This window comes from Lagopus muta, chromosome 11, assembly GCF_023343835.1.
Source record: "Lagopus muta isolate bLagMut1 chromosome 11, bLagMut1 primary, whole genome shotgun sequence".
Lineage (NCBI taxonomy): Eukaryota > Metazoa > Chordata > Aves > Galliformes > Phasianidae > Lagopus > Lagopus muta.
The window spans coordinates 7674494-8800793 of record NC_064443.1 but is presented as its reverse complement, the minus strand read 5'-3'; the positions used below and the strand labels follow the sequence as shown (position 1 = coordinate 8800793).

At 37.9% G+C, this 1126300-nt stretch overlaps 14 protein-coding genes and 3 long non-coding RNA genes across 81 annotated transcripts; 12 read left to right on the top strand and 5 right to left on the bottom strand.

The window, feature by feature from the left end:
- Positions 1-12055: 12055 nt before the first annotated feature.
- LOC125698633 (sarcolemma associated protein) lies at positions 12056-415906 on the bottom strand. 40 transcript variants are annotated; one of them, XM_048957218.1, is made up of 24 exons: positions 101385-101597; positions 73106-73253; positions 69059-69131; positions 67643-67679; positions 65987-66049; positions 65008-65103; positions 64348-64419; positions 63409-63549; positions 62358-62495; positions 61087-61255; positions 60953-61003; positions 60351-60401; positions 56426-56488; positions 50726-50782; positions 47445-47525; positions 47130-47204; positions 40448-40570; positions 39644-39718; positions 35317-35637; positions 34103-34220; positions 33240-33411; positions 32092-32226; positions 28655-28744; positions 25708-27665 (listed from the first exon to the last, which is right to left on the bottom strand). In XM_048957218.1, the coding sequence occupies exons 1-23, from the start codon at positions 101580-101582 to the stop codon at positions 28661-28663; spliced, it is 2541 nt and encodes an 846-aa protein (XP_048813175.1). In that variant the 5' UTR covers positions 101583-101597; the 3' UTR covers positions 25708-27665; positions 28655-28660. The 40 variants fall into 40 exon arrangements, with proteins under 40 accessions (XP_048813176.1, XP_048813175.1, XP_048813178.1 ...); XM_048957221.1 differs by having other exon boundaries at positions 47130-47189; XM_048957219.1 differs by lacking the exons at positions 25708-27665; positions 28655-28744 and adding an exon at positions 12056-17992.
- On the top strand, positions 103530-129221 carry DENND6A (DENN domain containing 6A). Its single transcript, XM_048957268.1, has 20 exons — positions 103530-109093; positions 111517-111555; positions 111649-111691; positions 113197-113309; positions 114416-114496; positions 114858-114963; positions 116006-116085; positions 117385-117447; positions 118120-118175; positions 118515-118637; positions 118812-118907; positions 121400-121494; positions 122337-122402; positions 122497-122561; positions 123089-123178; positions 124950-125003; positions 125089-125198; positions 125816-125918; positions 126791-126865; positions 127352-129221. The coding sequence occupies exons 1-20, from the start codon at positions 108680-108682 to the stop codon at positions 127481-127483; spliced, it is 2004 nt and encodes a 667-aa protein (XP_048813225.1). The 5' UTR covers positions 103530-108679; the 3' UTR covers positions 127484-129221.
- On the top strand, positions 131251-141060 carry ARF4 (ADP ribosylation factor 4). The gene is made up of 6 exons (XM_048957281.1): positions 131251-131565; positions 136641-136721; positions 137223-137332; positions 138571-138642; positions 139124-139249; positions 140105-141060. The coding sequence occupies exons 1-6, from the start codon at positions 131499-131501 to the stop codon at positions 140189-140191; spliced, it is 543 nt and encodes a 180-aa protein (XP_048813238.1). The 5' UTR covers positions 131251-131498; the 3' UTR covers positions 140192-141060.
- PDE12 (phosphodiesterase 12) lies at positions 144235-148409 on the bottom strand. Its single transcript, XM_048957272.1, has 3 exons — positions 147158-148409; positions 146148-146226; positions 144235-145466 (listed from the first exon to the last, which is right to left on the bottom strand). The coding sequence occupies exons 1-3, from the start codon at positions 148388-148390 to the stop codon at positions 145024-145026; spliced, it is 1755 nt and encodes a 584-aa protein (XP_048813229.1). The 5' UTR covers positions 148391-148409; the 3' UTR covers positions 144235-145023.
- DNAH12 (dynein axonemal heavy chain 12) lies at positions 148477-210671 on the top strand. Of its 4 annotated transcripts, XM_048957213.1 has the most exons (74): positions 148516-148690; positions 149365-149621; positions 150343-150433; positions 150671-150697; positions 151635-151824; positions 152734-152809; positions 153553-153711; positions 154319-154514; positions 155729-155917; positions 156902-157052; positions 157148-157239; positions 157521-157699; positions 158391-158526; positions 159358-159483; positions 160310-160444; positions 161244-161437; positions 162243-162480; positions 163497-163682; positions 164022-164222; positions 165368-165562; positions 165767-165888; positions 166047-166329; positions 167559-167678; positions 168060-168216; positions 168465-168637; positions 169658-169810; positions 170080-170319; positions 171255-171500; positions 171819-171938; positions 172829-172938; positions 174066-174249; positions 175415-175555; positions 176461-176544; positions 176628-176816; positions 177518-177637; positions 178494-178682; positions 179157-179308; positions 180074-180212; positions 180300-180466; positions 180870-181125; positions 183109-183408; positions 184289-184467; positions 185694-185886; positions 185978-186139; positions 186992-187186; positions 187969-188102; positions 188432-188594; positions 189316-189396; positions 189901-190077; positions 190868-190999; positions 191435-191524; positions 192662-192802; positions 192939-193180; positions 193476-193623; positions 194506-194651; positions 195932-196146; positions 196743-196935; positions 197801-197993; positions 198919-199091; positions 199566-199706; positions 200814-200972; positions 201364-201508; positions 202328-202478; positions 202779-203032; positions 203586-203726; positions 205022-205159; positions 205667-205900; positions 206324-206512; positions 207019-207122; positions 207794-207998; positions 208193-208330; positions 208781-208872; positions 209475-209542; positions 210478-210671. In XM_048957213.1, exons 1-74 carry the CDS (start codon positions 148658-148660, stop codon positions 210666-210668), a joined length of 12003 nt encoding a protein of 4000 aa, XP_048813170.1. In that variant the 5' UTR covers positions 148516-148657; the 3' UTR covers positions 210669-210671. The 4 variants fall into 4 exon arrangements, with proteins under 4 accessions (XP_048813173.1, XP_048813170.1, XP_048813171.1 ...); XM_048957214.1 differs by lacking the exon at positions 160310-160444; XM_048957215.1 differs by lacking the exon at positions 185978-186139.
- Positions 213501-225247, top strand: ASB14 (ankyrin repeat and SOCS box containing 14). 2 transcript variants are annotated; one of them, XM_048957271.1, is made up of 10 exons: positions 213501-213636; positions 214120-214175; positions 215467-215598; positions 215697-215855; positions 216527-216772; positions 217135-217306; positions 217900-218443; positions 220140-220293; positions 221004-221230; positions 225133-225247. In XM_048957271.1, the coding sequence occupies exons 1-9, from the start codon at positions 213509-213511 to the stop codon at positions 221195-221197; spliced, it is 1785 nt and encodes a 594-aa protein (XP_048813228.1). In that variant the 5' UTR covers positions 213501-213508; the 3' UTR covers positions 221198-221230; positions 225133-225247. The 2 variants fall into 2 exon arrangements, with proteins under 2 accessions (XP_048813228.1, XP_048813227.1); XM_048957270.1 differs by having other exon boundaries at positions 221004-221226; positions 225133-225246.
- APPL1 (adaptor protein, phosphotyrosine interacting with PH domain and leucine zipper 1) lies at positions 221855-251005 on the bottom strand. Its single transcript, XM_048957267.1, has 22 exons — positions 250862-251005; positions 246625-246723; positions 245603-245662; positions 244701-244772; positions 243804-243891; positions 242081-242122; positions 241301-241359; positions 240708-240854; positions 239389-239471; positions 239129-239287; positions 237340-237528; positions 235644-235686; positions 235114-235170; positions 233432-233523; positions 232674-232856; positions 230593-230642; positions 229996-230170; positions 229856-229892; positions 228384-228530; positions 228085-228135; positions 227642-227731; positions 221855-227073 (listed from the first exon to the last, which is right to left on the bottom strand). Exons 1-22 carry the CDS (start codon positions 250913-250915, stop codon positions 226924-226926), a joined length of 2127 nt encoding a protein of 708 aa, XP_048813224.1. The 5' UTR covers positions 250916-251005; the 3' UTR covers positions 221855-226923.
- Positions 242130-249191, top strand: LOC125698646 (uncharacterized). 2 transcript variants are annotated; one of them, XR_007379242.1, is made up of 4 exons: positions 242130-243286; positions 245755-245835; positions 247513-247571; positions 248043-249191. It is a non-coding gene; the product is annotated as an uncharacterized LOC125698646 (long non-coding RNA). The 2 variants fall into 2 exon arrangements; XR_007379241.1 differs by having other exon boundaries at positions 247513-249191.
- IL17RD (interleukin 17 receptor D) lies at positions 251145-309969 on the top strand. Of its 5 annotated transcripts, none has more exons than XM_048957261.1 (14): positions 251145-251328; positions 253061-253159; positions 292016-292073; positions 294545-294670; positions 296887-297005; positions 297446-297566; positions 298392-298436; positions 298525-298676; positions 299422-299487; positions 299998-300052; positions 300909-301019; positions 302528-302712; positions 304013-304952; positions 306872-309969. In XM_048957261.1, exons 1-14 carry the CDS (start codon positions 251275-251277, stop codon positions 306985-306987), a joined length of 2247 nt encoding a protein of 748 aa, XP_048813218.1. In that variant the 5' UTR covers positions 251145-251274; the 3' UTR covers positions 306988-309969. The 5 variants fall into 5 exon arrangements, with proteins under 5 accessions (XP_048813218.1, XP_048813220.1, XP_048813223.1 ...); XM_048957263.1 differs by lacking the exon at positions 251145-251328 and adding an exon at positions 251395-251399 and having other exon boundaries at positions 306872-309010; XM_048957266.1 differs by lacking the exons at positions 251145-251328; positions 253061-253159 and adding exons at positions 264669-264738; positions 269117-269226 and having other exon boundaries at positions 306872-309013.
- On the top strand, positions 253065-259846 carry HESX1 (HESX homeobox 1). 3 transcript variants are annotated; one of them, XM_048957280.1, is made up of 5 exons: positions 253065-253159; positions 256072-258118; positions 258236-258441; positions 258734-258835; positions 259732-259846. In XM_048957280.1, exons 2-5 carry the CDS (start codon positions 257926-257928, stop codon positions 259828-259830), a joined length of 600 nt encoding a protein of 199 aa, XP_048813237.1. In that variant the 5' UTR covers positions 253065-253159; positions 256072-257925; the 3' UTR covers positions 259831-259846. The 3 variants fall into 3 exon arrangements, with proteins under 3 accessions (XP_048813237.1, XP_048813234.1, XP_048813236.1); XM_048957279.1 differs by having other exon boundaries at positions 253105-256224; positions 257860-258118; XM_048957277.1 differs by having other exon boundaries at positions 253104-258118.
- Positions 301131-302589, bottom strand: LOC125698647 (uncharacterized). The gene is made up of 3 exons (XR_007379243.1): positions 302489-302589; positions 302149-302409; positions 301131-301238 (listed from the first exon to the last, which is right to left on the bottom strand). It is a non-coding gene; the product is annotated as an uncharacterized LOC125698647 (long non-coding RNA).
- On the top strand, positions 314231-428502 carry ARHGEF3 (Rho guanine nucleotide exchange factor 3). Of its 4 annotated transcripts, XM_048957273.1 has the most exons (13): positions 314231-314357; positions 325160-325255; positions 352388-352454; positions 368805-368867; positions 411092-411199; positions 417650-417820; positions 419561-419623; positions 419959-420055; positions 420161-420237; positions 422012-422269; positions 423314-423484; positions 425023-425209; positions 426185-428502. In XM_048957273.1, the coding sequence occupies exons 1-13, from the start codon at positions 314323-314325 to the stop codon at positions 426529-426531; spliced, it is 1740 nt and encodes a 579-aa protein (XP_048813230.1). In that variant the 5' UTR covers positions 314231-314322; the 3' UTR covers positions 426532-428502. The 4 variants fall into 4 exon arrangements, with proteins under 4 accessions (XP_048813230.1, XP_048813231.1, XP_048813233.1 ...); XM_048957274.1 differs by lacking the exon at positions 325160-325255 and having other exon boundaries at positions 314235-314357; XM_048957276.1 differs by lacking the exons at positions 314231-314357; positions 325160-325255; positions 352388-352454 and adding an exon at positions 360770-360900.
- A 2670-nt stretch (positions 428503-431172) lies between these two features.
- Positions 431173-459956, top strand: TASOR (transcription activation suppressor). 4 transcript variants are annotated; one of them, XM_048956929.1, is made up of 24 exons: positions 431173-431238; positions 437983-438128; positions 439225-439317; positions 440060-440132; positions 440731-440822; positions 441187-441345; positions 441837-441964; positions 442585-442616; positions 443324-443429; positions 443854-443957; positions 444056-444159; positions 444403-444475; positions 444672-444746; positions 445218-445931; positions 447495-447934; positions 450341-450482; positions 451686-451742; positions 454490-455433; positions 456187-456309; positions 456815-456974; positions 457546-457654; positions 457814-457992; positions 458076-458231; positions 458874-459956. In XM_048956929.1, exons 3-24 carry the CDS (start codon positions 439300-439302, stop codon positions 459425-459427), a joined length of 4542 nt encoding a protein of 1513 aa, XP_048812886.1. In that variant the 5' UTR covers positions 431173-431238; positions 437983-438128; positions 439225-439299; the 3' UTR covers positions 459428-459956. The 4 variants fall into 4 exon arrangements, with proteins under 4 accessions (XP_048812886.1, XP_048812885.1, XP_048812883.1 ...); XM_048956928.1 differs by lacking the exon at positions 431173-431238 and adding an exon at positions 431808-432355 and having other exon boundaries at positions 458604-458991; XM_048956926.1 differs by lacking the exon at positions 431173-431238 and adding an exon at positions 431813-432355.
- Positions 459957-460079: 123 nt separating this feature from the next.
- Positions 460080-508399, bottom strand: CCDC66 (coiled-coil domain containing 66). Of its 3 annotated transcripts, none has more exons than XM_048956936.1 (19): positions 508318-508399; positions 496705-496808; positions 482506-482570; positions 481411-481433; positions 479634-480051; positions 478439-478574; positions 478183-478286; positions 477075-477199; positions 475278-475409; positions 472539-472792; positions 472091-472175; positions 471287-471448; positions 470703-470850; positions 470152-470265; positions 464023-464495; positions 463462-463499; positions 462998-463278; positions 462453-462580; positions 460080-461733 (listed from the first exon to the last, which is right to left on the bottom strand). In XM_048956936.1, the coding sequence occupies exons 4-19, from the start codon at positions 481414-481416 to the stop codon at positions 461650-461652; spliced, it is 2688 nt and encodes an 895-aa protein (XP_048812893.1). In that variant the 5' UTR covers positions 481417-481433; positions 482506-482570; positions 496705-496808; positions 508318-508399; the 3' UTR covers positions 460080-461649. The 3 variants fall into 3 exon arrangements, with proteins under 3 accessions (XP_048812893.1, XP_048812892.1, XP_048812891.1); XM_048956935.1 differs by lacking the exons at positions 496705-496808; positions 508318-508399 and adding an exon at positions 482863-482981 and having other exon boundaries at positions 460080-461470; positions 461647-461733; XM_048956934.1 differs by lacking the exons at positions 496705-496808; positions 508318-508399 and adding an exon at positions 482863-482981.
- Positions 484303-491423, top strand: LOC125698528 (uncharacterized). The gene is made up of 4 exons (XR_007379217.1): positions 484303-484342; positions 489046-489134; positions 489809-489877; positions 490905-491423. It is a non-coding gene; the product is annotated as an uncharacterized LOC125698528 (long non-coding RNA).
- On the top strand, positions 506358-934701 carry ERC2 (ELKS/RAB6-interacting/CAST family member 2). Of its 6 annotated transcripts, XR_007379216.1 has the most exons (23): positions 506359-506785; positions 518893-519687; positions 563514-563537; positions 564161-564577; positions 597134-597208; positions 606283-606438; positions 612487-612654; positions 638424-638591; positions 662624-662761; positions 668533-668673; positions 669221-669361; positions 672838-672873; positions 677419-677448; positions 678333-678526; positions 684418-684429; positions 695588-695723; positions 732882-733042; positions 800730-800877; positions 812264-812398; positions 826594-826659; positions 876883-877073; positions 915280-915328; positions 931715-931807. XR_007379216.1 is itself a non-coding variant. In XM_048956932.1 (21 exons), the coding sequence occupies exons 2-20, from the start codon at positions 519031-519033 to the stop codon at positions 826618-826620; spliced, it is 2964 nt and encodes a 987-aa protein (XP_048812889.1). In that variant the 5' UTR covers positions 506359-506785; positions 518893-519030; the 3' UTR covers positions 826621-826659; positions 931715-931828. The 6 variants fall into 6 exon arrangements, 3 of the variants coding, with proteins under 3 accessions (XP_048812887.1, XP_048812889.1, XP_048812888.1); XR_007379215.1 differs by lacking the exon at positions 826594-826659 and having other exon boundaries at positions 506358-506785; XR_007379214.1 differs by lacking the exons at positions 826594-826659; positions 915280-915328 and having other exon boundaries at positions 506358-506785; positions 931715-931826.
- Positions 934702-947466: 12765 nt separating this feature from the next.
- Positions 947467-959661, top strand: WNT5A (Wnt family member 5A). 2 transcript variants are annotated; one of them, XM_048957778.1, is made up of 5 exons: positions 947467-948446; positions 951066-951199; positions 952346-952611; positions 957288-957580; positions 959079-959661. In XM_048957778.1, the coding sequence occupies exons 1-5, from the start codon at positions 948441-948443 to the stop codon at positions 959535-959537; spliced, it is 1158 nt and encodes a 385-aa protein (XP_048813735.1). In that variant the 5' UTR covers positions 947467-948440; the 3' UTR covers positions 959538-959661. The 2 variants fall into 2 exon arrangements, with proteins under 2 accessions (XP_048813735.1, XP_048813736.1); XM_048957779.1 differs by lacking the exon at positions 947467-948446 and adding an exon at positions 950436-950760.
- The last annotated feature ends 166639 nt before the right edge of the window (positions 959662-1126300 follow it).

Here is a 1126300-nt window from a genome sequence, read left to right as displayed (position 1 = left end):
TTGCTTGTAGCACTTTAATTTTAGCTCCTTTCCCCTCCAGCACCCAGCAATGCACTCTAATGACATTGTGCCCGGGCCTTGCTGCAAGCTGGGTCCTCTGCGGCCCATAGGAGAGGCCAGGTCAGGCTGTTCTGGGGTCACATCTGGCCTGGAAACCAGCTTTAGTTTGAAATTAAACATTTTCACGAAAGTGAACACATGTTTTGAGTTTTATCAGGAGCCAGAGAAGTGAAAACAAGCTACCCTGTGGATCTGTCCTTGCTGGAATACCATCCCAGCACTGTGTATTTTTACAAATGAACTAATACATGCCCTGCAGAATGTGTATTTGTACAGATAAATGTTTGTGTGATGGCACATATGTGCGCAGAAAGAGGGGAGGTGATTTCAAGACCAGGCACTGCAATGAATGCTTTTTTCTTGCCCTGCCTGACAAGGAACTTTCCATCCCGGCTCTTCCTTTGCTCATTAGATGCAGATATAAGGAAGGAAGAACACTGTCATGGCTTGTTCAGCTCTCCGTCAGCGGTTTCAGGAAAGCAGCAGTGCTTTAAAAATATTTTCCTCCCTCTTTAAGATAATTTACTGCAAGAATAGGCTTTAAAAGACCCTATTTGTTCAACAACAGAGGTCCTCCACTGCTCTGTATCTACTGCTCTGCCAGAGGGCTGCTCAGAATATTCTGCAAATGCAGCACTGACAAACAGAAGGAGTTGCAGTGGCACTTTTTGTGTCTTCACTTTTTGCAAAAAGAAACGGCAGACTGTCCCAAAAGAGAGCATGGCAGCAGGCAGTGGGATTCACAGGAACATCAGTAAAGCTTGAGAGGTGCATAAAATCTGGCCGGCCTTCACAGGCCTGCTGGTGCTCTCAGAAAATCAGTGACAGCCCTTTGTGGACATTGAACCTCAGCACTCACTGCTGATCTGCAGTTTCAGTGCCCTGCAGTGTGCCGTGGGACCCACCATGCTGCTGGAGCACGCTGGCAGCGGATGCAGCAGCTCTGACTGCTGGCTGTGTGTGCAGGACGGGACTTTCTGCACCTCCCTTGCAAAAGCAGAAGGGTGTGGGAGCGGCGGCATGGCTGTGCTGACACAGAGCATGGTGACTAACGGGGTCTGCTCCCCAGCAACCGAGCACATCCTGGCCTTGTGACAATGTGCTGCTGCCTCCTCTGAGATGGGACTCCCCATGAGATATCCTCCATCTCGGACACTGGGCATGTCCCCTGCTCTACGCCTTACTCAGCAACAGCTTACTTTGGTGGTAGGAGGACAAGGGTCAGAATTAACCCCTTCTGAGGCTGCACAACCCCAGAGCCCCAGTGTGGCCACAGCATCACCCAGCTGCCACAGGGGCTTTAGCCTCCCCAGGCACACTGTACCTTTCCTCCTCCCCATGCACTATTTGCTGAGTTTCAGAAGACAATAGAATTGTTATTTCTCTATTGATGAAGCAGTCATTAGGCCTCTCCTTTCGTTACCTCGAGCTCTACTAAGCAGAGCAAAGCCGAGGCACGTCGTTCAAGTCAAAGCATGAATTCGATGGGTTGCGTCATGGGCTGCATTTCCTTGTTCAGCAGCAAAGTTCTGCGTTATACAAATATTGGTAGGACATCTGATACGACTTGTTCTGAGGTTTTCCAGCTTTTTTTTTCCCTCCTCCCTTTGTTATCCAGGATTGTGAAGACAGCAATGTGGGAGCACGCAGCAACGGTTCAATCCAAATGGGGCACAGGGATGTCTATCAAAGAGAGATCTCTAGAAATATGCTGGGAAGTGCAAGACTTTACCCTGGAAATCTATCATTTGCCTACTTAGGCAATGGCTGCTTGCAGTAGCAGTTGTGTGTGGGGCACTTTTTCATCTCCCCGTGCCTGGAAGAACATGATTTTTCTTCTGTATGTAGAGGTCTCGCTGCATTATGTATGTATCCAGAAGCTGGAAATGGTGCCAGGAGCAGCCATCCATCTGGCAAACACAGGGCTGTGCCAGAACTCACAGTGCTGCATCCCAGGGAGCCTCGCAGCTGGGATTTAAGGCCGCTTCTGACACGGGCTGGAAGTGGCCCTAAAGCAAGTCTGCTCCTGCTTTTTCCTGTCCTGTGGCAGCTGAAATCAGGGAGGCAGCCGCACTGGGACCCGTCTGACATGTGCTGGACGAGGAGGGATGGGCATTCCTGAGGAGTGTGTCTCCTTTGGGAATTCACCTCATCTCTTACCCCAAACCTGCTCACTCCTGGTCCCCATGGCAGTGCTGCCAAGCCCATCCCTTTTCTGGGTGCATAAGGAGCAGAGGGGGAACTAACTTCTGAAGAAGAGCGTGTTTCATTTGCTTCTACTCTGTGAATGTGGTTTGAAGTGAGAAATGTGCTCCCTGAGCCATGGGTGGGCATCCCTCTCTTTGCAGAACCTCTGAGGTGCCCACTTCAGCCCCCCAGGCCCCTCCTGGACTCACAGCACAGCGCAGCCCCCTCAGCTCAGCAGCCCTCGACAAGTCAACAAACAATTTCAAATAGTAACTCGTTTTTAAAATAGCTCGGTCTGATTTCAGGGCTGTGAAGCCACAGCTGATACAAGAAGCACAATGGCCCAGTGTGCATCTAATCGTGGCTTCCTGCCCCTATCAAATTGCTGTAGGCGCTGTGGTTACCTCCAGCTTTACCTACTACTCCTATTTGCATTCAGATTAACCACAGCTCTCTTGCTAAGATGGCATGCATGTTTTTTGGAGTTTGAGCTCTCCTTGTGCTTTCACTCCATCAGTCGGAGTTCCTAAGAAGGGCGGTGTGAAATCAGAACACATCTCACCCCTGCCAGGCCCACAGCTTGCTTTAACCTGGATGGAGATGACTCATAGAATCATTAAGGCTGGAAAGACCACTAAGATCATCTGTTCCACAACCTCTGACCCATGCCTGTGACTGCTCTAGACCATGATGAACACTGCCTTTGGCCATTCTCAGCCAGGTGAAGCATAGGGAGGAATGCTTTCCAGGGGAATGTATCTCTAAGCAATCCAAAGCCCTTCTGTGTAGCATAAGTAATACTGCTGAGGTCCAGGCAGCTGAAAGCAGGGGGTCATTCAGTGATCCCTGTGCTGCTCTCCTGACGATGAATAATCAACCCAAAGAATACTTTAAATGGTTTTGCTTTCTGCAAAAGGCTGACGTCACTCTTTTTTTTTTTTTTTTAATATTTCTCACAAAACATATTCTGAGACAGAAACAAGAAGCCTGAAAGCCACTGGCTGCTGTGTGAGCTGCTTTATGAGCCCCTCAGAGGGCCGATAAGGCTCTGCTGGAGTGCGGGGACACAATGGCAGCACATTGTTCTGCTGCTCAGCCATGAGGTGCTGGCACCTGGGCTCCATCCAGCCCAGCAATTAGTGTGTTTGACTTCCTGCACAAATGGCTCTATGTATGGGAGGCCATGTATCTGGGGGCATTGCTCGGCTCAAAAGGGAACAAACCTTTAAATCATGATTGTGCAGTGGCCAGCCTCAAGCCAGCACCCCCTCCATGTGACTGCCAGTGTTAATCATCGAATCATTAAGGTTGGAAGAGACTGCTAAGATCACGTAATCCATCCATGTTAATGTTAATGTCAGTATCACAGCAAGGTCCTGTGGCTCAGCTCTGCCCCGCAGCACCCTGCGATAGGAGGACAGTTGCAGGGCAAAGCCCATGACTTTCAGGTCCCTGCTGTAAAATGGGGATAATGAGGCTGCCTGGCTTTTGCAAAGCAACTCCAAGGGCACCAGCTTAGAACAATGCAAGCTCCTGGGGGACGGCAGCATCAGGGCGGTGCTGCTGGTGGAGGTAGCAGCTGTGCCTCCTGCTCCGTGTGCCTGCAGAGCTGAAAGGGGAGATGATGGCAACAACGAGCCTGATCACATGCTGTTGGATTGAAAGGGACCCAAATATAAAAATAGATCCCTTTCAATCAAACTCCTGTGCATCTCAAAGGGCAATTCAGCCTTACTGGGGTAATGGGCACAGTCCTGCTCGGCAGACATCTGGCACAGTGCTCCCAGCAAGGAATGTTTGCTTAATAAACCGTGTGTTCTCTTGCTCCCTGCTGGCTAAAACCCCAGCAGAGCAGCTGGTGGAAGGGAAATCACCCTTGTGGTCCTTCTAACCCGGAGGTAGCAAGAACAAAGTGCAAAGGGGCCCGGGCATGGCTTGAGGCCCTTTTTGGAGAGTGGTCCCCACAGCCTCGTCTTGATGCCCCATTGCTGCAATGGAGAGGGAAAAGGGAAAGGCAGAGCAGGCAGCTCCGGGTGGGTGACTTTCAGTCTCACACTGCTTGCAGCAGCACGGAGGTGGCCCAGCCGTGCCTCCCAGTGAGCCCACGAGTAGCAGAGCCCGGGGCCCTACCAAACGGCACACGGGCGCCGTGTGGGCACCAGGTGCCTCCCATGCTTGACTTCTGGGTGAGCGCCAGCCCCTCTCACAATTCCCGGAGCACAAAGCACACTCAGCTGCCAGCCTAGCAGAACGAAGGGACACGGCCCCATGGCCCAGAGCAGCAGCTTGGCAGCGGAGCTGCGGGTGGGAAGCAAGGGGCGAGCGCCCTGCCGGTGCCCCAGGAGTCGCAAACCCCCAGCCAAATATTCTGCAATGCTGCCATCTACTGCCACTGTACCCTGGGCTGGGGACGCCTGCGGGCACCGCCGGGCCATCGCAGGGCTCACACCAAAGCTCCCTATGGCTGCTCCTTGCAGCACGGGACGAGCAAGGCCCGGCGGAACCCGCACGCAGCTCGGCTGGGTGGAAATCCCGCACAGCGCAGCAGGAACGCTCTCAGCCCGAGGCAGGAGGGGAGCTGGGCTGTTCTCCCCATGCCTTGAGAAAGGCAGCGGCTCGGCGGGAGGCAGGGAAGGGGATGTGCTGCCCCTGCTGCGCCTGGGAATATCTCCTAATGCCGCAGGAATGCGGTTATGTCATGGCGAGTCCCCCACACGCCCTGCCACTGCCTCGCGGCAATCCGCCAGCGCGCCGGGGCTGGGGAGCATCCTGATGGCGGGGCTCGGGGTGTAAATCCCAACAAACGGCCACCGCATGCCATAGGGCCACGGCTGGGAGTGATACCTGTGTCCCAGTGAGCCCTGCCCGCTATGCTCCCTGGCAGCAATATGTCCACGGGAGGCAAAGCAGAGCCAGGGCAGAGCAGCTCTCCCACGGAGCGGCTGTTTCAGGAGATTTGTAGCTCCTTTTCTAGCAGAGGAGCTTTATGATTACAGAAAGAACATGAGATTTTTATGAGCAATTTTACAAATTAGCTTCTCAAATTGTTTGCAGCAGCACAAGTAATGCTGCAGTCATTAAAGTTCATAGAAAGTACCGAATGCTGCTGTGCTGCTGAGGCCTCCCCTGTGCAGCAGGAACGGGGCCATCAGCCCCAACGCTGACCCCCAACACATTTACGGGGGGACAAGCAGGGAGCCGACCCAGCACAGACCCCACGACAACACGGCCTTAAAAACAAATAATTATTTCCATTCACCTCATTTAATTTGGGCTCTTAGAGAAATCCTGTTCATCCAATAGTCCAAAATATGTCACGTATTAGGAGCTAGAGAGTCCAACCCAATGAATGAGTCATCACCCAGTGGATGAAATCCCATCTCTTCATGGCTGCTCATAAATAAGACGAGCTCAACTTTATAGTAAGTCATAAGTAAACAATGAACTATATGAAAATCAGAGTCAGCTGTGCTGTAACTACATGGGCACCGTGCCCATGCTGAAATGAGAAGTGAATGCGATACCATCGCTGTCTGCTTTGGAGGCTGAACATGGGGCCACAGCCCAGCGGGGCCGTGATGCGCAGGGAAGGGTGAGCACCCAGACCTGGTGGGGTGAAAGAGCTGCCCGGCTTTGGACCCCTCCTGCTTCTCCCCTGGGGCTTCCAGCTTTCCTGGAGCGGCCCCTGAAGGCCTCCATGTCCCCATGGGTGATGTCCTGCTGCCACCAGACCCTGCCTCACTCCCCTTCGGCACAGCTGAGCAGGCCAGACCACCATCCCACGGCCACAGGGCCGGGACGGTAGCTGCTGTGGGGAGAGAAACCAAAAGAGCATTTTGCTGGGAGCACAAAGCTCCACCATGCCAAAATAACACAGGGACACACTGCCTCATAGCTGTCCCTGCAGAGCCGGGGCAGCGCAGGGCATCCTTCCTGCATCCACGTCCACAGATGTAGGGGGAGAAGCTGGTGCAAAAACCCTGCAGAGGTACAGGTCTGGCTGCAGGAGCATGACTGCAGCACGTGGGTGCAGCATTTCACACCCAGTTCTCCTCCCAAACCCCAGCCCCATTGCCAGCCCTGCAGGCAGAGCATTCTGTTCCAGCCCTGCTACCAGGAAGGGCCAAGCGCAGGCAGAACTCGGCTCCATCTCGTCTCCCCATGCCATTTCCCCATTGGAACGTGGTCGTACTTTTTAACGAAGTTGTTAATTGTTGGGTGATTCCCAGAAAGGAAATAATGTACAACTTGCATCAGTGCAGTGTTACTTCTCATCAAACGGCCTTCCCAACCCCGCAGAAGAAATGGAACTTCATGTTTTCCACATGAACTGTCTTTGTCACCCCAAGCACTTTGTGTTCGGTATAAATTCCAGTGCTCCTTGGAGGAGAAAGGCCTCGTGGTGCCACTTTCCTGGAAGTACACATCTCTGGGTCCCTCACTCAGCATGTTTAGAATTAAATCAGAAAACCTTAACTCACCCTCTAATGATCTGTTTGTTTCCAGATCCATATTCCCACCACGTGTTGCTGACAGCAGCTGGGCTCGGTGACAGCGATGCTTTTCCCAGCCACGTCCATGGGATGTGTGCTGTGTGACGGGGCAGGGCACAGCCGTGTGAGCTGTCACCAGCAACGCCGTGGGATGGCCCAGCATGGTTTATTTAGCACACACTCAGTGTTTATGCTAAGTGCTCTTTCTAAGCATAATCACTTCAGCCTCCAGCTTTTCATAATCAGAACAGCAAAAAGGTTGGGTCCAGTTCAGAAGAGTCTTCAAATTGAGCGTCGCTATGAACCAGAGCCAGATCCCAGCACGTGGAGCTGTAGGTATCCCCTTTTTTGTTGTTGTTAAAACGCTTTATTTAATATTAATAGGCCTTTCTGTTGTGTTTAAAATGTAGAGGAAAAGAGAAAAAAAAATCCCATTGTTCTCCCACGTGTTTGTTTTCACTACAAGTGCTAAGAGGAAAAGCCCTCTGCAAAAACAGGATGCAGGAGAGCCCTCTGCCCCTCAGCCCCCCGCACTCAGGGCACATTCCAGGGCTCATTGAGAGGCTATAGAAAGCCATAGGGAAATGGAAACCATCAGGGGGAGTTTTATTATCCTCCTGAATGGGAGCAATGTAAAGTCCCTGATAAGCAAACCCTCGGCAGGCTCCGCTCCCCTTGGACAAAGCGCCTACAAACACACAGCAGGACTTTCTCCTGGCTCATAGACAACAGGGGGCAGATGGGGATGTCTGCAGGGTGAACCCCACTGCTGTGGGATGGCCTTGAGCCCAGTGGCCGCATAGCAAAGCCCAGTGATCCCATCCCACACCCAGCACCCAGCACGCCCACCCGCATCCCTGCTCAGCTGCCCCAAGGCGCTGAGCTCTAGGACCACATGATGCCACCCAGACCAGAGGCTCCCCCAACCCCGTGCCCTGGGGTGCCCTCAGGTCCCTGTGTCCCTATGTCAAGCTGCAATGGCTTCTCCCAGCTCAGCCAGCATCCTCTCCCCTCCCCGTCCTGACCCCGCATCGCACACTGGGTTTTGGGGTCTTTGCCCTCAGGCAGGAGGACGTGGTGCCTCCGCCGCAGACGCGTTCCTGTGGCTGTGAGCAGGAAGATAATAAAAATCACTGTTCTCTTTCTCCCAGCACGCTGGCTTTTGGAGCTCATCGTTCCTGGAGCAACGCTGACTCGTTCCCCGTGATGCAGCAGAATAAATCGTGGGGAGCAGGGGTCTGCACAGCCATAAGCCAGAGCCTCACTTCTGGCCAGGAACACACTGTGGGCTTTGGGGTCTGGCAGCTGCAGGCCAACCAAGGGCAGCCAGAGCTCTTCTGACCAAACTGTGGTGACTGCAATCCCTTGCACCCTGCACAGAACCTACCTCTGAGCAGCCCTGCCTGGCTTCAGGCACCAAAGCGACAGAGCTGTCACTGTGAAAATGAAAACCGTGAGGCTCAGACTTTAGGGAAATATTTTTCTGGTTTCTTTTTAAGGAAAAACACACAGTGGTGAGAGGCTGGAGGACACTCTTCAGGGTGGGGGGGAACAATATGCTGGTTTAATTCCGCTGGGATGCAGAGCTACTTGCATTGCTTGGGCTGAGGGCAGTGCTTGTTTCTTCAGCACAAATAACCACCCTGATTCAGCCCCGAGCCTGCTACGCTGCTACTGGGACGGGCTCTGAGCACCTGATGGAGCTGTAGGTGTCCCTGCTCATCACAGGGCAGCTGGACCAGATGGTCTGTAAGGGTCCCTTCCAACTCAAACGGTTCTGTGATTCTATACAGTCGTTGCATTTTACAGTGCAAATGATACAGTGAATGTTTAAGCAAAAACCTCTGGCAAGACATCACTGCTGTACTACTGCAGAACAAATGGGGTCCAACCCACAGCCCCGCGTCTCCGAGCCAGCAGCGCTGCCTCCATTCAATGAACCACGGCCACGGCACAGCCCCGCACAGCGCAGCCCGACCGTGTGATTCCAGCCCCAAAAGTCACCTTCCGTTCTTACGGAGTTCTTCCATTGTTTAGAAACCGCGCCCGAACGTCCCGCGCCTTTCCCGTTCCCCGGTGCACCGCCGGCCGTCACACGAGGAAAAGATTCAAGTCCCCATCCAGCTCCCCTTCCTCCAGAGCACCAAGTAACCCCGCTCCTCCCCCCTCGCCGTCTCCGACGGATTCTCCCACCGCACCGCAACGCGACCCCCGAGCCCCAGGAGCGGCCCCGTCCCAGGAGCCCCGCTGCCCGCCCCGCACCTACCGAGCAGCTCCGCTTCCGCCGCTCCTCTCGCTCCCGCCGCCGCCCAGCACAGCCGATCCGCACGCCGGCAGCGGGGCGGGCTCAGCCCCTCCCGGGGCGCCCTTCGGGGGGCCGGGCTGCGCCTGGGGCTGCGGAGCGCGGAGGTTGTGCTTCGGGCAGCCTGCTGTTCTCCCACCGTTTCTGGGACTGGCAGACCTTCCCCTCCCCTTATGCCTGGGGAAGCAGAGGAAAACCTCTTACAGCGCTTTTCGTTGTTTTTGTTTTGTCTTTCAAGGCTGGAAATTGCTTCTGCAAGAGGAGGGACCCCACTCTGCGAGGGCAGCCCCAAAACACAGAATCACAGAATCGTTTGAACTCTTAAAGGCCATCTGGTCCGACCCCCCTGCAATGAACAGGGGCACCCACAGCTCCATCACGTGCTCAGGGCCGTCCAGCCTGACCTGGGCTGTCTGCGGGGATGGAGCACCCAGATCCTGCAGGGCCAAGGAAAACCCGCTGCTGGTTGGCTACAAGCAGGCAGCTCTGTTCGTGATGGTCAGAACCCAGAACACCGTTCTGGCCCTGGGGCGCCCATTGCCCAACATGGGCTGTGCAGCTTTGTACCCAGACGAGGCAGCTCCGCTCACACAGGGGCAGCTGCAGCCGATTTGGAGCCTGGGTGGACGCAGCACAGCTCCAAGGACTGTATCTCACTGACCCGCCTCTCACTTGGGCTCACAGACCCCGCTCTCAGATGTTGGCATTTTGCAGGAACAGCCAACTAAAGCACCCCATTTTTTGTTAAGAACACGCTTTTTTATTTTAAAAAAGATCTGTCATTTTTTCTCTCTTATTACAGCCCTAAGTTTTTCTTGTTTTGATATGGGAACAGGCATGTTTCTGACTTCCCACCCAACCAGCAGCTCGAAGAAACTCCTCACAGAAGGGGCAGAGATAGGACAGATTTCTGAGATGCCATTTTCTTTGATTCCCAAAGAATTTATTTCAAGAGTGAGAGAGCTGCAGAAAGTACGGCCAGCAAGTAGCAGGGCTGGGCCCCTAAGCCTCACAGACCCTTTCAAGTCGGTCTGAAAACCTTCTTGTTAATCACAATAATTGTGTGAGAACCCATCAGGAAATTCTGAAACACTCTTACTGAAAGCTTGGCACCACAAACTCACCATCGCAGCTAAAAAACAGATTATGTCCATCCGGAGTGGTGGGAAAGTTTGGTTTGGGGCAGTGGAGGCAGAAATAAATATTTGCCTGCTCTGTTTTGTTTGAAGTAAAAACACAACATACGTACGCGTGCAGTGCTTCCATTCCATGCTGCTCTTTGTATGCTGGGCTGAGGGCTCGCAGGCAGCCGGCTGCCAGCACTGCCCAAGGCGGAGCTGTGCCTCTGGTGGGGCCGCATCCACAGCTGGGGATGCTGCAGGGCTGCAGGATGGGCTCTGGTTTGTAACACTGCAAAGTGAGCGATGTGCTTCGTCCTGGAAATGTGATCTGTGCTGATAAATTGCCCTTTGAAAGTTGGAAAGTTGAGCTGTTTAGAAATAAAAAGGAATGAAAAAGAGAAATGCAATGGTAGCTCATCCCACCATGGCAATGCGGCGATGGCCACCACATCGACAAACAGCTGCTGGATGGCCATGGCAGGAAAGAGCTCGGAGCTCTTTGGGAGGTGCCTGTAACCACCACTGCTCTGTGCGGGTCGTGGGGCACATCACCCTGACCCCCCCACAGCGGCCCCATTGGCATCACATCAAAGCACAACAACTCTGTGTGGGTGTGTGGCACAAGGGTCCTCCCAAGGACCTGATGGCACTCACAGGTAAACAAGCACAGCTCATTTTGTCCTGATCCCAGAGCTCTTGGCCCTTCATCAGCTCCAGGCGTTGGGGCTCAGAGCTTCTCCCACTCAGCAGGAACATGGCCACATGCTCCAGACAGGAGCCAGACTGTATCCCACACCCAGCTGAAATCTTTTAGGTTCCATTCAGTTTCTGAAGGGGGTCTATAAGAGAGAAGGGGACAGGCTCTTTAAAAGGGTCTGTTGTGACAGGACAAGGGGAAATGGTTTCGTACTAAAAGACAGAGATTTAGATTGGATATAAAGAAGATGTTGTTTACGGTAGGTATAGTGAGGTGCTGGCACAGACTGCCCAGAGAGCTGGTGGTGTCCATCCCTGCAGACAGCAAGGTCAGGCAGGACGGGCTCTGAGCACCTGATGGAGCTGTGGTGTGCCTGTTCATTGCAGGGGGGTGGATCAGATGCTATTTGAGGGTCCCTTCCAACTCGAAGGATTCTGTGATTCTTACAGCAACAACACATTTACCATCGTTGAGTGCCACCACCAGAAGCAGAGCAGCAGTGGTGCTCACCCAGCTCATGAGCACCATTGTTTGGATGGAGGGAGCCGACGGCTTTGACACAACGCCCGGCTGCTGGGGAAGGAGCTGAATTTGGGCTCCATGTGGAGCGAGGGCTCCTTCCTCCCACCCCTCAGAAGAACCGGAGAAGCCCAAGGAGAGCCGAGGGCACAGAACCCCATGGGGAGCGGTGCTGGAAGGAGGCCCAAGAGCGGGGTTACAGCTGAACATCACGTGCAGTGCAATTAATCTAAATTAGCTCCTACTTTATGGCGTTACCAGCCCGCAGTCGCAGCATGGGGTGATCTCCTTGCAAGTTCCCAGGCTGGGGCCGGGCCGTGTGCTGGGCGAGCTCCAAGCACGACGTCAGCATGGGAAGTGGGGCCGTGACTCACCGGGTGCGTGTCGGCTGGGGGTGACGAGCCCACGGCCGGCCCTTTCCACGGCCCCGCTCCATCAATCTCCTGGTTAAGCAGCTGCCAGCGGGGGAATTTCTCACGGAGCAGAAGGGGCCGTGCAGCAACCCCTGTGCCGATGGCCCGGATGTGCTGCAGGGCCACAGGGATTTGGGGCTTTTCCTGCTGGCCGTGGTGTCAGACAGCTGATGGCCGGGGATGGATTTGGGGAATGGGACAACCGACGCGACCGGGAACAGGGTGTCCAGTTACCACGCAGCTACTTTACTCCATCCTTTGACTTTATTTTATATCCATATTTCTGCAATAGAATAGAATACAACTTATTTTACAGAATGTATACAAACTATATCACAGTGCTTTACAGAGCAAAGCATGAAGTACATGGTAAAAACCGGGAGGAAAATGATGAGGTGCTCTGTGTGGCCAAGCCCACTGTTTTCCCTGCAGAAAATATTTGTCTCCCTACTCAGCCCACTGGAGAACTCCAGCTGCCAACATCCTGCCCCAAGGCGGACACCAAACACCTTCCTCTCCTCACTGGGCAGCAGGGGCTGCCTGCACTCAGCTCCCATTATTCTCATCTCCATTTTTCACAAGCAGGAAAGAGCAGCCGTCTTTTGAGCATCATAATTACTCCCAAACTACCGCACACCGAAAGATAAAAAGAAGACAACTCATCCTTTCCTCCAAGGATGAGCTTTTTTTCCTTTTTTTTCTTTTTTTGTGTGTGTGTGTGTGTAACCATGGGTGGCCCCAGGTAAATCACCGGGTTTGGCAGTGCCACGTTTATGGAAGCAGTAAATCAATCACAGCTCTGCAGTAGCAGAGCTAGGGCGGGACGTGGACCTGCCTCCTCTGCTGGCCTCTTGTTTTGCAGCTGCTTTGTGAACACAGCCAGGAGAAGTGCTCAGAATCGTCACTCAAGATATTATGGGGTGCTGTAAGCGATGGATTGATGACTGCATGTTGCCCAGAGAGGTGGTGGGTGCCCAGTCCCTGCAGACAGCCAAGGTCATGCTGGTTAGGCTCTGAGCACCTGATGGAGCTGTGGGTGTCCCTGTTCATTGTAGGGCAGTGGGACCAGGACGGCCGCCAGGGCTCCTTTCCATCTCAAATGATTCAATGATTCCATGAGTGTGTCTCTAGGAAATAGCAGTGGAAGCACCAACATGGGGGAGGGCAGGGCTTTTTGGAGGATCACACAGCAATGGGGAGATAACGAGGAGAGACAGAGCGAGGGGGAGAAAAGATTACAGATGGATCCCTAAAGTAATCCCAGTGGGAACCCTGGACAAACACACACCTATGCAAACACTCCGACACACAGCAACAAAAGCAGGGTACCGGCTACGGCTTCCCGCGACGCCTGCCTCACTGCACAACATCCCACGGGGAGCAGGGCGCTTGCTTTAGAATTATTTCTAATGAGTAATAAGAATAACAAGACACCCATTTTCCATTCTCTAAGCTAACGGAATATATGTATAAGTTCACGGCATCTGTACCACAGCGCCGTGCACAGAACACGTCTCCAAATATGGGAAGATCGGGTTCCCTTCCTGAAGGAGCAGAAGCGAACACACCCATGGCAGAACTGATGACAATGGGCAGAAAAAGAAGGCAGGAAAACCTGCAGGAATATGTTTCTCTCTGTATCGCTTGATTTAGAAACATAGGTCGAACGTACATTTGATGGGTAGGAAAAAAGTATTGGTGGACAAGAAAATAGAGACCTTTGGGACTACTTCCCCTCCTCATCCCTTTCACTCCAGTTCTCAAGCTACCACACGTCAACAAATCAAACTTTGACCTTAAAGCTTGCAGCAGCAGAATCAGCCAAACGCTTGAACTAAACATTGCTCATAAAAACCTATTTCATTTTCTTAACTGCAAATTTTCCAACCGGGAAAGGAGTTTAGGCCCCAGCACAGACTCAGCTTGGAGAAATAGAAGTTTCTCTAGTATCCCATCCCTAATAATCTGGAAAGTATACAAAGTTAGACATGGAATTCTGTTCCAGGAGAAACTCAGCAGGATATTTGCTTAACCAGGAGGAATTCTCTACATCTAAACGATCCTCGAATGATCTCCTCATTTCTGACCACGCTTCCTGTAGTCCTTGAAAACACTTCAAGCACGATGGGATGATGTTTCTCTGCTGACCCTTGTGGCTGCTGTTCAGCGTTCCAGGAATTCCTTCTGACCAGGACCTGCAGCATCTGCTGCAGCACCACGGGACAAACCCACCTGGCCTGGGCTGCCGGGTCAAGTGCTACCATGAGGTCGTTCCAGCAGAAAAGGACCTCAGGCTCGGCCTGCTTAGCTGCACTTACCCAAACAACACCGTAATAGTAATAAACATAACATGCCCATCTCGTTGTACATTTGTATGATATAGTTATAACCTCTGGAGCAGAGCAGCCACGGCCCAGTGAGCAAGCACAAAACAAGCCTGTGCAATAGCCTTGCAAACCAAATAAACTCATTGCTGAATGACGTAGCCATATTGGCAGAAGTTGATGAACTACAGCTTTGAACATTTTCAAGAAGAGATTAAGTCTCTGGGATGGAAACATGCCTTGCCCAAACTAATTTTTCTTAGTTATTACATGAGCTTTCAGTTAACATTTGGAGTTCTCGGTACAGGAGAGACATGGATCTGTTGGAGCACGTCCAGAAAAGGGCCACAGAAATGCTCCAAGGGATGGAACACCTCCCTACAAGGACAGGCTGAGAGCTGGGGCTGTTCTGCCCAGAGAGAAGGCTCCAAAGAGACCTGAGAGCAGCCTGTCAGAAACCAGAGGGAGCTGTAAGAAAGAAGGGACAGACTCTTTAGCAGGGTCTGTTGTGAGAGGACAAGGGGAAACAGATTCAAGCTAACAGAGGGGAGACTGGATACAAGAAAGACTGGAAATAAGGAGGAAGTTTAAAATCAGGTGGTGAGGCACCGGCACAGGCTGCCCAGAGAGGATCTCTGGAGACAGCAAGGTCAGGCTGGACCAGCTCTGAGCTGCTGATGGAGCTGTGGGTGTCTCTGTTCACTGCAGGGGTGTTGGGCCAGATGGCCTTTAAGGGTCCCTTCCAACTCAAACAGGGAGTCAACACAAAGCTTCTCTCTCAGAAGGCTCTGACTATGATTAAAAACCACTCAGACCCTAAACAGAAAAGCACTTTGGTGGCTGTGCCATGGCCCCGCTGCTCAGTGCATCGCAGCCGTCACTCCCGGCTCACCAACAAGGACGCAGCAGCCACTGCTCAGACCATGGCGGCTGCATCTTCCCTACAAGCAGGCAGAAGATTACTGCCTTGAACTTACAAGGGAAGCTTTGCCTGTGGAAAATATCATCATCTAGGTTTCCATGTTGGTGGCATAACTGGAATATCTAAGTAATCGTGTGCGTGTTTCCTTGGACTACTTCTAAGATTACTGCATAAAAGGAAACGCTTTGAAGTTCTGGCAAAAATGAGAACTGGAACTGGTGGCTTTATATCCTGCTGGGCCTTGCAGGGCCCATAAGAATATATTTAGAGCTTTCAAGAAATGTTGCTACATCTGACTTCTTCCTTAAGAAGAAAGAGCAGGCAGCAGCTTTCTCCTCATTTTGCTCCTAGCTGGCAGAGGGTGTCTGTATGTGATGCTCTTCAAGCGTGCGATGATGGGTGGAAGGAGCTGGTAGTGCAAGGCACACTCCTGTACATTTTAATACAATTATCATCATATCACAATGAAAACATTGCTCAATTCTGCAGAAGCAAAATAAAATGCAATGCAAAAAAAAATTTCCTAGGATTTCACACTCATAATACTCTAAGCAACGCTGATTCCTGTTCTAGGTGTGCAAAAAGATGTGTTTTGAAGGGCACACAGAAGATCCTACTAAATGCCCACTCAATTAGAGCTTCTCTAGAAAGTGCTATATGTAGATATCATGACCACTGAAGGGGTCCGGAACACGTAGCCCATATCCTAAGGCAGTGATGCATCAAATATGTGCTGAAGCCCATAAAAATAAGTTAAAGGCTGTGTTGACAGACAGGATGAAGGGAAAATCTGTTTCTGGGATTAGTAGTTAAAAAAGGTCTTCCAGATTCTGGAGCAATCACAGGATGAGATTTCCAGATGGCTAACCAGGATCTCTGGAAGAGCAGAGAAGCGTGCGTCCCTAACGCGACAGGCACAGCAAGTTTTCTAGGTAAATGGCATCTCAAGGTGCTTCTGAGCACCTTTGCACAAAGGTGGCACCCAAAACATTAAGCCAATGAGGCCAGGCCCTCCAAAACTAGTCAAAATCTCCTTACATATGTTGTTCCTCAGATTTCAGCCTAAAACTTGGATATCAGAGCCAGGGAAACATGGCAGAAATGATAAAAAGCAAACCTGTGTCCTGCTCCCAACCCTTGGCAGGGCCAGGTGCCAGGCTCATGGGTCAGCCCGTCAGCATTTCCCCACTCAGCTGATGGCTCAGCTGGGCTGCAGCAAGGAAAAGGCAACAACCAGATGACAGAAATCAAGAATCCAACCCAAAAGCGAGCGAGCCAGAGCTGGCTTAAAGGCAGAGAGAAGTGGCAACATCAATACAATGTTCTGTCCATCCACAGGCAGGACAAGTGAAGCTGCTTGTTGATTCAGCGTCAGGCTGGATGGGCTCTGAGCACCTGATGGAGCTGTAGGTGGCCCTGTTCATTGCAGGCAGTGGGACCAGATGGCCTTTAAGGGTTCCTTCCAACTTAAACCATTCTGTGATTCCGTGATGCTCATCCAGGCACAGAGGCAGGCACTGGGAAATGAGAATTACCCATATTTCTTGTGACAATTCACTAGATACGTGCTCCTTCTGGCACAGGAAATCCAGGTGAGGAGAAAACAGGGCTTTCTCTCTCCAGCAGACAGAAGGATCGGAGAGCTTTAGAAATTGAATGACAAGCTGTAGAGCAGATGTTCACCCCTGGCAGCAGTTACAGCCAGCGTATCATTTTGCTTTTCAAGCTCTGGCCAGAAAGGATGCATATTTCCTACACTCTGAGCTACGCAGAAGAGACTAAACCTGAATGCAGTGATATTTCCTAATAGACATCAGCAGACTTTTCTCCAGTAGGAAACCAAGTGCTTCCCCAACAGCTCATCAGAGCCCCGAGCAGCACTGCTCCGAATGACTAACACTGAATCACTGCAGGCAGACAGCGGTTACTGGGGCTTTATGGTTCAGGCATCATTTACAAAAGGCTTCTGGAGGAGTGCAAAAACAGATTTCTGGAAGAAGGCTGAAAAAGACAACAGAGCTGTGCTTTGCCCAGCACTTCCCAGCAGGCTGCAAGCACCAGTTTGCACGTGGTTGGAAAAAAAATAATAAAATAAAAAAATGAAAAATAAAGGGAATGGTTTTGCTAATAAATTACAAGTCGATGACCAGAGCTGATCTGGCTCGGGACACAGCATCTCTCCAACATGCACATGTGAAGATGAATCACATGCCTCATGAGGACGTCCTTCTTAACATTTGTTCTCCCAGAACTGTGTAAGATTCCCATGCTGCAATGATGACGTCATTATTTACATTAATAAAGTTAATATTGCTCAGATCAGACCTAAGGAAGCAGTCCCTTCCCTCTTAGAGCTTAGCAACCACATTAATTTTCTTACCAGGTAGGAGCATAGGAACTCAGTGGGGTATAAATGGAAACATAGGGGAAAAAAAAGTGCAAAAGTGACCAAAAACACACACTTAACACATACTTTTCTCATTCCTAGAAAACTGGCTACGTTGAAAGTGATGTAGTTCTCATTGCTCTCCCTGTGTCCATATGAGGGAGATTAAACTTCCGCGCAGGAGAGCTGCAACTGGAAAGTATTGCCGTTATACGAAGCACAACTAGCTTGTTCTCTAACACCGAGCATGCACACAGCCTCCCCTCCCCCCCAGCTTACATTGTACGCCAGTTTGGACAGTCAGAGAAAACTCTCCTTCCGTACGTTCGGGATGTTAAGATTTCACCCTCCTTGCAGCAGGAAAACAAAGTCATCTTCTTTGCAACGCCACGGCACCGAGCACACACACAGCACTGAAAGAGCAATGCATGAACTGATCTCTGCCATTGCTGAACACTGCAGTGATCCCGGAGCAGCCGTGGTCCTGTCATGTCTGCAGATGCTCTGTTAAGGACTCCCGGGGCATAGAGCAATTACTAGGGTTTGTTTCTGCTTTCCAGGAGCAGTTCTGTTTAGGAGAGAATAGAAAGGGATTACTTTTACCTTATAGTTTGGACTTACGGGGTGTGAACTGAGTGTGTCTTCCCACAGATAGATTGCTGTAACAGCTGAAGTCACAGTGGGGTCAATGGGGCTCCTCCTGGGCAGTGCACCCAGCCCTAAGGGTTAATGAGGGCAAAAAGTGGGGCCCAATTAGCAGCACAGCAGGGCTGCACGGTCCATACAACCAATGTGCTTAGGCCACACACCACGGCCCCATGGCCTTTCCAAAGCTCTGTCCTTTTGTTTTGGGGTGGTTTGGTTTGTTGGTTTGGTTTTGCTTTAAGACTGCAGTACTTGACATCTGATTCTGGTAAAAATAACAAACCATCTCATTTCATTTTATATTGGATTTACATTACAACAGCCCTGTAAACTGCATCGTCTGAGTCCGTAGGGCTGCAGGAAGTCTCCATAAGGCATTTTCCATGTGCACAGAGGAGAAACCATTTAAGCGAAGATAATTTTTTCCATACGCATTCTGTACATTGTTATATACCAGAGAACGAGACAAAACACAACGAGAACAAAGATCCTTTGAAGTTTTCAAAACAATCTCTGTCTGTCGCGACTGCGGGACAGACGAAGCAAAGCCCCACGGGTGAGGCAACGCAGGAGGAGGCAGCAGAGTGGCTGCACACAGCGGTCGGCTGCAAGGAGGATGCGGCCAGCACCCGATGGTCTCCACCCAGAGATCACTGCACCCTACCACCATCCCTTGGCAGCATCCCTCAGGGGGCTGCAGCAGCACCGCATCACCTGGCAGTGCCACTGCAGATGGGAACAGCAGGACGGGATGGAGGAAATAGGAGTGTTCCTGGGAGCCCTGCACAGCGCTTCTTTCCTCCGGAGCAAAGCCCAGGAGCATCCCCACCTCTGCACCAAACCCTGCCCTTCCCAGAGCCTCTTCTCCAGGCATTCTGTGGGAATTCCCCATAACGCAGTTTCTCCCCCCTTTCCTTTCTCTCAGGACACCTGGAGCTTCCTCCTATAGCAATCTCTGCTGCCCCAGCAGCGACCGAGGCCAAGCTGTGTTCCCAGGCCCTCAGCTCAGCCTCTGCAGCTCTGGAACCACCACGCCAACAGCACAGGGCTGCCAGGCCGAAACAGTCAGAGACAACACAGCCATGGAGGGCTTTAGAGAGCTGCAATGACAGGTAGCTTAGTTCAGCAAAACCAGCCCCACACACTTAAGGAAAAACAGAAGCAGCAGCATCTGGCAGGGATTCTCCAGAAAGCTGCAGGGGAAGGATTTTCCACAATGAAATGTGTGATGAAACATATTTGAAGTCAGCGTTTGACAGCCCAAGCTGTCAGTGAGAGCTCCTTGCAGAACAGTCAGTTTTACACACAATGGGCAGGGCAGCACCTAAACAGAAGAAGGAAAAGCATCCTTTCCAGCTTCAGTACTGGTGAAAAACTTACTGAGGAGAGACAACCAATATATTTGGGGATGTTCTCTGAGCTGCCCCCTGCAAACGAAGAGATGCCTTAGCCAAGATCAGCACAGCTGCAGCATCCCTCTTCCGACATATGGAACTATTAAAGCTTGACATGCTTTTAGTTTTGCCTGAACCCATCCTGTTAAAACAGCATTGAGAAGCAGAGCTTCGTTCTGACCAACTGCCCGGGTATTTCATGCAATGCTCTGCTGCACCAAGCTGCTGCTGCTACGCTGCACACCCAATTCAGAAAGCCATGTGAATACACAACTTAGGTGCCCAGATGCATTCCTGGAGGCCAGGAGCTGTGTCCATACACATAACTCAAGCTCTGCCAGAAGTCCACCCCAAAATCCAACTGCAGGATATAAAACTGTGCTTTTCATCAACGTGCTGATGTTCAAAGCATGATCGTAGCTCACTGCTGAGGTTCAGATATCCCACCCTGCACACTTGGATAGTCTGGAGCAGGCATCATTGCATTTGCTGAACCAACCTCAGTTCCCACTTCTCCGACCCAGCAGCACATCACTTCACCCCAGCCTGCAGCACGAGCCACACCAGCAAGGCTCCTGCATCTTGATGGCTGCAGGCTGCAGTGACACAAAGGAGGGGAAGGAACAGCTGCCACGAGGGAGAAGCACTCCTCTGGCTGCCAGGAGCTCTGGGCCTGGGCTGCTTTCGGGTGGGTGAGCTACCTGCGTGCACGCTCTGCACAGCCACAGTGGAAGGACTGGACTTCCGTTTTTCACATTCCAAGAGTGCTCTTTTCACCTTCTTTCAGCTTTGTTATTCAGAAGAAGGAAGGGTGAGGTGGTGATGTTCCCAACTAGTGCTCACAGGATGTGACTGCACCGTGACTCATCGGCCCCTTTCACCCCATCACAGACAGCCGCTGGCACGGCTCAGCACCGCCAGCACTGCTATTCATCAAGATGAGCAGCCTTGCAAGTTTGCCCTGCAGACTGCAACCTTCCCGTTACAGAGCTGCAACTTCATACTTTTGCACCACAAAAGGGCAGATGATTTCCAACATGTGCTCAAACTCTCAAAAATAAAACCAGCTAGTAGCTTCCCCACAAAACACCCCAGCCAGCAGCATCTAGCCAGCCCTGAGCCCCGCTTGGAGCATGTGAAACAAAGAAGAAACATTAACCATCATTAACCAACATTAACCATATGTTGCAGAATATAACTGCAATATAACTAATCACCCAGTAACCAATCTTTATTTGTTAGAACAAGAACTTACCATGCTTTAGTAATCTTCAGTGTGAAATGTTTTTCATAGCAACTGGAGCCCATCTACGTTAAATGAAGGACATTAACACCGTGTTACACGAGAAGAATTGAGATGGTTCTCAGAGATCTCTGCTGGCACTGTGGCCGCATCCTCCGTCCTGACACGGACCGCAGCTCCGTCACACGCTGTGTGCCCAGCTAAGGGCAGCCAGCAGCAGAGCACAGCCCAGGCAGTGCAGATCCCACACATCTGATAAAGCAGAGAAGGGACTCGGGGCCGTTGCAGCACACGGTGCCTTGGCAGCAAAGGCAGCACCACACGGCCACCCCGAGCTGCACGTGCACCGAGTGTGAGCACTGCTGCTCTGCGCTCACCACCATGCCAGTACAACAAGCCACGAAGCGGGGAAACACCTGAGCAGTGCGTTTCTATTGCTAAGCCCAGCTGCACAGTTACATTCTGCAACACAAAGTGCCAGTCAGCCGTCACTGCTGCGTGCCCGAGGGCAGCTCTGACAGCAGCGCCTCCTGTTTTACGGTGCTAGCACACAACATCAGGGGCACGGCAGCAGAGGCTGAGCATTCCCACCAGTATCTCATTTCAGGCTGTTGCTGTGTGACAGAGGGCAGCAGAGGGGCAGTCTGCAGCATCTGCGGGAAAGGTGTCAAACTGAATTCTTCCAGGCGGGAACAAGTGGCACCTGCTGACATCCACTGACTTGCTGAGCGCTTATGGAGGCCAAGCAGTGAGAACAGCGAGGACAGGTGGTGCCAACACCAGCGCACCTGGTACAACAGCCAAGTGTTAACTCTCAGCTTAGCTTTCAATAAGCAGAAGTCACCTGGAGACGCATCAGAGCACGGCCCAGGGCCAGGTGACAGCATGGGGCCCAGCGCTCCTTCCCTGCGGCCCCAGAGCCAAGGCCTGCAGCACTGCTGGGACAGTGCGTGGCGCTGCGCTTTGGGGTCTGGCTGAATGAAAGACTATGCACGATGCACATCAGCTTGCTGGGCTGTTGTAGATTTATTCTTGTCTATTTATTTTTTTAACCATTTATTCATCCCAAAAGACATATTGCATATTCGGAACATTTTAAATAAGAGCTGTTATATCCTTCAAGACAAGTATTTGTGTCACATCAAAACTGATGACATATCCAAAAGAAGTATTTTCCAGAGTGAAAACCCCTAACAAGAAATATACAAATAGAATATAAACTTAATGATTTAGCGCAAAAAGATTTAAATAACTCCATTCCATACCAAAGCTCCCATTTCAACACCCGTAGTACACGTGTGGTGCTCATAAAAGACAAAATCTCCAACAAAGGGCACTGAAAGAAACACGAGCCAAATGATCCCATCTCAGAGCTACCCTTCCTTCTCACCGTTACAAACAACCATCACCTATCCAGCACACACCAGCACAGCGTCCACCAGCAGTTACACACACACACACCTGAGCAGCAGAAACGTTTCACTTCCAGCACTGGAAACAACGTTGAGCAAAACTCAAGGGGCTGAAAAATTTGGACCTGATTTGGAATTAGAAATGCCTTGGAGAGGAAAGTGGCAGTAATGGGCAAAGGCAGCTTCTCAAGAAGTGTGTTGGTGTTCCTGTACCACAGCTTCTGTAAGTCATTTCACAGTCCAGTCAAAATGATCACTGCACTATCACTGCTGCTAATAACCCAGCCTTAAAAATAGCTGACATTAAAAAAAAATATTAAGAAAGACATTAAGAAAAAAGAAAAATGCCTTAAGCAATGTAATCATCCTATGAGTGTTTTCCCGTCTGTGCTGCAGGGTTCTGGTTTTGGCTGGCTAAAATTCAACAGTTTTTGATCAAAAATGTAGAAAAGCTTCAACAGTCAGTGCTGTTCAAATCTTAGGGGTGAAAAAACCCAACAACCCCACTGGGTGAAGGGATAAGCAATAATGGGATGGGGCTCCTGCCCTGTTCTGCCCATCTGCAGGCATTACTGCTAAGCAATACCTCAAGGTCAGATACCACAGGGCCACACCACTGTGAGGAATGCAGATTTGATTCACAGGATTAAAATCCAAATGCTGGAAGTCCATGAATACAAGAAAGGTCCTGGGGATGTGTGAGATGGCCAAACAGGACCATCAGAGCGGGACGCAAATCTTGTTTACACAATGTCAGTAAGGCCACTATAAGAGCACGTTCTGTTCTGACATCCACTCCCAAAAAAGAACATTCACAAAATTAGAAAAATTGGAAAGTTGTCAGCAAAAGCTAGAGGGATGAAAGAAAAATGTAAGCAGCTCAATCCTTCCTATAAAGTAGGATTAAGAAGGTACTTTGATCCCAGTGCATAAAATGCCTGGATCGGGGCAACTCCTGCAGTAGCAGGACATCCGTCAGAAGGATTGGCACTGCAGTCTAATGGAGGGGAGCCAAGACTAGATGAATTCAATCAGCAAATCATGATTATTATTTTTGAAACAAGAGTCCAGTAACTGCTTGGTAACTTACCTAGACAGGCGAACAATTCTTTTCCTGAAGTTCTTAAATAAAGGTTTCCTTGCTTCTAAAATACACGCTGTCATTTGACGTTATGCTTTTCTGATGTTAAAAACAATCAGTAAAGTTTCATGACTGTGATACCCAGATCAGAAATGCCACACGTGTTCCCTCCACCTTTGCAAATGAATGGCAATCAGAGCCTCAGGGAGCCACCACCACCGAGGCTTTTGTTTCAGCTGCTGATTTGCTCCCACATTTTAGGCCAAATTGTGCCAGCACCTGGTTTTTAAAGCAGCAGTGGGTGCAGCCCTCTTCAAGCAGAAGATCCTGGCTCTGCAGGCAAACATTTGCTCACAGATCTGTATTTGGCACAAAGGAAAAAGGCAGGAAAGGCTGGAAGAGCAGAAACACCACAGCCCCATTCCAGCCACGGGAGGAAGGAAGGAGCTGGGTGACCATAAGCACACACACAATGGGAGAAGTAAAACAGCTGGACTGAGGAATTCGGTGCAGTTGTTTGCTGGAAACAATCGCCTTTCAAACAAATCCAGAGGCATACAGAAGAGGAACATGGACAGAAGAGAGGGACATGGCTTCTAATTCCTTCCTACATCCTATCACTATATTAATGAAGTCTCAAAATCTTGAAATGAGTTGCTATGGTACATGAAAACCCAAAGGGAATAAAGGCCGCAGGTGGGATCTGGCCAGCCCCAGTGCACAGCTGCAGCATGTTCATCAGAGAAGATTCAAACTGAAGAAATGGCTCTTGCAAGTGGCAGAACCACACAGATTAAGGCAGGAGACATTCAAGATGTTATGTAAAGTGCACTGAAAATGTGAACAGAATCTACTTTGGAAGACTTGATTAAAAATCCTCACAACTTAAGAATATACCCCAGAAACGCATGCACAGATGATTCCTTTTGCCTCAGCCATCAGTCATTTGATACTAAATCTCACTAAGGCTGCTTTGTAGGAGAACTTTGCAATGCGTTGTGCAGGTTCACAATTCTCCATTTAGCACCAAAACACCCAGACTGGAAGAAAAATCAGGCCAAGGTTTTGGGAAACATCTTTAGCTCAGCTGCAAGGAATAGCAAGGTTACACTGCTTTCTTTACGTTATAAATAGGAGGCTTGCTGCTGCAGTAGTCCCCCAGAGTCAGTGGAATTTCTATTGAAAGAAAATCAAAGAAAAAAAAAAAAAGTGCCTCAGTCAAGACTTCAGAACAAGTGTTCAGATATTACATTAATCTTCCAAGTTCAGCTAGTAACCAACAATTCTCAGACTTTCTTACTATTAAAGCTCTTAAAACTTCAAGATTGAGTGCAAGCTGAGAGCACTTATTTTACCAGAACATTCAGAGCATCTGAAATGCTTTGTGAAAAGCTGCTCTTGAAGTATCTGCAAGGCTTAGCTCATCCAGCCTCACAGTTTAAAAAGAAAACCTAAAGCTGAATGTCGAAGAGCACAGATATTTACCATAACAAACACAAGGAACAACAGCTGCGATGTTTGTGGATAGAGTGCCTACAGAACTTCGGTGTCAAAGCACTGGAGAATGGGAGCCTCCCGTTCTCCAACCATTATCCAGGGACTCCCAAAAAGAGTGAACTGTGCGTTTTAGTTGATTCCTGATAACTTTGAACATGCAAATGTCAATAACTCCTGGGAAAGGCACAGTATTAGGGCAACACAGGAATACTCATAAGCATGAACACCATGCAGTGTGTATTATGCATCTGTGTATGCAATATAAATATGCACACATGCACATAATTAAATCTTTCTCCTTTAATACATCCACGTCTCAAATTTCAGCTCTCTGATGCACTAGAGATTTCTCAAAACGCAGCATTTGTCTTTAATACAAACTCAATCCTACATCCCAGGCAGCGCAGCTCAGCGTGGGGCACCCGGCGGCTGTGGGCTCCCCAGGTTGGTCGCAAGGCGCTCACAGCCCTTCTCACCACCAGCCCCAGGGCTCGGCAGGCTGTGCTGCTGGCCTCTGCTCCACCTCCTCACACCATGTCTACGTGCTACCAGCAGGGAGGAGGGAAGAGAACCAACTGCAAAAGGAACAGTGGCTGCAGGAGGGACAACGGGGAGCTGGGGTACTAAGACCTGAGAAGGCAGCAGCAGGCTCCCCTCCCCTAGAAGGCCTTTCCAAACCCACTGCTCCTCCGAGCTCGTGACCTCGGCCTCAGGCACAATCCAACTTTCAGATGTAATCACTGTTCGTTTCTCCCCAGCAGTCACGTTCCCAAGTTCTTCATGGCCCTCTCCTTCCCCCTCCCTCTCTTTCCAAAAGCCGCAGAGAGGAGAGAGATCAGTTAGATAAAAACTTAAACCAGTGCAAATGTGAAACACAACGTAAAAAAAAAGGTTTTCTGTATTACTGAACATGCTGCAGACATTGTGCCTAGTAATTATGGCAGTATCTAGCACAAAATCAACTTAGCATGAGTCTACTGTTTTTCAAATGAGATCCAACTCAAACATGCATAGGGAGAGTAAAGTTATTTTATTAAATCATGCACATCACGTGTGTTAGTGCAAATAGTTTAATCTGTACTCCAGAAATTCTATTGTATTTTTATATCTTTACAAAATAGATTTAAAACAATTATTTACTTTAAAAAAATGTAATTCTGAAGGTAAGCATTTCAGAACAATATTTGCAATAACCTATATACAAGAGGTACTGAGTACCACTGGCATACGAGTGTTCTGTGGTTGGGTGGCTTCCTGCAACTGAAAGTGATGAAATGAATGAACTAAATGACAGTATTTTCTACAAGTCACTTGTGGACTATTTTTGCCAATACTAGTAATCCTCCCCATAGAAAATCCCATGTAACTTAAGACAGAACCTTTAATTAAAGGACAATGATCCTCAAAACCTTACAAGGTAAGTTATATACTAAATTTCTATTTAAATATTTAAACTACCTGTCGATTGCCATACAATTGTTTAAAGCCAATTTAATTGCTGAGATTACCTCCCTGTTTCGAAGTTTCCCTTAGCAAAGCCATTTTACTTTTCCATTCTTCAGTATATTGTTTAAGTCTTTAATAAACTTTTTTGACAGAACTGTTGAGCTGAACAGAATAACTATAGTCTACGTTTAATTCAGCACTACCTACAGTGATTCCCACCAAAAGTCAGCAAATAGCAATAGTTATAGTACTTTGATAAGGAAAATAAACTTTGTAATGGGGACCACTGCATCATACTTACAGCCATGTCATGAGGATGCACACAGTTTTACTACCAAATTAAAATCATCTTCAATTGGCCCATATGTCACCAGAGATGATTCCAATTTTGTAGTATTTTATGCAACTTAAGAATATTTTCAGCTAATCACGATGTACTGTAGCAGTTCTCATAACGAAGTTACATCATAAAAGCTTATTTAAAGAGCTTCCCCAGCTCAGTCAGAAAGTATCAAATGACTGAAAAAATAAAATGATACAACGTGATATGTGAAAAAGTATTCATACTTTTAAAGAACGCACCTCTTTAAATACATGAAATTTAATAAATTACATTCAAAGTAAAGTTAATGTAAGTTGAATCACTGCACTATGTCCATCAAATGACCAAGTATTTGCTCCCAGAAATACCTCAGTTCACTCAGGAACACACACATGCTTGCACTCGCACACACGCACGCTAAATACTCTAGGCTGGTCTCCACCATCAATATCTATCTCTTTTAAGGCTGGGCATGAATTGTGTTTTTTTCCCCCCCAAAATCATTAATAAAAGAATCCTTATCAAAGAAAAATGTTTCCTTCAAAAGGAGTAGGAAGTTTTCTTAAGCCTTGTTCCCAACAGCTCAGTGACTAACAGCAAGTAAAATGGCGTACTGGTTTTGAAGAGCATCACACTGCAAGGCACTGAGTGCACTGCATCTGTTTGCCAAGCTTCTGTAAGGTTACTTGGCTTGGGTATCCAAAATCCAAAGTGTGTTTTTCCTTTTAAATCTGGCAATCAGATTCTAAAGTACATGCCCACAAACCTAGCCATTACAAATAATTTGGTACCAAGAAGTCTACTTTAGGCCACCGTTGTAGTATTCAGAATCCCAACAAACTAATTTAAAACTTGCATGAAATTGTAAGCAAAAATATTGCTCACAGTATGATGAATCACAATTTTATTCCCTCTTTATAGACAGATACATTTTATACAGTTTAAAGCAAATGACCCTACTGCTGTTCTCACGCAGAGCTGTGCTGTATTAAGAGGTTAAAAAAAAAAAAAAAAAAAAAAAAAAAAGGAAGAGAATTAATCTGTTTTCCCTCAGTATATGAATGTTGCCAGCTTCTAAAGGGAGGACGGTGTATGGATTCAACAACAGTTCTCATGGAGAAGCTCTGGTTAGGCCTGGGTACAGCACCACGGCTGTCACAGCAACCAAAGCTGCCATCACAGGCATCCAAGGCCATTGTCTCTGTGTGGAGAGAAAAAAAAAATCAATATCATATTTGCTCTGATTCATACTAATCACTTTACCCCGTGGTTCCTCAAAGTCCTGAGTACCTGTTGACAGGCATCACTACAGCGTTACCCACGAGCCCTACTGCAGGCTAACCCTGACCTGGAGCGAACACAGGGAAGAACAGAACTCCTCGTGACTGAGGACCACCTTTGGCAGTTCCGTATTTCAGCTTCGTTACCATACGCACCTCAAAGAAACTGGCTGTTCAAACTGCGAGGGCTTAAGGTCTTTAAAACAGCACTTGAGCACAGTGACTGCCAGACAGGTTTATGCAGTACTGACATCTTTAACTTGGCTTTTGAAGGATTAAATCCAGACCTGTGACATCAGTTCATAACAGATCCTAACAAAATCATTTCTAGCAGATTGTCACGACATTTTATGATGACAGTAAGAGAAGAACACTTGGGAGGCGGTAGAGAAAATGCAAGCTGAGAGGTCAGAATACAAACCAACCACCTATTTCTTGTCTTTTTTCCATCTTCTTCACAGCAAGTGAGAAAAAGAAAAGTGTTTACAGCCAGAGAGGAATATCTTAGTCCATAAATAAGAACCAAAGCTTGACTTTTGTTGTTATTGAGAGGCAAACTCTTCATTTTTCATAGTTAATTAAGCAAATAAGCTTTCTTACAGGCCCTAGCATCACAGCACTGTGCAAAAGGTAGCCCATTTGCTAAAGACAAACTGAGACCAAGTTAGAAGAGGCACGTTCAGAACCAGTTAGAATGAAATTGATTGTTAGAATTAAAGGAATCAGACAGATGTTAAATGATTAGTTGATCGTTCAGCTCGTCAGTATCAACAGAATGGCGTATTAAATGAAGGGTTTGCTTCAGGTAAAGAAATACCTGCGAGCATTTCACCATGCACTATTTTATACAGAAATGGCACAAACAGGTGAGAGGGACAAACATACATCGACTGAACAGTAGTGCTTGTACCTTTCGCTACCACAATGGGCCGTAACACCAATACAGGAAAGCCAGGATTAGGCCGATGAATACGGCTGGGACGGGTTGTAATATGGAAGGCTAAAGAAGGGAAGGGATATTAAAAATCACTTTGTGCTACAAATCAATCAGGTAAAGATGATTTAGAGAGGGGAAAATAAGTCAGTGAGTTTTGTTTTAATTGAAATGTATTAAAGACATCTAATAATACAGCATTATCTAATCTGGTATACAAAGTTAGTACACCATTCTACTCAAATGAACAAGAACGTTCAAAAATAAAGGGAAGTAAGAAGAAAATACTCTAAGAAACTTCATCTCAACTTGGAATTTAGCACTTAGAAACAAAATGAATCTTATCTGCCTGTATTTTATATCTATTTGTCTTTAGTTTGTCAGTGCAAGTAAATGGAAATCCCAACTGGATTTCGTAAGGCAGAAAGACTCGTACCAGAGATTGAATTTTTCAGCTGCTTCTTCATTCCGCCTTTCCTACTTTCCATCATCAGCCTCCAAGAAAAACAATCTCTTTCCTCCATTAATGAATCAATAACAACTACGTCCGCAGGCAAACCCAGTAGTTCAGATCTTTGTGAGGTTATTACACAGTGTACAATCAGCACTAAGTTACTACAAAGCAGAGAAGTATATTTCTGTTAGAGACACCACAAAGATCAGCATCTCTGGTACAGCATCAGCCTTGTGAGCAAATGCAGTTCTGAAGACTGATCCAACGATGCAGCTGGGCCAAACTACCAGCTAGCAAGACTGAAGGGGTTCCTTTAGCTTATGGCCTCATTACAGGAATCTGCACATTTTCTCAGTTATTTTCAATTAACTGGAAACTACTTTGCTTCACAATCTGGAGAGGGAGCCTCTATCCTCATAACAATACACTAGAAGCAAAAATGGACCTAATTTCTTTTTAAGCTGTCCCAGGAAGACATCTGCTTTCTCCATATCCTAGCCTATATATTTTGTGCACATACACAGACACACAGAGGTTAAGTTCAAATCATGCTAAATATTTTCTTAAGAACTTCTTTGTGCTGAACTCACTTTGATTTTGTTCAGCCAAATAAATACATGATAAATTCATGTTTGGAGACTTCCTAAAACATTGTGATCCATAAATAAAATCTCATTCTGTTTTGAATTTGAGGAAGTCAATCATAGAATCTCCAATATGGTTAAGAACACAGAAATCTCAGAATTATCTTAGTAGGTATTCTGATCTTTGCCATTCAATTCTTACCATTACAGTAATTCAGATTTGTTGTACTCAAGGTGAATATCAGACAGACAAATCATGTGCAACTATTAATTTCCATGCAGCATATTTTTCTTGTCATTGGTGCCACAAATCAGTGCCATCTCCCCAAAGAAAGCAGATGGGCAGAAACTATCACAGCAGTGTTCAGTAAAGCGCCAAAAGCTTCAGTCAACTCCGTGACAGCAGCTCACGATCTCAAACTGTTCACATAAACAAATCCCTCATGTAAAGAGCATCAGGAAATAATCAGTGACTACACACATGCAAGCACAAGCAATACACCACACTGCTAAGCAATTCAGAACACAGAACTGCGGTTCTTTTTTGCTGGGTTGGGTTTTTGGAGAGTAATAAGCTTTATCTTTCTGACAGGGAAAGAATAAAAACTTTATATTTTATTGACGTTCTAAAAGGAACAGAGAACCCCCACTCTTCTAGTTTTTATTAGTCCACCAGATAACTTAATGGGGTTTCCTTCAAAGGATTATATTTTGCCCCTCATGAGCTTATTAAAATACATTTTTAAAATCTCCCTATTGCACAGAAATGCATAATTAGATGCTTCATCAAAAACATGCATTCGGTATTAGAATCCACAGATGTGCAAACTCAGACTGGCCACCAATATAAATAAATCCCACAGTGGGAAGCTGTGCTCTCGAGGACAATGTCCTCACAAATAGAGTAACAGATAAGGTTTCCAGCAAATAGGGGATAACAGAACTTTAAAAATTTGACCTTGGAAGTCAGCCCAGGATTCATGATGCTTCAAATATTCCACAAAACAGACATATTTCACATTACTGTCTGAGTAATGCTTGCTTGAATAGCAAGCTCGTCCTGCAAGTCCTTATATGGTTGGATGCTCTGCATCACAGCCTGACCTTCAGGCTTCAAATCTTGTACCTCTTCTTTAAAAATATTTTGGCAACTGCTGTGGTTCCTTATATCATTTTGACAATCACCCCAAATTCTTCCTAAAAATTCCCTTACCTTGCAAGCTTTCACCTGCTTCTCCAATTCCCTCCACAGTGTTTTTCTTCCCTCAACTTCCTCTCCTTTTTCATGAATCAACACTGAGATTAATGCTTTAACAAAGCAGAAAAATCTCACATCTGCAGTTATTTTAGCATGATCTCTCCTTTCAGAAAGTTGTTGTCTTTTTTTTGTACTTCTGCCTATTTCAGTAATTCAACATTATTTAGGCATTACAGAAAATTCTAAGCAGAAGTATGTTCCAAGAGAACATTAACATCCCATTCATGAAAATACAGCCAAAAAAATGAGAATGGCTTTGAGTTCTTCACATCTTTGTTAACTTTATTATGTCAGAGGTTTGCTTTCAATAAGTGGGTTATGGAATAAGTATTTATTCTGTGCCCTAGAACACAGATAACTGTAAAGAATAGTACTTGTAAACCTTTTATTTTGTGCTGTCCATGTGGGGGGTTCATAACAGCAGCACAGGAAGACAAGAAACCAGCCTTCCCAGTAGTAAAAAGGCTGTAATTACTTTATAACACTTGTCACACTCTTAACTTTTGAAGGATTTCAGAAGTCTCAGTATTAAAAAAGAAACAAAAAATGTTGTCTCTAGCTGTAAACTCAATACTAACAACACAGCCTATCCAAATGTAACAGAAAAGGATTACTTCCATGAGTGGATAGAAAGGATGGTTCAATTGCATGTATAAAGCATGAGCTGACCAGGGATAATCACTGTTAAGAAGCATGAGCAAGACTGAGGAGGGAACACATGTCGTAATAATCACTAATAAGATAAAAGCACCTTGAAGAAAGTTGCTTAACTCATTTGGATCCAGGTTTCTCAGCTTCTACCCACGTGTCAGTCTCTGAAACTGGGAAGTTTTGCCTAGCTCTTAATGAGTAGTTAAGCTAGATTTTTTTCTAAGACAACAGTAAGGCTGTTTTTAAAACTGCCATGCAACTGCAAATCTAATTTGTATATATAATTGTACCCAGGTAATGACCTACAGATTTAATAGGTAGTACCAGAATGGAATTTTGCATGCAATATGGTACATAGCTCCTTTTGAAGTCCAGCCTTTTCTGTTCAATACTAAAGATGTTCTCTTAATCAAGAAAACTGTCAGTGTCACAACCAGACTTCCCCAAATACTTTGTACAGACTTACGTTGTTTCCTTTTTCTTGCAGCAGCTTCAGGTTCTCTTTACACTGTTTAAGCTCTTCTGTGATTGACTGTTTTTCTTGTTCAGCCATCTCATACTTCGCTTTCAGTTCTGAGAGCACTGTCTGTGTTCTTTCATACTAAATGCAAAGAGAAAGAAGGCTACAGACCTCTGCACACCCAAAAACATGCTTACATTTGCTTAGTGCATGGCTTCCTTTCTGCCTACACTGCCTAGTGTAACTTGCTTTGGATCAATGCACTCTCTCTACAAAAGCAAGATAGAAAAACCTTACTCTGTGTTCAATTTTATCTACTGAAAACAAGTTTATTTGTATTTGTCATTAATAGGGATTAGAAAGCGCAGAACCAATGGCCTTCAGTACTGGCATTTACCAGAAGTTGAAAGGATAAGCATCTTTACAAACTCATCTGATTACAAACACAAAGATTAGCAAGACTGCTCCCTTCAAATTCCAAAAATGGTAAGGAATGCAACGGGGATGAGTTCATGACAAAACAAAGAAAAAGATTGCGAAACACAAACTAACAGCAGTGACTGGCAGGAACTTCACTCAAGCTGCTCCTAAAAATAAACAAGTAATTGATAGAGATGACAGCCTTCTTCCAGACATGATTTTCAGAAGTCAGGCTTGGAACGCTAGCTTTTCCTTAAGCACTTTTTATCATCTGTAAAAGCCTGATGATCCATTCTGAAGAAAGGACAAACAGACCTCTAAAGAATGTGCAGGTCTGCTGTGAAATGAAATGTAAATCTAACTAGAAAGATCATATTGGCAAAAAAATCCATTTTGACTCATAACTCATAACAAGACTTAATTACAGTGATGATCAGAAACATTCTGAATAAGGGTTCACCTGACAGACCAGCTCATAAGTATATTCACTAAGGTGATGCATGAAAGTAAACTTTAGGAAGTTCCCAGAATGGATACACAAGCCATTTTATTTTAAGTCTTCTTTCAAGATCTGACTCCCCATTTATATACTGTTAGCTAACACAAAAGTACTTGCAATTAAAGGAAGAAAAAGTTTAATTACTAAAAAATTTGTAGTTTTTACTTGTTTTATATTGAAATAAAAGGAAAGTCAGAGGGCACTGCATTAATTCAAAGCAGGAATGTTCTGTTACCTCTTTCTGAACATCCTTTGCTTGACTCTCAGCTTCACTGAGTTGGCTTTTTAGACTGGCTGCGTCCTGCTGATGTTTTTCTCTCAAAGATCCCATCTGATCTTCAAGTTCTTTTCGAGACATTTCAAGAACACTTATATTGCTGGTTAGAGCTAAACTCTGCTTCTGAGAGCTGAAAAACAAAATTCAATTGGTTCCTCTTCTACCTCACATTTAAACAGAAATTATTTGTTTAAAAGCAGTTTTTGTTCTCTGAGCTTCACGTTATTTTTATTTGATATGGAGAAATCATCTTGGAGCAGTCACAGAACAAAAGATCAGCATTGATTTCCTGCACAAAGTACTGCTATAAAAGATAGGCCACAGACTTGCTTTTAAAAACACATGCACTTATTTTTGCATGTTTAAATTAAGTTATATTACAGATTATAAATACTTTCTTCCTCATGTCTTCAGTTTCTTATCTACTTTATTACTCATTATTATATATTCCAAAGCATTTTGAAACTAACTCGTGATTTGAAGGAAGAAGTCTGTCTAAGGTGATTAGAAGCATTTCAGTTGCTTGCACACATGCTTCTTTGCTTATTTCAGTGGCACAAGACAAGAGCAAAATAAATCAGGATACCTTCTAAAATACCTGAGCAGTAATACAGAAGCATTTGCAGAGGAAAAAAAAAAAGCTTGCTATAACTAATTGATATGAAAGCACGTTCTGCCAAAAATTGTGACATTAAGGAACTCTCAACCCATTTAGCACAAACACCATCAGACATTTAAGAACCACTTTGGGAAAGAAAAAAGAATAATAATCTTCTTAAGCTTCTCTGATACCTTCCTAGACAAGCCTGTTGTTCCCTTACCTAGAAAGCTCCTTCTCTTGTTGCTGAAGCTCAGATGCAAGTGAAGTGTTTTCCTTCCTTAGCGTAACACATTCAGCTTCCAGAGCAGTCCACTCTGCCTTCAACTTCTCAAGTTCTCCTGTAATTAATAATATTTAATCCAAGTAATTAACAATTAGTAATTTCACTAATATGTCAAGCAGACCCACTAGTAAATGTTGGAAAAAATCTGCCATTAGCTGTAAATCTCAAATGATTATAATCATGTTACATGAATTCTATCACAAGGATCTATGAAACATACAACTGTATCTCTTGCTGTTAGGAATAGTTTGTGTGCCATCATACAAGTTAGTGCTCTTCTTAATGTGAGCTTCTTTAAGGTACAAAGCAGTAGAAAATTGTCTCGTTTATGGGTCTACTCCAGTATGTTAGAAGCAGTGACAGAAAAGCATATTTGAAGAAGTTCATTTCTTGGCAGAAAATAGGAAACAAATTGAAAGTAATGAAAAATAATGAGATACATGTCTCTGCTATGTGGAACAGAACATTTAAAACAATAGCTAAAGGGTTAAAATGAGACCTTTGAAATAATCCATGGCAAAATTGATTTTTATCAATGATCAATTTTATAATCTGAATTGGAAAAAGCTTCTCTGACAGCTTCACAAAGATTGAGTGACCTAGAATTCAAAACAAATTTTACATATGCCAGCTTCTTGGCAGTGTGTACAATGCTTCAGCTCCTCAGCTCCCTTAGCAGATCGTTCAAGACCTGAGGCTACAGGCCTGGAAGAGTGGCTCTCAACCAGTCCTAGTGAGTGCACTACATGTAAAGTGAAGCACAAATAAATGAGTCTCATAGATCTGTACAAATGCTTTCATATCTCTACATCATGCTTCCAGAATAAAACTTTAATTCTGTATGTATTGTAACACAGATGGAGACTGCATTAACAATTTTATTGAGCCATACAGCACTGTCTCAAGTGAAGCTTTGCTATAAAAAAGTTGAGAAGCTGTCTATTTACAGGCTTAAATTATATATATTTCCTCATAAAGATCTTATGCAAGTTCTTTTGGAAAACTGTGGCTGTATCAATTCCTCTAACAGCACAAGTTTACCAAGCACCATTATACTCAGCTTATTTTTGACATCAGAGGTGCATCTAAGCTAACTGAAGGGAAGGATGATGCTGTTAGTGTTGTTCTGTGACATCCTATTAAGCAAGTACCTTTCAAACGAGCAGCCTCCTCCTTATGCTGCTCTTCACATTGCTGACATCTAAGCTGAAAACTGGCTTGTAGACTGACAATTTCTTTTTCATAATTCGAGGCATCCTTCCGCCACCGCTCCAATTCTGCTCGCACAGTTTGTAGTTCATCTTGCAAAGCAGAAATATCTGTGTCTCGTTCTGATGCTGCCTTTTCTGCTACTTGTTGAAGTGACAGAATTTCATTTTGAGCACTGACTAGTTCATTTCGAGTGCTAGAAATTTCACTCTCCTTCTCCTCACGAAGATTCTCAATATCTTCTTGTAACCTCCGTAGCTGAGCTGGAAAACACACATTGTTATGATTTTATAACCTGTGCTTACAGAAAAACTAAAATATTTTTGAAAATATCAACTTGTTGATATTTAATGGGACTAAAGAAGTCTAATGCAATTAAAAGTATGTTAACCTTATCAAATGATTTTCCTTTAAAAAAGACATGAGGTCATGCATGACAGAGAGTTAAAAGAAACTGGAATTAGGGTCAGACAAAGCATTCTTAGACAGAGCTCTCCTGTGTAACATAAAAGCAACTCTCCTGAAATCTGAAACCAAGATTTAGATCCAACTTGGTTGTAAGCAAAACAAGGATTATAGAAAAAGATGCAGGGGATTAGGGGACAAGACAGAATGAAAGAAAGCTTCTGTGACAAGCCAAACAGATCCGCAAAGCTACATTGGAAACATCTGCCTGTTCAGCAGTTGGAGTTAATTTGTGATGTCTTTAAACATTTGAGGCACAGAGTCTAGCTTGTGCTTTATTCTCCAAACCTGTAGTAAAGGAATTAAAATTACTTCTTTGCAAAAAGTATTTTGCAAAGGTCAAGCTGGATTTTGGATGAAAAGTGACAGCTGCACCTTGTATACTGAACCATAAGTGGTCCATTATTGTTCATGACGGGCTGTAAACATGCTGCAGTCACATAAGTGTTAGGCTATTCAGCATTTCTCAACTGCATGAAGCAAACCTTTTAAATTATTCCCATTCAAAACTGTTTGGTTACTAAAAGCATCTCCTCTGAGCATGACTATTTTTCATAAATATGCAATAGAATAGAATCCTGTGCAAATACTTAATACTTACAGTAGGAAGGGTAAAATAGTTAAGCTCTGACTGATGGAAGCAAAAAGTATAATTTCCCAAGTGTTTTTTGTGTATCTTTTTGAAGTACACCAATCAACGTTCGCATGTATTTCAATGATTTTCAATCATTGGAAAAAGCAATTACCAAAATTAATTCAGAACTGCTCTGAGAAGAAAAGATCAAATTTCTTTGTTTCTCTGATACAAAATACCAGAGGGTAAGAATTATATTCTTACAGCTGCATGTTATGTTTTCTGAAGGAAAGGGCAAACAAGGACAGCAGAAAGCACTGGAGAGATAACCAAGGTTGAGTAGCTTTCACAGATTTCTTGTAGTTATTTTTGTTCTTTCAATCCATTATAGAAGATGACAGAGTGTAAATGAGTCATGCTGAAAACTGATACAGCATAAAAACTGCTCAAGAGAGACTTTCACGACAGCTATGTGTGATGCTTGATGCCCTTCCATCATTTCATGTAGAGAGATAAAAGTACAATTCTTTATATAGGTATAATCAGAAACTTTGCTGCTAGTTGATATACAGCAAAGAAAAGGCAACCTTTTTTCCCCTCCTCTCAACAGGCTCCAGCAAGGCTTTTATCAAGACTTATCTCATAGATGAACTAAAGAATCTCTGAATAACTGAAAGGAAAAGACAGCATGGAAAAAAACACGATAGCTATTACGTATTGCAATACACACAGCCTATTACAGACTGCACTCAGTAGGATTTCACAGCAATCTTGTCTCAGGTGAAGCAATACATTTGTTCCATAACAGACAAGAGCACAATGCATTTTTGCATATGTGAGCAATATGAGGCTTATTACCATCCCATTAGTTTGGAAACAATTTCTATACAATTATTCTAATAGAAAAGTAATCAAACTAGTAGATGAGAACAATCTGACAGTAAGAGAGCAGAACATTAATCTTTGCCTTGCCATGTATTGTTTCATTAGAAGCTTTGAACATCCCAAACGATTATGCTCGGAAACAATATTTTTCTAAAGCACCAAGAATTTTGACTTGCTAACATAACAGGAGTCCATCAAAAAGCAAAGGAGTGATTTTTCAACCCCTATCTTCCTTGTATTATCTTCTTTATCAAGCTCAACTAACTTCCTGCTCCTCAATAATAGCAGTTTTCCAAAGAAATTTTCATTTTCTTCTTTCTGTCTTATTTATGAACATCTCTGCCTTGAAATTCTAAGGCATGAAAACAAGCAGGACATGAACAAACATACAAAAATATACAAGTGTTTCTAAAGTTTGATGAGGTGTAAGAGTACTTTACACAGGAAGAATACTGCAGTGGTCTCTGAAACACTGTGTGTTATTTGGAAGGGTGATTAGAAATAAAGCTTCCATTACGTCTCTTAATTACGTAAACCATTACCTCATCTGAACTGAATGTTGCACTTTCTTTTTTTAAGTAGTAGCTAGTTACTTGAGATACAAGGACTTCCTTGCTTTACCTATCTGCTCATCTAAGGAGCTCCACATGTAGAGACAGGATTTCAGTTGTTTCTATGGCACCCTCTCTTCTGTATGATGAACACAGAAGCCAAGTAGCTGACCTAAAATACTGATTCCATGGAAATACTTCAAGAAACGTTACTGTATGAAGCTGTCCAGGTTTTTTGCTCCACTACAGTTCAGAGGCTGCCAAGAGAGAGCAATGACATCACGGCAACCTTTCCCAAGTTTGAGATACGCCACACCCTGAGAGTTTGGGAAGCAGCAAGCCCATGACTAACATCAGAATGCCTTAAACTGCATGGAGAGAGATGAGCAAAAAACACTTGCAAAACTCACTTGGAAAGCATCCAAGAGACAAAGCCACAGTTAAGCGTGGCTCTGGCAAGCTTCCACCATTTGGGTTTTTTTTTTCTTTTTAAGAGAGAAATTGTTTTAAATAGATAAATAGATATTTCTCTGCTCTGCATACAACTGCCCAGACTGTAATTTTTAACTTCTGCTATAGCATTCATTTCTTGGAAGATTTTCATTATTAGCAGGACAAAATTCCAAACTAACAACTTCTCTGGTTGGAAGGGATGTAAGCTCTTCCTTAGAGGAGCAATAGCAGAAGAACTAAGTATGCTTTGCTGACATCCCTATGACATAGTGCAATCACACAAGCTTCCCAGTGAATGTACCTGGTATACATCAAGTATCACATCTCACAACAAACTACAATACAATGAAATATCTTCAGCAAACCATTTTTATTTCCTATGGGGGAAAAAAACATAGATGTTACTGCATCTGTCTGTTCATGTCTTCTAACCATCATTCTGCTCAAGCTGAACGAGGTATGAAGGTTCGACACGTTTAACAATCCACACCTTAATTCACAATTGGTATTCACACTACTGTTTGCTCTAAGGAAGAGTCCTGGTGTAACCCCTACTGATTTAAAGGCAGGAATGACAGCCTGTTGACTAATGAGCTTGAGCTATCACAGTTCTTTTAAAACAGCAGGCAACACAAGGACGTAGAAGAAGCTAAGGGATTCAACAAATCCATATCAAGACAGACTTGGGTAGTTCCACTCTTTCTGTCAGTACAGAGCTTCACTAGTTTGCAAATGATAGCTTCTGTGTTATGAATAAGAGTTACATAAATCACTGGATTTGAATTCTGGTGTAATTATTTTGGGCTGAAAGAAGCATGACAGTGGTCATACTGTTTTTCATAGAGCACAATGTCCCTGTTGAAGAAATTGTACAGCATACTAAGGTTAAATGAGATTTGGAAGGATTAAAAATGATTCAAGAGGATTCTATCAATAAAGTGAAGAGATTGAGGGGAACAAAAGGATAACGCCTCGGAGAAGGTAAAACACTAAGAATTGTAAAATAAAATAAAATAGTAAGTAATTAGTATAAAAAGTATAAAATAAGATAGTAAAGTAAAATAGTAAGAATCCCTGGATCATTCAAAGCTGACAAAAAAGTACTGAAGACAGAGGGAGAAGAGGAAAATGTTACAGATAACTTCTGCATTTTCTAAGTTACAACTAAAAATAGAAATTGACAGGTAATATTTTAAACTATAATTCAGAGATATTGTAAAAAAAAAAAAAAATTAAAACACATTCACTTAACATTTTCCTTAATTGTGCTTATAATAACAAGAAAACAGCTAAAGCTATATATTTTGCCTAGGAAAGTGGAGTGAAAAAGTTATTTCTTACCTTGCAGAACATTTATTTGCTTGTTAGATTCTTCAACTTGCACTCTATATGCTCTTCTCTCTTCTTCCAATAGTGCTATAAATGAAAGTGAATGTGCCCAAAAGTTTGTAAGTAAAAAGTATTTCAGTTTTGTAATTAGTTTCAGTCATGACTTCCTCTTATCCAAAAAGATTAAAACAATCAGATTATTCCAGTAGGTTAAAGCTAGTTAACTGTGTAAGTAGTTTAACAAAAACACCAAATTAGAGATATTATTCCATTATCATGTAGTATTGCAATTAATTTGAAACTAATACAATCATCTGTCTGATCCAGAAACTATGAGTGCTAAATGGCAGCTGGCATAGGGGTGGGAAGCAAAAAAAAGCTGCAAATATCTCTTAGAACACTGAACAGTATGCAGTCAAACTGGACTACACTACTTGTTAAAAACAACCAGTTTTGTTGATGACAAAGATACAGCTCCATATTTAAAAGGATGATCACTGAATGCATTATACTACAGGCATTATGTGACTGAAATATGGGTGAATCAGTAATTCTAGAATATGTTCGATAAGGATAAAATATATGGAGCTCACATGTACTTCAGTACTATGAAAAGAAGTTGGTCATTCTTGACTGAAAAAGTCAGGGACTCCATCTGATTATATATTGAAAGAAAACAAAACAAACTTTCTGTGCAGGAGATGGGAGTGTTAGGAACCAAATCTAACAATCAACAAAACCAGAACCCCTTCTAAGACTACCTGATAAATACAGTTTTCAAGGATACCCTATTAACCATGTTGATCGGGGTCTCACCTTGAAGTTCAAAGCATTTTTGTTTACTTGTTCTAGCTAGCTCTTGGGCTTCAATCAGCTCCTTGTGCAGCTGCTGAATTTCTTGCTTAGCCTCAGTCTCTGATTGTGCACCCTGAAGTTCATCTGACAAAAGAACATTTCCTTTAAAGCATACATTTCTACAACAGTTTATTTTGCACTATTATGTGATGTCTGGTGATTTTCTATTCAAATAATCCAGAGTTAGTTAAGTAAACTCAAAATTGGATTAGGTAAATATTAGAAAAAATATTAATATATTTTAAAAGGAGGAAAACATACATACTTTAAAATATTAATTATAAAAACATGCAGTAAAATAAAAAGAACACACAAATTCAAGAGTTTTTAAAAATACTGTATTGATTAGCAAAGCTGCCTGTATTGACATAAAAGAAGAAACAGTCAGCAAGACAATCCTTGACTGCATTAACTACTTGTCTACTTTTAAAAGGAAGCTACTGTAACCTCCTCCCCCAGCACACACTTCGAGCAAGAACTCTGTGCCACACAACCCCTGAGTCCACTCTGCTCACTCCCCTCCTCTCCTTCTGTGAGCCTCAGCTACAAGAAAATGAAAACTTAGGGAATTCACTAGAACAGAATGAAGAAAAGGTTAGGATGAGAACATGGCCTCAAGTTGTGCCAGGGGTTTGAACTGGGTATCAGGAAGAGTTGCTTAACAAAAAGTGCAGCCGTGCACTGGAATGGGCTGCTCAGGTAGGTGGTGGCATTGCCACCTGTGTTTTCAGACAGGCAGACGTGGTGTTTAGTGACACGAGTTGGTGTGGACTTGTGGTGTGAGATGATGGTTGGATCTGGTGACCTATGGGTCTTCTCCTACCTTCGTGATTCTGTGATTCAATGAAGACCTGTTTGTTTTCTTCAGTGACCTCTAAGGGCCAGATTTTGCCCTTAAATATTTTACTAAATTATTAGGCACATCTTTAATACAATCAGGTATCTAAATATTCAACCATGTGAAACTAAATCATCAAAATGTTCTTCCCTGCAAGCTTTGAATTAATTAAAAACGCATGCAAAATACCTCTTGGGATTGATTACAGGAAATGATGTACAGTCATGGAAGTCAAATACTTTTAAAGCTGAAGGTTTTGGATAATTTAAATCATACAGAAGATGACAAATATGTATTTGTCATCTAATGGGTGCATATTAGGAATCAGATGCGGAAACATAAAGAGGAAGACAACGCCCTAGCCTGCAGGCATCTGTAATATCAGGAACGGAAGGCAAGAAGCACTTTCACACCAAATTCTCCCTAAGCAGCGCCTGTGCAGAAAGATCTGTCATAAGTATAAGCAGCACTAATAGACCATATAGGTAGAGAAATAAACCTTTATATCACAAATGACAGAATCGTAGTTGTTGGAAGGGTCCTTTGGAGACTGCCAAGCCCAACCCCCTGCTAAAGCATGTTCCCTACAGCAGGTCACACAGGTAGGCTTCCAGACAGGGCTTGAATATCTCCAAAGAAAGTCTCCACAACCTCTCTGGGCAGCCAGTTCCAGTGCGCTGTCACCCTCGAAGTAAAAAAGGTTTGCTTATGTTCAGACAGAAGTTCCCGTGTTCCAGTTTGTGCCCAAAGCCCCTTGTTCCGCCTCTGGGCACTGCTGAAAAGCAGCTGGCCCCATCCATTTGACTCTTACTCTTTAGATATTTATAAGCATTGATAAGATCCCCCTTCAGTCTCCTCCAGGCTGAACAGCCCCAGGTCTCTCAAGTCTTTCCTCATAAGGGAAATGCTCCAGGCCCCTCACTGTGGTCCTCATCTGGACACTCCCAGCAGTTCTCTGCCTTTCTTGAACTGAGGAGCCCAGAAACAGCACTCCAGATGGGGTCTCATCAGGGCAAAATAGAGGGGAAGGATCACTTCCCTTCACCTGCTGACCATCATCTTTTTAATGCACCCAGGCTAGGTGAGAAGGGCAAAGGAGGAGAATCAGTGAAACGGTTCACAGGACATGATGGAAAACAGGAAAGGCAGAACAAGAAGGTACACACATCACACAGCCCTATGGCTGATAAACACCCACTGCTGCAGGTTTAAGATGGAGTCAGACTGCAGAGACCAAAAACCCAAAAGGTAAATTATGTTTTCTCCATTAAGAAAACTAATGAAATTATTCTGAAGTTCTCGCACTGTGTTCCTCTTAGAGGCTGTGTCTTTCCCATTCTCACAGTAATGAATTGAAGGGATCAAGGGGATATGGAAACACATGCACTTGTAGGCTTTTTCAGAAAAAATTATGTGAGCAGAAAGAACAAAGAGGACCCAATTTTTCACCCAAATACTTTCTTTTATAAGCTTATTATAATTTCTAGTCCAGATTTCTCTTTACTGGAGATGTTTTGTTCCTAGCTTCTCATGGATAAAGATTTGTGGCAATTAGACTTTCAGTCCTTAATGAGACTGCTCAGAAGAAATGGATGAAGGAGTTGACAAATTACATTCAAATTAAAGAAGCATAAAGAAGCAGTGTCCCGAATCAAACAATAGGCACACTGAATGAACATCCTAGTGGACAGCATTTTCACATCAGTGAAAGGACACATCATGAAAGATGACACGGCTTTAAGGGAGATGAGGAATTCTTATGGGACAGCATAATCAGTTTAGCAGAGAGACAACATGTCAAGGTAAGAACTCCTTCCTACTCAAATGCAATAGGGTAGTTACCATACACCAGACAAGCTTCTAAACCAAAAGCTAATAAATATAATCACATCTATGGGAAAAAAAACAGGTTTTCAGTCTCTCACAAACTGACAATTTCTTTCATGCCTTCTAGTGCAAAGCAAACATCACTTCAGTGCTAACACTGAGATCTGAAAAACAGTATCTTGATGGTATTGCTATATTCATAACCAGTAAAACCACTATTGGGTTTAGACATAATCCACCATGTATTCAATACTGGAGTAACTGTTCTCAGAAATCTAAGCGGAGTTCTACCATTAAGGTAACTAAAAAAAAACAAACTCCACCAAATGAACAAACAAAAGCAATAAAAAACACCCATCCTCACAGAAAGTTTTCATCTGTGACCAGATTTTTTGTTATCTTGTAAGAGATTCATCACCCCACTTTTCCCACGCCTATCCCTACACACTCATGTTTTCCTTAACACCAGATTGTTAATCTTTAACTTTTCCTCCACTGGTAGATTAAAACAAATAAAAAAGAATAGTTAATGCAGTCTGTAACAAATCATTCTCAAAGTACATTCAACACTTTCTCCCTCATAAAGAACTCTACCCCATAGGTCAGTTTTGAGGAAAAGCAACTACTTCCAGATCGTTAAAGATTACGATAGCGCCTGAAGGTATTTTTTCCATCTAACATAAACTGGGGTTTTGCAACCTCAGAATCGATAAGGTTTTAGTTAAAAAGACCAGCAAAACTGAGATTAAATCAACATTTACAAGAATGAAGATGTTAACTAAGCTCTGTTTACGTGTTTGTCTTTCTATTTTTGTTTTGATAGGAGAGCTTATGGAGGCACGCACAGGCTGTGATGTTCATTCATGTCTTAGCCACTGCCTGCCTGTGGCAGCAATAGGCTGGTATTTCTCCCAAGTCTCACAACAGTTCCCTTTCAGAGTAGGCCATGATTCCTGAGGTCACTCAGATGAATATTTTCAGAGCATTCATGTGATTTAGTTAAGACAATTAAAAACCCGAGTTATCTTCAGCTTTGTAAGATTCACAGAAAATTTATCATACTGAATGGTTTGGGGTGGAAGGGACCTCAAGAACCATCAAGTCCCAACCCCCCTGCCATGGGCAGGGTTGCCAGCTGCTAGATTAAGTACTAAATCTGATTTTTTTTGCCACCTAAGAATATTTGTCATACACACGAGACGTATAGTTGGCTATTACTGCAACAATTAACAAATGGTTATTAAGCTTTCCACTGCTAATTTTCAGTGTTTATTAACTAAAATAACACTATTCAGAGAACTAAACTATTCAGTAAACATTTATAATAAGATCCCATGGATCAATGTTGGAGTTACTGACAAACACACGGAAGTTGACAAGATCATTGAACTTCCAATGGCATTTATTGCTTGTAACCATCTGTTCAACATATACTTGCTTTCAGCTTTGCAATTTTTCTTTGTAATAAGTAGTCACAGGCAGCCTATATAGAAATGTCCAAGGACCTCTTATAAATGGCCCATAGAGATGTTTACCTCTTGAAAAAAACAAGCAGCTCTGCTAATCTGTGCAAGTTTTTCCCCTTCCTCATCTTTGCCAGATTCTGCCTTGTATAAAGTTGAAACAAATCCTGAATGCACTCAGAATTTATTGATGGAAAATACACTTGGAGGAAACTACAGCAATTTAACATCTCATCATTTTCTTGTTCCGTGTATTTGTGCTGCACATTCCAGCAGTTAAACAGAAAGGAGCACTGCCTTCTCCAGCAGCCATTTCCGCATTCCAAACAGCTGCCAGATCCGAAATGTTCTCACTCTTCCTTAATTATATGAATGCATAACAAACCCACTCCAAAGTCTTTCTGTAGCAAATAAGATCCTTTTTAGGGCAAAATCAGGCACATGAAGTAGCTCTGACAAAACTGCAAATAAAACTTTGAGCTTAAGGACTCTTCATAAAAATTACACAGGCATATGATTCATTGTACAGATATTTTTAAATGTTTTCATGAGAGCAAACTAGGAATGTCCATAAATAGCCTCAAGAGAAGAAGAGTTATGCTAGTTAATTATAACATGTAATGCAATAGCAAATAGGCATTTTTCAACTGGATGAAGACAAATGAAACAATGCCAAACATCCACATGAGCACAAGAATGTTTCCATGTTATAGAAAATTTTAGTCTTTGAAGAGCTCAGTTACTCTTTCTCCTCAGTTTAACAGACCCTAGACCACAGGCGTCCAACCTTTTGGCTTGCCTGGACCACACTGAGTGAAGAGTCTTGGGCTGCATATGTAACATAGTTAATGTTTGTAACAAAATGCTTTTCAAACACATTTTTTATTAAAACATAAGAAAAATAAGAGGGCAACAAAACCATAAATCTATCAGGAGTTGGACACATTCCCTAGATGGAGCAAGTGTAACTACATCCAACTCTTGACAGGACATGCCAACCTTCAAAGCTGAGAAACAGAACGCTCACAGCCTTACCTCATCCTAGGGCTACTGCAGGCAACCTGACAGAGCCTATGAAGACTTAATTTGCATTCAGGCAGAAGTCAGTCACAGATTCTCAACCTAAGAGTAGTAGGCCTACCTACTGCCTACTTTCAATGTGCCAGCAGAGAACAAATAAGGTATCCAGCCAAACATGAGTAGTCTTCAGTTGGCTACATGGAAGCAGTCATTTTCAATGATTAAAATACGTATTTATATTTAGATAGATAGGTATCTCTCTATATATGTTTATATAGATTGTTTTTTTCTTTTTTTTACAATCCAGAAAGGTAGAAATACCATTAAATCAGTAGATCCACTGATGTATTTTCTTTTGTTGTTGTCCTCTTCCCCACAGTATTTGTTTAAGATAGTGAGCTGTCTTTGTTTTATAAATACACTTTACAGAAAGGTTATAGGCATTATTATTCATTGCTATTCATAGAGACATTAACATAAAACCTAAATGGAAGTGGTCACTTGAACACTTAAATTATTTTAAGCTATGTTGAACTGAAATTTACTGGAAAATATCATATTCAATTTTTGGTTTCTTGTCTGAAAAAAAATATATACATGTACCATATACTTTTAATTCCTTTCTATCAGAAAATAGGGAAGTGTAAGCAAATAGAGGAAAAAGCTCTTTTACAGTTCTCCTAAATTGAACTATGGTTTCCTGCCTTTCAAAAATACGAAGAGCTGTCACTTTCTTTTCACTTGTGATACCAATGTAAGCATCACTGTGTAGATATTTTCTAACATATAACAGTACATAAAGCCAAGTTAACTTTCAGTACCCTAAATGTAACAATATCCCACATTATTCAGACCATGAACATGTAAATAGCTTGCTAATTAAGTTTACAGTACAAACGGCTTTAGTACAAACAGCAGTAAATAATATCATTTTAGAAGTATGAAGACCATACCAAGGTTCAATACAGTTCAAATGAGGATCTCAAGTCTTCACTGCATTAGCAATAAAAAAGATTTCAGAATTTTTATACCACCATGTCAAACTAGCAGGAGCATTTCTGACAGTGAGGGAAACTACAGAAGTAAAAGCTGGCAATGCTCAAAAGCATTTCTCAGTAATGGAGGAATCTTCTCCATTCTCTTCTCTCAGTGATTACCAGCCCTAACTAGAGCAAATGCCAATACTATTTCTCAACAGTACTTGAAATTATAACATATAAGTTCATAGAACAGCATTGCTAAGTAGAGCTTTAAGCACAAATTATTCCTATACTAACTCTCAGCAGCACGCTTTTATACCATCCAAAGGAAACATTATTAATATTTAAGTTCAATTATTCCTTACTAACACGACCTAAATATTTCATGAGTCTCAATATTAACACACATTTGATTAAAAAAAAAAAAACAAAACAGGAACATTAACTTATAAATACAGATTAAGTATTTACATGTGGAACATGTATTTAAACTTAACTTACAAAAATAAATTTACCTTTCAGAAGAGCTACTTTAGCAATAGGTTCATTCAAATCTTGGTCATCCATTTGGGCATCTGGGAAAAAAAACACTGTAAGAAAACAGGCAGATTGTTGTCAGTTTTTATATTTGTATTCTTTAAGTAAAGAAGCTTTTATATATTTCTTATTTTACAGCAATTTCTTATAAGGTTGAAAGCAGACAATACTGCTTAAAATGTATGTGTCTCATAATACGTAACACAAGCCTTCTCCACTCTTAAAAAATGCTCATGATTAAGTGATTTAATTCAAACTATTTAGATTTTGCAAGGCTTCAGTTCAATGTTTACCTGTAGTGTCGTCGCTGCTTTTTTCCTTGCTCGGACTAAGAGTGTCTGACAAATCTGACTCTCTCACTCTTGCTTGGTTCTCTGTAAGAGACAGGGAGAATCAAGTACAGCATAAATGCTTTGTTCCTGACTTATATATATGTACATATATCTATATGACTGTTAAATGTCACTAGAAAGAAGAACTGAAGAAAGCTCTTAAGAACCTGATGTTTGCTTATTTCTTCATAAACCTGAGGTAAAATGGATTCAGTTTCCTGAACTCATTAATCTAGCCTAGCATCTAATTGGGGATGCAACTGTCTCATGCACAGCTTGATCTTTTGTGTACAGCTGTATTCTTGCCAGTTGGAACTCTTTGCAAAAGCTGATTGTTTTATCCAATCAGAGAACAAATGCGAAAAGAGATATAGAACAATGCAGATACTGTTATGAGGCAGAAATAAAATGCTGTAATGAATGAAACTGTTTCAGTATTTTGAACAAAAAAATAATAGCAGCAAGCCTTGTATATACTGCTCTGTAGAAAAAAAAAAAGCGTAGCATGAATCAATACAGAATACAGTAACTAGTTTATAGAAAGAATTTTCAGCTTAGACTGTATTTCCAGAAGGCACTTGCTATGCTTCTTCCACCAAAAAGCAAACAAACAAAACAAAAAACCAAACAGACCAAAACCTTCACAATATAACTAGTCACATACAACCCACCCTATCATCACATTCAGCTTAATGAAGCCATGCAGCCTTCTCACCACTTCTCAATTTTTAATGAGGAGCATATTTTCAGAAGGTGAGGTGACTCTTGTAAGACAGTTCAGCGGCTACAAAGTCACCAACATGCAAGTGAAGCTGAATAGAGGGAAGTCTTTCTTGGCTAACCATATGCACCCAGCCATGGTCTGACAGCATTGCTGCCTCAGATTAACACATGTTCTACCTGAGTATGATACCCAGGTAAAGAGAGTGACATGCACACACACCAAAGGCATCGTTGTGACATTACACATGGTAGGATTGATACCTGTGTGTGTGGAAAAGGCACAGTGAACACAATTTCTTCACATACAGATAGCGTAGATGCAAAGAAAAGTGCCAGAGGAGGACCAGGAACAGAAGATGCACAATAATAAACAATAAGGTGTGTTACATGAATACTGTTAGAAACCACTGACAACAAGCAATAAGCACAACAAGGCAGGAGTCATGAGGAAGTCGGGGGACATTGTTCCTACAAATAACAAGAGAATAAAAGGAACTGAATGCCGCCTAAACGAGAAGCGAAAAATGAAAACATGCAACACTGGGAAACGAGCAAGATGACAGGTTAACAGCAAGAAAGCATTTTTGTTATGTAACATGAAGAGTCTTCTTTCTCTGTGCTGGAACACAAACTTTTAAACAAAACAGAAGATGACAAGTACAAGCAAAGTAGCCGATCAAGAGCCAGGCTCTTCCTATTCCAATAGGACTGAAATCACTGGAGAGGGAGAAGGGGAAGGCATCCTGACACAGTGCATTAGGGGTTCAGGCCTGGCAGCTTTCCCAAACATAAATCATATGCCTTCAGCTGACTTCAAAGCTCACAGTGACTGAAGCAGTTATTAAAGGAATTTGATTATTAAAGGAATTTGATGGCTGGGGTGGTTCTTTGCTAAGTAAAAACAGTACTGCCCCATTCTAGAAGTGTTATTCCCTAAAAACAAATTGTGAAGACATCACAGTACAGAGCATTTTACATGTATCAAATCATTTTACACGTATCAAATAGAATTAAACCCACAAGACAGCCATGAAAACCGTAAAAAACATTTAAACCTTAGGTACAAACAAAAGTATATCCTGAAAGCCTCACCCATGCCGTCTGTCTTAGTGGCCAGTCGACGAGTGCGAAGCTGAGCAGTATCTGCATCCAACTAACCTTACCATATCAGGTCATACATGGACACAGCTTCCTTGTTCTGTGCTAAGTGGAGCAGCATGAGCTCCAAGCCCTGCATTAATTCTCTCTCCCCCTCTCCTCCCTCCCATGCTCCCCTCCCACTTGCTCTCAGGTACAATTGCCTCCCCTCCCCCTCAGCCCCTGATCCAGGCACCAGAGGAAAGACGTGCAAACGTAAGTGTTGGAAATGGCAGAAGTAAAAAAGACAGATGGTTTAGAGCCCTGCTTCCTATGCTGCAACCACAGCTGAAAGCACAAAACCGATTTCTGTACTAAGTTGTTTCACAGCAGTTGTTTCTATTTCCCATAATAAAACTAAGCTGAATAAATATAGCCAAAATGATGAAGTATATTAAAACGTGTTGACATCATACGTACTTGAAGAGTTTGAATACATTAGCAAACACTAAAAATAGCCTGTCGTACTGCAAGTTAACTGGCATGCAAGTGTTAAGTTACAGTTATTGTATGCATTCTTTTGCCAAATATGGCACCTTGTCTATAGTTTGCACACCTACAGAAACAAATTAAAGATGCAATTTCATACAGAAGGAGGAAAGTCTCTAAAGCACCAGGACTTTAGCCAAGCTAACATTTATTCAGTGCAGTAACACTTTGCAGAAGGACAAAGAAATGTGTTAGCATGTCTAGACATTAATAAAAAGCTACAGAAGCAGAGTCAGCCTGCAAGTCCAGCTTTGCATTATTAGACACACAGGAAACAGTGACCTACATACTTCAAAACTTTTTTTTTTTTATTTTGCAGTTTTGACACTGCAAGATAACAATCACTGTTTCTTGGCAAGATAAATCTTGTCAAACTAAATCTTTGTATTCCACTTGTTTTATACTGAAAAGTTGGAGATGCACGTTTGTAGTTTGCAAAAGGCAAACTTAGGAGGTTGCTGTTGTTCTGAAATAATTACCAAGGTAAGTTACAAACAGATCAAATTGAAATACGCTTTCATTTACATCTTAAGTCAGACTGAACATTATTTCTCTTTCCTCCTCTAACTAAAACGAGTTTGAATTTATGCTGGCACAAGAGATTTTAATCAATTTTCTAAATATATGTGTTGTACTTCCAATTTAAAAAAACGTACATTCTGGTAAGAACTCAGTTGAGAAAAGAAGTTCATGCAGTGCATCCTTGAAAACTGTTTCCTTTCAATCTTCTTACTCTACAGCAGTATTTGAGGTCAGTACACAATATACCTCCCCTGTCATTGATTGTTTTTATTACGTGAATATTCAACAAAACAGTCAGTTTAACAGAGAACATGCATTAAGGTCATATAAAAACCATGCTTCAAAACACTTAAATAATCCATAAATCTAACCTTTCAAAAGCTTTGTTTCTTCCACTTTGGTTAGATGTCCTTCATCTATGATCTTGTCTGCCAAACAAAATAAGTGTTACTTTCCAGGCTCAAATTAAGCAAGCTTTTCCCTGCACACATCTACGCAGACCACATTCCATGACCAAATTAAAAGCTGACAGTATTACTTTCTACTCAGGCTTGAACAACAACTTTATTCTGGCATGGAATAATGAAACAAAGCACTCAAACCTAGTAAAACATTGTGATAAAGTACATAATTATATGTCCTCTGCAATTTGTTAACTTTCATTAATGTTCCAATTCACTAATGAAAAGTTACAATTGTTTTTTAAAACGAATTTCCCCCCCCCCCCCCCAACCTGAGAGCAAAAAAAGTAAGTATCACAAATTTAAACTTTTCAAAAATAAGAATTCTGAGAGCTGTTTGCTTGAAATGAACACCCACCAGATAGCAGAAATCTAGAAAGATGCCACAGTAAGAGCAGTTGAGAAGCCACCTCCACATCACAACTGCTTCATCACTGCCCATGAGGAACACAGGAATATCCTTCCTTAGTTTACACCGTGCAGAGCACTGAACAAATTTCCAAAAGGCTGTGCACACTACAGTCAGGTTCCCCAGTGCAAGTTTGCACAGCAATGGCTGGGAAGTCTATTCACTTATGTCAGGTGGTAAAACACATCTAAGACACCTGAGTTTGAGACTAGACTGTTAACGTCTTCTTACTGCAGTGAGCACACGAAGGCAAACAGTATGACCATGTGAACAACAGGTTTGGATTTATCAAGACACCAAAAGGACTACTGACCCAGCAATTAACTTCTTTCTTGTTACAAGGTTTCATTATTTCAAATTTCTTCACAATGAGGTGATGCCAACATGCAAAGTGACTGAGGGTCACATATCTCACAGATTGTATCACCAATTACAGTGCAGTAGATGCTCTGCTTTAGACAGCTGAAAGCATTTCCAAGGGCTACCAACAGCCAGTGGAACACTGGGCTTGCAGCTGGATCCATGACAGCCCAGCAGAGCTGAGCAGAGCGCTCATAGCAGGTAACCAAGACTCAGAGAAGACAGGACGGACAGCGTGCACAGGAGGTCACACTGAACAAGCTGAAGGGCAGCAAATCCTTCTCAATTTTTTAAAGTTAAATATAGTGAGCTCAGTCGGCATTCTGAGCCTCAAGGAGCTCTGAAGATTAAGAAGTCTCAGTGTCACTCAGGCAGCACGCTGTTGTGCCCATGACAAGCTAAGGACAGCAGCAGGCCAAGAGCTGACGGGAGACAGCAGCTTTTTCAGCCATGGATGGAAAAGGACAAGCTCCGAGGCATAAAAACCTGAGCTCTGAACAACTGTTTGCATGGCTGGAAACTTGTCCCATCCCATTCCCACCCCCCAAGCAGACAAACCAGCCTATAAGAGACAGACCATCCATCTATTCTTGGTTGCAAATACTGTCCTGCAGCATTTTTACAAGATTTCATGAATACTGTTTCAGAAAAAGTAATGAACAGCGCTCCATATTTTCAGGACTGAATTCAGCTCTCAGCAGACTGCAGGAGATCACTTGTCATCCAGCTTGTGTTTATCAGAGCTGAGAGTCCCTGTGCCTGGGAAGACAACAGCAGGCAGCAAGCTTCTGCAGCCACAACTGAAGAGGGACTCAAAGGTTTCATGAGCCCTAAAAAAAATAAATCTAAAGAAAAGCCTTTATGTGTGGCTTTTCCAGGACTCAGCTGAGGCTGGAAGAGAGGAGTCACAGTAGGAACACAGCAAGAAAGATACTGAGGAATTCTGCCTTAACGGTTAAAAAAATAAACGGAATGTAAAAACATGGCACTCAAAGTAGCTATCAATTTCTTGATCTCAAGGGCTGATCATCTGTATGCTGGGTGGTCAGCTTAAGATACACTTCTATAACCAGTTTACAGAAGAAAATTTGGCTTCGTGGACTGACAGATTCCGAAGTCTTTGCATTGTTCTGTTAAAATCAGAATAATTGTAGCACAGAACAAATAAATTGATCTTATTGACCCCACTGCTTTCCCAAACTCTCTGAACTTTGGCGGCAGCAGCTCCTTACATTTTTAATAATTGTCCATTTTTATGATTAAAGAAAAAAATCTGTAGATTTAAAATAGTTATTTTATTTTACCACAGTGGTTGAATGTTTTGACGTCCACCATGGCAGTTTTAATTTCAATATTTGTGTGAAAGTTATCCTCCCAACACTGGTCCAGCAATAACACTGAAGACCCCTCGTACAGAGTGACCCAAGGGTTGAACAGAAAGCATTTTCCATTGGGTGGCTGACGCCTCTCATAGTTTAAAAAGAGAGTAAACATTCTATGTGTTTTAAAAACAAAGCATTCGTATAGCTCCAAGTCAACATAATATATTTTATTCCAGCACGATTAAGAGTACTTAGATAATGAATAGAAAACTGAATGCTGACATCATTAAACTACATCGCATCTCATACTGCTGTTCTGTATTCTGACCTCCCTACTCACTAAAGACAGCAGAACCAGATGGCAATCAGGAATTCAAAGTCAATATACCTGTATCTTTACAACTTTTTTTCCCACATATCTGCATCACATCTTCATAAACTTGATCATTTGAATTTGAAAAAAGCCCTACATTTCCGCTGAATCAAGATCGCGTTTTTGGTCACCAAACAATAAAGGAGAGTGAGGATCCTAGCTTTAACTTCTGGAAGAAATGATTTTGATCTTTCATGTCACCCAGAAATTACTTACTAAAAACCAAAGAGTTGCTGATACGTATAATAATAAAAATATTTTTTGTTGAAATAATTTCTATGAGGTTAAGCACTGCATTTCATCTTTAAGCCAATTCCTCTCATTTAAGAAATCCCCTTTAGATTTAGGTTGCTCTTACTGTTGCAGTTTGATTTTCAAGATATCTGGACATCACACGATTCTTTAAATAAATGCCCTCGCTCAATGTATTTGCGTTTTTATATCAAATTAATCTTTCAAGGAAGCCAGCTTTGAAGACCAGCTAAAGGAAACCTGGTCCTCAGCACTGATTTCAAACCACCGGAAAAAGGTTCTACCGAACGGCTCCAATTTCCAATGGATTTATGACCTGTGGGTGAGAAAAGTTGGGAGCAGCCACTCAATCTATTAAATACCTACTCCATTTTATATAAATAGAATAATAAAAAGAAACAGAATTTAAAACGTGCAAGAGTGGACTTAGCAAAATGGCAAAAGATTAACTTGCATTTAAAATCATAAATGTAAAATCATCAAATGAAAAAAATCAGGTCCCAAGGAGAAAAATAGGAGCAAAAGATAGGAAGCTGGCACAGCACTGACTTTCCTGTCTCTTAATCATCATCACATTTGGCAATAACTCATGCCTGTACTAATTAGAAGAAGGTAGCTTTTATTTTTTTGCTGTTGACGTCACAGGATTTCACCAGTGGTTACTGAAAGAAGTTATGAAATGAGCAGCAAGTGACTGGATGTAACGATCAGAAAGTAGCACACTTCTCAGATCATTCAGTGCATCATTTCATAACATTTCACATCTCCCTGCAGAGCAAGGAAAGTTACTGGGCCATGTTGCAAGGCCTGCTCTACTAAGAAAACTCAAAACAAAACTGAAAAAGCCAGTTTCTATGAAGTTAAGCACCAGTGCTGCACTGCAACTAAGATTTTAGGAGTCCTGCTGTTTCTTCCCTACCAAAAAAACAACTGAGCTGGAGTATCTTGAGACATTGGACTGCTGTCAACTGATAGGCACTTTCAATTGCCTTATATGTCTGTAGCATTGTTTATACAGAATATTAGATTACTTGGTCATTTAATTCCCCTTCTCATGCTGCTTACATACTTCCATTTCCTTGACTCAAGGCATTTTTCTTTATTCTGCTGCTCATGTTTTTCTGATTTAACTGCTTCTTCCCCACAACTAGACATGCACACTCTCCTCTTTACATAGCAGAAGTCAGAACTTTCTCTACAAACTGCATCATGCTTCTTTCTTCTTGTTTTACATTTCTCTTATGGTTTGCAAATCCTAACGTTTCAAATCTACATAAGACTACTAAAATATGCAACTCCTTTCATAAATATTCTATTTAGTCAAAATAACGTTTCAGAACGTTATTTTATTAATGAACCTGGTCCTTCCCCAAGGAATACATAAATATTAGGAGGGGGAACCTTAGATAGCTAACTATGCATTCCTCCTCAATACTGCCAATCTTTGTGATGCTGTCCTACAATTCAATATTTGCAGCCTATCTTAAGACTCTGATGACCCCATTAGCTGCCAACCTTCACTGCTGCAGCAGCAGGATTATGCAGCTGTCACATACAGCATTAAAATAATAGACCCCAAAGTTTTTTAACTTCATGATTTTGTGGGGCCTGTCTAAAAATATGTGAATTTCAGAAAGGTAACAAACACATCAGCTGCTGAATGTAAATCTCTCATTCTCAGCACTAAAAGCCTACAGTACACAAAATGCAGAATGCTGAGGTCAGAAAGTCAATATATTTCACTACTTCAATTTCATGCTAAAATCTTTTACTAAATTTTGATGGTGGCTTCTCCTTCTCCATAGTGACAAGACTGCTGACATTTACCTTGCAAAGCTGGTGCTGCTGCAAGTTTTGCTAATGCCCAAACAATGAGAACAGTCAACCAGTTCATATGTGAACCTCACTCAGAGTAACCTTTTTTCAAAGTAGACCAAACAAATATCGAAGTTTGAACTTCAGTTCTTTTCATGTAATGAATAAAGAGGACTCATGAGACTTCTCTGAGTTTTAAAATTGTTAGACTTTCCTATTGAAAATGAAAGGAGAAAAAGATCCCGATGTCAAAAAGGTATCATCTTATTTTTGTTTAAAACAAATTTATGGAAATTATGTATCTGAAGTGGAAGAATTCTTTACACTACCCAGGGGTTTTCTCTGCAGATAAACAGCACTTTCTATCCTAACAGTATCTCTCTCCAATCAGACAGCACATATTAACACCTGAAACTCTTCTTTAATTACAGATACACAGGCTGCACTGCTTCATTACTCATTTTCAAAACCCATTTGCTTTGAAAAACAAGTTTCTCATTCCAGAACAATAAATCTTTCTAAAGACTGGCATCACATAATTACAATCTATTTTCATTAAGAGAAGCTCCTGAATTTCCACATAAAAATTCAAGTCTTAAAGTTTTCCTTTTTGTTCTTCGTAACCACTAATTAGAAAAATATGTTAAAACATTCAAATATCAGATAAATTACACAGTAAAACTGAGAAGAGGGATCATTACCTCATCTCTGGCCCACTCCAACCCGTGTTGTTTGCTTAAAACGCCACTGGTTAGGCTTTCAACTTCTTAATTTGTAACACAGATGAAAACTTAGACTGCTTTAAACATCAGGTGGCAACATTACCACCCTGTTACTGGGCAGAGGAAAGGAATGACTAAATGTATGAAAAGACAATGTGATCAGCATTTCCACAACAAAGATACCTCCAAAGCAAAGATTTCCTTTTGCTACTACAGGCATCTGCTTAATACCACGATGCCTCAGTTCAATGCTACTACAGATGCACTGAATAGTAGTGACAAATTCTGGGTTTCATCCACCTTGTCTGAAATTTCCATTCTTTTTAAAGTGAATGTGATGAACACTCTTGTACTCACTCTGACATTCTATGAACTGATGAATAAAAGTGCAGTCCCCTCCACTCTTTGAAAGAAAGTGCTCTAGTAAAGAAAGAAACACTTCAGTTTACATCTGCTTATTTTCAGGTTGATGCAACAAAAAATGTGAAAGGTATATGAACAATATCTGTCACTGCGTATTTACAGTTAGCTGTTGAGGTCTGGGTTACTACACAAGCAGACAACACCCGTTTGGAATAATGTCTGGATGATATTAGGAAGCAGATTACTCTTTTGATCTGATCAGAAGAAGTGCTTTTTGACTGCATTTTCAAAAAAGTGCTTTTAAATACTAAAATCTATGAGCTTTTCACAACAAAAAGCTGCTTACCTCAGTAGAAGCAAATTAGATCTTGTTAAGACAAATTTAATAGGAACAAATTACAAAAATCCAAACGTTCTGCATTTGGCATTTACAGTATTGCTCTTTCACGTTAGGTGGTGACAAAGGACTTCCATTAACAACCAGAATTTTGGCAAAGATTAACACATGAACTGTATTTAAATTATAATAAATTTAGAATCCATAAGATGATACATAATTAAAACACACAACTCCACAGAACCACCACTGGTACCCATTTGTAAATTCAGAATGAGACATGAATAACCAGCAAATACCAAATCCAAGTGCTGAAGAAATCCAGAGCACGTATTTAACCTACATTCTCTGACATTTATTCTTAGTTTTAAAAGGGTATTTATTAAGGATTTTTTTAGTCTTTATGTTTGTTCTTCCACATTAGACATCCTTTTGAAAAGCAAAGATAATTAACTGTTGCTGAAGTAAAACTGGACTCAACTCTCATTTTTACCCAAATCTTTCTATGAGACTTTGGCCAGCTCCCAACTCCATCAGAACCTGGTGTCTCTTCTAACTAAAACGATGCTAATGCTTCCATTCTGAAGAACCTCAAAATCCTTTGACTTCAAGAGCCTAAAAACCTAAGGAGAAAATGCTTGTTTTTTCTTTTTTAATTCCATACACAAACCAGCAAAGCCTGTTGCTTTTTAACAAAGTGCTCTATCATTAGCTTCAGCTATCAGCAGCCCAGCCCTTATGAGCAATGATGCAATATTAACCTTTACCATATTTGAAAATCACTTCAATAAGTAAATGTCATTTTTTCTTGTTCGTAAGGACAAGGCTTTTAAAGTACAGCACCATGACTGCAACATCTGTTTTCCATCTTTGAATTATTTATTTTTCTATTTTCTAAGTGACCGTATAGAAGCTTTTTTGTACCCTTCTGTCTTTAAGATATGGCTCACAAAGAATTGAAATAGGAAAACCAGGTGCGGTGGAGCAACTTACTGCAACAACTCAGCTCTAAACAACCTTTGTCAGCAGCTTTATGTCTGAGAAAGTATTCTCTTCAGCATCAGAATTTCTGTCTGTGAAACGAGAGCAAACGAACACCTACCCATCACCACCTTCAAGCACTTTGTTATGATAAGATGGCTCTTAGTTTCCCCACTCAGAGTACTGTTTTTTTTTTTGTTTTGTTTTTAAATTCGTGGCAGTCCATAAAATAAAGAACTCATGTAAGATCCCTGCTGCCCAACAGTTTAAGTGTACCTGTAAGTACACCTCCTGAGCCGGACCTTTACTTTTCAGAGACAGGGAGACAAAAGGAACATCACCAAACATGACAAGCTGATACAGTTTTACCTTCTTCCTCTGCAGCAGTTGAACATCTCAAGAAAAAAAAAAAACACCTTGTTTCTCGTTTTCTGGTCATTAGCACTCAGTGATGAAAGAGGGTAACAGCATCATCATATACAGACAGAGGAAACCATTTTTTCCCCTTTACAGTCTACTTGGTACAAAACCACTGCTTGCATTTCTGATTTCTGTCTTTACCTATGAGGTCCTTTCCTTACACAAAATATCCACAAGCTCTTTCAATGCAGAAGCAGCTGAATCTACATCATAAGCCCCAAATTCTAAGTTCTAAAATAACTCAAGACTACTCAGCAAAACACAGTAACTGTTTCCTGCTGCTCTCAAGAAGGCAAAAATCAAAATCTGGCAGAAAATAATTACTGCCCATCTGTCATTGTATGATGACTGGATACAGAACAGGAGGATAAAGACAAACACATTCTGTCATGAAAAGAACACAAGCCAACAAGCTCTACGAAGTCAGAGATGTGGATGGGCTCGGTGTAGCAAAGATGTGCAGAAGAACGTGGTACAATGCAAAGTATGGAAAGCTAAGCTAATCCGTAGAATAAAATAATATTATGGCAGATACATGAGAGAGAAAGGTAACAGACTTCATACACACAAACAACAACAACTTGAATGAACAGTTCTATGTCAAAGAAAAAGAAAGTGGCAGACAACCTCCTAACATTCCTAAGCACAAGTGCTTGACCTCCTGTTACCCATGGGAAGAAGGAATATGTGCTTTCATGCATTCATCCAGATTATTCTTATATGATTCACAATAAATAAAAAAGGGACTGCTTCTTAAATTTTGAAAAAGCCTTAAAAGAATGGTACATTGGTATCACATCACAGGCTGCTTTTTTCACAGTACTGCAGGATTTTCCAACAACTTCCAACAATCTAATTTACAAAGTCTTACAGCTCACATGATTAGAATGTGATTATTAGAATGAAGAATCACAGTCTTTACACAGTGCCTCAGTTTTGCTTGGTAGAGAAGTTAATTATTTCCCATAGCAGAAAATTAAAAAACAGAAAGACATTTGTTTCTTAACCGTTCTATCAAGCACGGTGAGCATCATCAATCCAAACTTATGCAACAGCAAGATGGAACAATACTAAGAGAAAGGGAGAACCAGCACTTAGATGAAGCAGATTTTTTTTATACAGTTCCTGCCAGTGCATTTAACACCTCTCCCCTGCTCCAAATAAGAAATCAACATGAGGTTACGCCATGATTTCATTTTGACAGCACTCTCCCAAATTAAAAAGCTCTTCATTTATAATATAAATTTAAAAAATTATATATAAAAATTAGAGCACAGATAGCTTTCGTTTCAAAAAATATATACAGTCATCCTGAAACACTGTAAGTAATGGTTGGAACCACGAGTTCTCTATGTAAGGGTCCCAACCATCCTACTAATACCACTGTGAGTCCTCAGAGGCTTCACTGTACATAGGAGATGTTCATGGAAAATTTTTCACTGATGTACCTTAAATAAACTAAAGACAACAAATCTATCTTAATTAACAGAACAATTCAGTGAATATAAACCATCTCTTATATGAAAAAAAAAAATTGGCAGATTTTTAATCTATTTCGTTTTTAAAAAACCTCAAATGTATGTTAAGACATTGGTTAAAAAGAATCTAGCTTAAACTACTTTGTCTTTAAGAAAAAAAGGTTAGTGTGAATTAGTTCCTGTTTGGTAGAAAGACAGTCTCTTAAATTTTAAGGAAGTTTTAAAGTTAGTTTCCACTACTGGTATGTGATTTACTTGCATTTGTCATACACCATAGACAGCAAAAATGTTTTTTGCTGACTTTACTTACCATAACCAATTTAATAGAAAAATGGTATAAGTCTGTTTTGCAAGGAAAATAAAAAGGAAAATAGTTAATGAGGGTTTTCCACTGTGTGTCACAAAATTGACACCATTCATAAGATTCCCACTGATTCCAGAAAAAATCCATTTTAAAAATTAAAAAAATAAAATAAAAAAATTAAAACAGGTTAACTTCCAAGATTGGCTCCTTGGATTTTACAGAACCTTCTAAAAACACCTAGACTGAGAGTCTAAGCAACAACAAAAAAAAGCTGGTCAGAGAAGCAGGCAACTTCTTTTTAAGGGAATATCAATTCAAGTAAAACTTTAGAGAACAAAAAGAATTTGTTCAATTTCAAACATCAACCATAAGACAAAAGGTAGCCTCGAGATACACTACCTTTTTGTGTGCTCCCATTAATTTTAGGTATGAAGTCATCAACTTGTATGCCTAGGATTAAGAAAGGGTATTATTTCTAGAATCAAGCAAAAAGTTTTGGATTTTGTTTCTTTATAAATACAGCACTGTGAAATGCAAATGGCTTTTCATAATACTTCCTCTGAGTATCTAGGTATCAGATTAATCACACAAAACGGGCAAAATTTAAGGCATTTTCCAACAGGGCAGACCATGTTTCAGGCTGTTCAACACATCAGAAGTTACTGTCATCCAAAGAATTACTGTCCATTACATATTATTTTTAAAAAAGAACATGACAACAAACCAGTTCCTTTCTCTGAGTGGTGGATAATGGGCTTGGAACCAAGAAAAGCTCCGAATGGAGCCACAAACCCAAAGGGTGAACGCGCACAGCAGCAGTGCCCTCTGCTGGCAATTTGCTGCAGTCACATATTTCTTCGTATCGTTAACAAGCAGTAAAACTTACTTGTAAATACATTATCCTATTGCCAGACACCTACAGTACGGGATTATTACAATAAAAGGAATTGAAGAGAAACAATCTGGAAACCAGCTTTAAACAAGAAACTGATCACACCTACCTAAGCTGCTGTGTTCTTTAAGAGTTTTCTCCTGAAGATGTTCTAACCGTACTGTAAACAGAATTCCAAGAAAAAGGTATTTCACAGATTAAAAGAATAACAAACTAATAATTTTTCCCCCACTAGTGACTAACCTTGTAAAGCAGTTAGCCGCTCATTGGTGAAGTCATTATCAGCCTGCAAAGCTTCTATTTTTGCTTGAAGCTCTTGTTCTCTTTCTTCCATTTCATCTATCTTATGTTGTAATTCCTTTTTCTCTGCCAGTCCTTTCTGTTGGATTTCTTCTTGTTTTCCTTCTGCAACCTGCTCAAAAGAAAAATCCCCAAACAAATCAAAATTAACACCCTGAGGTGTAGATGTCCTTGTTTTGTATAACTGAATGTATTGAAGTAACCTACTTTGGTAGTCAGATGGAGAAAACAGAAACAATACAATCTCTCTATAGGCAAAATTACAGATAAAAAAATCTCAAAACATCAACAGAACACTATCAGGTCTGGAGAGCTTAGAAATACCCAGACTCCCATCTCAAAACAGCAGCCAAATTCCAAAAGCTGAATTCACAGTTCACAGATTAACTTTATTACAACCCACAGCTTTTTCCTTGTTGGATTTCATAATATATTTTATAGATTCTCCTCCCTGCAAAGCTAGGTTAATAAGCTTCAATTTTGATCCTTCTGTGTAAACTCATCACCAGTAGTGATTAATTCTTAGTTACGAAATTAAGGACTTTAAGACCAGCAATATAACATTTAATTTGGAAAGAAAAGTTTTCTGAGATGCTGAGCTAAGGCCAAAATAATCTTAATTCCTGTATCCAGGACAAACATAACTTTCAAAAACAGAACACTACCACTTTCCTCCTCAGTATCATCTGCTAATCTCAATGGGAATCTTTATGGGAACAGGCTTTATCATACTGTCATCGTTTTGTTCTCCAGCACACGGGACATTAAAATATAATTAGAAATTTGATTTAATAATAAACCTGACGTCATGCTTCTTCCCACCAAGGAGCTGAGCTGTAATTTTACAGTGGTTGGCCACCTGTGCTTGTAACCTGCTCTAAGGGTAATGTGAAATGCAAATAAGTTATGTATATAAAAGCAGCTGAATGTGAAATTTCATCCAGTACAGAGTTTCATACAAAAAACAAACTGCAGCTCCAAGCATACTGTAATTTTAGAAGTGAAAGAAAAAGGGAAATTTTTAACAATTTAATTATGACACTTTCAGGCACGTTAAATGTAAAGGAAAACAGCATGTAACAGTTGATATACATCTCTCTTTCTACTTGTTGCTTAAATAATTTCTTAACCTTTGCTTGATTGCTGCTTTAGAAACGAAATCTTTTTCCATGCATTACAACACCAACATAAGTCTAATAAAGTTCTGTTGTTACCTTTAGCTTGTCAGAAAGATCTTTAATTTCATTTACAGCTCCATTGTACTTATTAGCTAACTCTCTTAATTCTTCCTGAGTCCTCTCATTCATTTCTTTCAGGTGAGTACATTCATCTTCTGTATTACTTAAACTCCGCTGTAAGAGAAAATTTGTATGGAACAAATGCAACTTTTGAGACTGATAAACCACCAAACATGCCAGCTGATCTACGTGTCCCCTCAAAACAATATATGCAACTGATTATATTTGTTTTCAAAGTGTTTTCCTCCTAATCATCAAGTCTAAACACAATAAAAAGAGTACCGGCAAAAATACTACCCTCTGCAATAGTCTACTTCATAGAAATTATGTGAAGAAAGCTTCATGCATGTAGGAAAAAAAAAACAACACACCTCAAAGCCAAATTAGTCTATGAAAATGATAAAGACTGATGGGAATAAAGAACTGAAATGTGCAATTCATCTCCATCATTCTCTTCTATGTTATTTATAAATGAATTTTTGAAGTTTCTCACATTTTTTATGCTATACTTCACCACACCTCTTATCCACCTGAAAATAAAGATTTATCTTAAGACAGATGGCTCCAAGGAAACTTTCTAGATTGTTTTTGGAACTCCATCATGTGTGCAAGCATCTCAGCTAAGATGCCTTTACTCAAGAGGCAGCTAAGTCTTCAGGAGGCAAGGAATGCTCCAGGACAAGTCGGCATCAGCTGGGACCAGCAGCACAGCCAAATGGCTTACAGTTTCCTCCTCATTACTCAAGATCTGTTTCTTCATTTGAATCACATTACAGACAGTAAACAAAAAAGTACTCGTATTTCTCGGTAACAAGCTCTAACTTAGTATTCTTTCCTCATCATCAAAATAGTCCAAAGGTTAAGCAAGTAAGATTAGCACCTAAGAAATAAACAACTCTGTTTAATATACTGCAAGTGCCACAATATGACAGACACTGGCCTGTTACAGGCAATAAACATGGATCTAAGTAGCAGCAGTTGCAAGTATTTCTGTATTTCCAGCAAACTAGTTAAGAAACATCAGTACCTCCACTTCAGACAGCTTTCTGACCACTTCAATTTTCTCCTGTAGGACCCGCCTCAGGGACTCTTTGGCTGTTGTCTCATAGTTGTGTTTGTCTTCTTGTAATGCTATAAGCTCTTTTCGTATACTGTCTTCTGTTTGATTCTGGACATGCAATTGAGATACAAAAAATATAAATTAATATTTTGCTGATAAAATATGTGAGATTGAGCTGAAATCTGTTCTATTCCAAAATGTTCAGCAGTTGCTGGTAGTTGAGAAAACGTTGCAGGAACAAGGATTCTTGATACATCTGGGTATAAACCACCTGCACATACAGCAGCATACATCTGCAATTCTTTGATCATAGCAAAACTGTAATTTTTTGAGGCACAAAATAGTGACAAGCCTAGGAGTCCTTCTGAGTCCTACTGTTAGACCAACCCAAACTCTCTGAGGTCCCATTTGAGAGATCTCAGACAGGGCCTGCAAAAATAAATAAATAAATTAAAAAAAAAAAAAAAAAAAAATATATATATATATATATATATATAAAAATGAAGGCATACATGGCCTGAACAACACACGAGTCAGGGCATTCTTTTTACTTTGCTTCTGAATATCAGCATATTTATAATGCCTTTTTTCAAATCCGTATTTGAAAAGAACACAGGGCTGACAGAGTGGTTGCTTCTCACACATGACAAATTCCTCTTCTATATACGAAAAGAAAAACTGGTTTGGGCTCAAAAAATACTGATAGATAAACATTTATCTAAATTTAAAATGATTCCTTGAAATACAGAACAGCCCTACAATTTTCAAGCTAATCAGTACCAGAAGTACATAGCACAGTCCCATATGAGGAAGTTTGTGTTCAAACTGCTTTCTTTTCATTTCAAAATACTTCAGAAGAGCTATCTTTCAGTACTCTAGTACGGAGTCCTATAGTGAATTACTGACCTTTGAACATGCTTGTAACTGATTACCCATAACTTCTAGCCTTGATAGCAGCCTGTCTTCATCTATTAAAGCCTAGAAGAGAAGAAGTTTCACCTCATATTAATACTAGTCATGGCAAAACAAATAGACCATTTCAACAGAACACTGTGTTTTAAGTAGTTCCAGTAGACTTCTGCTTTAGAATCACAGTATTTTCTATTTATCATGGGTTGAAAAGGACCATAAAAAAGATCATCTGGTTTCAACTCCCTGCCACGGGCAGGGGTCACCAACCAGCAGATCAGGCTGCCCAGAGCCACATCCAGCCTGGCCTTGAATGCCTCCAGAGATGGGGCATCCACAGCCTCCTTGGGCAACCTGTTCCAGTGCCTCACCTCCCTCTGTGTGAAAAACTTCCTCCTAATATCTAACCTAAACGTCCCCATCTGAGTTTAAAACCATTCCCCGTTGTCCTATCAATTAAATAATTACTTAAATAAATAATCAATAAATATCATTAAAAGTTATTTCAACCTGTAAATCAAACTTATTAAACACTGTCTTTTGCAAAGTTTGAGAACCACAAAATGCTTTTCACTCCTTAGTTTGTTTCCCAGGTCATTTAAAAAGCAACAGACACAATTTCTATTTTATATAAAGGGAAAGGATGCTTTCTGGTACCTGCCAACTAGTATCTGAAGCCTCTTGCGTAACAGCAAGTAGTCGCTGAAGGGTTGCCAGCTTCTGTTCCAACATTTGTTCCCGATGTAAGGCTTCCTACGATGAGACCAAGAGAGCCAACTGGTCAGTTCTGCTAGTGCAACTCAAAAACAGGAGCAATAGAAAAGATACCAAATAACGCTAAATTTAAAGGAAAAAGTAAGTGTGAGCAGCACACCTTGTCACGTATTCAAAACTTCCATAAAACCATTCCATTTTATTCACCCAGACTTTCATTTGGATATTTCCATTAGAAAATGTTACCTTACAACCTCAGGTTCCCAAAAATGTTAATTTGTCAAGCATATACTGCACATGCAGAGCATACACAGCAAACAATTCCAAGACTTCTCAATAGTATACCCACTCTGAACTTCTGTCACTAATTTCAGCAATAAAATTGGTGTACCCACCAGAAGGCAGATCTGGCAGCTCCTGTGCACTGAGCTGCTAGTCCCTAAATCAGGTCACAGAAAATAAATGCCATGCAAGAACTGCTATTTTTGTTTGAATTTATTTTGGGTCAGCAAAGAATTTTTAACAATTCCAGGATGCAAGAATGAACAGACTGGTAAATAGCTCTGGATTTGCCTTCTCACGAAAAAGCATCTGCCTGAGTTGCTTCCTGCTATTTCAGCAAATGTATCCACAATTAATGTGTCTCAAAAACCTCATAATTAATTGGAATAAAAATCACCATTACCATTTCACCTTATATGAAAGCCATAGTTCATACTGCTCATTAAGAACCATAGAAGCTTACACGGAGCTATGTTATGTTCAATTGTAACACTTCTTACACTGTTTCACTATAGAATAAGGTACTTAAGTGCTTTGCTCCTGTTTACAAACTGGAAGACAAAAATACATTTTTTTTTTTTTAATCAATCAAAGATTAAGTATTTAATAAGATAATGCTGCCATGGAAAAAAAAAATTACCTGTAGATACTGTGAAAGCTGAAACAATTCCTGAGAATACATACTGGGTGTGTTAGCAGCAACCTGAGAAATAAGAGAATTTATGAATCTAAACGTTTCCGGATCTTCCATTAGACTCAAATAAGGCAAAGCTTATAATTTAAATCCAGTCAGGAAAGTAAATTTGTTATCAAACTAATGGTGTTTTCAATCATTTTTATACTACTATCGTTTTACTTCATGTTAACACAGAACTTCACCTCTCTGGACTAAGACCACACCATGCTAATGCCTTTACAAGCTTTTGAAACAAAGTAGTCAACAGCTTCACCTCAGCTCAAACAAAAGACAATCTGGCAAAAGAAACAAGGTGCACAAAGGTGAAGCCATTCAATCCAAGGACAAATATAAACTGGGGGGCAGGGGGGCTGGTATGCCCAGAAATGACAATTTTCTCATATTCCAATTCAGTGTGCCTTGCCTCCTACCGCTCAAGATTTCATCACGCATTTTTCTGCTGACCTGACTCCATCACCTTCAGCATTCTCTTTGCCCTTATTTCACAGCTGGGGACTACCTGCAATACCTCAATGTATAATTGTTCTTGTGTTTCAGCACCATCACTTCACTTGATTTTAATACAAATTCAATTAAAGAAAATTACACTATTCAGTGCCCCGTCTCAGCCAGGCTTAAGAAAGTCTGTTGTTTTGCCACGTCTTACTTTAACTCTATGCTTCTCCCAGTGCCAGAAACCATTCTGCATTTAGGGCTAAGGAGGTGGGGTGGCTTGTTGTTCCTGTGACCTACACTGATACCATTGAGAAACCATTTCCCACACACAACTACACAACAGTCCCCGCAGAACTTCTGCCCTCACCATGCACTCACACTGCACGCACTGACTGAAACCCTGACTTAAATGCAAATGCCACGAGACCAATGTCTTCATAAAGAAGCTTCCCTAATTTCTAAAAATTTTGTTTTTTGCACTGAAAATGTTGATTGATTTGAACCTTAGTCAATCCTTTTTGTTTTGTTTTGTTTTTACAGGCTAGACAATCAAATAACGGACGCCTGTCCCAGGCGAGTAATACCTTTTAACACCTTCTGGAGAGGAACCCTACAGTATCAAAACTGAGTTTAACAACTGTGCCACGCTTTATTCACTTTACAGTGAACAGACCTGGCTGTATCTGTAAACAGGAGCTCAGTCTTCCTCTGAAATATACCAGAGCTCTTCCTAGCCTGCATCATGCAACTAATCCCCCATGAGAGCAAGATAAAAGACAACAGACCTCATCCGAACACCAAACCATGAAACAGGATCTACTCTTGGTCCCACAGAACAGACCAAGTATCAAATTATGCAGTATCCAACGTCTGTTAATGACAGAGCATGTCTGGAATTGAACCCTCTCAATAGCACTACATTTTCTGAAGCCATGTTTCAGATGCCGTACTCCATCTACGAAGCCAAACTACCTTAAATATACACTTTGGTACTGCTGTTCCTTCCCTACAGAAATGACAATCAAAGTTTAAAACTAGCTCAAATCAGTCCAGCAGGAAACACAGCTAAATGCAACTGGACTTCATGCTCACTTCATCTTTTTAGCAAATCAGAAAACAACACAGGGTAGAGTAAGGTAAAAAACAACAAAATCACTGAATTACCTTATCAACAGGACTTGGTAATGGAGCATGGATAACACTTGAAAACAAACAAAAAAAGAAAAAGTAAACACAAAGTATTTGTGCTACAGAATATCAGTTCACAAATCACTGTGCATTTCATAAAGATGCCTTGTGATGAATTTCTTCTTGTGATAAAACTGAAGAATTTACAATGCAAGCATGTAAAAATGGTTAATACTATGCTAGGGGACATTTTTGATTTTATAGAACTATTTTCAAGCTATAAATCCAAGATGTGTTCTAAAAATGTATTTTACCAACTTTTACTTTGAGTAGTTCTTTTTGGACGTATAGCTTCCATATTTGATATGTAACCATTTTAACAAGGCTTCCACCAACCTACATGCACAAAACAACACCCCCAGGAAGGCACCTGGTATTCTTGTTCTGGTACTGGTACAGAAGGCACTCTGGCATCTGGTACTCTTGTTCACAGATTCATATGGAGAAACACAGTTTGGCAATGTCCACGGCTTTGCACACTTGCACATTTTCAACAGGAATCAAAACTCCCTATCACACATTCCTAACGTTTCGTATTAGCACATGCAATTACACTGAAGACTTCCCATATTGCTCTATTTAGACCTAGTTTTCCATGAAATAAAATACAAAGCTTCATGCAAGCTTTCTGGATACTGATACTGTAAGAATATTTAAGTAATGAGAAACACAGAATTGCTGAGGATGGAAGCTGATTAAAATTAAGTTGGTTGCAATTGTCAGTTAGTTACTGCAAAAAACCAACCAACTATTCTTTGTTCCTGTTACTCTTTGAAGTTTTCTCCAATACCAGCATGTACCAGCACAGAGAAGTCTCTTGGCATTCATTTGAGTTTCCAAATATTCTTTTATCCAGCCTCACTCAATCTCCCCAGTGTCAGGTAAAGCTTACTTTCATAGTAACACTGCATAACTACACCATGAGGAAACATTACATTGCTTATCTGAAGAATATAAACAATGTTACGTGTACATGTGTGCAGAAACACAGATATTAGCTTCACTTTAGGAGAGCCTACATGCATTTAAAGGAACAGAAACAACAATGCCAAATTATAAAAGACGGAAGGGGAATGGTTCATTTGCTTCATTTTGCTCCTGTATTTTTGTTTTTAATATTCATTTTAGTATCCTGAGAAACACAGCCAATCAGAGAATCCAACTCAGTAAGAACTTCTTTATGCTTTCAGAGCTGCCTTGGTTTCTCAAAGTGACAATCAAATGAGATTTATTTTTCATAATGCCTGCAAAAGAACCATGTTCTCAGTAATTTTATTTACTTGAACACATACAAAGAAACTGTTCTTAAGCCAATTTTAAATGTAATATCCATCAAATCCTCACTACACAGAGATCTAATTTTGCCATATGCAAACAGACACTTATTCTTACTCAGATCGCAATCGAGCTTCCATTCCATCTGGAAGAAACAGTTTGATTGTGGAGACTATACATCCATGAGTAACTGAAAAGAAACAAACAGCACATCATCATGATTTGTCACTATTCAACTATAAGTCCCGTGGTTAAAAATACGGCAACTGTCTTAAACTCTAAGGCAGGTGAACAAGAAAAGGCAAGCAAGCCTTCAAGCACTGGTGGCTCGGTCTGTCTGCATAGATCTCCTCAGAGAATGGAAACTTTACCATGAGAAACTCCAAGAGGTCATGCTGGGTACTTGTTGCTGGCCTACCAAGCAGTTCCAACCCCGACGACTCCAAATGCAGCAAGGCCAGCAAGACTTCTTTACTGCAGTGAGCTAAAGAGGTTTGTTTGGTTCACAAAACGAGGGGGAAAATAACGCATCTTACCTGCATTAATGGGAACACAGAAATAGCAACACAATAACGAGCGAGCTTTTTGACACGATTCTTGTGAACATATCCAGAGACTTCAAAGGTAACACATCTAATTTGTGCCACCAAGCACTTCAACGCTTGGAACTTGCCAAGTGATCGCTATTCACAAACACAGCAATCAAAAGGGAGCGCAGAGAAATAGTACATGAACAACACAGAAGCAAATTCTCTTCAGCAGAGCCAACACCAGCAGCATTCAGAAGGATGCCTCTACTGTGGGGTGTTTGTAGTGTGCATGTAAAGCACACTGCCTTAACAAGTGGCCTCTCCTTTCAGAGACAGAGCGTGCTTCCCGGGAACTGCATTTGGGATTCTCTGAACTGACAAAAGATTAAGAGGAGTGACTAAAAGAATAAGAGGAGTAAGCAGTATCTGATCTTCAAGTACTCAAGATTCTTCACACATCAGGATTGATCCCTCTTCACAATGTTTCCCCAAAATTGTACTGACACCAGTTCAGGAAATCCTCAAACAAATTACAGGGGAGTTTTGCTGTTCCTCCTCCTCCTGTGCAGTGCTATGAACTGTGAAGTGCATCTTCTTGGTAACATGGACAGAAAGATGGAAGCTGTTCCCAAAGCACCACTGGATACAAGCATACGGCCCCTGACTGCCATACCTGAAGAACCTACCAACACTTGTGCTGCTCTACTTTCATAGTTATTAATATCAGTAAAACAGTTAATCTGGCTTAGTATAAAAAGGACAGAGTGTTTTAGGACAACAGTAATACTCCAGAGAAAAGAGAGAGGTCTTTGAGGAAGCTGCCATAAATAGAATCTAAAAATATGGGAGGGATGATCCAACTAAACAGAGCTTCTTCCTTGCGTTCAACACTAAAAGCTAAATACAACAGTGAAGCATCTGATTTGTTCCAGAACTGTGGTAAATTGCCCTGGTACAACATGAAGTGTACCTGCCAGGGAAGATCAGGCCCATCTCAAATTGGATCAATCCATGGGAACTTTTCTTTTTTTTTTTTTTGGCTCTGAGGTGTCCAAATAAAGGGTCTGCAATTCACAAATTTGCTCTTGACAGCACAACAAAAAGCAGCAGCGATATTATCTGTGGCATGCATGCAACACTCAAACAGCTTTCACATCTTTTCCTTTAAAGTATAGAGAGGAATGATTTCAGGAAGAAAGTAGGAGGGTACCAAAAACCAAAGCTAAGAGACAGCCTTAGTACTGAGCCATGCACTGGATACCGAGTAGCTCTGCCACGAGATAACAGGATTCTGAAGTTTTTCCCTTTAATACACTAAAAATAAATGTACTGAAAGCTTGCAGAAGCTTTTTTCATATATTAAAAAAACAAACAAACAAACGAAAAAAAAAAGGGAAGGGATAAAGGGGATTTAATAGAGAATATAAATAGTGCCAGTAAGAAGGTACTGTAGCATTTCAGTTGGTTTATGGAATAAAATCACAATGAAGTCACACACTATCCTTCAGCTATCAAGTCACGACAAACAGAAAAAAAACAAAGCCTACAGCAAAGGTACAGCAACATACGCGATGCTGGAACAGCGATGGCTGGCTACGGCAGCAGGGATCACTGCACCTCCCGTCTCTGTCTTCAATCCCTCGAGAGAAGGCAGAGGGCTGAGGCCGCACGCCCGCGCTCCCACGCGCCCCGCACTCACCTCGGGCACAGCGGCTCGCGCCGTGCCGGCCCGGGCTGCCGCGGGAGCGCGGAAACGGAGCGGCGGAACCGGCCGGCCGCGCACGGCAGGGGGCGATCCGCGCCCGAGGAGCCGAGCCGGCACGCCGCGAGCTAACAGAGCGGCATCGGACCGGCGGCGGGGCAGCGCGAAGGGGGAATCAAGAGTTTGTGCGGTTTTTCTCTCGAAAGTACTCGGCCGTCCTCCAGCGGCACAGCCGTGCGCCCGAGCAGCGCGCGCGTCCACCGCCACGGGACGAAGGGCGCGGGCCGCGCTGCCAGCGGCTCACGGGGCGCCGGCTGCCCGCCACGCGGTGCGCCGATCCCGGCACTCGGGGGACGCCGAGGACACGGAAGCGGAGCTGGAGGGGGAACGGGCGGAGGGGGAACGGAGCAGGGCCGGTGCCGGGAACAGCAGCGACAAAAAAGGAAGCGGCAGCTGCGAGCCTCGCCGGGCCTGGCAACGGCTTCGGCTTCACAGCACAACTTGGAAGAACCGCCGCTTATGTAAGGCGTCCCGAAGCAGCACATAGCGTGCCGCGCTCCTCGAGACCCGATCAAGATCGGATTTGCAAGAAAATGACTTCCCCAAAGGCAGCCCGAACAATGGCACGGAAATAAACATATTCCAGCGATATTTACACAAGTGGCAATTTACATAGGCTGTTCGTGCTGCCTGTCCGTAAGGCACACGGCAAAGCGCCGAGATGCCTTCTGCAGGGGAAGCACCACGCAAATATCAGTATGCAAAAGGGCCTCCAAGGGAACCACTAATTTAAAACCGGCTTTCATGTCGGTGCTTTATTATGAGATTGAGTTAACAGTAACATCTAAGATTACTGAAATGAACCGGGGGAGAAAAATGTGTTTGTCTGCATTCCAGCTGCATTCATGTGTAACCACTGTAACTGTGATGCAGCTGTTTCTTGCCCCTGCATGATGATACAATTTTCATTCATTGCTTGGGGAGGCACTGAGAGGGAAACACAGACCTCGCACGCTCTTCCTCATCATCTGGCTCAGCGCATCGGAGCGACACTGAGGGCAGCTCCTATCTTCAGAGCTGGGAAGAGCAAAGGGAGGGAGCAGAACCAGATCGCTCAAGCACAGGGGCTGTGTCCTGTCATACTACCATAGCCATGGGGAAGAACTGCTACTGTCATTCCAATGAGCTTTCCACAGACTTTCACATACATTAATTGCAAATAATCACCAATAAAACAAATGAACTCCGTTTTTACCTTCTAAAAAAAACTTCAAAGTTGTTCTAGGTCTAAATATACATGAACAAATTTGGCCCCTTTAGTGAGGACAGCCCCACTCAAAATAGTCCCAGGTTTATTAAAGATGTAAAGTATCCTTTGGATTTATTCCACATATACTGCTATTATTCATTAATATTTGCACTTACGTTATATCAAGTAACATTTCAAATAACTCCCAAACAATACCAACTAAACATCCAGGAGTCCAAAACAAACAAAAACCCCCAACACTACGCACACATCCCCTGTACACACACACTCACACTGCACTTTCAAAACTGCTGGAAGTCAACTGAAGTGAGACAGCGTTTGAACACATGGTGCCATCCCAGCTCTGCATTTCCATCCTATTGACATGCACATAAGCACCCACACAGCTGCAGAAGAAGGTGGCCCGAGGAAGCAAGCCAACTGAAAGACCTGGCTGAGTGGGAGGAAGGACAGATTCAGTGTTTTCAGCAAATCCATTTCTTTATCCAGTGTTCCATGCAGTCACAGGTCTCACTGCCAGCACAACGGAGGGAAAAGAAGCAGGAATGTTTTCTTTTCTTACAGTGGGAATACCATTTTTTTGCTCTTAAAGATCGCACTGCAGTAAGATATTGTAAATAAGCACACTGGAAAAACAAACAGGAAGAGATCCATACCCTTACCTTTCCGTGTGTTCTCCGTCACATCTACACCAAACTGGATGATGTCACCTGACATTATCTCACATGGCGGGCTCTCCTCAGACCCTCTACTCAGTCTCTGGCTATTAATAAAGGTACCATTACTACTTTTAGTGTCTTGAAGATAGAACTGCAAAAACAAACAAGAAGAACATTACGTTACCTGGAGAAATAAAACAAGTGTGTTGAAACTTATGTGTCAGTAAAATTGAATTTGCTTTAAAATATAGCTTGACACCCAGTGTAGACGAGAACTAATGCACTGAACTCAAGATATTCTCCTCGGGATGTAACACCTTCATATAAGCAACAAATATTTTTATTTTTCAGTTGTTTGACACTACTGCCTGCATGGAAAGGATGAGATCACCTTGGCAATACCTTTTGCCACACGTAATAAGAATCTGTTCATCAATATGAGGATTTCAACTGTATGAGGTGAAGGTGCCCGAGTTGCACAATACAAACATGCTGTAGGGAGAGCAAGGACTGAAAGTGAAAAGAAATTCTTTGGAAGATGACAGGATTCAGAAATTATAATAACACTTGACTGAAACTAAGGAAAACAAAATTAGGATGCTTTTACTTCTTAGGGAAACTAGTCCACACCATTATGTTAATCTTGGGATCGATTCATCGTCAGGTACCTTTGTAAATATCCATTTGTAGAGTTAATTAAATTCTAATGGCAACTTACTGCATCTTAAGTGGCTTATGACACAAGGGGAACTGCACAATCTAGGAGAGGCCACCTGGCAAGTGAGTCACCAGCTGAGACCTGATCAGCAGGCAGCATAAGAGAGGGACTGCCATATTATTAGGCAGCCAGATGCAGCTGAAGTGGGCCATGGGCAGAACTTCAATGTGACAGTGGTTATTAGAGGATCCTTATGGGACATCAGGAGTCCCTGACTTCCTGCACCTGTAAGGAAACTCATCAAGTAGAAGGTGGGAGGCCAAGCGCTGCCTCTGGAAATGAGCATATTCCCATCTTACCTATAAAAGCAACTCAAGATATTTTGTTTGAGGATTCAATAAAGAAAAAACATTTTTTAATGTTATCATGTTATATATAAATGATATATAATATAATAATTATTATTTATATATATATATATTTTTATATATATATATATATATATATATATATATACACACACATACACACACACTAAAAACATTGAAAGAAAACTTAGGCTTAAAAATGATGAGACCAGCAGTATACTTTTTCAAACCTCTTGGTTTGAAAACCATCTTGGAACATGACTTCAAGCACATGATACATATCTGACATGCTTATCTTAGCACCTGACAGCTTCAATGCCATTGGGTCCACAGGATGGGACTCAATACAGCAATCGAGGTGAATGCCAAAGCAGGCAAACTCAGCTAGATGGAGGTAATGACAGAATGAGAAGCAACACATGAAAGACTTCTACTCAAGAGATATGCCTTTGATCTTTAAAAAAAAAAAATAATAAATTGATTAGTCATATGTCCATCAGAATGAATTATGGACAGATCAAGAAATATTGGCTGTTTTCACTGCATTAATCATCAGACCCATCCCCTCTAAACAGTACTCTGTGTTACAAAATATTATATATTAGTATAAATACTAGTTACATGGCTTTTGTGACAGTTATAGGTTTAAAGTCAATCGAATTAATTAGCTCATTAGTTTACTTGTCTGAAAGTATTCCACCCTCATGGTTGAGTACAGAGAATTATTTTTACTTCCTGTCTGCTTTCAATTAGCACTCTGCTCCTTTTGAAAATCCTTCTGTTATGAAGAAGTGAGTCACAGGCAAGGAGAAACAAACATGCTTATGCATACCTACCCCACCCTTTTCTTTCCTATACATAATACCTGCCTCTTAGTCCTCTACATTTTGGATTCATGGCTGCCAATATATTTCTGCAGCACCCACAGACGGGGTACTGAGAAGATAGCACAGAAAAACACAGAAGTTACCATGGAAAAGGAAATGCAACACACCATCAGCAACTCACAAATTCCATGTGGAACAACAGAAGTGTAAATAAACAGCTATAATAAATACACATTCCATTTTATATTATCACATTGATGTCCATTTAAGTGCACGCTACTAAATTTCATCATGTATGCTTTAGAAAAGCGTTGCTGTTAAAATGTCTTCAAGTCTTTACAAACAGGATTAAAACTTTACTCCCTGCATCTAGCAAAGAAATAATAGCACCAGCAGCATGTTAACAAGCTGGTGTCTAAGCAGAAATGCACTGACTTCAGCACTTCAGAAGGTTTCAGCCATCTCATCCTTAATGCAGCAGTTGGCAAGCAACCCACAGCTTTGGTTGCTTCCATGCAGTAAATTTACATGTTACTGCCATCCTACTTTCACTAGCTGCCTTCATCTTTCCCAAAGGAAAAAAAAAAAGTTCTTTATAGGATCCTGAGACAGACACTCACTTCTGTACATTAACTACTATTTATGGCAGCATACTGGTATTTAATACAGCATTATGTACTCCACGTTCTAGGTAGGCTCTCCAGTTTGCACAGTGCCTGCTACCAGCAGCTGTGTAACGAAGGCATTCCTGCTTACAGCGCATACTGCCCAGCTCCAGCAGCGGTGCATTTCAGCCCGGTGCTCAGGGCAGTCACACCACCTCCACAGCCCTACTGGCTCAAGCACTGTTAGCCCCAGCAAACCAGTTTGGAGAGCTGACGCAAACTCTGCTCAACCTGGCAGTGCCAGAACAAAGGGCAGTACGTGCCCTAATTACACCTGGTTGCGTAATTCACATCTCCCTCCAGATCAAACTAAAAACTCAGCCCTCTGTGCCTTACATGAAGGCTGAGTGTAGCTGGGGCAGGTGAGGGCAGAAGCTCTGAAGACTGTTAAAGAATTACTGCATCTTTAATTAACAACAATACCTATGGCTCAAATGGTTCTTTCCCCTCTGTCGGAGGCAATGTACAATTATTTAAGCAGCTTACTTTCCAGTATTTTATATATATAATATGTATATATATATAAATATATAGTATTTATAAAAATACAGTATTGTTATTTTATATATAAATATATATACCATATATTACATTTCCAGTATCTGCTTTCTCAGACAGAAAAATAAATTCTATTCCATGTTCTAATTTGGTCATTTATGTTTTCACGGTTGTTTGCATCCTCTCTCATTTATACCTTGTTAATAAGCTCACTTAATTGTCCTTATCATGCTGCTTCCACAAAGTCTAAGATGTTATTTTGAAGTCAAGCTTCCCCAGGACAACGCATATTAGTTAGAATCCTCCTTAAGGGACTTCCAAAGTATTAGACTTTTGTTTCCACGGTGCTTTACAAGGTATTATTGTGGTATTGATCATATTTCAGGTTTCTGCTGAGCTTTGCAAACTGAACAAAATTACCTCCTCTTCTTTGACCTACGTGACAGAAACACCTTACACCATTTTTAGGTCAATGACTCAGAGTACCAACAACTTGCAAATCACAGCCTGCATTTCACTTTCGTGCAGTCAGAGAGATACGAGATGTATGCACGGACAGTGTATGAATTCTTGGTGATATCAGGGAATTAGACAATCTCTGTGCTCCAGATTGTAGCTTTACATATGACATGTAGGAGAATTTTCAAAGAAACAAAACCAAGCCAAACAAACAACCATTCTGCTTATAGCTTGTACTTAACTAACATGCTATTTCCAAGAGGGAGGCTTAAGATAACTCTCTACTTAGCCAGACAAGTGAGAAAGTGAAATGTTGGTTTCTGGCTTTTTTTGTGTTTGTTTTTCCCCAAGCCATGTGCAGTTCTGTATAGCATGAGACATTTCTGAAGGAACTCAAAAGTCAAACGTTGGGCTCAGAGATGCATAGGAAATCTTGAAGAGAAAGAAGCACAGTCTTTCAGTAGCTTAATTAATTAATTCACTTTAATTACAGTACAAGGGTAGACCAACAGATCATTTTGTTTTAACCTCTTCCTACAAAACTTGTTTTTAGCAAGCACTCCCTCCTTAGCCTTCATTTTAATTGCATTCAGCATTTCTTTCAACACACCGCATTACATCACTAAGGATCAATCCAGAAGATCAACATGAAGCTCCAGAATTAGCGCAATAAACTCATGATTAACTCACTAGTTTAACATTTTAGCTTTCTTAGAGCAAGATCAAAATCTCCAGAACCAGCTGTGTATGGTAACTGATGGCACATTCAGAAGCCCAAGGCAAGATTTTTCCTGCTGCATAGCTGTTGGTTATGGCACAAGGTAAAGATGGAGAATAAAGACTTCACAAATAGGACAAAAAGAAATCAATGCTTAATAGGTGTTCTATAAATGAGTTATTGATCATTCAAATAGTGGACTTTTTTTTTTCCCAAAAATTCTTACAATAACCACTCCAAGTACAACACAATGTACAAAAACACCCCAAGCCTCTTTTCCAGGCTGGAAATACACCAGAACTGCAGTAGGCTGCAAGTATAAAAGGGTGATGGTTCTGATTCACAGAACATTTGCAATCACTGCATAAAGCCTCCTTTTTCCATTTGAAGAGTACATTACTGCTGCTCCATCAACTTGAAACATCTGTTCAGGACAATTATACTGAAAATCATAGAGAATTACTGAAGAACACAGATGTGAGATTCACTTCATTCATGGAGTGAAATCTACATCTGTAAATGCAGACAGGCTGCAGCATATGCTTATATGCCAGCCTTGTTCCATTGCTACATTGTCAAGTAAGCAAGAGGCACTAAAATGTAGGCCATTGTCTTCTTTACAGAAGTCAACCATCAATATACTCAATACATTTTCACTGCCTAGGCTATTACAGATATGAGTCTCCAATTTCAGGATCTATGTTACTGTTAATTTCCTCATCACTTACTTCTGTAAAAAAAGTATATACAACTACCAGTGCTTCAGAGCCCTGTTTTACACTCTCAAGGCATCAGTTTAGTCCAGGTGAGATGAGCAATTATTGAACAATTAACGCTGGTAGTACAAATGTGGTGGACTAAAGCCAGTAGTCCCATGTAGCAAATAAATGGGGATCTAAAAATTGCAATACTTCAACACAAAATCGATCAAGACACAACTGTGTGGACCTGTCTCATACTAAGTATTCTATTAAGAGGTGAAATATACTGGTTTTGCACAATCTCAATTACAAAGAAAGATCTTAGAGCAAGACATAATGGGGTCAAACCAATACAGCCAACATTTATCACACTGTAGCCAAAAGGTTTCTTTTCCCATGCAGTTCGTAGGTCACCTTACATTCCTTCAAATATTAACACTGAGTATTTTCTGAATGTGGGAGCAGCAGTTCTGTTAGCAGTGCTAACACACTGTGCTAACCACAACAAATTCCAGGTTGATCCTTTGCCTGTAAGATAGATGACAGAAGTTCAAATGCTAAATTATCTCCAGATTCAAATGACTGAGTTCCTCATTCTGGTCTGCTTAGACACATCCTAAATTCCTTTCCACTCACTTGACTAACTCCACCCACCTATCAAGGAAGTAAAAGTATTTTTCTCCATAAGCAAGCATAATTCACAGGGTGGGGTGCATAGAGCAAAACTGCTTTTCTATTTAGTTTTGTATTGGTTAAACACGTGGATCTAAAAGCTATTTGCTCACTGAATGACTTGGAAACAAAACCGGTGCTTTAATTTGTGAGATCTCAGCAGACCAGTTCTGAAATGATTCTAGCCACCCATGGCAGGCACACGCTGTGAAATTCAGTGTGGCAGAGGAAGAGCAGCCTACCAGCAGGGCCTGGGGCAGGAGGGAACAGGGAACGTGCCCTTCTGCTGACCGACAGCTCTGTCCTGTTCCCACCTTGAGGGTTTGTTGACTGCACTGCCAGGACAACCCTGCTGCCCGCTCATACCTGTTGTCAAGCAAAATAAACTGTAACAGTAAAAGCAGCTTCGTGCCAGCATAACTGAGCCTGGTTATAAACAGACAACCTTTTCTGGATGTAGCTGAAGTGCTGTGAAGTATGAATTGCTTTGCTGCTTGCCATGCCCTGATAGCTTGAGAGCTCTCAAATTCACTGCAGGCCTTGTACTCAGCTTTTGTTTGCACGATCTCAGCTGGCTTTGCCTGAAATGGGCACAGGGCTGTGTGGGGCTGGGAGGCCAGGGAGGAGGAAACACAGCTGGGACAGGGCAGCACCGAGCAGCCAGACCCCAACAGCTCCAGCTGTGCTTGACACGCAGCCACAAGTTATTCTCATGTTCTCGTCGGTATCAAAAGGTCACCTTTCTCAACAAAACAGAGCAAACATTTCCAGGCACGCTGAACCCATGAATGGTTTGGTACAGACCCTTCTTTTGACACACTGTGTCACAGCGCTTACTTTAGCAACTGAGTTCTGAATCTACACCGAACAGAATTTTCAATAATGATACAATGCAAGTTTTCATGCATGCACAAAGACCAAACAAAACCACCAACCACATTACAGTGTGCTTGCAGAGGAAATACCACCTCCATGTCAGGCCCATCACACAGCTCAACTGACTTACTAAACCAGCATTAAACCCCCATGTTTGCCAGCAGCTGTAATGATCTGGAGAAGGAAAGCTCAGGACTCAAGGTGACCACTGTCAATAGCACTGCACAATAGTACCCACTGCTGCCCACAAAGTCTGCTTTGAACCAGGTAAATTCAGAAATGGGATGACAAATATTTACTTTACAAGGATATATATTTTTTTCATTTCTATTAGGAAACACTCACTGTTAACAGAAATGCTATTAAAGAGCCTTATAGAGCCTTAACAATACTTTGTAATTGCTCAGGTTTAGAATAATCTAAGTGGAACTTAGAAGCATTTTATGTCAATAGTTCAGGCTATTTATTTATTATCAAAAACTTTCAAGTCATACTGTTGCATTTCCATATTAAAAAAAAAAAAAAGTTGACAGAAGATGGCTAAAAGTTTAAGTTCAGGATCTCAAATCACAATCCAAGCTCTCCAGATTAAAACAAAACTTCACAGTCACCATTTAAAGCCTGTGGATATAAAGAAAAGCCCAAGGACACCAGCAGAAGCTTGCCGTAGTTGTGCATTGCTGCCTACAGCCCCAAAGCAGTCCCAGCCATCTGTCACAGTCACAGCACCTCTTGTGACCATGGTCCTCCACGCACACAGCAGCGGGTGAAGGAAGCAAGGCAGCACCCTCAGCCCAGCTGGCTGCTCCTCACCCATCACATGGCAGCAAAGGCCTGACTGCAGGAACGGCCAAACACCACAAAGCAGTTCCAGAACAGCTACTATATTCGGTTTGCCTAGTTTGGTTTGTAAATCACAAAGACCTGGGCTAAACAAGAGCAGGGTTTCAGAGCTGGTTCCTAAGCCACGGCCCCACACCTCCCATGGCAGCAACAGCATTGGAACGGTGCAGACAGGGCTTACAGCACCAGCGACTGACCTCGGGATCTCAACACTGGAATGTACATCTCACAATCAGGATTTGAGGTCATCTCAGCACTCAGCACTCTGAAATTGGGGGTCCATTTAGAAAACAATAAAAACCTGCATCACGTGTGCTTGCACAAACTGAACAAATTGCACAGCAGATCCTGGAACCTGAAAAATCCCATGGGTCAGGGCAGAGCTATATGACTGTCATTAACCACTTACAGGTGTCTTTTACTTACTTTAGCTCAAAAAGGAACCATCAACACTCAAAACACTTGGAACATAAACTCTGGAAAAAAGACAGAAGTTACATGGAAAATTATATTTCACACAAGACCGTGATAGGATAACAACATCGAGTGACAGCTCATACCAGGAGTGGTGCTTTTACTCTAGGGCTGTGCTCTCACCCCAAACTTTGCACAAAAGGTGCTTAAGCCTGGGCTTTTCTGTTATTATTATTTGAACTGGAACCAACAAGAACAGAATCACCATCACGGAGGCAGGTTACCCTTGCTGACCCAACCGCCCTCCCACTCCTCTCGCAGAGCTGCTGACACACTACTGACCTCACACACTACTTTTAGAAGCAATTTAAATCCAGTTCGAGAGTTGTGAATTTAACACTCCCCAATAATAATCACATCCTGTAACTGTAAAAAGTAGTAAAACTCCCCATCATAGAAGAATGAGTTCTGAATGCTTTTTTTTACACTGTAACACCTCAGACATCAAAATTCTGTAATAAGCATTCACGTAGAAGACTGCTGTTGAAGGATGTGATCTGACACAATCCCAGGCACCATGCACAATATCATTGCTTTTACTGAATACAGATTTCTGTGGTGAGCAGACAACGCATATAAATGGTTTAAAAAGGCAGAAGTTATTCAGCAACACCTCCCCATCCAGACCACACAAGTGATCCAGAGATGCACGCGCTGTCCAAAGGAACAAGATGACAAGATGCTCCAGAAAAAAGCCTTTTTTAACCCAAAATGTGAGAACAGCATGTAAAAATAGGTCTCTCTCCATCAATGTCACTAGTTTTGATGCAAAAGGCTATTTTTAAAAAAGATGAGATCTGGAGGAAGAGTTCTAATCGAGAAGTAATTTGGTTTATATATAGCTGACTGACTCGCTACAGTAAGACATCTGTCACCATAGTTACTAATTACTAGTCTTTAAAATACCTCTTTTTATTTAACTTTTTGTCCTTAGGTTTCACAAGAATTCCCAAAAATTAGCCTTCTGCTACAAATGCTGGACAGCTTCAAGACAACAAGAAAAAAATTCAATTAATTTTCTTCACATCTGAATCTTAAAGTCTGTCACCACACATACATCGTGCCTTGAAACCTCCTCTTGTAAGATAATCACAGAATAGATGAAGAACACTGACAGCCTCAGAAAAAGGGATGCAATTCCAGTCTGAAAACAGACAAAGCAGAAATGTTCCTGCCAAACACTCCCCAACTCACTGCTCATTTTAATGTCATTTTCAAGAGAGGAAAAAATAAATAAATTTCCATCTGCATTCCACCCTAAAGATGCTGAGATATTTTAACGCATCTTGCTGCTTTAAGTGCTACTTTAAAATAAATGAACAATAAAGTGCAATTCACTGAAAAATTATTCACAGCATCCTGAGATGTTCAAGTTGATTCATTAGAATACAAAAACAACAAAGAGACTTATTTTGTATTATTGCTGTCATGGATGACAGTATCCTATACAACATACAGGTACTTGGAAGAAGCCTCTATAACTCTGCATTACCCGGCTGGTGATAGGGACTTGTACTAATGGATTAAAGCAGGCTTTCCAGAGGATACTGTACTTGTTGCCATGTAACTTGTTCTGCTCTACTTCATTAAGAAAGTTCATTCTCTTATTACACAAGTCATGGCGTTGGCTATGTATCGTTGGCACTGATTACTCTGTGCAATTTACATCAACTTCTATCACCATGGCACACAGACTTACCCTGGGGAAAACACACCAGCAATGCGCCTTTCTGACATGCCACAGTGCTCTCTATGTTAATCAATTATGGAAATACAGTGCAACTCAATAGGACTTTACAATAAAGAAAAAAAAAAAAAAAAGACTCAATAGGCCACTACCCAAAAATTCAGACTTCTTTAGGATGGCCACTTAAAATAACACAAGAGCTCCAATCTGCAAAACCTTGCGGAAATATCCAATCGTGATGCCCTGGCAGGAATACTTCCCTCTAAAACCAGACTAAAGCCAAATACTGCTGTTTGCTGTAATAAATTTAATGGGAGTTTGACAACATGAAATAATTCAGCTTTGAAATAATGAAAGTAAATATTATCACAAAGTGTACACAGTCCCAAAGACTGTTTTTGTAGGAAGCATATATCCAAGTACAATAAGCCAAGAATTATTAGCTCTGCAAAGAGCAGGTTCCACAACTTATTTTCAAATGTATGTTCCTAAAAGTCTGTGGTTTCTTTTACCTCCATTTGCCAAAAGCACCCGTACTGAAATTCTGCACTAGGAAAAAAATCATGAAATTATTCAGAGAACTAAAATATTCCGAAATTCAGGATCAAGAGGAAATGATTACACACTCGACAGTTACTTTCTCTGACCAACTCAATAATAAGTACGTTGGAGTACAAGATGTAAAATGAAAGTTAAAACCAAAATCCTGCGTTCTTATCTCGGACCACAGCAATGAGAAGCGTAACACAAAAGGGGAGGTTGGCCATGTTTGGACACGGCTTTGCTCTAAAACCAGACGTAAGGCACAAATCTCGTCTGGTCTTAAATTTGAAGAGGCTGCCATTAGTAAAGCTTTGCACTAAGAGAAAATAAACCCAAGGATCCGTAACACTTACTAAAAGAAATGCTGAATTGTTTTAGTGAGAAAACACTGGGGGACAGGCAGAATTGATAGAAAAAAGTAGAAAATGAATGAAAGAAAGTTTTAAAAATGATTTCTTCAAATACCAACAGGATCTTGCAGAGTAGACTATTAGGACAAGAAACTAAACACTAACATTAACTATTTTTCCTGCTTCCTCAAAATTCCTGAAGTAATCAGGCAGTTCAATTATATTTTAAAAAAATTACCAAAAATTGAGATTTTAGTTTAGAAGTTTAATTGAATTCCTATCAGCAATTATATTTTTCAGTTGCAAGCAAAATGGAAACAACAGAAACCAACAAGGTTATCCAACAGCTCACCAGATGAAGAGCCAGACGACAAAATCTCCCCTATGGAATGAGAAGAAGGCAGGAGGGCAACCCATCAAACTCAAACTCTCAGCACAGTCCCAGGCGTTTGGAGGTCGGCACAGTACTGCAAAAGCTGCCTAACTATCTTGCACACACTGAAGTTTCTCCTTTTAGTTAATCATTACATTGACTCTCCTCTGCTCCTCTCCTCTCACGTGTTCGCTTTTTAACTGTATAGAGAATAAAGGGAGTATCTGCTGCAACTACTGTAACCTTTCCCCATTTTTATTCCTTCCACGTAAGGTACTGCTGTGTTTACCTACAATCCTTAATTCCATAATACTGCTGTTTTATGGCAGCAAGACCTCCCAGTGATCACACATACAGATAAGAAAAAAACCAAAACCACATCAGATCCCACAAACGCTTCCAAACACAAGCATGGTGTGGTAAGCAGTTTTCTCCATAATACTGTATGAAAACTTGTAAAAACCCTGATGAACTTACAAAAGAAGCTGTCTCCCTTTTAGTAAGGGACAGATTTCATCTATAAAGACTGTAATGTGACTTCTGCACTGGTTACCAATGTCAGAGCAGGCCTACTTAATTCATCACTCTGTCGGCAGGAAATCCTTGCTCTTTGTAACCAATATCATCTGCTCCCAAAACATGAGAGTTTTCAAAAAGAAACTGTTTGGCTGTAGTTAGCTATAGTTAAAATGACCATACTGAGAATCTGCTTAACGCTACGGTGATTAAATTCAACACGGCCAATAAAGATGCAGAAACATAAGTCCTAATTCAGAAGCACAAATGACTCTGAGAATTTTAATCATGGCAAATCAGGTGTTTTTTGTAGCAAGACCAGAGCACAAATATTTCCACAGTAACTCACGATAGCATGGTGAGTCCATTGCATACATTGTGCTGAAAACAGGGGCCACCAGAGTCCTTCACTCCTGTTTTTCTCAGAACTCCTCTGCACTGGGCAAGGACCAACACTTATTTTTATTTTATTTTTTTTAAGTACTAACTTAAACTTATTTTCATTCTGTGTTTTGAACTTCACCATTCCGTACAGAGAGCAGATGTAATTAACTAGGAGCAAAACAGTCAGAAGGGTGCGGCTCCACCCAAAGACGGAAAATTCATTTTCCAGATAGAGGAGAAATTTGACAATTGGGAGTTTATTTGTACCGCAGGCATTGCCAAGCCGTACCTCCAGCAAAGTGAGAGCGAACACAGGCTGGGAGGGAGCCGTTGTTTACGTGCAGCTCGCTCTCGGGTCAAGAAATATGAAGCAAGCAGCAACTAGAAGCTGGTATTCACAAAACAAAAGGCAGATTATTCTGTGTTCCTTTGAGATCTATGAGTGGGCAATAACAGAAGTTTAACGTTCTTTTAAGCATGAGGAAAGACAAGCGTGGAGCACATGTGTGCATATCGGGACGAGTCTTCCAGCAACACGACAGAGTAGGAGCAGGTTTTGAATAGGTGATGTTGGGGCGCCCAGCCGGGCACTGCAGCACGGCCTTCTGCCTTGGGGATGGCAGAGGGAGTGCACAGATGTGACATGTGCACTCAGCAGCACAGCAGTGACTCACCAGTTATACTGGACTTAGTCAAGGGCAAAAATCACATACATGGTACCTCGGGTTTACAGATTAAAAGGTTTGCAAACGTGGCAAAACTTCCCAAGCTAATTACTCCAAGCACAGCTTCCCACACAACGCCTCTCAGTGCCTTTTCCTTTGGTATATGCCACCGCTTCCACAAAGTCAGCAGGGACATCACGCTGATAACGCCGTGCCCATGACTTTCATTCTTCAGATGGAGTAAAGAAACCCAAATGCCTTTGAAAGCCTCTTGATCAACAAAAGAAGTGCTTTGCACACGTGGCAGGAGCAGAGGAGCAGGCAGGTTGCCCAGGGTGGGGAGGGCAGCCACAGCTCCTGTCACATCCAGCACCCAGCCGAGCACTTCTGCACCCCACGTGCCACATTTCTTTCTGAAGCAAAGCAAACATCTTCAAAAAGAACTTCTTCCAGGCACCACTTGTTCAAGACTGTCAAAAAAAAAAAAAAAAAAAAAAAGCCCTCCTCCCCCCAGCCATCATAAATCTCCCAAAGGGAAACAGAAGTTTTAATTTTCATACAGCCCTCAAGTAACTTTCCAAATGGTGGATCCTTCCGAGTATGAAAACCAGAGACAACTACATGCAGCTCATACTATACAATGGTGAGAACACAATGTAATATTGCTCTACCAGCATCGTAATCATTTTGCTATCTAAACCTGAGTTGTAACCACTAGAGGGCAATTATATACACTCAGATTCTATTTTAGTAAAGTGAACCAATTCTTTGAAAAAAGTACCTATCAGAAGATAAGTAATCTTCTGGTTTATTTTCTGAAAGTATTTTTCATAATGAAGATGGCATTAACTGCAGAACATACACTGTGGTTTGTCTATACTGTGAATTCCATCTTTACAGGCTAGAGCCCTCACCCATGAGCTGCAACACTCACAATACTTCTCAGACTTGAAAAATAGGTTTCTCAGCTTCAATGTTCCTGCTACTGAAATTACATAAGCTACTGCAATTCTATCCAGAATAAGTAAGCATGTGTAAAAATCAGTGCTGTCAAAGCCTCTCAGATTAAACATAGGAAGTGAACTTCCTATCAATTGTGAAAACACATCTAGCCAGAAGAAAGCCATATGCTCCAAAGGAGCTGGAATTGCCATGTGGATTTTTTCCATGTCTAATCAGCGGCTCAAAAATATTGCTGCTATGAGAACAGTGAGGCTTTTCCTTCACAATTTCTTGAAACGTGTTCCTGACATTTACTGTCTCAAGTTTTGCTACCATTCTTTATCCAGACTCTCAGAAAAACAAAAGAAAAAGTCCAGAAACTAAAGCAAACCAGAATGAGTCATTCACTAAAAGGACAAGAAGAAAAACAACTGGGAGAAGGATACGCACTGGTAACTCAAAGCAACATTTTAAGAATTATTTCAAAACCTACAGCTCCACTAGAAGATGGAAGAAAAGTCAGCAAGCTTGGCTTCTGCAGTCATTAAAAATGATAATGTCATTGAACAGACATTCAGTGCATTCAAGCACTCGGTCAAATCAGCCCCATTTACACCGGCTCATCTATTCTGTGAAACAAAAACAGACAAACCCTCAAACTCAGTTCACATGAAACTCAATTCTTGTGTCCCCAACAAGACTTCCCACAGAAAAAATGCACCTGTTCTTTAGCAGCAGGCTTTGACATACTAAGAGATTTGTCATATTAAATTTAATATGACTAAAGACAAGACTATATATACTTTGATTAAAGAAAAATCAGCAAGTCTTTTTCGCTACCTGTAATTAAGTAGAGCAGTCTTGTATTACTATTAAGTTTTAATAAACTTGAATTAGGATCAGATATTATCCGTGGTTTATTTCAAAGGAAAACAGCTTGGGTTTCTGGGAATTGATGGCATTACGAGCAACATGGCTAAATACACATTCAAGAGAAATGTGCTGTGGTTTATTACAGCTTTGTTTTATTTCAACACCAACTTTAAAAAATAATAATTGATTCTTTTGCTAGAACAATCTGCTAAACTGATTTTGAGGTGCTTAGCACTCAAAAACTGGTAAAATGCTCAAATTGAGGACTGGACAACCAGTCTTAAAATAAGTGAGATGCTAATATTATAATAAAAAAGGAATAACAATTTCATAGGTAAATCAGTAACAACTGTCCTGCTTGCTTATAGATTCTGTACAGTGAAAGCACATAACCTGGAAGACAGGAGCAACAAATGAAGGGTACGATTCCTGCACACAAAGCACCTTTCCACACCGCTCTCCTCAGCAGGCAGTGTTCAGCCTGAGGAAGAAGTGAGGCCTTTTCCTACTGGATTTCAGGCTGCCTCCTTCTCCTGCTGCCACCTGACAGTAGCTGCAGAGGGCTGAAGCAGCAGCTTAATTTTAGATACTCTTAAGCGAGGCTCGGCAGCAGTTCCTGGAAAGAAGCGTGCACGCTGGCCCAGCTTGTGTGTGTCTCCTGGTTATACTGGATAGCACGTTCCTTGACAGCACTCGGTATCTCCTGTCTAAGTTTTCAGGGAAGCATCAGGAATCAGTTCTCTGCTTTCTCCTCTGTATCTGCACCCTTACAAGCTCCTTCCTTCTCCTGGGGTGCACGCTGCAGACACGCTGTGCCGCACACACGCCCGCTCTGCTCTCCCAGCCATCTGCTCCAGGAGCCGCGCCGCAGCGCACCCAGCTTCCTCCCTCTGATCCGCTTCGGTTTCTTTTGGAAGGAAAACTGGGCATGTGGAGGAACTGAGCGCAGACGGGTCCTTCCCACCACTGATCTGAGTGTGTCCAAAGTGTGAGAGCTACCAGAAGCACAGCACAGGACATTCTGTGCTACAGGGTTGGCCTTCAGCTGAAGGCATCTTAAAAACAAAGCGGTGCTGCAATTGCAGATGTAAGCACAAGAAATTGTTCTTATGGAGCAAAAAGACCTTTTTTTTTAAAAAAAAAACAAAAACAAAACAGAAAAACACAGTATTTGTATATTTCATGTCTTGCTTTTTCCATGCCTTTTTTAAAGCTTTCTTTCTTAAAGCTAGGTACAGAAGAATCATTCTGTTAATCAGATCCCTCACACTATTCAACTGCACTTTTCACGCTTCATTCTGGACAGCTCGAACAGCTTATCTGCCCGCAGTGCCCACACACACCACCCAGCCTGCAGCCTCGAGCAGCTCCACGCCTCCAAGCTTCCAGTCCTGGCCACTCCACCACAGGGAACGCCAACCAGCTCAAAGCCTGATGATGCACACCAGCCAGCAGCGGTCACCTTCCATCAGTTTCTCAACACTTTTATAACCTCAGCATTTCCTAACAGGCCCATCAGGAACAGCAACATTTTCTTCACTTCCTTTTCAAAGGTTTAGCTTGAGAATTTAAACAACAGAAACAGTGAACAGATCAGCCACAGTAAGAGTGGAAAGGAAAGGAAAATCCCAGGACAGCTCACAGAGATACTGTCCTGGAAGAAAAATGGAGGGCATTTTTATCCATGTCTAATTGCTGTGTTTAAAATAATTCACAAACATACTAAACGTTTTATAATTTTAAAGTCTCTCTCTCATTCATATAATCAATAACCAAAGGGAAAGTTTTTTCACTCATTTTCACTAACTAAAAAGAGTACTTTAACCACTAAATAAAGCAATTCACTCAATAGTAACATTCTTTAAGTTACAGTAAAAGCATTACTGCACTAGGGCTAGGGCCAGAATGCCACATATTTACTTCTTTCCCAGTGGGTTCAGCAGTCACTGAACTCTCTCAGGAACAATCATCAGCTTTTACTCCATCATTCCCCTTCTCCTAAAGGCTCACTCACTCTTGCAATTATGGATGCTTTGCCCTGCAAACTCAGGAAGAGGTGTGCCCAGGTGAGTCAATGGCTCAGCAGGTATTTCCTTACCATTTCAACTGCTCAGCTTCTCTCAGACTTCCATGCAGCCATAATTCCAACTGAAGATTCAATACATACCAGAAGAGTTCATTCCCTAATTCACTCCAAGCATAAAGCAAAATTGAAGAAAAAAACAAAAAAAAACAAAAAAACCCACAAAAAACCACCTTGATTCAATAAAAAAATTAATTTACTAAAATGCTAACTCTTATTTTAAAAGACACACAATTCATTTTACAGCAGTACAATCCTTTCATTATGCTAAGAGTCACTCTCAAATATATAACCATCAAGCAGTCTGTCTGATCAAGGAAATTCTAATCTGCTGTACAAAAGGCTCATAACAAAAGCTGTTGCTGCACTGTCACAATGATGGCTCTACTTGATGCCTTCAGAATATTTTGATAGAACCTCAGAAATTAAGCTGAGAGAAATAGGCATCCTTAAAAATGAAACATTCAAACATCGAAGAGAAAATTTTCAAGGAAAAGCTTTGTTACCTTAAATGATAATTGTAACTTTTAAGATTATTTTTTCCAACAGCATAAAAGTCTGCTCTTCAAGCACTAAGCTTAATCCAGAAGTAAATTTTAAAAAGAAGAAGTGATAACACACTTCCTGTTGTGTTTTGTTTTAAGAGCAACTTGCAACCTGAAGCATGCAATCCAACTGTTTTGAAGTTTCAGTATTCCCCTTTGCATAGCTTCATCCACTTGCAACTTCAATCACCTTCTCTGTATCCCATCATCTTCCCTAAATTTCCAATGGAATCAAACCCCATGGTGCGTTCACCGTTCTGGTGTTAATTTACTTACCCAATTTGTTTATCCCTAATGCTGAGAATTCATCAGTGTCTGAGTGCTGTACAAAGCTCACACCCGCACTTCTCTTTTCTGTCTGTACAGAGGTGCTTCTTGCTGCGCACAGTACCTGAGCGCTCCCAGTCCTTTCTATACAGCCAGCAGTCTCAAAAGAAGTGACTGCTTGCATTACGAGAAGTGTGAGATACAGGAAAGTTGTGTCTAGCTTTTCACCTCACTCCTTTTCCCCCAGTTCTCTCTCCAGCTCCTCACAATGCTTACCCTTGATTTCAGCCATGCGACGTTTACCTTGAATCCATGCAGACAAAAGGTGGAAGGAACCAAGGCTACAGCTGCGATGGGACACTACCACAGTTCTCATGAATCTATCTCTCCTCCTCCGTTGAGAGGGGCAGCAGTGGGAGGAAGGCAGCAGTCAGGGTCACGATGACTTTCAGGAAGCCACGTGTAGACTGTGCAGTGCCCAGTGAGAAAGCAGTACTTGAAAGCACACAGCAAGTAGATAAGGTAGCTCTTTATGTAAAGCTGCAATCCTTTTTCCTCCCTCATCACAGAATACACAGCCAAACAGTTATACACAGATGCACAGCACAGACAAGGGAGCTGAAATCTATAGTCCAGCTGTTTTAAGAGCAGACCAAGTGTCAGTGTGTGGAAGGGGGGGACAGATGGGGAGCCTGTAAAGTAGAAAGCCTCACATAGCACTTGAGAAACAGCTTGGGAAAATCCTGTGTGCTCACAAGCTTTCCCAATATAGATTTGTTCTCATTTCTTCAATTTTGTTACACACTTTACTACGTATCAGTATTTTGCAGAACTTTTTTTTTTTTTTTTTGTCATCTCAATAGAAAAAGTGAAGGAAAACTTTAAGCAAGTCCACAAACTGAAACTGCATTTGGTACGGTATTTGGTTTAAATGGCTATATGCTTGTATTACAAATAAAATGAGGTTACTACCTGAACATAAACAACCACCACCACCCACCCTGCACTCCACCAGAACTCCCAAGCTAACTGAGGCTCTCACAGCTACAAGAAGATCAGGTAAATGCAACAAGGCTCGCTCTGCTGCAATGCTGCCATTCAGTGGTGCTTTTTTTGTTGCCTACTCCATCTGACTCTGCCTGTCACTTTACCAGACCTTCCCCAACACTGCCACAGACACCTTGCACTAAATGAGTTACCAACAAACTCTGCAGGTTCAGTAACCTTGGACTTTCTGAATGGTATTTTCATTGGATGATGTAGAATATGTTACCAGGTTTTATTTCAAATTGTTAGTTTTAGCTGCTTTGTGAGAGGAGCTACAAAATATACATTGAAGAAAATGCTTCTTGATCTGGACCAAAATCCTGTAAGACAATAGAACTAGAAACTAAGAAGCACGATTCCTCTCTAAATGGCAATGCTGAGTGTTGCAGAAGGTAAGAAAGAGCCATGTTCTACCACAGCCTGCGTTATCTAATTTCTCATTAGCACTGCAGAAAAACAGCAAGACATACAAGCTTCCTGCTATAGGACATGTTTAGATTTTGCCCAAATAATACCAGAACACCTGAAAAATGTTTAATAGTTTACTTAGGAAAAAGCAATGCTTCATGTCTATTTTTCAGGCCTTGAAGTCATTATACTTAAGAAAAACAATCAACTAAAGTACTTAAATGACAGTATTTTCAAAACTCCTAAATCTGGCCCAGTACACCCTTAGCACATTAAGCAACAATGTTAATTATTGTAATTTAGGCATTTAAATGATAATGCCCTTACTACGCCTCAAGGGTAGGCAGGCATCTGAGCACTCTGCACTTTAAAGCAGCTGCACTCTGACCTCATGCTTCTGGTTATATAGAATAAATATACAAGGCATCCCTCCCACTGGAGCTCATCCTCGAGCAAGGTCACAGAGCTCTTTCCAAAGGCTTCTTCTTCAAAGCAGATAAACTTTCTCCTCCCTTTGCTGCCAACAAACAGAACTCATACCTCAAACACTGCATTAAAAAAGTAAAACTCCAGCGCAGCTGACACTTTCAATTGCTCAAAAATTGCTCCATCAGGAGAACTGGGTCTCTCCACCAGCTAGAGTCCATGTAGCACATGCATTAAACAAAAGAACTTGCTACAGTAATTAAACAAGCCCTCAGACCGGCTCACTGACACAACTCAGGGACTGGCACTCCAGGCAGCTGTGCGAGTGAATGCACAGCATCCACAACTCCTCTCATTCTGTGCTCATCTCTTACCTACGTTCTTTTCTTCCACCCAAGTGAGACATCATCAAGAATGATAAAAAGCAAGAGCTTCCTGTTGAGTGCACATAACGTACTTCAGTTTGAGATCACTAAAATATCACAGGAACATTGAGCACTGTCAACAGCTACGCAGCACTTTCATCTAGCACAGCTAGGACTTGGTCTTCACCCACAACCACCCCAAGAAAAAGAGTATTTGGGAAACCTCAGCATGAACCCAAGGATGGAATAAAACCCTTTTATCCACAAGTACTAACAAGCACTTACTATTTCTCAAATCTTTCTGTTGACCGCAAATGTTTGGGAGACAATATAGTTTCCACTCAGCTTTTCTCACCTATAGAAGAGCCGTCTAAAGCAATATTTAAAGCAGCATTATGTAACATACTTTTTAGACTTAATTTAGGTTGAGGCATGACACCAGCAGACAGATCACTGAAATAATGTAACAAGATTACAGTTCCCTTAACATTGGACTCAAAACTACATCCTCATTATAGGTTTTTAGACGATACTAAAAAGCAATTATTTCTGTAAATCTTTTGGAAACAAAACTGCAATATAAATGAATATGTGTTCAACAAGTTTAAATTACAAAATACATCAAAGAGTACAAGTTACAGATCTCACAAGAAAGACTAGTCATCAAGATTCTATAAGATTACATCATAAAACTTACATCACCATCTAAAAGTCATCCAACATCTACCCTGGGAAGACTCAAAATAAAGCTTTGCAAGAAACGGAAAAGAAAATCAAATGCATTTTCATCTGATCAACCAGGGGAGACCAAATAACCCCACCTGTCTGCACATCAGCATACAGGACTGTTCGAGTTCAGGCACATTTACTCTGTGCTATGAAGCAAGGATGTCCAGAAGAACACGCAGGAATGCAATCTGATTAAGTAGCTCAAAGAAACCAGGACAGCTACATAAGGGCAGGTTATGTTTTGGTTGGTCGGTTGCAGGAGGATTCTTTATTTTTTTTGGATTCTTTCTTCAATTTCTTTTTTGTTTCAACCAAACTCAAGCCCATTTCTGAAACATTGGGTCAGACTAAGTGAACCTACAGCTAAAAGGCAGATCTATACTAAAGGCAGTACTGTGCAATAAGATGTGTTGTATAACGTGTACTGACTTCAGGAGATGTTCAGTACACAGGTACCAAAATAGAATACAAGTTTTAAAAGTTGTCTTTATAAGTCAATACAACACAAAACACCAAAAGCATTTCCTTTTCCATCTATGTATAAGTTAAAATCCTACCCAAATGCAGCAGACACAGCCTCAATTTTCTAATTAAAAATCAGACTTATGAACTTAACTAAAAATAAGGCCAATGCTATAGAGCAGCCAAAGAGACTTAGAAACCCAGGTGTTTCTATGCTAACATAACAGCAGCCTACGAGATCCTCCTTCCCACCAGAGAGAGGTCTCTGTCCACTGGCACAAGGTTACAAACGATATTGATAGTCCTACCAAAAGTCCTGTTTCAACAGCACAGTTGTAGCTTTACCTTGTGTCAGCTAATTACACAGATTCCAAAAGCAGATATTCTGTATCTATGATGATTTCTATTCCTGCCTCTTCCAGAAACTCTGGAATACGCAGTCGAGGAAAAGTTCTCAAAGAGGAAGATTTAAAGATACCAATTTCCTCTTTGAGCTTTTAAAAAGGAAGTCGTGGTTGAGAGCTGTAAGTGAAAGTGTTATTTCCAGCCCTATGGAACCAGGAGCATTACTACATCGCCTTTTATCTGGAACTGCTTTTCTAACAGGAAAATCTCTACCTGACATATCCTGCTGGGAATGTTACAGATGCACTGAACGTTCTAGACCTTCAGAACAGACATGAATTAAGACAACAGCAACACAGAGTAACAGCCTACCTAGCAAGTACTGGATTCTGTCCTCAGAAATTATTTTGACCAAAGTAGCTACAGATTAAATTCTATACCTGAAATTCTACCCCACGTCCACAAACAACCTACTTAGTCCTACCTTGGAGCTCAGGATTGGGCTAGGTGACTTCCAGCATCACTTGCCCTGTGACAATGCGTCCTGGCCACACAATTCAGTGGTGGTCATTCACAGAACTGTAACTTCCTTCAAAGCAGATACTGTCCTAACTTTGCACAATGACTTACAGCTCCGGAATCCATAGAAACAAAAAACATTTCAACAAATTCATAGTTTGCCCCTTGATAATATGTGATTATACTGATTCCAAGTAGCCTTAAAATCCCTCTGTCATTTAGCAAATGGAGTCCCTGTAATGATAGCGAGAAAATAACAAGGGGCCACAGCTACCTATCAAGATCAAAGACAAGAACAGCTTGTCTGCAGAATGGATTCCTTCACGTACAAATATTAAAAAAACTTGACTTTCCTCCCCCAAACAAAATTTAGAATAGGAAGAATTGTAAATAATTCATTAATCCTCATGAAAAACCATATTTTTCTAGCAGCTGGAAAAGATAAATCTAAATGTAGAAATGCTAGAATGAAATTGCAAGTAATAGCACTGCCAGAAACGATTTACAATGCTACAAACCTTAAGTTCATTCACCTATTATAGCCAACAGCCAAATCAGGAGCTGTCAATTAATTGCACCAGAAATTATGGGGAAAGTCACCAGAAATTTAAAAGGCAAACAGAAGCAAAAATCCCAGCTTTGCACAGCCAGGAGATCTGGCTTCTACCCTTACTGTTAAGTATGACACGGCAAGAAAAGCAATTCAATAATAGAAAACAAGCCATCAAAATCTGCTTTTCTGCAGAGGGGCAAGAAACAAAAACCTTTTATAGTGTATTAATAATATTCCATCATTGAAAATGCATCAAATTTTTAGAAAATCTGTACATAAACTTAATCTTGCTCAATATCCAGAAAAGGACCAACTCCACAAAGTGCCAGCTGAGAAGATAAAACGCCATTCCAGGTGACACCAATGGTATACGCAAATCGCAGCCAGTACCCAATGCCTTCCAAAGACGCAGTACAAACATTTATCTGGCCTCTAATAAAGGTTTTCTTCTCTGATTTGAAACATGGGCATTTCTATTCTTTCCTTTAAATACACCACAAACATCCACAACTTTTATATCTTCAGCTCTTGCATTCATTTTCTTTCTTATGGAAGAGACATTACAGTAACAAAGAGAACACACAGAACTGAACTACTAACCAGCACACAACTTAGCTTGGCAAAGATGCTGTAAGTTCTTCATGCCCTTAACTATAAGAAGCACTGGGATTTGCCAAGGATAATCAATTTTTACATTTTGCAAATGCTGTACAACTGCTAGTGTTCACCATGCTTTGTCACTCAACCAGTGTTAATTCAGCATTTTGGACTTTTTTTACCATAAGGCTGCTGGAAGTTCAGTTTCTTCAAGAGTGAAGTAAACTCTGGGACATTGCTTAATCCAGTGTGCGTGCCTGGTGCAACACAACACAAAAATTGTATCTGGTCGACATCTGGCTCCACCACAGCCATCTTACTGCTCTGTGGCAGGCAGATAGATGCTCTTGCAGGGGTTTATGGAGTTACAGTCCTCTCTACCTTTCTACCTGAGGTTCCCAGTTGCAAACCAGACAAAAAAGACTTGCCTATGCTTGATTTCTGCCAGCCTTCCTCCATTGGTCCTACTACAAGAACAAATACCTCTGAGAAGACAGACAAGTTGAGAACACCAACGATTTGCCACAGTAGGACTTCACTAAGCTTCAGTCATGCTGAGTCCAAGCACAGCATGTTAGAAGTACCAACAGAAAGCAATTATTGATCTGACCAGTAAACAAACCCATGGACAACCACATAATTCAGTAGCCATGTGGGACAGCAGAGTCCAGCTGTGCCACTTAGAGTTGATTTCAATTACTTTCATTAGACAGTGAAGCAACCTAAACTTCTCAAGCTCAATAAGAAAAAAATTAGAGGGCAAGGACAAACCAAAAGTATTTTCCCAATGCCAAATAAGTCTGCCTGCTAAAGATGGATGGATCACTGCAAACAACAAACGCGAGTTTTTCAAATTAAAACTTTAAAAAAATGTATTTAATCAAAGTGGTTTAAGAAGCAAAGTCTTACATTTGTAAGCATGGGACCAGGAGCGAGCCCAAACCACGCCACTGGAGGCCCAAGGAAAACACATTAACCAGCCTTTATCACTGCTAAGTAACATAATTCATTTGAGGTTTGTAAAAATTCATTTCAAATACAAAAGGGATTTTTGTTTGTTTTTAAAACCTAATCGATGTGTTGGTGTTCCTGGCACAGCACAGATGTACCATGACTGCAATGGATCAGCTCCAAGAATTACAGTATTAGCTCTGCAGCACTGGCTCTAGATGGTATCACTGCAGGGAAATCCTTTCGGCAGCCGCTCACCTCGGCGCTAAATGGCCGGCAGCCCTTCTGCACCGCGCTCTGCTACCAGCAGTTTGGTGTAGTTTGCCCAAACGCAGCTGCCTGCCCCGTGCTGGCCTTATAGCATGCCAGCATAAAACTGGGTAGATCATTCAGGGCGATCATCACTTGCATAAAAATATTAATGCGTATCTGTGAGGACCGCCTGATCTCGCTGCTCTCTGCAAAATTTAACCTTGGAACATTATGGAAGATCTCCGTCTTGCAGGGCACTCAGAACAAACAACGTCTGGAAGATAAAGTGCCTCTTGACAGACACTGCAGCCTGTGAGCAGAAAGCACCACTGAAAATAGTGAAAGCACTGTTCAGCTCTCAAAGACAACAATTGTAACAAAGATGAAGAGGTATTAGAGGAAAATAAACAGCAGACGCAGCACTTACCTAAAGAAATGCTACTGAAACACGAGAAATGAAGCAGCTCTTACGTAGATCAGTGCCAAGCAGAGCAGAGTATCATAGAGAATCTCTACAGGACACAGCAGCAACAATCTCTCATGAAAACCCCACAGACCCAGCTGCCGGTTTCCACATCTAAGTTTTATGAAACAGACCTAACAAAATACTACAGGAGATAACAACAAGGGCAGAGCCAGTGGTTACAACCCAGTCTTACCCTTCTTTCTACTCTGGCACACGGCTGAGCACTGTCGCACTGCCACGCACACCAGGACCTACACAAGACATCTCACCAGAGATTATTCATCCCTGCAAAGTCACCAAGTCACCTTCTCCTTCACATGCCCAGAGATGTGTTCCAAAACTTGTTGCAAGATTTTCCCAGGCACCAACACACAGCTGAACCAACTGCATAGCCCTGGCTGTGCCTTTAGGGTCGGGGTTCTTTCGTTTTCTTTGAAGATGTTGCTCCCTATAGGGAACACTCTTTCACACCTTTATTTCACATAATTTAAGGCCAGAAGCCATGAAGTACTGCCTTAATGAATTTTATCTGCTACCATATTGACTATTTGGCCTTTAATCTACTAATTAGCACTCCAGTAACCAAGATAACACGAGCCTGTTTAACTCAATTACTACCCACACCAAATTACATGAAAACAGCAGTGTTAGCTGCCATTCTACCAGCAAAACTTGTGCCTACGTAATTTTCTTCAGTTACAGATGGCCAACAGTTCATTGTCCTTTTGGTATAAAACAATCCTTTATTTCCTATACAGTTGAATTCTCTGCTATGAAAGCCACTCCCATTAATCAGCCTAAGGCACTGGATTAAGCAAGAAATGTTTTTTTTTTTAAAGTCTGAATACGCTGGAAATCCACTTTTTTCTGCCAAAAGCCTATCAAGCATTCCAGCCTAGAAGTCACATGCAAGCTATCAAACGTTCTCAACTTGCTTATTAAATACATATAACATACACACACAAGAAAATCAGGTTTAAGACTATTCCAATTAAGCACTTAGAGTTCCTGCCCTTTGCAGTGACAGAAGCTGAGGAAGCGCTGCATGCTTTCATCTGCTCTGATTCACACTTCTCAGAACACTGCTTGCTCAGCACAGCATCCACTTCCTACGTACCTGGTGATTGCTCTTACAGGCCTTCCTTACAAAGATGCATTCACCTGTAACTACTGCCCCCACTGCCCCCCACCCTAAATAAATTAATAATAAATAATCAAGTCTAAGCCTAAGATTCTAATTTTCCTGCTCTATGAAAAACCTACGATTAAAGGACACATCACACTGCTTCTATAAACACAAGCAAGAAGAGATGTTGTGCTGTTTTTCTATAAATGCACTACTAAGCACAAAAATAATCAAAAACCTGAGTACAGGTTTCCCCCTCCGCTCCTTCCACATTTATGTGTTGTCAGGTTTACATGAAACATTTCAAAAGACAAATGCAACTTTAAATACCTATTTTTAATTATTGCTTTCTTGAGGTCTTGAAGACTCATCCCACTTTTATCATTAATAATGCTGGTGTGACACAGGCATTATCTCCTCAGTACAGGCAGCTCGCTGCACATATGAACTGCCCTTACACTAAATAAACACTGGCATGTCTCAGCCCACAATAATTAACTACATTAATGTATTTATATAATTCACTTCATCTTCAGGTTGCCTCTGCCTCAAGAAGTTTACTAACTAGTTTTCTAGCCAATGTTTACTGATGCTCCCTCTCCCCACTTTTCACTCTTCCCTACAGATTATGCTGATACAATTATTTACAGACTATGTAGCACACACAGGACCATTCATGTGATTCACTAAAACAAAACAAACACGACTCCAAACCCTCAAGGAAAAACCAGCAGCACAGCAGACAGGAGGCTCGAGAGGCAGCAGAGAGCACAGACAGGGAATGCAGGAATCTGCTATTGCCATCGAAGCACACCGCTTACCAGTGCCTGGCCCCAGATGATTCATGAACTATTTTTACATTTCTCAAGGATTCCTCTTTGTTATTAAGTTAACATTTCAAGGTCTTATCTCTCAAAAAAGCAAAATTGGTAAGAGTCTTATTGATAAGCTTCTAAGAAATGTTTACAACTGCTACAGCATAAACAACTCACGCAGATCCAAATATATATCATTGATAGGATAATGACACATTCCTACATGAGATACACGTAGAAGTTCTGTAAACAATGGTAATAAACATTCCCACATGCAAATTTCTGGCATAATTTATGTTTTTGTTTATTCATTTAAAACACCACAGCATTTTAAGCAGCTTTTGTGATTCAAGATGAAGATTGTATTTACCATCACCCACCTTTTCCCAGGAGCACTTCATATTCTCTTTCATTGCACTTCCCATCCCCCTCACCTCCGTCCCAAAATTCACCACTGTTGCCACGAACCAAACGGAATCCAAAACTCTGTGTTCTGCTTTATCAATTCTTCCTGCCTTTTGCAATGCTCCGACATGTAAAACGAACAGCAATACATCCCTGTGCATCATCTGAAACCCCACTCTTTATTTAGTTATCGCTATGGCTACTGATCCAGATACTCATTTGCGCAATTTTCATCAAGATTCCCCCATCAACTTCTCACATGATGGTATTTCAAGAGCTATCACATGTTGCCATCTTATTTACTACTACCGAGTTGCTATTTTAGATCAGCTAAAGATAAAGGGAATAAGCATATCATTTTTGACATGTGTTAGAGGAGCCAAAGCAAACTAAAAATTTAAGAACATCACTAAACAACATCTGGGTCTCTTTTGAGCTCTTCTATGAGTTAGCAGGTTTGCTCAACACTCCATGTTTTCTCAAATGAAACCACCTTTAATATACCTGGCGTATTTATAGCCATCACAGGGCACATGAGGGTCTTAAAATGCTTATAAATCATGAAAACACCGATAAAAAGCTGTATGTACAATACTTTCAAATTTAAAACCAGTACAATAAAGTAAAATCTTTTACTTTGAGTCAAAAAATGGTTAGAAACTAAGCTTACACTAAAAATAGCTGTATTTCACGCACTTAAGTTCTTAAGAGTGTTCAAGAATGCATATCATAAACACTATAGAGCCAAAACAATATTTTTAATGAATCACAGATAGCAGTTCACACAATTACATGTGAGTAACTTGAAAGCCATGCCATAACCCAGCCTCAAGAAATTAAACGCTTGTCTTGTCCCATCATGCCCAGGTGTTGCATAACAGGGGATAGCTAACAATGGAAGGTTTAAGAACTTTGTTCTACTGCTCTTCATGCTGTGTCACACTACTAAAAAACACAGCATTAATTACTGGCTTCATTATTCCTAAAATCAAGAGCTACCCTGACCACATTTCGCAGAAGGGCAATGCAGGGAAGCTAAAAAAGGAGCTAATTTGTAGCAGGTGGAGTTCCAGGCTGTAACATCAACACATTTGGAAGAAAATAACAGTGCTGAGCAACTGAAATCTGCACTTCGTCCTCTTCTTGTTGAAATTTAAAATTAACTTCACAGTCATTAAGTAAAATGGCTTTACTTGTCCCAGTTCAAACCCTAGTGGACAAAGCACGCACTACAGAGCCCGTGTATTTCACATAACAACACAGCTACTGCCCTTCTGAGGCAAACGGTGGCAGGTTAATACAACACTGAATGTATTTTAATACCATTTCCACTAGCAATGAGAAAATACCTTGTATGCCTCTGCTACATCCCCACTATCTACCGGATCCAAACAAGACAAGCTATATATGATTTCAAGAATGTAGGAAGAGTGCCACACAAACCCAGCATGCTTTTAAACCTGCTTTCTGATAGCTCCTCACAATGGGATTTATTTATACGCTCAGACAATCATTTCTCTATATTTGAAAATAAATAAAATATTGTACCACATCATTCACACAAGTCTGCGCTTTCAGATTTGTAATTACTCACCTCAAAATCACTCCAGTTATCATTACTGTTAGCGTTAAATACCTTTAAGAACAAGCTGAGTTTCTGCTTGGTAAGAAATTATCAACTTATTAGATAATTAATCACTAGCTACAACACAATCCTTCCACACACAGCCATATTTACTGCAGTGAAATGAAAGCGATCTGCAACATCTGGGGACTTGTTAAAATAAATAAGTTTACTATTTTTAAATAAAGTAAGCAAAACATCTTACCTTGCCTGTCTTGTGATCAAACCAGACAAGTGCATGGTTCCTGGACAGCACCTTACAGTCAAAAGTCGCATTATTCTGAGCTGGCCTGCAGCGAGCCACAGAGCGGCCGATCTTGACGGGCTCATCCAGGTAGACATGACGCTCCTGAAACGGATGGGAGTTGGGGCGGCAGGTGAAGATGGCCAAGGCTGAAGGCATCGAGGACAGATTGGAGTTGCCACACGAACCAGAGACGAAGAGAACCTCTTCTGATGCAGATCGTCCTCCACAATTTTTAAGCCAAACCTCCACAGCAAGTTTACATTAAAGCACGACAAACATTATCGCATACAAGAGGCCTAACAACTCATTGTTTCAGTGTGTAAACTAATTCTGGCAATAATCCAGTGAAAAAGCCCCATTATGTCTCTTAACAACATCAGCAGTGGCCCAGAAAATGTCTAAAATGTACCACTTTCAATCCATCCTCCTCTGGAAGAACAGGAACAAGCATCTGATTTCTTCAGAGAGAAGGAAAGGCTCCTCGACAGAAGGAGAGAACGTCTTAAATCCAGGCGGATGAGTCATACAAATACTTTTGTTTGGGACCTCAACTGCCTCCCTTTTTTTCCCCCTTCCGTAAACAACGCTGACCACCGCACCATGGAAGCAAGGAGAGGTTTATGGAAGGGGGAAAAGGACCGGCGTCCTCCCTCAAAGCGCAGTAAGCAGGAAGACGGCCGCAGAGCCCGCACTCCGCAGCGGGGACCGGGTCGCGTCACAGGGCAGTCCGCATCTCACCATCTTCGCGCATTAAAGCGGACGGGCGCTCCTCGGGCCGGGCTACCGGAGCAACACCGCTTTCCTCCCCGACCGCAGATAAAGCCGAAGCGCTCTACGGCCCCGCGCGGCCGCTCGGAGCTCGCAGAGGCACGGAGAAGCTCGCGTCTCCCCTCTCAAGGCCGGGCCGGCGGGCGGCTCGCTGGGCCCCGGGCGCGCCGACAGCTCGCTGCGGCTCCGGGTCGCCGCCGGCGGGTAGGGGTCGCAGGGCAGCTCCGGGAAGCGCCTCCGAAGCCCCCGGCGCGGGGAGCGGCGCTCCGGGCGGGGAGTCGGGGGGGGGGCGGACGCGCGGCTCCGCTCAGCCCCTCCGCAGGTGGCCGTTCACGGGGGGCCGCGCAGAGCCTCCTCCGCCCGCCGAGCGCGGCTCCTTCGGGCCCGGCGCTGTGAGAGGGCCCGGCGGCCGGGCCCACTCGGTAGCTCTGCCTCTCAAGCAGCCGCCGACCGCGAAAACTTTCCTCCGACCTGCGGAGCCGAAAACAAGCCGGGTCAGAAGCGTTCCCCGCCCGGCGCGGCCCCGCGCGCCTCCCCCCGGCCCGGCGGCGCCCGGCCCCGAAGGAGCCGCGGGGCGCGGCGAAGCCCCGCTCCCTCCCTTACCTTCGGCGCAGCGGCCGCCATAGTGACTGGAAACCTACCCGGCGTAACAGCCGCGGCGCTGCCGGGGAGGGGCGGGGGTCGGAGGGCGGAGCCGTCCTCAGCGGGGCCCCGATCATAGGGAAGGCGCGGCGGCCGCCCCCAGCCGCGGAGCGGGATTCTGCGCAGCCGCGGACCCGCTTCCCGCACCTGCGCGCTGCGCCGCGCGAAGCTACGGCCGGGGCGGAAGCCCGCCTTCCGGGTGCGCGGCGCGGGGCTCTGAGGGCGGGCGGCGGGGCGAGGGTTCGGGCGGGCCGCCGCGAAGGGGAGGAGAAGGAGGGGCGGCTACGAAAGGGCGCAGCCGGGGCTGCCTGCAGGTGGGAGGCGGGTCCGCGAGGGGAGCGGGGTCCCGGCGGGCGCTGTCTCTCGGCGCGCGGCTCGGCTCCGCCCGCTCTCCTCTGTTTGGCGCCTCCGGCGGCGCCTGCCGTTCTCTCAAGGTCACGCGGTGGCCGGCGCGAAACGGGGCTCTCCGGTCCCGATTTGTTCATGAGTCAGTTTGTATAAAGCAAACGAGCGGAGATTGTTTGATACGAGAGAGATGGTGGAGCTGCGCCAGAGCTGTAATTACCTCGTGCCGAGGGGTTGGGATCAGGGAGAGGTGTTCCGTGGGGCCCGGCAGCCCTGGGACGCAGAAGTGGCGCCGGGCCAGGCAGGGCAGCCAGCAGTGTGAGAAATGGGCAGCGCTCGAGGTAAGGCTGCATAGTGCATCAGAAGGAATGGTTACAGGAAGATCTCAGGGTCTTCTTCATTTTTTCCTCCTCTTTTTTCGTTCTGTTTGTTGTTGGGGGGAAGCTTGATGCGTTGCAGCCTTGTTGTTCTCTGTTCTTCCAATGATACAAAGGAGAAAAAAAAAAAGCAAATCCAGGCTGTAAAGTCTGAGTTTGAAACAAGGAAATGAAATCCAAGAGGAGAGATAAGTCTGATATCTGAGGATAAAAGCAAACCAATACATGGAAACTTTGGAACTGTTGATTAGTAATTTTCAGCTCTATTCATGGAAGCAAAGCCAGCTATTGCTTCATAGCTTTCATGAGTCTTCTAGTCTGTAAAAGGTTACAGTTGTGACAACTATGTTTCTAATTTACTCATTTTTAGAACAAATGGCATTTTGGTACATCTCTTGTTTGTAGCATGCAGGGTGCCGTAGTTCATCAAAAGGAGAAAAGGAGCATAAAAGGAGGATGGGAAAGCAGAGAAATGAAGTCCATCAGGAGTTACACCCAAGGGAAAGAGCAGAAGTAGAAATAATTGATAATGTTTGGAATTGGAAAAGGATAAAAAGCAGCAGCAACAAATGCTACTGTAGGCGTTGGAATGAAAATAATGTTTTTGAGATTGTCTTGTGTTTTTATATGTCTGTTTAATGGAGAAAGGAATTGAAAGTCAAATTCAAGATGGAGAAGAAGCATTAGAATCTAGGGGGAGTAAGAATGAAAAGAGCTGAGTCGCAGTAAAGGTAAACAGCTGAGCAGTGGATGCATTTAACTAACATTCTAAGTATTTATATTTTTGCAGATCCGATTATTGAGAAGCAAACGTATTTCACACTGCATTATCTGTACAGTATCTTAAGGTCTTTAGTGACCAGTTGAATAAAAGAGTATCCTAAGTTTACAAGTCCTTTAAACTCTGAGCCCCTGTCACATATATTATGATATCCTGAACTTCTTCTGTCCCTCAGAGAGATCCCATTATGATGACCCAGGGGGCATCCAATGGCACTGCTCAATGCCTTTGGTGCTGCCAGGTGCCTCAGTGAACAGCAGAGTTCTGCCTGTTTTCATCAGGGGGCCTAACCTGAGCCCTCCTCTGCATGACTTACAGCTCCCGGGGAAGTTGGATGGATATGGATCTCTTTCAGACTCTTGTACTGCTATTTCAAATTGTCTAATGAGCTCAGAACTTAGGTACAGGCTCATACGTAAGTTAAAGTACAAAGATGGTTTCATTCTGGATTGAAGATACGAACTGTCACTTGGGTGTTTTATGAAGTCTTTGATGCTTATCTGGTAGTGCCCATCTTTGAACTGTGGAAGGGAACAGGTGGATGAAAACAGTTAAGTACCAAGTGCTCATGCACTGCACTCTGCAGGAGTAAGGAAGACCCGTAAGCATATGCTTCTCTTCTGCAAACCACTGTTTGGTGTAAAATGCAGAGGGGCAGTAGCTGTGGTGGTCATGTTAGGTAAGGGCAGCAAGATGCCGCTTGGTTAATGGGCAGGAAGTCCATGAAATTTAATGATAGCCATCATAACTGAGGGCAGAACAGCCTGCTCTATAGCCATCTTGGATAAGGTAAATGGAAGGGAGGTGACTTGTATTTGTCCCCAAAAGAACTGGTGTTTGTTTCAGAAACGTGAGTTAGAACTTCTGCACATACCTGCCAAACATCTGGATTTTGGATTGAGTGTATGAGCTTGAAGGAAAAATCCTTTAGTTCTGATGACTTACTGAAAAATAAGATCTTCTGTTGAAGGGTGCTTGCTCAGAATTCTGAATTAACTGTGACTGCCTAAAGGAGGGAAACAGTGAGCATCATTATGGACAACTCCGTTCATATTTCTGAATATCATGTAATGGTGATCTAGAGGGCTACCAAAACATTGTTAGGTTAAGGTTCTTATTGAGGTGTTGTTGTGAAATAATTGCTTGGTGGGAGGTCTTGGCTCAAGATAAGCTGTTAGGTTTGGAAGGAATGAGGTGTGCTGTGTGAAAGACGTTCCGTTTGCAATGTAAAAAGTAAGATGCAAATTGAAAATGAAAACACAATTTAAAAAAAGTTGAAGGTGTGCAGTTTTCTATTGAATTTCTCATCCCTGGAACATCAGCAGTTTGCTAAATTGGTTTTTCATTAATTTCCAGAAGCACAACAAACTGTGTGGGTAATTGCACTATCTGCAGCCGTACCAAACTTTAAAACATGACTGTCTATAAAGGCATTTACTGTCATGTAGGGCAAAATGGGAACATAAAGCAAAGTTTGGACTTGTATCCACATCCCAATGTGACGTATTTTGCCAAGGAAGCTTTCCTCAGAAGCAGCAGAATTAAGCTGAACTGTAAAAAAGTGACAAATCGTTTCAGAGCAGTAGATTCTTGTGAATGTGTCGGTTTGGATGGTAACGGATTATGGTGTTAAAGTTCATAGCAATCACTTCTTGTCCGCTAGAGGGCTGGGGGAAGACTAGCTGGCTCACACTCAGTTTGCTGATCTGTAGTTGCTTTTTAGGTGCAGTGACTGAAAATACATTATTCTTGAGTGGGACAAGTGGTCTCACAAAATGAGTTGAACAAGGAATGGTGATACTGCTGTGACAACGTGGTGATTCTCTGGGCAGTTTGTTAAAATATACTGCTTGTGGTTCTCAATAAAGTGTACAGTATTCTGAGCGTGCATGATAGCGTGCATCTTTGGACAGCCACGGCACTGAATGGCGTCGTTTCAGGCACATCAGTACAGCAATAATGCTATTGGAATTTTCAGCTATGTGTTGTTTGTAGGAGCTGCTGAATGCGTATGTGTGCATTCTACACGTTTCCTCTAGCAGTGTATTTCTGTCATTGCATGAGAAGTAAATGGAGCAAGAATGACCCCTCTCAATGATCTGTACTGGAAAATAACAACAGGTATTAGCTAATAGCTTACTTGCTATTTCATGATTGTGTTAAAAAAGAGCCAAATTATCCTAAATAAAGACCTTTGAAAAAACAAAGCCTGGGATATATCTAAGAGCTAACTTACCTTTCAGCTTTGCCTGCGAACTTTGCTGCTCAGTGTTTGAAGTGCTGTGTGTGAGCAGCTTTTGTCAAAGATTCGGGGTGGTCACACTGCTGTGTGAGTGAAAAGAATCTGACTGCTGATCTTTGCTTCCAGCTGCAGTGGTCACAGAATAGTTGTATAAGTTTACAAGGCTCCTCCTTCAGTCTCTGCAACTGCTGTTCAAAAGCATATCTTATAGTTTATAATATCAATAATGCTATCAATAAAGCTATTGGTAACATAGGTTGCTTGAAAAATAAGAAAAAAATGTTAAAAACAAACTGCTATTTCTTTGTATGTAAGTGCATTTTATTAGACCTTGTTTTCCAGTACAAATTAAGTATGGCTTTAAATTACAATCTGAAGGCAGGGGGGGCGGTGAGGTGATGAGGAGATGTTTATCCAGTTCTTTGGGGCTGTTCAGTGGAAAGGCACAGTTTGCTCAGTCACTGCCTGCTGAAGCTATGGGAATTGGGCAGCCAGCACAACCTGTGCTGCTATGTGGTGGAAAGCATCCTGCTGGGAGGTGGGATAGAGCAGTAGAGACAGCAGTCGTAGTTGAAAAAGGGTGGGAGAAAGCAAGATAAACTCAAATGCTGAATGGCTTGGACTTGTCCTGCTTAGGTCTATACTTGTTTTTATTCAAGGAACTGTTGTGACAGAGTATGCTTTTTCTAGAAGATAATCTCATCCAAACCCTGCAGAATGAAAAGATGACTGCATAACTAAGACAGGCTTCAGAGAGCTTTGTAAGCAAACCAATAGCAGAGCTGTACAGGTGTAAGTGCAACTTGTAGCAAAGCATTCTCTGTTGATTGATTTCCAGCTTTGAAGTTTGTCCTGTGCTAATCTGACCCAGTAAAAGTTTCCTGATAGAGACAAGAGTCCCAGTTCTGAACATGACAATACTTAAAATGCTTGCAGGAATATTTTAATTCTTGGACAACGGACATTCATTCTCAACCAACAAAGATAACCACATTTTACCAAGGCAAAAAGGTATCTGAATTGTCTGGGCAAAACTCAGTGTGAACTGATGGAGTATGTAGGGATCAGGGGATCTCGGGGAGGTGAGAATGCTTCTTCCTCAAAGATCATCACTGTTCTCCAAACCTTTTCCTGCCAAAAGATTACTCCTGGTAAGCATCCAGTGCAGGTAAGTTACTGACTGACGTTGAACAAAATGAGCAGGGAACATCAGTCAGAGAAATACTTCATTCTCTTCAGTTTGTGTGTCTACAATTACAATCTAAGGGAATACTTTTTTTTTTTTTCCCCACATGTGGAAAGATAAAAATAGAGGAGACTAAATAATAACAGATATATAATAATAACTGCTGTTATTTTGTTGCAGCAATGATAGCAAGAATATAAGCCAGGGAAGGTGTGTAAGAAGCCATGACATGTCACTTAGTTTAAGATACTAAGAGCTCTTAGCCAGGCCCTGTTTCAGCTCCTACATGGGACCAGTACTGCGGTAGAATCACTGCCAGAACTTTGACTTGATGAACCCAAGCCTCAGTCTTGTGTTATTCTGTAAAAGGCTGCTATGCAGAACCTGGGAGTGAGCAAACCTGTAGCAGTTACTGAGTTTGAAATGGCAGGAAGGAACAAGAGCTGAAGCAGCTGCAGAGCCTTCCTGCACAGCCACTAACGCTGCCGTATCTTACTGTGGATCTGCAGTTCGCTTTGCCACTAATGGCTTATGGTAACTGCAGGCTGCTGTGTCTTAAGCCATTACAATGATAACGTGATTTTGCCTGAGTTACACGTTTGTTCCTCTTTGTCTAGGAAATTGCGATAAAGATGAAAGCATCCTTTAGTTTCTTACGGTTTTATTCTGATAGTTAACCAAATGTTGCTAATGAGTCTTTAAGGAAGAAGCGCGTTCCAATACTCCTGCGTCTCCCATTAAGGACGTACAGCCGCGTTAGCTCGGCGGTAATATCTACGGCTCCTGCGTGGGAGAAAGGGTAGCCGGGCCGCTTCTGCTGCAGGGAAGCTTTGCACGTAGCAGCCAGTCTGAAGTCCGGTGGGAAGCTAAGGCTTACAGGCCAGGAGAGGCTCGCTGTTTGTTGCCCGCTCCATGCGGTGCTCGGCGCTGCGCACGACGTGCTGCCGTCCCGGCGCTGCCTGCCGCTCGCTCGGTGCCTCCCCGCTCCCAGCGCCGGCCCCGGAGCTCCGCACACCCCCGGCGGTGGTTCGGCTCTCGGCGCCGCTCGCCCCCTCCCCTCCGGCGCCCCGTGGTCTCTCCCGGCGGAGGCGGTGCGCGGTCACGTGGCTCCCGGCGGCGGGGCCGGGCGAGGCGGCGGTGCCGCGGGGCGGGGGCAGCGCCATGGCGCTACGGGAGCGGGGCGCGGGTGGCGCCGCGGAGGCCGGGGAGGATGCGGCGGAGGGGCCGGACCGGGGCCTGCCGCTGCTGCCCTGGGACCGCTTCTCGGCCTGGCTGCACTGCGTGTGCGTGGTGGGCTTCGACCTGGAGCTGGGCCAGGCGGTGGAGGTACGTAAGGGCCCGCGGGCGCCGTGGCTCGGGCACGGGGCCGCATCGCTGCTCCCCCAACCGCCCCCCCACCTCCGGAACGCCCGGCTCTGCGGCGCGGCCCTTCGTCCCGCCGGAATCGGGCACTTCCTCTGGGGCGGTGTTGCACAGCCGCGGGGGAAGCGCGGCCGCGTCCGGGAGGGAACTGCGGTGCTGCCAAGTGCGAAATCCCAGCCGGCCGCTGCTCCGCCGCTGCGCCCTTGCCGGGCGGTCCGGCAGCTCCGTGCCGCTGCGCTTTGCCGCTCTGCGCGGGGAGCTGCGCGAAGCAGCCGATGGGGCTGGGAAATAAACTGCAGAAATGCCTCTGTTCGGCGCTTTCACGTCCCGATCTCGTGCTCATCTCGTGCCCGTGCAGAAACCGGTTGGGGCGTAAGGAAAAGCTTCCTCGCTACTTTGTTGTGGCTGGGATGGTGCTTTAGCAGGGGTGCGCGTTGACTGGCTTAGTGTTGCTGTTAGAATCCTTAAAGCAGAGTTGATGTGTGTCAATGGCTCAGGGGAAAAACAAGTAATAAACCAGCGTCCTATGGCAGCATCTGCGTTGTTCTCACCGAATGCTGGCGGCAAGGAGGATGATAGTGCTGTGTAGCCCAGGACTGAGGCAGGGGCGCTGTGTGTGGGTGAGGGACGTTCAGGGCTCTGCGTGGTCAGCAGGCAGCTCTGGTAGCAGTCCAGTTCACTGTAGCTGAAAGCACACCTAAAATGAAACTTAACATGTGTGTGGAATTACGGCCTGAGTTTTTTAGTTACATTTTTAGTTTCAGTTGGAGTCCTAAGAATGAGGTTACTTAACATTACAGTGTGTTAAGAGATGCACAAATGCAAAGCAAATGCAGCGTAGTTTCAAACTACACAAAAGAAGTTGTTTTATTTCTTCTCTGGAAACTGCTTAGACAGAAGCAGTGCTTTGCCAAAATCTGCAGCAGTAGGGCCTTTTCCTTACAGTTGCATTGCAGGGGAGGATTCTGAAGTAGCTGTTGTATTTCCTCCAACTAGTCACAGTTTTCCACTTACTTTCCTTTCACTTACAACAGCGTGCACTTACATCTATAGGGAAGTTAGAATTTCTGGCATGGGCTCTGCTATGATGCTGCCTTTCAAGCCGTGTCCTTTCTTTCCTGCCCAGCATGTTAGATGACCAGTTCAGGCAGGAACAACAGTGTGTGTAAGAACACTGAAGTTACAAAGGGAAGCATTTGGAAAGCAGGGAGCTACGGTCTCTCATCATTCTGCTTCTTTGTGTCTTAACTTTCACTTTTCTTTTTTATTTTGCATTTTCTTTTGTGCTTTTGATAGGCAGATTCATTTTCTGCACCTTCTGGCCTAGCAGCAGCTCACAGAAATGGTGTTCTCATTCTTTTCTGTTTGTATTTCTTTAAGGTCATTCAAAACATTGTATTTTGTTTGTGCAAAAAATCACCTTCACCTGGGCTCTGCTTGCTTTCGTTATCACTTCATCACTGAGGTGGCCACCCATGCAGCTCAGAAAGGCTGAGATGCGATGGGAAGGACGATAACGCTTGCTGCTGGTTTTACTTTGGTTTCATCTTCATTTGACTTCCGCCAAGGTACAGTAGCTGCTGAGCAACAGGGGTATGAATTCCAGCCTGCTGGCAGCCCCCTTCATCATAGCCTCACTGTAGGCTTAAAGCTCTGACTGGATGCAGGCGAGCGCGGCATCGTGCAGCTGCTGAGCGACTTCTGATGGAGTGCATTACTTAAGTTGATTACAATATTGCCTTGGCATAGCAGAATGCTTTGAGGATCTGTTTCATTCTTTGCTCTTTTCTTACTTACTGGTGTAGTTACTGTTGTTGTGCCTTCAGTTGTCACATTGTTTGTGATTTATGCATTGTAAGCAATGCCAAATAACCTTTTTTTTTGTCAGTGTAAGTGGCCTTGTGGGTGTAATTCTTGCTCTTTCACACTCCTGACTCTCATTTGTGGCAAATGTTCCATCTTCACCAGTTAATATTAATACAGTAGGTGCTCTGTGATTGAATTTTGGTTATCCCAATCTAACTACCCAGTGCAACAGATTTCAGACAGTAACTGCATCTTCTAGGTACAAGTTAAACACAAACTGCTCTTCCTTAGGACCAGCTGTGCCAAATGTCAAATAGCCTGAGTTTTTGAGTGTACCTTTATCATCTTCAGCTCGCACCCGGAACACCCTGTAGAGGTGTTCTTTAATCTACTCTCAAAGATCATTAGCTTAAAAAGCACGTGAGTAAGAAGAGATGCACAGCATTAATAATTTATCACAGTCAGTAGCCTAAAGCTGACAAGTATTTGAGGGTTGTATTGTAGAAACACTTAAGAGAAGCTGTTTACTTATACTTGGTGTATTTTTTAATGAAATACTACCTTTTTTCTTTTTCCTGTAGGTAATATATCCTCCACATTCAAAGCTCACCGACAAAGAGGTAAGTAATGGTTGCTGTGTAAATACGTCGTTTGGTTTTAGTTTAGAAATACCAGGAAATGTAACTGTCCTTTTTCTTTTCCCTACTCTTTAGAAAACCAATATTTGCTACTTATCTTTTCCAGATTCCAACTCAGGTAAGTGCTTTTTCTGTTCTGTAGTCATCTGCTGTTGGACTAAGCTGTTCAACAAGTATAAATCCAGGGTTTGGGATTAAATCCTTCTTCTGGAAACCTTAGTATTGCAGTACAGGAAAGTTGCAGTTAAGTATAAAACTATGGTTGTTTGTATTGCAGTGAGGCCTGAGAATTCTTTATTTACTATGGGTGAAATATCAGGAATGTATGCAAGACCTTCCTGGTGATGTGCATGCAGAAGTTCTAAGGTACTTTGCAAGTATATAGAAGAGATACATATCTCTTTTAAACAAACTAATATTTTTGTAATTGAGGAGAAAAGTGTAAGCCCAGGGTTTGAAGCAGATGGAAGGTCTGGGACATTCTTCTAGTAAATATGTAGATCTAAGTGTGTATTTCCTAAATTCCTGACAGTGAAACAGACTTTTAAAAATCAAAAGCATTTAGGGAGAACAGTCCTGAAGGAAAAATACATGTAATTTAAATTTTCTATTCTTTCCTTTTTTGCCTTGTGTGGTCCTGCTTGCTGAATTCTTTCATCTAAATTTTCCTGTTCTGCTGCCAAAGAGGAATTAGAGGCATGTGGCTGAAGGCTTGGACCACCTGCAGAAAGAGATGGCAGAAGTACAGACATGTCTTCACATTTATTTCTTTATCACAGTCAAAACCTGTAGTAACACATTTGTCCCCACAGCTGCATGTACTTTTTGCTTTTGATTCCTCTGCAGCATAACACCTCTGCTATGGAATGATGCAGATAGGTGCTTTCAATATGTAAGAGCTTTCTGGTATACATAATATTAAAAAAAAAAAAAAAAGCCTCAGCTGTTTTCCCCTTTGTCTTTATGTCATTAAAATTAAGGTATTTTCTCTTTTCTTGATATCCAGTGGGTAAACAGAGGAAAAGCTTCTGTTACTGAAAATGAGTTTCCTTCTGACTCTCATGGGTGATAGTTACAAATTTGTCCAACCTTTGAAAGGTCCCGAAGGTACAAAATAATGCATTAGGATCTAAGGCTGCTTTATTTATTTATTTTGCCCTTACAAGAGTGGTAAGTAAAATTATTAATGGAGTCCTTGGCTTGCACAGAGAACCACAAGAGAACAGCTTACAGGTCAACTTCTGCATTAGCTTGCCCCAGCTTGGTATACAAGAAACAAAGGTTAAGTGCTTTCATTGAAGAGAGGAATGAGGTTTGTTCAAGATGAGCAGAACTGTACAGCCAGACCAAGAAAATGTGTAAGAACAGTTGGGCAGCTGTCAGTAGAGCTGTTCAGGGATGTAATCTGAATCTTCAAAGCTAACAAACTCACAAAGTAGAGTTTATGTTTCTTCTTCTTGTTTAAAGAAAGCTATTGTTGCCAAAACCATCTAATTGTTTACTTAAAACATATATGAAATGTATCTATAAACAGGCACAATTGGAGTGCATTTCCCTTTTTCTGTGGTGAAGTTGAAATGCTGAATGCTGTCATTTGCTGTTCCCTCTCTCTTCTCCCATTAGGTTGTCTTGGCGACACGCAGTTTTGCTTTAGATTTCGACGGTCTTCTGGAAGGAAAGCTTCTGTGTGTTGTTTCCTGGACCACTTGGATAGAGATCTACCAGTGTACTTAAAGGTTGGTAATAAAACAATAAAAGTAATACTTCTGTGTCTGTGTGTGTGTGTGTGTATGTGTATATATATATATATATATATATATATATATATATATATATATATAAAAGATCTTCTGAATGATGTCAGCTACTAGGCTAATTCTGAAATTCGTGCATGAAGAACAAAAGCTGGGTGTTCTGAGGGAGGAAGCTGAGCAGATTCATTCATTTATTTATTTGGTAGTATGTTGTTACTGTAACAATTAACTAATAATCAGTTCCACTGACTATTCCTTGAGTTTTCATGGATTTTGGACTGTAACAAATCAAATCAGTGACCAGAGCTGTTCTGTTAGTGTCTGGAGGCCTGGAGATCAGATTGTCAAATCCCTTGCATCTGAAACACTTCATAACTTTTTAAAAACAGAATATAAAACAGAAACAAACAAATGCACAATGCTGAGAGGTCTCTCTCTGTTTTGTTCCCCCTCAGCCCTCCTTCTTTTTTTTCTTTTTTCTTTTTATTTTTTAAGATGGAGGCGTTATCAAGAGTTCATAGGCAAAAAGTTACCAGCGTTTTCTTATGGAACACTGAAATACCGAGGCCTTTAATTATGCTAGTGGGAGTCTGATTCTCAGTTCTGTTTATGTGGCCAATATTTGAATTCCTGCATGTAAGAAGCATGAAACTGATGTTTTATCACTGAAACGTGAGAGCTTGCTACTACTCCAACAATCTTTTGTAGCGCTGACATATTACATGTTAGTTCTTGTCTTTTCAAGTTTCCCATTTCTTTAAGGTTTGTAGCTGCTAACATCTTTTTAGTGCAACTTTGCAAAATTTAAGTGTTGACCTATTCCTCTGGCAATTTATTCTAGTTTTGCTTTCAGTGGTATTTCAAGAGAACGTAGATAGAAAAATAGCAAAGCTACAAAGGACAACTCTTTCCACACAGTGGTACTTTGTCTTTGAAATGATCATAAAGATTCTAATGTCAGTAAACAGAATAATCCTTCTTACCTGTATCTAATCAGTTTGAGTTTGCATGTAAATAGCCCTATAGAATCCTTTGAAAAGACAGAAAGTATCAGTGTGATACATTGAATTCTTTTGGTTCTTTTGCAGAAAGATCCAGCGTATTACTATGGCTATGTGTATTTCAGACAAGTTCGAGATAAATCATTAAAAAGGGGCTATTTTCAGAAGGTAATTTTGATTTTCGTAGGAAAATATGTATTCTGAAGATAATTGCTTTTCAGAGACATCAGGGAAGCAGAAAGGATATCTTGCTCCTGTAGCTCAATGCTGTGGTGGTTTGTAGTAACCTGGTCTGAGTTCCCTGTGAGTGTGAGTATGTTCCAGCTCCAGTGTTAGAAGAAAACCTTACATCAGAACAAAGAGTTGGAAACTCGGGAGATTTTTCTTTGCAGTTGATTGTGGTCATGTGTGGTTGGCTTGTATGTGTGAGGAAAAGTCACGTTTTATGTTCTCTGAGGATAACAGTTAGAGCTGCGATAGAAGGCGTTAACTCAGAGTGACATCTTTGTGCTGTTATTCTTTCTTGCAGTCACTGGTCCTCATCAGCAAGCTGCCATACGTCCATCTCTTTCGCACCGTGCTTAAGCAAATAGCACCGGAATATTTTGAAAAAAGTGAGGCTTTCCTGGAAGCAGGTAGTGCTGCTGTTACGTTGTTCCAGAAACACTCTGTAATATCTCCTAACTGCTTTGGGCAAATAGCAAACTGTCACATCTGAGTTTGTGCATTTGTCTTTCTGCAGGGTACAGGGCTGAAACTTCAGCAAACTGGTTTGATTTCTGTCTAGATAATTGAACAGAACTGATCTGATTCTGGATCCTTTTGGGGGGGGGGGGGGGTGCAAGATCCCCGTGGGGGCTAGCAGTACAAGCAGCTGACATCAGTCCTTAATTTGTACTCATCACAAGTTGAATCCTTTTAGGCATTCTGACAAATGTTCTTAAGCAGCTGTACGTGTGTTGTCTTCTTGGGCTGGCAGGGAGGGTGTGTGTTTGTTTTACCCAAGCAGGAGCAGCAACAGGGCAGTGCTGCTAAATGTTCCCTCAGTCTGCCCCATACAAAATTCCTGTCTTTGTACTTATACTGAACAGAAATTGGTGGAAACCATTCTTGACAAAAGAATTGTTTGTAATCACCTGTAGATAAACAGAGTTTTTTTGACTGTATTACAAACAGAGTAAGTTCTAGAAAAAAAAAAAACTAGAATTAGCAGTGATACTTAAAATTGTTTTCAAGAAAATGCTAGAAAGCTTGCTAAGCAAACTTTATTATTATTACCTCCAAAGACTTTTTTAAATTCCCCCTAACTACTTGCATCTCTCTTTCCTATGATAGCAATTTTTGTATGTGTGTTGTCCAGTTTCTTAATATGTACTTTTTAAGGGTTTCTGTAATGGTCTTTCAATGAATTGTGAACCAGGTTGCTCTAAAAGGAAGACAAGACAATAGTGTTTTCTTGAAATGAAAACCTTCACAGTTCTAATGCATACGTGAAGAATGTCATCTGCGCTGTAAGACTTCTCTAGAGTATGGAGTGAAGAAAATATAAATAACACTGTTGAGGTATTAGAACTAACTTAGATTTCAGTGTGCACTAAGATGACTGCAATACCATGAGTTACTGTGCATTCAAACTAGTTATAAATTGTTCTTAGTCCATTTTCATTTTTCTTTAAGTCTGCAGCGATGTTGATCGTTGGCCACCACCAATTCCAGGGGAAGTACTACACTTGCCTATTATGGGTGTCGTAATGAAGGTAAGAACTTCACAACTTTTCTCTGATGATGTTTTCCTCCCCTCTTACTGTGTATGTACTCACTGTACTCTGCCTTGTTTTCAGTGTCTCATACTTGAGAATAGGAACAGACTTACACTCCACTCTTGATTAGGTTCCTTGATTAGGGAGTAATCTTTTTTAGTTCTTGTGGACATTAGAGAGATGTTTCCAGATCACTACTAGTGCAGTGTCTGTATTAATCTTCTGGTATTTGCAGGAGATTAGCTGGATTTGCTAGTTATATTTGCCAAATAAAATATTAAGTATCACTTGAAAATACTGAGAATTCAATTCTGGTCAAGTAAAAGGAAAAAAAAGCATAGGATCATTTGGGTTGGAAAAAACCTTTAAGGTCATTTAGTCCAACTGTTAACCCAGAGCTGCCAAGTCTTCTATTAAATCATGCTCCCAAGAGCAACGCCTACAAATCTTTTAAATAATTCTGGGGATGGTAACTCAACTGCTTCCTTGGTCAGACTGTTCCAGTGCTTCACAACCCTCTCAGGATATCTTTCGTAATATCCAACCTAAACCTCTCCTGATGCAATTTGAGGCCCTTTCCTCTTGTCTGGTCACTTCATTGCTTGGCAGAAGAGACCAACCCCCACCTGACTGCAGTCTCCTTTGAAGTAATTGTAGAGCCTGATAGAGTCTCCCCCGAGCCTCCTTTTCTCTGGGCTAAGTAACTTCCCTAGCTGCTTCTCCTAAGACTTGTTTTATAGACATTTTACCAGCTTTGATGCCCTTTTTTGAAGAGACTCCAACACCTCAGTATCTTACAGTGAGGGGCCTAAAAGTGAACACAGTATTTGCCTCACCAGGAGTTGAGTACAGGGGGGCGATCACTTCCCTAGTACTGCTGGCCACACTATTTCTGATAGCAGCCAGGATGTTGTCAGCCTGTTAGGCCACCTGAGCACACTGCAGGTTCGTATTCAGCTGGCTGTTGACCAACATCCACAGGACCTTTTCTGCCAGGGAGCCTTCCAGACACTCTTCCGTCAGGCTGTGGCACCATACAGGGTTGTTGTGACCCAAGTGAAGGACGCTGCCCTTAGCCCTGTTGAGTCTAATACAGTTTGTCTCCACCTATCAGTCCAGCCTATCCAGATCCCTCTGTAGAACCTTCCTGCCCTGTGGATGTTCTGTAGAGCAAGTTAAAAATTGTACTGTGTGACATTGTCTTTAAATGTTGCAGCTTGTCTGTAAGCATTTATTTTAGGTCACTCCTGGTTTCAATACAAGGAAAATGAATTATTTTCTCTCTTTCTTTCAAAGCTGCGAGTTCCAACATATCGTGACAAGCCTGGAACGACCCCGATAGTACAGAATATGCACCAGGTAGAGATCAGATGCTGCTGTTGTATATAGATCTAAGACAAAGCTGAACAGTTGTCTTTGTTGGTTTTGTTGTGCTTTTATTTTTTTGGTTACTTGTTCATAAAAGCTTGGTAGCAAATCCCCACATATTTTGGTGATAATGAAATTCAGTGTCTTTGAAACTTCAAATAGAACAGCCTAGTGTTGGATTCTTCGTATGAAAGATGTTTAAAGCCAATTACCCCAGGCTCTTCAGGAGATGACGAGTTGTCTGCTTTTGGGTAGGGATAGCTGGCTAACAAAATTAACAACTTAAACATCCTTTTAACGGGTAAAACTGTACTATTTTTGGAGGACAAAAAACACATTCAAATTCTTTTTCCATGGAAGATGGTTGTAGAACAAATCTGTCTGTGTCTTCCTTCATATGCTGTGCAGCTCTTGTTTGAAACAGCATCAGTGTGTTGTATCACTTTAGCACTGAAAGCTGCATGCCTGTGTGGGGAGGTGGTGTTAGGAGAAACTTTTAGATTAATAAAAAGTTACTTGTGGACGTAATGTACTACACACTGCAGTAGTTATTAAGTACAGTAGTGGGATATAGGGTATGTACTGTCTACTGTCTGTAAGCATTAAAGGAAAAGTTTTAATTAGCTGTCATGACTAAAAAGCTAGTACTGTGATGTCTTTTAGGCAGATGCTCAGATCTCTATGACCTTACCAACTGTTCATGAAGTAGATCTTTTCAGGTAGGAATGTGAATTAATTTATTCCTAACTGTGAATTTCCACCAGTTAAATATTAATGAGGATTCCATAATACGTAGCTCATAGGTCACAAGCTAATGCTTATCAGTGTTATTTTTAATACTCTTTTTCTCTAAAGCTACCTAAAAAAAGAATTCAGGTAACATACAGCATGAAACTGAAATAAATAAGCAAGTCTGTTGAAAGAACGTTACCTTTTGCAATGTTATTTTATGTTTTTCAACCAATTCAGATTCTCTTGGAAACCTTGTTTGTACTCAATCAAATATGTACTCCTCCTGGTTATGTTAAATGTACTAAAACCCCTCAATCTCATTTCAGGTGTTTCTGTCCAGTGTTCTTTCACATTCAGATGCTGTGGGAACTGGTGCTGCTGGGGGAGCCGCTTGTTGTCATGGCACCATCGCCAGCAGAATCTTCAGAAACCGTGTTGGCACTCGTGAGGTAAGTGTGGTGGAGCTGCAGAACAGATGACCAAGTGAGTCACTGTCAGTGGCAGCTGAGTGCCGCTCGGGTGTATCTGAATATAGCAAAGCCTCATAAATGTTCATTTCGATTTTTCTGTAGTGAACTTTCCATTGCACAGATACAAAAACTTCTTATCTTTCTACTCTGCAGTTGTATTTCGCCATTAAAGTACTGCAGTGATTTCAGGCCGTACTTTACCATACACGACAGTGAATTCAAAGAATACACAACCCGCACACAAGCTCCGTAAGTAAACCAAGCTTTGTTCTGAAGGTGTCTTTCAAAGCTGCTTGTAACCACAAATCTGCTTTAAACTATGCTGAATTTTTGTTATTAGGGAGTTGAGACTGCTTACTGTAAGATAATTCTTAAAAGCATACAGCAGTTAGCTGCTGATGTTGTCACTAGTTGAGGCAGCGCATCCAAAAATGAATTACTTGCACTCAATTTGTCAGAAAAGCATTGTAAACACTTGAGAAATTACCTTTTATAAAAAAAAAAAAGCATGAATCTCACATCTCCTTTAAGGACTCCTTGTAACTTATTGATGTCCTACTTTCATTTTGACAGCATACACCTACAGTATTTTTTACATTATTTAAATGCAGCTTGATGTGCTATAGGCTGTGTGTGTTAGATTTACTGATCTTTTTTAAAACTTTTTTTTTTTCCTGAACAGACAGTGGTTGTTGTGTTAGCTTTTTTGGTTGGTTTTTTTTTCTGTATTTTCCCTCTCAATTTAAAACAAAACAACAACAACCAAACCCAAACAAAAACCATTGCCAGAGATGCAGCAGTGGAAAAACATCTAAATGTAGGCATTGAGCTTACAGTTGTATTCCATGGGGATAGTTATGCAGTATGTAATTTAATTTCTAAAAATAATTTCAAGAAGAATTAGCTAAACTTCAGCCACCCATATTGTATCAATACATGTGTAGCAAATAGAAAGATATTAGGAAGCTTAGTGTGTGAAACAGAGCTGGAATTTCTCTTGCTTTCTTATGAAAAATAAAAACACGAAAGGATTGGAAATAGGCAGTGGCTCAAAGAAGGGTGCTTTTGACCATGCACAAAATAGGCATGAGATGTGCTAATTCTGTGTGCTTAGGCTATGCTTAACACCCCTAAGGTTGTGCCTCTTGAGAATCAGTTTGTTTCTTATGTTGATTGTCTTTTCTTGTGACAGTGATAAGAACATAAGATTAGCCATCACAAATCGAGTACAGCAGAATAAAGTGTTGAGGTGTTTTTATGGATAATGGTCTTCATTGTTGTTTTGGAAAAGAGAATATAAACCATGTGTGATAACATGGAGAAATTGTGAACAATATTTGGAGACCCCAGTGAATTTAAATGAATAGTGCTAATGAGTTAAGTGGGATTGTATAAACATCAAAAATAATGGAACTGAATGGATCCAGATGGATGTGGTTGAACAGCAGTAAGTTTCAGAAGAGGTCTGATAGTGTAGGCTGAGTCAGTGATAAACAAGAGAAGACTTCAGAGAAACTGATGCAATTTGGTACCGCCTGTTCTATGCTGCACTGAGGCTGAGAGGTGAAAATGGCTATTTTCATAGCCCAGACATGATACTAAGCTACAGAGCTGTGTGTTCAGACTTTTTTTCCTGCCTCTGAATACCTAATGAGTTTAAAGAACACACATTGCTACAATCAGCAAGTGGAGGGAGGAATGCAAGTCAAAAATAGGTGAAGAGTAGCACAGAAGTTTATGCCTGCTCGTCATTGTAGTATGGACATACTTTCCTTTTCCTCCCCACCTTTCCCTAAGAAATAGGAAACTTATTAAGAACAGCATTCATGGCGTAACAAAATCTGAGACTTTCAGGACCAATCTGAGGAAGTGACAATAATCTATTTTATGGCAGTAATTCCGATGAGGTTGCAGCTGTACTCTCCTTAGCTAGAGTGTGGTTATAAAATGGTGGCAGCCACTATATGGAAAAATACAGCACTAAAATGATGTAATCAAAATATAAATCCCAAATTCTGCAGCCCTTTGCTGTAATGGCAGCCCTGTGGTCTTACTGCCTCTTGTTCTCTGGCTGTCTGTATGCATCCTCAAAGCCAGATTGTAATGAGTAGATGGGAAAACCTGACAGGTTGCAGGCTTGAGAGCAATGCTATTAGTATTCTTGTACTTCTCCACCTGATAATTGCTTTCTAATAAAGGACACTGAAGTGTTGAAAAGGAAGCAGAGCAGCAAGTGTCTCTTTGCCTCGTGTTGTCATCTGAGTGGTAGCTCAACTGAAAAGTCTTGTATTGACATGCATACAAAATTACTCCAAGGTTTGTCATAAACCTTGAAACATAGCAATTACCCTTTCTAATGTAGGGTCAGATTCCTGATCATTTAAAACAAACAAAATCCACAGTAATAATTCAGATAATACCCTGTTCTCATTATTTTAAGTAGGCAGCATAGAGCTGAGAGTCTCAGTAGAAGGATGGGGGGTTGGACTGATCTCTGGAGGTCCTTTCCAACCCCTACAGTTCTGTGATTCCATACGGCACTTCTATTGCTGACTTTCACACATCTGCGTAGCCATTTTCTAAGCCTTGGAAACTTTGGTAAGCTCACCTTTACCTGTAACTTACATTTTAACTTTTGAAAATCAATACAACAATGAAATAACTTCAAGTTAAAGCCTTTTGTGTTCATTGAGACACACGTTCTTGCTGTCCTGTTTTAAACATTGTCGTTGTTCTTCTAGACCATCTGTTATTCTAGGGGTGACAAATCCTTTTTTTGCAAAAACTCTCCAGCACTGGCCCCACATCATCAGGATTGGAGATATTAAGCTTCCAGGTAAGGCATAAATGTCTTCTGCAATCCTGTCTGACAAGATATGTGTGCTTGTTTATGAAGAAACATGTCATTGGGTTTGATGAATTTAGTTTATGTTTAACCACGTGTAAGTTTTCATTCATACCAAGTTCTGTATCTGTGTTGAGAAACATTGTTTCTGTTTAGGATTTAATAAATCAGTCACAGCAAGTGCAGAGAAATGTAGGACCCATTAAAAGAGCTGTATTAATAAATTAATTAATAAAGTAATATTCCACTAGTTATTGATTGGTTATGGTAGGCATTTTAGTTGCATAATTGAGTGGGGTTTTAATGTAATACTTGGTATTGCAGATTGCAAGTCTGTAATAAAATCCTGCAGAACTGCAGTTATGGCATGGGATTCCTGCACACAGCTGTTTGTGTGGCTGGTTCAGTGCTGCAAGTAGGAGGCGTATAAATACCTGGTTAGGGTCATGCATCATAAAATCTGTGACAATGAGCTATGTTGCATTTACACAGTAATTAAGGATAGGTGCTGTGCTCAGTGTTAGTAAGGAAGTTTTTGCTTTACTTCAGAATGCATCATTTCTGTCCAAGCTTCAGAATACCTCTTTCAGACAGAGAGAAGGGAGGAGAAAAACAAAATGCTGCCTGTTCTGTGGTTGGGATCTAGAAACTACAGTCTTCCTTTTTTTTTCTTTCTTTTTTTTTTTTTTTTCCTCCTTTTCATCCCACTCTGCAGTTCCTGCAGGATTTTATACCATTATTTTTTCTGAAGTCAAACATCCAACCAGATAAAGGGAAGTTCTGGCTGCTGAGGTTCCAGGATTGTTAACAGGTGGCTTTGAATGTTTTGGCAGGTGATGTTCCAAAGCAGGTGAAAGTGAAAAAACTGAAGAACTTAAAAACTTTGGACTCCAAACCTGGTAATAAAGTTACCTAAGAGTTAAATCACCAGTGTTTTTAGTTCAAAAGAAGCACAGTTTCCTTTGGCTATATGCTGCTGCCTTTTTTCTTTAGGTGTTTATACCTCTTATAAGCCATACTTGAACAAAGACGAAGAAATTGTTAAACAGTTACAAAAGGTAATACTGTAAGTCTCTTAATGGCAACTGTATTGCATGCTGCCCTACCCTGTTCTCAGTTAGAGCTGAGCTGTGTCTGCATAATCACAATGAAACTGCATTCTGCTTCCTTTGCCCCAATTCATGACTGAATAGATACTTAGATATTCTCATTGTAGGAGAAAGGGCTTCTTGTTAGCTGTTTGCATAACTGAGTGAACTGTAAAATTCAAGCAGCTTTATAATTTAGGTAATTTAAGTGACAGATCAGTTCATCTGTTTTGACCTCTTCACCTTGCTGCCCCCCCCCCGATCTCTTTGGTCCAGAAATTTCATGCATGTTCAAGAACCAGAGCTTCCAAACTTGTAACTGAAAATCAGGCACTGAAGGGCTGATCCTGTTGCTTTGTTTCCATGTTTCAGCATAGGGAGTGCAATAAGTGAGCTTATGACAAATGTACACACAACTACTGGAATAAATATTATTTAAAAAAATACCCCTATTTACATATCAGTAATAACAGCCTTTTTGTGATTTTCTTTTTAAGGGTGTACAGCAGAAACGTCCTACAGAAGCACAAAGCGCGATTCTTCGGCGGTATTTTTTGGAATTGACAGAAAGTTTCATTATTCCTTTAGTAAGTTGTCAGACTTTGTTCTTACAGTGATTTCATAAGGTAGCTGGGGGGATAATACAAGTAATTTTTCTCCTAACACAGAGCAGATCTCCAGCAACCTCTGCAAGATCAGTTGGCTCTAGAAGATGCTATTTAAATTCTTACAAAGGAGAGACTGACTTGAATTAAAGACAGAGATGCATCTACTCGCTGTCTATCAGGGTGTCACACATTTAAAAAAAATAATAATTTTGCTGAATCAGAATAATTTGGTTTACAGCATCTTGCTCTTTGGCAAATGGCAGGTATCTGTTGTTTGGCTCTTTAAACATGGTGTTCTTCACCTGTTCAGGTCTCCTCAGCTAAGCTGAGGAGACAAATTTTGCCTAATATCTAACCAGGACATGAGATTTGTTGGAATGCTAAATGTTCACTACATTGTTTTTAATTCTTCACTGAAAAGAGAGTTGGCTGAAATAAACTTAAATATGGGATTTCTTATTTACTATAATAGTAAAAGCTTACCAGCCCTGTAATTGGAAATCTTGCTCTACTGGCTACAAGCTAATGGCACAGCTTTATGCTGACAAACAAATATTGAGTTGAGGTTGTTGAACCCATGCAGACTAACAGTCTGGGGGCTTTGACTAGCACTGAAATTGAAATCTGCCATCTCTTTTATAACCAAACTGGATAATGATAGATGTGTTTTAACGTGCTCTTGCTTGGCATTTGGAGTTACAAAGTCCCAAACACTTCTGTGCAAAGTTAAGGCATTTCTCTGGACAAGTGCTTAACACTGGGAAGCGATACCTCAAGCATTAGATTTTATATATCTGCTATTTCCTTCAAGTGCTCTCTAATCACTTTGTGGATCACCTGAACTTTTCAGTGTTTTAGAGCATGCCGTGATCAGATTGAATTTCTGTTTGCCCTTGGATGTTAACAATTAGAGGAGTTTTTCCTTATGTCTTTTATCTTTTTGAGATAGGATGGGCACATAGGGTGAACCTAAATCCTTTCTCTGGCATATCCACTGTTGTGTTCAAACTTGCACTTCAAGCAAGAAAATGAATTAATTTGTTACAAGTCTTAAATTCACGGGTTGAGATCACCCTCTACATTCTTTGCATCAAGAAAAATACAGGGGGAGCTTTGTTTTCTCTGAAGATGGAACCAGGCTTTTCATAGCATTATCAGAGCTGGTCATGTTCATGGATCAAAACATGTGACTGTTTGCCTACAGATTTTAAAGATGAATAAGAGGTTGTGTCAACCTGTTTGTGTGATCTGGCAAGGAGGAGCTGCCTTCTGTAGTCAGAGCTTAAGCTTGGCTCTCCCACTGGCTGCCAGTGCCATTGCCAAGCATTGTTACTGCAGAGCAGCCCACAGCTGGTGCAGCAGCTGGACTCTTAAGACACATTTCCAAATACTTGATACAAGAGGTTGTTGTTTGGAATCACCCCTGATATGAAGGTACCTGTGGACTACCAAAAAAAACCTGTTAGCTAGTGGCTGCAGTTCAGTATATATTCTGTATGTTTCCTTCCTTTCCTGCTTTGCCTTTTCCATGTGTTGTTATAGAAGCGAGCAAATGTCAGCTTCTGTAGCTGAGGAATATAAATGGAATTAGATAAGCTTCTCCTTATATTCTTATATGGTAAATATGCATTGACCCCACCCTGTACCAGTACTTAGAAAACTGTGGTCACAAGTGATAAGTAAATATACACGTGGATTGTGTATCTTGAATACTGCTTATGCAAACAACCTTTCTTTTTCCTTTCTCTAGGAACGTTACGTGGCAAGCCTAATGCCTTTGCAAAAATGTATATCACCATGGAAGGTATGGGAAATACAGTTGGAATGAGATGGAGATTGATAGAGAAGACAGTTACTGTATGCTAATGATCTCTTTTCTCTTTTTATAGAGTCCACCACAGCTGAGGCATTTTAGCCAGGATGATTTCATGAAGACGCTGGAAAAAGCAGGACCACAGCTCACCTCTGGTTTAAAAGGAGACTGGATAGGACTTTACAGGTCATTTATTTCATCAACATTAAACAAACAAACAAACAAAAAAGAAACATCAGTTATATCACTATATATCACTATCACTGAGCAAGCTTATTATCAGTATTGGTTTAAGTAAGACTTTATAAGACTGACTTTTTGAATCTATGATTCAATAGAAATTGAAGATGGTTGCTGTAGTGTAGTTACTTAAATCTGCTTCTCTAACCCATTAATCGTTACCACGAGATGCTGCTAACACTGTGGGCATCTGTGTGCAAGTGTTATTGGCATGGCTGTGTGGAGGTGTGAAGGTCTAGTTCTAACTTGATATTTGCCTTTCAATCAAACGCTAAAATGGGAACATTTAAAACTCAGCCCTGTTTTGTTCCTGACAAAATTCCTGGAGTTTATTGTCTTTCAAACATCTTTTCTTTATTTTTTTTTTTCCTCAATCCTTTTCTGGATTAACAGAAGCTACTGTTAAACTCTACTTCAGAATGCTACGTTCTTCAGACAGTGAACAAAGGAAGGGTCCTGATACCTTCTCCAACTCCAATGTAACTGTAGTACTGTTGAAGACATAGGAAACATCAGAATTTTAATTATAATATAAGATTTATTTTTCTTCTGTGTTTTTCCAGGCATTTTTTGAAATCACCGAACTTCGATGGCTGGTTCAGAAGCCGGCAAAAAGAAATGACGCAGAAGCTGGAGGCACTTCATTTGGAAGCACTCTGCAATGAGGTTAGAAAATGAGTGGTTGTGGTTATTGATTCCTGCTGCATCCATTGGTGAGACGTAAAAATGTCAAGAATTTTGTCAAGTACATTCTAGCAAAACATGAGTTAGCTAACCAGGTACAGACCAGGACTAACATTTAAAAAAGGGCAATGTGAAATGAATTTTGCTTTTGTATAATGACTAATCACATGTAAAACATCTCCAGTAGTTTTTTGGTTGTAAGTAATAGTTTCTATTTTACTTTTTTCATCATATTTGATGATGTTATCTCATTCAATTTCCATCCTTGATGTTTTATTTCTCATAAACTGTGGTACAGCTCAAAGTGTATTACAGTGTTTAAGGTATCACAGCAAATAGACAACTACTTAGTTATGGATGGGAAATAAGCCTTTAACTGATCCAAAATTAAAACCTGAGAAGTGAAATTTGTTGTTGATAGACAATAGAATGCTACATATGTGAACTTCTGTTGTAAGATCCATCCTTATCCACTACGTGGTAGGAACCCCTAATGTCCTGACACTATTTCAATCTTTCATCATGCTGGCTAATGTGATTTGGTAAATATTCACTGCCATTTTGTGTTTTAGATGCTATTTAATCTAAGCCTGTTTGGCATGAAACTTTTTATATTTGTTTGTATTGTGGTTGGATTGGATCCTGCTATCCTTTTATGCTAAGGGCTGAGCAAATACGCAAATAAAACTGATTCTGTAGTTCAGAGACAGTATGTGGGTAAAATGAATTAAGTAAATGGCATAAGAACAAGGGAAAGGAGACCCACTCTGAACAGTAGGTGCACATTAATACTATTTTTGAAAATTGTATGTATTGTCATAAATACATCAGTGCTTAATTTTTATTTTTGTTAGAACTTGGTTTTCTGGAGTCAGAAGCATTCTGAAGTAGAAACAGTTGATCTGGTCTTGAAGTTAAAGAATAAACTGGTAAGTGAATTCAATATGGCTAATAGATGTCTTGCTAAACAAGGTAGAGGTATTAAATAGTTGAGCTTACAGGTACTTAACAAAAATGATTTTTGATATTTAGGTTCCATAAATCAGTCATCTTGATTATTTTAAAACAAAGCACAAAACACTTCTACCTGAGAAGTCAGCCAGCTTCTCCATTCAGCCATTTGTGTTAGCATTACACAGATCTTGATTTGTTAAAACCACTTTGTGACTGCTTTGGGAGGGGGCAAGGCTGAATACTCAGGGAAGCAGAGAACCAAACTTTACTGTGATTGCTGACAGTCCAACTGAGCGTTAGTTCAGGTGGATGGTGAGAACACCTGACCAGATCAGCGGGTCACATTTTACTTTGTTAAAAAATGAGGAATTCATTTTCTGCATTTGCTAATACGTCGTTTTGGTGTGTTTTGAGGTAAAGTGGCATTTTTGGCAGGTCATGTTTTGTTGTACCTTTTGCAGTTGCAGGCTGACAGAGAACATCTTCCTGTGAAAACTGATACACTGAAGAAGCTGCAGGCACACATCCGTGATATTATACTCGCACTTCCAGATGACTTGCAGGACATCTTGCTCAAAACTGGCACAACGTGATTCCTGCTGCTGTGTGTCTGTGTGTGTGTGCAGGAAACAGGTGAATGTAGTATCACAGAAGACAGTGGCTTACAAAGTTCAGGACGAAGATCTAACCAGTACAGTAACACTACAAATGGACTTTATGACTGCTATGGTCCACTGTAACATTCTCACTGTTTTTCCCACTTAAGTACCAGTGCAACTAAAGGAATTCCTGTGTCTAATAATGTTTGAAATAAGTGCTCTTAAAGACAAATCCGTGGCATCTGAAGCTATTCCACGGTGTAGGACCACAGTGCAGTGCTGGCACTGCAGAATGTTTTCTAATTGGTGCTGCTATACCCAGTGCTGTTAACTCAGGGGTAAGCAATATTGATCCTGTACTGTCCTGTTGATGTAGTATCTGATTGCTTTCCTTTTAAAAAAAACAAAAAACAAACTGGCATAATATGTGACTTGGTCAGTACACCAAGTTATACTGGGGTATTTTACTGGTAAACCATCAACAGCTTATGAAACTGTTTCAGAGACAGCTGAAATAATCAGAATGGTTCTTAACTGTATCTTCCTTTCACCTTCTGATCCTCTTTCCAAAGACCAAATTAATTTAGCATCTTTAAAGAAGAGAAGGCAGCTGACAAACATTGCCCGAAGAGAAATTGCTTCCATTTGATGTTGGTTAATTAGGGTGCTTTTGCTCAAATGCCTTAAACAAATATCAAATAGCTGTATACCAGTTTGTGGTTTTAAACTGCTGATGTTCAGGATTTAAAGTGGCTCACTAGTGTAAATGTATTCATCACAGTGAACAGATTGTCGTTCTAATACAGAATTTAACACCAGTGATTTCAGTAGTTAGCCAGTACACAGACTGTTTCAGCTGGAGACCATGGTCAGCCTCTGTCAGAAATTTTTATAAATATATATTTTTTATTTTCTAGGTTTTAATTTTTACTTACAGCAATAGGGTCAGTGAGGAGCTAATGGGGTGGGGAGAAGAGGATGCTGACTTTAGCTGACAAAAGCCTATGGAGAGGTCAAACTGTGGCAAGGGAAGATTGTAGAGGGACATTATTTATGGTATATGCACATAGCAGATGTGCATGAAAAAGTAGTGTTCTGTACTAAGCAACAATTGTGATGTTTATCTTCTTGAGCAAGATTCAGTGGCATATTCGGACTCAGCTGCTCTACATGCAGGGTTATACCTTGACCAGTTTCATGTAGAATAAACTTGATGCTATCGTGGACGCACAGCATACACTTACACGACGAGTGGATCAGTTATCAAAAAAATCTACTTTTAAGTGCTTGGATGGAGTTTTTAAAAACACATGACCTTGTAATCCCGCTATAGGAAAATGCTTTTGTATAATAAGTATTTCATACCATCTTTCTAAAAATGTCTTATTTCGATACAAAGTGTCGTGACTATTTTTATGAAAATGTGTATTTTAATACTGTTATGGTTTGTATACAGTTATTCATGACAAAAAGTTGTATGTAGGTATCATGTTACTTAAACTGCACCACTTCAGCATTAACTTCTAACTTGGAATTTTGTTTGCACATCCTGATGAATATAATTTCTAATTCAGAAATTACTAAGTGGCCATTCTTAACATAAAGCTAACCTGGAGCACTGTGTAGTTCCTTGGAACAATGTAACCTGGTAACAACCACGATCAATATTATCACATGACTGCAATACTTATTTTTGTAAAAGAAAATAAAGAGTTTCAGTTTTTGGAAGTTACATGACTTGGATCATGGGTGTGACTTTTCTCCTTGATGTAAGCAAGGCTGCTCAACAGCTTGTAGAGACTGCTGCCTTGTGGGACGTGGTGAAGCCATCTCCTTCGGGTGACCTTTAGGAGCTGATACTAGCTCAAATCCCTGAACCAGCTGCAATTATTAGAATCTTGTTCAAAAGAAAGGCAAAAGGAAAAGTTGTATGGGGTTGTTTGCCATCTTTGTCAGTGACCTGTAATGCTGGTAGTTCAAAAGGATCTTCAGTTAGAGCTGCAAGCCTAGGCAAAATGTAGGCACAATGCTAGGACTGGTCTTTCTGTGTTACAGGCATCTGATCTTGTCTCTCCGCAGTCCTTTGACGCTGGGCATGCATGTTTTAGCCTGCGATGCTTCAGCCATTAGTAGTGTTACAGCCAAGGAACTGAATCAGCTGTAGAAAGCAGTTGACAGCTTGGACTGGAATTTTTCCATCCGTGTTTTTTCAGTTCAGTGTACTTAAAATATAGGTAAAAGAGCCTGTGGTAATCCTCATTCATCTGGGGCTTAAAGGCTAAATGTCTGTGCAGGAACTTCTAGTTTCAGTAATTTTACCTTTTTTCATGTGACTTAAAAAAAAAAACAAAAACCTCAGCTGGATGATGGGGAGAAGAGATGCAGTCTCACTGTCTCTTTTTGGCTGGTAAGAGAAGAGATTTCTATAGTTGTGTTGTCTGAAAAGTGAATTTGTTGCCCAGTGTGCAATAAGTCAATAATCACACACTCAGAGGAGACTCTGCTTACTTATTTTGGGTTTGCACAGCCTGGTGCTCGGTGGTTTCCCACAAGTCAAGCACCCCAAACGAAACTATCTGTGCTACAGACTTAGCTATTTCTCCAGTCCATCCTCCTTGGTTGGCCATTGACAATTACAGTATTGCTGACTGTACTTCCAGCACTATGTTGCTCAGGGGAAGGGTCTCACCTGGGCAGGGTTTTTTTTTGACCTGCAGGTGTGATTTTAGTACTATAATGAAGGTAGTTCAGCTAAAGATACTTGAGTGCTGAGTTTTTCTTGCCAAGTGGGCCTACATCTTCAGACCATCCTGAATGATGTCCTCCTCAAGGCTTGCAGGCTCTGGGATGTCCCAGGTTAACAGATACAATTTATTGCTCTGATACCCATCACAGAATCCGCTCAGTTTTTAGAGTCAACCTTCAGCAGTTTGCGTTGGAGAGCTGTTACTAAAAGGATGCTAATGGTGACTGCTCCACAGAAATAGAACTAACAATGTCAGTGCACTTAATGTCGTTTCAGGCAAACCGACCGTGGGTGATTCTGTCCCGGGCTGTGTCTGCACCCTGTCCGCTCCTTTGGAAGGAGCTGTGTAAAGGCCGGAATCTGTCAGCGTGCAGACGCGGCCGTGCATTGAGGGACACTGCCTGCCCTGCTGGGCCAGACCTCGGGAAGCCCTGCAAAGAAACGCGGTTCTGCGATTGGTAAGGAAAGCGGAGGGCCGTACCTTTCTAACCGAACGCGTTTCTAACAGCACTGCACCTGTCGGGGTTTTGGTTTCGCTGCCCGCCATCAGCCGGGACGCGTCTGCAGTGCCAGCATCACCGCGGTGCGAGCTGCGGAACGCACACACGAGAAAAAACGCTGCTATCAGCCACGTTTAATGCACCGAGGGACGCCGCTGTTACCGCCTGCCCCGCGTGCTGCCGGGCGCTACGGGAGGGGAGGGCTCTCCGGGGCCGTTTTGCACGAAACCCCCAACTTCTGTATCGCGCTTCCCGCGGCCCAGCGCGGCCACACCGCCTACCCGGCAGCGACCGCAGCCCCGCCCGGCCTCGGCCGCCACAGCGCTCCGGCGCGGCGCAGATCGCGTTTCCCGGCAGGCCGCGCTCCGCCGCGCCGCGCAGCGATGGAAGGGAGAGCTTCACTACGACTCCCATAATGCACCGCGGCGGTGTGGAGAGGAGAGCGAGGCCGGAGGCGGCGCGGGGTCCGCCGGGAAATGCAGTCCTCGCCGCCTTTCGGCCGCGCGGCGGAGGGCGGCGCCGCGGCGAGGGGATGTGGCTGAGCGTGACGCGATTCTGTCCGCGTTGGAGCCGGGACGGCCGTGGCGAGCGTGACGTGGCAGAGAGCGAGCGAGCGCGGATCTCGGTCACACAGCCGCCGCCGCCGCCGCTTGCGCCTTTATAAGTGGGCGCCGCCGAGCCCCGCCACGCTCAGCGCGCTGCCCGCTCCGCACAGCCGTCCGCCAGCAGAACCCGACGCCGCGCCCGCCCTTCCTCCGCCGCCATGGGCCTCACCATCTCCTCGCTCTTCTCGCGCCTCTTCGGCAAGAAGCAGATGCGCATCCTCATGGGTAAGGGCCGAGCAGCCGGGCCTGCCGCTGCCGGGCCCCGCACCGGCCTGCCGTGCTGTATTGCGCTGCGGCCGGGCCCGGCGGGGGGCAGGGAGCGGAGTGGCGTGGGAGGGGGGGGGGGGGGGGGGGCTGTTGTACTGTGCCGAGCTGTGCCGTGCCCTTCATTTAGGGGCCGCGGGAGGAGAGGGAGGTGCCGATGGGGCTGGAGGCGGCAGCCCCTTCCTCGGCACCGCGCTACCGCTGCGGCCCGGAGCGGACAGTCGAGAGGAGGCGGGGGGGCCGCGCCGTGCCGCTCTGGGCCGAGCCTGTGGCGGATCCGGACACTGGGTCGGGGCGGCCGGCGGCGGCGGCGCTCGGGAAGCGCGGGCTCTGCGGCGTGGAACTCGGGCGCCTTCTGTTCTGCCGCCCGCCCCCGCCGTGCCTCGTGCTCCGGGCCGCGCGGCGCTTCTCTCGGAGCTCGGCTCGAGCGACCCGCTGCTGGGTGGCGGTTCCCGGCGCTACCCGACAGACGAAGCGGCGGCGGCCGAAGATTCCCACCGTGGGATCGCGGTTCAAAAGGTCACGGGCGGCAGCGCCGCGTTCCGCACTTCCTCCTCCGCTCCTCCTTTCCTTCTCCGCTTTGCCGGCCTGCGTGTGTCCGCAGCTGCGCGGCCCCGCGCCTCAAGCGTTCCTCGGCCGCTCTGCGGGCCGGCGCTGCGCCCCGAGCGGGGAGCTGGCTGAACTTGCCGGCTTGCGGTGCTGGGTCTGCCCAGCAGTCCGGCTCTCCTTGTGGCTCCGAAAGGTGTGAGACCTTCAGGTGAGCCCGGCTGCGACGGGAGGTGCTGTCTTGGTAACTGCGTGCCACAGAATAATGAGAGCAGGCACGCAATGCCAGGCACACCAAAACGGCCTGCGAGGGCTTGCGTTTCCTCACTGGTTTGTAATTAGTTCAGATCCTGTTTAGCTGTGACTTACAGAGTAGTGTTTCTTCTAGCCGGTTCAGCTGCACCTTTGTCGTTGTTGTTTTTTTCCCCATCTTTGATTTCAAGGCTTTTACTGTATTCACATGCAAGGATCAGAGCATGAGACTGCTCCTGCCTTTTGGTGAGTGTGAGAGGAAACACGTCTGCTGTGTTGTGAGGAGGCTGTAGTGCAGGACCTAAATTGGCTGTTGAGAAGCAGAGTGTTGTATCGTAGAATGTGTAATTCACCTGTAACGTAGAAAAGAACCTCAGGATAACATTCTGCATTGCATATTAGTGCTTGGAGATGTCTGAACGCTAGAACTGACTTAGACCTTTCCTCAGTCCTACTCTTACATGTGTATGTCTGCAGAAGTCTTCACTCCTGGCTTCATGTGCTAAAAAAGGAATGATACTCACTGTGCAGTACTGTGCCAGCTATCTTTTGCTGTAGCTGTGTGAGTGGTAACTGAGATAATAGCTACTCAGAAGCTTCAAATGCAGAGGTAATTATTGAATACTGGGTAGTGAGGGAAGGCCAGATTCTTTAGAAAGCGTGTTCTTGTACAGCTCACAACAACTTAACAATCTTCTGTTCTTCTTCTACCAGGGTAGACTTGCATTCTTTTGGCATTCTTTGTGTGTGTTTTCTTGAAACTGTGTTGAGAATCAGCCCTTCGTGGGCCCCAAAGAGTTATCCACTTGAAGCCAAGCCTGAAAGAGGAATAGTAGTACTTAAAGGATGAAGATAAGATTTGAGAGATCTGGTGTCAAGGTAGAAGAAAAGTGGAAAAAGTGAAGGAATAACCATCTCTATTAAATTGGGACTCATCAACTTTGTTTGTTGTTAAGCAGTACTTGATGTATTGTGAGCTTTGTGAACCAATTAAAGATGGTAGGAGCTTCCCTCCCCCACCCCTCTTCTCCTCTGGTCATGGGAAACATTGATGTTGGAAGCAGCAACATGCTGTGTTCTGTACTATCTGGAATCTGTGACTGCCAGAGCGTATTGGTCTTGATGGGGTTTCCATTTAGAATGCCGGTCCTCAATTCTTTTTGGTTTTATTTTTTTAAATTTAGTGTATGGATGTTTGTGTTAGGGTGCCTGCAGCAGCTTGGTACTCAGTCACCAAGGCAGGAAGCTGGTAACTGAGGAGCTGATGTGATCACAGGGGTGGTATATGGGACAGTGAGAATGACAAGTTTGATGTTTAGAAGTGTGGTTGACGGGCTGTAAATGAAGGATTCTAAGGAGTGAAGGCCTTAGAACTGCATTTGCTTTCACAGCAGCTGGAAGTGCTGCAGATGTGAATTCTCATTCTAGAGGAAGAGGATGTTTGACTTAAATTGTAACAAGTGCAAGTCTGTGCTTCCCATCTGTGTATAACGCTCAGTGGTATAACTGCTGTAATGCCCACATGGAGGTTGTTAGGCTGATGTGGTGGGCCAGAGGGCAGATCTAGGATTGGAAGTTCACATTGTTTGGAGATTTAAGGCTTCAGGTTTTAGTCTTGATAGTAACTTCTATCATGAAATTAACATGACGTAACTCATTGACATCATGTTCCAGTACAAATGTAAATGTATTTATGTATATATGAGGCAGCAATCTTGTAAGCTGCTGGACCACGAAAGAAATGTTTCCTAGAGGCTCAAAACTTAAATTTGGTGCTGTGACTTGTTTGTCCTATGAAGGGCATCAATAAACTGAAATAAGTGTGAACAGATGCTCTGCTGTTGATAACTATTGATTATTTAGAGTTAAGAGCTTTTACTTGACTAAAAGTGTCAGTTTCTGAGGACTTGCATCACGCAGATGTTACTTTCTTCTGCCAAAGGCTGCTGTCTCAGTGGTGGAGTTACAGGAAAACACCCATCCATAACTCAGCTTGCCTCACTGCAAAGTCCAACAGCTTCACTACAGTTGTGGATGGGCCTGGGTCTCAGCAGCATGTCTGGGCATTGTGCTCATGTAGCTCGTGTATCCTTCTGCAACACTGCTGGGGCAGCAGGAGGTTCTGGTGCAGGAGCAGGACGGGTTTATCTGTATCTCTATAGATTTATCTGCAGCATCTCTGCTGTAACACATCAAACACTGAACTAATTCTGTAGATAATGCATTTTTCTCTTGTTGGCAGTTTTCATGGGTCTTGTGTTGTTCAGCTGGTAACTGTTGTGGTTTTGGGGCTAGGGGTGAGGGGAAGGAAGAATTGAGAGTATGTTTAGCTGTAATTTGGTTATTTATTTCATATCTGTACACTGGAGATCTGCCACATACGATGCACATCCATGGCTTGCTTGCTCGTGAATATCTAGGCATCCTGGAGATGTTCACCTGAGGCTGATCTGCTACGTAAGAAGAAAGCTGGGTTTCAAGTGTTGCGCTATTTAAAACATAGTTTTTCAGCTCAGATGGAGTACCTGGGGGTTTCAGAGTTTCCTTAAAGAGTTTTGGCACTTGGTTGTTGCAGGGAAAATGCCAATGCTTGGAGGTTTCCAGATCCACAAGTTCCTCTGAAGCTGCGCTCAGGGTTCTCAGCTTTTGTTGAGCATGTTTGGCTCCAGCAGAGACCCACGCTTAGACAGCGGGGAGCTTAAAAATCTTAGTTTAGTTTGAGCATTTGGGGAGTTCATTCCTTGTCAGGGAGCTTTGTTTTTTGGCGGCTGTGTTTTCCTCTTGCTCTGTGATGTTGGTAATTAGAACAACGTCTAATTTTTACTTCTTATTCACAATGATAGTGAAAAAGAAAAAAAAAAAAAAAAAAGACTGCAGTTGCATATTAAACTGTGTTCACAGCACTGAGCTATAGAGCACCAAGGTTCTGTAGTTGTTTCCTGTAAGAGCAGTCGGTGCCCTGAGAAGGAGGCAGTGCCTTATGAGTTTGGTTTCATTTTGAGTTAAGAGGTGACTTTTGCTTTCATGTTACTGCAGCGCTAAGGGAGCCGTTGCAGCCGACTGAGCAGCCACTCAGAACTTATGCATGGGCTCACTGAGTGGGAAACTTCCATGGGACACCTACTGTGTTACCAAGCAAGGATACCATTTGGCTTCTTGTATGAGTGTTATTTATTTCTTCAGTGAAGGTTTGATTTATTTTATTTTATTTTGCTTGGGTAGAACCTTTACTGCCACAAATGGGCATTTATTGAAGCTGATGCTGTGCTAAGTGCTTAGTACCTGCTGTTTCTTTAGGTGCTTGCACTCAACATGGGGCAATACCATAAAGAACAGTATTTGAACTTGCTCTTGTGTGTTCTGAAGTGTCAATAGGTATTTGCAAGAACAATGTTATAAAACTACCGTGTGTGCCTCAGTGTTAGTGATGCTTCTCAAAAAATGCCTCTGGGCATCCAGTTTTGGTAAGGAATGCATATCTATCCTGCAGCTTGCCTTTAAAAACAGCTGACTTAACTTTGGCTGTAGCAGTGAAGAGCAAATGGCAGTGCAGCAGGCTTTCAGTAAGGATGGCCAGACCTGGCTAAGGAAAGCATCCTGGTGGGTCTCAGTGTGTAGAAGTGATGTCATGGCGAGAGCTCACAACTCTTGGAATATATGTGGAGGGGAAGGATAAGAGTTGCCTCACATAGCTTGTGCTTTTGATAAATCAAAGGGAGTGCAATGAGGGAGATGGAAGTGTCTTCCAGTGCTGTTCACACTGCTTCAGGTGTGCATGGAACCGACCTTAGCCGGACATCAAGTTGGATGTTCCCCTGCTTGAGTGCTAAACAGCAGCTGTGTGATTAGTCAGAAGTGATGTTCTGTTGGTAGATTGTTGTGAGGCATTGAAACCATCCTGACTCTCTGGAAAAAATAACTTTAAGAAAGAATGAGAAAACTCAAGTAACACAAATCTGAAGGAAGATGGCTAGAAGATTCTGAATCTGTAGGTTGTGGATGAAGATGCGCTATTGAGCTTGTTTATTGCCTGAGTTCTCTCTCAGAACTGGGTAGAGGAGATGAGGCAAAATATGTAGTAGTATATCAACAATGACTTAAGAGAATATAATAAGATCTTTTTTTTTTTCCTTTAGAGAAAACAAAACCAAAGCTAATACATCTAAAATGGCATCTCTTTGAAATGATGCGGTTGAGTTCATATTGTGAACTAAATAAGATTTTCTGTTTTTTCCTAGTTGGTTTGGATGCTGCTGGTAAGACGACTATCCTTTATAAGCTGAAACTAGGAGAAATTGTCACCACAATTCCCACTATTGGTAAGATAAATTCTGATGTCTTCATAACCAATTCTCATCTTTGTTCCTGTTGCTCAAAATGTGTGTTGTAGGCATGGGCTTCTGAAGAGTGTAGGAGTTTGCTGTCCTTGCTGTTAGCGTAGGGATGGAGGCAAACAGAGCAGCTTCAGAGTGCCTTACATAACCTGGTACTGCCATGACAGTAATTCTCGTTCTGTGTCACCCAGAAGATGCACCCAGGCAGGAGACCTGTCTGACAGCAGCCAGCAGCTGATGCTCAGGAGTACAGGAGCCATTTAGGTAGCACTGCTCTGCCTTAACACCAAGAGTCTTCGCCAGTTTGTGGTTGAGAGGCTCTTTCAACTTAAGGTGGTGTTCTGGGTCTAACTGCCTTTTCTTTTTGGTCTCCCAAAATATAAAAGGTCTTGTCAGAATTAAAACTTTGAGAAGTTATCTTCAGCAGGATTGGAATTATGTTCTAACGTTACCATTAACTTTTTCTAATGGACTCTTTTATTCTAGGTTTTAATGTGGAAACGGTAGAATACAAAAACATTTGTTTCACAGTTTGGGATGTTGGTGGTCAAGATAAAATCAGACCTCTTTGGAGGCATTATTTCCAAAATACGCAGGTAAGAGTTCTAAAATAGCAGTGGTTACTATCCTATTTTGTAAAGGCTCGTTATGTGCTGTAGTGTCTATCGAAAGTTGTCCTGTCTCTTCTTTCAGAAGGGTTCCTTGCTGTCTTTCTCAAGTTCTGTGGGATGCCCAGGCTTTATCCTTGTTAAAGCCATTTAAATTTATTTTTTTTTACCCTGAAGGTTTCAGAGCTTAGTGGTGAGCACAGCTTAATGAGGGCAAAGTCCTAAGAATCTTTTAGCATTCTGTAATAAGCCAGAGCAACTGTTAGTTTGTAAGGAACAATTTAGCTGGGTTTTGATCTATCTGAACTGGTATGGATTTATGCAAAAAGTGTTATTGTCTAAAGTCCTGCACTGAGCATCAAAAGTGTACAGCTTTTTTTTCTTTACATATCAGAGTATCTAAAACACATGCAGAGTACCTAAAAGTTCTTTAATATCTTGCTACTCATTGCTTAGAAAGTGACAGTTTCATGCTGGCGTGATTACTGACATTCTTGGTGGTGTAAATGTAATTCTTTCCTTTGGCTCACAGGCACTGAGATAAATCGCTTACTAATACTGAGGAACTTAAGTGGTGAGGTTTGGGGTTTTGTTCTGTTGGATCTAGAATTGTTTCCAAGACATGTCTGTGCAATGTAAGTGTGATAGTTGGGTGCAGAAAACCGAGCTCTAGGCAGACAAAAAGCAGCTAACACTATTGTTATTTCAGTAATAATTATTTATAATAGGATTGCACTGAAAATATTCTTAAAAGTTGCTTCTGCTGTCTTCAAGAGAATAATAAAAATGGTCAGAGAAAGCAGTGCTTATGTGAGGAGTGCACTTGGGTAACACAGATACTGCTAGAAATAATATTTGGTGCAAACATTTGGTGAAGAACTTACAATTCCTGTGCTGCATTTAATGTAATGCTGAGAGAAAAGGGAGGTGCAGGGAAGGAGAAGTGTTAGTTTAGGAAACCTTGTTTGGGTTCTTTGTGCTTTTTGTTTTGTCTGTTTTGAAATTAACGATTCCTACACCAATATGTTAACTGACATTTCCAATTAATGTTGTGGGTTGCTGGTTTGTTTTGTTGTTGTTTTTTTTTAAACTTAAAAGTTCTAGCTTAGTTTTGCTGTTGATACTCGCTGTGTAGTTGTTCAGACAGACATCTTGTGATGCTTGAGCAGGATAAACAGAACTTTCTGAGAAATTTGCTTTCCTCAAGCCAGACTAATTTCTTGCAGGGCCTCATCTTTGTGGTGGATAGCAATGACAGAGAGAGAATCGAGGAAGCAGCAGATGAGCTGCAGAAAATGGTAAGTGTTGATGCTTTCTGGAAGAAATATCTTTTTTGAGGTTTGGGGTGATCTTTGTTTTTTGTTAGGATGAATGAGATTCTTGAGCGTGTTTAGGAAGTTTTTGCAGTGCGTATTGTCTGCACCAGGGAGTTCTAGCTTTAGTGCACTGTGTAGTAGCTGCAGCTCTGTAGAAGGCTTTCCCTCAAGAACTACTCGTGTGAGAATCTTTCATAAAGTGTTAAGAAAAATGTAGGTGAGGGAAGAATTTTAATAAATACTTGAGAATTTGATCAGCAAGGTCCTGATGAACTTAAACTGCTTATTGAAAGAATATTTCTTCTAGAACTTCTGCTGGATACTGGATGAATTTTACTATCCAGTGACTCACGCAATAATGAAAAAGCAGATCATGCTTAAAACAGTACTTAGGTTTCTTTAGTGCTTGTTGAAGTACTGAACTGAGCTAATGTAGTAACGTGGCTGTTTGTTTTTCTCTCAGCTTCAGGAGGATGAGCTGCGAGATGCCGTGCTGCTGCTGTTTGCAAACAAGCAAGATCTGCCGAATGCCATGGCAATCAGTGAGATGACCGATAAACTAGGCCTGCAGTCCCTGCGTAACAGAACTGTAAGTGCTAAACTTGTCTGGTTGCTAACTCTGGCCTGCTTTATTAGATGTCATAATATTAATCTCCCTTTAAAGCAAAGGAAGCTCTCACCTCTTTCTGTAGAGAGATGCATGTACCTGCTATTAAACTCTAGGACAAAGTTGAAGATCCTCCTTTAAAACAGGTGATCTAGAAGTATAACTCAGTGCGTACAGCAGCGTGTTGCAGGTGTTTTCCCCCACCTTTTTCTGGAAAAATAGAAATGTTGCAGCCTGTTGCTGAAATGTAACCATCAGTGTTTGAGGAGTGTGGCAGGCTTGCCTCAAGTCCAAGTGCTCACTTCTCAGGGACAAAACGCTTTGTGTATTCTCATCCCAACAAAGATGCGAGGCAATGAAATACTTCTTGACTAATTACATCTCATCTGTACAGCCCTCTGAGATACAAGGTTGCTTCACATAAACTATCTGTCCTTGTGTAGTGCTCATGTTGTTTGACACACTAAGTTTATATGTAGTCAGATGCCCTAGAGGTCCCTTAAATCTGATAATTGCATGCTTGTTTCCAGGAGAGCAATCTTGCAAAACAGAAGCTAGTTTTTCGCATATAAAACAAGCGCCAGTTTGTTTTTTTTCTTCTCGATGCACTAAAATGTATTTTGGCACATGGAGCTTCTGGATGATGTGTAAACCCTACCTACTTTGCCTATACTTTTCAAAGCTCAGAAAATACTCTGTTCAGTATTGCCTCTGGGGTGCAAAACAATGTTTAAAGAGCACTATTTGAGTTTGTATCTGAGTGTCACATACTGTGATAACTTAGTTTGCGTTTGGTCAGTATGTAAACTTCTTTCTGTCTGTGTTCTGTGTTAACAGTGGTATGTCCAAGCCACCTGTGCTACGCAAGGAACTGGTCTGTATGAGGGACTTGACTGGCTCTCAAACGAACTCTCAAAACGCTAACTCAAACTGGATGACTCTTTCACCAGGGACATGTTTGATATAAGTGGTCTAGGCTTGTTACAACAAAATTAGTTTGCATCTTGGTTATTACAATATCTGGAACTGATCTTTGGGCAGGATATTACAGCATTTCAACTTATTTTGTTGCCAATTATTGTTTACCGAGCTACATGTTGCAAAGGTAGCAATATGCTTGGGTAAAAATCTCCTTAACTTGGAAAAAAGTGTATCTTCTGATTCTACTTCCCTTGTTAGTCTAAATGCCTGAATATAGTTATTGTGACATCTTCAAGATCTGTTCTGAATACTTTTTTTTGAGCCCCAATAAATTAATGTTTTAATTTTTTCTCCCTGCTACTTTTAGTTTACTGATGCCCTGTTTCATTCCTCAGACAGTCTGCTGATTTAAAAATGTAGCATTCCGTATATTTATTTCTCTCCCTTGCCAAAAAGAATTCCTAATACTGCTTGTCCCCGCCGAGAAAATGCTCTAAAACACTATTCAGATCTGCTGCACTGAGGAACGTCTTATTAATCCTTGGGTTCCATCGGCCCAACTTGCCTTTGTGAGAATTGGATTGGATGGGTAGAATAGTTCTGTGCTGGCTGCGAAGAGCTCATGTTGAGGTTGTTTTTAATATTCAGCAGATTGTCTTCCTTTATATTGTATCTTTTTTTTTTTTATGTTGCATGTTGCTTTTTGGTATCAGCCTGACTATTTTTGCCCAGTGTATAATAGTTCTGCTGAAGTTTTACTGTTTGTTGGTGGACATATCTTCAAAATGAGATTTTGGAAAATTCATCAAACTCAATGGATTAGTTTCTTCATAACCCACTTGGAATTATTCCTAATAAAATGATAAAATGTATTGTTCTGTGTATGCTCTTGATTCTTAAGTAGTTGAACTGTGACTTATCACATACTCATTTTTCATAAACTGAGCTTCATTGCAGCTTGAATGTGAACGTAATTCTCATTTTCACTTGTTTGGGGCTGTACAGAGTGGGGCACAAGGTGGGCAGAGTTGTATACAGTGCAGTAGAGTAGTTGTCATCAAGACCTATAATTGTGTCTTTTGAAGTTGTAAATCTAAAATTCCTTTTAAGTTGTCCAGATATGAAAATACTAACAGTTACAAAAACAGTAATAAAACAAGTACAAACTGTCTGAGAAGCTTGCATGTCTGTCTTGTAGTTGTTTCTGCACTTAAAAACAAGGTGGTTTTTAGCAGGCGGTGGTGGTTGGTTAGCTGAAAAGTGAAACACTTGAACAGGCTTTAATCAACATTGTTTTAATGGTGATGGACACCCCCCAGAAATAAGGTCTATATAGTTTCTACTGTGTCCCTTCCCCCCCGACATGGTTTCAAAATGCTTAAATTAACTCTTTTCAATCTTGTTCTATTTTTCTGTCTGAACTGAGCAAACAGCTCAGTCTTGTGTCCTAATTGTCTTTGGGTAGTTGAAGTATGATTTCATGGCAGATTTGACCTCAGCTCATATCCTACAAGTTCAGATCTTGCTGTCCTTCCTCCAAGAAATCCCAGTGCCAAGGTTTGCTAAGATCAAGCAGGTTCAGATGAGGAGCAACTTCCAAGCAGGTTCTGGTACCCATGAGACTGAAGTTTCTAGGAAACAGTTACTGTGAGCACCAATAACTGGAGGAAATTCCAGAGCTCTTGAAATGAGTCAGTGACTCTCCTTGGTGTGTAACAGAAACCCAAGAGATAGAGTTAAGGCAATGTTCTGCTTGTAGCTTTAATGAGTTGCTGAGTACACACAGAAGTAGATACATCTGTGCATTGGATCAGCGCTTGCTAATAAGTGTGTTTCTGATTAAGCAGCTTCTTGAAATAAGCCTTAGAATGCCTTGCTCAGAAATGCTGGCTGGTCTGTTAGGTGGGCTGTACTGGTAGTTACAGTGAGCTAAAGTGAAACAATTGTGACATTAAATGCAAGAAGCATGGATGAAAGAGGACTGTTACCTTGAAGGCAACGTTCTTTTTGATGCAGGGAGATGAAGACTTTTTACTGGTTTAATTCTTTAAAATGCTTTTTAAATACCTAACCTGGTTTAGGTGAGCTGTGTTTGGCCACTGCTGAGTTACAGCATGTTAATAACAGTTGATACTACAAAGGGTCACTGTGTCTGGCTTTGTCTGCAGGCTGTAATGCTGCTATAAAATGAGCGATTTACTAAATCAAAGTAGTAAAGATCTTCAGCCTCATTTTAAAATGAGGGATGTGGGTGAAGGCTACAGCTTGTAAGTAAGGTGGGAGTCAGTGTAAAGAAAAAGATCTCCTTCCTAAAAAGCTAGCTGAAACAGTGCTCTTCCCTTTTCTATACCATGGGTTAGAGAAGGGAAAGCAACATGCTTGTGGCTCTCTTAATGCCAGCTGAGCAGGTAGCACAACAAATAAGCATACTTCAAAAATGCAGAGAATATTGCTTGTTTTTTAGGAGGTGGCTGGGAGGTTCTTATGAGGAGGATATGGAAAATTCCAGCTACTGAAACACACGCAAGCTTAGAATTATGAGGTAAAATGGTGACAAGTTTGATAGGGTTCTGTGAATTTGGGATCTAGAAGTTGTTTAGGGAAGAATTAATTGGGCAAAATATAGACAAATATGTAGGGGGAACAAAGAAGCTAAAATTGCCTTGTGTCGAGTAGGAAGTACCATGTATAACCTCACAGATGTAAATACATCTGGGGAACATAGGGAATATCAAAGGATTGTTTTTTGCACTTGCCAAAAATCACAAGTTCTTTTGAATCGTCTTTTTCCTAACCTAGATCCCAGTACTGACACTTCCAGGTGTGCCTGCCTAACTCCTGACACAGTGCTGCTACTGGCAGTCAGCCTGTGCTCTTGCATTTTACTAATTAAACCAGAGATGCTTGGCCTGGAGATTCTCCAGCATTAACTTGTGCAGCTGAAATTCCTTCCAAAAATATTAAAGGATTATCTGCCATGTGCAGGGGCCGTCTGATTGGGCCTATAACAGTACCCTGTTTTTGCCTTATCACTTGGTTCCTGCACCAGCCAAGCTGTCCTATGCTCTCTCCTTTATCTACAAGGAGGCAAAGCAGCAGCCCAAACACCGTTGTAGGGATGAAGGGGAACTGCCTCTTCAGAGGTAGTTCCAGCACAGTAGGGACTGTCAACATAGTACACAAGTAGGAAGAAGAAAAACTTACCTCTCAGCAATTGGAGCCAGCTACCAGCCTCCTTTACAATGACAGGGGTGTGAGTTGTGGCACCTGTTTCTTTTAAGTCATCCTTACTTTTAATTCATCTGTGAACTAACAAGTGGCTCAGCCATCCTCTTTGCTTGCAGTTCTTTAACATCTTCCTTTAAGTACTTTTTTAGCTTCCCTTACAGTAGGGCATTCTATCACAAGCCCTTATTGGGTGATATTGCTTCTCAACATTATGATCTGAGCATGACCAAGTTAGTTAAGAACTGCATGGCCATTTCAATATTAGCATAGACAGCGGAGTTTCAAGTGTTGTTTTATAAGTAACTGTAAACACAGCATTGGATTTTAGCTTAATCTTCTGGAGAGTTACCAGCTAACTGGAATAAGTTCTGAATTACAATTTTTTTTTTTGTTTAAACAGCCTTTTAAGTCTTCTACCATTTGAGATCAAGCTGTTGTTTATTTTTGTTGGTTTGGTTTTTTTTTTTTCACTATCACATTAGGACTTGTTTTGCCATGCTAGGCACCTGTGACTGGAGAGAAATCAAGTGAGAACTGGCAGAAAAGGAAGCTTAATAGGTGAAAAGATGATGTGGTGAAATACCTTTAAGTGCTGATTGTTTCATATGGACTAATTATGCAGGGGAAGTTAATGATTCATATCCTTTCCAACAAATTCAATGAAGATAACAAAGCGAGTTTCCCAACATCCAAACTACCTAGACTAGACTGGTTCCACATGGAACAATGTACAAAGCCAGTATTTGTGTTTTGTAGTATAAGTGCTTTCTATAAAGTGTTAAGTAACTTGTTTCTTTCTTTAAAAACGCAGGCAGAAATGGATACACCACATCATTTATTTTGTACCTCCCCACACCTGAAAAGAGATTATCAAATTATGTTGTCAGAGTTCCCTCCCATCCCCAGCTGGCTGTCCTAATCTCAAATACTACTGACCATAGACAACAGATGGAACAGTAATGCAACCTATATCTAGAATCCAGTTTCGTAAGTGTTTAAGTGACCCTCACTACCCCAGTGCTAAGTGGGCAAGCAAAGTGCTTCCAAGTTGCTTATCATCTTAAATTTAACATGGCTGTTGATTGAACAAGACCATTCACGGCTAATTAATGTTTTTTCAGAAGGCAGCAGGTACAGTGATCGTGCCTCTTGCTAAAAAACTGCCTGATAAACTCAGCTTCTGAGTTTATTTTAAAAGCTCTGTCTTATGACAGTAATCACAACGAGCTGAATGAATCCAAACCATGGTTATTTCTTTTCAGATTCTGCATCTGGTTCTGATCAGGGTTCAGTGTGTACACTTATAAGATTTAATTCATATATTCAATGATTTTAGTCCTTTAAAAACCTGTAAAAGGATATATAACCCAACTTTCAAAACTTTACAGCTGAAATATTTTTTTCTATTGGCATATAAAAAGGGAAAGGAGCAATTGCTGTACAAGTTCACGTCAGCGGTGAGATAACCTTCAGTAGCACCATTAAACACAGTCACTTTTCTTAAATTGCTCTCATTTTAGTAGCATACAAGCCAGGGTTGAACCTCAGTTCCTCAACAGCACATCAATTTGTACAAAAACTCCAAAAAGCATTATGCAAAAGCCAATCTATTTCCACTTTAAGTCACATACGAGTGCTATATGATCTGAAGGATGTGAAACACTTGGCAAAGCCTGATGGGTTGTTACTTCTTCATGACTTGGCAATGGAATGACCTGTTCAACTTCCAGAGCATTTCTGTCAATGAAAATGTAGTCCAGACATCCATAAAACCCACCAACATAGTTTGTATATGCAGGTTCTCCACAAGCACTCTGTAGTTGGAAGGGATGGCTTAGAGGCATATTGCACCTTTCCTCTTCTCCATTAGAGGCCCAATCTTCGTGATCTTCAGCAATGCCACCAGTGTTAATAAAACCGTAAGTTCCAGATGACGGTGTGCTATTGAAGTCTCCACAGAATATGAGTGGTATATCAGGGTACAAGTCACGTGCTACATACTTGATGTGAGACAAAGCCACAGCAATTTGGATGAGACGAATGTTCCCACCTAAAGATGTAAAAATATGTTACTTAAAATACTTTGTGAAGGCACTGGAAGAGTTTTTAAGTTGTTCATTTAGACACACGTCACATACAGCTCTGAAACAGCACTCTTGCTTTAAATTCCCCATTGTCTGTGTTTCAGAATAGTTTCCATAAATAAAGATGTCTTCGATACGTGACCATCAAAACTGTACAGCAGAGGACATTTAATTGTTCCTCCCATGAATTTAAAAAATTATGTACCTTAAACACCCGTATTGCAGCAGCCTTCTAATTCTTGGAAACTAACCTTACAGTGTTTGTGAGTGGCACAGAACTAAAACAGAACTAATTTAATGGAGGAGAGTCTCTTTCTGAAAGCTTCAGTAGCCCAACTTGTTTCCTGTGATAAAAGCACCACAACATTGCTCTTTTGGGTACAACAGGATGGGGGAAACCATGAGCACACACAGAGCTGTACTTTATGGTCTACGTTTCAGGCAAATTGTGTTTAATGTGACTGTCTTGTGTTTGTTTGGATTTTACTGCTGTCCTAGCAGATCACAGCAATCTTACTGTAAGGAAGATAAATAAATCTAGTAGCCAGGCTTGGATCACTGAGATAGGGAATGGGGCAGAAAAATCCTCAGTTCCACAAGTAAAGGGAACAGCTGCAAAAGAATAAGGAAGAATGCAGGAAAATTACCTTTTGGATGCCAGTAGAGATGGGTGTTAGCTACACAAAGCTTCCTAGAAGGATCAGTTTCAGACTGAAGAACTGAAACCTTTAAGAAAAAAAAGCCTTTAATCAGTTTTAAATAAAGGTTATATATTTAAATCAAATGCATTAGTTAGCTTATGCTTTCACAGCAAGCCAGTCCAAAGAATCTGATGCTTAAAACTAATGAACGGCAAAACTCCTAAGTTGAGTCTATTTATCCTCTTCATAAGGTATAAATTTCAGCCACTTACACTGCTAGTGTTACCACCACAGAACTCCACCAACATCTGGATATTTGATAAGTGCTCTGTCTGTAGCTTTCTGGTTTGACCACATTTTCCTTCAATCCATTCAGTAGTTTGAAAATGCAGTCATTGCCCTCCCACCCCCCTCCAGCTCTTTCCTTGATTTGGGGTCAGAAACAGACAGAAGACTCTCTGGCTTCAGCAAGCAAACTGTAGTGCTGTATTCTTGTGAAACTAAATTTGGAGGTGACTCCAGTTATCGAGGAAAGTTTGCTACTCTTACTCATACCATTAAAAACCTGTAGGAGCATTTCTGAAATTCCTGGCAGACTTCTATTAGCTCTGCAGGCTGCCTTACCGGCATCCACAGGATCATAGATCTGTCCACTCTTATTTCTACACGCCTGTGTTTGGTGGCATTATTAAAGCAGGCTAACTTAGGTTAATGTCACAACTGGCAAGATTAAGTTTAGTGACACACCTATCACAATACAGGATTGAGCAGTGAAACAACGGGCAGCTAATGCCCCACCCGGCCCAGCACTTCTACCAGCTGACTTCACTTATGGCAAAGAAAGTAAGCTGCCTTTTTTTTAAAGTTTTATGTTATTGCCTACATAAGGTTACTGGCAGCACTGTGTCTGCACTGCCCTGCCCCGTGCACGGCCAGCACCCAGCTAACAGGGGCACGTCCCTACATTGTGCCCACAACACTGGGCTATGGCTGCTGGACAGGGTGGCCACAGATACCTGCAGCACGGAGGATCTCTGCAGCACCTTGTCCCGCACCACGGGGTACCGGCTCAGCCTGTCACGCAGCTCCGCGTGCGGCGGCTCTGACAGCAGCGCCTCACTGAACGCGACATCGTGCTGGCTCAGGAGACTGAACTTGTCCCTGCGGTAGAAGGTGGCCAGGCCCTCGTGCTGCTTCTCCTTCATCTTGAAGAGCCCCTCGAGCCCGAAAGCGTCCAGAGCCGGGGCCAGGCTGTCTGCGAAGACGGATTTGTCCACCTCCTGCAGGCAGACGAGGTCGGCGTTGTAGCCGGCCAGCTCCTTCTTCAGCAGGTTCTGCCGGTAGTCGACCTCCAGCGCGTACGGGGCGCAGTACGGGTACAGCACGGTGCGGGAGAACTCGGTCTGGGCGTAGGTGTCGGCCAGGATGTTGTATGAGACGGCGCGCACAGAGCCGCGGCCGCACGCCTTGCGCGTGTAGAGGTGCCGCGCGTCGAACGTGCACGCGCCCGGCCCGGCCTCCACGGGGCCGCTGCTCTCCACCTCGCGGGGCGGCCCGAAGCGCCCGGCGCCGTCCCCGGGCGTGCAGCGCAGCTTCAGCCGCAGCCCCACCAACGCGTTGGACGGCGTGAAGACGCGCTCGCCGCCCTCCGGCTCCCGTTCCTCTTCCCAGGCCGGGCCCTCCCCGCCGCCCTCCGGCCGCCGCTCGCGGTACCAGCGGAACAGGCAGTGCTGCGGGGCGGCGAACTCGGCGCTCATCTTGGGGCACACGGGGAAGCCGGCCAGCAGCGAGCGCGGCAGCCGCAGCTCGGTGAGCGCGGGCGGGTTGCGCTCCACGCGGTACCGCGCGGCCCCAACCTGCAGCACGGCGCCGTCCTGCCAGGCCGCCGCGTTCGGCACCTCCTCGGACACGGCCCGCCCGTCTCTGGAGAAGAGCCGCACCTCCGGCAGCTCGGCCTCGCCCGCCTCGCTGTCCTCCGCCCGCGACTTCTTGCTCTTCTTGCCCGCCTTAGAGCGGCCCTTCGCGGCGTTGGTGGCGATGCGGGCCAGCGCCCGGCCCAGCGGCTCCGCCTGGTCCCTCTGCATGAACCGCGCGCTGCCGTCGGGGAGCACGAGCTGCAGGCTCAGCTTGGGTTCGGACGGCACGCAGCGCACGACGGCGCGCTCCGCGGGCTCCATAGCGGCGGGAGGAGCCCCGCCGCCGCCCAGGCGGCTCAGCCAGCCGAGGGCGGCGCGCAGCCCGCGCCACATGGAGCCGGCGCGCGGCGCTTCCGGCAAGAGCGGCCGGAAGTGAGCTGCCGGCACGGCCTCGCGCCAAGGGGCGGTGCTGCCAATGGCCGCAACTCGTGCCCGCCCCGGGGCGGGAACGCACCGCCTCTCAGGTGCGCCGTTGCGCGCGTGGGCGCTGCAGCAGTTCCGTTAGCTGTTGCGTGTCTCTCGCTGAGTTCTGTGCCTTCAGCGCGAAGCTGCCTTCTTTTCGGGACTGAAACCCTCAGGAGAACTCTTCACGTCCCCGTAATGTCTGGAAAGGGTGTCGGTTCTGCACATCAGGTACAGGGAGGGGCGAGCTGCCTGTGCGCCCTTCTGCCCCGGGTACCTGGGCTTCGTGCTCGTTTTCTGCTCGTTCAAAACCGCCCCGGTCTGCTGAATCGCATTACAAAACCGTCCCGGTGTTTGTAAAGCGGCCTGAAGCTCTCCCGCTGTCCTTACAGCCTCAGCCCCCTCAGGTCCGCAAGCAGGACGTGAAGTCCTCGCCGAACGCGGCAGGCAGGCGGGAAACCTGGCGGGAATTGCTGCTGGGCTCAGCTCGCTCTCTGTCGCCGCGTCCCTCAGCGCTGAGGCGGGATGCAGCTCCGCGTTTCCCCTTCTAGAAGCCGTTGAAGTGCAGTTCGAGTTTGTGCGCGGCGTTTCCAAGGGAACGGCCCCGCAGCTCGGGCAGCCGCGCCTGGCTGAGCCCTGCTGGGCTCCCCAGCGCCACGCAGTTATTTCTGCAGAACCCGCGGCGTTGTGTTGCTTTTTACACGGTGTTCGCGCTGTTCCTTAATCTTTCTATGTGTGCTGCGTAACTTTTGAGGTACTTTGCGGATAGACGATAGCTTTAATCCTTTCCTTCCCTGAGAAATATGAAGGGAAAAATACGCTCTGCCCGTCTTTCAGCAGTTTCAGACCTCCCTCTGTATGCCTCTAGGTCAGCTTCGTGTTTCCATTTGCTTCTTTCCCATCAGGACTCTGCATCCTGCAGTGAAGCCACAGGAACAGTAATGCTGTCTCAGGCTCTATCAGAGCAGGAGCTGAGATCCGAGTTACGGAGCAGCCAGATGCCCCACTCAGATGGAGCACCTTCCAATCAAAAGACTTTGAGAAGTTGGTTTCTTCCCATTGTTTTGCCTTCAGCGATTGCATCAGATACGTCACCATTACAGAATAAGCTGCTGACGTACCGAAGATGCAAAGAACAGCAAAGAATGCTTAATCAGTTACTGTGAGTAAAATGTTGAGTGGTGAAGTTCAAGGAATGTTGAAATTCAAATGAAAGAAACGTTGTACTTTTGACAACTGAGAAATAACACTGATGTTTGTTCATTTCAGAGGTATTTTTGTCACTATTGTAATGCTGAATATTTTCCGTCTAAAACTGTTAATAGTAGAAGAGTATTTGTTGAGATATTCAAAGAGCACCAATGTCTGGATCTCTTAGTTTCTTTCGTATGAGCAATCCAAACACGGATCTACTTCTAAAAGGCTTCTTTGTCACTAATCTTAATACATTTGCACATGAACTTGGTGGTCTGTGTTGCTGCCTGAGGATCACAGCTGCCAGGTTGATAAATACGTAGGTTGCTCCAAAAGTAATGCCTCCCATTTAATCCCACGGTTTTAGGAGTTCCACTCTGTACTTTATGTATTTATTTTTCACAATACAGTTGGACAACATCTGTTGTAGTTGTTTGAGGAAAAGTACATATAATCCCAACAGGAGCACAGGGCAGCTGGTGGGATCAATTAAGGTACATATATATGTATGTTCTGATTGTGGTTAGGACAAATATTGTTCTTTTTATCACGGAAGACAGAATCTGCAGAGTGCTTCACTTTTTAGTGATCAAACATGAAAAAATAGGTTATGTCAGTAACCACATCACATTATTTTTAATGTAATATTTTTATTTTTGCTGCACTTCTATCTGCACATTTTACTTTAGAGTTGATCGAGCTTTAGAAGTCTATTCTGAGTCCATGGAGGAAAAACATCACAGAGGTTCTGCACCTCCAGTCCCAGAATTACCTGCCACTGTAAGTGTGTATTTCTTTAATATTGTCACTGCTGCTTATTTTATGCTTTATTACTGGGACATCTATTCTTTTATTCTTAATATTCCCTTAAAGATACTTGTGTTTGTTCTTAATAATTCATAAATGGATTTATATTCTCAAGTAGGCCCACTGAATTTGGTGCTAATATATATACTGATACAAGTCTATTTTCTTAATGTTCTGATTCATTAGGAGCTCTTTCTTTTCTTTACACAGATGAACAGTGAACAAAAGCAACGACGAGTGAGTTAAATTCTTTGTTCTGCATTTTGAGAGTAGAATAGTGAATGATATCTCTGTTCAGAGGAGCTGAGTATGTCATGTGGAATTTGTACCTGCTAAACAGGAAAAACTTTTGCAATAGTCTCGGATGGGGAAAATGGGATAGGAAGCAAAAGTGGTAATTCTGTCTGGTGTCCAGTAGAAGGAACGTATTCTGTTAGAGAAGGCATGTGTATGTCCATTGGTATCTGAAGTTTTAATCAAAATCTTCCTCAAAGATCATTACTTAGCAAATATTCTAAGAGGCTTCGGATTTTTTTTCAGTTGAGGACGTAGATCATGCTGTCACCTCTACAGAAATAGTTTTTAACATTATTCACCTGATTTCAACAGGGAGCTGTAGTCTACAAATACTGGTACAATTTTAAAATTGTACTGTGTATGGTTTTTAAAATAATTTATCTGTGAAAGCCACCTTCAACCTAAATCAGCACTGAAATGCTTGTGTTAAGCAGACTGGTTGCTGACACTACGTAAATGCATTCTGAAGACTGCAGTGATCCAGCTCTCTTTTCTGATTTGTAACAAATGCATCACTTGGAGGAATGAATAAAAGTAAAACAATTCCATCTGTTTGTGCTTAACCTTTGCTAGATGGTTTGTCAGAAGAGCAATGGTGTGAACAGTGGTATAAATGATTTATTGGTAATTGTGGTTTTTATCAGAGAAACAAGTGAAATGATGGGAAAGTTCAGTGCTTTGTGCTTCAGCACTGAGACCATTCTGTCAACTTCAGAGTAGCAGTTAGTGTGCTAGTCAGTGAATACCTAACATATGATTGTATTCCCTGCCCTTACTTATAAAAAATGGTAAATAAAAAGAGACTTCACTGTGAAACTTAATGAAATAAGTACTTATACAGTTTGTTATTAGAGCTCTGATAAGACTGTCCTTTCAGACCAACTATCTCTTTATGAAGAAGTGTGTGCAAAGTAATCCAGTGGTTCCCATTCAGCAGCAGTGGCTGATGTCCATGCTCAGCCTGGTGCCACAGTCACTCGTGGAAGGCAAAGACAGAGAGCTGTTAATTGAAAAGCTTTTAGGGGAGATAATAAGGGATTTTGAAAAGAGTATGAAAAGATGCATGGGTGAGTACTGCAAACTACACAGTACTGTCATTAGTTAAATCATTAAAGATGTAACGAGTTACATGTGCCTGCATATGTGTAATAGGTATAAGCTGTAATATGATGTATTGCATTACATTATTCATGTAACAACATTTCTAAATAATGTAATGTGTAGCATAATGTGTAATAATATATTTTTCAGCTTCTGGAAAGCAGCTTTATTGAGCTGTTCATTTACAAGCATATCCATAGTTTTATTGATGCTTTCTCTATTGGGTGAGGTCCCAGGACAAACCTGCAGAGATAATTAACTATTTTCAGATATCACTTGTACGACTCACTTGAAATTTTAAACTTCCAGAAAAGATCAGTAAGTTCCAATTTTCAAGTGTACTTTGAAATCCTGTGCTATCCTAACTTATTTACATTTGTTGTGTCTGAAAACTAGTGGTTAGCCACTTGGATAGTATTTTAGTGAAAGCTGATCTTGTTAAGAACACATGTTAAAGCAAATCAACAATTTACACGGTGACTAACTTTGTAATATCATTAGCAGTATAGTTGTAGTACACCACTGTATTTATACTGAACAAAATTGCCAAAGAGAATTGAGTAATTCTCTTACTCGTTTAAATACTACCTTTGTGATTAGGGGCAAAGTGATTGGAATTAAGACCTGATTCTCTGTGGGTATTTAGCAAAAGCTGTGATTTCAAGTTGCCGTTGGGGAAATGTGTTTTTTTGGGGGTAGTTTATTTTTTTTGTGTGTGTTTTTTTTCCCTGTTGTTATTTGTTTATTGTGTTTGAAGGCTTGGATGATATAGTTCCCTTTCCATCTCACTGTGTGTGTGATCCATCTTGGAGAACAACTTAGGCAGAACAGTGCCTATTGAACATACTCATGCATTTTGGTTTGGCTTTTCCTAGTGCGAAGTGTTCTTATTAAGCCCGATGTGAAAGGACTTGAAGATGAAGAGGAGACACCTCTGCCTTTATCACCATTGTGAGTGGATTAAATTAGCTCATAACCCACAGGCAAAGCACACTCAGTGGCACCTGAGAGCAGAGTTGCAGTGTAATATTACGTCCAGAGGCCCTTAATGAAACAGTTTTTCCATTTATAGAGAATCTTCTATCTGGAAGTCTGAATTACAGAGTTTTAGCACTGATTATGTTCTGTTACTTTTCCTACAGTTACCTAGGATAGCACCAATGATTACAGAGGAGACTTTTAGCTCTGAATGCCCCGGGCACTTGAGTGCTGTTGAGCTGTCTTTGCCCTGAAGTGAGTCTGTGTGGGCCTCTTCACTGTCAGGCAGCAACGCTGTGCAGTAATTTAACACACTGAAACTGCACCTTGTGCTGAGGTTTCCTCTGACTGTGGTGTTCTGTTGTGAAACATTTGACATCAAATGGAAAAATACTGTTCTCTGCAAAACGGAAATCAGGTAGACAGAATACAGTTGCACAATTTCTGGAACATTAGAATGTCTGCCATCTAGATATTGATGATAAATACTTCCTGTCTGCAGTTGTTGAAGTGAGAAGTTTACATAGATAAAGGTTCAGGAGAAGCACATGATTTGATATAGAGATAACACAGATTATCGCCTGCTGCTTCATAGTGGAGATATGTTTATGGCACTTAAATAAAATGCCTACTGTTTATCTGTAGGATGTTTTATTCAATTCTTGTTGAGCACTTCACTTGCCTTTGTTTCTTTGTCTGTGTATTTATTTACTCAGAGGCCTGGATTTTTCCAGTCCATGGCGTAAACGTTTTATCCAAGCAAAAAAACGGATCCTCTCTAACTTGCACATTCTTCACCCCACGATGAAAACCTTGCTGGATGTTGGTTATGCCGAATTCTCTACCTTTCTTTTAGCGGATTTTTTAAGTTTCAGGTAAGGTCAGTTTGGGTGAGTTATTAACCAATGCAGATTTTTGAAGCTGGTAAATAGGAGAGTTGATGGAATTTATTGTTTAATCTGTTTTGGGGGTGCTTTTTTTCTGTCGTTTAGTGTCATTTGGACAAGTTTCTTCGTGTTGTGACACTTTTCATTTTCTTCTGTCTCCTGAGTGGAAGTATTTTATTTTTCCTTATGTTTCTGGTTATATCAGCCATTTTATGTATAGTTTGTGATTTTCCTGTAATTCTTCTAAGGTCTTCTCATGGTTTGGTCAGTCTCTATGCCATGATGTCCATTAAAGGTCCAATTGGACTGGATTGAATTTTTTATTCAGGCCATTTTTCATCAGTTTTTGAGTTTTATTTTCAATCTTGGATCTTTATTGTCTTTACCTCGTTTATTCATTTTTTTTCTGGTAACTTTTTATTTTCTGGGACTTGGGGTAATTTTCATTTTATTTTAAGGCTGCGTAAGTGATGCTTAGGTTCTCAGTCTGCTTTCTGCTAAGTACAATGTGGGTTTCTAATACAGAGTAACATTAATATTACTTTACTCCATTAAAAAATCTGTTTATACAGTAGGCCGAAACTTTCTTTTCCAGATTAAAAGGGCCAATTGACTGTGAATCGTTGAAGACTGATATCTCTTTAAGCTGTTCCAAAGCAGAAGAGAAGATACTGAATACATGGTATCAAAGAGTTATCAGTCTCTTCACCCAGGAGGCAGCATTGAATGGTGTAAATTTGGATCAGCTTGACTCTTTTTACAGCTGTGTGGCTACGCTGATGACTAATCAGGTAGTGATCTTTCCTCCCTGAGGTAAAACTCCATGTAAATGAGTCTGCGCTTTTGTATGATGTGGGGCTCGTTTAAGCAATAATTCCTAGCTATGTATTGCACGTAATCTGGCAAAGTATTCAGAAAGCTGTATATTTTTAACTTCCCTTATATAAAATATCCTTCATGGTTATGTATAATTGTTTTCCTTCTGATTCTTGGATGAAGAAAATGTATGAATTCTACCAACTAGAATGTAATTAACTTAAGGAAGGGAATATTTCAGTATTCTCAGTTTTCCCATCATTGTTCTTAGCACTACAGCTACATGTCGTGCATAATTGTAAGCAAAATGAATAAAATCTGGGCTATTTGAAACACATCTGTACAAACAGACTCAGTGCCTAGCTTAGCTGAGATGTATGCAGGTGTTCATGTATGCAGTTCTGCAAAATTCCAAACACAGCTTATTCTTGTGGAAGGTGACAGCACAGTGCTTTGTGAGTTGATCTTCTGTTCTCCCCAGTTATTCATATTGGGATGACAGTTATTTCAAGTGCTGGTCAGTTATTTGTTTTGGGAATCTCCAGTAGTGTTGTTTCCTAGCAATAAGATGAGAATGTTCACATGATGCCACTGAATTCAGACTGAGAGAATTGTTTTTGAAACTTCTGAGTTTACTGAAAATTAATAATCCTTTAATTAACAATTAACTTAAAAATATGACATTTACATAGTTCTATCCATAAATATAATAATCAGTGGGAATGTGTGTGTTCAACTTTTCGAGACACTGAAAGGATAATAATTTTATTTAGTTTGTAGAAAAATAATCTTCTAATCAAATTGTCATTCAAAACAACAACAAAACACCTGTACCCATCAAAACCAAACCATAGCAAATCCAAAAAGAAAAAAACCTCACCAAGTTGGGAGGAAAATGCAATCAAGATATTTCTGGTGTATTTAAGGCACTACTGTAATAAACTTACTGTTGTAGTAGGAATAGATGCATGGATTTGACCAAAGCAGAATGTTTGTGTGCGTGTTTACTAGCTTGCATTCTTTAAGAGCCGGGACTGAGACACTCAGAAGTCATTGGAAAGGTAACAGCCATCCTTTAACTGGTCCAAAGCTGCTAAAATGAATGGAAAATGGGATTTACTGAATGAAGGAGAAGTGGGATGGGACTTGCTGCGCCTTCAACTAATAGCAGATATATTTTATTACTTAGCTGAGAGATCTGCTTATAAGAAATGTTGAAGCATTTGTGAAACTGTTTGATCCTGAAGACAGAAGTTGTCTACCTTTATTTAAGATGGAATTCATTATTGCTGAAAAACATGTGGAGTTTTATCCAAGCTTCCAAGAGCTGGAAGAAGCAATTCTGTTTGTAGTGAATCGTATAGGACAGACTCTCCAGGTGTGCTTTTTTCTTTATTTAAATGTGTAAATGATAAGTGGCTCAGCATGTGAACATTAGTAATTTAGGACCCTGCTATCACGATAATGGGAAGCAAAATCCATCTTGAGATATTTATTTTCTATGAGGATTCTGCAGTTTTTCTTAGGAATGCCCAGCACAAATTCAGGCTCTGAAACTCACTTTGTCATTCACTGTTCATGAAAAATAGACTCATGTGCTACGGATTGTTTTAGTCTGCTGTTTTAAGCTGTTCACTGAGTAGAAGTCAGCCTGAAAACCTACCCACAAAAGCAAACCAGGTAGAAGGTAACTTCATCCAGTTTTTTCCTTAGGTTTTTCAGAATTCCCAGGAGTGCTTTCTGATTTATTTATGTCTTTGTAATGTATTTGTTTTTAACATTGTGAATTGAGTAGTTTTTTAGCAGGTGCTCTGAACTAACATTTTGCATAGAAATACCATTCTAATTAAAACTTTGTGTAATGATTTGCCATAAATCTGTGTTAATAATTAAGATCCTCAATAAATGAAATCAGTTCACACACCTTTTCTTTCTTACCAAAAAGAAAAGCCCCAAATAACAAATATATGCAATACAGAGAGATGTGCATCATGGGAACCTGCGTGTGACTGTGGGGAAGGCAGCTGCCTTTCTGGGACTGCAGGGGTGCCCCTGCAAATACTGGCCCTCAATCACAGCTCCTGCTACTTTCAGAGGAGCGTTTTGGGTTTAGTTGTGATTTTGGCACGTTAGACAGAACTCAAATCTACATAGGATCGGATGATTTAGATTATTTTTATCCATCCTACATCTTCCTTGATGGACTTTTTGTATCTGGAATCTTTATAGGTGCCTATGAATTGCCTGGCTGTGATTGTGATAAGGGCCTCATACTTTTCTGATACAGTGTTTTATTGCCTTTAAAATATACGTATTTATTGCTTTTATATTTGAATCTCATAATTGGAAATTGCACTTCTAGAATGTCCAGGCCGTACATTGTTGGCTAGCAGGAGATGCTACAACTCTGCACACTGAGCTTCCCGCCCACATCAGAGCATGGGCTGCATCTACACTGAAAAAAGTTATCAGAGACAACTTAGAAGGTGCAAAGGAATATTTTGAAAGCTGTGGTGAGTGACAGAAGTGTGTTTAAGCAACGACTGCCTGCAATGAATACCTTGCTGTACAGTAACGTGTTATATAACGCGCGGTTCTTGAATTGTAGTTGGAAGGTATGGCTGGCTTGTGGATGGGACAGCACAGGCACGAGTAGAGAGATTTGAAGCAGAGCAACACAGTTTTGGTGAATATACTGCTGTAAGTTTCAATTTCACATCTTATATGTAACATTTACTAATTCTTCCTATCTGCTGTATGTAGCAATAACAAAAGGGGAACGAAGGATAACAGATACTCAGCATTAGCTACAAATTATGTTGACTGCCTACAAACCTATAACGTGAGCTTCTTTTCCTAAAAGTGTATGTGATAAATGGGAAAAAGTTGACTATTTATTTTCTTTTATATATAATACTTACTCATTTAGCCAGGTATTTAAATAACAGCCCTGATGTGTGAAATGTAGTGTTCTCTTGAAGTTCATAGATGAATTCTTCGCTCTCAAGAAGGAAATAATGAATTTACCAGAAGTGATTCATTTCCCTATGATCTGTTTGGACTGTGAGGATTTAAAGCAAGGTTTGGCTAGTAATGCAAAGGCCTTTGCAAAAATGTTAATGGACAGAATAGTTGCAAATTACAGAGAGGAAAATGAAAAGTAAGTAGAATGTCCTTCTTGTTAATCTTATGTGTGTTAAATCCATAGCAGAAGTGCAAATGTACTGTACTCTTGTGTAATGAGGGCTCCTGGCGACCTAAAAATTGCATGGCAATTGCACCACATGATGCCCTTTTCTCCTCTGCTCAAAAGCTGATGGAGGGAACTATTAGTAGGCGTTGTGGAAGGAAAGACTGGCTGGGTTCTCTTATGTGTGTGGTCGATTCCTCTGGGTTTGCATAGGTAATGATAGATATTATTACTAATGGATTCTAACAGTTAACTTGCAAGCATAGGTCAGATCATTAATTAAGTGTTATTCAATTGTTGAGTTAAAATGGATAATTTATAACCCTGTTCTGCAGTGCTTCCATGTTATCAAAATTGGAGAATATTTACTAAGGATATGTTTGTATATATGCTAATGATACTGTGTTTATTTTTAATAGCATGCAGTTATTAAAAATAATTGAGGCATTTGGTTGTGAAAGTACACCCCTAAATCTAAATAAGCCTTTTCTTAAGTTAATGAACAGTATTTTCCTAGGCTTACTTGTTCACATTCTCTATTTATTTCATAAAGTTATGGAGCTGTACGGGGGTAATTTGAACTTTAATTCCATGAAACCTAAACTTGAAACCAGTCAAGATCTTAAAATTTGGTAATTTCATGTACAAAATAATTTTATAGGATATGTAGGGAATTTGAAGCAATCAAAGAACGTGCGTTAAAAGTTCCAGAGAGCACAGAAGAGATGGTGGAAACAATGGCTTACATAAAGGAGGTGAAAGCCAAAGGTATTCAAGACCTCTCGTTAAGGATCAAGGTAAAGGATAGTTACTTCATTCTTTATCTTTCACTGGCCTGTACAAAGACAGAATTCATTCTGGAGTGCAGAGACTTTCAGCTGATCATTCTGCCTGTATGAATATACTGTACCACAGTGCTGGTTCATACACAAGTGAGAGGTGCTGCTCATTCTTTGTCACATGCCTTTCTCAAGCAGCAGGCTGCACTCCTTACTCCCCATTCCCCTGTGTTCTGCATGTCCTTGACGAAATGCAGATTGTGACACATTCTGATTATTGTTTGTTCCTAGAGGCTTATTTCAGGGCTGCTTGTAAAAGCTCTTTTCATAAAAGCTAACATAAGTAGAAAGTGAACTTCATATACAAAGAATCATGGCTTTGAACACACAAAAACAACTCACTGTTTAAGCAGAATAGAGATGATACATTAGTGCTGGTCCTTCATGTGTGCTTGGAGAGCAAAATTGGAAAATTGTGTAAAATGTGTGCCAGCATATTTGGATAAGAACCTGTTTGTTTTGCTCTGTTAGGATGATGTGCATAAGGTTTGGTGTTTGATAGTGTGGTTTTTAGTGTAAAACATCTATGCTGCAAAACGGTATAGAATGATACCTGGAGATTCTCATGTAGATGGGCCAGCTGTAGAAGTCATGCTAAAGAAGTTCACAAATGAGGCAGAGATTTGAATAACTTCTGTGTATTTTGAATGTTGGTATTCAGTTGCCTGAAGTAGTAATTCTGAAAAGTCAGGAAGCAAGATTCCTATTGCATCATTTTAGATGCTTCTGTCCTACCCCATATCTTACAGAGACTATGATTCCTAATGTTTTGTGAAATCTCTATTGTAGGAGTGCTCTTGGCAAATGGAATACTTCTTAGATGTTCATTTCTTTTCTCCTGAGGAAATTGCACTGAATGCAACAGTTCTTCAGTGGCCACAGAAGATTAACCCCATTTTTGATGAGCATGATGATGTAAGGATATTTTTTTTGTGGTATATTTTGAATCTTGTTAGATTCTTCACTTCTTTTGGGCTATTTATTTTGTCAGCATATACCTGTATCTGAACATATAGCATGAACCTTATGAATTCGGAGATGCTTAAGTCATGTATTCCCAGATTTTTGTATCAAAGGAGGATTCCTTTGGAGGAATGTGAAAATGCAGAAAATTGTCGCTGCAACTTAAAGCCCTCAGCAAGTCCTAATCTCTTAATTTGTTTGTGGTCAGTGCTAGGTAATGTATAGGAACGGAAGCATTCACTGCAGTGCCGCTGACTGGTGATGAAAACACACTCAGCTCTGGGCTGAGAAACGTTTAATTAAAACAACGTTTTGTTCTGAATGCTGGGAACAGGGTTACTTAGGTAGCAATCACTACTAGCAAAGACCTAACATCTTATGTTCCTTTTGTGATTGTAGATTACTTTCTTTTCCTCCTCTTGTCTGTGTTTGTCTTCCCAGCATTCTTTCTCTCCTAGAGATGAGAATCTCTTTATTCTTTCCTGTATTACATCCAGTCTTTCTGGTGTTAGTGTTTGCTGTAGCAATTGGAACTTCCCTGAATTTTGCTGAAGGAGGCAAGGGTTCCATGCTAGCATTAGGGGCTGGATGTAGTTAAATGGAACATATGGAGAGCAACCTCTCCTGAAATGTATTTTCTGTAAGGATAATAACTTGTATTGTTTATTTTCTGTTGTGCTAAATATTTAATTTAGACAGGCCTATGAATGTTAATTATTGACAAGACTGACAACCCCTTCATTGCTTTTTACTATGAAAACAATCAACTGTTTTGTAGCTGATTGAAGAGTCCAAACGTAAAGGAGAACAAGAACTAATTAATAAATCTGAGAAACTGACAGTGGAATTAGAGAAGCTAACACAGTCTGTGACAGAACTTGAAGAATACTCAGAACTGGATTGCATGCAGCAGGTCTGGTTAATATCCAGTGTAAAATGGGTAGAAATATTTTGTGTCTAATGCACAGAGATTGTGGAAAGAATTTAGAGTAATTCTGTTTACAAATGTGAACTGAAAAGTGCATTATCCTCATCACACTGTCAAAACTCATTAAAAGCCATCCTAGCACCTCGCTCTTTTGTTGGAATATACCAGCAGTAACATCTGACTCAAAGGAGAGTTTACTGTGAGGTTGTGCCACAGCTGCTTGTCAGACATCTTTCCCTCCAGAGCTTTCGCCATCTTTGTAGCCTTCCTTTCGATGCTCTCTCATAGTTTTATGTCCTTCTCATGTTCTTATACTGCACCAAAAACTGCACACAGTGTTTGAGCTGAGATTGCACCAGCAGAGAGCAAAGTGTGACAGTTGCTTCCCTTGCCCACTACCAATGCTGTGCTTCGTGCACTCTAGTATCTGCTCAGCCCTTTTGGCTGCTGGGGCCGGAAGTTGTTGACTGTTGACTTGTCCACCTGACCATAGCCAAAATCCCTAGACCTCTTTCTGCAGGGCCGGTCTCCAGCCTCTCTTCCCATAATCTGTGTATGTATATCCAGGGTTGCCATCCCAGGTGCAGAATCCAGTTGTTCTTGTTACATTTCTTACTGTTGCTGAATGCTCATCACTATCAAGATCTCTCTGTAACGTATCTCTACTCTCAGAGGAGCTAAGACAAAAATAAAATGGCTTATTATTATTATTGATATCTGATTTTTTGATAGCATAATTTATTTATTTGGTTATTATTCAAGGCATACAATTATTTAATTTCAGTATGTAGCTGACCTGAGAGCCTTACAGAAACGCATCCAAGAAGCTGATGATACAGTAGCTTTTATTCATAAAGAAGAGGCTCTGCTGAAATGGAAGTTAAGTGACTTCCCACTTCTCAGCAGCTTAAAAACTGAGGTTGAACCATATCAGAAACTCTTTCATCTCATACTGAAATGGCAGCGAACTGAAAAAAGGTAATTCAGTACTACATATTCTTGAGGCTAAGTGAGGGAGAATGGACAAAATACTCATGCTATTTTTGTTCACATCAGGTATAGAATATACTTTTATTTTCTTCTAAATATTGATAATTTGCAAGTTTAAATACTATAATTTATGCATTAGGGTTGTTGATTTTTAATTAATTCAGTTACTAAATGTCTGTTTACTCATTTGCATTGCACTAAAGATACGTGTTTTTTCTAACTGTACTGGTTGTACTGATGAAGTCTGTGAATAAGACAAGCTCTGCAGAAAGAAATGTTCTGGGGAGAAGGAAAAACAAAAAAGGCCAGGCTAGGAATGAGCCATTTGCTGTGCCAAAAGAGAAAGAAATGTAATTGGAAAGGTCACAGGCTGTACAGAATGAAAGCCATCTTTAATATACATACAAAGTGTTGTGAAGGTGTGCTCAAATGACTGTATTTGGAAGTTATAAAATAAGGTATGGCTAGATAGTAGGATTTTTTTCTGAGTGAAAATCCAAATGCCTTATATGTTTTGGTGTCACTGATCTCATCAAAGAGCTAAACTAAATATTTGTCAGTCTGTGCAGTTACCTGATATCAGCACGTGAATGATTTGAAAGCTTTACACAAATACGCAGAAGAGCATGGTCAGTTGTACATCACTATTTTGTGAAGAATGAGAAGAACTGGGAATAAGAACTTCACTTTCACTTAAATAACTGTTAATTTGACCCGTTCATATTGCAAACCAAAGAGTCATGTTGGTGCACTGCTCTTGCTATTCTGATTTCTATTTATTTATTTTTCTCAGATGGATGGATGGTGCTTTTTTGGAACTCAATGGAGAAATCATGGAGGCTGAGCTTGATGAGTTTTCGCGAGAGATATACAAAATGTCAAAGCTCTTCCAACAAAAACAGAAGAAAATTCAGCAGGAGTTGAAAAAGACATCGCACAGAACTGCAGAAGAGAAGAGAGAAGAAGAAATAAAGACAAATCCAACTCTTACAATGTGTTCTTCAGTTCTGGAGCAGATGAAAGACTTTAAGGTAAAAGAGAAGAAAAAAGAGAACAAAAAGATGAGAGTTATTACAAATTAATGCTGAGAGATAAATGCTAAATTCAGTACTCAGTATGGATAAATACAGTAGTGTCTGAGACCTGCTTTTCTGTTAGGTTTGGAAATTAGTGTTTTATGTAAGCAGTGTGTTTCACTCCACATTCATTTGGATCTACTGATTGCTGTAGGAATTTGAATCACCTCTCTGGGCCAAATTGCTTCTAATCTCACACAAATGTCCTGGGTGAAATCTTTCCTCCTTCTTTCTGTCCAGGAGGGCCTCCAAAAGAAGACCAGGTAGCAGGAGGCCACTGCTTGTTTGAGTGATAATTATGACCCTGCCATTGTTTAGAATGTCTGTTGAGCTTGCTTTGGTGAGACCATACGTACAAATAACTGTTGTACCAAGATTTACTGTTTGGATTCAGGGTGTTCATGGATATCTGAATCCTGAAAAGTGCTCAAGCTGTAAGTTAGCAAACAAAAGCACCGTGAAGTAACCTCTGGAATTTCTTTTTCTTCTTATCACTGGGGAGAGAGAGACCCAAATCACCATTCCCACACTGTACTGTCCTATTTATTTTAAAAGATTACAGATCTTATAGCAGTTACAGGGATTTGGATTGTTAAGGAGTGAATGCAAACAGGGAAAAGTGCTTTTGGGATTCAGGGAAACGTTTATGAATGTAGCTGAGAATTTTGACATGAGACTATGTTACGTTAAACAGCAGTCTAATCTCACATAAAATAGTTGAAAAATTGTGCCTTTTCACATTCTTGACAAGATTTTGCTTCATAATTTCATATTTCTTCTTCAGTAATTTACTGTAATTACTTAGGAGTTGGATGAATAGCTGAATGGATCCGTGTGCGCTTTTCAGAAAGCATTTTCATGCCATTGCCTACTGCAGCAGCATTTTGAATGCACATCAAGGATGAGGGAAAAGAAGTTGAGAAATAATGCATGTTGTCATTTTGATGGTATAAGTGTTTTTCCTCAACTAGGAGAATATTCCCACTGTGAATGTCTTCTGTAACCCTGGCTTGCGAGCTCGTCATTGGCAGCAGATGTCAAACACAATAGGGTATGATTTAACACCAGACTCTGGAACTACTCTGAGAAAAATTTTGAAGCAGAATCTAGCCCCTTATTTGGAAGAATTTGAAGCCATAAGTGTGGGTGCTAGTAAGGTAAGCTTGAAGATATGATCTCACTGGGAGAGCTTCTGTGACCTGCTGGAATATTTTTCTTTATGCTTTTACTAAAGAGATTTGATGAGTCACTGGCTTGTTAGATGACAACAGTGAGTGTGTATACATTTGTATCCCATGTTATATCCTTAGTATTTCCCAAGTGTACTCTTTTCAGTATACTAGAAAGGTAATTACTAAGAAAAAAATGATAAACAATTTATGTTGTTAGATTAAAATAGCTTGTTCAGATGGGTAAGTTTATATAGAGAATTAATCAACTGGAAAAAAGAACCCAATACAATAGCTAAGGTAAATTATTTTCTTTCTACATGTTAGGAATTTTCCTTAGAGAGAGCAATGAATGCAATGATGGAAACTTGGGATTCAATTTCCTTTAATACATCTGTTTATCGTGAGACTGGTGTTCATATTCTGTCTGCAGTGGATGAGATTCAAGCTGTTCTTGAAGATCAGATTGTGAAAACTCAGACAATGAGGGGATCACCTTTCATTAAACCATTTGACAAAGAAATCAGGGTATGATGAGAAAAAGCAATTTTTTTTGTTTGTTTTTCATGATAACGTGCAAAAGTAAGCCAATTGTATTGTAGTGTTTTGTTTGATATTAGTGAAATGCATTTCGTCGAGACTCTTTGTTCATTTAAGTCCTCCTTGCATTATTTCTGTGTTACAACTCCTACATTTCATGTTTTGATTCTTCTCTCCTTTGCTGTTCAGATGCAACCAAAAGAACTTTGGTTCACGTACTCTGAAAGTCACTATTTTAGTTAGGGACTTTAACCTTGCTTCACAATGTCTTGAAATTAGTATTTCATTATGCTCAAATGATTAATATGTTGTGATTTAGTTCTTCAGTTTGGGAATCAAATTTTGAACTCTGATGATTACTTCTAGGCAAGGAAGTTTTTTGAGGGCTGGAAGAAGTGGTTGGGCTTTTTTGTGGTTTTTTTTTGTGAGTTTTTGTTCTTTTTTTTTAATCAGGCTTCAGAACAGGGATGGATCAATTTACACCTGCTTATCTTTTTGCAGGGCTAGAGTAGTCTTAGTGGTACAAATACCTTGTCTGTGGCCAGGAGAGAAGCTGGTGAATTTGTTTGCAGTTACCCCCCCTAATTCTTTCAATTTATTAGCAAATCCTAATTCAAGCAGGTTCAGGTAACTTGTAATAACATCATAAAAGGGTACTTAGAGCTTCTCCAACCTCTTTTAGAGGCACCTGCTTCTGTCTATCTTAAAGACAGGATACTGGGGTGGCTGGAGCTCTCTTCTGATCTTGTGGTCTTTCTAGTACTCTCGTGTTCCTGCTTTATTCTGGAGGCAAACCAAAAACTGCTTGCTGTGGGAGATGGAACAAAAATTGTTACTGGTAACCTATAGGGCATTACTTAACCATTACATTATTAAAAGATCATCACACTAAAGCAGTAACTGCATTTGGGAAAACTAATTTCCAGATGCATTTTGTTTTCTAAATTCCTTCAGCCATCTGTGTATGTGAAAGAACCTAACTATGGCTACATTTTTTTGTTTTGCTGACTGCTAGACCTGTTTTCTTCTAGAGAAGTGGAGTGTTGCAGTATCTGCTTTTTTCATAATTATTTTCTTTAATACTACTTGTGTAAAAAAAATATTCAGGTAACATTCTTTAAATATTTATTAAGGAATGGGAGAGTCGCCTACTTGAAATTCAGGACATAATTGATGAATGGCTGAAAGTGCAAGCGCAGTGGCTTTATCTGGAACCCATTTTTTCTTCTGAGGATATTATGCAACAGATGCCAGAAGAGGGGCGTCTCTTTCAAACAGTGGATAGACAATGGAAGGATATTATGAAGCACTGTGCCAAAGACTCACAGGTAAGGAAAATAGACTGCACTTGAAAAGAAACAGTAGATTCTCTGTTTTCTGCAGTGTTTTTGTTTTTAGAATATATAAAGTCTGACTACATCAGCTGCCTAGGCTTTCTAGGAACAAAATTATGTTGTACATCATTTGAGTAATTTCTGCTGTTTGAAACATCTTAGTTATAACTAATAGTTGGCATGTGGTTATTATTCCAGGTTCTTGCTGCTACTTCCTTGGAAGGGATGTTGGAGAAGCTTCAGAACTGTAATGAGTGTCTTGACAAAATCATGAAAGGGCTTAATGCTTATCTTGAGAAAAAGCGTCTCTTCTTCCCCCGGTACGATGTGCTTAGGCTATTTCAAGAACAAAGATTCCAAACATTTATTTTGTTGCTTAATAAGTCCAGCCCTTAAAGTAGCTGCTCATTCAGTTAGATTTTTGTTCCTTTTTTTTAAAAAAAAAAAACTTTTGCTTTTTTTCTAAATCTTTTTCTAGCTTCTTTTTCTTGTCTAATGATGAAATGTTGGAGATCCTATCAGAGACCAAAGATCCTCTCAGAGTTCAGCCTCATCTGAAGAAGTGTTTTGAAGGCATTGCAAAGCTACATTTCCTTCCCAATCTGGATATAAAAGCAATGTACAGTTCTGAAGGCGAGCGTGTTGAATTGATTTCAACAATTTCTACATCTGAAGCTCGAGGAGCAGTGGAGAAGTGGTTAATTCAAGTAGAAGATGTCATGCTGAAGAGCATACGCAGTGTTATTGCTAAATCAAGAATGGTAAGGATTTTGTAGTATAGGTTTTGTAATAATTTAGTAACAGTAGCACACAGTGGAAGAGACCTTCCCTTTATGTCTGCTTGCTAAAATTCTTTCTGATCACAGGAGTTGAAATAGGTGAAGTTATGGCACCAGGAAGAAGTTAGCATGTCTTATATTTATAGGCCACTGAGAGAGATAAGAGAGAGAGTTTAGTTTGAGTAAGATTGAAGTTGTAATACAGGATTTAAATTTGTTTTAAATGATTTGCAGCATTACTGTGTTTCAAGGATATATCATTTGAATTTAATTAATTAACATTTCCTCCCTCCTCAACAAAGATCATGAGCCAGAAAAGCTTTCTTGTGTGAAGTTTGCACACTGAGAATGTTTACATAATATGGAAATATAAATAAATGTATCTTAACATTTAAGATCAAATTGCAAATCTGTGGATAAAAAGCCATTTAAAAGTTCACTTACATTTTGAAAATAAAAAAGGAGTACTTCCATAAAAGAATATCAATAGATTCACAATATGTACTTTTTATTACATTGTAGAATCATAGGGTTGGAAAGGACCTTAAAGATCACCCAGTTTTAACAACCCTGCCATGGGCAGGGACACCTTCTATTAGATCATGCTGGCCAAAATCCTATCCAACCTGGCCTTGAACTCTTCCAGGGATGGAACATCCTCAACTTCTCTGGCCTGCCTGTTTTAGAGGTTTAATAATCTCATAGTAAAGAATTTATTCTTTATCTCATTCAAATCTACCCTTAAATAGTTCAAATGGTTATTCCTTGTCTAATCTACTCTCCCTGATAAAGCTTTCTTGTAGGTTCTCTTTAAGTACTGAAAAGTCTGCTCTAAGGCGTCTCCAGAGTCTTTTCCTTTCTAGGCCATATAACCTCAACTTTCTTAGCCTGTCTTTTGTAGAAGAGGTGCTCCAGCCCTCAGATCATCTTCACAGCCCTCCTCTACATTCACTCAAACACTGTGCCTTCTGATGTTGGGTGCCTCTGAGTAGAACACAGTATTGTGAGCGGAGTCCCACAGGAGCAGACGGGGAGAATCACCTCTTTGACCTGCTAACAAGACTTCTTTTGATGTAACCCAAGATACAGGTGGCTTTTTGGGTGGCAAGTGTATGGTGCTGGCTCTTGTTGAGCTTTTCATCCACCGGAACCCCCTGTTATGGTGTGTATGCACTGACCCTGTATTTGTGTACTGTATTAATCTCTTTCAGGCATATCTAGAGACTGAGAGAAAAAGTTGGGTTCTGGAGTGGCCTGGACAAGTAGTATTGTGTGTATCCCAAATGTTCTGGACAAGTGAGGTCCATGAAGTTCTTTGCAGTCAGCCAGAGGTACCTATGTGATACATAATCTTTAGATTTTATTTATTTATTTACTTATTTATTTTCAGATAATGTATTTTGCCTAATCAAATCTTACCTTTCTACAGTGAAAATAAAATTTGATAAAGCATCAGTATATGAGTTTGGTATGGAATTTCTATAAAGCAATTTCTAGCTTTGATTCAGATATTTGAATGCTCTTGTTTAGAGCAAGCATATATTAAAGTCATAAATGCAAAGCTGATTAAGAGAGAAGTTCATGCAAAAATATGATGATATAAGAATGGCTTAATAAGCAATCCCCATTATGGTATTTAATTATTGTAAAGAAGTCTGAAACACTTGAAACTGTCAAATATTCAGTTTCACAGCTACCACTGTTTCTCCCAGGGCTTGAAGAACTATTATGATACACTTCAGCTTCAACTTAATGATATCGTAGAGCTGGTAAGAGGAAAACTGTCAAAGCAAACAAGGACTACACTGGGTGCCTTGGTTACTATTGATGTTCATGCTAGAGATGTCCTCATGGAAATGATTGAGAGTGGTACTTATCATTTTAAGATATTTTTATTCCTGTGTTTCTGTAATTCCTTAATACTGTGTTAATTAAATTTGGCTACCCAATCTCATTTTGCTTAATAAAACACAACAGTTTTAAGACGTGAGTATCAAGTCTGTGTGATTACTTAGATGTGAGCGTAATAATAATTTCAAAGCTTTAAATTTCTATTTAAAGAAAATCCAGTTATCTAAAATTTCCTTTATTGTTGCTTTTAATTACGTGTCTATCAGGGGTACAGAATGAAACAGACTTTCAGTGGCTTGCCCAACTCCGGTATTACTGGGAATTAGAGAACGTTCGAGTCTGCATCATTAACTGCAATGTAAAATATGCTTATGAATACCTTGGGAACTCACCACGCCTGGTCATTACTCCTCTGACAGACAGGTGTTATCGCACCTTGGTATGATCTTATGATCTTTGCTAATATTACTAAAGACCTTGTTGACTGTGATATGTTATTTTTTACCCTGTTCATTGCAATCGTACTCATAGGGCTTTCAGTTGCTGTGAGAGCTATTTCTGTTAAAAAGGAGCTTTCAAAGATCACAATTTCTGTGGCTTGTTGAACATTAAGTGGATCTATAGCAATGAATCTGGCCCACCAAAGTGGCTTACACAGTAGTGGACTGTTCTATTTTTTGAAATACTAAAGGAAAACCTCCCTATCTACGTTTTATCACTTCATAGGTAACAAGAACACAGCATTCTTGCAATTTATTTGGCTGGAATATGGTTTCAAATTTTTCTAGACGTTGTGGAAACCAAATCACCACCTCTGTAGGTTTATAATTACTCTCAGAAGGCCTGACTGGTGCATATGAAGATATTTTGCTCTCTTTGTAGATTTAGTCTTTGTGGTATGGTTCTAGCTGATGTTTGGTACATATTTGTTGAAACATTAGGGGTTCTGTCCATAGTTATGACAGAAGAAGGTGATGTGGCTGCTCGTCACAGTCCGTTTTTTGGCTCACAGACTTTTAATCTTGGAAGGAAGGAATTCCATAAGGAATGGAGAATGGAATAGAAATGCTACAAAAGGGAGTGTGGAAAGTGAAAAGTGGAAAAAGTATATTAAACGAGAAGCAGATGTAGAAAAGAATAGCAACTGAGTAATGGCTTCAAATTTGATTTTAAAGTTGTATCTAAACAAAAAAATAAAGGTTGGATCTAATAAAGTTTGAGTGATCGTTGTCATGATGGTGTATAAGACTAAACTTACTTTTATGGAAAATTCAGTTGTCTCTATTTCTAGACTGTAAATAATTTTCAGATTTATAAATTGATGCAATCTATAAATGCTCTTTTGTTTGTTTCATACAGTTGTTGTATCTGTCAGTGCAATTTAAATTCACATTTTCATTCAAAATAATCTCTCCTAATGACGCAATAATAATTTTCATAAACTATTTCTGTTTCTTAGATTGGAGCTTTTTATTTAAACCTTGGTGGAGCCCCAGAGGGTCCTGCTGGGACAGGTAAAACAGAGACCACAAAAGATTTAGCTAAAGCTCTTGCTGTGCAGTGTGTTGTCTTCAACTGCTCTGATGGCCTCGATTATGTGGCAATGGGAAAGGTAAATAGAAGTGTTAGAACTCCCATTTTATTTATTAGGATGGGAACTGTAGAATGCCCACTTTGCAGAAGCACTTGTGAATGGGTGTCACCTGAGGTTTGCTGCTCTTGGATGTAATACACTGGTCTCAACATGTTAATGTTTTCTGTGCCATGAAATCCTATCAAGTCACTAATTAGAACACAAAAAGAAATGACTGCTGATACTCTTATTTTCTTTCGGACTCTTAAAAATTAGGGATGCTATTGTTGTGTTTTTTCATTTTACAGTTTTTCAAGGGTTTGGCTTCATCAGGTGCATGGGCATGTTTTGATGAATTCAATCGCATTGAACTGGAAGTGTTGTCTGTTGTGGCCCAGCAGATCCTTTGCATCCAGAGAGCCATACAGGCAAAACTAGAAAAGTTTGTTTTTGAAGGAACTGAGCTGAAACTTAACCCCAACTGTTTTGTAGCTATTACTATGAATCCAGGTTATGCAGGACGTTCTGAACTTCCAGATAATCTGAAGGTAAAACAATAAAAGATGTTTCTGCTTTAAAATGTTTTTAAAAGGCACGTATTGCTGGTATTAATTCAGGTTTAATTCAGATTGTACTGCTTATGTATTTATTAATTATTGACATACTAAGCCTCTCTTTTTCCTAATTACTGGTATTTTGAAAGATTTTGAAAAAATTGGAGGAATGTGTTAGAAAAAATGCTTTAAGGAAGCAATTTTTGCATAGCATTTTATTGTGGTTTTATCTGATAGAATAAATGTTAGTGAACTAAACCTTGTCCAGGTAATGAGTTTCCTTATGTTACATGATGAAATAAAATCTTAAAGATTATTGTTGTGTCTATATTAGTGGTTTCAGTGGGACGTTTGGCTTTAACCAAGTAATCTGGAGGCTTTTTGAAGCAGTGCTGCCTGGCACCTGTCCCTTTAGACTCAATGTGGGACTGAGCAGGAGCTGTGAATGTTAACTTAAAGCAGACTTAGTGCAGTATGAAAAGTATGTCAGCTTCAGATTACTTCAGGAATGGAAGTACATTTGCTCATGCTGTCTACATCATGCACTGCTCTGTGGGATGTGTCAGTGTGGGGGCAAACTGCAGTGTTGAGACAGTGCTGAGGGGTAAGAGCTGGTAGGATGTCTTTTCTATGTTCGATCGTACCTCATGATGGATCTTGATGGTATGCATTTATTTCTAGTGAGTTGTAAACTGTATCTGCAAATATTGGTGATTTTATCTATTCTGTGGGCTCCCAATGTTCTAACAGTCCTGCTTTCCAGTTCTACAATTCTGTGACTGTTGCAAATCATCCATAGCTTATCTGCCTGATCTCATTAAGGAGTACTTCATTTCAAAAGCTGATAATGTTTAACATTAGAAATGCTGTGGTGGGATGAATCCATTCCTCACAAAATTGTCATATTTATTTGGGGGTGTGTCTTTCAGGTTCTATTCCGAACAGTAGCCATGATGGTTCCTAACTATGCTTTGATAGCAGAAATTTCTCTCTACTCGTATGGATTTCTGAATGCAAAGTCACTATCAGTGAAGATAGTAATGACCTACAGGCTTTGTTCAGAGCAGCTTTCTTCTCAGTATCACTATGACTATGGCATGCGAGCAGTTAAAGCTGTGTTGGTGGCTGCTGGGAATTTAAAACTGAAATTTCCAGAGGAAGATGAGGATGTATTGGTAAGTTCAGGGAATAATTCTTAAGGAACTTCACTGATGCAAGCAGCTCAGAGTTGTTAGGGCAGTCCCACCACATCTTTATTGACACGTCACTGATCATCCTTACTTAGTTTCCCTATTGATGAAACAAAGATAATTGTCTTTTATTATCTTTTAAGTGCATGCTACACTTTCCAGTGCTGTGCTGCTGATTCTGCTTAACTGGCATCATTATCAAAGGCACCGTATAATTAAGAATCTTAATTGCATATTAGATTGTTTTAGTTTCTGAACAGCATATTCTCCATTACTAATAGAACGTGTAATTGTATTCTCTAGCTTCTTAGATCAATCAAGGATGTGAATGAGCCCAAATTTTTGTCATGTGATATACCTCTCTTCATGGGTATAACAAGTGATTTATTTCCTGGAATCAAACTTCCTGATGCAGACTACAAAGTAAGTAAACTTGTAACCTCTCCTTCCTAAACAGTATTGGTTTTGTTTCTTTTGTAACCAGGTGTAAATAATACAGTAATTTATGAGTTACTGAAAAGTAAGAAAAATTGTAGAATGCTTGCACTGAAATTTGTACCACAGGAAATTCTTGCATCTGAGTATAATTCACATCCAAGATCCATTACATCCAGAATGACAGTGTAAGAAATCAGAAACTGATCTGGAAATTTACTAAATATAAGAGTCTGTCTGATTTTAATTTTTGGATACAATTGATCCCTAATTTTTGGATATATTTTAGTGAAATTAAGCCTTGCACTTGTATTTTTTTCTTGCTTATAGCAACAAATAAAGCACAGCTCCTTTGTAGGAGGATCACTGGGGAGTAGATGAACGTGTAGGAAAAGACAAAATGGACTTGTTAAATTTCTCCAGTGAATGCTAAACTCCTGACAAAACCATATTATGCTCAAGCACACTGTTAGTTCCTGATGAGGATATAACATCCCCTCAGGATCAAATCTGTAGTCAACTCCTGCTGTAGCATTAAAAGTACGAAAGTGTTCTGTTTTTTTTGTTGTTTTTTTTTTTTTTCCAGGGGTGTTTGCTGTATTCTGATTAACAGTGTTACATGTATGACGTGTATTATTTAATGTGAAACCCTTATTAATGATCATAAACTGTTGTAGTCCAAGGTGATAATTTAAGGAATAGGGTGCAATGAATATTTACTTGTAATTTCACAATGAATCAAATGTAATAAAAATACTTAATCTAGATTTATACGTCTATAAATTGTAAACATGAGAACTGGTTTTTAAAAAGGAAAACAAGGAAAAGAAAAAAATGCTTGTAGCAAATGATAAGGTTGTGATTTGGTTTCATTTTAGGATTTTCTGGAATGCGCAGTTGAGTGTTGTATTCAACATAACGTCCAACCTGTGAAAGCTTTTGTAGAGAAAATGATACAGACATATGAAATGATGATTGTTAGGCATGGGTAAGTTCTCTGTACTATTTCACAAGCTGTATGTGTTGTCGTTTTGGTTTATGTCATGGTAGTTATCTATATCAAGGTTAAAAGATAGTATGAGTGGCAGAATGGTTCAGTTTGTGTTGAAATGGTTACTGTTGAGGTAGAATCATTTTTTTTCTGGTATGGTGCCATGTTTTGGATTGAAGGAAAAAATAATATTTGTTGAGTAGTGCTTTTGCCAAGTGAGGAATCTTTCAGCTTTTCATACTGACCTCCCAATGAAAAGGCTGGGCTGCACAAAGGGATGGAACCGGAACAGCTGGCCCAGACTGGCCACAAGGATATTCCATACTGTATAACTCATGCTGTACAATGAAAGTGGGGGGAGTCCACTGGGGGGGGAAGCTGCCACTGCTTGGAGGCTGACTGGGCTTCAGTTAGCTGGCAGTGAGCAGCTGTGTTAGTCAGGTCTTTGCCATTTTATTCCTAGCTCTTATTACTGAGCAGTAAGCTGACTGAGGGAATGTGAACAATATATTGCCCTTATGAATACTGCTATTCAGCTCATTAATTAATCCTTCCAGGGTGACCCTGCTACAGTCACATCCCTCTGCTGGATGACCAGTAGAGTTTTTTTAAATGTGGCTGAAGGTAGTTTGTGTATCTGTGTGTGTGTGTGTGTGTCTGTGAAGTATGCATTTCTTCTGTTTGTCTTCTTCCAGAACTTTGCTACAAGCTGTCCAGGATGGAAAATAAACCAGAAAATAATACTTGATTCTATAAATAAGTGAAATTAAGGGGTGAATCTAAGTTTTAGAGGACAACTTGTGTACAGTGGCTGTGCTGTTAAGTTTACATGTGCAAATCAACTGTTTTCTGCCTAAATGATGTTTTGTAAATCTAAAGCTAAAATGACTGAGTTGAAGAACTTAGATGTATATGCAATGTAAGCATGTGAGTTGGTGTATGGCTTTGAAAGCAACTCCTTTAGAATGCAAGTATGCTTTTTCTAGAAAGGAGGGCCAGATCTACCACAATGTTTAAAGATAAATAGCATGTAAGTAATATTGTTGTCCTTCATGTGGTCTGCAAAAGTTAAAATGCAAGACAGATCTATTAATGGCTTTTTTTTCTTTCCTTCCACCTAACAGCTTTATGCTGGTAGGGGAATCCTTTTCTGGGAAGACCAAAGTTCTACACGTGTTGGCAGATACGCTGTCTCTTATGAAAGAACGTGGTTATGGTGAAGAAGAGAAAGTGGTCTTTAGAACTGTGAACCCCAAATCGATCACTATGGGTCAGCTTTTTGGGCAGTTTGATATGGTATCACATGAGGTAACGTATGGTTTAAAAATAGCATGTAGCAGTGGCCAGTTTATTTTTTTTTTGTTCCTGTTTCAGTTTCTAGTTTATCTTCATGGATTTCATGGGACTTGTGTGACTGCACTGGTTTAACTATATTCTGACTCCAGGTTAACTCATGGTGTTATTGCTCAGCTCTTTTCACGGTCAGGAAAGGCACGTCACATTGCTCCTGCTTGTAGCTTTTGAGTCCTAATTCCAGACAGCATTTCTTCATCCCTTTCCTGTTCTCGAGTGCTTACTGTAAATAACAGAACTGCTTGGCTGACTTTAAGAAAAAATAAGCAAACATACCAGTATGGGTTCAAGGACTGGGAGCTAATAATCCCGTGTGGTTTTCCTACTTTGTAGTATTTCTAATGCTTTTTGTTTTTTCCTATTCCCATATATATCAAATCTCTTTGATTCTCAGTAGTAAACAGTTGAATTTGTGGCTTTGTCATTTTAAATGCACATGAGAACAGAGTCGTAAGTGTTGTTTTAGTTAATACTTAGAGGGCTGATTTCAAACTAGTGTTTCAAATAAACGTAGCAGTAAGGTTGTATGAAATTGTATGGGTTTACACATGCAAAATAAGCAGTACCACACTGAGGGTCGTTGTTCTAATGTACTTCCATCCGTGCTAGGTAGACATACTAAACTTAACTGGATTAGTTTCTCTGTCAATTCAACCGGTGTAGTTAAGTCAGTACAAAAAACTATTTAGAAAAGCTTAAAACCTGATTTGTCTCCACGTGTAAAACTTTGGTTTGGAGAAGGAACAATATAAAAAAAGGAATGTGAAATAGCGAAACTTAGGGTGACTCTGGGAAGAAGCAGATGCAAAACAGAGCAGAAGCACATCTAAGTGCCTTTCCTTTGTTTCTTAAAAAAATACAGTTTTACAGGCAAAATACCACTGTTTAATTTCCATTTGCTGGCGTGGTCCTTTGTGAAACTGCAAATCTGTGTTCTACTCTTTTCCAAGCAAGAGAAGAATAGTTAAAGAATAATGAAAAGGAAATGAAGGTGTTACATTTTTCTGTTCAATTAAAGCTTTCTTTGACAAATACCTACTGATGGGATTACTTACTGTCTTTTTAAACTGAGATGTATTGCCGTCGTCTTACTTCTCATTCCTACACTCTCCCCCTCTAGTGGACAGATGGTATCATTGCTAATACTTTCAGAGAATTTGCATTATCGGAGACTCCTGAGCGCAAGTGGGTTATCTTTGATGGCCCAATTGATACCCTGTGGATAGAAAGCATGAACACAGTTCTGGATGACAACAAAAAGGTATCAGTCAGTGCAAATAAATGCCTAAGTAAATTGATAAGACGTTTTGAAAATAATCTTCAAGGAATAAAAGCACAAAAGCACACAGCAATGCTTGGCATTTGAAAAATGTGAGTGCAAGGTGGCTTTGGGAACAAACTGTAAGATTTGTGAAGTTGTTTCTTTTTGTTCCTTTTGGGTTTTTTTTGAATGATAGTCAACTTGTAACATATTTAGTGTGTAGTATCCCCTTAATATTTGTAACTTCTAACAAAAATTAATAATTCAATTTAAAATCAATTTTGATAATTCAATTAAATCAATTAAAAAAAAAAAAGTGACATTCAATTACAATTACTATGAAGGCCCTGTTTTCAAAACTTGTCTTTAATTGTACGTTTTTGCAATCTCAACTGAAAAAAGAAAGCGTTTGCATTTTCAAGATGAACTTCTGAAATCAAAGCTGTAACTGCACAGCACTTCTGAAAAAGTGTGTGTAAAAATTACAGACTACGTTTCATGTTTAAATTTTTGAAAATATTCAATTTGGACTGTTATTTTTCTAAGCAGGAAAAATGGCTCTCCAACTGGAATGCTTCATTAGCAGCAACAATAGCAGCAAATCTTCTTTCTCCTTTCTGCTTGAGGCCTTTTCTTTATCCTGTCATATGCAGGATTAGTTACTGGTAATTAAGCTACTGGTAGGATAATGTGGAATACTATGATAGAAGTAAAGAATTTAGCTAAATCTAGTATGGCACTAATTACTGCTCCAAATGATTTAACACTGATGTGGTTGGCCTCTCCTTTGCATATACTTGGCTTTGCTGATTTTCATGTGCAATTTCTAGTGAGGCAGGAAGAGTAATTAGCAAGTAATTTTTTTTTTTTTTTAAATCTTTGTGATTTTCTTTTCTCAATCAAAGCTTTGTCTGATGAGTGGGGAAATCATTCAGATGTCTCCTCAGATGAGTCTGATTTTTGAAACAATGGACCTTTCCCAGGCATCAGTAAGTTTTTTATTTAATGGAAAGGTAAAACAAGGTTCAATATATTAAACTTATAATAGAATGAGTTTGCAATTCTTCCTTAGCCTGCTACGGTCAGTCGCTGTGGCATGATTTATTTGGAACCTTCACAACTGGGCTGGACACCACTTGTTACCTCTTGGTTGAATAAACTGCCTGAACCTCTTAACTTGAAGGAGCATCAGGATCTCCTACAAGGTCTTTTTGATTGGTTAATACCACCAGCATTACAGCTCCGTCAGAAAAAGTGCAAGGTATTTTTTGATTTGTTTTTTGCTGCAATAGTTGTCTACTTAGATTCAGTTAAATTTGGGTAGGGAGAAGCTGTTCTCTCCTGACAGGAGCAATTATAGTGCATATGCAGCAGCCCCCTCTTGGTGTTAGGGAAGGACAACTCTTGTGTCTGGTCTGAAAAGTTAGAACAAGAATACTAGGTGTGACATGCATTGTAAGCTGGTCACAGTTTTCACCCTGTTCTTTAAAAAAAAAAATCAATTACTCAAATTACTGAGTGGAAAATCTTTCCTATTTTATGTTTTTGGTGGTGATTAGATTTTATGTGTGTTCTGTGGCTTTTTTCTTTTAAAGATGTTGTGTCAAATAAGGAACACATGTTTTAAGCTTTAAGGAAACATGTCTTTTTTTTTTTTTTTTTCAAACTGCATTATAGCACATAGGCTTCTGCTTTTTGTTCACTGTTGTTTTTGTGTGTATTCCTTTTGCTTCCAGATGTATGACTATACATAGTCATTTAGTGGCAGTGAACGTGCTTAGCAACCTCTGTGTTTTGACATTCCCAGTACAGATAAATGATTTTTAGAATGAAAATCAGTGTAAACCTTGCCTTCAAATATTTATGTATTAGCTAATTATTTAATTACTTTAGAATTTTAACTCCAGGAGATAAGCTACCTTAACTCATGTAGCATAATGCCCTTTCCTTTGTGTCTCTCAGGAGCTGGTACCTACAAGCAACAGCAATGCTGTAGTAGCTCTTACACGGCTTTTTGAAATGTTAATTTGTCAAATGGCACAAGAGGATCCCACCAACAAAAATATCCGTGTGTGGATTATGGTTGGTTGCTTTTTCAAACCTGTTGTAAGATGTGTATCTGTTTCTGCATATACTTGTCTTCAAAATTAATTTAACTAACAAAGCCAACTTAGTTTGGGATTAAGAGAAATGAGAAACAGCTTTGCTTCTTTGTTGTTCCCCTTCCCCCCAACAAACTTCGGAGTTGCCAGGATGTGGTAGTGTAACAAGTAACAAATACAACTAAATATTTTACTGTATTTCCAATTAGTTGGGATTTTACTGTGTTTCCAATTAACTGGCATAACTACTGTTTTTATTAGGTGTGCTTTCCAACTAACTGAGTAATTAGCTAAAGCAGAGGATCTGGTTTCCCTTATGGAATGTAATACTTAGACAGAAAGATGCGTTACATGTGTCTCTGTCAGACTCATTGACTTGGGTGAGAAAACTTCCTTGGGAGGAGAGTTTTCTGTGAAAGAAAGATAGACTCTGTGTCTGACTGTTAGGGCTCTTTGTAGGATTTGAAAACAAAACAAAAACAAACAAAAAAAAACACAAACAAAAAACCAAAATATAGATGTTTCTATTTAAAACTTAGCTTGAAAATTCCTAGATCCTGGTCTGTAATTAGAAAATCCCTGAGATAAGTGTGGCTGATCTGTTCTCAGAGTTTGACATGTGACAGAATGCTTTAGTCTGTGTGCTTTTTTTTCCATGTATTTTCTTGAATGAGGTTTTAGTTTGTCATTAATCAGATTTCTAGATCCCTCTCAACCAGGTTTTATTCTAGGGCAACCTGTAAATATTTTTTCTGAATTACCTGATAACTGGACTATAGAAAGCTCAGATTATGTATCAGTTTTTCAGACTCTTTCTTGTTGTTTCGCCCTTGCAGGGTTCCTTTGCTTTTGCCACAGTCTGGTCCATTGGTGGCACTTGTGATAGTGACAGCAGAATCATTTTTGATACTTTCTTGAGGGAAACTTTGGCTGGGAAATCTGAAACAAATCCAGTACCAAAGGCCGTGGGAAAATGGGAGTGTCCCTTTGAAGAGAAGGGTTTGGTGTATGACTATGTGTATGAGGTATGATTTCTTGCTTCTACACTGATAGAAGAAAATTTGTACAGTCTGAGTGGAATGAAAATAGAGCTGGGTGGATATTTTAACTTTATCATAGAGTTTGTTGAATGTTATAAAGCATTAATGTTGAGCCAAATCCCACAGTGCATACTTCATTTATTATTCTTTCTATAATACAAATGTTCTGACCAGTTTTTTAGAAAATACCAAGCTGTGCATACCAGTTATGATTCTTTTCTAACTAAAGCTAAGCTGATAGACTCAAGTTTGGTTTTCTACAAACCAAAAAACTTCCTAGAAGGGAAGAAGGATATTGAGCCTATAGGTGATTTACTACAGTTTTGTTTTGTATCCTTTGAAAATACTAGGAGAGCAAGTACTTGCTCTTCTGAAATTAAGCTTATGTTCTTCTGTATGGTTGCTGGATTGGATTTAATTTTTGCTGTTGCTTTTTTGTTTTTGCATCTTTTTTCCAAGATGAAAGGCAGAGGACGTTGGGTTCATTGGAATGGGTTTATTAAAAATATTGATTACAGTGATAAAAATGTGAAGATTCAAGATATCATAGTCCCAACTATGGATACAGTCCGGTATACCTATTTGATGGAACTGTTTATTACCCATGGAAAGTAAGTTACTTCAATACAAATTTCTGAATTACTTGTCATAGGTAGAAACATCTCTTACTCTTTCCATTGATTTCATGTAAACTTTATTTGGCCTATTAAAAATAGGAAATTATTAGAAAGAATGCATTTTATTGTCTCAATTCTGGGTTTGATTTGTTTTTTTTTGTTTGTTTGTCTTTTTAAATGAAGTTCTCTTGTAATCTTGCTTTATTATGCTGATTTTGTGTTTTTCTGTTGATGCTGTTACAAGAGCCTGAGGAATTTTTGTTCCCTCTTTCTTCTTTGATACTGAAGTATATATTATTCTTTTTTATTATTAATCATAAGTTAGAATCAGTTGTACTAGTCATTTACAACCATATATACGTGTGTGTGTGTATACATTTGTATTTATCATGTAAGGGAACAAAAGATAATAAATTCTGGCATAATTTCAATTGTGAAGCTTGTATGAAGTTTAAATTGCTGAAGACTTATGGGAGCAATGTAACCTCTGCGTGCGCATACATGCTCAAAACCAAAAGAGTGAGGGAATGAGGAAAGTCTCTTCCTCTTTGACCCCTTTGTCTTGTCATTGGGAGCAAACTAAAATTATGAGGAAGCTATATGGTTATGTATTTCAAAACATCACGGTGTCTTCTCTTTTGAAGACATTTTGTTTTTAGAGGTAGAAAAACTCAAAAAGCTTCTTCTAGTGGCAGTTAATTTGTAGTTCAGATTTCTGCAGACTATGCTTTCTTTTGTTTTCTTTTGTTCTTGATGAAGACCACTCCTTTTAGTGGGACCTACAGGTACTGGGAAATCTGTATATGTCAAGGATAAGTTGATGAACAACTTGGATGAGGAGCGCTACTTTCCCTTTTTCATTAATTTTTCAGCTCGAACCAGTGCCAACCAGACTCAGGTTAGTAGAACAGGCAATTTGTCTTTTAAAATTGTGACCTATATGAATATTTAATCTTCATTTTAAATATTCCTGTCTGCGTTTTAGAACATTATTATGGCCAGGCTGGACAAGAGGCGCAAAGGAGTCTTTGGTCCTCCAATGGGAAAAAAATGCATCATTTTTGTAGATGACATGAATATGCCTGCTTTGGAGAAGTATGGTGCACAACCCCCTATAGAACTTTTAAGACAGTTCTTTGACCACGGAATTTGGTAATTATTTGAAATAAAACGGAAACGTTCAAGTTGCTCAATATGGTGATAGATTATTCACTTGAATTTTATTTTAAAATACTTCTTAAAAAGCTTTGTAGATTTTATGATAGCTTTGGTTTATATGGAAAACATTAAAGTTTGGTATCTGTTTCAGAAGTTTGTGTCAGGTTTCATTGAAGTCTTGTTGAACAAGTAATCCTTCAGACCAGCATGGTTTGTTAAAATTAACCAAGGCATAATCAGTTACAAGGCTAGGGTTTTTTCTTGTTGTTGTTTTTTATTAATGATGTTTTTATATATATCTGTATGTTATGCGAGCAGAAAGGGTTTTGTAGCATAGATGCATGGCTGATATCTTTGTCTATCTGAATATTGCATTATAACTTTTTTTTTTTTTAAGGTATGATTTAAAGGACACATCTAAAATTACCCTCATTGATATACAGTTGCTTGCTGCTATGGGGCCTCCAGGCGGTGGGAGGAATCCTGTTTCTCCTCGATTTCTGCGGCACTTCAATGTTTGCTCTGTCAATTCTTTTAGTGATGAAACAATGCTCCGCATCTTCTCTACCGTAGTGGCTTTTTACCTGCGGTCTCAGGAATTTCCTCCTGAGTTCTTCTCAATTGGAAATCAAATTGTCACTGCCACTTTAGAGGTAAGAGGCAAATGTCTTTATGGAAGTTTGCTTTCTCCAGTAAAATTCCTCTACAGCAATTGGTGAAACAGCGCTTTCAGATATTGTGTTTTTTTTTAACATACTGGTTCATATGTCTTGATAAAATTATCCAGTTTTCTGGCTGCAGTAATCCTCTTTTTTAGGAAAACTGTCTTTGAGTGTATTTTTTTTTTTTGTATGTCAGTGTGAGCTTCATGGTGCCTGTTCACAGGTAGATCAGACTGCCGTGTCTTTGGAGATCAGGCAGGCACAGGAAGTTTTCTCATGCAAAGGCAAAATGAAAACATCAGTTGCAATACCGAGAAAATTCCTTCTTTGAAAGACTAAGATAGAAGAAATCACCTCCCCACTCTCGTTCTTCTCCCAGTTCTTATGCTAATTACAGACACATCACAGCAGAATTAGGAAGCTAATGTGGACATGCAGCTTTATAAAATCTGTCTCTAGTATGGCAGAAGACATCACAAAAACTTGTGAAACTGAAGTCCTCTGACACAATTGTATGCAATTTCTAAGTGTTTTGTGAAATTTCTTGTTGCCGATTTTTGCAAATGTACCACACGTGCAAGAAAAGGAATGGCAATTTGTGACATCTTTGCAAAGAAGCTTTGAGCTACAGGCATAACATCAAAATGTACCTTTGATGGCATTTTACATATCAGAAATCAGTAGCAAGGGTTAGCCTAACATAAGTATTCATCATTGAAGAGATGCATTTAGGGTGCTCATATTTGACCACTGAGGAATTCTGAAGAAAATTCAGTAATCTCCATAAATTAAAATGGCTGAACTTGCACAGGAGACATGAGTTGGGGATTATTAGCAGGTGGCTTTTTCTTCTGCTGCAGAACTGAGGCACTTGTCACACTTTTTCAGTACTGCCTGTACCCAAGTATGTATTCAAGTCTTAATCCACCTCATTCTGAGGAGTTGCAGAGTTGGTATTTAAGAATCTATGTCAGATGAATATATTAACATGTGAATGATGAAGCTGACTAACTGCTGCCACTAGAAATCTCTTCATAGGTTCTGTTTGTTCTTATAAAAAAGGAAGGGATTTGCAAAAAACTTCTACTTCTTTAAGAAGAAAATGGTAGCAGCTCAATACAGCTACTATATGCTGCAGTTTGAATGCATTTAACTACATATGCTATTTAAAATATTCACTTAAGCAACTTAGACTGATTTTAGAGCATTGTCTTTTAATGCTGTTGTGCAGCTTTTTCTCATCAGACTGCATCAAAATGTGTTTATACTGTCAGACTCTTATATATATATGTCTGCTAGATAGAGAATCTATTTCAGCATGATTTTGCATGCCAGTAAGCAATAATTCTGGCTCCTAGGTTTTAGTATAGTGGAAGAATTGAGCTTTGGATGCAGGACAACAGGCAAAACAAACGTGTGCTCAGTAGTGTGGATATAGTAAGACTGTAAAACTTGATTTGGGAACAGTGCTCTGCTGATGTTCCATGTAATGACAAATGACAGTATTTCCATCATACAGTAGGTTAGTGACAGCTGATGTGAATTACAGTATATAACATATTAAGAGGAGTGTCTTGTGTCTCTTACTGTTCCTTCAGCATTCTTATGGAATTTTAAATTTTTTGAATAATTTCTAGGTATACAAACTCAAACTGAAAACCAAGGAAAGTAGCATCGTGTATCATTCATTCCTTCACTTGAAGTCAGGACGTCTGAATAGTATTCCTGGTCCTATAATAGATTTATTTGCACAAGTTCCAATTACTTACACCACTTGCTAATTTTGACTAATAGTATATGTATGTGAGAAGAACCTGATATACTCACAAGACTCTGAGATCTTCAGACATTATTAGCATTTCTTAAAGTTGTGAGCTGTTTTCCTTGGAAAAATATAATTTTGGAAGATCTTTTAAAAGATATTGTTATATAGCCATATAACCAAATTGTTGATTGTGTGTTTATTGTCTTTAGATGTATAAGAAAGCCATCAAAAATCTACTGCCCACACCAGCCAAGTCTCATTATACGTTCAACCTGCGTGACTTCTCACGTGTTATCCATGGCTGCTTGCTCATTAAGAGGAGTTCTGTTGAAAGCAAACAGACAATGATTCGTCTGTTTGTACATGAGGTATTTCGTGTCTTCTACGACCGTCTGGTGGAAGACAGTGACAGAGCATGGTTGTTCAATGTAATGAAAGATATTGTGAAAGAGCATTTCAAAGAAGCGTTTGATTCAGTTTTTGCACATCTGAGACAAGGAAACACACCTGTGAGTATCTCATTAATCTGCTGCAAAATCATTGCTTTGTTATAAACTTGGGACTAGAAAGTTTCTCAATTGCAAGTGAAATTTAGTTTAAATATGCTTGAAAATTGGAATTGAGTTTGGAAATGAGTTCTTCAGGAAAAAAAAGAGTTAAAATGTTTGAGAGACTTTGACTGTTGTATGTAAACTTTTTTCAGAATCGTATTTCATTTAAAATGTGGGTGAGCTTAGTTTTCCCTTAAACAATTTGTGTATCAGAAATTCAAGTAAAAATTGAATACAACTTGTTTTGAGCTTATCCCAAAAAAGCTGAAGTATTTATGTATTAGGAGAATTCTTCTACCAAGTGTAGTCTTTTATTCAGAGCTAAGAAATAAAGCATCTAATTAATTGGTAAGTAAGCAGAACAACTTTAAAAAAAAATAAAAAAAATCTGTAACATGTTTTCTTGGAGATGCAGTAGCACATACTGAATCAATGGACAATGGCAGATTACAGGAAAACAACAACACATGAGTTGTAAACAATCCCTACCACAGATGTAGCTGGGATATGCGCATGGTACAGTACTTACAAGTAGAAATGTTATGACTAGACTTCCAGAGCTTACTGGGTAAAGAGACATTCCCTTTTTAAATCTAGCCTGTGACTAATTACTGTGGTAGACTGCTTTCTTTAATTGTAGTGACTACTGTGTAGGAAAATAAATAAATAAATATATCTATGTATATAAAAATAGATAATTTTGAGGGGGTTTTTAGTGAGTTAAAATATTGGAATGCCTGCTTTGCTGCCTTGAGTATTTGTCTAGACACTCTTTTTTTCCGGCTGATAAATATTGACATTACACATGAGCTTATAATCTATCGTGTATTCACCATAGGTAACAGAAGAGAACATGAGAAGTTTGTTTTTTGGTGACTATGTTAATCCAGAACTTGAGGAAGATGAAAGACTTTATATTGAAATTCCAAGTATTCAGCTGTTTGGTGATGTTGTGGAGCAGTGTCTGGATGAATATAATCAAATCCACAAAACAAGAATGAACCTTGTGGTTTTCAGGTGCCTACCATATGTATTATAGTTCAAAGAGCTCTATGCAGCAGTTGATCATTCACTTTATCCAATTTTGCAGGCTTGTTTTTTATGTATATATCATCCCCTTCACATGCCCACACAAGTGGTGGTGTGCTTTTTTGGATGGAAACAAACCATTTTTTTTCTCTTAGCCATTTGCTTCTTTATATCAGAATGTAAATAATAAGTTTTTCTCCAGAGGGCCTCTTTGAGTGCATTCTTCAGTTGATACAGAAGCAACAAATGTTTGGTTCTGGACTTCTGCTGAGCCTCTGTTACCAGTGAAGATGGATGGTTTACCCATTCGTGCTTTCATTGGACTTTCATTCAATGAAAGACAAAGGTTCTAGGGTTGAGGTACAAAGTGAGATAGAGCAGACAGGCTGTGACAGCGCTGTGTTATTATGCAGCACGAACGCTCTCCACTTGGGGCATGTGCACAGCTTGGCGCTGGGCTCACCTCGTGACACTTTAGGCTCTGCAGGCTGCTGTGATTTCCTTAGCTTAGGATCAGGCTGAGCTACAACTGAGACAGATTAGGAGGATGGAACTCCATCCTCCTCCTATTTCTAGAGTTTACTGCCTCGTTGGCACTGTAATAGATGATTTGTGAAGACGATTACAGTTAGTTTATGTAATTTAGGTCATTTTGACAAACTTGTTTATACAAATGTACTGGTAGTGTGAAGGGCTGGCAGCCTGAGGAAAGGCCTCTTCCTGAGTGTAGAAGTGATATCCATGTTATGTCTTAGAGGAGCAGCCACGAAAGCGTGTTTGACTGTGACCTTAAAGGCCATTTTCATGGATAGCATCCTGATTTGACTCTGGAGTATTTTGGTTGTTTAGACAAATAACAGAGTTTGTCTGCTTTGAAAGACTTCAACCTGTTTAAATTTTATTACACTTCAACTTAAGTGCCCTGTGTGCAAAGTCTCCGATAGATTTTGCTGCATAATTCCAAAATAAGTTATGCTTATGTTTTCACAGTAGATAGGACTCTAAGTAATGTGCAGCTCCTGCTTTCTGAATATGCTGTTCCCTTCTTTACTTCACATAACAGACATTTTTATTTTACTGTTCTGTGGTGCATGCTACTGCCTTTCTGCCAAATTTAATTTGGAGGTGGTAATTCTGTATATGTTTAACAGATTCACTGGTGCACAAGTGTATGTGTGTTTATCATTTTGGTAATTAATATGTCTCAAATTTAGGTATGTGTTGGAACATTTGTCTCGTATAAGCCGTATTCTGAAGCAGTCAGGAGGTAATGCTTTGTTGATTGGCATGGGAGGAAGCGGACGTCAGTCTTTGACTCGTCTAGCAGCATTCATGGCAAAAATGTGCGTTTTTCAACCAGAGATTTCCAAAACCTATGGCACAAATGAATGGAGAGAAGATCTGAAAGTTAGTATTAATAACCTCTTTGCATCTTGATTTAATTTTGATGAAGAATGTTTTGGAGTTTACAATAATTTTAACTGTCGTGCGTTTTCAGAACCTCCTGAAGAGTGCAGGTGTAAAGGGCTTGAAAACTGTATTTATAATCACAGATGCCCAAATTAAAGAGGAAAGTTTTTTAGAAGACATTGATAGTCTCCTCAACACTGGGGAGGTACCCAATCTTTTTGCAGCAGATGAAAAGCAAGAGATCATTGAGGTATCTTTTAATTCTCTTAAATGTCATCTCCATTTTGTCAGTTCAGTGTGAAATATGCCTTAAATCAAAATGGCTTCTGGACACATGCACTTAAACTTGAAGTTTTTTGAGTCTTTTAGCAGAATCAGCCAGTTATTAGTAAACTGGAGTAGCTTATGCCTACTGCAGGCTTTAATTCTGAACCTCACACTGCGTACAGAGGCATTAAGTTGTGCACATAGGAAACTTTGTTTATTGACATATATGCTGAGGCCGTAGTTAGTGTTTACATTACACTGTGCAGGAGAAGAATGTAGACATTTGCTTTTGTGGTAGTAGCTTTTCTATAACAAGAGTAGTAATTTGCCTCATCTGTTCGTATGTCCTAAATGTCTTTGAGTGATGAAAGATTGATTGTAAGTAAAAAAAAAAAAGCTTTTTTTTATGTATTTATCAGTGGAAGACTTTGGCTCATCATTTCATGAGGGAGCAGATTTTAAATTTTGATTTTCCAAATACATCTGAACCATCTGCCTCAATCAAATATGTCTTATCCTTCTGGAACTCACGTTGTATTTTTAATTTTTGTTCTCAGCTGTTCAAAACGGCAAGTGATCCTTTCTAGAATGACTTGTCAGGGTCACAGACAAATAATGTACTATTTACTCATATTTACATATTCTTAAATATTAATATTCGCTCATTTACTTATTCTTAACTAGTCGTTCTGTTTGTGTTGTTTGTTTTACTTTTCATTTATTAATAAAAGATTTTTGTTTAGTGGTGATGCTGTGAATAACAATATTGTTAAATACAGAAATACTTAATGAGTAATTATATGTACAAAGTATATTTGTATATATTATTCTCAAGGGTATTCGTGCAGTAGCTCAAGCTGGAAGTAAGCATGAAGAACTCAGTCCCTTGGCCTTATTTGCATTTTTTGTGAACTGCTGCAAAGAAAATCTCCATATTGTAGTAGCATTCAGCCCAATTGGAGATGCTTTCCGCAATCGTCTGAGACAGTTTCCCTCACTTATCAACTGCTGTACCATTGATTGGTTCCAGGTATGTAAAAGTATTTGTTTTTTTTCCCCAACAAACTATGTCTGTTTTTTAATAATCTCTATATTTGCATGATGTATTTCCTTTTGTATTCAGTGTAGTATTACTCTGTTTTTTCAAATTTTTGAAATAGCATGGGCATTTTTGGCCATATTTTGGAAGCTCTTCAATATAAAATCTTAGCATTTCTTCAGCGAGTCAAATTCAGACTTTGTTGCTACAGATTCTATGTTTCCAAGTGGTGATTAATCTCAGCACGGTGGTAATAATTTCTCATTTGATTGCATAAGGTGTATATTTTGAAGGGCTAGATTGTAAAATGGTCGTAATTACTCTGGTCTGCTAAAAAGCATCATGGCAGTGACTAGCAAATACGTGTTCTGTTGGAAGGTTATAAGAATAGAAGTTAGAAAACTGTTGTAACTGATAGTCCTTGATGTAAAAGCAGTGTTATTCTCAATTTGAATACAATTAGCTTTATGGGTTGGCCTGGTGTTGAAGTCAATTAATTTATATGCCAGAGGATGACAGATGCAAAAATCTTTGGGTAAAATGGTAATATACAGTTTTAACTAGAACATCATCCAGGCTTCATTAGGACAAACTGTGTGGGCAGTGACCCTGTAGCCTGATGCATTCCTTATGTCAGTTCATTGCTCTTGAGATGTAGCTGCGACTAGTGTGTCTCATGCTGGTGTATCAAATAAAGAAGAAATCTTTTTTAAGCTTTGAAGACTGCTAGCAGCTAAGTCTTACATGTTCTTCTCTCCTCATTTCTCTCTCAGCCATGGCCTGAAGATGCCCTTGAACGTGTGGCTAATAAGTTCTTAGAAACACTGCAACTCACGGACAGCGAGCGTCAGGAGGTTGTGGCCATCTGTAAATACTTTCATACTTCAGTTTTGTCACTTTCTTCAAGGTCAGTCTGTTTCTTCTAAAACCAACATGTTAATTTTTAAAAATATTAAAAGGCACAAGATTATGCTGTTGAAAAGAGTAAAGTGAACAACAGAACTCAAAATTGTTCTACTAAGAATAAGAAACAGCCAGCTATTAGGTGGCTGAATATCACTGCTACTCGTTTCTGTCTTATAAATTAATGCATAAGCTGTCCAGCTAAAAAATATTGTATACAAATGTAAAAACTGTTTAATCCTCTTATTTGTCAAACATTTACACATCTTTTCTACCGATAGTTAAGGTGAAAATAAAAATAAAAAGATTAAAAGTGTTCTTTTCTTGTAATAGGTTCTTTCAAAGTCTGAAACGCCATAACTACGTTACTCCTACTTCTTATCTTGAACTTATTGCTGCCTTTCGGAAACTTCTGACTCAGAAACAAGACTCTGTAATGAAAGCCAAGAGGAAATATGTGAATGGCCTAGATCAACTAGCTTTTGCTGAATCACAGGTGAGATGGGCAGAATTGGAACTGAAAATACAGAATGGTTGGTAGAAAAAGGTCTTGTTAGAGATAAGTCAGAAACCTTCCTTCAGATCTTTAAATATACTGGCTTAGAAATAGATTGAAAGTCTTAAAGAGCAGCCTTAATGTGCTAGCTCCAAATCTGGTTAAAATTAAAAAATGATTCGCATTCTTGTTTGTGTCCTTGTGAGCAAAGTATGTTTCTAGTTTAAAAAAGAAAACAATTATTCTAATGATGCACAATCCTGTATTTCTGCAAAGAGAGAAGTGATCCATACAGTTTTGTTTTGCATTTCTTCTCTATTACACCGAATAACTTGCATGATTTAATTTCAAGCAAGTTGTTTGAAAATTCTGCACAATCAGTAAGATACTGATATTGAAAGATACTGGTATGAGAAATTTCTTCTGTTTTTGTGTTTCTACAGATGTAGCTGTCCAAAGGCCTCTAAGCATAGCAATATATAGCTTCCCTTTCCTAAATAGTTGGCTATAAGTGAATGCAACTCTTAAAATTAGAGATTATACACATGAGATAAAAACAACAATACAAAACAACAGCACAGTAATACTCTGAAGTATTGTGTTTTGAAAATGTTATTTCTTTATATTAATAGTCATAACATAAAAACTGTATCTTATATAAATTGTTGGAAATTATGGCTTGAAATTCAGAATCCTGCCTGATTCTTTTGCATGTGTTTAGGTTGGTGAGATGAAACAAGAACTAGTTCAGTTGCAGCCCAAATTGGAAGAGGCTAAAGTGGATAATGCAAATATGATGAAGGTAGTTCTATATAACATTGTCTTTTTATTGTAAGAATATGCATGTGCATCAGTGGCCTCTAAGAAAACTAGATGCCTCTTGAGAAGAACTAAAGAGAGAGTACTTGGATGAAGAGTTGACTAGTAGCTGAAAATAGAATACATTTCTGTAGTCAGTGTTACAGTATTACAGACCAAAGCTATGAAAACTCACCAAAAAACCATGGTTTTGAATTACAAACTAATGCACAAACTTTTTTTGTTTCCTGAACATCAAATGTACTTTAGCTGTTATTGACAGCAGTCTGATTCTATGCAGTGTACTTACTGTTAAAGTTCTAGAACACTGCTGCATTATACTAAGAAACAAATTGTTCCCTCAACATAAATTGAAAATATATAAAAATATTGAAATACTGAAAAACAGAGAATATCAAAGTATTCAATAACTGCTGTACTAGGTAATCTCAGTTTGTGCCATCATTCACTGTTCAATAGGAGGTTCACCCCATGTCTTTTTCTTTAGACTATAGAAATAGAATCTGCAGAAGTGGAACAAAAAAGAAAAATTGTAAAAGTAGATGAAGAAATTGCAACGAAAAAGGCTGAAGAAGCTCAGGCTTTGAAAAATGAGTGTGAGAGTGATCTGGCAGAAGCAATCCCAGCCCTGGAGGCTGCGCTTGAAGCTCTTGACACTTTAAAGGCAAGTTAACCTAGACTTCAGCATTTGGAAGTTATTTATTATAATGAAGCTATTATATTGTTTGGGAAAGAATACACTGAGATAAAAGGATTTGGAATGTACTGCATTTCCTAGGCTTTGGCAAAGGAAATACATTATCTGCAAGAGCCATAGTTGAGTAGATTTCTATTTCATGTACTCATAATACGAAGTGGGAGATTGGACATTTATAAATTTATTTTTTTCATTTGCAAGAAAGTGCACCTGGAATGTAGGTTCCCAAAACCTGAAGTTACCAGCAGTATTATCAACTGGATTTTCTCTTTCAGCTCAGTTATTATTGACCAGTAATGTGTAAGATGGCATATGCATACGGCTAGAAATTATTTGGATCTTTAAGTAAATATTTTCTGCTTATCATGACTTAAACATGATCTGAAAGCAGTATTTTTTTGAAAAGTCATGGAGGAATTACTTTGTAGGACTTGTGAAGTATATGAGATGCTTAAGGTGGCATTTATGAAAGTGTATTAAAAATATTCTAACCTGGACTTTGAAAAATATAATTTAACTGTTACTTTACAGTTGCTGGCATTTATTTCATTTTTATTACAGCTGTGTGGGATAAATTCATGGATATTTTTTACTTGTCTTGCTAATGCTGTATAATCCCTTCTAAAAGTTCTCTATAATTATATTATTTGACAATGATGTTATAATTTTCTTTTTTTTTCTTCTATTAGGTCATTTATCTTAGTGGTAAGAATCACAATAAGTATCATATTTTTTTTAATTGTGGTTTTTATTTTAGCCTTCTGATATATCAATTGTTAAATCAATGAAGAATCCCCCATCTGGTGTCAAACTTGTCATGGCTGCTGTCTGTGTCATGAAAGACATAAAACCTGAAAAGATTCCAAATCCTTCAGGGACTGGAGGCAAGGTAATGTGACAGATGAGTTTTGAGTAAAACCATAATTGATGTTCTTCACAACACAGAGCACTTTCTCAATAAGTAAGGTAACCTGAAGACCAGTAGTTTAATATTGACTACATACATTGTTTCATTGCAAACTCCACCTCAGACATTTCCGGTGGCTAATGCACACAATTTGGGATTCTGGAACCTGCAAAGAGAACTCATTTAATTTGCTTGACACATAAAAAATAAATAATTCCTCCCTAGTCACTGGTTGGTTTTAAATATGGTTTGAAGGGAAATATTTGACCTGACAGACTTTTTCCCTTTTTCATTGCTGTGTCATTGAGATACATTATCGTCAGTTTTAAATGTGTATGAGTTAATTTGAAGAGGTTTATAAATTTTGTTTTTGTGTTTGTTTAAAAATTTATAGTTATTTCCTACTGTGTTTTGTAGATTTTAGATTACTGGGGTCCAAGCAAGAAACTCCTTGGTGACATGAATTTCTTAAAGGATTTGAAAGAGTATGACAAGGACAATATTCCAGTAAGGCTTTTGTCTTGTTTTACAGTAGTTGTTAGAATGCAGATATCTCCTTCTGGGAATTATTTAGGAATATTGTGTATGATATTTTCTGCAAATGTTATTCTCACACACTTCAAAGGAGGGATATCCTTAGTTAGGTATAGTTTTTGTGTGTTTAGTAGCTTTTTGATCATTTGTTCATGAATTCTCTTGTTCCTTTTAAGACTATATAAATTCTTGTTGCCACCAGTTCTTTTCAGAGAGCAATCCAGAAATCTCTTTTAAGTGATGTGAGAGCTATCTCCTTTTGTTGGTAAAACATGATCCTCTTAGCCTCATTAGAAGTACATTGCTTTGGGTTTAGTTTTTGCTTGTTTTAGGGGAGGCAGTGAACGTTTGCTCTGTGTCCAACCTTTCCATGCCTTTTTTGTGTTAGTTTTTCTGAGTCAGTTACTCCAGCATTGCAAATATTTTCACTTTAAATAACTGTCCACACTGACTCTCTTCATAACGTTTTTTTTTTCTAATTGTGTTATTTTTGATTGAATGCAGGCTGAAAAAATGGCGATATTTTCTAAGTATAATGGAAAATACACAATAAACCCAGAAGATACAAAACTTTAAAATCTGACCTGCTGCCCCAAAGAAAGAGGGCAAGGTTCTTGCAGTTTGCCAAATTGAATAGAAATGGAATATGCTTTGTCCTTCATAAAACTTGTTCCAAAAAGTAGGCACAAGCAATGTAGTTCATTCAGATCTTGCCATAAGTCAGTAGAAATATGTTTTTATGCTGAACCCCGACAGTTGTGTTGAGAAATGATAGTAAATAATGAAATCAGCAGGTTTTGCATCAAGGAACAATGTAATTTAAAGGCTTATGATTGTAATGCTTTTAGTACTTAGGTAACTACAGCATGGATGGCATAGCAATTGTGCAATTATAAAGGATAAGGAAAGGATCGGGATGAGAACGTGAAAGACCACAGAGAGTAACAGGAAAATCAACACAAACAAATGTGTTTTCTACAACAATTCATGCTAAGTCGTTCTTGACTATATCAGAGTATGGAGAAGTGACAATCGGTGTAATTTGAAGTGTCAGCAGCTAACCTTTGCCATGTGAAAACGTTAATGGCCTATAATGCACTTGTCATCCAGGCAGCTGTCATGCAGAAGATTCGGGCTGAATACCTGACTAATCCAGAGTTTGATCCGCCAAAAGTGGCGAAAGCTTCCTCAGCAGCAGAGGGTTTATGTAAATGGATTATGGCAATGGAGGTGTACGACAGAGTTGCAAAGGTATGTTTTTGATCCTCCTCCCGTGATGCTGTGAGAGCTTTCCCTTGATTGGTGTGTTCACCTTTAACATTGTTATTTAATAACAAATACGCAAAAATATGCCTTAAACACTTGTGTATTTTTTGTAATTGAGTAGGTGGTTGCACCCAAGAAAGATCGTTTAAGAGAGGCACAGCAGTCCTTAGCTGAGACGTTGGCACTCTTGAATCAGAAGAGAGATGAACTTGCAGCAGTTGAAAGTCGTTTGACTGCTTTGGAAAAAACTTTTAGTGAGAAAACTGAAGAAAAGGCTCGTTTAGAATTCCAGGTTGAGCTGTGTGCTAAAAAGCTTGAACGAGCAGAGAAGTTGATTGGAGGCCTTGGTGGAGAGAAGTCAAGGTCAGATTAAAGATATTAACGATATAATCTCTGTTGTAGAGACAAAATTAGAACTTCAGTTATCTGAGACTTGTCTATAATGTATGAATATGGGCAGCAACATTTGGGAGAGTTGTAGAGGAAGTCTAAAAATGAGATGAAACAACAGCTTAACATATAAGCCAACATATCAGTGTATGTACATAGAGAGAGAGAGAGAGAGATGTATACAATATAACAGCAACAAAAATGTTGGTTTGATCATCAGTGTCATAAATGTGGTGCCATGATAATTTGCAGCTTCTGTTTCTTGTAGGTGGAATGATGCTGCAAATGATCTCCAAGACGTGTATGATAATCTGACAGGAGACGTTCTGATATCAGCAGGAGTAATAGCTTATCTGGGAGCTTTTACTGCAGGATTTCGCCAGGAATGTACCAAAGATTGGAGCAGGATATGCAAGGTTACAATGTTATCTTTGATCTTATGTGTTTGTGTTTTTCTTTCTGGCTATTGCAAAAAGCTTCATAATGTGGGCCAAAGCTTAAAATCACTTCTCGTTTATTTGTTACTAGTTTAATAAAACTCATTAAGATTAGTGAGGTAAATTCTACTGGGCCAATACTGTGCAAATTTGGACTTCATTAAATAGGTGAGTTTACTTCAGGTTTGATGTAAAGTACACAAAATTGAGAGCACATCATTGACTTTGTGAGGCTTGATTATTACTTCAGTATAATCTCAGAATTTTCTCTATTTTACCTTTGAATGGAAGAATTAACTTGAAAGTGCAGTTCTATGTAGTTTGACATGTATTTCAGCAGTAATTTCATTGTTGGCTTTGCTGACAGCTCCAACATATGTATGCTAATGCTGTAATTTATACATCAGCGACTTGTGAATCATGTCACCAATTTTTGACTTTTATATTGAACGGTTAGAAATCTGAATTAGAAATCTGCACTAAATCAATGGAAGATATGGTCATTAGATGATTTTCCACTTGCTCTGAGTTCTTCAAGGTGTTATGTTGAAATAACTTTATGTATTAAAGGAAATATATTTAGAACATACAGAAAACTAGACATGACTCTCATAAAGATAGGGGAGAGACGGAGAGAGACAAAGAAAATACTCAGTGAGGAAACACTTCAATATTCAAAATGTGATTTCACATTTCTCAGAGTTCTGTTATACTTGATCCTCACTCACATTGCTAGAAGGAGATGCACTCTGTCAGTTTGAATCAGTGTCCTTTAATAACAGATGTAATAAAACACGGAATAAAGGTTCATGGGTTTTTGCAAATTTTTTTCTTTCTCTTTTTTTTTATTCCCCCCTACAGGAGAGAAATATCCGTTGTTCTGAGAATTTCTCTTTGAGTAATACTCTGGGTGACCCAATAAAAATAAGATCCTGGAATATTGCTGGTTTACCAACTGATGTATTTTCTGTAGACAATGGGGTCATTGTTGAGAATTCAAGACGTTGGTGAGTGACAAAGTTTCAATTTTCCAATCCAAACTAGATTTCACTTAAACAAAACTAAATGTCTAGAGGCAATGTAGCTTCTGTGGATACAGGGTATCAGAAAGCACATCTGGAAATCTTATATTCCAGTCCTGTGAAATGTAATAAATTTAAGAAGTTTAAGACTAGATGGATATGTATATGTAGTTAGTAGAAGCTTTTAAAATGTGAATTGCTCTTGGAAACAATTTTTGGTTGTTTTTCTTCTGTTTTGTACCTGGATGTCCTATTACTGGCATTTGTGATAATCAGTTTTATGTGGCAAAGAAATGCTGGTGCTTTAAAGGTTTATGATTTGCGTTATGTAAATTTCAGGGCCCAGATACTGCTGTCCATTCAGGTTCTGCCAATTATGAAGTTGTCAGATTTTATATTTTTATCATTTAAAGATATTACTGTGTATCTCACATGTCTATACAAAGGGTTGTTTCAGGACCTTTAAGAATTATTTTATTCCAACTGCAGTGTAATCGACATCATCTTTGAAATTAAATGATGTGGAAGCTTGACTTCGCTATCTGCAAATGTCTGCACTCTGCAGGAATACAAGATTATAAAACCTTCTAGTAATGTTCCTGTGATCTGTATTCCCTTAAGAGTCTTAATGTAGGGTCACGTTTTATTTAAATTACTGTGTATAAATCCATTTTTTGAGTCTTACTGAATTCTCTGAGTGGTGCAGTAAAAGTAGGTTGTGATGTTGCTCTTACCTGACTTGTATGCAAGTACCTACATAAGGGTGAAATCAGCAAGAGCAGAGGGCTACAAATTTTGTTAACAAAATTAAAGCAGTCATCTTGCCCTGCTGCTCCTACAGCTCCAGCCTTGTGCCAGCTGACATACTGACCTCTCAGATTCAAACTGTAACTAATTGTTGACTCTTTTGTAAAGTGCAAAGACAAGGAACTCAAAATTACCGCAGTTTATTTCTATGAAATGAATTTAAAAATAAACAATTCTGCTATTTCTAGCAGAAAGGCAGAACAAAATCTTGCAAGAGATTTGCGATCAGGTGTTTTATGAAAAAAATTGGGAACATTTTTTGCAACTCTTGGAAGTATTTTGATGTTGCTTTTCAAGATGTGCTAAAGACCTTATCCTTATTTCAGTGGTGTTTTAATAGAACTGAATCAAAATTGTGTCACTTTTTCCTTGACAGCCTGACACAGACACATTTTAAGATAGTTTATAATTTTAAAAAACTTCTGCAAGAATTGACAAAACTGCTTTGTGTGTTTCAGGCCATTAATGATTGATCCTCAAGGTCAAGCAAATAAATGGATAAAAAATTTCGAGAAAGAAAACCACCTGAATGTTATTAAGATGAGTGACACAGATTATATGAGAACCCTGGAGAACTGCATTCAATTTGGAAATCCTCTTCTGCTGGAAAATGTTGGAGAAGAATTAGACCCATCACTTGAACCTCTGCTGCTTAAGCAGACTTTTAAACAAGGTACGTAAATATAAATTTTGAACTCTGAAGTGAATTACATTACTGTTATTTTACAGTCTATAATATTGTCGTGTACTTTTCTTCTTTCTTTCTGGTTTACCACTGCCTGCACATTTCTCCTGTGCTTCTCTGAAACTCGCTGAGTAGCTCTGAATTTGATTTTGACCAATATGTTCTCCTGTCTTTACATGGTTTTCTAGTTTTCAGATTTACACAAAAATGAAGAAGACTAGAGCTCAGAAATGTTTTTTTTTGGGAACTTATTTATTTCAGAGATAATTGATAGAAAGGGCAGTCAGATTATAGCATTTGAGAGTAATTCCATTGTTCTCAGCAAAATCTGGTATAGGGTTGTGCACACTAAGGGTACAGTAGAAATTGAACTGACTCAGTTTTGTCTATGAAGAGTAAAAAATAACTTCCATGAAGTCTCTGAAAACTTCAAAGATGTCATATTTGTTTTTTTAAAATAATTTCTTTTTCAGAAAATCTGTCATAGAGAAGAAATTTGCTTGTTTTTAATCACAAAAGTAATGTCTGTTTGCTGTAAGCAATTGACATGAAGGATTTCTCAGTGTTTCTCATCTTAACTTTAGGAGGCATGGATTGTATCAGGCTTGGTGAGACAATTATTGAGTATTCCAGTGACTTCAAGTTTTTTATTACCACGAAACTGAGAAATCCCCATTATATGCCTGAACTCGCTACGAAAGTTTCTTTACTCAATTTTATGATAACACCAGAGGGACTTGAAGACCAATTGCTAGGTATTGTTGTAGCAAAAGAGAGGTATGTGTCTCTAAATGCAAATAGTCATTTCAAGTATTCAGTAGCATAATTCCAAAGAAACGCAAGGTAAATTTATTGCCAAGCAAAAGGGATGTTGCATGTTGTAAGTGTTGCTCCATGTCTGTTTCCTAAGTAGTCCTATAGAAAGTTTGCTAGGACTTCTGGAAGGCAAACAGATAACGTCACATTTACTGTGGGATGTGTCAGCAGGATAATTAAAACTTTTGCATTTAAATTAAAATCACTGCAGTTTTTTTTCTTGTCAATTCACTCCTGAAATATTCCTTGAATTATTTAAGTAATATTTCACATCGTTTTCTACGTTTGAGTCATTACTGTCAATTCACAGTTTTGACTGAGCTGCCAAACATAGGTGAAGAATTAATCTTAATTTTGTATGAATTATGTAGAGAGCACCTCTGAAATTCATCACAGGTTATGTGTCAACCATCACTGAAATATGGAATAGTAGTTCCTGGGTTGTACGGAGCTGTCTGTGCGAGTGGGCCAAATTCTATTTCCAAAAAATGTATTTCAAGGAGTAAATTTATTGCATGTATCACTCACTGTTCTTTCAGACACCAGAATTAGAATAAAAGAAAACTTGGGTGTGATGACATGTGTGGAATGCTAAGATGCTGAAGCTCAGTCAGTCATTTCCAAATAACGAACTGAAATCTTGCAAACAGTTCTGTACTCATTTATAAATATGTGCTCAACAGTAGAAACCCATCTGAACTACAGAGAACATTCAGTAATATATAGGATGGGGAACAGGGCCTTTGTTTTGTCTTCATGGGCTGCTTTTATAGTCAGCAGATGAAAAGCACTGACAGTTTTTGTTGTGTGTGTTTTTCTTTCTAAGACCAGAATTGGAAGAGGAAAGAAATGCTCTCATCCTCCAGTCTGCAGCCAACAAAAAAAGTCTAAAAGAAATTGAGAAGAAAATTCTAGAAACCCTACAGTCATCTGAAGGGAATATTCTGGAAGATGAGACAGCAATCACAGTCTTGGATTCTGCTAAAATAATGGCTAATGAAATCACAAAAAAGCAGCAGGTAAAGAGTGTTAATGTTATTTCCTTAAAAATATGTAGAGCTGAAATATAAAATTTGCATCTAGCAGAAGAACTGTGAGTTGGGTACAAAGCATGTGGGAAAAATTCTGTGCTTTTGAAATGTGAAGAACAGTAAAATTTGGACCATCCAAGAACCTCCAGCAATGGTTTATTCAGTCTCCAATAAAAAGTAGCAAATTCTGAAGTTAAGGTAAAATGTCAAGATGAAGGAAGGTACTAATTTTAAGAACAGCAACAAAAAATGATATATTAATTAGTGTTTTGTATTAATAATTAATAATATCGAAACCTAGATTCTTTTGTTATCCTTAATGCACAAAATATCATCTGATGTCCATAAGTGCTGAATAATAAGCAAATACACGTGCCTTCGAAATTTCTGTAGACTTTGCAGAAGTCAGAATTTCTTTAAATGGAAATTGTTCTTACTACTTGTTAATGCCAGTTAGAAGTAAGCTCAGGATATGCCTAATGTGAACACTTGGAAAAACATTTTTGTATTCAAAGTTCTTTTGTGTAAAGCTGATTTGTAGAAGAGTAAGTAGAGCTTAAATATACAAACAGTCTGATTGCCCATATTTCTTAGTATTACAGAGATGAAAATTGATGTATTAGAGACTAAGTGATGCATCAAGGCTGATTTTTCTAGTTTGTCCTTAGTTTTGACTGTTGCATCCTGCCCTGTAGGTAAACAGATCAGGCAGTACTACATTGAAAGTTGAGCATTTTACTGGTGTAGTTTGCTAATTTTACTGTGGTTGTACATTTTGAAACAAAAGTTATATTATAAACTGATATGTAAAAGTATTTCAATAATGTTATGAAGTAGTAGAATTTTTGTTCTAAAGAAAATATGGAGAGCTTTTCTTTGAAATGCACATCTTGAAACTGCTGTTGATGTTCAGATTGCAGAGAAAACAGAACTGAAAATAGCTCAGTCTCGAGAAGGCTACCGACCTATTGCAGAGCATTCCTCAGTGCTGTTCTTCAGCATTGCAGACTTGGCAAACATTGACCCCATGTACCAGTACTCCCTGAGCTGGTTTGTTAATCTCTTCATCAACTCTATTCATGATAGGTAAATACAGTATTTCTTGTGTAAAATGAAGTTTTCTTTCTCTTACGAACAACTTCCACTGTTTTTAAACCATTTACCTCTTGGCCCTCCTTGAATGTGGGATTTTAAAAGTAAATGTGATGTGTTAATAAAATAAACGCTCTTTTTAGTTACTGTTTGTGCAAATAATGAGCTGTAGGTGTGCACTGGAGAACTGCAGTATTTTTAAGAATGTTCCTTTTAGGAAAGTTGTTCACTATGAACGTTGCAAGGGTGCTGCCACCTAACTGCACAAATGAGGCTGCCTGAAACTTTCAAGAGAGCTGTAAGACATCATGGCTACTTGAAATTTGGGAAATCAGCGCCAAAGTCCCTTGTGGAGCGTGTGGGCACATTGCAACTCCTTCATGGCCTTAAGAACATTTAGATCTCTTCATTCATTTGCTTTAGTTATTAAATGTGAAGTCTCCATTTTCTTCATTGTTCTCTTTTTAGTAACAAATCAAAAATTCTGGAGAAGCGACTTCGATACCTGACTGACCACTTCACATACAGCTTGTACTGCAACGTCTGCCGCTCGCTGTTTGAAAAGGACAAGCTGCTCTTTTCCTTTTTGCTATGCTGTAATCTTCTCATGTAAGCTCATTTTTCTAACATCTTTTAATAGCAGAAATCAATTATTTTCTTACTGTGGAAAGTATTGATAAGAGAACATTCCTGTGCATATTGGTAACAGCCTTTGGAGTAATGCCATGAATGCTTTGGGTCCTCAATAAGTGAAAGAAGTGAGTGGCTGTGGGGTGCATGTAGCCTTCTGTAGCCTTTGGGTATGTTAGGAAAACAATGATCCTGTGTTTATTTAAAGCAGTGGCTTTATCACTGCTACATCTTTTTATCATTTTGAAGAAATTGGATAATGCCACATAGCATCATTATTTCAAAAGCCGTTGCTATTATTTGAGGCCAAGCTTACAAACCAAAGAATTAACGTGTCATTACTGCAACTTCTAGGCTTTCAACTGTTTTCCATTTTCCCTTATCTTCCTTTCATACTGTTCTACATACATCATGAGATTTCAGTTGTAATTTTCTCTCTTCTAATTCTAGTTGTCTTTCTGGGTCCTTTTGGGGGGTTTTAATTTTTGGTGTTTTAATTTTGAGTGAATAAATCGTGAAAGGAAAGATAAGTTCAGAATCGCATGATGGTAACTGTAGTGTGCATACCTAAATTGCAGTGTGTACATAATGTCCATACCTGTGTATGAACCGTTTTTCCTGGCCTGATCTGTTGCTCCACTGTGTTCCCACTACCCATTTATTTATAGAAAGTTTTAAAAGTCAGGAATTGTAGCACTTTTAAAAGCAAATACGCAGATAGATATCGTTTTCTTCTTGAAATCCTTACTGCAGTCTTAATCAGTTGTTTTTTCCCACTCAATTTCTTGATTGTATGGATAGTAGCTATTGCTGCAGGAAGGTATTGCTAAGTGGCAATAAAGTGTGACTTGGGAAAAAAAAAACCAAACTTTTTTGTTATATAAAATTATATCCAATTAATAAAAAACACTTTTTGTTATATAAAACTACATTCAATTTAAAAAAAAAAACCACAAACTTTTTGTTATATAAAATGATGTCCAATAAAAAAAAAACCACAATGTTTTGTGATATAAAATTATATCCAATAACTGAATTCCAATTGTTTCTTTTTTCTTTTTGTCTTTTTTTCTCCCTGGAATACAGGGCTAAACATGAAATAGAACGTCAAGAGTTTATGTTCTTATTAACTGCTGGTGTGGGTCTCAAGAATAAATACAAGAATCCAGATCCATCTTGGCTACCAGACAAGAGCTGGGATGAGTTATGTCGTGCCAGTGAAATCCCAGCTTTGAAAGGACTGAGGTACAGTAAAGTGACATTAACTATACTTAATTGATTTTGACCAAGTTACATTTAATATGCTGAGAAGAAATATTGATGAGTGGAGTTTTTCCTGAAACAAGAAAAGCCAAAAATTGATGCAGTCATCCCATAGTCTTCCAGAAGTGAAGCAATGCTAAATGCAGGAGGAAGCAGAGCTTACTGTCACGTTAAAAGCTCTCAGGTTAAGTCTTGTGTGTTTGCAACAGCACGATTGCAAAAGATCTTCATTCAGCTGTAGGATTGGTTTCTGGTGTACATGAGGATTGTGAGTTACAGCTTGTTTTATCTATCATAATCCAACCTATAGAACTGCTTTTTGATAAACCAAACTCCAGGTATTTACAGTAATTGTAAATGCTTTCTCCTGTAGGAGCAATATCACTGAAAATATAGGTGAATGGCAAAAAATTTATGATAGCAAAGAGCCACAAAGCTTTCCGTTACCAGAACCATTGAATAAAGCATTAAATGAATTACAGAAGATGATAATTCTCCGGTGCTTAAGGCCAGACAAGGTAAAATCAAATGTCATTGTGAGTTTATAGACCGTTGTAGATCTTGCAGCACAGTTTGCAATACTTGTTAAAATAACCAATCTGTTTTTCACTGTATTTTATCAAGAAAATAAATGCTATTCTTATTTTTTCAGTTGAGCAGTTCACACGTCAGAAGCATCATCTGAGATCTTCTGTGTGGTGTGCTTTTGCAGTTTTCAGAGTGTACACATCATTCTAGTTTCCTTCAAATTCTCATTTGTGTTTTGTCTGTTCTTTGGTGCCCCTGTGCAATATGTTAGCAAGAAGAAATACAGAGTATCCAGAGCCGTGTGCTTTTATACTGGGGTTGCAAGGTGAAGAGGGATGAAATATGTTCAACAGTTAAATAAGACTGTTAACATTTCTACCTTATTTCACTTACAATTGTATGTAATTTAGGAACAATCAGTGTTAGGAATTAAAGTACATATTGCACTTGCTTATTAGTAAACATTAATGTAATTGTTTGTAATTAATTCTAGGGGGAAACATGCTCATCTTTCTCATTAAGTAAAGCATGAATTAAAGTCTGAATTATAATTCACTTTTATTCATATGAGATATTTTCCTTTTTATGTGCCACAAGCTTTTTTGTTATCTCTGGGAGGAAAGAGAAAAGATGGCAGAGGTGTCAAAATGAGCTGAAACCTTCACTTGTGAAACATTCAGCAAAACTGCCAAGTAGAGATGTGTCTTTCTAGGCATTTTTTCAGAAATTTAGCTGAGTGCAGTTAACTCTAATTTTTGGAGTGCAGTGCACATTAAAGAGTTGATGGTCTCTATTTAACCCTTTTCCAGATCGGTCCAGCTATAACAACATTTGTAACTGAGAAACTGGGCAAGAAATTTGTAGAGCCGCCACCTTTTGATCTAACAAAAAGTTACTCAGATTCAAATTCCACAATCCCTCTCATATTTGTGCTGTCTCCAGGAGCAGATCCCATGTCCAGTAAGTATACATGGAAGGTGAGAACAGAAGCTGAGTACAACCTTGCAGATTTGTTCTTCAACAGATAGTGATTATTCTGTTCTTTGTGCAAGTAGATTTGAGTGCATAAAGTCTTACTGATAGAATTCTATTCTTCCTAAAAATGGGAATGCTATTTTAAATGATTAAATACTTATGTTCTACTTCAAAGTCATACCTTCATGCTGTATGTACATTTAAATAAATATTTATTAACTTCTTTTTCCAAGACATACTTCTTTTTGATGAAGAAATACTAAAATCTTGTGCTTTCTGTTCAAGGCCTTCTGAAATTTGCAAATGACAAAGAGATGGTTGGAAGTAAATTTCAGTCCATCTCATTAGGACAAGGACAAGGACCTATTGCTACAAAAATGATTCAGGAAGGAATGGAAGAAGGAGCCTGGGTTTGTTTACAAAACTGTCATTTAGCTGTTTCTTGGATGCCAATGCTGGAGAAAATATGTGAAGAGTTTAGCAGTGAAAAATGTCATCCATTCTTCAGACTATGGCTTACAAGTTACCCTTCCCCAAAGGTACGTGTGTTGACAAACATTCTTTATTTATGGAAAAGTTGGTGAAGTTTTAACCTGAACTTTCATATTGCAGAATGAACTGATAATGTGGAGCTTCTCTAAAATAACTAGAGCCTGTTGAAGTGATAATTTAACCATTTAAAATTATTTCTAACCATTACAGTATCAATCTTGCTTTGTAATATTTTGATATTGTGAAGTATGATGCTTTGCATTGTAGTGAATGGAGCTGCATTTTGCCAGCATGTATAATTAAGAATTTTTGATGTTGTCTATAAGATTTTGTTTCACATAAATTCTAAAATTTAATTTTGCAGCATACATACAGGAAGGTGCAGAATACCATGAAAACACTTTAAAATAAAGGTTTAAATAATAGTTAAAGATAAGGTGTTAAATTTCTAAGTATTTTCTTAAGCTTTAATTTGATGTTTAGAATGTGACTTCTCACAGTTGTTAATACAGCAAACAGAACATAATAATATATTTTCATAACAATAGAACATCTACTCCATACTTTCTGAATGTAATCTTGCTATATTTTAATTTCTAGTTTCCAGTTACCGTTCTACAAAATGGAGTAAAGATGACAAATGAGCCTCCTACTGGCCTCCGACTAAATCTTCTTCAGTCATTTCTTTCTGATCCTATTTCTGATCCAGCATTCTTCTCTGGGTGCCCTGAAAAGGAGCTGGTACTTTTGATCTCTTGACTGTTTGTGTATGTGTGTGTGTGTGTGTGTGTTGTGCTTTTATTTGTTTATGATTTGGTTGTATCCATTGAAAAAACAAAACAAAACAATTTCTCTCCAGTGAATATCATAATCTATAGTGATTGTGAGTTTAGGTTTTGGAATGATACCGTGATACTGTTCTAAATAGAAGCACGTCTGAAGCCAAAGCTTCCTTGTAAAAGTGCAAAATTACGATAAATATAAGGAGAAGCATTATCATTGTTGAGATGATAAGCACTCAGAGCCTTTTCTTGCTATCAGGGATCAGTGCTGCAGTGCCCATGTCTCTTACTGGTAAGTGAGGAACCACTTAGGTAGTCCTTACCTGTGAAAGAAGTGAAAAAACACTGGGATTACTTAGGGATGAGTTTTGTAATCATTGTAGCTATAAGTGGATTCATTTAAGGACTTGCATTAAGCAGTACAACTATTTTATGTATTTGTCTAGTTAGGTTTAAAAATAAATACAATGTTTGTATTGTGATGAAGTCAGCCTCCTTTCACATAGAAGGAAAAAACAGTATATACAACAACAGTTTAATATTTTCATTGGTGACATGGACTGAGCACACTCTCTGTAATTGGTGCAGTTGATGCACAGAGGGAAGGGATGCCATCCAGGGGGCCGTTGACAGGCTTGAAAGATGGATTCATGCAAACATCATACAGTTCCACAAGGCAAGATGCAAGGTGCTGCACTTGCACCTGAGTTGCAGTGTCAGTGATGAATAGATTGAGAACAGTCCTGCAGAGAAAGACTTTGGTGTTCTTGTTGTTGAAACATGAACCATCGATGTGAACTTGCAGCCCAGCAAACCAATTGTATTCTGGTCTGCATCAAAAGAAGAAAGACCAACAAGTCAAGCAAGGTGGTTCTCCTGCTCTGTTCTACCCTTTACTAAGATGTCACCTAAGTACTGTGTCCAGCCCTGGTGCCCTTAGCAGAGAGATGTGGGCATGTCAGTCAGAGCAGGAGCTGAAGAAGGCCGCAGAAATGACCAGAGGGCTGAAACAGTTCTGCTGTGAAGAAAGGCAGAGAGAATTGGGGTTGCGTAGCCTAAAGAGAGAGGGCTGTGTGGAAACCTTCCAGTACATAGAGGAAAGATGAGAGATTCTTTACCAGGGTTTGTAGTGACAGGAAAAGGGTAACGGATATGGAGAGTGGAAATCAGATGGTTTGTTCTTGGTAGAAATTACTCAACAGCATGAGCACATAAGTCAGATAATGATACTTTTCTGTTTTGTTTTTCTCAAAGGTATGGGAGAAACTACTCTTTGGAGTCTGTTTTTTTCATGCTCTTGTTCAGGAGAGAAGAAAATTTGGGCCCCTTGGTTGGAATATACCCTATGGGTTTAATGAATCAGACTTGCGAATTAGTATCAGACAACTGCAGGTAAAATATTGTTGTCTTTATTTAATAATCTCTGGTGTTTATGGACCATAGGAATGAGATTGATAGTCATATCAGTCTGTATGTGTACACTCGTTGTATCAAATGTTCACAGAATTTCAGACTTCCATGAATTTACAAAGGCAAGGAATGTCAATCATATAAATATTTTCAATATCTTCAGTGGCAAGTGAGATAAAATAAACGTTTGTTCTTCACCAGTCTCTGTGAACCAAAGTCTTACGGATTGTAGGAAGTGTATATGAGTGCAGTAACATTTGAACTGTCATATATGAGAGCTCATTGTCCTGTAAGTGACACTGAGTCACTGTCAGACATCTGTTATGGTGGCTTTTGTGGTTAGTAATTGGAATTTTATTTTTATGTTTATACTGCTAATTCACAGAGCCTCTGTAAATGGCAGTTTTGCCTGCACTGCAGCTTTCAAGCCTTCACTCTGTAGGTCATACTGGTGTTCTAAAGATATTTCAAATCTCTCTTCTGTTTCAGTTATTCATAAATGAGTATCAGCATGTTCCATTTGAAGCAGTATCTTACCTGACTGGTGAATGCAATTATGGAGGTCGAGTGACAGATGACTGGGACAGACGTTTGCTGCTGACAATGCTGGATGACTTTTATAATCCTGAAATAATTGAAAACCCCCGTTACACTTTCTCTCCCAGTGGAAACTATTATGCTCCACCAAAAGGCACATATGAGGACTACATTGAATTTATTAAGGTAAAAATTAGCAGAAAAAAGCCAAAACTGACATAACAATGATTGGCAAGAATGCAACCCTTAAAAGCTTCTCTGCATTAAGAAAGCAGTTTTGCAGCATGTTTTAACTGTGTGCTTGGATTCTTGCTTGACATACTTGTATGATTCTTACCATGGTCAAGTATGTGTTTCTGTTAGGAGCAAGTAATCAATAAGTAGAAAAACCCAGTGAGTGTATTTGGGAAATGCTTGGGAATGGCTTTCTACATGTGAGATGATTGCTATCACCAGTAGTACTATCTGCAAATAGCCATCACTGAAGTTCTTATCCACCTTCAGTTGAAGACCGTAGTAGTTTTTCACCCAGATTCTTAAATAAGCTTTGGGTTTGATTCTCAGTCTGTTGCTTTGTCTCATGCAGATGTTTGCTGTATTTTGCCCTAGAGTCTTCCCTTCAGTCAGCACCCAGAGGTATTTGGTTTGCATGAAAATGTGGATATTTCAAAAGATCTTCAGCAAATCAAGGTCCTCTTTGAATCTCTGCTTTTAACTCAAGGGGGAGACATTCAGGGAACTTCTTCTGGAGGTGGTGACAGCACTCTGTATGAAATTGCAGATGACATTCTCAGCAAGGTATTGTAGTTATACTAATGGCTCCAATTCATCTTTTTACCAAAAAAAGTTCTTTAACCAAAATCTTCACTGTGAAACTGACTTAACATTGGAGGAGAAATTCTACTGGAGGGAATTTATGAGCATGTGAACTTCTTTGGCTGAAAGGGCTGCAGCTGAATTTCTTTTGAAATTAATTTTAGTGTATAGATAAGTGATAGGAGAAAGCACAGCAAACTCAACTTGGAGAAATAGTTGATTCATTCATCTGAACAAGTTTAAAATAAATTAAAAAATGGAAATGTATACTTTTTTCATGATCAGAAAAATTCTTGGTAATTTTCAGAAGATAAGCATCACTTAATTTTTTTCTTTTTCTACATGGATTAAGCTACTAAATACTGTAGTGATGAGAAACTCATCAGGATGCTATGTTACTCCATAGTTTTTCACATCTGCATGCTTTTAATGTAACTCCAGTCTATAATGATATGTGGAATGACTTCTAAACATGTTGATATTTGCAGCTTCCAAATGATTTTGACATTGAAGGTTGCCTAGCTAAATATCCTGTGAAATATGAAGAAAGTATGAACACTGTGTTGGTGCAAGAAATGGAAAGATTTAACAAGTAAGAGCATAATCTTTCTTTTATTTTTTTCATTTATTTTGTTCCCTTCTACTTGTCTGCAGTGGTATCTGTATTCCAAGCACAATTCACCTCTGTGGAAATTCGGAATGTAGAGTAGGTTTAGGGAGAAATGCACGATGGAATAAGAAGAGGAGGTGGCTGCGAGTCTCCTTCCCCTTGTTTCCATGTATTTATTCTTACCTTTACCTGTTCCTCCTTTCTTTCTTCCTTATTTTTCTTTCTCCTCTGTTGTCTCTATTTTTCTGTTCATCTCTCCCACCAAATTTTCTCTCAAAATTGTAATAATAATCTGTGCCTTAATGCTCAAAGTTTTCTTTTGTTTCAGATCAAGAGTTTTTCCTTCGTGTAGTAAACAGTGTGTTGTACATTTGCAGTTCTTACCACACAATAGAGAGTTTGTCAGATTAAAATTAAAATTGTATTAAACTGTTCCTACTTGTAAAAAACCAACCAAACAAAAAGCCACAAACCAGCAGAACTCCGTAACTTTAAATGTGTGGCAAACTACAGGTACATAACAGTTACAGAAGTTCTGTAGACATTCCATTGTCTTCCATTGTCCATATTTTTTAATTTCTACTCTTTTAGTGATTATGTTGTATCTTGCAGATCAGGAATTTCTTAATGATAATTCTGTTCTTCTATTCTAGTTTGCTCCGAACCATTCGTATTACACTAACTAACTTGAAGAAAGCCATTAAAGGTTTGGTTGTTATGGATGCTGAACTGGAGGCTCTGTGTGGCAGTCTGCTTATTGGAAAAGTTCCTGAGAACTGGGCTAAACAGTCCTACCCTAGTCTAAAACCATTAGGGAGCTATATTCTTGATTTCCTGCAGAGGCTGAAATTTTTACAGGTAATTGTACAAGAAGCAGAATTACTACTTATTTAATCTACATTTCCAAATAATTTGCCTTTATTTTAAAGCAGTATTGACAAAGAAATAATAGATATTGCTAGATTTTTAAAATACACTTATGTAGAAAGTTATCCAAGAACATTTGATTTGTCTGTTTTTGTTTATTGAATGCATCGTTTTCCTCTTTTTAGGATTGGTATGAATTAGGGAAGCCCACAGTTTTTTGGCTGTCAGGATTCTATTTTACTCAAGCATTTTTAACTGGAGCCATGCAAAACTATGCTAGGAAGTACAGAATCCCCATTGACCTTCTGGGATATGAATTTCAGGTACAGATAAATTATAATTATATATTTTATTATTCTGGGACCTGGTAATGCCATAGGAATCAGTAAGTGAACCCTTCCTAGGAGGTTCATTTTGCATGTCATGCACTGGAAGACACATTTAATTATTTGGTAAGGTAAATAGTATCTGTAAAAGAGAGAGAGAAACTGGTTCTATCTGTTGGACCTGGACCTCCACTTGAAACAAAAACAGCCTACAAGGTAAACATTTATGTGTGTGATCAAAGCCTTTGTAACCTGCAGTAAAGGTAACTAACAGACCACAGAAAGCTGCTGTCTTTATGGTTTTCTGTAAAAGCAGTGCCCAAAGGAAGGTTTTACTACGTTGTTTTCATTATAGATTGATTTTTTGAAAACTGGCTATTAGTTTAATACCCACAAAAACAAATAGCTGTGGAAGCTTCTTCATGCATAGCACTTATTTTTTTATAGGTTATTCCTCAGGATACTGCTGATACTGCACCAGAAGATGGTGTTTATATCCATGGATTATTTTTAGATGGAGCTCGCTGGGACAGAACCAAGTCAGTAACAAAATATATTAAGTACAGTTTTAGTAAGCTTTCTTAGCTGCTCAGATAAAATTTAAGTTTTTTAAGTGTTACTTTACATACTGTGTTAGTAGCACACTTGAAAATATTTTCATTCTTCTTTTGGCCTCAAGATAAGAAAATAAAAGTGGCTTTTTAAATTACTGTTCTGCTGGAAATGTTGTGATGTGCTGATCTGCAGTCAAATCCAAGTATTTCATACAGTTGGCAGCCTCAGCAGCAGGTGTATTTCACGCACAGACTCAATTTGTTTTTTTTGTTTGTTTGTTTTGGATTGTTTGGTGGCTGTCCTGGGTCATCTTTGATCCTTTCCTATTCTTCTTTTCTTCCCTACATGAGTGCTCCACCTGCTGAATAAGTGCCATTCTTGATGACTTATTTGATTGCAGTAGTTTTACAGAAAGCTGGACTTCCCTCAGAACAATTGTACTCCTGTGACTGTGGTTACTCATAAGCTGGAAACACAATTTAAAGTTCACTGTTGGATGGAAGGCGGTTTATGTGTGGAAAATGAAAAGCACACAGAAAAGCAACATTCAGCCACAAATAACTATTTGGTTGCTTTCTGTCACCAGGGGAATATTAGCTGAGCAGTATCCCAAATTACTCTTTGATATGATGCCAATCATCTGGATAAAGCCAAGTAAGTACTGAAGACCAATGCTCCCATCCTCACCGAAGTACCCAGATGTACACAGAATTCATGTGCACCTGACCCTTGGCTCTAATATGAAAAATTGTGTTTGCTGTGTTGACTCATTCAGTCTCATATCACTCAAGCAGTCGGCCTGTCCATCTCTTCACAGGTGTGAACAGTAGTTGTGCAATTGACCAATTGCCTAGTTACATTAACTATTATAAATATGTGTAGTTGCTGCCCAGTCTGGTTCTCAACAAAGATACAACCTTAGTAGGAAAACTAAATGGTCTTTGAATTTCTGCCTCTTCTCAAGTTGAGGAGACGCTTAAGCAAGACTTTATGTTGCAGCTGTTGCAACTTAGCTGTGAGTAGGTAATTGGCAGTTATACAAAGCTTCCACCTTTTCTGCCTGTACATTGCATTGAATGAATCTGTTCTCAGAAGTGCATGATTTTAAACCAGATTTTTTTGCAAGCTGCATGTAAGCAGTCTAGGTATACAAGAATCATTGAATCTCCAGGGATTTGTATTGCAGTTATGTTCTGTGGCTGCAGGACCAGAATTCTTATTGAAATATTAATTTCAAGATATTGTGTCTCAGCTGTAATCCCAAGATGAAAGCAGAATGCTTTATTCGTGCAGACCTTCTGATCTGTATGTGGTTTTGAATAATTACAAAGTTGGTAGAATCACAGAAAAACATCGATTCTTGAAATCAAATTGTAATTAAATTACTTTTCGTTTGTTCTTAAAAATGAAGAAATCACAAAAGAAAGCAACAGAAAAAGCTAAATATTATGGGGCACGCAAAACAATTTCGCAATCTTTATTTAGCATTAGGAATATTGCTGTAAGTACTTAACAATTATATGTAGGTTATGTCCCCATCAGTGTATCTGCTTTACACAACATATTGCTGGTTTTCTTCTTCTTTGAAGCTGCAAAATCGGATGTCAAGAAACGTAACGCGTATGTTTGCCCGCTGTACAAGACGAGCGAGCGTAAAGGAGTCCTGTCTACCACTGGGCATTCCACTAACTTTGTCATTGCTTTGACACTCAATACGGATCAGCCAGTCCAGCACTGGATCAAGCGAGGTGTTGCGTTGCTCTGCCAGCTGGATGACTGATCCCGCGTGGTTCAGATAAGATACAAATGTCACAGGATACTTTCCTTTTTATTTGCTCACAGAAGTGCAGCATGCTTTTTGCAGGCAACTTCTGTAGTTGTGGGCTTTGCTTTTTTTTTTTCTTTTTGTAATCATAAAAGGGGCTGTGTTTCTGATCCCCAGCCTTAAATAAGTATGTGTTATTATTAGCACCCTTGCAAACTGCAAAAGATGCAGGTAGGATTTTAGCCTCTGGTAACAGTCTTAATGTGTAAACAACAATTTTATGCATTGCACAAATACTACAAAATATATCTTGATGAGAAACAAAAAATGGTCTGTGCTTTCTTTGAGATACCATGAAAGTTCATTGGTTGGAATGCATGAAGAGCGCTGAGTCCTGTGAGCGGAAACCCGGCACACAGGAAGTGTGGGGATTTCTGTGCTGTGTTTCGCACAGCCTGTGCTCTGTCACAACAGTGAAAATTGCAATACAGTAAATTGTTGAACTGTCTGTAATAAGCATTTCCAAGTCCCTTCCTTGCTCAACAAATCCATCTTTTCAAGATATAGTTCAGATTTTTTGATTTACTGTTTTTTTTTCTTTTCTAAATTGTTTCCATTACAGAGAAATGATCGAAATCTCTCTTATTACCACTTGCCTGAAATGTTATTTCTTCTTTTTTTGTTGCTCCTGTGAGGCACTCCAATTTCAGATCCTTCAAGGATTTTGCAATTTAGTTTTCTTTAAAAAATAGTAATAATAATAATTACTCAAACACTTTTCCTTAGATCTCCTCTACTACAGAACTAGTTCTAGGAGTGAATTAAGCACAGAAAACCCATCTTTCCCATTATATCTAAGCAGCTTCATCCACCATTGCTTTGCTTACTGTGTATTACAGTTATGAGCAGTTTGGGGTGTTCATTTCTGAAACTTTGCTTTTTCCTTTAAAGGCTGTATTATCTTTTGTTTGCTTTTCTGTTTATAAGAGAATGTAAATTGTGATTTGGCAACCAGAAGCTCATAGTAATTTTCATAGGGTACTCTCTTGATTTTTGCTTATTTATACTTACTTTCATTTTTATATAGTTTTCTTTATATACTGCCCTATATTTTTCTTAAAGAAGCTGCTGACAGTGTCTGTTGTTTTCCCTCTTAGGAAATCACTAACAATTTCCTTTCTATAACTGAACAGTTACTCTCTGTAGCTCTCAAATTCTCATTCCATGAATTGTAAACAAGAGTATTTTTGTCAATAAAGTGGATTTCTAATTTCTTCTCTTGCTGACACCATTTGTCAGATTAGATTATCAAATGTGACTAACCTGTATGAAAGTAACATGGAGAAAGTCCCAGAGTATCTTATGATCAGTTATTTATAGAGAGCTATTCGTGGACGCAGACTCTACAGAGATCATTTTCAGTCCTGAAAATACCGCTTTCAACTTAATCACTTCTTCAAAGTGTGAAGCTTTCTCTCTTTCAGAAGGTGAGGAAAAAACTGCATTTTCTTGATTCTTAGGAGAATTAGTACTGAAAAGAAACAAGTGTATGTACACGTATTGTGTTGTACATGTAGTCAAATTCTAGCCATTCCTTGTGTGTGTTTATTCTTAACGCGTTGCTCTTTCTTGATGCATGTGCAATTACAGAGCAAGACCTCGCAGTCACATGTTGCTGGATCAGGTAAATGGTGCAAGCTTGCTGTGAATTGCTGCTGCTTGACTTTAAGATGTTTCTATAAGTATTGCAAAGTTTCTAAGAGCTGTGTTGACAACTTCCTTTATTTTGCTGTGCTTGTTCATTTTGATCATTTATTTATCCTCACTTTTTATTATATTTTATTTTATTATCCCGTTCTGTGTTTTTGGCTTTGTTTGTTTGTTACTATTTGTTTATTTGTTTTCAGGCCAGCTCTCTTGAAAAACAGAAGTGGAAGTTTCGATGAGGTGAAAGGCTTGAGTCTAATAGAACTCCTTTGATTTTAATCTCTAATGCCAAGTAGTTGAATATGCTAAAGAATAGTGTGTCAGATAATCTATAAAATGTTTACATCTATGAGTAGATGTGCAGGTATGTGTTAACAAGGAATGAACAGTTGTGGTATATCTGTTCCCCATGGCTGTAGATGATGTATATGAGATGATACATATATCTGGTCTTTTTTCAATCAAACAATTTGATGCTGTTTCAATCAGAAGATAAATGTAGCACATAATGTTAGAACGGACTGTTAGCACTAAGCTACAGTATTGTTTTTACTGCAGGATATGGCTCTAGTGATAACTTTGTGGAAACAGGTTGAGGAAACATATTACCAAAAATGTTTGCGTCCTTCACCTACTGTTCACCACCTGGCCCCTGTGAACAAACAAAAGAAACATCCCAAATTTTGTTTCAGATCTGTTTTCCTGCTAAGGAACAATCAGAGCAGGACTGTGATGTTTGAGTGTATAGATTTAAGATGGAAGGGCTACTTAAACTACCTCAAAAAGGTATTTTACTTATTTTTGCTGCTTTCCAGTAAGTAATACTAGAAAAAGTAGCTGTTCTGTATGTTCATTCTGTAGAATAGAGATAAAAGCTAGCGTGTGCTATTGGGCTAGAAACCTTTATTATGTTCTAAACAAGACAGTTCTCTCTGCACTGGTCCAAACTGAATGCTTGGCAGAATGCTGGAGCTTGAGTTGGAGAAGTTCTGATTAAATTAATTTAGGCTGTGCTTTGTTTCTCTTGATACTTAAACAGTGATTGCTGTTTCTATTACTCCAGACATAACCTGAAGATTTAACATCTGCATCCACTTAAATAGCAGTGTTTTCCTACAAAGAGGTGATCCAGGTTGTGCCGATTGGCTATGCATAATTCTGTTTACATATTTGATGATCATTCTGACGATGAAATCCCCACCCAGCAAGCTATTCAGGAAAGCTTACAAGATATTCATAAAATGGAAAGAAGTGCCAATGCAATAGAGGATGAAAGGTAATGAGTTACTACTTCTATTTTTGGTGGTTTCTTGGCATTATTACATGTCTGACCCTGTCTTGTGGATACCACAGGCCACTTGTAGCTTGTCTGTTTGGAGTTCTCCCTAGAAAAGCATGCCTATCTTGTCTAAAATTTGGAATATATGAAGCTTTCTGGTGACAGCTTGTCTAATAACTGAAAGCCTAATATCTTAATGAATGCAAGGGTTTGTTAAGAAAAGCAAATATTAAAAAAACCAACAGATTGGTGTGGCAGCTTTTCCTCGTTTTAGTATTTAACTGTTGTCCTTTGCTGGAAAGCCAAAATTTATAGTGGCACAAGAAGACCTGCAAAAATGCATTTTAATGTGTTACACTGACAAAACTCACACAAGTTAAAGAAATCTAATGTTGTTTAGACTTGAATGGCTTAAACAAATGTGTAATTATGAACTGAATGTCTCATTAATTATAGCACTGTAATGTTGTGTTTATGCAGTTTCCTGTGCGTTGCAAGCAAAGAACGTGAAGAGATAATTGCTGCAATCCGGACAGTTAAGTACAAATACACCACACCACAACCCCCTGTCTAGGAATCACAGTGCCCACATTCTGTGTTTGATCAGCTATTTTAAGTGCAGTTTTTCTTTATGTAGTTTTGGAAAGAGTTAGGCAACTGAAAACAGGGCACACAACAGCTAGCTTTTATTAAATAGGAACACAGTAATGGAGTGGGTTCAGATATCATTCCTCTCTGAGATTGAGGTACTTGGTCTCCTAGAATCAAGGATGAATGCCAGTCCTTTCTTATAAAATTAACTAACAGGATAGCAACGTCCCTATTAGTTAATGCCTCATTAACCAATGTTTGCCACTTTGTGAGATAACCAGATTGAAATCCCATCTCTACCTGAAGTGTGCCAGAATTATTCTTATGTGGGAGGCTGTTTGTCTGTTCTCTTGAAACTTGCTTTTTTTGATAGAATCACTTTACATATTGAGTCACAGAGATAGCTAAAAAAGGAGCGTAAGAAGGACAGCTGTTAGACAGTTGTTAGGACAGTGGTGTGACAGTGGGAAGCCTTCTGTCCAGTCCATATACACATAGCAAGTAGTTACAGAAATATTTAGTGGAGTAAGAATCACGACCTCAAGGCTCCTTTGGAAAAGCAGATGCAATAACTGTACCACACAATGCAGAATGTGCCGAGACTCTAGTTAAACTTTGTGTCTAGTCTAATGAATATACAATTCTTTGAAAGCAGTCTATCGCAGTACCTTATAGTTGTAGCTAATAGGAGAGCAGACTGCCTTCTTCCAGGAATGGTGGGATAAAACAAACAGTCAGGACCTCTACTTACAGGCATTCTCGTCAGCTGATGTTTCATTGCTTCTCCACAAGATATCAAATTGAAAACATAATCACTTCTGTTAATTAGAATTCCAGTAAGGGTTTTAGTAGAAGCAGGAATGAGTTTCATCTCAGTTGTCAGCTTAATTTTACTTTTGCCAACCTGAATATTTTCCATACAATTTCACTAGGACACCTGTTTGCTTAATACACTAAAATCCTCTGCACTGTTATACATGAGAGGATTGTAATTTAAGCATTTTAGCTGTATTAATTATAAGCAAGTGTATCCTTCAAAATGCTTTGAGTCAGTGTGAATCACTGATTATTCCATTCACATAAACCACCCTTTGATAAAAAAATTGCTTTGAATAAGGTATGGGGTTTTTTTTATTCTTGATATGCTGCTGGGATAAATATCACTCAATATGTTATTTTTTTTAATTTTGTTTTATGATGAGTAATGAAATACACATCTGTTCCAAAATATCACAGGCCAAGAAGAGGCCTTGAAGAAGTTGGTGAGGCACAGTTCTGCTTTTGAGGAAGCAGATCAGCAAGGCTGGCTTCCTATGCATGAGGCTGCAGCTCAGCTAAATAAGAACATCCTTGAAATAACTTTAAAAGGTATGGGGTGCTTTCTGGTTTTCCACCAGAATGTTTTACAAAGCTAGATTTGATGAATAACTTCAGCTTCAGATGTGTACTGCTTTTCTGAATTCCAGCCTCCCGTTCCGTTACATGGGAACAGACCACACTGAGAGGGGAAACACCTCTCATGGTGGCAGTCAGAAACTGCTTTTTGGAAAACGTCCACTTTCTACTGCTCAATGGTTGCAATCCCAATATTAAGAATGAAGATGGAGATTCTCCTTTAGTTGTAGGTGAGTGTCTTATTTGGGGGTAGGGAGGTGAGAGAATGAGGTGAGTTTGTAGTTACATGCAGGAGGTTGCAATTTTACGTATTTGACTTGCGCAGAGTTTAAAATTTTTTGTTATGAGGAGCACAAAATGTTAATTTCAGCATTGAATGTATTGTCTGTCTTTCTTAAAAGATATCAGGGCTTTAATTGAGCTGACATTCCACGTTAGGGACTGTCACTACAAAGTTCTGAGCATTATTTGTTAATTGAAGTATTGTCCTTTCCCTTACTGTCTTGACAGATCAGGCTTGCTAAGATAAGGACACAGTCATTTTGTATGTGGCACAGTCACTTTAGTCTTTGTTTCATGCTTATGGTAATTGCCTGTGATGATTAATGGAGCAGGCCAGCTCCTGACTGCAGTAAGTGCCCCAGTATGTGATCTCCATCTAGTGGCAGGGAAGGCTGCAACAGGAACCAGCAGAAAAGGAGATTATCATAAAATTATTCCTAATTTATCATACCCTGTAGAGAAGGAACAGACTTGGTGAGAAGTTAAACCTTTCAGCACGATGTTTCTTGATGTATAAATAGCAGTGCTGGGAACAGCTTGAGCTTCCCTGGGCTGCCACCCAACAGAAACTAGGCAACAGTCTGACATTCTGGCTAATGCTTTCATTATTTTCTTACAGCAATTAAGCACAATTCATATGAGGTTGCCTCCTTGTTGATAAATTTTGGAGCAAAGGTGAATTTGCCGTGTATCCACAAGAGGACTGCTTTACACGAGGCTGCCAGGCTTGGCAGAAAGGATCTGGTGATGCTTCTGCTTCGTTCTGGGGCAGATCCTGATCCTCGCAGTGGATATGGGCTCACACCTCTAGCGCTGGCTGCACAAGCTGGACATACAGAAATTATGGAGCTCTTATTGCAAAAAGGTGAGACGTTATTATGTAGGAAGAGGAGGCTTAGGGCAGGGGGATCTGCCAATGTTAGCAGTATCTGATGGGAGGGTGTTAGGAATGCAGACCCAGATTCTTCTCCTTGCAAGTGGCAATGGACACAAGTTGAAACCTAGGAAATTCCGTCTGAACACAGCAAAACACTTTTTTTTTTTCTGTGAAGGGTGTTGAACATTGGAGTAGGTTGCCCAGAGAAGTAGTGGAGTCTCTGTGCTTGGAAATCCTCAACAGCCTACAAGAGCTGAGCCTGGGACAGTATCTGGTCTCTGGAGGGGGACAGTGATTTTTGCTGGATATTTACGGTGACCACTGTGAAAATCCTCAATGCTTCTTTCCAGGTGCTGATGTTCTTTCACAGGCAATGGATTATTCTTCTGTATTATTTGAAGCAGCAGGAGGAGGAAATCCAGACTCTCTGAATCTTCTGCTAGAATATGGGGCTGATGCTAATGTGCCAAAGCACTCGGGTCATTTACCAATCCACAGAGCTGCGTATAGAGGACACTTTCTGTGAGTTAATGTAAACCAAGTAATAGTGAGACCAAAGATATTAATTTTACTGATGTTAAATTTGTAACCAATAAGTAAGAAACAGCTCTTCAACTCCGGGATTGTTCTGTTGTGCTTAAAAATCTAAGAATGTTATATTCCCCTATTAATACATATATTTAAATTGCATTTAAATGTTGTGTTAATTTGAATGTATTGTTTGAATGTCAGTAGGATGCTGTGTTATGTTAGTTGTGTGTTGTAAGAATTAATACTATGTTGTGTTAATTCCCTAATTCCTAGGGGCTGTGCAACAGCACAGTGCTCTTGACGTCCCCAGAGAGCTCTCATTGAGAAGGAATGATTATTCTGCTAGCATAGAATGCAGTGTTCATGAAGAGCAGTATTAAAATTTATGACTAGTAATGTAAAATCATAGTATCCATTGCTGGCTGCTTTATCCTTAGCAATTAATGCAGAGGTACAGCATGCCGTGGTACTGATTTGGCAGATTAAGACTATGGAATATAGTCAGAATGAACTGTAAAGCCCAGCAACATGAAGATTGAGCTGTGTGACCAGATTCCCTTATTGTCTTTATTTTTCTCCTTCAGTGCCTTGAAGAATTTAGTTCCAGTTACTAATTTTGATGCCATTAAAGAAAGCGGAATAAGTCCAATTCACTCAGCAGCAGCAGGAGCACATCCTCAGTGCCTCGAGTTTCTCCTCAAGTCTGGGTTTGATGCCAATTTTATGCTGGATCAAAGAATTCGCAAAGGCTACGACGACCGCCGGAAATCAGCCCTGTACTTTGCTGTTTCCAATGGGGATATCAGTTCAGCACAGCTGCTGTTGAATGCTGGAGCCCTGCCAAACCAGGATCCCATCAACTGCCTCCAAATAGCCTTGAGAATGGGCAACTATGAGTTAATGAATTTACTGCTCCGGCACGGGGCCAATGTTAACTACTTCTGCAGAGTGAACACAACGCATTTCCCGTCGGCTCTGCAGTATGCTCTGAAAGATGAAGTCATGTTAAGAATGCTGATGAACTATGGCTATGATGTGCACCGCTGCTTCGATTGCCCTCGGGGAGATGTGTCCCATTCCCAGTACATGACTGATGGATGGACTTCTACTGTTATCAAAGATACAAAGGTGAGTACATCGCATGGCTTCGTATGTTTCGTTTTACTGGCGGTGTCATTCGTAAAGCTAAATGAAAAGGTACTTAAATTGATCTGTCAGAAACAAAAGTTTTAAAGGCTTTACTCATAAAATTAGGAATAGACAGCGCTTTCAAATTAATATTGCCACGAGACCTAGTTCATGGCAATAAATTATCGTAATCTGTATTTTACAATTGTGAAAATACAGCTAATGACTAGCACATAATTTGCTCGCTTGTCCATGCTGCGAAAGCAGGAACTTAAAGACTGGCTTGCGAGCTGTATTGTATTATGTCACTAATACTGGAAGTTTGATGTAGGGACCCACCTGATAAACCTGGAGTGACCTAAGCCAGTTCCTGGATACACCTCTCAGACCCACTGTTATGCAGATTTTAAAGTCCATTCGAATGTAAGAAGCCTTTATTTAATTTGAAGATCATCGAATGACTTCGAAGGAATCTCATCCAGTTCCAACCTCCTGCTGTGGGCTGGTTGCCCCCCACCAGTTCAGGCTGCCCAGGGCCCCATTCATGTCCTTGAGCACCTGCAGGGATGGGGTACCCACAGCTCTGGGCAGCCGTGCCAGTGCCTCACTGCCCCGGTACAGAATTTCTTCCTAACATCTAACCTACATCTCCCTCTTGTAGCTTAAAGCCGTTTCCCCTTGTCCTGTGACTGCCTGACTGTCTAACAAGTCAGTCACCTTCCTGCTTACCTGTTCCCATCAAGTACTGGAAGGCTACGTTGTCTCTCCAGACTCATCTTTTCTCCAAGCTAAACAAGCCCAGTTCCCTCAGCCCCCCTCCCACAGGAGAGGTGCTCCAGCCCTCTGATCATCTTAGTGACCCTCCTCTGGACCTGCTCCACCAGCTGCACGTCCTTCCTGTGCTGGGTGCCCCAGGCCTGGGTGCAGTACTCCAGATGGGGCCTCACAAGGGCAGAGCAGAGGGTGACAATCACCTCCCTCTCCCTGCTGCCACCCCTTTGTTGGTGCCACCCAGGATACTGTTGGCTTTCCAGGCTGCAGGAGCTCACTGCTGGCTCATGTCCAGCTTTTCATCCACCAGGACCCCCAAGACATTTGCAGGGCTGCTCTCTATGAGTTCTCCCAGTATATTCTCATGCCTGAGATTGCCTCAACCTTGCACTTGGCTTCATTAAACCTCATTAAATTGGGTGCCTGCTTTTCAAGTGTGTCCAGGTCTCTCTGGATGGTATCCTTCCCTTTTGTTGTTAGCTGCACCACTCAGCTTGGTGTCATCAGCAAACTTGCTGAGGATGCACTCAATTCCACTGACACAGGCATGTGGTGCACTGGGCTGGTGGGTCCTGTTTGGCAGGCAGGGACACAGATCTCTCCCAGCAATGTCCAGGAAGTTTAAATCTCCTATTGAGGTTTAAGAATTCCTCGTCAGGAATGATAGCATGTCTTTTTAAGCATTAGGTACCAGATATACAGCTGTTAAAGCTCATTTTTGGTTCTAGCCTAGTACAAAATAACATCTCTCAGATTTTCAGATTGCACTGCAGGCTTGATACAAGCTGTGACAGCCCTAGAGCTCCTCTAACAGGCACTCCTTCCTGCTGTTCTGCAGTTATAAAATTGCTCTTGTCCTGCAGAGAAGGAAGTAATCTACAGAAGTATTGGATGTTTTCCAATTAAAATGTTTTGTTTCCATCAGTTCTGTGAAGTGATAACCTTGTCATGGCTGAAGCATCTTTGTGGGAAAGTAGTGCGAGTAATGTTAGATTACGTTGATCATGTTAACATCTGCTGGAAGCTGGAAGCAGCTCTCAAAGAACAGGAGCTCTGGCCAGACATCAATTCAATTTTAAGTAAGTATCTGACAGATTTGAAACAGCAGACTAACTGCTCTGGGACTGGGACCTTTTTGTTGGTGCTATTTTAGATTTGTTTTTGTCCCCTGACGGTTGGTTAAGCCAAAAGTTATGTTTTGAGGAGAAGGTATTTCTGAAAAGAAAATCAGTCTATGTAGTGTTTAATGTCAGATAACTCTGATAGCTGTGACAGACTGTAACAGCACAGGTTATGTGGAGCAGCTGAGAATTTCCAGTGTAACGTAGGCAATAAAATCCTCTTCAGTAGGAGAAAAGCTTTTCCCTCACCTCAAGTTGATGGACAACTCCAATAAAGTAACTATCTAGAAGTGAGAGATTTGAATTCTAGCCTAGCTTAATTCTGTGTCCTTTTTATTAGAACACAGATTAAAAACAAGGACATGAAAATTCTGATTTTTAGTAGCTTCTTGAGGCTGGCAAAGAGCTGGCACCAGTTATTTGGGGTTACTTTCCCCAAACTTTACTACTTACACTCCGTAAAATAAGCATAATTTGTTGAGCTAGCCGATTGTCAGCCGACTGATAGCTGATAAAGGCATGGGCTGAGGTCCAGGGCCCAGATCTGACAGGGACAGGCACCCAAGGACAGGCAGTAAAACGTGGAGCGGTCTTTGATAGGTGTAGGGCAGTGAGCAGTTGCACCAAATGATCAAGGCACTCATTAATGTCAACCTCCTGGTTCCCAGCAAATCCTCGCTCCCTGAAGCATCTTTGTCGCCTGAAGATACGGGAATGCATGGGCCGGCTGCGTCTGCGTTGTCCTGTCTTCATGACCTTCCTCCCGCTGCCAAATTGCTTGAAGGACTACATTCTGTACAAGGAATATGACCTCTATGGACCGGAAAGTTTCTTGGGAACCTCCAGTGTCAACTGCACATAATTATTCTGTATTTTGAAGGGAACGTCGAGGTGGGTAAGACAAAAGTATTTTCTCCTTTGGGATTTTATCTCACGTATACTGAGATAGATAGATATATACTGAGTGTCAGTGTTCTCCCCCTCATTCCCTGAAATAAATGGCTAGAAGCCCAAAATATAAATAGTGGTGATCCCAGGCTACATATACACTATAAAGTGAAGGCTACGTGAATGGCTATGGCCATACTACTTAAAATGCTTTGAGTGAAGATGTAAAGAACCATTACAATCACTGGTACGGCTCTGAGCCTTGGTCTGTGTGTGAGGAGAAAGCCTGGCATAACATGTAACCCTACTTTCAATGGCAGTGTTACATTCAGGGCCTTCAAGTAAACGGGATGACGGCGTTTCTGAAATGTTAATTCTGTATCTCATTACCAAGCACTAATACGCCTCATTCACTGTATAGTTGATGATGAGTGTGTCTTTGGACAGCACCTAAAAGAAAGCCAAGTTCTGGAGAGAGCAGTTTTCCAACTTCACCTCCAGTAGGTGCAGCTACAGCTTACGGAGCATTTACCTGAAAGCAGTCACGCTTGTCTCACTGTGCACATGCCTGATCCTTCAAAAAATGCTACCTATGCTAGTCTGTCTTAAAAAAAAACAAAAACCAACAGAATACATTTGGTATTAATAGTATTTATTCCTTCATTATCAGTTAAGCATAGATTTTCTAGTTATACATGCATCTGTATTCACTTAGAGTTACATATTTCAAAAGTCTGCTTTTCTCCAGAAAAATCTACAAATCATATAAAATACAAATTTAACCGTAATGTAGTATGACCCATTGCTTTTCACATGGTGTCTGTCACGTAATTAAGAAAACTAATGAAGCCAGTGAAAACAGGTGGAGGTACTCCCATTAATAGTTGTGCTGGTATAGCTTCTGTACAAATGAATTCTGATGGTGACCATAACTGCAGCTCCGTACAACATGCTACACGTTGTCATCTAACAGAGCAACATGTGCACTAAAACAGCCAGCAGAGATAGAAAGGGTTTTTTCTTCTAACGTTCAGTCTTTGATTGTTGCAGAAATTACCAGCATTCCCAAGTAGAGAGACTTCCTCTGAGGAGAGCTGGCTGATATGATTAAAGTTAAGAGAATTGAGATGCACTTTCCAAGAGAGAGATTCAGCTGCATGTTAGGGCTTGGTTTAGTGGAAAGGAATGCATCCTGTCACCAGTAACGGCACACCCAGAATGTCACTACTGGGGAAGAAGCAGTTCTTGTATCAGGACAAATTCCACTCAGAAAGTTACTATGCTTAAGCTTTTACGTAACCTACAAAATGCTGACTGAAGTTTTGGCATAATACGTACTATTGGTGCTTCCAAGATTAAGACACAACAATCAAAGCTGAATTAAGTAGGGATGCTACTGGAGGTCTGTAATACAGCTATTCAGGGACAAACGTGTAAGTCTCAAACATTGCAAAAATCACTTACACTTCACTAGAACAGGACCAATCCAGAACATCATCATAAGAATTTGACCACTCCACTGCATTATAAAAGTGACCTGAAAGATTGTACAAAATCCTTGGCTTGCAATATAAACTTCATTAGGAATACAAGTGCAATCACAATGACACACACCAACTTATTCTTGTCATGATAACTTAGATACCACTACGGCATGACAAAAACACAGCTTACTGCTTGGGTAGAAAGAAAAACCTTGGAGATTGATAGACTTGCAAGAAATTCTGTAAAACAGAGCAAAGGAGAGAAAGTAAGATACCAGTTCTTGCTGTTGGACTAAATATCTCAACTGAACTCACTGAGCAGAGGCAGGATTTCTTTGAGTGCGTCAGCTCTGGAAATAATAAGGGACTGTGCAACAACACAGCTTTCTGCACTGGCTTCTCCTAAATTCTGTGCACCTTCTTTAATTCATCAGACTTCACCTTGAACATATGACCAGCCAGTATTTTTCTGCAGTGAAAATAAATTATATCTTTATAAAAAGGCTCAGCTGCATCAGGTTTGTCAGCTGTGGTTTTGCATCCATACAAAGATGTCATTTGTCTGCATGTCTCTGAGCTCTTAAATATTACTTGCCTGTTAGTTGGTAAGCTGTCTCGATATAATTTCCAACTTAAAAATATTACAGAAATAACAGACTATCAAATCCACACTTGCTCACACAACACACACGTTACCAGGTCTGTGTGACTAAGCTGCATATGACTATCAGCTTGTCCTCTGCTTTGGACTTCTAGAAATCTATTCATGGCCATAATTAAGTACTTGGTATTAGTTACAATGCAATGAAATGCATGCCTGTAGTTTGCCCACACTTCTTATGTATTTTGATATTCACACTGCTACATTCATACAGAACGTATGTAGAGCAGAACAACTGCGAACAAGAGGCGCATGGCCTACATCGTGTAATAAACTTAACATCCCATTACACAAGTAGTTTCTGAAATAATACTGTGCTCACATGAAGCAGATTACAGCTTCAGCTGGAAGTGCTCAGAAGACCAGTCCTTAAGTAAAGGCAACAGGAAATATGAAACAGGCAAAATAAATTATGAGAAAGGAAACCAGCCAGTAATTTATTGAAATAACAGGCTGTGAAACCTTACCACAGTCATTCCCAGGAGAACACGAGGTGTTCATATTACAAGTTGTACTCTCAAAGTAAATATTAAGTACTCTAATTTTTTTAATTAAGAAACATGTTTGCTGATGAAGTAGTTCTGCAATTCATAGTTCAAAGGGTATCCGAAAGATTTTCTGAGGGGAGGAGGACATGGATAAAAGCTCAGCAGCTATTCTTTGCCTTGTGGTAGTTCTATCCACGGACCCAGGTGCTCCTCCCTTTAAGTGGCACTGAGTAATTCTCATCCCACTGCTAATTCATTGTAATGTTCCATTTTAGCATCCTGATCTCCTACAACTTGCCCTTTGCTCCTGCAGCTTTCATCACTTTTCCAGAAGCTTTTAACTCTGTCTTTTTGCTCATTTTACACCAGCAAAACTCTCCTAAACAGCAAAACAAAGCCACCTCATTTCATACATGTATGTCACTTTTTTTGAAGTGCTGCTCTCCTCATTTATTTCCCTTCTTTTCAGAGGGTGAGGAGAAAAGAATCATTCACTGCAAGTGAAAGGCAACTCGATCCTATGCTGTCTGATTAAGAAAACTAGGTTTAATGGTATAGATGGTAAAACATGAACTAAAACTGGAGTAATTCCCATCAGATGTCATTTAATCTGAAAAATTTTATAACAGCAATGTAGTGCACCAGATTTTTCTCTTGATTGCCTCCTCATAGTTGTATATTTATGTCCAAAACATAATGGGTGGGTTCAAGAAAAGATAACTCAGCTCTCTGCCCTCTCTCCAGTAAGGCACCCTGTCAGCAGTACCTGTAGATGAGGTTGCTGATCTGTTAGCTGTCTTCCTCCTGGTGCTGTGGCCACCGCAGCTCATCTCACTCTGACAGCTTGGTCACCAGATTCGTGAAACAGACTCTGTGCTGTTGCTGAATTGATTTACCTTTAGCACGTAATCGAGGAAGACACAGTAAATTTGGTGGTTAAAGGTTGGACTAGATGATATTAGTCATCTTCTCAACCTTAATGACTTTGTTAATTTGAGCTGTGCTGGCATGTTATTTCATAGGAAACAGAAATCATTACATACCAAAAAAAAAAAAAATCCAAGAGAAAGACAAACTGAAGCAACTTGTAGAGATAAACTGGCTGCCATGTAAATAGATACAGGCAGGAAAAGAAAAGAAAAAAAAAAAGCATTTGCTGCCTTTCTGCGTGTTTTTGTTGAAAGTAGAAGTAGCCTCTTCTAGATGAGAATGCAAGACTAGATAGGAAGTAAATGCCACTTAAGTTTTTGTTTGTTGTTGTCGTTTGTTTTGAAAGCCTTAGATGTGCACGGTCCATGAGACACTATGAAGGCAACATCTGGCCACGGGCTGATGCCACAAGGTCTGACTGGATAACAGCAAAAGCAGGTACTTCTGCGAGCTACTGGCTACTCTGAGGACGAACGTGCTGAAACAGAAGGAAGAGACCCTGGAGCCTCTCTCTTGCTCAGTCTCCCACTCCACCTCCTCTTTAAAATACTGTGAGCGCTTCCACAGCTGCTCAGTCCCTGCTGTACGCTGTGGTGCCAATGGCGCCATGAGAGCAATGCTCCCTTCTCTTTGCTGTGACAGGAGGCAGATGCAGTTGGTTGCTGCATAGAAATGCCTGTCTATCTCCAGCATAAAAAGCAAGAGATTGCCTTTGTCAGCCTATGCAAAACAACTTCTGAGCAATTAAGGACAGTGTTCCTTTTTTGCACAGCCATCTAGCACAGAGGTCCTGAAATTCCTCACTTACTCAGCACCATGCAATTCTAGCTATGAAGGGCTGGGCTGAAAGCCAAAGACTAAAAATGCTCTGCAATGAACTGTAAAACACTCTTAACCATTATAAAACATCTTAGAATATATTCTTCTCTTTCTACATTTTCTGTTATGCTCAGGCCACTATTAGAGAGACATCTGTTCCATTGGAGTTTAGTATTTATAGTAATTAGTGCAAAAATAAATATTTCTTCTTACTTCAAACACGTTTTCTCTTCTGGATCAAAAGATGAATGCACATTTAGTATTATACAAAATAAATATTACACAGGGTATGGACCATGGAGTTCAGGCTTATGAGGTATAAACAGAGACTGCTTTGAAAAATGCGTTAAGAGACCAACTTGAGGATGTAGACTAGCATCGTCTTTTACTTCTCTTTGCAAAAGACAGTTCCATAGAAAGACTAAAAAAGCTTTAACTCATTTTCAGCAAATGCAGTTACTGGTAGCAAGGCCTTTATGGATTCAGATTTTTTCAAGTGGTGGAATTCAATGTTTCTGCAACTCTGTGCATGTTTTTACTGAAAGTGAACTCAGCAGCTTACTGCTTTTCTTTACACACTGGGGAAAAACCAGGAACATGGCACTTAGACATTATATTTACTATTTGATAAGGAATTTTTAATGCATTCCTCATGCAGCAAAGTGCAATTGCATCTCTTCAGCTCTTACCTATGTCTGACAAGTATTTTCTTTTAATCTCCTGTTCAAAGAAGCCTTTAAATCACAAAAAAAAGACAGTACCATACAGTGCAATATGAAACAAACACTATGATCCTTCTTTCTACAACTATTGCACATCCCATAGATGTTAATAAGGATTTTTCTTTAACTGTAAGAACAGTTATGTGCAACAAGTTCTATAAAGCTTAGTTCTTATAAAGCTTCTTATCTGGACCCCCACTTTTGTTTCCAGCAAGGTGTTCTGCAAACTGCAGTGTAAAGAACAAATTTCAGTACTGCTCAAGTTCAGTGAGAGCTTAAGTTTCATTTCCAAAGCAGTCAATTGCACAGATGAGTACACGGAAAAAAGAAAAATCCATCTTTTTCCCTTCCTGCAGAGAATTCTTTGAGAAAACATAATTTTTGAAAGAAAGAATGGTGATGCTACCATGTCTATCTGGCATACAAAAGAGGAACTGACATGAAAGTGGAAATCACTTAATTGAGAAAGAAACAGCAAGGCATATTAGGGTCTAGACATTGTGAAGTCTTTTATATAATACAACAGACCCTCCACCTATATTTCACTTCTTGTAAAACTTATATCCATGATTCCAATTTTAATTTACTAGGCAACCTTAGGTTTCAGATTCCCTTTTCTTCTTTCCATCCTCTCCTAAATCGCTGTCTTCTGACTGGCTGCTGCTAAGGACTACAAACTGTCCTTCTCCACTGCTAGGGTTTGATCTGTTGGAAGCAGCTATCAGTCGGCTTTGCTCCTCTAAGTCCTAATTAGAGAAAGGAGGGAGGAAAGAAGGAAATTAGAAAAATCATATTCACGTTAAAGCTCCCTAAGGTAGAAACAAAACACTATTACTAAGATTTGGACATTTGGGTTTCAAAAGTGACATCAGTAGGAAGTCACGTTTAATGCCTCTGTACCGGTAATCCATACAACACAGCAGGTCAGAACTAAGCCTGGCCTACAGCCTGCTGCCTGCAGCCCCTGCCTCATCTCTAGCTGAACCTTCATCTCCAGTTGAACTGTCTCAGTGCATGCAGATGTTTACTTGCAGCCATATACAGGGCAGCTTGTGATAAGTGTTCCTTCAAGCACTGCTCTCAAATATGCCTATGAGGATGTCTGGTTGTTCATCTCCTCAGAAAAACTCTTCTGAAGAACTGTAATACAAAATTATACAGGATCTGCGCAGAAAATACTTCAGCAATTTCCACAGTACTCTATCTGTGCTAAAGAATGTGATATTGCAACTGGAACTACAGAGCTACAAAACTAAACAGGAAAGAAACACAACAAAAATAGCATGAAAAGTAAGAAAAAGTAGGAAAGTGTACCTTTTCAATTTGTTTTTGTTTAGTCAGTTCTTTTTGTTGTTTCTCTTTGACCCTCTCCATTTCTTTTTGCTTTTCCGATGCTTTTCGATCCTGAAGAACAAAAATGACAATAAAAGAAACAACTGCCCAGGGGGCTTGATATGCTGTGGGCTTATCTGAGTTCACTCAAACCTGCTAGGACACCTGATTATGCTTCTTTTAATGGACAGGTATGTTTGTTAAAGGTAAAAAGCAGATTCCAATCTTGAGTATTGTTCCAAGGCAGACTTTGGTGATTGGTTTTTTTATCTTGGGCTCAAATTCTATGAAGCAAATCCTTTTGAGTTCTCTACAACAGCATTACTGCGTCTATAAGCATCTTGCAGACTATATTCTATTACACACACTAAATATGCCTTCTCCCTTCCTTTCACAAGGATAGTGTCCCCTAAAGAGATTCTTACCAGTTCTGCATGGAAAGCAATCTGTTTTGCCAGTCCAACGGAGTCACAAATCTAAATACAAATCAGATTTGAAATCATCTGTAAGAATCTAACAAAAATGCCTTTAAAAGCATGCCATGTTCCCAAATGAAGTATGATAGCATGCTAAAGCATTTTACAGTTACTTCAACTACTGGGTTAACTTGTTTTCAGTACATAAACTCTCTCACAGAAACCCCATAGAGAGCTAGAATGGAACTAACACCTTAGAATCCATGTCAGAAAATGAAAATGGATACGAATATAACCACCACCAATACCTTTTCCCCTTCATTATTTGATTCAAAGATATAGCAGATGGAAGTTTGTCGACTGTCAGCTCTCCCTCCCGAAGTTCTAAGCACAAATCCAAAGAGGCGCTTATTCTCCTGGTGTGTTGCATACAAGACTACATTGGGCAAAGGAAACTGCCAGAAAGGATCAAATACAGAGACATTAAAAGTGGTTTCAGACATTCTGCACAGATTTTCACTGCACTGCACGTTACTTCAATATCAAAAACACACAACCTGAGAAAGTTACAACCTGAACATGTAATTGCCAAACGCCAAACAGTGGGTTGGAAGGGAATTACTGCAGATAAAAGAGGGGATTACATTTGCAATGACATTCAGTCATCTTTCTAAATGTGAACACTTAAAAATGTTTCTTTTAAAAGAGGCATCTATACAAGCTGCATTTGTGAGCAGCTGCAAAGCTCTCAGCATTTGGTGCCAGCTCAAGGCTCTTTTCTATAACATTTTCTGCAAGAAGTTCAGCTCTCCTGAATCATGTAAGCAAGAAAAAAAAGATGACATTTCTGTATTATTTCAAGAAACGTGCTTTGTATTCTCAATTCCTAAAAGAAGTTGAACCAGAAATTTCAAATGAGTCTTTGCACAGAAGTAAGCTTTCAAATTCTGAAGGCCCCCACTGCAGTTGTTACACACTGACAGCATGGGAGGAACACTCGTACAGCACTCCACTTGCACCCAGTTCTTTATCTCGCCTGTAAAAGCTCACAGCTTTGGGGCAGTTCTGAACTTAATGCCACAAAGAAGGAAAAAAAAAAAGGAAAACTATACACTGTTACATGAAGAATATTTCATATGCTTTGCATTTCCTTTGATAGAAATGATAACAACTTAGGGTCCCTGACAAATTGAGCACCTTTATAAGACCCAAATAAATTGAATTACCATAAACCACGCAGAGACAAAGAGAGGGGAGGCATAGGTTTGAAATACAGAAAATAAAGACTGCTATTAATGAAGAATTAAGTCAGCCACGTTTGGTTCCGCATGAAAATCCCACCTATTTTTTCATGTGCATTTACTGTAAAGAACAAACCAGCACCCTGCAACACTGTACAGTTGATTACAGAAAAAGCAAAAACCCAAAACAAAAGCAAACAAACAAAAAAGCAACAAAAATGTTTTGGATTTCTGCATTCGTTCCAATCTTAATTCTGTTTCTCTACCAATTGTATCAGCCAGACTGTTAAAATAAAATACTCTTATTTTCCTAAGATTCTACCCTATCAAATCAGGGGAAAAAATGTTTGAAAAAGCTTTTTTCTCCTGCTGAGTTCACTCCCCTTAAAGCCAATGTTTGCATCAGCCTCCCAGTTTCTGTGGAGATCTGTCAGGAAATCTCATGCTGTCAGTGATTTCTGCTAACATTTAATACTATTGCATAAAAAGTAAAAGAATTACTTTGCTGGGTATTTATCTTAAAATGTAAAGTTACTTACTCGTAGTCTTGTAACTTGTGTCTGTGGATCAATTAACCTAAAAATTTGGTTTTAAAAACAAACCAGAAAGTAAATTTTACCAAAGTGAAAAATGTTCCATCTGTAAATAAACATCAGTACAAGTCAGGAAGGAAACTTACTTTAAGCAGTCACAAGTGACTAATAAATGGGATTCTGTCATCCTGAAAATGTTATGGATGGCCCGAGCCGCTAGGATTTGACGCATTGTTTCATAAACAACATCTGGACTTTCATCAGACTTCACCTCCATAGAGCCAAGAAACCTTACAATGAACAACTGATGGAGAATTGAATCTAAGAGAAACAAAAGTACTGAGTAAGTGAACTCCACGTGGGGCTTCTGTTCAAAACTACTTCCAAGACCAAAGCTGTACTCAGTCAGGAAAACACCAGACTTCCAATAAATTGAAAAGAGACTGTGCTCATGAATTACAGCTACAATTACTGCACAGCAAGATACATATCTTTCATTTCAAGAATTCCAAAAATGCAATAAAATAATTTTATGTCGTATAGCAGAGAACATGAACCAGGACTTTCAGACAGCAGTCTGATTTAACTGAACTTGTCCAATACATTGCTAATGTAACGTAACTAACACTTAAAACTGGTGGTAAACAAGGAGAAAAGGTGCAGGTGAACATACTGAATCAGTTTGTAAATTCTCCAATTCATTTTGCATTGAAGTTTTTTTTGTTTTTTTTTTCTTTAATTACCTTCAGTTTCAGATTTTGAGCCTCCCGTTTCACCAAAAGGATTTGTGCGTCTATTAAAAAATGAAAACATTAAACCAGGAGTCAGCTTACAGGAACCACTCATGAAGAATGTAGTCTCATGCTGCATAAAATGAGAACAAGATCATGACTTCACAAACTTGTAATCTGGAGGAGTGACCCATGATAACGGCAAGCAATTTGTAAGGGCAAGAAATTTAACTGGGAATAAGACAAAGCGTCAAATGATGGGGAGCACAGCAGGTATTACTGTCCTACTGCTGCCACAAAGAGTTTGGCTCCCATGGCATTTTTTATACATGAATTAAGCCCAAGGGAACGAGGTGTGACAGAACAGCTTTGGGAAATGCAGCCAAATGCTGCTCCTTTCACTACTCCAAAGGAGCACCACAGCTCTTAGCACTGTCTCAAGTTGATGCATTACTTACTGAAGAAAAGTCACTGGTTTTATTTCAAATGCAGCTTTCTGAAAACACCACTGGGGTTTTACTCCTAGAGGGTCAAGAGAAATATGGCCGTTTCTGGCTCTCAGAAGTGCCATCAGTTACAACGAAAAGTGAAAATACTCTAGGCTTCCAAGTCTGTATTTCTAAAAGCAGTAAAGCAATGCTGAAAAGAACATGGGGAACAGGGAAAATAGTTAAAATAAACTCATCAAGTGCTCATAAACTTGGAGTTAGGTTTTATAGGGGAGTAATGAATGCACCACCTTCTTTATTTTTAAGTGTTCTAAAAGCAAATTTCAGAACTAAGAGAAAAATTATGTGAATCTCTCCTATTTGGCGGAGGTTGCATTGCTACAATGCTTAAATAATGAGGGCTCCATTAAGAATCCTCCCATTGAAATTTGACCTGTGTAAAAACACTACACAAATTCTATTAGCAAGATTTTTTGCTTGGACTTGTCACTCAAGACTAGATGGGAACAGTAAATACAAAATCTCATGGGATCTCACAAAATAAAAAGATTATGTCATCAGCATCAGAAACTAGAGTAAGTCAATGTATTCTATTTATTAAAATTTGTTTTGAAGTAGCACGTTGCATTCTGTACCAAACACTGCAGTTCTTTACTGATAGAATATGCAAAACTGTGAATCATTTCTGTATGAAAAACACAACTTTCTAGAATTAAGTTACAACTGATGACATGAATTTAGCTGAAGTATTAAGCTTTCCACTTCCTGGAGTACAGTTCAAGATTGATTTTAAAGCAGTATGTTCTTAATGGTGTAGTTAGCCAACTGATTATTCTGCTAAAACAAACAACAAAGAACTGTCCAGCGGGGGAAAAAAAGTTGCACGTGTACCATTTTCTCATATATAGGAGTTAAACAACTAAAGTCATTTTTGTAGAGGGCAGGGGAATACAGAACACACCATTGTGACTTTTTGTCTCTTACAAGAGCTGGAACTGCAAATACGTTTTCTTAATATCTGAATTCTGTACAAGTAGTTCCAGAAATGCAGTGCTGATTTACAGCTTTTTATTATCATTTGTCTATGGGAAAATTGAAAAAATTGAAGAGGTTTTTCTATTTTGGAAGAGCTCTTAGACAATTTTAACTTGTCTATATGTGAGATCACTCTAGAAGCCTAGATCATTTTCACTCACCTTTCAGTTTAAGAAGAGTGTCATCGTATGCCATCATCATCTGGAGGCAGGGCTACCAAATTTCTCTTGAATTTCCAAGAGGAAATAACCCAAGCTGCTGGGTGAGCAAGCAATAGGAAAGGAAAATACTTTGTGAAACCAAATTATTGAAATAAATAATAAAAAAAAGCATTAGCTGTTAAAGCAAGAAGAGCTGCTGCAAATTAGAAAACAACATTTTGAATCTAATGTATGTAAGTAAGTCACATTTTATAACTATATTTAACAACAACAACTTGTTTTGCTTCACAGTTCACTGTAAATCTGTAAATTATTACTATTTTAAAACAAGAAAGAATAGGGACAGGCAGTGGGTGTGTGTGGAGCTGCAGCCTAACCGTGTTTTTTTAATATTTTTTTAAATTTACATTTAATTTAGGACTTTATTTTCTCTTTCTCCATTTCCTACCTGCCTGACTGCCCTGAAGACTTTGCTTGACCAGGCAGATCTTCACTAACTGGAGATATTATGTCAAATTGAATAGGAGTGTCAGGGGCAACAAGGGAGTCCAAGGACAGCGCAGACAGAGCGGCGGATTCGGAGCCCAGTGACCCCGTGCTGCTGGTGCGCGCTGCGGGCGGCCGGGGTTGTCTGAAATGGAACAAAAATGAGAATGAAGGCACCTGAGCTTCAGGTTGGTTGACAATCAATTAAACCAACGGAAGATGAATACAGTATTCCAAAACAAAACAGAATCTAAAAACTGAAGAGGATAAGATACAGTCAAATAATTCCATTTATCTGACTATACATTCCAGACCAATTTAAGTCAGTTATAGTTACTGTTGGCATTAATAATGCCATCAGATTAACATCAATGTATAATAGCACAAAATACATTGCAGTCTAAGGTCTGCTTCCAGGAGTTGTACACATTAAATAAAAGCATGAACACAGATTACAAACCAACCAGATGTAATGCAACAAAACTTTCTAATGGGCAAGAAATCCAGATTGTTTGTAACTAAACAACACTAGCAAGGCAGATTTGAGAAATGTTCTTCTGAGTCTACCAAAGCTTTCACTCTAAACATAGAAAGCATAGAAAGAGGGTTTTTAATGAATTTTTTGTTGTTGATCGTTTTTGTTTGTTTTTTTTTTACTGGAACTTAATGCAAGATTCTTTTCAGAAGTGCTCTTCCAATGCCCACAGTTGAGCAGCTTACACAGTCGGACGCATGCTCTCGTGCCTCTGCTGAAATGAAGGCGACGGAGTAACGGCCTCGAGAGCTGACTGGTTTACACGTGCAGCAATTTCCTGCAACAAGTAAATGAAAACATTTTCCTCAACATGCAGTGCCAGCTCTTAGCTTTAGATGCAACTGACAGAAGTTCTGAACTGTCCCCTTTCAGTAACGTATCTGTAGCATCTTCAAACTTGTCACATTTTGTGCTGTTCACTTTCTACACCTGAGTGAATGCACTTGCTTCATAATGCTGCAATCTGTCTGATAAAATAAGCAAACAGCTACAGTAAGAAAAATAAAGATCTCACTTAAAAAAAAAAACGTACCTCTCGACTACTAACAAAACATAAAGACTCAAAAGTCTGCACTTGAAATCTGGGAACGCTGAAATGTTTCTTTAAAACCAAGACAGGAATGACTATCAAAATAGCACTAAGTAACAATGTCATTCCAGCAAATAATAGGCCTTTTAAAGTTTAAGAATTCAATTTTATTCTTTTATTGAAATTACTGATTCAGAAGTATCAGTATTTAATATTGATGGCTTTACTTGACGAGGTACAGCCAACAGAAAAAGTCCTGAAATAAAGAGGATTTTGGAGAGCGAAGATACGGGAGACAAAGCAGTGAAGAAGCAAAGTTTTGTGCAAGTAGTCAGAAAATGAGAGTATAAAGCCATTGTGAAGTGAGAAGACAGTGATATCATAGGAAATAAGAGCTGGGAGCAATCTGTTTCCAAGCAGTACTTTTCAGAAGATATTTCCATCCTTCAAACAAGTTTTATTCATAACCCTAAAGCCATCAGAACTGTAGAAAGGCTTTGAAATATTGAGTTCTAATTGTTATACAGGAGTCACGGATCTTATTATTCTCTTGGATTCATGCACAATGTAAGTAAATACACCCTCACTGATCTTTGCACTCCTCTACGCCTGGGCTGAACAGAAGCTCAGCTTTGAACTCATCAGAGATGTGCCTTCAGCAACAGATCCTGGTGTTATTCAGCTGCTCTAACCACAGTGCTCCTATCTACAATGGAAGCACTGGAAAGCTTCCTTTCACATAACCCAGTTCCATGCTCTGTTACAAAACAACACATTTTGTTGGGCCAACTCCCCTGGTTTAGGGAATAATGGTCACGGCTTAAGTTTATATCAGTATAAGTCTATAAATACAAAGTGTAGAAATAAAGTTATGACACCAAACTGTACATGTACACCCATTTCTAAATCTTCAAAAGTCAAACAACTTTTTTATGAAGTGAAAACATCTTTCCTGCAAAATTACGCTTATCTAATTCACCAAATTTCAGTTTGCTCTGATACAAATTCCATGTATCCATCCAGATAGTTGTCATATCCATTTGCAACAAACTATCATCTATCAAATACAAAAAAGGAATCCTGAAGCTGTCAAAACATTGTATCAAAGACAAAAGCCACATAATTTTTACCCTTGCTACAGAAGCACTTCAGAAGACTGAAAGAATTGGGAGTATGCTCTCATAGATCTGAACAGCCACACAAGGTGAAGCCTCAGATGAGACATGTGGGAAGCACTCAGTCCTGTGCTATCCAGTTGGACCAGTTAATCTCTTGTTAATTTTGTGTGTAGCTACGTATGAAAGTATTACTGATGTGATACATTTTGGTGACGTTTACCTCAGGGTTTTCACTTAGATATATCTGTTTAGATATGTTGTTTATTGTGCATATCCACTGAAAAAGAGAGGAAAAAAGAAAACATTAGATTTGTCATGGCTTCTTTCCAAGGAGCTTGATTAAATACCCCCAGCACCGGTTGCTTTCAGCACCTTTTCCACCTCATTTGTAATTTCAGGGCCAGGCTAACACAGCCCAGCCTTAAAAATAGCATAAAACACTATTTTATCCCAATCTAACAATAAAGATTGCAGAGAAATTCGAATTCAGGCTGAACGTACCACATTTTCTGCATTTCCTTATTCAGCTGTTCACCCAAACCCACCTTAAAGGGCTTTTAGAACATTTTTTCTTAATCCCACTCTATTATGGAAAAGGATTTAAATACAGTAATATTTTGTCAGACTTCCTGATAGTTGTTCACTATTTACTGCCTGAAGAATACAAAAGGTGCACTCCAACTAGTTTTATTGATGTGTTCCCTTCCATGCAACAGAAAACTCAATGCCACGCGAAGCTCCTGAACTTACCTCCTCATAATCTTTTTTACTCTCTGCCTGTAAGATCGAAGACCTGAAAGAGAATGAAAACCAAAACTTTGCCTATTAGAAATGAATCACCTGTCCTTTCAGACTCGAAATTCCCTTTTCATGTTTGTACACTGCACAAAGAAATAAGTCTGAAGATTCTGTGTACTGAGTGCAGACAGCATTTAACTGGGGAAAGAAAATCCATTTCTCTATAACCTCTACAACATCCATCCACTTACAGCAATAAAAAAGCTCATCTTTCTTGCTTAAGAAAAATATTTTTCCATTGTTTTAATTAAGTTCAAACCTGAAAAATGAGAGCCTTCTCCTAAGATATGCAGTACTGTATCAAAAGCTTCAGCCTTTCAAAAATATGCAAAAATATACTAAAGCTAATTGGAGCAATACTTCCTGAGCTGAAGCTGAATAGCTTTTGTTCCCTGAAGAATTTGTTGGCCATCAGAGAAAACAGCCAGCCTCATTCTGATGGCATCAGCATCATGTTTAAAACAGACAAAAGTGTGAAAAGCGAAGGCACTGAGCTTACTTTGGTGTTTTATTTTATTTTTTTAGAGTTACTTCATTTATTTCGTATCTACTACTATTTTTCAGGCTGTTTTTCAATTCCTGTATGTTACCATCATTTTTGAATGGAAGCTACCTTATTCTGATATATACATAATCTGAAATAATAACTTACTAAGCAATAAAAAATTCATTGTGACACACTTGTTTTCTCTGATCAGATGGAAAATACGTCATCATACAGACTTCAGAATAGGTATGGGTTTTGCTCACTGAGAATTTAAGATAGAATTAAACAAGTGATGACAGCATAGGAATGCATTGTACCTATGCTAGATACAGGTGTCTTGTTCTATTTCTAACCATACAGTCCACTGAAAAGTCATTTTGAAATGAATTAGAATTTAAATACATTCAAGCCATTGTTTTACAGCATAAACACTTAGAAGTTGGATACAGGCTTAATGTAAGAGTTAAGCAGAGTGGTGAATCCACATAGTGCCATCTTCATTAAGGTGACAGACACTCTGAACCTTGAGGTTTGATCTACTAGTCTTCAAAATACTTCACAGGAACTATCCACATGATAAAGAGAACAGGAATTTCCAAGACAGATTTTCTCTAACAAGCATCCAAAGCATTCTATTAAACTTGCCTTATTTATTATTTCCCAAATATTAGAATTTACAAAACTAATTTCATAAAATGACCAAAACCACTTTCAAAATCCCCAAATCAACAAGAAGTTAGCATCAGGAGTTTAATACAGCACTACAAATAATCTCATATGATAACATTTCACTCTCTCAAAGTACTTGTTTCAGATGAAATAAAAACTGCTATGGAGCTGCCCAAAAAAAGCTGGTCAAATTTTAAGCCTTCTCTTTTCCCCACAACTTATCTTCAGTTTGAATTTCTACTTGAAAGCTACGGGTGTGACACCACTGTGAAATGAATACTGCAATTTTATTCTGAAGTACCACTCAGCTACATCAGCAGAAGCTGCTAGGGAACAAAAGCAGCATCACAATAAAGATAGCAGACATCCCAGACTGAGGTTCTAAACACTCCAAACCCATCAAGCTACAATCTGTCTGGAGTCAGAGCGTTTTTCTTTTCTTAAGTAGCAAGTACTTTCTCTTACAGATAGAACTAATGTAAGAATACTTACTTTTTACCATCAAAAGATGTTATTTGAAAACAGTACCGTCTGTCTTCGCAGTCCACAGCCATCACTGAACAATTGTCTATGTCCATGACAAGTCCCCCAGCCACATCTCCTCTTGCCTGGCTCATCAGGTTTCCACCTTGAGTGAAGTAGAACTGTCTCTCCCAACTGGAAGACACCAGCCCTGTTTTACTAGAACATGAGAAGGGATTCCTGCTTAGTAGGTTAGGAGTTTAGCTGAGCTCTATAATTAGAATATTAAAAAAAATTTACACGAGCAAGCCACATGGGCACTTAAAAACATCCTCATTTAATGTTTTCGGTTAGCTCTACAGCTAAATTAGTGTGTATCTGTTGCATACTTATTTCAAATGCACTGCTGGGCAAAGTTTACAAAAATATTCGCTTTCTTAGATTTAATGAGACTGTATTGAGATTAAAAAGACATCAGTTCTTTGAATTTGATTTTCAGTTTTTATAGCACTGCTTTATGAAATGTGCATCTTCAGCTGATACACGTTATCAAAGTATTTTATACCATCTCCAAACTCTACTTTCACTGGAAAACTTGAGGTAAGCATTAGCTAAGGTATGTAAAATACTTCAATTTTCCAAGTATTTTCTATCATTCAGTGAGATTATCAAAGTACTGCTTAGAGCACGTTTGAGTTCCTTTTCCCCCTTTTCTTCCAGAAGAACAACAAAGGAACCAAAAGTCAGTCATGCTTGTGGTTTAGCCTCCCTTGTTGTTCACAGAATCACAGAATCACAGAATCACCCGGGTTGGAAGGGACCCCAAGGATCATGTAGTTCCAACCCCCCTGCCTAGCAGGGCCACCAAACATACACATTCAGATCAGGTTGCCCAGGACCCCGTCCAACCTGGCCTTAAACACGTCCAAGGACGGGGCATCCACAACCTCCCTGGGCAGCCCGTTCCAGGGCCTAACCACTCTCCTAGTAAAGAACTTCCCCCTAACATTCAACCTAAATCTTCCCTCCTTCAACTTAAAACCATTTCCCCTAGTCCTGCTGTTGTCAGCCCTTTTGAAGAGTTTACTCCCCTCCTGGGTGTAGGTTCCCTTCAGGTATTGATAGGCTGCAATGAGGTCACCCCCCAGCCTTCTCTTCTCCAGGCTGAACAAGCCCAACTCCCTCAGCCTGTCCTGGTAGGGGAGGTGCTCCAGCCCCCTGATCATCTTAGTCGCAAGTTGTTCAGATACTCTCTTCCATATTAATTGCTGCACTTGTGCTCTACGGCAGGAATTCAGGTCTCATTCAGTGAGTATAATATAATGTAAAATTAATTTAACTTTAAAAAAAAACCAGCCTGCCTGTTTGGAGGTTATTATGCAGACTACTGAAAAAAATCTTACTGTTACAACTTATTGTCAACCACTACAAATGACTTTAATAGCATAAGAGCTCCCTCCATGGAGGAAAGACTGCCTCATGAAACGGAAGGATGTTCAAGGTGTTTTTAGGCAGTAGTGGTTTGCCCTGTGCAACTCAAGCTTGTTGCATTTATCTCTTTAATCCTGGAGCTTTATTGGATACTTATACAGAAATACTTCCCACTGCAGTCTTGTTGATTTACAATTACAATCCAGTGAAATTACACTCTCATAAATAAGGGAATCCAACAAAAGAAACAGAACAGCTCTGATGTGACTTTGTACGCTCACCTACATACTTACGATCAGCATCACTTATTCCAAAACAAAACAGCATATGCTCCAAGCTTTCCCAAAGCTAAACATTTTTTAAGATTTAAGGAACCAGTTAGTCTTACTTCCTTGCATTGAGATAGCCAGCTTTCCGTGTCAGATTTCTATGGACAGGAAATTTCGCAGGATCAGGATCAGGCAAATAAAGTGGATCACTGGCTACTTCCAAGTCTTCTATAGTTTGCTGCATGTTCTCTATTTCACACTCCATTTCCCTGCGAACACTAAGGAAAGTTATGTGTTACTAACAAAGACAATATACTGCTAAGTGGAAACAGAAAAATAATTGTGCAAAAAAGTGCAAAATTTAACAAGAACAACTTACTTTTGTACGCTTGTGCCAATGTTGGTGAGAAATTCTTCCAGTTGCTCAGTGAGATTTTCTGAACCCATTTTAAAAAAACTTATCTTAAAAAAAGGAGGAAAAGGGAGAATTTCATCATGAATGAAACTAAACAAACCAATCAATAAATAAATGATAGGAGGTTAAAGCTTCAAAAAGAAATCTGGTTTTCTTCCTTATTCCCAGCAGTCTCAGCAGAAGGAGCAGAATGCAAGTTTTTGTCTCCAAGTGAAGGTAGATGTTGACATTGCAAAGGAATTTAATTTCACTGAGAGGATGTGAACAGAGCAAGTGAAATGAAATATGTGACTGTAGAAACTTGTCTGGGTCAGTCCTCTAACTGTGGATTGTGCCGGGGGGGCAGACAGTACAATCTTAAAACATTTCACTCTGTATTGGTTCAGGAAAACTGCCATGTAAGTTCAATTTAGCCATATGAAACTTCAGAACAAGAAGCCACGGGGGGCAGTCCTACCATTCTGTTCTCAGATTCAGTAAAAAGCTGCACCTGAGCAACAGGTTGCACTACCTGCCTTGTAAAAGAAAAGAAAACACTGCAAGCTTAGTTAATTTGTACAAGCTCCAAATTCTCCAAGGGAAGCAGGAGTTCTTGGACATGGGAAAGTTTTAAACATTGTATAGAATTAATTCCTACGCTCTAGCCAGATGCTAGAATGTTTCCAAAAAGCTTTCTCTATAGCACCTGTCCTAAAATAAACCCATTATATTAAAAAACTCAAATCAGAATGATCTTGAGCATTCCAATTCTTTCACACCCTTGATTAGAAACAGAAGAGATGTGATTTTGATAATTATCTCAGAATAGCTGCCACAGGAAAGAGCTTATCTGCCTCCATGTTAATTTTTAAGAAGGTGCACTTTTATGCAGACCTGCATGCATGAAAGTTTTAATCAGATATTTCTGACTGTGAGCCAGTGGAGAAAAAAACAAAACAAAACAACAAGCTAACAGAGAACAGCACCAGCAACTGAGACGTCAAATTTAGCCATCTAGAATTTGGATTACAATTAAATCTTTCCATTTGGCGCCCAGACTTCCCCAAAAGATACTTCAATGGGAGCATGTCATCATGAGATTCAAAAACGTCCTACGGAACTTTGAACAGAAAATGAATAGTGCTAGGGCACTTGGCAACAAGTATGACAGCTACAGGGATGGAGATGGGCTTTGCTTCCCTGGATTCTAAAAAGAGGTCTTGCAGTGAATTTCAGTAGATCAACTCTCTTGAACTACTCTTACATCTTCTTTCAGACCTACAGCTTACAGAATGTGAAATTACCTGAGCTTGCATGTATCCTAGCAAGGGTTCTAACACAGCAATTTTCTTCTTGTACTGAAGAGTATTTAATGCACAGAAATAATGCATCATAGTCTGATGCTGTTTTTTCCTGGAAGTATACACATCTTCTGTAACTTCAGCCTTGATCTGAAGAGATACAGACAAGGAGAGAGGGAAAAAAGAATGTTTCAGTCTTGGTGTTTATCACATGCCTTCTCAACAGCTTTATAAACAGCAAGAAAAAAAAAGAAAGAACAATACAGTAATGTTCTAAGCTCAGCATTAACTCTCGTGCGCTACAATTCCCTTTCTGTAATTCACAGATGAGGATGCATGAAAAGTACAGACAGCAGCACACACAGTAGTCAGTTTGTTACAAAACTGGACTACAGCACCACAACCTCCACCTTCTAACTTTTTCAGTGTATTCAAAACAGCTTATTTTTGTGTTCTGAAACAAACTGTCCGCAATGCTAAAACGTCAACTACCCAAGTGCCAGCTGCTGTACATTATCTTTCATCACAAATACATACACTAGACAAAAATTAATTCTTCTCTAGAAGTCTTCTTATCAGCATTTTGTTTTACAAACCTTTTCATTTTCCCTTCTTTTTGACAACCGGCTGTATCGGATAATGGCAGCATCATGGTCTAAGCAATGAAGAGACAATAAGGGATCATTTTGATAAGTTGATCACTTATGAAACAGAGCATAAAAACTTTCATATCCCCATGTCCTGTATAGCAATTCAAATACAAAGTTCTGCCATAATAAAGCCTTTAATAATTCCTCTTCTTCATAATTACTACATGACTGCCAACACTTGGGCTGAAGGTAAATTCTTACCAATTTCTCTCAAAGTCTCAGAACCTGACTCAAAATAGTGTCAACTGTCCATGAAAACCTCTAACTCATCTTTTGCACTTCTGAAGCAATGAAGCTATCTACGTGAAGAAAAGGACGTAGCAGAGCGAAAGCAACTACTGACAATTAGGAAGAAGACTATCAGACAAGTATTAGGGAGATGAGATTTGTATTTTTCAGTCCATTTTAAGTCCTGAGTTTAAACAGTAAGCTAACACCTTACTCTTCACGTTAATTTCAGAAGCATAATCCTAAATTATTTTATAACTATATACACATGTAAAGTATTGTGAGGAAGACTAATGTCTATTTGCCTTAATGCTTTGGTCCACAAAGCAGAAATTTACAAGCTGTTCAATGATAGCTGGCTGCCTAAATATCACTGAAAACAAATAACAGCGTAATTACTTTGGGCCTCCCAACCATCTTCACTAATTTTCTGAAAAACTGTTCTACAATAATGCCATTGTATTGCAATATCTGCAACATTGACTGTTGTACACTTACCATTGCTTGCAATTTGGAAAACTTCTTTCAGAGTTAATATCTCTACAAAACAACACATCACAGTGAAGTTATTAGCATACATACAGATACAGATACACAACGGCTTCTCACGCCACATTACTCTGCTGCACAGGTGCAGTTCATACCTCATACCACACTAAATCATCAGTACAGGCATCTGCAGCTGGCAAAGTCTGCTCCTACTTTGGATCTTAGTACCATTTACAAAAATAATACTGTAGTGTAGTAAGTTAAGGAGAAATTTCCAAAGACTTTGAAAAAGATAATCAGTCCAAAAGCAGCACCTATTGTTCTGCTCAGGGCTTTGGTCCTAGCTGGGGAAGTGAGAGCACAGAAGAAGGGGAAGTATCAGGAAACAGAAAACCCCACAGCACTGTGATTACTGCTATATGTGCAATTTCTCCTACCTAAAATTAGTCATGTTTTCCAGTCTCAGTCAGGAAACAGAAAACAGTACAACACACAGGAAAGCTTGCTCTAATCTTGACTGCATTTCTGTGTCACTTCACAACATAAACTAGCAAAAAGCTATGATCAAGTTTACTGTAGAGCAAAGACAAAGAAAAAAAGTATGCAAAAGCTTTAAAGAAAGTATCTGTGAAGTACATAACGAAGTACTGTATAATTTAATGCTATGTTAGCTGGTGTTTAAAAAAAAAAATGCCAGTAAGAAAATTTCATTTGCTATTATTACCTCTTCAGAAAATACTGATAGGAGACCTTCCCAGGCTCTAAGCAGTAACATTAGCCTTGAAAAATTCACCGTTGTGGATCCAAGTTGCTTTGTTTTTAACTTTGGTTTATTTGAAACCCATTTACCATACCAGCCTCTTCAATTTAGCACACTGAGTAAAGTCTATCATATTTAGTTCTACTATTTTAGACCAGGCAAATTAAGCCAGATCTGTTAACAAAAATTAAAAGTTTTACATCTTTTGCTTACACTTAGAAATTATTACCAGTAGGGTAAAAGAACCACCTTAAACCTTAGCAGGTTTGAAACAGTGATTGAGCACCTGGTGGGAAGGCAGGGCCAACCCAGGGGAGCTCAGGTGCAGGCAGTGCAATTGAGTGAGCAGAAGGGGTGGAGTGGAGATCCACCCCTTCCCAGACCTCATTTAAAGACTGGCAGTGGAGGCAAAGACACCTTGCTGGAGGTGCTTGTGTACCTAAGGCCTTCCAAGGGTAAGCAGAATATTTTCCTTTGTTTCTATGGCTTCTGCGTTTAGGCTTATTCTCACTCGCTGTAGCCTAGGACTTTGCTACCCTGCTACTATTGCTGTGCTTTCTATTGCATTATTAGTGTTACAGTAATAAAGGAAATACTACTGTTTTGGTGCTTCATCTTTTGAATTTGATTCAGTCAGTATATTTATGTTGTGATGTTTGTATATACATAACTATTTCCTGAACACGCAAATTATCTGAAAATGTTTGTAGCAACTCCAAAACTTTCAACTTGACTAGCTGATTCTATAATATACATAGCATTTTTGTTGTAATGCAGTAGCATTTAGTTCTTCAACTCTAATGCTCTTCTGAGTAGAAACAACTCCTATTAGAAGTGTTAGGAGATGCATACACTTGAGAGCTGAAAAATAAGTGGAAGATCCTATTGTGTACAATAAGAGCTATAGAGATAAAATGCTGTGACTTTTGTTATTGATACATGGGAAAAAGCAGCATTTGTTTGACACCCTACCTTTTAGATCTCTTTCTTTAAACTGAGTAATAGGAAACATCATTGCATCTGCAAGTTGAGTTGAAAGTACTGCATGGGAAGAACTGAGCTGTGAAATAAGGGAAAAAAGGACATTTTTAGGAAAACAGTGCTGAAACTAAGGAAAGTAAGAAGCAAGAGAGGTTTCACTGAAATTTGATGTACAACTTGAACGTAACTTTTCAAATTCACTTCTGCAGCTACTTCCTTCTAAGGCTCCTTGTTCCACCATCATCTTTACATAGCAGACTTTCACAGCTTAGTATTTTCCCTTATTCTCTCCGTCTGTACTCCACATTGCTGAATCATGTCAGAAGATGGCCTCACACCTTCTGGTGACCAGTCAATTTATTTCTATAGCTTCACTCCAGCTACATCACAGTCCGTCTTTCTCAGGTTACAGAAGATGATCCAAACAAAATGTTCTTTCTATCAAAAAGTACTGTTTAAACAGAGGAGAGGGATCAGAGGAAAAGTCCTGATTCTTAATGATGCTAAAATATTTTTTCAGAAGAGTCAGTCACTCAGCCTGTCTCTCATACGGACAGCAAAAGGCTCCTTTATCAGTCAGGTGTCTGAAATCAGGGGATGTAAATACCCTGATGAGACAGAGGTGTTTTTTAGAATTCTGGTCACTTAACATTCTGTGATGCTTTTGGTTTTGTAGTTAAACTACCTTGATCCTCAGCAATGTGTACTCACTTTGCTGAATTGATTCTTTACCTGTAGGTTATGTAACCCTAAGCTTATACTGCAACAGCAGTTCCACATCATCAAATGAAATTTCTGAACCTCCAATCTGAAGACTACAGTATAACAAGTCAAAGTGAATGCATGACAAAAAGTAGTAAAGTAAATGAAATAAATGCAAGTGCTTGCCTCATCAATCACTTTTGCAAATTGCTGTAAAGTAGAATTCATAACTTCATCATCTCCCCCTAATGGAAAATGCTGCAAAACAAACACAACAAAACAAAACAAAAGGAGGTATGCTGATTGTAGTGTTTTCTGCCACTCAAGCAAGTATAATATTCAAGTCTAAGAATGTATCAGGTATTTATTTTAAAATGATGCAGTTCAGACATTGTGGGACTACTTTATGAATCCCCCTTTTTTTTCTTTAATTGTCTTAGATAACAAAAAGCTTTTGGAAAACAGTAATAAATTCTCCATCACTCCCCACACCTCTCTCTCTTCTCTGCCCCTTCTCTTAATCAGATGACAGAATGCATGAGAATGGCACAAGGCTGCATCGGGGACCTTCAAATTAGATACCAGCTAAAATCTGTTTGCCATGAGTCATTAGGAATGGGAACAGGGCTCCCAGTGAGGTGGCTGATTGATTCCCTAAGCCTGTCAGCATTCAAAAAGCATTTGGATAATGCCCTCATTAATATGCTTTAACTTCTGGTTCGTCTTTGTAGGTCTTTTCCAACTGAAATATTCTAAAACAACACCAGAAATAAAGTCACCAGAACTTATTAACATTCATCAGAGTAAGAAGAACTTAATTCTGGAAAACAGTCACAACAGGATACATTTCTCTTCAGCAAACTCTTTGTGCACCATTTTTTCCATGCAGAATGGAAAGCACCTGTGTTTTTATTGAAAGAACTGATATGAAGATAGGCTGATTCTTTTGGCAATGATTTAAGCCACCAACCTTAAGAGTTTGCTTCATCTGAATCAAACCTGAATACATTCTGTATTGTGATCTGGGAGATAAAAGACTACAAAAATACAGTCCTGACCACACAAGCCAACAGTGATTTATACTGTACCTGTTTCTCATATTCCTTCAGAAGCTTTGAAGTCAGATGAGTTGCTGCACTTAATTCATTCTAATTTAGAAAAAAGAAAGAATTTTGTTACTTTTTAAGCTATTATTTTCCTTTTAAAATGTGATTTATTTTTTTTTTAATAAATATTGCAGACATGGAACTTATATGCAGGAAGCCTGATTACAGACTTTCAGAAAATCTAAGGATTTTGCCCTTTTTCTTCTATAGCAACGGTAAGAGCTGCACATAATCAGTATTTACAAATACAAGTTTACAGCTTATACTGTGCACAATGATGTCTGTATTTTTGATGGTATACAATACATATTTGCTTTAATTTATTTCAAATTTGTTCTCCTAAGAACTTGATGTTTGCAAAGGCAAGGAAAGATTACAATGGGCTTCAGGACTACCTGGCTACCAACAGCTCTGACTCGTACACACATGAGAGAAAATGCAAAAATTAAAATAGAAGGGCAATAGTAAAGGAAGACTGATGGTAACAAGAAAAGCAAGACTAACAAATCAGTAAAGATGTCCAATAGTACAGGTATACAGTAGGTAAAAACACAGCCAGAAACTTAAGTGTTCAGAAAAAACACAAAATAATTTCTGCCTTGGCATGCAAGTAGAGTTACTGACAGATGAGTGAAACAGTATGAATGTATTGTGGATAAAAAATTATCTCCCACTTGGTCCATGCTGCTATGCATAGTGAGACCTTCATAGCAAGCAGTTTAGAAATAGCTGGGGAATGCAACAAAATGACAAGAAGATAAGAAAAGTCTTTTTACTTGTCATAAGAAATTCTGTTGCAAAAGAAATCTTGTGTGACAATCAGAATTCAGATCTCACCATTTCTTAGCACATGGAAAAACAATTTAATGCTTATTTTATAAACATGAAACGCTTTCACAGTTTAGAAACATATATACTTTGCTTATAAATTTTCCAAAAAAAGCAAGATACACAAAATGTGGTTCAAAAGCTTTATAATGCATTCAGGAATTCAGTGACAGTACCTGTGCATCATACACTCTATGCATTGCTTGAAATAACTGATTGACATAGTTGGAAATTGCAGCAGCATCTTCTTCAAATACTCCCAGCAAGGAACGGGTCTGTAAGAATGAATCAGACAAACAACATGCCAAGTTAGCAAAGAAGTATTTAAATGCAACAGAATTTCCATGTTAAGCAGCAGTGCTGCAGATTCCTTTCTGAAAAGTTTATGAAGCCTCTCTCACAGCATCCACTGCTGTCTCCAGGAATGCATGTGCTGCATATCAGAGAAAATTAGAGAAAATTATTAGAAAAAACAACCAAAAACTGTATTTTAAAATGACATCTAAGCTCAGTCTTGCTGGCACTTCTCCAGGTTAAAGGAGTACGTTGTCAGACAGGACCAAGAGATGAGGATAAGTATTAATTATAAGCATTGGAATTGTGAGCTACTGCTGGTATATCATTATGGTACATCCCCAAGGAAAACTGACTGGAAATAAGCAGTGTGCCAGGTACACATTTCTTCTGCAGAAAGAACAGCTGTGTCTTTGTAGCACTCTCTCTTCTGCACCAGTAGCTGCTGGCTGTGCTGGGATATGTAACTCATCTGCAATAACAGCCAATTCTGTGTTCAAAAAGCTGAGGAACTGAAAGTAACCAAATCAAATGACAACTGACAGACTCTACATTTTCTTGATATGTAAACTTCTTCCCCCTGTCACTTTACAGTGAGAAGATCTGGCTTTTTGTCTGCTGCCATCAGCCTGCCCTTAGCTGGTGCCACCCACAAATGCACCTCCTGCATAACTTTACAAGTGGTCACTCTATTGCTGCCCACATATTGGTCTTCAAAACACTGATCACTACCATCTAGGTCTAACTATTGTACTATTTTTTCCACCCAGTTGCAGTCTGTACTTCCCTACTTTGGCTGGAAGGAAGTTGCTGTGGACAGAATCCTGGGGTAAATTGGCACGAATGACATTCCCTGCTCTTGATGAAATGACTGGCTAGACAAGAAGGCAATCAGGTTGCTTAGGGATAATTTGTCCTTAAGGTTAATTAAGATGCTTACTCAGTGCTCTTGCATATTTGCATTTGGAATCAGTATTAGCAGATAGCTTGGCAAAAGGGAGAAGAGCAGAGAATGTAATGGTAACTGCCCGAGCTACGTCCATGCTTCCTAAGAAACAGCTGTGCAGCACTGCACTAAAATATTGGCTGTGATGCTTGGATGTGAGGCCAATCACTTGCAAAATTCACAAAATAAACTTTTAACTTCTTGGCAAGAAGACTGTGCTTTCATTTTTAGGTTCATACTAAAAATTAATGTTCAGACAGAAGATGAAGAGAATTGGGACTACATAACAGATTTTTTTAATCCCTCACAAATTGCTGGTTTCAAACACTGGAACTTGTTAATTCTCTTCCTCAGGCTGAGTAACTGTAGATTCCCTGATTGGAAATGGATGAAACTTAGGGGGCTTGGGAAGAAAATGAGAGAGCAACACAGGAGATCAGTGGAAAGCACTGGATTGCACTGCATGCAAAACATGGTAATAAAAACTTGAAATGTGCCTTAGAATGTAGCCCATCTCCCCTTGTATTAACATTTATCAAGTGTGTTGTTTGATCACTTGATCATGAAAGCCTCTTATTTAACTCAAATTGATGAGTGGTTGTCCCACAGATGTGATCATACCATATAACTCCTACAGGGTACCTTAAGGGAAAGAAACAAACAGCTTTACCAACACAGCAAATCACCTTAATGATGGTTCTTGTTTATAAAACAGCTGGAAAAAGTGTTGGGGGTGGGTGGAGGAGGAAAGAGGTGAAGAGCTCAGATGGTTACCAGGTGTGGCAACATGGTGTGTCACCCTAATAGCTGTGAGTCTTCCAGACATGAAAGAACGCAGAAGAAAAAATTACATAGTACCATAAACACTGAATTATATCCTTATGGCCTTTAAACTGAGTGTTAACCAACCTGACCCTGCAATTTGAAAGTGTTATCCTGTTTGATTCCTGGGTTGTATTTGCTCTCTGATATTCTATAATAGAGAACGCTGCGGAATAAAAGCATTTCTATGGGTTTTATGGTTAGAATATCAGTTATTCACTTCAAACTGACAATGCTATAATACTGATGGAAAGAAAACTCTGAAATTGAGAAGTTATGACAGATGCTGATTAATAAAAACTGGAGGAACTGTTTGCTCACATTTCTAGTGAAAAACTGATGAGTTCTGTGTGCTCCCTACGATGCTTTCATCCCATGTATATCAGCAGCTGTACTAGAAGCTACCAGTAAAAAAACACACAAGGAAACCACCTGTTTGGAAGTCAGCTGATAAACAAATCGTGTCTTCAGACGTGTTGTATCATAAGAGACGTGAGATGGAGTCTGTAATATTGAGTCATGTGGATTTTTTTGTGGTGCAATAGTTTGGGGCTGCAAATAAGAGAGCAGAAGCTCTCTGAACACATATATATGCACGCTGAATATGTGTACAACATATGCACTATCTGAACTGTGCTGCTTTGCTTATTGAAGACAACATAAAATGTCATTTGGTTTATGTTTAAAAAGAGAGTGGTTTGATTTTCATCCTGCACCAAAAGGAAATCAATGGTTTATTCACCATGTCAGAGATCTTCCCTCAGACACAGAGTAAGTTTGGTCTGAAGTTTATATGAGTTAGCATCTCAACCACGTCTAATGGTACCGAATTGCAGTGCACAGCTCAGCCCTGAGAAACTGTCCAGATCAGTGCTCTTTTTTAACATGACAACAGAACAGCACAAACACCCAGATGTGACAACTTCTAAAGAAAGCAGAGTTTCCTTTTTCTTCAAAATGTTGTCATTTTCAATGCATTGATTTCAAAATACAAGAAATGAACTGATGTAGTAGAACACTATGGAACTATAGTTGCATTCCTCTAAGGTGATTACTAAAATCTTAAGTTGGCTGGAAGATAGAAGAATTTTATAGCTCTAGTAGAAAAGGTAATAGTTTAAGTACATCAACAGACAAGGATAGGGCTGAGTGAGGGTTTGCTAGTCTGCATTTATCACAAACAGCACCAAACAGAAGATTCTAGAATTGACAATTATGTTCCAGAACGTAACCTTTTAGCCTGAGAACAGATCTTCAACGGACAGTTATGTTAAACTACTATTACTGTGAGACTTGCATATTTTTTTCCTCTGTGAGAGTACATCAGGTCTGGTCTCCAGGCCACAGACCTGCAACAAACCAGATCTTGTCTGACATCTGGTACCAGAGCTATATGGGACACTGTCTTTTGGAAAGAAATGACACACCTCCTACACAGCCTTCTTTTCCAAGCTGTCCCTCCACTTGATCTAGATTTGTCACAGTCGTTGTCACTGCCATTATAGGATTAAAATTCTCTGTTTAGAGAAACATAGAAACTGGAAGTTTCTATGGCTGAGGAATCAAAACTATCAATGAATATGCTATTGCAGCATTACTATTACAGCTGTTACAGCACTGGAACTCGTGCTCATCCGCATAAACAATGCAACAAAACGAGGATCTAATTCAAAAGAGTGAATAATTTATACAGATATTCACACCGTGAACTTTTCCATGCCAAAGAAAAGCAGTGGTACAAAGTAACCGCTGTTGTTGCGGGCAGCAAGGGAGACCTGTACTGCGGAATGAAGCATGTTGTGCTTGATAGCAGCGTGAAATAAACGGCCGTGTAGTAGCACGGCATCGCTGACAGAGGTCAAACAGCAGGAATGGAGACGAAGATACCGGAGCAACTGCAGCCATCTCGGCACCGCGCATCTTCCACTTCTCACAGCGGCAAGAAAGGCCACGTTAAAACGTTGGCATATTTCGCGCAAGACGAAGATGACTTAAAAGCCGCTCGAGAAGCGAGGTCGGGCTCTGTCGCTACGAGCGCTCCCAGGTACGCACGGACGCGGCCCCGGGAGCGGCGGCACGAGGGGACGCTCCGCTCCGCCCCGCCCGAAGCTGACGCCGCTCCGCGCCCACGCTCAGCCCGCAGTCGGCGATGTGCCGCGCACGGCGGCCGCCACCGCGCCGGGACTGACAGCCCGCAGCGCTCCGAGCCGCGCCGCACGGGCGGACGGAGCGCCGGGCCGGGCCTCTCGCTGTGCGCCAGCTGCCGAGACGTTGAGGGGAGCCGCGCTAGGCCTGGCGCTGTCAAGCCCGATCTGCCCTCCCCTCATCGAGCTGCTCCCCGCCTCGCTTACCTGAGGGCTGTCTTCCAGCGTCTCCTCGATGGGCAGCTTGTCGATGCCGGGCATGGCGGCCGCGGGGACCGATCTGCGCCGCTACTGCTCCCGCTCCCCTCGGCTCGCCCAGCTGGCTGGGCCCCCCCCGCAGCGCGACGCGCGGCCCCGCCCCGAACCGGATGTCCCTCCCGCCGCCGCCCGCCGGCCCTTGCAATTGGCTCCGCCGCCTAGCCGCGCGACTCGTTATTGGTCAGCGGGCCCTTCTGTCTGCTCGCGTTCCAGTTCCCGCCTCGGTGGCCGCCTGACGGGAGGCGTCTGGCCGTTCGGGTTGTTCTCGCGCGCGCGATGAGCTGCGGGAGCGGGGCCTGGCGCCTCGGGGCGGCGGTACCTGTGTGGGGAGCGCGGGGGGACAGCCAGCACCGCGTCCTGTTATGGTGGGGATGTCCGTCCCGCTCCTGGGGCGGGTGCTCGTTGGGCTGCGCCAGGTTGGTGCGTGCTGCTGTGCGGAGAGAAAGAAACTGCTCCTGAGTTGTCCTTCCTACACCTGCGCCTCGAGGTTGGGCTTTAAGTCACCCCTCTGGGTTAAGCAATTCGTGTTTTAAGGATAGATCTCTGAGGAGGCATAAGCTACGTACAGGTTGATGATGATGTGTATTTAATTTAAACTGACTTAAAATCAGAAAAATACTGCACAGCAGGCTGTGCGCTCATTCTCGCTCTGACAAAACGACAGCCCGGTCGTGCCGGCTGTTTACAGTTGCACGCGGGCTCAGCTCTGAAGCTGCTGGCTTTCACTTCTGCGTTTCAGAGCGGCTGGAGCTGCTGGAGGTGCCCGTTGGTCGGGAGCGGCTGTTCCTGCCGCCTGTGCCGTCCCGTTCCCGGTGCGCAGCCCGCTGAAGCTGTGCCCGCTGGCCCAGGGGAGCGAAGCGCGCACTGCTGTGCTGTGCTGTCAAAAAGCCCTCGCTTTGTGTTCTGTCGGGTCAGGTTTTAACCTTCTAAAAACATAAAGACAGGATCTGCAAGCAATTGATGTTGCAGGTTTTTTTGTTTGGTTGGTTGGGTTTTTTTCTTCTATTTTTCCCGCCTAGGGAGCAGTGAATAAATGCCACTGCTAGATCTCAGTTCAGTGGGTTCTTTTACCAGCTCATCTGATGACTCATGTGGCTGAGGCAAACCACACTGCTAACTTCCTTATGTACCTATCAAATGAGAGAAATACAGAGTTATCTTACCAGGTTTAAAGGCTAAGCCTTGTATCTTCTTGTTTGATCTTTTGCTTGCTGAGCTCTAACTGGGTCTGTAAGTACGAGCAGGCAATGGCAGTGTTGGCTTGTGACCTATATGCATGTGCACAACTTTCTGGTTTTCATATCAGTTAACTTGTAACCAATTTCTTCTGTAAGAATTGCTCTCTATTTCGTTATTTATTCGTGTCATTCCCTTAGTAGAACTCAGAAAGGTAGTAAGAGACTGCAAACAGAATTATTTCTAGTTACCTTTGCATTTTTTACAGCTGCAAATGACAGAAAAGACACATTTATTTAGCTCCTATAGAATGAGAAAAACAGCTCTTAAAAACTGAAACTTTTGCAGATATGGAACAGGTTGTCCAGTGAGGTTGTGAAAGCCTCCTGACTGGAGGTGTTCAAGGGGCTTTGAGCAACCTGGTCTGGAGGGAAGTGTCCCTGCCTATAGCAGGGGGGTTGGAACTCAATAGTATTAAAAATCCCTTCCAACTCAAACCGTTCTGTATCGAAACAAAATGGTAACAGACAAGTTTTTAAAATGTAAAAATGTGCTTTGGTATCTCCATTGGCATGTAGCATGATGTTTCTTGCTTCTGTTGTTTCAATTTAATGAATCAGTTCATTTTAGTAGCAAGAGAGAGCCCTTTCTAGTTGTTCTCTGTGTACTGGAGCTTCTTCTATTTCATAGTTAGGTTTCTAAATAGGTCCCTTAAATGGAAACAATCAATAATTCTCTCGTACATTGATATATTTGTAAAAATATACACAAGGCATTTAGAAGTTTTATTTGGGATATATATTTGGCTGCAATGGAGGAGATTGGATAGCAGTGAACTGAGGAATCCGTAAGAATCCACTAATGAACATGTTTTTAGTGTTACGCTTCTATCAGAATTGTAGACTTTCTTAGTGTGTATGACTCTTTTTCTTTGTAAGTGTGGAGAACTAATACTTGGCACTATATAAACAGGGAGAAGAGCAGCCACCAGCTCTTTTAAGGATTTCAGATGTGTCCCTAATGGAGAGAACTTTGGCTCTGCTACGGAGTGGAATTAGCTGTCTGGATCAGGTAGGCTTTATTTGCATGTTACACGTTAACAAGCATACTGTTTCTTCTGATACCCTTGGATTTACCTTGAATTTATGTTGTGTTTGCCCCAGATCAAAGTAGCTTTCACTTAACTAAGGAGCAGCTAACTGCTCTCATTGTGCTTTGAAAAAAATGATGTTGAAGGTATTAAGGTATTCTTGCAAAAACAAACAAACAGAAAAAAAAAAACCTTCACAGTTTTGTAGTTGGCTTTGAATATAATCTCTGTAATTAATGTTCAAAACAAATTTGAAAGGTCGATCTGTGCAGCAAAATGTCTAAGGTGGTGATATACTGCTACGCTTGGATGAAAGAGCTGTGGGAAAGGTGAGATGAAAGGCAATTTTCTGTGTGATAAGTAATCAAGAAAGATTACGTGTGCTGTTCATAGTGTTCCAGAGGCTGAAAATCCAGCACAGGCTGTTGTGAAAGGTGACCTGACAGCGGAGTTGCAATGGGTGCTGATGACAATTCTTAGCATCCGCTCGAGAGATGAACGCTGCTGTCCCTGGGCCAAGAACAGGTGGTTTAAGATCGGCAAGGGATATGAATTTCTGCTTCATCAAGTGTGAATTCTATTAGAAGATTGTTTTGGCATATTCAAAGAACAGTGATTTCTCCTGTGATTGATTTTTGTAACCCGGGTTTTCACTGGAAAGCTTCTTGTGCTGCTCTCATTGTTCCTACAAACATATTTAGGCAAAGCTGTTCATATGGGTTGCAAGGGCAGAACTGCTCGTTTGGCTAGGATGATGAGATAAAATTTTTGAATGAAGAATCAAGCTCGAATTATACTTGCAGTGTGAATTCCTGGAAATGGAATCCAAATCTTTGCTATCAAATTCTGCTGCTTTAGAATCATAGAATGGCTTGAGTTGAGTTTAAAACTAATTGCGTTTTCTGCTCTATCATGTTTTTATCCTCATTTCTTGTGTAAAAAGCTTTGTTTTTTCTTATGACAAATTGCTTTCTTCTACAGTTTAGCAGTCTTCTCTTTAAAGAAATATAACACCACTTGGTTGGTAGATCTTCAGCCAGTCTTTCCAGTAGACTTACTCGTTTCGTTTTGGTGTTAATACAAACTTGTTACCTTTAGAATAAATTCTCTTTTCAGGTGAGATTTTCATAACAGTTGTATGGATTTACACTAAAACTGTAAGGGTCCCTTAGGTGTGTGGTGTTTCATTTTCACTGCATTCCTCAAATTAGGAAGCACTGTGAGCAGTTACCCTGGGAACTTCTGAATAGGTACTTCCAGTTGCTATGTGGAGTTGCAGCCATGCACGGTTTCAAAGCAGTGTTGGTGTGTTTGTTACTGCGCTGCAGTCTCCAGGTCTGATTCAATTCAACTTTGAGCAAATTAATATCATAATTTTAATAGTAAGTTTCCTATTCAGAGAACATTGTTGAACAAATGTAGCAGCTGAGCAAACACAAACACCAGATGGCAGTATTTGATTAGTTTCTGACCTCTGCCTTTCAAATCCATTCCATGTTTTTCGACTTCATTAAACCTACTTTTGAGAGCGGCTGAGATCTTTTTCTTGAAAAGTCCTTAAGATAAACAAAGAAATAAACCCTGAATGAATGCGAACCTCCAACTGGGAGCTCAAAGCAAACCACGCTGTCCTCCACAATCTCAGAGAGACCAAAACGAGTTACAGCTACTTGGTTAGTGTAATGGTTTGTTTTGTGGAGGAGTGTGCTTCCTCAATACTACTTCTACCTCCACGTACCTTTTGTGGCAGTTCTTGGTAGCTTCTGAAGAGATCATGCCTATGAAGGCAGTTAGCAGTTTGGGACTTGATTTATATGCTAATCTGACTGTAAACCATGTAGTTTCAGTAAATCTAATTTCTATTCATTATGGTGAAATGAATATTTTCTGAAATGTTTTGTGTGTGTTCTTTTATAAAATTAAAAAAAAAAAAACCACCAACACACCTGTGTATACATAGATAGTAGTCTGTATTTGGAAGCCAGCTTCATTTACACTCATTAAGAGGTGTTCTTTTTATTATTAAAGTCCACATTTGTTTCTGAATTCAAGACACTGTCTATCAGAAATCGTGCTTCAAACCTCAGGATAGAGAAATTGATAAGTGGCACCAAATTCATTACAGGATCTGTACTGATTTCTTTTTGACTTGTTATGTTTTGGGTGTTCTTTCTTCTTAAAGTTGGTGTTTCATCTAGAAAGTGTAGAGGCAGAAAACTGATTTATCAATTGCTTGGGATGCAAGAGCCTTAGCTTTATCTCTTTAGCAACCTCTCAACCTGGTGTGTTGTCAAAAGTCTGCAGTCAAGGAAAGAAGCTCCATTGTTCATCTGGGATCTCAGTTGATGTTGCATTAGGACCAGCTATAGTTAAATATAAAGGGCTGTAAGGCCCTTGTTTCCCACTGACTTCTGATTCATTGGGTACATCATCATGAAACTTCTGAAACTTCTGGACAGATGAGACTCCTCCAGAGGCTAACAGTGTGTTACAGATTCCTGTGAAAACAGTGATGGTCTGTTATGCTGTGATCTTGACACTCTGGAAATTTCCAGTTAGGAAAAGTTATGTCAGCTGCTCTGCAGTTTTCTGAAAACTGACACTGGATTTCCTTCAGAAAAGAGTGTTTGAGCATTAAGGAGAACCTGAGGGAAAATTTTGGCAGTTAAGTGTTTCTTTCTTCAGGTTCAGACCTTACCCATCTGAAACATACAAACCGCATGTTCTTTTTGCCTCGAGTCTTCATATACATTCATAAAACATCATTAGTTTAGTACAGAAGATTAACTCTAAATGCTGTCAATATGTTCTTGGAATTCTCAGTTTTCATGTTCTGCCATGGATCTTTAATTGGATTTCTAAGCCAGCTTTCTTATCAACTGGGTTTGGGCAGGCTAGCAGAACTTGCGTTTTGCTCGGGAAGTTGTGGAAGTGTGGATCATGGATATGAGGACAGCTTTACTCAGAGTCCTGTGGGCCTTGCTACTCCTCCTCGATGCTGACACGATCAGAAGTCATGTCAGTAGCCAGTGAGCTGCTTATACAGGTTTGTATGATTTTTCTTCTGTGTATACTTTGTAGTTGCTGAGGCTGCCAAATGGGGTTCAGAGCTCAGCTCGCAGGTGGTCACTGCATTTATTCTGCTGCCCCTTCAAAATGTGCTGATATGTTGATAAGGTGTCTTGGTGAGATCACTGCTTGAATCACTTCTGAGTCAGTCCAGTAAGTCAATGTCATGCAGCCGAATGTCATTCTGATATAAAATAGCATATGATTCTATTTTTCACACTAGAATCTCCCTCAACTCTGCACCACCAGTTCCATGCTGTGCCATTTCCCTACATGTTTTCCTGCTTCTGTTATTCCTAAAGATTTATCTTGGGCAGTTTACAAATGAACAGTATCTGTACCTTGATTTTCTGTATTTTTCTTTGTATAACTTGTTATCCATGAGAATATGACTGACTACACAGAATAAACTACTCTCAGTAAATGGTGACACAAGAACAAAAGGGTGAGATTTTTCCTCTGAAAGGGTCCGATCCTACATCACATGCTCCAAAGTTATATTTTAGAGGACTAAAATTTGCTTTCTGAAAGAAAAGCATTGCTTGCATTTTTGTATTTATCACATAGCTGTATCTAAAATACAAAAAGAGGTTTTCCTAAATGAGAAGTTGTTACTGACCGTGTGTAAATGGCCAGTAGTTGAGTTTGAAAATGTTACAGCTGATGCTTTCTTTATAATGAGTGAAATCAGTGATCTTTTCAAACCTTGAACTCCAAAAGAAATGCTTGAAATCCTTCATCACCATTACACATGATTTTTGGTCGTTTTAAGTATGTGCTCTGTGGAATAATTTCTGTTGGTTATAAACCCACTTACAGGAAAGAAGAAACACCTAGCAGGTCAAGGGTGTTAAAACCTGTACGCTCAAGTGTGTGGCCAGTATTACTTCAAGTTTTGGTTTTATTTTGTATAGACTGATCAGGAAATGTCACAGACGGTATCCTTCAAAAAGGCTGCGACAAAGCTATTTTAATAAGAAAAATGAATGTCTGAATTATTTAAAATAGTTGGTGCAACTGTTACTGCTAACTAATCCAGGCACTTGGAAGGCAATTACACTGAGCTTTGACAACATTGCCAACCCACTGCACAGAGCCTCATGCCAAAAGCTATTGTTGTTTTATTGACCACGTTCACCATTACATATGCATATGAAAAAACAGAGGCATTTTCATTGGGATTAGCCTAATAGCATTAAGAGATTATTTTTTAAATTTCCTTGGAAGGAAATGCACTTAAATGAGATTACTTATTACTTGACTGGTTTCCTATCGTGCTGCTATGTTTAGGTAAGTGGAGTCCATTAGAGTATAAAGTTTTTTTAAAAAAAACTGATTTTATACATTAATGATTTCGAATAAAAGAGAAGTCCTATATTTGTGCATAGCTTCTTTTGAGAAAGTTAAGTCGATGTTCTGGTTAGGAGAGATAACACTTCTTGTCCCTCTTGGTGGCCCCCCTAGTGTCACCATTAGTTGCTAATTACTTGCAAACAAATAAACAATTAACTCCTCGTGCCTCTTGGTGGGAGAGTTTTCATTGACATGCTAAAACTTTCTAATAAAAGATTTAATTAATGACGTTGCAAATCCAACCCCCTTGTCAACATAGCTATAAGGAGGACTTCAGGAGAAATGCAAGTACAGTGCGTGTGCTGTGCTGGCTGAAGGTGAAACCATGGCAAGTACATCGCTGTGTGCAGCTAATCCATCAGCATCTCAGAATCTTCAGAAGGTGTCTGGTTTTGTAGAAAATAAAACCACACAGTGCTCATTTTCCATCGAAAGTATTTTAGGATTGGAGCAGAAGAAGGATGGCATTGCAGCAGTGAAACCTCACAGACCGTGGATGGATGCATGCACCAACTTGGGTAAGCCAGCAGTCTGTTTTGTAACCTCTCAGGCTTTTACTCCTTTTAAAAATAGATACAGTCATGTTTCTACTGAAAATCGGTAACATGAAGTTCACATTTACTTGCTTTTTCCAGTTTTAGGTGATGACAGTAATTCCCATCTGCAAATCCCTGTTGTTTCCTATGAAAATTCATTACTTCATGCTAACAGCAATACAGTGCAAGAGGAAAAAGTTTTGAAATGTGACAAATATTTTTCAGTCACTGAAAGGCTATCTTTCAAACGAGAATTGAGCTGGTACAGGGGTAGAAGACCAAGAACTGCTTTCACTAGAAGCCAGGTATGGATTTTCTTACTATCTGATGAATCAGCAACAATGTAGTTTAGAAAACTTGGCAGAAGCCTCTAAGAGCTGACTAATTCAGTACTGTGTACTTCTCTGTAGAAAAATGTAATTAAGCACTTGTGTAAATTTGGTTATGTTGCTAACTTCAGCAGACTGGTATTTCTGCATGAAATCAGAATTGCCCAAGCACAATTCAGAGGTCTCCTATAAAACAAACTAAAATGGTATTCTTAGCTCTTATAAAGGTAGTGACAATCACTCAATGAGTGTATTTTAATTTCCTCAGATTGAAGTCTTGGAAAATGTTTTTAAAATGAACTCCTACCCTGGTATTGATATCAGAGAAGAATTAGCTCGCAAGCTAGATTTAGATGAAGACAGGATCCAGGTAATTAAATTTTTACTTGAAAATATCCATATTTCCTTCCATATATACTCTCAGTCAGTGTAAATATGTAGATTATCAGTAGTAGCAATAATTTTAACGTCAGCATAAAATAATGTGCATTTCTGGTATGCCTGAAGTGATTCATGAAATGGATGCCATCAAATTCCTTCTGAAATCTTAAGCCTTGTTCCGTGGCATTGATGAGACACTTGGCACAGTGAAATTTCTGCAGTTTCTGCTTTACTAATCTCCAATCCTTTGCTCCCAGGTTCTAAAATCATGTTTATTATGCTTGGCAACATAGTTTAAAACATAATTTGAAATCAATTTTGAAATAATTTGTATGAAAATATGTTTGTGTTTTGGGAGTGATAGGAGAGCATAAGTGCATTAAACCAGTATTTGAGACAATGTCATTCATCTGGCCAAAAGCAAAATCAACTCAGGGCCTTAATTACTGATTTCTAACAACTCATATGTGATAAGCATACAATAAGAATTCAAATTTGATATTTATTGGTATTTATTATGCTTTTGATGCCATTCATGTTTGGCTTAATGGGAAGCTTGATGTTGCAGTTCATCAAGCAGTTGAAGTAACACCTGAAGACGTGTGTGAATTCCAGATGTTCGGGAATTCTGAGCAGGGTCTGAGTGTCACCAAAGTTGATATTTGTGTTTTCGTGGCTGAAGCTGATCCTCATTCTCCAGTGAAGCTGAGGGCATTATTTTCTTAGTCTTAATTTGTGCCGGTCATCAACTGAAAATTCTGACCTATTAAACTTCCAAATCACTGACAAAATACTGTAGGGTTGTGTGAATACTTTTGTACTTCAAAGCCCGCTCTGTTTACAGTGCTGTGTTTCTGAAAAAGATGCCTTTTATTTCCATTTTAGATCTGGTTCCAGAACCGTCGTGCAAAACTGAAGAGATCACACCGAGAATCCCAGTTTCTAATGGTGAAAAGTAACTTCACATCCAGCCTGCTGGAGTAGGAGAAGGATGGTTTGCCTTTATTTTACTGTAACAGGACTTGAAGAATTACTGGCATTGTCATTATTTGTATTAAACGATGATCATATATCAATTATGATTTTATCCCTAGATTTGAAGGATTATGATTTTTCACTCAAACTGTAAATATGTGAAGTATTATAAACTAATTTTTGTGGAGAAAGTGAACTTTTCCTATATATTTTAATAAATATGTTCAGAAAAGTTTAGATATTTTTTGCAGTTAAAAAATAAACTGTAAGTTCTGAGTTGTGTAAGATTTTCAGCTACTATGAAGTACTTCAGGCTTCACTGAAGGCAACTAAGATCCCTACTTTTAAAGTCTGTAATTCTTAACATGCAAAATAGTTTTTGATACATGAAACAGATTAGCTATTTACATTCTAATGAACAGATTTTAAGAAGAGTATGACCTCATTTTCTAAAATGTTGCTCTCCATGAAAATAAATGGACTGGTATTAAACTGGTTTCAATTTGAACAATTGTTTCATTAAAAGAAGCTTAAAACTGTAATCTTTTTAATATATTTTAATTCATTTCTGTTTAGAATATTATTTGTCTACTTGTCTACTTAGTGCTTCAATTCAGATATCTCCTCTCTTCTCAGTGTGAACCAGGCGTAAGGCTATTCTGAGTTTTGATACATGGCTGACGTGAATAATAGGTTTTATTCTGAAGCAAAACTATATCTGTAATAATCAAAGAACTGAACTGAATTGTTTCATCTGGTGCAAAGAAAATGGTTTTAATATACAAGATGGAAAAGCAAGAAAGTACTATAGGACAAAGCTTTAAAAATTTGTAAGTCTTAAACTAGCAATTTCTTCTTGAAGTAATGTCTAGCTACTGAGCTGTTACATATTCTGGTGTTGGTTTCCAGATTTCTTGAGGAAACAGTTGTTTTGTATGAAGTACTTTGATATTCACTGGAGGGAAGAACTGAAGCCCAAGTCTTCAGGCTCAGTTACCAGGCTGATGCAGGCCCTGGCATTTGGTTTCTATTAGAATCACTCACAAGGACATGAAGGAAGAATGCCACTGTCAGTATAGGTTAAATGTAATAACAAACAAACAAAAGGCAGTGAGGGAAACATGGAAAAAACTGTGTAAGTTCTTCTACTTTCTAGTTGTCCAAATGCAGTTAGGTTAGTGCTCCAGGTTGGTGTTAAAACTTTTGAAGACCTATCTTAACTGCTTCCAGACCATTCTTGATCACTACACCCCTTCCTAACATGTGCTCTCCTCTTCCTTTAGCTTAAGATCTTCCTTAGAAATCTATTCTATTTTTCAGTTTTAGTAATGGATGATTTAATATAGTTTTGAATGTTTGCAAGGTATTTCAAAGTGCAGTTAGCTTAGGATTTTACCAGGTAAATCATACCCATTATGTCATTAAAAACAAACAAAATACAACTCTATGGGCTTATTGCCTTCATTTTCATAGAAGCCCAGAAATCTCAAATTGCTTGATTTTTCTTCTTGAAAACCTATTTCAGTGTGGAAATAAGAAACTTTTACTTAATATTGAAATGTTAACTATTTGTGCTTCGAATTCAGGAAGTAACATTAGCATTTAATATTACTAATTGAACTTCTATTTCTCTTAATCATTTTTGGATAGAGCATTTTAAATGTCACCAAATCTATTAGAAATAGTTCTAGAGAAAGAAGAAGTTCGATTCAGATGCAGACCTGAGCTGAGCTGAAGACAATATTGGAAATGTGAGAGTTCTCTTTTGGTTTTCTTTTCACCTCAAGACATGGAGTACCTGTAGCTTAACTTTGGTGCAAGTAATTTGAAACTATTGTTTACCTTTCTGCTGGAAACAAGGTCTCCAACAGCAACAGATTAGACTAATCTGTACAGACCAATGCCTAAGAACCTTACTCTATTATCTGGCAAATACCTAAATGCACCTAATGTCTGCTATAATGGAACTTGTCTCAAGTGACGGAAGTCTGACAAAGCAATTTAAGAGGAGTGGAATAATAGCAGCAGCAGCTCTGGTATCCAGCTCTCAATTAGCAAGTGTTACTAGAGGAATGGCTTGCTCGGTACCAGTTCTACATAGCATTGTGAGGAGCAAAAGTCAGATAACATGATTGTGTTATTTCTTTAATCTTGGCTTAGATTGTTCTTCCTAAAGTAAATACATCAACAAATTAAAGGAGAACCCTTAACTTCACATATATGCCGATTTTGACCACCTTGGGTCTAAACTGTGGCAAAGACTTTCTTGTATATGGTTAAATTTCTTTTCTATCTTAAAATATTATTCTGTACTTCACAGTCCTTGCTAATCTTGCCGATAATATGCAGCTTTCTGAATGACCTCAGAAGTACATGTAATACTGTTAGCTATCTGAGCACAGCTGGTCCTGGTAAGAATAGTGGATGAGACTGTCATAAGTGCATGTTGAAATCTGGTGCCGTTCCAGTTTTGTATGCTTTGTCTTGTGATGCTTCTGTTTATCTGCTTTTCGGAACTGTGATCAGAAAAACCTCAGTCATCTTATTTCCTCATTTGACTTTAGGTTTGTGAAGCCAAAACTTCCTTTTCTTCTTCCAACCATTTTGCGTTGGCTCAAGAGCTCATTTGACCCTGTGACCCTGAGATGAGTTCTTACAATTGCAAAGACAGTGAAAACATCCAGCAAGAAAGCTGGCTTGTGGTAAGACTTCCCTGTTCTGGTATTGGCAAGCTGTGATGTCAGCATTCGTCAACAGCTGTAATTTAGGTTAGTGATAAATTGATGAAGCTCTCCTAGAACTGATTGAAATGGTACTTAAACATGCTAGTAGTGCTTTCCTGAAATAGGGTCCTGTGCCAGTGACCATAATCGGGATGCTGGGCTGTGTAATTATTTGTTTGAAATTGACTTTCTTCTCTTTCTTGATGTCTCAAGCTTAAAAAAACTTTTCTAGACATGAACTTCATTAGTGGCTGTTGCCATCCAAAAAAGATGATCTGTGCTCATGGCCTGAAGGCATATCCAAATCACACAACAACTGCTTCCTAGATTCTGTTCTAATATTATTACTTGCAGCATATGTGAGAGCATAGTTTGAAACATTCTTTAAATTACCAATATTAGATTTTTAAAGCCTACATTTATAACACTTTTGAACTTAGAATTTTGTATTGGCAGTTATTTGATTTACCAAGTCTGTGATTACAAACAGCAAGCTTGTACCCCAGCAAGCTCTGTTACAATTTTCCTACTGGGTGTAAGTATGTCTGCGTTTTTCTCCTTCAAAGTCTTGTATTGAAAATACTTCTAAAGCAACAAAACCCAGGGTGTTTTACAGTTCCACAGAAGAAGGATAATGCTGTGTTCTTATTTAAAGTAAATGAAGCCTCAAAACTTCACCCAAGCATTTCTATGGCTGGATTTAACAAAGAACTTTTTTACCAAACATTGAAATTAAGGTAATTTCAAATAGTTGAGATTAATTCTCAGGGCTGACTAGTGATAAAAAAATAAAATAAAATCGAAGCTTCTTAGAAATTACTTGTAAAATAATGTTTGTTATGATTTTTTGGCTAGAAGTGGTTTCTCTATCAGTTGTCAGGTTGATGCTTTTTATCACTTAATTTTATAGGATTTACTATTATGTAATTAGCTCATTATGTGGGGAGGTGCTGGGGCTGCTGAATATCTCCGGGGTGGGGAGGAGAGAGGAAGGGTTCTATCTGATTGCACCACAAAGGAACTTGGTGGGATCGTAATGGGCAAACAGTTGTCGGCAGGGATGGTAATCCGGGGTTGTGGAAGAGTCATCAGTTCCAGATTCCTTTCTGAGGAAATAGACCCCACACTTAGGTGAGATGAAGGAGAAAGGGAGACAAAAGGTGGAAGAGCTCTCCTTTCTTTTGGGTACCCAAATTAAACATATATTTATTGAATTTATAAGAAGGAAGAAACTTCTGAAAACTTGTTTTTGCAGGATGTTTATCCTCACTGAGGTAAGAATATAACAAAAAATGCTTAGGTATATAGAATCATTGAGGCTGGAAAAGGCCTCCATGGTCACCTGGTCCAACCAGCAGCCAATACCACCATGCCCACTAAACCATGTCCCTTAGTGCCACTTCTACTCGTTTCTTGAACACTCAAGGATGGTGACTGCACACACATGGTTTTGGCCTAATTCTGGTATAATTGTCAATAATAGCAAACTGTCACGACATCATGTCTGTAAATTTACATCAACGTAGTTATTGTATCTTGTTTAATACTTTCTTGTTCTTTACCAGTTGTTATTTTAATACTTTTATTGTGGTTGCTGTTTGTCCAAGTTGTCTAGAATCTTGCCTACATATAACCAATTTATGCTTAATATGTTAACTGAAAATAAATACTATACCCTTTAATGATATATTTCACGCTTTTAATACTTAGATTTACATTAACAACCACAGTAATGTTCAAAAACATCCTGGGATTCAGTTTGTGTGATTGATGCTGTTAAAGAAATTAAGAAGACAGCAAATCAAATATTCTGCATTAGAGGCTGTTGACTATTTATAAACTGCGCCTTAATCTTTCTTTTATTTTTTCTTTTATTTTTTTTTGCCCCCAGATCAGGCCAGCATTTAAATTCATAAATACTGAAGCAGTTATTCAGTATTTCAAATATAGCTGAAAATGGTGGGCTACTTTTGCCCTCTTGTGGCTGGAGCATAGAATTACAGTTCTACATCTTAAGTTTGGGTGGTGTCTGCAATCACGAGGTAGGCTGTTTGTAGAATGCCTGCTGATTGCTAAATTGTAGTACAACGAAGATTTAGTTACAGAGTCTGTATGTGTGTATGAATGCTTGACCTTGTGTCTGCTTTTCAAAAACTCAGGATGGGCTCTGTTGAGTTGAACCCAGTGGAAATTGGTAGGTTCTTAGTATTTTTGATAGTCTGAACATTTATTAGATATTAACTTCAGAATTCAGTTTGGGGCAACATTTTACAGCCTTCAAAATCATTAAGGCTGTGTTCATGGGTATGTGATTACAGCACTACAAAATGCAGTCCATTTATAGCAGCAGAATTGTTTTATATCTGGGAAAGCATCGAGTAATTCTAAAAGTGACAAAAAATACCCCACCCTTACAATGGAACCATAGAACGACTTTGCTACAGTGTCTACTAATGTAATTCTTCTGTGACAACAAATGCAAACTTGAGAATGCAGATATTTGGCATGCAAAAGGGCTGATGACCACCTGCTTTTTTTCTATAAAACTGTTTCATTGCATTAGAACGATAAGAAATGGCATTGTACTGCTTACATACTATACATCTGTTATGGTTTGACTTGCATTTCAATATGTTTAGTTGGGTTAAAAAATTAAAAATGTGGTTGTCGTCACTTCTATTTCTTTCTTGATTTGAATATTTCTAAGTTACTGACTGGATAGGGATATATGTGTACTTCTCACTTCAAAGGTGGGACAACATCTCATTCAGTGCTACAGGATGTGGCTCACTGACAATATAATTGCAAATTGCTCTAATTCGTTTTGACAGGGAAAGGAAGTCAAAAGGAAACAGTCTAATGAGGCACCGTCACCACTCTTAAAATGCAGTTGTCTGGCTAAATGTTTTTGTGAAACTCAAGTAGGTTATGTAAAAAAGCTTTTCTTGCAGTTATTCTTGCTTAAGTGAGATTTTTTCCCCTATTGATCATACACTGCTGGACAGTAAGGTCTATCACAAACAGCAGCTCTATTGGAGTGTTCTGGTCAGTGATTCCTAATGTTACCATCTAACCACAAGGTTATCATACTATCATAATTATTGTAACTTACTATTAATGTGCATTAACTTTCTCTGCAAGCATTAATAGATCTTTGTTTTATCAATGTTTCATTAATTGATCTGAGTTTTATCAATCCCTTGTCTGGATATTTATATTACTCTTTTCAAAAACAAGCAACTGAATCAATCCTAATATCTGAGTGCTTCGATCCTTTTTTTGCAACAACGTGCCAAACTGTAGATATGGAGGATATATTAAGTTGTTTGAAAAGTAGGGCTATCAGCAGTAACTGTTATTCCTAGCAGGGCCTTTCCTCTTTGGTTAGTGCAGTTCTGTAGAATTGCTGTAGAATTCTTTTGTAAATCTGCCATGAAGTGTTCTAGCTTTTTCTCTGAAATGCTGTTATGTATCTGTCATATAAACAGACTACAATTTCCATATGTGTCCACATTTTCATTTGTTTGTATATTTCCCTTAGTGGGAGTAGAATGAAGTGCTATTGACAGACTGCTTTCCAGTCATCTTCCACAGCAGTTACACAACAGTAGGACTTTGGAATTCTTCCGGAAATGCTCCAATTGTTCTGTAATGGTATCTGTTAGTAGTCTCTCTGTTTTAATCACAAAAATCTTCAAAACATTTTCTTTAGCCTTAATTACACTTAGCCGTTGGCCTCAAATAAGGAATGATGTCATCTTGAAGTGCTTGAACAAATTGCTCTCTTCTTGGTTAAAAGGGAAGAGGTTTAAGGCAGGTTATGTTCAGCCAGGGGTCCCTTAGTGTGCTGGGATTAGTTTCACAGGCACGGCCACAGGATGCTGCAGATCGCTGAATTTCGGCGTAGGCTGTTAAGTCACTCCCCCCCAGCCAGGCACTTATTTCACTGCCGATGGAAAATGGCAAGATGTCTTTGTGGAAGGGATTGTGCTGCATTAAGAAGTTGAGATTAAAGGTAAACCCAATAAACTTTTGAAAAAGCATTACTTTATTTACAATTCTAGCGAGTATTCCAATGGCATCAGAGGAGGCTTCGTTTGCTGTTTTCATGGTTGGCTGAACTGAAATGCCGGTATTGCACAAAAATATTTTGACTCGAAATAATGACTCAAATATTTCTAAAGAATAAAACATACCTCACTTAAGAATACAGTTGTTGGATTGCAATGTTTCAAGTTCAGTGGATTTTTTTATCCAAAAGAAAAGTCACTCTTCCGTGCAATTTTTAATTTTCTTTGCATCACAAATCTAATTTTCTCTAAATAAATAGTTTCATATAACACCTAATCCAGTGTGACAGAAGACGGCTGCTGAAAGATGCAGTCCTGCTCTGCTCCTTCTTTTCTCCGAAAAGATCATGTGGCCACAGGATGAGTCAATTCAGCTTGCTTGTGTAACAGAGAGAAGTGAATTTGGTGGCAGGTCAGTTAGTTGAAAGATCTCAGAACTGAGCTGTCTGTCTGTGCCTTTATTATATTCATATGAATAACCAGATGCAAAACTAAACATGTGCAAAACTGAATAGAAATAGAGTTCACATTTGACTGCAGATCCTTCCTGCCAGCAGAGTAAGTTGTTGGCCTGTGTACTCTCTCCACAAGGAACTGTGAGGTCTGGGGAATGGTGATATTATACAAGGATTTGTATTCATGGATTGCTGACAAACAGTTGTTTTGATAATGAGCAGAAGTCGTTTGTGTATAGTAAGTAGTTTATTTCAATCAATTCCTTTTCATCTTTACATCTGATGCTAACTTGAGCCTTTGGGAATATAGAACTGGAAAAACTTCCTTGGTCATTAAGTGTAATTTCCTGTAGAAGACATTAAGTCATCCAGAAAGGTCACCAGACTATTCACTCTACTCTCTGAACTCTACAAACCTCAAAACATCCCCAAATACCTGAAGATAGACTTGAGGTATTTAAGAAGAAAGCTCAAGAATGAGAATGTGATAGAAAGTGATTGGGGGAAGATGTGGCTGCCTGCACCCTACAAGGAATTCAGTAAGGCTTAGCTTATTCAGCATGAAGGATGCTGAACTACAGGATTTGTTGTGAAGCATCTGGATATAGAAGTGGTGGCCAGAAGTGGTTTGCCAGTGTCAAAGCAAATGTAGCAGAATTCATGCATCCAATTCCACTTTCAAGTCCCACGTGGACACAGCAGCAGCTAATCTGGAAGTGCCAATAAGTGCTTGGACGCAGCAGGAGGCAGTTGGCTGCTAGGGTGGTGTGCTGTGCTCCTCTTTGCCCCCTCAGGGCACAAGCAGGCTCTTGGATGACTTATTCTGGAGGATCTGGCCTCCACAGCCCGTGCTGTTTTACGTGCCCAGTGATAATGTCTGGATGACCTTAGGAAGTAGATTGTGCGTCTCTAGAAAGAAGCAAATTAAAACCAAAACCCATTACCCCCAGGGGTCTCTTCCTGTCTTAGTAGGGGGCAGAGTCTTTCCTGACTCCAAATCTAATTATTGGTTTAGCCTCGAGCATGTGTGCAAGATGTTAAAACAGGCATATTTATGACTCTTTACGTTTCTGCATCTATAAAATGGGAATAGTAAGGCGGATCTTCCTTTCAGAACTCTTTTCTTTCTTCTTCGTTAATATTGGCACATTTATCAAGACCTGGTGGTTTAAAAGAGAGAACCATTAATGGCAATAGATGCATTTAAATTAAATTTCAATTTCATCATCTGGGATCATACAGCTGATAATCTTTTGCTTGAGGTTAACCAGATCTTTTGAAACTATGGCATGTTACAATCTGGAAGACACTACCACAGTACAATTTTTGTGACTCCTGAACGCTTCTGGGAACATTGTTTTCACTCATTTTTTTTCTAAATTAGTTCTTAAGGTTTGATACTGGATGGTCTTTAGCTGCCTGACACCAGTGGATATGTCCACAGGCATGGTGCATGCTTCCTGGCCTACAGCTGAGAGCTGAGCTCTTTTCTTAACTCCTTCCTTGTGCAGCCAAGGTCGGTCTCTCCTGAGAGAAAGATTTTAATGTTAGAAATACAAAAGATGGATGGAGGACACAGCTTCCAAATCTAAGGAGGCTTTATTGCTATTATTTTGCAACTGATGGAAATAGTTGGTAGGAAAATCCTAACTATACAGCAGCACTCTTTGTTACTTGAGTTTCCATATTTTTCTAGGCCCAGCCGAGTTCCCACTGTCCCCTCCATCTGGGAACAGCTGCCCGGAAAGGAGGGGGAAAAAAAAAAAAGGGTTCTTAGCTTTAAGCAAGACGCTTGAGGTTTGGTTGTAGTGGCAACCAAAGCCAGCTGTAGAATGCATTATATTGATACCCATGACTTAGATATATTCTCCAACTGGTATGTTGTACTACGTTGAAACAGGAGACTGTTGTAAGGACAAAAGAGCCTGCAGGAAAGCAGTCCCCACAGTCACTTTTGTCCTTACATTAGCTAGCAGCATTTTAGAGAATCTAAGTGGAAATTTTAACTGTCATTTGATTCCCACCTCTCTTCTATCCTTTTCCACAAAACTTCTCAGTGGAAGTTACCCTAAATGCACACAAAGCAATAAAATGCTTCTGCATGCCGTCCCAAAAAGCAACGCAATCCTTCTATGTGCAGTCACTGCATTCATGTTGGTAAGCTGGCCGTGACAGCTCTTAGGATAAATGTTTTTCAGATGTGGTGTTTTGTTATTAGCTTAAGCTGAGGTAATGGAAGGGGGGGCGTGCAGGCTGACTTGTGGTAGGTGATATTTTTGCTTTGTGCTTCTGTTTGAACCCTTGGTTAGTAAGACTTGTTCCTTCTGCTCTCTGTGTAAATGCCAGAGCCATCCGCGGAATGTTACCCTTCCCTTTTCCAGAACACCAACCTGCGGGGAAAATGGGCATCCCAAGTAAGCATCATCTGCTCCAAGAGCTTTACCAGGGCTTCAGCCAAATCTCGAATTTGTGCTAAAATATGCTTAATGGCAGGAGTCCCACTTCTGCTCATGATATAATGAAGAGCTGTGTCTGCCAGGGGCTCCTGAGCCTGTTCTCATGGCAACTGGCAGAGAAGGGCTGCCTGAGAGCAGTTGGAGTCTTCCTGTATTGTCGTTGCTGGTGTTCGCAAGGATTGGAAAACTTATGACATGTTTAGAAGTAGTTTAAAAATGGCCACTTGGCAGCGCTTCCTTTCACCCTGAGTGGGCTTTTTGAGATTGTGCATTGCTTTAATCTGAACTGTGATATGCTATTTTGCACTGTTTTGCTTTTTTTGTTTTCTCTATTCAGTTGTCGTGGTTTTTTGTCTAATATTAATGATAGCAGCAGTATGTACCTGGATGTAAAATCTTCCAAAATAATGGCGACTGGGGTTACTGAAGGGAAGACTCTCAGCTACCTGGTTGCTGCTTGTATCCACCTGAGCAGCTGTTGTCTCTTCTGAGCTCAGTGCTGTGCTTCTGCACTTTGCTGGCGGCTGAGGCTTCGCCCCCTACGTGACTCTGAATGCTTCGTGCAGAGCAGCCCGGCGCTGGAGCCATCCGGCCGCGCTGCCCCGCGTAGCGCCTCGCATCGCACGTTAGGGAGAAACGCGCGACCCCGCGCGGAGGGCGGCGCGCGCTCCCGCGGGCGGGGCCGGGCCGGGGGCGGGGAACAGGCGCGCGTGCCCGCCGAGACGCAGCCCCCCGAGCCGGCGGCGCGCATGCACGCGGCCGCTCTCCGCCACGCCGCCGCCGCGCTGCCCGCGCTCCGCGGCCGCCGCTGCGGACCATGGCCCCGAGGCGGGAGCTCGGCGCCTTCCTCCTCGCGCTCCTCGCCTGCTGCGGGGGACGGCGGCTCGCGGAGGCGGCCGGAGGGCCCGGCGGCAGGAGGGGGGCGGCGGCCGACGCCTGCGGAGGGCGGGTGAGTAGCGCCGGGCTCGGTCCCGCTGCGGCTCAGGTGGGGCGGTGCTGCCGTGAGGGGTCGGGGTGCCGCGGAGCCGGCGGTGCGGCTGCTGCAGGGCTCTGCGCCGGGTCCGCGGCCGGGAGGAACCGCGGCGTTCCCGGCGGGGACGCGGAGTGGGACTTTCCCTCCGTCCGTGGCGGGGACGTGCAGGTGATAAACGTTCTGTTACGAGGCTTTGCTTTTCGTTCCCGCTTCTGTTGCGTTTTGCTGTCAGACTCTTCGTTGCTTTCTTCTCCGTTTCTTTTTTGCTACTTTTAACTAAGTTTTGAAGTTCTCCCCGACTCCCAAGCGCGGCTGCCGGTTCCGTTGCGGCGCGGCGGTGCGGGAGCGCGGCAGGGAGCGCTGCTTTCCATCGCCGCCCCTTTCTGTCGGCTGTCGCTGCCGGTTTCCGCGGTGTCACATCAGCGCTTTGAGGGCACTCGGCGGCGCTCACTGTCGTAGGGCAGCGCGCAGGGAGGCGAAAGCGCTGGGAAACGTCCGAAGAAAAGCAGCTCAGGACTCAGCTCCGTGCCGCACGGCGCTGCTGGAGCTGTAAGAGATGGGGACGCGGTGCCGCTCCTCGTCCCGTGCCCCCGGGCGCGCCGCTGTCTCAGCGAACTGTGGAGAGCTGCGGGAGCCGCGGCAGCGCCCTGCTGGGTTCAGCCAATGGGCGCCTTGTGGCTGTGGAATCTCAGCGTGCCACAATGCCACATTCTGCTTCATGTCTCTCAGATTAGTAGCATTTTTAAAAAAAAACTTTGTTTTGATCGCACACAGCAAGTGTAACATTTTAATTTCTTAAATATTTGTAGTGGTTTCTGCTTTTATTATATTTTCAGCTTTGTTTTCGCATTTCCATGGGCCGTTCGTTCGGTGCCTGGTAGGAGCATTTGGTGATCGTGCCGTGGTGCCTTTTTGGAATCCCGGCTTTGGTGCTGTCACCCCCAGCCCTGGCAGAGGAACGACTGCGGGATGGTCCCGGTTGTGTCAGCTGGGGGTCAATTGGCCGGTTGTGTGAGCTGTGAGCGGAGCCGCCGTGCTGGTACATGACTGATGGCCCCTCTAACACATTGTCTGCTCGGGAGCAAGGCTGCCTTTGAAGTGGGGCCCTGTAGGAAGTAAAGAGACTATTTGCTCTATTAAAATTCCTCGGTATTTCCTCTGTTTAACCACAGGCCACTTCCCCTCTGCCACTCTAAACACTGCGGGGACACTGACTGATTGAAAAGACAGAAGCCCTGCAGCGATTGTGTCCTATTCAAACAGATACCCTTATTGCAGGGTGCTTGTGAGCGGTGTCTAATTAACCTGAATTAAGGACATGGACAAATCTGAACGTTTTATATGGAGAAAGGCATGCGGTGAATATGTCTGGTATACATTATAGAAAGCGGTTCAATTAAGGTAGTTCTCAAAGGCATGAATTATCTAGGGAGAAAAAGAGAAACTCAGGGTTTGTTTTTTCTTTGGTTTTTTTTTAAACTTAATTTGGAGAGTTGGGTGCTGTTGCTGCATACACACTGGATATTTTCCTGTGCTAAAAGCCTGATGTGTGGTGGTGTCCTCTGTGCTCCTTTTTTGTTTGTGTGTTGTTTTTGAAAATCAGCACCAAGTTCCATCATGGTACATTTACACTACTAACTCCCTTTTGTTTTTTTGGTTTTTTTTTTTTCCTCTCTACAAAACGTAGTTTTGTTTTCCTCGGTGTTATGTGGCACTAAAAGCTGGAGTTGGTGACAGCATGGGCTGGGCTCTGGTTACGAGATTGTGAGAGGAAGCATTTGATGGTTTGATTCATAGCTCCTGAAATTACTGTTAACAGTTAAGATTTTCAAAATGAAGTTAAGTATGATTATTACAACTTACATCAAACACGTGCCTGTGCTTATTGCTTTCTCTGGTAATACTTTGGTATTGGTGTTGCGCGCTCAACAAGTGTCTGTAGCACTAAAGCAGTTGGTACTTTGCTGAGTAATTTGGAGAGCACTGATAAGAAATAGAGGCGGTTTCAGTGCACCCAGGATTCTAGAACATGGATTGGCTTTGCTAAGCCAGAGATTTCTTTCACTGATGTTTAATGGCTGTAATGTATTCCTACACTTAGAGGTATTCCAGATTGAGATAGAACGTTTGCTTAAAGCAGGATAGTATTGCAGAGTAGCTTTCCATATGGATGGTCCCACCACATCATATGCATACCTTTATCCAGAAAAAAATAAACCAGAGCTGGGCCTCTCTTCATCTTGAGAAAGTATGTCCACATGGGGAGCTATTCTGGAAAAGTATCCTCTGATTGTTTTTCATCCTAGTAACAAGCTGTGAGGCAAGACAGAGTTGGCTGTGATATTGATTTGAATATATTTCAGTTGCATTTATTCAGTGTTAAACACTTGAGCAACTTTAGTCTCAACTTCTTTTGTAGGTTCTAATGGGAGTATACAGATGGGTAACCTTTTTTTCTCTGTCTAATTCCTTTGAAAATCGTGGCACTGAACCATGTTCAGTAGTGTAAAGCTCAAAATTAATGAGACTGTAGGATGTGAGAGAATAAAAGCAGAATTTTAGTGAACTTCTTTCCCCTCCGCCCTCCAGTTAGCAGAGTCCTACCTTTCTTTGCTCTGCTGATCATAGCTTAGCAACCACTGGGGCTCTCTGTTCCTCTGAAGCCTCCCCTTACACTCTCCATGTCATCATTTATGTATCATGCTTAAGGAGCTTTTCCTTCCCATTTTGTAGCGAGGACTCTGAAGATCCCTATTTCCTATCATTCTATTACCAGGAGCTCTGCCTACCCCTCTTCTTTAGGCTTGTGCTGCCAGCTCCCTGCATTTATCTCCTCGAGCATTCTACCCTACAGCCAGAGTTTTCCCAAGTGCAGAGCTGAGCTGTGCCAAAGTGATTCTCCCAACTAAATCTGTGTTTTGGGAAGTTGTTTGGGAGGAAGAATGTCTTGTAAAATGGGCGAGAAATAACTTACTGCAGTTTAAATTCCTCCCCTCAGTTCTTGTTATTTTCCATCATTGAAAGAAGTAGCTTTTTCTCTTGAAGGGTATTTAAAAATGTCAAAAGGTGTGGAGTAGAGGAAGGACCTGAGATGAAGCCTAGCAGAAGGTGTTAATGGTCGCCATCAGGGGGTTCCTCCATGCAAAGATTCCCCAGTTCCTTGAGAGTTCTGCAGACCAGATGCCAGCAGTTCTATATCTTGTCTTTTTGGATTTTTTTTTTTTAATTAATTGATATATATTTTTTCCCCACTGACATATAAAGCAGTGTAATACTGATTTAGAATTGATTAATTGCATGACTCCAAGCTTAGTGTGTTTCTTTGGTCAGATGCTACTCAACCTGTTGAGTGCAAAGCCTTCCAAGCAAGGTTGGCCATGCAGGAAGGCCTCTGTATTATTTTTGTTTAAAGTTTGCCTTCAAACTCCTCTCCCCCACTGTCATTAATCAGGTGATGTTAGCAGATAGGGTGACCCCATTTTTACTCTAGCGTCAAAAAGTGCTAATGGCAGTCTGCCTATTGAAGTTAATTTAAGAATGCATGTAGTGATGTGAAAATAGGCAGATGAATGTTTATTTAGGAGCTTAGAGGTGATTGAGCTTAAATTCTCTATTTCCAGAATGAGCAAACACAACCAGAGAACAACAATTACAGAAATGTAAGCCTGTTTATGTCATTGACATTAATTCTCAGTATTAACAACAAAAACATGTTTCCCTCGTTTGTTACTTTTGAAGATGGGGATGAATAAGCTGTTGAGCCAACAAGATTTCTGCAGTTGAAATTTCCTAGGACTGTTACAGATTTGATTTGTTTCCTCTGCAGACCATGTCGCTTAGGTTAGATGTCAAACTTTGCTCCCTGCCCTGCTTCTCCCCCGCCCTCAGTCTGCTGTTGAGCGAGTAGAAGTGTGATAACTGCTGGATCAGAGTTGCTAATTCAAAATCTTGAGATGCTTATTTAAGAACAAGTTCTTTAATAGACGAATGCTTCCTAGCCCACTGGTGAAAAGATGTTAAGCAGTCATGATTAGGCGATACTAGATTTCTTTAGCTAATTGTTTGTTAACGTTAATATAAGATGGATGTTACTTAATTAAAGCTGCAACGTTTAAAGGGTGTTTAATAAGGACCAGCTGTCTTTTGGTCTAAAGATGTTGAAACAGAGCTTTGATGTAAACTTGCCCGCCTCATTCTGCTCAAAGGCTGAATTTTACCTATAAATTTACAATGTTGTTTGGAAGCCAGCGAGATAACAGGAGTGTGAAGCATTACTAGAGAAACATTAAGCTCAAATAGAGTTTTTAATTTATAATAATAAAAATATTCTTGCTTTTAAAATGCACTGATATGTTACACTGCTACCAGTATAATAAAGCATCATTGAAATACAGTATTTTTTCTGAAACTCTTATGTTGATGTTTTTATACCATGACTTTTTATGTATGAAAGTGAATGTTATTCATAAATGCATCACACCTATAAAAAGACAAGTAATCAACAAATGGATTGAAATTATGTCCTTCTCCCTGTATTATTTGTAAATTATTTTATGAAAAAGATACAAGCTACAGTGTAGCTGAAAATAAGGAACTATGGCTAGGTCAGTACGTCTCAAATATGTTAGGTTATGATAATTTGAGACTATCACAGCTTATGTGCTAGCTTGGAAAAAGGATTTTATCCACTAATGCACGTAGTGTTTCACAGTTGTTGTCTTGTTTAGCTCTTTGTCCTTATCAGATCTCTTCAAGAGGAGCCAACTTGACTTGACACACAAAACTTATTTTTCCCCTAGCGTTTTTTATCAAATATGTAATTAATTGGTTATTGAGTACTGTGTTGTGCTAGTAATGGATAGACTCATTCCTGTAGTTTTCTGAATTATCCAAAAGTCTGTCAGCCAAACCGAAGTACAGATAGTTCAACGTGCTTGAACCTTTGTTACTTAGTACATCTCACAAATAAATTTTTAGTTTAAAAAATAAAATAATATATCTGAATGAACTGGAGATGATTCTCCAAATTTCCTATCCTTTACTGGATTGTTGTATAAAGAAGTAAAATTTTTGGAAGTGGGTCTCAAACTTCTGTGTGTGTGGATAGTAAATGTTAAGGAACAGAGGAAAATACACTTAAGCAGTGTTTCTTCCATTGGCTGTCCACTCGTCATTCGGTCTCTGTATATCATGTTCTGTCTTATGAATTATTCCTCACTTGCCACCAGAATTCATAAAACTGTCAGTGAATCTGTTTCTACCTGTTTCTTAATGCTGTATTTCCTGAAGTTCCTTTCTAGTCTACTTTCTAGCTGCAGGTTATTAACTGGTTTTGTTTTTAGCTTAGCAGTTGTGCTTTTACATGTGACTTGAAACCACTCTGAACACAAACCTTGGTTGGCCATGTCTGGAGGCAGGCCCTGACTTCTGTTTTAGAAAGAAGTTGGAGTTTCCTGCTTTATAGTGATAGCATTTCAGTTTTTGCTACATCTTTTGTTCTTGCAGTGCTCTCTGCTTACCCAGCTTTGTGTCTCACAACTTTTTGTTGGTGTCCAATGCTAACAGTGCTGTTGGTATGTGGCTTGTGCTCATTGGTAGGGTTGGCCAAACAGCCCTAGGAAATGTTGTCCAAGTGAGCTGCTTCTCAAGTGAAAAGTAGCAGTAGGATTCTTTTCTTTTAGTTGCAAGTGGGCAAAGCTTTCAATAAAGTGTCAAAATCTGTCAGTAGTGCCTAAGTAGAATATATGTCACAGGAATTTGTTGAATATGTTGTGATCTTGCTGCACTTTTCAGAAACTTGGAGCTCTAGGTGCACAAGCAACCTTTATTCTTGTTCATGTGGTTTTGGGCTGTTATTCAGCAAGACAGTAGGGCTCATCACTCATTCTGCAGCTTTTAATGTGCTCAGAAAAATGTGTGAGAGAGCTTTGTCCAAGGAGATTTCATGCTAGATCGGGTATCATTATCTCCTTCTGTCAGCCTGAGAGTATAAGCTCTGAAATGCATGTTCTGGTTAATTCAGCACAGTTGCAGTTGTGTGCATCCATGACTGACCTGAATCAAATTTGAACCACTTGGCGATGGGGCAGCATGCAGAGGTGGTTGGGAAGTGGTGGCCTCCATGCTGACAGATGTGCTGGCTTCTTGGCAACTTTGAGTCTGCAAGCCAGCAGGCTCTGAGGCCACACCTGGCCTTTTCCTTACAAATCTGGTACGGGGCTGATCACTGTCACGCTTCCAAAGGAAGTGCTGTTGAAATGTGTTTAGCTTTTTGTGACCTTTGTTTGTATTCTGATGGTCTAGCATTGAAAGAACAAGCTGCTCCTCTCTGTGATTGGCAGAAACTACACCGGACAAACGAGCAAGCAGAGTTCAGAGGGCTCCAGGTGAATGTATATGAACTCATAAATTGCTATGAATTGTGAGAATACGTTAACAACCAGACAGCATCACTCTAAGTCTTGTGGCTGCTTTGTGGTGGACATGAGAATACAGTTCTGCGTGGGACAGCATGTCCTGCTTAAAGGTTGCTAAATAATTCATTTCTATCTATCTACCTATTATTTTCCCCACCAAATTGTATGTGATGCTCACTGTTACACTCTCTGCAATGTGGAAATGCCAGATTTTCCTCGTGGTTGGTGGGCAGACTTGGATTTTAATTTCTGACCTTCCCTATCTTCTTTGCTCTTATATCAGTGGGAGGAACGAGATATTTCTGATCTTACTTCTGACTACATTCAAATCCAACCATGCAATCAGTGACTTCTCTGACTTTTTTTGTATACGGCTGTGGGAAAATTCCTGGTTGGCTGGCTATGAATTAATGAAAATCCTTAGAATGCTTCGCTAATGATAGCTCCTGTGGCTTTAAAAATGCTATTCCCTTTTTTAATTTGGGGGAGGTCACAGAGGTTTACAGAAACTAAGAAAAGAAATCTTAACATCTGGTTGTGCTCTGCTGATGACTGCTTTTGTGTGAAGAAAAGTTATGGCCTCTCCTCAGCATCAAACGCATTCAAAGCAATCCTTTCTAAGAACTCCTTGCAAGAATACTTTTCACTCAAACTGTGTTTTCTAATTAATTTTGCTTTGTGTTTTCAAATGGAGGATTTTAGTCTTAACCAAGACATGGGAACCTCGAGCTCATTTTCACTTAAAAAACCCAACACCCTACTTTTATAAGATAAGCTTCTTTTGAGCTTTATACTTTGAATGTAAGCAATATTAATGTGTATTTCTAACATTTTTCTTTAAGTTTGTGGAACTCTTAAGATAAAAACAAACTGTGGGGTAAAATTAACGTGAAGTTAAGAGCATTTTCTGTTTGAAACTGATATGCATAGGGCAGTTCAGTTTCATCTCCTCACACATAAGATTCCAAAGACTAATCTGACTTGTAAATGTCCCCTTCTTATAGCTTCAATTCTACCAGTTAAAAAATGACCTTTTAATTTATGCGGATTAAATTTACGTGGAAATTTAGTTCACCAAGTAGGAAAGCATCACCTGAGAACGTGTGGGTCCAAATGTGAATCTTCAGAAGTGTTACAACTAGAAGCTGTCAGCTGCTCAGAGAGATAATCCAGGTGTGACTGGCCTGCATTCAGAAAACATAAAAAATTACAACTTTAAGAGAGTTTTAATAGTCATATACCCTCTATATCCTATTATCTTTTAATTTGTGAAGGAATTCAAACTGTTTGCGGACCTGTATATGTTCTTTGTCATTTACCTGTGAAACCAACACTCTGATCAGCTTTTCTTACAAATACAGAAGGCCTGTAGCTCTGGGAGCTGGTTGGTTTGTTTGTTGATTTGGTCTTGTTCGGGCAGCAGCACTGACCCAGAGCAGTGAGCGGAGTGCCAGGGTCAGCAGGGCTGTGCTGCTGGGGACCAAACTCCCTCACAGTTTGTGAACACGGTGATGTCTGATGCTCAGGATTTCCTGACAAGAGCTACCTTCGGTCTCTGTGTTGTGTGGGTGTGTGCTGGAGCATCCCACGTAGTGTGTTGTAGCATTTCTACTGCAGTGTAAATTTACATCTTGGTTTATCACGCAGTGGTAACTTCCTTGTGTAAGCAGGTCTGAAGGGATGGGTTTTCCCTTAGAAGTGCTGGAGGCGAGTTGTGTGCAGCTGCCCAGGTAACAAAGGCCAGCCCTGCCCCGGCTGCCCAGGTGCTGTTCTGTGTTTTGCCCCAGAACCCTTGTAAAGCCTGTGCTCACTGCTTCGTGTTCCTCAAATTTCCATGGAGATCAATGTTATCTCTGTCTCAACTTGTCTCTAATTATAGGCAGCAGAAACAAAATGAGGGTGAAAGCTGGAACTGGTAAGTCGTGCAATTTGTGCTGAGCATAAAGGCTGCTCTGTCCAGATGAGCTTTAAACGCACTGTGGGAAGGCAGCACTGCTGCATTGCAAAGCTTGTTAGCAAAGGTCTCAAGCTTGTGCTGGGCTTCCCCTCCAAGTCTTAGAGGTGTAGGATATAAATGGGTGATTTCAGGCTGATCCTGTGAGGATGTGCAGGTCTTCAGAAGCTTGGAATGGGATTTTGAAAAAGAATGGAGTACCCTAACTCCCATTAACTTTCAATAGGATTTGTTCTCTTTTGTGGCTTGGGATGTAGTTGCATTTTATACGGACTCACAGTGAAGCTGGTTGGAGAAGTTTTCACTACCATCTGCTTCCTCCCAGTTGGTGCTTGCCCTTCCATCCCCACCTGTGCTAAGGCACCTGTTTGTGAGCTGCATCGTGAATCACATCACTCAGACCTTCTGGATGGAAAGTATCCCAGCTTTTTTCATTTTCTTTTTCCTTCACTACTTGGGTCAGCTCAGTCGTGTGGGCAAAGTGAGGTCCCCAGGCTCTCGTGTGAAGTGTCTGCTCTGAATCTGTGAGCTGCAGCACGAAGGAGCAGCTGGGGCTGTGCAAGGAGCCAGGAGCTGCTGGGGCTCACTCTGTGCCTAAGTCAGTGTTCCATGCAACCCTTTGGATACTTTTAAAATTCCCACCAAGTGATGGGCCAAATGTAAAGCCAGATGCTTATTATATAAAGCCAGCAACTAATTATCAAGTAGTATCTAATGTCTTTCTGTTAACAACGGAAATGTTTTGCTAAGATGCTTTTCAAAGAATATCTGTAACATCTGTTCCAAAACAGTTACCACTTTGCTTTATTGTTTACATTTTTTTTCCAGCAAATTATATTGGTGGTGTTCAGTAATTAACTTTACCTTCAGATACCCTTTTTTTTTTTTCCCAGTGAGGCTGGTAGGTTAACCACATCAAATCAGAACAGAAAACCCACCAATGAACACCTTACCCAGCCTGACCCACAGCAGGTGAAAAGTTGTTATTCCATGCTTCTTCAGAACATCAATGGGAACAAAGCCTTTATCTTTTATTCATCAGCTAGGAATAATGCAGGTTGGGATAGCTTAGGTTTCTCCATATAGCTGCAATTGAAAAAGTAATTCGCTAGTCGTGCATTCACTTTTGGGGTTCTTTTTCAATCAGGACCACTGGCCGTGAAATGTCATGCAGAGGTTTGGAAATGGGACATTCAGCTCCTAAAGAATGAGCTGCAGGGACAGAACTTTCTTTTTTATTACATTCTGGAAGTATGTGCAGGACTCAAAGCCACAAAATAATGCTAGAACAAAGCCGGTATCATTCTAACAACTTTGGTGGGTACGGTAACTATTGTTCAGTGTGGCCACATGGCATTCACTGTGTATGTTTTAGTTATGGTTTGGTGTTCCCCATTCAGCTGCAGCAGTATGCACAGTCTGGTAGTGGCAAGCTGATGGGCACTCAGAGGTGCAGTGTCACCCTGTACAGTTAGCTTTTGGTGCAACAGAAAGGAATTGTTTCCACCTTTATGTTTTACAGTCACATCCGGGTAGTTTTTCACTTGTAAGTTAGCATTTATACTCGTGGTGAAACACAGTAGGTTTTTGCACTTAGGGCAGTGATGTAATTCTGTTTTAATAGAGACAAAGTGTTTCTGTTCAATGTCTTAGGTTTGGTTATTTATGTGTTCAGTTTAACTTTGATAAGAGGAAGCCAAGTAAATGTTTTAGAGAAGTTCAGGTTCAATTAAACTTCTTTTTTTTTAATCTGTGCCTATAAATGCTTAAACTCTTAAATTTTGTGTTGTACTTCTGGCTTCCTAAACAAGATGATCGCTAGAAGGGAACTCGTGCATGCATGAGCTTTTGAGATGGGCACTTCTTGTTGTTAGAAAAGATTGTTTCCAGCAGAAAGAAAGATCAGTTAGTGTGTGTATCTTGAAAACATAAAAGGTTAAAATGTTATTGTAAATGCTTTTCAAGTATTTTTAAAATCAGGAGACTTTTTTTCATGGTTTGATCAAAGTCCCCCAACCTGTGGCTCTGTTTTTGTTGCACATGCTGATGGTCTGTGGATAACATTACATTTTTTCAGCATGAAACCGAACACTTCAAATCCCTGAAGCAGTCTCAAATTTATGGTTAATAAAAGAATTTATTGTACCAAATGTCATCTGTTATATCACTCTGGGAACAGAAACTGGCAGCGAGCGGACAGGAAATATTTCCATTTCAAATCACTTCAATCCCATGGTCTGGGGCAAACATCTCTGATTTCAGGAAAAAATCACTGTGAGCATCAATGCAACAGAAGTATTTTGTTAACAAATCCTAGTCATCAACATTTTTCAGATATTTTTTTCTGCTAATAGTGTTCTGTGTCAACATTAGTAGTGTCTAGTATTTTCTGTTTCAATATTAATCCCTTATTCCTTCTGCCTTGAAAAGGTTAGTAGTTAGGTATTGTCAGGGAAATATCTGCACACCAAGTAAATGGCATCTCGACAAGTTACTGTGCCATGGCCAAACTGCTTCCTGCAGTTAGATTGAGTATCTGTGTTTTTTGTGTCTTGGGTATATTTTATGTGCTTCAAATACTTGAAAATGTTGTGCTGTTCACAGAATTGAACATGAAAATGGATATGTTCAGGAGACACGATAACCAGGAAAAAGTGTTTTATGTCTCAATCTTTAGCAGGTACTAACATCCTGATACACAGAATGTTTTCATTTTCATACTGTTGTGCATTGGTGTGCTGTGGCTATAAAAGTTTGGAACCGATCAGATTAATTGTATATTTTGTTCTTTAAAACATACTTATTGGGACACAGGAGTGTTCCATAGTTTGTAGATACTGCATTAGACCGATAGCAGTTTGTTTAGATAGGATTTTGAGATGAAAAGCAGTAGAACTGCATTTGGCTTTAAGGTTATTTGCAGCAAAAAAGTTAACCTGGCATGATTGTAAGGAAGTTGTCAGAAGAGCACATGAGAAGAAAACATGCAGTGCTGGCCCTGTGAGTTTTAGATGCAATAGATAATTTTTCAGCCCTTTCTTCTTCAAATAATTAGTTTTATTCTATGGTTTGGTTAATGTGGAAGAAAAAAGGAGGTAATGGCAGCACTCAAAAGGTTGCAGTGAAAGCCGGATGTCACCCAAACTGAAGCAGCTGATTGCTTCATCTGACTCGGCCCCCCGCTTCTGGTGGGCTGGGCGCATCGCCTTGCGGAAGGCTCGGTGTGTCACCACTCTGCATGTCCCCTTTGTTTCTCATTAAATGTTTTACATACTAGTTTTGTAAATCTTTTCTAAGTCTCAGTGGATTACACTTCAGGTTTCAAATAGTTCTTGTCAAACTTATCAGCACTCCCATTACCAGCTATCCTGATGATACTATTACAATAACTTAACCTTGCACCTTATTACCAATCAAAACAACTCAAGCAAGTAATCCACACATTCTAATGTGGAAAACTGTTTGTGTCTGCAGTCAAGCCTTCGCTTCTGTGTATTAGCTTGCAGTTTACTACTGTCAAGAAATTCCTTATTCATACTTTTGTTTTGTTTCACATCCCTGCAAAACTGAAAGACAAACATTAATAGGGTCAAGACCTGTAATTTAACTCAGGTAGTTTGGAAATATTTTATTGTTTGGACGAAGACAAAGTAAAACCAATGCATTCCCCTTTTAAAGTGGGGAAAGGTTGAAACTGTAGTTTGTCATGAAGCTTACTTGTGTGAATATCACCAAAGGACATCAACTGAAAGCTGAGTCCTGTATACAGAGGGCATAAATACAGAGCATAAGTGTATGAACGCAGAGTATAAATGGAAATCTTTTCTCTGAATTCACTGCTATCTAAAATTATTTTGTAGAAACCAGAGGAAAGGAAATTCTGCTATCCCGTTTTACAGATGGGAGGCTGAGGTATAAAAGATATTAAATTCCTCCAAGTTGTAAGTAGAAAGTATGGATAAAACAGGAAATGAGTCTGTGTTTCCTGAGTCTCTGAGCAGGGAGAATCACCAGACTGTTCTGTTCAGAACACGGTGCAGATGGTGCTCATGTGCTTTGTTTGTCAATGGCCAGCACTGCAATACAAAGTACCTAAAGCATTTCACAGAGAGGGAAAGAGATTAAAAATGCATCTTTGTTCAGTCTTAAGTCTTAACAACCATCCTCCATCCTTATCTTCAGTGCACATTACTGCAACACTGCAGGAATGTGCAGGGCTGTGGTCTGTGATGTGCTAATAAGGAGTGTGCCGTGCTGGTGGAGTTCAGTGCCTCGCATGGTGCTGCTGGATGGGCTCGGCCTGATGTAAGTGCTGTGTGAGAAAATATGTTGGACTGCTGTCCTTGCTGAGGGCTTGCTTTCCACTTGACCAGCTTCTCTGTGTGATACAGTGCTCTAAAATGAAGAGAGAGGTGGATGAAACTGCAACTTGGGATACTTCTACAGGGTTCTTTCACTTCTGAGGACTTTGTGTGGAATGAGTCTGGATCTTATTGGTGCTGTTTCTGCGGAATGCAGAGGAAATTCTTTAGAACAGCAGAACAGTGGTGTTTGTCCTGAGGTTAAGTGTGCTCTGTGCCGGTCGTGAACCTCAGAATCATAGAATGGAATCATAGAATCATTAAGGTTGGAAAAGATCTCTAAGATCATCCTGCCCAACCATCCACCTGCCACCACTGTTTCGCACTAAGCCATGTTCCTTAGTATTACATCTGCATGTTTCTAGAACGCAGGTGATGAGAGTGGGCCCATATGTCCAGTTTTCATGTGTGCATCAGGCATTAAATAGGGAGGATTCCTGTTGTTTTTCCCCAAGGTGTGATTTCATATTACTTACTAATGAGTTACGTAAATTTATCATTTAAAATAATTTGATAAATGAGACAACACCAGCAGCACCACAAACAAAAACAAAACAACTAAGCAAGATGCAGATTTTATTTGCAATAGATTTTTTTTTAAACTGGAAGATCTGATTTTAACCTATAGCACCAGAAATCGAAAGTGCCCCAAGGTTCTGGGATCCTTCATGAAGCACTGCAAAACCTGAAACAGCAGCTAAGCACCTGGCACCAATGGCACAATTCAAAGCCCAAGCAAGTTGTGGGAGAGGGGATGTGTGACAGTGAGTTTTAGCAATATGTGCTTTGTGTCAAGTAGTCTAATTAGTAATTAGTGTGCTAGCATACTAGTTAATAAATAGTGGCTATGAACAAGCCACTTACTGCATGGGCAGAACGTGCAACCTTTTCTTTGGCTGTCTTTCAAAAGCACTTAATGTTAAATGCATAGGAAAAAGCATCTCTTAAACTATTTTACTTATATAAAAGTGTATTACAAAGTGTGATATCCATAGGCTGTAACTTTTATTAGTGGAAACTGACTGGAGTTTCGATACCGTTCCAAACATTAAATCTCTATTTAAAATTTGTATTTGGATTCCTTTTTTAGTAGTTAAAAATCTTATGGGATTCAATAGCACATAAGGCCCAAAGAGCTTGCCAGTACAGATATACTTAAAACACATGCATTTCCTTGATATTTTTCCAACAATGAAACTTAGCAACACTTAGTGCTTTTCAGCTCCAAATACTGAGCACGTAGGAATATTTGAATGTGTTCTGTCTTCTGTCCATTTTTCATAGCAAAGTTGTTCTGTGAGAAGGGCGGCTGCACAGCGTGCTTAGGGATCAGTCTGCCCTGACCAGGTGAGATCTGAGGTAAACTTTGCTCAGCACTGGTGGTTCATTTTGAGAAACGGCCTCCTTAGAAAGCTGTGTTCTGTGAGGTTATGTTGTGTTGTGTTCTGATTCCTGGTGTTGGACACCATTTGGCAGATCTTCTCCTGCCCAAGTGGCTGCAAGAGAGAGAGGGGCTGGGGAGAGGGGTTGGTGCTGTTGGGTGCCACTGCTTCCGAGTGTCTTCAGGTGGGCCAGAAATGTTTGTGCAGCGTTGTGTATGCTTCTGACACATTTCAAATGGAGGATTTTTGGCTGCAGATTCTATGGCTGTGCTCCATATTGGCTAACCAGCAGTGTATAAATTCCCTGGCAGCTGAAACTTTAAATCTGCAGCCACCAAATGTCTGCATGTGTCTCAAGTTCAGCCATGTGGATCATCAGCGCACAGCAAGCACCGGACCCTCTAATCCGCCCTGCTGATTGTGTTACTGCTTAAGCTGTGGGAGTAATTTTCATCGCTGTCGACCAGGACTAGACAGAGGTGTCAAGAAGAAATTTATTTGCTAAAAGCACATAGTTCAATAATAAGAATCTCCATTTGCATGCTTGGTGCAGGGAGGTGGGAACAATTTATAGCTGAGAAAGAACCAAAGCTCTTACCTTTAACACCCTTAGAAGGAAGGGCAGCATGGCTGAGGCGTGTTCCTGGCTCTGCAGGAAGCCAGCTTATTCAGCTTGTCCATTTGCTTTGTGAAAGGAAGAAAGGGAGGAATACTTGATTGCCTTCTTGGGAAAGGGGAAGATTTATAGGCAGGGGTAATTAATTTTGCTACCTTCCTTGATGTACAAGAACTTCTAAGCAAAAATAATTTTTACTAATTGTGTTTGCTGCCGTAAGCACGGTACAAGTGGAATGATCATTGCTTTTCCATTCATATTTAAAGAAGGAAAGACTCTGATACAGTCATTATGCCCTTTCTGATCTGAAAATGCAGTAATCTGCCCCTTTTGATGAGGAGATTATATAACACAGCTGAGTGCAGAATAAAAGTGGCACTTCTTGGTATGTTATTATTTTTGTGTCCCTCTTTGTACAGAACTTAATGCCAAAGAAATGGTTGTGTTGCTATGGAGCAGATCCCCACCTAGTTTTTTTCATTTTCAGAGCCTTTTTAAGTTAGATGCCTCGCAAGGACGGTGACTTTGAGAAGGGATGCTTGTATTGTTTCAAATGAAATTGTTTTCCACTCCATCTCCTGCAAAACCAAATTTTGTGTGAGGTATTAAAAACTCTGTTGGGGGAATGGTGAAAGATTCTTTAAAGCTGGAACGTGGAGGATTTTGGCAAGCAAAGTAGTGATCGTTCCTGGAATTGAATCATACTGCTCACTAACCCTGAGCTTTAGAATTGTATGGATGAGTACAATTGTATTTTTCTAAATCCCCAAGAAAAGTTGTTTTTTTTTTTTTTTTTTTTTTTTTTTTGTGTGTGTGTGTGTTCAAAATAATTGCATTACTTCAGAGAAGGGATTAAGGTGGAACAATCCCAAATCTTGTCTATTTTGAAAGTTTCACAAGTTCTGTGGTACTCTGATCAGTAGAGTGAAGTTACTGCTAAATTGCCTTGCTCTGTATCCTCCAGAATTAAGTATTTGGCTTATTTATGTCTTTGTCATGCAAAACTCACTTTTTTTTAAATATGTATTTTTTTTTTTGTTACAGTCATGAGCTCCTGTGAATATACAGTGCTTTCCTTAGTGCTGCCTGTATATTTCATCTATGGAAGTGAGAATTAAAGTTCAGTTTCTAAGACTGTGTGTCTCCAAGAGTGCAGTAAATTGAAGATGTGGGGTTTTTTTGTTTATTTTTTGAGGTAGAACCTTCTATCTTTGAACTTAGCTATCTTTGAACCTAGCTTTGAACTAAAAGATGAAGTTACAAGAAAACTTGTCCTCAACAATAAAATTAAAAGGCATGTAATAGTAATTCATTGAATGACACAGTTATTGTCTACTCTTAGCAAAGGTTTATCTGCATAGCAGACCTAGGGACCCTCGTGAAGCTGGCTGTCATACAAGCACACCACATGGTTTAGGGACCACGTCATCCTCTGATAGGATTGAAATCAGCAGCTGCTAAATTCCCCCTGCCCCTTAATGGTGGGGGGAGCTTAAGATAACCATATCAAGCTGAAATGGCAAAAGAATATGTTAAAACCACATGAAGTTGTGTTTTGGAAGGTCAACCATAAAACCATGGTTAATGCCATGATTTTGTGTTTAAAAAAAAAAAAAAATTAATGACATTTTAATGATCTTTAATGAGAAAGGCCGAGACATTTCTGTTTGTTTGAGTGAAAAGGACTATGCGTTCCTTAAATTTGTTTTGGGGAAATAAATATTCCATGTTCCTTTAAGAGAATGTTTTATTTCCCAGATTCTCATATATTTCCTCTTCAGAGGAATACAATGCTTGGCTGTAGTTTTTTCTTTTCTCTACAAGAGGGATTGAAAGTAAAGGGATGTTGAGGGGTTAGGAACTGCAATGGACTTGAAGAATATACAATTAAAGGTTTGCAGTCTCTGCTTCTGCCTACTCAGACTAATGTTCACAGATCCCTAAAGTTGCAGAAGCCTGCTATTCTGAGTTTTGAGGATGGACCTGGGCAACTGCATCTTGTGGGACTTGAGGACAGCTTGAGGTACTGCAGGAAAAGAAGTGAAAGCATTAATGGAGAAGGTGGCTGAAACTAGGTGTGCCTGCAGGAGGTAATTATGCCGCTGACTTCAGCAGAATTGTATGTGCTCAAATTGGGGATGACTGTGGCTCAAAGTGCTGGAATGGGAGATTTCCTCAAGGAATGCTGTGTGCACACCAGCTAACAGGGGCCACTTAATTTCTGTAATGACTTCCCACTCAAAAACATGTTTTCATGGTTTAAAAAAAAAAACACCAAAACACAACACCACAATTTGCGGTGAAGCATTGGAAGATTCTTTTGAAGGGAAAAGAAGAGACTTCTGTGGGAACACAGCCACCTAATTTTAGCATCAGTGTCTCGTGACATTCTAGCTATGATGTAGGTTTTGAATATTCTTTTTTTGAGTCACTTTGCATATGATTAAAATCAGCATCATCAAGTGAGCATCTTGCTGAACGGCCTTAAGTTCTCATTAATTTTGTTTCGATATTGACATATTTCTTTTCACCTTAAGAATAATTAACACATTCATTATTTAAATTCTGTCTCCTGCATGGTTCCATTTAAATTCAGGTACCTCTCCACCCCTTGCAGCATCTGGGCAGTTGGTTTTCTAATCCATTACTCCAATGCTTGTTGCCCTTCATTTATCCATGTTTCTAATTTTTTCATTTCCCACACTTTTCTGTTGGATTTTCCTACAGCTCTGGAAAGTTATCACACGTTTATCTTTTCTTTTTTCTTGCTACCAATAATTTTCTTTGTAACAATCACTGTAAGATTTTCACTTCATTTTTGTATGATATCACTGCTGAAATGGCTGGTGGAACACAGAGATAATTTTTTTTCTGAAGACTGAATGTTATAAATGTATCTATTCTGTGCAAGTAGTTGTTTCTTTCTTATCTGCCTAGCAATGTAAATCTTTACATCATCACTGTCTATAAAGTGTAATCTTGGGAAGGGAAGTGAGAGCATATAACATTGGGTTCTGCAGCATCAGTAAATTAAATAGTGCTGTGGCACTTGGGGTGTCTGAACTACTCCTGCGTTCAGTGCTGGGATGGATGCGATTGCTTTTTGACATTTCTTTTCAATGCTCCTGAATGAGGTTTTTTTTTTTTTTTTTTTTTTTTCCCCAATATGTAGTTTGTAACAAAGTAAAAGCAATATTCTGCTTCTCATATCTCAGCAGATTCAGGATGCAGATGCCACAAAGACACAGTCTTTGCAGTTCCTCTGCAGCTGAATTTAATGTGCAGTGGCTCTAAAGAAACAGTAAAAAACAGCAAAAACCATCTAAATCTGGTGATTTCTTATGCAAGCAATGTAATAAGGAACACACAAAGAACTGAAGCTGAAAGAATTAACTTTAAATCGGAAATTGGCACCAAGAAGTTTATCGATACGTGAATTCACTTATAACAAAACCTACTTCTCAGCTGTCACTGAATTGCTTTATTGACAAATGTTATTTCCATAGTGTGTGCATACAATGTGGGTAGATACATAAATAGAAATATGAAAAACATTTTGGTTTGGAATAATCAGTTACACCAGAAGTATAGTAGCAATGGTAGCAAGCCATCTACCCAGGGTTTAGAGTTCATTCTGCATTCAGTGGAGTATATGGTCAGTGGTTGTAGAGCAAAAATGAGGGTGGGTTTTGTATTTTGCTGTGTTCTCCTGGGAGTGATCCAAACTGCAGGCATATGAATAACACAGATAATTCATCTGCATTGATGGCTGTGGAAATAGAAAATATCTTGTTGGAAAACATCGAGAAAGCTTTAAAATGAAAATAGCAGATGTCAAATCTACAACCTGCAGTTTACTGAGCAGTGAGTATGGTAAACACTGATTATTCGTCTTGATGTTAGGGTTCAAAAACAATTGTCCCTTCAGTTTGCCTTGGGGGAGCGTGAAATGAGGACCATGTGTGCATGGATCAGCAACATTCGAAAGATGAATCACAATTGCTGCTTTGGTCTGGTGCACAAGGCTGTGCTTGAGGGGCAGTGATTTCCTACCTTTTCCAGATCTCTGTAATTAGTGCTAGCGTGAGGCTCCTTTCCTGGTACTGATGTTAAGTGGCAGCCTGACAGTGCCTATTCACACGTGGAATTGCCTTTCTTGAGTGAAGGAGAGTTTGCTCAAATGAAGTTAATGTTGAAGTATACGTAAGTGTTGTTTGTAAAGGCAGTTATCAGAAGGTGATTCTGAGATCGCCTAGTCCGTATCTAGCAGGAGCTGTCAAACGTATATGGAAGAAATAGTACTTGCAGCTTGACAAAGGATGTGAAGCACTGTATGTTTCAAATTAGCAGGAAGAGGAAAACATTCAATAAAAGTGAATCAGATTATTTTCTTTTCTTTCTGTTGTATTTGACTTCCATTGTATCTGCTGCCTGGCAGTAGTTACATTTAGCATTTCTCTGACACAAACAGTTCCTGCTGTTAATGTTTTCTTTAGCATTTCTTACTGGAAATGGAGGCCTACGTCTGTTCCTCTCCAGACCAGTAATGAGTAGAAACATTAGCTGTAGGTGCATTTCACTGCTGAGAATGTACCACGTATGTAGGCCAAATATCAGAAAATTACAAAAACAAACAAAATAGAGATTACCTTTGCGTAATAGTCTTTGTCTCTCATGAATAGTCACACTGTTTCACGTTGAAGGATGGAGGCTGGAAGTGAAATGCCTGCACATGCCTTATCAGCGCGCTGAGTTAGTCATTCATTCTTCAGGAGATGAGGTGCATTAACGTTATGCAGAGCTGTGCTAATTGAAGATATCTTAGGATCTTAACCTTCGCTGTTGATGTAGGTTGAGGAACAATTCCAACATTAATCTCTGTGCCTTGAGGTATGCGTTCTGTGATGGAAATTCTTTCAGACTTACTTGCCCAATAGTGAAGAGGGATTTGGATTTTGCTTCTCATGTTTTCTACAGAATTCTGTGTTTTAAGCTCGTGTACTGTGAGAGTGAATGTTTCTGTCAATAACAGCCCCCCATCTCCACTTTTTAACAATCAAGATTGTTTGTAACTTAATTTCATTAAGCATTTCAACTTCTATGATCTGCTTAGAGATCAGTACTGTATTCAGGTCTGTATTCAGATGTTTTGGCTATTTTTTTTTACAATATTTGCCTTTTCAGTCCCTGTGTGTAGAAGTATGTGGACCGAAGGGATTTTTTGGACAACTCTCCAGGCAGTGGAGCTTTCTAGCAATGCTCAGAATAAACTAAAAGCTGCGTGTAAATTCGGCCAATGTTAGTGGTTAATTAACTAAGAGCGTAGAGCCCTAGGGCCATAACATTAGGATTTATAGTTTTAAAGTATGTGCTCTAAACAAATTGTCTTAGCAATAAGCCATTTAAACAGCATGCCTACTTTATGGCTTAAGCAGGAGGGAGTGCTTCCTGGAAGCACCTTTGGCTCCCGGCAGGAAGGACTTGGAGGATAACCACCAAAGTATGGTTCTCTGCCTAGCTGACATGTTCTAACATAAAACTTGTGTGACAACTATCTAGTTCAGCTTTTTAAGGTGCTCCTCACTCTTTCCCAAATTTCTACAGCCTTTCTGCATTTTTTTATATGCTTTTAAATATAAGGAATAAAAGACCAAATAAATGAAAATAATTGTGCTGATTTTCAGTGGGGGGAAGTGGGGGGGGGGGGGGGTTTAGTGGTATTTCTCATCCTCAAAGCTTCAGCTCTATGACCTTAAGAGTTGAGCAGAATTGAATATCTGTCTTTGCTCACTTATAAATATACGAAGCCAGTGTCATTGTTGTCATTTTTTTTCATATGTTGTTCATATCATCGCACACATGTGGTGTCTTTGTTTTGCTGGAGTTAGTTAAATGGGATTTTGTGTAGCTTAAGAGAAACAGGAAACGTTTCAAAAGAGAAAAGATATTAGTAGAAAAGTTAAGACTTGGGGGAAAAAAACTGACACCTTCCTGTTTCAGGAAACATTTTTGTATAACAGCTTGTTTAATGCTGAACGAAATCAAAGCTAAACAAATGAAAAGCCACCTGAGAAGAAAGTGAGATTACAAAAGTGACTTCCAGGGGTACTGCTAAGATCTGCTTTGCTTTTGTTCTTTATATGCTATTTTATGTCTTTTTCTAAGGTGATTTCACTCATACTTACTCATTGCAATACTCAATACTCATTACTCTTATACTATTAACTTCTTCTCTTTGCACTGTAGTAGTAAACTGCCCTCAGAGGGCAGTGGGGGAGTTCTGATGGCTCCTTAGCTTCTGTGACATTGAGCGAGACGTGGTGTGTTTTGATAATGTTTGAGAACATAAAATATTTGATCTAACCAGTGTCTGATATGGAATAGTGGATTTCTGCAGTATTCATGCCTACTGGGAGAGTGAGAGATGTGTAGGTTGCTCCAAAAGTAATGCCTCCTATTTTATTTCCATAGAAACTATAGCAGATACAAAGGGCACAATAACATTATTTGATAAAACAAATTAGCAGTTACAGAATGCTGTTTTCCAATGTAGTCACCACCCTTAGCAACGTTATGCTGGGAATGTTGGTGGCAGGAATACGCAACCTGATCTGTTATTACTGCTTGTGTTCAGATTGTCTGACTGACGGTGTGCCTGAGCAGAAGGAAAAAAAGGACATGAGTTCTGTTATTGTCCAAAACACTGCTTACAAAGCGGGAATGTTCAAAATAGCTTTTTTTTTTTAATTAAAAAAAAATCATATTGATTTCTTGATATTTCCCTACAGGGCCTGTCATCTGTCACCAAGAGCAATGGGCTTCTCAATATCACCTTTAAATATGACAGTAAGTAGAAAATTTGCACTTAATTCACAAAAATCAAGTATGCAGTCTCAGTTGTCAATATATAGCAGTATCTCTCTTAAAAATGACTCGAAGAGTAACATGACCTCTTTAGTTCTGAAACGACTTTCAAATCTAGGTTTGTTTCTTCTCAGTCTGGTGGGTCTTCGTATATTTCACTAATTAGAGTAAGTTGGTCTAATCATCTGTAGTAGTTTCACTATCGGATCATTCACCCGTTACTGGTCAGAGAATTATAAAGAGTGTTTTCATTCTGTTGAATAATGCAGTCATTGAAAACCTTACATGGAAATATATAAGTGGCCATCATCAGTATAAGCTCAACGTGCAGACTAGAGAAGGTCCCAATTTACAGTAGCAATGTTTGCATTGAAGCCAGTGCAAGTTCCATCCATCCCTTCCCCCCCCCCCCCTTTTTTTTTGTTGTCTACTCAATTCATTCTCATTATCCTTACATTCCTCAATTTATTGCTAACTTCTGAATTTGGAATCTTTCATTGTGAATTCATTTGTTATCTAATCTTCTTAAAGAAATGAGCAAAATTTAAGCACATCAGATTGTACAAGAGATAACTACATACAAGTTACCATTTGTTATCTGCACAAAGAACAACAGTAAGAAATGTCAGTTGGAGCAGAGATCCCTGCATTTATTTCACACAATGGAGTTTGTTGAAGTCCCTGTGTCTGTTGTATTTTTTCCATTAATTTTGGCACCAGGAACTGTAATTAACCAATGGCAAGTGTTAATTCAAAGTTCTGCTGGCACTGCACACTTCCTGAATGAAGTTATTATTTGAATTATGCAGTACTAGGGAAAGAGGTCCCTGATATCAAGGCTAAAATGTTCATATAATGTGCAAATACATTCTAAAATTGAGTAAAGCAGCGTAAAGCAGAATGTACCTTGCTAGCTATGATTTAAAAGCTCTTAGCTTGCTACACAGCAACTCTAATGAACTCAGTTTTGTGTTCTCCTATTAGTTGGTTAGATTATTTATTCAGGTGAACAACAAATGTTTGTATGTTTTAGTATTCCAACTGTATTCAAGTAAAATAAGTGATTTCCTGAAAAAACATGCACTTTTTTCTGTGTTGTTTTCTTTCTAAATTTGTTGTTCTTTGAAAATACAAATCAGTGTCTTGCAGTCAAACCTCAGACATTTATGTTGTAATGCATTCTGGCAAATTATCATTTGACCAGAAATTTTAGCAACCAGGATCCAATATCTTGAGCTTGCTTTTAATTAGTTCCAGACCTAGCAAAAGCTGTTACTTCAAAGTTTCCATTGAAAGAGATGCTCTATTCTCTGAAGAGGAAGTTCATGCTGTCATTCCATTCACTCATAGCAACAGAATTCTACAAACAGCAGAGTAAATACCAATTGCCCAGCTTGTGGAAAGAGCAGTATTGTACAAACTGTTCTGTTTTTAATTGTGGGGCGGTTACATGAAAGGCCACTTACCATCATTGTTTGTAGCAGAAGAGTCATTTTCTGAAACTACTTTTTACTTAGCTATTTTTTTCCTTGTTTAAGGAGCACACATCTGAATTAAATTCTGATTTCTTGTATTGGTTTATTATAGCACTTGATTATTTTTTTAATATTTTTAGGAACTCTGTATATCCAAGTGCAAACCATATAAATTGTATCTGGATTTTCAGATTTATCATCAGTTACTGAATGGGTGGCAGAGAAGTAGCCAAGATCAAGCATTATCTGTGGTTAAGAGCACTTCTTGGGCACCAGTTCTAAGACTTCACATCGTTGTTGTTGACATCAGAACCTGGTCACTCACCAGTGTTCTCTTGCACTGTATGTGCACAAATTAAATGGCAGTCCTTACATTTTGAGTAATTAGTGAGGAAAAAAAATACTCTTTAGAGAGTTCCAAAATATGTCATTTTTGCAACCTGTGACACCAGGCTGCTCTGGCATTACAAAATGGTAAATGAGGAGTCCTGCAAATGAGGCTTTGGCAGCTGGTCGAAGTGGTTGTGCTCAATGACTTTTGAAGCTTTGGACTGTTTTTCATTGTTTTAAGACAAAAGCTTCATGTTGATTTACTGTACAGTATTTATTTATTTTATAAAATAAATAGCGTGCATAACTTTGCTCAGTCTTGAAGAAATGTCAGAGAATTGACTTCTTTATTCAAGTGGAAAAATGTGGGCCTTGCTGGAAACTGAATAGTTTTCAAGGTTCTTCTCTGATGTGGCACAAGAACCAGGTTGAATTAGATTGCCCAGAAATGTGGTGGAAACCCTGACCCTGGAGACATTCAGGGCCAGGCTGGACCAGGCTTTGAGCTGTGGATGTCCCAGTTCAGAGGAGAGGACTAGATGACCTTCAGAGGTCCCTTCCAACTCTAAGGATTCTATGAACTCATATGTTTCTTTTAAAATTTACTTTTAATGTTTCTTATTAAATTTTATTTCTCTGTATTTTCAGACTGCACTCCTTACCTGAATTCAGTGGGTAAACATGTGATTGGAGATGTGCAGAATATAACCATCAGTCAGTATGCGTGTTACGAACAGGTTGCAGTCACAATACTTTGGACAGCAAATGCCATTGGTAAGTAGTAGAGGAAAGTGAACTAATTCATCCTGTCTTTGGTAATGAATTCTTGTTGATCAGGTCAGTTAATGTGACTAAATTATGCTCAAAGCATTAAAGAAAACTGCTTAAGAAAGAAATTCTTGACAGCTTTGTGGAACTGCTGCTTTAAATAAGCTGCTAACGGAAAGATGTACCGCAGAAGATATGTTCTTAACAGTAAGGTAAATGATTTCTCTAATAAAAACAACATTTTTATGGTAACCGCTGATAGAGTGACTGCTTTGACTGGAATGAAAAGAAAGGATTCTGGGGTAAAGTTACAGAGGTAGCACCAGACCTGAAATTCATTCACTGTTACTGTTCATAGTCAAGCTGTCGCAGCGATAAAGTTGGTTTCAGAAGTGTGTGAAGTGCTACAAATTGGCAGTATCTTTGTAACAGTTGGGAATGAGGTGGGGAGCAGCCATGAAAATCTTCCCTATCGCACAGAAGTTCACTGTGGCTTTTCTTTTTGCAAAGAGCTTAAAAGAGTTGTACTCATGTCTTTGAGTGCTTTTCAGTATCAAGTAAATCATTAGAGTTAAGCACAGTGTAGTTTTTGAAATTAAAACATTTGATTAATGCTCATGTACTCATACAGCAGTCTCCCAGTTTGATATGTCATGGTTCATACTTCCTCAAAAAGTTTTTTTTCTTACAATTAAATAACGTGGGAAGTTTGTGTGGTAAGATGACAACCTAAGTGTTGAGGTGTGGCAGCTGAAAAAGTGCCTTTATTGAACTTGACATACATTTTTTGGCATAGATCTGTCAAACACTTTAGATAAGTGTACCAGTGAAATTTTGTTTGTGCCCTCCCAGTATTGAATCTTGCTTTCGGAGTTGGTTTGCATTTTAAATTTGTAAGAGCAAGTAATGATTAATTGCTGGAGCTTAAGGCAGTATGTGAAAAATACCCTGAATTCTGTAGAAGTGTGCGGTTGAAACCAGTTGGTAATCTTCAGCTGCAGACTGGATGAATGAGAACTATATGGGAAACAAATTCTGGTGTTCTCTGTTGTCTGATCAGAGGTTAATCCTCTGGGAAGCGTGAAGGCAGAACTGCTGTTGAAACATCTTGGGTAACACAGAGACTGGATGCTTTTGTGGCCCTCGTGTAAGCACAAACAGTGCTTTTGTTCCATGGAGCATTAGGAACACATTGGGCATGGCCTTTCTTTTAGTATAAAACATTTTCTTTCTTTTATTATAAAGCATTAAAAAAAAAAAATATTGGAACAGAAGAATTCTTTTTTCTTTTCCCACCCATCCCCTCCCCTCCCTTCCTTCTTTCCACCCTTCCTTTCTTCCTGACAAGCCTAGTGTAAAGCCAGGTTAATCTGTGTTGATTTTTGTGGCATTTACCTTATGAAGATGGTGTCTGTGCCTCAGGTAAATGTGCATTCTGCCACATGTAATTGTCTTTAATGTATGGAATTAGGTGGAGTAATGGTAATCAGTCTTGAAGAACTGTGCAGTAACTTTGACACCTGAATCACAAATCTGTCACAGCATCACACTGATATTGTGCTGTGATGCTTCTATCACCGTGACTCAGTTTAGTCATTTAATTGGTAATCCCACGATGAGAACATTGCAAAGAAATGCAGAGGCTGTGCTGAGAGTTGGTTGTGTTAGAGGAGCTTGAAAACAATGGATGTAGTTCTGGCATCACTTAAAAATAACTGGACGTGTGCACTCACTGGAATAGATTCCATTCCTTCTAAGTCAAGCTTTCTGTTACGCTGTTATATTCTAGAAACAAAGAGATGGTGATAACTGCCATCCCTTTAAACCAAAGGTTGAAAAACTGAGTGAATATGTTATAAAGATGTATTTCTGTAATTTGCTAGCAAACTGTTACATTGCATTGCAAATCATGGAAGTACAAAGTTACTATTGAGTGTATTGCTGGTGAAGGAACTGATTATTTGTATTGCAGTGATAATTTGGAAGCCTCAGCTGCAATGGGAGCCCCTCTGCTCTAAGTATTACACAGGTGTGTAGTAATTACAGCCTTTGCCAGAGACTGAATTCTAAATAGGCAAGATAGGCAATGTGGGAAGAACTGATGTCACAAATATTAAAACACAAACGTATTTCGTGTGAGGGTTAGGATTTAAGTGTGAAGAGAAATTGAACTATCTTCATATCACATAAAATATCACTGAATGCATTTTGAAATATTGCAGGGATTGAATATCTGAGAGGATTCCGAGTAATACTTGAAGAGTTAAAGTCAGAGGGAAGGCAATGTCAGCAGATGGTTTTAAGAGATCCAAAGCAGCTGAACCCAAGTTTCAAAAGAACAGTAAGTGCTTTTTTTCAAGAAATGCTTCACTATTGCTTGTGTAGTCTTGAATGTATTTATGTGCTGTTTATAAATTTGTGTACATATTTAGATAGATATATAATTAATGTGATGTTTACTAGGATGGTGATTGCTTCTCAACGTTGTTCTCTTATGAACAGTTGTTGACTGGAGATAGATCTATTCCCCTTCTTTAGGAGCTTTCCTGAGGCTGGAAACTGTCACAAAACTGTTTGGGGTGACTGGGGGGGAGAGGTGGCACATCTGTAACAAGTCCACATCCCAGCTCTGCGTGAAGCTTTCTCGTGTCAATGTTGTAATGGATGGACAGAGAAAGGTTTCTTAGTAGATTCACTAATACTCATGTTTGCAGATCTGTGGGCTAATACTGAAGAAAGTGTCTTTAGTTAAAGTTTTTTCAATCTTGTCTTTTTGTGTAGGGAATGGAATCTAATCCCTTTGCAAACCTGAAGTTTGAAACAGATTACTTTGTAAAGATTGTGCCTTTTCCTTCCACTAAAAATGAAAGCAATTATCATCCATTTTTTTTCCGAACTCGACGTAAGTATTGCATACATGCAGTGTCATTCCTTTCCCCTCCTTTTTTTGTTTTCAGAAATAGCTTTTCTGATTAAAAGAATAGCTTTCAATGTAGAACATGATAATGTCAGAGGAGTCTGGGTTAAGATAGTTATTGACACAGTCTTTGAAAGATCTGGGTATTAAGTGGAAAGAATTTGAATTGCAATGAAAAATCTGTAGTGAATAATTCATGTTATCCACCTACCAGAGGGAGGGTCTCAGAAAGGCCTATAATTGCCTGAGATCTGCCTGCAGCAGGATTACTCATGAAGGTGGTTCATTTCTTTTCTTCCCCTCACTGGGCACTGTGAAAAAGCTCAAATTGCTTCTGCTTTTGAGATCAGTTTCAGAAATGGGAGTGTAGAGGGTAGGTATGGGTAAATGCATATGAAATGAGGCAGCAATGAATCAAGTTGACTTTCTCAAAATTATTTAGCAATTAGCAATTCTTATTGCAGGCTAATGAGAATAAACTTGAATAAACTCATCAGTGCCTAAATAGAATTGAATAGAATCTAACTGTAAGTACCAATTTGGGTAAAGTGTTGGTATTTGTCCTGCTAAGGATTACTGTTTTCAATTTACTGAACCTATCTCATTTAAAGATGAGAAAGGGCTTGAATCGTAACTTAGAAGGTGAGTTTGCAAAATATATTCACTCTGGGTGTATTACAGACTGGAAAAGAAATGAGAGTGCTGACTTTAAAATGCTGAAATAACTCCTTTCTTTTGCACTTTATTTTTATACTCACATAGCATAGCATGTGGATGCTCTGTCATTAATCCTTTTACCTCTATTTTCAGCGTGTGAATTATTGCTACAGCCAGAAAACCTCATCTGCAAACCTTGTAAGTAAAACAATACTTTCTATATACTTATAAGAAGTTACTGCTCTCGAAGAGTCACTTGCCAGTTTATGAATGTTTTCTCTGACAGACTGGAAGCCACGGAATCTGAATGTTACCCAGCAGGGATTCAATATGCAAGTCTCTTTTGATCATGCTCCCCACAACTTTGGATTTAGATATTACTTTCTTCACTACAAACTGAAACATGAAGGGCTGTTCAAGCAAAAGGCCTGCAAACAGGTATGTCACTGTGTTTTGCAACTCTCAAAAGCAGAAAACTCATTCACATGGATGTTCTAAGGTTTTATGGAAACTTAATACAAAATTTGATCACTTTGAAGATTTTAAACTGTTTGGTGCTATTTGTGGAAGTATCTGTTGTGTTGTGATAGCACTCATCAATCAAAAAGAACACTTGAGTGCTCAGTGGTGCTGAATACTGTAAGCAGATGAGAAGAGGCTGTTCTCTCTTGAAGGCCATACAGCTGATTAATACTTCAAATTGCATCTTATTACATTTGTTAAACGTTCCTTCCAATGATGTGATTTTATCTCCACGCCAAATTTTACCACTGAACAGATTACCCATTCGAGATGGTGTCACAAGGTACTGCTCATTTCAGTGTGAGTGTAGAATTTGGTTCTCTGTGATTTTGTACAGCTGTGCATATGTCTTCCTATGGGTGCTGCAATTTGCTGCATTGTTTTCCTTAGCTTCGGTTATTTTTCAGTGTCAAATTTTATCTCAGTGGACAACCTTTGAAAACTGTTTTTTTTTTTTTTTCAAATGGATGTTTGATCATATTCTAGTTCTGCAAGCAGAGGACTGCAGTCCTTGCATACTTGAGTAGAGAATTAGTTGAGCTGGTTTAAGACAGAAGAGCACCCTAAGTTTCTAAATCAATATGAATGTATTTTACGTTATATTTTAAAAGTGTGTGTGTATCATGCAGAGTATTTTGTTTTTGTTTTTTTTTGGATGTAGGATCAAAACACAGATACCACAAGTTGTATTCTTCAGAATGTAACTCCAGGGGATTATATAATCGAGGTAATGTTTACAGAGTCATTTGTACTACAGCAGAATGAGTACATTCATGAAGGAATTAAGTGAAATTAAAGTCCAAGTCTTCAGTAACTTCAGGCATCCCTCCTGAGGTACCTTGGCCAAGTAAAGGTTTTACATTGTTCTTGACCTTTCCATAGTTCTGCTTCTCTAAATGCACAGCTTTTTCATTTGTGCCTTCAAGTAGAATTGTGAGCCTGAGTAATTCTTGGATTTTGGTTCTTCACTGGAATTATAAAGTTTGGCCAATTTCTGCTATACTTGAAAGTTAAGTCTCTTTTGATGGATGGCGATACATGTAAAAGTTAGTGTCAGGAGAATAAGCTACGTACTGCCAAAGACAAATGATTTCACTAGTTAGTACTTTTTGGTGCTCTGGAACTTTTTGAACAGTAAGTTTCTCATCAGGTTGTGGAAGCTGTTACAGTTGTTTCAATATTGCAGAAAATGAAATGAGATTTCCACAAAATAAAATTCAACTTTTACTTTCCAAAGCTGGTCGATGACACTAATACAACAAGGAAAACAATGCACTATGCACTAAAACCAGGTATGAATATTGTTTTTTAAGTAGTATGCCTGATGAATTTAGATTGTTTTAATTGCATTGGAAATAAATGTTGATTTGACATATGTATTCACTGACTGAAGACTGCTGATGCAAATGTGCCGTGATCTTTTGATGAAAAGAGAGCACGCTTCTATGTACACATCTGCATTTCTATGTCATTTCTATTCACATTTAGTACAGTTTAGATCAAGAGATAATTGGAAGTAGTTGTGGATACATCACTTTTGTTATAGATACGAAAATTTGTAATCTGTACCTAAGTAGCAAGCAAACAATGCATGCAGCAGTGTGGATGTAATGTAGTGAAACTATGAGAGCAGCCTGAACACGTTACTGGCTATGTGCTTCAGCCCTGAAATGAAATAAAGCATTCTGAAAAATCTGTCAGTTGAATGCTTGGCCTGAAATTAAATGAGGATTTCTCAGTGTAACTGCAGACCCAAAGCATAGCCTTAGATGAAGGTAATAGACAAAATGGACTGATGCAAAGTCTTTGTAGTCTTTGTGGGAAGCCACTATTTGAGCTCTCTGGAATGAAAATCCAACAGTTGAAATGACTCTTGTGTATCGTGTTAAAAATACAACTCACTCCCCCATCATGAGGGTGCAGTGTGCAGAAAGCTCTTGTTACTGATGTTAGTTGCTCTAATGCTGTGGTTATCAGGACAAGTAGCATAAAACCTCTTCAAAATGGAGCAGAACATGTTGTTTGAATTTACTGTACATTTCCAAATTCCTGATAATCATGTGCTGCAGCAATTTTATGTTCCCAGTGTGAAGATTTGATTGAGGTTTTTTAATAAGCACACACCTAATTCTGCTTTGTTTCTCCAAGTGCATTCTCCATGGGCTGGACCAATAAGAGCTATTGCCATTACAGTGCCTTTAGTTGTCATTTCGGCGTTTGCAACACTTTTCACTGTGATGTGCCGCAAAAAGCAGCAAGGTAAGAGGGTTCATTCAGTATGGATATAAAGATGCACATTTGCAACCACAAAGGTCCCAGTTAGTAGCTTTATTCTAGAAATATCTTTACCTGAAGAACTTTCTTTTTCAGCTCTTCCTCCTTCCTTTCCACATTTCACGCTGTGTTGAAACTTGTAGCAAATTCTTAGTTCAGTGCATGATGGTGATTTGTTTCCAAAAGAAGTATTGCATTACAAATCTAGAATTGATGGAAATTAATTTTTTAATTAGGGTTTCTGTTTGTTTCTGAAAGTAATGCAGGACCTGTGTAGAATACAAGCATATCTGTAAATTGACATATTTTAAACATTGCCTTGTTTCATTCAGAAGTATCACTGATACTGATTTTAAACCAGAAAGAAAGTAAAGCCATGTGACACGAACGTAATTCTCAGCACTGTCTGGAATACTACTTGTGTCTGTTATTCCAGATTGCTCACTTTCCTGGAAGTTGCCTTTACACTTCATCCTAAGCCTTCTCTCCTAAAACTTAGTTGCAGATGTTTCTGTAAATTAGATTCCATCTCTATTCCCCGATTTCTCTCTCCACTGTGTCTAGGAGCTGGCAAGCTGTGCTTTTTACTCTGAGATGTTAAAAATCAGTTGGCATTTTTTGGTAGAATCTCAGGACTCGTGCTATTTCATCAATATGGAAAAAGCAATTACATTCTCTAAGCCCCACGTATCTGTGTTATCCATCTGAATTTTGGAAATGAGATATAATGCAAGTGCTATATGCCATTTGGGTTAAATCCCTTTACCTTCTGGTCTTCTGTGGCTGTTCCTTTGCTCACAACTAGCACAGTTCCAACAAAAAGACAAATCGCTCAGGGTATCTACGCAGAGAGCTGTTCCAGCGTAGTTATTACTGATGAATTATTCTAAGAAAAATATCCCTAAGGGCTAAGTTTATATTTTGAAATAGGCATATTTTATTCAAAGTTAGTTTAATCAACTAGAACTGTATTGAGTTAGTCTGGTGTAAGGCACCCACGTTCCAGTGTAAGTGCATCCATCCAAGGAAGGAAACACGCATAGCTATTTTGAACTAAGTTAATTTTTCTAAACTCAAATGCATGCCAAATTAATTTTCAAAAAACATTACATACCAGAGAGATGCTGTATGATATTCTGAAAGGATTTTTACTCCTGGAGTTTTGTATTCAAAAGGACTTAGCTATGCAGGAAGCTCTTCATGACAGTATACGTAAGGCTTTTTTCACAGTGAGGTGAAACAACTTCATTCTACTTAGAAACGAAAACTTTCATGAGTTGTGCAGCAATACAATTTCATATTTCCCTTTTCAAGTATGTTCCACATAAGTAACAGCTCAGAAGGTGGTAGATTGAGGGTGTGCAACTTTTTCAGGCTGGAAAGGAATTTGAAAAAAATTATTTTCTATCTGCTTTAGTTGAAAGTCAAGAAAGTTCAAATAAACAAAAGAGCACCTTTATAGTATGAATTCTCTTTCTTTTTTTCCAATTTAGAGAATATATATTCCCATCTAGATGAGGAGAGCTCAGAATCTTCAGCTTATGGTGCAGGGCTCCCTGTGGAAAGACTTCGCCCCCGGCCAAAAGTGTTCATTTGCTATTCCAGTAAAGATTGCCAGAAACACATTAATGTTATCCAGTGCTTTGCTTATTTTCTTCAGGACTTTTGTGGCTGTGAGGTAAGCTCAACATTTCTACTATTAACAGAATTACTTTAATTAAGAGAGTACTTGCAAAACTCATCATGATAAAAGTGGGGTATTTCAGTGTCTCCTATGGACAGACATAACTTGCATTATTTTTCTACATATTACATGAACTTTCTTCACTTAAGAAAAGGAAGAGATTCTAGCCTGCACAGAAAACACAGTTGTGGAAAACAAGACAGTTAATAGTTAATTTTTGTTGAACTGTAATCCTACCACTGAGATCCTAGATTTTTCAGCTCTACAGCAAGTCTGACCTCTGGTGGCCAAGCACATGAAAGTAATCGATGCCTCGACCTTCATTCATATGCTGAAAATGGTTTGGATCACGCTCTGTAAATAACAAACTGGAATCCCCTTTTGAGATTAGTACATTTTAGATTAGTGTTTAGTGCTGATACACCATACCTCTTTAGAATAGCATGGAGTTGAGCTGTTGCCACTATAACTGTACCCTGTAACATACAACATCAGGCATCATTTCAGATTTGTAAATTATACAAATAAAATAGCACCTATGTTTAGAAATAATCTTTGTGGGGTTTAATTACAACACTATTGCTCAGTGAGTAGCAGAACAGTTTTCTTTTAAGTGAAGCTCGAATGTTGTCTCATAAGGAACAAAACAAATGGCATTTGAGACCCCTTTGAAATAATGACAGGACAATACTAAAAATCCTTTATCACAGATGGAAGATCAGACATTTTCCTGAAGAACAGAAATAAAGAGAAATGCAAAAGCAAAACTGCATTGTGCCTTTATCAGAGCATCTCCTGAGCAGCTGTCAGGTGACTTTCTTCCTGTAGATGACTGTATGGTAGCAGTCTTCATGAGTCTTTCTGTTCAGGGCATCTGTTTACCCTGTCTTATGATGTGGCAAAGTTTTATATTCTGATGTAGGTAAGATAGCAGAGGAAAAATAGTTATTTCTCAATTTAAAAAAATGCTTGAGGAAGGAGTAAGTGGTTTTGGTTTTTAATAAAACAATAAACACTAATGGTGTCTATTATGATTTTTTTTTTTTTTTAACCTTAGCAGCTCACTGATTTCCTTAGCCCAGTGAAATATTCAGGCCACAGGCAATGTTTAGAGTGGTGAATAATTACTGAAAGGCTATGTTAATTATTGCTTCTTTCTCTTTTAAAACAGCTTGCATTTGTGTCAGGGACAAACTTCTAATTCTCAATCGTGGGATAAATACAATACATTATTTAGACTTTATTAGAAATATGTAATAAAAATATCAAGCGGAATTTTCTTTTTCTTTTTCAGGTGGCTCTAGATTTGTGGGAGGATATGAAAATTTGTAAAGAAAGTCAGAAAGAATGGCTCATTAAAAAAATAAATGAGTCTCAGTTTATCATCATCGTGTGCTCCAAGGGAATGAAATACTTTGTTGAAAAAAAGAATTGGAAACACAGAGGAGTAACCAAAGACACAGGGAAAGGAGAACTCTTCCTATTTGCTGTGTTGACTGTTGCAGAGAAGCTTCGTCAAGCAAAGCAGAATTCAAGTGACCTCTGCAAGTTCATTGCAGTCTACTTTGATTACTCCTGCGAGGGAGACATTCCTGGTATTCTAGATCTAAGTACAAAATATAAACTCATGGACAATCTGCCTCAGCTTTATTCCCATTTACATTCCAGAGACCTTAGTGTGCAGGATTCAGAGGTGTTTCCCGCTAATGTTAGTAAAAGGAATTATTTCAGGAGCAAATCTGGTAGGTCTCTTTATGTTGCCATTTGTAATATGCATCAGTTCATTGATCAGGAACCAGACTGGTTTGAGAAACAATTTATTCCCTTCTTTCCACATCCTCTACATTACTCCGAGCCTGTCATGGAAAAATTTGACTCAGGCTTGGTTTTAAATGACTTAGTGAATAAACAGGCGGCGGATGAAGATTTTTACCTGAAAACAGATGTAAATATTATTTCAGCTGGAAGTTCAGACTCTCATTGTATAATTCAGCACTTAAATCTTGGAGAAGACATAGAAACTCAGGACATTCAGGGTGGTGGCAGCTCTGTTCTTCGACCATTGCTACATGCTGTTAAAGCTTCCAATCTTAAAGATATGCCTCGGGATTCTGGAATCTATGATTCATCCGTTCCTTCATCTGAGTTATCTTTGCCTTTAATGGAAGGACTACTGACAGATCAAACTGAAACATCTTCCATCACAGGAAGTGTTTCTTCATCATCAGGTTTAGGTAAGATACCATGGTGTTTTAAAAAATATATTCAAGCATCTTAAAATACTAAAGATACTATGCAAGGAAACATAGCAGCAGAGGAAGGTAAGTATTACGTGCAGGTGATCAAAAAAGACAGGTTCTAAGTAACTTCAGGAAAATTAATCTTATGGTGGGGAGGGGATCCTTACCTGAGTAAGATCTCATAAAGATCATATTAGTGAGCCACTTTTCATTAATTGACCTAATTACCAGAAAGATTGTATCTTTCTTCCAGAGGCTCCTTGGCAACTGGCATGCTAAGCTGACAGCTGTGTGGTTTAATCAGGAGGGTACTGTGGTGAAGCTGACTTAAAGAAAGGCTGTACATCTAAACTGATGTTTTATTTTGCTCTAAATACATACCAGAACCTACAGGAATGTGCTCTGTACTGTGATTAACTCAAGCTTCAGATTTGCATTAGGCTCACTGGATATGAAGCTGAGAGGAATGAACTAAAGGGTTTCACTGGAGGAATTTAAGTGCTCAGGAAACTCTCAAAAAGATACAAAGATGTAATTGCCTACAGTTAGATGGAATAAATATTGCCACAGGCCATGTAAAAAGCTGATCTCACAATGCCAGTTTGAACACACTGAATTGACACCACGACTGCATCAGTATGAAATGTTCCAGCAATTGCATTTATAGGACGAGAATATTTGAGTCTTCTTATGCAACTGCAGCAGGTGAATATTGCATTTTGATGCTGATAATCTGTTCTGCTTTCTTGAGTGAGTGTTGGCAATGAGCTAACCTGGTAGACTTTTGTCTTGCCTAAATGCATTCTTTTCATTATCCCTATAATTCACAAGCCATCGATGCCATAATTTTGTTAGGGAGGAAACATGTAGATATTCATTGATGGATACAGCATCTATATCTGTAGGCTATATATATACTGTTGGGAAAAAACAGCAACAAGAACAGCAAGAAATTGAAAGCTTTCTGTGCTTTCATAAAAATACAGATTTATTGATTTAATTGTATAAGACATAAATACCAAGTTATTTTTTCAAAATTCATACTATATTCTTTTAATTTCCTGCCATCTTGTAAGTCAGCTTTTTTTCCTCACATATTTGTGGGAAAATTTACAGACAAAACATCTGTGAAGGTAGATTAATGCTTCTCTGTGTGACTGCCTTACCAGCATTCCCCTCCACCACAGCACTCTCAGCTGAGTATCTCAGCTGCCAAGTGGTCTCTGAAAGAAGGAGGCAGTCTTCTCAGTAATTAAATCTCAAGTCACATACATACTTGTCTGCATCTTTTGGCTGCAGATGTTGAATGTTATAGCACTACCTGATAGGGATGAATCTTAATTTTGATGCTGCAACAGCCAGGGAAACCCAAATTACTGCCCAAAAATACCACTGTGACTCTCACTCACACTTCCCCTCCCAAACAGTGGTCTTAATTCAGAACTGTCTAGAACTGAGTGCCACCTACCTATTAAATAGATTGCAACTCTTTACATCTTTTTACTGTCACAGACATACAAAATATTTATAGCAGTAATATTTATGTGCATAGTAATAAGAGGAGTAAATAGAATTGTATTGCTCATATTCATGTTCTGATGGTTGGACTAGTTCAGATTATGACTTTGAATTCACAGTGCTATTTCTGTTCTGGCTACCTGTTTTTTATCCATTGTTTTGTCACAGTGTGAGTGAACTGCTCTGCTTCTCCACGAAGCCCTGCTGGGGAGAAAAGTACTATTAATTCTTTAGATAAGGAATTACTGAGCACAGTAGTTCAGAGAGGCATTGTGATCCAGATGGTCTTTATAAGCTTTCTTTGCACTGTTTCTAAAACATTGGACAAATACAAGGTCAGTATTTGGAGTAATGAGCCACTTTTTTTTTCTTTTTTTTTTTTTCTTTTTAAATAGGGGAAGAAGAACCTCCTGTAATCACTTCCACAAAGTTCTTAGTGCCTGGAATATGTAAAGCAGAACTTCATTGCCATATCCATACTGATGATCTGCAGGCAATTGCTCCTTTGTAATACATCAGTACATTGTTATGCATTGCCACTTTATCAGCAGCCTCTGTGCTTTAACCACAACACTATTCCAGCACTAAATTTACTTGAAGGAACAAATGCTCCCTGAAGACGACCTGTTATTCCTAAGGGATTTTTATGGCCAGTAAATTTGATCCTATAGGCTTTCATGATTTGAGAAATGCAACATGGAGGAATAGATGAGAAACATTTCAGTGTTATTCCTATTACTAATTTAAATTTCTTGATGTTATACTGTTTATAGATGTCATAATAAAAAGTGACCTTACTTACTAGCCATAATCTTGTAGCTGGATGTGAAATTGTTTGGAATAGTGAGTTCAGTATATTTTGTATTCTCAGCCCATAATGTCGAAAGCTGACACGTCTGATGACAGGAGTGTTGTAGTGAATGAGAGCAGGATATTTTTAAGAAGGAAGATTAAAAAAAAGTGAGATCAAGAAATTCTTCCTTCACAAAATCTAACCATGCAAGTTCTTGATTTAGTGCATTTTTTTTGCTAGTTTTACTAGAGGAAGTGATTGGATTGATAAAATACAGGCAGAAAGATTGCAGAAGTTGTGTGCTGAAGAGCTGCTGTGCATAGAAATACCAAAGCTACAATCATAAGAGGCAATTTGTTAGCAACTGGAAGATGAAGGTAATGCCACTTTCCTCCAGAGAAAGTCCTAGTACTCATACTGTTATTTTATGCTAGGCTAAATGGAAGATTCTGTGGTTCTGTTAAATTATGTGTTACTTAAAGGAATTAAGTTTTCATTTTAAGGTCTAAGAAAGCTCAGTTTTGAAAAGCAGTTGTTTTTAATGTTTTTACTTTGATTTCTTCAAAATTCCTACAAATCATAATTGTTTTGTAATTATAAAGGTCTGTGTGGATGCCAATCAAATCTTTCATAGGTGGAGGAAAAAACAAACAAACAATTCTTTCATTCCTTTGTAGCATGAAGTGGAAACCGTATATTGCATGACCTTGGAAAAAAGAAAGTGTACTTAATGGAAAATGTGTAATAGTACAAACCCACACTTTAAAGTATATCCACACACGCACACAGAATTGAAGAAAGTGATATGATTCTTGATCTAATTTAGGCATAATTTTTTTTAAAGCCACAGTAATTCATAAAATCAGAAAAAATATCCTGTATATTGACATAGTAGAAGGAAATGGTATTGAGTTTGCAAAAGTTCTCCATTTTTCCTCCAAAGAATGTAACAGCTAAAATCCTTGTAAAAAGTATTTTAAAAACAAATATGTAAATACATATATTAGAGGTTAGCTTACTACTATTTTCAAGCATTAGTTGCTCTAAATAATGTTAATGATGAAAGGATCCCCTTAATTACTACTAGACGACAGTGTGTGGACATCAAATGTTTTTAAATACATTTTTTGGAAAGGTGGAAAAAACATTGGAAAGCCAAAGGTTCAAGGAATAGCTGTATGTTCAATATGTTGGTATCATTGCCAAAATTGTACCAGTACATAAACACAACAACTGCTGAAAATAGAATGCAGCTGATATTTGCAGAATTTTTTTTTTTTGCAGAAAGTTTTATGGTACTTTAAGTTAGAAGTGAAATATCAGAATAAAACATTTTTGTTCAGTTGGTTTCATTTGGCTTTTCTTAGTAGTATAGAAAGACTAAGCTGGGGTCCAGTTGTGTTATCCAGTTATGCAGGTGTCCAATTTATGCAATTATGCTCACCACACAAACAGACTTGAACCACTGTTCACACTCCACATCTAGAAATGGAGCTGATATTTTGATGTGTGTTTAATATAGTCGTGCAACTGTAAGAAGCTGTACTTGTCTGAAAGTTCTGTATTGGAAAGACTGGGTCTGACTTTTTTAAAATAAAACTGCCTTAATATGATTTTATAAAATTATTTTCTATGTATCCTCATGGAAGTTTGCCTAGCATTACATACTTACATGTCAACTGAAATCTGTCCACACAAACTGTGTAGCTATAATGAACTGCTTTGGGTGCATTTTGTCAATGAAGATGCAATAATTATCTAAGATTTATATGCCTTTATTATATATATATATATTTTAATCTGAATGAAATTCAGCATTCCACTCAATGGATCCTCCAGACTGTATTCTCAAGGAAAAGTCTTAAAACCACTTGTGTTCCTTGTGTTGCTCAGGTAAATGAAGGCTTTTGTAACAGGCTCGTTCTGGTACAATCAAACTTAAAGACAAGAAAAGTCGGTAATGAGTCTATGAAACTGTTATTGTTGAGGAATTGAATTCCATACTTGGTGCTTAGTTTGCATGTACAGTAGCTGTGTTGAATTGGTTTATATTTTGACTTTACAAGTTAAATTTTTTATACCTGCCATCTTCTCTGTGCCTCTGTCTCCCAGTTCTGAATTCTGCTCTTATCGCTACATAAATCAGAGACGTTCTGAAGTGTCATTAAGTACATTTATAATTCAGGAGAGAGTTTCAAGTTACTTACCTGAACTGCACTTCTCCCAGGTGTATTACCTAGAAGGATGTTCTGCAGTCCTATTTGTGTGCTGTGCTCAGAGTCCTATACACAAGGCATTTTGTGTTTGAAAGAAAATGGAAAGGAGGTGCTGCTACAGTTTTTAGACCTTTGGTTTAAAGTATGAGTAACCTCAGAATGTTTTTCTGATGTTTGGGAACTGCTGGCCAAAATTATTCTAGTTTGAGGATGTGAAAAGTCATGGATCGATATGGGGTGTGCATGTGGATTGCACATCTCAAAAAAAAACCTTTGAAAGTAAGCTCTTATTTTTCCTTATCTTACATTTAAATACTGTGGTGACTTGATGCTCAAGTGTTCCCCTCTCCTCCTCCCCCCCAGAAAAAAACAAACTACCTGAGAACTTTGCATTTGAGCTATAGCAATAAAACGTGCATTGCACACAATATGTTTATTTGAACTATAAATGATCAGACCTGAATTACTTCTAAAAGGTCAGAAGTTAAAGGCTGCACTGTAGATCAGTGAAAGGATTTTTTCTCTCATTCTGCAATAAATTATCTTATTTTACTTGCTATCATTATCTGTTGCTGTTTCCCAGACTCATAAAAACCAGAAAAATTGTCAGATTCTATCTTTTACAGCAGGATACAATTTTACTTTTTTTTCTGATTTAATGAAGTCTGACTTGCCTGTGAGGTTCACTTTCATGGGCAGGTGCACTGTTGGCAAGGACTTGTGTTTGTAGCAGTCCATAGGAATAGCAGGAATTGGCCATATTGCTCTCAAAAATCAAGGAGAAGGCAATGTTCTTTCCTCACTATCAAACATTAACTAGAAGACCAGGCAATGAAATGCTTGCCCATGTCTACCTCAGTGCTGGAGGCACAGTTGTTTGAGATTTGGGTATTTCACTTCAAGGCAGACATTTGGGAATGTTGAAGTGAAAATGAGAGATGCTGAAAAAGACATTTTATATATGTATAAAATCAGATATGATAGTTTATATTATGTGTATATAATAGTTTATTATAAACAGGAGTGCAAGAAGAATAACATCTGGAGAATTTTCTTCATCAATTAATGTGAAGACTTCATTTCTTAGTGCATGTGGAGCCACAACATTCAAGAGTGATTTATCACAGATGTCCAACTACCTTTCTTTGCGGACTGCTGTAGGTTTGGCAACGTGTGGAGGGTTGAACCAGCAAGAGTGAGCATGTGGAATGTTGTTCTGTTGGGCTGCTGATTTACCTGGAATTCTAACTATTTAGTCACTAAAAAAAAAAAAAAGTCAGTTTAAGAGAGGCAGTCTTGTTGATTACATGAGGCAGGTGAATTTATTGCACAATAATTATATAATTGACATTTCTTCTCCATGGGGGAAATACACACCTGCGGAGTCACTTAGTTGTAAATGGTAGAAGACATGAGCTCTCCCCGTGCAAATTCTGTACTATCATTTGTCTGCAAATCAACATTGAACTTGCATTTAACTGTATAGACAGCACTTTATGATGAGATTTTACTCAACCAAAAAATATTTGACTGTCAGTAATCGTAATTTGTTAGAGAATGTATTCTAACTAATATGCATAGAAAATGATTATTCAGAGAGTCTTGGAGACCAGTTCAGTGTGTATCCTGTACTGCACAAAAGCAGTCTTTGAGGCTGTGTTTCACTGCAGCTCAATGCTGCCTGGTGACAGTAACGCACAGTGCAACTTGCTGAACAGTAATCACAATATAAGCATCTTTTTCAGTAGCATTTTCTAAGTCCTTTATAACTGCTCTGTCTGCACCCCTTTTTAGCAGTGCTGTATTTCTCAGGTGATTCAGCCAGTTTCAGTGGGGCTGATTATGAAACCAGAAACTGGCAATGTGAGTGAGATGCGTCAGAGTTGTTTGGCGTTTCACAAGATTTTTTAACTCACAAGAGCACAACTAGACACACAAATGACATAAACAAGTGTTATTATCCTCATTTTACAGGAGAAATTGATAGGAACTAGATAGGAAATGGATCTGCTTCAGAGCAGAGGTGAGGCTGATGTCAGATGAGGATAGAACAAGGGATTTGTATCTTAGTCTTGAGCCATAATGGTGCTTCTTTCAACAGCCTGTAGGCAGCCAGCATGTTTCATTAGAGATAGCAGCTTTTGCCATTTTGCAACAATCCACGTGGTAGAACAGTCACCTGGGCACTGTTTTACACCCCAGCCAAGTTCTGTGACAGGCAAAGCGCAGCAGAAGTGCAGGAAGAACTGCAGGAGGAGGAGACAGGCGTGGGGTGGATGTAAGCCATGGATTTTATTTCCTCTGCAGTAGGGGACCGAAGGGCGAGTTAGGGCAGCCTTGTGACCATACACAACTCGACAGGGGCCTATTTCAAGCCCCACTTCCAGATAAACTTTTGCCTGATATGAGCCTGGTTTGCAAGAATCATTCCTTTATCATTTTGATGAAAGGAGTGAGTTCATTGCTGTCAGTTACATCATACCAATTTCAGAACAATTAGAAGTGAGAATAGTGTTAAACCTGCTTGTCTTCAAATGTCTGCTGTGGAGAACGTTCCCGTAAAAGTTGTTATTCATCAGCAGAAAGGAAACTGCCTGCTCTGCTGTAGCTTTTGCAAATATGCCAAGGTGTGACTTTGGTGTTAGGAAGGAAACCACCATCTCTGCAGGATAGCAGTTGGACGACGCACAGCCACTGAGGGTGGAGTGAGAATAATAGTTATGGGGATCAGGAAAACAAGGCAGGATTCTCACTGCTGAACTTGACCCTCTGCTTAGGCTGTCTTTATGCCTGGGAAATGTGTGTATTTGAAAACTGCTGCCCTCACCATAAGTTGGCTTCTTTAATAACAAAGATTGTTATTATCTTTTTAAAGTATAACTCTTAAATGTTGCTGTATTTTAGGACAAGCTTTCGGACTGAAGTAACAATTCATTTAACACAGTATTTTGCTTAGTAAATACAGTTTTATACTCTAAAAAGGCTAAAAGGCAACTGCATATTGTGTCATAGAGTTAATCATCTTCAAAAACAGGAATTACAAATTACTACTAACAAGCAAAAAAGCATTATATCTCCCTGGACAGCATTGTCAGCTGATTTGGATGAGATCAGCTACATTATATAATTTACATTAGCTAATCATTCATTGTGTAAGTAGAAATGTCGAGGGCACAGACAGAAGAGTGGTCTCTAAACAGAGTATCTCTTCCCATTTCCTGATAATGAATACCAAATGTTGCTCTCCTTCACAGCCTTGCTAAGTCCTGAATGAGAGGTGGACAGACACGTGCTGCCTGTCGCAGTGCTGCCTTTGGGCAGGCACGTTGGTGGCACCCGGGAGCAGGGAGCAGGATGGTTGCTCTCTAGTTCTCCTGGCGGCTGTTGTGATGAAGATCTGAGGTTTCAGGAATCCACCACAGACAACCAGACCTAAGCAGCCCCAGAGGTTGCTGCATTCTGCCAATTATGTTCATCTTGTTGTGAGGCAGATTTTGCTCATAGAACTGCAATTCCCTGTATGGGTAACTTTGCCACAGGGCCAGATAAGTGCTAAAGTCCTCACACACCTGATTAGTTTATGTGGATTGCTGCTTTAGGAATGATGGAAAAAAAGAAATTGCAGTGAACAATTACTTTTAACTGGCTTCTGGTACCATGGAAAAGAACAGAAAATGGGTGTAGGCCTGACACACAGTGCTCTTATAGGCTAAGCCAATGGGTGAACTGTGTGTAGCTTATCTCATAGTGGCTGTACCAACTGTACTTCAGTTAAATCTAAAGGAGAAATTAAGTTTGGTCATTTTTTTAGTAGATGTACCAGTCTTTATTTCAAAAAGCTGAGTAACAGAACAGACTGTGCTTAGTACCAAAATATATGCCAGAGTAATGTTTTGTTTAAGAATACTGTGGGATCTGGGTGGCTGATTTCCAGCTGAATTGCCTGTAGTTTAAAAAGAGTGTTTCAGAGCACCATAAGTACCAACTTCTTTACATGTGAACTTTGATTCCTGAGTATTCTCACACTGTTTTGAAGTGGAGTTCAGGTTAGTATCCCAATCTGAAGAAATCAAATGGAATTGAAGACATTTACTTAAAAATAAACTAGGTCTGATGTCCATTCTGCCTTCTTAGACTCAGCTCTCTGAAACAACTGGAAGATTAAGTTATTCTATTGTAACATATTTCTGGTGCTTCTGGGCTGCAGAAGGCGGTTAGCTATTTTTTGTCCATCATTCCTTTCCCATCGGCTGCTTTGTGTTGGCAGTTCCGCTGTTGAAGAAGACGGAGCATCTTTATTTCATTTGCGTTCGCATTCGGTGATTGTTGCTGCACTGAAGTAGCGTCCATAGACTTGTTACTGAATGTAGGTTTGCCAGCGTACGACAAACACCGTTTCCAGCACGTCTTGGTGCTTTATGGGCACAGCTGCCCAGTCGTGACGGTGTCACCGTCCCCGGAGGTGTTCGGGCGCCCTGCAGATGTGGCACAGCAGGCAGTACTGGCGGGCTGGACTGGATGATCTTGGTGATCCAACCTCATGGATGCCGTGACTCTTTCTGCCGCAGCACGCGTCCCCGTTAGCGCCCGCGAGTTTCCCCCGGGCTGTCGCCCTACCGGCAGCGGCTCTCCTGCCGTCAGCCCCGCGAGGAGGTGGGGAGCAGCGCTGCGGGGCGGAGCGGGGCGGCGGAGCGGGGCGGGCTCTGGGGGCGGTGGGCGGAGCGGCCCGCGTGTCTCCTCCCCGCGCCGCCCTGACAGCCCCGCCCGATCCTCGCGCCGCCGGCCGCGGCCCGACTTGGCACCGAGACCCGGCCGGGCTGTCAGCTCCGTGGGCCGCATGCCGGGAGCCGGGGAAGAGCCGGAGGGTGCTCGGTAAGGTGCCCTTGCGGAGCGGGAATGGCACCCGGGGGCTGCCCTCAGCGGCTGCGTCGTGCTTCGTGGGGGGGGGGAGGTCCGTCTCCCGCCGAGGCGGGAGGGGTGGGCGGCGGTGCGGGGCCGCGTGTGTGAAGGCGCGGTGAGGCTGCGCGCGGCGGCCGTGCGGTCTGGTGCTGCGTGCTACACTTGTCAACGGGCAGAGGACGTTCCTTCGCCCTTCGGCGCTCGGAGGATCTGTCTGCGCCGTGCCAGAGCTCTGCTAACGCGGCCGGTCGCCGGGCTGGTGCCGTGTGTCCGCGCAGAACTCGCGTTTGGCGTAGGAGGAGCCGCAGGGTTAGGAAGCGGCCGGAGTTCAAATGTCCATAGCGGTGCGGCAGCTTTCGGAGCGGGGAGGCGAGCGGCGCGTGGAACCGCTGTGGGGAGCGCGCGCCGTGCCGTGCTCTGTCACTGTGCTTGGCCCGTCTTGGCGTTGACTTTCTGAAATGTTTATAAATCCGCCTGGCGCGCTTTCAGTCGGTATTCATTACCCGATTCTACCAAACGAAACGCTTTATTGTTCCGAACAGAACTCTCTTTTTAGTTTCCCGTCAGAGCCGCACGTTCCGCTGCGCAGGGTGTCCGGGCTCGTGACCCCCGCGCCTTGCCCTGCCCTGCCCTGCCTGCCCCCGGGCACCGTGGCCGTTCCGGCGCCGCCCCGAGCTGCGGGGACGCGCGTGGTGCGGGGCGGGCAGCGGCCGGCGTCGTAGCGCCTGTCCTTCAACAAGTCTGCTTTGTCTGGCTGTGCACGAGCTGACACCAGTGAGTGCTACCTGCTGCCGCTCACTTCGTTTGTTTGAACTCTGTATTCTCAGTATTGATACAGGAGCTTTTTTTCCCCACGTTAGATCTTTGTCTTCTGATATTTAAGCCAACTGACCTCTTAAATTATGGGTACGCTAGGGTTGTATTTGCACACTGTTGGTATTGTAAGTTTTTGAGCAATTCCTCTGAAGAAACACGAGCGTTGTGTGGAGGAATCTGTAATAGATGCATTTGGAATCCATGCAGAGCGCTTTGTGTGCGTGCGTCGTTCTGACATCTCGCGCTCAGGAAAAGGCCATATGCAAATTGAGAAATATCTTCAGATCTGCCACTTTGTTCCCTTTGAAGTTACAGGTGTGAGTAACGGGGGGCTGCAGGACTCGGGGTGTTGAATGCTGTTGACTTGTCAAATTTATTTCTGTTTGTTATATCAGTCTCTTCATTTTATTTATTTAGTTACTTATTAATTGAGGATATAAACATTGAAAGCTCACTGAAGTGTGGCAGATAGCTTCTGTAGTTTGAGGAGTTGTTCTGGTCCTTAACAGTTTGGAAAATTCAGAGCAGAACTGTGTTGGAAAAAGAGGTTAAAACAGGCAAAAGTACTTGAATTTACTGCACATAGAGAAGTGTTGACAGTCTGATGTTTGCATCTGTGCTTACTGGCTGGAAAAAGGTGATCTCCATCTATCCAGGTCCTACAAAGCACTTTGGTTCTTCAGTCAGTGCTACCTCTCGAGCTGTAAGGGCTGCTGTGGATTTCTGCTGTTTGTGGTGTCAGGAATGAAACAATGGCTGCGGCCTGCAAGCCTGTCAGAGCATGGAGAGCTGTTGTAATGTCGTCATGTGTGTGACTGGAAAATCAAGGACTTGCTAAGTATACTGCAGTGGTCTGTGGTCCAATACTGTAGTAGTGCACTTAAAAAAATAAAACGTAATAGCTGGAATTCTGAACTAAATAGCTATGTAGCACGGAGTTGTGATGGCCTGAATGTAACAGAGAGGATGTAAAAACAAACGCCAAGTGTTTTCCCATCTAGTGTCAACCAGGGCTGAACATGGGGTGATACACTGTGGAACTGTAAGCACTGACAGCTGTGAACAACATGAAGTGATATACTGGAAATGCAAACAGCATTTGAGTTGCAGGTGCTGAATCCTGTGCTGAACCCAGCTGGGAACACTGCAGCAGTTGGTGTGCTGGTGAGTTGGGCTGTTATCATCTAAACACCACTTCATGCAGGTTTATTTAGTTCTTCCTGATCACATGTGTGATGGGTAGCCTAGGGCTTCCAAACCTCAGCGAGTGCACTGCAAGTAGGGCTGAGTTACCTGGAAGTGGTTTGTGCTTCATACAGGCTGCTGCTGAAGGAGGCCCTTGAAGGCATGGCCTGTAGTGACATCCAGCCATCTCCTCCTGAATTATTAAACTGAGTAACAAGCTTCATGTTCTTTCCATTGAAAGGCTGGCTTTTGCTTTTCACATCCAGCTGTTACAAATATAAATAGAAACTTTACATACATAGAAAGGTTCCCTGTGCTGTTATTGATTCTCCTTTTTACATGGGATTAATTGTCCTCACAGCCATGCTGTACCTTTGTAGCTCTGCAGGTGAAATCAGTATGTGGTACAACTTGCCTTCACAAAGGTTTGCTGGCTTTTGTAGCACCAAAGCTTGCAGAAACTTGGAAAGCTGTCAGTCTCTATCAGGATTTGAGTGGTTTCAGCAGAACCAAGAGCAGCTGCTGTGCTGGTCTCATCTCTCAGGCATTCTACTTGTACATCTATTTACTTTTAACACTTCAGCATTTGCCTACAATAAATTTTCAGGAGAAAAAAAATAACTCGGAGAAGAGCACGCCTGTTGTGTCTATCTCTAGCGTATCAGAATTCTACTGCTTTTGTTTCAACTATTTCAATGTGTCCAGTTAGTATTGTCCCAGAAGGTTCTGTCTTGACTGTCACCTTTGTTCTGAAGATGACAAAGGCCAATTGTTTGGGCACTGCATGCATTAAGGGTGACTGGCAGCTTCTGCTTGTGCATGGCCTTAATTGAAGGATCCTGCCCTGTAGCTGGGAGAGGTGAGAGGCACGTGTGTATTGCCCACAGCCCAGCACTGAGAGCCATCAGCCTTTGCTGGGTGCATCCTGAACCTGGTATTGCACTGTGGATAGCAAAGATCTTATCTGAGTCTAAGCCTAGAAATATTTTGCCTACATTAATAGTTGCTATCAAAGTTAGCTTCTTGTTGATGCTCCACAGATACATAATTAATAACCTAGAACAAATCCCCTCAAGCAAGTAGATTACTATGTGGAAAGATAATCTTGCAAGCTCTCCTATGTAGCTTTGAGTATGAAGCATGCTTAGCAACATGGGTAAAAAACACTAAAGGCTGAAAAAGTAATTTTAGTGCAGTACAGCTTTTGCCTGATGTGAATAAATTTACTAAATAGTAAAAAAATAATAATAATAAAAAAAAAGCAACTTGACAAACTTCAGTGACATGGAACTGTGCAGCAATCTTGAACTGGACAACCATGATTATTAAGACAGTAGGATAGGCTGACAGGATGATAGTTTTAATGTTAGGGAGAAGACCTGATGCCCTTCCAGGCAGATGAAATTTAAACACATTACTGTTCCCTGGAAACGATCAGTGTGATTAAAGGGAGAAGAAGTTGTGCTCATATCAACTCTGATCCTGTTTCACTCAGCTTTTATTCTCAATTAAACAAAAATAAAAAATGAGAACAGACCGTTTTATTGTGAGAGGCTGTAATATTTTGAAAGGAAGTGAAGAACATGAAAACATGTGGCAGCAGTTGCGCTGCTTTGACGCTGGGCCACTGCACACTGAATGTGTTCTTTCTTTTTGTCTCAGTCTGCTGTTCCTATGGGGAAAAAATACTTTCCTTCAATGCAAGCTTCAGGAAATTTCTCTTCTTTTTGTTTAATAAATTGTCCCTTAAATTTATTTAGCTTTGTTTATAGCTAAATACGCTATTTATTTTGCTGTCTGTATAGCTTTGTAATGTGTAGTATTCTTTACAGGAACATCACATAGTGATTTCTGGGAATAGCTTGTCCACAGATTAAAAAAAATAAATAGATAAAATAATTGTCATAGATAAAATCTTTGCCATTGTTGTGTCTTCTGCATAAGCACTTTGTGTTTGCTCTCAAATTCAGACATTTGAGGTGGATAGAGTTAAATTCATCTCAGGAATCGCTTGCTGCATGAGTCACTGAATTGGGAACATAAATACTGCTAATCTTTGGAAAGAGCTTTTCAACATTGTTTTGCTGCATAGTGTCAAATGCAAAACACAGAGCAGAAAGTTTAGCATGAAAGCAGTTGGATTCACATTTGGAATAGTAATATATGAACCAAATCAGTGCAAGTTTTTGCCTCTTTTTTCTTTGTGAACAGGCTGACAATAAATCTGCAGCAGAATGACGATGTTGTGCTTTGTTTGCTTTGTTGACAAGAAATAAAAGAAAAAAACAAACTTGGAAAGGGGAAAGAGGGAGATAAAAAAAAAACAAAAAACTTGGGAAGGGGAAAAGGGCAGAGAAATAGTGGTGGGGGATTCTTCTTGCTCGTTGATGGAATGGATAGATTGTTTTGTTCAGTGCCTGGTGCTGAAGCCCGGTGCTTGAAGTGTTAGGAACTGGATCTTTTGGTCTGTAGAGAAGCAAGCTTTCTTCACTATGACATTTGTAACAGCAGTGACATGAAATTCTTTGATCTCTGTTCACTAGAATGCAGCACTTTGTGCTCTGTGAATTCTGCAAAACAATGTTAAGAAAAGTTTCTTCTCAGAAGGATGCAGCGCTGAGTGTGGTATGTTTGTGGTGGGTCGGTGGTCGGACCAGATGGTCTGAGTGGTCTTTCCAACCTTAGTGCTTGTATGGTTTGTAATTCTGTGTGCACCTTCTGCATTTTAAACCTTCTGTTGAAAATGTTCTGTTCCAATCTTTGGAATTTCTTTATGTTGGAGTTTTTATGTGAGCAGGTATGAGAGGTTTAGTTGTGGATTACAAAGACACTGAGCACTGAAATATTGAAGAATTCCTTTTCTTTATTGGTACAACTTTCAATTGCCATCCATAAAGTGACAGCAAAGCTGCCCAGAGTTCCCTCTTTGCCCCCACGCTGTTAAAGTTGCTCAGAGTCCAGCTCCTGATGGCTTTGCAGGTCAGAGAGAATGGGGTGAGTCCTTGCTCTTCTTTTTTTTCCCTACTGATAGACACTGTTAGCAAAATCTGCTGCTATGCAGAATTAATTAAACCAGCAGCCTGAGTTCTTCCATAACTTATTTTTCACAGCAGTAACCAGCTCAGGAAAATCTGTGTTCCTATTTTGGGAATCCAGCATTGTGTGCACATACCTGATCCTGGTTTTCCTGGTGTTGGTGTCTCTATATATCAGTATATTTTAACAGTTCTGAGAGACATCTGTGTTGCAGCAACATTCTCTTTTCAATGACGGTAAACTTCTCCATGCAGTTTCTTTGAAGGTGATCTGAGATGAGTTGTAAACATCTTTCTTTCCTTTTGGCTTTTTTGAGGGAGGAAAGAATGAAACCTTGGTAGAATAAAGGACTGGTCCTGTTGGGAACAGCACCTCGCAGTAGGTTTTATTTCTGCAGCATAGAACGCTGTCTGTATCTGTGTTCTGGCTTCAGCCTGGTGTGAGTTTGTGTTTGTTGTATATTATTGTTGTTTTGTAGCTTTCAGTCGACTTTGTGCCGAGACTTGCTGTTTCAAAAGTAAATGCTATCTTTTATGTAAGACTGAATAGAATGTCTGCCTGCCTATAGCAAGTGTGGGTATGTGGGGAGGGAGCCAGACTCAGTGCTTGCTGCAAGTCAGGGAAGAGTTACATTATGTTAGAACTTCTCCATCATTTGGAGGGTTTTAATGGAACCACCAAGACTGAAGAGTTACGTGCAGTGCGTGCAGTTCTCTGAGCTACTTCCACCACAGCAAATCTTCCAAATATCTTTGTATATACACTTTTGTATAAATCTTATCTCCTCTTCTGAAGAGAACAGTAGTGGATGGCATTTAATGAGATGCTTAGGAGGGGAATAAAAGCCTTCTAAAAAATATGTTTTCAAAAAGGTCCTCCCAGACCTCCTCCTTCAGTGAGTCACGTGTGTTTTTAAAGTCTTAAAGCTAAGTAATGGCGTGTGATGTGTTTGAGGTCAAAATGTACATGAAATAAGCACACTGTGTGCATGTGATAGGTATGCTAGGCTCAGGTTGGAGTGGCTCTGCAGTGGGAAGTTTCTCAGACTGCCTGCTGCTCCCCGTTGTAGGCAGGAGAAATGCTGCTCACATGCTTCTGGAGTTCTCACTCTGGTTTTACTGAAGTGTGCTTCAGTGATAACAAGTTCTTGGCAACGGCAGCATCTGAACACGTCAGAAAAGCCAACCATAAAGGGTTGGTTTTGGTACTCGTTGGTATGCAGTTGGATAACGAAGCTCATTTTGGAGTTGCAGTCAGCCCTTCAATGAGCTGTTTGCCAAAGGCAATCTCCTGGTTAGCAGCTGAGTGCTATCGAGGTGTGATACTGTGTGCCTGGAGATGTGACTTTGCAAAAAACAATAGAATAGTAAACGCACTTGTTACTAGAAATGAAACCTCCGTGCAGCTTTCTATGGGCTTGGAACACCATCTCTTTAAAATTCAAGGTGCTGTGATGCACACTAGCTAATTAGTACTCTCTTGTTCAAGACATCAGTTTGAGAGAGTGCTGGTAACGCCGAGTCCTCTTTGCAGTAGATGCACATTACTGTCTGCTGTCACCTTTCTCCTCAAAGGGAGCACTTGCTGTTCCTGCCTTAGGGTTCAGTGAAACTTTTTAGGGAGTTTTTATCAGCCAAGTATAACAAGATACTGCATCAACAAGGATAGCATTCTGGTGGAGGTAAGGAGCTGTGGGAACAGGTTTTATAGGAAGATATTTGTGTTATTCTGGAATGAATAGCAGTTGAGGGATACTTTAATTTTTAACTACCACACTGTGTCTTACTTGCCCAGAGGTACAAACAGGGAGTGCAGAAAGGCTTTTATCCTGTGGGTCAACGATTTACTTCGTAACAGAAGCAAAGAAGGAAAATGGGCTTTGTGTAGGAGGAAGTGATTAGACAGATTAAATGCTATTTCTCCCATTACAGGCTAGTTGGAGCCTAAGAAGCGTTTTGGTTTCAACACTTGTTGAACCTTCTCATCTTTACTGCTCAAATGATCCTGCATTGCTGATCTGTACAGGTGTTTGGATTGGAGACTTGTATATGGTGTTATACCAGATCCCTTTTATCTTTTCTCCTTTATTTTTGGCCATTTAGGGGAAATTGCAGAATTTCCAGAATAAAATCTAACATATAAGCATGGAAGTATATTTAAATTGAATGCTTTTCCACTCTTGAGCCAATGCTTTACCCCTGCTGGACTTTTCTCTGCAATTATGTGTCATAAGAATCCTCTGTAAGGCAGGTGGACTGCAAATATGTCAGCATTCCAAACTGGTGATTTTTCATGAAAGATAAATGCTTTTCTTTGTGGAGGCAACTCCAAAGAGAATTTGGGGCTGCATGCTTCTTACAGGGTGTTCTGGTATGGTCCTAGGGTAGGTATGCTACATTTGTGGTATCCCTTGACAGGCAGGATGGATGTTTCTTCAAGGCTGTTGCCTCAGTAAGATAGTGACAGTGCTGTTAAACATAGCTGCTATAAATAAAGTCTTTGACATTGTTTTCCTCTGTTTTCATTCTGGAATTGCCTTTTGCCCACTTCCTCCTATTAAATCAGAGCATGATCTCCAGGACAACACTTAGTTAAAGTGCGTGTGGCTTATCTGCAATAGTCAATGCTCAGTGTGCAAACAGATAAACAGAACAGAACTCTTTAGCAGAGTTTCTTAAACTGATATTTACTGACTTGCTTTGGCACCTGGCTTCATGTTAGGAAGAGGGAAGATGATAGATTTACTTTCCTTCTTCATGTTTCATCATGTGTAGTGCCTGTGCCACAAAGTGCAAGTCCAAACAAGTGGTGGATGGTGATACAGAAAGAAGCACCTATGAACAGTATATTGTTGCTTTTTTTCCCCCTTAACTCTATTCCTTTGCTTCTTGAATTGAGTTTAATTTTTTGGGATGTTATTATGTAGGAGTTCATTTCTGGTTTTACTTTTAATGCTCTGACTGAATAATAAAACAGTATATTCTAAACAAAATTCCATTTTGCCAGTATTAGCTTTTATTTTGTGCGGTTCAAATTTAAATATTCACGATGCTTTGTGAAATGTATCTTCTTCTATATCCTATAATAGAAAGATTGTGTTTTTATTTTAAAAACAGTTATTTCTTCTCAAGAGAGTCTCAGAGTAGTGCCTGGTGCAGCAGCAAGTCAGGATGGACCCTGCAGGCTGAGAATTCTTTGTGGAAATGACAGAGAAGTAGTAGTGATATTTGATGCTTATGGCCTTGGAAATTGCAGATAAGTACAAGTTTTCCATTTGTCTTAGAACCTAAAAAACTTCTGGTATTCGACATGGCCATAAACTTGTCAGGGATGTGGAGATCAGCTGTTTAATTACCTGCTGCTCCTGGTAAAGGCTGAACTAGGGCCTGTGCAGGCCTGTTTCAGCATAGCACAAAGAATCGCTGATTATTTTGCAGAAGCCGGTCTGACTCCTGGCTGTTGACCTCTGAGGCGCGAAGAAGTGCTGCTGCATGGCAGTGCCAGTAGGTGCCCGGTGCCGGGGCTGCAGCGAGCTCCTCCAGCTCCCATGGCAGCAGGGAGGAAAGCATGGTTTGCAAGAGCTGGCTGGTGCAGGCAGAAGGCGCAGAGGTCGGCGGGGGTTCCTGCTGCGGTGGGCAGGGGTGTTGTGCTGGGATGCTCTGTGCTGCCCGCTCCCACGCTGGGGCAGCGCCTGGCTGCTCACTGCAGGAGGGGCTGCTGGGCACAGCGATGTTTCCCATCCTCCTGCTGGTGACAGCTGAGGAAGGGTGTCCATCTGCCCTGGTACCAGGAGGCTGCTGGGCCTTCACGTGTTTGACTGAGGAGTGAATTTGGACTTGAAGCTGTGCAGTGTTACTGATGATTTTTGATGTTAGACTGGGAATGTGAGGGACATGGGAAGTTGGTAAGATCTATTCTTCTCTGTATTACTGTACCTTATTTTCCTTGTGGAAAGTGAGGGAGCAAACTGGGTTTATTCTGTGTATCGTTTTCTCTTTGATGTGTGTCAACCTTTATTATCAGTTGTTCTGAGAGTATTTGGAGTCATAGTAACTTGTATCATTTTTTCTGTCCTCTGCTGTTATTCCTGTTTCAACACTAAAGTCTCAATGCTGAGCTGTGCGTGGAGTGTTCGCTTTCAAGGGTGGAGAAGGGAGTGATGAAAATACTTTCTTAGTCATAGATTAAACACTTGTACTTCTGGTACGCTGCTAGCTCACCAGTGACAGTACAGGGTGTTTTGTTTATTATTTTTCTGGAATGGCAACCTTGTGGTTTTGAAACAATTCTTTCAGCTTCCAAGTTTGCAAATGAATGGACTACTTTTAATCTTCCTCTGAACCTTGGGTCTTAATAGCTTGGGTGACCACAAGAGCAGGTGATGTGCTTACTGCATAACTGGCATGAAATTGCTCCCTAAAAGAGAGGAGCTTTGCAGAAGATGCTTAAGTCTGGACTCCTGCATTGTTCCTTCAGATTATCTATAAGAACAACTGCCTTCTTCCTGCATTACTGAGGACTAAAGAGGCATGGAATTTAATATTTCAGTCGGGGCTGAATTGAGGTTGCTGATTTGGGGGACTTCTTTCCAGCCGTGTGCTTGCTGGGGCTCTTATATGCCCCTACTCGGACAGAATTCTGATACAAAGGCTGATGTTCTTTTCCAAGTGTGTGTTTTGTAAGATTGGCCCAACCTGTTTGCCTGTGATGGGCCATGTGCTGTAGTTATCCCTTGCTGGCTGTGGCTGTGGACCCTGTTTCCATGCAGCTTGAAACAGCTTTCTAATGTTTCTTTATACCTTCTTGCAGTGGTTCTACTATCTTAACCACAAAACATGCTGTGCTTGCTATGTTCTAGTAGATTAATTAATATATACAGTTTAACTTGCTCTCTGTTAATTTGTGAAGTTTTTTTTTTTTTAATCATAATGGAGACGAGGTGTGAAGTCAAATTCGGAGTCTCAAATTCAAGAAGGCTGTTTTTTCCTTTGTTTTAAAAGCAAAAAAAACCCCACACAGATAGGTGTAAGAATTTCTGTTAAGGTTATGGATCTTGTTACCAAAACATAGCAGTGTCTCAGTGTGAAATTAATCTGGTTCATCCAGAGATTGTTTGGCTCTTATCACATGAGTCATTTCATCAGAGTGTGTTTGGCCATACAGACCTCTTAGAAGCACTGTAGATTGGGAATTGCTGTTGCCAGCATTTGAATATCTGTGCTGTTTTTGCCACTTCAACCGTGAGTGAATTGTAATTTTCTGCAAATCAGCTGAGGTATGATCTTAAGCTACTGAAATAAGGATCTTAAGTTGTTAGAATATGCTCAAAGGATCTTTAAATATCCACAATCCATTTTTTCTCCCCAGTGTTGTGTGGATCCTTCTACAACACCAGCTCTGACTGCTGCTCTCAATTAACATAACTGACATTATGCATGGCCCTGGATAGGGGCTTGCTGACATCAACTCTGCTGGCCTCCGTTCAGAAAAGTAAACAAAAGACAATCAGTGTTGAGTTTGGCATAACTAGCAAGTTCACAAAACTGCCAAATCCTTCTCAGTGTATTCATCCAATTAATCCCCTTGATTTAGGAGATTTACTTAAGTGAGTAAAATGCAGTGTATTTGGTCTTAAAAGTGTTTGTACTAAGGTTGGGGTTTTCTAGTGAATCAGTAAATGCACAATCTTCACTTACATTCAGGTTTTAATAGTGGTTGTTTTTGTTGTACCTTTGTAGAAAAAAAAAGAATTCTGAAAGCTCTGCGCTTACCATGAGTAGTCCTGCCTTAATAAACCAGTGTGCCACAGGAGGAATGGAAGAAGAAAAAGTTTGGTAAGGAAGCTTTACTTCTCATTTTCTGAGAGGTTAGTGGGTGGTAATTTGGAGGGACTCTGTTTTAAAAAATAAGTTAAAGAATTGTTTGTGTTATAAATGTTTACATTAATTATTTTGCATTATTTAACAATAGAAGGAAAAAGAGGGAAGAGACTCTTACTGTTTCTGAATTCTTAGCAGATGACCATGGGACTGTCAGGGGGATGGGCAGTGGAAAAACTCCTGTTCACTTCAACAGGGCACCAGTTGTGCTCGTGGAATCTTTCACATATGGCAAATGTCTTAATCTCCCAGTGCTGTTGCTATGCTTGTGCTCTGCTATTAGTAGTAGCCCCCATAGTGCTGTACAGTTTAGAAAACAGGCTTGTGGTTTCCTGAGATTGTGACCCAGGAGACATTAAAACGTCAATAGTTTCTACTGTTGATCAAAAATATTCATAGCGAAGGAACAACAATGAAGTTCAGTGGTAGATGTGATAAGCTCTTACACTTCAGGACAATTTCTTTGTGAAAGCTGCCACTGACTGCAATTTTTAGCACCTTGTTTGGTGTTGTCATGCACAGAGCTGTGCTGGGAGGGCACTGAGGCTATTTTGGCTGTGTTACTGGGAACCCCTTATTGGGAGCCTGCTGATTTTACTAGCTGTTGTTGGGCTGAGCTAAGATTTTGTTACACTGCTTATTTACCACATAGACAGCAAACTCATACCACAAAAAAAACGTGGTGCCCATATATTTTTCTAGTCTGAGAAATATTCATTAAAAGCTCTTTCTGTTAATGAAGCAAAGAAATGCTAGCAAATTAATGTTGTGCTTCATGCTGGATGCCTTTCAAGAAATAATGCAGAATCTTGTTTGTTTGTTTGTTTGATTGATGTGGTACTCAGGTAGCACACAGTCACAGCACTTGGGAAGTAATTGCGTTTTTAGAACTTTTCCCACTTCTATCACCATTCCTGGAACATCCTCAGAGTCAGAAAAAATCTTCAGGTGAAGGAGAAGGATATGGAAAATGTGAGAGGTTTTCCCTGAGAGATTCGATACGTACTGTCCTTTATCTCATATTGTTTTCTATTCTACTTGTGGTATTGAGCAATAGGATTTCATTTTCATCATGGCATTTCCTTGTAATGCTTCGTGGCAGTTCTTAGTGATGTTGGCTAGAATAGCAGGAGGGTACAATTTATGTTACCAAATATTAGAGCATCTCAAGTAATTGAATGGCATGATTTGTTACATGTTTAATTGACCATAAAGAAAGAGTTGCAAAATAGCAGAATTTGCGTGTCTGTTAGGTTATGTGAGTGGTATAAAGAGCCACGTTATCACCTGGTGTAAACTGTGGGGCCTTTGGTGATTTCCAAAGAGCTTAGAATATTAAAGCCAACTTTAGGCGTGGTTCATATATTTCAAAAAGACTTTTCAACCTACAGATGAGCCAGCAATGCTACTCGTACTTTCTCATCGTGTAAAGAAAAATCCTATTAGTTAAAATATCATGTTTGCAATCTGTGGATTTTGTTTAGATAGGCTTCTGACTTGGGAAGCTGAATAGCAGCCTGATGCGTGCCGGCTGTAAGGGAGCATGGGATGTCACTGCCCTGAGTTCTGTACTCGGTGGCTGAGCCATTCACTGTTTGCAGTGAGCATAATGGTGGAAATTTCACCTATGGCTGCATGGAACACATTTGAAGTTTTGAAAAATCTTACATGTCTAATTTTTTTTTTACTTGTGGGGATTTTTTTACTATTAGAGCTGGGTAAATGCTATTCTCACCAGCCTAATGCAGAGAAGTTTTGCATCATTACTGCATCATGCATTTATTATTTTTTCTTTTCTGATTCCTCGAATGGTCTATAATATTCAGTCAAGTCAAATGTCTTTGCAGTGCAAAAGCCCCAGGAAAGGCCTCTTCTAGTGTTTAAACCTGACTTATGATGCATGTAATGGGCTTTGATCTTGTATAAGACCTTATATTCGGGAGCCTTAGAAACAAAGGAAAGAGGAAGTAACTGGCTGACTGATTTTCACTCACAGCCAGAAGACAAAGGTCTTTTTTTGTCATATAAATTATCACTAAACTGTGAAAAACTTAACACTATTTTATTTTTAAATGTGACCAATAGGCAGATACTCTTAATCTCCAGGACACAAACACTATGCAACAAATTTGTGGTGAAGCTATCAGTAAAACTTGGTATACCGTGAAGTTTTCTTAAGTGCTGTAACCAAATATATGTAAGTTGTGTGGATTTTATTACATACTTTGCTCACTAAAAGCAGTGTGCATTGGTTCAGGTGGTAGGTGTAAATTGTTTTTATTTTGTTCCATTCCCTAAGGTTGGGATCTCTCATATATTTTTGCTTTGTTTATAAATCAAAGGTGATGTTTTAATGACTGATAGTGAGCATTTTATTCTCCCAAGTTACCTACTGGATGGTATCCTGTTTTAAATAAAGCTACCATAAATTCTTTCAGCATGACATTTTTATGCTGAAGATAGATTAGAGGATAAATTATAACATGGAAATAACAGTTCATGAAATGTTTTTCTCCCCACTTAGAGAGGATAGTAAAACAATAGAAGATGAAGCATAGTTGGTACTAGCTAGATAGAATTGTTAGTTCTTGGGAAGGAGTGCGAGAAGGAACCACTCAACTTCAGACTCACAAAGAATAATAGTGGATGTTGAGAATTCTTTGGTGTGAGTACTTTACTGACTATAAAGATTACATCTGAAACCATATCTGCTTTCTTTCCTTAGAGCTAATGTCAGAAAAGAATATAATCTGATAAGTGATAGGAAAGTTTCTGAAAAATAAACAACCAAATTTGTAAGAAAGTCAGTTACTGTGGGATGCTTGAATTCAAGAAGTATCTGCTTGTAAATTTGCATGTTCTAACTAAAAATATTTATCCGTCAGTAAGAATAATCTTTATGGATTAAACTGAACTCCTACTGAGTTAAAAATATATGTTAAATAGTTCATCACTGTGGGGAGGGAGAGAGGAAGGTGAAAGAGACAAACGTTCTGGTTTTCCTTCTGTCAAAGAAGAGTTGCTGTGGCCATTGGAGATGTTCTCCTTGCCCACCATAGCCATGCTGCCCATAATGCTGTGAGGCAATGAGAGCACTGCCCACTTTCCAGTCCATTCTGTGTTCTTGCTTCTGTTGGTGTCTCGGCTGAAAATTCTCTTTATTCTTCCTTCTTTCTCTCTAGTGCCAAATAAAAGATATTGCCAGTGGGAGTGTATGTTGAGTGTAACCTCTTTCCTTCAAGTAGCAATCTTCCAGGGCTGATCATCATTTCTTTTTGCAGCTGTTGGGTTTGGTTTTTTTTTGAGGGGGGGAATATTTACAGAAACGTATGAGAAAATAGCTCCCACTTAGAGCTTACAGGTTCTTGCTTTTAAACTTTGTGTAGTAGATGTAAATCTCTTGGATTTACACTGGTTGGATGCAATTTGTTGGCATGAATCTGAACTACAAAACTAGCTTCTGAAAATGCCTCCTGTACCTGGCAGCTGATCAACATTTTGCTGAAGGCTGATACAGGGCGGAAGGGAAATCTCTTGAAGAACCAAGAACCTGGATTTCTCTTTTCCCCTCAATGATTGATATAAATTTTTGAACTCCTCAACAGTTCAGTTGCCTGCTTTTAGAAGGAAAACCTAAGTTATATTTCTGTTTCTTCAGAATTTTGCATTAGGCTTGAATAGAAATAAGCATTCAAATTGCAGAAGGACATTTGTTGCATTTGATTAGCATAAGTGTTATATTTCTCTGCAGTTATCACTGCCAAGTGCATAAGAGAACAAGCAATGGAAAAGTTACCTCGTTTGTTTCAAAGTTATTGAGCAGCAGAGCAGCCTTTAGTAGCAGTTTGAACTATCAGGGCCGAGAGTCAGAAAGTCAGAAAGTATTTCAGCTGTCTAAAATTAATAACTGGAACGTGTGTTTCTGGATCTCTCCCAGAGGGGGAGAGCTTGAGGTGCCTTGTTTTTCTTATACCGTCTTCAAGGCTGATGCATTGTTGCAGGTTAAAATTGCATAAAAGTAAGTGGTCATAACACCTTAAACCATCATGGTTATTTTCACAATGATCTCTCTTCTCCTTTATGTTGTATAGTCCTTTATAAATTCTGCAACTGCATTTCATCAGTGTTTTGTATGTACTTTGTGTGGTACCCCTGCAAGATAAAGGTTCATTGGACACTCAAGCTTGCAATGCTTCATTTGCTTCTGTGGTTTTCTTCCCCCCTAATGAATGTAATCAAGATTACAGCAGCAAAAAAAATGCTATTAGCAGGAATAGTGTGACTGCTGTAAATGTCTGATAACTGGAGGGCACCACAGCAGAGTTCATGCATAGGCCAAATTCAGCTGTTCTTGGTAAGCAAAAATACTGAGAAATCCAGCTGATACTATGTATGTTACGACAATTTGTTATGTGAGCTACAATGGAGCAACGTTTGTACAAATAAAGATGCAAGAGCCTTGAAATTTTAGAAACTACTGATTTGGCAGATTCTCTGATTCTTCATTTTGCAAATTGCAAGAAAGGAGCTAAAGATAAGAGAGCAAGTGGGAACTGTGTCAATTAATGTTGCTTAGTACAAAGCTAGCTGGCTGGCATGTTGTTTTCAAAACAAATGTGCAGGGGAATTGGGAGATATCCAGTTTTTGTTATCGTGTGTGGATTTATAATGTGCTTCCTCTAGTCTGCAAGGAATCTTGGTAGTCAGTTCTGTATCTATTTACATAGGAAGAAGTCAGAAAGTATTTCAGTTGTTTAAAATTAATAACTGAAACGTGTGTTTCTGGATCTCTCCCAGAGGGGGAGAGTTTGAGGTGCCTTGTTTTTCTCAGTCTGTCTTCAGTTACCCAGTTGCTTACTGAGTAGGCACTGTGCCTTTTTCTCTGACAGTTATCGTCAATTCTAGAGCAAATCTCTCTGAAAATGACCTTTTTCATGAATCTTTGAGTAAATGAATCTATGACTTTCAACCTTACTAAGCTAGCTAACCTAACTAAGCTATTGTTACGTTTGGCCTCTGGTTCATTCTGACAGTCTGTATATTGATGACTTGACTTTAACTGAGTTGTTGGACTTTTGGTTGCTTTTTGTTTTGTTGTTGATTTTCTTCTGTAATGCCTATGTTCCTATAACTCTATGGTTGTGGATGCTCCATCCCTGGAGATGTTCAAGGACAGATTGGATGGAGCCCTGGGCAGCCTGGTCTAGTATTAAATGTGGAGGTTGGTGCCTGCAGCAGGTGGGTTGGAGCTTGATGATTCTTGAGATCCCTTCCAGCCCAAGCCGTTCTATGATTCTGTGATTCTGTGTTTCATATTTCCTTCTGGATACTGAGATACTGGTGCTAGTCTACTGTTAGTGTGCAGATAAGTGCTAAATATTTCATTTTATGTTAGAACTTGGAATCTCTGTCCTTTATATGTGTTTCATCAGGGGTTTGAATTACAGTCATATGTTGTCTTTAAACCTGTATAGAAGTATAGTTTGCTTTCTGATAAGTTAACTGTTGAGAAATTCTTGACAATTTGCAACTACTAGTTTTGGTGACTTTCGGGCAAACAGCTACTAAAAGTCTACTCTGTATGCTAAGAAGGAAAAAAACCAATGCACTGAACTTGGGTATTACAAAGACTGATGGTAAAATCAGCTCCATAACTGCATCCGTTGAAAGAGAAAATCCTACTGTCTTGAGCAGTGTGCACGGCACCCTTCTCTAGCAGCAGCTGATGTGGTGCATGTCACTGCTTTGTGTCATTCGGTGGCTGTGCAGCCCTGCTGGGAGGTATGGCCAGCTGTCTGCCCTACATGTGGCCATGTACTCATGCCGAAGTCACAGTTTTGGACAGAGCAGTCCTTTTAGCACAGCACTGTCTGCCTGAGGGTTAGATTCTGTTACAACACATTGTACTGCTATTTAAGGAAAGAGAGAAAAGGACACGGAGAGGGAAAATGATCATTTTTCATGGCGCTGTCTTTGGGATACTAAAATTCTATCCATTCACTGTGGTTGTGTTTTCAAGGCCAGAAAGAGGGAAGTACATCATGGAAGTCCAGAGGCTCAGGGATTTATGAGCTGCCTGGTTTTTCTTACTCACCTGGCTTCTACAGTTCTTAATATTAGACCAACTCTCAGTGGAGGAGTGCTGAATGCAGCAGGGGATCTATGCCTTGTTCCCAATCAAATCTCATTTATGTAATTTGCTCCTTTAGTCAACTGTGTGCTGTTGCATTTGATAATAAGGCCATCAGCATTTGCCAGAAACAAGCAGGCAGGAAAATGTTGTGTTCTGTTCTGTATTCTAGAAAGAGAAGTATTTTGGGTGTTTTCCATTTCCTTTCTCAGTGGTTTGAGTTCTTACTCAGTTCTCCTGTGTTTTCTTTGTAAAAAGGAAAACAAAACAAATCAAAACCAGCAACGGCCTTCTGTCTATGATTTTGAGTAAGTCATCCAAGGCTACGAATTCCTCAAGAGTGAAGGTTGTCCAAGAATTTACTTGTTACTTATTCTCTCGAGTCATGTTATTTTAAACTAGTATGATCATCCAGAATGTGGGATCTATATATGAAAATATGACCCTTTTCATGTTGACTATTGGGATGAATTTGTGAAGCAATCGCTTGGGCCTGCCAGATAGCCCATCACTAGGAAAAAAATAGTCATTTTAGTCCAAATTCTAATTCTCCATCTTGACAATCCAAACCATTTAAAAATTATTTTAATGGGATCCAGTTCCTTATGCTTTTTGTAATTCTGGATTTTTGTTCTGAGCAATTAGTAATGATTTTTTAACTTAGTGGTAGTTACCTGGAAAAGCTTGTGTGAGTTAAAATAAATGCAAACTTTTGTCAGCAAAGAAAAATAATATTTCTTACTGTTAGAAATGACTGTGGAAGACAGTAATGCTCTTCTTGGTTTTTTGGTTGCTTGGTGCTTGGCTGTTTCTCTAGGCAAGGGATATGGTGTACTGTGGAAAAAATACTTAATGCCATTATTTGCCATCACCTTTGTTGAGCCAATAGTGCATTGAGCTGTTCTGTGAATTAAATGGAAACAATTTTGATTAAAGTGAATGTCCTTTTGGGAAAGCCAATTTTTGTGTAGCACAAAAGTAGCTGTTTAGCACAGGGTGAAAATCTGCAGTAAGGAGCAGGGCATATAGTGATCAAGGAAGTGGGGAGCTGCAGGATTTGGTCACTTTTCTAGGGCTTCTTGCCAAAGCTGCAGATTTTCTGCTAAGATAGAAAACTTTTATGGAAAGAGAAACCTCAAAGAAATCGACTGGATTTCATACTTCTGTAATTAATCATAATGAAAAAAAAAAATCGCGTGAGCTCAGTGGATAAAACCCTCCTTTTGATCTTTATTTTCAGTGCTGCTTCATACCTATATCCTGGTGTGCTTTTTTCCTAGATTTTGTAAGAGCTCTTTAGGTTAAGCATTACTATTTTGAAAGAGTAGAAAAAGATTTCTGGCTTCAAAGATATACATGCAGCATGTAGCTATGTGATGAAAAGAAAGAAGTGGGCTTGTGTAGTGGTTCAGTATGGGTTTGTTATACAAATTTGACTTCAATGGATGAAGCAATATGAATCTATAAGGACTTGTGAAGCCAGCACAGGAATGGTGTATGCCTACTTCAAAGACATTTTTCTTCTTAGAATTGAATTGTTGTTGTCAGTTCTTAAGTATTGTACACAACATGTCACAGAAAGATGAAATTGATAAAGTGAGAATGCATACTTTGTTTAATAGTGTGAATGCTGTTTAGTTCCGTTTACTTCACTAAGACTAATTCACTGCAAAACTAACCTGAGTGAATTTTTAGGAAGAGTGAAACTTTAAAGCTCTTCTGCTGAGAAGAAGACCAGAGTGCTGAATGCCAAGAAGTTGGTTGTCCTACCTCAAACACTGTGTTTTCTTAGGGAGCATGGCCTTATTTTATTCAGAGATGATGGCAACAGAAATATGAAAGCACAGAGAAAATAAAGGACATACTCAGTGGCTGAAGACCAGAAATACAGGTTAGCATTTAAAACAGAAAAGTGTGTGCCGTGGGAGGAGGGTAGGAAGGCGGATTTTTGTTTAGTATCTCCGTTGCGATGCTGTCCATTCCATCCATGCACAGTGGTTTCACCTCCCAAGGCTGAGCTGCAATATCAGTTGCCAAGCACTTTTTCTCACTTCTGTAACTCTAGGTTCTTAACAGCTGTTGCTGAGCTAAGCCTATTTTTAGTCACTGATTTATTTAGGACCACCAGGTCTACAATTATGTAGCTAGCTTTTAAGGTGATTTTATTTAATCAGGAGAAGTGGTTCTACAGTGAAGCTCTGCCCAGAGGCTAGGTATCAGATCACTCCAGGAACATATAGGTTATGTTAATTTTTGTTGATTTTTGTTTCGTCTGAGCTTTAAAATTTGGAAGCTCTTTGATAAAGCAGAAGCGGTTACTCTGAGCTAGTGTGGAAACCATGTTTGAAGCACAGTACTTCTTAAAAAATCATCTGTTTTCAAACCAAATAGAAATAACAGATTCAACTGAGATTCAGAAGGCCCTTGAACTGACGTGTCTGGGACTTGCAGTGTAAATAGAAGTAAAATAGGAAGACGCTGGTGAGCAGCTGAAAGTCTGCATTTTCACAATGAAGTAGTATGCAAATTCTGCGTGTTAGGTACTCACCTGAGTGCATATGGTTTCTTTCACATCATCTTTAATGAAAATCGGAATTATTGCGTACTGTAGCTTAAAGAAAGTCAAGTACTCCAGCTGACTTGTAACTTTTGTGGGAAGTAAGGTTTAACGACATAAATCATAATTCTGCTGCAGCTTTTGCCAGCTTCTAACTGATGGAGGAAGAATTATGCCTATGGAATTAGAGCAAGGAACAGAAACAAGTTTAACAACTTTCACTGTTTCTCCTGTATCTTTGTTCTGTCAGTAAAAATGAGTCATCCTGAAGAACTGAATTAAAATGGCTCCAGTCAAAGTGCAGTTCAGCTGCAGATGGTAGTGATTACAAGAGGCGCATACACGTTCAGAGAATACAGTGTTACAGTGTTTTCAAAAAGGAAGTCTCACAAATTGCACATTAACACTTTAGGTAGTTAAATCTTATCTGATCTTATTTTGAGAGGCCCTGAATTGGCTGATATCTAGTAATATCTCATTGCATAGACAGGGAATACTCTTTTTGGAAAATCTAAGAGTATTCAGGATATTTAACGTAATCTGACAATGATGCCAGACTATTTTAATAAAGCAGACCAATATTTTCCAGCACATTTTATTGGTTTTAGTAATTTTTTTAGATTACTGCTTTCTAACTGAACTTCTCTGGTTTATTTAATATGTTTTTCTTCTCAAAAAGGGAGCAGTAGAATTGGAAATTGTTATGAAGGGATTATTTGCACTGGGACTTGCTGCTTGAGAGCCAATCACTTGAAGGAATTGGATCTTTATCCAAGAGAGCACTGAGGGTGTGAGTCATATCAGCTTCTATAGCACATGCAGAAATGGTGAGAGATGACAAATGTTGAAATGGTTACAGGAACAGTAGTTGCCAGCTGCTGACTGAAGTCTCATGCAGACATGAAATGAGCTTTGTAATGGAAGAAAATATTTCCCAGAGGCAAATGCGAATTTAAACATATGCTCAGGCATCATGTCTTAACAAACAACAGCACAACAAAAAAATTTACTATGGATTTTATTTCCTCATCGTGGATGAGATTAAAAAAATCTTGACTGCAGTCTTCAGGAAGGTTAAGCTTGTTTGCTGGCCAGAATGTGAATCCCACAAGATGGCAGGCTTGATCTGCAAGTGATGAGAAAGGCTGTTTTCTCTACCAGACAAGTAGCTCTCTGTGCTGGGAACTCGTCAGATTGTGGTTTGTGCTATTGTGTCCCGTGTCTAACTCCCCAGATTTATTCTAAGACTAGAAAAAAGACATAAGCAGAGCTGCAGTTTCACTGAGATATAGCTAAGGCTGTTGTTTGTAGGTAGTACTTAGTGTTTTTTTTCTTTGCAGAGGCTTTATTTGTTCTCTTTTGGTGAACGATTCCTGAAGAAAACTACCATTTGCATTACGTATGCATGGTTCTTTTGTTTCTAGGTCATGTTTTAAATTGTGTCTACTATTACATCTCTTGAAACATTTGCTACATGCTCAATTATGATTGTGTTATATTTTTATTACTGTGTCATTCTTTGTATTGCTCCTAGCTTTGGGAGTGTTAGAACAAACATTTCTGAAATCCTGTGCTGGTTCCAATTCAATGTCAAGTAAAAGGTAATGCCATCTTTGGGCTGCCCTCTGTGGTATTTTGTTTATAAATGCATATTAGTGAGTGGACTAATGGCATAGTTTTTATACTCTGACATACAAGTAAATGGAATGTTCACAAATCAGGAGACTGAAAATACGGCTGGTTTTTAGAGCTGAAGAATGTTGCAAAACTGTAATTTTGATTACTTAGATTTAAGGAAGAATTAAAAAGAATGATCAGCCCACCGGTTTCTTCTTCATGCCTTACAGATGGGGCATATCAGTAAAATCTAGAAAAAAAAGTGTTTAATATGAGATATGAGAGTCACTTTGGGCTTTCAGTGTTAGTCACTCTTTTGGTTGGTATAGTAACCCCTTAACTGAGAAGCTGGGTCTGTATGGTTTTAAGTAAAGGACCTGGGTGTCCCATTTTGGCATGTTATGAATTTTTCTTTCTTCCTCTGAGAAAAATGTGTGCTGACAGGTGATAAATAACACCAAGCATGGTGATGAGACTTGGATCACCAATGTAAATAAACATTGGTAAACATTGTGGAAGGAGGCCTCAGCATCCCTGAACAATGTTTTGGTCACTTGCAATCTGAAGTTGTGGTTGTGGCAGATGAGAACACCTTCAGTGCAGGCGTACAAACATAAATTAATCAGCATAGCTTATACCAAAGGTGGAATTTGCCATCAGCCTTGATTTTTCTTTTGCAGCTATCAAAGCTCATGCCACTCAGATCCACTTGCTACATTTTCTTTTCCTTCTCTAATACCATCTGAAAAACTACAGAAATTGCAGAAATAATAAGAATTTACCTTTGCAGTATGTGAGACATGGTTGGTAAAGTAGAGAAAAAAAGACTTTTTCCCCTCTCCTTCATTACATTTCATTGATGTTAAAAATAACTTGTTTTAATAGCAAATTCGCAGCGATGATATTTGTAATATTTTTGGGTTGTCTTAATGCATGTAATTATGGCTAAATTACAGTGATGGTGTGATACTTGTACCATAAGCTAAAAATGTTTAAATATATATAGAAAGAATTACATGTTGTAGCAGAATAGATAACTGAAATGGTGGGTTTTTCGTTATCAGTGTTCCACAAGACCGTCCCTTGAACCCTCCACTGTGTGCTTCAGCATGTCACCAAATCTGATGCACATGCTATGTATGGTGTAGGAAAAATGCTCAATTTTAAAAGATGTCACTCAGGTGGACGCAGTCTGTCAGTGCTGTTTGTTGTATTACGTCTGAGCTGATGGAGGAACGAGGCAATGTTTTCCTGGCTCTGTTGAGGGGTTGCAGGATGCGATATGAAACAGATGGCACTGGTGGTACTCACGGAAGACCTCATCAGACATGTATGCAGTTGATGGTTCTTTGCTTCTTTTCTCTCTTCTGCTAATCTGCCCCATCTCAATTAACTGCTCTTAATACTTCAGGAATAATTAGCCCTCTGTGGACCTTTACTCACTGTGAGCAGTTGGCGATGTCTTCAGCTAGGTGTGCCAGTGTGTTTCAAAACACACCATTTCTCTGATAATTGGGTGATGTTTTCCTGGCTTTTGTAGCGATTGTGTATCCTACAAGTTATACCAATATTGCCCTTTTGACCATGGGGATTTTCTGTCATTTCTTTAATGGAGGGCAAAGAAATTATCTGTAAAGGCAAAAGTTGGTATTTTACCGAGTTTCTACATATCAAATGTAGAATGGTATGAATTTCTTTTAACTGTTTTGAGGCAGCTGGGCTCTGAGTGGGTGTGCAATGTGCTTGCTACAGAGAGTGTCAGTATCTGTGATGTGTTTTAAAATGTAGGAAGAAAATCCCAGTGATCCACTACTGCTAACCATCTGTTCTCTGTCACTTTGCTTCTCTCTTAGAGCTTGTTGTCCTTCTTATGATTTCCTTTGGTCCGAGACTCCACTCATTGCTCATATAAGCCGTCTCTATTAGTTCACATACTTGTTCAACATGGAATATGGTAGAGCATCTGAACTCTTGCACTAATAGGGCAACTTTTTTTTTTTTTTTTTTTTTTTTTTTTTGACTGGTTATACGTTGTTAGTTTGCTTTCTGACTGTAGAGGGAGCTGGTGATAAAGTCTTCACCTAAAACATACTGTGCCTCTATGGTAACAGCTAAACCCTGCAGTATTAGGAAACAAAAGACCAGAAACAAGAGTTATTTTAACTTAGTCTTTCCTTTTTGTGGGATGAGTGAAGACTGGAGAATATGAGTTGGTTAAGTGGGCTGGATTTTCCTATGGATCCTGAACATTTCTAGAGATAAGTGTTGTAAGAGGATTATTTGAGTACATCACTTTCAAACTGGATACTTTTGGTCATCTGCAAATCTCTTATATTCAAAACACGGCTTTTCTGTTGTAAAGAGTCATTGTATTGCCCTAAAACTACACAAGGAGAGCCCCAGCTAAATCTGTAGATTTGTTTCTTCTGATGTGGAAAAGAAGGCACGGACTAACCGTGATAGTTCACATTAATACAGTTATGAACGTAGGCTTAAAAGTAATGCATGAATAAAATAAGAATGTTGAGAGTTATTGAATGCCTGCTGTTCAAATGTTTCAGAATGCTCACTAGTACTTTTTAGATGTGTATCTGTAAATGTGTGCACACAGCCATGTATGGATGTAGGCTTTCAAATTCTGGAGTGCTGATGATAGGTAACAATTTAAAACATGGCTTCTGAAGCTGTTTAAAAAAGGAGATTCAGTTACTGCTGTACTTTTTTTGTGGAGGAAATTTTGTTTCCCTAAGGCTCTCATTTACCCTAGGAAATTACATTATCAAGTGGGTGCTCTCAGTTTTTTCTTTCTGTCTTCCTCACTGGATAGTAAGATAAAGATGGCTCTATTTTGAAAACTGTGTCATAGTTTTGTGTTTCACGGATTGAGATACAAGTTGTGACCAGATGATTTAACATAAACTGCACCCCATTTTTTAAAAATAGGAATCCTTTAAATGTACTGTTATAACTTTTTTTTCTGCAGTTCCATTAGATACATTCACATCTGAAACCTTGTATTGTATTATTATATTTGTATATATTACGCAACAGAATTTGAAAGATCTGTTAGGCAGAATTGAGCCTACATAGAACTATTTTCCTCTCCTCATAAAATAGCAGGCATTACTTCTGGAGCAGTCCCATACCTAACCAGCTGTGGAGCCTGTGTAATATCATCTTCCTGATCAATTCCTGCGGGAGATGAAGGTATCCAACAGTTGTTGGTCATTATGTGGCGAATCCAGAGATAAAAGGGTATTTATTTATCATGGTCTTTATGTTATGTGATGTAAACATTTTCCCTCCTTACTGTTTTTTTTTTTTGTTGTTGTTTAATCTGCAGCTCACCTGGCACAAGCCAGTGTTTTTCTGATCGTGGATTCTGTAACAGAAAAATTAATTGATTTTCCTGCATTTCATTTCAAGTCAGATTTGAAATAAATCTCAAACTTCTTCTCATGCTGATTTGTATTTCGTTATATTAAGCAGATCTTTTAAGCAAGTGTGTGTTCATCATTTGCAGCATGGTTTTAAACTAAAAAACCCCAATTCCTTATGACTAACCTCCAGGAGAAAGGGCACTTTGGAAGGAAGGTTCTTTCATGAATTACAATAGATGGGCTCCTTAGTACCTGTCCATTCAGGGTCTTTTTGTTTCCAGTTTACTGGAATAGGTAAGTTGCCAGGAAATTTGAATTGATTTTTGTTATATGGGATTTACAAATGAGGATTTCATTTGTCAATGAAGATCATTTGTGAGCATCTCATAGAGCACAGTGACAGAAAGGTGACTGTGTTACAGTTTTCTGTTTTGCACAGCAGGGGGCTACATGAACCAACAGCACATGAATAGATGTCGGTTGCTTTGTCTGTGGGGACCATGAGTGAATCATATCTTAGTTTCATTTCAGGCTTAGCCAAACTTTTTTCATGTACTGATGTTTGTCCATTGGTTTGGAGAACTTAATAGTATTGCAGTACTTGATTTCATGGTACTTTTTAGGTATCTGCATCAAGATATTCTTCATTTCCACTTTGAAGGTTGTTTCTGTGCAGTTTTGCTCATAGTGTGCATGTAAGCTGTGCATGTAAGGCTGGGCTCTTTGACTTGCTGTGTCCTGGTCTGTGTCTGTGCTACACATAATTTTCTCCTGACAACCTGAGGATATAGAGTAGAGCACTGCTATTACATCTTATTTCTGTTTTACAGCTCCCAAATAGCTTATTTACAACAAGAGAAGTCTGTGCACTGCACTTCACAGAACTGCGTGCTGTAAGTTTGTTGTCATAACCAGAACAGTTCTCTCGTATTGATACAACACAGAGGAATGGTTTGAGACTAAAAAAGGGAGATTTAGGTTAGATGCCAGGGAAAAATTTTTACTGATAGAGTGGTGAGGTGCTGGCACTGCTGCCCGGAGAGCTGTGGGTGCCCCATCAGTGGAGGTGCACATGGCCAGGCCAGATGGGGTCCGGGGCAGCCAGCCCATGGCAGGGGTTGGGGATGGGGTGGGATGTAAGGTACTATCCAACTCAACCATTCTATGGCTCTGTAGAATTCCTCTGTTAATGTGGCAGCTTCATACTACTGGAGAAGCTGTTCCTGCCTCTCTAAGGCCAGTGTCCTCAAGTGTTCTTGTACTTTTTTTTCCCCATAATGACCAGGACCTGTATGATACAGTCAGTTTTATTTTCCCTTTCCAAGTTCCTGCTTTGGACTCTAAATTTCTGGCGTCTGTATTTAACAGAAGTGAATTTGTGTTATCAAGCTCCATCAAAGATCTTGAGTGTTACTTCCTTGTCCATTTCAACTTGAGCTATTTTAGTGATCCAAGAAATGTTTTTTGCCCAGCGTGTAGTCTGTGGCTGTATCTTCTGCCAAGGTACTGATAGTCCCAGAAAACATTTCATTCATCATCAGTTAACAGTTGGTATAGGATTTAGCAATTGCTAAGTGAACGGATGAGGACAGTAGTCTGGTGAGATGACAAGCTGTTTTTCCCCTGAGAAAGCTGCTAACTCTTTTTCTCAGCCTGATATAGCAATGTAGAAATTGATCAGATAAACAAAGTTCGTGTAGTACAGAGCTAAACTGTGATCACTGTAGGTGCTCATTATCTTGCTTTGCTACAAGGTTTGTGAAATGGAGAATTTTAACAAAGCATGTTCATTTTCTTTGCTGCCATTGTTAACTTGTGTAGGAAGGCAAGCTCACTTATTTAATGTACCTCTATTTGAAAGTCAAGTATCTAGAATTTCTGGTTCTTTACATGGTGACTGACACACTTTGAAACTGCTGTAAGAGTGGAAAGGATTGATCAGGTTTCCATTCAAAGACAATTTGAAAATAGTGCAATGTTTCTCTTCTACATTTTGTTTTCACAGTAGTCAAATTTAGAATGAGCATCTTAAAGTCCTTTGCTTACTGACTCTGAAGCAACCTTCACAAGGCATTTGGGTAATGCCCTTTGTACCGCGCTTTGCCTTTCGGCTGGTGCTGAAGTGTTCAGGCAGTTGCACTCGATGATCTTTGTGGGTTCCTTCCAGATGAACTCTTCTACTCTGTATCATGTATCCTTCATCAATATCAGACACAGTGTTAATGCATTTCCTTTGTTTTAGGTTTAATGCTTAGTATTTTTCACTTACTAGTAATTTAAAACTTTTCTCTCTTGAGAACAGTCTTGTGACTTTATAAACTCAGAAAAAACCATTGCACTTTTTAATTAATCTTTCTCAGTAGGACATAAGAGGGAGTAGGAGTTGGAAGATGTGAAACCAGTTACTGTGCTTTTCAAGGTAGGAAAGTCAGATTTGCAGGAAGGCGTACAGGTGTGGTTTAAAGAATGCATAGTTTCCGCAGGAAATGGTACATGACTGTGCTGTCTGGGTCTTGCTTGCAACTTTACTACTGTCCATTTAAAAAGAAGATTCAAAAAACATAAGGCATAAAAATGATAAAATCGAGTTTTATTGTAATTGTTTATGGATAGAGATGAGACAAGTGAGCTCAGTCTCTGCAAGAAAGGCTGCCAGAGCAAGGCCATTTGTGGCAGGAGACTAATGGTACGTGTGTTGCTCTAAACTAACCGCAGCCTTTTCATGGCAAGGGCTTCACAGAGGTGACGAGATACAGTGTGCTCAGAGGTGTGCGATGGAGCACAGGGCCTGCTTCCACAGCAAACCAGTTATCATCTGCTCTGACCCTCGCAGAGTCTCTTTGGGTGTGCGCACATGGCTGTGAGGTGGTGTCTGCTCGCAGAAAGGTGATAGACACGCACTGCCATTGTGTGTGCTCAGAGCTGGATCTGTTCTTTATGATCCAATTCAGGCTGCTAAGTCATATGCTATGCATAGAGTGAGGCTTGCTACTTCACTTGATTTCATTGCCATCTTCCCCTCTTAGGAATGAGAAAGCAGTTTCTTGGCATTGTTCTTCACAAAGAGCACATGCTACAGCTTTAGATTTGTGAGGCTGTCATTGCTACACCACTTATCCATTGGATTGACTCATCAAATCACTCTGTACCTACTCTGTTTTGGTTTGAAGTTGCCAAGATGGGAAGATCTGAATGTAGAGATATCAGACAGATAACACTGCTGAGGAATACTGCAGCATCGCTCAACTGTTCAATGCAAAGGACCGCTGTATTTGAAGGCAGGGATGAAGTTAATCTTTTTGTATCTGTTTTTGCTTTGTTTGAAAAATTGTTGTACAGAAACTTATTAATCAAGAGATAAAGCATAAATAGTTAGAAAAAATCCAACAGTTTGGCTACAAAAACATATTATACAGTGAAATAAATTTCAGAGCAATCAGTATATTCACTTACCTTATTTTCCTGTCACTCAGATGACTGCCTGCAGTAGTGCTGTTATCATTGACCATAAAGGAAACCATAAATAATTATTTTCTCCATAATCATTGATCAAATTAACATCTGTTTGATTTCTTTCCTTGTGGCTTAAGACTCTTCAGCTGCTATAGGAAGCAAGTATATTGTCCTCGTGTTCTGGCGCTTCCTGTATTCACATACAGATTGCAAGACTGTTAGCTAGGCTTTTGATTTAAAAACTTTTCAGTTTTTAAAATGAAATAGAGCAGCATATCTCTACTTCCTAAGCCTGATTAATATGTAACTCTTTGAAACCCAGTTATATTAGATATCAACAAGTGTATAAGAGGAAAGATAAATATACCTTAATTTTGTGGAATGTGGAATGGCTCAGGTTGGAGGGAACCTCAAAGATCATACAGTTCCAATACCCCTGGGCAGGGGAGCAGTTATCCCTGGGGTATTCTACCCCTGACCTGGAAGGCTGGGATGGGGAGCAGAACAAACCCCTCACAATTCAGGTGGAGAGATCGTTACAAATCATGAACTGTTTTGATGGAAAAAAAGATGCTGCATTAGTATGTATGATGATAATATGTTTATATGTACAAGGGAAAATAGCTGAAAAAATATTTTCTTTGAAGGCAAATAATCTCTGGCACATTCATTGCATATTTTTTCTGATATAAGTTACTGCTGTAAGCCGTATTATTCATAAAGATTTCATACATAACTGTGAAAAAACTTCAAAATTTTTTATAGAAATTAATTTCATTGGATCTTGTGTAGGAATGTTTTGGTACATATGACACAATTTAGTAGCACAGATGTTTTTTTTCCTCATGTTTTTTTGAAGAACGGGTTATAGCAGTGTGACCTAGATAATCATATACTGAAATAATTCATTATTTGAGCTCTTTATTTTTTCCTACAGCAAAAATAATCTTAAAAGTAATGAAAAAAGAGCATTGAACATTGAGTACTGGCAATAATTTTCCTTTGGACATGTGTAGAAGTGATGTTTCTTTCAAGATTTCTTTGCTTACAGCCTTCAGACATTGCTGCCTTTTGACCCTTAAGTACTTTCATTACATTTATTTTATGAGGCATTTTGAACCCATAATCTGGAGCCATAGGCCTGAAACTGTCATTTGACTTGGCCTTCTACCTCTAACAATGTACAGTAATTAATTTGAAACAGATCCTGAGAATGCACCCAAAGTAATAGTTAATTCTTGACCTTGCTCCTCAGGCGTTGTACTTCAGTCAGAAACTGCAGATGCAAAGCTACTAAATCCTAGTACTAATTATGAGATTTGTTATCGATTACCTTTAATAAGATGAAAAAAGAAGGGCATAGGCCACCTTGCTTACAGATGTGAGCAGACAACCTTTCCTTGAAAGGGATGAGAAAATGTCCTCCATTGATAAATCAGAGATTTACTTTGCAGCATAATCCTATTTCCTGTCTGATCCACTGTTTTCATTTCATATATTAGTTCCTGTTTTTGTAGGAATTTAATTTATTTGGATGGTAAAAATAGGTGCTTTTGTCCATATAGATGTAGGTATAGATAAATTCATACGTGGTGTATACATATAATGAAAAGTTAAAAATGGGTCTAAATCTCTGCATCTCATAAAATGCACTTCAATATGTATATGTTGACCTGGACAAAACAAAGGATAATCACTTTCAGTGTAATTACTGATACTAATGTTAATTATGAATTATATGGTTATGTATTTCTGACAAGATTATCCAAATTTCATGTATGGTCTTATAAGGTGTAGTGATGGGGGTGAAATTACTGCCTTGCAGCTGTTGTGTTTATCTACTACAGACTAGAAAATAACTTCATTGTGCTGGTACAAGTAGAGACCACTGAACGTTTTCTGTCCTGAATTGATATTTTGAATGGAGCTTTCATGGCATCTTGGTTTGAGCAGGTCTTCCTCCACTGCCTTCAGGGTTTCTATAGTAACACTGATGGAAAAAATGTTCCCATAGGAACCCAACTGTGAATAATAACGAACAACTGAAAACATTTTGCTTTTGCATCTCAGGTTAAATAGCCCTTCAGAAATCATGGAAATAGTGAAACTTTCTTTTTTGCTTGATTGGTAGGAAGTCATCCTGCTCTTCTAAATGGAAAAGTGTGATTTCAGAGTAAACACAAAATCTGTTGCTTAAGTATCGTCCTCAGAACAATGGAGAATGCTAGAAACATTGGGTGTAAAATTTGCATTGGCTTCAAATATTTCAAGTTAAAAGAAACATTTGATACGAAAAGTTACAACTTCCAATGTAACTTGTCATGTAAATAGGTTTACATATTTCTTGAAGATCAAACTCTTGTTAGTTTTCTGACCTTGCCGTGCAATGGTGATCAATATCAAAAAGATCACATGGTACAGAACAGTATTTGATGACTGCAGTGTCTATTTATAAATCCCCTCAAAAACATCACTTGTTTTTTGCAGCAGTGAATTTGTCAGTGTTTGAATTTAAATGGAATTTCTTAACATCACAGGATGCAATATTAATTGAAGCTGGTTGTTATTACATCTAGTTCTCCTTGTACATGTAAATTGGCCTTTGTGCAAATAGTTGCCTTGTTTTTATTTAATTCACTTCCATTCTGAACAAAAGGGGAACCAATCCAGTGTTTGTGATTGGAATAAACTTCTTAGCTTGAAAGCATTTTAGGGCTTTGTGCAGGGCTTTTCACTAAGACAAAATGCACGCGGAACTCCAAGAATGTATGGTGACAAAGAAGATTTATGGAGTTGCAACAAGCAGTGCAAACTGCTCAGTAGTAAAAAGGACTCTGCTGATTGTTTAAAAGATCTAAGAATTCAATGGAAGCTGAATAAGAATTGCGAAGATCATTTTGTTAAATATGAGGAGAAGGAAGTTTTCTAAACCTAGGTGCTGAGATTTGCAAGTACAGATACTTAGGTGATTTAACAGACAGAATTAAGGTAAACATGAAGTACGTGGTGTAATTGCACTAGTTTTGGTGAGTGGCTACTGCACGCTGAAACTAAATCATGGGCATGGTTTCATGCCCTTGGAAATGTTAGTTTATTATCTCCAGTGGTGAGATGTGTGTTGAAGTCTCAAGGTGAGATAATCAGGTCTGTCTTAGCATCGAAATTACTGGAGCAGTTCATGTCACTTGTTTTAAAACACTTCTTCGTGAAACAATAAACTTTCTCAGTAAAACAGCCATCTGAAAGTTGCAGCCAGTAACTTTCAGTTGCTCTCAGTAATTGATGGCATTTAATAAGAGCAGGTTTCCTTCCTTGGCTGACTGGCTTCATGCCATGTCCGTGAGAGGCAGGAACGAAGACAGACCATCACACAGTGCTCTTTAGAAGGTAGACAGGAGTTCCTTTTGCTTAACACTGAACTCAACACAGACAAACCTCTAAGTTGACTATAGGCTTAAAAGCATAACAACTTGATTTTTGCTAGAAATGGATTTTTTGGGGGTCATTTTTAGTTGAAATTCAAGCTACAGTGGAGAAAACAAAGGTGCTAATGAGAGCATAAGCAAATAGGGTTCTACAGTCTAGTATTGGATTGCCTTGCATCCGAATGTTGTTTTAAGTAGCAGTGCCCTCTGTTTTCATTCCTCTGATCACTCTAACTGCATGTTAGTGAGCTGCAGCTTTGCAGGAGTTCATGTTTACCTTCAGAAAGAGAGCCAGATGGTAGGAATCCAAACAATAAGGGTTTTCCATTCTTGTTTGTTATCAAGAACGTGGTGTGATAGCACTTGGGTGATCATTTTGAGGCTGTTAGTAGCTTCTGTGTAGACTAACAGGGAGAATGCTGTTTACAAACCGCTGAGAATTCTTTGTCTGCTTTCTCGTGGCAAATATTTTTGTTTCTATCTAACCAGTAAGTGCCCAATCTTGCTAAATTAAGCGGATTTCACAACATCTGGTTCCTGATGAGAACTTTCTTCTGTTTTGAAAACAAGATGGAATAGACTTCTATTTCCTTGAACACGAATGTTGTGAGTTTGTGCCCGGAGGGTTGATTTTTCTGGCATTCTCACCATGGGGGCCATTCAGGCATTACCACTTGAGATTTTTTTTCCCATGGACTGGAGGATCTTATCTACACGGCTGGGTGGAGATGAGCAAACATTTCTTTTTAATGAGTTGTTCTCTTTGTCAAGGGCTCAGCATGTATCTGTGATACAGCAGTGGGATGGTGTAATGTCTGAAAAGTTATTATATGTGTTATTGAAATTTCTTTTTCTAGCTATTATTGAAATACTATAGGAGTAATTTAGGCTGCTCATTCAAAGCCAGCCAGTGAGTAATCTTTCTAATCTTACATTTCACAACATTCACGAAGCAGTGATATTTACTTAAAGAAATACAGGACAGGGTGCCCTTCCAAGTCCCCGGCATTTAACGCAGCTATCCTGTGTCAAACAGCCAAAACACCTGTGTCCTTCTGTTGGCTGGTAGCCAGGGTCTGCTTCTATTTCAGCTGTGAGTAGAGTTCATGTATGTCAAGGGGGTGATTCTGTAGTGATGTATCTCAAATGTAATTTATTGCATTAACCTTCAGTAAAAAATGAATGAATGAATGAATGATGTTAGCAGCTTGACATCAAGCATGTGCTTCTTCAGAAGTTGAAATATTAGATCGTTAGTAATCTGATTTTTAGTTCAAAATATCTAACTTAGTCATTTGATTTTTTTTTTTCTTCTTTATTATATCAATATTAATCTTGACAGGAAATACAAATAAATGCAGAAATGGAGAGATGTTATGTAGTTTCTTTGACATTTTGCAGTGCTGTGCATTGATTCGTTGTACAAACAAACGTATTCTGAAGTAAGCATGGAAAAAGAGTAGGTGTGGTACAGCTCACTGGTACCTGCTTCAGTTATGCAGGCTTTCATCTTTCAGTGTATACCCAAATTCACTGAGGCTGTTTTTCTTTCTTAATGCTTGTGAGACTCAGCTCATGATAGTAGGAGCAGATTATTATGTCAGCATTCAGAAAGTCAATACTGCTACTGAAAATCCTTCATCTGCTTTTTTCCTTGGTGGATATTTTTGTTTCTCTGAAGATAGTAACTGTCCAATCTTCCTTATCTAAGGGGAGAGTTGTTTCCAGTTATCTGGCGGTTGGTTGTATGGAAGCTCGAATTGCTCATGTCTGCAGAATTAATCCTTGATAAACTGAACATAAACCCAGTCATTGTGAGATGTTGCCTTTAGGGAGAAGAGTGTATCATGTAAAATCTCCATAGGAATTTGAAATGCTAGTCAGTCAAGTTCTGCTGTATTAGATTTGGTTTTTTTTTTCCCTTTCAGAGAACAAAATAAATTTTACATAATATTTTTATTAAGAAGATGAATCCATGTTGTTTTTTTCTTTCTTTTCTATGCTTTTAAAATTGATGCCAAAGGTATTTGAGTTTAGTGTTAACTGTAACTTAAAATATCTGAGAGAATCAAAGCTGTTGTTCAGAGTAATCTTGCAACTCTTGGGCATCATCAGGCGAACTGCTTGGGAATCTTTTACAACTCATTATCACAAATATACCCCAGTATGTTAAAATAAATATGCTTCTGTAATCAGTGTTGTGTTCAGTACTTTCTGTAGGTTGAGCTAATGATAGTACAAAGAGCAGTTCTGAACGTGAGGAATGATTTGTCATTTAACTGCATTTTGGTAAAATATTCACAGCTGTTGTAACAACCTTTATTTTTGCAGTTTGAGAACAATTTTTACTTAGCAGAGTTTTTCTCTAAGTGTTTTGAGCTTTCATTTTTTAGCTGAGTATTCATTTGGATTTGTGAAATGCACTTTTATCTCCAAGCAGAGACAGCAGCTGAGTATTATAAACACATACTTGGATATTTGTATCTAAAAGCTGTGGTAGTCAGTGCTGTGTGTGCAGAGAGACTGCGGGATCAGACGAAGATGCAAGTTACATGAGCTTACTGTAAACTAACATAAATCCTTCATTTTATCTCATCAAGACTCAAAATAGGTAATGCTGTTTAATTTTTTTTTCTTCTTCAGTAATGCAATAACTTTACAACACTGGATGGATATTTTTAGTCTTCAGATTCCTTTGTACTTAGCACTTATTGCAGTGATGTTACTAACCTCCAGCACAGCACAGGCTGTGCACAACGCACAGTGATTATTCTGGGAGCCACGCTCTGTCTGCAGCTTTCAGTAAAAGCACCTTTGTCCAACTGATATTTTTATTGTGTCTATTTGTAGTATCTGTGCATGGGAACCTAAACAGCCAATCCTGCATGTATTAAGGACAGAAGTATTATTTAATGAGTTAGTTCTTTTCTAACCATTATCAACAAACGTTTGGGGTATGTGGCTGGGTTCTGTCCTGAGTTTTGTGTGGCAGGAATAGTTATGGTTCATACTCAGCTTTGGCGCTGATCTGCTCTGTGAATGTTACTGCTGATGGTCACAGGTGAGAAGAGAAGAATTGAAGTTTTACTTTAAGTTCCAAGACAGAATTGCTAGGTATATAATTACTAAACAAACAAATATAGCCATCAGTTTTTGCAAAACCATTTAAAGGAAGATCAAGCCATTTTCAGACAAGCATTTCTGATGATGCTGGATTAATGTGAATTTCAGTTTTTTTTTTTTTTTTTTTTTTTTCTGAATGCAGGCAGCACATGGGACAACATAAACCTTTTGTAAGCCAAATAGTATTTACTTTGGTTTTGATGGAAATGCATCTTTATTTTTGAAACAGTGCTCTCCACGGAACACCAGTGGACATCCTTAACCTTGTATAATAATACTTCATCAGAATTTATGGCAGTATCTTGTTTCTATTGTATCCAAACTTCTCTAGTATATACTTTGTTTCAGGGAAGAAAACAAGACTTTGATTATAATTGGCCTCCTGAACTATAGAAATTGGCTCCTATGTCCCTATAGTCTCTGTGTTTACTGCATGTTTAATTCAGTGGCTCTTTCTCTCCAGCCTTTTGCGCATCAGAGACTACAAAACAGTTTTTAGAAGCATTTTGGTTAAAGACAGAGCCATAGCTTACAGATCATTACCAGTGTCAAAAGATTCAGCAGCATAAATGCTTTGTCCAGTAAGATTTCAAGCTATCCTCATTGCACAGCAGAATCCTAGAAAGCTAGCAGACACAGGAGTCAACACAGGGCCTTCAATACACTTAATGATGCAGCATTCTTATTAACAACACGTAAAATCTAATGGTTATCCGAAAATAGAATTCTTGCAGTCGCTTTGTGTTTAAAATATCAATTAATAGAATGTTTCTTTAATTAGCTTATACACTATTGCAATTCAGTGAAGAGTTATCCTTCCAGTAAACAGAGTATTCTTCAAAGTAGGGTGCTGTAGAAAAAGAGAATATTTTACAAAGTCTGCAGTTGTCCAATTGTTTTCCAGTGTAGTTCTCATTGATTGCTAGACAGCTGGGAGGACAGATCAAAATAACTTTCAGACAGTGATGGACCAAACTGAGAGCTGCACATGAGGTCTTGGTTTTGCTAGAACCCTACTTTATTATTTGAGGTATATTTGGGAACCAGAAGTTGTGCTTTACCTGACTTTGATTTAGGGGTGTGTTCAACTGAAAAGTGCTGGCTCAGAACGCTGGCCGTGACAAATGATTGCAATTAGCTGAGGTGGTTTCTAGCCATGGGAGGGATGAGACTTCTAGAACAGTCTGTTAGTAAGACGAAGAGTCCTTCTGTAGTTTCAAGGTAGGCTATATGAAGTGGTTGACAGGAAATTAGAGTTGATGTTTTCACTATTCTGCCCATGCTTAGACGTTGAATACCCCAGTGAAATTTTCCTGGGCCAGTGTTGGAACCCAAGGGAGCAACTTTTCTGACACTCACGTACCATCCTGCATTTTGAAAGGCTTCTGTCAACCCGCATAATGATTTGCAGCCTGATTAAAGGCTCTCACAAGTACAAAACCAATTTTATTGCTTTCTTTTTATTTGAAAGTGGTTTCTTGGTATCATTTATGGGGATCATATTTTTGAATGAATTTTGGATGGAATAGAAAGTAAGGAAGTAACAGACCGGTCATGTGTATGGAGATGAAAGTTTTTAAGAAATGGTTTAAGGCGGCCTATTCAGTGAGTATATGTGATAAATGAGTCCAACTCTTAAGTCTGATTTCTTCTGTTCAGGAGAGGGCTGTACATCTAGAATGAAAAAGCAGTTAGCAGAGAGTTTTGATACATCCTATAAGTATCAGGCCATAAGTCTTGGAGGACCTGCAGTGATAGATGGCTTTTATTAGCAAAGCACACTTTTTCTTAAAACTGTTTGTTGGGTATTTCAGGCTCTTTAATAATTATAGCCTTAAATTGCATTTAAATAAGATATAGCTTTAAATGGCTTTAAGCAGAAAGAAATCTAGAAAAAGCAAACAATGCTTCTTGGAAAATTAGAGTCTGGTTCTAGTCTGAGTTCATTTGTGCCTGCTGCTGGACAAAATGGATGCAAAACACTGTTAGAATGATCAATAATCTGTGTGACTTCTTGTTGTTGATCACATTCTTTTCTTCTCATAATGCAGTTAGAGTTCCACTGAGGATCTTGGGTTAGAAATTGAATTTCTTAATATTTTAACTTGGAAAGATGTAGTAGGAGAACTCAGTTGGACAGTCATCATAAATCTGCGACGTATACTGCAGTGTGCTTGAAATATTGGTGGTGTTCATGGCTGGCTGGCTACTGGAGTGAAACCTGAGAATATTAACACCAAGGCTGGAGTTCCGTCTCAGTTATTGTGATTATAGTATATCACGTTATTTGCATTGTGTTAACATCTAAAAATGTCTGCTGCGACCTCTGCTCTATGACATATTGTATATAATATGAAAATGTCCATACATGCAGTATTTTACACCAAATATTTCACATCTGAATAGAGGAGACAGAAAATTAAGACAGGGATGATTACTGCTGTCCTGACACTGCAGGACTTGAGGCACAGTGTGTTGAAGTCCCTCAGGAACTGTGAAGAGCAGAAGTTGCTCCCAGATCTTTCATGTTAGTCTAGCGCTTGAAGTGCAGAAACATCTGTCCTGTTATTGTTGGATGGAGAGAAGGTTTGACAGGCAGCCATTTAATTGGTTGTTTTTTAACCAGGTGCACGTATTCCTGTAATTTAAATAATTGCATGGTTTGAGTTGCAGTGTGCTCGGCACTTAAGCCTTGCCACCGAACTGTGCGTTGGTTTGGTCAGCTTCAGCAGGTCAGCCAAGCTTTGATCTGACTTCATGTGTAAAGCCTCAGCAATGTTTGCCTACCTTAGCAGAATCATTTAAGATCTTACTTCGGGATCTTAATGGGTGAAAAGCGCTCATTAAGAGTGAAGTGGATAATATGGTTACTTTTCAGAAATAATTGTACAGTGATAATTATAGGGTAGGAAGAAGGTTTTGAATGAGTAAAACCTGAAGTCAGCTCCTCTAGTTGTTTGCATCACACATGGCTATGGCTAGCTTGCTTTGCATGGTGCTTGGCAAAGCCTTGCTGTTTTGGGGCCCTTTGGTGGCCACCTAGCAGAGCTGTATGTGCACAGCCTGCGTCACCTGGCGCAACTGCGGCCTCAGCAGCACACAGGGTCAGGGCTGTCTCTGCTTGTTGGAAATCAGAGTGATGCAAAGTTCTTGCCAGACATCAAGTCGGTGCGTCTCTGAAGGCTTGTAAGGCTGCCATGTCCCTTAGCTCTCCATCTAAATTGAAATGTTTGTCTGAACTGAAGACAGAAGCCTGTCAGGAGTACAGCCAAGGAAATCTAAGGTGTCTCAGTAGCTGAATTCTGTTTTTTTTTCTCCTCTGTTGTCACTCCATTTTTGATGTAGAAAACATGACAGCTAAAAATGTAATTGGTAAATGCTTTTCCTTGTTTCATTCTGCAGGCCAAAACAACAGCAACAGAACAATTTTTCCTTGTTTCCTTCTACTAAAGGCTGGAATTTCAGAGGGGTAAGTTTGATGTTGTTTTAATACCTTTTTCCTTCTTCAACCTATTGCTGTGTGACTTAGCTGTTGAAGTATAATCTGTGAGTGCTGAAATCATGGCAGAACAGCAGAATAAAAATCTTTCATTTTGTGACCTTCTACAGTGCTTTCTAAAAAACCCAGGTTTTGTTTATGCGATTGGTTGATTTACTAAGAAGTATTTGGGGAGACAATTTAGTGTAACCAGTTTAACAGTGTGATCTTAAAATGTGAAGTAAAATTGATTTGTTTTCCTATTTGAGAATTATTCAGCAAGACTGAAGTGACTTATACTATTTTTTGATTTTTTAAATTATCTTTTTTTTTTTTTTTTTAACTACAGTGTAGATGTTTGTAGAATTACTGGAAACTTGAATGTCTCAATTTTGCAGAAGTGCTAGCAGAAATTACCTGGATTTCTTACAAGGTTGGAGAGAATAGATTTTATTTCTGATTTGTTGGTTGGCTGAGCAAGGCCATCTGCACGCATGTGCACTCCCACAGCAGCAGAATGAAAAGATGTGTGAAGAAGCAAAGCAAATGAAACTGAAAACTTCGATGTATTTTTAGCAGTATCAGACAATTTTTCCATGTCTGTTTCAGGTCTGAGGTGTAGTGCTAGCACAGGTCAATCGTTTTCAAGTCTCTCTGTTGAAACAGAGCCTTCTACTTGATCTATTGAAAAGCCTAAGGTGGTAGTTTTCAAATGGCAAGAGTATTTGCCACGTGTGTAAGTGCTGTAGCTTGGGATACAGTCTAGGAGTCACTGTGTGTTGCATCTGAGGAGCAGTGTTTCTGTAATCTTTAAGTCAAAATAAGGGTTTTTCTGCCTTGCAAAATTCATTTTCTATAGTAATAAATTACCACTACCTGTAATGAGAACTGACTTGCACTGAACCTAACAAATTTCTATTCAGGAGAGCTTCTTCAACAAAGCATTTAAGTAAGAAGATGTTACTGAAATGTGTTGTTGAAAGAATAAATGACATGTATAAGATGTACTGATATGTGCTGGTCATGATATGATAAACGTTGCTGAAACTAGAAATATTTTTCACAGTATCTGATACTGACTTGGGTATTTTTAAGTGGAGCACCCACTATTGCTTATTGTGAAAAGGATCTTCAAACTGCTTCCTTCGTGTATAGAAATGAGGATGTGTGGGAGTTGTCTGCCTTGTTATTTTTAAGGAGACTAATGGGACACTAACACAGACTTCTAGTTCCATAGCTTTAATATTTCATAAAATGCATTGTAATGGGCGGTTGAAGTGAATTATCCAAAATAAAGAACTGCATATGGGGAAGAAGCTGTAGCAGTTGTTCCCTGAATCTATTCAGATGCTGAAGCTGAGGCAGCTGAGCTCTGGACCAGAGAGTTTGGTCTCTGCTGACTTCTGCAGGGTGTCAGCATCAGGTTTGTTTGGATGGGTGGAAAGTGTGTGTTATGGAAAACGCAATGAGCAGACTTCAGGTCACAAAGGTTTTGGTATGGATGGTTAGTGATAAAAGATCGTCCTTGATATCTTTTCTTAAGCAAGTATAAGATCTTGTTGGGTAAATGAGCTACATTAATATTGACAGTGGATCAGTGCCATTCTTGAGTGAAACGAACAAAACTGCTGAGATGACTTATTCATAGCTATGCTTTTTAAAAACATCTGTGCTGTTTCTGTACTGCAGACTGTAATGCGAGATCATTTCAACAGTGACAATAAAACAGAAGGTTATGAAGTTTTATGAGTTTACCTGTCCTCACTTTGCAGTTGGATCACTGGTTTAGCATGTCTGTATCTCATGCTGATAAGTGGGCTTGTTAAAGCATCAGTGAGCAAACACCAACGTAAACCTCAAAGAAAGATAAGAGGGCCCAGATGCTTAACTTTTACCAAGGGGAAACTCCTCTGCGCTTCTGTCTTCCTCTCTGTGCTTAAACGTATTTATTCATTTTCCATTTTAAGGTGTTCTTTTGAATCTCATGGTTTGATTTCCTCCGTGGGAATTTCCATATCAAGATGATACCATTTATGTTTCTGCCAGTGCTGTTTAAGATAACAGTAGCAACTATTTCCAGAAGGTTAAGCAGTGTTCCATGTGACAGCAGTGAGCTGATTATGGTTTTTTTGTTTTTTTTTCTTCTTTTTCAAAGGGTCTGACATAATTCTTGTTTCGATGTTTAGGCTTAAACGTACCAAGCAATGCAATCTCTGAGGTGTATGGTGCTCCTGCATATATTCATAGTGCATCTGATTAATTTGCTCTCTGAAGAGATTGCACTGTCAGGTGCCCAGCAAACAGTGTTCTAGTGGAAAGGTATTTATGGAGAGAATTGTAGTTTCAGAGAGGAAGAAACACTGAACCTGTGGAGGGAGATAAGAATATCACAAACTTGGCACAGGTGTAATTGGAAAACCAGAACACAGGACCCTAGCTGGTGGATGAGGTACCTGGAGTATAAGAGAAACAAGGCAAAGGAAGATGCTGGCTGCAGGATTGGAGAGAAAAAGAGGAGGAAGCTGAACTTTGGAAGAGAGAGAATCATGATGGAGAAAGCAGTAAAAGATGTAGTGACAGTGTGAGAGAGTAGAGAGGGATATGAAGGAAGGCTAGAGTGTGTGAGAGCAGATACACAGGTGTGGAAACAAGGAGAAACAAATGAAAAACAGAAGCATCCTGTATTTGTGCAATCATGCACCTATAGGTGGAAGATATGAGAATTAAAGCTTCTTTTCTTCTTCATAAGTTATGATACAGCCTTGAGTCATGTGCCTGTGTGCTGTGTTATCCATAGTAAATGCAGTCAAGCTTATTTGTACATATCTGAATTTGTGAAGCCTGACAATCTCTCCTAAGGAGTCTCAGATTTTAACCGCTTTGTCTATCTCCCCTCCTGCTGCCTCAAAATGACTACTTCTGGTTTCACCAGCAGGATAATTTTCTAGAGTGCCTTAATTATATGAGTGATGGGCTCATGCTACTAAAAGCCTTTAAGTGATTTACTTCTTCCTAATGATCTATTTAGATGTATTTACAAGAGTGGTCTGTTGCAGCCCTGCTGATATGGCTCTTCGGGTGGCTGTGAAGGAACTGCAGTCAAAAGAAAAGCAGTTACCTGGTTAATGAGAAGTGCCAGGTTTGGAGGCATAGCTGCAGAGGATGCTGCTTTTGTCTGTGCTTGTCATTGATTTTCCTCTATACTGCTCCACAAAGAGCTAGCATCACTTCCTGCATATTTTAAACAGATGTCTGAACCATTATGCTTGTTTCTCTTTTATTTCTCCTACAGTAACTTTAGTGCTAAAAATAAATCAGTAGCAAAATCTAAACTAATATTTTCTACTTCTACATTTTGAGATGTTTGGTGTGTGGTTGTCTAAAGGCTGAAGATTTACTGCAACTGTGCTTCTTCATATTTCCTTGTTTTCTGTTTCCTTTTTGGTTTTGCAAAAGCTTCTAACTAAACAGCAGATATGGTCATCTGGGAGGGAAGCTGATATAATTTATGAGAAGCTTGACATAAAAATGTGCTAAGCTTGCTGAAGGTCAGTTTTAGGTTTGTAAGTTGTTTCCTTGCTAATTTTGTTTCAGGTATGTGTGTGGGGAGAAAAGATGTATTTCATGCCAAATGGGAAGAATTCCTCACTTTTCAGACAGTATTTGCAAAACTGTGTGTGTGTTTTGTGCAGGCTGGCAGACTTCATTTGTTCCCTTCAGGGTACATGACTATATAAGGTGCGGGTTCCTAAGAGAGAAGTTCTTTTTTTCCTGATTTTTAACTTGATGATTAATTATATAAATTACATAATCATGTACCACTGCAGAAAACACCTCTTGCTTCTGGATTCTGACTGGTTCTATTCAGTTGAGTACCAGTGGATGCAGACATTGCTTACGCAGTAAAGTTACCCATAGCAGAGGCTGTTACGGTATCAGACAGGCCTTTAGTTGGACTCGTTGAAGAAAACTTATCAGCTAATGTCTGTAGATTAAACATGCTTCAGTACCATTATCTTGTAGTGAAGTATGAACAATATAAGACCAATTAATTTTCTAAGACATGTTATTATATGCATTAAAAAGCACGATTATGTTTTTTTCTCTTTTTTAATGCACTTGCATTTTGCAGACACAATTTCAATAGTTTCCTCCTTGGAGCAAGCAAAGTGTTCCTTGTGTATAATGCCATTGTGCAGAAGGAGGGGGCTGCTCTGCCAGGGGCAGTGCTGTTGGTGCCCCTGCTCCTTGTGCCTGCTCTCACTGTGTGCTTGTGTATTTCCCTCTGTGGACAGTCCTCTGATTTTTTCCTAACATTTTGCAGCTTGCTAAGGAAATAGTAGGTGGATTCTTGATCTCTGATCCATTTCACCTCTCTTCGAAAAGAAAATTTGCCATTTCTTTTTCTTCTTTCTAAGAGATGACGTATACTTGTGCTCTGCTTGCTCCTATTAGATCCCTCCCCCTTTCTTCTTTCAGTGGGACTGCAAACTCCTCCACTTCAGAGTTTAATTGCTTTAGCACTTCCACCCCTTTAGTCTTAGTTCAGGATTTCTTTTATCCTGATTTTGTGGAGGGACTGTTGTGCTTCTGTCAGTGTTCAGGCCAGAATGCCTCTGATATCTGGTATTAGCAGTGGTAAGAAGCAATTCTGTAAGTCTTTCTGCATTAGTGTCTTCGAAGACTGTAAACATCACGCCTGCATTACAGGTTCAGTAGAAGTAGATTTCCTCTGTAGTCTTGCAGTTCATTCTTTGTAGATTTGCAGGGGTGGGGAAACTTTAAACTCTTCACAGCAGCAACATTGGAGACAATAAGAGCATTAGAAATCTCTATCCATGATGCACTACTTGTAGTTCCGGAGACTAGAGCTCATAAATTGTCAAAGCATACACCTTGGATGCTGGGTTTTTTTTTTTTTTACTATTAACAGAGCTGGCTTTGATGCCTTCCCAGTTTAACCTATGGGCGGAGCTTTAAATATTTTAGTTTATTATTGGTTTTGGTTTTGAGCAAACCATTGGAGCTGTTGTTGATTAGTCACAAGGCTAATTTTTCTTGGAACAGCAAGGTTTATGTTGGCAAAAAAATAGAGATGCTATCAGAAATTCATTGTGTGGCTTTTGCGTAACTGGATCGTAGTCATGTCAGAAAATTAGAATGTTTTATTCCAGCAAAACATGATTTGTAAGTGAGTTCTTAGACCTGTGATAAATGGCTGCATCCTTTTGAAGGACCAGTGGGATGTGTATGTGACAAGGTTCTTCTCATACAGCAGTGCTGCAGAAATCTTGTGTTGAGTAGACTCATAGGCTTTTTACATCTGCAAGACATCATTTGCATTGTAGAAGATATGCACTACATTTATTATATCTTGGATTCATTCAAATTAATATCGTCAGTTTATAAATAATATATCTCTTTTCTCAAGTTTTGTTATATTTTCATGTTATATTTTCACAGAATAAATATTTTCTGGAAATATGCTGTATGCAGCCACTTTATTAACGCTGTGGGACTTTGTTTTATGGATCTCTCAAAGTGTTTTGTAACAAGTTTATTTTTGTTCTGGGTGTGATTTGTTATTTATAGTAGAAGTATTTTGCGTGTGCTGTAAACCTGTTAGACCAACTCTGTTGCACATACAAACAGTACTGAGCTAGAAGCCATGTGTGATAAAGCAGAAAGGTCCAGTTGTCGTTCTCCTAGGCCTAGTTTGATGTTCTGTTATATAGCAGATTTCCTGCCTTTAATCATAGTTTGGGTGTTACCTTGTACTCCTGCTGTCATTTACTGTTCTTTTCTTTGTTCAACAGCAGATGAACTTGACCTGTGCTCAATTTAACTCACACCAAACTCTGCCCACTTCTTTGTATTTGTTTCTCCCCACCCCAGCAGTGACTGCTTTTTGAGAACACGTGATGTGAAATCAGTATTTCCTATAACTGTATTTCAGAAACTTTCATTGTAATGGTTAGCAGTGTGGTGCTGTTTTCCATCTGAACTTCATAGCATTTTGTTTGAGAAAACAGCTTTTTAGAAACAAATTTGAAATATAAGTCGGCGTTTTAATTGTTACATTGTTTCAGAATAGCAATTTTAATTTAAAGTAAATATTGGGCAGAATGGCTGTGCTAATGATGATGCATCCAGTACAACTTGATGCCATAGCAACCTGTTTGTTCTTCTAACCAAATCATTGTGAAGGTCTGTTGTTCAGTTTCCCAGTGCTCTTAGGTGTAAAAATGGTCAGTGATCAGTATGAATTTGTTGTAAAAACTTCCAGTTTGTCAGCACTTAGATTAGTTTTAAAGTAAATAAATGGGATATGCGTTTGTAAATGGTTGAAAAATCACCATCTACTGAAACAGCTGGGAAGTCCTCAGTGCTGCAATAGAGGTTTCCTTCAGTTCTCTGGCTCTCCATCTGCCATTCCGCAGGTTGTGATCTACATTGTCAAGTTGTATCTATGGCAGAAATCTATTCAAAGTCCTGTAAGGAGTGAAGGAGAAGGGAATCCTAGGAAGAACTGAAAGAGCTTGTAAGAACTTGGGAGCTGATGGTGGGGAAGGAAGTGGAGTTCCTTCTGTTGTTTTCAACAGAAAGAAAGAAGCATTCTGGAATGGATGAAGCATTCTGAGTGTTTTTTTTGGTACCCACTTCACCAGTTTGTTCTTCCTAACTACTGAAGTGTTTCAACGGCCAGGTTTGCTGTAAGACATCCCAATCTTAGAATGAGTCCTAGTTATGTATAAAATAAACATGAGCACAAGATTCTTACTGAAAGCTAATGCTATTTTCTGTGTCCAGTAAGCACAGAGCAGTTCATAAATAAAGCTGTCTTTTAAAATCTGGCACATGCCTAGTAAGAGCAACGTGATGGTGGTCTTTTAATATCTTGCTACATTTATTCAAGGCCTATGAAGCCCTGCTTATAACACGAACCTAATGTGATTTGAGATAAGATTTCAAAACTCTTAAAATGCACATTTATAAACATTGATTACATTGCCTTTGATTAAAAAAGTATACAATGGTGCAGTCACTCTAGATGGTGATTAATTGTAAAATTTTTTTGAGAGTTAAGTTTAGCATCCCTTAGTCACATAACAGATAGAAAACAGCTTCAACCTGTGCCAACAGCCTTTGGAAAGCTTTTGACTTTTCCAAATACTGTTTCAAGTTTTCAGTGATTAACAACCTTAAATATTCTCACAAATGTGCTCTAAGTTTCAGCTGTGTCTTCATCCAAAGCAGACTGATAGCCTTGTGAAACAGTCATGAAATGAGGGCAGTTATGGACCCATTCTAGGAAGGTTAGTTTGCACAATGCGACTGAAAGAAGAAGATGAGAGACCTTCCATATTTATGATAAAGAAATATGAATAAAATCATTTTTATTTGGGGCTGCCTCCACAGAAATTTTTAGGTCTCAAGTGTCTTGGGGAATGCTCTGTTTTGTAGGAGTGAGCACCAACTGCCGACGCAAAACTTTCGGGTCACAGTTCTGAACTTCAGCATCTAACATTTAATCCTATGTTCTGGATCTTGCCCAGAGCTTTTTCAAAGTATTTATTTTTCAAACCTGGGTGAGGGATTACCAAATTCCGATGGCAAAGGATTAGGGTTTCCTGTGATGGGGTGAGTTTTTCACTTGTAGAGAACTCCCACAGATAAAATCAGACGTTGCACTTCCTTGACATGTCCTCAAATGAAAAATTTGGGCCTTCCGCCAGCCTCATCTTTGGGCTTGAATTCTGGGCTGATTCTATAACAGTCTTTGCTGAGCTATTGTCCTTGTGCCTCTGTTAATTTAAGTGCTGTTTAGCAGAATTCTTAACTTCTGGAACACGGAATTTTTCTGTGAACTAGATGTTCAAAAGCTTCACCTAGTAGATACCAGATGTTTATTTTCTGACGGAGGCATCTATATTTAGAGATAGTTATGCTCTTTTGAGTTAAAGGCCGTTGCAATTATTTGAGAACTGAGCATGTAGGAGGCAGACTGTGTTTCAGTTATTGAATCCCAAAGCTCCCCCAAGCACTTACCTACTACTTGAAACACATCAGTGTTGCGTTTACCTTTGCCATACCACTGCCATTCTCTTCACGTTGGTTAGCAATTTTTAAAGCACTTTTATCTTCAAAAATATTATTCAGAGCAGTCTTGGGGAAAAAAAAACAAGCAAAGCAGAGAGAGACGTGCCGATATGTGTCACTCAGCTGATGATAGTACTTGTATGCTGCATGACAGGAAGCGAGACAAAGCTATGTGGCCGCGTGGGGAGGAGTTCCTGCCGAAAGCTGAACGAGAAACATAGGGGCTTCTTTGCAGCAAAGAGTTTTCACTGCCACACTGAAGATTAGGAAGCCTCCTAAATCTGAGTACGATACAAAGTACCTCATGGTGTGGTGTTGTTTTTTTGTGCATTATCAGGTAAGTGTACACTCAGGATAGCGCCACTTTTTATTGTTTGCTTGCATGGCATTGTAGTAAGTTGAAATTGCACAGATAATGCTTCCAAGTGTGGCAGGATTTAAAACTGTGTCAATGAAAAAATAGTGCTTAGTGGGAATGTTTCCTTCTGTAAGAATGAGATTTCTAAAAAATGTATATACATATACTCTGCTATTCCTGGTGGGATAGATGATGGTTTGGTTTTCTCTATGTGTTGGAATTTTATTGTTGTGGGACCATAGGGGTTGATGTGGTTTTTGTTGTTTGGTTTGTTGGTTGAGTTGGTTGGTTTTTTTTTTTTTGCTTTTCATTAGTCCGTATTACCATAAATATGTAAATTTGTCTCTGCTGGCATAAAACCAATCGTTTTTTCTGATGCTAGAATTCAAATGGGAACATTTAAAACTATATGGACAAGTTTATGCATTGCCAAAGTGAAAGCTGTTAACAGATCTTGTGTAATAGTATATTTGCAGAGCATAATTACTGTGCTGTGCTTGCATGTGTGTGAAGTATCACCTGGAAAACTGTCTGTGCTTTTAGACTTTGCATCTTGGAAAGCAGCAAGACTGATCATAAATACAGGAAATGGTTAGCATTTAATTCTTGATTATTCTAAGTGACTTGTGTGGGATTTTAATTTTGGCCTATTGGTTACAAATAAGAGTAGTGCATCAGCATGATAACTAGATGTCTAACTTTGCAGATCTAATCCTAGCTTGCAACTGGCTGCAAGGCCTCTTAGTTGAGAAGCAAAGTTGTTTTGAAACGTTTGTGCATATGTCGAATAAAATTCACTTTGAAGTTCTTAAAAATAAAGGTGATAAAAGTGAGGAGCTGGAATGTGAGGCAAGGCTCTGTTCAGTGGCCTGCATGCTCTTGTGTTTGCTGCAGAGAATGTGGCTCAAATATACATACTGAAGATTAAAACTAAATTCTTAATTGGATATATTGTGTTTTATGTTCTCTTTAACAGAATTTTCAGCATCAAGAGAGATGGTTTATGACGAATTTACTGCTCTGAATGTTTTTAAGATCATATGTGGAATGCTTTATGTGGTTCTGACTTAAATTGTGTTTATGAGAGGTATATCAAAATTGCAGCAGGCTGAGGAAGTTTATCAAGACAGTCTGAGAAATAGAGTTATTCAGCTTGTGAAACTCACTTTAATAAATGTTATGCATTTGATTTCTCAGTGTTTATTAAATAGCTCAAGAGTGAGGCTGCTGATTATTAACCGCTGTGCTGTACAATTGATTTAGTCTTTTTGGATGTATTTAATATTCATATTTGCTGTGGGTATGTGTTTTGGTTGTTGCTTACTCAACAATGTATAGCAAAAGAAATCTAATAAATGTTGTGGCTGTTGTGGAATGCCAGGGAGGATGCATGTCTGTCAGTGATGTAAGATCACGTGGATTCACTGGTGTATTAAGGAGCTCATGTTGAAAGCTTTCAAGTTGGGTGCATATTTTGATGCCTTTGCTATCTATATCTTCCACAATCATTGCAAACATCAGCCCTTTGTCAATTTTGATTGAAACTGGATAAGAAAACACTTTAAAAGAAAAATAACTCTAGAATCAGGAGTCGTGGGGATATCCACCAATTTTACATGAGTCTTGTTTCCTGAGGAATTGAGCAGAAGTGTATTTGTGTTTGGGTTCAATATAAGTGAAAGACAGAAGTAAGAAATAACAGCATGTGATTTTAGTCAAAGGTTGATGCTTTTATCCATGCTGAAAATCCATTTTCGGTGCAGCCATTTTTTCCCATCTGTGATGCTGAGGAACAGCACTTGAGGCACTTGGATCCAGCACCATAGAGGAACCTGTCTGTGGCTTGAATGGCAGAGCAGCATAATGATGCTGAATGCAAGAGGCTGAGGGAAGGCAAACCAACAAAGAGTGTAAGAGTAGTAAAGGATGACTGCAATTTATGTAAATGTAAGTCATTAAAAGTCACATGGAGACATACCTTATGGAAATTTTCCTTCTGCTGTATGTGGTTCTGGTGCTGTGTACAGAAACAGCAATGAAAAGCTCCTTAAGACTCTTGAAGTTCTTAAAAGAGAAAAACTAAGAAAAAAAAAATCACTGGAACAAATCTGTTTTTCAAGTGAGAAAGTTTCATTGTGATTTTCATTCCACGAACAAAAGCCACACACAGGTGATGCAGGTTTGGAAGCAGAAGTAGTGGCTGACAGCTGTGTTCGTGTTCAGCTGAAGCCAGGGAAGTTCAGTGCTGCCCAGACAGGGGAGGTCTCAGGCCTTCAGGAGCACAATGACTGAAGGGTAAAGACTCCACTTTTGTTTTATTCTTGATTTTACTACTGGGTCTATAATAAACTCTCTCAATGTAAACTTAGAAGGTGAGGAAGCTCATTCTCATCAGGTCAGCGTGATGGAGATGTGGGCACTGTTTGTGCACCGACTTCTTTTGTCAGTCGGGGCACAATGCCTCTGAATTTTTGTTTCTATACAGGCAAATTTAGAATGCCTGGATATTGGTTGTAATTGTTAGTTAAAAGTATAATGAATGTAGCAGTCTTCAAGTCTGTCTTGAAGTTCTGACTCAGTAAAGGTCATGTAATTATGATTGCTGATGACTCATGTAGTGAGGAATTCTCTAGGAGAAAGAAGTAAAAATATATTTAATTTATTTATCTGAATTTGGTTCACTTTGTAGCACACTGAGGAAATTTCAGCATGTTCAGCTCTCTGCTAGATTCTGCTGTCTGATGCTCTCCATGTCTTCTGAAAAGGGGAAGGAAGAAGGTTTAAATTAAGATAGAATAACTATCAGTCCTCAAACAAAGCTCTGCTGATCCTTGTCCCTACAGCATCCCGTACATGCACACCCATTTCCTGTTGTTTGTGTTAAACACACTGAATGTAATTTTGATTTCATTGTTCACTTTGGTGTTCATTTCATATTACATGGAGTGGAAAATCTTGAATCCATTGTGACAGTGCTGTAGAAATAAAACTTTAATTTTTGCTCAGAGAGAGATGAAAAGGAGCTGCAATTTTGCCAGGCTAGCTTCCCGAGGTTCAGTGATTGTCTTAAAAATTTTCTGCTGTGCTGTAACAGAATTAAGGTCTGTCATTTTTGTTGTGTTTTTGCTTGGGACACCAAGAACTAACAAGTTGTGTTACTGCTTCTGATATTCACACAGCCCACCAGCCAAATGTGTTCAGGGTGGGACATGGCACCCACAAACCTGTGGGCAATGAGGTCATCTCCTTCAGTAGGAATTAAGCTTTTGCTTAGGTTTTTGTATCATGAAAAAGAAATCTACGTCTCATATTCAAAACAGTAGAGGGCAGTGGAAATATAATACAACTTATTTCCATATATAAAGATTTCAAGGAATTTTTGGCTCTCTTTGAAGTTTAAGCAAGATGTTTTGGAAAGGTAATATAAAACACTGATATTGGGATGTAGGGTAGATAGTGCTTCTCCTTAAAGTTTTGTGTTAGAAATCAGTACTCTGAAGTTACAGCCCAAGAAGGCATGCATGGTGTGTTGTTCAGCTGGAAGGAAGGCAGTGGAGGACTTTCCATGCCTCCACGCTGTTGGGGTTCTCAGTGTGTGGCCAAGGACATCAGCTGGTGCTGCTGTGCAGGTGAGCAGTAGGCTGAGGTAAGGTAAAAAGAGCCGGTCTTGAAAGGTGATGAATGCTTCTTGTGAAGCTTAAGCTATGAATGAACGAATGAATTAGCAGTGTTGTGAAATTGGAATGGGTTAGCTCTGAATGAGATTTATCAGGAAGACTGTATTCAACAACAAATCCCTGGGAGTCTAGCTGCTTGTTGCACAGATGTTCATGTGGTTAATATGACATGGTTTCCCATTATACAGACTTGTTCTTGTTTCAAGAACCTTACATTGCACCATGTCATTTTCTTTTTAAAGCATCTGTGCCTTTATTTCATCTTAGTAACTTGAATGTCAGTACAATAGTAATGTGATAGCATGGAAAACAATCCTTTGTGGGGGTTATTCTTGTTCCAGTATCATGAACGTTCTGGCTTTAAGCTGGGTAAGGTGACACGGCTACTGCCTCTTGTAGTCAACTTCTAGAGTCTGCCATGTGAGGTTATATCCCACCACCTGTGGCAGGAAATGTTAAATTAGGCATTATTCAGCTAGCCTCAAGATAGAAGGTCACTAATATTTTGCCTTGTAATTTTATACTCAATGTAAGCTGGATTCAAGGCACACGTTGCTAACTGCAGTGAGAAAAAGGTTGAAATGTTTAGTCAGAATCTCCTTTTGTGTTACAATGACAAAAATGTTCGTCTGGAATATTTATTTACTTATTTATAAGCTTTGTCATTTGTGTTCTTCGTACTGCACATATCTCTTCAGGCCATGTTGTCCTAAGAAAAACAATTATAAAAACTGGTGACTGTCACGACCATGGATGATTGTAAACAATGTGACACAAACAACTTGGGATGCTTTGTGTGCCTGGCAATGAAAAGAATTAGAAAATCAGTCCATCTCTGCTGTGCTATGCATGGGCCAGTACAGGTGCTGTACTGAGTGAAGATTCACGTTGTCGTTTTTGGCTTAACACAGCACTGTGCAGTGATATAAACTGGCATGATAAATCTAATATCACGTGATATGATGTGATTAGAATTATTTTGCCCAAATGGCAAATAAATATGTCAGTGTGTAAAGCAGATGTTCAAGCTCATTGAGGGACCTGCTTACTTAAGTCATGTCAGGAAGTTCTGCTTGTTCCTTAACGTGGCACTTCGCTGATTTCTGTTTTTGGGCTATAAATTAATTTGTCTGTGACCTTCAGCTTTGCAGGGTAGCTTTATTCTGCCCTAAATGTGTGCACTACATACAGCACTTATTCACAGATTCCTTCTGGGCTCAGTGTAAAGCTATTTCTTTGTGCTTATATACTTCTAGCATCTTTTGTGAAAGGAATGTACACCAAATTATTGAGATACAGTGATATGACCTTAAATATATGATGGAGAGTAATATTTAAGGGCTTATTTTCTGGCACGTGAGAGATAAAGAGGTCAGCTGCCTTGCACTGTGGCAATTGAGCCTGTAGTTGTAACTCCTTTGGGTAAAAGAAGCTCACAGGGAGCAGGGATTAATTTAATGAGCAATATCGAGTGCAGACTTTGCTTCTAATCCACTTATTATGGGCAAAGAACTGTATCTGGTAGCTCAATTACTGGAATAAGTTTTGCCATGTTGGCTTTTTCCCTCACCTTATATGGTGACAACCCTTGAAATTCTTAGAAAATTAAAGCATTAACAGTGGTTGATGCTATTTGTCAATTTCTGTACAAAATAACTTGGCTAACAGTGTCCTTGGGACAAACTTTCAGACAAGAAATTTGGCTTTTGTTTGTTTGGTTTGTTACTTTTCAGAAAGTAGAAGTGCTGAAATGCAGCAGGGAAAGTGATCTTTTAGGATTAAGGCCAAGCAACCTTCACCGACCTGTCCTGGCTCACCCAGGGTTGCTGTTTTCCTTACAGCTCTGCTTTCATCTCTCTTAGTCTGTACATCACAGCTGATACAAGTTTGTTTCTACTGAGCAAACTGACATTTAGTTATATAACTTGTGGGGTGTAAGTCAGTATTCATGTATTAACTGTTTTATGCTGTGCTTTTTTTCAGCAGCCTTGCCTTGGACTCTTATCCTCTGTAGATGCTACTTTGTGAACTATAGCTCCATGTCCACAGAGTATATGCTCCCATATACTCTGTTTAAATGCACTGGTAAAAGCTTACTACATAGTTGCTGTTGGGTAACTTCACTGCTACAGCCACAGGATGATCTTTCCTCTGTGTTTCCTCTAATCCTGCAGTCTTCCTGGGCTGCCTGTGCCTTTCTTAGTTGGCATTACTTTTCAACAGGGCTCTGTTGCATTGGAGCTGCCACAGACTTTGTTGAGCTGAAGCTGTGTGGCTGCCAGTGAGTGAGCCTGTAAGTCAGTTATTTAACAAAGAAACTGTACTTGTGTCTTGTTCCTCTTCATTAACAGTGGAATTACATCTGTTCCATTACAGGAGACAGCATACACAGGATTTACATTACAAAAAGAAAACAACTTCATGGTTTTTGTTGGCTATACTGTGTTAGGAACACGTACTGAAGCATCTCAGTGATGATGAGCAGAATCTTCTGATGTCTTTTTGGTTGATAGCTTCTGATGCAGAACAGAATTCCTTTCTTTTTCTCTGAATGATGGATTAACCATCTTTTGTTGCATTGCATTGATTCTTCCATGTGTAACTAACTCCAATTTTTGCAGACTGAGGGTTAATTACTTAATTTTACACCATTTTTATACTCCTGTGACTAACAAATCCCAACCCAAGCTGTCATTACAGTTATATCATGTCCGTCTGTGCATATCCACCCAAGAACTGTACTGTAAGAGAGATTTGATTATGCACCATCTGAGGTCTGAGATTTACTTTTACAGAACACCTTTCACTGTGTAATGCGGTTGGGGAGCTCATAATCCAGTTTCTGTTTCTAAGTATAGTAATAAAAGCAGTGTCGGAACAGCTGGTCATTGATTTTAAAATCACCATTGCCAGGAGGAAGAAAAATGAAACGTTAAATTTCTTCAAAAAAGACAGCAAAATTGTTAATCAAATACAGTGCAACTCAAAGATCTGCTCTAAACTAGTAGGTAATTACAAAAACTTTCAACACCTCTACTTTTGTTTTTAAACATGGTGAAATAAAAACTTCTGTGTTTTATAGTAAATATTCTTGAACTTGCTGTAGCCTGAAGACTCACAGGTACAGAGTGTGTACATGCAGTGCATCTGTATTTCCTATTTTATTACCTTTCTTGACTTCAAGATGTGTTTAATACTTCTGTGAGATTCAGAAAATAGAAATGGCCTCGTCTACCTGCACAATGTGAGGATCCTGACTTGTAGCTGAACTTTGGCTGTCTCAAAATGTGGGAGTTCAGTGTGACATCTGTGTGGTGCTGGTTTTTTGTTGTTTTTTTTTTAATGTTCTACTTTTGACTTCTGTAGACTGGGAACTGAATCCCAGCTATTGTGAGTGCTTATCTCTACTTGACAGCGGAAGACAACACAGCTGGATAAATAAGGATCATATATTCTGTGGCTTCTCTTGTTTCCTAAATCTTCCTGGTCTGTAAGAAATGCAGAGCTCTGTCAAATGAAATTTCATACTTCTCATTTGAAGGGCATGAAGATCAGTCTTGTGATGAACCTGTGAAAGGGCATCAAGGAGGAGCTGTCATTTTCTTTTCAAAACAAAAGCTGCATGTAGAGCAGAACCCAGTCACTGACGTGGATGTTGAAATCCTACTACATGTTAATTTAATTCCTCCAGTGTATTTCACCTTGTCTCCTCATTGTAAAGCATTGCTTGGCTGAGAGGAGTACTTTAGCACTGAATGTACATTTTCAAAAATGTAAATACTGGATTTCAACAACAAAGGTTTTTTCACCCAGACAGTTTCATTAGCTGCAAAAATTGCCATATCCAGTGCTGAAGTACAGTTTACAACATGCAACAATTACTCACAAATCTAGTTAGAAAGAAAAGTGTATTAGTTTAAAAAAAGTGTGATAAATGAAGTGTTAGATAAAAGTGTGTAAATGTAAGTGACCCTAACTCACTGTGGGCACAAAAAGAAAACGTTTAATTCACTTACGCTGATAGGGTTTGAACACGTGAAAATATAGCTTAAATTCACATGTGTGGTAATTGTAATGACTAATGAGGGTAGAAGTGCTGTGTATGTGTGTGTGAGATTCCATTATGTGTACCTATTTCAGGATCAGGCTGCTAGTAGTTGGTAACATTCATGAAAACTGAGCTTTTATTTTCATTTTGTTTTATAGAAGAAACGAAAACAGAGTACTCAAGATGAAGATACCATCAGTATCTGCAGCCTGGATACAAGCGTGAGTGATTTCTTGGTTTTCCTTTTGCCTCTCCTTATAAAATAAAAAATGTTATTGGTGCTCTGAAGCAAACCCATTTGTCTTTTTAGCTGTATTGTTTTCATACACAGCATGAATAATTTGTTCTGCTTATTTAAATTAAAAGGTGTTACTGCTTTTCATTTTTCCGTAGGGGTACTTTTAAAGAGAAAGATGAGAAGTTAGAATGACAGTTTGTTATGAAGCAGTGAATCTCTTATTAGTAAATAATTATCAGGGCAAATTGGCATTGTGAATACAGCACTTAAATATAGATCTTTTGTCCTATTATGTGGTATGTGAGAGGATTTATTTCAGTTATGTCAGTGATGGATAGTGCTGGTGTTGTGAAGCTGTGCAATGTGATGTTACTGCGGTTATGTGATCTAGGTGCATCATTTTTGAAGTGGCCCACTGATGATTTTCTATCACTCTTCAGATGTGAAGAAGCCAATAGCAAATATGTTTATAAAATTACATGCTTTTAAGGTACATATATAAAATTTATTTGCTGTTTCTGAACTCTTAAGTAATTCTTAGTTGTTTCTGTATGTAAAAGTGAAACATTGACTGCTGAGTTGGTTAAAACTGGTGTTATTGTTTAAAAAAAAAGAAGCAACACTTCACTGATTGAAGTCTGCATACTGGAAAAATGATCTATAGGGACTAAAACAGTTCTCTTAACTCTGGTGGATGTTGAATCAAAGTTTGTGTGTGTGTCAAATAGTTGTGTGCTGTTTCCCATGTAAAGCTAACTTTTAGCATTTAGCATTTGGTAAAATAAATATTTTTTATTTATTTATAAGCAAGGCATCTTCTGCCCAAGGAACAGCAGCCAAAGAAGGAAAATATAATAATGAGAAAGATGTTACTGTTTGTAACTTTATCTGTATAAGATAGAATCAATATGCTTGAAACTTCTGGAGGGGAAAAAAAAGTGAGTAATTTTTTTTTCAATAAGTTCTCCAAGATGGAGATTGGGGCTCATTCACACTAAGCCTGAAAGGTTACTTCACCTAGCACATAGCAGATAGAATTCTGGTACAGTGTGTTCTGGGTGCAGAAAGTTTGCTTGGTTTCAAAAGTCAGATTGGACAAATTAATGGAAAAAAAAACTTGACAAACTTGACAGACTGAGTAAAGTTCTTCCATCTGAGAAATCCTTGGCCTTGCATGCTTTCAGGGTTCTGGGAGAGCAAACCACAGGGTATTGCTAGGTTTTTACTCCGATTTCCCTTCCTTCCCTGGAAATCTGCTTTGCACTACAGCTGGAGACTAGGTAGAGAGCTTCAGAGATCCAGCTTTAGCCAGTGTGGCCAATCTGAATTACTGTTATTGGCCCAATCTGCTATATTTTTCTTTCAAACAGCAGCAATTTCAAAATGACACACTGAGGGCCTTATGCCTACTTGGAGCCTAACAGAACTGTTTAGGCTCCTTTCTCTGGCAACTCTTCTGTATCTTTAAAAAGATGGGCCTAATAACTTGTGCATGTTCTCAATGAAAGCTTTATTTTTTTTTTTTCTAGAGGAGTGGCAAAAGGTTAAAAATGAATGTGTTCCCTATTAAGAATGTAAGATTCTAATGGGAGTCATTATGAAATTACTGAAGTTTTACTGAAACTAGATTTAGTGAAGTAGTAAATCTCTCAGGCACGGTGTTCAAATCTTTCTCTCTCATAAAAACAAACAAACAAACCAAAACAACAAAGCAACCCAAAACAGAACAAATGAAATAGCATGTATTTAACAAGTAAATGTAACTGCTGTACAGCACACTTCCTGGTTTACAAGATTAGGTGAATGTTTCCCATTTGATCCCTCCGTCTTATGGAGCTGCCAGTGTGAGGACGTGCTGTCAGCTGCATGGAGCAGTTACTGCTATGGGCTCTTCAGTGCATCCATCACCTCAAGGATATGCCTTGTGATGTTGGTAATTGTGTTTGCTTGCTTGTTTGTTCCTTTTCCTTTGCTTGCCTTTGGCAGTAGCTAATGTTATGTTCTGGCAATCTTTAGCTCAGTCCAAGTGAGTAAATGTTTGTTCAGCACCTTTGTCAGGTGATAAGAAAGAGAATGGGTTTTAACCATTTAAAGGCTGGAGTTGCTTTGTGCCTTGGAAAGCAATATACCTATTCAGGTATCTGGATCTCCTGACAATTTACCTCATCATTTATCTTCAATCCTTCTATAAAAACAGACATATATTTTAATGACTGACCATGGACAGACACACCTGCCTTTTCAAGTGGAATCAGTCATGACAGTTTTCTTTCACAGGAAATGCTGGTTGGAGCTTTGCTGAGTCAGGACAAGGACTGGTAACCTAAGCATGTTAAACGTTCTTTGTATTTGTTTAGTGACCCATACTGGTACTGACGCTTCAGGAGTTGATAAGCTGGCTTATTAAGCTGACTAGTTGGTCTTGGCTCGTGTTATGCCAACTTAAAGAAGTGGATTTGTAAATCCCCTCAATGTCAAACATTTAGTGATAACTTGTGACAGATGTGTCCAGCAGGCTGAGGGCTGATGAGTGTGTGAATATATGAACATAGGGCAATTTGAAGTTTGTTTTTAAAGGAAAAGGTGTGTATTCTTTTACATGGCTTTGTTCGTGTAGTCTTCCACGGAAAGCCTTACTTTGCATTTGGTATACAGATAACTTGTAGTGTTTCATGCTGTGCTGTTAAAATGGTGTTATGTTCTAGAGTGATTTGCATATTATTATTTTTAGTATGTAAAATACCATACTACAAGTCTACAATTCTTTGTTTCTCCATGTACAAATAGAATGTCTCCCTTTACTTAAATTTTGAGATTAAATTTACAGATTTTTCTGTTTCTGCTTTCGCTTTTTTTGCTGCTGCCACTTGTTCTTTTCTGAAACCCAGAATTTGAAATGCAGCTCTTCAATCTGTGCAGTCCTTTTCTGAGTCAGGTCTGTTGGAGGAGCACAGGGATTGAGATCTGGTAGCCAGATTTTGCTATGCTTTGCATCTTTCTTGGAAACTGTGTGACTCTTCACTTTCTGCAGCTGAATGTTCTTTGAGAAAACTCTGGGCTGTTAGATATAGTTGATATATTATGCTATAAAAGCACTGATAGATAGAACCTCTTATCTGAAGGTTTGTATAAAGCACTTAGCGGGATGTTTAAAAGCAATATATTTTTAATTGCTGTTGCAAAGAGCGTAACTACAAAGTAGTCACAATCTTGTAATGATGAGAGATGATGCCATGTTTCTCATGAGTCTCAACTCTATAAAAACACAAGTGACTTGGAAGGTATCCAGAGCAATAAGCTCATAAAAACCTAATAGAGCACTTGAATTTTCGGGCTAAAATAATATGTATTTAACCAAAATCCTCTTCAGGAGAAGAAAAAGGGCACAGTTGTGAAGTTCTTCTCTTCTACCAATTGCGTGTAGAATTTGTTGTAAGCTTATGGACTTTGAACTAAATAAGTAAAACACGTTTGTAAAGAAGGTAAAATTCTCAGAAGAGTTATTTATTTTGGATATGTATAAATTATTGCTGAAAATAAAACTCTTCCAAATGATAACTTATTAGTGTTTTCTGAAGTGGAAAAATCTGAAGGCTCATCTGTCAACTTGCAAGTTAATAAAATATGTTCCAATGTAAACTATGAACAAATACATACCCAGACCTAAGCAAGATGAATATAGGCTAGATCAGAGTTCATTAATTTTGATTGCTTTTAGTGCTGAGTGAATATTTGTTATGTATTTGAGAGTAATGTAACTGAAACATTCTTTGACCTAATTAAACTTAATTATAAACTTAATAATATTTGATTACTAAGGTATGGAGAGGTAGCTTTGAAAGCTTAGAAGGGATTACATCTGCATCATCTTATCAAAGTTGAGATAATTAAAATATATATTGTATCTGGGTCTTTTTATTTCCATTAAACTCTGCTGTGTTGTATGTTCATAGTATAAAAGGCATTCAGCTTGTCCAGTAAGATGTATACAATATGCTTGAATTATGCATGGCTTATTAATTTTGCTCTATTGCGTAGATGGTCAGTACTCCATCTGGATTCCGACTTTATAATAAAGGAGCAGTTCTTAATCCATTATTAATCCATCATATGATTGGTACAGGCTAGACACTGTCTGCTCTTGGTATTACTCGAAGTACTGTAATGTCATTTTTTAAGGCTTTCTTTTGTTATTCTTTTTATTGCTCATTAAACGAGGCCTATGTGCACCTTGTTTAAACAAAAAAAAAGTATAAAATGCCAGTTATGCTGCATTCTTGTCCTCCAGTGTTGTAATGATCTCAGATTTCCTGTGTAGTGTTGCAATACGGTTGCTCTTTATTGACGTGCACAACTTTTCAGAACATGGCTAACTGTTCCCGTAAGACTTGCAAGCCTTGCAGATAATTCTGGTGAAGATAACAGATATGTGAAGTAGTCAGGCAGCTTCAATACTGATCTATCTACACAGTGTGCCAAGTACTTTGCAAACGTGGACCAAACTGTCTTTAGGCACACTTGTGTAACTGGCAAAGGGAATGATCTCTTGTACCAATTCACCTAGATTCTAGAAATTAAAGCTGACCTACATTTATCTTAAATGAAATTAGACTACTTTTCTTTAAGGTTTTCTTCAAACTGTATTGATTTCTTATTGCAGCTTACTAACAACCATTTGCCTACTTCTGTTTACATTTATCTACAAGACCTACATGGAACACAACTACCTACGGTGCAGAGACCTTCTGGGGTAACTGTCTCCACTGACCCTGGGGAATTATTCTCCTTCTCTTCTAATGAAATAGATCAGGAAATAAAAATGCTTTCGCTAATGAAAATATTTACAAATTTAGTACGACTCTGCCCTAGTTCAGTACAGCTCTAATGCAAGAGTATTCAAGGATCCTGTTTGTTTTAAAGGTTCCAAAAGTTGTTTCTTCAGTGATGTGTGGTGTTAAACATGCTGTGTCTCTCAAACAGGATGAGGCCTGCTTACAGATGAAAAAGGGGTTTCTGAGGAAGGATTATCTGCTGTGTTGGTGGAGTATTTAACTGAGAGATGGCTGAAAAGTGGGGATCAGAGAGGCAAAAAGTAGTTTAGTGCAGTAGACTGCAGTCATCTTGTCTCTGGTAAAATAATAATTTTCAGAAAAAGTAAATGCCAGTGGTCTTTCAGTAGTGTGCATGAACAAATGCTTGCTTTATGGCATTCATTTATAACAGTACGTTCAAAAATGATAATAAAAATGAAAAAAATATGATTAATGGTTAGAATTTAAACCCAAGATATTTCTGCATTATCCTAGCAAATATTATTCCTTTTTTTGTTTGTTTGTTTGTTTGCTTAAAAAGCTGATATTGGAAAACACTTTCAGCTGCTGAACTCCACATGCAAAAGTCTTTGAAAGATTAGAAGATGTGATGTATCTCTGAAGTGGAACAAAAGGAAGCATGCCCAATTGCTCTTTATGAACTTAACTAAAAAGGCAGAGCTTGACTAAACAAGTTGTTGGGACGTGTAATAGTAGGGGAAAAATGGTAACAGAAGTTTCAGAGCTGAGTTTGAGCGATGTGCATAAAGATGCTTTGAGATTCTTCATTATTGTGCAGCGTTGGGCAAATTGGACATACAGTGAAGTCTTTGAGAGGAAAATAAAGTAAGATTTTGTGAGGAAATTGTTGATTTCTAGAAAGCAGTTTTTCTTTTCATATTGTATTCTTTGTGATGAGGTGTGCTTAGTACTTGAATTCATGAACTAAAAATATATATAACTGTGGAGTGTAAGGCAGGAATGGTGAAATCCGTCAAGGGAGAGAGGTATCCAAGAATACCCTTGAGATATTGCAAATCTACTGCTTTTGCCATCTACTTCAATTTCTGATCGAAGCTTAAATTGTCTTCAGGTCTTGGGAGCTGCAGAGGAATTGTGGCATGAAACTGGAAAGACCTGATACCAGCTCTTAGTTTTAGTGTTATTTTGTTGAGATCGACTGTGGTCTCACAAGTTTTTTCTTCTGTTGACTATAAAGAGAAAAGAGGAAAATGAAGTAAGGTTTTTCCCCCAGACCAGAAGCATTTCATCCAAAAGATCTGTGCAATCTGTGTGCTTTACTCTGAACTGCAAAAAATTACTTCCTTGAAAAATGTGTGAGACTAGGCAGGACTTAATCTTTGGGAAGTACAAATAAATGATTAGTTTTAGAAATCTGCAGATAACAGATTTATATCTCTGATTCAGTTGGAAGTTGGAACATGGAAAATAATTAGTGTGGATTGCAGTAGTAATATAGATCAGGTTCCATTCAGGCTGGCTGCCCCATTCTTAACTCAGGATCCTGACTGGAAATTGCAGTTGGTCCATGGCTCTGAGCTCATGTATCATTTATTTTAAGCAAATGCTTAAAAGCCCTTTTGGCCATACCTACATAAGCTGCAGCCTAGCACTTCTGAGCTACAGCATTTGTTCTGTATATGATAGGCAGAAAGTGAGCTTTGGATTAATGGCCTTTAATGTCTGTTATATCCCATGTTGTTTTCTGAATGGTGACTACACAGATTGTGGTTAGCAGATCAGTATTTTTCAGTACTGTTCATATTTTGTTGCAGTGTACTGATTTGTTAAATTGATTGTTATTTCCTTTAATGATGCTGTTTTCTTTTATGATATTCCTCTGTAATGAAAACAGGCAATTGAAGTTTGAATTCAATTTAAATTGCTTGCAGAGTACAGGACCAGACTTGATGTATGATAATCTTCAACATGGTAAAATCAGGAGCATTTGTGAGCAGAGACTAGCCAGATATTGTTGACAGCTACGAAGTTAAGCATCTACATACGTTGTGTGTGTGTTGATTGACTTGATGCAGATTTGCAGAGATGAAGTTACGTTTTTGTATGTTTTCATAACAAAATTGTATCAACAAACCTGTACTTCGGTGGCTGGTTTGCTTAGAAGTCAAAATTATAACTAGTGTTACTTCCATAGTAATAAATATTACCCAAGATCTTTACATTTAATTTTGTGCATTGTCATTGATAACTGTATTTTATAGTGGACATATAATATCGACCATGCAGACCAGTTTTTAAGAAAAAGGAGGGCTCTCTATAACCAATGCATTGTGTGTGTCCGTTCGTCATCTAGTGTTAGGAATGAAAAACTTTGCTGTACATGAAGACTGAAAATCCCTGCTCCTGCCTCAGTTCCTCATCCGCTGCCCAGCAGCCTCACTTCCTTCCTCATCCCCAGCCTCGCTGAGTGTTTCTGCATTCAATGACTTTCTCAACTCTGCTGCCCAGACTTGAATGCTCTGTTAAAACTGACTGCTCCTAGAATTGGGATAATTATGTCACTTAAGCTGTAGTTCTGTATGTATTGGATGTGATAAATGCACTTCCCCCACAATGTTTTTAGTGTTTATTCAGCTTATCCCTTATAATTCCAGATTAATCACTGCAGAACTATATAAGCATTGCTAATAACAGCTCTGGTATGCTTACGTGATACCATCCATGTTGCCAGCATTACTTTAAGATTAATAGATCAATCAAAGATCCTGGTTAAAGACAGCCTGAAATGTAAGAAAAGCTTGAAACATTTGCTGAAATATTCATTCTAGTGTTCATTTATATTCCTTTATAGGAGAAGGCGGAATGGATTTAAACTAAAAGAGGGGATTTAGATTAGATGTCAGGGAGAAAGTTTTCACTGAGAGGGTGGTGAGGTGCTGGCACAGCTGCCTGGAGAGCCGTGGGTGCCCCATCCCTGGAGGTGCTCAAGGCCAGGCTGGATGTGGCCCTGGGCAGCTGAGCTGGTGCCTCACTGAGTGGCTGACAGCTGTGTCTGGGCCAGGGGGTTGGAGCTAAACGATCTGTGATGTCCCTTCCAACCCAAGCTGTTCTACAGTTCTATGATATATCAACCCTTTAAGCCCTTTGTCAGCACTAATGTCAAACAAGTTTTAAGATCTCAGACAGGAACTTTTTTTACCAGTTGGAAAAAGGAATATATCAGTGCACGCTATTACTCAGAGGTCACTTCAGTGCAGAATCATGTCAGAAGGCATAAGCGGGTGAATCTCAAAGTTTATTGTTGAAGTTTAATGTGCTTTTTCATAAAACTTGGTTATTTTTCTCTGGGGGCATTTTTCAGTGTCCTAGTAATCTTAGAATATTATCTCCGCATAGCAGAAATTTCCAAATTAATTTGGTAGCCCTTAGGTTCCCTTATCTCTTAGAAAAAAAAAATTGATTACTTCTCCCGTTCCATTATTATTCTAGTTATGTAATCTGGACAGCTGAAAGATATCTGCACACAGCTGCTGACTCACGTCGTTATGAAACTGAACCATGTTTACTTAGCTTCATGGTGGAAGCAGCAAGGAGGGGGAAAAGCTTCCAGCAAGTAGCAGCTCAGCAAGTATTTTGAAATACTCCAAGAGTGTTTAACAAAACCTAAGGTGGTTGTTTACAAGTGTGTGAACGTGTTTGTCAGTCAAATCTTAGTGTATCAACACCAATGATGAATGAGAAAGAAAGGAAAGCACTTACTCCGTGCACATATGTACAAACTTACCTGTACACACACAAGGCAGTGCTCTTGATGGTTGAGCTACAACCACTGACATACAGGAGGCTGAGAGAAATATTGCATTGCTTTTAGACTTAACATGCTGTGAACCTGTCATGCATGTGATATTTTAGGATCTTAAAAGTCTGACTAAAAAAAAATCAGATTTTAAGTAGTTCCACAGGGTACTTTGATCCACGGAGAAGAGTTGTTTCCTCCATCCTCCTCCACAGAAGTACCTGCAGTGGGAGGGAAGGATCTAGCTGGGATCTCTTAGCCATAAGCATGTGCTTCTCAGACACAGGTAGGTCAGCAACTGGTGTTCTGTTGTCAGGGTCCCTGTATTTATAACAGTTAGCAGAGAGGTGGCGTGTGACATTGTAAGGCCATGGCTATGAGACCTTAAGAATGTCCCCTGACAAGCAAAACGTAGCTGTGTTGGGTGCATGAAGAAGAGCGAGTGCTGGGTTCTGCACCTGGAATGGGACAGCCCTGACTGTATGGGGGGCAAGGAGCTGGAGAGCAGTCCAGCAAAAAGGGACCTGAACATTCTGGTTGGTGGCCACTTGAATCTGAGTTAGTAGTGTGCCCTGGCAGCTGGAAGGGCCAACCATACACTGGGGTGTGTTGAGTTCAGCACTGCCTGTAGAATGAAGGAAGAGCTTGTCCCCCTCTTCTCTGTGCTGTGTAACCTCACCTCCAGCACTGGGTGCAACTTTCGGTGCCACAGCATAAGACACTATTGGAGAGCATCCAAAGGAGGGCTACATAGATGAGGAAGGATCTGAGGGCAAAGTGTGTGAGGAGTGACTGAGGTCCCTGTGTTTGCTCAGCCCGGAGCAGAGGAGCTGAGAGAGACTTCATGGGGGCTGCAGCTCCTTATAGGGAGCGGAGCACAGCGCTGGGCTCCGCTGTGTGTGACCGCAACGGGTCTCAAGGGAACGTGATGGAGCAATGTTAGGAGAGGGTCAGGGTAGGACTAGGGAAAGGTTTGCACCAGAGGGTGGTGGGCACGGCCCTGCTGCTGCAGCTGAAAGACAATTTGCATTTGGATGGTCCTTTGTGGAGCCAGCGGTTGGCCTTGGTGATCCCTGTTGGCCCCTTTCGACTCAGAATATTCTATGATAAGTCAATAGTAAATATAGTAACTTTAATATGAACCTGTAAGGCTCATTCAAAAGGTCTTTCATTCAGTTCTAGGCTTTAAAGGTCTGTACTTTCAATTACTCCATTAATTCTTTGAGAATTTGTTTACCACTTAGCAGCTTACTCCCTTTCTGAAGGAGAGATTCACCTGATTTATCCCAATAAACTGTTTTTTTTTTAGAGACCAGTCAGTAGAATTTGGGACTGAATTGCAGTCTTTATAAAGGAAGGAAATCTTCCTGAGCTGCCAGCAGGTTAGCTGTCAGAGGTGTTGCTGGGCACTGTTTAGAATTGCAGTCCAGTTTTTTAAGATGCTTAGACACTAATGGGTGCATACGTCTGCATATGATCTGCAGACATGCTGAAGCATTAGATTTCCAAATGGGACTGTAAATTGCATAATAGATTTAAATATCTGTTTCTGTAGGCTTTGTAGTTTTGCTCAGTTTTAACTTGCTGTGAGAATGTTATTGAATTCTGATTAGATTTTCTAAAAATGTAATTCAGAAAATAATATTCTGTGTCTGTTGCTCAGGAGGGAGGCAGTGTTTCTCTAGACTTCTTTCTTAAGCATGCTCAATGAATTTTTGAGTGTTTCCTTGTAGAACTGTTATAATTTCTGAACTTTCAATTTCACACTACTGTACTCTACTGTATTTAAAAGCAATGTAAATTTATCATTTGTATGTATTTGGAAATTGATTTTAATAAATATAGGGCTCAAGGTGTTATACAGTATATGTGACTTAATTTATCTACCTGGTTAAGTAGAATAAAGCAGTAGGGTGTTGTTTTGAACGTTGACTCTATTCCAGCTGCCTATTACTGAAAAGTTGAGGTCTTTTATAATCATTTATTTCTGTTCTTATTTGGATAAGTAACTGTTTTAAGTTTTAGGAATTGGTATTAAGACCAAAACGTGTTGCTGCAAAGTAAATATAAAACTGTATCTAAAGTAAATGTAACTGTACAGTAGGTAGGTACCCCCATAACTAGAAAGAATATCTATAATGTTGCTAGAATTACAATTTAAATTCTACTTAATTGCACGATTTTGCTTGTCTTGTGTGATAAATCAGTTCTTCAGTGAAATGTGAAAACTGGCTAGGTTCTTTTGGGCCTTTTTTGACTATGTTCTGTTTCAGAAGGTTTATTCACTTCACTTTGTTAGTTTTGAATTATAATTACTTGAATACTTCAAACATATGCAAATGGAAGTGTGTGATGGTTGTAGCTTAAATGTCTAACCTTGGTGTAGAGTGTTGGTATCTTTGAGTTGCTGTTACTTTAAATAGCACTGGTGTAGACATTAGTGAAGAGCTTTGAAGGTACATTAAATTATTTGCAGACTCCAGAAGTGCAATAATTAACAAAAAAAGTACAGGTCCTTTAGCCTGGGGGGAAATGCTGTCAGTAAATTTCTTCTTCCTGTGAATTTAATGGAATTTATTTAAGAAATATTTAATTTCTTTTGAAGAGTGGAGGCCCTGATTGTGTGAAAATATTAGCAAGAACAAGTTTTAGTCTCACACTCCTTATTATTTGCAGATCTCTTGGTATCAAATCTGTCGCTATCTATATCATATCTTTTTTATATCATATTTTTTTTTGTTCTGTTTTTGTCTGTTGGTGCTCAAAGGTCGTCAGCAATGAGTTCATGGTGGGATGTGAACAGGAGGAATGTGGGGAAGGGCAGGATTTTTATGGAGGCGGAAGCATTCTCTGAAAATATGCAGTAATTTTTGTCATAACAAATAAGTTACTAATTAAATATTCAGTATAGTTAATTTTTGAAAGTATTTGTAAGTAAGACAAATTAGTTGGATGAAGGTTTTGTTATCTCCTTTAGGAAAGTTTCACAGTTGCTTCTTAATTGAGGCAGATGGGTTAACTCTGGGACAAAAAGCTGAGAGTTTTTTAAGCACTATATGCATGGTGTTACCTACTGTGTGCATTGTGATACTTTTGTTAGAGTTATTGTTCTCATATTCTGTTATTCATTACATCTGAAACATGTTAACTACACTCCTTGGGTGACTTCTTTTTTTGATACCATGGCTTCTTAGAATAACGCAATGACTTCCTGTTCGCTGTGTGAAACGTGCTCTGTATTCAGACAGCTTGTGTAATTTGATGTTTGAAGCCATTTTTGTTACTAGATTAGACATTCTTACCAGGAAAAATGTCTTTTTATACTCTTTTCTGTTCACTTGAAGTTGCTAAGAGCTTATAAATAATGACTTTGCTGACACATCTTTGTGGAGTTGGACAAAGAATGATTTAGGAGATGAGTTTGTGTCTATCTGGAATTGAGACTGAGACATTTCTTGTATGATCTTGGCTTATCACACCCATTCTGTGTCTTGTTTTCATTGGTTAAATAATGTGGAGGGGATGCTTTTCCTTAGTGATATAAGTAAATTCCTTAATTGTATGGAATGGACTGCATAAAATGTTATTAAAATGGAAAGTATTACTTACTGTGTGATTGGGATTGAGCTTGCTTTGCTTGCGGAATTAGAGGACCTGCTGTGGTTGAGACAGTCTTTTGGTGTAAGATGTGTAGCTGTGAAACGAGTGTTTAAACCCAGTGCCAGGAAGTACTGCGGTATGAGTTTGTTGAAACTAATTAAAGAAAATGTTGGGTGAAGAAAATTTACTGTAAAGAAAACGATGGGTGAATTGCTGAAAGTCTTTTCCAAAAGTGGCATCAAGTTGTGGCCTCCACAATGCCAGCACTCACAAAATCAGGAGCCTTCAGCTTGTCAGCATCTTTGTGTATCCTATAAATAATCTTGATTTTGTTTTTAAAATATTGATAATTTTTGCAGAAGATTGATATCAGCTTGTTAACCTCGTTAATTCTGACGTGATTTGCTGACTGTATTTAACAATGATTAATTTGCAATCATAGATCCACCTTTCCTATTATTGTTTATTGTCATGAAACAGCCCAGGGAGAAATGTTCTTCTTCTGCCTCACTGACTATTAAGTGGAGAGGCAAAAATGTCAATGGCCAGCCAAGAAGTTGGGTTTGGAGATCTGCCTTCATATTTGAGTTTGTGGGTAGTGTACCGTATGTGTAGAAGTTATACATGTGTTATAACTCAAATACCAGAAAGTTTCACATAATCTGTATGGTTTTACTAATTGTAGGTATTAAAAGACATTCTTTAAATGATAGCCAAGGTTTTAACTGCTTTTTAATGCAGACTTTTTCAGGTACAGTGTTTAAATTGAGTAATTTTTCTAGTGGTAAAAGAAATAAAAAGACCAATTAAGTAGGATACCACCTGCAAATTGGGTCACAAGTGGAATAAGGTGCATAACTGGCAGCATTTGCCTATCTTCTTATAAGTTAAGATGATGTGTCTCAGGAAAAATAATATTCCTCATATTTCTTGGGAGGGAGACATTTTTTTTTCTGTCTCTGGGAATAGTAAGGAATGTTCTCTCTCACAAAATTAGATGCCTTGTTCCCTAGATAATTTCTTCATTAGCAAATAGTATAGCTACACTCCAAAGTTTTATGCTCATCATTGGTCTTTTAGTGTTCTTTATTTACATTAATAGAAAACATAAATAGTTGAAATACTTTAATTTTTCATCTGTTAGTGAAGCTGTGGGGTATCTTTTGCTCACATTTGTCACTTCTTGTTTTCTTCAAAATAGCTTCTTCTCTGTGATACTCACTGTTTTAAGTAGGCTAAAACACTTCTACAAGTGAGAGATGCGAATGAGGGCACCTTAAGAAGCAGCTCTTAGCAGTAAGCAGACCGCAGAAGTTTAAATATACAAGTGCTGGTGGATTTGCTGGTAAACCTCTCATCATGCAGTTTCCTCAGAGCGACCTTAGTTTGAGAAGAAAAAAATAGCTGCATTCCACAGCATTTAGTTTTTTCTTTTAATCTGGTGTGTGAGGGCATGCCAGAATGCAAACCTCTATGTAAGTGAGAAAGGGAGAATTGACAGAGCCTTTGTGCAGCAGTTCCTGTGTACCCGTGGGTAGCTGCACAGGTAATGAAACTCACTATAACTTGCATAGCTACACAGTTGTTAAAAGTAACTCAAAAAAAGTGAGTTAAAATTTCCCTTGGGTAAATGTGAAGTGTGAAGAAATCATTAATGACAACATTAATCTTTCTACTGTTAAAGGTCTGTCAGAAAAGCTAAAATGTTATAGCTCTTCCACATGGAATTTTCAGTGTCGCAAAACTAGGTCTTGGGGACTGTTAAGCTCATGAAGGAGCCATTTATTGTACTCAGTTTACTGTCATTTATTTCCTAATAGAGAAAGAAGGTTGAGCCAGCCAAGCTTGCACTTGTGATTTTTTGAGTGGTATCACCTGAGAAATACTTGAATGGCTTCTTTTCCCAAAGCGAATTATTATTTAAACAACTTGAGATGAAGATCTGGGGAACTGCAGAGGCCTGTCTGCCTGGCCTCATTGCCAGGAGGGCCATGGAGCCGATCACCCCCAGTGCCACCACACAGCACGTGGTAGTTGGGCGGTTCGCCAGTGCTGATCCTGCCTGACCAATCTGCTGTAAGGTGGTGGCTCAGTGATGAGGGTAAGCTGGAAGTGTTGTTTTCTGGGATATTAGCAAAGCATTTGATACTGTTTCCCATGGCCTTCTCCAGGAGGAAAGTTGCAAAAGGCCCAGAGGGCTGTACTGCTTGCTGGATACCATGCTGGCTGGATGACTGGGCCTGCAGGGTTGTTCTGAAGGGAGTTAAATCCATAGAAACAGCCTAAAATGTACAGCAAGATTCTCTGATGTCTATTGAATTAAGAGGAAAGAAAAAACTGGGGGGGGGGGGGGGGGGGGGGAACGGGACGGGATGGGGAAGCACTGAGGTTGTTTCCAGGATACTAGAAATATTCTTATAGGATCCGCTGTTATTTAGAACAATCAGAAACAGAAGAAATGCTCCAAAAATAGATTTTTTTTTTTTTGGTCTATGCTTCTCCAAAGATTGTTCTCCAAAATACAGCAGGTAAATATCTGGCCTTGCCTATGGAAAGGTGGCTTGTGCTGAGTGCTAAGAGCTCAGGTTCTCCCTGACAGAAATGCTGCTCCTGTCAGCACGTGGGGATGGCAGGGCTTCTGCCCCTGGCTTTCCAGCTGAGTTAGTGGTTGTGATGTGCTGCTGTGCACTGAGACGTTCCAGCTGAGACTGCTTGTAGCAGCCACGTGAACCTGGCTTTTGGTAGTTCATTTAAAACAATTCCAAGACCAAAAACACTAAAAATCTTGAAAGCTAGTCTTCATTAGATTGGGTGACTATTTTTACTGTAACTGATTGAAGGCCCCAAAAGATAAAAATGAATGCCACAGACACTGCTCTTTTGTTTGTTGGGTTTGCACTTGGTTGTACTGATTTACCTTTGTATGTTTTGTAGCAAAAAGGGAGTATTAAGAAAGCAGCAATTATTTTCTGTGCTGCTTGCCATGTTCAGTTTCATGCTGCATTCAAGTTTGTGCTGGTTCCACTTCATTAATTAATTCCAGGCTTCCAATTACAGGCAGCAGCTGAAAACTGAACCTTTCTGTGCTGACACATCCCCTTCCCCCATCAGGTGTGATATGCTGGAGCCATACGTGACTCAATTGAACAGGAAGAAGTAACACTTTTAGATTTAATTAAGGCAAGGTGTCTTTAAAGTTTCTTCCCCCATCCCCCTCATCCTCCAGTTATTTCCTGATATATTTTTGGGGCCAACTTTAGCAAGTTTAGGAAGGAACAAGTTTAAAAAACAGATGCATGCTTCCTGAAAAGCACCGTTAAAAATTTCCACCTAGTTTCACAAACAAAACATGATCCTCATCCTATCAGAACTGAATAGAGCAAAATAGAAATAGATCTCTTAAACACTCAGAAGTGTTCCACATATGGATACGAATATTTAAAGAAATACTCCAATCACAGTCTTAACTCTCAGCATATTTTTTTTTCCCACCAGAGTCACTGGTAAATAGGGTAGGAGTTTCTTAAGCTTGATGTTAATCTTTTTTTGCCTTCACTCTCACCCCCCCCCTTCCCACCCAATGCCAAATGAACTAGTTAATTACCTTTGCTAGCACTGGTCACCTCAGAAGCACAGCTGTTAGTCATTACTAGAGGAAAAATATCTGTAAGAGTGGTCCTGAGATTGTGAATGGTAGGCAGCACTGTCTTTGAGATTGCCTTAATGCTGCCTGTGGACAGAGCAAATGTAGGAAAAAAATGAAAGTGAAGCTGACAAGCCTGGAGTTGCCGCTAAGCACTTCATTAGCTTAATGTTGTTGTCCATGATACCTAAAGTTTGGAGATTACCAGTGGAAAATATCTGTAGCTTTTTTTTTTCCCAAAGAATATCTGATTTTTGAGCCCAGTTGCTAGTAAAATATACTTTGAGATAGATGTACAAGCATGGGTATGTCACGATCAGAAGGCAGAATTGGATTTTTTCTGTGTAATCCTGTAAGGTTAGATGAAAGATGAGAAACATTACAGTGTTTTCAGTGTCATTTTTCAACGTGCTTTTTGGTAACGTTTTCCTGCTGAGTTGAATGTAAAATCCTAACTAAAGCTTCCCATCTATAACAACCAGAAATGGAATCAGGATTCACCGGGGCTAAATATTTCTTTCTTTTTGCTAGAAATAGGTCTCTTTGTAGTGCAATTTGTTTGTTTGGCATCTCTGTTACCATTATTTTGGGGAGCTGGCAATATTACTATCAACTGCTTTCTAATTGTCTGGATAGAAATGTAAAAATAGGCTAAAATTTGATCTGTTGATTGCATTGCCCCTTCCAGAGGCTACAGGAACGTGCCATACTGTCTATACTGCTAGCTGAGAATCTATCTAGCTGAGAGCATTTTGCAGCTCAAATGTTGCGGTTGCTGAAAAAAAATGTGAGAGCAGGCAATGATTACAAAAGCCACAACCCTCCCCATAACTATAAATAAATTCCTTACTGTCTTGTCTTCAGTGTACCTTAGAGCCTGTTGTATCTTAGGATACGTTAGAATCACAACTGTATTCAGTATATATACTGTAGATTTTTAAGTGTGCAACTCTTTTTCCCCCCCCCCCTCAAAAGAATAAGCTTAATAGAATAGGTAGCAGTTGTGAAACGAGTGTACTGTTAGAAGGCATGAGACTAGAAGTGCTGTCTGATTACTGTATCTTTCCCATATGTGCAAGTAATATCAGATAGGTGATTTAGTTTCACAGAGATCAGGGAGACTGCTCGTGTTCAGAAAGGTCTTTGTAGCTTCTTATTTCAGCTGCTGGCTTCTTCCTGTGATGTGGTTAATATATCCTGCAGCGACACATTGAAATGCACATCTGCTGTTAGATAGCACGTACTAAAAGAAATGTCACTTCCTGATCTAACAAAATAGATAGATTCTTGCTGTGGTAAAATGGCAGTTGTTTGGGGAGGATAGATGTCCTTTATTTTAATACAAATTCCAGGTTTAGAGGAAGCAATTAGGAACAGAAACAAGAGAGGCAGGTAGTCTCTAAATGTTTGTGCAAAAACAAACATCAAATTCCAGAGAACAGTATGTAATAACATACCTGCTTTTCTATTCCAGATATGAAGTGCATTCCAATCTTTATTGTACAGCTATGCTTTTGTGAAGCCGGCCTTTCAGTTTTGAGTCATCAGTGCAATGGCTGGACATTTCTTATGACTAAACTTTAGTATTTGGTTGTGGATTTGCATTCTAACTCTGTTGAATGCCCCGTCTGTGCTCTCCCCATTTTAAGGAGGAATGGGGCAGTGAAGGATAGTTCACAGAGCACACTGAGAACATCTGTACCACCTGTACCAGACACTGCTTGAAGTTGAGCATCGGGATTTGCCATTTTTCCACTGCTTCGCTGCAGTATGTTGGCATGGCAGCACTGTTTGCTTTTGTTTCTTCTCCTGATTGTTTGGTAATTCCATTAAACTTTTCATTATTATCATATCTGGAATAAGAAAGTATGTGGATTGATCTCTCCAGTATTAATTTCCCTTTTACTCTTTCAGATTTTGTACATCACAGAATATTTTTGCTTTATCCTATATTAGAATTTCTGGGTGGTTACAAGGTGTTTTTTTTCCCTGCCATACAGAACGTTTTTCTTTTTTCTAACAGGAATGTAGCTCATTCCTAACTCAGTAGAACAGCTTCCATTGGTACATCCTTCTGCTGTTAACATCTCTCAGTTAGCAAAATTTGATCCTATCAGAATTACTTTCAATTACACCAATATGGTGTTTTTCTGATATGGGTGATCTTTAACCTGCTTGGAGTTCTGGGAGTGCTCTTCGATGTCAGTGAGTGGGATTTCTCTTCACTGTTTGCCATTCTCTTTTAGGTCTAAAATATGTAACACAATCAAAATACACTTTTTTTTTCTCTTGTCTGAACATAAAAATACTTTGTACTGTCTTCAAGGTAACAAAAGCACAAAACCACTTCTTTGTTAGTGTGCTTACAAGCCAGGATAAAGGCAGCAAATGAAGTTAGCAAGAGATGTTACATGGTCTTGTATTCTGTAGTAGTCCAACACTCATACAATGAAGGCTTAATAAGCTCCTCCTAAAAGATCTTATTTCAAGATCACGTGTCTTAGACTGCTGCTTCTGTGCAAGATGGAAGATTTAGCTTAAGCAAAAAGAGGGTGCCTGGGAATTCCACTTTATGTATAGTTTACTAATGAGATGTTCTTAATACATAGCCTTCCAAATAAGTGTTGTTTAACCTGTCAATTGCTGAACAAGTATTATCACACAAAATTCACATAGAAGAGCTCATCTGATGCCCCAGTCTCTTTTAAATTTCTTTTGCTTTGTTCTTGAATGCAGCTAGCAGTGTACTGAATGAGAAGTAGGTCCTTTTATCTGCCCCGTGCCTAAGCTTGCATTTTATTTGTATCATCAGTTTTTGGCTTTTGTTATTTACAAAGCTAAAATTCTCCTTCCAGTTCTTACTATGTTGCATTCTGATTATTGCAACATTTATTTTTCTGGGTTTACCAGAACAGTTTTGCCTTCCACTTATATATCTAAATGTTACTATGAAAGTCATTTTCCTAGGGGATGGCTTTGATCCTTCTGTGCTTCCCTTTGCATTGCTGTGGGGACTTCTCTTTCACACCAAAACAGAAACTACAAAGGCTTTTAAAAGATAGATGAATTATTTATCACAATCCCACAAATCAATCTGCCTCTGAAATAGCTCTCTTGTTCCTGTCTGGGCTAGAATGCCAGCTCTCATCCTTAGCTAGCTATTATTTCATAGGTGGTGGTTAGAATTACTTTCCAGTATTTCCTTTCCATTTCTAAGAGTTGCTTCTCCTGCTCTTTTGGGAACAAAGTTGACAGTGGTAGTTGGGGACTTGTTTAAAATTCACATCTCTTGGGAAATAATGCACCTTATGGTGGAACGCGGTTGCAGATGTGACAGTGAAGGTAACGTAAAAGTAGGATGCACTCAATCTTTTGCCAGATTGCAAAACGAGTTGGTAACTAATTCACAGCAAGCTGATCAGGGAGGAGACAGCCTTCAGAAGTTACAGATAGCATTTTTGAACTAAGAATGAGATATGCAGGAAAACTATGTGTTTTATTTCTATTTTTATGTTTCAACCAAAACTTGCTGCAGTAACTTTTGTACAGCGTGAATTACTTCATCTTATTTTCCCTTGGGAAGATAGTACTTTGTAACCTTAAGAAAAACCTGCTTGTAACCCAAAGCAAAACATTTCTGCCAACTGCTTCTTGATGCCCTGATTCTTGTCAAGGGGCGTGAACAAAGCAAACTGACCTGGTGTGAGTTACTGGTGTCTGAAGATAGTGTACCCTGTTTCAAGCGTCTTTGAAGCATTAGTCACATTGTTGCTAGTGGCCCATGGTCGGTAAGGTCACGCAGCTGTACAGCACTTGGTGCAGGGAGTAGGCAGGTTCTATCGCTTGTTGATGCTTTAACAGGTTCTGGAAGGACACTTCTTTTTGAAGTTATACCATATTTTTGCTCCTCCCTCGCGAGGAAAGGATGAGAAATGGATGACTGAGTTTGTATTTATTTGTTTATTTTTGTGAGTCACTGTGATAATTTCAATTGTGAAACACTGTGGGGTCTGCAAAACTATTTGGGACCAAATATGGGGGCTTCCTGCACTGGATTGTCATTGAGTATTTTATCATACAAGAAGGCATGTTCAAGATTGCTCTATCGTAGCTGAGATAGTGGACATTTTTTTACTGGTTGTAAAGCACTCAGTCTCACTGCTTTGTTTGATTACTGTTATTCTTTAATGACTTGCATGTCTTGCAATCTGTACCGGTGAATATTAATTTGCCTAATTTTGAGTCTAGAAATGCTGCTGGCATCTCCTCGGCTGTGATCTAGAGAAGTTACATTGTGCTCAGGAGAGTGTGAAGTCAGACTTAGTGCTTGTGTTCAGAATTTTTATCCAGAAAACACAGATGTTCTCTTAATTTCAAGATAGTTATATTGGCACAAATAGCTGACCAGAAGATGAGTAACAGTACATGGTTGTTATGGAAATTAGTAGGTGGATCTGTTTAAAAATAATAATAATGATAAAAAAGATGTTTATCCAGAACTTTAGTCCAAAAACTGAAATGCTGACAGTATTCTTTGGGTATGACTTTGTGAAGGAGCTTATGGTGAGCTAACAGTGCATCACTATTTGGAACTTTTTTCCTGTCCTCTCCTTATTTCTACCAGTGTGCTTTCCCTTCACTGTAGTGTGTAGCATTTTTCCATTGGCACTGTAACCTATTCAGCTCACTGAAGCAGCAGAAGAAACCTCACAATAAAAAGTCAATATTTCTTTGTGTTGCAGTGGAGGGTTATCATTGTTGGAAGTGAGGGTTATTCTTTTACAAGTGCAAATTACTAGCAAATTAATCTCAGCCATACTGTAAAAAAACTGTCCATTGTTATCAAAATTTTTTGGACTTTGTATCTTAAGTACTGCACTGCCTGAAACAAAATGATACTCCAAAATGTGAAGAATTTTTATGAATGTGACTATTCTTAGATAACTTCTGAGGAATGGGGAAGATCGTGCTAAGATGTAAATGTGGCAGAATTTATGTCAAAATGGACAGATGAACAAGGTTTAAAGTTTGCGCTACCAGACGAGTAAATGAAAATGAGAAGGAAAATGGGAAGGCCACAATCTGTTTGCTGCTTATATTTCTGACCTGAAGAAGAACCTATATAACTGAAAGTTCTTCTGTTGCTTCCTTCCACCTCTCCCCCATTATAGAATTTGGCCTAATAAACCACATAAACCCCAAACAATGCTTTACGTGTTGCAGTTGGAGGCACAAAGTAAGTGGTTTTTCGCCAGTGTTGTGTGAAATCAGTGATAGAGTGGGGAAAATTCCTGTTATTCTTAATAGTTAATCCTTACTTCATTTTCTTCTTGTCCATACCCAAGCATATGCTTACATGCAAATAGCAAAATACAGTAAAATTCTCTCTTTCCTAAGTATTACAGAGTTATTCGTGTAATATAAATATTATTATAACCTCACCAAAACAAAGAAAATGGCACTACTGTGATGTCTTGGTAAACACTTTCTATTAGAAACAGTGGTGTCTGATGAATAAATTTGTTACTTTAACTCTCCAGTCAGCAGGGCAAGAAATTTCTGTTCCATTAATGCCTGTAATATATGCAAAAGAATTTTAGTTATATTTAATCCCATTTAAATACCATACAAATAGTTCCTAGTAATTTCCTCTCTGTATGTAGAATGCCTCTTTCAGTGTAAGGAAAGAACATTTACATTCAAATTTACATTCGCTTCTACAGTGTGACTCTTCAAAATCCACCCAGATAAATGAGCACGATGCTCTCCCTCTCTTTTGCTCTTCCCTGGGGAAGCATAGAAAGAGAAGCTCAAGCAAGTGCTTTGTTACAAGCGTAAATCATGAAGGGTCATCTCATCCAGTCTCACCACACCCTCTACATTCCCTCCAGAGGGACCACCGTGCTTAGTAATTAGTTTGCATTGCTGGGTGTGGTGGGGTGGGGAAGCATGAATCCTTCCTGATTTTCTCAGTGGACCTTTGTTAGTCGTGAGCTGCAGGAGACAGACACTGTAGCAGTCAGATATGAATTTGAGGCAGCTTACAAATTGACATCTTACTGTCTTCCCAAGGCAAATTTCTGTTTTTGTCTCTATCTCAGTGCAAATGGCAATTGTTCGAGAGCATCCTTTAACAGGGATGCCTTTAACTCCTTGCACAGTGCTTTCTGTAGTAATCAAAAGATACATGGTGATGGGGGGAAAAAAAAGCACCACAGGAAACAAACAAAAAGAAATTGGCAGATTTTCACATTTGTCTCCAGTGCAGACTTGTTCTACACTTACATGAAAAAGCTTCAACAGCGTATGTGTGTTTTACTTTCGAAGCCTGCAGGTTGCTGAATAAACGATGTGTGCTTAAACAATAATGTGCTCGTGATGATCTGTGTGAGAATCATGTCTCTCTGTCCATCAGTTCCAGATGAATGCACTCCGACATAAAGGTGGTTCTTTGAAATAGGAATCATCATGGAAGACAAAGAAGGCTCCTGCTATTTTTCATTTTACTTGAAAAAATCAGGGGAAATAGCAGGATTTCTTGGCTGCAAATCCCAAAGCAGAGAGCATGATAACGGTGAGGAAATGTAAGTGTTTAACTTCTTCCTCCCCTTGTTACTCCATAAGCTCCACAAATAAGGGTCATATGAAAGATAATCTTCAAATGGAGAGTCCAGGCAGAATAGAAAATTGGGCTTCACTTCTGTAATGTCAGATGTTCCTCTGAGATGTGTTTCTTTGTTCTGCACTGATCTTTGCAGGATTATGACTCCACCTGGAAAAATTATAGCTGTGGTTTTTGAGAGAAGATTTTTAATGGTAATCATTTATCCTGTAATCCTGTTTTTATTGGAATTTCTTAGCACCAGTGTGTTTAATCAAGTGATCTTGTTCCAATATTTATTACCTAGTAAATTGTCATTCTTGCTACTGTGTGTACAGTCTGTGTTTGCAATGAAGAAATTGCAGTTTTGTGAACAGCTGTGCAGCTGTCTGATAAATAACCTTTATCTCTTTAATATGCTTTCTAGCTACTACATTGTCACAGTTTCTGCATTCCAGCTCCTGAGCAGATTCAAATCTTTACTGTTTTGTTCAAATAACCACTTCCAAAATTGTTTTTTAGGGGAGTGGGAAGTGTTCATAGTTTCCTTTCTGAAATGAGAGCTTGCTAATGATCACCCTCAAGAGATGTTGGAGAGCATTGAAGAGAAGCGTCAGAGTTTCTCAGTAAGCGTAGGACTGTGTGTGCACGAGCAGCATTAGCTTGCCTAGCCTTCCCTGTCGTTTTAGAGTAGCAAATTTTATCTGCATGTTCTTAGCAAAATTGTTCCTCTTAGAAGTAGTGGCTTCCGTTGGTGTGGGTTTTGTTTATTTGATGAAGCCACGTGCTACTGGTGGGTACCTAAATGAGATTCCTGTACTCTAAGAATAATCCATGGAGTGCAAACTGGAAGCTTTTTCACATCACAAATGCTCTGCACTCCTAGCCAGAATTGTTCAGAGATGCAAACTACTTTTACTAAGACAGCCGGGCTGTAGTATTTCAGGTGATTCAGAGATAACTGGATAACTTAATATTCATATGGAAATTCATCTGCTTTGAAAACAAAGTAAATGAACTGTTTATTGTTTTTAATATTATTAAAAAAAATCGGTTGGGGATATGTCGTGTCTGAAGACGATAGTGATAAGTTTTACTTTTCAAAGCATTATACTTTTAATTAAATTCTTATTACAGGGGACTTGTCACAAAGATGCTTTCTTTGTGAAATTTATGGCTAGGTGCATAATCTGTATTTCTAAATGATCCAAAATGTATGAAAACTGCCACAAATATGGATCAGAGGAGAAACACAGTTAGCTGTGTTTCTCTTTTATCTTTGCTTGTTGTAATAATAAAAAAAAGACTGAATTGTTGCAAATGGAGGCTAGGCTGTAGTTCAGGTATCAGAGTCAACTGCAGGCAAAAAGAAAAAAAAAACAACAAACAAGGATGATATTAAATTGGGTGAGGGAAGAAAAGCAGAGATAGCCAAGCAGACAGTTCTTTACTAGAAGCTGGCTTCATGTAACTGATTTTTTTTTAACAACTTGTCAAAACAAATTTTGACTCTTGACGGGAAGCAGTCACATCAGCGCACGAGGAGGAAGAAGGTAATCAAGATCTAGGTGTAGACGTTTCAAAATATTTCTGTTTAATTACAGATTCTGCATTTCTGCCCAAAGGCAGTTGGAATGTGTTGGCAAAGATCATGTTAAAACAAAACCTAAACAAGACAACAAAATCACCAACCCCAGAGTGTCAACAATCTATTTGTGTGTTTTCTTCCAAGGGCTGAGTTCAGCTTTGACTGATGATTTCATGTTCCATTGAACTCCTTAAAGCCCTTGGATAAAGGTGCTTCACTCATTTGGCTTTCTCCTACTTAGATGTTTAGATTAAATGTTTCAGTTTCTTTTATTGCTGTTGAGCATAATGGCGACTTAAACACTGCTTAGAAGGAATCAAGATTTCTTTTCTTGTTTTTGCTCTTCTGCCATTGTATTTTGTATCCTTTGTGAAATCTTTTAATAACAGTACTTTAATTTTCAACTTTCTAATCAAAGCTGTATGAATCTTGAAGGTTAATGTAGGATTAAAAGGAATTCTGGGCATATTGTGAGGATATTTTTAAGGGTTTAAAACTTAAATGTTTCAAAGGACTTTGTTGTACAGACAGATGCTTTTGCAATATATACGTTAGTATTTGGCTTTGACTGTATGAGGAAACTAAATAAAATCAGTGGTGTGAACCACATGATTGCAGAACAATTTTAGCAGTGAGCTTTAGTCCTGGACCAGGTCAGTGGTGGTAACTTACTTGAACAGAGGAAAAAAAAGAAAAATAAAAGGATTATAAGCAAAGAAAAACAAACATTTTCTGGATGATTTTATGAGAGGATTGCTTGAATTGTCCTGTTAGGTAATTCCATCAGACAGTATGATGCTTACAAAGTTAGGTGCGTCAATGAACTTTCAGTCCAAATTTCATTTCTGAACCAGCTCTACTAGTAGAGCATGCAAACTTTCTAATGAATCCTGTTTTAGGTGTTCATGGAAGTTATAGTCCTTTAGGTGCAACTTACCCTGGAATTTATTGGTCCTGCCTATTTCTAGCAGTTAATTGTATTCCTCTTAAAATAGACTTTTCTCTTGTTTCTCAAGAATTCTTAGCTATAACAAAGTGCACTGGCCTGATTAATCATAAAAAGATGAAAGATGGCATTGCTTTTTTTTTCTTTTTTTTGCATGTTTGTTATTTCAGCCTCCAAGCCAGTAGAGTCCTGCCCTGTGTGAAGTGCTCTTTACGCTGTGAAGCATATGACAGGACTAGAAAGGTTTGAGGGCATGCCCTGAAGGCTTTTTTTTCTGATCTAAGTGAAGCTGATTTCTAAAATGGCCTTAGCATATACTTGCATAAACAAGCATACACAGATGGTATTTGAAAGCAAGACTTCCTGGGTGTGAATGGCTGCACAGCTGCTGCAGTGTTCTCAGGAGGTTCTGGCCACCTTAAGAAACCTGTGTGTATTGGTGTTCTGATGTGTTTGAAATGTAAGGAGAAACTGTCCAATGGATTGTGCTCATAGGAGAAATATCCCCTGGATATCACACTGAAGATGAGAGTTTCATTCATGTGGATGAAAACTGTTTGTGTTTTCAGAAGCATATAGCTGAGACAAGTAATTTTCACCAAAATAAAATTCTTTTCTTATCTTATGAAAAATAAAGAGTAATGGGGTGACAACTTTGATCAGCCTAGCCTAGTATCAATTCTCCAGTGGTGGTAAACAGTGGTTTCTTAGGGAGGAGTGTGAAAAAGAAAATACCGTGACAGGTTGTTTCCTAAAATACTGTTGCAGTAACCAGTAACTTGTGGCTGAGAAACTTTGTTGGCAGCAATATGTTGTGACAAATATGTGCACTGCATGTAACTTGAAAACTGTATATAATGTGAAGAATTGGCTCATTTTTTTTTCTCCAGATGTGCTACCATGCAGTTTATTCTGTTCTTCCTTTTTTTTTTTTCTTTCTTTTTTTTTTTCTTGGATTCAATGTAGTGAGAAATCATTCCCTGTTTTACCTCAACACTGCTGCTTCCAGTGAGCCTTGTCTGGTCCTCCCTTAGCACTTTGGAGATGGGGAGAGCAGTACTGCTCATCACTTCAGTCCTTCTTCTAGTGAAATTTGGACATACTGAATTTGTGCTAATTTTCTTCTGACTTTTTTTTTCCAGGAAGTAGAGGCTTGGGAGACCGGTGCGTGCTGTGGGTTGTTTGGGGCTTTTGCTTGTTTTTCTGAGCAGATTACTACAAAACAGGGAGACATCTGCTTAAGAGGTGACCATCTCAGGCTCTATTGTGGTTGCTCCTGAAAAGGTCTGGGAAAGTCGTGATAAACATTGTGTATGCTTGGGATGTTGAAGTCAAAGGAAGCATCGATGTGAGTCTGCCATATTTGAATAAGCTTCTAAAGGTATTGCTACCTGATTAACAACGTTTGGGAAAATAAATGCTTGTAAAGCAGGATCCATCATATCTCTACCTTTAAAAACACTGCTAATTCTTTTGGACTGTAAAGTTATTCTCAGCTGTGCTGCTTCCTTTTGGCTGAAAATATCCTTCCCTCCTTCTCCAGCCAGCTTCCTCGTCACAGTTTCCTTTTCCTTGTCTTCCATTTACTTTTGTTTGTATTACAGACAGGGCCCACAGCCCTTCCTCTCTCTTTCAGGAAGGTTTCACTACCTTTGTCCTGAGGAAGGCATCCCACGCACAGTGTACCTGGCTCCACGGGAAAGCCCTGTGTACCATGTTCTGCAGAGGTGTTTTCCACTCCCTCAGCTGGTTACGATGAGGGGTGTGGGTATGGGAGCTCCTGGGCTGAACAATAGCAGTGTAACTTTAAAAACACAGGGAACAAACTGCTGCTTGCCAGACAGGAAGAAGCAACAATGTGGGCAAACAGAAGAAATGCACAGCAGGACCCGAGAGAGTGGAGCAAATATCTGAAGGGTGCGGATGCCTCTGCCATCCACAGGAATGCAAACTGTGCTGTGAGACCTGAGTGCAGGGGCACTCGGGAGAGCTATTAGCTGCCGTGAAGTTTTGTCTGGTACTCAGCTGTCAAGAAAGCCCAACAGCAGGTCAATAATAAAATTCCCTTTACTCCACGACAAGCAAGCGGCAAGGCCAGGTTGAAATTTCAGCTTATGGTATGTGTTAAGAGTGCTGCTGCGTCCTTAAGGAACTACAGCTTAGCCGAGAGAAAAAGGAACCCGGCCCACTGCCCCCTCGGCCCGGCGGGTGCCTGGGCGCCGCGCGGCAGCTCGCGCAGCTCCGCCTCTCCGTGAGGCGGCGGGGCCGTTCCCGCCCAGCGGGGCGGGCCGTGCGGAAGGGCGGCCGCCTGCCGCCTTCCGTGCCCGTCTGCTGTCCGCTGCCTGCCGCTCTTCGCCAGCCACGGGACTTCAGCCTGAGCGGCTCGGCCCCGTCCTCGCGGTTTGGACTCGGACAGAATCAGCTGTGACACCCGAAACAGCTTCTCGCGCCGCCGCGATGGTGGCCAAGGATTACCCGTTCTACCTTTCGGTCAAGAGGGCGAATTGCGCCTTGGATGTGGAGGCGGCGAGCAGCCCGGCTAAAGAGACGGAGGTACTGATCTGCTGGGGCACGGCTGCAACTTTGTTCTGCCTTGCAGCGTGCTCTGCCTTGCTTTGGGGAGACCGGTGTGCGTGGGAATGGCTGCTGTGCGTGGTGCTGGCTTCCTTGCTGCTTTCTCTAGACGTTGGAATAAGACAAGGAGTAAGGGGTCTAGATCTTCTCATCTGTCGCTTTAAGAAAGTGAAGGCAGTCTTTTAGGAGACTAGTTGATAAATGTCTATTTTAGATACATTGCCTGAAGTAAGTTATATGTATTTTACTAAGCATTACTTACAGGTCGTGAAATGTACACAAGAACCAGTTATATTTTTTTGACAGTGGAGGAATCTGGAAAACAGTGTTTAGAGCACTTCATTTGTCTTTTCCCTATCAGAAATAAAGCAAGAGATTAATCCATCTGCATGGCTAACCAAACCCTGCTGTCTCAGCAGGTTTTCTACTCTCTCAAAATGAAGTCCTTTAACGTGACATGAAATAACTTACTCATTAGCCAACGCTCAGCTTGCTTGCAAAATTTTCATAAACGGTGGAGACTTTCAAGGAGCAGTGCTCGTGCAAGACTTCAGTATTTAGGTTGGTGTTTAGTTTGCTCTGTGCTCTGCTACAGAAAGAGAAGTGACCTTAGTGAGTCTAACTGTGCTGGAGGAAAGCAAACTTCCTTCTGAAAGTTTTTGTCGCTGAAGTATCTAGCTTTTACATTAGTCTTGGTTGCTGAGTAACTTGACAACTTACTACACTGAGTGCATTTAATACAACTACATCAAAATTTAATTACCTCTAGCAGTTGAATGTAACATAAGCCAAGTGCCCTCGTTTAAGCCAGGAACTAGTAAGACTCTGCACTCTTGCTTTTCTGTGTTCTTCTACATAAAGGATTTTAATTCATGCTATTAATAAAATCCAAATGTTATCATCTGTACTTTTGGAATTTTGCACCTTGATTGTGTTTGTGTGCTTTCATGTAAAGCTCAGGTTGGTAAGCACTGAACAGTTCATTTAAGGTACTGGTTTTCCTAAGTACTATTTAAGAAATATGGTTTTTATCTTTCAGTGTATAAAGCCTTTTTTTTTTTTTTTCTTTTAGTGAATGAATAGAATTGTCAGATGGAAAGACAGAGTGTTCCTTTACAGCTTGGAAGGGCAGCTTCAGTGTAGTCAAATTTCATAGAAAAAATCTCAAAACTTAGAGCATGAGGAATTGTGATCAATCAGATCATGACAGAGTGTGACAGATGTGTTCAATCAAAGTTACAGCCTGCAAACAGTTGTTTTGGATTTATAACCTTTCATTTTGTATTTTGTATAGATAAGAAAAGTCAACCTGTGCTTTCAGACTGATTTCTGAGAATACCTGGACTACTTCTTTTTTGAGAAATGAACTTTTAAACACTTTTCTGTTTGTCTGTATCAGCCACTCAAAATTTTTTCCTAAGGAAGCAAAAATAAATGCACTTCAGGGAAGGAATTGTAAGGATAGATGCATGCAGTCTGTTTCCTCACAGTCTGTCTGCTGTGGGGAGAATTCTCATCTCCAAATAAAATGTTAAGCTTCTCCTGCACCCTTTAGTAATTAAGAGAAAGCTATTGGGCGCCTCCTAACACAGTTCTGTGTTACTACACCAGGAAGCTAACTTGCTGTGTGTAAGTTGTGAATTTCTGGCCAATGAAACCTACCTTTTGAAAACCATTTTAGTTATTAACATGGGAGGTTGGTTGATTAATTAATAACCTAATACGTATATGTTTTGTCACGTGGAATAGAACGTATTTTCTGCTCTGTGCCTGTTGTGTTTTGGTTTTAAGTCAGAATTTGTGACTTTTAAATATTTCTTGTGAAATTCAGCAAAAACCTTGAGCTTGTATGTAATGTAACTCCATTATTTTTTAATGAAGGCTGGCAAAAAAATGTGCATATTTATCAGTACTGTTGAAATGTCACATTTCCAGCTGAAGGTCTCTGAGTAGCAATCAGAAGCTTACTGGTGATGGATTGTTTCTTTTCTGTTAGACTTTGGGTGTAGAGCAGCAGTGGAAAACTGAGGTGTTTCTGAGGAATGGCTTAGCAGCAGAAAACAGAACAGAGGTTTCCTGCTTACAGTGTTCTTTAAGCCACAGTTCATCTTCTTCAGCATAAATTCTGTAGAAGTTCCCCAGTCGCAAAGTAGTGACTAATAAAATGTCTGCAATGTATGGGAACAGTAAAAATCTGGAATCAGAGAAAAGCCTCTGGTACCTGCTATCACATTTCTCTCTGAACACTTCGTAAGGGCAGCAAAACACTGCGGTGCCTGAGGAATGAGTTAACACAGAAAGCAGAGTAAGGCCAACATTGCGTTCCTCACAGAAAAGTACTGTAGTGCAATTTTAAGTGCAAATGGTACTGAGGTGTTGGGTTTTTCCATCTTTTTGTATAAGACAAAAGTGAAGAATTGACAAAACTGAAATCTGCTTGCTTTAAGATATTAAAAAAATAAATAAAAAATCAAACCCACATCCTTTCCTGTGATGTACTGTCTGCTGTTTCAGCAGCTATAGCAAGCTTCCTTATCAGCCCCTTTAAGGGCAACAGTGAAGCCCAAGTGCTGAATGGGCAGCAGGGGAGTGACAAACACAATTACAGGGTGAGATTGGAAGTTCTAATTGTGTATTTTAGGGTGTGAGGCAAACAGCTACATGAAACTGGGAATGAAGTTTCCTTTCTAATGCTTTTCAGTATATCTTTTGAATAATTTCGTACCGTTTAATATCAGAGAAGTGACACACGAGGAATATTCTACAGGCTCACCAGAGTGCCTATTCACGTGTGAGACTTATTGGTGAAGCATGTGCTCTGACAATATACAACTAGAGAAAGATGCTGAATATAGATCCATTCAGAAGAAATGGTGGAAGAAGAAAAAAACCAATAACAGCTCTCAAAAGTTTCAGCCTAATGAAGTAGAGGAGTTCGGCAGAAGTCAAGGCTTAGTTGTTCACCTGCACAATGACACTGCAAACTGTGCCATTTCTAAAAAGCTGAGGCACAGAGCCAGTCAGTACTGCAGACTGCCTCAATTTTAGCTAAATGTAATGAGAGAGATGCCGTTAAAGATATTTTGTCTGTCATGCTTGGAAGCAACCCAGTTAGTATCTGTGAACTTAAGAAGAAATACATAAAACTGCACGTTCTTCATAATGTGAAGTCTGGAATCGTATTTGGGAATGCCTGTGCCTAAGTGCAGATGTTGGACCAAAATCGGGCACGTTATGGAGCTCACCATTACAGTAGTACTGGTAATTCATTTAAGTCGAATGGCTTCCTATAGGAACACAGTCTTCTGGGATGATGACAGTAGCATAATGATGGTACAGCCGATGTTCTGCAGATAGATGCATGTGCAATTTTCTAATCACAGTTTTTAGTTCCTGTAAAGCATAGTTTAGTATGGATTATCTTATCTGATTTCCTTTTATCCTTGAAGCAATAGAATTTGCTATGGTGAGATTGAAGCCTACTAGTTTATATAATGAATGTGTTGTATAATAGTCAGGAACTGATTTGAAATGGAGATTTAGATGCTTGTCTGACTTGGACGACCAAGTCTTTGAGTTTGTGTGAGGTAACACACCCGAACAGTATGGAGAGCTCTTCAGATAGTGTGATAAATGTTAGGTTATTTCACAGTTTTCATTGATGTGTCTTCTGACGTGTCATTCTGCTACTGATGAAATTCTAATGCTACTGGAAACAAAATTAGATCTCCAGTGAGTCTAATTCAGTTTAATTAAGTTTTAAGGGAATGATGAGCTGGTAATCTTGAGTACTCTGAGAAAACTAAAAAAAATTATGTGCTGAGCAAATATAGACACAGTAACTGAGATGAAGGGAAGCTTTTCACAGTTGTTTTACATCTCTTTTTACAAGTCTTCAGAAAAAAGGGCAAAAAAGGTAGAATGTTGGATTTAATCACATGTGAATGAACTTTGAATAGAATCAGCTGAAATATTCCTCGCCTACCAAATTTAACAGAATTGAGTTAGTAGCATGAGTTGTTTAGTAGTACCTGTAATACTGCATGGCACACATCATCCATGCCACTACTGGAGAGGTAATGGCCTTATGTTGTGCTGGGGGAGGTTCAGGTTGGGTATTAGGAAAACATGATTCTCGGAAAGGGTGGTGATGCAGTGGCACAGCTGCACAGGAGTGGTGGAGTCACTGTCCCTGGGGGTGTCCCAGAACTGTGGGGTTGAGGCACTGAGGGATGTGGTTGTTGGCATGGTGGGGGTGGGTCAGCGCGTGCGCTTAGATGACCTTCATGGTCTTTTCCAACCTTAATGGTTCTGTGATTCTACAAAATAAGAATATGAATGAACTTTGAATAGAATCAGTCAAGACTTGTAAACAGTGTGACATAAAACAGCCATCATTTCCAGGTTAATGAGATAATGGATTTTTGTGTTTCTTTCTTTTAATATCTTCAGCAAGGGAGTGTTGAATTTTGCAATTATTTTCTTCTAGAACTGGGCAGTCCAACATCATCTGTAATGTGGGTATGGCATGAATGTAGGAAGCTTGAGTAGAGCCTGCTCTACAGTCTTCCCTTGATGCTTTGTGAAATACAGTTTCATTCTGTTGCATGATGAAGTTGTATCAAGTGGCTGTAGCTGATTATTCAGTTTCTGTTTGGATGTTCCTAAAGGAGTGGGAACAGTGATAACCCAGTAAGGCTAAAGAATTCAGGCAGGAAAATCTAACCTTGAGTGCTGGAATTCTCACATAGTGTGTGATCAGGAACATAAGGAAGTCTGATTCTTGATTCTTCATTGGAAATGCAAAATTGTGAGGAATACAATTGTATGCCGTAAAATGGCCGTTAGAATAGTTACTACTGTCAGTAACTTTGTTGTCTTCAAATAATTAGTTTTTAGTAGCTGACTCTGACTCGGGAATGTAGCAGCACGAAAAGATAACTTGTTGATGTTGCCCAAAAGAGTGAATTATTGTGGGTAATTTCAATTAAGAACATCAGAAGATCAGAGGCTGTTTTTTACAAAGGTTAAATTACAGTTCCTAAATAAATAATATGTTTGTTTTAATGGTTCTACGTATATACAAAAATATACATATCTGAATTTGTCTATAAAATACTAGGAAAAACAAAAAGTGAAGTGTCTCAGTAGAAGTCTGTGTTGTTTTTCAGTGACCATGTTTGGTATGTTGTATTTCCTTTTCTATCCTTTTTGATCTTAAAAGGTATTTGCTTCTGTAAACAACAAAATCTTTTGCTTTGCAAAGGTAAAATGAACAAGGCAAGATACCTGCTCCTGGGATTGCTGCAGAATTTTGTCTGTCTAATGAATCCTCTTCTATGTGTCTGTGTATTTTAAATCTATAATATTATTCAATTTCATTATTTTTTACTCTTTCCATTTAATCTTCTCTTCATCACAAGGAAGCCAGCTGTATGAGTTGTGAGAAGTCTTTGAAATACCATACTGTTCCTTCTCGGTAATTCTTAAGCTAATCTGTAGTTAAGCATTCTAAATTATTTTAAAAAGAAAGTTTATATAGTTAACAAACTTATTTAAACTGGGGGGGATGTCAGGGAAGAGTTGTGAAGTACTGTATTTGCTTGGAATCGCATAGGTTATGTACAGAAAGATCAGTCTGGTTAAGATAAAATTTCATGTCCCCAGTAGGGCCGTGAAAGCTTTTGAGCATCTTGAACAACATCAAAGTGAATGCTGCTTGCGGTTAAGGACAGAAAAAGCACAGTTAGAGAGAAGCAGAAGTGGTTCAAGAGCTGTTCAAGAAGTTCAAGATGTACTTTCAGTATTTTGACAAGGAGATCCCTCAAAAATGACTTCCTTAACTTGCAGTAATCTCATATCCCTTGAGGCTTGTAAGCGTGCAGAGAAAAGACTTTCATGATCGGGATTAGTTTTCTCATTTAAACACAAATGTTTTTCATAACCACAAACAAGGGATGGAGACAGATGTGCTAGCTATCTAAGTACTGCTACATGGTTAGAAAATTTGTTCTTCTTTCTTCAACCTTGAGTTGTAATAATTGTACAACCGTCAGCAGCCAGAAAACTAAACAAAGAAAAAGGTGTCTTGAAGTCATGGAAACAAAGACATTATTTCTTTAGGGGTAAGGATTGTCTCTTGTCTGTGTATTCAGGATCCAATACAATGCCTAGATTTAGGCTTTAAACACTGAAACAGTGGCTCAGAATTCTTTTGCATCTCCAGGATGTTCTAATTTGTCCATTGTCCACTGACATCTCCTGCATGGCAGAAATCTTAGCTCTAGGACTTAGGGCTGCCTGCAGCCTGCCTGTTGTTGGACCCGAATACCCTCAGTACAGGGACGTGCAGCAGAATAGGCCAGCTTGGGCTCGTTACCATGTTTAACCTATACAGGGGAGTGCAGGAAGGTAACCCTGGCTGTGGCACATTGCTAACATCAGAAACAGACATGGAGCCAGAATGGCCAAAAGATCTTGAGACAAATTGCAGGACACAAATTTTCTTTGATCTTCATAAATGTCTATACTGTTTTCTTTTCATTTTTAATGATACATTAGCAAGTTGTAGTTCTGATGTATTTCACGTTCGTGCTCAGCATAATTGCAGTCAGCTAAGCATGGAAACATCAAACCACCACATGTGGAATTGCTGATCTGCTCTGCTCAACGTCAGCTTGAAGCAACAGCTTGCTTTTATGGTTCCTTGCAGTACCCTTTTGTAACATGTCTGCTTCTTAACTGCCAGTCTGGCTTCATATCCAGCTTGTTCCAGAAGTGAGGTCTTAGTCTGTACGAGCAGCTTTAAATGGAGACAATGTTAGTTGACTGGGTTTCCCAGAATTTCTGTAACTTATGTTAATTTACCTCTGTGTGAAGTTCCTCTGTTAATTTGCCTTCGTTTCCTATATGCTGGTAGGTAAATTGATTTCTGGATTTTGCAGAAAAAATGAATTATCGGTCAGTATAGCTGGGCACAACTTGGCCCTGTGCTGCCGATGCTGCAGTGGTTCTGTCTCACAATTTGGCAAACGCAACCTGAGGGCTGGTGGCAAATGATAGCAGCCTGTCTGTAGGATGGAGCCAGTCCTTGATAGTGCACACAATGGCTGATGCAAACTGTAGCTTGCAGCTGAGAATACATCACTTTTCTATACGGCTTTTCCTTGTACCTGACCTGTAAGTTCACGTGCTCTCAGTAGTGCTGACTAAAACAAAATGTCTCTGGATTTTACTTCATTTGCTGTCTGTTCTTGTGGGGACTGGCAGGGGAGGAGTAAACCTTTTTCTGATTCCATCTGAGAGCACAGGTGGTGGAGCCTTGTGAGTGTGAGGGAACACTGGAAGTTTTAGGGCTGTTACACGTGATTTTATTGACTGGTCAGGTTGCCTTCGTATATCTATTTACTGGACTCACCTAGAAACCTTTTGTGATGCTGATGTTCTATTAGTGTGACACATCTCCCAGGTTTTAAGATGGGTTTGTGTAGATGATTATAATTCCATATTGCATGATGGTAACTTTATTTGGAACTGCTTTGGCATTGCCTACTTTGTTACTCTTAACCATCACATGCAACTTTAGAAGCATGAATGTTCGAGAATTTCCTCATCAGAGTATTTCTAAGATACTGTGAAGCTAAGGCAGATTTTCTGTGCTTTCATGCATTAAAAAGTATGGCCTCTAGTTGGCTTCAGTAGCTCCAGAGAATGTTTTAGATTTACCTGTGTCTGAAGGGACAAAAAATGTGAGTTGCATGGCATGCTTTATTTTTAGGTTGTATGCTGTAGTAAGAGGCTCTGTTGTAACACAGGCTGCTTTTTCTATTTTAATCTTTGTTTGCATTTTTTTAAATTCTGCTGAAGGTTAAATATTGATAACATCCTGTGGAACAGAGTTTGAATGTGTTTTTTTTAATTGAATTCCAAGTTGTGGGGGCATTTATTAGAACCGTTTAATGTTAGGCCAATTTAACTAGTAGCAGACTAATAAAAATAATAATGTTGGGCTTCCTGCCATGACAAATGTTGACTTACCCTTATAAAGTTGACTAAAAACTAATAACCTTTAAAGTATAGGGCTATGGAAATTCAGCCAGTAATATGAAGTCTGAAACACTGGTTCTGTTTTAGTTTGCTGGCACCACTTGTGAATTATGTTTGAAACAAAGGGTGCTGTGCTGTTTCAATTTATAGAGTCTCCCTTTTAAAACAGCATTAATTCCTTTGAGACTAATTTCAATTAAAACCTTTGCACTAACGAGTGCTCCCAAACACAGAATTAATACTTCACATACATGTTTGTCTGGATTCACAAACAAACAGTGTATTCAAAGGCAAAAAAGTGCCTGTCATATCTTTGGTAACATGTCAGGAAAGTCAGTAAACCCAAGTCAGCTACTTGCGGTACTTATCTAACAGCCTGGTGGTTCTGGAAGTCCTTGAACTCCAGTGACATTGACATTAGTAAGCTGCCTTCAGTGAGCATTGCCAATATCAGCTGGTTTGTGTGTGGGCTGACAGAAGGTTAGTTTGCCTTTGAAGGCAGAAGGAGTTAGTTCTGATATTTCAAAATGCTAAGTTCCTGTTCAAGTTTCCATGTACCACTTGTTTTCTACATTGACTTAAAAATCTGCGCGCTCCTTTGGTTAAGTTTATTTGTTTCAAAAATAATCAGAAAAATCAACAGGGTGCAATCACAGTAGAGCTGCACGTGCGCTAAGGACAAAGTGTAATGAGCCCTCAGGGAAATATTTTCCCTTGTTTGTCAAACCCAGCAGCAGTTCCCTGCTTTGTAGGTAGTTGTTGAAGTTGCTGATAAGAGATGAGAGAGTCAGGTGGAAAACCAATCATGCTAGCAGTGACCATACATTTGCTTCTGCTGCTCACTGGGAGGAAATCGGTGGCTCACTGGTCAGGAGTACAGAGTGTAGGAATTTTGAAATGAGATACTGAAGCAAATGAAGGTCTGTTATATAGCACTAAACTACTGTTCTGTGCCCTGCAGTATGTGATATCCAGGTCATTGGCTCTGCTGTTCCGAGAACAATGCAAGGGAAATCTAGCCTAGTCCTTTTTGTTTCCTTTCCTTCTGTTTGTTGGAAAATTAAAATCATCTATCCATCCAAGTGTGATAATTAAGGTGTCGGTGGCCTTGTCAGATGACAGTGATAGAAAAGTAGTCAGTATTATTAAATAGATTTAACTCACCCTGTCAGGAAGGTACTTACTTTGAACTTTGGAGGAGCTCTGTTCTTTACCTGTGCTGCTAGAAGAGTACTTTTACTTTGTGGATGAAAAGAATGAGAAGGGCTAGCTTCTTCCCTAAAGTTCCCCCCCTCCAAAAGCTTTTCAGATCTGCTTGCTGTGTTACTGGATATACAAGAAATCCAATTATTAGATGCTGATTTTGCTCATGAAGAAATGATAACATCAATGTAGCTGTCGTTAACTGCAACTAGTTTAAGTGCCTAATTCTTCAAAGGATTTTGTGCTTTAATATGCTTCTGTGGCTGTTGAATGTTTTGCTTGCCTCAGGAGCTGTATGCAAAGATTTGGACTTCTGAATTGTAGTCTGTGTCTGTTAGATGGAGAGAAAAGCAACGATAGAGAACTTCTCCCTTTGCTGAAGTCGTGGCATTTTGAAATTACCGCCTTACAATTTTAAACAGCAGCACCTTGTATCAGAATGCTGATGTTTGGAGAGCTGGATGTTTAAAGCTGGAGGGTTCCTTTCGTATTTGGCAGTCCATTAGGTTAGAGTTCAATATGTAAAAGATGCTACAAATACAGTGTGCATATTTATAGGATATAATCATCTACAGAATGAATTAACAATGAAGCAGTGTCCTTCATGCTTCAACAGACAAATGGTAGGCATGGCATCTTTGCAACTTCTTATCTGCTGTCTTCTTGTCACAAATCTGTGATGATGACTATGCCATTGTGATGAGTCTTTCTTCCTGTCAATTCCCATGAAAAAAATAGATAAAAGATGTTCTCTCAGAAGAACATAGCAGTTATTTGAGATGTCTACTTCGTGATTTCCAGAACCATCCAGACCTCGTACACAGATTTACTTATTTTTCAGTTTGTTCAGTTTCAAGAGCTCTTTTTGAGGATACATATACACATGGAATTTCCAGTTTTAATTTTTTGCTTTCTGAATTCAAATATTCAGATGTTACTGAAGTCATCTTGAGTTCAAATATACAGTTCCCTCTGAAAGCCAGCTGCTCTTTGTTCTAGTCTAGTCAGGTATTAATTTGGCTTCATTTGGACTGTGCAGCCTTTGAAGTTTCTGCACTCATGTTTCCCTCAGCTTTATTTAGCCTTATATCAAATTTAAAGCACTGTCAGATTAATATCACATATACCAGCCCCACATTTTGGAAACTTTTCCAAAGCGTGGCCTGGATCTTTTGTTTCCTAACTTGCCATATTGTTTCAGCAAGCCTTAGTGACTCTGACAGTGCAATCTAACATTCAGTTTTATTTCAAAGCTCTGAAATTATTTTTTTAAAATATCAATATTGGCTTTAAAAGGTCAGGCAAGAATTGTTACTCCTGAATTTTTTTGTCCTGGCCCAGTTCCCAGCAGATCCAGCTGCTAAATCCCATCTGCTTCTCAGTTCCCTGACCTGGGAGGGTGGGTAGGAGGACTCATGACTTTGAGGGTCTCCGAGTCTTTTGAGGACAGTCAAGGACCCAGATCTAGAACCTAATGTTTGTTCTTCCTGAACAGTGTGCCCTTACAGGGGCTGCTTCCTGCTGGGTGGACGCTGGAATCACACCATTCTGAGTTCCCATCTGCTTTGATTTATAGCCCAAACATTTGTATTGCAGGACCAACAGTTAACCACAAACACAGATAAGTTCAGAGACCATATAGTAGTGAAATAATGAACACGTGTAATAGGAATTCCTAACCACAGCCAGCTTAGGAAAAAAACAAACAAACAACAAAACAAACAGTGCTGAAGTGGTTTGGGAAGCAGCATCTGGAGTTGCAACCTCCTGATCTTGGACTAATGTGCAAATGCAGTCTGGTCAGTATCTCTGAGTAGAACAGAACAGCTCACACACACTGTTTTCCATTTGATCTGTTCGTTGGGAAGAGCAGAGCCTTTGATTGGAAAACTGCCATCTGTTTAAAACCCACTTTTTTATGCACCTGTCTGGAATTTTCCCTGTACACATCATTGGTCTCAGTAGTTCATCTTCTCTGAGTCACTGGTTTGGTCTGGCCTTGCAGATAACATGAGGATAGTAAAGGAATGGATGTAGTCCCTGCAACAGAAAAGCTGTGACCATGACAAGAGTGACCAAGGGTTTCAGTATTACTGTCCTACAGTTTTGGAATTGCTCTGATAGAGTTCTGCTTCCATTGCACTGTCAAAACCTTCCTATACTAGCTTTATTGTTCCACAGTGGAAGCGATCACTCAGTTTTGATTGCTGTCAGTGTTAGAGGTCTCTGAGGGATGTGACACACGAAGGTTGGATGAGTTCACTTGAAGCTGGATATCAGAACCTACCAGACTGTTTCTGATGCAGGATGAAAGTCAAACTTGAAGTATACAGAAAGAAGCTTTCCCCATAACAAGGAACTCCTGATTTACAAATCAGGTCTGAAAGTGTATCTTATTAAGCATGAAGTCTTAGAATTCAGAAATTATTGATTCATTATCTTAAATGGTTGTGTTAGAATCCTGTAATAATGCTGATCTCTCATGATTGAAACATTGAATTCCTAATATGTGCTGAATGATGAATGTGATGAATTTTAGCTCCTTTGAATTCTGATCAGATTTCTCTGTGTGAGATCATATGGTGCTCTTCGTGAGGAAGACAAAATGTGAGGCTGGGACATAAGAGGTAGGACCTTTGCGGATGCACCTTCACTCAGTGATGATGCAGCTTTCCTTTGACAACTGGGTGAGATGCTGACCTCTGGTGGCTTAAAGCAGGCAGCTATAGAAGAGCGCAGTGCTTTTCGGTAATGACTTAAACTCGTGTTTCTTATCTTTAACATCATTTTCTGTAGCCAGTAAGGTTATGCATAAACATTAATAACATTAGTTTTATATGTATGTTGGGGTGTGTGTGTGTGTATTTGTGTATATGTATATATATATATATATATGTAAGTCACCGTCTGGACAGTTTTCTCCTTGAAATGGATGGGGGAGTTTTAAAGGAAGGGCTGTAGTGTATTTGCCCTGGGACTGCTGGCATCACTGGCTAGTAGACAGTGCAGGTTTCAGGCAGTGTTTGGACTGGCTGAGCTGAAGAAGGGGAAATAGTATTTCCTCTTTTCACTTCCTCTCCCTATTCAAGAGAATGATGATTTCCCTTCTTTTTTTACTCAAGCTGATTTTCTCCACAGTTATTTGATGCTGTGCCTCAATTTTCACAACTGCTTGAGGTTTGCGTGCCCTGCTGTCATTAAGTAACTTTTGCTGTTGTCATCCACACAGCTGCAGAAATAGGCAAGTAAGAACAAAGAAACCATTTCTTTCTTAAACACTGCTCAGAAGGATTGATTCAAGCCTTTGCATTGCATGCAAATGATGCTGTGGAGATGCAGTGAAGTACTGCTGTACTTCCTTGGTTATCTCTTTTGCTGTCAGTAAATCCCACAGAAAAGTATTCAAGGGTTCCTAGACTTAGTTCTGTTACAAGTTAAAACTGAAGGACTATTTGTGCAAAATTATGAATTATAGCTTACAATGCACGTGTCTGCTAGACTTGGGGGAGCACTTAACATTCAAGCTATGATGTAGCTGTGTAACTTTTTTTTTTTGTCTGTTTTGTCTTTGCACCAACGAAAATATGTTTAGCAGTAAAGGAGGAGAAATCTTTTCGTCTTTATCCTGCTCCTGTTTTATTGTCTCTGAAGTTGACATACTCGTGATTTTCAGATTCTGTTTTGGGGGTGTGGTACTTCCTCGGAAGCAATGCTTGCTGCTTTGCTGCTAGAAAATGCTGTGCTGCTGGTGTAGCACTGGCTGCCTGCCTTGGACTTGGTGTCCTTGCGCTGCAGCACAGCTGGCAGTAAGCAGGCTCTGCCATGGGATGTCAGTGGTGCCGCACGACTGGCTTTCTGAGTGGTCATCGGAAAGAAGCAGCTGATGGCTGAGCCTCCAGTTAGAGAAGAATTGCAGTAGAATCTCCAAGATTTTTCTTCTTCAGGGGTTCGGAGCTGTGTAGATCTGCTAGCGGTGCTGCAATGACATCAAAATAATACTCCTTCGACAGCCTGTGTTAAAGATGTGACTGCTGGAAGGAAGGAATATCACTAGCAGTGTATTGGTGAAGATAAAGAAGCTTGGTTTAGGCTGATGAAATGCTTTAATCCTGAGTTTCATATTGGACAAATACTTTATTTTTGCTTGAGAGTTTAACACAGTGTCCCTCATTTCAGCAGGCACTTATGGACTTCCAGGTCTGCCTGCTGGGAAGTAAATTAAATGCATAGCTGCTGCTTCTCACCTTTCCTCTGTTGTGGCTGTGATGGAAGAAAATTTTTCTTGCTTGTAATACAGATGATGATCATTGCTACTTTTTTTTTTTTCTTTCCCCCTCTGAAGAGGGATGGTAAATCTGCAAGATTTGCCTTTCTGAACAAAAGCGTAATAGGCATGCCTCACTTTTTTTTTTTAAAGATCTATCTAGGAAATTGGAGGCATGGGAAGCCTACACAAACTCTGTAAGCATGGCTGACAAGGAAAGATGAACTGCTTTAGGATACCCTTGAAATAAGATGTTGAGTGTTTTTTTTAATGTCACTTGGAAGGTTTGCTTCTTTTCTGTCAAAAGCTGCATTTTGCATGTGCTGTTCAAGATCATTAAATGTCAGATGGAGGTTAGAAAGCTAAGGGTAATTGTTTTATTTTTGTATTTACACTATATTTTTTTCTTGTATTATGATTTCTGTTTGCAGTTTTGTTGTTGGTTTGCTTTTAAAATCTGCAGGACAACAGACATGTTACACTGAAGTGTTTATGTATTATGTATAGGGCATAAGAGCTGTTAACAAGTATATGTGAAAAGAAAAATATTGCTTTATGGTAGATTTTAACTTTTTTATTTTAAGGAAAAAAAATCCAACATGAAAATGTTATTGATGTATTTGTCAGTATGTATGGGTATCTCTGTATGAACGTGAACTCAAAAGACATTTACAGATTGGTCTGAATCATATTTTTTAGAGTGAAATACAGTTAAATGAGTAAAATCACATACTGACAGCACCGGAAAGCAAAGAAGCAAACTTGGTTTTATTTGAAAATATTCATTTCAGTGACAAGGTTATCATAGCACGTTAGTTGCAAAGCACTGCTGGAAATGTCTTTTCTTAAGAATAAATTCTCGTAATAAAATATTTGTCTCTTTATCCTTCCCCTGCCACCAGCCATGCCAGCTTCTCCACAGTGACGTCTTTCCACTGTGTCCAGGACCTGCATGTACCAGCCAGGAGTAATCTGTCATTGTCAGCATTTGAAAGTGCTATTTATTTACTGCTCACTCTAATTATATATCAGATTTGCAAACTTGCTTTTTATAAATACTTTCTTTGGAAAATCAGCAAAACTGGCAGCAATGTTTATATAATAATGCTCACATTTCCCCCATTTTTTTCCCTTTCCTTTTTTCCTAATCCAGGAACCCAGTAACAAGCGGGTCAAGCCTCTTTCTAGAGTTACATCACTAGCAAATCTTATTCCTCCTGTACGAGCCACTCCATTGAAGCGGTTCAGCCAGACACTTCAGGTAATAACAGTAAAGGCACTGCTGTGTCCAACTGCATTTCTAAAAGGGGAAAGCACACACACACACACATTTTTGGGTTTCTGTGGCAGTCTGAAATGCATGTACATGTGTGGACACAAGCATACACACCTCCGTAATGTGATAGATGGGCTTAGGTAATTTGTGACTGTGAAGTCACTCAGTTGAAAAACTCAGAACTCCTACCTCAAGAACCACTTCACTCACTGTCCGGATAATTAATGTTTATTAATTACCAGGAAAGCAGTTACACTTGGAGCAAAGTTGCTTTTCAAATTTTTTGAAGAACAGAGTTTTCTATGACACTACTTCCTGTTAACTTGAACAGATTTCTTTGAAAATGTTATTTTTGGTATAGCCAGTCAGATAGAATTGACGTGTTTCCTTCTGTGTGATGAACTTTGACCTTCCCTAGAGAAAAGATGTACTGAACAATTGGAAAAAGGTAATCTTCCAAAGCTGTTGGTAAAAATTAATCAAACGCAAGCAAACTTTAAATGCATCTAAGAAATTAAATCATTTTGTAGTTTCAATTTCCATATTATATGTTAGATGCATAATATTTAACATAGCCAAGAATAGAACTTGAATTTATGAAGTACTAGTGACTTCAGACCTAGAGATTTCAAAACGTGTGGTTGCTCAACTCCTAATGATTATGATGAGTGAGGAACAGTTAAGAACTGAATTACTGGTGGGGATCTGCTCTAGAAAACTTTGGAAAATAGCAGTGTTTCTTTAAAGTAGCTTCCGTGACAAAGTACATGTACAATCCAAACAGAATTATTAAAAAAATGCTGATTTCACTAAAGAGAGGAAGTATAATTATATCCAAGTGTATTAGAATGTTATTTAATCAAAAGTATTTATCTTAGAGTAACGTTGATGTTATCTGTTAAATAAAACGTTATGGAAAAAAACCCAACAAAAACACTTCTGTAATGGTAGTATCTCATAAACAGTAGTATCTCATAACATTGATTTTCCTGTGATCAGTTCCTCCTATTTTGAAAGCACAGACATCTGCATACAAAAGCTGCATTTATTGAGGTGGAGAAGAGGCAAAATGCCTGACTGCCTTCAGTCTGGGTTGGATCCAGAATGTATACTATAGCGTGAGTAGAGCAGAGATGCCTGTATTCCCTGGAGTGTATAAATCTCCTCCACAGTCTGCCTGAAGGAAAAAATTGGCCTGGCTCTGAAAGGAGTACATTAGTTCCAGTTGTGAGGCGTGTGGAAAGTGAATTAATTTTTGGCTAAACTGCTTCTGAGCACAGCACTTCCCTTTTCACAGCCTTCCACAGCTGTTGTCCTCATTTAAGTACCTGCGCTGTCATTTTGCAGTGAATGCCTTTGAGATTGGTTTGTCCAGAAAAATTATTTAAAAATTTTTATTTTTAAATAAAATTATTTAAAAATTTAAAAAATAAAAAAAGTATTTAATCAAGTCTGATTTCAGCTACTGAAATAAACTGTGCTTTCATGCATGTACTAGCAGCCTCTGTAGAACCTAGTGAGAGCTACATAAATGTGTTTCAGGACAAATTTTTACAGAAATAGGCATGAAAATCATAGAATCACAGAATGGTTGAAAAGGACCACAATGATCATCTAGTTCCAACCCCCTGCTATGTGCAGGGTCACCAACCAGCAGACCAGGCTGCCCAGAGCCACATCCAGCCTGGCCTTGAATGCCCCCAGGGATGGGGCATCCACAGCCTCCTTGGGCAACCTGTTCCAGTGCCTCACCACCCTCTGTGTGAAAAACTTCTTCCTAATATCTAACCTAAACGTCCCCTGTCTCAGTTTAAAACCATTCCTCCTTGGCCAATCACTACTCATGTAAACAGCCATTCCCCTTTCTGTTTATATGCTCCCTAAAATGGTGGGTTTGTAAGCTCTGCTCATGTGAGTTTTAAATAGTAAGTCCTGCTGTTGTGAGCATTCCTGTCTTACTCTGTTCCTCTTGGTTAAAGAATGTATTTTAAGTAAATCTCTGCTTCTAAGTGGAATAATCAGTGATATTTTTCATACCTTCTCCTCTAAGTAACTGAGCTTGGAAGAGCTGCAATGAGAAATTGACTTCCATGTTCTCCAAGTCCTAGATCCAAATCTATTTCCAGGTGGTGAATGCTGGCAGTGTCTCTAAACAAGCTTTCATATCTGACTGTAAATTGACTTCTTATCTGACTTTGTCAGCAGCAGTAGAAGAGGGGAAACAAATGGCTGACTTTGTGTTCGGGTGCCTAATTGGAAATCACTCGGAAGCATTTTGGGAAGCGTGTACAGCCTGTGTTGATGTTTTGCTTTAGTTTCTTACTGTGGGTGCCTAAAGTTAAAACCTTAAGGTGGTTTTTTTTAGTTTTGTTTTAATAATACTTAAAAAAAAAAAAATTCTCAATGGATCAATTTTCATGCAATCAGAAAATTCTGCATTTCTTTCCTGAAAATTCAAATAAATCTTCTTATATAATTATTTTTGAAGTAAAGATATGTTTGATTAAGAAAAAAAAAAAGTTGTGTGTAATCTTCCTTACCTCTGTACACACAGCTTCTGTATTAGTGGATTTTCTACGTGCTGATTGAAGAGAAACACCTCTGGAACTGAGAGCTCTGCAGTGTTTCCTAAGATGCATTCTTAACAACTTCTGCTGTTTTGCATATTTTTTATTATAGAATTATAGAATTGGTCAGTTTGTGTATCTTATTTCTCAACTTCATTATCATGTTGCACATTATTGTCAATACTTCCTGCTGGGATGTGGAGTAACAAAATGCATGAAGTTTTCTGGGTCACTGTGTTTCTGTCACATAGACACTATAGGTTAACTGAACAATTCTGTTAACTTCATCACTAACAGAGCGTCTTTCCATCTGCATTTCTGCAGGATGCCAAATGCTGAGCAGGTATTCTTATCTAACTATCCACCTATAAAAATACTTCATTTCTTAGCTGTATTTTTAGTCTGCATCATGCACGACTAATGATTGTGATGATCTGTTTGTTTCTGTTTGGTCTTATTCACAGCTGTGCTGTTAGACTTAAGCCGAACACAGCACAAAAAAAAAACAACTCCAGCTGTTGCTGATGAGAAAAATTAAAGTCTGGCTAGCTTCCTTCACCACTTCAGTTTTCATCAGTGTCTTGAATTTAAATAGAAAATCCAAATTGTTTTTATCTTCCTTAGATACACCACAAATTTCTAAAAATTCTTAAGAAGAAAGCTCTTCTTGTCATCAGTCTGAATGCTGGAACTTTGATCTGTACTTGCCTTCCCTCAATACGTAAAGCTGTTTGCTGTATTGCACCTGAAAGTACTGTTTGTAATTGCCAGAATTAACATCAGTAACACATACACCCTTCACACTAACTGTCTGGTAATAGTCAGTGAATGTCATTGCAGTCAGGCAAATACAGTGAGCACAACCAGGAGTTGGGGCCTCATTCTTCCAAAAGTCCTCTAATTTTTGGATTTTATAAGAAAATTTAAATTGTCTCAGAATTTAATAGGCATGGATTTTAACCAATGTGCCTCGACAGGTTTTTTGTTTTGTTTTAAGGAGACCAGAAACTAAGAAAGCATTTTTAAAAGACTGAAGATGTAGAAATAATGATTTGGCATTTCTGCAGTTTCCTCATAGTGTTCAGTTTAAGTTCAGTGTTCAGTTTTTTTTCCCTTGATGGTAACTGCCAAGGTACCAGCATAGAACCTTAACTCGTTTTTAAAATTTGCTAGCTAAACTTAAATTTAGTTCTCCAGCCCCACTGGAGTACTGTGTGTTTATTTCAGAAAAAGATGGTAAAATAATAGAATTTAGATGGTTAGAATGATGTACGTCTGTCTTGAACTATAATCAGTGTTTTATTGAAATCATTTATTCATTTGGCTTTTTAAAAAAAGTTAGGCTTACTTACTGAGTTCACTTCTCATTTCTATTCTTGTCTGTTACAGCACTGAATTTCAAGTCTGTTTGACTTTCAAGTGACAACATATTAATTTTAGCATTAAATAGTGTTTCTCTGGTGATACATTAGTTTCTATTTGTGGCTTTACAAGTCAATTTCTACAACTTATCTGAAGAAGTAAAAGATGTGTGGTTTCCTTCTGAGTGTCAGCCTTTTTATGCCCCTTCTGTGCAATATAGAACTGTAGAGAATAATGTCAAGTACACTGCAGTGTAGAGAAACATAACTGTCAGTGGATGTAAGAAATTACTTTTCTCAACATGTATGGAGTTTGTTTGCTATTATGGGGTGCATGTTGTTTTATAACACGTTACATGACCTTTTGTTAAAAGCTTTCCAGATCAGGACTTTCACTGTAAAGATCAGCTTCTCTGTTTCTTTTCTTCATGAGTATTTTCTTCATTCAACATGAAACATTCCTTTAACAAGAAAACTACTACAAAGGAAGGAGCTGTATTCTTGAGGATGTATATGGGAATGCATGGAAGGGGGCATTCCACCATGGGTCATGGAATGACAACTGTTCTGCTTGGCTGTTCTCGTGGCTGGTGATTTGTGGCTGCAACGCATCTGGCTCTTTTTCCCTAATCTTTCCATCTGCATGTGAAAATAATGGGCTCTGTGATTCATCACTGTAATAAGTATAAATTAAGCATATAATTTTCATGTGTGTTTCTTTTATCTTCTTAAATCTTGAAGGGAGACTAGCACCTGACTTGCAAAGTTCTGTGAGGTTCGTATATGTATACATGTGTATGTGTTGTGTTTATTTTTGGGGTTTTGCCAACTCCAAGTAGGGCTCAGAATGACTTTTGTTATTAAAAAAAAAAAAGGCATAGTTTTTATTTATATTGTGTCTTCTAAATTAAAAACATTGTATTTGTAGGCATCGTTAGCATTTCATGGACTTCTGTCTTCAGAGGAGAATTTCAAGAATTGTGCTTTGTATATGCTGCTTTCAACCTGAAAATGAAGGGAATTTATTTTGTTTTGAATATTCTTACCCACGGCAATTGAAAGATGACTGTGTTATATAAGGCTGGTTTTAAATAACAACAGAAATGTAGTATATTTGAACAACTTAGAATACTTGAGATATTTTAGAGGTAAGACTTCAGGGTGAAGCCTCTAATTTTAATAAAACGAGAGAGGAATACTTTGAAAATAACAACATGAGATTGTAAAGTACTCATCTATAGCCTGAACTCTTTCTATGAGTCTACAGAAAAAAATGTCTCAATGCACAAAAGACTCACTTAAAATTTGACTTCGTTTTTACTGCACTTTAATTAATACATAATAGAGATCCTAGAACACTTCATCTCAGTTTAAAGGCTCCAGAAATATTAATAATTATGCTATGATAGATCCAGTTCTAGTGTTTCATAATCTTCCATCTGCTAGCACTGATTTTTTTAAACACATTTTCTTTAAATTCTAAGGAATAATTAGGAAGGGGTGGTGTGAGCAGAATCTAAATTGTTGTTCATCACAAACACTAACACCTGATTGTTAGCATACTTTTTCCTTAAAGATAATGCTTGCTCTTTTTAGTCAGATACCATTTCAGACTTTCTATGTGAATTAGTTTCTTGCTCCAATGATCTGCAAAAGCAGGAAGTTACCAGTAGAAAGGTTTACTTCATGTATGAGAATCACTTCGGTCAGAGCATTAAGACAAAGAAATTTACATCCTGCTTGTGTTTATGTATCTGCAGTAGTTGATTCTGATAGCCTACTAATAAATAAATAAATACGGTTGATTAGCAAGATAGTAAGGTTTTGAAGGGCAGCCTCACTTTATAAACCTTTCTTCTGCCCAGCTGAGAAAAGATTACTGAACCCATTAATTACTGTTTAAGTAATGCACAATTCCATCTGAAATCCTCCAGGCCCGTAGCATCTCTGTACAGCTGTCTGAGCAATAGCATGCCTCAGAGAACAAACCAGCCAACACAGCAATACAAAATTTTGCTGTCATAGGTTTTGGAAGTTTCTAGGTAACAAATGAAGCTTTCTTCCAAACTGAGCAAATAGTATTCATAGTAATTTTTGTCTCTAAAATTTGTATTAAATTCTATAGTTTTCAGACTTAGGGATCTAATCGGGTGGATCTGTGCTGTGTATGAATAATTCCTGTCTGACTGTTTACTGAATTGACATTTTATTCAGTCAGCCATATTGATGTGTCATACCGTTGTGGCATTACCACTGTAGTTCATTCTTGTTACGTGGCACATAAGTGTACTGTATGGTTTTGTACAGTTCTAAACGTGTTGATAACAGGACATGGACATAGGTATAGAATTTTTAAAATAACTTCTTACATTCCCAGTAAGAAAATTGCTACTAAGTTACTTTAAAAACTATTCAGAAATGTTTGAATTATATAAGTAAATCCATCTGAACAAAAATCCACAGTGTGAATGTGACATAACAAGAGTTACACTTCTGTGTATTTCTAGCGCTCTATCAGTTTCCGCAGTGACAGTCGCCCAGATCTGTTCAGTCCACGGCCGTGGTCTCGAAATACACCTGCTGCTAACACAAAGCGGAGAGACAGCAAGCTGTGGAGTGAGACCTTTGATGTCTGTGTCAATCATATGCTTACATCTAAAGAAATCAAGCGTCAAGAGGTACAGTTGTTTAATTATTACTGTTTTTAACTGTAGGTCTTACGTTTGAAGAAGTCATCTTTAAATCATGGAGTAATAAATGATAGTAGACATTAGGATAGCACTTGAAGCTTTCTTGAAATTAAACGGAAGACCACCATTTCTGCAAGAAGCAGGATTCCATCTGCATACATTATAATTTAACCTTTATTAGACTGATATAGTCTTTCTTAAAACCCAGCTCATCATATTTCTATAATAAAATGTGAAGTTACTAAGATACATTGTACTCTAACTGTGTGCACTGCTTTGTGTGACAGTTTCTGCAGGGATGGCTGATACTCTGATGTTTTACTTTATTCTGATAATGATGGCTGAGCGTGCTAATTCAAGTACAGGTGTTATGTATGCACAGAAAAGTGTAATGATTTGCTCTGTATTAATCAAAAATGTATCTTGCAAAGAAAAAAATGAGTACATCAATGCTTTTAATGTGTTGCACATGAAAAATCCTACTTAGTTCATGTTACGCCAATAGCAGAGCTCCCACTGAGATCAGTAAAGGAGAAGTATGGTGTACTGACTGGGTTGAGTTGCTTTGTCTTGACACAAACCCTGTGATCAAGTGAGATAGCCAAGAAATAGGAACCATAAGCTTGTATAGGTCTGTTTGCACACGCATACTCCAGGGTCTGTTTGCTCTGCATCAATCACTTATTTATTTGTATAAGATCAACTAAATTTTATAGCAGTATCAGCAAAGTTTGTAACAATCTCTCCTGGAGTATTTCAGGGACTAGAAGTCATAAATCATACCACAACATCAGACATTTCTTTTTCAGATTTTAACACTAAATCATTCTCAGAAATAACTTCTAGAATTGAAAACTTCAAAGGCAGTTTATTGAAAAATAAACTGTAGAAACTGTTTGCATAGCATAATATATTGTCTTGGAGCAGAAGCCTGGACCTTTCAGAGAACTTAGATAAATGAGCTTTCCTTGGGAGATTTCCATGAGGGTTCTGCTTTATGTTGGTTCTTACGCTGCATGCCACAACACAATATCTGAACCACTTCCAGGAGTCAGTTAACTTACACTATGGCAAGCCTTCTGTGTATGCACACTATCAAGCTAGGAGAATCTGCAGTAGCTGAAGATGTTATTCCATGATCTATGAGAGTTTAAAGCCTTGACTGCAATATTAAAAATTCTGACCAAAGTGTTGTTAACTTTATTGTACTCCAGTTTAGATTGAAATTGTATAACAAATAAATACAAAGCTATTCTGGTAAATCAGAGTATTAGCATAGAGATTATTTTTACTCTGCCAGGTTTAAAGTCTCAAATCTTCTTCAAGAAAGGTAACTAACATCAGTAGGCTGTTTAGTATAACTTGATATTTGTAACAAAAAAACCAAATGACTAAACGTGAACCAGCAGCAAAATAAAAGTGCCCACAACCAAAGCAGTGTTTTATAAGATCTACCTCCTGACCTTCTAGGCTGCCTGGAACTTATATTACTGCAAATATTATACAGCACACAAGGCTGTCTTACGCAGATGATTATATAGGTTGTATTTTTTGAACTATAGTAGTTAAGATATAGTTAGCAATAGGAGTAATTTCTTTTCCAACAGATGTGTTTCCAAATGGAGGAGCTTTTTTCAGTATTCAGTATGAAGTTGTGACTTAACTATTTCTTAACAATTTTAGTTTAAATATATGTATATATTTATGATATTTGTGTCTTTTTTATAGGCTATATTTGAACTTTCCAAGGGAGAAGAAGACTTAATAGAAGATCTGAAGTTAGCGAAAAAGGTCTGTTTAAAAAAGAAATAAGAGTATGTATGATAGATAGGTAGATAGGGACAAGTTAAAAAGCAAAACAATATTCAGTAATTTATCTCTTTTAAAATAATCCTTGCTTTTTACAATTGCTTGAACTGTAAGAGGAAAATAAAAAGCCAACCTCAAAATTGTTTTCCTAAAAAAATAAAATATGATGCATTCATTTAAGAAAAAAATAGATATGCTTATGAAACAAAATATTCTCAGCAGTTGGCTCATTTTTATTTATGTGAGCTTTAAATACTATCACTACCTTTTCAGCTACCAGTGATATATGAATTTAAGCTCTCCTTTTTTATCTTCAGGCTTATCATGACCCAATGCTTAAACTATCCATCATGACAGAGCAAGAGTTGAACCAAATTTTTGGAACACTGGACTCTCTAATTCCTTTACATGAAGGTAAAATTCACAACTCAAATAATCTTTTTCTGCTATATCATTGCATTTAGTTTTATAGTCATCTGGTTCATTAAGTGATGCCCCTTTTTTTTTAATCATGATTAGATCTTCTCAGGCGACTTCAAGAAGTCAGGAAATCTGATGGATCAACAGAACACGTTGGCCATATCCTTGTGGGCTGGGTAAGGCACTTTTTAAAATCAATGCTGGGACTCAGTTTGGAGCTGCAGCATAGTAAAAACATTTATTTGCAATTTACAGAAGTACTTACAATTTCCATACCTAGCATAACATTTCCAAAATACATTCTTAAAGTATTTTTGTAAGGTAAAGACAACTGTTTAGAGACATAACAGAACTTTTTCTCTTTTGAGGGATTTTCTGTGAAAGGTTTAGAGTGGGTTGTGACTTTAAAAACTCTTGCTACGCAGGAAACCAGCACTTCTTAATGTGCTTCAAATAAAAACCAAGTTAGAGTCTGTTCATGTGATGTAGATCTCTTAAGGATCTGCCTCTTATTTGTGCTCTGATTTTTGAGAGAAATGAGGCTTTGAGGAGTCACGTTGTGTAAGGCCTCTCTATAGTCATTTCTGAATGCCTTTCTATTGCAGTCAAAGTGATAGATAGTTGTTAGTGTGTCAGAGAGACTAATTCCTTGGGGTTTGTTGAAAGGCAGGGTTACAAGAGAGACGCTTACACTGGCCTGCAGAAGAAAAAGTTCACTACTGTACAATACCATAAACTCTGAAAAACAGGTTTTGTTGGTTTTGTTGATAAAATTGCTCGTTATATGAAAAAAGGAGCTCTTATTTAAGGATTTAGATGTGTGAAAAGTTTATTTGTAAGTATATCTAACTACTTAAATGTAGCAGGAAAAGGAGCTTGATGTTTTTAAGGGAATAAGTGATGATAGATATTTAGCTGCTCTGTGTGGAAACAGTGCTTTATTCTAAACACAGGAGATGTTGTCACTGCTGTAGTTGATGGTAAGTGATAAGATAAAGTGTCAAAGATGATCTCTGGTTTTCCCTGCATAAATTAATTTTAGCTGTGTACATTTTCTGGTGTCTTTGAACACCAGTGAACTTCTTTTGACCTGAATATACAAGACTACTTTTCCTTTGGAGAAGATTTTATATATAATTGCTTGTAAATGTACCAGTATTTGTAGAGAGATATATTGTTTTAACTAATCTTAAGCAAGCTTTTTTTCACATTAAAAACACAGTTCTATCATCTTAATTTGGTTAAGATTCTGGAGGGCATTATAATAAGGATTTCAAGGTCAGCTCAATCAGCTATCAGATATTCAATTTTCTATTCCTTTAACGAATTAAATGTGCATAATTTAGTAGGAAAAAGCTCATTTTGTAGGACTTGTGCAAATCATCATTATGTTTACAACCCCGTGTTATTATATTTTGATCACAAAATGTCCTGCAGAGCTAAAAGAAGCTTATGTTCTCTTCAAGAGTAAACCTAATGGTACAGATATGCTTTTGTATTTTCATATTTTCTAATCAAACAGGAACATCTGTATCAGGTCAGCATATTGTTAATCTGAATCAGGCCAGGTTTGATGGTACTCATTTCTAGGCTTTTGTTTCAAATCATAATTAAAATTAGACCTCTGTATTCAAATAATATCTGCATTAGGTAGTGCACAACTGTTAGGTCAGATATTCTTAATGCTTTGGAATAATGTAGGGGATCTCAAGGAACTGAGGGATGAGCTAATCCTTCCAAATAATTTAAATGATGAACAAGATGATCAGAAGACCTGGAGACCTTATAAATTTCAGAAACGTGGTCATCAATGAACAGTGAATACATCTCCAGGAAAGAGACTCTCAGCATGAGTTCTCAAATTTTGAATTGCTTGAAAAGTTCTTTAGAGCAAACTGCTTCACTTCAGCTGCAGAATAATTTATTCTAATTTATTCCTTCTTTTCTCAGCTTCCATGCTTAAACTCCTATGATAGCTACTGCAGCAATCAGGTAGCAGCCAAAGCTTTATTGGATCACAAGAAACAAGATCACAGAGTGCAAGATTTCCTGCAGCGCTGCTTAGAGTCACCTTTTAGTCGTAAACTGGACCTTTGGAATTTCCTTGACATCCCAAGAAGCCGTTTGGTTAAATATCCATTACTGCTCAGAGAGATTTTGAGACACACACCAAATGATCATCCAGATCAACAGCACCTTGAAGAAGCTGTGAGTGATTGGATTTTTTGCTTTTCATATTTATTTTCTTTTAAAAAGATTTACAGCACATTATGCTTATAACTATTTAGTGAAAACTATATAAATTATGGAAATGCTAAGGTATGTATAGCTGGAACTATACCAATTCCCTTCACCTAATTGAATCTTCTTTCAGTAGCAAACTAGTATCAAGAAAGCAGGGCAGTAGTGGTCCTGTCGTGTGTCCACAGCTCGTCTGATCCTTGTCAATTTTGTATTTACCTGTCAGTGTCATTTTCCATCTAATCTAAATTGGTTATTGCAGAGATTTCATTCTAGATTTTAGGTGACTGAGATGAGGTTAACATTTGCCTGGACTTGCATATTTTGTAGTTTGTAGTATTTCTGCTGCAAAATGACATCCTTACTTTTTTGGGGAAAACACATTTCAAAACACTTGTACCTGACTGCTGCTGGGTTACTATTTTTTCCCACGATCTCTTGCTCAGCACAACTTTTCTGTTGTAAAACTAGACAGCTGTGTTGTGAATTCAAAGCTCTGATATTCACGTTTACTGTAATTTATTAATTATTTTTTGTCATGAATATTCTTTTAAGTCCTAGCATTAAAAATGTTCATAAAGAATTTTTCAGCGTATTTTTTCAGATTTATTTTTCTGCATAATGTCTGGCAGGATCTTTTAAATAATATTTTGATTGATTTCCTATGTTATCTAATAAAAAATAATCACGATGCTTTTCTTGATATTTCATTAGCCATATATAGTTTTTGGTATTCTGTTTCAACAGAACATCTGTTCATCTTTGAAGTGATGTATTTCATAAATCGTGTATTTGTCAAATTAGAATAAGAAACAAAAATGACTATTTTTACACTGGTCTGCTTAAATCTGTGGCTATTATCAGTTCTCTTACAGACTGGTATGCATAAAATTAATGAAAAACATGCTGTAAACTAAGATGGTGTTATTGCAGCTCCAGCTCAAGTTATGTGAAGATAGCTCTGCATATCAGACTGTCTAATTAAAGCTCATGTGTTTTCATTTTTTGTAGATTAACATCATTCAGGGTATAGTTGCTGAAATCAACATAAAGACTGGTGAATCTGAATGCCAGTACTACAAAGAAAGACTTATTTATCTTGAAGAAGGACAGAGGGATTCACTCATTGATAATTCACGTGTTCTGTGTTGTCACGGCGAACTGAAGAACAACAGAGGAGTGGTAAGGAAAAAATGCGTTGTTACAAATAGCTTTAGCTTTTAAAGATGTCTTTGTGTTGCATGATGGGCAGTGTAGTAGAAATATTAACAGAAGCAGAAACCAGCCATTCCTGTATTTTTTATATTTTAAATAGAAACAACATGAAACTCTGAATGAACAAAAAAAAGAGAAAATTCTTTCTCATTAATTGAGCTCATGACAGTTTCTCAAAAGAAACAAAGAAGCACAGGTTTAAATGGATTTATTCATTATATATTCATTTATTCATGTATTCAGACTGCCTCAGGTAGCATGTTTATACATACAAAATAGAAGGATTATGTGTTGTCATATATCTGGCATGTTACACACATTCTGCTTTCTGTGGTATTTCATTCTAATGAAAATGTTACCACTTAACAAATTTATTCAAAGTTTTATCATGTCCTGCATAACTATTGTATTTCAGTTTTGCAGCTACTAAGTGAATAGATTTGTTTTTTATCAGACTGCAGAAAGTTACTGTGAGTGCGAAAGGTGACAGCACTATGGAAAAAGAAAACAAACAACCTCACAACAATAAGCTTAGGTTTGTGTCCTGCAAACAATTAAAGAGGCACAAGTGGAGGGAAACTGGAAATGTACACTGATGTACATATGTGAATGTTGTGGCAAAACAGAATGAAGGCGGATTTTGTGAATATAAGATTACCAAGGCATATTGAGAAAGGCTTATGCTACAATGACTTGTTTTAATATAGTTTTCTGAAAGCATTAGCTTCTGGAAGATGGAACACTAAGCTAAGTAGATCTGAGGATCTATCTTGCATTCTTAAAATTGCAAATAATATGTCTGTTTAGAACTAGAGTATGGACAGATTTAGAAACAAATAATTCTTAATGATTGTGTAGAAAGAAAGGGGAGGGGAGAACAAATAATTTCAGTGTGTGATATAAAATGACATTAAAATTTCAGTTTATTACTGGAAGATGCTGAAGATTATCAAACGTGAGGAGGAACATGATTTAAAAATATTAGGTGACTTGTGCCACTTAAAAGCAAAAGTGATTTTCTGAACTTCAGAAAGATGTGGTCAAGCTGAAGTTTGTAAGCAGTGTATGAACTGCAGTAAGACTGCTCATAATTGCTCACTGAAAATATGACAGTTTCAAGATATGGGTGAAATGAGTTGCCTGTTTCTTACTGATGCAGACAGCAAGGAAAAGATAAGATCTGAGGAGTTAGAAAATAGAGTGTGCTTAAACGAAACAGAAAGCAGTGCAATAGGTAAAGCTCTGAAACATCAAAATTTCAAGATCTCAGTAGTAAAAGATGAATTAAGACCATGAAAAATGAGGCAAAAAGAATAATCTTAGAAGTTTTTAAATTGTTAGTGATATATTTATTTTTTGCTGGGTCAGTAACAGGAAAAGAGGAATCCTTATTGATTTTAACTTCAGAAAACACATATGGTTCTAACATAGTAGAGTTTAAATAAATCTGGTTTAATGATGATCCTAATAATAATAATGTTTTGTTAATTATACATTTTTAACAGAAACTGCATGTCTTCCTCTTCCAAGAAGTCTTAGTAATTACTCGAGCTATCACCCATAATGAACAGCTCTGCTATCAGCTGTATCGGCAGCCAATTCCAGTGATGGATCTTGTGTTAGAAGACTTGCAAGATGGCGAGGTTCGATTGGGTGGATCCATACGTGGTGCATTTAGCAACAATGAGAGAAGTATGAAAACATCTTTCGTTTTATTTCCTTATATTGAATCATCATAACCTTAAGACATCTGCCAGTGAGACACAAGAATGTTATCTCTAAAGTTCACATTATCTATATCTAATATCTTGGTTCTTATTTCAAACTGGTTATTTTGCTGTAGCTTGGATCTCTTAGATTGTTTTTCAATCCACTTTATAGATAATGGAATTCCTCCCTACACCTGCTTTTGTACAGAACTGGGTAGGAGAGAAGGAGAGAAGTAAATTGAATGGAGTGGCAAAACTGAAAAATTATAAACAAGTTAATTTTGAAATTTTAAGCTTTAGTCTTTATGAACTCTCTATTATAATTATGGAGACATTTATGGCTACTCCATAACTAATTCTTTCAACTGGCAGATAATTAATGTGATGCTCAATGTAAAGATTGCAGCTACTGTTGTTAATGGCAACAGGTAAGAATATTAAGAATTAAGTAAGCCTATTATAAAGATACTTGTTTCATTTCAAGAGTCCTTTGAATCTCACTGATCTTGTAAAAATTTGTGAGGTTTGTTTTGTGTATTCATTTTATTGCTGAACTGAATGGAAGGGATGAGGCAATTTCCAGATGACACAGTATTTAGTGAAGGTTCTGGATATCTGCTGTGCAGAGAGTAGGAGGAAATGCTTTGAAGTATGGGAGGATCCTTAGTTCTGCTGATACACTTAAAGCTGTGCAGTTAGCTCATTCATGGCAGAACCAAAATGGTTTAATCCAGCAGTAAGAAATTATAAGGAATGTTAGCACTGTTCTGTGTTCTCGCCCCCACAGAACATGGAGAAACCTGGTCTCTTCTCTCTGGTCTGATACGGTATTGGCAAGAAAACCGAACTTTGACCACTAGACAAAGATTTTGCTGATTCATTATTTTAGTATACTCATTTGTTATGAAATTGGTTCAGCCAAAGCATTCAACATTTTGATATGTATTGTTTCTTTCAGTCAAAAACTTCTTTAGAGTCAGCTTCAAAAATGGATCTCAAAGCCAGTCTCACTCACTGCAAGCCAATGACTCCTTCAGCAAACAGCAGTGGCTTAATTGCATCCGGCAGGCCAAAGAAAAAGTGACGTGTGCAGGAAAAGCTGGAGTGCTGAGCTCAGAAGCATGTTTTATTTTGTCACCAAATGGAAGCAGGGTATCCGAGGGAGAAACCATGATTGAGCAAATGGACCAATCTGACAGTGAGTCAGACTGTAGTATGGACACCAGTGAGATCAGCATCGACTGTGAACGTATGGAACAGACAAACCCTTGTGAAAGCGAAAAACAAGTAGAAACCAATGTTTGACACAAACCTATTCATGGAACAAAACCTGTGTCTTACCTGTACAGTATTTGCATTCCACACATGGAACAATTTGGAGAAGCACTTTTAGAATATTTTTTGTGACAATGTCAATGCAGTCCTTCTTGTATAGTACTTGTATACGTGTAGTACTGTAACTACCAGTTTGTGTAAGCTGGAATCTCCTGCAACTCATGCCCCGTGATTATGCTTCACAAACATCTAACATGGATGAAAGAGGTACTTGACCAGTTATTCTCAATGTCCTGCTGTATACAGAATCTCTAAACTACTGCTTATAAGCACATTACATAAAGAATCTTCCATAATTTTAAAGTACTTTATTGCCCTTAGTGGGGCAGCTGAAGATGTGGACTTAATATTGAGTTTCAGGAATGGGTATTGAGATTTTAAGTTTGCATAAAGACTTGGAAGTTAAAAACAGTTCAGTGTAAAAAAAAAAAAAAAAAAAAAAGAAACAAAAAAAAAGACATCTTGCAGTAACCTTTCTGAACTCTTGTGGTTTTAAATCAACAAAAACTGTAGTGGGTCATGTAATCAGTAACTTTTTAAGGACTGATTTTTCAAAATGAAGCACTGTACAAAGATCCGTCAGTTGATTGATGGGATAAACAGTAAAACCTGGTAAATTGAAGTGGTCAGCATCATGCTATGGTTTAAATATCAAAGCACATAATGCGAAAAATAATCAAGTAAACAACAAAACCAGACCTGCACAGCCAGCACTGAATTAAATGAAATGCTGAGAATACTGGATATTTGTAAATAAGTTGGTAGTTTGCTCTCAGTGCCATATATATGTATATGCATCTGTTCCTATACTCTCAAATAGAGTAAGAATGAAAAAAGCTTTTGCTTGTGTATAAGCCCTCTTCAGCATTTTGCACTCCACTGACCTCCACTGATGGTTTTAAACACCACTAAACTAATGTTAAAAACATTTAAGTTTCTGTAAATGTCTGTTTACAATTACATGCAGTTATTGCTGGTTTTTATATATTTTTCTTAAAGTAAGTGACAATTTTATATAAATGGTGCTCTACAAGTGTCCTGTGGGATTATGTAGAGAAAGTTCAAACATAAAGGGAATTGATTTTCCTTTAGGATATATTCCATCCTTTATATTTTTGTCAAATTAATTTTAAACTTTTTTGTTGCATTTACTCTCATGCTGTAATTGGAAATGACACTGTGTTTTTTGATGGCTGATTTAATCTACTCATTATGATGAGAAACAGATGAGTCACTTAAAAATGCAGTCTAAAACACTCAGTTGAACATCCTGTTATTCTTCAGGAATCCCTGGGTAATATTTTATTTCTTAGTGTAAGAAATAATGCCAATGCTGATAGTTTGGCAAGCTATGAAAGTTATAAGAAATTTATATGATCCTTAATATAAAAACCTGTGCAAAGTACTCATACCATCAAAAGTAGAAAAACTAAGTTATTGCCAAAAATGTTTATTTCTTGTCCTGCAGGTTTATAGAAAATAGTAAATGTCAGTTATCTCACATATATATACTGATGTGCATTACAGAAATCAGTGTGACAAGATTATAAACAATATAAAACAAGGTATTTTTATTTTTCCAAAAAAGTCTGTTTTACCCGATAGAACATATTTCTGTATTTATACTTTTTTCAAAAAATGTATTTTTTTTTCTGTTTCAGGCTTTGTAATTTATTTCAACTGCTTCATTTTTAGAGCTGAATGACAGTGAAGGCAAGGGAAAGATTTACAGAAGAAAAGGAGTAGGAAAGCTTATTAGATGGTAAACAGTTTTCATAAAAATTGTTCAGTGAAATGTTTGAAAAGAGAGAAAATTAAGTAAAGGGTTCAAATACGGAAGGATTGAATGTGTATTGACTTTTTCTTTTCTATATATTTTTGTTTTATAATAGCCTTAAACTTTTCTGGAAGCATTTCAAATAAATTACATTAAAACATTTTGATTTTTTTATTTGGTTTGGTTGTTTGTGCAAGATTTCAACAGTAAGCACGGTAAGTCTTAACATGTAATGACCAAGACTTGCGTTTTGGTTCTAGGGGAAGTGTTACATATTTGGATCTAATTTGCTACGAACAGTAGTAATAACTGCTAAACAAGTCACTTCACTGAATAATCCAGCACATTCCCCAAAATTTTGTGTTGTTTAATCAATTTAGTGAGTAGGTAGAGCAAAAAATTAAGAGCAACCATGTGTCTCATGTCTCCTGATACATTCTGGATCACGTCTCTACTAAGTCTGTGTTCTTTTAAAACTCTGAGATGATGCATTTTGGGACACACAAAAATCGAACAACCGGATGATGACTCTTCTAAGATGAACATGCATTTTTGTACTTGTCATTGCTTAGCAACCCAACTGTATACAACACACTGTAGTGCAGGTGTTTCAGTTTTGGTTTACAGCTTTGACTTGATCTAACAAAGCATTTTTGTAAAGAGAAGAGTAAACTTCTAGTTGAAGAATATGGTATCATTCTAGTTAGGGTTTTCTTCATTTGGGTTCAAACACTTTTGAAATGCCACTGTATTTGAAGGAGTGACTTTTGACTGTGTTGAGATGGACATGCAATAACAGTACCAAAAAGTATGGGAAGAAAGTATTAGTAAATGCATTAAGAAGGTCGGTAGTCATTACAGTTAGCAATCCTGATGTTAGAAAAATGGGGTTTAAGAAGTTGGAGTAGTAAATAAACCAGCATGCATGCTGTAGCCATTCAGCAAGCATAAACCTATGCTTGATTCTTAGAAGAATTGGCTGATTTCCCAGGGAACTCACTGCTGTATGTACGTTGCTTTCACTAATGAGATATTTCTAAACCATGTAATTTTAACATTAGATCTCTAAGGGATCTCAGGTAATTCCTGACTCAGATGGAAGAAACGTTCCAGAGCAAGAAGGTGAAAAGAGAACAAGGGGAGTGTGTTAAAAGGGCAAGAGTCAGCGAAGAACCAGTTTCCAAGTCTTCTGAGTTCATCGTGAGGAAATGGCAAGATGAGAGAAAAGTGAATGAAGGGTGAGTTCCAGCTCCTCTAAATCTGAGGTATTAGTTTTCAAGATCTCACCATCCTGAGAACAGTGAGTGGCAAGTCATCTTACTCTCAGGCAGAGGAGGCTGATAGCAGGATGTGGCAGTTTCTTAACTTTGTAACAACTTCTCAAGCTACTCTATTCTTGCTGGGCGCACTCAGTGCAGTCTTGGTTTATAGGAGAGATGTAATGAAATAGAAGCAATAAAGGATAAAGAATAGATTCTCTTGACTGAGAAGGAAAAGTGAGCGAAGAAATGCCCTTGGAATTCTTTGAAATATATGTGGGCCTTCTGAGACTGCAAAAGAAAATGTAACGTGTGGTCTCGGTTTCCCAGATTTGTTCTGCAGCACTGAAAAAAAACAATGCAAGTATTAAGATGACTCATGCCTGAAACACATAGTTCTGCTACAAGACAACAGGAACAGTTACTGCTGTGAAGCTCAGTACCAGGGAATCAATTGTCAGAATCTGGTAAAAGATGGGCCATAGCTCAATACTAAGGTAGAGAAGACACTTCTCAGTGGTGACTCCCATGGGATTACTGCTTTAGGAATGCTCTGAATTACTGGGGACTAGTTAGTTCTCTTGAGGTTACAGAGAAATTTCTAGAGTTTGAAAGATTGATTTCAGAGCTTTTCAATATCAGTGTAACTGGCCTTTTTGGAAGTTGATGTACCAGAGTGACACTGTCTGGCACTTAGAAGGCAGCCTTAATTTGCATAACTGTAACTGAGCCAGAAATGTCGTTCTGTGTATATGAAAATTTGCAGCATTGAAACATGTGGTTCAGATTCCAGAACAGTTTTTCCCATATTTGCTGCTTACTCATGAATGCTGATTTTTAAAACACTGTGATCTGTTCTGCAGGTTGATGCTGCCACCTACAGGAACTAGTATTCTTAGAGCTGTTAAAAATTTGAAATGCTTAAAAGGAAGGTCAGTAGATCTTTTAAACTATTACCTCACGATCAAATATTTATTAGAAAAATGTACTAGGTGAATTTCCACTACTGATCCCTGACTTTAAGGAGACAAGTGAAAACTACTCCTCGGTTTGTTGCACTTTTTTCTGTCATAGTCATGTATTTTTTCCATAGCTGGAAAATTTGCTCTTTTCAAGCATTTAAAATAGGTTTTATCTGAATTTTTTGAAGGTGCCTCTGTCAGCATGGTCTATGAAGGAGACTTAATGATGCAGTTCTCTTACATTTGATTTCCTGGCAACTAAAATTAGTCAGCATGAATACCTTTGCTCAAAATTAGCACTTAACTGAAGAAATCCTATGTCCTTTGCATCATTAGAGTAACGTCAGATAAGTAAAATAGTAACTTATAGTTATTTTAAATAAATTAGGTAATATTTTGCATTTGTAGATATGCTTTCATAAAAGAATACATGGATAATTTCTTGTGCAGGCACCTTGAGCATGGAGTCTTATGCAGTCTTTCCTTATAAAAGTCTCATATTTTGTGGCTATTACTGTGATCTTAATCTGCATAGTAATGTACCACATATCGCCTCATTTCAGAATCAAAGGATCTGCAGCTGCTTTGTAATTGGGTAGGAAACCACTTGTTACAAGCCAGGGAGCCACTGAATGCTTGGCAAATACCAGAAACCACAGAAACCAGGAAGACTCCTCAGGTGACAGATTTTCTAACTTTATTTATTTATTTATTTATTTATTTTGCTTCGGAATGTTCAACTAATCTCTTCTTAAGGTAATTTTTCACTGAAGCTTTGTTTTGTGAACTGGGATGCTTACTGCCTACTTTGCGTTGAGCTTTAAGATTCATAGTGGCACAATGATCTAGAATTGTAACATCAGTTTTAGGTAGTAATTTTGTGATAACCTCTCAGGTAAAACTCCTCAGGGCTATGCTAATTAATAATTTGCACTATTGCAAAGAAGTATGTTTATACAACAAGTGGTAAATATGGAAAAATATTTTTGTGGTGTTCGGTCAGTGAGGAAGATTTCTTCAGACATTCTTTGGATTTGCTATGACACACACTTATAATGTTTATATTTCCTACTGACTGAACATGTCTAAATACGCTGCAACTGCAGGCTTTAGGCCTCAGGAGAAGCAACGGCCCCGCGGGGCGCCGGCACCGCCCTGCCCGCCGCCAGTCGCGCCCCGAGGAGGCGGCGGTGCCCGCGCGGCCCCTCCGCTTCTAACTGGCGCCATCGTCGTTGGCTCCGCCTCCTTCCCGTGTCGGCTGCCGCCATGTTAGAGAGCGGGGAGGGGGCGGCGGGGCTGCCATAAAGAGAGCGGACGGAGGGGGAGCAGTAGCGGCAGCGAGCGCTGCATGGAGCCGGGCGGGGGTAGCGTGGTGGGCGAGGAGTAGAAGGCGCGGGCTGTCGCGCTCGCTTTTCGGCGATAGGAGAGAATGGCGGATGCCGCGATCTCCAGCGGCGGCGAGACGGAACCGGAGCAGCATCAGCGGACGGAGAAGAGCGGCACGGGCCTCCTCGGGGTGGAGAGCAATAGAGCGGGAGCCGCCGAGGACGCCGCACAAAATGGCGGACGGTCTGAGGAAGCGCTGCCGGTGGCTGCAGTCGCTGCAGAGGACGAGGTCCACCCAAACCTCATCACGGCCAGCAGCAGCCAGCGCAGGAGCAGCGTCCCAACGGCACGCGACCAACAGCCGCCGCCCAGCGACGTGCCGGGGGGGCCGCCCCCTCTCCCTAAGCCCCCAGAAGACGTGCCTGTTAGGAGGAACTTTCAGATCCCCAGGAAGAACAGAGAAAAGAAAGGTTGTTCCTCCCCTTTCCTCCTTTCTCTCCTTCGCTTCTCTCTTCATCTTATCCGTTAGGCAGGCTCTTTGTGCACCTCACACAGCTGCATGCAATCCTGCGGGTGTGGAGGAGGCCGTAGCACGGCTCGGAGCAGCGAGGCTGCTGGGGATACGTTTTGTGGCACCAGAGAGGCTTGTGCGTTCTTTCGTCTCCTCACCCCTCCCTCTTTTCCGTTTGTATTTGGCCATGAGGAGGAGCAACCCATCCCGGCTCGAATCTCAGACCGCTGCTTTACAAAAGACGGACGAGGCGGACGCGATCCGGGCGGGCTGGAGCGCTGGTCCTGGCTCTGCTTCTGGAGGCGCACACAGAGAAGATGGTTCTCTGGGAAAGGACGCGTGGTTCGCTTCTCTTCCTCCTGTCCCCCTCTGGGCAGGAGGGGGCTGTGATCCTCGGTAGGGTCAACTACCGCACGCTGAGAGGCTTTTCGCTTCAGTGAGGGTGCACGGAAGGTGGTTCTTGTCGAGTGAGATTCCTCACTTCGCAGGCAGGAAACGGCCTTCCCACGTTCACGTGCCTCGTGTTGGAGGTTTCCCGGCGTCCTCGGTTGGTTTTCTTCTTTTCCGGTGGCTCTTCCTCTGAAAGCCCGTGGTATTTCTTGCTTTTCGTAAGACTCCACTGGCCTCTGCTTATCTGGTTGTTGTTAAGTGCTGCTGTAGATATGTCTTTCTCCCCAAAACTTGTTTCAGTCCTTGACCCGTTATGACTTGGGGTCAGTGTCTTAGTATCAAAAAATAACAGTTTGCATAGGTTTCTAGTTCTTCAGAGAAGAGTCGAATATGTAACTTGAAATGCTTTCTTCTTTAAGGAAGAGATGAAGGTAGGTTTATTTCGTTATCCCATTCTCTCCCATATTTGGTGTTAATTTTCCTTTTCTTCTTTTATTCCCTTCTTCACCATCCCCATTTCTTGAGGGAGCGTACCACTGGCGGAGGACTGGGTTGATATGGAGGAAAAAAAAACACCCAAAGAACCAAACATTCATTGCTCATCTGATGGAAAAATGTCTGGATAAAACATGGTGTCCCTATCTCGAAACCAAGTTTGATTTTATCTGAATACTTTAAATGCAACTCAGAAATGTTTAGTACTAGAGCACAGACATTTGAAGTTCCTTTCTAACACTTGGTTCCAGTGTGAATGAAAATCTATGAAATAGGTTTGTACATCATACGATTCATCATTTTTCTCTGCACCACCATTTCCTAAGTGCGCATAAGGCTTTAAAGTAATGTCTCCAAGTCTGATGATTGAATTACCTGTCCTGCTTTACTTCTAAAATTGACTTCCTAAATTTAAGGTTAACTGACCAGTTCTTGAGGTCTCACTTTTTAGTATACTGAGTATACTTTCTTTGCCTTCCAACTTGGAGAAGCTTCTTGGAAGCTTTGTCTTTCATTATGCTGGTGATGCCCGAGTACAGACTTCATCCTGCCTACAGCAGTTGCAGGCTTTTAATTTCTCATGATGGCTCTATTGGTCTTTTCCCACACGGTACTATATCAGTACTGTGAGGTGGTGCTTCCAAGGCAAGAATGCTAAAAGTGGGCAAACATGGAAATTGGTTGCTTGGTCTTTGAGAATCTTTTGGAAGAAGATTTAACAGTACGTTCTTCATCGTAGTGGTATGTGCTTAAGAGATGCAGAGTAGCAGTACTCAAATACATCTTTTAAAATAAGAATGTAAGTGTAACACCTGTCCCTTTTGGAATAGCTGGTTTGGAAGCTTCCTCCAGTCTTGTTTTGGAGTAGCTCTTTTTGTTTTGCTTTCAAAGTCTCTGATTTTATTCTTGGATGTATCATCTTGATGGGTAGCTGTTAATTATGTAAGAGTGTTACGTACAAACTACAAAATCTGTTCAGGATAAAATTTATTTTAAGCACGACCAAGTACTTCTGGAACAACTTCTGATTGTAAAGAAAAAAAAAATCATAGGAAACAGGATATATAGTTGCTTGTTCAACCTTTCTGGAATTTATCTGCAGCTGTATTTGGAAATTAGTAAGGAACTGAGAGTCAGTTGTGGAGAAGTGCATCTGGAAGACACATACTTCTTGAACCTAGCTGTGATAAGTTGTCACAAAATCTTTCTTCTTCCTTCTTTTTCATAGTGGAATAATAATGGAACCAAAGCCTTATGAAAGATTGGCACTGGGATTTTTCTTTGTGTGTTTGTGTTTGTTTGCCTACTTAAAAGCAAACTGTCCTTAAGTTGTTCTGTTTTCTTGAGTGTGCAGTTTAGTAATAGATGGTTAGGCTCTTTTGAGTTTCTTAGTGCTTTTTAATGCAGTGCTTAGAGCTTGCTTCTCTGGCTTTTTCTAATTATCTGATCTCAGATGTCTAATGTCTGGGACTTCAAAGAACTTTTTTTAATGGTGTGAGGAAAAAATTGTTTCCAAGATAAGCCACTGGAAGAGTGTTTCTTGCTTTGCTGAATGAACTTCAAGATACCGGTCCTGTTACCAAAGCGCTGTTGCCATTGGCTTATGGCATTGCGCAGTGGTTAACGTTCAGCACTTACTGCAGTAGTTGGCCAGGTTAGCAGATGAGTGCTGTTTCTCAGACTGAGTGGGGAGGAAGAGGTCGTGCTCTTGTCCTTGAAAGTCCAAGTAGTTCTTGGTCAGAAGTCTAGGTAGTCCCTTTTCCACTTACCAGCACTTGGTGGTACGTTCTGCTTTATCTTTTTTCCTTCTAATCTTTTGTATCTTTGAGCTGAGTATCTGCAATTCGCTACCTGCTGTTTCTACCTGGAGTTTTCATTAAGGAGTCCTTGTGATAAAAGGAGAGCAGCAAAAGACATTTGAAGCAGAGAATAATCATACAACTCCAACGTTATGCTTCATTTAACAGCACTGATTCTCGATCTTAGTCTTAAGAAACGAAGATTTTGGAAAAATTGTCAGTACTAGTGGGCACACTTGTTTGTTGGTGCTAACAATCTGTAGTTGACTTATCTTCGCTTATCAGGACTTCTGAAGTGGACTGTAACTGTCCTCCTTTTCTTTGTATTCTGACTTAAAACAAAAACCTGCTACCTCCAGACTCCATTTTCTTAAGTTGAAAAATCAAGCAGCTGTAAAAGAGAAACTCAGCGCCTACAGGGAATTACACGCATCCAAACACACAGTCTAACATTGGTCCCAAGACAAAGTACTGTATTTAGTAAATGTAGTTTCTACTTAAAAATACATACCTGTGTGCCAGTATGCTGAGTGGAAACTAAATGGAAGTGTTGTTTATTCTAACTTCTGCAATACAAGCTGGCAAAAACCATTATAACTTATTTGTATGTGTTGTCATGACTAGTGTGCAGTACCTTTTATAAATTGCTGCGTAATTTACACAAGTCAGCAAAGGTAGTGAAGCATACCTACATGAGGTTTGTATGGTGAAAAATAAATGCACGCATTCCCATTCTTTCAAGCAGCGTAGGGCTGGAGATAAACTTGATAAAGTCATCCTTTGTGTGTAAGTGTACGATCTGGTGCTGCTCAGTTTTTATTTCTTGCTTCTGAACTCTGTGAGTAGGGACCCTCATGTAGTGACCGTGACCCTTTAGAAGATAGCTGCCCTTCAGGGCAGCCCTTAGGCAATCTCAAGACAACAGTGGATATAAAGTCTTGTTCTTGGACTGATTTGATCAGTGGATAGAATCAGTCTAATGTCTTAGTTTCTGCCTACCCAGATAGGAAAAAGTGGAATCTCAAAGTGACTTAAAAATATTTCAGTTTTAATCTGTCTTTGTTACAAAAGTAGCAGCTGCACTTACAGCTTCAGTAGTATTATAGGTGAAGTTATATTGGATAATTCTTGTTTGATGTATGCATTTGGAGATGCACATGAAAATACAGATATTGCTGAATAATAAGTAACGATAGCAATAAAGCATTCACCCTTCTGAGAAACTTAAGAATAAAAGCAACACTTCTGTTTATAAAGAGAAAAAAGGTTCCAATGGTACTGTGTTCCATAATTACAGGAATTTAGCCCTTTCTTAAATCTGTGGAGCACTGCTCGTATAGTAGTGCACAGTTCATCCTAGCTGTAGAACAAGGAGACTTGCTCTTTTCTAGGAAATCTGTCTCAGTTCACTCATTAGAGCTTTACACAAAGCGAAGGATATTTGAACACGTGGGGATGCAGCAGACAATGTTTGAGTTTATGGCAGGATCACAACTGAAGTCATAGCATGGCTCTTCTGGTTCTGTGCGGGTGCTGGTGCGCCATGGCACGTGGTAATGAGTCACCAAGTCGTCCTGTAAGGCTTTCTGCTCTCCTGGTTCAGCAGTAGGAAATGGGCTGGGTTTGGTGGAGTGTGCATTTCTGGGAGGAAGAGGTGTGCGTGGGGATGGCGTGTATGGTGATCATTGTTCAGGAAATAGAAAATTACCAGTGCTAGCTGTCTTAGAAGAGGAGCTGCTGGTATGTGAAACCAGTGCTGTGTGATGCTAAGATGGATCTGACAGGTGTTTATCTTACCATGGAATGGGTGGAAAAAGACCATAATGATCATCTAGTTTCAGCTCCCCTGCTGTGTGCATGCTGTGCTTATGCAGATAAGATTGCATTGGCAGTGCTTTTCCAGTGTGTGTATTTCCTTCATAGGTTTGCTTTGTGTCTTAATGGTTTTTCTCTAAAAGCGTGCTTAATCTTAACAGTATTACAGAAACTTCAGAAGTTCTTCCACTTCTGGTTATCTTTCCTCCCGTATTGCTGTCAGCCTTTTGAGAACTGAGATGTAGCTGAAAGGTTTTCTAGATAAGAATGGTTTCTTAATGGCTTTCGGAGGTGCTTTAAAACTGCTTGTTTGGTGTTGCTGGTGTTGGGATGGTTGCTGTGTTTTGATGGACAATACTACCTCACCAAGTGTGTGCATGAATGCAGCTTTTGCTGGACAGTACAGGTGTGTGCCAGAGCTGTGCAAACTTGGGCAACACGTTTTTCTGGAAAGTAAATTTCAACAATAAATGAAGGGATTTAATTTTAAACTAGTTACTGTGAGGGATAGGACTATAAAGGATGAATGTGTGCAGTGTGGTTTTCCAGTAATAAGAGATTATCAGCCTTCTCATAATAAAAGAATTCAAATTTGTTCTTATTTTGCATAATTACCATAAGCAACAAACAAAAATTCCTTAATAGTTCTAAAGATTTGTTTAGCTGTGAAATTGTTTTTGATGTTTTTATTAGAACAATTTGTTGCTTGTTCTTAATTAAGAGCTAATGAATTTAATCAAAGTTTTGTAATTTAGTTAGTGTTTTGCAGATTAGTGTTTTACTAGATTTTTTTCAAATGTAGATTGAGACGTTGAGGTGCTTCTCTTGAAACCTCTCGAGAACTGGCTGTTGAGGATTAATATTAATAACATGTAAAGAAACTTTTTTTTAAAGATGCTGTAATTCTTGGGACTTTTAACTTCAACTTTCTAGCCTGAATTCCGCATTTTGAAGGTAATTTAGTGTTAAAAAAATACCTGAAATGGACCATGACTGTATCTTCATGCATTTTCTGTCAACAAACTGGAAGATGTAGAATTTTTTAAGGTGTATATTGGTGCTTATTTTTCCTCCTTGTATTTTATAGCACTTTTTCAGCCAGTAGCTGTGGGTTCCCGAGAGTTTGATGATGTTGTGAAGATTCTGCATTCATCTTACTTGGAACCCAGTTCAGTGTCCAATTTTAACTACAAGAGAGCCAGCTTAGTTCACAATGAGCTGCTAGAAAAGGAGGTAAGTATATTTCTGTTTTCTTTATGGCTATGGTACAGACCAAATCAACTTCAATGCTTTTTTTGAGTTTAGAAACAAAGACCCAAAGAGTATTTTCTGCTTATGTGCTTCTTATCAAATTGCAAAGAACATCCCTGGGAATGTAACTAACAATTCCTCAGGCAAGTTTATTGCTACAAATGTATAAAATTTTACTTGAGATATTCAGTGAATAAAAGAAAAATTGTATGAGGGATCCTTTTGCTCTGTGCATATTTTATTTTTAAAATGTTGTTGATATTACTTATTTTTAATAAGCTGTAAAGAGGCTGTAGGGGCTTGTAAAGAAGTTACATAGTCTTCTTTGAATGGTTTGATTCTTCTATGGAAATTTATGATTAAAGTACTTTCCTGCTATGAAGTTTACTTAATCTTTATCAGTTTCCAAGAAGTGCAATCTAAACAAGTTGGTTCCTTGAGCACAGTAAGTGAAGAAGCATGGTTAGCTTGAAAGTGGAAGCACTTCTGCTGTACCTTATCTTGTGTTTCTTAAATCCAGTCTTGGCTGTCTTTAGTGAGTTTTTGGTCCCCTGAAATCTGTTTCAGATTTCATGTATGGAGTGACAAAACGTGCAATTGGTTTGCTCAAATTTTTATCTTGTGAACTCTGAAGTATATTCTGCTGTTACACCATTTGTGTGTTACAGCTCAGGTGTGTATCAGCTATGGAACCACCTCAGTATCAGGCAGAGCTACTGAAGTACGTGCACTGTGTAAAAGAGTATCGTCCTGTTCTCCTAAAAAGTGAATAAGGGTTAATCCTGGAATTTCATAGGTGATATGGAAGGCATTGAGCTACATGCACTTGTTGACGAGCGTGTTACAAGTAGCGTTAAAATATTATGCACTGTTGCATAACTATGCAGTGTTGCCTACTGCAATGCACAGACTTGCCAGAAGATGTTTTCCCCTGTCTCGTTCAAAATCGCCTTTTGATTGTTTTGTGCACTTGGATCTGCTAATGTGGATGGAGCCTTACAGCACTGATAATGCAGTAACCTGTCTGTATGTGCTAAGAACTTACTGCCATAGGTAACTTAAGAACTTGCTGTGGTAGTTCACAGAAAAGCGCAGAGAGCTGAAATTTGATGGTCGCCAGGATAAAGAGCTTTCTGAAACCTATGCATTTCTGATGGTTGATCGAGCTCAGGTAAGAAAACGTAACTGTGTGTAACCTTGCTAAATTTTTAATTAAGCAGTATTTTCTTTAACTGGATATTTTCAGCACACTTGCTGATCTTTAAGCTACTCCTGCTACATTCAGCACTGGAAGGTGTAGATGGATGGAAAGGATACAATATTATTTCACAGTTTAAATCTTTCTTATTGTCTGTTATTTGTGGTGCCATGTTTATATGTCTTTATAAAAGTATATTTTCCTTTCTGATTTATGGATAGATTTTTCTGGTCTGTGTGTGGGATTTCTAGTAATATTTTGATTTTTTGAATAAAAGAAGAGCTTGCTTAGAAGTTATTTTTATAATGGAAGCATGCGTAATTTCCTTCCTGCTTTTTTAAAAACAGACTGAGCAGAGGTGATCGTGCTGCTTTCCTATGTACGCACAAGATTTAGTTTCTGTTCAGCCTTACTTTTTTTAATGAAAATGATGGAAAGGGCTTTTTCTGCTACTGTAGAGCCAGGATTTGTAAGTATTCGATCATATGGCAGGTTAGCATCTGCGTTGTAAATCAGAAGTGTATTTAAAGCAAGTAATGTTCAAAATATGTGTTTAAAGTTTAAGATACAGGGAATGTGTTGTGTCTGTGGGTTGTTTTTGTCATTGCTTTTAGTCCAGCTGGAATTCTACTGTTGTTCAGTTTATCACTCTTTATTCTATTCGTGTTTTGGCTTTCTTGTTAGACCTGTTTAAAAAAATGTCTGTTCTTTTCAGATCCAAAGCATATGTGAAAAGGGGCTGCAGGTGGGCCACTCCAAAATAGCAATTCTCGGCAGTCCTTCCATGGGTAACTGTCTTTTGTTGTATGTGCTGATATCATTCAGTATGGTTTAGCAGATAAAGGTGATGCAGTTACTGGTTTAGTGCTTCTCTTCAGGAATATCACATGTGGGCATTTTTAGCAAAGTAAACTGGCGTCAGAACAGACTGGCGTCTGGTTAAAATCCTCTCTCAAAGGTGAAATGAAATTTTCAGTCGTGTACATTTTAATTTTTGTTGTATACATTCTGTATTGCCAATAAAATTGTGAGGCCAAAGAATTCATCCAATCTTTGGCTCTTTGTGCTCACAAGCATGAGTGCTTTTATGACTGACTTTGTGAGTACTTTCTTAATATGTATCTGTATGGCCTCGGACCACAACGCTTGTAGTGATGTGGCTGTACTCCTTTGTAACTGACTTCATGGCCATTTTCTGCTGTGGTGCACATAATAATTAATACCACACATGTACGATTAAATATTTCTTTTGGTGTCTAGGAGTTGTGAGTTGGGAATGTGCCTTTGTTCCTTTTCCTGATCTGATTATGAAAAGCTTTAGTGCCTTGTAACGCTGCTTAAACTTCAGCATAATGTGCTTTTTTTTGTTTCTGATACTCCTTTCAGGTATATATATCTCCAGGTATGCTGATTTATTGCAACCCAATCCTCTAGAAATTGGAGCAACTGGAGATGTGATTATTTTTAAAGTAATAAAGGTAAATTTATGTTATCTGGTCACGAAGGCTTGTAGTGATCAGTGATGCAATAAAGGTGGTTTTAGCTGTACTTACTGAACCTCCCTTCATACAATTACCTGTTTACACAGAATGTAGAAACATACCACGCTTAAAATTCAGTGTGTACATTGAGCTTAATAAAGAATAAGAAATGTTTATGAAGGGGAAGAAATATGTTGTTGGTTTTGTTTTTTTTATTAAAGTATGGAAAGAATGTATTCTTACTAACATTTTTTTTTCAAAACCTATTTTCTTTTGCTTGCTTTTACTTCCTGTTACATGTGGAATGCTTTGCCATTTTCAGGGTAAAGCTTATGTTTACAATTCTTCTGATTTATTACAGGGAAAAATGAAGAGTATATATGACCACATAGGTATGAAAGCAATGGAATCAACAGTGAAGAGTGCTTTAGATCCAACACCAAAGCATGAGTGTCATGTCTCAAAGAATGCACATAAAGTAACCTCCTTGCTGGCTTATCGAGCATATGAACTTACTCAGGTAGTAGAAACTGAAGGATGTCTTTGTTACCTTGCCTCAAAACTTGATTCAAACAAACCCCAGAATTATGGTTGTGAATTGCCTGAAGCATAGCTAATGCTGAACACCTAAGTAGTTGTATCTAATACTTTAACACTACAATCTGGTTTGTGTGTATTCACTAGTAGCCCACAGCAGCCTGTGTTCAGTTACAGAACAGTATGTCAGTCTCTTCTCTTTCCTTTATATACACGTACCTGCTCTCAGACTTGATAGGAGAAGTCTCCTTGAGAGTAACTTCCAACTTTTTAGATGTGAAAGTTAATATTTGGCATAATGAATTTCAAGCTATTAATCTGTTTCCATTTCTTTACATATAGTTATTAGTATATTTTATGATACTCCTGTGAAACAGAATGCATCTTTCAGGGGAGGAGGGTCACGAACTGTCAGTGTGTAGAATCTAGTTTACCAGATTTCTAATTTAATGCTGTGTTCTGTTTTTTTTCTAGTACTATTTTTATGAATATGGCTTTGATGAGATAAGGCGAAGACCAAGGCATGTCTGTCCTTATGCTGTTGTTTCTTTTACTTACAAAGATGAAATTGTGCAAACACCAAAATTTCTGCCCCCATCAAGGTAAGCTAGGAAATGAATTTTTGTAAGGCTACATACAACGTGAATTCATAGCTTGCAGTAATCTAAACCAGTCCTAAATTATTAACAGTGTTGAAATGAAAGGATGTGTCCCAAGGACTTACTGTACTGTTTCTAATGCAAAATGAGAGATGATGAACTGGTTTTATACATCAAGCTGGCTAGGAAGCAGTTCTGCTGCTCTTCTCATCTACCTAACCTTCTTTACTAAGTGGAATCCACAAAGGAAGTTTAGTAGAATAAATGTAGAGTTGTAATGGTGTTCACTGCAATATCGTGTTTGGTATTCAAGAAAATGTTCTGTATGTTTTATCTCTGGACTCTTTACTGCTTGTGGAGTGACTGTCTGTGTTGATTACAGATAGAATATAATACCTGTACTGGTAGGAAGGCATCCAGTTGTGGGGACTGTAGCATTTAGTGTAACAGCAATTCTCAGTTATCAGAGAGAAGAGAATCTTTTGTAATGATAGCTTGAGTTTGAAGAGTGTATTATCAGTTTTACTATTTTAGACTGGTAGGGTATCCTTAGTATAAAATCTAGTAGCCAGAAGCTTCTGTCTCAGGCTACTCAGTAATTCAGTCTCCTTTCTTTTTGTTAGATCGAACAGCTTCAATCCAGATAGAAGTACAGGTAAGAATGAATTGAAATGTATTACTTTGTGATTGTAGGCATGGAAAGTAATGGCCATTTTTTTTCTAGCCAAAATGATTGCTTAGTTATGTTGAATGTGTGCCTAGCTTTTATTCTGTACTATACTGATTGCAGGGATCTCTTCCTAATATCAGATGATCTCACAGACACCTCCTGGTGTATCTTTTCTTACCAGAATAAATCAGAACTGAACAAAATCCAAAGCTGGTTTTTTTTTTTTTCTTTTTCCTTTTTCTACTTGTAGTGTGGCAGGAACATATCTTCTGTTCACAGATCTGCTTTTCAAAGGCACTTCAAATAGTAGGATCCTCAACTGCTTTTTTTTTTTTTTTTTTTTTTTTACCATCATTCAGGCAAAACTTTCATATGTGTAAAAGTGGTTGGCAGTTAAGGTAAGGAAAGAGGATATCGTTGCACAGGCTGGTAACAAGGATGTGTTTGTATGGCCATGTACAGGTAACATACCAACCTGCTTTGCTCTGCTGAGATCAAGTCAAAACAAGATAAGATTGCAGAAGCTTTTCTGGTTATCTTTTGACATTATTTAAGGTTTGCTCTGTTGTTAGCAGGAAGTTTCCCTAAAACAGCTTCAGGAGCATCAGCAATCACTTTACTGCCATTTCCTTTCAGTCCCTCCTAAGAAGTGGTTTCACTTAATGTTTCTTTTCGTTTCCGTCTTAATTTAGATAAATTTAACTATACGTTATGGAGGGGACAGCTCTGGAATAAAGGCAAACTTTTATGCCATGTTTCCTTGAAGTCAGCAGTACGTGCTTTCCTTCCCTGCAAGCTGTGAGTATAATTGTTTAAGGAACAACAGTTTAAAAAATTGCTGTATTAAAACTTATTCTGATAGACTAAGCAGATTTCAGGTGTGTTCAGATGAAAAATACACTGTGGCCAGACACTTCAAATATGTTAAACTAGATAGACTCCTGAGTCAAGAATGCCCAGAGCTGCTTTTAAGTTTGTTCTCACAACTCTTGTCAGCCTTTGGGTTTTTCTTTGGTGTGTTTTTGTTATTTAAGTGACACATACTCTTTTGAAGCAGTGAACACCACTGGCTCACAGGGCAGCCTGAGGAACTGATTTTTACAAGTGTGTATTTGATCATTTCTTTTTTGCCAAAATAAGGATTGGATTGTGGAGGTCAAAGAAGAGGAGACTTCAATTGTTTTATTTTTCCACAATCTAATCCCCCACCCTTTCTCTCTAGACCTGAGAAACTCGACCTGGAAAAAGCTGTGAGCATTGACCAATTGAAGAAGAAAGTATCACCGCTGTTGTTCTATAAAGAAACTTATGTAGGGGCAAAAGAAGGTAAATTGTTCTATATGAATCTTTTAAATTCAGAATGTTTACTGAATTTGAATTTTATTTTCTTCTTCTGACTTCTTTCTCCTCTCGTGCCGTGTCAGTGTTGAGAAATGGAATGTATAGTAGCCTTTATGAAATTGTGGAGAAGTCCCGTTCTGGCAGTCACTTGGAGGGATTACTTCAAAAGCTGGAAAAAGAGAAACTTGTAAGTGTAGCAGGTTTTACTTTTCCCTTTTGAGAATCATTTCAGTAATTAGAGGCATCCTGGAAAATTTATGATCTTGTTGGTATTATGAAGCTGACGCTCTCCAAAACAGTGCTTATAGCACTTCTCCACCTATACTGGAGTTAAGCTTACAGGCAGTAAGAGTATTTGTAGTGAGAAAATGTCTTTGGTTGTTTGATGCAGTGTGCTTTTTTTTTTTTTTTTTTTTGGCCTTGAAAACAGGTTCTTGTAAAACCACTTATGGACAGAGGATTTCTTCTTCTTCTTTCTCCTTGGCAAATGGCATCCCCTTATGGTATGCATTTTCAGATTGGGTGGTTGGGGTGTGGGTGGGTGGGTGGATGTGAGGGAGTGTTGGTTCTTCTGTGTTTGCTTGTGCAGGGCACTGTTCCTCGTTTTGTTCATTTTTATGGTGTTCCCTAGGGGTCGAGTTATCTTTGGAAGCACAGAGGGTCTTCTCATTCCCCACTACTCTTCTTTTCTCATTCTAGACCAACAAACTGGACGATCTCGCATGTTAAATGCATTGTTTTTGTTTCCAGAGCCCAGAGGTGTAACGAGCTCAGGTAAGTTTGTTCACTGCTGAGATTGTTGTCTATGGGCTCATTTAAATGTTTATATTCTGCTTAAGACTTAGTGATACATCGTGTCAGTGTAAACCAGGAAAAGCAATTTGTTATGGCCAAGGTGGTGGTTTCTTGCAGGGAGCTGTTGTGTGATAAATCTTGGTAAGCTTCTGGAGTGACCTTCTATAAGGGATTATAAAGTGATTTAAAGTGAAAATGGTGAGTGTCTGGATTTGGGCTGCCACGAAGTGATGAAAGCGATCAGTTCACAATTATGAGCAGGCTGACTTTTAAGCAGGCTTTAAAAGTAGGTTACTTGACTTCCTTTCTGAGCTCTTGGGTTATTTCTCCAGTCGTTCCAAATTGTTTTTCATTAAATATGCATAATACAGAATATTGCTAACCAGTAGTCATTTATTTATAGCTTTGTGATTTGATTTTAATTGTGAATTCTCTTTTCTTTTATGGCAGCACAAAAAAGTGTTCCATGTGGAACACAGAAAAACTCTACTACTGTGATCTTGCACGAAAATCAGATCATTCCAGAGTTCACAAAGTTTATTCAGTCTCTACATTTTGCTTTAATCCAGTCTCGTAAAGATGCTAGTGCTGATTTCAATACTGTTGTGGAAAAGTATATAAATGAGTATTTGAGAAGATGCCATAGTGGCTCTGGAAAATATAGAGAATTTGTCTTATATCGGTATGAATCACGGTTGGATGACAAAAAATTTCTTTATCCCGCTCCAAAAAATAAATCTCACATCGACAGCTGCTTGCAAAACTATATTTTCAGTTGTGCAGCATATCAGCTACCTGTTTCTAGAGCTAGGGAGCTGATGGAGGGAAATCGAAAGCATCAGCAGTTCAGTCCCATCTCAGATTATGAAGCTCTAGAAGAAGATTCTGAATTTGGGAATGTGAAAAGTGGGAGAAGAATCCATGCAAAATACGAGGCAGCTGCTGCCAAGCGAAAGTTCCCTCATCTTGGGGACTATGATCCAGATAGACTCAAAGACCTCATTAACTTAATCCAGTGTAGGAAAAAGAATGTAGGTGGAGATTCTGATTCTGAGGACCTTAGAAATAAAAGTGGACTGAAAAGAAAACTGGAAAGACAGCCTGAAAATTTGCCAAAACACTTAAAAATGAGTGAATCTTCAGAGAACAACTGTCAATATGAAGGTAAGAAACATTTTGTTTGAAGTTACTCTTTAGCTATTGTAATGCACAGAACACCTGTGATTTAATCTTAGTAGATTTAATATTTGTGTAGTTTAATGTGTGATGCTAATAGAGATGTAGGGTACCTCTTCCTAGAAGACAGTTTAAGAGGAACGAAGACAAAGTGACAGACTTCACCAGTTTGCTTAGCTATTTAACTGCCTGAGACTTTGCAATATGGAGTGCTAAGCGCGCTTTGATACCCTAATGTCTCTGTCTGACTTCAGGCTTTGCTCTGATTCCTTATGGCTCCAATGCTCTGTATTAATAATCAGTAAACGTTGACTGATTGTAAGCTTGAGAATAGTTAAGTTTTGAAATAGGGACTAAGGAAACATCCTTACAGTTTTGAGACATAATTTCTTTTGTACATGACATCTATCTACATGCAAACCTCAGATAATTGTCTTTAATATTATATCAGCCCGTAAGGTGTGCCCTTTGTTCCATTGGGCAGTGATACAGCCTGCTGCAGAAGAGGGAGAGTTGGGAAGAAGTGTAGCATGGAGAGGGGTGTGCACCAAGCTGCAGTTGTTGTGATGTTAGGATTGGTTTGGAAGATGAAGAGATTGAGTTTAGAGAGCAGTTTCCCTTTTGACAGGTGTGTGTAGATGGGGAAGACAGAGGGTGGACTAAATGCTAAATCACAGGATTCTAATTTGGAAGTACATGAAACTTGAGAGTCTTTGCACATTGTTATGTAACATCAGTGAATGCGTTTCCACCTGGCTGTAATCAAAACAGTGTCTGTTTAAAACTGAGTTTTGACCTAACATTTGTCAGAGGTACCAAATGGAAACATCAGTGGTTTGAATTTCCATGTTTTTGTATATCCATGGAAGTAATTTGTCTTGCCAAAATAGTGCCTAAAAGTACTGAGAGCTAAGTGATTAAACATGATCAGATTTTTATTAGCTGAATAGCATTTAAATAATTTTGTATTTCCATATGTGCTGAAATGAGCGAGAGGTTCATCAGATGCTTAAAGTTCTTTAGCTTGTCTCTGTCAAGGATGAATAAATACATGTGGTATATGTTCCTTTCGGGGGGGTGTAGAAGAACAGTAGCCCTGTTCTAAGGCTGTGTTTGGTAGGAATGGTAAACTTTTTAATCATGCTTCATCTAAGATAACTCGTGAGGTTAAAGATAAACACCTGTTTTTGGAGCAACTGCAGTAGGTAGAAATGAAGTAAATGTTTTGTTGAAACTAATCAGTGATGAAAACCTTGTGATATTCTTCATCAAATACGCAGGTTGCGTGCTGGGAATTTTGTTTAAACATAAAATAGTGTCATATTGAATGACCTGAGAAAACAAAATTACTTACCTGGGGAGGCTGTTAGCTTTAGAAACCTCTATCAACATCTTCCTGTTTAAAAATTTTTATTGAGATAATAAGTGTGTGTTTGCTGTGTGAATTGTTGTTAATGAGTGAGACTGAGGGTATGTGTAGGTTTTTGGGGTGCGTGTGCCTGGTTTCAAGACTCAGTAATGATTGCTTTTCTCCTTTGTTCCCTCCCTAAGGGGGCAGAACCTCAGAGACACCACAGACGGTTTTCTCCATTATTTCTGGTCTCGGTGGACACGATACTGACTTGAGACATCAGGATGCATCTGACCCTGCTGTTACTGACACACATGGCCTTGTTAAACTGCTTTTAGAAACAATAGCTAATTCAGGACACTCGGATTCATCCTTGGCACGGTCTGTAAATCAAGCTTTAAGACTAAACGCTGATGAAGTTGAAGAGGATGTGAGACAAAACTATGAATATGAATCCATTCCAGCACAGGACAAAGATGATCGTGAGCTTCCTGATGCTGCTCAGGCTGAACCTGTGAACTTTAAGGACCCTCAGAGCCCTGTGATGCTGGAGACTGATCCTGCTTGCTTACCCTTTGCTATCGATGTTGACCTGCGGTTTCCAGCCAGTGAAGTAGGCCTTGAACACACACTTGTAAAAGTAAGTGCAACTGGCAGTAGGTTAATGCTGTTAACAAATGTACTATTTTCCTAAGTATTATGAGAATGAATAACAAGACCTAATTTTTATATACATAAGAGCTAACTTTTCTGTGGAGAAGCTTTCCTTTTTGGTAGAACATACAAAAAAAAAAAAAAGTAAGATATTTATTCCTCATTCTTTGTTTGTGATAAGATTATAGTTAAGAGGTTAAAAGCAGCCATGGTCAGTCTTCCTCACCTTATTTCCTAGTAGGTGTAATATGCTGCTGCTTCGGCAGTAGGAAGCAAAATTCATGTTCTGTAGCTGACTGCTGTACATCAGTGTTTTTTCATGTTTGCTGAGACTAAAACCTTGCAGTTGATTTTGGCTTCTGTAGTACTCAGGTTTTTTATTCTGGCTCTCACCTTGAGGGAGGCAGAGGCAGACAGAGAGGTGTCTGTGTGTGTGTATATATTTTTAGCAAAAGGAACAGGTGAACTGTTGCTGTAATAGAGCTCAAATATAGGTGGAAATAGAGCTTCCACCTTCCTCCTCCTAAGGGCTGGTTATTGATCTGACTGAGGCACTGGTATTTTCTGAACCTGTAACAAAGGTTCATTTGAGAGTTCTTTCTCTAGTTACTGCCTAGATGTTGCTTTTCCTGAGAATTGGTTGTAAAGCATCAGGAGTCGCTTTTGCTTATGGACTCTGGCAGTAATTTGAGCAGGCCATTAATGATTGCATACTATTTAGCTGTGGGGCTCAAAAATCCGCTGATGGCAGCTCTGACATTGTTCAGTGTTCATAGCCATCCTTTGCTTATGTTCCTGTATTTTCCTTAACCTTGCAGACGTGACAGGTGATTTGAGTGTGACAGCTTGTTTTGATTGTGAAGTCCTTTTGCAGGCATTAAAGGAGCTTTTTTTGACCAGGCTCCTCTGGATTTAAGTCGAGATCCTTTCCTTCAAAGCTTATGCTTTGATCTCTTCTCCCTTCTCCCACCAATGCAAACCAAAAAAATAAGTAAGTTGGTCAGAGACAGTATAGTTCCAAGACTTTCTTCGGCGTATCTTGTTATAGGAAAGAAACTGAAAGAAGTTGAGCCACACTCTGATACTTAGAGTTGGTTGTGGATGTATCTTACACAAGCATAGCTGTATAAGGAAGTAGAACGAGAACTGTATTACATTTTAATAATAGCACTGTCTTCTGTTGGTAGAACAAATTGGCAAAATCAAGTCAATTGTCCTGGTAAACTCAAGGTGCTTTATAGATTCTGGAGTGCTTTTAAAAATAGCCAAAAAATAAAGCAACAAAAACCCACACCACAATGGTAACAGCTTACCTTAGATAACTGTTTCTGTGGTTTGTGGTAGCGAACTTTCCTAGTGATGGAGCTTCAGGAAGTAATTCTTGCTGCTTAACCATCAGCCCTTCATTTTAGTCCTTGCTCCAGTTTTGGGAGTTAGTCTTGGCCCAACTTTTTCGAAGTGTATTCCACTTCCTACTTTATAGGAGCAGACAGGAGAGTACCACTCACTTGTGAACACAAGTGAGAATCCCCCAATCCTTACCTTTCAGTCCTGTACTTTGGAGGAGTTGTGCTTGTTCCTGTCTCTCTGGCGGTGTCTGGCAGAGACAAAAATGTGTGCAGTGGAGGATCCATCGTGGTTCTGCAGATACTGAAGTTGGTTGGGCAGTTGTCTTCTGTTGGGAGTAGAGTTTCTGCACGCCTAGTTCTCTTTATGTGCCTTCTTGGTGCAGTTGGGTGGAGAAGACGTGTTCCATGCATACTTCTCACAATACTGTGCAACTTCAGTTAGACACCCTTTCAAGAAAGCCTTGTGCTTAGGGATCAGAGTACCCCAGTTGTTCACATTTCTGTACAGAATGGTTGTTCTGTGGTCTCTGTTACTGATACTTCCACACAAAGCCCAGTTTCTTAATTGTGCACAAGGAAGAGTTTGTCCTACCTGTGTTTGTGCTCTTGCCTTTGACAGTCTGGAATGCTAGGTGAATTTGGTTTACTTACGAGTTTAATACTATTTGAAGATTCCTTTAGTCAGCTATCAAGACAACAGCCTAAAAATGGTGAAGGAGCAGGTGTTCTTTTTTTCTTTTCTTTTTCCCCTCCCCTCTTTTTGTTTCTTTCCCCTTCTTCCCACAACTTCTGTACTTTATGGCATGTGCTTATGACTGCCTTATTTACTTTTGGCATCTTTGCTGATGGTCTGTCACTGCCTTGGAAAGAATTGGACAGATAAATGAAATGCAGCAGTACCTGATGTCAGCATTTCTAACTTTGACTTGATTTGACCAACAGCAACATTTCCAGTGTGCTGGTGAACATGGGTCGTATCATTAGCTGTTCAGTAGATAAAGGCTTAATAAAACAGCTGTAAACTGAGAATTTGTATCTTCTAGGAAGCAAGCACTGGAAGTGTAAGTAGCTTTGAAGACTACAGTCCCTGTCCTAGTACACCTGTAGAACATGTTTATCGCAGGCATCACTCCAGCTCAAATAACACAGAGGTTGCAATGCCCTGGAGACTTATTCCAATTACGGGTAAGATGGCTTTAACTGTTACCTTGCTGCACGTAGTGAAATATAACATATTCTGAGGGTTTGTACATTTCGTAGATCCCATTCTTGGGGCACCTGTTGGTACACAGGCATGCAGATTTCCATGCACTTGTTCCTGCTATTTGAATAATAAACAAATCTACTGGATAAGAACAGCTACTTGTGGAAAAGTACTTCTTTGGGTACAGTGATGTAGTTCAGAAATGTGAATGCCTGAGTACTTATGTGGTGAAGTACACATAACTGTTTTGAATTCTGCCTTTGAACTCACTGTGTTTTGCTGAGGGATAGGATTGATGAATAATTGCAACTAGTAATCAGAAGTCATGAAAAATGTGTTATCCTTACAGAAAGCTGTCTACTTCTTACTGCATCACATGCTTCTAATAGAGGCACCTTGAAGTCTTTGTATCTAAACATTTAAAACTTAAGATTATACAAGAAGCTTCTTGTTGTAGTTCTTGATGACTCAACAATACCAGGTCTTGGGAAAACATAAAATAATGGATTTTGAAGGGTGTGGAAACTGGCGTGTAGGAATAGACGAGAAGTTGTAGATTCAGGGCTATGAATTGAGGCCTCACGATTAAGCCCACACAGACTGTGTTAACTGCATTCTCTGAGTGAAAACATACTTCTTTCTCATCTCATTTGAGGGACCTGGAGATCTCTGACACTTGTGATGTTCATCTGGTCATGTAGCTCTGTGGCTTCTTTGTGTGCTTGGCTGAGAAGGGAGGAAGGCAAGGAAAATAGGTTTCCTTCTACAGTATGCTTAGGCTTTTTAAAGAAATGATAGCTTGATCTCTGTGTTTTCTTTAAGGGCTTGAGGACTGTAAAATTGTTTGGATAGGCGGTTATTTCTTTTCCTGCTACTGGCTTGGCCACTGTGTGCATATCGGCAGATGTGGTTACGGCTGCTGAGCTAGCTAGCACGTGAATACAGGATGTGGTTCTTGATACTGGAGGGGTTCTTCTAGAAGAAATTTTCTTCAAGAAAGAAGAAGAAAGAAGAGGGGAAGTGCTATTTCAGAGGTGAAAGAGGTCGTCTTGAGCATGACTGGATTTGAGTTTCTTGAAATTAGCTCTCCCTGCAATAAGTATTGACTGGCTCTGTAATGTGATCTTGTAGAAGGTGCAGTATGCGAAGAAATTCTGCTAATGCTAACTGCTGCTCTCCTTCAGGAGGGATAGGAAAAGATCAGGAGGACCAGCTGGAAAAATATGAAGATAAACAAACAGGTGAGAGAAGAGTATGTGCTGGGGGGATTCCGTATGTCATTACAGCCTGAACTACTGAGCAGCTTTTATTCTCACCTTAGATTGAATTTTCATCAGAAAGCAAGATCAATAATGTGCTGTTCGGCAAGTGGTCCCTTTTTACTGAAGTACATCAAGAAAGCTATAGAAGGGTCAAAAAGCCTTTAGTGTTCCGGACAACTAGCACTTTTAATTGGGCATGTATTTCTATTTAGTGTCTTCAAGAGGGCTTTGAAATCCCATTTTAGAAAATTGATATTCTGTAGTATAACTCAAAGGCAGGTTCATTTCTTTCTGAAACTGATGGCTTTCTAAAGCCAGAGGATGTATGCGTTGCTTTTTTTTGGTTTGGTTTTATAGAAAGGAAGTTGTAGAAAGGAATTCAGAGAACATCAGTCTTCCTCTTTCATTCTTGCACAACTGCAGAAGAGCAAATTAGTGATCTCTCTGTTTTCTCTTTAAATAAAAACATATTTTGATACAGAGCTCATTGTTCAACTGAACTTAATTCTAAGAACTCTTAATAGTTTGTGACTTGAGGTGTGAAGGGGGTTGTCTCGCATGTACCCTGACAACGTCAGGAAGTGTTGAGGAGAGTTGTTCGTGGGTTCCCAACTCATTTTGACTACTTCTGTATCATGTTTTTCACATTTCTTCATGACTGCATGATCTAAACTTCTGACAACAGCAAGCAAACCTCAGTCTTATTTTTGAAGGCTAACTTATGCGTGTTTGAACTAATGCATCCTAACTTGACCTTGATTCAAACCGGGGGCTGTTCTTTGAGATGCTCAGCAAAAAATGGTATTTGCTCTTGTTTGTACCTTCTCTTGTAAGAAAAGATTAATACCTCAATAAATATTCTCAAAGTGAAGGCTTTTGATGACATTCATCTTAGATGCTAAAAAATAGGATGCTTTCTTTGTCATGTGTGTTTTGAATTTGATTTCAAAATAGACTCCAGAGTGGAGATGCTGTGGAAAGAATTCTTCTAAGCAGTGAAAAATCTGAGTCTTAGTCTGCAAGAACAGTAATAAGCTCTTAAACCGCTCTTTTTTCTAAGGTTGCTTTCTGGCAGGATTTTTTTCTTGTTTATTTCACATATTTGGTTACAGCGTATTACTGAGGAAGAATAGGAAGTCATTCGTGCTTTAAAAGCTGTTGAATTCTATATTTGTGTTTTACTACCTGCTGATGCATTTTTTTTTTCATGTGTGCATGGAGACCTGTGACCCAACGATGTATGTCTGTGAAGGACACTGCCTTCAGGAAATTCTATTTCAGTCAAGGCAGCTCTATTTTAAATTACAAAATAAACTTACACAAATACATTGGAGTGGTATTTATATCCAGCAGCATCTTTCTGTTAGAAGATCTTTGCAGTTTTTTTACAGGTCTTAATCTCTTCCCTTTCTCCTTCTCCCCTGTCCTCCCCCCCTCTCCCTCCCTTTTTGTTTTTAAAGCAATATTTATTTCCAGAAAACTAAATAATAGCATTTGAAAAAAGCTAATCAGTGCAGTATGTGTTCTTAGTGTGTATCGTGAAGACTTTTTCCTAATGCCATTGTTACAGAAATTCTTAAATAAGCACGAGTGAATTATGTGTTTCTTCTTTCACTGGTAAAATTGGTTTCTAACTGCCTGTAACAAAATGTAAGATGTTACATGAAAATAGCATCAAATTTAAAGCTATAGCAATTTCAAATCTTCCTGCTAAGAGTTCCTTATAATACTATTTCTTAATTACAGTAGTGTAGGTTAGTAAGTGTTCAGTAGCTCAAGTATCATATATATAGCCTCATATATATCATATATAGTAGCTTACATCTAACAAGCTCAAAGTGAGTTACTCTGTTAACATCATGATCTGATACTGAATTTCCCTAATTCTTCTAAACTAAACTGACGTGTGAGGCAGAGGAAGGTGATGACAGTGCCTTCTACTGAGCCATGAGTGCTGTGGACTGTTAGAAGAAGAAAAAATGAGCTCAGTCCTTCCAACAACCACTGACAATTTGAGAGAAGTGCAGTTTCTGTCTACTTCTTGGAGAGAGAGCTGCCCCTTAAATGAGAGTGAGGAGGGGCAGATCCAGGCTCCTGGTCACTCAGGTGCCCTGCTTGGGTTCGCCCTGCCTTCTCACCTGGTGCTCAGCCATTGGCTTAGGCTGTGACCTGGCAGTTCTGCTGTAATATGCTGAAGTATGCTAAAGTCACAGAGCAACAGAAAACCAGGTTCAAATTGAAATTGCCTGATTTATATCTGTTCATAGTGTTTTTAAAGAAAATGAGAAATTTGCTTTGACTGGAAGGTTGAGCTTTGGAGGATGAAGGAAGAACATGTAGTTTTATTGATGAAGGAAATAAAATGGAACACTTCTGGTTTCTGTAGAGGTATGAAGTAACTGTGAGATGATGTTGACACCATGCAAAAGAGATCCTGCTAGTGGCAAATGTTTTCCTTTTAGATGTGGATGGGCTTCAGATTAGGGAGTGCATTTAACTTCTAAATCTGATTCCAATTCAATTCCAGAAGAACACTAACTTTTAAAAATGGCTAATGCTGTTTTGGTTACTGCCTCTGCTACAGAAATCTTCTGGTTTTCTGCTTATAACTTTGTTAGATTTGAAGAAACAAAAACCAAAAGCCTGTATTTTTTAGGTTGTGCTATATATATCTGCTGTCACTTTCCAACATGAGATGATGATGATGATTAACTCTTCCTGTATAGGTCTGAAATCACCAGAAGAACCGCTGGTGTGTTTACCACCAAAGGATGCCTTCCCCAGTGACCCCCGGGTAATAAATAGACAGAGAAGTTACGATTATCAGTTTCCATACTCTCCATTTTCAGACACGCAAAAGGGGACAGCAGAAGATGGACTTTATACAAGACAAGTGGAGAAACTTGAAGATGAATGTGAGCTAGCAGATCACCCTTTTACAACACAGCATTCCATAAGTGCAATAGTAGAGACTGTAATATTAGAAGAATACAGTCTCTTTGTAAAAAAGATTCAGGAAATTTTGCAGGAAAAAAATATTTCTTATGTGAGTGGTGTGTTCACACCAGTCATCTTGGGCCAAGAGAGGATAATGAGATTTTCTGAATATGTATGTTTACAGACATCAGAGGTTTCTGTGCAAGAATATGTGGAGACACTGAGTGAGAAAATGAAGAGTGTAGTTTTGTCCTCTTCGTGCACCAGACGTACTCCATCAATTTACTGTAGTCCTGCATCAGCAGAAGTAGTTCAGAGTGCTGCAGTGAAGCCTCCACCCAAGGTGTTACCTGTCTGCAGGGACTCTGACACGGCGCTGTTAACAGAGCAGTTGTGTAACAGTGTGGTGGAAGATGTTGATTCTGTTGAGCAGCAGTCAGCGAGCTTGTCCATAGTGAATGAAGAAGTAGAACACGTGAGTGCTAAAGCAGAAGCTGTGCTGACGTCTGATCAGACACCTTCCAGTGGTAATTGGATGGAGTCACCAGAAAAGACTCAGAAATCCCCGGAGAACTTAAACATTTCAAACCAACCAGCTCTTTCTGATTTTATCAGCCAGTTAAAACCTGAAGTTTTTAACAGTTTGGTTGAGATTATTAAAGATGTACAGAAAAACACTGTGAAATTTTATATTCATGAAGAGGAGGAAAGCATTCTCTGCAAAGAAATCAAGGTAAATGTGTTCCATTTCAGCCTCTCTGTAGTGTTTAAATAGAGTGGTGTGGCTTTCAAACCAGAATTTAGAAAACTGGACTTGAAACAAAAGGGAAACTAAAATTTGTTTCACAAAGGTTTGAATTGTTACAGTGAATGGCGAAAACAGGCTGCCCTGCCACAGTTCTGGTTTGAGGCTGTCAGACAGTCTGTCTTGATTTGGCATTCACCTAATTCTTATTGTTTGAAAAGCAGAACTGGTTGGAGTTTGGGTCCTTGTGCAGGTGCAGCCAGAAGGGTTAGGCTTGTGGGAGGACGTTTTTGGAAAGAGTATGATGATATTTTCACGTGTCCTTGCTAAGATGTTATGTGTGGTGGTGTGGGTTTGTTTTTTTTTTCCTTCTTGTTTTTCCCCCTTTGGTTAATTGTCCGGGTAGCTCTAGAGATTGCTGTTATTCTGCATTTAAATGTGCAAGATGGAAGTTATAAAAATTCATGTTTTCTTGAAACTTCATGCAGTCTTAATAGACTGTCAGCTTGTCAGCTGGCCACATCCATGCTACTCTGTAAGACTGACCGACCTGCTAAAGCAGCCCGTTTCTGTGTTGCGGCATCCTTCTGTTTAATGCATTAGAAAGACAAAAATAGTTGTCTCTCTGGAATTCATTTGAATGGGAAACTTATTAATGTTGTCATCTTCTGGAGAATGCTTTGGCTTAATGAGCTTTTCCCTTTCTTTTTTTCCCCCCGCTATCTCCTTCTGTGGTGTCAGGAGTATCTTACTAAGTTAGGTAACACAGAGTGCCATCCAGAACAGTTCCTAAAAAGAAGAGCTGCTTTAGATAAACTGTTGATAATTATTCAAAATGAAGACATCGACAACCTCATCCATAAGGTACTTCACATAAGTAAATGTGTACCACAGAAAATAACTGTCAAAGCATAGCCAGAAGAACTCACTGTGAGCAAGGCTACTCTCTTAATATTTAAACAACAGTCTGATTAGCTGCCTTTTCAAAGAAACAAAATTGTGGCCGTGTCCAGTCCTATTAGATCACATACCCATAACTACTTGTACCTGCACATTGTTGGTGATGAATACTTCTGGTGCATTTTAGCAATTAATACTTTTTCCTAGTCCTTGTTAAGTTCTGTTGAGGCTCCAGTAGTTCTGTTTCTAGTTCTCTACTGCTGTAACAGCAAGTGAAGGCAGCTGTTAAAGTGACGTTAGGTATCCCTGAACCAACACCTGTAATGTTTTTGAGAGCACCCCCTAAAGCAAGAGATTGAAAATAATTTTTAGATATGTTTTAAAGTTTGACAAGAAGATTCTTCATCTATTTTTCAGCAACAATCTTTGTTTTCTTTTCCCTCGTGTGCCCCTTTGGATTTTTAAACAGGTACCAGGCTTAGTAACTTTGAAGAAGCTTTCTTGTGTCAGCTTTGCGGGTGTCGATAGTTTGGACGATGTGAAAAATCACACTTACAATGAACTCTTCATGTCGGGTGGCTTTGTTGTGTCAGATGAATCTGTCCTTAATCCAGAGAGCATCACAACAGGTAAGTGTGATGCTTTCTGGAGCTTTAAAAACACAGAACTCTAAAGATGTGAGAAAACTGTCTTACTCAGAGCTGATGTGAATTTTTTGGAGAACCTGAATCTTTTACTCACTGGCCTGTCTGGAGAATGTGTGAACATGGAGATCTTGGCTTTTGAAGTTTGTCTACTATGTATACAAGGCCTTTTATTCCTTACTCAGAACCATGAATAATGTGGTAAAAAAGTTACTGGAAATCTGTGTTCTTTCAAATTTTCTATATCTGAAATTGAATATTTATCTTTAGTTACCAGATCTCACAGATATTTTAAGAAGGCAGATCATGCTGACTGAATCAGCTGTTTTGAAAGCAGATACCACTGCTAGGCTTCAAAGCAAAACCTCTCTGCTTTGGAATATTTTTGTGGGCTAATCATCTAGGAATAAAACCTAAAGTATTGGGGCAGTGCTCATAGTTGTGTTGTGCTTTGGTGAAAACTCAAAAAACCAAAACATCTCTCCCCTTTTATGTATATGTTGAAACAGTGTTTTTCAGTTTGCTGATTGTGAAATTTATCTCATCTCCTGAACAGATAAACTAAAACAGTTCTTACAGTTTCTGGAGGATCTCAGTACCCCAGATGGAAAATGGCACTGGAAAGTCCACTGCAAAATGCAAAAAAAACTTAAAGAGCTGGGGAGGTAAGCAGTGATCTTTCATACAGTTGCTAAAATCTTCAGCTTTCGTTACGCTCTCAAAATCTCAGTGAAGTAGAACTTAATGTTATGTTCATCTTTTAACTGAATTTTAACGTTTAGAGTGACCTTACATCAAATGTCTGATATTTTTTTCCATCACAGACTGAATGCTAACGCCCTGAGTCTGCTGACCCTGCTGAACACCTATCGGAAGAAGCACTTGGTTGAAATTCTGTCTTACCATAACTGTGATTCACAAACTCGAAATGCACCAGAATTAGAATGTCTTATCAGGCTTCAGTCTCAAAACATACAACAGCGACACGTTGTCTTCTTAACAGGTTACAAACAAATATGACTATCTTTCTCCCTCTTACGGTAGTAGTGCTAAATCGTAATACAAAGTGTCCTTCTATGTATTTAGAAAAGAATCTCAAGCCACTTTCAAATTATGCTGATAATGGCATAGTTGTTGCTACTGTCGATGACTTCATGCAAAATTTTACAAGTCTTGTTGGGTATCACAACTCAGTTAATGAAGAAGACAGCCCATCTCCCTCTGCTCAGGAAAGACAATCAGGTAATACATTAAAAACATTCATCGTTTCTTCAGCTAATTAGAGGTGTGGGGTGGAGGTCCTTGAATTAGTGTCTTTGTGTAAATGAATGTGAGAGATTGTAAAGAAAACCCAGCCCAGCTCTTAAGCTACTGCTTTAAACTAAGGGGGAACAGCAGCAGGGATGGAGCACCAAAGGAGATCTTAAATACAGAATTACAGGCTAACAAGCTATCCTGGAAAGCAGGCATATGCCAAAAAGGTGTGGCTGTCTGTTTTCAGAAGGATAAGCTGTCATCGTTAAGGTGGCTCAGAAACTAGACAAACACCTGAGGTAGCGGGAGTTGTAGTCCTGTAATTGTCTGATCAAATACTGACCTCCTGTGTAACTTTAGATGCTGTTTTGACATAAGCCCCATTGGAGTTGGGGTTTCCCAACACTAAACATGAACACAATGCTCAGAAGCTTTTAGCATCGGAATAACTGGAATCAGAGGGTTAAGTGTGTATGTTGAGTAAGTGAACAAGAGTGGCAGAAGACCAAGACTTAAGTGATACTGGACTTGCAGACCTGAAGCATAACACTCTGTGAGTAGTGTGTAAATTTTCTAACAAAAGTTTGTATTTCAATAGAATAGGAATTTCTTTTTCTTTTTTTAATGCAGTTTATGTAGAAAATGATGTAAAGGATGAGGAGGACATGTCTCTGGATTCAGGGGATGAAGCATCACAAATAGAAATCTGCAATGATGCCTCTAAATACGATACCCATTTGGAAACTTTGCAGACTGAGACCGAGAGCTCACAGGGAGTAGATGCAAAAAAGAGCTGTGTGTCAGAGTTATCTCCTGAATCACGAAAGAGTTTGATGGAAAAGTCTTCTAAAATTGACATGGAAGAGAGACAGCCAGTTACTCCGGTTTCTACAACGCGCTCTGCTGAAGGAGAAAACCACAGTTCAGTTGAACGAGCTCCTTTCAATAATTTCCAGGTTTACAGCAGACCATTAAACATGTCTCATCAGTTCAGTCACTTTAATGTGCTCACCCATCAGACTTTCCTGGGAACAACATACCCACCTTCTACAAGTCAAAACCAAGAAGGGGGCAGTTATTTTCTATCTGCTTACAGTCAGAGCAGGGATACAGAGAAATCGTCACTGCCTGGTGGTTGGGATAAAAACTGTGATTCTTCCAGGCCATATTCAAAACGGAAATAAACTTGTCTTTTTTATAAGTTGCTGTGGACTTCCTGTTTCTAAAACGTTGGATTAACAATTTCTATTTTATTCTGGAACAAAACATTTCTTGTCCTTTATCTCAAAGTTTTTTCTGATCTTATTTAAACCGTGATGGCCTGCACCTGTTGGAAGCATCTGAAAATTGAAATAAATATATATTTTTAACATTTATTGTACTTGAATTATCTTGGTTGTTGGCACTTTTAAGTTTCTACATTTGTATTTGACCTGTACATAGGTTTCAGTTTGAAGTCTGTTTTAATGTAAAATTGAATGTTTGCCTAAAATATATGAAATGGCGAGTTTTTTTAACTGTAAGTATCCAATTCACTTTTCTTTACATAAATATCAAAACGTATGTATTTATTTGACACAATTTTGTACGAATGTTTTTACATAGCTATAAGGCAGTGTAGTTATTTTATTTACTGGATTTTGGCAAAATACCTCAAGTAGATTAACAAATGGTGCAGTTCCATTACAGAAACAAAATAAACTGTTAATGCACAAGGGACTTGCTAACACGCTGCCTTGTCTGTGGTTTTTATGCTGTCTTCAAAATACAGAAGAAACGTGGCCAAACTTTACTTCATAACTAGCAGTTCACTTGGTGTAATTACTAGAGCAATATCAGAATGATCTTAAAACTTGTATCTTCCCCTTATAACTACAGCAGGGATGTTTTAGTGACCTCAGTAATTCAACCTGCCTCCTGCCCTACTTCCTCCTGCACAGTGATTCCTGGTGCTTTCCTGCTTCTTAGATTTGGTATTACTCTGCATGTAGAGTTCTATCTTTTTTTTAGCTTGACCTTTCAAATTTCACATTTGCTGAGTTAACCTTACTTTCCTGAGGCAAGTCTTTATTTGACTCAGCTCATGCATCATCTCAAGGCTGCTGGGTAACAGTAACTTGAAGGTACACAGCTGGGGTTGTCTCACTGCTACCCGTGGTACAATTTGTGTTTGTACATATGCTAATGTGCTGACTTCTGTGTTTACTTGTTTTCAAATTGTCTAACGTCGTATTTCTTTGCTGTTTTGTAATTTGATCTTAGTGTTTGAATGACGGGTGGTTTAGAAATGGGTAATAGTGTTTGAAACTACATAACTGTAAACTCAAAGTTAGTTGGCCTATATAGAATTGGTTAAAAATTATAGGCTTTGGAAGAGCAGAGAAAACACCATTCAGTCTTGAATGCTTGTTTGACTCACTTCCTTAAATTAAGGACAAACCATGACAAGACTGGTATATACCTCTGCCCCTTACCACTTACATGTAAGTACTCTTGTCTCTTTATCAACAAACTTGAATGGACTTTGTGAAAAACCATTCTACCAAGTCCGTCGTCAACTGTGGGCTCACCTTGTACGAGACTTGGCATGCAAGTGGAGAGGACAGAGTCTGCTTTCATTCCCTTAGCTGCTGCTGGTAAGATACTTTCATATTCTATTTTTTAGAACAGTTGCTGCTGAAAAAACTCAGTTTGGGGGTTTTGTAGTATTTTATCATGTATCTCAACTAAAATGAATTCAGATTAGGCACCTTCTGCAGAACCTCTAGAAGAAAAATTCTTCTACCTCAAATTATCCTGTATCTTGAAGCCCAAAAGGAAATGAATCTAATGTTTAACTCCAGGAAGGAGGAAGCATTGAATGCTGAGCTGTTCAGACCTTTGTTTTTAAGCTGACTTCTTTAAACTGAATTCTGCTGTCGTGGACTCAGTCCATTATTAATACCATATGGTATTAAGTGTCACTATCCTCTTTCAGTTGGGGTGGGAGACAGCATTTCTGCAGTGGTAAATAATGAATATAATGATAATATAATGGATAATAAAGTACAATCTGTTTCCTGTATTTAAAAATATCCATCCCCTCTCTTAAAGCCGTTCACAATGAATCGTGAATCTTATTTATTAAAAAAAAATGCACAGTACCACAACAATCCAGGTAGCAACTTTTCACAGTCTTTTGGTGTCTATACTAAAGGGACGTGTCTTCAGGCAGCACAAGGACCATTCTGAAAATGTAGTTAAATTTATTTTCGTGTTGAAAAGTAATAGTAAAAGTAAAGTGACCCTGTAATCCTATCAAAAATTGCATAATAATTTATTTAATAAAAATAATATAGTTCACAATTACAGTAGCAAAATGCTGTGCTTCTACATTCAAATAATTCAGGACAGTCTTAAGTACCTTTCAAAATGGTGAAATAAAGTTCTCTTCTTGAGCTTTAACAGGAATTAGACCTGACTCCAACTCCTTTTGCTTCTGCAGGAGGCCCTGAAATGAACGGAATAGGAATGTGAATGCTCTGCCTCCTTCAAGCAGTCTGAACTAATAACATGCCACTGCTTTTTACTTTAAAACAATTTGTTAAGATGCATTGCTTTTTAAGTGCACAGCTTCCAGCAGGACAACACAGCACGCTCAGAAGGGAAGGAATTTGGGTTGACAGGTACTGGCTTACAGTGCTAACATTACATACGTTCTAAGGCAGCATTACTGTTTGACCTAGAACAGTGTCACAAGTATTAGGATGTGCTGCTGCATGTTTACACACAAAAGCTAAAAGGTTCCCACTTTGTTAATGGCTTTCACAGCTACTAGAAAATGAAGAAACCCTGAAGTAAAAACAGCTGCAACTGCATGATACATGCATGTAACACATAACAGCTATGTATGAGCAAGCCTCCAGGTATTCAGTTAGGCTAACAAAGCCATTCCCCTGGTTTCAAGTTTTCTAAAATTCTCCACTGTTTCATAGTTAATCTGATGACCAAAGACTCCTTGAAGAGAGACTATGGAGAGTCCACAGGTGAAAGCAATGCATTTACTAAAGCAAAATTAATACAGAGAAATAAAGGTAGAGGTCAGGGTCCAATCATACATGATGGAAAAAAATGGCTTAAAGACTAACGTTTGTGACTATGTACTAGTTTGCAATGTTCATTTTGACCTTAGTATGTATGCACACGTGCCTGTGCAATGACTTCACTTACCTGCCGTAGTTCTGACAGTCCTTTTAGAATCGCTTGTTGTCTCTCTCTTATTTTAACTACATCAGGATTTAGAAGAGGATCTCTAGTGTGATCAGAGCTAAAAATCTGTCGTGGCACTTGGTAAGAATCTAAAAATAAATACATATATGAAATTAGTAAACAACACGCTTATAAATTTGTTCAAATTCTGAGGTAGTAGACTTTCACAACCTGTAGAAATCAAGTTTGGGTTGCTATTTTATTATGATCACTAAGTCAAATACCACTTAGATTCCTGAAACCAAAAGCCGTATGTACCAATACCAGAGAAGTGCAATTAGATTTCACTAGACAAAAAACCCAGACAAAAGAATTAAAAATGTTGGTTTTTTTCTTTTATGAATTTGTGCTTTGTGTTTTGGTTGCACAGGCTTTCTGTACAGCGCTCTGACAAAAACGGGTTATGGCAAATTTCAGTAAAAGCAAATGGAACAAAGCGCAGAACTTCAAACTGAGGTGCTGCACCATCTCTTCTACACAAATCAGATCACAATACACTGCAGTACCATTACACTGTCGATACTGCGGGCCGTGTGTTGAAGGTCTGGTCACTGGTGCATCTGGATCGAGATAATACACTTCGTTTGTTCGAACGTATGGAATGAACTGTGAAGAAGGAGGTCGTCCAGCTTCTGGAAGCGCAGGAGGGAAGCTCTTCTGCTGCACATCTGCCTTGGTATTTTTCTCTCTTCTACTGTTGTTATATACTTCCAATTTCCTGGTGCATATCTGTTTTTGTTGTACTTGTAATCTATTCTTAACTGCTGGAACAGGTGGTGAGTCAGATCTGTATGAAACAATTCCAGTTAATATAAAAGCACCCACCAAAGCTTGATAAACAGTGGAGAGAAAACATTCTGCACTACAGTGGCCAACTGGATGAATCTAAGTTCATAAAAAAGATTAAAAATCAGGAAAGAAAAATGTACATATTTCACTATAAATTCATTAATGCAGAATATTGACATACCTTTCTTCATTCAAATGATTCTTACGGAGTTGTTCTTCCTGGGAAAAAAAAAAAACAAAAGTCAAAACCATGAGTACAAAACTTGATGTTTAATATATTAAACACTCATATTACAAAAGTTTGTTCTGAAATTCTGAGAGGACTGTATGATCTGAGCTCTCACAGGAGACAGATATTATCAAAGACATGCATTAAAGAGACTTGTAGCATCTACAAACTCGGTTAAACTAATAAGTTCTTCTATCTATTTGTTCTGTCTGCTTCTCTACGTCTATGGAGCTCAAGGCACAAGCAGAAGTTGTACACACTTCTTAATAAATCTATAATGATTATCAATAAAGTGAATATACACTTTGGAAGATTGAACTAATACTGAAAGCTAAGCCACAAAAATTTAATGTTCTTCCAACCACGCTGAACAAAACTGCTGTAATACTGGTCTTCACACAAAGGAGAGGTGGTAGGAAAACTCTCAGAGATTGAATTATATCCAACCAGAGCCGAGTGAAATAAGTCTTAAAAAAAAGTAATAATCACTGTTCTTAGAGAAAAAATAGTTACCTTTCTGATTCTATGTCCCTTATTCTTCAGTTCTTCATGAGGTGAAGGAGACCCATCTGAGCAACAACCCTTTTTTTGGTAGAGATTCCCAGGCGTATTTCTTTCTACCAACTGAAGCAGCTCCATTTGTCGTCTTACTTTATTTTCTTCCCTTTGTTTTTGCAGTGGTTTGGGGTATCTTTCTGATGCTGGAATGTATCTTTTCTCAGGCTTGTTTATGTTCCAGTCAGGTCTTTTGCCAGGTTTTTCTGAAGGTTTAACTTGTCTTTCTTTTCTTGCATATTGTTCATACAGCTCACTGTGGATGTCACCATTCTCTTGTCCTGAAATTCTGTTTTTATCTGTATACTGCATTTCTTTCTGATATTTTTTGCTATTAGAGGTTTCTTTATATTCTATGGAAATATCCGGTGACCCACAACATGAAGTTCTTTCCTCAGCTGCATCAATGTATGCTGAAGTAGTACAGTCATCTAAAAAAAGTATATTAGATCTAAGGGTGAACTATTCAAACATTTGGCCTAAACAAATAGAAATAAAAAAGCTTTCACTTTTCAAGTGGGAAGAAGATTCTGTTTGGGTAAGTAGCAACAACTGTAAAAAGCTTTTCTAAGTATCTGAATATAAGCTTTCATTTTCTAATGGGTCTAGTATTCCTACTCCAGGATTACTGACACTGTTTCTTGTCCTTAAGAAAGGATTCATTAAGAACCCATTCCAGCTCAATACCAGTGCATGTGATACAAGCCTGAAGACTACAATTATACATGCTGCAATTCCTTAATAAATTTAGTCCTGCATGGCTTATGGCCATGACTGTAAGCCAACTGTATGGGAACTGCTGAGTCACGGCCTGAACCTCTGATTGATCACCTGAGGTGAGCCATGAGTCAGCCAGAGGAGCACAGGTGAAGGCAATTCACCTGTGCTGCCGGAAGGGGTGGAGCCAGGCTCCACCCCTCCTGGACCTATTTAAGAGCTGGCTACCAGAGGGGAAGGATCTCTTCTGGAGATCCTCCTCTTTGATATCTTCTAGTGAGCTCAACCCAAGGGTAAGCTCTTCTACTTATTCTCTTTTGTGATCCCTGTTTGCTGTGCCTTACTCTTTTGATTATATTGTAATTATAACATCTTGGTTATACATATTGCAATTATAACATCTTGGTTATACACTTGGCGAGCCAGGCAGGCTGAATATTCTAAAATTAACATGTCTTTCCTGTGGAATTTCTATAAATGGGTCAAGGGGGAGAACAATACTCCCCTAGAGAAAATGATTCCAGGGCAGATCCCAGGGTTTGAGGGATCGCCCTATTACGAGTTAGCTGCCATCATTGAAAAATGGGGTCCCTTACGTGTTATGGGCAATCTCTCCCCATATCGCATGGCAGACTATTTTCAAGGACTTGGCAAGGACATTCTCATCACCAAAGAAAGACAATTGGCTGCCTCCATGGTGGCATGGCCACTATTAACCGCTTTAAATCATGCGGACTCAAGAAATAATACTTTAGAAACCGAAAATCAACTTTTGAAAGATCGCATTGAAAAGTTAGAGCACGAACTTGGCGTTTTAACGGGGAAGAAGCCAATTCTACATCTTCCTGTAAGCCAAATTCGTAATATTTCAATAAATGATGACCAGGCTCCTGAATCAACAGACTTCGTTGATCAGGACAACAAGAAATCCAAATCAGACCTTGAATGTCCAATTCAAACTGATCCATTGGAGGTCCGTCCTGTGATAACCCAAAAAACAAAAAAAGTACAGGACAGACCGGCAGGGGTGCCACCTGATCAATGGCCCCCTGCCCACACTCATTTACATGTGACAGCTCGGCCATACACAGCAACAGAATTAATGGATTTAGTACAACGATTTCGGCAGAAGCCCAGAGAAAGTGTGCCGGCTTGGTTATTGAGACTGTGGGATTCTGGAGCAGAAACATCAATTATCTATGGAGATCCAGGAAAATTTCATGGCGACAGAGTGATGATTGGTGGTTTTGGGGGACAGACTATTCCTGTCACCCAAACATGGTTAAAATTGGGGGTTGGGCGTCTCCCACCCCGGGAGTACAAGGTGTCTATTGCCCCAGTCCAAGAATACATCCTGGGCATAGACATTCTATGGGGTCTGGCTCTCCAAACAACTGTGGGAGAGTTCAGACTTCGACAAAGATGTATCAGTATCCGGGCGGTGCAGGCAATATTAAGAGGCCATGCGAAACATGAGCCTGTTTGCCTGCCAAAACCGCGCCGGATTACTAATGTTAGACAGTATAGACTCCCGGGTGGGCAAGATGAAATATCGAGAACGGTGCAGGAATTAGAAAAAGTGGGCATTATAAGACCTGCACACAGCCCGTATAACTCCCCCATATGGCCAGTGCGAAAGTCGGATGGCACATGGAGGATGACAGTAGATTACAGAGAATTAAATAAGGTCACGCCGCCTATTCATGCGGCCGTACCCAATATTGCTTCCCTGATGGACACATTGAGTAGGGAGATAAAAACCTATCATTGTGTCCTAGATCTAGCAAATGCATTCTTCAGTATCCCAATTGCTGAGGAATCGCAAGATCAGTTTGCGTTTACGTGGGGAGGCAGGCAGTGGACCTTTCAGGTCCTGCCACAGGGGTACGTGCATTCACCAATGTATTGTCATAATCTAGTGGCGCGTGACCTGGCTGACTGGAGAAAACCTGATGATGTTAACCTATATCATTATATTGATGATCTCCTGTTGACATCCGACTCACTGGAGGTAGTAGGACAGGCAGCTGATTCATTAACTGCCTATTTGCAACAAAGGGGATGGGCTATAAATCCCCAAAAGGTGCAAGGTCCAGGCCTGTCCGTAAAATTCCTGGGGGTGGTTTGGTCAGGAAAGACCAAAGTGCTACCCAGTGCTGTTATAGATAAGGTTCAGGCATTTCCAGTCCCTACAACATCAAAGCAGCTGCAAGAGTTTCTAGGTATATTGGGTTATTGGCGTTCCTTTATACCTCACCTAGCGCAGCTGCTAAGGCCATTATACAGACTCACAAAAAAGGGGCAGCTATGGGACTGGGGGAAAGCCGAACAGGATGCTTTCCAACAAGCAAAACTGGCAGTTAAACAAGCTCAGGCATTGGGTATATTCGATCCTACCCTCCCAGCCGAGTTGGACGTTCATGTTACTCAAGACGGCTTCGGTTGGGGCCTGTGGCAGCGCCAGAGTTCTGTTCGGACCCCCATTGGTTTCTGGTCTCAGGTTTGGCACGGAGCAGAAGAAAGATACAGTATGATTGAAAAACAGTTATTGGCTGCCTATTCGGCATTACAGGCAGTAGAGCCAATAACTCAGACAGCTGCAGTTATAGTCAAGACCACTCTGCCAATTCAGGGGTGGGTGAAGGATCTGACCCACCTTCCTAAGACAGGGGTGGCCCAAGCACAAACAGTGGCACGATGGGTCGCCTATCTCAGCCAAAGGAGCAGTCTGTCTTCATCCCCCTTGAAAGAAGAACTTCAGAAGATCCTAGGCCCAGTTACATATCACAGTGATGCACCAAAAGAAATACTGGTCGCTCCACCAGAGAAGAGTCCCGTTCACGAGGGAAAATATCCTATCCCTGAAGATGCCTGGTACACAGATGGGTCCAGCAAGGGCAACCCGAGCAAGTGGAGAGCAATAGCATACCATCCTTCCACCGAGACAATCTGGTTCGATGAGGGGGATGGTCAGAGCAGCCAATGGGCAGAACTGCGAGCCGTGTGGATGGTTATAACCAAGGAACCCGGTGATGGTATCCTGAACATCTGCACAGATAGTTGGGCTGTGTACCGGGGGCTCACTCTCTGGATTGCACAGTGGGCCACCCAGGAATGGACTATCCACGCCCGACCGATCTGGGGCAAAGACATGTGGTTAGATATATGGAATACGGTCAAACACAGGACTGTACGTGTCTACCATGTTTCTGGTCATCAGCCCCTACAGTCACCGGGAAACGATGAAGCCGACACATTGGCCCGAGTTCGATGGATTGAGAATTCACCATCTGAGAACATCGCCCGCTGGCTACATCAGAAGCTACGGCATGCTGGACAAAAGACAATGTGGGCAGCTGCTAAAGCATGGGGACTGCCCATACAACTATCTGATATCGTCCAGGCATGCCAGGATTGCGACGCTTGCTCCAAGATGAGACCGAGATCGTTGCCCGAAACAACAGCCCATCTTGCTAGGGGACACAATCCTCTCCAGCGATGGCAGGTCGATTACATCGGGCCCCTTCCTCGTTCCGAAGGGGCAAGATATGCCCTGACCTGTGTCGACACTGCAAGTGGGCTACTGCAGGCCTATCCAGTACCGAAAGCAAACCAGGCATATACCATCAAGGCACTCACTAAACTGATGTCTGCCTACGGGACACCTCAAGTCATCGAGAGCGACCAAGGGACTCATTTTACTGGTGCAACGATACAGCGCTGGGCAGAAGAAAATAACATCGAATGGCGATTCCACCTGCCATATAATCCAACAGGGGCAGGCCTCATCGAACGTTATAATGGTATTCTTAAGGCTGCCCTGAAGACAGACTCCCAGTCCTTGCAGGGGTGGACAAAAAGACTGTATGAAACCCTGCGGGACCTGAATGAAAGACCTCGAGATGGCAGACCCAGTGCCCTGAGAATGTTGCAGACGACATGGGCCACCCCGCTTAGGATCCAAATTACGGGCACTGATCATCAGGTAAGACCCCAAATTGGTAATGAAAATAATCTTCTGCTCCCTGCCCCTGAAAACTTAGAGCCAGGTACCCATAAAATAAAATGGCCCTGGAAGGTGCAGGTAGGACCCAAGTGGTGTGGCCTACTTGCACCTTGGGGGAGACTATTGGAGGTGGGAGGCTCAGTAGTCCCTCCAGTAATAGGTACATGGCCTACTGATATTATGGTCAACACTCCGATCTTTATTGCTAAAGGGACCCCCATCATGTCCCTATGGCAGATCAGGACACCTCCTTTGGTGCCTGATATCGTTATGCAGCCGCAGATATCCGGCAAAAAGGTGTGGTACAGGCGGCCAGGACGTGCCCCAGTACAAGCGGAAGTGTTGACCCAAGACAGAAATACGGCCTGTATCTTGCCCTGGAGAGCAGACCTTCCCCTCCTGGTACCTGTAAAACATCTGTATTACTCCCCGTGAGTCTGTGAGCCTTCAGGACCACCGGAAGGAACAAAATGCCATCAAGCGTTCCAGTGTTGCTGTCAGATCACGTACAACACCCGGTGATGGTCTGCATGGGACTGATGGAACATAGAATGGACTTGCACCTCAGGACCTCATGCCTCCAGGCACATCATCGAGCACTGGCCCATAGAAGAGTATGGACATCCACTAATCATCACTTGTCTTGAACTGTACCAACATACGTCGCGATAAAATTGTATAAGCGTCGCGATATACCGGATCTCTGTATTAGGGAAAGCTTACCCTTTTGTTAACCTGATCATTGGTTCACGCCGTGAAGGGGTGGAGTGTATGGGAACTGCTGAGTCACGGCCTGAACCTCTGATTGATCACCTGAGGTGAGCCATGAGTCAGCCAGAGGAGCACAGGTGAAGGCAATTCACCTGTGCTGCCGGAAGGGGTGGAGCCAGGCTCCACCCCTCCTGGACCTATTTAAGAGCTGGCTACCAGAGGGGAAGGATCTCTTCTGGAGATCCTCCTCTTTGATATCTTCTAGTGAGCTCAACCCAAGGGTAAGCTCTTCTACTTATTCTCTTTTGTGATCCCTGTTTGCTGTGCCTTACTCTTTTGATTATATTGTAATTATAACATCTTGGTTATACATATTGCAATTATAACATCTTGGTTATACAGCCAACACTGTACTTCAGAGTGGCTGATATGAATTTGTAATGGGCAGGTACCAATAAAGACATACAATTGATTTAGAAGAACACAGTGATATATTATTATATTTCCAGGAGCCTGAGTCTGTCCAAGCATGTATTTTCAATTTTATTCCATTTTGAATGACAACGATTTGGCCCCGTTGCAGTTACACAAATTAGCTGTCCTGCTGCCTGTCTGTAAGGTACATCAGGTGACCAAACTGAAGGACTTCTTACCTGTCTGTACAGCAGTGTCTTTCCGAGAATTCTGCTGATCAGTGTTAATGGCAGCAGAGAAATTAGGACTTCGATGTGAAGCATCAGTATTACGGTTTTCAAATTCACTGCCACCTGAAAACAATCAAATTTTTTTCATGTAGCAGCATATATTCTATTTAAGCTATGCTATCATGTTATCAGACTATTCTAGCTTAGAGCTCAAAGCAAAGATTGAGAATTGTGATTCAGATCCTAAAATACTGCCTGTTTCACTGAAAATCAAGCCAATCCTTTGTAGGTCTGAATATTCCACATGCACTCCTGATAACAGCCTTGTATTTCTTCCTTTATGTAACGTAGCATTTGAAGATTACTAACATATGGCATTCACTGCATTAGAACACTGATATTATTGGAAAGATTCTTTAAATAAGCTAAAATTAAATTTGGTTTCTGAAGCAAAGGAGCAATTTCAGGCCTACTACAAAAACGGGAAAAAAGCCCGCTCACAGTTTGCACACCCACACCAAAGGAAGAGGCAAAGTGACCAGCAGAATGGCAGAACTCACCCCCACCAAGACTCTTCTGAAGTTTTGAAATGTCATGTCCCCTCTGAGCCAAATCCTGGATGCGCTGTTCCTGTTTTAATCTCTGGGCTAATTCTTGAGCTTTCTGCATTGTCTGATAGAGCTCATTTGTTTTCAGAATCACAAGTTCCTTTAAAAAAAAAAAAAAAGTAAATGTGGGAATTTATTTTGAGAATATGATCATGTCATCTCCGTATCATCCCAAATGTTTACATAAATAACGTCAAAATATCTTCTTGCTTTGAGTGAAGCATCTTAAACAAAAAGAAACAAACCAAAAACTAGCTGGGTTGGATGCAATACCTTACATGTAACTTTTAAATGGTAAAGTCAGAAGCTCTGCTGTACTAACGAAGCTGTTCAATCCTAGCCTGAAAGAGCTACGCATGTATTTTTTGTATTTAAAATCTGCATTTAAAATGCGTATTTCTGCTTTAATTGAAATTACACCTGCATTTTTTACCTCACAGGTCTTCCCACTACCTGCAATATTTAATTTCACTACATTCAGACAAGTCAGTAAAAGATTTCCATCCCTCTGCACTGAGCAAGACACAAAAGCCCACCTCCTTCTGTTTTTGTTTAAGCAGATCTTCTTCAAACTGTTTCTGCATCAGTTCTTTTTCTCGTGCTAGGCGCTGTTCTTCCTCTTGTTCCTCCAATTTTCTCTTCTCTTCTTCCAGTTGTTTCTTCTTCCGCTTTTCTTCTACCTGAGCCATTATTGCTTTCTAGTGGTATCATAAGAAAGTAGAATGAAAATAAAGGCATTAGAAGCAGGTTACTTGTATTCTTCTGTGTACAGCCATGATACTTGAATTTGGAAAGATAAAAAAATGAAGACAATGTATTAATATATGTGACAGTAGTAGGGAAAATAGCAGTCTAACAGATCATGCTATTAACTAGAAAGTACTTCAAATGCTTTTTTTCTTACAATTTCTCAAAATATGGCTAGTTGCCTTCCCACTGTTTTTTAGAACCATCAGCCCAGCAAAGCAGTCTGAAGACAAAATACTCAGAGATAAACAAAAGTCTCTTTTTATGTTTTCATTGTAAAGTTCACAGAACAGGTGTATGCAAATATCAGTCCTCTTGATGGTAGCAGAGACTGAAAAAAACCACACAAATCTTACTGGAGTTCTAAAGGCCGCACTGCATCATTCTGAGCCAAGAATTCAGTAACAGAAATACAATCAACGAATATAAATATTAAAAAAACATAGAGGCTGAGTGGAACGCTACTAATCATGTGTAGACGTAATATGAAGTCTATTTCTATATCTGAAGTCTGTTATTAAATTATCATGCTTTATTCACTTTTTTTCCATTTTCTCACTAAAATAGCTCTAGACCTTAAAACAGAAACCCACCTGATGTTCTAACTGCTTCTGCCGCCGTCTGTCTCTCTCTTCAATCTGTGCAGGATCCAGGAGAGCTGTCATTGAACGAAGGAAACTACAAAGAAAGAAACACGTATGTGGCTTTCTTATCATAAAGAGTAAATCCAAATGCCTTCTTTAATTAGAATTCCTAGATTACAAGTAATTTTTTCATATTGATGAAACTGAACTGTATTAATTATTAAATTTATTAAGGGAAATAAATAAGGTTACTCGCAGTAAATTTTATTAATGAACAATGGAAGCATATGCATATTTCAAAAGTGAAACCATGTGCAATTCTGAAAAAAGCAGAAGCCAAATGAATAAGATCCAAAGATCAGATTTAAGGCATCTTATTCAAATATTTATTTAGTTTCTAAGGGGTACCAGAAGTGAGCAGGATGGGAAGATGATTGTCCTTACAAAGTTCACTCACCTGGTTTTCTGACTGTGATCCAAAGCACTGTTTTTAGCACCTCTTTCTGCATTTTCCACTTTTGAGGGCATGAAGTTGCCTAAAGCTGCAGGTGAGAAAGGGTGAACAAAAGCAGTCAGCTCCTTAGGGTCAGGTGACAGGCAAAGACTTTCAGGCTGCTTTTTGTACATTCCATTTAAGGGGTGTTGTGCGTTAGTATTAAGGTGGTTCTTTAAAGAATCAAAATGCATTGCCCATCTGTCATGCTCTTCAGCCTAAATAAATATGAAGCAACAAAAAACGGAAATGTGCTCAATTACATTTTCTACAAAGCATGGTTAACAAAAGAGACAACACATTTTGTACAGCACCAACAGTTGAAAATCTTTGTTACGGAGTTACAACACACAGAACAATTCATTCCTTAGATGGAAAACCAAAGTGTTTCTGTTGCTTAAAATGCAAATCGGAGCAGAAATTATGCTGTGGATCAATACACCTGGTCAGCAGTAAAGTGCTTCTAATATATTTTCAGTAAATACAAACAAACCAGAAAGTAGAAAGTGAAGAAAAAAAAAAGTAAAAAAAAAAAAAGTCAAAGAATAAGTTAATAACACGAACAGTTTTACACTCACTCACATTTACCCACACCACTTCAAACATGGACAGCAGCAGAATTACTGTGCTTTGGGTAGAGATACTACTTTATACCTTCTTGTTTTCCTGTCAGACAGGCCTATTATAAAATAAACACTCTCCCAGAATTTCTTTCATTCTTTTAAGAATCCAATCCTAACAAAGCACCCGAGACTTCTGTAGAGGTGACTTTTTAAGACTCCCTTCCATATCACAGGGCCTTATCTTTACAGCTCCATTTTTGCAGCTGGACGTTTTACATAAAGCACCTTTGTTTTTGCTATAGGTACTGAGAACATTTTTTCTTCTGAGCAATATAATTGTTCGTCTGAGAAGACTGTAAGATGACTACTTCTACATTTCTTTTTGGCAGAATGCACTTAACATACTCTATTTAAAGCTTTCCAGGACTACATTCTTTAAACCAGAAAGAATCCCTTCTTGAAGAGAAGTTTTATGCCTATTTTAAAAGAAGCAATAACATAATCTTAATAAGCATCCAAATGAATCTTTCTCCCATTCCAAAGTAAATTTTGCCTTCCCTTTAAACATGTTGATGTGCAAACATATCAGAGAAGTTAAATATCTGTGTTATGTGAGTCTGCAGTACAGAAAGGTTCAGATTGTAACATGAGATGCAAACAGGAAGATGAAGAAAAAAAAAGATTAAATATGTGCAGTTTTCTTTCAAGAGGCTGGAAGTAGCTTACTGTCAAGTTGGTAACTGCAGCCATCTCCTTGTGCCACACCCAGCAAATTAAAAAACATGGCAGCCAAGGCAGGAATCTTTTACAGCTGTGTTATCTTCAGAGCTACAAAATGTCCCATTTGCAAAGGAAATTCAGTTCCCTCAGCGGCCCAGGAGAAGAGAAGATTTATGCTGTAAGTATGTAACTGACCTTAGCAACAAGGTGGGGTTGGTTTGTTTTGCTGGTTTGGTTTTTGGTGTTTGTGTTGTTGGTGTTTCTTTTTTTAATTATTTTTTGTTTTATTTTAGAGGATGGGTAGAAAGTTTCTATTATTGTGAGCCATAGAATTGAGATAATGCTTTTCTGTATAGGAATTGTGTGACTGCTGCAATAAATACTTCAGCTCAGAGTGAAAACTATCGCGTACTGATAAAGGCCACAGATTACAAACACTCCTATGAGGCGAGTTGTGGTAACGGAGGTTCTTGTTAGCTGCCAACACGGAGCGTGGTGAACATTTATCATACATGGTAACAGATATGACCCGGCTTAAACCTTCTTACAGTAATTTGGAAATCAGGGTTCTAACAACACTACAGTCTTGCTATGTGTTTCTTCATTTCAAGAGATAGATGAAGAGACTTTGGAAGAGTATGTTGGTCTGTATAAGAATGTAGAATACTTCACTAACCTTAAGATCAGAAGTAAGGTAGAAATAGTAACAAAGGAAGTATCTCACTTTTCCATAATAAGAACCTGAAGGGGTATGAGATACATTGCCCAGATCAGCCAACAGTGACAGTATTAGAAGTCTCTTAACTGAACTTCAAACAAATTATATGGGCAAGTTTCCTTTGAGATCCAGTGTAAAAGATCTACATTCAACAGCCTGGAAAAACTGAAGGTTATGAAAGGTAGGGCTGTTTTCTTTAATCCTTCTGGGTGAGCAATTGTTTAAAAAGCTTCAGAAGCATGTATCAAAATAGTATTTCCAGAAACAGGATCTGAATACCTCTGTGATGCACAATGGGTGTCTCTTAACAATTTCTTCTCATCTCCTTCAGTAACTTACAGGAAATTTGTTTTTTACAAGGTGTCTCACTAGTGTCTCTGCAAGACCTTACATCCCCTGTTCCTTTTAAACCATGGGGGTTATAATAATACCACTATTTTCATCTCCACAGCAAGTACTTTAACACACCAAACTAGGCATGTTGTCCTCTGCCAGGCAAATGCTGCAACACCTACTGCCTGAGCGTTCAGTGACTGTCCTGTGATCTTATGATGAAAAACTGGACATAGAACATTTCATTATATCTTTGCAACTAGTTCTTAAGTCTAAGACTTCAATTTTTATTTCTTAGAAGAACAAAAATTGAAACAGCAAGTTCTTCTTATTCTAAGCCACAGTTCTAAGTCTCTCTAAGCCACTTACCTTTGATAAATTCATTTTTTCTTCTATTTTTCGTAGCTTAGCTTCTTCCTTCTGTTTGTCCAGCTCTTCAAGCCACTTCTTCTGTTGCTCATGCTTCAAAGCACTCAAAGGTCGCTCCTGTAGCACAACTTCCTGTAATAAGATATATGCTTGTCTATTACTTGTAGCCAAAATTCACTACATTGTCCAGCCACATAACAAAGACGTGTCAGGAAACTGTGCTTTCAGTAACTTCAGGCAGAATTAGGCTGTTCTCTTGCACAAGCAATGAATGTAAGCTTGTAACTTTACTAAGTGCTTGCCTGTTCCATAAAAATGCTTCAATTGTTACAAAGATGCTGAGTCATTGAACCTTATTCTAACTTGAACCATCAGCCTCTTGATCCAGACAACTTGACAATCGTGAACAAAAATCCTTCTTCCTTATTGCTGTAGACACTTGTCAGCCTGTGTTTCAGGTAGATTCACCCCATGATCATTACATCATTAGCTGATTCAAGTAAATTCTACATAGCACCTTCTGTCTTCTCAATTATTAATGGATACCCATATAATATTAGAGACTCCAGTGACACTGAGAATTTTCAATGCTATCTGACAAAAAACATTCTGTCACTGTCTTTTCAAACCCAATTTCTTAAGCTTTTTTGCATCAAAACTTTTTTTCTTGTGGTTCTGTTTTTGATACGTTCCCACTTAATCTATTTCTTTAACATATGCCTAGAAGCTAAATAAAAATTCAGTTAACACCAAGTAGTGTTCTTCATTTCAGCCTTTAATTATACTCAAGTCTTTGAACTACCCATATTTTGATAGGCATTCAGACACAATGCTCTAGCTAGAGCACAATGATCTACTGAATTATTTTGGTCTAAAAGAACTACAGCTGTTATACATCTGTTATCAATAAATAAGGAAAAAAACAACAACCCATAACTGCATGCAAGTTAAAATCTTACCCCTAAAACAAATGCTACGCAACTGACAACTGGTGAGCTGAGAACAGTGTCCGCAATGTGACCACTTATTGATTTATTTAGTTTTTTTGTTGCTTTTCTTTTTGTTTTGAATTAAATAGCCTTTAATGTATGCAAAACAAATAAACCAATTTTCTAGAAGCTGCTACCCATTAGAACCTCAGTCAAAACCTGTAATTAAGCATGTCATATGCAGTAGTTTTTACTTATGTGCAAAATGAAACAAACTCTTATGGGGGAAGGGTGATAATTTTTTTTTCTAGGAATACTGAATTATGCCAAAAGATGCCATTTATTTTTACAACTGACAGTGGATAAAAACCACCTGTTTGACAGCAGCCTCCTCAAAGTCATGTTTTATCTGACATGCCATTTTCACAGTTACACCTGACTACGTGAAAGGCAAGTTAAAATCAAAATGCTATGCTTAATATTATGTAAGCCATTAGGTATACTAGAGAGCTAATGAACAATGTAAATAATTATATATTTATTATTATATAACCACTTCATTATGCTTCAAATCATAATTGGAATAGATTCATACCTCATAATAATCAACATGCAAGGAAAGGAAGAGGTTGGTAGTGATACTTCATATAACTGATAAAACTAAAATTGGAGCAAAAGCTACGTTTGATATAGGGAGCTGCATCACATCATGCCATCAAAGAGCTTAAACTAACCACTGAAATCTGATTCTGCTTCCTGTTAACATTGGATCTGTACAGAAAAGAAAATCTTGTATGAATTAAGAGCTCAAGAGTTCTGTGACGGTGCTGTCAAAACTCTGTTTTTCAGTGTTTATAGATAGCCTTACCTTATCTGGGTCAGCTGTTTCCATTTTTTCTGTATGGTTTTTATCATTGCCAGATTTTGCCCCTAAATAAATCACATCTCCTTCCAAGGTTTCTTTCAGTTTCTTCTTCAGTGCTACCTGTTCATCTTCAGGAAAGGAAGTGTGGGAAAATGCACGAAACTTTAGTAAAAATTCCTAATACAGACATGTAGATGCATTTATTAAAATAAGATAGGCCTGTCATCCCTACAATTGTGATTGTAAAATGGACTACACGATAGTCACCACTGTGTGATCTACCAGTTCAAATGTGACTTTGCTCTTAAGATGATGGCCACTGAGCCTCTGTCCAGAGGTGTAGGGGTAACAGGGTAATCTGTCTGAGAAGACTACAAAACCCTGAAGGCTTAACAACTATCAATGAGAAACACAGCATATCAATTATCTCCACTTCGTTAAGATTAATGAGATTAGAATATGCTAATATTGCCAAACCAATGGACACTGCAAACATCAAACCCTGTAATCAGATCATCTACATAAAAGTTGTAGAAACAACACTCCTGTATATCAATCATAAATAGCTTCATTTGTCATGGAGTCTTTAGCACTGTCTTAAACAGTTTTAACTTTCTACAGTGATTCCCTGTGGCTGGTGATGGGACAGGGCTGCAAACTGTTCCAAAGTCAAACTGCAATTTGTACTCAGTCACACCTGTAGACCAGGTGACACTTTTCCCTTAGAAGAAACAAAGTGATTTGTTAAGGACAATGGCCATCAAGGAGCGAAGGGGTGACCAAACCAACAGGAGCCAACAACTCCTACAATATGAAGCATTAAAAAAAAAAAAGCCCAAACAAAACAAAAACCCCACAGCCTTATTTGGGAAAACATTTCTTTTGTTTAGCAGTATTTTTTCAAGAAGTTATAGATTTTCTTTATATAGGTTTTTTTTTTTTTTGAGGCTTAGGAATTGATCTGTTCTAGAGATTTACAGCAGATAACTTCCAAATCTGTAGCAATTGCACTGATATAAGTGAACTTACAGAAGCATAAGTAATGCAAAGTTTGTTGTCGTCTTTAGTGTCATAAACTCATAAAAATATAAGTGGTGTGTATGGTAAGTACCTAATTCCTTCTTCCACTGGCTCTTTCTTGATTCTAATAAGGCTTTCTCTCCTTCTCTTTCACCCAAGGTGCTAAACATGTCAGCGGGTTTCCAGGACTCTTTTCTATAGGTGAGGGAGAGAAAAAAATTACTTGAAAATCTGTTGATTTTAAACATAACTTTTTGATTAGTATTTATATCAATTCTTACTGTGATTAAGAACTGCAATTCATTATTGGAGAAAATTTTCATGGACAATAACACAGATTTACGTACATAACTTTCTCTCTTGGTTGTGGATATGACTCTTCTTTCCTGCTTGAATTAGAGTTAGGCTTATCTGGAACAGATGGAATTTCACAAGTGTTTTGGAGCAATGCTACAACGGTTTCCTCTGATGCCTCACTAGTGCCTGTAGTAGAATAAATGTACATGCCTAAATGTATACATATTTGTACATTTATACATATATGCATATACACACACAAAAAGCAAACAAAACATCAGTGCCCACTAAACATTTTTCAATCCTTACTACTTAAGGAACAGAGGAGACTTGCAAACTCACAACTATTTAACAAACCTGTTTTCTGCCCTGCTTGTACAGCTGAGACATGCAAGTTACAACTTCAAAGATATTCTTAGAATGTTAGACTGACAGTAAACACGCTTGCCAGGGAGCTCAGACATTTGTACCCTACTTACTTTCAATGTGCCATGTTTGTGGTGACAGTCAACCTCTTCCATGGGTCCAAAAATAAGAGTAATGATACAGGAAGATACATAATAGTTGTCATGTTTGTCAGCAAAAAAACTGCAGAATAAACCCTACTCAGTAGTAGTATTACAGTTAAGCAGAAAGATGCATGAACATCTTGAGGTCAGAAGGAAATCTGAAGAGTGCTCTTGGGATACACAGCAATATCTGAACTCTTTGATCAACCAGGAAAGCCTGCATTTCTGAGGCTTTTTGAGTGTGCTGATGACAGTTATTTCCACAGAATCATGGAATCATTTGATTTGGACAGGCCTTTTAAAAGTCATCTAGTCCAACTCCCCTGCAATGCATAGGGACATCTACAGCTCAAGCAGGTTGCTCAGATTCTGGTTATGTTCTCAAAATTCTGATGTTAATGGTTCAGTGCCCTTCCACTATTTTTTTTTTTTCCCCCAATTTTAGTATGAAACGTTGACAAGAGTTGCTTGCTTTTTTACTCTGCAAAGTACTAGAATATTATCAAACCATTTCTAGTTCTTATTGTTAAAATTAACAGCTGCTTGGTTCCTAACACAGGCAATTTCACATCTGTAATTGCAAGCAGTGGTGTTGAGACCATTAGAGAGTAGTATCTCTGTCTGCAAATAAACATAAATTATGAATTCAACTCAAAATTAAGCCTCATGTTTTGCTTTGTTTCCATGAAACTAACATCAGTTAACTGTATGAAAACTTCACTGCACTGTATCTTACCTATTTCCTCTTGCTTTTCACTGGGAGTCTCAGAGATGTGCCTAGTTTCTCCTTTTACAATCATCAAAATCTGCTGAAGCTGTTCTTGTGTTAAACACACCAAACTTCTTAGGTCTTCAGCTGATATATGTGCATTTTGAGCTTCGTGTTTACTTTCTCGAACATTAAGATTCTCAGAATCAGGTTTCCTATTTGTGGTGTCTCTTTGGAAAATCAAAGAGTGATCTTTAGTTGTAGCTTCACGTGAGGAAGGTTTAGTTACTTGCACTCTTTCACCTTTTGACACTGATAAGCTTGATCCACTCCTTGATTTTGCTAAGTTTTCCTGATTGATGCAAGCATTTCGTGTTGACCTCAGCATATGCTCAGTATGCCTTATTCTCAAAGTCTGTTTAGACCCTTTGGCTTTATTTCCCATCTGTTAAAAAAAAAAAAAAAAGAAAAAGAAAAAGAGAAAATTCAGTACATATTACATTAAGGAGAGAAATTCTCATAAGCAACAAACAAAAACAGGACTATGAGCAGCAGGTAACAGTGTTTCTTTTCTTCTTCCTTCCATCAATACAATCTAACTCCATAAGAAAACAGTAAAGTATCTTCACCAGCACTAGATATCACAGAATGGCCCTGGTTGAATCATGAATCTCCAACCCCCCTGCCACAGGCTGGGCCACCAACCTCCACATTTAGTACTAGACCAGGGTGCCCAGGGCTCCATCCAATCTGGCTTTGAACTCCTCCAGGGACAGGGCAACCACAACCTCTCTGGGCAGCCTGTTCCAGCACCTCACCACTCTCACAGTAAAGAACTTCCCCTTGACATCCAACCTAAATCTTCCCTCCTTCTTCCTTCCCTCCCTCCAACTTAAAATCATTTTCCCTTGTCCTGAAATACCTTAAGGGAAAACACAACACCTAAATCTGAATATTTAGAAGACACAAAAATAATTTTATATAGCATAACATTTAAAAGAAGTCATAAACATTCTTATTTTCTTTGGCATTTCTGAAGTATGGCTTCAAGTGTGGTTCATCATACAGTCACTAATATTTCAGTCTTGATTTTTTCCATTCTGTAACAGTTACTCTTTCCAGGGTCTTTGTTGTACATTTGTCACTATCTCACAGATACTGAAACCTTCATCTACTTTGTCCAGCTCACTGCATTCCAGTTTACTCAGACAGGCACAGCCCATGTGACTATATGGACAGTAAAACACATTTCAGACAAATTTTACCAGCATCCCTTTAAGATCTCTGAAAGTTCCAACTGAGATGATTTCCTACACTGTTGTAACTTTTTGGGGAACTAAACAAAACCACTTTGTGATGGCAGAAGTTGTCACCGAACTTTTAATTCAAACTTGTTGAATATTTTACTGAATTTTTTGAAGTTCAGATTGGATATTAGGAGCAGGTTGTTCACCAGGGAGTGGCCAGGCACTGGAAGCTTCTCAGAGCAGTGGTCACAGCCCCAAGTCTGCAGGCATCCAAGAAACATTTGGACAATGCTCTTAGATACTGACCTTGGTTTTTAGGTAGTCCTGTGTGGAGCTAGGAGTTGGACTCAATGATCCTTATGGGTCCCTATCAACAGAGGATACTCTGTGATTCTTTTTCATAGCTATAATGAACCTGAGAAATACCCCTTTTTCTTTTTCATAAACATGACTGATTACAAATATTGAGACATTTCAAATGTGTTCTCAAAATTATCTGCCAACAAACTGAATGGTATAATGTGTGCTCTAAATAAAATGTAGTTCTTTTCACTTACCTTCATTGCAGGCTTTGCTTTATCTTTTGGGAAGCAAACACAAACATATGAGAACAGTATTTAATAGCAACTTCTTCCTGAAAAATAAATCTTAAGAAACTCATGAGCTATTATAGTTATCAGACATCTTGTAAGGAAGGGGGAAGTACCTTCCTGTAAATCTACCCAGTATATGTGTATGTTTTTCTTTTGGTATAAAAAATTCAAATATATGTTGGAAAACAAATAAAAAGCTACCTAGCTATATTTGAGACATCTATTCCCAGTTGTACAGAAAAGTACCATGCCTTCTTTGCACTACCTATTAGATACCAGAAAAGCTAACAGTTCTGACTGTCTGCAAAACGCCTTATTAATAATATTTTACAATTCAGATGAAAGTATTAAAATTTGAGAGTATGCTAAGTTGTCACTCTTAAAGGCAGGTGTTAAATCCTGGCTCAGAGTGAGTGGCAATGATATGTGCTATGAATAGGGCCAGTGAACATTCCAACAAATGATGCCAGCTACGTCTGAACTAAGTGAAAGCACTTTCAGAGCACTGCCATTCCAGAGGTGTTGTGAGGCTTTGTCTCCAGTGGTCTGCCATTTCTTCTTGACTCAAAGCATTCTGTAACATCTCACTGGTCAGCCCTCTGTTAAATGCAAAAAGTGCAGCCTCACCACGGCTGACAAAGGGGACAATGAGTTCCCTGCCCTGCTGGCTGCACCACAGCTGATGCCAGCCAGGGTGCCATAGGCCTCTGTAGACAATTAGGGAAAGTGGTTCTGTGCTTGTACATAAACACGCCTCATAAATAAAAAACTACAGTTCAGACAGGCTCATCATTAAGCTTTAATGAGATGGTCTTTTCTAGTGTGGCAGCACTGAGATCTGGTCTAAATAAACTGCTTAGTGAAAATGATAAACCTCAGCCACTAGCTACTGAAGTACTGTAAATATCTAAGTGTGAAATAATACAGTTCTGTGTAAATCAAGCACGGAGCTACTGGGCTTCTTTTTCCCTGGCAATAAGATATACTAAATTGCAGAAATTCTCGCATTACATCAGTCGGAGCTTGAAAGGTTACTTCAGGTAAATAATCAAAAAATACCAGAAGCGGCTAAAATCAGCCTCGGCTTCCCGTCCAGCACTTCAGTTTCAAGCTTCAGCCCATCTCTGCAAAAGGGGAGAAAGAAAGAGACTGGAACCGTGCAGAGAAGAGGCAGCGGTGCGATCCGTGCACTTCAACAACCCGCACTTCATGCTAACACCGCACGCGCTCCCCCGACGCCGCCCGCAGCGCTGCGGTCACCTCACGCGCCTCCGGCCCTTTCCCGCCCCCACTCCAGACGGGCTCCACGCCCCCCCGGCACCAGCGGGCCTCGAGGCGCCGAGCTAAGGCGGGGGGGGGCTGGGTCCCGCCCCGCACAGAGCGGCGTTCCCGGCCGCCGGGTCCCTCCCTCCTTACCCCAGGTTCATGGCCCGACCGAGCCGCCGACGGAGCCCGAGGGGCCGCCGGGCTCGCGCTGTGTGTACAGCGGTTGCCGGCCCCGCACAAGGAGTCGGGAGGCGATAGGCTTCCGCCGGGCCCCGCTTCGCCAACGGGCTGCCAGCACACTGCGGGGCCGGGCCGAGCGGCGCCTTGTGGGGGATGGAGTCTGCGGCGGGGAGCGGCTGGGGAGGGAGAGAGGGAGAGAGAGGCAGAGCCTGCTGTCTGCTTGTGTACTGCTGTAGCATAGCAATTTCTGAAGCGTTCCACATTGCAACTTACTATTTTATTTTATTACTAGCCCTCTTTTTCTTTCTTTCTTTCTTCCGGACAATAGAGTCAACATCCATATTCCTAATCCTCCAGTGAAAATCTTTTAATCTTTTTTTGGGGGGGGCAAAAGAATTGCCTCCTGATTTCAGCTCGAGACAGCAGGTGGCAATATAGTTTCAAACATATCTGCAGAAGTTTAACTGCCCTAAAGAAACCATCTTACCAAGGGTTCAAAACGGCTTTTATTTTTGCTCCTGAAACAATGAGTTTCGATCTGCTAAGATTTTTAACATATTTTATAAATTAAGTATTAGTGGTTTGCTAGACAAGCGTGAAAACAAATTCTTTCAAAAAGTATGCAGTTCACACCTCCGTACATAGTTACCAAATGCTGCCATTTGAAGCTGTAACTAAAACTAGTTCTTAAATGACGTAGCTACAAATCTACTCTAAACCCAGCTCTTCAGATCCCCTTAGTGGCAGTGTTATGGTGCAGGGGAATGCTTTGAAAGGAAAAAACATCTCCTCTAAGTTCTGTATTTAATGCTGACTGTGAGAGAATGTACACAAACTGCTACAAAGAATTCATACAGTACAGTAGATGAATGTAACACAGCAGTGTGAATACTAACTACTGCATAGCTGCAGTTCTGGTAGCTGCAGAAGACAGTAAATACGAGCAACTTTTGTTTAGGACATATCACTTTTACAGTAAATATACAAAGTCTAGGGTTAATAATATACTAAGCTTCAGCAAAAAGCTCATTTACTTATTTTTGTTGACATTAGCAAAAAAGTGAAACAGAGAAACAGAAGCTGGAACAAAGTCACTTTTGAACCCTGCCTGAGTTCATCCCACTTTCCCAATTACTCTGATGGCATGCTAAAATATTCCTGGTTTTCAGAACTCTTGCCTTCATACATGGGTTCATCTGCATTACTTTTATTGATTGAGTGTATGGGAACTGCTGAGTCATGGCCTGAACCTCTGATTGATCACCTGAGGTGAGCCTTGAGTCAGCCAGAGGAGCACAGGTGAAGGCAATTCACCTGTGCTGCCGGAAGGGGTGGAGCCAGGCTCCCCCCCCCCCCCCTCCTGGACCTATTTAAGAGCTGGCTACCAGAGGGGAAGGATCTCTTCTGGAGATCCTCTCTTTTGGTGTCTTCTGGTGAGCTCAGCTGAAGGGTAAGCTCTTCCACTTATTCTCTTTTTGTTATCGTTATCTGCTTTGCCTTACTCTCTTGATTATAACATCTTGATATCTATTGATTATACACAATTATATTGTGATTATAACATCTTGGTTATACATTGAGATTTTTATTTTTTCTGATACACATGGTGAAATCAAAACTCTTTGAAACCATTTTCTTGCCTGAATATATGTCTGTATGTATATTGCACAAAAAATAATAAACCTTGGTTAGTCTAAATGAAGAAACTTATCATCCATTTACTAGCTTAAAAGGAAAAATACCATGGATATGGTTGTATTTTAGGGGAAATAAATTTACCCAATGGTCTCTTGAATCACCAAAGCTATATCCCTGACATCCCTTGTGTTTACATTTTGCCCTTGGATACACATTTCATTAACAAATGTGTCTATGTGCACCATGAGACAAAAACTGTGTTCCAATTTTTTTTCCTTATTTCATGGAACTTGAGCACATACACTGTTCTGTAATTCTCAAATGGAAAAAAAAAAAAAAAAAAAGTAAAACAGTATGATTTACTTTTGTATTTTTTTATTGATCCTTATCTGCAAAATTGCATGACTATTAGAATCAATCATACTGGGCATGATAGAAATTGATGTGAAATATTTGAAGAATAAATAATATTTCCTATTATCACTTGTCCCAGAACATTATTTATGGTGCATATGTTTTTAGAAAGGAGAATGTGGGAGGTAATATAGTTTGTATAATTCAAGGACTGTTGGGATGCTTGTGGGAAAAGAGTTACCAGCCTCTTTCATATCTGATAAATTAATCACCAGCATTCCCAACTTCTTGACTCATTCAGGAGGTTTGAATAAAAATGTTCTTGGGCTAAATGTGTCTTTCTGAAGGACAAAACACTACACAAAGTACTTCAATCACATGTTGATTAAACTTTCTAATAGCCTGTATAAGCAAGGTAAGAGGATGAGGTTTCAGTGGGAGGTAGGTGTTGTGGAAATCCCATCAAGTGTCTGTCTTGATCCTTACACATAAATACCATTAATATCTGGTCTTAAGTGACCCAGAGGTTTTTCAGTCACTTACATACTCAGGAAAACCCCACTCTCGTTTTCTAGGTGGATAAATGGGTTGGAACAATGATTAAATTCAGCATCATTAGTGCTAGGTTTTGGAAAATAGAAAAATGAAGTGTTGGCCTTGGATTAGGATAGTAAATGCAGTTACAGTACAAATAAAGATGAGATGGTGCTCCAAGAATTCATTTCATTAGAACTTGCATATAGAATGCTGCCACATTTGTATTTGGCATTGTTAGTGCATGGGAGAAGACTTTTTAAATAGTAAAATATACTGCAATGTGGATTGAATCCACTAACCTGTGGGTTTTGTTTTTTTTTTTTTTTTACTTCGGGGAGAAGGGAGTCTCAAAACTTCTCAGAACGTGAACTGTGACATTCATAGAGAGCATGTCCTTTTACTCTGCAGTGACCAATAGAGATTGTAATCCTTTTTCTTAATACTTATATGTAGTTTCTCTGGGATAGTCAGCTGTTGCTGATTCAGGAAATTAGAAATGTTCTTAAGGCATTTTAAATATTCATCATTACATCTAGCAATTTGAATTCTATTCTGTGATTCTGTGAACTATATAAAAGCTGTGTGCACATGTGAGCGAACAGCAAATCCCTATCAAGTTCTTTACAGCCCAGCATTAAAACTAAGATCACTGCTGAAGAACAGCATCCCTCAAGGCATAATGTCTCACTTGCTACTGGACAGGTCTGAGTTCATGCTGAGTTTTCAGGTCATTAGAATTTAAGTGGAAAATACCAACAGTTTTGATTTCAATTCCAGTGAAGTTTAGGGAACACAAATGCTCATTTCTAGACTTCTTCTCTTAACTGATTCCTGCAAAGCCAAAAAAGATAAAGAGTAACTATCAACTTTCTGCAATCAAATGCCAGCAGGAGATGGTGTTAATCTTTAGCTAGCACACTTGACAATTAATGATGTGAATGTATGAACTGCATGCTGAATAAACTGGTTGCTGAAATCAAAGAAAATATTTCTTTCAAGAAAATCTTACTTTCTGGTACAGCAACTGATAGCAGGACTGCATGTTCTGATTGTAAAATAGTATCCTAACAGGAGTGTGCATCACATCCATAAATTAATTGTTGATACCTAATGTAATCGGCTTAGCATGTACAAAGAACTAACAAGTTTTACAATGGAATATTTCTAAAAATTGTTCCTATGTAGCAGAGGAATGCAATTCCCAAAACCTGCACCACACCTTTATTGTCATTCACACCATACTTCTTTATGTGGGGTGTTACACATCTTCTGTTCACATTTATGTATTTAAATGATAGTTACATTTTAAATGGTCTTTGTAGGCATTGCCTTCTTATAAGTTATCTTGGAATGAGTACGATCTTGAAGAAATTTATACACACAGTGTAGGCCACCAGGAAGCATATTAAGAATGTAAGGAAACTATGTTTTTATTCGACATGTGTAACTAAAAAACACTGAAGTGGGCGGACAGAGTCAGGAGCAAACCAACTGAATTTATATAAGCCTCAGTCTATAGGAATCTTTACCTTTTATAACCTTCAATTCCATCAATTTGATTGGGTAGTGGCAAAATTCGCTGGTAGCAAAAAAGCTGTTCCTCCAGTTTCAGAACAGAAACAACAGAACAACAGTGAACCTTACTTTTCTACTGAAACAGACTCTTAAGTTATGTTTCTGGTCTTTACAGCATTTGCCTGAAGTATCTGTCAAGTATTCACTGTTTTCAGGTATTTCATGGACAACTATGAATATTTAACTTTGCATGCATAATTGTAGGTATTGTTAAGAGATTGCATTTTTAACTGAACAACAGCCTCTCTAGGGGAAAAAAAAAACAATATTTTTTGAAGTGAATGTTCATAAAGCTAACTGTTCTTGATACTTATTGTCAGTAAAGGACACGTTCTTCAGAACTGTACCTCACTTACACCAGATTCTTATCACAGCCCTATTTCCTCATATGGCAATCTTAACTGAAAAAAATTCAGGTCCATTGCAAACTTTATTTCAATGTTTATATGACTAAAAAGGACCCATGTGTACTGTTACGCTTATCAAAGAATTGGGATAAAGTGTAGAAACAGAAAATGTTGTGTAAGAAGGCAAAAGAATATTAAAAAAAAAAAAAAAAAAAAAAGAATAATTATACCTGAGAGGCTGCTGCTTTTACCAGATTTTCTTTCTAAATTCATAGTAGCAAAGAAACAAAAACTCAGAGTATTCTGCTGTAACACAGTGATTGTCAAAACACAAAAAAGAGATGAGTCCTGTTTCTCAGAGGTGTACTTCTCACCAGCTCTCTGGAAAGACTAAAACTTGCATCAGAACAGCAGGATTTTCTAATAGCGTTAGAATGTTAGTACATAAGGTTAATATGTAGCATCAGGTCTGGATATTTTATAGAGTAAAACTATTAATAATCAGTATATTAAGTGAGGGTCAGTCTTTCTTCTGAAACTATGTCATCTTATTTCCTAAAAGTATGTTTTGATATGGCTTATAATAAAACAGCGTAAAAGCAAAGATTACTACTTAACATTTCATGCTTGTCAGGAAAGCATTTCCTGCAAAACACTTACAAATGAGCCCCTTCTCAACTCTTGACTGAAATGCATTAAGCAGAAATCTGACAACTGCTCAGCACAATTTGCAAGCTGCAGAGAATTCAAAATAGTCTTCCATGTCTAGGCTGAAATTCACTTAGAAAAGGAAGGTTCTAATTTCTTTGATTCTTTGTACTGTATGAGCCCATGTTGTGTTTAATTAAGATATGGGAAGCATCACTGTATTTTCCCTTGATGGCTAAGAAATTTTGCTCCAGGTGCAACATATTTGCAGTTAATTAGTCTGATTTTTTTGTTTTTCTTCTCTCTTCTTTCTTGCCCCTTTGTAAAAATCCAATAGGCTGTCAAATCTTTTTTTGAATATTTTTCTTGAAAAAGCCTTCTCTTGTATGGTTATCATTACCTTAGTATGGATGTGTTCGTCAACTTCATTCAAGGTAACTGACTCATGAACTGATTAGGTTTTACTACTTATGTCATGTGTATTACAATTAATCTCATGGCAGGTATAAAATTAACATCTGATATGAGGACAACAGAAAATATCCCCCAAAGAAATTGATCAACGTGTATTTGAACGGACAGAAATGAAATCTAAGTTAAAAAACAGACAAAACCTTAGCAAGAAATAGCAGGAAAAAAAACAAACAAATAATTGAAACGGTGGTGCTATTTCTTTGTATTTGTTATTAACAATGAATGATTTTTGTAAACTAAGGTAAAACAGTAAATCTAACACTAGTAAATTTATATTATATTTATTATATTTATATTATATTGTAAACATTCAAAATGTCATCTTCAACTCACAGTGAAGCAGCAAAAAAAAAAACAAAAACAAAAACAAACCCCAAAAAACCGGTAGAGAAAAAAGGAAGAAAGTAAAATGCTCAGCTGTACCCAAAATTGAAACAATCAAACTTAAAACAGCTGCTTAAATGCAAAAGAAAATGACAGATTTATCTAGTAATTATATTTTTTTCACTTTCTATTATATTGTTTGTCTTCTCAGGATGAGATTTAAGTCACTCAGAATCTTAACCACTCTGATTTCTAGGGACTGTTCAGGGACTTTTCAGAAAAATCCTTGAAGGAAAGAAAAAGCATGTGTGCATGTTGTAATGGATCATATCTGAAAAGTGAAAGGTATGTTTCGAGCTCCTGGGGCTGCTTTAGTTCAGTATTTAAACAGATCTTCAGGGATTTTAGAATAAACTTAATACTGGATTGCATAGCTTCCTTAGCTTGGGAGTGGAAGGAAGGTGCAAGGTGCTTATTTTTTTCCCAGAAATAAACAGAGCTCTGTAGTATCAGAAAAATAATCAATGAAACAGTAATGTATACAACAAATCCTGAGTAACAGCATTATTAGAAACTTTGAGAAATCAGCTCTGAGATGATTTTTTACCTTAAAATGAAATTAAAGTATAAACAACAGAGGAAACGGTCATCATTTGTTGTGCTTTAATATAAATATATTCATTTATGGAGTTGGATGGCCTGTATATCTATTTAATCTACACTAAGATGTGTTAGTAAAGGAGACCATGCCTTCTTTTGTGACATGACGTTATTACAGTATGACAGCATGTTAGAAACTCGTTTTATCTTCAAAACTGTTCGGGTCTTGTACATTTTTTCCAGTTGTTACTGACTGGGAGGTGGGAGGTGTTGTGGCTGCACATGTTAAAATAGTCAGGTGGAAGTTAATAAATGAAAATGTTACAATTCATTGTAACGTGGCTTAGAAACACATAATACACCACTGTGTTATATTGGGAGTGTGTGGTCTATTACTGTGCATTTGGAATTTTTTTAAGATGAATAATCTAAATCACAGTGCTTTTGTGTGAAGAGAGAAGAGAAGCACATTCCCTGGCCAGAAGCAGGTATGAAAAAGCAGAGTATGCTGCATCTTTACAACTGTTTCCAAGATGCTGTTGTATTTTTGCTAATCTGATTAGGAAAATCTGAGTAGATCAGCAGACCAATATAAATGTATTTGAGCTGAAAGATAAGGGAGTAGGATTTTCTAAGAAATTCCCTCATCTGCCCTTTTCTTTCTACGCTGTAACAATGCCATTTTCTTTAGGTATTTCCATATTCTCTTGTCCTTCCCTTCATTTATATTTTGTGCCTTCCCAAAATTGCAGCATATTTTCTTCTCCTTCGCCCTTGAACTGTACCTGATTGGATTCATGCTTATATTTAAGGGAAAGTTATGCACTGTTTGCAAATTTTAGTTCTGTGCTACCTAGTGCAAGGAGAATATGAAGGAAAAAACTTAAAATGGCTAGCAGCAAAATGGAAGAAGATTAAACAAAGAAGAAAATGATGGGCTATGCTGATGCAATGCTTTCTCTCACCTTTGATATAAGTCTCTCCTTTTGTCAAGTTGTCAGAGCAGAGAAAATCATAAGTTGCTTGTTTAGGTTGAACTTGGTTATATTTAAAAATAATTTCAACGGATCTCAACAACTGCTGCTTTCTTCATTGCCATTTTCATATGGGCTTTAGAATTTCTAAAGATGCAAATTCATTTTGAAGTAATCCTTATTGCCTCTGTGAAGAGTGTTTATTATATTTGGCAATAGTTGTTTTGCAAAAAATTGGGAAACTAGCCTGAATCTCCTGAATGGTTTATGATTCAATCCCACTTCATGAGTGAGCATTGCCAGCTGCTTTGTTTCCAGTTTCTACCATGAGAGTTTCATATATATGGGTGTCTGTATAAATATACCCACTCATATTAAATATACACATATGAGATTGTGTAGTATATGTATGCAAAAGCATATGTAAGTTTGCATGGTATTTATTTCTAGTTGATTCTGAAAGCTTCATTCTGTTGAATTAGATAAGCTTGAATAGAGGCACATTAGGGCACGAGTAATTCTGGATATTTCGTTTGAACAGGCAAAGGAGCTTTATTAAGAAAAGGAGATAAAAATGTTGTGCCACAGCTTTCAGAAATGTTTGGTGCTTCAAAGGAAAATACACTTATCTGGCTATTAGAAGATGAGACTGAACTTGTGATGACAAGCATGACAACAAATCACCATGTTGCTTGCTTGCTGTGGCTCAGATCAGTGTAGTCTTCTTTCTGCAACATTTTTTCTATGCTACTGCAATGCAAATGTATATCTGAGAGTTTTGTTATATTATATTCTGGAAGACATGAAATCTGCCGGAAGTTATTCCAGTGTCTATGAGAAATCGCTTCATACTTGTGCAAGTCTTTAAGGGTTATAAAAAATTGTCACTTTCTGAAAGCATGTTCTACAATATTATCATTCCTAATGTTTTCAAATGTGTATGCTTTTACAATAAGAGTGAATTAAAGAGCATACATTATTAAATCACAGTAGTAAGAATGAGCCAAATTCTGCCACTCCTATTCACACTAGAAAGAAAGTAACTTGATTTTAGTGGAATTTTCAGAGCAGTGGAAGTTTCTAAGGAGTATCAGTAAAACTGCAAAGGAGAAGGCTGCAACACCAACACGGTGATAACCGTGTTGGTTTTTATCAGTAACTGAAAATATTACTGCCGAATTTTTTGTGATTATTCTGAGTGATGTGTATGTGCTTTCTTTCTCTGATGTCGGGATTTAAAATACAGAGCTAGATAGATGGTGTATTACTATTGCACTGCCAGAAATGCCCACAGAGACTGTCCAAAGATAGTCTGTGAAACAGCCATATGGCCAGGAGCTGAAACATATTAATTGCTGTCCCAGAATAATATGGGTGTAATACCTCTTCCCTCTGTACTTTGGTTTTCCATTTGCAGAATAGTGCAATGTTATTAAAACATTTAATTGAGTTTTTCTTCAAATATGTTAGATTGTGTTCTAAGTGGCATCTCACTTTCACAGCATATATGTTGCTCTTTTTCCAGTTACATAGAAAAATGCAGTCTCAACTCATCTATGGTTTTACACAATGTGACTTTTAGAAAGTTGGAAAAAGAGTTGTTCATTTCATTTTATTGAATTAGATAAATATTTCTGTTCATTCTCGGGGAAGCCAAAAATACTGAAAATAATGATGTGAGAAAGGTTCCATGGTTATTTGTGTATACAGCATATATTTCATAAATTAGTTTACTAATTGGCATCTTGGAAAGGTGATCTCTATTATGCATGTAGTATTGATAGCTACATATAGAGGGAGTTAGCACCTAGTATAGTTTTCAATTCCATTTCTTCTTTCCTAAAAAAGGGAGTTACTTACATTTTTCCTCACTATTGTGTTTTCTTCTTCTATGCTAAAAAAATTAACAACTTTTAAAGCCACTTGAAAGGTGGGAGTGATCTTAAAAAGCTTATACATTTTAATCTTGATTTGGTGAATAAGAAAATCATGTCCATGACTCGTAGAACTGGTTGACATGAGTGATAATTAAAACAGAGAAAAATAGGGGCAATAGGAAAGTTTGCTGTCGAGAAGACAGAAGCTGCTGAGCAGAAAATCAGCCACTCATAAATGAGAGTTCCGAGCTCAAAAAATATTGTATTGAATAGCGCAGAAATTCAGCTATTTTCCTTCATATAATGAGTACAATATGGATTCTGGAAATGAGGCTTTCTACTTCCTCCTTCCATCTGTGTTCTACATCCATCTGTCATATTTATCCTTATTTAGATTGAAAATGTTCTGGATTTGTGGCAGTGTTTGTTTAGAAATGAACCAACCAATAGGGCGAATGCAACAGAAGCTGTGAGTCCTACTGATATAATCACTTGGCAATAGGAACCCTGCTATAGGTAGGAGCTCTGCTACGGGCCATTTTTGTTATTGGAGTCGCTAAATTCTGACATATGCTCATCACACTGTGGGTAAAGAAAAAACATGATTGCGGTCTACTGCTCTTAGGATGCAGCACTTCTGAATAATAATGGATCATCCAAAGGATGGCTTGGAACTGGCATCTGAGCGAACAGACTGGCAATATTGCCTAAAATGCAAGCCTTAAGCTTATCAATAAAGTTTTTTGTTTTGTTTTTTTTTTCTCAGATGATGAAACCAAATGCCTATTTGTTGCTTGATGTACAAGATCTATAGTTTTTGCCGAGTCTTTAATTAATGACAGTTGTATAATACAGAAGGAAGAAAAAAAGTGGAAATGATTTAAAAGTTCCCATTTGAAATTTTTTATTCAGTACCATCTTGAATATTATCACATATCAGGGAAGAACAATGGTTTTACTTCTGTGAGAGAGGACTTTTTCTCCGCATATTTAAGAATATTTTACTATAATTACTCATTGATTTTTAGATTTAACACTGTTGTTTTAGAGTACACTGTTAACTTACCCTATTAACTGTATGACAACACTTCCTAGATTGTAATTGTTCCTTTTTCCTTGAGAGATATATTTAATATAAACAATAATTTGGATATATTCTCACATGAATTGTGACTCACGAACAGGTTGGAAAGGAAAACAGGAAGTTTCAAAATAGCTCAGAAATGTCTTTATTGGATTTGTGAAAATACTACGATTATACCAGTAGAGTAGCAGGGGGTATCAGGCTTATTACATGAATCTGCTCCCTGAAATGGCTTTTTTTTTTTTTTTAAATAAATAAAAAATATTCTGGGTTCCAGTATCTGAACTTTCAATTAAAAGGGTTGCACCCAGTTATAATTGGTCATGAGAAGCTTTCTTATACAACTAAGTCCACATTTTTCACCTTGCTGAAAGAAAGAAGTTCCTTGGCAATGACAAAAAGATTCAATGGAACTCTTATACCTTTATTCACTGCAATTCTCTTCTACATGCCAGTACAAGTGTTTTATGCAGTCATAGGATGAACTGGACCAAGAACTGATCTGACTAAAATTTTTGTGGAGAGAAACAGGGAAGATAAATGGGGGTAATTTTCAGAGGATCACTTCACTGATTTTCACCATGGAACTATACAAGTAGCTGTGCTGTCATAATGGAAAGAACTGTGATGGAGCACCATATATGAATTGGTAGGATAGTGAATAGATTGATAATAAGGAATGCTAAACCTGCTCCTAAATTAATACATAACAGATTAATGCCTTCATTTCTGTCATTGTGATTTTTTTTTTTTAAAGGGAGATGAGATGATCTTGGTAAATACCCTATAAAGCAGGACTTAAACTATAGACCAAATACCCACTAATGACATTTCTAGGAGAGGAAAAAGACAGATCAAAACCTGAGCACCAGCAACACTACACTTCATCTGAAGAAGTTGCTCCTATCATCAGATAACAGAAGAATATGGTCTGAACAGTAAAAAGATAAATAAATGGAAAAAAAGAGAATAACTTAGAAAAAAGATGCATACTTATCTATTTATTTATAAATAAATGAAATTATTTCTGTTCACTGACACAATGAAGATTATTTTCTAAAAAGAGCTCCACTTACTAGAAAAAAAATGCAATTTGTGTTTAGCAAATGAAGTGTCAGTGTACTTCTCAGTTCATTTGAGCAGTAATAGAACTGTCATATTAATTCCAGAGCATAATCTTTATTTATTTAAAATTTTATATTAATTTCACCATGACAAAATATGCAATCTCTAGCCACACTATTCACCCAATCTGAATGGCATGGAATTTAATTCCTAATGGACTGGATGTGAAGCACATTTATTTCCCCACAACAATCTTCATTCAGCTCATTGATTCCACCAAAATTAACATCTTTCATTACGTCAGTGGCTGAGATCCACTTTGTTTACACTTTTCTTAGGTAACAAAAATGTACAACAGTATAAAAATGAAATAAGTTTCAGATAATTAAAAATTTTTTGGATAACTTCCCTTCAAATTTAGTACACAAAAATAATGTTTTTTGAAGAGAGGAGGGAAGAACAATGGAAAATGTAGCATTTTAAACAACTGAATAATCAACTTATGTTTCTGCAATAGCAAATAACACTGAGAGTAGCTAGAAATAGTCAATCTTGTTTCTGAGTATAGGAAATGTGCAGCCTTTGGTTTCAATTCTAAGAAGTAATTTCAGGGATCATATTATACCCTAAATTCTATTAAAAACTGACAGCCAGAAGTGGTAGGTGTAGGAATCATCTCTGTACTTTAAGTGCTGACCATTGCAGGAATTGGGCTAAAAAGAAGTACTTAATCACTAATAGCTTTCATGTGTTCTTCCAATATCTGTTTCATAATCACTACTATAATTTCATTTCAATAAGTACTTTTTTTCTACAAGTAAAAATTCTAATTATTGCAGTACATTCATTTCTTCCTTACTTTAATTTGTTCTACTTACACATGTGTCTTCTTTTCATGCTGCTGAAAGTGCCCTAGTTTTCAAGTTGATCTCCAAAAAAGCCTAAGATGCAACTAACTAATATGGATGGATTTTCATAGAATTATAGAATCCTTAGAGTTGGAAAGCACCTCTGAGGTCTATCTAGTTTAACTCCCCTGTGAACAGTGAAACCACAGCTAGATCAGGTTGCCTAAGGCCTTAATCCAGCCTTGCCTGGAAAGTCTCCAGGGACAGGGCATCCATCACATCACTAGGCAACATGTTCCAGTGCCTTGCCACCCCCGCTGTAAAAGATTCTTTCCTTACACCTAACCTAAACCTTACCTTTTTGAGCTTGAAACCATTTTCCCTTATTCTATCACCACAGACTCTGCTAAAGAGTCTGTTCCCTTCTTTCCTGTAGCTCCCCTTCAGATATGAAAGGCTGCTACCTGTTCACCTTGGAGCTTTCTATTCTCCAGGCTGCACAGCCCCAGCTTTCTTAGCCTGTCCTCATAGGAGAGGTGTTCCATTCCATGGATCATTTTTTGAGGCCCTTCTCTGGACACGCTCCAACAGATCAATGTCTCTCCTGTACTGAAGATCCCACATCTGGATGCAGATGTGACCATTGCTTAAATCTCAAATTGCAGCATGCAGGTCTTCGCTATTTTCCAATCTATAAACTATCTTTGTGATTTTGGAACACCTCAGTTTGAGTTTCAGTAGCATAAGTGATTTGTCTTTTAATAACTTAGTGTAGGAGAACTACAGTACCCCAACCGTCTGCTTTATGCTGAACTCTTTGAAGCAGCCAATTTTATCTTCCAGAATGTGGCTGTTGCACATGCTGAGTGCTGATTGCAAGTATTATCAGAAGAGAATCACTCAATATTTAAGTAAATTATTCTTCTTTTAAAGGTGTTCTTTTATACTTTTATACGCCTGCTGACTTAATCGCACCAGGAGGTAACAAATAGCATCATTTGATTCCATGGCTGCTGTTGCTGCTGCATTATATTTATCAAACAAATTGGGAAGAGGAAGAGAACTACTAAAAATCAACTACCTGCAGCGTCTCAAGAAAATTAACCAACAACCACCTCACAAAATGTCTACTCTAGAGCAAATATAGGTTGGCAACAAAAGGAAAACCTGCACTGTAGTGCAACCAGAATGGTTTATATGTCCAATGAGATGGGAACAGTTTTTGGAAAGGACCTGAAAGAAAGATTCATAGCCTTTCGTACCCTGAAGTCCTGGTTTACAGAGAACTTGTGAAATATCAAATACAGATAGGAGCCCTGAAAATAAGAATATAATCAGCATGTCTGCTAGTAGGCATTTTTTCTTCCTTTTTGTAGTGGTAGGCTTATGATAAGAAAATTAAAAAATGAGCAAAGATTAGAGGTCTTGAAGACCTAGTGTTCTTAAGCATGAACAACTTGAACTCACCTTACATTCCTCAGTGCCCTCTGCCATACCAAGTCAAGTCCTTTTTTGGCCTCATCTTCTTCATTTTTGTTTCTTACAGTACAGTGTGAATCACCGTCTCTGCTCTGCAACAAAATAAAGAGTCATTTCACTCAATAGGGTGAGATAATTTCAAATATTGTTTCGCTCTCTGGGGGAAGCAAAGGTGGACAGGGAAAACAAAGATGGACAGAGGAAACAAATCTTTCACTTGTGTTGCAACCTCCAGTACCTTAACACTATCTGGAATTAATATTTAGCATGGATTCTTATGCAGGGATTAAGATCAAGTTAATAAAATCTATAGCTTTTCATATAAAAACTGTTTTTTTCCGTACATTCAGATCCAGTGTAACGTTCTGGATTTGAAGTGTTCTAATTTGAGTATAATTAAAGTAACGGTAAAACTAAAGGCCATATGTGCGACCTTCTGAAAGGGAATTTGAAAATATACATCATCATCTACTTTAGCCAAGTGTTTATGTGAAGCATTTGGACTAATTAAATCATAGGCTTCAATTACAGTATTTAATCACTTCCAGTAGTACTGAACAAATGCGTATAAGGAATTGAAATTCTTTATGAAACCCAAAGAACTTTTATTTTAGAAGTTTTATTTTTCTTTGTCCAGATAGCCAAATTCTGCTATTAAATTTAACAAAGTGCACAGTGTGCTACCTGAACACAGCTTACAAAATCCCATCAAAAGGATGAGATGCTCTACAATTGGAGACATACATTCAGAACAGTCAGTATCCTGCTGCCTTCTAAAACCGTGTTCTTATTTGAGTGCCTGCATGGAAGAAAAACTCTCTGTGGTAGTTGTTATTCAAAGTAGATTTGCTCTCCCTTCGAGAATATCTCATTAAATGTCACTCAGTGCGGAGAAATGCAGAAAAACAAAAACAAAAAAGTAGCACCCACAAGGCTAAAAAGAGCTGAACTGGAACTAACACCAACAGGACACTTTTCTGTGCATACACATAAATGCTCTTTTGCTATACAAAGAAGGGTGATGAACGAATCTACAAGAAAGAAAAGCTAAGTTCCTGACAGGGGAAATATGATACAGTAACACCAGGTAAGAAATTGTTTTCCAGTGGGATCTGGAAAATATCAATTTGCTTCATGTGCTTAAAAATTGGATGGATTAAATATATTTCATCCTTCGATATCATTGAAAGATTCAAATATTATAATAGCTTTTCTGACCATTTGTCTGAATCTGCAAAACTGGAGACCGTTTGTACAACACTAATAAACTCAGTGGCTATAATAAAATCAGCAGGCTACACAGTTCCAAAGCTAGAGAGACTACACTTCTTTCGTATTTTTTTATATGAATGTGCTGTCCTAATGCAGGAGAAGTGAAATTACACAATGTTGGCTTCCAAGACATTTTAATAAAGCCATTTTTAATTCTTTTAGAAAAAAAGAAATTTACCTCCTATATATTTTTAAGCTATTATTATTATTTTAATGTTTAGATACCAGGTATTTCTGTAACTAATCTTTGTAAACTATAATAAATCAAATAATTGACAGCACCCAGAATTCTTTGTTTTGTGTGCATTCCTGTCTTTTTCTCTCCCTACAGACATCAAAGTAGGTTTGCTTAGTTTCCTCTGTCTGTAAAGCAGAGGCTGTAGTGCTGTTTAGAATCCTAAAACTACAACTGCACTTAAATGCCAAAAGCATGAATCCATTAGCTGCATGAAAGAAAGCAGGAAAAATATTTGCAGTGAGATAATTTTTTGCAGGGAGGTAATCCTTTCTCTCAGACAAATTGCTGCAGCTGAAAAATATTTCTACTCATTTCCAGACGTACTACTCTTCATAGTTGCCTGATCAAGATATTAAAAAGTCTTAAATAAGGTATTAAAAGGTAAAGGCAGGAAGGAAAAGTATATTTTGGAAAATCCTGAGTAAATTTAAATAAGGAACAGAGACATTATTAAAAATACTCCTGTTATAACTACTACCTCATTTTATCCCAGTATCTCTCCAGTTCCACTGTTCATATTAAAGATGGCTATATTCTATTGCAGTATAGCACTAGCAGTACAGTTTATAGAGGGATCAAGAAGCTGTGCTCTGTACTGTAGCCTGAGCTTTCATGGCTTATAAAAATATTTTAATTGAGCCGTACTTCAGTGATAAATGTATTTATCTTCTCCTTTACCGCAGTTGCTGCTTCTGTAACACATGGTTTCCATGTCAGCTTTTTCCTATACATATCTGTTTTCCAATTGCCCTGAAGATTTCTGAGTAAATCAGCGCTATATGGCAGGCTACTCCCTTTTCCCAAGGGGAAATCACTTGTGATTTATAGTTAATTGTTTCACTTGTATACATTCTAAAGGAGCAAGTAGTAGTTTTAATACAATTGAATTAAGCATTGTTTGTAAGGTTTACCATTGCTGTTCTCTTAACTCTTCTGTGGCTGATAAATCTATAGAAACTTTGCTTAGACATTTCCTCCCCTACCTAGTATTTTCACTAAGGTGTTTGTACTTCTGTTTGTGTCTGTCACCTGATTTTTCTGGGTGTTCTGAATCTGCTCCTCAACATTTTGTGGAGTTTCAGTATTGATCATGGTTTTCTCCTGGATTTTTTTTTTCTTTTTTTTTCCCACACTTGTACTGCTCTACTTGGTGCTAATGGACTGACAGTAGTGCATATGCTCCTTCATTCTTAAAGGTGAAGGAAGGATAGAGCAACAGCTGTTTATAGGCTCCACTGTTTGACCTCTCTGTTTTGAGATTTCTGTCATTTTTCAGCAGATTTGTATAATTTTTGTTCCTAAGATAAAGAAAAGCTATGTTGAAATTAAAATTACTTTCACTGTGTATTTCATATGCAACCTAAGTTTCTTGGAAAAATCAAAGTTATTGGTGATTTCATTAAGCTTTAAAGTTTAATACTTCTTCCTGGTTTCTTTTTTCCTCTTTTTTTCTTGGGCTTTTAAATTGACTCCCCCCAGCAGAATCAATTAAACAATGAGAATGCCTACAAAATGGGCAATGGAGATGAGGCATAGTCACACTCACGGATTTTTTTTCTCTGAACAATGCCTTATTGAGTGATAACAGCAACAGAAAGAACAGACTCCTTGAATTTGCAAGATTTGCTATGTTCTCTGTCACTGCAGTGGTACTTCAGACATATTCATTCTTGAAAAATGCATATGCTTAGATTTGCAATCCACTAGAAATAGATGTGCCAGACTGACTAGAAGAAAGCAGCCATTTTGTACTTTTTGTAAGGAAATGTTATCTAATACCAAGCTGACAATTAGAAATCATTTCTCCCTGTTTATTTTAACTTGCAAATACTTGTTCTCACTTTTTTTTTTTTTTTTGAACACAAAATGTGATTTTAATGTTTGCTAACAGTGCTAACTTATGCACTGCAACTACAGAAGTGTTCAGTTACAGCAAACACTTTACCAAATGAACACCATTAAACAGCTGGGCACTGGCTCACCCAAGTCTGTACATAAGCTAAGAAAGGCAATGTCTCTTCTCTTCAGGCTGTGTTGTGGTGTGAACTTCATTTTGGTATAGATCACAAAAAACAGCTGTCAAAAACACTTCTGTAAAATTTCACAATAACATAAACAGCCTCTATCATGTTACACCAATTCAAGATACAGTTTAATAAAGAAATAACAATGCATTTAACTTAACATAGACCTTCATTGTTGTATGCACCAATTCTTTTATCATGATACATGGTTGTGTTTCCATTACTGAAGTCACAAATTGCACTTAGTAAAAAACGATACGTAACAAATCAAATAAGTGGAATAGGATGTAAAAGTGTGGATATAAAGCAATAAAGAAAGTAGAAACTCTTAGAGAAGGAGTGCAAAACCAGACAATATCGAGCGAAACCATGGACCTATAAGCCCCTCTTAAATAAAGAAAGGCACTTCATATGAAATCATCAATATTAAAGTAGTGTTTTTTAAGGCACATTTAAGATTATGAGGATGACTTATTCACTAGATGCATCTTCAGGCAAAAGAAAAGAATGCCTTCAGAATCAACCAAATTTCACTGACAATTACATCTATGCTAGTCAATTAAACAGGATCCGGAGGCACTTGGCACTGGATCTTAATTGCCTGTACTTTTAAAATAGTACCTATCATGTTTTGGATTAGACAAACTCCCCTTCTCCCAGTTTCCTAGGTATGTTAAGGAAGTTGGCACAGTTTAGCATGATCCCAAGAGCAAATCTACATGGGAGTACTCTACTTTGGGAGCTAAGAGATTCTAGCAGCATGAATCCAGTCTAAGTCATTTCCTCTGGATGTCAGAGTGGTCCTAGATACATTTAACTGTGTTAGCATACATGTAAATTACAGAGCTGGTTCTAAGAGATAAAAGTGAGGAAAAAAAAAAAAAAAAAGAAAAACATCTGTACTTTTAGTTTAGAATTGGTAAGATAAGTGTACATAATCACCTGAAGTTAGATCCTTAAGTAGTGACCATATTTCATAAGGTCAGTGTAATAAATCATTGTCATAGAAACAAAGATAGATATTTAATTATAGCAACAAAAATGATACCTTTAACTCTATATCTAACTTCCCTTGAGTTTTCAAAGAGCAGAACACAAATGAAGTAGTCAGAACGGCACGGGCCATTAGCTTTTCTGTGTTACAACTCTGACATGAGATGCTTTTGTATGTTATGATTGCAATAATAAGAAAATTGGGCAATGAATTTACAACTTCTTCAATGAAAATTACAATTGTCCAGTCAGTGAAGTGGAGGATAGATAGATAACTACAATCCTGTGTGGGGGCTCAAGGCAACGTGCAGAATAGAGGTTGTACATCAACTTCGACAGGTGCGGAAGAGAACTGAGAACAAAGGCTGTCCCAGGAGACAAGAGTCAAATGGAGCACGAAATCTCCGCGTGATGATCACCCTGACTGGAGAAGTGAGAGAATAGAAGCAACTCACGGCTCTGATCGGATGAGTGCCTGGGTGGGCAGTTAGTGCCTGGACAAGGAGACTTAAGTGTTCTGTTGACATTTAGGGGGGTGGAAAGTTACAGGAGGGAGTTTAGAGATGTATATAAGGGATGTCAGAACCTGCAATAAAGGATTTCAATTGCTCATGTATCTGAGTCAATTTCAATTGCTCATGTATCTGCAATGTCTGAGGACATTGCAATCTTGTGTTAGCTAAATGGTATCTGTGTATAACAAATACACATAAAATTACATTAAAAAATATCAGCTACTGTTTTTTGTTCTATTCACTTTTTTCCTTAATTTGCTTGATCTAGTGGGAAGCTATAGAAATTTGATCTCACTTTGAGACTACTCTTATTTCCTTGGTAAAGTTTCAATCTTTACCAAACTTCAGCCATTTGGCTCCTGACCATGTTTTTGCACCGTGAGAATGTGACACAGGCAGTGTCTCAGGCTTCAGAAACCAGCTCTTTAAAACTGAAAGAAATGATCTTGCCAGTAATTCTGCTGAGAAAAGATGAAGTGTTGAGAGTAGACAATCCCACGACTCTGATTTTGTTTGTACAACTTCATTGTAGTCAAGATCATATATGGGGAAGGAATTCTCAGTTTCCTGCAAATGGGGAATTAAGGGGGTTTGCTCAATTAGCATCAGATGATGTGCCTTAGATTTTCCATTCTCTGTAAAGCATGTGTCACTGTTAGATAGAAACAAGTAGACTGTACTAATGATTCTGAAAACCAACATAACAGACTTTGGTGGTCTGCCATGAGAAAAGAAGGAAATCAACAACTGGTGAAAACTACAATTCATTTTGGCAGATATCAATAGCTGGATATCTGAAATGATGAAGTTAAAACAGCAGTCCTCTAAAGTATTGACTGACACTGACTTGGGTAAGAGGACCACACCTTGACATCAACAGAAACCTTAACTTTTTTTCAGTGGTTTCTGTTTGTTGTTGGGCTGGGTGGAGGGGAAGGACACGGCAACTGGTCAGGTGCTTACCCCAGCTCTGATTACCACATCATGGTAAAATGAAACACCTGTAACTTTCATTGTAATTTGAAGAACAGATTTTGTTTTTCGTCCAGAGTTATCAGTTTACCCCATGTGAGAGTAGTTTTCTTGCTTAATTCAATTAATTTTCTTTTCTCTAGTTCTTACCAGTTGGGAAGTACTTGCATTAAGAAGGTAACTCAAGATAACAAAGGTAAAAATGTAGGGAATTGGCTTTTAATATGAACAAATCCTTCATGACTTATTCTCTTTTCCTCCAAATAAATACATTCCTTAATTCCCTTTGTTTGAATGTTATTTAAAGAACATATCTTTGTTATATCTCGTGATGATAAGTTTTACTGGTCAATTGCAACTTTAACAGTTTCTTGTGACCCTGATGAGTGGCTAAATCTTATCAAGTCTATTACTATCCCATTTATCTCTTCTGTAATGCAATATAGGGTAAACAGAACTGTTTACACTTCCTAATCTAATCTATTCTAGTGTCTAATCTAGCATTACGTTATGTATTCCCATTTTTTACTATATGAACATACAGGCTGATGACTGAATATCACTTATTTCTGCTTCAGGAACTCCATGCTTCTAATTGTTCTCATGTCCTTCCATTTTTTTCTATCCATGTTTTTTTTTTTTTTTTTGGTGAGAAAATAATCTAGTTTTTCAAATGAATATAGTGGTAGTATTTGGCACAATTTCAATTCTTTAAAACTGTTGTTAGTTAGATAAGTAGACTGTTATAATATGCTCTTGACTTGGCTTTTGTAGTAAGAGGTGAAAGCTGAAAACAAGTCTGCCGCTGAGGAAGAACAAATGAATACACCAGGACCAGGCTCAGTGGAATACAGCTAAAATGCATTTTAAAATGCGTTTTCCTCAAATCTTAAAGCATGCACATGGAGGTGCTTGCTCCCAGTTATGCAGCAGAAGTGATTGAACTCCATTTCTATTTACGTTTGCTTGTTTAAAATGAGGCACTAAGCAACGTGAATTTTCACCAAACTATGAGAGACATAGGTGCTGCTGGAGTGTTATTTCCACAGTTAAGAGAGATCTGGAAGGAATAAAGGAAGGCACTGGAATAAAAGACAATAAGTAATGTTATATGTTTTCTAATATTATTTTGAATTTCTTAAATTTAGAATAACTTACTAAACCAAAAAAGTGCATATGCTTTACTTCTTGTGTTTTCCACAGCAGTACTTTATTGGCTAAGGAAACAAGCAGACTGCAAAATTTCTATTTTGCATTTACTTTGATTAGGGTATTACTTATTGTTCTTGAAACAAAGAAACAGCCTGAGCTTTTCACAGGTCCTGAGGTTTGGTATGCTCACAAAGATTTACAAATACTGCGTTTTAAAGGCAGAAAACTTTTCATAAAACAAACAAAAGTAGATCAGCCAAAAATATATCTGAAAGTAGAAACTTTTGAAGCCTTAACTATAGCAACATGTAGCAAAACCTCTTATTTAAACTTTACAACACGTTGCTTCTAACAATGCTACGTCTGTTAGCTAGCTACCTCACCTGATCTGGCTTGCTTCTTTTTATGCTTAATGACATCCACCTGTATCATGACACCAGAGACAACACAGATGTTCCTGTAATCAAATTGAAATGAGAACTTTCATCAGCTGCAAAGACGTCTGTCTTAAGTGTATATTATCCTGTGTTATTATCCTGCACTTCGTGTTTGGATTCCAGTATTGTCCTTGGTGTAGGGAATTAATATTATCAGAGAGTTTGGATTATGTGACTGTGATGTTGTATGGATCTTGCTTTTGTTATTACAATAAATGGTTTAGCTTATTTTTTTCTCCTTTACTTGAACTGCACATTATATTTTCCAATATAATTTGGCAAAATATTTCTTTTCAGAGCTCTACACCAAATGGTGTTGTCCATGCTGAGTATATTCTGTTCTCTGGCATTAGTAATAGGTCCCTGCAGATGGTCTACTACTCTAAGGCAGGCTTTGATTAATTCTGCTACAAATTTTATTGCAAGCCGAAATCATTACAATATTGTTGCAGCCCTAACGTAAATCCGTGATTATTCCTTGGAAAGGGGATTCGGGGCTACTGGTCTTTTGTCAAAATTATTTTGGTTCTTGCAGGCTATCACGAGGCCTGCAGCCTCAGCTAGTGAATGAGTCACAAAAAGAGAAATTGGAACCTGATGTTCTTGTCTTTTCATACAGAGAGTGATGGAATGACATGGCGTTTAAAAAACCATCAGAAACTGACACTACTTCTAACAAAAGTCCTCTCATCGTTACAGGACTGAGACAGAACTGGCATTAGCAATACAGAGACATCTCTGTAAGATACTCTTATCACACACAGAATCAAAATTAAGCAATCGATTTTGAAAATGGACACTTGTGTGTTGAAGCATTCAGTGTGATGAGCCACATTTAATAGTGTTTATGCATTTTCTTCCAGATACAGACTTGCTAGCTGTTCAGGAGCAAAAAGAAGTGTTTTCTGTTTGCTTTTTAGATCAAGTTAAATTATTTGTACACAAATCCGTGTTTCTTCTTGTCAGGTGTCTCCAAGGACTGTTTTTCTATCCACTGTTTCCATGTTTTTAACAGAACTTTCTTCAGGTAAATATGTCACTTTGAAAAGCAGCTGAAGTTTGCATTTTATTTAAACTTTCAGCTCACAAAAAGTACTTGTCCTGGATTGCAGTTGTTAAAGCAGTATGTAGATACAGTAAGACTACATCTCTTCCTTGAGAAAACGAACACAAAACTACTGTACTTTTACTGTGATTTGCATTCTAGCATTGTTTTGAACAGTTGCATCTCTGAATAAGTATTCACAACTGCAAAGCGTTTAAACTAGTTTTGGTTAATGCAGATACAGCAATGAAGTGATGGTTAGTTCTACATGTGATCTGTTGAAATCAATTTCATCAGACAAAGTTTTAAACTGAAATTTCACAAAAGCTGTTTTTTCTCAGTAACATGTGGGCAAGAGAGGAGTAAGATTATAGTAAGATAATGGCTTTGACTTGCTCTTTAAAAACACTGTCACAGCAGTGAGGTGAAGAAAAGGCAGGTAAAACACACTGACATTCTTCATAGGGAAAGATATGGAGTTCCATTGAAACTAAGGACTGAGGATGATCACTTATAATAGCACCAAGAGCAACTAAACTCACAGAAAATGCAATATGAAAAAGGGAAAACAGAGGGGGGAATAAAGCAATTCCTATGATAAGAGCTCAAACCTTTACAAATGTTTACTTCGCTCCTCTTAATACAAAAATAAAACACAATCTCAGGAATAATTTTTAATGTAACTTGTGGTTTTCTAATTAAAAAAGCTTTATATAGCACTAATCTCTCAGTGCTTTTTTAGTATAGAAGCTAATATGGATGTCTTCTTAATTACTTTTGCATATAAGCCAGAATTTGGGTTTAGATTTCTTTTTCTTGTATACGTATGCACCTACAGCAAATGGACTTTAGATCCCATGTTCTCAAGCACCTGGCTTTGAGCATTTCTGGCCTTCGGCAAACAGTGACAAGGAAGCAATTTGTCCTCTGCAGCTTTACGCAGACAGAGGTGTATTTTTAGGCCATCTCACAATGAGTAACGCACTTTCCTTGCAGACATCTACAGGGTGGGGACTGGAACCCAGGGCTGTGCGGTGAATAGACGAAGAACGCTCGGAGAAAGCTGCGGTACGTGTGCCGCTGCCGACACAGCTCGCTTGCTGCTGCCCCCGGCGGCAGGCCGCCCGGCGCTGCTGAAGCCCGGCTCCTCGGGAATGCTGGGAATGTTGAGTCAGGGACTGGCAGCCCAGCCTGCCAGGCTCGGAGCTGACTGAGGGACACTCGCTGGGGGACAGAAAGACGAGGGACGGGAGCGCGCAGCCCCCCCAAGGCAACAGCGAGGTCCCTCTGCCTCGCCCCGTGGCTGCTCGGCGGCCCCGGCTCTCCCTGCTGCCTCCTTCCTCCGCGCGAGAGAGATGTCAGCTGAACGTGATGTTGTAAAATCCATGTGAGGACGAAAGACAGATGCAACGATTTGAAAGGTGAGAACCTTGAGGGAGAATATGGCTGTAATGCATTGCTGTGGATATATTGTGATTAAGGCAATTGCTAGGATTGCTTTCTGCAACTGTCTATAGTTGAAACTGGAAATGAAATTGCAGAGATTTTTTATATTGCCTCAGAAATACACGGTAATAAATGGGACCAAGTGCACATCTTCTGGTAAGAAAGTGCCTCTCCCTACAGAATCGTCAGCCAGAAACCCTTCTTGCAATTTTTCCTAACAGCAACCATAGGAGTCTCTTTTTCTTGCTTGCTTTTTTTTTTTTTTTTTTTTTTTTTTTTTCCCTTGCTTGCTTTTATTTATTTGTTGTTGTTGGTGGTGGTGGTGTGTGCCTGCTCTCCATTTAACAATACTATTGCTATTAAAGTTTTCTAGAATATAATTGCTAGGCTTTGGAAATTCCTGGCTTTATCTGTGAATGCTGGGTAATGTTTGATTTAAAATTGTGTCAGGGAAAAAAAAAAAGAGAGATTTCTGTTCTCTTTCAGTGAAGGGAAAGCAGAAATAAACAGGATATTATTTTGCAGTTATATAATTAATGAATACTTCCAGTGGTTGCTCTTTTGTGATGCTGTGTGATTTTTGTTTTCTAAGATCATTTTAGGTAGGACAAGAGCGATGCAAACGATTCATTCCACACACATATTCACCGAGGGTACACATGTATTTTGCTGAGAGCACTGGATAGCGATATGACGGAGGTGTTGCACATATACATATGGATATATTATTAGCGTGTGATTGATTTCTAGGCGGCTACCTGCTAAGCCCGTGATGGATGGATGGGAATCTACTCCCTTAGCGGCGAATTGATTATTTCCCGTTTGATGGACAGCCAGGCCGGCCACTTGCGCTGGCAGATAGAAGCTCGTTGCAAATAGGCACAGCCAATAACTGCAGCCAAGAGGAGGGCAGATCCCACTTGTCAGGGTTAGTTTTCTGGTCGGCTTTTTAAATCAGTGCTTTCGCTGAACTATTTGTTCGAGATCTGTGGGTTTTTTTTTTTTTGTTTTGTTTTTTCCCCCGTCCTATTCCCGCGCCCCCTCCCCGCTGTGTAAATCCCGGCTGCCCCTTCCCGGCAGCCCTGCTGGCACCAGGCCCTGCCTGCCGCCGCTCCTTCGAAGGGCGGGGAAGGTTCTCTCCCCCCCCCCCCCCCCCTCCATTAAGTGACACTTAATTTCCCTGTGGCGACACTGAGGACGGAGACGATCCTCCGCCTCGCCCCCGCCCGCCTGAGGGAGGATGCTGCGGGGACACGTTACCCCTCCCGCCTCAGGACAACTCCCCAGCGCTGCCCCAGAGGCTCTTTCCAGCCCTGCAGGTAGAGAGGCGCGGGTTGGACCCCCTTCCCATCACAACCACCGTCCCGGCTCGCTCCCAGCTGAGGCGGCGCCGCTCCTCACAGGTGCTCCTGTGGCAACCTGCTGGGAGCACGGCCTTGAATTTTAATGACAGAAAGCACTACCCCGTGCCCCGTCACCGCTCAGGAGAGAGGCTCCTTGTATCTACCTGACTCTCACGGCCGTACGAGCTGCCTGCGAAGAGAAGGAGGAGGAAGGCGGGCGGCCGCGCTCTCTCTAGCACTCGCAGCAGGGCCACGAAGCGGCACCCGCCTCGCCCCTCCCTGCGTGCCTGGTGGGAACGCCCCGCTCCCAGCGCTGCTCGAGGGCGGAGGCCGGCGCGCGGCGGTCCCGGGGAGGTTTCCTCAGCGCCCCGCGGCTGCTTCACGGGGTCACCGCGCTGCTTGCCCGCAGTCAGGCAGTCCCCAGCTCGTTGCTGCTGGGTGTTTTCTTCACCTGCCCGGTGGGAGAACGAAGGGTTTTGTAGCCCCCGTCCGTTTGAGTGGTGCCTGTCCTCGTTTCTTTCTTCCTTGAAAGCGAAAAAGACGCCTTTTTAAGATCCGCTTTTGCACGCGGGGAGTGTGTGATGGTAAGTTACTCCAGTTCCCTCGTGAAATACGTGTATGTGGTGGAAGATTTCTTATAGCTTTAACTGTAACAACTCAGCTCAAAAAGGCAAGGCTTGGCTTCGTGCTGGGATGTTATGCGTGGGAACTCCACATCTCAGTGCTTTGGAGGAGCCTCGCCATTACTGTTTCTGTGGTGTTGTCGTGAGAGAGTAGGTGCTAAAAGTACCGGCTCCAGCAGACGGCTGGGGCACGAGATTTTGGAGGTGGTGCTGAGGTGAGAAAGGCTGTTTCTGTGCTGGGGAGAGCATGCTTTGGCAGCCAGCCGTGACATTCCCGTAGGTCCTGGTTTAGGTGGTGGGGCTCTCCAGCATGGAGATGGGTTTTGTGAATAGAAAGCATCTCCTGTCTTGAAATAAAATACATCCCTTTGATCAGTAGGTGTTTCAGCTCCTGTACTGTTTTCCATTCTTCCCAAAAGTGAAGGAGAAGGTTGATATGCTGAGACATCTTGTCTGCTCCATTCCTGCTGGGTGAAATTGGTTTCTTGCATTAAGAATTCATTTATTTGGTCTTCCTGAGCATAGGTCTCTTTATCTTCTGGCAGTTACTGGCCGAGTTCATTATTAATGTATCGTACTCTCTTGACTCTTTGGAGGACACCCATCTCACTACTTTTCTCTCCTATGAGTTCCTCAGCTCTCTTAACTTGCTGGTATTCAAATGCTGCATCAGATTTTGATGAATGATAGCATAAGATGTAATTGTTCATGCTAGTAGCCTCCTATCTTTTGCACGCTCTGAGGGCTGTAGGCAAGAAGGGAAAGGAGTGGCCAATATTAGTTGCAAAATATCAAATGAGCTCATTCAGCCATCTTGGAGTGAAACCTTTAGAGCTAGCTATTTGCCAGGCATGTTTTTGCAAGGGATTGCTCAGGGTGCTTTTCTCGCCTTGGGAAGATGATTCTTGCAGACCTTTTAGGGATGACTAACAGTGAAGTGTGGGTTGTTCACCCTTAAAGAGGGCAAGGCAACCAGCCAGTGTATGACTTCCAAGGCAACATATGCTCTTCCACCTGTATCTCTTATGGTGTTTGTTACATTTTTATCCTCTATCATGCATTTATTATTTTTTTTCAGTTAAATTTAGATTGTAGGAGGCCTGGGGTATACATGGAGATGTTTATTCAGATTCACCTCAGAAAACTGTTCTGGTACTGCAATATTTTTGTAATGCAACTGCTCTTTTATTTGTGACATTATATTTGTTTTCTCCAGGTTTATGATTGCATTAAAATAAATTTGCCAGTTGCTGTTGTTCTTTGGTAGTCTTATGGGTACTTACCAATAATAAGGGTTTCTCAACTTATTTTGCAGTGTTTGTACTATCCTATTTTCTACAAAGTCCAGGAAAAAAGGCAAGAATTATTAAAGCAAAATGAGATTGTATCTTCTTTTTTGAGGATAGCAGCTGACCAAAAGAGAGCTGACAAATGGAAAAATAAGCTGTAAAATTCTCTAAATGAACTGGACATTTTTTTTTTTCTTCAGGGTGATACAAGAAAATCCAAATGCAGATCAGCTGAAACATCAATTTAATCTTTTCCCAAACCACTTGGTTTTTAATTGGTTGCACTTCTTTAAATGTAGTGATTTACATCAAAATTATTCTGCAATCATAATAAGTAGCAAGATAGATTTATGAAAGTTTGATGCTTTCCATATGCAAGGTATGGATCCCCTTACCATCTTTACCCACCCTTCCTTCCAGCTGAACCCATTTCCTAGATGAATGATGTGGGCTATTTGTGGCAACCAAGAAAGCTTATAAACAAAGATATCCAGTGTTTTTGTATAGGAAAATGTGAATATCTTTCATGAATAAATGTTGGTAGTCTGATATTTAAGTTTTAATGTTGCTTCTTGGTTGTTGATTTCAGAGAAATGTTATGATTCATTTAGTGATGGTGGTTTTGAAATACTTGCTTTCAGAATGTCTTAAATAGCCAGCTTTTGTTTTGCAGTGGTTGTAACAACCTTAACTCTTTCCAGAGAGGCTGTCAGGTGCTCAGCTCTGACCCAGAGGAGAACAGTAGCAAAGATGCCCTGGCACTTCTCTGGATAAGGTTCTGTTACAGAACCTAGAATTCCTTCATGATATTACAAGTGCAGGCTTTGAAGTGGGCATGTTCAGAAAGTTTAATAACACTGTGGTCTCTAATTTGTAACAATAATGAGAGGGAACTGTAGTGTCAGGATTTCTATTTTTAGGCTTGCATATGTAATGTGTCTCAGAATTTGAGGTATACTTAACACGGTCAAGTAGTGATTGGGTATGTGAGTACGTATTACATTTTGGGTGTTTAGAAAAGCTTATTTTTTTCCTGAAAATTTTTAGGATCAGGTTTTTGAAAGGTGACATCAGTTTTCTAGACCCCAGTAAGGGTAGCTTAAACTCACTTTCACAGTCTGGCAGGAAATCACTAGAGAAAGCAATGTATGCAAACTCCACTAATGACTGCCTAGCTGTCTGTAATGTCTAATCTTTTTCGAAGGAAGTCAAAGAAGTATAGGAAAAGTCTGTGCTGTTCCTAAATTTGGCTTAGCAGATCACACATTACCCAGAACATTGGCAACATGTGGAATGCTTTCCCTTCTGGTAAGTAGTTCACTTGGTTTGGATGGTGCTTTATTGGCAATAGTGTTCTACTGACTTTGAGAGGCTAACAGAACACTCTTTGGTGATTGCATTCCAATTTCTAATGGAGGCTTATTGTGTGCAGACACAACTCCCCTGTTTGGCATCTATTTGGATTGTCTATTCACAAAAATAACAAATGAAATGGATTTGGAGGCCTTAATACTCCAGTTCTCAGAAATGGATTCCTTCTTGTTGAATAGGAGTTTGATTGTGTTGGAGGTTGTTCTGCTGCTGCTTCAGTTTTCAGTATTGTTAACTAAGCACTTCTCATGGCTAGTAAAATTAACTTACAGGTAGTTTGCTGACGTGTATTTTATTATGTCTGTGACATATGCAGAGCCCGAATCCTTTATTTTTAATAAAAAGCCATAGCCTGTATTTCTGTGGCCACGTGAACTTTGATTCTTTGGTTTAAACACTTTTCTTTTTTTATTAGTAATACATTCTTTTCCACAAAATATACTTTTGTTGCAGTTTCAGTTCTTACAGTGTATGTTTTTAAACAACTTGAGTTAGTAAACAAACATGACATGGTAAAGCATGATTGTTTTTATGTGTGAGATACTGTTGCTCTCAGATGCTACTCTGGAAGGCGGAGTTTGCTTTGTGAAGCATGCTCATTTTTGGTGACTAAGGACTGGCAGTTGTGTGCTTTGGCATTTATATATCTCTTTCACGGGCCTCATTTAAAATCTGCTTAGGTGATTTTGTTCCCCTTAAATTTTCTTCATAAGAAAAGCAGTTGTGATAGCATCTGTCATCAGTGTGAGATGTTCACAGCTGAAGCCTGGAATGACATCTCGCTTACACTTGTGAATTGGCACAATTATGCTTGACTAAGGGTTCAGTGTCAGTGCAAGGGTGGAAGATCAGGTCATGTGAAGTCGTTAGTGGCCAGAAGTGGCAGGGAAACTGTTTTCAGCCTTTTCTGGGAATAAAGAAAAAGAGAATTGTAGAAGTGAATTGCTTTCTAACAGTTCTGGGGTGCTGACTTTATGCTGAATGAGTGGTAATGTAGTAAATCGCGTATCACCTGTAGAGCCTACATACCTTCAGGGGATTTTGATCTAATGTGACTGAGGAACAGCCAGTTTCATTTTTTGGGTGTGATCATAAAAAGCGTGAACCCTTCCATCCTGGTGAGGAGAAGAGAAATGCTCATTATGTTTTTAAATTCTGATAGCTTTGAAGAATGCTGGATGCGCAAATAGATAATTTTTTTCTTAATTTATATTAGAAGTTAGTGTGCATATCACTACTCTTGAGCCCAAGAAATGTAAAATTCAGAGTGATAAAGTTGGCGTATCTCCCAGCATTTAAAAATTGACTATTATCTGATCTAATTTTGTAGAAAATACAGGAAGTTATGCAGTAGTCTTATTAGCTGCTCCTATGGCTAGTCTATATTTTCTTACGAAAAAGGGAGTTTCATATATGTATATTAAAAAAATACAGCTTTATCCTGTAAACATCTGTAACACTGTGTTTAATAACATTCAAGCAAGTAACCTTAGCAAATTCAATTGAAAATAATCCATTGTGTAGAAGCATCTCTGGTTATTTCTGAGAGGCAAGTTTGAAATGCATCTTAGAATGGGAAGTATTACATTAATGTAAATGTCAATATTAATAAACATACCTAAAACGAAATTAGGCAAACCTGCAAGTTCAGTTATAAATTCGGTCAATGTCTTTGTAAACTACTTTCAGTTCTTAGACTTTATACCTACAACAAATTAATTGCTGTGTGCATTTAATATTTGTAGTATGTGGATGTTATTAGATAAACAGCCTTATGTTTCAGAGTACTGGAATGAATTTTTGACAGTATAGATATTTGCTGTTGCGTATATATGAACATAAGTTTTTGTCCATATTCTACCACTGTGGCCTTAATTCCTTTCCTTTTTTTTTTTTTTTTTTAAAGATTGTTTGGCATTATTAATACTTCTGATCCATCTGAACTGTTGCATACTTAATTTGAAAGGAAAAATTCAATATTGTGACTTTTCCTTCTGTCATTCCTGATTATTTGAATCGATTCAGGGTCTTTTATTTTAATCATTTACAACCTTGTTAGTGAGCGTGTGTGTATACAGCAACAGGAAAGGAAGATACCAGGTGATATTTTATATGATTCTGCTTACAAAAACGTTCACGAGAAGTAATGTAAGCATACATATATTAAATTTTCTTTTTAAAGTGCAGCTTTTCTGAAGATCTTATTTGTGTCACTTTGAAGATTAAAGGCTGCCTTTTCATCATCTGAATTAAAGAGCTCTTTCTACATGGTCTGGATAGAGCAGCACAGCAGCTCTCCATACTGGTTTCCCATTTCCAAATTTTTGGAGTAATTTTTTGCCTAACGTCCTTTCTTGTATGATGACATAACAATACAACACATCTGCAGTCATGTTCTCTTTATAACTAAGTGTTATTTATGCTCCCAATAAGCTCCATTAGTCCTGTGTAGGCAGATGGGGAAAAATAAAGGCAAAAGATTATATGAAAAGCTCAAGGTTTCTGTCAGATTCACAACTTGGTGTCGTTAGCATGACTACAATTTGAAGAGCTGATCTTTGAATTATGTCATCATCTCCCTCACATTTGTTTGAAAAAGTTGGACTATAATTCCCTTTGTCATGGATTCAGATTTCTTTGCTCACAGAGCAGAAGTGTGGACCAGATAGGAAGTTAGCAATGTGAAGTTGCAAATGCGAAGTGACCTACTTGCTGTACTTCGGCTGCTCCAAGGCAAATGAGATTTCAGCTGAGAAAAGGAAGCTTGGCTGTTCAAAGCATATATATATATATGTATATGTATATATATATACACACACACACATTATTTCTGACAAGTTTTGTATATTTTTCCCATTACCCCACTATTTTCTTTACCTTTTTTTTTTTTACACAATTAATTTAGCTCAAATTTCTATTTTATAGTTTTCCTTTTGATTCTTTACCTGTGTTAATAATGAAATGTTGTATTGCTTTTGAAAAGTGCACTTTTTAGTATGTTTTCAGCCATCCCTTATGTCTGTCTTGAACTTACTTGTGCCATGTTGAAGTAGCTTTAGAAACTAGGTTTTTGTCCTTAAGTACTAGCAGATTGCTTAAAAGAGGAAGAAAGGTGTTTCTTGCCATTCTAAATTCAGAAATAATATAACAAGACCAATCATCTGATTTTGGTTGGAAAACCTTTAGGTTGTCTTGTGCTTACTTTTAAGCGCAGGCTTGTCAATTGAAGTAGAAAAGTGATTCAGTCTGTAAGGAGTTCAGTGTTTCTATGAAGTGTTACATAGTTACTGGGTAAACTCTGGCAAAGCAAAATTGTGCTACTTTGTAGGACAAATTTTTAAGGTAATCTGAGTAATGATGTCTGCTTTTATGCATTAATATTTCCTCCCAAGAAGAGTCAGTTCCAATTATAATTAAAAAAAAGGCATCTAACTTTTTGGTTTGTTTAATAGATATTAAGCTACAGATCCTGTTTGCCAGACTAAGCGGGCACCTTAGGTAATCCCATGTAAAAGATGAGTTGGTAAATGCAGTCTTGCGTTGACGAATGAGGTTTGCTATGGAGGAAGAAACACAAGTATGATGCAACTGATCTACAATTGTAGGAGCATTAGGAAGGCACAGTGAATGTAGGCTAGAATACAGAATATAGCACACAAGACATATGCTGGCAGAAAAATTAGGAGTTTTTCTCTGTCCTAGCTACTAGGCCAAATACTGGCCTAGCCTTTGAGTTACCTGTGTATCCTGAGAAGATCATCATGGTGCGTGTAAGCTGAGAAGATTCCAACAGTAGAAATGCTTTCAATGTTCTGAAATGTACTCATTTCTGTCCCCTATTAATTGCTAACTTTTTTTCCCAACAAATTTCTTAAGGATCTTAATGTTGAAAGCTGCAGAGATCAGACAGCTAACAAAATGTTGATCCACTATCAGAACTGTGAGCTTTGATAAACTGAGTTATTTTACATTGCATCTTTGAAATGTTATGTATAATAAGGCTTGGTTATGTCAATGCTTTTAAAACAATGGATGATGCCAAATAACTCTGCTTCTTTTGACTGACTATTAAATCAGAATGAACTTGGATTTTTGATATAGTTGACAGTCTGGCTAATTCAGTCAGAGCTGCTTGTTCCTCAAGGTATTTAATACTGCATTTGGATCAAATATTTCCATTGCAGGAGTTTCTGATTGCATGATGAGTGTTAATTAGTGTCCCTGCACCAGGCAGCGTTTGATTTCTTGACAGATTTCCACATTTATCATTAGATGTATATTCAGCAGTCATTACATTCTTCTTCATATACTGTTTCTGTAGTAAGAAATAGAAATGAAAGCCATGCAGATGTGAAAAGCTATTCCTGCAAGGTGAGAAATGCCTCGTCTTTCATTTAGCATCATTGGATCTTAAGGGACATCACCAACTGGCAAGATCAAAACAGACTCTGTAACCAAGTTTATACACAACTGCACGTGCGCTGTTTTTGTCATTAACTGACTACAAGATAAAGTAGTGAAATTAGTAGTGAATGCTTATTGATAATTAAAAGGAACCTAAAGGAAGATGATTACTTTTAGTGTCATGTATGTTTTATTTTTCAAACTTCTCAGGAATAGTAGAATAATGGGGAGAGTTAAGTGATGTTATTTCTTATGATTAGAAAAGTGGGGGGAAAAATCATTTCATCAGTCTGACAATGGCAAGTAGAGAAAAATACGCTCCCTTTTTTGATGAAAGCAATATAGGTCTTGAAAGAGCCACCATATGAACCAGCATACTGTCCATCTTCTTACTTTACTGAAATAAAGCATGCAGTACTGCTCTGATTAAAGAAAGGAGGTGTACTTTAAAAAAAAAAAAAAGACATTGTAGTTTGCATCAGGTTGCTTTTTTTTCCCCAAGCCATCACAGATGATAAAAAGCATGCAAAGGGGAAAAAAAAAAAAAAAGAAAAAAAGAGATTTTTTTGAGGATGTGTTCAGCCCCTTTAAAAAGAGTTAGCTACCAAGGTAATCTAAAAAGATCTGCCAGAAATGTCTCTGCCTTTTGATCACTACTTTAAATACATGTGTATGCCTTGACTTTTGTGTACAACACTGCTGTTTGTTGTGGTAAGTTTTAATATGTATATGTATGTATATATAATATATATATATAATCTCCTCCAAATGTGAGGCAGTTGAATTCTAGTGGAGAATGTATCTTCTGCATCATCTCTGAGTTCTTGTGTTGTTTTCAGTTTATATTATGGGAGCTGTATATGACTAAATAGTTTTTGGACAGTTTGGAAGCCACTGAGTGTATGAAATTATCAATGTGATATTTCTGCACTGAGCTGTCACTCTACATTATTTGGGGAGGACAGCTGTAAGGGAAAGGTTCTTTTAAAGCTTTCATCAGTATTACAAATGTTTGAGACCTTGGCTGAATGCGAGTATTGGCAAGTAGTTGTACAAAGCTATTAAGGATTTGGCTAATATCCAAACTTCCTGCTGACTTGGTGCCTCTGGCCAGAGGAGACATAGAAACTCTAAATGGGGCCTGAGCTTTCTAAGCATAAATTGTCAGGGTTTTTTTCTTTTTACATTACATGATCCACATTATGGCAATCACTGGCCCTGCTATGCCTGCCTTTGAGGACAGTATAAGCAAAGATATAGAGTGATGCAATGTCAGAAATTAGTTCCAAGTTCAAATATTGATTTTCAATTGAGGATAAGGGAACAGGAACCTTTTGCCACAGTTTAAGCAAAGCAAATAAGAAAAATTCCAACCAACCAATATCCAAACCTAACAAAAACTACCACCATCACCACCAGCAAAGTGAACAGGAGGAAAACAGTCTTTTTATCCTTCATGAAAAATGATTTCCTGTTTTAATAATGAGAAGAATGATTTCTGTGCAGCTAAGATCTAGTTTTAGTAGTCAGTGTGCTTCCTGGGCTCCTATAAAGAAGAAGGACTGGTCTTCATAGTTGTGAATATAGCATTCTTGTCTGTACAGCTCTCCTGTCCTCCCCATGATATTTGATGTTGTTTTCACTTGATTCCATTGAGCTTTCTCACCACTGCGTAGTGCCGTGGGCTTTCACATCTTTCACAAATCTCAAAAATTTCATGGCTTTTGATTCACCTCTTGGTAAGGAGGTGAAAATTTGCAGGAATGGCTATTGATATGTAATAGTAATTGAATCAAAATAAGAAAACATTTCAGTTAGTTTAAATGCATAATGATAATTAAAATGAAACAAAAATGCTTTAGACTCTGCTGAGTATTAAATGTGATGAAAGTGTGGTAAATACAGAACAATTCTTAGAGTTAATATAAACCATGCGCTGTATGTTTGTGAGGGATAACCAGGGGATCAGGTGAGAGCTGGGCATGCCTCTTGTTTGCTGGCAACAGTAATATCTGCAGTAGTTTTTCATGCCAGAGTTGTTCACTTGCAGGACGGATATTTTGTATCAGATATTTAAAAAATAATGTATCTATATGTAAAGAGAATGCTGTGAGGGAGCAGTTAAATATTACTGGATTTAAATGGATCCAACCTTTGCTCTTCCTCCAATTACCTGTAAAATAAATGATACTGGAGCTGGTTAATGAGCACCAATTAAATTAATAGAACCCATTTCATGTATAGTAATAGTATAGTATTTAAAAACAGTAAGAATATTTGATCCGTACCTATCTGTTTAAGTAAGTTGTGAAGATAGTTCTGTCAAAAGTAATATGCATAAGGGAAAAGAAAGAAAGAAAACTGTATCTGTCAGGCACTCCTTTTCTAAAGGAAAGCCTAGATGATGTAACCTCTTCTTGAGAAGCTGATTAACAACAAACACTAGCAAGCCATTACTTCATTCAATAAGGAAAGTGTTGTAATACTGCATTGTGACAGTTTAGGAGAATATATTCAAATTAGCTTGGTTTTGTTAATTTTTCTTCCTAAAATATTTTTACTGGTTGAAGCTGAGCTGTTAGAACATTGCTTGCTTCTAAAAACCTCTATGTATATATCCATATGATATCTATGTAAAAGAACTTCCTTGTTTTAAACAGCCTTTTGAAAATGGAATACTTGTGTTTGGTAGTCTTTAATGCCAACAGCAGCTATTGTATTCTCCTGTATGTAATTTCACATGATCAGTCACTTAAGTCTAATATCATTCCACTTACCTGCTAAAATGCTTTTTTTTGGGTTCGTAGTGCAACAGAAAGCTTGTTAAAATAAGTCAAAATGTGAAGATATTTTTAATAAGAAAGAAATGAGCATTTTTTTCTCTGGTTTTAAAATGCTGACAGCCTAAATATAGAATGTATTATAAGTTCTATGTTCAAAGTAGTTACTTAATTAGTTAAGACTTATGCGTTTTACTTTCTAATTGTAAAAATATTTTCTAAGACAAGGGGGAAATCTTACTTATTTTGTAATATCTTTTTGTCCTTTTTAGGTACCTGAATTGGAAGGTTTTTTGCCTACTGGAAGAATACAGTGAAACTGCCAATATTTCTAGCTGGAATTATAAATTTAATATTCAACTTTAGTCTTACTAGTTTCTTACTAAACAGTACCTCAAAGTAGAAGAAAGATGTACGGAAGTGCGAGAACAATCAGCAACTTAGAAGGAAGTCCCTCCAGGTCTCCTCGTTTGCCAAGATCTCCTCGCCTGGGCCATAGGCGAACAAGTAGTGGAGGAGGAGGAGGAACAGGTAAGACGTTATCAATGGAGAACATCCAGTCCCTTAATGCAGCCTATGCAACATCTGGACCAATGTATCTGAGTGACCATGAAGGTGTAGCTTCTACTACTTTCCCAAAGGGCACAATGACTCTTGGAAGGGCTACAAATCGAGCTGTGTATGGTGGTCGAGTCACAGCTATGGGAAGCAGTCCTAATATTGCTTCAGCTGGACTGTCCCACACAGATGTCCTTTCTTACACTGATCAACACGGAGGTCTGACCACATCTTCACACCATCATCACCACCAGGTTCCTTCTATGCTGAGACAGGTTAGAGATAGTACTATGTTAGACCTGCAGGCTCAGCTTAAGGAACTACAGAGGGAGAATGATCTTCTCAGAAAAGAACTAGACATTAAAGACAGCAAGCTGGGATCCTCCATGAATAGCATCAAAACTTTCTGGAGTCCTGAATTAAAGAAAGAAAGAGTATTGAGGAAGGAAGAAGCAGCCAGAATGTCAGTTCTTAAAGAACAAATGAGAGTTTCCCATGAAGAAAATCAGGTAAGTAGTTCTGGAAGTTTCTTTTTGTTAATTCACAGCTAAGTACTTGGTATTTTACTTATAATATTGGATCAAATTTGGCAATAACAAGATAATAGAGTTGAAGTGGTGTTTTCAGCAATGCTTCTGAGACTTAGAAAAAGTCTATCTTGTAAATATGTACTTCAAATACTTTTATTTGCAACGCAATAATCCTGTCCCAAAACGATGAAAATGTTAAAGCTGTATTGTCGTACTTCAAGGAAATGTTTTATTTCACAAAGTTATATAAAACAGTGGCATTGAGTAGATAAAAAAAATTATCATATTTCTGTCTCCACATTCTTCTTGGCTGCTGGGCTTATTTAAAATTGCTCCTTTTCAGACCATCTGTTAACTTTCCCCAGACAAAAACACAATCCTGTGTTTCTGTCACTTCCAGATTCCCAATCTAAACTTCTTCACTGGCTGGTAGACAGCAACGACTGGCTTTTTTTCATTTACTTCTGAGTTTCTGATAATCATTAGTTCTCATCGAACTTTGCAACTCTTAGATACATGATGTGCTGTGGAATTAACAGGTTTGGTCCTGAATGATTGCAATCAGCCCAACTGGGTGTTGATCAGGAATTCAATACAGTAAACAAATGTACTATCAGTCTAGACACTCTACTTATACAAGAAAATAAAAGGTAATGAATTTGTGGTGGATGAACCAGGATGCTGCTAGAACAAGTATTGTAAACATTGTTCGAGGTTCTTTCAAAAGCCTTGCTGGTTAACCTTTCTAATCTTGAAAGTTGGTGTCAATTAATAGTAGAGGGAATATTATAAAGCATTGCCTTTTAGTAGCCTTTCGTAGGGAAGCATCAGCCTAATACCCTTCACTTAGAAGTAACATGATGTTTGGAATTTGAATCTAGTATTTAAAGAACTTAAGTCATCTACCAAAGTGGTTAGACACACTTTTTGAAAGTTACTTCTTCATTTTGAAGGGAAAGGGAACTAATAGCTGTTACAAGTCCTGTTCATTTGTTTGTTTCATGGAAGATTTGTTTTTTTAACCAGTACTCTTTTTTTTTTTTTTTTTTTTTTTTTTTAAATGAACCTAGCAAAAGACAAAAATAAGGTATTTCACAGTCTCTCATGAATCTTTCCTGTAAGAAGGTAATAACATAGAAGACTAAGATTGGCCTGAAAGTTTATCTAGCCTAGTGTGACAATGTCTAAAAGTTCAGAGGATGAAGTAAGCATATGGTGAGTACTCCACTGAGTACTCTTTGAAACATGTACACTTTGTGTTCCTAACTTTCAGGGGACTTTTAAGTGAGTCTGCTTTTGAATCTGCGTATAATTATAGTCTCTGCAACCTCTGTTATCATAGAATGGTTTGCATTGGAAGGGACCTTAATGATCATCCAGTCCCTCTGCCATGGGAAGAGTAGATCAGACTGCATGGGACCCCATCCTAGCTGGTCTTGAATGCGTTCAGAGATGAGACAGCCACAACATCTCTGGGCAACCTGTTCCAGTGCCTTGCCAACCTTTGAGTAAAAGATTTCCTCTTTACATCTTAACTAAATCTCCTTTCTTTTAGTTTAAAACCATCCCCCCTTATCCTTTCACTATTAGTCTACGTAAAAAGTAAACCTTTCTCCTGTTCATAAGGTCTCTTTAAGTACTGGAATGCCACACTGAGGTCTCCCGAGAACCTCTCCTCCAACCTGAATAAGCCCAGCTGCCTCAACTTTTCTTCGCAGGAGGTTTGCTCCAGCCCTTTGATCATCTTTGTGGCCTCCTCTGGATCTGATCCAACAGCCCTGTCTCGTGTTTGTTGGGAGCTCAGACCTGAATGCAGGATTCCAGATGAGGCCTCATGAGAACAGAGTAGAGGGGGACAATCACTGCTCTCACCCTGCTGACCGTGTTCCTTTGTGCAGCCTAGGATACAGTTGGCCTTCTTGGCTGCAAGTATACATGGTTAACTTGCATCAAGGTTTTCATACACCAAAACTTCCAAGTCCTTCTCTGCAGAGCTACTTTCTATGAGTTCTCTCAGTCTGTAGACTTATCTGGGATTACCACAAACTAGGTGCAACAACTTGCACTTGGTCTTGTTGAACCTCATTAAGTTCTCATGAGCCTGCTTTTCAAGCTAGTCTAGATCCCTTTGGATGGCATCCTGTCCTTCTATCTTACTGACTGTACCGCTTAGCTTGGTGTCAACAGCAAACTTGCTGAGGTTATACTCAATCCCACTATTTGCATTATTAATAAAGTTATTGAAGAGCACTTGCTTCAAGGATGGACCCCTGGGAGACACCACTTGTCACCAGCCTCCATCTGGACATAGAGCTGTTGACCACAACCCTCCAACTGTGACCATAAAAGCAATTCCTTATCCACCAAATAGTGGATACCCTTTCAATCTGTATTGTTTCAATTTAGAGCTAAGAATGTGGTGTGGGACCATACCAAAGACCTTGCAGAATTCCATGTAGATGACACAATCTACTTATGCCATCACTCTATTGTAGAAGGCCACCAGATTGATGAGGCACAATCTGACCTCGATGATGCCATGTTGGCTGTCATATATCATGTCCTCTTCTTGCAAGTGCCCTAACATAGCTTCCAGGAGGATCTGTTTCACGATATTCCCATGAACAGAGGTGAGGCTACTGACCTGAAGTTTTCTGGACTTTTCTGTCCACGTTTCATAAAAATGGAAGTGGTGTTTTCCTTTTTCTGGTCAGTGGGAACTTCACATGACAGCTATGACTTTTGAATATGGCACCCCTCACATTGTTCTTTTTCAGACAGGAGAATGTGAGAATGCATGATAGGAAGGACGTGCAACACCGAGATGACACAAAAATCTTCAAAAAATTAATTCCTAAGATTGTTTCCTGAGTGTCAAAAACAAAACAAAACAAAAAAACAACAACAGAACTCCACAAAATGGATCCATTTTACTTGACTGGTTTTTATATCATGCATTAATTTTTATCATTTAATATGTTTTTATGACTTTTTAAAAGCTGAATTAGATTTATTATGGTGTCATTTCAATAAACTATATACCGAGTTGCATAAAATAATGGCCCCTAACCCAGCTTATAAATGTCTTTGTTTAATACTATGTAATCAATACAAATATGAGTCACTGCACACAATGAACAGTGGCTATTTTTCTTTTGTGATGTGTTTATATGACCATGTTGGAAATAAACGGTGAGTTTGATCCTTTTTATTCTATTGCCTTACAGAAAAACAGGTAATGTTAGATTGTTTAATGTGTTCTTTGAAACATATTATAAACTTCCTTTGAAGTGTAATTCCTGCCCTGCTACTGCAGGAGTTTTAATTAATGAAAAAAGAAAGGACAAAAAGGGTACTGAACAGTTCCTCTGAGAGACTCATAGGTTTGAATACAGAATTATTCCTTGAAATAATTTTTGTGTGTCTGTAGTAGTATTAATAACTCATACTTAAGAGAACAGAGCTGATAAAATATATTAATTTAATCAGCAGATAAGCGAATGAATATTCATAAAATCAGAGTTGCAAGTTAGGCTGGTCGATTGTATTTTCCATGCTCTTCATTTTTACTTTGTGACAAGTTTTTAAGTAGAAAACTAAAGGAAAATACAGTAAAACATTTTGAAATGTTTCCATTCTTTGTATTAAAGTATATTACTAGTAAAATCTTTACCAGACTACCATATGTTTTCTAGTAAAAATGGTAAATGATACTTACTTGCTTTCTGATGCATAGCATGTTATACAAATGAAACTTCTCATTTACCTGCATTGTAAAAGAAGAGACAGTAAACGATATTTTCCTACCTCACTACTGCAATATAGTATTTATGACCCATGAAAGTATGCTCTAAGATAATTTAAAATTCAATGTTTTCTGCATGTTCATTTGTTTTATTTTCTGTTTGTCACTGTACTGTTGTCTCCTGCTTTCTTCAGCTTATTTTTCAATACCTCTCTGTTAAGAGATACATGCATGCTTGCAGACTTTAATTTCATTTTTGGATGTTACCATCGTTCTTTTCTTCACTTAATTTACCCTGATGACAATTTAGGTAAGTGCAAAATATTTCCACTTCTTATTTTTAAACAAGAAAAGGTACTGAAGTGTTTGTGTAATAAATTAAACAGTAATAATTAAGTGAAACTTTACCTGAAGATGAAAAGCATAGTGAAAGGGAAGGACATAGTGATGTTTTTTTTCCTTTTTTGAGCGTGAATATAAAACAATGTTTTTTTCATATATTTGTGTATGTGGGGAGAGGAACTCAAACAGCAGGACTATTCTGATGGTGAATGAGAATACATACTTAGCATGCTTCACTCTGTATCATACTGTACCAGAAAGGAGTCTGGTAGCTGCCCAAGGGATTTTTGAGAAAGCTGCAACTCAAAAAGTGCTGAGAGTGGATGAAACTATTTTTTTTTTTTTTTTAACAAAGCATTTTAAAATGGGACTTCAAAATCTGAAAAAGCTTGGGAAGTACTGAGCAAGGTAAAGAATACGAATGTGCCTGATAGGTGTGTGTGAGTGCTTGTTTACTATTGACTGAAGCCTTTGGTGGTATTCTGGTTTAGAAAACGATGCATGTATATACACGAGTTAGTAGAAAGTAGGACTTGTTAGTGTGGGACTTATAGCACATTGTAATGGTCGTTTGAAAGAGATAGTAAGTTATATTTTTAATGCATTTTTGAGATATAAAGAGATCTGAGAAAAGCAAATATTGATCTTATGTTCTCTTTTTCCTAAAAAAAAAAAAGGCAAGGAACATGCATTTTAGTTTTTTCATTAAGTCATCTTTTGGAGTTGTTATTGTGTGTACAACTCAGATGAAAGAACAGTATTATTAGATTTGAAGTAAAAGCTGTTTTATTAATCATGTTAGAAATCAAGTTGTTGAAAAAGCAACTTAAACTTAAGTGGCTATAAGTAAAATACTGCTTTAGTCAGCTGGGTTGTCTTTTTGCTCACTTTTTTGAAGTGCAAAATGTGTCTCACTCTCAATGGTACAAGTGCCAATTTTTTCCCAATTACATCTTTAAGTCTTAGAAAGTGTCAAATAATAATTGTTGGTAGGTGTTTCTTATAAACAAAGTGTAAACAAAGCTAATGGTGTTTTAAAGGACAGGTAGATTGACCATGGAAAAGAAACAGACCTTCATTAAAAGGTGTTGAGAAATGTGTAGTGCTGTATGACTCAGGATTGTCGTCTCATCAACTTTGAACATGCTTGTATCATATGTTATCACATTTAATGGTTGATGCTACAAAGAGAGTTGTTGCTCCTGTGTGTGGGGTGTTTTTTTTTTTTTTTTTTTTTTTTTGTGCTTTAATGATGATGATCATCTGCTGCTGAATTTGGTAATTTCATCCTGTTAAATTTCCCTTGCAGCTTCAGACAAATACTGTGTTCTATGTCCCCCATTGTGATGTGTTTCCAAGTATGGTTCTGCTGCTCAACAGTGATTATCCTGGTGTGTTGTCTGGGTCAAATCTTTTGTACAGAAGGCAGGATTCTGATGGGGTTTCAGAAGATCACCAAAAAATACAGATCTAGCAGAAAGTATGTTGGGATAAAACTACCTTTAAGCTATCTTTGCATTAGGCTTGTAACATTGCTTGAAGATATTCCTTCAGTAGGTGCCAATAAGCTGTGCATCAAGCATGGCATCTGCTCTTTGCTTTAAATTAGAATGAATCCAGAAGCAATTGTTCTGGTGGAGTATTTTAAGCTATCAGAACTTCCTAAATGATGGAGATAGAGAGAGAGCTAACTGTGTTTTGTATATAAACCATTTTGGGTTCTGTTGGTGTAGGAAGAGTTGGATTCATCATACAATTAGTTAACTTTGATAATGCAGGACCTTATTTTTGATGTAAGGTTTAAAAATCATAAAGTATACTGAAATAATTAACTGAACATTTAATCACATGAACAATACAGTTTCTTACAGAAATTGTAGATAACACATCAAACATTATCCTTGGCAAATTTCTTTTCTGTTGATCATTCCTTTGGGTAAGGAACTGGCTGGAGAGCCATGCCCAGCGGGTCGTGGTGAATGGAGTGAAGTCCAGCTGGTGACCCATTTCAAGTGGTGTCCCCCAGGGGTCGGTACTGGAGCCCATCTTGTTTAATATCTTTACTGATGACCTAGATGAGGGGATTGAGTGCACCCTCAGTAAGTTTGCGGATGACACCAAGTTGGGAGGTGGTGTCAATCTGCCTGAGGGTAGGGAGGCCCTTCAGAGGGATTTAGACAGGCTGGATCACTGGGCTGAGGTGAATGGGATGAAGTTCAACAAGGCTGAGTGCCGGGTCCTGCACTTTGGGCGCAACAAACCCCATGCAGCGTTATTGGCTTAGGAATGAGTGGCTGGATGATTGTGAAGAAGAGAAGGACCTGGGGGTGTTGGTTGATGTTCGGCTAAACATGAGCTGACAGTGTGCCCAGGTGGCCAAGAGGGCCAATGGCATCCTGGCCTGCATTAGAAATAGTGTGGCCAGCAGAGCAGGGAGGTGATCGTCCCCCTCTACTCAACACTGGTGAGGCCGCACCTCGAGTATTGTGTTCAGTTTTGGGCCCCTCATTACAGGAAAGATGTTGAGGTCCTGGAACATGTCCAGAGAAGGGCAACAAAACTGGTGAGGGGTCTGGAGCACAAGTCTTGTGAGGAGCGGCTGAGGGAGCTGGGATTGTTCAGTCTGGAGAAGAGGAGGCTCAGGGGAGACCTCACTGCACTCTACAACTTCCTGAAGGGAGGTTGTGGTGAAGAGGGATTTGGCCTCTTCTCCCAGGCAACGAGCAGGACATGGGGAAATGGTCACAAGTTGTACAAGAGGAGGTTTAGATTAGACATAAGGAGGAACTATTTCTCTCAGAGGGTGGTCAGGCACTGAAATGGCTGCCCAGGGAGGTGGTGGAGTCGCTGTCCCTGGCAGTGTTGAAGAGGCGTCTGGGCGGCATGCTGCGTGATATGGTTTAGTGCTTGTGGTGGCAATGGTGATGAGGAAACGGCTGGACTAGATGATCTTATAGGTTGTTTCCAACCTTGTGATTCTATAATTCTATGAAGGAGACTGCAGGTTTGTGCTTTTTAAATTTTATTTCTCCGTTAACTTTTGTAAATTGGTGTTCTTCCAGCCTTCAAACCTTTAAATCTTAAAAATGTTGGGGATGAATCTCTTCATAATTTTTCCTCATTTGAAGTGAGGGAGAGAAAGGCAAGGAAGTAGTGGAAAAAATGAATCACTCTTTTTTCATTATGCATTTTCACTCTTTACTATTTTAGATGCAGTCTCTCATTTTGGATTTTCAGGTTCCATTTTTAATTTGCTGAGTTGTCCCCAACAGCTGCTGGGCAGATGATTTTGATTAGTCTACAATAGGGAATTTCATCTTCTGGTAACTTTGGAAAAACGTGATCCTTTTGGGCATGCTGTAGAGTGTTCTTCTTATGTATGCATATAATTTAAATTGAAACCTGTATGTCAGTTTATAACTTTTCCATTAGGCATTTGAGAAGTTCATCAGATGTATTCCAGAGTGGTGGGAGTGTGTATGTCATGTCAGTGAGAGGAGTAAAGGGATTACGGTGACTTAATCTGTGGTTGCTGATTTAAAAACAAAAAACCTGGATACTACATGTTCTGGAGCTGTGCCTTATTAATAGTAGGTTCAGATTCTGATTTGATCTGCTATTTGCTCTCTGTAATGTATCTAAGATAGTAGTGACAATACTACTACGAGATTTCTTGGTGCCATGGAGTTGAGCTGTAAAAAGCTATTAGTTTCAGGATGTGACTTGCTCTTGAATTTATTGCAAGAACATCTATCAGCTGATTTGGCAAAAACAACAACAAAACATTCAGAACCTCTGTGTATATTTTACAGAAGATAACTTTGCTCAAATGGTATTGCCTGAAGTGGGAACAAATAACTTTCGAGTTCAGTAATTTTGCAATATTTGGCCTGTAGTATGGGGAAGTTGTATTTACATTTCAAATTTTCAATTTCCCTAGGCATCTACCACAGTCTAGTTATTATTCTTACTCTTGGCATTTGAAGATGATATACAAAGCTAACAAAGCACATGTGAAAAGAAGGCAGTCAATTTCATGTGAAGTGCTCTTTGAACCCTCAAGGGGAAGGAATAAATTATGTTTTTGCCAAAAGGAAACTCCTGAGGCAAATCAGTGTAAATGTTTCAGTGTTAGAGATTCAAAGAGCATGGAGGTCTTGTAAGGTAATCTCTATTTCAATTCCATCTACAGCTGAACGAATGTGAGGTCTCCAGAACATCACTTTTCTGTCCAAGAAAAGCAAAGGTCAGCAAAAACTAGAGAGAAAACAACACACATTAAGATGTAGTTTCAGATGAGCTAAAGCAAGCCTTGAAATTATTCCTGTTTTTTGCTCAGACCTAAGATTTCCATTTAATTGACTACGGTATTAATTGCATAGAGCACAATTTTAATTACCGAATCTCTTTAAATCAAAGAAAAAAGCATAGAAAGAAACAGGCACTTTTAAAAGCAGGCACAAGCAGCTTTTAAATTTAAAAAAAAAAAGAATAGAATTAAAAAAAGAACTGCATACTAAGAATAAATACTTCCTATTTTTAAGTCATGTTCAGACTGATGTTGCAAGGAAAGCCCTTTCACTTTGTAGGAGAAAAACTGGAATAATAGTCCTCTCAGTGAGCTCTGTTTCCTCTATGTGATATTGTATTATTTACTCCAGATAGCTAATAGTTACCACTAAAGCAAAATGCTGTTAACTAAGCTATTGGAAGAATATATAAACATCATGGTATTGTATTTTTGCTTGATACAACTGAAGGCAGTGGTGAAATAGCAGCTTGCTGTTTAAACCCTGCTATACTTGATATTTTAAGTGTATGATAAAAACCAGACGCTTTATCAAAGTAAAAGAGCATACATAATTGTGTGTTATATTTGCAAAATACACTGATAACACTACATTTGTCAAAAATTCCTACTGTTCTCTGAGTGGAAGAAAGTAAGCTGCATCTTTGAATTTTGAGGGAAATCTGAATTCCTAACTGGCATTTATTCTGCAGCTGAAAATTGTATCTCTACTCATGCCAATCCATAAATGCACCTGCTTGTCAGCACAGCTCTCTGGAATTCAGTGCATATGCTACCTATGTAAAAACTATTTTAATTAAATGCTTATACTGAGTTTAAAGTTCACATCTAGGAATATTATTTTGTATTATTTATTTTGATATGTTCTCCTTTAAGAAAATGACTACAAAAAACAAACAAACAAAAAAACAACAATGAAACAACTCCAAATATTTTACCTTTCTGGATGTAGATAATGCTGAAATGGAATTTGTGATATTCCACAAGAAAGTTATATAGTACTAGAGAAATTTGCAGTTCTACCCATGCAACTTGTGTCCAGATGGATTTTGTTGTTGTTGTGTTTTATAACTTTGAGTAAAAGTTTCTCAGAGCTGAGAAATATTTGACATAATTCTTAATTGTTGGTTAACAGCAACTGCTTATAGGCCACATTCCCTTGTGGACCACATTTATTTTAACTTATATTAATATTTAGTTTGTATTTATAATAAATGTATTTATTCCCCACATTCTCAGTTTATTTGAAACGCAGCGGTATAACTGTATAACAATGAATACCGCAGTAGTTTCATTATATTAGACTTATGTCTTCAGATTCCCCAGTGGAGTTAAGGAAGGGAGGAGGGACCTATAGAGACAAAAGCACAAAACTTGCTTAAGAAAGCATTCTTTATCTCGTTCAGGCAGTTTATTCCCTGAAGAGGCAAAGAGCTGTCAGAATGAGAATTTGAACAATTAGATGAGAATAGTCATGATAGGCTTTTCCACCTGAATGCCCTGCATTTATGACTGACTTCAGAACGGCAAAATGAGCAAATAGTGCCAGTTTATCAAGTCCAAGAAAAAAGAAAATTCTACATAATATTTTAGAGAAGTATTTTTTTCCTTAAATAAGCATATAGGAGTAACTAAGAAACAAGAATAAGAGCCCCACCAATAAACATTCTAGTTCGAGTAGGCCAGTATCATTTCTTACCTCCCTCACTGTGTGGAGAAGCCATGCTGTCATTAGCTGAGAATGCAGCACAATATAGGAAGGAAGACTTTTGAAGCATAGAGTAAAATAAAATTAGCTTGAAGAACAAATTTTGCCATACTTATTTCAACTTCTAAGTCTTTCTTAATTTAACAGTGGCTTCAGAAGAGGTGATAACAATTGATCCTGCTAAAAACTACCCTCAATTCCAAAAACTGTGTTAATGTCCCAGAAATGTCCAATTAAGTAATTTAGTTTTCAATGACTGAGGTAGAATCTACTGTTTATTGACTCTCCCTTGAACTAAGCTTTTGCAATAAATCTGGGGGTAAAATGTGTGTATATACATATAAATAAAATAAAATTTATTCCTGTATTTATTAACTTATGAATTCTGTGACAAATTGTGATATACTGGAATGTTATTAATATTTCAGATGTTGTAATGTATCTCAATTTAATAAAAGCTGAAGAATTTGATAATAAGAAAGTCTTGCACCAAATTGATTCTGACTTGTGCTATCGCTCAGTGTGGATATGTTTCCTAGTTGTTCCTTCTCCCTTCTCTTCCCCTCACTGCCACACAGACAGACAGACTGATGCCTCCTTTGTTAACTGCCAGTTTTGGAGAATGACATTCTTGCTTAGCTGGTGTTATTTCAGGTTCACTTACTCAGACATCCTGTGGGTTCTAGATAAGTTTAAATTTGCGATCTTAAAAAACTTAGCACATTACATAGTGCCTTTTTGCAAATGTAGGACTTCAATCTTCATACACTGATGAAGGCTTATGCTTTTTAGCATTCTTTTGACTTTTTGTCATCAATCAGCAAAGTGTAATTTGCTTCTAGATTTTTGTTTATAGAATGTTTCACTTAAGTTTAATTTATTTCAATTTCTACTTCCTGTGAGATGACTGTATTTCCCCACAGTTTTAATACTTGATGCACGTGTAATTTGATGTAATCTGACCTTTGCTATCATTCTTTTTCCGCAGATCTTTGGATTTTAGTGAGAGGTTTACAGTGCTGTGCCTACTAGCAGGCTTGCACTTTCTTTTTCTCCTTCAAATTTTTCAAATTTTTATTATTAGAGTTTGTATGTCTGCCTGATTTGCTCCATTAGGGACAAAATACTCATTTTATTTTTTCCTCTGGGTTAATTTTCAGCTGGATCTCTTCATCAGTTGCTCAAATGTAGTGGCACTGGCGTAAAGTGGGTAGACCGTTGAGTGGCCAAGAGTAGATGATAGTGGGGCCTCAAATGCAGGCATCAACTCAGATTCTGCTTTTAAATATCTATTAACAAGTGCCCTTAGTGCTTCAACTATTTCTTAAAGAAAAATGAAATATCCACGTTATACAGCAGTCTTTTTTTTTTTTTTTTTTCCTCCCCTCAGGCACATCTCAGTGGGTAAAGATATTTTTACTTTATTTTTTTACTTGTATATATGACTTATGAGAAATGGTGAAATAAGATTAAAGTCTGTACTGAAATTGTTGTCTGAACACAGCATACAAAACAATTGCAATTTCTTTATCAGATCACTTGCACTTTTTGTCTCTGGTGCTGGGCTTTCTTTGTTTGCAATGAACACTTTATTTCCAAATGCCCATAAATGTTTTCTGCTATCTTGATATCATCTGAACATTTTTTAGTGACTTCAGCAAGACCATTCATGCCCTACTGCAATGCTAATACATAATATTTTTCTTTTTTCCTTTAATCCTGGCTTTATAGTATTTGCAACCAATTTAATTTTTTCAGATTTTAAGGTTTTTCTTCATCTATTTTTCTCTAAAATGCAGTGATCATTTCATTTAATGAAGAATTAACAGATGAGGAATTATAAAATGCGCAGGAGTAAGCTGTTTTTTTTAAAAGAAAAAAAAATCTAATAAGTATATTTTGTTATGAAGTTTGTATCCTTTTATTCCTTCATTCATTTTTACCAGACGGTAGAAAATTCTGGAAAGCACAGAGCAGATTTGCTGCTGTTTTGCAGTTCAGCTAGCAAAAGGCCACTGTGAGTATTACTTGTGATCAAGAAGAGAAATCAGTCTGTAAAAAAAAAAAAAACAAAAAACCAAAACCTCCTTATGTATATCTTTTACACATCTTACACTTTCAGAATTATCCTGCCCTTTTCTAGTATGCTGTTCAGCTGTGGCTCTGCATTTTCTTTGTCTTTTAAATCAAAGTCTTGAAGATCTGTGTTGTTACCTTGAGGTAGAAATTCTGTGCTCTTCAGCAGGGCTACTCACTTGCTTTTCCCAGATTTATAAGTTCAATCATTTAATTGTAAAAAAGGGAGATTCCTCCTCATCAGTGCTTTGAATAGTTCGGTCATAACAAGAAACGTTTCTTTCTGTTTAACTGTACAAGAGAATTGAAGGGCTTCTTCTATTAGGAGGTAGATACCCTCTAATTTTGTTCATATGTTTGAAAAAAAAATTCTGTAGTACTGAACAAGCATACTCTCAAACTCATTTTCACTTTTGCAACAGTTAGTAAACAGTTTCCAATGGAGAAAAGATAAAGCAGAGAATCACTTCTGCCCTCCTACCAGAGGCTTTGTTGGTTCATCAAATTGCATGGTCTGTACTAGGCACGAGTCACACGAGTTTCCTTTTGAACTTTAGAAGTGGCTTTGTCTTTGCCCGTGATTTCTGCATTTCCTATGGTTAGTAAAAGAGGATAGAGCAGACAGAATAGTCTTGTGCCACTTGAAGAGACGAGCTGTGAATTTCTATGTGCTTTAAGAGGTCATGTTGCAGTAGGTCTCAAGTTCTAGACAAGTTTCTGTGGTCCTTCATCTGCGCAACAAACCAAAGAGGATTTGGATTTAAGTTAGTAACAATTTTAAATCAAAACATTTAAATTGAATAAAATGAATGTTAACTCACTTAAATTATTAGAAAAATGAACTGTCCAGTGAAGTTGTTTGCAGAGTTTGCAGAAAAAACAAAAGACCTATGAATATGCCATTAATAGAGGACTAAGGAAATCAAGCTAAATCTTGCCATTCTTTTGGAATATGGAGGTGGAAATTCTGAAAGGAAAATCTGATGTGGAATAATTTTGGTGTTAAAAACAAAACTTGAAAATCTGTGATTGTTAAGTATGCATTGCCTGAATGTTAAACAGTACTTTTTTTTTTTTTTCCTGTGTGTCAGTCAGAATCCAGCTTCTTAAGTGATATTATGCTGCCTGGTAGGCCAGTTTTATCTCCTGGTAATTTGTTTTTTCCTACTGGTACAGATTCCTTGTTTTGAATAGCTTAGTCTAAAGATATAATGACTGAAACAAAGAGTTGTAACAGAATAATTATATGCTATTTTGGAAATATATGTTTCTACTGAACCATAGTAGATTATCTTTCTTAATTTAGACTTTAAATACACTTTGTAGTTTCTCTCACCACAAGATAACCACTGTTACATCATGACTCCTGGGAGACATTGATATCTTCATTTATGTCAGAAAAAAATGATTTTCTGTTAAAGAATTAGCAGTGGTGAGATAAGAAAGATGAAATGACAATAAATAACTATCAAAGAAAAAAAAAAGCTTTTTAAAGAAAACTGTGGCAGAAGATTGGGTAAAGAGAGCAAACATGGAAACATACTTTCATGGAAAATCTGCATGTGTTTTATACCTCTAGAATTGCTATTGTGATTTTGGTGTGAAGCAGTGCTAGAGCTTCCTGAAATGCAGTATAAAGTATTGTCTAAAAACTGTTTAAATCAAGAAGCTGACCACTTATTAAATAACTGTTTTTTTTTTTTTGTTTTGTTTTTTTTACACCATTTTAGAATTCATTCGCATTCAGTAGTTGCATTACCCATGCTAAATTTCTCAAGGTGATTTCAAGTGATTCAAATTCCAAAGACAAGAGGGAATGAAAATTTGCATTTGACTTTAAACTAGATTTTTTCTGAAGATATCAATCATAACCAGTATTAGATATTAAGTAGGTACTTAAATATAAAAAAAATAAGATTTTTGTCAAAGATGTTGTAATGTTATGGTAGGTATGAATTCTTAAAGTGACTTCATTGTGACTCAATAATACTCTTACTCCAAAACCTTGGCTTTAGCAGTCAATATGCTTAAATGACGATCATAATTATGCATTTACTTTAATTGTTAGCCTTTCACGAACACAGTGCAATATTATGTTACCTGCACAAACTTGACTGTGAAATGATTTTGTGTGTGGTTGGTGTTGTGTGGTGCATTGTTGTGTCCCCCACTTCGTGATAGCAAAGCCAAGTTTTGAAGACATTAAACATCAATATTTAGTATTGTACTTCCAGATCTTCTATGCTTCCTGTTGCCCTTATAGTGAGATGAAAAATATCTTGAGATTAGAATATCTTGCCAGGCATACAAGATTAGAAGCTAACATCTGTTAATTTTGATTGATGATTATTAAGTATTTTTTGATAGAGATGACTCTCACTAGGTGTTGTGTTCCTGCCTATCTATGTGCTCATCTGATGAGACTGATTCCAGTATCCACTGACAACAAAGATTAGAAATTACCGAAAGAGTGGTGATAAGGTAAAAATAATTCCTTAAGATGGTATTTGTAGATGGGGGTTGATTCCGTGGTTTAGAGGTGAAACTATAATTTGCAGGTTGCAATTTTGAACATCCTGCAGGGATGCCTACTAAGACTTGAGGAAACTTGGAATGCTTGGACATAACTTGGCAAAACACACAATGACCTGGTGAATCTGGTTGGGTGTATTAGCTAGGATTTTGTCATCCTATGGGGAGGTGGGGGGGAAGGGAGGGAAGGTATTGGAGATGGTTGCCTTCTATCTAGTGACCAATGATTTTTCTTTCTTTCTTTCTTTCTTTAATTATTTTTGTGCAGTTGCTGCATTATTTTGCTTATCTCCTTCTACCTCCCAGCCTCCATTGGCAATATGGGAAAGCTAAAAAATTCTAGTGTCCTTCATTAGCATGCTTCTGCAGTTGACAACCCCGCTCACCAAATTGCCAGATAGGAATCTTTTGGTTAATAGAGCAGTTTGTGATAAGTGCTGTAAGTAACAAAGCTTGCAGTTGAAAGTCATTTTGGACCAAATCCTTGGTAAACTGTTACTGCCGTGAAATTTAGGAGCACATAATGAAATAAATTGCAAATTAACAAGATACAAATGAACATGAATTGACCATGAGTAGTTGTATTTTAGAATTATGTTTCTGCATAACTACTCTTTTCAACTTTGCACTTCAGATTAATAATTCCTAAATACAAGTAACCTCTCCTGATCTACTTGCTTGTTATCGCGAATATGTAGCTTTCTCTTTCTGCCACTTTTCTGGTGGTTTCATTTGCTTCAGCAGCCTACTCAAGTGCAATAGTTTCCAAGAAATGAGTTCACAATTCTGGACAATCTTACAAGTTTCTATAGTGCTTTTTTTTTCACTTTTAGTTTATGCTTTTTTTTTTAAAAAAAAAAAACTGAATGATGCAGGAAACTAAAAGACCTTAGAAATATTTACTAAAAAAAGTAGTGTGTTTCAGTTCTTTGTTCAGAGATCTTTAGAATAACTTAGCTGTTGCTCTTCTGAACATTTTAAGAAACCAATGATTTAGATAACCTCTGTATTTTTGAGAATTGCAGTGGCTGAATTCCAGAAACAGAAACTGTGTACAGTAACTAAAGAAATTCATGTTGCGTTACGTATGGGCAGCTGGAAATGATCACTGAATAAACATGATTTTTTGTTCTTAGCCTTTTGGATCTACTGTAAATCTTGAAGTTCAGAAATTCTAAAACTTTCATAGAGCTTCTAAGCATATGAATTTCATTCCTCTATTGCTTTTGAATATGGGTCTCTGCCATCAGATCGCTTATGTGGTCTCATCAATCACAGAAGTATTTTCTGGAGACCTAGGCTTTGGTGGTTTTTTTTTTTTTTGTTTGTTTGTTTTGTTTTGTTTTTTGTTTTTTTGTTTTTTGTTTTTTTTTTTCCTATAGCATGCAATACCACATCAGCTTCCCATCAGGACAAGGAAGGATTTTCCACTATTTTAGTTGCATGAGTTCTTGCTGTGCCATAAGGGATTTTGTGATTAAATATCAGTAATATTGAACAAAAATCTGACCTTTAAAGCTACTATAAATTTTTGCTAAACAAATACTCACATGAATCTTTTACTAATGTTATCCCATATTTAAAAGTTCAAAATTTAACTCCTGATGGTCATCAATTGACCAGGAGGTTTCATATCTTGGTAGTAGAACACACATACTTTACTTGATGTACCCGACTCCTTACTGTTTCCTCACTGTTCGTTTCCATTTTTTTTCCAAAATACATCACTGTTCTGGAATCATTCTGTAGGGTGATTCAGTGCCTTCAGAATGAACCTCTGAAATGATACACTTTCAAGATCGCTAGTCTAGAATTGAATTCAAAACTGTGTGCTTGGTAGTGAACCCACCCAACTCTTTATTTTGCTTTCATGGACATTAGTAGCAGTTCTGAACCAGTAATAAAATTGAGGGAGAGCTTGGGCCATCTGGTAGAGGAAAAATGGAAATAGAGACAAACAATACAGCTGCTTCTCTTGCAGGGAACAACATGCATGTAGGCAGAAAGATTTCATTGAGGAATCTCAATAATCAGAATCAGAATTGCAGTAATAGAGTACTCACAAGTAAGGAATTTTGAGTATTATCCAAATATCTACACATCAGAAATAATATCCCCCAGTTGGCATTGTTGCTTTAATCTAAATAGCCTAAACAGTAATTTCAATATGGGTGTCATTTGGCCTACTTTATTTTACTCTTCTGGCTAGGCTGTGGATGCGTCGCTGGATTCTATGTTGGATAAACTCTCAGGTTATTGTTTAAATCTAATTAACTAAACTGACTTAGAACAGATGTGGATTTGCCCTGAGTTGTGAGCTCTCCCTTTTCTTTGTTTTGTGCAAGGAGCACGGAACAGACGAACAAATTAGTTTTGCTTCCACATCAAGATTTTATTTAGATTTTAGTTCACATTTAATAAAACAGCATCAAAATATTAAATGAGTGGATTGTTCAGAGCTTTGAGCCAATGATTTTCTTATTACAAAGTGTGAGAAACAATAATCTGAAATCCTGGTAAAAAGGTAAAAGGTAAATCCCTTGCAAAAATGTAATGCAAGAGAATGATATCAATGTCTACAAACAAAAACACTAAGAAAATCTGCATTTGAGAGTGCATAATACACAGTAATGAAGTAACTGACAATTGAAAAAATGCAGTATTCGTGTCCAATTTGATCTTTTTAAATGATTTAGATCATTATATCTTGTATTTTCATAGAATAACAGTAGAAGCTCTGAAAGAATTTATCACTCTTAAAATATTTTGTTGAGGCTGCTGTTGGCTGTGTCAGAAGGCATGGATAAGAGGAATTATTTGCTTTCAGGTGATCACTCATAGTCCATCTCAGTTTAGCACTGCCTGTTCAAAAGTTGGTGTTGACACATGCTTTTAGTTACTCAAGTCTCCAAATGTTTAATAATACACCTACAGTGTACTGTGAATTCCTTGGCAACTATTAACACTCAATCTGTTGTTGCTGCTTGGTGTGTTTTATAACCTGAGCCATATTCCACTTATGCTGGCTTTCTGCAAACTTAGAGCTTGTATGTGATTTCTACATGGATCAAGAATAAAATTTACTTAGAAATAATATTTTAGGAAAAGGAGCCCACTCCATCTCATTTCATATTTGTTTGAAAACAACTTAGGAGATACGAGCAAGATTTTTCTGTATTTTCAATAAAATGTCAGCAAACTGTAAATGCAGGAATGTAACTGTAAATATAAGTTGTGATGGAAGCCATAATTTATGTAGAAATTTAGATAGGCACAGCAATTCATAGGAATAGCCCATTTTTTAAAGACACTTGACAATTTTCTATGTATTTTATTCTTCATTCTTGTATGTAGAATGCACAATCAGTAGCTGTACAGAGACCAGGAATTTCTTTTCTACTGTCAGCAAGATAACTATAATAAATTAGTCATACTTGTTTTTATTATATTCTTTCTGGTCTATGAATTTTGTGTTCTTGCTTGCAGAGTGGCAAAGTTTAACTGTCTTTCCTCCAACGACTTTTGGATATCTCACATTTCCCTTTAGAATCTTTGTTAATTAATGACCTCATAAAATAATTTCAGTGTTTTCCCCAGTATTGTAATGGAATTGTCACTACCAGCCACACAGAATTATGCCTGTTCTCTCAAGAATTATTATGGAATAACCTGTTAACGCTATCTAACATCAGATCAGGTCAGGGTGTAGGTGGAATTCTTAACCATATGATTTTGATTAAAAACTGAAAAAAGCATCCTGATCCATTTCAGGCTTAAAAGCCTGTTGGTTAAGCAGTAAAGCCATCCCTGTGAAATGTGAATGTCTTCATGTGTAATGAAATGAAATTTTCAGGAGCTACTTAATTTTGTTTCTTGCACTGAGTTAGATCCTTCTTCCCTGAAGAGACTCTCTGCCCCCCACTTCGCTTCCTTATTTTTTTTTTTTTTTGTCAGAAGTGATTAAAAACTGCAGTATACCTTTATGCACGTGTTTTCTTATGCGATTTTAGTAGCACAGCAGTGCTCACCTACAAAATATCTGCAGTGCCTCCTTTTCCAATCATCACAAGACCAAGCTATTGCAAACCTATGTGTATCCAGTTTGCATAGCTGAAGGAAGCCATTGTGGTCTAGAATATTGACCAGGATATCTAGCCAGCAGTGTAAATATGGGAATGGGTGCAACTTAAGATATTAGCTGATAATTGGCCACTAAAGCAATTATGTAAAGTAAGTATCATTAGAAACTTTTTCAATAAGTGTGACACTGTTAGCAGCTTTACTGCCTTCCCTTTAAGCACTGAAATCTAACAGGTTAAAAAAAAAAAAAAAAGTGAGAAGAACAGACCAGCAGTTGATATTTTAAACTCGTGATAGAAATGTTTTATTTCACTTTTTAAAATCTTAATAAAAGCTACTATTTGATCAACTTTCTAGCTATACCTGAGCATAACTTGTTTTCCTCAATAATAAATTCCAAATGTCAGTCAATACACAAAGGATCTGGAATCGCTGCTGTTTTTGCATACTGGATGTCTTTTCACATTCCTTGTAGTCTATCTGTCCCTTGTGGCGAGTTGCTGCATTCTGTACGTTATGTACAAAAATACATTAATGAAGTATGAGTGGCATATAATTACTTGCAATGAAATGGATCAAAATAATAAGATATGTCTTCTGACACTTATCAGAATATCACAGAGAAGCAGAAGCAGTTTCAGATGCATCTTAGCTGAAAGCCAGTTTTACAAAGGCTCTTTTGAATCGTAGGTATCTCTGCTCTTTTCTTCCATTAAATGTTTTGCTGCCTTTGGCAGTTCCAGTCCTCTTTGTGAGACTAAAAATATCTCGTCTCACAAAAATGGTTTTGAAGACTGACCAATGCTTTGTTGGGAGTCTTTTAAATTATTATTATTTTTTTAAGTAATCTTAGATGTTTGTTTTTTTTTTCATTCCTCTCTTCAGTCTTGTGTAACATACCTCTTCTTCTATGCTGAAACCTGTTTTGAGTTGGTACATCTTGTTCTGTTGAAGCATTTAAAGTTTCCAATGTTTGTTGTAAAAATGGTCATTTTTTGTGTAAAAATGGGAAAAGACTTTTAAGTTTTTAAAGAAAATGCAGATCTTTATCCTCTGAACCAAGAAAGTATCCGGAGCGGTACCGCCATGTGAAATGGACAGATCATCTAAATTCATCCTTCCTAGGAAATTGCTGTGAGCACTCTGGGACAGCAGAGATACAGAATATATAATCAGGCTCATGACTCCTTACGAACAATGAACGATTTCTTTGTAATTAAACTTGTCAGTTACAGCAACATCAGATGAAGTTTGTCATGGATATAATGGTGTATAATCTGATATGAATCATAAAAAACATATCTTGAGGTTAAGAAATCATGTAGTCTCAAATCATCCTGTTTCTTCTTTGAATGTTTACATTGAGGAGCAGCTGATAAAGTTTATGGAATAAAAAAATCTGAGTTTTTATAAGTTAAGTGCTGTTTGTAATGACAAAGCAGTTATCTATATTACACTATTAATTTATAAAACAAAGAGTGAAACTGCTCTCAAACTCTATATTTTCATCAAACAGTAGTTTAAGGGATTTTTTTCAACATTTTAATATTGGGTGATTTTTGAGAGAGCTGAATTCATGAACTAAAGCAAAATCCATTAGCTTTAAAAATTAAACATTCTTGTATTTTGTTTTCCTGTCATTAATTAAACAGGTGATAATGTGTTTTAAATGACTTCCTTATTACTACAACCACCTACCTGTAATACAGAATCATAGAGTTTTGTACACATGAAGAATAAGCTAATGTAATAAATTCAAAACATGGAGAGAAAAGTCAATGTATTCAAATATGGTGCATTCGTGAGTAGTATAACTGGAGAGCATCAAACTATTTCTGAAGCCTAATTGAACTGTTGTTTTTTCTTTTTTTAAATACCACAAACTCCCAGTGGAAGTAAACTTTATTCATCAACAATTAAAAGAGAAATTTCTTGTCATAGTTTCTCAAAGAGATTGAAGTGATTGAAAATATTGTGAAATTGTTGTTTTAAAACCTACTGTTTGTTTTGCCACTGGGGCAAAAGAATAATTAGGAATTTAAAGGGAGGAAAAATTTAGCTAGCACATAGGAACAACCAGAATTACTCTTTCAAGATCTGATATAAACTATGCTATCCTTAGCACTTACCTGTTTTAAGTGTTATACGTATAAGCCATTCTTGTTTTATCAGATTTTACCAAATCTATCTTTTGGCAATTCAGCTAAGTAGCAAGATTCCTGAGGAGATTAACTTAAATCACACTGTTAGTGACTTTTAAAATGTTGTGGATTAGATGGGAAGCACTGCAGCTTTTAGATAGAACATGGGTTATGTTGTGGGTCCAGCACTGCTTTCTGGCCTCAGTACCCCTGCTGGGACAGCTGGTAAGGGCTCACTGATGAAAACAGACTTGATCCCAAATGCTTGTTGGTGCTTTCAGAGAGATGCCAAATTACCTGGATTAATACCAACCTCAGCTGTACTGGAAACACAAGGAAACTGTGCAGACCTGAGGGGAATATTAATTAGCGATAGCACACCTACCGTTCTGTCTGGAGTACTTAATTGTGTTAGCCCAGATGGGAACAGTGATTCATAAAACAGAATTTAATGACTGTATAAGAAGAATGGTTGTGAATATGTACATAAATTAATCCCTGGAGTAATTTCTCTGTAACATGAAATAGGGAGTATTTCTGCAGGTTTAGCTTTGTCTCACGTACTAATTAAGCCTTTTTTAAAAAAAATATATAAAAAAACCAGGGCATTATGTAGTTGGTGGTTTTTTTCTTAAATACATGACCGACTTCTTTTACTAAAGCAATATATTCATTCAGACATTCCAATACATAGAAATAGGGATGTGTATCCAATAGGTTGATTCCTATGGTCCCAGCTAGTTTCTGTTGGGTGAGGTCACGTCTACCACTAAGACACATTATCTCCCAAACTTCTGTTGCCTTTCAGCTGCCAAATGCACTGCACTGCTGGAGCATGTGAAGGGTTGGCTGCTTTTGTTGCTGTCTGTCCTCACTGAGGACAGTGGTGTTGGCAGAGGCCCTACGTAGGCAGAGCTTGCAGCTGCTGACACTGCTGTGTCACCGGAGTGCATCCAGGCTGGCGTTTTGCCAGAAGCTTAATGTCGGCCCAGGGCTTGTGACATTTGTGAAGGTGATCTCAGTGGAGGGAAACTGGATTTCGCCTGATTCATTCTGAGATATCTTGGCTGTTGTGGAAGCATGGCAAAATGGAGGCGATGTCTTGCTGTAATTGGCAGTATGTAATCCATCTGTAATGCAAGAAGTGATAATTTGGAACAATTACCTCATGTTAAAAATTATTATAACGTGATTTGAGAAGCACTTACTTTTGGAATTTATATAAGCAATACGTTAGTTTCATTAGGAATACTGTGTCGTATTAGATGCATACTCATAACTAATTGTATGATATCCTGCGACTACTATGCCATCAGTAGTATGCATTGAAGTTTTCTTCGTAATTTGTAATAAGCTTTTCTAACTGTTGCCTCCAACTTGATAAAGGAAAAAATGACTCTAATAGCAGCCAGTGACAGAATGACTGAGTACATCTGGAATGTTATGGTGTGAAGAGGGAAGGGGTGTAGGAAAGATGAAAGCTCTGGCTTGTTTCTTGAACTGCAGTGAATTGTAATCATATAGCACTAGTATTAGCATGAGCAATGTGTTTTCTTTTTTTTTTTAATTTAGGATTTTTTTTTTTTTAAGATAAAAAGTATGGTCTTTTTAAAATTAGTTTCTGGAAGCTTATACTTAATTCTTTGTAGGGGAATTGTGCAAAATGCCTCAGGAAACAGATCAGATCTTTTTAGTTAGTGAATGTGTGCTGTAAAGTTCTTTGAAGTACTTCCAAACTTCCATCCTAAAGCAAAAAAATGTTTGAAAAAATGATGAATATCTATAAGGCATACTCTGAAAGACTTAACCTTTTACACCCATGAAACTATAGCAGTGTGGTAACCTGGAGGAAAAGGACTGCTAGGTGATTGTGCATTTGGTTGTGCCTTGTCTGTTTGCTAGTACTAACAAAGTGTGACCTAATCCTCCTGTTATCAGTACAGATTAAACCCTTATGGAAAATTATCTGTGTGAGACCCGAATATTTATTGAAATTTTTTTTATAGATTTGTTTTTAAAAGTTTTTCCATTGACGTTCTTCCTAGTGGCATTCTAAATCATTCCATAGAAACAATTTTGAAGGACTGTATTTTCTTTTTAACGGTGTATAAGTGCATACTTTTTTTTTTCTTTATATATGCATGTAAAGAAATTTCCATTTAGCAAGCAAGTGTATTGATATTTTTGGATTAGTATATGGGAAACTTCTTTAAATACCTTTGTTTAGTGCCAGTGGCATATTTGGAAAGCTTACTCTTTGTCAACAGTCCAATTCATAAAGTAGTCTACTGAAACCGTATCTTTTAGTTCTGTCAAAATATGAAGCATGTTATATGGTATCACAGCAATACTATGTCTGTTGAATCAATGAATCAGTTAGAAAAAGTCTTTTCCTGTAAATAATACTATATTATCTCATTAAGTCTAAAGGGCCTTTTTTGGTAATTATGTGGAGAAAAAAGAGAAGAAACACTAAGACTCACTCAGAAGTTAGAGATGCATTTGCTTATTCATTTATTGTGTTTTCAGCATGTTGTAAAATGTGTTTAATAATAAATAGGCACAGAGGAAGCTATTCAGACTTTGTAATGGTGAAGTGGCCAGAGAGTTTAGTGCTTCTTTATCTTCTAGTTCATAGATAGATTAATCTTTCTCTGTGACAAAATTTAAAAAAGAAAATTTTCATCTTCCAGTACCAATTTCCAGTCTACTATATCTAACTGCTTTCAGTCTTTCTCTTTCCACAAAAGCTTCCATCTGTTTCACAAGGAAATGAAAATGGTTGAAGACTTGCAATTAGAATTGGCATTTCAACAGTAGCACTGTATTATTTTTATTTAATATTGAGTTATTTAACAAAGTAATAGATTTGCCAATCAGTGGTCTATTGTGATATAAAACTCACAGCAAAAGGCAGCTGCTGCCTATGGAGTATTCAGATTTTCTTGGACAGATTGGGGAAAAAAATTGGTAAATTTAACATTTTTTGTTTACATTTAGTTACTTTATTTTTGATGTGATGACAGCATCAGCTTCCTGCATCAGATTTACAAAAGACTGTTATGGATTGTATTTTCTATCTTTTGCTCAAACTGTTCTTTATTCTAAAGGTACGGAGTTGTAAAAGTGCGGTGTCTCCTTTACAGTTGTGCTCCAACTTATTTCTTAATCTTGATTATTTATTCATGTACTCACTGCCTTGTTTTAGCTCTGTAGCAGAAGTGCTAAGTCATGGCTTAGCATGGGGTCAGCTGCTTCTCTTGTGTATCTAGTGATAGCATTAGAAGGAATGGCCTCAAGTTGCACTAGGAGAGATTCAGGTTGGATGTTAGGAAATAGTACTTTTCTGAAAGAGCTGTCAGGCACTGGAATTGGTTGTCTAGGGAGGTGGGGGAGTCACTGATCTCAGAGGCATACAAGGAATATTTAGATGTTGATTTGAGGGACGTGGTTGAGTGAGAACTATTGGTTGATAGGTGAACAGTTGGACTGGATGAACTTGTGGGTATTTTCCAACCTTGCTGATTCTGTGATTCTATGAAGTAGTGATGGAGTACCTGCTGGGAAGGATGGCCCCACCCAGGGGAGCTCAGGTGCATGCAATGAAATGCGTGTGAGTAACCAGAATGGGTGGAGCGAGGATCCACCCATTCCCAGACCTTGTTTAAGGGGTTGGCAGTGCAGGCAAGGGTATTTCACTGGTATCTCACTGGCCTTCCAAAGGTAAGCAGCTTTCCTTCTATTTTTGTGCCCACAGCTGTCACATTTGGGCAATTTCTCACTTGTTGCAGCCTGGGACCTTGCTGCTTTGCTGTCGTGGCTGTGATTTCGATCACATTACAACCAACCATCTTTCTTCCCAATTATATCATTTTATAGGTCAGCCTGTTTTACACACCTGTCATATTATTTCTCCTAGGCTTGTTATTACTTGGTGATCTCTTTTTATACATATCCATGTATATCCTTTCACTGTTGCTTGTACACCCCGTAGTTACTATTTCTTATCTACTTGTTTTGTCTGTGATCACCTATAGAGGTGAAGAATGTGTCTTTGTACAAATTTGAATACAGTATAGGTTTCCTTGAGAGAGTTGTAACTATTTTTTCTGTTGGTGTCAGAAATACTGCCATTACTTTCCCTGTGAGCTATGGGATGCGAATGTATGTTAAAGTGAGCTTGTGGAAGTGAAGAATTGTGAAGTAATTGATAATACAATGACCAGTTTCTCTTTTTGTTTTAATTTTATTTTTACTTGGTTAATATCTCTGTATAAATCTGTGTAAGGAGAGAGGCGTATCGTGTTTTTGGACTGATTGTGGAAGGAGGCTGCATTTGATATGCAGCTTAAAAATAATTTTTATGAACCAACAGAAGTGTGTTAATATTGTGAGTAGTGGTATGTCAGGAGAAAGGGAAAATATGAAACAGATGTACCATATGTTACTGCATTTGTTTTATATAATAAAACCACAGGATACTCAATAGATGTATTATTCATAATGTAAATTTTATTTCTTTTTGCAAGAGTTGGGGAAAGCCCCAGTTATGTATTTGAGGTTCATTCAGAAAAATGTTTATGCCTGAGTTTAGTGTTTACAGCACTGTAGTCATTTAGGATAATTTTTTGCACTTTTTTTTTTAAGGTGTGATTTTTAGTAGTTGTGAAGGGCCTAAACTGGGCCTCAGCACCCCTTAAGAACTGCAAGAAATATTATTTGAAAAAGAAGAACTTATAGTTCAATGTGCACGTATTCCATGAGTGGAAGAAGACTCAAAATCTCTATTATTTTATTTATTTTATCTACAAATGTCCTCATTTCAGTTAGTTTTGTTGGAAATGTACTTGTAAATTAATCTAGTTGAATTATTCAGTTACCTGCTGAAGCAACTTCTGAATTAACTGGGCAAACTACTGAAAGTGACAAATAAGCAGGAGAAACATCTGTTTCATGTTATTTTTTATTTTGAAAAGGATTGAACAATTTAAAAGACAGGAAACTCATTGTTCTGTCTCAAATTTTAACTGCAATGAATGCTGTAAATCTTATACTAAATATAATCTTTTGGTCAGTACAGCACAATTACATTTCTATGACTTAAATTTGGTACAATTATAAATTTTCAAGCATCAAGGCAAGTTCTTAAAAACAAAACAAAAAAACACAACAAAACAAAAAAACACAACAAAACAAAGCAGGAAAAACCAAACCCACACAACTATGTTTACACAAAACATAGATTGCTGGGAAATAATTCAAGTTTTACTTTGAGTCAAAACTTGCAATTCTAAGTCAAAATGAAGTAATGTAGAGGCTTCCTTCAGGTAGGAAATTGAAAGCTACATGATCTTTTACTTTTCCTTGGGGGAAGTGCAGTAAGAAAACATACAACCAAACAAAAACTGTGACCAAACATCTGGATTTTTGCAGGCAGGAAGTGACTATTAGTTTTAAACCAGATACAGTGAGGGTGGTTTGGTGCCAATGTCTCTTGACTCCACAGAATTCCTTCTTTATATCTCTATGGGTTTGGGATTCCAACATGCAGAAGAAAGATGTGGAGCTGCTGGAACGCATCCAGAGGACGGCCACAAGATGATAAGAGAGCTGGAGCACCCCTCCTTTGATGAAAGGTTGAGGGAGTTGGGATTGTTTAACTTGGAGAAGAGAAGGCTCTGGGGAGACCTGATAATGATCTTCCAGTACTTGAATGGAGCTTGCAGGCAGGAGAGGGAGAGACTTTTTATGCAGGTAGATATTGACAGGACAAGTGCGAATGGATTTAAACTGAAAGGAAGTTTAGATTGGATGTAGGAAGAAATTACTCAGAAGGTGGTGAGGCATTGGAACAGCCTGCCTAGAGAGCTTCTGGATGCCCTTTCCCTGGAGGCATTCAAAACCAGGTTTGGTGGGTTTCTGGGCAGTCTGATCTGGTGGTTGGCAACTCCTACCCATGGCAGGCAGGCTAGAAGTAGGCAATTGTTGAGGTCCCTTCCAACTCAAGCTATTCTATGTAAAAATCCTGCTGCTGATATTTCAGTATTAAGTGTTGTATATTCATAGCATTTTGATCATGAAATTTTTTTCTTAAAATCACCCACCAGAAAGTCTTAAAGGAACTAATCTGATATGAAATGACTCTATCACATGAGTTAATCGCTTGCAGAATAACTCTCCTATAATAATAAGTTAAAATGAATCAGGAAGATGACTTATGGTGTACAAGAGGTGTCTCCTTTGTGAAGCACTCATTAGTTACTCTGAAAAAGGGGGTAACAATATGGTTGTCAGCTGCTGCTCTTAATCACAGTAGTGACAGTGAATGCTGACAAAGATTTGCAGAGGGCTGCTGAATGAGTGTGTGATGAAACTGCAAATGAAATTCAGTACTGATGAAGGCATAGACCCAAGGGAGAGAAAAATAATCCTGAATTTATGAAGAAATGATATTCTCTGGATTATGAGTACAAAGGAAAGAAGTTTAGAGTTATTTCAGATTTTCTACCGAAATGTCAGCTTACATACTGAGTACAGTCAAAGAAATCTAACTGAAGATTAGAAATAATTGGGAAAGGAATTACCAGCAAGCTAGGGAACACTATGGTGAAACTTTGTTCTGTAGCTATTTTGTCCTGAATTCTATACCAATTCACATCCTCTTCATCTTGTAAAGGTTAGGGTAGAACTAGAGAAGGTACAACTGAAAAAGGAAGGAAAGATGAACAAAAATATGGAATAGCTTTTTTGTGAGTCTAAATAGGTCTGTTAGAGCAATGAGAGAAGTGAGATCTAATAGAAATCTGCAAGAGTCTGAGCAGCGTTTAAAGAGGAAAAAAAAATAGGAGTAACTGAAATTTCTTCTGAGACAAGAATCAGGAAATACCAAATTGAAGGAAGCATATTTAGAATTAATAAGAAGACATTAAAATGAAAGACTAGTAGTCACTGTAATAAGGCTTTGCCTGCTGCAGATTTAAAAGGTTGTTAAATTTACAAAAGTCCTTCAAGGGCTAATAAGTGCATAGATCTCAACTGGGGATCTAGAAGTCCTTAAGCTGAAACTACTGTAAAAAGCTTATGTATCTTTTACTGTACCCCAGGCATCCAGTATTGTCCAGTTGTTGAATCCAGTACAAAACCATCTTGTAGTGTCTGAATGATGAGCCCCACTGTTTCTTGCCCTCATTCAAAGGATGTTTCAAAGATCCTTTTTTCTTCTTTCATTGGATATATAAAACATTTTATCACCAGATGATCCCATCAGAATATTTCCTATAAAGGCACGTTGACGAAGGGCTTATAAGTTGTATTTGAGCTATATTTGAACTGCAGTTACCCTTCCCTTCGTGTAAGTTTAAAAGATGAATTACCTGTGTGGACTGTATTCCAAACTTCTTAGTGGCCTTAAAGAACAGAATGATCAGAGTGAAAATAACATGAGGTCAGCAGTGAATGGTGACATCTTCTGCACAAATCTATCAGTTGATGTTCCAGACATTCTTTCATTCTGGTTCTCTCGACCAGGGAATTTGGTCTCCAAATTAAGAGGAGGAAGTGTCAGAAGGCTTTCTCTGCCTGGAACCATGCTCACAATGAAACCAAACTTGCTGTCAGCAAACTTGCAGCAGATGAACTCACTTTGAGAAGCAGATTCTAGCAAGAGTTGTATGGTTGCTTTTTTCTTTTCTTTTTTTTCTTCTTTTTTTTTTTTGAATATGTTTAGCGTCAACATTGGTGAGTAGACCTTTTACAGAATGTACATTTGTATTTAATAAAGGTTAGACTTTTATTAGGGAAGATAGAAATGTTGAGATATATCAATATCTGGCAAGGATTTCTTTGGCATTTACAAAGAAAGCATTGTTTAAGTAGGTTCTAGTTCTCTTATAAAACTCCAGAGATGACTCAGATTTGTCTTATGAGTTTGAATCAAGAAAGTAATATCCTGTTGAGAAGAAGCATTACATTTAAAAACAAAGACCAAAACCATTTTCTCTTTCTACAGTTACATGAAAAATTACGTTTTGACATTTTTGAATGTAAATTTAGATTGTTTTTCTGCTTCCCAGTGATAACAAAGAAGCAGGGTATTATGACAGCAAAAATATCAATGTTCTGATTAATTACATTATGCTACTGCAAAATTCTCATTACTTCTCTTGAAAAAAAATTTTGTGAGTTGGTGAAAATATGCTACCATTGGATAATATTCATAGATAGAAACAATGCATTGATTTATTTATTGAATAGATTTGTCAGATGCTGGCAGTGAATCAGATTTTGGGACCAGGAAAAAATGTATCTGTTCATCAGTAATATTGTAGCCTTCTGATATTAATCTCATAAATTGAATTCTAACATAATGGAAACTAAAAGCACTTTATTTTGTAGATCAGAATGTAGCTATCAAACTTTTGTCTCCTGGGCCACTTTCAGCCCAGCTGTACTCTCAACATGCTTTTGAAGATTGATTTGATACAGAAAAGTAAGTGAATGAAGCTGCACAATATAATTCTAGTAGAGCTTATTGATTAGTGTGGTTTATTCTCATATTCTGGGTAAGATGACAAATATTGCTGAGCAGGGCTCCATGTTTTAACATCAGGTTCAAGAGAAGTTTTGGGGACTTTTGTGTCAGACTACGCAAGAGAAAATAACTGTTAGCTTGCTCCCTTGAAGAGCTGCTGCTTTTTGTTGCTTTTTGTTTCTAGCTGTTACAAGGAAAGAAAAAAAAGTGATAAAAGATTCTTCAGACAAAAAAATATTACTGCAATGTCCATTTAATTACAAACTAATCAAATGCGTTTATTTTCTTTGTTTTCTGTGATGTCTGGAGCAATTTTCTCCTTTATCCTGTTTAGCAATGGTTAAAAACAGAAGAAGCAGCTGGCTGAAGGCTGGCTTTTCTTTTGGCAGGTGAACATTGGCTGTTACTCTCCAAGGAGGTCAGGGTATTTTGCATTTCATCGTTCCTAGAATTTATGCTGTATGGCCCAGCTCAGATAAACCTCCTGTGGGAAAGGTCTTAGAGCAAGAAAAGTATCATCAACAAATAAGAATATAGGACTACATAAAAGTAAATATTTTTTTCCTGCTTTCTGCCTCTCTCCAAGTATTTCTTGTAAAATAGAGTAATCAGAAGGATAGTTGCTTGGAAATATTGTTTATTGATCACTTAATTATTGTTTGGCAGTATTTTCTTGCTACAGAGAGGAAAAAGATGGAAAGAGTGAGAGCTGTAAGCTCATAGACGAGAAAACTGTGAATTTGATGTGGGTGTGAAAGTTATAAAAATATTTGGATTCTTTGAGAGGGTCACTTTTTCTTCTCTGTGCTATTGAAAAGAATCAGCAGAGTGATGGCAGCGATGACCACATCTCTCGTTTCTCTTTCTAAGGAAATTTTTTTGACCAGTGGCTTATGTGGATGTCCTGCTGTGGGTATTCTACTGTCTGATTCTGAGAATATTAACTTTCAGTTCCTCCCCGTGCAAGTACAAGTGATTGGAATAGATTGTGCTGTAACAAATAGGCAGTTTCTGGGAGTTTGGTTTCTCCAGAGTGAAAAGATGTGAGGTTAGTACAGGTATGTGTGCACATTTTACTCGAACTAACAACGTTTTCATATATAAACGTGCATGCAAAGAGGAGTATTTTTTTTTTTCCAATGGTAGGCTTTTACTTTTTGATATAATCTTTTTGATAAAAATATATATTTTTAAAGTGCTTACGACATTGTCTAGAAGTTGCTGTTTACAGTAAGCGTTCATTTCAGCGAGCAGTTTTGGAACAGAATGGTTATTCACATTGTCATACCTTGATATTTGATTCATATTCAATGTTGGTAGCACTTCAGGTTTTGGTAGGCTCTTCTAGGATGCTGATAAACAGGAAAAAAATGAAAAAAAAAACCAAACAAACCCAAAAAACAAGTACATAGTACTTTTTACTAAGGTCTGTGGCAGTGAGAGAATGCTGTTTTAAGGTACGCTTTCATATATGAAGTGGCCAAGACTTTGGACTTTGCTTTCTCTTAGCAGACAAATTTCAATTGTAAGAAGACAGTATAGAGTGAAGGGAATGAAAGTGGGGGAAAAAAGGGTACATGGAGTACTTTGATATGCATTGAGCATTAACAAGGTATACTTTTCATTGAAAGTAATAGCAAGTGGTTCAGTATGCCACCGAATTTTGAATTAGGAATACTGTTAGAAAAAATGATATAAAATAAGCCTAGTTGAGCTGCAGGAATTTGTTTTGCCAATGGAGATGTCAATGAGGCCAATGTCATGTCAATAAAATTAGTTTTTAAACTGTAATTGTTCTTGCTTTTATTTTTTCATAGAGTAGGGTAAATTAAAGATAATACAGAGGCATTGAGGGAGGAAAAATGTGAAAGAATTGGTAGAGTTGTATCATGCTTTATCTGAGGTAATGATTTAAGACTTGACAAAAGGATGGGGTTTCGTTGACTTCCCCTGTTCCCTTCTGTAATCAATCAGCCTCTTCAGCAGCTACAGGAATTGATCATATGAAAAAAGAAATGTAGAGCCTGCAATGCAGTTTTCACTGCCATCTATCTGGCAAGTATTCCTGTTAGAGATAAAACATAGCATAATAACTTTTAAGCTCCACTGTATTTTCTCTTCTATGTCTTTTGTTCTTCTTTCCTCAATTCTTTGATCATACTTTTACCTGCCGAGTCCTTTTCACCTCTTTGAACAATCTGGCTGTTTTGATTTTTGCACCTCTTCCTCACTGACTGACAGCTTCACAGCATGAAGGGGCCCCAATAAATTTTTACTTGTGTAGAAATATCTTTTAATAAACGTGCAGAAAATGGCTTGCTCTTTTTTTTTTTTTTTTTTTTTTTTTTTTTTTTTTTTTTTTTTTTTAGCAACTCTATCTTCTTCCTGCATATCCAGTTGGAAAGAATTAAATTAACCTGTGATCATCAGTCTGCTTGGTGTTTTCAGCAGCAGTTTGGCCCGCAGATGGCAAATATAGATCAATCTACTTTGAAGCACAAATGAACAGTGTTTTTAGCACAGATTTCTCTGTGCATGTCATTAGAACAATACTGTTTAGTTAACCAACTCTTCTGTGGTCTCATTTTTAAGACTATGTACATGCTTGGGCAGTACTGACAGAATTAAAACCACTGTACTGATTTTTTTTTTCTAGTTTAAAAACAGAACAAAATGGCAGTTTCATGCAGAAACGTTGTTCTCTAGCACCATATTCAAGGATTTAAGATTCATACATTTATTTGATTTGTAGTGACTAGTGAAAGTTATCACTCATCACAGATTCTGTCCTCTAGAATTTCCTCTGAAAGTTTTGTATTTTGGTTTAATCTAGAGATTTCTGGCACAGATCTTACACCTCAAGGAACATCTGCATTACAGTACAATTGATACAAGCTGGCATAGATGCACTTCTTTACAGTTAGAGGGAGAAGGAAATGATAGAAGATGTAGTATGTGACATAACGGAGAATAATTCCCTTGCAGTTTATCCTTTGCAGCTGTTAGTGACCTGAGTTGTGCCACGTCCAATTCTTACTGTGGTTAGGAGGTGCTTAGTTACACAAATACAATTCATCACTTTTTGGAATCTAATTCAATCCAGATATAAAGGACATCGACTTGAGTTTCAGTGAGTGCAGTAAATTACTGCAGGATTTTTACTGCTTCTGGCAGTGGTGAGGTTGATTGCACAGAATAATTAATATTTCTAATATTCTAACCAGTGCATATTTCATTGTTTGAGAATGTTGAAATATACTACTTCATATCAGCTGGGGGGTTGGACTCAATGATCTCTAGATGTCTCTTCCAATCCCTACAATTCTGTGATTCTGTGATACTGTCAGATTATCCTTTGTAGAGTGGTTACTCTTTTTTATTTTGGAAGGAATTTCTAATGGATGGGGTTTTATGGGTTTGAATTGAGAGAGCTAGGGCCAAAGGATAAAACTGTAAAAAATTTGCAGTGTGGGAAAAAGACTAACAGGTCACATTGCTTTCCAAATTCATCCTTCACTGTCAGTGTTCTTTCTATCACTGTGAAGGCAGTGGGATTGTTAAGGAGAAAAAGAGTGCTTGCAATTTCAGGCGAGTTTCAGCATCTTTGTGCATAAGGATCAACAGACAGCAATAAAGGATCAGAATCTTCACCTCCTTTATCATTTGTGTAGCAGTGTATGTAGGTTCCTCTGAAAGTAATGCCTCCTACTTATTTCCGTGGAAACTACAATAGGTACAAAGAGAACAATAACGCTATTTGATAAAGCATATTCTCATCTACAAAACAATATTTTTGGGGGAAATGCTATGACTAAAGAAAAGCTGAGATTGAAAAATTTATATAGAGTAAAATAGATCAGGTATGAGTGAGATGTGGCAAATGCGTAGAGAAAACTTTGAGTAGAGAAGAAAGGAGATGTATATTTCAGCTATAAGCTGTAGAGCAGTTTCAGGTGGTTAATGTGCTCCATCTCTTCTGTGCTGCTTGAGAGTAAGATAAAATGACTCAGAGAAAGATGAATCTGAGCACGAATTTAGGAGTAGAAAAGTATAAGTTTACATCATTTCTTAAAAAACAAAGTATCTGAAAGAACCCATAATTGTTACTAAATAATTTACAGAAATGGAACAGGATGCATGGAACATCCTAGATATTGTGTATTGATTCTATATTCTCATCCTCTATTACACAGTATAGAAAAAATCCTCTCTAAACATTTGGTGGTAAAACTGGAGATTAGAGGAGGATATGTTGATGGGGATATTCATTTTTGATCACAAATCTGTACTTAAACTGCAGTGGGTTTGCATTATATAGTCAGCAGATGTCTAAGCATGTGATAGGGGCAAAAACTCTAGCAGTCATGATTAAATAAGTCTTTTGCATTCCAAGGTGGCTCAATATGCCATACCCCACCCCCCAGATTTTGCTGTGTTCTGATCTGTAGCATGGGGCAGTTGAAAAGAAGCCATTAGTAGCACCGTGCTTCTGGAGTTTGCATGGTGTTTTGTGAAAATGATGCACGTACCTGATCCTGAATTCACTTTCACATTTTCTTGCCTGTATTAGGTTTTGTTTTGTCTGGCTGAAAGGCAGAACTTAGTAACTCCTTTCTTTCTTAATAGATGCATAGTCAGAATGGTCTTACAGCATGCTTACTTATGAGCAGTTTGAGAGACAGGAAGAAGGTATTGTACAGTACTAATGGACTGCTGACAGAAGGTACAGTGTTGTCAGTTTAAAATTCAGTACTGAGGTATGCAGTTGTCCCCAAACTCCCCTTCATTTCTGTTTATTTCACTGCAACTGGCACTGAGCGGCTCACTGGAGGCTTCCCTGCGCTTCATGCTTTTGAACCACTATGAGACAGTTGGCCAACTGAAGGATGCACTACGAAGTCAGTGTTGTAGCAATTAACATTGGTATATTCTCAAAAAAGAATCCACCAGCAAATACTAGGAAAAAAAGAAAAAAAAAAAAAAAAGTATTTGTAGAGAATCTTTAGTAGTTTAAAGTAGAATATTACTTTCCCCCTGTAGTCGTTTATTGTTAGATCTCTAACCCTAGCAGTAACTTTTCATGGTATTGTGGTCTAATTTCAGAATCACACCATTAATTTGGTATTTTTTTCCTATAGAAATGTACAACAGTTTTTATAGGCATGTTTAAGTAATATAAGTCAACAGTGATTAGAACTTATATTCTTGAATATTTAATTGGCATTTAATTAGGTAGTTATTTTTGCAGTACTGAGTTTTTTATGTTCTTGTTGTATTTGTCTTTTTTACTTGAGTGAATGCTGTCCCACATTTAAACATACAAGAACAAACTGTGCAACTGGCTGTCAGTGTCTGATGGTGTTTGCAGTGCAAGCAGTTTGCTCATGTTCAGCATTGACAGCCCAGTGTTACTGTAAGTAGGGGAGTGAAATAATTTATTGTGTACAAATATTCTGGTTCTGAATCAGAGCACGGAACAACGAGCCAAGGCTTACTGCATTTGCAGCCATCTGTAGGTCAGCAATTACCAGGTTTAGAAAAAATTCCATAAGAAGGAAGAAAAGCCACAATACCATGTTCTTCTACTGTATCCTTCAGAGTCGTAGTTTTGAGGAGGATTAATAGTAATTCTTTTTATTAGTGAAATGGCCTTAATTTATGTGCTAAAGGTTCTAAACTTATGAATTAAAGCAAAGTTTCAGAGTAATAATGCTTTGATTTGAGTTTGAACATTACTGTAGCAATCCCTGGTTTTGATTTATGTAATTCTAGGGGGGATATGTGGCTGTCCATGCATATCTTACATACGTGCATCCCCTCACTCAGCCCTTAGCTCTTTGAATTAGGAGGGGAAAATTGCTCACTCTTCTAAGAGAAGAACACTAGAGTGCTAATTTTATTTTTCCCTAATTGAAATTCTTTATTCTTATGTAAAGGCAAATTAGCGTTGTTATCGTTATTTTTATGAGGCATGTAACTGCAGTTTTTCCTCCGTGTTTTTCTGCTTTGTTAATGCTTTTCTGCAGGGTATGAATTTAGCGCCATCTCGTGGGAAAACTGAGCAAGTGCAGGGTTTTATTTATCGTGCTGAATTTATATAGGCCATAAGCGAGAGGACTCTCAATAAATTCGGCAAAACTAAATAAATTTTTAAGAAAGGTAATTGCAGAATCAATCTTCTGACTTCTGAGGGCATAATTCTTCAGCCATGTCACATGTTACCACATGCCACAAATGTTGCTTCCTTAATGATTTCTCCTTCCTGCAGATTTACACCACTTCTTCAGAAACTGGGCAAAATCTCATTCCAGATGGTTGCCTCTCTTTGCGATGCGTTGTTTTTCTATGTTTGATCTGACTGAAGACTTTAGATTGATGCTACTAAAAATCCATGTTTCTTTTTTTCCCTTTCCCTTAACTGTAGCTGAACACGCAGTTCTAAATTTCCTTTTCAAATTGTTTCAATGGGAAATGATTATGTATTCTGGTTAATTAGCTCACAGTACTATTACTAGTAGAGAATAAACAAATTGGAAGCTGAAGAGTGCTCTTTTATGGTTGTCTTTTGTTTTTTTTTTCCTGATTGAAGGATAGGAAGGAGTTTGAAATTGGAACCTGATTTATCACTCTTTTTTTAAAAAATAAAAACATTTCTGGTTTATCAGAAGCTGTGCTTGAAGTTCTCACATGAATAACTTACATTCATATCATTTTCCTAATGGCAGTGTTGAAAGTAAATAGTTTCAAAATCAAAAGATAGATACATTTAGAAGATAAGTTTGCAACAAAGAATATTCTGATCTTTCAGACTAGTTATATGTTGACAAGTTTTATGATTGAGGAAATGCTCAGTTCCTACTGCAAGCTCAGTTTATTCCTCTGTGTCTTTGCCAGTTTGTTTGACAAGACTGACATCAGGGAAAGATCTCTTCCTGTAGCTTTACACAGTATGGTTTCTTGTGCCATCCACTGAAGAAAGTCCACCCCTTCTTTGCTAATCTTGTCTGAGGGTTGAGTAGTGCAGTGACATAGTGCTGTTGCTGATGACGTTTCATCACAGCTATCATATATTGGCTGTGTAAATTAGTGTAATTTTGGCCTGTACAATATTTAATGTAGGAAATGCTCATGGAAGCATTGTGAATATTGAGTTTTAGGCCTTCTCTTAAATATTGCTCAGCAAAGTTGTTTTTGAAGTAGCACAGTCATCCATATGTGAAGACTGGTGATCTTTCTGCTCTTTTTTGGATGATGCACTTGAAATGGTTCAGAGCAGCAAAACTCCTGAGCTATTTCAGAAGTGCTCAAGATGTTTGAGACCTCATGTTGTTAGGAATTTGGGCCAGAACGTCAGGGAGAAATGAAGAACTAAAGGGAAGGAATCAACCCTGGGTTTAAAGCTCTGAGGAATTTAAATTTTTAATTTTTTTGAAATCATTGGATTATTCCCTGCAGTTTGATTTTGTTTTGCTTATAGAAGTTAGCAATATTTAAAATACTAATATGATTGAAAGATTGTCTGAATGTTTACTCTGCTCACAGTTATTTAGCTATTTCATGAATCTTAAATTGAAAGTCCATCATAGAGCTGAATCTGTTGTTTTGCACTAACACGCTCAATTGCTCATGTTCATAATTCAGCAGTATTCTGGATTGCCATTGTTGTATCTTCTTTTGACATTTTTGTTATGCAATAGTAATAAACTATTGCCTTTTTGCATCTTTATTGTGCTGTCAATCTATATTGCAAAAGAGGTTGTTTTGGGAGACTTGAATCTTTTTTCTCAAATAGTTTATTAGAAAGTACTTAACATTTTCCTTTAGGAATGGTTTAGTGGAAGAATTAATAACTGTTGGCAAGTATTTAATGTGAGATTTTCCTGGCTCAAAAACAAGTTGATTGACTTAAAACAAATTGTCTATTTAAGCAACAAGTCAAAGCTTTCTGAGAAACTGCATGCCTCAGGCTTATTTAAAGGCATGCAGATGAGAGCTGATTAATGCCTTGCATTGCAAAGCAGTAAAATACCACAAAAGTGTGCTGCTTTTGCTGCTTAGGTGAAAATGTGAGAATGAAAGCACTAGGAAAAGTGCCGAAAGATAAGGAGAATAATCTTAAAAGTAACTTTGAATATTAAACATGAAGTAGGCTGGGTGAAATTAAGAAAATGAAGGTCACACTTGTTTGATTTTCTTGTTAGAAAATTAGGTTTATTTTGTTTCTTACACAAGGTACAAAATAACTACATTTCCTTAACTAAGTGTGGACATAAGTAAACTCTTCTGTGTCTGCATGAAGACAAGGCTGTATTTGGGCTTTAGTAAAGCTGCTTAGAAACTTGATAGAAGTATTTGATAAATGTAAGAGATCCCCCACTGAATAAATTATTCATCAAAATGTATTCAACTAATTTTCCTTTAAAAAAAAAAAATAAAAAAATGTTGGATTTTAGGGGCAAAGTGAACTTAAAGATCAGAAATAAAATTGCTCACCACAGAAAGCGTTGGCTACTCTGGAAAAATGTAATAGAAGAAAGGAGAAAGGGATTGTAGAAAGAGAGATCTCAGATATACAGACTGTTTCTAACAAATGATTTTTGATGCTTTAGAGTTGTACAGTCAATGCTTCGTGATACTGTGAGAAATATGTTTTGGCAGAATGAGAAAGTCGATCTGTAATGGCAGGCCTACTTAAGGCAAACAGCAAAGCAAAGGAAATAAATGAAAAATGACATTAAAGCCCATAGCAAATAGAGGAATGGGGAAAGAAATGGGTTTACAGATTGAGCCGCAAGAATTAGGTGCAAAGCTACTCTGAAATTTGCAATACTAAAATGTTTTAGCCTGCAGTTAGCCCTCAGTTATAAACTGAGATATGTTTTTGTACAATTATATCGAGTTCTTAGGTGATATTTTCCTCCCACTGTTGTTTTACATTAAAGTGTTTGTGGGAAATCACCAAGAAAAGCTGACTGGATAGTCACAAATAGGTTAGGGCAGATTAAATACAACATCTATATTAAGAAATGCAGATGTCTAACATACGTGACAAGGTTCCTTATTTAGCTCACAAAGCACAGTATTGAGAGCAAGCATTTATCAAATTTGACAAGACACTAAATTTAGAAGTGTGTAAAGAAAGAAAAATTAAAGAAAGCAAATAAACAAGAACCTGCCCTTTTGAAACACAGGGCACCAATAAACTGTTATGCATATGTTGTCTCACATCTGTTACACCTTCAGAAATTTGAATGCTGAAAATGTGTTTTTGTATGTGGTTTGAAGCCTCTGTGGTTCCTTAGATGTTGCATCTTCTGTAATCTGTTTTCCTCAGTGGTGCCTCATTCAAGCAAAATTCTTGTTAATTAGTCCTTCAGTGCCATTTACAATTCCAGCACCCCAACGTTAGATGGTGAGCCAAATACATGGAAGAATCTATTTCTTGATTTATACCGATGAGGAAAACATCTCCAATCCCCTTTTTGTTTTTCTCTTACAGGAGAAACTGAAGGTTTGCATAGTAGCACTTAACAATGTTTAGGTGTAAATATTTGCAAATCTAATTCTCATGTTTGTTTCAGTAATATAGCTGAAGTTAATGTACGCATTGGTTTGGATGCAATTTATTGCCTTTAGGAAATATGTCACCTTTCAGCACTGGAACCTCATAAATTGAAGACTAAAATTGGAGTAGTGGCAGGTTATAGAGTAAGTGTTGAATCTCTATTCGGAAAATAAAAACCAAAAAGCCAACAGTATATTTTGTTGTTATGTCTCCTAAGTTACAAATACTGTTCTGTAGCTACAATTGTGTTTTCACTGTCTTCTGTATCATTAGGCATTTGCCACTGCTAGAGGCTGGAGTGTATGAGCCAATCCAGCCTTTGTCCCAAAACACAGGGTATTATAGTTGGTACAGTTTACTTCCTCTGTTGTGTGCACAATAGAAAAAATGTGATCATGCAGGGCTGCTTAGTAATATACCCCATACCCTCAAAAAGTTAGCTGCAGAAACTGCACGGTCATCCTAAGTTCAAAGAATATATTTTGAAAAATACTGTTAGACGTGACTTTCAAAAGTCTGTAACAGATAATAAAACTGTCAAAAGCTCTTTCTATTTTTCTATGTACTAATAAAAGGGAAGGGAGGGGAAAAAAGCAGCTGGAGACAGAAAGATTGTTTGATATCGCTTCTGGAAGTTTTTGTCATGTTTCCACCTTGGAGTACTGCTGTACATTCTCATACTGCGAACCTGCATGGTGTGAGGCAGTTCAGCCACATCCTGCACTGCAGCATGAGATTGCTTTTTGCCTAGAACTGCTTTATTTCCTAGATTATTCCTTCTAAGCTTGCAGGGTTCTGTTCTCAGTTGTTTTACGCTTCAGAAGGCTGTTTGTCTATCACAACCACATCAATGCTGTGATGTTGAGAGGACAGAGACAGTTGTGACAGTAGTCATTTCTTATCTTACCTGGCTTTACAGCAACAGTCATATAAGAAAAAGCCTAATATGTTTTACCTTTTCAACCAGAATGGGAAAGAAGCAGAAGAATCAGTAACTGAAAATGGAACAGTGAGAGTCAGAAGCCAAAAGGCAGTGGCTTGAAGTAGTGGAAAAATGCTACTACCTATCACTCTGTTTAGGTGAAGCACCAAAGCAGTGAATCATCTTGAATGGCTACAGAAATAGTTGTTTTGCCTACACTGGGTGATCTTGACACGGTCCCCTTTAGCCGTAGTGCTGTACTGAACCATTTAGAGGAGAAACATATTCAGAATTCCTTACTGCTCATTTCCAAATTTGAGTGATTTTTGTCTGTGGAATAAATTGGATAGATTATCATTATATTACAGGAAATGTGTAGTAAATCATGCATGACACACTTTCTAAGTCTATCACTTGATAATAACCAATGACCACTTATTGTCTGTCACCAAATCCTTCAGGCTGGTTTTCCCAGTCAGGACAACCCCTACTATGATTCTTTTCTTCCTTCACGTTACATAGAATTTGTTGCTTCCTTTCAAGTTACTATTAAGTTGTTTTTTTTTTTTTTTTTTTTTTTTTTTTTTTTTTTTTTTCCTCCCCCAATTATTTGGTTTTATTTGTTTGACTATTTTCAATATATTCTTCACTTTTGGTGCGAGGGCAGTGATGTAAAATAGAAGTTCTGTATGCCTGTAGATAATTATGTTAAATCGGTCAATCTTCCAATATCCTTTTTCTCCAACGTTTACCATGTATCTAAGGCCTTGAGATGCTCTGAAATGCTGCTGTGCTCTGATCCAAGGTGTGCTGAGGCAGGAAAATTCTCTGCAGGTGATTTGTCTGTGAATAGCCTCTTTGCATGGATTGATGTCCACATGTAGAGCAAGAGTTGGAAGCCAGTCAACCAAGTGGGGATTGCTAATTCTTCTTCATAGTTCTGTTTCAAATTTCAGGGGCAAATTGTAGAAACCTGTGCTGTGCCTAATTCAGAAAAAGGTTAATGGGAACATCCAGTGCAGTTCCATGGATTGCCTCTTGGGGTTGGGCTGTAAGGGAAGATTGCAAAAGTTTTGTGAGAACTATTTATGTGTTCCCTAGAAGCATGGAATCATTCTGTAAGTCCTTGTCAGCTGGCCTGTTTTTAATAGAAATTATGGAAAGCGTGATAGAGCTTGTGTGTCTTTTCAAATCCTACAAAGTCCTGCCTACGTACTAAAAGCAACGTGACAGATATTCACAGCACTCCCACATTCCTCCCCTGCTATAATTAATTATTCAGTATCTTTCCACCTTCGCAACATGTGTTCTTTCCTTTTCTTAGCTAGCTGCAGATACAAAAATCTGTGCCAGCACGAATCTAAATCTGGGCCATCGTGTTCAAAGAATTCTGAGTCTTGAAGGTCTCAAAAAATGGATTGTGTCAGGGTAGCAGCAGCCTGCTGCCATTGAGGCTCTTGGGCTTAACAGTTACAGAGAAGCAGCCACAACTACTGCTGTGCTCAGCAACAAACGTATTTATGGGCAGAACGCGAGAGCGCCGTGCATAGGTTGCTGTGGGACAGAAAGGAAAGTTATTGCTGGTTTATCTTGCCAGATTTGCTATTTTGAGTTCTGATTTCTAATAATTTGTGTATTGATCTAAGAGTTTTGGCTGCATGTTAGCAATGTGTATTTTAAGTTCCCTTTTATTTCTGTTTTAAAAAAATTGAAATATTTTACAAATGGGTTTCCTTTGATTTGGCTATAATCTTCTAGACACGGTGTACAGAGATTGTTTGATTTTGGTAAGGTCTTTATAAGTAGTTTTTAGCATCAAGGAGTAAGTATTGTCTAATGTAATGTTAGAAAAAGCTATTTTAAATCATACGGATTGGAGGAAACTCCAAGAAGACTTCTTTTTTGACTATTTATAGACTATACGCGGAGTTACTGAATATTTCTGTTGCATAGTAGAGAGATAATTGTGTAGGAAAAAACCTCCTCAGGTTTTATAGGCGGTTACTTCAGGCAGTCATTCTTTCACAGAGAATGAAAAGATTCGAGTTTCATTCTTCAAATAGATGTCTTGGGATTGAAAATCCAGCTGATGTGGAGACTGAACTCAAAATTAAATAAAAGAGAAATTTCTTTTTAAACAGTGATTGAATTATTTTCTTTTTCATTAAGAGGAAAAAATTCAATTAAAAATCTATCTCAATTAAAAAAATTAAAATTAAAAATAGCATGGAAATGTTTTAAAATCAAAATATTTAATTTGAAAAAGCCTCGTGAATTTTTTTTTCTTCTTTTGGACCTTTTGAAAGAGGTTGTTTTCAAGCTGGCTGAAAATTTATGAATAATTTAAGTTAACAGGAATTTTTTTTTTCCATGATTACTTATCTGAAAATTTTTGTTTCTCTCCAAGCTTCAAAGGAATTAGAACAGAATGTCTATATTCTCTAAAGCAAAGTCTTGTATAGCTTGGAAACATTGTGTAACTGCTGTATTAACTGGTGGAGATATCTATAAATATTTTGTCAGTTTAGTCAAAAAGCATTTGGAAAGAAAGGAGTTTGGTTTTGTTTACTTTGCAGCATTTGTCTCTGTCACTGCTTTCCCATGTCTTTTTAATTCATTCATGAACATCATTGAACATTTCTCTATTTTTTGAACATTTGGATTTATGTACTGAATTTCTGTGCTAAAGCTGTCATTCTCAGGATCATAAACAGTACAGTAATGGATTTAAAGTAGAAAATTGCTACATCTAGAACAGCTTTGAAATTAAGTTTGTTGGGAACTTTTAAACTTATAGAAAGAATTTAAAACATGCTGAGATTTTAAGAAACATCGAGAATTACCATTACGTGAAAGCAGGGCTGTAAATGAGTAGCCTACATTTACATGTTCTCAACTGAGTGTGCACCTAATGAGATACAAACATTAAGAGATTTAAGCTCCGAACACTTATAAAAACATTGCCATTTAATGGTAGAACAAATTCAGACTACAGAATTCCACTGCAGCCAAAACTTTTTATCCTTTTGAAGTGACTGGTAAGAGATGTGATTTCAGAAAGTTTTATTCTTTCTGTTCAAATTCAGTTTATTACATGCTGACAGCTCTAGATATAATTCTTCTAAAAATGAAGATGTTATCAAGTAACTGAAGAAGCCTGTGATACTGACTTCAGGTGTTAATGAATTATGGTTTCACTGAAGTGCGGAGTTGCAGAATATTCATTAACACACACAAAAAAAGTGATGCTATACATTTAAAGTCATCTAAATCGTACTGATACAATATTGCTCTTCAGGAACTCATATTTCTATGCATTCTGTATACAGTGTTGGTAGTTAATAAAGAAAAAATAAGGAGACAAACATTTTCAGACATTAAACATGCTATTACAGTAAGTTAGAATAATCTATGCTTCAACTTTAAAATGATTTTGTTCATATTAATTTTTCATTGTGTTGAATATGGAGTGAGAGATTTCCCTCTTGAACAGAGACCACTGTCCTCAAATTTAAAACTAATAATTTAGGAGAAGATATTGTGTGAAAGATAAGTGTGAAAGCACAGTGAGATGTAATAGGAATATTGTTACTATTATTCATTGTGAGATTAATTATTGTGTATGTTTTTTTTTTTTCTTGTCACATCTATTGAGTAAAGTCTGTCCTTAGCCTTGGTTTGTATATTTGAGTATTGTGAAGTTGTTGGTGCTGTTTTGTATATCTCAATAAAATTATTTTTTCTGTTGAAGATACTTTTTGTTGAATTCAGTTCTTTCTGTTGAATCTCCTTTGCTTGCATCTGACCTTTATTTACGTTGATTTTGCTTCATTTTTCATTTACCATGCTGTTCAGTTTTTGGATGCCAGGAGAACAAAGGTTTGTCTACTATTTGCAGTCTTTTTTTTTTTTTTTTTTTCAGAATTCAATATTGCTTACTGTGTTTTTTTGTTTGCTCACTAGAGATACAGTAATCCTGTTTACTAAAGCATATTCATAGCTTTAGTTGCCAAAAGAAAAAAACAAAACCAATCAAGTGCTCCCCCTTGCTCCCCACCAAGATCCCTTCAGTTACAGTGAGTGCTTTGATTCACTTTATAACTCATCTGCTGAGCACCATGCAGGGCAGAAGCACCTGTAGTCTATGAAGCAATTTAGAAAACAAGGAATACTGAGTCTTTCAACTTCGTAGACACATACTGACTGTACAAATGGATGTGTCACTGCCTTGTGTTTGGGTTTGTTGTTTTTCTTTGCTCTTCATTTTATGTGTAGCTGACCCTGTGTGTGTTGTCATTTATTTTTTTCTACAAGCACTTGAAGGACGTCATTATAAACGTTGTCACATGCATTTGTGATTTTTTTTTTTAAAGGTCATTTAGTATACTTCCATTGTTAATGCTAATAAATTTTTATAGAAGCATACAACAAAAGTTCAATGAAGTCTAATTCTACAGTCAGATCCTAAATTCTTTTTTTTCCTTTTTTTTTCTGTGTTGTAGCATCTGCAAATGACAATCCAGGCTCTTCAAGATGAGCTTAGAACCCAGAGAGACCTTAATCATCTTCTCCAGCAAGAAAGTGGAAACCGAGGTGCTGAGCATTTTACTATTGAGCTAACAGAGGAGAATTTTCGAAGACTTCAAGCAGAACACGATAGGCAAGCTAAAGAGCTTTTCCTGTTAAGAAAAACTCTAGAAGAAATGGAGCTAAGGATTGAAACACAAAAACAAACACTAAATGCTAGAGATGAATCAATAAAAAAGCTTCTGGAAATGTTGCAAAGTAAAGGTTTGCCCTCTAAAGGAATGGAAGATGACAATGAGAGAACTCGAAGGATGGCAGAAGCTGAATCTCAGGTTAATCATTTAGAAGTGATATTAGACCAGAAGGAGAAAGAAAACATACATCTTAGAGAGGTAAGGAAAACTCATTATTTATTTCTTTAAAGGATAACATATTTACTGCAGGTCTGGAAATAAGTATCTGAGTGTTTTCTTTTTCTGCTTTCATTGTTTCATAGAAGAAGATGCATCTATTTTAAATCCAAATTAAATAAACAAGTGGACTAAGAAATTATGGAAGAAAAGTAATTGTGCCATTTGGGACTTACTGTCTTTGACTTCATGTGCTTTGCATACATTCTAGATTTTTTGCATTTTTACAAATCGATATTTAGCAAATCAAGGTGATGAGAACTATCGAAGAGACATTTAGCACCTTTTATTGCTATAAAATAACTAGTAATGAGTACATGCTACATTTTGTTTTTATACCACTTGTATTTAAACACTTGAAAAGTGTTTTCAAACATTTTGCCTTCTGTAGCCAGACTTTATCTAATTTATTTTCTTGTGTGGTATGCAACATAATACCACCACATTAACACACGGGAGTGATGGCTGTGCTGTGCTTTGGGAGGTTTGGCCTCAAGCCCACATTACTTGCTGATGAATTTTGAAACTAGATTTGGGAGAAGTATGATTGAAAGAAAGTCTGCCTGGTTGTCAAGCCCATTTGCCCTTCTTCATCCTAGCAGCCTCTGAAGCTGATGACAGGGAAATGAGACAGTGTGTCTTCCTCAGAGAGAGACCTTGTTGCTTCCTACTGGGAAAGGTGACAACTGCAGAGGTAGAGTACAAACTACTACAGTGAGGAGAATCAGGACATCCAGCTCTATTTCCTTAGAAATTCAGGAGCAGCAAAGTCTGAACTACTGGTTTAGTTAACAAAAAAAAACCAAACAACCACTAATTTGCCTGATAAGTCAAAACGTGAATAAAATTAGTACAAGAACACAGAAAACTATTATTAGTTCTTGGGTAAGGATTAGCTATCTACATCTACAGGTTTTTGTTTTTTTTTTCCTGTGGATGAACTGTTTGAGGTTTCAGCTACTTTGTTAGTAAAAAGGAATTCTGAAAACCCAGTGATAGATTTATTTTAGATTTCTTTTTCTTCCTTTTAATCTGAAATATGTATTGGGGCCTCAGTTGTATCTGGAGCCCTTCTCAATCTTGGAAACACTAGAAAATTTGCTGGGCACAATCATAGATTTAAAGATTTTTAATGAAGATGTGGATCCTCCTGGGTCTTTTCTCAGGCAAAATGTTCATTAAAAAGTGATGCCACCACTTAGTGAAGTCTGAAAGTCAGAGGATTCTGAAAGGACTTGCATAAAGAATTAATGATACTGTATTTATTGTAAGAAGAGTTGCTGGAGAAGTACTTAAACTATCAGATGGGTTTCTGGATTAAATCTGGTTTCAGAGAAAGACAGTCTGTTTCAAACATGGATGATCTGCTGTATGTTAACTGTTTTTTGTTCTGTGATTGTGCCTCATCTATGGCATCATTATCACATACATTTGTGATTACTAATTCAGGCACATCCTGGACATGAATAAAGCAGAAATTTGAAGGTTTTTAATTTGCATAGCAGTCCAGCTCAGGAATGGCCTTCCAAGAGCAGTTAGAGAAATAGGACTAAATAGAGCATGGAAAGTAGACAAGATATTTCATAGCTCCCACTGGGTTGCTCTCAGGAGCCAGGAAAAAAATTGTTTATCTCTAAATTTATATTGAGGATGAAGTAATTATCTTTCCTCTAGAACAAGTGTACAGAGGGGTTTGCTGGAGTTTCTATTTATGGCATGCTTATGATATACCTTGGAGACTTGTCAAAATTTAAAATTTACTGTTTGCTGGTCAGAATCTCTGTGTCAGCTTGGGAACTATCTATTGATTTGGGGATTTTGGGTAAGAATTTCCTTCATGCTTTAAGAATCCGAAGCTTTGTGTGAAATTCCCTCTCTCCAGCTCTGCTCCTGAGGCACGCTGTTTTATGGGTTTTGATTTGTTTGCCTTTTGCTGTCTTGTGACTGGAAGTTGTCTACACAGTTTAAGGGAATATTAGAAATTCAGTATTTAATTTTATTCATTTGTTAAAAAACACTGTTCCTCTTTTGACCTTTGTGTAGTGCAGTGAGTCTTTTTCTGCTGTGCTTACTGGAATTGCTGTTACTGCATGCAGTCTTCATCCTACAAAGTACAGTTTTCCAGCCTGATAAATTAGTGTGCTGAATCTTTTGCAGTAGTCTTCTTAGTGGATTCCATTTTTCAACAAGAGGTTGCAGGTTTTCAACCTAACTGTAAATGCCATCTTTTCCCCAACTCCCCTGGGAATGCTGTGACAGTAAACCAAAACTTGGAAGCATTTTCAATCCCTCTCAGGAATGATTTAGTATTCACTCAAATTTCATTTTTACCTGCCTTTAACAAAATATTTGTTGTTACAGAATTTAAACTAAAATATTCTGATTTCTGTACTTTTACAGGTTGCAATATTGAGCTCATATTGAGTATATTCCTGAAAAACTAATATATTGTCCTCTGTAACGTAATGTTTGATCAAATCCTGAAAATGTGTTTTTTAATTAGCTTTGCTATTATTGTTCTTACAAGTTGCTATTATTACTGCGTGTGAAGTATGCATGTTACCAGAAACCAGTATTCTACTGTCTTGGTTCAAATTAACATGCAGATATCCAAGAATCATGTGGAAAAGGAGAGGAAAAAAAAAGCTTAGTTTCTTTTTCTTTCCATGAATAGTTGTAGAAGTTAAAATAGTTGCCTCAGAAGATATGGAATTTCTCCAAACTGTAGATTATATTTCTTGGAGAAACTGCAAAGAAGAGAATAGAAATAGCTAACGTACCAGAGGCATAAGAATATGCCTCTGGAATATAAACCAGTCCATTTTTCCTTGTTTTCATATTATTGTCAGATTTGGGGTGGTTTGGGGATGTTAGCCACTTGCCCCTCATATACTATACCTTTCTGCAGCTTACAGTCTAGTGCATCTTCAAACTTTTATTTCACAAAGGTGAGCTTCTAATTATGTGTTTACTCAAGTTCTCTTTGAGAGTTCTAGGAATGGCAAATTTGAGCCTTATTACATTGGAGGAAACTTCAGCTGAAGTTGGAATCCTGCTCTTACAGGAATTGCAAAGAATGTCTGTGCTGGTGAGGTTCATTAAAACAAACTTATTGGGGAAAAAAGTTATGCAAAAAATGTGATTAAATTCCTTTCTGTGTATTACGGAATTTGTAATACAGGCACAAGAATAACTAGATTCCCAGACTTGTGGTAGCTATAGCAAAACTTTCATTAGTTTCTTATCACAAAGAAAGAAAAAATAATCGGATTAAATAGCATGAAGTGTAAGCACGTTTCAGCTTCAGCTTTGAATATACAACCTACTAAGGAGAGAATACGGAGCTCCTCTCCATGGTTTCTGAGAGCATCTGTATACTCAGTTTCCCTTCATTGAGCCAGACTGAATCTTTTGTCTGTAAGAAATTCAGCTCACTGAAGTATTTTTACTAGCCTTTTCTTAAGATAGCTGGATTTTATTGTTATTTTCTGTGACAAAATGATATAGCATATGCTTGGTAAGGAAATTGTTCTTCAGGTAACAAAGTAGTCTTTTCAAATACACATACGTAAGTAGAGGGACATTCTTGGGCCTGGCAATCTTCGTTTGTACGTTAACAGGTGAAAAGGAAATCTGTCTTGAAGCCATGATGTCATACCATTGTGTCCTTATGCTCAGAAATAAGTATTCTGTATATCACGAAATATACATTTCTGTCATTAAAGATGCCTGCCTTTTAATACTTACATTGATTATCAAATGAATTTTCTAGGATTTTAAATAAACATTTTTTCTCTATAATTTTGGGAGAACTGTAGGTAATCCGGTGATTTTATCATGTGGAAATCTAGCACAGATGTTTGGTATTACTTTTTTTTAAACATAGTGACCACACATTATTTACCTTAAGTACCATTAAGTATTTTTTTATTATTGCTATTAAAAGCTTGCCTTAGGCAAAGTCCCACTAAATCTCTAGTAAAGTCAAATGTTAAAATTCCAGCAAGTATTTTATTATATATACATACGCATAGATTACACATGCCTTCTCTATATAACATACAAATTCACTAAAATGGAATCTGAGATCATATAGGATTTTATATATACATTTTAACTCTTATCTTGCATGTATTCTTAAAATAATGTTGTTGTACATGGTTTAAAGCCATGGTCTTTTCTTTCTGCACTTAGAAAGAAGAACACAGCTTTATTATAATTTAAAGTGCACTTTTAAACTTTCAAGGGTTTTTTAAAACTTGCTCTATCTTTGAACTCAGCTTGGTCAAATAACGATGGTTGATGATAGGATTTGAACTGCCATCATGAATTACTTATTGCATGTTTTTAAAGTTATTAATGGAGTAAAGTTCTTTCTTCCACTGTGAGTAGAACAGATGCCTTGCAGACTTTTGGTGTTTACTGTAAATGTCTTACACTGGAGCCAGTAGTAATTTACTAAGGAAATGCTTTATCGACACCAAACATTTCTTCCCTGTAGTTAGTTACACAGATTAACAACCATTCTAGACTGAGTGTCTTTATTAGGTTCATTAGTGCCTCTTTCCTTTTATTTCTCCTGGCTCAGCTCAAAATATTAATCTAATCAGTAGTTATAAAGACAATCATTTTCTATCAAAATATCAATAGTAATGTGTTTTTTAAGGTGACTTCTTAGGTATACAGAAGGACTTTGCAGTCACACCAGGCAAGAAAAAGTAGACAGAAGCTGATTATGTTCTAGAGAACAAATACACTTCTAAGGTAGCCCATTCAGGTTTTGTTATTCCCCATAATATTCTTGCTGGGGTGCTTGGTTGCAATAGTTTTTAAAAGTCCGTGTGGAGGACATAAAGCTTTTTGCTGACAAATTGTTTTTTTCAATTAGGACATGAAAACATCACCGCTAGTTTGGAATCTAGAATATGAAAAAAATATCAGTTTGAAATGAACATTGATACTTGAGAAGCAATTAAAGAAATTGTTCTAGAAAGAGAGAAAAATCATGAAACACAAAATTGAAAAGAGCTTGAACATATTTTCTAGAACATCAGCAGTCAAAATATAATTGATATATTTGTATGTCTACTAAACTGTGTTGCCATAATATTTGCATGTCTCTGTTTGTTTTTAATACTTTTTCTCAATGCCTTTCCTAGTAGTCTATGCCTCTTTTACAGATTAGGGCAATGAAGCAAAAGGTAAGCCCAGGTCTCCTCCTAACTTTCCATTGGACAACAATCTTTCTCTTGAGGGGGAAGATCTAGTACTCTTGTTTTGTGTTGTATTAAACCTAAACCACCAGCAACAAAACCAAACCAACACCCACCTCCTAAAAAGGAAATACTGTTTTTTATTTGCTAATTTTTTTCCTTGCATACATCTTAAACTATATATATGATAAGGTGACTTTTGTATTTATATTTTCACGGGCTCTAACAGTAATAAGGGTGAAAGAGTACTGTAGGCACTAGAATAGTATGAACACTCCCTGATTTTCATAAAGTCAACATGGCGTGTTAGATCAAACCCTTTAATGAAACAAGATTTCTAATGAAGTAAACAGATGTAAATTTCTTGTTGAAACGGTCTGACTCCTTTCTTCAGAAGGAACATACAGCCTTTTAACTACTGGAACCGGAGTTCATCTGGTCACCATTTATCCTAATTTTGTAAGAGTATTGATTCCCTCGTGAGATATTCATGGCAGAAGTTTGATATTATGTTGAGAGTATGAGCCTGATAGTCTGGTGTGATTAGGGAAATCTCAATATATTTATTGTCAAATAAGTCATTGTCAATGAAATTTGACAATGAGTGTAAATATGTCCTATTTCAGCATAAAGATTTAATTAAAACATTGATGAAGAAAGCCCTCTGTATTGTGAAAGGTGTGTCTGCCAAAATAGGGGTATATTTGAAAGTACTTAGATCTAAATACTGTTTTTTTCAATGGGTCGTCCCAGTGAGGTCAATGGGATTAGTTGAGTGGGTTGATTGATGGGGATCAGATTTGAAAGAATCAATTAATCTAGACTTTGGAAAAGTGCTACGTGATACGGATCAGAAGAAAGTTCAGTTATTATTGATGTTCAGTTATTATTTCTTTAAATAGTTTGTATTCCATTCTAGACATGATATTTGAAGATTTTGAACGCAGTCCAAGTTCCACTGATATAATTAGAAGAAGAAAAATAACTATTAATTGACCTACAGAAAAATGTTTACTTGGTTTTCTGCTGCTGTTCTTGGTAGTTGCAAACAGGTTCTTCTTAAAGGTGTGTCACTGAGTTCTGTTTAAAATCCTACTCTACTGAAAAAAATTCTTATGCTCTTATATTTTGGCAATCTGATTCTGAATTCACTTCAAATGAGTGGGGTTAGCTCTAGCTAAAGTGAAAGGTCATCTTAGGGAAGGGAATGTGCTTTGCATGCTTTCCTTTAAATATTTGCAATTGCAAAATGCATTATTTTCATCTGTTTATAAATAATTAACAATTATATATTTCTTTGGTCACATTGCTTTAATCAGCTTTGATTTTATCTTCTTGAGTATAAATTTATTTATTTACAGAAATTTCGATCTTAGTTTTTTTTATAATGTATTTTTCTTTGGCTCAGTATTTAACACAAATATCCACATTGGAAAACCTTCCAAAGGTTATATATTGAGAGGATGGTAGCTTTCCATCAAATCAATTACTTCTCTACTTGCTCTTTCATTATTCACCTGACTTTTCATAGGGTTCAATAATAAGATAATTTGTGTTACGATTTCCTAAAAAAACTAAACATTCCTAAATGTTCATGATAGTCCAAGAGTAAAGAATGTATGTTTTTATTTGCTTGAATTTTTAAAGTTCTCTCCTTCAAGTTAACAGTTGTTATATGACTGCAGATCTTAAAGCTTGGGAGGCAGGGAGTAATGCATGGACTGGTTTTTGTATTGGTTTCTGAGTCTGTCTTTGTACTCTTTTCAAGATGCTTGTGTAAACTATCCATCGAAATAGTGCAGTTTCTGTAAAAAACAAAGCCATGAAATAATATCCCCCGGGTAGTCCTAATGTTGGTGTTTAGAATTACAATGGGAAAACGATAGGCCTGATCTCATTAAAACCCCAGTGCAGCAATATGCATGCAGTATGCTTATGAGTAGTGCCAGGGAGCGTTGTGTAAAACAGTACAGCATCAGGACCTGTGCTAGTCAACCAGCCCAGTTTTCCTCCCCTTGTTGCAAACCATTCTCCGTCATACAGCCTCCTAGGAGTAACTGGGATAATTCAGTTCTATCTATACTTCATTATGGCAATGTTAAATGCAGTGTATTTCCTTACTACCCCACATGTGTCCCGGACACCACAAGTTCAGTTCCATACGCCTCACCTTTTCTCTGAAGTAGTCAGACTTCTGCAGATGTGCATTTTCATGCATATGCACTGTGAGGTTTATAATGATACAGATTTCCCAGTACACAAAAATACATCAGCATTGGAGTTCACTGAGTTCTTAATTAAACTTGTCGTTTACAAAGCATCCTATGAGTTACTGTGATCTTCAGGTAGGCTGCAGTAATCTGCAGCAAGATGAGCCTGATATGGATGAAAAGCTTTGTCACTCTACAGTTTCAAATGTAAGATCTCTAAAAAGAAAGGAAAATTGTTTATTGGAGAACGAGCCTGTGCTTGACTCCATCTGTTCACATTATTCACATAAGGCATGTTGACTTATTTTAGACACTGGATGGCACTCTTGAACGAGGATTGGATTTTATTTTCTTTCATCTCTTTCGCAGATGATCGTGCCCTATCTATTTGTCACAGCTCAGTTTACAGTGATGGGAGGAATTAAGAAGAGGAATACCTTCATTTACAGCCGATAGTAAGACATAGGAATTGTATTCAGTCTGTAGAAAGACTGCAGTTTAGAACAGCTGCAGCAAAGAATCAAAGCAAGTAGAGAGCTTAATTGCATTTCTTGCTCTACAGAACAAGTAAAATCAGGAATGGTATCTGAATATATTAGTGGAATTCAGCCCCAGTTTTTTAGTCAAAGTCGCAATTTAGTTCAATTTTTAAAAATAAAAGAGGAAGCTAAGATGGCATCTTCCTCTTTGAATAGAATTCCACTGTGTTAAGTGTTCTCCCTTACGTTGGCTGCAGAAAAGTCTTTACGCTATCATAATGTGACTGGAACCTGGCAGGTGGGCAGAGGAGAATATCACAAGTCACGTTTTGTGCTCTGCTGCATTTTGAGAAAGACTGATAATATTTAGTTTACTCAGGAGCTTTTCTGCTTGTGTAGTGGCTTGGTATGTATAGCCCTTTGGAAGAAGCCAAGGCAACACACACAGTGCACAGCTTGATGTAGTTGGGATCTTCTGACATGAAGCCCTACCTGTAGATGTAGCTGCCAAGAGTATATACATGAAATTCTTTCTATAATACTTCGTTAGATAAAATAAAGAAGCATTAGACGGGAAGGTTATCAAAATGTTACTTAGGTAACATTTTGCAACAGGATTTTTAAAAAGCTAATTTACTATTCTGTTACAAACAATAAATCTAGATCTAAATGATAAAATTGGAGTTTCGAAATACATCTCTTAATTTTTTAAGTACTTGAGCTTGCATTTAGTAGGAGCTGACAAACGTGACCCCTGGTGGTGCAGACATGAGATGCTACTCTGAGAGAAAATCAGGACAGCTTGCTGTGCTCTGCGGCTATAGTGATTTGCTCTGTTTAAGTTGGTGGTGAATAAAGTAATAAGGCAGCCATTTATAGCAGTATTGAAGAGATGACTAGGGGTTGCAAATGTATCTTTTTTGAAAGAAAAGCAAATTTCTGGAAAGTCTTATCATCCTTTATTGAAAAATACATTTTAACTTTTATTAACTCTTCAAATATACAGGTGAATTATTATTATTCTGAATCTTAGAAAGAATCTTAGAAATTTTTAGAAGGATCTTGTATCCAGGCAGTGCTGAATTGAGGCAGTGTGTCTCACAGCTTGAGGCACTGTTGTGACACAGGGTAGCCTCATGACATCAGCATTCCTTCCTTTGAAACGGTGTGTGTCACGATTCAAAGGAACAGTTTTTTCAGTGAAAAAAGAGATCATAAGATTGCATCATAGGACTACTTGGATACATGTTCTTCCTGATTAATTTACTTCCTAAATACATATGTTTCAACTTTTCCCAATTTACTTTTTATAAGTAATTATTGAAGCATTGTAGAGATGAAAACACCTAATATACTGCCTGCTCAGCTGTCAGACGTCCATTTGGGTGAAGAATTACAGTATGCTTTGGAATTACTGCACTAATAATTCCTTGTGAAGTAGGAGAACTAGATCTTATCCTGGTTTTGCATGGAGGATGCCTGAGGAGGCTTTTGTAGGCTGAACAATACAATAAAAAAGGGTGAAGGAACCAGTGTTTGGCAGCGCTTTCCAATTTTGTAATGCAGTTGCACACACACCACAAACCAGTTCTTCATTTTGAGAGCTCTCTCAGGAGATTTCTCTCACAAAGGAGGTGGAATCAATATTTTGTTTAAAAGTGTACCATCAGAGCACAGGGAGAAGCATTTTTATTGCAATTGCTTCGTTATTCCCAAGTTGGTCGGTTTCAGAGCATTGATTGACTGAACACCTGCACATGTTTGACTCAAAACAATCAGTTTGTTCTAAATTATTCCTGACTTGCTTGGAGAGAGTCATTTTCAGCTCTCAACTTGAAAAGGGCATATTTTCACATAGGAGTACATCTGGCAGACAAAAGATTTTCTGCTGATAACAAATCTCAGAAACCATTATCAATATAATGTTACCCTTTAGCCTCTCAACAGTACTGTGAGTATTTACAGTGGTCTTGGCAGTGCTTACATCCATCTGCATCATTAAGGCACAGGATGGCTGGCCAGAAAAATGGAAATCTTACTGAGAGTTTGGAAACAGATAAACATGCTCCCACTTGTACATCTTTCTCAAAAAAGGTTTTAACACCAACGCAGTTGATAGAATTTATGAAAACAATAGAGACTGCAGGATGGTAAGACAGAACTTACTCCTGGAGGGATTCCAAATTAGGGCTACTTTGCTCACTTGTTTCCGTTGAGCCCTTCAGCATGAGATGTTGGAAATCTGATGTCACCTGCAAGCTTGGTCTTTAGCTTATTAACTCTTTCTTCAGAATGGTTTGTATTCCAGCAAAGTCTAAAAGTAATGAATTTAATCTCCAGAACACCTGGGTATTTTTTTTTCCTGATGAAAAAATGCACAAATTGGTACTTGCACAAAGCCTTCTCCTTTTACTCTATGGCTTACAAATAATGAATATTTTATTAGTAAACTGTATATTCCTAATGTGTGAATGCATGGTTGTTGAGCCTTACAGGAAATTTAGCTCTAATTTAACACTGTGGTGCTTTAAATAATGTAAAATATATTTCAGTGTTTCCTTACAATCTCCTCTTAGTGGAATCTCTGTGCAGTATGACAGTCTTAAACTGCATAAGTAAAGACTGTAATTGTGAATGGTAGCAAGCAAGGTTTGGGACTGGTAAGTACATCATTATGTTATTGCAGTAGTGAATGTTACCAGTTATTTAAAATATACTTAACAGGCTTGGCAGAAATTCTCCAGGGATGCCAAATTGAAAGACTAACTTGATACATTTGGTTGGCCACTTGTAGGGGTTACCTAACAATGGATTCATTGCAGTCAAGAATATGGAAGACTTCTTGAGTCTGTGACTGGTCAGAGATCTCAAGGGATGGTTTTCTGAGTCAGAGCTCAGGTTAAGTAATACATGCATTCCTATCAATGCACTTTTTGTAGTCAGAGCAGCGTTTCAGCCAGCATCTCCTGAATTTTGCATGTCCTTTGGACTTCCACAGCTGTTTCAGTTGGCTTTAGAGGCAATGTTCAGTAATTCTTTTAAATCAGATTTCTTGTCTCTGTAGGAGAGATCCATTTTATGCTTTAGTCTTTTCTCCTTATATTTAACTGTGTGATTTTGGATTGATGTTTACTATAGAGAAATCACATTTAGTCATTTGTATGAAGATGAAGGAATCTACAAAGAAAGCTTATGTCAGTGGAAAAGGTTTTTGTACATGATTTGAACAATTACATTTGCCATTGTGACAGCTAAATGTATTTGTCCACATTCCCTCCAGGTAAAAAATTATTTATTATTAACTTGGCAGTCATTAGTGTTTTAGTCCTGCAGCAGACTGCCGCACCTTGGGGCTGCAGCAGGTCACAGTTAAATTTATGAAAGAGCTGAGAGACTTCTATTTCCACAAGAACAACCCTCTCCTTCTCACCCCCCCTTCACTGGCTAATATTGAAGTTCTGATGTGTTGGAGTCTTTCTTTGCCATCCACTTTGAAAGTGGAATTCCTGCTGCAGTAACAGCATCCATTGGTGGCAAGGTGAAAGACTGGAGACCTTTTGTGTCAGCGTCCTTTTGCTCCATTCTGGTATTCTATTGCCTTTACTACATTTCATATTGAGGTGATCTTAATGAACATACTCAATTTTTTTTTTTTTTCCCTGAGGTTGTTTCAGAAATTCACACTTAATCAGGCTGTGCACTAACCCATATTCCTCCTGACACATTCATATTACAAAGAAATGATATGGTGCTTAGTTATTGGATGAACTTTGTTATTTGAAGGTTGAAGTCCTTCCCTGAGCTCTCAGTGTTGTGGAGCCATAGAAACTTGACTCTCTTTCTCTGTGTGTGTAAGGCTTTGCTATTAGTGATTGGGATCTAATCACTTAAAAAACTTAAAATAGAAGTTAAAAACTTCTATTTCCAAAAGTGTTTCCCATGTGCTGCTTGGGGTGCTCTCACAAGGGCATACAACTGAGAAAGCAAAGCTTTGTCTTCTGATTTTTGTCCAGACACTTTATCCTGCTATGAATTCTAGTTGCTGTCCTCCCTCCATTGTCATTTCCATGGTCATCTGTACTCTGAGCAAAGAAAGAGCAGCAGTAGGTCATGCCTTGTTCTTGCATCTGTTGCAAGATGTAGCAAATGTAGCTAGAATAGGTATGCAATATAAATCATAGCTGTGGCAGATCTGTGAAGCTCAGAGTAACCTTGTGAATCCTACTTTACACCTAAAATATTGATATTCTTCTAATTTGTTTTTTTTAGCAGAATGTCCTCGGATATATTTTGAATAGCTAAATATTCTCTACTGTAAGTATTAAGTATGCAATGCCTTGCAGTAGCGTTACAACTGAGCTGCTATCAGTTGGTAACTAATATTCTTTAAAAAATGCTGTATATAATGCTTATATTTTTTAATATTAAAAATGACTAATTAAAAATGACTATTAAAGAGTGACTAACTCTATCTTTAAAAGTACTTATTAAAAATTCTGAGAAGATGATAATACCTGAGCAGTGAAATTTGTTTGAATTGAAAGGGAAAAATGAGATTTTTTTTGTGTATTTTAATGTGCTGGGTTTTTTTAAAATCTCTAGGGTACCTCTTTTATACTCAGAAATAAAAGTAAATATAAAAGTCTATTTTGCAGTAATGATGCCTTTTGCTTGTCTTCAGAGCTTGTCTCAGAGCTCCATGTGAGCCTTCAAGATCTGAAGCTCTGCATGTGTTGATTCCTGGCGCAAAAGAAAAAAATAATTAGAAATTGATACTTTGAAGGACAGACAATGCATGCAAATAGCTTGTTGGAACTCCGCATATTCTCTTATAGAATGCCTTGTCAGCTCTGGAGATAAAATTAAAGTGTATTTTTTCCAACACGTTATTGAGTGAACAATCTACCAAAATCTCACTAGCAACAGCAAATCTTTGTGAAAGTTTTACACAAAACAGACGTTCTTACCTGTATTATTTATTGGTATTACTAAAAGAATGATTTATGTATTTTGTTAGGTGAACAATGGAATCTGTAGTGAGATTGTTTCACAGTGATAAAACTGCAAATTAATATCAACTTTAAATTAATGTCGAAATTATTAAGTGAGAGATATTTTGTATTTCTTTTTGCTAGTAAGTTCCTTAAGGATGCAAGTCTTGGATGAAGTCTCTCACCTATTCTGTATAACAGCAAGGGTTAAAAACAAAAGCAAAACCATAGCTGAGTTATTGGATGACACTGGAGGAAGGAATGAAAATAGTGAGGTTTCATTAATTTTTCATAATTGCCAGCACTGTAGGAGATATCTGGAAGTAGTAACTCGCTTTTCTTGAAAACGCCATTCAAAAGCTGTTTTAGATACCATTATACTAAAATAGGCAAGCAGAAAATGTTTGTGCCTGTATAGAATCTGTTAATCTTGTCTTATTTACCTCACTGACAAATCAGTTCTGACTTTGTAAACTTCTATGAACAAGTAATTCTGTAACTTTACAGTGCTGGAAAGTTCTGTCCAGTGTGTTGTAATTTTTCCTACATAATAGCACTGAAGCAAATGATGGTTTAAAACTTTAGTTATTATTTTTTTAACACAGACAACAGCACAACCTATGATTTAAATCTTGGTGGCTCATCTGTAAATGTAGAGTTGCATAATGATGAAAAAAATAAGAATAGAAATAGAAAAGGCAAAAAATATCTGAGGGTATCAGAAAAGTCTTTACTACAGTATGGAGAGTGGCATGTGAAAAATATGAGTTTTTGACTGACTCCTAGGCTGTATTGACATTAGGAAATAGTAATGCATAACAGGAAAAGATTCAAGGGGATGCTTGTATTTTGAGAGCTGAGGTTTCTTGCTGATTGTGACACAGCTTTTACCCACAGTGTTGACCCAGTTATTTCAGGCGGAGCACTCGCAAATTCCTGCTTCTGTGTTTCTGCTATTTCTGGGTTATCTTCCATTTGAACCTAAGAATTTTGTAAAAGCTAAGTGTTTCGAATCACAAATGAGGTCAGTGGAAGCCTCAGGTAATCTACTCAAAATAAAGAAAAATAATCATCCAGTCATTTGGGCTCCTCACAAATTTGCACGTTGAGATGCAAACTGAACAGTTCATGAATGTGAATGCTGTGAAATCAGACCTGTGGAGTCAGAACATCTTTCATTAGGAATCTGGAAAGGATTATTCTGAAATAGCCACATAAATAGTAGAGTAGTAGTAAATAGTAGTAGTACAACTTTCTGCTGTAAAGTTCAAAGTTTATATTGATTAAATTAAAAAAGTAACCAAATATTAGAGGCTTGTTCATTAACAAAGTTAATGTCATTTTAATGTCATTTTTTAATGTCATTTTTGAGAGTGAAATGTAAAGATCTAGATTAGAAAGTTTTAATCCTTAATGTATTTTAGATACATTGTGCTGAAGATAACATGATGACTTTATAGAACTATTTTTGTAGTCCATTAGGCTGTAGTGTTGCTCTTTCATAATTCCTATCACCACCATAGATTGTTTAGCTCATGAACACCACATTTAGTCAATAAACAAACATCCAGATTATGTGGCAAGTTCATTTTCCAGATGTTTTGGAAAAATCTAATTAGATGAGATAATGTCGTGTTACAGTATTGCAAAAGCTAAGGTATAAAATACATTCACTTGTAACCTGAGTGCTGCTCAGACTGCTTTCTGTTAAGTGTTTTCTGTTAGAAATTACTTGTACTAAGAATGCAGCAGTGCTTTCTGATGAAGGAAGACCTGTTGAATGACGTTATTACAATTTTACTTGAAAAAAATTAATTTCATAACTTAAAATATTCAAGGATTTGATATCATGTAGTATTACCAGTGCAGTGGTAGAACAGGTATTTGGCAGGTTTTGCTTATTGTCTTTGTTTAGGCTTTGCTGGTGTTTCAGGACATTGGAACTGAATAGAATATGGTAAATGCAGAATTTTAAACCCATTCTGGTTTTAGTGTGTTAGTATGGGGTGGATAAGGCAAGGTGTAGGGGAGTCTTTTTGAGGCAGTTTGGTATGGAACGTGCACAGCGTCATTTGTCCCTTTGCAGGGTGTTAGGGGAGCAAACCACATCCCACCTTTTGTTTTGGATTGGTGGCTTTCTTTAGAGTTAATCTTTCAGGATAATAAATACAATTTGAGAAAATAATTTTAGAAAGTAAAGACAGCGCAAGATGTGTTCAGGGCCTGGATTTTTCTCATCGAAGTGCAGCATTTATGCTTAGAGATATGTAGATAGACAGAGTTGCTACTTGGAACAATATTGACTTCCTGAGTATGTCCAATACACATTCTTTTGTAAATTTATTTTCGTTATAAATATTTTTATAATCTCTTTGTTATCAGATGTTTTATGAAGAAGGATATCTTCTTGCATTAAAAGGGAGAGATAATTGAGCCTGCAGAAAAATAAATACATAATCCAGGTTTACTCAGTAGATGTGAACAACATTACCAGCCCCATCTCATACACTGTTTTTACAACTAGAATCTCATGATTTTCCTTCATATTTCTATGTAGATCACGTAGTTTTATTTCCTGTATTTCTAACTTACTGTAAATGTTATATAATCTGTAATTGGACATGTGGTCTGTATGAGGAAATGTAGTTTTAAAAAATAATTGTTCTTCCTAGAACTTTTGAGGATCTCTTTTCTTGTTTGTAAGCAAACAAATTTGTAATTTTAATGAACGATACACCATTTTGTGGTATTGCTGCTGAATGTATTGCAGTTGTGAGAGGACATGTATGTGGGATGAGCTTTCTACTCTCTTCTGTCTCTCCTGAGTACAGCAAATTCACTGTTTATTTCTTGACTGCTTCTTCTATAAAGCTGCCTTTCATTTAGCTTTGAGCTCAGCTGGCTGATACCAAGCAGACTGACACCCGCATATGTATAAGATACAGGTGTCTGCTCTCTACATCTTACACCGTTCTTGCAGCTTACAAGAAATTAATTCATCAATAGATGGCAAAAATAGGAGATGCCTCATTCTGATTGAGCTTTTGACTATGGTGCTGCTTTCAACACTAAAAACTTTACAAACGCTAAAGAACTTTACAGTGCAGAACTCTCAGAAGGAAGCAAATGATAAATTGATTATATGCAAATCTCATATCATTTGCAAGGAAAAAAAATTGTCATGGTTCAGTAAACCTTTAGATTTTAGTCTCCAAAGCTCTACATAAATAGTAAATGCATTTTTCATAGCAGTTCAGGGTATTCCAGAATCACTAGAGTGAAAACTCACTAACTTCCCCTATAGCTTTACAGAAGTTCTGTATTTATGGCAATGTCATATTTACCAGAGGAATATTTGAAGATTGGATTAACAATAATCTAATTTTTTGTGCTAATGTTTTTATAATGATGTAATAAATTTAGTCTCTGAGGAAATTAGAGTAACATTCATAGAGGAAGACTGTTTTTAGTCATGTTTAAAGTGATTGCCCTTCATCCATTGTCCGTAATTCTAATGCTTCTCCGGAAAACAGGTACATGCAAGTTCCTGAGAAGTGAACAGCATTTGTATTCTTCTTCAAAGATACAGGAGAAAGATAATTATTGGCAGTGATGATGATGTGAGAGCTGGAACTGTGCCTCCTGACGAATGTAGAAACTTCTGTATCTTCTATGCATTCCAGTGGATCTGGACTCTTTTCTGTTGAGAGAAATTTCATTGGAAAAGGTGAAATATGCTGTCCATCACTCTGGGGTGTTCTTTTGGGAGAAGAGAAGCATAATTTTCAGTTGTAGAGGAATTAATGCGTCAGTCTTTCAGCTACTTCAGTATGGAAGGAGTGAGTGTCCTGTGCTCCTTTTTTTTAACATCTTTATTAAACTGAGGATCTTCAGGAAGACTGCAAATGCTCTATAGCTTGGAAAGGTCTTAATTTTGAGCAAGGCAATGAATATGTGGTAGAATAGGGGCACTTTTGAGTGCGTGCAGAAGCTGAATGATAGAAGTCCTTAGTACCTACAAAGGCTGTTGTATGAAGCATTTCATGTAAATGTTTCTGAGTACCTATACTAATAAATTACTTCAGTCTTGCTTTGCAAATGTCAGCATCATGTTCTCCTTTCCTTTTTCAAGAGAAGTGATCTGCCAGGTTGAAATAGAGGAAAGTTGCCATTGTAGGATAATAATCCTGCTTTTGTGCTTGGACCTAAAAACTTTATTGCAGATATTTTCTGGAATTGAATATTATGATTCAGGTTTTCAAAGCAGTATATAGAAGATAATGCTGTGTAGCGCTCCTCTGTTGCAATAGTTTTTCTCTGCTTAACCTCCATAGGTTTCTTTAATTATTTCATCCCTCTTCACACCTCCTGTCTATGAAAATATTCAGGTCATTTTGTTCAATTTGAATTTTTCAGATTTTGAAGAACCATAGGATTGTGAGCAGGAAGAAAAGCTTGAGAAGTTACTTGTAGTTTTTGTGCTATCAGCTTGTTTGCTTTCTCCATCTATTGCTGCTGTGTACGAGTTGTTCTCCCTTTGGTACTTAGTCCTCTCTTTGGGGCATGTCTTTTATTGCTCAACCTTGAAAGATCAGGTCTACAGTCAAACACCTTGATCCCTGTTTTTTTGACCCTAAATAGAAAATCTAATATTATAAGCACTAAGCTTGTTTTCTCTTTAGCTGATATCTGTAGATATATATATATTTAAATTAAATGTCTAAAGGCAAATAATGATTAACAACCAAATATTATATTGTATGAACAATGTAAAAATAAACCAGACATTCTATAATTATTAAAAAAACAAACAAACAGCCCATAACACTAAACAAAAAATCCAAAATCAACCATCAACATCCAAGCAAACAAAGGAGAAATTTCGAGGTAATAGAGTTTCTAAGTATGGTTTATTATAATTCATTACAAACCAATTGTTAACTGTCAGATAGACTATGATAATCAGAAGAATGTTCAAGACTGATTTTGAAAGCTGTTCTACTGTAAACCAAATTTGTAGCATCAATATGCTTAAAATAGGAGAGGTTTTGAGATTCAGAACTTATTTCTGAAGGTAGGAAAAGGAACCAACATCTTAAGTATAACTTTGAACCTCATTCTGCTTTGTGCTCTTAGCAAAAAAAAAAAATCTTTAAATTGGTGACTTTTCATTCAGTGAAACAGTCCTTGTTTAATAAAGCAAACAAACATAGAAATCTGTACTTATTCTGTATGGAGGGATGATTTTGCATGCATACAGCAACCACAGATGCAGAGATCATCAGGGTGTAGCAGAAGAACTAAAGGGGCCTCCACGGTGGCCCGCTTCTTCAGTGAACACAGGGTACTGCTCATGACTGCAGCCACAGATGTCCTGCAAGCTTTTCTGTGGTAAGTTTACTACAGTGAAAGACTTATTTGTCAATTGCTCTCATTTATTTTTTTTATCACAGAATCAACGTTTTGTGCATGTATTTTAGAATCATCTTATTTTTCTAATTTTTCAAATAAATTTATCATATTTCAGTTTCTCTGGTTATCTTTTTTAATATTTTTTTTTAAGGAATTGGATTATGATACAAGCTACACATCAATTTAGGGATCTTTTTTTACCTTTTTTGTGTTGCAGGCACTTGTGATCTGGTAGGAGGTGTCTTCGTAAGAGAAGAATCAAAAAAAGAAACAGATGATCCGAGTTGAAAGACTAAATTGAGGCAGGTAATGAAATTCCTTGACTCGTACTTCTTCCCATTTGATGTATGAACTATATACTAGCTGTGTCTTAGAATGCTGCATGATGAGTGCAGAATCTTTTTACCTAATGATTTTGTTAAGAAAAAAAAATTGAAGCATTGTTGTGCCGTTCTTTTTTTTAGATCACACCAGTGGTGAAATCATCTGATGTACTTCTGGTTTCCTCTGTGGAAGATAGGAAGATCAGAAGAAGCCTTCTTGAAAAGGATTACTCTGCAATCATTTTTGCTTTAGAAATACTTTCTCATGCTGTAAACTGTTTTAAATAAATTGCTATCACCCAAAAGTGCACAGAGCTTTCAATTATCGTATATAGACCTGTCATTATTTTTAAATATGTTTTTATTACAAATGCAAGGAATCTTTGGTGTTAAGATTTTCTGGAAGTGATATATACTCTTCCAAAATTTTGCTAACAGAGATGTGGTATGGAGGAAGTGCACATATGAGACCTAATTTTTAAAGATATTTTATTTCTGGTACGTTTTGCTATAGAATAGGAACTTTGTATTCTTTTTCTATTTATTGCCTCTAAATGTAGTCAAAGTTTATGTGTTGCCTTGTGGTATACCTTCTTCTGTTCTAGTATGCTTAACAGACTTGCTTATGATTTCATTTGCAGTGACTTTACATTAGAATGATGTCATTGATTAGTATTACACTTGACTTAGACTGATGTAAACAAGGAAATAGTTAAGCCATTGGTTCACAGAGACCTGCTGACCACTGAAGTTTAGTCTTGAAATTCAGTCTTCTGAAAAATGGCACAAAACAATATCTGAATAGAAAATGAGTAATATATGTGAGGGGAGCTTTTAGCATGCTGAGATGTGGACTATGGATCTGTTACTGATGAGCTTTCTGTTAGGCAGGATTTGATGCCAAGAATTTTAGACATTTGCAGGTTAAGTCTATCAACTGGCAGGATATGTAAAGAAGTGATTTTAGAAATGAAAGTTATGTGATAAGATGTAAGGACCTAGAAAATCTGCTAGATTCTACTAGACGAGTCTATGGAGAGCTGTAAATATCTAGATAGTATTTAACCATGAAGGAATAAAACAAGTGAACTACAAAATTGTTTCTGTAATGTTATCAGAGTTATGCAGTTGACAAGTTTCTACCAGGTAAATTTTTATAATGTCTAAGTTTCAATTTCTTACCCTACACAGTTTTCCTTCTCTTTGCATTTTAGCCTACATCTTATAGTTTTTAACCTTTGACCATTTATAACTCTTGATTTTGGATTATTATGCATAAATTATGTTATCTGGTGCCAGCAATGCTTGGATAATAGTTAAGTCTATTTAGATATTTAATTAAGGAAAATCTATCAATTAATGAAATTGCTAGTAAATTTCCTAGCGTTTTTTTCTTGTCACTTAGTGACAATATCATCTATTCCATATTCACTGCCAGCTTGTAAATGCACAGTAGTAGCGAATTAAGAATTTGGTACGTATGTGGATGATATTTATACCTAGTTTGAGGAACTGGCTTGTTCAATCAGTAATATGCACTGAAACTAGTGATAGAAATAAGGTTTGGGCTCTCTAGTGATTTATAGGAGGCGTAGATCAAATTCCTCACGGGCAGGATTGTGAAGGCATGTAAACTGAACTACCAAATTTGAAAAGATTGTTGGGACTGAACTTGTCTGAGCCTATTAAAAGCCTAAGGAATATATATATGAAATAAATGACAAATGTCTCATGGCAGCATTAAGTCAATGATGGTTTGTATGAAATGAACATGAGAGCTGACTAAGCTAGATGGCTGCTTGTAATACGTGTGGATTGTAGTATGTGAAGTAGTATGGGAAAAAAAGTCATTATGAGCTATGGAATCCCTACAGAGAAATGTCAAGGATTAAGAGGAGCTTGCATCATAGCAGGGAAGAATTATAATGAAAAACTGGCAATTGAAGGCTGGACAAATCATACATACATTCAAGCAAGGGGTATTACTGTATTTTATTGCAGTTTTGGAGCTTAGAAACTTTCTGATAACTTGATAATCAATGAGTTAATAAGGTTAATGATTATGTGCTAATAACTGGACTTTAGATCATTTCAATAAAACTATTTCATCTTCTGAGATAAACATACTGTGCCATATAGTGGAGGTGTGGCAACTGATGTAAAACAAATGCCAAATGAAATTTAGCTCCTAAAGTGTTTTAGCTTTCAGTTATTTAGCACCTTCTGCTCAGCTTTTTCAGTGAGCTCCTCAAATAAATTATTAATAATGTCAGTGAGAAACATGTTTTAAAAAGAATTTGTGCATAAAAGACATCATACAGAGATTATAGTCTGAGCTTTTTATTTTCTCATGAAATTTTAGGTAGTAGAATGTTGTAAAAATAATTCACTTGGTATACGTTTATCTACACAATATTTATTATGCTATTTTATCAACAAAATAGTCTCTGACGTGTTAAATCATTTATTAGGTGATCGTTAAATAGACAGGTGACCATTAGATACAGATCAGGAATTATTCAGATTTGTTTTTCTTCTTTTGGCAAGGTATTCTCAGCAGCAGATTGTGTTTTCCAAAGGTAACAGCTCTTTTTAAGTCAAACTTGCACAGATGCGTATCTCTGTGTTAGCACTGTAGATTCTTCTGCTAGCTTGTGTTCTTGTAAATTTCTTTGTTAAACAGAAGGTAGTTTCACATTTGCATAAAATCAACTTTGTTCATGTAATTAGAATGGGACTATTTTGTTTGTAGTAGGATGTAATGCATATATCCTCTCTTAATTATATAGTTATGTATTTGGCTCATTGGTAAAGGGGAGAAAGTGTTCTGAGGGAGAATTCTAGGTAGTTGTGCTCAATAGCATGTCTTAGTTTTAGACATATGTGTTGGATAAACAGCTTTATTGGTTAAGATAACTTGAACAGATGATTCTTCTCCTGTGCTGACAATTGTGTTTCTTTCCCCTAAATCTCCGTTCATTGATGAGATAGCTAATAATAATGGTGTCTTTACTTTTCCTCAAGAAATGGATGTATTTTAGGTTGTATGACTAGCAATGGGCTACAAGGTCTGTGGGAAAATGTTAGCAGTGCGCAGACTGGCATATCTATTCATGCAGGGGGCAGGAGGGAAGTGTCTCTGGGTTGACTAAATTGTTTTGGTTTACCTCCTGTTGCAGAAAGTTTACTACATCTAATTGTTAGAAATGGTCACACTGCAAATTAACAGCTGCTTTTCTTAATCTTCATACTTCAGATTGTGCAAAACTTGTATTCAAGTACAGAGGTCCATATAGATGTCTGTTCAGTAGTGCTCTAATCGTTGTATGTAAAATCATGCAAAAGTAAAGATATGTATGTAGTAATCTAGGGAAGGTTCAGGTTAGCTGTGTTTTATCTGGGTCTAGATACTAAAGGGCTTAAAATTCATAAAGCATCTTTGTCAAGATTTTTAGACACAACTCACTGATCTGGATCAGACACAGTTTTATGGCTATAACCCATCTGCTTACTCATGTGTTTTTCAATTCATCTATGGGACAGACAGCTCATGGAAAGCATATGCAATCAACTGATAAGCAGATCTGTAAGGAAAATACATTTTGTAAGGTATGGGTATTAGGGCTCCTATTTTTCTGAAAGTTTGAAATACCATCTTTGTTTCTACTTCTTTTTTTTTTTTTTACTCTTTTTGTGCATCTTAGTTTTTCAGTTAAAAAAAAATTCAACCAAAAACAACGACTTTGATTCTTTCAGTAGAAATGTTTGCTAGAACATAACATGGAAAGAAAACGTTAAACCTGACTTGTGGAATACCAGATAGAAAATGATTTATCTCATTTGCAAGTAAGCTTTTATTGCTTGCTGCAGTGATACAAAAGTATCTTTGTGTCTGCAAGACTCTGTGCAAGCCATCCTTCTTTGTACAAGTCAACAAGTTGGTATAGGGAGCTGTATTATAATTTCTGTAGAAACTGTGATAATGGCTTGACTGGTGTACAGCTGTAACTGCTACTTTTTTTTTCCACATGTTGTTTACATTCACAAACTAATAAGATTCAGCAGCTAAATCGATAATGTCTTATGATTTCCACATGCGCCATTTTGAAGAAGTACTTCAACAAATCATTCTTGCACTGCGTCCAAATAATAATTTAAATTGTAGTATTTTGCTTATGTTGTCTTCCACCTTCATTTGCAAGTCTTTAACTGTATGTAATAGCAGATAAAGATTGTTAAAAGTGAAAGTGTTACCAAAGTGTAAAAGAAAAAGTGCTAGTGTTCAAATGCATGAGTGAAGGGATCCCATTGTGAATCACAAATTCTGCAAACCTAATTAATAGCAGTGTATTCACTCTAGCTTGCTCAAGCAGTGGGCAGAGCAGACAGCTGCCTTGGTGGCTGTCTGTCTCCCCTTGACTATGCTGAAAAGCTGTGACTCATCTGCTGTGAACCACATGTCTTCTCATCTCCCCATCTGCACAGGTGAGGGTTCACAATGTCTGGTGAATGGCTCCCTTCCTATGACTATGATTTCTGCCTCAGACCTCTCTGCACCCCTAAAAAAGGAGTATTTCCTTCTGTTGTTCAGCTCTGTGTTTCTTCCCAAAGCCTCAGAGGAGCAGGAAAATGAATGGGGTTTCTAAAGAGAAAGAAGTGGCAGAAAGGGAAAGCTGCTGCTTCTAGAATGTGGAGAGAAAATGAGTTTCAGGGAAGAAAGGAGGCCTGGGAATGGCAGAAAACTCTCAATTCTTTTCTTCTGCAGAAAGATCTGAAAGCCTTGAGATGGCTCTATCATTACTTTGAAATAAAGATGACACAGTGTAAAATAGTAGTAACTCCAACTTTTAAGTTAAAAAATACAATACATATAATGTAATTTTTTCTCAGTATATTAAAACATTTTAATTTGTTTACCTGTTTTCAGCCCTTCCTCAAATCTGGCCCTTAAATTTACAAAATCCCATATTTTTTTTCAGGTAATTTCAGTGCTTAATAATAAGTACAATATGGGAATTTGATATTTAATAACTTTTGTTTCTATTTGCTACAGCTTCTGATTGTTACACAGTGTGTTTTTTTCCAATACATAATGTAACCTCATGTGGCAGCGTGTTCCATATCCTACATCATCATGTGAATTTTCCAGTCATACACAATTTACATCATCACATGGATTCCTGAGGCTCTGAAAACTCTCCTTGAGGGTCTGATTTTAATCACAACAGATAATTTCTGCAATTTCAGTGGAGAATCTTCTGAATCACATCTTTAGAGGAAACTAAGCCTTCGATGTTTATGGTATTTATGTATCCAGGATATATGTGCACTGATGCACAGCAGAGTAGTTTGTAATGTGTCCCTTAGCCCGTGGGCTATACATATTCATATTAAGCATATACTACAAAAAATGATTGTTTGAACCATGTAAGAAAGTGGTGTTCTACTGTTTATTTTGCCCCTTGGTAATAAATAAATAAAATAATAATAATAATTAAAAAATGTTTTCATTTAAATCAACAAAATAAGGAGTACAAGCTACAATTTCTGCATGGAGACTATCAAATATTTTTATCTTGGCCTTCCCCAGTTTTTTTTGTTCAGGTAAAAAGGTAAGAATGAAAGAGGAAACTTGAATGAAAGTGGAAACTTGAACAAATGATTTCAAGTTACAACGCCAGTTTGTTTCCCAGGCATTGGAGGAAGAATTGGAATGGGTGCTAAGTGGATTTTCTCTTTTTGCATATGAACATTAAGGTTCATAAACTCTTGACATATTTCATGGAATGATAACCATTCAGCTGGATAATAATTATTTGTACAGGTTGTTTACTGCATAGCTGGAATGGTTTACTCAAATAATTGTGCACATGCAGTATAGATGATGTACAAGTCCTAAGTAAAGTCTCATGTGATAAATAGTTTTGTTGGTGACACCGGTGGTGTTTCCTTTGATGCAGTATTCTCCTATAAAGTCAGCTCTAATTTACATTATTTCGGTTGAAACCCAGTCCTGTAATAATACATTGTAATAGAATGCATTTCAGTATAATGCATGTTTTTGTAGTCTTAAATATTTAGACATCACCCCTTACTTTGTTACTAAGAAAGGCTGACTTGGTGCATATCAGTAAGTTATCACTGAAAGGTTGATCTGTACTGAATTGAGTTTGGTTTTGTTTCTGGCAGACGTAGGAATAGGATTTTTTCTTAAAAAGGTAAATGCAAAATGCGTCTGAATTTTTTTCTGCAAGCATGAATATAGCATTTATTTTGTACCAGAAAGAATGATTCTTTCTTAAAATTTGAATTCCATTCTTATCATTATTTTCTGGAGAAAAAAAAATATATTAAAGACAATGGAATACCAAAATAATAAAAAAAAAAATTAAATGCTTGGAAAAAAATACAATACTTTGAAATTGAAAATGTTTGACTGCTTTAGACTTCTGATGGTTTTTGAATGATAGTTCAAGAATGTTTAATGCTGCTTAAGATTCTTCTTTCTAACAACAAAACAAAACAGAAAAAAAAGAATGCTGAAATTGTAAGAAATATGGTCCACCTCTTCTGCAGAATTAAGTTAATGCTCTCGTGTTACTCTCTGCAATACACTTCCGTAACCTGCAAACTGTATAGAAATTTGATCAATCAGTGGCTTGTTTTACTCCTATGTCACCCATACAAGTATGTATAGTTGTTTATTTCAAAGTATTATGTTGCACATTCAAATTGTATGTAGTGGATAAAGCTAATCAAAGAATATTCATGTTTACATGTCATGCAAAGACTGACAGATATAGACTTTAATGTATAGACAATCTTCATTTTGGTGTTTATTTTATCTTCACATATATTAACTGCTTAGGAATGTATAGATAGTAGTTTCCTGAATATGTCAAGGAGATAATTTTGATAGTTTTTTAAATCTTTGACATTCCATTGGATGACAGTGTGATAACTGTCTTTATAACTAAGTTTTAAAGTACAGATCTGGTTGTTCTAATGATTATATAATACAATAACAAGAGCTTCCCATGTTGAAGATACTAAAATCTAAGTAAAAGATAAATAACGTGTGTAAAAAGATAAATCACACTGCAGTAAGCACTGGAGTGCTTGATTACGCAGAGTGAACATAAAGTACAGAAATACAGGAAAAAATAGATTATTTATGTTTGCCTTTATGATTAACTTTTCCATTTCTAATTTAATTTACTTCCGATTGCCAGATACTTGTTGCTTGTTACCAACATCCTTACAAATAATACTGGCATTTAAAGGTTTCCAGTTGCTCCCGTTTTTCTCAGACGGAAAACTCAGGACTGTTTAAAATAACTGAAGTATTTGAAGAACAGGGTAAGTCAGATATTTAGAAATAAGAGAGTATCTTTAGTGGGGAGAATAATTTGAGTGGAATACTGAATTCCACTTACATCTCAAAGGCTATAAAGGTGAGATGTCTTACCCCTGATCATGATTCAAGTTGCATAATTCCAATTCTGAAGAAGGTTCAAATATTACCACAAAACTTTGCATTAAAATACTATTCGAAAGAGCCAAGAAGCTCACACATTTGAAGTGTTATTAACTCTGATGTTTGTTAGCTTTGCTGATTAGGGCCTGATGTTTAAATGCTAAATAGCTTATACCAGCAGTAATTTCAAATGCATGTAAGTAAAACCCACCCATATTTAGGAAAGCACTTCATGGAGAATTAGGAAACCGAAAATCAAAACCATAAATTATTAAAGCTTGTGATTTCACTTAGCCAATGCAAATGGAGAAAAAAAAAAAAAAAAAGACAGTTAAGGATACACTAGAGGGTAGGCTAGAACAATGATTACAAAGCAGTGTATCCATAAGTTTACTAGATATTATTAGATGCACTTATGAAACTACTCTTTTCAATGTTAAAAAAGAAGTCCCATGGCAATCAATATAAATCATTATTGCAACATGGAGGTGTGTATGCCAACACCCTTCCTTGGTCAGCAAAGAATGTTTGCAGTGATACACTGAAAACAATTGATGTTTATTAAAAAAATGTATAAAACTGATTTCTACAAAAAAAAAAAAAAAAGTCAATAGCATGTTTGAAGTTTTGTATATTACCATCAGCTAAAGAGAAGTCAATGTGCTGCTTGTATATTCAGTATATTCAGTAAACTATCCAGCAAGTACATAAAGTATGTAGTATTTTTACCTTTGAGTAGTAGAGTTTGACTTTATTTCTGGCATTATTTCAGTTCTTTTTAATAAATAACAATTAGAAATTGTGGTTTTTTCCTCCTGAATTTGAGCACAGATGCAGAATAGAAATTCAGAAGTCACTGGTTGCGTTCATAGGGTGAGAAGTGGTGAATGCACTGATATGCATTATCTTTTTACTTTTACAGAATGAGACACAACTCTTGCATTTTAGCTTGTTCAACATGGTTTTCCACATGGTTTTAAACTTTGTACACACTATAAAGAGTAGAGGAAGTATTCTTCTTAGAATGTTCTCAGTGCTTACGTGCGTCGTGTGAGTGATGATCTGAAATTTATTTTTTGATTGTAATTGTCTAGCTAATATATCTGAATAAAGAAAACTATCAAAAAGTTGTTTCTTCAAAGAAATTTGTGAAGCAATAATATTTTTTATGTTTTGAGAGAAAATTTTGGTAAGACAGAAAAAAATACTAATCTTGGGCAAAAAAAAAAAAAAAAAGATCTTCTAGATATTTTGTTCATTTTACAAAGAAAATAAAATAACCGTCAAAATTTGTGGTGAAAGCACAGTTTCAGTAGCTCCTTTCAGGAAACATTCTGTGTGCTTTCAATTACAAACTAAATTGTACCTCATGCATTTCAAACTCCATACACAAATTACCTTTTTGCTTGAACCTTTTCCTGTGAAGTCTCTTGCCAGAGGACACTCTTCTGTAATGACAACATATGTGGTTACTTAAGGTGTTTTTGACATACAAGTCAAAATCTGAGTTTCTAAAACATACTGTGTTCCCTTGGAGTCTGTCTTCAGGCACACTGGTAGAACATATTGTAAGCCCTTGTTTTATGCACGAGTTCAAGAATAAATGGACGTATGGTCATTATGAAACAACAACAACAAAAACAAAAAACTACAAAACCAACAAAAAAGCAAACAAAAAGCTGAAAAAAAACCAGAAAACCACCCTCCCTCCCATACTTCTTCAAGTGACCGAGTTTTCCTGTTTAGGTAAGTAGTTTCAGAACAGTTCTTCAAGACTAATACTGAGGCCTCTGAGGTACTTGCTGGGCTTCTCTGTGGTGCTCGATTGCTGATGTATGTTTTGGAGCTTGTTGGTGCTTAATTCATGAAACTTATATTTATAAATTCTGTGTTCTTCACAACTGATGCATGTCTGTTAAAAGTGCTAAATGGAGGGAGAATTAGGCCTGTATCTTGAATACCTCTCTTAACTGAGAAGTTAAATTCTAATGCACCTATTTTATGAAGAAACTTTATTGAATACAGAACTCGCATAGCTATTGAGTTTTATTGTTTCCCATGTCTTCATTTCACATGCTTTTATTCATTATTTTGTTTCTTCAAGCTATTCACAGTTAGAGAAATTTTGTCAAATCTTAAATGGTTCTTATAGAGCTTGTATCTAGATGAGATGGTAGTGGATCATTAAACGACAACCAATGGCAATATGACTTTTAGATTCCTTCCTAGAAGCTTTTTTATTTTACTAGACACTGGAGCCAAATATAGATTTTTTTTTTTTGTGTTGGTCAATTTATAGTTTCCAGATAGATAGTTTGATCAGGTTTTCTTAAATACACTTTCTTCTAAATTACTGTGATACCATTTTGGCTGGGGTTAGATGGAAAGGGATAGAAAACAGGAAAGAGTGGGTAAGCTTATATATTAAAAAGAAATTAATTCCTACATGTTACATCTTTGTAATATTCTGATTAAGTATGATTTGGTTAATATTTTTAATGGTAGTTTTGAAACAGTATTCTTTAGACACTTCTGGTAAGTGGGTGTGCTTTTATATAAATGAAATGATAGATTAAAATATTAATATGCTCCCAGTTTAAGCTTTCATGTTCAGGCAGCTGGTAGTGTAGAATACCAAGAATTCCTTTGCCAGAAGGATGGAAATAGTCTGCTTTTTTGAGTGACTTCGGAGAAGCAGCAGCTCTTATGCCATTGCTTGCTGTGATTTACAGATTTGTGCATTCTAATCAGAAATATAAAAAGCTAGATGTACTCATAGAATGGTTTTTCACTTCTGTAGTTACGCTACCTCATGTACACTTCTTCTCCCATTGTTTATTAGATTCTGATATCTTTGTATTATGTCTTTATTTCTTAAATTTTTCAGAGTTTTACTGTTCCATTTTCTTTCTGTTCTTTAATCAGTAAAAGACTACTGCTTGAAATGCAAGCACTCACTGACAGTTTCATGGCTTGGATAATATCCCTAAACCGCCTGTTTGTCTGCCAAAGTCCTTTTTTATTTTACCACTTTGTGTAACACTAGTTGAGGCAGTTTTGTGTAAATACAAGGTAAAATGTTGTACTGCATCGACAATGTTGAGGTAAACTTTTATTAAGACTTTCACTTCTCTCCCATCTAATCAGAACAACAGATTCATTGATGTCTTAGCAACCATGGTAAAATACACCAGAAACAGAATGAAAGAAAGATGAGGTTGTAGCATCTTGGATTTCCTCCAGCCAAGTGATGAAATGTTGTACAACAAAGCTGAAATAAAAAGGCATCTTTGTTTCAGCTTTAATTAATAGTATGTTAATATAGCTGGTGCTGTGTAGTGCAGGTGTTGAATACCAGACTGTAGTGAGAAAATCTTGCAAGGTATTGGTATCAGTTTCTCAACAAAGGAACAAAACTCTTCTTTCACCTTTTTTAAAGGAAGTTTCTAGTATGAGCTGCCTCTTGGAGTTTTGTGATGGTTAAACTAGTAGTAAAAGTGGGTGCTGAAATTTCTTGAGACCAAATGAAATGCTAATGTCACATTACAGAGACGTGCAGAAGGAGAAAGCAACAGCCGGTCTTAAGACTTTTTTTGTCTAAAATTAAGAATATTAGAGAATGTGAAGAAGATCTAATTACCTGTCAATTTAGCGTAGGTGTGTTAATCATCCTAACAACTAACCACCATTATGAAATCCCAGTGCTGATTGTGTGGTGTGGGCATCTGATTATGCAAAATTATAATTAATGAGTATATAAGAAGTGGTTGCTCAGGTGTACTAGCAATTGCAGTGAAACAGTTGTCAGGGGATGTAATGAAAGTTTAATTCCATCTCTGAGTGATTAGTGGTTTAGACCTTGATGGTTACAGAACTGATGGCAAAAGTATTTCATCATGGATATGAACAGCAAAAGCTCCGTGTGATTGAATGCAGGCCTGGGTGTTTGGTTTTTTTGCAGTTTGTGTGGATTTTTTCTTTCTTTCTTTTTTTTTTTTTTTTAAAACAGACCAAACCAAAACAAGAAAAAATTAAACCATCGCCTCCAGGGTTCATTGGGCTTTAAATTGGAAATTTAAAAGATAAAGCAGTATCATTCCAAAAATGATGTAATAAATAAAAGTCTGATTTGAAATTTGAATCCGTTCAGATGACCTCAGTCAGTAAAAAGATCAGTGTAAGTTATTATACTCAAAAGGTGATAGTATCTCTGAATCAGTACCCCAAAAATACATCCCAAATCGGTAATCCAAAAGAAAAAACATACATAGCATAACATAAGTTCAAGAATTCAGCCTGGTGTGAGTCTCCAAACATTTGAAACTGATTGGAAGAAAACCCACAGAAAATAATAAAGTGGGAGTGATATTCTGATTCTCCAGAATCTTTGTCTGCATCATTTTACCATTAGGAATAGGAAAGAAAAGCTTTTAAATCAGCCAGAATCAGATTGATTCATAAAGCAAACAGGAAACGTATTATGAGGCAAGGCTTCATGCTATGATAGACATCTAGGGAAACTCATCGTTGGCAGTCTATTTGTCTTTGGCTTAGGGGGTGGAAACTCTGGTTTGTCTCCCTGGGTAATGTATGGAATCCTGTTTGTATTCCAGTGCAGTTTATATGGCCTTGGGGAGCAAAGTCTGATCTTAAAATTAGCTGTAATTTTTGCTGATCAGATAATGGTATGACTGGCCAGCTATTTTTCCATGACTTTTGTAGGAGGATGTTATGACAAATTTGTGACATACTGTTTTTTCTAAAACATTTGCATAGTGTACTTGTTTCATCTGAAATAACCAGCACGTGGTGATTGGGAGACTCCCTCTGGATAGGTGACTTGCAAAGATTTTTCTATTTTAAATGTGGAGAATTAGTTTTAAGTACAAAAACCAAGGTGAACACACTGTTCAGATATGCTTTCTTAAATGGCCAGTGCAGAAACAGAAATTTCCTGTTCTCATGTTCGAAATACTGTGCATATATTTACTAGTGAAGGTAGTATATGTAATATTTGCTACAAAAACAACTTACTTAACTGTAAGTATGCATTCTGACACTTGCACCTAATTCAACTCCTGTAGACAGTGCTGTGTTTTAGCATGGTCTTAAGCAATAGGCTGTTTCAGGTTGGAATCTATTTTAGCAGTCTGTCTAACCATTAAGTTTTTATACATCTCTTACATAAAATCTACAGAGAATGAGCAAAGCATAATAGGCAAGACAGAGTATATCCAACTCTGTTCTTTGTAAGAGGATTTATATTTCTGGGGAATCCAAGAGGTTTAGTCATTGGCTGTATTAACACTGTTAGCTACTGTAAAAACACTGAATGTTTGCAGTGTGTGATAGTAAAGAGAAAGAGGATTGTTACGTGTTTTGTTTTGTTTTGTTTTCTCAATATATGTGGGGGATCTGGAAGAAGCATGATTTGGAAGACATACTAGCTCAGATTCTGGGGTGATCTAAGCAGTATTTGTAGTAAATGAACCTAGCTACAAGGCATAAACACGCAGTTCATGGTCATGAAATTAGTGCGTGCAGAGCACTGATGTGCAGGAAGAACAAGGTGAAAAAGATACCTGCCTTGATAGTTCTGTCCTTTAGAAGTGACCTGTGCATGGCTAAATCTGTCCTGCTTCAGTATTGCTTTCTTATTAACTGCTCAGCTGTGTGAGAGGTATGGGTTCTTAAGGGATGATGTTTCATGACAACTCTGCATTGTTCTGAGTTGATGCAAACTTTTTACTGAGATACCTCAGACAAAGGTACAGCTCCTATGTTTTGTAAGACTGAATGGTGCCATCTTTGTCCTCACTTTTTATAAACACCAGTAGACATTAATTCTGTTAATTGTATGCCTTACGTAATGATTAAAGTCTATTTTCCTCTTGTGTGTGGTGTAAAATAAAAAATAAATGAAAATGGGAAAACCAAAATGTAATAGCTGCACTCGAGGGTGTTGCATCAACCCACTACATAATTACTATCTTTAAAATGTCAAATTTAAATATAATGTCTTTAAATGACTTATTTCAGATATCAGTAGATAAACTAAAAGAAAAGAACAGTAACAGATTCTGAGTGACTTCTAAAAGCATTTGATTTAGTAGTACAGCTGAGTGGATTAAATTTTGATATCTGTGCAGAAACAGCAGGATTGTATTTGGACTAAGAAATTACTTGCTGGCTTTGTCACAGTTGACGTTAATTATTGATAGGGGTTTCAGTAATAGCGCATGTGCCAGCTGAGTTGACTGTAATATAAGATAGGAACGGCAGTGATGCTAGAGGGATTATAAGAGCGGGAAGCACCTGTAGCATTTAGAGTTGCATGCTCTGGTCATCAGTCTTTTGCTGCAATACGTTCATGGCTGATCAATATAATGCAAAGATGAGTCGTCAGGCTTATTTCTATCGTGTTCCTCCACAGGAATTACATAGAAGAACTCAGCTTCAGCCTGAGCCAGCAAAGACGAAGGCTCTTCAAACAGTTATTGAAATGAAGGTATAGTGTTTGCATGTTTTCCTTTGCATTATTTTTTGTAACTTGAACTCATGTACTAGCTCTAGCTATAATGGAGTTAGTTTTCCTTGCAGCAGCCTGCAAGGTACTCTTTCAGATTTGTGATCAAAACAGAGTTGTTAACACTCCGATATTTTAGTTATTGCTGAGCTATTCTAACACAGCATCAGGGCTTTGTTTCTCGCTCTGCTCCCCCAGCCGGTGGATTGGGGTGGACAAGCAGCAGAATGGGAATACAGCCAGGACAGCCAGCCTCAGCTGACCTGAGAGATATACTGTATGTTATGTTCAGCAGTAAAACTGAAGTGGGGACAGCATTCAGAGTTGTGGCATTTGTCTTTAATTTGTGCTTGGTTTTGGCACATGATTTTAAGCATTTTTAAGCATCGTGAAGACCTGTGGAATCATGGTGAGAAAGTTCTGTAAATGAAGACACGCTTAGGCCAGGAGGACTCACAGAACTGCATGTGGTAGCATTACAAATGGCAGCTATTCTTATCTATGGCGATAATTTTCTGGGTGTTTGGTGTTGAATTGGATATTACCCGTGTCCCTGCATTAAAGAAGTATTCTCTTTTGAAAATCGTACTTGTGGTTTGCCAGGACTGACAGTGCTAGCTACAGCCAAGTCAGAGTAGAAGCACTGGTTGGTGGTGAGGTGTGTATTTCAGATATTAACTCAACTTTGTGTAATCTATTTTCTGTTTGTCAGTAAAATTCACTTGTAGGTTTTATTTTACTTTTATAACCAGACCAACAGTTCTTCATTCTACAAATTACTGGGTTCTCAACATCTTACTGAAATGTTTAAAATGAGTGCTGAGAATCAACTGTCCTTATTTTGTTTTCTTGATAAGACTTGGTTAAAAAACAGGCACAGCATTGCTTGTTTTGAGTAAGGAGAATTTAATATTCCTTTTTAAAAGAGTCAAAAATCAACATCAAAATGCAAAACAAAGCAAACAATGCACCTCCCAACCCAACAACAAAAGCAAGACCAACCAACCAACTTAAAAAAAAAAAAAAAAAAAAAAAAAAAAAAAGTTTCAGGAGGGCCAATAATAATATGTCTGCTGATTGTTATTTGGTCACTGTTTTACATCCAACTTAATGAAAGTATTAACTTCATCAGCAGTGTGATGCAACAAAATGTGATGAAACAACTCTTAGTCATAAGCACAATTTCCTCTTTTTGGTGTATAATATTACTGAAATGTTTTGTCTTTTCTTCCTACAATAAGAGAAGAAAAGCTTATTTGAAAGGGGAAAACTGATATTTTCACATGACTCCCTGAATCTGGAATCTGTCTTGAAGAAAAATACCATACACAAGATAATTTGTGAGTTGGCAGTGCTGTCTGAAACACACTAATGATGGTCTTTCATTTCAGTCTTCTTAAAAGGGAGTGCAAATTAAAGGCCTCACTTTGTCAGTGACTTCTGTTATGAGCAAATGAGTTCAGCATGTCTGGACATTGCAGTAAACACACAGTAATAACTGCAACAGTACTTTCCAAATGCTGTATCTGCTTTTTTAAATAATCCAATTAGCTTGGATTATATGAACAATGGAAAAGGTGCATCAATTTCAGTATTCCATGTTCTTTTATGTATTTCCCTTGGACCTTTACTGTTTATTCCAGCTCATAAGTCTATACGAAATTTCAAATGTGTGTTTTTGCAAAATCTTGTTATCTCATGCATGTGCGAAAGTAAGGAGCTGGCTGAGAAACAATTTTCTTTCTATTATTTTTGTGTCTTACAAATTTAAAACTTTGGGGATATTGAGATAGAGGGTTTAGAATAGTCTATGATCTTCCATGTGGATTATCAACAGTTTAAAATTTATGTTTTCAAAATAACTTGCAATTCTGCTTTGTGTACCAAAATTCTTTGGAAAGGACGAGGAAATGGGGGCCGGGATGGGGACATATCTGCAATATCAAAATATAATGATAGAGTTAGAGCTACTCTGCCAGTCCCTGTTCATGAAGAGCTTTCATTTGCTAGGAGTGAGATTGTAGTCATGATGCAGAGCTGCTTCTGGGCTCGGCTCTGGGGCATACAAGTCTTCCTTTTGCTATGACCATACACAGCTTTAGGATTGCCCTGTTCTAAAATAGGCCTAATATTGAAAAGGGAACAAATGTAATATGTTGAAATTCACATGTCTAAAAATCAGCCTTCATTACAAATTCCAGCTTTGGAAAGCTTGCAAGTTAATTTCAATTGTTTTAATCCAGACAACATTTGTTTTGAAGACAAAAAAAAAAAAACAAACACAAGAACAAAGAAGCTGAACATTTGTTTTAAATAATCAAGGACTGAAGCAATGATTTCCCTGCAGTATTGAGTATAGGAGGAGGGAGAAGTTTACCCTCTAATATAGCAAACCGTGGCTGTACCCTGCCCTGTTCAGAGGGCCTGAGCAGGGAAGTTTGAGTGTCAACTGATATAGTACTGTATTGAATCGCAATGAATTAGGAAAGGCATTCTGACTGGTTTTCCTCAGTGTAGTATTATAAAGACCATAAAAAGTCAGTGAATTATTCTCATCCATTCCAAAATGAATAACTCATGTTGTAACTAAGGCAGAGAGCAAGGTTAAGAAGGTAGGCAACTTAAAGGTAGCACAGAATGTGACCTGGCTATAGTTCTGTGACTCTTGGGAGGTTGGAAAACACGATCCCACCACTTCTTCAGCAGCTTTGTTGCTATCAGCTGCTATGAGAGCGTTTAAAGAATACTTTTCATATAAATAACTTATAGCTGTGGAGGTTGCTGTTAGGTTAGTCAGTTCATATATTGGAAAGCGTAGACTTCTCTTACACAAGTAATTATTGAGCAGTTGCCTGCAGTTCTGGATATATTGCTTACAGTATACAGATGACATGAAATAGGAATTATAGTACAAGAATTTTTACTGACTATTAGGCACGTAAGAAAGACCTGGTTTAGTTGTTTATAAACTAAGGATGTTTAAGAACTAAGGATATCAGAGGATAACAGTTGGTTTAAATGTGTAACAGAATTTTGAGTGAGTTGAGCCAGTGTTGGATACTAGGTGATATTTGTTGTGTTTTATACAGTGTTCTATAAAATAAGAAGGTCAGATTCCACCCTGCCTCATCTCTAAGAGCTTAATAAGGACTGTAGGAGAGTTCAGTTACATTTGGCTCAGTCACCATCACTACTGAAAGGCTGTGTTTTCTTTCAGTGTCTGTGAATTAAAAAATAAGGTGTTGATAAACAGGGAAGTGTTCTGATAGGAGCCATCAGAATGTTTAAAATGATTATCAGATGTATTATAATGAATAACTTGAGTTTAGCTTTGTGTATAGAGACAGAGCCCTGCAGACAGACCAAACTGTAGTCTGTATACCTACATGACATATCTTTTATACAAAAGAGGCCTCTCCAGGCCTCAAAATAAATAAATCACAAAATACAGCATGCTAAGGTTAGAGATAGCAAGTATACACTAACATAAGGTGCAAATAAATATTTAACAGTGTTCATATGATTTTATTACTTGTGTTGCACAGAAAGCCAGGCAAGGGTTTTTTTTTTTTTTTTTTTTTTTTTACAACTGTTGCTTGAGACTTTGTGATTCATGATCAAATAACATATTTTTTCTCATGCCGAAGTCTTTGTTTGCTTAAGCATAAAATAAGCCTGTTGTATTGAAATATATTCCTTTAATTGACATTGCACCCATGCATCCTTATATTTTGTTTGTAGGCAGATGCCAGATCACTGGGATTTTTGATTATGACTCATATCCAAATTGTTTACCATTCAAAATCATTTACAAATCAAAAAGAGCGAAAGGAAACATTCTTCATTATTTCATTCTTGGTGGAAATATTCCTGAACACCTCAATCAGGTCAAAATTTCAATATGTTTTTCATGTATTTCCAGACTTAAATCAGTGATTCTGAGAAAGTCAGAAATAAGATGCCTAATGATGAGGCGTGAAGCCTAACTGCAGAGTACTGACTATTCTGAAACTTATATACTCTAGCAACAAGAATTGAATTCTTTAAAAATAGCAAGCTGTAATTCAAAATATTTATGGTTTACCTTGATTGCAGAAAGAGCCACTTTTATGTATTGATCCAGCTGTGATATTTCAGGTATGGATTTGGTTCTGAAAATGTGTGTTATGTGTTTGCAGTGCAATATACTCCTATTTTTAAGACTGCATGAGCTTTCACTTTCCCTTGTCTTTGGAAATAAACCCCAGTATTCTCCATATTAGTTTGAAAAAGTTTATAGTAAGACTAGTTGAGTTTGTGTATATTGCATTTACTTGCAAGTTCTAGTAAAAGTGATTTTTCATTTATTTGCTGCTGATTCCTTGTAGAAAGCCCTACAAGTAACACAGGCATAATTTGTTAAATGTATCTGCTATTTGAAATTGTGTAAGTGTAGCAATTCATTACTTACCAATTCAGAGAATAGAAGACTGGTATGCTGTATTTTTTACAAAAGTTTTGCCTTACTTGTCCTTTCCTAAACGTTCAGGAAATGTACTGTCGCTCCTTGTTTTTGGGGTAGGGATTGGATTTATAAGTTAACTTGAAACGCGATTCATTACTGAATGGAAACTCATCTGTAGTAGCACTCTCCTTTGCATTGTGAAATGTCGTTTTCTTTGTTAGCATCAGGACAAAAACAAGTTGAGCTTCGTGTTCCAGAGAGTTGAACTTCTGCTAGACCAAGGATAGATAAAGCCCTGTCCTCTCTTGCAGATTGTCTGAAACACTGTTTAATAAAATAGATGAAGTACCAATTACTGCTGGAAGAAATGGATAGTCTAACCAACAGAGATTTAGGAGGCTTGACTGAAAAAATGCAAAATCGTAGAGTGCAGAAGATGTTTGTTAGTACCACTTAATACCAGCATGTCTCACAATATTGCTGCAAAGGAATCTTCTTTGTGATTCAACAGACTAACTTAGTTTGTTAGAATGCTACTAATGCAGATAAGTCTTAGTGGTTTGAAGGAAATATGGCATCTGTTTCTATTTCAGTTCCTGAAAGTTTGCCAGACCCCGTGCCACAACAAGGGCTGACTGAAAGTATTTCAATTGAAGTTTACTGTGGGAAAATGCTGATTCAGTGGAATCAGGAAATTTTTATGGGAATATGCCTGTTCTGTCAAAATTTTCAGTGAAAGCAAAGCTATGTGACTTTCTGTCCTTCATGTAAGCCAACCCAGCTACCTCTGTGGCAGTACCCAATGGGAGCTCCAGACTGTCTGTGCTGTCCTCGAGCTGTGATGTTCCTTGCTTTCCAGCAGTTGTGCAGGCAGGAAAACCTTCAGGTTTGATGGGCAAACCAGCAGCCTCTCTGTGTATATGCAGAATTACCAGTTTGTCCAAATGATAAGTGGCTATGTATAAAACCAGGATTCTGATGCATATAAAATATTCTGTGACCATTTTGTACAGCTGTGAGCAAGTTCTTATCCTGTTATCCATTTCCGAGCCATTCTCTTTGCATTTGAACTCTATCACGATAGACTTACTTGTTTGCTGTGGTTTGGACTGTGTGACGGAACAAAACTGTTGAATGAAAGCACAGTTTTTCCATGGAAGAAACACGGTTTTCCTCTGTTAATTTTCATCTAAATATTGGGAATGAGATTTGTGTTCTGTAGCTTGCTACAGTCACAGTATGGTGTTTTCTATGTTTTCTGTGGAATAGAGCTTAATTGGAATAGAGCTTAATAGATTTTTTTTTTTTTTTTTTTTTTTACACATTCATTAAAGGAATGAGATCTGATAAAGACTTTCAAATTTTACTTGGTATTAATTTGGTTATGAATAGTGCAGAAAAGGCAAGTAATGATGTGTGGGAAACACATCTACTTGCTTCTACAATTAATAGTATTGCAAAGCCGTTTTTGAAGATGACCTTAATAATTGAAGTTGCTCAAATCCTTAGTAGAACTCACTGGCAAGACACTGAACATGTACATACAGTCAGTGGGATCAGACTGGCATAAGGTCACTGAACTTACTCATTCTGTGTGAGTAATGAGGGAGATACCTGAGGCTTTATCATGAAATCCTCCAAGAATGGGTTATACTGCCTCTGTGGGCAACCTGTTCCAGTGCTTGTTCTCAAGCTATAATACTTGTAGGTACTGGAAGGCTATGCTTAACTCCCCTTGAAGCCTTCTCTTCCCTAGGCTGAACAAGCTTAATTTCCATAGCCTCTCCTCTGCGGTTATGTGCTCCAGTCCTCTTGCCCCCATGCTAGTCTCACTCAGGTTTAACATCAGGTTTAATGTCTTGTACAGCAGGGCATTAAACTGATTGAGGATTGTAAAGTGCAGTCTAACATATCTCTCTTTCCTTGATCTGCTTAGTGTGTATGCTGCCAAGGATACTGTTTGCTGCTTTTACTGTCAGCATCTGTTGCTGACTCCTGTTGAACTTGCTGTGTCCACCAGGATATTACAATCCTTTTCACAGAATCATGGTATCATAAGAGTTGGAAGTGATTTCTGGAGATCATCTAGTCCAAGCTAAAGCATGTCCTGTACAGTAGGTTACACAGGAAAGCTTCCAGGTGGGTTTTGAATATCTCCAGAGAAGGAGACTTCGTGGCCTTTCTGGGCAGCCTGTTTTAGTGCTTTGTCCCACTCACAGTAAAGTTTTTCCCCATGTTCTTATGAAACTTCCTATATTTCAGTCTCTGCCCATTGCCCCTTGTTCTGTTGCTAGCTAACCGCTGAAAAGAGCTTGGCCCCAGCCACTTGATTCCCACCCTTTAGATATTGATAAGCATCAATAAGATCATCTCTCAGCTTTCTCTTCTCCAGGCTGAACAGCTCCAGGACTCTCAGCCTCTCTTCATATGGGAGATGCTGCAGGCCCTCAGTCATCTTTGTGGCTCTCCTCTGGACTCTTTCTGTAAGTTCCCAGCCTTTCTTGAAGTGAAGAACCCAGAACTAGATCAGTACTCCAGCTGGGATCTTACCAAAGCAGAGTAGAAGGGAAAGATCACCTCAACCTGCTGGCCATCCTTTTTCTAGTGCACTTCAGGATACCACTGGACTTTTTGGCCACTAATTCACACTGCTGGCTAATGGTTAATCTGTTGTCCACCAGGAAAGTCAGGTCCTCCTCTGCAAACATCTTCTCCAGCAAATCAGCCTCTAATCTGTACTGATGCATGTAGTTATTCCTCCCCAGTTGTAGGACTCAGCACTTGCCATAGTTGAACCTCATAAGGTTTTTGCCCACCCACCTCTCAGCCAGTCCAGATCTTGCTGAATGGCAGCACAGCCTTCTAGTGTGCTAGTCACTCCTCCCAGCTTTGTATAATCATGCTGAGAATGCATTCTATCCCTTCATCAAGGTCATTTTTGAAGAGCAGCTGAACTGCTCCCAAGGCAGTCAGTCCCTCATGGATACAGGTGCAAGGACTTATTCTTTTCCTGGTGCAAGACTTTGTGTTTGTTTTTGCTGAGTTATCTAAGGTTCCTGTCTGCCCATTGATCCTGTCTGCATTGGTCTGTTAGGTCCCTCTTGAGTATTTTCACGGGTCTCCCGGCTTGGTTGTATCTACAGATAAGTGCTTTGCCACACCTTTCAGGACACTAAAAAATGCCAGAGGTCCCAGCATGGACTTCACGATATTCTCCTTATTACTATTCCAGGAAGAGAACAACCAATTAGCAGCTCTAACCCTGATCATAAAACCTTTTTTTTCCTTGCCAGTTGATCACCCATACAGACCATAACTTGGACACAAGAATGCTGTGGAAGGTTGATTCCAAAGTCTTGCTAGAGCTGAGGTGAATGACAGTCACCCTTCATTCCTCATCCACAAGCATAATCATTTTATCTGTAAAGGCAATTGGGTTGATCAGGAGTGATTTACCATTGGCAGATCAATACCAACTGTTCCAAAATGTCTTCGCCTTCATGTGATGAAAACTACTGTACAAGAAGACTTCCCAAGGTCTGTAGTGAAGCTGTGCCTATCGTTCAATTAGTTTAATTCTTTTTGTCTCTTCTTAAGATGAGTGCAACATTTGCCTTTCTCTAGTTGTTAAGAATCTCTGACAGTTCTGTCATGATTTTTCAAAGAGAGTGGCCTTACAAAGACATCAACCACTTAAAACCATTGGAAGTCCCATATTGGTCCTAATTGGAAGTTCTCCTGGTTGGTGGAATCATATAATTTTTTTTCCTCTTTTCTATTAATACGGATATATTTCTGACTCTCACTGAAGAGATTTATTCAATTTCCAAATGACTGGCAACAACATCAACAAAATCACTGGGTGCTGTCACAGCTGTGCTGGCACACGTGGCAGCTATTGCCTGTGATACAGAATTTTTTAGTGCTTGTGGTTTCTTGGGTTTATCTATTTTCAAGACTCATAATAAAAAGTGCTAAATCTCCTCTTGGTGATGTGGTGGAGGAAAACTATGTGAGGAAACAACCTTTGTTCCCGATGACAGCAGGCAGAAGTAGAAACCCTGATGAAACTTGCAAATTGCCTTAGACCAGCTCACATAATAAAGTGGCCTATCTTCCTGCAGTTCTGATGGACAAGCCTCTCTAGACTAAACTTAGCCTTTGTGTTTAAGAGCTTGGAATTATAGCCAGGACCAAGTGGTTAGGAGTATAAAGAATATATGTCATCCATATGCAAGCACAAAATAAAGGGCTTCTTCCATTCTCCTTTCATTCCTAACTGTGGAGGAACAAAGAGATGATTCTAACCAGGATGTGTTCTCTATAGGCAGTACAATGTAATGTAGGATTGTACTGATCTGCTGTTTTTTTTTTTGTTGTTGTTGTTGTTTTGGTTTGGTTTTTTGGTTTTTTTATGAAAGAGATGTAAAATCTGTATAACTGATTTCAATGGAATTACTCATGGTTTATGACAGTGTATATGCAATCTGTATTTTTACTATGTATTTTTACAATCTTATTATTTGTTATTTCTGTAAGTACAGAAATAATTTTGTTATGTATTAAATACAAGATTAATATAATTTCCAATATTATTTTTTGTATAATATAGGATACAAAAATAGCTTCACTTGAGCGCAATATAAGAGACCTTGAAGATGAGATACAGATGTTAAAGACAAATGGAGTTCTGAATACAGAAGATCGAGAAGAAGAAATCAAACAAATAGAAGTTTACAAGAGTCACTCGAAGTTCATGAAAAATAAGGTAAAATCTATTAATATCTTAACATTGGTTAAATAATGTGAACAAAAGTTTTAACTAGACTCTTTCCAGCACTAGCATGTCTGGATGTTTTCTATTGGCAATTCTCTGCTATATGGTACTGTCGCTGTAGAAGAGTGAAGTATTTCAGTGAAATAAAAATTCATTTATATATTAACTTATGAGAGGTAAGGAGGAGTCTATTCCAGTGCTCCTGCTGAGACAACTGCAATCATTAGTTTTTACACCATGTTCCCTTTTCCCTTTATTTTGTATGTTTTAATGCTGTTTTTTTTTTTTTTTTTTTTTAATTATTTCATTATTTTGATTTGTAGCATTTTGGAACAATTTTATTTGTGCTTTTATATTTGATAGAAGTTTTACAATAAGGACTGCTGCTCCTTAGGTTATATGAAATTAAGGGTCTTTTTTTTTGTATTTTAAAAACTTACAATTTAATGACTTTGTTCCTGCAATGTACCCTTCATTTAAAATCATTGTACATAGATAATTGGGCTGACAATCAGATTGTAAGTACGTAGTGGTGGAATACACATTTTCTTGGTAAAAGCCTCATAGTTATTTTAAAATACATCAGAATTAAAGCCTTGTGTCTGCCTGGACTCTTTACTTCCTTAAATTTCAACCTACTCAGCTGCTTTCTAGGTAAAGATGAATTCTCTCCAAATACACTTTCTTGTGAGTTCTAAAACTACTTTAGAAAATTAGAAAAACTACAGTTTTTCTAATTGCCTTAAAATTGTAGTAAATTATACATAATGTTAGTATTTGTATTGGTTTATTCCTAGTCCTCCACCTTGAACATTTTGTTCATGAAACAATAAAATAATGAATTATGGCTCTTGCTTAAAATATGGAGGTGTAAGCTGATATAACCATCCCTATCTATACAAATTTAAGTTTTGGTAGTAGCTCCAGCCCTCTGATCATCTTCTTGTCTCTCTTCTGAGCCTACTCAAACAGCTCTACATTTTTCTTGTAGATTTAGACTGTTGTCATGTCTGAAATTGACTTGACCCATGTGCAACACCTTATATTTGGACTTCTTGAATCTCATTAGATTCCCCTAAACCCACTTTTCATGCTTGTCCAGGTCCCTTAGGGTGGTGTCCCTTCCTTCTATTGTATAAACTACGCTCACAGCTTGGTGTCATCAGCAAACCTGCGATCGAGCAGACACTTGATTGCACTCTGTCACTGATAAAGACTTGTTGAATTCTGTGAAACTTTTAAACTACGTCATAGGCGGTTATGCTTTCTTGGGACATCTGAGCATATTTTAACTTACGTGGATTTACACTGCTGAGGAAATGGGAGCGTTGGTACCATGTGGAAATAATGCAATTTTATAAAAATAAACAAAAAGCCAAAATGCTGAAAATTCAAACGATGTATTATTTAAGTTCAAAATAGTAGCTCAGTAGCTTAAGAGTAGCTAAAGTTCTGGTTAAATTTGAAGCAATTCAGTTTTACTAATTTACTATAAAACTCCTAAAACATCTCAGCAAATCAAGTGATTAAAAATGTTGTAAAATGTCTGTTATTTTGTTAATTTTCTAATATCTTGGAGATGAAGAGGTTCAGTAGAGATTTTTGTCATGCAGAAAACATATGAATGAGAAGATTGTTAAAGATGTTTTTTCACAATCTTATGATCTTTGATGAATGTCGCATTCTGATGAAATTTTGTGTTTTCTTTTACCAGTCCTTACTTCTTAAAGTAGGGATTTGAAGCAGAAGATATTATTTTATCATTCATCTTGGAACAATTCAAGGTGGAAAAATATTTATGTAGTTGTCAGCAAACAAGCCTTATACTCAATCTATTTAATGAGAGATTGTTGATAAATTCTGATTAAGAATTCCTGATTGATGGCAAAGAATGGAACAAAGCTTTTTCACAGTTAGCAGTCTTAGGTGCTTATAAAGCTCTTAATACTTCACATTTATTCTTGAAATATAACTTGCTTTATAGCTGCTGTTCATTTCATTAAATGAGAAATGTTAAATGGAGGCCAATATAGAATTTTATTTATTGCACATGAATGACAGAGAATATTGGAGGTAATTTATTTAATAATTTTAATCATTTTTAATAATCAATTCTCCCAATTATTATAGCTTAAATTTTGACTTGCTGTGAAACAGAAAATTATAGAAGTGAGAAAACTTGCTTTATGTTTTTTTCTTGTCCAGTTAATGTTGCTCTACTTTGTATTTGAATGGACGGGTATTACCATTATGGTATTGCATTAAGGATATGATGTTTCAGTATCTGTAATAAGGAGTTAAAGAAAACAAATAGAACAATATGCATTTTTGAGAGCTACGACTACCTTCCCCCATTTGAATAAGCACTCAAATATTTAAAGAAATATTGATGAATTTTACAGGCAAGAGTTTACACTGGAATTCAAGTAGTTCTCTGAGTTTTAGAGTTCTCATGTTCTTTACAGGAACGAGTATGAAAATCTAGTGACAGTTCAGTTCTGCTTTTAGAGCTGAGTTTTAAGAATTGTTAAAGTCAACTATAACAAGCTCTTTGTAATTAGCATTTATGTGCAATTACTTTTTACGTTATTTGAAAGAAGAAGTTCTAGGTGATACTGTAAAAGAAATATACTAAAAAAAAGTACACCGTTTTTTTGAGGACAGATCTGGATCTGTTATAAAAACGTAAAAAAACAATCAAACCTCTAAATAATGCACCAAGAAATCCTAACCAACCAAACCCCCCCCCCCCCCCCCCCCAAAAAAAAAAAACACTTTACACCAAAAACAAGGGCTTGCACAATACAGACTTTAGAAACTACAGATAAGTGTCTAATTTACCTTATGCAGCCACTTCACCTCACTTGCACTGCTGTTCTTTCACTTAATTTCTTCATTCTAAAAAGCAGGTATCATTTGTCACAAAAAACCTGAGACTCCTATGATATATAAATCAGCATTGTTTCATTTAATAGAATTATTGACTTAAAGATTCAGGCCTTTGATTTTAAGCTATGCAATATTCAGGGAAAATCCTCTGATTGTTTTTGTTTGCTTGCTTTTTTCTCTATGTAATGTCACATAAGACTTTTGCTATGTAAATCAGTAATATAAGAAAAAGGATAATAATTGTATGGAAAAGCTAGTATCTAAGGAAATGACAATTATTAATTGAAAGAGAAGGCAAAGGAACTAGGGTTTCAGCAGAGGAGGTGAAAGTCATAGGGAGCAACATAGGAAAAGTGGTGACAGGCAGATTAAATACATGAAATGGGAAGGTCATGATCAGAGCTCTGTGAGTGCTGTAGTGCGTAGACTTTTCATTGTGGTCTTAATAAAGTACAAAAATGTTCTCACTTTCTTGTTTTTTATTGGAAGATTTCACTGAATCGTACTGTTGATATTCTATACCACTTATTATTACAAAGTGAAAATGTCTGTACATCTGCAGGAAAGAAAATGGCTTCAGGCCATTCAAGTTTTTTTTTTTTTTTTTTTTTTTTTTACAGGCTAATAGTTTCTGCAGGGCTTTTAGAAAGTGAATATAACCAAAAATAAAAACTTGTCTTTAGAAGTAATGTGTTTTTTTCCTATACCTTTGATATTTTTGATACATTATTTTTAAAATTGAAGTTTTAGTACATTTTTATCTTTATACTTTAATTACACATCAGCCAAAAGAATAATTATTTACCACAGATTTTTTTTTGAGAGTTATAGCCAATTTTTAAACTTCTGGCTATTTCTGGGTCTTGTAGCCAAAATGAAAGAACAAATGCTGTTTCTGAAACACGAAGAACATACCTGTGATGAAAATCAAGCTTTTGGAAAGAGGTTGATTATTTCTCAGAGTGTGGGTTGTATCCTTGAAAAAAATGGGAAGACTTTCTAGGAGAGATTAAGTGTTCCTGATGTTCACGTAGGTCTCATATAATGCATGTGACAAAATTCAAGTTGGCTACAGATCTATTTTTTATCTTCATATACTGTAGACAGATTTTCCCACTGTTGATTTCATACACGTTTGTGTCTCAGTTTCCATATTTGATTACATGTTCTGGCAAGGGATGGAAGAAGGTGGTTTGCTTTTAAGAGGATTTTCTCTCTTGCACTTTCCTAACTGCCCTTTTTAATATTTTCTTGACATCTGTTTTTATTATTATTATTATTTTTGTATGCCGCTTTTCTTATTTTGATATTTCAAGATTGCGAAGATGATTAGTGATTGTTTTTAGTTCTTGCATGGATTCTTGATTTCATACAGTAGCTCAGGGTTGGCTGGCCAAGTACCTTAAACACGTATGCAGATGTACTAAGATTTATGGAGAGAAATAAGGAATAAATGTATTGTCATGCATATGGAATATATTTTTGGAAGAAATAGTATTTTTATTTAATGTGTAATGAAACAAAATGTAGAAAAGTGCATAACTAAATATCAAAGAAATAGTTTAATCAGCAGAAAATATTTCTAGTGACTGCACTATGCAGTATTTAATCGGTGAATCTTTAGAATTAAAGCTCAGTGAGATCAACATATGGGTATACATACATACATATGAATACATATATATATTTTATTATTCTCTCCTTTTGAATAACCTATCTAGCCCTTCTAGACTTCTTGCATCCAAATGTCTGTTGGGATGCAATTGAATTAAGAGAATAAAAACCACTGTTATAGCACTTCTATAATCATTGCAGAAATGAAACTTGAATTTCAAAGGTCTGACTTAAAGTCATCAAGAAAACTTTCCAAGTATAAAGGAAACAAGGTTTCCCTGAACTATGCAGATGTACTCAGGATTCTTATTTCAAATTATTCTCATGAGATGATCTATCTGAACTCATCTGGTGACCAGTATTACGTCACGGCACTTTAAAAAATACAGTCACCTAATTTGCCATATGTTAGCATCACTCTTTGTGTTGTCCAGTGCTTTGTTCAGATTTGCACATTCTAAATCTACCACTCTTTTGTATTCTGTGGCCACCCCTCCTGCTTAGCATTATGGAAGGGGAAGAATGATCACAGTTCCATAACATCTATTGATATACTTTGAAATTCAGAAGCTCCTTCCTAAGAATCACAGAAACACCAAGGCTGGAAAAGACCTACAAGATCATCCAGTCCAACCATCCACATATCACCAATAGTTCTTTCTAAACCATATCCCTCAACACAACATCCAAATGTTCCTTGAACACCTCCAGGGTTGGTGACTCCACCACCTCCCTGGCAGCCCGTTCCACTGCCTGACCAGTCTTTGAGAAAAGTAGTATTTCCTAATGTCCAGACTGACATAAGAACGTGTTTCTGCTGTTTCCCCTAGGATATGTTTTTACATGCAGTCTCACAGATGTTTTACTCAGAATTTTTTTCCTAACGTTTTCTTCAGTCTTCTCTTAAGCTAATCTCTTTGGCTTGGCTTTTCTAGTACCTGGAATTCCGTAGGAATGGCCAGAAAGGAAAAATGGAGGTGGGGATGGTGGGCAGCAGCAAGTCTGCAAGAAGAGTAATGTTAAATTTCTTCTAATCTTTTTTTCCTCTCTTTACTAAGATGCCTGCTTTTTCTCATCAGGCTCCTAAAAGCCTTGATTCATTTGAACCAGTGATAACTTAAGTCACAAGAATCACGCTGTTGGAAGGAATAGGCTATTGGATTGAATTTATACTTTTGTGAAAACTTTTTTTCCTATGTATGTTTTCTATCCTGTCAGACTTAACCTCACACAGAATAAATTCTTTTGAACTTAAGTGAGTTCTCTGGTTAATTTATAGTCCAAATAACCATATTTAAGCTTTAAGAGTTTCCTTTTTAATTTCAGCGAGAGCATGACAATCATTCTTAAAACAGAGTGCTTGAAATTACATGAGGTTGTGACCATGTTAACAGTTCGCATCTTAATTCTTATCCAGAATTTACAGGAGATATGAATTACGTTATTATTTTGTTCATTCTCACTTTCCAGATTTCAAATGCAGCCATGAATTGAAAATAAAATTAACAATTAAACTGTTTACTTTCCCCGTTACAGATTGACCAACTGAAACAAGAACTCTCAAAGAAAGAATCAGAACTTCTTGCCTTACAAACTAAGCTTGAAACCCTTAGCAATCAGAATTCAGATTGCAAGCAACACATTGAAGTGCTTAAAGAGTCACTTACTGCCAAAGAACAGAGAGCTGCCATACTTCAGACAGAGGTATGGTATCTTCTGAACATAAAATGTGGTATGAATGTTTAGTTAATAATGTTTATTGAGCTGATCATATTTGTTTGAAGTCTGTATAGAAGACAATTTGTTGAAGTATAGTATAGAAATAATTTTAAGCCCTTGAAATATCAATCTATTTGATACCTATATCTATATTTATGTATTAGGTCACGCACCAGATCTTTTTGTCTAATTTATTTTAAAAGTATCTGTGAGTGCAATTTGAGAAACTGTGTCTAATTCTCTTTGGGTTCAAGGTAGAACTATGGCCAAATGGCTTGATCGTTGTGATTTCATTTTTTCATCTGTCAGATTACTGAGTTTGGTTTTGACTGCTCTGGTCTGATGCTTTTCTAAATCTAATCTGAAGAATTAATGTCCTAATGAATTTTCAAGGGGTCTGTTCAAGGGTACCTGATATTAATCTGTGGTTCTTTCCAATGCAACAGTCTTTGATTTAGAAATTTTTTAATTTGGGTCAATGCACGAGTTATGTGTGTATCTACAAAAACGGATCATAAAAATATGGGGAATGGAATACAGGGTTGAGGTGGTTATTACATTTAATGGAATCCAGTGTTAAAAGCATTGTCTGTTTTTTTTTTTTTTTTTTTTTTTTTTTAAACAAACAAACCCACTTCATAGACTTGGAACATACAGTACTATTTAGATTACTTCTTTTTATTTTATTTTAAGGTGTGTACCCCTTTCAAGGGCATAAATGTCAGTGAAATTCAGTTATACAGTGCAGCTGGTTTCTTTTCAGAGAAGTATGTTACTTAAAGTATGAGAGTCTAACATGATCTTCAACTGCGCAAATCTGTTTTGCAAGGTTTGTAGTACCTATTGTGCTGCTGAGGATAATGCTGAATTCTGGTGGCTCTCCACTAATTTGATTTCCTAATTCTTTATCAGACCAGCATGTATTCAAGACATCACAATCTTACTGCTGGCAGATGGGCAGTGGTAAAAAAAAAAAGCAATAAAATAATAATCATATAATCAAACAGAGTATTTATTACAAATTGATATATAACTATGTAAGAATGTTTTTTGCTTTCTTTGACAATCAAGAACAACAAATGTATTACTTGTGTCCAAGTAAATCCATAGATCAGAAAATAAAGCTGCTGCATAGCTGATGTGCTTATTGTAATGGTGCATTAATCACATATTTGGAAAATGCTCAGGATTTTAGCGAATTTTTTACCACTCTTTGATATGTTAGGGAGTTCTTCTGGTCAAAAGTGCCTCTTTCCCACAAACTAGTATATTACAACTTCCAGACTGGTTTATTGGAGAGATTCTGTTAAACTATGGCTATCCTGTAGAAATGTGCTGGAACCCTGAGCAGTGCAGAAGCTGGACAGCAGTCTGTGTAGATTGGTTACATTGCTTCTTATCACCGTTTAAACAGAACCAGAAAGAACATAAACTGCAAGAAGGCATCTCAATAAAAATTATGAACTAGGGCCCATTCATTGGGTGCCAAAAACTTTGAGGTGTGGTGTTAGCTATGAGACGGTTGAAATCAAGCTGTCTGTGCTGCTTGCAATTTTGTCTTTTTCAGGATGGAACTGCCTACTTCTTTCTCTTATTTCTTTTGCACGCTTACTTGCTCCTTATATCTTTTGACTGGGCTGTGGGCCAAAATACAACAATAAAAATTAAATAGTTATTTTAATTTTGCATTTCAGTTAGCAAATTTGTGTCTTCTGACTGCATTTTCCTGTTACTGAGATGTTTCCTGAAACATATGAAAATCATTTTATTATGAATGACAGAAATAAACTAGAATTACAACTTTGACAGGAAAGTTCATAATGGTGTAGATCTTGTAAATCTGTTCTAAACTCCCTTTTACCTACTCTTAGTTTTGTGGGAAGTCTGTTGTATAACCATTCTGCAGATATAATCTTCATATAGCTCAGTTGTGTCTTTCTTTAGTACTTGTGAATGTCTTGTCTTTTAAAAGGAGCTTCTTCAGTTTAGAGATTGTGGTTCAGTTTAGAGATTGTGGTTCAGTCAAGGGAAAGTTTATTTTTTGTGAATCTTTGTGGGAAATTCTACATTTCCCACAGGCTGTGTGTGAGACCAAATGTGATATAGATGTAATCCTATGTATCGGAAAAGGCCATAGGTACTTGGTTTCTGATTTAAGTTTTAAGATTTGTTAAATCAAACAGCAACAAAAAAGCAAAAGATCCTTTAAGGAAGCTTGTACTTCTCTTGTAGAAAAAGTGGTTTATGCAACATGAGAGCCAAGAGAGCTGATGGCGCGGAGGGTCTTTCAGTGCATTGAGAATAGGGTTCAACTTGCTAAACACTTGAAAATGAGCAAGTGTGCTTTACATAGATGCACATGCATCCACCATTGAAGGTGGATGTGGAATTAAAATACGATTTTGTCATCTGCGCACTCTCCGAGACCTGGGTTTAAAGCTGAAGAAGCTAATCTGTACTATGGCTGTAATACAACATTGATTCTGAACATAGCAGTTTTTTTCTGCAGTGTAGAATTAGGAAAAGATTTTGTCTGCTTATAGCACATGAATCTTCAATCTTCAGGCCTCAGGTCTTATCTGAAGGGAGGGTGTTTGGTTCCAGCAGTAGATGGAAAAGCAGCTGCGGGGAGATGCAGGGTGAATGGCAGCCCTCCAGCAGGTGGAAAGCATTATGGAAGGAATTTTGTACTGTACAAGGTATTGTTTGTAGTTCCCAGATGAGTAAAGTTAATAACTTCTTGGCCTGCATTAAGCCCCACTCCTTTCTTTCTGCATGTCCAATTCTTCTTTTTGCAGAATATATTTTGTTAATTATCACTGTAGAATTTCATGCTGTCCTAAAACAAGCTCATAAAACAAGCTGCCTGGGAGGGCTTCTTTCTAGAAGTAAAAGTAACCAGAAAAGGTCAGTTCTAATCCTGAGCTGAAGTGTTGCAGTGTTGACTCCCTGCCTAAACAGGATTACTTTGTAATCACCTTATACTAATTAATTCAGTTCAGTAAATTTTGTACTAAAATATTTTTTTTATTTGATCTTAATTGCTTTATAACAAGACTTTTATTATTTGCCTTAATAATAGTATTCTAAGGCTGTCTTCAGGTTTTGGATGCAGCAGCTGCATGTGAAGCGATAGCATCAATATGAATGTTTCTATCAGCCCTTTTCTTCAGTCCCTCTGCCTGGCAGGATGGCCTCTGATGTATCCTCCCAGTTTTCTGTCATCAGCAAACTTTCTGGGACCTTATGTTGCTCCCATCATCCAGATAAATAATGAGTTGAACAGCACTGGATCCAGTATTGGGTTTTTCATGATGTCACCAAAATTAAAGCATTTTTTTTCAAGGATAGTTTAAATTCGAGCTTATAATAACAATTTGTTTTAGTAGTAAAAGATGAAGTGCAAGCAGAGATATAATGATCTTTTAGTCTCTGCAGAATATTAACTACTGCTGAAAAGCATCACCAGTGTTTTCTGGGTATTTACGTATAATAGCAGAGGACATCTGGAATTTTTGATGAACATAGTTAATATGCTTTGAAAAAAGGTAAGTGGAAAAGATTTCAGATACAAAGGATTTTTGTCACATGCTCAGAGAAAATTACTAAAACCAACAGTAAATATGTTAAGTCTAGTTCTAAACATGATGTGCTTTTCGTTCTGTTTTTCCATTGTCTTAGTGATGGCAGTGGTTTTTTTATAGGCTTCTTTGACTTAAAAAGCTATCATCTAAAGTTTTTATTGACGGCTGAAACAAAAGAGTATAATCCTGTAAAGCAATAACTATCATGGTGGCCAGAGTTGGGAGGTCTGAAAATAGTTTATTGCCAGGAAAAAAGTTTGGAGCCAGTTCTTAGAAGGTTCACCACCTCTGCTATATGCATTTCATTTTGTTCCATTTTAAGGGTACATATGATAATAGAGCCAAACCATGCAAACTTTTCTTACCCTAATGTGTATAGCCTTTGTTTTGATTCTGTGCTTATTAATGATGTGACAACGCTGAGGTCAGATAAAAGTGAGCCAAGGTCAGGCTATTCCAGCTACAGAATACTGAAAATGTCACTTCACAGAGAATTGCTAAAAGGAAGGATGTTAGATTAGATTTTCTTTGCCGTTGTGTAGAAGCTTTATATGTTACAGTTTAAAGTGAAGTCTTTTAAAGAATAGGAAGGGGGTTAAATAGCTCAAATGATCCTTTTTGATTTAAACAGATTTGACTACCGTTACTTGGAAAAGTGAAAGATGGTACAGCTTGATACTATGTTTGTATGCTGGTATTTAACTTCTGCTCTTACCATCAGGAAGAAATCTGATGTAAATTGGTGCGAATACATTCACTTCAGCTGTGTATCTCAGTGGACAAAAATATTTCAGAATTTCTGAAATTCCTCAATTTCAGAAGCAGCTCTGACAGAAGCTACCTTAGCACTGCAGTGTATCACTGCTTTAGGTAGCATAGGCATAAACTGGCAGATGTATTTTGTGGAATTGTGAAATCTGAATGCCTCCACAAAGAAATCTTGTAAATTATAAGCTTAGTCTTACCAATGGAGAAGGATTTGTAAAATCTGAGCATCTGCGTTTTAAAACAGAAAAAATAATAAAATTGAAGAGGAAAGATGATGATAGTAGAGATTTATTGCAATCCATTTCTCTTTTAAAATGAATCTTTTTATAAAGAGAGGCTGGGAAGTCATTGACTTCTTGGCAATTCTCTGTGTAAAGAGCAGGTGAATGCAGACAGCGCCGAATATTTGGAATAAAACCTTTGCTTTACTTTGTTACAATGTTGACATTTGTTATCACTTCAAATGTAAGGCTTTCTAACTTCGAAATAATAAAATGTAACAGGTTATTTCAGTCAGAAACAGCACATTTACCTTGTTGTTTTATAAAATAACTCAATTAGCCTAAATGGCATTTTTAAAGTAAAATATACTGTGATAAGATATATTAAGCTTCAGTTAGGTTTGATTATAGTGAATGAGAATGATTAGAAAAATTCTAGTGCTGTTATCTACAATTTTAAAACTTTTGCTCTTACTGGAGATATTTTGAGTGGAATTTTGGTAAGACTGCTTTACAAAGGATCCTTTCTGCTCTTTGGCTATTTCTTATTTCGTGAGTAAGTGTGCTGATGGAGGTACTTTTGCATTTATTTGCAGGGAGGTATTTTTTATGCTTAAGAAACGGGCAGGGAAGAGGGGTGGAGTCACTTGAAGGAAGACATAAATTGCTAAATGTGGTGACTGAAGGGAGATGGGCCCATGATCCATGGCTGACCTTAAAGGCAAATGTGGCTCTCATGGTTTGTGAAAGTGAAATGGGCTGTGGGTGGGTGGTGTTTTGTGTCTGCTGCTGTATGGGGTAAAAACTAAAGAAGATGATGAATCACCCTTGTTTAGGGCACATACAACTAGGTAAAAGTTTGTTATAGAAATGTAAGGTCTTTCATTTTTTACACAGGACTGATTTGAATTGCATTAATTTGATGTAAAGAATGCTATTCAGGAATATAATGTGGGTAGTTCAGTCTATGTGTTGGAGCTCAAGGATGGAAACTGCCAACAACATTTTTTTTTCATACTGGTGACTCAGTTTGGGGGCTTCCTTCTCTACTGAAGAGATTTGTTGTTCTTTTTCTTTTTTTTTCTAACATAAGTAACAGAGCTTTCATTTCACAATCTATTGCTTTTAATTTTCGAACTCAATCTTGTGGCGGGGGCAAAGAGGCATTCTTAGTCTGTTCTACTCCTCTGCAGAAGAAAAGTTATGATGAAATACAGAAGCTTCTGCAGCTGTGGTGATCCAGAAATCTTTGGAAAGGCTTATGTTGGCAATAAACCTCAAATGGCTTGATTGTTGTCTTGACAGAATTCTAAATAAGATTTTCCTTTTAGTTACATGGTGGGTTTTTTAATTTTTGTCTTCCTTGTTTAACTTCTAGAAGGAAAGAAACTTCAAGGTCTTGCTGTGGGAAACATGAGTGAGAATCCAAGTCTGTGAAAGATCAGTGGTGTTAATGCTGACTGATAATGCCTAGGAAAATCTCTACATAAGATCAGCTAACGCAACAAGTAGTTAAACGATGTCCCAGATGATAACATAATATGATTACACTGTACTTCACATTTCTCTAGTGCTTTCCATACTTAAAATTATTAAGTATTGCAGACAGTGAACGTTTTTGAAAAATATGTCATTATTAGATGTAAAAGATATTTACAAATTATTTCCTGAAAAAAAAAAAAAAAGTTGCAGCTATATTTTCGCCTGGATAATTTGATTCAGATATTATTTGGTGTATTTTCAACTAGCTGGAGTGGTAAAATTAATGGAATTCTGTTTAGTGGCTTCTGTTTTTGTTGTCTTTTAAAGTGAATGCTGCTTTTTCATTTTATAAATTGGACAACATTGAAATGCAGACATAAACGTACTGTTCCATTTAAACATTTAGTAAAAGGACAATACATGTGTGGCATAAGCTGTGTTTCTGAAGTAGGTTTGGTACTTTACAGTTGTACTATGGTAGCTCATGGTAGTTAAGTTGTGTAGCCTCAAGGCTTTAGTAAATAAAAATCCTTGTGGACTGGCTGGCACGGACATGTGGGAACAATCATCTTAGTTTCCAGTTGATGCAGGGAGGATTGCAGTTGTGCACAGTGAGCCATGAAAATAGTCCCACACTTGAAAAGGAGCTGGCAAAACAACTACTATGAATGATAGCACCTAGTTAAATAAGGATGTTAATATTCCTTAAGCATTTGAAAAAAAAAAAAAAAAAAAAAGTAGTTAATAAGAAGGCTGTCAGTTTAATTTAATTGAAATTCAAAATGTTCTCAAACACAGAATGCTCATTACCAGTTTTAGGACTTGATAAGTCAAATAATTGCAACAAAGTTCTCAATACCCACCTCCTTTGAAAAGTGTTCTTTTTAGATCTGTGGTCATGGTTAAAAATGTTGGTAAACTCTTGAGTTAGCTGACTGTGTTGCACTTCACACTTTCTGGTGTTACTTGCAATTAATTCTTTGATTCTTTTCCAGTGATTATTTTAACATTATGGCATTATAATTTAAATCTTAAATCTTCAAACAAAAATCTTCTGTGGGACTTTTCTTTCCCATATAGCATCATCTACTTTTCCACTGCTATAGCAGTAGTTGCATTGTTTCTATGTAATAATTTATAACACAATGATATTTTTAAAGATACACAGTTATGTGGCATTAAGTAACTTGAGTCTGTATGATTGCTTTTAGTTATCTGTTCTGTGAAATATAAACTTTGAATTGCACCCTGTGAAATGTACACACTTTCTACAGATCAATTTACATCATCTATATCTCTTTTTAATGTTAATTTTCATATTTTTGTGAAGGAAATGTGGGATATAGAGAAATAAGAATGTCAGGAGTTGCTGGTGGTGCAAATACACTTATTGGAGGTTTCTTGTTTTATCTGACCCTATTTTGCTAAATTATCCATTCCAATAGCTGTGATTTAAAATATATTTATGTATACGTGTGCATCCTGATGATTTTAGAAGGTATATTCTTTGCTTTATATCTGTCTCTTTGTTTTTAGAAGATTCTTGCTTGATAATAACTGTGAATATTTTCAGTGATGGCGCTCTGAGTTTTACAGAAGAGTGTGTGAGCCGTAGTTCTGTGCCAGAAGAAATAAAGATTTAGAAAACTAGGGAAAATGGTTTTAAATATGCAAATAAATATTTCTGATGCATTTGATGAAGGAATATGAAGGGAAAGGTTTTATTTTGCCCAATATTAATGATAATCTAAAGCTTCATAAGGAAAATTATACAGAATCCTTGAAAAAGGATTATGTACTGCAGAGGATGCTACTGCTAAAGAGCTCTGGGACAGGAACATCAGGGCTGGTGGAAAGAGCTTCTTGAACATCCTTCAAGACTGGGATGTCTACTGTGATCAGTGTTAGAAATGTGCTTACAATATCCAGGTACTGCGGAATTAAGTTCTAACAGGATACAAACAGGTTGTTCAGAGTGTTTTGAAAATTATGGTATTAGTGTAAATCTGGATCCAAAAGTAGATCAGAAGATAGAATAAAATGGGTGAGAACATTTTGGTAACTGCTTCTGCAGAAATTGCTTGGCTGGCTAGTTCAGCATAAGGAGTTAAATGAGCTTTGAAGAGGTACACTTTCAAACCTTAGTTCTGACATCTTTTAATGTATGTTCTTGATTTCTGAAGCTCAGTAATGAATTTCCTTTAAAATAGGCTGTTTTATAGTTATTCATGTATGGACTGTGAATGATCATTGCCTTTATTATCTTCTCTTCTGCTTCTGTCTGTAAGTGAAGTTTCACGCAGCCAAGATGCATGTCAGATACTATTACCAGAGTTTGGCTACAAACAGGCTCAAACAATTCTACAAATACTTCATTTATGAAAACTATTTTCACTCTCATGTCCTTCTGCTTTTGTCTTTGAAATTCTTCTTCAGGTCAAACACACAACAGCTGTTGCTTATCATTTTAAAGACTACTTACAGCTGCCCTACACTGTGAGATCAGACACAAGATGGGTATGGGGTAGGAAAGATTGAGGAGCTTGTAAATAAAAACAGTTCTGGATTGTGTTCACTGCATGCTTATTTTCCCCTCTAAGCTGTTTAAACTCTTGAACCTCCAAGAAAATATTTTGAATACTTTCCATTAGTTTAATTACTTCTATGCATCATTTAGCCATTTTTCTGTACACCATCAGAACAACACTGGATTCTGAAATTAATTATAGTATTCATAAATACCATAGCTGTCTTCCTATAATTCTTAGTTGAAATGAAAAGCATTATCTATTATATCTCTCCCCATTTCTACATACTTCTGCATAAACAATATTTTCCTTTTTTCCAAGTATTCATGTTGCCTTTGGTTGAATTTAAAACATTTTGTAACAACATGGGAGGAAGTTATTTCTATTCTAAAACATCAGTAGTGTTTTTTCAGTCATAAATCTGAAGGGACAGAGCATGACACATAGAAACATTCCTCACTGAGGGCATTGCAGTTGCCTTAAAACTTAGAAGAAAGAAAGAACTAAGGAGAAATTTTCTGTTAGAAAGCACTGCTACTACTACAAATAGAAATAAAGACTTTTTTTTTTTTTTTGTCTGTGGCTTGCATGGAAGATGGGTTTCTATTAGAAAGAGTTGTGTGGAGGTTTGTCTTTCATCTTTAAATTTAGATGTACTGTAATCATGTAAAAATCCCATCATGTTTTTTTTTTTTTTTTTTTTTTTTACGTGATCCCATCAGATCATGTAAAAATAAAGAAAACTTACAGGGCAAAGAAGGAAACTATAGAGGAACAAAATGATTGTATATATTTGATTTCCAGAATGCACTTCATCGATCTCTTATATTTTTTCAGAACTTCAATACATAACACAGTGCAGTCTTTTATTTGGTCATGCATTACATTGATTTTCAACCTGTACCTGTATTTTGCATATTGCTGTACTTCCACAGTCTTTTCTATCTTTGAATGTTTAAAACTAAACTCTTCTGCTTTATCACAGGAGTGGTAAGGTTCTTAAGATGAGAGTGTATGAGAATATTCTATTTTTAATTCTCTGTAGCGCCTCAACAGGTCTGTGTTATCTGAGGCACAATAACATTATCTTTTCCATTTCAAATTGTTTATTTCATTTTTGAAGCAACCGGGAATTTCAGTGTACTCTTTTGGCTAGAAAAAAAAAACAAACAATTTCTTCATTGACATACAGATGCTAAGATATTAAGAGGCTATTTCATTTGATAAGGTCATAATTGGTAAAATTACATTTCTCTTTTTTACATCTGAATATTTCTTTAAGCTGACTTTAATTTTTCTGTAAATAAGGTCATGGCTGACCTTTCAATATAAGGATTTATTTGCTTCCTTGTTTATTTTGAAACGTTGCCAGAAATTGAAAGCAAAAAATTCAGAGGAGTTAAATTTCTTTTATGCCATTTTAGGATTTTATGCATGATTTCATGAAGTTGTGGTAAATACAATAGTACATATCTAATACAGCTTGTAGGCTTATGTTTGCAACAGGCTGGAAACAATTGAGAGTAGTTTTCCTGAGCATAAACATAATGAAGCTCAGCGTGCCAAGTGTTAGGCCACAAATAAAGACAGGCTCATGTGTGGTCAACCTGCCCTCCATTTCTAGGAACAGTGTCATTTGAATGAATAGACTACATTTAAGTCAGACAGCAAATGTTTGCTAGACTTTACTTGTATACTCTGTTGATGCATGGTTGTTGCCCAGTCTTGCAGTTACACCCGTATACCAGTTATACCATAGACCAGCAGTCAACACTGGAGAAAACTTGGCAAAAAAAAAAAAAAGAAAAAAAAAAAAGAAAAAGAAAAAGATCTGGAGGTTTTGGTGGACCTAAAGTTAAAATGAGCCAGGAATGGGTGCTCATAGTAAAGAAGGCCATTAGCATCGTGGGTTACAATAGGAAAAGCATAGCCAGCAGGTCATGGGAGTTGGTCCTTCTTCTTTACTCAGTACTAGTGAGACAACTTCAGCAGAACTGTATCCTGGCTTTCCTCAGAAAAAAGATGTATGCATACAAATCCAACACAGGGACATGAAGATGATTGAGTTTGAAACACCTATTAAATAAGGAGAGGCTGAGAGAGCTGGATAACTTCAAGAAGGCTCAAGGAGGAGCTTATTAGTATGTATAAATTCCTGATTAGGTGGTTTCAAGAAGATAGAACCATGTTCTTGTCAGTGTTATCCTCTGAAAAGAAAAGAGGCAATGGACACAAATTTAAATACAGGAAATCCTGTTTAAACATAGGGAAATTCATGTTTTTTTTGTTTTTAAGCTGAGAGTTGTCAAGCCCAGAAGAAGATCTGTGGAGTTTCAATTATTGGACATATTCAGAGCAATCTGCTGTGGTTTGAGCAGGTGCATAGGACTGTGTGATCTTTAGAGGTCTTTACCACCTAAACTGTTCTGTGATTCTGTAAATTATGTTTCAAAATATGAGTTGAGTAATCTGCAATAGTGAGAGGAAGGTCTGGGCAAAATTGTCAACAGAAATAAATCTTCAGCTAGAAGATCTTCATGAGGTTGATATGCTTTGAAGTCTTATGAATGAATTATTTTCTATAATGAATATGCATACTTGAGGAGTCACTTTAGAGTGCTTGGCAAACATTTGTTAAATTATCTTTGTCATTTGCTTGTCATTATAGAAAGGCACTAAAAATAATGCAACTTATCCAAAGTTGTTGAAGCTAGCGGAAGAATTTAGAGTTAAATTTGATGTGATTTTTCAAGTTTGACCGGACAAATCAGGAATAAAATTGTCTCTCTATAACATACATTTCTGCTATTTCTAAATTTATAGGTATATCTACACCAATTATGAAAATGTGGCCAAACGTAACCCACTGGGACACGATAAGTACTTTATGTTCTGAGGTGGTAAATGCTTCTACTGCAAGCTGTTGTGACCTGCCTTAATCTCTTCATGAAGGGCTTGATTATGTCATTCTCTGCATCCATCTCCACATACTGTACTGAACTCCACAGCTACCTTGCAGGGAATGTAAATAAAGTCATGGTATAAAGTGAAGTTCAAGGCTCTCTTTCATAATTATTCATTTTCTGAGGAGAATCAACAATCACATGTTCATGGGAGTTGGCCACAAGGCAAAGAATTACAATGGAATTCAGATAAATTGTCTTGGATTTAACCCATCTAAGTAAAGGGTTCTTGCATCATGACTGAAGTAGTTTTACAGGACTAAAATGTAGAAGCAGTGATTAATGCAAAATGTAAAACAAAACAGTGATTTAAAATGTCAAATGTAGCATCTGAGAGGCAACTCAGAATGGCAGCTGTGAAGTGCCATACTGACAAATCAAAATAATAAATTCAAAATGTGTTATAATCCCTGTAATATAATCCAGATTATATGTTAGAGGGTAACAATTGTGCATTTTGTGTGCTAAAAGTTTGCTTTGCCTTTGGCCTGTTGCCTTAAAATATGTGCTACTACAGGTAGAGTATTGCTATATTCTAATATAGTCTATTTGTGTTAGAGTCAATCAATGTAAGTTTCTGTTCAAATGAAGATGCAAGTTTAAATCATAGTGAAAAACTGTAAGATGTATATTTCTTTTTTTTTATTTTTTGAGTAAGATACAGAACATTAAGGTACAAACATTTAGAGGGGAAAAAAAAAAGAAAAAAAAAAGGTGCTTGCTGTGGTAGAGCCTTAAAATGAGTGTGAGAGCATTTTAATACAAGTGATGAGAACCTCCTGGACATGATTGACTTAAATTAGCTTGATTGCTTTTTATGAATTGCAGCTGCACTACTTAGCATAAAAATGCAAAACATCCCAAAATCATTTGCCTTGCAGCATAGTAGATGGATGGTTTTACTTAGTCCTTAAGATGTTTCAAATGTTTATTCTACACAGATTCACTGAGAATGGATCCAGAACGTATCTAGTTACAGAGAATTAGTACAGATATTGTAAACTTTGAGAAAATTAATTAAGGAAAATACGCTTCTTTATGAATTACATATTTAGGATTTTAGTATTTTTGCTTTTAACTTTATTAGTAAGTTAAACAGTTCAAAGATATTTGTTATAGTGGCATAATCAGGTATCTGCTAATAAAAGCTAAAAGACAGACTAGAATTTTTTGAGTGATGTACAGTTGTCTCACCCAACAGTGACGTGCTTGAAAGAAAAATTCTGAAGCTATGTAACAATAAATGTCTTTAAGGGGAGAAAATTTTAGACCTGTGTTGTAGATTGCAACTCAGTTTTGAAATGGTAACCACAGAATGGTTGCTGTCTATCATTTAAAGGTTCACAGAATTGTAGGGGTTGGAAGGGACCTCCAGAGATCATCGAGTCCAACCCCCAGGTTGTGTTCTTTATACTGAGATTTGATTTCTGATGGACATTTATCACTCCTGCTTCTTTCCTTCTTTCCTGACTGTATTGCTTGTAAAGACAGGATTCTGTCTTTGTTTTAAAGCACTCTATTCTTCAGTGGCATAGTGATTTGTATAACATGTGACCTCCAGACTAATTGAGTGCTCCTTTGTCTTCCCTGGCTGCTGAATGTTATCTTGTTCGCAGGAAAAAGTTCATACATACATACATATATATATATATATATATATATATATATGGATATGAAACTTGCATCCTTTTCTGTTACTGTTTATAACTAGCAATTGTACTGAAGAAGAACCTTTTTTAGTTATGCCAAGTAATAATTTATATTAAAAAATGAGATTACCAGAAGTCCATCCATTTGGACACATTCAAGTGTTTTTGATCATGTCTATATACAACATCCAGTAAAGAAAATTTTACTTTTCTTTACCTTTTCTGTTTGGTCTTGCAGTCTAGTGCAGTGGTGACTGAGGGTAGAGGGTTATATTTCTTCTTGCATCAATAATGGAAAAGTTTAGAAAGTTTCAGTTACAGAGGCACTTAATTGCATCTGTGCTAGCTAATTTGCAGGCTGCAGAGTTTTTACTAAGGGTATAATATATGCAGGAAGGAGAAAGGCTGACTTTCCCATGATGTATTTTGTTTTCAGCAATGATGAGCTGATACACCTATGCATCAACAGATATGCTTTTCTAATGCAATCTTAAGTTGAATTTATGTTCAATAAGTTTGTAAGTGGTTGGTTTCATTCTCTAACTTCTAATTCTATACTTCCTTATTAAAGGAGTACTGGGAAATTAAATCCTCTGAACCATTGTTTTATACTCTTAATTACTTATACATTTTGCCATTTAATTGAACTGTGTGAAATGTTTGTCACTATATGGGATTATTTAGTGAAAGCCACTGGGTATTATGACAGTGATGACGGGAAATATTAGCAGTTCTTTAAAGTATCCTCTTTAACTTTGGAGGTTGGAAAAGTCATGGTTACTTTTTCCGTTTTATTTTTTGCTTCTTCTTAGGATAGTGTTATGTTACTCATAAGTAAGCACTGGTAAATATAATTAAATTAGCATCGGGCAGAGTCCTGGGTAGTTAATTTATGCTTGACTTTACATTAAGATTCATTCTTTATCTGTCATTTTCCTGTTGAAATGTATCTTTTCTCCAGTCTTTTGAAGGGAAAAGGGAGCAGGGTTCCACCCATGTGCAGAATAATCTGCCTGGAAAAAAAGATTACTTTCAAAATGCTTGCCAGACAAAGGAAAACAGATGAGGGATGATACTTCTTCGATTTATTTATTTATTTTTGGAATTTTCTCAAAAGACAGATTTATAAGGCTCCAAGTAATTGTCAACTGTCAGAAACTGGAAAGTGAATTTTCAGACTAATATGTAGTTTCCATGGTTAGTAGATCTTCTCTCATGTAGCTCCTACTTCAGAGTTAAATTTTGTATAGTGTTTTTAGCCGTAATGCTTGTTTACACATGCTTACATGAATATACATACATATGTAATTAATCTGTAGACTAAAATGAATATTAAGGCAAATTATGCAATAAATATTTTTTATAAACTCTCTTGCAGAGATTTATATAACTTTCTCTGATATATTAGCAAAATCTTCTCTACAGTCCCACATATTTTCTTATTTAAGGGTAACCTCAGTTCAAAGGATTAAAATCCTGTTGTATTCAAAAAGCAGGAATTCTGGTGACATTCTATTTGGAACAAAACAGTAACTCTAAGTTTGCAGCTGCATGGTAAGCATAAGATTTAAAATTGGATTATAAGACTTAATTTCCCAGATTTGATAGCAGGCTTAAAAATAGTGAAAACCTACTTGTAACTGAAGTGAAAATATTATCCTGAATATCTCCCTTTGAATTTGCTGTAAAGAGATTTAGACTAGATTCAGAATTTTTCTTTGATACAAGTGCTTGTCTTGTAAACAAAGAAAACACATTGTGTCTAATCTAGCTATAGCTAGTAAAGCATTTGATGCCATATCATGTTGGAAATTATGGAAGTTAGAGAAAATTGAGGTTTATCCAAGAATGGTTTGGTGAAATGTTAGCTACTGGGTAAACAGTTTAGATAGTGTGGTAGGAGAAAATTACTGTGGAAGTATTCTTTGGAAGCCTGTCAAGACCTAATGTTGCAGTAAGGCTTACTTAATATTTTTGCTACATAACTCACTAAACTTTGGAAGCACACTCACAAGATCTCAAAGTGGAGATCTCAGAGATACATCATACTGGAACCAGTAGTAATGCTAAGGAGATTAAGATGATCTTGAATTCTGGAGTGATATAAATAGATGAGATGTGCAAAGTTCAAGGTTTATGCCCTTTAGGATTGAAAGCTAAAACTTCTGTAATGTAAATGTCGAGGTAAAGGTAGTAACAGCTTTGCTGGATATCCTGAGGAGGTTGGATGTCCCAGTGACCATCATTTTTGTCACAACTAACTGATAATTTTGAAGACCCTTTGTAGCATTGTTCTGTGAAGCATTTTGTATGGCTGATAGAGTTATAAATTTTATTCTTAGGTATTTTATATGAAACAGTTTTTGCTGGATTCCCTCAAGTACTGAGATATCAGGAACAAATAGTTTGCTTTGTCATTGTTTTGCTGTTGCTAAATCACTCTCCCTCCTCAATGTTTTGTTTTGTCTTCATTCTCATATACAGTAGTAGTTATGTTTTGGCCACATATTTTTTCCTTGAACTAGAACCAAAATCTGTAATGCCTCTGCAGGATGTAGAGGTCCACATTTTACAGGACTGGGATTATTGCTCTGTGACAGTTTGGTTGTATTTGGTATATATTAGCCACATTTTTGTTTCATATTATGAGCGCTATAAGATGAGAGAGGTTCCTTGAAGAGAGATGGGAAAGGAGGGAAGATTTCTGTCAAGCTATTTCACTGTTGTTTAATGACTTTTCCATTCAAGTTCTTATGCAGCACAGGATCAAGCATGGCTTTGTGGTTCATGAAGTCGCTCTGTTTGAAATCTAATAACATTTGCATGTAATCCAGTATCATCTTAGACATTTTGGAGAAGGAAAGAATGTGATGGTATCCAGGAATTTATGGTTAAGGGCTCTTGAGTTTCTTGTACTGTGAAGAATCAGAGTTGGCTTTTATTTTCATTGAAAATTGATGTTTGGTCGAGGATTATCTTTTCTGCATTTATTTATTGAATCAAGTTTTCCAGTTGAGGATTATTTTTTTTCATTTGTTTATTTAGTTACAGTACGTCGGCTGTCATTGTTGGCTCTTGAAGGTATCAGGTCATTCTCTGAAATTAGTTTCAAAGTTATGTCATTGCTGGTTTGTTTTGTGGAAATACCCCTTACATATCTGACAGTGTAAGACCACTTTTGTGATAGTTTGTTTTCATATCTAACTTTACATAGTTTGTTTAATATTAACACTATTAAGAAAGCAGCAAATATCAGTTTTCCTGCTATTCTGTCCTGAGAAACAGTTTGTGTCCCAGATGGAATATGATTGTAGTAAATCTGCAGCTTCCAGCTCCGTTTTAAATGCAAGATTGTATCATGAAATGCTTGCTGGGAGATTATCTAGCAGACTGGAATTAGTATAAACATTTCACAGATTTACCTCTACTGCTATGTTAGGAAGCCCACAACTTAAGTTTACTCATTTGAATTCATTCCAGTATATCTTTTTTCTTTTAATTTTCCATGCAACCTGTACTACAGACACTGTATTTATACGAAGGATGTTGTTGCTTTTATGTCCCTCATTAAAAAAGTAGCCCTTAAAAACACCACAGTAGGTAACAATTTTTATTCTTGATTGATTTGAAACTTATACTTTTGAAGTTGGCCCCTAACTCAAATCAACCTACCATTTGCAGAAAGCATAAGAATTTTTCTGTAAATAGAGTTCATTTTGCCTTTGCTTGAAACAAGATGTTGTCTGAGAATGGTATGTGAACTTTGCTATTTAAATAACCACTTATTGCTGCAATCCTCAGTAGCTTAGAATGCACTTGCTGTCATTTTAAAAATCTTGTCAATATCTTGTGGACTCTTTTACCAAGATACTGCATAACAAAGTAGTCTTTTTTAGGGTCCAATTAGGAAACTTTCTATCCCCCCCTTTCCTTTTTCTTTTAATTAGTTTTAATATCATTCATTAATTATTACATCTGTCAAATGGTTTTGAAGATATGTTTCTGCACTGTGTAAGGAACTTAAGATTTCATAACTTCTAGTTTTATTTCTAGAAATATGTAATCAAATTATCTAATCTGTCTCAGTTTTTGTTTTAGAAGACCTGACTTCTGAATTCCAGAAATTTGTGTCCTTGGTCTGATTGAACAAAGAATGTAAGATAGGATTTCATTTTTGCAGTTGATTTGTAACTTCTCTGCTAGCACATGTATCTTTTTATATTTAATGTCTAGGACAGAGCTGAGCCAGCTAGGGTTTTTAGTGATTTTTGTCCTTTTATCTTTTTAAAGCCTCACTGTGGGAGGATTTGGCTGGGTACTACCAGCTTTAGAAGATATCTGTAAAAATGAAGAACATGCCAGACATTGACAAACTGTATCTTTAGTGAAGTTTTTAACCTTGAGAAGTATTTTTTGGGCAAGTAACAGAAAAACCAAAATGGATCTACTAATTTATATGTAAACTCTTCAGAGTGCTACTAGTGAAATGCCAAATATTCCACATCATCTTTTCGTCCATGGATTTGAGGAAAGTGTCTTCTTGCCTCCTATTTCCAGTTATTTCTTATATCTTTCTCTTGTTGGAAACAAACTGCCTCTCACAAATTGAAGTTTTCATAATCTCTTAGCTAATCTTACATATCACAATATCCAAAATTTCACACTGATGTCTTATACATCTTAGAGATGTATTGAATATATATGTATGAACTAGATGATGGATGCATGCCTTATTGTACATCACCTGTGAAGGAAGGTAATGTGTGGGGTTCACTAGCTGTGTTTGTGCAGCAAACCCAGCATGATATTCTGCCTTTCTGTTTATGCACAGATCACACGTGCAATAGATTTTTATTAGACTTGCTCATGGATCTGACTCATCGCAGGGGCCCTCGCTATAAGAGGTTCACTCTTCTTTCCTGGGCTCAGTTCCCCATGCACTGCTGCAGGTCCCAGTCCTAAGGAAAGTGCAGAGCTTCAGATTGGACTGGCAGGCTTGCAAGAGGCATTCTGCTCCCTGCTGTGTGTCATCCCTGCATCTAGACACACCAGCAGACTTACGTAGAAATACAGACTAGCTGAGATGGTGTTTCTTCACTTGAAATATCCGAGACAGCTTATAAAAAATCAGACATTTTTTAATCGAAGAGATTACAGGCAGTTAGAAGCACATACAGTCTTGAGACAAATGCAGCAGTTTCCAGGGAAAAGCCTATGACCTGGGCTCTGAGAGAACATGGGCTGGGCAGGAGAGATACAAAAGCCAAAATGGCATACTTCTTGAAGAAAACACTGTTAAATTTAAAGTAAACAATGTATGTTCAGCTTATTATTTTAACCTTCTTCTCTGTTCTCTGTGTTATTATGAATAAATGAAAAATATTGCCCAAGCTGTTTTATGTCACTGTATTTATGAGCTGGCCATATATTCTGGAAGATAAGCCTGTAGCCAAGCCTGTAGCCAGCTGGACTTACCGATGAAGGAATATTTGATAAACAGGTGGGTGACATAAGCAGGTGTTCCAGAGCAAGGTGAATCATGACTTTCTTCTCTGAGATATGTGAAAGTGAGAGAGGGAGTGAGGTCAAGTGTACAGCTCTCATCCTTGCAAGCTAACATGGACTCTAGTTCGATTGAGGAGCTTTAACTGTTGGCAGCTTCTTTGTTTGAATGTCCTGAGACATAAACTTCAGTGTGCTTTTCAAAAATCACTCTTACTGCTATGTCAGCTATTTGCAAGAATTGACTTTTACTATTAAGAAAAAATTAAACTGAGAGAAGCAATTGATATAAAAATTTGATTTTTATCATATATGAAATGAGCAAATATTTACTGTTGTTTTTAATATTATCATGGAATTCAGTACATTTTTTCATGAAGCAGTCAGAGTGCATTGGCTTGACTTTTAAAAAAAAAAAGCATATTATGGCCTTTTAATTCACTTTCTATTAATCTCTTAAAGTATAATAAAATTTGAATGTTATTGGAGACAAATTTCAAAAGTTAAAAAGCTACTTGGATTGATAGTTTTGTAAATTGGTTTTAAGTATTTTGAATTTATAACTATCATAATGTTGCTAAATAACATTGACTCTGGAATGTCTGACTTCCTTTCACGGTAATTCAAAAATATTATGACAGCCATAGTTTTATAGTGAGCATAAAATCAGTGAGGTAAGTTCAGTGAGGTAAGGTTAGTGTTGGAAGTTTTATTAACAAAAACTTTAAGTATTAGCACATGAGTTACAATTCCCATGTGTTTTTCAAAATTTGCTGGAACTGAACTAAATATTAAATTCTGAACTTCGGACTACTTGCTTTAAACCTAATTTTTGTGGCAAGGATAGGCGAAGATTTAATTGAAGAAAACAGCTATTAAGCAGTTGACTGCATTGAAAAGCCACACACAATCAGAATTCCTTGTGGCATACAGTACTCCACAAGGATGGGTTTCAAACTACCAGAGGGAACCATTCTTATCTTGACTGCACTTTGTTGCAGCTAAGACCTTTTCTGGTTTGTCTAATACTGATTTGTATTACTATTTTACTCTTTTAAAGTAGGCTGTATCTGGACCAGTGAGGATAAAAAGAAAATTAATTAAAAAAAAAAAAATCAAAAACCAGTGATTGATTAGTAGAGACTGTGACAGACAGCTGTCAGGAGGGAGGCCAGGATTTTTTGGACCACCTGGATGCCATCTTTTGAGGAGTAGGTAAAGGAGGATAAGTGATGGATGCATCATGCCAGCAAGTAGTTGTCCCATACTTGCTTGTAGGAATTGAAAGAGCTTGTGACACCATGGGGGACAGTGGTTTGAGATGCTATGAGTTTGTTCTGATGAGAATAGGTATCCCCATCTTGTGTTATAAACCACTCTATGATGTTGCTCACTGTGTCCTGAACAGCTTGAATGTGCTCAGCTGCTTTATGCTACTTCCCATTTGTCAGCTCTTAGATACAACGCAGTGAAAAGAAGACAGACAAACAGGTTCTTTTGCCAGTGAGCAGGCTAGGTGTGCTCAAGAAGCTGGGGGGAACACAGCGTGGACAGCTGGCCCAGGCTGACCAAAGGGACATTGCATCCATAGCATCATGCTCAGATATTAGAGGAGGAAGGATAGGATGTTTGGAGTGATAGCATCTGTCTTCCCAAGAAACCGCTACTTGTGTTGAATGCTACTTTCCTGGGGGTGCCTCAACATCTGCCTGCTGATGGGAAGCAGTGAAGGAACTGCTTGTTTTGCTTTGCCAGCATGCACAACTTTTGCTTTAGCTAGTATGGTGTCTTTATCTCAACCCGTGGGTTCTGACACTTTTACCTTCCTGATTCTGTCCCCAGTCTCACCTGGAGAGTGTTGTGTGGTGCTGAGCTGCCTGCTGGGCTAAACTTCATGAAATAATGCGTAAAAGTGTGGTTTTCCACTAATAAGGAAAAAAGCTAGTTAACTCACTCAAGTTTCAATTTGGAATAAGAAAGTGGTAGGCATATTAACCATATAGAATTCAGGTGTCTGTACTGTCAAGATACCAGTACATTCTATTGCCCCGTGTAAATAGAAATGTACAGATACAAGTACTAAGATCTTTAATAGTTGTTTTTCTGATTAACTGAAGTTATCTCTTTAAGGAGAACTGCATAATATGGTAGAGTAGTACACAATCATGTCAGCAACACCATAGAGCCTGGAGTGGTCATCACAAAGGGAGAAAATAATAGTACGAAAGGGCAAAGAATCATAGAATGGCCTGTGTTGAAAAGTACCACAATGATCATCTAGTTTCAACCCCCTGCTATGTGCAGGGTTGCCAACCACCAGACCAGGCTGCCCAGAGCCACATCCAACGAGGCCTTGAATACCTCCAGGGATGGGGCATCCACAACCTCCTTGGGAAACCTGTTCCAGTGGAAGAAGAAGAGCTCTGGGGGAAAGCAAATATAGTGTGTGCTGGAACAGAAATGGGATTAGGAGGGAGAGAGACAATGCATTGCAGTTTGCTTTTTCTATTACCTCAGGTGTGGTACTGCAGTGTACTTGGTGCTTAACTAGTAGCTTCAGATTTACTTTAATTAAAAAAGTAATACAACCAAACTTTTGCTTTAAATATATTCATACAATAAAGATTTCTAACAGTAAAACACATTAGTGCTTCTTCACATTTTACTTCCTCATGGAACTCTAAAACCACTTTCATAAATGATGTATATATGGCATATAAGTTACACAGTTAACAGTAAGGGACTTCAAGAAATAGACGTCACTACTGGAGCTGGTTATGAGTGGCGGGTGATGACATGAAGATTTATAAGGTTTGACTTCGAATTTGGCAATTTTTAGTACTTTCATGAACTTTTCTTAGCATAGCCCAGTTTTGAAGTTTTTGTATATTTCTAGAGCAAGTGACAGAGTTTATTGTATTAAATAGTTTAAATAAGTAGTTGCTGAGCAAAAATAACTTAGACAAAATTAAAAAGCAATTTACTTGGACAGAAGTCTTTGAAATACTTTATGTGCTAGCTATCAGATCTGCTTTTGCTTTATTTTTCTGGAAAATGATGGTATTCTTCAGATTGCCAAGTTTTACTAGTAAATGTACTGCCAAATCTTGGGAAAAATAAGTCAAGGACTCTTAAAATTACATAGTGTTGAGTGAAAAGCCAAAGAGAAGGTTTTTTGTATACCAGAAATCCTTATTCTTTCAAATATAAATATATATATCTGATGCTGTGGAGTGACCTGTATTTAATTTCCTTTCAGGTTGTTTAAAATGCTACAGACATAAAAGAAGGAGTAACAAAAGTGGCAGACATTTCTCCTAGTGTACAGGCACGCTCTATTTAAAATATTCATTGCTTTATTATTTTGGGTAGAAGTGATTTCACTGTACCATTTGGAGGGAAAATATTTCTAATACTGGCATATTCATCTTGGCTTTAAACACAGTAGTATTTTGTATTTTGCTTCTTGTCTTCCACAAGATGAGGAGTTGACTTAACAACTTTTTGGTTTTACACCATCTGGAGGTTTGTAATTGACATATGTAATGATGTCATACATGCTTAGCACCGAACAGATAGTGTATAGTGGAAGGTTGCGTGCAGTTCAGTCTGAGGTAGTTTTATTTTGTGTCATGAGAAATGTAAAAAGTCTTGGTTTGTGTTTACTGAAGACAGAAGGAAGAATTTAGGGAAGGAAAGAATGACTGACATAACCAATGTTCTTATAAATCTTAACATTGCATTCCTGTGTATAGAAAATAAATCTGTACACCTAAGACCACACACAGGATGAGCTGTCTGTTCACTGTTCCAGGCTGGCACTGGCTCAGCCTTTTGCCTCTTTGAAAACTGGCACAAAGCTCTGATTTTAGAATGGCTCTTTATTGTATGTGTTAGTTTGGGAGATGATAAACCTGTTCTGTCAAAATATCTAAGACTTCGTTGTGTAGGTGGTCTTTTTGAGTTAGTTTTGTTGTATCAGTTTCAAGATATCTGACCCACTGTTTTTTTTTTGAGTATGTAAGAAAGTACAGGTATAGTTAGGAGATTTTTTTCCTTCTAACATTAGTGTCAGGGCACAATCTAATTTGATTCCCTCAAAAAGTATTTTCTGAGAAAGCAGGCTGGAGACTGTACCTGCAAGGAGAAAAGGATGACACACTAAAAGCTATGCTGTGAGCTGAGTAGTCTCCTTTTCTAATCCTACAGGTCTTAATTTCAGCTCTTGCATGGACTTGGCTTTGATACGTATATAGTTTTGCCCAGGACAGGTTAAAAATATTATTGCACAGAGGAGAAAAGAGGGAACATCAAATAAGATACAGTCTTAAAAAAAAAAAAAAAAAAAAAAAAAAAAGGCAGTAGAAAAATGTATGATTTGCAAAAGATTAATTTGAATCACTGTGATCTGGATTGAAACCTAGGAAATGCTTTGGCAGCAACCCAGGCCAGTAGCTTCGTATCAGAGAAAGATTTCTGTTTCACCAGAAGGGTGGAAATTCTTTAGGAAGGAATTTGCTCCTAATTCTTCGTAACTCAAACTTCAGCTGGAACAGATCAATCAGTGGTTGACCTACGGTTCGTTTGGAAAGGGCTGTAGCAGATGACAGTGCATTTGCTGTGGCACAGGCGTGACATCATGGGTTGTTATGGAAGTGTCAGAGTTCCTGACTAAGAGTGTGTGGTGTAAGACCATGTTTTGTCTCTGTGGGTCAGAATGAGGAAGGTCTCTGTCTGGAGCGGAGCACCTTCTTTCCTCCCTCAGGGCTGAATGTGCATGTGTTTGCTAGGGAATAGAAATAACAGCCTTGTTATAAGCTGGTGAAAGAAAATTTCCTTGGAAATTTGGGACAAATACATTTGTGAAGAGTGAGAATCATCTACAGAGCCTTTAGGACAGGGGAATGGCTTTTGAATTAGAAAGTGCTGCTCAGCCAAGTCTGGGTGCAAGCTACTGTTATCCCAGTCCCCAGGGAGCAGTATCAGTGCTTCATTTACCTGTGGTTCTAATCACTTCCAACTCCCTTTAAAGTCAAGTACAAAGCCTCTACTTTAGTGGCAGCTGGCAAACGAGACTTGCAATGCCTGAATGAAGAAAACCCCTACTGGAGCTCCTGCTGCAGGTTATGATGAGCTTCTCAGCTGCAGCTTAAAGGCACAGCAGAGATTTTTGTGATTTGACATAAGGGATTGCTTAACGACATGCACCAAATAAGTGATTAAGTATAAAAATGAATAAATGTGGTAATGAGTTTCAGATGAGGTCTTCCGCGTTTATTAAAAGGGGTCTGAAAGTTAGCTGCTACTACTCTTTCTTTAAAGTTAAAAAGTCACATTTGAATCTAATATTGCCCACTGCTTACAAACTGCAAGACACTACTACTACAATATTATAAAAAAATGTTAAAAATATACTAAATCCAGAAGAACATAAATCTTTCTTTTCGAGTGTATAGAGAAGCAATGAGCCATTTTAAGAGCAGGAAGAACATGCATTTTGAGATCCAATAGATCATTTAAATTAGTCCCAAGCCAAATTTTAAAATGGCATTGCAAAGGCTTCTGGTCACAATAACTTTAGAATTACAAAACTAAGAATATAAATAAAAATAAATCAGACTTGTGTTGATTATTTTGTACTCTAATAATGTTCTGATGAACCAGAAAAAAAGGATGCTTAATGTGTACGACCCTTAGTGACTATTCCAACTGTACAGCCTGAAAATGCAAAACTAATGTTAAAGTTCTTTCAGTTATTTCCATTTGCTATGAATAAACTTTGTGAATTTGTAGGTAATGTAAACTTTAAACCCTAATTCTTTATTTTCTGACATCTGTATGTTTGAAATTTGGATTAGTGAATCTAAAATTTCGCACTCGCCTGACTTCCTGCAGCTCCCTACTAGATGGAGAGTTATTCTAAACTGCCACATCATATATTTTCAGTTCAAACCTTGTCTTCTCAATGGTGTGCCTAGCAGCCAAAACAAGCCTGTATGGATCCACTTAATGTGAACACCTCCTAGTTTCAGAGCTGTAGGGGAAAACAGTATCAGAAAAACAGCCTCTTTTCAAGGAGACCTGTCTTAGCAGTAACAAATGATTACAGTGTTTTTATCTGACTTCTCTACTTTGCATGAAATGATAAGGCTGTGCTAAAAGCTTGTAAACCTTGCAAATGTACTCCATTCCCATGTTGCCTCTCTGTGCTTTCTGTGCAGCATAGCGGCTTTGTCTCTCTACATGGAACAGAAGTGCAAATGTAGAAGCAAGTCTGTAATGGTATTTTTAGTATCTACTCTCCTTGTCTGGAAGCTTCAGTGTGTTAACTAGCCTTCTGGAAAACTGAAATCCTTCACTAAGAATAAGCTCTCTGATTCTGGTAATGCTGATGAGTTTGGGAGTTAGAGGCTGCATAAGGAATGCAAAGTGGAATCCAGAGCACTTAACACCATGAAGGCCTTTTATTAAGTTACTTCTGTTTAGAAAAATCTTTGAAATACCCCTTGTTTTATCTGACAGGGAATTGTGCTTATGCTTACTATAGAAAAGTACAGGAAGGCCCATTTGTTAAGAGATTTATGAGATGTATATTGGAGAAAAGCTGAGAGCTGTATGATTTCCCTGTTTGTTGTGTTAAATAGTTCTGCTTCTAGATTATGGATCTATGCTCAATTTTGGATAGTGGCTGTACTATACAGTTGCCTGCTTCATGGCTTTAACGGGCAAGTACAGGATACAGAGTGCTGTTTTCAATTAATTATTTAATAAGTTGAGATGATTTTTTTTGAATCTTTGTTTGTGAGTTTTAGTCTTAGAGTTTCAAATTTTCTGCTTTTTTTCCTATTCATCCTTTGTTGCTGAAACTCCGTTCTCCTAAAATTGCATTTTAGCGAGTCATACGTGTTGAATTTCTTTGGTCCAAGGTAAAGTTAGAAAGTCTACACTAAAAAAAAAAAAAAAATGTTTCCTAGGTGATACAAAAAGCAAATAAAAAAAGAAAAATATGGTTCTCATCCTTACCAACAACCAAATATATTTGATTTACTTATTGTAGGTTGATGCCTTGCGGTTGCGATTGGAAGAAAAAGAAACATTTCTCAATAAAAAAACAAAACAACTTCAAGACCTCACAGAAGAGAAAGGAACCCTGGCTGGAGAGATTCGGGATATGAAAGACATGTTGGAAGTAAAAGAAAGGAAAATCAATGTCCTTCAAAAAAAGGTAAGATCACTGATGAAATGGTATGTTATAAAACTCATGAGGCACCTATAATGGAAATACACTTCTTGAGCCATTTTACTTTTAAATTATTACAAAATCGCAAAGAGTAAGTTGGTAGTAGTCAAGTAGCTCTGTAACATGTGTTATCTTCCATGAGTTTGTTCCTGTGGTATTATATTTTATTTGTATTACAAATTTTTATGTGATGCACTTTGGAAAAATTCTAGCACTTAAATGAAGACCTAAAAATCCTGTCAAATCTTACTCCTCTCCATCAGGGTTTCTTTTATACATACTAACATTGAATACTAGTCTTTCCAAGTAATGCAAACAAAATGAAATACGTGAAACTTCTAAAAGATTAGTACACTTCTTTTTTTTCTGTAAATACACTTTGATAGAGACAGCAAAGGAAGTGGGGAAAGAACCCAAATTATGTCAATTATCTGCTTTGGGCTACAGATATTCAGAATGCAGGATCACTTCAAACAGCCTTATTATTGTAACTGCTAATTTTCCACAGACTTAGCTCAATTGCATGTTGGATTTAATTGTTACAGTTTCCACTTTGTGGTGGAGATGTGGGGTTGAACTTTCTTGGGAATGTAGCTCTGGATTCTGCATACGATTGTGGAGTGCTTACTTACCGTATCCTTTCTCTGACACACACAAAATGATTTATGTTAGAGAGTATGTACTGTGTGTGTTTGCATCACTGCAGTGTATATAGATGCACTTGAGAGCATAAATGGAGAAAATGTTTGTGGGATCAAATACATTTTTCTCTCCTCCATTTACAGCCAATTAAAGAATGTCTAGTCCATATTGTCAATTATTCTTTAGATAGCTCTTGCCAGAGAGTAACCTAAACTTTTCTTTACTAGTAATGATGCTGATAGACACATTCTACAATACTACAGTGATTTTCCTCTGGATTTCATATATAATTCATGTTGCTTATGTGTGCTTCTCTTCTGTCTGCATTTGACATTGTATTTTGATGAAATACAATGATAAACGAAATGGATGAGTAGGAGGGATGTAGATTCAATGGTCAAAATTGTCATTGTGCCAGGATTCTCAAATAGTCTAAGTAGTGTACGTTATCATCTAAGAAAGAAGTTTGAAACAGGCTACCCAGGAATGTGGTGGAGTCACTGCTCCTGGTGATTTTAAAGAAAAAGGATAAATGTGGCATTTAGAGATATGTTTTGGTGGGCCTGGTGGTTATGGGTTGATGGTTGGACCTTAGTTGTCTTTTCCAACATTAATGATTCTGAGTTCTCAGATGTACCTCTTTTCTTCCCAGTTTTGACAATGTATCTTTCCAATAGCAACCATATCTGAGAATATATTTTGTTAAAAAATATTGTTATATATTGATTACTGTTATTTCATTCTTTACATAAGTCTATTATGTTTCCATCTTCTACTTCTTCCTGGATTACTTATTCCTCTTCAATTTCTCCAATTATTGCTCGTTTTCTGATTTAGACACTTATTCCATTATTGTTTTCACTTCAAATGATGATGGCCATACATTTGGTTGTTGAATACTTAGAAATTAATCTGCCTTCATAAAGCACGTGTGGGTGTGCTGAAGTCAGTGCAGGTACTGTGCTCCTCCTCAGATTACATGCAAGCTGAAACAGTTAGGCCCTCTAGTGGATTGTCCGTCCTTTGCATTCCAGTAGGACGTTGCACCATTCATTACTCTCATAAAACCACTTTTGAAAATGAATTTCTTGTGGTTTTTCAGTCCCCCCTAAATCATTATATTATGTAGGCAATATACATTATTTTTTTTTTTTGGGACAGATTTTTTTCTATGTAATTTAGCTTTGACATGAGTACAGATGAATAACCTATTATTTTGTTGCCTTTGTTGATGCAGTATAGATAGCTACATTTTTCTTTGCTCTGTTCAAGTGTTACATTCAGCCTAAAAACAGTACTTATTTTACAGGTTGTATTTCTGTAATTGAAGAAGGAATAATGTGTATACAATAGTTAAAATTTCAGTTAGTAATAACCTGAAATGACTGGGAAGGAATATGTAGAAGTGTCTAATTCTATATTCTTTCTCTTGTATACATTACATTACTACTATCTACTATGTTGCAAAATACAAAGGACTCCAAAGCAAAACCAGGAAAGCTCATTTTCGTATATAGAATTTTCTTCTTTTTAGATAGCTGCTTTACTTAGAGAATAAGATGCCTTCTCACGAAGGCTCCCTACTAAAAAATGTGAAGGAAACAAAAATATAGGGAACAAACCAGAACAAGCAGGATGGCATAGGAACATACAGAAGGCATTTCTTTTGCACAAAAGTTTAACGAGATAATGAGCTAATGATGCGTTGTCCTTCCATTTGTTGATTTTGGTGTATTTTTAAAGCAAATTTTAAAAATATCACGCTATTTAGTATAATTTGTAGGCCTAAAGGAGTCCAAATTCTGGAACTGCAAGCATTCAGACGATTTGGATCAAGGTAGATTGGTATGGAGTAATAATAAACTTATGTCAATGTCAGGGGTGCAATATTACTTAATATTTCTTTCTTTTAGAATCTTTGGCACCACTGTTTCATTTTAGTGCCAGTAAAGTTGGGTATGTTGTTTTAATAGCCCTGTTTAACCTGGCAAAGCTAGTCTTACACCTCATATCTGTCAGTTTAGCATGCTGAGGGGCAGACCTCAGAATTCTTTATATATTTCTTACCAGAATGTGCAAAGTTCTATGAATATGTCTGAGGTGTAGGTTGAGGGGCAGAAGTGCTGAACTGGATGACAATTGTTTTAATATCCATTTTTTCCCCAAATTTTCTCTTTCATACAGTGAATATAACTGGTGTGTTTTGTACTCTAGGAATTTGTAGATATTTCTGTATGCACATGCATGTGCACAGACACACACACTGAAGTTTTTGAGTCTGTGTTGAGAACAGTAGCTGTGAGACAAGAACAGAATGGAGAATGTAGAGCTGGATCATATTAGGACAACAGCTTGTGGAAATTCTTTTGTGGGAATTGTTGTAAAAGAAAGCCATGTAAAGGAGGCTAATATATTCTACTTTGACTTGCAATACAACTTTTCATGTAAAATGTTAGTTTCCATCTTTAATAGTTTAAGCTCTGTGATTGATGAAGTGCTACATGACTGAGGGCCCTAACCTACCAGCTAATTAGCATTTGTAGGAAATGTCATAAAGTCTTAGCTCTAATGTAATAATTGGAATCTGTACTTGGAATGGCTGGACTGTGCACACTATGTGATATTGTCCAGTTTGTGTTAAACTGTGTTGTATGTCTTGCTTTGTATGTATTACTCTTAGCTGTCTTCTAAAGGATAGTAAATTTGCATCATGTTAGATTAGGAATACAGTAGCGAAATCAAACGAGTCTTGTGTTTAGAAATTTGCATTGGTGTTATGGTGTTATCACTTGGCATGGGAATTCTAGCTGTGAACACAACAGAAACTGAATCTTCTGCAGGCAGGGTGGTTCAGGAGAGAGAAGAAATTCTTACATTTGCTCTCAACACATAAAAAGCACGTTGCTTACTGAAGCAGCTTTTAATTTTTTTCATAGTTTAATCAGTTAATCCCAGGTTGTTATTGATATGTTGTAATGAAAATGGATCTGTGGTGATTCTAGACTACCACTTAGCCTTGAATCCTTAAAAGTTGTTTATGCTACAAATTGAAGATAGATGGATAAATACAAAGTGACCTCAAACCGAAGCAGCGTATCTTTGGATGCACCTGGCCTGTACAATGAGACGCAGAACACCATGAAGATCAGAAGCAGTTATCCTTTTCCCTTTTTTTTAATACTTTTATTTCTTTTTGTTTTTGTAACCAGTGCAAAACTTACAAGTTTAAAAGTTCACTACTAAAATCTGACCTAATATAAGTTCACTCGGTAAAGATGAACCTTAATGTTCATCCAGACTAAAATCATAGCTATAACAAGTTCAAGTAAGTCCTTGGACATTGAAATCCATGATCTTTAAAAAGTTTCCAGTCTTTACCATCTTTTCAAATGAATTTACTATTTACTACTAAAGCGAGAAGTCTGCCAAGTTGTTTTTTTTTCTCTCGATGCCCTGCTTGAAACTGCTGCTTTAGTTCAAATCTTCACTTCAAAAGGAGAACAGCTGGATTGAACCCCTTTGACTAGTGAGCTATTTGAAGGCAATCACTATCTTTCCATGAGAAAATCACTGAATTCCTTGAAGTTTCATGAAATTACTGAAATCTAAAAACTGTTTTACCTAATGTGAGTTCTGTAAACATGGTGAATTTGGAATATCAGAATCATTTTGCATATTGTAAATCATGGGCCCTCAAGGAAATGAAGAAATATTGACTTCACCTAGAAGAGATACTGTGTTGTTTACTTACATTTGTGCAGTTTTCAGCACAGTAGCATAATTCCACTGCTACATACATTATTAATTAAAACACTGTATTTACTTATGAAGCGTACATTCACTCATGCATATAAACCGTAGTTATATGAACAAAGGGTGCTGTTTGTATTTTGTATGACAGATCTAAAACATGGTGAAATAGTGTAATGAGAGATCAGTAAGTCATTTTTTGAGAAGTAGTAAATGTGGATGTGTAAATCACAGGTATTTAACATTTTAGAGACGAATAATTAAGCATGAATAACAGGTGGTATTCCAGATCAAGCTATGCTTATCTAGTTTTTAGAGGATTCTTCGTACATTTGTATGAATTACACTGAATAGTTAAAGGCTCAGATTATATGTAACACAAAGAAATGCTCTTAAAAGCAGTATGGCATTTGCAAAGTAGGACTGCAATCAATGAGATACTTACATAAGGGTTTCATACCGTGTGTAACACCAGTACTATTGATGAGGAAGGAAGCTGCCATTTGGCTTTGAAATGTCAATACTAATTAACAAAGTTATCTTTAAGTAAGATCCGAAGTTTATTCATGCTGAAGGAGCAGCCAACTCACATGCTGGGAATTTGAAACTGAGTGAAGAGTATTACTATCTTTTCAATTGAGTTAGAGGAAATTTCTTTTCAAGTGTGAAAAACTGAATTTTGTGCAATGTGACAGGGCAAGAAAAAGGCAGAAGTTTTCATATCTGGAACTTACGGAAGAATGCAATAGTTATTTAGGAAATTATTACCTATGTATCTAAAAAGGATAAGGAAGAATCAAAGTTACTTAAGAAATATATATATTTTTTTTCTGTGAAATTGCCTGCCAAAAAGGCAACAGAAACCTACTGTGGAATTAAAAGTGGTTAGAGAATGTAACAAAAAAAAAAAAAACAAAAAGAAAAAAAATCAAACAAAAAACTGAGACAAAAATTACACAGGACTGAGATTCTGTTGTTTTCTTGTGTGTTTGGATGCTATGCTGTCTGCTGAGGATGAATCCTACTTTCAGTGAAATCAGGGTTTTGCTGTTGGCTTCTGGTTTTTAACTTCCCTTCCAAAAAAGGGCCACCAGCTCCTCGCTTCTCCCTCAAGCCATGAAATAATCCATTTCTTTCACAACTGCTTGTTAGATAGTATTTACAACAGAAATGCCAAAGATCCTTAAAGCTAATGAGATTGCAAACTAAATGACTGAGATGAATCAGCTACGTAGCTACTAATGACTCTTCTGATAGAGCTCTGACAGGACAATTGTATTCAGAAAAGAAAAATGTATCTGACACTCATTTATAAACTAATAGAATGTTTTTCTCCAAAGATTTTTCTGATTATTTTTAAAAATGACCTAATATTTAGATTATTTTTAGAAAAATTTACCTAAAATATTAGGCATTTGTTTGGAAGACAATTAATGTTATATCAAAATGAAAATAAAAATAAAAAAAAACCAACAAATATTAAATCTAAAAAAAAAAAAATCATAAATGCTATGATTACTTTCTGTCATTCAAATCGATACAGGGCAAATGCTGTGATGAATTTGCTGTGGAAAGGACCCGTTTCTAATTAATATGAAACTGTTTAAGTTTCCCCTGACTGTCCTGACCCTGAGCAGTTCTTGCATGCAACATTTTATGGCAATTTATAATGGTTATTATATGAAGCATTAAAAATAATTCCTGTTTCTGAACAAGTCCTTTGAGACTATTTAATTTATTCTTAAAATTACCTAGCACAGTGATTGGCACTTGCTCCTACAGAATGATATCTTCATTGTTTTCACCATATTCTGTATGTCTGTGTGAGTAAAAAAGTGCTGAGATCCTAGGGACACATGCAATCTCATAAATTGCTATGGGAACTAGATGGAAGTGTTTATTTCCTAAAATGCAAGAAATAAGCATTATGTAGAAGATTTAAACATTGATCAGTTTTATATCTTCATTTGTAGTACTTGTTTAGAAAGATGTTCTGGTTTTGAGTGTCTAGATTTGTAAAAGTAGGAGGCTGGAAAAATACAGTTGAAGAAACGCTCGTAAATACATTTTCATCTTCCTTTTTAAAAATCCTCATTTTTCAAACGTGCAAAGATAGATTTACCAACAACCACTGTGCTTTTTCTCTGAGATGTATCCCAACCCAGTCATGACTTTCTCTGAAATTCTCAGCTGCTAACACTCTGTGTGTTCAGGGAACACACCTTGCTCCAGGCTTCCTGGTTTGCAGTGCTTTTACCTGACTGATTTCAATCCTTTTCTTCAGAGAGTCAATAAAGAAGTTTTAGTGCTGCTTTTTATTTTGATGAGGTAGCTAATTTGGGTCAGTTCCTTCCCTTCTTTGTAACCTGGTTCCTTTGCTTCTCTGGTGAAAAGGTGAACTATGCAACAAGCCACCAAACGTCTTTGGGATAATGTAGACCATCCTAACAGTGTATTCATGTGGTTCACTGCTTTTGGAGCTGCAACTCTGAGTGACAGCCTATTTCCTAGCAATCTCAACATGATGGGCTGATGTCCCTGGGTTTGTTATGCCCAGAGCAGAGCAGATGAAGGGAGGCCTAATGGCCCTGCAGCTTCTCACAGCGCTGAGCTCTGCTCTCTGGGGACAGTGACAGGACCCAAGGGAATGGCATGGATCTGTCAGGGGAGGATTGGGATCTTTATCAGGAGGTTAGGGAAAGGTTCTACCCCAGAGGGTGGTGGGCATGGAACAGGCTGCTGAGAACAGTGGGCATGGCCCTGAGCTGTCAGGGTTCAGGGAGCATTTGAACAGTGCTTTTAGACGTAGGGTTTGGATTTTGGGCTGTCCTGTGTGGAGCCAGGAGTTGAACTTTGATCCTTGTGGATGCCTTCCAACTCAGTATACTCAATGATTCTATGATAAGTTCAGGCTTTTATACCTTCAAGCTGTTTATCTTTGAGAATCCTTGATGACTCTTTCAAGTGACACAAAATCAAATCCTTCAAAAAGTAGACTACGAAACAAAGTTTTGCCCAAGCCTAAAAAGCTTGGTTGTCTTATCTACAGGCTCTTTCAAACCAAACTGCAGTGAGTACTTCTGCAATAGGAAGGAAGGGGGTTGGATGGCTTCTCCTCTTCTCTGACATTGTATGATTTGGCTGTGGCTGCCATTTTTTTTTTAAGCTGAGCAGAGGAAGTACTGCCAGAGTCCCAGCCCTACACCTGTTAGATTTGATTACCTTGTTGGACCTATTCTTTGGTCCAAACACATGCATGTTAAATGCACAGGTCTAGCTTCAGAATATATAAGGTGGCAAACTGGATGCTTTAAGTAAAGCAGCTGCTGTTTTAATGCATATATCGCAGTTTTTTACAAACAAAACTATGATTATATCAGTATTAGTAGAAACGTTCAGTTTGTATCATTTCCTTTTGGAATAATTACATTGTCATCTTCAAAGCAGTCTTTTATGAAGATGGGAACTGTGCATCCTATCGAGGCTACTATGTGTGTTTCTTACAGCTATGTGCAGAAAGGAAGCAGTTGGTGATGCTATTAGTTTGGGCAGATTTTTGTTAATACAAAATACAAAATACAAGTAATAATGTTTTGTTTTAAGGCTGTAATTTCTTTTAAGACAAAGTGAGGATGTTTACAAAACTGAGCGAAAAAATGTGCATATTATTTTCATTTAAACTAATGCAACATGCATACTGAGATGTGTCATTAAAAGTAAATATTGGACAGTTCAACTTTTACTTTTTTTAAAACTACATATATGCAAACTAGTATTCTTGAATCTAAATAAATGTTCAGTATGACTCTATCATGTTTATATTACACTTTAGAGCATGTTGCTACCAGATTTTCAATAACAGAACAAACTAATTTTTAACATATTTAAAGCTAAAATTTTCTTGAAAATTACAGTTCATACACTTACAGGAAGTGCTTCTTAGGAAAATAAGTTCATCAGCTTGCTAATGATTTACTGTAAAAACCATGAAAGGAGAGTTCAAAATTTTGAGTGATCTGAACTTTTTGAAAATCTGATGCATTTTATGTATGAATTTCAGACTATTTAGATTGGATTGGTTTTGTCAGTCTGATACATGAGATATTTAGCAGTGTCATGACAATAACATACTAACGTGGTAAAGCATTCTAAACATTTGAAATACAGAAGTAAATTCTGTTGCTTTTGCTTACCTTATTGATAGGATAAGCAACTTGACCTTATGTATAGCCACATTTGTTATATTGGAAATAAAAAGTTTAAAAAAATTTAATATAAAAAATAAGCTTATGTATAATTTTTTTTTTTTCAATTTTCTAGTATATAAAGATTTTGTTCTTTTGTTACAAATAAGTTCCTTGACTTCTGCATTGTTAGAGCACCTTGATGTTGTCAGTCATGCTTTTTCAGCAGTGATCCATCACTGTCAGAATAAACTAGTCTTTGTGACTAGGGTCTCCTTACTAAATTGGATATTTTATCACTTTTGGAAAAGCATCACCCCTCACCTTTGAGTGAAGCTCTTACTGGCTATATTAAAGCACGAAGTTCAAAGATTTGAGTATGCATGAAGATAAGTTTAATGGCAATGATAAATGAGAATTGTTATCTTCATACTTCTCCCTTTATATTATTGTTACCAGATGTAGCCAAAGCTTGTAGCACTAATTTGGTCAGATTGCTTTGATAATTTTCTTGTTGCCAAGTAGGATATATTTCTTGGTGGTAGAATCAGCAATGGTATGTTTGAATATGAGTAGAATAAGTGCAACTTCAGAATGGAATCTGAATCTAATTCACTTCCTTCTAGCACACCTGACTTTAATTTTTAATGCCCAACCAGGCACAGTGCTAAGATCAAAGTGAAAGAAAGAGAATGGAGTAAAGAAGTTCTTGGAAAGTGAAAAGAAAGAATGGCATAAAATTGTTTAGTCTTTTATATGTGAAAGAAATATTGGCCTATTTGCCATTTACTTAGGAGTAAACCAGCAGTAAATCTGCTAAAGGTAATTATGCCAGTGTAAACCCTTATTTATCTGAGAGAAAAATCAGGCTCACTACGTAAGATATGCCTTGGCTTGACAGCAGAAATCTCCCTTCGTGTCCCCAGATGGGCTCAGAGGCCTTTGTTGCTCTGGGTTTAACCCCATGCTAAAATGACTGTACACCCAAGGAACTTCTGTACTGTGATTTCTGTAGTGCCTATTGCTGCTCCTCAGTGAGCATGAGAAGCTGCTGCATAAATTTCTAATATACTTGTCTTTAAAGCAGCTGCTTGCTGATAAGCAGGATTGAGAATATGTGAAATTAGATTTTAAATTGAAGTGAAATACCTGCTGTGACCTATCCCAAAATCTTAATCTATGGTTAAGTCTGGATTTTTCTCGTGGCTGTCAAGGGAGTCATAAATAGCTTGATTTGAATGTTTATTTAAAAAAATCCATGACTTTTGAGAGCTTGGGACTTTTTGCATGTCATGAGGTGGATGTGACAGTAAGCAGTTGTACAAATGTGAAGTACTTCAAAGTATGAAATCTAGACTACATAGGAAGGTAATAGAAAACAGGAGTTTGCTAATTTAGTTGCTGAAGAAATCATCACTGTGAATTATCCCTGGAAGTGAGTCTTCTAAATAGTGTCAGATTCACAAAACATGATTTCTTTCATGACATTTCAAGTGTAAAGCAGTTTTCACTGTTAGCTCATTTCGTTAGTAATTTTTGTATGCTATCATTTTATGTAGATTAATATAGCTCAACCTCTATCTTGGAATGTATGAATTGCAACACCACTCATAGACCGTGGATTTAACTTGCTGTATTACACTGAAAATTCTTTAAGTGGAGCAGTCAAAAATGAAATTTTAATATGCTTAGCTCTGGAATACATTCTTCTCTGTGTCAGGTGTTTTTTTTCAGCCATCACCTGACCCTTTAAAAAGTCTGAACCATTACCACTCTCTGCCTTTTTATGAATGGAAATGAAAATGGAAGTGTTGTCAGACTGCTGTAGTGTCATTGGTAAGCAGTGCAGATTACTCATGTTTTCTAGAAGAATTCTGTAATGAAAGTTATGCACGTGTTCTTCAGGAGAAAGATGAATGTATCTTTGTATTTTTACAGGTTTTGGAATTATTACAGTAATTAATTTTTGTCAGCCCATTAATATACATTGAGATATAGCCATTAAGTATAGGACTTTAAACTGGTCATTAGTGAAAAGCTTCTAAAGTACAGCTTATCCGAAGGTTTTATTTAGTATCTTGCGAACATGCTTATGGAAAGAGTGCACATTTCATGTGGGAAGGGAACATGGAGCTACAAGGGCTTAGTGCTTTGGAAGTGCATCTGACAGTTGCTGAAACTTCTCACCTTCATATATAAATCTTTGAGATAATGTGTGGCTTAAAAAGTGAAGAAGTATACATCAGAAATGAAATACTACAGGTGTTCTATCAGTTTTAGTATAGCATAAGATTTCTCAGTGACATTGCCATAGCAGATCACCTACAAATGGATACTTAGGATATTAAAATGAATTCTTCTGTGATAAAGAAAAGGATGATGAGGATCCTTCACGAATATTTTCACCAAGGCTTTTCCAGTAAGTAAAAAATGAAGAAAGCTAAATAAGCAAGCATGGGTATATAGCTTAATACATCCCAGGCATCAATAACCTAATGAAAAATTGAATTGGGAAATACAATTTTTGTGACATAGATTTACTATATAATCATTTTCCTATTTTTTTTAAAGTGTTGATAATAGAACCAAGTTCTGTTACACACGCCAGCCTGTCATTTTGCAGGAGATGTACGTAAAAAGGAAATTCAGTAGAAAAATTTAAAACAGAAGAAAAGGGTAACTTTTCATACCAGAAGAAGCTATCTCAAACACAGAACTACTTCAGATTATTTCTACTTCCTATTTAGACATTTAATTATATTAAAGCATAGCTGCTGCTATAGAAAATCTAAACTGTTCAACAGATGTTGATTAAAGACATTTAAGTTGCTGCGTTTAACATTTCAGTTTAAGTTTAGTGGTGCTTTGATAGTTTATACGTAGAAAGTCTGTCTGGCCTGCAGTAACTAATGGTGAAACTCAATATGTGCATTGTCTTCTGTGTCTGTGTAAGTGCAAATATTAAATTACATCTCCTAGTAACAAGAATCTTATTTCCCTGATGAACAACATTTTGAGCACTTCGACTCTTGATATAAACCTATTACCTTACGCTAATTTAAAATGCTTAAGAAAAGCTGTTTCTTGAGAAGAAGGGGGCAGGGAGCAGTGTTATCCTTTTGTAAAACTTTTCTTTCATGTAAAGTCATTGCATTGTCCCTTATGTATACATGCCCACTCTAACCTGTTGAAGTATAAAGTAATGTTCCAGTTGAAAGGGTTTTGTTATTTCTGGTTAATTCTGGACTCACTGCTTAAGCTCTGCAGCTATGGGTTTTTTTTTTTCTTTCCTTTTTTTGGCTACATTTTACCTCTGGCACTAAAAGAAACTCATATAAAATACTTCCAGTATGAAATTGGATTCTCTGTTACAAGCTTTTGAGTGCAATTTCTGAGGGCAGGAATGCTCTTCAAATACAAATCAGCACAGCTGTATTGAAGATTTATATCCATTATTTACAGCAGCTAGGGGGCAGACCTTCAGTTATTTTTGTTTTCAATGTAAATTTTTTTTGCTGTTATCTTTTTGTTTGCTTGGTTTGGATTATTTTTCATTTCTGCTTCTTCTCTATTTTCAATTTGTTCATCCCCTAATGCCTTACTCTCAGAGTAAAGATGCCCAAATTTTAAGACTTTTCCTCTGTCATTTTTGATGTGCTATAATATCCTTTCTTGAGAATATTTTTACAGAAAATCAGTGTAATAAGGTAATTTTGAAAAGCTCTGAAATAATTTCGAAAGCTATAGGGAAAGGTATGTAATTAAGGATTAAAATGATAGCAGAGTTAAAACGCTGTACTTCACATTTTCTTTTCCTTCAAGTGTGAAGTGTCTGTGATTCATAAATTCTTTCCAAATAATTCTGAATTTATCACTTAGAATTAAGAGCAGTACGCTTATCTGAAACTCTGAATTTTCTCAGTGTTCTGGAAGATTAGCTCTCAGTCAGATTACTTAACTGCGTGTTTAAAGTAATGATACCAAATATGCTTCATATCACCATAGAGTTTTATGTAATGAAAACATTAATATAATGAGATATAAAATCACCATTAAAATGTGATTTATGGCCAGACACTTGTAACAAAATTAATTGTGGTATGCTGCACCGAAGTTAGACATTTAGTATATTCACAATTGTGTTTGATCTCAGTATTTGAGTTATACTCGTTCATAGTAAAAGTACAATGTGTTGTTCAAATGTACATTTATTTTGCTTTGTCTAAATGGCTGTATCTTTCACAGTTTTCCTTTGGAATCAGAACTACAGGAGTTACTTATTTGAGAGATGTGTTGAGTTTCAAATACAAACCTTACAAGGGCATGTTAAATATATTTTTAAACTTACCATGTGAGGAAACGTTTTCTTTCACTCAAGCTGATGATTTAAATGGTAATCATAAACCATCAGTGCAAATGTATAGTAAGGTTAGTCAGAAACAAAACACAAAACCAGTAATTCTAAAAGTATTTCAACACATATATACATAAAAAGTATAAACAAAAACTGGAAGAATATTTGATTATGATATTAAATTTGGTGTTAATTTTTTAACTAGGTATTGTCTACCTAGATGTACGTGATAGATCAGTTACAGATCAGTTTCTCTCTAGGTTAAGGATATTTTATTACAAACTGCAGTACCAGAGTGAATATGGAAGGAATAAACATAAGAGAATAAAATTTAAAAGTGATTAGACCTTCAGGTGATATAAAATTTTCCCAGCAATTATGTTGATTGAAGAAAGGATAAATAGGCAACTGCAGTGAAATAAATCACAGAATCACAAATGGCTTAAGTCACAAGGGACCTGATCATCTAGGTCCACTCCCTGCCATGGGTAGGGTTGCCAGCCTCTAGATCAGGCTGTCCAGAATCCCATCCAACCTGGCCTTGAATACCTGCAGATGGGGAATCCACAGCCTCTTTGGGCATCCTATTCCAGTGCCTCAACATCTTCTGTGTGAAAAATTTCCTCCTCACATCTAACCTAAATCTCTCCTCTTCTAGTTTTAAGCCATTCCTTCTTGTCTTGCCACAATAAAACAGGGGAAAAAGTCAGTTCCCTTCCCGCTTGTAAGTGTCCTTCAAGTACTGGAAGGCTACAGTGAGGTATCTCCAGATTCTTGCTTTTTCAAGCTAAAGAAGCCCAACTCCCTAAGCCTGTCTTCACAGGAGATGCACTCTGAGCATCTTCACAGCCCTCCTTTGGACCTGCTCCAACAGCTTCGCATCGATCCTGTACTGAGGACCCCAGGCTTGGACTCAGTGTACCAGGTGGGGCCTTACAAGGGCAAAGTGGAGCGGGACAGTCACCTCCCTCATTCTGCTGGAGACCCCTGGAGGACACCCTTGTGGCTGGCCTCCACTTGGACATAGAGCTATTGACAACAACCCTCTAGCTACGACCATCCAACCTATTCTTTATCCACCAAATAGTGGATCTAATCCATATATGTCAAAAATTTAGAGATAAGAATGTGATGTGGGACCATGTCAAAGCACTTGCATAAGTCCAGGTAGATGGCATCAGTTACCTTTCATTTGTCCATTGATGCTGTCACTTCATCATTGAAGGCTGACAGACGTGCCAGGTATGATCTGCCCTTGGTTAAGCCATGCTGGCTGTCTTGGATCACCTTCTCATCTCGCATTTGCCTCAACATCTTTTCCTGGAGAATCTGCTCCATGACCTTCCCAGGCACAGAGGTAAGTCTCACCAGCCTGTAGTTCCCTGGGTCTTCTTTTCTCACTTTCTTGAGTATGGGAGCAACGTTTCCCTTTTTCCAGTCACTGTGGACGTCACCTGACGGCTACAGTGTTTTAAATATGATGGAGGGTGGCTTAGCAACTACAACAGCCGGTTCCTTCACAGCCCCGGATGCATGTCATTGAGCTCTATAGACTTGCACGGATTTCAGCCTGGAGGTCTTGGACTTGCTCTGTTCTTACTGGGGTAGATTTTGCTCCTCTGAAGCCGACTGAGAATTTCAGGGACATGAGAGTCATGAGCAGCCTGACTGGCCATGAAGACTGAGGCAAGAAATTTGTTAAGTACCTCAGCCTTTTCCATGTCTGAGGAGGCCAGCTCTTCCTTTTCATTTATCAGAGAGGATACACTCTCCTTTGCCTGTCTTTTCTGCCCAATGCATTTAATGCTACCCTGCTCTTCAGTAATAAAAGCGACTTTGTTAACAAGTTATAAAGGGAACTAATTTCATTTAAAATGAGGTAAAAGGCTTTTTATCTAGCTTTGTTCTTATGATATTTGGGAAACCGAAACCTAGATCTGCCTTCAGAACAGATTTGCTTCCTATTTTGAAGTTTATGTTATTGCTGTTTCTCAATATATTTCCATTTATATATTTATGTGTTTTAAAATAATGCATGCAACATAATAATGCATGTGTGTTTTTTTTTTTTTTTTTTTTTTTTTTTTTTCTTTCTATTTCTCATTTATGTTATTCAGCAGCTTGGTTTCTCTGTTTTCCCTTGTTGCACTTGAATGCTTCTCATTCCACTGTCTAACTTGCTTTTGCTTTCTTTCTGAAGTTCTTGAGGTGGTTATTCTTACTCTGTTTCCTCTGCAGCTTTCCTTTTCAGTATTCCCTGTTGCCCAACACTTGTCTGTGCAATTTCTTTGCTGCCTTTCTCTTCCAGCAGTCCATTAACTTTATTAGACTTGTAATTTTTTAATCTGGGCAAAGTCTTCCAAGTTTTCCTAACTGATATAGACATTATAGGAATGGCAAGATGATCAATGATATACTTCTGATTTATCTCATCTTAAATGATTTGTATTAAAATTGTGAGTTTGTCAAAGCAGTGTTTTTCTCTGAGTTTATCTTAAAGTATATTCAAGCTAACTTCTATGACTACAGCATATTACATACCTTAAGTGTTGAATATATAATGTAACAGTTTTTCTAACTGTTGCATATATAATGTAACAGTTTTCATGCAAAGTTGTTTTGAAAAATTCTTGCATAAGCAAACATATCCTTTTTAATCTATACCAAATAATGCAGAACTGACCATATGTGACAAATCCTCAGACATCTCCAAATACCTGGCATGTAGCATTACTATTTTTTAGGTTGCAAAAGTAATGCAGGTTCCATTTTCAGGTACTCTGAACGTGCAGTTGGGCTGACCTTCAAGAAAAGTTCTGTGATCACTCATTACCTTGCAGCATGTAAAACACTGAGATGTAGGAATTCTTTTCCAGCCTGATTTGAAAATCTGTCCATGAAAATATATAGGTGGTTATTATAAGAAGCCTTGTTAAGAATCAATGTCCACCTCTTAATGTGTTGTAACTGAAATTATGTCTTATTTCACTTCTTTACTGTCCGGAAAATACCTCTTACATTTTGAGTTATATCACAATAAATAGATATAATGAGAGCAAAAACTTTTCAGTGGATATCTGACAGTCCTGCTTAGAAGAGTCCAAGAGTCAGACTGTTTTGTTCTGAGAATTTATTGGTCCCTAAAGAGAAGGAGACAGAGGCTGAGCATTTCCAGATACATAAGTGGATATTATCAGCCCAGGCTTCTTTTGGCCAGCTTCCTGGGGAAGGTTAATTTTAGCATTAAGTTCCAGCTCTTTCTCAGCTGGAGTCTGGCAACAGAAGCCAAGCTTTCATTCCAGGAGCTCCTTTCTGTGTGACAGCTTCTGCTCTCTTGGCTCAGTTTGCCCACTGACCAGTTTTTATAGCCTGTTAAAGTATCAGCTGACTTGAGGGCAGATCCCTTTCTTAAGCAGCCCTATGGGAATTTTCTTCTCTCCCTGTATGGAAATCTCCCCCTTCACTCTTAAGTCTTGTTCTTTTCTCTGAATCCTTCTTGTAGCAGTACATTTGAATAACATGTTATGGAAGAAATTTATCACATTAAGTAAAGATGGATGAAATATTTCCTGCAGTGATTGTGCTCTAATAATAATAAAAACACTTTTCTTTGGAGGAAGGAATTATTTTTCCTTTTTTGAGCCTCCTCCAAATATGAATTGTGCTCTACCACTTTTGCTTCTGTTTCTTGATGCAAGAGGATGCTGTCAGTTTCTAAATTCAAATCTATATGAAATAGCAGACTGATGTTTCTGATTACAGGATATATATTTTTTGTATTCACATGTATGAGAATGAATTGAACAGATGCAATTAGATAAAGGAAAAAGCCCAGGAAATGTTTGACCTGGGATTACTGAAGTGTTAGTTCTAAGTACAGAGGACCATGGGTGTAATGCTGGCCTTCTACTTGAGCACATTGTACATGGTTTGTATTCACAAAAGAAGGTAGTTAACTCATGGCTCTCAACTTTTGTTTCTTACTCAACTTCGTAAGGAGTTAACCATGCACACTGCATTGCTATGGGGATTATTCTGTCCACTGAGCAAGGCAGAGATCAAATATTCATGCAGTCTTTCAAAACAGTCTGTACATAGAGCCTTGCCTAACCAAATTGGTGATATTAAGCATGTCATCTCTAGGCTTGAAGTTTGTTCTCTATGACATGGTACACTTGGCTGACTTAGCATTTTGTGTAGATTGCAGGGGACAATGCAAACCCGAAGGATATAATTTCCCCATAAATTCTTGGCTGACAATGTCAGATCTGTATAAATTTAGTATTTTGGGAGTATAGAAAAATAGGTGTGTCTTACGTAAGTTATGGGTTTGTGCTATTGTATTGGAGCTATTTTATACAGAATTGTTTTTAAAAGGCACTGTATACACTAGTGCAATAAATAATGCAAAAACACCATCTAACAAGATTTGGAGAAAAAAAGAAATTTATTTCACGTGGAAAAGTTGCATGTCATAAATCTTTGGTTTTATTTGTGGGATTTCTAGAAAGACACCAATCAGAATTTGAAGCCTTATTTTGCTTAAACACAGTAAAAATTAGCTTTACTTCATACAAGGCACTTACAGCTTTCTTTAGACGACGTGACACGAGAAGGTTGGAAGCTTAGACAAGGCAGAAGGGAAGGTGTTTCTGTATTTTAGGTACAATGGACTCAGTGATTCTTAGTAACATGAAAGTGGATTTAAAAACTCTTTTATGTCATAAGAGTAAGGAGGAACCATAAAAAAAAAAAAAATGAAGCACATTATTAATCTGACTGGTTTTGTAATCTTAATGGCAAAGACTTGATGAGCTGGAAGAAGCAGAAAATGTGTAGAAATGCCAGCACTTCGGATGGAAACAATGCAATTATACCTCAGGAAGAAGTATTTTATTTACATTTTTTTTTTTCTAGTTTCATATCTTTTCAGTTTAAATTTGTGAAGTAAAGCAAAATTCTGAAGGATTGTCTTCTGGATTGTGTGAGCTGGGGAGTAGCACCAGGGTAATAACCAGCTCATTCCACTTCTCTATTGCTCTTGTCATCAGGTTACTGTGAGGGCTGTTATCTGAAGAAGCATTGGTTTCATAAACTTTTTTATTGTGGTCATGGTGCAGCTGTACTTTGCTACTTTGAGCTGCAGTCCTGAAGGGAGTGAGAAGTAACAGAAAAACCTACTCAAACTAATTAATCATCTCTCATTAAAAAAAGTTTTTTTCTCATGGAAATCTTATAAACCGATTGATTTGGAGATGTTATCTCCTTGGGCACCTTCATATCCATTCCTCCTCATATCCAGGCACTCTGCAAATATTGTAAATTGAGAAGATATTGTACTCCCAGCAGCTATAGATATAAAGCTTTATTCTATTGAGAAATAGCCAAGTGTTTTGATAGCTATTGAAGCTGCTTATGAAATCCAAGAGTATTTTAACATGTAATTATAACATAAACATGCCTTTTTCCGATTACCTTGGTAAAACCAAAGATTAGTGCAAATCCTGTATATTAGTAAATAAGTTCTAAGCTGCACATTTTTTAAGAATGTGTTAAAGATTTTGTATGATAAATTCTCCATGTCACATTCATTTGAATATTCATAATCTGTTTTCTTTCAAAAAATTTAGCTGTAACACTCATCTATTTACTGTTGTATTTACCTACTTAAAAGGAAGAAGCAGTAGAAGGAAGGTAGTGAAATGGAAACACTTTGAAGCACATCTCTTTTGTCAGTTCTGCAATGTCAAACTGTGTAAGCACAAGGTGCTCCTCAGTGAGTTCGTTTTGTTAGTTGAAATCATGCTAAAAATGAAAAATGTCATTAAAATGTATCACGAATGTCAGTGAAAAGCTATGGAACCATAGCTCCACCCTCCCAGGGGGAAACTTCAGATAGATGCTTTAAAACTTGTTAATGTAGATTTTGAAGTACTTGAATGTGATATAGAATAACTAGCAACTAGTTGGGTAACAATTTATGACTAAAAATCTGTTGTGTTTTCTAAGAACTATTCATGTCTGTTGAGTTTTAAGGTAGTAATATTTTTTACATGGATGATAGGGAAAAATATTTTCAGTTTTTTTCATTCTAAATTGTCATTCAGACTAAGGATGGTTATTTCCTTAGAAATTATGCATGGACAAACACATGTACATACAATTGATAATGAAAATAATTTTATTTTTAGTACTTGAGTTATAGTTTTAAAATCTGTCGGTGAGATTTAACTGAATCCCTTGAGCATTTAAGAACCATTTCTGAGACCGTCACCAAAAGATTAGCACTTGCTTTTCATTGACAGGATGCCCCATAAGAAAGATGTTTATCTGTAGGGGTGCTGGATTTCCAAATTGAAATAATGTCTGTTGTAAGCTCTTGGAATATATACACTTTGTGAAATACAGAAAGAATGGAACAGTGCCTTTTCATACAGCTCGTGGCACAGATACGTGGCAGTTTACACAGGTAAAAATTACACGTTGGCAAAGCTACACAGAAACTCATTTCCTATCAGATAAGAATATAAATTTTTGAAGATAAATAAAGTTGTAGTAGTCCTTGTAACAAATGCTCAAAGTAGGTTATTATTCAGGAATAGCATCGTATTCTAACATGTATGCCTGCTGCCAGTGTTTGTTAGAGGGTAACGGAGGTTACCTGAGGGGTTATTCTTTCCGGGTTTGAAAAGCCCAGGAGGAACTCAATCATACTTGGTATTCCAAGATGTTAGCATGTGAGGCTGTTCAGTCTCTGCTTCCTGTAACGAGGCCTTTTTGAGAGAACTGTTTGTGATTTACTAGACATAAACTCTTGTCTGTGTTAGCAGATCTTTGCCAACCTCATGCCTATCCCAACAAACAAAAACTGTGTTACTGATTCTCCTCTCCCCATGTGTACTTCAATGTGATCCTGTTCCTGTCAATGTATTTTCTTCAGATTTATATAGCCCAAATAGAAGAATAATCGGATCCTTTCCTCCGGTTTTATCTATGGACTGTGAATCAACTGACTTATTTTAAAGCAGTTGTGATTCAATGGGGATGTTTTTAATTTGCTGCCTGTTCTCTTTACCTCTGAGGAAAGAATTTTGTAAATGCTGAATAATTTTAGAACATGTTTTCTTGGTTAAGGGTTGGATCATATTTTAAATTAGTTTTAAGAGGAAGGAAATAGTGTAAATGCTGTGGAATTCAGATAAGCACTGTGCGTAGGAAACAAGTACTTTAATTTAGGGTGCCTAGAATTGGTAGGTCAAGCTGATGATAATAAAGGACCAGATCTTAACTTTGGTTCAGAAAACATGTAATCAATATTCACTCTCCTGTGTTATTTCCTCTTTGCTCAAGAATTTATTTTGGTTAAACTGAAGTGTGCAATTGCTCAGATATTCCACAGGGTGTCACGAGGCAGTTGTTAGAATCATTAATACTTGGATGAAAGTAAGGAAAGAAACTCAGTGTGCAGTCTGCTGAATGCCAGTTAATGTAATTTTAGATGTGACTAATACACATGCCATAAAATAAAAAGTTCTTAACTCATTAACACATGTATCTTATTTCTGTATCTGTATAAAACATACACATGAAGAAAAATATTACTAGAGATCGTTTACAAGAACTATTCTATGCCAAGTTTTCACCAAACCGTTTCTAAATATACCTTAATGTTTTATAGCTTACAGAACAAGTGGAATAATTTTCCCTGGAGTAGTAATCTGACATACCAGACCATGTATGTATATAATAGTAATTTAAAAAATGCAACATTTGCATTTTTCTTGCTGATGTAAACACCTTCTAATTGAAATCTACTCCTTTAAATTTACTTTCAAATTTTATTTTAATTTAATCTTTTTCTTTTAAAATTTATTTTAACTTCATACAATACCCACAGCTGTGCTCCAGGCATGATAATTTGTTAATTATTTGATATGTTTTTTTGCATGTGGGGATCAAATTTTCTATTGTCATAAGTTTTGAGTTCTGTGAAAATGCTCGTGTGAAGAATTCATCTTCAGATTTGTAACAGAATCTTTAAATGTAGTTTAACAGTTATTATGGAGAATCCAGATTCTGTTTAAGTCCGAATTGCTTGAAATGGAAATTATGTTGGCCATGAGAAGAATAACATTATTTTATGAAATGAACAGAAAAAGTTAGTGACTTATCTCATAGTGTTTATATGTTGTCCCACTACATGTTTAATTTGAATAAGTATTGTAACCATCTTTTCAGTTTCATCTTTATTTTTTATCCTTCCTAATGACCATACCTTAAGAAATTATCTAATCTTTGACATCTTCGGGATATAGGGAAGATTGTTTTTGCTGAAATGACCTTTTCTTATTCATTGAGATCATTTGATTGGGATGATGGAAGAATATTATCCACTTCTAACACTGAAGACAGTCATTTATTCACAGCTCTTCTACAGAGTTTAAAGTTTCTGTATTTAAACACTGTCATAAGGAAAAAAAAAACGCTCAACTTTATGCAGAAGGTGCATTGAGTGCACACTACCACAGGAATAGGAAGGCTACCAAGAAGCCTTGGCTGATCAAGAATATATTATGGTTAAGATTTACTTATAAAGATTTCATTAAAATGTCTTTATGTATAGGTATACAATCCATATAGATATATATCTATGTAACAAACATATCTAATGTAAAATATGAAGAAATACAATGCGTATCTGGTACCATTTTTAGTTTCCTCCTTATTTTAGACTCCATATTTGTCTGTAAAACTGGAAGCTCGTTCTTGATATCTAGAAAATGTTCTGCAACTACAGCACTCTCCAACTTCTAGCAGCAATTTACAATCCAAACTGCTCTGTACTTTGTATGAGAGTGAAAAGCCATGAGTTTATTTCAGTTTTTTAATGAAACTCTCAGTAATTTATACAGTCAGGTGGTACTATCCAGAAACTACTACTTCTCTGCATAGTGGCTTAGAGTGCTTGCTAGCTAAATAGATATTCATAGCCACTTGCTTTGTTCTGTACTGTGACCGATTACCACTGAGAAATCAAGGCTGATAAGGAGAGAGCCTTGGTCAAAATTTCTGATGCTGCAAGATCAGTCCATACGGACAGATCTACGAAGCAGCTCAATTTCGTCTGTTTTTATCATTGAGAGTCACAGCACTTGATATGTTTTTGTTATACCTTCTGAAAGTGTGATCTGGGAGCAGTAAGGCAGTACTTAGAAAAGTAGTAGTACCAGAAAGTGTGGGGATTGCATGTGTGTTGATATCAGTGAAGGCTGGATTCCTGCTCTGCTGTCCTATAGCGTAATGTCTTCTGGAAGAAAATAGTGTTTCCTAATTTATTTAAATCCATGACAGGAAAGAAAACCAGTTGCATGGGATGATGTGCATTATGCTCTGTGATAACACTTTGTATGCCTTTTGATAACTGTGCTCCTTATCTAATAAATTTTTTGAGGATCTTATGCTATATGAAAAAACTTCAGAAATAGAATATTTTAAACTTTTTCTATACATCATGTATTGTAGAGCAGTTAAAGTCAAGAGACCTCATTATGTTCTCAAGGTCATTTGCAGACATGGGAATGTGACCCAGGTTTCCATATGCTGTAATTCATAAAATCTTTGAAAATAAGAATCAAAACAAAGTATTGTAAAGGTGGGGGGGGACGACTAGTAAAGTGATGAATGCTGTATTTAATTTCTACAATATTCTTCCGCTTTGTAAACTCCCATGGAGTTTCATAAACTTTGTGGAGCCGGTTCTTATTTGCACCATGTGTCTTTTGTGAGGGTCATTTGTTATTTAATTTGTTTATTCCAAGACAATAGATTGATAAACATGCCTGCTGAAACCATATACCTTTCATTTATCTGTTAAACATACTTCTTAAGTTTTCAAGTTCTGTCTTGTCAGAGGTTCTTCCTGTTAGAACCTTTCTTTCAGAAACAGGGAGTCACTTAAATCATTTGTGCATCTTTGTATTTTATAGAACTGGAACATAACTTAATACCTATAAGATTTGGCACAATTTTTCATTTCAGTTTTTATAACACTTTTCGTGAGTTAGACTCCCACCGCAGACAGTGGAAGCTCTGCATTCACAGAGTGTTCTTACTCTTACCTTACAGATGTAGGCGTGTTTTGCTTATTTGTTTCTATTTGTGCTAAATGTTATCAAGCAAGCTTAGGTTTTATGTCAGTGATGTATTAGTGAGAGCACAGGAAGAAGGGAGGTTGATTCTACTGACACACAATTAATAAAATTGTACACAAATAATAAAATTGCTTGCCTTACCTGCTTTGTGATCACAGTATCTTACAGCCATAGAATAAGATTGCCATGACCATCAGAAGCTGAGTGCATTTGTTCAGGCTTGTTTCCAGGATCCAGCTGGTCCTTGTGGACAATTGTTTGAGCAAAAATTTTCTAACTTGCACAGCAGCGTGTTTATAGGAAGAATTAGATCTGCTTTAAGTAGTTTTATTGTCCGAAACACAACTTAAGTCTTCATGGTGTTAAATAAAAGGGAAATAAAGTGTGGACTTCTTTGCATTTTTCTGTTTTGTTTTGTTTCGTTTTGATTTTTGAAATATAAACACTCTGACATCTGTGTGGATGAATTTATTTTACAGCACGGCATTATAGAAGAAGTTGTTGTTAGGTAGGTAGGTTATTTTATCACCTATTCCTTGATTTGGGACTGAGGAACTGAATTTTGCCTCTCTTTGCTCTTATTGCAGCTAGAATTATCTAAAGGGACCATTCCATACATACTTTTGAATTACTTTGAATTTGAGATAATGCAGTACCTTAAAGTGATTAATAACAAATATTTAAATAAAAAAATGATTGACTGTGCTGATATTGTTTTCTTTAATTTATTAGAAAATGTTATTTTATAGCAAAGGACAACAAATCAGAGAATATAAGTTTAAAATGTTCATATTATATAACAAATAAATTTACAGTATATTGAAGTATGTGTATTGTGCGTATAACATGTACACATTCCTTTGCTCCTATTGCCCAGTTTTCTAATGCAATGGTAAGACAAGGTTTATGATTATTATGATCTGTTTTTATTTTCAGATTGAAAATCTACAGGAGCAACTTAGGGACAAAGACAAACAACTAACTAATTTAAAGGACAGAGTGAAGTCATTGCAGACAGATTCTAGTAACACAGACACAGCACTAGCCACCTTAGAAGAAGCTCTATCTGAAAAGGTAATGTGTTCTTATGCAACAGCACATAACGTGCTGCTCCTGCAGGTGAAGCATGTTCAGAAAATGTCTTTTTCAGTTGGTCTGGCACCTGTAATGATGCCTATGGGCATTGTCAGGAAAGCAGGTGGGCTCTGTTCTGGCATGAGGGACAAGGAGTGATTCCTGACTGATGGTGTGAAATGGAATTCTGAGATATCAAAGGGTATCCTTTTAAATGGGGATAGAGTAATGTCCCAAGACACATTACAATTTTCACTTTCTGGATGGAGGGAATGCTTTTTCCCTGCATAAACTGAAAGGCATGGATACCTGCCTTTGATAGAAGGGAGAGAATGAGGTATTTTGATGGCTTTGTGATCTTCATTATCCTGTTATTTTGCTTGGTAAACAGACCCAAACTAAAGAGCCAACAGCAATTGACAGCTACTCCCATGGCACTCTCAGAACCACTGATTCACTATGCTTAAGGTATAACAGAAACTGGAATTTATATTAGAAACAAAACTGAATGAGAAACAACAAGAATCCTGGAGAATTACTTCCAACTTTCCTACCCCTCCACCTGCCCTTTAAAAGCTACATGCTTTTGAACAGAAGCTGGCCCACCCATTTCAGTAAGGTTTTTTTCTACTAGTTTACTTTGTATAGGAGGAGTGAATTTATGCAAAAAATACCCAACCAAAAAATACAAATAAATACTCAATTTTTTTGCATCTAACAGATCTTCATAATATCACTTCAGTGTGCACAGGTGAGCTCAACTAATTGAAACATGATGTGCCATTTTGCAGTGTGTACTACAATGACAGCATTCATGGCTACGTAAGAGTTTAAAATGTCACTGTGATGTTGGTATTAGCACCTACATTGCTGATTAATTTTTTTATTTCTTTGTGTTTAATCATCTTTGCTTGGTAGACAACAGGGGAAAAGCAGCATTTCTAGTAATTTCTGTTAATTCATATGGATGATTTTGGAAATCAGAAATCTGGACACAGCATATTATAAGTAAATGTCAGGAATTGCTTTTTAATTTGCTTTTCTTCTTGGATATCATCTGCTCTAAATTAGTCTAAGTTATCAATTTCTTGATCTGCCCATAGAATTTAAAGCACTTCTCTAACCATTGTTCTACTGATGTCAGTATAGAAAGCAGAGTTAAACTGCATTCTAAAAGTGCTAAAAGTGCACCATCGGAAGCCAAAGGAGTCATGTATCCCATGTTTTGCCTCAGTTATATATGTTCAAAGAGAAAATGCAGTTGAATCTTTGGCCTACTTCTTACTACTAGAAATAGAAAAGTTGAAGAAATACCGAGTTAAGATAAAGTGAAAATTAGTGAGTGATGGAAGTTAACTGTTTTCATGCCTTTTTATACCAGTGTCATTCTAAAATTTAATGAAATAAGTACAGAAGCTTTTATGATTTTTGAGATGTTTTTAATATAATGTGAAATTAAATATTCTATTAATCTCAGATATAGAAACTAAAATTTCACTAAATTCAAGATGCAGTATTTTTTAATACAGCTATGTGGAAAGTTGGGCTATAGATTTTCTTTCCACATGTGAAAAATTAAATGTAATGAACACTTCAGATCCTGATGTTATGGAATTTTCAGATTTCTGAAATGAAGATTCAAATTCTTTTTAATGATGGTAGTTTTACTGTTTTGGAAAAGTTAGATTATCTTTGAATGCTAGATGCAAATCCTCTGATTTTTTTTTTTTTCATTTTGTGTCTACTTCATTTGGAATTTCATGGATATATATGGGCAGATACTTTTTAAAAGCAAAGCGATTAGTTTTTTCTTTTTTTTTTTTTTTCTTTTTTCTTTTTTTTTTCCAAGCAGCATTGAGGAGAACTTGCATGGATTCTCTAAGGCTGAATTCAGTACAAATTAGTCACTTACTTAAATAAAGTCAGTGATGAAGACAACAGTATTATTTTGCAAGACATCGCTTTTAAGAAATGTCATAAAGCTGAATTGTGTTGTGGTATTTGATGACTGTTTCAGTCACTTAAGCAGTGCTATCTTTGTAAGTCTGCAAGCTTCATTGAGGCCATGCTTTCAAGGGTAGGTTTCTCAATCTTAAGTGTAGTCTCTGGGACATGCTTTTATACATTAAAAGAAACCAGTAAGCTTCTTCTGGAAGTTCTAAATGAGTTGTGATGTATAGATTCCTTATTTCTTTTGGAATTAATACCTTGGCAGTTTATTTTCACATTGATGTCTCATCTTTAACTGTGTCCAATTTTTCAGTTTATCCTAGCTGATTCTCAGTTTTTAATATCAGCAGACTTTATCAATTTATTAACTTTTTCCACTGCAAATACAGTTAGAAATACAGAATAAATTTTTGCCCAAAACAAGAACACTTGATTGTAGTTTCTTAGTAACTTCTTAATATTAAAATAATTATAATAAGTAAATTATCAATTTAAATTTGCAATGCTGTCAAGCAAGAATGCTGCTTTCATTCAACCATACAGAATTTCTAAGGACGTAAAATGATTGTCAGTGTTTATATACCCCCTATTTCTTTACAGGTTAAATCCTCTATAAGCTAATCCCTTCCCCCACTCTAGAAATGACATCAGACCTATTTTGCAGCTACATCTTGCCAGATGTTACACACAGCTTTTGACTTTACCTTCATTGTTAAATTCCCTGGTTGTCAGAATTTTAGTTTGTACACAAATAAATAAAAGTCCATGAGCACATTGGGAAGATCATTTAAAATGGAGCTGAAATTTATTTATATCAGTTTAATTAACCAGAGTTCACTAATACTAATTTTAGTTCCTTATTTTATGCAAATAAGAAAAATTAAAACTGGATCATATAATGAAATTATATGATTTTGAAGCTCTTCAAGTACTATGAAGTATTATGAAGCTCTTTTTAAAGTTTCAAAATGGAAATGTTTCATTGTTTTTGAAAGTACTGAGAAAGACTTTTGAAAGACTGAGATTTAAGCTCTGAACAAGAAAATAGGACTTCTAACTCTTCATGAAAGGTAGATTTTCTCAAGTATCTCTCTCCAATGTTCTTTCACATTATGAGATTAGATAGCTTGGATGTACTATAGATGTATAAACTAATCAAAATTTTCTGTAGTGAACTGTAATCTTTATTGTTCAAATGCTATTGCTGATGTCATTTTTTCTCTTTTGGGAATCAGAAGTGAACCAATACAACTTTAGGCATTTTTGAGCACATTTAGAGCTCACCGAAAAGATGTACTCTTCCAATTCCTTACACATAAGCTTAGAGACTCTCCAAGTGCTGAAAGTTCTTGACAAGGTAGATTGCATTGCAATAAACCAAAAATAAATTCACTCCTCTTAAAAAACAAATAAAAAATTCAACTTTAAAATATGCAGAAATGCTATCAGCTCCCTTGATGTTTTAACAAGAAACTTTTCAAAGAATATCTCAGCTCTTGCGCTGGTCCAAAGCAGCTCAAGAGGCTGCTTTCATGAAGCTGATATTCATAAAGTTGGTTCTACTGTAGCAGCATACAGAAGATAAGCAATTGAGTATGCCTGATAATAGAGCTATATGCTGTGGCAATTCAGTTCCTGCTTCTGTGATAAAGTGCAAATAGATTAGACCTGTGAGGTCCTAGATTAGTGCATAGGAAAGCTTGCCAATGCAAATAAGACTGAAACAAGAACACATTGTTGGGATTTCTGTAAGCTAGTTGTTAATCAAATAAAACATGGTATATTAGGGCCTTTTAACACATGTTTTTGACATTTAGCTTTATGCAGCTGACAAGCAAATCAGTCTTCTTTTGTGATTGAATGAAGAAAAATGTATACTATTTTATTAATAAAATGAAATAAGTGCATGTTTAATTTGTTTTAGAAGAAAAAATACTGTTGTGTAGCTTAGAATTTACTCTATGAAACAGTGGTATTGTGCTCAGTACATCTGCTGTAATTTCCATGGACATAAAAAGGAGGCATTATTTTCAGAGCGATCTATGTGTATGAACATTTCCGTATGAAATCCTGCCAGGTGTTGGTACAGCCTTGGAAACGCTTAATTACACAGAGCCAAGCATTTTTCAGTTTTGGCTACTTTTGTTTTTGTTTTTTTTTTTTTTCCCCTAAGGAGAACATAGTATGTCATCATTGTATTTTTCTTTCTAAGTAAAATTTAAAAAAAGGGCTATGATTTTCAAATATGGCAGTCTTTGCTATTTTATGTGAAGATTTTCACAGTAATGCTAATTCTCTAAGCAGGTATGTTCCGCTAGCTAAGTCTTGTGAATGGAATTCCTCTTGTCAGGGGAATACTGGATACAAAAAGAAAGCAGCAGCATGATTTCAGCTTTTTGAAAAGGTTTTCCTCAGGAATTCAGCAACACAAAATAACAGTTCTAGTAATCATATTACGAGATTATTCAATACAGTACTGATTGTCTTCCGATATATTGAAGAGATTCCAAATACATTTGCAATCATAGGCATAGATATTTAGTAAAGATCTTAATCTGATTATTTAAAAACTCCTAATAATATACAACATTATAACACATGTGTGATGTGCTTTTTATTCCAAATATTGGAAAAACAAAGAATAACAACTGATAGCCAATGTTACATAACTGGAAGGAAAAAAAATAATTTGGAGCATAAATGTTTGAATTGAATTGGTTCTACAACGGGAACCAATATAGAACATATTTTGCACTTAGGTCTAGTTTCGTGTCTAAAACCAGATTAGTCATTTAGCAAATGACATTTGTCATTTACATCTATATTCTGTTTATACTCCATGTCTGCTTTCAATATTTGATCTGTAGCAACCTGTAGCACATAATAATTTGTTTACTATTAAGACATAACACAAAAGGAAGTTTATTTTTAAACATTTAAAGTAAGAACATAGAACTATAAAAAAATGAAATTGAACTTGAAAGCCAAACATGCTTAATTGCAAATACAGTGGAGTCTACAGTTAGCTTTTAAGTAAGTGACAAATATTAGAAATTCCAAATAGATTAACATCCCTTTGAGAAGCTGAATGTTTTGCTGAATGAATTGGTAGAATGTGATTTTGATGAATATAGTCAAGACTTAACAAAACCCATACTAACGCTTTTAATTTTTTGCATTTACCTTTTAAAATTAATTGTCCAGTTACCAACTGGTGATTTCAGCAGTCCTTATAGCCAATATAAGTCAGCAAAATATTGAAAAACGTGGCTGAATTTAAACATGCAGGGTCGCTATCAATTTGATAGAGAATGGATATCGTAAATTGGGTAGGATATTTTTTCTGTATTTTAGACAACTTACAGTGATTGATTTCTGATTATATTTGGAGTCATTAAAACTCATCTTGCAGCCTGCATAGAGGCTACTAGCAATCAAAGCAACCAAACTCAATCTGAGCAAACCAGTCATGCCTTTCTGTTTTGAACTTATATACAAAGACTTCAATCACTTACAAATACAGGAAATACATTACTGAGTTGAATAACTTTCTGCGTCTGTCACAACATAAGGCACGCCCAGGGCAGCATACGTATTTAATGCAGTTTCTGTACTATGATACCCTCAACAAGTATTTTAAATCTTGATCTGGAGTTATTGACAGAAGAAATCTTCCATTGACTTCAATATCATAAACTTTAATATTCCTCTGTTTCTGAAGGCTGTTTTTTCTAATTGCTATTTAATGTAAAGAAATTTTATTATACTTTGTCTTAAAATGATACCCAACTTTTGCATTTTGCTATTCTTTCCCTGGTTAGGAAAGAATAATAGAACGCTTGAAGGAGCAAAGGGAGCGAGATGACAGAGAAAGACTTGAAGAAATTGAATCTTATAAAAAGGAAAACAAAGACTTGAAGGAGAAAGTTAATGCTTTACAAGCTGAACTGACAGAAAAAGAGGTCAGTCTTCACAATAAAATCTATATTCTTCTATGTCATGGTGATGAAAGGAAGTGCATTAGGATTACTCTTGAATCATTTAAAGTACTGAAATTTTGCCACTTCAATGGCCAGCTTCTGAACTGCTGTTTTCTTAGGCATTCTTCATAGTCCTCACTTCTGTGCATAAAATATCGCTTCACTTTTTGCATAGATGTGTATTGTCTTCTGTACATTTCCCTCTCCATAAGCATCCAGAAGGCTCAGAGATTACATTGTTGCTTGTTTTCACTTGTCAATCAGATCAATAGACTTCAAAATAATTGCACCTCCAGAATATAATGTCAATTAGCCTGTATTATGAATGTTTCTGTGTTTCACTATACGCCAGCTCCTGTGGTTCTGTCAGTTGTACTCTTAAAATACTGTCTTTGGCTATAAATGCTTATCTTTGTGTCAACTCTTTTTGGGGAACTGGGGGGAACAGCATCAAAGTGATTAATAAGATGGCAATAAGTTAGTGTCCCGGTGACTAGGAATTAACTTTTTGCTCTTGGTCATTTTTCAGTCTAGTTTAATCGATCTCAAAGAACATGCATCTTCATTGGCATCAGCAGGGCTGAAAAGAGACTCCAAACTTAAGTCTTTAGAAATAGCCATAGAACAAAAGAAAGAAGAGTGTAGTAAGTTGGAAGCACAGTTGAAAAAGGTAAGTTCCATCTTAAAAACAAACAAAATCTAGCCATAATCAGGAAAAAAACAAACCCTGCCAAAAGATACAAAACCTCTTATTTTGAATAGATTGACTAACTTACTCTTCTAGAGTAATTCTAAATCTACCCATACTGTTTGCTGATGCTTGCATAAAATACTTCTAACTTTTAAGAGACTTTTACCAAAGCCACTAGAAACCTCCAAAATTATATTGAATGCCCCTGTGAGAGAATTCTGAGAATCTGGGGCAAATCAGTGAACTGGGAGCAGGATGTTGGAGGGAAAGTAGAAGGGCGGAGAGAAATTATCAGACCAGCAATTTGTATATGAATTAATGTATTCCTTGATTAGAAATAAATGGAAATGCTTATAGCATAAGAAATAATTAAAGCAGCACTTTCTAATGAAAAAAGTCTGCTTCTAAGATGGAAATTCTAGTTAGGCTTTATTTCCGCATTCTTTGGCTTTGTTGACGTATGTGTGTTTGTGATAAAGCAAAATAGTACAAAGCTTACTTCAGCTATCAGTTCATTATTTCAATTCAGGTAGTGGAAGCAAGCAGCTGAAGGAAAACATACAAATGCTGTATTTTATAATGTGGTTTCATTTAAATGTATGCGTTAATTTATGCGTTACAATATTCTTTGCTTAAATGATTTGCAAGTTTGCTTATGCCGTTTCTACCATACATTGTTTCTTTGTTTTTTTCTGTGTCATTGGTAATGTCTGCTCTCTGTTCAAATGCCAATGTCATGATGTGTTTGATGGGTTTAGGCAGTATGTTTGCCTTCTGCAATTCTTAAGTGTGGAGCAAACATTGATTTTTGATATTTCATATTCTAGAAAAGTGTTCATTTATTCTATGAGTGCTGCCACTATTTGGATAATATTCTGAATTTTTCTTTTTGACGCAGGTTGAGTAGTACTGCTCTTTAAGCAGGATTTTGGTACAAGATTGTTGAAGGGTATTTACATTATCTGTGAAGAAGTTCTTGCAAAGTGTAAAAAAGGATACTGGAATTTAAAACTGAGAATTCTATTCTTTGACTGTGTTTTTGAATGTCTGCGGTAGCCTGTATTGTATTAGTTGTAGAAATGAACAGAGAGAATCTTTTCAAATAACGCATACAAAAGCTTTAGTTAAACACAACTACTTTATAAGTCATAGTTTAAAAGTGCTATTGATACCTGAATTAGAATATGTTAGAATATGAACCTGAAATGTTTTCATGCGATTCCTACTTTTTAATTTTCTTTCATTAGAAAATGTATGCATTTACATTGTACTTCACTATAAAATATACTTCATTACAATCTAAAATATCTCATTTGTCTACAATTAGAAAAACAACACCTAGTGAAACAAATGAACAAACAAACAAAAAAATTCCTAAGGCACAGATAACTTCAGAAATAAAAATATCCTGGAAGAACCTGAGATCCTAAGTCAATCTTTTATGGCTGCACATATAAACACATCATGTGGTCATGGAAAAATAAGCACTTATAAAAATCGGAGAAGTCTAGGGCATCTTTCATATAGAAAAGGTAGTATGTTCCTTGTGTATAAATACAAAGGATTATTAAAAGAAAGTTGAAAACATAATAGCTTTATTATATCATAAATAGAGCATAAAGCTCCGATGGAAATTCACCCAACATTTGTAGGAGACCAGGTATTTCCACAATAAAATGTAGTAACAACCTTCTTTGTGGGCATGTTTAGTTGAATAGAAACAGTGACTGTTAATACTAGTAGACTCGAAACAGTAATTTTCAACTCACATTTTCACTTATAAAATATTTTATGTTCAAACCTGTAAATATCTTGTGTTAAAATTAATTGGTCCCTAGAAATCTACCTTCACCATGTTTTCACTTTTTAGAAAACTAACTGAAACAGAAAACTGGGTTATTCTTGTCTGTGTCTGACTTAAAATAGGAGGGAGCATCAGCAGCATACTTCAGAGTAAATTAATCTAGATGCCTCATAATTGTGCTTATTTATGAACATTAAACACTAAGGAAGCTGGAAGCATAGCCTGTATCTCCTTTTAGGGTGACACAAGATTGTTACTTAGTTTGAAAAACTTGACTGCAACTTATGATTCTTTTCTCTAGTATGGCACAGATAAGGCACTTTTCATTAAGATATTTTAAAACAATCATAGTTAAATTTTGATTTATATGTTTCGCCAAGTTCTGTTAGTAGGTATGAATATAATGTGCTTAACTACTATGATTTACAATTTTCCATGAGTGCTAATGGTAGTAAGAGCTGTGCCTGAAAGAAAATGTGTACAAAGGACAAGTATAATCAAAATCTGATTTTGTTTGTTTGTTTCTCTTCTTTTTTCCTCCTTTTTCCATATCTTTTTTTTTTTTTTTGTGAGAGAAAAAGATTCATTTTTTGATAAGAAATTTGCTTTTTTAGTTGAATCTTATCAAATACAAATACTTTTTATTTTTTAACTCAGCTGTATTTGCTTTTCAGTAAGAAAACACTGTATTCATTTTAAAGAGTGGACATGTTTGAAGTAATAAATAAGGTGTTTATAATGAGTAATTATTCAAATGACCATGCAATATTTTGGTGATTTTGGTGCACAAAATAATATTTAAAGCATTAAGAATGTGTATTGGACAATTTAAGACAAAGATGAAAGACTGAAATTCAGGAAGTTTAAAAAAGTCATAAAACAAGAAAAAGAAGAATGTTCAATGCTTTCTGTGCCAAAATTCCACAGATGACTTCTTGACTTACATTGTGTTGCTATTAGTGAAAGAACAGCAGGAATTAACTGAATAGGTAGCTAAGTACTTTCTATGCGTGTCCGTATGTATATATATATATCTAATGTGTGTGTATATATATATTTACATGTAATCTTATTACCCACTTCAGAATATCCTCCTTTTGTTTGTCATTATCTTAAATTTAGTTGCTTACTGACATATTTGCAGTTGCCAAAGGACTTTTTGTTATGCTGTACTGTTGAAAAGTCATTCTGCATAGAAAATTCAGTATTGTGTTAAACAAAAGAGAAGTAATAAATATAATGATAAAATTTAATCAATCACTTATTATTGCCATCTTTGAAGCTTTGGTGATAAATTGCAGCCTCAGCCAAAAGCACTTCTCATGATTCATTGCTTGAGAGCAGCACTTAATGTATCATCAAAAGTGGACACCTTTCTTTATTTCATGGGTTATTTAACTTGAGAAAGGGAAAGTAACACAAACCTTAAATTTCTTACTCCAGCTATTCTTTTTTAGGAGCCAAAGTCAACATTTATGGTTCCCCAGTGCCTCTCACTTTCACCAAGGAATGTTTAGAATCTTAAATTTCTACTTTTCTATTACAAGGTCTTCTGTGCAAATGCACTGGTTTTGTTGAGCTAATGCTGTTTTCCTGGATCTTTCCTTCTTTTCCTGTCTGTGCTTCACTCCCTTCCAACTTTGCAATGTAGCAAGCTGAACAGTTGTTCAATCAGATGTACAATCCTGTAAGTTCTTTTTAAGATGTCCTCTGTAACATATAAAGCATGAGGATCCATTACCTTACTGTGTTGTGCTCTTCCTCTGTGAAGCCTTGCAGAATACTTCCAATGGTCACTATGCTATATCTGTTATATCCAAATAAATGAGCTTTGTGGACTTCAAGGCCATGAAATATATTAAAAAATGCATATAATATTTCTTAAAAAATCCGAACATCCTAGCCTTTAGGTCCTCAACTTCTATGTTAGAGAAGCATGCAGTTAACTTTGTTTTATTTGGTTTTCTTTGCTTTTCACTTCCTCCTTCTGGAGTACTTTATTGGATCCTTCAAACTTAAATAACTTCTAATTTATTTAGTTTGCCTTAACTGACTGAATTGATTAGGCAAATAATAATATCTAGGAAGTAACTGGTAGTATTTTTAAAATCTGAATGGCTAAAATAGTTCATGTCAGTTTTACTCATGCAAGACTGTGTTCATTCAGCGTATGCAATTAAGAATATAGAAACGTATTTAACCCAAGAAATTGCTGAAATATATGATGATGAACACAAGCAGCAGTGCTTGACAAGCCAAATAACATTACTTGGGCTTGCTTAGCATTATTATTCTTGCTAAAGCCTGCTTTAGTTGCTCAGTATCTATCCTTTTGACTTCCTTGTGTTCCCTTTTCTGTTTGATGAAGAGCAGTAACCAAATATTTTTTCTGTAGAGAGTACTTCCTATTTTTTTCCAGCATCACAGGACAGAAATAATGATGCAACTGGATTGTAATAGCAATAAGAAAAGTTTAAATAGTAATCCTTTTTGGAATGATCATATATTTGGGATAGTACATATATGAGAACTTTTTTTTTTTTTTTTTAGCTTGTTAAATCATATGATAATCTGCATTAGAGAAGATATTGCCTTCACTGAAGTTAGTGGGAATATTACTGTTAATGTTGGTGGACTGGGAGTCCAGCTTTGGAGTCTATTACAGCTGAATTTTGTAGCTTATAACCATGCATTAGATATGCCACGACTTATGTATAGGAGAAGACTCCCACAAAATATATCGTAGTTACTCTTGCAGTTATCATCTAACAGTGTTTTGAATCCAGTCATAAATCGATTGTAAGTAGTATAACACCTTATATTATCTCCTCTACCATCCAGTACACAGGTGGTCAGACCTTTTCCCTTTGGAGGACAGAACCCTTCTTTTATGTATCATAGATAGCATCTGTCGTATTTATGTTCCTGTTCAAATCACTTGCACTCTTGTGCATGTCTTTTTGGACTGAAGTCTATTTTGTGTTGCATATTCTCTTGGTTTGCATATTTATTCCAGTTGTTATTTCAGGATTTGTTACTCTGCTGTATGGATCTTTTGTTATTTTCTAGTCTATTTGTGTGATTCCAAGTCAGCCAGTTTTAATTTTTTTTTCCTTCCTGGTTCTCAATTTCCTGTAGTACTAGTGAACAATTTTAGTATATCCTTGAAGCTGGTTTCCCTCAATAATTTTTTCTTATCTATCTTCTGAATTCTTATGTATATGTAACAGTCTACTTTTAACAGTGTAATAATGATCCGTTTATCCCTTAAAAGCACCTAGCACCTCCAAATGGAGTTGTGACTTCACTGAAGTCAATGGCAACATCATTTTCTTTGAAATCTACAAGTCTAAGATTTCATCTCTTCTTTTCTTTTCCTTTTTTTTTTTTTTTTTTTTTTTGTGTGTGTGTGTGTGATGGCATTTATGCCAGTTCCTGAAATTACCTTTTATTACTGCAGTTCATGATTCTTACTTAATAGAATGCTTCCTCACTGTTTTTTTTTTTTAATGCTCTGTTGTTTAAACATGTCAGAGAAATATCAGTCAGTCGATCTCTATTAATTCATGCAATAATATAGCTTTTTAAATGGTGAAGATGCAGAAAAGGTGCAAATCCTGCTTACTCTATACTGTATTCACCTGTGTGAACAGGCTGTTGAAAAAAATTGGGCGTATGGTCTTTCATGGTTTTTTGAAAGGTGAACATTTAAAATAGCCAATTAATTCTTGTGAAAAGTTGACTATAATAAGATACATAACTGCTTTTGTTCTGTAATGAAAATAAGATGACATACCTTGTGTAGGGGCCTAATGAACTTTCCTCTCAACAGTAAAAACTTATTTTTCCATACGCTTCATGAGAGCAATATCATATCAAAAGTTTAAGTACTTGTAGAATCTGCTTCAAATTCCTTCAGTGAGCCCAGAAGTTGAATATAAAAATACTGAAATTTTAAGCAGACTAAAAAAAAAAAAAAAAGTTGAAAAAAGTGACTAATTATTTTTAGCTCATTACTGAAAGTAATAAAATTTGAAGGATCTGACAAAGTAATTTCTTGCATGTAATTTTTTTTTTTAATTTAATAACCCAGTTGATTTCTGTGTATGCCTGTGTCTATCTAAAATAAAATGCAGTATCTGTCCATCCATTTCTGTTATGCAGAATAATGCATGCATGGTTGCACCATAAAATTATAATATTCATGTTACATGTTTGTGACAAAGTGCTATGGTGTTTCTGTAGGAAATTTGTTGTTTACATACAGAACTGTTTCTTTACTTTTAAAGTATTTGATTACTGTAACAATTAGTGAAATTATTAGTGATTACTTATTTTTATCAATTTGATAAAAATAATATACAACACAGTCACAATGCTGACAGAAAAAACACCTTAAATTTAGTGTGCTAATTTGAAACTCAGGATTGCACTTCCTATGCCTACTCTGCACACAGGAGCATTATCACACAGATAGAGAGATCAACTGCTCTGCTGCTGAAAGGTGCCCACAATACCAATTACTCCTCCTCATAAAAACAAAAGGTATTCTCCCAAGAAAACAGTGCCAGGAGAAAACTGGGGACAAAAATGGAAAAAGGATAGAGAGGAGAACAGCTAGAAGTGGAGATTTTCTAATGTATGTGATAACCATGCATGATTAAGAATGATCCAAGCCCTTCTCTCACACTTAGTCTGCAAAATAGGCAAAGGAATCTGCCCTGCTGGGTTTGGGAGCAGTGTCTTGCAAGTAAACTATGTTTGGGATCTTTGTAAGTAACTCTATTCCTTTATTCTGGTAATGTCAGATTAATTGTATTTTGTTCTCTGCTCTTTGTCAGCATCACAAGGGTTTCCTTTAAGGGAAAGGTCCTTTTCAGTAATGTTTGATGTTCTTGCTGTCCAACAAATATGGAATGCTTTAAGCACCAGTGAAAGCATAAGAATTGAAAATATTTCTGCAACTTAGTATTTATTTCCCTAGCACATTATTATGCAAGACTTAACAGAATATAATTTATATATTTATCAGGTTTCATTTTAGTTATGAGGTATGCAGTTGACAATTTATTCAGTACATTTTGGAGCTGCTGTGTGACAGGAATTTTGTGTCACAGTTGAACATTTGACACTTTTGCATTGGTGACATTATCGTTTTTGATAATGTCACCAATGCAAAATGTTATATCATTTTTGCCTAATTATATACTTTCATCATCCAAAGTCCAGTGGGGCAACAAATAGTTATTAAAAAAAAAAAAAAAAAAAGTAAAAAGAGAGGCTTTTCTATCTATTCTATATTGCTTCTGTCTTGGAATGAAGCTTGTTTGGAGGCACGTGGGGCAAAACGTTGGGCTGCTGCTAACTGTTCTTGTATGCTAAAGTGAAGAAAAGAAATGCTAGAGGCAGAAAGGTGGATGTTCTGCATGTTTATGAAATGATGGACCCAAGGCCATCAAATAAGAGAGTGATACATTGAAAGAAACAGGAAGAGTCAGCATAAGATAAGCCAAAGGTCATTATTAAGCGGGAAGATATACGAGGGTAGAAAAGAAACTGTTGCCCTCACCCAAACAGTGAAATTGAAATATTCTGTGGATATTACCTTGAAATGATCTCTGTATTAAGAAACTCCGGAATCTTCACAGAATTCAGGGCTGGAGCATGTAATTGTTATCCTAAACAGAACATTTGAAGAGCAAGGCCATTAAGTTTTGTAGGAGTCTCATGGTCTTTCTGTTGACATACTTTGTTAACTAAATATTTATTCTGAATAAGAATCTTACAGTGAGGTTAAAATGTAAAATCCTTCTCTTATTATCCTCATGCTTAAATGATATGTTACATGCAAAACTCCTAAGTTTCTTCCCACTATTTTCATTTTTCTGTTATATTAAAGCCAGACCTGTTCTTTATTTATACAAAAAATTCTAGCCATTGCAAAGAATGTGAATCTTGTAATAGCTGTAGTTTATATTGATTCTTTCTAAAACATGCACGTTCAATTTTGATTTGCATTTCTTCCCTTGCTTGCTTGCATAGTCTATTGTCTGAAATTAAGAAGATAATTACATCCACATCTTCGATGAGTAATAAGATAGTTGGAGGTCTTTCAGTTCTAAATGCCCTGAGTTTCTGTAAAATTCTCTTATAAAAAAATGTTATCTGAATTTTCTATGTTTAGTGTGCACTGCATTAAACTACTTGTTTTTTCCTTGCCTGCTCTTTCAAGATGCCAATTAGGAATAATGGGAAGCAAGGGGTAGGCTAAGCATTGCAGTGCATTGTTGTTTTTCCATCTGTCTGTGATTATTCCAGTCAAGAGTTTAAAGCACTTGATGCCTGATCATGCTCCCATTGAAGTTTAATTGGGTTTTTGCCATTAGGTTTGATGGGAGTAAGATCGGACTCTGCAGTGTTGTATTCATTTCGTTTGTTCTTGTCTGTGAAACTGCCACCCATCCATGCATGTGTTTGCCAGGTTTGTGCCATTTTCACCAATAAGCTTGTTCTTCTGATGTTTCAGGTTAAGTATTAATGATGGGGAAAGAAAAAAAGGATTACTGGATAAAAAGTCAGATAAAAGAAGCCTCATAGTTTATCAATTTGTCTTTTATAGACAGCACCACTTACAATAAATTTCTTCCTTTTAGATTATTAGTATTAAACTGTGTTTGAAACATCTGGTGACACAGTGACACAGATTACAATGTGTACATATATTTCTGTACATACACATGGATGAAGTGTATATGTACGGAGAAAGAGATCATATTTGGAAGACTTAAAGTGATTCAAGTAATTGACAGTTTTGTTTTGTTCTTTTTTTTAAGTAAAAAGCCCGGCCCTCAAAGTATGGTCATGTTGATAAGTAAAACACCCAAACATTCTGTTTAATAACTAACCTCCCTTTCAGGATGAAGCCTTGTTAAGATAGAATTTAAAAGTAATTTTAGACTGCAGGGAGCTTCGAGTTCCTTTTTACAAGGCTTATGTAGGAAAATGTTATCTGACAGAAATACCCATAATCCTTTTTAATGAAAACTAAACTCCAAGACTGAAAATGAGAACTCTTACAATGACTTAAGTTATTGTCATCCTTTTTTTTTTTTTTTTTCTTTGTTTTTTTAAATACTGATTCTGAAGGCTCATGAGGCTGAAGAGGAGGCACGGATGAATCCAGAATTTGCAGACAGAATGAAACAGCTTGACAAGGAGGCATCATACTATAGAGAAGAATGTGGCAAAGCTCAGGCTGAGGTTGACAGACTTCTAGAAATTCTCAAGGAAGTAGAGAATGAGAAGAATGACAAAGATAAGAAAATTGCTGAGTTAGAAAGGTAATTCTTGTATTATTTGTCTACCATTGAGTGGCATTTTTATTTACTTGGTCTCCACTACCAATGAGAGAAGTTGATGATAGAATGTGCAGGTTTTTCTAATAACAGAATTTTGTGATATCTTGTAAAACTGTATGAGAAATGAAAAAGATTTTGATACTTGAAAATCACATCTGTCTGCTGGTTTTGGAATGATTTAAAGTTGTCACTATTTTGTAGTCTTCATAAAAGGAACGTATATAGGAAATTTACAGTGACAGTCATGCTGGAAAACCATGTTAGGGGAACAGCTTTTTCTTTCTAGTAATGGGTAAATCAAAGCTGTCCACAGAAATGTTTCTTCAGTGTGAAAAGAATTGCTAGTTCTCAGACGTACTAAAAAGCATTGGTAAGTATTTCTGCTCCTGGCTGTTCGTATTTCTCAGTGGCTCTGTGGTCGTTTTTTTTCTCTTGTTGACCAGGTGTTTGTTTTCTTATTTCTGGGACAGTTATATGGTCATTCCTTAGTGTTGGCAGGAGAGTTCAGAGCTCAATTTGTCTTGCGCATTTGGAATTAAATAACTGTTGGAAGATTCTCACATAGAATAACTGGCAAGTTATTTGACTGACGAGAAATTTCTGTGTCTCTGATTTCTTGTTCCCTTTCTGTACCCTTTCTTGTTCCCTTTTCTTAGACACTGTTAGGTAAATGAAAGAAGAATTTGCATATTTTTGAACATTTTACTGATTAACTAGTTGCCAGTCTAGTGATTAGATAGGAAGAACAGGGCTTCTTGATGCAAAATAGGAGATTTAAGGAATCTCATGATTATTGCTGTTGTTCCAGTCAGGACATAGCATAACTCTGTCATGTTAGAGAGGATTGTCATGATACCTGGAAAGATCTGTTGGAAATATTGTTTACCCTGGGGGAAAGATAACAGCCAGCTTGGAAAGGAAGCTGCATAGAATATCTCTTACTGATGATGACTTATCAGCCTTCACAGTTCTGTTGCCAGAACTCATCTTTCTCTACAGAATTTGGCAGAGATTTGTTGTAATAATAATAAAAAGAATGGAATACAACTATTAATCAATTTGTCATGAGAATTAAGACCTCAAATTTAAGGTGAAGATTTGTGCTTGAAATGCAGCTGATTGTTTACATGACAATGGCTTTAGTTAGCACTTACCTCTCTCACCATATCAGAAGGGGTTTAGAATGCTCCAGTATTTGCATGGATTTAAATTTGTAAAGTATATGATGGAGAAAGCTATTAAAGAGGAATTGTCACTTATGCACAATGAACGAGTTATGCCTAAATTCTCCAATATCCTAAAACACCATATTAGAAAAATATAACACAATTAATGAATCTATGTGGGCATGAAATTTCTGCTTATTTCATTCACTGCTGCATGTACTTGTAGGGACAATTGCACAGCTAGATTTCTAACGTAGTAAGACCAAGTGGGAGCAAGCTGGTGGAGATGGATAGTGTATTCTTTACAGGAGCAGTAACTGATACCCACACTGGGCTCTAAAACATTCTGAATTATTATGTGACACTAGATGCAATAGTAGGCATGCTAAACTTTATTCCAAGAAAATAATCTTAAGAGATTTATTGAGTAGCAATCACATATTTGCTAAATGGTTGAATATTAAAGTGGTAGTTGAGATTAAATAATAAACATAATAAAGCAATGAAATTTATAATCTATTTTTTAGTAGTTATTATTATTATTATTATTATTATTATTATTATTATTATTATTATTATTATTAAAGAGATAAAGAATCCATGGCAATTCATGCTTTTATCTGAATTAAATTTAGAATTATCCACTGATTAAAAAGAAACATGGGGACTACTATTACTATGGCTTTGTTAGCGTGCCACCTCTTCCTGTCTGAGAAACCTGCAGTGGGTTCTGTAACTTCCTTCTCTTCTCTCTTTCTTCGATAGCACTTTCAACAGTGGCATTTTGGGATGCAAGTTTTGTATTATAGATCAGGGTCAATACTGAACTACTTTTTTACAGAGAAATTTGGTGCCACTGAGTAAGCACATACTTTCTCAAGAGGTTATGCAGCATCTGGAATATGATCAAGAAGTTAAGCTTTGCTATGAACCTTTAAGTGCTTCTCTAATGCTAACAATAAGATATCTTTGATATGACGAGCCAAAGAAGGAAGTATATTGTTATATTTTATGCTTTAAGATTTCCTTGTGAGTTCTATTAATTGGAAATCACTTTCTCATTTGATTTAAATTATAGAACAGCTTCCAAGATTAATTCTAAATTCTTAGAGTATATATTATTGTAAAACAGAAAAATGATGAACATAGAAATTATTTATTGTTGATTGCAACAACAGAAGTTAAATCTTTATTGCTACTTTCCAGTGTGTGTGTAAGCACAAAATGGTTGACTGGTACAGCAAGCCTAGCAAACTGCCACCAGTATAGAGGTCTAATAGGGAAATATTTTTAGATAGTGGGCATAACTGCTTGTAGTAATCAGGGTCACTTGAGTTTCTCTACAGTTTAAATTCTGTTCCCTCCCTCTTCCTCAGTTTTGATTAAATATTGGCCGAAGATCTAACTCTATATATAGCCGTGCCACCTGTTGGCATCCCTAGAAAGGGAACTTTGATGCTAAATTCCCATTGTAGGGGGCTAGGTAGAGTGTAAATTACTATAACATTTTATGAAATGTGCTACTATTTTTTCTGCTTGTACCGACTACATGCTTGGCTCATTATTGAAGGGAAAAGGCGGAGCCAGAGCTCAGTTTACTCCCTTTGTGTGAATAAGGTATTGTGAAAATGACTGCCACTTGAACAGAAGCATATTTTAAAAATGTTCACTTCTCCTTGTCATGCTGTTTTTTAATTCAAATAACTCGTGTGTTGCTAGTTTTTTCTCTTTCTCTGTTTTCATTCTCAGGAACATCATATCTTCAACATTTCTCCTAATTTCATATGCAAGACTTGTCTGGTGTTCTGTAGGAAAATTAATTTTCTTCTGTAACATATTTGTTGATTGATGGCTTGCTGGAATCCATGTTCACTACTATGCTACCATCTTTAGATTTCAACATAATTGCAACATAAATTCTTGATATTTATAAACATAAACTCCCAAGAGAACTGTAATCTAGAGTACTTCAAATGATATCTTCTCAATATTTGATGTATCCACTCATAAATTCATTAGCATTATGGCATGCTCATAAATTCAGTTCATCTGAAAAATAGAAATATGTTTCTGATGATGTTATCATTTACAAATAGGAATGAAAACAAGATCAATTACTTCTAAACAGAAAAGTTGAACATGTATGAGTGTCAAATACTGAAAAGCAAAATTATCTCCTTCAATATATGGGGAATTAAATTTATAATGCTATTTGTCAAGTGAACATTATTAATAATACTGAAGAAGATTTTATCCTTATGGTAATTCTCTTGGTTTTAACATGACTTTTGAACTCAGAAGCTATCACACTTCTGAGTTCCATCACTTAAGATTCATGATTCATGCTGTTCTTCATACGTACAAGCTTGTTGGTCTATTTTCCCAACTACTACGTATATACAAACATATTTTGTGTTTTCATAACTTACCATTACTACGTAGAACCTTGCTCCAACAATAGCCACTTCCTTGATATCTTCTATTACATCTTTCATCATTTATTTGTTTATAATGAGACTAGATTAAAATAAAATGCAGTATATTGTGGATTAATGTACTTTTAGTAAACTTAGCATGTTGTCTTTCTTTGGTTTCATTTATTAAGGAAATGTGGTATATTTTTTTTGCATAATGTAAATAAAACCAAGCAAGATAGTGATTAACTTAAATGTTAATGCAAAGGGTCTAGCCAAAACAAGATAACTGCAGCTGAGAAGGAACAGTCGGGATGGAATGTGTGTATTGTTTAATGCTTTATTAGCAGTGGTAGAATGAAAGGTATTATTGTTTATGACATGTACTGGGGAGTTTAAATAAGGAAATGAATTTAAGTGAAATGTAATAGTATAATATGCCTGACTGAAGTTATGACCAGTAAAATTGCTCACTGTAAAATAAGGATAATACTTGATGCAGTTTAGGAAGAGAAAGATTGAATAAATTTGCTTCTGGCAGTGTTGTCGTGAGCCATCTAAATAATGAAGCAGACATCTAAACAATGAGGTGTAAATCCTGGTATGTCAGAGCAAATGTTTGCAGTAATGATAGGAAAGTATTAATGTCATTGAGCACTAGCAAGATCCCATATGGAAGACTGCTGAATACCTGCCATCAGTCACATTCCGGAAGGTTGAATTCAAACTGGAAACAGGTGCAGCTGAGGGCTCATGGGATAGTTAGGCGAATGGAGTGCTCGTGTCACAGGGGGTCTATACTCAAATGTTGTTTCTGTAGCAAAACAAAGGTTCAGTAAGGATGTGTGCTCTCAACAAATAAATACGAAGGGGTAAAAGCTGCAGTGATAAAGGAATGATTTAAATAAAAGAAGAGTAAAATTCATTGAAAATAAAGAATCCATTAATAAGTTTAGAATTGAAAAAGAATGAAGGGAAAACACATCTTCTAATTCTCAGAGGAAGGAAGGCTCTGAAACAGCTTTCTAAATAAATCAAAGGGAATGAGAAACCTAACTGGTTTTAAGGTGCAACTTGATACATGTATGAATCAGATTATAATATATGGCCTGCGACTACACACATGATTTCAGTCCTCTGAACCAGCATATTTATGATAGTCTTGTGCTCTTGCAAGAGTAGCATGCTGTTAGCAAGCTGTGTGCATGACATGTCTCTGTTAACTTTACCTTATTTAACATTCCACAGATATCTATGCAAAGTAGATATCTATGCAAATGTGCTACTTATATTAAATGTAATTTCTTCGGGGACGAGAATAATAACTGAGTGCTCTGAGAATGCAAGAAATGCAGGTATGTCCTCTGGGTCTGCATTGTGCCCAGTCCGAAGGATTGGGAGAAAACAAAACAATGTTCTATGGGCACATGGATGAAAAATAACTGAAGAGGCTGCCTTTGCTCATAGAACACAATGCTGTAAATAAAATTCCAGGCTGTTCTCTGGACTTTATTTTAAAAAAGCATCGTATGGGATGATAAATTCTGTGTAGAAAAGTAATGTGTGAGGAAGGAAAGAACTGGATTAATAATTGCTTTCTCAAACAGGATCATATTTAAGCACACCTTGCTTACAATTGCTTTGAGTACCCTTACCAGAAAGGCCAGACTACCTATCAAACAGCAACGCTCAGTGCAGGATGCAGTGGTCTTTTAGTTTTAGTCATCCATGGAGCAGTGACAGAGTTTGGGCAGCCATCATCTCAGATCACTTTTTAGGTACTGCACTTTGTGACCTCAATAAGATCTTTGAAGAAGCTGCCAGATTGTTTCGCTGTTATGCCTTTTATAAGTAGATGTGATGAATGTAGGTCATCAAACTCCTCTTGGCTCAAAAAAGGCTTCATGATGTATGATGAAACGTTTACCAATGAACAGCTAATTTGTTTGCTACATGATGGTGCATGTATACATCAGGGTGGTTATAAATACAGATATTTGTGGACTGTGTTTGACAGTCCAGAAATGACAAGGTGCCATTTGCTTTAAAATATCAGTTGTGCTGAGTATACAGCAAGCATGTGCTGTACAGAAAATTTATTTTACTTTCCTTTTTGCTTTCCTTTTCCTTTCCTTTTTTTACTTTTTTTTTTTTTCTTTTAAATAAAATCTGCTAATATAACATCTTGTTATATTTTTAAAGAACTAATGTGTTCCTCCCTATATTCTCTTTTGCTGTCTCTCTCCCTATCTGTTTTTCTCCAAACTGCTGCTTTCATCCCTACTCCAACCAGCTTGACTTCCAGGTCAGTATTTTCTGCTCTCCTATTTGATTGCTCCTTCCACAACCAAGGTTTTCATTGATGCTCAGTTTATTTGGTCATTTTGATACCACATTAGTAACCTTTGTTTGAATTTTTTGTTTTTTGTTTTTCATGCTTTGCACTGTTATGAAGTTTTTGGTCATTCCACATCTAGATCAGAAACTTCACAGTAAATGAATGCTTTTGCCAAAAGCTTGTAAGAAAAATGCATTTATTAACAACATATCCAATTTGTATGTTGTGTAAAGAGTTTTTTCTTCTACTTTTATTATTTTTATTTAGGAGTTCAACATTGGGAGTAACTTTTTGATAGGTAACCTAACAAGAAATAATTGAGTAATAACAATACTATGCAGAGAGATATATGCTTATAATTAGAGACATATTTTACTGTCATCACTTAAACTATTAAACTATTATTGCAAACATCATATGAGAGTTTGGAGTGGTTTGGCTGCTGATTCAGAAACATTTAGCTATTTGTTTTGGCCAGATTCTGGATGAGTACATAATTGCAATGAATGTGTGTATATGTGAACATTTTGTATACTGTTTTTATATGCTTCATGTTCTTGTCAGATACAAGCTTTATTTTCTTCAGTGTTCTAGATAAGTTTCATTAACATTTGTGCTCCTGCACTATTTTTGAGGAATTTTAAAGAATTTGGTAATGTTCTCAAGTCCTGAACAGGTCATCTTCTCCTGCAAAGTCTTTCTGTTGAGTTCGATCTTGTCTGCTTTACCACTCCTTTCCCACATTATGCAGAGTTCTTCCACAATACAGTGCACCCCTGAAATGTTGCTCACTAATTTAAACAGTACTTCAAGAGCTGTCGTGAGATCTTGAGAAATTGAGATCTGATCTATTAAAAATGATTTTTTAAAATATCAAAATATGATTGTATTTGTTTTTCAATTTGAGAGAATATGAATGTTGTTTAAGGGATTTTTGTGATTAATTATTTCTGCCAGACAAAATTGCTGGTTCTGCAGGGACAACTATTACTACTTGTGTTTTTGGAGGCAAAATAGGTGCCACACTGAAGCAATGTCATAATGATCTGAGTACTAAGAAAGCTTAAAACCAGGCTTCAAACGTTTGAAATAATGAGCATATCAAACAATGAATCAGAGGCTGAATGTATTTTTATTAGCTGAAATCTAAAGAATGAAAATATTTTGCTGTTGCTGGTACTATACATAGCATAGGTTCTTAACGATAAATGTTAATGGTCTGATTTTGTTTATTAATATCAAAATATGACATGGCTAAGGTATAGATAAGTCTTGTTTTCTTTACTGAAGTTGCTCTCCTTGAGGACAAACAAACCTGATTTTCAATCATTTTTGAAGTAGGAGGTGTGTACTTTTTCGCAGATCAGTTGGATTAGAATATGAGTAAGGATGTATGCTGCAAAGACCTTCCAGGTAGATCTCAGGTACCAAAGTTTTGCATTTGGTGCTACAGTTCCACACATTGTGTTGCCATGCAGCACATTTGTCTGGAATCTTGGCAAATCTCCAACATGTCTTTATAATGTGTTTAGATCTGAAGTTTACAGATCTTTTATGGAAATACATACATTTTGCATCGTTCTCTGTTTGTATAGAAGTGGAGCTCAACAGTTAGGAGTTTCTATATCTTGATTTCAAAACCGAGTACGGTCCATGTTTCCCAATTCAGACACATAAGAAAAGGTTCTGATGTGAATGTTTTTGAACCATACAGCCAAAGATGGCTCATAATTAAAACACTGATGAGACTATTTTTCGTGGTGTGCTTTTGTGCGTATTGCAATGGCAACTTACTTTCTTACTGGAAAGTTCTGTTTCTGAAATTTGAGTCCTATCTATTGCAATAATGAATAGGATGAACACTTTATTGTGCTTCACTACAAGAGCACTTTAACATGTTTGAATAAACCTTATTGCACCTAAATTATAAAAATACTGAAACAGTTTTTCAACATCTTTATTTCTGCCAGAAAACAATTAGATGAATTTACTCTAGTTCTGGCTATGATGAAGGTGCTGGCTAAATGACTACTATGGCACTTCTGTCAGTACATATTCAAAACTTTATTGAAAATCTCCCTATCCCAAAGGAGTTTAAAGAAAGTTATTATGTTAGGCAGTTGACATTATGATTGATTTCACCTGAATTCAATGATTGGTATGCAGAAACCTTTGTTCAGCACTGGGAGGTGCAATTTTTGTTATATTTTGTTGACTTAAAAAAACAATTGACCTTGCTGAAGCAAATCCTGCCAATTTCCATCCCTGTAGTCATTCATACGTGCTAGTATATGATTAAAATTTACTGTAGTATTGCAGTGAAGTCTTAAACTGTTGCAGCTTGAAACACTGTTAAGGTCAAAACTCAATTTTAATAGATTTATTAATCTCTTTAATTTCTGATAATCAGTATATTCTTAACTGTCATTTTATTAATGATTGGAAAGGTTAGAAAAATGCTGTAGCTCTTTTATAACTTGATGAGCTATTGATACTGCTGGCAAAGAAGATAAAATACGTTGACGTAAAATAATGTATGTATTTTAATATAAAAATCTACTTATGCTATAAGAGAATCTCAACACAAAAATCAATCAAATGACTTTTTTTTTCATTTAGTTTACAGCAAGTTGTGTACTCCTCACACTTTTCTGCCTGTAGATAAACAGGAGATGGTATTGTGCTGGAAATTTTCCCACTGGCTTCTAATATTGGCCTTCTGTGGAAAACTAAAGCTCCATTAGATGTGCAAGGCAAGGTTTAACAGAGCTTTAAATTTAACTTACAAGCCTTCTGCAGTTTTGTCAAATGTCAGTTTGATGATTCCAAGGGCAGAACTATATGTTGTTCACAGATAATTTCCCTGGAGAAATTGAGATAATGTACCAATGAAAACTGAGAGAATCTGTGATACATAGTACTCTTCTGAGAGTGGTTATTCTAAGTGAGAAACATAGCTGTTATGTTGGAAACTGGCAGATTGATGTCATGTCTTTTTGTTTTAGTCTGTTTGCTTCATATACAGAATCAACATTTTCATACTGTTTGCATTTTAACATTTAAGCACATTGAAAGAAATTAAAATTTGATAAGAGATATTTATGTTTATCTGATTATGTTCTTGAATTTCTGTGTGCTTGCATTTAATTTTATTTAAGAAATAGTAGCGTAGAACTTTTAAATAATTGGAATTCCTTCTTTTAAAAGAACAGAGTAAACAATCATAGGCTATGAAATAAGATTAGTTGATAGAGTTGAAGAAAGTTAATAAGACTGCACACTAGTTTTGGCAAGGAGGAAGATCCACAGCAGGTATTTATTTACTTTTTGAATACATCAGCCACACACCACTGCCACGGGAAGCTCAGTGGCTGCCTGGATGCAATGCTATAAGGATTCCCTGTGTGGAACAGAGGGATGTGATGTATGTGAAGAATCATGTGAGATAATACGACTTACCCTCAAAAAGCTGTCACTGGAAAGAGACGGGGTGCTAAATTTAAGAATAGGGCTGTTAATGAAGCCTCCTATTCTAGTCACAGTTTGCTTCCATAATGCAAGAGCAATGTTAATGGGCAGTATATGAGTGGATAGAAATGCTCTGAATGGAATTACAACGAGGGGAAGTTATTACTAACTTCCAAACAAGTCAAAACAAGTAATCGTATAATAGAATTCTGAAGACTTGACTGCAAAAGCACAGAAAGATTGGATGATAAAGTCTAAATGGACCCTGAGAACTGCTAGGTTGAGCCAGGAGTTGCAGTGAAAAGATTTGATTTAGAAGGAAATTGCAGCAGAGGAGGTTTGATTCTGATTGCTGTCAAGCTCAACATGCTGTGGAGGGTTTGCATAAAATAAATAAACATTGCCTGATGAGGCAGTGGGAATACTGAAAAACATCAAACATCAGAGAGCAAACTATTTTCAGTTACTGGTTACAGCTATAACTGATGATATCAATTATTAAAATAGCTGAGTAAGCAATTAAAAAATTTAAATCAGATCAAATATTCTTCTTATCTAGTGTCCTGTCATCAGGTTTTTCTTTTATTTTTTAAAGAACATAAGAAGCAACTGCAGATATCCTTGATAGACAAGAGATGTGTGGCAGATGAGTTTTCTGGTACAGATTTCACACATGTTCGTTTCAAGTGTCATGCACTAAGAATGTGCTGAGAGAGACAGTAGTGCAGTGCATGGCATTGAGGTTTCAGTGGTTGCAGAGTAGATGTGTGTTGAAACAAAGTGATACGAACTATAGTTCAGAAACAGGATTTCAGTAGGTCTTTTTCATTCATGCATGATTCTCATGTGAGTATTTCTAATATCTCTCCAGTGGTTTGCAGGCAACTTTCCTAAACAGAGATTTTGGAAATATTTCTAGATTGGATGTTAGGTAAACCTTTCCTCCCACGTGTTTTGCCTTTGAGGTGAGAAATGTTTCAGTGACTTGTGTGACACTTGCTTTACTTCTAGCAGGCAGAATTGGTTCTGTCACAGCAGCCATATGTTCTCATGGTACTTCAGAAGGCAAAGTAATTGTTAAACTGAAGCACTGCAATAATAATCTGTGGGTTAGAAATCTTAAGACAGCACACAAACATTTGACATCATGAAATTTTAAGAAGAGGCCTATAGATTTGCTGAGGGCTGCAGATTTGCTCCTTTGAAACTGAAATAGTGTGTAGTACACTGGTAAATGGAGCTAAGAATATAATGAAAACATTATATATGCTAAAATTTATTTACCTTGCTAACTGGCAATTCTGGGCATTACAGAATTTTTGCATTCAATCTGAGAATTAGCGATGTAGGAACCAAATCATTTGGAGAGTTTTAAGTAATTGTTTGTTTTGGGTGATCTTTAAAATTCATTGTTTTTGTTGGTCATTTTGTTTTTACTCCTTTATATGAATACATAAAGTGCATGGCTTCTCAGTTCTCCTGGGGGTAGGAGTATGAGCAGCAACGTGAAATTTGCCATAATCTCAGCTTGAGGTGAATGATAAAAAGAAGACCAAACATTCTTCTTCAGTAAGAGAAGACAAAATTAATGTGTATTAATGTGTGATTGCCTTGTCTCTGAGGTGTGTAGCAGATCAGGATTCTTTGGTATTGAAAAAATATACTCAGTTTGGCCAAAGTTAATCAGAGAGTATTGTCTTTCTGCTTGACATGTTGCTTGTGTCAAAGTGATTAACTTCTGCAAGGCTGAAATGATTGTTTTTGCATTATTTTTAAATTTTTTTTTTATCATCAAGACAATTTGTAACAAAAAGAAAGTAAGGAAGGTGTATGGGAACTGTTGAGTCATGGCCTGAACTACTGATTGATCACCTGAGGCGAGGACTGGGTAGCTGTGGGAGCACAGGTGAAGGCAGTTTACCTCCTAGACCCCATGTAAGGGTTGACTGCCACTGCGGAAAGATCTTTCTGGAGATTGTTTCTTTTTGGAGTTTTCCACTGTGAGCCTAGAATCTTCTGATATAGGTAATCATTTCTTCCTTGTTTCTTTTTCACCACAATAATCTTTCCAACTTCAACACCTGTAAAGTACCATCCTAACCGCACTTCTCTTCCAACTGTACAGAAGGTTAAGCATAAGGGAAAAAAAATTGAAAATGTTTTATATACTAGTAAGCATCTGGATTGTACAATCTGAATTTAAAAAAAGACTTGAAAATTTTTGTAAATGCAAATTTCAACACAGGGAAGCATTGATTTTTTTTAATTTATTAGCAGATGATACATCTTAAGGTGATTTAAAAAGTTCTTTGGAAAAAAAAAAGCCAGTTATTTGGAGCAAGTTATGTTTTCTTAGTCATATCAAAACTTCATCCTCTCCTGAATATGTTTTCTTATCATGATGGTACCTGTTTTCCCCAGACTATCTATCTATGTATATAAATCCATCTATGGGGTCTAAGTGAATAAGCAGAGCCCTTGCATACTTATGCTAGGAATGTGACTGTCAGAAAATCTCTTGATGCCTCTTGTGATCTTGTGATCTTTACTGTCTGCTAGATGCCTTTTTTTTTTTTTTTTTTTTTAATAGATCAGTAGTAGTAAATAAATAAATTTGCATTCCAGGAAAATACCAGAAACACTACTTAATAGTGCTCATTACGTTAGTGGAAGTTCTGTCTTTCAGTTAAGTTGAATCTGAGTTTTAAGGAGTTTTCATGACACTAATTCCCATACTAAATTGTTTTAGTCTATACTTACTAATCAAATAGGAATCTATGTAGTCTCAATTTTTTAAGACAGTAAGAACTGAACTCTTGGAAATGGGCTCTGCTGAGCCTTACTGAGGTAATGTACGAGTAGTTCTGCATGGTCGTTCACGCAGGCAGGATTTACAGCATTGGGTCTTTTGCGTGCTACTGAGTCCCAGAATGCCTTGTAATGTGATAACCTACAATTTGTCATACATGAATCCTTTGTGAAGGTCTAGCATATAGGATGAAGGTTAAATGTGTGCTGTTAAAAAAAAGAACATAGTATTTTCAAGTATTGATGCTAAGATACTTTCTAATGCACACCTAGAACAATAGGTGAAAATGTCTGTTTGAAATGTGTTTATTGTATTACATTTTAAACCAGATTTTTCAGACTTCAGTATTTGGTATAAATTACTTGCTTTGACTAAAGTGCTATTTTAAAAAAAAAAAAAAAAAAAAAAAAAAAAAAAATTACGAAACTTTTTTATTTCTGTAGAAAATATTCTACTATTTCCTTGCCAAATTTATTGTATTCTGTGATTTTTTTTTTCATTTTTCTTTCATTAAGATTATAAAGAAGAAAAGCGCTGTTAATATAATATTCTATCTATGTATTATACTAGTTAATTGAATATTTTGTAAAATTAAGACTGAGGTGCACATATTCCTGGCATGCTGGAGAATTTTTTGGTTGACTTTCAGACAACTGGTCCCATTGTAATGCTGTTTAACGTTATGACAGTTATTACAGAGACGGGTTGCTTCAGAAAATGTTATAGACTTTGCTCTTAGGGGTATTTCACATGTCTGCATTTTTTGGATGCTTTAGGAAAAAAAAGTCTTTATGAAATAGAGTAAAGGCTATACTGAGCATGTAACACTTGGTTTTGGCTGACATTACGTACTTTTTTGGCCAAGGTATCCAGGTGGTTAATTAAAGCTGGGAATTTAATGAAATAGCGTGACTTTCTATAGTCAAGAGAGATGAAAGTATTTGACTGTAGATGACAGTTATGCACTACTGTGAAATGAGGTCTGAAAGATACTTGCATACGGGCAGAAACTAAATGTTAATATTTGTTTTACAAAGCTGGAATAAAGTAATTAAATAAACTGTAGTCTGACCTGTGAGATCATTTTGTATCTTGTTCCACAAGAACCAGACCAAAAAAAAAAAAAAAAAAAAAAAAAAGGATGTGGTTAAATGTAGTCATTACAATTACTGAAAAAAAACCATATATGTTTGACCTGGAAAATACTTTGATCTAATGAACTAGAAACATCTGAAAATTTTTATAATGGCCAAAGAAATATATACTCTAGATTATTCTTATTAATTTATAAGCAGACAGATTTAAATCTTTTACACTAGAATTTTTGTTGCCAAACTCTCAGATTTAGTGGCCATTTATTTGTATGTATATTTACTCCCAATTTTGCTTGTCAGTTTATCTAGTTTCCATTAATAGCCAGGGTAAACTTTTTTGGTAGAGTTAGAGTTGTGTATTTCTATAATGTTCCTACACTGTATTAAAAAATAATAATAATAATAATAAAAAAAAAAAAAAAACAACTGTTAAACTCATGACTCTCCTAAGGATGCATTTCTCTGCATCCCTTTGCCATGAAGCAAAGCATCTATGTTGGGATGCTCCACTCCTGAAAATGTCCAAAGCCAGGTTGGGCAGGCTTTGGGAAACCTGATCCTAGAGGACAGTGTTGGAACTAAGTGATTTTTAAGGTGACTCTTGCAATTCAAACCAATCTGTGATCTGAGCGGTGGGAGTCCATTTTCTCACCATTCATTTTAGCTCATCCACCAGGAGGGGATTTCCTAGAATTGTCGCTGCATGACAGCAGTGAAATACAACCAAGCAGAAAAGAAAGCAGGAGCTAAGAGATGAATGAGTATCTACTGAATCAGCTGCTATACTTGAGAAGTACCGTAACATGAATTCAAGTTTATAAAAAAACTTATCAGTTAATTGTTTGGAAATTAAGATCATTTCTGTTCTTGGTCTGAGTTTGGTTTACTTGAATGCTTTTCAGTTGGCAGGACTGTCTTATTAGAATCACTCATTTGATATTTTTCCCATCATATCTGAACATTGACATTCTTGCTGTATCTAGACTATTCTGTGTCTGAAATCCTGGGCATTTAAAAGCGTATTGAAAATACAATCTTAAGCCTTCTGAAACTCTGGAGTTTCTGTCCATGCACTGTGCAGATGCTGCACACCTGTGGAGAATGTTCCCTTGTATGTACAGTGAGCTCATCACAAAACATTTCATTGCTTATGGGTTTTTTTTTCCTGAGTATATGTTCCATAAAGTGAGGGCACTGCACTGCGTTCTCTCTTCCATGTGCCAGTCCTACGAACTCTGTAAAGCCATCTGAAAGCAATGCAATTAAAATCTAGAGGGAAATGCGTTGTCTTAATTCTGTGTTGAACTCCTCCTATACCCTTACGGGAGATGTAAGAGAAAATTACACAACTAGGCTTTTAAACTGTAACATTTATTTAGTTTCCATGTGCACATGATCAGTTGAGGAAGAAAGAATATGATATGGCTTTCATTTATTTTCTGCTCTTTGGGGTTTTGCATATCACAGGCACCAGGTGCTTTTCTTTGAAGATTCACAGTGTTCATGTTTTGCTGTGGCATTAGAAACTGAAATAGGAAGTTGAGAGAGGGAAAGGCGATGAAAGAAACTGTTGGCATAGGCATAAAATTCAACTTCTTGCAGAGATGAAATGTGAATTTATCATTGATTCAGCAATAGATTGGAAATTGTTTTGTATTGTAAGAGCACAATCATACTAACAGCAAAAGTTTCTGCCAAACATCGTGTATATACAAAGTTCTGAAGAATACATTTTTTCTATTATTCACTTTATTTTTCTGCTGATTAGGTCTATATTTACAATTATTCTTCATGGACTCTTCTAGCTTAGAAGAAAGTTGTTTCCTAAGAGTCTTGTTATCTGGCAAAGAATATGTCTAAGGGAAAGAGTCTCCGGTGTATAGCTTGTAGCATAGACAACTATTTATGCTAATTATCTTTTTGTGTCATAGAATCATAGAATGGCCAGGGTTACTTTTGGATACTTTTAAAATCAAATAGAAACATTTGAAGTGTTAGTTAATTTAGTAGCACTGTACTGTGCTCAGAAAAGTTCAGTATTTTTCCCCCCAGGTTTGTGCTGAAACTTTCAAAAAATGAAATGACTTGGGAAATTGAAGGGTGCACTTGTAGCTTTATATTCACTATATATGAATGTCTTATTATGCTGTGTGGTTCTGTTCTATATTTTGTTAATTTCTCTGTTAATAATTATGAGTTTGTTAAACCATTTTCTTCCATTCTGGAGATCTCAGAGAAAAGCAGCACTTCTGTGTTCTCTGTTCTTCTGTGTTGGAAATTCTTTGCTATGAAATCAAATTCCATAGAGTATTTTCACACATGTATGTTTCAGTCACATTGTGTAGCTTAAGTTGCCACAAGTAGACAAGTAATGAAAAGTACATTTTTGTATTTAAGTGGGGAGAAATTGTATTATTCTGGGCTTCTGCATGTAAAGGTATGGAGGCCATATTCCAGGTTTTCTGGAATTTTCTTGGCAGAAAAAAATTGATTTTCAGATTATTTGTCTGCAGACTGCATCCCGTGTTGAGGTCATATAAGAATCAATTTCACAGATGTTTCACAAAGCTCAATTTGGTTTCAGCATCCCTGATCATAAAGAATTATGATGATTCCCATAGCAGTTCTTGATTGAAATTTATTAAACCATTTAAGGTAGCAAAGATTTTTGTTATTAGAATCAATTGTACCTGCTTTTTGTGTTGTTTTTTTTTTTTTTCTCCATAAGGAGCTTGAAGATACTGGTACTTTGGTACCATGGCAATATTTACTAATTAAACATTCATCATAAATTTTAAAGTTTAAATAATTCTTGAAAGAACCAGCAGTAGGACAAAGAAACAAGTGATAGAACTGAACATAAAATGGCCTTGCTTCTTTAGCATAATGAAAGCAATGGAAGAAATATGTCCTATAACTTTGTTTTTTACTGAAAGCTCTAACATGGAAGCAACAGAAATGTTTTCAGTGGTCCTTCTGGGTGTTGAATAATATTCTCTTAATTTGCCAAAATAGGATTAGTGAGTAGATCTCATTAGGAATTTGCACATGACTTTATTTTTAAATAGATAAAAGAGAACAAATTCCTTAAAGTCAAAGAAAGTTGAGAAAATAATTTAAGAATCCAAGCAGGTAGAAAATATTACTGCAAGGATATTTTTCCAGTTCCTGCCAGGCAGGATTGGCTTGTCCTCTTTCTTAAAAAGATTTATGCCACATACTACAGTCGGAAAAGCTTTTCGTGGATTAATGAATAAGACCCAGAGAAAAATATAATTGAACTTCTAAGTAAATTAACAAAATATTTTTTTACTTGAGAACAATCTTAACAGAAAATATGTGATGGTGATAAAGTTTGTTTCATTTTCACAAGAAGTTATTTATAAACTCGTTAATCTTATGTTATTAGACTTCAAATTACTAAAAAACGATTTAAAAAAGGATTGTTTTGTAATCTTCCTCTGCTGCAACAGTTTTTCAGAAAGCCCCTCTGTGTATTTGTGTGCAAATGATGAGAAAGGAATGATGTGGGTGACAGTAATTGCTTTACTGCTATATACTCTGATGACATCAAAGCTGTTTCATTTTCATTATGACAGACTGGGAACAAGGTAAAGTTTGTTTAAATCTGACACTAGGAGTACATCCATAAGTTGATGAATTAATGCCCTGTGTCATAGTCTTAAGTTGGTTTATAGTGAAAAAATGTCACTGCAGTCATCAGTAGTAATGCATATGTACATACAATTCTTAGACACATGAAGGACCAAAACAAGAAGGTTGCCAATCTGAAGCACAATCAGCAACTGGAGAAAAAAAAGAATGCACAGCTGTTGGAAGAAGTTCGTAGACGAGAGGACAATATGACAGACAACTCTCAACATTTACAAGTGAGTTTTTAATCTATTAATTATTTTTATTCTTTAATTGTGTTTTAGAATCTTGAAAGAAAGTGTCCTTCTGTTTCTTCTTGAGTATCTAACAATTCTTTCTGCAAAGAACTGGTCGTTTCCTTCTCTCCTACCAGAGGATACACTAATGACCAGTTGTACCCATGAAATATTTAGCGTTTAGGGTAAGGAAAAAAGAGAATAGCACTTGAAACCTTCTCCTCACAAGGTTTATATTTTTCTTACTTTATAGGCAAGAAAGCAAGTCATTCTAGCTTGTTTTGAGGAGACACAAAAAATAGAAGGATAATTATGCTTTCTGTATTTTACAAACCGTAACATGCTGGCTGGTTACATTATAGTGTGGTTATGAGTCTTCAGGATGTTTGTATATCAAATAGTAGCACGCTCTGAATTTTATTTATTTTTATAAGGTGAACATTTACATACCCAAGTGATTAAGTCTGCAAAATACAGACTTGTTTTTCCAAGAGCATTGAACTGTACAACAAATTCTACGGTGTTTTGCTGTGTGGAGATTCAAAGCAAAAACTTTTGAGACCCATGATCTCCTTCCTGTTCTCAGTTACTAGATGTGGCTCTTCACATTAAATTCAAATGTCTGCAATTCTGTATCAGCAAGGCTATCATCATCTAGTTGTGTACTCAGATAATTTAACAAATGGGATTTGATCTAACTATGCATGTGTAGTGGGGTAAAAAGGTGAGTATAGACCATCGGAGAGGGCAGTGGTGAACTGAGAATCTTCACATAAGATTACTCCTATCTTATGCACTTCAAGTGAACGTAGAAAAGCCCTGGAAATAGTATGGATGTCTTGACTGACAAACCCTTTTTTATTACATTACTTCATCAGCAACTTTTTTTAAAATTTTTTTACAATATTCTTTTTCCACGTTTTTGAAACTTGCTCTAGGAGGATTTCTACACTTTGTAAGTTATTAGAATTTAGGTATTCAAACTGAACAATAATTAGCTGATGTGGTTTAAGTGATGCATTACTTACTAGGGAATTTATATTGAAGACCACAAAATGAGTTTGATGCTTTACTCAAAAACTGCTGAGAGCTAACAATAAAAACATATGAAGAGAAGTACTGAGTTCTGTCAAAAACAGCAATGTCTCTGTACCATTTGTTTATAGGTAAGTCTAATATGCAGTGCAATATATCATTTTTGGCTTGATCTGGTTAATATAATGGGTTTCTGGAAAATTTCTAATAGATGGAATTTGACCCTCACATGCTTCCTGCAGTACTGTATTTCTCATGTGTTCCTGTATGCAAAACTTGTGGAGGAATTAACACTACACCTTTCTGCAGGCTTGTGTTGGTGAAACTGTAGTGATAGAATCAAGTTCAGGAAATAATGCATGATTATACTATGCACTGGTGTAATGTTTTCATACTTTGTAATCTTAGTCTTACATACTGCTGCATTACAATGCATTCTACTACACGTGATTTAATAATAAAACCTTGTGAACTATTTGGACTGATAAATTATATCAAAATGAAATTTCAGTGTTGAGCAGCTACTTGTAATTAGTGTGGATCAGCAGTGAGAATATCTTTAGAGTTGTATCTTTTTATTAATATTTTGCAAATCAGTCAGAGCAGTGTGATCACTAGAGGATAAAAGTCCTATGGTTTTTGATGTAACTGCTAAACTTGAAGTATTCAAGTCATGAAATATGGGAAGGAGTCTACCAAATAGAAGCAGCGTGGCTGCAGTCTAAATTTACAAAGAAAAAGCTTATGTAGTACATAGCTTCCCTGTGCCACTCGCTTTCTTTTGACCACTAACAACAGTTTATGAAAGACAGTTACCTAAGAACTCTCATATCTCTGTTACTATGCCTTAAAATGTTAATGTTTTAATATTGTGTACTCTAACTTACTATTTTCAGTAATGTAAGCGTATATTTGCTGTGTTTTCTGAGCTGCTGTAAAAGTGAGGAGGGGAGGACTCCAGCTGCTACTGCCTATCAGTAGGTGCTTTGCATTCCCCAGCTTGTCCTCCAGTAGCTGTAAGAAGGAGCAGGGGGAAATGAGCTCAAGTCAATTAGCCTTGGTATACAAAGGAATTTTTCATAAGTTGTTTTCTTGGACTTTTTTAAAAGCAAATAACAGACCTCTTTTATGTTGTTTAAGGAGTATCTCTTGAAATATTTAAAAAGTGTTTTTTAAAATACAGATTTGTGTTTTTAAAATAATTGACGAAAGGCACAATTGGACTTCATTATGATTTTGATTGGTGTATGGAGCTTGTCATTTCAGGGCAGTTTTGATGTGAGCCTTCTGTATCTGGTCACAATAAAACTAGTTAAAATATTTGGCATAAGGTAGAGGTTTTCTCCTAACACAGGTAGAAACAAGTGCCTGGTTGCCAGGATGGAACACATCTGCTTTCTGCAGATTTGTTTATTTAGCTGTTTGTGAGTGTTCAACCTTTTAATGCATGTGTTCCAAAAGATATATATAATGCAGTATGTGATAGGTGCATTTGTTTTCTTTCTAAACAAGGATGCAGTGCTTTCCTCAGAATAAAAACTAAAATCAAATAATTTCATAGTGATGTGAACATACACAGAACTCAAATCAGGATGTCAGAGTTGACTAGGTAAATAATCTGACAGAATAGAGTACTTGATCACTCTTGATATTAAATCTCAGTTTATAAATAATATATAGAGTTAAATTAAACAAAAAAAAACCTAACAATAATGATCTAAGAATTTAAGTGAGGTAAGATTTGTGCGGAGATGCATTGTATGAGTTCTGTGGTATTCTTTGAAAAATAATATTAGTTTTTGGGAGTACAATCCTTCTGCTAATCAAAAATAAAATCAGCTGATATTTTAATAAATACTGAATATTTAGCAAACCATAGGCATCTGGCCACATTTTATTCTGCTTCTAGTACCTTCTACCAGTGTTTATTGGCACATATAACACACTACATATGTCTACAGTGTAGTTATTACATCTGTGAATGATGTATTGAGCCATTAGACTTTAGTATACTCTAAATTTCTCTGGCCTGGTCTAATGCTTGTATTCCCTATTGGTTAAGCGTGATAAACTCAGCTGACCATTGAAGACCGATTAAGCTCATCAAATTACATTTACTGCTGCCAAATCTCAATCCCTGTTACTGAAGTACTGGGAGAGGTATAAGAAAGCGTGGACTGTTCAGGGAGTTATTTGGGTCAAAGTGAAATGATGAGTTGAAGTGCCATCCATTTTGCATAGCTCAGCTAGGGGCCAAAGCTCTACACATTCAGCTGTCCACTTGCTTTCAGGTAGGTGTGAAGAATTTGAGAAGTCTCTGTTTTCTTTGAAGTTTCAATAGTATATATTGGTTCCTGAGGCTTATAGCATTGTGTATATTTAAGATACATTATGCTTTCTTTTCAGGGAAAAGCATTTCAAAGCTGCTTCATATTCTAGCATCAGCCCATGCAGAATAAGTTTAAGTCTCAAATCACCACATCTCTGAGCACTCTAGAGCTGCTGCTGTGATGGAGAGTGCTCTGGGATGCCTGGGGAGGGAATTGACTTTGGTCTCCCTCATCTATCAGCTATAATTGTGAGTGATGTTTCAGGTGTGGTTTTGGGGGTTTATTTGGATCTCTTTAAAATTGAAAACATCAGGAAGCCAAACTTGAGATTAATTCTTGGAAATGAAGAATAGTTGTGAGGTTTTCAGCTTTTTCCTTCCACAAATCAAGGGCAGACCTGTGGAAGTCTTGCCAGACATGATGGTCATATATTACATAAAGCACCGCTGCGGGAGAGCTGGGCCTTGAGCACTTTATCATGAAGCTTTTTGAGAACTGTGTATCTAACATGCCTTCTTTTTTTTCTCTTTTTTTTTTTTTTTGTCTATCTCAGAATGATAAGCGTTCCTTGTGAAATGCAGAGCTATGTAACATGGGGGTAAGGTGTCATAAAGTTGTACACAACCTCCCAAACAAATCCGTTTGAAGGAGCTTGAAATGTTGTAGATGTGAGGCTCACCTGCTTTACTGAAACATTTTTTCCTGATTCTTGTATATAAAATGTTAATTCTAAGAATGCTGTTAACAGAATGAGAAAGAAAACAATTCGGTAAGATAAATAACTTGAGAGGTTTGGGATTTGATTTAGATCTTAAAACCTGCAATATTAGCAAAGCTAAAAGCAGCACAAAAGAGTGCTGCCTTATGTCTCATCAAATAGCCTCAAAGGAAACAAAGTGTATTCTTTGGTCTGATTATACTTTTCATAAATGTATCAATTTAATAAGAGAATTGAGTGTTATGGAATCCTATCTATATGAAGTACCATGAAACAGGTTGTGTACACATGTACATTTTTTGTCTAACTCTTTTAGACTGAGTCCAGCAATTGATCCTTTGTTTGTTGGTGGACATACTGAGATGTGAGGCAAGACTTACAGCTCTTCAATAAACAAGAAATTTAGTCTTAGGTGATGCATAAGGCATGATTGGAAAAGAGCCTTACCAAAGGAGATAGAAAATTTGGATAACAGATATCACTGCTGATTTTTTCCTTATGAGTGTTCGTGGTATTGTATTCAAAATAGCTCCTTAGAGATTTCACGTGCCTTCATTGGATTTGTCTCTTTTTTGTTCTGTTCTTCAGCGTACAGTTTTCATCTCCATAGATGATATAGTTCTAGAAATGTAAAATACATTGAGGACATTACATACTGCCATATGCTGTATCTGTGTTTCATAAAATAGAATAGAAGCATGGCTTAAATGAGTGGCATATCTGACATTCATTTATGTTTGTATTTTTTTCCTCATAATGACACATTTCCTACTGTGTTGTCTCAAAGACTTTAGGATATTAATAAGAAGAGGATGCTATGAAGTGAGATGCACTCTTTCAAATAAAAATGAACGGAGCGGTGTAATCTCTTCAGAGACAGAGGAAGCAGTTTTGACATACAGACAGACATTAGTGTGTGTAGGTGACACGTACAGGAGGCAGGAGAGAATTCATTTTGTAAACACACAGCTTTATATGTATTAGTGCTGAAGTACATATGTAGTGAGAATGCCGAACAGTTTAAGAGGTTAAAATCATGAGCTATTGAATTAAAAGTGAATTCTGGTTTGAGTACGCGTTCAAAGTTGGGCCTAACGCTGGAAAGCTTTAGTAGCTCTACGTATTTAGAGGATTCTGTATGTTTCCATCTTCAGGAGACATCTAATTGTTGTGGGGAAAGAAGGAGATGAGATTGAGATTCTTTCTTTCCTTTTACATCATTCTTTTGTGTTCTCTACAGTCTGTAAGTGTGTATAATCGTTATGAGTAGAGCTGCTGTCTACTCATACAGCTGCAAGCAGAGGGTAAAGGGGAAATAAGCGATTCCTCTGAATTTTCCTTTTTCTGCATTATTGGCAATTTATGCCTTAGAACATACGCATGAGATACCATATAGGCTTGCAGAGCCTTGTTCAGAGGAAGGAGAAATGACCTGTGAAGGTCCCTCCTCTTGCTAAGATACCTACAATCTGATAATTTATTGTAATTCTTTTCTTTTTTTCTTTTTTTTTTTGTTCTGGCTATTGGACATCTATACAGTTATATTCTTATAGTTGCTTGAAAACCAAAATATGTTCCTATATGTCTCTGTTTTCAAATTTTAGGCTTCCTGGGGACTTTAAATTTTCTTTTTGAACAATTGGGTTGAAACTTAATTTGTAAAATAAATATTAAAATTAGCATCAAATATCAAATAGATTCATCCGTATGAAGTAAGAGCTATGTACTACCAAACAGAGAGAACTTAGCACGGTGGATTAAAATTGCATGCATTAGTGATATGTTCATGGGTACTTCCTTTGGTATTTCTCTGCTTCTTTAGTTATAGCTGGATTTTGCCAAGATAGAGAGTGTAACTAATAACTAAAACCTCAAAAATGCTCAGTCTTCAGCAAAATGCATAGCTTATAAATTTCACACAGTTCAGGGATTATATTTTTCTTGTGCTTATCTAGCAGAAGTTAGGAATTGCAACAAAATTGTAAGCAGAAATGTTCATGTAGCTGAATATACATTTTTTTAATAGATGTTCTGAAAAATTAATTTCACAACTATTTTTTTATTGTGCTGTATTGATAATCAATTTATAAGAAATCTTTGAGCTGAGATTAGCAAATATATGTAATGATAGTGCAATTTATTAAAAAATGAGAATTTACATTAGAATTGCTTACTAACAACATCAGACTAATTTGCACACACATAAGACTATTGAAGACAGAGAGTGTACTTATATTTAGATTTCTAAAACAACATAAATGTAAATTAATATTCTAAACATGGGTGGACTGTTAGGAATTCTCTTTTCTTGGCCTGTGAAAGTTCCAAAAGTTGTGGATAAATTCCATATGTGTTGCAGAAATGTGCGTTGAACTTTAGCCAGTAGTTTAAGATTATGTTGAAGAAAATATTTCTAAAAGGTTTCAGATGAAGACAAGTATTTGAAAGTCCACACAGGGCAGGAGGGTTGATCGGTAGGTCTGAGGATCAATACCAGAAGTGTTTTTTTCTTTGGGGAGTTACTTTGGCATTTGTTTTCATTGTGCAGTGTAATCCTCAGAAGCCAAAACTACTCTTGTTATTAAATCTCCCAGTAGACAATCTCTGAAAATCTCCTGTGAAGATCAGTTTCTACTAGAGTCACCAGTCTCTTAAATCTTTTCTTCTTTGCTGTAATTGGTAGGCTGACAGAAGTATCCTGTGCTATGTTCTTTTAACCATCTATAACATAAAAATGTTCAGTAGGTAAAACATTATCAGTGCCACTTCAATATGTAATGGTCCTGTCCCCACATTTGTCTACAGTATTGCATTGTACATTTATTAACAAAATAGCATTAATTCCATTTTTTTAAAAACTTCCCCCATTTACTATTTGTGGGTTTTTAACCAAGTACACAGTATTACAGAACGTTATTTATGTTTACTAATGCAACCTTTGCACTGTTACAGGGGCATCAATGCATCCCATATCCAAAGTCTGAATGCTGATTGTTTTTTTTAAATCTTTTTCAATTTTTACAGTTAAGTCAGAAATATTTTCCAGCGTTGTTTAAGTAACATTTATTCAATGACTTGAGCACCCAGAATAGAACCTGGACATCTTGATTTGCAAACAAAGTTAGATTTGATTGTTATAGTATATTTAGAACCTTGTGAAACACAATTATGGATATGTATTCAATGTTTAGATTGAATAACATGCTGCTATGCACTTTAATACATTGCTTGTTATTTGGAGAGGGCGTGTGTGAAGAAGCACTGGAAGAAAAGAAAGTGTGTTGGAAAAAACAAAATTGCAACAATAGGAAACAGGAAAAATTTAATGTGATACAACCTCCCCCCACCTCTTCAATGTTTATGTAATAACTCACACATGTGGGACTCCTGTGGTCTCCAGGGGGCAATCACATTCAACATGCATCAAAAGAAACAGTTCAGTTAAACCAACTCTCCCTACCCAGCAATAATTACCACAAGTTTACACTGAGATATAGTTGCAAAAGGTTAGTCAGTAGGGCATCTGCAAATCAAGTCATATGTCAACTCTACATCAATAACCTCATTATAATAGATGTTAGTATTTCAGCACATGACTGTCCAATATAGCAATCCATGTATAGTTCATTTTTAACTTTAACATTGACTTATAGCTTGTCTAATATTTTACTAACTTATGTATTTAAACACCCTACATTACATAAATTATAATCAATGACAAAAACAATGATTTAGATTGAAATTCTGCAAAGTGAAATTGCAATAAAATGTCTGACCCTATTTGTATAGCTGTCTTCAATGTAAGATGAATATAGGAGGGTTTAACACTGTAGTATAAAAACAGCATAATGAAAATTTGTATGAGTGTAGATTTTCCAATTTAAGCAATGCTTAAAATATTACCTATACTGATTAATTTTCATTTTTCCCAAATGAAAGAAAAATATATCCAGATATTTTGTTGTATTTGTAGCTTATCCATAGGTTATAGTATTTTTTATTAAAAGTCTAAAATCCTGGGTGCAAAAAAAGTGTGTTCCGGCTAGTTTCATACTTCTGCTTGAGGTAAGCCTGAATAGAATTATTTTCACTGATTGCTAATAAGCCAGATTTATACCAATTATCTCTCATTAAAAGTGGTCTGTAATAGCCTTTTATGCTATTACTTACAGACTACTTAGTGTTACAGATTAGAAAGTGGATGAAGCTGAAGATGCTTCTGTACATAATCTTGTCTAGAACTGTTCTAACATAGAAAAGGCTTTTTTTGGAGTGTTTACTGTAAAAGCATATTTGCTTTGGGAATCTTTCATGAAATAAACAACTAGGGAAGGAGTCTTTTCCACATGCAGAAAATCAAGCAGATTCCATACCCCATTTCCATACCCTAACCCACCATTTTGGGGATCAAAATCAAATCTCACTTTTACTCTTTTCAGTTCTTTTTTTTTTTTTTTTTTTTTTTTTTTAAGATAGAATCTACCTGGCAAAATTAATTATGCTGAAATACATAAGCCTGGGAAAAAAGGACTTGATTTTCAGATCAAGTGCTGGAACATCAGATCTTAGAATTAAAGATTTTGATTTTTTAAATGAAATATTTTACCTTTAAGTTAGCCAATGACAACAGCAGATTAAATTCAATTGGCCATCTACTGAAATTTGTGGTCACTTAGAGCAAAACCATATACATATACTTACTTTACCGTGGAATTATGTGAGAAATTGTTAGTACTTTAGGTTCCTAGCTGTTTTGCAATGCATGCGAGGTAAAATAGTGCTCACAGACTGCCGGAGAGTACTGAATTGTGACTTAAGGCAAAGGTGAAATTCTTCAGTTAAGGAACTACATTAAGAAAATATCTTCTACATTACTTGCTCCATTAATAGATCTTACAGTATTTTACACAAGTTTTGCAATTATATTTAAAGAAAACGTGACAAGGAATAAAAAGTTTTATGCAAAGTGTCCTTAATGCTATGTGTTTACTAATGAATTGTTACTGATTGAGGTATTTCGTGCAAATGAATGTAATGTAGTTTTTGGTCCAGTGAGAGCTTAGTAGCATCTCTCACCAGGGGATCAGTCTTTAGCCTGTGAAAGATGAAGCATACTGTATTAATGAATTTGGAGGAACTAGGGAGTTTTGCTGATCCCCTTCTCTGTGGATGGACTATAATGGCTAGATATGAAGAAAAAGAAGAGCACTGCCATTTGTGTCTCAGTTGTCTTTTAAAATGGATTCCGTTTTTTTTTTTTTACCTGGATTATCAAGATAAGCAGCTAATTGAACAATAAACAAGACTGGAGTGCAGTACATTAAGTTTTATAGAAGACTGATATTTATCTGTTCTTTCAAGTTACAGTTAGTGTCCTTACTGCCCTAACAAGCGTTTCTTTGATCCTCTACTTTTTATATTTTTGTATTTTTCCATTTCTCTCTCTCCCCTTTTTTTTCTTTTTTTTCTTTATTTAAGTGGAGGTGGGATAGAGTATTGACTCTGTTCAATTTTCTGCATCTGAAAAAGACTCCTTTCCTAGGAATATCCTGTAGTAAACCTCACAGGTTAAAGATATTGTAGGCATCCCAATGTTTTCACTAAATAAATGTATCAACAGAAATTGAGTTGTTCTGTGACACCTATCATAATTGTTGATAGGAAAAAGCTTAATTGAAAATATTGCTATGATGTAGATGAACTGTAGAAATGTTGACTTTGAATCACTTAAAAAAGCAAACAAACAGAAAAAAACAAACACCAGAATTAGGTACAGACAACAGAACTTGTATTTCAAAAAGAATGGAGAATTTACCATGACCATGTGGGAATGAGCAACCCAGCCAAATTATTAAAGATCCCAACTTGCAGTCTCCTAAAAAACCATATTTTGAACAGTTCTTTATATTTCCATGGATATTTTAATGTCATTAATTACAAATACTTTTACAAATGCATTTTTTCTTTAGTGGGGTGGTTTTTTTTTTTTAAGCTGTTATTTTATATCAGTCATTTCTTTTCAGACTTGCATATTGGCATATTGAAAGAAGCATTTTACACCTAATTTATCTTATGGAGGAACAACTATATCTATCTAGAAGCTATGGCATAGATAAAAGCCAGGTGTATGTGATTCCACCCCCTTGCCCCCTCTTGAAAAAAAAAAAAACAAGAAACTTAAAAGGGTTGTTATAACAATGTGAGCAGTGTGTCACATGAATGCTACAGTCCCTTCATTTTGAATAAAGAATTTCATGTTTTCCTGCATATGAGATGAATTCCTGGCTGTAGTAAAGTTAATGGGAATTTTGCCACCGTTTTGTCAGACAAAGATTTCTTACATGAAGAGAAAAATAATTAAAAAACCCACAACCTTGTGCAGACAAAAATAAACTTGAAAGGTCATTACGAAAGCAGATCTCAAGCACAAAAGGAAATTGTCCATTGTCATTCATCATTTACATCTGATCTGTTGATTGGAATTGTAATTTGTGAGAAAGTCCTTCCACAATCAAGTGCAGAGTTTGTCAAGATTGGCTTTTCTGTCTGGGTGTTCTTTTATGAGAGCATTTGGCTGCCAAGTCCTAGCAGATATCATTACTTCTGTTCGTACAGATATTAGAAAAGACTGCTAGATGACTGCTATCTGGTTCTCATGTTTTCAACACAGGCATTGATCCTGTATGCATGATGACTTTTTTCACTCACTTTTTTTTTTTTTTTTTTTTTAACAAAGCTGATAAATGCTAAAATAATTAACAGGGTAACTTGTATTTTAAATGCTATTCCTGCCCTCCCTCCCCCCCCCCCCCCATATAAAATAATCATACCATCTGAAACCTCACCAATTAGCTTCCTACCTAAGAAGGCTTTGCTAGGAATATTTATAGACTATAGATAGATATATATAGACTATAGATTTATAGTGTAAAACATGAGCAGTCTAGTCTACCTGGAAAAGAAACATCTCCTCGTGTTGCTTGGCCTGACACCATGGGACTGTTAGCATGGGGCTGGCTAGAGATGGGGACCCAGAGCCTGAGGCAATGATACCAATTGGGTGCTGTCAAGGACTGTGCCCTCAGGGCCATGACAGAAGCCCTCCAAAACCAGCTGTGTTCTTCCATGTCATGGAAGTCTGGGGTCAGCAGGCACTGACTGTGAAATGAGTTATTTGTACAGGATGTCAGTGAGTTGTTATGGGGAACAGGGTGGTGGCGTGTGGCCTTGGAGCCAGCTCAGCATCATAAGAGAGACACAACTCTAAGGAGAACTGTTGCTGTTTGAGGCTGCCCTTGAAAATTCCCCTGTTGATCCTGTTCCCAACTGAGAAGGCTCCCTGAGGAGTCCGCAGCTGAGCAGAGGGTCAGCTGTGGCAAGGCCAGATCCCAGGGTCCTCAGGGTGATCTGGTACACCTGTTGCTTCAGGGATCAAGAGGAGAACAGGGCCCTCGAGCATTAGCTCTGCCCTCATGAGGAGGCATAGGCTCAGAGGATCTCAACAAGTCAGTGGAGCTGGGTGCTGGTGGCATGGTCCATCCACTGTTCTGGACATGGCTGGTGATGAACCAGGTTCAGGGGCCACAAGGGATCCCAGCCAAGAGAAACAGGAGATGGAGGCAGGACTGGGGATGATGGGCTGTGAAGTACACCCAAGGTGATGAGTTCCTGACAGGTTAGGGCCTACTTCCATCTAGGGGACAGGGATGGAGACAGGGAACCTAAAACATAGTTGTGGCAGAGTTACAGCATGTGATGCAAATAGTTGACCATACTGTTGGTTTGACCAAGTTATTTCATGCAGAAAACCTTAAAACAAACAAACAAAAAAGTAGGGATCATTCATTCTCTAAGAAGTGCTTAAAAACAAAAAGAACTTTCTGGAGTCTATGTATATTTTTATCTCTATCTCCACACAGTACTATAGCTAGACAGCACCTACCAGAAATTCCATGTATCACCGAAGTACTTCTAATTTGAACTCGAAGACAAAATAAAAGCTTCAAGATCACAACAGAGAATGTGAGCTTTATAGGCATCGTGAAGGCTATTTAAGGAAAATTTTATTGCACAGAGGAAATGGGTAGCACCTATCAAAAACTGCTTTAGGAAGACCAAATGGAAAGCAGTGTAGTTAAACAGCAGGATAAAGGAAGCTGTCAAAAGAAAAAAAAAAGAATGCTTCAAAAAACTGAAGTTTCTCCAGTTGAGGAAAATAGAATCATAAAACCTGGAAGTGAGATTTGAAAAGCACAAATAGGCAGACTGTGAAATGCTTGAAACACAATAAGAAGTAAGTCATGAAACGCATTCAAACTAGTAATTTCCAATGTGTAAGAAGCCGGAAGCCTGCCAGAGAACTTATAGAGCCAAAGATAATCAAGACATATAAAGCCTGCTTTCAGAAAATAAGGTTGTGAGGTCAAAGTGGAAGAAATTTCTCTGGTATTCATAGAAAAGCAGCTCACGGAGTTTCTGCTTGTAGAATCCTTTTTTAAAAGGCAAACTATTGGAAGATGTATCTTTTATATGGCGAGGTGACAGTAATGGAGATTACACAATTACTGACACTAAAAATACCATCATTATAAGATCAATGAATCAGAGACAGTTCATGTTGAAAGGGACCTCAAAAGGTCATCAAGTTCAATCTCTTGTTCAAACATAGCAAGTCTGTGGTCATTCTAAAGTTCTTCAAAATTTGTGAGTTTGTGAATCTTGTATATAATTTCCTTACAGTTTCCTTTTAATCAGAGGACTGGGCACTGTCTACTGTGATAGCTGTTTTCAAAAAGGTTGTAGGTAAGTTTTGGAAAATTACTTGTACCTATGATGATTAGACAGATGAAGAGAAATTGTTATAAAAACAATAAAATTAGTAGGCAAAATACAGTATGTTAGCAACAAAGCTTTTCTGAAATGAAGTCATTCTTCGTGAGTTCATAAGTCATGGCATCTTTCAAAAATACCGTAAGAATCAGTGTCCATAACAGGTCTAGAAGGGAATGATTAATTGCAGGACAAACTTTCTGATAAAAAATATCTGTGATTTCTGATATAATTTCTGATAAATAATTTCTGATAAAAAATAATTCTGAGAATATACTGCAGCAAAGATGCAGTCTGGCTGTGAAGAAGGAGAATTTGATACTGAGTTGTTCTTGTGATTAAAGTGATATGAAATTGCTCTGTTTAATAGAAGGTTTCAAACATAAAAGACAGTAAATCCTAGCATTGTTTACACAGTGGTGGACTCTGAGCTGGCACATAAAGTTGAAGAAAATGGCTTGTTGCTATAATGCACAGTTTTGTGAAAAATTTGGAATAAGAATAAAAAATGACATAGAATCTTGAGAGTTATGAAGAAAGGAATAGTAGTATGACTGAAATAATGACACTAGATTATGTGCAGTGTTTCACCTAATAGAAAAAATGATGTAGAATAGAAAGGTACAGAAACGCACAATCAGAGGTATGGAATATCCTTTATATGAGCAGTATTAAAATAGACTAGGGACTCTTTACAGGATAAAGAGATTGATGGATTCATGAGTGCTGTGAAGAAGGTGAAAAGAAAGTGAGTAGACGGTCTGTTGTGTAGCTCAAAGCGAGGAATAGGGCACCTGCTGAAAACTGTAGGAGGTGGGCTCAGGCCAAAACAATGTATCTTCATTTTCTGCTGCTTTGTTTGTTGAGTTGCCAGGTAATCCAGTTGATACCAAGTTTTTAAATGGGTAAGAAAGTTTGCCTGAAAACTCAATGAATTGCAAAATACAAATATGCCACCTTAGATTGAGGAACTCACTGATCCTGTAAATTGATGGAGTTAATAGCATGTTTTGAAGGAGTACCACTGGATGCTTGACTGTTTTCCTTAAATATCTACTATTAGAGAAAGAATGTTAGATTGGATGATGCAGAATGGTTGTTTTCATGTTAATGTTTGCAACCAGTCTCTGTTTTGATTTGACAAATTGCTCCCTAGCAAGTGGATTGTGCTCAGCTCTTAAATACACAAAAATGCATTTCATTTGATGTGGCTTGCACTTTAGTCACACTTAAACAGTAATAATAGTAGCAAGAAAAATACAAAACAAACAAATATGTAATCAAGTTCTTGGAGAAAAAATGGTCTTGACTGAATTAGATGTACCACATAATTTTTATCTGCTCTAGTGCCCTTTGGAGTATGCTCACAGTTTCTTTATTCAAGCTGTAATTTAGGACTGCTTTTCCATTCTTTACTTCTAAGTTCTTGTAAAAATTTTTTAAAATTCTGTTGGGACAGAAAATGCGCAGTATTGTTTATTCTTCCATTTGTTGACTCTCGGGTCAACTAAGTGAATGTGAAATTCAGTTTGAAGCTGTCAGCTGGTAGGTGATTAGAACTGTTTCAGAATACTGAAAAGCAGATTTGGTAGTGTAGATTTTTCTCTCTATTGAATTCTTATTTTGCATTGAGGCCAATGATCACAGTGTTTCGGGCTCAGGGTTTTGATAAAACTTTCTGGTTGAAGATGTCACTCAGTGACAAAAGAAAATTGAAACCTGGGACAAAAGTAGAACGTTTCCAAAATTTTCTATAGGTGATTCTGAGACAAGGAAATGAAATTTGTAAGCAAAATGAGAAACGGGGTGCAATTGAATGTCATCTTCTCTGAGACCAAGAAGTATTGCTCTGACAGTGTCTCCTGACAAATACAAATGAAACTATATAGTAGAAAAAAGAAAAGTTGTAAGACTACTTAAAAAATAATAATTATAAAGAAAAAAAAAATAAAAAAGGAGGAAACATGAAGAAGAAAAATCATTTCACAGAGTAAGAAATCCAGTAAGACTGAAGCTATGTAATCCTGTTATTAAATGCAGTAGTGATGGCAAAAAGCTTAAGTGTTAGAGGGACGAGTGCAGTGAAAAAGCTTACACAGAACAGAAAAGAACATTTTGGCAAACTCAGTCTGATTTATGATGGTAGGAGGAACTCTGTGGGTTTGCATGGTTTTGACCCTAAACCTGCAAAAATATGTTGGATTTGGCAAAATTTCACTTGGAGTTTTTGGCTTCCTTTAAGCCCAGAAGTCAAAGCAACATTTGGGATGTGAACCAAAGCCAAGGAAAAGGTTTGGATCAACTGTACATCCCATAACAGCCAAGTTTCACACAATTCTAATTATCATAATGGTTTTCCCTTTTCTTTGTTTCTTTACGCTTTTTGCCAGAGCAGCTTTTCTATTTCTGACTGTTAATGGATAGGAGCCTATATATTTAGTAAAAGTCTTTATATTGTATGTGTATAAGTACATGAGAAATGAGTGCTTAAAGGTCTTCTCTTATTTTTTTGAATTACAGCAGAATTTGAACAAAAAATTATAGGTACAGTCTGAAATGGTGAGGCATTTTTTTGTCCGTTTTTGAAATATTTTATATTGTATCATTTGTGGAAATGATAATGTTAGCTATTAGCCTTTCCTTGTATATTTCAGAATATGAAATGACATAACACGGCATCCAAAGCACTAAACAGTTTAAGAAAAGGATATAGTTCAGCTCTTTTTTACTACTTACTAACAGGTATCTTAGATTCTGGTAATGCAAATACTGTTTTCCATGAAGACAGCTGTGTCTGTACAGTAAATGGTGCATGTTCCTCACCTCATTTAGATGTCATGAAACTGAGGGATACAATATGTTCAAGTGGCTGGTCTGAGAAAGAGACTTAAATCCATAGACTTTGTACGCATATCAAACAGTATACATGTGGTAAATGGTAAACATACCATATGGGATTTGGGAAGTTAAGACTATCAAGTGCGTCTCCCATTATTTTTTTCTTACATTGTATGGTCAAATCAAAAACATATTATTCTTCACATTATCAAGAGGCCATGTCTGTGGCCCCATTTACATACCTGATTATACTTTAAGCTTTTCTTTGGCCTAAAAATTTTCCTGGTTACACTCACACTGTCATTTAAAAATATATAGAAAAAGGGAGGGGAAGAAAAGGTAAGGGATGGGGTTGTTTTTTGCATTATGGAGGTTTGAAAACTTTGTCTATCCTTAGCCAAATATTACAGCTGAGTTTAACGATCATCTTGAAGAATTAGTGTTCCAGAAGTTTATTATATGTATTGGTTAAGATATTACATGGAACAATTTTTGCAGTTCTGACAATATCACAACTATTTATGTAGTTTCATAAAGTTTTATTTTTTAGGTTGGGTTTATAGACTGGACTAAATTAGTATCCTTAGCTAAGCTGTGAAGTGTTTATCTGAAATTTATGAGCTTAGTATCTTTGTTTCCAATCCCATGATGAAAATCTTCTAGTCATACCCTGAAATTGAAATTTGTTATGCTATATTGAAGAAACATGAATTTGCATGAGGTTTATAATTCATCTTTGAGATCTATTCAGGAGCAATTGTTTGCCTTTTCTTCGTTAAAAAGACAGTGGAAAAGCAGGGCTCACAGTAGATTATGGAGATGGGCTACTAGGGAAGGAACTAGAAAATGAAGATCCTTGAAAACCTTAAAATCACAAGTGGAGAGGAGGAAACATAGATTGTGTGACTCTATGAATGCTACATAACCAGCCACATTTCTCATTTCCTAATTGTTTTGAAAGCAAGAACTGTATAAACTGAGTGCATTGGAATGCAGTGCTTCAGCTCTTATTTTTTCCCCTTCCCATGGTAAGTCAATAGCTGAAACAGATTAGAGAGAGAGAGACTGTTTCATGCTCCATGTGTCTCTTCTGTGGTTGAACTTTCTCTGTACGTTAGTGTAGCTGTTTTTTCTTGGACTTCATGTATGCTGTCAATTGTTGAAATATATTTGGACTGTCTGCAAGGTTTTTTCTTCCTTTTTTTTTTCTTTCCAGTAAGTTTCTAATGTAACTATGAGTAAAAAAGGCTGGAAGTATGTTTCATTTGCTATTTCTCTGTTAAGTTTTCTGAATGGAGACCTTATACATTTTTCAGCAAGAGGTCTGTGTGGAGTTCATAAGCAGTAGTGATTCAGCTCGGTAATGTTAGTAACATGTGGAATATGTCATTATTTCTTTTCATAACAGTGCTTCAGGTTTTTCTTCTGGACAAGTCACCCTTATGCTACACAATGTGGGGGGAAAAAATGAAATTGCACTTTTATTTCATGTCCTTTTCAGCATCCCCTTCTCCAGGGATAGGCAGCCAAAAGAAGGTTCTACATCTCAAGTCCTTATGTCCTTCTGACACTAACATGTCAAAGGCTTCTTTACTCTCAGATGAGTACTTTTAACAGTTTTGTCCAGTGAAAAGAAAGTCAGTGAGGCATCTCACTGAAAACAAAATAGTAAAGAAGAATCATATACTCCATGTTGTAATTTTGAGGGAACTGAGATAAAAGATTCTAAAGAGCTATGTAATAATAGAAATATATGGGTTGCATATGAAATGAGAGACTATCAACATTCTAATTATTTTTAACTTACAGAAATACCTACTGTAAACACTGAAAATATCCTACTTATTAGGGCACCAACAGAAATGTGTAGCTTTTTGATAGTGGAATTCACTCTGTCCAGTGCATGTGGCTGAGAAATTTAACAACCATTAGAAGAATCAGGAATCAAGATTTCATACTTCATGCAAACTGATATCATTTTTTGAGATAGTAATGAAGGAATTTGGAAGCTGTTGTGTATCCTTCTACTCATTGTACCTAGTAGTTAAAACTGCAGTATTAGGTTAGAAATGAGATATACGTTTGGCTGTAGAGTGGACAAGACCGTATGTCAGAGCTGATGGGATTCCTTACTGTTACAGCCTGTTGAACAACAGCTTTATTGATGGGGACCACAAAGCTCATACCTTGGAAAATCAAAAGAAAGAAGGTAGAAGTAAGGCTTGTGGGATTGTTTACCAAATAGGAAATGATTCTATCTCTAAGGGGTCTATAAGTGAGTCTGAGTTAGCCATGGAATTGACATATAAATAAATCTCGTGATTTTAGCTGGTTCTTTCCTTCCTTAGCCAGGGATTCAGATTTCCCAGCTGTGTCCCTACTGAAAAGCACCGTTATCAGTTCTGTAATGAAACTGTATCACGGGAACTTTATTTGACCTATCCAGTAGATATGTGGCTCAAGAGTAACTGTCTGCCAACACATTTTGCATGCAGTCAGAACGTGGCGTACACTAAAAAGATAAGCAGGTATAAGTCTTAACAAGTATCTGTTTAAAAAAAAAAAAAAAAAAAAAAAAAAAAAAAAAAGAGGAAAACTTAAACAAGGAATCTCATATAACTAAAGAACTAAGCATCTGCTGCCCTCAGCAAGTATTAATTTAGACTTGAACTTTAACTGAAATAAGTTTGATCCAAAACTCATTAGAATGAAAGAACAGATGCTTTCTTTGATCCTTGAGATATGCAGAGCAGAAATAAAATTTTTAATATCCGGAAAACATGGGGTTAACAGGAAAATTGATCTGGTCATAGAGAACAGTTAACAGATCTATCACCTTGAATATTTTGTGTTACCACACAAGGAGGAAGGAGTAATAGGCTTGATAAAATGATTAGGTGGAATGGAATGTTTAAGAAAGGTAGAATTAATGTTTTAATGAAGTTTAGGGAAAAAATTGTTCCCAAAGTGACTGGGAAAGGTGAGCAAGTTATTTCTGTTGGACAATAAAATTGCTGGTGGAAGAAGTGAAATTATTAGGCAAAAGCTGAAAATGTGAAAAGGAGCTGGAATACGTAGTGAATGAAGCATTTGGGTTGTAAAAGTAATAATGATGCATATGCTACTGCCATGTCTCAGAAATTCAAGAGTCTTTCAACACATGAATAATACTTAAATAAGTAAGGAGGATGTGTTCTAACTGCTGTGTGGGGATATAGGGTCAATTGCTCAATTACTTAGTAATAGAAGACTAAAATAAATCTGAGATCCTGGTTCACATCCTTTTGAATACTACCAGCTACTTCTGTACTTTAAATCACTACAGAAAAAAAGTCATAAAATCTGTGTGTTAGTATCTGAAACTGTGGGATAAAGATTAAAAATATTATACTTGGATCCTGGTAAGAGTCCATGACACATTTATTCTGTATAGAGGGTTTTTTGCGGTTTTGTGTACATGTTTTTCTTGTTTATTTTTATTTTAGAGCTGAAGAAAAGCTTTAAGCTTTTGCACCTAGAGAATAATTTGTATGAGCTTGATTTTTTTTTTTTTTTCTTTTCCCCCATCATTCTACAAAAGCATTTCCTCAACATGGAAGTAACTTCAGGATATAAGTCACTTTTTCCTTGTAAAAGTGTAGAACAAATTCTAGGCATGAAGGCCCATTATCCAGCCGCCTGGTCCCATGCTTTCTGTGGAAAAAATCCAAAATAGCAACTAAAATATCTTTATTTCATGACCCATCTCAACTGTGATACGGTGACTTCAGAGACAAATGGTTTCTTGAGATTTTCGTATGATTTTTTATATTATCCTTGCACTTCATTAAGTCACTGTGAATATAATGATATAGTATTTATACATTTTCAACTATAGTGTTGTCAAGGAAAGATGTATATATGTCGTACAGCATGTTGTGATTTACAGTATGGCACTTTTATATACATTACTGTACATCAGCAGACCAAAAGTATCTGTCAGTTCTTATCTATCTACTCACAGCTGTATTTAAGCAACTAATACACATTTCTCTAAACAAATTGATTTATAGACAAAGTTGGCCACTGGGAAGTATAGTCTTCCTGAAGGGTAGGAAACATGCCATTCTTCAGTCTAGTGGTGAGACCATAAACTTCCGGCTCCTGTCATGTCTTTTGGTGTTCAGTAATAGCCATTTTGCTCTCCATAATACTTGCAAGTCCTTTTAATTTATAATATATTTTGCTCTTTCCTAAATATTTATTTTATTTTCATGAAACAGCCAAGTGCTTTTAAGTACAGTTTTTTTCTAGTTACTATCATTAACTCTTTGATAGACTTTCTTGATTTTAGACAGTAGCATAGAGGAATTCAACTTTCACTTCTTTTTCTGTTTTGGAATCCCTAGCTGATTAAGAACCATAGTTGTCTGGCCAAGAGTGATTTCTTCACTCTATGTCAAAGAATAACTGAGAATTTTCTTCCTAACATCAATATTTCAGCATATCTGTAAGCACTTTTCAGCTGATATTTTCTTTTATTTGGTTCCATGTAAGGATATATGTTACATTACTAATGTTCTGATGCTGAATTAGTGAAACCTGTGTGACATACCTCTGTGGTTTTTAGATTTTTGCCCAGAACGAATATTAGGCTGTGAGCCACACACAGCACTGGCTTTAATTAAAGCGTTTGCAGTTTTTGTGATTGATATGTAAAGCTGGGGAATAAGTTACATAACTACATCACAGCTGCCCCCTGGGAGTAGTATCATAATAATTATGCCTTCCTGATGAATTGAGAATGAGTTGGTGGCAGCAGCATTTGATCTCTGTTTATGAATATTTAAGATATGGGAGCAATTTGCTGGGGATCGACTCTTTTCAGTGGCATTATAGAACAGAAGCAACAGAACAAGGAGTAGGCACAAAACTGGATCACAGGAAATTTCATACTAATATAAGAAAGAACTTCTTTACCATGAGAGCAATGGAGCACTGGAATAGGCTCCCCTGAGAGGTTGTGGAGTCTCCTTCTCTGGGTATACTCCAGGCCAACTTGGACACCTATTTGTGTGACCTGCTGTAGGGAACATGCTTAGCAGGTGGTTGGACTCGATAATCTGTAGAGGTCCCCTCCAACACCTACAGTTCTGTGATTCTGTGATTTTCAAATAATGAATCTTTCAGCCTTGGCATCAGTCCTTTTGTTCTTTCATACAACTGAAGTGTGTTAATATATGTGATGTAAGAACTCATACACAGGATCAGATAAAAGGTCCACCTACTCCATTCTTTTTTGGCTCAATTAGCAAAAAGTTGAAGTGGAAAATAGAAAAGAATTTGAATTAGAATTAGAAATTAGAATTAGAAAAAATAAAGACAAGTAAGCTATTTTTTCTTTAATATACACTATCGAAGACATGTTGGCACTCATTTTGGAGATAAGAAGAAGCCCAGAACATCTTAACATCTTATATTAAAAACTTTTCTGTGGTTTTTAACCTATGTCCTAACTATGTCCTCAGATGCCCTTATGTCTGTGACAAATAATGAGTAATCTCATAAGCATTTATGATCCCCCACTACTTTTTCAGTAATACATTTTACAAGATGAAAGTTCTGCTGAAAGTCTTCCCTTTCTCACTACAGATAGTTTTTAAGAAGCTCATCTGTCTTAAGTTGGTTCTTTTGAAATCATTCTTAGCAAGTCTCGAATGTTTTGTCTAACAATTCTGTGCATTTTATGCTAGGAAAGCAAGATGCATATTTTTTTCTAAATATTATAAGTAAAAAAAATCATAGATAAATAGGGCTGGAAAGAATGTGAAGTTATCTACTATTGTATCAGTAGTACTGATATTTCTCAGAACTTGGTCTAGTTTGGTGTTGGTGACCTTTGTAATTGCCCTGTTCATGAATCATTATCCATAGTATATAGTTGTAAAAGTAACGCTTCTTATTTATTTCCATGGAAACTACAACAAAGAGCACAGTAACACTCTTTGATAGAGCAGATTCTCAGCTGCTAAACACTATTTTTCAATATAGTCACCACCATTAGTTATATATTTTCACAAGCAATTAACAGGAGCCTGTATATCACACTCATAAAAATCTGTATAACTTTCCAGAATGTAGCTTGTCTTTCACATCACTGCCACCACCTCTGAAATGCACCACCCATCACCTCACTGTGCCAACATCCACTGTTTGGTTCATAAACATTCAGCAAACATAGATCAATGTCAGTGTGTGCAATTTTTTTCTGCATGGAGGAATTCAAATTCCATGTCAGATGCCATTATGTCAGACTGCCCATTGGCTATTATCTGTCACACAGCAACAAAATGCAACAGGATATTGGTGGGAAGGTTCAACCTCTACTGCCATGCCACCAACATCTGCTTCTAATGTTGTGGGCCAACATAATAAAATAGGAGGCATTATTTTCAGAGCAGCCCTTGAAATTGAAAGATCGCTAATATTCTAACTCACATTTTCTCTAATTTCAGTTATTTCTTGTCTTATCTACTTTTGACACAACAAAGTGATTTCCTCCTCCTGCATGTGTTGCCCTATGTCTGAAACTAAATGTTACATTCTCTATTTTCTCACAGTTTCAGGTTGATAGGCTGTAGCTTTTAAAATCTTAACACAGAGGTTATGTTTTCTATTTTCCTTATTGTCTTTGTTGTTTTCCTTCGTAACCTTTCCAGTTTGTTCACATCTCTGTGTTGATAAAATCGGATCCAGTTCTCCTGCTGACATTTTATCAGTGCCAAAGAAAATAGAAGGATTACTCTTATGTATACATCTTTCTATAGTATGTTTTTTGCAACAACATGACACTGTTGACTTGTCACCTTAATGTTTTGATCCTTCTCTTTAGTAGAAAAAGATAACTTCTTAACCAATTATGTCTCTTCCTGGATTTATGGAGTTGATTAATTCTTTATGACCTTGCTTCTGTCCTTGTTTATGTATCATAATTTTTTTCCCAGTCCTGTTCTCAAGTTTGGCAAGATGTCTTGAAATTACGTTTTTTGCTTTGCATTCTAATGTCATCTACAAATATTTGAGGTTATTAGGAAAATAATTGAATATCACTTGGCCCTGAAAAATCCCATTTTTAAAACATCATAGTTGATTAGCAGTGAACTGTTGGTGGCCCTGTACAATCTCCTAACAAGACTGTTATCTGTATTTTGCAACTTACCCTTTAATCGTACTTTTCTTTAACTTATGTGACTTGAGATTTTTTTTACCAAATATGGCTGCTACTTTGGTTCTTCATCAAAACCAATTATTCTGTCATAAGAAAAAAATGACTAATCTGGCATATCAACGTGGATTTCCAAAGTTTATTCTAAATGTTTATAACCAGCGTTAAGCAGATTGCTTGTTCCAGAAAGTCTTGGAATCTGAAATATTGTCATGACTGCGTTTTTTGTTATCAGATCTAATCTCCAAGAATTCTCAAAAACTGTTCTGTTTTCAACAGTACTGACATTTTGTCAGCCATTTTTATTCATATGACAGAATTCACTATCTCGCTAGTTTGGGGGATTGGAGCTTCATGATCTTGAAGGTCTCTTCCAACTTAAGCCATTCTGTGATTCTATGAATATTAAAACATCCCAGTATTGTTACCTGTTTCTTTTTCCTCCCCATGAACAGTGAGATTTTCTTCTTTTCTTCCTTTTCCCTTAGTGGTACTTGTACTAGCTATTTGGTCACTGCTACCCTCAGATAAAGAGTGATGCAAAAGAGCAGCAGCCTTTTGGTCATCTTGGAATAATCATTCAGTGAATTTATAGATGTGAGAAACAGAAAAAGCCTAATTTACTGGGCTAAGAGTTTAGCCTCGCTCTCCATTTAGCTTTAATCATTTTTTTTTGTATTTGAGTTTATTATTTATTACATACTTTCCAAAAAGTGTTGCGAATGACAGTGATAATGCTGTCTCATTTGATAGAAAATGTGTAAATATTAAGAGTCAATAGAATAGCAGAGAATCCATTTCACAATTGTGATAGTTAAGGATCCCAGTGGGGTTTGATATCTACCAGCATCCAGTAACTTTAGCACAGACAGGTGGTAAAGGATGAGGGAAATGGAGTTGTAGCCTCAGGCAGATACTCAGCTCATGCAGCTGTTTCATGCATTCTGGCAACATGACTCAGTTAAAATCAAATAACATTCCTTACGCCAATATTTCTTACCTGCATATGAAACCAGTTGTCCTTCATTTTGCAAAAACATGATAATTCAAAGGGCATTAAAAAATGTACTGTTTCTCACACAGAATTTATATCTTGCAGCTGCAAGCTAATCCAAGTGAAATGGAGTAGAGTTTCACTTTATCAGCCAATCATAACTTTAAACTGTTTTTACAATTCATCGTACAGTTTTTAAAGCCAGATTTAAGTCTGTATATGAAAAATAGTCTACTTGATGTATGAAACCATGGATTAGTCAATATGTATTTAAAGATGTAGTTCAGTAACAACAGAAAAATGACTTCAGAGAGTTTAGGGACTAAACTCTGAATTATACACTTGCATTCCAAGTGCTAGGCCGTCAGTACAGTCAGGATAATGTATGCAAAGTGTAACTGAACAATATAGTTAATTTGTTGAAAGAATCTCAGATTCTGGTACTACTTTTCAGCTGTTATGTTTAGATTAATTAGTCTGCCTCATATCCTACCTTCTTCTTAGCCTTTTTATTTCTGAGAGCAGTTATGCACCAGACAGTAGACTTGTGTCTGGGTAAAGCTGAATCTTAGTTGGGATCACAGAAGAAAATACACAAATGTTTCCATGTGGCTAGGTGCGCAGTGTAAAGATGCTAGGAGGCTATTTTTGCCCCCTCAAAACATCCTTCTGACAATTTGATTGCATCTTTATTTAATCTCCCTGTAAGAATCACTGTCATTAATAAAGTAAAAATTTCAACATTTAAAATGTACATGCTCAGCATTTATATTCCTGTCATATGTCAGTGCTCAGTCTAATTCTCAGACTATGGCACAGATCCAGGACTACATTGTATAGCTAGAGGAGCATTTCATTCTTCATCTTCCCTATCTGAAAGTGTCAGAAGAACTGATTTGGCCTCTTTACCTAAATCACCTATGCAGCAGGTTCAGACAGAATTTTTGTTGGGTCAGGACTGAATTTTAACAGGAAGTTTTCTTAGGATTAGAAAAGCTTCTGTTGCCAATAATTTTTATTTTTTCTATCACACAGAATATTTAAGAAAACAGTTTTGATTCTTATTCAGTAATCTTTTTATTCTACAAAGCCTTAGCCAAAGTAATTCTACTACGTGAAAAGGGCTTCACATATTGTACATGGTTTTGATATGTCAGGAATTAGCCACATGTTTGTACATTAAAAGTCATCACAGTGACTGAGCTGATGACTGTCACAATCTCCATTTACAGAGCTTATTTAAAAATACTCCAACCTGCATGTACTATTTTGATAACAAACTCAAAGTACAACTGAGAAAAGACAGCTTCTCAAAATAAGAGCGATCAAGTTTTATGCCAGTTTCATTTTTTAAAATTCTGTTTAATATACCATCAGTTAATTAATATAAATTGATGCCAGTTATGATATTTGTCTACTTTTGCTGTCATCAAACTGCTAAACACATTAATATTCAGCACTTTTGTATAACCGTTTCCCATTTCTGTTCTCTTTTTTTAAAGAATAACTTCCTACTAAAGCAATATTTTCTGGAAAAAGTCAAGAATACTTAAATTCCCTAAAACAGGTTTTACAAGTTAAAAATTCTGCAATAATTATTCTTCAGGCTCCATGGATTTAAGCTATCAAAGTTTACTGTTTTGTGAAAAATATGTTTTACTTTGTTTGGACGTGCTTGTCATAAGTTTCTCAGTATATCATTATCCTATAAAACCTCCCACTGGCAGTGTCTGGAAGAAAAAAAATATAGTGTAAACTGTAGAGGACCTAATGGCAGCTTCCTGCCAACTTTCTTTCTTAAATCAACAGTGTTTGTTTTTGTTTTTGCTTTCATGAAAATATGTCACAATCTGATCTTTCATATAAGTTTGCTAGTTTTGTTTGTCAGCCTAGTAGAGCATGTATCCACATCTTCCACTTTTCTCTATTTTTACTCTTTTTTCATTCCATGATATCTGTTTTTCTGGTCATACCACCAATGAGTGTTTGCACACATAAATTACACACCTAAAACCACTCATCACCCAAAAATTTACTGCTTCTAATATCTTTCTCATGAACAGTTGTGTTTATTTCTGAGCAGGCTTCTCTATTAAAGACAGAAATGCCCTTAGTTTTGGTTCAGTTCTTTGTTATTTCAAAACTCTTATTTTAGATATTACAGTATATTTGGTACCATGTGGGCTTCTGACTATAAGCCTGTACTGGGAAGATTAGCATGCTTTCGATTTCCAAATGCAACTCTGAGGAGAAATAATAGTGGGTTGATATCTGTATTAATGATACTCTTTCTATGCTGCTGAACTCAATGGCAATGAGTGGAGGCAGAATATATCCTCCCAACAGAGGATACAATGGGCTTTTCTTTTTTGCTTTGAAACCCTATTTGGAGAAGGAGGGGGGAGCAGAGGCAGGCGGGGAGGTTGTTGTACTTAAAGATAAGGAACTTGAATCTTCTTTGCTACGTACAGGAAACTTATTCAGTTTGGGGAATGTTTTATCTTCTGGGCCTCTTTTTGGCTTAACTATGAACTCTACTAGAGTAAAGGAGAGACAGATACTACTGATACTATCTTGGAAAAGTTGATATTCTTTTTTTCTTTAAAAAAATTATTTAACGTTCTTTGCCAGTGGTTTTTTATTTTTTTTTTCTTAATGTGAAATTTGTTTGCTTATATAGTATTACAGGAGAAAAGTAGATTAATAGTTATTATTTATTACCATATGTTACTATGGACTTTTAATAGTTGAAGCTATTTTTTAATGGCCAATTTTTCCTTTTCTTGAGGGTAGGATGTCGTATAACATTGCATGAAGTGCCATGAGATGCATCTTGAATGAAAGATTATTCATAATGCAGTAACCAGTTATTCAATCTTTATGACACTAAATTTGTCTGGATGACTCCAAGTTTGTATCATGAGAAGTCACTGTCATGGGAAGACATGTTAACAGTTCAGTAGATACAGCAAGGAAGTTTGGATAACCAGGATCATACTGTGAATGTTTAGGGTTTTTTGTTGTTGTTGTTGGCCAAATCCTCTATAAATAGAAAGGCTATATTTCTTTTCTGTTCTTTTATAGAAATCCTTTTTAATATTACAGTATCACACAAATTTACTCAACGGATGTTGTATTATAAGCCATTGCTTTTGATCTTATATCATGAACAGTAAGTTTTTAAGTAAGTGCTATCAGCACAAAAAAAGACCCAGACTGAAAAAAACAATTAACAACAGAATTGTTGATCTAGAGTTTTAAATAACAATTTTATTTACTGATCTCAAATGGAGTTTTTAAATAGGGGAAAAAAAGACCCAAAACCTTGTTTTGCATGTCTAGCTCTCTTCCTAGATTAGAAAATATATTCAGAGTACTTCAGTATTCACTTATCTTGTCTAGTTTTTTGAGTTTTGTTTTTGTTAGCTCAAGGAAAAAGGATAAAGACTTTTTTTTTTTTCCTTCCAATCTCAAATCTCTATTCTTCTCAGTATTCCTTATCCAATACCAATCAAGATCATGAAAAAACAAAAACAAAAACAAGAACTTACAATTACAAATGCCTGCAGTTATCTAAGCTGTGTAGCTGAAATGGGTGAGAATTGTTGAAATCTTCTACAGTCTCTGTGAGGATTTTGCTGTGTAGAGGTGTTTCCTGTGGAATTCATCTTAGTGAGGGGAAGGAATTTAGATGTCCTTCATGTGCATATGTGTGTGCTCACTGAAGTTATTTTGAAGGTCTTTATGTATTCACCAAGAAACTGGAGAAATTAGATATTTGGGAATGGAAATTGGTGGTCTTCCAGGCAATATAGGATCTAAAAGTGCTAAATCCTTTAATAAATAAACCTCGATTCAGACTGGAATGTCTTGGCTTGATCTTAAAGGTGATATTACGAAGGACTTCTAGCTGTTGACTACCCTCAGAGATAATTATCTGCACATTCCAATCTTATTCTGCCATCAGCAGTGCCTGAGGTCTAAATGAAGAAAATGTTATTTCCCTAGAAGTATATTATATTTAGACTATCTTCTTTCCCAAGCACTTCAAATAATTTTTACATCTGTCTGGAAATATGAAGAATAAAAAAACAAAATAACTATATAATCTGCTTCTTAGAGTGCTGTATACTTAACACAGGGGTCATAATTCTAACCATAAATCTAACAGGCAGTTTTCTAACTATGGCATTGTGTGTTATTGAGCACAGTTACATTATTGGTGTTTTTATTTTCATTATGCTGTGGAAAAAAGTAATACATTTTTCTTTCCTATGCATTTTAGAGGTGAGATCTCTTGAAACATGTCAGTAGAACATTGAGTGTTTTACTCATAATACAGCCCAGATACTCAAGAAGTTTAATCTTCTATAATCTACTATAAAATGTACTGGAGCTAATTTGGCAGATTGAATAGCCCATCCAAAACAGTGTTGAAGAATTGTGTTTAAATATCATACACTCATAAAATCATTAAGATTGAGAAACGACCTCTAAGATCATCTAATCCAACAGTCCACCTGTCACCAATATTGCCCACTGAAAATGTCCCTGTGTACTACATCTACCCTTTTCTTAAGACCTGCAGTGATGATTACTCCAACACTTTCCTGGGCACCCTGTTCCAATTCCTGACCACTCTTTTTACTAGCATCCAGTCTGAACCTCCCCTGGTGCAATTTGAGGCCATTCCCTCTTGTCCTATTGCTAGCTACCTGGGAAAGAAGCCAACTTCCAGTTGAATTTTGACATTTACAATGGACATTTTTGGACATTTTTTGGTCTATCAGGACTATCTTGCTGCCCTTATCAAAGTTCTCTTCCTGACCGTTTTCTTCTTCCATCTCTGTAAACACAGTGAGCCATTCCTACATAATTTCATTACTGAATGCTCTATGTGTGTGTAATTGTCTGTCGGCAACTTTGCTCTGCAGTGCTACATGTGTTTTTACGTGTGTGAATCCATTCAGTTGCTGCATAGTTTCCCCCTGAGCTCGTGTGTCTGCAGCATTGTGCAGGCATCCATGGGCTCTGTGAATGCCTGCTTGGCTTCTCCCCAGTGCTGGCAGCCCTGCTGTCAGATGTAACAAGCTGTGCAGCCACCCTCACATCTGACTCCCTTTTTGCACAGGTATTATTTCCTGAGGCTGCTACTGCTTTGAGTTTGGCATCCTCCTCCAGTGCTGCTTTTTCCTCCCATAGGGAATTTCTCTCTAGAGTGTTGATTGAGGCAAGGCACAGAGATCTGTGGCTGATTTATCCAGTAAGCTTGTTACTATGCAGTAGGTGAGGGGGTAGTGTGAACAGGGAGCTTCTACTTGGGTGAGATTTCTCTTTAGTGCTTTGAAAATCTGTCATGCTCAATATAAACTGCTTTCATGGAGGAATTCCTTCTGACAAATTCTGGGTCGATATTTTTGCTCCATCATATAATCATTCCTAGCTTATCATGTGTTAATAATGGAGTCCAGTTGCCAGATACTTTGTTGTTCTCTTCAGGCTTCCTCACACTGTTCTTTTGTCTGTCCTATCCTGGACAGACTCATAAACACTTTAATTTTGATCCTATTGGCTGTTTTCTTCCTGAACTGATCCTTCAGAGCAGGTTTTTCTTTTCTTTTTTTTTTTTTTTTTTAATGATTGTTTTTTAGAAAGATCACTTTCTATGGAATTGTTTTTCCTAAAGAGAAAGTACCAGAAATGACTCAAAATAGTCTTTATTGTATCTCTATTTTATCTACAATACATCTTTAATGTATCTCCTTTAACATGTAGACAAAGGACCCCTGTTGGTAAACTTGCATCGTTTATTTGCATATCACATCTGAAATAATTAGTGAATTTTCTGCAGTCCTGCCCATGTGTTCTCCTGCACTTCTCCTATGAGTATAGATAAATTTCAATAAGGTTGTAACTAAACTACTGATTGATGAGTTTTTCTTGATAAGACTGGTTTTCAAATGGGTACACCAGAGCTAGAACTTGTCTCTTTGATGTATATCCATACTATGACTTTGCTTACAGTTATTTATGTAGGGAATATTGCATTATATACAATAGCAATCACTTTACTTTAGTTTTTAAGCATGTAGCATATCCAAGTCACTGTGACCTTTGTAGATGTGCCAAGCCTATAAAATATTGCATAAATAAGTTTATAGTAAAAATGCCATAGAATTAAGTAAACAGGAAAAGATTATCTGCATTAAAAGAAGAGTTCAGATGCAGCTTCCTTGGGCATTCAGTACTCGCATGAACTCTGCATTCAATGTCACTGTAGTAAAGGCAGTATCAAATTTCCTTGGTACAGAAGCTGCCCTCAGTTAGCAATTGCTCGATTCTTTTTATTTCTCTTGCTGCATATTAACATTATTTAGCTTGTACTAAAACTAGATAGGAAACCTTACTTTCTGAGATTTTTCATGCAAAATTATCCAAGCATTTTTATACCATAACATTCTCACTTTAACTCTTGGTTGCTTTTTTACAATGTGTAAGCACTTTGTAGCGTGTGGAGAAACTCTCTTATGTACATGAACTGTTTGCAGCAAGACTTTACGCATACCACACGAATCCCTGCTGCCTTTGGAAATGCTATAAGGGAGAAGCATTTCTAACTCTAATAATAGATTGCAATTATGGATTAAAAGCAGGGGGGAAGTAGCTTTGTGCAGTGTAACCTAACAAGTGTGCTAAGAATCAATTTTTGGCAAGAAAACTCCCAATTTGCCCTCTCTCCCTGAAGTTGACCTGGTGGATGAAATAGTAGATGTGTGTATGATTCTAGGCATGCCTTCTCCAAAGATCAACATTTGTACACACTTTAGTCACCTTTTATACGCAGTGCTATTGACATTAACCAGAGAGTCCAGTCTGACAGCGCTGTACTTTAACACCAGCTAAAGAGTTGCTCTGCTCTACTTGCATGCTTTATCTGAAGAGACTCAACACTGAAATCACACAGTGTAATTGTTTTCAGCCTACAAGAGTTCTCTTCCACATACAGTATCATGTGGGACAACTGAGTGTCCTACTGAAATCAACATATCTTCAATAGCTAATTCAATTACTACTCTATATTTGTTAATGCTTCTGGAAACACTAGGTTGAGCTCTGTAATTTATCAATACATACCATCTAAATCTGCTTCCATTTGCACAACTATAAAGTGTTGTTAATACTACTTTTGTTATTAGGTTTGTATGATGTCAAACAAGTGTAAGTTTGAGCAGAACTGAGGCCACCAGCCACTTAAAAATAATCATAGACTTTCTCAAATGAAGTTCAGTGAGAAAGAGAGGAAACCAGTAAAATATGGTAATAAAATAATTCATTTTCTAATTAAATTAAAAAAAAAAAAAGAAAATAATTTTTTTGTAAGAAGTGAAGTTGTGCAGTTGCTTAGATGTCTGGTCTTATTTCCATTACAGAGTATGTGTGGATGACTTCTAAGGTTGAATGAGGCCAATGGTGAGTTAGGCTTTGTCAGCATGAGTTCACCTTCAGCACAGAACGTTTGTTAATTGATTCATGCAACACTTAGAATACTGTATCTTTACTGACATAGTGTGAGGTTTATTTATTATTTTAATTTATACAGCATTGCAGAATCAGAATGTTACAGTAATTACTTCATCATACAATTCTATTTTGCTGCTAATGAAGAATATTCTGCTACTTTGACCATCCCTTTAAGTTTTGCTGAAGGTCATATTCACATCTTGCAACTGTGGTTGCACTTGAAGAGGTTTCCATGTGTCTAGAAACGACACTAAAACAGAGTTTATATTTTTTTATTTGGTTTAAACAATATACATGCCATTTTATACACACGCTCATGCAAGGGCTGCTCCAAAATCCACGCCCTCTCTTTTATTATGTTGGCTCACAATGTCAGAGGCAGACATTGCTGGTATGGCACTGGAGGTGGACCCTTCCAACCAGTATTCCATTAAATGTTGTTCCCTTGTGACAGATGGCAGCAGAGAGGCAATGTGACAAAATGGCGTCTCTCATGGAATTGTGTATGAAGAAAAGTTGTAGAATTCAATTCATCTGTGTGGAAAAAAAAAATGCCCGTTGTCATTCATTGATTCTTGCTGAACATTTATGGAAACCAAACATGTGAGCACAGTGAGGTGGTGGGTCATGCATTTAAGCAGTGGTGGCAGTGGGTCACCCACCTCAGCTGGAGTAGATTTTTATGAACAGGGTATGCAAGCTCTTGTTCATTGCTGGTGAAAATTCTGGTGAAAATGAAGAGCTAATTGTGGTGTCTGTGTTGGAAAAGAGTGTTTTGTAGCTGAGAATTTGCTCTATCAAATATCTGCTGTAGTTTCCCTGGAAATAAATAAGAGGCATTACTTTCAGGGTGACCTATGTTTGTTTATATATATGTTTATATATATATATATATAAACACATACAAATCTTGTTGCTTTTGGTTGTTTTGGTTTGGCTTATGTATGATTATTATTTTACTTATCTGATTATTACCAGTATTTCAAAATTACTTAAGCTTGTTTTCTGATTACAGATGAAATTGCTATCTTAACTGGAAGACCAGACAATGAATGCAATAAATATATTCCTGTGGCCCTATCTTTTATTGAACTATTGAGTTGAGATTAAAAAGTGATGGGAATTCTTACTGACAGTTTCAAGAAAGTTAATAATTTCAAGCCTTTTCTCTAATCTATCTTGCAGAATCTTAACATCAATATGATAAAGACTGGTACACGATTAATCCCTCTTTTTATGATAGATACGTTTCTTTTAACCTATGGGGATATTTTAAATTCCGGAATGTTTTATGTAGGGATGGAAATATATTTCTCTCATATCAATGAACATAGTTGGTAGCCATAACAAGTCTAGATGAATTTGTCCTATATCTATACTGTCTCTTCCTTGTCTGAATAAAACTAAGCCTTGTATATTATTAACATAGGATTTAGCAGGAGGATAGAAGTATTTTGAATCCTGCTTTATGTAGTAATCTCAAAAAAGTTTTGGTTTCAAATACTGCAGCATGGCATCCAACTCGAAAATTGTGCTATTTTGTTCCTATGGAGATTGCAAATCATTTCATCCATTTCATGAGGTTTTCTCTATCAGCACTTCTGGTAATTTGTGTCATACTCTCGCTGCATTGCTAGTTGATATCATTGGACTCTTGTCATAAAACAAAATGAAACAAAACAACAGAAACACAAAAATGAGCTATTATCTTGGATGTAATAAATCTCCTTGCTTTCCTGTCAAATGCTTCACTGACATGTTTATTTTAATCTGTATGTGTATCCTAGAATATGGTTGCTTTTTCCAATATCCAGAATTGTGAGACACAATTTATGACTAATTTCTTGATTTGAAAAGGCTCGGGATCATCACTCTCCATATGTACGTTGCTTTTGTTAGACCTGTTTTCTGAATTTAAAAGTTGTGATGGAAGTAGTCTTGAGATGAGGAATTTGGCTATGGATGACAAATGGGAATGGAAGTAATTGGAGGGAAGCATGACAGAGAAGTTATTTCCATGTCTTGCAAAGCTCGGTATGGCACTTTACTCCACCAGTTCCCTTCTGGGAAGAGCATCTTTGAAATGGAACGAGTTAGGCTGTTGTACACTGGTAAAGACTCGTGTTAGGAGGAGAAAGAAACAAGATATTTGCAAACCATATTGCAGGTCAACATGACATATGCTGGACCTGTGTGTCTTCAATTGAACTGGCCAAAAGGTAGAGTGGTTCTGTGCATGACCAGCAGCCATTAGTGTAAAAAGCTGAAGTCTCCTGCCTGAGTCAGAAGAGATGGCAAGTGGGTATTTGTGTGTACAAATCCACATTTTCGTCTGTTTTCCCTTATCACTGTGACTGTGTTATCTATGTCCTTGTAGTCCAGTGACAGACTGTGTTTGTATGAAAGCCACAAAGAGGAACCTTAAGGAATTAGTCTTTTTTTTTTTTTTTTTTTTTTTCCAGTCTCATGCTTAATCATAGGGAGGAAAAAAGAAAAAGTTGTCATCATTAAATTAATCTTTACAGAACTGGAGATAAATTTATATAGTGTGTGACTTTGAAGAAAAAATTGTAAAAAGCATTTCCTTAGCAAATGGGAAAAAAAGGACATTTAAAAACAACTGTGTGGATTTTTACACTTTTTTGTTATAAAAATGTGGCTCGTATTTGTATTGAATGAATGGAATAGTTTACTACGCTTTTTATTATTATCCATAACGTTTAATATTCTTGTATTAAACAAAAGTGAAGAAGCTGAAACTAAACAGTAGGAGTTATCACTTTGAATTTTACCATGCAAAATTAATAAATAATCAGTGTCTACTAATATGAGATTGGGTTTAAATTAAGTTGGCATGGGGTTTAGATGTAGTTCCTGATATTTGAATTCAGTAAGGGAAATCCTGAATTTACAGTTATTTATAATTATTTATAACTAATATCATTATTAAAAATGAAGTGCCCACCATTTAAAGATAGTGATACTAGTAATACTAACCTTGACTGCTGGAGAGCTGCCAGCTTGTCATCATTCTGCAGAAATATATTGTATTTAAATAGAGAAAACATGCTGTTGTCCCTCCCTCTCCTTATTCCCACAAACTGGAACAGTATTATGTTAGCATGAGTTGTGCTGAGCCGGATCCAATCTGGAATTAAGAATGCTCCAGGGCATTTTTAATAATCTGTCACTCATTTGAACTTTAACCTTCTTTAATTCACAGAATCTGGTAATGCAGATGTATACTTCAGCAGCATACATTTCTTTTTCTTTCTTTATCTTAGTGTGAAACTGATGTTGGTGTGTGAGGACAGGACTTGGAAATGTGATGTGGTACAAGTAGAAAGCGTTCATTTAAAATAGATTCAAAATTTAAAAAGAATTGCAATAGTTTGGTTTCCTGGTTTTCTGCCATTCTGAAATGTAAAGTTAAATTCTGGTACTAATTTTATTAACATTCTTGAAGTACTGCCATCAGTTAGGCTTTCTGAAAGCCATAACAGCAGCCCTGCAGAGCTCAGTGAGCAGCAGGGCTGAGGTGTTGCAGGCAGTGCCAGCTGCCATAGGCAGACCTGGGCCAGCACTGGCACAGCTGACACAGGGACAGTGCAGCACTGGGAGGCACTGAAGGGCTGCTTGGATTTCCAGATACTCTACTGATACACAGCAGTGAAATTGAGACACTTTTCTGTGTAAATAAATCTTAAAGACACTGTTGTGTTAATTTTTTTCAAGATGCTGTGTACCTGTATGCTCTTGAAAGAAACGTTTTGCTGTAGGTGTGAAAGCTAAAACTTTGCTCTAGTAGTACTGGACTTGCCTCCATTCCATGCAGTAGGACTAGGAGATTGTAAATCAACATTTTGATTTTAATCTCAAAGGTGATATAGTTGCATTCTTTTAATCATTCTAACACTGATATCAAATAAGAGAATAGTGCTTATATTAAGAATTTGGAGACAAAAACTAAAAATTTGAATATGAAAACTTCTTGGGTCAAATTTAAAAAGTGAAGGAAGAACTGGCTGGCAAATGTTGTGCTGGAAGTATAAATGAAAATATAAATTTCCAATCTGCATATGTTAATGGTTTGTGGTTTGAAGAAATGTTCATATTCAGATTTTCAGTTTTATTTTCTCAAACTTCGACCTCTTTTTTTTCTAATAATACATGAGTATGTGATTGATATACCTTAACAAATCTACAGTTTTGTTGGCTTTTTTTTTTTCTGAAGCCTTTAATTTCCTTAGATGGTTTAAAATATGGACGTCTATTTTAGTACAGTCTTGCTCCTTCTCAGACTCCGTGGCTTGGTTTGTACTCCTTGCGCTTATTTACAGAAGTGTTTCTTTACTGTTTGAATTGGAGGTTGAACATCAGTAATTCCAGTGCTATGGACAATTCTGATACTGCCTTAATGAAATACAACATCTTAAACCCTGGAGGGTATCAGATGCATCCTTGAATTGCATTGATACTTATTATAGCGTTTATAAGGATGTAGATGTAACTGGTATAGAAGAGGTAAGTAATTTATGTATGATATTCAAACAGTGTGAGTCCTACTCACTGTAATTTGGTAGACACTGGGTTATTAATTTTGCTTTATTGAACTTGTCATGTGTTAGGCAAGCAAAGCAATGAGTGTTTAGCTTGAACAAAAAAAGTGGTTCATAATCACTAATTGCACTCTACTAGAATTTAGATAACTGCAAACAACAATTAAACATGAACTTTGGGGGAAACATCTTACTTTCTCTGTAAGCAAACTGATAATATGATCACAGCTGAATTTTTTCTGCCTTCAGAGAGGAGTCATGTGTAATCTTTGTTATTTAAATAACGCGATAGAATATAGCGTGCGCTTTTTTACCTTTAAATTTTATTTTCTGGAAGCAGGAAGTTTTTCTGAATTCCTGCAAGTAATTTACCCTAAATCCAATTGACATTTACCAATGCAAATGCTAACATTTACCTTACATTTTTTTTATTCCATACTTCAGAGATTCTTGGTTGTCTTGGGAAGAGTAGCCTGGTGGGTATGATAACAATGTGAATATGAACAACAATGCATGCTACTGCCCTCCTTACGACAAGAATCAGAATAATTTGGGTTACCAGGGGGACCAATGGAGGCAATGCATTCTAAAACTCTGCTCAAAGCAGGGACAACTTTAGAGCTGGATCCAATTCCCTAAGTTTGTTCAGTCCAACTCTGAAAATACCCAATGTGTGGAGAATCTACAGCTTCTCTGAACAACTTTTTGCTGAAAGGATATAGACAGTCATGAAGACTATTAAAATGTTAAAATACATAACTATTATCTGAATCTAAAATTTCTTGTGATGAATTATCACCTCCCTGAACTACAATAATATAAATGATGCAGAAAATATTTGTAAATTGTGTCTGTATGTGACAGTGGCCCAGGTTAAATACATTGCTGGCAGTATGTGTTAGTGCTGATTTGTATAAATCTTACATGTTACAAGATTCAAGATGCAAAATTGATACAAGATTCATAGAAACACTACTTTTTTTTTTTTTTTTCTTTAATTATGTTCTGTTTGTTTTTCAAACAGGAATGGATATGAACAGCCACTTAGTTAAAGTAATTCCTTTTGTGTGTGAATGTATTCTTTACTTATTATGAAGAATATGGAGCTTAAAAAATTCTCTTTCTTTTAGGTAGAAGAACTGATGAATGCATTGGAAAAGACAAGACAAGAACTAGATTCTACCAAAGCCCGTCTTGCCTCGACACAGCAGTCTTTGGCTGAGAAGGAAGCACATCTGGCTAACCTGAGAATAGAGCGGAGAAAGCAACTTGAAGAAATTCTAGAAATGAAGTAAGTACATTGCTTTCTCAAATTTCTAGGAAAACTATTTTTTTTTTCTTTCTAAAAGAATGTTTTTCTCTCTGTTTAAACCCATGATCTTCTAATAGCAGGACTGAAGTATCTTTGAAAATACAAAAAAAATAGAGTGTTCATTTTGCTTATTACATTACATTCATTACATTACTGAACACTTAACACGATAAGAATTTTTGAATGCTACTTTTTGATACATGCAATTAAAATATCATTGCACTGTAACTTCCATAGGAATATTTAAGGCCCCGTCTTTCATTGAGAAATGTATATTGGAGTTTTCTTAGTATCATGCAAGGAAAGGGGTTCGTCAACTTTGTGGATGGTGCAAAAATGATTGAATTGAATTAGTTAAAAAAAAACAAACACAAAACAAGCACCTATTAGCGTATACATTATCACAATATATAAGCATACCAAACTGACCTTTAATTAAATTTGTCTTCCTATGTGTGATAAGGGAAAATGTCTTTAATAAGGCTTTAGCATGATCCTTAAAGTTAGCGTTTGCAGAAAAGAAGTGAAGTTGTTGTGGCTCAGAAAACCCAGTAAACACATAGTTAACAGTCAACAAATAAAACTCACTGTTCTAATTCCCAAACTGTTTTGTTGGGGAGAAAACAAAAACAAAAACATTTGAAATATGTGTAGCTTTATCTAGGTAGTTGTCGCTATCCTGACATTTCAAAGGAAGGTAAATCATCAGAAAAAAATATCTTAATAATGCTTTAAAAAAGACAAGGTGGCAGATGGCCACATATGCTTCCTGCAATTGTATAAAAGCAGATTTTAAGAATGGCTGCCATCTAATATAGGTATGGAAACACTAATCTTACAATGACTGCTTCCATGAAATCAAAAGAACTTCTGCTTTTTATTTTAATGAGGTGTATATAAATTGGTAATATGTGTGATTTATAGTATTATGTGATATATTGAATATATACACAATTTGGGGTTATTGAGTTTTTTTAATGTACGTATTGGTTCACCTATGATAACCTAGACATTCACAACAGGCATTTTTCATGCAGACATCTATCTTCTATATAGAGCTTTGATCTGTTTCTTTGAGAACAAAACAAAATATATAAAATCGTATTACATGATATTAGGAACAGAGAGCACGAATAGTGAGAGTGAGTGACACTATCAGATGGTAATGAGTGAAATTTTCACACAATAATTTCTATTTATTGTTTCTTTGTTTTACCTCTTAGACAACATTAGAACTGAATCTAGGAAGAAGCAAAAACTGAATGTTTATTCATTTTTTGAGCTCTATGTTTGAGAAGAGCTACATAAATTCAATTAAACACAACATTGTCTAATTAAATATGTGTGAACCTTAATTTTACTTAGGTCTACCAGATTATTTAACTTAATAAAATACACAAAACAACATAACTTAGATTGTATATGTATTAGTAAAGTCTTTATAAAATAATTCAGATATTTCATTGCAGTACTTTTTTAATTTTTGAAATTGCTGCCTGAATAAGTGCTCAATGAACAAACTTTATAAAACTGCTATAATACATTGTACTACATAAGATCTTAAATTATTCTTTTGAACATGATACTCTCAAGAACAGATTGCAGATGCTAGCTAAGACCTAGAAACCCGCTGACAGAATAATTACAATTTTGTTTTGTAGTAACTTAGTACAGTAGAGTTTCTTCATCTAGCTTCTCTCTGATACTTTAAGCTAATTAATTAATTGGAAGAATTGACTGTAAATTCTATTTATCACTTAATTATTTGATATGGAGTGATTATGGTTTCTTGGCTGCTAGTTTCCAGTTAAATAGGCATGAACTGTGTTTAAAAGCATTCATGATGATTTCCTATGCTTATATTATGTTCAAGTTCCAAACATAACTCTGCATTCTGTGTCCATCTGGCTGACATTGCCAAGATCCATCTTAATTTACAGACTACAATTGGTTGTCAGTTTTATGTAATTTCTCCAGTTGTCATTACATGCCCCCATATAAATTCAGTTATTTAAGGAAGTTTAGAGTAAAACTGGATAGGAGCTTAATCTTGTTCATTATCTGCCTAGTCTTTTTGAACTTGGAACTAGATAAGTACTATTTAAGGAAAAGTAGTTGGATGGAAGGAGATAAATATGAAGTTACTCTTATCTTGATGCCAGTATGTAAAAATCTGAGATTTATTCTTGTGAGTTCCAAAGTGCTAAAATTTGGAGGAGGTTTTTCATGTACTTTCACTTTCTAGATGTGAGACTTTTTTTTTTTTTTTTTTTCCAAATGTCTATAAAAATATTAGTATATTAGTTCTGGAGGAAATATTTTTGTTATGGTCGTATTTTTGGGACAGTGTATAACTCATACTGACATTAATGGAAGTTACGGATTCATGTTAACAGCAAAACACACCATGTGTTCAAATCCATCACAATGCCTAATTGTCTTAATGTTTTATGCTCTTTCTGAGCATAACAAAATCAATGAGCTTATTTCATAATTACTGAGAGTGTTTTAAAAAAGACTTCTGCATTATATAGTGTGACAAAAGCCATTTTGAAACATTTTTTAAAAATGTTTCACATTCATAGAAGGTTTCAATTGGCTTGAAATTAGAAATTGACAGTTAAAAAGATATCTTTGTTTTTGTTTTCTGAAAGTTTGCAGTAAGGAGTGAAAACTACTGAGAACTTCTGGAGGATTTCTTAGAAATGCTCATTCATTTGTTTTTTACATTAATTTGATGACCTTTCAGTGACTTAGTTACATTTAACATTCTTGGCAGTTAGCAGTCCATGACTAGGACATTAATTTACAAAAAACTGAACTTCATGTTTTGACTTGAAGACTGACTATTGAATTCTCAACCTTTGAGATCCATGTTAATTACTGTGAATTTCCTTTAGTAGTCAACTCAGTACACTGAAATTTCTGAATAAAATTCTTGCCAAGAATTTGTGAAGTGGGGTAATTTCATTGCCTTTAATGGAGTTCATGCCATCACCTGTGGGTATTACTAAACCAGTTTCACTGGAAGTGACTTTGCCCTATAATTCACGTTGAATTTTCAGAAGAAAAAATACATGTTTTCTCTAATGTGGAATAAATCAGATTACTCCAGTAAGGAAGCATTAAAGATCTAATAAAATAACCAGCTACTAGTCCTTCAATTCAGTACCAAAAATAGATCATTGCTGTGCTGTGATTAACAAAAAAAAAAAAAAAAAAAAAATAGATTTTTCAGTAGATTTTCTTAGTGACAGCATAAAATTAAACATCCCTTCCTTTGTTTAAGAATGTTCCCCATTTTTTCACTGAAAATAATAAATGAGTATTGCTTATCTCTGTTTTTCAGTATGTTTACTTTATTCATTTAACAGCACCTGTGTATAGTCAAGCATGAAATATTTGTGGGAAGAAAGGGATAAAATTTTTTTTCCACCAAGCATTCAGTCCTACCAGCTGCCACCCTTTGTGGGAGTGCTGTATGCGTACTTCAATTTTACCTCCTGGATTGGTCATTCAGCTGATTTGCCACAAAAGGACAGGGCAGCTGCATTTACCACTAAATGCCAGTCTTGAATGCAAGACCATGGTTGGGATTTGTTTGTTTCAACAAGTTGTGGAGGAGCAGTTTCACAGAGCAAGAAAGTGATTTGTTGCTGGAAACTGCAGGGAAGTGAACCAGTGTGAGTTTGTTGGCTACTTTGCCAGACTTGTCCTCTTCCCCCCTTTTAGTGGATTAAATCCAGGCATGGATGCATAAAAATAGCCACAGGTGGACTTCTCTGGATATTGCAGAGATGTAGAGGGACCTAGAATGAATTCTAGAAGCCAAGGACTACAGCGCAAGGAGAAGGCTTTATGATATGTAGAACTAGATGGTCACAATTTGTAGGGAATTCAAAATATTTCATGGAATATTAGTGGCAGAGTATAAGGAAACTTAAAATTCATCTGGCTTTCCGCAGACATACCCCCATATTTCCATCAATAAATTTTACTCAAGTAGAAGTTGGGGATTTCATGTCTTTATAGTAGCTTAGCAGGAGCTGCATGGCTGGTGCATGTTTGGAGAACACAGACATTTTTCCAACACCTGGGTAAATCAGATCGTGTCCCTGCTTTCATTCTTCTGTTACTTTTTCCATCCATCACTATGCAGACTGGTGCTTGGGGAGGGAAAGGAACTCAGCATATTTTTGCCTAGTTACATCCTACCTACTCCACCCCTAGAGTTTCTGTTACCCACAGCACAGTGGTTTCTTTCTCACCACTGTGGCTACAAGGCTACAGCTGTGGTCAAAATTTCTTCTGAAATCTCTCTGTGAGCAGCAAATCCAATGCATCTGGAATATTTCAGAGTGATTTTGTATGCAGCTCACCTGTTCAGTGAATGCATAGGCCAGAAGCATGAAACTCATTGGCTGGAAAATCCTTGGTGAAAGTCTAAGGCCTTTACTTGCATGTAGTCATTAAGTTGTTTTCCTTTTTTGGGGGGATCTTCCAAACACAGCGAGGATGAAGAAAACAATGCTGTAAAAAGGGAGAAACTGGCGAGGTGATTGAAGTTTGCAAATACGCTTTGAAATTTCTTGGAGCTCACTCTTTAAAACCACTTAAAATGTTATCTTCCCTACGGCCACTCTCTGCTTCCTGTGCTAATAGTTATGCAGTGGTTTTATTTTGTGTTGTTTTCTTTTTTCTCTCTTGAAAAAAAAAAAAAAAAAGCAAAAAAGCAAGGAATTAGATGATTCTTGCCTAGGCTAGGAATCAAGGTGTTATTAAAAAAAAAAATGTAGGCAAAATATAGTTTATACTTGTTTTATAAATGCTGTTGTATTAAAAGATTGTCCGAAAAAGAGACAGCACCTATCTTAAACATAGTTCTCAGCTAAATAAATAGTGATGGATACAGGAAAATAAAGGATAGTCTTTGAATTGAGTATTAAGCAAATACAGCAGTCAGAATTCTTAGACTATTAATAAGATATTATTTTGGAAGTAGTATCATTACATTTTTTACTTTGCCAGCTCTGCTATAACCTTATGATTGAAGGGTAGCTATGATAATTTCTCCCATAAGAACTCTTTAAAATAGCATATTTTTACTTGACAGCTCAGACAATAGGCTAGTGGAGAAAAAATATATTTCAGAAAATACTATTTTTCTTAATTTTTTTTTTAAAGATTATGAGACAACTTACTATCAATTCACTGAACATATTTATGCATTACTAAAGTTGAAACAAGGCTAAATAAAAAATTGTATCATTTTCAATGTAGAACACTAGACTGCTTTTTAGTAACTGGTGGACTGCTTCCATTTAATTGTAGGATTCATGCTGAGAGTGTACAGAGTCGTAGCCCAAGTTAAATACAAACAAAACAGCAGGATGTTGATACAACTGTGACTTCCATAGGAAGTAGTTAGAATGGTAATATGGTCTCCTAACCTGGGTGAAAAGTCTCTTGTGACTGCTTTTGCCCCACAGACCTGTAACACAGCATGCTGTCACTAACATTTTTGACACCAACTTGCAAACACCGCAAAGATTAGAGAAACCCAAATGAAGGCTTTGTTCTCTGGAACAGAAGCTTTCTTGACTAAAATGAGGAGATGTTTTTCTTTTGTAAACAATGAAGGGGCACAAAGCAATAAAATGTTTCTCTCTGTGAGAATGGAATGAGTGAGCTGTTTACTTGGCAAAGCTTCTCCTACTTAAAGAGTGTCACCAAACTTCTGTTCACTTGACAGTGGTATGTTCAGACTGAATTATAATATATTTTTTATTTTGTAAGACAAGAGTCTTGAAATGTTACTAGCCTGGAAAGAAAGAGTTATTTCTTCATTTTTTTTTCCTTATGATCATATTCTACTTTTAAAATAGATTTGCACCTGCTGTTGAAGTTCGGTTTGTTTTTCTTGTCACATAAGAATTTTGGTTTTCAATTAGTACTGTTCTCAGGAAACCATAGAAATTTAAGCTTTTGTCTCTGTAGCTGAAAAAGTGACCCTCTAGGTTCCTATGATCTGTATGGTTTTGAGGCATTTGTTAACCAGAAATAGACTTTGGTGGTAGTTGTGCCCCAGTAACCTAGTAGTGCACTTTTATTTCTGTTTGTTGCCATTAGTTCTCTACCCACTCTGGTACCTTACCTCAGGACAAGAAAAGCAGTGTGAAGGCTGGGATAGGTGCTTCAGAAAACATTTTCAGTTGGAAGGTCCACAATGCTTCCTGGGGTTTTCTTGCTTTAGTGCTTTCCCAGAACTTGAATGGTAGAAAGATCAAGGGGATCCTGCAGCTGCTTTATGAGAAGAAACTTCAGGACCCTTCACTCCTGGGAGGGGAATGCAGGTACGGGGTGTGTTTGAAGTTTACAGAATCACAAAGGAGGCATAGGCTGACTGTGGAACTTTGCCAGATCCTCCAGAATAGGGAATATCAGGCTGTTGTTGCAGTTAATCAGTGATTGATTCAGAGGAGAGAGAAGATGTGCTTTACAGGGTCATTGGTTGGGGACCTTTGGGAACTTGCTTCCCTAAAAGGCGGATGGCATCAACTAGTTCAGAAAAGGGTTAGACAAATTCATGGACAGGAAGAGGTCCATAAATGGCTTCTTCCTTATACTCTTTGGCTGTTGTTCTTGAACTATGTTCCTAAAATTTATTTTCTCTCTGAAGTGTAATTTCTTTCCTTGCACATTGCTCCCTTACACTGGAACACAATGGTTGTAGTTCATAACAGATGATTTTAGAATCATTTTTTGAGAACCTGTTCAATTAGTTCAACTAATTCACTTTGGAAATAATAAAGATCACATTTTGCATAACCTTTAGCTTCTGTTGATCTACGGAGAATAAGTGAATTTACAAGACAATACAGTGGATGAAATAATTGTGTTAAAGAGCAGGTGGTTACACTCTCTAGGGAATGGACCTCTCAGAAAGCAGATGGGAATCACAGTGATTCAGGCTTACAGGTGCTATTGCGAACAGGACTTTCAGGTGCATAGTTTTTCTTTTGTAATGCAAATAGCCATTTGAAGATACAATCGCAGTATAAAGAATGATGTTTGCTTCTCTGTTTCCTTTTTTTTCCCTTTTTTTTTTTTTTTTAAAATCAGCATCTTTAAACTGCAATACATCTCTGTCTTTGAATTTATAAATGTGCTAGCATTTAAAATGCAACAATTTAATCCATGATATATCTTGATTCATAGCATTCTAAATTCATGTGATGTAGACTAGTGTTCAGAGAGGAACAGTGATAAGAATGGCATATAAACGATAAAAGGAAATAGGAATTTGTTTTCAATGCAACAGGACAATGGTAAGAGGAAGAGGGCTGTACAAACCAAGATAATGAAAGTTCAGGTCTGGACTTAGAAAATCCTGGTCAGTAAGAATACGTAGCATTTTTATCTGAAGTTAAACTGAAGTTAACTTACTAGTGAATTTATCTGTGTTAACTTTGTAGATGAGGAAAATGTTACTATGCATTCTACCAAAAGAATTGCACTTCTTTTCAGGTTTCTATTCCACAACTTCTTTTTCAGGGTGTGTATGTTGTGGGTTTTTTTTTTTTGTTTGTTTGTTTTGTTTTTTTTTTTGTTTGTTTGTTTTTTTGTTTTTTTTGTTTTTTTAATGTAAGAAAATGTAAACAAAACAAAATCATTTTACCAGAAGGTCAGTACTGTAGAAAAGAACTATATTCTGTAATTATTGAAATTGACAAAGATATATATACGGTTTGTTTTAACATCATATTTAAAGTGCTTTTAGTATGTAAAAAATTGCTAATGATAAAAGTGATGAAATGGGATGGTATTTGTTTTAAAGTTCAGCCAACATGGGAATGTGAAGGCTTCAAACTCCGTTAAATATACTGAAAAGAACAGGTGGCTCAAAAGACAGCAAAGAAGAAACTTAACTGAAAGTTAAAAAGCAAGGAGAAATTAGGCTTCTGTTCATGGATATATATATATATTTTCAAAGCTGACTGAATTACGCTCTTGTCTACTGAAACCCTGTTACTGTAATTCCCACTGGCCTCTGTGACTTCTCAGGCAGGGCTGATCAACTGCAGGCTCCCAGACTCATAACCTCAGCCAAATGAATATGATTCAAGCAGTTGTTTCTGCATTTTAGACTTCAAAATATGATGGGTGGGTCAGTTTTTCCTTTTTTTTTTTTTTTCCAGTGGCAAACCTTGCATAATTGATACCCACAAAATTCAGTTCAATGCTAGGATTTATAACCTGAGGGTCTCCTGATGTGGCAATGCTGAATTAATGTGAAATCAGATATATGAACACAGAGAACCAAAAAAATTTAGAAGTTTGCATTATTAGACTGAATTACTGGACTACTGTTTACTACTACATATAAATATAAAATGTGCTTTAAATTGTTTATGATGGTGTTTTCTGTTAAAAGGAAAAGCTTTGATAAATTCAGAAGAGAAAACAGTCAGAAAGCAATCAAGCAGAACAGCTTTCTTAATGACAGCTAGGAAAAGCCTCCCTTGCCTTCTCATTACTCCTTATGTGCTACGAAGTAAATTCACTGCTGCCTCCCTCTTGTGCTTCTTTGTTCCTTCACCTTCCCCATACCCCCAGCAAAACAAATACTTCTTTGTGTGACGTGGAAAATAAATTCTATTTCCTATTGCTTTGTTTCCTCTCATTGGTTCTCTAGTGCCTAGTAAGATAGAGGATGTGTTATCCTTCTCATGTCTGAGGCATGCTATTTAGTATGTCATGCTTAGTGTGAGATTGTGGCAGCCTTTTTTACTGATGTCAGGACATCTGTAAGATTTACATTTTTATCTAACTGATATAATGAAACCTGCAAGAATTTATTGTCATAGTCATAGAATCGTTAAGGTTGGACAAGACCTCTAATATCATCCAGCCCAACCATCCCTCTACCACTAATACTGCTACTTAACCACGTCCCTCAGTACGGCGGCTTCAGGGATGGTGACTCCAGCACCCTCTTGGGCAGCCTGTGCCAGTGCCTCAACTGGTCAGAGTTTCTGTCTTTTGGGGAAGGAAATGTGCTCATACTGGTCTTAAAATCAGATAGAGAATTTTACATGACTTTTTCTACTGATGTTGTCTACTGCCACTGAACTGTGTATAGCTTACCAATATAGATCATAAGCTAATAATAAATTTAATAACATGGTACCAGGCATAATAGCCTCCAGGCCATTAAGCATTACTGTAACCTACCAGATAATAAAAATAACACGTATCGTGTGTAATACCAACACTGTCTAAGCAGCATGAATCTAGAAATATAGTTGTAAAAAGAGGATTTCCAAGTATAATTGCTGAAATATGGTGTATGGGCACACAAAAATGTGCTATAACACTGAATTTCTTATGAACAACACCTCTCCTTTCAGTGCTGCACTGCTGTTAGAGAAGGCTGCTAGATCATGACAGTGATGGCAGTGCAAATGAGGATGAACTCATCTTGAATTTTTTCTGATTATGAGTAAACATAGATATGTCCACATTATTGTGCAGTGTGCCAAAATACATTAGGAAAGAGAAGCATTATTTAAGAAGTTATATAAGAAGGTACATATATAAGTCTGTGCTATGTCTTATAGTCAAACTGATGTGTTCAGGATAAACATCACCTTAAAAGGACACTTTGGCTTGCTTCCTTAGTGCAATGTGGCTTCGACAGACTAGATAAACTTTTCAAGGGGAAACAAAAGCTTGATGACAGCACAAATTTATGCAAATGCTGCTATTGGAAAAATTTTTCAATTGTTGGTAAATATTACTGTTGCATTTGCCTTTGGATTTGCATTTGGAGGAGCTTATGTAATTCTGAAAAAAGTTCCATGCTTATTATGTTGCATTTTAGTACATAAAGGTGTACAGAGAAGTGAAAGTGAAAGACTATATTTTTTCTGATATTCTGAATGTCCCTAAAAACATCTATCTTTAATTTTGTAAATATGTATACACTGAAGGGAAATGTGATTCACTGGCTTATATTAGAAATAGAAATGTACTTTTTTTTTTTTTTTTTTTTTGTGGTTAAACTGTTCCCAGTTACTAACCACTACTACCTCAAACATGTAGTTTATCTTTTTTTGCATTTGATTCTGACCAAAATTAGGCCACATTGGTCTCTGAGGATTGCTGTATTCCTAATAGTATTTTAGTTACTAGTGATTCTTCTTTTTTGCTTTCCAACTCATCTTGCATTCTTTCATTCATCTTTCATCTTTCATTCATTCTTTCATTTCATCTTGCATTCTTTCAAAGACTTAAATGGTTCTCCTAGGTTGGAGGGAGATGTAGATTGATCTAACAGAGACAGTCATTGAATTTACTACTTTGTTATTCTGTTTTTGAGCTATCTTTCAAGTTAGTAAGCGCAGAAAGGGACTAAAGAGAAAATTTTGAAGGTAGAGCTCATAGGACACTTAGAATAATTTATCACCTCTGTTTGAAACACAGAATCAAAGCTAGCATAGACACTTTCAAATTCACATTATGTACATTGTAGATACAAATTATTGAAATAAATTTTAATTCCAGCTAAATCCACGTTCCTAAGAATGTAATTTTACTTTTGTGTACTGCCTTTTATGTCCTTAGGCCTGAGGAGTTTTGAAGAAGATGCAGTCAGGTGCGAGCATAGCACTTCATTGCATCAGTCAGCGAGTACTAGTGAGGGGATTTCAGGGTGGTTATATTTAACTGTCTGCATGTTCTGGCAAATTGGGTCTCAAATGCATTAGGAAGGAGTGATGCAGTAAAAAGAGAGACTGGAGCTTTCAAAACCCATCACTCTCAAAGAGTCAAACCATGGGCCTTCCTCATCACTTGCTTAGGGGACTAACAGTGTTTGATAACTATAACCCCAGGTCTCTCATGACTATCCTGAGAAATTGATCTCTTTTTAGTTTCCTGTGTGGTCTGTAAACAAAAAGTAAGTGGTTTGTGTCTGTGGGGTTAGAGCAGGAGCTGGGCTCGGGGCTATTGTGAGATTCAGTAGCAACGAAGTAGAGATTATTGCGTAACACTTAAAGAACAGAAACCCAAGAAGTGTGGTTGATCCTCATCTGACATCTGGCAACCTGATACCCTCTTCACAGAGAGGAAGATACTCCGACATTCGTGAGCTTAAACAAAAGAACTTATATCTATTTAAGAATACTTAAATTTTCAGATGTGTGGAGAGAAATGTAACTACTTTCCAGTTTTGTTTTGAATGCCCACATCCTCTGCTTCTTGATTATTTTGTCAAAAAACTGGAATAAAGCTGTTGAAGCAAAACTAGAGGCTTTTAAGGCTATGTATACGTGAGCAGCACTGCACTACCCACCACTGCCCCTCCCACCAGATCCCTTCTTAAAAAAAAAAATCACAAAAAACAACACCTAAAAAACTCAAAAAAACAGCACAAAAAAACAAGGGATCCAGTCAGGATGAAAACTGTTTACAGTATTTTCACATAATACAGTGTAATGAAATATAACTTGTATGTTTTGGTTTTTTTCTTAGAAAGATCTCCCTTCAACACTTCAATGCAGTGATGTTTTGTTTAGTCTAATGTAGTTTTTTGTTAGTATCTAGCCTAAAAGTGAATCTAATTAACAGATGAAATTAGGAAATCCCTACTGTAATTTAGCAACTAAATGAACGGAGGATATCAGTGTATGACAAGCAACTTCCACTTGAGGCTAATGTAACTATTACCTCATTAGGACTGCAACTTTACACTCTTCAAATAAAAGCTTTATTGAATTTAAAATATGTATTTGACAATCAAAAGCTTGAAGTCCACTTTATGAAATTATGCTCCTTTATTGGTACTGACTGGCTTTATAAATGTTTATCTTAATTATGCTTTATTGTGATTAAAAAAGATTGCAGATACTCTGCCATTTCTGTAAAGCAAGCTGTTGGAGGCTTTTTTGTTAAAGGTGGGGGTAGGGTACAAAGAATAGCCCAGCTCCTGCGAGGAGGCCCCTCACAGGCCATATGAATCCACTTACATGTAAATTGCTTGTCTCTATGAATTAAGGTGAAGGTTATGAAAGAACTGCATTTCTGTGTTTATTGTAGGATTTTTGACAGTCTCTTTCCTCTTTCAAGTAAATTTGGCTTAAGTCCACAGTCAGTACAGTTTTAAGTAAACTCCTCTTTTGTTACATTAACAAGGTTATAACATCACTGAGGCAGATTTCCAGCTGCATGGATTGAGGCCTAAGCATGCAGACTGAAGGGATAATTAAAACCTTAGGGTGAGTGAGTTAAACTACCAAGTAAAATTGGATAAAAGGCTAATTGTCCATAGCAACATAATACGTGTTTCTAAATACCTGTGAAATAAAGATAAATATTTGCGGTCTTTCAATTCCTTTTTGAATGCTCAGACTCAGATTATATAACAAAAAATCAACAATAAGTAAATAGGAACTCATGGAATTCTGAGACTTCCCTTATTTTGTTTTATTTTAGCTATTAATTGGAAAACAAAATAATTTGAAGACTTCGATAATTATCTAGCTTTCTTAACAAAACAGGAAGCATTTTTGTGTAGGAATTATAAGCCTCACTGTGTGATACAGGATGACGGAATGGACTGGTCGGCGCTTTGTCAGAATTTGTCATATCTCTTTTTCTTTCCTCCTTTTCTTCATTATTAAGAATGGAGTTGCATACCTTTGGTGACCTTCAAGAAGATGACATAGACTCAGGCAAGATGATACATTACCGCAAAGTTAAAAAAACAAAATGGGTTGTAATGGCAGCTTGTACTGAACTAAATGAATTGTGAAGGCCCATTTGTTATTCATTAAGAGAAGCAGAGCAGATTACTGTTCAGCCTTCATAGGGAGCCTTTAAACTTAAGGTCATTTTACACTAGTACCCTTGTGGCATGGACAGCATTTAATACATTTTTAACAGCTTTTACATTTCCATGGTTTGCAGCAGTGCTTGTTGAATCATTTCTGTAATGAACGTGTTTTAAAGTAGTTTAGAGTTACTTTGGGGTAACTCTAAAAACAGGAAAAAAAAAAGAAATAATTGGGTTGATGAAGTGACTTTATATACTAAAGAACTAAGCATGCAGAACGTACTGCCATAAAGTAACGCATGCTGATTCCCACTGCTGGAGAAGTACATCCCTGGGGAACTGTGCTGGCACTTTTTTTCTTGCTTTATTTTTCAACTTAACTAGAAGTATAGTTGTTATTCACAGTGCTCATTCCATTGGGGAAGGCAGGTCTGAGGATAGAAATTTAAGAATATTTTGTTTGGGCTATTTCTCTTGAGTTGCTCAGGAGTCTGAAGGAGAGCATTCAGCATTTTGGCATGTTTTGGAAAATGTGCGTGTTATCTGTCTATTGTAACTGTTGATGTGGGCATCTAAGGAACTCAACGTAAAACAAACGTGGAGTGGAGGGTAGAGGTATGCTAATCAGAATAAGTGTTGATCAGTTTCCTCTCAAATGGTTCAGTGGTGCTGTGGAAAGTCAAAGCAGAAAGGTAGGTACCAATATAAAGCAATCTGAGAACAATTTGTTCAAAAGTGTTGAACAAATCTAAAGTTCTATTAGCTTGAAGTATGATTTATAACTCTAAAGGAAAGTATAATAACCCCAGTTAAAGGAGGTAATCATTTCACGAGCTCACATTTTGTCTCTGACTACAGTTATTCCTTTGCTACTTGTAAGATTGTTGTTGTCTTAACTGTCAAAATCCATACGAGTGACTTAATTTTTTGTTCAGACAATATTAGAACACAAATGATGTTTCCAGATTTGTTTAAAATAAATTAATAAAATGCTAATTTAAATGTTACTTCTCCCAGCAGACAGCCCACCCCAAATTTCCTTTTTCTTATTTAGCAGATTAATAGCACTTGTGTACTTCACTGATGATGGCATTCACTAGATTTTTCTATTGATTTTACTGTTTTGTGAGGATAATTTTTGACCAAATGCATGTGAACTAACAACCAGCATATGAAGAAGGAAAAAATGACTGACAGAACTACTTTTGAGATTTTGAAATAATGTGTATTTTAAACCAAAAAGGTCATAAATCAGCAAGCTTTAAATAACATTATAAATGCAAAAATGACTATTTCTGTTTAGTTTCATAAAGAGAGTAAAATCTGGGAGACTCTGTGAACTCTAAAATCTTGTTGCTGTTTAGACAGTGTTATTTCAATTAAGTTTTAAATGCTCAATTGCACCGGTATTACTGACCTTTCACTCAGTAGAAATATTTGTCTTCTTTTAAGTTTACACCGGCTTCCATCATGGGATCACTTCTGGTTTGTGAACTAAAGCTGTTTTAATGAAAACTATTTTAATCTCTCTAAGTTTTTTAAAGTTCTTCATAGAAGTAAAAATACAGACTATTAATACGTGTTCATAATATATGTAGTTATAAAATATGTAGAGTCTTTTTGTTTTGTCAGAAAATGAGCCTCAACGCTTTTGCTGTCATAGATTTTGGAATATGTAGTTTAAGGGATTGTTATCATCCCAATCAAAGCAGTAACCTGAGAAAGGCATAGTGCCACTGTATTCATTTGTAGAACTCACTAATGAGGCCATAAAAAATTCTGTGAGGACTACGCGCAATTACCATAGGAATTCTGAGCAGAGGTATAGTAGCATAAGTTTGTTTGTTTGTTTTCTTTCAATTTGAGGACATATAATTAATAATAGCCATTTTACATTGCCTGAAAGTGGTGTAACTTATGTGTCACAAGAATAAAATAATAAAACATGCTAGTAAGAGGAGAGTTCCAATAGCAGGGTTATCTTTGTAGTGTATCTATATATAGGTAATTAAGATACTCAGTTGGCCTTTTAACATAGAGCCTCCCCTAAAGTTAAGGATCATATTCTCCCCAGTTTTAATCCTGTTTCCATTGCAGTACTGAGTCCAACATCCCTTGGATTGTGTAGGTTAGGCATCTTGTTAAGAATTTCATACAGATTTTGTAGTAACTGTAATCAATGAAACACACAGTAGCCAGAGGAATACCTGTGTGCCTCCAGAATGCTCTTTGTTTTGTGTGAGTGTAGGAGGGTCCCTGTGACTGAATGCCTATTGAGACTTTTTTGGAATAATTTCAGATGTTTGTTCTGCCATTAGAAAAGGATGCATTTGGTCACATGCTGGATTCAAGCAGGAGCTCCAGATTTGGAGAGGTTGAAAAAGAATCTTTTATATAAGAATGAAATGTTAGTATTCCAAAAATCCTCTGAACACCAGGGTTGTTCAAAGTACTTATGCACTGTATATCCCATCTGGGCAATCGTTACATCTCTGGAGCCACATAGCAGAAATGCTCAGCATCTTCAAATGCATGATTTTTTTCATTTTGATAATGTTTAGCTTGCAGTCTTCATGGGGCAGAAGATTAAGATGATCCTTCAAGGGGAAGGATCTGCTTTGGTGTAAAAAATGCTTAAGTGTGCTTTGGTACAGAAGAGAAATGGTGTGACAGGATTTGTGAGAAACTGCTAATGGTTAGAGCTGCTCACTAAGCCTCCTTCCATCCAGGCCAGGTGAAAATAAGTGCTCAAATTTCTGTGTAGTTAATCAAATTTGACTAAGTTGATAGTAAGTGTTACTGAGAATAAATTGTAAGTTTTATTGCAAGAGTAGACAAATGATCATCCATGGAGAAAATGTTGCAGTGGATATTTTCTCTTGTATCATTCTGACATCAGAAATCAAGTAGGAGTTTTCATTAAAGAGTTTCTGTAGAAAAAAACCTGATTTGGAGAATCCTGTATTGCTGTAAACCAGGCGAAACTATGAGAGGAGGAAAGTCTTTTTCAGTAATATTACTTTAAATAGTTAACCTTCAGACACTGACAGGGTAAGAACATTGACAATGTAAATGAACACTGATTAACTAACAGAAAAAAAAAGATTCACTTTTGGGCTTGACTTCTTGCCTAATAAAGGAATGAACTGATACCTGTACCCAGTGGTTATTTTGGGCATTGGCCACCCTGGTTTTAATGTCTTTGAACAGTAAACGGCAAATTTCTCAGGTGGGAAAAACAGGGATGTTTGTCCACATAGGAAGTTTTCAACTGAAATTCCTCTCAAAGCAAATGTAAATGCCAGCACAATTCTCTTGATGTGATCTAATCCCAGTCCTCCATCACTTGTAATGAAACCAGATGAATCACAAAGCAGTCACGTTAGGCTCTCAAAAAGGGCAGGCACAGATAATATACAGTGTACTGGCCGTCTCTTGTTTGTGTAGGCAAGAGTTTACAGCAGTTCAAGCAGCAAGGTAAAAAAGAGCAGATTGCAGATTCCTACTTGCCAGATGTGTGAACTGCTTGGGAGAATTCCTCTGGTTCTCTAAATGAATGACTCAGTAGTAAGACAGAATCAGAGTTTAAATGAACTGCACAGTAATGTACTATATATTCCTTCTGAAATGGTAATGTACTAAGTTTGTAGGCAGTTGTTAGTAATATCCAAGGTCAATTGTTCAAGGTCAAGTCTAGAAAATGGAAGAGATCATATGACTTTTACTTTTGAAATTAAGCTACAGAAGAGGGACAAGCTTTGGCAAAGCAGTATTCTCCATTTGAGAATACAATATCTGTTGTCTGACATGTTATATAACCTATAATTTCTTCTGTTGGAAGATCAGAGGTATGGCTATGGAATTTTAAGGCAATGGGGGATTTAAGCTGTCTTCCACTCAGTGATTTTGTCAATATGACTGGGCTTGGAGTCACAGCTCGGACATTATGTGGTAAGCAAGCCATGTTTTCTTAAAGAAAATAATAGGTGATACCAATTGTGGTTAGTAACCAGTATGTTAGTGACATATGCTGAATAAACTTATGGCCAATAACTATGAAGTTAAAATTTTACTTTCAGAAGTCTTTTTATCTCCACGAGTAGAAATGAGTGAATGGACCTTCAAGATTTTTTAAGAGAAAAGAACAAGGTGACAGATTTCAGTGGAAAAAAGCTCCTGGTTAAATGAAGTGAGCTGCAAGGAGCAACAGTCATGCCACAGTTGGGCAGAGACAGATGTGCAGATGAATAACCAAAATTAGTAGCAGGCACCCTTAAAGAGCTGGTTAATCTGCCAGTGGAGAGTCTGTCTCTTCTCTAGCCACTAGTACATCAGCTCATAAAAAATACAAATGAGCCCAATAGCAGCAAGAGCCTTAAGATCTGCTTCCTCATTAGTGAAACTTCAGAGAAGCATTTCCTATGGCTCCATATCTTTTTCTACCTTTTAAGAAGTTGTTAATGGGAATGTGTAGACTGAGTGGGAAGTGGAGAGGGTGTCAGAGGGAAGAGTGGTAGAATGAATACATAATAGGAAGAGTCTTTCTTTAATTACTTCTGCAAGCACAGTATTTAAACATTTTAATGGAGAAAATATATTAAAATGCTTGGTAAATGAAGAACTACCGATGTAGTTTTATTTATTCACTTTGTAGCCCATCAGGAGCAACAATGATACTGGATTATATGGAGTATTGCTTTCCTTCTTAGCTATAAAATGTTTAGTAGTAAATTCTCCGGTTTTGTGCAATAGGGCCAATATGGGGAAAAATGATCCAAAGCTGGACTGTCCAGACAGTACAGCGTTAAGTTAATGCACTCTGTGGTGTTTGAGTAATGTTGAAGGATAAAAATGTTGCAAATCTGTGGTGGGGAAAATGCCATTTTCAGAGCAGAGAACATCAAGACAGTGTAGAATGAGCAAGGGGAAAAAAAGTAAAAGGAAGTTCAGCCTTAGAAAAAATCTGTTTCATGTAGTTGTGGAAGTTCCACGAGAACCGAAATGAACAGGAAAGCAGAGAAGAGGTTGTTGGTCAAGAGGTACACTAGGGGCTGTTCAATTGTAATGATAACTTCAGCTGATAATGTTCATCAGGGTGGTGGAGGGTGAGTTTCAATCCTCTGAAGAATTCAGCACTCTAGCACTACAGGAACAGGGGATGTAAACAATTTAATTCCCTCTGTCTTCCTTCTGAAATTGCCCAGTGAAAGGTAGGAGTTTGCTTCAAGCACTCTCTCACAATTTATCTTCTCTTTGACCTTCTGTTTGGGTATGCTGCCTAATATATAGCAATTACCTCAAGGGCCATTAGTAGCCAACTTTTGGGAACATGCAGCTAGTTGTAAGACTGTTTTTTTCTTAATTGCAATAACAATTATTACATGCACTATGATGGAAAAAGCAGAATTTTAAATCAGGTTGCACATTTGTTTATTGATTATAAATTTATGCTTGACTCTTTCTCTAATGCTGCATAATAGATTGTGATGATCTTATTCCTCTACAGTGTAATCTTCTTTATTTCAGGGTCATCAGACTGCTACATTATTGTCCAAATTGATTTGGGTGTTTCTTTCTCTCCTCCCTACATTTTTTAATGACCTATTCTGGCCTACCAGCAGCTCTTACAAGGCATTCATATTTCTTTTCCAAAGTGATATATTCTGCTCCTTCACAAATTCATTGGCTAAATATTTATCCACACTGAAAGAAAGGGCCTCTGTGCATGAAAGATCCAGACAACAATAGTAACAGAGAGCAACAATGAATTTTTGAAGGTATTGCAGTGATGTATTGACTTGTTAACCTGTATGCTCCACCTCAGAATTTTGTTCAGGAAGTTTTGCAAGGTCCATTTGTCTGTCTCTCTGGGTATATCTGTGTTTCTATTACATATACGTATAAACACACGTAGAGTTTCCATTAATTGGTGACATTAAAGGTCCATTAAACCCTACTCTGCTGCCTCATAAGTTCAAGAAGTATTGCTTTTAAAACAGTTTTTAACCGGATGGAGTAAAAAAAATCATGTACTTCTAAAATCAAAGGCTTTCTAAGTCAGTAATATTATTCATTGGTAGTATTGTTCATCAATCTAAATTTATTCTCAGGCTTTAAGCATTTCCTACAGGTCTGTAATTACTAGTTGACATATCTATGCTACACAAATTGTGTGTCAAGAGATTCTGAGCCTTACTTCCCTTCAGGGAACCTCAGAGACTACAGATTGCATTAGCTATTTAGAATAAAAGTAGTGTATAACTTCAGAAACTTTAACATCACGTGTAGAATTATTGAAGTTGTTCCTATTTAAGGGATAAAAGTATTTATGTTTCCTTACCTGTCTTCTCACAACAAGTTTGTCAGCTGTCAGTTTCATAAAGAGTTTGTTTAAGCTTGACACAGTGGGAATGGCCTGCACTTTCTCATTCATCTGCCGTATTTGCATAACCTTGCAGAGCTAATGGCTGCCACTGTGACAAATTAAGCTGGTTTCCGATGTCTTTAATGGATGAAGTCTTCTGGACAGGGTATACTTGATTTTAATTTGTGAATAGTGTTTCCCGAGTGATGGAAATAATACATGCATTTTATTCCATTGACATCTGACTTGTGCTAAAAACCAAATATATAAGAAGAATACTTGACAAACATAAAATGAACCATATTTTGTAACTATATAAAAATAGAATACACAGGTCATTAATGTTTAATACAAGAAAAAAAATAAAATGCATTATGCTTCAGTTGTTGCCAAATACTTGAAGACTGGTTTTGAGAGTAGTTATCCTGTTTAAGTTTTGATTGCCTTAGAGTAGAATTTTATTCAGTTCTTATTTCTTTCCTGACTTTTTCTAATTCTGTCATTTATACACAGTGAACTTCAAGTGTAGAGGCATTACGTGTGAGTTACCTGAGAGCTGCTGCAATCACATACTGGATTTGTAAATCTGTGTTAATGGAGGCAAAATATCTGAGTTGAAAATGTGTGTAAATATTACAAATGCTTGAAAATGTTGCAATTTGAAATGAAGGTCGTATTTATAAACAATCTGTGGGAACTGAGAAGCTTTGTATCTGAGTCAACATCACCTACCTATTTACACAGTACTTGTTTGATAATTCTTAAATGAACAGTAATGATGGATTCTTCAAGCATTCCAGCATGGTGGAGGTTGTGCTTCTGCAGTGTTTGCCCTTATCAGAAATGCAAGGCATAAAGCTACTTCCTCTTATGTAAGTGAGACTTTTTTCTAAAGTTCTTTTCTTGGTGTGAGAATTAGGTGGTACATTTATTTTACTCTACTTCAGGCTGTAGACTGTAGCTTGCTGAAGTCAATATTGCTTAGGAGGTTTGAGTTGCATTCAATCCCAGAAGACATGACAAAAACAGTCCTAAGTGTGATAGAATCAGTGGAATTATGCATATGTCAGTGGCAACAACCGCTGGCAGAGCTCACATAGAGCCTGGGCTCCACCAAGCAGGCTACAGAATGTGAACTACACTGCTTATGCATTTCCCTAGGAGTCCCTAATGTGCCTAGTATTTGGGGGTGCAAATATGGGTCTCTAATCACCTCACTGGCATTTAGATAAACAAGACTTTTAACTGTGAAGTAATACATAGCGTATGTGATGCTTGTGTTAGAACTGCTTTGTAAATGGAATGTTGTATTTAGCCACATACTATAGCTAAGTGGAAAGGAATTGAATGATTCCTGGCTACCAGACTTTTACTCAATTCAGTAGACCACACATACACTGCATATGATTTTTTTTATTTTTTTTTTTTAGTACGTCAGATCCCTGGCAGTGTTCCTAAATTCAGTATATTTTGTATGCACAAGCTTATAAGCTAACTGTTCTTTGTAAGCAACTCTGAAAATTCTGTTTCTTCCAAATAAGTCTTAGGCACGAGATCTCTCTGTGGGCTGCAGAGTAAAACAATGCTATTTGTGTGATGCGACATAACAACAAAATATTAAACAGGAGCTTAATTCTCCCCATCCTACTTTGGACCATGACAGTGGGCCTCCTGCTGGGAAATACAATGATCTATTATTAAAATGACAGCCCCACCTAGAGAGACAACAGCTCAATTCAGAGAGCCCAAAGCGCCGCACCGCCACCGCCAGCAATTGAGATCAGCTGGTGCACTAGCACAAGCCCTTGATTTAAACATCTGGTGGCAGGACTTTCTCAGTGGAGGTCCATTGACTGTGGAATTCTCTTACACAGATACATACATGATTTAACAAAGCCGAAGGTTCTTTATCCTCAGGGTACAGTGCAAAGCTGTTTCCTTTCCCAGGCAGAAGTGTTTGCTGATGGTCCCACTGGCATCCAGTACCGCATTAAGAAAACTGTTTTTGAGGAATATAGCCAGCGGTGCCAGAGGATGAGCTGTTCAGCAGTAATAATTAGTGCTCTTCACCAGCTCTCTGCAACTGGTAGAATTCTTGAGGGAGGGGAGTGTTAGAAACATATCTCATTCATCCAGAGGAATGCATCATTTTTAGCTGTTACCTCACAGATTTGGAGAGATGCACACAGCTGAGGATTAGGAAGTCAGAATGTAGGTTGTATATGTTCTGCTATTCTCCATCCGGAATCTGTGTTCTATTGCTCAGATTCCCATGGATCTTCTCCATGGGAGAATTAATCTCCTGAAAATGCAAATGTTGCCGGTGTAATTCTGCAATGCTTTTTCCTGCCTTTATCACTCACAAAATACTTCTGTGCTGAAGAAAACATTTTAGAAATGATTGCTGTAAATAAAATGACTAGCATCCTAGAAGCAGTGAGATCTCAGTGCCAAAGAGAAGAGAGTGTACTAATGTATCTTGCACACATAGCCTGGCAACATACCTTTCTCGGGGACCGAAGGTGAGGAAGGCTGTTACTGTTCTCCCAGGTTGCTACTGACACTAATATTCTTTTGTCCAGTGTGTCCAGAAAGCTCCTTTTAGAATCAACAAAAATCTGCAAGCTATATGTGTGCAACATCAATTTGGTAATTGTATAAGTATTTTAAATGACTAGCTACCAAGTTAAACAAATTATGACCTAATTCACAGGGCAGTTTATTTACAGCATGTTGGGAAATTAAGAGCACACAGTGGAAATATTATTCAACACAGCTATGCAAATTAAGCAAACGGATCAGGGAAGGAGGAACTAATAGATATCCATGGGGCCATGATGTAATGCAGTATCAGAAGTGTAATGTAGATAGCAGTAAAATTTCTTCTCCTTGCCCCTAATTCTTCTATTTTGCAAAGAAAACATAAGAAGGAAATTAATGTGAAGAAGGTAAAAATTGTGCACTGGATGTTCACTCCTTTTCAACTGTGCTGTATCTGCTTATCTATATGATGAAACTTCATTGTGAAACATATGATAAGGAGATCCTGCTGCTCTTAAAATGTATGTAAAATTGGGTGTAGTTTCAGTCTAGAAAGCTGCACTACATTAGCTTTCACCATGAAAATGAAACAGGAAAAGCTGAAGTGGTGAAAATTAGAAATTATTTCTGTGCTATTTTCTCTGTGCTGTTAAACATTTTTAGTAGTTCAGTGCTGGAAGATGTGTAGTGACTTAAGGTTTTCTTTTCTAGTTTCAATCATGCATTTTAACAGAGAAATTGACACTGTGCTAGAACAAGCTTTGGTCTAAAGGCTCTAACAACAAATGTAACTTTTTTCTCTCTCAGCTGTTTATGAATGGTAATGACAGAATCCAGGGCACCAGTGCATTTACATACAACATCACTGAAATAATGATTAAATTTAATTTTTCTATTACTTTCAGCAAGTATCTTTTTAAACCATATTTTCAGCTGCAGACAACATGTAATTTTACGTTTAGTTTCTGTAATGATTTTGTTTTTGACAAATTCCGTGAAGATAATTTGCACACATGCTTAGTAAAAGACCAATGCTTGTTTGTACAGAAGGAAATAAATATGTTTACATATGTCAGTCTAGAGGGAAGTATGCCATCAAAAATACTGCAGAATATGTGTTGTTTCTGTTTGTGGAAGATAAGCATTTAAAATATGAAGGAAATTTTCTCCCCCAGAGAGATCATAGCCTTCATTTGATCATTTAAAATTTATTTTACGTTTATCCTGAATTGAACTTAACTGCACATTACTTTTCATTCTTGTCACCTTTTTGTTTTCAACGTATGCTTTTGAACGAAAGAATCCAGAGCAGAACAGAATAAACTTGAAGACACTCATATACATATTATATTGAAGGAGGACATTTATTTCGTACTCTATGTGAAAAGTTGATTGTTTTGAGTAGTTAGGATAATACTATATTCATTTTTTGGATTAAAGAAATTCAGGCTTAAATAAGTTGATAGAATTTTACTGGCTTCCACGAGTAGACCTTATTGAATATTTGCAAATAAAAGACAAATTCAAATGGGGAAAGACCAAAACATTCTCAAAGTCATATTAGCAAACTTGACTCATATTCACTTTTATATAAAATAAACACCAACCTTCACCACCTTCCCTTAGGCATAGTTAAAGAGTACTGGAATGTTGTTCCAAAATGGCACGTGTCTTTGCAGTTCTAATATCATCATTATCCAATAGATGCTATACCACAAGTGGGAAAACAAAAATGTATTCCAGAGCCTTTTCTGCTCTCTCCATGTGCGGTAAAAAGTTTCCATGCACCACATGTCTCTTTACTATATCTATATGGTGTCTGCCAAAATAAATATTTTATTCCATTTATTTTTAGTTGGTATTGCACAGGTCCTCCTTAGATTGAACAGCCAAAGGTCAAATAAGTTGAGATGAACTGTAGTTTTAAAATAGTTGTGCTGCTCTTAATTATATGTATAGGGCTTTTAGATATATACACATATACGTACTTACATATATAGATACACATACATACTTGATTAAAAACTGAGGATGTTTGCTCAGCAGAGAGAAGCAAAACCATCATTATCTGATTGTACATGGAATCCAGTGGCTGCTAATCAAACCCGGGGCTGCATCTGGTTAAACATACTTGGCACAGACTTGTTACAATTAGAGGTTTTGCCATGTCAAGGGAATCTTTCACTCAAAGCAGCGACCCATATTGTACTGAACAAACACATGAGTTTTTAATTGAGAACAATAGCTTAACAAACCACTTCCCAGGACCACTGAAAGAAAAGTATGCGCCTGTGGCAATTCTGGCACTGAATTGTGTTTATTTGAATCCATTTATTCCAAGCCAGGGTTCAATATACCAAGTAAATTAAAAAAAAAATTAAAAGTCAACATGGAAAACAAAGTTAAAGTGAGAAAAACATAGTATGCTGAAATATAATGCCAATTGCAGGTTCTTAGGTTTATGCTTGTGCCCTTTCTCCTCCTTCATAACTTTCAAATGAGAAGATCTACACTTATTTGGTCTCACAGTGTATGCATTTTACTATGTAACATAGCTATGAGGTATGTATTTATATTACGAAGGGAACACTGAATATAACTTTTGTTACACAGAATTTATTCTACATCTGTATTTCACAGTAATGCTGTGAAAGTTAGGTGTTGTATGCACTAACTAGCCGGGGCCCCAAGATTGTAACTTTAGTAGCTTTAGTATGATCTTCCAACTTCATAAGAATATCTAAAATCTGATGGAGCAGGTTAGACCTGGGTAAATGACTGAAAAAGAGCAGCTAAAACTTGATGTAACATTCATGACACTGAGATGAGGATATTTGAGCACGGTTCCTGGTTTTCTTCAGGTTTCTCAATATTTTGAAGTTACAGTTTGTTAATAATTGTTGTGTCTGGGTTTTTTTTCCATAGAAAAATGCTATCATCTGCTTTAGGTACAGTTGGGTTCCTGAAGAAGGAAGCACCTTATTAAGGTTCTAATCCTAATTTTTTCTGTTTGTCCTCTTGGTATTTGAGCTTGTATTCAGACCTTCAACTCTGGTCTGGACTGTCAACATACTGGTTTAGATTCTGATTCAGGACTGGAATGAACTGACTTCTTGTCAGCTAGAGACATAGAGACACAAGGTGGAAGCAGAAAGGAGAGTGAAAGGGATGGTGTAGATGTGGAAAGGCCCATCCTTTAGTTATTGAGAGTATAGTTTGGTTTAATTGTGTGTGTTCAGCTTGGAAACAGCAAATGGTGCATTCAGTGTGTATCACAGAAATGCAGTAAACAGTGCTATGTAAAACATGGAAAGCTTGCAAGTAAGCACAGTGAGTCTATAAATAATAATGGAGCACAGTCTTCAAGACAAGTATTATGGGAATGCAGCGCTAAGTTGCTAAAGAAGGATGGATACATAGAGTGAAGTATATGTAGTAGTTTGATTTGATGGCTGTTAGACATCATGCTTAGCAAGTCCTGCCAGGAGAGAGCAATATATAGTAGAAGTGTGATATGGTAAAACTTGTTATAAGCAGAAATGTGAGGTCATTTTACCTGGAAGCAGTATGGCACGATCTTTTACAGTTTTTTATCAGGCTTGGATTTTGTTTTGGGATGCAGTAGATGCAGCTTTAGGATAGCTATTAGCAGATTGGGAATTTTCTTAAATATGAATGCTGTATAAATTCATCTTTATGGTGTCTTTTTTTTTTTATTGAAAGCATAGTTTTTCTGGCAATATTTGGTATCAGATATTGTATTGCCATTCTATTTTTATCACATTTCTGTCCTGCTACAGTTAACTTTTTATAGAAGTGCAATATTTTACAAGCAGCTGATCTGATGGAAATGTAGTTGTTCATACTTCAGTATTTTTGCAGCAGTGGGGTCCAGCACTGGACAGATTGTAGTGCATTCAAGGCTACTATGGTGTTAGTTTGGTTAAAACGAGTCTAAAATATTTTCCCATTCAAAGAAATTTCCACTGCTTTCTTATCACAATCAGCATCTTTAAGGTTTTGTATCACAAATGTGTTTTCACTAATTATTTTTACCAAGATTATGTAAATTGCGTTATTCGATAAATTTAATGCCAAATCAAACAGAATCTACTACAAATAGTGTTGCTTAAACTCTCTGCTGGGTGATTGGCAGTAGAAGGTGCTTGTGCTAGAGAATGGTTTTTGTTTGCCATCTGGGCATGAGACCTCAGTAAAGAATAAACTAATAAGCACAATTCTTAGCTGGGTGATTGAAATTTCCACTGTTCTTTCTTTCTCTTTCTTTTTTTTTTCAAATATTATCACTAATAAGATTGAAGCAAGAATTTGCTCAAGTAAGACAAACTTTGTTTTATCCTGCTGCTCACATTCTATCATAGTAAGTTACAACGCAATCTTATTGATTTCCTGAGGACTTATGTCAGCACTGGGAATATCCCCCTGTTTATAGCATAGTTTTTGGTTTGTTTTTTTTTTAAGTACTATTTCTTTATACCCTTCTCCCAGAATTAATTCGAACTTGTTGACAGCCCAACCTTATATTAACCAGTTAATTGAACTGAGATATTATGATGATAAAAACTAATAAGTTGGGGGTAGAGAAGGTGGTTTTTTTTTTGTTCTTTTTTTGTTTTGTTTTGTTTTTTGAAATGGCTTACTAGAGTATTTTTTAAAATTAGTTTTTATTTGGTCTATATTTCTTAAGTTGAACTAAAAATTCAGTAGTCAGTAAGACTTGCATTAAACTTCTGTACTACGATCCTCACTATTGGAATAAGAATGTTGGTATGTTTTCCATGACTCATTTAACTTCCATGAGTGTCTTAGCCTCCATTCAGACACGCTGTTGGGGCTGCGGCCACATCTGATTACGAAGTTAACCTCCTCTGCTACAAGATAGCATGTGTCTACTTTTCTAGAAGGCGCTCCTCTCCTTCAATCTGTTGATATTTGTATTTGCTTCCAGCCCTCCTTATGTCAAAATGATGACAGTGATGTTAAATTCTTTAATAATGCTTAATGATTTTTCTATACCAGATCATTTTGATAGGAGCAGATTTGCAATTACATATGTGGTTTTAATGTGAAATCTGAGGGAGAGACAATGTTCTCTCATGATCACATGAGGGGAGATAAGTATTAGAATGATCAAAGCTCGGCACTTCCATTTTGCAGGATCTTCAGATGAAGCATTGGAACAGGCTGGCCAGTGGAGTAGCTATCTCTGGAGGTATTTAGAAGGCAAGTGAACATGGCACTAATGTGCATGGTTTAGTGACAGAAATCAGTAAGTCAGTCTGACAGATGGGCTGGATAATCTTGACTATTCTAGATGATTCTGTGATTCTAAGTGAAGGTGGTGGTAAAGTTAGAGGGAAGTAGGGATTCATCTGTAATATGCAAGTCAAAGAGAAGGAACTGATTGTTGAGTTTTAAGTGATGTATTTGCATAAATGCTTTGAACCAAATTGAGGGTTAAAGTCTGTGCACTGAAAGCCAAATTTGCAGTATGCATAATATAGTTATAAAGGTTAAAGTGAGAGAAATCAGGAGCAGGAGAGTTACTCTAATTTATAAACACTGCATATATGGAGAGGATGGAATCCAATCTTAAATAGGCAATAATAAGAAGCAGTAATTCCTTGGACATTGTTCAGAAAAGTAGCAGCTGGAGGGCTTCTCTGGTTAATTAATCTTGTATAACTTCCTAAGCTACAATGAGGATACAAGCCCACAGGGTGTAGGAATTCTTAAAGTTTAACCTTTTTTTACTGATCTCATATATGCTCACTCTTGATTCGTAGCAAATTTTTAAAAAGTAAATGCTGTCATTCTATTATTTGTTATATTTTGCATAACTTCTTTTAGCACTGTGTTGAGATAGACAACTGATGCACAGAAAACAAATTCATTTGTAAAGGAGCTTCTTCATTGCTCTTCTCTACTGAAATCAAGTTCCTCTGATATCTCATTAACCGTTACGTTTCTTTATCAAAGAGAAATGAAAGGAAACCCTAGGTATTCTTAATAGCTAACATCTGGATTATAAGAGAGGCTAAATACTTGAACATTTGCAATCTGGTTTGGAGTAGCAGCTGTCTTTCAGTTTGGATGGATATTGGTACACAAAAAATCACTCATGCGGTGACTGGAAATAAAAAGTTTACTCTAGGGAAACAATTTCTTTACTTGAATCATCACTACCCATTTTAGAAGTTATAGAATAAAGTGTTTAATATCATAAAAATAAAAAACCCAGAGAATCAACATTAGGAATGGCTTTATGGTCTGTTCTTGTATAATACTGAAGACCTTTCAGCAGAAGATATTCCTGGAAATTTAGTTCTTATTAACATATACTTTATGCATTCCAATATTCTATGATTCATGAACTGATCTCTTTGCTTAATTAATTTGTTCTGAGTAATGCTTTAAATCAGGATATCTTCTGGCATTGTAGATGCTAAATATTTTTATACTGTTTGCTGCTAGTGTGGTGTGGATTTGAACTAATTTACCCATATGGGTGGTGTTTCAGTGATAACACAGGGGCTTGTGCTGTAACCAATTTTCCTGTGTCGTACTTGACTGAAACTGTCATAGTACTGTTTCACTGGCTTCTAAACTTCCTCCTGCTCTGCTGATAAATTCTTGAAGTGTATCATCTTGTGTGATATGGAGATGAAGAAAAAATGTATAGGATTGTGGCTTCTGTGCAGGGAAAGTTAGTTCTCATTTTAGATCTGTCTTTGCAATTTGTGAGAAAATTGTATAATCATGATGTATCTCAGTTTTTCACTTTCAAAAGCAAAGAAGAAAATGTAACTGCTCCACTATATGTGACCAGTCTAAACTACTCTTATTTCTTTTTGAGTGAGGATATCATATATATATCATATATTTCTAAAATATACTTATTTATATGTTCAAAAAACACACACAAGAGTAACTGTTCTTATTCCCATAATCTCTGTGAATTAAACAAGTATTAGATTTTTCATGACTGTCATTTAGTAGTTGAAGATGAGCTTGACTCTTTGGGATAAGCCAAGAAGTAAACTACAGATTTCAGGGAAGGTAACACTGCATCACCTGAAAACCCTTCCATTCAAAAAAAATTAAAAAAATAAAAATAAAAATAAAAAAATCCAGATAGAGCAGCAGTACTGAGGAGTTTTGTGTACTAAAAGTCGTAACATATAATTTCAGTTTACTTGTTGCTAACTTGAAATATATAACAGACCAGTTGAAACACCAGCCAAATTATAAAAAGAATGGAGTTGAATGCGTACTTTCTTGAATTGATGGATGTTTATTCTTGTGAATTTTGAAATGCTGAAGACAGGTGAAGTGAAAGTGGGCAAGCCTCCATATTTTTAGAAAAGCATAGATTTCAGAAATATCTAAGAATATATATATATATCTAAGAATAGATACAGTAAGTAGCTAACGCCATAAGTATATTCAGCTTGAAAAATATTACTTTTAAATAGGAAGTTATTCTTTCTAAAAAGCTGATTATGGTCCTGTCTTTAAGGACATTTATAAGATGCTCAGATTTTGTGAAGATGAGGATGATCTCAGAAAAGCATGAAATTTGTACCTTGGTGATTATCTCCTTTTGTAGCTGTGTTTAAACTATGTAGTTATATATTCAGTTGGCAGCACAGCTTTCTTCTCTAGGTTGTTACTTCATAGGTCACTAAGAACTACGTTTTTCTGATACTACTTTTGAACATCACACTTTGCTGAAGTCAGGGGAAGTTTTGTCTTTGATTAAAGAGAAGAGGTGGTCACTAGTAATTTTTGGCAGCATTATCGTATGAACTGTAATTAATTCTAATTCTGAAAAAGGTTGGTTTCAAAATGTCGATTAAGAGAAATACCATCAACAAAATTTGCAGAATGGAGATTATTTTTACTTTTATTCAGGGAGTATGGTGTCTCCTAGCAAAATTGCAGTACCTGTCAGTTAGATAATATATGGTGACATGTAAGGAATATATTCATTGTAATCATGTTACTTCAGTATGCACAGATGAGCTCTTCTTTGGGCTGTTGATAGAGGGTCATTCATCACATCTTCTAATGGAAGTCACATGTTATGGAAATGTACTTTAGCTAGTCCTATCTAGGAGAAATAAATATATATTGAGAGGTACAGTTATCATTTGAAGATAATAGGACATAAAGGAGCTTTCAGTCATTCTGGAAAGAGTTGTGGGCTTTGCTGTTTTTCAGAGAATGTATTTTGTAGAATCCTTTCAGCTACATTAATTACAATTCATCTGAACTTGGCAAAGGGAGAACTGGAAAAGGAATGGCTGTCCTGGTGATATGTATACGTTAGAATCACTGATATCCATTTTAATGCAGTCATTTAGCTGTGCATCTTAAAAGACAGTAGATCTTATAAAGCAAATGATTAATCAACATACGAAGATGAAATTGTGGAGGAAGGGCATGCATCTAATATTTGTACGTAATGCACAACATTAAAGCACAAAATTTTATTTTAAAAAAAGATTTCAACTCTCTTATGACTTATTCCAAAGTATTTTTTCTATATAGAAAAACCAACCAAAAAACAAACAAACAAACAACAAAGAAATGGTAAAAATCTTAAATGCATGTAAGCATATACTTTAAAATGCTGCTTGTATCCTGATGTCTTTTTGTGAGCTGAATTAGTTTTAAAATGGGATGTTTTTAAGTTGAGAAAATATATATTTATACTTCATTTAGAAATATCTTTCACACTGCATGGTTAGATGACCTAGAATGTGAGACTTAGTGGAACATAGCTGGAGGTTATGGTTAAACTCAGTTTTATTATAGCCATTTTATACACTGTTAGGACAATTTAATTAGCTAATAAGCAAAGGAAGTTATTTCAACCCTCATCTGTTAAGAGGTTGAAAGAATCAGATGGTCCATATGGCTGCATTTAAGCTTCCTGTTGTGTATTTTTTTTCACAGTTCAGATATCTTCTTCGTATTAATCTGGGGGATCAAATAAGCCAGACATGACTTAACTGGCACCAACAACAAAGACAAACGCCTTGTAGCTGTGAGACCTCATGAAAGCCAGACTTTAGTCTCTTTGACCTTTTTAATACCATTTACACATCTACAGAGTCTATTAGTGACATTTTTCTTAAGGTGGAATTACTCACCTTTAAGCATATTATAAGTGAAGAGACAAAAATTAGGTATTTCTTATGGCCAAGTAGATGAACAGCAATAACATATAGTTCTTATTGCATGCATAATGCTTACATGATATTTAAGTAAATAAGATATTTTAGCATATGTTTGGTTCCTACTTCTTTTGGAATTTTATTTTGCTTAAGATAACTTGCTATAATGGATAAGTAGCTGTATAAACGTTTTACATTCAGGAAATTACTCATTACATGTAATTTTCATTTTTGAGAAGAGATTGAGGTCTATCCTAAAACAATACAAATAATAGGAGTACCGCACAGTTTAAATTCCAGCTCATTTAGTAGTCTAAATAATCACTGTTCAAGTTAGGAATAAGTTCCTAAAAGAAAATGCAACCAATAAACCTGTAGATTTGCTACATGAGGTTGTGTACATTGACATCTGTTCACTGGAAGAACAAATAGTCTTGCAGTTAGTTTATAGCTTGGCACACTACTAAAATTCAGTTGTCTACCTTTTTGAATAAATATTTATGAATGGTGCCCTGCACAGCTTCATTGTGAATTAAGAAATATTGGCAGATGAACTGATGTAAATCTTCAGAGGACCAGAGACAAACATTTCTTTTGATCTTTGTCTTTCCTAAAGCCCTGTAAAAATGACCAGAGCCTGATAGCATAGACCTGTCTCATAGAACGTCCTGTACGATGCACAATGCTTCTGCTGAAAGGCACAGTTAAAGACTCTGAGCAAAACAGAAGAAGCTCTCTGCTTCACATTTTTATTCAATTTTTTAAATTGCTTTGTGAAAATGTATTTCTTGTTATGGTAGTTCTGGAAGTTAATTTATTATTTGGAAATTTTTTTGATGATCCATAAAATTTCAGCATACTTCTGCAGACAACATGCTTTTTCAATGTTCCTTTATAATATTTAAGAAAATTTTGGAAGAGTAAGTGAAGTAGCACATTTTGCCTTTCATGCGTGTACATAAATCAGAGGCTTTTCTTTAAAATCTGTGAAAAGTTGTTTGAGAGATGGTGTTTATCTGTGTTTGGTATTTAGGAAATCAACATTTCTGTTCTGGCATTCTGACTGCAAAGCTTTCATGTTTGCAACATAGCTTCTGGTTATAGTGTGACCACAGAAGATTGGCAGAAAAAGCCAAGCTGCATGTAGTCAACTCAAGGAGAAATAGAGTAATGCTCCTGAATTCTGTTACAATTTTGTATGTGAAAGGCATATCTTGTTACATCTACTGAACACTGTGCAGATGAATTTTGTTATCTGATCCTTGCTTATTATTCCATTTATTAAGATGTAATTTTTCTGAACAAAACCATGGGAATTGTTGCTTCCAATGTTGAAGTACCATTGACTGACATGTCTTAGTGATCTCAAGGGTAATCCTTAATTGCAGCACTGTAATAATACAGGATGGAGGTCAAATGGAGTGATGACCTGCAATTTTTCAGCAGCAGAAGGCCAGTACAAGCTTGCTGCAAGGGAAAATGAGGTTGTAAAGTGCAAGCAAATTCAGCGACAGGCAGGAATCAAAATGATTCTGCTGTATTGCATGCTTTACTTGGTGTGCAACCACATTTTCCTAATCAAATAAGCTTCCACATCCATAGCTATATAATTATTTTTCAGTTTGCTCAGTGATGGGAGAAAGGGGTTATTTTCTTCTCAAAACAAGCAAGAATTTAATTTCACACATTTTGCTCACAGTAGCAGAAATAAAGGTAACTCCTAGGTTCTCACACTGTCAGGAAAGAAAGGATACTGACTTCATTATGGTTGAACAGTGTGGTTGAATTCACATTCTTCACCTGCCAGGAAAATGTTGTAACCTGTTGGCTGGCAATCAGCCTCTCCTAGAACCTAGTACATTTGTGTACTTCAGGGAATAAAAAAGAAGTATCACTCAATGTTTATAGGATGCTTGTGGAAACCTGGGTCTCAGAGCTTGTGCCAGTGGTTTAAAAGAAAAAACTAAAGCACTTAACCTTGGTCTTGCAGTTATTCTAATTGCTTTAATCCACCATAATGTCCTCTTTTAAAAAAAAAAAATCTTGATCAAGATTCAGGCAGTTTTTGTTCAAGCTCCTAATGGAGAGTAAGAAAAACAGAGGAATATTGAGTTTTGTTTGTGATATACATATTATCATCACGTAGATGGTATTAAATGTGTTATTTTTATCAGTTCTTGTTACTGATCTGCACCTCTGTATCAAGCTCTGTCTTTAACTTAAAAATGGAATGTAGTTTCATTCTGGAAACCTCCCTCCCTGATGAGTCTGCGTGTGTGTGCAAACCTGCATCCTCAAATGCATAACAGATTGGAGTTTCTGGGTTCTTTTCTCAACTTTTGACTGAGCAAAAAACATACTGTATGGAGTATCATGATCTGCCTTATAGTTCAACACAGAGCCATAACTGCAATCTTAAGAATATCAACAGATATTCAGGCTTGACATATGTATGGTTTAGGTCGGTGGTATGTTGTGTGTTTGTGGGGGAAAGCATGAGGTTGTAATTAAGGTTTTACATTGTGCTGTGTGGAAAGATTAATGTGTTTGTCTGTAATGTGTTTCTTCATCACTTGGAGACAGGGGAAGTTCGTAATGATGATGACAAGCCTGTCACTGCAAATATGCTGTTTGGGCACTGCTATGAAATTAAGTATTGTCCCATAATTTGTCATATCCTGGGATTGCCCTCTGAGAAGAACATGTTTTTTCTTTTTTTCTTTTAACATGGAATTTTTATTAAGAAACTTGACACTAAAGAAAAGGAAGACTGGTAATTCTGTTCTTTCATTTTTGAACTGAAATTTATAATAGAATATTCATTTTACGATTGCAAGGGTAAATGATGACCTAGCAGATGTTTGATCAGAAACTGTCCCCTATTTCCCAAGTTTCAGATGTTAAAAACTGTAAACAATGTTCAGGGATTTTTTTTTTTTTAATCATAAGCCCTGTAGTTTAGGTTATTAAAGATGATTTGCAGTATGTGTATATCATTCTAATCAACGGCTGCGCAAAGGGGCAGTGCTCTGGGAAGCAGACTGGAAAAAATAGGGAAATACGCAAGGCATGTAATGACTGCAGTTGGAATACCACTGCTGTTCAGTTTAAATGTCTGGAACAAACTTATACACAATAATTAATTGAGAGCCAATAGTGGTGTAGTGATGTCTACTAAAAAGAAATTTTGTAGCCATTATATAGAGATATTTAAAATTTATTTGGGAATTAGTGTTGAGAAGAAGGATTTAGGATGTAGGAATCTTGAAAAATGAAAGAGGAGGAATCATAGGATAAGGAAATTCTTGGTGAATTGTGTGGAAAATGGAGATAACTGTTATATAGCTGGACCAGTGAGGAAATACTGAAGGAAAGAGAGTACTGAGATGCTGGTAGAGGATTGGTGGGTACTAACACCAGCAATGTTCTGACAGAAGTGCTTGCTTTCATGAAGAATATCTCCAAACCAGTTATGTTCACAATGGTGATACTTATAGATAATGATCTTTTTTCCATCATTCAGCATTCTTTCTGGGTTATAACAAATGCTCTGGACCAATGCAATGGTAGTTTATCAGCTGAGTGTGTATATGTTGGAGATGTTTCACTACAAACTTAGAACATACTACTACTCTTTTTGCCATCAAAAAAGACCCTGAAGTAGGGTCACTCTTTTTTTTTTGTTTGTTTGTTGCTTTTTTTAAAAGTGTCATATTTCTTTTTAAATATTTCATATGTGGTCTGTGAGTTTCTAAAAGAACTGCTGCATTGTCATAACCAAACTCTTCATCCTGTGGAGAAATCACTTATGATGCAAGTTTCTGGAACTAGCTGAACCACGTGTATTGGCTGGACAAAAGAAAGTTGTTGAGCTGTTCAGGAGAGCTTTATCCTAGCTCAAGTTCATGAGACAAGTGTAAAGCAGAAACTACAAAGACTTCTGCTTCTACCCCTACTGCTCTGTACCTCCTTGTTTGATTCTACATGCTACTGTTCCTGCATTGGCTCCTAACATCTTGATAGTCTCCTTATGTTGTGCATATTGTACACTCTGGAGATGAACATGTCTGGTTTTATAAGCATGTTTCTTTTCAGACGGGAGCAAAGGGAATTCCTTACATGCTGCACTCAAATTGAGCTGCTCTTCCTTCTCAGCATTACAGAGTTACAAGTATGAGAGCACAGAACAGTTAGGTGTGATGCACTGATTTGACCACTATGAATAGGATAGATATTAATATTTCTCATAAACTCTCTATTTTCAATAATATTGTGGTGCTGGAAGTTGTCATGAATGTCATTAGATTTTTAATACCAATGATCATGCATTCTCCAATTTATCTATTATATTTTTAATTTGACATTGTTTTTGGCAATTTTGAAGTATTTAAAATTCTCTGCTATTGGGAAGGAGAATTTATATGGCACTGTGCAGCAGGATAGGTGCCTGGGTAAGCCAGTGATGAGGAAACAAATTCTTCACTAACAATCAATTACGAAAAGCTATATGTATATGAATGTGGCAGTGAGAGCACTGAGTAGAAATAATTTAGCAATAAATTTCTGTGTTTAATTATAGACAGATTCAGACCAGATTTTCTCTTTCCAGGCATGCCTATCATGGGAGAGATGTCACTGAGCAGGCTTTAGAAAATAAATAAATGTACAAGTAAGAAAGTGAAGTTTCTCATGCATTTTGCTGAATTGGGAACTGAACAAAGTTTTAATATACCAGACCTCTCTCAGAGTAAGAAATATTGCAATAAGTTATAAACTTAGTTCAGCTCTGAATTATGCATTGTGTACTTAGGCTGTACTAGACCTATAGTATGTTTATCTGTTGACCTCCACTAAGATTTAGGGTCTATTTTGACTTAATAACTTGCTTTATTTTGTTTGACATATATTTTATGTCTTGCATGTGCATGGATATATAAGATACACAATCGTGGGTGAGGGTCTTGAGAGAAAGTGCAGCACTATAAGTACTAATAATAGTGGTTGTGACATTAAAACAAAACAAAAAAAAACACACACACACACAAAAATCCTACCACATCTCTGCATCTCTGGTTGTTTTCTTTTTTGGTGTCTTGACACTCCTTAACTGATCTAGAAGTCTTCATAAATGGTAACAAGCACAAACTGAAGGAGCTATCACATAACTTTTATTATATTTTACTTGACAAATCCAAAACGTTAAAAATATAAGAAAGCTGTTGCCACATCACACTGACTTGCGGCTATCATGCTCAGTAAAAAAAAAAAGCCTTTATCAAATGTGTACTGTTTGTTGGCATCCTGTGCTATAACTCTATTTTTGTTTCCAGTATCAAAAATGAAATTAGTGAGCATATCTGTGTAGTACATGATGTGCTCTCCAGTCCAGATATGAGTTTAAATTGTACTTACTGGAGCTTTTAGAAACATACATGATTTACAAATCAAAAGGATTTCGACAGTTTGATCTTTGCTGTTAAACAGAGAAAGATTAAAGCTGAGCTGATGTCCTGTGTCTATAAATTCTTTTTGACTTCTACATTTTGTGTGTCTTTTACCTTTTCCACATTTCGTTTTTACCTTTATGTTTATACAGAAAGTCAAGGCTAACTGATGTTGCTACAGCCCCCTTCTGTTCCAACACACTTCTGAAACTAATTGTTGCTTTATTGAGATGTGTATAAAAAGATTAAAATAATAATAATAATAATAAAAAAAAACCTCTGAACTTTTCGTGGAGGAAATGTAATTCTTTATATTTACTTTTGTAAGCTTTATATATGTTTTAAGTGAGATGCTGGTGATCCTCTTAGACTTGTCAAAAAAAAAAAAAAAAACCAACAACAAAAGAACCCTACCATGAAACATAATACAAAACCAGATCAAGGAACCAAACCAACCGAAGGCAACTTTCAGTTCAACAGAATTCATAGAAAAAATTGGAATTGCATTGTCTTGCTTTGTTCCTGCCTTTCGGTAACAGTGCTCTGCCCCATAGTGCTAAAAGGAGCGCTGTGTGGTGGAGCTGTTTGTAAAGTCGGTGTGGGTATGCTTTGGCTGCTCAGCTTGTTTCAAAATCTGGCTACTTCCCCATCTGTGCTACAGATTATCAGCCCTGAAAGTAGGGCTCTCCTTGTAAGCAACAACTAGAGGTGTGTTTTGTATATGTGGTTCCATCCAAGTAAGTGCATGGCTGTCAAAAGTCTATATCATAAAATAATTTGTTCTATAGGATAAATACCATTCTGTAACAAGGCTTCTCCATTGGGGTAGAAGTGGCTGTGTTAGCTAACAGAAAGGATTTTGAGTAGCTCTTTGCAATTGAGATATCTGTGGTGTGTGTTTTTTTCTTTTGTTTCTCTCCTTTTAAGATAAATGGCGTGATTATGAATAATTCAGACCAGGATTTTCCTGTGTAACTTCATTATATGGATACTGGCACAGAATCATTTCTGTCTTAAAGATTGAAGTGAGTGATTTTTACAAATGGTAGCTCAATTTCAATGGAAGGTTGTTTGAAAAGTTAGCCAGGCTGTAATGTTTCTTGGGTGTATACATTCCATGCAATGATATGCCATGTCAGAAGCGTTGTTATTGAGGATGATCTTCCTATTCCTTCAGAGTAATACATGTTGGAATTCTAGGAACAGCTTAACTGCAGCAATGCATCACTATCTGAAACAATTAACCTTGTCAAGTCTTGTTAGCTGGGATGCAGCACTGTGCTGGTTTGGCCACAGTCCTCCTACTTTGCAGTTACTTAACTTGTGTTAGGTCATGGCTGTGTACAAGCCCTCTGAGCCAGCAAACATAATATGAAACAAGATAGACTTTGCTGCCACTGTTGCCCTTGACTAATTTTTCAGCTGCATTACATGCTGGTTTTGATCTTACAAAGTTAATTCCACCTTTATTTTAGAATGTTTATATATTGTCTGACGTAGCTTTAAAAGGCTAAGGAAAAGGCATATCTGGAGAACAAATTGTTAAAACGCTATTTGTGGAGTCTTTGCAATGGAAGTATCATTTATCTTCCTAGGCAGTAATTTCAGGATCAAACAGAGGGTGGTGTTCCAAGCAATGTAATACGATTGTCCCTAGCTTAAAAGCTAGACAATGTATCTTTTTAAAAATTATTATGTATTGATGACTGAAAATGAAATCTTGACAAACTGCAGAGAAAATAACGTCCTCCTTGAGTAACGCCTTGAGAAAATTATGATCTCCTAGTACAAATTCAGTCTTGCAGTTTAAGCATAAAAAAAACACCTCCGCTCCCCCCCCCCTTTTTTTTTTAAATTTCTGGGAATAAATAAACAGATGATCAAAATAAATCAGTGAAATATGAAATAGAAACCATTGGCTTGTTTAAATGCATAGCCATCTCTATGTTATTATTATTACATTACATTGTTATTATTGTTATTATTGTTATTATTATTACAGTTTCTGTTGGTCTAAAGTCACTCTTTTTTTCCCTATTTTGTTTTTCTGATATCACAAATTTTCTTGATTTTACACTTCACTCAAGAAATATTTATTCTATATTCAGTGGAACCAAACTGTGGTCCACTCCTGCCAATGTTTAAGTATTGCTTAATTTTCAGAATGCAAATACTTCCGTTGACTTTTGTTAAGTACATATGTAACCACTTGTAGAGTCAAAGTTATGGATGTTCACAAATGAGAAATGTAAACATCATTGTTTCCATGTGTAACACAGCAAATGATGCTTTATGCAGTTCTTAGGAGAAGGGCAAAGTTCAGAGTTATTTCATGATACTAATAGAGGAAGCTTTGAATTCTGTCAAAGATGATGTTATAAATGTTGAGAGTGATAGACTATAGACTTAAAAGTTTTTTAAGAAGAAAGCTCTTTTGCTAGGTGAACAGAGACATTGTTTGTTGATGATATACACATGCACAGCAAGGAATAATAAATCCACATAGAGAAGCAGCCATAAAATAATTTTACTATTACAGTTGGTGTTCTGGGTCAGATTAATCCCTGTTTTTTATTTTTTTTCCTTCCTGGTAAATCTGTAGAATGGCACTGGGGATTAACTTATCCATTAAAAAAACATCCGTTCTCTAACTGTAACTCCCCAAATCCTTCACATTTTTTTTCATATCAGAATATAGCTGAATGTTGTATATCTGTGTCTGTATATATATGTGCATATGCTGATTTTAAGTGTCTTTTGACAAAAGTTACCATAACATACCATTGATCATTCTGTGTATGCCAGATGTTATAAAAATAAAATGTTAAGCCAGAACTCTAAACAATGAAGATCTTTCACTTTGGATATTTTTTTATCCCTTGAAATCTAAAAGCGTTACATTACAATCAGTCTTACTGCATAGGGTTTTGTGAAAGCCAGATTTCCTAAGTTCTTCCTTAAGCAAAATTAATCTTCACTAGTTACATAATGTTTTGTGTTAAGGACTAGTATTTCTGGTCTTGCTGTATTAGGTGCGAGTACTGACTTCTAATAGGAAGATGACATCTGTGAGGTAAAAGTTTCAGGCCTGTTAATTGCAGTGTACAAACGTAGATTAATTATTGTTCAAATTCTTAAGTTTACTTAGTCTACTTGTGGGAATTTTTACTAAAGGTATTTTAGACATAGGAGGAGGAATTAAGGTATATTTCTTCAGAAAAAAAAAAAGTATACTATCTCTAATTGATGACATTTTTTCCAATTGCTGTGACACCTAAGTATCATGATAACATCAGTGCAGTTACTTTTGCAACACACCTAATGTGATTCCTATTTTGTAGATTAGAAATGATACATAAAGAGATGAGCCAGATTTAAATAACTGTGTGCATATCTAAGCAATCAGCAGCTCAGTGTAATTTTATAAAATGACTGGGTTGAGGATGGAAAACTTTCATGTCATGTTCTAAAAATATTATCAGCACTAGCTTTCGTAATTCGTACCTTGGCTCCACTATCCAGGAGCAAGTTCTTGTGTGAGATCTATCACTAGAGGTAAAAGGGAGATTTATGAACCAGGTAGCCTTCTATTCTTTCCTTCAAAGAAGAAGCCCCTTACCCACCCAGAGTCTCAGGACATTTAGTAGTAGAGCTGAAGACACAGTGTAGTACTGAGTTGAAAGCTTCTGATTTTCTAGCACCCTAATTTGTGAACAGCTGACGCACTATTATGTAACTTGTCCGAAGTCATTTGTAGAAACTTGGACAGAGGCAAGAGGCAGGTGATTGGCCTCGTGGCTGATGTTCTAACTGTAACAGACAATAATGGATGTGTTGAGACTAGAGCAGTTAGTACTGGATTTGTGAATGTGAATCTACGTTCTGGAGAAATTTATAAGAAAGCCAGAAACAGGAAGGAGATGAAAGATGCGTGACAATTTTTGGTCCTTCTGACCACAGAGATGTTAACTCTCTTTTACTGTGTATGTTACTTGTTCAGCTTTCTCTGAAAGCTCTGCCCTGCTTGCAGTTAGCAAAGATCCATTATCTCATCTCCAGTATTCCATGTCTGCAATATAAGAGCTGGTGAGTTGTCTTCTTGTTTTTATCATCTAACTTCAAATATCTGTTGACAATAATTTCTCTGATAGCCTGGATTATTTTGCTTGTGTAGGCAGTGACATAGAACATAGAAGATGCAATATCATAAAAGCAGCAGTATCAGAATTGAGAGATGTGATGTGTCATCTGTGGAAGTATTTTTATGATTACCACATGGCTTCAGTGGCATTGATGCAACATTTTTTTTTTGTGGTACATTAAGATTAACAATGAAACTGCATTAAGCATTCCTTCACACAGGACTGTTTTAACATACATACACAAGGTGGCTAAAAGTTAGTGGAGAGTATAATCTGTCTATAAAGAGCTTGGAGTCTAGTGCAATTCTTAGCAATTAGCAGGCCAGATAGTCACATCTGTGTTCTAAAAGCTGGAAGCTGCAGGTGAATACTGTATGCAACTTCTATGAATTAAAATTATTTCTAACTTTATGCCAGAATTATCTGTGATATAAAATAGTAGTGAGTAATGTATAAATAAACAATAATACGACAATAAACTTTTAGAAAGTGAAGCTGTTAACAGGAGGAAAATACAAATTAAACAAATTTCTTAAAAATCTGCAGTTATGAAACAAACAAAGCCAGCTAATACTTAATTGGGAGAATATTAAGGTAGAGGTTTTTTTTTTGTTTTTTTTTTTTTTTTCTTATTTCACATAAATTTCTCGTTCTCTGGCTGTGTTTTGCAAAGTTCAGCAGTTGAGCATGACTTAAGAAACAGTAAAGTTCCCTTAGGAACACTTTGGGGATTAGAGACATACTGTAGTAGAAAATGTAAACATGATAGAGCAAAGAGCAAGGTCAAGCAGAGCACTGTCTGTTAGCAGAAGATCTTAAAATTGATTCACTGCTTCTCTATAAATTGTCTGTGCAGAGCAGTAATGATCTCTGACATATAGACTGGATAATCATTCGCACAGGAAAGTTTTGCATAAACTACAGTTGCTTGAAGAGAATTGCAAGATGACACTTTCAAATAAGCAACTGTGTTATTCCAGTTGAGAATTAATGGTCAGTGTAAAGGCTTGCTAGACTTAAAAACTATATCAAGGTGAAATGAATTACTGTAACTAAAGAAGTTTCTAAATTTACTGGGATTATGGATTTATGTTGTGCTTTTAAGAAAGACTTACAGTGAAGCCCAGGTGAAAAGTAGTGCAGTATAATTGATCTAAGGTAGCAATAAATCCCAAACTCCTTGAACTCAACTTTTGGCTCCAACATCAAAAGCTACCATTTATTATTAATATAAAATTGGTTTGCTTTAGGTACATTGATTTTTAGTGCACAGCCAGGCATCATCAATGTCAAATTTGTGTTTCTGCCACCTCTTTGAAATTGTTACTCCTGTGACTTTATTTTGGAATGATACCTGGGATAGTCTCTCTCCAGGTTTTTTAAACTGGTAGTGGGTCTACCACTGACAGATGGCTCTGACGGGTGTGTGGTTTTGTTACTCTGAATTAACTTTCACCATAGAAAAGGCAGAAGTGCCTTCTGATGTGAAGTTTGCTACTGGACATGTGAATTTTCAAAAGTAAGCTGTACTTAACATGCTACATTATTCCATTTTCCAGGTCTGATCTCTTTAAAATTCAAGTAAATCTATTGAAGATACCCTATCATGGGATTGTGTGTTAGTACTAAAAGTAATAAGCAGAAGACTACATGTTTGAGAACGCTGTGGAGATATTATTATTTATTATACTCTTGAATTTTATTTATCCTCATGTCCTACCTGTTACTATTCCCTGTATAGCGTGTCTCCTCCTCCCTTCTCTTTGCTTTTACCATTCTTTCACAATGCTGTCTACAGTACCAAGTGGATTAAAACAGAAACCTGTCCTTTCCAGGGATCTGTCAGCATCTACAAAGCTTTGAAATACTTACTTTATGTTAGTGAGAGAGAAGTCAAACACTAATGTACTTTCTAGTCCAGGAATGGAATTGAAGTATCAGAATGCAAAAGAAGATTGATAGTTGTTCTTATCTGCAGATTAAGTAAGGTTCTGGAGAACATGAAGAATGTTACAGAATATTTGTGACGCTTTACCAACCCCTATAAATACAAACTGATGGAGACTTAAGGGAGAATCCTACAAATACTATGAAATACTAACTTCACTGTGCCTGGCCAGCAAGGCATTTATGCAGGTGTTTAGCTGTAAGCATGTGAATAGTTCTGCTGAACCCAAATCCAATTTGCTTATGAGAAAACATGTGTTGAAATGCTTTAGTGAGCAGGAGCAGAGTACTCTATAGCTTGCAGGACTCAGCGCTTTTATTTAAGGAAAATGTTTTTATAAGGACTCTATAGACTTGAATTATAATCACTAGTGGTGATTACAGCTTTGTTCATTTTTCTACAGGTTTCAACTCAATGAACTATTGGGGTCATTTTTTCCTTTTATGACTTGTGCTTACATATGTAACTTTTATTATATTTCTCACTTTTGTGTAATAATTTATCTCCAGTAATTGAAAAATGTTATAATAATATATGACATAATAGTTAAAGGCTAACAAATAGATAAATTTCATTTGCTAATTTTAACTGATACTCTAGTTCAAATATTTCAAATATATTACATATTAAGACAAAATTTTATCAGAAATTCTCGAATAGAGAATTGATGGAAATTCAGAATAGTGGACAAAATTCTGGTAGCCAAGTCATGGCAGTGAAAAACCACTGACTGGACAGAACATTTCTCAAGTGCTCTATATGGCACATCCTGAGAGAGATTCTGATGTAGAGATCTGAACTTTGAGAAACAGGCCTATCTAGAGCAATGAATGAAGTTTCATTTTCAAGTATCATCAAGTATTTGCAGTTTTTCATATTAATTATTTTGTCTCTTCTGTGTAGTGCATCATTAGTGCACAGAATAGCAGGGCTACTGTTACTATGCTTTTACTTTATTGATGAAGGAATAAAAATTCATTTCTTATAAACAGTTTTTAGATGGTCTTCATCGTTCTAATATTTGGTGACTTCAGGAATTACTATGCAAGGTGTTCTGGACACTGTGCGAACATTGTTTTCTTGTATCTTCAATATTCATTTTGTACCTTGAAGTTAATCTTATAATATTGAAGAAACTGTTTTGCACTTTCTTTTAAACTATCTTCTATTCTGAGGTGAGGTTACAGCTTTCAGACAGTCATGCTAATGAGGCCACTGTGAATAAAGCAGTTGTCTGGGAAACAAAAAAGTTAAACACTGTGATTCCTGATTTGTAGGTTTACCTTTTATTATTACTATTAATTTTAAAATGATTTTGGTAAAGTCAATTTCGTCTTTCATTGCTATTTTTCCTTTTCTTTGTAAAACAAAGTCAAAGGAGACCTGGGTGCTAATTTAGAGAATATTTTCAGAACTCTGTTTAGCCTCCTTGAAAAATAAACATTTGAATTGGATCTGCCTTCATTTAACTTTTGTAATAGTGATGCCATTCTATTTATTTATTTATTTATTTGCTTTATTGCAAACTGCTTGCTATTATTAAAATAGATTATGCCATATGTGCTTATTACTATATTATAGCATTATACATATTTAACTCATCGCACAAAGTCCATAGATTAGGAAGAAGGTAGTGTGTGCAAAGTAGATGTGATGATTTAGTATCCTTGGATCTAAACAACAGTTTTTAGTCATTCAGTTAAATGCAGCTATTTTGCTACATCATGGTGAAAGGTACACTCAGCACTGCCATCTTGGATGAGATCAATGAGATGGAATTATTTTGGATGATTTTTCATTGCAGATTGACCAGTTGAGCATGTGCTATGGAATTATGATTTTACTGTATAATATGATGTGCTTTGAAAAAATTATGTTATGTTCATGTTTTTAGGGAAAGAATTTGGAGAATAGAAGTATATTTAGATGAAGAAAATACCTGATGTTTGTTTTCATTCATCCTAGTCTTACTTTTCCCTGTTATGTACATGCTGTTATGTCTGAGTCATGCAATCCGTCCCATTGGCACTAAGTAAAGAGAATTGGATTCAATTTTACTACTCCCTAAAGTAAAAGGACTTGGTAGCTCCTGAATTCATTTTTCTCTGTACTTCAGTTCCCTGCCATTATAAGTCATTTTATATGTTTATTGTACGTGTCAAATTATTCAAACTGTTATTTCTGGATTGTTTTATTTAAGATTTATTTTTTAAATCGACAAATACAGATTCAGTGAGCGTGCTTCTGTGTGGACCAGAGTTGACGCCCTGTGTCTACCTGGATTAAATCAGAGATGAGTATTTAAAAGGGATATCTCTCAGACTTGGTCTATTGCTTGAATACAGTAGTAATCTCACAGCTGAACCATATACTAACAAATATTTAGCAAATTTCTGCTCTCTTTTCCTCCAGAGTGTAGGTAAAAATAGTGTAATAATATATTGAATAATAACAGACTTCTATACTACTACTTTTTTTTTTTTTTTTTACTGTATTACTACTTTTGTGATTCATTATCTTTTAACCACTTATATGCTAAGATAAGAGCTGGTAGACAAGTGTGCAAAAGCATTATGTGATACATAGTGCAAGTGTCTTTTAAGCAGTCATAGAATCAATCTTCTCATCATGGATCATTCCAAACATTCAGTTACAAAATCTTTAATTCATTTTTGTTGATGTTGTGGACAAAATGTAGTATTGCTGTATTATTTATTTTATATCATAATGTCCACCTTCACATTAAGTGCAGTGCTTCAACCTTAAAACTGCAGTGTATTCAGAGTAGCACCACTGAAAGTTGAGATTTTACTAAACTGAGAGTAAGGTGTACTTTAGTGCTTCAGTATCTTAGCACTGATAAAAACGTGGAGATATAATAACATCCATTTGTCTTTCTCCGCAGATTTAGGGCATAATATAAAAACACAAAGCTTTGTTATTATTTTATTTTCATTACACAGTTTAGTAATGGCTTAAAAAGAATCACTCCAAGTACTATGGTTTTTTTTGTTTTTTGTTTTTTTTTTAAACCATTATTTAAGGAAACTCCATAAGTGAAGCCAAGGGATAGAGAAAACCACAGGATCACTTCACCATTCATGAAGTCAGATGGAAATTTTGCCAGGAAGTTAATGTGTTCGTCAAATAGTCATGAATAGGAAATCATACCCTCTTCAGGCACCCGCAGAAAAAGATGGTTTTTATACCATAGCCTCAAGAACTGTTTCACATCAAGAAGAACGTTTTTTTTTCTGCACAAGAGAACAATTAATGCTCTTTTTCCTTCCCTTACCCATATTCCTCTTTCCTGCCTCCCCCCCACCACACACTCACACTTCCATAGGGAAGACACTTGCAGCAGTCTCGATGCTGCCCAGCGCAAAGGAAGTGTAAGGAGGAATCTTTCAAGCAGGCAGGTGCCAAGCCATTTAAGACTTTGTAGATCAAATGTAAGGCTTTGACTCTCACCCAGAAATTGGCAGGCAGCCAGCACAGGTCATGGAGTATTGGTGTTGAGTTCTCTGTCTAAAATATATGACTTACTGAATGGATTTCTGCCCTTTGCATTAGCACAGATTTCCCCTTCAGTCAGCCCAAAAGTTGCTTTGTGTTGAGCATGTTGCAGGAATTAGCCCAAGAGGAAGCTTTGGACTAAATAAATTACTAATTTTTTTCACCGTATATGATGCTAGTCATCCCAGTGTACATGATATGCACATCAGAACACAGTTATGCTTTTGGCCATTGGCACGTGGCTCCGTTTTGAGCCGCCTTTTCTTTATTACTGTGCTAACTAGAAACCTCCCACTCTTCCTTTAATAAGTTGTATCTCAGCTGTTTGTGGCCATTTTACTCTGTGATGCTACATGACTGTCCATGAATAATATTGACTAGACGTAGTAAAATTTCCATGAGCTCATTTTTTTAATCATTATTTACAAAAATATTAAAGAAAAAAATGTATTTTCTTGGCTTAAAAGAGGGGTTTTGCTGCAGTGTATATTTGGGAAATTGCTAATTGAGTCTTCTGTTCATCTTTTCTTTGCATAGGTAATTCACTACATCAGTATTTGATGTAAATTTAAGTTAATATTGTCCATTTGGTATTTCACCTCTCGCTGTACCCCATATGCTGGGTAGAAAGCAGTCCCCATGTAGTGCTCTGGAGATCCCCGCCAGCCCCCAAACTATCCTCCCACTTTAGAGCTCTGTCACTTCAAATTTATGCAACCTATGCTGCTTTCACTGTACTGAAGATTTTTCTTATGGTTTTGAGGGAGAACAGGTCTGCTTTGTGAGCTTCCCACCCTATCTCCTTTTAACCTCTCAAATCTCTTTGCCTAGTTTCAAGTTTCATTACAAATGCTTTGACCAGCTCTACTTGTAACCACTTCTAGACTTTTGGATTCCAGTTATTATATTCACTTGGGAATAAGAGCTTGATGTGCTATAAATTTACTTTTCCTTTACAAGAAACAGAATGTAGTTCTTTGGAAGTTAATCTATTGTCCCCATTTGTCTGATAACCTTTGGGTGTTTTTTCTTTAAGAAAGTGAGTGAAAACATATTTCAGTGTTCTTGTAAGAAAGTATGTACTTTAGTATCAAAAGCCAAAGTGTAGGGATTTACTGTATTTTAATGTATTCCTATAGGCAAGGAATTCTAAGATGTAGCTCTTGGAAATTTTTAGGCATAGGAGAACTCATTTAAGAAAAACACAATGCAAGTTCTCTTTTAACTTTTATCTTTTACAATAGGAAAATGTATTTCTTTTCTCTTTAAGTGTGTTACTTTTCATAATCCTCCATAAGTGTCAGTAATTTAGATAATTGAAAACATATAATAAACTTTAGACATACATAGTTCTTAAATTAACTACTGACTGCATTTAAAGACAAAAGTACTTATAGCAAAAAATGTTTTTATCCCAAGTCATTTTTGCTTCTAATTATACTACAAGAAAAAAAAAGATTTTACAGTTAGCAAAGTTAAAATCTTCTCTTCTGATTAGTCTTTCATCTTCAGTTTTGAGAAGATGAACTACCATGTTTATCATTCTTGTTTTGACCTTAACCTTTTTTTTTAATGAAAGAGACTTAAAATGTCCCAGCTGGCATGTCTCCCACTGTTGTGAAGAAAGAAGAAGAAAGAAAACTTTGAGTAGTTCTTCCTGTGCAGTAGCTGTAGCAGGATGACTGAAAACTAATAAAGTATTGAAGTCAGTAATACCATTAGTTGTAGATGGAGTTTGAGAGTTGAAATGTATGCAGAAACTGTGCAGAGAAAAATAATGTCAGAAAGCATATAAGCAGTTGTACAAAGACATTAAAGCATGCTCCTTCATTTTTAAATTTATTTCACATCAGTAAATATGAGCATGACCTTGTTTAATATAAGCTAGTCTGACTGAGTGCAAGGTTTGTATACCAGACCAGTAAGTTTGAACAAGGATTATCCTTGAGATTTTCATCAAATTGTACAAAATATCTAAGGTGTCTTTACGTAAACTTTAGTACCTCACATATAAAAGCACCCTTGTATTACAGATGAGAATTGGGTCTGTGAATATATTTCCATATCAGTAGAAAAAAGGCATCACTTCACCAAAGGCAGTGGGTTCTAATTTGGTTAAAAAGTTTTGCAGTACAGAGTTTATTTTTGTTTTTTTTAACCAGTTAATCCAATTGTGTTTTTACAAGTCTACCTTGTAAGTATATGTAAATAAGATATTTATGTTACAATCCAAATCAGATGCCTGTACTCTACGTTGTCTGAAAGAGCGCCTCTAAGTGGTGAGCACCTTGCTCTAGATCGCTTCTAGATTGGTCTGGGAGCCATTGTAAGGCTACGCAGATGATGGTAGTATTTGGTCAGGGCTGAAGATGAGAAATAATTCAGTATGTTGGGTCTTATTCTTGTGAAGAACATTCTGTTCTGTTATTCAGAGTTGGATTGATATGCTCTTACTTTTTAATAGTTGCTTTAATTATTGCATGCAAGTGTAAAAAACATTTCTCTTTGGAACAAAATGTACACTAGATTCTACTAGTAAGGTTTGGAAAAATGAGGTTTTGGAATGCTTTTTTAGCATTTCCTCGTATAGGAGATCTTAATATCTTACCTGTAGTTGTACACACTAAAAATATATAAAATCTAAGTGCACTGCTGATTGTTATGTGCTGAGATAGATTATCTGCATACAAATAATCTTCTCTTGACTCCAGAAATAAAATTATCCCAGCTTTATAGTGAAGGTGACTGCTAGATAGAACAGGAGAGTTTTTTGTAAAGCCATACTTAAGAAACGTAAAAAATATATAAGCTCGTGTATTGATTATCATGATGCAACATGCAGTCTACTCAGTTTTCCTAGGATTCCTGAGCGGTTCCACTGCACTTTGTTTGATGTCGGTATTTCAGCTGTTCAGCTCTAAAATCTCAGCTCTTGTGCCTGTTAACTCAAAGCCTAAATATAGGAATGTTTTCTTTTAATAGAAGCAAAGTCCTTTAATTTATGTGGCATGTGCTATAGCTTGTGTTCTGTCATGTCAATGACATGGAAGGAGCCATGACTTCTGTCGATCTTGCAGCATTAGCTTGCTAAACCTATTTTAACCTGCTATAGGACTGTAGCAAAGGTTCAAACAGCTATGGGTAGGAGATTTTTACCAAAACTATTTTATTCAAGGCTTGAACCTTAACTAGTTTATTGTTCTTATTAAACTAGTCAAACGTTAACACAGTGAGAGTGACAAACGTGTCCTCCATGAGATATCTGCAGTAATTACAGGTTAACTTGAAATATTCCAAAAACCGTTCTGCTTTATAAGAAGGCCATTGAGTAGTATTCTTTTGAAAGCCAGCATCTTCCAAATAAGAAAAAATTATTTAGATGACATATAATGATGTAAAAGCTATTTACTTGAAAGCTATCAATGTCCTGTCAGCTTCAGAGTTTCTCAGATACTGTTTAAGTAATATCGCTTATTCAAGCATAAAATGCTTATTATATATCCCAATTTATTTTTGCTCTTTGTGATGCTATTGTGCATACAGAATAGATAATGGTAAAATGATGTTTAAAAGTTTGATGGTGGTGGCATTATGTAATAGTCACTTTTCAACACAGTTATAGTGTTTCAATTTACAAATTTTACATGCTAAAAAAAAAACAGTCTAGCAAGCTGCAAACTTTTAAAGACTTTAAATCTGCCAAATTATAGCCACTTATTTTTGCCTGACATATTTTCAGCTTAGACCCACATAGGGGCTGCCAAACTTGTTTCTTTTCATTACCTGTTCTATGTCTGGCTCGAAGTTTAGATTTTAGAAAATGGAAAAAAGCTGTTTGTGAAATCACAAGGCTCTTGAGCTCTTAGTTTCCTCTTAGTATCAACGTTTATTTATTTAGGTTTGGGCTGGGTTTCAAAAGATTGAAATTGGAAACAGAGAAGGTGACTCTGAATAGCATTTATCTGTATGTAAGCGAACATTCAATGTACATTTAATTTAAAAAATTGCTGTTTCCTACAAGAGGGAGATATTTTTCACATTGTTAAAACATTTTTAGAGGTCACTAGGTGGTCATGTCACCAGCAGGGAGTTTTTGTTTGGCAGGCTGCATTAGCAGTTAGTAACAAATGCCTCCCATGATTCTGTGTTCAAAAGGAGCTGCTTTGCAAGTAACAAATACTTACAACCTGAGAACTGAAGTATAAAAAGTAGTGACAGGGGAAAATGTTTGGAAATGTAAAACAGCATCTTTAGTGGCCAAATTGGAGTGTTTAGGGAGTTGAAGATTACATATCTACTTTATACTTGAGCTTAGAGTTTACAGAAGCAATAATATTTTCACTACTGCAGTTGTGAGTCTCATCATTTCAAGTTAGTGAAGAAGTGTAAATTTGTAACTTGCAGATGTCCTTGGTTTGGATTGTGACTAACATTTTCGGTATATTTTTTTTATCAGGTCTATCATACTTCTTTTAATTTTTGTTCCCTGGTGCAGTGTTTGTATATTTCAGAAATGCCCATAAATATTTTTACTTAATTTTACATGGAGTTGGAATATTATAAGAAGAGGCAATAAAACTGAGCAACACCAAATGTATTTGGCCAGATATTACACTGTGTGAGAAGGGAACCCATATTTGACTGTTTTTAACTCAGAGCATTTTTTCTTTATTACTTGAGATATGGTCTCTAAATATTTGCTAGTGAAAATAAGATGGTAATAGTAGTATTTGCAAGGTAAAAATATTTTGAGTTGGACTGAAAACACGTTTGTTATAAATGTAATAGTTTTAGTTTATGAACAGAAATAATTATTCGCTGTAACAGTGACTTCTTCCTCTAACTTTAGAGTTCACTTTTTCCTTAAGAATATAATAGTAAAGTCTAGTTATACCAGTGTATAGTTAGGCTCATGTCATCCCACTATGCTTAAGAAAATGGAGGGAAAGGACTATAGGAGAAGATGCCTTTAGTTATGTTAATGTGAAGCAACTCTTGACTTTCTTCCTAATGCACGGATTCATACCTAAGCTCCCACTCAGACATCCATCACATTCCATTCCCAGTATCTCCACAGTCTGTACCTTTTGTGCAGTCAGATGCATAGAATAACTGCATTGTTAGAAAGGCCCCATTTTTCACTTGAACTATGCGTGTCCAGAGTGAGGCCTTCTTTGTAGGTGAAAATCTGTGTTGGAAATACAGCCTGTCCAATTTTGTTTCAAATGAGGTATACTTTCACTAGTGAGTCTTCAAGGGATAGACAAAGCCAGAACCAGGATGAACTAGACACATGAGATGAGGTCTTTCTCTTTGGCACCTCAAAAGATTTTGTTCCTTCAAACAGACTTTGCGCTTTCCAGTGGGAGACTCTTGTCCATGAACAGTCCTGAAGGTGTGAGAACCAAGAATAGCTCTGAACTAAAGCAAGATGAAGTGTGTGTAATCTCATCAACTCACCTTTATACTTAGCTGCTATATGAAAGAATCTCTAGAATATAATTTAGAAGGAAGCTGCTGTGCCCTCTGATCCTATGACCTTGTAAAAACCAGGCCTGTAATCTGGATGAGTTGAAGAATAATGTGCACCAGCTGTACAGTCTAGATGTAGCACTGGGAACCAAGACTCTGACAAAAAAAGGCGTTTGGAAAGACACATTAGTCCAATTAATACCACATGGTGACCTTATGAGGACTCCTTGGGGTCCCTTTTTGGAATTAGACCTGGACCGTATCTAGCAGCTGGATTTTGTTTACACTTGAGGTTTGCTGTGGTTTGGTTAGCTATACTTTTGCTTGTCTGTATTGAATAGGAAAAGATCAGGCATGGAATTCTCAATATATCTATTTTATTATACTCACATTCTGTTAATTTTTCTGGGATTCCAGGCAGGAGCAACATGAAACTTAATCTTTACCTCAAACTCTGGTGTACTAGGTTAGCTCATTATTACTATGGTTATGACTAGAGAAGATGGTAGAAGAACATTATCTCAGGCCTGTGGGCCACTGTTATATCAAGCAATGAGCAAAGGATTTCTGTTTCTCATATGTGAGTTTTATCTGGTTGCCCTAAGGCCTGTCAGCAAGCTCCTTTATTTCCTGTGTTATTATGGGCATTCTGCTTGGTTGACCTCCTCTGACTCTTGAGAGCTATGGTTATGTTTATCTTCATTATCATATAATCATGCAATACCTGGATGTTGTGACCTTATTCTGGGTAATGGCACAATCTACAAGTAATGAGATTTGCTTAAAATATTTTTGTTGGTAAGATTTCCTAAATATGGTCTTAGTGGATTGAAATAAGCAGAATTTGCTAGGTCCAAGAGTTCCACACCATTTGTAGAATTCTCACCATTTTAGTTTCTGTGTGAAGGGGAACTGCATTTCCCCATCAAAAAAATGTGAAAGTTTTTGGATGACTTCATTTTTCATTATTTAGTAGGTTAAAGGAGTTACAGCTCTTGTAAAAATGCATAGGTTTGTATTATCACATGTACAGTAAGAAATAATTTGTTATTTGGTGTTTTCCTGTTTCTGTGTTTAAGTACAGAGTCCGAGTAGTTCACCATCAAGCTTGCTAAAAATTGATCTATGAGGTGGTAAGTGTTGGTTAAGGCTATTTCTTCTTTAGGTAGCTGACATACATTTGTTCTCTCCTGTCCTGTAGCAGCTAAGGTTTCACTGCTGGAATAAATTATTTTAGTGTTAGATCCATCTTTAGAAAATGAAAGCAACAGCCTTTTAGGCAGAAAATTTTATCAACACCTTTGACATATCACCAGTGAGGTGCTGTAATCATTTTTAGAAATCCTTTCTTTGCTGACTTGGAAAAAGTCATCGTTGCTGAGACTGTTCTGTCACTTGAGAAACTAAGGCCTCTCTCGACATGGGCTCAATAATGAATGCAAGCCTATGCTTTGGTCCTGTGAGGAATTTAAGCTGTTTCCTGAAAGGAGGTTGGGGCACAGTTGAGGTTTTGTCTGTCTCAAGTCTGAGGATTGTTCACTCTTAGGTGCAGTGTTGGATTCTGGGAACTGTTCTCAGCTGACACTGATGGGGCTTCCATGTACTTGGTTGACTGTACTATGGCTACCTGATATTTAGTTACCATATAATGGCATAAACTTAATCATGAGGTACACAAAGCAAACTGCACAAATGCACTCTGCCAGGTAGGTTCTATGTTTGTCCAATTTGTGTATCTTTGTATCAGCTGTCCGATACTGGAACTGGAGATGCTGGGATACGTGGGGCAGAGATTCAGGCTAGCCAGCTTCCTGGCTTAGCAACAGCCTGGCTGGCACCAGCCAGAATGTAAAGGCTTCAAAACATTACTGTTCATTTAGTAGTACAGGCCGGCCTAACAAAAATTCACAGGCTAAAAGCATAGGATTTTGTTATTGTAGTTATTCTACTTGTTTAAATAAAAATAGAAAATGTCAATTAGCAGTTCCTCTTTTTGTTATAAAGTGCATGTATCTGATACACTATATTAATTGTGGAGTAGAACAAATAATTTTCCCTTTAAAATACAAATGGTTGAGACAGTGACTTCATAGAAAACATAAGAAATTAATTATTTATGAGATATTGCCAGCATATGTGAATTTAAATTCCCATACTCTACTACACTTTACTTCTTGCTTATGTAGTCAGCATTGATATGTTACGTTTCTTGTTTTTCAGCTCTCTTGCTTTAAGCTAGTCTGCTTCCTGTGATTGTGAACTGAATATGTCAGCCTTTATAAACATCATATGCATTCTGTTCCTTCCAAACAATTGTAGCTGTTAGTAATTGTTCATTACAAAGTAACTTCCACTAATGTTCAGAAGCATGGAAGTAATTTGAGGAGAAATATACTTTGTTCTTTTCTTCTTAAATAATATGAATCTCTGCCTTAAGGATAAGCTTAAGTCAACGTTAAGTATGGAATCATGAGCAGTATTTAATTTTAAACATGAACAGACCAGCCAAAACAATTATGTCTTTCCCAGGTTTTTACTGCTTGAATATGGTTTTTAATGTTTTCAATGTTGTAGTTTTTCTTATTTTTTAAAATCTTTATTTCTTCTTTAATGAGAACATACATTCCTATTGTTAAATTAAGGTAATTGGTGCAGTAATAGCCTATATAGATTTCTCTTTCTGGAGTAATGATGTCAGATAGCTTTTTAGCACCTGGCAGTGACCTGAAGTTTTGAATGTTTAATCTTTTATTCCAGAAAAGATAAATAATGTGTTCTGATTCTTTCAGCACTTCATTGTCAAGTTTTTGCTTTTTCTTTTCTTTTCTTTTTTTTTTAATTTGTGTAAATAACGCTCTAATCAGCTGGTATAGATCTATTACACTTGAAATAGTTCCTGGAATAATTCAAGTTTTTGTTGTTTTTAAGATTGTGCACTTTCTTTTGTCCTGAGTAGTACTTTCAACATCATAACTACCTGCAGAGTTCGTTTGTACTGATTAACCAGTACATTTGCACAACATTAAAAAAGAATCCTAGAGCTATTTTTGTGTGCAGTCATCTAAACATTGATTTGGTTAGTTCTGGGTTCTTTGAACTGCTGATGCTCTATTATCTCCTACTGCCTGTACAGAATCTCTGCTCATTGCAGAAATTAACAGCTTTTGTTTCATTTCTCACAGCGATAGTCCTTGCTTCTACCAGCACTCCTCTTTCTACCGCTGGTTCATCTTGTAATGGACTGTATTATCTGTATGAGTCACAAGGCCACCCAGATAGCAATTTAAGAGTATTTTCCATAGCAACTACTTGGGGTCTTTCTCTCACGATTCTTTCCAGATGTGCTGTTGATTCAGGTAATACTCAAAATCCTGCTTAGGAACATCTCATTTTACTGTTGTCTTGGAGTATAGAGCTCATCCAAGGTTATAATAAGTATATAATTTTGCACATAGTTGAAAAAAATCATCTATGGATTTGCAGAGGACTCAGTAAGTCCTCTATTTCATTCTAAGCAAATTTTTGATGTTCAAATTGACTGACTATTATTTTCAAAAAGCTCCACTGATTTTTGTTGTACTTACTCTCCACACATTAAGTTTTGGAAGTTATAGTTTTTGTCCATGCCGTAGACAATTTGAAAATCTTTGCAAATTTAAATGTTCTGACGAACATACCCCTTGTCAAGTTATTACTAGGGATTCTGTGAATTTTCTATCTGAACTGACATTTTCCAGTTTTTAGTGTTGAAATGTAATCAGCAATGAATGTCAGCTTTGAAAAAGAAAACTGAAAATTGAAAATATTTGGATTCTGCATGATGCTTTTACGTTGTGCTACCAAATCCTAATCCTTCTTTTTTGTTTTTCTCGACTTTTTAAGAGAGTTCTTAAAATGAAGTAAAACTATAAACATCTCTTTACCCAGTGTTCTGCAAAAGAGTTGCATATTTTTCTAATATACAGACATTGAAATGCTGAAAAATATCATCTAGATATTATTTTGATGTTTTATGTTTCAAAGTATTATTAGTTTGTTGATGGCTTTTCAGATCACTTCTTTATTTCCTAAAGCACTACCTTAAAACAAACTTTGCACACTGAACTCATATTTTATTAAAAGTCTTCTGTATCCTCCTGGTTAGATGCAGAGTGAATTGGGTTATTCAGACCTGGCAAATCTTGCAGCTACAGTGAGGTAGGACAGAAGCAACTCCTATTGTTTTCTAGAATATAAAATCAGAAAGAATTAGGAGAAAAATGCTACATTCTTCAATATGGAGAAAGTATGTGAAAATATACACAAAATCAGTATACACACTCCTGTTACTTCATTGTCACTTTGAAGAGTACAGACAACATGTATGCGTCTAATTGATGGGCAAAATGTGTGCCATTTGTATGGATCTTGAATCCCATGGTTGATGGAGACATGACTGAATCACTTCAGCCAGAAGTGTCTGACAGTCTAATGTCTTGTGACAAAGCTATAGCTTGGAGATAATTTTGCCTTGAGTGAATTTTTTTACTTTGTCCCTTACAGCTCCTCAAGGATGAGTGAAAGGTAATTAAGTTTTGGGCTTGGGAGGTGGAGGGAACCTGGCTTTGAGATAATTAGTAATAATAAAAACAACTAGAAATGTCTCATCATAAAATTATATTTTGCTCTCTACATAGTATCAGAAATCAAATATGAGTAATTGTTCCTGCAAAAGTGCTTCTTTTTCAGCTAACTCAATGACTGAGTGTCAGCAAACTCTATTCCTACTGGTATCTGGAAGTATTTTTTTGTCCCTTGTTACTCTACCCTACAGAAGTTGCTGTCTAATGCAACTTCTTCCATGCCTCACCTTACAGGCTTGGTTGCTTCTTCAGAAGACCTCTAGTATCTCTCTGTCCAAGAAGATTCTCCTCAATCATGGATCTTTAACACAACTCCAAGAGTACCCAAATAGAATAGATACCTTCTGACATACATCTAGCTGACCTAGGGAGAGGTCTAAGGAAAGTCAAATAGTTAAACACAGAATTTGGTAAGAAAGGAGAAGCAGTTAGCCTGCCCAAGTAATATACTATGAATATATATACTATTAGTGACATATAGAGTATTTTACTCCTTTTACTGACTGTAATAATTTAAAAAAGTATAATGAAACAACTTCTTAGTAATTGAGTAGTTGTATGGATTAAATCACTTTATTATACACTTATGAAGTAAATTTGAACTAACTCAATCTTACCTCAAACGAAGACTAATTTTTTTTGCCCCAGTAGAATTCCTTCAGTTTGGAAGACTGTATAAAATATTATTTTGGAACATTATTTTGTCAGGCTAAGTTTTGTTATGGAACTGTCCTAAAATATTCAACTGCAGCTGTTCTGTTGCATTGACTGTTATCGCTACTCAAACATCCGTCTTGCTGGGCAATATACCTTCACTCTGATACTCTTCCATGAAATACCTTATGCCTCTTGCATCTTCTCTGAGAAAGTCAGTATGTACTGTCTTCACTGAAAGTCAACAGAAATCAGCTTAGAGCTCCATAACTGTACATGTGCGTCCTTGGTCTGCAACAAATTTTGAAATAGTTAACCCACCAAAGAAGATCAATGAAAAAACTTCTTTATGCAAAGTTGAATCATATGATGGTCTTCACGCTCCTGGCAATGCTTATGAATTGCTCCATTAGCAAGGAAGTCGTGTAATTAAATAATGTCATGTGGTATCCTATCTCTGTCGTTCCCAATCTTTTAAGATACTAATTAGAGAAATATTTCTGTGCTATTGTCTAATTCTGTTCTTCCTTCAGCAATATGTTGGGCCTGTTCTAGGCTTCCGCTGTTACTGATATTTTTCTATTTTAAAGTTACTGTTCTCATATGCTATACTTTCAGCTTGCAATATTTTGTTTAAAAGGATTTTTTTTTTGTTTTCCACTGAAGTAATATCCTTGAGGCAGTTTGAATAAATATTTTCCTATGAAGGGTTTTTAGGCCCTATTTCATGAGGATTTCATACTCCTAAAGGAATGATGTCCTATTAGGTTTCAAATAAGTAATATAATATTTAATTATATTAGTTACCTCTTTTTAATTTTTGACTAAAAAGTGTTCACAACAATTATTAGTGATATTATTGAAATACTTGGTTTTCTGTTGCTTGATCAGAAATGCAAATCCAGTGGATTCCGTTATAACAAAGCATTCAGAAATATAGCAGTAAGTAATTTATGCCAGCATGTTAATAATAGTAATGATGATTCAGACTCCACAGATCTAAATTAAAATAATTGAAATATTAAACGTCAGCCTGATGGTGGAAGGATAGGTTTCAATATTCTCAGGAATTTCTTACTCTAAGCCTAACGTATAAAATTGTATTCTGAGATACTTTTATGGCTACAGGAAATTATACAACACTGTTTAAATGATCTCTGACACAGTATTTTTTCACATGAGCATTTAAACTAGTCTCTCAATTAGTTATCAAATACAAATTATGCACTGCCATAAGAATGCATTTTGTTAATCTTACATATTCAGTTTTCTTTCTTTTTTCTTTGAATTGCATTCCAATATTTCTATATGTTGTTTCAAAAGAAGGTTAATTACTCCTTCTATGATTTACTTTAAATTTTAAGTGCTTGACATTCAGTTTTATGAGTTTTGTTATATATTCTTCTAAGGGAGGCATGTAACATGGAAACGAGAAGGAGGATCTTAAGTCAATTCAAAATCAGAGAAATCTTTTCCTTCTGAGTTCCAATGGGAAGTAATGAACCAGAAGATTTTAGTGTCTTTAAATTTGCGGAAGAATCGTTTTGTTGAAAGAATGCTCCACTTCTTATCTAGCGTAACCAAAATTTAATTTCTGATAAATGTCAATTAAAATGTAAATTCAGAATTAAATTCTGAATTAAATGTAAATTCAGAATATTTTCTCAATTCAAAATTAAGAACAGAATATGCTTAACTACGGTGTTTTTTTCTTTCCACCTGAATTTAATGTCTTTGTGACTCAAATATTTTAAATTCTTTGCAATTATATTAAAGTAATAGTAGCTTTTAATAATATTTTCAAACCTTAAATATTTGCTAGTTCTAAAATTTTAACGGGCTCTATAATCTAGAGATCAAACCATTCATCCTGCAAAGTACTTTTATCTTTGTCTTCTATAAACAGAAAAACCAGTGTTGAAGGATGAGAAGGCTGACAATGACAGATTACCTGTAGTTTTGTTTTCCTGTTTAACTTATGTGGACCCTGTGCAGCACTGTGTTCTTCTGTAACACAATCCCATGCATCCAGAATGCCATTGTTCTTGTTCTTTGTAATCCCCGCCTCTCCACTGTATTGCAATGTGGCATAAAATAAGCAGACTTATTTTAACTATATTTTGCTTATGTTCCTTTGGAGAATCATATTAACCCAAGTGAATGTAAGAGACAATTCTATAAGAAAGCTGCAAAACCCAGAAATAATTGTCATCATTAAACTTTTTCAGCTGTATTTTGAATTTGTTGAATTCTTTTTTCCCCTCTATATTTCTCACGCAGTCTGAAGTGTGCTGTTTCTCCTTACACGTGAGCAGCGCTGTCTGCTTGAATAAAATGATAATGCAGTGGTTTCATACGATCTATGAAACCAAAGTAATTGGTTTCACCAGTGTGTCTCTTTTCTGACTGGGTGTTTTACTTATCTGTCATTTCCAAAGCATAGACTTCAGAAGTTCAATGTTACGGGGCTTGAAAAAGTTCAGAGAATTCAAATGGCAGTTGAGTGCCTGCCTCTTACTGGAAAATCAGTACTGAAAGATGGATACCAAGTTCCTTCTTTGCCTTTAAAGTCATTCTAAACATACACCTTTGCAGATGATTTTCTGTTTGCTTAATAGAAAAAGTATATACACACATTAGCAGTTAGTGATAAGCAGAAGAGAAAGAATTTTAAATTTTCAATCTGAAGACAAAGCTGTTACGATTACTGGGGGATGTAGTGATGGGAGTACTAATGGAAATAATGAAACATGGAGGAGGAAAACTAGAGAGAAAAAGGGGAAAATGAATAAGAATGTTGCATTTTCAGTAAATTTATTTGTGATTATTTGGAATAAAGTCTGTTATTTTCCTTATTTTCATTTGCTTTGAGATTTCATATGAAGGAGAGCTCCTTCATCCTTGTTCTTCTTGATTATTGCCCAATGAAGTTATGCAGCTAAGGGCTGCAAGGGTTAGAGACAGAAACCGTCCAGTGTCTTACACCTCACAGATGCCTCCAAGAGAAGGAGATGATGAGATGGCAAATTCAAGGTTTGATAGTGAGATAATATGAAGAAAAGTGTTTGGTGGGTTGGACTGGGAAACTAGGAGTGTTAAGAGTAGAACCCATCTGTTTCTATCCCATAGTTAATGGAGCAGTCCTCTGCTGCTTGCTGTGATTGAGCTGTGGGGTAGCTGTCCCCTCTACTTGCCACAAGGGTACTGGGACAATCTGAAGGACAGTTTCATGGTAGTTTTCCTACTGGAAATATTTCAAAAGGATTTGTTCTTTGAAAAGAGCGCAAAAGTTGTTTATCCCAAAGAACTTAACTATGAATTATGCCTTTTCCAAAATGTATTTGGCCATGACATTTTATGATATGTTATGATATGATATGAGATATGATTTCAGGAAAATTGCCTAAGGTCTGTAGTGACTGAGTTTAAATGTTTCATACAATTCTGTTATTAAATATGTAGATTTTAAATGTCTTGCTTGTGGCCAGTATGTTTTGTTTCTAAAGAAAAAGCTTCAAAATACTAATAATGTTCTGAAGTTTATTTTCTAAGTTGCATCCACATCCATAATGGATTAACAGCATGTTTTAACAGACCATTTATTTGCTTTAGGAGTGACAGAGAGAAGCTGTTTCAAACAGGATCTCTCATCACTATCTATCTCTAGTCACCTCCTACTGAACCTAAGGTTGAATACTGGGGGTCATGAGGGAAAGAAAACAATAATTAAAGGGAAAAAGTTGATTGAGCTGTTTTTTTTCTACTTCAATATGATTAGCATGTGAGAAGCTGCCTGAGTACTCTACTGTGTATCATTAGTTCAAACAATTCTGACTTGAGGTAACTTTAATGGTGACTTTTTCAGTTGCATTTCTGTATTTTTGAAGAACGATTTAAGTAGAAAAGGCAGTAAAAGTTCTTGTTAGAAGATCTTGTTCCTATAAATGCAGGAATTCAGTTAGATTACAATTGGACAGTTCCTAAGAACTACTCCACCTCCAAACAAGTTGTCATGAGTTCCTTTATTAAAGCTTAGAATATTATTCTTAGACTAACAGAGGTGGGGAGTAAAGTAGGAGTGTTTACAGAATTCACTTCTAAATTGACTGTGATAAGTGGCAATGCAATGTATTATGATTAGAGGTTTCTGGGAGACCCTTTAAGAAGGTTAACTGCAAGGCAGCTCTCAAAAGAAAGCATTTATCTTAGTGACCATCCTTCAGTGTTTTATACTACTGAGAATTTTTTTGTGGGTGGCTAGAACCATTTTTTTGTGTTTTATTGGCTATATCTTGAATACCTCCTACAAGCTGAATGGCAGTTTAGGGTTATTAAATCTGTTCTTAGTACATTCTTTTATCCATAGTTAATCTTGACTAAATATATGCTAGTGAACAACCTTATTTTTTTTCTCAATTGTTGCCCATATTTGTTAAAGAAATTATTCCATTTGACATTTGTTTAGGCTGCACTTTGATAAAATACTGTATACAATATACTTTTTCAGTTTGGCGCTCAACAGAGTCTTTCATGGATTTATTTCTTCTTGCATTATCTTATCTTCCCTTATAGCATGCTGAGGCTTCCTTTTCATATTTTTTTCACTCCTAGACAGATGCTTTCACAACTGCATACTCTGTATTGCTAGAGATCTATGAGATTGCAGTTTTCAGGTGTTTGGTTACATTTATAATTGAGCTGCTTTGTTATCATCTGCTTCCTTCAGCTCTATATATGTTAATTCAAATTAAACTTTCACATGCCTAGCAGTCACTTTACAAAATGTTTTATATTGTTTGTTTTTATTTTATTGAAAAGTTTTGTCTTGTATCAGATAAACAGGTGGTAAATCCTCCAAGAAAAGGCAGTTTTGTACACTTTCACTGAGGAATGGCTGATGCAGTATGAAGTTATTTTTATTTGTAACTGGTATTTTTCACAAAAACTTGATCATTTTGAAGTTTTGTAGTGTTCTTACAATGGATGTAGAAATTTAAATGTAAAAGGTCTGTCTTTCTAGTCATAGGAAAGCTTGCAGGTACATGGTGTAAGCAGATAAAACATGGACATTAACTAAAAGGAATAGTGTCTTAAATGAGGCACAGCATAAATCCGCTTAAACCATTGAACTGTTGAATAATCAGGTTACTGGTAAGATAATGTTCTGGGGCAAGATCAACAATACCTGAATTGTTTCTAACAAACTTTTGCTCACACTTCCCCATCAGTTTCTTCCATTGCTTAATAGTATTAATAGTTACCTGTCATTGTCATTAGATGTTGGCTCTCATTCTACATGGTGTGGACATGGAAAAAATGTTCTATTTCACCCTGACGTAGCATTTTATGTTCTCTTTATCATGTTATAGCTCATAGACAATTTATTGTATTTCTGTCAATGTTTTCTTGTCAATTGTTTCTGAGTGTTTTTGTTGCTGTTCCCTGAACAGTCTTCACCTTTTTCTTGAATGTTATCCAGATTCAATATTTCAGCTGAGATTCTCCTAAAGTCACACAGATCAAAAGACTCACTTCTGTCTTGCAGTCTGTTTCTGTTTATACTTTCCAGTATGATGTTTGCCTTTTTCACAACAGATCATTAATAAGGAGTTACTCCTTAGTTTTACATACTGCTTCTTTGGTTTGTCATGACCTTTTAATTCTTGTCTTCTTGTCACTTCAAGGTCCTCCCTGTCTCAAATCTCTGTGAAATTCAAAAGGAAAATTTTCTAGTCCATCATCCATGTAGTTAATGAAAAAAATAGAGTGGGATTTCAGATAGTATGGGCTGTATTCCTGCTTGCTTGAGCTATTGGCTATTTCCTCTTCACTTTTATGTTTTAGTACAAAGCGGCGTGACATATATTAATATATTTGTGCAACTTTCTTGGTACTTCTCACTGGAATCTTTAGTACATAAAGCCCAGGTCTCACTGCTGCAAATGTGACCATCAAGAGACTGCTATATTCACATTTTGTGAAGAAGACTAACTTGTGTTTGCTGTGAAGTAGAATACAATCTGGCTTTGCCAGCTGAGAAGTTTCGTTCCTAGAGTTCAGCTTTTCTAAGGAAGAACTGCCTCTTTCTTTCTTGTTGTGAACACCCATTTATAGTGGAGCATATTTAGATGAGGAATACTGGTAACTGTTTTATGTAAGTCAAAAGAAAATGTAAGGATTACTTATCAGTGTGGAGCAAATGCTGTTTGATTTAACATGTATTTTATAAAACTGAGAGTTTACCTAATTTTACCATGTTCAATTGGAGTGATTTTTCTTGGTATTAGAAGTACTACCTTGGTATTTGTATAACAGATTAGTTTGCCAGAAGGGAGATGAAAAACTGTGAATAGCAAAAAGGATTACTCTTTATAAATATTATTGTTAAAGAATGTCATTTAATTCTGTGCTTTAATAAATTATTCTAAAATGTATTTTATTACCATAATTTATTAAACAATAAGGAGACATTTTGGCTGGAAATACTGATAACATCTCTATAGTACCATATTGGGATAGTCATTTTATTTTTCTGACACTCTAGATAATTAGGAATTATAAATTATGCTTACACTCTTAAACATGCTAGCTGGAGAGTGTAAGAGACTGTATGTTGTTTTTGGTGCCAGTTCAGCTCCTGATTTTCAAAACTCCTGGCACAGAAATGAATGCTGATTTTCAATTTCTAGAAGTAAAATGGATGTGTATGACTCACCTGAGAGATTTAGGTGAAGACCTTGCCACCTGCTTGCATGTCTGAGTGAAACTTACTTCATGATTGTTATTGAGAATGTTGTTTTTACCTGCCGTTTTGCTGGCATCTTAGCCTTGCTCCTAGAGGTCAGGTAATCACGTTTCTTGCAAAAACAGTAATATTGATTTTTAGCAGAATCACTGGGTAGCTAAAGTAAATTTCTTCTGTTCATCAGATTTGATTTTTCCATAGGGAATTTCAAGGATAAGAATAGGTAGCTTTCACAGGCATGGATAGACCTGTGTGTTGTATCTAATAAAAGATATATGACAATGTAGAGCTTCAGGTCTGTCCACACAGGCTGCTGCATAAATTCTTGTGCCTCTTGATTTACTTTGTCCATTCCAGTGAGGCACTGTATTTTTTCAACCTATATCTTCCTTAGAGAAACTATAACTTTGGCGGTGTTCTAGGCCATACACAAGTAAAAGAGGCTGCCTCGTTTTTTTTAGATGCTCTGTCAGAACCTGTACCTCTATTTTGCATGTTAATAATGCAAAGCATTGGGTTTTCCTTCTGTATTAAAGTTAATTACTGAGGTTGTAGACAACCTTGTAGCCTATATATTGGTAGAGCATAACATTTCAGTACTACTTTGCTGAACTCTTGTTAACCCAGATGCCTGGTAAAATGCCTCTGGTTTATATATTTGAGATTATTACTGTTCAAATTATCCATGTTTATAAACACAGATAATGTGCCAACATGCTCCAGGAGAATGTCTGTGCAGGCAGGTGCAGATAGATGCAAGCTCCCTCTGCCTGTGATCTGAACATACTATATGTGAGCCAGTCTGGAAACTACTAGCCTGCTATGTGGCACTATGCCCAAGCTAAAATGCTGTGTGTCTTAGGTAAATGAGGCTTTACAGCTTCTGAACTGAAGCTGACTTGCATTCAGGAGGCTTCAAAATCATAGACTGTGTGTTTGCATTCACCTGCCCATCTATATGGATGTATTCATCATTCCATATTGCAGTTGAAGGACTTCATTACAAACCCCATCCTTGTGTTCTTATACAGTTTTCACTAAACATTTTTAGATTTAAGACCTCCTAACTTCACTTACATTTGTTATAAAGATTAAAAAACAAAATGACCAATAGCATGAAATATTGGTTGCTGATTCAACTGTATGTGCTGGGGGTTGGATTCTGGTCTTTGGCTGTCTTGGTAGTGCATTACAGTAGAGCCATATGGCAGCAGATATTTCACGTGATTGTAAACCATCATTTTCTGGAAGTGTTTAGTATTTATTGGAATTGTTTGTTGTGACTATGCACTTTACCAATAGCTGTGTACTGAAGAAATTGTTGTGTCAACCACATGGCAGTCGAGTAAAAAAAAATTGTTAGGTTTCAATAAAATACTGTCTTACAAAAATATTATAATATCTTCAGATTGGCTTTCATAACCCCTCTGTACGTTCAGCTGAAAAAGAGGACATTTATAGTTTCCAAAATCTTGTGTCCTTGAGGGTTGCAGAATTTTCAAAGTGAATTGCCTGCTCTTCTCCCCCATGAGAGTTTTTCCCCCCGTCTGCTACTTTAAAATGGGACTGGTGTGTCAGAAGGCTTTGCATAGTGTCGCACAGATACACTGTCATGATTACAAGGACCATATGGCTATTTTGACTGTCAATACAAAAAAGATGGAATCCTATTATCAAATATTGAAATGGTACCTGATGTCAGTATTCCTCACTGTCTTTCTCACTGTCAGATTTTTGTTTTCAAAGTCAGTTTTTAAGTACTATAAACTTGGAAGAGGTGAAAATTCAGTACGCTTCCATTTAAATTCAAGCTTTTTTAGAAATTTTATTCTGTGTATGACTTTTGACAGCTGGACTAAAATTTGTGTTAGAGAATCAAATAACATTATATATCCCTAGAAACCATTTTGGTGGGAAGAATTTAGCATGAAATATGCCTATGAGAATTAATGCATGGAATTAACCTAAGCATAAATGAAAAACATTGAATTTCTGAGTTGTTTACTTATTTGCATCCTGAATGAGTTGGATTTGTGATGGTGATGTCAGTATACATCTTCAGATATTAATCAGGTATATCTTAAAACTGTTAATTATAACTAATTATAATTCGTTCGGAATAAACCAATTTATATTTTGCTATTTAGCAGAGGGTGCCTACTTTACAGCAATGATTACCATGAATGAAAGATTAGGACCATATCCTGCTTATTTTAATTTCAGACGGAGAAAATCTTTGTTTTATGTACCCTGAAAACAAAGAGAACAAACCTAAAAGCTGAGTCATTGTTATTCACGATTTTAATAAACACTGCTGTCAGATAAAAGTGGAAGAACTAACCTAACCTTATTTAATTTAGAAGAGTATTTTATGCAATAAAGCAATCTGCTGTTTCTTTGGCTTTAAAGTCACAGCATTCCTGTTGCCAACACTTTCTGTCAGAAATGTTCTGTTATCACCCCCAGCACTCCCAAAAGAACCTGCTTGGGGAGGCTGGGCACATTTCTAAAACACAAAAACAGAGACTTGTATATAAAAGATAGTGCAGAAAGAAAAAATGTTGAATTTGTGTTACATTTTTCTTTCCATTTAAGACAGATGCTAAGAAGAGGCTGTATTTAGATTTTCTATGGTATGTATATTCCCTACTTTCTGCAGTCTGAGAGAAATGATTTAATAGAGTAGTGGATCTGCTTTCTTTTATTTCAGTGCATTAAGAAGCTAAGATTTTAATGAAAGCTTTATTGAATTGACAAGTTATTTGAGCACAAAACATGAAAAATGTTGACAGTCTGGTATGAATTACTGTACAGCATCCTTTATGCATTATTTTGAGATCTATAGAAAGTAAAATACCTACATCTAACCCTACAGATACGTGACTCCTTAATGTATTTTTTTTCTTAATATCTGCTATTCAAAATGAGATCTTTTTATTTAAATTAAGACTGCTGAAGACTTATGGCATCCTCTTTTAAACATCCTTTAACCATGATTAGAGTAAAGAAGACAGAATAATAAATGACACTATTTAAGAGTATGAATAAAATGCAACTGTTTATCTAGAATTGATCCACATCTCCTAACTTTGAAAGTAAAATAAATGCATTGTTTTCCTTTGACTCCATCAGAAATATTGTCCTTTAAATATTTACATTAATACATTAGGAATTTTGAAATAAAAGTGAAATAGCTTTCTTGACATTGTTACTGGCAAGCAGAAGGATTGCAAGAATTCCAAACTTTTAGCTCACCTTGGATATATGAAGTTCATGAGCCATATTCTTACATTTATTAGCAGTTGGAACCTAAGGTTAATTTATGGCTCATTTAACCATGTTTATTTTGTAATGATTGATCTTATGTAGTTCTCAAAAAAGGCATAGGCCATAATATATTCCAAAACTTATCAAGTATTATGTTCTCTTTCTTAGCTGATAAGTCATAGTCTGTCATCGAATGCACTGCAGAAAGTGAATATTTCATTTATTTAAGAAAACAAGGGACAGATTATGATATTACCAACATGAGCATTTCAGAGCATAAGAAATAATAAGGTCTGTGCTTCCAAATGATGTTGTAGGACTTACTTTTCTCATGTGTCTTCACAAGCTACAGTGTGACCCTCCTGGCTTCTATGTAATTCTGTATGTCTCTGAGTGCTGTAATAGTAATAAATTCATAGGAAAACATCTGTGAAAATGTGTGGAAGATGTTCAGAGATTTTTCTACTGAGGCTTACAGGCTCCCAAATAAACAAGGCAACTTAAATTTTATATCACTTTGCTATTATGATTCAATCGTTCCAATTGGAAAAGTTCACAACAGATTTATCTAGAATATTATCGAATTCAGGTAAGTAAATTTCAAAAAAAGCAAATACTGAAGATTTTTTAGATCAAAGTAATTGAAATAATTATTATTAGATGTCATGTCAGAATAAACAGAAACCCACTGAGATAAATGTGTTAAGAAGTATTTAAATTATGAAAGAATGAATAAAGATAATTTATTTTTGCTGATAATTTATTTTATTATTTGATTGTACTTGACATTATTAATTCTACAAGGAGTTTTCAGAAATTATTTGACTACTTTCTTGTGGTTAAAAGGATGTTTCATGTAGCATTTTTATTCTGATTTATGGAGAATGTAACAATTGTTATTTTATTTTATCAGACAGGAAGCATTGCTTGCTGCAATTAGTGAAAAGGATGCAAACATTGCCTTGCTTGAACTGTCAGCTTCAAAGAAAAAGAAGACACAAGAGGAAGTAATGGCTCTTAAAAGAGAGAAGGACAGATTAGTACATCAGTTAAAGCAGCAGGTGGGCAGAAATTCATTTTCATACTTTTATGACAACTGAGAAGTGACATTATTTTCATGTGTACTGTTTTCTTCTGACACTGTATTGAAAGTTCTCAAACCAGGTCTGATATGTGACAGCAATTGTCATAAGTAGGAGATGTGAAATGTGAATGTTTCTGTGTTGCTCAAGATCTATCCACTCTGTTGACACATTCTAACCTTTTTGCTGTTTCGTTTTTTGCTTATCTGTTGTTGTGTTGTTTATGTTATGTGTTTATTTTTCAGAAGGCGCCAGGCTTTCTGCAAGGTTATCTGGAAATCATGATTATTCTTAAAATGCTCAAATGAGGTTTTTTGTTTGTTTGTTTGTTTGTTTAAACCATCAAGATATTATTGAGATACACTCAAAACTTTCAGAACTTTGTTCTGCCAGAGTATGGCAACAGCAGAAAAGGATTGCCAGAGAGACACTGTGTGTGTGATAACTTCAACTAGAACTGCAATCAAATACTTCAAATACCTCCATTATTTATAGTGATAAAGATCTTCACTAATGCTATTTAACTAGATTAAATTAATGCCAAAATAATCTCTTTTATCTCAGACACTGAAAAAAAAAAAAAAAAAAAAAAGAAAGGAAAGAGACACCAGGAATAGGAATGTAGTTTAACTGGGTCACCACTTTATTACACTTCAGAATTATCTGATAGTAGAGTTGTAGAGATCATTCATGCTTCCTTAATCCCTTTAGAGAGAAGCACTGTTAAGCCCCACAGGTTTCACATGTGCATCCAAGAGCAAGGCTTGTAAGTGCTACTTGTCCTTGTTATGACTGTTCTGTGGGAAAAAATGACAGATTTCATATTGCATGATATCTCCACTCTACTTCTCAGTTTCTTTGAGAGATGCCATTTCCTAATCTGTTTCTGAAGCACTTTTATCAAAGAGCTAGAACCTCAGTGAATGACCAACTGCAGCACTTCTTCCGTTCTAATTTTCTGGCCTTTTAGCAGTTCAAGCAGAGTGTAAATGATAAGGATTTTGATGTAATTTGTAACTCTTCTCACTGAAAAATGAAAAGAATAATCTTAAAAATGAAGTATGTTGCCTCTGTAGGAGAATGAGAATATGTGTTATTTACTTTAAATATGAAACTACAGGCATACACACATGAAAGACCAAAATATTATTGTGCTGATAAATTGAGCAGGCTTGTCATAGGTTGTGGCTGCATGAGTTGAAGAATGATTTGTCATTTCTAGGCTGAAAGAAATGCATTGATTGTGACTTCTTTTTACAGGTTTCATCAGAATACGTTTTGATAACCTCAGAAACTTTTTTGTATTGCAGTTGTCCACCTAAATTGCTGCTAGTGATACTGATCTCTGTGATGCAAACAACTTTGCATAAAATGTGCATATTTAATTGCAATGATTTAAGTACAATTTAGCAGCTGCAATCTTTCAGTAAAGCATCTATTGCTTAGGGTTTTAAATATATAGAAGTATAGTATGCATCCCCAGCAAAACAGAGTCGCTGGAATTGTTTTGATTCATATACCAATATGTGCTGTATTTGGAGAGCCACAGAACTTTTTGGTAGGTTTAAAAGACCTCTCAGTAATACGGTATTATACAAGATCACCACATGGGCTTGGCTGAGTGATTACACAGTGTTTATAATCACCCTGGCCAAGATTCCTTTGGAGAATATTGAGACAGCTATTTTTAGAGAAATGTGTATAGTGATGCAATCCCTCATGAAACAATTAGCTTAAAGCCCATTTTTAGAACATCTCAAGAGATTTTTGTAGGAGCATAATGCACTGCTGTGTTATTGATTCATTCTGAACTTGGATACTGTAAGGAAATTTCCCAGTTGCCTCTTTTCACTTTTGGGATATAGAGCCAAAAATGTAAGTGGAGTTTGCCAAAATACAAGGTCTTCTAACTCCTTGAAAGCATTTTATTTTTCTTCCCAAAACATGAAACTAGAAACCAGTCCAGCATTTGCAGGACTGCAGGTGTACAGAATACTCTGGCCAGAGGCAAAGTTGGTGTTTGGCAGAGTTCTCCAGTCTATTAGTTCATGACTATATTTCATCACATGAACATATTGCTAATGAAACAAAAACGGTGAGAAACAAACAAGGAATTTAAAAAATCTGTGTAACCACAGTTTCTCAACAAATTCCTTCTGTATGCAATGCATCGGAGTATTTCTGACTAATTAACTTAGAAATATTTCAAAGAAAGCTTTCAAGACCAAAGGAGGGAAATGGAATTGAAGCCAGCATGTTGTATTACGTATATTGTTCTGGTTAAGAACATTAGGAATAGAGCTAATGTGATATTGTGGTAGTGACATCAAGCACTTAGGAAATTGCAAGTTATATTTTCCCTTTTAGATAAATTGGGTCATATTCCTACATACCATCACTGTATTAGAATTTTTATTTTATCTATTTTTATTGTGTACCACTAGAAGCAATGTAGTGATTTCAATGTAGGCTAGATTTTTGTATAAGATACAAACTTAGAAAGGGGAGAGCTGGATTTGCCCAGGGAGGCTGTGGAGTTCCCTTCTCTCGACATATCCAAGAACTTGTGCCTGGATGTTTTCCTGTGCAACCTGCTGTAGAGAACCTGCTTTAGCAGGGCATTAGATTAGATGATCTCTGGATGTCCCTTCCAACCCCTATGACTCTGTGATTCTGTAGAATTGCAAAAATTACAATGAAATGAACTTTTCTGACATTTAGATATCAGTATTACAAACCATGTAATTGCAGTTTCAAAAGTTCAGCTTTGATACTAAAGTTTCTTTGATACTAAAGTTTGTTACTAAAGTTTCTAAAGTTCTGGTGCTTAAAAATTATGGGGAAGTGTCTTTACAATCGTTTCCTGTTTTAATACACAAATAAATGAAAAAAAGCCTGAAGTAAAAACAAAACAAGCAACAAGCCACCAAGAACTCTATCTTCTCATGCTGTTTGTCTGCTTTTAGTGGGACCTGGCCTGAGATGTCCTCAGGCAGCTGCTGTTGCAGAGCTTTAATTATGCTTTTTAACCCACTTCTTTGTGTCTGCGTTCTTACATACTTCTGTGTAATTACTAGGTTTAGTAGTAGAACTCAGACAAATACTTTTAGCATGACTTTAGCCTATACATTACTTCGTATGCTGTATTATTACAAGATATTTCCTGTGCTTCAAGCCATACTTTTAATTCACTGAACTTAAAAAGGCTTCAAATACATTAACTCTAAATGCAGGGACCACAACAGAGAAGGCAGAGGGACCATGTTCAAATCAGCACAACTTCAATCACAAGTGCAAGGAAAGTAGAAATTTACTCTTAGTACTCCAGATAAATGTCTGCTTGGCACTTGAAACTGCTGCCTCTTCTCATGCTGCCAAGCATCTGATATCCCAGCTGGTGTTTGTGAGAAGGCTATTATCCTTCAGCTCATGAAGAGAGAGGCTTACTATGAGCCCTGACTTCTTACAGCATAAGTCACTTAAATCCTGTAATCTTGCAAAGCATCAGGTCTAATGGCTGTTAATATCATTTAAATAGTACTGTAATTAATAATAAATTTGAAATATATGTGGAGCTTTTATGCTCGCAGTAAACACTAAATTATCAGATCCAGGCTTTGTCAAGATATATATTGAAAACTGCTTTACATCTATTATTTTTTCTTAATTGTAAACAGATAGTTCGCATCTTAGTTACTTCTAGGCAGATAAATAGATGGGATTTTTAGCTTTTTGTCTTTTCATGACTATTCATTTCTTTTATGCTACTCAGGCTTCATTTAGTCTAATACTTTATCTAGTATCCTTTATGTATCACATTACTTTACTTCACAGTGTGATACCATCAGAAAAATAATTAAAATTGTTAATCTTCCAACCTTTCCTGGCATCGCTTTTTGTGAAACCTAATTTTTTTTTAGGGTTGTTTTTTTTTATTTTTTTTTTTAACCTTTTCTCCAGTTTCCAGTATTTTTTTTTTCTTAATTTCAGATACAGTGTATTTTTAAATTTCTCTGATAACATTGCTGCACAAGGGTCAGAGCATCTAATTTGGCCAGCTTTTGTTGTTGTGTTTCATCTGGCAGGAAGGCTGGATTTCCTGAAAGCTTGGAAAATTTTTTTTGTACTGTGAAATTAGAGAGTGCAGACAAGGTCTGAAGAACAAGTGTTCTGGCTACACATACTTCACAGATGATGAGAACTGTAAGATTTTCACATTAAACATCACATGACTTAGATTTAATACATAACTAGATGTAGATAGAAGAAAGTTTAAAAAAACAAAAAGTGCTTTCCTACCATAAGAACGTTAGTGTGTTCCTAACTTCATATGCAACAGTCATGTCATGAATGAGGACAAAAAAATAGAAAAAAAATCTTAAGAACTGGCCACATTTTTCTTCAGTAAACCATAACACACACTTTTAACCTGCATGCATCCTGTCTTTAATGCTTTCCACAAGTCACACAATATAACAGGAAAATAAATACCATTTGAAATTTTAAGAGAGGAAAAAAAATTAAAAGGAGGAGAAGAAAATAGCAAAATACAAAGTAGAAAATACAAAAAAAAAAAAAAAAGAAAAGAAAAAAAAAAAGAAAAAAAAAGGACAAATATAATTAAGAATAAGGGTGTAAGGATAGGTTATATTACAGAGATGTTATAAAAGAAAATGCCTAATTAAAACTCTCCATAAAGCATAGCTCCACCCCATAGTGATGCATTCTAATACCAGTATGGTTATGATTATGGTAGTTTTCTAGTATCTGGAATTCTGAGTTACAACACTATAATGTTCTTCATTATCCTTTTGTTGCTGGTGTGTGCTTGCAAACATATTCTTTGTAACTTACATTTTTTCTGTTGGCATAAGCAAAAAAAGAAAACCAAAAACAATCTTGAATTTAATACTATCAGATATTTGTAACAATTGAAGACAATTGAAGAAGTATAACTTATTTTATGTTTAATTAACATTATGTTGCTAGCATTGTGTTGTTAGAAATGTTCTGAAATTAGTGTAATGTAGCAACAAGCCCTGGAATACTCATACAAATGGAAGTACCCTTCTTACATGCGGCTCTATATTGGCAAAATGTCCCTGAAAGCAATAGCCAATTAGCAGATCTTTTAATTTGTGGAACACATAAGTCCTCTATAAGAAACATAGTGGGCAGATTTGCAGTTTAACTTACTATAAAATCTCGTAAGCAGGAAATTGTTATTTTTGATCTTTGAAAAATGCTTGATGAGACTGAAGAGATGACTTAAGTGGAAACTTTCTGAAGAGTACAATAATAATAATTAAAAAAAAAAAGTTGACTTAATTGGGCTGTAGAAATACAGGCTTTAAATGGCATCAAATTTTAATTTTCATTGTAATTCCTGACGGTTTCATTGTTCTTCAGTGTAGACAGTGTAACTTGATTGTTTTCAGAAGTTCTAATGATGGTTACTTAGAAACTCAGCAGTTGTTTCTGGAAATCCCTCTGTTGCTTCTTTTCAACAATACTTCCTCTATTACACAACTGTATCAGTCCAAATTTGGAATATTTTTGATTATTTTAATGAAGAATGTGCAAAAATACTATTCTGTCATAAAAACTAGTTTTGTGTGGACAGCAATTACATAACTGACTAATTTAGCAAACATTTTGTTAACCCTCAGCTAATAGATTTCAGGCCTGAAGTACTGGATTCAGACTGAAAGAACAATTGCATTTGGTCATGCTTTCCTGTAATCCAAGTTAATTCCACTGAGTTTATATAAGTTCTGGATAAACTAGGTGAAATATATAGTCTTATATGTACTGTTTTTTTAGATCCTTACATTTCGGATTTCAAAGAATAAAAAAGAAAAATATATTGGTGTTTTCTGAAGTTGTATTAAGGGGAAAAAGCTCAAATTAAATTGTTTATCAGCAAAAATAGAATGAAACATCTAAAAATGTACATGTCAGAATGCTTTGTGGAAGTATAATTTTCAAATAGTGACATTACAGGAAACAGAGGTTTCAGAATGTTGAAGATGGCAAAGGCCACTGCAGAATCAATGCTTGAACTCAATTATCTTGTTTTTAAATTCATGTTTTAATAATTACATCGTAGGATCTTCCCAGGATAATTTGTAGACCTTATATATGTCCCCCTCTTGTATTACATAGGGAAAAAATTACTGTGTTGAAAGTGAATATTCGAGAAATGTTTCAAATTCCATTTAGTGAAGGGAGATTGAGTAGAAAATCCAAAGAAAAGTGAAAGCTATTGAATGGCATTACAACTATATCCCAGAGCAACAAATATTACTATTTTTCCTCATTTGAACCTCATTCATGAGAGTTTCATTGTTAACTTTATCCAGATGACACATCAAAGCATAGTTGCCTATTGCCACCTTGCTAAAATATTTTTTTAAAAGATGGTTTTAATATTATATTTTTACAGTTACAGATTGTTGTTAAGCTATTGAGTCTGTTGCCAGTCAATCAAAGTCTTTCATTTTACTTCTGTAGATCCTTACTTAAACTCTACAGAATTTTAGAAGGACAAGAAATATCTGCCAGTTTTTGTACAGAGCTTGATCATAAATTTCTTGGTAAGAGGGTTAGAAATTCAGTTACACATACCATTCATGACCTTGACAGCTTAGCAAATAGTGATACTGAATGATCAAAGACAACTGTTTTGAGCACCACAGGTTAATATACCTGTGCACCTACATTTAAGCTACTCCTAATTCCTCTATCATTCCTTTTTTTTTTTTTTTTTTTTTTTCAAAAATATATGCAGCATTTATTGAACATAGAAATAAATTTAAAGCAAGCAAACAAACAAACAAAACCAACAACCCACACAAAACAAAACAAATTAAAAAAAAAACAAAACCCTGAAGACATTATTCAGGCTAAATCTAATAAGGGTATACATTGCCTGTAGGAGATGCAGTTTATATTGTTGCATTTTACAAGTTTACTTTTATTTTCATTCCTTATATAAATCCTAATTAAAACTGGTTCCTTCTTGGGTGTGGGCCTGATGTTCACCTGGCATTTTCAAAAAAAAAGCTAATGATAATTTTGCTGTTAGAGATGTGCCTTTTCAGCATGTGATAAATGGTCAAAACAGGAAATTAAAAGTTGTAGCTTATCTATTTTAGTTTATCATTAACTTCAGGTAATGTTCCAAAACCAAACTGACACATGCTGAAAATGGCAGGGGAAAAAATAATTATGTTCCTTGCCTTTTAATTATTTTTGTATATGTGTTTTTATTATTATTTTTTAGATGTGTTCCATACAGGAAATGCATTCTAAACTGCTAGAGTTCACAGATCAAACCTGGCATACTAATTTATGTTAAATTAGTTCAGATTCGCATCAAAGACAGAATTTAGGATTTTATTGTCAACATCTGTGTTAGAATGCAATGCACATCCTTCAGCAGTGTAAAATGAAATGAAATAAGGGAGAGGTTTGGAAACCTCAGTCTCAAGAAAATGCTTGAAACTGCTGAGAGCCAGTCTATCTGAAATCAAATGGTCACCTGTTCAGTATTTCTCTGCAAGTTTGTGTATCACAGTGCTTCTAATTTCAGAAAATCCAACCTATGCTACTACTCATCATTCTTTCAACCTTGAGTGAAACTGGTTTTAATATCTAGGAAAGAACTAAAATTGTGAAATCGCCTAAGCAGTTGTGGGTCTGAAGTCTTTGCTATATTTCACTGGTAAAGAAATAATTCATACGTACATAAATTAGTATATAAAAATGTGTGTGTATACATAAGCACACATAAAAACATAATATTTAGAAACCTAAAGCAATATGTTAATATGCTGGACAATAGAACAAACTAAATGTATATCTCTGAATTGTGATTACAGTGTGATCACTGAGATTGTTGAGGAAGACATTCAATTAAAAACAAACAAAAAAAAAGCCCTTGAATTCCAAGAGGTCATTTCTATTCATGCTGCTGACTTAAACTTAATTCTTTGTTTGTATTGAAAGCAGCCCATATCTCCAATACAGATTGCAAAACAAATTTGCTGTCTTTTGGAGGAAAAATTGTAATGAGCACAAGAGAAGATGTGGTGTGCAGTGAAGTTCTGAGAAGAATGAGCTCCACTGTAGGAAATTGATAGGCATGAACTTATGTTGATTTGGCCATTTGTGATACACTCAGAGCAATTAGATTAGAAAATATTTGCTATGGAAAGAAGGGTCAATGATTATTAAAAATGAAAACAAATAATGAAACTATTGGAAGATAGCCAAAATTTTGCAAATAAATATTCTCCAATATTCTGTTTGATAAAGTAATTGACAAAGGGGTTTCAGGAAATTTTAGTCATGCTCTGTATCAAAGGATTTGTAAATAAGAATGTAAGAAAGAATGATTTCTTAATTCACAGAATACGACATAATTTGCAGTGATACATATGGAAAGTACACAACACGTTGTGGTATAATTCGTGTAGAATAACAAATGGTGCAGATTAGATTTGACACAGCTTGAATGTGTGTACAGTTTTATGAATTGCAAATTCCAAGTCTGAGTTTCCAAACAACCCTGAAAAGTCATATTAAGGAATCTGTTTCAAAAGTAATGTAAGAAAAAATCTGCTTTATCTTTGAACTTGAAATTTTCAAGTATGCTGAAGATGATGCAGGAAATCACAGCATTATCAAGTAAGCAGGTGGTACATTTCCCCATCAGTCAGCACTGCAGTGATGATCTAATATGTTGATATAGGACTGTGATCAGGAGCAGTTACTGTCGGTCTGATGAGCCAATGTCCTAAAACACATAGTGAATAAAACCCCCTTTCTATGTGCTGGTGTGTGTGCTTATATGTATGCGTAGGGGTGTGAAGCCCTGCGGTCCTGAATGAGTTCCAGTGTAGTTAATTAATTTCTTCCTCAAATAAAAATATACCTGACATTTCATTGCCTACTAACCATTAAAAGAATTAGCAAGGGAAGCAGATGGAAGTAATGGCACAGAGTTTTACTTAGAAGGACATGAAAGGGATTTTATTGTTACTCTTAATTTTCTGGATGCCTTCAGTTTTGTTCCTTCCCAGAAATCCTCATCATCATCCCTAGAAATCCCAGTTGGAAAAGCTTGAATTCATATCATATTTTTTGCTGTTTAAGTAATAGGTAGCATATCTGGAAAACACAGTTTACTTTTGAAGTACTCTTTGTCTGCAGCCAAAGTAAAAAGAAACAATCTGAAAGTCATACCAGTTACCATTGTGAAGTACTAACAAATAGAAAGAAAAAGCTATGAAGAAAAAATATAGATTTAGCATCATTTTAAGAAACAATTAACAATAAAAAGTCATGTAAATGTATGCACAGTTTGATGAATGTATGAGTTGAAAGCAAAATCAACTTTTCATTTTTCATTTTTCCATTTCGTATTTGGTAAGCATTTTGCCTTCAGAGCAGAACAACTAAAGGAAGCCTACTGCAGCATTAACACTTTCTTTGTGGATGCTTTACTGCAATCTGGCATCCAAAAGGAGGAAACATTAGAAGTGGTTTATTTATATTTCAGCACCAAATTAGAAAGATGACATCATTCATTTACAGTTCTTATCCCATGACACATCTAATCCCCAACACCTCATTACAAGGGACACTTTTAGGATTGCATATATCATCTTGTTTAACTTTTGCATTCTTTTATGGGATACATTTGAAAGGTAGGAAATTTAGGGCTGTTCATTGATAAGAAAGTAAACTGATAAAATCTCAGGAGCTTCCCCAAAGAGGCAGAATATTACAGTGTTTACAATAAGTGGGTTATTATTTATTAATTCTCTGTCTTTTCCACTATTGTTCAAAAGGACTTCCTCTTTAAATATTAAGTCAAACAAGTTAATGGTGTTTTAGGTTGAGTTGGCCTTGTGGCAAAATCAGCAAATTCACGACTAAAATTCTACAGGTCAATGCTTTTGTCTTCTTAATTAGGATGAAAAAAAAGGAATTATCCCAGCTGTGCAGAAAATAGTGTTTAAAAGTGTGAAATGATACCCCACAGAGTGTGCAATTCCTGTTCAAAGGAATCTACCTCTTGACTTATGGATGAAATCTATATTGTAAGAGGCAGGGAAGATGCCCGCAGCAAAGGAGCTGCAGTGATGGTTAGAAAGCAACGAACACTGGTTCAAACATACCCATATCCAAACTGTCAGTGTTCCTCTGGCTTGTTACTGTGTCTGCAATAACATGAACTGACTGCTACTGCCCTCCCGAAATCTGTTTATTACTGTTCCCCAATGGTTATCATGTGCATGTAATGAGAAGCACTACAATATTTCAAAACAAAATTAGTTGCAAAGAAGACATTTTAGGATTTTGTGTGATCCCAGTGGTTCATGGTTTTCCTCTCATTACATTTTTTTTGTAGTGCAAATATGTTGTAGTAAGAATATTTGGTTTTCTCTTCTCGCTTTTTTATTTTTCTCTTTTGTTTTTTTGTTTTGTTTGTTTGTTTTTCAAAATCTCTTTTCTACTTCAGCAAAACTAATTAAATTCAAGGAACTTAATTGAAATCTCAGTTTTTACATTTTCTATTAAAGTATATTTACCAGTGAAGTTTTCCTAGCAGAAATTTTGGTATAAGATTGTTCTCGTAGGAGAATGTATTTACCTGAATTCTTGAAGACTAGTTACAACATATTAGATATAAGCTGCTAGTTATCTCATGGACATTACCAGTTGGAATCCAATTGGGCCTGTTAGCCTAGGAATATACACAAATTAATGCGTGGTGTTTAAAATCACCTGTTCAATTTGGGAATGATCAGTTTGAGCAAAATCTTGGGGTAATGTGCTTTTCAGTGTCCCTCTGTATGTGTCCTGCCACCTTGGGGCACAAGTGGAACTGTGAATTTTTGCAATTGACTTCATACTCCTAAATTTAATGTCAATAGAAAAGTGTCTATTTCCAGTGTATTGTTTGTGCACGACTCACTCAAGTGATTTCCATGTAGAGAATTATTGAAACATAGTAATAAACTGGAAAATAGGCAACTCTTCTAAAATAGTAAATTTAGAAAACTTCAGTGTCTTCATTGACACCTGTCGAACATAACATCCTGAATCATGTCCTTTTCTGATTTCTTTGTGTTATTCTGTGTAAGTGAAAACTGAGACAGTTATATTCACATGCTTTGTTATCTTTCTCTATTTGTTTCCTTTTGTTTCTGAGCCAGCAATCCTGACTTCTATTGTTAGATCCTTGCAGCTACCACCAAAAAAAAGAGAGAACTAAGAGCTAGGATCTTGCCAAACACTGCTAATTAGTAAGTTCCAGCATGTATTAAATTTTTTCATTGTCCCTCTTAAACAGACACAAAATAGAATGAAACTAATGGCAGATAACTATGATGATGACCATCACCACTACCACCACCATCACCACCATCACCATCACCGATCTCCTGGGAGGCCACAACACTCCAACCACAGACCCTCTCCAGATCAGGTCAGTCCCTTCTTTTCTATGCTTCACTTCTGTAATTTTACAGTTTTGATATCTCAAGGTGAAACAAATATTCCACAAATAAAACAAGCAATATTAGTGATGTGTTCTTTGAGCAGAAACTAGTAGGTGTGGCATTTGTTTCCAACTCAAAAGAATCTCAGTGTTATGTCTGGGATCTTATATTTCTCTATCCTTTTAAAAACATTTCACAGATACTTTTTCAGCATTTCAGAATTCAACTTTTTAATTACAAAGGCCTACTTAAATTGATTTCAAAAATATGCAATTTTTGGAGTTTTTGGGAGCTTATTTAAAGTAAATGGAGAAATAATTAGTACTTTAAAACTTATACAGTATTTCCATTTGGTATCTTGTAAACCACTAGTTCTAAGCCGTTCATGAAAATATTTTTTCATTATTTAAACAATAAAGCTATAAAATAACAGGTATAGATTAAAGGGAAGAGACACATTTTTCACTAGGCACAATAAACAGAATTCCAGAATGTTGTATTGAAAAACTGCTCACGAATCACTCTTTTACTATTAGTCTTCAAATCCTCTGTTTCAAGACTGTCCTAATAAGATGGTCTCAAAAGATTTATTAATTGAACATGCTAGCTTTGAAATTTTTACATATAGAAAAAATAATATTCCTAAGTCCAACACTGGCTTGATTTTGTGAATTTCAATATTTATTTATAAATAAGCACAAATTTTGTAAATCAAAACATTTATTTTGGAAATACATAACTCATTTGATTTTGTTGATATTTTGTAATGTTAATAATTTGAATGTTAAGGGAAAAGTAAAACACAATTATTAAAATAAATTCATTATCATAGTTTTAAAATGATAATATTTATACAATATTTGTTTGGAATTAAGAGGTAACAATGTTTAGTGGTTGATTAGGATTACTGCACTGTCCTTTATAATAGTTCAGTGTTGTTCTTCAGATAATGCTGCAGTTCCTTTGATAGGAAGAAATTTGCTAAGTGTCTAATGTGCAGGCTCAGTACTTTTTGTTTGAGACATCTGAGTGAAGGAGCTGCTTTGGCCAAAAATTTTGTTGTTTTGATATTTTTGAAACAGTAAATAGCAGAGCTCTTCTTTCTGGAAAGCTTTAAGACCAGATCCACCAAAAATAACGCATCTGCTTAACTTTCGTATTTATATATGGAAAACAACACTTTAGTATTATTACAGTTATTACCTATGGTAGAATAGTTAATAGATTTAATAACATGTTGTCATTATAAAGTATTGAAAGTAGTGAAATTTCTTCGTTATTTATTTATCCCAGTGCATTATTTATATTTGCTTTGCTCTGTAGGCTTTCCTAATCATCACCTGATTGGTGATTTCTGTCTTAAGTCTGAAATAAATAATTTGAAATTCAGTAAAAAAAAATTCATTTAGAAGGGAGACTTCACCTGTACTGAGGCCATATAATGGAAAAAAAAAAAGGAATCTGTATTTCAAACAGTATGAAGCAATGATGGAATACCACTGTAGTGAAGTTACATCTAATTCTGGGTAATGCTGGAGGAGAAGCAGGAAGTAATTATTCTGCTCTCTCGAGCACTGGTGAGACTTCATCTGAAAAGCTGTATACAGTTTTGAACACCATGCTTTAAGAAAGATAGACAAATTGGAAACGGACAAAAGGAGAGCAGTAAGAATGATAGGAGTTTTAGAAAACATGACCTATGAGGAAAGCTTAAAGAACTGGATTTGTTTAGTCTAGAAAGTACTAAGAGCAAGTCATAAGTCTTCTAATATATAAAATGTTGTTGTAAAGAGGACGATGATCAATTGTGTTCCAGTGCCCATTGGAGAAAGAGTAGGAGTGGCAAAGTATACCAGGAGTAGCTAGGTTATTTATTAAAAACAAACAAACATAAATAAATAAAAAATAAATAAAAAAAGAAAGAAAAGAACTGCAAACAAACCAAACCAGATTTTTTTTTAGGTGTAAGTGTAGCAAATCTGTAAGTCAAAAGAAACATGATCGTTCTTTACTACAGATGTAGCAGAAAGTCCTTTCTTGCAGATTTTTAAGAACAGGTTACACAAGTATCTGTTGCACATGATAGTTGATTTATTTCATCTTATATTTGTACACTGGTTGGATGAGGTTTTCTGCTGAGGTACTGCCATCCCTAAATTTCCAGACTCTTTGAGCAGTGGATTAACCTAGCTAATGTTTAATTGTAAAGTAAATAAACAGCAGTTCCACAGCAAAGTCCTTTCTGAAATAAACTTTTGGGAAGCAGCAAAGTCAATACGTATGATTGAATTCAAGTCATTTCTTTAGCTTACATTTTTAAATCGTGGATTTTAATTTTTTCTGGGATTGTATTATTTAGCCTTCCAAACAGCACCTTTTTTTGTCCATCACTTTGATTGCCATGTGCCCTGCAAACTTCTGTTTTCCATTCAATAGTGTACTATGCACTATAATAAGAAAACATTTTTTATTTTATAAATAAACAAACAAAAAAAAGGAAGTGGTGAATATTGTAACACAGAGGCCATTTTTGTGGATGTTGGGAAGGATTTTGAAAGTTTCTTCAGGAATCTCAGAGAGTAAGAGATAATTTTGAAACAATTTTCATATTTATGGATTATATTGGAATTTCTAATTTGTGTTGCTACATTTAAGTAAGAAAATACTCGCATGTATATATGCATGTAAAAATATTTGCATATTCATTTTAGTACTTGTTAAAATTAGTAAGATATTTCACTCTTAGAGGTGTAAAGCACTGTGAATCTATACCTGTTTTAAAGATCTTGATGTACTACTTGTTTCTTGGAAGAAAAATACACAGGCATCCTACTTTTAATGTGGTGCTATTTGGTTCAGGTATTGATATTTTCCTTCAGTGGTCATGTTTTCATTATAATTTTTACTCAGTAACAATTGCTATGAAGGGAAAAATGTAAGTTGGAAAGCTTTTGCACCCATATTCACTTATTATTAATTTACCTGCAAGTTTTACATTTCATGCTATCTCAGAAACGTTTCTTACTGGCATGTATGACAGACCTCTAAGTCCAGAATGGTCTCCATATGAAAAAGTTGCATTTTTTTGCTATCACTTGTTCAGATTCATGAGAACTTTCCGATGTGGCCCTAGGTTCAAGTTATTGCTTGTGGACTACATAGTATAAAATATGCTTGATTATTTTAATCACAGCTGGCACCTCTACTTAAAAAAAAAACATTTGTGTGGCAAGGATGTAGTTCAGTTATATACATCCACCAGATCAGGTGCCAAGTTCCCCATCTAGCCTGAATGTGAATACCTCCAGGGATGAGACATCAGCAACTTCTCTCGGGAAACTTGTTCCAGTGCCTCACAAACTTCTGAAGATTTCTTTCTAACATCTAACATAAATGTCACCTCTTTTTGTTTTAACTCTTCTGCTGTCACTATTGGGCCACACACACACAAAAAAAGTCAATCTCCATCTTATTTATAAACTCCCTTTAAGTACTGAAATGCAGCAATGAGGTCTCCCCAGAGCTTTCTCTTCTCCAGGCTGAACAAGCCAAGCACCCTCTGTCTGTCTTCATAGAAGAGATTTTTCTGCCCACTGATCATCTTCACGGCTGCAAATAGGACCTGCTCCAACAGTTCCACATCTTTCTTGTGCTGGGAGCCCCAGACCTGGATGCAGTATTCCAGATGGGGCCTTGTAAGAGCAGAGTGGAAGGGGACAATCTCTTCCCTCGCCCTGCTGGCCACCTCTCTTTTGATGCAGTTCAGGAAGCTGTTGGCTTTCTAGACTGCACGCACACACTACTGCCTCATGTCCAGCTTTTCATCCACCAGAATTCTCAAGTCCTTCTTTTCTGGATTGCTCTCAGTGAGTTCTCCCATCTTTACCTATATCTATCTAGTATTGCCTGACTGAGATGATACACTTTGCACTCAGCCTTGCTGAATCTCAGTATGTTCACGTGGGCTCACTTTTTGAGCTTGTCCAGGTCACTTTGGATGGTGTGCCTTCTATCATATCAACTGCACCACTGTAACACCAGTCCAGTGTTGTCTGCAAATCTACTCAGGTTGCACTTGATTGATCATTGGTCATTGATAAAGATATTAAAGACAACTTGTCCCAAATTGGACCCCTGGGGGACATGACTTGTGACTGGCCTCCCTGTGGACATAGACCCATTGACCACAACCCTCTGGCTGTGACTGTTTAACCAGTTACCCAAGCACTGAATACTCAACCCTTCAAATCCATCTCTCTCCAATTTAGAGATTAAGATGTAATATGGGACTATGTCAAAGGCCTTGCAGAAATCTAGATAGATGTCATCACTTGCTCTTCCTTTGTCCATTGATGCTGTCACTCCTTTGTAGAAGGCCTTCTAGGCACAGAGATAGGTCTCACTGGTCTTACATTCTCCTTGTCTTTCTTTCTATCCTCCTTAAAAAATGGGAGAATTTGATACAGCACCTACACAGTGGAAGACTAAAGATATGAGATTCAAAAAATTTTCATAATTGGAGACTTTATTGCCAATCCTGATGACAATAAGAGCTGTCAAATCTTCTTACTGCTCATAGATCTGGAGATTTTGAGATGCGTAAAATGAAAAATGTTTCTCATTTCATAATGTTTCTTGAATTCCCAAACTGTAGTTGAATCAAAATTGTATGTTTTGTTCCATGGTCACCAAGGCTACAAGTACATTTTAATTTTGTTTTATGATGAGAGATGATATTCTCATAAAAAAGACATGGATTTGGAGAAAAGATGAATATAATAGGGTGTACCATAAGGAGTTGGCTCCTTTCCAGAAAGTTGGTGCTGCTCTCAAAAGGTATAACTGGGGATGGAATATCATATGGTTGTGCAAGCATATAGCATGTTCTTTTACATCTTTTATCCTATCTGGCTACATAGAGATTATGGTCATATCTAAAACATTTTTGATGGCCCTTCTACAAGGCAGTAGTGTTTTAGAATTAGGTTATCTCCAATTCATCATCATGATTTTCATTACTCTGAAATCTCGCAAAGAAGTACAAAACGAAAAGTCCTTCTCTTTAGGATAGTGATGAGTCAGAGTGTATCCATGAAGTTTCCATTAATGCCTTTCTCCAGAAAGAAAGTCAACTTACTTCTATAGAACCATCTAGCTGACATCTTAGTATTGAATTCAGTTAGGTTTTTAAATATGATGGTAGTTTCATTAATTTGAGAAAAGAAATTTAATGCAGTAATGCATGAAAATTAACAGTGTAATGATGTAAAATAGTAGTATGCCACCAAAAGTAACTTCTTGAAGAAGACTATAGGTTCTTGAAAAGTTATAGATTTATGAAGTGGTGACTGATTTTGACAACAAGATATCAGCTGGAACTACTAAATATTCTTGGAGCTGCTGGAAGAAAATGTGGAAAACACCAAACAGTTCAGATGGCATTTTGTTAGAGCGGTATCACTTTGAAATCAGAGCCATAATATAGTCAAACAATTATTATTTTGGTGTCTGGATCCTGATCTGCAAATTACCATGTAGATCCATGTATAATTTTAAAGGAAAAGTAGTACATGCTACTTTGTGTATTTTGGCAGTTCTGGCCATTAGCATAATGCCTTATATTCTGTGGCAATACTGGAAAGCTGCCAACCTGAAACTCCTGAATAGGCCTCAAGAATGTTGAAACTGGGATTTGTCTTTAAAAAACAAACAACACAATTTTAGAAGGAGAATAAACAGAAAACAAAACAGATTATTTCAGCTCACTCAAATAACCATGGCTATTTGAAAACTGAAATTTTCAGATTTCATTAGCCTGAATAGGACACTCAATCTCAGCAGAACTGTAATGTCTGGAAACCTGAAGTACCAAGTCTGGGGAGTTTTCTGCTACATTAAAAATTTGTCTTTCAGTTGTTGAGGAAAGTAGGAAAAAAATATATATATTTATATACTTTATAGATATTTTATTGCATTAAACATCACGTGATATGGGTGTTTAATTCACTAAATTGGAATTATTGGCTCCATCTCTGACCCCAGATTTTGTTTAACATTCTGTATGTTTCTTTATCCTGTATGCTTACATGTTGTATTTGGGCAGGTGTGAGCTTGTTCTTGTCTGTTCACTAAATGTATGTGAACTTGTTCTGCTGGTACCTCAGGCTGCAAGGAAGCACGCAATTGCATTAACACAGTGCTGAGCCTGCACTAAGCTCATTAGAGTCACATGGATTTATTTAATTTAGGAATTCGGGCAGGGCAAGGTTTTCTTGTTGGTACATACAGAATAAACAATCCTAGGCATATCCACTGTAAATAACTGGCATTGTGCTGAATTAATTACTGCTTTGAGATCTAAGGAGTGCAATGCAAATTAGTCACATAAATACTTTCATATTTTAAAGTATTTCCTCTAATTTTTCATCTTGGCTATGCATATTGTCCCTCTGGAACACAGAACTTGTGATCATGTCATGGGTTGTTCAGACTTGTTGAATTAAATACAATAAAATGCTATTTATATAATGGTCACCATTAAATACTCAATTTTCCTATTAAATTGTATGCAGTTATAACAGTTATATTGCTTATTATAAACATGCTACTAAATGGCAAATGCTTCTCTTCTAATGAGGATGTAATTTCTGCCTAGCATTTTCCAGAAGCCAGTAAATCTTATCATATGCTTATTTCAGTAGATGCAGACAATTTTTCCTGCCTCTGATGTCTATCTAACTATTTCTATCTAGTCCAACCTAAAAGGAAAACTAGAGTGGTCTTCCACAGAAACTTCCAGCCCAGATTTTGAGGATAAGGAGAATGCTTGCATACCTGCATTTCTTTATAGATCACACAGTAGCTGTGATGGAACAAAACAACAAGGCTTGAAATGTGAGAATCCGCTCTGAGCTGGAATTTCTCTTGTAAGGTTTCTCTAGTTCTAGATTTTGGTATACTACCATCTTGCAGTTATAAACGTGCTTAAATTTTCTCATTTTATTTAATTAAAAATCAATATCAATATGTAATAATTATTAGTGTTTTTGTTATTCCTACCTCTTAATTTTAATTATACTGTAACCAGATGACTTTTCATATACCTTTTAATTATATTTAATTTGTAATTTGACTACAGGGCCTGATAAACCGAAGCTGTATTGAAAGTAACAAGTAGAGCATAGGTTTTGCTGTCTATGATACCTCAAGGAGATGGATTTTGTATATTGAAAAGTTATACCTCTCCTTTGCTTACACAAATGAATTTATTTTATGTTTTGAGGTTTAATGAATGTGATATAAATGTATACATACTGCTCGGTGTGTATATTTATATATATCTATATTTATATGTTAACTTTGCAGTCTTTTCCACATATGGAAGAATTTTTTGAGATCATGTTTAGCTGTAGAAACCTCTCCCCCTCACTTCCCCTCGATGTGTGTGTTAGAATATACAACACTTATATAGAGGTTTACATTTATCTTATATTCCTTACTAGAAAAATTAGCTGCCACCATCATAGTCTAAAATAGGTCTTTAGACCAGCTGAGAGAGCCAAAAATGCATTTCTGGGAGACAGTAACTTGATAACAGAAGTTGCATATCTGGCACTGGTTACTTAAGTGAGATAACATGTCACAGGCTTTCACTACAAAGGGGACCATAAATTTTTGCATTGCAAATCTGATTTCACGGGCCACTTCTTGTAAGAAGCATTGGGTTTCTGCTTCATCTAGTGATAAAGCTTTAAAATGCATGAGTATCTGGTAAAACATCTTATTCATGTTAATGCTAGTCTGGGTGTTGTAAAGAAACAACCTTTTGCCTACCCTCATTGCCAGTATTTGTGTTTGATTATACCCTAATTATATACAAATAAAATAAATGGTGACATGAGTTTTATGGCAAATTTCATAACTGGAAGATGTACAGTTTATTGAGATCTTATATGATTTGAAAATAAACCTGTAACATAAATCCATATTACTGAAGCAATTTTAAAGATTCAGTTATCTATTTGAATATAGAAATGAAACATGAAATAAAGAGCTTCTGAAACTACACATTCTCTTACGTGAATCCACTGTTAGCCTTTCTTCTTTCCAGTTTCAGGCTTAGTGCATCAAATCATTCATGCACAAAACTCTTCTGTAGTCAATTGTTGCATGTATGGGGAGTCCATGAGAGGAGTCTTTAGTGATGTTTGCTCCTGTATATTCCCTACAAATTGAGTGTCACATGAAAGTCTCTCTAAGCTCTAAAGGATTCTGATTTTAGAATAAGTTCTTGAATGGAATGAAATATCATTACTTAGCAGGTAGATTTCTATGTTTCAAATGAAAATTAATATTTGCAAATGTAATTGTTTGCTGTAAGTAACACAGTTTCACATCCAGAGCCAGTAGTTACATGTTTAATGACCCATTAACAGTCACAGATAATAAAGAGAAAAGGGTAAATCAGTCATCAGAAAGTTAGTTCAAGAGATGAGCGGGTTATCAAGGGATTTATTTAACCCAAGTTAAGACATTAATTCGTAGCATGCCGGCACATGAAAGGATAACGTGATGAGCCTTGTCAGAAGGGTCTTCTATGTGCGGGAAGAGAGCCAGCAAAGCTTAGCTCATCAGATTTTTAATGTTGTCTGTGTTGCAAAAGGTTCTGTCTAAAAGAAGATCAGGATTTATGATTTTTTTTTTTAATTTATTTACAGAATTGGTTTCACAAAATATTTGCATGCTGTAAATGTGAGGGGATGTGTGCAATACTTCAGTTTCACAGAAGTATTTTCTGTTTTTTTTTTGAATCAAATCCACTGTCTTATTCAGGTAACCAAATTTTAAACAACAGCAGGCCTCACAGTAATACAGTTTTCCAGTCTTTGAATGCATCTATGTTAGAGTTTTAGTTATGATCAAGACTTCATACTTGAAGGAAATCTCCTGATCTCCACTTACTGCACTGTGGTTTGTATCCAGAAATTGTGTTGGAGTGGACGCACTGAATTCCTTTATGATGAAGTATAGCTGAAAGATGCATTCCAGGATGTCACCCAGTACAACTCAGTGCTAATGGGAATTCATTTTTGGAGATGGAGCCAAATTAAGCCAGATTACCTCCACAAGATATGTGTATTATACAGATACCATTTTTCAGTAGCAGTTATACTGCTCTGTAAATCTGTTGCTACTTCAACACAGAGATTATAATTAATTTGCATTCACGGGTAATAAAGAGTATGCTATATGCAGAGTAGATATAAATAGGCATATAATTTCTGGCATCTGATATATTTAAATTTGTTAGACATAGTTGAACATGTAGATGATAATTAAAATCATCCTTTGTTTCTAACCCGATGAATAATGTAGGACATTTTATCTGAAGGCCACTGTCTCAAATTTTCTGTTCAATCTAATGAACCTTAAAGAACTGAAGGCTGAGAAATATGCTTTCAAAACTTATGTTAAGATATACTTTAATATTAAAGCAGAATATCAAAACAGAAGAAATCTTTAAACAAGCTTTTGACATCTTTGTGTAGTGTTTTCTAAGCACTGTTCATCTTGCTATACTGAAGGCAGTTGAATTTTTAACATTAGGTTTTGTGGTAATTGGAGAACAGTAAGCCTTATTTAGTGACAACAGATATTTCCTTTTAAGATACTGAGAAACTATGAAAGGAGGAGAGACTAGCATAATGATGATCAGTGAATTAATAATCTATGAATAGTCAGTTTGCAAAGGCTTTCATACCACTGTACTCCACATAAATATATGAGACTTGGGTGTCAGTTCTAAAAATACAAGGCAATTGATAACTTAATTATTTTGAATTCATTACAGTTTTGTAATAGTTAATCATGTATACTAGTTTATCAATTCAAAGAGTATTTCTTGATTTTTTTCACCTTCTTGCACGTTTCTAAATCAGATGTTGCTTTGCAGTTTCTGTCACTGGGTTGCTATTCTTGACCCTATAAACCAATGAAAGATCCAAGTTTAAAAAGCAGTTAATGTACACAAACATTAATCAAAAAATGCTTGATTATAGTTTATTGTTTGAAAGAGCCATAGATTAATGATTCTGTAGGATACACACTGATATGAAAGACTAAGCATTCTCCTGGAAGCCTCTGATCCAATATTAATAAATGATAAGGCATAAACGCAGCTTTTATTTTGCTTCATTTTATGCAAGGAGTGAAAAAATAGTAATGAACATCATTTGTCTCAGAACATCAGTGGAGACCAAACTTCAGCTTCTTTTTAGAGCAGTTTGCTTATAAAAACAATACTACTTATGTGCCTTTTTTCCAGAACATTTGGGTAGTTGTGCAGAAAAATCTCTACAGTGTTAGCTCTAAAATAATTTACACCATTAAATATTCCCAAAATGTCACAGGCAGAATAATGACAAGAATAGTTGAGAGTCTTATGTCTTTTATCCCATTCACTGCGAGGAGATAGTCCAGGCTTGAAAACAACTTGACTGCCTAACAGGAAATCAATGAGTTTGTTAAATAGCCCATGCAGATCTTATATTTGTACATTCTGTTTTCTATTACATTAAAAATTGACAGCACATACTATAAAATTATCTCCCTTTTTTTAAATGAAAATGAAAGCTGACATTCTCTCACAGCTACAGGAATTTTATTTTTTTACTGAACTCTGTAATCAAGCATCCAGTATTTTTAGGTTAGCATTACCTGGCACAAATACGTGACATAATTATCTGAACAATAATAGAGCATGTAATAGGCTTTCTTAATTGAAATAATAAGTTGCTGACTTCTACTTAGGTTAGTGGAAGTCTTAAATGCTATTTTTTTTCTGTAAGTAATTAGTGCATGAAATCAAAAATGAGTTATGAACAGATTTGAATGGTAGGCATTAAGTCAGAGCATTCTATAAGTAAAAAAAAATTAAGATATGACAGTATGTTGAAGCTACTTTTGGGCTGCCATTAATGTTCAGAATTTAAAATCCAGTCAGCATCTTGTTCTGGGATTTTTTTATTTTTATTTATTCTTTTTTTCAGTTGTCCATCTAACCAGCTCAGTGTAGATAATAATTCTTTTTTATGAATTTACGAATCAGTAAAATGTATAGAATGAAGAATCAATAAAATGAATCAATAGAATCAATAAAATGTATAGAATAAGATCAGGGCACAGAAATTCTCATTAAAACAGATTTGTATAAGAAAGATGGGAAAGGATTTTTGTTAACTGTATATGTTAAAGATGAAGTGGATCCTGATCATAATTTGGATCTGGCCACTCAATAATTTCTTCATTAAATCTGTAATTTTTGGGAAATTATTTTGAGTACTGTTAGACACACCTTCTATAACATGTCTTAATATAAAAGTTTCCAGTCATACAGAGTTGATGTGCTACTTAAAAATATGTACCATATATCCAGTCTATGTCCTGTACATATCAATCTAGTTTTGTTTGTCTATTTGTTTTTCTTCTCTACTAAAGAACTTTCTTTTCTGTATGTGTTACTTAATAGTGATCTTTTAATATTTTCTGAATGACCAGATAGGTTGAGTCTCTTGGCTCTCACTGCCAAGCTTAGTTTTGAGTAATTCTGTAGCTGTTTCCTGATCTGGTTAGTCTTTCGAATATTCACAAGACTTATGACACAAACACCAGATGTGCAATTCTAATAATGGTCTCATGCTGCTGCACAGAGATGTAGAACATTTTTTATTTATCTGTATTTGTCCTTGTTCCACATTGTAGTAAAGGTTTATTTTTACCATAAGCCCTTTTAAATATCATTGATTTCAGATACAGTTTTCTGTGTTCTGAGTTTGCTCTATATTTTTTTCAAATGATAACACTGTGCAGAGGATTTCAGTCCTATGTGAATGCAGCTGATAACATTTATTCAGCTAATCCCAAATAACTTCATGTTTTGAAGCAGTCTTTCTCAGCCGTTTCTACCACACTATGGGACTACAGAATTTGTTTGGGATGAGAATAGGTATCTGCAGGTCCCCTTCATTCTTCAGTAGTATTCTTCTATATGGAGCTAATTTTGCTGACAATGCCTTGGGAGACATAATCGAACACTTTACAGAAATCTCAACATATTTTTTCAAAGCCTGTACCTTATCAAAAAGACTCTGTGTAATTAAATGAGATAGAAAGTTATTTTGACAGACCAGTACTCAGTACAAGAATGTTGATTGACATTAGCTATGCTCCAGCTTTTAATTTATTGCTTATTGTATATCAGGATCAGCGTCAAACAATATAGTCTGTTATTTCATGTAATGCGCTTTAAAAGTATTTGACAATACTTGATTTTTCATCTTATTTAGAAGTACCAAAAAGAAAATTCACATGGATAATTGAAGTAAAAATGAATATCTGCTTATTGAAAGAATTGTAATGCACTAAAAAGCCTAACAGCTGAACATAGATAGGAGTCATTTGGAAACGTAATGAGTTGCCCATTTTGTTGATTTTAGCTGTTTTTAAAAGTATCACCACAGATTAACCTAATGTGTTCTGTTAGTGAAATAGGATCAAACCACTCAAAGGAAAAGAAACCCTTCAGTCTTTCTTCAACCTTTACGCTGGGAAAGCCCTTGTGAACTTCAAAGTCAATTCAATTAACATTACTGGGTCTGAAAAGCAGTAACTCCTGCAGAATTCTGGGGGAAAGACTTTTATTTTCACTGAGGCGAATCCAGCTAATTGGATGTTTTGCAGAATCTGTCCCCTTTTTTTCCCAAAAAGAATTAGGAATATTCAGGGCTTACTGCATCTTTGCTTTGTGTTGTAGTTGTGCAGACCGTAGAACCAAGACTTGTTCCAAGTTAACTGTAAAAAAATTTACCTACATTTCTTCTGTGTTAAATGATAGCTAAGTTTATAGTGGACTGTCAGATTTCTTTACTTAATTCAGCAATATGCAAGACATCTATCTTAACATCTGGTTTTTAATAACAGTTGACATCTGGGAGCTCTTTTTTTATTCCAAGAATGGACTAGGAACGGTAGTGATACTGGCACTGTATATTTTCAAGCTAAAATTCCTGTCTGCTTCAATCATAATTAATTACCATTCATTTTATTTAATTTTTAGATTTAATTAAATGCCAGCAATATGCTACATCAGCTAACTTTCAAAGTTTTGAAACTGCAGAATACCTTTTTTTCCTTTTTTTTTTTTCTTTTTTTTTTTTTTTTTTTAAACAACGAGTTAATTTTAAGGATACCTAAAATGATAAGATTTTTTTTTTTTATTTTGAAATGCTGAGTTAAACACGACACATGGTGCACCTCTGTTCTAGGAGCTTGGTATCACATCAGCATTTGGCACACTGTAACTACATCAAGATATATGCACTGACGTCTGTGTGTGCATCATTGTAAAATATGTACTCTTCAGTAAACACATCTAGGGAAGGATGTTTTACTCTCTTGATTTAGTTCATGTTTTTCGTTTCCTTTTTAACTTCAACTTTATAATGAATGTAAAATATTTCTTTCTCCCTTGAGTATATCTACAGTAAGAATAGTCCCCTTATTTAAAAACAATACATAAAGTTGCTATGATTTTTTGTACTTGTCATTTATGTGAACTAACATAAAAACTGTGAATGAATGAGGGATGTTAATGATGAAAAAATGGAATAAAGGATAAAAACTGTCTGTAAACAATGTGCAGTGTTTAAGATTTGCTTAAAAGATAGATTTAATTAACAGCATATTAAACTTCACTAACAACAGATTTTTCTAATTCTATAGCAGTTTCTGTTTCTTTCAACCAAACAAAATGTAAGACAATTTGATTATAGTAATTACTTCTTTATTTACTTACAAGGTTTAATCTGTTTCTGCTGTCATTGTTGGTTTGAATTGCGTGCAGTTAAAAAACAGATAATCTTTTAATATTTAATCTCATAATCTACATCCTACACACTGTCTTAACTGGGTGGGAAAAATGTTTAAGTCATTGTTTTTGGTTGCTATAGATGCAAATTCTTGTTTATTAACACAGACTTGTTCATTTGCTTTCACTGGCTTATGTTAAAAAAATATGTTTTAACAGGCAAGAACAGTGTCTTTTATGTGCACTAAAGTAACTAACCTTTTCTTCTTTCATTCCAATGCTAACATCTCTGTGCATCTTCTAATGTCTGGCACACAGGATGATGAGGAGGGTATATGGGCATAGCCGTTCCTATAAACCAAAGTTCCAGTTTTATTTTGAGGGGTGAGAAACTCTTTTCTATCTCTTTCAAGTTGCGTTCTACTTTGTATTGTTTTATTTTATACTGCATGGAGCTGTATGTTACTCAACAAGTGTGTTTGTGAGCCTTGTAAAAGTGTTTTCTCCTCTGCAATGAAATGATGAGAAATTATGACGTGTAATGGTTCTAATTGTTTAACCTTTTCATACCCTGTTTTGGTTAAAGATGTTGGCAGGTCTGAAACTTTAAGGGAAGTATATTTGTCTCTGCAGCTGACTAAATAATTCTGTGTTTGATAAATGAGAATTTCTTTAAACTGGTATTAATCTGCTGTATCATCTTGAAAATCCCTGTAAGAACACTGCAATATCTTTTCAGAATTAATATGAAAGTTTGCTACTTAAGAAAATTTGCCACAGAATAAGGGTACGATTTTAATGGAATAAAGCTTGTAGTATGTATGGAAAAAAATATTAAGTTAAAATGTTTAGTTGAAATTCCAATGTAAGCAGCAAAGGCTTAATAAGAAAAGTATGACCTTTTTATTAATTATGGACATGCATACATTAACTTGACAGTGATGTTTAAAAGTAAGAAGTTGCAGCTTATTTTGTCTCTTTCAAGTGTGAGTAAATGCTTCATGGTCACTTTGTCTCAGTTATTGATCAGTGCATGTCCACTCTCCTGGTGCTCACCTCTGGGCTGTCAGTAATCTGCTGCAGCTCACAATTGCTGTGGGTCCTTAACAATGCCAAGGACAGCACAAGAGTACCAGGTGTGGTGCTTCCCTCCTACAAAACAGTCTCTTGACACTTCCACTTACTGGAACAATTCTATGAACAGTGGGACTGTTCATAGGAGCAAAATCTACTCACATTAGTGAAGATTAACGTGCAAGTGACTAACGTGTTATTAAAACTGTCATACTTTACTCTTTATATTGCTTTGGCCTCTGTCACCCCAAGCAGAAGACTGTATGATTTGTTTTGCTTCTACTGATGTTATAAGCCATGCTACAAGCCACTCAAATTACATGACAGGAATAAAATTTCCAAAATCATTTTTGTTCTTATTGGTAACATTTTTGCTTTAAATAAAACTTTTTTATACTTGCTGTTTAGAGCAGTTGCAAGATGATGCAAAGTTAGTGATATCCATAATCATTTGCATTTTGTTTTAAAAAATTAAGCTGCTGAAAATTTTTATCACAGAGAAATTTAAGATTTGGCAACTGTGAAATAAACAAATGGGTGTGATGCCATTAACAGCTTCAATGTGAAGAAGAAAGAAGGCTTGGTTTATCAGAGTATTATTATAAACTTTTTTTGTTGTTGTTGTTTTTTTATACTTTCTGATTTTGTTTTAAACGGCAGTCTCATACAGGTTTTATGCACAGATAGTCTCTGAGCATGGACACACACAGAATCACGGAGTCATGGAATTGTTGGAAGGGTCCCTTAAAAGCCGTCCGTCCAACCCCTTTACTTTCTTCTTTCTTGAAATTAAGCAGCCATGAAACAAGTCTGGAATTGTTCTTTTTCACATAAAAAATGTGAAAAAGGTTTATGGGTATTCTTAGTGTTGTGTTTTAAGCAATTAGCAAATTCTGTTAACGCAGCTGTGTGATATTTTAATGACAGCTTATGGTGCTTTTTAACAGTAATTTAATTTTCAGCCGTTTGCCATCATCATTCATTTGTTTGGGTGTGGAGAGTAAATCTTTGTTTATTTTCCTGATCCGTACATATTTCCAATTTAAAAACAGACGTTTCTCTCTGACTCTTCTGTTCTGATACCAGCAGAATTTATCCGGTATCTCTGTATACCTGGCCGTTGACAAATACATTCTCTAATGTTTCTTTTCAAGCAGAGGAGACTTGCAGAGGCTGTGCAGCCCACAGCTGATGGGAGGCAGAGCTTCTCCTCTGCCCTGTGCTGATGGGCAGACCTATCCCTGAGCCAGAGCAGCATCCCTAGTGTGGGAGTGGCTGTCACAGGGTGAGAATTCACAACACAGTTCAGAGGGTGGTGACACAATGGAACAGGTTGCCCATGGAGGTTGTAGATGCCCCATTCCTGGAGACATTCAAGGCCAGGCTGGATGTGGCTCTGGGCAGTCTGGTCTGGTGGTTGGTGACCCTGCACGTAGCAGGAGGGTTGAAACTAGATGATCATCATGGTCCTTTTCAACCTCTTTTTTTGGGAAAAAAGGTACATTAGATCAGAAACATATACAAAGTTTTGTGAAGTGATTCATTTTTTTAAGAGAGATAGAGACAAGATCATAATGTATTTTAGTTGTGATTCTAGATGACATCCTCACCTCATATAAATCCTTTTGAGTATGTTCAAATGTTCTGTACAGATGGCTGTATCAGACACTGCCTCATTTTGCTGCATGAATACTCAGATCTGCATTCTGGCCAAAACACCCCTGGAACAAAGCCAGTGCCCTCCCATTGCTCTGCCTCTGAGTGGTGCCAGATAATTAACTTTACACATTTCATATTGTGAAAATATACTCCCAAGGCTTTTCTTAGAATGGTATATTAACAATGGGGAGATATTTGCATGCAACAGATGCTCTGTGGCTGGACTGTGTCTTCCCTTTCTACTTTTTGTATATGAGAAGTAATGTTTTAATATGCTTTACCTCTTGGTTAGGCATAGCTTGGTCAGGCAGATGGATTTGGATGATCTTTGATGGTCCTTTCTAACTGAGCTATTCTATTCAGTCAGGTTTTCTTCTCTTTTTTTTTTTTTCTTTTCTTCACAGTTGGGAGAAGTATCAATCAATGTGATCTATTATTCTCTCAAGGAAAGGTAGAAGAAAAATCTTAATTTGTCCCACATTTGTTAGGGACTTCCTTTGCCAAATTTTGCTTTGATTGTCAAAAAGTAAGAAGAGAGCTTCTGCAGCCTTTAGATATTGTTTTCTATCTATTCTCACAGTAATCCCTGTTAACACAGAATCACAGAATCACAGAATCACAGAATCACCCGGGTTGGAAGGGACCCCAAGGATCATGTAGTTCCAACCCCCCTGCCTAGCAGGGCCACCAAACATACACTTTAAGATTTAATGAATTAATTTTCAAAACACCATTTTAAAATAAAGTTGTTGTTGTTTTTAATTTAAGATGGAGAAATGAGGCACAGAGAACGGTTTGTGATTGAACAGTCAGGAAATGTTAAGGGATTTTCAGGAAATGAGCCCTATCCTTCTAAGGCACAGCGAATCCTCCTTTCAAGAGTGTTTTTCTATACCCTAGCTCTTGAAGGCCACTTTTTCTCCTGCTGCAGACAATCTTCGTTTGCCAACACACTGCATTTTCTTCTTTGAGCATCTTAGCTCAGTAAGGGAAATAACATCATGCTGGCTCATGTATGGGAAATGTTGATCATGGCCTGAACCTCTGTTTGACCACCTGAGCAAGCAATGAGTCAGCCGTGAGAGCACAGGTGAAGGCAGTTCACCTGTGCTACCAGAAGGGGTGGAGCCTGGCTGTACCTGTCCTAGATCCCGTTCAAAGGCTGACATCCACTGAGGAAGGATCTCTTTCTGGAGGTATTCCTTGTGGAGTTTACTGTAAGCCTATGATACCACTGAGCATTTCAATTTATTTTGATTATCTTTCCACCGTGATAATCTTACTAAGCCTAACCTCTGTATACCTATTGATATACACCTACTGATTGTACAGCTTAGTTTAGACATTGACTCTTCTCACCCTGTAGGTTCATGTGAGGTGTTTTGTTGTTGTTTTTAATGTGGTGGATTGTTTGCATGCGGCTTTTTCAGTTTCCGGTCAGCGCACTGTAAATATTTGCCATTCATATTTTTGAACACTTGCTACCTTATAATTATACACTCAGACTATATTTTTAAAGCAGGTGTGAGATTCTGTTGTTGATATTTTCAGGTAATTATAGATTTCTTTTTTTATTTTTTATTTTTTTTATTTTTTGATGGAAGTTGGCCTCTTTAGTTACAAATGGAATAGATACATTTTTTTTAAGTTAAGTTGTAAAATGTCATTTTCCCTTCCGGTTACTTTATTTCCATGTTTTGCTACAGAAATAGCAGCCTCAAAAATTTCTGGAAATGCTTTCAGTTAAGGTGTGGTAGAAGTAACTGTTACTTTCTATCTTTCATTCACCTTTTGTGTTGAAAATTGCCAGAAAATAGCTATAATCTGGCATTTTCCACTTACTAGACAGGCTGTAGGCTGCTAGCTAGTTTATGTGGTGCTCTGAAGTGTTAATCTAATTCTTCTTGAGACTATAATTGTTCTTCATTTTGTTTCAGAGAACAGGAAATATATAGGTGCATGAAACATTAATTCCATTAACTCCGTGTAATTGGCCAAGGATAAGCTTAGATAAGCCTGTTTCTAAGTGATAAGCCACTTGATTAGAAGTGCTGTGTGAGTCCGCTGTTGCCAAAGCCTGGCTCAGTTCTTTGTCTGCATAAACAGCTGTGAATCCAGGGCAGACCGATGGTCAGGTGTGGAGAATAAATTCTGGCTGGTATTCCCCATACCCTTAAGCCTGAGTAGACTGCTATCCACTAATATTTTTACTATCTGGAATTTTATTTCATTTCAACTAAGTTTGTTAAATGGTTAAAGGATGTAAAGTGTAATTAAGGTCCCAGAAACTTTCAGAAAAAGGAGCTGCTAAGCAGATGAGACATCATGATGTTCAAATCTTCTGATCTAAGAACTTGAATTTAAAAAATGCCTGAAATATCAAAATGTTTCAAGTTTGAACTTTTTTTTTGTTTCAATACTAGTTTTGTAGTGCTATTAGTGTTCTTTTAGGTACCATGCAGATTGTATCCGTGGAATCAAAAGTAGTACCCCACTTAGGTAAGGACAGTGCAGGCTGGTCCTCTAATTTTGCTTAACAAACAAGTTTAAAACCACAGAAGTTTTTTTTTAAACTTCGTCAGTACTCAAATACAAGGGAAGAATGACATGAAATGATGGAGCTGTGTGGTGGCAGGATGATAATGTGTGGTAAGAGAGCCTGTTGCTCACCAAGGAACAGACCATAATTAGGGAGATCTCAGTGGCCAGAAATCTGGTAGCACGTGTAGCTGCACTGGCTGGGACTTATTAGAAAAAGGATCCCTTCCCCTCTGCTTACCCCTACAGAAGGAAGCAAAGAAAATCGGAAGGTGATGATAACTTTTAAGTATTAAGCCGATACAGCAGTCTGTTGTGGGTAACTGAATCCACATGACATTCAGAAAGTAAGATTCATGGCACAGCTGAAGTGTGCAGCTAGAAGGAAAGTGCTTGTTTTTTTGTGTTCCTCTTCCCACCACTGAAGTACGGCAGACCTGAGAAAAACAATTAGGGCTTTTGTCCTTGTGTGTCTGTAACACAAATCAGCACAAAAATCGTTATTGCGGTATCAGGTTTGTACAGTAACAGAGGCTTTATTCTTGTCAGATGTGAAGTAAGGTTGATGCTTTAAAAGATGTTTAGGAGTGTTTGGACCAGTTTATTGATTGTTATATCCTTAGAACTGAGTTCACTTCACTGAGTTAACCTGAAACAGAAGGTCTGAAGCTTGTGCCTGGTGGCAAACAGAAGGTAATATTTTTGCAATCATAAAGCTTCTGAATGTAAAGCCTGTAATTTTAAACCTTTGCCTTAGTAGGCCTGATGGAGTCAGTATTAGGAAGACTTCAGTGTCATAGAGTAAAAAGTAAAAAGCCTTCCAAGCAGAAACAGTAAAGAATGGGTGGAAGAGTAAAGCTTCTCAGTTATTGCTCTGGCAAATATTTACTGTTCACTTCTAATTATTGAATGTGTTCTGTATGTGTTTACAGGGAAAATGAGGAGAAGGCTGTTTTAAAACAAAATGTGGTGCCTGGCTTTGTCTTTGTGGAGATGTGGCGAACAGCTTTCTCTCAGAGCGTCCTTGCTAATAGCAATATAAAGCATAACAGCATTTGGTCACACAGCTATATAAGGACATGTTTAAAGACACTAACAATCAGCCATTGTTCTGCTCTATATTTCCATTATTTTAAGTCAAGATTTTTGTAAATCTTTTGTGTTTTTTAATGTTTGCATATTCTGTGTAGCTTGTTTTGGAAAAAAACACATTGACTTTGAAATGAGTCTCAGTAGCATGCAAAGCAATGGAAAAATAAGGAGCATGACGGTTTGCAGTCTTCATTTTAATTCTCTAATAGAAAATGCTAGCTCTATGCTTAATTAGCATAATTAGGATGTTGCTACATTGACTGGAGCCCAAGGGCATTTTGCATTTGTGATTTCTAGACATGATTCTTGTGTTACTGTAACTTGGTTTTTACTGAACAAAAGAGGAACCTCCAAGGAATGCTAACATTGTCAAATGTGGACAGATTTGTGACTAGTGTTCTTTCTTGTTAAAATATTTTTATTCATAGTGTAAGATCCTGAAGGTTTTTATTTTAACTAAAAATGTAAAAGTTTTTTTTGTCCTGTTTTGTATGTTTTTGTTTTTCTTAAGGGTGCCATTACTGCTACTACTATTTTCAGATACTAATTGTCCGCAGTTTAAGACAGGATTTTCATTAAAAGTAAATGCCAATTTATTTAGCTGTGCTTACTTGGCTATTTATTATAGCTTATATGCTGGAAATAAGTGACAAATGTGAAACTTCTTTGTTTCATATTAAGTGGACGATTAGTGGAGAAAATCAGCATTTTCTTTTGGAAAAAAAAGAAAAGCAAAATATCAAATCCAATTTCTTAATTTTGTTACAACTCTGCTTTGGCCAAATACATTACAGAGCTAAGGTCAGAAGTTGAAGCCTTGGACATACTGAAATCAGTGGTTCTTGTTATTTATTTCAGTACTGTTAAATTGTCACTCAGATTGTCAGAATAGTTTCTTTCCTTGGATTTCTTCATGGTCTGAGTTGGAAAACATCTGTGGAAATATATACGCATATATATGCATTTTCAAAGAGACTTGCACAAACTAGATCTCTTTTATTTTACTCTGACAGGCATTTATCTTATCTTATCCTTGGTATTTATGAGACACCAAATCACCCTCATGCCTAGCTAGAGAACTTTATTTTATAAATTCAAAAGTTTTTTGTCTGTCACTTGTATGTTAGCTGTGTGAGTGAGGCCATTCTGTCTGAACTTTGGCCTCAGCTTCTTCAGTGCAGGTGCAGAAGATGTGCAAACAGACTGAAAATGGAGCTGATGAACACAACTTCAAAGCTTTTCATGTAGTCAGCCTAAAGACAATAATCACAGGACCTGCAATCATCAGTCTTGATCTTTTTTACTCTTCCACAATAAAAATAAATAACGTATTTGGACAATTTTTAACACTGTAGAACGTGAGAAAAGGTAAAAGAAGTGTAAAATATGTGAGGTAAAGGTGAAGCATGTGAAATACCAGCTAAACTTTCAGGAGTTATGGTTTTTTAAACAGGAGTTGGTTATCACTGACTTCATGATGAGAGAGAGAGAATCGAATAATCTAGACACAGTTTGAAATCTGAAGATGAGCCAGCATCTTGAAAAAAGTACTGAAACTTTGCTTCACAGAATTGCATTTTGTTGGATTGTAGTTCTATAAATATTCATGTGAACATGTAAAATTCATCTTCAAGTTAGTGAGTTTTGAGCAGTTATTTTTAAATATTAGAGTAGGTAAACGTGAGACTGTCTGCACAGCATTCCTTCTGGCAGGATGTTTCTGCTGGAAGCAGACTCAAAAGACCTTACAAAAGCTCACATAGTCTAAACTTTTAAAGGTTTAGATTACCTTTACCATATTTAATGCTAAAATACAAGGTAATACCTAACAATTAAAAAATACCGTTTTTCATTGCATGTTTCTTGATTTCCTCAAGGAAAGGCTTTGATAGGTGATGGCTGTTATCACAGTCATTGAGTCCTACCAGCCACAGAGCCCAAAGCCACTTTTGAGGCACTTCTCTGATTCATGCTTCATGTCATCCTGATGATGGTTTCTAATGCTGATTTTCAGATCACATACATGCAGTAAATGAAACATCCCTACAGCTTCTACTGGGCATGGTGGCGAGAGCTCAAACAAAGCAGGCAGGTGCACTGAAACATTTGGCTCTTTCAGGAGCTGCGTGCTATTTTCATGGACGTTCTCTTTTTCTGCAAAAAAAAAAAAAAAAAAAAAAAAAGAGCACTGGTCTATATAGGATTGTCCAGAGGATTGAATTTGGGCTACTTATCAGTGACTGGACCATGATAATTTGTAACTTTTTCTATAGCAGTGTGTAACATGAAAATCTACGGAAAGTATTTATGTAATTTCAGCTAGTTCATTACTTACGTGTATTGAGAATGTTGCTTAAGCAACACTAAGCTACTTATATATTTGAGATCCAGTAGCAAACATTTATATAAAGGATTTAAAATAGCTAAAGAGTACATTTTAATTCTCATTTTAACACTGTGCTGTAATTATGCATCCATTTTGGCATCAGTGTTCTCATTTCTTCCAAAAATCTACTGCATTAAATGAACGCATTTCAAGGGAGCACTAGGCAAAAAATAACATGTGATGAAATATCCCTGCGTATCTCAATTGGCAGAACCTCACTGCTTCAATTTGCTTCATTTTTGTTTGCTTTATAGACTGTTCACTGGTGAAGATGTTTACATGTCTGTTTTCCAGAAGAGAAGTGACATTTTCATTGCTTCTCATCTGGAGTCTTTCAGTTTGGCTGGCTGGCGGGATCATGTGCTCTTTTTCAGCCTGACTTTGAATTCTATCAAATAGAGCCAGCTAGCTAAACAGTTCATGTTGCATTTATTATTGTTATTATTAAAATCTGATCCTTTTTGAGTAAAATGAACAAGCTACTCACTTGAGCAGCTTTATTGGAATTTTTGAAGGAGTAGTAGCCTTGGAACAGCAGCTGGAATCTCTTTATCAGCACATTCAGATATAGCTGAGAATCTCCGTATAGAGCTTCAGGCCATGGACAGAATTTGGGGAGAGCACTTCACAACCAGCTGTGTCTGTTGATGACATTATTAGAACCCCACCCCTGTGTATTTATTAGACTTTTTTTTTCTGCTAGAGATTGTTATTCTCCCAGATCCATCAACAGAAGAAATCATGCTCATCAATCCCCTATCAACTTCAAGCAAACTTAAGTTAGCTTAAATAACAACAAAAGGATGTAAGCCTCTTTGTCATTGTCTGTGGTGGATTAGATTGTACTTTGACACTATTCTTTCTGTTGGAAGCTGTGCGTTAATATCCAGTTGATTGTTAGTGAAGAGCAGCTAGTGATGGTAACAGAATGAAGTTTAAAAACTTTATCTGGAAGAACACAGTGTCCATAAAGTAAAATAAAAAGACCCTTACTTGAGATCATTTTATCTTTAAAGGTTCTTGCAAAAACTTAGGTAATCAAGTGATTAAAATGATTCAAGTGATTAAAATGATTTAAGTCAAGCCTATGCAATTCTCTTGCTTAACTAATGAGAACCTCCTTGTGATTTTAGCAGATCTATTTTTACCAGATGCAAGCGAAGAGATCAGTAATGTATATTTTGCATTTTATATAAGAACTATAATTGTAAATCTCTGTTAAATTTTAGAAATTTTTTTTTTCCTTAAAGGATTTTGGATCAATTTCACAGTAAGAAAAAGCTCGGATGACTCGACTAAAAATCTGATAAATTTTGCCACATGTGGTTCTAGAACCTTAAAACGCATTACGTGATAAATCCCAAACTCAACTGAAAGCTTTGCTCTGTATGGCAGACCTAAAGTTCTATCTGTGTCTATGAATGACTACTGATGACCCTAATGTGTCTGAAGAGTAAATCTTTATTTGTTAGAGCAATCAAAGAAGCACAGTGCACTCATATTCTTTGTGTAGCATTTTCTCTGCTGACCTGGCTCCTACATGTGAGCTTTTTATCAGAGTTCGTTTTAGTTCTGAGAATATGGATTCGGTCAAATGTAAATACTGAGGCAAGTTTTTAATGATTTGTGTATTACCTTAGCTAGGATGACTTTGATTATGGCAGCTAGAGGCGTTAGGTCTTATTTTAATTAGTTTTGTACCACTATAGGTATAGTATACTTATACTTGTATAAGTAATAAAAGATTCCAATGTTCTAATTGTATTCAAGCCTTTTCGCTAGAAACTATGCTGAGATCACCCTCACTTTTTTTTAAATTTATTAACATAATTGGGTATTCTCTTCTAGTTGCAATAATTGTGAGGATGGAAAACGAAGTAAAGGACATATGTTAAAAAATTCTTTCATAAAACGTTTTTATAATAACTCCTGAACCAGTGTTGGACCTGGCTCCAATATCATGCTTTAAAAGAATTTTTTCCTGACCTTCTAATTTTTTATTTTCTGCCTAACTCTATGTACTTTGAATGACATCTGTAGTTAGATTTAATGAAAATCCATACTATTTCACTTATTCTCTCAGAGGCTGGCAAAATTGTTGAGAAATTCATACAGACTTGGTAGCACTCCTTTGGGAATTATTTGCCTATTGGACAATTGTTTTAAAGGATAGAAAACTGCTTGAAGTCAATTTGCTGTTTTCCCCTAGATCTCTTTATCAATGTAGTTTTAACTTCCATCTCTTGTGTGATTGTTGTCATTTATCTTCTAGATCTTTTTCTTCAATAGTAAATTGACTTTATTTCTAAAATTGGTGGCAGAAAAATAATGTGTTTCTGGTGGGTAGTTAGTAGATGGGGGAAAATATTTAGAACGTGGATTGCCATTAATTTGAAGAAAAAATGATAAATGATCAAAAAAATCTGTTGATAGTAATACATTTAGAATGGAAAGTTTCTTTTTTTGGTTGTCCACCCACAACTGATTGCAAGAGAGAGGGGAGCTTGTTCTGATAATTCTTTTTTTTCAGTTACATTTCCTTTCACTCACAAACTTTTAAACTAGGATGCATGGATACTGCTACAAACATTGCAGTGTCTCAGAGCAACTTCTCTTCTGGTTCCGTAGAAGAGAGAAAGTACTAAAGCTGCATGTGAGTGTTCCTCAGATACAGTCCTATTGCTTGGGGAAAGCTTTGGAAAGGTTTATCTAAAAATACTCCTTCAGTATAAGAATCAGAAAACAAAAATCCCCTTTTTTTTCTTTTTGAAAGCAATGTAGCTTCAAAGAATGTATTTTAAGATCAACTGAGTGAGAACCCTGCCTCTGTTACAGGAAAAAAATATACACTCTACAAAAAAAGAAGCACAAGCTCTCTATCCATAGTCAACTGCTGTTAGCACCAAGACAAAATGAGCAGTTACCTTTACTTTTACCAGCAAACTCTATTTTCTTTTGAGGATTGACAGGTTTAAATGTACTGATTCTCTCCTTAACTCTGTCTGTCAAACCTTGATTTGATCTTGAAGTGTTCAAAAGCTGCATGTGTTGCAGGATTTCAGCAAACTTGATCTTACAGGTTTAACTTAAATATTGTTTCCATTTTGATGTCTGTTGTATGGATGTACCACAAAGAGTGTTTGGTTTTAGCCCCGATGCCTTGGGTGGTGGTATGCAGTAAGTAACAGAATACTGGGAATAAAGAAAAATCCTGAAATGAATCCCTCCAGCTATGGGCCAGTTGAGAGCTAGAGAGACAGGATGTAAAGTAAAACCAGTATGTCCCCCTTTGATCAAAGGATAGATTCCCCACCACGGCCCAGCAGGTGATCAACACGTAAGCACTTTCTCCTCTAAATGAGCACATTGGACAAAAGTAAGCTCAGTGCCCACAGAGCATATTTCAGTTAATAAACTTAGCTTAGAATTATTTTAATTGCTGTCTTTGCGCACTCAGATTGGTGAAGTTACATGGTCTGACGCTATTCGCTTCCCAATTGTCAAAGAATATGAAATTCTCAATTGCTGAGCATTTGACAAAACTGGATTTTTATTTTCAGAAAGCAAGCTGGTTCCACAAATAAGTCAGTGCTTATTTTTCAGTTGTGTATGTTTTCAATACTTGGATCAAGTTGCTAATAGCCATCTGTGCTACAAATCCTGAGTATAGCGAAATCCTGAGTATCATGGAATGGACATGCATAGCTTTTTACATAGAGTCCATTCAGAAGCAGCTATTTGACCAGTCTGTGTAAGGTAGAGGGGGTTTTAGCTCAAAAGTAATGGCAGTGGCCTTATCATCTTGTTTCTTCAAGTACAATACTGCTTTAAGAAATCTTTTGCTTTCTCATAGCTTCATCTTGTATTTTATTTATTAAATGCCAAATTGTATGCTTGTTGAAGAGGAAACATATCAAGCCACTGCTGTCCCAAAGAAATTAGTGTGTGGTAGTGTACCAACATCATTAAATTTTCCCATGTCCTCTGTGAGAACATTTCAAAGAACTTAAAAAATTCAGAGACTGGCAGCCGTGCTGTTTTCATGTTCATGATCACTGATTGCTTTCCAGTTTAAATCAGAATATAATGACAAAACCACCTCATATTAGTATGATCATACAAATGAGAATGTTTTTAATGAGAAGCCTCTCTTAAGACTTGTGATGGTTAAGAAATGTTAAGAAAACATTCAAAAATGATTTTATCATGAACATTTCTCTATGAAAGATAAGCTATCCATGTCTCATCAATCAAGATCAGCAAGATACTGCCATTCAGAACAATCATTTTTGCAAAATGGAGAACAGTACATAAACTGAAAGTATTTATCATGTGAGATTAAATGCATAGATTTGACACGTGCATTTTTTGCTAGGATCCTCATAAAAATAATTATTACTACTCAAGAATTGTACATGCTTTCTAATATCATATTTAGATTTTGAAATGCATAAAAATATATTGCAAGATTCTAGAGCAACGAGAAATAAAAATAAATTGTACCCCAAAGAGATGACAGTGAAGATTCTAGAAATCAAATGGGCATGTGGCTTCTTGTGGGCCAGAAAATATAACCTCAATATCTTTCAGAGCTTTAGAGGATATTGTCTTTGTAGCTGTCTTTTACATTACCACACTGTAATGGCTATAAATTGTGTGCTTTGTTACTGCTATTAGAATGTGATTTGCAGCAAGCTCCATTTTAAGAAAAATGTTGTTTATCAACCAGTTACTTTCCTAATATGAAAAAGCAGTATTTGGAATATAAAACCTCCAATCCTGCAGGGAAAGTGACAAATTAATGTAATATAATGAGATGAAATGACAGTGTTTTAAAATGTTATTTGTTTATATTTTTATACATCATACATATTTGTTTTTCCCACAACTAATGGGTAGAGTAGTTCCAGTAGTGGGGTTTTAAAGTGACAGATGAATAAAGCCTTTGTAGCAGGGAGAAAACAGGTACCGAGATGCAGAGTGATTTATCCTCTGAATTTTGAGCCTTTCCTAACAGTAGGAAAGCTGTTTGTTGTTTTGTTTTGTTTTTCCTCACTGGTTATTTGTGTTGTTTTATGATACTAGCTAAAGACTTCAGCTTTCATGATGTGCTGCTCAAAGCCCTGTCATGATATAGGTGAACAAAGCACCATCGAATACCTTGACTTAAGAACCCTCCTGCCAATCACTTGGTGCCTAAGAAGATAGGCACTATCCGTAATGTCCTCGGGGTAAATTCTTGTTTGCGTTTCCTTTACAAAAAGCCTGCAGTTGTTATTACACCTGCTGGTGTTCAGTGTCACTGACCTCTCACCTAATGTACAATCAGGTGCTCTTTTTTAACAGGCAATCTGGCATTCAGCCCACTTAAATTAGGTTCATTTGTCATGTTCTCCTATCTTCCAGCAAGTAAACTGGGGAAAAAAAGGTCAGAGTAGGGATTTTTCAAATGTAAATGTTTCCTTGAAGCTGCTGTTGAAACGTAGATGTGTCATTCAAAATGCAAGTTACTGCTTGCCCTCTCTCTTAAAAAACAGACCCTCTTTACAAGTACTGTTCCGAATGTCTTTGCAGCAGTTTTGCATGAAATTATTGCATGCACATTTTTATTGCAAAATATTGTTGCAAGCAAGAAATAAATCACTGGGCTATATTAAAGCATATTTTGCCCAGATGGTGCTTTGAAATAGAGGATTAAAATGGAAAAAATTAGTTTTAAACCACTTACAGGAAGTGGGATCATGCAAAAGGCTGGTTTCACTTCCCAGTATCTTGTTGCTATTGGTGCTTTTCTGTGTGGGATGTGTTCAACTATATCATGTAACATATATCACAGTATGGTATTAAGCATACATTTTGAAATCATTTCTTCTTCCTTTAATCACATGGGCCAACATATAAGTTAAATGGTGAGCTGTAGATTCTGCTAGCAGGTGATGTTACCTCTTAAAACTTAATGGTTCATGAAGATTTATGTGGACTCGGTCAAATAATAAATGTTGCATTTTCTGTGGTATTACTGTAATTTGTGTAAAGCAATAACCTTGGGTAGATAATGTGCTGTCTTCTGCTGCATTGTGTCCACCATTAGTAATAAGGAAGGCAGAAAGTTTTGTGTTGGTGATGTGTCAGTGACAAGGAAGAGATTGGTTTTCTGAGCTAGAAGATTGATGAAAAGAGAGTTCTCAAAACCCTGTGATTGCTGTATGTGATTGAGAGAGACTGGCTCATTGACTATGTGAATGAGCTCTCATATGGGTGAAATCAGAAAGGAGCTGAAAAACCTCATTAGTTTTAGCATTGTGATGGGGCATAGTTTGTTTTGGCAAGGTGAGATGATGGAGTGAAAAGGTGAGTGACTAAACATGTTATTTGGGTTAAGTCCAATGAAAGCGGTAGGTAAATTGTTTACCAGTTAAAACTAGCTTTAGAGCTAGAATTTAGGATATGGAGAGAACAACATAGGGCTAAGATAAAAATAGTCATTATTTTTTTTTCTCTTCAAGTTATTCTTGACGGATCTTTATTTTCTCCTTTTTTTTTTAGATCCCTTTTATTTCTGTCTTCTCATTTCCACTTTCTTAAGTCTCTGTGCATTTATCTTTGGATAACGTCACCAGAAAATACAATTTATCTGATAGTCTGTCCAGACAGTGTTGAGGGACATGTTGAGGGACATGGTTTAGTGGGAGCTATTGGGAATAAGTGAACGGTTGGACTGGATGATCTTTTAGGTCTTTTCCAACCTTGGTGATTCTGTGATTCTATGACTACAAAGACGTTCAAGGACCAGCAATTGGCAGAACCTTTATTCCACTCCATTTTCATAGGAATTCATTTTGTTGTTTTCCTTCCAAACAGATACATTATAATTCATGTTTGACTACTTTGCTGTAGAATGCAAAGAAGAATTTTTGAAAAGAATAGAAAAACTAGAAATTTATTAATATGAAATCAGGAATAACTACAGACTTCTGTTGCCTGCCACAGTAAGAATTATGGATCTTTACTGCCAATTTCTAAGGCAACTGCTAAAGTCAGTTTTAAACACTTGTTCTCACTCTAGCAATTTCTGGCAGAGATGACATTGTACTTTATAGTACAGCTTGTATGATATCCAAAACAAGACAAAAATTTGGAAACAATGGGAGAATTTGGCATTTATTAATCTATAGGCTGTGCACATAGTTTAAATAATTTCACAATGTGAACATCTGTGTGCTTTAGAGTCAATAATCAAAAGCTTTGCAGATTTGGAAGAAAGAATTCCATATTAAAACAAAATTAACATGTAATAAAAAATCTTGACATAAAACTGGAATGATATAGCACACCAAAGCTTACATTTCCAAATCCTTTTATGTTCTGTTTTCTGAAGATAAAGCCCGGTATGTACATGAAGTACATGTGAAAAAGTGAATCAGATGGAGGTCGAGCATCAACGAAGATATATTTTTGGATAAGCTTAAAAATGTTGGCTTCCCTAAAATACTCTGTCGGTGTGCATTTACATTTATCTTATTTCTTTTTACAAAATGCGGTTGCAAAAAATGAATTAATTACATCCTTAGAGGTACCATGAAATAACATACCTTTCTATGGCTGCATCTTTGTCATTTAAAATGTAGTAAATGTCACTTTTCTTCTGGATTTCTTAGACCTGTATTCTGTTTGCATTATTGTTATGTAAGAGTTGTGACATGGTGAAGAATAGGACCAAAATGTCAGTACATTATCAAAGAATTCCCAGTGCTGGAAGAAAAAAGAAATGTGAGAGGTTTCAATTCATCAGATTTAAGCTTCTGCCCTACGAGATTCCAGATCATTTCTGTAGTGTTTTCTCAAGCATTTGTCATTTAGTAAAAAGAAGGCCTGTTGCACAGAAGCCTTAGAAGTGTGAACTTGGCTATTTTGGTTTTGTGGTTAGGACAGTGCTGTTTATTGAGTTTCCAGGTAGGAATCCGACTCAGTTGTCTAGCACTCAATAAATTACTGTATAGCCATTGAACTTAAAAATAAATAAATGAATAAATAAAATCAAGATGCTTCCAGTGTCACTGGAAGTTAGACAATCAATCTCCATATTTAAGCAAAATATTATAGAAATGAAGAGATGGCTTCTGGTATGATTTCCATTTCCTATAATAACACAGACTCATTTGCTACTCATATTTACAAAAACTTCAAATAAAAATATTGAATTGGCTTGCTCCATGTACATTTTGTTGGTTTACTTTTATGTTTGCAAGGACATTGCAAGTTTGAGAATATAAATATGTTGTACTGCTTGGCTTAAGGATTTCCTAGATTTCCTATTAGTTTTAGCTTCTGAACACTTGAAAATTTGACATTAATTGAAACATAAATCTATCAGCGTTTCAGGTTGAAAGAATAAATGATGTGGCTCATTGTTTACTGAATAAGATTTTTTTTTTAATGCAGTATTTCATCATTCTGATGTTTGAGAAAGTCTGAATCTAAATTCCTTTGGTCAGTTGGCTTGACTTCCAGAGTCAGGGGATTGAGTAGTTGTGCCAAAGTGTTTTATTCATCCCTGTTTACACAGAGAGTGACTTGAAGCTTTCATAGTCAGTTATTCCTATCACTTATGTCTGAACCGAATCCGCATGAATGTAAGTCCATTTAGTATCACCCGTTGTGTTAAATTTGCATATTTAGCTATATGGTTTGTGCCTTTGTTATAGATGCAGTCAAAGTGTTTACTATTTTGTGAAACTAGCTTGATCAGTGGCATTCAAAAAACATTTTTCATGTGAAGGAGGGGATAGGTTATGAAAGACATACTCAGCAACAGTGCCTTGGTTTGCTTTCCATCTACAGTTGGAGTAGAACACGTGTACTTGTGTATGTGTCAGTGAATGTCTCTTTAGCTGGCTGTGTGGTATGACGGCCAGCACGGTGAGGTAGAGCATGCCAGTTTTCCTTCCCAAAGGACCTAGTTGTTCACATTGGCAGGAAGTTTTACTTACCAAAGTGGTTAGAAACTGGCAAAGTGAGCACATCCAGGTCTAAGGTATTTCTTACACACATTTCTTCATGGGAATTTCTTATGTTAACAAAGGTGCCATATGCAGTGTGCTTAATATTCTATTTATCAAGGCAAAGAAACAACTGTATGAGTAAGGTCAATATACAGTAAAAGTTATTTTAGGTTGAAGGTCAATATGTTGGTCCTTGTGGTTTGTTGTTTAAGTCTTTAGAGATTTTGCATATTAGCAGCTATTTCCTGGAAGCAATAGCTATGATGTGAAATCCTGGAAGGATTTTCACTTTTAATTTTCTGTCTTCCTTTTAGAGGAGAATGGTACTCATCCTCCTGGAGTTAGTTCATTTCTTCTGATGCTTATATGTAACCTCTGAAGATGTTTGTGTCACATTAATATGTTTTTAAGTAGATAGATTTCACTAATATGAAAACTGAATGAAATCACACAATGTATGTTTTATGTTTACGAAGCTTTTACTCTCATTTGCACTAAATATAAAAGTACAGAAGGTCCTTGCCTAAGTTAGGATTTGGGAAATTCAGTCCTTCCTGTCATGGAGGTGATGTCTCAGTGGGCTGCCCTACAGTTGGGCTGGTTCCTCTTCGCTGCTGTATTCAATTTTGAGCATTATTCTTTTTGAAACTGTGCTTCTAGGATTGTATTTCAAATCTTTTGCCGAAGGAAGATGCTTGTCCAAATAATATGCCAAGTGGTAACACTCTTTTGTACTCTGATTTTTAAAAAAAATATTGTAATTAAAAAACACAACAGCAAAACAAACCAGTGCTGCTCCGAACAGTTTGAAGGTAGCAGAAGTTAGATTATTAACGAAAAAATGATTATTTTTTAAAAATATTGTTGTCAACGTTAAGGTACACACCACCTTTTCATAAAGACTTCTGATGGAACAATGTTGTATTTAGTAACTTGTGATAACAATAGCCTGACTGTTGAAAGAGCATCTCTGTGGTTATCTGGAAGAGGTCAAGGTGACTCACCTGTGGAACAAGGCCTTGTTTTGCCTCACAGCTGTTCTTCTGGTGAAGGAGCAGAAGGCTTTGAAAGAATGTTACTGCTAAATCCATCCTTTCTCTTCAGTTGCAAGCTTTCCTGTACTGTCCTGTAATGTTGTCTAACTGCAGGTGAGTTATTTCCACAATAAGGCTCCTGTGTTAGCAGTTTTTAGGGTTGCCTATGTGTCCTGCTGTCACTATTTTTTCAGTAGAGTGACAGAAGCTGTTCTTTGATTGAAACATGAGGAAAGACATGTTGAAGTCTGATAAGCATCAGTTCTAAAGCAGCTTTACCTCCCGGTTTGCTGCTCTTTGTGATACAGCTAGTAATAAGGTATGCTGAAATTGAGCTTTGTAATTGATTTGAGTTATAATCTTACAAGATATGTGTAAATCTATATAAAGAAATGTTTTGAGTTGTTGAGTCTTTGTAAATCTGTTTTTTGAGTCATGGCATCTTAAACTAAAAAGCTCAGAATAGGAGAACATTATGTGATTGTTCACTGTAATTTTGAATGATTATTTCTCATCACTCCTTATGATTGGCTTCGTCAAAAAACATGTCTCAGTGTGGTGGGGTGTTTTTTGTTTTGTTTGTTGTTACTGTTGTTGTGTTTGTGTTTTTTATCTCAAGTGATTTGTGACTGGACAGCAGTTGTATCTTTTATCCTCATTTCCAGAGCTGCACTTTGGAAAGTGTAAGACCACATTCAGCAGCAGATTAATCTTCACATACTTTGGTTCAGTTTTCATGGTTGCTGCCAAGCAGGCTTCCTTTCACAGACCATTCTGTATTTTGTGGCACTTTAGAATTAACATTTCCTAATGTCAAGTCTGCTCCTTTATCCTGCATGGTGAAAAGTAAACCCTGCTGATACACATTACTAACGAAGATAAGCAACTTGTAAATTTTCTCTTAAGGTTTATTTTTAAAATGCCAGAAGGTGCAATGGGCAAATAACCACTTGTAAATGATCCCAAATGCTTTGGCCAGTACTGAAGATTTTCAGAATTGAGGTGGGGCTAGAGAAGTGCTCAGGTCTGGTTTCTTCTGATCTTGTTTCATTTTTTGATTAAGTACAATGAAGAATGGCATTCTTTTTAAGAAAGAGTTCTAACTCTCATCTCTGCTTAACTGGATGCCATTTAAATTGCGTTAGGAATAAATGTATCTGATAAGGTCTATTATCAAACAATGGAGATGAAAAGCTCTAATCTCCCACCTTTTAATTTACTTTAAAAAAAACGTGTGACATTGGTAAATTTTATTGTCAGAAGTTTGAACCAATAAACTTTTCAATTAGTCTTTAGGCTGGGTTTGACTATGGTTGAAATTGTTTAATTCCTATTTCAACAAACATCAAAACATTTCCAAATTAACAAAACTTAGTAGTCAGTTGGAGTTGAAGCTGAAAAAGATTTGACTGTTTTTCAGTAGGGTGCAATTTGTCCACTTGATCTATTTATAATCTTTATATTTTATTTAAGATGATAAATGTGGTTGGTATTTTACTCGTACAGTGCACTGAAATAAATGATATCTGTCATTTGTAGAGAGCCTGATTATGCATCTTCACACACTACCTTATTTCTCTGTTGGTATTGAATAAAAGCAGCACCAAGACTCTTGCCTGTTAATGTAAATGTAGTTGAGTGCTGGTCAAAGTTATCTAAATTATTAGCTCTCAGAAGCGACTCATAGGCACTCAGTAGCATGGTGTAAATTATTCCCAAAACTAAAGCTTTGAACCAGATGTATCTTTTTTTTTAAGATGATACCACTTAAATCAAACTGTATCTCATATGAGGCTCCTCTTACAGAATGGGAGTTGTACAAATGTTATGCACTGCATTGCTTAGTGCTCTAGCACTGAAAGCACTCTGATCCAAATGCATAATAAATAGTATATTTAGAAGACGTAGGAGTTGAGTTAAAGATCATTCAGAAATAAGAGGATTGTGCTTGACTGGTAAGTAGTACTTTTATAGGAGAAAAGGAAGAGACTTTTTAAAAAAAGTTTGCCTGTCTCCCCATGAGAATGTGCTGATTAACCATGCAGAAGATAAAAAGGCTTTTTCTTTGCTGTTTTTAAGCAGAAGCTAAATTATTTTGGAACAGCTACATGTTCACTCTTTCTTCTTCTACATATTAATGAACATAAATAGGGGCATTTTTAGCCTCTCTGATTTTCATTCAGTTTTTCAAACAATGATAGTGACTATAACAGCTCTATCAGCCTCTCAAGGAGGTTGATTTATGCTTTGGCAGTTTGCCATAAGCATAAAAATAATGTTTATTTATTCACTGGAGAGTGGGAAGGCGGCTGAGATGGAGCAATTCTCCTCTTCTTGGTTTCTTTATTTAAAAAAAAAAAAATCTCCTGGCTCGAATCTTAGGAATTCTTTTAAGCAATAACCAATTTTAATTCAAATTTGTAATTTCTTTAGATAATAATGATTAAAAACATAAAAGATGATTGCTATGATGAGTACCATAAATCTACCATTCTGTGGTAGAAAGAAGTGTTATGGTGTTTTTCTAATTACATTTTATTTCTATCATAGAAGTTTGGAAACAAAACAACCTGTTTTTTTTTTGTTTTTTTTTTGCATACATTAGTCTAGAAAACAATGCATGTGATTGTTTGTGATTGTTGATTGCTAATGTTGTGAGCCTGTTCAGGGAGTTGTCAAAATTCATCTAACATTAGAGCTTGGAGACTCCAGTCTTTTTGTATGGAGCTTTGCTGTTACTGCCTAGTTTAGGACTGCCTCTGCTTTTTTCCTAGGTGCGATAGAAATCTCAACAGGGTCTACTTTCAAATGCTGTTCTAGATGTATTTGTAGCTGAGTAGCATTTTCCGCTGGGACTTCAGTTCATGGAGATAAAGTAATCTATCCCATTTTCTGAAACCAGCTTGCAAAATTCCCACCTGATTTCTAACTGCAGCCCATCAGCTGCATGTTTGGATTTAAACCTGGTAATCATTTTACCTTACTGTGTATTGAAAGACTGAAAACTCAGCTGGTTTCTGCTTTTTTTTTTTTGTTTGTTTGTTTTTTGTTGTTTTTTTTTTTTTTTTTTTTACACTGCAAATAATACTGTTGTCTTTTTTATAGAAGATTCTCAGTGGCATTAATGTCACATACATTTGCTTTGCCCTACTTACTTTTTTTTTCTTTCCTGGTAGAATAATTAAAAAAAAAAAAAAAAAAAAAAAAAAGTGGTCAGGATAAGAAATGCATATGCCCAAGTTAGTAGGATCATCTATAGTGATCATCTTTCAGTATAATTTTTAAGCAGTATTGTGCGTTCTTTGAAACGCAAATCAGGGATTTCTGGAGATTTAACGAAGTGCTCAGTATGGAGGAATGACTGATAAAAGACTTAAAAGCAAATGTGAGGCAGAATACAAGAAACCTTATGTATCATGAGTAAGTTATTATGGACATCCTTTGAGGAAGGTGATACATGTTGATTTTAAAGGTCAGAAATAGCAGACAAACATGAATCCTGTCCTTACCTGTGAGGATTTCAAACCAGCACCTTTTAATTCCAACATGTTGCTTTACATGTTGTGAAATCATTACTACAGAACTACTTCTGACCTCTCCCCTCCCAATAAATAAATAAATCTAATAGGGTGCTTGCATTCGTGTTAGTGGTATCACGATTTTCAGCTTGTTTTCTAGTTATCACAGCACTCCTGGAGGGTGGAGTTCTGTAGTTTCATATCTAACTTAAGTATCATTTTCTTGATACTATGGCTTGTTTAAAACTCTTTTTTTGTCTAGAGGTTTTTTTTTGTTTTGTTTTTGTTTTTTGTGCTTTTTTCCTAAGCTATTCAGTAATGTTTCTAGTTTTATTTAACTTGGACTGATTTTACTTGAAATGAGGTGTGGCTTGAAGTATCTTGATTCATATATATGTCACATAAAGGGTAGATTGATAACCTTCTGGATGACAGATGTTACAAAGATAAAGTACTGTCACAGGTCCTAATATCGCTTCTGAAGATGATTTATCAAGTGATTAACAAGGCTGTCAGAATTTGCTAATATTTATTTCCCAGCCTAGAAATTGTCTTTCTTGTCTCTTTCATTCTAAAATAGTAATCTCTAGCAGTTCCTAGAGGGAGATAAGGCAGAGGGTTCTGCTTCCCAGGAGGTAGTTTTTGAAGTATGGATGCTTTGTTTTTAAAGAATATTAATTGGGGGGGGGGGAAGGGGGGGGAAGTGGAAAGGATTTTCTGCAGTAAAATGTAAAATAAAAAATAATAATAAAAAAAAAACAAAACATAACAAAACCACATTATATACAAAGACATGAAATAGTATTGTTGGTTACTTTGTGCTGTAAATTTATTTTTCTTGGACATTTTAGCCTTTTAGGGATTGCTTATTTGACTAATTTAAGCAAACTCCTGTATCATATGGAACATAAATAGTGAGACTTAAAATAAGTTGCTATCTGGATTTTTTTGTTCAGGATTCTTCTTGGAAATAGAATGTTTTCTGTATTACTGTCAGTATTTAATTGGTCAGCATTAAGAATGCATGAGGATGACTTGTATTTTCAGGTCTATCCTTGACATTTAAAAGAAATATTACACAAGTTAAACGCACTTATTTTAATGCATTTTGTTGCTGGAGTTTCCATGTAAGCACACAAAAATGTGAAAGAAACGTTTTAACTGGGTGTGTAAAAGAAAGTTCTGAAGTGGAATCAGTCTTCCTTCTGATGACAGATGGCGAATGAGGTTTGATCTTCGTGTGAGCGGGTGCTCTACTGGCAGGTTCTCATGTGAACAGATTAGACGTCCATCTGAGACGTTTTTATGATCTTGATTCATTCCCTTGGAAGAGTGAAGGCTTTTACTTCTTTTAAAGATGATTTCAAGTGGCTTGTTGAGATTACATCTTGCATGTGAATTTTAGCTTGGATTATGTAACATGGCAGGGACAGTTTTTAATAGGTATGGTTCAGGTGGTGCTGCAGAAAATGAGTCACTGAGCTTAATGGAAAAAGCTAACATAGACACATGTAGTAAGCAGCTCTAAGTGTGTGTACATAAAGCGTAATAGAAAAAATACTGCTGTTTTATGTTCTTAAAGCATAAGCATTTGAATATAAGCCATCCTTATGTCTGGGGGCATGCCACAAGCAAGTGAAAGCTCAGATCGTTTATAAAAGCATGTTTTTTTGATGGACCAAAGGGAATAAATACTTTCTGAGACATACCTGGGTAAGTGTATGGATCAAGCTATGACACTTGATCTCATCATGGAAGGCCTCAAGCTTATATCAAAGCAAAGCTTATAAATTTGTATTTTATTTAAAATTTCTAATGTATTTCAGCTTGAGAAATTTTGTACTCCAGACAAAATTCCTGATCAAAGTTATATTAGAGTCCTCAGGCCTTTGTTTGAACTGAGATTAATATTATTTTTAATCAAGACTTCGGTGTTTGAGTCAGTGAAAAATGCAGAAATACAAATAGGTGGTACAGAAATAAGAATTATTTATGTATTTCTCTATCTGTATTTCATATAAGGAAGGATGAAGTAGGGATGCTGTGGATGTGATTAGTAAACTGCCAGATGTAATTGAAAGTCTTTACTGGCGTGTAGTTGATCCTTCTCAGGAAGAGGACTTGGGACTCATATCAAGGAAACTTTAATTCGTCAGCAGTTGGTCAGAAACATGCTGAGGGTTTGGAACTAGATGATCCATGAGCTATACCACTATTTGAGTGTAGTAACTTCTCAATCGCTGTCAACTTCAGTGAATTTGAATTTTAACTTTAAATTTCTTGGCTTGTCCCTTTTTCTAGCTTCAGTAAATAGAATTTAAATATACTTTGAAAATGCTTGCATTATGAATGCATTATGATAGCAGATCAAGGCTTTTTTTTATAGCCATGTAACATAAATAACTAAAAAAATTCTCTCAGAAGACACTGGTGCACAAAAAAAAAAAAAAAAGTGTCCATGGAAAGAACAAAATACCAAAAAATGTGTGTGCTTGTTTTTGTCATAGCCAAAAGTTGATCTGTCTATCTGTTTGTTGTTGCTCTGAAGGATGTTTCTGGCCTTTCCTTGACTCCTGGTCACATTGTCTTTTTGCAAAACTGTATGGATGCTTACCCTTGCCTGAGATGATGCATGCGGAGAAACGTTTTGTTATGACAGTAAATGTTGTGTTTCACAAATAATGAAAAAAGTCTTTTGGAATAAAATACCTTTTCTTTTTAAATTTCTTGATACTTTTGTCATAATATGAAGAAATGAAATTAATAGATTTGAAAGGTTTAAAAATTATCTTAAAAATTATAGTTTAATTACTTTGAGGTGTTTGAAAGAATGAATCCCGTACTCAACTCATGGTATTTGACAAGTATGCAGACATGGGTTTTGTATCAGATTATTCTTTGTGTTCTTATAAGAAAAGGTTCAAATTGATTTTTCCATGGTGGTTTGGCTGAGGCATTGTTTTACTTATTAATCAATCCTTGGTAAGTGCTTAAGTTTAAATCATGCATGCATATTTTATGTATGGAGAACCGTATTTTTCAGCTAGAATTGACTAAGGTGAATACAACAGAGAAGGAAAAAGAAGGGGGGGGGGGGGGGGGGGGGGAAGAGGAAAAAAAGATCTCTATAGGGAGAGCCACCAGAAAGTGGTGAGCTTAATCTGTAATCGACAGGTGCCAAATCTGAGATGGCAGGTTCTGCAGGCAGGTGTTGGTTTCCAGTAAGAAGAGTATGGCATGTGTAACTGTTGTAACAAGCTATAGATTTACATGTGTGCACAACCATATGAAATGTACTTACAGTGCACAAATTGTGTCCTGTATCTTCTATTATACCATATACGTTTTCATTCTTTACTGTTTTGGTAAGTAACCCCTTTGAGTGTTTTAAGGATATTTTAATATTTTCAAGTTGAAGTCAATCTGTACCTTCTTTGCGAACACCTGTTAGTGGAGGGCTTGTAGTTAAGTTTAGGCAGAAATTGTCTGATTTAATTTAAACCTCATTTCCTATCCTGATGATGTCCATTATGCCAGTTTACACTTCTGTTTACATTTCTAGGTATATCTGCATGCACCTCCACTCAGCATGGCAATAACACCCTTCATTGCCTCTGCAAATAGTAAAAGTGCTAGTATGTCTTAAGCACTGTAAGTGGGTCTAACCAAAATATTTGGGGTAGAAGATGTTGAACACTCTGAACACGTGTTAAGATGTGGATGTGGAGGGTGTTCACTTTTGTTTTCTTCCACATATTTAGTTGCAAGGTACTGGCAGCGCAAATTCTACTTCACTGTGGTGAGTGGTAAAAATAAATAAACAAAACTCCTCTTCCTGTTTTTACCCTATATTTTCCAGTGTATTTTCTAAAATCAGATTTGCAGTATTAGTGCAATTACACTGACATTTTGTACTTGAGCATTAAGATGTATGAGAAAAACTGTTGATTTACTAAGCAGTTACTGTCTGTTCATTTAAAAAGAAAATTGCATTCATGAGTTGCTGTCTATATGTGTGCCTTCTACAGCATCACATTTCATATCTATTCACCCTTGAGAGGTGAATAATGCTGTTTTGATCCCAAATCCCTATGCAGTGTGGTAAAAGCTGTTGGTAAAAATCTTTCTATCCAGTTTTATATTCAGTCAAACAGAACGTCGATCAAACCTACAAATACCAAGACTATCGTGTTTCTTTATTGCAGTCTTCCTTTAGACCTAAGGAACTATAACAACTCATGCATCTGTAATGGGCCATCCTAGCTGAGGACCTAAGTAAAATCTCTCTGTGCTGAGTGTCAGTCTTTGGTGCTGAGGCTACTGCCTTCCTTGGGCAGAGCTTATTTCTAAGAGGACAAGTATGGGAAGGTTTTGTCTTTGTGCAGTACAGCTGTGTTTCTGTCTTGTCTATGGCAATATTTTTCCTCCTCCCCTTGTAGATGGACCTTGTTCCTTCTAGAATCTGAAGTTCTCTGGGTTAAGTAACATTTAGGAAAGGTACAAATTATTTGAAGATGGCAGTAAGCAAATAAGCTTATGTGTTATGTCATACTACCATGTTGTTAATTCTTGTTTATTATTTTATACAGCCTATACATTAATTTGATTATTATATCAATTGCCTTTATTTAATTTTATAAGTGGTAAGCAAGATATAAAAATAAATAAAGTGAGGAGGATCACTGCCAGTATAGGTTAAACTTCAGGCCTTCTTGTCTTGATCTGTGTCCAAAAAAAAAAAAAAACCCACTGCCAATCACCTTATAGTTCTGAGAAGACATTACAGTCTACTAGGTTAACAGTGTAAATGTTATTTAAAGAATAATTAAGAAAAGAAAAAAAAGTCTGGGTTAATTCTAGAACTGTATCCAGTCATGAAGCTATACATCATAAGAAGTTTATGTGAGGAATGCAAAGCCTTCATCTCAAGCACTTCTTCTACTTACTAGCTGCAGGATGTAGCTCTTACAGTTGTGTGGGTTTTTTTTTTTGTTTTTGTTTTTGTTTTTCAAATATACCAGAAGGGAGTGCTTCAAAAACATTAATATTATCACTTTTGGGAATAAGCGTTGCATGTGCCAAACTCTCTTCTTTTTGCTAACATTTTTCCTTGCTTAATTTGGTAGCTGTAAGATATGTAGGGCACATTGCATAGCCATCTCTACCCAGAAGAGATGAGCAGTTAGCCTTGCTTTAATGTTGGAACTGTAGCTGATCTGAAGTTCAGTGTGAAACTACTGGCACTAAAACAAGGAGTAGCTCTGTAGAAGAGGATGAGTCTGATTCAGTGTTTGCTGGGAAAGCAACCAGCTGAGAGCCAAGAAGGAAAAAAAATGAAATGTTCTGTTTTCCCTGGAAGCCTGCTTGGAATGGTCTCAGTTTTAGAGCATTTTTGGGGCATCTTAGGGCATTGAAATCATTTCCTGAGCTATAGAAAACCCAGCTGTTCTTATATTTGTGCCTCAAAACAAAAGTTTTGTGTATCTCAGTCTAAATTAAATGTGTATACAGGCCCAACTGAAAAGTGCAGTATGCAGTCAGAGTAGAACCATGGGTGGTTATACTGTTATATACAGGCATATATACACAGTGATGTTGATTACAGGAACATAGAGGAATGATGTGTACCTTTCAGTAGTTGAGGAATACAGATGTGCAATACCATGTAAGCTCCTTTTAAAGGGAACGTAAGCTTTTTTTTCTGTAAAAAGTAATAATTGACTACAAGACTTCAAATGCTATAGATTGCTTTTTCCTATACTCCCTTTTAATGGAGAGTTTGAAAGTCTGGATGCAAGAAATGTATATTCTTTCAAAGTCTCTCTTAAAACACAAATTGAAGAAGACTACCCCTTTTTTGCTTTACCCCCAAGGAGTGATTTATTTATGGGAAAACAAACATATCAGTGTTCCACTGTGTACTGGATCACTACTTGGTGTTTTATGTGCCTCAATTGTTGTGCTTTCAGATTGTAAGTCCCAAGGGGCAGGGACCATGTCTTCGTTTGTTTGTACAGCACTGAGCCTACTGTCAGCACCCTATAAATAAGGAGTAATTATAGTGCTACATACCCATGTATTTTGAAAGCGTGGGTCTGCTCTTGCTGAAATACAAGGAAATTTTTCCCTCTTACTTCAGAGACACAGGATACGCGCTATATTAGCTGGCTGAATTTGATTTACGTTGTTGTTTCTCTGTGTATATGAGTTTGTGGAGGGAAAATAGACTAAAAATTATAATGCATCCTTTACATTCAAGGTGCTTTATTATATGAAGTTGTATTTTGATTGTTAAATGAATATATGGGAGGTGTTGTGAATTAACAATACGGTTTCAAATGATGATAACCAGTTTTCCAAAGCTAACAACTTAAGTTATTAATATGATAGTAAAACAAGAAATGAAACTGCTACCAACTGTGGAACACTGTAATTAGAATGGAAAATTCCATCGTTTTGCTCCATAGACACAAAGGTTTTTCTGAGTGCACTGAGTGCAGAGAATACAAGAACAAGAATAGGAAACCTGTTTTCAGCTACCATATAATCTGAAAGGCGCACCGTTTTTTTTTCTTTTTAATATATGTGAAACATACTTTAATGTTGAGGCCTTGTGTGTTAAGGTTCTTTCTGCCTGAAGTGAAGTTTTACGGCCAATTTACAAGGCCTTGCAAACAGGAGTTTACAGTGGAAACAGTGACTCTTACCTTAATTGTAGCAATGTCAATAGCATTGCTGTAATGAGGACCTGGCTACATTCCATCTGTTGACCACACCAATGTTTTTTTGTGCATCATAAAAGGAGTGTTTCCCCTCCATATTTGATTTTCCACATGTCAATCCCTCCTATGCACACCAGCCTTTCAGTTTATTGGCATCCCAACATGCGAGTTGTGTAAATGATGATGTGTGTTTGCTCACACGGTAGAGACACACTATCCCAAGGAGGACTGGTGGCGTATTTTTTCAGATGCAGTGGCTTGGCTTTGTCACATCCCTACAAAGTCACACTGAGTACACACAGCTGATTAAGAAATGAGTTGCATGTCGTGCGTGAGGTTATAGAATTGGAGAGGAAGTGGCACCATGCTGTAAATACATGAGGTCTTGCAGCATGAGGGCATGAGATGAGGCCAAAAGAATGAATTTCGTGTTTAGTGCATGAGACTTAGCACATCAATGAGTATTGGCATGTGTCTGGGAAAAGCTTGTACTTGCATCTGTACAAGGAAGAATTCATGTATTTAAAAACATTACCAAAACCAAATTGCATAATTTTAAATGAATTCTGGGCAATACTAGTTTTTAATCAAACCAAGAACTGAACAAATGCCCCTTCTAAAGTATGTAAAGATTTGGGATGAAATGTCTTTTGTATGAAGTGCAGTTTCATGGTGGTACGTACAGCTGCCTTTGTTCTTAAAGAAGTAAATATATTACTAGAACATTCAATTGTTCTAACCTTTCAATTGTTCTAACCTTTTCCAGTTTCAGTGGCTTTTCTGTCTTTGCTAAGGTGAAATGCTTTGAACGCTGCTCCTCTGTCTTGCATGTTCACTCCTATAATCAACACACCAGCTACTGGCACATCCCTCTTTCTTGTAGTGTGTATGTCTGCATAACAGCATATGCCTGTAGTTAGAGATTGTTCCTGAGAATTTCCTGTGCCACTGTCTAAAACAAGACAATCTTCAGGACTATCAGTTCTGATAATACGTTCCCTAGGCCCCCCTGTTATCTTGTGTAGTAGGTTTTCATAGGAAGTTGAACACAGGAAACTTAATATTGGTGAACCTAATTGGGTCATAAATAATAGTTTTTAGGTCTTTGGGAATTGTGCATTAAAATGCTTCTGTAGCTTTGTTTTTGAGGGAATATTCCGTACTTTTTTTCCCTCACATATGCCATTTTTTGGTAGAGTATCTGCTGTTAATTCAGGAGAAGAAAGAGTCTCAGATTTGAGGATGTCATCTGATCAGCAAACTTTCTTTTAGATGCTCATAAACATATTTGGTAAATCAGAATCTTTTAGACTTCTTTCATTTTGGATTTGTCATTTTAATAAGAAATTGACTCATTACTATGCAGACCCAGTATCCCAGGGCACAGTGTCATTCCTTTCTCAATTGTGTCAGGAAGTTCAATCTTTACTGCTGGTAGAATGCACTTGTTCCTCCAGTAGCTTCACCTTTTCTCTCATGCACCATTCAGCTGTGGGGATACTCTACATCCACATCTGTATACTCACCAATGTCAAATCACTAATAATGATCCTTAAAGGCTATTAAAACTGCTGTCTGATAAGAGGGGCAAGCGACAAGCTAAACTGATAAATACAAATTCAAATCATGACTGTTTATTCCTCTTTACCTTTATTGAAAATTAGTCTATAAAATAGCATTTATTGGGTATTTTTGCCCAGATCTTTTTGGGGGCGGGAGAGACTTTGCCCTATGATTTGGTATGATTGTGACATGCTTTGGAGAGCTGGAGATTTGGCTTTATGCGTGCACTGCAGCTACAAACTAAGTAGTTGTAGCAGAGCAATTAGCATGCAGTTTACATTACTGGTGTTGTTATTGAGTCCTTTTTTTCTCTCTTCCAGTGCCTTCTCAAAGTATCTGTGGGAAAATCTTCCAGAGTTCAGGAGTGAAAAAGAGTTTTAAATTTGTTACTGTGAAGGTCTCCTAATGGATGATAATGGGACAGGATAGGGAACAAATTGGGCATGGCAGGAGTGTAGGTGATGGAGAGGTTCAGTGCATGAGCTGCCCACTAATCTCACCTGATCATTTGCTTTGTAAACAAGTCTGTGGTAGTTGTTTTACCTTTCACCATATATGTAAAACAAATAAAATAAATGCTAGCAGATTATCAAAATATGAAAAGGGATAAAGACGTTCATTTAATGTGCATCTTATTGATTTATGTTTTATGTGTTTACAGAGAATTAAAAAGCATAAATATGGTAGCGTATAGTAGCTCTCATTTTTGTTGCTTTTGAGCAAACAACATGCATAGGAATTTTGGCTCCTTACCATAACCTATCTTAGTCAAATATTTCTGTTTGCTACTTAAGGATATTCTTTTCCTTGATGTAGAAGATTAAATAATCAAAGAATCACAGACTTGAAAGATACATATTCTGCTCATAGCCAAATGTCTTGGGAGCCTTTGAGGACAGGGTTGATATATCTTTTGGAATAACAGTAAACAAAGTTTGTTTTCTAAAGCCAAAATAGTTTTCAAATGTTGGTAATTAAATGGAGTCCATAAGAAGCTAGAATATTAATATCAAGGATAAATATTTCAGTATTAGGAGATAATAATTTGCAAGATTCATTAGGAATGTGATTCAAAACTATTGTGGCTATATCTTTCACCCACACCCTTAACATTTTACTATCATAATTGAGCTCGTAGTGAATACATAAGTAGGGCTTGGTAATGTCTTGTATTTTACTGTATAACAAGGAGTTTCAGTACACGCTAAGTGTGACTATAGTTGACTCAGTCTATTATTAATTGATCCAGTTTCATTGGATACATTTTTAATACATCTAATCTTTAGTATTTTAACACATCATTCAAAGATCTGTTCTTAATTCTAATTCAAGTTGTTTTCTCATGTGTTCATTCTGCTCATTTGAAATACAGCAGCTGAAAGATAGTTATTTCAATAATTATTTAGGGTTCCCTTTTGCCTAATTTTGTCCGCTCAGTATGATAAAACAAACAGGCAAAAAAACAAAACAAGAAAAAAACCATATTTCTTTTGTTTGCTTTTGTCTCTTCTCAGGTAAATGTACAGGTCAATGAGCAGATGACAGCAACGATGTTTTTGGTAGTTCTGAGCTAATGTATGTCATTCATTTAGAAGATTCTGTTTTTTATCATTTACTGTGTCAGTTTTTATCACTCTAAGTTTCTATTTTTTAAATTATTATTTTTGGCCCACGTCTGCTTAGGTATATATATATATATATATTTAAACATTTTTATTTCCATCTTTAGTTTTTGGTATGTCCATATTGCCAGATAACCTTTATAATGATATATGACAAGCTGCAAAAATTGTCAAGACAGAAAATAATTCCTGGATTTTAGAATGGGTCATGGCTAGTAGAAAGAACTTTAGTAAAATCCTTTAATAACAGAAGAAAAGAACAAATTTATAATGAAGTAAGTTTGGATATCACTTCTTCAGTGATAGCTTGCAAGGTGAGAGCAGGAACAGAAAAAGTAGAAATTAACAAGACAGCTTTCACAAGTTGCAGAGGCCAAAGTAGTCTGATGAGCAAGGAATATAAAGCAGATAGAACAGCAGTGAGTTTGGAGGAACATGAGGCAAAGTGCTTAGAAGACATTAGCATGTCATTCCAGGGTTCAAAACTACAAATAGCTGAGGAAGGGGATAATGCATTGACAATTTTGAAAGAAAAATTAATCGCTGTTCAGCCACTTGAGCATTAATTGAGAATTAAGCTAGGTTTGGAGGAGAGTGAACCAGGGAGATTACTTTTGTACATCTCATTGAACCTTGAGAAGGGCGTCCCTTTAGAGGTCCCTGATGAGTTACTTCCATGAATGAGGCCACTTAGAATGACAGGAACCTTCATGATAAAAGTAATTATAGCATGTATTTCACAGCAAACAAAAAGTAAAAATCACATTATGGGAGAAAAAATTATAACAGGGAAGACAAACCTCAAAAACTTGTGGTTTCTCTGTCATTCTGAATCCTTCATTTAATGATGTGTTTGTGGTCCACAACCAAAACAGAAAATTTTGGTTGTGTTGAAGGTATCATTTGAGGATTTATTATGGATAATATCATGGAGGGACGTTGGTTTTATGAGTTTTCAATTGTGGCTTTATCTGTGATGGAAGCTATAAAAAGCAAAGGATTTGGAAGTGTTAAGATTTTCACTCTACAGTAAGGAAGATTTAGCTTGCTCACCACCTGCATGCTGCTATCCTCCAAGGTCTGAGCTTTCCTCTGGAAGGTCGTGCTCAAATACATGCTCAGTATTTATTTTTGACACTCCTTTTCGTACATCTTTAATAGCAAATATAAGGGTTTTATTTTATGATTTATAAGGTAATGATCTGTAAAGATTTGGTAATGCTGCTTTGAAACAATCGCTGCAGTCACTTCTTGAAGATATAAACCCGAGGAAAACATAATGTGTCTGATATAGATGAAAGAGCAAAGGATAAAAAAAAAGCAATAGTTGCTCAGTTGCAGCAACTGTGGTGGGAGGTAAATAAAGCAACGTCTGAGGTATTTCACAAAAGCAAAAGAAGCAGCTGTCAAAGCCCAACACGCATGTTTTGATCTGATCTCAGATACCTAGCACATTAGAGGAGAAGGTGTCTGCACAGGCATGGCAGTACAGCAAGTGATTGAAGTGCAGCCTCCTTTTCAAGTAGGCCTCTTTACAAGCTTTGCAGCACAATTTCTATCTCAGAGTTAAAAAGTTGTTGAACGCATTCCTAGTCACTAGGCAATTTGTGTAATGAAAGGGCTTTCCTGCTGCAATACTTCATTTGGTCTTTACTAGTGTTAAAGAGGTAATTATCACTCTTACTATTTTCTGAGCTGACAACCAAGGGGGTCTAAAATGCTTTTTCTGTCTGATAATGTGCTTAACTAGGTTTCAATGGAGTTGCATATCATGGTTCACTGCCCCTTGAGTTTTTTCAGGACCTGAAGTGACTGGCTTAGTGACTAGCAGTAATGTACGTATCAGTGCAGATCAGCAGCAGATAATTTAGTCTGATCTTGTTTGATTTTATGGGTCTCCTAAAAACTTTGTTTCCACATACCTAGCAGCTTAGCAGAGAGGCATATGATTTCAAGCTGCTAAACTTCAAGGACTTCTTTAGAAGGGGCAAGAATGCATGGTGGAGGAAAAAAGGGTGGAATTAATGCTGAGAAAGAATTTGACTCTGGTTTATACTCTGTTGCCTTTCATTTTTAGACATGTCTGCACTGAATACTATACATTTCTGCATCTGTTTGTGGTACAAGAAAACAGAAATGAGATGACCAGATTTTAATAAATAAAGTGTTTTCAGATGATAGTTCTCATGTTTCTCTAAGAGAAAAGAGAAAGTTCTTTGCAATTCTAAATATAACTTAATATCTGCAGTTAGGGAATTCTTGATGTTGTTACTGTTTAACAGTAATCTCTGTAGAAATAAGGGTGCACATTTACATTCCTAAGAACTTGATGTATTTATGGAGTGTAGGATAGTAAATAGATTCCCTTTTAGGTTTTGTTATTGTTGTTTTGTTTGTTTGTTTGTTTTTACAGTTAGACAAGCTACAGTTAGACAATAAGCAGGCATTTCCGATAGGCAAGATAGGACATACAGCTAATACAGTTAATACCCAACTACCAGAAGAAAAACAAGAGAGGCTTTAAGGGCCCTCACGATACACTGTAGTATAAGACACATGGCAGCTCATAGACTCTAAATAAAGTCTTACCATTTGAGTGCGACGTTACTCATGAATTATTTGACTGTGGTAGCAATACTGATAGTGATATCACACCTATGAAAACTGGAATTCATCCAGCTACAGTTGCGATCTTCAGTCCATTAATGTCCGTTGAAAGTCAGCTGTTACCTTACACATGAAACTGTTTGAGAATGTTTTACCTTCATTGCTGAAGCATAAGAGTGTTCAAAAAACCCATTCTTTTTAGTTTAGGTTCCTCTGAGATCCTTCATTGCTACTTTACTCATAATCAATATCTGATGTTAATACTAATAACATATATTCTTTTTAAAAATCTAAAGTTCATACAATGACTTAAACTTCCATATTATGTCAACATATGAACATTTATGTCAATTTATAGAATATATGGTGATATCAGTAGATGAATACATCAGTATACCAATATGTCAAAAATTACAACCATGCTATTTTTGACAAATAACTTCTTCAGTAATTAACATGTTGTGATGCCTAGTACAATTTTTTTTTCTGTCTTAATTATCAACATAAATCTTCTACATCTTTTTATTTTAAAATTATGGCACTTCAAAATTCCCTTTCTGACTCTGAAAATAAAATGTAAAAAAAAAAAAAGACAATGAAGCAGTAATACAGATTTATCAATCTGCATTACATCTTCTCTTTACAGTCTAGCATCCTTCCTTATATTAAATGCTGTCTGACTTTTATTATAGCTGGTAATTTCATGAGATGATTTAGAGCACTTGCCACAGAAGATATGTCTCAAGACTTTGCATAAATGCTTTCATGTGCTTAGCAGAAAAGGTCTAGCTATTTTCAGGCTAGTGATTTAAAATAATAATGATAGTAATAATAATAATAATAATCAGGAAAAAAGTAAGTAGTATGAAGTGGAAAGTTCTTTGAACAAGTTTACTGTTTCTATCACTTGAAGATATGTTCTGCATTTTAGCAGTTGAATAGTATTCATTCCACGGATATACTTTGTGTCATCCAATTAAATGTATTTTTCACGATTAGATTAATTTATTTGCATTTAGAAGAGTTCCTTTTTGTGTGAGACTATTAGATTTTAGCAACTGAGTTTCCCTCTGCATGATCAAGTCTTGGACTGAGGAAGATTTCCTTTAAATTTTCAGTCTGGGTCTGCTGGTGTCAGGTCCAGGGCTTCAGCTCCTGTTTTTTCTGCTTCATCTGCCAGTCCATAGAGGTGATTTTCCCAACAAGTTGATTTGAGGGCAAGAATTGAAGTCCAGAGTGGGCTGAGGCTGATGAAGATCCTGGATACAGGAGGAAAAGGTTTGAGAATATATCTCAATAGCAATGAAAGGTTGAAGCTGCTGTAGTAGTAAGGTGGGACTGAGGTAGCTGTGCAGTCAGATGAGAAATAATGGTTGGTGGTTCAGAAGATCAGAAGGAAGACAGGGACTGCTAAGGTATGAAGATGGGGATAGAAGGCCATAGTAGAAATTGCAATGCATGGATGAGAATGATTAAATACAGAATTTGGAGGGGAGATGGAGTTGGCTGAGCAGAACCCCTGGAAGGGTATGTCTGAGGAGGCTGCAGAACTCTGAGTCTGAAACTTTTTACATATTGCTTATTCAAACTTGCAGGCTGGTGTTATAGAATTTTTTATCCATGTACAATTTTCACAGGTTAAGAAGATTGTATACAGATAGAAACATTTCTGGAAATTCATGGTGTAAATTTAAAAAAGAATGTGTATAGACTTATCGCATTAAGTGATTAACATTAAGCTATGTGACAGAAAGAAGGATCAGCTTCTCAGTATGATTTTAGTCAGTGAAGTTTCCTCAAGTGAGGTGTATAGCTCAACAGCTTTTATTGCAGGACCTAAGTATTCAACATTCACAGGTATTACTGAGTTTTTGGATTTTTTTTTTCCATCTACAAAAGAGAAAAAAAAAAAAGGCAAATAAGTAAGCTTAAGGAGACAGCTACATGCAACATGAAGAGTACTGGAAAATACACAAAAAATGAGGACGATATGATTCAAATAAACCTTTATATATACAACAATTTTCTGTTGAGGATCTTCTCATAAAGGTCATGTAAGTCAATGGACATATAGGTTACACAGGATAACATGTAGTTAAAGACGGAATAGAGTACTGTCAGAATATTTTGCTTGCTTTGCTGGCAGTTTTTTCAGTCAATAGAACTATTTATTTGACCTAATTTGACAATTTAGACATAAATATATAGGATTTTCCAATTCGGCAAATTCTGTGCGTTGGTGGCTTCTACAAACTGATAGCTGTAAGATTGCATTACAAGGTCTTTATTTGTCAGATTCTGTTTAATATTTAGAGTAAACATAAAATTTCATGAAATTCAGGAATGCTATTTTGTGATCCTGGTATGCAGTTAAAGTGAGAAGTTCATAGTCACAAGGATATACAGCTTGTATTGCTAGAAAGGTAGAAAATGCATGGTTATTCTGAAAACCAATGCTGAATAATTTGCACTCAATTCAGGCAGTTTTATTTCAACTCTTTTCATGTCATTAATGCAGCATTTCATACTAAAATGAGTTTATTTATAATACATTGCAATCTACTTTGTAACAAATCCTGAAAGTATGTGCAGAGAGGCAGCACCTCTCCTTTAGGAAGGTTCTTAGTGGAAGTCCCTTTCCTCGGATAGAAAAAAATAGTTTTTACTGATATGACTAAATTAGGAGATCAGCATCCAGTCTACTGTTTAAAAAAAATAATTATCTGCATGATCAAGCATAACAGTGAAATAGTAATCAGTAAATGTGTGTCTTTTGGTTTCAGCAGAGGTTGAGAAGTTCTTAAACTGTTTTGGAATTATTATTGATTGGGGCTATGGATTGCTTACTATTAAGACAGGACTGTACTCTTAATCTGAATTGTCATGTAAGTCTTTCTATGTCTTACGTTGTTAAAAGCTCCAGTTCTTGTCATTCTATTTCTCTGCAAAGTTCTATACAAAGATACAGTGCTCTGTAAGTAGTATGTCTATGTCTACCACAAACTCCACATATTTTTAATGACTGTCATTGAGTGGGATAAAGTCAGTAACAGTGAGTTTGGATTCTGCAGAAATAAGTAATGATTTCTTATTAATAATAAAAAAAAAGTGTTTTTAATAATTTAGTAATTATAATTTAATGTACAGTTTGATAGAGTTTTCTGAAGGATTTAAATGTAAAGATATATTTAAAGTTGGCTTTAGGTGGAAGAATAAAAAGTAAACTAATACCACCTAAAAATGCTTCAAAGTCCATTTGTCAGGTTCTTTCTGGCATTGAAGTTTTTGCATCATTTTTAATGTTGAAATCAGATCAAGTCAGTGAAATTTCTTTAATGAACTTTAGGGCACATCTTCAAAGAAACCTGCAGTTGAACCTGTAGAAAGGCCAATGCCTTTGAACTGTGGAAAAGAAGTTTATCCTAGATTAGCTTGATCTTTACGTTTACTCTGCCTACTAATCTAGACATGAAGATCTAAGCTTTAAGAATACCTCTGAACTGCAGTGACAACCTAAAAGTGATGCATTGTTGTAGATAAATTCATTACTTCCCACTGGTATTGGCATTTTACATTTGAAAGAATGACAAAATGATTTATTTTGTACTGTGAACGTAAATATTCTGTCTCTGAAAGAGCACTACCTTTTCTTTAGTTTTGTTACCTTATACACCGAAAATTTAACTTCATTTTTTGTTTTCATTCTCTCTGTAATGTTTCACTGTACTTCCATCCAGTTCAGTCTTTCATCACCCAAATGTGGAACAATGCACCTTCGAATGTGAAAGAAATAACAAAATATGGAACAAATTATGAAGTGATGGAGAAGGGAAACGCAAAACTGCATGGAAATAAGTGCATTAATGCACAGGTTCTGATGTACATAAGTCTGTTTTGAAGGACACTGTTTAGTTTGAACTTCTGCTCTTAAATTTTGCTGTAATATGATATAACGTTTACTTTGGTGAGTACTTGAAGAACTTTTGGTGTTAACAGTATTCTTTTCTATAAAAATTCCTTTGGATTTCAGATTTTGTACTCTTTCCAGGATACAATAAGAAAAGTATGGAACAGATTTTTTATAGAAAAAACAACACTCAGTGGTTTGCAGCTGGCAATCACAGTGCCTCTGCTGCTGCTTTTGTTTTTGTAGAGTGCAACAGGTCAATTCAATATCAGAGCTGAATATGTTCTTTCTCTAGTCAAAGTGAAAATACAGACCTAGCAAAAAAAAAAAAAAAAAAAAAAAAAAAAAAAAAATTAAGAGACCACTGGTTTCTTCTTTTCCATCATTCTGTAAAATGTCTTTTTAGCAACCATCTCCTTTTGTGGAATCAAGTAGGGATAAGAATACTTACTCAACTGTACAAGGAAAATATGCTATTTCTTTAGAAATATTGACTGCCATACCTGGCATTATTTGATGCCTACTTTTCACTATAGATTAATTGGAAATCATATGGTGAAAGTGCAGTGAAACTGAAGACCTCATTCATAATCAGATTAAAAAAATATATTATTGAAAAGGGAAGTAAAGAAGTGGCTGAAGGAATTGAAAATTGAAATTATATGGGAAGAGTGAATATATAGAGTGAAGGAATTGAAAATTGACAATTAAATGCTATATTTTCCTGTATGTCACTTTATTTTTAGAGTAAACCATGGTACTGTTAATGGAAATTTCATCACCACTGAATTTAGAGCTGTTTCATCCTCTTATCTGTTAGCTGTTTCTACTTTTTATTCCTACTATTATTTTAAATAGCATCCCCCCCCCCCCCCCCCTACTCAATCCAGGTTTCTAAGAGTTAATAATCTTTTGCATCAAAGGGAAGAATGCTCATGCTGTATACTGTATAGCTGAAACCAAGATCCATGCAAAAAGTTAGCTGATCTAATGGACGGATTCCAGTAGAGCAGTCATTTTGAATCTGGACTTTCTTAGTTCCTGAGAGTATAGGATTTTGAATGCTTTTATCCTTTTATTGGTGAATGCACTAAAGTGCGTGCAGACAGCAAATGTTAAAGTGGCAGTCAGATAAACTTGTTAAAGCAGTGGGAGTTTTTCCTTTCTTTCTACGTGACTTTATCATCTCAGTGGAGTTAAAAGGCAATTAGCCCTTCAGCTCTTTTCTGGCCAGTTTATTGGCATTTTACATACAACTGTTGAATAGACAGTGCCATATTAAAAATTCCAATGAAGCTGGCCTGGGGATAACAGACTCTAAATTTCAGGTTAATGTTGGTTTCCTTAAGAGGAACTATTGCCAAAAAGCTCGAGTAAAATTATCTAAATACAGTACCTATGCTGCGTGCGCTCATAGTTGATGGAAAATTGTAGTAGTCTAGCTGCATGCTGTGTTACATTTCCAGGGAAATATTTTTATAAAGAGTGTTTGATGAAAAAGTTTATTCCGTTAGTAATAACAGGCTACCCACTGTGTTAAGGCAATGAACATAGTGAATAGAACTAGACATTCTCATCATAATAACAACAATTATACTTGCTTTGCATTTCTGTAATTTTCATCTGTGATCATGAAAATGATTTACAAATGTGAGTTATTTATTTCTTTTAGTATATGAAATGAGGGGGGAGAAAAGATTGTCTAATTTCTGACTACATTTAGTAAAAAATAATTGAATTTCATTTTTCCTAATGATTGCGAAGAAAATATTTTGGATTGTTGTTTTTTTTTTTTTTAATCTCAGTTCAGTGAAAATAGTAAATCAAGCACTTTGCACTCCTTGCAGACCAAATTGTTCAGAACTGAAAACTGATTCTAATTTAATTATTTTTCATCACTGAGAAGAATAAAGCACAGGCACAAAACACATAAGCTCACTACTGGAAAATAAATTGGAATTCTAATAGTATTTCAGTTTTAATCTGCTACTGCCAAAGAAAATTGTGGGAGGTTTTTTTTTTGATAGATTTGAATATGAATATTATTGGACTTTAATGATATATACACTGCTTCTAGGAAGAAACATTTAATTAAATTTTTTAGCTGATTCTAATTTGCTGATTCTGGAACAAAAAATGAGAAATCCATTGAGGTCTGTGTGATTGAAAACCAGGTGGTATAAACAAAGACTAGATCTGATATTTTTAACCTGACCATATGCATTGCTCCTAGTTGTGTTACCTAAGTGTGAAATCAATAAAAAGTCCCCTTATAATTTCAGCTGAGTTTTGGATAGCATCCATTTCAAAATACGGAGAAAAGCTGATAGGTTTAATGAAACAAAAGCCCTGTTTTCATTATTTGTAGATTCCCGTTCTGCTCCAGAGAGGGCACTCAGATTTTGTTCAGAGAATAAATGGTGAACTTCTGCATCAGTGTATCTTAACAGAAAACAAAGCAAACCAAAATGCTTCCATTTGCTCAGGTATATAAGCCAGCAGATTTTCTTTTGCTGTACAACACCATAATTGGAAGTGATCATCAGTAACCACAGTTTCATTTTAAATGGGTATATCTGTACTTCATCTATGACTGGTAGGGGCTCAGACTTTGCTTCTGGTACTGATGAGGCATCATTAAAGTTTTCTGTTACTTATGTATGTTAGTGCACCAAATTTATGTTGAAAGTCAAAAACTTGGCTTCCTTAAACAGAAATTACAATGTCAGTTAAAACTGCGGAATTTAGGAAGTTACAGATTTGAAGGAGCTAGTATCATCATTTCTTATTTTGACGCGCTTTAGGTGCATTTTACTATGCTCTTCCCTTTAGTTTCATTTTCTACATTTTCTGTAATACCTCACTGCTGTTCCATATGGACCAGTTGGCTGTGGGAGAGACAACCACTACTGCTGTAGGCCATCTTAGCTCTGTACATTATCTTGTTGCAGATTTCTTACATGCTAACAGATTTGTAGACCAATGTACAGGTTTTGTGTGAACCTCTTTTCTTTTTTTCTGCCCTTTATCACCTGTGTTGTTCATTTGCAATACCTCAAACAGTAAAAATACTGCTGTTATGCTGCTGGTGCTGAAGGACCTGGTGTGGTTCTGAGCTTTAAGCTATTTCTAATATCTCTCTCTAGGCTAGGCACAAGTCACTTTTTAGCATCTGCAAAATGAAGAAAATTGAATGTACAATCTTATTTTATAGAGATGCATCAAAGGTAACTTGTTAAAGTCTATATAACTGTTTTGAAAATGAAAAGGGCCATAAAATACTAAGAACATTACATGAGTTAAACTCAATGCTTTGAGCAAATGACCAAGACATCTGCAACAAACAAAGACGTTTGAAACAGTGCCCAGCATCTGTGTGCCATCTTTCCCTATTAAGATAGTAAGAATCTTTCTCTTTCATATCACAAAGATACAAATAAGTTTCTTAGTGTTCTAGTGATATCCAGATATGGTGATAAGCAGCACAGAGAAGCCGAGGAAGTACTTACTAACTGTAGTTTGAGGGAGATGGTGACAAAAGTAGCAGTTCAAAAACTTCGGTGGTATTAAAGGGAAGCTTTGCTCTAAAAAACATTTAGGTTGTAAGCAGAGTGATACTGAGATCCTAGAGTGAAAAATGTGATCATTAATAGAAATAACCATTATTTATAGACACCAGGGGGCAGAATTAAGGTTTCAAGAAGAGCTATAAACCTGGTACTTCCAACCATCTAAAGTACTGTGTATTTATGTTGCAAACTCAGACTTTTAAATGTAAATGGTATAGAATTTTATAGAATATAGAAATATTGATCTAAATTTGAGGAAACAAAAGCATTTAAATTCACTGGAAAGAGAAGTGTGACTGCTCATATATTCAGATTGTGAATTTATCTAAAAGCTAATTTTAATTTGTTTCAGCTGATGTCCAGGACGTTGTTTGTGGATATCCACATTGTTTGTGGATAAATTAGTCCAGCTTTCTAAAGAAAAAAACATCAAACAAATCCTTTTGTAGAAGTTAGATCTCTTTTTGTTACTTTCTAAAATGCAGAAAATACTGCAGATAACCGCAGCTTTTATTTCCAACCTGACCTTCCATGTTCTGAAACTAATTTGCCATACTGCTTCTCAAAGTCTGCTCAAGGACTTCCTTTAGCAGAATAATGTGGTTCTTATTAAGCACATCCTATAAGACCCAGGAGGATTGCACGCAAAGGAAATAAGACAGAGACACAAATGAATTTCCATCTTCCAGTCAGATATATGATATTGATGACCAGGATGTATATGAAGGATATTGTGAAGAAGACGAAGAAAAAGAATTAAAGAAAATGTTTGACAAATTGGCTGTCTTCGTATGCAAAGATGACAAGTGGTCTATACAACTGACTAGAAGAGATGTAGGCATCAAGCCAAATAGCTGTACAGTCAACAAGTCTCTTTGAATCACATGCTTATATGTAAACTCTCTTTTAAATAAGGCCTCACTTTAAATTACATCATTGTGAAAGACTTAAAAGCCCATAAGTTTTACATGAAAACTGATAGTTTCTCTTCACTCCAAATGTTGTTTTCCACTGGTATGAATTTTATATTTTTACCAGAATATCAAAACAGTATGCAAAAGTGGAACTTCTCTAGGAGTATTTTTCTCCATTTTTAATGAAACACACCTAATATAAATGGTTGTGAAAATAACAGCACACATTTCAGAATATCCTTCTTCCTCTAGAGAAAGTGACAAAAACATTTTCATGTTAGGTTGATTTGATAGTGCAGTCTAGTGGCTATAATTCCTGATGTTCTGATTCTAGTGTGTCTAGCTCAATGCATCTAAATATAGATTTCAGAAGTTTTACACTTGGTTGACAGGAAGGATTTACCTTGGATATCTGGCATACTACAAGTGTGAACAAGTGAATGAACTCAGGAACTGTGACTGTTTTTTTTTTTTTATTCTTCAAAAATATGTAGAATTTGGACAAGCAAGATTCTAATATGATTTTCCTGTTAATCTGTTCTAAAGCATGAAATCTGATATTTTCACCATGACTAATCCATGAAATTTTTCAACTTTGTCTGTGATTTACACAAGCTCTATTTATAAAGAGAACTTGTTTAAGTCCTAGGGCATGGAATATTATTTCCCAGAATGCTTTTAGTGTCTCTTTACTAATAAACAAAATGTGCACATTGATTATATTGTTTCAAGATCAGGGGTAAAATATGAAGAATATGCAAGAGTGTATTCTGCATAGCAGCATATATGATTCTTAAGCCATTAAGAAAATAACCTATTGTATCAGAGATGGTAAGAGTGGTTGTGATCGTGTAGTTTACCTAAATTAATTGGATAAATTGCCTGTAGACTAAAAACATGTGTGTTACTTGTTTGTCTTTACGTTGTAGGCTTTCAAATTAATCGCTGTCAGCATAAAACGACCAAACAAAAATGGATTTGCATGAATTTTTTGTGATGGGGATGGAGGGAGGGGGAGACAGCTTGAATGACAGTGAAGATAATTCTATTTTGTATTTGAGGCAGAGGAAATTGCTGTACAATGTTCACATACTGAAGTTCAATTTACTATATTTGGGGAAGAGTAAGAATCCTTTATGTAAATGTAATAACATGCAAGTAATACCTTCAAAAGGAAAGAAAAAGGTCTCTTGTGTATGGAAAGTTAGTCTTCTCCAGCTGTCCTCTCTCACTTTGTGAGGGAAGGCATTTGGGGAAAGGCCAAAACACAGATATTCGCAAAGCATCCAATTTTTAGTTCAGCATAATGTCTTAATCAGCTTTTACAGAGCTGCTCTGCTCTGTACCAAACATGCTATAAATGTGTGATACATCCGTACATGTAAATAAGTCACACTCCCTGTGGTGATGAAAACAAGATGACTGCATATTTCAATAACAGCACAATGCTGCAGGTGATGGAAAAGCAGCATTGTCCTGTTGTTTTTCAGTTGAGCAAGGGATAGGAATTGCTGAATATTATGGCTATCTCTACATCATTTCAAATTCCTGATCATACAGTTTTATGGCAGATCTCCAGAAATCATACATTTTAACCGCACAGATGGCCAACTTGTGACATTATCTCTAGATTGGAGCCAGCTAGCAATTATTTGAACTGGTCTGTATGTCTCTCTCCAGGAAAAAATGATCATAAATCTATTCATATGTCCATCAAATTATCAAAATGTAGACGTCATCTGTCATTCTCACTCAATCATATGATAGTAAATGGCTGTTTTGTAACCAGATAGGTTAACTTCTGGGTGTATGCTGAGGAAGGGCTCATGAGGTAGTCTCAGGGTGTCATGATATTCTTATGTACTTGCCCTGACCATGAAAGGGAAACCCTACACCTTTGCACCCGTTGGTCATTTCCCTGCCCTGCTTCCTTAATCACTGTAGTTTATGCTCTCAAAGATACTACAGCCTCTTAAACTGATTTCTGAATGAAAAGGTTTAACTGGGTAACTAAAAAGATTAACAAAACATCAGTGAGTTTCCAGAAAGTACAAAACTATCACTTATGTAGACGTGAATTCAAAGCAAGTACTTAAGCTGACTATCAAATAAGGAGTATTAATAGCAATATAAAATTAAAGGTTGAGGAGGCTGAAAAACAACAACAACAAAACACAACAAAACGAGAGGGAATGTTTCTTCTTGTATGTTACAATTTATCTATGGAACTTCTTGCTCCATTATGCTGTTCCAAAGTTTTTTGCTGGTTTAAAAGTGGTTTGATGTTTTCATGGAAAAGAAAGGAACAAACATTTCAGAGGCTATTAAATACAGAGGTACTGTTTGCAATGCATAACGAGTATGATTTGAAGATTGGTTAAGCTCAGGGATTATGCCAAAAGTCACCACTGGAGAAACAGTGCTGCAGCAGATGAATTTCCAGTGTTCTTTACCTCTATCTCCTCTGCCTTCTGCAGTTACCTCACCACTCAGAATTCTCTGTCCCACACTGTTTTAAGAGTCAAGGGAGAAGTGTGGCTTCTAATCCGGGCTGGAATCTGTTCTTCTTGACCTAATTTATTTCAAATTTACTAAACTAATTAGTCTGCAAGGATTTCTTGTGCAGAGAGGCGAAGAATTTGAGGAAGATGTTATATGTAAACTATTCATATGTTTTGTATCTGCCTAGCTATAAAGCAATTGAGTAAATTCTCTTCTAGTTGCTCATACCATGAAATGGGAAGTGCATGGGATCTTATCCTTTTAAAAGATATTTAAAAAGTAATATAATAATAATATAGCAATGAATGTGAGATTTCATAAAATCCCATTAAAGTTAATAATCAAAATGATCTTTTGATTCTTTCTTTTCATCAGGTGATAACTTGGTAATGTCTTTGTAAATGCACCTGTTCCCATCTTATCTTCAAAATCTTAATGATTCTCTCATATTTCTGGTGTAACGAGGAATTTCTGGATAACCAGCAAAGTTCCAGAGATTCTCTTGTTGATTCATTCTACGTATTCTAGTTGTCTCAGATATTTGTTTGTTTGTTTTTTGTTTTGTTTTGTTTTTTAAATGTAAATTTAACCTGGTATACATAGAATTGTTCAGGAAGGAATTAAAGATTTGCAAAAGTATCAAATTAAAATGTTTCAAAGGTTTTATCTTCTCCATTTGCTGAGTCTCTTAGTAAATTCTCTCGTGTTTAATGCATTTAGCCTCTAACATTATTAAAGGATTCTGTTTTACACAATTAACCTGGCATGTTCATATGAGACAAAATGTTCTTCCATGTAAACTAGGGCACCAGGATTCACTTATATATCTGTTGAATGTGAAAGTTCTATAGTAAGGCCTTTTCCTAATGTGTAGGTTTATCAGCTAAATTCTCAGTTGTTTTGCTTGTATTATGTCATTCATGTCTGAAAAGAACGGTGTCATGCTGTTTGTGAATCTGATCTCCTGCTGCTATTTAGCCACTTGTAGGATTCTGTCCCAGTTCCTCTAATCCACTCTGCTTCAATAGCACCATATTTGGACTCCTTCACACATTCTTCTGCTGCTCTGTTTGGGATGCTCTGTGAGCTGAATTAGAATTTTAATATTCCGTGCAAAACAGAAGGAACCTTTTTGTTAAATGAGAGTATAAGGAATACTCTTCTCTGCTCCCATGGATAAAATTTCTACATGTGTACTGTATTATTTTCCTTCAAACTATTGTCCAGAAGTTGGGGCACTGTTTCAATTCATTGGTTTACTTTATATAAATCCGTTCCAATTTGAGGTTTAATGTTGCAAGGCCTGCTTCCATTTTAAATTGTTTCTTTTCTGCTGTAACTCTGCATTCAGAGTTCAGCGCTCCTTTTTTTCTGTGATGTCAAAGGCTTACTGATATCTTTTTGAGGTGCTCATGTAAGTAGGCCATAGTTAAAGCAGAGAACCTGAAGGGCTCTGAAAATCGTGTTAGATATGACACTGGAACACACAGTTCACTGTATTGCTGTATATATTTTTGCCTTACTTTCAAGAAGTCAGTAAAGATTTGTGTAGACTTTGATGCTTTGCCAGTAGCTATTTTCTGATCCCTACATAAAGCAAGATACGGAGAAAACAATGTAAAATTTGAGTGGTATATCTATATGCACATTGTCAGTTTACTTCCTGGCTGAGTGTACTAACTTTAGTGCAACCACTTGTGTCTAAGCCAGCAGTTGTAAAAGCAGGCGTAGTTGGCAGACCATGATCTTTTTTAAGGTAGAACACACACTATTTTTAAGAATAGTGTCTTAGCTAATGGGATTTAGTTTACTGAAAAAAAAAGTGCTAAGACTATCCCGTTTACTCTATAAAGGATGGATGTCCAACCTTTTGTCTTGCCTGGGCATATGGAGTGAAGAGGAATTGTCTCGGGCCTTATATATGTAGACCACTCCAAAAGTATTGCCTCCTATTAATTTTTCATGGAAACTACAGCATATACAGCAAGCACACTAACTCCGATAGAGCAAATTCTCAGCTACAAGACACTATTTTTCACCACAGTCATCACCATTAGCTGTGCATTGTCACCACTGATGAACAAGGGCCTGCATGCTGCACTCATCAGAAACTGCACGCTGTGGAGTGACCAATGCTTGCTGTTGCCGCTGCTAAAATGCACCACCCGCCACCTCACTGTGCTCATGTCTACTGTTCAGCCTCTGTAAACATTCAGAAACATCTATGCATGTCACTGGGTACAACTTTTTCCACACAGAGAAATTCAATGACACGCCTTTGCTTCACATGCACTTCCAAGTGAAGTGCCTTTTTGTCAGACTGCCATTCTTCTGCCATGTGTCATTCAGCAACATAATGTAACAGAATATTTGTGGGTGGGTTCAACCTCCACTGCCATCCCACCCACACTTCTGATGTCGTGGGCCAACATAATAAAATGGGAGGCATTACTTTTAGAGCAATCTTTGTAAAATAAACACTACAGCTAGTATTTATAAGTAACAAAACTTATTTCAACTGGTAATATTTTTATTAAAGCATACACAAAAGAGGGCTACAAAAGTATAAAGCTAGTGGGATGTTCGACCCAGTTTTTGTGAAACTAACACATCGGTCTGGTTTGATGGCAGTGGTTGCAATTCTTACTGAGTTCTCCACATGTTCATCAGAGATTTTTTTGATGAAAGTTTACTCTTTCTGTACTTCATCCTCAGCAGTAATTGTTCACAAATGCACGTACTGCCCAGAAGTACATGGTGGAGGGCTGCCCCAATACAAATGTGCTGGGCCGCATGCAGGCTGCAGATAAGGCATGCCTGCTATGGAGAGAAAGAAGTTCTATCCTTGTTTGAAATGTAGAATTGTAGGGTTTTCTGTTGTAAAATTTTCAGTTTTCAGTGCAGAATGTATGTATATCTGTGTATATGATGAGAGTGAAGGCATTACCTGGCAGAAACATATTTCAATAATTTCATATAACGTGTGTCACTTATACCAAATTTCTGGCACTAAAAAATCGGGAAAATTTTAATAGCATATAGCATGTTTGTTTGAGCTTTCTGCAGTCCAGAATTCCCTCCATTCCCTCCAGAGTGCTGAATTATCATTGGTCAAGAGCCAGTGGTGCAAGAACCTGGTGAGAAACATCATCTCATGAAGTGCCATCTCTTAGATAGCATTAGGGAAGCAAGCAGAAATTGGAAGAGATTGACTGCAGCAGTTTGAGAATATAAAATTTACAATTAAGTTTTACAGCTAGCAGTGGAACCAAAAAAAATAATGAAGAAAAAGGGGGGAAAAAAACACTTCATAAAGTGAAGGTGTAATGGGGAGAGAGGTATACAAATACAGGAGGAAGCAAAGGAAACCATACTGAAGAGAAGTGGATCAAAGAAAAGATATGATCTCCCAGCTTGCTTGCATTTGACAAATAATACCTGTATGATTTGTTCACAAATGTGTTAACATTTCTGATGATTAGAAGATACAAGAAGAATAAATGATTTTATTTTATGTAATAGAAAATGAAGAGAGTTGTAAGTGATCCATTAAGGCGATATTAGCTTGACGACTTCTGTGGCTACGTTGATCCTTTTCTGTTTGTACTTTTAAATTAATTGAAAGCCTCATTGTTTTATTTAAACTGTGAAAGCTTCTAAGGTCAATGAGTGAGGTAATTGACCTGCCTGTTACAGGACAAAAATATGTATGTTAAATTGCATAATTAGTTTTAATTACATAATTATGGTGTTTAATGTGTAGGGGGCAAAGGTTACTATTACATTTAGAAGTCATGGCAAGAAGCACCAAAATAAGCAACATAGTTTAATTCTGCATTTCTTTAGGTTTTTAGAAAAGAGGACCACTATGATCTCTCCTTGACCTTGGATATATGATGATTATAGCAAATAGTGTATCGCTGTTATACTTTTTTGAGTCATAGAGACACCTTTGTAAATGACTAAGTGACTTTACCAAAGACTTCATTTAAGTTTAGAGTATATGAAAGTTAATCAGCAGTGGGAACTCAACTGACAGCAATTTAATCTCATTGGGTAAGGTAATTGCATGATTACCAGGAGTGTTTATATTTGCATGAGGATATTTTTATTGGAAAAAAAAAACCCAAAACACTAATTGCTTTCTTACTAAGAAGAGAAAAAGACAAACAAATTTGTTGTCATAGGTTAATAGGACATCCTTCATTCCTTCAAATAACTTATTTTCATATTTTAGCAACAAAATGAACTTAAAATTCTTTTCAAATTTGTACTGGGATTGTGTTATATGTTACTTAATTTCTAAACTAGAATTACTGCCATCATTTAACCTGCTTTGTACAACAAGCTTGTTTCTTATACGTTAATTATGTGATAGCCTGAAGATGCTTGTAATCTGTGATCTCTTTTATTCACTACCCATTACACTAATAGATATTTTTGCTGTCCATACTAACAAATAATTCTGGGAAGGGGGTTATTATTTGCTGTTCTGTGACAGTTAAAAAAGAAAAAAAAATGCGCTGTGTATAAGATAAGTAGATGAAAGATGGTGTTCATAAATGCTAGAAGGAAAGTCTCACTTTAGCTGCACTTAAAGGTCCTTTAGAAAATGCTCTTTCAGCCAGATGACAATGGAGGGAGTATCAGAAGATGAGTGTGTTAAAAAACACCCATCTGTGAATAGGATGTAATTCTCTTAGGGCTGGCTTATAAGGAGTTAAAAAGTTAACTCATTAAATGTTAAATAAGAAATGATTTTGTAAGAGCTACATAGTTATGGGAAGAAGTATGAGACATTCCTTGTTGTGAAAATAATTTGTACTCCCTTTTGCTAATTTTTCCCTAATTAAGTTCAGTAGAAAATATTACAATTTTGAATTGTTTTTCTAAACCAGATGATCCAGTCACTGTTGGAGGCACATAGCCACGGCAAAATCTCATGCTGTACATTGATCACCTGTCCAACCTTTGCCTAGAGTGTGATCCCCAGTTCCTTCAAGAGATCCATCTTTACCTGTCTATAAAGAAGAAGAGGAGGAGGGAGACATCTGGGATATTCAAGTATCAAAGTTTAACACCAGAGCAGGTCGAATCTCCATTTATATTTTTCTCTCTATATGTTGCTAGTGTTGCCTTTGGCTGAAGATTTTTTTCAGGAATGACATAGTATGCTCTGAAGTGTTACCTCCATTAAAACATTTTTGTTTAGATTCCTCAGTTAATTAAATTATACATGTGCTTTTCACAGTTCCAGGGTGCAGTACTGAATCCAAAATCATTCTGCTGTAAAGCAAGTTAGCTAATACTGAGCATGTGTGGCAGTCTGTATACGTCTCTTGAATATATACATACTACAACGACCAGAATGGCTTGTTCTGTGTACTGTAGTTGTACCATTCTGTATTTAGCACATACAACTAAATTCAGGTCCTCAGCAAGTACACTCATTTCCGCTAACTTGCTTCAGATGTTAAATTTACTCTTTCTTCCTCTTCCATTTCTAAGAGGACTCTGATATCCAGAAAACAGACAAGGTTTCCCTTGCTGTCCTAAAGACTGCCCCTTTAGGAGTCTAGTACAGCCCACACACAATCCTGGAATATATCCAACTTGTTCTTTGAGCAGAATGTGAACCTGTGACCTTCTGGGCCTCCGGCAAGAGTGCTGCCTACTGAGCCACCAATACCCAGGCCATCAATAAGTTTTAAATGCCAGTTGCAGACTTCACAGAGATAATGACTTCAGTGTGTAAAGGTTTTGTTGTGGAGGCTGCAGTCTCACATATGGCGTGACAAAGTAAATATGCTAAAACCATAGAGAGCTGTTGCATAACATACCTTGATATAACAGTTTTTGTAATATGTTTCAAGGCATGGAATATTATTTAAAGGGACACTGTTATGTAGGCTTAGGCCCAAAATGAAGCTATTATAAAAAGAATGTTTAGCAAAAACAGAAATATGTCCATGAAATTGTTGGAGTGGGATTTTCAGGGTAAACTTACTTGGATTTAAGCAGTCTCCTGCATGACATTGCACTGTTGTGCTAGGGAATGAGAACCAGAAAATGAAAATAGTGTGAAGTGAAAATCAGAAACTGGAACTGAGAAGAATTAAGATGTAAGAGGTCTACTACTATTGTTATAACTTCTTAAAAATCAAATGCTACCACATTCTGAAAAAGATGAGATCAAATAATAAGTTCCAACTTAGTAATTCAAAGCAGCAATATTGACACGGTAAATAAACGTGTTTACATTTTATATTGGTTTTAACTTGCTTTTAATGAAGTTATTGTATTATATATAAGTACAATTTATATGAAATCAGCTTGGTTTTGGCACATTTCAGCCTTATTCATGTTCTGTATTTTTGATTTAGAGTTAAAAGCATGTGAAAGACGTATTTACGTCTTTCACTCAAAAAGAAGTTCAAATTGATAACTGTGACTGTTACATCAAATGTTACATATAAACTGGCATCAAGAAGGAAAATTTAGCCAGATTCAAGGCAAGACTTATCCTACGGAAAGACTGTTAGATAAATTTCACGAGCATTCTATGGAGCAAAGGCCAGGAACTCAGCACAATTTTTTTCCATCTGAGTGCCCAAATCACTAGGCTACAGACTCTTGCTCCCTCTTGTGTTCTTTCTCTGGCCCAATGAAGCTTAAATTATTTTCCATACAATGATACAGCTTCAACAGGAGACCTTTAATATATCCTCATCCTTATTCCAGCTTTTAATGTTCCCATAGCCTAATGATTAGAATGCTTTGCTAAAAGATGTTACTTTCAGCTTTGGACTGCAGAAGGGATTGCAACTGAGGGTTTTGCTTCTGGGCTGCGTAGTCATGCCATGAATGGATGCTGTTCACGTACCACTTCAGAAAGAAATAGCTTCTGAGCAATTATGGCTGGCTTTAAGAGCACCTGTTGGTTGAACTCCTCAGCCCACACAAAGTGGGCTTCATTTCTACATTCTGGACAGGCTTAGGTATAATCTATGCAGTGAAATGTTTGGTACTGTCCAGGTAGGTAAGCTTTGGCCATGCACAGAGATGCAGCTACTATATCTGATTTAGCATAGAAAAATGTAGTGTCTTCAGAGAACAGATGTTCTCAGGCTAAGAAAAGAGCCTTCAGATTTACCATTATGGTTGAAGGTGCCTAAATTCTGCTCATGTCCCATTTTGAATTCCCATATTTTTAGGACTGTTAGTTTATTTTAATTTAAGAGTTCCTTTGAACGTAGAACTGAGAGATTTCATGCATCTGATTTTCAAACGTAAGTTGACCTTAAAAGAAGCTTTTAAAATTAAAAAGATGGGAAGAATTTTTCATTCATAAGTGCATTGACATTTATGAACCATAGAAAAATGGGGTGTTTCGAAGCTCTAAAAGTTGAAATTGATTAAGGTGTGATAATGCTTTTTGGAAAATTCTTTGAAGCAGTATGTCTTAATCTGAACTATGGAATATTTAACTAAATTAACATATTTGCATGCACAAACTGAATGTGAAAATTTCTGACTTAATTCCTAGGCTATAATTTTGTCTTATTCAATACACAAATTTTTATGATGGCCTGCAGTGCTGTTCCTTATTTATGCAAAAGCATTTATCTACCTCAGTGGAATTATTCTGGTGAATAAGCCAATGCCTAAAATCAACTAGGATGAGTCTGGTTTTCTTTTTAATAGAAATGCTAATTGTGAAAGTGACATCTGTGAATTATTTTTGGTCTAGAGGGCTACAGACAGTATAAAATTAGAACTGTGGATTTGCTTGGCAGTTCTTTTATTATTGTTTCTACCTTTTAAAACACTGGAGGAATAATGTGATTCATTACACATTACTTTTCTGGCAGTAGATGCATCGCCTGGTTTGGTATCCAAGTGTATTACATTGTGAACTATTGCTGCTTTGTAATATAGTAAATTGGTGGTGAGAATGGAAACTTGTATTCATGGAAGGCTGCTTTTTTTAAAGACAAGTCTTTTTCTGCCTCCACTAGTGTCTGTTTTCATTGCAGTGAAGCCTTTCATGTAGTAGGATAGCATTCAACTCAAGTAGGGAGAATATAATCCGTATCTTGAAGATGGTCACTGACTGAGACGACTTATGTACAGACCATTTGCCACCATTTATGTTTTCCCACACAGGATGTTCATTGTCTTATAATGTATCTTTAGAAGAACTGCCATTTACAACAAACACAATTTAAAACTACCTTATCTTTCTAAGTGAAGGGAAGGTAAAATGATAATACCGTTAAACCAACACATTAACAGTTTTTTTTGTGCATGAGGACCTGCTGATATAGGAAACTGTTTTAACATAGCGTTGGCAGATTGCTCTAGAGAAAATGTTTGTTAGTAGAAGTTGAAAATCAGTGAATGCTTAGATAAGTGTTATTAATGAGAAACAAATATATAAAAAAAATGTACCAACTCATGTTGAGAGGAGAGAGAACTGAAGGGAAAGTGAGTAGTCTCCTACTCACATAAAATTCTTAAAATCCTTTCTATAAATGAGAAGATTTTTTAAATCCATGAATTGATAGAGTGGTAGACTTTGAGGTGAGTAGAGGTCTTCAAAGAAGACTACTTCTGGTTGATTTGAATCAGGGTATTTTGGGAAGCCCTGCATAAAGTAGTTATGATAATAAATAGTTATAATAAATAAGCATTGTGTTGAAGTAATAACGTAACAGTCAAATGTAAGTTAAACTCTGGAAATGAAAAAGAGACTTGCAGTTAAATTCACATGAAGATTAGTAGTTCATATGGAAACAGTGTAGTTTCAAGATTACAGATGGGATCTGTAAAAGGAAATGTCTATTAAGATGACTTAGTTCAGTGAGAGTTCAAATTAAAGGCCTTATCTTCTGTGGTATGAAAATCATCAAGTGCATTGACGCTTGGCGCAAGAAAAATAGTGCGAATGTTGTTAATGTTTTCACTTGATCAATTCTGAATGAAAATGCTTTTTGCATTGCATTTTATTTATTTAAGAGGTTCATTTGTGAATGATCAATAGCAATGATTCTCTAGCCTTAAATCACTTGATGTCTTGAACAGAAAAGATTTTCACGGCCTGGTCTCACTGTCCCCTCTTAGTGTGTTACCATAAAGGAAAAGAGTATTCACAAATGTCTGAAACTTATTTACATTTGCTCTTTGAAATAGCGGAGCTGATTGGAAATTTTTCAAGTTAACTGTTATAGGTAGAAATCGTTGCTTTATCAATTCTGAAGTTTCTCTCATATGAAGGGTAGTTCAAAGAAAATTCCATTAGGAAGCTTTAATTCCAAATAGAAAATAGCTGTTTAAAATAAAACTGTTCAACAAGGAACCTTGAGAGAAATCTGCATTACAATACTCAGAGCCTACTAGTTAGGGTATTATCCTTTAAGACGTGACTTTGGTTCAATTTCCTCTTCTGAATCCAGCTGAATAGAGACTTAAACTGAGCTGAATATCTAATGCATCCAAGGCAACTGTCATTACCACTCAACTATTGTCTATAATAGGTTGAGTATCTCTGCTTTTGTGGAAATTGTGAAAGGATTTATCCTGATACTAACAAGACCTTTCTGAAATCTTCAGAATTCTTACGGGCTAGGAAAGAACGTTTGTGACCAGCTTCAATCATAAGCCCCAGGCTTATTTCTGAAGAATTGCCTGTAATAATCATTATTTTATATATTCATACCAGGCAGCATTTATTAATCTGGACTCTAAATGAAATCCAAATCTATGACTCCGAATAGAGCTGTCTTTCCATGCCTCTGGTTATTCCTGTCAGCTGTCTCAGATTTTTCTCTGTTTTTCCTATAACCACAATTTTAACAGTTCAACCAAATCTGCTTAGCAGTGGTGCTTGAGATAGAACTGCAATGAACTGAATAGAATTTTTCTATGTAGTTTTCTCTCTCTCTCTCTCTTTGCACCTTATACTTTGTTACAAGGTGAACTCCAGGTTGATTGATCTACGTTGATCTGTTGAAGATGTTTATAATCCAATACCTGTCATAAGTAATTTGATCGTAGTTGGGATGTTGCTTTGGAATACACAGTTGACAATGGATTCCATGATACAACAGGAATCAGGATTGCTATGTGCTTTGTGTGTCAGTGTGTAGGTATTCTTCTGAGATTACCAGAAGGGATCAGTTACCTTGGTAATGTGTCCACCAATATTTATTGTGTCTATTTCTTTACCCAGGCTAACAAACATTAATCACACGGGAATGTCAGTGATGACCAATCTGAGCTGAATTTGAATTGATGACCTAAAGGTTAAAGTCTCTGTATCCTGCTGCCACTCCCTTGGGCTACCCAGTCCCCCCAACAACGGCGTTTAACACCATTTTCAGTTTATCAGTGTTTTTGGAGGAAGAGTAGTCTTTGGATGTGTTGATCTGACAAATACTATCAAAGTACTGTTTAAAAAACAAGATGTTAATATGACTTTTGCAGCTTGTCAATACTTGACAAAGACAATTCTGAACAAGTATTCAGATGCTGCACTAATAACTTAACCAGCCTGTTAGATAGCTTTAATCCAGTCATATGGGAACACAGTGCAGTGTAGCAGCCCCATGAAACGTGAAACTATGAGAACAGCTGAATAAATTTAAACAATTTTTTTAAACATTCTAACCTTTGTCATAAAAATCTGATAATATAGAAGAAAAAGTAGTAGCACTTTCTTTTGGTTTTGTTATTTTGTACAGTTGTTGAGAAGACTTAGCTTTTCTTGTGGTTGCTGACTTTAAAGAACTAGTGACAATTTCTAGCACTTCTTTTTGCCCCATATGAAGTCTATTCTTTCTCACTCATTAAGGAATGAATCTGGTTTCTGTTTTATTCTATATTGTATATACATCTCACCCATAAATATTTAAACTAAGTAAATATAGAATCTTAAACATGGAATATGCTTTCATTCTAAACTGGTGGCTGTGGGGGAAGGTAAATATATTTTACTCAGAGACCAGTGGTCCCTTTGGAAGGAAAAAAGTGTCTTGCTCCAAAATGACCCCCAATTACATATACTTGCACGTGCTGTAGAGCAACAAACTTTTTACTGCATTATACCTGTATTGCTATATTTATACATATAAAGTTTAGACTATAAGGGATCTATAGGAAAGAGTTTACAGATACTCGCTTCAGAAACACATGGCTAGTGTTCAGCCCCCATATCTGGGGCTAATTTAATTCTTTTCCTCCATTCAAAGTGCCTTACTCCTGCCTATAAATGCAGAACAGATTCCCTAGTAATTTTCTTTCTTGGAAGTACACTCATTGTATTCCTTACTGGGAATAGCATGAAATGGAAATACATTTATGACTGTGCATAAAAATGAACACCAAACAGAACAAAAGCAGGAATAATCTGAAAGATAATTCCATAACAGACTGATGCAGGAAAAAAAAAAAAAAGTAGAAATGTGAAGCTATTGTAAAGTACACAGGTGACATTTTCTTCAAGGTTTCCTTTAGCAAACTGATTTTTTGGAAATGGCATAATGTGGTATATCTAGAGTACATCATTAATTTTGTATTTCTTGCCAGTCAGAACTATAATGCAAACTCAAGGTTTTAATTTCATCCATGCAAGTAAAGTTCGCTATATGTGTAAGTATGCAGCAGATCTAGATCCTATTCTTTCAACTAATAGATTAAGAGAAGTGTAAAAACAAAGTTATGTTACACTGAATACAATCTGTACTGGACAGTTTTGCCTTATGGTGTTATGAATGTGAGACTCTCTCATATGGGTGCTTTCACTCTTGTTCCGTGTATATTGCATAGTCTGAACTACTGAAAGACACTCAAGGTTACATCCCAAGGAACAATCCTGCTGAGGCTTTGTGGAAGAAAGACAAGCTCTTTGTTATACTTAGGAGACTGTGATTCAAACTGCGATTTGTACAGGTAGCCAATGGATTAGACCAGCTCCTTCTGCAGCGTCTGCATCCACTTGTGGCTAATATATCATTGAAATATAAAATAAGCTTTGATTATAAAAGATGTCTTCTGTAAAGAAAGATAGAAATATAGCGCTGTGCTGTTTACAAGGCAAAATTGTACTAAACATCAAAATAGATATGGAATGTAGATAAAGAACACTTTATTATGCATTACAGAATCATAATTGACTCTTCAGCGTGAATCTCCTTGGTTGACTTTCTTGAGGTTGAATAATTAATTTTAAGGGGGAGACAAAAATCCATGTTTTGTGTATAGACCAAGTACTTCAGCTGGATCAGTGGTAAAGACTACTGCTGCCAAGTTTAGTAATGCTTCTCATTTTCCTTTTTCCATTTTTATCAAATAGAAAACGAAGATGTGAGAGAACAAAAATTGATTTTAATATCTGTCCTTGTCAGAACAGCAGGCTAGAGCAGTGCACTCAGCAAGATCCAGTTGTAACTGCTGATTTTTTTGTGCTAACCCTGTGTTCATGGAAAGCAATAGAAAAATCTTCACTGATTTACAAATGGAGAACAGGGATATGTTAGTTATGCCCTCTGTAGCTAGACACAGTAAAGAGGTTTTTGTTGTAGAGTTTTTTTAAACCAGTTGATCTGGAGTTACCCTGTCAAGCTCTGCTGGTTGAAGCAATACAGTAATGAATTTTAAATTCAAACATGATTTCTTAAGAGTCCGGCTTTGTTCTCCAGAGCACATTGACAGATACACAGAGAACAAAACCCTTCTTTGGTCTTAGATCAATACTATAATGAAAATTCAAGTACTTCTGAGTGTTTCCACAGCTCCCTTAGAAGCAGCAGAGAAAGGGTTTTTTTTCCTTCAGTTTATCTGTAGAATCACACAAATTCAGTCTGTGTTAGCACAGAGCCTTCAACTTGGAAAGTCCAAATAGAGATCCTGTCATGTTTCCCTATGCTTTCATGTCTTGTCCCTTTTAACTTTCCTTATGAGCTTTTCTGCTTTATCTAAGCAGTTACTCCACTTCTTTCTACTAAATTTAAGGGAATCTAGACTTCTGAGCTCCAAGTGCCATTTTGGTATGAACATCAGCGCTTTTGCTTTTTGTGGGCATCTTAACTGTGCTGTGCAGAATGGGGTACAGTTCCTTTGTCTGTAGTTGTATTGTACTTCATTAGTTTCCAGAAGACAATAACTTGCTTTATTCCTATTTTAGAATGATTAATTATACTCAGGAAAAAAAAAAAAAACCAAAAAAAGCACTCAAACAGCAAACAGAAAAGGAAACCAGATGTTGGATGTTGCAGTTATTTAACCACTGTTATTTGTGGACAAGTATCTTAGTAATGTGATTTAATTTTTTATGGAACCTGTGTATGCAGACTAGTGAGTGAATAAAACATCCAGAATATGTATGAAGATGTATTTTACCTGATTAGTATAATTCTTTTGCCTAACTTTTGCAGATAAGTACTTTATCATTTCTTGTCCAACAAATTCGCAAAAGTATTTGATTAGAGTATGAACATTGTGTAAGGCATATTGTGTGCAGAGTCCTAATTTTCTGTTGCATAAAGCACAACTGCACATTTCCAATAGTTTCAGTTTTGTATGCTAATGAAATGATACAGTGATAAATCTCTGTGCAAGTTTATTTTCCATACAGAAGCAGAGCTCTCAGCTTCATTTGATTAATTTTCAAGTCTCTCTTCCTGTCTTTTTCTTTCTTCATTAGTAAGCTGCAGGCTTTTCAAACTATACTCTTTAAAACTTAACCATCAGGTTTCCTAGGTGATGTTGTCACCAGCTTTTTTAGCTTTTTGTCCTGTTCTCAAGTGGCACAGAGGTTTAGTAACAGTAGTGTTACAGTAATTTTCACAGTTCTGTTCTGACCTCCCATTTGGTCCATTCAAGTGCTCAACCTGATGGACTTTTAGCTGAGCAGAGTCAGAGGAATTATGTAGTTTCTGTCACCAGAGATGGTAATAATCTGTTCTTCTTTTATAATACTATTTCCTGTTTATGGGAACTCATTATTGCTGACAGTTCAGTGCAAAGAGGCATAACTCTTAAATGTATGTTCGTCTTAAGATGTTTGTGCATTTTCTTTTACTCTATGCAAGAGCTGTTTGCTTTATGCGACAATTTCTCTTGTCTGAATGTAACTTGGAGAAAGTGATGATAAATGTTAAATGGTTCTTGTAAAACTGTTAAATTGTCAGTTTTAAAACTGAGTAAAAACATTAATGTTTTCATTAGATCCCAGCACTGAGGAATGTCCAGCTTTCATCATAGCAGTTGTTTAGTTCCATGTAGGTCTAAATACTCTGCCCATAGTAGATGTCTTAGTGTCACATGATCCTAAACTGAAAACTCTTTGTTCAGCCCTAGGTTTTGGGTTTATTTGCTGTTTTTATTTTTGAGGTTGGTTTTTTATGTTTCCTTTTTAGAAAGAAATCTTTTTTTCCTCTTCTTAGTTTAAATATAGTTTAAATATATCCAATTCTAGGTAAGTGTAACCAGTATCTGATCCTTCCTGCCTTTGTTCTCTCTTTTTCTACAGGACAGAAGTCCAGATTTTCAGGCAACAGTTCTATTTGCTGCGTCATGAGCTTCTATAAGCTAGCACTATGTTGAAAAAATAAAACTGTAGTGGTAGGTGAAGCTATTTAAAGCATGTCCTAAGTTTAAGTGACTGTTGTGGTTCAGCTCAGCAGGCAGCTCAGGCCCACACAGCTGTTAGCTCACTCCCTGCAGTAGCACAGGGGAGAGAATCCTGAAAAAAGGTAAAACTGAACATCAAGCACTGGGTGGCAGCTTACGGGAAAACAAGTGATAGCGATAAAAGAACGTATAAAAGAAGTGCTGCACAGTGCGAATGTTCACCATCTGACCACTAATGGACAGCCAGTACCTGAGTAGCAGAAGCCACCCAGCCAACCTCCTCAGTTTTATTGGTGACCACGATGCTGCCATATGATACGGGATGTCCCAGTGGCCTGTTTAGGTCAGCTGTCCTGCCTGTGTCCCCTCCTCGCTCCTTGTGCACCCCCAAGGTGTTGGTTGGGCAACACGAGAAGCCCAAAGCTCTTGACTCTGTATGCACTTCTCAGCAACAACTGTAACGTCAGTATGTTATCAACTTTATTCTCATCCTAAATCCAAAAGGCATCCCACCCAAAACCGAGACAATAAGAAAATATTTTCTCAGGTACGTCAATCACAGACAGCAAGTTAATGTCAGTGAGCATAAAAATGAATAAGAAAAGGAATGTTTATCCTTTCAGCTAATCAATTAGCAGAATCAATTTAACTCGAAACAGCAGAAAGCCTTTAAAACTGTATAGGCCAAATACAGTCTGGATTTAATTGGGTGTAAATAAGAATGGATGTCACATTCACAAAGCTGTATTTGGCTTATACCTAAACAGCTTTTTTTTTTTTTTTTTTTTAATAATGCCCTGTTTATCTTTAAAGGGCACACAGATGCAAGGCCAAATCAGATTCTGCTTGAAAGGAAGGAAGGAATGCATAAATAAATGCATTAGTACCTAGTTCAAGCATATTGTTTCAAATTCTGTAGGGCTTTTTAAAACAACGATTGAGAATATTACCAAGTAAGTTCTTCCAGTAAATATCATTCTTCAGAGTGCAAAAGCAGCATGAGGCAAATATTACTTTGAATAGAACTGAATATAGAAAGCAGGAAACAAAATTCAAGGTGTTCCATTTTTCATTGTCCTTTTACAACAGAGTAACTCCATCCCCTCAGAAATCTCATAGAAGCCTCAGGTGTACCGCATCTCTGAAAATCGTGCAGAATATATCTCAAAACAGAAAAATAACGTGTGCAATTTTTTTTTTTTAATATCTCACAATATTCTGTCAAGGTACCTATGGAAGAACAAATGTTGGTGTCTTACCCAGATCATTCTTATCAGCTGGTAACAAAGCACTATGCTGCACCGTGCATACGTTCATGTCCTCCTCAACTGCATTGAAATAAAAAGGTTTCATGCCTTGTATCTGAAGTTGGCCTCTCAGAGACAGTTCTTTTATGTCATGTTCTACATCACATCTAGACTTGAATCTCCACAGTACTTTCTGTATTTACACCTTCTGCCTCCAAATCTTCTCTTGTAGCAGTCTAGTTAGGACTAGTTTCATGAATATGAATAGTTACATAATCATAGCCATTTGCACAGAGGAATTTCTTAAATATGTGCCCTATGCTGATAAAATACATGTGAGAATTGCAGATGGATGAAGAAAAATGCTTCTGCTTGGATCTTTCTTTACTTTCATACCCATGTTTGAGAACTATTTGTTTGACTTTTTAAAGTGGTAGAGTCCTGTCTCCCTGTTCGGTGGTGGTGTGTATATCCTCTTAGCTAGGGAGCCTTTACCTTTTTACGGTCTGTAACATGTTTTCTGCCTTTCTTCTTCCCCTGAAGATTTTTTTTTTTTTTTCTTTTTTCCCCATTTCTGATACTATGGGTTCTTCAGTGCTTGGTGTCTTTTTTAAAAACAAGAAATCTACTGATAACAGATACTGCTCTACTCGAATTGAGCTATCCCATTACCTTGGGATGCTGCATCAGGCACCTAAACATCTTAACTGATGTCTCCTTCTGATGCTAGAAAAATGCCAATTAAAGAGATAGTGATAGATGTGACCTAATTAACAGAGCTCTTGCCACAGAACTAATGTGCATTACTGATTTATCTTTCTGCCTTCCCTCACATTCAGATTGGAGACACAGATATAAACTCCAAATTGTTACAAGCTGCAAAGTGATATGCGGAGCATGCTCTGTCTCTGGAGTAAGAATGTTTCTGCTTGGATTTGGCACAACATAACGTAATAATCTGTAATTCTGGGCAGAGATGTCTGGCATTCTCACTTGCCTGGTTACCTGCACAGAGCTGCTGTGAAACCACATCCCCATGTCTTTTGAGGTGAAAGGCAAGGAAAAGTCCTGTATAGAGAAGACGCCCATTCATGCTGTTGCCATGAAGTTACTTGCGACATTGCCACAGAGATGAGAGAGCAGCAAAACCACCCCACCATGAGAAGATCTGCCTGAACTTTTTTCTAGGTTCCAACCCTGTTTACAGCCTCTGGGTACTATTTTAATGTAAATAATAATAAATAGAACAAATGTTGTTCACGAGAATTACTTGTTTAGCAGCAGTGTTCACACTGATGTACCAGTCTGGTAAATTTGTTTCCATTATGAACAGCACTAGACAGAAATAGCTGTCATGTCTGCTACCAAGGTGACAACTATTGGTTTATTGATTGCATCCTGATTTCTAGAAGCCGAATCCAACGCTATCTTCTCCCTGTATTGATTTTTGTGGATATTCAGGTTTCTTAGTGCTTTTGTATGCTTAGTATTCCCTTTGTTCCTTGCTGGGGTTGACTGTACTTATTTTCTATTTATCTTACTCCTCTCTTTCTCTGTTCTGCTTTTTCTTATTTGTAAGTCAGAACTTCACACTTCCCTTTTTCCTTGCTCTGAGAGATTTACTTTTCCTGTAACAAAACAGTTAAAAACAAAATCAGAAAGCCTTGTTTACACCCATGTAGGAATTTCTTTGCCCCTTGAAGCCTTGTGTTTTCTAGATCCAGGAGCTGCATATTTTTTCAAAAGGTGAATGGAATTTTAAATGGCTTTTTAGATTATCTGTTTCATCAATCAATTAGACTCTATCAGCAATGAAAAACATGACGTATATATTGCTACTGAATATTTATAAATGTAGTTGATACAGAATGCTTAAATTCATTTATTTGGTAACTTTATATTTAGCTCATATGTATTTTAAGATAATTCAGAGTAACTGATCCTTTCTCCTTTCAAGCAGGAAAAGAATATAAATTGTATGTGGCACAGGCTGCCACATTTCTTAGTTACGTTTAGTTAAATATTAAATTAACAGCATAACTTAGAAACACTCCATGATCAATTTTAAGAAATACTATTTGAATGGTCTTAAGGCAGCTCAAAGTCTGCTCTCAACAAGGGTTGAATTATTGAAGCAGTGAAACAATGCCAGTCACAAAGCCATCTAAATCCTTCCCTGCTTTTGTGTCATTCACAAGAAAAGCACTTGTTACCTGTTTTTAATTTATATTCTTTCAATTTATGGAGGGTATTTCTGCTCCATACCCTCACTTTGGAAACAGGAGATCTGGAAATACCTAATGGCAAGTTTTACGTTTCTTGAAGCTGTCAAAATAAATTTTAGCTAGTTATAAATGAATTAGTAATGATTAATATTATCTACGTACTCTGAAACTAACTGTTAAGAAAATATCTAAGTTATAGAATGCAGGAAATTAGCTGGTGCATGGGTTGTGTTCCTTCTTTCTGGGTAAAAGTGCATGGCATAAATATCAAAGCTCAGCCATGTATGACTTCCAATAAGCCTATCAAATACAGGAATAGGTCTGCTCTGCTATGTAAGTCCAAGCTGCTGACCAGTTAGTAAACAGCAGTTAGCTAAATGGCATTCTTCTGAAAGCTTTCAAGTTACCACTACCAGAGGATAAGTAGTTAATAACAAAAACAGCCGTATAGGCATTCTTGTATGCTGTAATTAAACTGATAAATCTGCAGTGACACATATCTGTAATGAAGAAATCTGCTATTTGTGGATTTTTTCTTTCAGTGGTCATGTGTATATTTATAGCCTCTTGTTGAAGCATGGAACTCGTTTTTAAAAGCTACTTGGTGTTTTCTGTAAACATGGAAAATAATTGTATTTTGGTTTAGAATTTCCTTGGCAAAATATTTTAAGAGAGGAAAAAAAAATCCTCTTTAGCTTCTTGTTGAGCTGAATATCTCAACAGTAACTGTAACCACGGTTACCTTTACCATCACCTATCCATGAACTTGGAGGACATACACAAACATGGAATTTTGTTTTATAAAAACACTGCTGTGTATATAACCTACTCAATAATTATTGACAAGAACACCAAATTCTTAGCATTATGGCATTGTAGGAGCGTGATATTTTTTCTTATAGCTCTGCAGTTCACCTTGCATAGGAATGGATACAGAAATGTCTGAAGGAGGAACCAGGTCCAGTATTAGATGCTCTTTATATTCCGGATCATTTTCAGGTGCTGGGTTAATTTTCTAGTCCCTCTACAGCTGAGAACAAATAGAACTACAAAAAGCACTGCCTTCATATTGTTTTCCTTTCCCCTTGTTTAAGTCTGTTACTTTGTCTGGTTTTAGGTTTGGAACTTTTTTGGGATGGATGGGGAAGCTGAGAGGGTTTTGTGCAGTGTATGCAAGTTTCAGTTCCTACTAAATATTTTATAAGTGCTTTCCTTAGAAGTATTGAACTGTTGCCTGCAGACCAGAGGGTCAAGGTCATATCTTGTGTCCTGGAAGCTGTTCAGTTTCCTAAGAGAGTTTTACTAATTCAAGAAATCTGTTCCGATTTTGAGACCAGTAGGGAACTGCAAGTAGCAAATAACAGCTTTGGCCAGTACATGGGTAATTTAAGATATGCAAAGAACAAGTACAAATTAATTTGAGATTAGCTTAGTTGCTGCTTAACAAGTGCCAATGGAAACATTCTTCCTTACTTAGGACTGTCCACAGTGATTTTGAATCTTCCACAAAAAAAATGACAGCTTTTGCTGAGGAGTTCAATGAATGCTATTATCTGGCTGTTTTTGAGTGGACTTTTTCCTGTTGCAAAGATAATTTGAAATTAACTTTGAAGAAGTAATAGATGTAGTAGAGTTTCAATACAAATGTTAACAAAAGTTCATCGTAGTGGTGGATCATGGATCATACTGATTTGTTCTTTTCTTAATTGATGTATGAATTGAACTAATGTATAGAGGTGGACTTGTGTTTTAATGCTTCCTTGTTTAATGATTTTGTTATTTTGCTTTTGGAGAGGGTTTCATTGCGTGTTTTGCTTGTTTGTATGTTTTTCTGAGCACAGCATAGTAAGAGAGAGAGAGAGAGTTACTTTCTGTCCATATATTGTTCATGTTCCATGTTTTGACGGAACAATGTGGTCCATATTTGACAAATCTGCATTGGTGGTCATTACAAACGATTTTCACTTTCTCCTTGTTATGATATGTAACAAATTAAGAAAGTAAATGCCTTGGGCTAGTTATGTGATGGAAATCTGTAATAAGTCATCATGCATGCATGAGTGCTGTGATCATGGTTCAGAAAGCCTGTGGAAATTTTGGCCTAAAGTCTTTTGGAAAATGTTTCCAAAATCTGCTGAGCTCTTTTCTTCTTCCAGATTAGTGGTTTCTCTCAGAGTGCAGGTTAACTTTCACATTCTTTTTCCAGCTCTATGCAAAACTCCTGATGTACTCCAAAATCCACTTTGCGTGAAAGCAAACCTTTTCTTAATTGCTTCTTTAAAAAAGATAATCCGCAACTCCAATGTGTGATTGCAAATACGATTGTTTCATTCTTGTGTCTCAAGACTTTCTCTCACACAAAAGATGGCCTTGTGCCAGTTTCAGGAGGGCTGATGTGACTTGCAAATGACAGCCTCCAGGGGAGCGGGAATGCAACCCTGCTAATGCCGGCCCAGGGTGGCTGGAGCCCAACAGAACGGCGCTCAGTGCTGTCACACTGCTCTGTTGGGAACTGCACAGCCGCTCACTTCTCATGCACCAGTTCAGCTGTGCAAGTGGTGAGTCGTATTTTGTTTCTAAGTGCTATCAGTATTGCTGCAAGTGTAAGACATTTTCAGATTCAGCAAAAACAGCAACTGACCTTTGCACATGGAGCAGAAGCATGAAAATGAAAGTTTTGTTTCCCTATTGGGAACCCCTTGGCACGAGGCAGGGCTGCATGGCATGCTGTCCTTATGGCGAGCACACCAGCCCCGGGTCAAGTGTCCCACGTGAGTGTCAAGAAAATAACAGCAGTGAAATGACGGAAAGCAAATCATCTGGTTTGCCTGTACTTCTGAGAGGTTGCTTTGTAAGCAGCGCGACATCTTGCTGTGGGTGTTAAAATATTTGTGACATACTGTAAGTGAAGAGTTATATATGGGTAACACCATGCCTGAGATCTTGTACCTAAGCACTGCCCCCTGACTCTGTGCTCTGTGCGTGTGCGTAGCTTTCAAACTCTTGAAGAGAAGTGATTAGGCACTCAGCTAAGAGAGATGTCTGCTTCCTTTATTTTAGGATTCAGTGTATGTTACTAGTTTGGGCTTTAGTGTCTTACAGTATATAAAAATTATCTTTATACAGGGATAATTAGGAACACTTTTTGTTGAAAAACCCAAATTTGTTTCCAAAAGAATGGTTTGAGGGGGTGCAGTACTGTGTGCAAATTCAGGTCAGATTTGGTGAACAGATGTGCTTTCTTTTAAGAGATGTTTTTGAAAAGTTTCAAGCATTTGTTTATTTTATATAGAAATCATATTTGGATGAATTCATTGACAAGCACAGCAGGTTTTTCACCACAGTGTAGACCCTTGTGTACACTAAATAGCATAAACTTTTTCATTTTTTATCTTTTATAATATGCCTAGTTTTACTGCATGTTTGTATTAATTTACATACATTTCATATACATATGGTCTGTCATTTAATTCTCCGCTGCGTCATTACACAAGAATGCCAAAGCTGATTCTAATTGTTCAGCAAACTGAAGGAATTTAGGGAGGTTGCCCAGAAATTCAACGTTACTTAAATAAAACGCACATGTATTTTAAACCTTTTAACAGACACGTTCTGTGCCATATCCCCTTTACTAATATTAAAATAAGACTTATCAGCACAAGCTGCATGAGACTGTGCTGCTGGAGCCAAATCCTGGGATCAGCATCCAGGCCACGAGCCTGCAATCAGTTACACTTACGTTGAACTTCATGCACATTTGTCATTCTTTTGAAATCAGCAGGATTATTCACCTCCGAAAGACAAGTATGTGTGAAACTGATTCTGTGAGCAGACCCTTCATTTTTATTGGCTTCATTACGAATCCAAAAACAGGAAGAGGGAAAATCTGCATTAGGGCCACAACATTTAGGTCTTAGGAATCATTTTGGAGACAAAATTTAGGCACTGTCTGCTGGAAGTCACCGAGAGAGAAAAGAATCACTCAAGCGACGTGCATGGTGAGCGGCAGAAGGCGTGCTCTGGGGAGGATAAAAGAGATTATGGAGAACAGCAGAGGGGAAAGTTATCCCATTGGTTCCCTAGCTGAGCCGAACCTTTTGAGGTCCTGTGAAAAATCACAAGCACGTCATGAAATGGTAGGAATGGGAGAAAAACAGTAGAGTAAATGTAGAAGGGAAGATTAGAAGTATTTTTTGGGTTTCAGGTTCTTAACATCTGGATCTAGTGAATATATCTTGATGTTGCATTTTCCCAGGCAGGTTAGTTGAACATGCAGAAGGATATTTTTTGGCTCATCCTAAATGGATGACAATATCATCCAGGAAACATTTTGTTTTCCCCAGACAGCACTTTTTTACATTGTTCTTGCTAGTGCTGGATGCAGTCTGCACTGTCATGTGCTGTATTTGCAGAATTCTTTTGCTATTAGTGTCATTATTTAGCAATAGCACTTTAAATGTATGCAGAAATGTGATATTAATGATTTTATGTCCTTCAGTTTGTGACGAGTTTTTGTTTGCGGATTTCTGATTGATTCTCTTAATAATAATATTCATGCCCTCCATTGACATTGCAAATAAAAGATCAATAACAGCTATGAAGACATTAAGACAAGCTAAATGAGATCTTCATCTATGCTATATGAACATAACTGCTGCAGGTAATTAGCACCTTTCATTCTGAAAAATGATTTGAAGCACTTGAGGGAATTTGGAATGATATTTTACATTTTATTCCAACTAGTAATGTAGAAAGGAAATGAAATAAGAATGATTTTATTTTCCATTTTTTGCCGTTCCTCTCTTCTCCCTGTTCTTTCTCTTGTTGAAAAACTATTGTCACTAATGTCGTTAAAACATAGAATTATTGCCCCCAGACTTTCAGTGAACCACAGCTGTTGACCCTTTTTGTCAAAAAGCTTTGAATACAAAGCTACACTGGGAACATTTGTAGCCCATGGACCATGACAGTACTGTAGACTTCTCTCCTGTTCTGACAGAAGAGAGTGCCAGGGGGTGCGCTCACATAGTGACTGCATTATTTTCTGGCAATTGCGGTAAAGATTTCCTTGCCTTTGTTTTTTCTGCCTCATCTCAAGTGTACAGTCATCCTTCAAACCCATTATACCACCTTCTGAATACTGTGGCTTTGTCCCTTAGGCTACAATCTATTGTTTAAAATGTTTACCAGAGCTGTATAGTTATTATATTAAGCATTGCAGCTTAACATGGAATGTGTGGATATTTGAAGCTGAGTTTAAAATACATCTTGGTTTCCTTGCTGTGTAATAGTATATTGCATTGAATGGAAAGTTAAAACTTAACCTTTTCTAGTACAGGAAGTGCTAATTTTCAGTGAAGTCTTATGAATATTAGATTAAACACTGAATGCTAAGCATGTGAAAAACTCAAGATGTCTTTGCTTGAAATATGCCATAAACTCTTTTATTTTTCCGGGTGATTAAATTAATCACTTTTCAGTAGTGCACACCAGCTGCTGCATCTGTAACTAAACCAAGTACTTTCCCACAGTACATGCTGTATATTTCATTCTTAGAGCATTTTATTTTGACAGGTAATCTTCATCCTTCTGCATATGAGATAGAAAATCAGAAGAGTAGAAATTAAATATAAACTACAGTGAGTTTCACAATTAGTGCCGTATTTTTACTGACAAAAATAAAAGGGCACATAAAGCTCTATTTCTAAAACAGTCTACGCACAGCTTGAAGTATGAAGGCTCAAGTTTGGACCTAATTTCTTTCTTTGCCATGCAACTGATATTGCCTCAGTCTTTCTCTTTGGAATGTATGAAGAAAGCAGAAAGGGTGGCAGAAGGGAATTCTGCTTTTATTCTGAGCTAATTTTCTCTGTGAAACTTGACCTGTGTTGGTTACATTTATGAGAGTTTGTGAGCATACAAGCAGTGTGATGTGAATACAAAAACCTTATCTTTCTGATATAATTCATTAGATAACTGCAACTTTTATATACATGATATACATATAAAAATATATAAATATACATATATAAACAAAATCACACAATGAAGCCAAGCCCTTCCATAACTGAGCCTTCTAAGCATCACCATAATTATGAGCGTATACTTAGGCTAAATAGTCTTTTCCCTTGGAGAATAAGTAGGTACATTTTTTTCTGTATCCCCAGTCAAGTTCACTTAGAGGTGCAAGGAACAGGAATTTTACTTGCAATTCAACTGTTATTTTGAGATTATGCTGGCTAAAGGAGGGCTGCCTTTCAGAAAAGTGATTTTTATACATTTTCTCTTTCTGTTCAATCCTTTTTCTGTAATAGGATTAAATACTTCTTTGAACACAAAGTTATCCTGAAAACAGAAGTCTGGATTAATATTTCAAATATATGCATCTATCACACACACAAAAAAAAAAAAAAAAAAAAAGCAACCCTCTACCTGTGAGCTAAATGTGGCTTGCAGAGCTCCTGTTTCTGGTCACTCCAGATCCCAGGAATTGACATTAGGCACATGGGCACTGCAGTGATTAAGCAGGAATGCTGCTGGCTCCTCTCCTTTAGGTAGTACAAAAGAACTATAGTAAAGTTCATATACATAGTAAGAAGGATGAAGAGCAGCAGTAGGCACTGACTTTAGACCACTTTACAAAAATTAACGTGTGTTTTTCACTCAATAACCTTTTCTTCTCAATTAGTGCCAATATTACAGGGAGACCCTAGTGTTGAAGTGTCTAGACTTATTTAGAATTGGAATATTCTGTATTCACACTATGTTTTTATATTTAATGCAAGAGCTGTTAGTAGTATATATAACTGCAACATTATATATATATTGCCTGTGTGCTTTGTAGTCTGCAATGAATTAGCCACATTATAAAAGGCATTCTGTATTGTCATTTTTTTTTTACTACTGTCATTACTGGTAGGCTGTATCTCACCATAAAAGGCAGCCTGCTAGTTGCTGAATGCTCCACGTACAGCCTGGAATGCTCCATTACTTCAGGCAGCAAGCTAAGACACCTTGCAGCACAAATGCTGCCTGTAGTCATGATTTTTGAACTCTGAAAATTGTCTTTAAGAGAACTGGTAGCGTATATGATCATTCAACTGTTTAAAAAAAAAGAAAGCATCTACATAAATCATGTACTGGTTAAGAAGGTAAATAGTATAAAATTACATAAGAGTATATATTAGGAAATGAATCTCTGGATGAGGATGCACTTGAAAGTACAAGAATGAGCAATGAGTCTTCAGTGCTGGAGTAGTGGGAAGGAAAAAGAAGAGAGGAGAATTAGGGTGAGGGCTCCTTGTACTAATTCTGAACAAAGCACTTGGGTAAGATTTATGGTAATGTGTGAGCAGAACAGCTACATTGCTTGCTTTCAAATCCATCTTGTTTTCCTAATTTTTAACATATTGTTATACCAAAGAGAGGTACTTTTTTTTTTTTTCCCCTTCATTCTTTAAGTAGTTGTCACTGAACATAGATTCTATTTTCTTTTTGCTGTCCTTGCAGCAAAGAGGACTTTATATTCAGGAATAAAATGCTTATACTTAAAATTATCTCCAAATTCTTCATAATAGGTGAGGAAACGAAGGTATATTCTGTCATCACTTTAGTGATCTTGTATCTCTGTGTTTTAGCAAACCTTCTAAACTATAAAGCAATTTTTAAAAGTGTACATTTTAAAAAGTGATTTTATTGGCAGATGGCAAAGCAATGGAAGTAAGTGTGAATTGAGGTTAAAATGCTGATTTGAGTAATGCAAGAGGAAATACTCAGAGCAGCAGGGATCTAGAAAGGGGAGGCCATTATGCTAGATACAGCAGGGTGCTGGTGCAGCAGTTGTGATCTGCTGGTAGGATACCTTTCATATTGCTGTTTTCTACATATATTGACTAGGTAGTTAATATTCATCTTTAGAAAAAAAAATGAAATCTTAGATTATTCAGGAGGTCATATTTGCTAACCTTGCTGTTTTGAAGATGGTGGTTTAAACACAGTGGTGATCTTTTCATACTGTAAACTTATTTCAAAACAAACAGACAAAGAAACAACCAACCCAACCTACTTATCTAATGGTGCTGTGTCTATATAATCTGGAGGGGAGAAATGTCTTTTATCTACATAAATTGTGAAAATAAAATACAAGCATGAATGATTAAAAACAAAAGCAAAAGAACATTTTTGAGTATTCATCTGATTAAATTGTAAAAGCATTAACTTTATCTTCTGCTAAAAACATTAACGCAATACCTTTGAAGAGTAATTGGTATAAAGAATATCCTCAAAGAGGAGGGTTTCCACATGCCTAGACTTTATTTTGCCCTCATTAAACTTTATTCTGAGTTGAATATTTCCTGTCCATCGCATAAGGATTATTCTTGCTCTACAAATATCTTAAACTTTGACTTTTATCACATTTTACTACATGATGCATTTTCTAGACGCGGATTAGCTAATGACAGACAAAGACAGACTTTTTGGCCCTTTAATGTTTATCAGGAGAAACAGGTAAGTTCTTTGAGCATTGATGGCTTTTAGCTATGTTAGAGCCAGCATGTACACTATAACTAAAATTCAGTACAACCATGGATTAAAGATTGAAGAGTGAAAAGAATGGAAAGTGGCCTTGTGCGGGACTGCCATCTACCTCTACATTTTTAGTGTCAAAAAACTTTGAAGAAATAATATTAAAAAAAACTGTTAGATTGTCATTGTATTCATTTCTAAATTACCCCCATCTTAAACTCTTTGTTTGCAACTTTGAACTGATAAGCTTTTTGAGATAGGATTTAGCTATATGTGCATCATAACATATCCCTGATCTTTAGCTAATCTAATTGGATAAAGTTGAAGATTGTTGTTTTTATTAATTTGTATCATAATCAAATAAACTCATGTTGTTATCTATGGACTGAATTTATTTCCTCATGAGCTCAAGATCAACCAGATGCTTAGAAGTCAAGATGTTGTCACAAAATGGAAGATATATTCAAATAAAGTCTAGACTTACTATCTCTCTTTTCCTCTCCCCCAGCATCCCCTTTTCCCCACCCCCATTATCTCATGAACTTTGCTTCTCACCATAAATTTGTCTGATGCTGACATTTTCAAGATAGTAAGTCTAGACTTTTGGAAACTCTAGAGACTAATGAAAAAGTCATTGAGGTGGTTCTTAAGTTTCTTGGCCTGTGTTCCCAGGGCACCTTTGACAATCAGTGTTACTTTAGTATTTCCCCTCCACATTTAGAGGTCTTCTCCATTAGCTTCTGCCTGAAGATAATCTTCAGGACAAGCGAATGTTTATGATAGGGATTTTGTGGCTGTATGACCCAGTAGGATGTTTCATTAACTACTCAAGGCCTCTCCAGTCCCAGTAAGTGTTAAGGATCTTTGTTTTTGCCATTCTTTGTGACGGTTCCTGCTTCTGGGTAGATGATACTGGCTACACAAAAATAAGTAGAGGATGGGGATTTGATTTTGCTTAGTGTTAAGCACTAAGCACTCACTAGTAGCAGATACCGTATGCAGTCTGCATGTGAGATATGATTTTTGCTATGAGAAGAATTTAAATAGTTTATTTTCTCAGACACCCCAACTTATTTGTTTAGAGACTCTTATGCAGCCATAACAAAGACTTCAGCAGACAGCAGAATTCCCTTTTTTTTTGATAGTTTACAGCTTGTAAGGTGATGATGAAGGAACAGAATCATACTTCAGAAGAGAGCAAGTATGGTAAGAGTGCAAGGAGTACAAGAAGGGGTCAGACCACTAGCAGACACCCATAAACCTCTGTGCAAGCTCATTAAAAATATTTTACATGTAAATGCATTTTATCACTTTCTGCTAATAAGCCTAAAGGAGATAAATATTTGAGGAATGTCACCTGTATTGCAAAGTAAGAATTTTGTCTGAGAGTTAGTGTTTTTGTAAGTCATACTTGCACTTCTGAAAGCCTTGATGAAATTCCCTTTTCTCTCAACTGTTATAATTAATGATGAAGCAATGAATACAGATGAACATCTTAAAAAGGCAATTAATCCAGGTGGCAGGCATTTTTGCAAAATCATTTATGACTGTGTTTTTGAGGAATTGAAAAAAGTGCTATAAATCGCAGGATTATTCTCAGTGTGGCAAAATCTTATTTCCATTAATGATCTTGAACTGATTTTTTAAATAGGAATTATTACAATAATGAAAATTTACATCCATTCTTAAAACTCCTAATTTCCAGTGAGTGTATGTTTAGAAATAACCTGAAATAAGATAATGTAAAGAAGTCTTATTTTCAAAGCCTCTCAGCTCAAGTAATTGAATAGTTTTATCAACCCTGCAATTAATGCAATTGCTTTTCTGTTGCTATGATGTATTGACTGTATTCAGCCTGTATTAAACATAGGAGGCTTTAGTGGATTTATAACGATTTTTTTGAGGCGTATTTGAGTGTCATTCTGTAATCCAGTCACTGGTGCAAAGAGATTTTGTTTACAGAGGTTCAGAAGTGCCTGACTCTACATCAACCTGCTGGCAGAAAATGCTGCATCAGCACAGCACTTCTTGACACTTGCTGAGCTGAGAGCTGAGCACTGTACACACTGAGAAACCTCACTGACATTAGCGACTCTCACTCAAGACATTGTGTAAAAGTAGTTTGTTTACTGTTTGGTGGATATTGATAATCACATCTGCTCTGTCTTGCCCCAAAGCTTCTTGTTTGCTGTTGTCATTTGTACCCACATGCAAAGTTGTGGTACAGCAGCAGTATATGATTTCATTGTCTCCTCACAACTGTGCCTTCTCTGCCCATAATTCAGCACACACAGCTGTATGTACTAGTCAGGGTTTTTTTTTTAATGCCCAAATGAATCAGCAAGGTTATTCCATGAAAAAATGGATGCCATCTCAGATGTGATTATAAACATGGTCCTACTTATGCACCATGAAAAAACATCAAAAGTCTTACATTTAATGATCATAGAAAATGTTTTGATTGTTATTCTAAGTTACTGGCCTGATAGTCACTTGGATTCAATTGCTGTAGTCCCTTTCACATCAGCATAGCCATGCTCACTTTTTCTCTGCTGTCAAACTTGCATTTGCTTTTTTGCCCAGTCAGCACTGGACTAAAAGAAACATATGTAATAGCTTTGATGCATCTATCTGTCTCAGTTTTCAACTTTCAGTCTTTTCTGATACATCAGTATCTGTTTTATATGGTATACTCATGTGCTTCATTGACCTTTCTTGGGAGGTTGATGAATGTGTTTTTAAGCATCCATAAGTGAATTGTAATATATGCTAAAATTATATATTTGCAATATTTCTGCCAAAATGAACTACAGTGGACGGCTTGTGTCCACATAGCGTTGGAATGTGCATGCTCATAAAATTTTACACCGGACATTTGACATCTTGCCAACATTCATTTGCTATCACATCACCATCATTTCCTACTTTAAACTTGTTAGTACCAAGTGCACATACAAGCATAGTTTTATTCTCCTTAGAATATTATATATTTAGAGAGGAAGGAAAGATGAGGCCAGAAAGAATATATAAACGTCTACTTAAAAAGTAATACTAATGTTTGGACTTATTTCATGCAGCACTAGACAACTGTATGAGACATATATATAAACAACTATAAGAAAACTTTCTGGTATTCTAGCTGTATGGGAAAAGCTAAGCATTCTAGGAACTTTTATTAAGCTGAAGAAAGTTTTTGCCCAGAAGAAGAGAGATCTATTTTGTCTTCATTAACATGTACGTAAGCTGTAGTCGAGGAAATCACAGTTCATCTGAAAAATATAATGAAATGAACTGTTTTTTTATGAAGAAAAAAAAAAGTGAACACCGTTTCTTCTTTTGGATAGGATTATAATTAGAGAATGTAAAGGAATATTGTAATGGTAAACTATATGTCTCCTTCTTGTGTTACGGATAACTTTTTATCTTCTGCATCAGAATAGGGTACCAAGATTTGATTTCATGTTAAATTTTGGCTAAGTTCTATAGTTTTACTTTGCCTGCTTGTGAGGACTAATTAGGAGACTATTTACTCTTGGTTTTGATTTCAATGCATTGGGTACCCTGGTCCTTTCTTCATAGTGCTGTTATATCTGAGAACAGAACACGCATTAGGTTCTGGCAATATAAAATCAATTAAATTACTATTTCTGTTATATATATATATTTATTTTTTTTTAATGACAAGACATTGCTATTCCAATTGACATTCCAAAATCGGTTGGTTTTTGTTTTAAAATGAAGTGTATACATGTACACTCCGAATCCGATTAAGTAGTTCCATATTCGAAAGAAAATATTACTATTGTGGTACATGTGGTAGATACACCACATAGTGCATACCCACACATTCACACCAGCAAAGCTTTATATAAACACAGGGTTCGACTCCTTCAGCTGGCAGGAGGATCAGGAGGTCTTCCCTAGAAATGCAGATCCTTGATGTCAAGATACCAAGATGACCTCTGAAGAAGATAGATGAAGATAGATGATCTTTGAAGAAGATAAGCTGTGATATGTGGGAAAGGAAAAATGGAATCAGAGAGGAAAGCATATTAAGCTAAGGATGATGAAGATTTTTCCCTTAGTTTGAATCAAAAAGAAAATACAGCAGGAGACAAATACAAGAGGGAATATAAGAGGAATGAATGACCTCAGAAGCTTGAGATTCTTCTCAAGTTATCCTAATTTTTGGACTTTACCTGAACCATTTAGGTTTTCATACTGATTTTCTACATTACGTCTGTATGAACTCACACTATAAGAAACAGAAGTACTTGAAAGAAAATGAACAAACAAGTCTGGTCCTTATTAGCAAAAGAAAACAAAGAACTAAAGCAAAATTAATCCCCTTTGTAAGCGTATAAAGTTAAGAGGCACAGCGTTATGAGACAAACAGCAGAACAATTGCATCTGAAGTCTGTAATAAGATTTACAGCATTATATTTTAAGGAGCTTAAACCCATATTTATGAATGCTTTGCCTTTTATTTGAATCTTGTGAAACAATATCATTTTCCAGGATTTCTCTTCTTTGGGACTAAAACCTATGGAAAATTAGAACTTGCACTGCAGATTGTTCAAGATTTCATTTTGACCTGTCTGTTACTGGAGTTTGCTGCTTAATTACATTTAGTTTGTGCCATTTAGTCAGTCTACTTCAAAGATAAATTTCATATGTTGTTTTATGAGAATATTCTGACATTGATCTATTTCTGCAAATGGAAATGCTTCTTAGAATGATCTTAGTATTTTGAGTCTTTGAGTAAGAGGCATGTGATATAGAAGTGGTTGGACACACAGAAATGGGCATTATTTAAAAAAAAAAATAGTGTAGGTTTTTTGGTGCTGTTCTTTCTTCCAAAGCTTATGAAGTTGATGAGAAAATGATACATTCCTTACAGCATCATATTTAGACAGAAGCTTCTCTCTACACATTGCTCCTAAAAAGTATAGACCTCACCCCTCCCTCAGCATTCAGAACAGCAGATTGATTGTGGCTTCACATTTGCAGCCCAATGAATTTCTGTAATAGAATAGCAGCCAGAGCAAATAGAGCATGGACAATCTATTATCGTTTATTACTGTGGAACACCAAGTGTTCTCATATTATCTCTTTCGGATTTTATTTTTAAATTAATAAAAAAATAGAATTCTGTCTAGAGTTGAGAATGACATGACTAAAATTCTAGGATTGAGAGAATGTGGCATATATCAGCATGTGAGAGGGTAAAAACCTGCTAAAACTCACACAGCCTAAAGCAACTTTAATTCTTGATCAAGAACTGATGTAAATGAAGTTGATATCTTTTTTCTTCAGTTTCTTTTAGTATATGAATAAAATCACTGTGGGCTGTAACTGTGGACTATTCTAACAGACAAACTGTAGTTAGGAATGCCATCTGCATTATGTGTATTTAGTATTTGGGTGGGTAACAGTAAATGTTATGTAACTGTTAAGTTTTGGATAAAAAACAGTGTCTTCCTATCCCCTGGATAAGCCCTCAGCCCCTGAGGTACTGAACACTCATTTTCTCTATTAACCATTCTGCCCATTACTTTAAACTAACAATTGCATCAGATAATATTTTTTAGCTTACGTATCCTAGAACTAGTAATCCCAAAAGATTAATAAGATAGCTAAAATTAATCAAGTTTAATCAAGGAAAAGGATTAACATTGTAATATTTTTATTCTTGTTGTCAATCAGTCAAAAGAATATGCAATGCAGAACCTAATCCAGAATGATGTAACATTTCTGCATTTCAAAACCTCCCTATGTTAAAAAATTGACATTAAATTTCTGAATATGTAAAACAGAATAAAAAATCAGTGTCCACTGCATTAATTCTATGCCCACTGTGTTTTAAAACAAGCTACAGTGAAAAATATAAAATAATATCAAATATAATGCATGAATAATCCAAACATGTGGCATGAATAAATTGATTAGAACCGGTCATTTAACGTGTAATTCATCTACAAAGAATTCCTGATGATGGAATTCCTTTCTGCACTGCCATTTTCAAAAAAAGCCGTGTTGATTAACAGAGATCCAAGACCATTCTTTTTCTGTCTTTTTACTTGATATTGTTTTGTTTTGTCAGAATAAATTTTCATACCTATCTTTGAAGTAAAGCGTTGACTCTGTCTTCTAGAGATCTTTAATCTTGCTCTGAACAGAAAGCTTGTTGTATTCCATTTAATCTTGCTAAGAATGAACCTTTCAAGGTCAACTGTTGTCCATTTGTAGCCATGGACAATAGAAATTAAATATAGGCTAGTTCACCTGTTACATTTTCCTACTAGAGGTAACTACTCCCTAAGCAGCTTTTTCTGCTTCCTGAAGCTCCTAATTTTGAATAATAACTAGCCTTTCAAAACAGATTTTCAGTGTATGCAAGACTAGAATTAAAAATATAAACAAGCAAATTGTTTTTAAGTTAAACACTGATTTTTAGTTGGTGTTTGTTTAAGTGTGTTATTTATGTTAATTTAAGGTTCTACATTTCTTTAGAGTACAATAGCATTGCAGGGAGTGAGGCCATATAGTGCAATAATTCTAGTAGTGAGTGGTCCATTATTCTGCTGGAAGAGGTGGGATATGCTGCTTCACCTCTCTGTCTTTGCTGTTTTATTCCCAGTCTTTGTCTTATCTGCTGAGAGTGTTTTCCAGTGTGCTTGTACAGCCATTCCAAATACTATTTATAATACAAATTTACGTTAACAGTACACTTAGTTACAGATCTCTCGTCCCTTTGGAATAAACATGCTTCTCCCTTTCAGTTCCAGTGAAGAGCAGAGATCTGAAAAGGCCCACATTAGCATGGTAATGTATTGTGCTTCTGACTTCTAGATAAATAATAAGTAAACAAACATGTCTTTGTCTGACAAGTTTTGTCTTGGGCACACCCACTTATCCTTCATCAGCCAAGATAAATTGCTTCAGAGGGAGGACTTCCATGTTCACTGAAGGAATGCAGAAATTCTGTTTTGTACAGTCTTGGCGTCCTTCCTTTGTTATCAATTCCGCGTCCTTTTTTCTTTTTTTTGTTTTGAAGCTCTGCTTGGCAAAAGAGGTGATAAATATTAAGGCTGTGCATGGCTTCTTAAGAATGATTTGGGATTTTTATTTTGTTTTGCCTTAAATATTCTTTGTTTCTGCTATTTTTACCTCAGAATTATCCCTCATCCAAGCAGTATATTTTTAGCTCATCCTGATAGTTGGAAAGTTTTTTTTATTAATTGGAGAGAGATTAATTTTGGCTTTCTTCTTTTCCAGTACTGTTGTAATACTGCCAGCACTGAGAAACACAAACTTAGAGCAAATCCTGCAAATATTATATGGAAGGTATAGAATTTATATTTTGAAAGTATTATAATGAATCCCCTGCCATAAACAGCAAGAGTTCTTTTATGCTTTAGAATGTGTATCTTAAGTTGGACTTCATGAAGAAAGATCCCAAGTCTTTGTTTGTAGTGTCATAGGATTCTGTAGTTAGGCTGCGGCTGATACAGTTTCTGTACCATGGCTGACAATGCAAATGTGTTTCTGGCATGGCTTGAATTAGATAAGAATTTCCATTTTTCCTCTTGTAAACATTTATGGTAGTTATTGACACATACTTGAAAGGCCAAGATTTTGACTTTTAACTAGGGGCATATAGATAGATATATGTGTGCCTCTAGCTGTACACTCCATTTTTGAGCTCAGGTTCCCTTTCCCACTGTTCTAAAAAAAATAAAAAAATGTGTAATGAACTTTTGCACATAAACTATTCCATAATTCCCTATGTTTTGTTTGCCTGGGTTTTAAATAGCCTAAATCACCGTTTCTCCTACATGTGTGAGGGTAGTGTACCGATCCTTCAGTCATTTTCTGCAATCACCCAGAGCTCAGTAGGGGAGCAGTGGGAAAGCATACGGAGCATGCAATAAAAGGAACAGTCCGAGCACAGTGCAAAAGGAAAAAGAGTAGTTTTCATATTCGGAAGGTCCATAAATTATTGTAGCCCTTGGATCAAATATTTGTGTGGAATTGCTGGGCCACTTAAGCAGCTACTCATGTAGATGCTCAAACAATCAAGCTATCATTTTATCTGATATTTGAACTTACTTCCAAGAAGGAAAGGCCTTGATAAGCATACCTGTACTTTCAAAGAAGGGTAGATTCTCACATACACCATCCTTCTCCACACAGACGTTTCCTTAATGGCATACTGTGAGCTTTGCAGATAGAAGCAAAACATTTGAGTCTTGATGACTGCTAATTTTATGGGAAAAAAAAGCCTATGAGCAACAAAGAAATGTTCCTTGTAGGTTACTCCTTTTTTTCTTTCTTTTTGTGTTGTTTTTTGTTTGTTTGTTTTTATGTTAACCTGTAATGCAGCAGGAGCACTGTGTTTTTCCCTTGTGAAGTGAGCACTGCAGAGATCATGGGATCCTCCAGAGCCGCAAAGCCATCCTCATGGGGATCTACATTTCAGGGCTTCTGCACCTCAGTCTTCTCCCTTTCAGTTTCTCAAACACAAGGAAGAGGGATGGGTTTGCTCAGCTATAGTAGTTTGCTAGTAGCTTAATTAATCTTCAGCTGCATTCACTTTTTGGCAGCCTTCCAGTGGAGTTCAGCAAGGAAGGTGGCTATCACTCATGCCAGTACCTGCCTTCTTCCTCTTCCAGAACTGGGGAGGTTTCTGTCCGGATTCAGGAGTGGCAGTGGCAGCCATTGGTCCTCTATGAACGTACCTGAATGCAGGGTGGCCTTCAGACACAAAATTTTGTGGTCTGCCTTTGTTTAACACACTGTGTTAAACTCCGTTTTTCTTCTAACCCAGACTCCTCTCTGTAATTGCCCACGGTGTTTTATCTCCTCAATCTTGGCCTTTCTCCATGCCTTTATTTAAATTCAGCTTTTAAATTTTCCCTGCACTTTTCCTTTCCAATTCCTGATTGCAACTGTTATGATCAGCTGCTTCTTTGTTCTTCCTCTGATCCTTTCACTACCCTGCTGAGTTGAGGTCCCTCTTTCTTCAGCCCCATGTGACCCGAGTGGGTGAGCAGAGAGCAGATGACAGAATTTGCAGGTGTCTCCCTCCTTTTGCTTTTGACATCCTGTCATTTACTATATCCTTATGTCTAGGGGGAGGGGTGTGTATTTCTTGGAGTTGTGCAATGCTTTTCTAGGTTAGCATTGAGCAATCTTAATTATTTCAGAGGCAGTTTTTATATAAGGATGTACTTTGTAAGGATAAAGACTTTCAAGTGTTTTCCCTTTAAAAACAGTTGAATGCAGTAAAATGGAGAAGGCAGTGAAGCAGCAGTATCATTGTAAAGCATGTCAGCAGCTACTGTAAGCCATGAGGACATAGTAGTTTGCAATAGATCAAAAATGCCGAGCAGAAAATATAAAAGTAAAAATAGCAAGATTCATTGCTACATGTTCCTTTTCATCTTGGGAAATGACATGCGTTGAAGGTTTGGTCTCCCCCCACAGGCACTTGCCTCCTGGTGGGGTGAGGCATGTCTGTTTGCAGAAGTGTGATGTGAGTGACTTGTGTGTGAACTTCTTGTTTGCCCTCTCATTTGTTTACAGAAACTGGGATCATTTCCCACAATGAGTGGAGTATTCCTCCTGTACATCCTTTGCATGTCTCGTTGTGCCTGGTGGGCATCTTTCATACATACCATTAATTAAATTTCCAGAATGGGAAGGGTAAAGAAAAGGTAATCTGTGCCGTAATGGAGGCAGGTATGAATTAAGAATACTAATATATATTAAGTGTGAACTTAAATCTAATATTTATTTATTTGCTGTTCAATTTCTTTCTCAGTATTCTAGTGTGTTTTTTGTTATACAACTCATTTTGCTTTTTATGTTTGGTGGCACCCCCCAAAAGCTAACCATTGTTCTTAATTACTTTGCCCTGTTCTGGGAGAACTCAGTAAGTAAAAACGTCCAAAACTGTAGTCTTTGTGGATAGCATTAGAGATATTATTTCCTTGGAATACTTCAACAGGGCCTTGCCTTAAGGGAAATCATCTTTTTCTTTAATTGTTTTCACTGTTTTAAACATTTCTGAGGATTAGAAGTGAGATCAGCTGAACACACAGTATGTATTTGGGGAAAGGAAGGATGGATACTAAATGTAATAGCATCCACATTCCTCATTATGAATTTCACACTGTATGTAAAAAGGGCAACTATTGCTAACAGATCATCAAAAGAAGACTCCATTTTGTTTTTCTGTTTTAAATACACCAAACTCATAACAAATGTGTGAACATCTGTGATGAAAAAGCAATAGAAAATAAATGCTGGAAAGCGAATTTTTAGTATTTTAATGCTCACTGCTCACAATGGTGGTTGATGACCAATATTATAGTTCATAATTTGTGGTGAAATAAGAACCCAAACTGAATTATAAAAAAAATGGAAATATTTGACTTGTTTGGTTTTTTTTTTTTTTTGTTTTGTTTTTTAAAAAAGCTTGCTTTTAAGCTTGCTTCATTACAAGACTAAATGGACTAATTATCATTTGCTTGTTATAAATGATAGAAGTGTTCAGGTTTCTTTCACTTGTTGTATGTTCTTAACATCAGTGGAAATTACTCATATTAAGATATTTGAAAAAGAGGCCAAAAGGCATCGTTGTGCAACATTGTTTGTGAACTGATTTGCAGACAGATGTAAGATTCAGTTCTGACAGAACCAGAATTCGCCGAGACACACCATCTTCTCTCAGCATCTTTGTAGGAAGAAAGGTTTTTTACTACAAACAAATTTATTTCCAGGCATCCCAGATTGTTTAAATCGTATTTCAATGTGTGTGAAGCTTTTGAAACAGAGCTGGCATCCCTCCTGGGAAACTGAAAAAGTTTGAGCACCTTTGTGCTGTTGCTTGGTTTGCTTTTTAAAGTAGTGCTCTGATAAATCACCTTTTTTTTTATATTAAACCAGAGGTGGCCAAACCAACTCGGTTATCTTTACAATGGGACAAAGCATTTGACCAACCGAGGAAGGTGACAGAGTGAATGCTTAAGCCAACCTGTCTAATAAGGGAGTCTGTAACAGTTCTCCCTGTCACAGAAGGCTCTTTTACATGCTCTATTTATAATGTCCTGTTGCCATTTTATTGTGCCTTTAACAGCTATGCAAGGATGATTAAAAACAGTCCCCAAGTTTCCTGTGTCACTTTTCACTCATCATCGCTGCTATGAATGGTGATAGTTTAAAGCTCCCCATGCCCATTAGCTAATGTTTGGGAGAACATAATATTGGCCTCTTTCTTCTTATTACAAATGTCACAAATCTGTATTATTAATTTTCATTGTCAGGCTTATGGGAAGGATCCAAATCTGGAAATTTAAATAACAATTTATCTTCCTTGTTTTCTGGTCTTCAAATTCCTCTGCGCAAAATTCTATTTGACACAGCATAACTCTAGCATTAGGTTCCCTGCCTTTGCCTAGCAACACAAATAGGTTTTACACTTTCCAGGCTTCTCCTGTTAACTTCTGAAGCTGATTGTTGCCACTGGTGTATCTTTGTTTGCTATTTATTTGTTACTAGGTGTCACAGCTCTGGATAGGCTCCCCTGGCTGGATGCTCCCCAAGCTCTGGCTTGGGGTCCCACCACCCTGGGGCTGTGTGCTCTCAATCTTCCTGACTTTGAGCAGAACCAGGCTACCTTTGGCTCTCTGCTTCTACATGCTTGCTGAAGATGTGCTCTCCTAATTCCTCAGACCTTCTCAGTGTCACTTATTCTGTATTTGTTCTGGCTCTCCAGGAAAATCCTCATGCCCAAAGCATTGCACTCTACTTCTTCAGACTGAGATGGAAATTCTCACTCCAAACTTTTGACGTTGCAAGAAATATAATGAATCCAATAGAAAGAAATGTCCTTCTGCCTTATTCACACTATTCTCTTTCCAGATTAGGAGTAAAGCCTTCAGAGAAGGTTTTTCTTCAGAAACTTGCAACCTATTTTTTGCTGCCAGTCCACTCCTTTCCACCTTTGCCATTATACGGTTAGGAAAGTTCATTCTTTGGCCTTAAGCCTGAGCCTTTGTTCATCTCACTCCTACTTCTTGTCTCATCTGTCTTCTTGACTCACCCTATTTTCATGGCTTTTAAAAAGTGTTTAATACTGTGCTCCCTTCAGATTGCCCCAGGAGGGTGGTTCTCCCTTCTCAGGCAATCCTTGGGAAACTCGCTGCCCAGCTCAGCACATTCTTGAAGTGTTAGCAACATCTCTGCTTGTCCTGTAGTTTCTCTCAAACAGAAGCTGTCAGAGGACAGTGTCCTCATCACATTTACTTAGGGTGTGAAATGGAGGGGAAAGAGTGAGGATGTAGTTCGCTGCAAAAGGAGCTGCTAGCTGATGTGGAGGTGAGGCACAGGGCCTCAGCAGGATCAGCTTTTGTACACAGCATGTTTTCACTGCTGGCTGCTGTAGGCTCTGCAGCAGTTAGCATACTTGGCCTTCCAAGCAGCATCCATCCTGTGTGCCCAGTCCTGAGACCCCAGCTGCCCACGGTTGCTGTTGCAGCCAAGCTCTGCACCCTGGTGAATCGTACTTAGTCCAGGGAGCGACTTCCTGAAGGCATAGGGTCACCAGCACCTGCACAGGAGCTGCATGTCTCGGGGATGGGCTGAGCTCCAGATTTTCACAGGATGTGTGAAACAGCTGCTCCAGATGACTCAGAAGAAAAAAAAAAAGTGGCAGCAGATAAGGCTGCTCCAAAGTGCTGGTTTCTCATGCATTCGTGCACTTAGAACCACACCTCAGATTTGTCATTTAAGAGCTACTGCCAGCACATTCTGCAGCTGACTGGTGCCGGCTGTTGTGGGAGCGCTTGAGCTCTACTGGAGCCCCTCCTTTTGTTGCTCAAAGAGGCTGTTGCCTGTTCCACCCACCCGCATGCAGACCATGTTCCAACAGGGATGAGGTGGAATGAAAATGTGCTCAGCTATCAGCAAGGAACTGGTGGTTATTGTGGTTCACAGCCTATATGCTTCCAGTAGGGCTTTAATTAATTTCAGGAACATGAATGAAAAATGCATCCAGGGGGTTTTTCACAAGGTACAAGTGCCTCCCGATTTTGTTGATTTTTTTTTTTACCTGTTGTACAGATTCCATAAATATGTGGTTGTTCCCTGTATGGACAAAAAGAAAGTACTTGATGGAGGATGGCTTCTTAGTGCACATGCCTCAGTTATGCAGATAGTCATGAATCAGTTGCAGTCTGTATTGGATAAATAATATACTGTTAATGAAATTGGTTTGGTGAAACAAAACTTTTTAAATGGTTAATAGAAAGATACTACAGGTTTTTGTATTAAAAAAAAGATATTAAAAGGAAGAATGACCATGACTTACTTTTGTCGGTGGTGTTATTATAGGAATGAGAGCCTTCATTCCTGGAAGTGCTAGGGTGTTTTTTGTTGGCTGAATGTTGCCCATCATAGTAGTCTGTTTATCATCTGAACTGCTCTGTGAAAATGGAATTCATGTTTCCAGCCAAAAACATATTAATTTTTACTTTGCATTGCTGTTGTATAACAGATGATTGTGAACTGAAATGCTCAGTGTTCCAATGTGATTCAGTGGCTCATAAAACCGAATAACATTTTTCCTTCAGATCGTGCTTTGATTCTATCTGGGGATGAATAAAACTGTTGAATTAAAGAATACAAATATTTGAATTGTGAAAATCTGTTGGGATTTTTAAATATATTCTTAAAATTCATTTGTCTGAGGCTTGTCTTGTAGTAGGAAGTATCAGAAATCTTGCAGAAGAACAGTGTGCAATGCCTGAAATTTTTATGGAAAAGCAACAGTTTGGTGAACATCAAAATAAGAAATACAGCCTGCAAGTTGTCTGAGATTTCAACTACTGTGTGTTTTAATTGGAAGAAACATAAAGTATCTCTCTGACAAACTGTTATTTCCTCATGGGTTTGGCATCAATGGGAACTTGGTTACTTTGGAAATATCTTATAGCGCTTATTGAGAGATAAGATGTCTAGTTCATTGAGTGTCTGTCCCTATTACTTGTGTGACAGACACACACTCAAAAGACATGGGTCCAGTTTTGCAGAATTCACACTAGGGGCCTCTTTGATTTCAGCCAGTATGATCCATCATACTTTTGGAAATTCTAGCATGGGCCTTCAGCTGCTTCTATACCTATACTGGAAGTAGGATAAAATCATGGACTCTGTTAATTAGGTCTTGGTGATAAACATTTGCACCAAATCCCCTCAGTCTTATCTCAGTCTGATTCCTTTTAAGAACCAAGGCTTGTCATGGCACTCTGCTTGGAGTAGATGAAATCTTCCTGAGTTAGGAGGGATCTTAATCATGTGTCAAGGTATTTGAGAGATCTGGAGAGACACACAAGGTTCTGGAGCTGCATGGGCTCCTAAAGGATGTCTGAAGCAAAGAATAGGCAGTATTCCAAGCAGGTGCTCAGAGGATGTGACAAAGGAGGCAGCTACAAGCCAGTTTGGTGCTCAGGTTAAGAGTTTTCATTCCAGACAATCTCTATTTATTCAAGCATAATAGAAAAACTCCATTACTGGATCTTAACTATTCAGCTGTGGTGTATTTTTAGGTTAATATACACTTTACTGTGGTTGAAAGCAGGAAACTCAGAACACTTCTATCTTATAAGTACACAAAAGTGTATTATGTATACAAAGAATATACAATTTTGAAAGGGCTCTTAGGCCTGCTTGTAACGTTTACCTAAAGAGTATTGCCATTCTCAGTGTATTAATAATATTTGCCTGAAAAAGAGATGCCATCCCTTGGATTTTCTTCTCTGCGAAGCTGCATTTTTTGCTCTGCATATCTAGTAGCACAAAGCCTGTTTTTCTACAAGTTGCTCTGTTTTCAAAGATAATAGGTAGATGTTCGAGTTCCAGCTTTTCTCCCCAGTATTACGTGTGTGGCTCTATTTGCATTCTCTCAGCTTATGTTTTCTCAGATGCAGAAAATTATGTAATTAGTTGTGGGGTCTCATAGCATCATTTCAGAGATGTTTCCCATTTAAATTAAAGGCCTGTTCTTCTACCCAATCAGTAATTGTCTAGATCTTTTAAGATCTCCTTCAGCTTGATTTAATTGTTAAACATTAATTTAGTGGGAAAAAGGCTTCAAAGGGGAAAAAAAGAACTGCTGGAGGGGCAAAATATTAATAGGTGCTTAAAAGAAAAACTGTAATTCTTCCCTTTCTAAGCTTGCAGCCCTTCAGGCCTAGTAGAAAAGAAACAGTTGACTGTATTACAGGATTATATTGGTTTCATTGACTTAAAATGAACTGAAAGCAGCTGTAGGGAGATTTACCTCAAGTCTTTATTATTAGCCATATGAGGCAGAAAGAAAAACAATGTTTTGTTTGAATCAGAAAATACAATTTTCAATGGTGGTTTAGAAGAGGTTATCTAAAGAGTGCATTACTTTTCAATAGGGAAAAAGGTGAGTAGAAAAATTCTGTTTTGCCAGCATTATATTCCATAGAAGAGATTTCAGCCAAGAGGAAAAAAAAAAAAAGAAAAAAAAAAGCTGTCTTTCACTTGTAGGATCTTTGTTTTCTTTTATTTATGATGGATAATCTTTGAGTATGGTTTACTTGATGTCTCTTTTACTTACTAATGACAGTAATACTTCACTTCTTTGGATACTTCTACCATGCAAATGTAATGAAGATCAAAAAAGTGCTGCTTTTTAATGAAGAAAATTCTTCAAAAGTCTGCATCAGCATGGGTTTCCCTTTAAGATTTCTACTCTCAGCTGTGAAAAAACTTGATTGAGAAAGAATTGTTGTTTTTTTTTTTAATGAAAGAAGTTTGGAATACAAATTTAGAATCTCTTTTAAAGATACAGAATATTTTCTTATACTGAAGCTCTTAAAATATTTGGCATCATTTTAGGTATCATAGACTTTGTTGGAAACCATACATATCATTAAAATATTTCAGGTTTCTAAACTATGTTTAATTATCTATGTAAATCAGTTCCTTCTCAAAGGAGGGTCTTCAGAGAGAGATGTGGTTATTACTATCTGCAGCTTTTTAGCTTTGGAAAATATACTGTTGCATTCTTACATTCTGTGTATGCAGTTGTGCACTTTGAGAGTTCTCTTACACTTCATATTGACTTCATATTTTTATATAATTTTTCATAAATTTTCTGCTGGGACAGTGACTTTTTGAGATACCGTAATTGGTGACTGTAGAACCTGCAGCAGTGTCCTCTTAATTAGCAATTTTGATTTTCTCATGATTACATTCATGATGTTATACACTTCTTGAATGGTCAGTCATTTTTTTCCTTTTTTTTCTTACAACATTAACTAACAGATCATCTTTCTATGGATGTGTAGCACTTCTTGCAAGCTACAAGTTGGTGGACCTCATTTCTTGATCTTAAATTAGGGTAAATTTACTTTGTGAAATAAAAGCGTTTTTTTTTTTCACCCCAAAGTACTGGTAAGGCATATCAGCCTGACTTCAGTTAACACGGCAAATATTTTTCAGCCTTCAGAAATTGAATTACTGCTACCGTAGTTGTACAGAAAAATACTTGCTGTTTATACTCTGCTTTAATGTGTAGGTTTCAAGAGACTTGTGCAGGTTTAGTATCTTCTCTTTTCATTTTTTACAGCTGAGGAAATTTTGATTGAGAGAGTAAGCAGCTTGCCCCAGCTCTCCAGGTAAGCCAGTGACAGAATCAGTGCTGAACTCTGAATTCCTCTCCCATTTCTCACACTACGTAGATCCATGGCTGGGAAGGTGACCATTGTTCTGACATTGAGAGGATAGTTTCTTCTTGTAGTCCCACGCCCAGTTTACTCCCCCAGCAAGAAATCCTGGTATTCTTTACCTCTACAGTTTCCAGGAATGTTTTCATCCCCTAGGATAGCAGCAGAAAGTTTTATTTTCAGTATTACCCCCTAATATGCCCAGGTACCTGCCCCTATATGTAGGAAGAGAATGGTTTTATTCGGCTGTATGTGTTTCATGCTCAAAAGTATTCATTTTTAATTGAAACTTCCAAAAGATACGAATTCAACGAAGGTATTTGATATATTTGCTGTAGACATGCTGTCAGATTTGATAAACACTATCTCAAATATTAGCGGAGGTGGGAAGTGGAGGGTGGATAAGAGTGACCTGAAACAGATCTGAGTCATTTGCACAACTACATGTGTAATTAGTTGGTATGTGCATGCAATTACAGTGCTGTAATTGCACATGTGAAGTACTTTTAGTTATGTATTGCTAGTCTGTTAATCTGCTGACGAGAACATAAATATTGAACAAAATTAATCATGTATGCAAAGAAATTTTGTTTCATTCACATACTCAAAAAAGGGAAGGTAGCCTGTATATTTGTGAATTTCTCTTGTTGCTCGGGACGAAGTTGTTGTTACTTGTAGGTCATGAGCAATCTTTGTTCTTGGAAGTGACTTCCAATTATCTGTATATAGGATGTGCAGGACATTCTGCTTCCTTGCACAGTGTTTTCTGTTCAGAATTGTGAGGGACTTATGCTCATTCCATACATTGGTTGTGATCAACAGGAGGTACAAATTAGTGGAAAATTATCATATCTACCAGGCATTTCAGGGCAGTAGCATAGAATAAGGAGAGGCACATTTCCCTAAATGAATACATGTTCATTCAGTAGGTTATTTCACTTAAACAGCATTAAATGTAATCCTCTTTGAATCTCAGTGGCCTCCTCCTACTCTTTTTCTGTCAGTCTTCATCTCCTGCAAAAGCGTGAATTCAGCTTTCAAAAGAATGGTAGTTGAGCTAAATCACTGTGGAGTTTTCTTTAAGGAATACAAGAGGGATTCTATAGAACTAGCATGAAATAGCTCAAGGTCAGTTGCTCCTTATACTTTACATCATAATTAAAGTATTCACATTTAGTTTGGTCTCTACTAATTCAAATTTTCTTTTCTCTTTTTTTAATCCTTTCTCTCTTTTCTTTTTTTCCCCTTGTTTCTCTTTTACTTATTTTCCTTTTAAGATGGAAAAGCATTTGTCTCAGTAATATAACATCATCATTTCTTTTTATGCTAATTTGATTTTCAGACAAGCCAAATCACACTGCTGGACCTTGTAATTTGCTGCACACCAGCTTTGCAGAATATAATGGAGTGGGACAGTATTCTTTTTGATGTGGTTAATCTCTGTTATACTTGTGCCTCTCCTGAAAACTGCACTGTGTCAGAGAGTTTTTTGTAGCCAATGGTGACAGGAAGATCAACAGAGAGAGGTTGCTCCATTAACCTCTGAAGTAATGAAGTTGCATTTCAGGCAGTCAACACTCACGCTGCCAATTTATTATCATTTAAGAGGAAGTGAAACTACTTCAAGCCACTCCAGTGTCCACATTTTGATAAATACACAGATTGTTAATGTTCTAATGCTAACAATCAGCCTCTAGGGGACCTCTAATGGTGAAGGATGCTGTGGCTGTGTGTCTCCTTTTCTTGGTCAGCACCAAGAAAACATGCTAGGCCTATTTCTTCCTTTTTTTTTTTATACCAAATATTCAGATGTAGCTTTACTGATAGTACCACCTTTATCTGTCCACCGTGGAAATGCTGAAGGTAGATAAATCCTTTGAAAGCTAATTTATGTGAACTTTCAAGGAAATCAAATTCAGATCTCCAGATTCTAGTTCATTCTAGTTTCCCAGCCGATAACACGTTTATAAGGGGATTACTTTCCATCTTCTAAACAGAAATAACCAAAATCTTGGGAACATGTTTAAACCCTGAATTTGTTAAAATATTGCAGGATTGTCTGACCTTGTAAGTTTTTCATGACCAATAGTCAAATCCTGTGAGAATGGCTTTCTGAGGAAGCAATAACACTGGTCTCCCCCGCCTCAGCAGTAAAACAGGCTTGTAAAAGAAAACACTGCAGAACGGGCATGACCATACCCCCATTCTTCCCCAGTTCTGCTCCTAGGCATGGTCTTTGGCACGTATTTTTTCCTGCTAAAGGTAGTGTAATTTACATGTCTGGCTTTCCATAAGTAGTGAAAACACTTTTTATATATAAAAGTCCAGGTGGTTACATAGCCGTATCATACATTCCTGTTCTCCCAGGGTGACATAAATAGTTATTTATCCACAGTATTTTAGAGACACAGAATCAAGGTGGTCAGCTAAGTGCAGCATGTCCCTGCTGGTGCCTTGGAGGGTTTCTGGTCTGCTCATGCTTCTGTTGAGGGCCAAGTTTTGCCTACAGATGGGTCTCTGAGTGCTCGCTTCCTGCGACTGTTTTGACACAGCTCCACTGAAGTAATTTGAAAGACTGTCTTCTGCAGGCTTTGGGTGGATCCATTTAGTGCCTTTAATCTGTAAAGAAAAAGCACACAGTAAAGGAAGGGGAATGTTACCTGCATTTTATAAAAGGATACTGTTTATAAAGGAAATACTCCAACATGGATCCGTGCCCATTGTGTGAGATGACTGCTTTCTACCCTCTCCTGTCAGCAGTCTGAGTTGCATTTCCCTCCCTCGAGCTGTGACCCTTCCTGCTGTGTAGCAGATGCTATGTGTCAGGAAGGCATCTCCGTGCCTGCGATTCTCCTTGTGGGGAGGTGGCTGTGCGGTGTGGGCCCCGTGCAGACCTCTATCGAGGGCAGGAATGGGGGCTGTGGGCAGGGCAGCTCCTCACCACCAGCTCTGCACCTGGCAGGCAGCAGCCTGAGCCCCGTGTCCATGCTGCAGCAGTGGTGCTGTGCAGCCTGCCAGGCCTTCTTACAGGCTTGGTGCCAGAACGAGGACCGCAGGCATCTTGCACGTGTGCCGCAAAGCTGTGCTGAGAAATGCAGCTTGCAGAGCTTACGGTAGTTTCTCCCCCTCCCTCTCTCCCCAAGCCCCAATGACTCATTATTCTCTGTCCAGAGACAACAGGTATCTCAGCACTCTCCCTTTTGTATTTAGGCAGGCGGGTTTAGAAAGAGCCCCCCGCCAGGCCCATGCATGGGATTCTGCAGGGTGCCTGGCGTGACACAGGGGATCGCTTTTTCAGCTGTGCTCAGATGGGAGCGGGGCAGAGCCGTGCTGCCAAGCTGAGTGCAGCTGATGGTCTGGAAGGACGATCAGGGCAGGAGCACAGCCAGACTCACTGCAGAAATACTCCTGGGACGTGGGGGCTGGGGCGGGGGGCTGCCACCTGCAATGCCTGTAGAGCTCCGGAGCACTCATGTCTACCTGTGTGGGGCTCGGGGTTTTGTAAGGACGTGTTGTAGAGGAATCAGAAGGGCTGTCAAGAAATCTACAGCAGTGCTAAAACTAAAGAAACATGGGCAGCTCTCATGGCCAGGACTGTTTCAACACTCTCTCACTTTGCCCTCTCACTCCCTTGCTTATTCAACGTGAATAGCGTTCATAAAGCAGCCCAAATGCATTGTGTGTATAGAAGAAGAGAGCTGAGGCACACGTGTGTGTCACTGTAGAATCATTTTATTGGCATCACGGTCAAATTTTCAGGTAGTGGAGAGGTTTTCTTTTAGCATAAAATTAATTGTTTTCAAAAACGTGAGATAAGATTAGGCAACACTGAATTTTAATTTGTGAATCCACAGTATGTTATTGCTTTGAGTCTGTCGTCTTTTTATGTGATTTAAATAAGCAGTTTACTAATCTTAGCTTCTTCCCTTCTGTGTTTAGCCAAAGTGAACTGTTAAAGAATGTGACATATATTATTTCATTGGCATTGACTCACAACTGAGTCAGTGAACTTCTTTGCACTTACCACTAAAATTGGATTCTAACTTCCAAAAATTTATGACAATTGCTCCTTCTTGTGGCTTGAATGTTGACACATAATTAATTTAGGATTTCTTCTTGAGATTTCCTGTCTACGTTTGTACCTGTCACAAAAATATCCTTGGAAGTTTACCTAACAGCTGGAACACCGCAAGAGTCAATTGAAATTTGGCAAAGAGATTTACTGGGGCCAACGGAAGTGCTCAGAGCAGGATGGCATAAATATGCAAAAAGAGACTTTTTTTCCCCCCAGCAGTTTTAAAGGATTCTATACAGGCTGATAATGGCATAATACTGAAAATGCTGACACTGTGTCAGCTCGTAACAGCAGCACAGAAAAAGGATTCCAAAAGCATGCACTGACATTTTGTTGAATTATGCACAGAATGGAAATACGTCTGTTGCCTTCCCTCAGCCCCAGCTGCCCTACAAGTTTCAGCTCATTCTTTTGAGAAACCAGATATTTTTCATGGGAATTTCCCACAAACTGGTTTTGAAATCTCTTGAATTCTCTCTTGAAAGCAACCCTAACTGTATAGTTAACATCAGGATGTAAATGAGCTGATACTCTTCAGGAAGGAGATGTTGAAATTGCTCTGCATGGTTCTCCAAAACTTTGCTTTATTTGCAGCAGCAAACAATATTTTAAATATGTAGGAAAGAAACGGGTATCTAAACACAAAGCCACTGTAAGTCCTGTACCAGATCAAAGTTTGCCCATATCTCTGCTGTTCCATGCATTCTGGTAAGCCACTGACAAAGAATGAAGAGTAGAGGAAAGGGAAATAGAGGGTGATGAGAATGATAGAGATTTACAATTGTTTCTACATGAACAGAGACGATTACAATATAATTCTTCATCTCAGAAAAAAAAAAAAATATGAAAACTCTCTAAAATTTTCAGTGGTCTGGTAGGTGTGAATGTGAGATGATTGGTAGATTTTTCCACATCTTGCACATGGATGTGGCAGATGTGAGTTGCTCCTGATCCACACTTTGAACTTCAGAAGAGATTTGAATTAGAAATGACTACTGGGGCAAGGTGCATTTTCTGTGAGCCTACAAAACAATTTCTGCCTGTTATCTTGTCAGTTCCTAATATTGGAAGATAACTAAGGGAATTAAAACTAAAATTTCATTTGATGAAATGAAAGTAAAGATCTCAAAACGTTGGCATAAGATCTTGCAAAGGTCTTCATCCTTTCTCTCTCTCCCTTTCTAAAATCCTGTGTCTGTGAATTCAGTGCCTAGAATGAGAAAATCACTGAAGGGTTTTATTTTGTTTGTTTTTCTGTGTATTGCTGTTGTTGTTTTTACATGATCTCTGTAACAAAAGCTGTTCCTGGCTCAATTAATTGTTTTTTTCTCAACGAGCAATTGATAAACTACAGTTGGGATATACGCTACAAGAACTGGCTTGTTTAAAAGCACAAGTAGTTTTGACCAAAAAGAAAAAATAAATAAATAAATAAGGTGTAATTTAATTTGTGCAATTGTTTGTAACAAGATTTTCACATAAAAAAAAAAAAAAATGCATGGAAACCACTTTCTCTGATTTAACCCTCACGATTTATATTCAATATTTGCAAAACTTGACTTCATTTGAGTATGAAATCATGGTCCAGCCATGCTTTTTGCTGATTTTCCTGCATTGTTGTGTTATGTTCTGCTGTTCTATATAGAAAACCTTGTTCCTCATTTCCAAGGTGTACGAATATGAATGTGAAGTTGGCAGACTCAATCAGTGGCCATTACAGTGGTGATCTGTATTACATCTTTAAATTCAGGTAGTAAGTGAGGAAAAATGTGCAATCATAAAAAAAAAAAACAAAAAACCTACATTAGAATGAAATGGGCTGGATAATTTTATTTGTGCTTTGATTACTTCATGAGAAATTAAGATGTCGGTTTTCCTTTCTTTAATTTAAGCATCAAGTAAGAACAAAATTTCTTGGAAGTAATCCTGAAAATATTTGTCTTTCTTATAATTTTTTTATTTATTTCAATAGAAAACAAAAAAATTAAGTGCTTGGTCTGTTTCCACTTCCTCTAAAATTAATGGTGTAATGAACTAAGTATGGACAGTCATCATTGTTCTTATTTTCCAAGTTTTTTATATGAGCTAAGTTCCATTCTGGTCTTTCCTTTTTCCTCAGAGGGTTTGACACACTTGTGCGTGCACGACAAGAGTATCTTTGGTTTTGTTTTCGTGTATCTAATTAGCAACAGGTTGACCTCAGAAATGCCTTTGTGAATTATTCCTCTGTTTTATCTTGTTCCAACCAACAGAACTGCAATATGCAGGTAAAGTAGATGGTGATGATAACGCACAATTACTACCTAAAGCCCAATGGGTTGGTCAGGTTGACAACAGAGACTATGGAGAGAAGAATGAAAAAGTGTAGGGAGACATAAAGCTTAAGCAAACACAAAACTGGAGATCAAAGAAAAATAAGAAAGTCTGCCTACAGTTGTACAGGAAGAAGAGATTGAGAGGGGAAAGAAAATGGATGTGAGGAAAATGGTGTTCTCTAGAAAGAAAATATAAATAGATGTTGTATTACTGATTGATTGTAGTGATTATTTGTGTTCATGAATTCACCAGTCTTATACTGCTAAATGCAATTGTTAGTTTAATTGCATTGCATCAAATTTTCATAAACATATCAAGTAGGAAGTGTTGCCCCTGAGAATTTTTTATGATTAGTAATGAAGTTCATATTTTTATTTGTGCGTGTTTACTTGTTACATAACACTTACATGGAAGGTTTTAGTATCTCCTTTGGAAATCTCATTATCTAAACTGCTCTTGCTAACTTCTACATGGTTGCTGTTAAGTTTAAAAGTGGATAAAAAGGTGGTATTTGAAGGTTTGAGGGGAACAATATTTTGCTTTTTGCTCTTTTATTATTTTCCTTTTTTTTTATTAGTGTTTATTACTGGTATGATGATGACCGTGGTCTTCAGTCTGCATGGCACATTATATGCATGTCATTAGCAAAAGATTAGCCCGAAAGTTCTCATTCAGGATAGACACACATGCATGTTCTTAAAGTTAGGTGCATATTTAAGTCTCACTTAGAGTAAAAATTAAAGCATATGTTGATATGCTTACCAGAGCTGGTCCTTAAGTCTTCCCTATCACGCACTGAGAAATGCGTGGGCAGACCCATAATTGTGGAGAAGCTCATAATATTGGGGCCTAAAGTATAAAAATTATTGCATAATTAGACCACACATGCTAGATTTCAAAATGCTGTGTGTTGTCTGGATGGGTATTTAAAAAATAAGTAACTGTAGAGCATGTATGGTCCTGTTCACACTGCCACACACAGTCATTGTAATGCTCTAGCAGTGCTAGGAGTTTTAAGTGGATCCAGCATTGCTCTTACTTCAAATAGATCAAACCTATTAGCATGCTCCTTAGCTGGATCTCTTTCTTCTTGACATTAAAAGATGAAACTGTAGGTATCACACTTCATTTTTATAAGGACGTTCATATCATGAACCATATAAAATACAAAATACTTTGGATCATTAGGAGAAAAAGATGAAAGTGTATCTCGCTAACTGCAAAACAGGCTTTTGGTATATAACAATATTCTGAGCTATCCTTTGGCATATTGATTTTTCTTATTTTGTTAGTAAGATAGCAGGAATACCTGACAATGTTCTCCACAGAGCAATTAGTGTTTAAGCATACTGATAGGATAAAGAGCACAGAGCTATTAACTAGCAGAACAACCTAACGAAACAGCATGTTTGTGGTTTACCTAAATTATGAAGTATGGATAGGGATATATAACTGTTGGTATAAATATTCAGATCTACACAGCAGCAATCTGAAGCTCGTTAGTTTATTCTCAGCTTTATAAGATAAGCAATCTAATATGATTGGAAAAGTAGACACAAGTCATTAGATTCATCTTCATTAATTTTCTTATTATTATTTGCTTAAGAGAAAGATAATCCCAAGCAAACTTTTGCCAGTTTATTGGAGTCATCTGCCCTGAGGACACCATGCAATGCCCATGGCTTCCAACAAGACTTGTCCTCTCTAGCCAGGAATCCAGACTATTCCTAAGGGAAGAAATAAGCCCACACATGGAGTACTTGAGACCTGCACTCAACCTTTATCTCCTCTTTTCCTCCTGGCTCTGGTCAGCCTTCGGGTACTCCAGGGAAGGAGTCCAGCTCTTGTACTCCTGCTCGTTGGCTGGAATGTTTTTGGATTAAACTTCCTCACCACAACCACCAAAGTTATTACTGTTTACTCTGGTACAACAAATCTTGTAACCAATATGCTTCTAATAATAGAGCATGGTGACAGCTGTGCTAACTGGTTATCTGAGTGCTACAATCAGCCATTTTTAGCTATTAAAAATTGACTGACTCCTCTAGGATGCATGAGGTGAAAACCAAATCCTTCCACCTACCACCAGGCAAATATGTGTGAGATTTTAAGAATTTCCTTCTAGTCCCAAATTATCATCAAATCTAAAAAGATGACAGAAAAAATAAGTCTCCCAAATTCTAGAAATTTCCCATATCCAGAGAGAAGCCACAGCTATGACCTTGCTTGGCTCAGGCAAATTGTAGAGAAGAGTAGAGAACTGTACAGAAGATAAACTGAGTAGAGAAGGAAAAGAAGAAAATAATTCCTTCATCACTGGTGGCTGAAGTGAGAATGTACTTGGTCTTTGACATAGCTTTTGTCCCTCCAAAAGAGTGAGCAGGTTTTTTTTGTGGATCTTTCAGTCATTTAACCTTAAGGAGCCCTTGTCAGCAGTGGGCTGGAAGCACTGCTGACCATGCTCAAGGAAAAATGCTGTTGCCTCACCTAGGAAGAGATAGGGGAGCCTACCCCAGGAAATCGTGTAGATGGAACGAAAAAGCCAAGCCCCTTCTTCGCTTCATGACCTCTCTTTGTCATTTTCTGTAAATTTAACCTGTGACATGTACCAAAATTTTGGCTAATTTAAGAATGAGGACAGAGACAAATCGTCCATATGTACAAGTGCTCAACCAACTGAGCTCTTGCTTCATATCCACAGGTAAATTGGAATAGATCAACATGTGGGCCACAATGTGAGCCATTAAACATGGGGCCACAGTGCAGCTTTGAAAAGCAAACAGAACTGCAGATCTAGGGGACTGCCAGCATCCTAATCAAAGCATAATAGAAACCTTACATCAGTTCCTGAAAAAATGTAATCCTTAGGCAGGTAGGAAGGAGCATTCTCATTTGTGACTCTTATCAGGATTTCTATCTTAAATCTACCTCTCAGTAAAATCCTTAATATCTCCTTACATTAATTTTATTTCTCTCTAGCATCCATTTCAGAATCTGATTTTCTTTTTAACTCTGAGTTAAACATATATTTTTCTTAAAGAAATGAAAGAAAACAGAAGCGGGGAGCAATTATTTAATTAAGGATGCTCATAAGTGAGACTTATCCCAGCTGAGATTTTTGTGGCTTCTTTTTTTTTTTGTTTGTTTTCATTTTGCAATGAATTTCTAGCAACAAAGATTTCTCTATCCAGTGAAAAATTTCTCTTTCAAGAAAAAAAAGTATCTCAAAGTTTCCTTTTTCATATTAAACAAAACATGCAGCAAGCTGCAATTAAATTTCAGTTAACAGAATGCAAAAATACGTCCAACCTCCATCTGCCAAAAAATAAATAGTTTGAAAATTAGTTTCACATCCCTGACAATGACGACTGTGTTTATGACATATTTCTGGTGCCATATTCCGCTCTGCTATCACTGCCAGCTTGCGCCCAGTATTTAGAAATAAAACAGAAACACATTGAACTTGCTGAACTAGATGTTGCCACACTGCAACTCTAATGGGCTTAGTGACCACAACCTACAGGGGCCAGAATGTGTCAACAGCAAAAGGGCCAACCTCAATCACTGTCTGTGCTTTTACAGAGTTGTTACATGTTTAATTCTTTGCAGCTTAGTTCTCCTGCTGTTTTGGCTGCTCGAAACCAAGGCTCATATATTGCAGCAGCCTTCTCTACCTCATATAATGCCACAAAGGTCCCAGCAGGAGACCTTTCAGTGGAGCAGACAAGCCACAGGCTAGGGCAAACAGGGCATCACAACTTCCTAATAAGATGACTTATTAGATTGGGGGCTTGACACAGCTTTTATTTAACCACTTATTTTCCCAGCCACCAGGAACATGAACTGTCTCTTTTCTTGGAGAACAGCAAGTGGTATGTGGGTTTGCAGCAAGCGCTGCCACATGCATTCGATCCAGTCTATAAGTAAAGGATGATTTCTGATGCCATCTTTACCAATGTACTGATACATTAATTTTGCTGTGAATTCTAGATTTCCAGCTGTGTGATTTTTTTTTTATTATATTAAGCTCTGTTTTTCCCAATGCTTTGGACACTGCCTTTTCTGGGTTTCACATGGGCTTGAGGAGGGCTGGCAGTGAAGGGGTTACATGGCTGAACTCAGGATCAGTTTCCTGCCTGCACTTGCAATGGCCTAAGGCAGTGCCTGCTGTTTGGGAGTTAGAGAGAGTGCCTTGCCTTGTCCCAGGTGGCAGACAGGCAAACCATGTTATTAAGAAGCAGAGATCGCAAAACCTTGATCTTCAAAAAAGGCCCCTAATTAGTCCCTAGCATGAGAATAAATGGCATTCCACATCAGCAAGGATGAAAAAGACTCCTTCAAATTTCATTAAGTAATCTGTGCTATTGACAGTTTTTAGGATCACATTGGGAACTTGTTGTTTGAATCGCTTTGCCCATGAACTCGTCCTTATTTGTCACTTCTGTTTGAGTTGGGAAAAAAAAAGTCTTAATGGTCTCATGTGCTTCGTGCTAAGGAAGTCATAAATGTCATGACAAAGAGCCCCATGCCCTACACTGCTGCCTCTGTGAGTGACTCTTGGGGTCTGCTGGAGTCAGTGGAAATTTTTTGATCATCTTCAATACACTCCAGCTCATACCTCTAAGAGTACTAGGCAAAAGCCATCTGTCACATTTCCCATAACCCTCTTTTCAGTTCTGCATGGAAATGACAGATTGAAGAATGCGTCCTGTTTTCTCATATTTCTGAAGAGCTTTGATTTGGACTAGACTTGTTTTATGAAAAGGAAAAGTTTATTAAAAAGAAAAATCTGTCTTTCAACTCATATACTTCTTGTCTAATTTTGATTTATAAACATTCCCAGTAGAGATAGCATCCTTGTCCAAATAGTCTCAAGGTTTACAGACCTCATTTCATTTTACTTTATAAATGTACGGTAGTTTTCAAGGACTCTTGGTCTCTAGAGAACTTGGATCCATTGGATTTTATTCATCCCAGTGGTATCTGCTTTTATCCCTAACTCAGATTAACAATATGGAAAGTTCATCACGTTCACACAGTGATTCTGCCACCAGCTGCAGATTCTTCTGAAGTTTACTGTATAATGAATTTAAAACATAAATAGCAACAAATGAGATAAATAATATCTTTGCCAGAACTGGAACAAAGTTCATTTTGTCTTCATAAATAACTTTTTATGCTGATGGTACTTGCGAATCTTTTGATATTTTATTTAATCACACCGTTTACAGATCCTTCTTTTGAAATACATTTTACATTCGTATTTGTCATTGTTGTAAATGAGTATGAAGTGGATAGAAGTGAATGGAAAAATGGTTCTACTTTTATAACGTAGCTCAGAAGATATTTTCTAGTTTAAAAAGTGCCTCAGGACTGTTGATTCAAAATCAAGAATGGTCATTACTGGAGATATTTCACGTTATTACAAAAGTTATTACAAAAGACAGCCTCTGTATTAGAAATCTGTAAACTGGGTTTGAGCTATTTCTTTTGGTATGTGCTTGGTGGGTTTTGAGACACCTTTAGCCCTGGTACTGTAGCTCTGTGTGGCCAGGCAGTGGCAGATCTCCCAGGTAACATTTCCTTAAGTGGAGTTTTTAAGAATGACTAAAATTTGTTCTCCTCCGAGCGGGCTGTTTACATTTTGTGTTCAGTGTTCTCCAGATAGTGTGCAGTGCTGCACTTACCATTTGAATGAGGAAACTTCCTCTAGCGTTACTTTAACCTATGTGCTTTATTGATCTGAGACGTAAGAAATCGTACACCAAAACTTCGGTTATTGTAACTAGTTCTAAACAAGAAGGACTAACATCAGTTTTGACAACAAACAAAACCAGTTTTTGTTCAATCGGTTATGTTTAAAAGATTCCAATTTCAAACCAAACACAACTTGTGGTTATTCTGTCAGATATTTATATAGCCACTGGGGCGCCATAGTTATGCACCGCATACATCATTGTATTTTTAAAATGTACTTAATGAACATTTTTTTCTTTTCTGGTAACTACTTCATTGCCTTAAATGAATGCATTCCAATAGAATTTGTAACAAATGAGCACTTTGTGTTTGCATTAATGCCAAACACGTTTAACAAATTTTTAACAAGGAACACTGGCAAAAAGCCAAACTCCTAGAGGGACACTGAAGGAATGCTATAAATTTAAACTAGATTTTACCTTTTCACTCAGCTAACAAGTGTCTTAGGTGTCTTTGGTATCTTGGCACTGGAAGTTTTCCGCATAGGCTGGATGCAACTTTACATCTTAATTATTCCTCTTGCTGGCCCTCCCTGTGGAGGGTTTTCACATCGATATGACAGACTTCAGCAGGGTACTGCATTCTTTAGAAAGTGAGGGGTGGGTTTTCATTCTTTCCATGAGAATTAGGCCAGGTGCAAGTAGCAAAATACATGCTTATTTTGGGGGCTGTAATGACAGAGTTGTTTATATCGTACCATTTCATACCTTACATTAAGGGAACTATGTAGGGGAAAGCACTCCAGCAGATCTGTGCTACTCAGTATTGTTCCTTGTGCTGAGTTGCAAATAGCTGGACTGTGATCATGTTAGCAACTGCACTTCAGAGAGGGGGGAAAACAGCCCAAAGTGCTGTTCCCACTGGCCCAAACTCTGGGCTTGCACAGAAGCCATGAGCAGATTTTTTTGGCTAAATCAAACATCTGGGAGGATTCTGCAGTTGTTTAGGTATGCCCTCATGATGCATGTCATTGCATACCTTGGGAATCACCTAGTCTGTAATATGTGTTGGTATTAAAAGTCCTACAGGTAGCTGCGCAAGCTGCGTTCTTGTTCCTTACTTGTAACTTAATATATTAATTTAATTTTTACTATGTTGTTTCATTTTTAATCAAATGCAGGAACTGAGAAATAATAATGCTTAGCACTCTTCCAAGATGGTTAAGGCACATTAAAAACATAAAGCCTTGCAAATTCCTTGAGGAGCCTGATGTTATCCCTGCTATAGCAAAGAGCAAGTTAAGCACACAAGAATGATGTGGCTTTTTCCTTAGTCACACAATAAGCTAATGGCATGGGACAGAATTCAGCTTAGTGCCCTGCCAGGGCTTTGTCTTAGTTAATCGTGTCATTCTTTTCATGAGTCTGGGCAAGCAAAAATAAAAATTGAGAATGCATTTTTTTTTTTAATTAATGTCATTTCGATTTTGTTGTTGCAAGAGGCACAGCCGAGTTCCAGGGGTTACTTGAAAAGGACTTCATGAGTTATAGCCTTGTTTGTGCATTACTACTTTTTAGTCTAGTTACTTGTTTCCAGAAAATGAAATAATTTCACATCATTTGCTAGTACTCTGTAGTAATGATAAATCACTCAGAGACGGAAACAGAGGAATTCATCCTGACAGCTTTTTAAAAGATGTCACATTATAATGCAGATGTCTTGTTGTAACTTAGGGAGCAGAAATAGCCCTAACAGGTTTTCATTAATGATATCCTTTTCTGCTAACATTTGGTCAGATACCAATTCCCTACAATAAACTGGCTATTCCCTCTCTTTCTGACTCACTAATTACCATATCAGTTGTTGGCCTTTTATGTAGGTACCATGTGTAACAGGTTAGGAGAGGGCAATTTAAGCCTATGTGAATGGGTATCTGTTTTTGTATCTGGGTGCTTGTTGCAAACATTTGGAAAGCATATGGAGCATAATGGACATTAACCCAGATGTCAAAAATAGCCTGCATTTTACTACTGTTATTAAACAGTTTCCCCTTTAACCCCTTTGTGTTTACCCACCCTTTCCCAGCTTGTTTCTGCAAATCACTGCTGAGAGGAAAGGATTGGAGGTAAAAAGTAGTAATCAGGCAGGTGTCTTTATCCAAAGGAAAAACAATCTGAACAAATATTTGTGGGCTACTACACTTTTATATCTTCACATCCTTCTGCTGTTTTCATTGATTGGTATCTAATGGACCATAAGAGGTGCCAAACTCATAAGACATTGATTTCAGCTGCAGCACTCCTGAATCTCAGGCCTAATACACATTACCAAATTTTATTTCCATTTTAGAGGTTCACTGACCTATCCCAAGTACGGTATTGAGGAAACAAATATAAATTTAATTTACTCAACCTCAGCTGGTATTTGACAGCAATATCCTTTTATATATTTATTTGACTTACTTGAGAAATACTTTGCATTTCCTACCTGTGGTGAGCCAGTTTTTGTTACACTCCCAGTACGTGTATGGTTTCCTGATGAATGGGGTGGGTTGATTAAGTGGGTGGGGTTTATGTGGGAGTTTCATTCTGTACTAAAAGCACTATGAAAATTTGGGGAGCAAGCTGAAGAGAGATTGCGTTTTGTGATTGGCTGCTGCTCCTCAGATTGGACTCTCTATTCTGGCTTCTTTTTGAGCGTGTGAATGAGTGTTAATTGCAAAGGAACTTCAGCTTGTAAAATATCAAGTATATTGAAAATTTGCTGTGATTATATTGTAGAGAACCTGTTAAAAAATGGACATTTTTGTGCTAAGGTTTCTGGAATGTACTCTCTTTGTTAATTTATATGGGTGCTTCCTATGCCTATATATCTCTTTGAATGATGATTAAGATACACTCAGCACACAAAAGAATGGGAGCTATGCACAGTTCACGAAACGTCACGCATGCTCTGACTTACAGTTTTCATAAAAAGTTCACAAAGATTTTATGTGCCAGAACTAGTAACATGATCTACTTTAGGAACTCCCTGGCTTTCCAGCTCTGCAGAAGTCATTTTTTCTTCATTCACAGGCCAGACCCAAAGTCTGTTAAAATCAATGGGAATCTTTCCACATTTCAGTGGGCTTTGGATTAGTCCTGAAGTGTTTTAACCAGAAGAATTGTACCAACTTCCCAATGGAGAAGTAAAACTATTCATCTAAGTTTGTGTTAGATAAACCATTATATGGGGTTGCCGTAGAGGGAAGAACTTAAAAACAGAGACTGAAAGTGATTTGCGAGTTTATTTGTTTGCATTCTATACAAAGTGTTGCACTTTACTCATAGCGTAATTACTGTGCTAAATATTAGCTTCTGGAATTTAAAGAGGCATTTTAGTAAAAAAGTTCTACTAGAAAACACAACACTTTTTCTGCTGCATGCAGAAGTGTAAAAATTCAGCAGCTGTTTCTTTTTTATAAAAACGGATGTTTTGGAAACTCTTTGCTTACATAAATGCAAGCTTAGCAGCAGAGAGTCCCATACATAATGCATTTCCACTTCTCTAGGAACAAAGTCAGTGGATAAAAGAACAACTGCCCTGTAGTGGAATCATTTAATTCCTCCCACTCATCTGAGACACAGATACTGTGAATAAGACTAATTCACTGCCCTTGTTGAGGAATACTGTGCCGTCTGCTTGCAGCCAAGCTGGTGTAACAATACAAATCATTCAGGCCTCATGCCACAGTCACTTGCGATCAGACAGAGCCTCTTCCAAACCCATGAGTGACAGAAGACACTTTCCACTGACTGACTCAGGCTTGCACCATTCCCTTTATTTCAGCAGTGCCAGCCATGGAGAACAACCGACATTGACTGTATGACAGAAATAAATGGACAATTCCTTTGGTTTCCAAATGAAACATTTAGGTTTACTAATAACAGTTCCACTTCAAAGCTACTGTGCCTGTACAGAAGACCAGAAAATTCCTCATTTGCAGAATCACACACACAGAATTGCATATATTTGGAATTTAAAATCTTTCCCATTTAGGGGAAATCTTGTCATGCAAATCTTCTATGGAAAAGATTGCCACCCTTTAAGTGTATCAAGTGGGTTCAAATCAAATTAATCCTCACTTAATACTCAGTGCCTAGAAAAGCAATATACCTACTGATGTTGATGAAAAGCTTGTTTAGATGAGAACTAGAATGTTGTCGCTTGAAATGTGTTATTAATTGGAGTATTTTGTTTCCTTGTTACAGTTGTCAGAGGAACTAGTGAAAGAGGAAGAAAAAATGTATCACTGGAAAGTTATGATGATAATCTATTGCATTGGATCTCCAAACATGACCATGATATCCTGGAGAAGATCACAGATGCAGAAAATGAATGCTAAGGTTGATATCTAATGAAATGCTGCATTAATTGGCATCTTCTCCATTATTTCTTGTAGTCTGCTGTGAAATTAGATACTTCGTAAAACAATGAAGGAGACTCAAGCAGAAATTACAAGAGCTTTATTTCTATCTTTAACGGGTCTTGCAAGTCATTGTTTTCACAAACAAACCAAGTGTTCAAATATTATTGTTTAATGAAGTTCATTTAATCAGGTTATGTAAATCTTTTTTGGTAAATTGATATTGATTTTAATAAGTAATTCAGATGTAGGTAATTTAGGTATGGCATCTGCATTTGCTGATTTTACCTAGACTATTCTAAAACTTCTATTGCACTAGATTATCAAAGAGGTATTTGTATAATGTTATATAAAGGGTGTTGGCATTAATCTTAACCCCAATTAGATGTGGGCTTTTTAAAAAAATTAAAATCAAGCCTTTACCCTCCTCTGTTTTCTTATATCTACTGATAATTATAATTAAAAAAAAACAACAAACCAAAATGAAAACAAACAAACAAACAAGAAAAAAAAAATAGCAACAAAAAAAGAATGGAAAAAATCACATAGATAGTATAACCGGTATTAAGCTCTGGGCCAGGTTGGAAATGAAATCAATTTTTGGTACTTACAACTGATGGCAAAGATTAACTCTATGAAAATATGGTGTGTGTCTCTGACAATGCATAGGACATCTAATTTGATCATAAATATACAATTATAAACAAGATGTATCTATTCCTGGATGGTAAAAGCTTGAGGCGTATATAAATACATATGTTTGTATATATATGGACTATATGGACATATACACAAGGATGTATCAACCTTTTACCATCCAAATGCATACAGATCTTCAACAATGAAAGCTGGGACTCTTTAAAAAAATAAAAATAAAGTAAGATTGCTGTGAATACAGTATATGCACTAGGTCTCCTGTAAATGAGGAACTGTTTGTTATCATTTTCTGTGTTGAAAAACAGTCTCTAACATGGATCCCAATGACTTTTAGATGTTAAAGAAGAAAATAACAATGAACAAACAGCCCATAGAGGCTGTCTGAATCACCAAAATATGTATAGTGAAATAAATTTAAAGCACATGCAAGGAAAAACAGAAATGTGAAGTCATTACATTCAGTGAGAGAATATTAACTGATAGATAAATGTCTGCTACTTCTTGAGGAGAGGATCCTTGTGACTCCATGAACATTTTTGGTCAGTCTGGCAAACCTACAAATGTTTGGCTGTTTTATCGGGGCATCTTTTCGTCCGTGGGAGAAATGCTTCCACGGTGATGGGAGTGGGAATAGAATATCTACATTTTTAAAGGACAAACAATAAATTTAAGCATGGGTGGCCTTAATCCTTAGTAGTTTTTCTTTGCTGCTGTAAAAAAGAAAAATCTAAGTGGATACTCCTAAAGTCTTGCACTGAATTTAGAAAAAATATTTTTTGAACCTGTGGTGCAATTAACCCTAAACATCCTACATGAGCCATACATATACCCCTCTAAAGTGATTGTCTAGAGATGATATTTTATTTATTTGTACCATAATTCATGGTGCAGTCAAAGAGCAATTTATTTGAGCAGGAGTCCTGCTGGATGCTACTGTTTTCCATAGATAGAAAATGTATAGAATTAGTATAGCATAGATAATCCAAATTTCATTCATGTTTAAAAAGTTTGTCCTTTAACTATCAATGGCATTTTAGATCTTTGTTTTGAAACAGCAAAGCTTTTGGGAGTATATTTAGCACATATGACAAATGTTGCACTTGGAAACTCAGACAACAAAGCTTAGTTTCTTGTGACAAATTTGTTGTCACAGTAGGGGACAATCGTCTGTGTCTCTTACAATCAGGTCTTAACCTTAACTCTGCAACTGAATACTTGAAGTAGGAAATAAACTAGGGGGAAATAGGGTCAGGCGCAAAGCTGTATAGTTAGATATTTATATGTATGTGCCAATTTTGTCACAGGTATTACTTTCGGGGCATTTTTGCTCCATTCATGTTGGTAAGAGTATTGATCTAAACTTTTATCAGGGCCTACAGTTTAGCCCTAAGGAGGAAAACTCTGTCTAACATTGCTTTCTTTATCGTTCTTTTTCCTTTTCTTTTTGTTTTTCATTTCATGTGATACTCTATGATGTTTGCAGAAAATCTTTTCATATACTAAAATAGAATCTCGGGGTTTACAATAAACACTGTGATGTTGGGAAAATATTTTATTTGAGCAATGTTTGGTAGTTCTTTTCCCCCTTGAAGTGTAAAGAAGCAAACCAACTTTTGGTTAACACTTAAGATAATGATTATTATTTTAATGTGAGATCAGTCTTGTACTGCGCATTCTTTCTTTCATTTAAATGTACAGTATGAATTTTGTATTTAATGAATTTTGTGTATCCAGTATGCACGTACCTGCACATTGACTTTCATTTGAAAGTGAGTTTCAATTTACTTTTTAAACAGTGTTTATGAAAAGACCTCAGATGTGTTGACACAAACTATACCTGCAATGTTGTTTTTTTTTTCTGTGTGTAGGGTGACGTTTGAATGTGATGTTCTGCAGCAATGGGTCAGTATTCCCTAATAACCTTAGATCCTCATTTGATAGTGCTTCTTGTAATACTTTTTTCAAGTGAGTGGCATGTTCTGGATTGTGATATTGATATGTGGTTAAGGATATCGATATGAAACTAAGGAATTCCTAGAAATTAACAGTGGGCATGTATTAGACAGTCATTGTAATTTAATGTCTAGTAGAAGTGTAAAGTACCAAGGTATTTAGAGTTCATAACATTGTTATCATGTGTATGGGAAGTATTTAGTGTTGATCATCTTGTTTATATTCATCAAATAAACTTTGTTTCTTTCTGAAATCAGTGTTGTGTCATTAAAACTACATTTAATGGCTGTATGAAAATGTGTGAGAGATGTTTTCCACATGGTAAATCTATCACAGTCCTTATTTCTCTAATTGCTACCATTCAAAGTAATTTATCTTCCTGTTGTTACTATCACATAAACTGTTTAAGAAAGCATAACAAGGAAAATGTCTCCTAGGCCCTGCTCCCAGAAATGCTTACCAGCAACTTTACTAAAGTGAGTAACCATTTTCCGGACTGGGCTCTTAGTGAGCAATATGCTTTTGAGTGGGTTTCTAAAACATAATATTCTTGTGTGACCCTCTGTAATTGCATAGAAAATTACATTTTGTTTATGTACTTTACTGACCAAAAGCCGTAAGGTGTGAAATTCTCTGCACAGTCAGCTCCTTTTTCAGCTGCCTGGTAAGTGGTTCCCCGTTTCCATTATGTTCACTTTTTTTAGAAAAGGAACTTTTGTTGAGCAGGAATTTCTTACCTCATAGAACTCCCCGGGCCAGCTCAGGGCACACACAGCAGGAGAATAAAAGGTAACTAAGTATGCATTTTTCTTAGGTTATTTAAAAACACAGTCTCTTAGTTTTAAGCTCTCTTTCTTTGCCTGTAAATTAGTTTTCTTGGTAAGAGAGTGCTATACACTAACATAGGGTATTAAGTTTCACTTTAAAATACAGCTAAATATATATTTTCCATGCATTTTTCATATGCCTGCTTAATTTTGAGATATAATGCTGTAAATTGAGTAGCAATCGCTTCTATCTCCTTTCTAGACCTGCTGCAGTTTTTCAGGACTGTCTTGTTCTGTGCTCAGATAGTGCTGGTACCAGGGCTCTCGTCCCGCTCTGCTGGAAGCGCACCAGTGCAAGAGATCCTTCCTGCACTGAGGGCAGCTCCTCCTTGTGCCCAAAGGACAAATTAAGTGTCCATGCGTCATATGAGGCCGTACAGGAGGAAGACAGAGAGAGCTCTCGGTGCCTGCTTTCTGAAAAGCTGTTGTCAGCAAGGAGTGTCCTTCCTCTCCAGAAGAGCTCTGAGGGCTGCTGGAGGAGGCAGGACCCTGGGGTGAGGCAGCTCTTGGGATCACAACTCTGGCCTTTGGTTGCACACCTCAGTCTGAAGTTTGAGTTCATACAGTCAAGGGCTCCTCCAGCCCTCCTGGAGCGAGCCTGAGTAAGAGTCAGCCTCTTCTGAGCTTGAGGTTTCCTCATAAGAGAGCCTGTTTGTTCAGTCCAGACTTCGACCAAAGTAGCTTGAGGTCTGAGTGAGCAAACATACAAGCATTCAGGGGATGAAGCTGAGTGTCGGTTTGTACTTCAAGCCAAGATGGCTGTTCAGACACACTCTGACAGTGCCAAACAGCTCTGTGCCAGCATCAACCAGATAAAGGCAGCTCAACACCTCTTGCATCTCCCAGGTATTCCCACTGTCCTCCAGGCCCAGCAGTGGATCCTGAAACAACTAACTGAGCAGAAACTCATCAGAAAGAGCAAACAGGGTCAGAGAGCAATGTCACTGTATTTCACCTGTTGACACCGCTTCTCTAAAACATGAAACTTTTAATAACTGGTGTATTAAAACATTCTAAATGAAGCCAAGTCAGCTCTAAATAAGCAATAGATTTCCCATTACGAAGTCAGTGGGAGCCCTGCACATTGCCAGGGCAGAATTTTCCTCATATATGAAAAAGACAGTTGACGTGGGGGCTGCTGTGTACACTTTCCTTCTGTAAGATTACAATGATGTTATTTTGTGCTCCTAACTTTTCAGACAAGATGTCTCTTCTTCCAAAGCATGTTTTCAAACATGAGGCAACCTCTGCCTTCACAAGGAACAGCCTTCACTGCACACTTCAGGTTTCATGCAGCCCAGAGGCACTGGTGAGGAACAGATCTGCTGAGAAGCGCACCTTTGATGAGCACAATTACAAAATTAAGGACTTACTTTGTTTGGTTTTGCATTCCTTCCACTTCTTAATCTTTGAAATGACTCTGCCTTCAGAATAACAATGTTCTACAACCAGATTCCTACTGGTGTAGGGGAAGAGGAGGCAAAACATCAGTGCATCCTCATGACAACACATGTATCCCTTTGAAATGTACACTTGATTGCACATCACAGATAGCTAAACCATATATTCCCATGTAGCTGCAAATCTCAGGACAAATCTAAGAACTTTGAACTCGACCAGTTTCAAGTGGAGGCGACTGTCCAACTTTAGAAAGGCCGTGCTCTGGGTACTCACCCAAGAGAAGTCAGGAGACAGCAGATGTTCTGGCAACTGCTGGCTGCCTTGCGCTCAGGGAGTCGGGCTGGAGGAGAGCAGCCAGCTCCTTCCAGATGGAGCAGACAGCAGAGAGGCGAGTGGGAGGCTGTGAGGAAGTTAGATAGCTCCAGATAGTGAAGGACTGATGATGTGTGGCTCCACATCACCTAACCGACTTTCGAAAGGCTGCACAAGAGAAATAACCACCAGTCTGCAGTTAACCTGAGTTCAGGGAAAAGTCTTCTTGTCGTGGGAAAATCTATAGGAAGGAAATATCTTTGAGAATGCATGATAATGCAGCATGATAACTATTTTTTATTTGAATGTATTTTGAGCAAATGCATTCCTTGTAAATGAGTTATCCAGGCCTTGCCAAATATGCAGCGGAACAGTTATTATGGCAAATTACGCCATCATCTAAACACCTCTGTTTTGGGTCTTAGTGGACTTGTTTTGCAATCAGGCTTTATTATTATTAATGTTAATATTATTGTCTAATATTGTTGTATTTGCTGCTTTGGTTACCACAGAAATAAATAACATTGTGAACAATAACATGCATACAAGAAAATTTCACAAGAACAACACCCTAGTTAATGAAGACCTATATGTCTGGTAATTCCTAACATAGTTCTCAAGCCTGTTGATTTGTGTCCTCATATGCATTTTATTATGAGCTTTATACTTCATTTTAAATTTCTAAAAATAAAGAAAAACAGCTGAAGAATATTCTTTTAAATGGCCAGATTTTGGTTAAAGGTTAACGCAGGCCAAAAGAGAACACAGATCTGCCCTGGAGCTCTTACAGTTGTTATGTTTTGTTTAAATAAAAAAATCCCTACTGCAATCCACTAAAGGTCACAGAAGTGCAGTCATTACGGACCAGCCATATTCCTCATGCATAGCTCTCCTGCCCTCTGAACCTTCTCTACTCTGAGACCAATCAAAAGTGTGAAGGCAGGATTGTTGTCAGCCATGATAAGGGTGTGCATTAAGGAACTAGCCCAAAGTTTACTGAAGTGGACTGAAAGACTATTGACTTACAGTGGGTTTCTGATTGTACCCCATTTCCTTCTCTCTGGAGCATATGCGTATGTTTATAGGAGCATGGGGCCAAACCATTTCCTCTATCTATCAAAATTTGAGCTAAATGTAATTCAGATGAACCAACTGCCTGACTTTTTGAATGCTTTGTGATAAGAAAATAGATCTTAGGTTTCATTGCAGAAGTTCATTTACAATCTATTTTGTTTATAGTTGTCCTGACTGTGTTTCTAGGTCAGCACTCTACCTACTCTTAACACAGACTCTCATTATAGTGTCTCTACTTTATGTTCACTTATCTCATGGTATTTGTTACAATTGAATAAGTATCTTTCAGTCTGCAGGCTAGTTTGCTATTGCTATAGATAAATTTGCTATTGCCTCAGGGAGTAAAATGAATTATATCTGAGTCTGTTTTCTAAAACAAAGCAACTTTTGACCTACCTTTCAGTTGGGGTTATTAAAGGAAAAAGAAGAGGGAAAACATATTGACAGACTCCCAGAGCAGCTGTCCAGGTAGCTAGTTTCTAGAGGATTTGTTCCAATTCTGATTCCACTCACCATGTCAGCATTATTCTCACTGGAATTAAAGAACCAGTCTCCATATCTGAAAGCTGAAGGTTGTAAATCTCCCTTGTGAATGTTGCCTATGACAGGGAAGGAAAGACCTGCATAATTACCACTTGTACTTCCTCGGCGAACATGAGCTCAAGTCTGAAGCAAGGAGTTGGGTCAATAAAACATCAAGGTCTGAAAACTACAGGAAAAGACCTGTCCAGCTCGTATGATAAGGAATTTGTTCTTGGTTATGAAAACAAGAATATTCTGGTGGAGGCTCTTCATCAGACCTTCGCATTATGCAGGTATTCGTAAATTTTCTTTCAGATTGCCACCAGTTAGTGCAGTTTACAGCTAAATTAACCAAAATACCCCACAATCTTCCTTCCTCTGTGAAGAATATTGCAATCAATATAGTTACCCTGCTAAAATACAGAGAATGTTTAGTGATGTGACCAGTATCTTTGAAACAGTTTAGGAATATAACAGCAGAGAGTAGTTGCAACCTGTTTCCAAGCAATGCTGCTGAAGTCAGAAGGAATTCCTCACAAAATATCATCCTTTGTGTATGAATGAGGGATATCAGTGCCTGGTATTTTTTTGCTATAACCAGCCACATAACTTAAAGAAGAAGAATGCAATTACTGAGGAAAAATTGTGAGCAAAATTTCTACAGGACATAGGTCCTGAAATCAATTAGAAATCCTTTTTGGGTTAACGTGACCACTCACAGTCATAACTACACCTCTTCTAGACCTTGTCCACATCTGTTCCTTACATATATCTTCGCAGGGAATTATTTTGTTAACATTTTGCTGCTACTCTGTCTGTTATTCTCCACTGGAATCATAGGAGCATGCAGGCCTGATTTTTCTACTTTTCTGCAGTGCTTTTCACGTTTTGAGCTTTAAATTCCCTCATGCAGAAGTGCCATATGCACTTTGAAAACTTTTTTGAAGGAATCCGTGATTCTTCAGCTGCTTTGCCATCTTCTCCAGAGGTGTGCTGAGGACTTCACACAACACAGCAGGAAGCACGTCAGGTAAGAATGCCTGAAATTAATCATGTTCCAGGTGTGGATTATCCTGATGGGATGGGGCCTGTGCTGCTCAGTACTGTGTGATGATGCTCTCCTTCCAACGCTTGCTGTGTTATTATTTGAAAATAATCAGCATCTTGGAGAATGGAGGCTGAAAGACAAAAACCTTGTGACATTTTCCAAACATCTTTAGGTTGCCATCATGAGTGTCCCAGAGAATTGTGCAAATCAGGCATTTTAAAATAGATTCTTTAGAAGTGACAGTGCTTAAGAGCTCACGTTCCTATTCAGTTTGGCTCAATAATTATTTTTCCCCCTCACTTTCAAATTCTACATAAAAATTGCAAGATGTTTGGCCCTGCATGTTTGTTAAACTCTGGGTGATGAGGGAAAAATTGGAAAGAAAAGGCATTTTCTGAAGGTGATCTGTTGGACCTTGACACCACGGCCACTTCGAGAAGCCTTTTGATTACTAAGTGACAAAGACAGTAAACTGTAGCCTGAAAATAAAGCAAATGAGATGTTTGAATTGAGTAATTCACAGGAAAAGAATAGTGCCCTGGTGAGTAATAGGCTAGTACTTTCATGAAGGTCAAGCACCAGGGGAATGGGACAACTTTATAAAATCAGATGGTTGTATTTTGCAATTTTGTTTCCTATTTGCATACGCAGAGCATTTGAAAGCTGCTTCCTTAAGCCATGTTATAAACAAACCAGCATTGAAGAGAGGGTAGTTTTGATTTTACACACATCCCCCTTGCACTACAGGAATTAAGATGAAAAGGACGCTTCCCTCTAGTGCTGCATCGAAGTACAGTTTTGTAATTATGCTACACAGACAAGTTTACCAATTCTTACTATATACTGGACACCAACGTAAAATGAATAACAGATTTTTAGGAAGAGCTTTTTAACAAGTATTTTAAAAATCTGATTTCATTTTGAGTTAGCTTTCAAAATCCAGTCCAGATATATGTAAAGAATATGAAATGTAAATATATTTTCTAAAGTAGTACAGCATGTGAAGTTTATGAATTGTTACATGCTTTGCTAATACAGCTGAGTGAAGCTTAGTCTCAGATCAGATAGAATCTTTTAGATAAATCATTTATGACTAGATGACTTCTTATCCAAAAGTCAAATATGTGATCATTTACAGAGGTCACTGGCTATATTCTGCTCTGTGTTCCATAATCAGTTGAAATAAACCCCAGGAGTCCCTCCTGATTGTATAGTCACAGGGTCACAGTATAATAAAATGCTGCTCAAGTTGTATTTCAGACAAGGAATGCTCCCCCCAGAACTATTCTAGTCTTAGGGACAGGGCTGTCAACATCCAATCCACTACAAATGGCAAGTATTAAGTCCATATATTGAAGAGAATTACTCTACATACTGAGTGGTAAAAAGTCCTGCTGCATCACACATTTAACTATTTAAGTGACTTTTAAAATATATATTCTGTACTCCTTTTTTTTTCCTACCTAGGGAATCATGTTGGGATTTGTAACTAAAGCACATTTTTGAGAAAAGGAGAGGTACTGAAAAACTTGGGAATATTTGTCTAAGGAACACATATTGGTGTTGTGGGATAGGGAAGAAATGCTATTAGTTTCCATGGATATTAATTGAGCACATTTCTATGAAATCCTCATTATCAGAATTATCATTATCATAAGTATCCTACTTATGATAATACAATGCTCACACTAGTATTGTCAAAAAGTCACAGGACGATGCAATTGCATGGAAATGCACTTTTGCTTGAAAAGTAGATAGAGTATTAGCCTCTAGCATTTCTGTCATTCCATGGAAACACATGTGGCTGGTCAGGAAAGCACAATAAATGTTCTGCATAAAGCCCTGCAGAAATGAATGAGATTCTGTTTTCCTACAGAGTTCACTTCAAGCCGCAGGTCAGTACATCCACCTCTGCACTGAGTAAGCTACTCACTGATTCAGACGTTCTAGAAGGAAGTGGTTTATGAAGACATTAGCACAACAGCTGCTTAAAGAAAGAGAAGTTGCTAAACTGGCAACCCGTAATAAAAACAATTAGATAAACTAAAGTGTGATGACTATTACTGTGCAATTAAGTGGCTACTTCTGTAGCCATTCCTTTGCTTGTCTGCTTTGTTAAAAGTGATATCACAGAGTCACCGCTGTGCTTTGAATTATAGGTTATTCCAGCCTGCTTGAATGGAAGAAATGCTGTGACCAGGAAAGATGCCAATGAGTCAGGGCTGGGCAATTGCTACAGCTGTTCAAAGAAGCACACTGGGCAGTAATGAATACCTGTCATGCTATCCCAGAAGCAAATATACAGCTATTTGACAAAAAGGCTGACAGTGTTCTGTAACATTATAAAGAACAGAAGGCCATCTCCAATGGCATGATAAACTGCTTGGATGCTTTTTCTCTGCCTTTAAATGAAGAATGAGAACAAGAGGAATACATGTACTTGGACTTTTCTACCCAAATGCAGGTAGGCTGGAGAGCAGCAGAGCCTCACTGCAACAAACATCATCCACTTCATTAGCAGGCCCTGCCCAAAGCATGGCATGCTTCCAACCACCACAGTCCTTGCTTCTTTCGTAGTTACACCAGGAACATTTTTTGTCAGGTCCCTTCTGAGAAGGTGACAGTCTTCAGGCTCTTAAACAGAAGAAGAGAATGAAAGGAAGTCAATGAAAAATGAATTTCCAACTCTTAAGTCTGGATTAGTGTTTTTAGCAGGGGAAGCCCTTGCCCTCAGTGCCACGTCTACACTCACTGACCCTGTGCAGTCTCGACGCCCATGGGATCACTCAGCCTGGTCCCACGGCTGCACTGCTGGTGTAACCTTGTCTTAGTCACTATGGGCAAACATTTACACCATCAGTGCTGTTGCCAAGTTTTCTCAGTTTCTGTTTAAACTGAGGAAAACCATGTAGGTCTGAAATGAGACCTTAATTGTTCCATGAAAACATAGAGACGAGAGTACCACGAGGGCAAGTCAGAAAGTGCCTAATTAAATAGTGAAAATGAAAAGTTCAAAGTTAATCTAGACCTTAAATATCTCCTTAAAATGAGTCGTTACACAGTATTATTACAAATAACTGGTAAGAATCAGTTCACAGACTATTGTGAAGCTGGAAAGATAGGGTTAAATTTATCGGATGCGTTGCTCAGGGTGCATAGAGTGATAGCTATGCTCAGGATTGTATTGGCTTTAAGCAGTCACAGACAAATATACATTGGCTTAGCTGTTATGACATGTCTTTAGTTCTAAGGAAATGATGAATTATCTAAGCAGTCTTTAAGATAAGTGTCATATAAGCTCTAACCAGGCTCCCTCCTCTCACTCTTAAGCACACCTTACTGATGATATGTCTGTGTGCACAGATTTGAAGATGTGCTCAGAGATATTTCAGGTCAGAGCACCAGACAGCATCCACCTACATTTCTCCTTGAGCTATGTAGACTTTGGGGATCCCAAATCCTGTAGCTGTCCTGCTTGGATAATCCTTGGCTAATCCTTCCTGGGGAGCAGCGTGGCTCAGGTGCAATGCAGCCCCACGCATATGGCTGTGACCATGGCAGGAGTGGCCGTCACACTGGTCCATGCTCATGGGGTGCCCATGGTATGCTGTTCTCTCTTCCTCTTCCACATGTACATTTGTGCATGCTCGTGGTCTACTGATTTACTAACAGTAAAATCTGAGAGCAGTGCCTGTAGTGGTGCAGAGCTGGCATGGCAGAGCTCCCTTTGTGGTCATTTCTGGGGAAAGAACTCTGTGTGCACCTTTATGTGTGTGCTGGGCAGAGGTGGGCTCAGGCCATTCAGGAGAAACCTGTAAGAGCCCTCCAGAGTTTATGGGAGGTGCCTTTGGCCTCAGTGAAAGAAGGTGCTGGTAGCATTAGGAGAGGGAAAGTACTCTGTTGTTAAGGAGTGGTGGTGGGATTGTTTATTTTTCCTCCCATAAACGTTTTTTTTTTAAGGTCCTAATGGAAACAAAGCCAAGTATTATTCCTCTAAAAGCACTATTCTTTAAGTAAACCAGACTCGCTACTTGAAACATTCCAATGACACATGGTGGCAGGAGGGGGATGGCCGTGATGTGAATGGGAGAGGAATCCTGAGATAAAGACCCCAAGCTCATATGGCACAGAGTGAGGGGATGGGGCAAGGTAGATCAGAGCAACAAATGCTGCTGGGCTGAGTGAGCCCTTCAGTGCCTGTCTTTAAAGTTTCTTTCCAACTCAAATGATTCTATGATTCTGTGACCCTATGACTACCTTCTGCAGCCTTGTTATTTCAGAGCAGATTGCCAGAATCTCCCATTCCTGGGTCTGTATGAATACAGAAATTGCCCAACAAAGCAGCCAATGTTGCTGCGAGGCACCACCCTGCACATGACCTGAACTGACCGCTGTCGGTCCCACTAATGGTGGCATCTGTGGGCATCCTGCTTCCAGAACCTTCGGTTAGTTCCCATCTTCATAATGAACCCCCTCAGATCTATTTTGAACCCCTGAGTAAACACACCTGTGCACTGAACCCAGCCTGTGATCTCAGCAGCGGCAGCAAGGTTCAGGGGCTGCAGGGGAGGATGGAGTGAGAAAAGCTCACCCATTTTGCACATTAAAAACCAAAATTGAGTCCACAGCTGTCCTTCTCCAGCTGATAACACAAAGAAATGTGGAGTGTTCTGAGGGGGCTATCTGTTAGGCAGTTAATGATAATAATAAATCTCAATAGCCATCATCAATTCACAAACGAAGTGGTATAATCCTTTCCACAGACTTTACAGCTTTGTAGATTGATGCGTGTGCCAAACCTGTGCTACTTCACTATGTGGCAAACTTTTCTATGTTGTCTACTGCTCCTTATTTGCACCCCACTGCCCCATAGAACTTCAGTTGGCAAAGATAAATACTGGTCTCTGCTCTGCAGTTCTTTCACTGCAGTGGCTGCTGCTCCCCATGTCCTGGCTTCTTTCAGGATTGTGGATCTGAGGGAAGTGGTGGGGAACGGGGGATAGCATCCACACTCTTCTGTTTTCTGGTCTTTTCACTTGTCAAGGTTTCTTCAGCGGTCATGCAAGCTAGAAATATAAAGCAATTATTTAAAGAGAGAGAGTTTCTCATGCTATTTCTTGCTTCTAGTGGCTGAGAATATAGGAACATAACAAAAAAATGCAAGATTCGGCAAAAAAAGAACACCTTTTGCATTTCTTTTGCAGGTTAGCCCTCTTTTTTCACAACAGAGTGTTCTGTAGAAGAAAGCAATTGCATGTTTTAGGAAAACAAATAGCCTCAGGAAAACACACATACTACTTTAAGGAAGTTACATCTATGTCCTTCAAAGCTTAAAAATTAGAAGTGATGCCCTGGGCAGGTGTCCCCAGGCAGTGGGCAGAGAATACATTAGATGCTCAGAGCAGCAGAGTGTGTTCACTTTTGTCAAATGTCTCTGGTGTTGTGCATGGCCCTCACCCCAAACCATGTTCAGCAACCCCAAAGCAGCTGTAGGCAGTTCTGCCTTCACAGGGTTTCAATGCAATGTGTGATATTTCCTATATCACTTATACAAACACTATGAAAACCTAAAGAAACACAGAGCAAATGACCTGTTTTCCCAGAGGGTTCTGCTTCTCTACAGGTTCTTCGTGATGGAGCAACATGCATCACCCTCTGACTGGCTGTTTGCCATCGGCCAGTGTGAAAAGCCAGAAATCACACAGCAGCACTGTGATGAACACATGCACACAGTGCTCTGGTGCGACAGCCCTTAGTTAAGGTGCATTATTCTGCAGAATAATAAAATGGCAGAAACCCACCTGAGACACTGGAAATAATTTATTTCTGTCTTACAGAGAACTGTTGAGCCACCAGAGTTATGGCCGACCTCCATCTCTCTAACCAGCTGCATTGTTCTTCTGGGGTTCTGCTGTTCGGATATTCACCAACACTTTTGCACTTCCTATTAGATTACTGAGCAGCCTGCGGTTTTGGGGTGTTTTGTTGTTGCTGTTTTTTAAATTATTATTTCATTTTTTATTTATTTTTTCCTCGTGAAAATGCTCAGATGTTTGCAGTAGGCACGTGGCACAACTGTCCTGTTAACCATGGTGCTCCATGACCAGCAACCCCACAAACCCACAGCTCAGGCAGCACCAATGCCTGCAACGTCAGCACTCCTCCCTCCAGCCCCCTTTAGCTTCACCCAGCTGGTTTAAATAGCGAGGAGAAATTAAAATTCTTCAAGCCTTGCAGGATGTTTGGATTTCTGCCCTTTATTTCCACTTCTGTGAGCCACGGTTTGAAAATGTGCCCGTGATTTATTCATTCCCCAGTCCTATTGCTGCGTACACCAGCACCCAGGAGCGCCTGCTGAGCCCACAGCACTATGCCATGACCCGATGCTGAACATCCCTTGGGAATACAGGCACACAGTGAACAGCTCGGGGCTCTTTATTAGCTGATTTCAGGCGATCTTTCCTGTTTTACGGCACAGCTCCTCCCCTCTTTCCAGATTTCTGCTATTCTTTCCTAATTCTAGTGATTTGAGAAATGACCTTTAACCCACGCAGTCTGCAGACTCCTAAAGGGGATAATTGAAATGCCACAGTAAACCAAAGGCAATAAAATATTATTTACCAGGCATAAAACTCAGGTTGGCCTTCCGCACAGCAATGAACCCCTTTATCTCTCCCTCCCCCTGTACACCCACCTCCCACTCCGGGTGCCCGGTGCTGCACCTCATTTACCCGAGGAGCGAACCCGGGATGCCCTATGGGGCAGCTCCCCTGCACCGGGCACCGAACGGAGCCGCAGTGCAGGACTGCGGGCGGACAAGAGCCGGGGGCTTGCGGATGGAGGGGGCTTTGCCCGGGGGCAGCGCGTACCTGGAAGGCTGCACCGCGGAGAGGGAACAGCTGCAGCCCCGGTGCGCGCATTCCCCCTTCCCCCCCATCCCCGTCGGACTGCAGAAGAGATTTTGCAGTGCAATGCATTTAAAGGAGTGAAAACATTTATCGATAGCAGGGTCGCTCTCGCTGCCTACTGGGATTTCCCAGCGCTGCTCTGATAATGTTCCCTCACGCGATCAGCAGCGCCGGGCTCGGGCGCAAGGCAAAACTTTCGGCCGAGGGCTGCGGAGCGGTGAAAGCGCTCTGAAGTACAAAGGGACCGCGCAGCCCTCGTCGCCTTCAGCTCTCATTGGCCCGTTCGAGATTGAACCCGAACAGCTTTGTCAACAACCTGCCAAATTTACAGCGGAAAAAGACGCTGGAGAAGGAGGAACCCGAAACGTCGAGCCCGTTCCATCCCCCAGCGTTTGGCGAACGGTACTCGCGGTACGCGACGTTGTGTCACGCACCGCACCGCCGCCGCAGCCCCCTCGGCCCGGCCATGTGCTCCGCGCACCGCCCGCACGTGGGGAGCCCCGCGGATACCGACGAAGGGATCGTGGCACGGGGCACGCAACGCCCACCCGGCCCGGAGAGGCTCTCTCGGACAGCACTCAGCGCTGCCGCGCGGTGTCAACCCCCGGGACCCGAAGGGCCGCTCAGTGCGGCTCGCCCCCCCAAGGCGCCCCGGTGCTGCAGCAGGGTCCCGCTCGCTGCCGTACAGCTTTAAAATGCAGCCCAGTCTGTAATAGGTCGGCTCTGAGCGCATGCGCTCCGCACGAAGTTTTTCAGCTGCCGTTGGCTTTCCAACTTTTTTTTTCTTTTTTTTTTTTCTTTCTTTTTCCAACTTTTTTTTTTCTTTCTTTCTTTTCTTTCTTTCTTTCCTTCTTTTTTTTTTTTTTTTTAAACACTTTTAAGCAGCGGGGCGAAGAGCAGCAAGGAGAGAGCCGGGGGGAGCCGGGCAACGCAGCGCGGGGCCGCCTGCAGCCCCACTCGCTCCGCGCGTCCCTCGCTGCCCGGCACCGCGATGGATTGGGGGAACCGCCGCCGCCGCTCCTGAAGCCCCGGACTTTTCCCCTCCCCCTGCCCTTACTCGCCGTGTAGGAGCAGTCGCCCCTAAGACAGACACACGCGTGCACAAGGGCCCCCTCCCCCGGTTCTGCAGAAACTTTCGGCTGCTGTTGTTGTTGTTGGGATTTTTTATTATTATTATTTTTTTTTTCTGGCATTTTTCTTCTCTGTGTAAAATGGAGGGAGGCAGCCCGAGGAACGCTCTGCAGCCGCGGACGCCCCGCGCCGCGCCGCCCGGCCTCTGAACGAGCGGAGCGGTACGGAGGGGCGGGCGGGGAGCACCGCTCTGCTCCTCTCGGCTCCCCCCGCCCGGTGGGCGCGGAGCCGCCGAAGCCGGGAGCGCGGGGACCCCGCGGCGGCCCCACCTGGGCTCGGGCTGCCGGCACGGATCATCGCCCGCGGCGCTTTCGCTGCCGCTTGTGAAGATTTTTATTTGCTTCCGCACAATCACGCCCACGGGCGCTGTGTGCGTGTGTGTTGGGTTGGCTTTTTTTTTTTTTTTTTTAGGAGGGGGGGCTTTTTTTCTTTTTTTTTTTTCTTTTTTTTTCTTTTTTTTTTTTTCTTTTTGCCTCTTTCTTCTTCTTCTGGTGGTGGAAAGCCCTAATTACTGCGATTGCTGATGGACCTTGGAAAGAAGGCTGCGCCGGTGCCCCGCTCCGCAGTCGGACCCGCTCGTCGCCCGCCGCCCCCCGCCAGCCCCGCGGGCCCCCGCGCTCCCCCGGCAGCCGGAGGAGAGCGCCCGGCTCCCGCCCGCCAGGATCGGATCTCGCCTCGCCCTTTCCCCCTCAGCTCCGCTTGGATTACAGCGCTGCCGCCGCTCGCTGATCCCGCGCCATGGAGGTGAGTCGGGCGCATTGCGGGGCGGCTCCGCGGATTCCCTCAGCGGGGCTCACCCCCCTCCCTCTCCCTCACAATCCCCCCTCCCCGCCTGGAAAAACCTCCTTTCTTTTCTTTCTTTCTCTATTTTTTCTTTTTTTTTCCTTTTTTTTTTTCTTTCTTTTTTCTTTTTTCTTTTTTTTTTTTTTTTCCACGCGGTGCTGCCGGTGGCTGCGCACCCGGTGCCCCATCCCGGCGGCTTTAAAGACATCGGCCCGAACTTCCCCAACTTCCTCGCGGAGGATCGCTGTGGAGGAACCCGGCGCCGGCGCTCCGGTGCCTGTGCCTTTAAGGAACGCTGGCTGGGGGCCAGCCGAGGACCCGGAGTCAGCCCCCCCTCTCCACCCCCCCCCTCCCCACCTCCGCCCCCCTTTAACTTTATTCTAAGTTTCTGGAGATTATCACTCTGCATCTGCAGAGGGTCCCGCCTGGGGCAGAGCGGAGGATCGCGGCTCCTTGGGGTCCCCTCGGCGCTGCGAGGACTCCATGTTGGAGAGCTTTTTCCTTGTTTGTTTGTTTGTCGTTGGCAATTGTATGCTAACTCGGTGGGTCACCCAGAGTTCAGGCGGATCGAGCCCCGACGTTCCCCCCAGCCGCCGGAGCCGGAGGTGCGCGTCCTCCCCGGGGGCACCCCGGCCCCGCGCACGGCGCTCCGAGGCGGCCGCCCCCCGCGGACAGCCCCCGGCCGCCCCCTCTACCCGGAGCCGGGATCACGGTGCCGCCCGCCCGCAGGTAGCAGCGTTGCCGGCGCTCCAGATGCCCTCGCGGCTCTCCAGACGCCCCGTGTAAAACACGATCACAGGCGTAAAGCCGCCGCCTTCATCTCGGCGACGAGCGCGGGATCCGCATGGGGTGCATTAAATACCACAACCTGATCTCCGTGGCCCTACAAAGTTGAAAACGGTGCCTCGCGCTCCCGATGGCCAATCCCGCCGTGCTGCCGGCGAACCTTTTTTTTTTTTTTCCATTTTTTTTTCTTTTTTTTCTTTTTTTTTTTTTCCCCTTTTCCCTTTTTTGTTGTTGATGGCAGCCTGTCAGCTGCTGCGTGCAGCGGAGCCGAACCCCTGGGCGCAGGTGTCTCCTCCCGCTCCGGGAGGGCGAGAAGAGCGCTGGGGGCAGCGAGAGGTGCCGTCGGAGGGCAGCGGCCGCCCGGCGCCCCCCGGGGGCTGCAGCGGCCGAGGCCGCCCCCTGTCGGGAGCGGAACATCAGCGCTGCGGGCCGGGAGCTGTGGGGGGCACCGGACCTCCGGAACGGGGTAGGGAGGTACGAGGCTTTAGGCTCGCAGCCCGGCAGCATCGAGCTGGGGTCCCGCTGGGGTCCCGCTGGGGTCCCGCTGGGGTCCCGCTGGGGTCCCGCTGGGGTCCGGTGTCTTCGAAGTTCTCAGGCTCGGGCAGCTTCGCGGCGTTTCTTTAGCGTTGTTATCTGAGGAATTCGTGGATGCAAAGAAATAAACCCCAAACCCACCCCTTGGTGTTCGCGGGCCGTAGAGAGCTCCCAGCACATAGCGCTCAGCCCCATTCCCTGCTCGTTATGTGGCTTTCGGACCTCTCCCGAGCCTCATCCCGTCCGGAACGCAGCGAGGAGCGGGCCGTTCTGTCGGGGCTGAGCCCCGCAGGATGGACGCGGCCGGGCCAGGTTCGCCTGGTTAAGGGCTCCAGGGTGATGGGGACGGTCCCGCCGCGTTCCGGCGCTCTCGTGTCAGCGATCAGTCCTCTTCTCCCGACCCTTTGCAAACAGAAATAAATTAGGGTTAAGAACACCTTGGTTTCGGTATTGAGGGCTTTTTAAGAATGAATAGGGAGCCCCCAAGTGTCGAAATGTCCTTTTTTTTTTTTTTTTTTTTTTTTTTCCTCCTTCCAAGGGGAGGGGAAATTTAAAAAAAAAAAAAAAAAAAAAAAAAAAAAAAGCCAGAACCGTGAATGGCACTGGTTAGCGAGTTAAAGAGTCCCGCGTAAGGACGCAGACGGATCTGCGGAACCTGTCGCGGGAGCCTTGGTCTCCCGGGCCGGCAGATTGCTCGCTGCTCGGGGCTGCGGGAACCGAGCGGACCCGGCGTCGCCGTCGGGGTTGTTACCGCGCTGCCAGCGCCGAGCTCGGGGAGCGGAGGCTGCGGTGGGATGGCTTAGGGGTGCGGGCAGCGCCTTCCCCGGCCGGTGGGGGAGGGCCGGGTTCGGCACTCCCGTCCCGCTCGGGCTTTCTTTGCAAACCTGAAGCTGCTTTTCGCCGGCCGGGAGCGCTCCGTGTCCGCGGCGCTGGCTCCAGTGCGAGGAGCAATGGGGTAAAGCGCGGCCCGTGGGGTGCTGATAGCCCCGGGGTGGCGGGGAGGGCTGGGCTGGGGTCCGCCGTGCCCGTCCCGTCCCGCCCCGGCGGGGTGCGGAGCGGTGCGGCCGCCCCGGGAAGGCGGTGTCCGGGGGTGGGGGCGCGGGGTGGCCCCGTCCGGCAGCAGCGCCGCGGCGGGGAGAAGGGCAGCGGAGGCAGCGCCGAGTTAAAAGGGGCCCGGGTACTTCCGTTGTTTAAACTTGAATGCTCGAAAATGGTCTGAGAAGCAATAAACAATCTGATCCTTTTTTCTCCCCCCTCTAGAAATCCACTGCAGTATTAATCCAAGGAGGTGCTCTGGGGACAGTTGGCAGCACAATGGCTTCTCAGTACCTCGTAGTGGCTCTGGCCATCTTCTCCTCTTGTACCCAGGTTGTAATAGAAGCCAGCTCTTGGTGGTAAGCATCTCGTGTCGGCGTGCTTATAAAAGGGGGAGCGAAGTTTTGCTCGATGGAACGTCTGTGTGCTTGGTGTGTACTTTGTTTCTGGGGGAGTAGTGCATGAGGGGACTGCCTGGAGCCGCGTTGGGATGTGCTGTGCTGGGGAACGGATGTGTTTCTGAAGCAAGAGCAATCGTGTAGCAGCCTGTGCTGCAAAATTCAGTTTTTTTAGAATGCTGTAGATTCTCTATGGATTTCATCATCCTTAAATTTGTAGAATTGCTTCTCTTCTACAAGACTTGCTTCAGCTCCCTCAGATGAGAGATTTTGTATATGTGAGAGAAAGTACAGAATTACTACAAGAACTTCTATGAAATTAAAATTTAGGTTTGAATTCTTCTGCAGCTTGAATATTTATAAATATATTTTGTTAAAGAAGAACATTTTATGTTTCTGCTTTGGCAACTTAACTATTTCTCGACCACGTACGATGTGGGGAGTCGTTGGAATAGGCGTTTTCTGCTCCTTTGGTCGATTCTTTTGGGATGAATCAACACTTTCTAACTAAAATGTATTGTGTTAGTGCTCCTGAAGGGCACTTAAAGAATTTAGAGGACAAAGTTGATTTTGTTTACAATGCTGATACTTCCCTCTGTGCTCACGTGTGCGTTGAGAAGGAGCTGGAAGCAGTATGCAACAAGTTCCGAACTTCTGCCTTCTGAAAGGTTTCCCTGCTTTTGTTAGAGCAGACAGAAATCCAGACTTACATCTAAAGTGTATGTTCATATGAAATGAGATCTGGGTGTTTTCTTTTGCTTTTTTGCATTTTTTTGCTTTTTTGCATTTTTCCGCCTTGCCGTTGTTTGGGTCTTCTGCTATTTTCCCTGCATCCATTTAAGTTAGAGAAAGATTGCCTGGATACGAGTCTTATTTCAGTCCATAATCTGTGGTGAGAGCCACATGGGTGGGAGCTCATAAGCTCTGTTTTATACTGTCTCTAAAATAAAAGTTTCGTATTTATGTAATTTTTTTCCCTCACCTGCTAGCAAAAAACAAGGAGTCACAGACTCAGTGTTTATATGTAAAATAGAGTTTGGTTTGGGATTTGTAGACTGTTGTTGTGTTTTCTTTTCTCTTTATTAACCCAAATCTTTCTTTACACAGGTCTTTAGGGATGAACCCTATGAACCCCATGAACCCTGTGCAGATGTCAGAGGTGTATATAATAGGAGCCCAGCCACTATGTAGCCAACTAGCAGGGCTTTCCCAAGGACAGAAGAAACTCTGCCAGTTGTATCAGGACCATATGCAGTTCATTGGAGAGGGTGCAAAGACCGGCATTAAGGAATGCCAGTATCAGTTCAGACATAGAAGATGGAATTGCAGCACTGTGGACAACAACTCTGTTTTTGGCAGAGTCATGCAGATAGGTAGGAAGCAACATCTTTATGATTCAACTCTTGTCTAAGGATATGTATGGCACATAATGTTCTGCATTTGAAGCTCTTGCCAGGTTCTTACTGCATACTGTATACAACCAAATGTTTTTTAAAGTTGGCAAAGGAGTTGAATTATTTTTAGCCAGAGGTGATTTCCCACCACTGTCCAGCCATGTCTTTTGGAAAGCAAAGTAGGAATACACATCTGCATATGGGAATACATTAGAAAGGAAAATGGAGCCCTGAAACCTCCTTTTAGAAAACCTGAGACCAAAAAAAAAAAAAAAAAGGCAAACAAAGAGAATTAAAACCAGCAGCGTCTTGTGAAATGGAAGATGTCCATGCTTAGCTCCATAGTTAGTGGCTGCATAGTGAATTGCTCTTGGTCTGGAGGTTAACTGAAAATTGCTGCTGTCTATTAGTGTTTATGGGCAATTCCTTCTTGCTTATTTCCAGCTATGGTAACTTCTTTTTCTTTGTGAGAAAGTTAGATTTGTGTTAAAAATAACATAGCAGGGTAATCTGCATGAAGTCAGTTCTGTCAGGGCCAAACGTGTGATTGCCCTTGCAGGTTGTGTTTGCTGTAAGCACGAAGCTGGTAGGAGGGACGGATTCCTGTGACAATCTTACCATGATTTGGTGGGCACCCAACCCTTTCCCCATGAGATTGTCTTTGAAATGTGCTTCTCCAGTGCTCACGTGCTGCCTGCTTGTCCCATTGTTTAAGGACCACTGTGTATTTTAACAGTCATGGCAAAAATTTAGCTGGTGCTACCAAACCGGGTCCATGGTAGAACCTTCATCTGACATTCCCATGTCAGATGTCAGATACTGTGCAGCAACTGAGAAAGCTCAGTTTTTCTGAATGACAGATTGGAGCTTCTGTGTGCTCAGTGATGAGCGTGCTGACAAACCCAGTGTTGCTTTTTACCTGGGTAAGGTTTTGAATTCGGATCAAAGCTGGCTTCACTTGTGAATGGGGTAACTCCAGTAAAGATTGAAGGAATACCACTAATTCATGTTTGTTCTCTATTTTTTTTTTTTTTTTTAGGAAGTGTTTTTTATCTGGATATCCATTTTTATCATGATATCCATGTCAGATAAATAGAAGCAATGTATTATGTAAAAGTATCTAATTGGGGCAGCTGGTTTCAGACATACAACCTTCCTGAGGCTTTCTCCAAGCACAGTATTAACACCCCCCATGGAGCATTTCCTTTTGGCCCAACCTGAGCAGAGATCTACAAGCATATGAAATGTGAAAGGGAACTTTTTCTGTTTTAATAAGCTAACAATTGCCAGTTAAGTAATCTGTTTGAAAATTGGGCCTTAGTCCCTCAGCCCTTATTTGTTATTCAAGCAAGTGAAAATGAGCTCAAGGGGACTGCTGGTGTGAAGAAATGTGCGGGATTGGGCCCTTGATTGTGGTGTCTGTCTATGAAATAGGAGTTTCTGCCCTCCCTGAGTATGATGGATCTATTTAGAGGTGGTTTCTTTCAAGTTAAATAACTTTGCCGCACCCTTCTCCTGGATATGACTGTATTAGCTGATGTCTACACAGCAATTTATCATGTAATTAAGCCACTTATTCTAATTGCAGATGGAAGCAAGGTTAATAGCCATATTCAGGAGTTAAAGATCCTAAAGAGTGTATTCATGGAGAACAAGAAAGGTGTTGTCGGTGCCAGTGCTATTATTTCATGCTGACCTTCAGTAATGACCAGCTGCTGGTCTCTGAGTGGAAGGAAAAATGGGCACTTTTCAAGCCTGATCCAATTTAACTCCGCCTGCCTTACGCTGGCTTGTCGAGGGCTGTCAGCTCTTCCTTGCTCTCACCAATGTGAGAAGGTTGTGGTGCACGTAGTCTGGGAGGGTTTTGTCATCGGGGCTCAGGCTGTTGCTGTTGTGCACGGAATGCCTGAGCAGAGCACTGACTGACAGCGCGGTAATTACCGCTGCTCATAAATGGACAGTCTTTCTTCCAGGATTTATCTGGCAAAGTTAGCTAAAGCTGTACAAATAAACCCAGCGCTGGGTTTGGAAACTCGCTCTGTGGCTTACTGAACTGCAGCTTCAGGGCTTTTGTTCTTCACTGCTCTCCATCGCTGATGGCCCCAGGTCAGGCGCGGTCCTTGCTGCCATCTCCTGGGCCCGGGGCTGGCAGCGCTGGGGCTGCAGAACAGTAAAGTGCTAACGTGAGGGAAAAGAGCTGTGTCCTCCCCCCAGCTCGGTGTGCCGGGGTCTGAGCTATTCATGCTGAATGCTTTTCAAATACAGGACAAAGAACATTTTGTATCTTATGGTCAGGTATAAAAAAAAAAACAAAAAAAAAAAAAAACAACTGTTCTGTTCTTGCAGACTTATTCATATCAAGTGTAAGACTCAGCTCCTTGCTCTGTGGGTGGCTTCCTACAGAGTGTGTATGTTGAACAGTTCCATTTCTATGTGTTACATATATGGGAGAGAAGGGACTCGGACGTGTTTGGAATGTGTGTTTCCTTGCCATGGCTACAATAGAGAGAAATGCTTGGCTGTGGGAAAAGACAGGTTTGACAGTGAAGGAAAGCACAGTTGTGCCTAAATACTTTTTTTTTAAAAAAAAAAAAAAAAAGGAAAAAATTCAGAGCAACTCATCCACATAGAATCATCACCCTTCCTGTGTTTGTGGGGTTGATGACTTTAAGCAGTGCTGGATTGCAGCCTGGGGAAATCTGCTTCAGCACTTGATGCTGCTTTATAGTTTGCTTAAGGGAGAAAGGTGGGGGCAACTCTCATTTCTGCACCCCAGCCTCTCCTTCTGTGTCCCACTAAGAGCAAATTCTTTAAAACATGCTTCAAGGTAATATTGAATATTAGTTAAAAAAAGCCAGCTTTGTGGGTTTAAATCCTGCAATAAACAGCATAGTTAATCACGTGAAAGCACGAGCTAACTAAACATGAAAAAGAATAAAATGGAAAGCAAGAGGCAAGTCCTGTGGTCCAAAGCAGACCACGATTCTTTCCTCTAAATCTAGTGGAAATTTTGCTTAAGGAATTAATCCAAAAATGTGCATTACAGAACAAATGGGAACATTAAAATCTGTATGAGGTTCCCCCTGCTATAGTTTGCAGTAAATGCAAGGCGTAAGTCAGCACATAAAGCCAAATCTTTTTTAACTGAAAAGGCCACTCCTGTAACCCTTTACACCCATAATTCATGTAAGTACTTCCCCAGGCAGGTGTCTGGGAAAATACAGCATTGTAAGTAGGGGGCAAAGTTCTTCTCATCTTCCTTAAAGCTCATCTTTCCCAACATAAGACTTCTGATTTTTCCCATTTAAAAACAGCATCTATTACTAGAATTAATCCAGTGGATGACAGCTGTTACATTAACAAAGCTGCTCTGAGTGTGGTGTCATCTTGATGTTAAATATGGACCAGATTGTGAATTATTTATGTTCCAGAAGTGCTCAAAAGCTCCTATTAAGTTTGATCTGGCATGGTAGGCCTTGTACTAACAGTTTTTGCCTCAAAATGTTGCTGCCTAAGTACATATGATACGTCCAAAATGCAGCCTCTTAAAGACTTAATTTTACAGAGTCCCGTGCTGTTCCCTGAGAAACCTGTAAAAGTAAGATTAGAAACAAGCTTGATCTATTGATCAGACCAAAGATTGGGAATAGAACTTAGAAAAACGGAAAACAATTATATTTAGTCTATTCTTAGTCATTCTGTGAATCCTTCTTGGAAAAGGTCCAGTGCAATGCTGTTTCCTAAGATGAAAAGCAAACTGCAAGTGGGTTTTCTGGTGCAAGTTTTGTGATTTTTGTTGTTGTTGTTTTTGGTTTTTGTTTGTTTTTGTGTGCTGTTTTTGGAAGCCCTTCTAGTTGTAGTCAGAACTTGTTGGATCCTTGGAAAAAGAGAGAGGGGAATTTAGGCTCTAAATTAAGGTGGGTTTGGACACTGTTGTGAGGGTGATACTTGGCCATGCCTAGCATTGTGGATATTGTATGGTTTTCTTCCCAACATTTGGATCTTGAGGTTTTCAATTTCCACTTCAGTATCTCAGATACAGGAGAAAACTTTCATAGCTTTTTCTTCCCTGTAATTTGTAAAAGTGATTGTCCTTGCGTTCACTTACCTTCATCCATGGGAGCTGGAGCAGCACAGGTTGGTGCTGGATGTCAGTATTGCCCTGCAGAAGTGCACAGCTGATGCACAAGGCAAGGAGCAGCATGCAACTCTGCCACACGTTTACTTTTGTTAGCAGGAAGCTTTGCAAAATGCTGTAACTTTAAATAAATTGGAACTAGTGGGTGAAGTGCATAAATCATCTTTGAGAAGCAGTAATTTAGGAAACTGACTTTTTCAACTTTGCATTTGCCTTGTCTCTTTTTCCAGAGGGCCTGGAGACTGCTGCCCTCCTGTCCCTGGAGGCAGGGCTCCTCTGCCATGTCGCTCCTCTAGGCACCAACAAGCAGCAGCCCCTACTCCTCATAAGCACCCATTGGTTTGGGGGATATGGTATTCACTCGGGTTTTTCGGTATTTTGAAGGAAGACAATTCGGGGTTACTTTATGCTCTGGTAGACAGATGAATGTTGGAGACTCCTAGATGGCTCCTTCCATTGGATAAGCTGGAACAGTGCACTTAGGCCTTCCTGTAATTCCCCTCTTCTTTCCACACAGGCAGCCGGGAGACGGCGTTCACCTACGCAGTGAGCGCGGCCGGGGTGGTCAACGCCATGAGCCGGGCATGCCGGGAGGGCGAGCTCTCCTCTTGTGGCTGCAGCCGGGCCGCGCGGCCCAAGGACCTGCCCCGGGACTGGCTGTGGGGCGGCTGTGGGGACAACATCGAGTATGGATACCGCTTTGCCAAGGAGTTTGTTGACGCCCGGGAACGGGAGAGAGTTTACCAGAGAGGCTCATACGAGAGTGCTCGGATCATGATGAACCTACACAACAATGAGGCCGGGAGGAGAGTGAGTGCCTCTGTCTTTTCAAGTCCCTCCTTCTGGGGAAGGTTTGGGTGGTCACCTGCTGGCTTGTCTCTGTTCTGATGTATGAGACAAGAAAATGGAAAAGGCAGGTATAGGTGGCTGGAGAGTGTATGCATTCACATTGTTCCTCATTGCCTTTCCCATGGAGCACTGGAGCTGCAAGGCATTGTGTTTCCTTCCACGCTGGATCGCCAGCAGTGCTCAACTCACTGCATGTTTTATTGGTTTGTGTTTCCAGTTGGTAGCGTGTGTGCTGGGGGCTTGTTATCTGTCTGGAACAATGCTGCAGGATTATTCCCACTTTTTATTTCCTGCTTTGAGAAGATGTGAAAAGCTTCTCCATATTATGAGAAAACATCATCTTCTACGGTTAAACATGTCTTTATGGTTTCTTTAATCTCAAAAAATGCCTTAAATGAGTGGGTGTAATCTTTTTCTTTTTTAATAGCCTGAATACAAAGAGCCAAAGTCATTATTTTCCTAGAGCTTTGACATGCCAGACATAGTTGGCTGGAGACTTTTCACTTGTGTTCTAAGGTGAAGTAGGATGAAAGATAATTGAAAATTAATAGTATTTAAATGTGAGAGGAGGGTTCTGAAAGCAGTGGACAGGCCAATTTACCCTTACTGAGAAGAAAAATGACACATTCACAGTTGCTAATGGAGACTCTAGCAGTTTCTCCTTCCTTAGCCTCATCTTTGTGGTGCCATTTGGCAGCACTAAAACTTTCTGTAACTGCTGGGTGGAAGTTGTCTGTGGTATCATCTAATGTGTCAGACACCAGGATTTTTGGGTTGGTGTCAACACTGACTCTTATTTCTATTTGTACAGGGCAAACGACTGATATTTCTTTGCCAAGGCTTTGTAAAGAGGATATTGCTGTGCAGCTCTGTCTTCCACCCATAGGTGTTTGGGGGTTTCTTTTTGGATGAAGTCTCTCTTGCAGAACAGTATTTGGGATAGGGGGATGATGCTGAGCCAAGAGTAGACAATTGGCTGCAGCTGAGTCAGGAACAAGCGGAATCTTAACCCTTTCCCTAATTGCAGCCTCAAGCCGAGATCAATAGAGAGAGTAACTCGGATAGAAAATAAAGGGATGTTTTACATTTCTCAATGAAACAGCGAAATCTTTCTCTGGCACGAGAGAGAATTCCTAAAATTTGAATGCAGCGTGACTGATGCTGCTGTTTGGTCGATGTGTGTGTTGCTACATCTGTCTGTGTGGTGAAGGCAGGGGGCTTGAGAGAGCTCTCCCCACTCCCCTGCCCCTTTGTCTGTGTTAACAGGATGCAAGGAGTGCATGGTATGTATGTGCTTTCTGCCCTCCCACCCTATTGCAGCAGGGAGGAGAGTGCCAGAGTGAATGCTGTGAGGTGTGAAGGGGAAGGGGACAGAGCGCAGGAAAAGAGGGGAATGAATACTGCCGCAGCCATGCTAATCGTTCACCTTCCTTTTTGCTTTTCACCCTGCCTTCTCCAGACTGTATACAACCTGGCTGACGTAGCCTGTAAGTGCCACGGTGTCTCTGGTTCCTGTAGCCTGAAGACCTGTTGGCTTCAGCTTGCTGATTTCCGCAAGGTAGGCGATGCCCTGAAAGAGAAATACGATAGTGCCGCTGCCATGAAACTCAACAGCCGGGGCAAGCTGGTGCAGATGAACAGCCGCTTCAACGCACCCACCATCCATGACCTGATCTACATCGATCCCAGCCCTGACTACTGCATGCGCAATGAGAGCACTGGGTCCCTGGGCACCCAGGGCCGCCTTTGCAATAAGACCTCAGAGGGCATGGACGGCTGTGAACTGATGTGCTGCGGACGGGGGTACGACCAGTTCAAGACGGTGCAGCGAGAACGCTGCCACTGCAAGTTCCACTGGTGCTGCTATGTGAAATGCAAGTTGTGCACAGAGATCGTGGACCAGTTTGTGTGCAAATAGGAGATGGACGAGGTGGGAGGAACTGCAGCCACCTGCCTGCGAGGGGTGTGGGCCCCTCACCCCTTCCACGGGACTTTTTCTGCTTTATTTATAGAGTCCAGTGAGTTGTTGTCTTCTTCTAAGAAAAAAAAAAAAAAAAAAAGAAAAGGAAAAAAAAAAAAAAAAAGAGCGGGGGAAGGAAAAAGGAAAAAAAGAAAAAGAAAAAAAAAAAAAAAAAGAAAAATATAAAGATTGCAAAGAGAAGTGCCTGGAACCCTCTCTACGTCCATCCCAGAACTGTGTGCGTCTTATATTTTGGCGGTAACAGGGGAGAACCTGAGAATATTTATTTTACAAAGTTTAAAAAAAAAAAAAGGAAAAAAAAAAAAAGAAAAAACTTTTGAAAACAATAGAGTAGCTTGAGAGGAAAATCCAACATATCCTAATTAAGTCCCATGGGGCATAATACATGTGCAGTAGGCAGAGCAACCATGTAACGTGCTTGGGATGTTAGAACCATCCCTATGGATGTGAGGAACACACAGACCTGTCCATGACTTCTGGTTTCAGATGCTAGAAGTTGTCAGAATGGGGTATAGAAAGCTGTTCAGTACAACTGTAAATAAGGGGTGGTGTATTCAACACAAAGTGCAGTGTCAGTTGCATATCTGAATGCGCTCACGTAAGTACGTGATGTCATTGGAGGGTAAAGAGCAAAGAATCATAAAGGCTTCAACTGCGCTATTCTTGAGTCATTGAATTTAGTTCCAGAACCTAACGAGACCAAAAAAAGCAAAAAAGACACACATACAGAAAAAATCTGCCTTGATGAATAGCAAAATATTCCCCAAAGGAGAAATTGACCTTATTAGCTAATTGTGGTGTTGGAGTATCTCATCTCGCAGAGCAGCGTTTCAAGAGCCAATGCGATGGTGGCTGCGTGGGGCACGGCAGCCCGGTGGGAGGGAAGCTGCGTGCTCACAGGCTGGGAAGCTCCGAGCTTGCCGAGCTGCAGTCTCCCAGCCTGGAAAGCCCTTTGAAAACAGAATTCCTCAAATTTGAAAATGCCTTAAAAATGGTGTAATAGCTGGCTATCTTTCGAAACACAGCTTGACAAAGAACTCCTCTAATTTTATGAGAGAAAATAAATCATTAGATATCCACTCTTGGAATGATTGATTTTTTTATTATTTTGTTGCAGATTTTGGGAACGCTTTCACTCGGGGAGACAATAGTTTCATACTTTAATAACACTAACCAGCTATTATAGTTCAAGGAAATGTTGCAGCAATACCAAATTTATCATTCTACGTGTTTAATACACATGCTTTAGATAATATATTGCAGATATACACTACAACTGTTCAGACTGTACTTGAGCAGTTACATATATATGGGAAAACTGTGGTCTGCTGGTGTCTGATATTTCAAAGCTTTTTGTACGTATATATTTTAATGATTTAAGAAATAATAAAACTTCAAATTACAGGGGCAGTTCATCCCCCTATTTCTTCAGATTTCTTCAGGTTGGTCGGTGATTCTAATGTTTTTTTCAAAAAAAAATATTTTTGAAAAGCTTTTATAATTCAAAGAAGTAAGCCTTCTGGGCTGTTGCTAGAGGCAGCACCCTGCACTTGAATTGATACCAGTCTGTTGATTACTTCTACTTCACTTACATTGTAGGGGCAATATTGATCATTACTGAAAGGAAACACCTTAAAACTCTAAAACGTGCTGCATTTGGCCCTTGGTTTTTAGTTTTGAAATGGGAATTATTTGATGAACAATCTGTGTCCCCCCTCAGTGCTGTGTGTTTACACAGGGTTTCCTCATTGGTTCAGATGCCTCTTTCCAGCTTGATCCCATGCAAAAAGTTCAAGAAATTGGTTTTGCAGATACCAAGTGAGGAAAATCTTTTACTTTAGCCTAGTTGTACTAAAGCCTTAACTTTTCACAAGCCTATAAGCTGTATCATTAAGTTCATCTTGATCATTTATCAGCTTCTTAAATGGCGCTTTATTGCTCTTAATTTATTGTACGAGGACATATTTACCCCTCATCTTCAGATGTTTGCAAAGACTATCTTTAAAGTAAGATAAATAAATAAAGCACTAATTCATTGAATATGTCACTTTTGGTTTTCATTATACAAAAACTATGATCATTTTTTTCATTTGCTGAGTCACCTCTTGTTCCTTTTTATTGACTTCTGTCCGAGCAGAACTGAATCTCGTGATCCTAGCTATTAAAACACTATTTAATGTAAAATATTTTACTTGTCATTCAGATATGTAAATCTTCTATGTCCTTTCCTCTGTTCTGTACATTTAATGTACATATTTCTGTCTCGCGTGATTTGTATATTTCACTGTTTTTTGGTTTTTTTTTTTGGTTTTTTTTTTTTTTTTTAATTTTTTAAAAAGAAAGGATTATACCATAATGGAAGATAGACTATAAAAATAAAACTTTGGTTGTATATTGGGAAGTGGTTTTAATTATCTCTCAGAAGAGGATTTAAAACAATGAACAGAGCTGATTTTTAAATTTACTACGTGGTAAAACAGGGAAGGGGTTGTTTGCCAAACATACAAAATACATCTCGAAATTTTATTTCTATATTAAGAAAGCATACAGATGTAACTACTTTTTAAACAGAAGAAAAGCCCCCATGCCTGTGAAATGGAAAACAGTTCAGAGATGGGTGAAGGGCTTAAGGGTGAACGCCGCTCCCATGGCTTGCCATAGTCCTGGGCAGCACAACTTCCTTGTGTAACGGCAGTGATGGCAGCAGGAGCATCCTGTGGTTTCTGAGGGGAATAAGATTTCAGGACTGGGTTTTGTCCGGTTTGAGCCGTGTGTGTGGTTTGTGGGGTGAGGTTGCAGGCCGCAGCCTGGTGGCGCGGGGCTGGCATGGTGACACGCGCATGTTGGTCCTCAGACTTCCTGCCATGAGCGGTGTGAGCGTGGAAAGCAGGGAGGCCTTAAAAAAGGCAAAACACAGCGAGGGACCAGGCTGTAAGGTAGAAAATGAAAAGTAATGTAAAAAACAAACCTTCTGCTTTGGGATTGCCTTTTCTTTGAATTGATATCCCCAATAAGTCATCATTTTGTTCTGCTTTTACAGATCTTGATGAATTAATGGCCTGTTCTACCTCTCTTCCGCTGCTTCTCTTTTTTTTTTTTCCTTTTTTTTTTGTCCTTTCTGTCTTCTTCCTCTTTTTTTTTTTTTCTTTTTTTTTTTTTGCCCAAGGATAACCTTCTAACGTATCAAAACTCCTTCTGGCTGCCAAGAATGTATTATACCACAAACCAGTAGACCAACATCGTGTGTTTAAAATAGCGATTCTGGGCAAATGTAACGTTCTGTGGTCCTATTACTGACATCTGGTTCAGTTTTCCTTCACTAGTATATTGACCAGTATTCTTTATTGCAAAAACACAGCCCCTATTTAGGAAAGTCAGCATTTTTTTTTTTTTTTTTTTTTTTTTGACTGGATTGTATTCAAGCTCTTCCCAATAACAGAAAAGTTACCAAAGTTTTTCTTTATTGGCAGCAGTAAATATCTGTATTCAAAATAGTGATTATGGGCTCAGATAGAATTGTTTTCAATTTGCTGCAAAGTTTATCTGTTGAATTTTGTTAAGAATACAGTTATCCCCTGGATTTAGATCTTGCATTTTTAGTAATCTTTTGTTCAGTCATGGCTTTACCAACACCAGTTCTCACCCAAATTTTGCAAGATACTGAAGCCATAGGTGTTAGCAGGAAGCGCACCAGGAACAGGGAACAAACCCAAAGAAGTGAACAGCGTTGCCTGCAAAGAACAGCTGAAGCCCTTTATTTTCTTAAAGACACATTTCATAGAATGACCTGACAAAGGTGGTACAAAACTTGTAGAACTTGGTGCTGAAGCTGGCAGAAAGTCTGCTTTCCTTTTGGGTAAGGGCTCTTGCAAAATGATTTCTAAACCCTTGGGATGTACTTTGTAAAATGGTGGTTTTACTGACCCAGGAAGGACCCTCATTTTTATATTTTTTTCTTCTTTATTATATTGTAGAGGAAACTGTGAAAACAAAGAGTAAAAGAAAGGTCTTCTGAATATATCTACTTTTGTATGTAGATTATATATGTACTTGTTGACTGTGGTAGTCTTAAGACTGCTTATCTAAGTCAGAAAAAAAAGAGAGAGAGAAGTAAAAGAAGAATATTCCCTCCTGCTGCAGGCTCAGACTTATCTGTTGATGTTGCAGTGGAAGAAACAAACCACGGAGGGAGTGCAGTGAGGGGTTTGTAAGTGGAACCTTGTTTTTTTAAAGGTATGATTAAAAAAATCAAATCTGTCTCATTCCCTGCTCTTGTATAATGTTGCGTGTGTGCATTTGTGTATACTCTGCTGATATTTTCCAATTGTGTTGGCCAAATTCTGCTTTTAGTTATGGTTAGGCATCTCTCCTGACTTTGGTGGTGTCATATGAGCCTGACATTTTTTGACCAGACGTGAAGGTCCCCTTGCTCAAAGAGAATGCATATGAAATGTATCAGCCTTTCTTTTGCTGGCTGCTTGTTTAAACGTGGGTAACTGAATTATTGAGAAACAAATTCTGGGACTGCAGCTGCATAAGCAGTAATACAGTATATCCGTAGTGATGTTTCTATGCCATATTTCCTAATTTCCCCGTCAATTTCCAGTGCAGACAGCCTAGAATGCATGTGGTACATTCCTCCTGACATATTTTATAAGTGTAAAATAATTGTCAGTCAATGTTTCTATTGTAGAGATAAAATCAGCTATTTTGGGCCCTCATTATGTTTTTCTGAAGAGCTCTTACCTGTGGCTGTATTGAACGTTGTTGGCTAGGAGCATTGGTGAACAGCATGATGTGAAGCTGCTTTTGGTAAAGTCTCTGGAACACAGGATGTGCAGCATGAACATCGGTATACTGTATGCTTTTCTAGCCAGTGTTGGTTTACGTTGTGTTGTCTTTCCCAGCAGTCTTGCTTTCTCAAATGGTAATTGAACAGCAGCAGTCAAAATACTCAGCTGACAGAGGACCTCTGAACACTCCATAGGCAGCTATTCAAACACTTTCTGAACTGGTTTGACCCATTGCTGATTTATTCCAGATCCATTGCAAGGAATTCTAAAAATGCAAACTGAAGTGTAGAGTTTATAGCGTGTGTCACAGTTCTTTTTGGTTTTGTTTTGTTTTTATAAAGCAGCCCAATCCCCAAATTTAAATTTTTTAATAATTATTTTTTGAAAATCCTTCTCTGGGTAGAGAAGGAAATGTCCCCAGCACCATGAGGTTATGACCTCTGCACAAGTCCTTGGGTAACCTTTGAGGCCCAGCACAATTTGCAGTGTGAGGTGCCTTGCAGGAACATCTCCCCTCCCCCTCCCTGGCTCACCAGTGCAGCAGCTGCAGCTCGTTGGGCACTAATGGGGCTGGCTGCTGCCTTCGGCACCTGCTCTAAGGGAAGACACACCAGCAGTTGGACATGCTGTCCTTCAAAAAGAGAAATGCATCTTCATATAGCTTTCCTTGAGTAAGGGTTGGGATTTGCTTTCCTTGGCTATTGGTTTTAGAAGAGCTGCAGCTTGGTAAGTACTGGTTTTTTTTGTATGTTTGTTTTTTAAAGGATTTGTGATGCACCTCTGTGCTTTGTAAATCAGCAACCTTTGAGTAGTAAAGAGTAATCCCTGAGCAAACTGGAACTGGCTGTTGCTTGAGGCAGGGAGACTGAGATTGTTAATGCTGTAAATTGCTCTTCAGCTAGGTTTTTATGCTTTACTTTGTTGATGATCTTCACAGCATGAAAAAGAGTTGTTACTAAGAAAGACATAAGCTAGCGAGTATGGGAAGAGAAAATAGGGAGAAGAACAAGTTATAATGGGCAAATACATTGATAGCAATCATCACTATTTGAGAGCTATTATTGCTGCTTGATGTTCATTAGAAACCAAGGATTTGTCCACTTCTGCTTTTATGTTTTTTTGGACATGAATATTCCTGGGTGATAAGCTCATGTTATATGGTATGTCTGTGGGTAAAGAGCCTGCATGTGGACCAAGTCTGAAGACTTAACAAACAGAACTTAAAACCATAGCCAAAGAAACATCTCCAAAAACACTACAAAGTAAATGAATAATGTAAGACATGTCGAGCTAGTACTTAAAGAGTTACTCCTATAGCCGGCCAGTGGTTACCTCTGTCAAAGATAATATGTCCATTTCTAGGCCAGGGTGCCATTTGATTTAAATAAGACAACAAGACAAATACTAACTGTAACAGCCTGCAAACAATTCCTTGGTAGTTATGTGCATTGTATGGAATGATGGGCAGTTACGAATTCTGGCAATCCTCAGTATGCATGATGACGTGCTTGAACCTGAAAATACGTTATGTTATTTTATGCTTCGTAGAAGTATCATGTGTCATGATTTGCATTGCATCACATATAGTTGCTTATTTTTTGGTTGCAGTCTTCTGGTATATGGTGGGAATTTGAATGACTGGCAAAACTTATGGGGGAGGCTGCAACATCTCGGTGTGAAAGACAGGGAGAAATGCGGTACGCAGCCCAGGCTCTGTGAGGTGAAAGATTTTTCATCCTGATTTTGTCTCCTGTAACAATGTGGTATGCGTAGATCCTGCATGACAGATGCTTTGGAAGAAGATGACAGGAGGACTCTGTGAACATAGGGCATAATTCATTCACAGTTAAGTACACAGACTGATCTACTAGTGTTGCCTTTGTAATGTCATTTGCATGCAATATTTATTTCTATATGAACATGTCAAATTCCAAGATCTTAACTAAAATGTAAGGTCTCTATTATAGCAGATTAAAAGCAGAATAAGCTCTAAAGAGGCCCGACGTAATAAGAACTGAATATGTGCCTTGTTCTTACATTCTAGTGGATTTTGTTGGTACCTTGTTAAGATTCAAACAACGTCTTCAGGATTTGGCTGGCAGATGACAGATTAGTCATTGTGTAGGATTCCGAGAATAAAACATCTTTTTTTTTCTTTTTTTTTTTTCTCCTCTTGAGGAGATGATATATGCCTTTTCTGGAGGGCATTTTTATCATAGAATCTGCTTTAATTTGTAACTTAGTTTCTGATGCTCTCTGTGGTTAGAGAGTATGTAGAAACATCTATGCTTTGTGTAGACTCTGTCATCTCTTGTGTCTGCTTGTCCTCCTTGGTGGTATATATTCCTAACAGTTTAAGTTACTGTGGGCTTATTGTTTTGAAGCTTGACTTTTGAAAGTAGAGATCTTGAAAGATCCCTGGCTTATGGACCCTGCTATCTGAAATCTGCTGCCAAGTTCAGAGGAACTGCTTAGCAGAAATAAGCGGCAAAATTTAAATATTGGTATGAGGAACCAGCTTGACTTTTATTTTAAAAAGCTGATGTGAGCAAGACTAGAGGAAAATATGTTTTCTTTGTTTTATCCTTCTGAAGAACTGAAGACATCCATCCTCCATTCTTAGGTGATCTTCTGGAAGGAGTAAAAGGTTGTTGTCAAATGGAAGTGAGCTCTTTCCCTCATGTTGTGATGCTAGTGTACTTTCATTATAGACTGAGATCCTAAGGTGCTGATTTGCTACGTGATTATACAATGCTCCAGGACACCTGTGTAAATAGCAAACAGAGGCTTTTTGTAGATACTAGATCTTAGATAAGTGGCTCTGAGAAATAATATAGGATCTCAGCTGTAAACCTCTGTTACATGCACTATGTATTTTTGGTCACTTGTTTATTATGAGAAGTACAGAAGCTGTTCCTCATAACATAATTTTTGTAAGGCTTGCACATGTAAATATTCATTTTGCAAATATTAAATGGAGGAGCATGAGAGAAACCACTAAGTCAATCGTTTCACAGTCCTCATTTCTGATTCTGAAGCCGATTTTCTCAAACGTTGCTCTGCTAACACTCAAATCTGTGTGCTCTTTAAGCCTCAGAGAGGAACTATGCAATTCCTCAGCCTTGGCCCTCTCTGGGTGTAGATCTCAACCAGAGATCTTTAATGGTAACAGATGTTTGCTGGAATCCTCCTCAGGGCGCTGCTGCTCTGGGTCAGAAGTGTGAGATGTTAATCAAAGCACCCTGTGCATCAGAGCCAGTTCTGGACCTGGACCTCCTTGTGATGGACTGAGGTTTTGGGGTGATGATGCTGGTGCAAGATTCTACAGGGATAAGATCAGCAGGACCTCTCCTATCTATCTCAGCTGCATCCTGCAGTAGGAGTGTCCTGGTACAATTAGCGTGGCTTGCATTAGTAACAATAGAGTGGAATACTGGAGTCTTTGTTTTCCTCTTTTCTTTCTCTGTCTCTCTCTGCATGTGTCTGTCTGTGCCCATTAAATTTATTCCAAAGATCTTCAGTAGGTAGAGTTCTGAGTTGCCAAATAATCACAGGACTCAGATTCCTGAAAAATATGCCCCTAGAAGCTACAGGAATGTGTGCTGTATAGCACCTCAGTATTTCACTGGCATGTTAATAGAATCATAGAATCGTAGAACCATTAATGTTAGAAAAGATCTAAGATCATCTAGTCCTAACATCCACCTACCACCAATACTGCCCACTAAAGCACGTCCTTCAGTGCCATGTCTGCACGTTTCTTGAGCACCTTCAGGTGACTCCACCACCTCCCTGAGCAGCCCATTCCAATGCCATATCACTCTTTAAGAGAAGTTCTTCCTAATATCTAACCTGAATGTCCCCTGGCACAACCTGAGACTGTTCCCTCTTGTTTTGTTACTGTTACCTGGGAGCAGAGGCTGAGTGATCCCCCCATCTCACCACCACCTCCTTTCACGCAGTTGTAGAGAGCGATAGGGCCTCCCCTGAGCCTTCTCTTCTCCAGTTCCATCAGCTGCTCCTCATAAGACTTGTGCCCCAGATCCTTCACAACTCCACTGCCCTTCTCTGGACACGCTCCAAGACCTCAATGTTCTTCGTGTAGCAAGGGACCCACAACTGAATGCAGAACTTAGGGTGAGGAATTACAGCGATGAGGTTTTTCTCATTGTTTACCAGTACTTATGGAGGAAGGTTGTTCTACGCTATTGCTTTTTAAGTGCTTTATAGGGCACCTATTAAGAGTGAATCATGTTTTTGCTTCTGAAAACGGAGTGAAGAAAATAAAGGCAAGTGTACAAAAATGTGGATGTGGCAATACTGGCACAGTACAATTCGTGTTTGTATGTTTTTATGGACAATTCTGCAACCACATATCTGTAGTTAATAGTCTGTGTGTGTGGCTTGCTGGAGAGCTGACTGACCCAAGACTTCCCATGGAGTCAAAGTTTCCTTACCCAGAAAGCTCTTGTAGTGCAGGGAGGAATAAACAAGTCACATGGGACACTCCAGTCAAGCACCTGAATTAACAAGAAAGTGCAGAGTCAGTTTAGCATCCCTGATGAAACTTCTGCTATACAGCAGCTGTGTACAAAGGAGTGATTTAGATTCCAGATGCTTTGAATTTCTATGTGCATTTCTTAAACTTAGATGATCCATAAGTAAACTGGTTATTCATGATCTCATTGTTACCCAGACTGAAACTTTTTCAATGGTGTTGATGAGCCTTTTTTATTTTGTAGAGGACATAGTAAGCACTAATATCGAATGTGCTTAATTAGGGCCAAGCCGCAATAGGCGGTGGTGGTTTGCAGGACTTTGACGTTCCAAGACCATCAAAATATTAGAATAAGTAACAATGTGCCACAATTAATTAATCCAAGAAGATTTTTTCAGTGATTAATTTTTTCCCCAGGACTCAGACTGATTTGTCTTTTTGGTGTTTATTAATTTAACATTTGATCTGAAAAAAATTCCCCAAGCTTCAAAGTTCAGCCTGTTCTTTAAGAGCAATCCAAAAATATGTTTCTTCAGGCCTCAGGCATTTCTGAAGTAGCTAAAGTTAAACAAAAACCATTTCTCTCCAACTCTGCAAATGTTCTAAAAGCTTTAAAGTGGCTCCTCACAGGGAGCCGGAGCAGAGAGGGAACCCCTGGGTTATTTTTGTTGCTGTGCAGTGGCACACGGTTTCCTGAAGGAAAGCTCCAGAATTATCACTTTTCCACGTGTTTGTGTATGTTTTGCCTTCCTCTTTTCACCTCTGTTGCTGAGCCCCCCTCCACCCCTGGGCCTGGATCCCTGTCGAGAAAGTCTGGAGAAGGTAAGGGTTAGGTCATCCTTCCAGCGAGGGTAAACTGAATTCATGTCTGAATGAGAAGATGACTCATTCGCGTCAGATGTGACTTTTTCCTAAGGCCTGTGTTGGAAGGGATGAAGAAGGACTTGCTTGTCCTGAAGAGCTGCACCATCACGCAGGAGGCTGGGTGACATGCTTCCCCACTCTGTTTCCCTTTGCAAGCTGCATTTTGCTCTCCAGTAAAACAGCGCTGGTAAACCAGCCTGTGTTTTGCTGGTTCCTTGCACTGCTAAAGCGGCATCCCTGAGATTACAAGCTCTGTGGAGAATGCTTCTCTGGAGTAATTTTGGTGTGGTCTTATTTCGTTTTCCCAAGCAAAAGCTGGTATTCACATAAGATGACAGCATGGCTAATTCACCATGAGTGCGGGCTCTGATCATATAGAGGCATTTCTAAGGGAATTGCTTCATTGCTCTGAGGAGGCCCAACCCAAGCTAGTAATTCTGCTTCCAGTTTGGTTAAGATCCGTGTGTCTGAAGGGTTTTCACTTGCAGCTCGCTTCTGGAAATTTCTGCCCTGAGCTCTGCCCCACAAAGCAGACTTTCAGCTTGCAGCTTGGGTTTGAGTGGACTGGGGCGCTTGTCAGGACTTGGCTGTCGCATAACATGTCTCGCAGCGAGGAGACACATTAAGTTCTCCCAGACAATTGTATTGTACGTTAAAATATCTGCTCTTGCACTTACATCATATGACAGCTAGTTGTGCCACATCACAGGCAAGAGTTTGACATATGTTGCAAAATAAAAGTTGCCAGTCATGGACACTTTTTTTTTTTTTTTTTTTTGGTGTTTTCATCTCCAGCAGTGCTGTCATGATCTCTACCAGCAAATCGCTTCCCACTGAGAGCATAGCACAATCCCGCCAACACCCTGTCTCCAGATGTCTGACATGGCACTGGACCAGTGACGGAGGATGCTGTTGCAATCTTGCGTGGTATCTGGCAGCAAGGAGGGCACCTCAATACTCCAAATGCCAACACGTTATTAAACTTTTTTTTGGATGAACATTCAGTAGTGTTGAGGGACGGGGCTTCTTTTCTGTTACTAGGCAGGTTTTTTTGCTGTATATGGCTTTGCTGAATGTCCTCATTGCTGGAACCCTGGCATAACCCATACTCCCACCTTACCCTCCTCTGCACAACCCTTGTCCTTGGGGGCTGGGATTGGGGCAGTAACGTGATATGCAGCGGGGCACTGTGCTGATGGTGTCCACATGCTCTGTACCACAAGCAGTATCCTGGACATGGTGCTGGTGCAGCACCCACTGTGGACACTCAGACTCCAGACCTTACTGCTCTATGAGGAGCTGCCTCTAAAAACATGCCTTCTGTAATGCGAACCTTCTCACTTTTGCCTGTCAGTGTAACAGGCAAGTGCTGAAACTTATGTTTTTTAAACCTAAATGGTGAATCTCAGGCCACAGAAAATGCCAGGATCCATGCATTGGTTATGAGGCTTTCCCTTAATGTTAACCAAGCTGAGCTAGCATGGCTGCAATCCACCCCTGGAATCAAGCAAGTTCTGCTCCTTCTGAAACACTAGTGAAAAACCTGGAGTTTATAGCAGGATGGCAGGTTTGGGGCCTTTGGTCTCCCAAATTTGATATTACAGTACAATTCTGTGTGGTGGCAATAGCCTTGTCTAACACTAGAGAATTAAATGAGTTTTTATTGGGATTTTCGCTGGAAGAAACAGCAATGCTGTTTTACTTGTGGCATTTGAATTAGCTTTTCAAAGCTCATTTGACTGCCTGCTGCTATTGAGACAGGCAATAGAGTCAATCTGGTTTTGTATATTGGGTATTCTACAGTAGTAAGAAATATGCAATTAGAAGAGAAAATATTTAAAATAGCTCTATGTCTTAGTGTCAGCTCAGGCTGGCAGTTGTGCATTCAGGCTCTTTTGAGTTCCCTAGTCATTAATCACTATTAGTGGAGATATGTCAGAATTTACAGTTAGATTCAGCTCCTACTGTGCTTCTCATTTCTTGATAAGTTTTGCTGGGTTGCATGAATAACCACTGCTCAACTGCTGTTTGTCTGCCATCTCTCTGGTCTTCTGAGAAGACCAGTCTGCCCCAGTATGAAACATAAAATCAGAGGAATGCTGCAGGAAAGGGAATAACAACATCATTCTGGGGCTCTATGCAATAAATAAATAAAAAAAATCTGCTTTGGATATTGGTTTCATGGCATAGAACAAGTGGAATGTGGCAGTTTGTTTGAATTTCCAGTCTGTTTTTCTCTGCGATGTTGAAATAATGTGTTAGTTAATGCATTAGTGATGATACTTTATCTGCTGTAACCACCAGTGTGGAAAAAAACTGGACAAATGAAAATCTCTGACTCCGCGTGAGATAATGTTGCTATGAACCAGGTATCCATCTCTAGTATGAATCTTCTTTGGGCTCAGTAACTGAAACTGCAAAAAAGCAGATGAAAACGTGCCCAGAAGGTTACAGGTTACAAGCAGCACAAGGAAATTGCACCGTGCAGGCTTCGTTCCCTTTTCCTATTGTTGATAGATCCTATACTGGGGAAAGAAGTTTGTTAGTGTTACGCAAATACTTTTTCAAGGAATTCAGGAAACCCACCTCTCAGTTGTTTCTTTCTTGGTTATTTTAACTCAAAAAGGCTGTAATCCTGGTGCCAGCTTTTGGCACCAAACTGCTGTTGAGGGTGTAAGTGTCCAAGTATGCTGTTAACCAAGAACTTCTTCTGGATTGGTGTTCCCTTCAGTTGAACTTCATACGCACATTGTTCATTATATGATAATTCTGGTCCTAAGGATGAAGAGATGAACAAATCCACAGGACTGTTTTGTAGCTAGTGCAAAATCTTCCCAGCTGTCTGGAAAAAAAGGCACAGTAGGCAGGCTGTAAATGCAACTGTGCTTTTACAAACTCTTCTGGTTATTTTATTAAAATTGCAACTTCAAAACAAATTATTCAGTAGAACTCAGGATGGATTCATGGCTATACCTTCTTTTCTTCCTCTGTGTGATATTTCATCTATGTTTCTTCTGTTACTAAGTGGTGCAATTCTGATTTTTCTTCTGATCACAAGTCTATTGGGTGAATGGTGATAAGTTTGTAGCTTTGGAAATATTTTCTTGGCAGTTTCAGCCTATACTTCTGACAGGAAATCATTTTCTTCCTAGAATTATGATTGCTGGGTTACGTGAGTGTATCTAACCACTGCTCAACTGCTGTTTGTCTGCTGTCTCTCTGGTCTTCTGAGAAGGCCAATCTGCCCCAATGTGAAACATATAAAATTAGAGGAACGCTGCAGGAAAGGAATAACAACATCATTTTTCTGTGATCTCTTGTGATTTTATTTTACCGCTTCTTATCTGAAAGCATCTTCAGTCCCACTTGGACTCAAGAATTAAATTTGTTTAGAGATGTTTCTCCCCATATATGGAAAACAAATGGAACAGGCTCTATTTGTGTGGCTTCTTTTTGTTTTGTTTTTAGTGAAAGATCAGTGTGTTCTGCTACAGATGTTTACAAATGACCAAACTAACAGAAAATGTGGAACTCATCTTAGATCTACAGAAAGCTGCCCTATAATATGGCCTGTATCATTTGGTTAAATCTTGTTAGTCCACAGCAAACTTAGTACTGACCTTTCAAGGGTGTGAGTCATGGTACGTTTGCACGTTCTTCTGTAGATTGCTATAGGTTCTACTCTCCTTGCTCCTGAAAATGGATACAATTAGTGCTTATAAATGAAGGTAAATCTGGTGTTCACCGGTGAATGATTTATGGCAAAATGTTATTACAGTTGAAATTTATAAAAGCAAGGAAGATCATTTCTTTTAATAATGAAGAGCCGTGTAGACAGCAAGCAAAACGCATCTCTTATCACAGGATTATGTCCTCAGTTTTACTGTCAGCACCCCTGGCCCACCACTAAGGCTTTGGGCACTGCTTCTGTTAGCTGATGGATGGGAATGGAGGAGGCTGAGCACCTCCTGCCTGCATGTGGGAGTCTGCAGAGCTGGAGAAGAGCAAAGGGAAAAAAAGGTGAACTGAAAATGGCTGAAGCCTCACCTAAGTCTCAGCCAACACAATGCAGTTCTATCATCTACATTGTGATGATTTTTCTCAGTTATGGTTAATGAAGATCTCCACAGTACTTGGCTGAGTAAAAGCTGAGGAATGAGCGGGGTAAGGGGCTCAGCTCTGCTGCCGAGGCTTGGAGGAGCTCTGTCACCGCCTTCTGCTGGCTCCTCGCCGCAGAATGCCACAGCTGTCATCTTTGATGCTCTATTGAACTTGCTAACGTAATTGTGAAGATCATCTTGAAGTAATTTGATTTTTGTCTTTGTAGAGTCACGCAAGTGTTGCTGATTTGTGTACTTGCTGTGTTTATTTTTGTTGCAAGTTCAGTTCTAGTCCATTTAATCAGTAGGCCAAAGGGTCATCTTCCCTCTCCCCCCTCCAAGGCACCCATAATCCCTTTCCATTTCATGCAGCTAGCTGCAGCCTTGGGGAGTGAGGTGCTGGGAGTGATGGGTTGGAGCCCCTTGCTTTAGTGCTGGGGTCCCTACGGCATGGCCCCTGCATCACCTGGGAGGTAGGAGAGCATGTTAATGCAAAGAAATCTTGTTAATTCTCATGAAATGCATGCAGCTATAGTGCTGCTAACAGCTAAGTATTAATTAACTGTATGGTGCTGGGATTAGGTTCTCATTCCATTTCCATAACGCGTGTTCATAACCCGTAGCAACTCAGAACACATGCTCCAGAAGGATTGCAAGCAGGCATGGAAGCATGAGGTTTGTGAGCTTTCTTAAGGAATGGCAGTGCCTAGGCTCTATCCCCAGTTGTTTTGAGGTCCCTTCCAGGACCCTTCGTTTTCCCACAAAGAGGGCAAATCAGTGTGCTGAAGGAATGTAGTACATGAAATATGGACCAAACTTTGGCTCTTCAGCCCTATGTTCTTAAAGACTGCCAGTCCCATTTTCTGTGATTGGCAGTGTGAAATAGGGTTCAAGGACACATGGAAGGCTGAGTCAATGCAGTAGTAAAGGTATACATTAATAAACATCTCACAACTGGCTGTTTTTAGCTCAAATACAAGCAATACGAGCTTGAGCCCTATTTGTGAACGTTTTACTTACAGTAGGTTCGTATTTACCAAATGAAATTGGCTTTTGTAAATCATAGTTTCTGGCATAGAAATGGTTACCCAAAATACTCTCACAAGTTTGGAATTTTCCTGTAGCAATAAACATTTTCACGACAACAGGATTTGGTACGTAACCTGCGTTTTACAAGCACTCCTGGCTCCTTGAAGTCCGTAAGAGAGCATCAGATGCCTAGCAAAGCCCTGTGAATGACTTAAGTACCCAGAATAACACAGCTGTAGTGTGAGGTGCTCCACATTGGTTGGTTGGGGGAAATTAGGAAATTGAAGTGCAGGTAGAGGAGTTCCCTCTTCTGCTAAGCGGAGGAGGAGGAAATGCAAGGTGACGACAAGGCCATACAGCAAATCAGCAAAAGGTTCTCCTGAGCCTTAAAAGCTGTGAATTTGCATCTGATTTCAGGTTTAAATTTGTCCATGTTTAGTTTATATATCAGCAAGGCTGGAAAGTCACCACCAAGAGACAGTTTTTTCCATGTGTTAGTACCTAACGCCATCAATCAAGACACCTCTCAGCTGCTTCCTCACTCCCATGCCAAATAGTGAGCAACTGGCTTAGCTTGGAAAGTAGATGGTGAGATCAAACATGCAGAGTCCATCACATCATCCTAAATGATGTCTGTGTGCAAGTGCCAAAGCTTGCAGTATAAATGCAGAGGCTATGAGGACTGTTGCTGAAATGTTTGCTTGTAGACAATGAGTAGAAAGCAATGTTTAGTAAAATGTGAGCCTTGCAATTAAACCAGAATTCTTTCTTAAAATGATGTCCTTAAGACATTTCAGTTTTTGAATACATTCAATTGCACCTTATGTGATAGTGACTAATCTGTGAGGAAGTTTTACTTTGGCATACATTTGTTTAGTGGCATTCTATGTGCACTGAGTATACTCTAAAATCTATACCTTAGGCATAAAAAACACTTTATTTTTTCTGAACTGGGGGAATATTCAGCAACACCTTGTTGATACACTTTGGATTTTTTGCTACTAGTGGATCCATATCATTCAATACAAAGAATTACTGTTGTTTTTTATTGTTGGTTTTTTTAATTATTATTTTTTTTTATCGCTGTTATTATTTAAGAAAACTTCTGTATGATGTGGGATTGGCTTTAGGATTTAGCAGGATGCTGTTGCAAACTGTGTCATCATTGTGAGCTTGACCCTGCAGCTGGCATATGAGCTTGAGTTAGTGCTGCATGCAAAGAGAGAAATCTGGTCTTTCTCAAAAGATGCATGAATGATGTGGATGTTGTTAAATATTTCTGTGCTGTTACAGATCGGATTTAAAAGAAAACCTTTACAAACTCTTTTTTTATCACTGAATTTGAACAAGATGCAATCTCTGCACCAAGTAGCATTAATAGTGCACTGCCTGCTCGTATAAGCAGCTAAAAAGCACAAAGGCTCGTACCAGTGTGGATAAGAATTATTTTATGCACAATGCCTTTTCAATCTGACTTCTGTTATACGGAGGTATTTGAACTCACAGGGTACTAAGAGAAAACACATGGTGAGATGAAATATGAGAGAGCCTTTTAAGCAGCGTGTCTTTCAAGTCTGCAGCCATTCCCATTGGGCTGGGGAGCCGGCAGCGCAGGCTCTGCCATTGTTGGAGAGGCTCTGAAGCACAGTGAAGCACAGACAGAGCCTCCCTCAGCTAGCAGTGGGTCAGGGCTTAAGGCAGGGATGAACTTCCAGAAGTACCATCTTTTGCACAGAAAAATTTTGATGGCTATAGGTTCTGGTGGTGTTTTTCTAAAAGTGGTGCTCTACCTGAATTCCAGCTTTGTTTGTGTGGGATGGGAAGAGCTGACAGCTCTGTGTGTCTCCCACCTAGTTTTTCCTTGTACAGGTAGAAATAGCCAGTGAAGGGCATGTTCTTTCTGCCTCCCCCCTCTCTCCCCCCCCCCCCCCCCCCCCCCCATGTAGAAGCCTCTGTTTAGGGTGGAGGTGCTTTTCTTTGACTTCATAGGAGACTTTGATGCTGTGCCAAGCATTTAAAAAAAAAAAAAAAAAAAAAAAAAAAAAAAGACTTCTACTGTATTTTATTTTATGTCTTAGATGTGATGAGAAAAATGATTTTTTTAAATTGCATGGGATGTTTGTGGGATTTGATCCCTGGGTAATAGTGTGTGGTTTCAGGGCTCTGCATGTCTCATTAGTTTTACATAACCTCTTGCTCTCTCCTGATACCACATCCCCTAAACTTTTCATACTTCTTCCACTGATGTTCCTGTGCATTGTGCTGTCACCACTCACCCTCTCCATTTGCTGGAACATCTTCCCCTTTTCATAATAAACAGACACCTACTTTTTCTTTCTTTGGAACTTTTTTCGGTAACAAATCTTTCCTTTAAGAGCTTAATTGGATCTCTCCAAGCTTGATACTAGACTTTCAAGAATCTGGTGATTATCTATTATGCATTGTGCTGTCAGCACATTTAAAGGCCTAAAAATATTTTACTCATGTACAGCTTTAACACAATTCAGTACCAGTGTCTATACAACAAAAAGCAGAGCATGGTATAACGTACTGGGGACGCAATGTCCCAGTACGTTTTATGGTGTGGTCAAGCTATACTTTCCTTGGGGAAGGAAATAAATGAGAAGTATGTACTGCACAGAGCTGAGAATTTTGCTAGTTCTGGATAAATTAAAAAACAATATAACTACTTCTCCACTGCTAATGACCAGAGCCATCCCTAATTATGCTTGGGGCCTCGGGCAAAGAATTTTTATAGAATTGCTACTCCAGCTTGAAGGACCGTGCAGTCCACGTCCTAAGGTAGCTACAGCTGTTGCCTGGCTACAACAGAGAAGCTGCATTTTATGGGGCATCGTGGTATCTGTATGCATCCTTCAGGGCTGTTGAGGTCGCATATAGGTAACAAGGTTTCTACCGAGGACAGAAAGATGTATTGGCCCTAATTTTGAAGTGATTACAATTGAGCATGAAAAATGTTTTTGTTTCCACTTCACTTAGCGAAATGCAATCAATTCCATATTTTCTGTGAAACAATACTCTAGATGACATCACAAAAACAGCCTAATGCCTGCTGTCCCGGGTAGATTTTGTTGGAGACAGATTTTCCATGTAGCCATTTTGTACAGCCTCAGGACACAACCAAAAATCCCAGCTCTTTTGAAGGCAGAGAATAAATAACTTTAAATTTTTCCCATTGAATTTCAACATGTTTCTTTTATTGCAAAACTTGGATTTTTCATGCCCTTATTTGAATTGTACATTAAAATCTGTTACTTGCCAGCATCCCACCCACATATAGTACTACGTCTCATGGAAGTCATCACTTAGTTGGAAATGTGTGCACCATATGCATACTCTCAACTCCAAAACTAGCACCCAAGGGTTTTTTAAACTCAGCCCATAATCTACGAACACTGTAAGAAAAATATAAAAGATAAAAGAGAATATTTTAAGATGCCATAAAATGGTTTAGAAACTATTCTAAACCTCTCTCTGTTGTAAGGAATCTGAGGAGCATTTATTTTTCTCCTCAAGCAGGAGAAAAGATAGGAAGCAGTCCAAAACTCTTGTAGGCATTTTTATTGCATTGCAGGAATAGGAAATGGAAGGACTGAGGGGGGTTGTGGTGGGGGAAGTGCTTGTTTTCCCAACTTGCAATATCTGAAAGTTTGGAATCCTTACAATTAATAGATATATTGACATATTTCCAGTTGGGCGACATTAAAATAACAGTATGGAGGCTCCAAATCACATATCATTATTATAATTATGTCCTTCGCAAGAACACTGCATGGAACACTGCTGATACCATTGCAGCAGCTGCAGTTATTTTTGCTTACCAAGTTCCCAGTTGTGTGCAGCATTTCTGCAGATCACCTGTTTGGGGAACCATCGTTTCCTGCTGTTCTTAGGAAGAGAGGAAAGGAAGCTGTCCTGGAAAAATGGCTTCTCCTATCCAACACTATGTCTTCAGTGAGAGTTTGTTATTATATGGAAAATGACTTAAAAGTTACAAAGAGGGCTAGGGTAAAATGGGCACTCATTAAAAAAGACTTCAGAAACAAGAAGTAGTAACATGAGAATCAAATATTTGCATTGTGTGTAGTTCTGGTTGGGTAACATCTTACATCCTGTTGGCTCAAATCTGTGCACCCAGGCAAGGTAAAGGGTGAGAGAAAGTCAGGAGAAGAGCATTAAACAATGTTCGCTTTATTTTGATAGCTGGGTGTGCATCTTTTGTTTGAAGAAAGAGATCAAAAACAAATGCCATCACATTGTATACAAACTTGTTTCACCCCTTTACTTTTCATTGCTACTTGGAAGAATACATTAAAAAAAAAAAAAAAAAACACCCTCCTGGAGCCAAATTCAACAGTTTTTTGTAACTAATGGCCTTGGCTGGTGCCAGTTGTGCTGGTGGCACAGGCTCAGCTTGCTGCACACAGATTGTATTGTGGAGAGACTCTTGGTCTTTGCTAGGATTGCTTTTCTCTGCTCAAGCTAGCCCTTGGTGTTTTTGTATTTGTGCTTTTTTTTTTTTTTTTTTTTTTTTTTGGGTGCAGGCAATAGCTCATTATTTAATCAGGAAACCTCTGCCTGTTTGTTTGAATGCACCCTCACATGTGTCATTCATTAACTTGAAGCCAGGTGAGGGAAATCTTTTTTTTTTTTTTTTTTTTTTCTTTCTTTCTTTCTTCAAGTTCATGTATGAACTGTGCTATGGAGAGAGTGAGAGAGAGAGAGTGAAAATCAGAAGTCACCTGTGGACATGCTGTGGAAGGGGCTCCTGTGCCTCTGCCCATGTCAACAGTCAGTCCTGGTAATGCTCAGGGGATGCTCAGAGAATCCCTTTCCCTTTGCTATTTATCAAAGAATCACACAGAATTGCAGGGGTTAGAAGGGACCTCAGGAGATCATGGAGTCCAACCCTTCTGCTAAAGTAGGTAACCTACAGTATGTTGCACAGGTAGGCATCCAGGTGAGTCTCAAATATTTCCATAAAAGGAGACTCCACAGCCTCTCTGGGCAGCCTGTTCCAGTTCTCTGTCATATTACTATAAGAAAAAAAAATATTTAGTATGTTATTATGGAACTTCCTATGTTCAAGTTTTAGGCCAGTTCTCCTTTTTCTATTGCTATGATCACAGAGAAGAGCCTGGCCTCATCCAATTGCCTCCCACCTCCCTTTAGATATTAATGAACATTTATCAGATCCTCTTTCACTCTTTCCCAGGCTTAACAGAGCCAGGTTACTTTCCTTATATGGGAGATGCTCCAGTCCCTTTATCACTTTTGTGGACCTTCTCTGGACTCCTTCTAGGAGACCCCTGTCTTTTTTGAATTGGGTATCCCAGAACTGGACACAGCATTCTAAATGTGGCTGAGTAGAGGGGGAGGATCACCTCCTTTGACTTAATGGCCAACATCTTTTTATTGCATTCCAGGATATCAGTGGCCTTCTTGGCTACAAGGGTACACTGCTGGCTGATAGCCATCCTGTTGTCCACCACAAATCCCAGGTTCTTCTCTGCAGAGCTCCTCTTCAGCAGATCCCCAGCCTGTACTAATGCATGTGGTTATTCCTCCCCAAGTGCAGAACTTGCCCTTGTTAAACCTCATCAGGTTCCTCTCTGCCCAACTCTCTGGTCTGTTCAGGTCTTGTAGAATGCTAGCACAGCCTTCAGGTGTGTCAGCCATTCCTCCCAGCTTTGTGTCATCGGCAAACATGCTGAGGGTGGACGCTATCCCTTCATTCAGGTCATTGATGATGATGTTGAACAAGACCAGGCCCAGAACCAAACCCTGGGGAGCATTGCTAGTTACGGGCCTCCAACCAGACTGTACCAGTGGTCCTACTGATGACCACTCTCTGAGCTCTGCCAGTCAGCCAATTGTCAGTCCAGCTCACCATCTTCTCATCTATTCCACACTTTCTAAGTTTCATAACAAGGATGTTGTGGGAGACACTGTCAAACATCTTGCTGAAGTTGAGGTGCATATGTTTATCCTGCTGCAAAGGTCAGCATGACTTGAGCAATGCTTTGGTGTATCCAGAGAGAGAGCCCAAGGACACTGGCATAGTGGGTGACACTTCTCCAGTGGCTGCTCAAACTGCTCCTGGGCAACTTTATGCAAGAGAAGTAAATATAATCCTAGTACTTCTCAGATGATAAACTACCTGGGTATCTAAAATAAAATAAAAATCCATGAGGTATTTTCTTTGTTAAGTAGGTAGATGCTTCTTATAAATCTTGTTGGAATGCTAATTTTTTTTTTTTATTTATTTTTTTTTAACTCTTGCTATAAGAGTCACTGCTGGCTCCATGTCTTCCTTTTGTCTGTGATGTTCAGCAACATCATGCCAACTTTATGGGTAGCGTCCATTGTCTTTCTGAAGGTGAAGCTGGCTTGTATCTGTAAATGCAGACAAAATAAGTGGTTGTGATTTTTCCAGCTGAAGTTAAAGTCAGATTGAATTCTGAGGACTCCACTCCCTGTGGAACAGGGAGGAGTGCACAACAGTGATATGGTGATTAAAGGGACACTCAGGGCAGTTGGATGACCAATGTTAAAGAGTCATTTAAACATGTATTATTAATGCTGTTAAACTTCTTTAAACTGACTTTCTTGTGTAGATAAATGTGAGTACTGTATACATCAGTATCTTTTTAAGTTGATTTTCTTACTGAAAATGTAAATTTTTGAGATAGATAGGAGATGCACTTGGTTTATGTAGTTTGCTTAAGCTTCTCCTAACTGAAATGCATTTGATCTCATTATGCAGAGCCTTCATTGCTGTGATATGATTACCAGCTGCTTGCCTTGCACAGACATGTTGCTGTACTTCACTAGTAGGCATCTTGCGGGTGCTCTCTGTGGAATTTTGTGTGTTAGCCTGAATGTTTTGATTTTCTTTCTTTATGGTGAATATTACATTCTTCTATCTAGTTGAAGTGGTCTTGGGCTACACAAACATTTAATGTTGGCCAGAGAAATATGTGAAGGAGCATGCTTGTCCTTCTGCTGGCTGCCACAATGGGACCTGTAAGATTCCCAGCAGCACTACAGTAATGGTAATGGGTGAGCTGTGCTTAGCTTGGAAGAACGGAGTCAAAATGGGTGCGTGGAGGGTGTAGATGTGGGCCATGACTGCCTCGGAGGTCTGGGTTGCCCCAGCAGCTCTGGGGACCATCTCAGCGTGTGGGAAGCCTCTTAGATGAGGAAATGCCCATTTTCTTGGGGACAAATAAATGCAATGACACAATGCTACTGTATTGCATATGATACAATACATGGCTGATCACTCCTTGAGAACATGTGGATATATTATAATAATCACTGTGGTGCAGACTGTCCAGGTCTGTGCCATGGCCCTTGTGAAGTGGGCTCCACTTTGCTCTTTTGTAGCCATAGGACACCAATTGCAAGCAAATCTTGTTCTTGGCTATTTCTATGAGAAAATGTCATGGTTATAGAAGGGTAGAGGATCTGACGTCTGTTAAAGCTCCTGTTGAGAAGCAGTGTGTTACAATTGACTTAATACAAGGATAGGAATTTGGAGGAAATGTACAAGGAAATACATGTATCAAATTATGCATGCCATCCATAGGGAAAATTTCTTAAGCAGTGAAGTCGATATATTTACTGGATTCCTTTAAAAAAAAAAAATGTTTTAGCACATGGTGCTGAATTTGGATTCGTTCCTTCCTTCTTTTTGGCGTAGCCCAATCTGCACACTTTTTTTTCAGCAAAGATTCAGTCTGATTAGGAAGCTGAGTACATAGCCTTATATGTTTCTCTTTCACTGCAACTGAATCATATTTTTTAACTCTTTGTTTATCCCTACCTTATTTACATAATTTGGATGTTTCAGTAATAGTTTTATTGTAGAGTGAAAGTGAGAAATTGAGTGTTTTAGCCAAATTAGCCTGCTTCATGTTTGGCTAGCATGTTAATTTTCTTATTTTGATCTGAAATAGTAATTACATCATAGTGAAATTTGAGCACAGTTTTTGTGTATGCCTTGCTTATGCTTATTAGTGAATTTGGTGTGCAGGAGTTAAATACTATTTTCACTTGATTTATTATTATTATTTATGGCACACAGCTCATTCTGACTGTGCATATATGTATATAAACACACATGTTACGTTATATAAAAGATGGCAGTGTGTGGTAGTAAATACATTTCTTGGCATGAACTTGGAATGTCAGCAGTACTCATGAGTAGCAAATTTAATTCTTGCCAAGATAACATCAGATATGCAAATATTTAATGTTATATATAGTTGTTTTATGGGCAGCAATCCACACACATGCTCTCATTATACTTTTTGCTGGGAGAGAGATAATTTTTTTTGAAACTAAAAATCTGAATTGCAACCCTGTCTACCCAGGGAGGCTGCCAGCCAATGATTGTCCTTCTTCCTGAATCAAGCCTTCCTGCAGGGCTGGGAATCACCACAGCTGAGAACAAAGAAAATCAGGGACAGAGTTTCTCCACTGCTTCCGTAGGTCATATCAAAGTCCAAACCTGTGACTGCTTATATATGTGTTTAACTTTGGTATTCTGAGTACTCTTAATGCTCTTAATGTTTCAAATGAGATTTCTCTTGGAAGAGTAGTTAATCATGGGAAAAAAATGTTTGCAGGTTTGGATCCCAGGGCTTTTTTCCCTTTCAGCTGTACCTCATATAGAGCCCACGCGTGAGAGTAGTGTGTAATGGTCAGGTTATATCGTATCTTAGAAAGCAACAGCAAAATATTTTCTTCTGTAGTGGAGGTGATTATATTTCTTCTATATTGTCTATTGCAGATTTAAAATATATATATTTCTCTTAATTCAAATGCTTTAAAACATTGATCGAATATATGGAGAATGGAGTAAATTCTAAATAAAAATTGCAGAACTGGGATTGCACTGTGGAAGAGAATGAAATACAGCATGCTGAAGTGGCTGCTTTAATTCTTCATTTCAAAATATCTCATTTAACTCTACTGCGCTGACATATATTCTTTAGGAAAGAAATGTTAATGCTGATTTAATATGCATGTAGTAATCAGGATCTTGCAAGTCATTTGTGATGTTTGGGTTGATAGGATCCAGCTGTTTGATGGCTTTTGTAGGTATTCCTAATGCAAATATTCAATCCTACTTCACCTAAAGATACTTTAAAAAAAAAAAAAATAACAAACAAACAGAAAAAAACACAACAAGAAAACCTTATAAAAAGCAGTGGGTAAAGTAGTAACGTTTTCTCCCTTATATATGCATACTTCAAGATACACTTAAAAAAAAATAAAATAATAATTCTCCCAGTGCTCTAAAGGCAGTGCAGTACTGTGTTCCTCTCTGTATCTCTGTGTGGTGGAAGGTAGCACAGAGTTGCAGCAAAGAAGCTGCCATTTCAAGTTAATTCTAAGTGCTTTTTAATATCTCTTGGAGATGAAGGGAAAAATGGGGATTTTGTGATTTTCATCCTGATCAATAGGACTGGTTTTGTTTTTATGAAATACTTTAGTTTAACACAGAGTTTGTTTCATCAACTATTTATTTGTACATTTGCTGAAAATTTTGCACATGCCTTTTGGGTTATTTTAAATGGATAGATTTTCTTTAAAAGGGGTTTTAATCTTTATCACATCTGTGGTGGATTTACTATGTTTCCTGTAAAACATTTTCTAAGGTAATGAATATAACATTAACAAAGCCTACTTTTTAATGCATCAGTCAACAGCACTTGGTTCCTCCCTTCTTCTTCCATTAGCATTTTCCCCCTTTTCCTGAATGCATTTTAAAAAGTAAACTCAATGAGAAATGTTTTAAAGAGAACCATCGAAGTTCCTTCGATAGTAATAGGAACTGCAGTATTTATTAAACTGTGATTCAAAGATGCTTTTGAGTTTCTGGAGAGGTTTTTTTAAAGCCAAAGAAAAATGGCTGTATTGCATCCTTATCTGTAAATTAGAATGACCTTGTGCTTTCTTTCTTTTTTTTTTTTTCTTTTTTTGTGTTTTTTAAACAAGAATGTATTATTTCTATGTATAATATAACTGTAAATAGGAGGAGTGTTATATACATGAATAGTATTACACAGCATAGGCTTTCTTAAACATTCTTGTGATCCTTCTGGATATTTTTAAATGGGCAGTGAAGATTCTATACTCTTTCTGTACAGTTCTTCTAGAGGGAAATACTGCTCCTCTGGACTTGTTCTATGTTATCTCATGGTGGTGTCAGTGTTCTGCTGTTACTTTCCCATCTAGAAATTCAATACCTGCCCATGGGCTGCTGCTTTCTCTACTGAGCATCTTTCAAAGGTGCTGGGAGAAGGAAAGTGCTGTGCTCTGCTCCATGCAAAATGACTGCTCTGGCTGAAATTATCTGTCCTTGATACTTGGATCCTTTTTTGGTAGTAGATTATTCTTAAATGAATCTTTCTGAGTGCTAGCACGTAGTTAACAGCAGCAAAGGCAATCTTTTAGAGTATATGTCAGAACCATAAAACTTAGGAAGCAGAATATAATGAGGTTTTCTGCACCTTATTTACAAGGTGAAAATGATAGGGATAGAAATAAAAGAATTAGTACCTCCTGGGCTACTCTTTGTTTGCTGGCTGTTGCAGCTTGTACCATACCTAGCAGTCCTGGACCTTTAGGAAGCAGTTTCACCTGAGTGTAAGGCTGAGTGCAGTTTTCACTCTCCCTGCTAATCTGGTGCTCGCTCCATCTGCTGTTCACCAAGAAACCCTGAACCCACTGCTCACAACTAAATGTTTGCAGACAAGATTTTTCCTCCTGCCATATTTCTCCTTGTGCCAAGCTCAGCCATCAAGTGTAGTTACCACTGCTGAGGCAGAAAAATATCTTCATGAGAGGATGACCTCTGCCTCCAGCAAGGTGTGCTGGGTCTGTCTTAACTCCCTGCCACAGCAGCAGCTCAGGATCTCCATGGGCAGGTTTGATAGCCCAGGCTGTACCCTAATGTGGGCACCTGCCAGCATAGAATCATATAATGGAAGGGACCTCAAAGACCATGTAGTTCCAGCCCTCCTGCCATGGGCAATGTTGCCAACCACTAAATCAACATCAGACCATGTTGCCCAGGGCCCAGCCTGGCACTGAACACCTCCAGGGATGGGACACCTACAGCTTCTGTGGGCAGCCTGTGCCAGCACATCACCTAAGTGAAAAATGCCCTCCAACTTATGCTGCCAAAGTCAGATTTTTGGCAAGCTGAACTGCAGTGGCAGGAAGGCTGATGGTGTGTGATCATTGCAGAGGTCTGCATGTAGGCCAGCTCAGTTCTGTGCTTGTTACAAGCTTCCTCAGAAGGTGTTTTGGATGGAATTCTTCTAGGGACTTGGATTAACATGGGAGTGAAGACAAGATGCCTCAAAGAGGGCAGTGGCAAATGCAAAAAGAAGCAGTGAATAATGAGGAGACGAGGATCTTAAGGAAAAATCATAATAAACATCACCTACAGGCTACCCACTTATGCCAGCTCAGCTTTCAGGGTGTTTTTCTAGTCTCTTTTAATATATAGTACAGGCTTCCCTTCAGTTCAGAAAAACATTAAAAATATATTAATCATTCTTAAACAAAAAAACACGTGTCTGAATGACAGGGGAAAAAGTGTGCAGCATCAAAATTGATGTTCCTGTGTTTGGGCTGCCTCCTCTCTTCCTGTTGTCCAAAGAGCGCATGTCCTGACTACTCACCACTATGGTCCCCATGCCTGGCACTGGTGCCAGTGGCTGTGCCCAGCAGTGGACTATTCCTGTGGGGCCAGGCTGCCCATGGGCATCAGTGTATGCGATGGGATGCCCCCGCTGCATACAGCTCTAAGTAATTCAGATTTGACAACGGCCGTGATTTATCTCCTAGCAAACAAAGTGCAGTAGCTGTGTTTTGTGCATTAAGATGTGGAGTGAACTCTAACTTTGCTTTCGTGTGGGGTTGTTTGCTGTCACTGCAACATTCAGCAATGGAAGGGACAAGAATACACAGGGAAATGGGGACAAATGTCTTTGCGTGCGGCTTGTATCCAAACAAGCTGGGTTTGAGCTGTAAGCGTAGAGCAGCTGCTGTGTGAATCTAAACTGTTCTTGTTCACCAGAAACTGAATGGTCTTTGTTTAAGCAATGTTAGAACAAAACAGGATTAGGAACCCAATGCTTTTAGCACTACAAAAAGGTGAACAGTCCGTATTTCAATGAACTGCCGAGCTAAAGCTTTGCACAGTGGCATAAATTCAACACCCTGATTTGGAAAGACTTAACATGCACTTCAGCTGGCCTCTGTTCAGAAGCCATGGGGACCATTAAACAGCTGCTTCAGTGCTGCTCTGGAGGAGGAGACGTGAAGTTTCCTTCTGATCTAGATTCCAGTCTCACTGTCAGGGAGTAGGAAGGGGAAGAAGCAACAAACTGAAGGGGGGGGAAAAAAAAAGATAAAAATTTGTCCATATTTGCTCTCATACGAAGAGAGTTTGCCTCAAGGGAATAATTCCCTCAGATTTGAAATTACTACACTCAATAGGTATTGCGCTTGGGGAAAAACAGGCAGGCTGACGTAAGGGGAACGTGCTATTGAGCTGAATATAAAAGAAAACAGATTTTGAGAATTTCTGCCTACTTGGGTTATTATCATCTGGTTGATATAATGTTTGTCTGAGACAGAAACATTTTGAGATGAGGACTGGTCCAGCTGAGCTTGTTTAAGGTGAACTTGATGCGAGCGGAGGGAGATGTGTGTGTGGAACATGGAGCAGGCACTGTGCAGGGAGTCAGCAGGGTCAGGCACTGCAGGTGAGGCAACGGTGATCACTTGTCACTCTGTAGGCGCTTCCCATATGGTGTGAAGTCCTGGGGTAGCTCCTGTCCTGTGCTGGTGGTAAGAGGCTGCACTATGGCATTGATGCATGTGCAGCCCACAGAGAAGCTGAGGCCAGAAAGCTGCATGTTACCCTGGGAGCAGAGGCGGTGAGCTAAATCTCCAGCCTTGGGGCACCATTCAGACTGTGCTTTCTGGGAGCTGCCCCTGTGCCAGGTTCAGCTGCCAGCAGCCTGTCCTGCCCTGGTACCCAATTTCAGACCACTGTGCAGACTTAGCATCCCCTTCCCCACTTCACTTTTCTCAGATGTGTGGAACTATTCTTAGAATTCCCATTTCTGGCATCGTTATCTACTTTGTCTATCTTGTATCGTAGCACTTTATTTTCCTCGAGCAACATATTAAACATGCCAACATATCCACCACAGCTAATTTGCAGGCCAGCAAACTTGTTTTCAGCACCTTCTAATCTCTGAGCAAAGGCTCCGCTCTATGTTCAATAGCCGAGACAGGCTGTGAGGAGTCTCGTCTTTCATGCCCCAAGCCCTGCTCTGCAGCACCGCTCGCCTCACATCTAACGCGCCGATCTGCCTCACAGGGCTTGTAAGGAGGATGCAATTCCCAGTGCAGGCTGCTGGGCTGCTTGGGTGGTGCTGGAAGTTTGTTTTTAAGCAGGATGAAAACAGAAGTTCCTCATTCCCCTTCCTCATATGTCACCTCAGCAATCATGAGGGATTTTCATAGAGGCACAGTGAGTAGCGGCTGTGCATCTGACTGCCTCTCTGGGAGCTGATTAGGAGAGAGAAATGAAGTCTGTGTTTCTTAAAGCATGATTTAAAAAAAAAAAAAAAAAAAAAAAAAAAAAAAGGAATTAAACTTACTGATGGAGGCTGTGTTCCTCAGGGGCCATTAAAATTTATGGTTGAGGTGCAGCTTTGGGTGTTCCTATGGCACCTGATGCCTAGAAGCTAGGGGGCAGATACTGAGGAAGCAGCACTGTACACATCTGTAAATGTGTACCCTGGTTACTCTTGGTGAGATGAGGAGGGTCCTCCTCTCCTTGTCTCCCAGGGGCAGAATGCAGAGCTGGTTGAATCTCTGATCTGATCCTGTGCAGACACTGATAGCAAAAGCTTGGTTCTTGACTTAAGGAGGTGAGCATGCTTCTGTCAAAATAATAGAGGCCACTCGCTCTGTTTCAGATAAAACATCCCTGCTTCTCATTCTCCTGTCTCTCTTATTGAATCCTGTCTCTCCCTCTCATGCTGGGGAGCACCAGGAAATCCAAACCTGAGCTGCAGGGCGTGATATGTGCAAGGGGCTAAAAATTCCCGTAACACATTCAGTATTATCTGCCCCTCCTCTCACCTTGTTCAGCCCCTGGAGAAGACAAAGATAAATGGTCCTTTCTTTCTATGTTAATTGGAGTGAGGAAGGAGATAGCTGGTAAAGCCTGCTGATAAGATTTGGACAGAGGTGTCAACAATTCCCAAGGAGATGCGGAACACAGAATGTAAAGCTTTAACCAGAAGAGCAATTTCTAGCCACAGTGCTAATTCTGCAAGATGAATGCTGGAGAAGCACTTGATATTTACTTTCCAGAATAAACTTCAAATGCAGTGCAGCCCTTTACTCACAGGGTGTGGGCAGCAGCATTGCTTTGCTGTCAGATTTGTCCATTGCTGCTATAGGAGGTTTTGTTTTTTAATGTAGGTGAGTTGTCATTTGTTATGCTGTTTCCCTCTTTCTGGAGGTTCTGTGTAGCACACTGATAATGAAGTTGTTTTCCCTGATGATAGCTATTGATAAGTATTGGGAAGGCAGCAAGATTGCCCTTTGTAGTGAAGGTTCTTCCTAATAGGAGCTGTAATGGTGAAGCCTCTTTGAAGCAGATGTGCTTTAGGATCAAATGGGATCAATATGTTCTACTTAAGTTGAAGACAATTAGGCTTACACAGAGAAGCAGAGGTGAATTCCAAAAGAGATGTTCCTGGTCTCGTATAATGGGAATTATGAGACCACTGAGCCATATAAGATATTTTAAAGACTATTCAGCAAGCTTGCTGGCAAGCCTGCTGCATAATCAGGTATCAAATGGCCAGTGGTATGGAGACTGTCCTGATAGCTTCCTTGCTTACGGTGATACTGAATACAGAAGTAGCCACAGGAGTTTTGGAGAGTGCTTTATTAACAGTCCTCTGTCTGTGAACCACCTTTCCCATGGTTTTTTTGTCAAAATCAATGCCTGCCACTCATGGCTCATTTTCCGTGAGTGATGAGGCTTTGAAAGGAAGATATAAAAGGAATTAATGGAAGCGGGAACTTTTCTGAGTCAGTTGGCCATGTAAATTTTGAGTAGGGCTTCCCAAACATAACTTCAGTATTTGAGTTAAGTGAATTAACAAGGAGATACTGAAGCAATGAGCACTGGCTTCCACGTTGTGAGTTTGATTATAAGCATGTTGGAAGGACCGTACCAATTCCCCTCATGCCGTAAAAGAATCCTACAATATCCAAGGTTTGTTTAGAACTCATGAGATATACTGTAACTGTATATTTTTCTTTTGTGCGTGTGTTGCATTGATTTTACTCATCCTCTCAGCACTCCTCTCTTGTGACATGATCTAATTCTATCTGCTTTCCTGACGGTAAATGAAAACATCTTGGGAATGCAGTACAGGCACATGCAGAGACCTTAAAAGCAAGGAGTGATCAAAGACAGCATGGGCTAACAACTGAACAATTTCTAATTAGTTTTCATCTATCTTTGTAGAGAGCAAACTTGATAAAGAGCAATTATTCATACAGAGGCCAAGTAATTTAGACAAATAACTTGTAAAACATAGTAATTGGCTGCACTGTACTCTCCTTTTTAATTAGAATTCATATTTGGAACAGGCGGGAGGATTCTTTTGGTTAAAAGAGGAGGGAAGATGTAAGCTAAAGGGATTAGAGAGGAAAAAGCACAATAATTCATGTGGTTATCTAGATAAATCCTAGCCAAATGTGGCATTCTTCCCTTGAAGCATTATGGTGAAGACCTAACATTGCATCAGGAAAGCTCAAATACCTTTTCCCATTTAAAAAGGAGACACGCTTCACTGCATTATATGAAGCAAGTGTTGCAGAGTTAATTTGCTTTCAGCATCTATTGCAAGGACTTCCAGACTTTCAAGTTCAGGGCAGAATTTAACCCTGACATTCCCCAAGATGTCAACATATACTTGTCTGGGTGATACTTCAATTTGTTTTTTCCTCTCTGGGGTTTTAAATACCTTTAGGTCATTTCTGATGTTCGTAGCGCTTGTTAATTAGTGCGTTATGCATATTTAGTTAATGTGCTGTGCTCTTCCTCTTAGAGATATTATTAATGAAGGTGTTAAGTAAGATTGGCTCTAGTGTTCAATCAGAACTTGGTGTTTGCCTTCTTGCAAAGACTGAATTATCCCTGTGATCAGTTTTCATTTCTTCTATCCTTACTAAAGCACCCTTCTCTTTCATGTCAGATATCTGATGTTATATTTATTTTTTTTGAAGGCATTTATGACAACATGCAACTTCCATCAGATTTTTTCTCCCTCCCACAATCCTGCTGCTGCCGTTCAGGCAGGCTGCTCCTAATGGAATCCTCTCCAAGTTACTTTCAAGAGTCTGATGTTAAGAATTTGGGATTTTTGTGTATAAATGGATTAAGAATCGAACTGACATGAAGTCTGTGTCATTTGGCATGGCTCTTAATTTTCTACTTCTGCCTGCCTGCTTCACTGTTTCTTAAAGGTAGATTTCTTGTATCAAACCTGCAAACTTTTATCACATCACCCCCTTTCAGTAATTAGCACTACCTTTTCTCCCTGCCATTCCAAACCCCTAAGAGTTCCTGCTCTGCCCTATTGTCAGAACATAATCAATTATCACTCAGAAGTGAGCTGAAATGGATATATGGATTTGACATCTAAAAAACCTAATTCATTCAGAATTTGAATGAAATCAGTTACTTTTGTTTCTGAAAATGTTGAGATCTGTTTTAGCATTCAATTATCCATATCGACTTCTTTATCTTCTATTTATGACATTTCAGAGACTGGGCACTGCAAGTGAATGATAATTATTTTCTTCATCACTGCAATCTAACCTCTTACAGTCACTTAATGAGTGCAGCATGATGAAAAATCACAGGAAAGCGGAGTGCTGTTTGAGGATACGCGTCTGGTCTGGTTCAGAGGGAACAGTGAAAAGACTTGTAGCGTAGGCTGGGTTTGCCCTATGTTAAGGGAACCGGGGACTTTACATAAACTCCAACTAACACAGAATGTGGCTGCCAGGTTTCTTATGAAAAGGAGACGACAGGAGCACATTTGATTTATTTTGAATATGTATTGGCTTCCAGTCAAATACCATACTGATTTTGAAATTGCTTTCCTTGTTTCTAAGGTGTTACATAGTCCCAGCCTATCTCTTTGATGGTTGTTGTCCTCGCATTCCTGGTCAATCTTGGTGATTTACTCAGATACAAGAGCCCTCTAAAGACCAAGGTCTTTCATTTCTTACTGACAACTTCTTACACGGTAGATATTAAGGTTGTGCCTGATTTTTTGCTGCAGCTCTGACTCAGAGAATTTTGCTGCCCCACTGTGACTTGAAGCTGGGCACCCAGTTAAGTAACTCCTTGAATCAATCTCTGTCTTGTACTGTCTCCAGTAGTTTTGCAGTGCACGGAGTGAGAGAAGAATCAGGCTTTTCCTTGTTTGAAAGTTAAATCCAATGTGGTAACCTCTTTTTTTTTTTTTAGTTTAGCTTTTCTGATGCATTGATTATACATTCAAAACAAAGCCAAACGAAAAAATGCTGAGGGTTAGTTTTCTCTGCCAGTCATTGTGCAATATTTTTGTGACAGCTGGTAGAAACACATTTTTTTATTTGTCTCAAGTAAAAGGCTTCATCTGATTATTTTTTTCCCTTTCAATTTTCACACATAAAATTGTTATAATTCATGACAGTTTTTCGTTTTTAAAGAATTGTTACTGGATGTGCTTGTGACATTTTTTTTTCTCCTTCTGTTTTCTGATTTTTTTTTTTTTTTTTTTTTTTTTTTTTGTTCCCTTGCTCTCCTTATTTGGCTTGTGCTTTCTGTGAAGCCATGTGATGTTACATGTCAGAAAAGCCTCTTTCTGCCTTCCCACTCACACATACATTCCAAACTCTTGATAAATTAGAGTGGTAGTGTTGTAATATTCCATGGTTTAAATGTTTTCTAAAGTGGAAGGAACATGGTAAACTCTTTGTAGTCTGCAGTTCTTAGCATGACAGTCAGACCTCAAGAAAGAAAAATATATATATATTAAAAATATTAAAAAAAAAAAAAAAAGAAGAAGAAGAAGAAAGGAGGTGATGTAGGTGATGTCTTTTTCTAGGACCTGTATCTATGTGACAGACTTTTCTTTTTCTTGAAGAAACTTTTTTCTCAATAGACACACTCACCTTGCTGTCTCCACTGTGGGCAGTGGGTGGGACCAGAAACTGTTGATTTATTTTTACAACTAGTTTGTTTATTTTCTCCAAGTCACTAAGGCCCTTGATTTATTCTTTTCTCCCGCAAGGATATCATCTTTCTTGCCGTTGTTTAATGTTTTACAGTTTAAATTCGTTCTGTAATTCTAAAACCACAAATAGACTTTTTTTTTCAAACTGAAATAAGATGGTAGATCACGATCAAATAAGCCACTGCCACCCACCACCCTGCACTAAGAGGGACGTGCAACCTGTCCACCTGCAGTGCTCCAGCTGTGGGTGCTGCCTTTTGCTAACTGTTGATTTCCATGTTTTTTCTTTTTGTGCATGTGAGATGGTTTTCTGAGACAAATTTTCGACACTACCAATTTAAAATAAAAAAACAACACTTAAAAAAGACCTGATTACCAACCAGCCCTCTCAAGGGCAGGTGCTATGCAGAAAGAGAATAAGGTATTTAAAGTTGTGCTTGCAATTAAATACATGGGAAAGTTAAAATAAGTGCCCTCTGTATTCTTGCCTTTTGTATGTAAAATATAGCTCTACAACAGCAATAATAATGAATCCCTGCTTTTCCTTTTTGCCTGACCACCAAAAATGCTTTCTCTCCCTGGGGAAACAGACTGAGATGCTTAGCCAAGGGTGTGTTTTATTTCTCTCAGTACTTCTGCTGCTCTTTTTTTCTTAAACCAGTATGGTGTATGTTCGTAATTTTTTATAGAGTACAATATAAACATAGCCACGCACTGTTACAGTTTTGTGAAGCTGGGTTACTTTACAGTAGCTTCTGATCACTTCTCTCTCTCTCTCTCCTTCTCTTTAAATTTCTTTGCTGGAAAGGTTGTCCTTGCTTTATTCTTCTTTCAACGCTATATACTAAAGCTGCTGTCTCATTCTATCTTTGGTTTGAAATGTGTGCATGAGTTTCATACTTACATTAAAGAGGGGATTATTGGTGCTGACTTCTTTACACAGCCATGTCAATACCTCTTATTTCATATTGGCAATATCTCTCCCATACTTTGCTTGTTCCTTCACTGAGCAGCTGTAATTTTGCTGATTTACTCAGCTCTGTGATGTGCATGAAATAAAGGAAAGATGAAGCAAGGCAGTGTATTTCTACTTGTGGTCAAATTGGAAATATTCAGAGTTCTGTAGGGCAAAATCAGAGTGTTTCAGGGGTCAAACAAACACATAAACGGAACCTTGATCATAGATTTTTTTTTTTCCCCATTCTGGATCAAAATCAGGGTATTTTGCCTTTAGATCTTGTTTCATTTGACCCTGCAACAAACAGGGTGGAGCAGGGAGAATTACGTGATATAAGCCTGGCGTGGACCAAATTCTAGACGAAAATCAAGTGAACAAACAAATGTTCCACATCAGCAAGTTTTCTCTTTATCTTACTTCAGGTTTGTCAAGTGCTTACACTCCTTTCTTTGCTTTTTTCTTTTTTTTCTTTCAATTCCATATTGTTTTCAAGCCACCTCAACACCTTTATGCCTGGCAGAATCCCAAAGGTAGTGACAGCCTCTTCCATGTTGGGATGCCAGGATGAGAAAACAAGAAAGGAAATCCAAGCATGCAGGAAAAGTACTGCTACTTTTCCTAATATATGCTTTTTTTTCTTTTCTTCCTAGATACTAGTGCTTTTGCTTTCTTTCAAGGTTGCTTAATACACTCTAATGATTCTATTCTGCACAAACTCCTTTTGTTTTTCAGATCTTATTGCAATAAACGACTCTTAGAGAGAAAAACTATAGTACTGAATGGAAATGAAGAAACAGAAATAGATACAACAAAGAATACTTGATGCAACTTTATTAGCAACAAGTACAAAGAACAACTCATGAGAAGACACTATAAATTGGTATAACTATAGAAGCACCATTAGAGGGAGCTCTGTTACTTAGTCCAATAATTTACATGACACACTTGTAACTAAGATGCTGGTTTCTGATTTGAAATTGCAAAACCCATAGGATCAAAGCAAAAATAAAATAGCCTTGGCTGTAAGCGTAGGCACAGGGAGCACTCTGAGTGGGGGTATATTTCTTTCTGCATGAGCACATTGGCTCCAGCCTATTTATTTCAGACTGCTTCATATAATGGTGTCTGTAAAACTCTAAAAATGTAACTTGGTCCTCTTTGTTTTCCCTGTTATCCCCTCCCCCCATCTCCAACTAAGTATAAATCTATTCCCTCCAAATTCACGATTTATTTATTTATATTTAATCATGTGCTGTTTTTCCTCTTTTTCTGTTGCCTTCTGTGATCAGTGCGTTTTAGCTCAGTTTGAAGTTGTGCACAATATACATGTGCATGTTAAATTTGAGCACTGGAAAACAGAAGGACTGGGATTTGAAGACTTATGTTATCTCTATAGAATGCAGAGTTAAAAGGAAATAAAGTTGTTTTAGAATTAGCTGGGATTAGCAAGCAGTGGTGATATATAGTAATAATATAAAGAAATGTGAGCATATCACTAACCTCCTACTTATATCTACTTTTCTGTGTTAAAAGTGTGATTTTTTTTGTTGTTGTTGTTGTTGCATATTCTTCTTCCTCATGTCAATTCTATAAATGCCTTGAATAGGTTATTAATGCTACAAGTTATATGATCCTGAAAATATGAATCCAGTTATGTTTTACATGTAACAGGACTGAGCTGAGTTCCCTACCTGTGTTACACTTAATAGCTTATTGTCAAAGGGGATCTTGTATTCCTCTGGTCATATTTGGTAGTTTTCCTCCTCTCTGTCCCAAAGACTCTTAAGACAAACTTTGCAGAAGAGGAGAGTTCTGGAATAGGTTCTATTCTCTTTTGTTTTATAAAGAATAACACAGCAGAGAAAAGGGATCCAAGCTGTGTCACCAATGAAGGTTTTAGTAAACACCGATCTCTTATGACACATAACAGTGCATTCGTGCAGCAGCTCAGTATCAGGCACAAATTCTTAGGAAAAGCAGGTTTACTGGCTCAGCTGCTAACAGACTGTTATCTCTCCAGGAGTTTGTTTGTGAAGATACCCTGAGATAGCATTGCTATCAATATTTTAAATTCTTGATACTAGAAATCCAGTAAAATTGGGCTGTCTAGAGGTAACAAGACATAAGAAATCTGAAGTAAGTAAACACTTGAAAGGAAAACTGGGCTAGGCTTCCTGTGTCTAAGTTGGAAAAGAAAATTTAGCCAAATGCAGCTGTCTTCGGGCTTGAGCAGAGAAAGGCAGTACCTAGCACATACTATAATACATCTTGTAACACAGCACAACACTCAGATAGCAGCCAGTGGCTGGTGTGTGCTGAGTGCTGGAGAGAGTGCTCGTTGTATTTCTGTTACTCTGCATCTTGGTATCCTGTATGCCCTGCTTCCCAAACCAGGACAGTGATTGGCTTTGACCACTTGATGCTTAATAACCAAGTTATTAAAGGGACTATCCCCCAGCCAACTGCCACAATTGTAATATTCTTTGAATTCCCAAGTACAGACTGAATGATGAACATCAGCCACATTTGAGCAAACAGCCATTAGCACCAGCATTCTTTTCTTCCTCTTGTGTGGCCTCTCTCCTTACGCTTGTGGTAGCTTGTCAGCACTTTCTTTAAAGGTAATACAAAGTCCACTGAATCTCCCAAACAATAGAAAATGAGTTACTGTAATGTATAAAAAAATAAGAATTTCCTTTTAAATCAATCAGCCTCTGTGTTCAAGGGATCCCAGCCTTTTGCATTTCCATAGCTGATGTGTGAGCAAAGGCAACTTTTCTTCAGGTATGGTAGAAACGTGGAGGAAAGAGGATTCCTTTTTTTTTCTTTTTTTTTTTTTTTTCTTGTGAGGAGATGGAGCAGGAGTTTGCAGAAGAATGAGTCATGAGAACTAGCTCAGGAGCTCAGGAATGACACTAAGCTGTGAAAGAAACTGATGTTTCAAATTAATTAGTCTAGACAAACTAATGGCAACACACTAACACCTTGGCCCACATGAAAGGCTGCCTAGCCCAGGAGCTGGCATTTCCACTGGACTGAATGCCTTGTCCACCAGGTCCTTTCTTGGGTTCCCTCCCAGAAATCTGTGAGACTATCTTTGAAGCCGGATCCCATGTGTGGTGCTATGATAGCACAAGTCTTGTCCTTACAAGAAACTGAAATATTTCTTCCTGAAATCTGAAGGAGATCTGAGTGCCGGCAAATGTAGGCAATATGGAGAAAAACACTGGACAAAAATAAGAAATTAGTTAATAATGTTGTTTACTCTGCCTGAATCTCTACATCCTCCCTCTCTTGTGAAAGCAGCCGGAAGAGAAGCTGGGTAACTTCAGCCACTGAGAGCAAATATAGCAGAGCACTAGTGAAGCACTTTCCTGCAATCATTGTGGAGGAACACTGATTACAGGCAATTGTATTGATTCACTCAGTGTTTCATTTCACTTTATTGAATTAATTCTGACAGGGTTTTGCAAGAACTCATTAGCCTGTAGCTTAATGCTTAATAAACTGTCATCTTGCCTTTAGCAGTAGGGAACCACTTGCCAACCAGCCTGAGGAAGCAGGAAAAAACTACTATTTCGTTTTCTCAGAAATCAGATTAATAAAAGATGGAATGATAAGGGAGGAAAATAAAAGAAATAGAGAAAAGATAGAACAGATAGAAAAGATAGATAAGTAAGCAAAGTACTACCTGAAAATAAGAAACAAAAATTCTTTAAAAATTAATAAATACATAAAGAAAAAGGAAATGGATTAGAATCTGAACCCACATGGGAAATAAATTATTTCACTGTGAAAAAAAGCATAAGCCCCCACTGGACAGCCTCGGGGCATTTCCTCCAAAATTTTGTAAGTTAAGGTTATTTCTGGTGGTTTCAGTGTTGTCACTTCCTGTGCTATAAGTAAGTGTTTAAAATGTTCTTTGCATGTTAATCACCAAGATTTTGTGAATGTGAGGAAAAAATCATTAAAAAACTTGCATAGAAAAAAACCATATGTTTGACACGCTACTTTGCTAAATGATGATTGTCATCTTTACCTATTCTATCTGCTTTCATGCAGTGATGTAAACCATTACCTCAAATAATAAGAATGATTTCCTCAGGCTATGATAAATGCTTTGGATACAGAAAGATCTTTTTAATATTTTTGGTTGGATTTTCAGATGTGATTGTATTACACACATTTTCACAGTAAAGTTCTTGGTATTAACTTGGAGTGCAATCTGAAAAAAGGAGTACTCTTATTTTATTTTCTGTGCTAGTCTGATAATCCTGCTTCTGTGGCTGTAATATTTATCATGCCAGTTATTCCTACCTTTCTGTGTCTATTCTTTGTAAAGTGTGCAAGGCCTTGAAGAACTGTGGCCATCATTGCCTCAAGCCTGGAAGAAAAAGTATAGGAAAGGTGGCCACAGGTGGAGCACAAAAAGATTCTGTACAAACATGTAGAATGCTTTGTGAAATAATGAGTTCTGCCATAGCAGGTGATTTTCTTTCTACTGTAGTAACATGCTCTTATTCCAACTCATTGTCAAGCTGTTGTTCTATCCTCTCACTTGCAAGTAAAATCCTTTTTCTTTGTGTTCTATGACAGAAGACAGCTTGATGAATTCAGTTGAGGATGTTATTGGCTATTCCAGCTAAGTAAAATGAAATGGAAATGCCCTTCCTTCTCTAATGCAGTAAAGTTAGGTCTTCAGTTCCTGTACATGGTGGTGGCTATATCCCCACACACCTGTCCTATAGCTGTAAACATGTAAGAGAATGACCTGGCTGTCAAGGACTTCTTCCCTTCCTCCTTTTCCCTGAGAGAGGTAGCATCTACCGGTGGTGTTGGCCTCTATGTGCAGTATAGTGAGACTAGTGAGAGTTAATGTCTGAAGAGACATTTATCTGCGGTATAGCATGGATTCTCTATGCTAGAAAAGATTTGGCAGTTTGCTATTCTGGCAAACTTTCCTAGTGTAGCCACAGCTTATACTGGCAAGCTAGTGTTTTGTCTGTATGTAGTTTATACCAGTTCCCTGAATGAAATGTGCTATACTGGCAGACTCCATCTCCTTCCCACCCACATACAGCAGCATCTACTTTGGTATTTAGTATACAACAAGTTTTGACTATGGATCTTTTAGTGTAATAAAAATGGTGCTCCTTTGTATAAATGGGGTTGAAAGGGTATTGTGCAAGAGCTGGATAGAAAGCTATAGTTCCACTGCAAATGTATGGGAAAACTGTAAGCTCATGTGTTTAAGATACTGTACAAATGCTACTTATGCCACATTGGTACTCCAAGCATTGTACCCATGCTGGTTTGGTGCCACATTTTCCAGGTGGAGAGCCCAGAGGCATTTTTTTCTTCCATGTTGCATAAGGTTGGTGGGTGAGAAGCAGCTACCACTGATCACCTTACCCTTACAAATAATCCTCTTTTCCCTTACAAAAAAGCTTTTTTTTTTTTTTTTTTTTTCTTTTTTTTCCTGTGGGGATGTGGAGTTTGAAATGCTGATGGCACAGAAGTCCCTGTCTCTGTTATCTCATTTTATGGTTCTCTTTGAAGGGAAGAATTTCCCTGCCTGTGGTTGAGATAACAGAGAGATGCTAAGTGGTGGAATTTTTCACAGCACTTGACCATATGCAATAAAAGGTCAATTTGGACACATCCCAGTGAACTTGAAGACATCAGAGTTTTTCTGGTTTAATGTGGAAATCAAAGTGTTTCAATAGCTCCCAAGGAGAGCTATTGCCTCCTAATTGCCTTTCTCTTCATTTGCCTTCACATCTTTAAAGCACTGTGCCTTACTACTTACTTTTCTTTTAAGTTCAGAATATTGTGAAGAGGTTGACTGGAATTGATTCTTGCTTGTCTCTAATAGGAAAATGAGGGCTTCTGGGTAATGGTTGTGAGGGCCAGTCCAAAAACCCATGTTATCTATGTGATTGACACAGGGATCTCTGAAAGAAGGATGTTCTGAACCAATATGACTGTTCTTAAGTTCTTCTGTATATAGGGTTAAATCAGAAGAAATTTCAAATTCACAGAGCCAGAGTATATTCATCTTGCAATGTTCTTGCCATTAAGCAGTAGATTATTCTCTTCAGACAGTCAGAAATTAAGGTTTCTGTCCAGGTACCTCCTTGATAAAGAATGCTTGGCACAGTTAAAATTTCCAGATTTTGAGTAATATATTGTTAGGAGTTGGAGATAGCAGTACATGATAAATTTTTTTTTGGGGGGGGGTTTGGCTTGGCACCTGAAGTCAGCTGACAAGTTCAGTAAAAGGAAATTTGGAGTTGTTGCTGTTCAGGAGTTGGGCTAATGCAAAAAGTTTGGAATATAAAAGCCAAATCACAAGAAATATTTTATTTTCATAAGGTGGTCTCTAGGCTCAGTCTTGCAGTCTTTGCTTATGCAAAACAAATTTCTCATACAGCTTATTCACATTATGGGGAAAATAAGCCATGATTGGGCCATTTGTTTGTTGGGTTTATGAATATTTCTCCAGCAACAAAGGACCTCTGAGTGCTTTCCCACTTGCTTCCTCATTCTGCGCTGTCTGTGCCACTTGAAGTCATGATACATTTGCCAGCATAGAGGTACAGAAGAAGGCAGAGCCACTGAGGGTGTGGGAGCAGAGACAGGGCTCTCCTGATATGCACCCTATACAAGCCCTTCTGGTGCGAGATTTGTCAGATTCACTCTGTGTTGCTTCATTGTTTTATTTATATTTATTTTGACCTTTGCCTTCTCTCTTTCCCCTGCCTTCTCCCCCTTTCCTTTCCTTCCCTCCCTTCCTCCTATTGTCTGCTTTTGTATTTTCCAGCATGCAGAATGAGAGCCTGGGCTGTGCTAGTGGGGCCATATGGGGCCAGGCAAGAGGTTGGGGGTCTCCTGGGGACTCCAGACCCCCTGGCAAGGGTAGCAGCATTTTGGTTCTTGGCTTGCAACTTCCTGGCGCTGGGGAGAGGAATGGGGCTGGGACATTTCCTGCTGAGGACTCTTTGTGACTAACTGGGCCTTGGGGACTGTGCAGCTTTTTAGTGGGCACCAATTTTGGCCCATACTCAGTGGGTCTGTGGTAGGGAAGAGGGAGGAACTACGAAAACACTTTGAAATGGAAATCAGGATGTTTGGGGAGCTTTTCACAAATGATCATTATGGTGTTTGCATTTGGTGGCAAAGCAAGGCCCTATGACCAGAGCTGACCATGAGGGCTGTGGTGCAGCCCAGCCCCAGCTGGGCAGCCATGGCAAGGCCTTGTGGTGGGGAGTGGTGCAGCCGCAAGGAGGCAAACTGATTTCCTATTTTCTTGGGACAAATTGTCTTGCTTTTCTCATTCTCTGCCACTATAAATGCAATTTGCCTTAGTACACAGGCTGCCATGCCCTCAGCAAGTAGATAAATGCCAACTAAAACAGAAAGGAAGCACAAAAGAACAGTGAGGCCTGCCATATGGCACAGTCAGCAGCCACTTGCAGCTGGGTGAGGGAGCAGAGCATAAAGAGCTGAAACCTGTGCCCCAGCTTCTGGGCCATGGCATGGCCTTGTCCCCATGGCCACCTCTGCCTGTGGGTAAGGGCTGGCTGCCACCTCCTGAAAGGGAGCAAAGGCCCCATGGCTGTCCTGTGTGCACAGGTAGCAGTGGGCAGGTGAGCATCCAATGAAGTTCTGTGTCTCCAATGCGTGGAGAGATCAGAGCTGGCCGAAGTTATGAGTAGATGAGTAATATGTACATAGGGGCAGACTTAGCTAGATCTTCTCTGTCTGGCAAACTCCTGAAGAATTTGCCTAACTGAAACATATTAAAATTGAATTTAATTTCCTATGTATCGTTTCTCAAAGAATATTAAAGGATTTTTTTTTCCTCCTGTTGATTTGCAAATGAGACTTACCTGAAAAACAGGAGATTATTGGCAGAAATTTATTACAATTTTTTTTTTCCTCCATATAATGTTGCTGTTAAAATAAGCTATAGGAAACAAGAAATGCATACATTTTTAAAGCACAGTTAAAAGCTTACATCCTGCGTAAACTGGAGGAGATTGCACTATGAATGGAAAGAGCTTGAGAACAACTTTAAAGGGACTTTATGCGTGAAGACATAGTTTGCATCAGCCACCCCAACTACACACTTCTTAGAGGAAAAAAGAAATGCATAGCACATTTCTTACCTCTGAATAATTTACTACGTGTGCTTTCCCATCAAGATGGTGGTAAGCTAAATGCTTAATTTATTTTAGCTGTATACTCTTGCTCTCTCTGATGTTTCATGCCAAACTGCTGTGGTAAGAAGAAGTCAAATATATTAAAGACGTATATTTTAATTAAAAATATTAGCAGAAACATATTAGTGTTCCTTTTTTTTTTTTTTTTTTTTTTTATTAATAGCAGATTGTTGGCCAACTAGGCAGCGGAGTTATTTATTTGGAAGACATATGTTATGCTGTGGAGTAATACTACAAGTAGGACATGGCATGTGATAAGTGGTTATGTTGGCAAACTGCTTCACTTCCCTACTGCTAAATTAGGGGAGCAGTAGGCAAATCCTTCCCTGGTGCAGCCTGGTGTTGCACTGAATGCAGTGACAGAATTGGGCTAGTTTATCCTAGTAGGGTGTCTAGCCCTGAAACTATCATCATCATTTAGATCATGTTTGGTGTTAGACATCATTTCTCATGAACTAATGAACTAATTTAGGACTGTTATCTGTGAAATAGTCAGAAGAAAATAAGGTAATGACACATTATGTATGCAAGCTTGCTTTTGAGAGTTGTATTAAGAATTTAATTCCATAAAGTTAATTTCTTTCAACTTTTTAAAAGCTTAAGTGACTAAAGCAAGAAAAGTAATGAGTTAGGTCACAGTAGTATCAGAGAAAATTCTAATAAAAGATGTGTTACTAATACAACCTAGGCTATTTTTATCATTTTTTTCCCTTATTCCTCATCTTTATCAGTGTGTTTTATGTAAACCTGACACATTTATATATGTGAAACAGATGCAAAATGAAGCAGTTTTGTCTTCAGTTATGACCATATTTTTTCAATCATGGGCATGATTTATGGAAATGTTCTTTGCTGTAATTTTTTTTCTAAATCCAAACCACATTAATTATAAATCTAACATTCAATTTCTTTTGATACTTTGGGGAATGTGGGGAAGTAAAATTTTTACGCAAATAAATAGTTTCTTTAAAACATCAGTCTTCATTAAAAATTGGGTTCAAACAAGCACAAGACTTCTCACTGAAACTACTAGAGAATTCAATTAGATCTTGAGAAAATTAGCTTTCTTCTTACAAACAATATTAAATGTCTCAGATTTCTATGTGCTATGGTATATTTGGCACTCCTGGGGCCAACCAAACTGTGAGAAGCTATTGATGTTGGCTCCTTGGATTGTCAGCCTGCTCAGGGTTGAGCTCAATTTACTGTGGAACAAATTCTAAACATTTCTGCATTCAGAAATGTTGTGGGGAGGTACAGCAACCACTTGTGACAGATACTGCTGGTAGAAAACAGGAAATTTTGTAAGGTCAGCAGCTGGAGAGAATATTTTTTTTCTCCTGGACAAGGCCAAACTACATATGAGTATCCACAGCATTGCCAACTCTGATGACTTTATCACATCTCTTAAAAGGGTTAGGGTTTTTCTTTACACCTCAGCCATGTACTAGCAGGTACAAATCTCAGTTTCCAGTGTTTAAATAGAAGGTGTCTTGTCCTTGTGATTACAAATAGGAACTTGGAAATGTTAATATTAGAGGCTGTGCATTCAGAAAACAAACAAAATAGTCATTTTTCTAAATCCTTCTCGATTCACTATTTTGTTGGTCTGATTCATAACTTTGGAGTGTGTCAGTTTGGCTGCACAGAATACCAGAAAGCTAATTCAGCTTTACAGAATTAATCCTTCCTGACAGGAGGTCTCTACGGTCTGTGGAATTCTGGTGGTCTGTTGTGAACTGTAACTTCTCTCCTCAACCAATTTCCACCTGCTATTTCTCATTAAAAGACAGCCAGAAATACTTGATGTACTTTCCTTGTATTCTTATTGCTTATAAGCAATTCTGTATGTTTCAGTGCATGAAACGTTCAAGGATACTGTGGGACTAGTGTTTCAAATGTGCACGTTTGCCCTACCAGTTCAGTTGTCTGCAAAGTATTGTTTTGTACAATGAAGTATTTTTAAGTTATTTATCTCAAGATCATTACCAGTTTCAGTACTGAGATGTTAAAATTGTTGATTAAAATGGCAAAAATTACTTTTGCTGGCCTTTTAAGAGTAGGTGATGGCACGATTCTTTTTAACCTGAGCTGAGAGAATATCTTTTTCTTGAATTAGATGTCTGGGAGAGTTATTTCCCCACCTAGCTGGGCTGCGTCAGAGATTAGATCTCTATTTCTCAGCTTCTGCATTGCAGAGAACTCGATACCCACAGAAGCAGTGGGGAGGGCAAGGGAAGCTGGTTTCTATGGGACAGAGGAAACTGTGAGTCCTGGTGTCTGCGTAAAGCAAACGCAGCATCATGGAGTCTACAGTTGATCCCCCAATAAACCAATTTTGAAAGCACCGGCTTCCCCTATCCCCCTCCTCACTGTCTTCCTTTGATAGGAACAGGAGGTGGGAGCTTCCCAGGAGTGTAAAGATGTCTGGTCTGGGAAACATGAAAGAAGAAGAAAGCCCGAGTGTTTATTTTGCACGCTGTAGGTTTTAGGACCAGAAAGGCTTTTCTTTTTTTTTTCTAATTAGAAGATAATAATCTTGTTAAAAAGTATATGTTTTGAAGCTTCAAAGAGGGAAAAACAAAACAAAGCTGCCTTCTGGATTATAAATACAGTTTGTAAAGCTTCATCAATCCACTGAAGTTTACTGGGGTAACTTGATTTTGGCCTCAGTCTGGAAGATTTGGGTACTTTGGGAATTGTAGGAATCTTGAATCTTGCTGGTAAACTGTGAGAGGAGAAATACAAAAGCATGGCACAATGCTGACAGGGTGGTATGCAGCATTCCTGCACATCTGCAGTGTCAAAGTGTGGAGTTTATGAATGCTGTTTCTTTCTCCTCCATCAGTAAACACAATCTCTCCACGCCCTTAAGTTGAATCAAACCGCTATAAAGCAACTCGTGAGCAACCAGGGTAAAATTTCCACTGAATCAATCACATATCTGGTCTAAAATATTTAAGATATAAACAAAAAGGGATAGAATATGACCAGCCAGTGTGTAAACATTTCCAAAGTGGTTGTTTTTTGGATTTTTTTGAGCCACGAGTGGCGAAAAGCAGTGTTGTTGCACAAAGCTAGCTTTGAAAGGAAGGGGTTGTCATCAGTTTACAACAGCTGAGGATATGATTCCACGTATTTCATGAGTGTCTGTTTAAAAAAATACCCAAATGTCTATGGAAAATGCGTGTCCATTGGAGGAGGAAAAAAAAAAAACCAACGCTAAAAACATATCTGTGAAAAAACTGGGCAAACTTTAATAGGAGTTGTAATGAAAATAAACTCTGATTCTTAAACTAAAGAGTTTTTAATTCTACATCCACTGTCCCTATCTATCTTTCTCGTGTATGCATGACAGTGATCATTTGTATGCCAGTTCTCATTTTCTTCTCTGAAAATGTAGTAAAAATGAGAAAGGCAGCCACTAATAAACTAGATTGAAACCAGACTGTTGAAGAAGCTCAAGGCATGGTGATTGGGGAGAGACTAAAGTTTCAGGCTTTTCAGAGTGATCAAATCTTTACAATATACACTGGGCGAGGACAAAAGGTGAGGAAGTAGCAGTTTCCACAGCAAAAGTAAAAGTGAATGGCAAGATACAGCAGAGTGAATTGTCAGAAAAACATTCTGTATCCATATTTGGGGTGGATGAAATGGTTACTGAATGGTGAAAATTATCTCCTTATATGCAAATTTAAATTTGCAGATTTTCTCAAGGAAATTTTAACTGTGTTGTTGCACGGCACTATTTTTTTATTGCATTATGAGATGAAATCAGAGTGAAATCCCAGTGTCTTTTGTGCTTCAGCTGTGGTAATTTTCCAGTTCCATTTTCCTTTTCTGTGCATAAGCCATTTTTAGTTTTGTTATCTGTGTTCCTGCCATTGTCCTGCAAGACACTTAGTGATCAATTCTTGTGAAGCATAGTTGGTACAGTTGGTATTAAGGATCAGCAACAGCCTTGCTTGGGTTAATCACACCTTGGAAGGGTGTGTATGTATGGATGGTTGCAAACGACAATTTATAAATTGTTACTGCAGCCTTAAAACTTCAGATGGTATAGGCCTTGAGCTGTACTTACTGGAAAGGCATCTCAAAATTCACACTTTGCCCCTGGTAGTCATACACCTAGGTTTTTCAAAGGGACATTCCTTACAATGCTCCACTCTGAAAAACTCCCAAATGATTAATTTTTTCATAGTTTCTCTAGGCTAGTAAGAAACTTTGATGATGTAGAATACAAATGCTGCTATAACCTTTGTAACCTGCTGGGATTGGGGGCTCAGTACCCACGCTGAGTCCTTGCTTGGCCTTGACTGGAAGCCAGGACCTACCATGCAGTCTTCTGCATATCTGGCAAGCATCCTTAGCTACCAGACTATTTGTTATTTCTGGATTTGTCCCTGATTTTAATTTTGTAGCTGTCCTGCTTTGTATTAACTAACTCTTCATTAGGCAGGGAGGAAGCAACAAGAGTTGGCTATTCTAACCCTTGGTTTTGTCACTCCCTGGTTACATTATCTAGAGAAACTCCTAAACTCTTGCAAACTTCCAGATAGTGAAGAGGTAAAGCTCCAGTTGCAAAGATCAGGAATTAGTCTTCTCTCTGTTAACTTCAAAACAGTCTCCTGCAGCCACAGGACTGTACAGCTTTGTGTAGTTTAGCCCCCAGCTGTTTCCTCTTGGCAAGGTGCTGGTATTGCTCACTTCCTGCCCAAGGTCTTCTCTATTACATAAATATATATGTTGGGGAGCAAGTCCTTAAATGTCACTATCAGAAGTTAGTCTGGACTGATCATTTACTGCCTCGTGGCTATGGGGGGGGGGGGGTGGCAACTGTTTTTCTTTTTTGTCCAGTTTTGGAGCCTGAACTGGGACCTGACTGAGTAGTTAGGCAATTATCTGGAACTATTTCTGCCAGTTTTATACATCAAAAGGTAGCACTTTGAAGTTTTGTTAATTCTTGTTTCATAAGATCATGCCTCATTAGTGCATGCTTAATTAGTTCCTGTTCCATAAGCTTTGAACATTTAAAAGCTCCTGGGTGTTTTTTTTGTTTGTTTTTCTGTTTTTCTTTTTCTTTTTTGGCTTGACAGATAGCAAGTCTGTTTAATTGATGTTTTACTTGTTATCAGTACCCATGGTTTAATAGTCAGTGAAAATTGCTATTTTATTACAAATCCATGAACTTCTAAAATGTTCCTCTTGGTTAATTTTTCTACGAATGTCCTTTGGGCAAAGCAAAATCCTACAGCGTGGTAAATAACAAGCATTTGAGTAAACGTAATGTACTTCAGGGAGCTGATGCAGTTTTCCGTGATGGTATTAAATACATCTATGCCAAGTTGTACTCAATTCCACAGAACTCTCCAGTTTTCTCTGGAGATAAGGATTGAAAGTGTAGGAGTGGCTGCCTTTGGGGTGGGACACCCTTTGCCACAAAACACTGGATGTTCCTGTTAAAGATCTTTGCTCTGTCCGCTCAGCCATGAGGGCTTCCTGGGGAGAGGATGTTGTATACAAGTCTTATCCTCATTCTGCACAGAGCAGAAGGCAATGATCACAAATCACTGCCCTTGTATTTATTTTCACAGAAGGCATAGTCTAGCATGCTCGTAAGATTACTTAAAAAAAACAAAAACAAAAAAAACCATAGTTGAGATTAGCAATTTATGCTTCAGATGACTAGTGCAGAGTAGTTACATTTAAAATTATTAACTTTTTTGAAGGAGCCAAGGGTTGTCCTTAAGTCTATGAGAGACCTCCACAGCAGGTGGGAGCAGACAGCAGGTGAAGATTCATATCTCCCTGCAGAGGCTGAGAGCTGTCAGCAGAGCTTTCTGAACATTAGCGTGAAATGAGAATTCTATGCAAACAGTACGATTCCTTCCACCAAGGCTTAAGTCATATATCTGGCATACTACCTGCAGATGACAATGACTAATTTATTCTATTAGATCATGTGCTACTCTCCCAAACTCAAATAAGTTATTCATTTCCAAAGAATGTCAACATCTAATGTGTGCTTGAACAGTTCATAAAAGCTTAAAATTCTCTGGAAGGATGAATCTTTCATTATTGCAAACTGTACATAAAAAAATAAAGAGGCTATTTCTCCATCTTCTACATTTGTAAAGCATTTCTTTTGAGCTGGCTACAGTAAAGTACATACATATTACCATGGCCAATGATGAGCTTAGTGGTGCACTACAAAATTGTTTACGTTTTTTTTTCCCAAGAAATAGAGTTCATTACAGCCCCAACTTGAGCCATAGTTTGGATGGAAAGATTTCCTCAAGCTTCTGGCAGGATATCTAAAGTATCATTCGTTTGTTCACTTCCAACATTTGAGTAATAGATGAATTAGAACAAATCACACAAACACTCAAGAAAGGTTGTAAGTACTGCTTAGTATTTTTAAATTCTCTTTGTATCTTATACACTAATTAAGTCTGTGAGTATTATTTCATCAGATTGCCTTTAATTATATTTATTTAGATAACAAACTATCTTTCTGAAGCATTTATGTTCTGAAACACGGCTAATTTGAATGGCAAGGCTGTGCTTTTTTTGTTTGTTCTCAGAAATAGGGTGAAATTGTCATATCTGCAAAATGACCTAATAAAGAGATGAGAACAGAGATAATATTCTTAAAGCTATGAAGTAGATGTTGAAAAGGAGAAACCATATCACTTTTCAGCAACTCTTCTAGAAAATCTGAGCAGAAGTTGAAAGTCTTTTCTAAAAGGCAGTATAGTACTTACTTGTTCCTGTATTTTTTCAACAAAATCACAAAAGTCCAAAGAAAAGCATCTGTGCATCATTGTTCTGACCTGGGGGAAAGCCTAATTCAAATTAGAAATTAGATATTTGCCAACAGGTTGCTAAAAAAAAAATACCATTCTACTAGAAGAGATCAATAGGACTTATGCATCTTGTGTATATCTCATACTGTATGATAGAACCAAGCAGTACGAAACTATACACACCTGTTTCAGTAATGTGTTTTCCCAAAGAATTCACGTGCCAAATGAAATATGAAATGGGAGCTCTTCAAGAGCAGTTTTGTCCTTTCCTATCCAAAGATGTTATGTCTGTTCTGAAGCAATGAAGGGATTTATGTAGCCTGACTCCAAAACCGCAGAAGTCAAGAGAGAGCCCAGCGATAATTTTGTACAGAGATGTGATTTATCATTGATTTTACATCACCATTACCAAAGCCACAGATGACTGAAGAATAAAGTTATCCACACACTTCTTTATATTGTCTCTCTGCCAAGTTGTAGCTAAGGTCTGGGTCTGTGTAGTTCATTTTCACAGCAAATGCAGTCCTTACAGTGCTCCAGTATGGTAGGGCATGTTTGCTTACATTTACTGGTCTGTGTATGACCATGTCTTTTTACCACTACATTAGCAAAAACACCAGTGCTACGTTGCAGGAAAGAGTTTTACTTCAAGGCAGAAAAGAAGAGACCTGTTGCAGCCTTTAAAGAGAAAAGCTTTCCTATGGCAGGGGCAGACGGTGGTGGGAGTTGCTTTTTTGGGGAAATTGCACAAATTACAATCTAGAGTAAACTGTATGACATTTTCTACAGCTCCAGTGATTGTTCGTGAACAGAACTTTGTCCTGATCTCTAGTATTGTGGAAGATGTACACGTAAATCAGTGAATCAAGCCATACATTAATTCAGTCACTCTTCCTTGTACTCCTGCAGGAGTACATGAATTCATACAGATTGTAATGCTGCACTCAGGATAATGAAGTAAGACACTAGGGATCTGTAATGCTATAATGTGATGGAAAGTACAGTGATAATAGCAGAGTGGCCAAGTCTTAGGCTGTAGCGAATAAAGACAAGCTGAAATACAGCAGCCGTGGACACAGAAACAAAAGAAAAAAAGCTTCTTACCTTTGAAAGGCCTCAGGATCTCCAGTGAGATATCCTTACCTCCACTGCCAACCCTTAAATGAGGTCTGGGATATTGGCTCCACCCCTTTTGGCCACTCAGGTGCATAGCATTGCATACACCTGAGCTTCTCTGGGTTGCCCTACCTCCCCACCAGCTGCTCAATCACTGGTTCTTGACTTACATGACTTAGTATTTCTGCTACACTCCACCTCTTCACAGCATGAACCAATCACTGAGCAGGTTGAAGGTAAGTAATTCCTTTCTATTACTGTGATCCAGCATACAGCAACTTCGTGCAATTTGCCCAGTGTGGTGTAGATTGACAAAATGTAAGACAATTGATGATTGGTTCATGGTTGAGGTTCATATCCTTTTGTAGGTCAGTACTCAATGGTTCTGGAGGCACACAGTTGCATGGACCATGGAAGGTTTAGCTCACATTCCATCAGTCCCGTATGGACCACCACCAGGTGTCAAGCAGATCTTATAGTGACAATGGATGTCATGTTGCTCCTCCCAGTGATCCTGTGGACTCAAAAAGAACTCACAGGGAGTAGCACAGATGTTCCAGAAGGACCAGAAGTGGTAGGTCCACCCTCCATGGCAAGATATAGGCCATGTTCCTGTTCTGGGTGAACACCTGGCTGTCTGTACCAGATCCTTTAGTCTGATATTTGAGTCTGCTTAACTATCAGGTATCAAAGTGTGATGGTGGGGGGTAAGGGGGGGAGTGGAAGAGGGTGAGGATTGCAATTTGCCAAAGGGACATGATTAAGGTCCCCTTAGTGATGAATGCTAGACTGTTGACCATGATGGCTGCAGGCCATGTACCTATTACCGGCGGGACTACCAATCCCTCCACCTCCAGTAATCTCCCCCAAGGTGGAAGTAGGCCACACCACTTTAGTCCTACTTGCACCTCCATAGCTGTTTTGTTTTATAGGTACCACATTCTAGGTTTCAGAGGCAGGGAGCAGAAAATTATTTTCATTGGATATCTGGGGTCTTACCCAATTATCAGTACCCATAATTTGGATCCTAAGCAGGGAAGCCCATCTTGTGTATAGTATCTTCATGGGCACTGGGTCTGCCATCTCTAGGCCTTTCACATTCAGACCGCACAGGGGTTCATAGAGTCTCTTTGTCCACCCCTGCGGGGATTGAGAGCCTGTCTTCAGGGCAGCCTTAACAATACCATTATAGCATTCCATAAGGCCTACCCCCATCAGATTATATGGCAGGTGGGATCACCACTCGATGTTGTTTTATTCTGCCCAGAGTTTTGCCAGTTTTGCTCCCAATGACTTGGGATATCCTGTAGGCAGCCATCCTTTCTCTTGCAAATGATTAGTTAATGAATCTACAGACTTCCCAAATGCCTCCAGTGAGCTAGATGTCAACATGAGATCATCAGTGTAGTGGTACGGTTTGACGCCATTAGGATTATTCCTATCTGCTAGGTCATATATCATTAAGTTATGACAGTATGTTGGTGAATGCACATACCTGTGGCAGGACCTGAAAGGTCCACCCTGACTCCCCATGTAAATGCAAGCTTGTGATTCTTCAGGAATAAAAACACTGAAGAATGCATTTGCCATTCTATCTCCCTACTCAATGGGTCCATCAGGGAGACAATATTGCGTACAGCTACATAAATGGGCAGTATGACCTTATTTAATACTCTGTAATCCACTATAATTCTCTGTGTGCCCTCTAACTTTTGTACTGGTCATATGAAGGAACTGTATAGGCTATGTACATGTCTTATGATCCCTTCTTTTTCTAGATCCTGCACCATTCTAGAAATATCTTTTACTCCCTTCAAGAGTCGGTATGGTTCAGCAAATGAGAACAAGCCCAAATACAGCAGCTGTAGACCCAGAAACAAAGAAAAAATATTGCTTACCTTTAGAAAGCCTCTGGCAGGCAGAGATCTCCAGCAAGGTAATCTCAGCTCCACTGCCAGCCCTTAAATGAGCTGTGGGAAGGGGTGGATCCTGGCTCCACCCCCTTCCGGTCCCTCAGGTACATTGCATGCACCTGAGCTGCCCTGGGTTGGCCCTACCTTCCTGCAGGTGCTTGATCACTGGTTCAGGCCATAACTTAGCATTTCCTTTACAGGATCTCTTTGACCTTTTGGAACAGTAAAGTCTGTCTAAGGTGGCCAGCAATTTGCAGTCCTGTATTGGAAGCAATTAGTTGTGCCAACTACAGTGCTGCCTCTTCAGAGGCAATAGAGGGAAACCTGGATGTAGTGTTACTGATGGACAGAAGATCCACCACAGGGAGCCTTGTGTCTCCTTTTGTCAGCTGCAAAATTTATGTTAGTGAAATTTCTGTCCCAGAACCAAAGCTTGTGTTTCTAGCTGCATTAATTTGAACAATTAAAATATTACAGTATCCCTGGTTTAACTGAGTTCTGTCTTCCAACTGCTTCTTGAGCACTGCACTACTGACAACAACAAAAAAGTTTAAGGGTTATTAGCATGGAAGAAAGTGTAAGATTTAGGTATTTAGTGGATATTTGAGACACTGTGGTAATTCAGAATTCATTTGGAATCACAGAATCGTGGAATTGTTTGAGTTGAAAGGAACCTTTCAATGTCAACTAGTCCAACTCCCCTGCATTGAAAGGGACACCTCCAGATGGAACAAGTGCTCAGAGGCTGGTTCAGCCTGACCTTTAATGTCTGTAGGGACAGGGCATATACCACTTCTTTGGGCAAGTTGTTACGAGGCCTCACTGCCCTTATGAAAAAAAAGCCCGTTTTCTTATGTCTAATCTAAATATCTTCCATTTCGGTTTGAAACCTTTTCCCCTAGTCCTATCACCACCCTTCTGGATATTGTGTTGCCTTTTTTCTTACAGCCCCCCCCTCTACATACTGAAAAGCCAATGTCATGTCTTCCTGGAGCCTTCTCTTCTCCAGGCTGACCAGCTCCAACTCTCTCAGCCTGTCACTACAGGGGAGATATTCCATCCCTTTAATCATTTTTGTGACCCTCCTTGAGACACACTCCAACATGTCTACATATCTCTTGAACTGAGGACTCCACATCTGGATGAGATGTGGAGTCCTCAGTACAGAGGTGAGATCTTACCAGAGCAGAGCAAAGGAGCAGGGTCACCTCTTTTGCCTTGCTGGCAAACGGTTGGCTTACTGGGCTGTGAGGGCGCACTGCTGGCTTATGTCCATCTGGTATCCACCAGTACCCTGAAATCATTTTGGCGGGGCTGTGCTCCATACTTTCATCTCCAGCTTATACTGATAGGGGGATTGCCACAACCCAGGTGTAAGACCTTGCACTTGGCTTTGTTAAACCTCATGAGGTTCTCCTGGGCACACTGTCTAGGTCCCACTGGTTCCATTCAGGATTCTGTGTTTATTTAGGAAAAAGAGCAGGCTAAGAAGAAAAATGTATCTTAACTGAGGTGTTAAGAGGCTTAAGGATTAAATAAACACAAGATCAGAAGATAGACTATGGCCAAAACAAACGAATCTGCTTAGTCAGGTAAAAGTAGAGGAGATCAGAAGAAGTGAGAGGAATTAGAAGACAGCAGTGATGAAGGTGACTCAGAGAGGATATTCAAGATATGGAGGTCACAGACAAGAGTTTCTAAACCACAGACTAGAACTGTGTGTTAAATGTGAAACAGATGACATGCAGAAAAGCAGGCCGTGATGGCCAGATGGTAAAATACTGTGAAGAACTGTCTGAAGAAGCAAAAATCCTGTTAAATAATTTTGCTTCAACAGGTGACAGAAAGCCATGACATGAAAAGCTGAAAGAAAATTTACAGTCAAAAAGCGAAGATTAGAAAAGCTCTAGGTGCAAGGCAAAGTGCTAATAGATTTTCCCAGGTTGAAAGTTAGTACCAGGGATAATTTGTTCCAAGAAAGTATATGGAAGAGCTTGTATTAATACTCCTTCCCATACCAACCAAAATAATGGGAAGGCTTGTAAAAACAGCATAACATTTTCTATTATTCCATGGAATCCAAATCAACACTGGCAGCTTTTAGAAGAGGTCTTCAGAGAGGTCACTGCTGCCCAAAATGTGTTGTTTTTTTTCCAAATGAATACCTTGATACATGCTGACTGGACTGGCCCAGAGAGAATTTGTAGCATTTCATAGCAATTTATGGTATTTGCCCATCACTGAACAACCAGTGGATTGTCCACTATCAGCTACAAAACGCAAAGATACATTTGCTTCCATCATAATGTAAATAATTACATCATATAAATCCAAAAGCTGCATCTGTCAAAAAGGAACTTCTGCTCCTGTTGCTTGTTATCTTGTTTATCACATTTTTGCAAACTGTGCCAGAAAGCAATTTCTCAGCGAACTTTATTTTTTTGTACTTGATTCTTACTTCCTCATTACCACTAAAATGGTCACTAATTGATGTGTAAAGCTCCCTGAAGGGATTTGTGTGATTAAAACTAAAATATAGATCTTGAAAAATTCCCCCATGTCTTCTACCTCAGCTTGGGTAAGTTCTTAAGAGATTATGATTGTAACTAGCTTTAAAATTCTTGTTGCTGAATGCAGACAGACAGACACTGGGCACACAGCTGTTTGAAAAAACTTCCAAGAACATGTAGGGCAGAAAAGTGCTGGAAAAACCTCTGGGAAAGGACATAACAAAAAGAGAGAGGTTCTTTTACTTTTAGCCCTGAACTCATATAACTGAGTTCAACTTTCTTTTACAGTGTCGGAGAATGCAAGTCTGTATTGTCTGCCTTGCAGATGAGCTCTACACTGGAGGTGTTGTGGCTTTTTGCTGTTCCCTTGTTACTTGGTGACACACAACTGTGACAGCTGTTCCAGAGAGCACTGAGTCACATTGCCATGGGAGGATGCTGAGGCTGGGGTCATCTCCGAGAGGCGGGTGGTCCAGGCACTGAGGAGAGGAGTCGCTACAGCCATCCAAGATAATTATCTGACTCATGACTCAACTCAAAGATACCAGGATTAACAGGCTTAAAAGCAAAAGACTTAGCTAGACAAAGAGTGTGTATAATCCAGTGTATATATAAGCTGCTGTTATGCTGCCCTGCTATTAAGCTAAAGTGCTTGGAGAGGACTTAGTGGGTGAAGTAGCTCAGACTCCAAAACCAGGCATTCCTCAGCCCTTTAACTCTGCTAATCTAAAAGCCAAGTTGTAGGAAGTCACTACTTTTGATAGTTTGGAGAGATGAGTTAGAAAGCACACTGTCTAATTACGTGCTTGTGAAAACTTCACTGACCATTTTGAACTCATTTTTAACTTCAGTAAAATGGAGTTTCAGTGAAACACTGAGTGAAGGCCTTGTTCCCATCTCCCCCAGACACCTTCCCTCCACAGTTATAGAGAGACATGAGTGATGGAAGTATATCCAGTGGGGTGATGTGAAGTGTCTATGCAGTGATAAATAATTGAGAAATAACACGTCAGTGTGTAACATCAGGCCAAACTATGGTGTCCCCTGATAACCTTTAGTGCTGGATCATGACTTCACACAAGTAATATCCAACCATTAAGAACACATTGTCAGATAGGGTATCTTTTTAACTAAGTGTTCCTTAACCCACCTGCTAAGAAATATCCACAAGTTCAACTTCTTGGTAATAAAGCAGTGTGTTAGATGATTTAGGTAATTCTGAACTATAGTTTAAAAAGAAATTTGTAATTTATGTATTGTTTTCTTCTTCTAAGGCTGAGGATGGAAAAAAACTGTTTCCTTATCAAAATGAGGAATGAAATGTCAGTAAAGCATGTACTTGATGGCTGTTTTTCCTCAGATAAGTATTATTTGGGTTGAAATTATTCCCTAAGCTAAAAGATTATTTAGTTTTTCAACTGCCCATAAGCATAACTTTCTTAATCAGGGCTGGTTTGCAGGTACTTATGTCACTATATGTTCAACAGAGACATATCTGGGTGGGTCATGAGAATTTTCTGATGGCACCTCTGACAACTTGCTTTTTCTTCAATTAATCCACACTGCTGCTCTTTGGTAAGGAATACCAACACAATGACTGATCCTATACCATTTTATTATCCCTCCAAGAATATGTCTGCAGGAAGACACTGAATGTTATAAAAAGCCTGGGAATTGGGATTTTCGTGATGTTACATTGAATGCTAATGAATGTTTCTAACTCTTGGCACAGAACAAGAAGAAAGTCCTAAAATCAGCATATCTGATTTGTGGCAACCCCAAGGTGTAATGAATATTAGCACAATATCATGGTTCAAGCAGGGCGGGGAGAAAATAAATTCATAGCTGAAAATATTTAGAGGAGAAAATTTTACATTTAATATACCACCCACAGTGAAGACAGAAGCCATGTTTGCTACTGTTAAATATAAGGAAACAAACAAAAAAATCAAAACAATACACACACACCCTTTTAGCACTCTAGATCAGAGCCAGCCATTATGCTCTGAGTAAATGAATCATACTAGCAAGCTGTTTTATCTGGGTGTTGGTGACACCTTACAGATACTCCCCTGGGCATTGGCAGGTCACAGATTTGCTAAGATTGAGCTTAGCTGCTGTCCTGTAAAACTATGATTCCTGATAGTCTGCAGAAAAATTTGTTTTGCTGATCTTTCCCCTGGTCACATGTATGTCAGCATACCTGACCAACCATTCAGAAAGTGGTCTTCTGATAACTCATAAAACCTAATGTCTCCTGCTAAGGAGGAGAAGCACAGAGAGAAGAGAGGCTTGAAGCAGGTCAGGCCATTACATGGAGCCAAATGGGTGAAAAATAGAAGAACGAGAGCAGCAGTATAAGGAGGAAAAGAAAAGACAGAGGAAGAGAATTAGTGAAGAACATGTTGTTTCAGTGATAGAGTGTTGCTTTCCTCTATTTTCTGTTCTTTGGAAGGATAATTGTGATTATATGGTACCTCCTGAAGCTCATCTGTGGTCCCAGATCATTTCTAAGAAACAGCAAAAACAAAAAAAAAAAACAAGCAGCCATATAGTAGTGCTTTTCAATAGAGAAAAGCATCAGTGACAGCACTTCTATTATAAAATATGCATGGAGCCTTTAACACTGCATCTGATGGCTGTGCTACAAATGGCAGCTGTGAGTGAAGCTCTGGCAGATGCAGGCCTGGGGAAAGGAAGGAAAAACTGAGGCTGTTGTCAGCCCAGCGCTTGATGCGGGTATTTTCATACGGAGCTGCATTTATACCTTCCTGCAGTATGCTTTGATGCATGCTTGCATCATGCATTTTATGTTTGTGTCTCCTCAACTACATAAGCTCTCTAGCACAAATGTCAGAACTTGTCTCTTCAAACTCTCCGGGGCTGCTCCCATGCTTCAGCCTAAGCTGGCAGGGCCAGAGGCCTGGTGGTGTGACAATAACAAAAGGACCCCTGAAGCGCTGGGGAGGCCAGGCTCCAACTCGCAGCAAAGGGCACCACATTGCTGCACAGAAATTAAGCTAATTCTGTAATTTTCTCAGCACAGCACACGCCTTCTACCCTCCTCCACCCCCAGAAAATAAATAAATAAATAAATAAATAAATAAATAAATTTTAAAAAGAAAGAAAGCAATAGCAAAACATGTCTCTTACTGTGCTTGAGAAGTTCCAAGCAGCTTGCGGAGGCTGCTGCAGAGAAACTAGCAAATGACAGTGATGTGAAGTTAATGAGGATCAGGACACTTGGCGGTGGAGGTTTCTGGGCTGCAGGAAGGAGGGGGGGGGGCTCTCAGGAGGTCCCGATAAGCATTAACAGTTTTGGATGCTCAGCCAAAACTTTTGTGGTTTGCCTGTTAGTACTGAATCTCTTTTTTGTTCAGCTGTTACTTTATACTGTGCGGTCTGGCCAGCAGTTGTACAACAGCATTTAAAATATACAACATGCTGTGAGACAGAATGCAGCTACCTTGTCAAAGATGCCAGCATTAAATTACAAAGAGGCTAGTATACTCCGTGTATAGGATGTGGCCATTTTGCCTGTAATAGTCCAGATAGACAGTGTCTGTTATCGTTGAGTTTAGGATGCAACTGCTGCCTTGAACACTGCACTCCAGCTTGGCTGAATGGCTATTAATGAATTTCTTTTCAAATATATGTATAATTAGGTGCAAGATAATATTTTGAGACTTTGTTCACTCTCCAATGCCTGTCTATTGGAGGCATGATAAGCTTGCTTGGAGCTGCAATGTCTTAAAGCTGTAAGATACAATAGGAGTAATTCCCAACCAAACCAATTTCTGCCAATGAATGTAATTTTTTTGTTGTTGTTCATGAAATCAGATTAAATTATTGGAACAAGATTCTTAACACAGCTCTTGTTTTCACAAATGGTTTTCCCACCTACTGTAAGTCACTTTACAAAATAATACTAGTAGGTAATTTTAAGTATGTTAGTGTTATTACCAAGAAATACAGTATCTGTTTCTTACTGGATATCCATCAAGATGCACATTCATAGTATCTCATGCAAGAGACAGCCTGAAACATAGAATCAGTTCTGGGTCTCAGATCTCTCTTCTCTTTCATAACCTAAGAGTGTTACATTTGTAATGTAGAAACTTTTTGTCTTGAGTGATAGTCCTCCAGATTCCTTCGAAATAAATTTGAGCTACCTAATTGTTTAAAGCAACCCTTTTCCAGCTTGGTTTGAAAAAGAAGCTAGCCCCGCTCCCTGAGCCTAGCATGGGCAAGGATGAGGAGCAAGAAGAGAAGGGCCAGGGAGTGGATGGAGGATGAGGAAGCGTAACAGAAGAGAGGCAGTGAATGCTCCTCTTAGAATCCATAAGCAGCCTGGCCTGAGAGATGTAGTAAGAGAAGATGCTGGAGATCATTCTTTGGAACAAGATGGAAAGCAAAGTATTTGTATAATGTCTCCGCAGTTCACACTCCACAGCTGTGTAAGGGTCAGTGGTACAGTTAATACAACAGAGAAGGAGCTTGTGCTTTTTGAAGTAAAGATCTACTAGTAAAGAAGATCTACTTCTAACTGTAGAGTTTTACTTTCTAGCTTTTATTTTTTCCCTTTAATTTTATAAAATTGATTTCTTCCTGAACATTATTGGCTTTGAGAGAACATACATAGAGCAGAGCATTGGAACAACATTGCTGTGACACTTCATAATCCTTTGTGCTTGCAATGCATCCTTCTTTTCTAAGCACGTAACCCTGTATTAGCGAAAATAAATCCCACATTCTTAGAGGAGGCGGAACTGAAAATGCAGCTACCCTAGAAGCTGTGTAAGAATAGCAGAGAAAAATCTTAAAAAGAATTCATAAGAGAAAAACAAAGACACCAGATTAGCTTTGAACCTGGGAGTTTCCCACACCACAAATCAAGAGCATTGTCAGAAAAAGCACAGGTGTACACCACATGTATGGGTTAAAATGTGGCTCAGAGCGGTGTGATGACAGTTCTGTGTTCATATCATATATATCCCAAAGAGTACTTACTCATCTGTTATAAATTCAGGTAGGATAGAGATAAGGGAATTTCACTCTGAGATACAACATTGTAAACACAGCTTTGCTCTGTTGGTCGCAGTGAAATTATTCATACGTGAATTTGTCCCAGAGGTGTTTTTACCTTGTAATAATAGTTTTGTAGACACCAATATTTAAATACTTATGCATCTATCTCTCCTACTTTAAGAAAAATTGGATGGAAAAATGATTATCTTGAGACTCTGCTATGGTCTGATAAGAGCAATGAGGCATTCTCCACGGGAACAGGTTTGATAAGTACTGTGGTATGGATATGAAAGGGATGAAAAATCCTTGGAGATTTCACAGCTTTCTAAACGACACAGTGCAGCATAAATGGAGGAGATGGGTTAAAACAGATCAGGAGTTCAAAGAACAAAACCAACATAATGCTGACATTGCCAAATTAAAAATGACTTTGCAGAGGAAAAGTGGAGAATGTGGTATCAGGTGTGAAAGGCAACAATAGGCACTTCAGCCAATTTTTCCATGTAGCACGGAAGCCAAGATACTACATACTTTTGATAATTATAAAGTATTAATGAGGTCTTTCCCCCCACCCCTCCCCCCCCCCCCCCAAAAAAAAGCAGCTTGGGTTCTGTGGGATGAGTAATCAGGGTCTGCATAAAACTTGACACTTGATACAGTGTAATGACTGAAGTCTTTTGGGGGTGAAGGACATTGAGTCCTTTCACAGAATCACAGAAGGGCCAGGGTTGGAATGGACCTCAAGGATCATGAATCTCCAAACCCCCTGCCACATGCAGGGCCAACAGCCTCCCCATTCAGTACTAGACCAGGCTGCCCAGGGCCCCATCCAGTCTGGCCTTGAACACCTCCAGGGACAGGGCATCCACAATATCTCTGGGCAGCTATTCCAGTACCTCACCACTCTCTCTGTACAGAACTTCCCCCTGACATCCAACCTAAATCTCCCCTCCCTCAACTTAAAACCATTTCCCCTTGTCCTGCAGTTATCAACCTTTTCAAAAAGTTTATTCCCCTCCTCTTTGTAGGCTCCCTTCAGGTATTGAAATGCTGCAATGAGGTCACCACGCAGCCTTCTTTTCTCCAGGCTGACCAAGCCCAGCTCCCTCAGCCTATCTTCATAGAGGAGGTTCTCCAGTCCCCTGATCATCTTTGCAGCCTTCCTCTGGACTCTCTCCAAAAGCTCCCTGTCTTTTTTGTACTGGGGGCACAGTACTCCAGATGGGGCCTCTCAAGGGCAGAGTAGAGGGGGACAATCACCTCCCTATCCCCCTTGGCCACCCCTCTTTTGATGGAGCCCAGGATACCATTTGCCTTCCGAGCCACAAGGGCACACTGCTGGCTCGTATTTCAAAGAAAGCTCTGGTGCCTGCATTTGCAAGATCCATAACTTTGGACCCAGAAAAGAAAGGAGGAAAATTTTAAAAAGGACAAGAGGCGTTATGCCAACTCCATAAATGAATAACTTTGTTCTTATTCATAGCATGTACTAGAAGCCCTGAGTCAGCTTAAGGCCAGTGTACTAGGCACTGTATTCCACAGACTAGAAAGAAGATGATTGCTGTCATCAGGCCTGTACTGGCCAAGGAAAGACTTGCCAAATTATTCTACCATAAAAATACATTTGCTGGCCAGGCTGGAACTGAAAATAGATTTGATCAAGAATTGATCACAGATTCTGCATTAGCTCTGGCTAGTCTAAAAAAAACAAAACAAAACAAAAAAACCCACAAAACTAATACCAAAAACAAAAGCAAAGAAAGTGACCATTCTGCTAAAAATATGTTTAGCAATTAAAAATGCATACAGTTTGTGAAAGGGCTGGCAATCAACAGTATGAATTTTGCTAAAAATCTGATCAATACTTATACTACTTAGGTATCCCATGAAGCAAGAAGTTGGCAGTCAAACTAGCATCACTTCTACATAGTACTATTGCAACAGGAAAGGAAAAATATTTTCTACATCCTGGAACAGTTATTTAAGCCCTCTCCTACCCTCCTTGAGAGTATGACAGAATTGATCAGCCAAGCTGAACAACATTGGCATTGCAAACATTTATTCATACCATCTGGTACAGAGTCAAATCCAAGTAACAAAAGCTTTTATTTTCCCACAAAGGCTGAAGGTTACATAAATGTTACCCACATACTTGTGGCATCCCAACATGTTATTCTCACGTGCTGTAGAGAGATTGACAATTCCCAGACCAGAACAAGACAGCCAGCCACGAATATTCCTGCAATGCAATTGCTTACTAATACCTCTAAATGTACATTCTAGACCCCTTGAAGAGCATTAAGTTCCTTTTGCTTCTTACTGCAGAGATAATGTACACAGTCCAACATGACAGACAACATCGCCAGTGGTTAAATGTGAGGGTAGTAGAGTTTAAAGAAAAAACTTATCTGGAATGACCACTTATTTGAACTCTCTTATGGCTTTATTTCAGTCAGCTGCTCATAAATTAGGTAGGCAACCTGAACTCATGAAAGTAAATACATATATGATGCTTTACCAGTGTCAATCTCACTTGCTGTTTTTTCATATATTCAGATGTCCACATGAAACTTGTTATCTCCTGTCATAACTACATATATCCTCTGAATGAGTTTTAAGACTTAAGTATTTTTTGTAAAGGGTGATAGAAAAAGAAAACTTTAAGTACAGCCCTTCAGAAAGCTTAATGCTGTGGAATATCCTGCTCAAAAAAACAATCTTTTTTTCATAACTTCCATGTTAGAATCTGTAGCGCCTTATTTACAGCCTTACAATTAATAATTTACATGAAGCAGCCTCAGGCTTTTAGAGCACAAAAATAAATTGAGATCTGATAAGTAGCACATTTGCTTACCTGCTACTGGACTCCTGTTTATGAGATACTCAACAGGCCATCTCGTCTGGTAGCTTCTGCCCGTGTAAAGGCCCACATCTTGCAGTCACAGAATGGTTAAGGAAATTTTATATTTGAACATTCAAGAAAATCTGGTCAGAGTTCCTGTTTTCTTCAAGGATAACAATAATGGAAAATAAAAATGAAAACAAGGGGAGTGGAATTTACAAATTTTTTGGTAGGGAATGAAAACAGAGTAAGCTCTGATTTTTTCCACATGATGTTGAAGTGTTTAACATGAAAATGAAAGACGTGTTCCTCTAATTTGTACTTCATACTTCCATTTTCATGATATTTTAATCAAAGTGAGTTTTCCATTGCTTCCTGAGATGCACAGGTATTTTCTCTGAATGAAGAGCAACAAGCAAAATATTATCTGGGAACTTTAATCAGAACAGGATTTTATGTATGAGAACAGGTCAGCTCACCAGGCTATGTGGAACTGCATTCTCAAGCTCCAAGAATGCATCGTGGATATAATGTATCCCACTGTTTTTTGTCAAGTTTAAAAATAAAATCCTAAATACAATTCTTTATGAAGGGAAAATTACCTGATGGTACTAACAGAGAAAATGGGAAAGTCACTATTACTTAGTGAAAACTCTCCAACATTCCTTCAAATCTCTTCCTCTTAAAGAAAATCTTTGGCCAAATACAAGAGCCTTATATGAAAACCTGTTTTTGAGCTGCTGGCTGTGGAAATTTCCAACTTCAAAGATCAGGCCAAGCCCAAATCTTGCGATGTTCAGATAAAGCAAGATCTGTTTCTTTTGGAAAAGCTATTAATGTCTCAATTATGTGACCATATCGACTGTTATTTCTTAGAAAACAACTTAGGAGGTCCCAAAGCCTGATACTCAGAATGAACAAGTGTGTCTCAAAAAAATCACTGTATGCCTGTCCTGCATTTCTCTTCCTAGGCATAGGTCTCATAACAGGAAACATGGTTAATAACTTGATTTCATGAAGCCTGCATCTTTCTAGAACAGGTAAAGCCTGGTAAGGATAAATGAGACTAACTTTACTTTTATAAAAAGCTCGTGTCAGTATAAATCCCCCTCGCTTCAAGATTTAATTATTTAGTTAAATAATGCAGCTCGCAAAAAACAAAAAAACCTAATTTATCCTTGTCTGACTGGTTCCCCATCACCTAGGAAAAGAATCTGTCAAATAGAAAGCCAAATTCCATGGCACAGCAGAAGAAAGCAATGGGAATGTTCCCCATGAGATCAAATAAGGACTTGATTTCTATAGCAAAAATAGTGCACAGTTTCCAGATGTTTATGGCTTTGAAGAAAAACTGGTCTAGAGAATGAGTGTCTTGGAAGAGAACACACTGAGTGCCAAGTGCTGTGCATATGAGACATTTCATACTTCAACCTTTAATCTACATAATAAAGGACAAGATTGTCCTTTGGTCACATAACTCAGAAGTACCTTAATGGCATAGTTTCAGACTGCCACAGTGCTGGGAAGAAAAAAGAAAAATGATAAAAGCCCTTTCTACTACTACAGTTATGAGATCCTTAAGGTACTACTGTTCATGGCCATTTTCTCAGCTGACCTTTCAGAGCAGCTCTGTGGTCCTACAACATATATTTTGTAAAGCTACTTATTTGGTTCAGAATCATGTACTGAATGAGCTAGGAAAAAAAACAACACTCACACACGAACACTGATCAGTCAGAGTATCTTAAGAAATTCATTAAGTAAATAGATTAAGTGAAAGGGAGAGACTATGATTATTGCTTTCATAAATAAAAGCACTACTGTCATAAAATAAGAAGGATTAAGAGTTTTGTGGGGTTGGCATAAGAATGATAATGAAAAAAGCGTTTAAAAACAACAACAAAGAAATCAACCTTGTTTGTGGGAGCAGAAATCATTTTGCCAGAAGTTGTAGGCAGAAAATTAATAACTTATACTTTACACTGTTACAGCCGATTGCTTTTATTCTCATTTGCTGTGTAGATTAAAGGTAGGGATCCCATATTCTCTTGGTACCTGAGCTCTAAAGTAGAGGCACTCTCCTCTCTGGGTGGAGAATTCAGAGACAACACTGCAGAACTTACTGGAGGATGTGTTGTGTCGTCGTCCCCCCCCCCCCCCCCCAATATATGACTTTTATGGTTTGTGTTTGATAACATCAGTTAATTATGAAGGAATCTTTTATCATTTCTCCACTAAAGTGGCCCTAAATTATGGTGTTATGCAAGAAGAGAACAGTTCTTAGAAACTAAAATTAGAAAGAAAACTAGTAATCAACAAGAACCTTTGATTTACCTTTGGAGAACGAGTATTTAGGCTTAAACAGAACTACTACATAGACTTGTAGTTAAGCTCCATAAAACATAACAGCTCTAAGTATATTTATTAGTAATCAGGCTGCTGAAATAGAGTTAGGGGTATTGATTAATCAGGCCCTGGAGATACACCCTCAAAATAGACTTGAAGAGATATATTCTTCTCCTAGCAATGCTAAGTGTACTGATACACAACTTACAGGGAGACCAGCCTTGACGAGGCATGTGGAGGCACATGGCTGGAAAGTTCATATCCTGGTCAACCACGAGGAGCAAATGCAAGGGTCTAAGAAGCTTGTATAGAACACAGTAAGGCTTAATGAGTTTTTAATCCAATTTTGACACTTTCACTAACCAGACTATGCAGTTAATATTTCAAAATATTTTGTTGCTTTTCTCCCTGTAGTTCTACAGTCTCAACAGCCATTTCCTTATTCAGACTTCCACTAGAAAGAGTCTCTTCTGTTACACATTTTTTTGTCTAACTTCTTGTTAGAAAAATCATTAATATTTATTAAAATTACCACAAACTGTACAATTTATTTTTGCTCAACAGGTGTCTCTCTCCTGTTTCAGAAAGTACACAGACAGGTGGCAAGATGTCTTAAGAAAAAAAGTGTTTTAAATGTTTACTTACTTTCAGATATTCTTAAGAATTTTTTCTTACAAAAAAAACAGCTATTAAGTCAAGTTTCAGTAGTATTTTTTTCTTCTCACCTATATCTTTAACTGGTCTCTACATCTTATTTTTTTGTCTCAGGTGCTTTTGTACTACTTTTAGTTTAGGGAAAAAAATAACATTTGAGAAATACAGCATGCAGCAATGCTATTCAAGTAGTTTGTTCAATGGTTACATTTCATAAGGAATCACAATTTTACAAAGAGGCTTTTTTTTTTTTTTTTTAAGCCATGCATAGTCCACACATTTATTTTTGTTACTGGTTGCATTGCCATTTTTTCGCAAATTAGTTTAGTGAACTTTGTTGGCTGAGCCCTTCTGCAAATCTGAAATATCTTTGCCTTTCCATTTTATAGCCTTCCACGTGACCATGAAGAGACATGGAATATTGAGATTAACGACCCTTTTTTCCCCCCCCCATGACCCCTACAGTGGCATATGAACAACCAACCTGCCAGTGGCACTTGGGACAGGCATACATTTCTTCTCTGTTCCCAGACAGTTTGGTTTGAAATGAAGCTGAACTGCTCCTGCCAGTGCTGGGAGCTCCCAGTGCTGTTGGCTTTGTTGGGATCTGTAGGCATTCGGCACCTTGCAGCCAGTCACGTCAACCTCAGGTCACTTATGGGACTTCAGACTTTACCTTCCACCTGACCACGAGCACTGCTTCTGCCACCAAAAAGAGCCTCTTTTGGTTTATAGATTTAGACACATGTTATAGTCCTCAAGATAGTCTTTATAGTGCTCCAGCAGGATCATGTGTTAGCTATATTTCTCTGCTAGAGCCTGTATTCTCCATTATTTCATTTGTTTTCATGTACAGGAGTGCACTACACTACAATGCTTCCAGGGGCAGTTCCTTTACTATAAAACCATGGTAAATAAACTATTATTAACCAAGAGTCGTCTTATTCCTTTTCTCTCACAAAGAGCCAACAGATCTGGATCTCAGGTTGGTCTGAAGGTTTGCAGAACCAAAGATGCTATGGATAGGGTGGGAGAAGTTCACAAAAGGCAGAATTAATGTTTATTTCACTTTCCTTTTCTGATGAGATACCATGAGTGTAGACTGCATTTTTACATAACAAATTTGCAAGAGTGTTGTGTAACTCATGTTCAGAATAGTAATTGAAATGTATAGTGTTTATTACAGTCCCATATGTTTATAATCGAGGTACAACTCTAGTGGATGGGAAAGGAAAAGCTATAATTTGCTTCTTAGCATCATAACTATTGCACATTCATTTAAATAGCTTTATTTATCTTCTTCCCCATAAAGAACCTTCCATACTGTAAATTTATTGAATAGTTAATGGCCCAAAAGTATGGGGTTCATTACAAAATGAAGTATTTATTGCAGTGTTAATTAAATAAAAGCATTGTAATCTTTCCAAATTGAACAATTATGCTCATTTGAACATTTTAAACAGAAAAATCTTTTATATACTAATTGAGTTGCATAATGAAAAGCACGTGTAATGGAAATTTTAATCAAAACAAATACTGAAATAATTTGAACACTTTTTACAGTATAAAATGTCTACCTCAGTTTTTATTAGAAATATTATAACAGCCAGATTAGTTTCAGAACTCATGACCTTTGAGTGCAGTATATTATTTCTGAGCTGATAGGCCACCCTCACATACCAGTTGGCTAACCCCTTCAACATCAAAGTTACTGCTTGGCTACTAGCCCCAAACCATGACAGACTGGCTGCAAGCCCAACGCCTGACAGCCTGGCGCTAGGCCTGCAGCCTGAGCTGACAGCCCTTTCTGCGAGGGGCTGATGAATGATTTCTGGCAACTCGTCCCACGTCCTGACTGACTGAGGGAACAGCGTTCAATCGGGAGAAAAGTGCACAAAGCCTCTGCAGGTCTTTGGGAGATGGCACTTTGCCGAATGCCCAGATCAACTGTGTGTTCACACCCACTTATTTATTTATTTACTCAATTTAACCAAGTAACCCCGGAATATTCGCGACTGCAATTATACCTCAAATAGCTACGTCACCTAACATCTAAATTGCACTCAAAATCCAAGCAAACTCAAGCTGGTCTTTTGAGTCTCTCTCTTTTCTGTTTTGAGCTCATGAAGGGACAGCTGGCCTTGGCTTTTTGCTTGTGGACAAAAGCAGAACATACATTCATTAGCGAGAATAAGTAAAATTTCTGAACAATGAAATTGCATGCAAGGAGCTGTAGCCTATTTTTTTTTTTTTTTAATTTTCAGAATAAAATGTGTAGCACAGGATCTTCTCCTGGGAGCTTTGTGTTTGTGGACTGACGTTTCCTAAATTCTATGCACATTTAATGATTTTATGTTATTAAAATGAGGAAAAAAAGGAAAGGAACTATTTAGATCCTACTCTTTTCTTGATGTAATTGCACTGTAAGGGGAACAGTCCATTACTTGACATCAAGACTTTGCTGGGATTATTAGGAGATTTAAGGATAAATCTCTAGAGAAAACCTCACGTAATTAAAAGGTATCAGCAGTAAGCCGACAATATACTGATGAAAATGCTTTGGAAGCAAATTCCTACTCAATTTATCCTTAAAGTGAACAAGTATTTATAGGAATATACAATAGTAATTTCTTACAGTGACTAGGCATAGAGGTTTCTCTAATGAAATAGATCTAATTTCACAGGTGAATAATGTGATTTTATTAGGTATCTTAAGGAACAGCATTTCACACCTGCACTGCAGCATACACAGTGGCCATAAAATATATATACTGCAAGGAATTTTTGTGGAGCTAAAGGAATATAAAGTGTGCAGATGTGGTGAAAGCACTTGTGATGATGCCTTTTGTCTATTGTACACAAACACAGGTACAGTCTTTATATAATAACACACATTATTTCTTCACGTGTATTGGGAACATGAAAGTCTAAAGGCTTTGGCAATTTTATCTTGTTACACAGTGTGCCTTTCTAGCTGGTTGAGCCACAGTTTGTAGGTTAACGTGAGTAGGCATTCATATGGTACTAAAGATGAGTGCACAGACATTTCTAAATTACTGTTAATAGGATATGACAAACCTGAGAAAAGAGCAAACTATAACATTCTTTTATAATACAAAAGCCATTCTCATACCTCCTCCCTGAAAACTTGAATGAGTTAAAAGATGAACCTATTGCAGTGAAAACTTGTTTTTACTTCTCTTATATTAACACGGAATTGATATCCTGTTGCTCAAAGCATAGTCAGCACAAGCAGGGCAGAACATAGCTGTAGGCTGCCTGAAATTATCCCATCAGGACCCAGTAAGTTAGCTGATGAAAGAAAGCTATAAATATGCTATAATATGAAGTAAACATGCAAAACAATATAGAAGCAGAACAGAAAGACTTCTAGTTTTTATCCTTTGGGATGATAAATGCAATGACTATGGATAGTACTACATCAGTAATACTAAATAGCCTTTTCCACCTAAGGTGCTATGGGAAAGATTCTTCTTTCCTGAGTTGCAGAGAGCATTTTGATCTCAGAGAGATTAGATTTCATTTAAAGAAATCAAGATGAATGAAACTAGAACAGCTTCACTAAATAGTTAAGAAATATAGCCAAGAAGTTATACTAAAGGTAACTAAGTGACACTTAAGAAAACCAAAAATTGAAATGCATTTTCTTTAAAATAATAGAAGTTATTTGTAGCCTTATTGTAATTATCTGTGGGAAAGCAAATGAGCTCAAGTGAGTTAATACAGCAGACAAAACACAGGTGTGTGCCTACCAGAAGCCTGCCTGTCTATTCCACCGTTCTTCTTGCATGGGGTGCAGGGAAGAAATGGCACATCAAGTCAATTTGTTGGGGCAGAGCACAACCACAGAGAGCTTTGCACTTGTATCTTTTGCATGAGGTGTGAAGATGAGTATACTGCTTCTAGAATAAGAAACTCCAGAGATGCTTCTTTTCCTGATCTGAGATGAATCCACTAGTGAGATTTTGTATGCTCCTTATACAAAGCAATGAGAAAAATATATTCTTCTCATGCATAAGCATGAAAATATTACTAAATGCTTGATATTTTAATAGTAACATGCAAATAACAACCTGAAATGCTGTAACATGATGGAAGATACAACAACAGCAGAGCTGCGAGCAAAGATACATTCAAACACAACTGCAGTGGACACGAAAACAAAGGAAAAAAACAAAAACAAACAAACAAAACCCAAAACAACAAACTACTTACCTTCAAAAGGCCTCAGGTAGGCAGAGATCTCCAGCAAGATACTCTTTCCTCCACTGTCAACATTTAAATGAGGTCTGGGAAGGGGTGGATCCTGGCTCCACCCTTTACGATCACTCAGGTGTATTGCATTGCATTGCATGCACCTAAGCTCCTTTGCTTCGCCTTCCCACCCAGTGCTCAATCACTGGTTCAGGACATGACTCAGCATTTTCACTACATCACTACGAGAAGACGCAGGAGCTACATGTCCACAGCCTGCCTATGAACCCAGCTCTCACAGACAAACCTACCAACCTACCCCCTACTGCCTCGGACTGTGGATTCATGCTCAGGATCCACCAGTTCTGTTCCTTGAAGTAGGGTGCTGACAGCAGGTCTGAGCTTGTTGGAAAATTTCCTCCTAGCCTTCTATAGCTATTCATAGATACGGTGGTGTTTTTTGGGGATTGAAGAGAAAGCCCAAACATTCTACTCTCTGTTATTTTCTGATTCCCCAAGATGTGAAGCAAGCCACCAAGTCTTCTCTGATAAACTGTTATTTATACTGTGCCTACACTTGATGAAGAGCTGAGATGCTATGGGTACTTTCAGAATGGAACTAAAGAAATCTCTTCACCAAAAGCCAAAGTCCAACAAGACACAGGAAGGAGGAGTAAAGGTTACAACGTACATCTCAAACATTCTAGCAGGTGTTGAAGGAAACTGAAATTTGCCTTTTTCCAGGGTTTTTTGGGTGATTGAGAGAAAGTAACATAAAGGATGGCTGTTTCTCCTGCAATCACCTGAGATTAATCATTTTAATCTTACCTGTACACAATGTTTCATTTTCCTTTGGGTCAAGTGGTAAATCCCCCCATTGTTCTTAATAGCTGAAGTATGTTTTCAGAGCACAGACTCCTGAGAAGTGCACTCCCAAGCACCTCCCATGCTGCTGGCAGCTGTGATGAACCTCTGCCCCACTGCTCATCAGTAGCATTAAAGAGCTTGTTGTAGTATTGATGGTTAATGTTAACCTCTCGCCCCCTCCCCCCCCCCCCCCCCCCCCCAAAAAAAACACCAAAGAATGAGAGCACTCCTGTGAGCATTTCAATTCCTATATATGAAATTAGAAACAAAAATGGAAAAGGGTAACTAGTAAAGTTTCCAGGTTATACCTTTTTTTTGAGTTAAATCATTTCAGATCATTAAGTCCATCTTGGTCAGGATTAAGACCATCACTGCTGGGTTATGTGCAGATTGAAAGACCAGGTCAGATCTTAGAACTGCCTTTGTTAAACAACATGAAATGATGTGAAAGACAGATGACGGTCTTAGCAGAAGTCAAGTGCAGGGATTGAAGTAGTGGTTTGGCTTATGGGTGGCAGAGTAAATCTGCTTGTCACAGCTGTCTAATGTGATTTTTCTCATCTGTCACTTTGGTATGACTCATTAAAGACATTAAGAACTTAATTCTCATTGATTTTAGTGAGAAAGGAACTCCTGAAAATCCCATGAGACATCCATCCACAATTTTAGGTAACAGAATGTATGAAAAACTATGTACTAGCTCTCTTAAATGGAGAAAATATTTTAATCACAAAGAGATTTGAAGTTAAATAGAAGAATTTGAAGTTAAATAGGCCTTCTCTTCTCTTTTTTTTTTTTTTTTTTTTTTTTTTTTTTGATTGTTAGTATAATGAAAATGATTTTTGAATACTAAAATGAACCGGAGTGATGAGGTCCTGATGCCGGACCATTAATCACTGGTGTGATCAAAACTGGAGAAATCCAACATCCATTACGCAGGCGTAACTCTGTGAAAAAATCAGTGTAATATTTGCCAGGGTAAAGATTTGGACTTACAGTGGGTGATTACTTTGTCTTTTATCATCTGTTAGATCAGCAGATTCTTCTCAGCATGCAGCGTGCACACAGGATATAATTTAGACCACCTACGGATCAGTTTGTCTGATTCCTAACTGCAAGTCATTAAAAACCAGAATGTAAATATGATATTTGAGCCAGTAATGCCATCACTATGGAGTGTAATTCTGCCTTGAAATCAGAGGAATGTCCTGCTTGGCTGCATTTCACAGACACCTATTATCTATGAATTGTCTTCTTGAGACATAGAAACTATTAAGATGCTGAGCTGAGGATGAGCTGCTGATACAAAGGCTGTGATTAAATCAGAGTAGAGCTAGGCCTTGGTTCAGGTGCAGAAACACTGAAGCAACAATGTTTGTTTTCCTCTGGATGCTGATATAGGTTAGGAGTGACCCCACTGCAATAAGGCAGTATCCACACTTCCCTGCATGAGAAGTTCATTTTAGCCAAGTGCAGTACTTGGGCTTGAGCATCCCAAAAAAGTTTAAGACCATGTTCTCCCAGGGCCTGCACACATGCATGCTGGGCCTTCAAAGCTAGCTAATCAGAATGAATAAAGTGTAACAAAATCCACTTTAGGAGCTGGAGGGGACCATGAGACCTGAAGTCTGTACGAGGGCATAGGGGAGGTGGTGATGCACCGGGAGCCTGGTGGCATGGAATGCCTCATGGCTGCTGCTCCCCACTGCTGGCACTGCCTGACTGTAGGAAGCTTGGCTGCTGCATACTCTGCTCTTACAGGGTTTCTGAGTGCTTCCAAGCACTCTAGAGTCATAGCCATTTACAGTGTATGGAATTTCAGTGGTGTTTATATTTCTATGTGAAAACCACTGATATGATGACTTAATCATTTATGTAACATTAGGGGATAGATGAAGATGGGGATCCTGGCCTCTTTCCATCCTGAAGCATGTCTTATGTTTGTAACATTATACCATGTTTGCTCGGATGTATTTTTGTTGCACTGATGAATTTGTGATTAATGAAGTTTTATCATAAAAATTCTGTACGCAACTATAAATTACATGCAATTAGATGTGTAGAAACAACGTAAAAAATATTTGGGTTGGAGTGCACAACTTTGATTTGGCCACATTTACTGGCTATGCACAACAAATCCGTTAGATTTTTTTACAAAAAACAAAGTAATTAAATAATGGTAATGATATTTTTGCATGCAGACTGAGTGACATAATGTGGCTTATCAATGAGAACAACAAAGAACAGTGGGATTATATGTATTCCTAGTGTAGCACAGTTGTTAAAAATCAACATTACAACTGGGACTAATTTGGTCCAAAATGGATCATTTCCCAGAGGGCATTGCTATGTGAACTCTTACCTTTGAGAGAAAAGGAAACAATGACCTTAATTTCTATCTATTTTCATTTGTCTATTTCCATTGGTTTGAATATGATTATACAGGTTAAAATGATCGCAACATGTAAATAGATTAAAATACATAGCACCCTTGTGGGTAGACATGATGCTTTGAATCCACCACTTTTCAAACGTAGCTGTGCTGTAGTAGGCTGTGTTACATTGGTGAACCTTACGCAGGAAGCCCTGTGCTATGTGCGGGACTACTTCCTGGAGGTTTTGGTTGTACCTGACAGGATGATTTGACCAGATATAGTTCGAAAAACTACTTTCCTTTCAAATATCAGCAACGACGTACAGATGAGCTGGTCTGGCTTTGCCCTCCTAACATTCCTGAGTCTGAGCATGGCCAGGAATCAGCTCTGTAGGAGAAGAGCAACCGAGCAGTTCAAAATGCTGCTGTGCTGGGGCATTACCTGATGCATGTCATTAAATTAATTGCAACGTGCTCACCCAACAGGTTGCTGTTAATGGCAATTAATGCTGAACTTGTTGAATTATGTCCTTTTTGCTTGCAAACATATTGCTGTAAGGCTTGTTCCTGAAGTCATTATACCTGTGAAACTCATTTAATTCAGGTCTGGACAAAGCAGCAATTCCAGTGGCTTAGAATTCATGGAAATGGCTTGTGTTGATAAATCTTTACACATGTCTGATATATGAAAATAAATGCAGACAGGAAGCCAATTTCAGCTTCAAGTTTCTAAAAAGTAATTATAAGCAACAGTGAATAAAAATAATTTTAACATTATGAAGCACAGGTTGATGATTTCCACTTAACAGTTTAAAAAATAAATTTATGCATGGGAGAGTTAATATAAATGCATAACACTATTCTGTCTTGAAGGCTGCAGTCTGAAAAAGAATAATAATACATTAGTGTTACACTGAGATGTAATACTCCATCCCCTAATTTTTTGTGCAGAATAACTTGTTTTTCTTGGATAGAAGAATTTTGTGTCAGCTCTCAGCCATGTTACAGTTTCTTCTGGCACAGAGATTGGGGAAGCTAACATTTATCTAGTCGGACTGTTAGCACCTTACAACTCAATCTGAGACTTTCTCTGGTCCCTCTACTAAATAAACTTAACAAAGAGTTTGGGAAACATTGTTTTCTCTTTACAGATGTCCTTTAACCTCTGTAGCTGTTCCTAGTTATGTATTTATTTACTTAAAACACAGAACTCCTGTGAAACGCTAACCCGCCTATCTCTGCAGTCATTTCCAATTCCATGCAGGAAGGTTGTCGATGTGCTTCAGTTTTAATTTGACTCAGCATAATTTTCTTTTCTGATATAAAAGCTGGGAATATATTGACCTTCATTGCAGCACTGTTTTCAAGGAACCAGAGCGTATACACAGCCAACTCGTTGTGCTTGGATTGTAATAACGTTAATTTGAGTCCTAAAGCAATACAGTGCCTGCTGAACAGCTTGATTTGCAATGTATCAGCTAAGGATGCTGATAATGGTGGTATGGAGGCTAAAGCTACAGCCATCTTGGCTGACTATTTTGGTATTACAGTTTTTCTTCAGTGTAACATTTTGTTTGATGACATCTTGTACAGAGTCTGGATATAGAAGGACTTCTAATGGAATATCCCACCCCACCATCCAGAGAAGAAGACATTGGTCAGATTCCAGCATCTATGACTCACATCTTATATCTCTTAGTCATAATTTCAGGTTATCTAGGTGTAAAAAAAGTTTTTTAAACAGAAATCAGATTTAAAACCAAATTACCACGTACACCTTTGAATCCTTTTTTTCTTTGAATTCCTGCTGTTGGTTTGATTCCCCTCTCGCCCTGACACAAGGCCGCAGGGTTTTCACCCATGCTGTGCTCCAGCCATCACTGTCCCCTGGTTGTGGTAGGAGTGGGTGTCCTCAGGACAGGACAATTCCCAGTGCCCAGTTCTGCAGTTGGGCACCATCCCATGTTTTGAATTCCAAATGCTTCCATTTTTTATTTAAGGGCATCCAGTCTTCCAGATAGATAATAATTGCACTGATAAAGGATTACTTCTCAGGCACTGTACCTTCCCTTTTACAAAATCTACGTGTGCTTTATCTAAACTACCAGAAATTGTTTATTAACTACCATCCCCTGCCCCCCTGTTTTTACACATAAAATTGCTATCATTTCTTCTTATACTTGAATGTTCTCCCACCTGTCCTCAATTTAATCTGTGAATGTAAGCACATAAATCTTCATGACATTTTGGCAGAAAGTACCTATTTTTGGATGACTCCTTCTGGAAACTCTGAATCCAGGTGTTTGTTTTTTGCATAAAGTGTTGCAAAAGGGGAATTTTAATGTGACCATACAACCAAAAACTGGTTACGTTTGGAAATCTGTAAAAGGGTGGGCTAGCCTGCGTGCAAACCTCGTGTATCTTTTCCACACCCTGAGCTATTTTCAGAGAGTTAATTACAATTCCCCATCTGTAAGGGGAAGGAACATGGGATTTTAACGCCACAAGCATGTGATTGCACAAACTTTGTTATGTGTAACCAGCGTGCACTGGATATCTTAAAATCCTTTATCACACTTGACAAAAGGTATGAAAAATGGAATGCTGATCGGAAAATGTATTTTTGAGGTGGAGTGAAAAAGAAAAAGAAAAAAAGAAGGGAGAGATGAAACAGTTGGCTATTTTTCTTTGTCCAGATGGTTTCTAAACAAAGATCAGAATCTATTTGAAAGTTGGATCATAAGGTCTGCACTGAATAGTTTTGACATAAGGATTGCATGATCTGCAGTTTGCAAAGCCTTTTACCTTCAGTTACTCTGTGGCCTGCAGGAACCATGAGCTGCTCTTAAGGCTGCATACTGAACTGTATCAGAAGAGCTCACACCATGTTCTCCTCCAGCTTGAAAGAGTGTATAGAGAATGAGCCTCATGGTAAGTGTGTGCTAGTCTCCAACATTTGGAAAAAATCTCATTTAAAATGATTTCAATTTGTCACCAAACTGGAAATAAACAAACAAACTGGAAATAAACTAAAAGAGGGGAAAGCTAGGTTAGATCTTAGGAAAAACATATGTACTCAGAGGGTGGGGAGGCACTGGCATGGCTGCCTAGAGCTGTGATGCCCCTTCCCTGGAGGTGCTCAAGGCCTCAGATAAGACTCTGGGCTGCCTGAGCTGGTGGGGGGCAACCAGTCCATGGCAGGAGGTTAGAAGTGGATGATCTTTAAGGTCCCCTCCAATCTAAACTATTCTTTGATTCTATGAAATACCTCTAAAATCACTGGGATTTAAATAAATATTGTGTAAATTAGCAGATCTGTACGGATATCGTATTTAAAAATATTAAAAAGCCTTCCGTCTCTAGAATGATCGGAGATCACTGTGTAATGCAATCCACAGGATTTTATTTTATTTTTCTCCCAGAGCTGGTGGGAGAAAGCTTGGCTGTTAATGGGAAAAATAACTGATGAAGAGACATTCAAATATAGGAGGAAATGAAAAAGCCACCACACACACACACACACACACACACACAAAATCCCCATCATGGTTTTTTGGTCTTTCTTTTCCTTCTTTTATAAAATCTCAGAACTACCTTCCCCTCTCCCTGAAGAGGTCCTTTCCAACCTGGCCTGAATCTCACACACGCACCTTGTCCCCTAGGAGCAAGCAGGGGGTAGGACCACACCAGACCATGTTATTCGGGTAGGATGGAGATACATGGAGAGCAGCACAAGGCCTCAAGCAGATCATCAGACACGCATTGTTCCAGTGCTGGTATCCCCTGCTACACACAGACAATTTTTATCCCTGCTGTAAATCCTGTAATCACTTACATTTTGCCGAACAACAAAAAAACCCTTTCTCCTTCTTGCCTTAATGGACTAATCCCGCGGAAAGGCTCTGAATCCCCCGCTTTTCTATGGGGCTGCGCTCTCTTTTCTCGTGAGAAGGTGGAGGCTGCAGTTCCTCAGCGGTGCAGGGGCACAATGGGGCGCAGGGGGTGGCAGCTGTGTCCCCGGCCCCGCTGCGCCCCAGCCCTGCTCCCCGCTGGAGCTGCCTGCGGCTCCGTGAGCCAAGGCGAGATGCAGGGTAAGGAAGATTGATGCGCTGATTGTGCTGCGGGAGGCCGAGCTGTTTAGCTGCCGCCTCCTCTCAGGGTTTTAATGCCAGTCTTGATCCCCAGGCGCCTGCTGGTGCAAAGGATTGCGCTTGGGGTGCCCAGCGGACCTGCTCTCACTTTGTGGGTCGCTCCCACATTGCATCCCTAAAGGTGAGCACAGGCAGCTCCGTGTGCTCCATCCCTTTGCTGTGAGAGAAAACAGAAATTTGGATGGGCTCATGCGGTTGGCTGTCATTCCTGTTGTTTTTTGGCATCATCAGAACAATCCCTTTAAAATCCCAACTTCCCATGAACTTACCCATTCTGATCTGAATTTCGGGTGCAGGGATTCCTGCTGGCCACCCTAATCTGCTGCCTGGGCAAAGGACTCTTTTCATGCCGATGACACAAAGGACTCTGTGGCAAGTTTTACACAGTATGCGCAAATGAACTGCTCAGCTATTTGCAAGCAGGAGGAGATTTTTCTTTCTTTCTGTATTTCTTTTTAAAGCATTCAGTTCATAGTCGTTTGTTCCTTTTACTCACTCAAGCTATCCCAGGGTAGAGAGCAAGTTTCGTGCCAAAAATAGAAGTATATTCTACTTCTGGGGGGAAAACAGCTTTACTGTTCAGAAATAACACTTTACGTTTGCTCTAGCAATCCTGAACTGTTTATAGAGAAACATTAAGCTGCTGATAAAAACAATTTATAAGGTGAAATTATGCCCCGGGGTCAACAAGACTTGTCCATGAACATCTGAGGGCAGAGTGTGTTTCCTGAAGGCTCATATTGCACCATTCTTTACTTCTAAGTAAAGAAATATCAGCTAGTGTGGATGTTCCCAGATGGAAAAAAGTGACAGTTGTTGCTATCAAAGGTCATGATAAATTTGCCAAAGGCATGAAAATTGACCTCTGAAAAGAGGAAGAAAAAACTGAAGAGAGAAATGTGCTCTAAAAGAATTATGGATATTTCTGATGTCTAAATGGGTCTTCTAAGGGGGCTGATGTTTTCTGTGACACCAGAGATATGGTGCTTTCCAATCTTCCATTACATCATCCCCTCTACAGGGAGTGGGGATGAGCCAGTGGAATACAGGGGAGGCAGGAGTGCTGCCTTCTAGGAGAGATATGGGCCCCACCAGGACACCATTGCCAGCAGTGGACTCCCAGTCCTTCTGTATCAGCCTTCAGCCCTTGGGCTCAGGGGCAGTAACAACCCAAAACATTCACTGTCCAGTCAAGGAGATGTCACCTTGTTTGGTATGAGGACTGGCTGATATAACTGAGGCTGGTAAGCCTGGAGAAGAGAAGACTCTAAGGAGACCTACTAGCAGCCTTTCAGTATCTGAAAGCGGGCTGTAAGAAAAGAAGGAACAGACTCTTTAGCATGGACTGTTGTGATAGGACATGTGGAAATGATTTCAAACTAAAAGAGGGACGATTTAGATTGGATTAAGAACACAATATTTTGTGATAAGGCTAATGAAGCACTGGCACTGGTTGCCCAGAAAGGTGGTGGATGCCTTGCCCCTTTAGACGTGCAGGATCAGGCTAGACAGGCTTTGAGCACCTGATGGAGCTGTAGGTATCTCTGTTCATCACAGGGGAATTGGAATAATGACCTTAAAGGATCCCTTCCAACTCAAGACATTCTATGATTCTCTGGTTATGACTGCTAACTGCTGCTGAATTTCCGGGAACAATTACAACAGTAATTTTATGTTTTTTTATGATAATAGAAGCAGTCAGCAGTCTGGAACACAGACCTTCTCTTCTTGCACTTCTTTAACCTTGATATTTTGAAACTGAAAGTGAAGGTGCCTGTGGGTTTTCAGTGTCAAAGTGTGTCTGACAGAAATCACACAGGTCTTAGTGGCTAGCTCTGCTTTTTGTTTTTCTGTTTGAGTGAAGCTATCAGTAACTTCAGGGGTTTGGGCCAAGTTTGAGAATTTTCTGGAGAATGTCCCACTCAGTCTATTTTCTCTTTTGTTAGTAGAACTCCTTTCATAATCAATGTTAAAATGCTAATTGCTGAATGAGAAAATCCCCAGATTTTTCACAGAATTATTTCCTTGACCAAAACAAGTCAATTATTAAAATTTACTTGTTTTGATAGAAGATAGCTCATATTTTGGGTAGCTATCTTAGTATTCTCCCTAGCGCTTAGCAGTTCCAGGTTTTATTTCCCTTGAAAAAGATGAAAGATTTTTCACTTTTGAAATCCCAGAGTGACATAATGTTCACCACTTCAGCATGATATTTCACAACTGCAATAGTTTTCATCTTTTAAAATGCCGTAGTAATTTAAATGGTAGTGGTAGCTAGGTTTAATGTGCAAAGCAAGTAATTATAGGAGCATAAAAATTATTCCAAACACCAGGAGAAAATTAGCCCGGTAGTTAAATTCTTTTCTACTTTGTTTTGCAGCTATATTGCTGCTAATCTAATCTAATAATCTTGGGAGGTTAAAATTATTCATCTTTAAAAATACATGTGTGAGCTGGCGTGGTGTAGCAAAATAGCTGATAATTATTTTATTTCCACCAGTGCCTTTGCAATCATTTTGGGTTGCAAAGCAAAAAGAATCACTGCTAAGGTCAAGTAATTCTCCTTTGATGGGGTTTGAGTAGGGTTTGGTTTTCATTAGAAATGAAGAAGAGGCTTAATTTCTGATGGTGTGGAAGCGTTACTACATGCATTTGGGCACCACCTTTAATCTGTTCCCACTGCTTGCTTCTTTGATTAATCTCACTGTAGTTCCTAAGTGCTGATGTACTTGAGTAAAAATTTAGCCAAAGTTGTCTCATTTCTGTGCTGGACATGGTTTAGGCAATTCTGATATTCACCAAACTGGCAAATTTGTTTGTTTTAAATTTGTTTAACTGCTGTATCTCATGGAGATGTATCCTCATTTCACTGAGTAGATGCCAGTGTAAGGAAATTGGAAACTCCTAGGGTTATTTATCAGTCATGCTTCATTTGTCTTTTTCTCTTAATATTGGAATCAAGTGGGAAATGGAAATGTAATTAAAAGTCTTCTTGTTTGTGACAGTTGACAAATTTTAATGAATCTCCCTGTTGTTAGGAGTATTTGCCAACATATCCTTGATTGGTATCATAAAGAAAAATGCATTTCTGGAAAGACATCTCAGTTTCTTGATGTGCAGACATCATTATGTGGCCCATGCTGGGACTTACAATTTACAAGGCAGGCATCACTTACTATAGAATGTCATTGGAGGGAACATCTGCATTTGTATGTGATTTCAGGTCTCTCTGAGACTGTAGAATGTTCCAAGTACATTCAGTTGCCCTCACATAGTATTTCTGGTTGATGAATTGAAATGGCTTGTCCTAGAGCCAGCACTGGGTGCAAGTTCAAACAGAGCATCCAGTATATTCTTCAGTTGGTAGCCTGGCCAAGGTGTGGTGATGGGTGTCTGTGAAAGTCCCTTCCAGTGCTTGGAGCTGACTGGGATGCTGACTGAAGGAGAAAGCCGTGCCAGCCCAAGTCCTTCTTGGTATGACTGTCCTGGCAGGGGCCTTAATGCACAACAACCTGCTCTTCATTGTAAGTCCACAGGAGACTTCCAAGACAAAAATAACACTACTGACTACTATTCCTGTCCTGAAAATTGTATGTTCCACTGTATCTCTTGGATTGGTGAGAAGAAAATCTAGATGAGATTCCACTGTGTTGAACTGAGCAGTTCTTTGTAGAGTGACCTCTTTGACTGGTACGGATAAAGTTTTTGGACAGGTTTTTACATTCTCCTTCCTACCACCAAAAAATCACTTCAAAAAAAAAAAGAAACTCATTTATAAATACTCCAGTTGGAATGAAATATTTGTCTGACCCCACAGAAAGTGTTTTGTCCAAATTATTATTTGCTTGTTTTGGGGTAGCCGAATGGGGTCACCTTAGTTCCATTATTTTCCTATTTTACCAACAAACTGTCTTACCAGTTTGACTTTACAAATTTTTGGCATTTTTCAGAAAGATGAAAAAAACCAACAACCAACCACCAGCAACACCAGTCTTTTCCCCATGTTATCTATTTGGCTGTGCAGCCCCATCCACACACACTAAGCAGAGGTATGAGCACCTACAGACCTCACCTTGCCTCTGGGCTGCTGCAGTGTATGCTAGATGACAAACAGACTTGAGCATATATTAATTTAAATGTTTCTTATGTTTTGCATGACAGCAGCCAATGTGTGCTCAGATTGCAGATATAATGTGGTCTTATCTCCATGCCCGAAATGACCAGCACAGCTAGATGAGAACACCTGACAGATATTGCCAAAAAAACCAAAATTCTGGTGTTGAATATGTTGATGCAATGGAAATGACTCATCTGAAACCACCCAGGTCACTTCAGATCTGTGTGTACTGGAGGGAGGAAATTCGATCTCATGGTTATTGATAATTTTCTTGCCATTTTAGAAAAATCTAACTTGTTTCTTCCTGCTTTTGCAACACTCAGGCTTCACTGTAGGGGGGAAATAAACTCTGAATAAGCTGCAGTTTGGGGATTAAGATTCCAACAGCACGATATGCTGAGTTGTATTGCATAAATAAATATTTCAAATTTTTTTAGATTTTTTTTTTAGATTCTGCCATGTCTGTTACAGAAACCAAAAGCGTTTGTTCTTCCAAAATGACCCCCAGAGAGTTGCTTTGTATTTACAGAGGCTTTCAGATTGTCAGAGAGCCACTGGACAACTTATTTAGTCTCCAAAGTTAGCAGCAATGTGGGAAGCAGACACTGAAGCAGAATTTCACAGAGATACCAGAGTCAATTCAGATTTTGCTCAGAGAGGAAAATGTAGGTGACATTAACACACTTCCTTAAAAAATAAATATCTTTGTGCATTAAGATCCATATATCCTCTTGTTCCAGAATATATAATATAATTCTGATATAATTTTCCCACATGAAAATAATTTGCAAAAGAAAATCCAATCAACCAAATAATTGTTCCATTATAGCTGTTGAGTTACGCTGTGGCGAGGATAGGATGCAAACACCAAATGCTGGGTTTCATGTCTGCAGGTGTTAAGGTGCTATTAAACTAAAATTGACTAAATTTACCTACAGGTGCTTTTCTTTGGTTCACATGTATTTCTTTAAATAACTGGCCTATTTGCTCAAGATCACCTGCCAGATTCTTAAAATATTGGTTTGCTTTTTGAATAGTATGCAGACGATCCATCTGAGGGTTTGCTATTCAAATGTCAGAAGTCTCGGTTATGGTTAGCTTCTGAAGCAACGTGGTATTGTTCCTGGTTGCTGATCAGCTGATTTATGTAATGCAATGGATTGCAAATTGCAACACAGCAATGGGGAATTAGCTCTAGCTTGGAAAGTCTGCCTCTGCCTCCCTGTACTCCTTGAGTTCTCCAGTGATGATAATGGCACACAGCACACTGGGAGGATATATGTTTTTCTGCTGATACGGTGGGAACTATTGCATGAGCTGAGGCAATCACTTATGTTCCCATCTCTGTGTTGGGGTGCAGGTGAGGAGTGGTGCTGAGACCAGCTGCCAGGCCCCAGTCCTCGCTATGAAATGAAGTTGTGCTGGAGAGAAGGGTGTGCCTTTCAAGGCCACGCATAATTCTGTGGGCTCTTTAAGCAACATCTTTTGTAGCAGTAATCTGCCGTCTTCTGAAATACTCGGGAGAGGTTTCTGTGAGTGGAGGCTGGCCTGGACGTAGGGAAATAGGTGTACAGGGGACTGTTCTACACACTAAACTGGATGTACTGATGATTGCTGATTTTTCCTTTAGTTCTTGGAGAAAAAAAGAGATTGTATCAATAAAGGAAATAGACCAAACATAATGGCAGCTGAAATGCACAGGACCATGTAAGGAACAATCAGTCCAAAAAAGTTCTTGAAAAACACTACAACTGGTGAAACAGTCAGTATTAGTACAGTTGGTGAAGAATTTGGAATTCTAAGCAGGGGGAAAATGCTTTTAAAGAACAAACTATTCGGTATCTCTGGCTTTTATATGTTCTTTTTAAAGAGAGTGTTACAGATCCCAGAGGCATGTTCACAACACCTGCCCAGAGGCTGCAGAGAGAGGCACACCAGATGCATGGCAGTGCTCCTGGCAAGCATTTGTTTGTAATCTGCTGGTTTGGCTATAGGGTGGGAATTGCTATTTCTATACTTCACTAAGTGCACCAGATTTGCTTTGTGTCACTAGCATTTTGTGCAGGGAAGAATGTGTGCTAAGCTGACTTTTGGCAGGGTGTAGGGGAGAACAGCTGTACAGCCAATAATTAATTCCATAATTGCTTTAACCTAGACCAAAGCTGAGACAAACCTTAAACGGAAACACAGTGCTGCCAGTGCTATGATCAACTGTCTGTGGAGCCAGAAACGCTAATGAAATAGGTTCAGCAAGATCAGGAAAGAGCTCAGCAAATCTGAACCCTGTCATTAGACATGCAGCGGGGGGCCTTTTAAAAGCAATATATTCCCAAGATGCAAATATGCTCTGTTTCTCTGCAAAAGTTAGCACATGCTCCAATCTGAGGAAGGAAGTCATGAAAGGCAGAGGTGCACACTCAGCTCTCTCCCCTTTGGGAGAAGCTCTTGCTCATCCATTGCATCTGGAAGTTCACAAAAGCATATGAACGTCTTCTTTCCGTAGTTTCTACCTAGATGCTTACTTCACAGAGACGGCTTGGATGTTGCCAGTCTTTCAACTGAGTCTGAACTTCCTCTAGACACAGACACTTCAAGAAACAGATGTATTTTCTCAGTATTTCTTCTTTTTCTTAGACATTTCTGCCAAATGTTGGGCTGACATCAGCGGGTGGTTTGTGCATGATTTCTGATTCAGCTGCACAAGTGCTTCTCATCGCCATAAAATGCAGATCCCAGCAATGACACCCATAGTCTCTTGAAAAAGCCTGAAGCTGGAGGCCTCTCATTTAAATGAGCAGCATCAGTGAGGTCTTTCCTTCCCCGATCCGTGTTCAGACTATAGGATGCTCTCATGCAGGAATGCTGTCAGACCACACACACAGGGCAGTTCTTGTTTACCAGCTCCATAACCGACCCTGCACACCTGCTCATGGTGGGATATTTGTAAACCTATGGGTGGAGTTTTCAAACTCTGTGTTAATAACACAGTGCAGGGAAAACATGACAAAAGCTCCAGGCAGCAAGCTGAATGTGCAGCTGAGGGTGAGCTGAAGACCTTGAGCTTGACTATCCTGTCCAAAGGAGCGCTATTAGTTTAGCTGTGCTCAGTCTCCTGAAAGAGTCTTTAAATAACTGCCTTTGGGTGTCTACTTTGGATTTTAATTTTCTGCCTCATAGAAAATGGTATTTATATATTAGAGTGGTGAAACCTCATCAAAATATCTTTATATGATACGTAGAAAGGAAACCATAGAGCAAAACATCAGTAACCACAATACCAACTGCACAGCCTGTCATTGCAGTGCCGCTTGCCAGTAGCAAGGCCTTGCACGTATAATTGCTAGTTTCTAAATGCACTGCTGGCTTTCAGGGAGAATTACTACAGAAATGATCAGCAACAACTTCTTATTCTTCATTTGTATCAGTTCTGCCAGCTTCACCTTTTCTCTCTTCTCTGAAAGCAGAGAAAACTGATTTTCTTAACCTGAACAAAATGTAGACACCTATGGTCTGAATACAAGCACTGATATTCCTAATGGCACCTTCTTGAGACTGCTTAAAGTATTGTTTCTGGACAGTGTTTGAAGATAAATACACATATACAATTGCATTTATGTGTCTGTGTGTAACTCTCTGCAAGTATTGATATGTACATATTTGCAGTCCCACACCGTTGATTTCTGGTTGCCTGGTGCAATAGGCTAGCATTTAAGTGGCTGCTGACTACTGTGAAACTTGATGTGCAAAAGTGATCCTGTGCTTGTATCCAGAGACGATGACAAATTTCTGCCTTCAGTGAAGAGACAACATATTTGCTACAGATGTCTGCCCTGTAAGTCATTCTGTCCTTGGCAAGAACCAAGAAAGCTTAGCAGACATCCATCACCTTTTAATTTAAAGCCTCTGTAGTGTGTAACAGATATGTAAGCTTATGAAACTCAGAGTTTGGTTGTGGCCCCTCTTGACCAGTCAAATATATGCTATAGATGTATTTAAAGGAATATAAAATACTGTAAACAAAGGGACAGTTCCTTCTCTGGCTGTATCAGTTTGAATGTGGAGTAAGTCTCAGTATCACTGATGCTCTTTCTCTTGTCAACAGCTTATATGTGTACAGATTCCATCTTTACATTCTATAATCCATGAAGTACTGCTAATTCATTATCTGTTGGGCTAATGAACAACAGGCATTTCGTTCTTGTTCATTGCTACTTCATACTTATACTATGTGCCCTGTTGGTAAAACACTTTATTCTAAACTGGAGTTCTGGAATTTATTATTTTTTCTTCTCGTTTCTGATGACCACAACTATGTTTCATAAGCAGCACTGTTTCTTTAGTTTGTGCCAGCTATGGAGTAAGTATAATGGGGGAAAAATAAATCACAAGTATGACAATGCTGGCATGAGCTGCCTTTTCCAATGTACTCCATTTAGCTCTTCAGTTTTTTGCAAAGTGCAGACGTAATTCTTCATTGGCACAGGTCACAGGAAACTTTACTCTCTAGTAAAATATGAGAGGCACCACAAACAGAAGTGGAACAGCGCAAGGCCTGCTCTGCTGCTTGCAGCCACCAATGCTATTGCCCACAGTTCGTCACATTAAGCAGAGCCTGAACGGCCTGTGTCCTGGGAACTGTACACAAAGTGGTTTGGTCTCTAACTTCTATTACTTTCATGTAGCTTCTATTTCAGGATTTCATTTACAAGCAAAAATGCGGTCATTTTGTACTTTGTGTAGACTAAAAACATGAGGACAAACTTCACCCCATTCACCTTCCCCATATATGAAACATGTAGCTGTGGTCAGTGAGGCAGTGAGCTGACTTGAGCTCTTTCGAGGCCCGGGGATGGAATGAATTCATACGAACGAAATGGAAAGGGCAGGGCACACTCATACTGACAGTCATGTCTTCTTGCATCACACACAGAAATAGTTACAGTTTTGTACCAGTTCAAATGCCAAGAGATTGCAGCATCAGTTTTGTCTCAGCTCAGTGATAATGGCACAGAACACAGAGCCGAAATCACATCCTTGTGCCTCCCACAAAATTCTGGGTTTTGCCAGTTCAAAGGGAGAGAATAGCACAAGGCTCAACCCTGCAGCCTTTTCTCTGGGGAGATTCTGCTCACAATGAGGGAGGATTAGGCTGAACAAGTCAACTGCATAATTAACACTTCTATTGATTTTTTATTTCTTTTTTTTAACTAAGGAAAGCAGCAGACAGCTATGAAATATGTCTAGGCTTAATCTAGTTGGCCACTGGATGTCACTGATGGCCTCAGAATTACAGTGCTAGTATGTAAATACAAACAGCTTTTTAATAAACAAAATGAAATAAAAATAAAAACCCTATGCGTCACCCGTACATTTGAAGGGGTGATTAACAGTGTCTTCTTATCTGTGAAAGATTTTACAGCTGAAGTATTGAAGTTCTCAGCAAAAATATGTGTAAATCTTTCTCACTGTAGTAAAAGAAACAGTGGTTTCTTTGCATGGTAACAGTCCAGAATACCTACTACTTCCATAAGCTGATGCAGAGACTTGTTATGTTCAGATAGCCAAACTGGTAAGAGGTTACCTGTATTAGAAGTGAAACTCCTCCAGGTCAGAGGTAAATTTTCTGAAGACATTAAAAATACAAAGTCTTGTTTTTATTTAGTTCTGTTCTCCCTCTTCATATTGTCTCCCTTTAAATGAGATTTAGATTGGACATAAGGAAGAAGTTTTTTATACTAAGGGAGATGAAGCACTCACACATATTACCTAGAGAGGTGATGGGTGCCCCGTCCCTGCAAACACCCAATGTCAGAATGGATGGGGCTCTGAGCACCTGATGGGGATATAGGTGACCCCTTGCAGGGTAGTCAAAGCAGATGGTCTTCAACAGTTCCTTCCAAATCAAATGATTCAATGAACTGTGATGGGAATTGCGAAACAGTCAAAAAGCAGGAGCACTGGTGCAGTTCATGAACCAGTCTGAAGCTGGAGGTACTGAAGGTCTCATCTCTTGGCTTGGGAAGATGGGAAACAGAAAATCCTCTGGCACTTAGGGAGCTCAGCCATGCTGAAAGGAAGCCCTGCATCTGAGGAGGTTTGCTAGCAGTTGCTAACTTCAGCTTAAGTAACCTAATCTGACAGGAAGCAAAATCACTTTTGTTTTGGTAGGTAAAAATTTATCAGTGCTTAAAGCCTTCATTTTCTGATGAAGGAGAAGAGACTTCCCTCTAAATCAAGCTCAGACCTGTGCTCTGTATCATGATTTCAGCATTGCTGAACATCTGCTGGCCTGTTTATAACTAAAACGCATTTCTGGAAAGAGCAAATATGAATGTTATTTCCCTGCAGTTTTTGGGATAAAAGTTGAATGACACTGCATGAGACTGAAGGTTGAGTTACAGCTACTGGCATGCCTAAGCACAAAGCAGTGACAACTGCTAATGGCGACTGTGTGAATAATGTCTTAGTTAAACATTTGAACATATACAGTGTTGACCAGTTATTTCCAGAGGACAAAAGAGCTACAGACTGATCTGGGTCCCGAGCCATACTGGGAAGACAAATTTTCTGAATGCATACTAAACAGCTAGATGGCTACTCAAACTGAAAACTATGGGGTTAATTTTCATAGTAAGCTTACATTTAGAAAAACATGAAACAGATGTTCATATCAAAATCTGGTATTTTTTCTCTAAGAGCTAAACATGAAAAAGAAGTGAAGTTAAAGCATGCATGCTAATAGCTCCTTTCAAATAGTTTAGTCTTTTTCAAATGCATAGATGTTCAGAAAATCTCAGTCTAAGCAATTCTGGGTAACTTAAAAAAAGTCTGTGTTGGCTTAAGCTAACAGAGTTGCTGCTTTATCTCAACAGGAAAGAACTTTTCTCTTGGGGTCTTCTGTCTCACCATCGAATTCTTGTGCTAAATTAACTTAACTTATTAATCGGTATGTACATATGTCTGCATATATAAGGATAATGTGGCAAACAGGCAACCTGCACGAAGAGATACTGAGCACATTGAGGCTGGAAAGAAAAATGTAAAGAATAGTCAGAAAATGGTCCTTGCCAGGTCCCTCTCTGGTCAAAGCCATAGCAATAGTCAGACATGACACAATAAATGAGAAATGTAGGACAACTAATACAGAATCAACAATGTACTGTACTCAGCGTTTTTTCAGCAATTTTCAATATTACGACTTTGGTCTTCTGACACCCAGGGCAGCAACTGGGTCACTTGATGCCCTGCAGCTGCTGCAGTTGCTATAGCTCACCAGCCTGGGCACACAGCTCTGGTGATTGTGGGTATGCATCCCATTCTGTACGTCTTGCTGACTTCCAGACAGATGTGTTAGAAAATAGCTTTTGCTATTTTTATAAATCCAGAGATAACTTAAGAGTAGAAAAATATAATTGTTTTAGATAAAGTCAGCTTCACTGACAGTAGTAGCTTTGCGAGTGGTACTGAAGATACTGTTAGTGGAAGCATGTTTTTGATATCTGCTCTGAACAGCTCTAGTTGAATCTAACTGCATCTCACCACTCCTTCTTGCCACAATTATTTATCCAGAACATTTCTTCCAGCTGTGTTGACTGGCCCTTTCAGAGATTGTCGACATTTCCTCTTGCTTTTCTTCTCCCTACTTGGCCTATTCTGTAGGTTTTCTTCCAGCTATTCAAGAGCATGATGATCTAACTCCATGAAGGATTGGCTTGTTAAAACAGGCAGAGGCTGATCAGAGATGTATTGATAGCCGAGTTCTATCTTTGATATCTCTGACAGTAAAGAGATTATGCCCTATCCAGTCCATCCTTCTGTGCCTTCTGCTTTGCAGGGATTTTTCCAATTAACAGTCATTGCACATCAAGTTTTCTATAGTTAGGGCCTTCAAAAATCTTTGGTACTTTGTTTAATGTTTCCAAGAGTCTTGTGGAATCTGCTTTTTATGCTTTGGTAATAGTCTGGTAGGTTTTAACTTGGTCTCTCTGGCATGATAATAATACATGGCCCACAGTAAGCAATGACTTGCCAAGGACACCTTGTGTGAGAATAAGGAGGTATGTGGGGAATGTCCTAACCTATCCCAACATCCCATGGCTCTATAATGTATCACTGTGACTGGGACGTGAAATGAGATGGAGGGAGAAAGGAAAAGGTCGCTTTTAGCCATGATTATGAAGTCTTTGTGGTTTTAAGCCACTCAGGCTGAATATCCTAACTGAATGTGCTCCAATAGCTATGCCAGGATATACTTGCAATATGGTATAAAATCAATGGCATTGAGTTCTGGCAGAAGCAGCCAAGGCAATGTGCAGCTCAGTTCAGGTTTGCTGTGGAGACATTATCTAATTTTAAAGGGAATAACTCCAGCCTGGGCAATTGCTAAGCTTGGGGGAAGAGGCTTGTGCACGTGGTTTGGGAAAATGGTAGTGGTTGTGCAAAGGGGAAGAAGGTGCAGAAGGGATCAGGAGCAGTGTTTGGAAGGAGTAGGCTGAGTCTGAGAGCTGCTATTTTTCTTTTCCTGCAGTGAATGGATATTGCTGACACAGGTCTAAAGCATATCTTGCTTACTTCACCATTGAACTTGAGATTAAAAGAAGCAATTAAGTAGGTATTCAGAGACTGTTTTTTTCCTCTATCTTAGGAAAATAAAACAGAAGAAAAAGACAACTGATAATCATACAAGCTAATACTCTTTTACTTAAGAGACCTTATAGTCTTTTTGCAAAACAAAATGGTATCTGAAGACTGCTGAGCTTGTTCTGAAGGAGTAAAGCTGAGTGCAAGAAACACTAGAGTTGTGCTGGAATAGTCCTTGGTAGGGGTGGAGCACCTCTGCATGCACAGGGGTTTTCTCCTATATGCACATATGCACACTGCTACTCCTAATCCCCCAAAGCAAGTATCAAACCAGAGCCCTAACCATGTAAGTAAGACTGCTAAATGAGAAGAATGACAAGCAAGTTACAGGTCCCTGTAACTTTTTGATCAGGCTTCCACTGTAGGCTATCATATCAGCCAGAGTTTTATCCCTTGTTTTGTCAACAAAAGTCACTCTGTGATTTAGTTATGACAAAACTGCACATTTACCAGGGTCAATTATTTCACCCATATTACGCAGAAAAAAATGAAATTCTGCCAGAATAAACATGTCTACACCATGTGCTAGAGCAGCTTACTAGAAATAGCTACTCCAAAAAAGGTCTCTGCTATGGCCCAGGTTTATCACAGGGAAACTGGGAGACCCTCCTCTAGCACAGATAAAACTGCAAAACATAAGGTCAGGCAGCAAGAGTCTGGGAAGTGTCCCAATTCCTAATATTACTGTCTCTTTGCCTTAGTAGCAAAGAGGTACTGGCAACTCTAGTCACGCTACCTCATGCAGAGGAGCTACGGTCCGAGGGAAGCTAACTGTTTCTGTCTGGTTTAATTTGACCACTTAAACAGTTAATCCCTTTGTAATGTCATTTTTTGGCATAGACATAATGTCTGTCTACTTCTGAAATGATCTTTTTATTAATACAGCTTTTTAACATATGAAACAGTTTGCATCAGCTTACAGTGCCTTAGCAGCAGACCGCTGTTGGTAGGTATGCACACAGACAGACAGACATAGGCATCCATCCATCTATATTATGTCTAAACATCCCTTGCTCGTCCCTTCTAATTCTTCTGATTTATTTATTTGGTCAGTTTTTCTAGTGTTTTCTTATCTTTTGTTTCACGGACAGTGCTGCTACTTTGCTCAAGTATGTTTAGCTCAGGCTCTGCTTTGCTTTAAATACTCCCTTATTTGTAAATAGTGAACATACTGGAGGGTGTCCAATGAAGAGTCACAAATATGATTAAGGGAATGGAGCATCTCAAATGAGGAAGGGCTGAGAGAGCTGGGAACTGTTTCCCTCAGAGATGGAAAGATCATATCTGTCTATATAAATATCTGAAAAAGATGGAGCCAGGCTCTTTTTCGTGGTGCCCACTGATGATATAAGAGATAACACACATAAATTGAAACACAAGAAGTTGTATCTGAATATAACCTTGCCCACAGCAGGGAGGTTGGAACTAGATCGTTTTTGAGGTCCCTTCCCAAATTGTTGTATAATCATACAATGATTATACAATGATTATACATTATACAATGATACTATGATAAGGAAACCCTTCTTTGTTGTGGGAATGACTGAGCAATGAAGCAGGTTGCCCAGAGAATTTGTAGAGTCTGCATCCTTGAAGACATTCAAAAGCTGCCTGGACACATGCTGAGCAATGGGCTCTAGAAAGCCCTGCATGAGCAAAATGCAGGCCTCAATGACCTCTAGAGTGCCTTCCAACATCTGATGGATGTTCCTGTTCTCTGAAATAGGATCATTAGATTAGTACGAAGGTTCAGCAGGACAGCAGCGCAGGGAATTTTTTTGTTTTGTTTTGTTTCTTAGTATGTAATGAGTTTGTGACAACTTCAGGGCACACCGAAATAATTTTAACTGCAGTAGCAGCCACTTACAGTAGATAGTATATAGGGAAATGAATTTCGTAATTAATATCAACATGCACAGTCTTGATGCTGAGAAAGTGGCATCTGTAACTAAACAAATAGACAGGAGCTGCAGTGGATTTCTCTTCCACAATTATTTTATTTATCCCTGCAGGAAAGTGATGAAATGTTATCTGTTTTTGCATGTGTGTAAAGATTTTGCACAGTGGACTCATGGGTAAGAATGCATATATATTTGCAGTATTTTTACTAGAGCTGTGAGAGTTTAAAAAAACAGCTGAGAAGACATGACTGTATACGTCTCTTTTTTTCCCCCTTTCTTTCCTACTTAATTTAATTTAATTTAATTTAAATTGATTCAGAAATATAGTCGGAAGTAGAGGAGGAGAAGAAGTGGAACATAGACAAAGAGGGAAATGAAAACTGAGCATGATTTAAATAGGAAAACAAGTTTCACCTGCACCTGGAGTAATTGTGAAAATTTCTGGCAACTTCATGTTAAGGTTTTTATATACTGTAGGGTATTGTTCTCTGGGTCAAATTTGGGTGTATTCTTATGGTAGAATGTATTGTGTGTCAGCTGACATGCATTATGCTCTGTCTTGTGAGAGTAAAAGTAGGCAAGCAAGAAGTTCTGAGGCAAAATTTGAATGATACATTAGAACTGAGAAAATAGATACAGAAACATGTTTTCATGAGTTAAAGAATAAGACTTAAAATAAGAGATATAAAAGGCCTGAAAATATAGTAACTGTCATTAAATTGACTCTAGTAAATCTATTTTCTAAAAGAAGATATCCAAAGATTTCATTATATTTCATGCCCCTAGCTCTAATGCCAAACTGTTTCAGTATTTATGTATGCCCTATAAAGCTGGTATATTTGATATGTCATTGATTAGTCTGTGCTGGCTTATTCTTTGAGGTGTGGTAATTAAGAGCAGTTCTTTAGAGGATTCAGTTATTCTCTTTGGGGCATGTTAGTATGTTAGTCGTGTATTCTGATTTCAGGGGTTTAATGGTTTCCATTAAATAATGAATAAAACTCCTATCAGGAAGCCAGTTAGAAATGCATGACTTATTCAGTGTGAGGTGTCTTCAAATCTTGGCAGTTTTGGGCTGAGGAAGAATTGAGAAAGAGTTTTATCCCCAACCACGCAGTGACAAAGTGATTGGATTGTTTTATATGGTAGTGAAATTGTTTGTACAGGAAAGTGACTTGGTCTTTTTTACATACTTGTTTCATAAATTAGAAAAAAGATCTAAGGTAAACGTTCAGCTCATCTGGTTTATAACAGAAACCATGACTATAGTGGATAGAGTACAAAGATGAGCTCATTCAAGAATTCTTCTGAAACAGCAATTTATCACCTAGGTAATTTTAAAGGTTCCTCATGTCATTGTAAGGGTGGCAGATGCAGACTTTAAAAAACGTTCTTTATAGTACCTGAATAGGCTGATGCTTAAAATAGAGATTTAACTAATGATAGACTATGCATCTTGTAACTATTGGCTAAATATCTTCAGCATCTGTACTAAAATGGATCACAGAAAATTGTCTCTTCTTCCATTCAACAAGGATGACTTCCAGTATCATTAGCAATTGTTCCCAAGAAAATTCTGTTTTGGATTATATTATATATACAATGGGAATTTATTTGAGGTTTCCCAAGTTTACTAGTTCCATTCCCATGAGCTAACAGACAGTAGATCAAGTGCTTAACAGTCAAGAATTCCCATGGCAAATATCCACCAACGTCCCTTTCATCTGATGCAATGGCATAGTGCCCATTCTTCTGCTTCATCATTCTCTTTCAGTGTATTCAGAGTTCCAGGAAAGGGCCATATCATGTATTAGACTTCGCGGGAGACATGAAGCCTAATCTTTAAAACCTTATGGTTCTATTTCGTTTTTTTTTTTGCTGACCACTGGAAACAATTACAGCACAGACAACACATGAGAATGTCTGACAGCTTCTTCAATTTCTTTGCACTCAACCGCTTGATGAGACTTTAGGTTTATGCTTATTGCAATCACAGTATCAGAGATTTCATTTGCATTTATATCCTGCAAATGGACAAGAACTGGGTAACTGATGGTCAAGGTGGCTCTTATGAGGTATGTATTAAATAAGTAAAATACACTTCTAATTAGACGTTTTTGTTATTTCTGCCATTATGCTAGGAATACATGAGCAGTTACTGGTACCCATTTATCTGAAATTTTTCTTCCTGCTCTTGCTGAAGGCTTATAGCCATCATACTGGTTATAGTTATTACAACTTTACAATCATCGACAGTAAAGTTTACTTGCTACTAGGAATATTTTACAGTCTACTTCTGCGAAATGGTTTTCAAAGCAAGGTTTATGCATCCATAGAAAGTCAGAAAATACATAGAACTGGTGACTTTGTAGGCAGTTCTTCCAATAGGCATCAAACTCATCGTAAAGAAGCAGAGTTCTATAGAAGATGCTTTCCCTGCCTGGCAAGAGTTATATTCAGGAAAGTGAAAATGCTTTTAAAAATACTTATCTATTTGGGCAAGAGTATTCAGGAATTTCTGAAGGACAGTTTGGAGGCGAAAGTTTAGAAGTTGTGGAATTGAGAAGGAGGATAACTGAACAGTGTAAAAAGAAGAGGAAAAATCCCAACCAGATAGTCAGAAAACCCATATGATGGGAGAAATATAGCGTGCAGGCAATTTCTTGTAAGAAAAGGGGAAAATAACAAGCTAAGAGGACGGCATTTACTTTCCAGACTGGTTGCAAATTGTGACTACAAACTAGTTATTAGTGGAGATTCTCCCACTTGCAGGCTACTGAAACCATGACCAAGAGTATTCTGCTGTTGGCAGAGCTCAGGAAGAAAGCTTGTGAGGGCTGGTTGCATTCAGATGTAGGCCATTTGCTGTAGAAATTCTCATCAATATAAATAGAAAAATCCCAAACCTTTAGATCTTCAGAGAAATGATTCTTCATTTTTCTCAGTTAAAAAAGTCTAAGAACATATAGCAGCATGTTGGATGGTGACCAAATCATCCAAAATAATGAAAAGGCAGGGATCCTATATTTTCCTGTCATATTTCTCATCTCCTTGTTATGAAAGAAGTTTACTACTTATGAAACTGGCAGGACGTCATTGTTGTAACTAAATGGTAAATGCTGAAAAGAAAAGAAGTCTCCAAATGTATTAACAGGAATAGTTGTAAATGTACTTACAGTGTACTTTTCAAAAGTTGGTCTCTATTTTTAATAAATAACTGAAAACTTGTTGAGACTTTTGCAAACGTGTTTTTTCTAAAGCATGATGAAATTCAAAGAAAACTCGAGTTCTACAGACATTACTGATGGCTCTGCATTAGGCTTTAACCCCATGTATATTTCATACAATAGCTCTGTCCTTATCTAACTGATGTATAAAAAGACAAAAGCAAAGAAACATTAAAAGCCCTGAATTTCTTAAATTATAAAAAATATTGGATTTCATTCGAACTTTTTGTTCAAAGGCTATTTGGTTTTCATGTTCTCTGAATCAAAGAGAATTTCTTCAGATGCATTTTTAAAAAATTAGTTTAATCAGAATGTTTTCTGTACCTTTGATCTGGTGTGCCTGTGTCTGCTTTCTTCAAATACCTCATATATACAAGCCTTTTGATGCTTTGAGAATTTTGCAAACATATACAACTAAATTGATGTAAAATACTGTTCTCTTTGAGCATGGACAGTGCACGAGACAAAGAAAAGGACTGATATGTAAGAAGTGTTTCCAAAAGCATTCAGAAGATCAGCATTTTCCTGTAGCTTGCCAAGGACTGTTCTTGTGCCATTTCTTAAAAAAAAAAGAGGAAAAAAAAAGCAAATTCTTGCAATACTAATCAGCAATATTTACTCAGTCTCATAGCACTCATTTCCATGTAAATTTCCAATTAGTGCTATTGTACTCAACAGAATAAATGGTTTAATGTATATTGCTGCACAAAAGTGAAGTAAAGAGAATAGAGTAAGAATGAGCAAACTCTAGAAGTAATTTAGTATTTCTTTTGCATATGTGAATGATGATCCATTCTTGGCTCAAGAATAATATAAATACACATTCCTCAGAGAAGAGGAGAGATGAAGGATTGATGTGGATTTTTCAAGGAATTTTTTTTTAGAGAACATCTTGTTGAAAATCACTGAAATAAATTACAGTGGATAGGTGTGGTTCTGTTTCTATCATTCAAATGTCTGAATAGTGACTGCTGTTGGTGGGAAAAAGAGATGACAGTTATTCAGGCATTGAATTTATACACTGTTTATAATAACTTATATGCTGCAGTTCTTTAAACAGAAATTATCACAGTTGAGGTTTCCATCATGCTATGCCTACTCTAGCAGAAATAAAAGCATACTAAGCATCATATATGAAGTAATAATTATTTTGCAAAAAATAATCTTTCTGCAAATTAAGAAGGGCTAAGGTCTCTTGTTTTATTAGCCTTCAGCAAATCACAGATTTTTCATGTTTAAATACATGGGAAAATGCTCACTTAGTGTGTTTGGGTTGTACACTCATAATCCATTAGGATCTCTGTCAACAGTCCAGGCACAGGTAGACTTGCTTTCCTGTATATCCACCTCTATTTGTGGGCCTGCCAACAGGGTGCTTACTAGCATGCGTTGCATAAGGCATTATAACTTTAAAGATTAAAGCAAAGAAAACTAGGCTGCATAAGGGCAGTAGATCCTGCCTCAAATGTAATAGCACTTTGACCAGCAGAAGGTCCTATTCATTTTGTTGGGCTGGAATATTACCAGTCAAACTGGTAATGACAAAATTACACCCAAAGATTATAGTTATTAATTTTCTGCTCATTTCCAAATGGAGGCACAGCATTAGCAGACCAGCTCCACATGAGTGAACCAGCTTCTACTTGATGCCTTTTCTGTTAAGTTCACCCTGAATGAAGCTCCAAAGCCTGGAACACCCCAGGATATGGCTCTCCATTGAGAAATAGGATCTCTCAGGCCTACTGCTTAAGACTTTGGAGCCAGTGCTCCTCTTGCAGCTTGCCTAATAGCTTTGACACAGGCTTTTCCATGGCCCCAGGCTAATCAGACTCATTGTAGCACAATTATTTTATCATCTAGATGGCACAGAAGCAAGGCAAAGTGAAAAGTCACCTGAATGCATTTTCTTTCTGTGATTTCATTGCTTCTCTTGGCAATTCATTGGTTTTAGAGAATCTGTTAAAGAAACTAAGATGCTCCTTCTCTACTCTTTGCAAAAAAGCTTCTGTAGAGCCTGGCAACAATTGTTCCTGTGAGGCTTTGGCTCCTACTTTACATTTTGTTTCTGTCACACTGTGCTCTCTGTTTCTCCTTCTTTTCTTTCTTTCTCCTTTCTTCTTCTTCTCTCTTTTTTTTTTTTTTTAATGTGGTGAGAGATTCTTTCATTTCAAACTGCCTCAGCCTCTCGGTGAAACGATCAAAGCTTCCCACTTTGCTCCTTTGCCTCCCCTTGCTCTTTCCACTCTCCCGCTCATTTGGAGTTCAGAGATGAAAATAAAATGGTTTTGTCCTAAGTGGAGCAATCTCTTTGCATAAGGAAATTCCCTTCAAATGGATGATTAACAAAGCTGAATGGCTCTCAATTATTAATCCTATGCAAAGCATCAGAATTTTTTCTGTCATCACCTTTATGTTTTGATTCAAAGTAAAAACAAATACAAATGAGGCACTAATAAAGCCCCAGCTTCTGAGTATATGATGAGACATAAATGTAGTATGAAACAGAATACTTACATTCAACAGGGAAAGACGCACTGAATCATCAGGATCAGGCATGGAGCATTTTTAATCTCTGAATACTTTTACCTGCATCTTTCCTGTATATCATTTGCTGCTTCTTTTGCCCCTGGAATATGGCAGTGGAAGCAAATTTTTTACTGAAGAGGAGTCCTAACAGAAAGCATAACTGCATTTACATGGGATTTCCAGTAAGAGTCCAGACATTCCTTGGCTAATAAACTTATTTTCCACAAGTAGTAATGTGCAGGTGTGCATTCTTAAGCAAGCAAACATCAGTATAAAATGGGTTACACACATTGTATGAATGCAAGATGAATCTTGTATATTGTGAACTTTCAAGTTGCTTTCTTTTATTGTTTTGTGCATTACAAGGATTTTAATGAAATAATAAAGAGGCATTGCAATAGGGGAAATTCTACCAATGGCTTTCTTCCCACCTTCATATATCTGAGAAGAAACGTTCTGCAAAAAGATGATCTGATACATGCTCAGCCTTTTTGGTAGTGGTTTCTCTATGGCGCCTAAACTGTATTTTGTGTCTGTGCTTTCTTCTTCTTGATTTTTTAATAAGAGGTGGATTTTTTTTTATGCTTATTTTTGGGTACCATCTGAATAGAGACCAAACACAAGTCTTGCATTTACTGGGCCAAATGTCATGAGAAACCAGAGATGATTCCAAATGTATAGAAGAAACTGCACTGCAACAAGGTTGTTGTTGAGAAGCAAACAGGGATCCATAGCTCTACCCTCCTCCTATTGTTGGCTTAGCACTTCTGTTCTGGACATACAGTTTGCTGTGACAAACCCTAGTAATACTTTGCTCTGTCAATTCCTCCTTATTAAATCAGGGTTTATAAAGACTCAGCAGTCTCATCACAACATTGAACCAAATCTGGGACGTCTTGGGTGAGACTAGCTGGCATGGTCCTACACTCCCTTTAAATCCTACAAAATGCTGTGCCGGACAAAGCATGGCTGCTGTGCACTCTCTTTTATGACTGACACATTTCTCCAGTGCACAGTACTTGCCTCTGTTCTACCATCTCAGTCTCAGTGCAACCTGTGTGAAGGCAGATGTGAGGTCAGCAGGAAGCCAGCTTATGCCACAGCAAGGTGGAGCTCCTAGTGCCAAGCTATTTTTGAGTCTGTAGCCCTCACCCCAAGGCAAGTCTTCAGTGGGCAGCACAGCAGCAGACCTTCCATGCAGCGGCATCTTCCGCTTGTAATTCCATTTTCTGTTTGAAAAAATATAACATGCTGGGGTGATAGTGCACATGAAAGTCAACAGGAAAGAAACTGGCAGATAAACTTATTGCAAAGGGTAGCAAACAATCACAAATACAGGTCTGCTTTCAGCCCTCATGTTATATCTCAGCTTGGCATTCTTTGATCACCAGTGGGAGATCTGACAAATGTTAAAGGAAAACAAGCAGTAGGTCTTAAAACCTTGAGAGAGATCTCAGTTCTCTGGATCCTGACTATCTAAAACAAAGCAAACATTATCTCCAGTAACTTGTGCTTGTAACTTACTTCCCATACACAACATAGATTAGCAAAGCTTGTCTTTAGATTTGTTGACATTTAATAAAAGCTAAACACTCCAGGGGAAAATAAATAGTGTTGTTATTATTATTTTTATTATTATTATTATTGCTGTCACTGAATTTCCTTTTAGTTGGAATCCTAGCTGGATGCTTAGAGCATTTATATCAAATTACAATTAAACACAGCCAAGAAAACTGAAATCAAAGTAGGTCTGTATCTATACATGACATCAATCATTCTGTTATGTTATCATACACATTAGGAGAAGAAAATGCACTCGTCTTAAATTTACTTGGAGGGCCGCTCCAAAAGTAATGCCTTCTATTTTATGATATTGGCCTACAGCATCAGGGGCTGATGAAAGTGGGATGGCAGTGGAAGCAGAACTTGCCACCAATATTGTTACACATTGTTGCTGTGTGACAGATGGCAGCAGAGAGGCAGCCTGACAAAATGGTATCTGACATGGAAGTGTATCTGAAGCAAAGGGCTGGAATTTATTCCTCCATGAGGAAAAAAGGGCACCAGTTGACATATATCAGTACTTGCTGAATGTTTCTGGAGACCTAACAGTGGATGTGAACAAAGGGAGGTGTGTTTCAGCAGTGGTGACAGTGGGTCATCTCCACTGGTGCAGATCTTTCCAAGCATGGCATGCAGATTCTTGTTCACGGTTGGTAAAAATGCAAAACTAATGCTGGTGACTATGCTAAAAAATAGCGTCTTGTAGCTGAGTGTTACTGTGCTCTCTGTATCTGTTGTAAGATCCATGGAAATAAATAAGAGATGTGACTTTTGGAATGGCTTATGTTTTAACGACATGAGAAATACTGGCAAAAATATAGATTTGCATGAATAATCAGAACATTATTTGGAGGTTTAGAAATGGATTCATTGACTTAATCCATATGTTTTAGCTTCGATCTCTAAAATGTACCATGCTAATTTAGAGATGAAAATAGAGCAGTTTTAAGAAACTCAACCGAAAAAATATTGCTATGTTAAACTTTGAACTATCCAATAATAAAATATGAAACAAAATAAGTACCTTCCATTAGCTACATGTGGAACCCTATTTCAAAGAAAAGGCAGGTATCATGAAGTTAATATTATTCTCTTAGAGCTTTATTTTGTACATAAAGTAAGCCACTAGATCTAACTGTACAAAATAATTGATGGGAGAATATTTACATGCTGGCATCACTCTACATATATTTGCATTTAGCATTGTAAGTGTTTAAGGAAGTGACACCTAAGAAAGCTGTAATAGTCAATAGCAAATCCTTCCACAGCTTTCTGGGCTCAACAAACACAAGTATTAATATACATTCTCATCTGAAAGAATTTCTCTTAAATGGCATCAGAATGCATCAGACAGGGAATTAATGTATTGTAAAATACGAGTTAAAAATGTGACCATTTCATGAGCGTTTATACAGAAATATATACATATATGCACGCACATATTTTTCATCTTCAGTGTTAATTTTGGAAACATTAATTAGAACATATCTTTCCATTTATGTGATTTGCAAGATTGATTCTTCAAATGATTTGAAAAGTATTCATACTGAAATGAAAATGTATTTTATAAATTACTTGAACTACAGAGTTCCTTGTGTTATTTCTTGCTTTACCAAAACTAAAGACCTTATCTCAATTTCTGCTCTATTTTAATCATTAGCTTTTTTTGTTTGTACTATCCTGTGATCTGCTGAAAACAACTATCTTTACTTTACTGCTGCTAAAATAGGCTCACTGTTACATAAAAGGGCAGCGCTGGTAGTAAACTAGATATGAAAGGTTTGCTCTAGTAATAAGAAGACCTTTTTCCCAGGACCATTTTTTCCTTCTTCTCATAGTGATGGTAAGATCAAACACCATCTTAAACACAGTAGTTCTATGCTTCAGCAACAAAATGCTACTTTATAATGCAGAACCAAAAAGAAAAAATGTGTTGTTCAACAGCCTCTCTGAAAATGACTTGGCTCTTTCTCTCATCTCTGGGTATAATGAATTCCAAATCTGTGCCCTAATACTTTGTTACTCCGCACAGGCAACCTCCCCCACTTGTCTTCCCACCATCAGACTTTCAAGTCATAGGCTAATAGCAGATCCACAGTGCCAGTATGTTTCCCTGAGTTTTGGAAAAAATCCTTTAAATAGATTATCATTCTTTTTTAAGAACAAGGTTATTTTGTGTTAATAATGAGCAAATATTAGGCTTTGGATAATTGCTTTGCGTAACTTAAAGTTTTGGCTTTCAGTTAAATAAACACTTTATGTGTTCACAGGTGTATTGTCCTCAAGGGCATTCTGCTTTTTGGGGTGGCAGCTGCTGCCGAGGTGTTGCTGATACAGCTCTGCGTATAATTTATTGGAAACAGGTGCTGACTTATGATGAAGATAGACAGGAAACTAAAGCAGACAACATGTTTAACCACTATTTTAAAAGTTCAGGTTCAAAAAGACAATGTGTCTGAGATGTTTGGTGGATGTTGCCAGCATCTTAGTGAGAGTTTACAAGCTCCCAGAAATCACCATAAGGAACAGATTGTCTACAAGCTGCAGGAATTGCATTCTAAAGAATATTGCATGCTATTGTGCCAGAGTTCATTGATTACACAAATCCTGTCATTCATAAGTAAGACTACAAAACGTGTTCCTGGACTTATGTTACAGTGAAAGTTGAAAGGACATTATAAATAGGATAACTCTTAGACTGGTGGATGCTGTGTGGTACATAGAACTGTTATGTGCACATTCATGGTGAGACATTTGGACATTTGCAGGATTCTAAAATTTTCCTCTTTAAATGAGAACTATAATGAATAACTGGTAGGCACAGATATATCAAGGCAAAAGTGGAAAACTCACCGAACTTTGCAGATACAGGAAGAATGATCCAGAGGAGAGGACCTTTGCCTCAAGTAACTTACCTTGAAACCTATGTAATGCACATGGCAGATAGGTGGGTGCTCTGTTTGGGGGATCTATTGCTACACGACATCAGCATAGCACAGTACTGGAGCAACAGAGCACTGTCTGAGTGCAGCATTACTGAGAATAGGTGGAAAGCCTTCTTTTGACCTTAGTGGGCTTTGGATGAGATCCCAGGAGAAAGAATGAACTTCTTTACTTTCTGCAGCCAAGTTAAACCATTAAAGTTACTTAAACATTGCTTTTTTCCTCTTCCCATCTTACTTCCCTTTGCTTTTATTGTAGTTTTAAACAACATTTTTTCAATAAGAAACTTTCAATAGGAGTTCATGAGGATGTTTATTCATGGACAGCAGTTTGCATATTTTAGCAAGTAATCTCCAGTTTAATCTCTAGCCTCTATAAGACACATATGTAGTAAATATGCATACTAAATATTTTTAAAAGAAGTTGTTAAAGTTTGTGTACAGTTCTTAAACCTTAAACCTTAAATATCTCAATGATTTACATTAAAAAAAAAAATTACCCAAAGGCATTAGACCACATTATGGACTAATAGTCTGCCAAATTTCTTTTTTGGGGAAATGTTTGAGTTACAATATATGAGGTAAAAGACAACTGAAACAACAAAATTTGGTCAAGAAAATATTGACCCCAGGCTGAGAAATTGCATGCCAAAAATGTTGACAAAACTTTATACCAACCCTAGCAGGCATGTCATGTTTAATATTTGCAGTATATGGAAAAAACTTTGCCAATTTAATGCTTGTATTAATTTGAAAGACTTATATGCAGTGGGTATAAGCTTTTACATTACCATTCCTAATTTATACCAGCCTTCTTTTTTTTCCTCAAAGGATAAATGATCTTCAGTCACGAGAGAAGAAGGACAGGGAGAGAAATCCCTCAAAATTATGAAGCTATTTGCTGTACCCCACCTATACTTAAATACCCAACTTGAAGGGATCACTCCCTCCATTTGATGGATAATTCCACTTTTGTGCCATTCACACTTACTGATTATTTTTCACACTACTTTTTTTCCACCAGAAAATATATAGTTGGAATATTTTTTTTTTTTTAATTGAAACACATGTAGAAAATCTTTATTTACGTTGAAATCTCTTCAAATAAATATTCTGTTCACAGTCTTGTGTAAAGAATCAGAATGTTTCATACTGCATCAAGTGATGAAATACTACACCACAAAACAAGTGCAGAAAAATTGTGATTGACTATTAGATTTCTTAAACTAACACGTGCTCTTGTTAACAATAATTATCTGTGATCAGAGTTTCACTGCATCAGTGCCAGGCCTGGAGCTCCCAGTACAGGAAGGATGTGCAGCTCTTGGAGTGGGTCCAGAGGAGGGCCACTAAGATGATCAGAGGGCTGGAGCACCTCTCCTATGAGGAAAGGTTGAGGGAACTGGATTTGTTTAGCTTAGAGAAGAAAAGGCTCCAGGGAGACCTCATTGTGGCCTTCCAGTACTTGAAGGGAGCGCATAAACAGGAAGGGAAATGGCTGTTCATGAGGGTGGATAGTGATAGGACAAGGGGGAATGGTTTTAAACTGAGACAGGGGAGGTTTACGTTGGATATTAGGAGAAAGCTTTTGACCCAGAGGGTGGTGAGGCACTCGAACAGGTTGCCAAAGGAGGTTGTGGATGCCCCATCCCTGGATGCATTAAAGGTCAGGCTGGATGTGGCTCTGGGCAGCCTGGTCTGGTGCTTTGTGACCCTGCAATAGCAGGGGGATTGACACTAGATGATCATCGCAGTCCTTTTTCACCCAGACCGTTCTATGATTTTATGATTCCATGAATTGAACACGTCTCTAAACTAACACTGTACATTTCAGAGTTCCACTCCCTACCAACAAATTATTCTGAGAAATATGGTAGTTCAAGGACATACATTGTTCTGTACCAGTTATTAGACTATGGTGATCAAGCTGCCAGTGCAGCATGAAACTAGGGATGAATGTGCCCTTCCTTCTGCTGTGATCATGCCTTCTATAGTCAGAAGGAAAGAAGAATGATGGAGCTGAGTGCCATGGCCCCATCTGATCGTGTTATGCTCTCATGATTAAACGATAACTAAAAAGGCCATCACTAAAGAATTTCTAAAGAAATAAAAGAAGATTACTAAAGAAATTAAAAAAAAAAAAAAAAAAAATCCTACAGGATAAACATTTGGGCAGTTCATAAAATGAGATGCATCAGGATAACCATTTGCACAGTATTGACTTCAATAATTTCAAAACATTTATTCACAGTGACACACTCATGTTGATTTCATATATGGCCAGGTACAGGAAACAATATTTTAAAAAGGATAACTCAGTTATTAAATATTTCATTATGGTTAATGGCTATTCTAGGGCACTTAAGACCCACATGTTTGGCCTGGACATACCTGCTGATATTGGGACTGTGGATCTCACATTAAGGTAATTCATGGAAGTATTTTCCAACATCATGGGAATTCAAACTGCAGTCCATCTGTACTCAAATCATGACAGAGATTAATGTTATCTACCTGGACAGTCCATCATCAAGCATAAAAAAAAGTTGTGGATCAAAAATGCAGGTGACTACACTCAGCCAGAGGCAACCTAAACTGTGATAAGCCACTGTTCTATATGAACTAGACTAGAGGCTGCAGGTAGGGGCAATGAAGACTTCGGTGTATGTCAGACTTCCCTCTTTCTTCTTGGCATTACTATGATTACTGATTCATTCAACATGGTTGAATAAGTGGTTGTAAAGAAATCCAAACAAGGAATTACAAATGAACAGTCAAAATATGCATCTGTGAAAAATTTGGTAAGTACTTTCAAAGAGATAACCCCAGCAGATGGTCCTTTTCTGGTATTGTTGAATTTAAGTGGTAGGTTTGAAAAATAGCTTTGGAATGAGGTATTTTATTTTGCATCAGTTTAGATACATCATATCAAAAACTAGAATGCTATCAAAGCCAAAATAAAACTTCACTTTTGACAAAATAAATAGAGTCAGCTAAGCCAGGGTGATTTTTTTTTCTTGAACATCTTCCTTCAATGAATATTTGGAAATTTTAGAGCTTTATTCCAAATTGGAGAAAAGCCATATCTCAAGACTATGCATAAAGTGGATCTCCTATGTTTGTCAGAGCTTTAAATTACAGCTTTTTCTATTATGAATGAGAAGAACCAAAGGGTAAACAGTTTTTCCCTTTTGAGCATAATTTTTTCCCCACCTGAGCACTGTAGAAAGTGAACTCCAGCAAATGAAGTAACAGCAGAATGACAGATAATTTACAGCCATCATTCATAGTTTTATAATCATGACATGAAATCTGCATGCTCCCTGCACCCTTCTCATGACACTGGTATCTGAAATTCAAAGCTTACCCACCATCAGCTCCAGCAGAAAAATTGAAGACAGTCTTTCTCCTCTTCTTCCAACTCCTTCATTAAACAGGAAGAGAGTACATGTCAAAAAAAGATCAGAAATAATGAGTCTACAAAGGTATTACTGAGACTACAGAAAGTCAGGTGCAAGAGCTAAATTTTTCGAATCAATTTAGGCCAGGAGAGCAGAATGGAGTAGGAATAGAATGACCTGAGTTGGTTTAGAGAAAATACCCAACATTCTCTTTTTCCTTGGAGCTGGTAAAATTCATGCCAAAAGTCACAAAGCTTAACTGAGACAAACATCTGAAGGCATTGCTAAAGAGTGAGAAAAGAGTTATGCCTGGAAATGAATGGAAAAGCCAGTCACCGCCAGTGATACCTTGAAAATGTCACAGCAGATGAAGAGCAGGCTTTGGGCAACACAAAGCAAGAGGTATGATCTTCAGACTTCCTGGAATTTAAATAAGGTTACTGAATAATACATGTTTATCTTAGAGATCATTCTTAATTTGCCTGATTCAAAACTTTTTTTCCATTCCCTTCTTTAAATTGCTACAGAAGCCAAGAGTGTCTCTCATAAGCACAAGTAGCTTCTCATGATGTGTCAGCATATGGAGGGTACTGGAAGAGCATTTTATTTACTGTATTAGCTATTACAGTGTAGATAAATGGGAATGAACAAGTGGGGAAAAGACAAAGAATAACAACCAGCATCTTGGCTCCCTTCACAGATACAGGAGACACAGATAGATTTTATTAAAATTAGGGGCACCCTAAAGAAAAATTACCTGGTAAACACAGCACTGCCATTTTACCTGTGGGTGTTTGGGTATTTTAGAGATGACTACTGGTCTGCTGCGGTGGAGATTTATAAATGAGCTGCTTTAAAAAACCTCCACTGTACTTGTGACTAAATTCAGAAAAGTAATTTCGATTCTCAAGAATTTAAGCAGAGAAGAAAATTAATTACAAGATGCTTTTCTAATTAAAATTCTAATTGTTAAAATTCATGTATGCATTTCAGTACTTAATACATGTGGAAATCATGACCCAAATTCCAAAATCCACCCATTCACCTTCACACTTATGACCATGGAGGTCATAAGAAAAAAATGTGTTATGTATTGAACTGTGAACAATATTTATGTATTTGTGTGCACACAGTAAGTAGCTACATTTGCCTTAATATGTCTGCAGTTTGGAACTTGTGAATTATACATATCACTGGTGCCAAGAGTCTTAAAAAACGATTGAAGTTATGTAGTTTCTAAGAAAACATACTTCTCTCTAGAAACCTGGAGAACGGGCTTAGATCTCAAAGAAGAATTCAGGAGATAAGATCTACTCAATTAAATGACTGCATTGAATTCTGTGATGGCATATATCATGCAAATCTTTTTTTGAAAGCAATAGGGTGTACATCTACTAACACCATAGCTCAATTTAGCTTTCACTGCTCAAAATGCTTGAAGAACAATTCACGTTTGCACAAAGACTGAAGCTTCTTGCAATTTTGATGTCTTATTTTCACCAATTCAAATATGTCAGATATCTTGGTGCCTAATTGGAATAATTTACTCATTCCTCATAATTAATTTCTATTTTATTAAATATGTAATTTGTTCAGGATAGGGTTAAAAATTTCTGTGCCAATCATGATAGTTTATAAAGCAGACACAGTGCTTGTAAAGACCTCTAGGTCTCTGTTGTTGTCAGTCTAGGCTATAGTTTTGCTTATGCATAGCTTTCTAACTAGAGATACAAAAGAAGAGCATCTAGTGATTAAAGAATAAAAATAATCCAGTATATACCAGCTCATCTTTCTGATAAGAAGGATGATTCAATTCATTCCATAAGTTCTAGTCTGTCTTGTCCACACAGAACTTATGGTGCATATTTCTTGTGTACTTATTTGTCTAGAATTCAAAAGCATCAAACTTTTCAAAGGATCAATTCAGATAAGCACACTACATTACAGGCATTCATGAAACTTGCTTTATAAAATAAAGAACATGAGAAATCTGACAGAACAAACTACATAATTATTCATTCAGTTACCAGTGTAGCATGGGAGAAGGTGGAAATTTATGTATCATCCTCTTTATATTCATACCATATTAGTTTATCTTATTTTTTTTCCTCATTTTCTTGATACATGTTGGGCCATCTTTTCACCAAAAAACTGAGCATCAGAGAGTAGTAGTTTACTAATCCATGATCCACCCACACGTTTTAAGCAGATTTACCTCTTAGACTAGCTTTCTGTTGAGATGGATAATTTACTCTACCATTTGTTCTTTCAGGTTTTGAATTCAAGAATAGCAGAGTGGGAGGTGGTACAAAGTGATGAGGAGATGCTGTGTAGCAGTGACTATTGGAGCTTCAGCATTCCTGACATATAAGAACTTCACCACTTCAGCAAGTACTTGTGATCGTTTCACATCAAGGATGCACTCCGCAAAGTTCAGAGCTCTATTTATTACTTCATGCTCTTGACAGCTATATATGATCCCAAACTCCTGATTCTGCTGACTCTACAAAGCTATGCACTACTTGTCTTTATTAATAGCTGAGATATGAAAGTATCCTATTTCATGATGTTGGCCCACAATGTCAGAGGTGGATATTGGTTGGATGGCAGTAGAGGCAGAACCTTCCCACCAATATTCCATTACATTTTGTTGCCATGTAACAGATGGCAGCAGAGAGGCAGTCTGACAAAACAGTGTCTGCCATGGAAAGGTGTATGGAGCAAAGGGGTGGAACTGAATGCAAAAAAATGGCACCAACTGACACACATCAAAGCTTACTGAATGTTTCTGGAGACAAAACGGGATGTCAGCACAGTGAGGTAACAGGCGGTATATGTGGGTGTGGATAGTGGTGACAGTGGGACATGTCCAATGGTGAAGATTTTTATGAACATGGTATGCAGACTTTTATTTATTGCTGGTGAATGTGTTGTAAAATACTGTTTCCTAGATGAGAAGTTCTATCAAGTAGTGTTACTGTTCCCTTTCTATTTGTTGTAATTATCATGGAAATAAATAGGAGGAATTACTTTCAGAATGACCTGTGTATCTCCACAACGAGCTTCTCTTCAGGTGTTCAGAACAGATATCTACTGTCAGGAAAACTACTTTTTGGGAAGATTCCACAGATGCTCCTAAAACTACTCTAAAATAACATTCTGAATTCTGTTCTGGAGGTGTACTGGATCTTCTCTGGTTGGAGTCAGCAAAGAGGGAATCAACCTGAAATTATACCAGCAGGGATAAAACTGCCCAGGGACAGTTCTGTTGACGGATCTATTTGGAAAAACTGCAAATTCTGTCTGTATCTTATCACTCTCCAAAGACTAAAAAGAGCAGATGTCCTGAAGTGGCTGAGCAACCTGACAACTCCTCTGTAACACAGAATCACTAGTTGTCCTCTGCAGGCAGCTTGACTGCTTCTCAGTGCTGGGTCACAAGAAAGAGCTGAGGATCTGTCATGGCTTTAGAAATTATTTTCCTTGTAAGCGTATTACATGGCTTTGCTTTTGTCCAGAAAAAGAGGCCTCTTTGAAATTAAAGCCTTTAATATGTATGAGCAGAGATGAGTGTTCAGCTTCCCTTTATCTCAACAAATGCTAGGGTTCGTCCTTCTACAAAGCCAACAAAGTTTGTCCCAAAACTGGAAGGATCCAGTTTTTTTTTTTTTTTCTTTTCTGTCTGACTCAAAGGTCTTTAATTCCAGCTAAAAGTGTAAAGACTTCAGAGGAAGTAAGACAACAATACCTCTAAGCAACACAGTAGAAGAAGCAAGGGTGGAGAACAGGCCTCAAAGGGATTATAAAACAAAGCAAAAAGGAGCCAAGACAGTGCCCATAAGATGTTATCCTTGTAGGACTGTGAGAAATGGAAGAGAAATGCAGTTCTTTCTCAACAGATGTTACTCCAAAAGCACCCAAGGAACCTTGCGGTATCTGAGCTCCCAGGCCCAGGCCTTCCCAGCAAGCACACTGCTGGTGGGGCAGCCTGGCCCTTCACATACCAGCACACACCATGAGGAAATCAGCTCAGCAGTTTTCTTTCCAAACACTGTGCTGTCACGGCCATCTTCCCCACATGTCAAAAATTATGTTTAAAGTACTGAAAGCTAGCAACTCTGGAAAATAATGAAATCCATGAAATGGTGACTGATAAGACAAAAATGCAGCGTTTAGCTCTAACTGCCCACAATTAAGTTTTCAAAGGCCTGACTGCTGGCTGAAAATATTACCCAGTCATCTTCTCCCAGTGGTTTTTTTTTTTTCTTCTTTTTTTTTTTAATGAATTTGACAATTAGGGGCGATATTCCTTTGTCCAAACAAGTCTTTTGCTAAGTATTTAGCAGGCGCTCCAGAGATTCTGGCAAAGCACTGAATTTTTGTGCAATTTTTCTGGAGAAGAAATCTACATTGTACCAGATGCTGTAAACTGGGATGAGAAAACAACTCATGGTTTTGCTTCTGGCTTCCGGATTTAAGAAAATAGTAAATCTGCACATAGGGTGAAGAGAATATAAACAAAGAAAATGTTTTTAAAGCCTGAAAATAGGTAAAAATATACGTAATGTTATGTATATAAACACCAGTACTTTTTACTGCATAGAAATCTTAAAATATTTACATATATTTGCATATATGAGATACACATACATATCTTACAACAAACTTCAAAAGACATGCAGACTATCATCTCATGCTGATTGCTAAAGGAAGAAGAAGCAGGAGGATAAAAATCTCCATCACTTCTTAGGAGGCCTACCACAGCTTTTTTAAAGAATAGCATGCACTCACACACAGCACACACAGACATAACCCTGGAGAGGAAATCTGTTTTCTTCTCTACCATAAACAGGCAGCATTCAGTACCTTCTGGAATCTCAGTCAATTGTACTTTGGCAGTACAATATGGTATTGCTTCAAGCCAGTATTTTTCCCACAATGTCCATTCCGTGTGAAGCATTGAAAAATGCTGACTCTGGAGCACAAGGCCCAAAGTTAAAAAAAAATTAAAAATAAAAATTAAAAAAGCCTAGGTATTTCTTGCAAGCAGCAAACTGCCACATGTGTGGTACAGCAAATGAGTCAAAAGAGGAACACGCCTAGGCCTGAAAATTCTATAGCAAATCAGAGCGAAATTTTCTTCAATAAATTAGTTTTAAATATTGTAATTACAGACTGATTCTTAATTCTTGTAAAGGTATTCCTGAATATATTTCTGATACACAAAACAATCACAGGGAGAATATAACTGGTAATCATTTTTTTAAAGATGGCAGATGTTATTACACTAAGAACAAGATAACTTTGTTCCTGCATAAGATAGGAAGGTGGTCAAAGTAATTTTCTCTCTGTGAAAGGAGTTTGGATGTGTATGTGAATGAAAGAAAAGCTTGCAGATTTGTTGTTTTTTCTTTTACTTGATCTGCCCAAGAAGAAAAATAGAAATAAAAGAAGTCTTAAAGTAGTTGTCACTTTGAAATTTTCCAGTGTTTCAATTAAAAGCTTCAGAGCCTGGCAAAAATTTGTCAAGCTTGCCTTTGAAAATAAAGGCTGGCTTAACCTTCAAGGCAGTTTCATTAGGTTGTTAATGTAGCCCTAGCCTAAAGTTGTGCTAAACAGAAAGGTAAGACTGAGCATGCTTCAGATCCCTTTTGAAGTCAGTGGAAGGATTCTCATGGTCTTCAGTAGGCTTTGACTTCAAACTCATAATTCTAAATATAGATTCATTTATAATTGTTCCTTTTGCTTAATTAACCACTCTATAATTAGAATTCTTTTCTTTGGAATCAGAATACACAGAGAGAAGTATTCTGTCTCTCATATGTAAACTCATTCTTAGTCCAGAAAAAACATTTTTTCACTATTCTTGGCTAAGATCATTTTCATTAGAAGAACGAGAAAAAGATCAGAGGAAAACAAAAACCGAAAAAGAGGAGAAAGGAGCTGCAGAGAGGACTAGCTGGCTGATAAAAAAAAGGAGAGGATCTAGACAAAACAGTTAAGATTAAAGAAAAAAAAAAGTGGTGTCATGAAGTAAAACAGGTCAAAATTCAGACTTTTATTTCCTCATTTGTTACTGAAGTCAACATTATTAAATTATTAACAGTCTTGCCCTAGATCCAAACTAATATAAACAAGGGCAAAATTTGGCTAAGATTGTGACTAGCATACAAAATGATTAGCATGGCCATAAACTTTGTCTTTTTAATTTTAAGCATCAAGTCCTCTTGTTTTTGTCAGTCCTTATTCAGAAAAGCTGAGACGAGCTCAGGAACTGGTGGACTGCAGAATCTATTAGGAACATTTTAGTGGGAATGGCTGCTACTCCTGGAGCTTTACCTTTTTTTAACAAAGAAGGTTCTCTTCTAAGATTGATACTTGGAAAGGATTGATGTCTCAAGAAAAATTGTCATTAACAAGGAGGTCTTGTTTTGTTTCTCTTAGATGCAACTTTAAAGGTAAGATCTGCATACCACAACATGAGGACAATAGGACCCATCCAGACAACTGATGAGATTAGCCAGTGTAAGCTGCATATCAAGACTTCAGTTCTTGGATGCAGTTGTATTATTACACCCTATGCTCTGTATGGGGAAACGATTAAAACAGGTTTGGCATACTAGAGGAAAGAAAGCCCAAGTGACTGGAGAAGAGATTCCACAGATAAACTTACAATGTCTACAAAAGGAATGCCTTTGGCATGCTAGATAATATTTGAGATTAATTAGCAGTTTATTTAATAAAGCTGTAGCCAGACACCTTTAATCCAAACACCTTTGTAGAGTACATTTATATGCAGAGCTGAAGATAATTACTAGAAGTCTTATTTTATTATAAGAAAACCAAATTCATTTATGAAATAATATACATGAGTTAATACATGAAAATGAAGAATAATATACACTTCCATATAACATAAAAATAACTGTACATGCCAGACACTTTTGACAAGATCTCCTGGATGCTTAAAAAGCACAATAAACATCTGTTTTATATCTGAATGCCCAGCCTTAAAAAAGCACTCCTTTGTTAATACCCTAGCTCCTTATTCCAACTGAATTACTAGGTATTTCTAACATTTCATTTTCGTGTGAAGCAGCAGTAAACAGGACAGATACAGAACCCAGTAAACTGAAAATGTAGGCTTCAGTAGTCAAAATGTCACTGATTAAATTCAGACTGCTCTGCTGTATGAATTGGTACAATGACGTAACTGTACTCACCATTTGAGGGAAAAGCATTTGCATTTAGGAGAAAAAGATAGAATTTCCAAATAACTCACATTTAAACAAAGGAAAAAAAGTACAACAGAAAAGTAAGAAAAGAGAAGTTTGAGTTGAGGGTGTCACACTCTGAACTGTAAGATGATCTTTTCTGATTTTTTATTACATCTGAACAACTTTTGTGATTATAACTCTCTTCCTCTCTCTCTCTCTTTTTTTTTTCTTGACAGACAACACCAGAACATTACACTGCTGCATAACATAGAAGACCTTCTCTTGCTTGTATATACATATTTGTTGCTAAGAAGAATAAGAAGGTGTTTAAGGAGTATACTAACTCCCCTACAATTCCTTAAAATGATACGAACATATTACTGGATTGCTTAAATCAACTTTGTTATTAGTGTAACAGATATGAAATAATCATATGTACCACCATACAGACACATGCAGGAACACACACTCTATTGTTTAGTCTTTGATGAAAAAGAAAGATGATACATTCCTACAACACAATGTTAATAAACTCTCTTGCATCACATATCCCAGAAAAGTCACTGTTAAAGCCCTTTTATTAGAGATGAGTATTTTTGAATCAGAGAGCTCATGCACTATAAATCCTAAGGTTGCTAGAGAACAGTAGAAATACACAATGTTGCCAAAAGCCAAAGAGAGGAAGCAGAATGATCACAGTAATTACAGGTCAGTTAGTCTGGCAGCAGTCCCAAGCAAAGTAATGGAAAAACTGATAAGGGATTCAATTAGTAGAAAATTAAAGGATGACAGTATAATTGGTGCCAGACAAGGGGACTTTATAAAAATGTAAGTCTTGTCAAACAATTTGATGAATGTAACAGCACAGATATATGACTTATGTAAAGCATTTGACTTTGTACCTAACTATAACCTTAATAAAGCTCTAGCGTAAATAAAACAGTCTATGAGCAGAGAGAAAAATGAGGGTAATACCTGCATGCGCCATTTTCCTGCCTGATACTGTCCTTGCTGACTGGGTGGAGTCAAGCTAAACATTGTCAGGTGAAGCAAATGGGAAAGGAGACCAGCTATAAGCGATTACCAGGAAAGGAGACCAGCTATAAGCTATTACTGGGGAACATGGCAAGAAGCCAACAAGAAACAGGGATGAAATTTTGCAGGTAGTGACAGAGCCTCTAACTTCAATAGAGATAGTTGTTCTTATCAGATTTGTGAAGAAAGTAAGATCTAGGAAGCTTCTACAGTTAGCTTTCAAAGAAAACACATATTATGGGACATGTACTTAAAATCTGGATGAAGATCAGAGCATCCTAAAATCTGATGTTTGGTCCAGAGTAATGGACAGGTTCAACTCATTTACATAGTATTGAGGGGGATTTGAGGCAAAATATATAGACTGATTCTTTAAAGTTACAACAGAAGATTTGAATCACAGTGCATTCCAAGTCCTACTGAGCGACTAAGTCTAGTCCCAACAGATTTTGTGTATGTAGATCACGACACAGATGCTTTCATGTCTCAAGTCTCTTGGGAACACTGTATGTTTTGTCTGCTTTGTTTCTTAATGATTTGCAAACTTTCAAAACTTGGCTGTGTTGCTACTTTGCTTGTGGGCTCAAGAAAAGACAAGAATCTATAAACCTTTGATCCAAATGCTAGAAATGTACTAGGAAAAAAGAAAAAGAAAAGAAAACACGGTGCTGTCAACAGGAAGATATAATGGTTGGTTTGTATGAATGGAGATGGTTAGTTTCAAGAAACATGAGATGGGAATTGTTTGCTGCTTTTTTTTTTCTTCGTGAAAATACATTTCTTTGAAGAAACAATTTTTATGCAAAGTATTTTAGAGAAAAATTTATATCAGATTAAATCACAAAGATACATTTTCTCGTCTCACCACAAAACAAGGAAGGGATGCTGAGTCTTATGGTTTGCTCCAGGAAATAAAAGAATAAAAAAGGTCATTCATGTTTTCATTAGTCATAGGCTTAACAATCTAAAAGATTATTAGATCTCTTAACATCTACATATTATCGCATTTCAGAAAGTATGGGCTATGAATTATGTACACGTCCCTGTGAGGACCAAAGCCTGACAAAAAAACCCAGAAGATTTGCATTCAGAGACATCTCTATTTTAATAGAGAAGGACTTTACCCAAAAGCACATGCTACTGTGTGACAGACAGCAGCTTGACTGGCAAGAGGAAGTGGATGACTAGCTGGCGATGGTAATTTTCCTGCAGCTCAGCTAGAGGGCTTCTGGTCCAAGCCAAGTTGTCTTGGCTCCCTCTATAGTCAAAGTAAAGAAAAAGGCACTTCTGGAGGGCAGCTGTTCTCATACCACATGTTTATCTTTCGTGCACTGATGCCTCTTGATCCCCAGTGTGCTTGATGAGCATCTTAGACAAGAACTCAAGTATTTGACAGTCAACACCAGGTGAGATGATCTATAATGACTGGTGCAACCGATACACATAGTTAATGCCAAAGTACACCTGTGCCCATTAATTTAGTCACATGTGTCAGACTTCAAAAATCCAGATAAGCACTTGAGATTTGATTCAAGCTTTATAACTATCTGTTTCATATTTGAATCAAAAATAGCTGTAAAGTGAAATGTGAGATTCTCATATGTATGTTGCAGTGTTATGAAAATGGCCAGATAAGAGGGCAAAATGATGGAGTGCCTTATAACTTTTCCTCATCTCAGAGAGGCATGAAGCAAGCCTGTAGTTTGCATTTTGCCTACAGCCCTCTCCAAAAAAGAGGGTGGATGGTTGTTTTCAATTGTTCAGCTTTGGTGCAGGTCTGTGCAAACCATAATTTGAAAGTAATTGTGGTAATTACTGTAACTGCAAAAGTTAAAATGCGCAAGTTTAATTTTGCTCAGGTAAAGCTGTGCCAGTAATGGCACCATTCATCATTTTCTGTAAGAACAGTAACAGGTGTTAATCTACACTCACCGATGGGAGCAATGGGAGTGCACAATAAGCAAAGGGCCAAAAAAGAAAAAACACCACCAAACTACTGTCACAGAAAAAGAACTTCTAGTAATGTATTTGTAATTGGACTCAACTGAAGAGCGAAAAGTTATTTGACATTTCAGTGATGGGGATTGCTAATGAATCCAATTTTTCTCTTCCACCTTGATTAGTTTTCTGTAGGAAGATCCATTGTAGCTCTGCACAATGAAGCTTGCAGGAATAGACACCCAGCTGCTGTAATTTTATCAGCCCTCCCACTTACAGAAAAGTAATCTTTTTTCTTTTTTTTTTGCCTTTTTTGACAGGCTGCTGAACTGTTACTAGGTTTTCAAACATAATGGAAAACAGTGGGAAGTTGAATTTAAATAGGACTTGAAAAGCAATTTTGTAATTTTTCTAGCCTTAACAGAAACCTTATAAGATTTTTAAATGCCTCGCACATCCTGTTCTCCCAAGGTTCTGGATGTTACTTGTGAGATACCCTTGGCACTGGGGTGTGTCTTCTGCTCATTTAAGCAAGTAGAAAAGTATTTCCCATCGTCTATGCACAATCAGACTCATACACTGCACAGTTAGTTTCTGCTATGAATTTCAGAGAGTTCAAAAGGTAACGTTACTTGCACCTATGTGGTTTTGCTCAAGTAAATGAGGGCATTTTCTTTGCTCACCCTTTTGCTACTAACAGCTACGTCTAATTGTGCACAGCCAAGAGCCATTTTCTTTCAAAATATGTCCCATGATCCTGGACTTTTCTGCCCTGGACTTATTTGGGAAAGAACACAGCCAGCTCATGCCCTGCCTCTTGCTCCAGTCAATGGGAGTACATACAGATGTGTCTGGAGGAGCGGAGTCAGGTGCAAGCAGGACACATGCAGTCGGAAATCCTTCCCACCACTGCTCCCATCAGGTCCTTGTCACACTCTGGTCTAAATATGAGCATGTTACTTAAAATAGTAATGTGAACATTTTGCAGAATTTGGAAGAGGATAAACAACAAATGATCCAATTGCCAGGCTCATACCAAAGATTATCTCCTAGAGAGTTACATAACTCTACCTGGATGCTAATAAATATATTCAAGTAAATTCCACTATATTAGTATGGCATTTTTAGCTTAAAAATGTATAAAACTCATTTCAAACAGAAGTATTAGCATTTCAAAACTAGACCTTTACAGAAATATTTTCCTTACCAATTTCCTGATCTGAGTCACTCTTTTTAATTCAAGACAGATGTTCCATGACAGGACAGGACTCAACTGAGATCCCAGTGATGACTCCATTGCCTTGGGTGTAGTAACAAAGACATGGCCACTGCAGGGTTGTGGTCTGGTTTTTAAACATAACATGGCAAATCAGTGAAACATTAAAATGCAAGAGATCATTATATTCAAGACTTCCTCTTTCCTGTTCCTTCTCCTAAAAGAGAAATCAGACACACAAGATTGTAGACTTCTTTTGTCACTTGCAGTGGGTTGGACTCCAGCTTAAGGAAGAAAGACCAAAGATGAGGATGGGCTGAAAGCACTTGCAGCAGCCCCACAGCTCCATGACCCTCCAGTTTGCTTTTGGGTAGCATCATGCTTCTGAGAATCTAGTCCTTAAAGGACTTGGTGAAAAAGAATAAGACGTGATAAGCAAGACGAAATAAATTTTACATAAACTATTTTCCTAAGTAAATATCAAGGTACTTTACAATGGAAGGTCCATCTTTTTCCTTTATGTGACAGGAGAAACTGAGGCACAAAGAAAGTATATAAATAAATATAAATTCTTTGGATTCCCTCCTGAAAGAAATCAGAATTTACAATTCATTGGTTATTCTGAAACAAAAAAATAAAATATAAAATATTGAAAGGGAGAAAAATAAATGGAACTTTGTTGTCAACATTAGACAGAAAGCTAGAAAGTTTTGTCACTTCAACCCAATGAACCTTTCTATTTCAACGTCCTTTGTCATTGTATACTACAGTGTTAAAAAGGTGTAATCAATAATTAAAATTAAAAGTCAAATAACAATAATTATATTGATGAAATATCTTTTGATATTTTTTTATTTTGATATTTTGATATTGAAATATGTCATACTAAAAAGAAATAAAATGAACAGCATAGGTTTTTCTCAATTGATAGTTTTGTGTATACAAACAAATTTCTGCAAAATACTCCAACTATGAAAACAGATATTTTTTAATGGAAAAGGGTTTAGTTTGACCTTTATCTTAAGACTTGATGTGGTGATATTATGTTGGCTGTGTTTTCTGCTGTGGAATTACTGTCATATCCAGTGACGTCAGCACAGACCATGTCATTAAGTTTGGGGTTCACCACTTCAACCAAGTGTTTAGCTTTCTGGGTTGAAGGTTTGGATAAATTTATTTGTGGGATGGAGATTTAGGCTGCTGAAGCATAAGCATTGTTTAGAAAATATGTGCTATTTACATTGTGCACAAAACTATGTGATACACAGATATAAGAATGTATTACTTATGTACATGTCTGCAATAAACACACCGTGCTTATATATCATTTGTTCTGTAAGTGTCACTCAAGAAAATAACTCATAAGACAAAAACATTGGTAATGATTGCACACAAACACTTTAACCAATCAGCAACTTTTGAAGAAATGATTTTGTCCTAAAGGTCAAAAGTAAGTACAGCCATAATTTAACTTAAACTGCTGAAGTTCAAATTAAAGCACATATACACCAACTGTGTCTAATGACACAGGCAGTGATACAGAGGCAGAAGTGAGAAGCACAGCTGGTTCGAGCACAGCTTAGCTGGCACCTCCCTGGGAAAGTGCCAACAATCCCTCTGACACATGCAAAGCTCCCAGTGCTGGAGAAAACCAAGAATACAGGGCTAAAAATTGGCAGCTACTTATCAGCACTGATTTAGTGACATAAGATAGCTAAGCACATGATTACTTGCTTTTTTTTTTTTAAATTCTCAAAATACTACTGGTGCACACAAGTTCTCTATAGTAATCAGGAAGAAATCAGGGAGACTTTCCAAGTGCAGGATTGGAAAGCTTACACAGTCACAATTATGATTTTAGAAAAATGGGTATCCACAGATATGTCACGCAGACTGGAGAGTGTGATGTATAGATAAACACATACACACTGCATTGACTGTATTTTGGAACAAAAGGGATGAAGATCAGCATGTGTGTTTTTGACAGGATAGCTCTGACAAAAATCATGTCTACAGCAAGCAGTGTCCATAATTCTTGAAATTAGGCAAAAGTGTGCTAAAACTCCAAGTTGCACAAGGACTTAAAATGCTTGTATGCAGTTTGGGAAATAATTGAAGGAAAATAGAAAGTGTCTATGACAAGAAAGCAAAAACAAAGCTTTGAGATGATGCTAACACATTTTTAGGGCATCAGTAAGTTCTCTTAAATTAGATTCTCTCTATTCTAGTTCATTACTCCTAGTCATATTAGTGGAAGTTCCTTTAACACACCTGGGAGCACAGTTTAACATACTATTACCAATGGATCTATTGATATATTTCAAGTGCTTGGACTACTGTGAACTGAGAGATTGAGCCAGTTTTAAGAGATCATTTAAAATCAACGTCAGTATATTGTTTCTCCTGGTGTGAAATAATGTAGTTATGTGGCCTCACTCAACAAAGTTGTGCCTGCATGGAGCAGCTGGTGTGCCTGATCTTACGTGTGGTCTCCCCTTGATTTTGCTGGATTCAGGATCATCTGCAGTGTGCATATGTATCTGGATAATGGATTTGCCTCATTTGAAATTGCAGCCTTCAAGACAGACCAGCAGCTAAGCAGAGCACCCGGATACTTTAGCAGGAAATGAAGCTGTTTGGAATACAAAGAAAAAAAATGCTGCATGGGTTATGTTTTTCAAATGAAAATAATTAGATATTTATTAGATAATCAGATAATTGTAGATATTCCTTCCCCTCTCTGGATGTTTCTTAGAGATCAATGAGTGGAGGCTTTCCTGAGTGGTCCAGTTTGTTTTCAGTTCATGTATACATATTTAATAAGTACTTTGCAAAACCTATTCATATCTTTCCTTAATCACAGATCTTACATAAACTCTGTTATCAATACTGGAGACTTCCAAAGGAGAGCTAAAATGAGAGAGATTCTTCTTCTGTTTCAGAAAAGCACTGAATGCAAAAATACAAAGCATACAGATGGGCTTACTGCTGACAAACAGACAAAAGTCTAAAAATTTAAATGTCCACATTCCTTATCAAGAAAAGAAAACAAACAAACAACAACAAAAAAAAAATCAGAAAAAGGGATCACTGAGTATTTTTTCCCACTATTATATGGATAGTGTGTTTGTAAGCTGGGAGACTGATGCGTTAAAAGTATATATGTATATTTCAATACAAAAGCACAACAACATCTGTATTTCTAAATGTTTGTCATAATTTGCATATATTTTCTCATGTCTTCCAACCAAAATTTATTCTACCTATTTTTTTTAATAATAAGTTTCTAAGAATAGGTAGATTAAATAAAAGAAATTATGTGTGGGATGCGAATTCTCATTATAAAAATGTTTCTATTCCTCTGGCTTTAGAGATAACTTTCCAAACATAAATTGCTCCAGTAATAGGGTTTCATGAATGCATTACATATTCTTGCATAAATTTGTGGGGAGCATTTTTTGTCTGAAAAATAGAGAACATTCCACAATAAACAGAAATGTTCATACCTATTTTAACATAAAAAAGTATATATTTTTTACATTTATGAAGCTTTTCTCACTCAGACATGTTTTCACATTGTCCTTCTTTTCTACAGCTTTCAAATTCATCTTTAAATTAAAATAATTAAACATAATGTTCCATATTTCCCTGTGCTTTTGTGATTTAGCTCCCCAAATGGAGTAGTTCTGTCTTGACAAGCACAGGAACACTGCTTGTCCCTTATAGGTCCTGTGACACAAATACGATTTAACTTCATTTCTCCTGGCACCATTTCTAGTTAAACGGAGGACCTGAAAGTAAAAATATTAACAGTAGAACTACATTCTTATTAATGTGGCATGGAGAAGGACTGGAAGTGCAGGGGCACTGTAGAATTTCCTCATGTGGAAACTGCTCTTCATCAGTTTTCCAAATACAAAAGTAGGAAAAAAACCAAACCAAAACAAAACCAAAAAACTGTAATAGAATTACAAAGAACTTAGTGATACAAAGAAAGAGGAGATCACTATGAAAAGAAATAATGAGGATCCTGATTTAGACTCTTTGAATCAAGTAATGGCTGCACAGAAATCTAGAAATCCATGGTAACTCTTCCACTGTCTTGTGTGGGGCCTTGTTTAGTCTTCTCTAACCCTGAATATCCTATAGCAAATACTTTTGTGAGTGAGGAGAGAAAGAAAAGATAAGCAATACTGCAGAGAAAAAACCAATGATCCAAGCATTCCCAGTATGCATAGTAAGAATATTAGTAATACTAGATCCTCCAGGATATAATGAAATCCTGCATTTTTCTTCCAAAATACTCACGTGTCGATAAGCGTAGTTAAAGCATTTCTTACTTCTTTATTCTGTAAGAATTGTATGATGACATCACCTAAAGACACAGCACTTCTCAGGGGTTTTGTGCAGAATCCTAATGTTTATGCTAGCAACATAATTTAAGAAGGTATCCTATGTAAATCCTTGAATCTCCTAAGGCCTAGGAATGAAACATAATGCTAATTTGATTTAGTAATTTGTTCTTTCTCCCCAGAAACTCACAATTACCGCTCTCAAAAGACTTTTTTTCTTTTTCCATCATGCTTGGACTAAATTGAAAGTTGAGTCGGTAGCAAAGCCCAGGCTGGGAATGTAGCAGACCTCTGCTACTCCGTCTGTAACAAGCCAGAACATACAGTGCTGGGAGATTTATTTCTGAAAAACGGAATGTTCATTATCTTTTCTTTTTTTCTTTTTTTCCCCTTCAAAAATGGAAACAAAATAAGTCTTCTTGAAATGCCATAATAGTAATCTAAATGTGAAATGTGAGCTGAAAATAATGTGCCTCTCTGTGTGTCTAGGAGAGAGAGGGTTTGTAGCAATGTGTGTGTCTGTTTGTAGGAGAGAAGGGGGGGATTGTGTGTGTGTACAGTAGTTCAGAAATAGTTTATCAAATGCGTGGTTTCCTGTCCTGATCTGTAGATTTACTTTCTTCCATGAAAGGAAATGGAAATAATTGATCTGACCTCCATCAGCACACAAAAGAGATTGTTGGCAATTTGTTTTCTGCAGGGCTACTTAAATATATGGTGACGTACTGAGCAGAAAAGATCACCCACAAATTCTGCAGCGATCACAAATATGTGGTAGGCACACCCAGGGGACTGATACCTTCCATCATTCGCAATGCGTGGCTTTCTTTTTTTCTTTTTTTTCCTGCTTTCTCCTTCTTTCTTCTACTTTAAGGATACACGCTGTCCCTCCAGGTTCTGCAGTCTGGGTTTGATTAAATAATTATAAACTTTAGCAGCAGATCTATCATTTACATTCCTGAACATGCCAACATGTGCCTTTTGTGGGGATGCCAACCAACACCAAAGCTTCTCTCATTATTGTCACTGAAAATACAGTGGTTCAATGTTTGTGCTATTTCCTGGATTTTGGTGATATAATGTTGCCCAGCAATTTGCTCCTACTGCCAACAACACTAAAGAACTTCATAATAAATCCTTTCTATATTTACTCAGTCCACCACTTTGTCACTGACATTAGCATTTTACAATCTTATGGTCCAAAGCACCTATTTTCTCTCTTTTAACTTCATGCTATTATGAATCCTAACAGAAAATCCACCAAGGCACGGTTTGCTTCAGCTGCTTTGTGTAACATCTGCTGTCAGTCACTTTTTTTTTCCCAAAAGGACATGGGGCTTGTAGATCCATGGTAGATGATACTAAAGATATAACAAACTAACAAGTAATAGTTTAATTTCAAGATGCTATTGAGAGATTGGTGGTCAGATGCCAACATCTCATGTTGGGCTCAGTTACAGAAGACAGAATTTATAAACAAGGAAAGATATAAAAAAGTAACAGGGCCAGATCCTGCCCTGACATCCAGATGGGTAAACTCCACTCCTCTGAGGGGCAGGCAGAATGAAAAGGGCAAGCTTGACTCCTCCAAATGACAGCATCATGCTTGTGGCAGAAAATAAAAATCATTGCAAGGGCTTTAGCACAGGAATCTTCCGTCTGACTTGAAACCATTGGATCAGTGGGGCTCAGATGCTGTTGTGACAAGGTAAGCCAGCCCTTTGCTTAAAATGGCACAGGAGAAAATAAAACAGTACTTTTTGCATTGAAATCCTCCCAGGGCACTCCTTTGAACACCAAGTCCAAGGTAGTGTCCAAATGGACAATGGGATCACATACCACCCATTTTTTTTCTTAATGATGGACAGTGATGATATGGGCTCTTCCGGCCCAGAGAAGAAAGAAGCACAGTACAAGGAGGGGAGAATCTGATATAAAGGAGTGAAGGGAAGAAAACAAGAGGCAGAGATTTTCTAGGGAAAGAAAGAACAGAGCTAATGGAAGGAAAAGAGAGCAGATGGAGATAGGTTTCATTTTCTTTGGTGGGGAAAGTGAAAGCAATGCTGTCTGGGAAGAGGAAAACGACTGGAAGAGAAAGCATGTGAAGAGGCATACCTTGGGACTCACAGTAGCTTTATTTGTTTCTCACTGAAATAAGAAGTGGTTGGGATTTTTGATTGATAGGAAGGGCATTCTTGCTATCCTCTCATAACTCCCCAAAAGCTCAAGAGGTTTTCCAGAATGTTCTGGCATGGGGCAACTCCATAAAAAACACTCGTTGCCCCAAATGCAGTACTTAAGAAATATGCATGTGTGCTGTGCGTGGGGAACCACGGGGCTGGGATGGAAGCTGCTCTGTAATCTTAGCTCTTGTGGCAAAAGCTGCTCCCACAGGGCTGTGTGATGTGGGCGCATGCAAGCTGAGTTACAAGCCTCCATGGATGCAGCTTATTGTTACAAAAAATCTCGTGGCAAAAGTCACTTAACTCTTCCTGTAACTCTCAACAGTGGCTTCGCAGGGTCTGTCAAGAGTTTTCAGTCCATCTACTTTACAAAATGAAGTCAAGTAGTCAGCAGCGCGCAATGGAAACCAACCATACCTTAAGGTGCATTAAGTTAGGCACTGCCAGATGGGTGAGGAGGGGGACTGTCCCACTCTGCTCTTTGCTGTGTGGCCTCACCTCAAGCACTGGGTGCAGTTTTGGTTGCCACAGCATAAGAAGGGCATAAAACTATTAATGATTCCAAAGGAGGGCTAAAAAGATGGGAAACGATCTGGAGGACAAGATGTTTGAGGAGCTGCTGAGGTCCCTGAGCAGAGCAGGCTGAGGGGAAGCCTCATGGCCCCGCAGCTCCTCAGAAGAAGCGGAGCTCAGCTCTGCTCTCTCTGCCCGAGGGAACGGCGTGGAGCTGCGTCAGGGGAGGGTCGGGTGGTGGTTAGGGAAAGGCTCTGCAGCAGAGGACGATGAAAATGAAACACGCCCCCCGTGGCCGTGGGCGCAGCTCCGAGCTGCCGGTGCTCAGAACAGCTCTTTGCCTGCGGACCCGCCGCCAGGGGACACTCCCGCGCCCCGCAGCGCTGAGCCGAGGGTCTCGCAACCGACAGCAGCCCGAGCTCCGGGTCGCGCCGCAGCAGCGCTGTGAGCAGCCTCACGAGAAAGACTGGAAAGCAGGATTTGCTGATATTGAGTACACACCCTTGGACTAAGCTGCCTATAAAGCTATTTGTTTAAACGTGATAGTAACACGGGTACGTTTTATGAAAGGGAGAAATGTTTCAGCTGCTTGAATGGTTAGGGCAATAACCTTGTTTTTCACTGTTTTAGAGCTATATTTACGCAATTTTTAGTGCCTTAAAAACAAAACAAAACAAACCCACACACCTTTGTTTTAAGCCTACCAGGCAACAGAAGAGTGTAGAAAGCATGGATAAACAGAGAGCAAAAATGTTTATGCAATGCTGCATGCAAAGTGTAGCTGAGTATATAGTGACCTAAACGTGAAATGGTATTCATGAATCAGGTAGATGAAAGCATGGCACCAGGTACCCAAAATTGACCAGCATTTGCCTCTGCTGGGGCTTTTTCCCCAGAAAAGATATGCAAACTCCTGCAGACAGAGGGTATTCAGCATCTAAAATAGAGAAATTCAATCTATAAGAATCCAAACAATGAAAAACATCTTTTTTTTTCTGATTTTGCATTTCCTACTGTAGATGTATTGTTCCACTTCTTTCCTGGTGTAAGTGGGTGGAGCTCAGTGCGTCACAGGTGTAATTTGCACGGAAAGGCATTTGAGTTACCATTTAAGAAACATCAAACCAAATAAATCTTTTCTGGCACAACAGTCTGGCTTGGCCATATTCTGTTACAGAAGGATGCATCTTCTTCCTTTTGGGACTAAGGAGACAGGTATGGAAATGCAGGATGTGTTAGTTAGCTGTCTGTCTGAATGGGCTGGCATGGCTTCCAGCGACTCAGAGCAACACCACGGAGCTGAACGATGAGCCCACACATTTTATGAGTTTAAACAGTAAGCAGAGATTGAGCCCTAATTCTCTAGACTTGCGGTGTGACCAGAAACCACCTCCTTTTCTGCTTCTGATTTTCCTCAGCAGTAAGGAAAACCGAGCTACAAGAACAATATTTCACCAACCATTTCTTCTAAAAGTATTCTAATAAAAACATCCTGAAACTGGCATTCAACTACTTCCTTTTTTTAAGTTTTTTTTTTTTCTTTCTGATTTTAAGATGGTGGTTTTAAAGCAGTAGTTTTAATCTAAATTACAGAGCAACAAGAAGAATGAATGTTACTATTCAAAATAAGAAAAAAGTATACTTAAATTGTCATCTAACTTATGATTAAATTACCAGCCCAATTAGTTACTGAATTTATAGTAGTTCTTCCCTTTATTTATCATTAAATGACAGGTAAAATGTCCATAAAGCAAATTCTGGGCTTTTAAAATTCTGAACATAAACAACAAAAAAACAAAAAAGTACCTGGACAGCTTTTCAGTGCCTCTGAGATACTGGGGAGTAGAGCAGATATCAGTATTGGTTTAATTTATTTTGCCTGCCTCCATCTGTGCACACTGTGCTGTTGGCTTGTTGCGATGCTTGATTTGTTATCTTATACCTCTATGTATGAAGGTCACTTACTCTACTTATGTTTTCACTTATGGGACTTCATTCGTTTTGCAAACCACTACTGCAAAGATGATAGAAAAGTCTGTTGAAAGATATGAAATCCCTATGATACAAAGGTGGCAGTGATTATTCTCACACTGCGACTATTGGGAGGAAATTTCCCTGGGTTGATTTTGGACACTGTGCTCCTGGAATGACATCTTTGGTAGATTAGCAGAAATACAGGTTGCAGCCTACCAAAAGACCCTTGTTAACAGTGTGCAAACACACTTATATTTCTTTTTCCGTCACTTTTGAGAACTCAAGCATTCCTACACACTTTCATGCCCAGCAAAGTACCTTAGAGCTGGTTAATATCCTGAAGATCAGGCTATAGAATCACAGAATCATAGAATTACTCAGGTTGGAAGGGACCTTAAGGATCATCAAGTCCAACCGCAGCCTAACCATAGTACCCTAACTCTAACAACCCTCTGCTAAATCAAACACTGTCTAATATTTTGGTTTGCTGGTGGCTTTTTTCTGTATTGTTTCAGGCTTGCTGTCAGCACACGTTTCTGAATAAGGAAAGCCACACTGCTTTAAACTTGCAGAGGGTCTGATAAAAGGGCTTGGCGTGGATTTTTCTTCAATTATACCCCAACATACCCCATCTGCACAGCTCTTCTAATGTAACCTGAACTGTGGTCAGTGAGGAAGGAGCAGCTTTTCACTATTAGCCTGCGTAGTGTTTGTATCAAGTAGTTACCTGGAGAGTAGATAAGGCCTTTTTCCAACATCAGAGACAGATACTGCAGAAGATGTCAGGGAGGCTGAAGGTGAAGAACCCTGGGCTTGCTGTGTTACTGAATTGTTCTTTTCCATTTGGACAGCCATGATCTGATTAGCTATCAGATACCCTTTCTGCATGGCAAAATATGCAACAGTATATCTTTACAAAAACCAGTGCAGCTATTAGATTTTGCTTTTCCTACTTACTCCCCTACAGGTGTGTGTTAAAAAATGCTCATCCTCTTAGAACTGCCCGTACCTTACCTTGAGTACTCATAGGAAGAGAATAGCACGTGTCCCTAAGTCATGTTAGCCAATTCACACCTGAAAGTGGAATGGAGCTGAATGTGATGCCCCGGGCTTTGACTTTCCTGTTGTTCTCTTGAGTACTCTGTAGTCCTCTGATGCTCTTTTATAGAAAAAGGTTTGAAAATAAGTGCAAGATTAAACAGGACTCCAATAGCAAGAATCTATTTGGCACTAGGAATTATTTCTGCCATGATCATCATTATATAACGTCGCTGTAAGCAAAAATTACATTGTGCAAACCAAATAAAACCCGAACAAGCCTTTTCAATCCCTTGGAGCTCTTCTCACAATGTTTTCTACAAATCCTTACACTCACGCTTCAAGAAAGTACTGTAAAAAAATCTAATTTGCTGGATAGGTGGGGTTTTCACTGGCACAGCGCCAGGCCACACACGCCAGATTGTGCAGTGCTTGCTGGGTTTGTTTTTTTTTTTCAGGTAAATAGAAGAAAAAGTATGTGGAAGGCATGAGCAAGCAGCATTCTGCAAAATAACCAAACTCCTCTTCATCATTAATTTTTCAAAAGAAATGAAAAAAAAAGACTATACACAAGGCAGCAGAAAGTAACACAGAGTACAAAGTCCCTACCAGTAATTTAAATTATTGCCTGCAAGAATATAGGCAATCTCAGAGCTATTTGAGGCCCTGGTTCTCTGCTGAACGTGGCAACTATTTACAGTGGGAAGGGGAGAAAAATATCTAGACGATGTCATGATTCTCTGATTTATGGGAAAACATCTATTTTACTGCTTTTTGCCATATTCCAATTGATTTACCTGAAATATTAGTTTTACTTCTTTGTCTTTCAACTGTGCAAATAAGTACACTAGGAAAGCTTGCAGATGGGTCACTGTGTATCCTCAACACTCTTCCAAGGCACACTGAACTGCCTTGAAGTGGTTGTTGTGGATTCCCTCACTGTGCTGCTCAGGAAAACATAGTCTTCTGGACTCATCTAAGTCAATGGAAGCGTCTGCTGCCTTCAAGTGCTTGTGATCTGTTGTCTGGTAGCTCTTGCTACAAGGTATAACAAGGTTTTCTAATGCGCTTCTGCTTGGTTTAGATGAATTTTCAGTCTTTAGACATAGACTGTTTCAACAGACCTGGTGCACTTCAGGAAATTAGTGACAACACCAAAAATCTGTGTCCCTACGATAGAGAAAAGGATTGCTTTAGAAATGTATTGCCTGCCATGTCATAGATTTTATTTTTTAAGAAAAAGCATAACTCCCATATATGCAGCCTTGCAGCCCTGACATGGACGGAAGAACTTCCCCTCTCCTAAATCCAAACGTAGAGGCTGTTGAAGGCATCTGCCAAGTGATAGGGAAACTCATGTGCCCAACTTGCTTGCTGCTGTGATAAATCTCCCCAGTTCTCCTAGGGACAGTCAGCAAACCCCAAACCAATTCTGAGGAACCACATGTTAAAACCTGTAGGAGACCAGCCTAAGCACTGTGTGCCCACAGAATCAGAGGCAAGTAGAAAGCAGTGTGAGCACAGTTCAGCAAGGGAGAGCTGACACTGGACCCTGCACCATCCTGGTTGATGAGGAGCAGACATCATTCTATAGCAGGAAGGCATGTAGGTGGCAGGGCTGAAACACGGCACATTCCAGTAATTTGGGATGACAGGGAGACATTGCAGGTTATTACATCTAGCACACTTTAGAACTTTGTTTTGTCTAAGGTATGAGATATTCTGAGGCTTGGTGTTCTCAACCCAAGTCTGAGAGGAAATGTGGAGGGAGAAGAAATAGTAGCAAGGAGGAACAAAACCACCACTGTACTCACACTGGCCCAACATGGAGGCCTGGCCACATTTGGGACTGATTTAGAAAACTATTTGGCAGCATCTGTGGAAAAAAAATGGAAGATGAAGTAACACCTTTCTCTAATCTAAGTGATTTCTGTAAGTTAAACGTGAAGCACTCCAATCAGCCACAATGATAATTCTTTTACCATTGAGCTCAAATTGTCTGTCTTTCATTTTTACGCAATTGGATGCATACATCCATATTTAACATTTGTCAATATGCAGGACCTCAAAAATTTCTCAGTAAACATAAAAATTCTGTTTAGAAAATGTGGGTTTATATACATTAGTTGCTATTGAAGACTCATTAGTGAACCACATCAATCATTCCCCATATACACCTGAAAAATAATTGAGTTAGATTTGAGATACGAGGCTTGTCACCTGAGACAGAGCTATGGCATTACTAAGCTCTTTTGTTGGACAGGCCAGAAGAATGCCAATGAAGAGGGACAATTCCTTCAGACTGATTCAGAAAGGCCATTCCTTCATGCCTGTTGAGGTGTCTTTAAGGCAGTGAATATTCTCTGAGACAATTTTTGTCATACTGAAACAACAGTATCTTTCAGAGGTATTACTGTCCCAATTCAGGGCAGTGCTTTTGCCAATGTGTTCTTATTAGAAGGTTTAAGAAAAGAGCCCTGTAGCATGCATGTTCCCCTGGTGAGTTTATGCATGCTCTCACAGTTCTAATAAAAACATACAATGAAGGTAAATTAGGGCAGACGACTGCTTCTGTCAACACCAAGCAAACAGTATTTTTAAGGTTTATATGTGACTTAGAATTCAAGAATGCAGACTTTGTTTTTCGTTGATGTGATTGTTGAAGAAAATACTTTGATAGATCCAGAGGAAAAGAAATTATATAGAAATGTGAAGAGATTAAAGCAAAGAAAGAACCTTGACATCTAACGGGAGCTTATTTGATTAGGTCACTCCACAGAGCAGAAATAATTAAAAATAAGAAAGATAGATGCAGAATGTCAGGTACTTAAAACAACATCTTGAGTCTACCATTTATGTTCCTGCAAGCCAATGCTGCAGGCTTTGCAGATGTTGAATGTGTCTTTTGGCCAAGGAACTCAGGAGGATGAAGAGAGGCACCAGAATCTTGTACAAGCAGGCAGACAAGCTTGCCTCCCCACCAATAAACATTTGATGTACTCATCTAGTCTGGTTCCCTGTCTTTTGCTCCTCACCTGCTGCCAGTTGCCCAGCGTGCCTTTGAATTAATGAAGTGGATATTTGCCTTAAGGGGCAACTTGTTCTGATCCCAAAGGAACTGCTCGTGCCTGCCTGGTGGCTGCAGAAGCGATGCCAGCAGCCTGGCAGGTGGTGGCAGATCAAAAGGACAACCTCCCACAGAGGTTCTGGGGATTTCCTCACTAATATGCTGATACATACATTAGTTGACTGACTGACACTGCCCAAATATTTGTCCTTTACTGCTATGTTTGGCCACGATTTTATAGCAACTCTGGTGGTTTGTGACTTAGCACACTTTATGCATGAGCTCCTTTGACTTTCGCCTGCTGCCCTTCTACTAACCACCAATGCAGGATTAGCAGGGCTGACAGCAGACCGTTTAACCTCAGTTTTCACTTTCTCGGTGAGAAACAAAAGTTTTCACCTCCCACCTAAGTGCTGCAGTCAGAAATGAAAAGTTAATGGACTGTGACAGAAACTAAGGAAGTCCACGTTCAGAAATTAACCTTGTATAACACTACATATTCCTTCAGAAGGAGGAAGGAATTCTCTGTGTCTTCATATTGGTCCAGAAGGTATTTACCTTGTTATTAATTTCCCACAGAATGGTGAAGCCTGGAGATGGCATAGATGAGCTGTTTTTTCCCAGCAGGTGTCAGGTCCTGTTTCCAACAGAGCTGAGTATTGCTGCATAGGAGACCATATAGACAAAAGACTGTTAAAGGGAAAAAAACAGAAATGTGTCTTTTCATCGTAGTCACTTGGAAGTTTAATGCTTAACCAGGAAAGACAGACAGATAGTATGACTGCTTAAATGATCCTGAAAATACCTGTTAGTTATGAACTTTCCCCAACCTCGAATTATTTAGAACAGCTACCAGTTGTCCTACTATATAACAGAAAATAGGTAACTTCCCTTTTTTAAAGTCAATTTGATAGGATCCTGTATGCTATTCAGCTATAGTGATACGTACATATGGTTTAGGTATTCAATTATATTTAAGTTCTTCTCTAATAAAGCTAGAACAGCTGGTTGCCAGATCCTCGGAGTGCTTCAACTATGTCAGGAGCATCCAGCATATTTTAAAACCATCTCTTGACCCCACAGAGGAGGTCAATGTTTCTCCTGGCAGCCTACTAGTTATTTTTTAAGTGTCTTGATTTTTTTCTGTGGCGTAATGCAATTTTACTCATTATCACTACAGATGTCAAACCAAGACTAGCAAGACTACAGCAGTAGCTGGAGCATATGGTTGAGTCATATGAATAATAATCATAAATCCTTTTTGACATTGGCCCATTATTACATCCTGATCATGTCCCCTTGGAATCTCTTGTTTGGTGTAATGTTTAAGTCATTATAAGGTATCTCTGGAGGTCTAGATTTATGGACATCTCTATTGGAGGAACACAGTATTAGCAGTAAGTTTATACAAACATAAAACACCAGAATATTATATACTAATATATCTATCTGTAATGTTTGTGGAGACATACAGGAGAAGCAATTAATGATTGGCAGTCAGTAAAAGAAATATTCCTGATACATCTTAAAATCACAGTGTAAGTCAGTTTGATGCCTGAACTGCCATTGTTTAAAAAGAAAAAAAGTATACGCATATAGTGAAAAACCCAACTTCATAGCTTTAAATGGTAACATTTTCCTAGTGTTTACATTTTATTTTGGAAGAAAGAGGGATGGAATAAGCCGTAAAGGTAGTAATAAGAGTAAGTTCTTCACATCTCACTAAACAATGTTTGTTCCTTTCGGGAGGATTTTACAATTAAATGTTACCAATTTCTTGGCAATCTGCAGCAGGTGGCAGTGAGGGGATCACAGAATCACTGAGTATGACAACACCAAATTATGGGTAGTTTTTGATCCAGATTTGAAGACCAATGCTGAATCTCTGTATCCATAATGACCTGACACAACATGCTATATCAAAACCCTTGGGGTTTTAGAAAAACACCAGGTCTAGGAATACTAATTACCAAACTGCAGTTACAGTAATGTGACAAATCCTGAGCAACTTTCCCAGGGATGAAGTTTTGTGGCACGAGCCCAAACCACAGCTGCAGTGAAAAGAGGCTCGTTTAAGTGTAGCGTAAGAGAAGCTTCCAGGAACAACCCCATTTAAATGTAATAGGGATACCCTAAAACCAAGTCTTGTGGATTTAGAAAGAAAGGGTCTCCATTGATACATGTAATGGGCAGCCCAGATATTTAAAAGCTTTAAAACAACGCAAACATGTGAATGTAGGATCATTGACTAACACCACTGAGCAAAGTGTGAAAATTGCTTCATTTCTGGGACGGAACATTTCCCTGGCCATGGCAGGTTACTTCTTATCACTGCCTACCATACACCTGTCCCTTCAGAATTTAAAACCTGTGTGAGCTGCTGGCCCATCTCATTAGAAGTCTGGGATGAGATACAGCTGTAGCAGCCCATGCTTGCAGGTGTGCCTTGTTTGCTCGTTATCCTTTCTTGCTCCATTCCTCTGTACTTTCATTTTTTAAAAAGGGGAATATCTACAAGAAATATGTACTATTCAGAAACTATTCCGTTTTGTATTGCAGAGTGATTCCCACTTTTTTTAATAGTGACCTTACATCAAAGGTACCAGCAGGCAGCTGCAGCATTCATTAATTTTAAGTTTTGTCTTAAGCTCTACTGGGATATGTTTTCATAAAATCATAGAATCTTTTAAGTCAGAAGGATTCCTTAAGGGTCATCTAGTCCAGCTCCCCTTCAGTGAACAACTCAGTCAGGTTGCCCAGAGCCTGGACCAGCCTGACCTTAAACATCTCCAGAGATGGGGTTTCCACCACCTCTCTGGGCAGCCTATGTCAGACACATTTTTCTCCGTGAGAGAGACGATGAAACCTCCAGCCTGGTCCTGCAAGTGCTGTGTGTGGAGTTATGTCCATGGGACAGGCACTCGTGTTTTCAGGCTGCTGCTGATGCCTGCACCAAGCACCTATGGGGCTAATCCAGTATAGCACGGGCAGGACTGCTCTCAGGATTTGCTGGGTCCTGCAGATGAAGCTTGCTGAGATGGTGTCCCCTCCCATCAGGAGAGGTAGCTTACATCACAATTTAAGTGGGATTTATTTGGAAAGGAACCCTTTCTTCTTCCAAGTACAAATTGATAAACAGAATAAGATTAATCTAAACACCAAAATATAATAAAAGTCTGTCTCTGAGTCTGATGAGCTGTCCTGAACTTTACTGGAAGATAAACCAACTGGATACAGCTGTGCTTATTAAACATACTGAGGCAAAGACTAGAATGGCTGAAACAATACAGCATATCACCCTGCTCTTAAATAAGGTGCATTTTATTTTTTTCTTTTTAATGGAACACTGATACCCAAAAGCAGGCATGCTATTTTTCTTACTTACAAATAAGTGAAATTTTTTTGTATTTGCCAATTAGCTGGGTTTTTGAAACAGCTTCCTGTCTGAAGAAATGAAGCAGATTGCAATGCACAGATGTCATCCAAGAGGATACTTTATACAGATGCACCAGAGATGACATCTCTCTTGTCATCAGTAAAAATGATACAGAACATATTGCTAAGTTATTCAGCAATTTCCAAAGAATCCTCTTTAATGCACAATAAGAAACAGATCTTGGTTGTCTTTTCATGGATGTCAGACTTACACAAAAACGCAGAATGCACTTGCAACCATTGGTGTGAAAGGGTACTTTCAAGCATAAGACTATTAAGTGAAACATTCTGCTATAAGATATCAAAAGACTGCTTATTTGCCACAAACTGCACAAAGTTATGCTCATTTTTCTTAGTGGCAGTAAGTGGCTTTAATGCAAGTAATGGAATTTAAAACCAGAAAGTCCTTATTACTATTCAAAGTGCCCTTTGTCCTTTGATAATGAACACCATATTAGCATCTTGAAGAAAAACTAAAACTCTAAAACAGGTTGTGTTATTCCAGCATTTTGAACTAAGTGACCAAAACTTTATTAATGGGAATTGATTGCATTTAATAGCTTATAGACAAAATTCTAAAAACAAGTTCCAAACTCTTACTTGTTCCAGCAATAGGAATAAAATGAATATAGACTAACATTAGAAATGAGAAAAATATGCCCAAAAGGATAAAAAATAATTAAAAAAAAAGTCATATGTTTGCTATAATTGTATTTCTTGTGCTCTAAAAAGGCAATAGGGAAGGAGAGGTAGGGAAAGGCAAGGCTAGTAAAAGCAGGGGAGTACACTGCATGAAATGTATCCCAACAGACTGCTGGAACCAGATGTCTTGCAATTTTAATTACCCCTACCAAAATACCCACTTGGTTTAAAAATGAAAGTCTGAACTTCAGGAAAAAAATAAATAAATAAATCAGTTTGAATGCGTAACAGGAAATACTGTTTTTGTCATGGGTAAAATTGATAGTCATTCTAAAACCAGGACAATATATACTTATATAGAATGTATAATGTTTGAAAGAGTAAATACAGTGGAAAGGAAAACATAAAATGAAAATATAAAGCATACTCCATAGGTAAATAAGCTCTGAGATACAGAAAAAAAAGAAGAGTTACAAATAGTTCTTCCCACCAAATTAATTAATAAGGAGTACTCCTTAGGTCAGTAATTTCAGTTAAATTGCATCTCAATTTGCAATTTGTTTAGATCATATATACCTGGTCTATTTCCATATGTATCTCCATAGATATGTGTATCTATATAGATCTATACCTCAATAAATTTGTGCATATATATAGCCATATCTATATATGGGGATAGACAAAGTGTATTTGTCTAAATATATATATATATATACACACACACACATATATATATATACACACATATATATGGAGAAGCTTGGAGATTTTAGTCAAATATTCTTTCTCCATGATCTTGTTTGAAAAAATTGTACAAGTTTGGGTGAAAACTTATCAAGAAATATATTTTGAAAGGAACACACTTTCCCTCAGATATTTTTAGCCCCAGAACCTTTAAATTATAATCTCAAATTTTCAGACAGAGGTTTCTGTAATGAATGTTGCTCAGTTTTTAATTTCTGGCAAGTCAGCAGAAGTACACAGAGTGCAAGAGTACCGATGCTAACATGACCAAAAATAATTGCAATAGCTTGCACCTCCTTAGCTCCTTAGTGTGAAATATGTTGCACTAATGTCAAGAACGAAAAGAGAGACATGAACCTGAATTCCACTAGTCTCTTCAGGAATCTTTAGACTACTACAAAAGATGATAAAGTGGAGCAAATCCATTATCTTGTGCCACATTTAGCACTCTCTATCTTTTCAAGCACAGCTCTGTTGGGTTCAGGACCTCTAATTAACCTCTCAGCATCACTCTGCTCTGGACCATACATCCCAGTCAGTATAGAGTTCCTTCTGATGCTATAAAGTGCTGTCAGGAGTGGTTAAGATACAATCCCCGCAGATGAAGAGAAGATCATTTTAATCAGACGAGCAATTCTCCTTCATTAAAAATGAATAGATCATATGATTATTGTTTTACCAATTAACTACTGTTACTTACATACCACAAATTGCTGAGGGATGAAACTATCTTATAATAACAAATATGTTAGAAAATTGTAATTGTGTCTAAGAATTGGGACCACTTTTCTAATTCTGCAATATAAATGCTAGGAAAATACTCTTTTACCCACAATTCTGATTCTGTGTCAAATTTCAAAAATGTCTCATTAGTCCCAGTCAGAATGAGTTAATGTTTGTTAAGAATTGAACATTTTCAATACTGGAAATGGAAACTGAACTACGAACAGCTCAAACCACTTTCAGTTGAGGAAGTCTGAGATAGGATTATTCTTTAAAATATATTCTTATTTACTTTGTCTACTCCACTTTAAAAACAGTCAAGTAAAGTCTATTCGGTCCATCTATATCCAGATTATTGCAGTGTTGCATTAGCTCACCAAATGGGGAAACATCCCCCCACCTTAATTCTTACTGCTCTCCTGATTGAATTCATCCCTAAAACATCCATCTCCCAGAATGCTGGCTACCAAAGGCAGCTGAAGGTGCCCAGAGGGATTGGGTACCAGCTGAAATCCCACTGTAGCACAAAAACCTCCTGACAAAGAGCATTTACCACTGTTTCTGTTAGTGTTCCTAAAGGACTGAAATGTTGGGGACCAAATTCCATCTAGTTGCAATGAAGTGTAACTGCAATGAAGTCTCATTGCAACATTCTCTGGATCATATTTGTTTGCTCAAAGTAACACCCTGCTGTGGAGAATGACAGAGTTATGGGAAATAAATGTCAAGCGTTTGCTCTTGTTATCTGTGTGATATTATGCTGCTTGATGGCTACAAGTTCAATCAAAGGAGGCTGCTGAAGCACGAAACAAATGAAACACAGATGCAAAAGGAGAAAAGCAAGAACTTGGAAGCGTTCAAGGTAGTAGTGGCTGTGCTGTGAACTGGAATATGATGGGAATCCATTTGCTGCCCTGCAGGGCTGGGCGGATTCCTCCCTAAAGGGCATAAACTTCACATCAGATTTTGCATGTTCATGGCTCCAAGAACAGACACAGGAGAAACAGCTCATGTTCCTGCAATGTGCCTGCCACTGGCAGGTGGGTAACCTATGATTTGAGGACACTTTCAACCCATTTTACACACTTGCTATCTTGGTTGCTAGAAGCTGTGGTTGGAAGTGAACCTTTCATAAAAACATGAATGGCAAATTATGGGTGACAATCTGGAGGAAATAGACATAAGGGTGAGGAGCAAGAAGCGAAGATACTGCATAGGATCCCAGAAGAGAAGAGAATCAGATGCAGCTTGTCTTGCAAAGCCCAAAATGGCTACGTGTTTATCAAAATTATACTTACTGGAACATTACATTCCTTCACCAGGAGCCATTATCTGGATGTGCAAATCTTTTTAAATTTATAATTAAGTGGTATAGCAATGTTTTTCCATTAATTAAAGAGTGTCTTTGATTCTCCTTGTAATATGATGCCATCTTAATGGAAGAGATTTTAAGTGCTTGTACAATTCTCATTATTCTTCTAAATGGAGGAGGTACACAAGCTCTCTTAGAAAAGAACAGTATTGTATGCATTACTGCCTATATGAACCGATATTTCTTTAGTAGCAACTGAAATATTTATTGCTAATCAACTGCATAAAGTTTTATACTAACTTAAAAGACAAGCCAATTTTGTATAGACACCACTAAAGGTATGAGACAGTTTTCCTGTCATCAACAAAATGATATAGAGCCAACTCTTGAATAATTCCACTAGAAATGCTCAGAGATCACCTTTACAAAATATGAAACAGAGCCTTGAGACTTTCTTTGATGTTAAGATTTTACAGAGCAACAATAATGCACTTTGGATGAAGGACATTGCTTTGATAAAATATATGGTATTCTGTCTACATACCTTCTCAGCCATGTAACACTGCCTTCTCTTTACAAGACTATTTTTTTTTTTTAGTACTAAAGACACTTCAGAAGAGTAAAAATGTGATGTGTAATAAAGTTGTGACACACAGAAGAGCAGTAAAAGACTAGTCTATATTTCCTGGCCTCTCTCAACTGACAAGGTTAAAAAGGTTAATACCCTGACACAGGACACCAGCAGCTACTGTTATATGGGGAAATCTTTTATTTTTTATGTTACTTGTCATAGGAAAAGGCAAAGAATATCCTAAAACTCTTTATATTAAGCTTAGCATACTTAAACAAGCAAATTGGAACTATGTAGAGCAAACAGAATTAATATTTATATTTTTTTTATTTTTATGTGTAGATTATAGTTTAGTGCTGATTTAAAATCATCTTCTGAAAGTACTGTAATATGTCCTTATATATTATACATCCTGGAAATGTGTTTTTTACTTACTTTTAACAGAATTTTAGTGGATAGGTTTTCACACATCATGTTCTTTGAGGAATATGATCACTTGCATATCTATAAATATGTATTTCAGAGAAAAAATTAAAGAAATTTTAAAATAAGTAAGAAACATTAAAATTAATAATAATTTAAAAAAAACCGCAAAGCCTTAGAATCCTAACTTCCATTTAATTCAATTGGATTTAGGTTCAGTCTTCGAGGAGGGGACTTATAAAAACTGTAAAATATTCACACACAAAGTAGACATAGCATTTTTTTTAATATATTATGTGATGTGGACTTTGTTTAAAGTTTTGGAAGACATTTGCTTTGAAAGACATTTGCATTTGAAAGACAATTGCTACGCTGAAGTTTTCAGTGAAAGTGATGAACATTTGTCTTGAGAGAAATAGCATTTACAGGGTTTCCTTTGCAAAAAGAAATTGTAGCCACTGGTCTGGTACTGATATAGAATTAATCTCAAAAAAAAAAAAAAAAAAAAAAGAAAGACAAAAACAAAAACAAAAAATACCCACAAAAAACAGACCAAGATTATTTATACTTGAGGAAAAGATCTTATGTAAAAAATATGCTCAGTTTTTCTGTATTCACATTTATAGTTCCCTTGCATAACTCTCTGGAAGATATTTATCCGAGCTGAGCCTGTTTAAATCCTTCTCTTTGCAGGAACATAATTTAGTATTAAATCAAATTACAGAATTTTAGAAAGGCCTTTTTAAAGTGTGTTTTTTTTGTTTTGTTTTGTCATCATTGTTTTTATTTTTTATCAGTCTTAAGTCATCTGCATTATCTGGAGTAAAATATTTACTGTTGGATTGGTTTTACATTATTTATAGAAGCCATTTTGTGTTCCTTATTCAAGTGTCTATTTACATGACAAAACCTTTTGTCTTCCCTATGCTATGCCATGAACTTCAAATGCCTGTTTTCACACATCTTTCATATGCAAGCCTTCTTACTCACTGCTCTGTACCAACAGGTTGGGCCATATCCAAAAATAGCATAATGCCCTCCAGAGGACTATGAATTTATCCATGCATCACCTGAGCAGGTTCATCTACCCTTGCCATGGCACTATCATTCCTACCAAAAAGGCACTGATGACAAGGATGATAGCCACCTGTCTGTTAATCAACCCAACAGGTTAATTCATGAGCCAAAGTATTTCTCTGGTAATAAAAGAATAATTGCAAATTGTTATTTTGTCCTTAACTGGATTTCCATAAGGAATAGGCAGAAAATCAGGAATAAAACTGACAAAAATCCAACCCAATATTGCAAAAAGTACAAAGAAGGCATCCCTGCCAGGAGCAGGGGCTAACCTGACGTGGATATACCAATACTTCCCAAACCAATTCACTAGGCTAAACTCAAAACCTTGCTGGGATGTGGGGCAATGCAAAGACTAACAAGATGCCCCACAAGAGCAACCTGTGAATTTGTCCTCACCACAGCAGTGCTGAGAGCCCCTATGGGCTAAGGACACAGTGGGGGATGCTGATGTAGCCAGGAGACTGAGTCAGCTGGTTTCATGTGGATCAGAAGTCTTGGAGGTGCTGCAGTGAGGACTGGGGTGCCAGTGCAGAGCTGGTCCTGGGGGTGGGTGAGTCCTATGTATGCAATGCTTTATCTCTGATAAGAAATCTGCCAGGTTCAAATGCTCAGGGTCCAGGGTGAAGAAAATCCTTAGACCAAATAAGTGACCATAGCTAATTGAGATTTGACAATGCAGCATTATTCATTTTAAGTATGAATTATAAATATTGTATATTTATTATGACTCACTCAGTTACTGTCGCTCAAGATCCTGAGATCCTGGGAGCAACTACTGTGTGACTGAGTTAACTATAGTTCAGTCCTTATTAATGATGCATAAACCACCTTGAAAAAAGCAAGAACTGCTTAAACATTAAACTGGCACTCCAGCCAAGCCAAATATTTTCTAGTATATGTAGCTACATAGCTTCTCTGATTTATTTATTTTTTTTCTAAGCTGCATCTATTTCTGCAGTTTACCTAGCTCCAAGACCAGTTCTTATTTTATGAGTCAAGTTGATAGTGCAAATTAGATAGGATGGCATCTGTATTCTTAGTCAGACAGTGTCTCTCTTTTTTTTTTTTTTTTTTTTTTCTGTTGCTAATATTTCATTATTGTTTGCCTGTATCTTCACTCTAATTTTAAAGTCACAGACAGTGTAAATCTGGGGATTGCTGGATTCAGTATGGAAAGATACATGTTGGTCTCCTTTTTAAAATTTTATTTACTTTTGATTTAGCCATTAATGAGAAATGTATTTCAAATAACAGTCTATTTTTCCAAACACTGTTTTGTCTGTTTCTACTAGCTGCAACCAGAAAGAAATATCATGTATTTAAGGCAGATATGATTCAATAAAAACATCAGCAAATACTAACAAAGACAATATTTAGCAAAAAATACTCAAAATTTCCTCCCTGCCCATAAATTCATGGGGATCTCAGTTCTCAGGTCTGTGAAAGCATTTTGCATCTCTTGGTCCTGAGAGAGTGTATGGGGGAGGAAACAGGGCTTCAGTTCTGAGAGCACTGACCTGATTTGTGGGGAGAGGAGACAGCAATCCCTGCCCCAAGAGAGGTTTGGGATGCTCCAGCATCTATGTTTTTGAACCAGTCTCTTTAAATCTAAATGATCAAAGTAGAGAAGCACTAGAGAAAATGGGAATAGAATATCCCAAGCCTGGTGAAAATGGTAAAACTTCTGGATTAGGAGATCTGAGAGCAGAAAACTGTAAAAAGGGGTTAAAAAGCCATCTGCCCTATACTTAGTGGGGCTGGCAAAGCAAAGGCAGGAGTGGTAGACAGAAAGCTCCTTTCAAAACTGTTTGGCATTTGATAACAGTTAAAAGCAGTCCTTGCAATTTTAATAGTAAATTTTACTTGGGTGAAAATCCCTCACGCATTACCGCGAGGCCCAGTGTGAGCTGTGAGCAGGGTGGTGGCATTCACCCCAAGCAGGTCCACACCTCATGGGAGCAGCACTGGCACTCAGAGGAGCCGACCATGACAGCTGGCTTTCTCCTGTGTCAGTGTGATCCCACGTGCAAGTATTTCACAGTCAGGAAAGCCAAAGAAAGCAAATTGAAGAGTTAATGTGAAGCTAGACACAGAACAAGCAGCAATGTAACATTACAGCTATCCGGGCTCCCTGCAGATTATTGCCACACAGCACAGCTGCATCTTGTGGTTTCCCAATGTGTTCTTGAGTGCATGACTGGGCTCCAAGGGCTCTGGCCGACATGATGCCAAAAGCAAATCCTCTCAAATACACTGCAATCTCAAAACGACTATTGGTGCCTCTACCAGCAAATGCACACAGGAATACCCTTATCATGAGGTATGGATTGAGATTTTTATCCCATCAGGAAGGCTTAATATCAGCCTTCCTCTTTTGGAGAGTTGTCACAATAAAGTGTGTTGGAGGAAGAGATAATGACAATATAATGCAGGAACAGCCCCTGCCTTCCTAGCAGGCAGGAGATACAGTTCCCTGCTGTGATGGCAAGTACAGCCCTCACTCTCCTTTGACACTTAGAAGTATGCAAGGGACAGTTGGCCTGAAAGCCACTAAAAAGCCATTATTTCCCATGACTTACCAATAAGTAAGCATACAGCTACAGATGGTATATAGCATCTGATAGCCAGTTCAAGAACTGAAATTAATGGGTTTGATGTTTTTTTCTTCCCCTTTCTGTTGGATGTTGGTGGGATACTGTCACTACACCTACACTGAGGTGACATGAGAACATGATACAGGGAAAAAAGACAAATCCCAGAACATCCTTGGCTCTTTCTCTCATTGCACGACTAGGGAGGTGATTGTCTCTCTATAGTCTGCACTGGTGAGCTTGTACCTCAAGTACTGTGTTCAGCTTGGGGCCCCCCACTATAAAAATCATAGAATGGCATGGGTTGGAAAGACAGTGAGGGCCTGGACAGCACCTGGAGAAGGGCAATAAAGTGTGAAGGATCTGGAGCACAAGTCTTAAGAGGAGGAACAGAAGGAACTGGGATTGATCAGTCTGGAGTAGGCTCAGGGAAGACCTTATCACTCTACTGATGCCTGAAAGGAGGTTGTGGCAAGGTGGGAGTCAGCCTCTTTTCCCAGGTGAATAGCAATAGGACAAGAATTAACGGTCTTAAGTTGTGCAGGGGAGGTTCAGGTTAGATATTAGAAAAAATTTCTTCCAAGAAAGAGGGTGCGGCACTGGGACAGGCTGAAAGGGAAGTGGTGGAGTTACCAACCCTGGAGGTGTTGAAGAAAAGAGTACATATTGCACTGAGCGACATAGTCTAGAGCACTCACAGGCATGGGCTGCTGGTTGGACTAGATGACCATATTGGTCTGCCTAACCTTAATTATTCTTTGATTCCATGATACTATGTTCTCAACAGATCCCCTGGCATAAGGTCCTCAGTACTGACTGCACACTCAAAGAGTATAGCTGTTTAAAGCAAAATATTGGTGCTTACCTGCCATTTGATGTTGAGATCATGGTATTCCAGGAAAAAGAAAAAAAGTAGCATTTGGTTTCAGAGCTTCACATCGTCCCCAAGACACTGTGCCTGACCAGCAGAGTGCCACAGGGGTACTTGCCTATGGACCTTTAATAAAAGTGCAAATTGCCCCTAAAAGTAGTAGATGCTTCAGAATCATATCTCAGGGCAGGGTCACACTGTCTGGAGATAAGCTGGGAGGAGAGCAGGAGCCTAGACTGCAGGAGCCTTAGCTCAGCACAAGAATGAGAAAGTAGTAGGAGGAAAGGCAGAACCCATAAGTATAAAACCTCTAATATTATGGGGCTGTTCAAAGAAATCCCATAGGAAAATTATGAAAATGAAGCAGTCCTGGATTCAGTATGTATGGAATTCATTCAACACTGTACAGTTGAAATGAGAAGAAAATTACTTCTGTAAAATTAGTATGTAAAATAAAATTTTATGGTTTCAGTTATTTTACCGTTACTACAAAAACTAACAAAAGCCAAAGACTCCTGACGTATCACCCATATAACTCCTAGCTCCTAGGAGGAAAAAGATCATCATAGAATAAAGTTATATGGCTTGCCAGCTGTAAGCTCCACATACTGTGGGCTAGTACTATTCAGATACATTATTTCTTTTTAATTATCATGCCAAGAATAATATTTCCTCTGTTATATAACATTCTTGCCCAGAGAAGGAAGAACTTTTTGTTACATGTATATTTACTTTCTCACACACAGTGAAGACATTTAAGCTCAGCAAAATTACTAGGAAAGTGCTTAGGAGGACATGCATTTTGAAATCTACTCTGTTTGCTTTGTGGTTTTTACTGAGAAGGGACACACATCAGTGAGAGAATAAAGCATGTTAGAAAGGCACTAACTGAAAAACCCAAATAGATGATCTTTTCTTGAAAGAAAAATTAAGCAGAAGTTTAAAGAAGATTGTATGCAAATTCTTCTGTACAAATTAAGCTTTTGTGTATCAGAATTCACAAAATACTGAAACTAGGCCTTGCTTCGATATCAGTCATAGCCTCTTTCCTGGATAGCATACAGCTTCCTAGTCAAATTTAGCCTTTTTTACCAATATATTTATCCAAAATTATTCTCTGTTAACTCCATGTAACTAACATAACCTTAAGGATTGCAGAAAAGACATTGGCAATTGTCAGTGTTTCAGACTAATTGTGTGATACTTTCTGTCCAACTTAGCCCTACGTTATAACTCTCTTACCAGAGTAGAGCAGCTAATTAATATACTTTGCCCAAGATTGGCACAGAATTTCAGTGCAAATATTATGCATATAGATATGTAGCCTTTATTCTTTCTTTCTCTCTACTCACAAACAACACTCATCTAAAATTCCATTTATGAAGGTTTCAAGAAAGAAAACAAATTGGTTAAAAATACCAAAATAAACCAACAGTGGTATTCAAACCCTTTCTCAGGCAGTATTTACCTAGCTTTATTTAAAGATTGTACTAAGAGAAAAATATGCTTTGAGCAAAGTAATTCATGTCGGGAATTTGAGAATGAACTATCTAATGCACCCACTGAATAAATGAATCGAGGCATAAAAATATAATAGAAAAATAAGTGTAAAACAGAAGGAAAAGGAGAAAAGATGGCTGCCACTGAAGGACAGCTCTGAGAAGTGTGATGGCTCCTACCTTTCATGACGGGCAGTAAGCACAGCAATGTGACCCAGGTGGTCTTAGATGTCCCTGGCTGAATGTCATGGCAATGTCTCTGCTGTTCTGAGATTCTCCTTAGTGCATGACTATGATTTTGAGAAAAGCACTGTTATTTAAAATGGAAGATTTTAAACAGCAGATTCAGAGCAATCACATATTTTGACTGAGATTTCACTTGCAGAGCTGCTGGAGTAGCCCTCAAACCTAGACAGGATCTCAAGTTGCCCCAGCAGCAGGAGGCTGCAAGGCCCTTATGACCCACTGAGTTGCATGACCATATTAGCTGATGCTGGGGAGTTCCAGTATTTCCTGAAAATATTTCTGGTGGCTCTTACTGCTTCATGTAGTGGACGAGTGGGATATTAACCTGTCTGCAGAATGCTGGGCTATGCTGGGCATGTGAATATTCTTGCTCACTGTCTTTTTTCCCTGCTCCTGTCATACATCCTTCAGTAACAGAGGACTCTGAAAGATGTTATCATTTTAATACTTGGAAAAATACAGCCTTAAGTAATCTATGTTTTTCTTGCTTTCTCTTGCTAAGGACAGAACAAATAGGAGTTTTGATCCTGATAGGATGTGAAAACAGCACAGAGTACCTGTAAAAGCAAGCAGAATTTAAAAAGTTTTAGTATTCTTTAAGTATATATTCCCTTTACAACCTTATATATTTCATCAGTGGCATTATGAAACTATGAAAACCAAGTGGCAGCATAATACAACAGTGTAAAATAAAAACATAGTTTAATACCAGGAAACCATCTGACATTGTGTGGGGAAGTTACTGAAACTATTTTAAGCAGCTACAGCTATTTTATTTGTGGGAAGTACTTGGATGTTGACACTGAAAACAAGTTTTTCAGATTTCCAAATACAGTAAATAAAGAAAAATGTTGTGAGATTAGAATCATCAACAAATCCCTCAAACTTCTGATCTTTAGCACAAACTGACTAATGGATAAGAAAGTGACTTCCTCTGTAGATAACAGGACCCAGATCTTTGAATTAACTAAGTGCACAAATGGGAGACCAGAGCCCTGTCCCTGTCAGAGGCAATAAAAAAACTCTACAGACTACAAATAAGAAGAAATGAACCCTTGAAGTAGACAACTGCAGAAAAACAAATGCCCCTCAGACAATGGAAAAACAGTAATTTGACTTCTAGATTGTACTGTTGTCAAAACGCGAAGTATTAACAGAAATAGGATCTGATGATGTTTCCTTTAGAAAAATCATGATTGTAATGGGGCGAGAATTGAGTCACTTCCTAAATTGCCAGAAATGTATTCATCATAAGCTCAGAACTCTTTGAAATCCTGAAAAATTCTCTCATCAATCCACTCTGTAATTTTAAAATTTAGCAGTGAATTAAGAAGACTGTTACACTTGAGAAAAGGGTTTCTATCAATCTCATTTACAGTAATATACACCTACAGCAACAACTTAGTTCTGCTTCATTATTGAAATTACAATAATTTCCTTTATATTTTATAACACTGCTCATACATTTCACACAGTAGTACATGTTTCTAGGCCAGGATCTTGGAAACATAAATTTATCTTTTAGAAAGCTAACCTTCCTTAGCAGTAAAAATCAGAATGGCAGAAAACTTACCATATCTTTTGCTAGTCCTTCCAAATGCCAATTTTTACTATTCTGTGTGCATAATCTCTACGTTTGCAAAGACTATATCAATATATAAAAAGTATATATCTAAAATAACATACAATTCTATGGTTCTATTCTCACATCTAACACAGACTAAGGACTTATTTGCAGCAAAACACTTCTTTCTACTAGCAAGTAAACTTGAGCTTACAGGTCCGAGAAACTTCTTCACAGAGATAAATGAACACCTGAGAAAACATTGATTTATTAAAAAATGAAGGTGTATGGCTCTACTATGTGGCTCTTTGCCAGTAATATGAAAAAATACCTGCACGTGCATGTACAAGTTTTGATTCTACCAGATATGTGAGGGTGCATGCCACTTATTAAAGTGCTGGAGAAAAGCTTTGATCCCATTGACAACTTATATATGTGTGTGCATATGTGTACCTATCACATATTTTACAGGTATTTTAATAATTCACGTAGAATCCTTTTTTAAGATGCCATTTGTTTCCTTAAGATTTTTGTGTTTATCACTTAATGATACGCAGGATGACTGAAAAGTTGAGGTGGAAAGGCTTGTAGTTTGTAATTTTATATGTTTTATTGAGCAAAACACCTGGAACTAAATGCTTGCTCTACTGAAATCTCTGCCAAAATTTCCACCAATGTCAACAGCGCCAGAAATTCAAACCCAAGTCAAAAGGTGGTCTTAAGTACTGAAAGGAGAAAGCACATGCTCAAGGAGAAAACAAAGCTCCCTCATTGTTGGCTCAGATGCATCAACAGGATATGGCAAGACACAGCAGATGTAGCTAAATAGCAGGGCGAAGCTTTACTCCTTGCTCTTAGATATATAATTGTAATGAACAGTGTCCATGTCCATATGGTTATAAGGAAAACCCGAACTTCTAAATGATTATTTTAGAAATGTACATCAATTAAGCTGATGTGTCTGAACATCTTCACTGTCTTCAAATGAAACTTCACTTCCAAAGCCCACCATCTCCTGGTGGACCAGCAGCAGCTGCAGAAGCCTGGTCGTTGGCTTTCACCTAGGACCCTGTGAGCTGCATCAACCTGATTGACCCCAGAGGCTCTCAACAGACTGACTCCTTCTACACTTAGGTATATTAAGCGTGTACTTTAGCTTGCTTTCCCTTCTCTGCTAAGATGGAAAAATAAAAAAATATGTTCCATATTCATCAAAGTTGGCCTCTTTTGACTCCTGCTATTACAGATACATAGGTGATCAAAGCCCAATTGCACCCTTTAATTGCTACTCTCCACTTCTCACTCACCCCAGAAACTGAGCTGCTTCTGTTAGTGAGTTATGGCCTCTATAAGCTTTTGTTTACCTCCTTTTCCTCTTACTTCTTCCTTGGAGCCTGCTGTGGGAACAAGTATAGAGTTATTTACCTGGGAACAACTCAGCCAAATCTTCCAGCAAGCACCGGATAACGACAGAACTTTACTACTCAAAAATGACACCTAGGCAATCTGTTTTATTTATCTTTCCACTGAGTGTTGATCTTCCACACTACGATTCTAAAAGCTTCATTCATTTCATTTTTAAATGTCTCAAAAAAAAAAAAAAGGCCTCCCCAGTGATTTTCCACGCTCTCAGCTCCTCTTGTTCCTTGCTCCACAAATGCTAATGTAGCTCCTCAGTTTCAAACAATCTGCTGGAACAGCAGAAGGCTGGAATTCCTTGCCAGAAAGCTTTAATACTTAGAGTAAGAAGGAGAAATATTTTCTTCTGGTAGGTATGACTTCTTTTTAATTCTTATCTGTAGTTAATTGCAGGGGTTAACAAATGGTGTCTATAAGTAGTTATAATAAAAAGATAAAAATAGTCAGTTTTTCTCTCATAACTTACTGCCTCAGATACTCTGGCCCTTATTCAGCCAGTGAGGCAGGAAAGTATATGCTTCCTTTTAAAAATTTAATCATATTCAGTAAATTCAGAGATATTAGACTAGGAATAACTCTCATGAGGCTGTGCCATTAGATAGTCTTCATTGGGTTTGTATTGGCTACAGTGATGCCTATTCCTTTCTTACTCTTGGCAGGTATCCTTCACACAGGTACTCTGCTGTCCCCTTGGGAAAAGGGACTTGTCATCTGCCTGCTGACCTGTGTCTCAGAACCTGGCTAATCTTAGCCTCACTCTACCTAATGAATACCCAGTGATCCTTGTTCAAAATACAGACTCAACAGTTCTTTTCAGGCACGTCTGAGAAGAGACAGAAATGTAGATAATTGACTTCATAAAGTAGTACAAGATGTACTCAGTATCAGAAATCATAGTGCCCATTTTTATCCTTTAAGATTCCCTACCATTTTCAAGATTTTTTTTTTGCTTATGCTGGAGCTCTAGGTCCCTTTGACGTCCTATACAGTGCTTTCTTACCAGATCACTGCGGAAAATCAAACTTGACTTCCTCTTCACCAAACAGTGTCGTTAATATTTGTTTGATCCCAGAATTAAAAGAAATCCAGATCCAATAAACCAGCGTTCTTTCAGCTTTCTGAATTCATCTTAAATTTCTTTAAATTCTCAGTATTTCAGTGTCTTTAATATTTTCATCCTAAAATTCAAGTATTTTCCTATACTTCAGATTTGCTACAAGCAAGTGCCTTAAGATGTGGCCATCCCTTTTCTCTAAAGGGCTCACATCTGGATGGAATTTGGGGAAGTTTAACAGCATTTCATGAAATCCAGTGCAGGAAGCCAGGGCAAAGTACAGCCAGCAGAGGATGGCTCTCCCTGATCCTCAAGTTCAGTTTATCAGGCATACTGAAATGGAAGAAACACATTAGTTTGACGATAAGTTCCTATCTTAATTTCCTCAGATGTGCTTGTGTTTTTGCCAGTGAGAGGAGCTTGTCTAGGTCAGTTACATCAGTCTGCATGTGAGGAAAAGCATCAATTAGATTGCTACAATGTCACCTCTTCCTTGGTGAGGACAACTCTATTTTCCCTGACCCCTGCCTCATTCCTTAAATCTTTCCTTTCCTTTTTTTTTTTTTTTTTCCCGTGCCTTGGGTTCTCATTATTAGTAAATAAATCCTTAGTTGCAACGAGTAAAACATTATTCAGCATCTCTTGGAAAAATACAGTGAAATCAGGATAAAGAACCCCTAAGTAATTGGAGAAGGGAAATACAGGATTAATTTCTCCACCCAGAAAGGGTATGTTTTTCTCTTCCACTAGCCAGCTGAAAAGAGAAGAGAGCTAAGATGGTTGGCATACTTTTCTACCAGTAATTATGATGTTTGCCTTGGTGTCTTGGCCCTGTTCAAGTACATCTTACATGGAGGGATGCATTCACCCTCAGCTTTTTTCCAAGCTTGTAGGATACAAGCTGGCTGATACAAAAGCCATGTAGATCCATTAACCTGGCATTGATCCCAGGCTCATCAACCCTGCTGCTTGCACTTCCCAAGTGTGTGCTGGCAGAAATGTTTCCTGACACAGCTTTCAGAAATGACCACTGCAGTACTGAACACTAATGATGTACTCAAAGCATTTCCAACAGCACTTGTGTACCAAATATTATGCTCACACTCTGCACCAGGAAGAAAGGACTGCTTATGTTATATAACATCAACTGTGCAAGATTTGATGATTTAACAGTGATCAAACTCAGAATTTATAGACATCTTTGTTTTAAATTATAACTTTCTATATTTGATCAGATCATGTGTCTAGTTAGTGACACAGCATGCTTGTTTGATTGGAATAATAGTAACAAGAGGAGTTAAGAGACTAGAAAGTGAGTAAGAAGGAAAACTATGCACATACTCTTATTTACCAGCTGTATCCAAAACTGTACTTTCACTCCGTATACAGCCTGAAGCTGAAATCTTTCTGGAGATCAATACTGTGATTATCACTTGCTTATCTGAGATTCAGTTCACTACTGACATATTCCTTTGTCTTTAGAGTGTACATACATGTACTACATTGTATATTTTATATACCAGGGGCATTGTTTTTATCCAAACTGATAACATCCATAAAATCAAGTCAGGTGATGTATTGCTTCTTTTCTACTCTTCTTTGCCTACAGGATTTTCACTTGTCTGAAAGTTCGTTTACTTTTCTGGGCACCCAACCCCCCCTGCCTCCCTCCTTATGGATATGAAACATTTTGGTTTGTAGCATCCATGTTCTCTCCAATGGGCTTTAAAAACAGAATAGCAATAGCCACTTTGCAGACTGCATGTACTTTCCTCAAGATAAGCAACAGTGAGTATAGGATTACAACTCTTTTAAAGCTTTTGTAGTGTACAAACAGTGCACTGGGGGAACACAAAGTCCCTCATTCACATTTATTACCTTCTCTGAGTAATTCCGCACTTACCAGGGCACTTTGTGCATTTTGACAAGCTCTGTGTATAGCTCTGTGTATTTAGGCTTTAAAACAAATCACTCATCTGCAAAGTAGTAGTTTATCTCTTAATTTCATTCTCCCAGTTTGAATTTTCATTAATCTCTCTCATTTTTCTAGGCTAATGCTTATATTCAGAGGCACTGATGCCAAGGTTTGTTTGATGAGTTAGTCTCATTGCATGACAGATTTGTTTGATGAAAATCACTTTCCTTCCTGCCCATGCTATACGTTTCCACGTTCAGGAAGCATTTTTAAGAGGAGACAGCACTGAAGTAATTCTGCCCCAATTTAAATCCCGTGACACCCGTATCTGAAACTTATTACATTTAGAGCTGAGAATAAGAGCTTTCTAAAAGCCTTGAAATTAAGAATTGCACACAGACAGCAGTTAGCCTTTTGGCTTGTGCTTCTGTCCTCCTACTAGATTCAGCAGACAATTCTTTTCTTGTTAAGCAATGAATTAAATGATACAACACTAGAAGTATGTACAACACTTTTTCACTTTTTTTCTTTTTTTTGTCAGAAAAGAGACAGTAACCCTGACAGATGTGAATAGAAAGCTGACTTGTTCAGACAATAGCCTGCCAGATAGCTGTGATATAGATATAAAGCAAGAATGATATACATGAAATCCCAGCTCCATTGAAGTGGATGGGAATTTTGCCACTGATTTGAGTGGAGCCAGGATTTCATTGCAAAAGCATCATTTAGCTGAAAAATTTGTCACTTTGAAGTTTGCACACCCTCCTGCAATCCTTGATGAAATAATTTGTTATTTTCATATTGCTCAATTTTTTTTTTTTAACTGCTGAACTATTCTTTCCTTAAACACAATTTCCTTCTCCAAGAAATACATTGAATAGTCTTATTGATTTTAATATGACTTTTAGCAACTTCCCCACATTCCACCAAAGCCTACTTGAGCTGCTTGCTTCCCCTCAATTCCTCTTCTTTCAATTTTGCCAAAATCGTGATGAACACAATTGAAACTAACTGAAAAGAATATGGAATCTTGTTGAACCATGGTACTTTCTGGCTTCCTGATAGCAGCAATACTTTAACATGTTGCCTGCCTTTGTCCTTGGCAATACATTTAGATAAACTACTTATCTAGTGCTGTTATCTTCACTATCCCAAACACTTAAGCTACAAACAGGAGTGGATGCTTGAGGAACTTTTATGTGGTTGTTTCACTGGGGAAAGTTCTTTCTTAGTATCTATACTGTCAGTGTATCTGCCTGCCCTTATGGTTTACTTTCGGAAATTATGAGGTTCAAATCAGAAAAATCAGAAAAATATAAAATATTCAACAGTGCAACTTGGAGTTGTTTCACATGCCATGTATACACAAGCCAGTATAATGAATTTACAGAACAAAGTGCTATTACATTCTCAGAACTGCACGTTGCACGAAGAAAATTATATAGCTTCCCAAATCAAGCAAAAATAACCTGAGGCAGAATAGAAAATGTACAAGCAACGTATTTGGATGGTAGCAATGAAGAAATTTTGGCCCTGAGAATAATGTGTATTTCATGCAACACAGGCATGCAGTGCACTCAGCAGGGACAGTCCTTGTCCTTCCTACAGGAGGGAGCGATGGGTGAAGCTGCCTTACAGCCAGATTGTCCTCCACAGAAACGTTAATGAGCAAAGGACAATCATTTGGCCCACTATGCCTCTGGGCCGGGATGCAGTAAGGGAGCAAAGAGACTGCTGAAATAAAGAAGAAAGGAAACATGTTTTATGTTTCCTGAAGGCCGACTGGCTAGTATGGCTTTTAAACAACTGCATCAGTCAGCACCAAGACATCTCTAATGCACCAGTGAGAGCTTTCATGGTATTATCTACCTCAGCACCTTAAATCAAACACAGCAGCAGCAGATGAATGTGAATTTCCAGGACCTGCATTACATTTGCTGTATCTTAACACTACAACATTGATTTTCAACTCTAAAGAATCTTGTGGGACGTTGGTTCCTAGAGAACACTCATGAACACCCTTACACAGATGTCAGAATGTTGGCGGCACTCAACAGATCCCACTCAGTCCAGCTCTGAGAAGGAATAAAGGTAGTTTGGGGCATCTCTTGTAACACTCTGACTCTTGTAACACTCTGGCTGGCAGCCCTTGGGGCAACCTCCGGTCCTGCCTCTGATCACAGAGCATCTCTGCGTTGATGGACTGCAGCCACTTACTGCTCTGAGGACATGACGGAAAGCAGAAGGCAGTTTTGCTAGCGAGACAATCAAAGGGGAACCTGCAAAAATGTGTTTCTTAGCCATATCCAGGAGAAACCTACCCTTAGAACAAGCCACGTGAGTTTAATAAACACATCCTTAAAGCAGTTAACCCTTTTACTGAAAATCTCTCTATGATCCAAGCTCCAATAGAAATCTCATTCAGGGCATACCTACAGCTGTCAAATTTGACATATGAAATCATCAAGTTAATCTCCTTCAAATTAAATTTGAGGAGAAAGAAGCTGAAAATTAAAACACAATTGGTTTAGAATGAAACAGCTACTTTGTAGTTCTTGACCCTTTTATTTATAGTAAATATTTGGCTTGCCTTGGAGGTTTTTTTGGTTTTTTTTTTTTTTTTTTTGGATGTCTGTAATTAATGACACGGTTCATTAGTTACAGGGAAGCTAATGTGGCTCTGCAATACAGTAGTTCACATAATTGTGGGAGATAACTCATTCCACATGCTCAAACATTGTAATTTCAAAATATTTTCCTAATAGTTCTCAAACAGAAATATTTCTAAGTGTACATTGAAAACTGCCTATATCTAAGTAACGTTAACGGAACACAGTTTAAACATAACATGCCAAGAAGTATTATTTTTGGCTGTAACATAATTGGTATCATATGCTGTTGCTATTTTATATACTCTTTTCCTTTTTGCCTTACTTTCACTATTTTATATGGGCATAGGCATTACCTGAGGGTGACTTTGCATAACAAGATATAGGTATATGCTAGGTGGTGGAATTTTAGCCAGTTAGTTTTCTTGTTTCAAGCTGCAGCAAACATATTAAGCACTTACACAAATTAATCTAACAAATATTTCCCTTACACTTGGCAGAATTAAAAATCTTAACATGACATCTTAAAAATCAATTTAGATAAGGAAGTGAAGCACAAGATCAAGAATTAAGAAGCAAACACAGTGAATACCCCTATAAATCTCACTTTTGGGTAGGGGGTATTTGACTTTAAGTATTTCAGTTCGTTAGTCTCCCTTACCTGTAAGATCTCCAGAAGCCTCATAACAGTGTCCCAGTGCTGATGGGTCCTTACCCAGGCGTTGGGATCAATCAGGCACTCATGTTCTACCCTATAAAACTCTTATGCGTGTGTCCATTTTATTTTATTACCATCAGATGATGACAAGTATCTCAATATTGTGTACCCAAGCTAAAACACACATTAAAAAATCACAACAGGAATGTTGGTACAGAAGGTCACTCTTGTTCCCTCCTGCAGCTATTTAGTGGAAAGAGGTATGGCACCATTAGCAATGTAAAATATTTAATTGAGTTTACTCTTAACAGCATTGCTAAAGAGTAGTGTTGTTTTCTAACAATACTGCTGTGGTGATAGTGGGCATTACCAGCTTCATAGATACCATGTGGTATTTGCAATGTATATGCTAAACAAATATTTTAAAAGATTTTTAGGATTTAAGTCCAAGAATTAAGAGGCTCTCTAGCTTCTGAAACAGGCTTTGCAATTCTGCACATTGCAGAATTTTGACAATGCAAATTGCAGAATAATGACAAAAAAAGTCATTATGTGATCACCTGATCAGCTTTTATCTGTCTTCCATGATTATGCAATAACTACATTAACAGCCCAAACGGACTCAAGGTCAAATATCAATGCCTGTCATACTCTTAATATTTACAGAAGTAACCAAACCTGATCTCCATCCATTGGATTCAGACATAAGTTGCACTAAAGCCAACAGGAGTTTGTCAATCTGAGCAGCATTTGGCTTGATATTTCATGGTTGCAAGCAGAGTGAGTCCTGACCTCAGCAGTGTTCCTGTCCGTGTCCCCACTCCAGATGTGGGGACAAAAAAACCAAACCAAAACAAAAAAACCCACAAAGGTGCAGAACTGAAAAAGTATTAGCATGCTAAAATACTTTATGCACACACTGCAAGTTTGCTTTCATTCTGAGAAACATAAGAGAAAAATCTTATTTGGTAAAATGAACCAGATAAACTTTACAATAAGAATGAATATTCAAAGGTGAACAACTGGCTCTTGCAGTTCGTGCAGCAGGGGAGGATGTTGAGTGTTTTACTCCTGCATTAACAAAGCAATGAAAAGCATAATTTACCTGATTTATTCAGGTAGTTCTAAGAAGTCAAATTTGGCTAATTTTAGCATGAATATTTTAATGTATTTTGCTGAGTTGGGGTTTTTTTTGAGTGCCCAGAATAGCATACAACTACATAATTACATGAAAACTCCAAGTCTAAGATTCAATCAGTTATACCATAGAATCATAGAACTGTTTGAACTGGAAGGGACCCTTAAAGGCCATCTAGTCCAGCTCGCCTGCAATGTACAGGTACACCTACAGCTCCATCAGGTGCTCAGAGCCCATCCAGCCTGACCTTGAATTTCTCCAGGGACGGGGCATCACCACCTCTCTCAGCAACCTGTGCCAGTGTTTTACTGGTTATGATACATAAATAAATTAAAAATACAAAAACAAACAAACAAACAAACAAAAAAAACAAAACAACAACAAAAAAAACCACACCAAAAACCAGAATACATTAGTTCTAAAAGCTTGTGTAAAATTAAGCAACTATCATGTTGACTTATTATGGCCCTTCTAGCCAGTTTTGTTGGTCATAATTCTTTCTTTTTCTTCAAAATATATTTGTAGTCACAAATTCACTTTTGAGTTGATAAACTATTATAGAATATTTTAAAGCAAAGGCCACAAAAAAATCTTTTGTGTGCATCCACATTATAATTATTGAAGGATCAGATACATACCTTTGAAGGAACTCCTTCCATCATGCTGTGGTTCACACCATGAAGCTCCGGAACAAACCATGATCTAGATGGAGCTAAACTGGAAGATACATTTCAGAATGTACACACAATGAAGTGTTCCAGCTGATAAGAGGAGATTCATCCGAGGACTCAGAGCAGATCACACCCAGAGGTAAACCCTGACTTTATGCTTTGGGATGTCAAACCCTGTGCACCAACTGTGTCATGTTACAGACTCTCCTGCTGAGCGCAAGTCTTGCTGATGTAGATGCAGTACATGTTTTAAAAACATAAGTGATATACTTTCACTAATTACCGGTGATCCATTTCCAGAAAGTCACGTATTTCAGCTGGCAAAGGTTATGCTACTGTGCTTGATAAATGGAGCACTTGATTCAGTAGTAGAACTACTGTTTTTGTCATTACAATGCCTTAATTATACAGGAATTTATTTGTCCAACATTTGCCAGTAAGCATTTTAGATATTTTAAATAATACCATTTACCAAAAACAAATTTAAAAAAAAAAGCCAACCCAAACAAAATGGAGATAGAAAAGGAGTATTACAACGAAAGAAGGAGAAGTGTAATTAGATTATGACTAATTCACCGTGATTTGTGGTTGCAACCAAAATATTTTGAAATGAGAAACAAAATTTGCTCTAGTTATGTCAGTTTGTTTTGGATTGGAACTTTTATTGCTGAGGAGAGGAGAGCAAAACTGTGGTGTTTCCTAACTCATTTAAATCAAAGTGTTTTTACAGCTTTTCATGCCTGATTCACAGTGCTGAAACTGATGGAACTTGGTCCTAGGGATCCCTGTAAGCTGATTCAGTGATAACCATTAAAAATATCACTACAAACCTACAAACACTTCATAAACAGTAACTGGAATTTGGGACTTCTAAGTCTTTTAAAAGATAATATATGAAATTCAGAGATACGATTGTTTAACTCATGGAAAAAGGTATTTTTTTTGTTTCCTAATGGAAGTCACTGTATAGAACATCCAAAAAGTTGTCTCCTTCTTATTCATATTTATGAAGGAAATTCTCCATTTTGAATTTCCTGGTGGAATCCAACTATTTGAGTTAATTTTAATTTCAGAACAGATTAGACCTGAAAACCCAGCTGGCTATATCAAGAGAACAGACTTCCTTGTATTTCCCTCCCTGTACTCCCAATTTTGGGCGTACTGAACATAAAGCAAGGAAGGCAGACAGTCATATTTACTTATAGCAGAGACACTGCCAACTTTATAGAAACAACCTTTATCAAAAGATTTTTGTCCGTTATGTTTCTCTTCCTATAATACATGTTGAGTTTCTATTTCTTTTCATATTCCCTTGGATACTTTGTTGATTTTCCTGTCTTGGCAACACAGCCTATCATTATATCTTGTTTGAAAATGTGTTGAGTGATTAGAGAGGAGTCAGCACAAAAATAGGAACATCCGTGACTGCCTGTGCCTGGCAGAAAATACCCAACTCTGTGTGCTTCCAGACACGTGGAGCTGGTGAGGCTACTACGCATCATAACGTCAATTCTGAATTACCCTCACAAAGAGCGACAATAACAAAGCATTACAGAAATTAGGTTTCCTGTCTCTCATGCTTTTCTCTCTAAACGGGAAGATTTCTTATCACTTTTCCTCAGTAAGCCAGGTGGCAAATACAGGTCTTCTTTCTACTCCCTTCCTTTAACGGTGTATTCTAAATTAAAACAAACAGAACCAGTTATTATAGATAACTTCATCTGTATAACATACATTAGCTTTCAGAGTATGTGCGTATGTATCTGATACCCTTCTGGTTTTTGTCTTTCGGGGCATAGATGATGTATTTCAGGTTTCCACAGAATGGCACATCACCTAGAAACTTACTCTTCAGCCCTTGCCTTGATAATTATCAAACAGCTGGCAACCTGAATACTATTAATGCTTTCACCATTTGATTCAGGTGAAGATCAATTAATAAAATCAATAAATATATCACAACTACTGTGATGCACATGTGCTACTTCACACGTGCGTAGCTATCAGCCAGAACTTTGTTCTGTCCCTGGTCTACTAGCTTTTCTGCCTATAAGCGTAATTGCTGATTAAGTTTATTTTATTCATGATTCTGGGTCCCTTTCTCATAATGGAATTCCTGTCATGGTCCTCCTACAGACTGTCAAGATAAAAGCAAACCAACTACCACATTTTCTTGTGGACAAAACTTTATGCACTGGCCAAAAGCCATTCATAGAAGGAATACATCAGCTGGAGGCCTTCCTCTCCAGTCTAAATGAGAAATTGCTCCTTATGTTGTCTTTCATCTTTTAAATGTGTTCCAGTCTGATCTGAGCAGCTGTCTACATTAGATTTATTTCTCTGCTTGTTCACGGATGTTCTCATCTATGCTAATCAGTCTTCCTTTGTACATCTTGAGCATTATCTTCTTAATCAAGTTTATTTTCATATCCCATTTTGTGGCTTTCAGGTCCATAACCTCCATCAGTTCTTGCAGACTGAGTTTTTTGAGCACCATGGTATCCGACAATCTGATTTACTTTAATTTTGGAAGTAATATTAGGTGTTCATTTCTCTTATTCTCGATATTCAAAATTACACCTGAATATCTGCAAAACACTTTAAAAATACTGATACCACATCATTTTAGTTTTTTCTCTGTCTATAAATACAAACACACACATATGTAAAAATAATCCTATACAATCAAAACCTGTATTGGATATTTCATAGTATTACACTTTCTGGAGGAACAAACAGTGTAACTTTTCTTATGTGCTTAAGATTTTCAAAGTTCTGACTTCTGATCTTTTCTCCAGCTGAATAGCTATGCTTGTGGAGTTCATGGATGCCATATAGATTAATCATCAGGGCTCTACTCATTCTGCAGTAACTCATTAATCATTTGAGTATTACCTATCACAAACCTCCCAGAACAAAAGCTTATCTGTTTCCACCATTTAACCAGTCACTTCAGCATAGTGATTACTGTAAGAATTATCTTTACACATCTCTTTTCTGAAAGGACCCAACCCCACAGAGCTCCTTCCACAACAGCTTCTGATCTGAAGCATCAATGAAATGGTTTGGAGCTCACCACAACAGCTTCTTGCATTAGGAAATTGTGAGGGAAATTTGTCTCCGTGCTCAGGACCAGCAAAAGTCTCATAAGCCATTCCAATTTTATTACCTAATCCTAATTATTGAGTGCTTTGCAACTTACCTGTAGTTTGCCAGGGTTTTGGACCAAACAGAAGGTTTAAACAGCGCAGCAGGCCTTGGAGTGAAAATAAGCTTCTCCCTTTCTTTGCTGAAGAGAAAGTCTGCTGCCACCAATGCCTATCACTCCTCCGACATAAAAGTGCATTTCCTCAGAAATTCTTATTTCCTAACAAAAATCATGCAAGTTGCTGCTCATAGATTACTGTATATCATGGCACTATAATGGAAACCTTCAGAGTATCTTAAAAAATGAAAATGGACAGAGAACAAGTTTGTAAAAGCCAAAACCACAGCTACAAGTCAAATGCAGTGGGAGGCTTTCACCTACCGCACACTGGTGCCACAACAGTATTTATTACAGAGTGCTCTCATGGTTGCAGCTAAAGGTGCTGTTTCACAGTCTGGGAGCTGTGCTTTGAGATTATCAGTCTTCATTTTCCTTTGATCTTCAATTCAGGTTCAGATACGCAGGCCATGGGGGTGTCTGTTTGAGCAGACCTTTGGAAGCACTGTCCCAGCAGCAGCACTTTGTTTCCTACCTGAACCAGAAGCACGATGGACAAAGGCTGCTGCGTGCTCACTTACTTCCCTTACAGTAAAGGGAGAGATACCAGTTTAAAAATGACTTTTCTGCCTCCATTCAATAACATGGGGCAAACAGATGTTAATGCTGAAGTTTTGTTGTGATTTATTGTGGGCTTGCCTTGGTAGAGTTCAATTACACACATGAGAAAAAAAAATAATGAAACCACATAAGCACGGCTGTTACTGCTCAGGACAGTTATTGTCAGGTTCTTTGTTTGTTTGTTCATTTTTAATTGAAGATGCTTAGGCATTTAATAGCTTAAGACAGAAAGAGGTCCCTCTGTTGGCTTGTGTTCAGACTCATTTGTATTCAAATGCACATTTTGCAAAGAATCTAAAATGAGCACATATTGAAGTCAAATGACACATCAGATGCTGAGCATGGCTCTGGAACATATTGTGTATATAATCTCACTGAACTGGGGTTGTGAAGCACTGTGCTTCAAGGGGAAAAGTCTGCTCCAGCAGACACACATACACATGCTTATTTTTTAGCAAAAAAGCTGTTCTATGAACGCTGAGGGAGATGTGTATGAATCTGAACAAGCCTTCCAGTTTACTGCATGTTGGATCAAGGCCACTGACTGTCATAATGCAATATGAAGGTTAAAAACTTATTGAACAGAACCAGGTTTTTTTAAATAAAGTATCTCTTTCTTCATCTGCTTTTCTCAAAGTGAGTGATTGGACAGATCTGACTTATATTTCCGTATTAAAGCATGTTGCTATTTATATACCCTTAAAAAGTATGCAGCTTTACAGTTGTCAGTTTGAAACAAAAACAAAAAACAAAAAACAAAAAACAAAAAACAAAAAACAAAAAACCAAAACCAAAACAACAACAACAACAACAACAAACCCCAAGCAGTCAACATATCACTTTAAAGTAATGATTTGGGTTGGAGCAATGGTATTTATTTTTGCTAAGAAAAAATTGCTTTTACCCCTAAGGAAGTAATATTTTCCATGGTGGGAAAGAAGTTACAACAAAACCACACTAAAACATTCTGCCCAAAAATGCTGACCTCAACTTAATACAACATAATAGCTACCTGCAGTGTCGTACTACCTGTGCTGTTGTACAAACTGCCATCAATGTTACTTCTGTGGCAAACAGGCCATCCTCAAATGCTGTTGTACTTTTTATCTCCAACTTGCATAACTTCTTAAGAAGTAATGTGCAGTGACAACTGCCAAAACACAAGCATCTTTAATATGCCATGACAGTAAAAGAGACTACAACACTTTCAGAGAGAGGCACTGTAATTGTACTGTAAAGCTGAACAGGAAATAAGAAACCAAAGTGTGCAGTGCATTATACATAATTGATCAATCGTCAGAATGACCAAATAAGTTCAGGCCTCAGTTTTTGTTGCAAACACCGCTAAGGAAGTGGAATGTATTAACTAAGCTTCTATGTTTTATTTTCATTTCAAACCATATTACTCATACTCATTGCATGAGTTTGCAAGAAAAAAAAAAACAAAAAGAACCATCCAGACAGTGCACACTTCAAGCTGTAGAACCATGGGAGAACTCCATTAAATATGCTTGCTATTGCTGTTGCATGCACTTCCAACTTAGATTTGAGAAGTCCTGCTCTGAGTGCCAAAAATCTAAGCAGGCATTTTAAGATGGACAGTTTAAAACAAAACAACTGAAAGCGATAGTGCAGCCCATTCCAAATGATCCCGAAGCACTTTACCACGCTAAGACTAACTTCATTAGTCTTGTGTTAGCCAAATTGCTCTTACCTTCAGCTGGAGATTTTGCCTGTGCAAAGGCAGTTAAAATTAGCCCCTGCAAACGTGTGAGGAAAGATGAACGTGAGTAATTAACTCAAACTGCTGCTGCAGAATTAATAAAATGCTCCCCACAGAACACCTCTGAGCTCAGTTGTGCATCACACGCAGGTCTGGCAGTAGTGGTAAATCTCACTGTAGAAACGGCACTCAGGCACTGATCATCACCTACCAGGCATTTTTCATTTCAAGTGTCACTGAGAAAACTGAGAGGGAGTTGAATTAAACCATTAGCACTGATTTCTGTAATTCATCAACTGTGCACTTCTCCTGTCTTTGAATGAGTAGAAGATACTAACCCAATTTATCAGCTCTAGATCTTATCTAGAAATGTTGCTACAGTTTTTATCCGATTTCCCCGTTCATTACTTACTGTCTGCAGCACTAGCTGCAGATTGTGATTAGATGTCCTTCTTTCCTGAATGTGTATTCGGAAGATTTATTCACTTCTTGCATCTCTCTTTCTGAAAGTTGCAAAGCTCTATTGATATTCTGTAGTATTGCTTTATGGCCAAAATCTAGTATTAGAAAACTAAGGTTAGTGGTCCAAAAATACATATGCCCTCTAGCTATTTTCCCATGCTTTGTACATGTTTGTTCCGGAACACAGATTGATTTATAACTATGAAATATTTTTCAAAAATCAAAAGGTGTTTCTCATAACAGTTTTTATGTGCAAAATAATCTCTCTCTACAGACAACTTTACCTGCAACTGAAATATAACCAGTTTTGAGGTGAAAGGTTATCAGTGCATCTGACAACATATGTTTAAATATTTGTAGAAACTGTCACAACTAAGGAATGAACACTCACCCAAAATCTTTCTGTACTCTTTGAATTATCCAAACAAGATTGCAATATCCACAACCTTCCTTAACAACCATGAGCATTAACCCTGTGCAAAACTATCTCCTTTTCTATTCCTTAATGAGTGCCAATTTCTATCAAAGAGCACATGCTTCAAAATTCATAGAAAAGGATGGGTCTTGCAGCAGAAAAAATTTCTTCTCAGCAAGAATGTTCAGGAACTGGAACAGGCTGCCGAGGGAAGCTGTGGAGTCACTGTTCCTGCACTGTGGAAGTGTTCAGCAACTGTATAAGTGTGGCACTGAGTAGCATAGTTTAGTGGAGATGGGTTGGTGGTTGGACTGGATGATTTTAGTAATCTCTTCCAAGCTTAATGATTCTAATTAAGAATCTAATGATTCATCTATACCCAGAAGATTAGAACACTAAAGCTTCCTTGTTAAGAGATGACATTGCCAAAGAACTTATAGATACATGTTTCCTTTCTTCAAAGCAAAAGGGGATGCCTTTGTCCATTTTAACTATAAAAGTATGGTACTAGGAAGTTATTTTCTCCTCTGGGATAGTTTGAGTTCTCTAATTCAAAGCTGGTGTTCAGTCTAGGATCTAATATTCATAAGTGACAAAGCAGAAAGACTTTGTGCAGTAACATCATCTATTAAGTAAGTCCAGCATTCTTTATCAGTCCACTGCTAGATTTAGGGTCCAGTCAAAGGTGTACTTGCAGCAGCCTCAGATGGAAATGGCAAAGGCTCCTAGTCAGAAAGAAACAGTTAATCTCTTTACCTGTACAAATTTGACCCAAAGAGGAATCCTGACCAAGCATCTTTAAAAAAGGTGGGAAACACCAGACTGGCCATACATTTATTATTATTTTTTCCCCTGCTACAGATATACTTTCTGTTATGTTAGGAACAGGTTTCAGCCAGTAAAGGTCTCCCTCTGACCTCAGGCTTACCCCACAAAGTGCTACTGGCTGAATTAGACAGTGTTGTTTTAAAGCTGGGTGGCATTAGCCAACTGAAAGTCTTTCAGATTATACCTCCTAAGTAAAGACTTGTCTACACTGGGAAATTTACCAGTATAGTTTTATTGGCTTAATTATAACTGTTATAATTTAGTTATAAATATAACTCTGTTTGGACATTCTTATAAGGAATATGAGTGCTTATGTCACTTTGAAAACTGTACAAGTAGAAAAAGATATCTTAATCCCATACTAAATATATCCAAAGGAGGAGTTACAATGACCAAACTGGTGTAATTAAAATTGGTATGATTATACCACTGCAACCAAGCCAGTGAATTTTCCCCTGCAGACAGTCCTTCCTCACATAACCATGCATTTGTTAAGAGGAGAAAGCAGAAGGGGAGTCCCACCTGCCGGTTTCCCTGGGAACAAAATGCCCTTCATCACTTACTGAGATTGTGCAGCAGAGACAAATACTGACACTTAAGATAATATTTAAAATTACAGCGGGTGATAGATGTAGCATCAGTAGCATCAGACACAAATATTCTGAATTGGCAATTAGACCTGTGCAAAATGTTGGCATTTAATAATCAAAAGTCATCAGGAACTCAATTCACTCCTTAGTGAAACAGTAGCACTTGTAATAGCTGACCAGCACTGGCTCAAAGCAGAGAAGTGTTCCAGTTGCTCAGAGCTCCTCGTGCAAAAATACATGGTTACACGCTGTACTTAGGAAGCTATTCTAATACACTATTTTCTCTCGATAGGCAACATGTATAGTGTGAACTAAATAACTCTATTATTAGTTTACTTGTTTACTTCCTCTTTAAGCTCCTGGAATGCCAGATTCTTATGTACAGACATGACTCCCATATATCATCAGTGTTGTTCTTCATCATATTGGCAGAGTTGCACAAAAATTGGAATCTGTTTAAGTTGATATAATGCTGAAAAACTTATGAAAATTTTGACTCACATTTCTAATTTAATTATGTGTAGACTAATGTGCCACTGTGTGTTTTCCATTAACATTTTTCTCAACAGATGCTGAAACAGAATTCTAAAGAATATACATTTAACTTTAGAGCCAACTGTTCAAACTGGTAATACGTAATACCTTGTAGACCTTTCATAAAGTTAGAAACTTTTTTAGGATGCCATTTGTTGTCTATTATTAATATAGTTGTAGCTCTTGAATTTCTATTTATTCCATTGTACCAAAAAGATCTCACAAGGTAGAAAGCTGCCTTCAGAAAAGAAAATTAGCTGGGCTACATTTCCTCAGCAGTAGACTTTCTGAGTAACTTCAGCTGTTCTGTTCAAAAACAACTTGGTTATGTTTGCATGATCTCAGTTGTTTATGATTGTTAAAATTTAAGAACTCCAATGTAAAGTAAATGAATTTCAGCCAGCCAGAAACCAATTCCACCTGGAACACGGGTAGACTGCTCATGGCATGGGTGAAGATAGAATGACATATTGCTAACTTTGGAAATCATCTCCTGAAAACTCAGGAAGATTTACGCCTTTCTAATCCAATCATAATTCACTTCCACAAAACATGGAAGGAAATCCACAGAGAATCATTCAAGGAAATTCTTTGAGCAGACATATGGGGAAATTCCTCAGTAAAGGTAAAAGGTCATATATTACCTTGAGACAACTGAATTATATATATAAAAAAAAAAAAAAAAAAAAGGAACAATCATGGTCTCCTACCTCTATAAAAAACTTTTTTGAGATCAGTTTTAAAGTGAAAGAAAAATGGGAAAACATAGCAGCACCACAGATATAAATAGAATTTATTCCAGTTGTGTTAACCAAGAAGCTAAATTTACTGCAGTTGAAAAAGTTATCACAAGAGTGAACGTGAATCAGCAGATCTTAAGAGCAACCAGGAGGATAACATGTAATTTAAACTCTGCTAAGAAAAACAAGCTGTAAATTGCAGAAATCTCAGTAACAGTGATGTTCCAGCTCTACGTTCAGTGGCCAATTCAAACACCCACTATTTGCTGTGAAATATGGAGTCAGATCCATACATACTCTTTCGCCATCTGAAATCGGTATAAGTAGGTGTCATTGGTCCTTTCTGATACATCTTCCAGTAAGGGAAAAAGCATTAAGAGATAAATCTGATTTCTTTTACTCCCCTGAAACTAAAGGAAAGATGAATTGGCAGGTAGATCTTAAAGCACTATACTCTATTCAGCGCTTATGAGCACAGTTTTCAAGTACACCACAAAATTCAATTACCTTTAAAGAGTCTTGTCAAGCTACTTCAAGTGGAGCACAAAATGGTTTCAGTGCTAAGGAGTTCATGACATGAAAGTTCATACCAGACCTGAAGCTCAATCCTTCCAAGACATCCTAGAAAGGTTAAACAGAACTAGAAAAACTACTGTCATCTGGTTTCTCAATAGATGCTCTTTCTTAACAATTCTCCCCCAGACTATACATTATACATCTTAGAGGCAGTCCATCTAGGGAGGACAGATGCAATGAAGTGTAGGGAACCTTGTTGTGCTCTACATGGATACAGACAATGCTGCTGCACTCTTCAAATTCATCAGGGAGGGAAAAGAGACAAGGATTTACATTCTCTGTTGAAGACTGGTCCAGGAGATTGTGAAAGAGCTATGCTGTCACTTGAGAGGCCAACTTGAAATATACATGGTCCATAATATTTCATGAATTATTGCACTCCAGTGCATAGATATAGACAAGGTTAAGAAGGTGTAATCAGAACCAGAATGTAAGGATGTTCTAGGATGACATGCTGCTTATCAATATCTGCGTAAGCTCTTTATAACGTGACTTTTTCCAGAGTTAAAGTATATATATAAATATATATATATGTACAGGGATACATACACATATATATCCTCATATACTGTGAAACTGATCTTTTCAGATCTAATAGCAGTAGACAGTGTGTAAAATTCCCATAGAAACTCATGAAGGTTTTTTATCTTCTTGGATCTGACACTAGACATGAGAAAAAACTTACCAGACATGAGGAAAAACTTTTTCTCTCAGAGAGTGGTCAGGCACTGGAATGGCCTACCCAGAGAGGTCGTGGAGTCGCCGTCCCTGGCAGTGTTCAAGAGGCATCTGGATGAGGAGCTGAGAGATATGGTTTAGTGCTTGTGGTAGCAATGGTAACGAGAAGACGGTTGGACTAGATGATCTTACAGGTTGTTTCCAACCTTGTGATTCTATGATTCTACTAAGGCTTGGTGGTTTGCTTGGTGCTCTGTTTGGTTTGTATTTGTTTTGAAAACTTGTGGTTAAAAGTAAGTAAGGATAGAAACACAAAATGCGAGAATTTAAAAGGACCTGCAAACCATAGCAAAAAGATCCATCATGATAAAACCAAGAAGAAAAAAAACACATGTGGAGCACAGTAGTCTCTAAAGGCTGGAACAAAGAATATTATGTCAGTTTTATATCCATTTGCTTTCTCTTTTCTCTTTATGAACGCTATGATTGTGTTTCTTCAGTGACTGACTACTAAAAAAAAGGCAAAACATGATCTACTCATATGCCAGAGTGCTGCTCGATTGAGAAACAGCTGCTCTCTTTTGTTTATGTGAGAGACAAATATTTCCCAAAATATAGTGTAGGTAATAGAAATCCACGTTTCTAAA

Excerpts from the sequence above, each read along its gene's own strand:
- WNT5A (XM_048957778.1), top strand. Across the intron at positions 951,200-952,345 it reads ATAGAAGCCAGCTCTTGGTG|GTCTTTAGGGATGAACCCTA; the intron begins GTAAGCATCTCG and ends TTCTTTACACAG. Across the intron at positions 957,581-959,078 it reads ACAATGAGGCCGGGAGGAGA|ACTGTATACAACCTGGCTGA; the intron begins GTGAGTGCCTCT and ends TGCCTTCTCCAG.
- CCDC66 (XM_048956934.1), bottom strand. Across the intron at positions 472,176-472,538 it reads GATCACAGTCAGAAAACCAG|TTTCCTTCGTTCAATGACAG; the intron begins GTGAGTGAACTT and ends CTTTCTTTGTAG. Across the intron at positions 470,266-470,702 it reads TCAGAAGAGTCTTGGTGGGG|GTGGCAGTGAATTTGAAAAC; the intron begins GTGAGTTCTGCC and ends GATTGTTTTCAG.
- ERC2 (XM_048956930.1), top strand. The coding sequence starts at position 519,031 with ATGTACGGAAGTGCGAGAACAATCAGCAACTTAGAAGGAAGTCCCTCC. Across the intron at positions 606,439-612,486 it reads CGAAGTTCATGAAAAATAAG|ATTGACCAACTGAAACAAGA; the intron begins GTAAAATCTATT and ends TCCCCGTTACAG. Across the intron at positions 677,449-678,332 it reads GGAATAATGGGAAGCAAGGG|GCTCATGAGGCTGAAGAGGA; the intron begins GTAGGCTAAGCA and ends CTGATTCTGAAG.
- PDE12 (XM_048957272.1), bottom strand. The coding sequence starts at position 148,390 with ATGTGGCGCGGGCTGCGCGCCGCCCTCGGCTGGCTGAGCCGCCTGGGC. Across the intron at positions 146,227-147,157 it reads AGAGATCCTCCGTGCTGCAG|GTTTCAGTTCTTCAGTCTGA; the intron begins GTATCTGTGGCC and ends TTTTTCTTAAAG. Across the intron at positions 145,467-146,147 it reads TCTCTACTGGCATCCAAAAG|GTGGGAACATTCGTCTCATC; the intron begins GTAATTTTCCTG and ends TTACATCTTTAG.
- TASOR (XM_048956926.1), top strand. The coding sequence starts at position 431,989 with ATGGCGGATGCCGCGATCTCCAGCGGCGGCGAGACGGAACCGGAGCAG. Across the intron at positions 443,430-443,853 it reads GCTTTCCTTCCCTGCAAGCT|ACCTGAGAAACTCGACCTGG; the intron begins GTGAGTATAATT and ends CTTTCTCTCTAG. Across the intron at positions 450,483-451,685 it reads GAGACTTATTCCAATTACGG|GAGGGATAGGAAAAGATCAG; the intron begins GTAAGATGGCTT and ends GCTCTCCTTCAG.
- HESX1 (XM_048957280.1), top strand. The coding sequence starts at position 257,926 with ATGGCAAGTACATCGCTGTGTGCAGCTAATCCATCAGCATCTCAGAAT. Across the intron at positions 258,442-258,733 it reads CTGCTTTCACTAGAAGCCAG|ATTGAAGTCTTGGAAAATGT; the intron begins GTATGGATTTTC and ends TAATTTCCTCAG. Across the intron at positions 258,836-259,731 it reads TAGATGAAGACAGGATCCAG|ATCTGGTTCCAGAACCGTCG; the intron begins GTAATTAAATTT and ends TTTCCATTTTAG.
- ARHGEF3 (XM_048957273.1), top strand. The coding sequence starts at position 314,323 with ATGCCGGGAGCCGGGGAAGAGCCGGAGGGTGCTCG. Across the intron at positions 417,821-419,560 it reads AAGAAATCAAGCGTCAAGAG|GCTATATTTGAACTTTCCAA; the intron begins GTACAGTTGTTT and ends TCTTTTTTATAG. Across the intron at positions 420,056-420,160 it reads TCTAATTCCTTTACATGAAG|ATCTTCTCAGGCGACTTCAA; the intron begins GTAAAATTCACA and ends AATCATGATTAG.
- ARF4 (XM_048957281.1), top strand. The coding sequence starts at position 131,499 with ATGGGCCTCACCATCTCCTCGCTCTTCTCGCGCCTCTTCGGCAAGAAG. Across the intron at positions 131,566-136,640 it reads GCAGATGCGCATCCTCATGG|TTGGTTTGGATGCTGCTGGT; the intron begins GTAAGGGCCGAG and ends GTTTTTTCCTAG. Across the intron at positions 138,643-139,123 it reads CAGATGAGCTGCAGAAAATG|CTTCAGGAGGATGAGCTGCG; the intron begins GTAAGTGTTGAT and ends TTTTTCTCTCAG.
- DENND6A (XM_048957268.1), top strand. The coding sequence starts at position 108,680 with ATGCGGTGCTCGGCGCTGCGCACGACGTGCTGCCGTCCCGGCGCTGCC. Across the intron at positions 114,497-114,857 it reads AAAGGGGCTATTTTCAGAAG|TCACTGGTCCTCATCAGCAA; the intron begins GTAATTTTGATT and ends TCTTTCTTGCAG. Across the intron at positions 125,919-126,790 it reads TGGAAGCACTCTGCAATGAG|AACTTGGTTTTCTGGAGTCA; the intron begins GTTAGAAAATGA and ends TATTTTTGTTAG.
- APPL1 (XM_048957267.1), bottom strand. The coding sequence starts at position 250,915 with ATGCCCGGCATCGACAAGCTGCCCATCGAGGAGACGCTGGAAGACAGC. Across the intron at positions 246,724-250,861 it reads CGCTGGAAGACAGCCCTCAG|ACCCGTTCCTTGCTGGGAGT; the intron begins GTAAGCGAGGCG and ends TCATTCTTACAG. Across the intron at positions 235,171-235,643 it reads GTAAAAAAGATTATGAGGAG|TGGATATGCACAATAAACAA; the intron begins GTAAGTTCAGGA and ends TCTCTTTTTCAG.
- LOC125698633 (XM_048957217.1), bottom strand. The coding sequence starts at position 101,582 with ATGCCTTCAGCCTTGGCCATCTTCACCTGCCGCCCCAACTCCCATCCG. Across the intron at positions 66,050-67,642 it reads TACCAAGTCCTGTTGATAAG|GTTGCTGCTAACACACCCAG; the intron begins GTAATTCAGTGA and ends CTTATTTCTCAG. Across the intron at positions 62,496-63,408 it reads GAAAGCTGTCTGAAGTGGAG|CGGAGTTTAAGTAATACAGA; the intron begins GTACTGATGTTT and ends TTTCTCTTACAG.
- ASB14 (XM_048957271.1), top strand. The coding sequence starts at position 213,509 with ATGCATAATTCTGTTTACATATTTGATGATCATTCTGACGATGAAATC. Across the intron at positions 217,307-217,899 it reads GCGTATAGAGGACACTTTCT|TGCCTTGAAGAATTTAGTTC; the intron begins GTGAGTTAATGT and ends TTTCTCCTTCAG. Across the intron at positions 220,294-221,003 it reads AGACATCAATTCAATTTTAA|CAAATCCTCGCTCCCTGAAG; the intron begins GTAAGTATCTGA and ends CCTGGTTCCCAG.
- IL17RD (XM_048957266.1), top strand. The coding sequence starts at position 264,669 with ATGCTTGACCTTGTGTCTGCTTTTCAAAAACTCAGGATGGGCTCTGTT. Across the intron at positions 292,074-294,544 it reads TATCACCTTTAAATATGACA|ACTGCACTCCTTACCTGAAT; the intron begins GTAAGTAGAAAA and ends CTGTATTTTCAG. Across the intron at positions 300,053-300,908 it reads GCACTATGCACTAAAACCAG|TGCATTCTCCATGGGCTGGA; the intron begins GTATGAATATTG and ends TGTTTCTCCAAG.
- DNAH12 (XM_048957213.1), top strand. The coding sequence starts at position 148,658 with ATGTCTGGAAAGGGTGTCGGTTCTGCACATCAG. Across the intron at positions 152,810-153,552 it reads CCTCTGCCTTTATCACCATT|AGGCCTGGATTTTTCCAGTC; the intron begins GTGAGTGGATTA and ends TTATTTACTCAG. Across the intron at positions 171,501-171,818 it reads AGGAAGATGAGGATGTATTG|CTTCTTAGATCAATCAAGGA; the intron begins GTAAGTTCAGGG and ends TGTATTCTCTAG.